Below are 1,020,464 nucleotides of genomic sequence, written 5' to 3'. Positions count from 1 at the left end.
ACAGGGGACTGCTGTGTGGAATAATATGCGACGGGTCTCATACTTTCTCCTCGTTGTTGTGTCATTACTGCGTTGTAACAATCCCCATCTATACTGCTGTAAACGTGGAACAGTTGGGACATGTCAGGTAGCTTGAGGGCCGGTGCTGACATGAGACCAGCCTTCAACTCTGTATACGCTGTTTCTTGCTCTGGTCCCCATTCGATCTTTTCTGTCCCGGGCTTTCCTCCCTTTTCTAAGCTCTGTATCGGCACGGCCGTTGCTGTAAACTGGGGTAGGAAGTTGCGGCAGTAGCTGAACAGCCCCATGACCTTTCGGACCCCCCTTACTGTGGTGTGGTGAGGCATATCCGCGATGGCCATTTTCCTGTCCTGTGGTAGGATCTTGTTTCCCTGACTGATCTCGTGTCCTAAGTACCTAACCAGTGTTGGCCCTACTTGCGCCTTTTTGGGGTTTATCTTGAATCCAGTATTTTTCAGTGTCCTTAAGTGTACCAGGAGAGCTCCATGTGGCCCCTTTCTGATTCTGACGCTATTAGGATACCATCTACATATTGTAAGATTGTACTGTTGTATGGCTCTACGTCGCACTGACTCAGCTTCTCACTCATGATCCGATGGAAGATGTTCGGGCTGTTGTGGAATCCCTGTGGGACCCTCACCCAGGCATACTGTCCCCCTCCCACTGTCAAAGCGAATTTATCTTGGGATTCCTAGTCCAGTGGTATCGACCAAAATCCATTGGCTATATCTAAACTGTAAATAGCTTATGTTCAGGTTTCAACCCGTCAGAGATGGTCGCAAGACTTGACACTATTGGGTGTTCCCGTGGTGTTACCTTGTTCAGCGCTGTATAGTCTATCGTCAATCGATATGTCAGGCTTTTTGACCGGCCATACTGGGGAGTTGGTGGTCGGCCTCAGGATTGCCTTATCTGTGAGCTCTTGCACAATTCTCTCCATAGCCTTCATGGCCTCTGGTTTTATGGGGTATTGTTTGTGGGCCTGGTGGAGCGGCCCTGGGACCACCACTGGTGGGGTAGCAAATAACCCACAGTCCTGTTTGGTATTTGCCCATACCTCAGGTAATGCCTGGCACAGGAATCCATATGTCCCGTCCCTGGACCAATCCCTTGTTATGACTGAGGCGCTTCCCAGGATGGTTACATTTTTGGCTAGACCCTGTCTCCCCTTCATTTTCTGTATCTTCCCCCGGTTATCTGTCCAAATTATCTGCTTATTCCTAGGATCTACTAGTACATCTAATTCATTTAATATATCTACCCCCAGTATTGTACCTTCGGGGTTCTTACAGACCCAGAATTTGGCTTGGATTAACAACCCTTTTATTTCTAACACCTGGGTTTGACTTTTGTATGTTGTTACTCATTATCCACCTACTCCTGAATAGTTATAGAATGCCTGGCCAATGGCAAATCTAAACTGGTTATGGTTACCGATGTCCCCATGTCTACTTGCATATCACATTGCCGGCCCCCTAACAATGCTGTTATGTATGTGCAAGGATCGGTTCCTTCCTCGGGGGCCAATGCTACCTATTGGAGCTTTGTCTTGGTCAGGTTCTCAATGATACTGATCAGTTGGGAGTTTGACATGCCCGTCAGATTCGCTGAGACGCTGTTGGGATTTTGTGATGCTTTGTTTTGTTGGGGTCCCCTCCCCTCGGCCCTTCTGCCTTTTGCCCAACAGTCTCTTTCTGTGCGTCCTAGCCTATGGCAATTGCAGCAGTGCCGCCGGTTGTCTCGCCTTGAGGTTTTACACTCATTTTGCTTATGCCCTGGGTTTTTACAATTAAAGCACACCTCAGGTTTAGGGACAGCTGTCGTGGTGGCCACCGTCTCAGTGGGGTCTGTAACCTCCACCGCCGACACCTTTATCTTAGTTTTCCCTATGTGGTTATCTACCCCAGTGGCCCATCTTTCTAGCTCATCATATGTGTTCTTGTCTACTAGCCCAGTGTCTAGGATTGCCTGGTGGGCCAGGCTAAGGCAATCCTTGTACAATTGCATAAACTGTACATCATCTTGGTTCGGCGCTGCATCCACACCCCCGTAGATACAATATGCCTCAAACTTCCGATTGCCATATGCATGGGCACCCTCGCCCTTTTCTTGTTTTACTCCAGTAACTATATTCCAATTAAATGGGGCTTGCCCTAAGACTTGTGCTATTTCTGCTCCAAAGGCTCGGAAATCGGCTTGCTGCTGTGCCTGGTCTGCAGCGATATCATTACACCAGGTTCCGTCCTGATACCCTTGCTGCAGCCGTCCCCAATATGCCTCAGGTAGTTTCATCCAGACTAACCCGTGAACATCCCTGTTATGAAGACCGTGGCATTGCCTTATTTCTCGCAATTTTTGCCAAAACGTCTCATTTCCGTGCCTAGGTTTTAGTTGGGGTAATTTTTCCAATAGCTTCATGGTGACAGGGACACATACGTAGTTCTTAGTTGCACCGGGAACCCCCTTATACCTCTCTGTCCGTATATTGGTGCCTGGGCCGATTGCCCATTTTGTGCCGGTACGGCCGCTTGAGCTGGTCTGCCTGGTTGTCTGTGCACCGGGGCCACATACTCTATCTTAACTGGGGCCACGGGATATGGGATGGTGATTCCCAACCTGCTTCCCGTTGTTCCTCATATCCTGCTGTCTGTTCCGCTATCCCGTTCCAATCTACATTATCTGCGTATTGTGGAGCTACTGGTGGCTGTGTTAAAGTTGGCAAAACTGATATATTTTTTGGCTGTACTAGCTCTTCATTTTGGGATTTGTTGGCCAACATTCTATTTACTTTCTTACTTAACTCTACGTGTTGTCTTAACATTAGGATCCATGCTTTATCATCTTTGCTTTTTTTCTGATTATCCCAGCATTTTCTCTGATCAGCGGGTGAGTCAAATGGGTTCCAATTGTTCTTTATCATTTTGCCTATCAATTTCTTATTTTTGTCAGTTAAATGCCGTGTCAGGGATCCCTCTGGTCCCCACTCGAGTTTCACTACTGGCCATCTCTGGGTAAGACGGTCGGGGTATAGTTGTCATCAGTGTTACAGTTCTTGCCTGGGTCCTTTTTGACCAAACTCATTACTTGCGACTAATACTGGATGTAATTATAACAATCTATAATACAAGCGTTTCTACCCCACCCTTACCACCCCTTGAACTATTGCCTGGAGCCTAGGTTTCAGATACACGGGGCGCCTGACACTTCCTGGGTCTGGACGGAGTCGGATATAGTATGAATAAAAATGTACTCACACAGCGACTTATCCCGGTTCCCCATTGGTGTCCTGCGTCCTTTGTACCCAGCTCGCAACACCAATTGAAAGGTCCGAGGAATACTCGAACAAAATTTCAACACTTGGAGTCCAGATGCAATATTCAAGTGGTTCCTTTATTACGCATGAGGGGAGCAAACGCTGGGCAATCCAGGCGATTCCCCACCGAGGTTCAAATGAGCACAGTTTATGTATCTTTTACTATCAGTTATAACATAATGGTATTAGTTAGACTAAGGCCACAACACAATGACCCCGCGGTGGGCTGATAACTGTATTCTTGTACAGTAATTGCAGTGCAGAGACTGAGTATTGTCCTTTTGGGACATAGCAAAGAATGTATGTTTGTTTTATACAAAAGGTTTACAGGGGCTGACTGGATGTGGTTCAAGGCTATCAAATGGTGTGAAATGGCCTTCCCCATTTCTTGATCAAGTCATCCCATGTCCCTGCCCATGTGTGTCGCCCATTTCCTAATTGCAAATTTACAGCTGAGCCCTTTGTACAAGTTTTTAGCTTTCATGTAAGGCTGTGATTGTGTATGTTTTGGTGCCCTATCCGCTGGTCCTGGCTAGCACTTCAAAATAAATACAAATTTTCTGCATCTTCACTTTCAATTCAAAAAAAATAAACACGAGGAAAGACCATCTTCAATGTCTATTTCTGAAGATCCTAGGGCATAAAAGTTGCAACAGGTGCATAAGCAGATTTTTTGTTTTACATTCTAATAGAAGAAATAGGGGTAGGCTAGATAGGTCAGGCTGCTGCTGCCCTTTAATAAGATCATGGCTGATCCTCAACCTCACTTTCCCTGATCTCCCTATCCGTTGATTCCTTTAGAAGCTAAAAATTCGGCAATTTCAGTCTTGAATGTACTCAATGACCTAGCCCACTGGGATAGAGAATTCCAAAGATTCACAGCCCCAAATGAAGAAATTTCTCATCTTAGTCTGAAATGGCAGTCTCCTTATCCCAAGACTATGCCCCTTTCTTCTAGACTCTTGAGGCAAGAGAAATAGTTTCTCAGCATCTACCTTGTCACAACCCTCTGAATCTGGTGTCCATGAGATCATCTCATTCTTCTAGAGTTTGGCCTATTTTGTTCAATCTTTCCCAATATGACAAGAGTCCCATCCCATGAATTATTTTAGTCTTTTTTTAAATCTACAAAGTTTACCTGTAGCTGTTGAAATTTGTCCTTTTTCTTCAAATAATTTTAAAGACTAGACAAAAACCATTATAAGCTTAAAAGAAATTCTGTGCAGCTGACTGAACAGCATGTGTCATTAACCACATTGCAGACGCTCAAACTGGAAAAATTCAGTTCAAATCAAAGTTATGCATAATCAAGTTGTGAAATATATATTAGTTATGAAATATGCAACTTCATTTTAAAAAAATTGGTTTAAACCCTTATTTTGAATGTTAGCAATTTCAGTAATGGGGAAAGTAACAATGTTTTTCACAAAACATATTTGACGAATAATGGCCATATTACATACCAGTGACTTCAAGAGCATGTCATTTGTTATGAAGTACTTTGGAACATCCTGAAGTTGTGAAAGCTGCTCTATACACAAGTGCACACACCCTTTTGGATTCAGACCCAGTTACTCAATATCAAACTTTGTTAGGAAATTTCCATGACAAATATGGGCACAGATTTTTAGTGGAAAAACTGACTCAAAATCATAACAGGAAATCAAGTTTTGCAGACAGTAAGTATTTACAAACTTTTAGATTTGTGGCAAGATAAATGGATCAGAAGCTGTTCCAGATTTCTGAAAAAAGTACATAGACAAGCCTGCAACCTTACATCAATGTCTTGAGGCCTTTTGAAAACATCCAAGCCATTATCCAGAAAAGGTTCCCGCCAGGGTCTTGCAAACCAGATACTCACAGGTTTGCTTGGTCTTGAAGGTGTGTGAATTGTTTCAGTCAGAAATCTGAGATGCCCAGCCCTCTTATCAGCTCAGACTTGTTTAAGTGTTCAATCACTCTATCCTGGAGACAAATTCCAGTAATGTCACATGGCTGATGTTGAATTGGTTGATTTGTGGTTTTTTGGTTCCTCCCTCCTGACTTTAATAGTGGCAATTGCAAATTTCCAATCCAAAAGGCACAATTGCCAAATCTAGAGATCTTAAATTAATTCCAAAGCACAGAAATCAAGGCCTGATTTAGATTTGAAGGCCCATTCTTTTACTTTACCGCCAGGTGTACACAGTGGTAGTGGCACCAAGGTCTCAATGTCCGAATATACCAGCCAAATGCTGTCTCCATCAAGGACTCTTATTGACAAGGATTGCCAATGTGAACAGGTTAACTGCATTCTACAAGACATTTAACATGTTTTTAAAAATTCCATGTGTATAACAAAACCTATCTGGAAAAAAGTTCAATAGCATCCTTTATTTTAATTGCTCTGAAAATTGCAGAAATTCCGCAACATACGTAATAGCAATACATAGTTTTTTGTACAGTTTTATAACAACGTCAACAATATAATTAAACACAGCATTTTCACATTGACAACTGATCTGAAGATGCATGTATCAGTAATTTATACCTTACAGTCCAACTGAAAGTAATTGCAAAGTGATTTAGTCACTGTACATGTATATTTGGCATCTCCTTCTATTCAAGAAATTAACTGGAACTGTTGTTTTGTAGTGATGGGGGAGTTGCAGGGGGGAGCGGGGAGGGTGGCGTCACTGGGGTAGCAGAATAGCTAAAACAGTTCCAAACATCTTGGCCTATGTGTATAATTTTCATGTTTGCTTTAGTGGAGCTGGGATATTTGCAGATGCTTGTTCAAGATAGGCCAAAGGTCCTTGAGCTAGGTCTGCTGATTTTTTGGGCTGCACATTAATATCTTCCAAGACTTGTTGCCAGTGGCGCAGCTTGCTTAGATGCTTCTGGATCAAGGCTTCCTTTCTCTGTAGCTCATTTTTTAATTCAGAAACATCCTGTAAAACAATATACATATTTAAGAACTTTTCCAAAATACAGAGGAATCTAATGCTTAAATTTGAGTATTGCTGAAAAGAAAAAGACATGCAGCTGAAACTTTTGTCAGGGCAGAATCGCAAGAATACCAAATCGCAAAGGGAACAATTTATACTGCATGAAAAGAGGGTGCTAATTGATTGAAGCATTGCCATGGAGAATGCACCAGGGAACAATTAATTGCCAAGATTTTGTTTAAATTCAAAGCAGGCAAGTCGACTCTGATTGGTCAAGACGTTGCCATTTAAAATGAGCCAGAGATTGGTTGTCACTCAAGCTTTTTAGCTGAAAAAGGCAGAATGCATCCGCACATTCTTTTTGTGTGCAAAGGGCAGGGCCCTGTGTGCAAGTGTACATAGCTTCTAGTCCACGTTAAGGAGCCATACTGCAAGCCCGACTGATAATCTTAAATTGTTTGTTAGTGTAATTTTTCATATAAATGGGATTGTTTAGTAAATGTTGTCCAATTGCGGAATCACATCTATTGTTGGACATTATGTTCTAAGTTTTGAAAGCACGAGCTAGTTGAGTACAGTCAGTACTTAGCTTGTCGCGCACAACCGAAAGGATGTGTTTGACACGACCCAGTCGTTGGGACTTACGACCTACATACATAGCATCACACCAGTACTGAAATTCATATATCACATTACTCATTTGTGTGGTAGGAAGAACGTCTTAGGACTTTCGGCCCTGAAAAGAGCCCAGTCCACCTGATTACCCTGTATGGGTAGGGTGTCTCAAAAGTTTGAGCAACAGGTGAAACTAGTCGTTTCACGCTGCTACTATATAGTAACAACACGAGTTGGTATCCTCCAGTAATTGGATGCTGGCATTAAGCCAAAAAAGGCTCTGCCTACAACACAAATGAGTAATGTGGTCTATGAATTTTCAGTGCTGATATGATGCCAGCTATGTAGGCTGTACATCCCAAGGGCTGCTAGATCGTATCAAACAGCACGTCCCTTTGGCTGTTCACAACAGGCAAAGTACTGACCGTATCCAACCAGCCCGTGCTTGCAAAACTCAGAGCATTATGCCCAACATCAGATGTGATTCCATAATTGAACAACACTTGCTAAACAATCCTGACTGCACTAAGAATTACACTGACAACCAATTTAAGATCATCAGTTGGGCTCACAGTGTGGTTCATTTATACGTGCTAGAAGCCACATTCACACATAGGGCCCTGTCCTTTGCAAACAGAAAGAACACGTTCACGCATTCCAACATTTCAATTAAGCAAAAGTTTGGAAGCCAGCCATTCCCTGGTTCATTCACCATGGCGACACCTTAACCAAAGTCAACTTGCCTGGTTTAAATTTAAACAAAAGCTTGGCAATTAACTATCCTCCATAGCAAGGCTTCAACTAAGCAGAGTCCACTTGCCAACCAATCAGCACACTCTTCTCATGCAGTATAAACTGTTGTTCTCTTTGAAATTGGGTATTCTTACGATTCTGTCCTGATGAGTGCAAGACAAAAAACCTCAACAGCATGTCTCTTTTTCAGCAATAGTCAAATGCTTAAATATTAATAAGGCATAATGTGGTTAGGAATACATTGTTGTTAATATACACTGAGGCAAAAATTTCCAAAAAACACAGTTGAGCAGAACAAAGCAGTGGAACTGGCAGACCCATGACACTTTTATACTCCAAAACTCTTGCATTAAAGGCCATCCTTCCATTTGCCTTCCTAATTACTTGCTGTACCTGCATGCTAACTTTTTGCATTCATGTACAAGGATACCCAGATCCCTCTGTACTGCAGCATTCTGCAGTCTCACTCCATTTAAATAATATTCTGCTTTTCTATTCTTCCTGACAAAGTGAACCTCACATTATCCCACATCATATACTTCATTTGCCAAATTTTTGCCCACTCATTTAACCTATCTATATCTGGGTACCCACCACCTCTGCTCCAGACCCTTAATACAATTTGTTAACAAAAATCTTCAATCTCAGACTTAAATTTATTCATCTAGCATCAACTGCCTTTTGTAGAAAAGGTTCCAAGCTTCTACCACTTTGGTGTGTAGAAACGTTTCACCTTAAAGCAGTGCTTCTCAAACATTTGCCCGGTGCGACCCCATTTTAACGCCCCAGTGATAACCTGGGGAGTACGTAAGCTGTTCAGCAGGGAGGGGTTGGGGGAGTGGCAGAGGTGGGCTTGAGCTGAGTGGGAGGGGAAGTGAAGTTGAATGTGGTAGATGTTTAAACTGCATCCTTTTAAAAGAAACTATTTCACTGGCTGATTTTACAATTGCAATCAGGCCTCAAAGGTCTCTCTGTTAGGCCATACCCACCATTAGAAAAAAATGCGAGGATTTAAAGGGGCCTCGCAGCTGTTAACATTCAGTCTGAGCTCCAGAGCAGCTATTGTTGCCTCAGAAATTGTAACTCCAAATTCTCGTCAGGGTCACGACCTACAGTTTGGGAATCCCTGCTTTAAGGTCTGGTTCTATCTTCAAGGCTATCTCCGCTAATCCTAAGCTCCCCAACCAACTTTCTATTTACTCTCTATACACCCCTTAACATATCGAAAACTTCAATCAAATTACCCCTTAACCCTCAGAATTACAGAGCATACAACCCTAGTTTGAGCAATCCAGGTCCTTGCACTTTAACTTTTGAAAGTACGGTGAACAGTAGCATAATGTTATGTTGCATTATTGGACTAGTAATTCAGAGGCCTGGACTAATTATCTGGAGATTGGAGTTCAAATCCCACCTTGGAAGCTGGAGAATTAAAATTTAACTAAATAATCTAGATTAAAAAGCTGGTATTCATAATGGCGACCAAGAAAACTACAGGATTGCCATACCCAACTGGTTCACTAATGTCCTTACCCGGTCTAGTCTATGTGATTCCACTGCTTGAATCCCCTTTTTATATGTCAGCCGTGCCTCAGTGATAGCACCCTCACCCCTGAGTCAGAAAGTTATTGATTCAAGGATCCAATCAAGAGACACCAGCAGACAAAAATCTAGGCTGACACTCCAGCACACTACGGAGGAAGTGCTGCATTGTCGCAGATACCGTCTCTTGAAGAGGCATTAAACTGAGGCCGCGTCTTTCCTCTCAGATGAAAACGAAATATCATTTAATACTATTCAAAGAACAGGGGAGCCCTGCATGGGAAAGATCTACTCATGCTAAGATGGATGCCATTCTGAATGCAAGCTGTAGACTTATCACAGGTTGTTTAAAACCAACAAACACCAACAGCCTATATATCCTGGCGGGTACCGCTCCCCCTGATATAAGAAGAACGGTAGCCAGCAAGAAAGAGTGACTCCGTCAAACATCAGATGAGAGGCACCCTCTACATGGTCATACGCCTACACCTAGCTGCCTAAAGTCAAGGAAGAGCTCATGAACAGTGTTGTTCCATCACAATCAACCCCATCTGAAGCCCGCATCTCCTTTTGGAAAGACTGGCTCGCCAGTCTCGAACAACCCCTAGCAATGGAAATTCTACTGGATGAAAGCCTTCCCCCAGAAGCTAATTGCAACTGGGCAACCTGGAAGTGCCTTAACAGACTTAGGACTGGTGTAGGTCGTTCAAAGGTGTCACTAAGCAAATGGGGATGTACAACCAGCCCGACAACTTGTGAATGTGGAACTGAGCCACAGACTATGCAACATCTCCTGCAATGCCTATCGCTAGAGGAACCCTGCACTGTTGCAGATCTTGCCGAATTCAACAACAAGGCGCAAAAATGTGTCCAGTTCTGGCTGGGCCATGTACAGAATGTCTGTGGACACGATAAGAAGAAGGGGAGTTATCCCTGATGTTCTGGTCAATTGTCGTCCGTCACTATCACTCAATTTGAGGATGATGTCTATTCAGGGTCACGTGTTTCTGCCATAGGTCTTCATATGACTGAGCAGGCCAATTTTAGACCCACAGATCTTTGGAAACTGAGGCAGGACATCCCATGAGGTAGTGGGATCAGAAGTGCAGGATTTGCTTTTTTTCCTTCCTACTCTACCATCATTCTGCCTCATCATCAAAGCATTGGGACTCGAAGTGTAATGTAACTTAATGGACAAGTTGTCACTATTCAGAGCAATTGGTGGCAAGCTCCTGCCAGTCATTAAGTTTAATGTTGCCGCCCTTCAAAGTAAGCTTGAGAGTATCTCTGAAGCATTTTATTTGTCCTCCCCAGGAACATTGGCCATCTGAGAACTGAGAGAACAGGGCCTGGCGCAGGAGATGATTTTCAGCCACGCGGATACAGTGGCCAATGTATCGAAGTTGATTTTTTTGGGCAACTTTCAAGGGCAGACCATGTTTCTTGTATGTAGAGCTGAAGAGATTGAGGGTGGCTTACAAATATGGTGCAGGGTGTGCAATGACACTGCAGTCATCTGCAAATTGTGGATTAGTATTGGCATGGAGGCGACAGAGGTTAAAGAGTTTTCCATCTAGGCATCTAAGCAGCAGCTAAAACATACACATGAATAAACACTTGGGTAACTAAGCTACAAAGGCATAATTACAATCAGCAAACAAACTGATGTCCAGATCAGAGATGCATAACAGTAGAGCACTGAGGTGTGAACTTCAATTGTTTCCTGAGACAATACTGAAAAAGCTGTAACAAAAACAAAAATACCTGGAAAAACTCAGGTCTGACAGCATCTGCGGAGAGGAACACAGTTAACATTTCGAGTCCGTATGACTCTTCAACAGAACTAAGGAAAAATAGAAAAGAGGTGAAATATAAGCTGGTTTGGGGGGGAGGGTACAGGTAGAGCTGGAGGTAGAGGGCCAGTGATAGGTGGAGATAACCAAAATATGTCATAGACAAAAGGACAAAGAGGTGTTGAAGCTGGTGATATTATCTAAGGAATGTGATAATAAAGGTACAGATAACCCTAGTTGGGGTGGGGTGGGGGGAAGGGATCGAAATAGGCTAAAAGGCAGAGATAAAACAATGGATGGAAATACATTTAAAAATAATGGAAATAGGTGGGAAAAGAAAAAGAAAAAATAAATTATTGGAAAAAAGGGGGATCGGAAAGGGAGTGGGGATGGAGGAGAGAGTTCATGATCTAAAACTGTTGAACTCAATATTCAGTCCAGAAGGCTGTAAAGTGCCTAGTCGGAAGATGAGGTGCTGTTTCTCCAGTTTGCGTTGAGCTTCACTGGAACAATGCAGCAGGCCAAGGACGGACATGTGGGCATGAGAGCAGGGTGGAATGTTGAAATGGCAAGCAACAGGGAGGTCTGGGTAATGCTTGCGGACAGACCGAAGGTGTTCTGCAAAGCGGTCACCCAGTCTGCGTTTGGTCTCTCCAGCGTAGAGGAAACCGCAATGCGAGCAGCGAATGCAGTAGACTAAATTGAGGGAAGTGCAAGTGAAATGCTGCTTCACTTGAAAGGAGTGTTTGGGCCCTTGGACGGTGAAAAGAGGGGAAGTAAAGGGGCAGGTGTTGCACCTTCTGTGGTTGCATGGGAAGGTGCCGTGGGAGGGGGTTGAGGTGCAGGTGCTGATGGAGGAGTGGACCAGGGTGTCCCGGAGGGAACGATCCCTGCGGAATGCCGCCGGGGCTGGGGTGAAGGGAAGATGTTTTTGGTGGTGGTATCATGCTGGAGTTGGCGGAAATGGTTAACAGGGCCCTCAACTGTGTCCGGCCCTCGCACCTTCCTCTCCCTCCCAGAACCATGATAGGGTCCCTCTTGTCCTCACTTATCACCCCACCAGCCTCCGCATTCAAAGGACCATCCTCTGCCATTTCCGCCAACTCCAGCATGATGCCACCACCAAACACATCTTCCCTTCACCCCGCCGGCGGCATTTTGCAGGGATCGTTCCCTCCGGGACACCCTGGTCCACTCCTCCATTACCCCCTACACCTCAACCCCCTCCCACGGCATCTTCCCATGACAACAGCAGAAGGTGCAACACCTGCCCCTTTACTTCCCCTCTCTTCACCGTCCAAGGGCCCAAACACTCCTTTCAAGTGAAGCAGCATTTCACTTGCACTTCCCTCAATTTGGTCTACTGTATTCGCTGCTCCCAATGCGGTTTCCTTTACACTGGAGAGACCAAACGCAGACTGGGTGACCGCTTTGCAGAACACCTTTGGTCTGTCCGCAAGCATGACCCAGACCTCCCTGTCGCTTGCCATTTCAACACTCCACCCTGCTCTCATGCCCACATGTCCGTCCTTGGTCTGCTGCATTGTTCCAGTGAAGCTCAACGCAAACTGGAGGAACAGCACCTCATCTTCCGACTAGGCACTTTACAGCCTTCCGGACTGAATATTGAGTTCAACAATTTTAGATCATGAACTCTCTCCTCCATCCCCACCCCCTTTCTGATCTTCCCCTTTTCCAATAATTTATATGGATTTTTCTTTTCCCACCTATTTCCATTATTTTTAAATATATTTCCATCCAATGTTTTATCTCTGCCTTTTAGCCTATTTCGATCCCTTCCCCCCCACCCCACCCCAACTAGGGCTATCTGTACCTTTATTATCACATTTCTTAGATAATATCACCAGCTTCAACACCTCTTTGTCCTTTTGTCTATGACATATTTTGGTTATCTCCACCTATCACTGGCCCTCTATCCAGCTCTACCTGTCCCACCCCACCTTAAACCAGCTTATATTTGTTCCTCTCCGCAGATGCTGCCAGACCTGCTGAGTTTTTCCAGGTATTTTTATTTTTGTTTTATATTTCACCTCTTTTCTATTTTTCCTTAGTTCTGTTGAAGAGTCATACAGACTTGAAATGTTAACTGTGTACCTCTTCGCAGATGCTGTCAGACCTGCTGAGTTTTTCCAGGTATTTTTGTTTTTGTTTTGGATTTCCAGCATCTGCAGTTTTTTGCTTCTAACTGAAAAAGCTGTAATTGGTGACTAGACTTCCACACGGAGATAAGTCAATCACTGATCCCTGTGGATAGTCCCCCAGAAAACCACAGTTGATGAATATAAAAGTTGCAGAAGCAAAAATACATGTTTCAACTGTCAAATGCTGGTAGGTCGAAGCAGCAGTGGGAAGTCACCCATTCTAATCATGGTTGCTCCAGCTGCTAGCAAAAAGGGATATGGCAGGAGAAACTGAGTATGGTCTCCCCTAGTCAGATTCAAATTTTTTTGGGCTGCCAAAACTGACTCCCGTGGGCACAAATCCATATTTTTTCTGCCACTGAAATCCAAAGGTGAGGATGCATCTCCCCCAAAAATGGAATTAAATTCTGCAGCTGATGATTTTATAATTTGCACACACATCAGATATTTTTGACAGATAGAAGTAGTACGAACGAGTGTTTCGTCATTTAACAAGTTCCCAGAGTAAACACATTTCAACAACTATTTCTCTTTAAGCTAATAAGAATCTCAGTGGTTCGACCAGCATCTTAGATTCAGAAATGCTAACTCCATTAAGTTTTATTATGGATCTTAAGTTTAAAAAAAAAATACCCATTACTCAATTCTCAATTGATTTTGCCCTCTGGACAACTTATCCAGAAAAAGGAAATAAAGGTATAAAGCCATAGAAAATAAAGTCTCTTCACCTCTTTTATGACTTGTTCAGGTTTTTGTACAGCAAGCTGTAGCCTTTTCTGAAGAAAGAAACACTCCGTTTGTCTGGCGACATCCAAAAACTTTTGGATGCATTGTTCTACACCTATGGGAAAATGAATCATCACATTTGTAGAAAAATTACTTTAGAAAAAAATTATACTAATCTGAATACAAATATATCTAAACCTGTATCAATATAACTAAGAAAAATGAAAAATAGTGAAGAAAAGTGAAAAATGTCACATTGATAATAAGATAACCTTCTAATTATCTGCCCTCTTTGTTAGTTGTCCTTGGCAGATAAGCTTGTCCAATATGCCTTTATTCAAGGCCCACTCAGCTGTACTATGTTGCTTAATCTAGCAATCAGTGCAGTCTCTTGTTCTTTCCTTGCTCTTGAAGAAAAGATAGCAAAGAAATTGCTACTGGAAAACAAGCTTCCATGAAGCATTGGAAAAGGGCCAAATTAAAACAGAACTACTGGTTCTTTAATTCTTCCCCTAAGCTTCTTGTGGGAAGTGTTAATCTTCCACTCAGTCCCTGCCCAAAGTCCCACAATTTTGAATCTGAAGCACACTGAATAGATAATCACAGATCCAGATCAACATTCCCATTATTTTGACAAAGCAGGCTGCAATGTTCTGGAAAGTGGTCTAACACAATGTTTGGAACACAAGGGTTTTAAATTGCACCATCAAAATTTATCTTGCAAAAGCCCTAAATCAGAGGATCACGCTTGTAATTCAAAATCATGTCAGGAAAATATCAAACTACAGTTTTTTATAACAAAAATATTATGTAAACCAAGATGTTTTAAGGACTTTAGTCAGCCCACAATAATAAGAAGCAACCTAATTTAGTTGCAGACAGTTAGGGAAATTTGGAAAATACAATGCCTTTAAAATCAGAATCAATACAAAAAGAGAAAAAGGAAACAAAGATAAAAGATACTGGACAGTGGAGGAAAAAAATCAACTAGCTAATAAGGGAAATGGACAATATAAAGCAAAACTGCCAAATGAGGCAATGGACAAACAACAGGTAAATTTGAACAGGAGCTGATTAGGGTACAAACTTCATATATGCTCTCAAACATCAAAGGATAGAAAAATAGAATGACTTTACACTGATATAGCACAGTTCACAATCTCAGGAGTCCCAATGTACTTTAAACCAATGAATTGCATTTGAAGTGTAGTCATTGTTCTATTTCAATGGGAAACAAGGCAGATAATTTGCACACAGCAATGTCTCTCAAACATAATCAGATAAATAACCAGATAAATCTGTTTTTCCTGCAAGTGATGCTGAGGGACAAATATTGGCCAGGATATCATAATCACCCCCAACAGTACAACCTGTGAGGATATGGATAAAGACTGTCAGTTGGACAACCAGAATGTAGACGCTGGCATTTTGGAACAGGAAGCTGTCCAAAGTGGGGAGGGGTGAGGACAGGCAGCAAAATATAGTTGGCAGGGATTCAATAATTCGGGGTACAGACCGAAACCCTTGTAAGGTTTGGGACTCCCAGGTGGTTTGTTGCCTACTTGGGTCTGAGTGACATCTCAAAACAGCCTGAAATATATTGGAGAGGGAGAGGGAGGATATCGTTGTTGCTTTCCACATCGGGACCAACAGTATAAGAAAGAGTAAGAAATATGTCCTGTTTGGAAAATACCATGAACTAGGAGTTCAAGGACTCAAGGCTATAATTTCTGGATTATTACCCAAGCTATGTGGAAGTTGGTGCGAGGATCAGCAGATTCAGATGGTGAACAAATGGCTGAAGGAGTGGTGTTGGAAAGAGGAGTTCAATTTCATGGGACACTAGCATCAGCATTGGAAGAGGAAGGAAATGTTCTTTTCAGATGGGCTCCACCTGAACCAGACTGGGAACAAGGTTCCTGCGGAAAGGATAAATAGGACGGTCATAGAAGCTTCAAACCAGTGGATTTGAAGGTTGGGGGTGGGGGGCGGGGCGCGGAGGGCTCAAGTGAAAAAGGTAATGTGGGTAACGGCTTGCAAGCAAGCAAAAGGGAAGAGATTAGGGTAATAGTTAGAAATGGTGCTTTAGGCACTGCAGGTAAAGGGAAAACTCAACGTTAAGTCAGTGTTAAGTTAGTATTGAGTTCAACAACTTCAGACCATGAACTTTCTCCTCCATCTTCGCCCCTTTTTAATCCCTTTATATTTGTTCATTTATTTAATTATTTATCCATTTTTTCCTGTTCTTTTTATCCTTTTACCCAACACTGCCCTCCACCCCCCCATCCACAGGGTCATCTGTAGCGTTTTTTTATGTTGTGCTTTCACAGAACGCTGACTCTTGTTCTGCTATCAACACATTCTGCTATCTTACCTTTATGCCACTGTCAGCACCTTTAGTCTTTAACACTACCATTAACACTCCCTTTGTCTTATGTCCATTACACCTTCGTCAATCTCTCCTGAGCTCCCATCTATCCCTGACCTTCCTCATTCCACCTGCTCTACCCCCTCTTGCACAGTATAAATTTCAACATATTTCTGCTTCTCTTCAGCTCTGAAGGGTCATATGGCTTCAAAATGTTAACTCTTGTTTCTCTCTCCTCAAGTACTGCAAGACACGCTGAATTTCTTCAGCATTTTCTGTTTTTATTTCAGATTTCCAGCATCTGGAACATTTTGCTTTTATCTCACGATAGTTGATGTGTTGCTTTTAATTTTTCAAAATTCACTAGATTCAGGGAAGGTTCCATTTGCTTGGAAAATAGCTAATGTAACTCCTTTTTTCAAAAAGGGAGATAGATAGAAAGCTGTAGGTCAGATAGCTTAACATCTGTCATTGGGAAAATGTTAGAAGCTATTATTAAAGACATTATAACAAGGCACTTAGATAAATTCAAGGTAATCAGGCACAGTCAATATGGTTTTGTGAAAGAGAAATAATGTTAAAACAATTTATTGGAGTTCTTTGAAGTAGTAACAGGTGCTGTGGATGAAGAGAAACTGGTGGATGTACTGTACTTAGATTTTCAGCATGCATTTGATAAGATGCCTCATTAAAGGCTATTGCGGAAAATAAAAGCTCATTGTATGGGGTAACATATTGGCATGGATAGAAGATTGGTTAGCTAACTTGGAACAGTAGGCATAAATGGGTCATTTTCTGGTTGGCAGGATGTGACGAATGGTGTGCCCCACATCATGGATCAGTGTTGGTGCCCCAACTCTTTACAATTTATATAAATGATTTGGATGAAGGGACCAATGGTATGGTTTTTAAATTTACTGATGAAACAAAAATAGGTAGGAAAGTAAGTTGTGGAGAGGACATAGGGAGGTGACAAAAGGATATAGATAGGCTAGGTGAGTGGGCAAAGATCTGGCAAATGGAGTGTAATGCGCGAAAATGTGAAATTATCCATTTTGGCAGGACGAATAAAAAAATTATATAAACGTTGAGAGATTGCAGAGCTCTGAGATGCAGAGGGATCGGGGTATCCTAGCGCATGAATCGCAAAAGGTTAATATGCAGGTGCAGCAAATGATTAGCAATGCTAATAGAATGTTTTTGTTTAATGCAAGGGGAATTGAATACAAGAGTAGGGAGGTTATGCTTCAGTTATACAGGGCACTGACTGGTGAGACCACATCTGAAGTACTGTGTACAGTATTATCTCCTTATTTAAGGAAAGATGTAAATGCATTGTAAGCAGCTCAGAGAAGGTTTACTAGATTAATACCTGGAATGGGCGGGTTGTCTTATCTGCTGGAGTTTAGAAGAGTAAGAGGTGACTTGATTGAAACATATAAAATCCTGAGGGGACTTGACAGGGTGGATATGGAAAGGATGTTTCCTCTTTTGAGAGAATCTAGAACTAGGGGCCACTGTTTAAAAATATGAGATCGCCCATTTAAAATGGAGATGAGGAAAGTTTTTTTCTCTCAGTTGACACAATGGAATTCTCTTCCTCAAAAGGTGGTCAAGGCAATGTCTTTGAATATCTTTTAAGGCAGAAATAGATAGATACTTGATAAGCAAGGGGGCGAAAGGTTATCAGGGCAGGCAGGAGTGTGAAGCTGAGGTTAAATTTAGATCAGCCATGATCTTATTGAATGTCGGAGCAGGCTCAAGGTGCCGAGTGGCCTACTCCTGCTCCTAATTTGTATGTTCGTAAAATTAGTCTTCAAGAGCCAAAGACTAAGTCATTTTTTTAATTCATTTATGGGATGTGGGTGTCTCTGGCTAGGCCAGCAGTGAAAGAATGGCGATATATTTCCGAGTCAGGTGGTGATGTTTCCATACATCTGCTGCCCTTGTCCTTCTAGATGGTAGAAGTTGTGGGTTTGGAATGTGCTCTCTAATGAGCCTTGGTGAGTTTCTGCAGTGCATCTTGTAGATGGTACATACTGCTGCCAATGTGCCTGTGGTGGAAGAAGTGAATGTTTGTGGATGGGGTGCTAATCAAGCAGGCTGCTTTGTCATGGATGGTGTCGAGCTTCCAAAGTGCGGTTGGAGCTACACTCATCCAGACAACTGGAGAGTATTACATCAAACTCCTGTCTTGAACCTAGTAGATGGTGGACAGGCTTTGGGAAGTCGGGAGGTGAGTTACTCGCTGCAAGATTCCTAGTCTCTGACCTGCTCTTGTAGCCACAGTATTCATGTGGCTAGTCCAGTTCAGTTTCTGGTCAATGGTAACCCCCAGGATGTTGATAGTGGGGGATTCAGTGATGGTAATGCCACTGAATGTCAAAGGAAGATGGTTAGATTCTCTCTTGTTGGAGATGGTCATCGCGTGACACTTGTGTTCTGCAAATGTTACTTGCCACATGTCAGCCCAAGTCTGGATATTGTCCAGATCTTGCTGCATTTGGATATGGACTGCTTCAGTATGAGGCGTTGCGAATGGTACTGAACATTGTGCAATCATCAGCGAACATCCACATTTCTGATCTTATGATGGAAGGCAGGTCATTGATGAAGCAGCTGAAGATGGTTGGGCCTAGGCCACTACCCTGAGGAACTCCTGCAGTGATGTCCTGGAGGGCATCACTCTCCAAGATGACTGACCTCCGACAACCACAACCATCTTCCTTCGTGCTAAGTATGACTCCAACCAGTGGAGAGTTTTCCACTGATTCCCATTGGTTCCTGTTTTGCTAAGGCTCCTTGATGCCACACTCGGTCAAATGCTGCCTTGATGTCACCTCATCTCTGTTGTTCAGCTCTTTTGTCCATGTTTTAACTAAGGCTGTAATGAGGTCAGGAGCTGACTGATCCAGGCGGAACCCAAACTGAGCGTCAGTGAGCAGGTTATTCTTAAGCAAGTGCCACTTGATAGCACTGTTGATGACACCTTCCATTACTTTACTGATGATAGAGAGTAGACTGACAGTAACTGGCCAGGTTGGATCTGTCCGGCTTTGTGCGTGCAGGACATACCTGAGCAATCTTCCACATTGCTGGGTAGATGCTGTACTAGAACAACTTGGCTAGTTGGCGATGCAAGTTCTGGAGCACAAGTACTATTGCCGGAATATTATCAGGGCCCATAGCCTTTGCAGTATCCAGTGCTTTCAGCCATTTCTTGGTATTAAGTGGAGTGAATCGAATCGGCTGAAGACAAGCATCTGTGGTGCTGGGGATCTCCGGAGGAGGTAACCAAGATGGGTCATCCACTTGGCATTTCTGACTGAATATTGTTGCAAATGCTTCAGCCTTATCTTGTGCACTGACGTGCTCCCCCATCTTTGAGGACGGGGATATTTGTAGAGTCCCCTCCTCCAATGAGTTGTTTAATTGTCCACCACCATTCATGGCTGAATGTGGCAGGACTACAGAGCTTAGATCTGATCTGTTGCTTGTGGGATTGCTTAGCTCTGTCTACTGCATGCTGCTTTCGCTGTTTGGCATGCAGGTAGTCCTGTGTTGTAGCTTCGCCAGGTTAATACCTCATTTTTAGGTATGCCTGGTGCTGCTCCTGGCATGCCCTCCTGCACTGTTCACTGAACCAGGGTTGACCCCTGAGGCTTGGTGGTAATGGTAGACTGGGGGATATGCCGGGCCATGAGGTTATAGATTATGTCGAGTACAATTCTGCTGCTGTTGATGGCCCACAGAGCCTCAGTCATCCAGTCTTGAGTTGCTAGATCTGTTTGAAATCTATCCCACTTAGCATGGCAATAGTGCCACACAACACGACGGCGGGTATCCTCAATGTGAAGACAGAACTTGGTCTCTGCAAGGGCTGTGAGGTGGTCACTCCTATCGATGCTGTCATGGACAAATGCATCTGCAGCACGCAGATTGGCGAGGATGAGATCATGTATGTGTTTCCCTCTTGTTGGTTCCCTCACTACCTGCCGCAGACCCAATCTAGCAGCTATGTCCTTTAGGACTTGGTCAGTAGCAGTGCTACCGCGCCACTCTTGGTGATGAACATTGACATTCCCCAGCCAGAGTACATTCTGTGCTCTTGTCACCCATAGTGCTTTCTCCAAGTGGTGTTCAACATGGAAGAGTACTGACTCATCAGCTGCTTTTGGGGGGGGGGGGGGGTATGTAGTAATCAGGAGGAGATTTCCTTGCTCATGTTTGACCTGATGCCATAAGGCTTCATGGAGTCAAGAGTTGATGCTGAGGGCTCCAAGGGCAACTCTCACCATACTGTAGACCACTGTGCTGCCACCTCTGCTGGGTGTCCCCTGCCAGCAGGACAGGACATACCCAGGGATGGTGATGGTGGTGTAAGGTATGATTCCGTGAGTATGATGATGTCAGGCTGCTGCTTGACTAGTCTGAAATAGCTCTCCCAATTTTGGCACAAGACCCCAGATGTTAGTAAGGAGGGCTTAGCAGGGTCAACAGGGCTGAATTTGCCATTGTTGTTTCCAGTGCTTAGGTCGATGTCGAGTGGTTCGCCCAGTTTCATTCCCTATAGACTTCATAGCTGTTTGATACAATTGGGTGAGTGGCTTGCTAGACCATTTCAGAGCACATTTAAGAGCCAACCACATTTCTGTTGTCCTGGAGCCACATTTAGGCCAGACCAGGTAAGAACAGCAGATTTCCTTCCCCAAAGGACATTAGCGAACTTAGTACACTTAAAAACCCAGTTACCTCATTAACAAAGTATGAACTTCAAGATTTTTTTTTAATAGCAATATTAAAGTATAAAAGGGGAGGCTCTCATTATTTCAGTGACTTCTAATTGACTGCATCTGAGGGGGTTTGAACAGCACACCCTATGGAGAAGCACGGATTTAATGACAGCAGATTCTGGATTCCCATATTTAACTGTTCATGCAGAATCCAGAAGTTGTCAATCTCACGCCAATATATTCCTGGCTACTTTATTTTATTCCCTTATTAACAACATTTTGGTGACCCTTTGCTAGTTTCTAAAACAATCCCTATCCTCAGACTATTTTTTTACAACATTATAAGCCTGTCTTTTAAGATAATACTATCCTTTTCATCCTTAGTAAACCACGGACGGATTTTCTTGCTGAGTTTGTGTGTTTTTAACAGAATGTATTTTGTTGAACATTTTGAATGATTTTTTGAAATGTTTCCCACTGTTTATTTACCACATACCTTTTAGTCTATTTACCCAATTAAATTTAGCTAGCTCTCCCCTCCTACCTATATAATTGACTTTAAGATTCTTGCTCGTGATTAGAACATGTTGCTTTCAAAACGATCATGGAATTCAATTATACTATGATCACTATTTCCCAGTGGATCTTTTACTATGAGATTATTAATTGACCCTACCTCATTGCACAATACTAGATCTAAAATAGCTTTATCCCTAGTTAGTTTCACAATTTGTTTAAATCATCATGAAAGCATTCCACAAACTCATCTTCCAGACTACTTTTGTCAAATTGATTGGCCTAGTGTCTGGAGATTAAAATCCCTCCAAAATTATTACATTGCCTTTGTTACAAGCTCCAATGCTCTGTCCAACAGGTATGATAACTGATGGGGGGGGGGCACTCCCTTTTTCTAACACTTGCTTTTCCTAATCTCCACCTATAATGGTTCTACATCCGGATCTTTTGAACAAAGATTCTTTCTCACAACTGTCCTTATGTCATCCTTTACTATCAGGGCTACTTCTCCTTTTCTATTCAGTACGTCATTTTGAAACGCTATACATCCTGGAATATTTATTTCCCAACCTTGGTCACCTTGTAGCTATCTCCCTGAAATGGCAATTAGATCAAAACCATCTATCTCTATTTGTGCCACCAGTACATCTATTTTATTGTGGATTCTTTACACATTAGGATAAATAACCTTTCATTTTCTGTCCAGGTAACTCTTCCCCTCCTGGATGCCCACAGTGTATGTAACTCAGACTCTAGCTCAGCAACCTTTGAGCTGAAGTTGCACAAGCTGTAGACACTTATCACAGATATAGTTGCCCAGGATTGCAATATAATCTGAGGATTAATGACAATGAAAACTGATAGTTCTGCTGTCATTGCTACCACAAAATTGGGACCATTAAAACTACGAAGTTGTATTTGGTAATCCGATGAAACATTCAAATTAGGACATAAGGAGTAAAAAAAAATGGTACAAGAATGGCTGTTGGAACAAATACTATAGAATTCGATTAAGTGTGATCCACCTGAAAAACAAGCTCATAATTATAGCATGTTTGAATTCTCTGGCTAAAACACACAAGGTTTTCCTTAACTGCTTCTGCTAAGTGTATGTTGAATTATGTGCTTAATAAATCTGAGACATCTAACTTTTAGTGTTGTGAACTCTACTGAGGAGTAAATTATAAGAAGAGCCTCTCCTCTATCAAGTGTAAGAACAGTTGATAGAGTTGTAAAAACATGAATGCAATCCTAGGTTTTATAAATAGTGATCTGGAGTACAAAAACAGAGGTAACACTAAATCCATACAAATCATAAGTTAGGTTTGAGTTGGAATATTAGGCATAATTTTAAATCTTATCATCTGCATATTTTATGTCATATTTCCCTTTGTCAATCATCAGACCACATTAATAATCAAAAGTAGATGTTGTCCCCTGCACTATATGATTTTGAATAGCATATTCAACCTTATGTATGCAAAAAAGGTTTATTTAAGGTAATTGTTACAATAGTTCACACCACCTGTAATAGTGCAAAAATGCTTTGGGAAAAGTTTCTTCCACACTAAGAACTTTCATAGCCAATCCAACTGCTGCATCTCAGGTCAGAATACAAGATACTTTTTAAAATAAAGTACCTTAATTCAACCCACAGAATTTAAGACATGGCCCTTAAAATAAGCAAAGCAACACTCGAAGTGCACAGACAGGCTAATTGTTAATTGAACTAAAAGATGTACCAATATGTTCAGCAAACATATATTACATCATTATGTGCATTATTCCAAGACATCTCACCTGTTCGAATTTCCTCTTGATCAGTTCCATTCACATAGTCTTGACTGACCAGTGATGCAAAGCATGCCTACAAGAAATTCACAATTAATGCTTCCAATTTTCCAACATTTAGTCAACAAAAAAATCTTGTATAAGGGTGAAACAAAAACAGAAAAGGGTGGAAAAACTCAGCAGGTCTATCAGTATCTGTGGAGAGAAAGGCAAAGTTAACGTTTCGAGTCCCTATGACTTCTTCAGAGCAGGTACTTTTATATCCAATTACAATTGTAGTCATCAGATTCAAGGATTCTGTGGAAATGAAGCACAAAATGTATAAAGAAAGTATGTAAAATAGATCATTGCCTGGGAAAGCTGAATGGAGATCATTCAATAGGTGTTGAAACAACAACCAACAGACTCTGAGGTGTGACATAATCTGGGCCAGTAAAGAAACAGATGGAACTGTTCCACGTAGAGGTTTTAAATTCAATTTGTACTTGAAAGCCTAGACCTCAAACAGAAATGAAACAAGATGGTAGAAATCATGGCAAAGACAAAAGAACCCGAGAGCCAAGAGATGACAAGCAGAAGGGCACAGCAGCATTATAGTATTATATACAGCGTAAAAACAGGCCATTTGGCTCAACAGATGCATGCCAGTATTTCTGCTCCTTATGAGCTTCCTCACACCTTACTTCATCTCACCTTATCTAAATACCCATCCATTCCATTCTCACTCATGTTCATAACTAGCTTCCCCATAAATGCATTTATGCTAATGACTTCAACCACTCCTTGTGGTAGCAAGTTCCATATCATTACCACTCTGAGTTTCTCATGAATTCTTTATTGGATTTATTACTATTTTATGCGTGTCCCCTAGTTTCAGACTAAGCACAAGTGGAAATATCTATTGAACTCCTTGATAATTTTAAAGACCTGTTTCAGGTTACCTCTCCATCTTCTTTTTCTTAGAGAAAAGAGCCACAGCCTCTTCATTGTTCCTGATAGTTGGGTTCTGGTTTAATTCTGGTAATTTTTTTTCACTTTTTCCAGTACCTCTATGCCCTTTTAAAGATATGGAAACCAATGTCATCAGTGGACATATATATTGAACATTTTGCAAAGAACACGTTTGCTAAACATAGGACACTGTCCTACTGCAGCTACTATGTTGCATTTGCAAAGCACACAAGCTGCTTTATGGAGACAGAGTCTACGGAGCTATCAAAGACAGTGGCTAAGATAGATCCAAATTGAAACCAGAGACAGGTCAAGTGACCCAGCTCTTGAGTACAATATATTGGATTTGAACTAACAGTGAGATAGACTGCCACAGGGATAGAAGAGGCATCAGCCTTACCGCCCCATTTCTTTCTCTGAAAACAAAGCTGAGCTGTTTATGATTTGAAAACCCAACAGGAGACCTCACTGCTGCAAACAGAGTTCTTAAAGGAGGATTCCAAATCAACACCACTGTCTCCAAAAGAAAAGAGAATCAACAAGCCACGACTGCTCCAGTGAGAAACCAAAGAATCAGCAACTACTGTGGAAAGTGACCCTTCCGCTGTGAACAAGCACCAGGGCAATCTATGAGGAATTGCTTTTTGGGAGTACAGAGCTTGAATATTGCTGAAAAAAAAGACACGTCGAAGCTTTTCATCTTGCACTCATCAGGACGCTTTGCAAGAATACCAATATAAGGGGAACACAACAATTTAGACTGCATGAGAAGAGAGTGCTGATTGGTTGGCAAACGGACTCTGAGTGTTAGAGGCGTTGCCATGGAGAATGTACCAGTATGGTGACTGACAGTTAACTTCCAAGCAGTGTTTGAAATTTACCCAGGCAGCTTGACCCCTATTGGTTAAGTCATTGCCCTGAGGAATAAGTCAGCGAATGGCTGTCATTTATTTTGTTTGGCTGAAACAGACACAATGTGTGTACATGTTCTTTTTGTCTGCAAAGAAGAGGTTCTTGTGTAGTAATATATGTATCTTCTAGCACACACAAATGTGCCACACTGCGAGCAGGACTGACAATCTTAAATTGGTTGTCAGCATAACTCTTAGCACACTGAGGATTATTTAGCAAATGTCCAATCACAGAATCACAGTGCCTTCCCTTGACTCTGGTTCATACCCACTGCTCGCTCATGACATCCTACAATTTAGATTTCGTTTAACAATCTGTATACCAGAACATATTTCATACAAAATCAACCAATATATACACTATAGTCAACGCCTGCTACATATCTAATAATCAGTGAACAGACACAATGCAGTCCCTATGCAAGGATTCAATGAGCGCCTGAGTATCCACTTAATCAAAATGCAATCAATGTTTGATATACATCTCCCAACTTAAATGCAACCAACATCTAGCATCTTGAATCAGAAGAGGAAGTGGCCTTTCAGCTGGTTGCATTTGTGAAAGTGATTGTAATTCTCTTTCACCACTATATGGTAGAATCTAATAACTCTAGAAAATGTTTCTGTTGTCTCCAACTTTGTTCCTTTGGTGATCTTAAATGTTTAACCAACCACTGGAAACAAATGCTCTTCATCTGCCTTATCAAAGTTCTAAAATTTTGAACATAAATGGTTTCCCCACTTAACTGTCTCTATTCTAATGGAACAGTCCAAGCTTTCAGTGTCTCTTCAATAGCTAAATCTATTATTCATGATTAATGAACCATTTCCACATCTTTTCATTTCCTAAATTAAGATGTCCAATGCTGTGCACCAAGTGCCTTCCCCTGACCCCATTGCCGCCCCTCGTAGAAATTTGGTCATTTGGTCCATTGTGCCTTTGCCAGCTCCTTGGTAATAACCCCACTCTATCCCCATAGCCTTGTAAATTATTTCCCTTCAAGTAGCTATTCAATCCACTTTTGAATACGACAACTGAATTTTCAGGCAGTGCTGTTGTTTCAGTTCTGATGCTGTGTAAAAATGTTCCCTCTCCTGCCACTGGAAACTATTTCTCCTTATTTACTCTTTCTAAGCCCTTCATGATTAATGAACACTTCTATCAAATCTTCTCTTAGCTTTCTCTGTTCTATGGAGAACAACCCTAGCTCCTTTGGTCCCTGCACATAACTGAAGTCCCTCATCTCTGGTACCATTCTAGTAAAGCTCTTCTGTGCCCTCTTCAAGGCCTTAACATCCTGCTCCGAAAATGCGGTGTCCAGAATCGGGCACAATACACCAACTGAGGCCTAACCTGTGTTTATAAAGGTATAACTTCCTTGCTTTTGGGCGCTATGCCTCTATAAATAAAGCCAAGGATCCCATTCGATTTTCTAACAACATTCTATACTTGACCTACCACCTTCAAAGATTTATGTACATTCACCCCCAGGTGTCTCTGTCCCTGCACTTTCCTTTAAAATTGTACCACTTAGCTCATATTCTCTCCTCATTCTTTGTACGAAAATATATCACTACACACTTCTCTGCATTAACTTTCATCTGCAAATTGTTTGCTCATTTTAACACATGTCTAAGCCCCACTTGAAATTGGTTATTATCCTGTTTGTTTACTCCATTTCTGAGTTCCATATCATCTGCAAACTTTTAAATGATGCACTGAATACCCAAGTCCAGGTGATTAACATAAATGAAAAAAGCAGTGGTTGCAACACTGACACAGGGAACACAACAATGTACTTCCTCCCAGTTTGAAAAACAAACATTTACCAAGACTCCACAAGACAGTCTCCTTTTTGGCTCCCAAATCAACCCCACCACTCCTGATCTCTCAACTTCCCAAATTCAACATTTTTTTTTGTAATATGAAAGTTATTATAGCCATAATAATAAAAGTAAAATACTGCAGATGCTGGAAATCTGAAACAAAAACAAAAACAAAAATCGCCGGAAAAACCCAGCAGGTCTGACAGCATCCATGGAGGGGAAGACAGAGTTAATGTTTCGAGTCTGTGACTCTTCTTCAGTGTTGTTATTATAGCCATAAGCCTTTTTGTCTCATTTTAACTTCTTTATCTTTAGTCACCCAGGAGCTCAAACGTTAGAGATGTCTTTCCTTTTCCCTTCATGGAAATGTGCATTTTCTGTATCCAAGCTATCTCCTCTATAAAGACATCCCAATTACTACTTTGCCCAAAACAAAAACAAAATTACCTGGAAAAACTCAGGGTCCTGTTGAAGGGTCGTGAGGACTCGAAACGTCAATTCTTTTCTTCTCCGCCGATGCTGCCAGACCTGCTGAGTTTTTCCAGGTAATTTTATTTTTGTTTTGGATTTCCAGCATCCGCAGTAGTTTTTTGTTTGTACTACTTTGCCCACCAATTTTTGATTCCAATCCACCCAGACAAGATCCTTTTTAACTGAGGGAGATAAGCCCTCCTCCAATTAAATATTTTTTACACTTGAAGATACATTATCCTTTTTGAGAACTATTCTAAATATGATATTGTGATTACTGTTCCTCAAATGTGTTCTCACTGAAACCTCTTCATTCACCAGAACTGAATGAAAACATTGCTTTCTTCCTCATTGGGCAGGAAACATACTGATTGGAAAAGTTCTCTTGTGCACATTTCAGGAGTTTTTCCCTTCTTTACCCTTACACTGTGACTATACCAATTATCCTTTCCTTGACCTCAGCCTTAGAGCGGTCCCCTCCCCCTGCCTACTCTGCCTTCACCCCTCCCACGCCCACTCCCCCTTTGCAGTTTATTCTGCCTCCTCTCTATGTCCCGCCCCCAGCTCTCCTGTCACCTCTCCCTTTGCCATCTATTCTGCCCCCTCTCATGTCACCACCGAGCCCCACTCCCTCCCTTCCCCCAACACACCTTCCCTGCCACGACCCCCCCCTTCCCTGTGCTGCCCCCCACAAACTCCCTCCCTCCTTCCCTTTGCTGACCCCCTGCAAACCCCCTCCCTCCTTCCCTTTGTCGCTCCCCGCAAACCCCCTCCTTCCCTTTGCCGCTCCCCACAAACCCCCTCCTTCCCTTTGCTGACCCCCCCGCAAACCCCCTCCCTCCTTCCCTTTGCTGACCCCCCCCGCAAACCCCCTCCCTCCTTCCCTTTGCTGACCCCCCCCCCCGCAAACCCCCTCCCTCCTTCCCTTTGCTGACCCCCCCGCAAACCCCCTCCATCCTTCCCTTTGCTGACCCCCCGCAAACCCCCTCCCTCCTTCCCTTTGCTCCCTCCCCACAAACCCCCTCCCTCCTTCCCTTTGCCGCCCCCCGCAAACCCCCTCCTTCCCTTTGCCGCTCCCCAGAAACCCCCTCCCTCCATTCAGCTTGCCTCACAATCCCCCTCCCTCCGCCCCACTTCCCCTTCCCTCCCTCCCTCCACCCCCATTCCTGTCCCCCTCCCTCCACCCCCATACACTCCCTTTGACCCTCCGTTACTCCTCTCCACCCTTCAGCCCACTCCATTTGCTCCTCGGCTACCCATCTCTCAGCTCCTCCACGCACACTCGCTTTGCCCCTTCGCGCCCCCTCCCCTCGCCCTCGCCCTTGCCCTTCCTTCACCCTGCTCTTACACCCCTGTCCCTTCGCCCCTTGTCCCTTACCCTTTATTATCTCCCATCTCCTCCCCCTTCACTCGGGTGCAGCCTTTACCTCAAATGACGCCTCGAGCTCGTCAACAAGAGTGCTGGGAGGCCTAGGCGGAGCTGCAGTGACACCGACCCCGGTGGGTGCTGGGGGTCCAGGTCCAGGAGGCGGAGGTGGCGGATTCTGCGACGGATGCGGAAACATCCCGGGAAGCGAGGCGGCCATCTTGCATAGTGCTGTCTGCGCACGCGTAGCCCCACGACGGAGACGTGCGGGGAATGGGGAGGTGGCGGGGCTATAGCTATGGGGTTGGAGGGGCGGGGCTAGAGGTAGAGAGTGGTGGGGCTTGGAGGGGGCGTGGCTGTGGGAGAGAGGGCGGGGCTATAAATGGGGCGAAGGTATAGGGGTGGGGCTCTGATGGAGAGTGGGAGGGTCAGAGGGGGAATGGAATGGGTTTGGGGAATAGAGGGTGTGTCTATAGAGGGGAATGGGATCAGAGCCTGAGCAAGAAATGTTGCGATTCGTGTTTTATTCATAGCATTTATATCAAACAAAATTAAATTGTTTGCAAGAATAATTATTTGCATATTGCAATTTTTCAATGAAAAGCTTGATTTGGGGGCACATCCCAGCAATGGCCTACCTTTCTTTTATAATAATGACATGATATGCAAGGCATGGCATAACTATACTCCAATGTGATTTACATTCACATTATTACATTGTAATCATACACATGCACCCTCCTCCTCCTCCTTCCCCAAAAACCTTTACACACGCTGGGCCGGGAGAGGAGGAAAATGCAGGCTGAAAAGAAACCCGCTTCTGACCCTCACTTTCCTATGAATTCTGCTGAGGCCAGCTTCTAGTGTGATAAACTCAACTCCTTACATAAAAGCAAAATATTGCGGATGCTGGAAATCTGAAACAAACAGAAAATGCTGGAAAAACTCAGCAGGTCTAACAGCATCTGTGGCGAGAAAAACAGAGTTAACGTTTCAAGTCCGTATGACTCTTCATCAGAGCAGCGCTGAAGAAGCGATATGGACTTGAAACGTTAACTCTTTTTCTCTCCACAGACAACCCAACTCATTAGTTCGACCCCAGTCCTCACCCCCTTCCCTGGTGATCAGGACTTGGGGCCAAGTCTCTCTCTCTAGCTTTGCTTAAGTGAAAAGGCAAAAATGGTTTTATTACTTACCTCTGCTGATTGGCACTTTTTAATGGTCATTTTTATTAATTATTAATTTTAAAAAAATATTCATTTATTGTTTTGAGATTGATATTTGTCGTGCTTAGCAAGTTTTCTTTATACCTTAATTTTTTGTTTTTGAAATTCCTGTCTAATATTGTGCCATACTGGATCTCAGGCAGCTGCTGCTGGGTTTCTTGCTGAAGAGGAATGAGAGGTTCACAAGAAGTCTGGCTGCTTTTTGAAGGGCTGGCAAAGGGGGTTATTTTTGTTGGAATTACTCAGCATCTCTGGCGGCATCCATGCAGAGAGAAACAGAGGGGTCAGTGTCCTCTCATAAGAACTAGTGCAAATCGTGAACCTGAAGCATTAACTCTGTTTCTCTCTCCACAGATGCTGCCTGCCTGCTAAGTATTTCCAAAGTATTTTTATGTCCAAATTTCCAGCATCTGCAGTACTTTGCTTTCCTATTATATGCTTCATGCTGGGCACTTACTTGTAAGTATGGTTAGTTTCAATTTAAAATGAGAAAATATTTATCACTCAATGCAAAGTGTAATTTTCCTGTTAACAAAGGGCACTTGTGTGGATATAAATAGCTCACTTTTGCATGCCAATTGACTAATTTGTCAGAAGGTTTTGTTAGTTTAAGATGTTCTCATTTGTACTTGGGATTGTTGTATACGGTGCTTTGATTTTCAAGTCTTTTGTATCTTGCTGTCTTTGCATAGGGTCAGGTTCAAAGAAGCAGAGCTGGTTGCATAATATGAATGCCAGGTTGTCCGTAATTGCTGGACAAAGCCGTGGTCGTAAAGCGTAACATAGTGAAACCTGAGCTTTCGATGGGCTTTATAAATAGAGGCTTAGAGTACAAAAGCCAAAGCCAAGAAGTTTTGCTAAACCTTTATAAACTGTTCAACCCCACTGTGACTATGGTTTCCAATTCTGGATACTCGAAAGATGTGAAGACTTTGTAGAGGGTTTAGGAGAGATTTATTAGAACGGTTCCAAGGATGAGGGATTACAGAGAAGCTTAGAATTCTCCTTAGGGCCAGGAATTCTGAGATTTGATGGAGGTGTATGAAATTATGAAGGGTTTAGACAGAATAAATAGAAACTGTTTCCATTGGCTTAAAGACCAATAACCAGATTGCCAAGATTTAAGTTGATTGGCAAAAGATCCAAAAGGAAAAACTTTTATGTGAGTGATTAGGATTTGGAGTGTAATCCCTGATATTGTGGTAGATGCAGATCAAATTGGTGTTAAAAAGGAGATTCGATAAATGCTTGTAGAAAAAAATTATAGGGAAAGAACAGTTGGAGGGAGGTACTGGGAGGACTGACTGAATTTCTCTTTGAAAGAACTGGCGCAGACTCGATATGCTGAATGGCTTCCTTTTGTGCTGCACTATTCTATTTTGTACGACCCACAGAATCATAGAATTGTTACAGCGCCGAAAGAGACCACTTGGCTCATCGTGTCTGCATTGGGTCTCTAAATGAGCAATTCACTTAGTGCCATTTTCTCGCCTTCTCCCCTGAACCCAACACATTATTCCTTTTCAGATAGCTGTCTAATTCCCTTTTGAATGCTTTGATTAAACCTGCCCCGCTACACTCTCAGGCGGAGCATTCCAGACCCCAACCATATCTAAGGCACCCTATTATCTCAGTACAGAGCCATAAAAGTTAATGAAATAGCAGAAAAAGCTATGAGAGGGCCTTTCCCACAAGTAATTTGACACCTTAGTGAACCAGTCAGGAGATAACAGGAAGTGACATCAGCAGATGACCATCACCCATAAGAAATCAATCAGAAACTGCTAATGCACCATCTAAACCAATTAGGGACTGATCATATGCCGCCCAAATCAGAGTTCAGGAATACCATTTGATCATACACAGGGCTGCATCTAAAAAATGTTAGTAAGTACCAGCTTTCAGTAGCATGGCACGCAGCTCAAGGAAGGCAAGCAAGAAGACAGGCAACAGAACAAGAGACAGCACTGCAGTCAACTGGAGGATTGCAAGCCTCTGTTGAAGGGTGAACTGACTGTAAAACACTGCTTTTGTTAAGTGTCACATTTTCATACTTATTGGGACTTACTTAATAAATGTGTGAAGTTTGTAAAGGCATACCAGCATGGTCTGTATGTCATGACTCACTAGGGATAATGTGCTGTAATATCAAGCCCCACTGCTCCCCGAGCCGCGACAAATGTGAAAAGTTTGACCAAACCACCGGATTGCCTCAAACCTAGCTGTTTAATTTAGGTTAACAGAATATGAGCACCAGGTTTGTAAACTTAATAGGTAAATAAGTGTTTATTGAACAAACTGTCGTCAACCAATGGCGAAAGAAAGAAATATGAACTGCTAATTTCTAACTCTATAACTTAAACCCTACTCCTTCTTAAATCCTGATACGCACACATACAAGACATATAAGACACACAAAAACATGGATTTTAAGGGTGGGATAAAATAGTTCAATAGCACCAATTCCAGGGTACAGGATTCGATGGGGTGATTTTGATCGATGTCTTCCAAATTCCTTTCAGTTCTCATTGATAACACAAGGTGGTCTGGTTCACTGGTTGAGCACTTGCTTTTCAATGTCTCTAATGGTGATTTTCCCCTTTGCCTCTTGACAGGGGTTTTCAGAGAGAGAGCAGGTTATAGAGATATGAGGAGAAAAAGCCAGCTAGCTATTATTGTGGAATTACCTGAATCTTACAAACACAGGAGAAAGAGATTTTAAGTATTGTTTCTTTCAAGCTGGGAGCTATTCTGCCATAGCTCACACACAAACCTTGGTCACCTGGTCAGGAGCCAATTAAAACATTGTTGCCAGGCAGCTCCTTTGGTCCAGGACTCCTTTCCAGCACAATCCTGTCTTTCATGGCACCCTCTGTTCCAGGACTGCAACATTGCATATACCTCTCATTCTGTTCCAGTGGACATTTCCTTCAAACTGCAGCCATTGTAATTTCAATCCACAGTCCAACAGAAATAAAAAGACATGTTCCTTACATATAGGTAGTCTGAACTATGGGTCCAGAACTGAAATTTAAACAACTGAAACTTAGAGATGCTGTCTGGCCTGCTAACAGTAGATTAGATGATTTAACAATTTTAAGCACTGAGAATGAATTAGCAAGAAATATTAATTTTGATGATATTGATTTGTTTTCTGCCATGAAAGCTAGAAAAGGTGTTTTACTTTAGATACACTTGATTCACTTTCATTCCAATGCTTAATTCTTATCCTGGTGTCACTCCTATATTTTCAAATATTGAAAGCTAAATTTTGTTTCAAACAAAATTTTCCAATTTCAATTTGCCTCTTTATTCTATAAATTTTCAGTTCAATTAGTTTCTTAGAAATACTTGTTAAAAAAACTCAAAGCACACTGTCATAAAAACTGAGCCATACTCACGTGATATCTGTAATAGATGAATAAAATTCAAATATTTGAAATACATGGAGGCTATGATTGCGCATAAAGAGCATAAATTAAAGAAAATTGATTGGTGAATCTTGAAAGGTGGTGGGGTAGGGGGGGTTAAGGGACCCAGAAGCAGAAGCATCAGGGCCCATGATTTCTCTCCCTGGCAACTCCCTCCCCACTGTATACCACTGTGCTGCTGCCTCTGTCCTACCAGCAGGTTTGACTAGGCCTTTGCCATTTCCGGCACCTAGGTCTATGCCAGGTGGTCCATCCAGTTTTATTGTTATTTGACTCTTCTGTATTGATTGCTGAAAAAAGAGATATGCTATTGAACTTTTCATCTTGCACTCATCAAGATAGCTCACAAGAATTTCCCAACAGTAATGGGGGAACAATATATACTGCATGAGAGTGCTGACTGGTTGTTAAGTGGACTCTGATTGGTGGAGGTGTTGCCATGGCGAATACAGCATGGAACAGTTTACTGCCCAGCTTTGTTCAAATTCAAACTGGGCAGGTCGACTCTGATTGGTCAAGACATTGCCCTAGGGAATGACTATTCCTAAGCTTTAGTTTAGTTGAAAATGGCACAATGTGTGAAAATGTTCCTTTTGTCTGCAAAGGTCAGAACCTTGTATGTGAAAAGTGTGGCTTGTAGCATGCATAAGTGTGCCACGCTGCGAGCCTGACTGACAATCTTAAATTGGTTTCCAGCGTAATTCTTAGCATAATCAGGATTGTTTAGCAGGTGTTGTCCAATCATGGAATCCCATCTAACGTTGGACACTATGTTTTGAGTTTTGCAAGCACAAGCTGGTTGGGTATGGGTAGTATTTTGCCAGTTCAAGCTGAAGGGAAATGCTTTTGATATGATCTGCCAATCATTGGGACATATAGTCTATATAACTGGCATCACACCACCACTGAAATTCATATACCACATTGCTCATTTGCATGATGGGCAGAACATCTTTTTGGCTTGACGGCAGCATCCTGTTAGCAGAGACCACCACTCATGTTGCTACAGCATTGTAACAGTGTGCAACAGCTATCTTCACCTGTTGCTCAAATTTTTGAGACACCTTACCCTTCCAGGGTAATTTGAGGTAGACTGGGTATTTTTCAGGACCAAAAGTGGTGGCCTTATGCCCATTCAAGTTTGCACGATAACATCTAATTTTTCAGTAATTCTAGGTGTATAGGGACAGGAGTAGGCCATTCAGCCCTTCAAGCCTGCTCTGCCATTCAATTAGATTATGGTAGATCATCTACCTCAAGGCTACTTTCCCATGCTATCTCCATATCCCTTGATGTCATTGGTCTCCAGAAATCTATCGATTTCTGTCTTGAACATGCTCAATGATTGAGCTTCCACCACCCTCTGGGGTAGAAAATATTCAAGTTTTGTACTATTAAACAACTATTTTCTGTCTTTGTTTGATAAAACATACTGGCTTGCTAGGCCATTTCAGAGAGCAGTTAAGAGTCAACCATATTGCTGTGGGTCTGGAGTCACACATAGGCTAAACTGCATAAGCATGACAGATGTCCTGTCCTGAAGGGCATTAGTGAACCAGATGGCTTTTTATGATAATCCAGTAGTTTCATGAACATCACTATTGCAACTAGATTTTTGTATTCCAAATTTGAGCGTGTGTCCCTAGAGCACTAGTCCAGGCCTCTGGATTAGTCTAGTTACATTATTGCCATGCTACCATTCACTACATACAGTCTGGTCATCACATTACAGGATGTGATCTAACTGGAGATGGTACAGAGGACATTTACAAGGATGTAGTCAGGAATGGAGAAATTTTGTTATGAGGAAAAGATCACAAGTGGAGTTGTTTTCTTTCAAACAGAGGAGACTGAAGGGAGATTTAATTGAGGTGTATAAAATGAGGGATCTAGAATGGAGTGGATAGGAAGGACCTATTTCCCTTGGCAGAGAGGTCAATAAAAATAGACGTAGGTTTAAAGTAATTAGTAAAAGGATTAGAGGGAAGTTGAGGCGAAATTATTTCATCTAGAGGTTGATTCGGCTCTGGAACTCTGCTTGAAAGGGAGATAGAGGCAGAAATCCTCATCATATTCAAAAACTGTTAGGATATGCACTTCAAGTGCCATAAGCTACAAAGCTATGGACCAAACAAGAAAGTGGGATTTGGCTGGGTAGCCCTTTCTGGTTGGCTCAAACACAATGGGCTGACTGGCCTCCTTCTGTGTCAAACATTTTCTATGTCTCTAATTATTCCTTTGTACATGTACTTCTATTGAAGATGGATCAAAAGAATTGTCTACATTCTGGAATGATTTTGCATTCATTAGTTAGAGTTCCTCTGACCTTGACAATGTCAATACGGAATATTTTGTAATTACAGCAGTGATCAGTTAGAAATTCTTGTTATGTCTAGTTAATATTCCTTTATTGTTTTGGCTTGTACAGTCTCAACTTCATTTTGAACATTACAAAAATACTGGTGGCTAGCCATATTGAAGGCTCGATATGTGTTAGCTTTTCCTTTCAGTAGGGAAGACTTTTCGACAATGATCATTATTTTTCAAAATTCTTAGATTTTCACGCTTTCAGTGTTTGTAAAAGGCACTGCAGCTTTCGTGTTACTGCAGAGTAGTTGCATAATGAATTATGGCAGTCATGGTTTAGAGAAGATAAAAATCACTATTTAATGTATTTATAAACAAATGTCAATCATCATAAGATTGTTCATTCATAAAGTATGTAAGTCCCTTTTTCATTTAAGTTGCATCTTTCCACTTGCAAAAGAAATAAAATCAAAAGTAAGCTTAATCACAAAAACAAAATAAAAGGATATTTGTGTAGGTATTAGAATTATGAAACTCACGAAGCGGAAAAACACAAAAGCAAAAGTATATGGGCTCATCTTTAAAAGTGCAATTTAAGATTTTTGGCTTTCTTGACTCAGGTAGGCTGTAAATTCCACTAATGTCCTGGTTGGTCTTCCTGCCATTCCCTTTCGCAAGAATGGAACTTCATCTTTGTTTGACATTACACCAGCTATGTCAAGGTGAGCCCAGTGAGGGACTGTAACAAACTCTCGCAGGAACGCTGCAGCTGTACATGCACCACCAGACCTGTAGAACATTTCAGAGAAGAGTTAAATTATCAAGTGGCAGCAAATACACTTCTTTGAAAGTTCACCATTGATTTTTTATATTGTAAATCCCTTTCCTGAAAGATTCACAACATTTTTTTAAAAAAATCAATTTTTATTGCATTTCCTCCACATCATTTCCCAGCGAATTCTTATTATGTCCACTTGATCAAGTGAAACACAGCAGACAGGACTGCTATAAGTGTCACTCTGCCCTAATGGGCAGTTGCTTGGGTGGGCTTTTCATTGGGTCATCACTGCATCAACCCAGTTGAATCTAACAAGCTCCCTTCTTTATATTTTCACTTTCATTTACTGAGAGAATGCTTTTAAATTTTTGTTTCATTTTGAACAGTGGGTGAAATGGTTCAATGTTAGTCACATTTTGCATTTTTTCTGCTGTGGTACAGTTATAGTTTAATGATTATAGGCTTACATTCAACTGTTTCAATTCTAAGATAACATCTTATGCTACACATCATGGGATGGATTTTCACATTGAGCATATTTTGGGCAGGTAGTGGATAGAGATACTCTAATCACAATGACGTCAGCTGAGGTCTAATTAATTTTCGTGATCAGGCCTCATTAGGGAAGCGGCCAACACTAATTGCACTGCGCTGGATGGCAGGAGATCCAGTGAGACTGCTGATCATCATGAATCTCCAGCAGCACCTTAGATAAGAGAGGGGAAGTGGGAGTCAAATGAAACAGCTTTCAGGAAAATGAAAATTGTAGCTGCACAGACATTAAATAATTGTTCATAATACACAAGAATCTGTAGGAAAACTGACTGTCAGACCTTTTTATTTATTTGTTTACGGAATGTGTGCATCGCTGCCCAGGACAGCATTCATTACCCATCCCTAAATGCCCTATTTCCAGCTTTCCCTGACTGAAGCTAGTTATCCTTTTAAATACAATTGGATATAGCCAGCTCCCAGTCTGCCAGGAGTTTCTCATTTTGCCTACAAACTAACAAATTATACAAAAATGTTGTTGCAGTACTGACAATACCATTTGACCCCAACTTCCAAATGTTACTCAGGTTTCTACCTGTTTACAGCCTAAATTAAGGGTAAACAGAAAACCTTAAAAGACAGAGTTCCAGAGAATCCCCTCCGCCACCACCCCCCCACCCAAAATCTCATCCTCCTATATAGCAGGATGGTCATAAAATAAAAATCTGTCCCTACAATATGATTTGCACAAAATAAAATTGAACTCTAGCTTAGATCTGTAATATTAACAAATTGCATTCACTGTAGAAAACATTCCAAGGCTTTTCACAGAAGCTTAATCAAATAAAATGTATGCTGCATCAAAGTGGATATTAGCAGAGGCGACAAAAGATTGGTTAAAGGGGTGAGTTTTAAGGGGGTTTTAAAAAAGTTGAGAGAGGTAGTAGGGCAAAGGGACTGAGGCAGGGACTTTCAGAACCAAGATGGCTAAAGACAATTGTGGGGTGGGGGGGGACATAAAAGTTGTGGGGACCTTGTAGGGCTGGAGGAAGTCAGAAATAGGAAGGGATGGAACCAGGAATAGTTTTAAACATGAGGATGCGAATGTTAAATTTGAGGCACTGGGGAACCAGAAGCCAATGTAGGTCAGTGATGATATGGGTTGTGAGAAAGAAGGACTTTCCGCAAGTAGGTTATGGGCAGCAGAGTATTGGATGAACTGTAGTTTATGGGAGAGGTGCAGGATGAGATTGGGCAGGAGAGCATTAACATATCCTTAAGAACTTTCAGTATCAAATCCAAACAGAAAATACTTTGCAGTTCTTTTACCACACAACAGTGGCACTACTCAAGTTCATGAATGTTAATACTGTTTATCTAGAAAAATGCTGAAAAATATTAATGGCTTAACACAAAGCCTATCAACCACAGAATGTAAGTTCACACAAAATAGGAACCATCTAATGGATATGAATTTGTTCAGTTTAACTCTATAATTCAGTATAAGACTACAGGAACTGGATTTACATCCTAAATTTAAAAATTGATATAATGAAGATTCCAGCTGAAACATTAATTAATAATTTTCTTTCAGATGTTATTTGACCTCTATAAAATTTGAGAAACAGCCTGGATTTTGCTGTTCTAAGAGCAGTGAGGCTGTCAGCACTTGCCATTATTACTGTTATGAGAATGGATTTCATTTTTAAAAATATTTTGGGAAATATTGTGTTATTCTGTAAAGGAGGCTGGCTTGTCTGAGTGTGTGATTTAATTAAGCTGGGAAGAGTTTGATAGGACTCAGGTTGTCTGGGGTTTGGAAACATGAAAAGGGCAGAGATGTAAAGTTGAGGTACAAGTAAATAGGTTAGATCTAACATTTACATTTTTAGATAAGTTGAGAGTTTGTTTGAATATCAAAGGGGAGTCAAAGATAGGAAGAAAAATGTTTGCATCTTGCAGGAATTCATAGGTAAATAAGTAGTGGGGATATGGTATTTTATTGATCCAAAAACAAAGAAAAGATGGAAACATGAAAGATCTTATATTTGGAAGGGTTTGAGTTTCAAAGAGGGATGTGAGTGCAATGGAAATGAGATGAAAGAGAAAAAAGGTATATTAGAGTTACTGTGGATAGCTGTTGAGAGAGACATAGCTAGAGATGGCTGGAGATAGCTGGAGCTGTTGAGATAGCTGGAGCACTGCGTTGGGAGAGGATACCTTTTGAATCACCTGTCCAGTCAAGCCAGAAAAGTCTTGGGCTGCAGCATGCAGTTTTATTCTGAAACGGATTGCACAGCAGAGTGGAAGAGAGTAACGTTCATGTCGTACAATTTTATTGAAGCTATAGTAGTTTGCCTTGTGTAGTATTACTGGATTTCATAGTTGACATCAATAAGGCAGTGTTGCCTGGAAGGTGTTTACTTGTGGGTTTGACCAAGTAGAGAGTTTTGGGGGAATGTTTTGTAAGACTAACCTTAATTTTGTAACTGAAATCTTGTGTGCTTGAGCTTTCTTTTATTTTTTGTTAATAAAACTTTTACTTTTAATTTTTAAAAACCCAAAACTGTTACTGGACCTCTTACTGCTGAGATTGGTACGTCATCTTCTCTGTTTCAGAGTACAAAATAAAAGGTTGTGGCCTGTAAATCAAGTTTCCCTCTGGGATTTGGTTATGCAGCAATTAACACTGGCTGTGGTCATAATACTGTAAAACTGACAGCAAATTCTAACGTCCACACATGCACAGTTAAATGTTCAAATCTGGAAGTTGCTGTCAGTTATACACTGCTTTTCCACAGGCTGCGCTGTTACCATCTTTGGTGATGAAATCTTTACAAAATTCACTGTGAAGGCATGAAATCAGGCTAATTACTCAGTTTTCTCATTCTAAAGATTGATGGAAAAGGTAGGCTTTGTAAAATCTAAAGTAACTGAGTTTTTAAAGTGTAAAGAACCTATTTTTATTTTTCTTGCACTGTGGCTTTAAAAACTACCATGGCTGCAGTTTGAAAGACATGTTCACTGGAATAGGGTGAAGAATGTCTACAATGTTGCTATTCTGGAACAGGGTGATGCTGGAATGGAGTCCTGGACTAAGGGGAACTGCCTGATGACAGCATTTTAACTGGCTCCTGACTAAGTGACTAGGGTTTGTGTGGTAACAGTGCAGGCAGAGCAGCTTCTAGCCTGCAAAGAGGGAAGGCCCAAAACCTCTCTCTCCTGTGTTTGTAATTTTCCAGTAATTCTGCCATAGTAGCTAGCTAGCTATTCCTCACATCTCTGTAATCTGCTTTCTCCGAAAACCCCTGTCAAGAGGAAACAGGGAAAAATCACCAGTAGAGACATTATAAAGCAAGTTTTTCAACCAGTGAACCACAGACTGAAAGTGCTGGGAGACCACCTCACGTCATCAACAACAAACTGCAAGGAATTTGGAAGACATCAATCAAAATCAACCCATCTAATTCTGTACTCCAGATTGGTGCTACTGAAGATCCCTTAAGATCCATGTTTTGTGTGTGTGTGTGTGTGTTTGGGGTTTAAGAAGGGGTAGAATTTAAGTTATAGAGTTAGAAGTTAGTGGTTCATTTTTCTTTCTTTTGCCACTAGTTAAGGACAATTTGTTCAATAAACAGCTATTTACTTATTAAGTTTACAAACTTGGTGCTCATATTCTGTTAATCTAAATTAAACAGTTAGGTAGAATTGGGGCAATCCAGTGGTTTGGTCAAACCTTTCACATTTGTCACGGCTCGGGGAACAGTGGGGCTTGATATTACAGCACACTATCCCCAGTGAGTTGTGGAAAAAGCTATATTACGTGGTAATTACCCTGAAAAACACTTTGGCCCTGAAAAAATAATTTTACAAATGTGGAGTATTATTCCCTCAGTAGAAAAATAATGTTGTAGATTTCTTTAAAAATAAACCTTAAATTTAGTATCTTTACTGTTCTTCTCTTTTATGTATTTCTCTTAATGTCAAGTGTGTATCAAAACATTTATTTTGATTCCTGTTCAAACAATTAAATATAATTTATATTTTCTGTTTTTCTACTGCATGGTTTGCTGTCTGCTTGTTGTTTGATTGGTTGTACAGGCTCCCTGCTGCTTGCCCTGCTCATTGATACCATAGATTTCCCAGACAGTGCCAAATTCAAACAGATGTCAGATAACTGGAAGTCTCTGCTGAGTAGCCTGCTAAAAGTCTGAAAGCAACTGTGTCTGAGGTGAACAGCAAAGGTTATGTTTCTACTTCACATTTTTGTATTATTATGAGAAATAAAACCAGCTGATAGCATAAGGGTGTGGATATGTAAGCGAATAATGGCAAAAAATAAAATACGGGGTCAAGCCCATAATGTAGGACATCAGCTAGAGGAAAGCTAGGCAAAAGAAGACAAGATAAATCAAGGAGAATTAGTTAGGCAGTATCAAGGTCTGGTTTTTAATTAAGAAATTTCAAGGTCTGAGGTGCTTTGACAGGGTGTGATGTATCTAAATTTCAACAGCAGGGATACAACTTCAGACGGCAACATTGTGAAACAAGCAACACAATTATTTAAGAAAGGTGAAAGAGAGAGAGAAACCGAGAAATTATAGTTATTAGTCCAACACCAGTTTGTGGAAGTTATTGGAATCGAAAATTAAGTACAGAGTTACAGAGCGCTTAGAGAAATTTGAGCTGATTAGAGAGTCAACATTGATTTGTAAATAATACGTCATGTCTATGAAGCCTAACTGATTTTTTTATAACTAAAGTAGTAGCCAAGGGAAGGTCTATGGAACAAATTATTGATCTGGTTATGGGGTTGGTTAGGCGGTGGAAGATAGAAAGTAGGGATAATAAGGACGTAGGATTCAGTGTATTTTTGAAAACTGAATTTAATCAACAATTTGCAATGATTGTTTTATGTGAACCAAAAGGTTAATGTCAAGTGGCAAAGCATGATTGATAAGATTGCTTGGCAAAAGCCAAGAAGAAAGATAACAAGATTATTTGGACTTGAAAAGCATGTATTCAGCTGCAGAGGAGGAAGTGAAACTAGACTATTAGGCATCACGTTTCCTGGCTTGGGCTGTATATGGGGCCAAGGTCGATTAAAACGTACATGGTTCCTTCATATTTTATTCATATGAATATATAATTGATGTTAACTGCAAGGCAGACTGATGAAGCTGAGCTGAGTGTTGTAATATACAAACATGACAAGATGTATCTCTACATGTGAATATATGGCATAAGAAAGCAAATGCTGGAAAATGTTTTTTTTTCTCATCTGTGTTAACAACATTGGTATTAATAGAAATTGTAGAAGTGTAAACTTGCAGAAAGTGGTTAATGGCAACAAACATGTGAACTTTGGCTTGTATGCAAAAAAGGGGAAAAAATAAGAAACATCTGTAAGGATTTGGGTGTTAATCCACAGCACGATTATCAACAAATAATTAAGTAATTTTAGCCTATTCATGTTGGCCAAAGGCTTTAGCCTAATATGGAAGGGCTCTGATAACCCAAGGAGGATAAACGGGAGAGAATCTTAGACCTTGTTGATGAAGATTGACTATGGTCAACTGAACATACCCAGAAGATGATGTTCCAGTGACTTTGGGAGCAAAGACCCAGGCACCAGAATTCACTTTTACACTACTGCCCTTGTTAAGTATTAATTTTTGCATACGCTAATTGAGCTTAATAAACTCATGCTGGTAATCGGAGCATTCAGTGTCCCTACCTGTTGGGTCAAGGAGTGGTTAAGATCCCCGTATTCCAAAATCCTTACAATATGGCGAACAAGATCGGGCGTGACCACATAAAACGGGAATTTGAGTATGATTTTCAGGCCGTGTGTATCAAAACATTTATTTTGATTCCTGTTTCAACGATTTAAACAATTTATATTTTCTGGTTTTCTACTGCCTGCTTGTCGTTTGATTGGTTAAACAGTCTCCCCGCTGCTTTCCCTGCTTATAGACACAATAGATTTCTCGTAGAGATCTTCAAACAGAGGTCAGGTGAACTGGAAGTCTTTGCTGACAAGCCCACTAAAAGTCTAAGTGACTGTATCTGAGGTGAACAGTGAAAGTTAGATTTTTACTTCACATTTTTTACTGTAATCAGACATAAAACTAACTGGTAGATAAGAGCGCTGATAATGTAAGCAAATAATGGAAAAAATCAAACATGGGGTCAAGCCCATAGAGTAGGACATTAGTTTGAGGAAAACTAGGTAAAAGAAGACAAATCAAGTAGAATTAGTTAGGCAGTATCAAGGTTTGGTTTTTGAAAACCTGAACAATGAGGAAATAAGAAATTTCAAGGTCTGAGGTTCTATGACAGTGTGGGATGTGTCTAAATTTCAACACAGCAGGAATACAGCTGCAAGCGGCAACATTATGAAACAAGCAAATGCAACTCGATTATTTAGGAAAGGTAAGAGAGGGAGAGAAACCAGGAGATTATAGATATTAGTCTAACACCAGTTTGAGGAAGTTTTTGGAATCTATAGTTAAGTACAGAGTTACAGAGCACTTAGAGAAATTTAAGCCGATTAAAGAGCCAACATGGATTTGTAAACAATATGTCATGTCTAACAAGCCTAACTGATTTTTTTTTTTAGCAAATACTAAAGTAGTGGACAAGAAAATGTCTATGGACTTGTAAAAGGCATTTAATAAGGTTCTTTTCATAAAACCATTAGCAAAAATTGAAGCTCATGGAATTGAAGGCAAATTATTCATCTGGTTAGGAGACTGGTTAGGCGGTAGAAGATAGCAAGTAGGTATAACAGGGATGTACTCGAATGGAAGGACATGACTGTGGTGTCCCAAAAGAATCTGTGCTGGAGCTTCAACTATTCATTATTTATTAAGACTTAGATCAATGGTTCCCAAAGTATGGCCCGTGGTCTGTTAGGGTCCTCCAAGTAGCCCACGGGCTGGTCCAAAATGCAAGCCAATGACATGCAAAGCCACAGCTGAGGTTATACAAGAGAACAGGCCAGAACTCAATCCCACCGCTATCATGATGTCACACAATCAGACTAGTTCCCACGTGGGTGGCAGGGCTAATCATAAGCACGAGCGACAACATTGAAGTTTTATAAATAAAATTTATCCAACAGTTACAACATACAACCGCGAGATCAGATTTTCAAGACTTATGGGGCTGCAAACAACAGGAACAGCCTGAACATGGAGCCCAACATGAGACTGAAGCTTTACAGCTTAGAACAATCATAACCCCATTGGTGTCTGATCAAAAGCAGCACCATTCTTCCCATTTGTTATGGTGAGTATTTTTTTTGCGGTTGCAAGTGAAAGTGTTTGGGGTAGGACTTGTAGGTGGCCTGCAGGATCTTCTGTCCCGTCTAAGTACTCCGCGGATAAAAAAGTTTGAGAACCAATAATTTCGATGAAAGGAAAGGACCTATATCCAAGTTTGCCAATGACACAATGATGCATAGTTAGTAGTGGAAGCAAAAAATTACAAAAATTAAGTAGGCAACACTGACATATAGATTTCAAAGCAGTTTGTGAACACATACATTTTGGACCAAGAAAGGTTAGATCCGAATATTTTTTAAACGGTAAAATGCGAGAAACAGTGGAGTCCAAAGAGATCCATGTACATAGATCACTAAAATGTAATGGTCCGGTACAAAAACTTGGGGAGATGGTGATGTAGCGATAATGTCACTTGACTAGTAATCCAGAGACTGAGGCTAATGGTCTGGGGGCATGGATTCAAATCCCACCATGGCAGCCGGTGGAATTTTGAATTAAATTAATAAATATGGAATATAAAGCTAGCCCCAGTAATGGGGACCATGAAACTATCATCAATTGTCATAAAAACCCACTTGGTTCACTCATGTCTTTTAGGGAAGGAAATCTACCATCCTTATCTGATCTGGTCTACCTGTAACTCCAGACCCACAGCACTGTGGTTGGCTCTTAACTGCTCTCTGAAATGACCTAGAAAAGTCGGTTCACGGGCAATTAGGGATGGACAACAAATACTGGCCTTGCCAGCGATGCCCACATCCCAGTGAAAGAACACATTTTAAAAAATAATCAAAAAGACTAATGAAATGTAGTATAAAAATATAGATGTGTTTACATTAATTTTATTTCTAACAGACAGAACAGTATTCTTTTTATTCTTCTGTGGGGTGTGGGTGTTACTGCCAAGGTCAGCATTTGTTGCCTATCCCTAATTGTCATCGAGAAGGTGGTATTGAGCCATTTTCTTGAACCCCTGCAGTCCATATGGTGCAAGTACACCCACAGCGCTGTTAGGAAAGATGTTCCAGGTTTTTGACCTGGTGACAGTGAGAGAATGGCAATATAGTTCCAAGTTAGGATGGTGAGTGGCTTGGAGGGGAACTTGCAGGTGGTGGTGTTCCCCTGCATCTGCTGCCCTTGTGCTTCTAGGTGGTAGAGGTTGCGCGTTTAGAAGTTGCTGCCGAAGGATGCTTTGCGAGTTGCTGCAGTGCATCTTGTATATGCTACATGCTAATGCCACTATGCATCAGTGGTGAAGGGAGTGAACAGTTAATGCGGCAGATGGGTGCCAGTCAAGTGGGCTGCTTTGGCCTGGATGGTGTTGAGCTTCTCAAGTGTTGTTGGAGCTTCACTCATCCAGGCAAGTGCAGCGTATTCCATCACACTCCTGACTTGTGCCTTGTAGACAGTCTTTGGGGAAACATGAGGTTAGTTACTCGCTACAGAATTCCCAGCCTCTGACCTGCTCTTGTAGCCACAGTATTTATATGGTTAGTCCAGTTCAGTTTCTGGTAACCCTCAGGATTTTGCTAGCAGGGGATTCAGTGATGATAATGCTATTGAATGTCAAGGAGAGGTGGTTAGATTCTCTCTTATCTGGCACTTGTGTGGCAGTAACATTACTTGCCACTTATCAGCCCAAGCCTGAATGTTGTCCTTGCTACATATGGACACGGACTGTTTCTGTATCTAAGGAATCACAATTGGTGCTGAACGTTGTGCAATCATCAGTGAGGATCCCCATTTCTTACTTTATGATGGAGTCGTTGACGAACACTACCCTGAGGAGCTGCTGCAGCCATGTCCTGGGACTGAGATTATTGGCCTCCAATAACCAGAACCATATTCCTTTGTGCTCAGTATGATACCAACCAGCGGAGAGTTTTCCCCCTGATTCTCATTTACTTCAATTTTGTTTGGGCTCCTCGATTCCACACTAGATCAAATGCTCCCTTGATGTCAAGGGCAGTCACTCTCACCTCACCTCTAATATACGAATATACAAAATAGGAGAAGTAGGTCATCTTATCCCTCAAGTCTGCTCCGCCATTCAATAAGATCACGGCTGGTCTATTTGTGTTTTGAATTCCACACACCCACCGACCCCTGATAACCTTTGATTCCCTTGCCGAACAACAATCTATCTACCTCTGCCGTAAAAAATTCAATGACTCCGCCTCCACGCCTTCTAAGGCAAAGAGTTCCAAAGTCGCACAACACTCAGAAAAAATTTCTCATCGTCTCTGTCCTAAAAGGGCAATCCCTCATTTTAGAACAGTGACTCCTAGTTCTGGACTCACCCACCAGGGGAAACATCTTTTCCACATCAACCTTGTCAACACTGTTCAGGATCTTATAAACTTCAATCAAGTCACCCCTCACACTTCTAACTCCAGTGGAAACAAGCCCAAAGAAAACACTTCACAGGCAGTCTGAAACTCTTTCGAGTTATCAACAGTCACAGATTGCAACTCTTTTGAGTACAATCACAGTTCTTGGTTTTCTGGGAGTGGGACATGAACCCACAACCCTCTGATTCAAAGGCGAGGGTGCTATGAACTGAGCCACAGCTGACACCTCCCTACAGGCACTCTGAAGCTACCCTTGAAGCATGACCTTAATGATTAATAATTGACCTTAATGATAATCGTTCAGAGTGGCAACAACTTGTCTATCAAGTTGTAGCATGCTTTAAGTCCCAATGCCTAATGATGAGGTAGAGTGGTGGCAGAGAAGGATAGAATAGGAAGCAAATCCTGCACTTTGGACCCCACTACCTCATAGGATATCCTACCCCACATGCACAAAGATCTGTGGGTCAAGAAATGGCCTGTTCAGTCACACGAAGTCCCATGGCAGAAACTTGCAACCCTGAGTAGGCATCATTTTTCAATCAATGGACAGCAATGATGCCTTCACTAAGATAAAAGCAAAAAACTGCGGATGCTGGAAATCCAAAACAAAAACAAAAATATCTGGAAAAACTCAGCAGGTCTGACAGCATCTATGGAGAGGAACACAGTTAACGTTTCGAGTCCGAATGACTCTTCATCAGAACTAAGGAAAAATAGTGATGCCTTCACCATTGATTTACTGTCGACGATGCCTTCCATCACTTTACAGATGATCGAGTGGATGTTGATGGGGTGGTAATTGGGCAGATTGGATTAGTGGTGGCTTTTTGGACATGAAATACCCGGGCAATTTTCCACATTGTCAGGTAGATGCCAGTGATGTAGCTTTACTGAAACAGTGTGGCTAGAGGCAATGTTGGTTCTGGAACACAACTCTTCAGTACTACTGCCAGAATGTTCTCAGGGCCCAGAGCCTTTGCAGTATCCAGTACCTTCGACGTTTTCTTGATATCAAGTGGAGTGAATCGAATTGGCTGAAGACTGGCATTTATGATGCTGTGGACTGATGGAGGAGAGAGAGATGAATCATCCAATTGGCACTTCTGGCTGAAAGTGGTTGCAAATGCTTCAATCTTGTCTTTTGCACTGATGTGCTGGGCTCCTCCATCATTGAGAAGGAGGCTCTCTGTGGAACCTACTTCCCTGGTTAGTTGTTTAATTGTCCACCATTAATGACTGGATCTGGTAGGACTGCAGAGCCTTGATCTGATCAGGTTGGTTGTAGGATCACTTGACTCTGTCTATTGCATGCTGCTTCAGCTGTTTGGCATGCAAGTAGTCCTGTATTGTGGCATCACCAGGTTGACACCTCACTTTTAGGTGTGCCTGGTGCTGATCCTGGCATGCTTTCATGCACTCTTCATTGAACCAGGATTGAGTCATTGGCTTGATGGTAATGGTAGAGATTAAGGGATATACCAGGCCATGAGGTTACATATTGTGGTTGAATCCGATTCTGCTTCTGCCTGATGGATGCCTAGTTTTGAGTTGCTAGATTGTTTCTGAATCTATCCCATTTAGCACGGCAGTTGTATTACACCACATGATGCAGGGTATCCTCAGTGTGAAGAGGGGGCTTTGTCTCCACAAGGACTGTGCGGTGGTCACTCCTACCAGTACTGTCACGAACAGATGAATCTGTGACAGGTAGATTGGTGAGAATAAGGTCTAGTAGATTTTTCCTTCTTGTTGATTCCCTCACCAGCTGCCACAGGCCCAGTCTGGCAGATATATCCTTCAGTACTCAGCCAGCTTGGTCAGTAGTGGTGCTACTGAGCCACTCTTGGTGCTGGACATTCAAGTCCCCCACTCAGAGGTACCACCAAGGGCACTCATTCTGTTCCTTTGCCATCCTCAGTGCTTCTTCCAAGTGGTGATCAACATGGAGGAGTACTGATTCATCAGCTGAGGGAGGGCAGTAGGTGATAATCAGCAGGAAGTTTCCTATCCTTTATAACTGGAGAGCTAGAACATAAAGGGGAGAATGTTTTGTTACAGCTTTACAAATCTCTGGTTAGACCACATGCAAATTACTTTGTAGAGTTCTGGAGCACTGCACTTCAGATCGCACGTATCAGTCTTAGAAGACTCACCAGAATGTTATCAGGGCTCCAAGGGTTAGATTATGATGGTTGGTTGGCATCCTTCCATCTGCGAGAGATGATAGGAATGCAGCCTCAAAATTTGGTGAAGTCAAATGAGATCATCTGCTGCACTTTGTTTGATGGTTGAACAAGCCAATTCTGGAAAGGCAATGTCTACCATGAGTGCTGCACATGAAGCTGTTCCTTGCGAGGGGTGCAGGATGATCTCCGCTGACGCCTTGTTTGTAGAGCTGGTGTCTGCTTTGGAGCTTCTTAAAACACATGTTGTTGTAGTGGCAAACTCCTGACTCCATTTGCCTCAATCGTCAGCTTGAGTTTCTCACTTGTCGTGAATGATGTTGAGAGCTTTAACGTCTCATTTGAAGCATCCTTGAATCGGAACTCTGGACGCCCTTCTGGTATAGCATAACCATGGGGATGCAGCCATCTTCCATTCTATGCACATGCCCAAGCCAGGAAAGCCCTCTTTGCTTGACAAGTGTTAGTATGCTCAGCACATATGCTCTAGAAAGGACTGTTTCACTGGTGACTTTGTCTTTCCCTGTGATGTCAAGCTGTGGGAGATACAAGTTATTTATCCTTTTTAACATGGTAGGAGTAGGGTTTCCAGGCTTCACTGTCATACAGCAATGTACTGAGGATAATGGCCTCAGATATAAGCATTTTGGTCCCGCCCATCAGCCTGTTGTTTTTCCATGCCCATTTTGTTAGTCGGCCAATGTTGGTGCCTGCCTGCCCAATGTCTGTGTTGAGCTCTTCATCAAGAGATAGCTTGTCTGTCACCATAGATCCAAGTTAGCGAATTTGCTTACTGCTTCCAGTGATGTTATTGAGTCTGGTCACAAGCAGAGACACAATACCCTGTCCCACTGCCACAGATTTCTTGACACCGGTGGTGATGTGAACATGACACAGGCATGGGGCAGACAATCCATGAGCCTTTGGAGCTGGTCTTCTGTCTGGTCAACTAATACAGCATCATCAGCATACAGAAGTTTCTCTGATCAGGACATGCTGCATTTTTGTCTTGACGTTTAGTCTTGATAGATTGAGGAGTTTCCCATCTGATCATGTGTGGAAGGTCCCTCCTCCCTTGTCAGCAGGGAAAGCATAGGTCAGCAGGGCAGAGAAGATACCAAACAGAGTCAGGGCTAAGACGCAGCCCTATTTCACCACATTCTTGATCTTAAAACTGTCAAGGGGTGAACCGTTGAACTAAATGATGCCATGCATGTTATCATGGAAGGACATATGAGACTGCAAAGCTTGAGAGGACAGCTGATTTTCTCTAGTAAGTGATAAAGACCCATCCTGCTCACAGTGTCAAAAGCTTTTGTGAGATACACAAAAGAAAGGTAGAATGGTAGATTATGACAAGAGATTACATAAACCAGGTTTGTATTCCTTGGAATACAGAAGGTTAAGGGGTAAGTGATTGAGAAACCTGGACTTTTAAAGAAATTGCTAGAGTAAACAGAGAAAAACATTTTTGGCTGGTAGGTGAGTCTAGGACAAGAGGACATAATCTTAAAATCAGAACCAGGAGAGAAGTTAGGAAATGTTTCTTCACCAAAAGGTTGTAGATACGTGGGGCAGAATCTTGCCCTTGGATGGCGGGTGGGCCCCACCGGCTTGGCGGCGGGTGGGCAGCCGACCCCCGCCACTGGAACGGGGCCCGCCGCCATTTTAAGTGGGCGGGCCAATTAAGGCCCACCCAGCGGCATCCTCGACGGGAAGCGCTAAGCGCTTCCTGTGCGGGGTGGGGGGAGAAATTCCTCATGTGTCAATGTGCGCTCTTTCGCACATGTGCGTGAAAGAGCGCACTTCTCCCTGAGGCAAAATCCTGTCTCAGGGAGAATACTGACAGTGGTAAAAACTTTAAAAAGAGAAACATTATAAAATTATTAACATGTCCCCCTCGTGTGACAATGTCACATGAGATGGGACATGTTAATAAGGAACACATAAATTTTATTATTTTTGTACAAAATGGACATGAAACTTCATCCCGCCAGTGGATGAAGTTTCATGAATAATCAGAAGGGGCTCCTGGCCTACCCGCCAGCCTTAAGGTTGGACGGGCAGGTCTTTAAATACTTTAATTAGCCTGTCAATGGCCTCAATTGGCCATTGACAGGTCGGCAGGCGGAAAGCTGATTTCGCTGTCCGCCCGCCTTCCTAAAAATTTAAATGGCCCGGGATGACGTCGGGGATTCCTCCCGTCATTTTCCCCATGGCAACTGGGCCCCAACCCCAAATCGCCAAGGGGAAATTCCTGGCCATGGAATTCCTTTAAAAATCCAAGACTGATAGGTTTGCTAGCCAAGGGTATTAAGGTACATGGAGTAAGGCAGGTGTATGGAGTTAAGATACGGATTAGCCATGCTGTCAGTGAATAACGGAACAAACTCAAGGGGTTGAATGATCTCCTCCTATTCCTGTGATTAATTTCTCCAGTTTCATATGATGTGCTTTTAATGTCATAAAAGTAATACAAAATAAACAAAGTGAGAATTACTTCGAGTTAGGGCATGATACCGTACTCACCTGTATTTGCCAATGTTGTTCAGGTCTGCCAGTTGTGATTCTGTGACCTGCCTGGTGTAATGCTGAAAAAGTGGCATCCTCCACACTCGATCTCCAGTCACAACACTAGCCTAAAGAATAGTACATCTCAGCATCAAACAGTCATGATTAAAAATGCACGAAGATTATCAATTCCACAATCCCAAACTGAAAAGGACATTATTTAAACTTTTTTTCTCAATGAAAAACTTTATATTCATATTCCTAATGTTACATTTTAAAACAGAAAATGGTAAATAAAGAATACATTCAAATTCAAATTAGTTTCAAGCTACTTTTCAAGCTAATTAGGCATGCACTGTTAATAATGAAAACATCAAAGAGTACATCATGGATTAGAATCTGAATGCTGTAAATTATCTCCAAAATAAACATTTTTTTGAATCACCCTGATAATAAAGGACTTGAATGGAAGATAGAGCTGCATGCAAAAATGGTCCTTTCTCGTTACAATATTATGGCCCTATAATATACTGAAACATCAACTTACATAATAAATCAGGGTATTTGATTTTAAATAGCTTTCTACATTCATAAAGCTATGTCCCTTTTTTGCAACCAAATCAGTACTGCAGATGCTGGCGTATAAATCGACCTTTGAAGCCTTGAAAAATCCCTCCAAAAATGATGTTCACCTTACACATCGAGTATACGTGGTGTACGTGTGGGTGGTCGCCATTTTGAAATTCCATCAGCATCCACGTAAGGAATGGATATGTCTTAAATCCCCACGTATCTTTGCAACACAGCCCAAATTGCCTGCTTGATCCCTTGTGCCCAGTTATAAGGTAAGTAAAACATTCATCGGTGGGGTGAAAAGCTGAGGCTGACTACTAATAGCATGTCTTAGCTAAAAAGTGTGTCAAATTATACGCCAAATATGTCCAAAAACCTGGGCCAGGATTTTCCCCTCGGCGATTTGGGGGCGGGGGCCAGCTCATCGAGGGGAAAATGAAGTGGGATGATGTCGGGAGGAATCCCCGACGTCATCCCGGTCCCTTTAAATTTTTAGGAAGACGGGCGGACTGCGAAATCAGCTGTCCACCCGCCCACCTGTCAATGGCCAATTGAGGCCATTGACAGGCTAATTAAAGTATTTAAAGACCTGCCCTGCCAACCTTAAGGCTGGCGGGCAGGCCAGGAGCCCCAGCGGGCTCCAGATTATTCATAAAACTTCATCCACTGGCAGGATGAAGTTTCATGTCCGTTTTTTAAAAATGTAATCAATTTTAAGTGTTTATTATTAACATGTCCCACCTTGTGTGACATTGTCACATGAGGGGGACATGTTAATAATTTTATTATTTTTCTATTTTTAGACTTTACTTACCTGTCACGAATCTCCCTAAGACAGGACTTTGCCTCAGGGAGAAGTGCGCACTTTGACAGTTGGGGATTCCCTCCCCCCCGGAACAGCAGGCCACTGGGCAGGCCTTAATTGGCCCGCCCACTCAAAATGGCGGCAGGCCCCGTTTCTGTGGCGGAGGTCGGCTGTCCGCCCACCGCCAAGCCCGTGGGGCCCGCACACCATCCAAGGGCAAAATTCTGCCCATGATTTCTGAGGCTGGTAAAATGGGGTCATCTTATACCTTGTGATTTATGGGTAAATCCTAAAAACTGTCTTATTAATCTGGTGAGGAGACAGATGATGACAGTTATTCACAAATTCACGCTGGCATCACAATATCATCGTATAGTACAGGCAATGATAGAAACTGGTTATTTAACAGATTGACACAATACTGTTGGCTGATTGTTCTAAAAATTTATATGGCTAATTAACAGTACTTGAGCTCCATCTCTAACTTACATTTCCTTCAAGCCTGGCTTTCTTGCGCGAGTGTAGGACCGCAGTAATAGTCCTCATCTCTCCATTTCAAAAAAGTGTTTTAAATAGAAATGATGTTTTACAATGTTTGGTATAAAAGATAGCATAAACGATTCTTACTTGTCTGAGATGCCCCCACAACCAGTCAGAGTTGGTGAAAACCCCAGTAGCTGCTGATCCCAGAGCAACATCCATAGCACCTGTGAAAATAGCTCAAATGAAATCACTGGAGCTCAAATTTTAAAAAAACTAATCTTTAGCTACCAAGATTTTGCATAACGTAAGCAACAACATCCCTGCTATCACAATTGTATATATTTCAATAGGGTAGGGATTATTTTACTGGACAAGACAGAGGTCGGAACTAATAATCCAGAGTTTACAAGTTCAAATTCCACCATGGCAGATTAAGGGTTTGAATTTAGTTTTTAAGAACCTAGAAATAAAAAAAACGGTTTCTGTAAAAGGCCAAGATGTCATCGGATTGTTGTAAAAACACAAATGATTGATTCATTTATTTTTTATTTGTTCAGGGGATGTGGGCATCACTGGCAAGGCCTGCATTTATTGCCCTTCTCTAATTGCCCTTGAGAAGGTGGTGAGCTGCCTTCTTGAACCGTTGCAATCCATGTACTGTAGATACATCCACAATGCTGTTAGGGAGGGAGTTCCAGGATTTTGACCCAACAACAGTGAAGGAACAGCAATATATTTCCAAGTCAGGATGGTGAATGGCTTGGAGAACTGCCAGGTGGTGTTCCCACTGTCTGTTGCCCTTGTCCATCTAAACGGTGGTGGCTTTGGAAGGTGCTGTCTAAGGGGGCTTGGTGAGTTCCTGCAGTGCATCTTGTAGATGGTTCCATTGTGTGTTGCTGGTAGAGGGAGTGAATGTTTATGGGTGTGGTGCCAATCAAGTGGACTGCTTTGTCCTGGATGGTGTCAGGCTTCTCGAGTATTGTTGAAGCTGCACTCATCCAGGCAAGTGGAGAGTATTCCATTACACTCCTGACTTGCATTTCAGTATTACATATATATAAATAAATTAAAGTATGAAATTCAATTCTGGGCTCAGGAGACTGAATAATATTTAGCTCCACCACATTCCCACTCCCTTTTAGGGAAGGAATATTGAATATTCAAACCTTGTCTGGCCTACATATGACTCCAGTCCCACACGAACATGGTTGATTCGACTGCCCTTTGAAGTGGCCATACAATTCACTTAATTGTATCAAATCACTACAAAGAATTTCACCCGGGTTGCTAGGGTTCAAGAAGGTTCACTACCACCTTCTCAGGCAAAATAGGGTATGGGCAATAAATGCCAAACTTGCCAGCAATACCCATATCCAAAGAATTATTTTTTTAAATTCTGAATTAAAAGTTTTGCCCTAAACATATTTCTAAAGTTGTCAAGCAAAGGAGTTTCACTGTCAAATTAACAAAGTGTTGTAGTTGGAACAACATTTTCAGTGCTCTCATTCTTAAGGAAACATCATTGTTAAGGTGATCATACGGACTCGAAATGTTAACTGTATTCCTCTCCGCAGATGCTGTCAGACCTGCTGAGTTTTTCCAGGCATTTTTATTTTTGGATTTCCAGCATCCGCAGTTTTTTGCTTTTGTATTATATTGTTAAGGTGTCCCTGTTATTCTACTCATGCACTCACTGATCTTGTGCAAGATCAAAGAAAATCAGCATTACAATACCTGTTAACGTTGCAGCGTTTACAATTGCTTTGGGGTTAAAGTTGTGTGCATAGCACAGGGCATCAGCTAGTATCAAACGACCCTCAGCATCTGTGTTATCCACCTTAAAAATATAGGAGAAAACTTCCTAAATAAGATCTGCAACTGGAACCCCAACATATAAAATAATGGATAGCACAAACACTTAGGATTCTGGTTCAAGTCAATTACTTCTGATGGTTTCACAAATAATCAATTTGAAACCACAAACAACACCTCCCAAAATCAAGTTTCAATCTTCAACCCCATCAGTTACCAGATAACACAAATCAGAATGACACTGTCAGCAATTTTTTTTGTGTGAGAGAAATACCTAATCCTCCATCATCAACTTCAATTTACAACATAACTCAGGTTTCACTATCACATATATAAAAACAAATTAAAGAATGGAGTTCAACTCTGAGGCTCAGGAGACTGAATAATATTTAGTCCCACCACATTCCCACTCCCCTTATATTCTACACCCGCACCCCACTCCGAACCAGCCAGTCAAACTGAATCAAGACAGCTGCAATCAGCGTCTTGTTTAACTAAGTTGATCTTGTGGAGGAGATTTGTCTGGGCACAGTGGACGCCATGTCCTCGGTGAGGGCGTTGCGGGCAATGTTGTGGAGTGGGTCCAGGCTACTGCAGGGTTGGAGCTCAGGGAAATCTCTGATCAGGAGAGCTGGTGGTGAGGCCCATATTGAACCCCAATATCGACAGTATCCACAACTGACCAAGAGTCAAGCACTGCAGGCTGAGTTTCTCAGTGGCTTCATGTGGTTCTGGATTCTCTGGCACCTATGGTATGATCCTGACGCAGTCTTTGGTCATTTTCCTTATCCTGATCCCTCCAAGTGGGAGGAGCTGGGTATCCCTCCAATTTATGAAGAATAACTTGAACTTGCTTTCCTGAAATGTGTTTCCTTTGTGGGCATTTTTGGGGAAGTTCATCTGATACTTGGAGAGACCACTTTATTGTAAATTAAATTGGAATAAATATAAACCCATACCATGATCATTTGCTTACCTCCATAATACCATCTGCTTCTGGCTGTACCTTTGCTGATGGAACCTGTATAAATACCTTTTTCATCTATTTCAACGCTTTTTTTTCTGGCCCCTTGTGCTCCATAATCTCTGCCACTCATGTCCGGTCTCACACAAAGCATTGTTCATCAGTCAACCATGTTCTTGGCAACTTACATTAGCTCGTAGCCCCCCAAATTATATTTAAAATCCTTATCGTCCCCTAGAAACCGCTCCATGATCTCATTCCATTCCATCTCTGAATTGTCTGTTGCAGGTGATGTCACTGTCAGCCATCTGTTCTACAGTCCTGAAAATTTTACATGAGGCTGCAATGATCACACTTGTGCCACTAGTTCAAAGAAAATAATTTACCATCTTTAGTCTTATGCATGGGGATGGTGGAGGGGAGGTAGTGGGTGGATGTTATAAGTGCTATTCTGTATGAGAGCACTTAATGGCATGCTTCAGGCATCTGATAAAACACGAATCTATTATATATTAAAATCAATGAATGGGTCATAACATTTATTGAAAACTCCTATGTTAGGCCCCTTCCATGGTTGTGTTCTTCAACAGAATCTGTCCCTAGCTACAATTGTGGCTACTGCTACATCGTTTTAGCTGCATGCACCAATTTTAATAGAAAACATAATACAGATAAGTGTACTTCACGTGTGTATTAACTTAACATCCAGGACCATCAGCAACCAAGGAAGTATGATACTGACAACTATAAAAACACACTTGCAATCTGTTATTCATCTTATCATTTTAGCAACAATGCACAAAAAGGTTAATGTATACATGCATAACGTACACAAAAGCATCGAAATCGTATGTCCAATGATGGTGATTAATACCATGCTCACTTTCATATTTACTAATCAGAAATGCAATGAGCTACATCTAGATTTCCAATTAGTCACACATTGCTCATGGTTAACAAATTGGACATCACTGGCCAATGACAAAATCTATTATAATATTGTTCATAATTACTTCCTGTACCTATTATGCTTGTAGATAGCATTGTGATTGTTTTTTTCAATATTAAGTATCACACTACAATAAGGAATGGTAGCCTTGTGTTTAAAGTACGTTCTGGTCCAGCAGCCCAGCTTCGTGATCTTAACTTCCACTGTGGTAAACTGTAAAACTCAATTCAATAAACCTGGTAATTTGTATGCATGAGCACGAGAACTATTCTCATAAAAACACTAATGACTCTTCATGTGCTTCAAAGAACAGAACGTGCCATCCTTTTAATGGTTTACCTGGTCAACTCAGGGCAGCCAGGAATTGACAATTAATATTTGCTAAGTCAGTGTCATCTACATCCCCGAATGAAAATAAAATGAAAATAAAGTTATCTCCTAAAACAACAGCGTTCAAACCATGAGGGGAGTCTGCTTGAAGGCTCTGACCACCAAGTGTCAATGTGGAACAGTCTTGTGTCTGAGCAAACAAACATGTCAGTAGAAGTATTAATTATTTTTACAGTTTTTAATTAGAGTTTTTAACTAAATATTAGTAATTATTACTAATGCTAAGTTAGAAACTCTAAATTAAATATTCCACCCCAATTAAGCTATCCATCACATCCTTGTGCATGACCTAATGACTAAATCCTTTGATGATACTTGATCTCCACCCTACCACTTAGTAATCACAAAGATCATTGTAAGCAATCACCGAGTAACCTATTCCTCATCCACCTTCCCAGGCCACCATGGTATAAAGCCTCCATTTCTTGGTCTACTGGATCAGCCTTGCACTCCCTGTCCCATATGAGAACCTTTCTCCTTGCTGGTTCAGTTACTGTTCTGTCAAGTATTTCCTGTGTTCTTAGGCAAGCACCAAGATCCAAGTCCTCTCTATTCCCACACCACTTCATTCTCATTTAGAATAATTTCACTCTCACAATGGACCTTCAGCCCCCACCCAACCCACCGCCCCATGGAGCTGTTTTCAGTCCCAATCATGCATTGCAATTTACCACAACTGATTAGCCTTTCAGTCCTTGCCAGACTATCCCCTCAAAACTTCTGGACCTCTATAATCTACCACAGACCTTCCACCACTGGAAAAAGAAATCAACCATGGCACTCTGCCTCCATTTCCTCCAAGAAGACAAGCTGGAAACATAGTCACAAGCCTCTACCAATTCTGATCCATGGGTAGCCATTAAAAGATACACAACAGTTCAATAGTTAGTTGTTTGATTTTCTATACGCTCTGCTCTATGCTCTCTGCTCAATGCCCATAGTAGTGCCGATGAGATTTTGATTGACATTAATGGAAGTCTCAGTTGATGTATAATTGTTCTACTGTACAGCATACTGTGATCCACTGGCCTGCCTTAATATAATGCTCAATTTTTTTCAAACTATGCTATTCAAATAAATTAAAAAGATCCATCACACAAAGAATTCCTCTACAGAGGGCATTGACATCTGAATTTCAACAATATTTGGTCTATTCAGCACGACTAAAGACAAGACTGTAACAGACAATAAAGAAATGGCAGACGAGTAAATTAATTTTTTGTATCCAGTTTCACAGTACAAGGGGAGGACAAAATCCAGGGATGAGAGTGAGCGCAGACAAAAAGATCTAAACTTTTTTGTGGCAAGGAATTATGTAATTAGAGCACTTATTATGAACTGTAGTGAAATACAAATTGCTTCTTGGTCACTTCAAATAGGTGGAATTATTATACTTCAAGTGGGTAGAAACATTAATTTTCCCTTTTATTACCTTTTATTACCATCAAGACTGTCAACCATGCAGTTGCACCAAATCACCAAAGTGACTTCAGCATTTCAGCATTTAATGCAATAGTGCATGTAATCCAGGATGAAGTCCATACTAACAACAAAACATGACTTTGCTGAATTATGTACATGCAAAGTGAAGCAAAGGACTGCAACAGTGCTTCACAAACTACTTTGCAATGTGCCCCTTTCTAACTCACTACCACTTCTCAAATACAATTAGAGATAGACAACAAATGCTGGCCTTGTCGACGATATCCACACCCCATTACCCTTCATGTGAAAAAGTGCTTTCTGATTTTACTCCTGAATGACATACTTTAAGATGTCCTCATCAATGTAAATACTTTTTTCGTATCTATGATATTGAATTACTTTATTATTTTAAATATGTCAACTAGATTAGATGAGATATGTTTTCATCAATTTTCTGAAGCTTTCTAGTTTTGTGAATGATGTCATAGAAAATTGCAACTGGCGCTCAATTATTCAAGGAGAGAGGAAGAAACCAGGAAAATACAGCGCTGTCAATTTAAATCAATTATGGAGACTATAGAACCTATCCCCAGAGGCAGAGTAACTGAGCACTCAGGCCAGTATGAACTAATCAGAGAATCAGCATGGATTTTTGATAGATAGGTCCAGTCTGACATTTTGAGTCACTAACATTCTGGATATCATATGGATATCCAGAAGATATTTGATAAAAGTTTCTGCACAAAAGATTATTAGCAAAATCACACATGGGTCATAATCTTATGGCATTTTAACAATAAAACATTGGTTTACCTGTATTGTTTTCCCATTCTTCGCCTTGACTACATCACCAGGTTTATTTGCTCTGCCATTCAGCATATTCTCACACAAAGGAGCCAGACCTTAAAGATATTAGTCATTAATAAAACTTTTCCACCAAAGCTCAGCGTGCATCTTCCATATCCTGGCAGCCTCTAAAGGAGATGGTAAGAATTAAAAGCAACGCCCTATTCAGCAAAGTAAAGTCTTTGGCTCAGTACCTGATTCTTCTCATTCTTCCACAATTTAGAGAAATTACACACCATTGACCAGATTTTAAAACATTCTTCAGTGCAGTGCTGCACTTGATGCCAGTAAAGTACTAATTTCCTATAGAATGGGGTGGGGGTAGGGGGTCACCTCATTGAAGTGAGAATAGCTTATATAAGGACTTTCTGGGGAAGTGCTGAGTGCGCCTAACCTACCTCCTTTTGGGATGGGAGGCTGGGGAGCAAAGTACTTCAATCTTTCTTCTTTCCTTGCTAGCCTATTCAAATAATAAATAATAGATTGAACAAGACCACTTCGGTATGGGAAATTAAATCAACTGAGGTAAATATTTAGAAAAAGAATATTGATTTGTTTGGGTAAACTAATTTTATTACAAAGGAATTTCCAATGTTGCCTTCTAGCAATGTAGATTTTAACCCTTTGAGAACTAAACAAAATATAAACAGAAAGGTACTTGCAGCACAAAAAATGCAATTTATTTCAAGAATATAAACCATGCGATTCTACACATGCTCTCTTTAAGATGATATATAAATTGTGTAGGTACAGATAATGCTCCCACATTTTAAATGCAAGAAACAGCATTCAGTACCCAAAGGGTTCAATGTTCGGAAACTCAAATTGTGCAGCTAGAGCAAACTACAAATGCTAGATCCTCATTTTGGTAACACCTCAAAGTTTTCAGCCTTATGGGAGAATCATATCCCAATGCTTTACCTATAATGTTAAGGGGAAGCTTCAAAGATGCTGCAGTGATGATGGCAGAACAGATTGTTGCTGCTCCGCCCATGTCAGCTCTCATTGCATCCATACCTGATGCAGGTTTAATTGAAATTCCACCACTGCCAAAAGAGAAGGTGAAGATACAGTCAGCTAAAATACAACTCCACATGCATAAATATGAAATGCTATTCTGTTCTACAATCAAAGCTAACTTCTCCTATCATATGAAGTCCAGTTAGAATGAATTTGCTAAGAGCCTAAGTGAATTGCTGTGGACATAGTGCTCTCAGGCAGGACTTTCCAGTTATCTTTCCAATACTATGTGGTAACTAAACGAAACCCTGGAAAAACTCAACCAAGAAGAGTTCGAGTTCAAATGCTAGTGGATATCAAGGTTCCATTTCTACCATGACCAAGGCTAGGTCAGGGTAGATTAAAGATATGGTAAGGTGGGATCATGCACCAAGCTGTGGTTTACTTTGGATGATAATCCAATGAAAACCTTAATTACTGGAGTAAGTAATGCCTTCACATTATGAGACAAGGAGGTGGAAAAAATAACTTGATTTAGGAAAATAATTACCTTTGTCATGGGAGTTTGCACAGTCAGAATTTCTGAAGAGCACTGCCCTAAAACACCTCAATCAATAATGGACAGGTGGGACCTTCAGTAAAAACTATGGCCGGTATTGTTACTGGCCTGACCTGCACGAAATGGGATTCCCTCAACATTGTGCAGTTTCAGCGGATCTCTAGTATCAGGGATCGGTTCCTTGCCTAGAGTCCCTGCGTGATTGATAGCTGGGCCTCCAGTCAGGTTGGGTGATGGTCACTGATAGTGACAGGTGGTGGTATGCCAGGAATGAGGAGTTGATCACGTTTTGGGGTCGATTAAGGAGGGGTTTGACCAGAGGAGGTTTGATCAGAGTGGGGGGGCGCAAAAGGGAAGTCCTCGGTGGGGTTGAATGGAGGGGCCTGCTGATCTTGGGGTGGGGGGTTGGGGAGGCAGAAAGTCAGAGGCCCGGTAGTAGACAAGATTGGAGGCCTCTTTGGTGGGGTTGGGGAAGAATAGTGACAGTGGTAGGGAAATCAATGCCTCATACAGGGGTTAGAGGGAAGGTGGGGGAAGAGATCAGGTTCTGGTGGTTATGGGGAGAGTGGGGTCTGATAATAGGGGGAGATCAGGGCCTGGTTTGTGGGAAAGATCTGGGTCTGGCAGTAGGGGTGAGTGGGACCTGGGTTGTGGGAACAATCAGGGCTTGGTTTGTGGAGAAGATGAGGACCTAGTGGGGAAGGTAGTTGGGGGAGCCTCTGATTGGAGAGGCTCCTCAGACAGGTATTTGATTCAGGAGGTAAATGTGGAGCCTGAATCCACCGTCCTTACCTTGACGAAGCTGCTGGGTTACCCAACACCCCGGAAATACAGTCAGCAGCAACAAAAGCCCAAAAAATAGAACAAAAATGAGATTCCCAGTCTCATTATCATATTTAAAATTCCAACCTGCCATTTGGGTCAAGTTGCTCAACCACTAAGCTTCCAGTTTTAGTTAAAGCCAGAAATGGAGGCGGATATGAGTTGGAAACAGATTTTCTGAAACTTGAGCTCCAGCAGCCCCATCCCCCAACCAAACCTGCCTGTTTCTTTCAGTTAAAGTTCTGGCCTATTATTTAATCACCAACTTTCTGGTTGGAAAGCTAATACATGACTTCGAGAGATTTAAAAAATTTTTTTTTACAGAGAACAATGAAGGAAAGTCAGAACCTACCTGTCAAATGTTATACCTTTTCCTACAAAGACTAATGGTGATTCACCGGATACTTTGGAACCATTATAGTGAATCTCTAAGAAAACTGGTTCTTCATCTGAGCCTTTAGCTACACTAAGGAAAGCTCCCATCTGTTGTTCTTCAATCCAGGATTTGGGTCTATGAGGAATGTGAGAAATATATGGAAAAGAAGCATTATTCGAAACGGCCTTCAATAAAATGTCATACATAATTACCATTCTTTTTAATTTACTGCTGCTGGCAAGACTGTCAGTGATCATCTCCCTAGTTACCCTGAATGGCTTGTTGGGTTATTTCAGTTAAGAGTGTACAACTGGAGCCACATATAGGCCAGACTCAGTAAAGACAGCAGGCGTCCTTCCCTGAAGGATATTAATTAACCAGTTGGGATTTCACAGCAATCCAGCGCTTTAATGGTGGCATAGGAACATAGGTTCTAGGAGCAGGAGTAGGTCATTCAGCCCTTCAAGCCTGCTCCGTCATTCAAAAATATCATGGCTGATCTGATTGTGGTCTCAACTCTTTCATTCTGTGTTTCTCCCATAACCCTTTACTCCCTTGTCTATCAAAAATCTATCTAACTCAACCTTGATCACCCAGCCTCCATTGCTTTCTGGAAAAGAGAATTCCAAAGACTAATGACCTTCTGAGAGAAAAAAATTCCTCATCTGTCTTAAATGGGAGACCTCTTATTCTTAAACCGTGTCCCCTAGTTCTAGTCTCTCCCACAAGAGAAACATCCGCCCCGTATCTACCCTATCAAGTTTCCTCAGGGTCTTTTATGTTTCAATAAGATCATCTCTCATTCTTCTAAACTCCAATGGATGTAGGCCCTACCTGTTCAACCTTTCTTCATAAGATAAGCCCTTTGTTCCAGGAATGAGTCAGGTGAGCCTTCTCTGAACTGCTTCTAATGCAATTATATCCCTTTTCAAATAAGGGCACCAAAACTGTACACAGCACTCCAGATATGGTCTCACCAACGCCCTGCACATTTGCAGTAAAACTTCCCTATTTTTATTTTCCATTCCCCTTGCAATATATGCCAACATTCCATTTGCCTTCTTAATCACTTGCTATACCTGCATACTAACTTTTTCTCTCCTTTTAAATAGTATACTGCTTTTCTATTCTTCCTGCCCAAGTTTTTACTGATACTAGAATTTTTAATAACTTAATTCAAGTTTTTCAATGCAATGGTGGGATTTGAACACATTTCCTAGATTTAGTCCAGGCTACCATAACACAACTGAGGGTAATACTAATAACTGATATAGGTCTCAAAATAATGAACTCGGCCACACTAATTACAGCCTATTTTCTTTGTGATTTTTGGAAATCGGTTAAGGGCTTCCTCAGTGTGGATTTTCCCACAATCCTATATAGTGAATCATATAAATAGAATTAGTTCTTGGGTGCACAAAAATCTCTTGTGCACATATTTGAAACAAAGTGCTGGATGATGGCATGAATTCTTTATTAGTCAACTTAAGAATTGTTAAAAGTTATGAATCTGATTAAACAGTTGTACAATAATGTTGCTTAAAGCTGTGCTAAGGTACATTAAATTCTTCCAGTTCAGACCTTCTGAAGTGTAGGTTGCAGCCTTTTTCTTGGAGCTTTTCATCCGGTCTCACCAAAATTCACAGGTTCTCTTCCTAAGGTCTTCACCTTTTTCTGGAGTATGGTTTCACAAGCAACCGGTGCCCTCTATTATCTCGTCAAAATGGTCATTATGAATTTTGATGCAAAGTATTGCTAGCTAACTCAACAAGGAATGGGAAATTCCACCTCTCATCTTTCCGGTCTGCATGGTTCAGCTATTCATTACTTCAGCTCATAAGGTTGACGGAGTGAGGTTTGTCCTTGGCAGTTTTTATTAGCGGCAAGTAAGTACAAAAAAAATCTGAATTACTGTTATTCTGTACCTTGCTAAGAAATGTACGCAGACTTGTTTTAGCCATCAGCGAAGTTACATCAGCTGGTAATAAGACTGCCACTGTCTCGAAGGAGAAAACAAACCCCTTCATTTTTATTTACAACATAAACACAATAGGCAGAATTTAAACTGCCAAGAGTTCGGGTGAGGAGGGTCAAACCCCCCTAAAATGCCAGCATCTCAGAACCTCGACGTGATCCCACTCACTTTCAGCTTTTACAAGAGGCAGAATTTCCCCCCCGTTGAGGGGAGGGGGAAGTTTAGGAGCGGGCGTGCGGAGGCCTGGCTCCGATCGGCACCCCCAATTGGGGGCACGCCGCCATTTTACGTGGACAAGCCAATTAAGGCCCGCCCAACATGACGTCCGCAAGGAAGCGCTATGTGCTCCTTGTGTGGGTGGGGGGGACTCCCTGACGCGAGAGTGCGCATCTCCCTGAGGCTAAGTACTGCCTCAGGGGGATCGGCTCCACAAGAAAAAATTTGAAAAATAGAATAAAAAATTTCCCTGACGTGTCACCTCATGTGACACTGTCAAATGAGTTGGGACATGTCCATCGCTTTTAAATACACTTTAATTACATTTTTTAAAACCCACATGAAACCTCATCCCGCCCGTGGATGAGGTTTCATTCTTTTTCTAATGCTCGCCAGGTCCATTAATTAGTTTAACGACTTTGTCAATGGCCGCAATTGGCCATTGACAGGTCGGCGGGCACACAGCTGATTCTGCTGAGCCCCCCACCTACCTGGAAATTGCAATGGGGCTGGGTGATGTCGGGAGTTCCGCCCGACGTCATACCGCGTCATTTTACACATCGCCTGCTCCCGCCGAGTCTGCCTGCCGCCTGAAAAATTCAGGCCATGGGATTTTAGAGCTGTGTGAAACTTGCAAGGCAAGAGTACAGTGGGGATTCATTGAACAATTAAATTTTAAAGGCTTTCCAGCATATCAAATAAAAACTATCACTGCTTCCCTGCCTAAGGGAAAGGTTTAGGCTCACAGAACTTGTTTGAGAGGGCGCTTTCAGTGTTTCACAGGTGATTTCCAACCTCTTTGAAGGTATTTCACCCATCTTGGACTTTGCCACTCTGATCTGCATTTCTCTGCTGTCAGCCTTCATTGCAGCATGGGAACAGCTTTTACAGCTATACCATGGACCTCTGATGAAGAACAAGATTAGCAGCAATAACCACAGCAACAGCAGCTGCCTTCTCCACTGTAACATGCCACTCCACAGGACAGAGTAAATAGACACAGGGTTCCAGCTTGAAAAAGGCAATACTCCCAGCACATGGTCTACAGACAGAGGGACAGTTTCCTCAACATAACAGAGCAAGAGTGCCTCAACAGACTCAGTCTTCTGCAGCAGAAAGTTGCTGACATCTACAGCCTCCTGGAACAAGATTTACTTCCAAGTTGTGGAAGGGCGCGCAGTGTCAGTGCCATCACCGTCACCATAGCCCTGTATTTCTTTACCTCCCACTCCTCCCAGGGATGTCACTGGTGACATCTGCAGGATTTCACAATCTGCTGTCCACAATTGTATTTCCTATGATCAATGCCATGTTTGGCAAAGCTGCCTCCTACATCTACTATGATACTGATGACCCAGTCGGACCCAGAGCGCTCTCATATTTGTTGTATTAGCTGGATTTCCAAAGGATCAGGGATTCATAGACTGCACACATGGCAATCAAGGCAGCCTTAGATTATCCAGGAATATCCGTCAATCAAAACAGATTCCAATCCATCGATGTTCAGCTGGCATGTGACAACCCAAAGATTTTCTTGCATGTCTGTGCAAGATATCCTGGAAGTTACCATGATTCTGAATTCTGTGACCGTCACATGTCCCACATATCTTTGTGCCTCCAAACAAGAGTTGCTTGCAGGTTCCTGGAGACAAGAATTATGCGTTGAGGGTAAGGCTGATGAAACCTGTGTGGAGCCCAACACAGATGCAAAAGGGGTAGGTATAATCAGACAGAGCCTCACAGAATAGTGATAATTAGGTACTTCAGTTATCCTAATATAGACTGGGATAGTAATAGAGTAAAGGGCAGAGAAGACTAAGAGTTTCTGAAGTGTGTTCAAAAGAATTTTCTTGATCAGTATGCTTCCAGCTCAACAGGAAGGATGCATTGCTGAAATTAGTTCTGGGGAATAAGGTGGGCAAATAGATCAAGTATCAGAAGATTAAGGTAGTGTGTGAGAATGACACCTGAAAGTGGCATGCCACTCACCCTTTCTGCTATTATGAGGTCATTGAAAATCCTGTGACACTGAATTCAGGCTCAAGGGACCACACACCTGATGCTCACAGCTTCCACAACTTCTAGCCACACCTGCAAGTTCTGTAAGGCTGGTCACTTCCACCAGTCTGTGGGAAACCGTGCTTCTCTGCAGACCCTCACAGCCTCCAGCATCATCTCCAGGGAAAAGTCAGAGAACCGGTGAGGAGTAGGGAGCACCGTTCCTGCATCTTACTTCCACCCTTTTCCTTCCTGAAGCCAATGTAGGATGCAGGCATCCTGACCACTGCTGGGGTCCCTTTAAATAAAAAAACAGAAACCCTCCAACTGGCCAACTTCACTCCCATGCTCTGACTGGTCAGGAAACCCAAAGTGGATGCCAGTGCTCTGGCTGTGTTAAACAGCCACAGTAAACCTAGCTCCAACAACAACCAGGCTCCTGACACCCCACTGAACTGCACCTACCACCCCCACCCTCTGCACACAGGTCCATCTCATTAAAATTCTGCCAAAAATCTTAAAAGGTTGAGTTTGGTGATGCCGCTACTGCAGATGCTATACTTCCCAAACATGCAGTTAGTGCCTGTGATGTCAAACCCAGGATGTTCCAGGCAGCTGCCTGCAACAAAGATGGTGCAGATCTAAGAATGGGAAGGGGTTTGCCATTGGGAATGTGTACAGTGGGAGTGAATGGGAAGGAGTTTGATCTATCACTTTAAACAGGAAACACAAAGAGAGAAAAGGGGAGAGTGGATCTGATGGGTTACAGGGCATGGTGCCAAGTACCAGCAGGGGTGAGATAGGGACCAACTGACTGTGGCTGGCAACGGCCAGAGACCAGGACACCACGCGGCACTGAGTGCAGGAGAGAGGGTGGAGGGAGCATGGCAACAGCCATGGCATGGCAGACAGAAAAGCTCTCCAAGTTGCAGGCTGTGGGAGGTGGAGCAGAGTGACCAGCACACTGTTACTCAAAATCCCGGATAGAGTGGCTGAGCAAGCTGCGTGATGACCTCACCAGATGCAAACCAGTGCCGGCACAGTTGACAGGCGCACTCCAGTGATGTCAGCAGTGGAAGAAACTACGTGTGCACCAGCAGGTACAGAGCAAGCCTACTACACATGCACAACTGTGCTGACGCCTAACCAATAGGCGTCAAGAGTGAACAGTGTATCTTAAAGTTAACAATATATTTGGAGGAGATAGTAAGAAGAGAAGCTTTCAGTGCATTAACTGTACCATCCATAGTCTGGTGCCTTTCTTTACTATATTTCAATAAATTATTGTAAGCCAAAAGAGAATCAATTGCACTCTGCCACTTTAGCCTTTCTCACAAATACTGTAACTCCACATTTAATACTATCATTCCCAGAACAATATGTCAGAATTACCTTATATGCACTTTGACTTTATCACCTCTTGAATGCAGTGCTTGTTGAATGGTCTCTGCAAAACTGGCTGGAGTTAAATAATTAGCTGGTGCTTCCATTAAATGTCGTGCTAAGTTCTGTCCTTCAGCATACAGAACTCCTTTCTGCCACGTTTCATTTTCCAAACTTGCAAAAAGAAACAGTTTTTTTTAAAGGATGTTAAAGACAATGCAATTTAATGAAGCCAAAATATTCAGCTTTCAGATCTAAATAACCAAATGATCAAATCAGGCTAACAGGTCAAAAAATATCTAATTGAGAATCTTCAGTATTTATTTATTGTGAAGAAAAAAAAGACTTGCATTTATATTGCAATTTCCACAATCACCAAACGTTATAGCCAATGAAGTACAATGTGAGCAATTTAAGCTGCTGCTGAACCAAAGCTTTTCTCATTTTAAAGGGTTTTTGTACCGAACCACAGAAATCGACAAAAAGTATTAGTTTCACCTTATTGCCTTATTATTTACTATACTGAATACCTTGAAAGTGTTTATTTTAGGTAAATAAATGGGTTTAATTATATTCCATATTGTCACAACTCACAGGGGATAGTGTGCTGTATTATCAAGCCCCACTGCTCCCTGAGCCACAAGTATGAAAGAGTTTGATCAACCCATCTAACTGTTTAATTTAGGTTAACAGGATACGAGCACCAGGTTTGTAAAATTAATAAGTAAATAACTGTTTATTAAACAAATTGTCTTTAACCAATGGCAAAAGAAAGAAATATCAACAGCTAATTTCCAACTCTATAACCTAAACTCTAGCCCTTTTTGAATCCCTATACACACACATGCAAGACACACAAAAACATGTATTTTAAAGGTGGGATAAAACAGTTCAATAGCACCGATTCCAGAGGACAGGATTTGATGGGTTTATTTTAACATAAGATCATAAGAAATAGGAGCAGGAGTAGGCCATTCAGCCCCTCAAGCCTGCCCACCATTCAATAAGATCACGGCTGATCTGCCCCAGGCCTCAGCTCCTCTTTCGTGCCAATTCCTCATAGCCCTCAACTTCCTGATATTTCAAAAATCTATCTACTTCCACTTTAAATACTTTCAGTGATCTAGCCTCCACAACTCTCTGAGGTAGAGAATTCCAGACATTCACTACCCTTTGAGGGGAGAAATTTCCTCGCAACTCAATTTTAAATGAGTGTCCCCTTATTCTGTAACTATGTCCCCTAGTTCAAGATTCCCCCATTAGTGGAAACATCTTCTCAACATCTACCCTGTCAAGCCCCCTCAGGATCTTGTACGTTTCGATAAGAACACCCCTCATTCTTCTAAGCTCTAATGATAAAGGCCTAGCCTGTTTAGCCGTTCTTGATAAGTCAACCCCTTCATCCCAGGAATCAGCCTAGTGAATCCCTTTTGAACTGCCTCCAATGCCAGTATATCCTTTCTTAAATACAGGGATCAAAATTGTACACAGTACTCCAGGAAAGGCCTCACCAACGCCCTGTACAGTTGTAACAAAACTTCCTTATTTTTAAACTCCAGCCCCCTAGCAATACAGGCCAAAATCCCATTTGCCTTCTTAATTACTTGCTGTACCGCATGCTAACTTTTTGTGTTTCATGCACAAGAGCACTCAGATCCTTCTGTGCTGCACTTTGTGGAGTCTCTCCCCATTTAAATAATAGTCTGCCTTTTGATTTTTCCTATCAAAGTGCATGACCTCACACTTCCCTACATTAAACTCCATTTGCCAAGTTTTTTCCCACTCACTCAACCTGTCTATATCCCCTTGCAGATCCCTTATGTCCTCATCACAACATGCCCTCCAACCTATTTTTGGATCATCAGCAAATCTGGACACATTACACTCTTCCCCCTCCTCCAAGTCATTAATATAGATAGTAAATAATTGAGGCCCTAGCACTGATCCTTGTGGCCACTAATTACATCTTTCCACCCGAAAAAGGCCCATTAACCCCGACACTCTGTCTTGTGTGTTAACCTAGCCTCAATCCATACTAATACATTACCCCAAATACTGAGCGCGCTTGTGCAATAACCTTTTATGTGGCACCTTATTGAATACCTTCTGAAAATCCAAATATACTACATCTACTGGTTCCCCTTTATCAACTCTGCTTGTTATATCCTCAAAGAACTCTAGCAAATTTGTCAAACATGATTTCCCTTTCACAAAACCATGTTGACTCCGTTTGATTGCGTTAAGCTTTTTTCAATGTCCTGCTATTTCTTCCTTAATAATGGACTCTAGCTTTTTCCTAACAACAGATGTTAGGCTGACAGCCTATAGTTTCCTGCTTTTTGTCTCCCTCCCTTCTTGAACAGGGGTGTCACATTAGTGGTTTTCCAATCCGCTGGGACCCTCTGGAATATTTTGACTAATGCCTCCACTATCTCTGCCGGCTAAATCCTTTAATCGGTGTTGATCGATGTCTTCCAAATTCCTTTCAGTTCTTTGTTGATGACACAAGGTGGTTTTCCAGCACTTTCAGTCTTTAGATCACTGGTTGAGCACTTGCCTTTCAATGTCTCTAACAGTGATTTTCCCCTTTGCCTCTTGACAAAGGGGTTTTCAGAGAGAGCAGGTTATAGGGATATAAGTAGAAAAAGCCAGTTAGCTATTATTGTAGAATTACTGGAATCTGACACACACAGGAGAGAGAGGTTTTAGGTCTTTTCCTGCTATTCTGCTGCACTGCTCTCACACAAACCCTGGTCACCTGGTCAGGAGCCAATTAAAACATTGTTGCCAGGCAGTTCCCCATTAGACCAGACTCCTCCTCAGCACCGTTCTGTCTTTCATGGCACACTCTGTTCCAGGACAGCAACATTGTATATATCCTTCACCCTGTTCTAGTAGGTATGTCCTTCAAACTGCAGCCATTGTAATTTTAGTCCACAGTCCGACAGAAATAAAAAGATATGTTCTTTACAATATTTTTAAAAAGTGAGTTAGTTAAATAAAACATGAAAGAAACATCTGGAGATGCTGGAAATCTGCAACAAAACCAAAAGCTGGAAACACTTTGCAAGCCAGTCAACATCTGTAGAAACAACAGGCAACATTCAGGTATAAATATGCCAGAAAAAGAGTTGAAACTATAAGTACTAAACTGACCAGCATTGCAGTTGAAATCAGAGGAAAACATCCAGGGTCAGCAGCACAGATATTAGAAACTAGCACACAAATTAGAAATCCTGCAAAGGTTTTAAATTATTGCAGAATTCAAATATTGTCACAGCTAACTTACCAAGAACAGGAAGTTACATAATAATAATGATAGTGGGTGCTTAGCAATTCAGTGCTTCGGTCAAGTGCAGATTTCCCAAAGTACAACTGAATAAATAGAAAATCCTTGGTAAAATTGAGAGCATGCATTGTGTAAATAATTGTCTCAATACCTTCCAAATGGTTTCACAGTGACCTGTGTCTTCTTTTTCTTCTTCAGCTCATTATACTCAAACAAACCCAAAATAGATCCTTCTGCTGCACACTGGGCATCTCCACATGGATCAACTTCCACCAGAGGAATCTCCAGGTCCTGTAACTGCCTGCATCCAACTATAAGAAATTTAGATGCTAAATTTTCAAGCATTAAAGCACTGTGCATATGCTTCTTCCTTAGCACAACAGATCCACAAAACAGTCAAAAACATTTGCTTTAACTGTTATTCATTATAATCAAATGCTACACATCAGATTTCAAATTTTCAAATTTCTAGACAGTATCAAACTTAAAGAAAAAGCATATAATTGCGCAAAGATGGGTGGCAGGTCAGAAGATCAGGCAGAATATAAAGAACAGCAAAGAATGACTAAAAAGATTGATAAGGAAAGAAAGCTACCTGGGAATATAAAGACAGATAGTGAGAGTTTCTATAGACATTTAAATCAGAAAAATGTTAACAAAGTGAGCATTGGTCCTATAGAGAGAGAGTCTGGGGAATTAATAATGGAAAGCGAGGAGATGGCAGATAAATTGAACAGGTATTTTGCATCGGTTTTCACTACAGAGGATACAAGTAATATCCCAGAAATATGGGAGGGAGGAACTCAGGAAAATTACAATCACCGGACAAGTGGGATTGGGAAAATTGTTGGAGCTGCAGGCTGGCAAATCCCCAGGTCTTGATGGGCTTCATCCTGGGGCCTTGAAAGAAGTGGCTAGTGAAATAGTTGATGCGTTGGTTTTAATTCTCCAAAATTCCCTAGATTCGGGGAAGGTTCCATTAGATTGGAATATAGCAAATGTAACATCTTTATTCAAAAAGCGAGGGAGACAGAAAGCAGGAAACTACAGGCCAATTAGCTTATAACATCTGTCATAGGAAAAATGTTAGAAAAACATTATAGCAGGGCTCTTAGAAAAATTCAGGATAAACAGGGAAGAATCATGTTTAACCAAATTATTGGAGTTCTTTGAAGGAGTCACATGTGCTGTGGATAAAAGGGAACCAGTAGATGTACTGTACTTAGATTTCTAGAAAGCATTTGAAAAGTGCCACATCAAAGGTTATTGCAGAAAATGAAAGCTCATGGTGTACAGGGTAACATAATGGCATGGATAGAAGCTTGGTTAGCTAACAGAAAACAGAGTAGGCATAAATGGGTCATTTTCTGGTTGGCAGGATGTAACGAGTGGTGTGTCACAGGGATCAGTGCTGGGGCCTCAACTTTTTATACAAATGACTTGGATGAAGGAACAGATGGTACAGTTGCTAGATTTGCTGATGATACAAAGATAGGTAGAAAAATAAGTTGTGAAGAGGGTGTAAGGAGCCTACAAAGTGACATAGGTAGGTTAAATAAGTGGGCAAAAACCTGGCAAATGGAGTATATAATGTGGGCAAATGTGAAATTGTCCATTTTGGCAAAAAGAATAAAAAGTTTATTATCTAAATGATGAGAGATTGCAGAGCTCTGAGATTCAGAGGGATCAAGGTGCCCTAGTGCATGAATCACAAAAGGCTAGTGTGCAGGTACAGGAAGTAATTAGGGAAGCTAATAGGATGTTATTATTTATTTTGAGGGCAACTGAACACAAAAGTAGGGAGGTTATGCTTCAGTTGTATAGGGCACTGGTGAGACCACATCTGGAGTTCTGTGTACAGTATTGGTCTCCTCATTTAAGGCAAGATGTAAATGCTTTAGAAGCAGTTCAGAGGAGGTTTACTAGACTAATACCAGGAATGGGCAGGTAGTCTTATGAGGAAAGGTTGGACAGGTTAGGTTTGTATCCACTGGAGTTTAGAAGAGTAAGATAAGACTTGATTGAAATCTTTAAGATCCTGAGGGGTCTTGACAGAGTGGATGCGGAGAGGATATTTCCTCTTGTGATGAACCTAGAACTGGGGGTCACTAGAAGTCGCTCACTTAAGACAGAAATGAGGAGAATTTGTTTCTCTCAGAGGGTCGTAAGTCTTTGGAACTCTCTTCCTCAAAAGGCAGCGGAAGCAGGGTCTTTGAATATTTTTAAGGCAGAGCAGATAGATTCTTGATTAACAATGCGGTGAATGGTTATCGGCGGGGGGGGTAGGAGAGAGGTTACAATCAGATCAGTCATGTAGAATTGTATAATGAGAAGACCTGATCTCAAACAATAATTGTAGATTGGCTGGTTTTACATTGTAAGGAAATGGTTGCGAGGTTAACACAGCCATCATTATTTTCTAGTTACTTCTGTGTTTAAAAGAATATATTTCATCAGATAGTTACAAGTAAAGAAGTCCAGTCCGCCCATCTAAACCCTTCCACTCAGAAAGAATCAAAGGTCAAGCCAGTTTCACACTGTTTCTGAAATGGTTCTATAGTTTTTGCCTCCATTAGTCCATCAGTGAATCTATTCCATAAGTAGGTCACTTGTTTGAGGAAGAGTTTTCAGATATCACTCCTATGCTTTTATTCAAACAGTTTTCATTTAAAACTAAGTTGAATACAGCTGAAGCTGAAACCAACAAGTCCTTTACAGGGTTAAGATTGCCACCTGTCCAGTTTAGGACTGAAAGGTTGGTACTTAAGTGAGCTATCCAGCCATTTTACAGAGAAAAAAGCAACGAAAGTCTGTTTTTTTTTAAATCTATGTTTTACTTTTATCTGTGTCTCACAATGTTGAAGCCATTTATCATTGAGGTTTGGTGAATTTTAAAGAGCAGCAAATTTCAATTCAATGAATGAAGCCAACCCTTACCTGGTCGCATACCAACATCTATCCATTTCTGGCCTTGGGAAAAGCTAATAACTCTACAAGGAGTGGTAATAACAACCCAGTACATACCATACTTCTCTAGGCTAAGTCTCTTTATCAGCTTAAACATATCCCCAATCTTCAAACAATAGTTTTACTTTAACATGTCACTGATCTCATTATATTTGCAGTTGATGTTAATAACCATCACATGCAAATTAACCAAGAGCACACTTTACCCGCTATGGCAGCTCGAATATTTTCTTTGCCTTCGTCATATTGTTCCAAATTATTAATTCCAGCATTTTTGTCACCAAGACCAACAACTACAACATGAGGGAAATCCTATTAAAGCAAAACATCTTTTTTATGATTAAGAACATGAACATCATAATCTTGTGTTAAAATTCATATAATTGTACACTTAATAGTGCTTCATTTTTGTATTAACTAGCAATTTATCTTGTTCTTCATCCTCTGCCATCACCTTCTTAAGTTGAGAGAACAAGTCAGTCTAGGTGAACCATGGATTGCTGCATGATTATGGCTTACTAACATATAGATTCCATGATCAGCCAGCCATTTCTATATTGTCCTAAGATAGATGTAGAGCAATAGAGTCCTCCATCTAGTGGCCTGAACAAGATACAACAAGGGAAACTGAATTGAAATGTCAATAACTTACAACTCTAAGTAGCGGTTGGAGAGACAGGTTTTTGAAAGCAAGAAGTGAGGTTAGCAGAGGATTAAGGAAGTTGATTCAAAGGGGCAGCCAGGTCGTTGATGATGGTTGCTCCCTGTGTGGGTGAGGAACAGGGCTGTAGGGAGGATGAGCCAGCTGACCACGGCACCGTGGCACAGGAGGCCATTCAAGAGAGGGGAGCAAAAAGACAAGTGGCAGTTGTAGGGGATTCTATAATTAGGGGAATTGATAGCATCCTTTGTAAGCAGGATTGAGAGTCCCGCATGGTATGTTGCCTGCCCGGTGCCAGGGTGAGGGACATCTCTGACCAGCTTGAAAGGATATTGGAGAGGGAGGGGGAGGATCCAGTTGTTGTGGTCCACGTCGGGACAAATAACATAGGTAAGACTAGGAAAGAGAATCTATTTGGGGATTATCAAGAACTAGGAGCTAAATTAAAGAACAGGTCCTCAAGGGTTATAGTCTCCGGATTACTACCCGAGCCACGTGCAAATTGGCATAGGGATGCGAGAATAAGGGAAGTAAACACGTGGCTAAAGAAGTGGTGCGGGAAAGAGGGGTTCCATTTCGTGGGGCACTGGCATCGGTATTGGAACAAGAGGGATCTGTACCGTTGGGACGGTCTCCACCTGAACCGATCTGGGACCAGTGTTTGAGCGAAGAGGGTAAATAGGGTGGTCAACAGGACTTTAAACTAGAAAGTGGGGGAAGGAGGAGGAGGAGAGGGAAGGGTAAAACTCCAAGAAGTATGACTAATGGGAAACAAAGCAGCAGGTTAGCGTGTGGGGGGGGTGGATTCAACTTCACGGAAAATTATGAAAAAACTGAAAAGGAGAGCCCAGGAGAGGCTATCAAAGTCCCCAGAACACAAAATAGGACAGAGTGTTTGGAAAGGGCTAGGAATCTAACTTCAAGCACATCAGATAAAAGGACGACAATGAGAAAGGATTACAGGACTGAAGGTGTTGTATCTGAATGCACGCAGTATACGAAATAAGGTAAATGAGCTTGTGGCGCAGATTGAAATTGGCAGGTATGATGTGGTGGGCATCACGGAGACATGGCTGCAAGGGGATCAGGACTGGGAGCTAAATATCCAGGGATATACATCCTATCGAAAAGATAGGCAGGTTGGCGGGGTGGGGGGGGGGGGGTTGCTTTGTTAGTAAGAAATGAAATTGAATTGATAGCAAGAAATAACGTAGGGTCAGATGGTGTAGAATCTGTGTGGGTAGAGTTGAGGAACCGCAAAGGTAAAAAAACCATAACGGGAGTTATGTACAGGCCTCTGAACAGTTGTCAGGATGTGGGGCACAAGATACACCAGGAGATAGAAAAGGCGTGTAAAAAAGGCAAGGTTACAGTGATCACGGGGGATTTCAATATGCAGGTAGACTGGGAAAATCAGGTTGGTAGTGGATCCGAAGAAAAGGAATTTGTAGAATGTCTACAAGATGGCTTTTTGGAGCAGCTTGTGGTGGAGCCCACTAGGGAACAGGCAATTCTAGATTTAGTGATGTGTAATGAGGCAGATTTGATAAGGGAGCTTAAGGTGAAGGAACCCTTAGGAGGAAGTGACCATAATATGATAGAATGTACCCTGCGATTTGAGAGGAAAAAGCTGGAATCAGATGTAACAGTATTACAGTTGAATAAAGGCAACTACAGACACATGAGGGAGGAGCTGGCCAGAATTGACTGGGAGATGAGCCTAGCAGGAAAGACAGTGGAACAGCAATGGCAGGAGTTTCTCAGAGTAATTTGGGAGACACAGCAAAAATTCAGCCCTAGGAAGAAGAAGCATACTAAAGGGAGGACGAGGCAACCATGGCTGACAAGGGAAGTCAGGGACAGCAGAAAAGCTAAAGAGAAAGCATACAATGTGGCGAAGAGCAGTGGGAAACCAGGGGATTGGGAAGCCTACAAAGACCAACAGAGGACAACTAAAAAAGAAATAAGGAGAGAGAAGATTAAATAGGAGGGTAAACTAGCTAGTAATATAAAAGAAGATTGCAAGAGTTTTTTAGATATATAAAGGGTAAGAGAGAGGCAAAAGTGGACATTGGGCCACTGGAAAATGACGCTGGAGAAGTAGTAGTGGGGAACAAAGAAAAGGCAGAGGAACTGAATAGGTACTTTGCGTCAGTCTTCACGGTGGAAGACATGAGTAACATCCCCAAAGTTCAAGAGAGTCGGGGGGCAGAGGTGAGTATGGTGGCCATTACCAAGGAGAAGGTGCTAGGTAAACTGAAAGGTCTGAAGGTGGATAAATCACCTAGACCAGATGGATAACACCCCAGAGTTCTGAAGGAGATAGCTGAAGAGATAGTGGAGGCATTAGTGGTGATCTTTCAGGAATCACTCGAGTCAGGGAGGGTCCCAGAGGACTGGAAAATCGCTAATGTAACCCCCCTGTTTAAGAAGGGAGTGAGGCAAAAGATGGGAAATTACAGGCCGATTAGCCTGACCTCGGTCGTTGGTAAGATTTTAGAGTCCATTATTAAGGATGAGATTTCAGAATACTTGAAAGTGCATGGTAAAATAGGGCAAAGTCAGCATGGTTTCATCAAGGGGAGGTCATGCCTGACAAATCTGTTAAAATTCTTTGAGGAGGTAACGAGCAGGTTAGACAAAGGAGAGCCAATGGATGTTATCTACTTGGACTTCCAGAAGGCCTTTGACAGGGTGCTGCACAGGAGGCTGCTCAGTAAGATAAGAGCCCATGGTGTTAGAGGCAAGGTACTAGCATGGATAGAAGATTGGCTGTCTGGCAGGAGGCAGAGAGTGGGGATAAGCGGGTCCTACTCAGGATGGCGGCCGGTGACTACTGGAGTTCCGCAGGGGTCAGTGTTGGGACCACAACTTTTCACTTTATACATTAATGATCTAGATGAAAGAACTGAGGACATCCTGGCTAAGTTTGCAGATGATACAAAGATAGGTGGAGGGACAGGTAGTATTGAGGAGGCGGGGAGGCTGCAGAAGGATTTGGACAGGTTAGGAGAATGGGCAAAGAAGTGGCAGATGGAATACAATGTGGGCAAGTGTGAGGTCATGCACTTTGGTAGGAAGAATAGAGGCATAGACTATTTTCTAAATGGAGAGAGAATTCAGAAATCCGGAGTGCAAAGGGACTTGGGAGTCCTAGTCCAGGATTCTCTTAAGGTTAACTTGCAGGTTGAGTCGGTAGTTAGCAAGGCAAATGCAATGTTGGCATTTATTTCGAGAGGACTAGAATATAAAAGCAGGGATGTGCTGCTGAGGCTTTATAAGGCTCTGGTCAGACCACACTTAGAATATTGTGAGCAATTTTGGGCCCCGTATCTCAGGAAGGATGTTCTGGCCCTGGAGAGGGTCCAGAGGAGGTTCATGAGAATGTTCCTAGGAATGAAAGGCTTAACATATGAGGAACGTTTGAGGACTCTGGGTCTATACTCGATGGAGTTTAGAAGGATGAGGGTGGATCTGATTGAAACTTACAGAATACTGAAAGGCCTGGATAGGGTGGACGTGGGGAAGATGTTTCCATTAGTAGGAGAGACTAGGATCCGAGGGCACAGCCTCAGAGTAAAGGGAAGACCTTTTAGAACAGAGATGAGGAGAAACTTCTTTAGCCAGAGAGTGGTGAATCTATGGAATTCATTGCCACAGAAGGCTGTGAATGCCAGGTCATTGAGTGTATTTAAGACCGAGATAGATAGGTTCATGATTGGTAAGGGGATCAAAGGTTACGGGGAGAAGACGGGAGAATGGGGTTGAGAAACATATCAGCCATGATTGAATAGTGGAGCAGACTCAATGGGCCGAAGGGCCTAATTTCTGCTCCTATGTCTTATGGTTGAATGTGCCAGGGAATGGCACATTGTGTTTATAAAGCAATTTTAATGCAATAAAACATTTCAAAGCACTTCCTGGGAGTGTTATAAAACAAAATTTGATGGTAGCAACATAAAGAAATATTAGGGTAGATGACAAAAAGTTTGATCAAAGGGGTAGGTTTTAAGGAGAATCTTAAAGGAGAAAAATAAGATGTAGGAAGACGGAGAAGTTGAGGGAGGGAATTCCTTAAGGCCTAGGCAATTGAAGGTATGACCACCAAGGGCGGAGCAATTAAAATGAGGATGCTCAAGAGACCAGAAGAGACGAGCGCAGATATCTTGGAGGGTTATGGGGCTGCATAAGAAGGGCAAGGCCACAGAGAGTTTTGAAAACAAGGATAAGTATATTAAAATTGAGACATTTTTTAACCAAAAGCCAATGTAGATCAATGAGCACAGGGGTGCTGGATGAACAGAATTTAGCATGTGTCAGGACACAGGCAATAGTTATGGATGATTTCAATTTTATGGAGGGTAAAACATGGAAGACCAGTCAGGCTTGCATTGGAAATCAAGTCTAGAGGTTAACAAAGGCATGGACGAGGGTTTCAGCAGCAGATGAGCTGGTAAAAGGGCAGAATTGGGTGACCTTTGGAGGTGCAAATAGCTGTCAGTAGTGAAAGTACAGATATGTGGTTGGAAGTTCATCTCGAGATCAAGTACGACACCAAGGTTGTGAACAGATTGGTTCAGTCTCAGACATTTGCCAAAGAGAGGGATGGAGTCTGTGTCTAGTGGGGACCAAAGACAATTGCTTCTGGCTTCCCAAGTTTTAGTTGGAAGAAATTTCTGCTCATTCAGTCCTTGATGTCAGACAAGCAAGCAGTGGTTGAGAGAGGCGGTGGTGAGGTAGAACTGGGTGTAGTCAGCATGCACATGGAAACTCATTGTGTTTTCAAATGATGTCACCAAGGGGCAGCATAGAGAAGAAAAATAGGAAGGGGCCAAGGATACATATTGGGGAACGCCAGAAGTAACGTTGTATGAGCAGGGTGAGAAGCCACTGCAGGTGATTCTCTGGCTATAGTTAAATAGATAAGAATGGAACTAGGTGAGTAGAAAAGTAGATGAAAGAGTAATGGGTGCAAGCTGAAAATTAGGCCTCGAGGAGTTTGAAAACCATGTTTTTTTTATCCTTTCATGGGATGTAGGCATCGCTGACAAAGCAAGCATTTGTTGTCAATTCTCAACTGCCCTTGCAACTGAGTGGCTTGCGAGGCTATTTCAGAGGGTAGTTAAGGGTCAACCACATCACTGTGCGTCTGGAGTCACATTTAGGCCAGACCAGTTAAGGATGGCAGATTTCCTTCCCTAAAGGACATTAGTAAACTAAATGTTTTTACGACAATCGCTGATATTTTCATGGCCCCCCCTTACTAAGGCTAGCTTTCAAATCCAGGTTAATTGGTGGGACATGTTATGGTACTATTCAAATGCATAATTACTTTATTTTTCCAACATAGAAGTTTACTGAAAGAATCAATGTGAAGGGTTATGTATCCCAAATGTAAAATAATTTCATTGTATTTATTAGTTCAGTTTTTGGCCAGAATTTAACTTATCAGTTTTCAGATTGCAGTACTGTAATTACTATGTCTCAAATTATGCAATTTCTAGATGTTTGGTAATTGCTAATTAGGTTATGGAATAAAACATTATTAACTTGGTTATGGAAGCTCTGGAATTTGCAGATACAACCAAAAGCATCTACAGTATTTGAAATCCTGACTACAATTCCACATTATAATTATCATATACTGGTTATCATTTTCATTATATGCTATCTATACCAAGAGTAGTATTAACATCAGTAAAATTAAAATTAACATTCCCACAGTAACTTGAATGAAGTATGAAATATATTTAATCTGAAATTATACCTGATGCAGCCCATAAAATATGCGACTTCTGCCTTTTTTAAGTGGAGGTCCAGATCTAAAAAAGAAAGCAATAATCTTCAATAAAAACTGGAATATAAATAAGTAAATGTTTGCCCTTATAAATCCCTCCAAATTCTTGCTTCATCACTGGATCACCTCCCAACCCCAGATTCCAGGTTGCACCCTACTTTCCTCTCACCAGCCTATTATGTACTTTCTTGCCTACCACCCACCATTCTTCTGCACAATCAGTTGCACTGTCAGCCATTATAAATTCATGATGGTTTAGTCCCTAAATCAGGTTCACCGTGATACGTCATTCCTCACCTTCAAAAGCCACTGCAAAACCCATCTCTTCAAACTCACCTTTGGCCACCTTACGTAATTTTTCTCCTTGATCCTGCTCAATATCCCATCATCCCCATGAAGCACCTTTTTGTTTTCCCATGCCAGAATTGCTATGAACGTGCCAATTGTTGCATTGGGTTCTGAGGCAAACATTAAGACAAGAAACTAATGGTACAGAACTTAAAAATGCAAGCTCCCTACAGCATGTTTTGCTCACTGGTTAAGACAACAATCCTTTACATCACCACACTTCTCTTACTCGCCCCATTTAACTGATAATCTCTTTCCTTGGTTTCCTGAAAAGGCAATTTTGAACAGATTGTCATGAAATGTTAAGCAGCTAAGTCAATACATTGTATATTTCCCCAGGGCTCGCTTCAGAGGGCAAGAATTCGAGCCTCCCTGCAGAACCTCTGCCCTTAAGCCTAGCTGCAGTGCTGAGGCACTGCTGCATTGCTGGGGGTGCTATTGTTTGAATGTAAATTTAAACAGGTCCTGTCCGCCTGTATTCCATGGCAACATTTAGAGAGAAGCAAGACAACTCCCAGGGCCTCGATATTCAGAGGGGTGACAAAAACCTGGGTCAAATGTGTGTGCTTTAAGGAGAGCAAGTAATTAATGCGGCTAATGGAATGCTGTCCTTTATTACAAGAGGAATTGAACATAAAAGTAAGGATGTTATGCTTCAGTTATACAGGGCATTGGTGGACCACATCTCAAATACAGTGTGCAGATTTGATCTCCTTATTTAGGGAAGGATGTAGATATGTTGGAGGTGATTCAGAGGAGTCTTACTAGGTTGATACCTAGAATGATAACCTTTGATTCCCTTGCCGAACAAGAATCTATCTACCTCTACCTTAAAAATATTCAATGGCCCCACCTCCACCACCTTCTGAGGCAGAGTGTTCCAAAGTTGCACAACCCTCAAAGAAAAAAATTCTCATCTCTGTCATAGAAGGGCGACCCCTAATTTTAAAACAGTGTCCCCTAGTTCTGGACTCACCCACAAGAGGAAACATTCTTTCAATGTCCACCTTGTCAAGACTGTTCAGGACCTTATATACTTCAATCAAATCACTCCTCACTCTTCTAAACTCTGGTGGAAACAAGCCCAGTCTGTCCAACCTTTCCTCATAAACCAACCCACTCATTCTAGGTATCAATCTAGTAAGACTCCTCTGAATCACCTCCAACGTATTTACATCCTTCCCTAAATAAGGAGATCAAATTTGCACACAGTATTCAAGATGCGGTCTCACCAATGCCACCAACTGAAGCACAACATCCTTTTATGTTCAATTCCTCTTGTAATAAAGGACAGCATTCTATTAACTGTATTAATTACTTGCTGTGCCTGCACACTAACTTTTTGTGACTCATGTACCAGAACACCTAGATCCTTCTGCACCTCGGAATCTTGCAGCCATTCTCCGTTTAAGTAATACTCTGCTTTTTTATTCTTCCTGCCAAAGTGAATAACATCACATTTTCCCACATTATACTCCATCTGCCAAATTTTGCCCACTCACTCAACCTATCTATTTCCGTCTGCAACCTCCTTATGTCTTGTTCAAAACATATTTTCCTACCTATCTTTGTGTCACCTCCAAATTTAGCTATCATGCCATCGCTCCCCTCATTTAAGTCATTGAGAAAAATTGAGGCCCCAGCACAGACCTCTGCAGGTCTCCACTTGTCACATCCTGCCAATCAGAAAAAGACCCATTTATGCATGCTCTCTGTTTTGCGACAGCCAGCCAATCTTCCATCCATGCTAATATGTTACCCACTATACCATGAGCTTTTATTTTCTGCAATAACCTTTGATGTGGCACCATTCCAAATGCCTTCTGGAAATCCAAGTACAGTACGTCTACAGGTTCCCCTTTACCCACAGTGCAAATTACTCCTTCAAAAAACTTCAATAAATTGGTTAAACATGATTTTCCTTTCACAAAACCATGCTAACTCTTCCCAATTACCTTGAGCTGTTCTAAGTGCCCAGCTATAACCTACTTAACGATCGATTCTAACAACTTTCCCATGATAGACGTCAAGTTAACTGGCCTATAGTTTCCTGTTTTCTGCCGCGATCCCTTCTTAAATAAAGGGGTTATATTTGCTACATTCCAGTCTGATGGAACCTTTCCAGAATCTAGCGAATTTTGGAAAATTAACACCAGCGCATCTACTACCTCAATAGCTACCTCTTTTAAGCCCCTGGGATGTAGTCCATCAGAGGCCAAACACGATAGCTTCAGTCTTCTATAAATTCCACAAACTGAGATGAACAGCCAAATTAACTGGTCATTTATCTTTTACTTTTAAGGAATTTACACAATGGCTGCCTCACTAGTCACAACACTTTCAAGTAATTCTCTGCATTTGGGAGTGATAAGGAGTAATACAAATTCAGGATTCTATTTTCACATTTGAAGGTTATGCATTTTGAAAGGCATATATTAACAATCAATTTTTAAACACTGGTGCAGATATTACTGGGTTAATTTCCTACCCAACAAGTAGAAGTTTATAATAATTCTAACCATCTGACCTTACTTAAATGCCACCAGCCCAAGGAGTTTTGGGAGGATCTCATAAGAATGAAGGTGAAGAGAGTCCAGAGCAGGGGAGACCACATCATTTCGAGTAGGGCCCAAAGGAGCACCCCGTTCCTCCTGGCTCCACAAAGGAAAGTTTTAGATATTCTGCCTCCAGACCGGTTGCGGATTTGCTTCTTACCTCACAGGAAAGGTCCAACTCCCTCAAGGCCAGTATGAAATTTCATCCCCAAATTGCGTTAATAAATAAGGCTCCTGCCTGCTTTGGGCCTCTTCTGCCTGCAAACCACTGTAGGTTACACTGCAAATTGTCAGAAACAGTCAAGATTTGAGCAGGTAACTAACATGCTCATTCTTAACTGCTCTGCTGCCCAGTTGACAGGTAAGGTTAATACTCACCCCATTGTGTTGCAACCCTGAACAAAACACCTTGTGCATTTTATCAATACCTGCATATATATTAATGTAACAGTTATGTACAGACAAAAATACAGAAGGTAGGCATACTATATCCCACATAACAAGCTTCACATTTTTTTCAAAATAAAAATCAATGAGTTACTATTTCAGTGCAAACAATGAATATGCAGTTCAAAAATAATGTTTTATTTAAAAAGTGCTCCAAAAAACTAAACTTTTCGCAAAAGTACAACGAATAACTTAATCCATCAGTCTTCCCAATAATCTACCGTCTCCAATTTATTTTAGAATACCATACTTACATGGTCAGAAGTTCTCTAAGTCTTCCAGATGTGGAATTACTAAAAACTTCCCCTGCATTTGTGAACTGAACCGAGCCATCCCCTTTCTCTCCCTCATACACACCAAGAACCAGACCCTACAGAGAAATGTTAGGAATAAAAATAAAAAACAATATACTGTAATTGCAAAAACTGTATCAATGACAAAAATTCGCATTTATATAGCACTTTTAACATAGTAAAGGGTGAATAAGGCAAAAAAATTGACAAAGCTGAAGGAGGAGGCAAGAGGACTGGTGATCAAAATCTTGGTCAAGAGATAAAAATAGCAGGAGTAGGCCATATACCCCACTGAAGCCTGCTCCACCATTCAAGAAGATCATGGTTGAAAGTTTACATCAACCCATTTTCCTGCCCTACCCTCAATTTCTCACAATTCCCTTAGAGCTGAAAATCCAATGCTCTGAGTCTTCAATATATTCAATGACTGAGCATTCACAGTCCTCTGGGGTAGAGTATTCTAAAGATTTACAACTTTCTGAATGAAGAATTTTGTTTTCTATATTATTCATTCACAGGATGTGGGCTTCGCTGGCTGAGCCATCATCTAGTGCCCATCCCTAGTTGCCCTTGAGAAGGTGGTGGTGAGCTGCCTTCTTGAACCGCTGCAGTCCATGTGGTCTAGGTATACCCACAGTGCTGTTAGGAAGGAAGTTTCAGGATTTTGACCCAGCGACAGTGAAGGAACGGCGATGTATTTCCAAGTCAGGATGGTGAGTGACTTAGATGGGAACATCACCGCCTGGGCGTTCCCCTCCATCTGCTGCCCTTGTCCTTCTAGATGGTTGTGGTCGTGGGTTTAGAAGGTTCTGTCTAAGGAGCCTTGGTGAATTTCTGCAGTGCATCTTGTTGATGGTAGACAGTGCTACTACTGTGCGTTAGTGGTGGAGGAGTGAATGTTTGTGGAAGTGGTGCCAATCAAGCGGGCTGCTTTGTCCTGGATGGTGTCAAGCTTCTCCAGTGTTGTGGGACCTGTACTCATCGAGGCAAGTGGGGTGTATTCAATTATAGTACTGACTTGTGCCTTGTAGATGGTGGGCAGGATTTGGGGAGTCAGGAGGTGAGTTATTTGATGCAGGATTCCTAGCCTCTGACGTGCTCTTGTAGCCACAGTATTTATATGGCTAATCCAGTTCAATCTCTGGTCAATGGTAACCCCTAGGATATTGCTTCCACAAATGCCACCGGCTCGGTCTTCTATTTCAGCCTGCGCAAATATGACTACCTTTCAGCCCCTGCACGGATACCACCAGCGTGCATTTGGCTCCCTTTCAGCCCCTGCGTGGATTTGGCACTTCACTAGCAACCTCCCTTCTTTCCACGCTTCCTGTACCGAGTTCCCCTTTAGATTCTTTGATACTCGGCTGGACCATCCTCGATTCAGTTTACTGCACTAGCTATGGGTGGTAAATAAACTATACTCACCCGTTTTGCAGCACCACTCCGATGGTTCGAGACAAGTATCCTGCCAACTATGCTAGATGTTGTAGTGCCTTCTAAGAATCAACTACAGGAGACTCAGATACAGGTTAACGATTGTTTTATTCAAGCGAACACAGTGAGAGTCTGCCTTAGACTGGCTAAAACAGAACTCTACCGATTACAGAAAAACTATCTTTTTTATACACAACTAGTCACGTACACATTGCGTTATTCAAATTCCAATCTTGTCAGTACATTGTCACGTGGTAAGCATATGTCTCCAGTCCCTGCCACTGTTTGTCTTTACCCTCATCTGTTTATCCTCACCCTCCCTTCTGTCTCCTAACCAGTTAATCCCTTATGATCCCCAAGGTCTTTCTGGAGAGTTCTGCTAACATCAACCCCATGGTGTACAAGGTTTGCCGGGAGAATTATGCTGCCCTTTAGTTTTACTAATAGAAGTCGCTCTTTAACTCTTACACCTGGCAATTATGTGGCGTGAATGTTACTTTCCACCCATCAGCCCAAGCCTGGATATTGTCCAGGTCTTGTTGAATTCGGACATGGACCGCTTCAGTATTGAAGGGGTTGCGAATGGTGCTGAACATTGTGCAATCATCAGGGAACATCCCCACTTCTGACCTTATGATGTTAGGAAGGTCATTGATCAAGCAGCTGAAGATGGTTGGGCCGAGGACACTACCCTGAGGAACTCCTGCAGTGATGTCCTGGAGCTGAGATGACTGACCTCCAACAACCACAACCATCTCCCTTTGTGCTAGGTATGACTCCAACCAGTGGAGAGTTTTCTCCCCGATTCCCATTAACTCCAGTTTTGCTAGGGCTCCTTGATGCCACACTCTGTCAAATGCAGCCTTGATGTCAAGGGCAGTCACTCTCACCTCACCTCAGGAGTTCAGCTCGTGTCCATGTTTGAATCAAGGCTGCAATGAAGTCAGGAGCTGAGTGGCCCTGGCGGAACCCAAACTGGACATCAGTGAGCAGGTTATTACTAAGCAAATGCCACTTGATAGCACTGTTGATGACCCCTTCCATTACTTTACTGGTGACCGAGAGTAGACTGATGGGGTGGTAATTGACCGGGTTGGATTTGTCCTGCTTTTTGTGTACAGGACATACCTGGGCAATTTTCCACTTAGCCAGGTAGGTGTCAGTGTTGTAGCTGTACTGGAACAGTTTGGCTAGGGGCACAGCAAGTTGTGGAGCACAAGTCTTCAGTACTATTGCTGGAATATTGTCAGGGCTTATAGCCTTTGCAGTATCCAGTGCCTTCAGCTGTTTCTTGATATCACGTGGAGTGAATGGAATTGGCTGAAGATTGGCATCTGTGATGCTGAAGACCTCTGGAGGAGGAGGCCAAGATGATCATCCACTCGGCACTTCTGGCTGAAGATTGTAGCAAATGCATTATCTTTTGCACTGATGTGCTGGGCGCCCCCATCATTGAGAATGGGGATATTTGTGGAGCCTGCTCCTCCAGTGAGTTGTTTAATTGTCCATCACCATTCACGACTGGGTGTGGCAGGACTGCAGATCTGATCCATCGGTTGTGGGATTGCTTAGCTCTATCACTTGCTACTTATGCTGTTTGGCACACAAGTAGTCCTGTGTTATAGCTTCACCAGGTTGACACCTCATTTTTAGGTATGCCTGATGCTGCTCCTGGCATGCCCTCCTGCACTCTTCATTGAACCAGGGTTGATCCCCTGGCTTGATAATAATGGTAGGGTGGGGGATATGCCGGGCAATGAGGTTACAGATTGTGTTCGAGTACAATTCTGCTGCTGCTGATGGCCCACAGCGTTTCCTGGATGCCCAGTTTTGAGTTGCTAGATCTGTTCCAAATCTACCTCATTAGGTTACAGATGCATCGGAGGCAGGGAGGTTGGTGAGGATGACGTCAAGTATGTTTTTCCCTCACCACCTGCTGCAGGCCCAGTCTAGCAGCTACGTCATTTAGGACTAAGCCAGCTCAGTCAGTAGTGGTGCTACCGAGCCACTCTTGGTGAGGACATTGAAGTCCTCACCCAGAGTACATTCTGCACCATTGCCACCCGCAGTGCATCCTCCAAATGGTGTTCAATATGGAGGAGCACTGATTCTTCAGCTGAAGGAGGGTTGTAGGTGGCAATCAGCAGGAGGTTTCCTTGCCCATGTTTGACCTGATGCCATGAGACTTCATGGGGTCCGGAGTCAATGTTGAGGTCTCCCAGGGCAACTCCCTCCCGACTGTAGACCACTGTGCCACCACCTCTGCTGTGTCTGTCCTGCCGTTGGGACAGGACATACTCAGGGATGGTGATGGTGGTGTCTGAGACATTATCTGTCAGATAGGATTCTTTGAGGATAACTATGTCAGATTGTTGCTTGACTAGCCTGTGAGATAGCTCTCCCAATTTTGGCACTAGCCCCTAGGTGGTAGTAAGGAGGACTTTGCAGGGTCGACAGGGCTGAGTTTGCCGTTGTCGTTTCCAGTGCCTAGTTCGATGCCGGGTGGTCCGGCGGTTTCTTTGTAGTGGTTTGATACAACTGAGCTAGGGCATTTGAGAGAGCCCTCCTTCAGCTGATGAATTAGTGCTCCTCGATATTGAACACCACTTGGAGGAAGTACTGAGGGTGGCAAGGGTGCAGAATGTGTTCTGGGTGGGGATTTCAATGTCTATCACCAAGAGTGGTTCGGTAGCACCACTACTGACTGAGCAGGCCTAGTTCTAAATTGCTGTGGGTCTGGAGTCACATGTAGGCTAGACCAGGTAAGGACGGCAGATTTTCTTCCCTAAAGGACATTAGTGAACCAGATGGGTTTCTATGACAATCGATGATGGCTTCGATGGTCATCATTTCATTTTCAAATTCCACCATCTGCTATGGCAGGAAACGAACCCAGGTCCCCAGAGTATTACCCTGAGTCGCTGGATTTCTAGTTCAGTGACAATACCATTATGCCATCGCCTCCTCACCTCAATTCTAAATCGCTGACCCCATATCCTGAGATTATAATCCCTAGCTCTAGACTCTCCAGCCAGGGAAATAGCCTCTCAACATTTACCCTTTCAAGCCCTCTAAGAATTTTATACATTTCAATGAGATTACCTCAAATTCTTATCAAATCCAGAGAACATGGGTCCATTCTAGTCAATCTCTCCTCAAGACACCCTCCTCACCATTGGAATCAATCTTTCATTGCAACTCTCCAGAGCAAGGCTGTCCTTCCTTAGGTAAGGAGACCAAGCTGTACACAGTGCTCCAGATATGGTTCCATCGAAGCCCCATATAATTGCATTGAGACTTCCATGTCTTTTTATGAAACCCCTTTGTAATAAAGGCTAAAATACTATTTGCCTTACTAGTTGCTTCCTTTACTTGCATGTTAACTTTCTGTGATTTGTTCCTACCTAACAGGACTGTGGATGTACTTACACTACATGGGCTGCAGTTCAAGAAAGTGGCTCATCATCATCTTCTCAAAGGCAGTTTGGGGTGCGCGATAAATGCTAGCCCTGCCAATGATGCCCATATCCCATTAAGCAATAAACAAAAACTTCCTCTGAATACCAACATTTTCTAGTCTCACCTTTTACAAAATATTCTGCTTTTCCATATTTCCTACTGAAGTGGATAATTTCACACTTGCCCACACTATACTCCACTGCCTTGTTGCTCAATTACATAACCTGTCAATAACCCTTTGCAGACTAAAAACAAAAAGCTAAAAGCTACTGCGGATGCTGGAAATCCAAAACAAAAACAGAATTACCTGGAAAAACTCAGCAAGTCTGGCAGCATCGGCGGAGAAGAAATCAGTTAACGTTTCGAGCCTTCATGGCCCTTCGGCAGAACTGGAGCATAGTTAGAAGAAGGGAGAAATATAAATTGGTTTAAGGTGGGTGGGGGGGGGGAAGAGACACATTGAGGGTGTGGTGTGATGATTGTGGAGATGAGCAGATAATCAAAAGATGTCACAGACAAAAGGGTCAAAGAGGTGTTGAAGGTGGTGGTCTTTGTCTGAGAAAAGTGCTAATTAAGAATGGAAGACAGGATATTCAAAGTACAGCTCTAGTGGGGGTGGGGTGGAAAGACTAAAGGTTTTAGTTTTAGATTTAAAAATAATGGAAATAGGTGGGGAAAGAAGAATCTATATAGATTATTGGAAGAAACGGGGTGGGGATGGCGGGAGGGGGAGTTTAAGATCTAAAGTTGTTGAATTCAATATTCAGCCCGGAGGGCTGTAAAGTGCCTAGTCGGAAGATGAGGTGCTGTTCCTCCAGTTTGCGTTGGGCTTCACTGGAACAATGCAGCAAGCCAAGGACAGACATGTTGGCAAGAGAACAGGGTGGAGTGTTAAAATGGCAAGCGACAGGGAGGTTTGGGTCTTTCTTGCGGACAGACCGCAGGTGTTCCGCAAAACGGTCGCCCAGTTTGCGTTTGGTCTCTCCAATGTAGAGGAGACCGCATTGGGAGCAACGAATGCAGTAGACTAAGTTAGGGGAAATGCAAGTGAAATGCTGCTTCACTTGAAAGGAGTGTTTGGGCCCTTGGACGGTGGGGAGAGAGGAAGTGAAGGGGCAGGTGTTGCATCTTTTGCGTGGGCATGGGGAGGTGCCATAAGTGGGGGTTGAGGAGTAGGGGGAGCTGGAGGAGTGGACCAGGGTGTCCCGGAGGGAACGATCCCTACGGAATGCCGTCAAGGGGGGTGAAGGGAAGATGTGTTTGGTGGTGGCATCATGCTGGAGTTGGCGGAAATGGCGGAGGATGATCCTTTGAATGCGGAGGCTGGTGGGGTGATAAGTGAGGACAAGGGGGACACTATCATGTTTCTGGGAAGGAGAAGGCGTGGGGGAGGATGCGCGGGATATAGGCCGGACACGGTTGAGGGCCCTGTCAACGACCGTGGATGGAAAACCTCGGTTAAGGAAGAAGGAGGACATGTCAGAGGAGCTGTTTTTGAAGGTAGCGTCATCAGAACAGATGCGACGGAGGCGAAGGAACTGAGAGAATGGGATGGACCCTTTGCAGACTGTCCTTCTGACAGCTTACATTCCCACCCTGGCTTGGTATTATCATTAAAATTGGGTATGTTACACTCAGTCCCTATGTAAGTCACTGATATATATTGTAAAGAACTGATGCCCAAGTACTGATCCTTGCAGCATTCTACTAGTTACACCCTACCATCCTGAAAATGACTCATTTATTCCTACTCCTTGTTTTCTGGCCATTAACCAATCTTCAACCCATGCTAATATACTGTCCACAATCCCATGAGCCTTAATCCTCTGTAACGACCTATTATATACCTTACTGAAGGCCTGCTGAAAATCCAAACATACTTTATTCACAGGGTTCCCTCATCTACCTGCTAGTTACACCCTCAAAACACTCTGATTTGTCAAACATAATATCCCCTTTATAAAACTCTGCCTAATTTTATTGTGATTTTCTAAGTGCCCTGTTATCACATCCTTAACAATGTTCTAGCATTTTCCCTAATACTGATGTGAAGCTAACTGGCCTATAATTCCCCAGTTTCTCTCTCACTCCTTTCCAGAACAGTGGTTTATTTGCTATCTTCCAATCCACAGGGATCATTCTAGAATCTAGAGAACTCTTGGAAGATCAAAACTAATGCATCCACCCCTTTTAAAATTTAAGATGTAGGCCATCAGGTCCAGAGGACTTGGCTTTTGTCCCATTAATTTTTACAGCACTTTGTCTTTACTAATATTAATTACTTTTAAGTTTCTCACTTTTGTTAGGCCCTTGGTTTAACATACTTCCCAATATTTTCATTTTTTCTCCCACTATGAAGACATACTCAAAATATTTGTTGAGAATTATGAATTATTTCTTTACATCTTTGTCAATGCTTATTCACCATCATATCTTTTAAACTAATTTCCCAATCTATCTCAGCAATTCGCCCTCATGTTTGAATTTAAAATGCTAGATTTGGACAACCATATCACTCTCAAGTTCAAACTTAATATGAAAATATATATTATGATCACTTTTCCCAAAGGATCCTTTACTATAAGATTACTAATAAACCGTATCTCAAAATACAATACTAAATCTAAAATAGCCTGTTTCCTAGTTGGTTGGAAAACTGTCTCGAATGCATTCCATGAATTCATCCTCCACGTTACTTTCACTAATTTAGTTTGCCCAGTCTATACAAAGATTAAAGCTCCCCAGAATGATTGTACTACTCTTATTACATGCTCCTCTAATTTACTTATTTATAGTCTGTGCAACACTATAATTACCATTAGGGACACCATAAACTACTCCCACCAATGTTTTTGGTTCTTTGCTATTTCTTAGTTCCACCTATACTGATTCTAAATCCTGATTTTCTGGGCTAAGACCATTTCTCATGACTGCCTTATCTCATCCTCTAGTACCAAGGTTAACTCACCTCCTATTCCATTTGCAACTGGAAGGCTGTTTTCAGTGGGGTTCCGCAGGGCTCAGTGCTAGGTGTTCTGCTTTTTGTGGTATATATTAATGACTTAGACTTAAATGTAGTGGGTATGATTAAGAAGTTTGCAGACACACAAAAATTGGTGGCATGGTTGATAGTGAGGAGGGAAGCTGTAGACTGCAGGAAGATGTAAATGGACTGGTCAGGTGGGCAGAAAAGTGGCAAATGCAATTCAACACTGAGAAGTGCGAGGTGATGCATTTGGGAAGATAACAAGGCAAAGGAAAACACGATAAAAGGGAGGATATTGAGAGGTATAGAGGAAGTGAGGGACCTTGGAGTGTATGTCCATAGATCTCTGAAGGTAGCCGGATGGTTCGATAAGGTGGTTAAGAAGACATGTGGAATACTTTCCTTTATTATACGAGGCATCGAATATAAGAACAGGGAGGTTATGCTGGAGCTATATAAAACATCAGTTAGGCAAAAATTCGAGTACCACCTCATTACAGAAAGGGTGTAATTGCACTGGAGAGGGATAGAAGAGATTTACGAGGATATTGCCAAGAAAATTGCAGCTATGAGGAAAGTTTGGATAGGCTGGGATTGTTTTCCCTGGAACAGAGAAGGCTGAGGGGGGATTGACAGAAGTGTATTTATGTTGCAAGGGGCCTGGATAGAGTTGATGGGAAAGATTGATTTCCCTTAGCAGAGAGGTCAGTGACTAGGGTCATTGATTTAAAGTGATTAGTAGAAGGATTAGAGGGGAGATGATGAAAAACATTTTCACCCAGAGGGTGGTAGGGGTCTGGAACTCATTGCCTAAAAGGATAGTAAAGGCAGAAACCTGCAACTCATTTAAAAGGTGTCTGAATGTGCACCTGAAGTCCCGTAAACTCCAGGGCTACGGACCAAATGCTGGAAAAAATGGGATTAGGCTGAGGGGCTCGTTTCTCAGCCAGCACAGATATGGACAGAGTGGCCCCCTTCTGTGCCGTAATTTAAAAAATATTTTCTAAATATCCGGAAAGGAGGAATGTGCGGAGATGTGGGGAGAAGGCAGAGGAGTGCCTGTGCTTGAATTGCCTCTTAAGAGAGCCAGCAAGGACATGATGGGCTGAATGGCCTTCTTCTGTGCTGTAACAAATCTAAGATTTTGTCTATAATTTCTAAAAGTAAAGCACCCTGGAATATTTAGTGACCTTTGGTCACCATGTCTCAGTAATGGTGACTAGGTCAAACCCATTTATCTGTATTTGTGCCGTTAATTCACTTTTTAAAATTTGTCATTGGGAGGTAAGTGTCACTGATAAGGCCAACATTTATTGCACATCACTAATTTCTCTTGAGAAGGTGATGATAGTGAAATGTCTTCTTGAACCACTGCATATGGTCCATATGATGTAGGGACACCCAAAGGGGTTCGAGATTTTTGATCCAGCAAGAGTGAAGGAATGACGATATAGTTCCAAGCCAGGATGGTGTGTGGCTTGGAGGGGAACTTGCAGCTGGTGCTATTCCCATGCATCTGCTGCCCTCATCCTTATCAGTGGTGGAGGGAGCAGGTTTTGAAGATGTTGCCAAGGGAGGCTTGCAAGTTGCTACAGTGCATCTTGTAGATGGTACACACTGCTGCCACTCTGCGATGGTGGTGGAGGAGGTGAATGCTTGACGGTGGATGGAGGTCGATCAAGTGGGCTGATTTGTCCTGGATAGTGTTGATCTTCTTGAGTGTTGTTGGAGCAGCACTCAGCCAGCTAAGTGGAGTACTCCATCACAGTCTTGAGTTGTGCCTTGTAGATGGTAGACAGGCATTGGAGAGTCAAAAGATGAGTTATACACTGCAGAATTCCCAGCCTCTGGCCTGTTCCTGTAGCCACCATATTTATATGGCCAGTCCAGTTCAGTTTCTGGTCAACGGTAACCCCTAGGATGTTGATAGTGGGGGATTCAGCCATGGTAAAACCATTGAATGTCAAGGATAAATGGTTAGATTCTCTATTGCTGCAGATGATCATTGCTTGGCACTTGTGTGGCACAAATGTTACTTAGCACTTATCAGCCCAAGCCTGATTGTTGTTCAGGTCCCGCAGCACACGGGCATGGACTGCTTTAGTATCTGAGGAGTTGCAACTGATGCTGAACACTGCAACCATCAGCAAACATCCCCAATTCTGACCTTACAATGGAGGGAAGGTCATTGACGAAGCTGAAGATGGCTAGGTCTAGGACATTATCTATTTGTTATGAATGTTTTGTGCATTCATATATATCACCTTTAATTTTACCTTTTTACTATTTGTCCTTGATGTGATATTAGTCACTGTCTTACTATGCTTCTCAAAATCTGTCCTTTCCTGACACAACCTGCTTGATTTTACCCAAATTGCTACTCCGCTGTACAAACTTGACTTTTCTCAACAAACTTATAAATTTACCCTTACGCGAACCCTCCCTCCCTCTTACTAATTTAAAGCCCTATTTAAAGAGCATCTTAAAGGAGAAAGAAGAGGAGGGGCAAAGAGTTTTAGGGAGGGACTTCCACCTTTGGGCCTAGGCAGCTGAAGGAATAGCTGCCAATGGTGGAGAGATGGAAATGGGTGATGTACAAGGGGCCAGAGTTGGAGGAACAGAGTTCTTGAAGGGTTTTGGGCTAGAGACAGTTACAGGAATAAAGCAAAACAAGGCCATCAAGAGAATTTGAACATGAAGATGAGAACCAAACGATGTCACAACAAAATGTTCTTTATTACTCCAAGCTAGCTGTCACTTTAGTAGGACATCTGGCTGATATGGAATCAAGCTGCGGAGAGGGAGGGAAGGTGGTGTGGCGGCAGTGGGACTGATTGGATTGCTCAGTGGGAAGCCAGCATTGACTCCATGGGCCGAATAGTCACCTTATGTGCCGTAAATGACTCTAGGATGGAGTCTTGTTGAGGTGCCTGGGATCTCACCTGCCGGCTGCAGAGCCGGTGAGACACCTGCACTGCCTCCTTACGGGAAGGCCTACCGAACCACACGCCAATCAGGCAGTGGCGAGGCCAGCAATGGGCCCACCCCCAGAATCAAGATCCCAAGGAGCGGAAGTCATGCAGCTCTAGTGCTCAGCAGCGCCACTGGGGAAACCGTGGCTGTTGCCGGAATGACAAGCATCAGAGTCCCAGGATCATTGAGCGATCCAGACCAAAGGTAAGTAATGTCGGGAGGCGTTTACAGAGTGGGAATCATGGAGAGAAGGGTGCAGGGGGATTGGCAGCAAGGGCCGCTCACAGCAGGTCCTCCCCTCACCCCACCACCGGAGGTGACAAGTTGGCTGCAGTTTTACCTGCAGCTGGGTTAGACTCTTGATGGCGTTGTTGAGCTGCCAGCCTTCTTTTAAAGGAATAGCAGCTCTGAGGGCAACCAATTAGTTGCCTGACCCCCATCAAATGCACTAGGGATCCTACAAATAACCAAGGCAGGGTCACCAACAGGCCCATCGCTTTTTATTTATCCAGATTTATTTAATTTAAATTCCACAGCTGCCGTGGTAGGATCTGAACTCAAATCTCTGGATCATTATTATTCCAGCCTCTGGATTACTAGTTCAATAACATAATCACTATGCTACCATTCCCTCGCTGAGATGTGATTTCACAAAAGCGGGCTGGAAACTACTAGTTAAAGGCAAAATCAATGCCAGAGCAGCAGTAGGCATTCAAGGAGACGGTGAGTGTCCACAACAAATACACTCTCACAAAGTAAAAAGGTAGGACTCCTAACTCTAGAGTCCTCTTGATGTCAAGGAGCATTACAGAGTAAGCGAAAGCAAAAAATGTCAGAAACCAAGAGCTCAATGCTGCAGAAAGCCCAGAGGAGTATAAAAAATGCAAAGGTGAAATTAAAAAGGAAATTAGGAAATCAAAGAGAGGGCATGAAAAAATAGTGACAAATAAAAACAAAGAAAACCCGAAGATGTTTTATAAATACATAACAGGTAAAGGATAACCAAAAGGCAACCTGTGTGTAGAGGTAGAAGACGTGAAAATGGTTTTTAACAAATACTTTACCTCTGTCTTCGAAGGGGGTAGGATATAAAATTATAGTTTTGGCAGCCTCAAAGCAAACATATTCCAGCCTGTTCAGAGAAGCGAATGGAGGCTCTGACCATCATTTGCCAATCCTCTCTGGCTATAGGCATGGTGCCAGAGGACTGTTAATGTTGATCCATTGTTTAAAAAGGGAGCAAAGGACATATCAAGTAAGTACAGGCCAGTCAGCCTAACCACAATGGTGGACAGACTATTGTAAAAAATTCTGAAGGGCACTTAGAATGACATGGATTAATCAAGGACAGTCAGCATGAAATTGTTAAGAGAAATATCTAACTAAATTGATTTTTCTGAGGAGGTAGAAAGGAATGTTGATGAAGGTAGGATGTCTGATGTAGTCTACCTGGATGTTAGCAAGGATTTTGACAAGGTCTCATGTGGAAGACTGGTCAGAAAAGTAGAAGCCCATGGGGCTCGAGGGAAAGTGGCAAGTTGGATCTAAAATTGGCTCAGTGGAAGCAAAACGTAAAGTTACAAGTGCTTCTGTGACTGAAAGGTTGTTTCCAATGAGATTCCACGGGGATCAGTACGAGGTCCTTTACTGACTGCACTGTATATCAAGAATTCAGATTTAAATGTTTGAAGGGGGCTTGTTTAATAACTTTGCAGATGATACAAAAATTGGCCATGTGGTTGACAGTGAGGGAGCAAACCGGAGATTGCAGTAAGATACCAATGGACTGGTCAAGTGGGCAGTAAAGTGGCATTCAATACACAGAAGTGTTAGGTTAATACATTTGGAGAGAGAAACGAGGCAAGAGAATACACAATAAACAGTGCGATATTGAGAAGTGTAGAGAAACAGAGGGTCTTTGCAGTGCATGTCCACAGATTCATGGAGACGGCTGAACAGATAGGTAAGGTGGTTGACAAGGCATAAGGGATACTTGCCTTTATTAGCTGAGGCATAGAATACAAGAGCAGAGAGATTATGCTAGAATTATATAAAACACTGGTAGGCCACAGTTAGAGTACTGCGTACAGTTCTGGTCACTGCATTACAAGAGGATGTGATTGCACTAGAGAGGCTACAGAGGAGATTTACAAGGATATTGCTAGGACTGGAGAATTTCTGGCTATGATTGGATAGGCTGGGGTTTTTTTTGGAACTGAGGTGGGGTGAAGGACATTTAATTGAATAAAATTAAAAGGGGCCTAAATGGAATGGATAGGAAGGACTTATTTCTCTTAGTGCAGAGGTCACTAAGCAGGGGACATAGATTTAAAATAATTGATAGGAGGAATGGAGGGTGGTGGGAGTCTGAAACTTAGTCTGAAAGAATGGTAGAGATAGAAACACTCATCGCATTTAAAAAGTACCTGGATCTGCACTTTAAGTGCAGCAACCCACAACCTTATGGACACAGAGCTGGGAAATGGGATTAGGCTAGATAGCTGTTTTTCAGCCACAACAGGCAGAATGAGCCAGATGGCATCCTTCAGTGCCATGTGGCCAGCTGTGACCACACCTGGAATACTGTGAGCAGTTCTGGGCACCACATCTTAGGAAGGATATATTAGCTTTGGAAGGAGTGCAGCGTGAATTTACCAGAATAATACCTGGACTTCAAGAGTTAACTTAGGAGGAGATTACAAAAACCAGCATTGCATCCCCAAGAATTTAGAAAGAGAAGGGGTGCTTGGATCAAAGTTTCCAAGATAGTAAAGGGAGCAGATAAATGAGATAGAGAGAAATTCGTTTCGTTGTTTGGGGAGTCGAGGAGGCAATGCCACAAAATTAGAGCCAGGCCATTAAGGGGTGAAATTAAGAGAGTTCTACGCAAAAAGGGTGCTACAAGTTTGGAATTCTCTTCCACAAAAAGCAATTGACGTCGCAACAACCTTTAATTTTAAATCTGAGATTGATAGATTTTTGTTAATCAAAAGTATCAAGGGGTATGGAGCAAAGGGATTTGGAGTTAGGTCGCATATTGTCACTAGACAAGTAATCAAGGCACCCAGGGTAATGCTCTGGGTACCCGGATTTGAATCCACCATGGTGGGAATGGTGGAATTTGAATTCAATCAATAAAAATCTAAAATCAAAAGTCTAATGATAATCATGAAACCATTGTCGATTGTCGTAAAAACCCATCCATTTCACTAATGTTTGTTAGGGAAGGAAATCTGCAGTCCTCACCTGGTTTGGCCTACATGTGACTCCAGGTCCACAGGAATGTGGTTGACTCTTGAATGCAGTTGTTTTAAACTGCTAGAAAGTTAATAAGAAATGAAACTGGACGGACTACCCAGCATTGACCTAGGCACTGGAAACGACAATGGCAAACTCAGCCCTATTGTCCCTGCAAAGTCCTCCTCACTAACATCTGGGGGGGTGGTGTCAAAATTGGGAGGGTGTCTCACAGACTAGTAATGCAACAGCCTGACATAGTCATACCCACGGAATAATACCTTACAGATAACGTCCCAGACACCATCACCACCAATTCCTGTCCCACTTTCAGGACAGACCCACCAAAAGTGGCGGCACAGTGATATACAGTTGGGAGGGAGTTGCCCTCATCAACATCAACACTGGATCCCATGAGGGCAAACCTCCTGCTGATTACCATGTACTGCGCCCCCTCAGCTGATGAATAAGTACTCCTCCATGTTAAACACCACTTGAAGGAACCACTGCAAGGACCCTGCGTTTCTCAGTATCCCACCATTTACTGTGTATTTCCCTTGCTTCGTTTTCCTCTCCAAATGTATTACCTGAAAACTTCTATGTATTGAATGCCACTTTACTGCCAACTTGACCAGTCCATTGGTATCTTACTGCAAGGGCAAGGGCGCAGATGTATTCTGGGTGGGGAGTGTCAATGCCCATCACCAAGAGTGGCTCGGTAGCACCACTACTGACCGAGCTGGCCGAGTCCTGAAGGACATAGCTGCTAGACTGGGACTCCAGCAGGTGGCGAGGGAACCAGGAAGAGGGAAAAACAAACATGGCCTCATCCTCACTAACCTGCCTGCACAGGTGCATCTGTCCATGACAGCATTGGTAGGAGTGACCACCGCACAGTCCTTGTGGAGACAAAGTCCCGTCTTCACATAGAGGATATACTCAATCATGTTATGTGGCACTACCACCGTGCTAATTGGTATAGATTTTGAACAGATCTAGCAACTCAAGACTGGGCAACCGTGAGTCATTGTGGGTCATCAGCGACAGCAGAATTCTACCCACCACAATCTGTAACTTCATGGCCTGGCATTTCCCCCACTCTACAATTACCATCAAGCCAGGGGATCAACCCTGGTTGAATGAAGTGCAGGAGGGCATGCCAGGAGCAGCACCAGGCATACCTAAAAAGAGGTGTCAACCTGGTGAAGCTACAACACATGACTACTTGTGTGCAAACAACATAAGCAGCAAGTGATAGACAGAGCTAAGCGATCCCACAACCAACGGATCAGATCTAAGCTCTGCAGTCCTGCCACATCAAGTCGTGAATGGTGGTGGATAATTAGATAACCCACCAGAGGAGGCGGCTCCACAAATATCCCCATCCTCAATGATGAGGGAGCCCAGCACATCAGTGCAAAAGATAAGGCTGAAACATTTGTTACAATCTTCAGCCAGACGTGCCAAGTGGATGATCCATCTCGGCCTCCTCCGGAGGTCCACAGCACAACAGATGCCAGGCTTCGGCCAATTCAATTCGCTCCACGTGATATCAAGAAATGGCTGAATGCACTGGAAATTGCAAAGGCTACGGGCCCACACAATATTCTGGCAATAGTGCTGAAGACGTGCTCCAGAATTTGCCGCTCCCCTAGCCATGTTGTTCCAGTACAGCTACAACACTGGCATCTATCCAGCTATGTGGAAAATTGACCAGGAATATCCTGTGCACAAAAACCAGGGCAAATCCAACGTGGCCAATTACCGCCCCATCAGTCTACTCTCGATTATCAGTAAAGTGATGGAAAGGGTCATCAACAATGCTATCAAGAGGCACTTGCTTAGCAGTAACCTGTTCATTGATGCCCAGTTTGGGTTCCACCAGGGCTATTCAGCTCCTGACCTCATTACAGACTTGGTTCAAACATGAACAAAAGAGCTGAATTCCAGGCATGAAGTGAGTGTGACTGCCCTTGACATCAAGGAGCCCTAGCAAAACGGTCAATGGGATTTGGGGAAAGCTTGATTGTTGGAGGTCAATCATCTCAGCTCCAGGACATCACAGCAGGAGTTCCTCAGGGTAGTGTCCTAGGCTCAACCATCTTCAACTGCTTCATCAATGACCTTCCGTCCATCACAAGGTCAGAAGTGAGGATGTTCGCTGATGATTGCACAATGTTCAGCACCATTCGCGATTCCTCAGATACTGAAGAAGTCCATGTCCAAATGCAGCAAGACCTGGACAATATCCAGGCTTGGGCTGACAAGTGGCAAGTAACATTCATGCCAGGCAATGACCATCTCCAACAAGAGAGAATCTAACCCTTGCTGAATCCCCCAATATCAACATGCTGGGGGGTTACAATTGACCAGAAACTGATCTGGACTAGCCATATAAATACTGTGGCTACAAGAGCAGGTCAGAGGCTAGGAATCTGTGGTGAGTAACTTACTTCCTGACTCCCAAAAGCTTGTCCAGCACCTACAAGGCACAAGCCAGGAGTGTGATGGAATACTCTCCACTTGCCTGGATGAGTGCAACTCCAACAACACTCAAGAAGCCGAACACCATCCAGGACAAAGCAATTAACTTGATTGGCACCCCATCCACAAACATTCACTCCCCCCAGCACTGACACAGTAGCAGCAGTGTGTACCATCTACAAGATGCACTGCAGGAATTCACCAAGGCTCCTTCGACAGCCCTTTCCAAACCTATGACCACTACCATCTAGAAGGACAAGGGTAGCAGATAGATGGGAACACCACCACCTGGAAGTTCCCTTCCAAGTCACTCACTATCCTGACTTGGAAATATATTGCCGTTCCTTCACTGTTGCTGGATCAAAATCCCTTCCTAACAGTGCTGTGGCTGTGCCTACACCTCATGGACTGCAGCAGTTCAAGAAGACAGCTCACCATCACTTTCTCAAGGGCAATTAGGGATGGGCAATAAATGCTGGCCCAGCCGGCGATGCTCACATTCCATGAATGAATTTTTTAAAAATGATCTTACTGAATGACAGAATAGGCTTTAGCGGCTAAATGGCCTACTCCTGTTCCTACAAGCATATGGGCTTATAAATGAAAGTCAGCATGGATTTTCTAAAAGCAATTCATATTTGACTAACTTGATTGAGATGTTTAATGAAGTAATGGAGAGGGTTAATGATGATAAAGCAGTTGATGTGTATATGGACTTTAAAAAGACACAGCATCATAGAATGACTACAGAACAGGAGGCCATTCAGTCCATTGTCACTGTGCTAGCTCTCAAAGTGTAGTTCACCCAGTGCCACTCCTCTACCTTCTCCACATAGCCTTACACATTGTTCCTTTTCAGATAATAAGCCAGTTCCCTCTTGAATGCCTCGACTGAACCTGCCTCCACCACAGTCTCGGGCAGCACATTCCAGATTCAAACCACTCCCTACGTGAAAAAAATTTTCACGTCACCATTGCTTCTTATGCCAATTACCTCAAATCTGTGCCCACTGGTTCTCAATCCTTCCGTCAATCTTTCCATCGATAGTTTCTCCCTATCGTCTCTGTCCAGATTCCTCATGATTTTTAATACCTCTATCAAATCGCCTCTCGACTTTCTCCTCTCCAAGGAAAACAGTCCCAACTGCTCCAATCTATGTAACTAAAGTTCCTCATCCCTGGAACCATTCTTGTCAATCTTTTATACAATCACTCTAATGCCTTCACATCCTTCCTAAAGTGCAATGCCTAGAACTGGGCACAATACTCATGTTGAGGCCAAACCAGTCTTTTGTAGAAGTTTGACATAACTTCCTTGTTTTTGTACTCTATGCCCCTATTAATAAAACCTAAGATGCTGTATGCTTTACTGACTACTCTTTTAACCTGTCCTGCCACCTTCAATGATTTATGCACTTATACACTCAGGTCCCTCAACTCCTGCACCCCTTTAGAATTGTACCCTTTAATTGAAATTGTCTCTCCATGTTTTTTCTAAGAAAATTAGTCACTTCTCTGCCTTAAATTTCATCTATCACTTGTCCACCCATTCCACCATTCTATGCCCTTTTGAAGCTCTACACGGTCCTCCTCACAATTCTCAAAACTTCCAAGTTTTGTATCATCTTCAAATTTTGAAATTGCGTCCTGTACATCAAGGTACATCATTAATGTATATCAGTAAGAACAGGGATTCTCACACCGATCCCTGAGGAACTTCCTCCAACAAGCAAAATAACCATTAACACTATCCTGTTTTCCGTCACTTGGCCAATTTTGTATCCATATTGCGACTGCCCTTTTTATTCCATGAGCTCTAATTTTGCTCACAAGTCTGTTGTGCAGCACTGAATCAATTGCCTTTTACCCTTAACAATCCTCTCTGTTACCTCTTCGAAAAACTCCAGAAAGTTAGTTAAATATGATTTTTCCCTCAAGAAATCCATGCTGGCTTTCCAAAATTAACCCACATTTGCCCAAGTGACTATTCATTGTGTCTCGAATTATCATTTCTAAAAACCTCCCCACCTGGAGTAGTTGGGGTTGTTCACCTTAAGTTTTTTTATTCATTCTTTCATGGGATGTAGGTGTTGCTGGCAAGGCCAGCATTTGTTGCCCATTTCTAATTGCCCTTGAACGGAGTGCCTTGCCACACCATTTCAGAGGGCCGTTAAGAATCAACCACATTGCTGTGGATCTAGAGTCACGTGTAGACCAGGTAAGGATTAAGAGAATACGTGATAGAAGTGTTTAAAGTTATAAAATGTTTTGATAAGGAGAAACTGTTTCCAATGGCAGAAAGGTTTGGTAACCAGAGGACACAGATTTAAGGTGATTCGCAAAAGCAGAGGCGACATGAGGAAACTTTTCTTTTACATGACAAGTTATTGCAATCTGGAATGGCACTGCCTGACTGGATGGTGGAAGCAAATTTAGTAATGACTTTCAAAAGCGAATTGGATAAATATTGAAGGGGGAAATTATAGTACTATGGGAAAGAGCAGGAATATTAGATTAATTAGATAGCTTTAGAACTGGTACAGACACGATAAGCCGAATGGCTTCCTTCACTATTGTATTATTCTACGAAATGGCCATCAATTGTCGGCCCAGAGGAAAATATACCCGCGCTCCTTTAATCCTGAGCTGGATAAAGAAATGGCCAAAGAACAATGAATATTAATAAATAAATCAGAGCCACATAACAGTGACCGTCAATGTTAAATTGGACCTTGGAGCCGCTGCTAGGCCGGGACAGCGGAGACAAGCGGAGTAGATTCCTAGCCAGACCCGTCCCCAGAATGGACCGAAGGGGCGACTTGCTCCAAACACCTAGCGTCATGTCCCACACCGAGCGACCGACTACAGCCCCGACCCGGTGCAAAACAGCGGCGCCTGCAAACAGCAGAACCAACTCCCCAAAGAGCGCCGATCATGGCGAGCTGTCTGCAATGCTGAAAGCTGCATGCTCCAGGAACAGCGCCACATATGGCCGGCAATCTGCAATGCTGAGGGCTGCATGCTCCCGGGACAGCGCCTCTTATGGCGAGCTGTCTGCAATGCTGAAGGCTGAATGCTGCCGGGAAAGCGCTGTTCAAGGCGAGCTGTCGGCAATGCTGAAGGCTGCATGCTCCAGGAACAGCGCCGCACAAGGCGGGCAGTCTGCAATGCTGAAGGCTGCATGCTCCCGGGACAGCGCCACACATGGCGGGCTGTCGGCAATGCTGCAGCTCCTGACTCGCAGGATAGCGCCGCTGATGGCAGGTTGACAGCAATGCAGCAGGCTGGCTGCTTCTCCGACAGTGTCCTCATGGCGAGCTGCCTGAAATCACAGAATGGTGACAAAGTTTTTCTTCATGTTGCCTTTGCTTCTTTTGCTAATTACCTTAAATCTGTGCCCTTTGGTTCTCAGCCCTCCCACTATCTAATCTGCCGAGACCCTTCATGATTCTGAGTATCACTGTTAACTCTCCTCATAATCTTTTCTCCAATTGAAAAACGGCCCCAATTTCTCCAATTATCTGCGTAGCTGAAATCCCTCATCCCTGGAGCCATTCTTGTGAATCTTCCTTTTTATTTACTTGTAGAAGCTTGTACTGTCTGGTTTTACATTTCTTGTTAGTTTTCTCTCATATTCCAATTCCTTTCTCTTTATTTTTTAGTTATGCTTTGCTGGCTTCTAAAATTTTCCAAATCTCCTGGCCTACCACTAATCATTGCAGCATTGTCCATCTTTTCTTTCAATTTGATACCATCCTTAACTTCCTAAGTTAGCCATAGATGGTGCATTCTTCTTGTAGAATTTTTCTTTCTCAATGGAATATATTTTTATTGAGTTATGAAATATATCCTTAAATGTTTGCCACTGCTTCTTTACCATCTTACCTTTTAACCTATTTTGCCATTTCACTTTAGCCAATTCTATCTTCATCCCCTTGTAATTGCCTGTATTTAGGTTTAAGGCACTAGTTTCACACCCAACCTTCTCACCTTAAAACTGAATGTTCTGGCATTTATCTGTTATCTGTATATGGTGTTAGAGGCAAGGTACTAGCATGGATAGAAGATTGGCTGTCTGACAGGAGGCAGAGAGTGGGGATAAGGGGGTCCTTCTCAGGGTGGCGGCCGGTGACTAGTGGAGTTCCGCAGGGTCAGTGTTGGGCCACAACTTTTCACGTTATACATTAATGATCTAGATGAAGGAACTGAGGGCATCCTGGCTAAGTTTGCAGATGATACAAAGATAGGTGGAGGGACAGGTAGTATTGAGGAGGCGGGGAGGCTGCGGAAGGATTTGGACAGGTTAGGAGAATGGGCAAAGAAGTGGCAGATGGAATACAATGTGGGCAAGTGTGAGGTCATGCACTTTGGTAGGAAGAATAGAGGCATAGACTATTTTCTAAATGGAGAGAGAATTCAGAAATCCGGAGTGCAAAGGGACTTGGGAGTCCTAGTCCAGGATTCTCTTAAGGTTAACTTGCAGGTTGAGTCGGTAGTTAGCAAGGCAAATGCAATGTTGGCATTTATTTCGAGAGGACTAGAATATAAAAGCAGGGATGTGCTGCTGAGGCTTTATAAGGCTCTGGTCAGACCACATTTAGAATATTGTGAGCAATTTTGGGCCCCGTATCTCAGGAAGGATGTGCTGGCCCTGGAGAGGACCCAGAGGAGGTTCACAAGAACGATCCCAAGAATGAAAGGCTTAACATATGAGGAACGTTTGAGGACTCTGGGTCTATATTCGATGGAGTTTAGAAGGATGAGGCGGGATCTGATTGAAACTTACAGAATACTGAAGGCCTGGATAGAGTGGACATGGGGAAGATGTTTCCATTAGTAGGAGAGACTAGGACCCGAGGGCACAGCCTCAGAGTAAAGGGAAGACCTTTTAGAACAGAGATGAGGAGAAACTTCTTTAGCCAGAGAGTGGTGAATCTATGGAATTCATTGCCACAGAAGGCTATGGAGGGCAGGTCATTGAGTGTATTTAAGACCGAGATAGATAGGTTCTTGATTGGTAAGGGGATCGAAGGTTATGGGGAGAAGGCAGGAGAATGGGGTTGAGAAACTTATCAGCCATGATTGAATGGCGGAGCAGACTCGATGGGCCGAATGGCCTAATTTCTGCTCCCATGTCTTATGGTCTTATCTGAGACTTGAGTGCAAATTAATTACTCCAGCTGTTGAGTGCCAATTCCAGCAGCTTTCTTTGATAAATTCAGTTTTATTATATTCTCCATTCCTAAACTGCTATCATGTAAATATGATCCCTTCAATAATGAGTGCCTTCAATAATTATCCTTAGAGGCAAGTTTGCTAAGCTCATGAATTCTTTGAATGATTCCTTTTCGGAGCTACAAGAAATAACTTAATGAATTTTTCCACTAACTTATTCCAAAAGCTTCACTAGACATATTCTTGAATCTTCAGAAAGCCAAACACTTCTTCCCGCCTCTTAAGTTTAAGAATTATTTCGATCCCAAATAAATTTGATCCTCAGTTTGCCCCATGCCGTAACCAATAAATTAAACTGTTACTCCCAATTAATGAAATCTATCCCATATTAGGTTGATCCCTGCGATGAAGGGATTGTATTTTGAGAGAAGGTTGAGCAGGATGGACCTATATTCATTGAAGTTTAGAAGAATAAAAGTTGATCTCAGTGAAGCAGATAAGATTCTGAGGGGGTTTGACGGGGTAGATCTTGTGAGGAATCTAGAACTGGAGGGCACAGTTTCAGAATAAGGGATCTCTCATTAAAGGAGATGAGGAGAATTTCTTTTCTCAGAGGAATGTTTATGTTTGGAATTCTCTACCCGAAACACCAATGGAGACTGGGTCATCAAATATATTCAAGGCTGAGTTGGAGAAATGTTTGATTTATAAAGGGAGTCAAGGGTTATGGGGGGCAGGCAGATTGGCACTTGACTTGAGGCTGTGATGAGATTAGCTCTTATTGAATGTGGAGCAGGATTAAGAGGCCAAATGGTCTATTGCTCCATTTCTAATGTTCTTATTAATAGATTTCAGTGACTTAGCTTAGTATACCATGATTCTCAGTGAGACTAACTCTTCGTTTTATTAGTTGTTATAAAGATGAGGTTTATAAGATTGTTATGTTTCAAGACTGTGGACAGAATCATCCCAGATTTGCACTAAGTGCGGTAGCGGGTGGGAACGTTTTACCCGCCGGCCGCAATGGTGGGTTTTCACTCTGTATTGTTCCAAACCCGCCACATTATTTATGCATTGCCAGGAAATGTGTTGTTTCCATGGTCGACAGGCTCTCATTCACCTGCCCACCATCATCACGCCGGGCGCCATATTTAAAGTGCAGCCGTGCACACGCATCTCAGTACTCCCAAGCCGCCACTAATGCAGGGAAGATGTCGACTTAAGGCAAGAAGGCTGCAGCCCCCAGGTTTAGCGACGCATCACTGGAATGCCGTTTGGATGCCATGGAGGCCCGCTGTGATGTCCTCTACCCCTGCTCTGGCTGCAGGATGGGCAGCGGTGTGACCAACCAGGCTTGGAAGGTGATGGCAGCTGTGGTCAGCACCATCACCCTTCAAAAGAGGACAGCCATCCAGTACCATAAGAGGATGAATGATCTCCTCCATTCCGCCAGGGTAAGTAACTCTTCTCACGCTCTCAACTCACACACTCACACCTATCACATATTGACAGGGATCTTACTGCCAGTTCAAGGGACATCACCAATCACCCTCTCCATAAGACGTAGGAGCAGAAGTAGGCCATTTGGCCCATCGAGTCTGCTCCGCCATTCAATGAGATCATGGCTGATCTGATAATCCTCAACTCCACTTTCCTGCCTTTTCCCCATAACCCTTGATTCCCTTACTGATTAAAAATCTGTCAACCTCAGCCTTGAAGATATTTAATGACCCAATTTCGACAGCCCTCTCCGGTAAAGAATTCCACAGAGTAACTATCCTCAGAGAGAAGAAATTCCTCCTCATCTCTGTTTTAAATGGGCACCCCCCTCCCTTGCTTTGAGATTATTCCCTCTGGTCCTAGACTCTCTCACAAGGGGAAGCAACCCCTCAGCATTACCCTGTCAAGCCCGCTAAGAATCTTATATGTTTCAATAAGGTTGCCTCTCATTCTTTTAAACTCCAATGAGTACAGGTCCAACCTACTCAACTTTCCTCATAAGAAAACCCTTCCATGCCTGGGATCAACCTTCTCTGGACTCCAGTAGATCTTTTCTTAGATAAGGGCACTAAAACGGTTCACAGTATTCTAGGTGTGGTCTAATTATTGCCTTGTATAGTTTTAGCAAGACTTCCCTATTTTTATACTCCATTCCCTTTGAAATAAAGGCCAGCATTCCATTTGCCTTACCTATTACCTGCTGATCTTATGTGTTTGCTTTTTGTGATTCATGCACAAGGACACCCAAATTCCTCTGTGCTGCAGCCTTCTGCAGTCTTTCTCCATTTAAATAATATTCAGCTCCCCTATTCTTCCTGCCAAAGTGCATAACCTCACATTTTCCCACATTATCTTCTAGCTGCCAAATTTTTGCCCACTCACTTAACCTGTCTATATCCCTCTGTAGACTCCTTGTGTCATCCTCACCACTTGCCTTCCCACCTATTTTTGTGTCATCCACAAACTTGGTGATAGTACATTCATTTCACTCATCTAAGTCAATATATATTGTAAATAATTGAGGCCCCAGCACTGATCCCTGTCACACTCCACTAGTTACAGGTTGTCATCCCGAAAATGCCCCCCTTGGCCCAACTCTCTGTCTTCTATTAGTTGACAGTCCTCTATCCATACCACCCCCAACACCATGGGCTCTTATCTTATTAAGTAGCCGTTTGTGTGGTACCTTATCGAACGCCTTTTGGAAATCCAAATATATTATATCTACTGCTTCCACTTTATCTATCCTGCTTGTTACCTGCTCAAAGAATTCTAATAAATTTGTTCGGCATGATTTCCCCTTCATGAAGCCATGCTGACTCTGCTTGATTACATTATGTATTTCTAAATGTTCTGCTATTACATCCTTTATAATAGATTCCATAATTTTCCCAATGACAGATGTTAAGCTAACTGGCCTATTGTTACCTGTTTATTGTCTCCCTCCATTTCTGAATAAGGGCATTACATTGGCAGCTTTCCAATATTCTGGACTTTTCCAGAATTTAAGGATTCTTGGAAGATTACTACCAGTGCATCCACTATCTCTGTAGCTACTTCCTTTAATATCCTGGAATGCAACCCATCAGGTCCAGGGATTTATTGGCCTTTAGCCCCATTAGTTTCCCTAGTACTTTTTCTCTAGCAACAATTATTGTATTTATTTCCTCCCCCGCCTTTTGACTCTTGATTATTTAGCATTTTTGGAATGCTATTAGTATCTTCTACTGTGCAGACTGAAAGAAAGTATTTATTCAACTCCTCTACCATTTCCTGGTTCCCCATTATTATTTCCCCAGCCTCATTTTCTTAGGGGCCTATTTTCACTTTGGCCTCTCTTTCCCTTTTTATATATTTAAAGAAGCTCTTGCTGTCCATTTTTATATTACTTGCTAGTTTACCCTCAAAGTTTACTTTCTCCCTCTTTATTATTCTTTTGGTCATCTTTTGTTGGTTTTTAAAACTTTCCCAATCCTCTGGCTTACCATTAATCTTTGCCACATTGTACGTTCTTTCTTTCAATTTGATACTGTCCTTAACTTCCTTGGTTAACCATGGTTGGTTTATCCCCTTCCTTGAATCCTTCTTTCTCACTGGGATATACTTCTGTTGAGAATCATGAAATGTTTTCTTAAACGTCTGCCATTGTTCATCAACCATCTTTTCTGCTAAACTGCTTTCCAGTCCACTCCAGCCAACTCTGCCCTCATTCCTTTGTAATTACCCTTATTTAAGTTTAGCACAGTTGTTTCTGACCCAAGTTTCTCACACTCAAACTGAATGCTAAATTCTAACATATTATGATCACTGTTTCCTAGGGGATCCTTTACTCTTGAGATTATTTATTAAACCTGCCTCTTTACATATTACCAGATCCAAAATAGCCTGATCCCTGGTTGGATTCACAACATATTGTTCTAAGAAACTTCCCTGAATACACTGTATGAATTCTTGTTTGTGTCTACCTCTGCCAATTTTATTTTCCCAATCTACATGAAGATTAGAGTCACCCATGATTAATGTGCTGCCTTTTTTACATCCCTCATTATCTCCTGATTTATTCTCTGTCCTACAGTATAGCTACTGTCAGGGGGCCTATAGACTACTCCTACCAGTGTCTTCTTCCCCTTGTTATTCCTTCCCTCCACCCATACGGATTCTACATCTTCTGATCCAAGATCCTTTCTTGCTATTGTACTTATTCCATCTTGCACTAACAAAGCTACCCCACCACGCTTTCCTTCCTGCCTGTCCTTTGTCCCCAGCTTTGATTTCCTTGTAACCACGTCTCCATAATGGCTATAAGATCATACACATTAACCTCTATTTGTGCCGTTAATTCATTTATTTTGTTCCGAATACTAGATGCATTTAAGTAAAATGCCATTAATTTTGCCTTTTTTACCATTTTTTCCCCTTTTGACCCTATTTGCTGCTGTTTTTTTATGTTTGTCCCTTACTGTCACCCTCTGGGTACCATTACTTAAATAGCTGCCCTGGAAGGCTGCCATGTCCTTTCGCTTTGTAAGCCTACGTATCCCCTTTCCAGAACCCTCACCCCCTCTATTTAGTTTAAAGTCCCCTCTACAGCCCTAGTTATTCGATTCGCCGGGACACTGGTCCTGGCATGGCTCAAGTGAAGCCCATCCCACCGGAACAGCTCCCTTCTACCCTAGTACTGGTGCCAGTGACCCATGAACTGAAAGCCATTCCTCTCACACCAATCTTTGAGCCACGCATTTAATTCCTTGACTTTATTTACCCTATGCCAGTTTGCTCGTGGCTCAGGTAGCAATCCCAAGATTGTTACCTTGGAAGTTCTGCTTTTTATTTTAACTCCTAACTGTTCAAATTCTTTCAGTAGAACCTCCTTTCTACTACTCCTCTCACACACACCTTCGTTGTCCTCATCCCGTCCATGGGACCACACACCACCCACACATGCCAGGCATACTTATCATCTGGCCTGGCAGGCGTCCTGCTTATACTCTCTCCATTTCTGTTCATGCAGGACAAGCTGGCACACAACAAAAGGGAGAGGTCACAGGTGCAGGAATGCCTGAAATCAAGGTCCTCACGGACTTTGAAAATAGAGTCATCCAGCTGGCCGGCGAGAATCTGGACCATTCCTGTGCTGACGGTGAGGTCAGTGATGCTCTACTAAGTGAGGATCCAGCAGTGCAACATCCATCAGACGACCATGCCGTGAGTGATGTGACCTCTTTCACAGGCCACTGCCATGCACTAATTATCTCTCCTTGCTTCTGCAAGCACATCTGGGAAACAGCCGACAGAGTCCATGACCCAGAGCCTCCAATCAAGTCCTGAAGAAACATCTGAAGAGGAATCTGAAGGTACCGTCCTTGGAGTCCCATCACAGCGCTCACCCACACCCTCTACCAGCACAGAGACACACACCTCAGTGGGACCTAGCTTTAGAGTAGCCTTGGAATCACAATCTGGTGAGCACATTGCACTGTCTCATCCACAGCAGGCAGTGGCAAGGACTTCCCAGGCCTCTGGCACTCAGAAGACAGCTGGAGGCCAGAAATTTGCTGAGTCCGAGTCAGCTGACGAACCTCTGGACTTGGTCATGTCCCAGTTGCTGGACTTGCAAAGGCAAGCTCGGGAACATCAGGTAGGGATGTCCGCTGCACTCCTCAGATTGCAATGCACACTGGAGGAGTCCGTTCGCCTTCAGGCTGAGGTGATAGCACCGACATGCCAACGCACCGAGGTCAACACTGGTAGGATGGCGGCCGCCATGAAGACCTTGGTCCAGGACATCGCTCCTGCACTGGGCTCAATTCCATCACTGATCTCATAGCTGGCCTCCAACAGTGTGTACGCGAGAGGGGTGCAAGACAGCTTGATCTCACTCCAGCTTCCCCTTCTCTTCAAGGAGTCAGCCTGGGGATCCTGAGCACCCATAGGGAGGAGTATCAGCTGGTGTCTAACCCAGGACCATCCATCCAGGTGACTCCAGGAGTGTCTGGCCCATCTGACTCACTTCTTCCTGTGTCCTCAGCAGCTCCAGCTGCACAGGCCGAGAAGGGTGCCACTGCCACACAGCAGGCTGGGGTCCTCCAAGTCTCGGCCCTCCAGCGGATGCCCGCCAAAGTCATCAGACAGGGCGTAGCAGTCAGCAGGCTGCCTCCACCTCTGCTGTGGATGCCCAGGGAGCACCAAGACGTAGTGGAAGGGTTAGGAAAGTTAAGATGTAGTTGCAAAGCCAGGGCACGGGTGTTAATCACTTGTACATAATGTTCACCATTGTAAATAAACTCCCAGCAATGTCTCCCTGCCTATGGCTCCTTGGTCTGAAGAGCAATGTTCATGTTACTCAGGTGTGAAACCTTTCTGTACAAGATAAAGGTAGGTGTCTCAGTCCAGGGCCTTTTCCCTGTGCTTTGTGCAGCCTTCAGACCAAAGTGATGGTCCAGCGTTACACTCACTGGACACATTACTGATGCCTGCACCTCGACGGTGCTGAAGGGGTCAGGTGCTGAAGGCAGACAAAGGATCAGATGCTTCTAAAGTTTCATGGCTTCATCTCTATGATATGACCCTGATCACAGATCGCAAGCGAGCTGCCCTCAGCCAGACAGGAGTCAGACATTCTCAGAAGCTATGTGAAGATCTATGGTGTGTCCTCACTGCATGTCATTATCATCCTCCTGCAATCGAGTGACTATTAAGGCCTTCACTGCATCTCCATGACAGGAGCATTATCACAGAGGATATGCGCTCTGCCATAAACCAGTCTGGAGTTAAATGTTCACAGATGCAATGTGAGAATCTATGGGGTCTCCTCACTGCATGTCATCATCCTCCACAAATCTAGCAGCTATGAGGGCCTTGTGAACAGGCCTGCCTCGCCTGGCCAATGCGACGGCCTCATCCCCATCATCACGTCCTTTGAGGACCTCCTCAGCCTCCTCCCCATCGGCGTCCTCCTCAGCCAAGGAGACCTCCAGCTCCTCCATCTCCTCTTCAGCTAGCTCCTCTCCTCGTTGCAGTGCCAGGCTGTAAAGGATGCAGCAGATGACGATGATGTGTGACACCCTCTGTGGACTATATTGCAGGGCTCCAGGCACTGGAACCCCATTTTCAGCATCCTGGCGGTTTGCTCCAGCCACATCCTCTGTGGGTAGCTCTTGCCCGAGTAGCCATCCCTGCAGCTTTTGTGGACCCTGGAATAGGTCAGGGATCTGTGATTGACTAAGAATGTGGGAGTCATGCGCACTCCCTGGAAACTTTATGCAGACCTGCAGGATGCTTTTGTGGTGATCGCACACCAGGTGCACATTCAGCGAATGGAATCCCTTGTGGTTGATATAGTTATCTGCATGTTGTGACGGAGACTTGAGTGCCACGTGAGTGCAGTCGATGACACCCTGCACCTGTGGGGAGCCTGAAATCTGGGCAAATCCAATCGCTCTTGCATCCTGGCTGTCCAGGTCCCGGGTGGAATGCACAAAGTTGTGTGCCTTCGCAAAGATGGCATCCGTGACCTCATGGATGCATTTGTGGGTGGAGGCTTGTGATATCCCACAGATGTCACCTGTGGAACCCTGAAAGAAGCCACTGGCATAGAAATTGAGCACTGCTGTCACTTTCACAGCCACTGGCAGTGGATGCCCTCCATGTTCCCTTGGTGCCAAATCCTGCAGTAGCTGAATGATGTGACCAGTATACGCAGTCTTTGACAACACTGGTTCTCGTTCATCTGCAGGAATGAACGGCGGAGCCTACAGACCCTGGGTCTAAGCGCCGACCAGAAACGGATCACTGAGACTCGTCGGCTGTGTGTGCGGGAGCCCCAGCCTCCCCTTCTTCTTGAGGTTGTTGCTTCTCCTTCTGCGCAGCCAGGAACCTCAGTCAATCTCTCCTCCGTTGTCTTCGCTCTCTGTAAGCCACGAGGCATATGGCTAATTCACCAGGCTCCATGACCCTGATGTACTCCTCCTGCTGAATGAAAGAGAGAGAGAGATGTATGGGTTATGATGGGTGTACTAAGAACCCATTCTGGTTAAGTGTGAAGGCCCCTTAACACATCTCAGAGAGTGCTGGCCACCATTTGGATGGCAGAGTTTAGTGAGTTGCTTGGCTGCCCAAAACCCCAAACACCTCTGCCCCACTCCACCCGACCGATTGGCAGCAGCTTTACCCACTGGACTGCATGCTGTGCGTTCAGCTCAGGCGCAGGCATTCCCCATACCCACTGCAAGGCTGCACTGTTAGCTTGAACCATGGGGGAGACTGGTCCAAACCGGGATGATGACTTCGCAAGGGGCTGTGAGCCCCTCCGCCAGTGACTGCTGCATGGCCAGCTTTAGAGACGAGATTGCACAACGTGTCCAACTGTTCTGTAGTCCACTAAAACACTCATTAGTTTGCAGCCTGTACCTGAGGGGTGAAAAGCTCTGGAGCACTTGGTGGCACTTTCATGTCTCTGTGTTGCTTGAGTGGGCAGTTAAGCTAGAAGCCCAACTCCAATCACATCAATGTGGCTGCTCCTGAACTGTCTCAATTGCAGAGGTGACCCTAATGCGTGGCTGCTTCCCTCACCCGCCCTACCCCCCCACCCCAAATGCTTGTGGGTGACATTCAACCTCAAGGCAGTTCATGCCGCCCCCGCCTGCGCCCCCAACCAGGTTGCCTCAACCACAGGGCAGCCCTTGACCCACCCCCAAGTCACCTCAATTGCGAGGCAGCCCTTGAACCCCCTGCCGAAACGGGTCTCGAGCTTGAATTCCAACAGGCAACCCTGGCAAGCGCTGCATGTCGTTGCTGTGTACTCACCTCCAAGCTCTCCTCAAAAGTGCAGCCCACCAAGTGATTTTATGTGCTGTTGTGAAACAAGTCAATGTGCTTTCCCGCCAATGTGGAGGAAGATCCAGCAGGGTTGAGGGGGGGACGATTCTGGTGGGCAGGCCTAATAATGATATGCAGATGTATTACAATGAGGTTCGTGACGTCCGATGGCGGGAAATGTGGCCTGCTGTTGGTGGGCTGAGCAGACGATAGCAAACTGGTTTCATGCCATCATGAAACCAATCACGCCATATTGTCCACTCACGCCACCGAACACGCCTGACACCGACAGGCACAGAAAATCCCGGCCTGTGCCTTTAATTTAGGGTAAAATGAAGGGACCTGTTCTGTTCTGCAGTCTGCCTGACAACAGGGCTGGTTGACATGGCTGTTAAAATGGAGGCCCGCGTTGTTTGCTGGAAAGAACATGTAAGGTTTTAGAATGATGCAGTTGCATCTGTGTTTACCATGGTTCAACTGCTAGTCTCCAAAGTCCCATGAGCGTGTTGAGAATGTCAGGTTGTAAGCAATTATGTTTCAAACTGTCCATTTACTTCCAGGATAAACAAGAGTTAGGATCTCAAGGATAGCTAATCAGCATTTCTACCTGCATACAAGGCCCATGGAGATGGGCTTTGAGAGGGGAAGGGCCCTTAGGAAACCATTTGTAGGATCAGGTTATAGGTTCTCTAAAGATATTCCTGAAAGTCACAGACACAGGCAGTCTGCCAGGATCTGGGAGAGAGACAGAGCAGTTAGATGACGAATGTTTCTATGGTTCATCTCACAGGAATGCGGGTGGGAGCTTGCACTCGGATAGAAAAGAGCAAATTTGTGAGGATTTGAAATGAAGCTGGAAGATTCTCCTAGCGTGTGCTAGGGGGAGAATCTCCAGGAAAAACCCTCACTGTGAAAAGACAGTTCTGAGGTTAAAATTTACCAGGCTGGGTAAGGAAAAGAACAGAAGTAAACACTTGAATCACTTTGGACTGGGCAAATTCAATGACTATTTAAGGTACAGTGTAAAGTATACCCATGAAATGGGTTTTTCGGTTGTGTTAAAAGTAAAAGGGGAAAGTTTTGTTCTGTAGTTTAAAGTATAAGTTGCTTACAACAATAGCGTTTAGTTAATAGTGCTTTTAGTCTTTTTGTTGCAGTCGAGATTGTAACTCCGTTCTGCAGAATACTGATGTTCTTCTGGTCAATCTTAAATGAGGAGCTGTGCTGGGGATGTTACTGTGATAAGTATAAAATAATAGGGCATTTTTGTTCAATTCAATTTGAGGACTCAGGTAGACCCTTTTCTTTGTGAATAATACAATACAAATGTTAATTGTTTAATGATAGAACTGACCCAGCTAAGTTGAACTAACAGCAGGTAGTGTTGATATGTTAGAATGAAAAATATACAATGAGCAATGGCACAGACTTTATTTAGCTAGGACTTTGTTCTGAAACACTGTTGTGCTAATCTTTTACTTAACATAAGTATACACTGAGAATTCTAAACATGAAATGTCTCATTTATGACTCTTAAAGTTCTGCGCTATAGTCTTCGATTACATATATTTGAGCAAGGACATAATTTTTTTATTAACTCATGCTCAGCGGGCTTCACTGGCTGGGCCAGCATTTATTGCCCATCCCTAGTTGCCCTTGAGAAGGTGGTGATGAGCTGCCTTCTTGAACCGCTTCAGTTCATGTGATGTAGGTACATACACAGTGCTGTTAGGAAGCGAGTTCCAGGATTTTGACCCAGCGACGATGAAGGAACGGCGATATATTTCCAAGTCAGGGTGGTGAGTGACTTGGAGGGGAACTTCCAGGTTGTGGTGTTCCCATCTTTCTGCTGCCCTTGTCCTTCTAGATGGCCACAAGCCCTTAGATGTTAGTGAGGAGGACTTTGCAGGGTTGACAGAGCTGAGATTTCCATTGTCATTTCTGGTGCCTAGGTCGATGGCAGGTGGTCTATCCGGTCTCATTCCTTCTTTGTGACTTCGTAGTGGTTTGATACAACTGTGTGGCTTGCTTGGCCATTTCAGAGTCAACCACATTGCTGTGGGTCTGGAGTCACATGTAGGATGGCAGATTTCTTTCTCTAAAGGACATTACAACAATCGACAATGGTTTTGTGATCATCATTAGACTTTTAATTCTAGATTTTTATTGAATTCAAATTCCACCATCTGCCGTGGCAAGAGTCGAACCCAGGTCCCCAGAGTATTAGCCTGGTCTCTGGATTACTGGTCCAGACAATACCACTACGCCTTCACCTCCCCCATAATACTGTCATATGAAAAGAAAGACTTAAAAATACATGCACTAGCAAATAAATTATTGGAATACTAACTGAATGTTATACAAAGAAAATAAGCGCTTAGCTTTTAAACTTGTATACAGTAGCCATGTACTATATATACCCCGATTGAAAAAGCTATACTTCAGCAACAAAATACGGTAAATGCCTGCTTTCAACATTGGAACAATATCACCCCCTTTTTTATACCCATTAAGAACTCTTTGTCACAAAGTAAACATAATGCATATGATTCCCAGAAGCTGTTTAATCTTGGTAAGGTTTCCAATAATGTGCTTCTGTATGATAACTAAAACATTTGTTTACTAATACATTAGGTCTTCAGGTGTGACATTTGCTTCCTCTGTTTTGGTCTTTAACTTTGGGAAACGCACTCCACTGATGCTGACCACTAAAATGTTTGCTATATGCAAAACAGCACTTGCCACGCACAGCCAGAAGGAGGTGCCAAAGTATTCCTGAAGGATAATGAATTTAAAAACACGTTCATGAAAATTGGCAATTCGTTCTGTATGCTGATGAAGCTTCACAGCAGCAATAAAGCAAACAATTGCAAACAGTCCACACAGACCTGCAAAGGGAAACCAGTATAAATGGAACATAGAATTAAAAGATTTGACTGACATAGAATATCTGCATCTTTATAGATACATGGCTTGTATTCTCTGTATAATATGAATATGATCCAATAAAATTAGTTGAAGTGAAGCGTCAAAGGTTGGAATCATATTTAGCTGAGACTACTTTAACAGTGAACTGATCTATTATTCTAATTGTATGATTTGCAGTATAATCATTTAAAACTTTTGTTTGGCACTGCTAATAGCTCAGCTGGTTAAGTCAATGGATAGATGAGCTATATAGGATGAGGCATATCACAGATTCGAAATGCTGATTTAAATAATCTTAGTTGCTTGGGTGATAGGTGTGTTGCAAGGACCCCAGCGCACCATGGATTCGGGTTATAAATTCAGTCAGTGCTCCTGCATCTGTCCGTTATCCAGCAGCCCCTTGTAGAGGTGTGCATGTGTGGATATGAATATTTAGACTTGGCTATGTTGCCTGCAAAGTTGAATAATCTACTAACTAGGTTTGCACATTAGGAATGGCTACTTGGGAGTGATATCAGAGGGCGAGCATCATCTATGGAACTAAGACCAGCATGGTGTTGGTGTCTCCAGGAAAGAAAGAAGGAACCAGAAATCAACTGTTTTTCTCTCTGTTAAGTTAAGGGTGAGCAGATTCAGCAATAGTTCATTTTGCTGCTAGTTGAAAACATTTGCCTCTGCCTAGTTGTATTTAAGTATAATAGACAGTAATGGGTGGATGTGGGCATGAGTTTAAATTACATTAATAACTGCCTGACAACCAATTACTGAAGTGTAAGGGAGATACAGCCTTCTGAAGTTTTGTTGAAAGGTCTTGGTGAAGTCACCCCATGTGGATCTGTAGATAGGGAGTCACGCGTCCCAGCTGGCAGGGGCGAGACACTGCCTATAGTGCTTAATCAGCCTGGTGTCTCTGGAGTGGTCTTTCTGATCTTTTTCTTCCACGTACAGTGAAACAATATGAAGTGATCAAAGGAAAGTCCCATTTGTCCCCAAGACCTAGTATAGAACCTTAAAAGAGTATTTAAAAGCCTTTAAAATACTTCAGTTTTTTTTATTCTTAGGATCTGACAACACTGACAAGTTCACATTTATTGTTCTGCCCTGGTTGCCTTGAAAAGATGGTAGTGGGCCTTGACTTTGAATCGCTGTATTCCTTGTGCTGGTGGTGCTGTCACATGTTAACCTAGCAGCAATGAAGGAACAGTGATATAACTATTTAAGGCTGGCTGGCGCACAGTTCCTGATTTTGTTTTAAAATTGATTTTAGCTATATATAAATATTTCAGACAAGTACTTCTAAATCAACATTTCACTGAATATGCCACCACAGAGCCCCAGCCAGAGAGTGATGTTCAGCCTACCTACCTACAGAGCCTCACATAATCTGCAAATGTAATAATACCACAGATATCCTATTTAGTACCATATGGAATTTTATAACTACATGACCCTCAATGTATGAACCAGCAAGCATTGTGTAATCTGCAATGAAGCATGTCAAACAGTAATCTGAGGACTATGTGAACTTCTTCCACAAACTTTCATCAGGCAGAATTGCCTTCACAATAGCAGCCAATCTGGGAATACATTTCATGTGAATAGTTTTCAGTGATATTTGGAAATGTTAACATATTTCTTGAATAGGCAACACTGTCATCATTTTCTGATCATTTTGCTTAAATTTTAAAAATAAAATTGTTTTTAAAATTGAGATCTGCGTTATCAAACAGTTTCAGTTTTTAAAAATGTGTACAACTTAATAACTGCATTTTTAATGGAAAATCTTGCATTTTTATTGCAATGTAAGGCGGGCAAAATGTTCACAGACTATGATGACACCAGCAACTTACCTCAGCCACAACATTATGAACTAATAAACGAAGGATATAACTACTGCACTATATGAGGAAAATTTCAATCTCTGAAAGAGTTTCTTTCAGAGATGTGCAATTTTATGTTGAAATATTAAAACTACTTCATTTAAGGATGGATGGTTTATGCAGGTATTTCATATTACCCCATAATTTATGCACCTCAGTTTATAGAATATTTTGTTACAAATCCTCAATTTCAAAGATAATTTGAATGATTTGTTTTCAAATTAATATGAATGAAAGACTTAATATTAATGATGTTTAGCCATGTTAAAATAGGGTATAATAGGAAAGGAATACCATAAGGAATATTAGGTTCTATACACTTACTTGCAATCGAGTTCCAGAGGTAGATACCCATTGATCCTTTTATGGCTTGGTAAGGAATTTTCACTGCATTGTAAATACAAAACCCAAAACTGACCAAAGCAAAAGCAATTGCTAGGCAGATAAAAAATATAACCAAAACATGAACAGCTGCATTCAGCGTTTTCACCAACTGTGGAAAAACTGAAAATGTAGAATAGAAAAGATTATAACAAGACAAAAATAATAGTAGCTTGTGCATACATGCTGCAAAAACATTTATATTAACGTGCAAATGGAGTTTGTCATGCTAGTGACAATGTTTCCATATTCAAATTCAATATAGTTCCTATGGCATTAAAAGTTGAATTCCTTTATCATCTCCATTTTCTTTCATATCTAGGTTAACATTGGAACTATTCATTATTTTTCGCCTCTTTCACAAACTGCCTATTGTTCCTCTGGTTCAGTGAATTAAGTCAATAAATTAGGAAAGGTAAACTAGAACAAGAGGGCCTGAGGTTTGACCTGTCATTTCTGCTGAGTTAGATGCTATTAACTAGGGCTGCATTAGACAGCTTCAAATTAGAGGGCTCACTACCATAGTTTATGAGAAAAATTGGCCAGGATCCCAACTCCTAAAGAACACTTTGTATAAATTTTGCATACTGCTATAACACGGATGACATAACAAAGAGCTGGCCGTAACCTCTTTTATCAGTTTCTGGATGGGCTGCGAATGGAAAAAGAGAAAAAAATGGATAATGAATACATCAGCCTTCTTAAGCTGTTCCTCCTGATGGTCAGCTACAAAGTAGCATTAGTGGAGAAATCTTTAGTCTTGTTATCTTTTGGCCTGGAAAAATGTATTTACAAAATATAGAGGAAAAGTTATCAAGTCACACTAATAGCCTGTATGTGTGTTAGCAGATAGGTGACGAAAGAATTACAGATTTACCATTACGCCGGCGGGATAACAGGCCAGCCTAGAACACATCTGGACAAGTGTGACATGCAGAAGTCGGGACTTTCCTTTAGGGCCATCCGAGGAAAACATAATGCTGGAAGCCTACAGCCACCGGACCCGGGAGGAACAACATGCACCGCAATGCTGGGTGGATCCTCATGCACATGGCTCTGCCATGAAGCAGCTCTCAGAAGGTGGGAGGTCTTCACGCAGCAGCTTTGAATTTGCTGAGGCCGGGGTGGGGGGGGAGTCGGTGGTGACGGCGGCAAAGCTGTTGGGGTGGGGGAATGAAGGTGTCGGGTGGGGTGAGGTGGTTGCTGGGGGGACGAAGATGTCATGGGCTGGTGAGGTGGGGAGGGATGAAGGTGACGGGGGTGAGGTTGGGGGGGATGGAGCAAAAACGAAGGTGACATGGGGGGTGAGGTTGGGAGGGGTTGGATGAAAGTGTCGGGGTGAGATTTGGGGAGATCCAAGGTGTAGTGGGGGTGAGTTTGGGAGGGGGAAGGAGGGTGTCCGGGGGAGATGAGCATATGGGGGGAGGAGGGTGTAATGGGGGGAGAATGCTGCAAGTGGGAAGGTTGGTGTAAGGAGGGAGGAAGGTGTAAGGGAGTGAGTTTGGAGCGGGGGAGGTGTCCGGGGAGGAGGAGGGAGTAAGGTGTCCAGGTGGGAGGGCGGAATTCGGAGCGGGGAAGGTATCCGGATGGAGGAGGGAGTTCGGAGGGGGGAAGGTGTCCGGAGACAGGAGGGAGTAAAAGTGGAGAAGGGAGTAGGAGTAGAGAAGGGATTAAGGGTGGAGGAAGGAGTCAGGGGAGGGGTGGAACGTCCAGGTGAGCGTATAATGGAGGGGTCTGTGCAGTCAATGACTACCTCCTGGAGAGCGAACTCAGAGTGGCCGTGGTAGGAGGGAATGGTGAGTGTGAGAGGAAGTGGGGGAGTGGTAGGGTGGAAGGGTGCGGGTGGGTGTTGGTACCAGTAGAAAGGGCATCAAGGGTGGTTGGTGGGGACACGGAGGCAAACACAGAACCTGGAGGTGGGAAGGAGGGGGTCAATGTGAATTGGGGCGGGATTTTCAGGAAGGTAGGGAATGTGTATGTTCACTTGGACATCATGGAATGACAAGGGTTTAAGCTATAGGTGGGGAAGTGAAAGGTGATGCCAGGGGCATTGTAATGGGCGAAAGGATATGTGTGACTGGGAGACAGGGGGAGGGGAAAGGACAGGAGAGCTTATCAAAAATTTAACCACTACTATGCTGTGCAAACTGAAAGTGAGCGGAGCCTTGTGTTGGACAGGCACAGGTGCTGCATGGGAGCGCAGTCAGTGGGTGGGCGGAGATGCAGGTCAACATAGATGGACAACTGAAAGAGAACCCCCACAGGCAGCATTGAAAATGCTCAGGACAGTGAGATGAGTGTGATGGATAAAGGCTCCGAATTCATGGGAGAGTGCCTGCGCGAGGTATGAGAATGTTTTTAAAAATATTTTGGGGAATATTGTTATTCTGTAAAGAAGGCGAGGTGGATGTGTGTGTGTGTGTGTGTGTGTAATTTAATTAAGCTGGGCAAGAGGTTGATAGGAGTCAGGCTATCTGGATGTTTGGAAACATGAAAATGTTAAAGGTGTTAAGTTTGAAGTACAAGTAAATAGGTTAGATCTAACATTTGCATTTTTAGTTAAGTTGGGAGAGTGTTGAATTTCAAGAGGTCACAAGAAAAATGTTTGCATCTTGCAGGAGTCCATAGGTAATGGTAGTAGGGATATTATAGTTTTATTGACCCAAAAGTAAAGACAAGATGGAAACATGAAAGATTTTATATTTGGAAGGATTTGAGTTTCAAAGGGGTGTGCAAACAATGGGACTGAAATGGAAGGGAAAAAAGGTATATTAGAGTTACTTTGGATAGCTGTTGAGGTAGAGCGAGCTAGAGATAGCTATTGAGCTAGATAACTGTTAAGCTGGAGATAGCTGGAGCTATTTGAGCTGTTGAGAAGTCTTGGGCTCCAGCAAGCAGTTTGATTCCAAGTGAATTCCATAGCAAAGTGGAAGAGGGTACAGGTCATGTGGTGTACCTTTATTAAAGCTACAGCAGTTTGCCTTATGTGATATTATTGGATTCCATTTCCATAAGGGAGTGTTGCCTTGTGGGCTTGACCAAGTAGAAAGTTTTGGGGGAATGTTTTGTAAGAATAACTTTAATTATGTAACTGTAATCTTGTATGCTTAAGTTTTCGTTTATTTCTTTTTGTTACTTAAGCTTTAACTTCTAAATTTTAAAAACCCAAAAGTGTTACTGGACCTCTTACTGCTGAGATTGGTACATCGTCTTCTCATTTTTAGACTTCAGAAAAAAAAAGTTGTGGGATTTGATTTGTGCAGCAATTAACACTGGCTATGGTCATAACAGAGGCTCCGAAAGGCCCTGCCACACACACACTTCTCCTTCCAGAATCACTTGCAGCTGAACTGTTAGTTGGAGGCCGGGGGGGTGTGGGGGGGAGACAGGGGTGTGGGGGGGATGCAAGGAGAGAACTCTTAAAGCCTACAAATGAAGCTGAAAGACAACATTACATATTATTCAGTAGAAGTGAATATATTTTCAGATTATAAAGTGATAAAATGTGTTCACCCATGCAATATCTTGTGATCAGAATTTCTTAACTTTCCTAGGTCTAGCGCTCTCTCTAGGTGCTGCCCTGACATCCGCAGCAGTGGTGTAGACAGCCTGTGCAATGGTTGGCCCTGTTACCCCTGATGACTTTGGTATCTGTCCTTTGGAGAGTCGAGGCCATGAGGGCCCTGGCTTGCTTTGGCTGTCCTCCTGTGGGCCAGCTGCTCCCTCTGCAGTAACTGAGGACAAGGTTGAAGGGGGTCACAGGAAAACGGGACTCAGAAGGAGAGGACAGCCTCTGAGATTCCTGAGTGGATGACCCAGGAGTGCTCAGCTGCTGCTTCTCCTCCCTTCGGGTGCTCAAGGGCCCTAGCTTGACTCATTGAGGGGAAGGAACACCTGGAGGGACGTCCAGGTGCCCCGTATCCCCCTTGTATTGCCACTACATGAAATCACCCATGGATACCTCAATGGATTGCAGGTCTGCATGAACTCTGCATTCTGTTGGACCAGGGTCTCCATGGCGTCCGCCAGCTTTCCTATGGAGACCTCCATACATGCACATATGGGCACCACTTCATCAGAGAACAGGCGTACTCACGTGCCACTCTGTTGAGAGCCTCCAACAGCTCTGCGTGATGTTCCCCTGCATTCTGCTGACTCTCCAGGATGAGTTGGAAGGCCGAATCCAGAGGCTCGTTATCTGACTCGGACCTCACAGATGTCTCTTCCCCAACAGTGCTCCGAGTGCCAGGTAGCTCAAATGAACCTGCCTCCTCCTGCTGTGGACACGTGTCCATGTGGCGACCACCAGATTGTGAACCTGAGCCTGCTCTAGACCTCGATTCCACCAAGGTGTGTGTTTCTGCACTGGTGGAGGGTGTGGGTAAGTGCTGTGACGGGGTTTCCATGCTGCTTATTTCCAGTCACACCTGTCAGTGCAGTGGCACGCTCCTCAAAGTGAGTGAGGGGCCTAATGTCAGCCACTCCACCTCCAGTCTAGGACCTCTTCCTCCTGTTGTGAGCCAGCTTCTTCTGCATCAAACAGATGGAAAGAATGTGATCATTGTGATCAGGACACATGGCACCACATGGAATCTTTGTGTGGTGAGCAGAGCGATGGATAGGATTAGGATGCAAGCTCCAGAGGATATGAACCTGATGGAGATGTGAGGGTGTGTGTGAGATTTAGTGGTGTTGTTCCTTGAGGTGTGAGACCCCTGTGGGTGTGTGGTGGGTTTCTGAGTGTGTGGGTTGAGAGCATTCATCCTCCTGCACTGGATGGCTGACCTCTATGCTCTGTTGGTGCTGACCGCTGCTGCCACCACCTCCCAGGCCAAATTAATGATGCTGGTGGACCTCCTGCAGCCAGAGTGGGGGTGGAGGACAACGCGGCGGCCTTCCACTGTGTCCAGTGAGAAAGTGCTGAGGTCACAGTGTGGCAACAAAATCTGAACCTGCCCACCAGCGATCCGGCATGTTTCCCTTACTAATGAGACGGAAGGTGCTGGGAAGGAAATACGGTGTGAAAATCCACCATTGTGGCCTGTGGGTAAAATGCCTTTTTTCACATCTGCTACCGCCTTTAGTGTCAGTTCATGTTTTCCGGTTACTTAGATTCTTGTTATGCCGAACAATTTTTAGTGTTTATTGGTATTATAACTCTCAAATACTTTGATAACACTTCCTTTGATCTTCTTTTCTCTAGTGTGAAGATTTCCATCTTTCTTTTTCTCCTTATAGGTGTCACCTCAGGTGTCAGGTTCAAGTGTCACATTCTCATTAATAGTTGCGTTGCTCCCTCCTGTACCCTCCCTGTAACCTACAAAGCCATGATGTTTCGAATGTAGTACAATGACCAGAACTATACAAAGACTCAAGATTAATCTGAACCTGTTTGCTATATAATCTCACAATCACTAGTGGGATTTAAACTCTACTCCTCTGACTATGCACTCTTGCTTCACTTCTTTTCTGCTGTCACACATTGAGATCATGGTCTCAACAAATTATCCATGAGAACCCCTGTAGTGTCCTGTAGTCTTTTGCTATGTTTTTACCATTTCTTATTCCCCTATAAGAGTATGAAGGCTCATTGAGCAAAAGTCAATAAAATAGAATTAGAGTGAGATGACACACTGAAATGAGAGGATTAGATTAAAAGTGGCTCCTCTATAGTAATAAATTCCAAGACTGGGAAATTTCTCAGTTGCTCCCACTCTGCTGGCATTACTTGACCAAAAGCACAGCGAAACACATTTACACAACACTTTCAGCAAAGTAATGGCAGCAAGATGGGAACAGCTCCAAGGAATTTCCCAGATTCTATAAGGGCAATTATAGTCTAACACTCTGGATAGGAAACCCAACAGATCAGGCAGAATGCTGATTTTACAGCATGCTAAGAGGGGCAATGTTAAGTTATCCTCCCAGTTGGGAAACTGACACAATGTTGGTTTTACCACCCCACCCGATTTTGCTCTCCATTGAAGTCAATAAGTAATATTAGTCAGGGTGTAATATCAGCATTCCACCTGATCCCATTGGGTTTCCCATCCAACATGTTACGGTAAAAATGTCTGCTGTGTGCCTCATCACTATGCTTTATCCACATTAAATAAGACCTGCCAATTATCATCCCAATCCCCTATCTACATTATATAAGTGAATTTGTTTTGCTAAATCAGGTTGGTTGAACCTTATTTTTAAAGCATTAGTCAACATGGAAGTGGGGGGGGGGGTTAGTGGGGTGGTGGTGGCACTGTGGTATTAAACAGTTTTAAGTTAAAAATAAAAGCATTTGTACCACATCTAACAAAATTTACAATAAAAGTTATGGGAGTAAATTTTCATCTTCACTGCCTGGATGGTAATCCAGCAGAGCGAACTGCTCACCCATTGTAGAACCCATTACACCTGATTACCATTCAGATGGTAAAGACAAAAACAGTACTCCCCATGCTATTTTTCTATCAGTTTCACTATTTTTCTGATCTTGACTATGCAGAAAACGTCTACAAATTATATATATTTTTTAACATACAGCATGTGGGATGCAATAAACGAGTTTCCTCTCCAATATATAGCTGGTATTTTTACAGGCTTTACTGGCTTTAGGACGCTCAATATAAGTGATGCGATAGAAGCACTGCCCAAAAGCAATTTCCTCTTCAAGTCAACTTAATTTCTTATGCAAATTGACTTCTATTTGTGTACAGCACAGATAGTGCAATTTTGCCAGGCAAATGTTTCACTGACATTTCATGATGACATTTGTCCCTTTTAGGCACAATAAAATTAAATGTCAATTAGAATAATCCAAAATTGATCTCATTTTAAACGCTGACCACTTTGGCTATTTTTCACTTGATTAAGTCTTAACCAGCAGTTCCAAAAAGTACATACATTGAAGAATGAAAAATAACCTTTTACAATTTAATTTAATTCTGGGCTTTCCTTCAGCTGAAGTATTAATAAAAACTTGATAGATTGATTACATAGTAACCAGGCAGGAGAAAAAAACTATGGTGGAAAGTTATTTTTTGACGTAAAGTGCACTATTAACTTCTTTTGTTTTTAGTTGTGCTCTTTGCGGTGAGAAATGTCAGTGTCAGCATTAAGCAGCCCCAATGCAGACATAGCATGGCCAGTTAAATCACCCCTGTTTTACTTTGTGAACACATACGAAACAGCAACTTGGTTAAGCGTGCTGAGTGAGATTGCCAATTTAATGCCAATTTGTGCTAAGCTGGGAAGCTTAGTGCAGAGCCACTATGTTCACTAGGAAATAGGATCAGATTGTTCAAACGCACATTTCACATTAGGCTTTAATCTTTTTGAGATAAAGGAAGCTTTCATCCCATCACCCTGGACTGCAATCATGAGCCACAGAGGTGAACGGTTGCTGCCCTCTGTACTCTCTTTGTAACCTGCAAAGTCAGGTCAGGTACCCCATCTAAATAGCAAACCAAAAGCAACAAAACCATTTTCTGCAAATCCAACCATAATTACTTGTGATTTTAGAGCACCGTCCTCCAAGACCACAGTGTCGTATTTTTCGTCCCTGGAATAGTCCATAGTAAAGGTGCCCCATAAACTTTGCCATCTCTGGATCAGTGGCATTTACAATGTCAGCCCCAGTTTTGCACAGCATTGAAGCAGTCACCCATCGTGTTGTCCCCAGTGCCACAGTCAGCAGGATTACAGAAACAAAACTTACAATAGCAGCTGTGGAAAACAGAGTTTTCTTCAAGTGATTGGGCATCACATCAAATGGAAGTTCAACTACCTGCTTCTGTGAATTTCTTAAGTGTATGGCTTAGTAAGATCTTTCAGGTGCAATTGAAGAAAAGTTGCTTTTTTACAAATTCTTTTCCTGGGCAGCTTCAACCAAATTTTGATGCTTTATAATTCACAGCTGAAATAGTATAATAATTCAAAACAAACCAACTCAGTTGTATTTTATCCAGTGTTCCATTCGTCATATTATTGTTGCTTTCAATTGTCAATCACATTTTCTTCTAAATGTTCTTTTTCATACTTAGTGCAGGTCGCCAAAATAGAAGATTCAATAGTCATCACAGTGTCTCTTATTACATGTACACATCCCCAAAGTGTTGCTAATATAGCAAGGAACTAATATAGAAAGTTCTAACCATCCCTTGTCCAATATGGTCACTTGTCAACTCATCAATGCTTCCAGTTTAATTAAGTAGGCATGAGTAACACGAGGCCAGGATATGTTCTGTGCAACAATAGAGTGAATATCAGCATGACTGTAAAAGAAAAGAGAAAATAGACATGATATAAATGTTTATCTATCAGAAAAATTGATTACTCAGATGTGTTTATATATGCTAATGACTGGCCACATACGTCAAAGATTCAGTAACTTCAGTTTTCAGACTTAGAAACACTTCTTCATTTGAGGTTCTAACACACTGGGGGATGGAACTGAGAGAACTTCAATCTGCTCTTCCTGATGCTGATACTGTTGTTGCCCAAAATTAAAGCTTTTTCATTCCCCAGGAGCAGCATCGCCTTGATGAGTGTAGGATTCACAAAAATGTAGGAAAAAGATTTAAAGATTCTACCAGTCCCCATTAGTTTATATTACTGAGTCAGGGCAACAATGGAACTAAGTTACACAACACTGTCACATTCTGAGTAAAGCTTTCTATATGAATATCAAATTTGTTACTGACTTTGATATGTACTGAATTACAAATGATACATATTTATTTATAATATTTATTTATTACTAAACACTGGAATTCAAAAATAAAATTTGGCATCTGTGTTTTACAATTCTTTGAACAAAGAGCACACAGTTTTTTCCTTGTCTTACAATGCACCTACCTCCTAATTGTCAAACAATTAGAGAGTTGAATTGTTTATAATCAGGGAATCTGAGAAGTGCATCGTTTGAACTGGGGGAGGCAGTGGTATAGTTGTATTGTCACTGGACTAGTAATCCAGAGACCCAGGGTAATGCTCTGGATTTACTCCCACCACAGCTGATGGTGAAATTTGAATTCAACAAAATAAAAGTCTGGAATTAAAAGTCCGATGATGACCGTTGTCAATTGTTGTAAAAACCCATCTGGTTCACGTATGAAATTTGCTGTCCCTTATCTGGTCTGGCCTACATGTGACTCCAGACCCACAGCAATGTGGTTGACTCTGAAATGGCCTAGCAAGCCACTCAGTTCTCAAGGGCAATTAGGGATGGGCAATAAATGCTGGCCTAGCCAGGGACACCCCCATCCCATGAACGAATAAAAAAAAGTCCAGACCATTCTACTCTCCTGGTCACATGCCAAAATCTGCCTCCAATAGGGATATTAAAATAAATAGGAACATTGGGAATTTTTAAAAGTGAAACAATTAGCATACTTATTTATTTCAAATTTACCTTTCGGTGCTCATGTAATCCAAAATCATTCTGTTCAAATTGATCTTTCTGAATTGTTTTTCTTTCTCAATGAATACAGTCCAGCTTTACTGTAGCTGCAGTATCCTCATAAAATATGTTAGTGTAGAGTAACTCGAACACTCTGGAGCTGTGGTAACCAAAGGCATTTTTCAAGAAGTCAGTTCTCATCAAAGGAACATCGTAAGTGAATGTGTAATCTGACAATAAGTGATCCATTAGGACAGGAGTCTTAAAGCAGCACATGTGATCATCTCCTAGGTTACTGTGCTGCTTAGTTCTCACTGCCTTACTATTCTATGCTTATCAAGAGATGTATAAATAATGAAACTTCTGCAACAAGATAGGCACTGTGTCAAATTCAGAATAAAATTATTTTTGATATAATAGTACTCTTTTTGTTTAAAGGAGGGCAATAACTATCAAATTCTTCAACTTCCATTTCAACGGCTGTTTTGCGAAAATCAGATTTTCAAAATCATAATTTTAGAAGAATGGTCTAATGAAAGCCACCTTTCTAAACTGGCCACATTTAAATTATGGAACCAATCCAAACGTTCTAACACAGTTGACCAATCATGGTGTAAATTAATCTGAAGAATCAGAAGCACACTGAAGATTTGTACATCTGAAGAATATAGCTGGTCAATGAAATTGGACTTTGACTTTTATATCTTTCAGGAAGGGAACTATTGTGTTTAGTCAGTGTGATATGAACTAATCATGAGAAAATTTAATTAGTTGTAACTCCATGCATCCTATACAAAAGTTCTATTATTTATATGAACACAGAGGGATAAAGTAGCAGTTCTGTGTGATCTACCCAATACAGTGTTGCAGGACATAACGTTGTGGAACGTGAATTGTAAGTTTGGCAGGAACCCAGCAGAAACAGTGTCTCAGTTTTCTGCTGGGCGGTTTTCAGTTCGCTCCCTTCAACATTGACTTTCAGACCCTGAACATTCTTCTGATCTCTCCCATTCACATTCCATTGCGATCCCTACCACCTTGGAGCCGTTTTACTCACCTTTTGTCATTATTTTGCCTTCTTGCTACTTTCCTGAAATGATCTCTGCGCACTGTCCAGCACTTTTCATCGTTGCAACAACAGTTAGATGGTTCTGCATCACCAGTTGCCCCTCTTTAATAACAGCATTTCTCTGTTCTTAACCTTATCTATTGTTCTCCCTCTGTCTTTGTTTTGACCTGTCCCATAAAGAGATTGTCTTACCTGTCTACTCTTCCAATGAAGGGCCATAACACAAAATGTTAACGAATCCGTTAGATAGTGATGGAAATGATGTATATTTCTAGTATTTTCAGTTTTTATGTCAAATCTCCAGCTAAAATGGCCATCTGTTTGGGTTTGAACTGGACAGATCTATTTCTGGATGAACTGCTCAGTACTAATGGAAAAGAAGTCCTTATATAAAGGAGAACAGAACTGGAATTCCCTGTTGGCCATTTAGGGATTCTTTTCGAAAAAGCGTATGTAACCTAAATATATTCAATATTAAGAAAATAGAATGATTGCACACATTTCGGATATGCTAGGATTGTGACTGTTATATCGGGTGAGTAACGAGGTCATGAGTTCAACTCACCATAAAAAGTTGTGAAATTGAATTCAATCAATCTGACCATTTAAGAGTAAATGTTACAATGAAAGCTGCCCGAATGTTGTAAAAAGCCAATCGATTTACAAGCTAAATGACATTTATTTATTTAAAACTTTAAGAACATTATTTTTTATAACAAACCTTTGGCAATAGATTTTTTTTTTTGTTTTTTGATGCGCTGTGACAGATTTGGTGAAAACATGGGGAATAGAGAGAAAACAACAGAAAAAGAATATCATGCAGCTAGGATATTAACTGTAAATTACCGGAATATAAAACAACTCATGTCTTGTATTTGTTTTTAGTTTAAAGGTAGGCTGAGAGCGCAAGGAACAAACAGAGAGAAACAGTGAGAAAACAAATAGATGGCTTGTCCACTTGATGGTGGCAGTCACAAGTTAGTGAGGGCACTGGAGCTATCAAATATTGTGGAGTAAAAAGCAAAAAGACTGAAAAATGGTAGAAATCCAAAACAGAACAGAGACAGCTGGGAAGACACAATAGTTCAACCAGCATCAAGGTGGCCGTCCACAAGTCCATGTTGGTAATGCCTAGTGGGGGTGGTCACTCTGACTGCCTGCATCTCTTCCAAAATCTTGTCCGTGCACAGGAGGCCTTTGAGAGGACGCATGTGGTGTCCATTGGTTTGAATCTTTGCACAACCATACAAACATATGAATTAGGAGCAGGAATAGGCCACTCGACCTCTAAAGCCTGCTCCGCCATTCAATAAGATCACGGCTGATCTGATTTTAACCTCATATTCCTGCCTACCCCCAATAACCTTTCACCCCCTTGCTTATCAATTATCTACCTCTGCCTAAAAGATATTCAAGTACTTTGCCTCAACCACCTTTTGAGGAAGAGGGCATTACCATTGACCAGAAACTGAACTGGACTGGCCATATAAATACTGTGGCTACAAGAGCAGGTCAGAGGCTAGGAATCGTGCGACGAGTAACTCACCTCTTGGCTCCTCAAAGCCTGTCCACCATCTACAAGGCACAAGTCAGGAGTGTGATGGAATTTTGCCCACTCGCCTGGATGAGTGCAGTACCCACAACACTGAAGAAGCTGGACACTGTCCAGGACAAAGCAGCCCACTTGATTGGCACCACATCCACAAACATTCACTCCCTCCACCACCGATGTACAGTAGCAGCAACGTGTACTATCTACAAGATGCACTGCAGGAATTCACCAAAGCTCCTTAGACAGCAACTTCCAAACCCGCGACCACTACCACCTAGAAAGACAAGGGCAGCAGATAGATGGGAATATCACCAATGGGAGCTTCCCCTCCAAGTCACTCACCATCCTGGTTTGGAAATATATCATCATTCCTTCACTGCCGTTGGGTCAAAATCCTGGAACTCCCTTCCTAACAGCACTGTGGATGTGCCTACACCACATGGACTCCCACGGTTCAAGAAGGCAGCTCACCACCACCTTCTCAAGGGCAAGTAAGGATAGGCAATCAGCAAAGCCCACATCACTTGAATGAATTAAAAAAGAGAGAATTCCAAAGTCTCGCAACCCTCTGAGAGAAAAATCTTTCCTCATCTCTGTCCTAAATGGGTGACCTCTTATTTTGAAACAGTGACCTCGAGTTCTAGATTCTTCCACAAGAGGAAATATTCTTTCCACATTCACCCTGTCAAATCCCCACAGTACCTTATGTTTTAATCAAGTCACCTCTTACTCTTCCAAACTCCAGCAGATACAAGCCTAGCCTGTCCAACCTTTCCTCATAAGACAACCCGCCCATTCCAGTAAATCTTCTCTGAGCTGCTTACAATGCATTTACATGTTTCTTTAAATAAAGACACCAATAATGTACATGGTACTCCAGATGTGGCCTCACCATTGCCCTGCATAACTTAAGCATAACCTCCCTACTGTTGTATTCAATTCCCCTCTCAATAAATGATAACATCCTATTAGCTTTGCTAGTTACTTGGTACACCTGCATACCTGCCTTTTGTGATTCATGCACTAGGACACCCAGATCCCTCTGCACCTCAGAGCTCTGCAATCTCTCACCATTTAGACAATAGGCTTTTTTTTTATTCATCCTGCCAAAATGGACAACCTCACATTTTCCTACATTACACTCCATTAAACATATCTTTCCCACTCACCTAACCTATCTATATCTTTTTGTACCATTCTTAAATCCTCTTCACAACTTACTTTCCTACCTAGCTTTGTGTCATCAGCAAATTTAGAAACCATCCCATCCATCCCATCATCCAAATCATTTATATAAATTGTAAAGAGTTGAGGCCCCAGCACTGATCCAGTGGCACACCACTCGTCATATCCTGCCAACCTGAAAATGTGCCATTTATGTCTCCTCTCTGTTCCCTATTAACTAGCCAATCTTGTATCCATGCCAATATGTTATCCCCCTACACCATGGGCTTTTATTTTTCCGCAATAACCTTTGTTGAGGCACCTTATCAAATGCCTTCTAAAAATCTAAGTAAAGCACATCCACCAGTTCCCCTTTATCCATAGCATGTTACGAGGTACTGGAGGGCATGTGTGGACACCAGGAATAACATTGTTATTTAAATTCATATGTTCCTTTTGTTTTCAGGTTTAATTGCTTCTTTGTTGTGCCCCCTTTTGTTTTGTTTGATGACACTTGATGCCACCCATTGTCCTTACTGGTTTATTTAGAAAAAACATCTATGAAGAGAACAGTGACTCTCCTGCTATTCCTCAGTCCTTGACACTGTCACTTGTTTTTAAAAATATATTTGTAGTATGTAGTGAGACCTCCAGAGGGAGGGTGGTGCTAAGACAGGATGGACTCGGTTCTTCTTACGGGCTGTGCTTGGACTGCCTGATTTATTAAAGGTCTTTAGCTGACGTTTGGATATCTGTAGCCAGTCTGACAGCGTTTGAAGTGTGTGAGCAGGAGCTGATCTGATCTGATTTCAGAGAGAGAGAAAAATAACAATGGCAGCAGCTCATAAAGTTATCGTATACGGAGGAAAGGGAGCTCTGGGAACCAAATGTGTCGAGTTCTTTAAATCCAAGCACTGGGTATGTAGCAAATATAAGGAACGAGGATCTCCCAGGCGCACGGGAAAGGCGCGGATAATTTACTGGGGCAGTGAAAATAATGCTGCATATAGTTTCAGATTACAATTTGTCACTTGCCATTTTTAAAAATTAATTAAACGTTAAACGATGTCACTTGCCACCACACTAAATGCATTCGGTTAGTGACAAGTAAAACTACAGCCAGGTAACAGACAGGCCATGTGTTTATTTTCATTCCTGTCTGAATCTATATCACCATCTCGTTACCGTTCAATAACTTTTCTCGGTTGCAGTGGGTTGCTTCCATTGACCTCATATCTAATGAAGAAGCGAATGCGAATGTAATTGTGAAGATGAGCGAGTCCTTCACTGAGCAGGCGGATCAGGTAATGAATATTACAACAACTTACTGACAGATACAGTACAGGCGCGGAGCACGCAGTGAATGTTACAATAAATGTCACTGACAGATCCAGGCGGAGCAAATCATACCTTTATATTAGTTATAGATTATAATGTAGATGTTTGCACAATGTGAATTAGATATTCAGGTATCTAAATCGAGAAAAAATTCTATTAATATTAACATGTCACTCTCATTTCTATAGGTTACCACAGATGTTGCTAGTCTTCTTGGGGAACAGAAGGTGGATGCCATTATCTGTGTAGCGGGCGGATGGGCAGGTGGCAGTGCAAAGGCAAAATGTAAGTGCCTATATTTTATACTGTAAAAGCTTACATTTATATTTCATGGCTATGAGCAAAGAAAAACATTTTAAGTAAGTTCAATGATGTTGAATGAATACACGTTGGTGAGTTCTATTTTTGTCAATCATGTCTCACATTCGTCAACCTTCTCACACATGGCTTGAGTCAGTGATATGGATTCACCTTTTAAAAATCCCATATCTAATACTTTACTTATACATGGAAACAAATGCTGTTGTATTTATTCACCTCTAGTTTACATCAGCCTGAATTTACATTGTTTGCTCATGATTTACCCTAAATAATTCTCTACTTAGTGACCAATTGTGTACTTTAGCATGGAAAATAACAGTAAATATATTTCATAAACATTTTTAGATAGTTACTTACAGATATATGTAAATGGAAATTAATGTAGATCTGAAGATGTCTGTCCAACACAGTGTGGAATAATTGAATGGCTCAAGTTCTAACCAATGGCTGCACACCCTTGTGTTCAAGAAAATATTTTTCTGTAAAATATTTGGATTCCCTTCACTATATCCTTACTTATTTATAATGTACTACAGTAAAAAAATCTTGTAATGATTTTACAATACTTCAAAAACATGATTCCTTTACCCTTTAATTTTTTTTTGCTGCAGTTTTTTGTCTGCATATATTGTTCAATATAGCCAATCGGTGACTGATATTGTTTATTTCTCAAAGCTCTTTATAAAAATGCTGACTTGATGTGGAAACAGAGCATGTGGACATCAACAATCTCTAGCCATTTAGCTACAAAACATCTCAAAGATGGTGGCTTGTTGACACTGACAGGCGCAAGTGCTGCCTTGAATGGGACAGCAGGTGAGCAGAGCTTCTCCAATTACCCTTTGACACTATTAGCTGAACTCTATTATCGTCAATGTAAACACTCGCACCTATCGACTGTGTTAAATATTTTGAATCTACAGTTAAACCCTGTGACACAAAGTACCACCAGATATAGCATTTGTGTTATTTTAATTTTCTCGTGCATATTCACATTTGTATAAGTTATGATTGGACATCAGGTTGGAATGAGGCTCATAATTCATCACGCAGATCCATTTTTCATGCCCGGACAAAAGCAGGATAATGTGGATTTGTGCTTTTTAAAATTTTACTTCTATTCTAAATAATTGTAAAAGGACACTAAAGTTGTTTGAGGCATTGAGTCCCTTGTGGCAGATGGTGGAATAAACATTTCACTGGGTAAGCATTTTGTAAACTGTAAATGGATAAGTGAGCAGACACATTGGCCCTCAATGGGTGGGGGATCAAAGAGAGATAAGGTAGGTTGGAGGTGTCGGTGATCACAGGATATTGACTATGTGATAGTTAAGGGGAATGGGGTGGTTCGAATTGCATGGAGTGGGAAACAAGTTAGGTTGGGGAGACAAGAATAAACACTCCTGCTCACCTTGACCCCGAACATTGCTGGAAACTGGGAAACCTAGCTGGTTGACGTTAAAGCTGGAAGAGAGAAAAATCTGAGGCATGCAGATTTATTAAGATATTTAAATAAGCTGCCTCCTGGGTATGGGTTGGTTGCTCGTCTCTGACAGAAAGTGGGCAAGTTTGAAGCGGGTAAGATACAGGTTTGAGATTTTTAAAATCTTCGCATCTCACCCAGCCATTTTTGGTGGGAAAAGTTATTTCCAATAACACTGTAGACTTACTGTAACTTCTAGTTGAGCTATCTCTCCTGGATGATAGAACCTAATGAAAGAGCCACATCTGCTACACTAATCCATAATGTGGACTGGTCTGGATAGACTTCTGAACATGAATCTTTATGCGGCACTGTGCTCCTGCCTAATCATTGTCTTCCTCTGACCTTACTAACTCTCTCTGGCTTCTGATGGATTAACCAATTTAACAAGATGTGCTGAGAAATGGTTGTTTAAGTTTTAAAAAAAATTGGGACCAAAGAAGTGTAAATATTTGTTTCCTGAATTCATAGAGCTGTTGATAAATTGTATGTTAAAGCAAAACCCCGAAATGTTTCTATTTTAATTGATTGGCCTGGCTCTGACCTTGGATACATGTTTGTAAAGAATATGGATCGAGATGTATGTCAAAGTGAGTACTTATCTTAGTTTAATAATTGACAGAATTACATTGCTAATTTTACTCAAGTTTAAGCTATGACAACTTCAGTAGGATTTCTACATCAAAAATGAAAGAAAACCTAACCCAATAACTCCATATATCTTTTATTATAATCAGCATAATATTTTTGTAGAAAAATATTTTACTGATTACATGATGCAGCAAGTGCAGAGTATTAAAATCATTAAGGAAACTTATGTGGGTCAAAAGGGCTTTAAAAATCTATTTTCATGTTTATTACAGTTCTGAGATAATATTTAGGAAATAAATTTCCTATGTTAGTGTAAGTTTAATCTTTTGTTGCTGACTGATCAAGGGCCACACAGGTACAAGTGAGCAATAGATAAGCAAATCTGATTTATTCAGTTTAACATGGTAAGAACAAAAACGTGACACTTAACAAAGGTAGTGGTATATAGTTACATCACTCAAACGTGTGTTCTTGCTTCCCAATCGACTGTGGTACATGCCTCTTCACTGCGTCCTGTTGGCCAAAGATCTTGATGGTCAGTCTTGTATCCTCATTCCCAAAGATGTCGAACGTTCTCAGATGCCCCGATTTATGCCTCCCTTCCCTACCTTTTATTTGGTTATTGCCTATGTGACTGTTGCCTTACCCCTTGGTTCAGTGTTGCACTATTAGGTAAAACTCATGTCCAAGCAACATAATTGGGTTAAATTACTTCATTTTCCACCCATAACCACCAAGCAGGCCTGGGCATTCCTCACATCCTTTCAACAGGTATTCCTTGAAAACAGGTATTTCTGATACTGTTGCCCTAGACCTGCACGTGCAACTTGTGATTTCACATCTGATAGCAACAGCTTACAGGTCAACTTGCTACATCTTTTAGCTAAACTTAACTGCCATGCCTTGCAGTTACATTCTAATATACATCTTTAACAAACATATTCTGAACAATCATTAATGAAGCAAAAGAATTAAGATACAATAAAAGAATTAAAACAAGGTAAGTACAAGAAGAATATTACAGTGATTTAAATTAATAATCATTTATCATGACCTGGCCTTACAATTTTACATCCCAAATATGCTTATACAACACATTTCTTAGGTTACTGCACATTAGCAGAACATGGCAATATGGTAGTTCTTTCAGAATGTTATGGACAGGGATGAGAGAAAACTGAGCCCCGAGTTCCCATCCCTTGCTGTCCAAAATCAGTGGTTTTTTTGGGAAAGGAAGGTGTGTGCATGTTTCTCAACCTATGAGTGTGTTGTCAATATTTGAATAATCAGCACCAAGCTTTCGTGGGTTTAAATAAATAATATTATTTATTCTCGCATTCACCCAAAACGTCTATCACTCCTCTCTCTCTCTCTCTCTCTTTCTATCTATCACTCACACACACACGAAAAATTACAGGTAAAGAGGATAGTGCATTTTTACAGGTTATAAACAAAAGAACAGCTCATAGTTCACTCGTAGGAACAGCACTTGTTTGAGGGCCTGTTGAAGATGTTTACACTCCTAAAGAGTAGTCCAGGTGGAGTCATATATCAAGATTATTGCAGGACTTCCTCAAAGAGATGAGTGTTCAGCCGGTTACGAAGTGAGGCACATGGGGTTTCCTTACCAGGATGTCAAATTTCTCTACTGGTAGATGTTGAAAAGGAACCAGGCTAGGAGACTTTTAAGATGTTTAAAAAGTCACGACCCTACTGCCTTTTCTTGCCATTGATGTCCTGCAGCTGGAGTTCTATATGGACTGACCAGTTTCTCATTTGTGGGTTAAAAGATTTGTGATTTGAAGTCAGTTTCAGTCACATGATCAACTGCTTTTATCCACCCATTTTGGTTTGGAGCTCCAAAGCCATTGTACACCATGGGAGATAGATGATGTCCATTCACACCTACGAGTGATTAAATGGTTTCTGCACCTCTTTTGTTAAATATCGAGCTTGGAGACAGTGGCTCTAGGAGTCTATAGGTTTTGAGTTTTGGGTAAACCACAGACAATAGCGGGTGAATAATTGCAAACATTTCTTCGGAGTGGGGGGAGTTAAATTTAATTCAGAATGATGCAGCAGATTTAGATTTATGTAGAGTTGTGAGGTTTGACTTTGTCTTTAATCAGCAGAATGAAGAGCACTGTTGGGCCTAGTGAACTGTGACATCTTAATGCAGAATGTGAACAATTTGATTGTTCTGCTTTGCTTTGCAAATATTCAACTTCTATCAGTCACTACTTTTGGTGTTGGGACTTAAGGATTTGCTGTTTTGACTGGGAAATATGGAAACTGTTCCTTGTTCTATTAGATCTCCATGTGGTTAATTCCATTTTCAGGAAAACATCAAACATATGTTGCATTCATCTTGCTTTCAAAACAAATTTCGAAACAAACTTCTCGGATGTTTCCTTATGACAGAGAGTAATATTATACCTTGGTTACAATAAAATAATTGATATTGTGCTTATTTCTATGAATAACAACAGCACGTACAAAGAGTCACTGGGGCAAGGTTTCAATTGAATAGGAACTACACATCTTTGTTGCCTTATGAAGTATTATTTTTTCCAGATTTTACGACCAACATTCTTTCCTTTCCCTTATCGATTGAGAAAGAAGCCTGGAAAGTAAATGTCTGTCATTGTTTAGCTTTCATTTAAAAGAGTTAAATGTACAACAATATCTTGGATATTTACTTCTACACTGTAATATTTCAATTTGACTGTAAGTGTTCAAAAACCCAATCATCAGATTGGATAATTTGAATCCAAATACAGCTATACCTAGTTTTAAGTAGCCCTGAGTAGCGTAGCTCTGTTATTAAATAGTTAAAATATTACTACCCATTTATCTGTTTTACATACTATCTACCTCATTATAAATGGGAAATGGATGTAAAAGCTATTTTGTAACTGTCAGTATAGTTTCTGGCCCCACCCCACCTTGGAACATGCTTCTCCTGTCTGGCCAAGAATGCGTTCTTCTAGACCTGGGCCAAGGGCTCTACCTGTTCCGTGGCCACTTGTACTCTCACTAGCGCCAGGAGCCCAATTACTAATATTGTGTCCAGGATCCATCCAGGCCCTCCATAGCGCCCAATGGCCATAAGCATGATGGCGAAGCAGTGCGCCATGAGGATGACCACATTGCCCGGAGGCTGGTCGCTGGCTCTGCAGGAAGAAGCTGCCTTGTAACGGGACAAGCTGTGACCAGGAGGAAAATTAGTACCTGCAACTTGGTCATTCTAAGGAATGAAACAAATTAACATGAGTGAGTATAGGGGAAATTAATCTCTCAAAAATATGCCAACTACATGTGGGAGATGTATTTCATAGCTTTATTTCAAGCAATTGGGGGAAAAAAAAACTGTTCTCTTTGGTTCTTTGCCACATCACTGGGAATGTGGAAGATTTATTTACCTTGCGTTTTATTTATTTAATGTTTAGGTTACATATTGAAGTTAAAAATCTTGGCCTAGGAACACATTTCCTGATGTGACATACATTTAAATCAGAAAACTTGCTTTGACATAAGTAATTTTGATTTAAATAGTGGTTTCCAGAAATGCATCTACTACTTAAAACGGGGTATTCCAATACTTAAATCAATTAATACCACAACCACAGGACTCTGGTTGGATATTTTAAATGAAAACTATAGGCTTACTGCTTGTCACTTCAGCTGACATGATTCTTTTAGGATCTGTCGATTTTCAGGGATAACGATTTACAGTTATGAAGACAAACCTCAGAAGCTAGGCATGACAGCTGAGAAAGTTAGTGGCTGACCTGATGTTTGTGAAGAGTTATCATGAGGTAAATAGCAATAAAGGAAGATGGTGGCATAATAGTCATGTCACTGGACTAGTTATTCAGAGGCTCAGGCTAATGTTCTGGGGATTAGGGTTCAAGCTGGTGGAATTTAAATTCAGTTAAATCTGGAATATAAAGCTAGTCTCAGTTGTCATGCACACCATTACTATCATTTGTTGTGAAACATTTGGTTCACTAATGTCCTTTAGGGAAGGAAATCTGCTATTCTTACCCAATCTCATCTGCTTTTGGGCAGATTCACAGCAATTTGGTTGACTCTTAACTGCCCTCTGAAATGGCCTAGCAAGCCACTCAGCTGAGGGGCAATTAGGGATGGGCAACAAATGCTGGCCTTGGCCGTGACACCCACATCCCATGAAAGGATTGGTTGGTGAGATGGAAAGTGGGGAACAAATATAAGATGAACACAAAAATAATTGAAGTAGAAGTTAGAAAAAAAACCTTTTGAAAGAGGGTATTGGAATTTGTAACTCTGCTCCAAATTTGTTATTGAAGCACGGTTCATTAATTCTCACAAAAGGAAATTTGATAGTTCCTTCAAAAGGAGGAATCTTAAAGTGCATTTTATTGACAGTTGAAGCCACTATGTTGGCCAGAAATAAAGTAACTAACAGCTCTATCCAAACCTTGTAGACTTCTCTTGATGATGAAAGCACTATTGTACAATAGTTTTTCTGGTTGACATGCTTGTTATCTCTGGAAAATACCTCCTGAGCCCTGAAAAGTAGTGTGGTGTACAAAACATTGCATACCACATAAAATATGCATCCCTTGTGATCATCATATTTCATTTATAGTATTGTGTGAATAAACAGTTGGATTTTAACCTTGTAATCATTTACACAAATTCTATTGGGACTAGTTAAAATAATGTGAACTTGTAAAACGAATTAAATATGCTTGGTGATTCTCTGTGTAGTGGGTCGTTCAGGCCATTGGGCATAGCAGGTACAGAGATGGCCAACTGTTTCCTCATGGTCTTGTACACATTCCCGATGGCCAACCAAGAATAAAATTAACATTCAGCTTGTATATACCAGGAAATATTAACACTAGTTCCTGGTTTCTGTGATCATTTTCAATTTTTATTCCTACAGGAGCATTCACTAAAATGACCTAACAAAAAAGAAAACTCTGTTCAGGGTGGTTTTGACATCTTAATATAAGAAAGAATACAATTTCATTGACTTTTCCTCTCTTAATTGAATGCAATAAAGTGTAATTGAATGAGAACAGATTGGTGATTAGCAGGAGCAAAGTCCTTACGTGCTGAGTTGTAAATTTAGCTCAAAACTGACATTTCACCACTGAATTCAGTCTCTCCTCTGTGCACTTAATGAAAGGCTGGGATAAACTTCTTACTGCAGACCTTCAAAAGGCTCCCAAATCCTTCCCTTTAATGTCTCCTTCTTCTGCTTCTCCAGCTGCTTTTATTTTACTCACAGCTCCTTCACTGCATGGTTAGATAAGCCATGATTTAATTGAATGGCGGAACAGGCTCAAGATGTTGAATGGCCTGCAACTCTTCCTACCCCTCTGCTTTGTCATGCTCTGAATTTTGTTCATTAATATTAGAAGTCCAAAATGCATATAAATGTGTACTTTTGACATATTTGCCTGTATGTCGTATAAACTTTGATTCGCATTTTAACACACATTTTCAAAACTGCCAACTTTTTGTTTTGTTTTGGCGGTTAATTATTCTAACAACAACTCCCTGTGAAACCAATATATAGGTTGTGGCACTATGCTGATGGTGAATTGATTTTAGCTCCAGTGTGCTCGATCACATAAATGTCCAACCCAGTGAGTCTTGCTGGAAATTGTAGTAAAGACAGTATGATGTTTGCCTGTGATTCTGAATAAGCTGCTGATGTTTACCATTCAATTTCCTACATTGAAAATGGCAACATGGGCAAAGTATCAAAAGCTGCCGGTGCCATGAAACTGGTGTATTGGTAGGCTTGTAAAGTTTGAAACTGAGTCGTTGTCTTCAACAGAGAATAAAAAACAAAGCGAAAAAACCATATATCATGCCGCTTTAAAATATAGTTCATAGTTTATGCTGAAATCATTCAACATTTTATTTGAAATAAAAAACCATTTCATACAAGATCTATTTGAGAAACAAACGCTAATTCTTGTTTGAGTACACGCGTGTTCTAAAGAAATGATTCACAATGGTTTTCCTGTTCCATTTGTAGTGTTTTTGACTGTGGTAAGGTTTAGTTTTTAAATCCTCCTGTTCTCTTTTAGGGATGGTGGGCTACGGCATGGCAAAGGCAGCTGTTCATCAGCTCTGTCAGAGTCTAGCTGGAGAGAAAAGTGGAATGCCCCCTGGAGCTTCTGCTCTTGCAATTCTCCCGTAAGTGTCAATAATTACAGTTCCTAGGACTATACTGGACTTGATAATGTTCAGTTCCCCATTAGAGGAGAAAATTACTGGTGGCTTTCATAGTAGCATCTGGTGTAAAGTGACAGAGATCACAAGCTGCTATTTAGGATGTTGTTAGTGTTTTTTTTAACTTCGAAAAATGCTAAGCATCAAAACATTTTAGTGCTGTTTAAACACGTTTTTTTCAATGTGTTAATTATTCCACAGTTCTCTGAGAAGGCTCTATTTTGTGTATACATGTGTGTAAAAATGAGAGAACAAGCTTGTATTTATTTCATACCTTATTGCATCCCCTGGATTTACCAAAGTGCTTGACGCTAATTAATTACTGGGAGTTAATTGCTTATTTCCTTCTCGACACCTTAGTATGACTAGAACATTTATCTGTATCTTTTATCTGTAATTCCTCTGTTGATTCTTCTAAGCATTTTGGCTGCCGCTCTCAACCCTGAGGCCATTACTTAATTCTTTTCCTCTTGGCCTATCTCTGATCCTTCACTCCTTATCCAAAACTCAGCTACCCGTATCCTATCCTGCACAAAGTCCTACTCGCCCATCATGACTTTGCTTGTTGACTTATGTTGGTTGATGCCCCACAATGCCTCAGAATTAAAATTCTTAGACTCATAGACGTTTACAGCACAGAAGGAGGCCATTCGGCCCATCGTGTCTGCGCCGGTCAACAAAGATCTGACTACACTAATCCCATTTTCCAGCGGTTGGCCCATAGCCCTGGAGGCTATGGCAATGCAAGTGAATATCTAAATGTTGATGGTGGAGGAATTCAAAGATGGTAATGCCATTGAATGTAAAAGGGAGAGGTTTAGATACTCTCTTGTTGAAAATTGGCACTTGTGTGGCGTGAATGTTACTTGCCACTTATAAGCCTATGCCTGAATGTTGTCCAGGTCTTGCTGCATGCGGACACGGACTGTCTCATTATCTGAGGAATCTCGAATGGTACTGAATCATTGGTGAACATCACCATTTTTTGACCTTACGTTGGCGGGAAGGTCATTGATGAATAGCTGAAGATGGTTGGGCCTAGAACACTATCCTGAGGAACTCCTGTAGTGATGCTCTGGGGCTGCGATGACTGTCTTCCAACAGTGGAATTTCCCCTAATTCCTAGTGCCTACAATATTGCTACGTCTCCTTGATACCATACTCGATCAAATGCTATCTCGATATTAAGAGCAGTCAGTCTCACCTCACATTTTGAATTTGGCTCTTTTGTCCATGCTCGGACGAATGCTAGAATGAAATCTAGATCATCTAAATCCTAAAATCAGCTTTAAATCCCAGATCCTATCCATCACCAGGATGGATAGCTTACTTCTACCTTTGCAATGTTGCTCCCTGAGACACAATTCTTTGGACATGATTTTGCCAGTTCGGTACTCAACTGCTTCAATGTTCGTATGTATCGCCTCCTAATTTCCACCATCCAGAAGCTTGTTTAAATCTGCACGTATCCTTGAATAAGTGACACTTTTCCATCACCTCCATCCTTGATGACCTATACGGGCTTCCCAGTTCCCAATATCTTGTTTTCAAAATCCTTGTCTTCATGTATAAATGCTGCTTTGTCTCATCAAACTTTGCAATCTCCTTCAATCCCATATTCCCTCCCATAACTCTGGCTTTGGCCCATAGTGCATTCCATCCTTCCTGGGTGTATCTGCTCTGGCTCAGTTGGTAGCACTCTCACTTCTGAGGCACAAGGTTCTGGGTTTAGGTCCTTCTCCAGGACTTGAGCACAAACATCTAGCTGACACTCCAACGCAGTAGTGAGGGAGTGTTGCACTGTTGGAGGTGCCGTCTTTCAGATCTGATGTCTGCCTCTTGGGTGGTTGTAAAAGATCCCATGGCACTATATTGAAGAAGAGCAAGGGAGATATCTACAGTGTCCTGGCCAATATTTATCCCTTAATCAAAATCACAAAAACAAATTTTCTGGTTATTAACATATTTCTTTTACGGGAGCTTGCCGTGTGCAAATTGGCTGCCCTGTTTCCTACATTGCAACAGTGATTGCACTTCGAAAGCACTTCATTGACTGTAAATCTATTTGGCATATGCTGAGTTTGTGAAAAGCAATATATAAATACAAGTCTGTCTTTCTTGCGCCCCATTACTGATGGCAGACCAAGTTTAACTGTCTCAGTGCTACTCTCTGGAACTGCCTCCCTAATTATCTCCACCACTATGCTTTACTTTTCACATTAAAATAACTTCCTCAAAACCCATCTCTTTGGCATAGCCTTCGGGTACATCTCCTAATCTCTTTCTTCCGTGCTATATGTCCATTTCCATTACACCTATTGGTGAAATATGTTTTTGTGAAAAGCAAGTTTTTGTTAAGGCAAGCACATTTGCTAAACTATCTTTGCAAAATTTTGCAAGTTCCTGAGGAACTTATCTTTGGGGTCAGTGAGGATTTCAATCTGTTATATCCTGGTAGCCTTGTTAGAGTAACTGATCACAATCTGCTTTCATCCTGCTTTCCAAGTGCTGTAAATGGAATAGGCATAAAATAAAAGCATGGACTTACAACTCGGGCTAAAATTGCAGTGCAGGAAAAATAGAATTGAATTCATTTCCAATTTGAAATGGGTCAATAGAAGCCTGAAGTGTGAGTATACTTTTAAATTGCCAATTTCTGGACAATCTGGCATTCTCAGGTCTTCACCATGGTAACATAACATATGTATGATACAAAGGGCTTTCAACACAATTTAATTTCTTTTGTAGTGTTACCTTGGATACACCGATGAACAGGAAATCAATGCCTAATGCAGATTTCAGCTCCTGGACACCATTAGAATTTGTTGCTGAGTGAGTATCCAGCAAGATCAAATTGTCTGTAATCATTTCATGTCTGTTTGTTACTGTCTGGTTTTTATTTGTCTGTCCAATGTCCAGGCTCCAGTTGAGAGGTTTATTTGTCTGGCTTAGCAAGGGCCACAAATTGTACACATTATTATCAAGGACAGCTGACCTTTCTGAAAGACATTTTCTGTCTTTGGTGACTCATTTACAAATGCCGGAGCGATTCAAGGAAATTAATAATTTTGCATCAGTGACAGCAAGTGGGAAAATCAGATAATCTTTTTGCATAAGTTGAGATCTTGCTCTTAAAAACATGTTGAATTCAACATCTTATGTCCACAGTAAAATCTCTTTTTTCATTAATTTAATTAGAATATAACTCTTATAATACTTTTTTTTGTTGAGCTCCTTTTTTTAATCAAAATAAGCCAGCCCTGTCAACCCTGCAAAGTCCTTCTTACTAACATCTTTGGGTTTGTGCCAACATTGGGAGAGCTGTCCACAGACTACCCAAGCAACAGCCTGACATTGTCTGTAAGGTATGATTCTGTAAGTATGACTATGTTCCAGCCACCACCATCACCATTCCTGTGTATGCTTTGTCCCACTGACAGGACAGACCCACCAGAGTTGGTGGCACGGTGGTGTACAGTCAGGAGGGAGTTGCCCTGAGAGTCCTCAACATTAACTCTGGACCCCATGAAGTCTCATGGCATCAGGTCAAACATGGGTGAGGAAACCTACTTCCCCCACTGCCCCGCCATCCCCCTTCAACTGATGAATCAGTGCTCCTCTATGTTGAACATCACATGGAGGAAGCACTGAAGGTGGCAAGGGTGCAGAATGTACTCTGGGTGGGGAACTTCAATGTCCATCACCAGAGTGGCTCGGTAGCACCACTACTGACTGAGCTGGCCGAGTCCTAAATGACATAGCTCCTAGACTAGGTCTGCGGCAGGTGGTGAGGGAACCAACAAGAGGGAAAAATATACTTGACTTCATCCTCACCAACCTGCATGCCACAGATGCATCTGTCCATGACAGTATTGTTAGGAGTGACCACCACACAGTCATTGTGGAGACGAAGTCCAGCCTTCAAATTGAGGATACCCTCCATCGTGTTCTGTGGTACTACCACCATGCTAAATTGGATAGATTTTGAACAGATCTAGCAACTCAATACTGGGCATCCTTGAGGCACTGTGGGCCATCAGCAGCAGCAGAATTGTACTCGAACACAATCTGTAACCTCATGGCCCAGCATATCCACCACTCTACCATTACCACAAAGCCAGGGGATCAACCCTAGTTCAATGAAGAGTGCAGGAGGGCATGCCAGGAGCAGCACCAGGCATACCTAAAAATGAGGTGTCAACTTGGTGAAGCTATAAAATAGGACTACTTGCATAAGCAGCAAGTGATAGACAGAGCTAAGGGATCCCACAACCAACGGATCAGATCTAAGCTCTGCAGTCCTGCCACATCCTCATCCTCAATGATGGAAGAGCCCAGCACAGCAGTGCAAAAGATAAGGCTGAAGCATTTGCAACAATCTTCAGCCAGAAGTGCCAAGTGGAGTGCCATCTCAGCCTCCTCCGGAGGTCCCCAGCATCATAGATGCTAGTCTTCAGCCTATTCAATTCACTCCACGTGAATATCAAGAAATGGCTGAAGGCACTGGATACTCCAAAGGCTATGGGCCCTGACAATATTCCGGCAATAGTACTGAAGAGCTGTGCTCCAGAACTTGCTGCACCCCCTAGCCAAGCTGCTCCAGTACAGCTACAACACCGGTATCTACCCGGCTATGTGGATAATTGCCCAGGTGTGCCCTGTACACAAAAAGCAGGACAAATCCAACCCGGCCAATTACTGCCCCATCAGTCTACTCTCCATCATCAGTAAAGTAATGGAAGGGACCATCAACAGTGTTATCAAGCGGCACTTGCTTAGCAATAACCTACTCACTGATGCCCAGTTTGATTTCCGCCAGGGGCTGATTCATCAGCTGAGGGAGGACGGTAGATGGTAATCAGCAGGAGGCTTCCTTGCCCATGTTTAACCTGATGCCATGAGACTTCATGGGGTCTAGAGTCGATGTTGAGGACTCCCAGGGCAACTCCCTCCTGACTGTATACCACTGTGCTATCACCTCTGCTGGGTCTGTCCTGGTGGTGGGACAGGACATACCCAGGGATGGTGATGGTGGTGTCTGGGACATTATCTGTAAGGTATGATTCCGTGGGGATGACTCTGTCAGGCTGTTGCTTGACTAGTCTGTGAGACAGCTCTTCCAATTTTGGCACTAGCTCCCAGATGTTAGTAAGGAGGACTTTGTAGGGTCGACACGGCTGCGATTGCCATTGTCGTTTCCGGTGCCTAGGTCGATCCAATACCTAGGTCAATGCCGGGTGGCCCATCTGGTTTCATTCTTTTTTTGTGTCTTTGTAATGGTTTGTTACAACTGAGTGGCTTGCTAGACCATTTCAAAGGGCATTTAAGAGTCAACCACATTGCTGTGGGTCTGGAGTCACATGTAAGCCAGACCAGGTAAGGACGACAGTTTTCTTTCCCTAAAGGACATTAGTGAACCAGATAGGTTTTTACAACAATCGACAATGGTTTCATGGTCATCATTGAACTTTTAATTCCAGATTTTTTATTGAATTCAAATTCTACCATCTGCCGTGGCGGGATTCATTACCCTGGGTCTCTGGATTACCAGTACAGCGACAATACCACTATGCCAAGGCCTACCCCTTGGGGGATGGGGGGACGGTTGTTGGAGGTCAGTTAACTCAGCTCCAGGACACGTGCAGGAGTTCCTCAGGGTAGTGTCCTTGGCCCAACTGTCTTCAGCTGCCTCACCAATGACCTTCCTTCCATCATAAGGTCAGAAGTGGGGATGTTCGCCGATGATTGCACGACTCCTCAGATGCTGAAGTAGTCCGTGTCCATCTGCAGCAAAACCTGGACAACATTCAGGCTTGGGCTGACAAATAACATTTGCTCCGCACAAGTGCCAGGCAATGACCATCGCCAACAAGAGAGAATCTAACTATCTTTCCTTGACATTCAATGCCATTACCATTTCTGAATCCTCTACTATCAACGTCCTGGGGGTTATCATTGACCAGAAACTGAACTGGACCAGCCACATAAATACTGTGGCTACAAGAGCAGGTCAGAGGCTAGGAATTCTGCAGAAAGTAACTCACCTTCTGATTCTCCAAAGCATGTCCGCTATCTACAAGGCACAAGTCAGGAGTGTGATGGGATACTCTCTACTTACCTGGATGAGTGCAGCTCCAACAACAGTCAAGAAGCTTGACATCATCCAGGACAAAACAGCTTGCTTGATTGACACCCCATCCACAAACATTCACTCCTTCCACCACCAATGCAGTGTCAGCAGTCGGTTCCATCTACAAGATGCACTGCAACAGCTCACCAAGGCTCCTTAGACAGCACCTTCCAAACCTGTGACCTCTCCAACCTAGAAGGACAAGGGCAGCATATGCATGGGAATACCACCAGCTGCAAGTTCCTTTTCAAGTCACTCACCATCCTGACTTGGAAATATATCTCCATTCCTTCACTGTCGCTAGGTCAATATCGTGGAACTCCCTTCTTAACATCACTGTGGGTGTACCTACACCACATGGGCTGCAGCGGTTCAAGAAGGTAGCTCACCACCACCTTCTCAAGGAAATTGGGATGGGCAATAAAAATACTGGCCTAGCCAGTGATGTCCACGTCCCGTGAAAGAATTAAAAAAAAATATTGCCTTATTTCCACTCCCCACCATCCTAGTTGTTTCCAAATTGAGGAGAGGCACTTCCTCAAATGGGCATCGACATATTCTGTACCCATATTCCTTAGTCTCAGCACAAGAATGCATTGGTCGAAGTATTTCTGTGTCCTGTCGCTTGGTAGTAGAGAAGTTGAATATTGCTGAAAAGAGGACCATGTTCATGAAGCTTTTGCATGCATCAGGACAAACACAAGAATGCCAAATTTCAAACAATCAATTTATACTACAGGAGAAAAGGGTGCTGGTTGTTGAAAGTCAACTCAGAGTCAACTTGCCAACCACTCAGCAACCTCCTCTCCTATAATATAAATTCTTGTGATATTTCTGCATACCTAATTGGCTAATCCAGAGGCCCAGACTAATGCCCTGGGGCATGGGTTCAAATATCACCATGGCAGCTGCAAGGTAAATTATTAACTCTGGCTTTAAAAGGCTAGTCTCAGTAATAGACCATGAAACCATTGTTGATTGTCGTAAAAACACACCTACTCCATTGCTGTAACTTTAGTATAACTTTACTAGAAACCCTGCTTATATGCAGCAGAGTTGAAGAAGCCCTGAGAAAATTTGCCCCTATGTTTTCGAAGTGCATCCTACAAAGGAAAGCTCCAGTACATGCATCTCAAGTAAAATTCAGGTACACATTTGAAACAGAGTGCACTTGCCATTAAGTACTGCTCAGGTATCCTGCCCTTACGCACGACCCTGATACTTTCCTTCGGGCAGTATGCGCCAGCAGTGCTGAGTCTGATTGTGGGCCCCACAAGAGTTTGTACTCCTACAAAGCAGAGCTGTGCATGAACTAGAAATAACTTGTGTTTATGTAGCACATCCATCGGGTTCATAGCATCCCCAAAGCACTTTACAATCAATGGATTACTATTGAGGTATAGTCACTGATCTGTAGGCAAATTTGACAGTTAGCTTGTATACAGCAATGCTCAGCAAACAGAAAATGTGTGCATCAGTGCAGAAACTGGCCTATTAAATGCTGACCAATTAGACCACTTGCTTATCACACGTTTAACCAGATAAAACACACACCAGCTGGCTGGTTTGAAAAAAAGAAAATATATAAAATGAGAATTTAATAAATATAATACAACAAGGTCCATTTTATAGAGATGTCCTACTAACAGCCAGCCTTCTCCAGCGATCATGGATTTTGGAAAATAACAGGTGCTGTACCCAAGATTTTTTGTTCAATTTAATTGGAGTGAAATTAGTGGTTAGTGAAGTGCTCATGCTGTTATTTATGTGAATTTGAATACTGGTGAAGTGGTGGCATACTGGTAACATCACTAGACTAGTGATCCAAAGGCCCAGACTTATGCCCTGGGGCATGGATCCAAATACCACCATGGCAGCTGCTGGAACTTTAAAAAAGTTAAATTATTAACTCTGGCTTTAAAAGGCTAGTCCCAGTAATAAACCATGAAACCCCCATGTCGATTGTTGTAAAAACCCATCTGATTCACTGATGTCCTTCAGGGAAGGAAATTTGCTGTCCTTACCTGGTCTGACCTACATTTAACTCAAGATCCAGAGCAATGTGGTTGACTCTTAAATGCCTTCTGAAATGCCCTAGCAAGCCACTCAGTTGTATTAAACCACAATAGAAGAGTAGTTAAGGAATGAAACCAGATGGCCCACCTGGCATCAACCTAGGCACCAGAAATGACAATGGCACACACAGCCCTGTCAACCCTGCAAAATCCTCCTTATATTGGGGGCGTGTGCCAAGATTGGGAGAGCTGTTCTAAAGACTGGTCAAGCAACAGCCTAACATGGTCATACCCACAGAATCACACCTTACAAATAATGTCCTAGACACCACCATCACCCTGAGTTGGTGGTACAGTGGGATGGAGTTGCCCTGGGAGCCCTCAACATTGACTCTGGACCACATGAATTCTCATGGAATCAGGTCAAACATGGGCGAGAAGACCGCCTCTGATTACCACCTAGCTGATGATCAGTACTCCTCGGTATAGAACACCACTTGGAGGAAGCATTTTGGATGGCAAGGGCACAATGTACTCTGGCTGAGGGACATCAATGGCTACTAAGCAGCTGGCTGAGTCCTAAAGGACATAGCTGCTAGACTGGGTCAGTGGTAGGTGGTCAACTAGAGAGAATAACTTACTTGACCTCACCTTCACCAATCTATCTGCTGCAGATGCATCTGTTCATAACAGTATCGGTAGGAGTGATCACCACACAGTCCTTGTGGAGACGAAGTCCCTTCATCACACTGAGGATACCCCCCCCATTGTGTTGTGTGGCACTACCACCATTTCGAACAGATCTAGCAACTCAAGACTGGGCATCCATGAGGCACTGTGGCCATCAGCAGCAGCAGAATTGTACTCGAACACAATCTGTAACCTCATGGCCTGGCGTATCTCCCACTCTACCACTATCATCAAGCTGGGGGATTAACCCTAGTTCAATGAAGAGTGCAGGAGGACATGCCAGGAGCAGCACCAGACATATCTAAGAATGAGGTGTCAACCTGGTGAAGCATGCCAAACAGCTTAAGCAGATGTGATACTCAGAACTAAGTGATCCCATCAGTCAACACATCAGATCTGAGCTCTGCAGTCCTGCCATTCCCAGTGGAGAATGGTGGTGGACGATTAAATGACTAACTGGAGGAGGAGGCTCCACAAATATCCCCATCCTCAAAGATGAGGGAGTCCAACACATCAGTGCAAAAGACAAGGCTGAAGAATTTGCAACCGCCTTCAGTTGAAAGGGCTGAGTGGGTGATCCATTTCTGCTCCCTCTTGAGGTCCCCAGCATCACAGAGGCCAAGCTTCAGCCAGTCCGATTCACTCCACATTATCAAGAAATGGCTGAAGGCACTAGATACTGCAAAGGCTATTTACCCAGACAACATCCCGACAATGGTCCTGAACTAACTCCAGAACTAGCAGTGCCCCTAGCCAAGCTGCTCCAGTACAGCTACATTACTGGCATCCACCCAGCTATGTGGAAAATTGCCCAGTTACGTCCTGTCCACAAAAAGCAGGACAAATCCAATACAGCCAATTACCGCCCTTTCAATTTAATCTCAATCATCGGCAAATTGATGAAAGGGGTCATCAACAGTGCTATCAAGTGACATTTACTCAGCAACAACCTGCTCACTGACACTCAGTTTGGGTTCCGCCAGGGTGACTAAGCTCCTGACCTCATTACAGCCTTGGTTCAAACATGGACAAAAGAGCTAAACTTCCGAGGTGAGGTGAGAGTAACTGCCCTTAACATCAAGGCAGCATTTGACTGAGTGTGGCATCAAGGACCCCTAGCATAATTGGAGTCAATGGGAATCTGGGGAAATCTCTCTGCTGGTTGGTGTCGTACCTAGCACAAAGGAAGATGGTTATGGTGGTTGAATGTCAATCATCTCAGTCCTGGGACATCACTGCAGGAGTTCCTCAACATGGTTTTCAAGGCCCAACTACTTTCAGCTGTTTCGTCAATGACCTTCCCTCCCTCATAAGGTCAGAAGTGGGGATGTGCGCTGATGATTTACAATGTTCAGCACCATTCATGACGCCTCAGATACTGAAGCAGTCCATACCCATATGCAGCAAGACCTGGACAACATTCAGGCTTAGGCTCATACATAGCAAGTAACATTCACGTCACACAAGTACCAGGCAATGACTATCTCCAACAAGAGAGAATCTAACTATCGCCCCTTGACGTTTAATGGCAATACCATCACTGATTCCCCCATTATCTACATCCTGGGGGTTGACCAGAAATTGAACTGGACCAGCCGTATAAATACTGTGGCTAGGAATTCTGCAGCGAGTAACTCACCACCTGACTCCCCAAAGCCTGTCCACTATCTACAAGGCACAAGTTAGGGGTGTGATGAAATACTCTCCACTTGCCTAGATGAGTACAGCTCCAACAACATTCAAGAAGCTTTATATCATCCAGGACAAAGCAGCCCGCTTAGTTGGCACCCTATTCACCACCTTAAACATTCACAATCTCTGCCACTGACGCACAGTGGCATCATTATGTACCATCTACAAGATGCACTAAGGGTCCTTCAACCGCACCTTCCAAACCCGCCACTTCCACCATCTAGAAGGACAAGGGCAGCAGATACATGGGAACACCACCACCTGGAAGTTCCCCTCCAAGTCACTCACCATCCTGACTTGGAAATATATCACCATTTCTTCACTATCGCTGGGTCAAAATCTTGGAACTCCCTTCCTAACAGCACTGTGGGCATACCTACATGGACTGCAGCGGTTCAAGGATGCGACTCACCACCACCATCTCAAGGGCAATTAGAGATGGGCGATAAATGCTGGTCTAGCCAGTGACCCCCCACATGCCATGAAAGAATAAATAAATTAAAAAAACAATATCTGGTTATAATTTTTAGTTCCCCTTATGGAACTTCTGAACTGTTGTGCATGGAATTACAAGCATCATAGAATAATAATAGGTTGATGAGGATGCCATTTTTTCCATGCTCACTGTTATCATCTGCACACTGACCACTGAGCACTCAAATCCCATTTCCCTGCTCTTTCCCATTTAGTGCTTTCAATAGGCATCGTGTGTGCGCTTTGCATTATCCTTTTCCTATTTGTCTTGATCTTCAGATGCTGCATCCCAACACTGCATTCCCTTTCACTTGGAGCATGGTGTGCACTGGACTCTTCTAGTCAGTGTAGTGCTTTGTTTGGTGAAAAGAGAGCTGTTATTTCTAATGGAAAGACATTTCCCCCTTCTTGAGATTAAATATTCTACAACTACTTTGTGATCTGTCAATAGTCGAACTGACAACTGCCCAACTTCCCTGGTCAGAGCAGACCAACCAGATGATCAGTTGTGGGCCTCCCAACTCTCCTGAATTATGTATCCAGTGCAGTAGCCCAGGGTCAACCTCAAATATGACTGATCCACTGCATTTATATTTTATGGAGCAATTTTGGGACAGTTGTCTCCCTATCTTACTCAGAAATTTAGTAATTTCAAAAAAGTTGAAGGTATGGTGCATTCAGGGTTGTTTGAAAACTTAAGAAAATTCATATGAACAGATGAATTAGGAGCAGGAGTAGGCCACTTGGCCCCTCGAACTTGCTCCGCCATTCAATAAGATCGTGGCTGATCTGATTGTCACCTCGACCCCACATTCCTGCCTTCCCTCGATAACCTCTCACCCCTTCATTTTGAAGCTTTGGCAAATCTCCCTTTTCTTGTGTTTTAAGAAACTATTCTGTTTTTCATAATGAGTATTTTTGTATATTTTTCCAGAACCGTATTTAATTGGACCGATAAGGAAACCAGACCTACTTCAGGAAGCCTTATTCAGCTTATTACGACTGGAAGCAAAACTGAACTGATTCCTGCTCAACTTTAAGATGGAATTACTATTATAAAAGCACTAACATGGAAATCAGTTTGATTTTTTTCTGAAGTGCCATTTAGCATGTTCAGTCGGAGTTGAATGATAGCAGTCTCAATTTGGTGGGAAGGGGAAGAATTAAATACTTGATTTCAACATTACATTTCACTGATGACTGGTTCCCGTATCTTGCCAGTTTCTCCATTTAATGATTTGGACTCCCCTTTGCCACTTTATTTTTTCTTTCAAATCTTTTTTTTGATGCTATTACTTACTTTTTCTCTTTTTGATGCACAATGAATCCACAGAGTTATTTGAAATCAGAAGGTAGTTTGGACAATGCAAGTCAACTGTCACTGCCCTAATCGTTCTAATATCTTGTTTACTTGTGAGATAGATATACAGTTTAACTCTATCATTGAGTATTTTTTTGTAATTAAGCCCTGCTCAATGTCAAAATACCCCATTTAAATATGCAAATTGATTTCAACAAATGGTATAACTCACTCCTCCAACAAGTTTAAACAAATCTCAGAGTTCTAAATAGGATGAACAGCTTGAAGAGAATCTCTACTCAAAACCTGATGACAGAAGTGAATTATTTTGACCTAATGCAACAGGTTATTCTAAGTAGAGGCATAACATAGGAAATAAATTTGTTCGATTCAATTGAACTCATCACAATTGCATTGAAATTTTACCCCGAGTGTAAACTGGGGCATTGATGGAGGGCAATACCAAACACTCAGATTTTTAAGATTGCCAAATCATGAAAGAAAGAAGGAATATAAAAGAACATTTAAATAATATAAATATGTATGTACACATATGAACACAACTAAAGGTAATATCCATGTCATTATAACAGAAAGACATTACCAGAATCTTTCAATGAACAGACCAGCCACAGATACTGACTGCATTGATTTTTATCACACCTCATTGCATTCACCCTTTTGCATCTCGGTAATTGTACTTGTCCCTAAAAGAGCAGGACACTTAAATAGGCTTTACTATTCTTTAAGTCTCAATACTTAACATTAATTCCAAGGTTGAAAGTACCAATATTGAAATATACTAGAAGAAAATGCTATCAGTTAATCCCAACAATCTCATTTAATATTCAGATGTTTGTGAAGCTGTCGTGTTTATTGATGCAAATCATGATTTGTTTATCCCATACTTCTCAGCAGGAATATGAGAAACGTTGTTTATTTTAAGGGTTTTTTTTTTAGATAAGTGATTCAAAACTTTCAATCAGTTTGCGCAATTAATTTAACACCTAAGTTATCAAATTATGGTTTATGTATGTATTTGTAAATGACGTGAATAAAAAGATGGTAGTTAAACATAGGAGGTGTATATTTTGTTCATCGATTTCCCCAGCCCTGTTTTCCAATTAAGAGGCAAGTAAGTAACTTGCTGCTAGGTATATGCAATTACTCTAGAACTAGTTACCAGAAGGTTTGGGCAGATGCTTCGGTCAAGATGCCATTTAATTACTTTTAATTGTTTCCTCTTTCTGTGGAAATGCCTCCCATTCCCTTTTCATGCCCTAGGCCAGCAAATTGAGGTAAAAAACTTGTGTGGGAAAAACTGTGTGGACGAATCCATTCTAATTACATGGAAAAAGTATTTTAAAAATATTAAAACTTACAAAAGTGTCACCAAGTGCGAAAATAAAAAGGAAACATTTTTCGCTGCAATGGTTTTACAATCCAGTCTGTATGTTAGGTGATGATACGTTTCCTTTTTAAAAATTCTTAAGTGCTCTAGTTTTGTTTGCCTGCATAACTATACGTGAGTGCTCCTGTGTATGACAGTACCAATACAAACATCATACTGCTTTACACAAATGTATTTTTGTACCATGTTGCCCTGTGCACCTTGACGCTTAATGTGTTGTGTAAAATGGAGATATTAGGATCATTGATATTTGTATGTCAGCCTTGTAACCCATGAATAAAACAAAAATGTACTTCCTTGTTTATTCACTTTTCAATGCATTGAAGATATTTTTGAGGCTTTTGGAAAATGATTGAGACAATTGCACACGTTCAACAGAACTGCCAGTCCCAAAGATAACACTTTAAATAAAAGCAAAATACTGCGGATGCTGGAAATCTGAAACAAAAACAAAGATTGCTGGAAAAACTCAGCAGGTCTGACAGCATCTGTGGAGAGGAAGACAGAGTTAACGTTTCGTGTCCATATGACTCTTCATCAGAACTGTTCTGATGACGAGTCATACAGACTCGAAACATTAACTCTGTCTTTCTCTCCACAGATGCTGTCAGACCTGCTGAGTTTTTCCAGCAATTTTTGCTTTTATAATGCTTTAAAGGTTATCTGCTCAATTAATGCTTCCTATCCTATAAAATTAGAGTTGAAAACATTTTCCTTACCATAAAATAGTTTATTGCATGTACACTTTCAAATGAATGACAAAAGCAGTTTAATTCCACATTTGTTGACTAGCCCTCCCTTGTGTATTTTTGGGCTCTTTATAGCCATCCTTTAAAAAGAGACACGTTTTGGGGTATTTTCCCCTTTTCACTTACCTCTTTTGAGTTTTCTTTCCTTGAGCACCATCTTTAGTGTTAACAACAGGGAGGTGACCTGTTTGCAGGGCTCTGCCAGTGCCATTTCATGTCTGCCAACCAGAAGGTACAAGAGCACTGACTCTCCAGCCAGGAAGTTACCAGTTCAATACTATTTTCATTGTAAGGAAAATCTATCTTGTACATTTCATAGGGTAGGGAGCTCTAATAGGTGTGAGGGTCAGAAATAGGGATGTAGCTTTCAACGAGATGCTGCCAGAGATTGGGAACCCGCCAGGTGGAATATTAAAGGAGTACAGCCACTTCTCATCACTTTGGTTCAAAGGTTCCAAGGAACAGAGAGCACACTGTACTCCCATTGAGAATCCTACTCATTTCTGTTGGTGCCATATTTGAACTGACCACTGGACAATCTACTGAAACATGAAGCTTGCATTTAAGTAAAGCCTTTAATGTAATAAAATGTCCCAAGGTGCTTCATAGGAACATTGTCAAACAAAATTTGATACTGATAAAAGCAAAAAAACTGCGGATGCTGGAAATCCAAAACAAAAATACCTGGAAAAACACAGCAGGTCTGGTAGTATTTGCGACCCCCCCCCCCCCCCCCCACCCTGACTGCCGCCCTTAAACCAGCTTATATTTCACCTCTCTTCTATTTTTACTAAATTTGATACTGAGTTGGAGATATTCTGACAGGTGACCAAACGTTTGCCAAAATCAGTAGGCTTTAAGGATCGTGTGAAAGAAGGAGAGAGAGCCGAAGATGCAGGAAAATTTAGGTAGGGAATTCCTGAATGTGGGGCCTAGACAGCTGTAGTAAATTTATTGCCTCATATAGCTATAACATGAGATGTAGAGGTAGAAAAAATATTCTGCATTTGTAGTGATTATCAATCTCAGGATGTCCCAAAGCATTTTACAATCAATACTTTTGGGGTGTAAACACGATACCATTGGTAAATGCAACACCCATTTGCACACACCAACCTCCCGCAAATAGCATTATAATTGAGGGAGGATTATAACCAGGTTATCAGAATTTGCTTCTCTTTGAATAGAACCTTAGGATCTTTTACATTCACCTGAGCAGGGAGGCAGGCATGTTGCTACCCATTTCAGAGAGCATGGTAACCAGGACCAGGGAGAGAAATCATGGGCCCTGCTTCTCCTCTCGATATAATACAGTATTTGTTTGTGTGAGCCCTATAGGTGATCCTACCGTGACTGTCAATGGATTAGTCATCCAGAGACCCAGGGTAATGCTCTGGGGACCTGGGTTCGAATCCCACCATGGCGGTTGGTGGAATTTCAATCCAATAACAAAAAATCTGGAATTAATGCTGACCATGAAACCATTGTCAATTGTCGTAAAAACGCATCCGGTTCACTAATGCCTTTCAGGGAAGGAAATCTGCTGTCTGGTCTGGTCTGGCCTACACGTGACTCCAGATCCATAGCAATGTGGTTGACTCCTAAATACCTTCTGAAATGGGCTAGCAAGCCAGTTGTATCAAACCGCTACAAAATCAATAAGGAATGAAACCAAACGGAACACTGGACATCGACCTAGGCACTGGAAACAACAACGGCAAACCCAACCCTGTTGACCCTGCAAATTCTAACATCTGGTGGCTTGTGCCAAAATTGGGAGAGCTGCCTCACAGAATAGTCAAGCAACAGCCTCACATAGCCATGCTCATGGAATCATACCTGACAGACAATGTCCCAGACACGACCATCACAATCCCTGGGCATGTCCTGTCCCACCAGCAGGATAGACCCAGCAGAGGTGGCAGCACAGTTGGGAGGGAGTTGCCCTGGGAGTGCTCAAAATCAACTCCCGGTCCCATGAAGCCTCATGGCATCAGGTTGAACATGGGCAGTTTGTCCTGGCAGCATCACCCCACAAAACTGCCCATAGTAAACGTCCATTAGCAACAAAACTCCCGCCATGGTCCCACCCTCTATTCACAAGATAATTATGGGTGACAAAGGCCACCAGGCCCAGCTCATCTGATCCATCCAGAATGACATGTGAACATACGTATTAGGACCAGGGATAAGCCATTCGGCCCCTCAAGCCTGATCTGCCATTTGATATTCTACCAGTGTGGGGGGGTGGGTGGGGAAAGGGGGGTCAGTGGCATTGTCCAGAGACCCAGGGTAATGCTCTGGGGACCCAGGTTTGAATCCCACCATCACAGATGATAGAATTTCAATTCAATGTAAAAAAAATCTGGAATTAAAAGTCATCGTAATGCTGACCATGAAACCATTGTTGATTGTCATAAAAACCAATCCAGTTCACTAATGTCCGGTTCACTGCTGTCCTCACCTGATCTGGCCTATGTGTGACACCAGATCTGCAGTAATGTGATTTTTAAATGCCCTCTGAAATGGCCTAGCAAGCCAGTCAGTTGTATCAAACCACTACTAAGTCAATAAAAGGGAATGAAACTGAATGGGACCACCTGGCATTGACCTAAGCACTGGAAAAACAAAAGCAAACTCAATGGGAATCAAGGGGAAAACTCTCCGCTGGTTGGAGTCATACCTAGCACAAAGGAAGATGGTTGTGATTGTTGGAGATCAATCATCTCAGTTCCAGGACATAACTGCAGGAGTTCCTCAGGGTAGTGTCCTCGGCCCAACCATCTTCAGTTGCTTCATCAATGACCTTCTTCCATCATAAGGTCAGAAGTGATAATGTTCCCTGTTGATTGCACAATGTTCAGCACCATTTGCTACTCCTCAGATACTGAAGCAGTCCATGTCCAAATGCAGCAAGACCTGGACAATATCCAGGCATGGGCTGACAAGTGGCAAATAACATTTGTGCCACACAAGTGCCAGGCAATGACTATCTCCAACAGGAGGGAATCTAACCATCGCCCCTTGACATTCAATGGCATTACCCGTTGAATCCCCCACTATCAACATCCTGGGGGTTACCATTGACCAGAAACTGAACTGGACTAGCCATATAAATACTGTGTCTACAAGAGCAGGTAAGAGGCTAGGAATTCTGCAACTAGTAACTCACCTCCTGACTCTCCAAAGCCTGTCCACCATCTACAAGGCACAAGTCAGGAGCGTGATGGAATACTCTCCACTTGCCTGGATGAGTGCGGCTCCAACAACACTCAAGAAGGTTGACACCATCCATGGCAAAGCAGCCCGCTTGATTGGCACCCCTTCTACAAGCATTCATTTCCTCCACCACCAACGAACAGTGACAACTGTGTACCATCTACAAGATACACTGTAGAAGCTCACCAAGATTCCTTAGCCAGAACCTTCCAAATCCATGACCACCACCATCTAGAAGAACAAAGGCAACAGAGACATGGGAATGCCACCACCTGGAAGTTACCCTCCAAGTCATGCATCATCCTGACTTGGAAATATATAGCCATTCCTTCACTGTCAGTGGGTCAAAATCCTGGAATTCCCTTCTTAACATCATTGTGGGTGTACCTACACCACATGGACTGCAGCGGTTCAAGAAAGCAGCTCACCTTCTCAAGGGCACTGAGGGATGGGCAATAAATGCTGGCCTACTCAGCAATGCCCAAATCCCATAAATTAATTTAAAAAAGCGATTTGGGCCATTGTGAAAGGCGCTGTATAAATGTAAGTTTTATCTTTCTTTCATTACATCTTCATGCAGTAAGCAGAGTGCCTTAGCCATGGCGAAATTGGAATAATCCACTGGGTAATCTACATTAGATCATCAAAAGAAATTTTTTAAAAAAATGCTTTCTCTAATGGTACAAAATGTAACTATTTCTATCCTGGATGCGTTGCCACAAGGAAGCATGCAGGAACAGGCTGGAAACATTAGCAGAGCTCTGCTTTTCCCTGAGTGCAAAGCGGTATGGATCAGACTATTTTGGAGCTAATTTTAATGCTGCTAGCCAAATGAAAAATAGATGGGCAGTGTCATGAATGCTAAACTTTACAAGATGGTTATGTTTTAAAATGTACTTTTATCTCAATGTAAAACAGAGAATCCCAGAATGTATAATTTGAATTCCTGATAAATACCACAGTTCAGGGAAATGCCCATGTGATCCTTTTGCCAAAGGAAGAGACACTCAGACAAAAACTTATTGGGATGTCAGGTGGAAGTTTTAGTACCTTTCACATTATCTCACAAAACCAAGAACAATTGTTGTGGAGACGCCAACAAGAGAAGATTTAGAAGTTTCTGAGGTCTTCACTGTTCTGTGAGAAATGATGGGGAGCAGAATTAAAACTCTCTATGGGAAAACCAGTTTTACCAGAGATGACTAAGCCATTTAAAGGGGTCAGATACAGGAATCTCTGGAATTCTGGATTGTCAGACCTGTCGTGACCAGAGGGAGAGGATTCAATAGTAGGGAGGTTTAAAAAATCAAAAAGAAACAAGAGAACAGAGGTGCAGGTGGTGAAGAGGTGAAAAATAATCAAAGTGTGACAGGAAGGGGCAGAAAATATAAGCAGAAGAGTGCAGCAGAAATTAGAACCAGAATGAGTAATATTGGTAAAAAGTTGAAGCTCAAATCTCTTTATCTGAATGCACGCAGCATTTGAAACAAGATAGATGAGTTGACGGCACAAATAGAAATAAATGGATGTGAATTGATAGCTATTACAGAGACGTAGTTGCAGGGTGACCAAGACTGGGAACTCAATATTCAATGCTATTTGATGTTCTAGAAAAATAGACAAAAAGGAAAAGGAGGTGGGGTAGCTTTGTTAATAAAGGAAGGTATCAGTGCGGTGGTGAGTAGTGAAATATAGATGCAATAGATCGTGATGTGGAATCAGGTTGGGTGGAAATAAGGAATAGCAAGGGGAAGAAGTCACAGGCTATAGTCGGCTATAGGCCCCCGAAGAGTTGCCTCACTGTAGGACAAAGTATAAGTCGGGAAATAATGGAGGTGTGTGAGAAGGGCGCTACAATTGTCATGGGTGATTTTGATCTGCACATTGACTGGACAGATCAGGTTGGCAGGGGTAACATGCAAGACGAATTTGTAGAGTGCATCAGGGATTGTTTCTTAGAGCAATATGTTGCAGAACCTACTTGGGAACTGGCTTTTTTAGATCTAGTAATGTGTAATGAGGTAAGATTAATAAGAGATCTCGTAGTTAAGGATCCTCTAGGGGGTAGCAATCACAACATGTAGAATTTGAAATTCAGTTTGAGGGCGAGCAACTCAGGTTTCAAACCAGCATCCTCAACTTAAATACAGAGGTATGAAGAAAGAGTTGTCTAAACCGGGAAGGTCAGTGGATAAGCAGTGGCAGACAGTTAAGCAGATAACCTCAGCAAAAATTTATCCTGGAAAAAAGGACTCGATTAGAAGGATGAACCATCCGTGGTTAACAAAGACAGTCAACAAGAGCATCCAATCAAAAACTAAGGCAAAAACTAATGGTAGGCCTGAGGATTGGGAATTTTCTAGGAACCAGCAGCGGATGACTAAAAAACTAAGAAAGAGGGAGAAAATTGATTATGAAAGTAAATTGGCAAGAAATATGAAAACAAACAGCAAGAGCTTCTAAAGGTATATAAAAAGAGACTGGCTAAAGTGAACATGGGACCCTTGAAGGATGTGACTGGAGGATTGATAATGGGGAACAGGGAAATGGCAAAGAATTTATTTTGCATTGGTCTTCACGGTGGGGGACACTATAAACATTCCAAAGATATCAGGTAAGCAAGGAGCTAATGGGAGGAAAGATCTTGTAACAGTCTCTATCCTGAGGGACAAAGTATTTGACAAACAAATGGGACTAAAGGCAAGCAAGTCACTAGGACCTGATCGCCTGCATCCAAGAGTTTTACAGGAAATGACTGCAGAGATAGTGGAGGCATTGGTCGAAATATTCCAGAACTCATTGGATACTGGGAGGATCGAAGCAGATTGGAAAAATGTTAATGTGGTGCCCCTGTTCAAGAAGGGAGGGAGACAAAAAGCAGGAAACTATAGGCCATTCAGCCTAACATTTATCATTGGGAAAATGCTAGAGTCCATTATTAAGGAAGAAATAGGACATTTAGAAATGCTTAATTCAATCAAACAGAGTTAACATGGTTTTGTGAAAGGGAAATCATGTTTGACAAATTTACTAGAGTTCTTTGAGGATATAACAAGTGGAGTTGATAAAGGGGAACCGGTAGATGTAGAGTAGCTGGGTTTCCAGAAGGCATTTGATAAGGTGCCACATAAAAGATTATTGCACAAGATAGGAGCTCATGGTATTGGGGGTAATGTATTAGCATGGATTGAGGATAGGTTAACACACAGAAAACAAAGAGCCGGGATTAATGGGTCTTTTTCAGGTTGGAAAGACGTAACTAGTGGAGTGCCACAAGGATCAGTCCTACGGCCTCAATTATTTACTATTTATATTAAAGACTTGGAGGAGGGACAGAGTGAAATGTATCCAAATTTGTTGATGATACAAAAATAGGTGGGAGGGCATGTTGTGATGAGGACATAAGGAATCTGCAAGGGGATATAGATAGGCTGAGTGAGTGGGCAAAAACTTGGTAATTGAGTTTAATGTAGGGAAGTGTGAGGTCATGCATTTTGGTAGGAAAAATCAAAAGGCAGACTATTATTTAAATGGAGAGAGAATCCAAAGAAATGCAGCACAGAGGGATCTGGGTGTTCTTGTGCATGAAACACAAAACGTTAGCATGCAGGTGCAGCAAGTAATTACGAATGCAAATGGAATTTTGGTCTGTATTGCTAGGGGGTTGGAATTTAAAAATAGGAAAGCCTTGTTACAGTACAGGGTGTTGGTGAGGCCACACCTGGAGTACTGTATAGAGTTTTGGTCCCCGTATTTAAGAAAGGATACACTGACATTGGAGGCAGTTCAAAAGATAATCACTAGGTTGATTCCTGGGATGAAGGGGTTGACTTATTAAGAATGGCTAAACAGGCTAGGCCTTGTGTCAGCCTGTTCCTGCCCCACGGAACTCATTTCTCGCTATCTTGACTCCATTCTCTCTCCCCTTGTCCAGCCCCTTCACCTACATCCGTGATTCCTCTGACACCCTACATCATTTCAACAATTTCCAGTTCCCTGGCCCCAACCGCCTCCTCTTCACCATGGACGTCCAATCCCTCTCCACCTCCAACCCCCATCAGGATGGTCTGATCGCTCTCTGTTTCTTCCTCGAACAGAGGCCCGAACAATCCCCATCCACCACTACTCTCCTACATCTGGCTGAACTTGTTCTCACACTGAACAATTTCTCCTTAAACTCCTCTCACTTCCTCCAGATAAAAGGTGTGGCTATGGGTACCCGCATGGGCCCCAGTTATGCCTGTCTCTTTATGGGGTATGTGGAACATTCCTTGTTCCAGTCCTACTCTGGCCCCCTTCCACAACTCTTTCTCCGGTACATCGATGATTACTTCGGTGCTGCTTCATGCTCTTGTCTGGACCTGGAAAAATTTATTAATTTTGCTTCCAATGTCCACCCCTCCATCATTTTCACATGGTCCATCTTTGACACTTCCCTTCCCTTCCTTGACCTCTCTGTCTCAATTTCTGATGATAGACTGTCCACCAATATGCATTACAAGCCTACTGACTCCCACAGCTACCTCGACTACAGCTCCTCACACCCCGCTTCCTGTAATGACTCCATCCCATTCTCTCAGTTTTTTCACCTCCGTCACATTTGTTCTGATGATGCCACTTTCAAAAACAGTTCCTCTGACATGTCTTTCATCTTCCTTAACCGAGGTTTTCCACCCACAGTGGTTGACAGGGCCCTCAACCGTATCTGGCCCATCTCCCACACATCTGCCCTCACACCTTCCTCTCCCTCCCAGAACCATGATAGGGTCTCCCTTGTCCTCACTTATCACCCCACCAGCCTCCGCATTCAAAGGGTCATCCTCCGCCATTTCCGCCAACTCCAGCATGATGCCACCACCAAACACATCTTCCCTTCACCCCCCGGCGGCATTCCGCAGGGATTGTTCCCTCCGGGACACCCTGGTCCTCTCCTCTATCATCTCCTACACCTCAACCCCCTCCCACGGCACCTTCCCATGACAACCACAGAAGGTGCAACACCTGCCCCTTTACTTCCTCTCTCCTCACCGTCCAAGGGCCCAAACACTCTTTTCAAGTGAGTTAGAAAGGCAGGGAGGGAACTCCAGAGATTGGGTCCCAGGGAGCCAAAGGCACAGCTACCAATGGTGGAGCAATTAAAATCAGAATGCTCAAGAGGTCAGAATTGAAGGACTACAAATATCACAGAGAGTTGTAGGGCTGGAGGACATTACAAAGAGAGGAAGCAGCACTGTCATGGAGGAATTTGAACATGAGGAGGGGAATTTTACAATTGAGGCATTGCTTAAGCGGGAGCCAATGTAGGTGAGTGAATGTGAGTTACAACATGTGCAGCAGAGTTTTGGATTACTTCAAGTTTATAGATGGTAGAACATGAGAGAGCAGCCAGGAGCCCATTGAAATTGTCAAGTCTTGAGTTATCAGAAATATGAATTGAGGGTTTTAGCAATAAAATGAACTGAGCCAGGGCTGCAGTCAGGCAATATTACAGGGGTGGAAATAGGCAGTCTTAGTGATAGCACGGATGCGTGATTAGAGGCTCATATTGGGGTCAGATATGACACCAAAAGTTGTGAAAAATCAGGTTCAGCCTCAGAGAATTATCAGGGAGAAGGATGTAATCAGTGGGAGGGAGGTGAAGACAATAGCTTCAGTCTTCCCAATCTTTAGTTGGAGGAAATTTTCACTCATCCAGCATTGGATGTCAGCCACCTATCTTATAATTTAGAGACAGTGGAATGGTTGCGAGAGGTGGTGGAGAATTATAGTTAGGTGTTGTTTGGGCTCATGCAAAATATTGAATTTTCAGATTAATACATTGAAGATTTATTTGGCTCCATTCTGCCCTTCCATACATCTCACATCTGACCTTCCGGTATCAAGGGCACTGAGAAGTTCTGGAATCCACACTTTCCTGAGAGCAACAGGAACACGATTCATGGACTGGGTGGGAGTGAGGAGGTGCCACACCAGAGGGGTAATTTACATCAGGCTCCCTTTGTAATACTGGCTGTGCAGCGCTATCACAAAATCAGAACTTGGAGTCTACCCCTTGTCATCTGGCACCTTCTCCTCCTTTGACTGTTTCACCTTAATCAACTCCTATCACCTCTTCTTTAAACTCCACATCCTCTTTCATCCACCCAAACCTCACCCTGAGATATCCTCACCCCTTTTCTCCCTCAGCCTCTGCACTGAGCAACGGCTCATCCTCAGTGATTTCAAATTACATCTCAACGTACCTTACCTTCCCTCATTGGATTTCACTCCCTGTCAACACTCCTTTAACCTCTGCTTCCATCTAAGTTCTTGATCCATATTCATGGATACCTTGCCATCTCAAATGGTCTCTCAATTCCCTTCAACTCCATTACGAGCAAAGCCATTTCTGATCACTTCCTCATATCCCTCATGCTTTTAATAGCCTTACTCCATTTCAATGCCATTTCTTGCTATACCCACCCTGGATAAAACTCTCCCACATGTCACTTAAATGGCATTTTCAAACTCCCTATTGCCCTTCCAAGAAATCTGCCTTTCTACAACGCTGGTCCCTTGTGTGTCCCCCTCTTCCATTGCCCCACCATTGATGACCATGTCTCCCACCATCTAGGCCCTAAGGCTTGTACTTCTCTCTTAACCTCTTTTTTTCTTTGAAAGCCTACCTCTTTAACTAAACTTTCAGTCCTTCTAATATACGCTTCTTCGGCTCAGTTCGTTCTTGTCCAATTGTTCTTCCGTGAAGTTGCTTGTATTGTTTTTCCAAGTTAATGGCACTTTCCGCAAGCCTTTGCTGTTGATGCTTGTTAACTCAACCACTATCCTGTGGCCTAGGGATGATCTAACAAGCCTAAATAAACTTGACACTTTATGCCTCAGTGCCAGGCAGCCCCTGAGGCCCTGAATCATCACACCCCATCTGCAAATTAAAACCCAAATCTCATGACATATTCAGGAATGATCTTCATCTTTGTCTTTTATTTACATGTCAAGTACTCAGAGTTGGACCTGAACTTTTGCCTGGCTACAGAAGAGGACTTTGAACAGGTCCAGTCCATTTACATCAATGAGACAGTTTACATGCAAAGCACCTACCATTCAAGAGGAAAACCAGATGGTCTTTTTGGCAAAACGGAATCATCGAGTGGTGAGTTCCATTTATATCAGAGGCCGATTCACTGTTCCAATTGTGGAAATAGTCACATTAAAAACCAGTTACATTTAGCGTCAACCCTGCTTAATTCACATTCTCACTTATTGCCATGTAAAATATTTTACATCCAAAATCAATGAAGTTGAAATCAAACTGGGATATCAACCTAACAAACACATTAATGTGCGAGGTGGAAATTATTCTGTGGTCAGTGGTAATCCCCAGCATATTGACGATAGGGGAGTCAGCGATGGTAATGCTGCTGAATGTCAAGGGGAGATATGAGATTCTCTTTTGTTGGAGATGGTCATTGCCTGGCATTTGTGCGCTATGAATGTTACATGCCGCTTATCAACCCAAGCCTAAATGTTCTCTAGGTCTTGCTGACTGCAAGGACAGGCTGTTTCAGTATCTGAGGAGTTGTGAATCTATGAAATTCATTAACATAAATTGACAATGAATAAAAATGAAAATTAATTTAAAAAAATAATAAAAATGAGTGGAAAAATATATAACATTTTTAAAGAAATGAATATTGAAAAAAAGGGGATAACAAGGGGTGAGGATGGAGGGGAGAGTTCATGATCTGAAGTTGTTGAACTCAATGTTAAGTCTGGAAGGCTGTAAAGTGCCTAGTCGGAAGATGAGGTGTAGTTCCTCCAGTTTGTGTTGAGCTTCACTGGAACATTGCAGCAGGTCAAGTAATTTTTATATTTTTTCTTTCACTTATTTTTATTATCATTATTTTTTAAAATTTACTTTCATTTTTATTCATTTAACATTTTATTCATTTTATCCCCACCTTTTAGCCTATTTTCAATCTTTTATCCTACCACTGTCCCCTTTCCCCCACCCCACCTTCACTAGGGCCATCTGTCACTTGCTCATGTTGTTCTTACCAGAGTGCTTACCCTTGTCCGGCTATTATCATGTTCTGCTTTCCATCCTTAATGTCACCATTAACACCTCCCTTAGCCGTCACCACTACCATTAATACCCCTTTGACCTTTTGTTTATGACATCTTTGGCAATCTCCCCTTTGCCTCCACCTATCGATGGCCTTCTATCCAGCTTCACCTGCTCCACCCCCGTTAAACAGTATAAATTTCACCACATTTTTACTTCTCTTTAGCTCTAAAGAGTCATATGGACTCAAAACGTTAACTCTGTCTTTCTTTCCACAGATGCTGTCAGACCTGATGAGTTTTTCCAGCATCTTTTGTTTTTGTTTCAGATTTCCAGCATCCGCAGTATTTTGCCTTTATCTGTGAGATTAAGAATTCTTTTGTTCTTGTAACTCCTGGAGGTAGCTCCAGAACATAGGGCCAACCCTGTGGTCATGTGACTTTTAGTAGCCATCCCTTTTGGTCCAGCAGAAAATCCATTAAGAAAAAAGCAATAATAATAACGTTTTTGAACATACTGTGTTAAATTTCTCTTCATGTCATAGGAACCTAATAATGGGCACAAGTAAAAATCCTCCCTGTTTTCCTCTCTATTTCCAGGTTGCTATGTGTTCTGCTCACATTGTGGATGATGGACTGACAGTCCTGATGCAAGGGTTAAAAGTAGTTCCTGCAGAAAGAGGCAAAGGAGTTAAACGACTGATTCACAAACACATTCTTGAATATGTAAGAGCAAGGTACCCAGAGGTGATGAAGGAGAGTTGTTTCGCACTGAAAGAGACCTTCAGGGGATTTCACTTGTTAGGCAAACAGGTACAATTTGCATGCAGTTATAGTCTTGCATACATCAGCAGTGTAGAATTAGGTTCAGTTGATCTCTTGTCTTGTGTCCCTGAGTTACCAGGTTCTAGGTTCAAGTCCCACTCCACCACTTGAGCTTGAAGCTGACAATCCCAGTGCAATACTGAAGGACTGCTGCACTGTTGATGGTGCTGTATGTTGGATGATATGTTAAACTGATATGACCCATCTGCCTGCTTGGGTGGATGCAAAAGATCCCATAGTGCTATTTCAAAGAAAAGCAGAGGGTTTCTCCTTGGTCATCTGGTAATATTTATCCCTGAAAAAACATATTATCTGGTCAATGTCACATTACAATTTGTGGGAACTTACTGTGTGCATGTTGGCTGCTGCATTTCTTACTTTACAACAATGACTGCATTTCAAAAAGTACTTCATTGGCTGTTGAAGTGTGTTGAGACTTCTGCTGGTTGTACTAAGTGCTATATTTTGTGCAAGTCGTTACCTTTTTTTTTATTTAACACAATGAATTCTCCTGGATTATACACAAATCCCAGTGTTGAACAATCTCTGTATCACTAGAAAATAGTTTCAAATGAAGTTTTTCAGAAAAATAACTATCAGAAATATAAAGGGACACAGTGAAAGATTCTGTTTAGTATCTTTCCCACTAAACACTTTAACTCATGAAGAACAATATTTCATCTTCATTTCACATTTTGTTACTAACCTTTTCCTAAATCTTTGTTTCTAGGCCTTGATTTCACTTCGATTTCCTTTGAAAAGTGTCCCCACTTTGATAAGCGAGGCGATCAGTAAAATGAAGAAAAGTGGGGATGAATATTATGAACCGATTTCTCTCCAACCGGATGATCTGAGGTCGATATTCCTGAACAGAACTGTAATTGACACAGTGCTGCTGGGCGGGAGAATCATTCAGAGAGGAGCCATATTCAAGCCTCTGGAGAGTAACCTGGATATTTTATTGAAGCGAGATATTGTCTGGAGAGCAGATAGAGAGAGGAACACACGTGCTGTGAGTTTGGACACAGCTCCCTACAGAGATCCAATGGGAAGCTATGTTTTCAGAATCGACATGTTTGGGATGGATTTATCAGCAATGAAAAGTGTCTTCCTCTCTCAGCTACAAAGCCTACCTCCTTTACAAGGCAATGTAATTTGTCTACTGTCTGTAAATCTATTGCTGTTGCTCCAGTTGTGGGAATTCTGTACCAAGGATGTGGGGCTTGAGAAAGGGAAGCAATGTTGGAAGGATTTATACATTATAGAGGGGGATATCTACCACATTATGGCTAGATTATAATCAGACCACACATAGACCCTGACTATCTCTCCCTCTATCCCCACAATGCAGCTTGCTCTTCTGATCGTACCCCATAAACTCAAAGTTCTGAGGCTCTTTATCTCCCTCAGTCATTCTGACCGCCTACAATCATCAGGTTTTAAAATCCAAATTGGAGCTCCCAACCACTTGTGCATGATGTAAACTGTGCTCTTTTTTCTTTCCAATCTCTGTGTGTTCCTTCATGAGGTGCTTTGTTCTCTATGCTCATTTCTCAACATTGCCGCAACAATCACTCTTCCTGAGGTCCAGTTGACTCAGAAGCCAAAGTTGAGGAGCAAACCTGCAATCTTCCCGATCCTTTGTACCTCCAAGTCACAGATTGACGATAGAGCATTTACCATTAAGCAAATGTATGCAGATTCTACATCACTTTCAATTGTCTTTACCACTCTCTCGTGTGTAATCCATCTTAACTCTGTTGGGAAAATGCGGACCCTTAAAGAGACAGGCGCACTTCCAATTCCTGGATTGTTATATTACTTGTGAATTCATCTTCTGCAGCTTTGTATTTTAATCCAGTGTCTGGGGGATTATTTGATTATAAGAATTACAAAGTTTGTGATCTTCTTCTAGAGCTGAAAATATTCAGCACCAATTGATGAAAATTGCTGTTTTGGTGATTAATAAATTATTTGCTAATGATGGATAATTTGTGAATTAATTCCAAGTAATTTGCAGCAATGCATGTGCTGACATTGGTTTAGTTCAGTAGTTTCCTTACCCTGTCAAGGACGAATTAAAATCAACACATTTCTACATTTTAAGTGAAATATGTTTTATATAATAAACCCATAATTTCAGATTTTCAATTTACTAAATATATATATTGAAGAATATTGACTGGACAAACACATCTCCAGGGATTACAGGAAGTGTCCATGTACGGGACAAACACATCACTGAGTGCAGTATGTCAGTGTTGTGTGTCCCTGTAGATGAGGAGTGCATCCCACGGGAGAGGAATGTGGGAGTGGAGGCCAGAGGTAGCCTTGTCTGTAATAGGGAAAGTAAGTGTATGAGGTTGAATGACAGAGATATGGACACAAAGACAGACAGGGAGTCAAGGACAGGAAGATACTGATAATACATAAACACAGGGATGGGCAGCTAGACAGAAGGGAAAAGACTGTGAGTTGGTTGCTTCCACAAGATTGAGGACTTTAAGTGGGAAGACCAGATGCAGAGAAGAACAGAGGTAGACGGAGCATTGAAGGATGGATAAATATAGACAGGGACAGAGAGAGGGAAAAACTCAGCAGGACACAGAGAAATAGAGACAGGTAGACAATAAGAGAGACAAAAGCAGAGAGATGAAGTGAAATAGTCAGATACAGAGACAGGAAGAAATAATCAGGGAGATGGCAGAAAAGAGAGATAGAGATAGAGGGAAATAGCCAGAGAGAGAGACAGGACAATCAGAGAAGCAGAGGGAAAAAGAGACAAATAGGTGGGCATTGAGTGAAAAGCAGAGTAAGTCACAACAAAAGACAAATACCTCAAAGATTGAGGTAAAGAGGGAGAGTCAGGTAAACAGACACCAGATGGAGGAGAATGACCGATGGACAATCTGGGAGGCAGAAAGGCAGGCGAAAGCACATTCAGCTAGTGAAACAGAGAAAGAGGCAAGGAAAGCAAGAAAGCCATGAGAGAAAGATGAAAGCAAATACTGCTGATGCTGGAAATCTGAAACAAAAACAGAAAATGCTGGAAAAACTCAGCAGGTCCAACAGCATCTGTGGAGAGAAAGACAGAGTTAACGTTTCGAGGCTGTCTGACTCTTCTTCAGAGTTTTCTTCAGAGCTTCTGAAGGAGAGTCATATGGACTCAAAACGTTAACTCTTGTCTTTCCACAGATGCTGTTAGACCTGCTGAGCTTTTCCAGCATTTTCTGTTTTTGTGCCAGAGAAAGATGATGTGGGAGACACAGAGACAATGAAAGAGACATGGTAGACAATCAGGGTGACCTACTCTTATGAAATAAAGGGACACTAATCGTGGGATGTGTCGGGTGGAGGGGGTTTCAAAATGGGAGGTTTGGGGGAAAGGTATTGAGACCACAATAGCATGGTCAACTAAAAATTACAACTTATCTTGCTGAGTCACAACATTTATTGTCTCTCTGCTCACTGGCTCACTCGCAGTCCCACTCGAATTACTCAAACTCACCCTGGAGACTCCCAGGATCATTCTCCCACAGACTGTCCTCGACACATGGGACAAAAGGCACCCCGAAGAGACAAATAGTCAAACTAAGGTACAATCCCTTGAAATATGGGACAATTGGTCGCTGGGTGTGTAAACGTTGCCTATATATTGAGCATTAACCCACATGTGCATTATGTATATTTGAGTGTTAATCGGTGTCGTCCGTGGTTTGTGCGTGTACAGTAGGTGCACGTTCTGCCCTGGATGCCCCTGCTTCTCCTTCTCCTCCTCCTCCTCTCCGGCGCGCCCCCGGCCGTCCTGTCACTCAACGGCTCCCTGGCCGCCAGGTGATCGATCCCAGGCTGTCAGTGAGGAAAGGCCCGGGCTAGGAGAAGGAGCAAAGGTAAAAACAAAACAGAAAACAAAAAAATGGGGTGATGGATTCTCGGTGAGCTGCAGCTGCTGGTAAAGGTGCGAGTCTGATGCAGCCTCCGCCTGGAGGAAGGTGGGGAGGGTCAGCTCAGGGATTGACTGTAACTTGCGGAGGTCAGCCGTGCAGCACATGCGGTCAGCTGATTAAATCCACACCCAGGCTTATCCCTGGGCCTGCCTCTGATACATCCCCCCCCAGTTTGCAGCCTGACCTGGGGGGAACGAGCGGCTCTCACGGTCCGCGAGCTCCTCTTTGACCGACACAAAGTTCCAAACCCTCAGCAACTCCCGATGTGGAAAATAGGGCAGCGCGGGGGCGGGGGGAATGCCTGCATCAACAACATTTATATCAGCAGAGGATGCTATTCTGGTTAAATCGATGCATTGATCTCAAACTCCTGGTGAGCTGGGGATATGAAAGCACCTTCTGGAAGTTTTCAATTTAATAGTTAACGGCGCCAAGTGCAGAACGGATTACAGCTCCAGTGAAAACTTTGTAGCTCACTTTAAATGTTCCCATTGTTGGATGCACATTCAACCTTTGTGTGTCTTTATAGGCAATTCTTTATTACAGGCACTTTAGAAAAATATGACCGTTCTAATTTGTGATTTTCGGATGTAGCTAGCCTTACTGTTAAGTTCTGCCCAAGAGAGAGGGCTCAATCTATGAGTGCAACCAGCAGTGCACAGAACTCTTTCCCTGGGATGTCTAACTTTTTAAAGAGGGCTAGGTTGCTGCTACCACCAAACACGTTCTTCACCTAAAATACTGCGGATGCTGGAAATCTGACATCAACACAGAAAATGCTGGCAACAACCAGCAGGCCAGGCAGCCCCTGTGAAGTGAGCAACAAGCAACAAGAGTTAATGGTCTAAATGGCTAATAGTGAGGTAGCTTACCACCACCATCTCAAGGGCAACTAGGGATGGGCAGTAAATGCTGGCCCAGCCAGCGAAGCCCACATCCTGTTAATGAATTTAAAAAAACTATTTACAGGGTGGCACATTTGGAGTGAGGTATAGGACCCTGAAGTGTGGCTTTCCTGGACGGTTTGCAGATATTAAATGCAGTATGTCTTTTCAAATTTCATCCAGGCTTTTTGTCTCACAACCAGCCTGACTGCCTGTGGACTGTGAAAACCTACAGCACAGGGGTGCAGCTTTGGAGGTGATGGTGTAGTGGTATTGTCACTGGACTAGTAATCCAGAGACCCAGGGTAATGTTCTGGGGACCGGGGTTCAAATCCCGCCATGGCAGATGGTGGAATTTAAATTGAATAAAAATCTGGAATTAAAAAATAAATTAAAATGTATAATTATAATGTCAGGATCACTAATGTTTTTTAGGGAAGGAAATCTGTCATCTTTACCTGGTCTGGCCTACATGTGACTCCAGACCCACAGAAAGGTGGTTGACTGTGCCCTCTGAGCAATTAGGGATGGGCAATAAATGCTGGTTTTTGGTCCCCATGAACAATTTAAAAAATATATATTCTGCATAATCCATTTATTCCAGTGAAATCTTATGGAAAATATTGACTGATAAATGTCACTTTAGAAAAAATCGTTTGCAAAGTTGATATGTGTATGCTTGTGAAACATGTGTTGCTAATAGATTGAGATTGTACTGATTAACCAAAGTCAAATTTATAGTTTACTTGGCTTGGTGTGTTTTGCAATTGTACTGCTGGCTTCAACCTTCCAGTTCTAATGTGATTTTTCTGCTATTGTATCAATAATGAAATGTTGAAGGCTGCTTTTGCCCTATGGTTCATTTCAAGGAAAATTGGCATGGACTGAAAATAATAATCCTGGTTAACTGGCACTCATTTTTCATGTTAGCACATCATTGACCACATGCTTAACCAGAACAGTGTGAATTAATGTAACTGACTATTCAGAATTGATTATCTGTTGGGAAGGGTTGGTATGTAGGATCATGTACATTAAACTTGTGAAGATTATTGAAAATTTTGGGTCTTTCTGTCAAAAAATAATTGCCCCAAGCATACTTCAATTAGTTGCTAAAAACAGTACACTATAACATTCTTTTGAAGTCCATAGATATTTTTCTATCTAAAACTGAGGTGACTGTAATTTTTGTTATTTTATCAAATCCAAGTAATCAAGGTTATTGATTCTGAACATAGCACCATTGAAACTTTTATTATTGCAGTGATGTCTTTTAGATTTCTGGATCATAATTGCACTGGCTTCTCTTCCTACTCCCGCACCATTACCCTTGGTGCCCCTAGGGTCTATCCTTGGACAACTCCTATTTCTCTTCTACATGCTGCCCCTCAGTGACATTATCCGAAAGCATAGCGTTAGCTTTCACATGAATGCTGGTGATGCCCAACTCTGTCTCACCATATTTCTTTTGACTTTTCCATTGTTGTTATACTATTAGACTGCTTATCCAAAATCCAGTACTGGATGAGTACAATATTTAATTGTTCTCCAATTAAATATTGAAAAGACTGAAATCATTGTTTTTGGCCCCCGCTCCAAACTCTGTTGCCTAGCCATAGACTCCGCCCCTCTTCCTGATAACAGTCTGCGATTAAGCCACTCCATTCGCAACCTTCCTGTCACATTTAATCCTGAGATGAACTTCTGACCTCAAATTTGTGCCATCACTAAGACTGCTTATTTTCACGTCTGTAATGTTGCCTGACTTCATTGCCGTCTCAGCTCATTTGCTGCTGAAATCCTCATTCATGCCTTTGTTATCCCTAGACTTGACTATCGCAATGCACTCCTGGCTGGTCTCCCACATTCCCCCCTCCATAAACTTGAGGCCATCTATGTCTTAAACTCGCACCAAGTCCATTGGCTCCTGGTCAAGCAACATCTTGTTTTTGAAATTATCATCCCTTCATGGCCCCACCCCTACTTTTATCTGTAATTTTCCTCAGTCTCATAACCCTCTGTGATACCTGCCTCCTCTAACTCTGGCCTTTTAAGCACCCATGATTTTAATTGCTTCACCTCTGGTGGCTGGGCCTTTAGTTGCTTAGGCCCTAAGATTTGGAACTCCCTCCCTAAACTTCTTCACCTCTCTACCTCTCTTTTCTCCTTTATGACACACCTTAAAAACTACATCCTTGACCAGGCTTTTGGTCATCTGACGTAAAATCTCCTTATGTGGTTTGGTGCCATATTTTGATTTATAACTGTCCTTGGCACATTTTATTACGTTAAAAGCATCATATAAATATAAGTTGTTGTTGTTTAGTAGCACACTCAAGTTTATAGTGGCAAAGTGTGTGCTGTGTTTTTCCCACAGGCTTATATGGGAACTAGTAGATTTGCTTAATTTAGTGTGGTCAGTGCAAAATCCTGGAAATGATGTTTAAAATATTTGCTTAATGCATCTTGAGAGATTACAAGTAGGCTTTACAGTTTTTGCAGATGCAATCAACATAGAATCAGTGATCTGATGTGAACTTCAGCTTTTCATACACTATTCTCACTGAAAAGGTTAAGCCTTACTGAATGAGGTGTAACGCATGTTCCCTCTAAGCTGCTCACTGTGCAAGCTACACACAAGTTGTCCTGATACCACAAGTGCATGGCTACATAAAAAAATTTAAAGGTACAGTGCACTTAATAGACCATGCACAACAAAAGAAGAGGGGTCATCGTTGGGTGTATCTGAGTTTTTAGAATGGAATCAAAGATTCACAGCACAGCAGGAGGCCATTTGGTTTATCATGTCCGTGTCAGTTCTCTGCAAGGGTAACTCAGCTAGTCTCATTCTCTACTTTTTTTCTTGTGGCTCTGCAATATTTTTTCTCTTTAGATAATTATCCAATTTGCTTTTGAAGATGAATATTGATTCTGCTTCCATCACACTATCAGACAGTGCATTTTAGATCCTAACCACTTGTTCCATAAAAACGTTTTTGCTCATGTTGCCTATGGTTCTTTTGCCATTCACGTTAAATTGATGTCCTCTGGTTCTCGACCCTTCTACTAATGGGAAAAGTATCTCTTTATCTACTCTGTCTAAACCTCTCATGATTTTTGAACACCTCTATCAAATCTCCTATCAACAATGTTGCCTCGAAGGAGAACATCCACAGCATGTTCAATCTGTCCATCTAAGTGAAGTCCCTCATCCCAGGAATATTCTTGTAAATCTTTCTGCACCTTCTCGAATGGAGAATGGATGTTATACCCAAGTTGATACTGAATCAGTGTTTCATAAAAGTTCAGTGTAATTTCCTTGCTTTTGTACTCTATCCCTGTAATGACTCGACATATCAGATAGGTTTCTACTTGAAACAGATAACTTTATTGCAGAGAGCTTTTCAGAAGCTACATACTTGAATCAGGTCCTCGACTAGAAAAGTCTGCCCCCCAGATTGAGCGCTTAGGGCTCAATCGCCAAGAGCAATCACGTGACCCTTAATAGGCAGTAGGAAAGGTTGCACCTTCAATCACTACATTTCCTCCCCCTTTAGTTTCTTCTACATTTCCTATTTACAAACAGCATTTTGATCCATAACGTATACAGATCATATGCTTAAAGATTAAGTCTCTGAGGTAGTTTTCTTATTCGATGAGAGCAGCATAACTGCACCACTTTAGGTTGTCTAACTGGATCGACATGATCAGGAATTGCAGCATCAGGTATCTCCTTAGAAAGTGGCAGTTCAGGGTTGGCAATTCTACAGAGACATCAGGTAAGTCTATTCTAGGTCGATCTGTCACCTCAGGGGTTAATGGTTTGACGTCAATCTCTCTACTCCTTAGATGGTCCATATGTTTTCGAACAACCTGGTCTTCCACTTCCACTTGGAATGTCAAGGGCCCAGTTTCAGAGACAATTATACCAGGAACCCAACAAGATCCATTTCCAAAATTCCACATGAAAACTGTATCTCCCACAGTAAATCTTCGAGCTTTGCTATGAATATCTTGATTCAACCTTTGATTACCCTGATTCTTCTCTACCTTCCCCATTATGTTTGGAAACACCAAACTTAACTTTGTACGTAGGCAGCGTTTCATCAATAATTCAGCTTGTGTTGAACCCGTAGTTGAATGAGGAGTCGTACTATAATTGAGAAGGAAACGTGAATGTTGAGTTTCTAGAGTACCTTTGGGTAACCTCTTCATTCTTGATTTGAAAATTTTCTCTGCCCATTCAGGTAACCCATTTAGTGAGGGACGATATGTCGCTGTTCTAACATGTTTGATTCCATTTAAACTCATCTCTGAATCTCTGAAATTCTGCACTGGTAAAGACTGTACCATTTTCCGAAACAATGACTTCCTGTAGGTCATGTATACTAAAACATTGGCGCAGCTTTTCAATAGTCTCGATGTCGGTGATCTAAGTTCATACACATCCATCCACTTAGAATGTGCATCGATGATCTATAAAAACATGGTACCTAAGAATGGTCCGACATAATCAATATTTAGTCTAACCCAGGGTCAACCAGGCCACTCCCACAGATGCAGTGGAGCTGAAACGGGCAACTTCTGTTGTTGCTCACAGTGGGGATAGTGCTTGACCATGCTTTCAATGTCACTGCCTATGCCGGGCCACCAGAAATAGCTTCGCGCAAGCATCTTCATCTTCGGCATGCCTGGATGTGCACTGTGAAGCTCTGTCAAGAGTGGTCCTCTTCCTTGTGAAGGGATGACGACTCTTGATCCCCACAACAAGATTCCATCTTGACAATTTCACTCTGTTTTACGAGCATAGAATGGTCTTATCTCTTCAGATACTGGTGAATTCGACCACCTTTACAATACAAGGTCTTGGACTTTTGACAAAACTGGACCTCTGTCCAATTCCAAAAAATCAGCACAAGCACAGCTTCTTGTAGTACCGGAGCATGCACAATGCTATCTGGTAACAGGAGACGACTGAGTGCGTCTGCATTTGCGATATGCACACCAGGCTGGTGCATAAAGGTATAGTCATACGCAGATAATATCAAAACCCTTTCTTGTGGCAGTAATGGCATTCTACCTCCTGGAATCTGCAGGTTCCCGGTACGTGGTTACCCCTGCATCTGCAACAGATTAACTTCAGAGTCGCTGCTGAAATGCTTCCACTAGGCCTTTTCATTTTTCGAACAATAGAGGCTGCCTCTCGCTTCGCTGCCGTCTCTCTGATTTTCGTGCCACGCCAGGCTGCCCCAACTGAAGAACGGCTCCATGTTGCATGTTCTGTGAAACCTGCAAATCCCTTACAGCACTTTCCATGGCTGACGCTGTTTCCATGGTGCGCTTCAAAATTATGTTAACTTCTGCAAATAAACTGCGCTAAATGGTATTGTCGTGAATGCCACAAACTAACCGGTCCCGCAACATGTCATTGAGTGTGTCTCTGAATTTACAGTGCGCAGTAAACTGCTTCAACTTTGCTTTATAAGTTGCGATGGACTCTCCTGGGGCCCTTACTGTGGAGTTAAGCTTAAACCTCTGCATTGTTACTGATGGCTTTGGCTGAAAATGAGACGTCATGGAGGTCTACAAATTCATTAGAAGATTTAGAATTGGCGCATTTAGGGTTGTCAGATTGCGGATGAGGTCATATGTCTTGCTACCACTGACAATCAAAAAATTGCTTTCTGCTTCTCCGCTGTTATTTCATTTGCCACGAAATAAAAACGAAGGCGCTTTACATACTGGCTCCAGTCTTCCATGGATGCATCATAAGGGTCGCATGCTTTCCTTTTTTTCTTAAGAACTGACATACTCATATTCACAAGGCGAGGTGCAGCATCAGAGCTATTTTACCCTCGTCGCCAAATGTAATGATTTGACATACCAAACAGGTTTCTACTTGAAACGGATAAATTTATTACAGATGCTACATGCTTGAGCCAGGTCCATGACTAGAAAGCTCCACCTCCCAGGTTACCATGCTTAGGGCTGATTTGTCAAGAGCAATCACATGACCCCCTAATAGGCAGTAGGAAAGGTTATACCTTAAATCACCCAATTATTGTTTTCTTTCACAGGATGTAGGTGTCACTGGCAAGGCCAGCATTTGTTGCCCATCCCTAATTGCACTTGAACTGAGTGAGACCATCTCAGAGGGCAGTTAAGATTCAACCAAATTGCTGTGGGGTCTGGGGGTCACATGCAGGCCAGACAAGGATGGCAGATTTCCCTTCCCTAAAGGGCATTAGTAAATCAGATGGGTTTTTAATGATATTCAATGATAGTTTCATGGTCATCATTGCCGAGATTAGCTTTCACTTGCAGATTTATTAACGGATTTCAAATTCTAGCAGCTACCATGGTGGGATTTGAACCCACGTCTCTAGAGCATTAGCCTGGCTTACTGGTGTAGCGACACTACCACTACTCTACCACCTTCCCTTATAAATCCCAGGCTCCTGTATGCCATTTTAACCACTTTCTCAATGTGCACTTATGCCCCCCGCAGGTTCCTTGACTTCTGTATCCCTTATGGAATTATATTGTTTGCATTATTGCCTGAACTTGCTCTTCCTATCAAAATGTATCATTTCGCACTTCTCTGCATTATATGTCATCTGCACTTTTCCACCCATTCCACCAGCCTGTCTGTGTTCTCTTGAAGCCTGTCACTGTCCTACTCACAGTTCACAATACTCCCATGTTTTGTGTCATCTGCAAAGTTTGGAACTGTGCCCTCCACTGCAAGTCTAGCTCATTAATATAGCTTAAGAAAAGTACTGTTCCTAGTACTGACCCCTGATAAACCCCACTGTATGCCTTCCTCCAGTCCATAAAACAACTGTTCACCATTGCTCTCTATTTTCTATCAGTCAGTAAACTTCATATTCATGCTGCCACCAGCCCTTTTATTCCATGGGCTTCAACTTTGCTGACAAGGCTGTTATGTAGCATTTATCAAATGCCTTTTGTAAGTCCATGTACACCATATCAATAGCATTGGCCTCGTCAATCTTCTCTCTTGCCTGATCAAAAAGCTTAAGCAAGTTAGTTAAACATGATTTGCCTTGTCCAAGTGGCTGTTCATTTTGCCTCAGACAATCAATTCTAAAATCCTTCCTGCCACTGAAGTTAAACCGACTCATCTGTAGCTCCTGCGTTTATTGTTATACCCCTTTCTGAACAAGGGTATAACATTTACAATTCTTCAGTCCTCTGGCACTACCCCTGCTTCCAAGGAAGATTGGAAAATTATTGCCTAAGCTTCCACAATTTCTGCTCTCACTTCTCTCAGTATCGTTGGACACATTGATGTGGACTTGGTGATTTTTCAACTTGAAGTACAGCCAGCCTTTCTATTACCTCCTCTTTATCAATTTCTAGTCCATCTAGTGCCTTAACTACCTGCTGTTTCATTATGACTATGACATCATCTTCTTCCTTGGTAAAAACAGATGCAAAATAGTCATTTCGTTCCTTAACCATGCTCTCTGCCTAATCGGTCCCACCACGCTTACCACTCTTTTACTATTCATGTGCCTATAGGATTCTTTTGGATTCCCCTTTATGTTAGCTTCCAGTCTCCTCTCATGATCTCTCCTTGCTTCTCTTATCTTTTTCTCACTTCCTTTCTGAATTTTCTATATTCAGCTGGGTTTGGACTTGTATTATTAACCTGACATCTGCCATACATGCCCTTTTTTTGCTTCATCTTACTTTCTATGTCTTTCATCATCCTTTAATGGTATACTAAGTCATAATTTCTGTGAATAACCTCTCCAGCCCTGGAAACTAGCTTTAGAATCTGAAATGTCATTCCTTCCATTCCATGATAAAAATTCTCCGTATTCTTGAAATAACTTTTTTCTTACAGTTTGTTTATGATATTCCAGTTTCTCCTTTAATCCCCTGTGTATGCCTCAATCTTTATTTCACTTCCTGTAAAAATGATTAAAAATGAAATATAATCAGTGCTTTTAACTTCCTGGTTTGCTGTCTGTGAGAATTCTTCAGTCTAATTGGCTGCTCAGCCTGCTTGATGACATCATTGTTCCTCAATGCCAGAGATCCCTATCAGTGGTGCGAGAATTAAATGACAAAGTAATGGAAGAAATGGATACCACAATGCTGGTTAAATTTGGTGGGAAGCTGTCTTTGAGGTCAATGGTGACTTTGCTGCTGACTGCAAAATCTGGGCCAATTCCATTTATTAACAGGGTGCGAAACCTTTTTTTGTGGAAAACAGTGCTCCTACTTGAAGGAAAGTAAATAATAGACACCAATAGTTTATGCACTATGGTTATTATGCACATGTTTACAGATGGGTTTGAGCAAAAGCCAGATTCAGTTGTGTCAGTGCAGAGTACATTCTCACTTTATTCTTCTGAGTTTATTTCAGAAATTAGCAGGAGAAAAAACTGCAAATTAGAGTACAGGGCTTCAAAAAGGCATTTGTTTTGCTGCAGACCGATGTACACTACATTTCTTTATTTTGGGAAATATTTTATTTTTACAGTTTGTTTATAAAATTGTCAGCCTGGAGTTATATCATGCCAAGTTTCTTGTAGGTAAATTGTGATATCATTGTTATTGATGTAATTATCTGTTTAACCTGACAGTATGGTGCGCAAACATTTTGTCCAAAGCAAACAAAATTTTACATAACCTGAAATGCAATATAGTTCAATTTCTTTCAATACATTGGTCGGGATTTTCTGTGCCTGCTGGCATGTTCGGTGGCGTCAGCGGACAATATGGTGAGAAGGCCAAAATTCGTTTTCACGACGTCATGAAACCAGTTTGCGATTGCTTGCTCCGCCTGCCAATTGCGGGCCACGTTTCCCGCCATCAGATGGCAGGAACCTCATTATAATACATCTGCACATTATAAGCCCAGCCCGCCAGAATTGTCCCTCCTGCTGGATCGTCAGCCAACTATGCCGTTGGGGGGATGGGAGTGCAAGGGTTGCCCTGCGGTTGAGGTGACTTAGAGGGGGCAAGAGCTGCCCTATGGTTGAGGCAACTTGGGATAGGGGCAAGGGCTGCCCTGCGGTTGAAGGTAGCGCAAAAGCACGTGGGGGGTTGGGCGAGGAAAGCGGCCACACATTAGGGGCCTGGTATAAAGTGACCATTCCTCTGCAGCTGAGACAGTTCAGGTGCAGCCATATTGATATGGTTGGTACCGGGCCTCTAGCTTTTCTGCCTACTCAAGCAACACAAAGGCATCAAAGTGCCACCAAGTGCTCCAGAACTTTGCATCCCTCAGGCATAGGCTGCAAATTAATGAGCATTTTAATGGACTGCAGAACAATTGGACGACTGGGCACATTTTATAATCTCTTCGCTAAAGCTGGCAGTGGTTCAGTCACTGGAGGAGGCGCTCACAGCCCCTTGCAATGCCATCATCCCGGTTTGGACCAGTCTCCCCCATGGTTCAAGCTAACAGTGCAGCCTTGCACCGCGGATCAGGAGAATACCGGCACCTGAGCTGAGAGCACAGCATGCAGCCCAATGGCCAAAGCGGCTGCCAATCGGTTGGGTGGAGTGGGGCGGAGGTGGGTGGGGATTTGGGCAGCCACGCAGTGCACTAATCTCTGGCAAACCAAGTGTGGCCACACTCTCTGGGATGCATTAAGGGGCCTTCAGATTTAACCAAGAGAGGTTCTAAGTACGCCTATGCTAACCCACGTGTCTCTTTCTTTCATTCTGCAGGAGGAGTACATCAGGATCATGGAGCCTGGTGACCTATGTGTATGCCTTGTTGCTTACAGAGAGCAAAGACGATGGAGAAGAGAGCAACTGAGGCACCTGGCTGGGCAGAGGGAGGAGCAGCACCCTCTGGAAGAAGGGGCTGCTGGGGCTCCTGCACACGCTGCCAAAGAGACATGGTGAGCCGTTGCTGGTTGGTGCCTAGCTAGACCCAGGGCCTATAGGTGCCCCTTTCATTCCTGCAGATGACCGAGAACCAGTGATGCTGAAGACTGTGTATGTCTAGGGAACTGGTTGGTCACATTTGTCACCTGCTGCAGGATTTGGTGCCACGGGGACATGGAGGGCATTCATTGCCAGTGGCTGTGAAAGTGACCGTGCACTCAATTTCTATGCCACTGGTTCCTTTCAGGGCTCCACAGGTGACCTCTGTGGGATCTCTCAAACCTCCACCCACAAATGTGCCCATGAGGTCACAGATGCCATCTTCGCGAAGGCACACAACTTTGTGCATTTCACCTGGGACCAGGACAGCCAGGGTGCAAGAGCGATTGAATCAGGGCAGACCATCGGGATGCTGAAAGTGAGGATCCAGTGCCTGGACCGGTCTGGTGGAGCCCTGCAATGTACTGCACAGAGGGTGTCACGCATCGTTGTCACTTGCTACACCTGATGCTACAACAGGAGCTGGCTGAGGAGGAGATGGAGGAGCTGGAGGTCTCCTCCAGGAAGGAGGACATGGATCGGGATTAGGGTGAGGAGGTCTTCGATGACGGGGATGAGGCCCTCGCACTGGCTAGACGGGGCAGGCTCTCTCGGGAGGCCCTCACAGCTGCTAGATTTGTGGTGGATGATGACAACATGCAGTGAGGAGACACCATAGATCCTCACATTGCACCCATGAACGTTTGACTCCAGTCTGGCTTATGGCAACGCACATACCCTGTGTGATATGGCTCCCATCATGGAGACGCAGTGGAGGCCTTAATAATTGTTCGATCGCAGGAGGATGATGACAACATGCAGTGAGGACACACCATAGATTTTCACATTGCCTCTGTGAATATCTGACTCCTGTCTGGCTGAGGGCAGCTCGCTTGCGCTATGTGATCAGGGTCATATCATAGAGATGCAGCCATAAAACTTTAAAGGCACCTGCTTCTTTGTCCGCCTTCAGCACCTGAGCCCTTCAGGAGAACAGCGTCACTGATCACGGGTGCTGAAGTGATGGGGACCAGCCCCTCCTTAAAGATACTGAGAGCACACAGAGTGAATGATGGAACTCTGTGACGCCTGCCTAGAAAATTCTCACAGTAATGGCCAGCACCGTCGAGGTGCAGGCATCAGTAATGTGTCCAGGGAGTGTGAGGTTGAACCATCATTTTGGTCTGAAGGCTGCACAAAGAACAGGGAAGAGGCCCTAGACTGAGAAACTTGCCTTTATCTTGTGCAAAAATGCCTCACATCTGAGTGACAAGAACACTGCTCATCAGAACAAGGAGCCATAGCCAGGGAGACATTCTTAGGAGTTTATTGGCAATAGTGAACAATATGTACAAGTGACTAACAGCCATGCCCAGGCTGTGCAACTACATCTCCTTCACTTTCCTAATCCAGCCACTGCATCTCGGTGCTCCCCGGACATCCACAGCAGAGGTGGAGACAGCCTGCTCACTGCTCCGCACTGTCTGTGATGATCTTGGTGGGCATCCTCTGGAGGGCTGAGACCTGGAGGGCCCCGGCCAGCTTTCGGGGCCCTGGTGTGTGGCAGTGGAACCCCCCTCGGCCTATGGAGCTGGAGCTGTTGAGGTCACAGGAATAGGGGACCGGATGGGCCAGACACTCCCGGAGTTACCTGGCGGGTACACCTGCTTATCCTCCTCACTATGGGTGCTAATGGGCCCCTGGCTGACTCCTTGAGGAGAAGGGGTAGCTGGAGTGAGATCAAGCCACCCCGTACCCTTCTCGCGTACCTACTGTTGGAGGCCGACTATGGCGTCAGCAATGGGATTGAACCTGCCAAGCAGTGCCGGAGCGACATCCTGGATCAAGGTCTTCATAGCGGCCGCCATCCTATCAGTGTTGACCTTGGTGTATTGGCATGCCGGTGCCATCACCTCAGCCTGAAGGCGGACGGGCTCCTCCATCGTGCCTTGAAATCTGAGGAGTGCAGCGGACATCCCTTCCTGATGTTCCCGAACTTGCCTTTGCAGCTGCAGCAACTGTGACATGACCGAGTCCAGAGGCTGGTCACCTGACTTGGTCTGAGCCACGCCTCCACAAGGGCTGTGGTAGAGAGAACCATTGGTCTTCTCAAGATGCGCTACCAATACCTGGACCGTTCAGGGGGCGCACTGCAATAACCCCCAGAATGTGTGTCACTGGTAGTGGTTGTATGCTGCGCTCTCCACAATCTGGCGCTGGAAAGGGGGGACGCAGTGGAGGAAGAAGATGTAGACTAAGATGCTCCGGCTGCAGACGATGAGTCCAGTAGTGAGTCCAAGGATGAGCACGCACAGGAGAATGCTGAGGGGGTAGACGCTGGCCCGGGCATACTCCAGGGAGGCAGGGACACCTGGGAGGCTTTAATTCAATGAACCTTCAACTAGCCCACCACAGATGGACATCTAACACATGCCAGGGCTGTAGGCTCCATACTCAATACCTGTGAGCAACATCTGCCTGGTTAGGAACATTAATGATGTGCCTTTTCAATAAAGCTCAATGACAAACAAGTCACTCATAACATCATGGGTTCCTGTACACCTGCAGAAGTAGAAAATCCCTCTGAGCCATGTTCACATATAAACATTTAATGAATTAACAAAATAAAGCAGAAAAGAAACTGAATGCAAAGGTGTTCAGCATCACTTGTCATCAACTAATAGCAGGCCAACATAAAACCACCAGTGAGAAGCCCGTGGTGTGCCTAAGGTGCCTTAAGTTTATGTTTCCGGGTGCTACGCCTAGGTGCTCCCCCCTCACTGGCACTGAAATTTGAGACAGCCTGCTCACTGTACTGTCCTGTTGGCCTCGATGACCTTGGCGGGTGTCCTCTGGCTCGTGGAGCCTTTGATGGCCCCTCCTGGGAGGCAGCAGCCAGTTCCATGGCTGGCACCTCCCCAGTCGCCGCAGCCTCATCGAATCCCACGGTCACTGGCAGAGGGGCGGAGGAGCTGCTACCCTCATCTGGAGCGCCTTGAGAGGAGCCCGCAGAGATGACAGGCAGCTTCTGCGCCGATGTGAGGTTGCTTCGGATCTCCCTGCTCACCATTGATGGATGGGCACCCAACTGGGATACTTGGTGCCCTGACCATCTCCCACACTGGCACTGACCAGCTGGGGTCAATGCCGCTGTGAGGGCTTGCTGGTCCAAGTGCATCCCCTGATTGTTCTCCTAGCGGAGCCTCTCCATGAGAGTCGCCACTCTCTCCATGGAGGAAGCATGGGGCTCAGCCATGAGGCTCATTGCATCGGCGATGCTCTGCGTGGACTTCTCCAGCACGGAGACCATGCCAAGGATAGCCTCATGTATCTCCGTCAGATCCTCCCACATACCCTGCTGCACTTCCAGCGTTTGCTGCCTCAGGGACGACTCCAGAGGCACATCATCAGCCACCGACCGAGCATGTTCCTGGTCCCTTGCAGTCCTCCAACTGCCGGCGCCATGGGCACTCTCTGTCACCACCCGCACCTCAAGTGAGCGCAAAGTGCCCTCACCGCTGTGCCCCGGGACACCAGCCGATGATCTAATTCCCACCGAGGTGCTAGTATCTGCGTTGGTGCCTGCCTGGCAGAGATGGTGTGACACTGGTGATTCTAATTGTTCTGGGCCCTCAGGTGTTAGAGGTGGCCCCTCTGCCTCCTTCTCCCAGCCCTGCTCCGGTGTTGCTGAAAGGAAGAACAACGACATTTGATTAGTTAACGTGGAGACAATGTCAGTGTGCATGCCTGTCCCCCGGATCGTTATGTGCTCATCCTTCCACAATCAATGGTCAACCCATGTTGAAAGCTTAAATCACTGAACATTCAACAGTGAGATGGCTGCTGGGGCACACATGGTTACCTCAGTACAGGGCAATCTTACCTCCCCCAGGCACCCCAGCCTTACTGCCACCGGTGGACCTGGGCGCATGGCGCCTCTCCAGCTCCATCGCCTCCTGCTCATATCTAGTGATTATGGCCAACTGGGCCTGGCCTCTGTCAGTCTGCATCCACTCTCCGTTATTGTGTGCGGTCTTCTCCTGAAAAGGAGAGAGGAGCATTGATTAGTCCACCCTGTAACTGGATTCCCATCGCATCCCTGCCACCCCCACCTGAGTGGGACATTGCAGGACTCCAGTGAATCGTCACCCTGTAGCTGCCGCACATTCACACCAAGAAGCCAGGGCTGAACCCCCTTGCCCACATTCTGCCTCCATCATATTTGGTATCACATGGTTTCACCTTGCAAAGCAAGGATGCTCAAGCATGTGGAACGCCACCTGGATGTCAGCACCCTGATTTTGACAGGTTTTGCAGTTCCAGCACTGCGCCTAGGTGCAGATACTTGAAGTTGCCCCCAAAACAGTACTCTGGGTGTCAGTCTAACACATGCTGCGGGTGCAGAACCCAGCTCAGCACAACCCTCTCAGGGTGAACTAGGCATGGACAATATCTGCTGGCCCACCCAGCGAGGGACACATGCCGTGAATGATTCAATGCTGTAACTGCACTCAGAGTTGGGGGGGGAGGTGGCTGGGGGGAAAGCCTACCTGTTGTGTTAAGTTACCTATTCCAACATGGTACTCACCATTTCCGAGTGCAAGAGGTCGTTGAAAAGCTTGTGGCACTAGACCCAGGTGCGTCTCACCACATGGGAGCTAACTATGTCCATCATTTCCTCCCAGGCACGTTTGGTCTTGTGAGGAAGGGGTCTCCTCCTCCCGTCCCTAGGAACAAGGACCTCCCATCATGCTGCCACCTCCTCCAGGCGGGCAGCAAAGCACCCATCAGAAAAGGGAGGGGCACAGTGCCTTGCTGACCTACCCTCCTGCCTCGCCTGCTCACCAGCAGCGCTCTGGGGAGCCCTTCTGTTGGCCATGATGAACAGCCTTTGCAAGGCTGCAGGAGCGCTATTTAAACAGGCCGCCGGGTCGCCATTGGACCCGGTGGTCATATCAGTCCCGCTGCCGCCCACCCACTTCCGCTGTCCTTGGGAGCAGTGTTTCACACTGGCCGGGCCTTAATTAGCCCGCCTGCGTAAAATGGCGGCATGAAGCTGATCACGGGTGGCGACCAGCTCCGTGCCCGCCCACGCCCGCACCTGAAAGGCCTGCCTGATGGGGAGAAAATTCTCCCCTTGGTATTTTTAAGTAGATTTTTCCTGTCACAGACTCTGGGCTCCTGAACCAGTGGGAGAAGTAGTTGTTTTCTTTGTCTCAAAAAATTTAACATTCGTGTAATACTGATATTTATCTTTGAATCAAGAGACAAAGAGGAATTAGATCGCCAGCATCTTTTTCCAAGAATGCACCTCTTTTTTTAAAATGGCATAATATGCATTATGTTAACATGCACGGAACTTGATTAAGTAATCAAAATAGATCAATTTGAACCTAAATATTTACTGTATCAGGCTAAATATGGGACAGTGTTGATTATCTGTAAATCTTCATGCTGGATACCACTATTTTTCTGAAAGTGAAAATTTCCCTGAGATGTTTTCTTCTTCTAGTCTCCTGGCCCTTGTTTCTTTCAGAAGGCCAAATTACTCTTATTGAAAGAATTCCATGTTACTTTTCTCCTGTTGTTCCAGTGGTATTTTAGCAATTCTGAGTTATTTATTTTTTCTCTTTATCACAAATTTGCAGTCAGGATGACTCCAGTTTCTCATTGTCCAAAGCTAAAGATAAAATGTTCCCCAATGATCGACATAATTGCTTCCTATCAGTGTGCATAATTTAAGTTGAATAGGATTATTAGTAAGTGTTCACTGGATATGGCAGTTTCTTATATATCCTATCAATTGCCATGAGTAATGCCTTCAAGAGACCTGAAGGTTTTAATTAAAGGGGGCTGATAACTGGTGTTAACTGAAAATGCAGTTGACTTTGCTGTACAGTAAGTTAGAGAAACCAGTTCATTACTTTGCCACTATAGTGACTGATTTTGTACCTGTCAGTTCTTCATAAACCCTCCTGCCGTGTAGACCTCATTACAGCTTTGGATCCAACATGGACAAAAGAGCTGGACTCCAGAGGTGAAGTGAGGTGAGAGTGACTGCCCTTGACATCAAGGCAGCATTTGACCGAGTGTGGCATCAAGGAGCCTTAGCAAAACTGGAGTCAATGGGAATCGGGGAAAACTCTCCACTAGTTGGAGTCATGCCTCGCACAAAGGAAGATGGTTGTGGTTGTTGGAGCTCAGTTATCTCAGCTCCAGGACATCAGTGCAGGAGTTCCTCAGGGTAGTGACCTCGGCCCAACCATCTGCAGCTGCTTCATCAATGACCTTCCTTCCATCATAAGGTCAGAAGTGGGGATGTTCGCTGATGATTGAAAAATGTTCAGCATCATTTGTGACTCCTCAGACACTGAAGCAGTCCATGTCCAAATGCAGCAAGACCTGGACAGTATCCGGGTTTGGGCTGACAAGTAGCAAGTAACATTTGGGCCACACAAGCATCAGGCAATGACCATCTCCAATAAGAGAAAATTTAACCATCACTCTTTGACGTTAAATGGCATTACCATCACTGAATCCCCCGCTATCAACATCCTAGGGATTACCATTGACCAGAAACTGAACTGGACCAGCCATATAAATACTGTGGCTACAAGAGCAGGTCAGAGGCTAGGAATCCTGCGATGAATAACTCACCACCTGACTCCCCAAAGCCACTCCACCATCTAGAAGGCACAAGTCAGGAGTGTGATGGAATACTCCCCACTTGCCTGGCTGAATGCAGCTCCCACATACCCAAGAAGCTTGACACTGTCCAAGACAAAGCAGCCCGCTTGATTGGCACCACATCCACAACCATTTATTCCCTCCACCACTGACACACAGTGGCAGCAGTGTGTACCATCTACAAGATGCTGCAGGAATTCACCAAGGTTCCTTCTGCAGCACCTTCCAAACCCACGACCACTACCATCTAGAAGGACAAGGGCAGCAGATAGATGGGAACACCAGCACCTGGAAGTTCCCCTCCAAGTCACTCACTATCCTGACTTGGAAACATATCGCCATTCCTTCACTGTCGCTGGGTCAAAATCCTGGAACTCCCTAACAGCACTGTGGATGTACCTACACCACATGGACTACTGCGGTTCAAGAAGGCAGCTCACTACCACCTTCTCAAGGTCAACTAGGGATGGGCAATAAATGCTGGCTGAGCCAGCGAAGCCAACATCCTGTGAATGAATAAAGAAAAATATTTTCAGTTTTTCATTTGCCGTCTTCTCTGTAAAGTTTCTCCCTGTAAGCTTTTAAAGGATATAGTAGGAACTGGGTGCTTGGCACCTGGGTTCTGTAACACAATAGCTGCGGGCTTCTATTTGAGAATAATAATAGGAAAATATAAACTTAGTAAATAAATGCCTACAAAATTTAATGTTTCTCTCAGTTCCAATCTCTGTGCACGTAAAACCTGAAGACCTTCCGACCACTCACTAAAACAGCATGGAAACAAATTGTTTTTACTTGTATGTTGATATTGTACGTGTCCCAACATTCCAGTAAAAGTGCTCTAATTTAGGCAATTTGCTAGTAAAAATGTTAAAACCTGTCCACCAAAACCTTTGATCAATAGCTGATTCTTGTGCTGTTACTGCAGGCAAATGGAAAATGCCATAGTGACAATACAGTAAAACCCTCAAAACCCACAACTGGAGTTGAGACTTTGTGCTGGATTTCATGGGCAACATTTTCCCCCCATCGGGGGGGAAGTGCAGGAGTGGGCGGGCGGGCTTCTGATCGGCACCCCTGATTGGGGGTGTGCCGCCATTTTACGTGGGCGGGCCAATTAAGGCCCGCCCAATGTGACGCCCGCCAGGAAGCGCTATGCGCTCCCTGTGTGGGCGGGGATTCCCTCAGTCAGGAATGCGGTCTTTTGCATATGGGGTATCTCCCACCGTGCTGCCACCTCCTCGAGGAGGGCAGCAAGACAATTGCCCAAAGTGCTGCCTCAGGGAGATCGGCTCCGATTTAAAACTTTCAATAAAAGTGATTAAAAAATTTTCCTGCTATGTCCCCTCATGTGACACTGTCACATAAGTTGGGTTATGTTCATAACTTTTATTTAAACATTTAATAAAAATTTAAATACCCTCAGGAAACCTCATCCCGCCCGTGGATGAGGTTTCATGTTTTTTCCGAGGCCCGCCTAGGCTCCTGGTCCATCAATCATGTTAATTAGTCTTTTAATGGCCTTAATAGGCCGTTGACAGTTCTGAACTGAAAATCTAAATGGTGCAGGGTGACGTTGGGACGCACACCATTTTATGTGTCGGCGAACGGGCCCTGCCTCCGCTCGCCGACCGGAAAAACCTGCCCCATACTTCAACTGTTGGACTGCACTTGCATGCATTACAGTGATGTTTCTAGGGGATCTTTGAATAAGAATATGTTGGGAATTCATGTCAGGCCATGTGTCTCCCTAAGCTGTACCAAACACATATATGATAAAGGATAAAAGCAAAATACCGCGGATGCTAGAAATCTGAAGAAAAATGTTGCAGAGAATCAGTTTGGAGCCTACGTTTTGAATTCCTGTTAGCTGCCAGACCACCACTTCAAGTTGGTATATTATTGGTTAATTTATCCACCAATTCCAATGACCTACCAGGAGCTCTATCCACTATGGCTCATAATAAGGTCTGCTGTATTTAATGAGCAAAACGTTACTATGAAAACTTCAAAAAAATAGACAGTAAATAACACTTAGAGTTCTAAGTTTACTTTCTTTGAAGAATTTGTGTACAATGTTATTCATTAGGAAAATACCTGAAATCTTAAATTTTTTTTGAGCATTGTAATTTTACTAGATATCCTATAGAAATATAAGATCAAAATGCATAGGAGCAGGATTCAGCCCCTTGAACCTACTCCGCTATTCAATAAAATCATGGCTGATGTGATTGTGACCATAGCAGCTGCTGGAGTTTAAATTCAGTGAATAAATCTGGAATTAAAACCTAATCTCATGGTGACCATGAAACCATTGTTGATTGTTGTAAAAACCCATCTGCTTCACTGATGTTCGTGAGGGAGGGAAACCTACCATCCTTACCTAGCCTGGGTTACATGTGGCTCTCAACCTATAGCAATGTGGTTGACTCTTAAATGCCCCCTGAAATGGCATTGCAAGCCACTCAGTTGTAAAAAACCACTACAAAGTCTAACAGGAATGAAACTGGACAGACCACCAGTCATCGACCCAGGCACCGGAAATGACAACGGCACATCCAGCCCTGTTGACCCTGCAAAGTCCTCCTTACTAACATCTGGAGGCTTGTGCCAAAATTGGGAGAGCTGTCCCACAGACTAGTCAAGCAACAGCCTGGCATTGTCTGTAAGGTTTGATTCCATGAGTAAGACTATGTCCTAGACACCACCGTCACCATCCCTGGGTATGTCCTGTCCTACTGACAGGGCACACCCAGCAGAAGTGGCAGCACAGTGCTATACAGTCGGGAGGGAATACAGGAATTTTAAGCTCTCTGATAAGAAATACTGCGAGGTGACTGGAAGACTTGAGTTTAGGGAACTCCTTTGCGGTTGAAGCAAGTTTAGGGTGTGGTTTTGGGTGTCTTGGGGAGAGTTAACAGTTGGGTGAAAAGCATCGAGTGAATGCTCAGGAATTCACTGGAAGAAAACTGTTTGCAACTGTGTCAGCCCAAGCAAGAAGCCTTGGTGTCAAGATGGTGTCAATTGGTAAATCTTCACTGGGATTTATGTCTATGGGGATATTGCTGAGGTAAAGGAATAGTGGGAAATTTAATCATCTTGTGTTTGTATTGAGATCTTTCCAACCTTTTTGTCTGGTAGAATATAGTTCATTTTTCTTCTTTTAATAAAAAAAGTTAAGATCTATCAGCACAAATCACTCTGGGATTTGACTTGTCCAGTATTAACATCAGCTGGGATCGTAACAACTTTAAGAAGCTTTTGTCATCTGTTTTTATATTTTCTTGCTAGTTTTCTCTCATACTCCAATTTCTCCCTTGTTACTTTTTATTAGTTATTCTTTGCTGGTTCCTAAAATTTTCCAATCTTCTTTCAATTTGATACCACCCTTAACTTACTTAGGTAGCCATGGATGGTGCATTCTTCTCATAGTTTTTTTCTCTCAATGGAATAGATCTTGTTGAGAGTTATGAAATATCTCCTCAAATGTATGCCATTACTTCTCTTTCCCAGTTCACTTTAGCCAATCCTGTCTTCATACCCTCACAATTGCCTTTATTTAAATTTAAGACTCTGGCTTTGGACCCACAATTCTCACCTTCAAACTGAATGTGAAATTCTGTGATGCTATGATCACTCTTGCCTAGAGGATCCTTTACGATAAGGTCATTAATTAATCCTTACTCGTTATACACTAACAGGTCTAAAATAGCCTGCTCCCTGGTTGGTTCTAGAATGTATTGTCCTGAGAAGCTGTCCTGAATACAAGCTATGAACTCGTCCTCCAGGCTACCTTTGCCAATTTGATTTGTCCAGCCTAATGAAAATTAAAATCGTGCACAATTATTGCAGCATCTTCCAAACATTATACTTCTTAATAATACTTCTCTTGCAACAGCAAGAGTTTTAAGTTACATCTTGAAGTAGCTAGCATTGCATTTTTCTCTTGCCTCTTCTATTGTATTCATCTATTTCTCTTTGCAAATAATTCATTCCTTGGGATTTTAGACAGGATCAGAGGTTGGTCAGCCTTGAACCTGCTGCCCTACCAGTTTCTCTAGGGATTTAAGTCTCTTGTGTCCGGGACATTAAACTGTCAGATTTCCTAAATGCTTTTTCCGATTCCACCGTTTTCAGTACTACCCTTTCATCAATAGTAATCCAAGCTCCTTTTTAACAGAGTAGGAGACAAAAACAAATGGAAATGTTCGGACCTTTCAATTGACCTTTGAGTGTCATGTGCTAATTGAAGTAGATGCGAACAATAAAACTGAATTCACTCCTGACATGTACAGTTTAGTAAAGGTCAATGTAATCCCATTGTTCAACACATACACGCAGAGAATCATAAGTTGTTGTCTGTCATTTTCTATGCAAGAATAATTATAGACACTGGAGCCCCAGGCCATGTGTCTTTAAAGGCTGCTTTTCAGAGAGTGAAAGAGAGAAGGATAATTTAAGGCAATGCGCTCAGATAGTTTAATTGACATTAAATAAATTATTTGAAGCATGCTTTTTAAAACTTATTCCGAGGACATTTATTGCATGTTCTCTTTTTTTTGCAATGTTCATATTGCACTGTAGACCCACTTTATGCTCTGTGGCTTTAGTGCACAGTGTGGCCTCATAGGTCATGTGTACAATGGAGAAATCAATATGTTAGCCACAAATTCAAAGCAGCAGAAAAGGCTTAATTGAGCACAAAGTCAGGAAATGCACTGTCATTTTGTTCACAAATGACTGCCGAGTGAAGGTTGAAAAATTTTTGTTGTTCTGGGTTCTGCTGGGCAAGGGATGCAGTCCCTTGAGAGACACTTTGTTCTTTCATTTATGGGAAGAGATTTTTATCTCTGCCATTCCATCCTGTCACAAGTGTCACTGCATGATCCCAGTTCAGGGAGCTTGAGTGACTCTCCTGACATTGCACAGCCCTCTGTTACACACTCAACATAGTGTGCAGAACAGGTCAAATCCCAACCTTCTACTGAGATCACTTGCATCTGGAGATGGAAGAGATGATTATGAATTGCTGCTCTGGACTTAATCTGACAGATTCAGGTAGAGTGCTCTATGGAATATAAAAAGATGACAGTTGACTTTGTGTAACCAATTTGAGTTTCCTGATATAATTTATCTAACTGGAAAGGGTTTTCTTCTCTGATTGTTCAAAAATAGCTTTTGCTATTTAATTTAGAACTTAAGGAAGATAATGTAGTGAGCTGTTATTGCTTCATCTTTTGGAGCTTGATCTGTGTCCTGTTCCTTTATCCCTCCGGGTGTTGCAGACGAACACATCAGGTAAACTCCAGTACAAAAACAAAAATACCTGGAAAAACTCAGCAGGTCTGACAGCATCTGCGGAGAGGAACACAGTTAACGTTTCGAGTCTGTATGACTCTTCAACAGAACTAAGGAAAAATAGAAAAGAGGTGAAATAAAAGCTGGTTTAAAGGGGGGTGGGACAGGTAGAGCTGGATAGAGGGCCAGTGGAGGTAACCAAGAGATGTCATAGACAAAAGGACAAAAAGGTGTTGAAGCTGGTGATATTATCTAAGGAATGTGATAATAAAGGTACAGATAGCCCTAGTGGGGGTGGGGTGGGGGGAAGGGATCGAAATAGGCTAAAAGGCAAAGGTAAAACAATGGATGGAAATACATTTAAAAATAATGGAAATAAGTGGGAAAAGAAAAATCTATATAAATTATTGGGAAAAAGGGAGATCGGAAAGGGGGTGGGGATAGAGGAGAGAGTTCATGATCTAAAATTGTTGAACTCAATATTCAGTCCAGAAGGCTGTAAAGTGCCTAGTCGGAAGATGAGGTGCTGTTCCTCCAGTTTGCGTTGAGCTTCACTGGAACAATGCAGCAGGCCAAGGACGGACATGTTGGCGTGAGAGCAGGGTGGAGTGTTGAAATGGCAAGCGACAGGGAGGCTTGGGTCATGCTTGCGGACAGACCGAAGGTGTTCCGCAAAGCGGTCACCCAGTCTGCGTTTGGTCTCTCCAATGTAGAGGAGAACGCATTGGGAGCAGCGAATGCAGTAGACTAAATTGAGGGAAGTGCAAGTGAAATGCTGCTTCACTTGAAAAGAGTGTTTGGGCCCTTGGACGGTGAGGAGAGGGGAAGTAAAGGGGCAGGTGTTGCACTTTCTGCAGTTGCATGGAAAGGTGCCGTGGGAGGGGATTGAGGTGTAGGGGGTGATGGAGGAGTGGACCAGGGTGTCTATCACCAGAAATTGAGACAGAGAGGTTAAGGAAGGGAAGCGTATTGTCAGAGATGGACCATGTGAAAATGATGGAGGGGTGGAAATTGGAAGCAAAATTAATAAATTTTTCCAGGTCCAGATGAGAGCATGAAGCAGCACCGAAGCAATCATCAATGTACCGGAGAAAGAGTTGTGGGAGGGGGCCGGAGTAGGACTGGAACAAGGAATGTTCCACATACCCCATAAAGAGACAGGCATAACTGGGGCCCATGCGGGTATCCATAGCCACACCTTTTATTTGGAGGAAGTGAGAGGAGTTTAAGGAGAAATTGTTCAGTGTGAGAACAAGTTCAGCCAGATGGAGGAGAGTAGTGGTGGATGGGGATTGTTCGGGCCTCTGTTCGAGGAAGAAACGGAGAGCGATCAGACCATCCCGGTGGGGGATGGAGGTGTAGAGGTATTGGACGTATATGGTGAAGAGGAGGCGGTTGGGGCCAGGGAACTGGAAATTGTTGATATGATGTAGGGTGTCAGAGGAATCACGGATGTAGGTGGGAAGGGACTGGACAAGGGGAGAGAGAATAGAGTCAAGATAGCAAGAAATGGGTTCCGTGGGGCAGGAACAGGCTGACACGATCGGTCTGCCGGGACAGTCCTGTTTGTGGATTTTGGTAGGAGGTAGAATCGGGCCGTCCGAGGTTGGTAGACTATGAGGTTGGAAGCTGTGGAAGGAAGATCTCCAGAGGAGATGAGGTCAGTAACAGTCCTGGAAACAATGACTTTATGTTCAGTGGTGGGGTCATGGTCCAGGGGGTGGTAGGAAGAAGTGTCTGCGAGTTGACGCTCAGCTTCTGCGAGGTAGAGGTCAGTGTGCCAGACAACAACAGCACCACCCTTGTCAGCGGGTTTGATGTCAGGGTTGGACCTGAGAGAACGGAGTGCAGCAAGTTCAAAGAGACACAGTTTAGAGTGGGTGAGAGGAGCAGAGAAATTGAGACGACTGATGTCACGCTGACAGTTCTCAATGAAAACTCAAGGTAAACTCCAGTGACTGACAGGCTGCATGTTTATTGTACAAGACAACTTGTAATCACAGTAAATAACCCTTATTAAATACCAGACTTTATATAAATGGCTGTTGGACCTGTAAATTTAGAACTGGTAGCTTAGGATCATTTGTTTTCATTTCCTCTGATGACTGCAACACTTTTTCAATGCCCAAGATTAATAATTTGTCATTTTACTCACCACTGAATATATTTTGAGTTGTTTATTTCTAGCCAGGTCCTGTCCTATTAGTTTTTATTTTAGTGTAAAGTTCTTTCATAATCAGACCTCCATGTTTTACTTAACATTGAGTTCAACAACTTCAGATCATGAACTCTCTCCTCCATCCCCACCCCCTTTCCGATCCCCCCTTTTCCAATACTTTATAATTTTTAAAATATATTTTTCTTTTCCTACCTATTTCCATTATTTTTAAATTTATTTCCATCTATTGTTTTATCTCCACCTTTTAGCCCATTTCGATCCCTTCCCCCCACCCCACCCCCACTAGGGCTATCTGTCATTTCCTCATCCTGCTTTCTACCCTTAATATCACCATTGGTACAGTCCTTAGCTAATATCACCAGCGTTAACACCCCTTTGTCCTTTTGTTCATGACATCTTTGGCAATCTCTTCTTTGCCTCCACCTATCACTAGCCCTCTATCCAGCTCTATCTGTCCCACCCCCCTCAACCAGCTTATGTTTCACCTCATTTCTATATTTCCTTAGTTCTGATGAAGAGTCATACGGACTCGAAACGCTAACTATATTTCTCTCCGCGATGCTGTCAGACCTGCTGAGTTTTTCCAGCTATTTTTGTTTTTGCTCCATGTTTTACTTCTGGTTAATCAATTTAAAATGCCAACTGTAATACTAAGTTTCATTTTTGTTATGACCGGTCCCTAGGTGAGGTCCCCCAAATTGTTAACTTTATGAATGGGACCCGGAGGTAATTTGTGGCTGTAATCGGTTTTTCATGACATTTTAGACCCTGGTTATTCACTTTGTGCAAATAATTTGTTGTATTTCTGGCTCTGAAAGACCTTATCCTAATTTTAGGCTTTTTTATATGCGATAAATAAGTGCAGAATTTTTGGAGTAGTAACTTTTTAGCTTGTGAAGTATGAGGAACAGAGGTACCCAGCTCTGAGTTTTTACAATTTCTTGGCAGTGTATCTTGCCACTGTTTGTAATGTACACTAAAAAATTGAAGCTGATACATTTATTGATAAGGAACTTGTTCCCATTAGGCAATCTGTGCAAAAATATCGAAGAGCTCAAACCAATAGAATGGCCAAAATGTTGTAGTTAGGCTGACCCTTCATTTACAGCACATGATATGAATGTTTTTGCCAGCAGGATTCTTTCTCTAATGGTGGCAGCCATCAGCACTTTTGCAGTATTTAGTTACAATAACCCGAAGAGAAGAAAGTCAACAAGGATTTCAATGTTATTTGCTTAGAGCAGTTATGAATATACTATTTGCAAAATACTTCTCAGACTATATCCATTAAACAACTGAAAGTAGACCTTGATTGAATTACTTTCAGCCTAAATGCTGTATCCTATTAAAATTAATGCCTATTAATAGCTTTGTTTTTTATTTGGAATGGTCTGCCGACACTAGGCTTTTGTAAGAAGTATGGCTGCTTTGGGTGAGTTACTGGAGGACATACAAATTAGGAATAGACCATGTGCCTGTTCCATGTGCCTGTGAAACCATATCACTAAGAAATCAATGACCCAGATTTTGCGGTCAGCGATGAAGATAGGGCGCTCATAGTTAACTAGGCTTGCAGCTGCTAGCTGACTTCTTGTGGGCATTTGAGCAGCAACTTATGGTTCCAAGAGATCCTTTTCAGCATGGCACCCTCTGCAGGAAATCTTTGGGTGTAAGTGAGTTTATATTTTAAGCTTTTAGAATCTTAGAAGAACCACCTTCTGTGCTGAACCATTTGGCCCATCAAGTCCTTGCTGGTTCTAACTAGTCCCACTCCCTTGTCCTTTCCCTGTAGCCCTGATTTTTTTTTCCTTCCAAGTACTTATCTAATTGACTTTCAAAAGCCACAATTGAATCTGCTCCCACCACCTTTTCAGACTGTGCATTTTAGATTGCAACCACTCACTATGTAAAAATGTTTTCCCACCGTTGCCTTTGGTTCTATTGCTAATCACCTTAAATTTCTGTCCTATGGTTTTCTACCCTTCTGCCAATAGTTTCTTTCTATTTATTCTGTCTAGACCCCCCATGATTTTGAATACCTCTATCAAATCTCCTCTCAACTTCCTCTGCTTTGAGAAGAACCCCAGCTTCTCCAATATGTCCACGTAACTGGAGTCCTTCGTCCCTGGAACCATTCTAGCAAATCTTTCCTGCTCCCTCTCTACTGCCCTCCTAAAGCATGGTGCCCAGAATAGGACACAATATTCTAGTTGTGACCGAACCCGTGTTTTATAAAAGTTCATCATAACTTCCTTGCTTTTGCATTCTGCCTCTATTTATAAAGTACAGGATCCCATATGCCTTTTTAACCATTTGCTCAACCTCCCCTGCCATCTTCAACCATATGTGCACTTATAACCCTGTTCTGTTTGCTCCTGCACCCCTTTTAGGATTGTACCCTTTAGTTTATATTGCCTCTCCTCGTTCTTCCTACCTAAATGTATCACTTCACACTTCATTGCGTCAACTGTGACGTGTCTGCTCATTCCACCAGCCCATCCAGTTCCTCTTGAAGTGTATCATTATCCTCCTCACAGTTCACAATACTTCCAAGTTTTCTGTCATTTGCAAATTTTGAAATTGTGCCCTGCACACCCAAGTCTAGGTCATTAATATACAGCATGAAAATCAATGGTGCTAATACTGACCCCTGGTGAACCCCACTGTATACCTTCCTCCACTCTGAAAAACAACCATTCATCACTCCTTTCTGTTTCCTGTCACTCAGCCAACTTGGTATCTATGCTGCCGCTGTCCCTTTTGTTCCATGGACTTTAACATTGCTGACCAGCCTATTATGTGGCACTTTAGCAAACACCTTCTGGAAGCCCATATACATGGCATCAGCACATTGGCCTCATTGACCCTTTCTGTTCCCTCATCAAAAAACTCAATCAATTTGATTAAACATGATTTTCCTTCAACAGATCTGTGCTGGTCTTCTGTAATTATTTCACATTTGTCCAAGTGACTGTTAATTTTCTCCCGATTAAAGAAGCTTCCCTACCACTGAGGTTAAACTGGAACAAAGGTGTATTATTTGCACATCTCTAGTCTTCTGGCATCACCTCCTGATCTAGGGAGGATTAGAACATTTTGGCCAGCACTTCTACAATTTTGACCCTTGCTTCCCTCAGCAGCCCAGAATCCCATTCCATCCAGATCCAGTGACTTGTTCAGTCTTTCCAGTACCACCTCTTATCACTCATTAGCCCATCCAGAAGTTCAACTACCTCCTCTTTTACTTTTACCTCTGTGATTTTGGCAGCAGCTTCTTTGATTATGTAAGATGCAAAGTACTCTGTTAGTGCCTCAGCCATGTCCTCTACATCCATGCGTAGGTCTCTTTTAGGTCCCTGATCAACCACACCTCTTATTACCTGTCTACATTTCATATACATATAATGACTTTCAGATTCCCTTTTTGTTAGCTGAAAGCCTATACTCATACTCTTTCTTTGCCCGTCTTAATTCTCCTTTCACTTTCCCTATCAACTTTCAGCCTAATTCTCTCTTGTATTATCACCTGACACTTGTCATATGCCCCTATCTAGCACTATCTCTTTGCCATCCAGGCAGCTCTGGCATTGGTTGCCCTACCTTTATTCCTTGTTGCAATGTCCCTAGACTGAAACCAGCCTCAACCAGTACTCAAACCAGCTCATCTTTTGATTATTTAATTACATTTTTGCCTATCAATTTTGTCTGCCAGAGAATTGTAAATGTTACACCCTTGCTCAAAAGAGAGTGTAAAGGTAAGATCAGCAACTACAGGCCAGTCAGTTTAACTTCAGTGATGGGGAAACTTCTAGAAACAATAATCTGGGACAAAATAAATAGCTATATGGACAAATGCAGGTTAATTAAGGAAAGCTAGCATGGATTTCTTAAGGGAAAATTGTGTTTAACTAACGTGCTGGAGTTTTTTGAAGAGGTAACAGAGAGGGTTGATGGGGGCAATGCTGTTGATGTGGAGTACATGGATTCCCCAAAGGGATTTGATACAGTGTGAGTCAACAGACATGTGAGCAAAGTAATAGCTCATGGAATAAAAGGGACAGTAGTAGAAACAATACAATATTGGCTCCGTGACAGGAAACAGAGAGTAGTGCTTGATGGCTATTTTTTGGGCTGGAGGAAAGTTTGTAGTGGAGTTCCTCGGGTCAGTGTTGGGGACCCTTGCTTTTCCCAATATATATTAATGGCCTAGACCTTGGTGTACAGGGTACAATTTCAAAGTTTGTGGATGATACAAAACTTGGAAGCATTGTGAACTGTGAGAAGCATAGTTAGACCTTCAAAAAGACATAGACAAGTTGGTGGAATGGGTGGACATGTGGCAGGTGAAGTTCAATGTGGAGAAATGTGAAATGATGCATTTTGGCAGGAAGAACACAGAGAGACAATATAAAATAAAGGTACAACTCTAAAGGAGGTGCAGGAGCAGAGGGACCTGGGTGTCTATGTGCATAACTCATTTAAAGTTGGAGGACAAGTTAAGATCGCGGTTAATAAAGCATACAGTATTCTAGGCTCCATTAATAGAGGCATAGTGCAGAAGAACAAGAGGGTTATGTTGAACTTGTAAAAGACACTGGTTCGGTCTCAGCTGGAGTATTACGTCCAGTTCTGGGTGCTGCATTTTAGGAAAGATGTGAAAGCATTGGAGAGAGCTCAGAAAAGATTAAAGAGAATGGTTCCAGGGATGGGGAACTTCAGTTATGAAGATAGATTGGAGGAAGTGGACCGTTTTCCTTGGAGAAGAGAAGGCTGAGAGGAGATTTGATAGAGACATTCAAAGTTATGAGGGGCCAGGACAGAGTCGATAGGGAGAAACTGTTCCCACTTGTGAAAGGATCAAGAATGGGAGGGCACAGATTTAAATGAATTGGCAAAAGAAGCAAAAGCAATATGAGAAAAAACTTTTCCATTAAGCGAGTGGTTAAGGAGCGAATCAAGCAATGGCCTCTATTGAAGAATTTCAGCACCAGGGTTGTGACCTCTTTTGACTTCTCAACCTGATAAATATTTTATAAGGATCAAGACTTGGGACTGTAGGAATATAGAGGTTTTTATGGACCCCAGAGGTTTTGTCAATCACTTCATTTTTATCCTATTTGAAGCATAAACACAATACCTAAAATGAAAAGGCATCGTATATTATGAAATGATGGTAATTGGTTAGAAAGAGGGAGGTGATGGCGTAGTGGTATTGTTGCTGTGCTCGTAAACCAGAGAGCCAGGGTAATGCCCTGGGGACCCAGGTTCGAATCCTGCTACAGCAGATGATGGAATTTGAATTCAATAAAAATCTGGAATTAAAAGTCCAATGATGACCATGAAACCATTGTCGATTGTTGTAAAAACCCATCACGAATGCCCCTTAGGGAAGGAAATACTGTTGTCCTTATGGGGTCTGGCCAACATGTAACTCCAGACCCACAGCAGTGTGGTTGACTCTGAAATGCAAGCCACTCAGCAGTAACAAACTGCTACAAAGACACAAAAAAGGCGTTGACCTAGGCATTGGAAATGACAATGGCAATTGCAGCCCTGTCAACCCTGCAAAGTCCCCCTTACTAACATCTAGGCCAAGTGCCAAAATTGGGAGAGCTGCCTCACAGACTAGTCAAGCAACAGCCTGACATCATTGCATTCTCAGAATCATACCTTACAGATAATATCCCAGACTCCCCCATCGCCATCCCTGGGTATGTCCTGTCCCACCGGCAGGACAGACCCAGCAGAGGTGGCGGCACAGTGGTATACTGTAGGGAGGGAGTTGCCCTGGGAGTCCTCAACATCAGCTCTGGACTGCATGAAGTTACATGGCATCAGGTCAAACATAGGCAAGGAAACCTCCTGCTGATTACCATGTACTGTCCTCCCTCAGCTGATGAATCAGTGCTCCTCCATGTTGAGCATCACTTGGAGGAAGCTCTGAGGGTGGCAAGGGCACAGAATGGACTCTGGGTGGGGGACTTCAATGCCCATCACTGAGAGTGGCTTGACCGAGCTGGCTGAGTCCTAAATGACATAGTTGCTAGACTAGGTCTGCGGCAAGTGGTGAGGGAACCAACAAGAGGGAAAAACATACTTGACCTCATCCTCACCAACCTGCCTGCCACAGATGCATCTGTCCATTACAGCATTGGTAGGAGTGACCACCGCATAGTCATTATGGAGGCGAAGTCCTGCGTTCGCATTGAGGATACCCTCCATTGTGTTGTGTGGCACTACCACCAAATGGGATAGATTTCGAGCAGATCTAGCAAGTCAAGACTGGACATCCATGAGGTGCTGTGGGCCATCAGCAGCAGCAGAATTGTACTCGAACACAATCTGTAACCTCATGGCCCGGCATATCCCCCACTCTACCATTAACATCAAGCCAGAGGATCAACCCTAGTTCAATGAAGAGTGCAGGAGGGCATGCCAGGAGCAGCACCGGGCATACCTAAAAATGAGGTGTCAACCTGGTGAAGCTATAAAACAGGACTGCTTGTGTGCCAAACAGCATAAGCAGCAAGTGATAGACAGAGCTAAGCAATCCCACAACCAACGGATCAGATCTAACCTCTGCAGTCCTGCCACATCCAGTCGTGAATGGTGTTGGACGATTAAACAACTCACTGGAGGAGGTGGCTCCACAAATATCCCCATTCTCAATGATGGAGGTGCCCAGCACATCAGTGCAAAAGATAAGGTTGAAGCACTCGCAACAATCTTCAGCCAGAAGTGCAAAGTGGATGATCCATCTCGGCCTCCTCCGGAGGTCCCCAGCATCACAGATGCCAGTCTTCAGCCAATTTGATTCACTCCACATGAAATCAAGAAATGGCTGAAGGCACTGAATACTGCAAAGGTTATGGGTCCTGACAATATTCCGGCAATAGTACTCGAGACCTGTGTTCCAGAACTTGCCACACCCCTAGCCAAGCTGTTCCAGTACAGCTACAACACTGGCATCTACCCGGCTATGTGGAAAATTGCCCAGGTATATCCGGTACACAAAAAGCAGGACAAATTCAACCCAGCCAATTACCACCCCATCAGTCTACTCTCGATCATCAGTAAAGTAATGGAAGGGGTCATCAACAGTGCTATCAAGCGGCACTTGCTTAGCAATAATCTGCTCACTGATGCCCAGTTTGGGTTCTGCCAGGGCCACTCAGTTCCTGACCTCATTACAACCTTGGTTCAAACATGGACAAAAGAGCTGAACTCCCGAGGTGAGGTGAGAGTGACTGTCCTTGACATCAAGGCAGCATTTGACGGAGTGTGGCATCAAGGAGCCCTAGCAAAGCTGGAGTCAATGGGAATCAGGAGGAAAACTTTCTGCTGGTTGGAGTCATACCCAGCACAGAGGAAGATGGTTATGGTTGTTGGAGGTCAGTCATCTCAGCTCCTGGACATCACTGCAGGAGTTCCTCAGGGTGGTGTCCTCGGCCCAGCCATCTTCAGCTGCTTCATCAATGACCTTTCTTCCATCATAAGGTCAGAAGTGAGGATGTTCACTGATGATTGCACAATGTTCAGCACCATTCGCGACTCCTCAGATACTGAAGCAGCCCAAGTCCAAATTCAGCAAACCTGGACAATACCCAGGCTTGGGCTGACAAGTGGCAAGTAACATTCACGCCACACAGGTGTCAGGCAATGATCTTCTTCAACAAGAGAGAATCCAATGCCATGTTCAATGGCATTACCTTCACTGAATCCCCCACTATCAACATCCTGGGGTTACCATTGACCAGAAACAGAACTGGACTAGCCATATAAATACTGTGGCTACAAGAGCAGGTCAGAGGCTAGGAATCGTGCGACGAGTAATTCACCTCCTGACTCCCCAAAACCTGTCCACCATCTGCAAGGCACAAGTCAGGAATGTGATGGAATACTCCCCACTTGCCTGGATGAGTGCAGCTCCTACAACACTGAAGAAGCTGGACACCGTCCAGGACAAAGCAGTTCGCGTGATTGGCACCACTATAGTGGCAGTGTGTACCATCTACAAGATGCACTGCTGGAATTCACCAAGGCTCCTTAGACAGCATCTTCCAAACCCACGACCACTACCACCTAGAATGAAAAGGGCAGCAGATAGATGGGAACACCACTGCCCAGAAGTTCCCCTCTTAGTCACTCACCATCCTGACTTGGAAATATATTGCTGTTCCTTCACTGTCACTGGGTCAAAATCCTGGAACTCCCTTCCAAACAACACTGTGGGTGTACCTACACCACATGGACTGCAGAGGTTCAAGAAGGCAGCTCACCACCACCTTCTAAAGGGCAACTAGGGATGGGCAATAAACGCTGGCCCAGCCAGCGAAGCCCACATCGCGTGAATGAATAAAATTTAAAAATTAGGGTGTGTTACCTTCTTCGATAGATAGTATAGAAACATAGAAATATAGAAAATCGGAGCAGGAGTAGGCCATTTGGCTCTTCGAGCCTGCTTCGCCATTCATTATGAACATGGCCGATCATCCAACTCAATAGCCTGCTTCCACTTTCTCCCCATATCCTTTGATCCCTTTCGCCCCAAGAGCTATATCTAACTTCTTCTTGAAAACATATAATGTTTTGGCCTCAACTACTTTCTGTGGGAGTGAATTCCACAGGTTCACCACTCTCTGGGTGAAGAAATTTCTCCTCATCTCAGTCCTAAATGGTCTACCCCGTATCTTCAGACTGTGACCCCCTGATTCTGGACTCCCCCACCATCGGGAACATCCTTCCTGCATCTACCCTGTCTAGTCCTGTTAGAATTTTACAGGTATGGCAGGGAAAAGATAGTTGTGGGTGCAGGCAAAAATTCCCTCCTTACTCAACATGTTGTAAGTAATGGATTTAATTAGTAGCAGTACTCCTGAGATGATATCTGGTTTCCATGTGGGAACCGTAGAATTTCACAACACAGAAGGAAGCCACTCGGTCCATTGTTGTAACTGCATATCTCTCAGAAAACTCTCCGCCTCGTCCTATTCCCCATACTCCTCTATTTTTTTTTCAGATATGAAACAGATGATGGATTCTATTCCAACCACTGTTTATGTTGGGAACATTCTATGTCCTAACAACCGCGCAATTCATATCAATAGTCATCATCCGATTTCATTTGGTTGAGAAAATTACTGCTGCAGTAATTGAAATACTAAATATATATTTTCACGATTGAAGATGATGCAGTGGTAGGTACAAATGCTTTAGATATTGACTCCTTAAATGTAAATGCTTAAATGGCCTTAGCTTGGTTTGAGGCACTGAAGATTAATCAGGTTGCTGGACCTGATAACATTTAACCTTGAATGCTGTAGAAATTCGGAGAGGCACTATGCGAGCCATTAATTTAGCAGACTAATAGTTCTTTGAGATCTGGACTTGTTCGGATTGATTGGAGAAAGAGTTTGGTGCATGAATGCTTGCACACAAGTGCCAAGCTCCATTCATTGATATCTAGATAGGAACATAGGAACAAGAGTAGGCTATTCAGCCCCTTGAGCTTTTTCTGCCATTCAGTTAAATTATGGCTGATATGTATCTTAACTCTACCCAGTTTTGTTCCATATCCTGTAAGTAAAGTTCTGTAATTCATGTTTTCAATTGTTTTGAATTAAATAATTACACTGTTGCATTATGAAATTCTAGCTATGCTGAAGACTAATGATTCAAAATACTGCCTGGTTTGAAATAAAATGCCTACCGGCACTGATATTTTTCACTTGAAAGGCACAGGCCAGAATTTTACGTCCCGTGGGCAGGCGAGCACCCGACCAGTCAGGCCATGAAATAGTGCAAGATGATGCCGGGCGAGCGACCCGACATCATCGCGCACTTCCGCGATATTTTGCTCGGTTGGCAGTTGGAAGCGCGCCGGTCGACAATTAAGCACATTAAGGAGGCAATTGAAAGCGAATTTCCATGGCCTGTCCACCTTTACGGTTGGCGGATGGGCCAATTGACCAGGCGGCCTTCACGTTTTTGCTCAAACCTCGATCCAGGGCGGAATGAAATCTCCGTGGGGAAATTAAATAAGAAGAGATATCTGTGGACTGGTATTTTATGAGGGACGCTTTCATGTGCTTGATTGTGCTGCATGAACATACTTTGCAGCATTTCTGTTATTTCGTTTATTCTGCGGAGGTTTGCAGCTCCATGGGCAGCTGTCTTCAGGGAGCTCAGTGGAAGCCCCCACCAGCACTCCCCGTTAGATTGGCGCCCGCCCTCTTCCCGCCCCCACCAGCAGTGCTGAGCCTTCCTCAGTGCCCGTATAACAGCCAGTCAGCGTGAAATCGCAGTTGGGGGCCGATTGCAGTTGGGGACCCGTTTCCCATCTGCTTCCAGGCCCGCCGATCGCGGGCGCCTGACCAGCGAAAAATTCAGGCCTTAGTTTTACTGAGGTTTGAGGACTCAAATTATTAACACATAGGAAAACAACAGAATAGAGGATATAGGGCGGAATTTTCCGAGCCCACTGGCGGCAGGCATGATAAGTGGCATGTACAGAAAATATGGCGGGACCCACTTCACAACGGCGTGAAGGCAGGTCACGATCTTCCGCTCAGCCCATCGTCAGTGGGCCGCGTTTCCCGCCATCAGTCGGCGGGGAGCTAATTGTAATACATTAGTATATACTTAAAAGGCCATCATGCCAGGCTCTTGGAACCCCGCCCTATCGTCTGTCCACGTCAGCGGGAAAGCGCACCGACGTGCTTCACAACAGCACGCAGGCAACGTGCACTTGGCAGCCTTCACTTTTGGGGGAACTGAGGCGAGTGAGCAGCAGCGTTCTCCACAGCTCACCCATTGTTTACAGGTCTCAGGGGGGTGCTGGTGGAAACTGATGCCCTGCCCTGCAGGCGACTGCTGGTGCGTGGGGTTGGCGGGGTGGGGGGAGGTCAATTGTTGCCCTGGTGCTGCATACCACATACAGGTGGGGGTCAGGGTAAACAAGGGAAGTGGCCACGCATTAGGGACACCAGTATAAACTGGCCATGCCTCAGCAACTAAGACAGATCAGGTGCAGCCACAGTGATATGATTGGGGTCAGGCTCCTGGCCTGCCCGTCCATGCAAGCAATGCGGAGGCACCAAAGGGCTACCAAGCGCTCAAACCTTACCCCCTCCCCCAACCCCCCCACTCTCCCATGCCCCCTGGCACAGACCGAGCTCACCACCACTTTATTGGACTGTGGAGCAGTTGGACAGCACACATTGTACAATCTCCTCGCCAATGCTGGCCATGTAGCAGTCACTGCTGGAGGTGCTCACAGCCCCTTGCAATCTCAGCATCCTGGTTTGGACCAGTTTCCCCCATGTCACAGGTTGAGAGGGCAGCCATGCAGCGCACTCATCTCTGTCCATCCGAGGGGTGACCAGCACTCTCCGGGAAGCATTAAGGGGTGGTCACACAGGGCCAGGAAAGGTGCTAAGTACAGCCATGATAACCACGTCTCTCTCTCTTTCATGCTGCAGGAGGACCACGTCTGGATCATGGATCCTGGTGACCTAGCTGTATGCCTGATGGCCTACAGAGACCAAAGAAGACAGAGGAGAGAGGGATTGAAGCTCCTGGCTGCGCAAAGGCAGGAGCAGCAACCCCATGAAGAAGGGGCAGCAGGGGCTCCTGCACACGCTGCTCAGGAGCGACAGCGAGCCATGGCTGGTTGTCGCCTAGCGACACCCAGGGTCTATAGGTGCCACCTGCCATTCCTGAAGATGACTGAGAACCAGTGTCGCCGACGACTGCACATGTCTCGGGACCTGGTGGCTCTCATCTGCCACTTACTGCAGGACTTGGCGCCAAGGGGACATGGAGGGCATCCACTGCCAGTGGCTGTGAAAGTGACTGTGGTGCTCAATTTCTATGCCAGTGGCTCCTTTCAGGGCTCCACAGGTAACCTCTGTGGGATTTCACAATCCATCACCCACAAATGCATCCATGAGGTTGTGGATGCCATCTTCTCCATGGCACACAACTTTGTGAATTTTGCCCAGGACTGGGACAGCCAGGATGCAAGAGTCATTGGATTCGCCCTGATCTCGGGATTCCCACAGGCACAGGGCGCAATTGACTGCACTCATGTGGCGCTCAGGTCGCCATCGCTACACTCGGTGGACTTCATCAACCACAAGGGCTTCCACTCACTGAACGTGCAGCTGTTATGCGACCACCAGAAACGCATCCTGTAGGTATGCGCACGGTTTCCAGGGAGTGTGCACGACGCCTACATCCTGAGTTGCTTGCAGATCCCTGCAGCCTTCAAGGGTCCACAGAGGCTGCAGGGTTGGCTCCTTGGGGACAAGGGCTACCTGCAGAGGTTGTGGCTTATGACACCCGTGCGGTGGCCTCAGACTGCAGCACAGCGACGCTATAATGAGGCTCATGCAGCAGCTCGCAACTTGGTGGAGCAGACCATCGGGATGCTGAAGATGTGGTTCCGGTGCCTGGACCGATCTGGTGGAGCCCTGCAATACAGTCTGCAGAGGGTGTCACACATCATCGTTGTCTTCTGCACCCTTTACAACCTGGCGCTGCAATGGGGTGAGGAACTGGCTGAGGTGGAGATGGAGGAGCTGCATGTCTCCTCCGATGAGGAGGACGCTGACGGGGATGAGGGTGAGGGGTCCTTGATGGTGGTGACGATGACGGGGATGAGGCTCTCGCACTGGCTAGATGAGGCAGGTGCACTCGGGAGGCCCTCAGATCTGCCAGATTTGTGGAGGATGATGACGGCATGCAGTGAGGTGTCCCTGTAGAACCTCACATTGCAGTTCTGAATGTTTGACTCCAGTCTGGCTTATCTCAGCACCAATACCCTCTGTGAGAATGCTGCTGTCATGGAGATGCAGTTGAGACCCTAATGGTCGCTCGATTGCAGGAGAATGATGACAACATGCAATGAGAACACTCCATAGACCTTCATATAGCCTCTGAGAATGCCCGACTCCTATCTGGCCGAGGGCAGCTCACTTGCGCTCCATAGTCAGGGCCATCTCAGAGACGCAGCCATGAAACTTTAGACGCATCTGATGCTGTGTCCACCTTCAGCACCTCAGCCCTTCAGGAGCTGGTGCATAGCATCACTGGTCACATATGCTGGTGTGATTGGGGCCAGCCCCAACTTAAAGGTGCTGAGAGCACACAGAGAGAATGAGGGAACTCTGTGACGCCTGCCCACTACATTCTGGCAGCAATGACCAGCACTGCCGAGGTGCAGGCATCAGTAATGTTTCCAGCGAGTGTGTGGTTGGACCATCACTGTGACCTGAAGGCCGCACAGAGCACAACGAAGAGGCCCTGGACTGAGACACCTGCCTTTTATCTTGTGCAGAAAGGTTTCACATCTGAGTGACAAGAACACTGCTCATCAGAAAAAGGAACCGTAGGCAGGGAGACATTCTTGGGAGTTTATTGACAAGTGAACCTTATGTACAAGTGATTAACACCCGTGCCCAGGCTGTGCAACGAATTCTCCTTAACTTTCCTAACCCTACCACTACGCCTTGGTGCTCCCCGGACATCCACAGCAGAGGTGGAGGCAGCCTGCTGACGATGATGCCCTGTCTGTGATGACTTTGGCGAGTGCACTCTGGAGGACTGAGACTTGGAGGGCCCCAGCCTGCTTTCGGGGTCCTGGCAGTGCCATCCTCCTCAACTTGTGAAGCTGGATCAGTGGAGGTCACAGGAAGTGGGGAGTCAGAGCAATTAGGGACGGGCAATAAATGCTGGTTTTATCCTCGAAGCCCGTATAGCTCAGTCAGAAAAGCACCAGGCTTTTAATCTGAGGGTCCAGGGTTCAAGTCCCTGTTTGGGTGCTCAATGTCTAAAGCTGTCCTCAGGAAATCAGGAAAGGGTTGGTAATGAGCACTGTTGCAGAACTCAATTGATCCTGATTTCGTTTCACTTCTGAAATCGTCAAAATTGTATAGAACCTTGGTGAGGCCACAGCTGGAGTACTGTGTGCAGTTCTGGTCGCCACATTATAGGAAGGGAGGGGGTGCAGAGGAGATTCACCAGGATGTTGCCTGGGTTGAAACATTTAAGTTATGAAGAGAGGTTGGATAGACTTGGGTTGTTTTCATTGGAGCAGAGAAGACTGAGGGGCGACCTGATCGAGGTGTACAAGATTATAAGGGGCATGGACAGGGTGGATAGGGAGCAGCCGTTCCCCTTAGTTGAAGGGTCAGTCATGAGGGGACATAAGTTCAAGGTGAGGGGCAGGAGGTTTAGGGGGATGTGAGGAAAACCTTTTTTACCCAGAGGGTGGTGACAGTCTGGAATGCGCTGCCTGGGAGGGTGGTGGAGGGTTGCCTCACATCCTTTAAAAAGTACCTGGATGAGCACTTGGCATGTCATAACATTCAAGGCTATGGGCCAAGTGCTGGTAAATGGGATTAGGTAGGTAGGTCAGGTGTTTCTCATGTATCGGTACAGACTCGATGGGCTGAAGGGCCTGTTCTGCACTGTGTGATTAAGTGATTCTGTGATTGATGTCTTGGAACAAGGTTTCCATGGTGGCTGCCAACCTGCCAGTGTTGACCTCAGTGCGTTGCAATGCCGGCGCTATCACCTCAGCCTGAAGATGGTCGGACTCCTCCATCGTGCCTTGCATCTAAGGAGTGCAGCAGACATCCCTTCCTGCTGTTGTGGCAGCGAAAATGAAGCTAAGCACGGGGCCCCACTAACTGTAAATCCTGAACTGCTTTGAAGTCATATTTAATAAGGTCCCTAACATTTGAAAAAAACAAATTTTAAAATCTGAAGAACTGAGATTTCAAACTTGTGAAACTAAATTTTCAGTACCAAAGCAGTTCTTTGGCAAAAATTTAGATTTATAATATAGTTAAAAAAGCATCAGCCCTAATTTTTTATTGCATAGACAATGGATAACTACCACGACTTCCCACTCTTCCTCATATTTTAAAGTTGAGTTCTGTGGTGAGCTTGTGGAGGACAAGGGAAAATCAGACAGCCAGTCCTGATTTCCATGTTTAACTGAACACTTTCGAGTGTTGGAAGTTGCTGTCCAATTTACTCAGTTATAACAATGAGTGCTGTTAACCTCACCATATTTCTTCTACAACGAAGCTCAGGCCAATGCCTTCAGGAAGAGTAAGAGATGAAAAGTGGCAGGAAAGAAATAGAATTAAATCAGGGATGGCCACTGAATGTTTCAAAATGTTAAGATGATCAAGATAATACTAAATAGAAATGGCATGGTTTGTTCACCCAGGAATCTCACTATCTTGTGTTATGACATGGCAGATGATATGTGCCAGGCCGACCAAATCCACAAGGGAAACTTGGTTGCGCTATCACAACAGTTTTGCAATTTGAATTTATTATGAGAAGATGTGTGCACTGAATTTAGAAGTAACGAGTCCACCAAGACCTTTAGAGATTTTTAAAAAATTAAATAAAATATTTATTAACAAAAAAAAAGATTTCAAGCACGTACATAAGATTACAATTACTTGATACTATAACAACTCCTAAAATTCCTAATTAACCTGACTCCCAGTTACATACCCCCTCTAAGGCAACAGTCCAAAATAGATTTTAGATTTTTTTAAAAAAGCAGCAAGTTAACACTGGATTGTGGAATTCCAAGTGGCATTCTCCAACTTCAGTTACTAGACACATCCAACTTATGCACAAATGGCTGAAGACTCCTTCAAGACTGTTTCACACACTTCTGTTTGATCTCGCATGGCCCTCAATCACATAGCCCTTCATTCTCCTTTATGTATGTTTCTCTCTCTTTAATATGTAAATTCTATTGTTCCATATGTCTTTGGAACGGTATCTTTCCCATAATGTAAAAACTTTCTTGTTGCCAATATTATCAGTAACCTTTGGGAAAAATAAACACACTCCTTAGCCTTGCTTATCTGGCTAGTTGTAAACAGACTAACATCCCTTTGAAATCCAAACAATCCCTTCACTCATCTAAAAATGCAAATTCCCTTCATGCCTTACATACTAAGCCAGCATCCATATTTACTCATTAGCATTCAAACATATTTCTACACTTAGCTTCTTTTGATAATTCCAAGCTAGCAGTCTACCTGACTCCAAATGTAATTAAATCACATAGACAGAACCAACTATACTCACACCTATAAACCTACTTTCCAAGAAACCAGAAAAATATAATGAAAATTATTATACTTTCCTAACACTTGTCAATTGTCACAGCATGATCCTGGTTTCAGGGCTTGGCAGATCAATAATAAGTGGTGTATGCTGTTAAAGTTATCAAATAGTGAATGATTCCTGATAACCATAGGCCATAAATTTATATTTATTACTAGAAAGATACGGAATACATTTACATGACACTCCTTTGTTTGCTATCTTACCTGAGGTATTAGCCCATTTAAAATAAGCATCCAAGCAGGTGTTCTGAGCACTTACGTAAGTCTTGTTTTTCTGATCGTAATCTCTATTTGCTGCTGAAGTAGGATTGATGATATTTACAAATCTTTATGATGCAAATAGCACTCAATACTTGGAATGGTCAACCATAGGCTGATGGAGGCAGAAATTTTAGATTCATCCAGTTGGAGGACATGATGGAGAGTCTAAGTTTTTTTTAGCTGGGAAAGTTCTCCTTCAAATGTATTTATGTTGTGATTAAATAATTGATGCCTTTTGAATGCACAATTCAGGTGTTCCGAATTCCCACTTTGATTATTTTGTCTTTAGGAACTTCTTGCCACAAACTTGACATGTCCTCTTCTTTGCCTGGTGGTGTTGATTCCCTGTCATTTCTGTGCTTTGTTCTGAGTTCACGGTTGGACTGTTTTCTCTCTCTGTAGTTTCAGTCCAGACATAGAAAATTTGGCCACCCTCATGCATCCAATAGAACGTTTTCCCGACCGCCATTGGAGGCGGTTTTAGGAATGGTGTCTGCTGGTCAGCTTGCCTTCAATCAACATGTTGGCTGGAGAGAAGGCTAAATGACTCAGATAAGAAATAAATTACTTCTAATTTAGGGATGATTTAGGAACAATATTTTCTCCTTCTGTAAATAAAATGCAACACTTTCTTTAATGTACCTCCTATTTCATTGAGATTTGATTGGGGTTTTGTGTTCAAGTTATTGAATATTGGAATTCAATTCTGAATGCTCGGAAGTCAGAATTATCCAGGTTTAAGTCTAGTCCTAGCTGAGACCATGAAAGTTCTCCTCTTTCTGTTGGCTTTGTAATGGTTGTGTGTGAAATAAGTTTGCCCATTCTCAATCTGTTTTCCAGTGGTCATGAATCCATGGCATGTGTGTGTGCGTGTGTTTGTATGTGAGAATGAGAAACAGACTGAGGGGGAGAAAGCACTCACGCGAAAATATTGACATAAATTTTGTATTCGCTGTGCTTAAAAACTACCAGTGATCAAATGACATCAAATGTTCTAATGCAGATCAGCAACGTTTTGCCATCTTTGACATCAAATGTGAGCAAATGGCAAAAGGCGCTCAAAGCTATCCAATCTGCTCAGCAACCTGCATTGAAATATACAAGGAAATTAATTACTTAAATAATATCTGAATTTATTTAGTTTTTTCACTTAGACCAAAAAATATTTCCACTATACAGTACATGCTTGAGAGCACCCACCAGATCCCCATCAGTTCTTAGTTCATTTTAGTCTCAAGATCTATACTTTTCACCCACCTACCACTCCCCTCAAAGCATCAGGTTCTAAACTCTCCCCCTCTCCACCCCGCCCCCCCCACAATCTCAGGGTCTAAATTTTCTCCCCCACCACCTGTCCCTCCAGTCTCCAAACTCTTTCCCTGCAGTTTCCACAACTCTCTACCTCCAATCCCCTCCAGTCTCCAAACTCTCACCCTTCCCTCTCCCTCCAGTCTCCAAACTCTCACCCCTCTCTCCCTCCAATCTCCAAACTCTCACCTCTCTCTCCCTCCAATCTCCAAACTCTCACCTCTCTCTCCCTCCATTCTCCAAACTCTCTCCCTCACTCTTCCCCCACCTTCAGTCTTCAAACTCTCTCCACCCCACTTCATTCCCCAAACACTCTCCCCGCTGCATCCATTCTCCAAACTCTCTTCCCCTACCCCTCCCAGACTCCAAACTCTCTTTCCTTCCCTCCATCTCCAGTCTCTTCTCTGGGCCCCGCCGAACTCCAGGCCCTGAGCTCCGCAGTGAACTCTGCTTCCCCACCCACCCATTGATTCTCTCCACCACTGAATACTCACCTCATTGCCGGCACCATTGCTGCTCCTACGCTGGCTGTAAAACTGCATCAGGGCTGGCCTGACCGTCACTTCCGATTTGGCCGGGCCTGCAATCTGAGCTCCCAGAGGGGTGTGGGGGAGAGAGAGAGGTGGGGGAAGAGAAGAGCGGGGATGGGGAAGGAGAGAGTGAAGAGGGGGAGAGGGGGGAAGGGGAGAGTGCAGAGGGGGATGGGGTGGGAGAATGGCGAGGGGGAAGGGGAAAGGGTTGGGGGGAAGAGATGGAGGAGAAAGAGAGAGAGGGGAAAAGAACTGCTGCAATTTGGGGGGGGGCAATGGGGGTGGTGGAATAAAATTGTTTCAGGAGGTTGGGTGGTGGGGGAGAAAACTGCTCTGGGGGATAGGGGGCTGAGGTTTGTGGGTGTCGGGGGGGGGTGGCGGGGCAGAAGAAAATTGCTCGGTGGGGAGGGGCCTTGGTTGGGGAATGGGGAAACTACTGCCGCCTTGGTGGGGAGAGGATGTAGGGGATGCGCGGGGGGCATAGGTAATGCTGCACGAGATATAGGTTATGAAGAAAAACATAAAACTAGCTTGTTAAAACACATATGTTAAAACAGTGTCTGTTTTTTCTAAAGTTAGCTCAGATATAGGATGTTTGAAGCTATGGAAATTCAGAAATATGGAACATAAACCCTATGATTGTTTTTGGTGTCTGAATGCTTAAGTGATGTTGCTAATTACAAATGTTTGAGGTCAGAGATCTCATTACGGCTGGAAAAGATTTATAATACAAAATCATAAATGATTGTGATGTGGGGCTGTAGTGCAAATTATCTGCATTCAAATTAAATTAATGCTGTAATCCACTTGAGTTTTGTTGAACTCTAAAACATTTCAATTCTTTAATCGTATCTAATACATGTTCACATCAAATTTATATTCTAAATAACGTAATATTAATCAAGACCTGCAAAACATTTGCAGGGAAATTAGTCTTTGTTGCAACAATACTCGCCATTGCCCCAATGCTGTCTCTTTATCCACCCACATCCCCAATGATATCAGCCTGAATTTTTCAGTCGGCGGGAGCGATCCCCACTCACCCAACGATTCTTTCCACCACTGAATACTCACCTCATTGCTGGCGCCATTGCTGCTCCTACGCTGGCTGCAAAACTGCATCAGGGCTGGCCTCATCATCACTTCCGGTTCGGCCGGCCCTGCATCCTGAGCTCCCAGAGGGTTGTGGGGGAGAGAGAGGTGGGGCGGCTGGGGGGAAGTGAGGAGGGGGAGAGGCTCCGCGCTGCTATTTTATGCGGGCGGGCCAATTAAGGCCAGCCCAGCGTAAGATGTGAGCCGTAGCCCTCAGCGCTACCTGTGCAGTGAGGGAAGGAGAGAGAGAGTCGGGGCCAGCTGCCTCAAGGAGATTGAATCGCTATTGAAATTATTAAATACATGGATTAAAAATTTATTTAAACATGTCCCCTCATTTGTCACATGAGATGGGATGTGTTTTATATTCAGGAAAAAAAATTTATTTCATTAATAAAAGCTTTAGGAAACCTCATCCCGCTTGTGGATGAGGTTTCCTAAAAAAATGTGAAGGCCATTTAAGGTTGGATGGACAGCGTTAACAATTACATTAGTTTTCTTAAATGGCCTTAATAGGCCATTTAAATATTGGCAGGTGCGCAGTCAACTCCGGCACGCACCTGCTGAACGAAATATTGTGAGACAGCACGATGATGTCGGGATGCACGCCTGATGTCATCGCGCGTCATTTTACGCATCGGCATGTTGGACCTGCCCCCGCACCGACTGCAAAATCCTGCCCATAATTTCCAGCAGTTGGTTTTGATAGAATTTATCTATACAGTGGAATTGCATAAAATTTTTATGTAAGCGGAATCCTTGTTTGCAAGTGCTGATTTCTGTCTGGGATTGCAAACATCTCCTTTGAGTTATTTGCTCACTGTTCAATGGAACTGCGAATGCCCAAAACATTGATACTCATGATTTTAGTGCTAAAATACCGCATCAAAAATAAGAACAGGCTAGAGGAACTCAGATTCATTTCACCCACATCTTTTTAGTTGCAGGGTAGCACAATGTATGTGCCTAATCCCACCTATACTGTTTCCTGTAACTCTTAAAATGAAGTTTTAATTTGTCTGATATTGTTTTTGATTCTGAATGACAGGTGGAATATATCAATACCAGTAGAGCATTGTTTTTATACACTGTGCTCTTAGTAATATCTGTTTTTATTTGGTGAATGAGAAGCGCTTAACTTCAGACAAGATTGCAGAGCAATTATGAAGATGGATGAAGTTTTAAAATAAACCCTTTTCCTGAAAGACCACGATGCAAGCAATTTATAATGAGAAAATCTTGGTTTAAATCATTTTATTTATCAGAATAATCAATATGGTTGACTCTAAAATGCCCTCTGAACAACGGCAATTAGGTATGGGCAATAACTGCTGGCCTAGCCAACGACGCCCCATGAACGAATATAAAAATAAAATTCAGGTTTGATATATTGGCTCAGGGACTTGCTGCAAAATATGCGTGTAAGGAGTTGCAGGAAACTACAATGCTGCATTATCAATCACCGTATATTTTCATTTTATCTAAGGAATGAATGTTTAAAAATTTCACTTGCCTGAGATCTAAAAATGTTTATATTTCAGGAGAGAGATTTTGGAAGAGTCAGTGTGCACATGAGGATAATGTTGCTGTACCCACTTTCTATGGCTAGACGATTTAGCATTTGTTGACAGGGATGTAGTTTCGTGATGAGTTCTATCTATAGAAGAATTGGTGAGAATTATTTTTCTTCAGTTTACCTGTACCTAGCATTCCCTGGCTAAGAAGGTGGGGGAGCAGCATGTTCCTGGCTTTGTTTTGTGCAACTTATTCATCGGAAGAATGTGAAAGATTACTCTAAAATTAGGTCATGTGCATATGTCATGTGCAAACAGAAAATACTACACATACTTTAAGCAGATCAGGAAGCATCTATGGAGAGAGAAAAACACATTGATGGATTCTCATTCAGAAGGTTGCAACCTGTAAGGATGAAAGTGGGGTCTGCAGGGTGGATGAGTGAACTGACCATGGCACCATGGTACAGGAGGCCATTCAAGCAGCGGAGTAAATAGGAATGTAGTGGTAGTTGGGGACAGTATAGTCAGGGGAAGAGACACAGTTCTGTGCAGCTGAGAGCGAGAGTCCAGAAGGCTGTGTCGCCTGCCTGGTGCCAGGGTTCAAGACATCTGCTCTGGGTTTGAGAGAAACTTGCAGTGGGAGGGGAGGATACAGTGGTCATGGTACACGTGGGTACAAAAGATATAGGTAGGACTAGGAAAGAGACTCTGCTTAGGGAGTATGAGCAGCTAGCAGCTAAATTAAAAAGCAGAACCTCAAAAATAATAATCTCGGGATTATTAGCTGACCCATGAGCAAATTGGCATAGAGTAAATAAGATTAGGGAGTTGAATGCATGGCTCAAAGATTGGTGTGGGAGAAATGCATTTCGATTCATAGGGCACTGGCACCAGCACTGGGAAAAGTGGGAGCTGGACCGTTGGGATGGTCTTCACCTGAACCATCCTGGGACAAGTATTCTGGCGAGTTATCTAACTAGGGCGGCAGAGAGGGCTTTAAACTAAGTAGTTGGAGGTGAGGGATCAAGTATGGGAAGATGTAATCAATTAAAGAGAGCAGACGAGGCAAAGAGCTTGGTAGCAATAAGAGAAGCGATGATCAATGTGTGGCAGGAAGGGACAGAGTGTGCAAACTTAAGAATGTGCCAGCAGATTAGGCCAGAGATTCCTAAAATGGTAGAAGGAGTTAAAGGCTCCGTATCTGAATGCATGTAGCATTCGTAACAAAACAGATGAATTGACAGATCAAATAGAAATAAATATGTATGATTTGATAGCCATTACAGAGCCATGGCTGCAAGATGACAAAGGCCGGGATCTGAATATTCAAGGGTACATGACATTTCGGAAGTATAGGAAGTTAGGAAAAGGTGGAGGGGTAGCTCTGTTAATAAAAGATGACATTAGTACGACAGAGAGAGATGATCTTAGTTCCAAAGACCAAAATGTAGAATCAGTTTTAGGTAGAGTTAAGAAATAGGAAAGACAGGAAGTCACTTGTGGGAGTAGTTTATAGGCCCTTTAACAGTAACCACACTGTAGGATGGGGTATACAGGAAAAAATAATGGGGCTTGTGAGAACGATACGTCGATAATCATGGGTGATTTTAATCTGCATATAGATTGGGCGAATCAGATTATCAAAGGTAGCCTGGAAGATGAGTTCATAGAGTGTTTACGGAACAGTTTCTTAGAGTAGCATGTGTGAGAGCCAACCAGAAAGCAGGCTATTCTAGATCTGATAATGTGCAATGAGGCAGGATTAATTAATGACCTAGGTGTCCCTAGATAGCAATGATCATAAAATGATTGAATTTCACCTTCAGTTCAAGGGAGAGAAGAGTGGGTCTAAGACTAGTCCTTTGAAATTAAATAAGGGCAATTATGAGGGCATGAAGATAGAGCTGGCTAAAGTGAACTAGGCAATTCAGTTATGGGATAAGTCAGTAGAGATTCAGTGGCAGACATTTAAGGAGATATTTTGTAACACTCAGCAAAGTTACATTCCAGTGGAAAAAGAAAGACTCTAGGGGCAGGACGTACCATCAGTGGCTGACTAAGGAAGTTAAAGGTAGTATCAACTTGAAAAAAGAACTGTATAATTCCACAAAGATTGATAGACAGGCCTGTAGATTGGGCAGAATATAAAAAACAGCAAAGAATGACTAAAAGAGGAGGGAGAAATCAGAGTATGAGAGAAAGCTAGCTAGAACCTATAAAAACAGATATAAGAGTTTTTACAAGTATTCAAAAAAGAAAAGAGTAAGTAAGGTGAGCGTTGGTCCTCTACAGAGTGAGTCTGGGGAATTAATAATGGAAAATAAGGAAATGGCAGATGAATTGAACAGATATTTTGCATTTGTCTTCTCTATTGTGGATGCAAATAAAATCCCAGAAATAAGTGTGCATCAAGAATTGAAAGGGAGAGAGGAACTTAAAACAATTACAATCACCAGGGAAAGAGTACTCAGAAAATTATTAGAACCAAAAGCTAACAAGTCTTCAGGTCTTGATAGACTTCATCTTAGGGTCTTAAAAGAAGTAGTCAGTGAGATAGTAGATGCATTGGTTTTAAATTTTCAAAATTACCTCGATTCTGGAAAGGTCCCATCTTTTTGGAAAATAGTGAATGTAACTCCTCTAGTCAAGAAAGGAGAGAGACAGAAAGCAGGAAACTATAGGCCAGTTAGCTTAACATCTGTCATAGGAAAATGCTGGAATTTATTATTAAGGAGGTTATGGTGGAGCATTTAGAAAATCTCAATGCAATCAGGAAGAGTCAATATGATTTTGTGAAAGGAAAATTGTGTTTGACTAATTTATTAGAGTCCTTTGAAGAAGTAACAAATAACGTGGATAAGGGGAACCTGTGGATGTAGTGTACTTAGATGTCCGGAAGGTATTTAACAAGGTGCCACATCAAAGGTTACTATGCAAAATAAGAGCTCATATTGCAGAGAGTAACATATTAGCATGGATTGAGGATTGGTTGACTAACAGGATACAGAGAGTAGGCATAAATGGGCCATTTTCGAGTTGGCATGATGTAACGATTGGAGTACCACAAAGATCAATGCCAGGGCCTCAATTATTTACAATGTATATTGTACAGAGATAGTTTAAGTAAGTTATATTGGTATTTGTGGGTGTTAGGAATGAGTTTTAGCTTTAATGTTTAAGTTTGATTTGTATTTCTGTATGGGCAGGATTTTCCCCCCATCGGGGGCGAAGTTGAAGGGCGCGCGTGCACAGGTGCGCTTCCGATCAGCAACCCCAAATGGGAGCGCGGCACCATTTTACGTGGCTGGGCTATGCGCTCCCTGTGTGGGTGGGGGGGATCTCAAAATTGAGAGTGCACTCTTTCGCGCATGCGCACGAAAGAGGCTAAGTGCTGCCTCAGGGACATCGGCTGTTCTGTGACAAATATTAAAAATAGAAAAAAAAACCTGACATATCCCCTCATGTGAAGTTCGGACATGTCCATAATTTTTACAAAAACTTTATTAAAAATTTTAAAAACCTACATGAAACCTCATTCTGCCCATGGATGAGGTTTCATGCTTTCTCTAATTCCCACTGGGGCTCCTGGCCTGCCCGCCAACCTCAAGGTTGGATGGGCAGGTCCATTAATTAGTTTAATTACTCTGTCAATGGCCTCAATTGGCCATTGACAGGTTGGCAGGCGCGCATCTGATTTTGCTGCGCCCCCACCTACCGGAAAATTTATAGGGCGCGCGGTGATGTCGGGAGTTCTGCCCGACAGCACCACGTGTTATTTTACACGTCGGCGAGCGGGCCCCGCCCCCCGCTTGCCGACGGGAAAATCCTGCCCTATGTTTGAGTTAAGAAAAGGTCAAGTTGAGTTTTAGTTTCACTTTAAAAGGTGCCTGCACTTCTGAGAGTTTACGACTGTAAGATAAGTTAAGCAAACACAAAATAGAAAAGTTAGGCTGTTGCCTAGCAACAGGGGTCCAGGGAGGGAGGTTCCTCCCACAGACTCTCCCATAGAAGAAACTAGGAACAGCAGTTTGACTTAGAATCTGTTTGAGTTCAGTTGGTTTTGAAGACAGCTGCCGAGCAGAAGCAACCTAGGAGGAGCAGATAGCCAGTCCCAAGCTAAAGTTGGTTGAAAGTAGCTGCCAGAGAGAGACTGGAGCAAAAGGGACAGATAGCCAGTCCCAAGCTAAAGAAGAACATCCCCAAGAATCCAGGGGAGTGGAACAAGAGAAAGTCCCAAGCAGACCTTCTAGTCAAAGGAAGGACAGGAACCTGGAAAAGGTCCTGTTAAGTGAAGTTAAGAGTGAAGAGCAGGGAAAAGCTCCAAGCTTCAAGCTTAAAGAGACAAACACTGCAGGAAGCACATATAAAGCAATATAAAGGCTTGTGAGAAATCAGAAGGTCCAAAGAGACAACTGAAGGTTTGTAACTCTTTGCTATGGGCATATGAAGCAGTAGTGTACTGTTGATGGCTGAGTTGGAGAGCGAGAAGAAGGAAGAAGTGGAAGAAGGCTTGAATGCATGTGGTGACCCAGGGGAGAGGAACATTAGAAGGAGAGTTCAAAACCCTGGAGATGGACCCTTGAGGAGGGCATCTGAGAGAAAGTGTCGATTTGGGAGAAGATTCCAAAGCGAGTTCTTGGAGAGTGGAGATTGGAAACTCTCGTGTGAAAGATGGAGTTCAGCGAAACTGTAGCTCATGTTGTGACAAGCGCCTGGGGAAAGTTGAGGAGAGATCCATAGCATCTGTCTGGGGTGGCGTCTGTCACTTGGTTTCAGAGTGTGGTGTGCCTGACCATAGGTCACCTATTGGTTTACATGGACAGTGTACTTACTGTGGACATTAGTGTATAAGATAGCTTTTGTAGCTTGTGTTACCCTTACAAATCTGTATATATCTGTAAAGGTATAGTTGTGGGTGAAGGAGTAATGTAATATAGTTCGTCTTTTCTTGTTGAATAAATGTTTTTTTCTTTTGTTAAAAGTTCATCAGCTGACTCCTGTGACTGTTCAGTAGCTAGTCTCCACGTATCTAAACAAACAAACAAAACAAACAAAAGTTAGGAGCTATCAAACCAAGTTCCACCCTGGGATCAACCTTGTTCAGTTGTAACATCAGCTGGGATCATAATATTAATAACTTGGATGATGGGACCGAATGTATGGTTGCTAAATTCGCTGATGAGACAAAACTAGGTAGGAGAGTCAGTTGTGAAGAGGACATAAGGAGTCTGCAAAAGGATATAGATAAGTGAGTGGGAAAAATTTGGTGGATGGAGTATAATGTGGGCAAATGTGAACTTGTCCACTTTGTCAGGAAGAATGAAAAAACAGCATATTATTTAAATAGGCAGAGATTACAGTACATAGGGATCTGGGTGTCCTGGTTCATGAATCACATAACGTTAGTATGCATTAATTAGGAAGGCAAATAGTGTTGTTGTTTATTGTAAGGGGAATGGAATACCAAAATAAGAATATTTTGCTACAGTTGGATGGATTATTGGTGAGACCACATCTAGAGTACTGTGTACAGTTTTGATCTCCTTATTTAAGATAGGACATAATTGCATTACAGGTAGCTCAGAGAAGGTTCACTCGATGCATACCTGGAATAAGGAGGTTATCCTATGAGGAAAGTTGGACAGGCTGGGCCTGTACCCATTGGAGTTTGGAAGAATGAGAGGCAATCTAATTGAAACATATAAGATCCTGACAGGACAAGGACTTGACAGGGTGATGCTGCAAGGATGTTTCCCCTTGTGGGATTAACTAGAACAAGGGGACAAAGTTTGAAAATAAGGGGTCTCGCATTTAAGACAGAGATGAGGAAATTTTTTTTTCTCTGAGGATCATGGGTCTATGGCACTCTCTTCCCTAGAGCATGGTAGAAGCAGGATCATTGAATATTTTTAATGCTAGGTTGATTGACAAGGGAGTCAAGGATATAGGGGTAGAAAGGTAGGGGAGTTGAGGCCACAATCAAATCAGCCCTGATCTTATTGAATGGTGGGACAGGCTCGAGGGGCCGAATGACATACCTCTGCTCCTAATGTGTATGAATGTATGTTTGAATGTATGTATGAGCGATCGATTCTTGGTGCAAAGGCAGTCCAGGGATATGATGAAAGGAGGGTGGAAAGTGGAAGTTCAGTCATGACCGATGGACGGCAGCTTCACCTATTGGACTGAAAGCTGTGCTCTTAGCTCAGGTGCAGGCATTCTCCTAACCCGCTTTGACTAAAATATAATAACTTTTATATTTTTCTGGCTTATTGTGAAGTAAGTTTAGGGGTAAGTATAATTGGGTCTGTCTGTGTGATTTAATTACATTTGGAGTCAAGTAGACTGCAAGCTTGAGAAAACAGGGAGATTTTGGGACTGAGAAGTTAAAACAGCAATCTTTGGGATTGAGAGATTAAAACAGCGAGACTTTGGCATTGAGAGATTAAAACAATGGGACTTTGGGACAGAGATATTAAAACAGCGAGACTTTGGGACAGAGATATTAAAACAACGAGACTTTGGGACAGAGATATTAAAACAACGAGACTTTGGGACAGAGATATTAAAACAGCGAGACTTTGGGACAGAGATATTAAAACAGCGAGACTTTGGGACAGAGATATTAAAACAGCGAGACTTTGGGACAGAGAGATTAAAACAACGAGACTTTGGGACAGAGATATTAAAACAACGAGACTTTGGGACAGAGATATTAAAACAGCGAGACTTTGGGACAGAGAGATTAAAACAGCGAGACTTTGGGACAGAGAGATTAAAACAGCGAGACTTTGGGACAGAGAGATTAAAACAATGAAACGAGCGGGGAGACCTCATTTTATAAGCGGGGAGACTTAATTTTATAAAGAGCATGGAGAGTGAGGAGACTTCATTTTAAAAAGAACACGGAGAGCAGGGAGACTTAATTTAAAAAAGAGTGCGGAGAATGGGGAGACTTCATTTTAAAAAGAACGCGGAGAGCAGGGAGACTTCATTTAAAAAAGTGTGCGGAGAATGGGGAGACTTCATTTTAAAAAGAACGCGGAGAGCAGGGAGACTTCATTTAAAAAAGAGTGCGGAGAATGGGGAGACTTTATTTTAAAAAGAACGCAGAGAGCAGGGAGACTTCATTTTAAAAAGAGTGTGGAGACTTCATTTTAAAAAGAATTCATGTGAGACCATCGGCAGAGTGATGTCACAAACCACAACGTGACGCAAGTGCAGGGAAAGCAGCTGATTGGCGAGTGGGATTGGTGAGTATTTCTAGTCTTTAAAGTAAAAGTAAGGTCTTTAGTTTGTGTTTAGGTCTCTAGTCTTTTATTTTCTCTCTTTTTCTTAAAAATAGCTTAAGTATAAGATTGATACTGGCTTAAAAAAAATTAATTACAGTGAAGTGTAAAGAGCGGAGGATTCTTCAAGTGTAAAGAGCAGGGATACCAGAGTAATGTGACTCTAACATGTCAGATTGATGACCTTTCATCAGAACTGGATGGAGTTGGAGATTTAACAGTTTTTGAGCAAGTAAAGAGTCAGGCAAAAAAAGTGGAATTGAGGGGGCTGGAGGAGAGAACACATCCATTACCAGCATCTAAAAGTTATTCGAACTTCACTGGAACAGCCTAAGTGAGGTCAGAGTGGGATGAACAATTAAAATGGACAGACAGTTAAAAAGGCAGGTGACCAGAGGCTCAAAGTCATGCTTCCAGACTGAACAGAAGTGTCAGATAGCCTACATACTTTCTGAAGTCAATTCTTACTCTTGGGGTTGAATAAGGCCAAGTGAGCTGCTGACTGGTTCTGGGATATTAGCCAGTTCCGGGGCACGAACAGAGAGGCTCAAACGATTACAATGGTTGTGCCTTATTAAAATATTTCCTTTGACATTCTGACCTAAACGGCTGGGAGCTTGATGAGAAGCAGCTGCCTAGTTGATAAAATCAGCCTGCTCGGAGGCCACCGCTAGGAATTTACAGGAATAGCCCCAGCACAAGGTGAACAGCTTGGTACAAGAATTCCACGTAGGTGAGAGTGGAAACCTTGGGCTAGGAAGCTCAAGTGTTACCTTGTGGGTCCAAGATGAGCACCGCTATTCCACCTGGTCCACAAGAAAATTTCAAATAAACTTTAAAAATGTATTTTAGTGGTCTCTTCTCGGCTTCGTTGCAGTACTGGGCAGCTTTGACCTGGCAGAGAAGCTGCCATTGCTTTCCTGCTTGGGCCTTAGCTACAAATAGCAGTTGTCCCCTGACAATGTCATTGTAGCCTGATCTGCCTATTGGAAATATCCTGCCATCTTTTATCTCTGCAACCTCCTTCAGCCTCGTATAAACCGTCCATTCTCCAAAACACTTTTCTGACTCTGGCCACTGTGCATCCTGAATTCCTTTGCCTTCCCTTCGGTGACAGAGCTTTTAGTCAACTGGGTCCAAATCCCTCCTTTCTGTTTTTCTTTGTCTTATTTCTTTATCTCATTCTGTCATTTTCTCCCTGTTGTTCTCTTTTCCTTTGTATGTCCGTCTCTCAGTTTTCAGGTACATCTCCTTATGTCTCTCTTCCCCACCAGACATCTTTTTTTTTAAAACACTTAACTGCAGAACTCCTTGGGGTATTTGTCGTACGTTAAAGCTACCATATAAATGCAAAACAAAAACAGAATTACCTGGAAAAACTCAGCAGGTCTGGCAGCATCGGCGGAGAAGAAATCAGTTAACGTTTCGAGCCTTCATGGCCCTTCGGCAGAACTGAAGCATAGTTAGAAGAAGGGAGAAATATAAATTGGTTTAAGGTGGGTGGGGGGGGGGTGGGGAGAGAGAGAGACATTGAGGGTGTGGTGATTGTGGAGATGAGCAGATAATCAAAAGATGTCACAGACAAAAGGGTCAAAGAGGTGTCGAAGGTGGTGACATTTGTCTGAGAAAAGTGCTAATTAAGAATGGAAGACAGGATATTCAAAGTACAGCTCTAGTGGGGGTGGGGTGGAAAGACTAACAAGGTTTTAGTTTAGATTTAAAAATAATGGAAATAGGTGGGGAAAGAAGAATCTATATAAATTATTGGAAAAAAAAAGGGGGGGGGGGAAGAAACGGGGTGGGGATGGGGGGAGGGGGAGTTTAAGATCTAAAGTTGTTGAATTCAATATTCAGCCCGGAAGGCTGTAAAGTGCCTAGTCGGAAGATGAGGTGCTGTTCCTCCAGTTTGCGTTGGGCTTCACTGGAACAATGCAGCAAGCCAAGGACAGACATGTTGGCAAGAGAACAGGGTGGAGTGTTAAAATGGCAAGCGACAGGGAGGTTTGGGTCTTTCTTGCGGACAGACCGCAGGTGTTCCGCAAAACGGTCGCCCAGTTTGCGTTTGGTCTCTCCAATGTAGAGGAGACCGCATTGGGAGCAACGAATGCAGTAGACTAAGTTAGGGGAAATGCAAGTGAAATGCTGCTTCACTTGAAAGGAGTGTTTGGGCCCTTGGACGGTGAGGAGAGAGGAAGTGAAGGGGCAGGTGTTGCATCTTCTGCGTGGGCATGGGGAGGTGCCATAAGTGGGGGTTGAGGAGTAGGGGGTGATGGAGGAGTGGACCAGGGTGTCCCGGAGGTAACGATCCCTACGGAATGCCGTCAGGGGGGGTGAAGGGAAGATGTGTTTGGTGGTGGCATCATGCTGGAGTTGGTGGAAATGGCGGAGGATGATCGTTTGAATGCGGAGGCTGGTGGGGTGATAAGTGAGGACAAGGGGGACCCTATCATGTTTCTGGGAAGGAGGAGAAGGCGTGAGGGCGGATGCGCGGGATATGGGCCGGACACGGTTGAGGGCCCTGTCAACGACCGTGGATGGAAAACCTCAGTTAAGGAAGAAGGAGGACATGTCAGAGGAGCTGTTTTTGAAGGTAGCGTCATCAGAACAGATGCGACGGAGGCGAAGGAACTGAGAGAATGGGATGGAGTCTTTACAAGAAGCGGGGTGTGAGGAGCTGTAGTCGAGGTAGCTGTGGGAGTCGGTAGGCTTGTAATGGATATTGGTGGACAGTCTATCATCAGAAATTGAGACAGAGAGGTCAAGGAAGGGAAGAGAAGTGTCAGAGATGGACCATGTGAAGATGATGGAGGGGTGGAGATTGGAAGCAAAATTAATAAATTTTTCCAGGTCCCGACGAGAGCATGAAGCAGCACCGAAGTAATCATCGATGTACCGGAGAAAGAGTTGTGGGAGGGGGCCGGAGTAGGACTGGAACAAGGAATGTTCCACATACCCCATAAAGAGACAGGCATAGCCTATTTCCATTATTTTTAAATCTAAACTAAAACCTTGTTAGTCTTTCCACCCCACCCCCACTAGAGCTGTACTTTGAATATCCTGTCTTCCATTCTTAATTAGCACTTTTCTCAGACAAATGTCACCACCTTCGACACCTCTTTGACCCTTTTGTCTGTGACATCTTTTGATTATCTGCTCATCTCCACAATCACCACACCCTCAATGTCTCTCACTCTCTCTCTCTCTCCCCCCCCCCCCCCCCCCCCCTCCCACCCACCTTAAACCAATTTATATTTCTCCCTTCTTCTAACTATGCTTCAGTTCTGCCGAAGGGCCATGAAGGCTCGAAACGTTAACTGATTTCTTCTCCGCCGATGCTGCCAGACCTGCTGAGTTTTTCCAGGTAATTCTGTTTTTGTTTTGGATTTCCAGCATCCGCAGTAGCTTTTAGCTTTTTGTTTTAACCATATAAATGCATGTTGTTTAAAAATAATCTTCTAACCTCACCAATGCCACCTTCTTTGAAACAGGTGAATCAAAACTGGACTCCATAGCATTCAAGTTATGGTTCTAGCAAGGTTAAAAGTCATCATTTTGAAATGATTTATTTCAATATATATGACTATGCATCTTGTTATAAAGGACAACATTCTATTTGTTTGCTTTGTTAGCTGGCCTCATTGAACTGATGATGTTTATAGAGGAGCTTTAGCAATATCCTGGATTAGAAAGGAAAAATTAAATTGATGAAGAAAATGGACCAACTCCTGAGAATATACTGCTATTTTTTTTAACCAAATTATCCTTCTTTTTAATTAAGTAAAAATATTATTAAATAAATGACTTTGGGGGAATTATTTTCTGTCCTCTGCTCTTGATCAATGTGTGTGAACTGCAGGGTGCAATGCAAGAGAACATATTCCTTGGGGAGAATTTTCTCCCTGTCGGGGGGGTTGGACGGGAGCGGGCGCGGGTGGGCGCGTAGCCCATCGCCACCCGCCATCGGCTGCACTCCACCATTTTTATGTGGGTGGGCCAATTAAGGCCCGCCCAGCGTGACACGCACCCAGAAGTGCTGAGCGCCCCCTGTGTGGGCGGTGGGGGGAGTAGGCTGAGTCGGGGTCATTTTACGCGTCAGCAAGCGGGGCCTGTCCCCGCTCGCCAAGCCGAAGATTCTGCCCCTTGAGTATGAGGACATTGGAAATTGGGGCCTTATATTAAAGCTGCTATATAAATGCAAATTGCTGTTGTTGGTTTATGCTGGAATTCTATAGCAGTTACCGATTTAAAAATTTCTGCACTTATTAACTCTCAGTTCTATCGGTTTCAGCCTTGTCCTATCCTGTTGCCATATGCTGTTTTGCTGAGCCTTTTTCCATAAACAATGATGTAGATTTCCACTTTTCATCTTAAGACAACTGTTTTATTTGGCAAATATTCCTTCGTTTTTATGATTTTCTCCTTACAAATCCAGGACCTTGACATTGCATCAATGCTACCTTCTGGCAGCATCTTACATAGAATTACATTGCATATATGGCACAGAAACAGGGCATTCAGCCCAACCAGTCCATGCTGGCATTTATGCTCCACTTGAGCCTCCTTCCATCTTCTTTATCTAACTCTATTGTCATAACCCTCTATCCATTCTTCCTTATATGCTTATCTAACTTCCCATTCTAGGTAAATGTGAAATAGATATCCCATATTCAAAATTATTTTGAGTTATATGTTAATTTAAATTATTTTCGCTAGAGAAAAAAGGGCTTTTTGTGATGTAATTTGAATGATTCATACTTTTTCAGGCAGAAAATCAACTGAATTAAATGACATCGATTACATAAGTTTTTAAACAATCATAAACAGATTGTTAAAAGCAAAATACTGCAGATGCTGGAAATCTGAAACAAGAACAGAAGAGGAAGAAGTCATACTGACTCGAAATGTTAACTCTGTCTTTCTCTCCACAGATGCTGTTAGACCATAAATAGATTGTTGTTATTCTCCTACCTTCATGTTCTTCCTTTGGAGAGTAGAGTGAAATAATGGAAGGGTTTGCAGGCTGATTTACAGTTTGACATGCTGAGATGTGAATTCATGGCCATGACCATTTTTAAACCGGTCAGCATGGTGGTTAGTTCTATTGGACGTGGGTTTATGGGTTCTGACCCATGTGATGGGGGTCCAGCTACCCCCAACCCATCGGGTGCAGGTATCACACTGGATGAGCCTAGAATTCAAAGCCGGAGCTTCAATCTCCACTCACTGTCTGGGGAGGTGTTCAAATCTTGCACCTTTTGGCGCAGAAGAGAGAATGCTACCCGTAAACCAGAGGCCCGTTTCTGCAAATATGTAAATTGTGGAAAATACATTCCCCTAGATTTCCTTCCCAAAATGCCACTGACTTTTTTTTCTGCCCTCCTGTGGCAGACCTGGGATGGACAGAACAGGAAATGGGTCTGGCACCTGTTATGCGAAGGTCCCTGCTCATTTTTCCAGTTGTTCAATATCCTGCTGCAAGTGACTAGAGACGTAAAGACAACTACCAAGGTATATTCTAATAATATGGAAAATTGTACAATACAATTTTCATCAATTATAACTTAGCAGTACTGAGTGCAAGAAGTTTTGGCATCTAGCAATGTTATGAGTGGTAGAGTTTAAAAGAGCAAAACACTGCTGCAAGCAATTGAAAAGTGATCAATATTATCTGTCTGCATGCCTTTTGAAAAAATATTGAACTTAAAAAAGTTCATAGAAATACGGCGGCAGATCTGAGAGGCACTGTCATAGCTAATCTCTGAGCCTCCCCAATCAAAGATCCCACCAACACTATTCTGTTAATTCTGCCCTCAGAAACTCAGTCAAGGTGAGGGGCCTGTCTTAATGATACAATTTGCCCAACAGCAAAAAGTCTAAGTTCTTGCATCTAGAACAGTTAAATGTCTCTGGATTCAATATTTATCAGACAACTAGATACATGGAAATAATAATATTAAGGGGAACAGAAAAGGAACAGGGTGATGGATTGGGAAAGATAACTGAAGTGGAATTACTGTTAGCACAGACACAATGATCAAATGTGCTGAATTTTTTGCTTTTGTGACTCTGTCCCGAGGTCAGCTCTCTATTTGCATGCAATAAGTCTGGAAACAAAGTTGCATCTCTCTTTTTTTTAATAATTAAGTGCTTGAACAGTGGAGAACAGTTACATTTTCAACATATGTGAGGGATTCTCCAGAGAAGCAATGCCTCGTTCCACTTTATCTCCTGTCTGGCTATCCTGTGGATACCATCAGAATCAACAAATTTCTCTCTTTAGATGGCACTGCTTCCAAAGCTATGTGGACAAATAAAATATCAGGGAGTTTGTTTTCATTTAATGTCAATGGTATTGTGAGGTGCTGTTGCGCTAGGGTATTGATACTAATTTTATTACTGCACTTTGTTTCTCAATCTGTATAATTGAATGTTAATAATTGTAATGCTGTTGCATAATGGAACCAAATCTCTTCACTAGGCTACAGGAAATCAAACTTTCAGGCAAAACAACAGATTGATATCTCTGATATACACAGTATTGCTTCATTAAATACTGTACATATACAGTTTTACAGGGAAACCTAGCAACATTCTGTTTATAACTTGTCATTTGAAGAATAGATTTTAAAAATAATGTCTACTTAGGTTGTAGGAGAAGAACGTGCAAACAAGTGGCGATGTCTCAGATAATGGACTGTGGCAATTGTTGTGAAGGACCTAGATAGATTGTTCTGTGGTACTGTTGAACAACAGATTTCCTACAGTTTAATTCATGGTGCAGCATTTCTGGTAATCCTTGACTCTGTGTCTAACCTTCTGCATATGAGGACAGAACTTCAGGTGGAGAACTGCCTGGAAGAGCCTCACAATGAGCAGGATCAGCAGTGTGTGGATCAGAGTGATCATTGGATATTAAGTTGTAGTACTTGTGTTCCTGGCTTGTTCATGAAAGGTTTGCTAAAGTGTCGGCAACTCATGTGGTGCTGCTCCAGTTGCAACCTCATGGACGAGTAATAGCTCCTGATGTAGTTTCTACTGTTGAGCACATTATCTTTATTAAGTCCTCAGATCTGCATCAACCTTTCCCAGCCAGTTCACTATTTTTTTATTATCAAGGGACTATCAAATGCAATTTTTATATATTTTTTTAGTTAGGATATCAAGGTGAAGAGCTGTGCTCCAGGATTGAACAAAAGAACATGTTAAATCAGGAAATAGATGATATTAACCTTGTAGTGTTCCATTTTTGTAGATGCTCTTCTATAAGGGGCTACTGGAAACTATATTTGATTGGTCTTCAATGAGTACACAGTTAATGACCACCAACTAAACTGGATACAGCCAGACTGTGGTGGGTGGACTGCCTTATAAATATTAACTACATTTCAAATAGGTTCAGCACAGTACCATGACTAAGCATCACTTCGCACTAACAGGTCCTGAGGTCAGACCTCTTTTATTGTTATTTGTAATAAAAAAATGTGAATATTTAGCACTGAGAGCTCAGAGGTTGTAAGTGAAACATTGCTCTTGCATTAGTATGAAATTAACTAACCTGTGTTGCTTAGCTTCCTTTTCATTACCATAAACCACAGAATCACCTCTCCTGCAAATTAGCCATCCAATTGAAGCTGCAATAGTCTGTTGACATAAAAAATGGTTTTAAAGATTTTGAAGCACTTCCTGATTTATTATGATTAGCATACAGAAGCATGCAATTCATTTAAATGGGGTTCTACAGTGATGCACACCTCCAAAGTGCAGTTGGTTCAGCACAAATTGATTCGGACGCATTTCTGTCTTGGGAACAGATGACTCCACATCTCGTTTAGCCTCAGAAGCCCCATTGTGCACTGCTTCATGGACTTTTAAAGCAATCAAAGATTTTCATTCGCATCTCTACCCAATCAGCTTGGCAATCATCACCCTTTCTTTAAACCTATGGTAAGAACCTTTGCGGAATAATAGAGAACAGTAATTCAGGTGCTTAATATTCACTCTTTTTCGGTTCAAAAGCATAAATTTGCTGCTTTACTAAAGGAACTAGTCCATTTGTGAAGTTACATTTTAAGAGGTAGGTTATTTTCCACAGTATAGAAAAGGAGATAATTTTAAGCTTATCACTTTTGATTTGTGATTGGTGATGCTAAATAAGCTGCTGAGGTCAGTGGCATTTTGACCTCGTCACAGAGATTTACAGTAAGTCCTGCTTCTTTTAAAGTCATTCATATTTTGTTTAATTTATCCCTGTGGAGAAATGGTTGATACTACTTGGGACTGACACGGATGCAAAAGCCTATGATTTGCATGAAATGGGAGCTTTTGGTAAAGATGGAACAGACATCGAGGTTTACTAATGCTTTAAGATTATCAGTGTTGTCTTGTTTTTGCAGGCTGCTATCCTTTGAAGTGTTCCAAGCTGTACTCACCACAAGAACTTGCACCTACCATCCCAGTTTCTTTCTCATTCACCTACAGAACTATGTTGGACCGAGATATGGGGTAAGTGTGACAATTTTGTAAAATGCTTTCTAGTCAGGGTTTTTGAAATTCTTTTGGGGTATTGGGTATTGTTGTTTTGTTTTAAAGGCTCCATAAGCTTCTGGAAGTTGTGCTCCATGATTCAACACAGGTTTTGAATTAAAGATGTATTATCGTTAAACTTCTTTTGTTTCATCAAGTGCCAATCTGAATTTATTTGAGGATGGTGTACTCGGGCACTGTACCAAATAATAATATGACCTAGGTTTTCTTCACATGGTGAGATGTTAACTCACTTGAACTGTACTAAGGAGTGTTGAACAGAAGCAAGGCTCTTTCTCAAAGGGAAGATAGGGTGCCAGAATCTTTCACACCATGTAGTGAGCAATGTTGGTGTGGGAGGAACTTTATTTAAAAGTAATTTAAAACTTAGATTGTGCTTCTGTTCCTCCAGTAAACCGAAATTGTTTATTTATCAAGGTTGTTTATTTATAATAAATGCTCCACACTGGAGATCAAGTGATACGGTGGGTTGGCACGCTATCCTTTTAGCTATGAAATTTTGATTTGAATTCAGCTCAACATGAATGAGAGCCTTCTGTCCTTGCTGATTGTGCTGGCTAATGGTGTACCTGAAATTTAGTACATACAATCTCAATGTATATCATAAGTTCCGAGATCAAGTTGGGTGACTGGTATGGAAAGTGGAAAATATATACTAATGTAGTAGGGAGTACTCTTATGGTTGCAATTATATCTGAATCAATGAGCATTTGATATTGGCAATTGGTGATAAAGATGCATTGTGTTCCCCCCAATCGATCTACATCAGCATCCCTAATCCTGAGCATAATAATCAAAACAGACGCTTGTCTAAATTATTGCTACAGATTATGTATGACATTGTAAACACTATTGATGTTTTGGTGCAGTAAATATGTACTAAACTCACCACAGAAAGTTGAGTTTCATCCTTACACGCATAAGTACCCTTTTAGTGACATAATAATTATTAATTGCTTCCAATCAACCTCTTAGGCACTGAAAATTAACTATTACAATGAGGAGTATTTAACTATTGGAAATTTTAAAGGTATCAGACTTTTAAAAGTTTTTTTTCTGTCTCATGTTTCTCTTTCTCTTAATGCATCCTTTCTTTCCCTTCCTTTATTTCACTTTCTGCACCAGATTTAACATTGGATTCACTCACACTAATACTCAGACTTTGCTCTGTTTATTTCTCAATCTTTCAAACTAATTGTTTAAAGAGATACACAGGGCAGGACTTTCCTGTTGGCGAGCGGGGGGCGGGGCCTGTTCGCCGACGCATAAAATGACACGTGGTGATGTTGGGTGGAACTCCTGATGTCACCGCGCCCCATTTAAATTTTCCGGTAGGTGGGGGTGCAGCAAAATCAGCTGTGCGCCCGCAGACCTGTTAATGGCCAATCGAGGCCATTGACAGTCATTTAACTAATTAATGGACCTGCCCATCCAACCTTAAGGTTGGCAGGCAGGCCAGGAGCCCCGGCGGGAATTAGAAAAAACATGAAACCTCATTCAAAGGCGGGATGAGGTTTCATGTAGGTTTTTAAAAATTTTATTAAAGTTTGTGTAAAAATTGTGGACATGTCCCAACTCATGTGACAGTGTCACATGAGGGGACATATCAGGAATTTTTGTTTTTTCTATTTTTAATGTTTGTCACAGAACAGCCAATCTCCCTGAGGCAGCATTTAGCCTCAGGGAGATGAGTGCGCTCTTTTGTGCGCGTGCGCAAAAGAGCGCACTCTCGATTTAGGGAATTTCCCCCCCCGCCTGCACAGGGAGCGCATAGCGCTTCCGTGTGGACGTTGCGCTGGGTGGGCCTTAATTGGCCCGCCCACGTAAATTGGCGCCGCGCCCCCCAATCGGAGGCGCCGATTCCTGTGCGCGCCTGCCATTCAACTTCGCCCCTGATGGGGGGAAGATATGCCCACAGTTGGTTGTCCTGTTAACTCAGATCCCAGAAGTCCTGTTTCCCTTAATGTGATATTTTCAGCTTGTACTTTGGGCAATTTTTGATACATAAAATGTAAATGTCGAAATGTGCAAGGACAGGTCTAACTGGTGGCATATGCTATACTTTAGTGAAAGTAAATTGGGTGACTTGGAGAAATTATAATGGGGAATAAGGAAATGGCAGAGACATCAATTAAATACGTTGCATCTGTCTTCATAGTAGAAGACATAAAAAAAATTCAGAAATAGTAGGAAACCGAGGGTCTAGTGATAATGAGGAACTTAAAGAAATTAGCACTAGTAAAGAAATAATACTGGAGAAATTGATGGGACTCAAAATTGACAAATCCCTTAGATCTAGGGTTTTCAAAGAGGTGGCTACAGAGATAATGAATACATTGGGGAGAACTTTCTCCCATCAGGGGGAGGGGTGCTGAGCGGGAGTGCGCGCGGGAGGGCGTGCAGCCAATCGCCACCCGCAATCAGCTGCGCGCCGCCATTTTACACGGGCGGGCCAATTAAGGCCCACCCAACGTGACGTGCACCCGGAAACGCTGAGCGCTCTCTGTGCAAACGGGGTGAGGAGGGAGAGTTGGGGCCTGCGCTGCGCGTGAAAGAGCACAAAAGTCTCCCTGAGGTACAGAGCTGCCTCAGGGAGATCAAGTTGGTAGTGAAAAATTGAAATAAAAAAAAATTCAGACATGTCCCCCCCATGTGACAGTGTCATATGAGCTAGGACATGTCAATGAATATTAATAAAATTTTTTATTACATTTAAAAACCCTTCATGAAACCTCATCCTGCCTGTGGATAAGGTTCCATGAAAAGTGCGAAGGCCGCCTGGGCTCTTTGCCTGCCCGTCAACCTTAAGATTGGGCGGGCTGCCCTGTTAATTGTTTTAATTGCTATTTAAATAGCCTCAATAGGCCTTTGACAGTTCGATGGGCATGCAACCGACTCCGGTTCGCGCCTGCCGAACTCAAGATCTGAATGACGTGAGGTGATGTCAGGACGCATGCCCATTTTACGCGTTGGTGAGCAGGGCCCATCCCTGGATGCTGACCAGAAGATTCAGGTCATTGGTTTTGATCTTCCAGAATTTCCTGGATTCTAGAAAAGTCCCATGGATTGGAAGGTAGCAAACTTATTCAAGAAAGGAGGGAGAGAGAAAATGGGAAACTGTAGGCTAGTTAGCCTAACAAACATCAGTGGAAGGGAAAGTGCTAGAATCAATGATCAATGACTAGGGATGTGGTAACAGGAAACTTAGAAAATCATAGTATAATTGGGCAGAGTCAACACAGATTTAAGAAAGGAAGATCAGTTTTGAAAAACCTGGTAGAATTTTTTGACCATGTAACTAGTAGCGTAGATGAGGCTCAGAATAAGGGACCAGCCATTTACAAATTAGATGAGGAGAAATTTCTTCATGCAAAAAGTTGTGAATCTTTGGAATTCTCTACCCCAGAGAGCTGTGGATACTCAGTTGTTGAATATATTCAAGACCGTGATTGGTGGATCTTTGGGCACCAAGGGAATTAAGGCATATGAGGATTGTGCAAGAAGAGGGAGTTGAGGTAGATGATCAGCTTTGATCTTACTGAATGATTGGGCAGGCTCAAAGGACTGGGTAGCCTACTCCTGCTCCTGTTTCTTGAGTTCTTATGATAAGCCCCAAAAACCGGAACTACAAAAAAATCCATTCAGTCATAGGCACAGCCAACTCTTTCTAAAAGCACAGGCCTTGGGCCTCTCTTTCCTGCTTTTTAGCTTCTGCACGAGCTTTTCTGTGCTTGTTTTCTGTTTCCATGGTTGATGACGTAACCCAGGACCTTGACAACAAAAGTTCCAACTGTAAATAAGGATGAATTTAATATTTCCCTAATTCTAACAGATATGAACAAACCAATAGTAACCTTATATTAAACTGCAATCTAGCAAAGCTTAAATGCTGAGAAATAGTAAAAGGAAATTATATATGATTATATTTAAGCAACTTAATAAAAGTTTAGGCATTCCTGTAGACGTAGAAAGAGAAAAGGCTGTAGAGTCTAAAGGTGGGATTTTCCAGGCTCTCTGTGGCGTGTTCCCCCACGGGTGTGCGGCGAGCCAATCAAATTTCCGTTGACTTTGGCAGGACCGGAAGATCCTGCCGGTGGGAGGGGCCAGGAAATCCCTCCTAAGCCTTACCCTGTTCTTTTCTTATCTCTTCCAGCAATACTAATTAGTTTTTGAAATAAACGGGTTACTTATGATACCGCACCTGCTTGAGCTCAATAGCCAGAAGGAGTGTATTTTTGAGGAACAGTGGCTTTAGAGAAAAGCTTTGGGCCATTTGGCTCTTTGCAATGCCTAATCCCTCAAATACCTTCAACAGCTCATATTCTTATGTAGTTAAGGTTCTATTTAAGTTGAACGTAAATTCTTTGCTTTGAGTTATATTCCTCTAGAAATCAATCTCAGTGCATTTTATGGCCTTGTTAACTTGCTTTGGTAATTGTAATCATTTGTGGATCTGTAGCCCGAGATCTGTTTGCTCCTCAAGCCCATTCAGACTCTTATTATCCAAGGAGCATGTGGCTCCCTTATTCCTCCTACCAAAATGCACTACCTCACACTTATCTGTATTAAGATTAATTTGTCATTTACATGCAAGGTTATTAGCATTTTGTGTTTTGTTATAATCTTCATTAGTATCAACTACACTCCCCAGTTTGGAGTTGCCTGTAAATTTTGAATTTGTACTTCAGATTCTCGAGATCAAATTGTTTATGTAAATGGTGGATAACAGTGATCCCAGCATCAATCCTTGTGGAACACCACACCCCACCTTCTGCCATTTTGAGTAACTACTATTAACCCCTACTCTGCTTTGTAGCCAACTTGCTCTGCTACATATCCCTTGACTCCACATGTTAGTCATGAGTCTACTACGTGGTACCTTATCAAAGGCATTTTAAAAATCCAAGTATAGTACATCCATTATATTACCTTTGTTTACTCTTCCTTTTACTCTTTTCAAAGAATTCAGTAAGGCTGGTCAAGCATGACCTTCCTCTTTGAAATCCATTTTGACTATTCTTTACTATATTTTCAATTTCTAGACTTTATTACATTTTGAGAAAGATCCTGTTATCTTTTCTGACACCTACATTAAGGTATCTGCTCCTTTTTCCCTGGACTCATACCATCTCCCTTTTTAAATACAGGAGAGTTAATTTAATTTAATCTAATTTAATTAATTTAGCTGTCCTCCAGTCCTCTGGCAATACTAATAATTTTAATTCTAATAATTTTTTGTAAATGTGGAACGAGCATAACAAATAGGAGCAGGGGTAGACCACAAGAACCCTCGAGCCTGCTCTGTTATTTAACACGATAATGGTTGCTCTTCGACCTTAACTCCGCTTTCCAATCCGCTCACATCCTTTGATTCCAAGAGACTAAAAATCTGTCTATCTCAGACTTATATATACTCAACGATGGAGCATTTACAACCCTCTGTAGTCGGGAATTCCAAAGATTCACAACCCTTTGAGTGAAGAAATTTCACCTCATCTCAGTTCTGAGTGATTGGCCCCTTATCCTAAGACTGTGCCTCCTTGTTCTAGATTCCCCAGCCAGGAGAAACAACCTCTCAGTTTCTACCCTGTCAAGCACCTTCAGATTCTTGTATGTTGCAAAGACATCATCTCTCATTCTTCTGAACTTGAGAGTATAGACTTAATTTACTTAGCCGCAAATAATAGGACAACCCTCTCATCCCAGGGACCAATCTAATGAACCTTCGCTGTACTGCCTCCAATGTAAGTACATCCTTCTTTAAATATGGGGGACCAAACTGTGCGTAATACTCCAGGTGTGCTCTCACCAAAGCCTTGTACAACTGCAGCAAAATTCTATTGTTCTTGTACTCCAGTCCCTTGTGATAAAGGCCAACGTGCCATTTGCTTTCCCAATCGCTCGCTTTCCCTGCATGCCAACCTTCTGTGTTCCTTGTACAAGTACACCCAAGTGCCTCTGAACACCAACCTTTACAAGTTTCTGCCTTTTGAAAATATTCTGCTTTTCTATTCTTGCTGCTCAATTGAATAACTTCAAACTTCCCCACAAGATACTCCATCGGCCATTTTGTTGCCCACTCACTTAACCTGTCTATGTCTATGTCTCTTTGCAGCCTCTTTGTGTGTCCTCCCAGTTTACATTTCCACCTAGATAAAAGCAAAATACTGCGGATGCTGGAAATATGACATAAAAACAGAAAATGCTAGAAAAACTCAGCAGGTCTGACAGCATCTGTGGAGAGAGAAACAAGTTAACATTTCGAGTCCGCATGACTTCTTCAGAGCTGAAGAGAAGTAAAAATGTGATGGAATTTATACTGTTTAAGGGGAGTGGAGCAGGTAAAGCTGGAAAGAAGATCAACAATAGGTGGGGGCTGAGGAGAGATTGACAAAGGTGTCATGGACACAAGACAAAGGGAGTGCTAATGGTCATGGTGAAGACTAAAAAAGGTGCTGCTAGTGGCATGAAGGTAAGAAAGCAAAATGTGTGAATAGCAGAACAAGGGTCAGCATTCCATGAAAGAACAACATGGAACAAATAACAGATGGCCATTTTGGGATGTGGGGTGGGGGGAGGGGGTGGTGGTTGCGGAAAAAGGATTTGAAAAAAGGGGATGATAAAGGGGGATAAAAAAGGGACAAAACAATGAATGAATGAATAAAAATGAAAATAAGTAAACAATATAAATAAATTATTGTTATTTTAACAATAAAAGGGATTAAGAAAAGGGGGTGAGGATAGGGGAGAGAGTTCATGGTCTGAAGTTATTGAACTCAATGTTAAGTCTGAAAGGCTGTAAAGTGCCTAATCGGAAGATGAGGTGCTGTTCCTCCAGTTTGCATTAGGCTTCACTGGAACATTGCAGCAGGCCATGGACGGACATGTGGGCATGAGAGCAGGGTGGTATGTTGAAATGGCAAGCGACAGGAAGTTCTGGATCATGCTTGCGGACAGACTGAAGGTGTTCCACAAAGCGGTCACACAGTCTGTGTTTCATCTCCCCAATGTAGAGGCAGCGCATGTAGTAGACCAAATTGAAGTAGGTGCAAGTGAAGCACTGCTTCACCTGAAAGAATTGTTTGGGCCCTTGGAGGGTGAGGAGAGGGAGGTAAAGGGGCAGGTGTTGCATCTTCTGCGATTGCATGGGAAGGTGCCATGGGAAGGGGATGATGTGTTGAGGGTGATAAGAACATAAGAATTAGGAACAGGATTAGACCATTCGGCCCCTCAAGCCTGCTCAGCCATTCAATAAGATCATGGCTGATCTTCTTGTGTTTTGATTTCCACATCCCCATCTAACCCCGATAACCTTTGATTCCCTTGCCTAACAAGAATCCATCTATCTCTGCCTTAAAAATATTCAATGACCCTGCCCCCACCACGTTCTGAGGCAGATAATTCCAAAGTCGTACAACCCTCTGAGAGAAAAGTTTCTCCTCACCTCTATCCTTAAAGGGCAACCCCTAACTTTAAAACAGTGCCCTCTAGTTCTGGACTCACCCACAAGAGGTCCTTTCGACGTCCATCTTGTGAAGGCCATTCAGGATCTTGTATACTTCAATCAAATCACCCTTCACTCTTCTAAACTCCAGTGGAAACAAGCCCAGTCTGTCCGACCTTTCCTCATAAGACAACCCACTCATTCCAGGAATCAATCTAGTAAACCTCCTTTGAACCGCCTACAGTGTATTTACATCCTTCCTTAAATAAGGAAACCAAAACTGCAGACAGTATTTGATATGCGGTCTCACCAATGCCCTGTATAACTGAAGCATAACATCCTTACTTTTATGTTCAATCCCTCTCATAATAAAGGATAGCATTCCATTAGCCTTCTTAATTACTCGCTGTAACTGCATAATAACTTTTTGTGACTCATTTACTAGAATACCTAGATCCCTCTGCACCTCAGAATTATGCAGCCGTTTTCCATTTTTGTTCTTCCTGCCAAAGTAAACAACTTCACATTTTCTCACATTAAACTCCATTTGCCAGATCTTTGCCCATTCATTCAACCTATCTATATCCATCTGCAACCTCCTCATATCCTCTTCACAACAAACTTTCCTACCTACCTTTGTGTCATCTGCAAACTTAGCTGCCATGTCTTCACTTCCCTCATCTAAGTCATTGACCTAAATCATAAAAAGTTGAGGCCCCAGTACAGACCCCTGTGGCACTCTACTCATTGCATCCTGCCAATCAGAAAAAGAACCACTTATGCATACTCTTTGTTTTCTGCCAGCTAGCCAGCCAGTCTTCTATCCATGCTAATATGTTACCCACGCTTTTATTTTCTGTAATAATCTTTGATGTGGTACCTTATCAAATGCCTTCTGAAAATCCAAGTACAGTAGGTCTACAGGTCTCCTTTTATCCACTGCACATGTTACTCCTTCAAAAAACTCAAATAAATTGGTTAAACATGATTTTCCCTCACAAAACCATGCTGACTCTTCCTGATTGCCTTGAATTCTTCTACGTGCCCAGCTATAACCTTCTTAATTATCGATTCTAATAATTTCCCCACGACAGACGTCAAGCTAACTGGCCTATAGTTTCCTGTTTTCTGCCTCCCTCCCTTCTTGAATAGCGGGGTTATACTTACTACTTTCCAATCTGATGGAACATTTCCAGGATCTAGCGACTTTTGGAAAATTAACACCAGCACATCGACTACCTCATTAGCCACCTTTTTTAAGACACTAGGGTGTAGTCCATCTGGGGCCAGCCTGCAGCTCCATTAATTTGCTCAGTACCATTTCCCTAGTGATTTCAATGTCACCAAGTTCCTTTCCCCTGGTCACCTCCTGATTTGCAGCTATTACTGAAATGTTTTTTGTGTCCTCTGTAATGAACACAGAAGCAAAATATTTATTAATTTCTTCTGCCATTTCCTTATTATCTATTATTAACTCCCCACTGTCACTCTCTAGAGGACCAACACTCACTTTACTTACTCTTTTCCTTCTTAAATGCCTGTAGAAGCTCTTGCTATCCATTTTTACATTTCTAGCTAGCTTCTTGTCATATTCTAATTTTTTTTATTCATTCACAGGATATGGACTTCACTGGCTGGGCCAGCATTTATTGCCCATCCCTAGTTGCCCTTGAGAAGGTGGTGGTGAGCTGCCTTCTTGAACCGCTGCTAATTTCTTTCTCCTGATTAACCTTTTAGCCATTCTCTGCCATTCTTTATATTCTGTCCAATCACCCCTATCATGCCACTCATCTTTGCAGAGTTGTATGCTTTTTCTTTAAGTTTGATGCTTTCCTTAACATCTTTAGTTAACTACGGATGGTGGGTCCTCTCCTTAGAACTTTTCTTTAGAGTAGGAATGTACTTATTCTGAATACTCTGAAATATCCCCTTTAATGTCTGCCACTGCTTCTCTATTGATTTTTTCTCTAGCCTAGTTTCCCTTATTTAAGTTTAAGATATTAGTCTTAGACCTGCTCTTCTCCCTTTCAAACTGGATATACAATTCAATCATATAGTGGTCACTGCTCCCTAGGGGTGCCTTTACTGTGAGGTCATTAATTAATCCTGCCACGTTACACAATACCAAATCTAATATAACCTGCTCTCTGATTGGTTGCAGAATGTGCTGCTCTAAGAAACTGTCTCGAAAGCATTCTAAGAACTCCTCATCCAGGCTACAACTGCCAATCTGATTTTTCCAGTTTGTGTGTAGATTAAAATCACCCATGGTTATTGCCATCCCTTTATCACAAGCACACAATATTTTCTCTTGTCCTACACCGTGGCTACTATTAGGGGGCCTGTAGGCGACTCCCATTAATGACTTTTTTCTCCCTACTAGTCCTCATCTCCACCCAAACCGATTCTACACCCTGATCTCCTGAACCAAGGTCATCTCTAACTATTGCACCAATGCTCTCTTTGATTAACAGTGCTACCCCTCCACCTTTACCTAGCTTCCTATTCTTCATAAATGCCATGTACCCTTCAATATTAAGGACCTAATCTTTGTTATCCTACAGCCAGATCTCTGTAATTGCTATCAGATCATATTTATTTACTTCAATGTGGGCCATCAATTCATTTACTTTGTTATAAATGCTATGTGCATTCAGATAGAGAGCTTTCAGTTTCGTCTTTTTGTTACCTTCGTAACATCTAGTCTTGACTGTTGATGTATTCTTAGCTTGTCCCTTCCTGCCATTCTCTAACCCTCATTTCTCACATTGCTATTTTGCTCTCCTGCCTTGACTCTACACCTTGAATTGCTACCTCTACCCAAACTTGATCCGTCACCCCTCTTGTTTAGTTTAAAGCCCTCTCTACTTCCCTAGTTACGCGATTTGCGAGGACATTCATCCCAGCATGGTTCAGGTGTTGGAGGAGTGGACCAGGGTGACAGGGATGGAACAGTCCCTATGGATTGCTGACGACGTGGTGAGGGGAAGATGTGTTTGGTGGTGGCATCATGCTGGAGTTGGCAGCAATGGCAGAGAATGATCCTTTGAATGCAGAGGCTGGTGGGGTGAAAAGTGAGGACAAGGGAGACCCTATTGTGGTTCTCGGAGGGAGGGAAAGGGGTGAGGGCTGAGGCGTGGGAGATGGGTCGGACACGGTTAACACTGTCAACCACAGTGGGTGGGAAACCTTGGTTAAGGAAGAAGGAAGCCATGTCAGAAGCGCCGTTTAGGAAGGTGGTATCATCGGAACAGATGCGATGGAGGCGAAAGAACTGAGAGAATGGGATGGAGTCCTTACAGGAAGCAGGGTGTGAGGAGTTGTAGTCGAGTTACCTGTGGGAGTCGGTAGGCTTGTAATGAATATTGGTGGACTGTCTATCAACAGAAATGGATACAGAGAGGTCAGGGAAGGGCAGACAAGTGTTGGAGATGGACCATGTGAAAGTGATAGAGGGGTGGAAACTGGGAGTAAATTGATAAATTTTTCCAGGCCCAGACAAGAGCATGAAGCAACACCAATACAGTCATCGATGTACCGGAAAGAAAGTTGTGGGAGGGGGCCTGAGTAGGACTGGAACAAGGAATGCTTCACATACCCCATAAAGGAACTGGCAAAATTGAGGCCCATGAAGGTATCCGTAGCCAAACCCTTTATTTGGAGGAAGTAAGACAAGTTTAAGGAGAAATTGTTCAGTGAGAGAACAAGTTCAGCCAGGCGGAGGAGAGTGGCGGTGGATGGTGATTGTCCAGGCCTTTGTTCAAGGAAGAAGCAGAGAGCCCTCAGACCATCCTGGTGGGGGATGGAGGTGTAGAGGGACTGGACGTACATGGTGAAGGGTAGGTGGTTAGGGCCAGGGAACTGGAAATTGTTGATATGATGTAGGGCATCAGAGGAATGGACAAGGGGAGAGAGAATGGAGTCAAGATAGGAAGAAATTAATTCCGTGGGGCAGGAACAGGCTGACACAATCGGTCTACCGGGACAGTCCTGTTTGTGGATTTTGGGAAGGATGTAGATGCGGGCTGTCCGGGTTTGGGAGACTATGAGGTTGGAAGCTGTGGAGGGAAGACCTTCAGAGGAGTTGAGATCAGTGACAGTCCTGGAAACAATGGCTTGATGTTTGGTGGTGGGGTCATAGTCCAGGGGGAGGTAGGAGGAAGTGTCTGAGAGTTGGTGCTCAGCTTCTGCGGGGTAGAGGTCAGTATGCCAGACAACAACAGCACCACCTTTGTCGGTGGGTTTGATAGGTGGACCTGAGAGAATGGAGTGCAGCAAGTTCAGAAGGAGACAGGTTAGAGTGGGTGAGAGGAGCAGAGAAATTGAGATGGCCAATGTCACGCTGATTGTTCTCTTAAAAGATCAAGAGCAGGTAAGAGGCCAGAGGGAGGGGTCCAGGTGGAGGCAGAATACTGGAGGTGGGTGAAAGGATCCGTTGAATCCATTGCCCTAGGAGTCCACAGCATCGACTTCAGACCACATGAAGTCTCATGGCATCAGCTCAAATGTGGGCAAGGAAACCTCCTACTGATTACCACGTACCGCCTTCCCTCAGCTTCTGAATCAGTGCTCCTCCACGTTGAACGTCACTTGGAGGAAGCACTGAGGGTGACAAGGGTGCAGAATGTACTCTGGGTGGTGGACTTCAATGTCCATCACCAACAGTGGCTTGGTAGCACCACTACTGACCGAGCTGGCTGAGTCCTAAAGGGCATAGCTGCTAGACTGGGTCTGTGGCAGTGGTAAGGGAATCAAAAAGAGTGAAAAACATACTTGACCTCATCCTCATCAACCTGCCTACCGCAGATGCATCTGTCCATGACAATATCAGTAGCAGTAACCACCGCACAGTCCTTGTGAGGTGGAAGTCCTGTCTTCACATTGAGGATACCTTCCATCGTGTTGTATGGCACTACGACCTGCTAAATGGGATAGATTTTGAACAGATCTAGCAACTCAAAGCTGGGCATCCATGAGGTGCTGTGGGTCATCAGCAGCAGCTGAATTGTACTCGAACACAACCTGTAATCTCATGGCCCGGCATATCCCTCACTCTACCATTCCCATTAAACCAGAGGATCACCCCTGGTTTAATGACGAGTGCAGGAGGGCATGCCAGAAGCAGCACCAGGCATACCTAAATTGAGGTCCCAACCTGGTGAAGCTGTAACACAGGACTAGTTACGTGCCAAACAGCATAAGCAGCAAGTGATAGACAGAGCTAAGCGATCCCACAACCAATGGATCAGACCTAAGCTCTGCAGTCCTGCCACATCCAGTCATGAATGGTGGTGGATAATTAAACAACTCACTAGAGGAGGAGGCTCCACAAATATCCCCATCCTCAATGATGGGGGAGCCCATCACAGCAGTGCAAAAGGTAAGGCTGAAGCATTTGTGACAATCTTCAGCCAGAAGTGCTGCTTTATTAATGAGCTTACCTCCATCATAAGGTCAGAAGTGGGGATGTTCGCTGATGATTGCACAATGTTCAGCACCATTTGTGACTCCTCTGACACTGAAGCAGTCTGCGCCCACGTGCAGAAAGACCTGGATAATATTCAGGCTTGGGCTGACAAGTGGCAAGTATAATTTGTGCCACACAAGTGCCAGGCAATGACCATCTCCAACAAGAGAGAATCCAACCATCTCCCCTTGACATTCAATGGCATTACCATCGCTGAATCCCCCACTACCAACATCCTGGGGGTTACCGTTGACCAGAAACTGAACTGGACTAGCCATATAAATACTGTGGTTACAAGAGCAGGTCAGAGGCTGGGAATCCTGTGGCAAGTAACTCACCTCCTGACTTCCTAAAACCTGTGCACTGTCTACAGGCACAAGTCAGGAATGTGATGAAATACATTCCACTTGCCTGAATGAGTGTGGCTCGAACAACACTCAAGAAGCTCAACACTGTCCAGGACAAAGCAGCCCTCTTGATTGGCACCCCATCCACCACCTTAAACATCCACCACCTCCACCACTGACACACAGTGGCAGCAGTGCATACCATCTACAAGGTGCACTGCAGCAACTCACCAAGGCTCCTTCAACAGCACCTTTCAAACCCACAGCCTCTTTCACCTGGAAGGACAAGGACAGCAGACGCATGGGAACATCACCACCTGCAAGTCACACATCATCCTGACTTGGAACTATATCTTTTTTTTCACTGTCGCTGAGTCAAAATCCTGGAACTCTCTCCCTAACAGCATTGTGGCTGTACTTACACTGCATAGAATGCAGTGGTTCAAGAAGGTGACTCACCACCACCACCTCTAGGGCAATTAGGGATAGGTAGAAAAAATGCTGGACTAGCCCACATCCTGTGAAATAATAATAAAAAAGTTTCTCTAGTGTGTCTTCTCTGCTGACAATAATTACCTTAAGTTCCTCACTCTTGATTACCTTGATTACTCTCTATTTTTGGTATGTAGATTGTGTCTTCTACTGCGAATTTGTTCAAAAAGATAATCGTTCAATATCTTTGCCATTTCCTCATTCCCCATGATAATTTCTCCTGCCTCCACCTCTTCAGGACCAAGGTTTATTTTAGCTACTCTTCTCCTTTTTATGTACTTGTAAAATCTTTTCCAATCTTTTTCATATTCCTGGCTAATTTCCTCTTGTATTCTATTTTTTTCTCTTTTTATCAACTTTTTGGTGGCCTTTTGCTTGTCTCTAAAAGACTTCCAGTCGTAGGAACATAGGAAGATGAGTAGGCCATTCACCCGTCAAGCCTGCTCTGCCATTCAATTAGATATGATCACCTACCTCAATGCCACTTTCCCGCACTATCTCCATATCCCGTAGTGTCCTTCATCTCCAGAAGCCTTGTCGATTTCTGGTTTGAACATGCTCTGGGGTAGAGAATTCCAGAGATTCACCACCTCTAAGTGAAGAAATCTTTTCTCGTCTCAGTCTTAAATAGCCTACCCCTTATTTTGATACTATGTCCCCTTGTTGTAGACTCAAACGCTAGGGGAAACATCCTACCTACATTTTCAGGCTTACTATTATTCTTTGCAATATTAAAAGCCACTTTGAATCTAATACTGTTCTTAGCTTCCTTAGCAAGCCATGGATGGACCTTTCCTGCAGGGTTTTTGTTTTTCAATGGAATGTATTTTTGTTGAATTTTGAGTTGTTTCTTTAAATGTTTCCCACCGTTTATTTATTACCATACCTTTTGGTCTATTTGCTTAAATAACCATAGCCAGCTGTCTGCTCATACTTATGGAGCCGGCTTTGTTTAAGTTTAAGGTTCTTGTTTGGGAGTGGAGTACTTTGTTTTCAAACTTAATGCTACCTCGGCTATCTCTGTTTCCTCGCTTATTTTAGTACGTGTGATGTCATGCTTGTGCAGCAGGGGTTTTATCCTCTCTAAGTTTAATTCTTAATTATCCCCCCACCTCCTTTCTGTTTGAATCTGTCTACATGGAATGAGACATATATAACGACATTGACTGGATAATTTGTTGTTCTCGCAGGTTAACTTTCTGCTTTTGTCAGTGTATCTATTTTAACATATCAAATTTAAAATTGAAAAATGATTTTGATAGAATGTTGATTGATGTTTCATATTTTGAGAGTCAGAATGGTGCAAATTTGCAAATCATAGAGAAATGTGTAAGACATTTGGGTAATGTTGACAGCTATAGGTCTACAATACAAATGTGTGTATACTTGTGATTTATTCGATCAATTTATAATTTTCTTTCTTTTTTCGTTCCTCAGTCCTACATATCCTTCCTCCTTCAGTGAGCCAGATATGGGGTAAGATGAATTCCACTGCTTTTTGTGAATGGTTTGTGTGTTGCAGTTGCATTTGGCAGATGGATAGTTTGAACCAATACAAGAGATTAAGCAAAAAGATAAAAGAAAAATACTGTGGATGCTGGAAATCTGAAATAAAAACATAAATAGCTGGAAAAGCTCAGCAGGCCTGACAGCATCTGTGGAGAGGAAGACAGAGTTAACATTTTGAGTCCGAATGACTCTTCATCAGTACTAAAGAAAAATAGAAATGAGGTGAAATATAAGCTGCTTGAGGGGCGTGGGACAGGAAGAGCTGGACAGAGGGCCAGTGATAGGTGGAGGCAAAGAAGAGATTGCCAAAGATGTCATAGACAAAAGAACAAAGGGGTGTTGACGATGGTGATATTAGCTAAAGGATGTGCTAATGGTGACATGAAGGGTAGAAAGCAGGACGAGCAAGTGACAGATGGCCCTAGTGGGGGTGGGGTGGGGAGAAGGGATCGAAATGGGCTTAAAGGTGGAGATAAAACAATACATGGAAATAAATTTAAAAATAATAATAGAAATAGGTGGGAAAAGAAAAATATCTTTAAAAAAATATATATAAATTATTAGAAAAAGGGGGATCGGAAAGGGGGTGGGGATGGAGGAGAAAGTTCATGATCTGAAGTTGTTGAACTCAATGTTAAGTCCGGAAGGCTGTAAAGTGCCTAATCGGAGGTGCTGTTCTGTATTTGGTGTCTCCAATGTAGAGGAGACCGCATTGGGAACAGTGAATGGGAGTAGACTAAATTGAGGGAACCCCCCACAACTCTTTTTCTAGTGCATCGATGACTGCTTCGGTGTCACTTCATGCTCTCACCTGGACCTGGAAACATTTATTAATTTTGCTTCCAATTTCCACCCCTCCATCATTTTCACATGGTCCATCTCTGACACTTCCCTTCCCTTCCTTGACCTCCCTGTCTCAATTTCTGGTGATAGACTGTCCACCAATATTCATTACAAGCCCACCGACTTCCCACAGCTACCTCGACTACAGCTCCTCACACCCTGTTTCCTGTAAGGACTCCATCCCATTCTCTCAGTTCCTTCGCCTTTGTCGCACCTGTTCTGATGATGCCACTTTCCAAAACAGTGCTTCTGACATGTCCTCCTTCTTCCTTAACCGAGGTTTTCCACCCACGATCGTTGACGGGTCCCTCAACTGTGTCCTGCCCATCTCCCGCGCATCCGCCCTCACACCTTCCTCTCCCTCCAGAACCATGATAGGGTCCCCCTTGTCCTCACTTATCACCCCACCAGCCTTCGCGTTCAAAGGATCATCCTCCGCTATTTCTGCCAACTCCAGCATGATGCCACCACCAAAAACATCTTCCCTTCACCCCCCCCCGTCAGCATTCCGTAGGGACCATTCCCTCCGGGACACCCTGGTCCACTCCTCCATCACTCCCTACACCTCAACCGCCTCCCACGGCACCTTCCCATGACAACAGCAGAAGGTGCAACACCTGCCCCTTTACTTCCCCCCTCCTCACTGTCCAAGGGCCCAAACACTCCTTTCAAGTGAAGCAGCACTTCACTTACATTTCCCTCAATTTAGTCTACTGCATTCGCTGCACCCAATGCGGTCTCCTCTACACTGGAGAGACCAAACGCAGACTGGGTGACCGCTTTGCGGAACACTTTCGGTCTGTCCGCAAGCATGACCCAGACCTCCCTGTCGCTTGCCATTTCAACACACCACCTGTCTCTCATGCCCACATGTCCGTCCTTGGCTGGCTGCAATGTTCCAGTGAAGCTCAACGCAAACTGGAGGAACAGCACCTCATCTTCCAATTAGGCACTTTGCAGCCTTCCGGACTTAACATTGAGTTCAACAACTTCAGATCATGAACTCTCTCCTCCATCCCCACCTCCTTTCCAATCCCCTTTTTTCTAATAATTTATATATATATATTTTTTAATATATTTTTCTTTTCCCACCTATTTCTATTATTATTTTAAAATTTATTTCCATCTATTGTTTTATCTCTACCTTTAAGCCCATTTCGATCCCTTCCCCCTACCCCACCCCACACTAGGGCCATCTGTCACTTGCTCATCCTGCTTTCTACCCTTCATGTCACCATTAGCACATCTTTTAGCTAATATCACCACCGTCAACACCTCTTTGTCCTTTAGTCTATGACATCTTTGGCAATCTCTTCTTTGCCTCCACCTATCACTGGCCCTCTGTCCAGCTCCACCTGTCTCACGCCCCTCAAACAGCTTATATTTCACCTCATTTCTATTTCTCTTTAGTTCTAATGAAGAGTCATACGGACTTGAAACGTTAACTGTATTCTTCTCCGCAGATGCTGTCAGACCTGCTGAGCTTTTCCAGCTATTTTTGTTTTTATTACAAGAGATTAAGCAAATGGCTGATTGTTGTACGAGACTTGACCAACATTAAAATAGACTAGAGGTTGGCAACCGGCGGCTCTGGAGCTGCATGTGGCTCTTCGTCTCACTTGTGGTTTCCAACAGTTGGATTGCATTAACATGAGAAATGCCTAAAATGATTAAATCAAGAAAAGTAAGAGCTGTGTTTTTATTGTGCGATGAAAGGCTAATAATTATGCTGCACTTTGCAAATTCAAATGATTATTTTAATGACAAATATAATTGTACTCTAAATAAACCTGTTTGAGTGGTATAGCTGCACCATGGTTACAGATGCCTTTGGTTTGAGCAACAGGTTTTATTGTTTCTAATATCGCTGAGATAAAAAGTTATTCTGAATGTACTATTAGAATCACAATCCTAATATTACAATCACAAGAATCAATAGCCAAAAAAATTGTCTCAATTCCGCACATCTCTCTACTGACAAATTTATAGTAAAAAAATCCATTTTTTTCAAGATCCATTATACAAACACAAATAAAACTGAAGGAATGTTTTTGTCTGTATCAGTTTCTTATTACTTTTTTTAAATTAAAGTGGAGAAATGTGATGTTTTTCCATTAAATTAATATAATTCACCATTTTTGAATTTTCTTTTCGCACGTGCTGAAACATAATTCATGCAAATTCACGTATAAAACCTAAACGTTTGGAGGAGCATTCGAGATGAGGCCTGTTGATAGACTGCATTGCTCCTCCTAGTGGCCATTAGTGGTCATTTAGAACAGCTAAAACTCAACATGACTCTCAGAGACCTTTCAACTATCCAGCAGCTGTGGAGATGTGAACTTAAATGAAAAAAAAAGGTGTTAGGAAAACGAAGGCCAATTATGTATTTATCAAACGATTTTGTCTCAATAATTCTTGTTTTTGAAGTTAACATTTAAGGAGGGCACCAATGAGAAGGTCTGATTTTGATTTATTGACAGTAGTTAAGACGTATTTATTTTTAATTTAAAAAAGGGTTGCAGTGTTTTCCCTCCACCATGACTGTTTTAGACTTAAATAACTGGCCCTTGATATTATTCCATGCTGACAGTAACACTCAATTCTACGTCTATGCTGTCAGACTGCTTTACCGATGTTACATTGGAGCACAAAATTTCTTTGAACTAAGTCATTTTAAGCCCAGGCCATATCTACACTCTCTTGCCACTAATTCCATCTCCTTTTTTGTCACTTGCACAGGCTGAATCAGGCTATGAGAAACTTTGGCACCCTGTTCAATCCAGCATTAAGTTTCAAATTCAGTGGTCTCTCCATTATAAAGGCTACATACATCTATCTCTGAAGCATTATCTGTCACCACAACCCAGAGCCACTGAAGCTCTTATCCATTATTTGTCAGTTATAGACCTGATTTCTCCAATTACCTCCTGGCCAATGTTCCATCTTCCTCACTGTATAAATTCTGTTTGTTCTAAACTCAGCCACCCTTACCTTTCCCACACTAACTCCCTCTCACTCCTAAACCCTTCTCTTGCTGATCTACATTGGGTCCACATTCCCAATTCATTGAACTTACATCAACTACACCACCAACCCTCCCACTTTACATTTGCAATCTCTTTGAGCCTTGCACCCTCTTGCACCCTTCAATTCTTCGGCGTTCTGTGCATCCCTATCCCTCCCTTTGCCTCACGCTTGGTAACACAGCCTTCAGCTGCCTCAGCGCCACTCTCAAGGATGCTTCCTTAAACTTCACCTCCTTCCAGCTTTGAAAGCCCTTTTTAAAACTAATTTTTTCAGCTTAGGTTTTGTCACATCAGTGACAACTTGCATTAATATATCACCTTTAACATAGTAAAATGGCCCCAAATTGCTTCACAGGAGTGTTATCAAACAAAGTGTGAAGCTGAGCCACATCAGGAGATGTTAGGACAGGTGAGAAGCGGGTTTTAAGAAATCTGTCAAAGAAGGAGAGAGAGGTGGAAAGGTTTAGGGAGGTATTTCCCAGCCTTAAGATTCTTTAAACTCTTCAACAGCTGTACGTCTGTCAATTCTTTTTATTTATTTTAAACGCCATGGAATATCAGTCTATATTAAAGATGCTATATAAACGCAAATTGTTAATTTGTTGTTTGATCAGTCAATAGATTTAGTGATTTGCATCCACTGCTGGCCCTATTCTCTCTGGAGACCTTGTAAAGAGCTGTTGTGAACTTTTGATTAAGGGTGCAATTATATGCTTTAGTGTTAATGAACAGTAGTTTAAAGAAGAAAAGAAAAAGGGACTTGTATTTAATAGTGCCTTTCATGATATCAGGGCACCCCAAAGTGATTTATGGTTGATGAGTTACTTTTGAAACCTAGTTACTGTTGTAATTCCAGAATATACATTCAGTTTTTGCATAGCAGAATCCCACAAACACCAATCTGATAATGACCAGATAATCTGTTTTTGTGATCTTGACTGAAAGATAAATAGGAGAACTGCCCTGCTGCTCTTCGCTATAGCACCATGGAATCTTTTGCGCCCACCTAAGAGAGCAGACGAGCCTTGATTTAATGGGCCATAACTTCCTCAGAGTGGCAGTCAGCGTCGGATTGCCACTCCATGCCCAATTGCTTACGAGAAATTCTTCTGTGCCTGTCTCGTCCAACTTTCTGACTCAGGCCAGGCGAGATCCAGGCAGCGTAGCTGTCCCTGAAGCCCAGCATCGCAGTCCAGCAGCGTTGGATTGAAGAAGGACATGCCCCCTTTTTCACCGTACTTGCTGCCGTAAATCAGGTAAGTTTAAAGATCCAATTGAAATTGACAGGTCAGGGAGGAGGTAAGTTTCTAAGGTAAGTGGAGAGGGTTTGGGAGGTGGGGGGTGGTCGAGGGTGCTGGGGGGTGGCGCCGGACAACGCTGGGGGAGTTGATTGGACAGCGTGGAGAGTTGGGGTGGGGTTGGACATTGTTGGGGGGTGGGGGGGTGTTGGACATTGTGGGGGTGGGGGGTGTTGAACTTTGTGGAGGTTGGGGGGGTTGGACATTGTGGGGCGTGGGGGGGGTGTTGGACATTGTGGAGGTTGGACATCGTGGGGGTTGAACATTGTGGGGCATGGAGGGGTGTTGGACATTGTGGAGATTGGGGGGGTTGGACATCGTGGGGGTGTTGGACAGCAAGAGGGATGTGGTCGGAAAATGGGGGGGGTTTGGCGAGTGTGGGGGTGCTGGCATTGGAGCATTTTGTGGGAGGGGTGATTGGATATCGGTGGGGGCTGAGGATGCTGTTGGAGGCTGGGAGATGGGCAGGGCCTGCCGGGGGTCTGAGGGGAAGTGGGTATCTGGTTGGGTCAGGTGAGGGGGTGGGTCGGTACTACAGGGGTTAGGGGGTCGGGTACAAGGGCGGCGATCGAGTTGGGCCAGGGGGATTCCCATTGGGAGTTGGGGTTGGGTAGTCAGGGAGTGGGAGGAGACCCTGGGGGCTCAGGGGAATTGGGGGTGTGGGGGAGTCCCAAGGGGGGAGGTACCCAGAAGTTAGAAGAGGTTTTAATTCTTCTAATTTTTTTCTGAGTAACTATTTGTGTAACACAGCAGGAACCATCCGAAGGTTATGATTTAAATCATATTTTCGGATGATTTCCAGATTAGGGAACAGTATTGCCCATCCCTATTGCCCTTAAGAAGGAGGTAGCTCACCCACCACCTTCTCAAGGGCAAATAGGGATGGGAAATAAATGCCGGCCCAGCCAGCGAAGCCCACATCCCGTGAATGAATAGTAAAAAAAAGGGCAATTGCCCAGAGGAAATTTGCGCTTCTGGGCAATTGCTGTGCAAACCCTGACCTTTGAAGTTCTGAGAGGGGTATACTAGCGCATCTTTAGCGAACCCCCCAAATCTGACGCTGGAGAGCTCGTAAATTACGGTCCATCCAAAAGGCATCACTTCTGATGGTGCAGCATTCCCTGAAGTCTCTGGTGTGGCACGTGAACCCTCAACTATCTGACTCAGAGGCAATGGTGTTATTGATTGAGCCATGATGTGCATTGACCTAAAAGTGGCAGCATAACTTGGAAGCCAGGTCCCAAAGTTGTCTTCCACTCATTTGATTTCACACTGTATGATATAAGTCTATTCAGGTGAGAAGTTGCATTCAGAAAAAGTTTAGACATCTCGCGGGTACTTTGAGAATTGACTTTTTACAGTGTCTTTTATGTTATGTGGAAGTGGACATTCCTTCCAAATCTCTCCTAATATTCGAAAGTAGTTTCCCAGGGTCTAGAGTGCTCTGCATGCACAAAGTATGCATTGAGTCTGACTGACCACAGTGTAATCTTCAGCGATGTAGTTGGCCAGTTGTCTAAGCATGGCAGTCTGTGGATACCAGTAGCTGCAGTTTAACAGAAGTCTTTATCTCCATAAAAATGCAAAAAATTAAGTAATTTGTTTTGTGTGAAGAATATTTCTTATTCCATTTATGTTTTGGTCTGATTTATTTTTTACCTGTACTCCATACTTCTTTATTTTGGATGCTAATAAGTTTTGATTATCTTCTCAGTGATCCTTTATATTATGTATATGCTTTCCACCCCCTCGTTTCTCCCAAATGCATAATGTGCCTGTAGCACCTTTATTTACAAGGAAAGGGAAAGTTTAATTTAATCTAATAGAAAATTGAACTTGATGTTTTTGAAAGGTTTCTGGAAAGCTAGGGGCTAGAAACAAATATTCATTTAAACAGCCCATCAGATTAAATTAACGGACCAATGAAATTAAAGAACTTCCATCCCTGTGGCTATATGTGACTTAGTGCCATTTCCATTCCATAATGACCTCCTCCAGACCCATTCTTTTTTTAAAAAGAAGGTTCAACCGAGAGACTTTGGAAATATCTACTTCAATGCAGCACTGTTCCTGAAACCTGAGTAAATACTGACATTTCAAGTGTTTTTTTAAAAAAGAATTTTACACAGTCAAAGCAGGGAAGCTAATTTATTTCATTCTTAATGAGCCAAAGGCATTTTGAAGATACGTATTTGATTGCTAAAGGTCTTTAGAATTTATTTCGTACACACTTATATGAAAATATCAACAGAATGCTGCTGTACCTTCTTTTCTGATCATTATTTTACACAAACAGGCAGTGCAGCTTTAACAATCAGGTTCATTTGCCGGGATTTTCCAGTCCCACCGACCGCGGGACTGGAAATTCCTGCCCGAAGTCAACGGACCTTTGGCTTGTCTGTTCGATTTTCCATCCCGCCCGCGATTATTCCAGCCACGGGCAGGACGGGAAAATCCCAGCTACTGTTTTTTTCATTATTTGTTCTTGGGATGTGATGTTGCTGGTAGGCCAGCATTTATTGCCGATCCCTAATTGCCTTTGAGAAGGTGGTGGTGATATTGATCTAGTGTTAATTGCTAGAAGCGCACTTCTGCTCTTTGCAGAAGTGATTTCCAAACTCCTACTACCCTTTGTGTGTAGAAGTGTTTCCTGATTTCACTCCTGAAAGATAAGGTTCTAACTTTTACACTATGCTCCCTAGTCCTAGACTCTGCTAAATTAATTGATTCATTTACCTCATTATATTTTCTTCATTACAACAGTTACTGTACTTCCAAAGTATTTAATTGACTATAAAGTACTTTGGGACATCTTGTGGTCATAAAAAACACTTCAAAAATACAAGTTGTTCATTCCTGTTTGGGTTCTTACTATATGCAAGATGGCTGCTTGTTGCCTTTAACACAGTCACTGCACTTCAAGTAATTCATTGTATGTGAAACGCTAGTTACATTAGTACTCCATTCATGCCAAATGAAACATTAAATACTCTTCACTCTACCTACAACCTAATTACCCAGCCTTTTCAGAATCTCAACCAACAATCAATCAATAACAAGTTGCCAAAAATAGTTAAGGCAAATGTGAAGATGCAGCCACCTGAGAATACGAGCAGCTCAACTCACAGATAGCAAAGATTTGGGAAGTTGCTCAAAAAGGCATTCAAATGTGATGATAGAAAAATAAACACAGAAATCCACGTGTCACTGTGATCTTAACAGAAAAAAATGTACTCAAAAAATTTGCATTTTTTTTGGAAGTTTCACTTCAAGATCATACTTGAGTTCAAAACTGGCTCACTAACTCAGTAATTTTGATGACTTGCTGCAAGAGTTTTCCAACTTTGTTTCAAGTCCAAGTGATTGGACACTGTAGGTGTCATATTTGCATCTGATGAAGGATCTCAGTTTTTATAAATGTTACAAAGGGGTGTACAGTTTGCAGCATACCTACTTTGGGAGCCGCCTCTCCCCCCTGCTGCTGTTCCCTCACGGTGTCTCCTTCCCCACAACCTTTCTTACTGCCACTACTCCGTTGCTCAGGTCTCAGGCTGAGCACTGCCATTCATCTTCTCCCTACTCACTGCTCCTCCCATCATAGACTGTTTCGGTCCCATGTTTGCTGCAGTGATTGAATTTTCCTGGGTGTTTTGGGGGCTTTTGGGGCAAATTTTGTTTAATGGAACTGAGTGACTTGCTAGGCCACTTCAGACTCAAGCACGTTGCCATGGGCCTGGAGTCGCTAAAAGGCCAGGTAAGGATGACAGATTTCCATCCTGGAAGGACATTAGTGAACCTGATAATCCTGCAGTTAAACGGTCATCATTTCTGAGACTAGTTTATCGTTATGAGCGATGTACTTGGTAAAGCAGAGTTATTTAAAAATCCCAGAGGGAAACTTTAAACAACTGTCATAACCAATAATTTTAAGTGTTATGTTTGCGATGCGACTCTAAACTCAGGAATCATACCGCTAGTTCTCAAGACTTTACATTAACTAATTATTAATCTACACAGGTTAAACTATATACACATGGCTACAAATTACTACTATCATAACTTTTAACAAATTCCCAAACTAATCTTCATTAAGGCAACAGCAATCCAAAGACTTAACCAAACACCTGGCAAAGCATTTTTACCTTACAAATTCACTTTTCACTGTGGAGCCAGTTGGAGGCTTGCAGCTGCCTTTTGAGCTTACGTTGCCTCTGTCCTGCCCACCCGAAAGCTACTGAAGTTATACCTACCACCACTGATTGAATTCAAATTCTCTTTGTCTCACCAGCCTCTTTGAACTTTACCTTTTAACAATGAAACCCCATTCATTGTACCAATTTTATTAGTAATATAAACATATTGCTTGGTAGCTGCTAGAAAGGCGTCAAGTTTTCACCCCACTTCTTGAATGCTATATTCAAAAAATGCAAATGCACACTATGTCTCTGTTTACATCTCAAACTTGTACATCAAAGCACCCAGACTAGCTGGCTTTAATCCAATTAAGACATACCCATAGACTAACTTCTATTTTAACAGAAAAATATTTTCCAAAATATTATATACATTAATAGCTTCATGACATATTCTAAGTTTATTAATTAATTGAATTAAAATTCCCCCAGCTGTCATGATGGGATTTGATCTTGTGTTGCTGGAACAGTAGTCATTACCATTTTATTAATGTTATTATCTTACGGTATGATTTATAGATCATTGAATTTGAAAATATATTTTCACATATTGGCTTCTGTATTTCATGCACAAAATCACTTTTATCTTTTTTACCTCCTTTTTGAAGGTGATGAAGGGAGTGGAGGAGGGAGGAGGAGCATGATCAGTATTTTATGGTTCCTCATTGAGAAAACAAATTATAACCATTCTTCAGCTTTGAACCTGTACACCACCGAGTGAGAACTGAACCCAGAACTGTCTCATATACCAAGCCATCGGTGAGCCCAATCCTGCAGCTGTTACCAGAATGGCTCATGTCTCACCTGATGCTTATGAATTTGCCGGTTGTCTCCTTTTACTCCCTAGCATCTGATTACTACTCAATTATCTAAAACTCTAAATCTATATTGAAAGTAAAATATATTTTTCTGTGGGAGATGGCTGGCTGGATTGATAGGGCCTGAAGCTTCATCATTGGCCTTCTCTTTTTTTCTCAGCTACCTGGTGCCTCTCTGTGATATCAGCTTCCATTTGTATGGTGCTGACACAAAGCATCCATTCCATATTCCTTATTGTGCTGTCCAATTTCCTGTTGCTTACCTAGACTTGGATGAGGCAGAACTTTCTTCAGTTCAACCTCAACAGTAACCTCAAGCCAACCTATTTGGCTCCTGCTATATATTTCCCGCTTCCAATTCTGGAATGTTGTCCTGCTTACCTCAACTACTGTCACTGAAAGCCTCATTCAGGCTTTTATGACGTCAAAGATTGATGTGTCAAATATTTTCCTCATCAGTTCTGTGATCATAATCCTATCACTAACAAAGTCCCATTCACCCATCATTCTTCATCCTTGTTCCCATTGACCTCCATTGGCTTTCTATCCCCAGGCATTTGACTTAAAAAGTCCTTGCCTTCAAACTCATCCTTTTCTGTAATCCTGTCTGGCCTGTTGTCCCAGAATGCACCCCTGCATTTCCAATTCTATTCAATTTACTTATCTCATAACCCCGCTTCCCCCACACTTCCTTGATTCCACGATTGATAGCAGATTCTTCAGCTAGTACTACACCATGGAATTGAAGAAACAAATGTAGGACTTGAATTTATATTGTGTCTTTCGCATCCTTTTTAAAAATTCTTTCATGTGATGTGGGCGTTGGTGGTAAGGCCAGCATTTATTACCCATTCCTATTTTGCCCTTGAACTGAATGGCTCACTCTGCAATCCAGCAGCGCAGTTAAGAGTCAACCACATTGCTGTGGGTCTGGAGTCACGTGGGCCAGAGTAGGTAAGGACGACAGATTTCCTTCCCTAAAGGGCATTAGTGAGCCAAGTGGGTTTTTACAACAATTGGCGTTAGTTTTATCGTCACCATTACTGAGATTAGCTTTCAATTCAGGTTTTTTTATTAATTGAATTTAAATTCCTCCAGCTGCCGTGATGGGATTTGAACCAATGTCCCCAGAGCATTAACCTTTGGCCTCTGGATTACTAGTCCAGTGACATTACCATGGCTGTCTCCACCTAATGATGTCCCAAATTGCTTTACAGCTAATTGATTCTCCTTTTAAATTTGTTCACCGTTACCATTTCTGTTCCTTCAGCAACTTTCTCATAAGTTACCGCTTTGCCTCAGATCACTTCTTCTTGTTTTTCTTCCCTGCTTTCTGTTGAGTATATACCACTTTGCTCTGTAAAGGATCTTGGGACCTTTGTTTCATGACAGTATATAAATTATTGTCCGATTGTGCTTTGGGCAGGTATGTCAGGTTCTTTGATTTGTCCCCTTGACTGTTCTTACATCATACATATAGAACGTAAATCTAATAGTGCCTCTTTTTTGTCTAGTGTTCTTCTCCAATGTCTGTTCTACCCTGAATCTCCTCCTTGAGATTTTAAAATGAAAAATCAGCCAGCCACCTATTTGATGTTGTCTCCTTCAATCCACAGTTGCTCACATCTCATTAACACCACTCTTTATGTTTTTCAGCTTGTCAAAGGAAATTGTGCTGAGGTTTTATGTAAGAATATACACTAAATAGTTCTTAAAGATGTCAAAGTTATCAACTGATTTATGTATACCCTACTACAGAAAAATGATCGTATGTCTGTTCCAATTCAATACTATTGGACACAGATGTTAATTCACATTTTGAATTCTAACCATTGTTAGTTTTGCATTTGTTGTATTTGAACTCTCATATTGGAGAATAATAAGAAGTGTGATAAAAATGTTGGAATTCTAATTCTTTTAGACAAGTTTATTTTCTTCTTATTTTCTGAACAATATAACTCTTTTCTCTGAGGGTTCAGGCCTGCAACTGTTTTACATGATTTCACAAAATTACATTGACTGTTCGATCCAGTATATGAATGACTTGCTTGTCCACTGCTTACAGACTAGATTACATATACTGACAGATGATCAGTAGAACATAGTTATAAATATAATGAGGGATCATAGGCTTCAAATGTTTCTCATGCAGAATTTTAACCTTTAAAATTCCATCAAAATCCCGCTCTTTAAGGTGCACTTTGACTGGTGGTGGTCTTTGATCTCATGGCCAGGATTTTACAGCCCCACCGTGGTGTGTCTCCCCCGGTGGAGGCGGTGAGCCATTTAAATCTCCATTCAGTTCGGCGGGACCGTAATATCCCGCCGGGCGGGAGGAGACATAAAATCCTGGCCCATGTTTTTCTTGACCAGCTTTGTTTCTCCTTGGGTCTCTTCACATTTCCGCCGTCATTACTTTTCTTTTAGACCACACTACCTTTGATCTTTCCCAATTGTGACTTGTCCCCTGCAGGCCACCTATCTTATCAAAGCTTCATTCGTAATGGAAATGAAGCCTAAAAGCGTTTTCTTAATTATTATTAGAACTCTGAATCCAAAGTTCTGTAGATATTTTTATACAACTAAGATTTTAAGTGGGAATATAAGTTTTGAAGGATTTAATTATTGGCACCTGTGCAATGCTGGCAAGGCCAGTATTTATTGCTCGTCATTGTTGCCATGGTTGTGAGCCACCTTTTTGAACTATTGCAGTCTACATGATGAAGGTACAGTCTCAGTGCTGCTGGTTAGGCAACTCCAAGATTTTGACCCAGTGACGATGAAAGCTTCGTCCAAATGATGCTTGATTTATTGAGGAAAACTCTGTCCCTATTATTGGGTGGTGGTTTTGTGTGCATGATCCCAAGTTTCCAGCCTCTAACACATTGCACAGAGGAGGTGATTGGTGGAAGTTGTCCATTTCCCTGAAGGATTTTCACACACCTTCTAGTAGTTGTTTAGTTGTAGGAATAGTAGAGACCCAGGAACTGTTCTTAGTTAAAGCTAAAGCAATGTTACCATCACAAAAAATACTTCCCATTTCAGCAAGTTTCTTTCAATCATTAAAAAAAACAACTTGCCACAAACATCAAGTCTTGCATCACACACTAGCATTTAAGTCAGGACTTGCAGTAACTTATGGTTAAACTCATCGTTTTAACCTCTCTATTTAATTTAAAAAAAAAATCATTCACAGGACGTGGGCTTCACTGGATGGGCCAGTATTTATTGCCCATACCTATCTGCTCTTGAGAAGGTGGTGGTGAGCTGCCTTCTTGAACTGCTGCAGGCCATGTGGTGTAGGTACACCCACAGTGCTGTTAGGAAGGAGTTCCAGGATTTTGACCCAGTGACAGTGAAGGAACGGCGATATATTTCCAAGTCAGGATGGTTAGTGACTTGCAGGGGAACTTCCAGGTGGTGGTGTTCCCATCTATCTGCTGCCCTTGTCCTTCTAGATGGTAGTGGTCATGGGTTTGGAAGGTGCTGTCGAAGGAGCCTTGGTGAATTCCTGCAGTGCATCTTGTAGATGGTACACGCTGCTGCTACTGTGGGACGGTGGTGGAGGGAGTGAATGTTTGTGGATGTGGTGCCAATCAAGCAGGCTGCTTTGTCCTGGATGGTGTCAAGCTTCTTGAGTGTTGTTGGAGCTGCACTCATCCAGGCAAGTGGGGAGTATTCCATGATAGCTTTACGTTATTATTTATTATATTGCTCAACATGAGTATATTTTCACATGATGTGTTTTTTTAATTCTTCCTTGGGATGTGGGTGTCACAGGCAATGTAACATTTGTTGCTCATCCCTTGAAGCTTCCTAGGCCATTTCAGAGCACAGTTAAGAATCAATCACATTGCTGTGGGTCTGGAGTCACATGGCCAGGCCGGGTAAGGATGGTAGGTTTCCCCCCTTAAAGATCAAGATGGGTTTTTATGACAATGTACCATTATTGAGATTAGCTTTACATTCCAACGGCTAAGAGACCAAGTCCATTCAGAGATATGAACAAACAGGTAGCGAGCCTAAGCAAGCTTGTCTTAAGAATACAAGCCTAAGCAGAAGAGATCAAACTCAACAGTGTTTGAAAAGAGTAATGGACAGCGTAAAGGGAATTGTGTGGTTTAGGAAGAGATAAAAGCACACCTGCAATCATCGAGGATAAGCACAATATCCCAGTAAAAACAAACAAGTCTTCTTCTTGAACAAGGGCATGTGGGTATTATGGCATAGGAACAGTATGTATGAAAGAAATAACTATTGCTTACTACATGTCATTATAGAAAATACTGTAGGTAGTACAGAGGAGATCTGAAAATTGGAATAAGAGAAGCACAGAGAGAGCTTGAGAACAGGCTGGCAGGTAACATACAAAGGAATCCAAAATTCTTCTATAAACAGATAGTTAGTAAAAGGGTAATAGAAGGAAATTTGGGGCTGAAGGGGACTTGAAAGAAGATCTTCTTTTGAAGGTAGAGGGCATGATAAAGGTACCAAATGAGTACTTTGCATCACAAAAACAGAATTACCTGGAAAAACTCAGCAGGTCTGGCAGCATCAGCGGAGAAGAAAAGAGTTGACATTTTGAGTCCTCATGACCGTTCAGCAGAACTGAATATAGTTAGGAGAGGGGTGAAATTTAAGGTGGGGGTGGGGGGTGGGGGGGGAGGAGGGGGGTGTGGGGGGAGAGAAGTTGGGGGGTGGGGTGTGGTTGTAGGGACAAGCAAGCAATGATAGGAGCAGATAATCAAAAGATGTCACAGACAAAAGGAACAAAGGAGTGTTGAAGGTGGTGATATTATCTAAGAAAATATGCTAATTAAGAATGGATGGCAGGACACTCAAGGTACAGCTGTAGTGGGGGTGGGGTGGAGAGGCTGACAAGGTATTACAGTTGTAGATTTAAAAATAATGGAAATAGGTGGGAAAAGAAAAATCTATATAAATTATTGAAAAAACAAAAGGGAGGGGGAAGAAACGGGGGAGGGAGTTTAAGATCTAAAGTTGTTGAATTCAATATTCAGCCCGGAAGGCTGTAAAGTGCCTAGTCGGAAGATGAGGTGCTGTTCCTCCAGTTTGCGTTGGGCTTCACTGGAACAATGCAGCAAGCCAAGGACAGACATGTGGGCAAGAGAGCAGGGTGGAGTGTTAAAATGGCAAGCGACAGGGAGGTTTGGGTCTTTCTTGCGGACAGACCGCAGGTGTTCTGCAAAGCGGTCGCCCAGTTTGCGTTTAGTCTCTCCAATGTAGAGGAGACCGGATTGGGAGCAACGAATGCAGTAGACTAAGTTAGGGGAAATGCAAGTGAAATGCTGCTTCACTTGAAAGGAGTGTTTGGGCCCTTGGACGGTGAGGAGAGAGGAAGTGAAGGGGCAGGTGTTGCATCTTCTGCGTGGGCATGGGGAGGTGCCATAGGTGGGGGTTGAGGAGTAGGGGGTGATGGAGGAGTGGACCAGGGTGTCCCGGAGGTAACGATCCCTACGGAATGCCACCAGGGGGGGTGAAGGGAAGATGTGTTTGGTGGTGGCATCATGCTGGAGTTGGCGGAAATGGCGGAGGATGATCCTTTGAATGCGGAGGCTGGTGGGGTGATAAGTGAGGACAAGGGGGACCCTATCATGTTTCTGGGAGGGAGGAGAAGGCGTGAGGGCGGATGCGCGGGATATGGGCCGGACACGGTTGAGGGCCCTGTCAACGACCGTGGGTGGAAAACCTCGTTTAAGGAAGAAGGAGGACATGTCAGAGGAGCTGTTTTTGAAGGTAGCGTCATCAGAACAGATGCGACGGAGGCGAAGGAACTGAGAGAATGGGATGGAGTCCTTACAGGAAGCGGGGTGTGAGGAGCTGTAGTCGAGGTAGCTGTGGGAGTCGGTAGGCTTGTAATGGATATTGGTGGACAGTCTATCATCAGAAATTGAGACAGAGAGGTCAAGGAAGGGAAGGGAAGTGTCAGAGATGGGTTTTCCACCCACGGTCGTTGACAGGGCCCTCAACCGTGTCCGGCCCATTTCCCGCGCATCCGCCCTCACGCCTTCTCCTCCCTCCCAGAAACATGATAGGGTCCCCCTTGTCCTCACTTATCACCCCACCAGCCTCCGCATTCAAAGGATCATCCTCCGCCATTTCCGCCAACTCCAGCATGATGCCACCACCAAACACATCTTCCTTTCACCCCGCCTGGCGGCATTCCGTAGGGATCGTTCCCTCCGGGACACCCTGGTCCACTCCTCCATCACCCCCTACTCCTCAACCCCCACCTATGGCACCTCCCCATGCCCATGCAGAAGATGCAACACCTGCCCCTTCACTTCCTCTCTCCTCACCGTCCAAGGGCCCAAACACTCCTTTCAAGTGAAGCAGCATTTCACTTGCATTTCCCCTAACTTAGTTTACTGCATTTGTTGCTCCCAATGCGGTCTCCTCTACATTGGAGAGACTAAACGCAAACTGGGCGACCGCTTTGCAGAACACCTGCGGTCTGTCCGCAAGAAAGACCCAAACCTCCCTGTTGCTTGCCATTTTAACACTCCATCCTGCTCTCTTGCCCACATGTCTGTCCTTGGCTTGCTGCATTGTTCCAGTGAAGCCCAACGCAAACTGGAGGAACAGCACCTCATCTTCCGACTAGGCACTTTACAGCCTTCCAGGCTGAATAGTGAATTCAACAACTTTAGATCTTAAACTCCCTCCCCCGTTTCTTCCCCCTCCCTTTTGATTTTTTCAATAATTTATATAGATTTTTCTTTTCCCACCTATTTCCATTATTTTTAAATCTACAACTGTAATACCTTGTCAGTCTTTTCACCCCACCCCACTAGAGCTGTACCTTGAGTGTTCTGCCATCCAAACTTAATTAGCACATTTTCTTAGATAATATCACCACCTTCAACACCCCTTTGTTCCTTTTGTCTGTGACATCTTTTGATTATCTGCTCCTATCACTGCTTGCTTGTCCCTACAACCACAACCCCCCCACCCAACCTTTCTCCACCCCCCCCCCCCCCAACCCACCACCCCCCACCTTAAACCAACTTATATTTCACCTCTCTCCTAACTATACTCAGTTCTGCTGAAGGGTCATGAGGACTCGAAACGTCAACTCTTTTCTTCTCCGCCGATGCTGCCAGACCTGCTGAGTTTTTCCAGGTAATTCTGTTTTTGTTTTGGATTTCCAGCATCCGCAGTAGTTTTTTGTTTTTATCTCTGAGTACTTTGCATCTTTCCTCAGTAAAGAAGAGGATTTTGCCAATTAACAGCAAAGAAGAAGGCAGTAACAATTTTGAAGAGGATGTATTTAATAGGTTGGCAGTCCTCAAAGCTGAAAAGACAGTGGATTAAAAATTTGTTTGTGTAGTGCAGCTGCAAAGTGTTGCTTTGGGTTTCTTAAATGTGAATATTCCCAATAAGGGGCCATCATAAGCATTTCCTTTCTACTACACCTGGCAGTCAGGAACAATATTCTGCAAAGAGTCCTCCTCAGCTCCTCCTTGGCAGCTATTCTTTTAAGGGTTCCTTCAGAGATGATTTTGAGATTGATTACATTTCTAGTCAGTGGAACCTAAGCAAGTTGACAGTTTATGTCGACATTTTTAGAATATCTCAAAGTATAATTTGGGCTGTCCTTTTTCACAGCTCTTATGACAAGTCATTCAGTGATGATTCATTCTGATAATTGAGTAGCAGTGCAGTATATTAGTTGTCAAGATCGCACAAAATATCGCTGGCAGGTCGTCAATCACCCTCTGGCAGTGGTATGTTAACTAAAGCATTACAAAGCAAGCTTGCTATATTTCGAGGCAAACTTAATACAAAGGTTGGTTTTCCTCAGTCTTTATGTCACTGCAAAACTTGAGTGAAGACTACACAAGCGAATGGCGAGTCAGCTTCAAAGTTTCAAATTTTGCTTTTTTTCCCCTTAGAGCAGTAAATTTCTAGATGCTGATCCACTAATATAGCATGGCACCCAAGAAAGAACAGAATGAAAAAGAGCTCTTTGAATTTCTCTTTCTATACCTGATTTGGCATTGAATTCACACACTTGAATTCACACTTCCTTTTATTAATCCTTGCGCTGGTAATTTCTCAACTCTACTTGATTGGTAAAGAGATTACACAGTACACTCAGGTCCCAGAAATTTCCAAATCCATCACCACACCTTTTGAGTGCTTTTACTCCTGATGCAATATTGGGGGCTTCCGCTGCTGTCGGTGCATATTGGAAATTAGGATTAACGCTGCTCAGGCTTTTTTAACACTCCTATTTAATGATTGGAAAACCTTGGATAGTGTGTGCACGCACCTCTGATTTGCACTGTTGGTAAGCAAGGGTCCTAGTGGCAGAGTGGGACGCTTGAAATTTCCCAAATTACGCCTGCAGTTTAAGTTGTGGCAGCTCTGGTCCCACTGCACACTCAGTATAACCTGTTTTCACACATCTTAGGCTCACTGGATTTTGGAGTTCACAGAAAATGGACTACATTGGAGAAGTTGACCCCCTAACCGTAGTGAAAACCCTGGAATTCCATGTAATAAAATGGAGTTGAACTCACAAAGTCATTGAAGGGCAATGGGCCTGTTCATTGAAGTAACTATATTCAGAGATGTTTTGAAGTTTCTAGCATTTTTGAAGCCTTCATCAGTTGTGAATTTTTTACTTGGTTGCAGACGTCATTCTAGGAAGGGAATTGTCTGACATTTACAGGCTCAGACTATCAACGTTCAGGTCATTACTTGTTTCCTTTCAGAATTTGTTTCTTCAGTGAACCTATTATAATCTCGTGTTGACTTTCCTGGTTAGTAGAGAGAGGCAACTACTTTCTACCACTTGCAGAAAATAAAAACTCCATCAGTTAAGCGCAAGTCCATAGGAAACTGGTAAATTTCTAGGCCAGCATGACATTACTTCTGAATTCAGGCCTGTGTGAAATAATTTTCGTACATTTCTCCAGTTGACCACATCTATTTGATTGGTTCACTTTTTTTCCATTGAACTGTTCTGCTTCCAGGTTTATCAGGATTTCTTATAGTTGCCAATTTACTTTTGAAGAGAGTTGCATTATCGCAGCTATATTTTGATTTGTCTTGCTGTGAATTCTATAATCATGTTCAGAGGAAGTTTGAATGAAATGAAAAAATGGGTTCTCACTAGGAACCCTCGTGCTAAATGATTGATTTTCTGCACGTCTATACATCCGTGCATCCCGAATATTTGGTTGAACATACTTTTCTTTTAATGCTTGCTTTGATTGTTGGAAAGTTTAATTGCGTGGAATGGTGGTTATATATTTATGTAATTCCATAAAATGGACTCAGGTGAGGTCATAGTGGATTTAACGTCTGCTTAAACTGCTGCATAATTTCCACATATGTAGTAGTTGGGTAAGGCTAAATCCTGTGAGCACATGTAGAATGCACTGGTGAGAACAATATGGATTATTGACAACTAACCATGTTTCACTTTTTAAAGCCTTAAATTGCCATTATTTTAGGAAGTGTTGGTAATCAATTATTAAAAGTAGTTAAGGAGCTTTAGCATTGTAAGAAAAACTTAATTTGACATCAGTGTATTCCTAGTTTGATAAATGATATTTCAGCACTGAATAATGAAATTCCATGAGTACATTTCCTAAAAAAAATTGTTTGTGGTATAACAGCTAATAAATAGCGAGCAGATGAGGGAATGCTTGCACATCATGTACAAAATCTCCCAGGCAGACCAGAGGATTTGCATCAAACCTAATCTCATTAATCACCAAGCTCACCTAAAATTGCTACTTGAGTGGTGCTTCACTGATTTCTTGGAAGTCACACAGACCATGTGCATCATTAATATTGTAATGAAGGGATAATGGTACATGGCTCTGGCAGTCTCACACTCTCATTGGGAAAATTAAAACATTGGTTTCATATTTGCCAGATCAAACACAAATGTAATTCATTACATGATCCGATAGTAGGGAATAGGTGTTTTAAAAGAAATTAAATTATTAGATGAATTGAGTGGGTTATTCAGATTTTTGTATCAGCTGTAAGCGATATTCAAATTTAAGTCTGCAGCATAAGAGTATAACACTCTACAATTAGAAGAGTAGACAGTCAAAATTTAGGACATTAGTCAATGATTACATCTATTGTTGAAAGTTCCAAGTCATTGTGGAAATGTTTTTAACAAGGTTATGTTCTTTTCCTGAAAAACAGTTGGTGGAGGATTATACTGGAGCCAGTCTTCACTCAGTCTTACATTTATTTACAAAGTGAAACATTACAAACATTCCCCTCTTTAATGAGTGTCTCTTTAAGTGTGCCTATATGAACGCCCAATTAATCCCTCTATCCAGCTCTACCCCCCCGCTTAAACCAGCTTATATTTCACCTATTTTCTATTTTTACTTAGTTCTGTTGAAGAGTCATATGGACTCGAAACGTTAACTGTGTTCCTCTCCGCAGATGCTGCCAGACCTGCTGAGTTTTTCCAGGTATTTTTATTTTTGTTTTGGATTTCCAGCATCCGCAGTTTTTTGCTTTTACCCCAATTAATGTTATTAGGCTAATCAAACTCTGTACGGTGTGCTTTTTGAGCATACAGCACATCAAAACCGGCAATCTCGGGACCAAGTTGTGCCGGTTTTCCGTTGGGTGGGTCGGGTCCAGCAGATCAGGCTGAGCCAGGCCGTTTTGGGTCAAGAGTCGTTTGGAGCCTGGGAAAAGACCAGAGCGTGAAGTCGATAACCAGTCCAGCGCACCACCGTGCCACTGTAGCACCTAGCCGACCAAGCCAGTGAGTTACTTTACTCATTTAAGAATTAAAATTCATGCATGGCAGCTTATAAAAATGCCTGATTTTTGTCTCCAGTTTTTGGGTAGCCAGATTTGAGATATTGTATTTATAATAGATTATATAGTCTTTAAAACTCTTGCATAACTCATTCGGTTGATCATATATAGGGTATTGTATGTAGTTCCTGACATTGTTGTATTAGAGAGTTTGGAGAAGAGCAACTAGTGTAACTTGGAGAAACTTAGAATTGAGCCTGTATGAGAAAAAGTGGCTGTGAGCAGGAAGGTAATTCAGTTCTTGAAAGTAATGCAGCATTTAGATAATATGGATGTGATTGATTTTTTTGAACAGCTAGTTACAGGCCAAGTGAAAATGAATGGTCTGCAAATTCATGGACCCCACACAGCTGGTGTAAGTGTGGGCAGAGTGAAACACATCTTCCCTTACCCATTCCTATCCCTTGTCCAAGGCTACAATGAAAATGTCAAGGCTCAAGAACAGCAGAGTTTTGGGTAAAATAAGCACAATGAACCAGGAAGGGACAGAGACAATAACAAAAGTACTTCTCTTTAGCCCTGAAGAAGGGTCATATGGACTCGGAACATTAACCCTGCTTCTCTCTCCACAGATGCTGTCAGATCTGCTGAGTTATCCCAGCATTTTCTATTTTTATATAAAAGTAATTGGGCGTTTGCAACTAAGGTGAAAATTAGAAAAAGATCAAAGCTGAAGCCACTGTATGTGAATGCACAAAACTTTCACAACAAATAGATGAGTTAATAGCACAGGATGAAGTTGATGGATCTGACCTAAAAGCTATTATGGAGGTGTTGGACAGAATTTTTCGCTCAGCATGCGGGCGTGTGCCCGACTCACTCGAGCGTGAAATAGTGTGTGATGATGTCGGGCGAGCTTCCTGATGTCATCGGGCACTCACGCAATATTTTGGACGGCGGGCGGGCGTGAGAGTCGCAAGTGCACCTGCTGACAATTAAGAGGCCTGTTAAGGCCATTAACGTAGTAATTAACTGAGATTTTTTGTTGCTCTTCCAACGTTATGGTTGGCGGGCGGATGAGTCGGCCAGGTGGCCTTTGCATTTTTCAGGAAACCTCATCCCATGGGTGGAATGAGTTTCCGATATTAATTTTAAAAAAATGTTTGGACAGAATTTTCATCAGCCTTATGTTCTGGTGACTGATTCTGATGTGTGGCCATTTTCTCCCAGTTTTTAACATCTTTATTTTTTGCATTTAAATTCTTCAGCTCCCTAAGGCAGCAAGCACTCTGCCTTCAGGGAGCTTTCATTTCGCGCTCCCCCACGCCCACGCTAACTTCAGCGCTCGCCCTCCACCTGCCCTCACCCTGGCAGTGCTGAGCTTTTCAGCGCACCTTTCATACTGGCTGGCTGTTAATTGGCCAGCCAGCGTGAAATTACAGTTGGGGGCTGATTGCAGGCGGGTGGGGGGGGGGGGGGCGTTCCCCGGCAGCTCCCGGGCCCATCGATCGCGGGCACCTGCTGAACTAAAACTCCTGCCCGTTGTTACAAAGTGATCAAGGCTGGGAGCTAAATATTCCCGGATACTTAATTTTTAGAAGGGGTAGGCAAAATGGAATGGAAGAGGGCTGGTCCTAATAAAAGAAACCAAGGATGGGATGAAGACAGTGGAGAGAAATGATCTTCACTCAGAAAATCAAAAAGTCTGGGTGAAGCTAAGAAACAACCAGGGGCCGAAAACATTGGTGAGGGTTGTTTATAAGCTCCCCTAACAATAGTTGAAATGTGGGGCAGACTACAAATCAGGAAATTAGAGGCACATGTAATAAGTGGAATACAGTAATCAAGGGGGATTTTAATCTTCATATAGACTATGAAACCAAATTTGCAATAATAATGTGGAGAATCAGTTCATGGAATGCATACAAATAGTTTTCTGGATCAATATGTAGAGGAATCAACTTGGAGATAGTCTATTTTGGATTAAGTATTGTGCAATGAGAAAGGGTTAATTAATAACCTTGTGGTGAAGGGATTTCTATTGAAACATGACCACAATATATTAGAATTTTTCAGTGAGTTTGAAAGTGATTTAGTTATGTTCAAAATGAAGATCTTAAATCTAAATAAAGCAAACTATGTAGATATGGATATGGGTAGAGGGGCGAGTTGGCTAAAATAATTTGGTAAACTACATTAAAAGGTATGATGTAGACAAGTATTGGCTAGCATTTAAAGATTTAATATATATTTTGCAACAAGTATACATTCCTTTTAAGGCACAAAAATCCCACAGAAAATGTGGCCCAACTGTAGCTAATGAGCTAAAAATAGACGCAGAAAGAGGCCTATAATGTTGTCAAAAAGAGCAGAAAGCCTGAGGGTTTGGGATGATTTTAGAATTTAGCAAAGACCAAAGATTTGAGGAGGAAACGTAATATGAGAGTAGACCAGAAAGAGACACAACAAGATTGTGAATGTTTCTGTAGGTATGTAAATAGGAAGAGATTGGTGAAGGTAAACATGGTCCATTAGAGGCAAAAACTGGTAAAATTATAATGGGGAATTAGGAAATGGCAGAGACAGTAACAAATACCTTGTGTCTTAGAAGACAGTGAAAAGTTTTGGAAATAATGGGGAACTATGTGTCTAGTGAGAATGAGGAACTGAAGAAATCAACGTAAGAAATAGTACTGGAGAAGTTAATGGGACTAAATGGTGACAAATCCCGTGAACCTGATGACCCATAACCTAGGCTTTTAAACACGGTAGCTGCAGAGGTGTGGATGCATTGGCTCTTATCTTCCAGAATTCCTTAGATTCTAGAACAGATCCCAGCAATTGGTATATAGCAAGAAAAACCTTGTTATTCAGGACAGAAGGAAAAGAGGAAAGGGGGAACTATAGGCCAGTTAACCTTCAATCAGTGGGAGCAAAAACGCTAGAATCTATTAGTATGGTAACAGAGCCCTTAGAAAATCATAATATGATTAAACAGAATCAACACAGATTTATGGAAAGGAAATGGTGTTTGACAAATCAGTTCAAGGTTTTTGAGGATGCAAGTAATAGAATGGATAGAGAGAATCGGTGGATTTAGTGTATTTGGAATTTCATAAAAGCATTAGTTAAGGTGCCAGCAAAGAGGTTATTAGGCAGATTGGGACTCTTGGGGTTGGGGGCAATATATTAGCACGGATTGAGGATTAGTTAATGGACAGAAAAAAGAGTAGGAGTAAAAGGACATTTTCAGGCTGGCAGGCTGGAACTCGTGGGGTATCACAAGGATCATTACTTGAGCCTCAGCTACCTACAATCTATATCAATGACTTAGAAGAGGGGAGTGAATGTAATGTATCCAAGTTTGCTGACCACTCAAAATTAGGTGGGAAAGTAAGTGGCGTGGAGGATGCAAAGAGGCTGCATATGGATAGACATTAGTAACTAAGTTGGGTTAACTAATTATTAACTAATAAGGTTGGGTGAATGGACAAGAATTTAGCAGGTGGAATACAATGTGATGAAGTGTGAAGTTATTCACTTTGGTGGGAACTGTCTGGATTCAGCTGGGCCTGGGTGTCCTTGCACATGAATCACAGAAAGTTAACATGCGGACACAGCAAGCAATTAGGAAGGCAAATGGTGTGTTAATTTTTGTTATGAAAGGATTAGAGTAAAAGTATAAAGAAGCCTTACAATAATTTCAGGTCATTGGTAGGACTATACCTGGAGTACTGTGTACACTATTGGTTTCTTTACCTTGGGAAGAATATTTTTGCCTTAGAGAGAGTACAATGATAGTCCACCATACTGGTTCTGGGAAAGAGGGGTTGTCCTATGAGGAGAGATTGAATAGGCTGTGCCTATAATCATTCGAGATTAGAAGAATGTGCGGTGATTTCTTGACAGGGTAGATGCTAAAAATAAACCTTTCCCTCTAGAAAACAGGGATCTCAGTCCAGAATAAAGCATCTGCCATTTCGGACTGAGATTAGGAGAAATTTCTTCATTCAAAGGGTTATGAATCTTTGGAATTCTCTACCTCGGAGAGCTTTGGATGCTCAGTCGTGAGTATGTTCAAGACAAAGGATGATAGATTTTTGGGTTCTCAGGAAATTAAGAGACATTGGGGTAGTGTGAGAAATGGAGTTGAGTTCAGCCATTATCTTGTTGAATGTTGGAGTACATTCGAAGGGCCAAATAGCCTACTCCTGCTCCTTTTTTTTGTATTCTTATGTATATTTCCAATGTGGGGCCCTGGCACCTAATGCAGTGCATTCACAGCTGCTGCCTCAGCCTAAGCCAGTCTGACCTTTTCAGAGCCCAACAGTGCTGGGGTAAAAGTATTCTTCAACTACCACTAGAAGCACACAGCCTGGAGGAGGCAATCATTCCCTTCATCAGATTTCAAATGCTTGTGTTCAGCTGAGACCTTTCAAGAAAGTAATGGGAGAATTTTCTCTGAATATAACCCCTTGACGTAAGGATGATGGTTGGAAGATTTATGACCAGAATTTAAAGGTCCAGTGCAAATGGGATGCAATCCCAGCTGAACTGAGATTGACTTATGTTCAACCCTGGGCATAAGTGCGGTATTGGTTCTATTCAGCCCCAGGAAATTTGGACCAATGGGTCTAGAAATGAGGTTTTTTTCAAAAAATGATGGATATACGTATAAAATTCAGAACAAAATCAATTAATGCTGTGCTGATTGCATTAAACAATGTTATTTGATTGTACTTCACTGTGCAACATGGTGTGTTCCCAAATGTATATAAGTTTCTGTGTAAAATGAAAAATGATTACTTTTTTATCAAGTTTATACCGATATGAGCCACTGAGTGGAGCTGGCGATCCAGAATATACCTGCCTGAGTTTTTTTAGTACTGTTGTTTCATTTCGACAGTTCTTTTTTTGTCAAAAATTCAATTGGCTAAGATTCAAGCCAGTTATCACCATTTGGGTTATTCATATTTTTGAGCAATTAATTGCCATAAATTAAATTATGTTGCTTATCATCCATCCTCAAAACACATGGCAATGATTGCTGGAACAGGGTAAGTACAAACAGCTACATATAGATATTCACTGTGGATCACCAACAGTAGGACAACAGTTTTGGCTGCTGAGTGACATTTCTGGTCACTTCTCTAATGCCTAGGGCAATAGATTAACACTGCAGACCTTGACTGAAACGTGTATAATTATAATAGGATTGCAATATTAGTCCTTGCTTCAATGTGTGTGAAAACTGTTCCACGATTATTTAATCTGCTGATTCAAACCTTGATCTTTGTACTGGATTCCTGCTGGAACCTATTATGAAGGAGAGGAAGGCTTGAAGTGGATCAAAGTGTCGTGGAGCAATTTCCACACAGCACTGAAGACAGGAGTAGAATTTAATTTTTGGTGCTTAGGAAAAAGCTCTTCATATCTTTTCACCTTTTGATTCATAATATTTACTTTTATTTGAGGTTTGTAGAAGGTTACAGATGCGATCAAGTAAGTACTATTGATGTCAAAGACTGGGGAAATTGTTGCTCACTTGAGGTCGCTGTAACCTGAAGAGAATGGATAATCTTATACCACCAAGATTGTGGCCTGTATTTGTATTTATTAAACTGTTAGTCAATCAAAAATATATGGGTAACAAAGAGGAACACGATTAGAGACCATGTGACTCATTACGCACGTCCTGTTGCCTATAGAACAGTCGGTAGCAAGGGCACATAACCCACTCTGTGTGGTTCTTTAAACCATGTGCCATGCCGTGCTGCATTGAAGTACCTTTGTAAAAACTGAGAAGTAAAGATTATCTAAATATATATAGAGACATAGTAGGAGCCTTACGAGAGTTATAAAGATCATGCTTCACCACAAATTGTATGTCAAAGAATATTGAAGTTTATAGATTTATGTATACACATTGTTACGACCAGGTTAGGAGGAGTGAGCTGACTCCTCTCTTTGTCCTACTCCTGAGTTGTCTATAACAGAGTTTGAATTTTCAAAAACATGTGATATTGCCAATTCAGTATGTATTTAACTGTGTGTAGCTCAGTTTAAGAATTAAGCCAGCCAAATTCCCTGGGTTAACAAGTAAGGAGTTAGTTTTATTACCAAAACTCACTCAGGTCAAGAAGTTATTAATAAAAGGTTCCAAAATGTAGAATATGTCCAACTTCCCACTAGTGTAAAAATGTGCGCACAACTTCCCAAGTCATGCACAAAAGAAATAAAACTTTACCGAGCATCAGGTGTTAAAACTTGGCCAAGTAAAAAAAGGAGGTAAAATCAGAAAAATGATTCATGGATTGTCCGAATGCTTTTTCGCAGCTAGAGAGAGTCACTGTCCACAGTGGCTGCTGGTATTTTGGTTTATCACTGAAGCAGCAGTTCTGCAGTTATGGCTGGTTGATTCTCTTTTCTCTTGAAGATGTGGTGTTAAGGTGGAATCCTCCTTTAAGAACTCTCAGTTTACAGCAATGAAGTCTTTTGCTGGGTTTTCAAACAAGAAACAGGGCTCAGTTTTGTTGAGAGAGGTTTCAGAGAGAGGGGGTAAGGCTGTTGCCCCTACTATCCTCATGATAGTCTCTGTCTGTTAGTTCAAATCCAGTTTATTTTACACCAATGGATCATGTGACCTCTCTTTATTTTCAATCTGGTGCTTATCTTAGCCATTGTCTCTGAGAGCCCCATTGACTCTGTGTCTCCTTAAAGTGGCTTGTGACCTTCACAAATGTAACTTAGTACCTGCTATAGACCAGTGTCCTTTGTTTAACACAAAAAGTTTTTAAAATAAGTTTAAATGGGTAGGATTTTCCCTTCCGTGGACTAAGCGCAGCGGTTGGTGGGAGAAGTGGATATTTCCCCGCTGACCGTGATGGCGCGTTTTTGCGCCCGATTGTCTGCCTCCCGCCTCATTAAAAATGCGTCAGCTGAAAACATGCCGTTTTTAGCCAGCAGGTGGCCTGTGATTCACTCGCCCCGCCGTGACCTCGGCGGACCCTTGCTCTAGGCACCATATTTAAACTGCACCTGCACAGAGCTTTCAATGTTTGCAGCCCATTACTGCTCCAGGTGAGAGATGGCCCCAAAAAGCAGGAAGAGTGCAGCCCCCAAGTTTTTCTAGACGCTTTCGAGGCCTGCCATGACCCTGGGGATGGCTGGCCAAGGTCCAACAAGGTCACCAGCCAGGCTTGGGATGAGGTGTCCGTGGCAGTGAGTGCCACTTCAGCTTGCAGCAGAACAGTGATACAGTGCTGCAAACGGATCCATGCAGCCAGCGTAAGTCAACCTTCTTATTCTTCTCAGCTCACGCTCTGACAGGCTCCTCACACATTTGCAGGTTGGCAGTGCACAGGAATCTCACACACCACCAGCACAAGGGACACCAACCACTCACTGTCCCATACACAACCTGACATCTCCATCTGGGCTCACATCCTGTGCTGTTCACGCCCTCATGCAGTACACGGTTCCACTCAACACCCACACAAGGCAGGCATTGTTATCATCTGGCTTGGCATGCTCCCTGCTCACACACTCTCCATCTGTCTTCATGCAGGCCAAGCTCGCCCACAATAAGAGGGAGAGGTCCTAGACCGATGGCAGGATAACAGAAATCAGGGCCCTCACCCAGTATGAGGAGTGTGAAGTACACCTGGCTGGAGAGGACTGGGACCGTGCCTGCGGCGATGGTGAGGTTGGTGGTGCACACCCAAGTGAGGGACCCTGCACCAGCTGCTCCTTCAGACAGCCAGACTGTGAGTGCAATGTTATGTCCTGATGCCTGTTGCCATGCAACATAAATATTCTGGGGGCTATCATTGACCAGAAACTGAACTGGAATAGCCATATAAATACTGTGGCTACAAGAGCAGGACAGAGGCTAGGAATCCTGCGGTGAGTAACTCACCTCCTGACTCCCCAAAGCCTGTCCACCATCTACAAGGCACAAGTCAGGAGTGTGATGGAATACTCCACACTTGCCTGGATGAGTGCAGCTCCCACAACACTCAAGAAGCTTGACACCATCCAGGACAAAGCAGCCCACTTGATTGGCACCACATCCACTAACATTCACTCTCTCCACCACCAACACACAATAGAAGCAGTGTGTACCACCTACAAGATGTACTGCAGGAATTTACCAAGGCTCCTTAGGCAGCATCTTCCAAGCCCACAACCACTGCCATCTAGAAGGACAAGGGCAGCAGGTAGATGGGAACATCACTACCTGGGAAGTTCCCCTCCAAGCCACTCACCATCCTGACTTGGAAATATATCGCCATTCCTTCACTGTTGCGGGTCAAAATCCTGGAACTCCCTCTCTTAACGGCACGGTGGGTGTACCTGCACCACATTGACTGCAGTGATTCAAGAAGACAGCTCACCACCACCTTCTCAAGGGCAAGTAGGGATGGGCAATAAATGCTGGCCCCGCCAATGAAACCCACACCCCACGAATGAATAAAAACAAAATATCTCTACTGTCTTTCATAGACCTTATAGCCAAGTGCCTGAGGGACTCCGTGAGCATTCACCCACACCCGCCACCAGCGCAGTGACCCATGGTGGGACCTAGATCTACAGCAGGCTCGGTTTCACAATCTAGTGAGTGCAGCACAGAATCTGGTCCACAGCAGGTGGAGGCAGGGACATCCAAGGTCACCAGGCCTCGGAGGACTGCTGGAGGCCAGGATTCTGCTGAGTCCCAGTCAGGTGATGAGCCTGTGGACTTCGTCTTAACACAGAGTTTAGAGCAGCAGCATTAGACACCGTAATATTAGGCAGAGTTGTCAATGGCATTCCACAGATTGCAACATACAATGGAGGGGTCCATTTGCATTTGAGGTAATTGCGCCAGCATGCCAGCGCACCGAGGTCAACACTGGTAGGATGGCGGCCGCCATGGAGACCTTGGTCCAGTTTACAGTGCCAGTGCCGCTGTAGGAGTTGCACTCCATCGCTGTAGGCATTGGTGGCATCTACCAGTGGCTATGCAAAGGGGACCAGGGCACCTCGATCTCACTCCAGCTGCCCCTTCTCCTCAAGGAGTCAGCCAGAGGCCCTCAGGCACCCATAGGGATGAGGACCAGCAGCTGGACACTCCAGGGCCATCCACCCAGGTGACTCCATGAGTGTCTGGCCAATCCGAATTCCCTCTGCCTGTGGCCCCATCACCTCCAGCCCCACAGGTCGAAGGGGGTGCACCTGCCCCACAAGAGGAGAATTGTCTTGGTCCCCAGAGGACACCCGCCAAAGTCATCACAAAGAACAAGGCGTAGCAGTCAGCAGGCTGCCTCCACCTCCGCTGCGGATGTGGGGGATGCATCAAGACGTAGCAAGAGGTTTAGGAAGATCAAGAAATATTAGGAGCAGAATGGTGGCATGGTTGTAGAATTGCACCCATTGCACATCTCTTGTGTATGCCTCCTCTGTGTGCTGAGTTGTGTTGTGTTCAATCAGATGTCACACCATGTTCCCTCCTCCCACTTATTGTGGATTTTGCATCATGTGCCTCTGGTCGATGTTGTGTGCACAGTGTGCACATCACAGTGTGCACATCACAGTGTGTGCCCCTTCTCAGTTCGTGATGCCTCACCCTCAATGTAAAGTGTGCTCGCCATGTGCATTGCAGGTTCAACTGATGTTCATTCTTAGCTGTTAAGATGGAGTCATGTAGTCCCCAGATTTCACCTCTGTGTGATCTCTCAAGCTTCCACCCAGTGCATACAGAAAATGACGGACGCCCTCTTTACCTATGCTCACAATTACGTGCACTTCACTAGAGATTAAGCTTGTCAGGACATCAGAGCACTGGACTTTGCTGCTATTTCTGGATTCCCACAGGTGCAGGGTGTTATCGACTATGTTCATGTGGCTATAAGAGCTCCCTGGCAACAGGCAATGCAATACATCAACAGGAAAGACTTCCACTCGCTCAATGTGCAGCTGGTCTGCGACCACCAGAAGCACATCATGCAAGTTTGCGCGAGATACCAGGAAGCTGCCACGACTCCCATACCTTGAGGAGATCAAAGATCCCGGATATCTTTGAGGGACCACACAACATCCAGGGTTAGCTCTTCAGTGACAAAGGCTACAAAGGAGGTAGCTGATGATGCCCATTTGACAGCCACAAACTCCTGCTGAGGGAAGGTACAACGATGCTCACTCTACCACACAAAGATTGGGGAACAGACCAATGGCATCTTGAAGGTGCGATTCTGATGCCTCGACAGATCACTCCAGTACACTCCCTGGACAGTCTCACGAATCATCGTGGTTTGCTGCACCCTGCACAAACTAGTGCTGTCAAGTGGGGAGAGGACTTGCCAGATACCGAGAGGGGAGGCGATGGCATAGTGGTATTGTCGCTGGACTAGTAATCCAGAGACCCAGCGTAATGCTCTGGGGACCTAGGTTCAAATCCTGCCACAGCAGATGGTGGAATTTGAATTCAATAAAAATTCAATAAAAACTGTGAAACCATTGCCGATTGACCAGGCCTACATGTGACTCCAGACCCACAGCAATGGGACTCTTAATTGGCCCCTGAACAAGGGCAATTAGGGATGGGCAATAAATGCTGGCCGATGAGGAGCACATGGAGAGGGATGAGTGCGATTAGGTCAAGGAAGCCGAGGCTGCAGAGGAAGAAGCCATAGCACCGGCCAGACAAGGCAGATGTGCACGTGGGGCACTCATAGCCAACAGATTCCACGAGGAGGGTGACGAGTAGCAGTGCTTATCTTGTCGGACCAGTGCCCTCCATGATGGGCCCACATCACCACCAGCGTGGTTAGTCTTCTCAACCATCCTCTTAATCTGAGATTAATCACCATGTACCCAGGCATGGGTCCTTGCTGAGTTGAGGTCCCAACTGCACGAGGTTGCTCTGACACCACACGACATGAGGTGCTGCCTCTTCATGCATCTCTCCAGCATCCCAGTCGCTGAGGCAGAGTTGCACTATAGTCCTCAGTGGACTCATGGCAGTATTCCTTCAGTCCGACAAAGCACCTCAAGGAGATTCATCTCCATCAACAGAAAAACACCTTATGCGTCACTTCAATGGTGATGCTGCGAGGCTAGACTTGGGCCAAGGCAGGCGAAGACATTCAACAGGCGTTAACACTTGTTCAAAGCACTCAGACCTCAGGGTTACCTTAATCTCCATTACATTGAGACCCTCCACTCTCAGGTAGTGATGCGGGGCTCCAGATAGCCTAACCTTTCAATGGACATAAATCACACATTTGCCTGACGGACATGAAAAAGCCTCCTTCTCGATACCATCAGTTTCCCATAATGGTCAGCCCTGGCCCTTGTGACCTCGAAAATGCTGACACACCATGGAGCCCTCAAGGCTCCACTTCATTGATAATAAAGAGCACACATCAGCTGCATTACATCCTAGCTCATAGCCCACTTCTGCCCTGAGCATTGTCTTCCCATCAAACTAACATATGAGCAATGAGATCATGCTCAATGTTTCCATGACCGCAACACATTGCCATATGAATGTAGCATCGCTGAGCTCGGCGAGTGTTTAGGGGAGGGGAGGCTAAGCAGAATGAACAGGCCAGCACTACATTCCTCTTTGACGCTAACCTTGTGGGCGCTATGCAGACAATTCCAAGGTGCAAAACGGTTAAAGCTGTAGCGATGGACAGAGCACCGACATATTAAGGTGGGAAGATGGCACACTTACTGGTCAGCTTAGCAGATGTACACTTGTAGAGACGACAACGCACAAGGCTGGCAGGAGCGTACATGCCCTCTGAGTATGGGCTTATAGATTCCAAACCCTCATGGATGACAGCCTGGAGTTCAAGGAAAGATTACCTTTCTCATGCGCATCTACATCTCCCCTTTTACACTACACCTTCACCTTCCCTGCAAAGAGCCACTTGCATCGAAATTAAGAGCGGCAGTGACTTTCAGAGCCACTGGCAAAGGATGTCCTCCCAGTTCCTGCGGCGTCAGCTCATGGAGAATATGGCAGATGTGAGCCACCAGATCCCTGGACATGCAGCAGCTTCGACGACACTGTCTCTCACTCATCTGCAGGAAAGACATGCGCCTTCTGTAAACCCTCGGCCTTGAGAGGCACCTATGCGCAGAGTTTCTGTGAGCCTTATCCTCTGGTCGAGGGGGCCCTGCTGTCTTTTGCTCATCAGGGTGAAACTCCTCCCTTTGGCAAGCCTGGCACCACCATAGCACTCGTTTCCCCCCTTTTTCCTGCCTGCATGCGCTGATGCAGGCAACATTAAATGCACCCTCCATCTTCCTGAACGTTTCCCCTTTGCAGGAACATTGAAAGAAAGACATGACTGAATATCAGCCTCCAAAGGTTCTCGTTCTGTCACTGACTTGTGAGTGACTGTGGATTCAAGGGTTTGATTACAGTCTAGGTACCTATTAGCCAATACAACCCATCGCAATAACCACTCTCAGTGTCACAGTATGGATCCTCCCACCCCTGGCCCCATTTCAGTAGACCTATTGTTATGAGATGGATTTGGCCAGGCATAAGGATGTCCTGCATTTATTTGAGGCAATAAATTACTCATTCAGTAGACTCTATAACTACATCTTTTGGAAAACACGAGGGCTCATGCTTTTTAAGGGGATGAGATTCTTTTTGGGAGGCCTGGGAGTTCTCATCTCTGATCCTGGCAGCTGCAAGGTTCTGGGGTGGGGTTTCCAAGAGGCTTCTCCTCTTTCTCTTTGTTTTTGGAGTCATTATCCCATTGGGGAATTACCACTATTGGTACAATGGGTTATTGCAGGGAGATTGATGATTGGATCACATCAGAATTAATCTCGCATGAATGCGCTATTACATTGAAGGCTCTAGATTGCCTCTGTAGTTTCTGAGATGCTCCTAACATGTCTCAGCTGTGCATTCCTCCTCAAGTGGTAATACAGATTCCAGATGGGTATGCCTTTAATCAGCTCCCCAGTGCTGTGATCCACTCCTCCCAGAAGCCAAAACAGTCCTCCCCAGCAGTAATTTTTCTTGGATTCACTTTCTGCTGTGCCATTGAGGTTCTAAGATGGTGGTCCTCGGGTTTTATTTCCAGACCAGCATCGACCCTCCGTGTGTGACCGTAGAAATCCCTCTCATTGTCCTGGAGGAGCATAATGTTCAGGTTTCCCTCCCTCCTATTACTCAGTCCTCCTCCTGTAATCCCATTGTAATTGTTGTTGATATCCCCTGAGTCGTTTGAGGTGGATGTACCTATGCCCCATGTAGACCCTTACCCCACCCCATCTTGAGGCGTACTGTACTGTCCCACAGAGGGAACCCCTCCCCCCACCTCCCGCATCATGAGATTATTGAGTGCCTGCCCTACACTACCCGTTCCCAATCTACAGGCTGTAGTTGCCTCCCTTGACCGACTCTACCATCTGTGGCCGTGTGCTATGCCAGAAACCCCCCGAACTGCCATGCGTGAGGTGATGACCACGCCCTGCACATGCTATGACTGACATGATCTCACACACACACACACACACACACACATCCCCCCCGCCCCCCCAGGACTGGGACAAGGACTGTCTTTGGAAGCTCAGCGATGTAAACTGAAGCGCTTCTTCACTTGACAACCCTCCCACTCTGACCCCAACTCGCTTATGTTTTTCTGTAAGAGATTGTCTCCCAATTCTGGCCCATAGGACGCTGCCCCCTCCCCAGTCATGTGCCTGAGTGCAACCTTCCCCAGTCTTACCCCCCACAACCCGGCGCTCCCACCGCTCTGGTCATGTGCCAAAGTGCACCCTTCCCCAATGTCTCCACCCACCCCTCACCACGCCCCCCCCCGCCCCCCCAAGTCATGTGCCTGTGCACCCTTCCCCAGTCTTCTCTCTCCCCGCAGTCAAGCCCTTGCCCTCCAGCCCCTTCCCTTGCCTCTGTCCTGTCTTACTTCCCTGCCCCCAGTCAACCCCTTTCCCTTGAGCCCCTTTCCCTTGCCTCTGTCTTGTCACACGCCACCCCCCCCTCTCCCCAGTCAAGCCTTTGCCCTGTAGCCCCTACCCTTGCCTCTGTCTTGTCTTCCCTTCTCCCTCTCAAGCCCTTGCCCTGCAGCACATTACAACCCACCCTCGCCTTAGTGCTGGTCTGGTATATAGAGCCATACCTCTGTAACCCCCCTTTGAAAGTGAAGTGGTGCTGCCTGCAAAGCTGGTGCGGAGCCTGAGGTGCTGCGAGCGCTGTGCAATGCAAGGTAAGCGAACAAACCTCGAAGTCATGAGTGAAGTGCAGGCCGCCGGGTGCATGACGCTTATATGTGGTCGTGAATCATGCCGGTTTAATTAGAAGCCGGCCTGGCCTTTTGATCCATCATGGGGACATGATTCCGGTGAGCTGCCTTGGTAATGAGCATTCACGATAATCAAATGTTTTCAAATGGCGATATAGCATGATGGGAGCGGGCGATCGCAACTTATTTTTACGCTGACGGGAAACTGACTTTTTCCCTCCCGTGATATTTTCCCCTCTTGCCCGGCATTATGCCTGCCTCGGGCAGGACTGGAAAATCCCAGCCATTAATTCTGTTCTCTCTCCAACTGCTGAGTGTTTTCCACCATCTTCTGTTTTAAATGTCATGTTTCCAGCATCCCTGCAGTTTACAATAATCTCTCCTCTCCCATTCTCTCCCCAGGAAAGGTTATACACGAGATAAAGTTATAAAGTGATGAAACTAAGAAGCTTATGAATCTTGTATATTAGGAGTGAGTCACTTGTGTTGGGTTTAAACATGTGACTTACTGTCGATGTCAGAGATTACTAAACATCGCCTATTATTTTGAGAAAGGCTGCAATCTACCCAACTCCTTGATAAACCTGATGCCAACCATTGCCCTGAACCTTTTTTAATAGGTTGTTCCCTATTGCAAGCATGGTCTAACTGCCTGCGGATCAAAGCACTGGATATCAGGCATTGAGGAGCACAATGTCCTTCTGTTCCCAACTTCAGTGTAGTTTTGCATGAGCCGTGCTGAGGCCTGCTTCACTCACCTTACCTGCTCCTTCAAGAGCTTCTGGTGCTGTTATGTGCCAAACCATGGTGTGTACAAACTGTGAAAGTGACAAACATCAGTGGTGCTGCTGCTGTTTCATTTAGCACTGTGCACGCATGGCCAGGGTGAGGAGGCGATGGCTGAAGGAATTTTTAAAAAATCAGAAGAACAGATAGACTTTATCGGTGATGGCATTGGAAGTGGAAGCCAAATTGCTGTTTGGATTGTGTAAGTGGCAGTAACAGCACTGTGGGTGTGCCTACACCACATGGACTGAAGCGGTTCAAGAAGGCAGCTCACAACCACCTTCTCAAGGGCAGTTACGGATGGGCAGTAAATGCTGACCTAGTCAGCGATGCCCACATTCCGTGAAATAATTTTTTAAAAGTATGAACGTGTGGTACAGTGTATTTTTGGTAGATTGCTTGAAATTTTCTTGTGGGCCTCTGGTTGAGAACTTCTGGTCAGGGGCCAGTTGACATAGCGGCTGAATTAGTCAAATTCTGCTTTGTTTATGTATTAAGGTAGAAATTTGCTTGTGTCATAAACAGCATGCGTTCAACTGGCAGGCCCGAAGCTGGTCCAAAGTTGGGCCTTAAGCCTCATTGACATTTAATGTGCAAGCTGCCCGTGAAGTCTTTGAATGGCAGATTGCTTGTCTTAGCGCAGCGACTCAAAGGAAAGTGCAGTGGTGGGCCGGGGGACATGGGGGTGACCATGGCAACTATGCAGTCAGGGAAACTCTCCTGCTCCTCCTTTAAATATTTTTAAAGATTTGCCGTTGGTCGCTGAAGAGTGCAGAGAGGGACTGCCCAGCACCTGCTTAGCAAGTCACAAATGAATTTCCTCGTGGCATCCTGAACCAGGTGTAAGGCTCCGAACTAAAATATGCTTGAGGCCTAACGCCTGTTTTAGGCAGATGCCTTGAACGGCTAAGAAGCTAATCTGATGAATTTGACAGTGACGCAGGTAGGGTGCAGGCTGTTTCACTGCTAAACTTATCGATGAAAAATGGGTAAAACACGTATGAAAATTTGCTTCATTATCTTTATCTTTAATATATGAAAAACTTAGGATTCTGCACACTTCCTGTTCCCTATTTCAAGTTCCTATGTTAACATTTAAATTAGAAATTGCCTATGTAAACTTGGCACACTGTATTTATCCCTTCCTGTTAGTGATGGCAGTGTAGGATCAAAGTTGTGGATATCTAGCTCCTCAGCCTGTACTGTAGAGACACTCTTATACTCCAGCCAACTCTGCGTCTCTGTTTCCCAAGTTGTTAGTTATCTAACAAAAGTTAGTGCAGTTTATTAAATGGGATCAGTTTTTGAGTTCAAGTGGCTGTGATGATGCACTTATTTAGTTTTTTTTTGATTGGAAGCTGTGGAAGTTACTTATTTTCAATGGAAGAGCAGTTAGAAAATGTCCAAGAGCCAGAAAATAAATTCCATGAAGGGCTGATTAATTTTTTTTTTGTTACTTTCTTGAATTGTATAACATGAATCTTGTTACAAAATCGAAGATGTCGGCCAGCAGTTAATGATTATTTATTTTTAAAGTTACTTTTGTTTCATTACTTAAACAAGAGAAGTAAGTAATAAAAACAAAATAAGACGTCTGCTAAATATTGTAAAAGTATGAACAATACCTGCGGTGTTTGACAGTTAGTATGCAAGCTAAGGAATTGTATTGAAGAGAGCTGGAAGATGCAATTTCTGAGAGTGCCAGCACCATTTAGCATAGCAAGACTGAAAGATAAGTAATGGTAAGAATGGACAGTGTATTCTTAGCCATTACCAGACATGGCCAACATGGAAAAACATGGCACTGGTGTTGCAAAATAGTGGCACAGGAAGTGTGGACGCATACAGGGCTGTATATATTATTAGAATGTTTTTAACAAAAACCTGAGATGCCAGGGACTACCCTGTTGACTTAGCCAATTCATGCAGTGAGTAGTTGACCCATAAAGACCAGGAAGGCTCCAGTTTCAATACATGGTCCAAGCTGAATTAGTTGATCTCAGTTAGGGAGTAACAAGTGTCTCCAGTATTACTGTACTCGGGGGTGGGGGGATCGTCCAGGGCTTCTGCTCCTGATTGCAAGACAGCAACCCCTGATCGAAGTGCATGTGTTGGGTGAGGACCCCTGGCTTCACATTATATCTTCCAAATAAAATATAACAAGTAGGTTTAAGATGTATCATGATTGATATACCTTTTTGAAATCATTTTGTTATAACACTGGCAGGAATGCTTTCTAGCTTCACTTTTCAAAAACTGTTTTGCCGTTTTCCTCTTTTCATTTTTTTTCTCCTCAAGTGTGTGACTACTACTGGCGATGGCATCACAAGGGATGTCAGGCCTCCAGGACTTCACCCAAGGGCCTATTAAATGATCATTTAAACAGGAGAGGGGGAAACCTTCCTTAAACGTCAATAAATAACTTAAACTTTGTCCCACAAGTCGAATAACCCAGTGACCTGTCTTGGGTTACCAGAGAATATTAACCCTTGTTCATTTATTTATCCTCATCATGTGTTAGGCAAAAATCACTGGATAAAGCTCCCTTTTGAGAGATTTGCTTACTGAAGTACCATGACAGCCATGGTACATTCCACTGTTCCTTCCTCAGTTATTCTTCTCTTGTTAGATGTGGAATTTTACTGTTGTTTAATACTCAGAAAAGGTCGTATCATTTTGTTTTCACTTCAGAATTGTTCTTTGTTTTCAACCACAATTTTGTATTTTGATGACATCTTTACCAGTGTTGCTGAATTGATTTGTTTTTTAAATTCACTTTTACAGCTGTGCAACATGATACTCCAGCGTTCTTTGACTTGTAAGAATCTGCAATAGTTTTGCACCCATGATTTCTGAAACAGTAACTTTTTTTTAACAAATGCATTAAGGATAAAAATTTGTAGAGACTGTATCTAAAATGTCCTTACATGTACTTCTGGGGGGGTCAGAGGTTAGCACAGGGTGAGTGAGATTTCATGTCGACATTTGTAAAGTTTACCCGAGAGACTTGCTGATCTAAGTTGTAGTATCTGGTGGCTTGCCAACTAGTTGCTGGACACTTTCTCATATGGAAAGGAGGAGGGAAAACTGATGGCTAATTCACTTAGAGCTGTTCTGAGACCTCCTGATGGTTGGTTAATGACTGACATTGGAAGAGATTGTCCGTTTACCCCCCTGGAAATGGAATCCAGTAGGGTACCAGAAAGGAAGGGAAAAAAATCAAAATAAAACAGAATGACAGAAAGGCATTGCACAAAAGTACTAGTCTTTGGCTTTCAGTACAGAGAGCTTCCTAGGATTGAATAGTACCTTGAAATGTTCTTGCCTTTTTTATGTTTGATTGTGTGAGACATTGAGAGAGTATGCAGTTAGTGAGAACATGTAATATTATGCAGCATGCTGTACATGTGGCCCTGGAATAAATCAATATTGTTTAAGATCATAAGGGAATGGTTGTGCCATTTGGCAGAACAACATTGTGATATTTCTAATTCAGCAGGAAGCAGGTAAAATTAAATGTGGAACAAACAAGTGGTGGGGCCATTGGGATTCCCATCTGGGAACTACTGTAATGCTGGATTAGTTGAGGAAGGAAGTCCTTGGAGAATTTACTTGACATTAGGCTGAGATACCCTGAGTATTGATGTATAGTGTTTGAGCCAAAGCATTGAATTAACATTGGCGTGAAGTTTTGTATTTTCTTTTTTATTCATTCATAGGATGTGGGCATCGCTGGCTAGGTCAGCATTTATTGCCCATCTCTAATTGCCCTTGAGAAGATGGTAGTGAGCTGCCTTCTTGAACTGCTGCAGACCCACAGTGCTGTTAGGAAGGGAGTTCCAGGATTTTGACCCAGTGACAGTGAAGGGACAGCGATATATTTCCAAGTCAGGATGGTGAGTGACTTGGAAGGGATCTTCCAGGTGGCGGTGTTCCCATATGCCTGCTGCCATTGTCCTTCTGGATGGTAGCGGTCGTAGGTTTGGAAGGTGCTGTTGGAGGAGCGTTGGTGAGTTCCTGCAGTGCATCTTGTAGATGGTACACACTGCTGCTATTGTGCACCGGTGGTGGGATGAGTGAATATTTGTGGATGGGGTGCCAATCAAGTGGGCACATTTGTCCTGGATGCTGTCAAGCTTCATCAGTGTTGTTGGATTTGCATTCATCCAGGCAAGTGGGGAGTATCTCATCACACTCCTGACTTGTGCCTTGTAGATGGTGGACAGGCTTTGGGGAGTCAGGAGGTGAGTTACTTGCCTAGCCTCTGACCTGCTCTTGTAGCCACAGTATTTCTATGGCTAGCCCCAGTTCAGTTTCTGGTCAATGATAACCCTCAGGACGTTGATGGTAGGTGGGTGGAATTCAGCAATGGTAACGCCATTGAATGTCAAGGGGCGATGGTTAGATTCTCTCTTGTTGGAAATGGTCATTGCCTGGCACTTTTGGCGCGAATGTTACAAGCCTGGATATTGTCCAGGTCTTGCTGCATTTGGACATGGACTGCTTCAGTATCTGATGGGTCGTGAATGGTGCTGAACATTGTGAACATCAGCAAACATTCCCACTTCTGACATTATGATGGAAGGAAGAGCGCTGATGAAGCAGCTGCAGATGGTTGGACCTAGGACACTACCCTGAGGAACTCCTGCAATGATGTTCTGTAACTGAGATGATTAACCTCCAACAAACACAACCATCATCCTTTGTGCTAGTTATGACACCAACCAGCAGAGATTATTCCCCCTGATTCCCATTGGCTCAAGTTTTGCTAGGGCTCCTTGATGCCACACTCTGTCTAATGCTGCCTTGATTTCAAGGGCAGTCACTCTCACCTCACCTCTGGAGTTTAGCTCTTTTGTCCATGTTTGAACCAAGGCTGGAATGAGGTCAGGAGCTGAATGACCCTGGCGGAACGCAAACTGAGCCATAAGGCCACAAGACCATAAGACGTAGGAGCAGAAGTAGGCCATTCGGCTCATCGAATCTGCTCCACCATTCAATGAGATCATGACTGATCTGATAATTCTCAACTCCACTTTCCTGCCTTTTCCCCATTACCCTTGATTCCCTTACTGATTAAAAATCTGTCTATCTCCACCTTGAATGTACTTAACGACCCAGCCTCCACAGCCCTCTGTGGTAAAGAATTCCACAGATTAACTATCCTGAGAGAAGAAATTCCTCCTCATCTCTGTTTCAAATGGGCGACCCCATACTCTGAGATTATGCCTTCTGGTCCTAGACTCTCTCACAAGGAGAAACAACCTCTCAGCATCTACCCTGTCAAGCCCCCTAAGAATCTTATATGTTTCAATAAGGTCGCATCTCTTTCTTCTAAACTCCAGTGAGTGCAGGCCCAACCTACCCAACCTCCCCTCATAAGAAAATCTCTCCATACCCGTGATCAATCTAGTGAATCTTCTCTGGACAGCCTCCAATGCCAGTATATCTTTCCTTAGATAAGGGGGCCAAAACTGTTCACAGTATTCTAGGTGTGGTCTAACTAGTGCCTCGTATAGTTTTAGCAAGACTTCCCTATTTTCATACTCCATTCCTTTTGAAATAAAGGCCAACATTCCATTTGCCTTCCCTATTACCTGCTGAACTTGTATGTTAGCTTTTTGTGATTCATGCACAAGGACTCCCAAATCCCTCTGTGCTGCAGCCTTCTTCAGTCTTTCTCCATTTAAGTAATATTCAGCTCCTCTATTCTTCCTGCCAAAATGCATAACCTCACATTTTTCCACATTATATTCCATCTGCCATGTTTTTGCACTCACTTAACCTGTCTATATCCCTCTGTAGACTCCTTGTGTCACCCTCACCACTTGCCATCCCACCTATTTTTGTATCATCCGCAAACTTGGCGATAGTACATTCACTTCCCTCACCTAAGTCATTAATATATATTGTAAATAATTGAGGCCCAGCCCTGATCCCTGTGGTACTCCACTAGTTACAGGTTGCTATCCTGAAAATGCCCCCCTTATCCCAGTTCTCTGTCTTCTATTAGTTAGCCAATCCTCTATCCATGCTAATATACTACCCCCAACACCATGGGCTTTTATCTTATTAAGTAGCCTTACGAATGGTACCTTATCGAATGCCATTTGGAAATCCAAATATATTACATGGTCAGGTTAGTACTAAGCAAGTGCCACTTGATAGCACTGTTGATGACCCCTTTCATCACGTTACACATGATCGACAGTAGATTGATGGGGCGGTAATTGACCAGGTTGGAGTTGTCCTGCTTTTTGTGTACAGGACATACCTGGGCAATTTTCCACATTGCCGGGTATATGCCAGTGTTGTAGATTAATGCCGACTAGGACCTGTACAGATACTGGCTGACTGCTATTCATGTTGTTCTATTCTATTTGTTAACGCAGTGCCTATTAACTTTTACAAAGCTTTCAAAAGGATATGGCAGCCTAATCTTTTTAAAAGATGGCCTCGCTTGGGACTCAGAGCCATTGGTTCTCGAAACAGTACAATCTCTGGGCTATAATAACTAGCTGCTCACCATCCTATTTTAACACCTCTGTGAGGCTTTCTCAGTGAAGTTAATGTGGTCCATATTTGCTCCTAGTAGCTTCTCGATCACACATTAAATGTTGCCAGGAGTGAGGTTATTTTGCTGATGACAGGCCAAATGGCCTCCTTCCATGACATTATAACTGTGACATTAACTTCTAGACAGTGGATAATTCCATCTGGAAAAATTAGGGAAGACCAAACCAATAGACATTGGCTGAATTCAACAATGGCAGACAAACGGCATGAGAGGACGAAACTAATAATCATGATATCATAACCATTTTTCCCAATGGTACCAGATTGTCTTTCATTTACAAGTAAGCGGCAGTTAGGTTTAAGCAATGAATTTAATTACTCTTTCCTGCTACTGATGATGTTGCGGCATCTCAGTTTTGCATCTCCCAGCTCTTCAGCCTATATTGCAAAGAAATTCTTATGCTTCAACCAACTCAACTGCTCTGCTGCCTAAATTGCTATACATTTTGTTACTTAACAATGATGGGCTGGATCCTGCTGGAATTGAGCATTCAAGGCATGATCCATTTGTTAGAGATTTTTCGCCACCCTAAAACTCAATTTTTTTTATGTTGTTAACTTGCTGGAAGTGTGAGCTGATAACAGGGCAGTGGGGAACCTGGGACCTTAGTGAATAGTGGGACCAAGAGTGTATCTCATTAACCAATGGGATTGTAAGGATTGGGAAAGAAACAGTTAAACAACTGAATGTTATGGACAGGAGGGGATTTAATTTAAACAGCCCTGATTTCTCCTCTCACCACCCGTCCATAAACAGAAAGGTATTTTGATTTTGATTTCATCCTTTTTTAGGAGTGACGTATTTCCCAACCCCTCCCCAGTTTTGGTATGGTCCAATTTCTATCAATAACCCCACAGCAAACTCGAGATAGGGTAAACTCAAAGGGTTAGTTCATTTGCACACACTCAAAATGTGGGAGGGGTGTTGCTATGTAGCCCCCTGTGCATTTATACAATAAACAAAGGATAGAGAAAGAAGGATTTACAGAGCAAAGACCACAGACTAAAGAATATTGTTTCACGTGAGTCCAGAGTCCAGAATCAAAAGTCCACTGGCAAATTGCTTCACAGAGGTCGACAGGCTGAACAATTCACTTTTCCAGTAGGGCTGACTTTCACAATGTGATAGGCATGCAGAGATGAAGTAGTCTTATAGGCGCTGGTACAGAAGTTCAGAAGTTCCAGGAGAAACAGTGTAGATGGGGGCCAGGCATTCAAACCTGGACAGAGCCCTGGTTTTGTGCTGCAGCATGGTAGATGGAAGATGGCAGACTGATTTTCTATATAGCAAGACAGTATAATTAGTTCTCCCAGCTTGGGGAGTGGGGGGAGGGTGGGCAGGAAGTCAAGTTGCATGACTTCCACCTCTCCGCTTTGGCTTTGACAGAGGGTGTATGTTCCTTGGTCTGTGTTCCTGAGATTGTTAATGTTCCAACCATTAAGAATTTGAAAGGAAAGTTGCAGGGTTCTTTGTCCTACCAGACTAATAGACTCCGGTGGCCAGGTCTAGCTTATGAAATGTAGATGGCCTTTGTATAGTTCCCTTTGAATTTGATCTCTCAGCCCACAGGGTTGTAGTATCTCTTCAAGATAACAAGGTACAAGGCGCTGCAATACTGCCAAATAGCTCTTATTGTTCAAGGGTCGCAGTTACAGTCATTTTAAAAGTTTATTGTCCAGTTTTAAAATTTTAGAAAGTAGCAATGAAGGTATATATTTTATAAAAATATAAAGTGTGATGTCTTAGCCTCGTTACATGAGAAAGAGGCTAAATTAAAGTTAAATCAGGTACAGAAAGGGAAATAGAGAGGAAAAGAAACATTGCTTTGAGAGACAGAGACGAAAAAGAGACAGCAAAGTAAGAAAAGAAATTTAAACTTAACGTTTCTAAATTCTCTCATGACTCACCACCTGAAAGAAAGCAATTCCACAGTTTCAGTTGTTGAATTTCTGAGCCTGAGAAGTTTATTGGCATGACATTAACAATTTTCACATTGTTAAAAAGGTATTTGCACTGTTAGTTAACAGACTTAACTTTCTGCGGCAAGATTAATGTTCAATTCCAGCAAGCTCTTAAAAATAACCGGGAGGCTAAGGGTGAGATTCTGTCTAAATAAAGAAAACAGTGGAGGGGGCATGACGCAAGCAGGAAATTCTGGAGATTTGGCATATCTCTTAATCCCCTAAATGTGCATGTTGATAATGACGTGTGCCATTAATACACTGTTATTTTTCCAGCAAGACTTGGCCCAGTATATCAGCAGTAATATTAAATCAAAGTATTTTAATAAAATAAAGTCAGAATCTATGACTTACAAGTTATGGCTGCATGCCCTGGTCAAGTTATACCCTAGATAAAAAAACCCTGTTGTGTGCTGAATGCACGTGATAGTGTTCATGATGGCCCAAGCCCCCTGCTTGTCTGTGTTGCCTGGTGCATCATTTTAGGAGCTCCCTACAAAAAGCAGAAAGAAATATGAGCTGGCTTCAGTTTTTAATGGCAAATGACCATGCACGTGGCGAGACCAGCTTAGTGCCTGTCTTGGCTGGCTCTGTGACTCACTGATGTTGAAGGGTTGGCTAAAAGATAAATTAAAGCAAAGACTTGCTCCTTTACTGCTCCTGTACAACCTCCACCTAATGGTTTGGGGAACGAGTAAATAAGTACCGAATAACTAGTCCACCACTCGTCCTTTCCTAATGATTGTGGGCAGCCATCTCTTTTTAAAAAGAAACAGATGTTTCCATTAGTTGTATAACTCATGTGAAGCTCCCCAGTGACTAGCCTATGCTCCACCTGGCGTGAAAGGATAATCACAGATCAGGCAAATAGTTTGAAGAATCATTGAGTTGATGAAAAATACATGCAACAGTTATGTCAGGCAGAAGAATCTTTTCCTTTTGGTAGACACCACAATGTTGCTGCATCTTTAAAAACCTAGTGGTTATGGAATGACAAATATGAGGGTGAGCTGGGTGATTTCTCCACTGCATTGCTGATGAGGCATTATGTTGCAGGCTGAGTGTTCGGGCCAGTACAGGCCATCTTTTCCTCTTGAGTGGGCACCTCTTAATCAATAGTACCTTGACCCCTTAATCAATTCAGATAACTTCTTGCTCATTTGCTTCCATAAGAATCAGCATTGACTCCAATGCCTGCCTCCTGCCACCACTTCTGGATTTTGGCACTGCTTGAAGGCTTGAAGTGCACAGCTGTGCCTTCAGCTGCCTAGGCTCTAAGCTCTGGAATTTCCTACCTAAACCTGCCTCGTTACCTATCTCTCCCCCTTTAAGAACCACTTTAAAGCCTACTTTGAACAAGCTTTTGCTCACCTGTCTCAGTAGCGGCCCAAATTTTGTGGTTAGCACTGCAGGAACAGTGCTGTTCATTATGCTTTCAGCTGCCCATAGTCTTTTTGCAGGCTTTTGTGTGGCAACTTAATTGTAGAGGTGTCGTAAGCTTTTAATGTTGCTGATTGTTTAATGAACTTATGCAGCTAGTAAGGACCACTGTTGTGATCTGGTCCATGTTAGCCATGTGATTTCACAGACCAATCGTGTCCAAGGATTGGTCCCTGTCTATTATGTATAGACAAATCAAATAATTGGGAAAATATTTAACATCTTTTTCAGGCACAATGAAAATTTTCAGTTGTTCATCTTCCACTGGGCATTTTGGCTACTATCCTCCCTTTTGTCCAATCCTAGGCTCCCTGCTCTCCTGAGTGTATGGTTCTTCACCTCTCCTTCTGAGTCCACTCCAGATGCTGCAGCTTTAGCTCAGCTCCCAACTACTTGAGGCCCTCTTGGATTTCTCCTGCACGCTAAACTCTCAGGCGCACTTTTGGTAATTTTTCTCCATTCTCTCCAACCAAGACCTACCCAGTGCTCTGCTTCCATACTGTTAGTTCCCCTGTGGTTGGTAGCCTCTAGTCCAAATGCTTCCCAACTCTGATCATGGGATCAAAAACAATGCCATTCAAGATCTCCTGTTACAATGTTAAAAACACAACTAAATTTGATCGTAAGAGAGAGGACATTCAGCAATGTTTAAACTCAGATCTTAAACCTTCGTGCTGAAATGCACTAGAACTAGGGGACACAGTTTAAAAATAAGGCGTCTCCCATTTAAGACGGAGGTGAGAAAATTTTTTTTCACTTGGGGGTCATAAATCTTTGGAACTCTCTTCCCCAGAGAGCGGTGGAAGCAGGGTCAATGAATATTTTTAAGGCAGATGTAGATAGATTCTTGACTAACAAGGGAGTCAAAGGTTATCAGGGGTTTGTGGAATATGGAGTTGAGGTTGCAATCAGATCAGCCATGATCTTATTGAATGGTGGAGCGGGCTGGGGGAGCCGAATGGTCTACTCCTGCTCCTAACTGGTATGCTAGTATAAAAGTTTTAATCCACTGTGGTGTGCCATCATCAATTTTTGAGAAGTGCATGTCCTTTCCTAATTTTCTGGTTAATCATACATATTTCTTATATTTCTTTCATCTAATTTCAGATTTTATTACAGTATTCTTCACAATTTAATCCAATTTCTTCTGTCCATTATGCCTAAAGTTTTGATTATTGGGGTCATTTGGGATAAACATTGTGGTTAGATTTTCATCTGGGTAAAATAAATATCAGGAATGGTACTTTAAACTACAATGTTTATTCAGTCTGCCTTTGTGATTTACAAAGAAAAACTACAAATCTGCCTGTAAATTATTTATTGAAATTAATTTTGGAGACATTACTGAAAAGCTCATTTAATCTGGTGGATGTACTGTACTTAGATTTTTAGAAGGCATTTGATAAGGTGCCACATAAAAGGCTGTTGTGGAAAATAAAGCTCACGGGGTAAGGGGTAATGACAGGAAACAGAGAGCCAGCATAAATGGGTCATTTTCTGGTTGGTAGATGTGACAAGTGGTGTGCCACAGGGATCAGTGCTGGGGCCACAACTTTTTACAATTTATATAAATGATTTGGATGAAGGGACCGATGGTATGGTTGTTAAATTTGCTGATGATTCAAAGATAGGTAGGAAAGTAAGTTCCAAAAAGGACATAAGGTGTCTACAAAAGGATATAGATAGATTAAGTGGGCAAAGATCTGGCAAATGGAGTGTAATGTAGGAAAATGTGAGGTTGTCCATTTTGGCAGGGTAAATAAAAAAGAAGCATATTATCTAATTGGCGAGAGATTGCAGAGTTCTGAGATGCAGAGGGATCTGGGTGTTCTAGAGCATGAATTGCAAAAGGTTGGTATGCAAGTACAGTAAGTAATGAGCAAAGCTAATAGAATGTTATTGTTTATTGCGAGGGGAATTGAATACAAGAGTAGGGAGGTTATGCTTCAGTTATATAGGACATTGGTAAGATATAATGACCCAGCAGCTGGTAAAGCTGAGTTATTTTAAAAATCCCAGAGGGAAATAATTGTCATAACCTATTTTTTTATTTTTGTATGTTTGAGATGCAGCTCTAAATTCAGGAATCAGTCCGCCAGTTCTCGAGAGATTTTATATCAAAATACATGAGACATTTATTATTTTACACAAATTAAATACATACACATGGCTACAAATTACTACTATCATAATTTTTAACAAATTCCCAAACTAATCTCCATTAAGGCAACAGCACCCAGAGACTTAACCAGACACCAGGCAAAGCATTTTCACCTTACAAATTCAAAATGGTTCCTCTCACTTAGGTTCCTGTGGAGACAAAGTGGTAGGCTTACAGGTCTTACATTGCCTCTGCCCTGCATGTGCAAAACTACTGTCTGTTATACCTAGCACAGCTCATTGAATGTAAATTCTCATTGTATCACCAGCCCCTTTGAACTCCACCTCTTCTAACAATAAAACCCCTTTCATAGTACCAATTTTATTAGTAATATAAACATATTGCTTGGTCTCTGCTAGCTAGGTGCCAGATTTCACCCCACTTCTTGAAAGTTCCATTCAAAAACTACAAATGCACTCTACCTCTCACATCTCAAAACTAGTACACATCAAAGCACCCAAACTAGCTGGCTTTAATCCAATTGAGAAACACCCACAGACTAAACCTCTGTTTTAAAAGAAAAATATTTTCCAATAATATTGTATACATTTCTAGCTTCGTGACATGAGACCACATCTGGAGTACTGTGTACAGTATTGGCCTCCTTATTTAAGGAAATATGTAAATGCATTGGAAGCAGTTCAGAGAAGTGATACTAGATTAATACCTGGAATGGGCTGGTTGTCTTATGAGGAAAGGCTGGTCAGGCTAGGCTTGTATCCGCTGGAGGTTAGAAGAGTAAGAGGTGACTTGATTGAAACAAATGAGATATTGAGGGGACTTCACAGGGTGAATGTGGAAAGGATGTTTTCTCTTGTGGGAGAATCTAGAACTAGGGATCGCAGTTTAAAAATAAGGGGTCACCCATTTAATAGATGAGGAAATTCTTTTTCTCTCAGAGGGTTGTGAGATTTTGGAATTCTCCTCAAAATGTGGTTGAGGCAGAGTCTTTGATTATCTTTAAGGCAGAGATACATAGATTCTTGATAAGTAAGGGAGTGAAAGGTTATCGGGGGTGGGCAGCAATGTGAAGTTGAGGTTAAAGTTAGATCAGGCATGATCTTATTGAATGACGGAGCAGGTTTAAGGTGCCGTGTAGCCTACTGGTGGTCCTAGTTCGTATGTTTGTATCTTTTCGTCCAACATGAAGTAAAATTATTCATGAAGCCTGATTTGTTTTATGACTGCACTGTCCCTTTATACTGGCTTTCGCTAAGCTACAGTTCAATTGCAAACTTAAAATTTTAACGTAAAGCAAAATCAAAGAACAATAAACTTTAATTTGTTTATATCCCATGGATTCGGGGTTATTTTGTTTCCAGGAGAGAGATGACTTGCTGATACAGGAAACCTTTTTTGGTAAGTTGCAAAGTTAATGTTGAATGGTGGTACGTTTAATCATCATCTAGATAATAGTTTTGAAAAGTAAATTTTTACATTTTTTGAATAAACTGGAAACAAATGAAAATATAGTACAGTATGTATAGACATTCTTTGCTATCTATCTTCCGATTAGACATCAGCCCAACCAGACAAGCTGTCACCTGTTCTATGGGCACAAAACATGTCTATTTGTGGAACACTGTCAAATGCCTTTCCAGCATCTAGGCAGCTAACATCCACACCCCATCCAGCAAATCTACAACCTTTCCTGAGAAATTTAGTTACTAAACACAAACTGCCACTTTGATACTGCCTCTCTTTAATCAGCCCTATGCTTCCTTATAAGAACATAAGAAATAGGAGCAGGAGTAGGCCATATGGCTCTTTGAGCCTGCTACGCCATTCAGTAAGATCACGGCTGTACCTCGACATGAACTCCACTTTCCCACCTTACCTACTTTTCAAGCCCAAAAATCTAATTATTTTAGTCTTGAACATACTCATCGACTGGGCATCCACAGCTCTCTGGAGCACAGAATTCCAAAGAATTAGAACTTCACTCAGAGTGAAGAGGTATCCCTCTCAGTTCCCTGTCATGCCCTGTAAGAATATTATATATGCTATGCCTCATCAAAATTTCAAACAGTTTCCACTAAGCATGACACCGTCCAGGACAAAACAGCCCACTTGATTGGCATCCCATCCACAAACATTCACTCCCTCCTCCACCGACGTACAGTAGCAGCAGTGTGTACTATCTACAAGATGCACTGCAGGAATTCACCAAGGCTCCTTAGACAGCACCTTCCAACCCCATGTCCACTACCATCTAGAAGGACAAGGGCAGCAGATAGATGGGAACACCACTACCTGGAAGTTCCCCTCCAAGCCACACACCTGACTTTCCTGACTTGGAAATATATTGCCGTTCCTTCACTGTCACTGGGCCAAAATCCTGGAACTCCCTTCCTAACAGCACTGTGGTTGTACCTACACCACATGGACTGCAGCGGTTCAAGAAGACAGCTCACCACCACCTTCTCAAGAGTGACTAGGAATGCGCAATAAATGCTGGCCCAGCCAGCGATGCTCACATCCCGTGAATGAATAAAAAAGAAATGAGGCTTATAGATTTGCAATTTGAGGGTGTATCCCTAGATCTATTTTCAAAGATTAAGTTTCTCTACTTTCAATCCATTCGAATGTTAACAATTCCAAAGAGCTTTGAAAGATATTGGTGGAATGATTTGCAACCTCCTCTGCCACCTTTTCCAGCATCCTTGAATAGAGCTTGCCAGAGTTGGAACCTGCGTTAACTATATTAAGTTTCCTTGATCTATCTAATCTATTGCCCCTTCTAATAAACAGTCTGGGCTGTACCTTATACAGTGTTCCCTTATTGGGGATAAGCTTCTCAGGTTTTCACTGGTGAAAGCAGTCACACAATAATGATTTAGCAAGTCTGGCACTTCCCTGTCCACAGAAACCACATTTTTTACTGTCACTGGTAAACAGTCCAGTGGCCTTCTGTGTATACCTTTTGCTCTTCATATATTTAAAGAATATTTTCTTTTGTTCTTTATTTCACTGTCGTGTATTATGCTTATGCTACCTCTTGGCAATTCTTATCAGTTTCTTGGGATCCTCTGACTAATTCTTCCTCCTATATTTTAGTATTTTATACTCGTCTTTTCCCCTTTGGTTTCTAGGATTTCCTTTTTTTTCTGTCTCTGTTTCATTCTTCTGAATTGTCTTTGATTTGTTTCTGGGATAAATTGCATCTGCCATGCAGAACCTGTCTCCTTAAGAAGAACATTTCTCGTCCCTATTGTTCGTTTCAAAAAGTAATTCCCATTTTGGGGAAGGGGAGCATGGGGAGCCTATAGTTCCCTGTTGCTTTCTCCATGGCAACACCTTGACCAATCAGAGCCGATTTGCCAACCAATTAGCATTCTTTTCTCCTGCAGTATAAATTGTTGTGATTATTTGAAATTTGGCATTCTTGTGTTTGTCCTGATGAATTCAGGACAAAAAACTTCAGCAACATGTCTCTCTTCTCAGCAGTAATTCATAATTTAATTATTTTGTACAGGTTTACATCCCTCAAAGTCAACTTTCCTGAAGCCCAGTTTCTTAATAGTTTTTATTTGTTTTGCCCTCATTTCAACCTATCATGATCACTAAACATAAATATTGACAAATTATTTGAAGCAAATCCAATATTGCCTTTCCTCAGTGGATTTCCTCATATACAATTTAAGGAAAAAATGTTAGAGGACTTTAGTAAACTCCCCCATGCGTGCAGATTGTCCTCGCTGTAAATCCCAGCTGATGGCAGGTCAATATAAGTTCCCTTTGATCACAACTGAGGAGTTAGCAGTAACTTTTTGCAAAGCTCCACAACTGGAGATCTACCTTCATTTTATTTTGCCATGATCTGTAATGCATTCTTACGACTAATTTTTCCACTTGGTAAAAATGCCTTCTCATCATGTGGATGGAGCTGTCAAGGCCTCATCTAATACCCATTCCTGGTTGCTCTGAGAGGATAATAGTGTTTGGCTTGGCTGATAATTAACAATGGCCTGGATTTTGCTGTCAGCACTTGCTTTATTACTGGATAAAACTGACAGCAACTTCTGCTGCCTGCACAAGTGCAATTACACGCGAAAATCCGGAAGTCGCTTTCAGTTGTAACAAATTTGATTCCGGACTTCAAATATAGATACAACAAGAACCCTTTTATTGTGTTTGACCAAGCCCATATACACAGAATATTTTTAAACAGTAGACATAGAAATAACTAAACAATACTGCCGCCTTTCCTTTCACCTTTGTTCTTGTTGTTCCTTTCCATCTCTAATTTTCTTGTTAAAGAAAAACTTGAGCTCTTTATCATCTGCTTCTCACAAAACACTGACATTACTGATTTAATTATGGCATAAGTGTTACCCTGAACAAATCCTGGAAAGGACGTATTTCCTACAAAGCAACAGATGCCAACTTGTTTTCATCCTGTCTTCATTGTTCCATCTTCATATCTCAAAACTGCCTTGGCTAACTGTTTCCCAACAGTTCATTGACATGGAAACAAATTAAGGGTTATCAGAGGATCATAGAATGGTTACAGCACAGAACAAGGCTATTTGGAATGTCGTGTCTATGCTGGCCCTCTGAAGGAGTAATTCATTTAGTGCCACGCACCTGCCTTTTCCCTGTATCCCTGCAAAATTTACTTTTCAAATAATGATCCAGTTTGCTTTTGAAAGCCTCAATTGATCCTCCCTCCACCACACTCTCAAGCAGTGTGTTCTAGATCCTAACAACTTGCTGCGTGAAAAAGTTTTTCCTCATGTCACCATTGCTTCTTTTGCCAATTACCTTAAATATGTGCTCTCTGGTTCTCGATCCTTCCACCAAAAAGAACAGTTTCTCCCTATCTACTCTTTGCAGATTACTCATGATTTTAAATATCTCTACCAAATCTCCTCTAAACCTTCTTTTCTCCAAGGAAAGCAGTCCCAACATCTCCAATCTATCTACATAGCTGAATCCCACCGTGACACATCAAACCATAAAGAACCCTGAGAATTAACAACTTCTAACCATTTCAATATTTCTAGTCACAGTTCAAATCTACAAACTATCTACAAACTATCTACAAATAAAAGAAACCAAAACCTGTAATCATGTGAGATTAAGCCAAATCCTAATCTTACATAATGATACCCTGCTGCTCTACAGGCTAATCTGTTGTAGTCTTTGCTGATGGAACCTGCAGAGACATCACTGTGATGGTATGAACTTAGTGAACATTGTGAATTACCCACTATTCCCACTCAAAAAATGACTGAAAAAGTTGGAACTTGTTCAAACTGGTGTAACTGAGTTTTTGACAATGCTGTAAATGATATGTACTTTCTGGTCCTGCAAAAAAAGTAATTTTACAAGTGTGGAGTCTCATTCCTTCAGAAGATAATTAATGTTGTAGACCTTTAATCTCTTGTATATGACCACATTTCTATTTGGCTTTGTATACAATGATTTAAATTTAATTTATATTTATTACTTTTTTAACTTCCTGCTTTGCTATCTGTGAGCTTGATTGGTTGGAGAGTTTCCTGTTGCTTGACCTGCTGACAGACACCATAGATCCGCTGTTGAGGGTGCAAAATTCAAATAGATGCTGGAAGTGTAGAGATCTCTGCTAATAAGCCTGCCAAGAGTCTGTGGACAGCTGGACATGAGGTGCAAAGCAAAAGAGTTTCCTTTACCACTCAAAGCAAAATCTGGGCCATTGTGTTTGAGATACCATGGCTTGGAGTTGTGTTTTGACAGCAAAAAAAAAGATACACAAGTGACCGTTTCATTGAAATTGAGAGTGGAGAAAGTCAAGGGGCAAACATGGTGAAAGAGGAACTTGTGATGAGAGTATATGGAAAAAGATGGCTCCCTTATTGTGGTTCTGAATGCAAATTGAAAGTTGTAGTATTTATGACACTTGTACAGGCAATTATTTTTCCAATTATGAGCCATTAAGCAAAATAGATGCTGTGGTATTTCTTTGGTGCACTGTTTTTACTTTGTCTTTTTTCCTCCAAATATTTCACTTCATAAAGGAGAACAAGCATGCCATGAGAATTGAACTGGAGTATAATCAATATTCTATTCCACATTAAAGGTCATATTTCGAAACATAATTTTGTTTTTGCCTAGCAATAATGTTTTAACTATGTTCAGAATGTGTTCCTTTAGGGCACGGTTGCTTTGAGTGTAAATGGGTTAATGCTATCACTCTGCTTTTTGTTTGTATTTGTTCACAATCAAGTTGGGTTCTATTTGTGCATATATGTTACCTCCTATATACCTAACTGCTGGAAATGAATTAGTTGGTAATAAGAATCAATTTTAGGTCCTATAACTGCATTTAATTAATAATCTAGATTGAGAAGATGCAAGGAAAGGATTTGTGAAATGATGAATGGCTTTTGCAACATACCTGTCAAAAGGAGCAGAAATACATTTTTAAATAATTTCCAAAGTGCATCATTTAATTTCAATTTGGAGATATCATTAAATGACATTTTAAAAGGACCCTCTGGGACCCTGATGTTTCTTAGGTACATTGAATCAGTTGTGCACTAGAGGAAAATGCACTGTGCTGAGGTTAGTTTACAAGCCCCATAGGACTTGCAGTGTGACATTCTATAGGGAAATGCTTTTGCTGAAACCAATTAATTCTGTAACAAAAGCAGGGAATTATTGAAGTAGAAAATTGACAGCTTAAAATTGAGTTAAAAACTAAAAATAGATTTGCTTAAATGATGTGTGCAGAGAAAGGAGCTGTCAGACTTGTGAATTCAAACTGTGTTCCAACCAGGCTTACTGCTATACCATTTGTACATTATTTCTTTGATAAAGCTAGTGTTTTGATACACTTTCTTGAGCTTGACCATCCTAAGCCACTCCGAGAACAAATCCTGCTGGGTTTTTCCATACTAATTTGCAATGATTATGTTATCAGGCGAGCCAGGCAAAAGGGAGGAGCAACGATAATTCGAAACCAGGATTAGGTTGAAATAACGAGGTCACTGAATTGCAGTTGCTATGGCTACAGCACATCTAAGAATACAGTATACTGCTCTGAGATGAGTCAAGCCTGGATATTTTGATGTACATTGGATTTTAGCAAATGGCTTTCTCCTTTTAACCTATTGTGGCCTCTGTATGAGTGGAAGGGCAAGGTGACATCACAGAACTACAAAATCACTTCACTCCTCCAGAGCTGTTAATCCTAAAACACCAAGGTTTTGTATTTTGAGTAATACATGTATATATAAGGTTATTCCACAATATCATCACAAATGTGAAGCACTGGGAGGGGTAAGATGAAGAAGAACCCCTTGTAATCTTGGCAATAAGGGATTACTGAAAAAATCAGTGTATTCATTGAAAGTGCAAAAGATAGGAGTATTTTAAAAGACAGTTCTATTTTATAATTATGATCTATACCAGCACATATTTTTACTGAACAGAAAGTGAAGCACTTTTAATAACATTATAAGTTAAAAATTGAGTTGATAAGGTAGTTAAGAAAATCTTCAGTAAGAATTGGACTTCTGTCTAACTCAGGATTAGATGTTGTGTAATACTGTGGAAACCAACTATATTGGCCCGTTTTGCATGTGACATAATAATTTTTGTATTTCTTTGGCAATTTTAGAAACTTAACTGGTTTGAACTCTGAATTTTTGACTGAAATTGTCAGTTTTAATACGGCCAATAGTGAATAATAATGGTAATATCTAATCTGACTGTCAAGACTGGTTTGTGTCTCTGTAACAACAATGGTTCAGAAATATTATCCTACCTATTACTGGTGCTGTTAACATAATACTAACATTGGCATCTACCCAACAAAGTGGAAAATTGCCCAGGTAACAGGAAAATTCTAATCTGGCCAATTACCACCCCATCAGCCTACTCTCAATCATCAGCAAAATGACTGAAGATGACATCAACAATGCCATAAAGTGGCACTTACTCACCAGTAACCTGTTCACGGATGCTTGGTTTGAGTTCCACCAGGACCGCTGAGCTCCAGACCTCATTACAGCCATGGTCCAAGTATGCGCAAAGGGGTTGAATTTAGAGGCAAGGTGAGAGTGACTGCCCTTGTCACCAAGTCAACATATGACCGAATATGGCATCAAGGAACCCTAGTATAAGATTAGAAGTGGGATGTTTGTTGGTGATTGCATAGTGTTAAGCACCATTTGCAGCTTCTCAGGTAATGAAACAGCTCATGCCCACATGTAGCAATTCCTGGGCAATGTTTAGGCTTGGGATGATAATTAGCAAGTAATTTTCTCACCACACAAATGCCAAGCAATGACCATCACCAACAAGAGAGAATCTAACCATCCTTTTTACATTCAGTGGCATTGCCATTGCTGTTTTCCCCCACCATCAACATTCTGGGGGTCACCATTGACCTGAAACTTAACTGAATGAGCCATATAAACACTGGCTACAAGACTGGGTTAAAAATTGGGAATTCTGCAGTAAGTAACTCACTTCTTGACTCCCAAAGCCTGTCCACCATCTACAAGGCACATGTCAGGAGTGTGATGGAATACACTCCACTTGGCTGAATGAGTGCAGCTCCAACAACACTCAAGAAGCTTGAAACCATCTAGGATAAAGCAGCCCGCTTGGTTAGCATCCCATTCACCACCTTAAACATTCACCCTCCACCACTGACGCACAGTGGCTGCTGTGTGTAGGCTTTACAAGATGCACTACAGCAACTCACCATTCTGGAACTCTCTCCATAACAGCACTGTGGATACACCTACACCACAAGGACTGCAGTGGTTCAAGAAGATGGCTCACCACCACCATCTTGAGGGCTTTTAAGGGGCAATAAATACTGGCCTTGCCAACGACGCTAATATCCTACAAACTAATCAAAATTTTTTTTTATTTGTTTCAGAATTTATTTAAGATGATATATGTTGAAAGTTATTGACTTGTGGGTCACAAGAATGGTGTCCAGTGACTTTAGGCATTTTTTTTCTTTCTATGGCTGGGGCATCAGTTATAGTTTGATGCTAAGGTTAACAATCCATTCAGTGTGATTCAGATGAGTTTGTAATGTTTAAGATCGCTGATCATTTAAGTGAGCCACTGTAACTTTATAGGGGGCAGTGGCCTGGAGAGGAGGTGTCGCATATCGAACCTATACCCTGCATGAAGCAGATTGTTGAAGGGAAGAACTTATTTTTTGGAGGGCAAGTATATATTGTGTGTGGTAAGTATGCGTATATTGTGGCCTAATTATCTGAGGATAAATTGGTAACAAGAGGACATGAATGTCATAAGCTTCACTTGTGAATATCTCATTCTGGGCAGTTACAAAATAATCCTTTTAATGATGTTTCACTACAGGTCCATCTGTGTATGACTCCACAATGTAATTACTTTTTCTGTATTACATAAGGAAGTTTTCAATCCAATTTCAAAAATGTCAATGAGATGCTGTAAAAATTACAGGTCCCTAGGAAGGTGAAAACTGCAGGATTGTGATAAAGACTCGTATGTGACTATTCATTTGTTGTTTTTTTTGTTTGTTTGTTTGCTTCAGTTATCCATAGCTTATCTCTTATAATCTATCTCTCTGTCCCTGCGCGTTTCTGTCTCAAGGTTTTATCTATTCTTCTCTCAAATGTAAGAAACTATGGCAGTTTTAATCCAGAGACATGAGTCAGGAACTTAGATGTAGGGCGGAATTTTGCCCTCGGATGGCGGGTGGGCCCCACCGGCTCGGTGGCAGGCGGACAGCCGACCCCCGCCACTGAAACGGGGCCCGCCGCCATTTTGAGTGGGCGGGCCAATTAAGGCCCGCCCAGCGGCCTGCCCAACAGGAACGCTTCCTGTGCAGGGGGGGAGGGAATCCCCATCTGTCAAAGTGCGTTCTTTTGCGCATGCGCATGGAAGAGCGCACTGCTCCCTGAGGCAAAGTGCTGTCTCAGGGAGATTCGTGAGAGGTAAGTAAAGTGTAAAAATAGATAAATATTGAAATTATTAACATGTCCCCCTCATGTGCCAATGTCACACGAGATGGGACATGTTAATAATAAACACATAAAATTTATTAAATGTTTAAAAAACGGACATGAAACTTCATCCCGCCAGTGGATGAAGTTTCATGAATAATCTGGAGCCTGCTGGGGCTCCTGGCCTGCCAACCAGCCTTAAGCTTGGACGGGCAGGTCTTTAATTATCTTAATGAGCCTGTCAATGGCCTCAATTGGCCATTGACAGGTCGGCGGGCAGACAGCTAAAATTTAAAGGGACCGGGATGACATCGGGGATTCCTCCCGATGTCATCCCGCGTCATTTTCCCCTCAGCGACCAGGCCCCGCCCCCAAATCGCCGAGGGGAAAATCCTGCCCATAGTCTTGATTTGAGCTGCAATTTTCTCCTGAGAGTTCACTGTTAGGGAGAGAGTTCCAGAAATGGTGAGCAGCTACAGTGCATCTTGTAATTGTTACACACTGCAGCCACTGTGCGCCAGTGGTGGAGGGAGAGAACGTTTAAGGTGGTGAATGGGGTGCTAACCAAGTGGGCTGTTTTGTCCTGGATGGTGTCAAGCTTCTTGAGCTGCAGTCATCCAGACAAGCGGAGAGTATTCCAACACCCTCCTGACTTGTGCCTTGTAGATGGTGGACAGGCTGTGGAGAGTCAGGAGGTGACTTACTTGCTGCAGAATCCTCAATTTTTGACCACCCCTTGTAGCCAGTGTTTATATGGCTGTTTCAGTTAAGTTTCAAGTGGGGAAGCAGAAATAGGGAGAAGGGACTCTCCTGAGGTTTAGGTTGGATGGTGGGGTTTGAATCAGGTTTGGATTGTGAGGCATTCCCCCCAGTCTCAGCCCTTTTTGCGGTGGTAGAGAATTCTGTGTCTTAATTGGAAGATTCCTCACTTTGACCTGCCTCACCTTGCCACAGGATAGGAATTGCCCTATTGCCGGGCACTGTATTTCTTACCCCTGCTGAGCATATTTATCTAGAAAAGCTGGGGTGGAAGATAAAAAAAATGTGCTAATGCGTTTATAATCCATTCTTGGCTTTACAAGCTGCAATTTGAAACCTTATGGATGAAACAACTTTTAATGCCCTTAAAGTTCACCAGTTTTTTTTTTATTCTTACACAGTCCTGGAAGAAAGGCGAGATATCCAATAGCAAAATGGAAGCACAAAGCCAAGATACGTGAATAAAGCATTGAGGTTTTCTAGTGATTTGTTCGGACTATGTTGGAGTGTAAACAACATCTGCCGGAGTTTCTGGCAGCATTCCAACACACTGTTCCCAGTTATACTGACCTGATCCTGAACCAAGCAGTGTGACTTCCGCAGTGGTCTTGCATGTGGAAGAAATGCATATTGGCGGTGTTTGTGCCAAAGAAAGGCTCTTGCTTCTCTCATGCTAACAGTTTGCTGTGCTATCTTCCTGGCATTGTGTCATCTGTTAAATGTGTTACGTCCTAGCAAGTGTTAAAAAAAAATTTTAGAAATTTATAATCAAACCAACAGTTTAAAGGCCATGTTTCGCCTTTCAGTTAAAAATATGGCTAAATAATAAACAAAACATATTTATTGGAAAAAGTGGGCTAGCTTCAGTGCTATTTCATTTTGTACAGAATGATTACATTTTTATAGATTAAATCATTTTCCATGTGCTTCAATGATGTTGGTCTTTTTTGGGTTTGTCAGCTGATCAGTGTGCAGATGTATTTTCATGGGCCTGGTGGTAATACACTTTGAAACAGCTCTTTATTACTCAAGTGTTTGAATTACTTTTCATTTTCTTTAACTTTTAATCAAGGCCCCATTTGCCCTCTCTGGTGGATGTAAAAAATCTTAAGGCACTGTTCGTTCTCCTTGGTGTCCTGGCCAATCCCATAATCACGATCACTAAAACAGATTATCTGGTCTTGGTCACATTGCTGTTTGTGGGACTTGCTGTGTACAACTTGGCTGCTGTGTTTTTCACATCACAACAGTGACTACACTTCAAGTACTCCATTGGCTGTAAAGAGCTTTGGCATTTCCTGACATCATGAAAAGTACACTATTAATGCAAATTCTTTCTTTGCAGACATTTCAGATTGTTCTCTTTAGAACAACTGAAGATGGCAGATAGATGGACAATTTAGTACAGTTGGAACAAAGAGAGGAGGATGTGGAGAGGATCAACTGATATACCAACAACAAAGAGTTAGTGAGTTGAATAGCCTGTAAACAGAATCCTGTTAGATGATAGAGAAGATCATCATTGCGATAATTCAAAGATATAAAAAGGAAAAATGAATGTACAAATAGTGGGGGGAGCAGAAAGACACATGAAGAAAGTCGCATGAAGTTCATGCAAGCCAAAAGGGAGAGAAAAATAAAAATCAAGAGAGAAAAAAGCTGCAAGTGCAGCAGATCTGAAATTAAAATCAAAAACACAGTGTATCTACCAATTGCAAGAAGAGAAAAAAATGATCCACAGCATGGACTCGGATCCTGCCATCGGAAACTGTTTCCTTCAGTCCACGTTTCAGGTCCTTCATCTTCATCTGATACCAAGTACAAGAAGTTCATGGACTTCTCCATCTCCAAAATTGAGATTGTCCTTTTACTTGCTTCAACTGTCTGCTGCCATATTGTCTCTCTTGCAATAGGGCTGTCCTCGTGGAGTCACAATCCCAGGGTAATCTGCAACAACTCCGCTACATTCCTCTAGCCCTTAAAGATTCATTTCTTCCATGAAAACCATGATCATCTCTCACAACTCCCTCCAAACTAGGCTCATGACCACTTAACTACCTTTCCGTGGCTTAATAGTTGTGGATATGGTCAACTGCTCCCTCTATCTGGGCATTTTCTCTCCACCTTCAAAACACGCTGTCACACCTTTAAAACCTCCACCATCAATGTCCCCATTATCTCTAAGTACTGCCCCATTTCTAACTGCCTCTTCCTCTCAAAACAGCCCAAACACATCATCACCAACCAACTTCATGCCAACTACTTTCTGCCCAGATCCTTCCAGTCTGATCACAGAGCTGGGAACCGCCTCAATCAATATTTAGTTTCACTGTGACAGCAGTTCATTACTCTTGCTTGTCCGACTCGACTTCTTTAGCCTCTGAACTAATCCATCCTTCTCGCCTGTGTCTCTGCCATGATTCACTGTGGTTTCACCACATTCTCATGTTTCTAATCCTAGTGTAGAAAGCAAATCTCCTGTGATATTTGCTCCTATATGTCCTAAGGACCCATCCTCGGATCTCTCCTGCTCTTCCTACACATAGGGCAGGATTGTTCGCTCGGCATGTGGGCACATGCCCGACACGCCCAAGTGTAAAATAGCGCGCAATGACATCGGGAAAGCATTCTGATGTCATCGCACACTCGCGATATTTCGGTTGGCAGGTGCGCGCGAGAGTCAGCAGCACACCTGCAACAATTAAGTGGCCCATTAAGGTCATTAATGTACTAATTAACCTCGATTTTTCACTGCCCATCCAATGTTAGGGTTGGCAGGCGGGCGAATCAACCAGGCGGCCATTGGATTTTTAAGGGAACCTCATCCAAGGGCGGGATGAGGTTTCTGATATTAATTGACAAATATGAAAATGTTTGGGCAGAATTTTTATAATCTATATGTTTAGGTGAGCAGGTCCGATGTGAGGACATTTTATTCTGCATTTTAAATTCTTTATTTGATGGTTTTAAGATCTTCAGCTCTCTGAGGCAGCTCTCTGCCTTCAGGGAGTTTTCATTGAGCGCTCCCCGCGCCTGTTCTGACTTCAGCGTTCGCCCTCCTCCCACTCCACCCCGCCCCGGCATCACTGAGCTTTTCAGTGCGCGTTTCACTCTGGCTGGCTGTTAATTGGCCAGCCAGTGTGAAATTGCGGTCAGGGGCCGATCGTGCGCGCGGGGGGGGGCATTTTCCCAGCAGCTCCTGGGCTTGCTCACTGCGCCCACCCGATGACCTCAAAATTCTGCCATTGGTTACATTATCTGTGAGCATGGGGGTCAGCTTCCATATGTATACCATCAACACCCAGGCCAGGAATTTTCCCACGTTGGGCTGGCTTGGCGGGAGCGAGCAGTGGCGGCTGGAAAGCCAACTGCCACCTGCGATCGGCTCCGCACCACGATTTCATTAAGGCCCGCCCTGCATGGATCATGAGCGGCAGCGCTGAGTGCTACCTATGGGGGCGGGGGGAGATGGGAGAGCAGGCCTGGCGCGCAGTTTGTACATGCATGCGAAAGAGCGCTTCAATCTCTCTGAGGCACGGAGCTGCCTCGGAGATTGAAGTGCTTTTTGAAAAAATTAATAAAGACAATAAAAATTTAATGAAACATGCCCCCTCATGTGACTGTGTCATATGAGATGGGGACATGTTTTTAAATTCAAAATAAAGTTTTTATTTAATTTGTATTAGTGTCATGAAGCTATTAATGTATATAATATTTTGGAAAATATTTTTCTTTTAAAATAGAGGCTTAGTCTGCAGGTATGTCTTAATTGGATTAAAGCCAGCTAGTCTGGGTGCTTTGATGTACAAGTTTGAGATGTAAACAGAGAGATAGTGTGCATTTGCATTTTTTGAATAGAGCTTTCAAGAAGTGGGGTGAAAACTTGACGCCTTTCTAGCAGCTACCAAGCAATATGTTTATATTACTAATAAAATTGGTACAATGAATGGGGTTTCATTGTTAAAAGGTAAAGTTCAAAGCAGTTGTTGATACAATGAGAATTTGAATTCAATGGGGCCGGTAGGTATAACTTTAGTAGTTTTCGGGTGTGCAGGACAGAGGAAATGTAAGATCAAAAGGCAGCTGCAAGCCTCCAACTGGCTCCACAGTGGAAAGAACCTCATTTTGAATTTGTAAGGTGAAAATGCTTTGCCTGGTGTTTGGTTGAGTCTATAGGTTGTTGTTGCGTTAATGGAGATTAGTTTGGGAATTTGTTAAAAGTTATGATAGTAGTAATTTGTAGCCATGTGTATATATTTTAACCTGTGTAATTAATAAAATGTTTCATTCAGTTTAATGTAAAACCTCGAGAACTGATTGGTCTGATTCCTGAATTTAAGGTCGCATCTCAGACATAACACTTAAAATTATTGGTTATGACAGTTGTTTTAAATTTCCCTTTGGGATTTTTAAATAACTCCGCTTTACTAACTGCATTGGTCATAACAATTAGTTTTAGGAAACTTCATCCCACTCGTGGAAGAGGTTTCCTAAAAAATGTTAAGGCCGCTTGGCCTTTTTGCCTGCCCGCCAACTGTTAGGTTGGATGGGCAGCATAAATTTTAAGTTAATTAGCTTGTTAATGGCCTTATTAGACCTTTCAATTAACGGTGGGCGCGTAGCCGACTCCAGCGTGCGCCTGCCGAACGAAATATCGCATGTCATATTACACTCGTGCATGTCGGGCGCGCACCCGTACGCCAAATGTAAAATTCTGGCCCCAGTTTTAACTTTCTGCCAGCATTTTTAACTCCTTGACTATTGCTGTGCGCTTCCATTGATTGCCTGTCTGAGTGAAGAAGAACGGCAATGTGTATTTATATAGATCTTTTAGTAAAATATCCCAAAGTAGTTTGAAGAGATGAAAATGAATGCAAGGCAGCAGTAGGAGAAGAGTTATTGGGAGTGCAATGAAAGACAAAGGCTTTTGAGGAGAGTGCCAGAAGCTTAGTCTCCTTAATCGCTGAAGGCGAGAGTTCTAGTTTGTTGGCCAAAATTTCCACCGAAGCTCTGGTCCAGGAGTGTGGGAGTAGTACTGGTGAAGCAGACGGTTGAGGGAAGGGAGACAAGTAAGATGGAGGTGTTTGGCTTAGGGCTGGAAGACAGATGTGCAGATGTGGAGGAGAGATTGAGACATTCGAGGATTTTGCAGATGGGGCTGCACATTTTAAATTCATTGTGTTCAGTGATAAGGAGTCACTAGGGGTTTGGTAAGACTAGAGTGAGAGGGGAGCTGTGCTTAGTGCAGGATGGGATATGTATGGCAGCATTTTGAATAACTGTGTTTGCATAGAGTGGAATTTTGGAGTACTGACAAAGAGCACATTTAAGATGGAGAGGACGCAGAAATGAAGCCGTCTTTCAGCATTGATGGATAGAGTAAACACAGGAGTTTGTAATGTTGTAGAGGTGGAAATAAATGGCATCGGTGATGGATAGGACATGGTTGAGGAACTCAGCTTGGTGCCAAGCAGAACATCGTTTCACACCATTGGTTCAGCATTGCTTAGTTGTGGAGATTTTGATGGGATCTTGCACTGTCTGCTTTGCTGCATTTAATTACACAGCATTTATCACCTATTCATCCATGCCTATTGACAGAGCCTTTGACCATCATGTCTTGTCCTCTGGAATCCTTTTTCAAAGCTCCTTTGTCTTGATGTGTCTCTACCCACTTTCAAAGGATTTCCTAAATCTTACTTTTTGGTCTTGCCTTCCTTTCTAGGTCTTGAGCACAAAATCAAGGCTGACACTGTAGTGCAGTACGGTGGGAGTGCTGCACTGTTAGAGGTGCCATCTTTTGGATGAGATGTTAAACTGAAACCCCATCTGTCCTCACAGGTGGATGTAAAATATTCCGTGGCCTGAGTTTTTAGGATGGTGGAGTTTCCTTTCCTGCCATCCAAAGAGTCAGTGAGGAACACATGCCCACTGACTGAGTGCCCCGCAGCCGTTTCATGCTTGAATGAGTGTCAGTTGGCTGCAGGCAGGTTATCCGTCCTTCGCTCAGGAAGAAGTCCCACCTTAGAGAGTTGCCGGTCAATCTGAGGGTAGGGAAGGCCTAGGAGGTGGGGGGGAGCAGGTGCAAAGGGGGTGATCAGAGTGTTGGGGGAGAGGCCGGGGGGAGATTTAAGAGAGCAATTTGTGCCGAGTAGCTTCAAGGTAAGGAGGAAATGGGGAGGGTGGTGGGCGGGCGGGGGAGATCGGTATATCAAACACTGAACAGGAATTAGTAGTTAATGCATGTTAAAGAGAAAAAAAGACTTCATTTATAAAGTATCTTTGATGACCACAGGATGTCCCAAAGTACTTTACAGCAAATGAAGTACTTTTGAAGTGCGGTCAATGTTGTGATGTATGAAATCTTGCAATGTAGGAAACACAGCAACCTTCCACAAACAGCAGTGCAATAGTGACCAAATCATTTATGTGATGTTGTTTGAGCAATACATATTGGTCAGGGTTGGTGGGAGGGAGGTGGGGAGGTCCAGCGGCCACTGGATCTTAAGTGATGGGGGAGTGCCTGAAGTCAGAAGGGGGCTTCTGATGAAGGCGCCCTCCCCCCTTCCCGACCATTCTTTTTCAGGCTTCCCCCATGCTAGGTAAATCCTCCTGCCAGCTTAAAAATTGAGGCTGGGCGGGAAATGGCCCTTGGCCACTTAAGGGCCTCAATTGGGACAAGGGCGGGTGTCCTGTCTGAGACCTTGCCCGTCCCAGTGTACAATTGCTGCAGGCAGGAACCCAGATGGAATCCCATTCCTTCAATTTCATGCTCCCCCTCCACCTAAAAACCCGCCAGTGGGGCAGCGTGAAATTCAGGCCATGACACTATTACAAACAAGAGCAAGGAAGTTATCCCGGTTGCCCTGACCAATATGTATTACTCAGTCAACATCACATAAATGATTTGGTCACGATTGCACTGCTATTTGTGGAAGGTTGCTGTGTGCAAATTGGCTGCTGTGTTTACTACATTACAAGATTTCATACATCACAACATTGACCGCACTTCAAAAGTACTTCATTTGCTATAAAGTGCTTTGGGACATCCTGTGGTCATCAAAGATGCTATATTAATGCAAGTCTTTTTTTCTCTTTAACACGCATTAACTACTAATTCCTGTTCGGTGTCTGTATACTGATCTCCCCCGCCCACCCACCACCCTCTCCCACCCTCCCTGTTTCCTCCTTATCTTGAAGCTACTTGGCACAAATTGCTCTCCTAACTGCATTCCCTAAGAATACATTTATGATAAATTATGTTATTAATTATCTGCTCAAGAAACAAAAATAAGGAAGAGGGAGATGAATAGCATTTAGAGAGATTTGAACTAACAAAATAAATAGTCTAAATAGTAATAGATGGATTTACTATAGAAATATTTAAGGTAGTCCATATTAGAACAAGAATCAGCAAACAAGCATGGAATGAAAGGTGTTTATTATTTAATGTGATTATTGGATCATTCTCTGCATCCAGTCAAAGCAGAGCCATCATTAAGAGGAAATAATGAAACAATAGAACTCATTTGAGGGAATTTTACAATCAATAAAAACAAATCATTATAATATTCTATATAGGTCACTGGTGATATTTTTAGGTAACTTACCTTAAAAAAGAATATTGCTCCATTGAAGATAATTCAACATGATCAACAAAGATAATTCTGGGATTCGAGGCTGTAATTTATGAAGAGTTCTAGGGCTGAATTTGCTTTCATTACAGGAAAGTCAATGATCCTGATCTTAAAAATACTGTGATTGCAGAGCAAGAGGACATGGGTTATTGATTGGAAGAGTTGAACTGTTAATTAATTCCAGTAAATGACCCTGGTTAAATATTTAGATGCAACTAGTACTACAGGTTATAGGGATAGGTATGAGAAGGTGAGAAAGCATGGAATGACAAAAGGCCTTTCAACCCATCAGGTCCACTTCTTTCATAGACTGTGCACCAGGTGGACCGCAGTAGTTCAAGAAGGCGGCTCGCCACCTTCTCAAGGGCAATTACTAATGGCAAACAAATGCTGTCCCTTCCAGTGATGCTCACGTTTCATGACAGAATGGAAAAAAAAATCTCGGACTCTATCCCATGGCCTTTACCTTCTAAGGCACATTTCTGTGAAACTACTAATCTTCAAAAGTAATCAAGTAAACTTCCTCAAATCCCCAAATCTCACTGTGTTGATGCTTTCCACAGATGGTTTCCCCTTTCACTTCAGTTCTTTCTGCAATGAACCATCATGCCTTATTGAATATTTGATTATTTCATTCTTTACCCAGAGCATTTTGGCTTCTCTGCTGTTCTGAAGGTCCTTTGATTTTGGCCAGACCTTCATAAGTTACAGCCTCCAATCCCAGAATTATCTAGAAAATATAACGTTTTTACAGTAAAGAACACTCTCAAGTTTGAGAGTAAAGCTCATTATTGAATTAGAGTAGGGGAAGCTACTTTGCATTTGAATGTGTTATGTCTGACCTGGGAGTGCTTGATGTAACATTGGATGCTAAAAGTGGAGAACTGTTCTGCTTTTCTCACCTGGAGCACAAGAATTGCTTAAAAAAGAGTTTGGGAAAATAAAATGTTTGGCCACAGTTGTTTCCTTATGTATTATAAACCAGTCCAGATGCTCTTGTTTTATGACAATGCTATACATTCAAAATCAATGGAAGAACCTATTAGTTATAATTTGACTGATGGACACAGAGGGAATTTCTAAGCTTTGACCCACTTAGTCTTTTACTGCAGTAGATACAAAGTGATTCAACTACAGATAGCCAGGCATGTGGAGATAATGTTGGAAGGAAGATAAGACACAAGATATCATAATCCATTCAACAGTGACTGTACCTCAAATTCAAACTTATTACCTGGGTAATTCATATTATTATTATGTGTAAGTGTAAAGTGACTTCAGAAACTGTAACAGCCATTCAAAGCTTGTATTACAGTCTAGAACTTTACTCCCTGCTAGCTGGTACCTTTTTGAAATTACATGAAATAAACAGTGGAAGAGAAACAGAAAGGCAGAGGCAATGGGAAGAAAGCGTTAGGCAGTGGGAGGCAAGTAGACAGCTACAGGCCAGGGAAGGAGGCAATTTAAACAAAAGAAAGTCTTTAATTCCACAGTAAATCAACTAAATAGGGTAGATTTTTCGAGTCTTCATCCGAGGCTTGATGGATGATCTGCTGAGTGCAGATTGGGAAATTGTGGCTGCACTGCCTGTAATTTTCCAATCTATTCTTGTTGTGGGCCAGGTACCTCACCATGGGTGAGGAATCTGAAAATCCACCTTATTATGTGTACTTGGTGTGTGACCATACAAGCTCATTGACAGTTTTTTTATGTTGCATTAGGCTTAACAAGCAGTCGTGTTCAGTTGATTACAGGGTGATTCCATACTCAGTATAAATTAGGTGTGGTCTGCAGCTCAGAGTTGTCCTTTTTTTCAAGGCATTGAATGACCAAAGATTGAAAGTATTTCAGAACAAGACAGACAGAGGAGATCATAGAACAATGGAATAGACAGTGGATGATATGTTAAAATTATTGAGAACATGAAATCTATGCAGTAGGTGATTAACTATAGATTTTAAAAATCAAATACAGAATTATTTGATGTCAGTGCTCATAGATATATCAATATTTTGAAATAATACAGTTCCAGACTCTCAGAGCTTGAATTTAGTAAAAAAAAAGAAACAGCAATAATGGTTTCCTTTTTAACACAAATTGACCTTGAAGGAGATTCTAATTAGACTAAAGGAAAATAATAGAATGAGTCAGATTTGTAAAGGTAGTGGATGCACTGCACAATGCATAGAGGTAATGTTATTGAGAAAACACTAAATGGCTGTGCTGGTATAGAAGCAAGGTATCGTCAGTAGAATGGGATGAAAACGTCCGTACAATACTCTAGAGAAATTTAATTCGGCCTTAGATTAAATTTACTAGATATGTACTAGGAATCAAGCAGGCTTTCGAGCAGGTAGTTGCATTTGGTGCGATTATATTGAGCTGATAAGGGAGGGACTGTATTTTGCCCAATTCCTGCCTCCACTCTTTGTGGGTTCTATGAAAAGTGAACATTCTGAGTAAGTGTATCCTGCTTGTGAATCCAGAGAATCTGCAGCAAAACATCTTTTTTCTCAGTAGAGCTGACTACGAATAAATGATGCAGACCTGAAGCAAGCATAGAATTCCAATGTACAAGCCACTTCTTCCCACTTACTTACATGTAGAAATCCTGATCAAGCATAACCTTTGAATGAATTATGATTTTTCAATCATAAAATGTTCCCCAATTACCCAATTTGTAATGCTAAGCACACTAAATATGGTGGTGCTACTGCCAAATTTTCATTTAGAAGCAGCCACAGCACAAGTTAAAAATCTAATCACTTTAGTATGAAATATATTCTCGAAACAATTTTTTTCTTTAGATTGTAGATTGAATTCATGATGAATCATTAAGAAATCTGTGCCATTAACATTAACAAATTGTTTGCTTTTATCATCAGTTTATTGAAATCATGTGCATTTCTTTAAGTTTGTTAATTTTTGGGTATGTATAATCGCTATTTTAATGAGTGACTGTTGCTGAAAAATACCATTATGAGATTTATTTTGGCCTCTAACAATTGATTATATAATAAAATGCTTGATTTCAGATATTTTTTCAATTTTCCTTGGAGAAGGTGCTTAATTACAACCAACGCATAGCATACGGTGTCACATTCCAGTTAGTCTGGGTAGTACCTGCTTCCACTGTTGTAAGGCAGTTGAACCTATGGTTGTCTTGCCGATGTTGGTTGCATTGTGCTACTTTTTTGAACATTCCAAGGTGTTCATTTGAGAGATATTGTAGAGGCAATGCTTATTTTAAGAATTTTGTATCAGCCAGTATTTATATGGCTAGTCCAGTTCCGTTTCTAGTCAATGGTAATGCCCAGGACGTTGATAGGGGGGATTCAGCAATGGTAATGCCATTGAATGTCAAGGGGCGATAGTTGGATTCTCCCTTGTTGGAGATGGTCATTGCCTGGCACTTGCATGACACGAATGTTACTTGCCTCATAGCAGCCCAAGCCTGAATATTGTTCAGGCCTTGCTGCATTTGGACATGGACTGCTTCAGCATCTGAGGAGTCGCGAATGGTGCTGAACTTTGTGCAATCATCAGCGAACATCCCCACTTCTGACCTTATGATGGAGGGTAGGTTAATGATGAAACAGCTGAAGACGGTTGGGCATAGGGCACTACCCTGATGCCCTGGAGCTGAGATGACTGACCTCCAACAACCATAACCATCTTCCATTGTGCTAGGTATGACTCCAACCAGTGGAGAATTTTCCCCCTGATTCCCATTGACTTCAGTTTTGCTAGGGCTCCTTGATGCCATGTTCAGTCAGATGCTGTCTTGATGTCAAAGGTAGTCCCTCTCACCTCACCATTTCAGTTCAGCTCTTTTGCCCATGTTTGAACGAAGGCTGTAATGAGGTCAGGAGCTGCGTGTCCCTGGTGGCACTGTCAATGGCACTTTCCATCACTTTGCTGATGATTGAGGGTAGACTGTTGGAGTGGTAATTGGCTGGGTTGGACTTGTCCTACTTTTTGTGCACAGGACATACCAGGGAAATTTTCCACGTTTCCAGGTAGATGCTGTACTGGAACAGCTTGGCTAGGGGTGTGGCAAGTTCTGGAGAACAAGTCTTCAGTACTATTGCTGGGATGTTGCCAGGGCCCATAGCCTTTTCAGTATCCAGTGCCTTCAGCCGTTTCTTGATGCCATGTGGAATAAATCGAATTGGCTGAAGACTGGCCACAGTGATGCTCGGGAGTAGACCGAGATGGATCATCCAGTTGACACTTCTGGCTGAAGATGGTTGCAAATGCTACAGCCTTGTCTTTTGCACTGATGTGCTGGGCTCCCCCATCACCAAGGATGGGGATATTTGTGGAGCTTTCTCCTCTAGTTAATTGTTTAATTATCCACCATCATTCATGACTGGATGTGGCAGGACTGCAGAGTTTAGATCTGATCCGTTAGTTGTGGGATCGCTTAGCTCTGTTTATCACTTGCTGCTTCCAGTCTTTAGCATGCAAGTAGTCCTGTGTTGTAGATTCATCAGGTTGACACCTCATTTTTTGGTATGCTTGGTACTGCTTCTATGTAAAAGTAGTGTGTAAAATTAAAGCACCTGGGGGTAATATATTGGCACGGATTGAGAATTGGTTAGCAGACAGGAAGCAGAGAGTCAGAATAAATGGATCTTTTTCGGAGTGGCAGGCGGTGACTAGTAGGGTACCGCAGGGATCAGTGCTTGGGCCCCAGATATTCACAATGTATATCAATGATGTGGATGAGGGAACCAAATGCAGTATTTCCAAGTTTGCTGACAACACAAAACTTGTGGGAATGTGAGTGATGAGGAGGCTGTTAAGAGGCTTCCAAACAATTTAGACAGGTTGAGTGAGTGGGCAAATATATGGCAGATGCAGTATAATGTGGATAAGTGTGAAGTTATCCACTTTGGTAGGAAAAACAGAATAGCAGAGTATTATTTAAATGGTGATAGATTGGGAAATGTTGATGTACAAAGGGACCTGAGTGACCTTGCACACCAATCACTGAAAGCAAGCATGCAGGTGCAGCAAGCAGTTAAGAAGGCAAATGGTATGTTGGCCTTCATTGCGAGAGGACTTGAGTACAGGAGCGAGGATGTCTTACTGCAGCTGTACAGGGCCCTGGTGAGACCACACCTGGAGTATTGTGTGCGGTTTTGGTCTCCTTACCTAAGAAAGGATATACTTGCCATAGAGGGAGTGCAGCGAAGGTTCACCAGATTGATTCCGGGGTGGCAGGATTGTCGTATGAGGAGAGATTGGGCTGACTAGGCTTGTATTCACTGGAGTGTAGAAGATTGAGAGGAGATCTCATTGATGCATATAAAATTCTGACAGGGATGGACAGACTGGATGCAGGGATGATATTTCCTCTGGCTGGGGGAATCAAGAACAAGAGGTAACAGTCTCAGGATACGGGGCAGACCATTTAGGACTGAGATGAGGAGAAACTTCTTCATTCAGAGGGTGGTGAACCTATGGAATTCTCTACCACAGAAGGCTGTGGAGGCCAAGTCGCTGAATATATTGAAGAAGAAAATAGATTTCTGGACTCTAAAGGCATCAAGGGGTAGGGGAAGAGCGCAGGAGTACGGCATTGATATAGAGAATCAGCCATAATCATTTTGAATGGCGGAGCAGGCTCGAAGGGCCGAATAACCTACTCCTGCTCCAATTTTCTATGTTTCTCTGTTTACCCTCCTGCACTCTCCATTGATCCTCCGGCTTGATGGTAATGGTAGAGTGGGGATTATGCTGGGCCATGAGGTTACAGATTGTGGTTGAATACAATTCTGCTGAGGCTGATGTTCAACAGCGCCTCATGGTTGTCCAGTTTTGAGTTGCTAGATCTATTTGAAATCTATCCCATATAGCAGGGTAATAGTGCCACACAACACAATGGAGGGTATCCTCAATGTGAAGTCAGGGCTTCACCTCCACAAGGACTGTCCAGTCTCTCCTACCGTTACTGTCATGGACAGATGCACCTGCAACAAGTATATTAGTGAGGACGAGGTCATTTAGGTTTTTTTCTCTAGTTGGTTCCCTCACGACCTGCCGCAGACCCTAGCAGCTGTGTCCTTTAGGACTTGGCCAGCTCGGCCAGTCGTGGTGCTACTGAGCCACTCTTGGTGATGGGACATTGAAGTCCCCACCCAGAGTACATTCTGTGCCTTTGCCACCCTCTGTGCTTCCTCTAAGTGGTGTTCAATATGGAGGAGTACTGATTCATCAACTGAGGGGGGGCCGCTGGTATGTGGTAAGCAGTGGCAGGTTTCCTTGCCCATGTTTGACCTGATGCCATGAGACTTCATGGAATCCAGAGTCGATGTTGAGGACTCCCAGGGCAACTCCCTCCTGACTGTATACCACTGTGCCACAACCTCTGGTGTGTCAGTGGGACAGGACATACCCAGGGTTGGTGATGGTGGTGTCTGGGACATTGGCTGTAAGGTATGATTCTGTAAGTATGATTATGTGAGGCTGTTGCTTGACTAGTCTGTGAGACAGCTCTCCCAATTTTGGCACAAGCCCCCAGGTGTTAGTAAGGAGGACTTTGCAGGGTCAACAGGGCTGGATTTGCTATTGTCATTTCCAGTGTTTATGTTGATGCTGAGTGATACATCTGGTTTCATTCCTTTTAGACTTCAAAGCGGTTTGAAACAAATGAGTGACTTGCTAGGCCATCTAAGAGGACATTTAACAGTCAACCACATTGTTGTGGGTCTGAAAGCAGGCCAGATTAGGTAAAGACAGCAGATTTCCTTCTCTAAAGGACATTAGTGAACCAGATAGGTTTTTATAACAATCGACATTGGTTTCATGGTCATCATTAGAGTAAATTCTAATTTTAGATTTATTAATTGATAGTATTAGATTAAAGGGGGGCGGGGCAATGGCATAATGGTATTGTTGCTGGACTAGTAATCCAGAGACCCAGGTTCAAATCCTGTCACGGTAGATGGTGGAATTTGTGTTCAATAAAAATTTGGAATTAAAAGTCTAATGATGACCATGAAACCATTGTCAATTGTTGTAAAAACTCATCTGGTTCACTAATGCCTTTAGGGAAGGAAATCTGCCATCCTAACCTGGTCTGGCCTAGACTCCAGACCCACAGCAATGTAGTTGACTCTTAAATGCCCTCTGAACAAGGATAATTAGGGATGGACAATAAATGCTGGCCTAGCCAGTGACACCCACATCCCATGAATGAATAAGAAAAGAAGAGATGACGTTGTAAAGAACAGTAGCAAGTATGAGGTTTGGGAGGGTTTTAGCAACCAGCATAAGACCACCAAAATGGTGATAAGAAGGGAAAAAATAGAATGAGTGTAAGCTAGCCAGAAATATAGAAACAGATTTTTAAAAAAATTATTCTTTCATGGGATGTGGGTGTCGCTTGCAGCGTCAGCATTTGTTGCCCATCCCTAATTGCCCTTGAACTGAGTGGCTTGCTAGGCTATTTCAGAGGGCAGTTAAGAGTCAACCACATTGCTGTGGGTCTGGAGTCACATGTAGGCCAGACCAGGTAAGGACGACAGATTTCCTTCCCTAAAGGACGTTAGTGAACCAGATGGGTTTTTACAACAAAAAATGATAGTTTCATGCGGTGGAATCATCCGAGACTTAGCAGGCGGGTAAAATTATGTTTTACCTGCCGGCTGTGATGGCGGGTTTTCACGCCATATGGTCTCAAACCCGCCACATTATTTATGTATTCCCAGGAAACGCGCCGTTTGGATGGCGGGCGGGGTCTGATTCGCCTGCCACGCCGTCACCTCACCGCTTCATCACTCCAGGCACCACATTTAAAGTACAGACGCGCTCAGTGTTTCCAGCCAGCTACATTACCACTCTGGCTTGGTAGGTGATGGCAGTGGTGATCAGTGCCAATGCTGCAAAGAAGAGGTTGGCCATCCAATGCAGATAGAGGATGAATGATCTCATCTAAGTAGCCAGGGTAAGGCAACCATCCCATCACTCTCAACTCATTCACTAGCATCTCACTCACTGCCAACTCAAGGGACATCACCACCCATTCTCACACACATACCCTCACATGACCATCTGGCTTCATCTCCTCTGGAGACTGTCTCCTCAGCCCCCACCATCTTGAGGCGACTTGCACAGATCAACAGGTGGCTGCCCGACACACACCCTGGGTTACCCTCCTTCCCCAGTACAGCCTTCGTCCTGCAGTCTCTTCTCTTGCCTGAGGCCACTTTTCCCCCTTCCCCAAGAAAGCCCTGGACCTGCAGCCACTGAAAAGCCACCCACATATGACTGATCCAGTAGGTAGAGACCTGCTGTGAGACCCCTAGACGTGATGTGGTGCTATCTCTGAAGCCTGGCGCTGATGGCTGTGAGTGCTGACCGAAACGAAGTATGCAAACAAAGCTTGAAGTCCCGAGCGAAGTGCAGCCCTCCAAGTGCACGTCACTTATCTGCTGTTGTGAAACACGTCGGTGTGCTTTCCCACCGACATGGGTAGACGATCCAGCGGGGGGGGGGGGGATCGATGCCAATGGGCAGTCCTAATACATCAGCTGATGTATTACAATGAGGTTCCTGATGTCCGATGGCGGAGACCATCTCGGCCCATCATTGGCGAGCTGAGTGGACAATCCCGAACTGGTTTCACGCCATCGTGAAACCGATCGCGCCATATTGACCGCTCATGCCACTGAACACACCCGACACTGGCGGGCACGGAAAATCCCGGCCATGGTCACCATTACTGAGACTAGCTTTATATTCCAGATTCATTAACTGCATTCCAATTCCACTAGCTGCCGTGGTGGGATTTGAACCCATGTCCCCAGATGATTAGTTTGGATGTCTGGATTATTAGTCCAGCAACTAGTCCAAGTTTTGTAAGTATATAAAAAGAGAGTAGCTAAACATTGGTCCCTTAGAAGTAGAGACTGAAGAAATTATAGTGAATAAGGAAATATCAGAGGCATTGAACAAATATTTTGTCTCTGTCTTCACAGTAGAAGACACAAGTTTCATACCAGAAATAGAGGGTAACCTAGTGCCTAAAAATAGTGAGGAAATTAATATCTGCAGAGGCAAAGTATTTGAGAAACTTAAGTGACTTAAAGCTGTGAAATCTCTGGGACCTGATGCCCTACGCACCAGGGTTCTAACAGTTAAAGCTGCAGAGATATTGGATACGCTTGCTATGATTTTCCAATATTTCTTAGATTTGGGAATGGTACTATCAGATTGGAAATTGGCAAATGTAACACCACTTTTCAAGAAAGGATGTAGAGAGAAAATGGGGAACTAAGGCCCAGTTAGCCTAACATCAATTGTTGGGAAAATGTTGGAATCTGTTACAAAGGAAGTCTTAATAATGCACTTAGAAAAGCATAGAATGATCAGAACAAGTCAACAAAGTTTTACTGAAGGGAAACCCTGTTTGAAAATGTATTAGCTTTTTAAGAATGTAACTAGTAGGGTAGATAAAGGGGAACAGTAGCTGTAGTATACCTGGATTTTCAAAAGGTGCCACACAAATGGTTAATAGGCAAGATAAGGGCTCATGCATTTGCTGGTAATATATTAGCACGGATAAAGGATTGGTTAACAGACAGGAAGCAGAGAGTGGGCTAAACAGGGCATTTTCAAGTTGGCAGGCAGTGAATAGTCGAATACTGCAAGGATCAGCGCTGGAGGTTCAGCTATTTATAATCTATATTAATGACTTAGATGAAATTTATCTAAGTTTTCTACTGACACAAGGCTAGGTAGAAAGGTTAACTTTGGGGAGAACACAGACAGGCTTGAAAGAGACATAGGCAGTTTAAGTGAGTGGCAGATGGAGTATGTGAGGAAGTGTCAAGTTATTTACTTTGGTTCTAAGTATAAAAAAAGCAGAATATTTTTAAAAACGTGTGAAACTTGTAAAGGTTGATGTTCAAAGTGACTTGGGTGTCTCAAGGAAAGCAGAAAGTTAGCATGCAGGTACAGCAAGAAATTAGGAAGGCAAATGGCATGTTGGCATTTATTGCAAGGGGATTGTAGTACAGGAGTAAAGAAGTCTTACTGCAATTTTACAGGGTTTTAATGAGACCGCATGTGGACTGCTGTGTGCAGTTTTGGTCTCCAAATTTAAGAAAGGATATTCTTGCATTGGAGGTGGTACAGCAAAGGTTCACTAGATTGGTCTGTGGGATGAGGGGTTGTCCTATGATGAGAGGCTGAGTAAATTGGGCTTTTATTCTCTGGAGTTTAGAAGAATGAGCAGCAATCTCATTGAAACATGCAAGATTCTGAAGGGGCTTGATATGGTGGACACTGAGAGATTGTTTCTGCTGGTCAAGAAGCCTAAAACATGGAGGCACAGTCTCAGGATAAGAGGCCAATCATTTAGGACTGAGATGAGGAGAAATTACTTCACTCAAATGGTTGTGAATCTTTGGAATTCTCTACCCCAGAGAGTTGTGGATGCCCCATTGTTCAACACATTTAAGGCTGGCAAAGACAGGTTTTTGGTCTCTCAGGGAATCCAGGGATATGGGGAGCAGGTAGGAAAGTGGAGTTGAAGCCCAAGATTAGCCATGAACGTATTGGATGGCAGAGCAGGATTGATGATCCATATTGTCTGCTCCTGCCCCTATTTCTTGTGTTCATGTGTTACGAAGCAAGATAGACCATGTTGTGGGGCTATTTAAGAGGCCACTTGACAAGTTAGAGCTGAGGTGCTTTTGATTGACTTGTGTTCAGGCAAAGTTGGTGGAAGCATTGTGATGGGTTGCTGGAGGAGTCTTGAGATTTTTACTGACCACAGATAGGAGGAAGTAACATTGCCTCATATAGATATAAAGCAGTAGTTGCAGTACAACCTGCTCTGCAACATGAGCAGGGCATGGAGAAATGGATTTTTAAAAATTCATTCACGAGATGTGAGCTTCGCTGGCTGGGCCAGCATTTATTGCCCATCCCTAGTTGCCCTTGAGAAGGAGGTGGTGAGCTGCCTTCTTGAACCGCTGCAGTCCCTGTGGTGTAGGTTCACCCACAGTGCTGGTACGATGCAGAGAGGTAAACTTCTGTGAGGAGGGACAGGAGGACTCTCCTTAGCTCAGTGTCATACTTTGTTTGGGAACCTTCTAAACAACAACTTATAATTATATAGCATCTTTAATGAAACATCCCAAGGCACTTCACAGGAGCATTATAAAACAAAGTATAACACTGGGCCACATGAGATGTTAGGTCCGACCAAAGAGGTATGTTTAAAGGAGTGTCTTAAAGGAGGAAAGTGAGGTAGATAGGCAGAAGGGTGTAGGGAGGAAATTCTAGAGCTTGGGATCTAGGAAACTGAAGGCACGGTCACCAATGGTGGAGCAAATTATAATTAGGAATGCACAAGAGTCCAAAATTAGAGGCCTGTGGATATCTCAGAGAGCTGTGGGGCTGGAGGAGATTGCAGAGATAGGGAGGAGCAAGGACACTGAGAGATTTGAAGACAAGGGACGAGAATTTTAAAATCAAGGGGATACAAAAAAAAACAACTAATTACCCTTGTGCATCCCCTTAATGCCAGTCTTGCAGGTGGGTGCCTTTTCCTATCCTTGTGCTCCAATGGAATGTTGTCATCCAAACGACAGCAGGTTCATACTCCACAATGTCTCTGCCAGTCTCCTGGGATGGCACCTCAGCTATCCTGGTAATCTCCTGGAGCACAGATTGCTGCACTGCTGTGAAAGCCTGCATCCCCCTAATCAGCCCTGTGATCCACATCCACGATGGCAGCTGCCGGGAGCTCATGACCTCTGAGACATTTGAACTCTGTGCTACAGTGGAAGCTGAGACAGTGGCCAACCTACCCTCCGCCATGGGTCGATAAGCCAGAGCTGCCACCACTTCCACGGTGGAATAGATAGGCTCTGAGCTCTACAAAATGCCTTGTGCCATGGGGGAACCAGACATATCTATACTCTCAGCCAGTAAATGGAGCCTATGAGACAGGCCTGCCAGTGTACCAAGCTTCTTGCTTGCGTCGTCATCATTGTTTTCCTACAGTTCGGCCCACATGAGGTTGTCATCTGAGTCTCTTGTAGCAGAACTGATGTGCAGTCTTGCCCTCCAGGGAGTTTGTACATGAGCTGACCTATTCCCCTGTCCTGGCCACAGCCAACATGTGTCCAGTGACTCACTATGTGTAGATCCAAACTCTAAACCAGCCTGTAATGTTCACTCAGTGACTGTATCTGAACTAGCAGCTATGAGTGTTAGATCAAGTCGCTGTGCTTCTTCCTCAGAGTTTTCTTCCTCCTCTCGCCCTTCCACTTGAGGCTACAGTGGCTGAGCAGCCAGTAGTTCTTAGCTATCTGAAAGCACAAAAACACAAGGGAAGGGAAGGGGAGTAAGGAGGAAAGCAGAAAATCCACAGCGACTCCATCTGCAGTTTCTATTTCATGGCAGCTTTCAGGATGAGGGTGAGGGGTGAGTGGAGAAGATGCATAAAGCAAAAAGTCACCACTGAACTCCGTGCCGCTACTGCCCATGATCCTGATAACCACCTGTTTGAGGGTATTGAGGATTTACTGTGGTTATCTGCCTGCTTCCCCTTGCTGTGGCCGACTTTCCCTTGCAAGAGAGAGGGCAGAATGTCAGTGAATGTGTGTCAGTGTGTTTGGGTTATGTGTCTGCCATAGTTGAATAGCTGGAGATATGTAGAGGCTTGAGAGTTGGGTGTGAGGCTGGCAGCATTGGAAGGTGGGTATGAGAATCAGGGTGCAGTATAAAGTGTTAGGGGTGAGTGTCAGGGTGTGCTGCTGGGTGAGTGATGGGGGTGTGGTGCATTGAGCAGTATGAGAGGTGTGTGGTTTCATGGATGAGAGATGTAATGTGCAGATGAATTCACTCACCTTGATCACCACCTGAGTGAGGTATCTTGACCCTGTGTTGCAACACAACACAGCAGCCTGCAGTTCATTGCTGCAACTTTAAAAAGGGAAGTTCTGCCTGGAGCATCTGTTTTCTTGCCAATGCTACTCAGCCCTCTAGAGTGTACAGAGGATGCCTGCGCTAAAATGGAGACTGGGGCTGTGCTTTAGTAGCTTGTGGCCATGCCAAAATCATGGAAATGAGGTGGATAGACAAATTTTGTGTTTTGAATGAATGTCGTGCTGTAAGGTGTGAAAAACAGAGGTGTAGGAGTTCAAATAGGAAAATAAATGTGTGAATGCATATAAAAATCCAATAACATTTAAGGTTTTATAAATGGGGATGTAGGGTGAAAGGCTAAAGGAGCCATGATAAATTTGTATATTGGTTAGGCCAATGCACGTGTGCAGTTTTGTTTGTGCCATTATTGAAAGGGCTTTAAAGACAAAGATAGCATTCATCATAGGTTCACTCGAATTTTGGCAGTACTGGGAATGACTGTTTTTCTGGTTGTTGAATCAGTAATAATATATTTTCAGGCTGAGGGATGCTGCAACATGGCATGCTTTGCAACAGGGAGTAGTTGAGGTGCAAACCATTGTACCTTTTAAGGAAAAATTGATAAATATTTAAACTAGGACTTTTGGATTGTGGGCAGAGAATAAGTGTTAGTTTTGGATTGATTTAAGAAAGAGTCAGCACAGATGTGATGAACTGAATGGTCCCCTTGTGTGCTCTAAATTTGTATTGTTCATGGTGGATTTTGAATTATTTTTGCTAAAAGCCTGAAAACAATATTGCTTACACTTTTTGGTTTTTCTATTTGTAGTAATTATGGTTTTGTTAAATGTTGGACTGAACCTTTAAGAATAGTCCTGCGATGTAAGATCACATGATCTGTGTAAACCAATGTGTTAGCAGCGCGGGCTGCCTCCATAGTCAGTGTAGAGATAGAGATGGAGTTGAAAGTACACGTGTAGTTGCTGCTGGCTGTATTGTAAATAAACTTAATGTTTCCACTAAGAAAGTTGTCTGCAGATCAACCCTATTACAAAGAGGTGACAAGGCCACACTACAACAAACTGGCGACGAGGATGGGATCAGGATAAATCGAGATAGTTCAAAATCGGTACTGGACCTCGCCCAGTGATTGTAAGTATCAATGTCCATTTAAAATAACAGAAGATATACTCACCCAAAATGTCACAGTTTGGTAGAATTGATCTCTTTGAGCCAGCCACAGATAATAGGTCTCAATATTTCGATTGCCTTGCTTTCTTCTTTCAAGCGAACGGAATCACGGGGAAGAAGTGAGCGATCCTCTTGCGTATTTGTGGGAGCAAAACCTACAGTTTGATTCGAAGTTTGATGGTACCCTCTGCCCAGATTCGAAGAATTTCAAAGAATTAGTGGACCTCGTGTAGGGTCATTTTCAATCCAAGCTCTCAGTCATGATGCAGAGGTTCAGGTTCAATTCGTGAAATAGAGCCCCGGGTGAGACAATTGCTAGCTACGTGGCAAATTTGAAGGAACTAATGGAACATTGCGAGTTCAGTGAGACTCTGAACGAAATGCTCAGAGATCGTTTAGTATGTGTTGTGAAAGAAGACACTATTCAGAGAAGATTGCTGGCTGAAGTGTATCTGGATTTTAAGAAGGCATTACAAATAGCGCTGGCCATGGAAAGCACTGTAAGAGATTCACAAGAAATACAAGGGGCGCAAAATGGCACTGTGCGCCAAATCGGGTGGGAACAGTCAGCCGAAAGTGGTGCGTAAAGGTGAGACTCTACCGCAAAGTGGGAAGAAACCCCTGCTAACCGAAAAATAGGAAGAAATAATTTAGCAGCTAAAATGAAGGACAACTTTAATTGATATGGAAACAGTCTTTTAGCGATTGGCAGTTTAAAAAAGTAGAATGTCACTTTTGTCACAGAAGTAGACAGAAAATGAGACAGTGCAAAGAGAGATTTCAACAGGCTTGCAAACAACAGAAGAAACCCAATGAAATCTCCAGTGTAGAGGAGCCTGAAACAACAAATTCTGACATTTATTCATTGTTTAACATGAAAGTTGGGAAGACAGAGCCAATATTTGTTAGAATACAAGTGAATGGTAAACCAGTAAAAATGGAAGTAGATATGGGAGCTTCCACTACTGTAATTGGAGAACACACTTTCAGATATTTAAATAATGATAAACGTCAATTAAATTTGGAACAAACATCTGCCAAGTTGAAAATGTATACAGGTGAAGAAACCCGAGTAAAAGGTATCAACAGAGTAAATGTCCATTACAGAAACCAATCGGCACAGCTACCAGTGATGGTATTGAGAAGCAGAGGACCAAGCCTTCTCGGGCGAAACTGGTTAAGGGAAATCAACCTTGATTAGCCAGTGAGATTTCAAAAGGAAGCTGGAAGAGTTCATGTCTTGAAAAAGGAACAAGGCAAAGTATGGCAGAAAGAGCCTGGAGAGTCTAATGACCACAACAGAATGAAAAAGGAGTGCGTAAGGACCCAACAACCTGAAGAAATGCAGCCTATCTTAAAGAAAACATGGAAGAACAGGAGAAGAAAGTCAAGAAACTGCTGAATGACAGAGTTCAAGACGAAGTGAGTAACCTTCGCAAGGAAATGGAAAACCTGTTGAAAGATCTTCACACACTACAAGATTCCCTCAGGTCAAAATTTGTGCCTCTGGAAAAGTATGAAGAGAAACAAAAAAAATTCAGCATCTCTCTGAACAAACTGAAGAAGCAGTTGGCAGAGAAGACACATCAATGTTCAAGTTTCCAGGAGGCAGCCAACAAATACAAAAAAGAAACAGAAGAGCTGAAGAATCAGCTAAATGAAGTTAAAGAGGCTTTGAAAACAAAAATCGGAGAGCTTTCCAAGAGGCGAGCAGATAATGAAGTTTTCGGAGACTCAGCTACTGAACTAAGACAAGTTGAGATTTCACTTGAGAGAAGTCTGGCCGACAGTGAAGTCAAAATGAAGGACGAGATTAAACTTTGTGGCAGAAAGAGGAAGACAAAAAGGAAGAAGGTTCCAAAAAGACAATAAAATGGTGGCTAGTAGCATCTATAAATACACGAAGGAGGCAATAAACAAATTATCGAACTGTGCCCATATTATTCCAGTGCCTCATGAGGGAACCAACTTACTGTTAGAAAAGCAGTATATGTGAAGAATTTTGGTGGTGGACTGAAGCGGTTACTGGGTAAAGTAAGTTCAGTGACTGGACCATTATCATAATTATCATACCATGTGGAAGTGGAAGGTCGGATCGCCCGTAAACATGTGGACCATTTAAGAAAAAGAGAGATACCACAACAAGATATGCTTCCACCTGTAATCATTACTGAATCAGTGTTTCCTGTTGAAGATGCTCAACCAAGGACTGACATGTCTGATGTCTCTATCAGAATGGAAGGCACTGAACTGGAAGCGCCCACTGGGGTACCTGATGTTCATGCAGTTCCAGAGAATGTGGTTCCTGAAAAAGAATCTGGAGTCATGGAGCAGCGATTTTCCACTCGAAACAGGAAACCACCTGAAAGACTGAACTTATAAATTTCATGACCTGTGTAAATATTAAATATCATGAGATAAATATACTTGTAAATACATTACGTACAGCAAAGTTAGAAGGAGAGGATTGTAGTAATTATCGTTTTGTTAAATGTTGGACTGTACCTTTAAGAATAGTCCTGTGATGTACGATCACATGATCTGTGTAAGCCAAAGTGTTAGCAATGTGGGCTACCTCCACAGTCAGTGTAGAGATAGAGATGGAGTTGAAAGCACACGTGTAGTTGCTGTTGGCTGTATTGTAAATAAATCTAATGTTTCCAAGAAGAAAGTCTGCAGATCAACTCTATTACAAATAGGTGACAAGGCCAAACTGCAACACTATTTGATTGCAAGGAGGCAGGGCTTACGAACAAGTGCTGACACTGCAAATGGCCTTGAACTACATTTGAAGCCAAAATAAGATAAGGTGGACCTGACATTATTGACATATATATATATATATATATATAAATATAAAAACAAAAAACTGCGGATGCTGGAAATCCAAAACAAAAACAGAAATACCTGGAAAAACTCAGCAGGTCTGGCAGCATCGGCGGAGTCTACCCAAAATCCACAAACAGGACTGTCCCGGCAGACTGATCGTGTCAGCCTGTTCCTGCCCCACGGAACTCATTTCTCGCTATCTTGACTCCCTTCTCTCTCCCCTTGTCCAGTCCCTTCCCACCTACATCCGTGATTCCTCTGACACCTTACGTCACATCAACAATTTCCAGTTCCCTGGCCCCAACTGCCTCCTCTTCACCATGGATGTCCAATCCCTCTACACCTCCATCCCCCACCAGGATGGTCTGAGGGCTCTCAGCTTCTTCCTTGAACAGAGGCCCGAACAATCCCCATCCACCACTACTCTCCTCCGTCTGGCTGAACTTGTTCTCACACTGAACAATTTCTCCTTTAACTCCTCTCACTTCCTCCAAATAAAAGGTGTGGCTATGGGCCCCAGCTATGCCTGTCTCTTTATGGGGTATGTGGAACATTCCTTGTTCCAGTCCTACTCAGGCCCCCTCCCACAACTCTTTCTCCGGTACATCGATGATTACTTCGGTGCTGCTTCATGCTCTCGTCTGGACCTGGAAAAATTTATTAATTTTGCTTCCAATCTCCACCCCTCCATCATTTTCACATGGTCCTTCTCTGACACTTCCCTTCCCTTCCTTGACCTCTCTGTCTCAATTTCTGATGATAGACTGTCCACCAATATGCATTACAAGCCTACTGACTCCCACAGCTACCTCGACTACAGCTCCTCACACCCCGCTTCCTGTAAGGACTCCATCCCATTCTCTCAGCTCCTTCACCTCCGTCGCATCTGTTCTGATGATGCTACCTTCAAAAACAGTTCCTCTGACATGTCCTCCTTCTTCCTTAACCGAGGTTTTCCATCCACGGTCGTTGACAGGGCCCTCAACAGTGTCCGGCCCATCTCCCGCACATCTGCCCTCACGCCTTCTCCTTCCTCCCAGAAACATGATAGGGTCCTCCTTGTCCTCACTTATCACCCCACCAGCCTCCGCATTCAAAGGATCATCCTCCGCCATTTCCGCCAACTCCAGCATGATGCCACCACCAAACACATCTTCCCTTCACCCCCCCGGCGGCATTCCGTAGGGATCGTTCCCTCCGGGACACCCTGGTCCACTCCTCCATCACCCCCTACTCCTCAACCCCCACCTATGGCACCTCCCCATGCAAACACAAAATATGCAACACCTGCCCCTTCACTTCCTCTCTCCTCACCGTCCAAGGGCCCAAACACTCCTATCAAGTGAAGCAGCCTTTCACTTGCATTTTCCCCAACTTAGTCTACTGCATTCGTTGCTCCCAATACGGTTTCCTCTACATTGGAGAGACCAAACGCAGACTGGGTGACCACTTTGCAGAACACCTTCGGTCTGTCCGCAAGCATGACCCAGACCTCCCTGTCGCTTGCCATTTTAACACTCCACCCTGTTCTCTTGCCCACATGTCTGTCCTTAGCTTGCTGCATTGTTCCAGTGAAGCTCAACGCAAACTGGAGGAACAGCACCTCATCTTCCGACTAGGCACTTTACAGCCTTCCGGACTGAATATTGAGTTCAACAACTTTAGATCTTGAACTCCCTCCTCCATTCCCACCCCCTTTCTGTTTCTTCCCCCTCCCTTTTGTTTTTTTCCAATAATTTATATAGATTTTTCTTTTCCCACCTATTTCCATTAGTTTTAAATGTATTCCACCCATGGTTTATTTCACCCCACCCGCACTAGAGCTACCTTGCTTGTCCTGCCCTCCATTCTTAATTAGCACATTCGTTTAGATAATATCACCACCTTCAACACCTCTTTGTTCTTTTGTCTGTGACATCTTTTGGTTATCTGCTCCTATCACTGCTTGCTTGTCCCAACAACCACCCCCCTTCCCACCCCCCCCACCCCTAAACCAGCTTATATTTCACCCCTCTCCTATTTCTACTTAGTTCTGTTGAAGGGTCATGAGGACTCGAAAGGTCAACTTTGCTCTTCTCTGCCGATGCTGCCAGATCTGCTGAGTTTTTCCAGGTATTTCTGTTTTTATTATTGACATATACATGGCCAATCAGGAGGATTACGGAAGGAAAAACAAAGCCCAGTCTAACAATTCAAATTCAACTTTCAATTATGTTTAACATTATTTAGGATACAAATTGAAATATTGTCTCTTAGTCTGGGCTTTTCCACCAAAAAATTGTTTTTTAAAGTGTTTTTTTTAACTTGTAAGCATAAACAAATGTTATTAATCTCCCATTTCTAACTATCTGGCTCTTTAACATAAAATTAAGAAGTTCAGGAATTATATTATGTAGTTAATATAGTAGTTTATTTGTTCCAAGAAATTTCCACATTCACGTTTGTATTTAATACATTTGTTGATCTAGAGTAAGAAATTTCACTTGATGGAACAAATTTGAATATTAGTCAATCAACTGTGAGTTTTTTCTTTATTCATTTGCAGGATGTGGGCTTTGCTGGCTAGGCCAGCATTTATTGCACATCCCTAATTGCCCTTGAGAAGGTGGTGGTGAGCTGCCTTCTTGAACTGCTCAGCCCTGTGGTGTAGGTACACCCACAATGCCATTAGGGAGGGAGTTCCAGGATTTTGACTCAGGGACAGTGAAGGAACGGCAATATATTTCCAAGTCAGGATGGTGAGTGGCTTGGAGGGTGGTGGTGGTGGTGTTCCCATGTATCTGCTGCCCTTGCAACCATCTTTAGCCAGAAGTGGATGATCCATTCGGCCTTTTCCTGAGGTCCCCAGAATCACAGATACCAGTCTTCAACCAATTCAATTCACTCCACATGATATCAAGAAATGGCTGAAAGCACTGATTAATGCAAAGGCTGTGGGCCCTGACAACATCCTGATGGTTCTCTAATTAAGATGTTCCAGTGCAGCCACAACACTAACATCTACCTGACGTGGAAAATTGTCCAGATATGTCCTGTCCACAAAGAGCAGGATGAATCCAACCTGGCTAATTACCGCCCCAGCCTCCTATCGGTCATCAGCTAAGCAATGAAAGGTGTCATTGACAATGCTTTCACTTGCACAGCAATAACCTGCTCACTGATGCTCAGTTTAGGTTCCTCCAGGGCTACTTGGCTTCTGACCTTATTACAGCCTTGGTCCAAACATAGACAAAAGAACTGAACTCCAGAGGTAAGGTGAGAGTGACTGCTCTTGATATCAAGGCAGCATTTGTTCAAGTGTGGCATCAAAGGGCCATGGCACAAAGGAAGATGGTTGTGGTTGTTGGCGGTCAATTATCTCAGTCCCAGGAATTTGCTGCAGGAGATCCTCAGGTAGTGCCTTAGGCCCAGCCATCTTCAGCTGCTTCATCAATGACCTCCTCTCCAACATAAGGTCAGATGTTCACTGATGATTCCATAATGTTCAGTATCATTCGGTACTCCTTAGATACTGAAGCAGTCTGTCCATATGCAGCAAGACCTGGACAACATTCAGGATTAGGCTGTTAATTGGCAAATAACATTCGTGCCAGACAAGTGCCAAATAATGACCATTTTCACCAAGAGCGAACCTAAGAATTGACATTCAATGGTACTACCATTGCTGAATCCCCCTGTATGAACATCCTGGGGCCTACCATTGACCAGAAACTGAACTGGACCAGCCATGTAAATACTGTGGCTACAAGAGCAGGTCAGAGGCTGGGAATTCTGTGGTGAGTCACTCACCTCCTGAGTTCCTAAAGCCTATCTCCCCAAACCATCTGCAAATACAAGTCAGGAGCGTGATGGAATACTGTCCACTTGCCTGGATGAGTGCAGCTCCAACAACATTCAAGCTCAACACCATTCAGAACAAAGCAGTGTGCTTGATTGGCACTCCATCCACCAATTTAAACATTCACTCCCTCCACCACCAATGTACAGTAACAGCAGAGTGTACTAAATACAAGATGCTGTGCAGGAGCTCACCTAGGCTTCTTTGGCAGCTTCCAAACCTATGACCCCTACCACCTAGAAGGACAAGGACAGCAGTCGTATGGGAACATCACCACCTGCAAGTTCCCCTCCAAGCCACACACAATTATGATTTGGAACTATAACGCCGTTCTTTCTGTGTTGCGGGCTCAAGATCTTGGAACCACCTTCCCAGCGGCACTGTAGGTGTACCTACACCAGATGGACTGCAGCAGTTAAAGAAGATGGCTCAGAACCACCTTCTCACAGGAAGTTACGGATGGACAACAAATGCTGGAGTTGCCACATTCCATGAAAGAATTAAAGTAGATTAAGTTTGAGATTCAAAACGCTTACCAAGTGAATGAAGCCACAAGATTCCATGGGTTTGGAACAAACAAAAATAAACTTTACCAAACAAATTCAGAAAGATAAAACAATTTACAATATTTATTTTATACTTAAACATTCAGAGTAAATAAGAGGCACATGAGAATTAACAGGCAAATTGTGGTCGGACATATCACACTACACAATTGATGACAGATGTGACCAAAATAGATTCCATGGATTCCCCAGCAACCCACCCAGAAGTTTGTCAAATCCTGAGCCAACCAACCTCACTGAAACTTCGTTTTTCTCACAAGGGTTTGCAATCTCCACATTTGAAGATCTTGCTTTGGAATTCTCTCCAAAGATTGCTCCCATATGGACAGCTTCAGTGATGACCCATCTTGCAGGGTTTCAATCTCGCCTTCCAAGATTCCTTTCCCCGAACCTCTGAGCACACTGAAGCTTCACCTTCCAAGCACAATTTCAGATTTTTGGCTGTGCCAAGCGGAACACCACTGCTCCAAAGAAGTACCTTTGCCCCAACAGTCTCGGACCTTCAGGGCTTCTCTCGTGCCCACTTCATTCAAAGTCTGCTCCCTGCAGCTCTTTCTTTTCTTTGGAGCCTATATCTCTGCCTCATTCTTTTAACTTGACTTAATGGGACTTATGTCTGCCCCCTGTTTTTAATCGCTTACCTGGGACTTCCTTTTGGGATCTCTCCCTGTCCCCCTCCCATGTCCTGCTTCCTGGGAAACACTCATTACAATGGCACTCCATATCAGGTCATCTGACCTGCCTCTTTGTGTAATTTTCTCTTTTCCCTTCTGTGCAGGCATGCAGGCCTGGTCCCCGGCCTGAAGAATGTAAAAATAACCGAACTGTGCACATGCAGCCAGTTCCCAGCCGCTGCATGTGGGGGCGGCCCGAGGTTTGTCGGGAACCTGTGTTCCCTATCTCCAAAGATAAGTATAGATTTCTTAACAGAGCATCTAATTGAGGTGTTTAAAATGATAAAAGTAGTTTACAGGGTAGACACAGAAAAGCTGGGGAGCTCCAGAACTAGTGGGCATAATCCTAAAATTAGAGCTAGAGCATTTAAAAGTGAAATCAAGGAGCATTTTTTCATGCAAAGGGTAGAAATTAGGGATTCTATCCTAAAAGACTGTGATACCAGGAAAATTCACATTTTCAAGAATGAGATTTATTGTTGGGTAAGGATATCAAGGGATATAGATCAAAGGCCATTAAATGGAATTGAGATACAAATTAGCCATGATTTAATAGAATGGAAAAACAGGCTGAATGGTACACTCCTATCACTATGGGAACAATTTACCCCCTTTTGGGGGGGAAGTGCAGGAGCGGGCGCGGGCAGGCGTGCCTCCGATCGGGCTGCCATTTTACATGGGGGAGCCAATAAAGGCCCACCTAGCGTGATGTTCACCAGGAAGCACTATGCGTTCGCTGTGCGGACGGGGATAATTCCCTAAGCCGGGAGTGCGCTCTTTCGCATATGCGCGTGAAAGAGTGCACTGATCTCCCTGAAGCTAAGTGCTGCCTCAGGGACATCCGCTCCAAATTTAAAGATGTTAAAGAAATGATAGCAAAATTTATTTGACATGTCCCCTCATGTGACACTGTCACATGAGTTGGGACATGTCCATCACTTTTACTGAAACCTTTATTAAATATTTAAAAACCCTCATGAAACCTCATCCCACCCATGGATGAGGTTTCATGCTTTTTCTTAAGCCTGCCTGAGTTCCCGGCCTGCCCGCTAACCTTAAGGTTGGACGGGCAGGTCTATTAATTACGTCAATTACTTTTTAAATGGCCTCAATAGGCTGTTGACAGGTCGGCGGGTGCGCAGTTGATTTGGCTGCACCCCTGCCGACCTGAAAGTAGAAAGGACTCGGAGTGACATCGGGAGTTCCGCCCGGTGTCATCCCGCGTCATTTTATGTGTCAACGAGCGGGCCCCGCCCCTGCTCGCCGACCGGAGGATCCTCCCCTATGTTCCTAATAAGGACACTGTTCTTTTTCAAAATAGGAATTTCTTATGTTTGTCCATTGGAATATGAATGTGGAAGAAGTGACTGCATTGGGCTTGTTGGGATTGAAAAATGGGATGTAGAATAATGGGATGAGAAATTTGTATTGTAGGGCAAATAAAAATGTTTTTTGATCTGTACTGACTTCAGTGTGTTTCATTTCAAAGTGTAATTACTTATGATGAATAGTTTATCTTTGTTTTATCCTTTCAAATTGACTTTTAATAATGGGGACAAAAGGAGGACAATATCAATATAGATTAAAGCACTCTTCTGCTATCAAACGAATCACTGCACTTCAAAACAAAATTGATTCTTTGAAGCCCTCAAATGATCTGAGCACATGAAAGGCTCTATATAAATGAAATTTATTTATTTATGGCAGTTTTACTTTTTCATTTCCAGTTACTCCCTCAGATTTCCCTGAATGTATTTACATTATTGCATGGTCAGGACTGTCATTCTGTCCAGTTATTTTATGGACAGAATCAGTGGCTCATCTTCATTTACTCCAGTTTCCACCACAGTCCAGCTTCACCACGTTAAAAAAAACTCAACTGATACTGGAAAAGCTTTGTTTCTGAATAAAGTTAATGTGCTAAAGTGAATTCATGTCTGAATTTAAAATCTATTTCTTCATCCATTTCAAATATTGAGATTTAGCCATCCAGGCTAACAGCTATTGAATGTCTGGTTCACATGACTGTATAGTTATATGTGGAAATACATCTTTAGAAATCATTGGTGATTCTAAGACCATTTTGAAATATTTCAGAAGAGCACAAGATTTTGTGGATTTAAAACAAATCTAACTTTTCCTTGTTGTTTATATACATTTTTGGCTGATGTTTACCTTGTGGTGCAATTAACTTTTTGGAGATCAAGATATAATATTTATTTGCAAATATAGTTTGCCCTATATTGCTGGGAAATATAGAGTTAATCTTTTTTCCCATTATTCTGTATTGTCATATATCAGTGCTGAGAGTCAGAAATCCACTTCATATGCACTGGCTGCCTCTGTATTTGTAATAACCTTACCATTGTTTAAAGGAGATTCAAAGCATTACCATTGTAGAAGCCTGATTATAGTAGTCAAAGATAATGATGTCTAGGGATTTTGCAGTTCTTGGAGTTCAAAGCAATAACAGGGAAAGAATCTAATTTGCATTACAAGTGTAAATCAGACACTTAATTTCAGAATGTCTAGTTAAGGTTCAAAACCTACAATTGCGACATTCCTATACCATGGTGTTTTCTTCATTTATTGCAGTACATACACACACAATTCTGCATGAACACATTTAATTTTTCAATAATACATATATATTTAGTGATGTAGCACATGTTTAATTTAACCCAGAAGTTCTGAATGATTCAGAAAATACTGTGCATTTATGTTTATTGAGTTAGAATGTGCTGACATCTGTGTTGTTAAATAAGGCTTTGCACAGAACAATTTTCTTCAAAGCTTTCTAATTTTATAAGCATATTTGGTCAACCGCCTTCTTGTGCCTAAATTTTACATTACATTAAATTACAAAATGTGTGTCTTATGTGTTTGCCTATTTTGCAAGCTAACTTTTTTGTTTCTCTCCTTGCATTTTACAATATGGGTGTGTTTTTGATGAGGAAAAAACACATTGTATGTATTACCACCTAATATTTTAAAGCTGCAGTATTGTACAGTCGAGCATACATTAATTGTAGATCTTTTTGTAAATGGTGATTGTTGCTTGAATAATGGGCGTTTTCATTGTGCAAATGTGGCTTATATAAATTCACAAGCATTATATCTGGTGATTGGATATGTATTTTGACCACAAACCTAGTTGCAATAAAGGTGGTCATGCACTTTGCTATGCTTATAAAACAAAATTAGACAATCTGTAAATATACTTAAAACTACATGAGAGTACAGTTTCACATTTAGATTTTTATGCAGTTTACTTTTAGTTATCAACACAATTACTCTTTCTGCATTTTATATTACTGCAAAATAAGTTACTCATGAAACATCACTGATACTAGAAATGGTTTGTGAAGTAAATACCAATAAATGCAGTTTACCACATGCAATGTCTCTTTAAATGCTGAAGCACGTAAAGTAATTATTTAGTGTTTTACAGATTAAACCCTAAATATACTCATAATCATACTGATTTGGTACGTTTTTAACTGCCAGTTTCATTGATCAGATTTCCCTACTCCCTCTCCCATAGTGAGTTAAACACTGTTTGGCTTATCTGACGTTTTTTTGAACGCAGCAGAATTCTAAATCCTAGAAAACCTTTGGAAAGAATTTTTAATCAGGATAAAGCAGCTTATACTAGCAGTTCACTGTATGCTGCAAATAGAATTGCCTCTGCTGTAAAAAACCATTTAAAAAAACAAGTACAATAGCTTTTCTCTTCGTAACCTCTGGAGTCTTAAAACTTTTCAATTATAATGACACAATGATTTAAAAAATTAGCCTTCATAAATTTCTTTCAAATTTGCTAGTGAACATGCTTGTGATTTCAACAGAACATTCTTAGAGAAACGCATTACAACATATTCTGTTTTAGGTCCTTATAAGCCAATTATATATGAACCTAGAAATTAGGCAGCTTTGCATATTAAGAACATGTGGCACAGCTGAGCATTTTACGTTGAGGGGATTGGGTGGTCCAATGTGGCAGCACCCTACCCAGGACTTGAATTCAAATGCAGCTCAGACTGATGAAAGAAAAGGTCCTCCTCTTGCTATTGGTTGTTAGGCTGTTGTCTGAAAAACCTTTGTCCATTCTTTATAAGTCAGAAACCATAATGCAACTCATCATGTAGTTCAGTACAAATTGGCAATCTTGTCCATGAGGTTAAGGTTGATATTGGGACTGTGTACAGTTTTGGTCTCCTTGCTTAAAATGGGATATAACTTACTTTGGAAACAGTTCAGAGAAGATTGATTCCTGGGATGAAGGGGTTTTCTTTTGAGGAAAGGCTGAGCAGGTTGGGCCTTAATTGGAGTTTAGAAAAATATGAGTGTAGTAATTATGGTTTTATTTAGTGTGTACTGTACCTTTAAAAATAATACTTAGGCAAGATCACATGATCGGTAGTAACCAATAGGAGAGTAGCGTGGGCTACCTCCACATTCAGAGATGGAGTTGGAGTTGAAAGCACACGTGTAGTTGCTGCTGACTATATTGTAAATAACCTTTAAAAGTTTCCACCCAAGAAGTGTCTGCAGATCAACCTTATCATTAATAGTACAACTCGGCTATCCTACAACAGAGAGGTGATCTTATTGAAACGTATACGATTCCGAGAGGGCTTGACAGGGTAGATGCTGAGAGGAATTTTTCCTCTCAGGGAATCTAGAACTAGAGGGAACTGTTTAAAAAGAAGGGGTATTGCATTTAAGATGTAGATGAGGAAGAATTGGGAAAGGTCCTTGGGAAGGTTCACTTCCAAAGATAGCAGTGAAGGCGGGGTCATTGAATATATTAAAGGCTGAATTTGACAAATTTTTGATCGACAGGGGAGTCAAGGGTTAGAGGGGACAGGCAAAAAAGTGCCGTTAAGGTCACAGTCTGATCAGCCATGACCTTACTGAATGGTGGAGCAGGCTCGATGGACTGAATGGTCTACTTCTGTTTCTTATCATCTTATGATATACTATTGGGGTGAACTATCAAAGGTTTTCTCTGCCGCTGACTATGCTTGGTGCTAACTCCTTTTTTAAAATTCTTTCATAGGATGTAAGTGTCATTGGTAAGGCCAGCACTTATTGCCCTTCTCTGAATCATTGCATTTGAGAAGGTTGTGGTGAGTCACCTTCTTCAATGCTGCAGTCTGTGTGGCATAGGTACACCTACAGTGCTGTTAGGTAGAGGTGTGCAGGATTTTGGCCCCTTGATGATGAGGGAACGACAATACAGTTCGAAATCAGGATGGTGAAGTAGTGGGGAACTTTTAGGTGGTAGCATTCCCATGTCGTCCTGCTCTTGTCCTTCTAGTATATAGTGATCCTGGATTTGGGTGGTATTGTCGAAGAAGTTTTGGTGTGTTGCTGCAGTACATCTTGTAGATGTTACACACTGCAGTCACAATATGGTAGTGGTGGATTCCGTGCCAGTAAAGCGGGCTGCTTTGTCTTGGAGGGTGCCGAGCTTCTTGTGTGTTGTTAGAGCTGTACTCATCCAGGCAAGTGGAGAGAATTTCATCACAATCCTGATTTTTCTCTTGTAGATGGTGGACGGGCTTTGGAGAGTCAGAAGATTAGATTGCATCCCAATGTGGCAAAGTATCCCAGCTTGAACCCCTCACCCAGAGGAGCATAGAGTTCACCAAAAAATATAAATTTACTTTTTCATTTTAAAAGGAAAGCCTGTATTAATATTAAATGTTTGATTCTTTTTATGAAGGGCACTTCCTTTCATTTAAAAACAAAGTTCCTATTAATTCATTATAACAAGCTACAATATACAAGCAAACAAACTCGTCATTAACCTGGGCCCCTGCTTTTAGCTGGTACATATCCCTGTTCTATTTTTTGTACGCATACATATTTTTATGGCAGAGAAACAAATTGAATGCAAATCAATTTTTCAAACATATTTAATATATTTTATGCTCAAGTATTCCGAATTTGGCTATAACTTATATTAATAATAATGCCATTGCTTTGGTTAGTGCAAAATCTTTTGTGTTGCTTTAGACTGTTTTTCTGTTTTGTGGCTTCTGGCTGTGTTGTGTGTAATGTTGTGCTATCAAATTTCTAGATGTGAAACTGATTACAGCATTAGTAACGGAGAAGGAGAGGAAATGATGAAATGTGTATTGGAGACTTGGAGTCTCCACCGGGTCAATGTTTGCAAAACGTTCAGTGCACTTCACGCAGATCTTCAGATCAGTTTTAGAAAAATCAAAAAAGAGGAGAATTGAAAAACGAGGCAGGTTAAATTTTATAAAGGTATCGTTGACAAATAGCTCTCATAAAGTAGTCTTTGCTAGTTTTATACTGCTCATAAGCTGCTGGAGGAGAGTTTTCTGCTCTTAATATTTCCTCTTAACAATGGACCAGTATTTTTAAGTGTTGTGCATCCCTGGAGAAATGGCTCTATATTTATATTGTGCAGCAAAGCTTAGGTTACGTCCTTTATTAAAGAATGCCGAAAAAGGGGGAGCTATTGCTATCCGAAAAGAAACACATTAAAATTGGAAGTGTTGGAATGGCTATTTGAATCTATTATTTTTACCATGTGCCCAATTTTAACAAACATCATTTCATCTTTTCCATTATTATATTCTCAGACTTTTGTGCACAATCTCAGTTTAAATTTGCATTTGTGCAATTGACCAATATTTTTTTCCCCAAAGTATTTTTTTAGAAGGGAATTAATCTCTCAATTATCTCCCAGTGTTACTCGATCTTGCTGGTCCTTGAGGCTCCTGTAGATGAGTGACCTGACACTGTGTGACGCTTCCAGGTTCTCTGCCTGAGCTGCTCTTCAGCCAGCTATGTGGCGTGTGAGTGATCCCCCAGTGAGCATCCCTGAATTTTTCCTGTCACCAAGGGAGTAATATTTGACCTTAGTGAGTGCCTCCCTGCACCAGTATTATGAGAGGGAACTCAGTAGAATGTAGAATTCACATGCATCCAAGCACTCATGACATTACACATAGACTCCACTGCAGCTGATGAGAACACTGAAAGTTTCACCTGCTGCTCCCAATCTGTCATCTTTATGTTAGACAACCTTTCCTATCTAATCCAACTGGTGGCTGGTGGGTAGGTAGGAATGGGAAATGGAGCCAGCAGGGCTGGGGGAGGGAGAGTGGTTATGCAGTATACATAACATCAGCTCCCTACACAGACATTTCCGAGGGAGTGGTATGAAATCCTTTTGAGCCAGAGATTTTAAAGCAAGGATAAAAATCAGGGCAAATAGGGACATTTTTTCTTGCAGCTTTTCACCACATGTATTTATGACCTGGATGAAGGATAGAGGGTTGTACATCCAGGTTTGCGGGCACAATAAGTTGTGTGAATGCAAGCAGCAAGTTACAAAGGGGCACAAACAGACTAAGTGAGTAGACAAAACTATGACAGGTAGAATTCAGTGTGGGGAAGTGTGAGGTCATTCACTTTGCATGAGAAAGACAAATTGGAATATTTTCCTTTTGGCAAGTCGAGGAGCTGTAGAGCACTTAGGTGCGCAAATACATTAATCACTAAAAGCTAGTGCACAGGTACAGAAAGTAATCAAAAAGGCTAATGGAACATTGGCCTTTATCACAAGGGGATTGGAATTCAAATGTGAGGAAGTGATGCTTCAGTTATACAAAGCCTTATTCAGACAGGAGTACTGTGTTCAGATTTGAGCACCTTGCCTCAGTAAGGATACATTGGCCTCACAAAGGATAGAGCACGGGTTCACCAGAATTATACCAGGGCTTAAAAGTGTTAAATGATCAGGACAGATTGCATGAATTTGATTTTTATTCCCCTGGGTTTAGAAAGTTGGGGGTGATCTAATTATGGTGATACATTCGGGTAGATACAAAGAAACTATTTCCCCTGGTTTTCACACACTTGACTGCCCGTGTGGCCACCCTACATTAAAAGAACTCACGCACAGACATCTTCCACCCCCTTAAAATGAAGTTTGAGCCCTGGAACGTAAGGACCCTCATGAACAACCTCAACAGCGACAGACCAGAATGGTGTACTGCTATCGTTGCCTGGGAGCTCAGGCATTTCAACATTGACATTGTCACCCTAAGTGAGACCCGGCGGGCAGGGGAAGACCGGCTGAAGGAATACGGTGGTGGTTACACCTTCTTCTGGAAAGGCAAACCAGTAGAAGATCGCCACCTCCATGGGGTTGACTTTGCCATTAAAAACAAACTAGTTGGCCGTCTCAAAGACACCCATTGCAGGATAAGCAAGTACCTCATGACCCTTCAGCTCACCCTAGCCCAGAACCAATGCACTACAGTCCTCAGTGGGTACGCCCCAACACTGGATGTTACAGACGAGACCAAAGAGGAATTTTACTCCAGCCTTGAAAAATCCCTGGCCCAAGTCCCAGCCGGCAATAGCCGAACCTCCTTGGTGACTTCAACGCCAGAATTGGGAAGGACACAGACCTCTGGGGAAATGTAATCAGCAGAGAGGGGATAGGGAAATCCAATACCAATGGTACCCTGCTCCTTGTTCCATCAGAGGGAAAAGTACAAGGCCTCATGGCAACACCCTGGGAAGAGTGTCCTGCAGTCAGCATCGCAGTGAAGCAGTCTGGGAAGAGTTGGCTGCAGGTGTTCCTGTTGAAAATAACAAGAGTGACATCACAAAGCGCGAGAAAGCGGTGGACAGATCAGAACCAGCACAAGTGCGGAGAAGCTTCAAAAAGTGATGTCAGCACAAAGGTGAGAGCAGATTGGTGAATAGTGGGTAAGTGTTTTTCTCCAGTCTAAAATAGATTAAGCTAAGGAAAGGTAAGAGTTCTAGTTTTTATTTAAAGTACATAAATAATTTAACTTTTTTTACTGTATTTAACTTAAAGCAAGGGTTTTTTTATTCAACTAGAGGCATGGCAGGGCAGCTCAGTCCCGTGTTATGTACCACCTGCAACATGTGGGAAGTCCTAGATGCTTCTTGCGCTCTGACTGACCATGTGTGCAGGAAGTGCCACCAGCTGCAGCTACTTGAGCTCCGAGTTTCAGAGCTTGAGTGGCAGCTGGAGGCACTGAGGTGCATCTGTGAGGCTGAGAGCTTCGTGGATAGCACATTTTTAGACATGGTCACCCCACAGCCTATGGAAGTGCAGACAGAGAGGGAATGGGTGACCATCAGTCAAAAGAAAGGTGTCAGGCAGGTAGTCAGGAAATCCCAGGGTGCATCTCGCTCCAGAATCGTTTTTCTGTGCTGGAAAACGGTGAGAGTAATAGTTCCTCTGGGGAGCGCACCCATGCTCATGGCACTGTGAGTGGCTCAGCTGCACAGGGGGGGATGAAAAAGAAGGGAAGAGCAATAGTGGTAGGAGACTTGATAGTAAGAGGAATGGACAAGCGTTACTGCTGTAGATGTGACTCCAGGATGGTATGTTGCCTCCCTGGTGTCAGGGTCAAGGATGTCACTGAACAGCTGCAGGGCATTCTAAAGGGGGAGGGCAAACAGACAGAGATCGTGGTACATATTGGTACCTACGACATAGGTAAAAAGAGGGATGAGGTTCTGCAAGCAGAATTTAGGGAGCTAGGAAACAGATTAAAAAACAGGACGTCAAAGGTAGTAATCTCTGGTTTACTTCTGGTGCCATGCGCAAGTGAGTATAGAAATAGGAGGTTAGTCCAGATGAATGTGTGGCTGGAGAGATGGTGCAGGAGGGAGGGCTTTAGATTTCTGGGATATTGGGACCATTTGTGAAGGCAGTGGGACCTGTACAAGGCAGACAGGTTGCACCTGAATCGGAATGGGACCAACATCCTTGCGGGGAGGTTTGCTAGTGCTGTTGGGGAGGGTTTAAACTAACTTGGCAGTGGGATGGGAACCTGAGAGGAGGTTCATCAGGGGGAGATGCACAGCCAAAATTAGAAGAGAGAGCAACTGAGTCTGGAAGGCATAGAAATTATAGGCCAGTTAAGGCACAAGGGAGTTTGGCAAGGTTTTATGGTATTTATTTTGACGCAAGGAGCCTGACGAACAAGGCAGATGAGTTGAGGGCACAAAATAACACATGGAAGTATGATGTCATTGCTGTCACAGAGACGTGGTTGAGAGAGGGGCAGGATTGGCAGCTCAATATTCCAGGATATAGGGTCTTCAGGCGAGACAGGGAAGGAGGTAAAAGAGGAGGGGGTATCACAATATTGATCAAGGAATCAATTACAGCAGTAAGGAGGGATGACATCTTAGAAGGCTCCTCAAATGAAGCAGTATTGGTAGAACTGAAAAACAAAAAAGGAGCAATCACATTGCTGGGAGTGTACTATGGGCCCCCAAACAGTCAGCGAGAAACAGAAGAGTAGATACGTAGGCAAATTTCAGAGAAGTGTAAAAATAATAGGGTAGTAATAGTGAGGGAATTTCAACTTCCCCAACATTAACTGGGTTAGTCATAGTGTGATAGGTTTAAAGGGAGCGGAATTCTTAAAATGCATGCAGGAGAGCTTTTTAAGCCAGTACGTAGAATGTCCTACAAGAGAGGGGGCAGTCCTGGACTTAATTTTAGGAATGAAGCTGGGCAAGTGGTAGAGGTATCAGTGGGGGAGCATTTTGCAGATAGATTATAACTCCATCAGATTCAAGGTTGTTATGGAAAAAGACAAGGATGGGCCAGAAATCAGAGTTCTAAATTGGGGGAAGGCAAATTTTAATGAGATTAGATATGATTTGGCCAGAGTGGACTGAGAGCAGCTACTTTTAGGTAAATCTGCCACAGAGCAGTGGGACTCATTCAAGAAGAAAATAGGGAGAGTACAGGGCCAACATATTCCAGGAAAGACAAGGGGTGGGACCAACAAATCCAGGGAACCCTGGATGTCGAGGGATATACAGGATTGGATAAAGAGGAAAAGGGAGGCTTATGGCAGATACCAAGGACTCAAAACAGCAGAAGCCCTAGAGGAGTATAGAATGTGTAGGGGCGATCTTAAAAAGGAAATTAGGAGAGCAAAAAGGGGACATGAAAAAACAATGACAGGTAAAATAAAGGAAAATCCAAAGCTATTTTAAAAGTACATTAAGAGTAAGAGGATAACTAGGGAGAGTAGGGCCCATTAAGGACCATAGTGGTAATTTGTGTGTGGAGCCGGAAGACGTAGGTAGGGTTCTAAATGAATACTTTGTATTGGTGTTCACAAATGAGAGGGATGACGTGGGTATGGAAATCAGGCAGAAGGACTGTGATATAATTAAAGAAATTAGCATAGAAAGGAAGGAGGTTCTAAGTAGCCTGGCAGGCTTAAAAATAGATAAGTCTCCAGGCCCAGATGAAATGTATCCCAGGCTGTTGAGTGAGGCAAGGGAGGAGATAACAGGGGCGCTAGCAATAATTTTCAATACCTCTCTGGCCACAGGAGAGGTGCTTAGGACTGGAGGACAACCAATGTGGTATTGTTGTCAAGAAGGGAGGGAGGGATAAACCAGGGAACTACAGGCCAGTCAGTCTAACCTCAGTGGTGGGGAAACTATTGGAAGCAATTCAGAGCGACAGAATTAATCTGCACTTGGGAGAGGCAGGGATTAATCAAGGACAGTCAGCATGGTTCTGTTAAGGGGAGGTCATGTCTGACCAATTTGATTGAATTTTTCCGAAGAGGTGACCAGGTGTGTAGATGAGGGCAATGCATTTGATGTAACCTACTTGGACTTCAGCAAGGCTTTTGAAAAGTCCCGCATGGGAGACTGATGATGAATGTAAGAGCCCATAGGATCCAAGGCACTTTGACAAATTGGATCCAGAATTGACTGAGTGGCAGGAAGCAAAGGGTGATGGTCGAGGGGTATTTTTGTGACTGGATGCCTGTGTCCAGCGGGGTTCTGCAGAGATCAGTGTTAGGTCCCTTGCTGTTTGTGGTATATATAAACGATTTAGGCTTGAATGTAGGAGGGTTGAGCAGTAAGTTCGCGGATGACACGAAAATTGGTGGGGTGATAAGTAGTGAGGAGGATAGCCTTAGATTACAGGAGGATATAGATGGGCTGGTCCGATGGGCTGATCAGTAGCAAATGGAATTTAATTCGGATAAGTGTGAGGTGATGCACTTAGGCAGGACATACAAGGCTCGGGAATACACAATGAATGGTAGGATCCTGGGAAGTACTGAGGATCAGAGGGACCTTGGTGTACATGTCCACTGGTCCGTTAAGGTAGTGGGACAGGTAGATAAGGTGGTTAAGAAGGCATATGGGATACTTGTCTTTATTAGCCGAGGCATAGAATATAAGAGCAGAGAGGTTATGCTGGAACTGTATAAAACGCTGGTTGGGCCACAGCTAGAGTATTGCGTGCAGTTCTGGAATCCGCATTATAGGAAGGATGTGATTGCACTAGAGAGATTGCAGAGGAGATTTACCAGGATGTTTCCTGGGCTGGAGAGTTTTAATTAATGAGGAGAGATTGGATAAACTGGGGTTATTTTCCCAGGAGCAGAGGAGATTGAGGGGGGACATGATTGAGGTGGATAAAATTATGAGGGGCATAGATAGGGTAGATAGGAAGGAACTTTTCCCCTTGGTAGAGGAATCAATAACCAGGGGGCATAGATTTAAGGTAAGGGGCAGGAGGTTTAGAGGGGATGTGAGGAAGAATTTTTTTCACCCAGACAGTGGTGGGAATCTGGAACTCACTGCCTGAAAGGGTGATAGAGGGAAAAACCCTCATATCATTTAAGAAGTATTTGGATGTGGACTTGCGATGTCATGACATACAAGGCTATGGGTCTAGTGCTGGAAAATGGGATTATAATAGTTAGGTACTTGTTTGACTGGCGCAGCTCGATGGGCCGAAGGGCCTTTTTCTGTGCTGTCAAACTCTATGGGCAGGATTTTCCCGTCGGCAAGCAGGGTGGGGGGTGGTGGGGTGGTGGGGCCTGCTCGCTGACGCGTAAAATGATGCGTGGTGACGTCAGGCAGAACTCCCTACGTCACCGCGTCCCATTTAAATTTTCCGGTAGGCGGGGGTGCAGCAAAATCAGCTGTGCGTTCGCCGACCTGTTAATGGCCAATTGAGGCCATTGACAGAGTCATTTAGCTAATTAATGGACCTGCCCAACCAATCTTAAGGTTGGCGGGTAGGCCAGGACCCCCAGTGGGAAGTAGAAAAAGCATGAAACTTCATCCACGGGCGGGATGAGGTTTCATCTAGGTTTTTAAAAATTTTATTAAAGTTTTAAAGAAAATTATGGACATGTTCCAACTCTTGTGACAGTGTCACATGAGGGAACGTGTCAGGAATTTTTTTTTTCTCTATTTTTAATATTTGTGGCAGAACAACCGATCTCCCTGAGGCAGCACTTAGCCTCAGGGAGATGAGTGCCCTCTTTCGTGTGCATGCACGATAAAGCGCACTCTTGGGTTTAGGGATTCCTCCCCCCGCCCGCACAGGGAGCGCATAGCGTTTCTGAGTGGACGTTGCGCTGGGCGGGCCTTAATTGCCCCGCCGACATAAAATGGTGCTGGGGCGTGCCTGTGCGCGCCCGCAATTCAACTTTGCCCCCAATGGGGTGAAAATCCTGCCCTTTGACTCTATGACCCTCGCTCCAAGCACTGGCATCTGCTTGACTACGTCATTGTCCAAGCGAGGGACCGCAAGGACGTGCGTATCACCTGCGCCATGACAGGAGCCGATGACTGCTGGACGCACTACCGCCTCATTCACTCTGTCAGCAACATCAATGTAACCCCAAAGCAGCGACGGCAACAGAAAGAATGCTGCAGGAAAATCAATACTGAGGCACTCAAGGACCCTGATAAGAGAGCCTCACCTACAGCCAGCACCTCACTGCCAACTTGGTGACTCCCGGTGACCCAGAGATGCAGAGTGTCCACAGCTGATCTGCTCTCAAGGCCTCCATCATCAGCACCCATGAAGAGACACTTGGTCACTTAACCAGGGAACTCCATGACTGGTTCGATGAGAACGACCAGGAGATCCAGGAGTTGATAAGCCGCAAGCGCAAGGCATTTCTGAACCTGAAATAGAAACCCAACTCGAGAGCAAGTAAGCAGCTCTACAGACAGCTGAAGGCTGAGGTCCAGCACAAAACCTGTAACCTAAAAAACAGATGGTGGGTGGAGAAAGCGCAGTAAGTCCAACATATAGCCGACAACCAAGATGTGTGAGGTTTCTTTAGCACACTCAAGACCACCTACACCTTGAGTACCCACGGCCCCATTCCACTGCTGGTCAAGAATGGAGAGCTGCTAATCATGTACAGAGAGGCAGTCAGTGCCTGCTGGAAGGAGCACTTTGAAGATCTTCTTAACAGAGACTCTGTCTTCAAGGCGAGTGTGCTCTACTCCATCCCGCAGCATGCAACCTGCCACCATTTCAGCACAACCCCAACCCAGCATGAGGTAGAAATGGCCATTCAACAGCTAAAGAGCAACAAGGCATCAGGAGTAGATGGAATCCTCAACGAAGCACCAAAGCATAGCACGCCCCGAGCTAGGCTGTTCCAGTACAGCTACAACAATAGCATCTACCGGCTATGTGGAAAATTGCCCAGGTATGTCCTGTACACGAAAGGCAGGACAAATCCAACCCGGCCAATTACCGCCCCATCAGTATACTCTCCATCATCAGTAAAATAATGGAAGGAGTCATCAACAATGCTATCAAGCGGCACTTGCTTAACAGTAACCTACTCACTGATGCCCAGTTTGGGTTTTGCCAGGACCACTCCCGACCTTGTTACAGCCTTGGTTCAAACATGGACAAAAGAGCTGAACTCCAGACGTGAGGTGAGGGTGACTGCCTTTGACATCAAGGCCGAGTGTGGCATCAAGGAGCCCTGGCAAAACTGGAGTCAATGGGAATCAGGGGGAAAACTCTCCATTTGCTGGAGTAATACCTAACACAAAAGAAGATAGTTGTGGTTGTTGGAGGTCAGTCATCTCACTTCCAGGACATCACTACAGGAGTTCCTTAGGGTAGTGACCATCGCCCAACAATCTTCAGCTGCTTCATCAATTACCTTCCTTTCTTCATAAGGTCAGAAGTGGGGATGTTTGCTGATGATTGCACAATGTTCAGCACCATTCATGACTCTTCAGATACTGAAGCAGTCCATGTCCATATGCAGCAAGACCTGGACAATATCCAGGCTTGGGCCGACAAGTGGCAAGTAATGTTTGCACCACACAAGTGCTAGGCAATAACCATCTCCAACATGAGAGAATCTAACCTTCGCCCCTTGATGTTCAGTGGCATTACAATCACTGCATCCCCCACTGTCGACATCCTGTAGGTTACCATTAAGCAGAAACTGAACTCTACCCATATAAATACTATGGCTACAAGAGCGGGTCAGAGGCTAGGAATCATGCAACGAGTAACTCACCTCCTGACTACCCAAAGCCTGCCCACAAACTACAAGGCATAAGTCAGGAGTGTGATGGAATACTCTCCATTTGCCTGGATGAGTGCAGCTCCCACAACACTCAAGAAGCTTGACACGGTCCAGGACAAGGCAGCCCGCTTGATTAGCACCACACCCATAAACATTCACTCCTTCCACCACCGACGCACAGTAGCAGCTGTGTGTACCATCCACAAGATGCATTGCAGGAATTCTCCAAGGCTCCTTAGATAGCACCTTCCAAGCCCATGACCACTGCCATCTAGAAGGACAAGGGCAGCAGATAGATGGGAACACCACAAGCTGGAAGATCCCCTAAAGTCACTCACCATCCTGACTTAGAAACATATCGTCGTTCCTTCATTTTCGCTGGCAAAATTATGGACTCCCTTCCTAACACCACTGTGGGTGTACCTACACCACATGGACTGCAGCGGTTCAAGAAGGCAGCTCACCACCACCTTCTCAAGGGCAACTAGGGATGGGCAATAAATGCTGGCCCAGCCAGCGAAGCCCACATCCCATGAATGAATAAAAAAAGCATTATTGGCACAAATACATGGCCTTATTTCACCTATTTGGAAGGAGGAGAGCATGCCAGGAGATCTCAGAGACGCTATAATCGTGACCATCTTCAAGAAAGATGACAAGCCCAACTGCAGTAACTTTGGAGGAATCTCCCTTCTGTCGGCCACAGGAATGGTCATCGCAAGAATCCTCCTCAATTGCCTTCTCCCTGTGGCTGAAGAGCTCCTTCCAGAGTTGCAGTGTGGATTCCGCCCACCACGGGGCACAACAGACATGATCTTCACCGTGCAGCAACTGCAAATAGAATGCAGGAACAGCACAACCCTTGTACATGGCCTTCTTTGACCTCACAAAAGGCCTCGACATTGTCAACCGTGAAGGATTATGGAGCATCATCCTCCGTTTCAGCTGCTTCCAAAAGTTTGTCACCATCCTCCGCCTGCTCCACGATGACATGCAAGCCATGATCCTGACTAACGGATCCACCATAGACCCAATCCACGTTTGAACCAGGGTCAAGCAAGGCTGTGTCATCACACCAACGTTCTTCTTGATCTTCCTTGCCGCAGTGCTCCAACTCACCCTCAGCAAGCTCCCCTCTGGAGTTGGGAACCTGTTCAGCCTCCGCCACCTGCAGGCCAGATCCAATGTCATCCTATCCTCTGTTATTGAACTACAGTATGCAGACGATGCTTGCGCCTTTGTACACTTGGAGGTTGAGCTTCAAGCCATCGTCAACACCTTCATTGAGGCATACGAGAGCATGACCCTTGCACTAAACATCCGTAAGACAAAGGTTCTCTACCGACCTGCCCCCTCCACACCGCACTGCTCCCCTGTTTATCAAAATCCACGAGGAGGCCTCGGACAACGTGGACCACGTTTCATTCCTTGGAAGCTTACTGCCAACAAGGGCAGACATTGACGACGAGGTTCAACACTGCCTTCAGTGTGCCAACGCAGCGTTTGGCCATCTGAGAAAGAGAGTGTTTGAAGACCATGACCTCAAACATGCCACCAAGCTCTTGGTCTACAGAGCAGTAGTGATACCCGCCCTCCTATATGGCATCAAGGAGCCCTAGCAAAACTGGAGTCAACGGGAATCAAGGGGAAAACTCTCCACTGGTTGGAGTCATACCTAGCACAAAGGAAGATGATTGTCGGTGTTGAAGGTGAATCACCTCAGTCTCAGGACATTGCTGCATGAGTTCCTCAGGGTGGTGTCCTAGAACCCAACCATCTTCAGCTGTTTCATTAATGAACTTCCCTCCATCATAAGTGGGTATTTTTCCTGAGGATTGCACAATGTTCAGCACCATTTGTGACTCCTCAGATACTGAAACTGCGCATGTCCAAATGCAGCATGACCTGCACAATATTCGATCTTGGGCTGATAATTGACAAGTATTTTTGTACCACACAAGTGCCAAGCAATAACCATCTCCAACAGAGAGAATCTAACCATTGCCCCATGACATTTAATGGCATCGCCATATCAACATACTGGGGGTTACCATTGACCCGAAACTGAACTGGACCAGCCATATACATGCTACAAGAGCAGGTAAGAGGTTGGGAATTCTGTGGTGAGTAACTGACCTCGTGACTCGCCAAAACCTGTCCACCATCTACAAGGCACAAGTCAGGAGTATGATGGAATACTCTCCACTTGCCTGGATGAGTGCAGCTCCAACAACACTCAAGAAGCTTGACACCATCCAAGACAAAGCAGCCTACTTGATTGGCACCACATCCACCACCTTAAATATTCACTCCGCCCAATTAACTGGTGAATCACCAATGCCCAAATTCCAATTTACAGTAAAAAAAAGTCTTGGTATTCACCTTTTATGTCTGCAATTCGCTAACTATCTATACGTCTCAAATCTGATTGGCTTTACATTATTGTAAACTAGACAGAACCCCAATTGTACGGTGATAACTATCTGTAATACTCAATTTTTGCCTGTCTGGACTGTCTTGATTGGTCAGTTTAAGGGGCACATCTGGTGTGTTTATTTCATGGGGTGGAGCCTGGCACCAAGTGATGACACGTCGGTTTCATGGAGGACTGGAGTACAGGACGCACGTGTGCATGGCAACAGTTGGTGGTTACCATGGCAGGTGGTGTGGGCAAGTTTGGGGAGGGCGGTTGGTTGAGAACAAAAACAGTGGAAGGTAAGGGAGCTCAAAAGTTAAGTTAACCTAGTGGAGAGATTGTTTCCATGAGGGATGAGATTGAATTGATGGGGATGGCATGGGAAGGGTGGGATAACATGGCATGACATAGGAAGGTAGGATGAGATGATGGAATTGGTTAAGTGTGGCAAAATGATAGGGACAATTCACTAGATTTGAATGAAATGTTTTAGAATAACTGTCAGCTGAATTAAAAGTATACATCAACATTGATTCTATAGATGAAGAAGAAGCTAACGGTCTGTACCCTCCAGAGTTTTTGCATAGTAACTTCAATGGGCATGCCACCGCACATTGACTCAAAGAAGGAACAGTTATAATGTTGCTCCAAAACTTGAATCCTAAACGAGGACTTCATCATGGAATAATATTGGTAGTTAGGAAGCTGTTTTCTTCAAAGATATATGCTGAAATTACAACAGCAGATTTCTTGGAAATAGTGTTTATTCCTCGTATAATATCAGATGTAAACCTGCCCTATCAATTTGGGAGAAAATTGTTCCGAATTAGATTTTCATATTCCGATTATAAACAAGGTACAATGCCAGACTCATGATAAAATTTGTATTTATGTTCCACGGCCTATTTTCACATATGGACAGCTTTATGTAGCTTTTTTTCAGAGTGAGAAGTTTTGATTCTGTTGAAATCTTTGGTGAAAGAATAATTAGAATTTCTGTATTTAGGGAACCATTGTTGCAATAAAGTTACCAATTTCACACAAATGTTTTGCAGGTCTCTGCTAGTCTATTAATTCTTATTAGTCATCCAACAAGCAGTGTACTTCCCAAATACTTGAGTGTTAGTTTGGCTCAGTTGTATTATTCTCACCTTTGAGTTATAGTTGTGGTTAGGCCCTGTTCTTGGACTTTGACACATAATCTAGACTGATGGATTGGGAGTGCTGCATTGTTGGAGGTGCTGTATTTCAGTTGGATATAACTGAAAGGGCAGTAGGGAATTCTTCTCGTGGCCTGGAAATTATTTTCCCTCAACCAACAGCAGCAAAATAGATTAATCAGTCATTGATGGTCGTAGGACCATATGGGTGGCTGCAGTGTTTGCCTACAAAATGCAGTGACAACACTTCAAAGGTAAATTTTTGGCTATAAAGCACTTTGCTACATTCTGAGGATATGACAGGTGCTAAATAAGTACCAGTTCATTTGTCCTTTAGTTGGTGTTTCAGGACATAGTTTAGAGTTATCTTGGATCTTCTTCAGCTTGCTTACTTCAGTCTATCCATTATTTTAAAGTTACATTGGAACACTCTAACTTAGTTGTTGACTACTTCCTATGTAGATGCACAGAACTGGATTCTATGATTGTGGTGGTGGCAACTAGTTTAAAAGAAATCGTCCTTGGTAAATAGGCATTGCTGAAAAAGCTGACATTTATTGTACAACGTTAGCTATCCTGAGAACGTGGGGCCAGGCTTCTTTAAAGGGCAGTATTAAAATAAACCACAGTGGTGTGGGACTGGAGGCACATAGAAGAATGACCAGGAATAGACGATGCTTTTCCTTCTCTAAAAGCCATTGATGAGCCAGTTGGGTTTTTATGTCAATCCAGTAGCTTCATGGTTACTTTTACTTATGTCAGCTTTTTATTTCCAGACCTTTAAAAAACTCACTTTAAATTCTTAAGCTGTAATGGTGGAATTTGGACTTGCATTTTCCAGATCATTAGTCCAGATCTCTAGATTACTAGTCCAGTACTATAAATGCAATTCTACTCTACTCTTCTGCTTCTGTCTGTTGCCTGGATTCACTTACTTGGGCCTCTTCCTCACTCTCACTTCCACTAGCACCAGCAACAATATCCTCCCACCCAGCATCAACAGTTTCCATGTCGGTCAGTAATCTGGGCTTCAGGACTTCCTTATCAACACCGCCACTGGATTTGAGCCTTGTGTCTGATGACAGTTGCAACAGAGGACGAGTGCATTCGGAGAAATGTTTGCTGCTTCAGAGCTGACTGTTGGTGCTTGTACGGAATTTTTGAATGTGTCAGGTGCAGCTGTTTCCTCTGCCGGTGGGGTGACTTTACTGGAGCAAAAGTGGTTGAAAATAGATTCTGCTTTAAGATGCAGGCATTCCATGCAAACGCAGCACTGGAGGTGATTTTTCTGCCTCATGAAGCCATGCTCCAGTCAAAACAAAATAGCACCTACTTGAAAAAAAACCAATAATCCAGAAAGTGCTGGAAACACTCAGCAGGCCTGGCAGCTCCTACGGAGAGAGAAACAGAGTCAATGTTTCAAGTCCAATATGACTCTTCTTCTGAACTCCTAGTTCTGAAGAAGAGTCATATTGGACTGAAAAACATAACCCTGTTCCTGTCTCCACAGATGCTGCAAGACCTGCTGAGTTTTTCCAGCTCCTTCTGTTTTTATTTCAAGGCCTCCAGCATCCACAGTATTTTGCTTTTATCACACCAATAATCCACGTTATTTTTGTTTTTTTTCTCCAGGTTACAGACAGAATAATAGCACTGCAAACATCATGGGGTGTAGGATGTTTGGGTTGGGGTGGAATTTGAATTCCCAATCATCCAGAAGCTTTCCTTGCCCCACCCCCCTGAGTCGCCCTGGTTCTAACCATTACTGGAATTTGTTGCTTAGTTTTATTTTCCCCACTTGAAAATTTACGTAGATTGTAAAGCACAGAAGAAGACCCCAAAAGAAATAAATCACCGTTTATGCTCCACATGCACCTCCTGTCACTTTACTTCGTCTAATCCCTATGAGCATATTCTTTTATTCCTTTTTCCCTCATGCATTTACCTAGATTCCCATTAAATGCATTTATGCCATGCGCCTCAACTACTCCAAGTGGCAACAAGTTCAACATTTTAACCGTTGTTTTTGTTAATGACTGGATAGAAAAGGCTTGGCTACAGCATCTCTAAAAAAGCAAAGTTGGCTTCATCAACAGTGATGTGTTTGGACTCACAACAAAATAAAAGTTGAAAAATTTTATTACCTACTCAGTTGTAAGCCATTTCGAATAGGACATTGCCCTGTGTGCAGCCGGTCTTGAGCACGCAGCAGACCCACAGTTCCAAAATCTTAAATTAATTTACCTCTCCCAGTATCACAAGGTCAAATAGGCCAGCATGGTTAATCACCAGGCCTGCTGGAACCAGATAAAATCTGAACTAAGCAGGAGATTTCATGAATCAAAAGCCATCTGGGTATTCACCTTAACTATTAATTCAAATTAAGAAGTTTGGATGAAGCAGCAGATTATCTTTTTTATTCATTCATGGGATGTGGGTGTCGCTGGCTAGGCCAGCATTTATTGCCTATCCCTAATTACCCTTGAGAAGGTGGTGGTGAGCTGCTTTCTTGTTGAACCACTGCAGTCCATGTGGTGTAGGTACACCCACAGTGCTGTTAGGAAGGGAGTTCCAGGATTTTGACCCAGTGACAGTGAAGGAACGGCAATGTATTTCCAAAGTCAGTATGGTGAGTGACTTGGAGGCGATTTTCCAGGTAGTGGTGTTCACATATCTCTGCTGCCCTTGTCCTTCTAGATGGTAGCAGTTATGGGTTTGGAAGGTGCTGTCTAAGGAGCCTTGGTGAGTTTCTGCAGTGCATCTTGTGGATGGCACACACTGCTGCCACTGTATGTCGATGGTGGAGGGAGTGAATGTTTGTGGATGGGGTGCCAATCAAGTAGGCTGCTTTGTCCTGGATGGTGTTGGGCTTCTTGAGTGTTGTTGGAGCTGCACTCATCCAGGCAAGTGAACAATATTCCATCACACTCCTGACTTGTGCCTTGTAGATGATGGACAGGCTTTAGGGAGTCAGGAGGTGAGTTACTCGCTGCAGGATTCCTAGCCTTTAACTTGCTGTTGTAGCCACAGTATTTATATGGCTAGTCCTTGAGCTGTTTCTTGATATCATGTAGAGTGAATCGAATTGGCTTAAGACTGGCATCTGTGATGCTGGGGTCCTCCGGAGGAGGCCGAGATGGATCAACCACTCGGCACTTCTTGCTGATGATTGTTGCAAATGCTTCAACCTTACCTTTTGCACTGATGTGCTGGGCTCCTGCATCATTGAGGATGGGGATATTTGTGGAGCTTCCTCCTGCAGTGAGTTGTTAAATTGGCCACCACCATTCAAGATTGGATATGGCAGGACTGCAGAGCTTAGATCTGATCCATTTTCTGGGATTACTTAGCTCTGTCTGTTGCATGCTGCTTAAGCTATCTGGCACGCAAGTGTTATAGTTTCATCAGGTTGACACCTCATTTATAGGTATCCCTGCTCATGGCATGCCTGCCTGCACACTTTATTGAACCAGAATTGATCCCCTGGCTTGATGGTAATGGTAGAATGGCGGATATGCCGGGCCATGAGGTTACAGATTGTGGTTGAGTAAAATTCTGCTGCTGCCGATGGCCCACGGTGCCTCATGGATGCCCAGTCTTGATTTGCTAGATTTGTTCAAAATCTATCCCATTTAGCATGGTGGTAGAGCCGCACAACACAATGGAGGGTATCCTCAATGTGAAGGGAGAACTTGGTCTCCACAAGGACTGTGCAGTACTTAATCCTATTGGCCCTGTCATGAACAGATGCATCTGCGGCAGGCAAGTTGGTGAGGATGAGGTCAATATGTTTTTCCTTCTTGTTGGTCCCCTCATTTCCTGCCGCAGACCCAGTCTAGCAGCTATATATTGTAGGACTTGGCCAGCTCGGTCAGTGATGATGCTGCTGAGCCACTCTTGGTGGTGGACATTGAAGTTCCCTACCCAGAGTACATTCTGCGCCCTTGCCACCCTCAGTGGTTCCTCCAAGTGATGTTCAACATGGAGGAGTACTGATTCATCAGCTGAGGAGGGAGGGTGGGTGGCTGGGGCGGGTGTTGCGGGTAGGTGGTAATCTGCAGGAGATTTCCTTGCCTATGTTTGACTGGATGCCATGAGACTTTATGGGATAGGAAGTCGATGTTGAGGACTCGCAAGGCAAATCCCTTCCGTATACCACTGTGCCGGCATCTTTGCTGGGTCTGTCCTGCCAGTGGGACAGGACATACCCAGGGATGGTGATGGTGGTGTCTGGGACATTATCTGTAAGGTATGATTCCGTGAGTATGACTATGTCAGGCTGTTGCTTGACTAGTCTGTGGGACAGCTCTCCCAATTTTGGCACTTGTGGCAAATTTTGGTTATTAAGAAGGACTTTGCAGGGTTGACAGGTCCGTGTTTGCCGTTGTTGTTTCCGGTGCCTAGGTCGTTGCTGGGTGATCCATCCGGTTTCATTCCTTATGGACTTTCTAGCAGTTTGATACAGAGTGCAGTTAAAAGTCAACAACATTGCTGTGGGTCTGGAGTCACATATAGGTGAGAACAGGTGGAGGACGGCAGATTTCCTTCTCTAAATGACATTAGGACAATCAATAATTTAACAATAATTGACAATGGTTTCATGGTCCTCATTAGACTTTTTAAATTCCAGATTTTTATTGATTGAATTCAAATTCCACCATCTGCCGGGTTTCGAACCTGGCTCGCCAAACCCTGGGTCACCAAGGCATTGAACAATCAGGATCAAGTTGCCTGGTTTAAATTTCAAACAATGCTTGGCAGTTAACTTCAGTCACCATCAGTGGTGCATTCCCCATGGCAATGCCACTTGCCAACCAATCAGTACTCTCTTCACAGGCAATATAAATTCTTGTTTTCCTCCTTATATTGGTATTCTTGCGAGTTTAGACATGTTTCTTTTTTCTGCAATACTGCTAGATGCAGTTCTGTACTACCAAACGACTATTTAAATGATGATAGTTTACATGGAATAATTCACTTACCTTGGGTTGCATTTATACTGTCGCTGTAGCATTGTTGCAAAGCAATTCTAGTTCACACTAATGTTGTGCAATTGTAGCATCCATGCAGCCTAAATCAGATTAGGGGCAATCCTTCACTCTGAATTTACACCACACAAGTTTAATGTTGGTATGAATTTACACAGCTTCTCAAGTTTACAGTTGGTACGAAACAGGTCTGTTTGCATCAATACTAAACCTGTAGTGTAAATACAACCCCTAGGCACTCATTATTGTCTTGCCTTTTTTCAAAAGGAAGTTGTGCAGTTTGGCTAGTCCTGTGGTTTCTATTTAATTTAACACAAGCCGTTTCCCCAGTTCCTCTTTCACTTAAGAAACCACCATCCTTTTAAATGAAGTTATCGGACGTTGGAAGATTTCTTATCTACCGCCCTTCCCCTCTTCTAGACTTCTTCATTATAGTCGTATTCTGAATGGTTAAGTTGCTGGTTAGGAAGGGGAATTTAGTCATATATAGATTCTTTGAAAATAACTATTTTTGTGCAGAAAGATTTTGAAGCAATTAGCCTCCCTTTTATGAAGGTCATTAGAGGGATTTTGGTGTTTTACTTGTCAGGCCTCTTAGCAATGTCTTTTCTGGCTGTAAAGAACTGAAGATGGTCGTAGGAGGTTAACACGCTTTTCTGAAATTTCTTGACAGTTCTCCGACAGGGGGTTAGCAGCACCCTGGGAAGTCATCAAAAACAATTACTGCTGTCATTTTTCCAGGGTTTTTTGCTGAAATTACAGCAGGAGGTTGGGTGAATCCCCTGGAAATTCTTCTCCATTATATTGCGCAGGAATCAAAAATGATCTCTCTCTGCAATGAAAACAAGAAACACTGGAAATCTTCCCAGGTTGAAAGAAAAATTGTCTAACAAAACTGTATCATTCTATTTTTCAGATATTAATTGAATTGTTGTGCATTGGCATTTCAGATTTTTAGCATTTGCATTTTTAAATTATTTTTCTGTTAAGACCTTTTTAACAAAGTAATGGGGCAGAAATTTTCGCTTGGCGGGCAGGCGCGTGCCCGACCTGCTCGATTGTAAAATGACGCTCATTGACGTCGGCTGAGCGTGTTGACATCAATATACAGTCATGCAATGGTTTGGTCGGCGGGCGCGCTCCCGAGTCGGCAGCGCACCCGCCGACTATTAAAAGGCCTGTGAAGGCCATTAAACAATCAATTAACCTAAATTTTTCACTGCCCATCCACCCTTACGGTTGGCAAGCAGGCGAAAAGGCCAAGCGGCCTTTGCATTTTTTTGGATACCTCAACCACGAGCAGGATGAGGTTTCCAAAAGCAAATAAAAATAAAATAAAAGTTTTACAATTGAATTAATAACATGTCCCTGCTCATGTGACAGAGTCGCATGAGGGGACATGTTTTATTACATTTTAATTTTCTTTCTTTAACAATACTTCACCTCCCTGAGGCAGCTCCGTGCCTCAGGGAGATTCTGAAGCACGCACTTGTGCGCATGTGCGAAGTTCGTGCTCGGCCCGCTCGCCCTCCTCCCTCCGCCCGCAAGACGGCGCGCTGCTAGCATTTCACGTTGGAGTGTGAAATCACGGGCCGGTGCCAATCGCGGACGGCAGTCGGCTTCCCGACCCGCCCCCACCGAGCCCATCTGCCAAGGGCAAAATTCTGCCCATGGTGATCCTTTTATCTGCTGGTTGGTCTAGCTACCCATATTATGAGGCTTCTGTCTCCATTTAAACAATGATTATTTTTTACAACAAAAATTAAGCAATTCTTAGCTTGATAATGGCCCATTTAACTCAGTACTGGTATGAGGCATTAACAGCCAGATGCTCTCCCAATTGTTGCGAAAATGACTGATTGGTTGTCTCAGGGTATTTGGCCTGAGGGAAGAGTCGAGCCTTACAATTTAGACACAAATCTAACCTGTGATTTGTTCAGTCATGTTTGGTTCTTTTGAAGTTGGCTGAGATTACTCAATTCCCCAAATTCTGGCCATTTTTTTGGGAGTATTTCAAATCTGAAAATGCTCTACACCATTCAAAGGGTCTTGTTTGTTGGGAAAATAAAATCGAGATTAATATAGAGAATGGCAGCCATTTATTATTTATTTATTTGAGGAGCTAGGGTATTCTAATGTTAACTGTGATTTTAAAAAATTATCTATTCGCTTGTTCGTCTATTGCTCAGTAAGCTTATCTCACAGTTAAAGCCTGAAACAAGGCCCTGTGTCGTAAGTTTGTGCTGCTTTATTAAAGACATCACATCTTGTAAAGGCACTGGATAGATTTCAATGAAATAAAGAAAAAAATTCTGTTCCTTATCCAGGGCACGTTACCAAACTGAACAAAGTAACAAGGCAAGTGTAAATGTTCTCTGACGTGGAGAGTGAGGATCACTTACAAAAACAGACTGAATCACAGAGGCTAAAAGTACATGTGTTCCAAAAACAGGGCAAAAAGATCCAAAAACCCAACAGTTGTGTCTAATGAATAATCTGTATTTTGTGCTCATCATAGCATTGGTATTAGAGGTTGGTACCAGTATTCTATTCAATTAAGAGCAAATGTATATGCAGCCTTCTCAAACCTTCACCTTGAACCTGATGAGTGCTGGTCATTACCTTATTATTAGCTGTCTTATTAGGAATATTTCCTGTAAAACAAATGTAACAGACTCCTTTAGGTATTTGCCTTGCTTAGTTGTTTCCAGAACTATTGTTTTTTTCTATTTTACAATCTTATATTATCTTAATACATTCATTATGTTTTCAAAGATGAGAGTTTGCACCTTTGAACCAGCACTTTCGGCCCTTGCGACAGTTTTCTTCGTTCCTTTAAAAAATGGAAGCCAATGCAGATTCGTATCATGACAGCAAATGATAAAATCCTGTATAGATTCACTCAGCCTACAAGATAAGACAGAGCATGCAGGTCAGAGTACTAGCAGTTTGTTGGATGAATCCGCACATAGATTAGCAGGAACACTTGGCCCAGAACGTCCGTTCTCCGGATGGTCGTACCCCAGAGGTACATCCAAAGATGTGCTGGGGAACCCCTCAGATGTCCCCGTGCACTGACTGCATGCATTTACCAGGAAGTTTGGACATGTGGTGAGCAATTATCCTCTGTGTGGAATCCTCCGAAATTCTGAGTCCACCCGATTACTCCCACGACCTGACTACCTCCCACTGACCCGATCACCCCGATTAGCCCCCCGTCACCCCCGACCCACCCTACCCACTTACCCACTTAACTGCCACCTTACTCCCTCATCCACTTACCTTGCACACTTAACTTCTCTCCGTAGCTTGTCAAAGTGGCTTTGGGACTTACCGGAATACGGCAGCTGGTGCTGTAAAAAGGGGGAGTGGCTTGGTTCTTTTGTGCATTTTTTAATATAATGTCGAATACCTACACCACATTGACTGCAATGGTTCAAGAGGGCAGCTCACCATCATCTTCTCAAGGGCAACTAGGGATGGGCAATAAATGCTGGCCCAGCCAGTGAAGCCCACATCCCGTGAACGAATTTAAAAAAAAGGTTAGTAAAAAAGGTAAGGTTAGGTGTGGTAGTCTCTGCTAATGGAATGAGAAAGTGCAGATGAAATTTTTTGTGTTTACTCAGGTTTTTTTTTAGATTTAAGGATGACACTCCCATTAAAAGCAATTAACACTGTGTTGATGCTGAACATATATTTGGTTACAAAATGAATTAACTGCTATAAACGTGATCAAATTTGTAATAACTCCCATTGTTTTCTAAAAATATTGAGATCTAATAATTGGAGATTGGTAACTTGGAGGTATTTTTTCTGACATGTCTTCAAGGAATTAGAGTTTTATTGAGTATTGAAGCTCCTCACCATTCTAATGTGCTCACTATTTAAATAAAGTCAGACCACTCTTTTGTCACAGAATTTACAGCAAGTAAACCTCCCTCCAGGTGGTCTGTGTGGGGAAAGGTCTCTGTTGCTCCAATTCTGGTTTGGGCATACTGAGTTTCCAAAAATGTTGATAGGGATTTTTGGGGGGGGGAAGGTGAATGGTCTATTGGATTTCTTCTGAGCATATGCCCTCTGGGTTACGTTTTTATGTTTTGCTTCACATGTCACAGCATTCATTCTTGCACTGATTTAATTTTAGTTACCTTAATTTCTGGCGTCAGCTTTTTCTCGTCTTTCCATTTGCAATTCTTTTTAATGATTTAGTTAACCCAAAGGTTATGGAGATAAAAACTTCCCTGCTTCAGGACTCTGGATTGCTAGAGTGTCCTTCCAACCAGTTTTAAGTTTGAATTCGACACAAAAAATGCTAATGGCTGCCTTACTTAGGAAGGCAGGAAATACTTTCCAGCATGGAAAGATGACTATTTCTTCCCACAGGAGAAAAGTCCCAGCGGGTAATAAAATCCAGTAATCTTGAAGCATGAAGCTATGCAGAATTTAAAGTAGGAGTCTCAAACACTGGAGTGGTCACACAAGTCACACGGTCAGTAGGGACAACGCTATTACAAAATGGGGACAGGTAGAGAGTGAAACAGAAGTCGATCACAGAACTGGGAAGCTAACAACCACCAGAAAAAGAAAGTAAGAGAGGAGGAAATCACAGAAAGGCAGAGTTATTTTTATTTGTTCTTGGGATGTAGGTGATGCTGACAAGGCTGCATTTATTGCCCATCCTTGGTTTTCCCAACAAGGTACAGTGAGCCTTCTGCTTTAACTGTTGACATCCTTGTGATGATATTACTTCCACAATGGTGCTAGGCTGGGATTTGCAGGATTTTAACCCAGTGGCAATGAAGGATGTAAACTCAAGTTAGGATGGTGTATGACTTGAAGCTGTTCCTGTTGTGCTGCTGCTTTTGTTCTTGGTGATAGATGTCATGGATTGTTAAAGTACGCTTGGAAGAAAATGACAGTATATCCCGTTGCTTGTACATACTGTAGCTACAATGCATTGGAGTGGATATTGAGTCCATTGCCGGTCAAGAGGACTGGCTTGTCCTGGATGATGTTGAGGTTTTGACTGTTTTTGAGGCTGCACCTATTGAGACGAATGCTGATTATTCCAACACACTCCTGACTTGAGCCTTGGAGATGGTGGACAGGCTTTCAGGTAAACGACTCTTCACAGAATCCCCAGCCTCTGTCCTGCTTTTGTAGCTATGGGCCTGAATTTTCCCCCTGGCGGGCATGCGCGATTGGCGGGCCTGGGAGTAGCTGGGAAACGGACCCTCGACCACGATTGGCCCCCTGCCGCGATTTCAATTAATGTGGTCAGCGTGAAATACGCGCTGAAAAGCTCAGCGCTGCCGGGGAGGGGATGAGGGCGGGCGATGACATCACAGCGGGCGCGGATGAGCGCTGCAAGAGAGCTCCTTGAAGGCAGACAGCTGCCTCCAGGAGCTGCAGACCTGCAAATGCTAAAAAAAAAGTTTAAAAAGCTGCAAAAGTATGTCCATACATCACAATCAAGCACCTGAAAATATACCTCATAAAAATGCTATCCACAAATGTTTATTTTTATTTTATTTCATGACAGAGATTTCATCCCGCCCTTGGATAAGATTTGATGAAAAATGTAAAGGCCGCCTGGCCGATTTGCTCGTCCACCAACTGTAAGGTTGGACGGGCCACGAAAAATTGGAGTCAGTTGCACCGTTAATGGGCTTAATTGCCCTGTTAATTGTTGATGGGCGCGCTTTCAATGTTTGTGTGCACCTGCCAAGTGAAATATCGCGCGAGTGCGTGAGGACATCGGGATGCTCGGCCGACATCTTCTCATGCGATTTTACGCCCGATCATGTTGGGCACAGGACATAAAATTCTGCCCGTGGTGTTGATATGATTGACCCATATCAACATCTGGTTGATAGTGACCTCAAGATGGTGATAGCAGGATGCATTGTGATGGAGATGTGAATGAAGATCATGGGTGATAGCGTATTTAGCACAACTTCTATGGAAAATTTGCAAGTGACGCTCATGACAACAGTCCAAATGAAATAGTTGATTGTTTGACCAAACTGGACAAATTGCACCTCCTATCATATTCAGTTTACAATTTTCCTCAGCTGAATTGCTTCAATATGAATACTTTGCCATATTTTAAGCACTGCTCAAGCACTGTTCCATGCAATATGTTCTCCAAATTGGTGACAACATCATAAATTTTCGACATTGTTTACGACTCAGCTTGAATTTCTTAAATTTTGCTCCAGAGCTGCATTCATTTTCCTTTGGCTGAAAATACAGCACCTCCTTTGATTGTTGCTTGTCAGCAATTTCATTGAATGCCTTCGCCACTTGACCTGTGCTTTCTTGACCATGACTTGTTAATTGTTCTGTAAAGGTTTCAGTGCTGTTGCTGTGTTTTGCCATTTGATTTGCATAATGCTGTCCATGTTCCACTGCTAACATTTCTCCAGTTTATCAAAATATCTCCTTTTACATAGAATTTCACGGAATTACAGCACAATAACAGGCTATTCAGCCCAACTGGTTCCTTGTGGTGTTTTATGCTCCATACAAGCCTCTTCCACCACTCACTTCATTGAAAGCTGTCAGCATAATCTTCTGTTCCTTTCCCCTTGTGTGTCTATCTTTTTGTGTCCTAAGTTTCATAATCATAGAGGAGAGATGTCATCTCAGCTGCACAGTACTCTCAGGATGGCCAAAGCTTGTAACCTTTGCCTACAAGCCAGGAATGAGAGTCTTAGAAGCAATAGTCAATATTGGAAGAAATTATATTCACAAACAACAGATGTGACATTGTGAAGAAAGTGGGAGATCTCACATTGCTGATTGAGCTCATTCGTAGGGTGATTAGCCCCCAAATTCCTAGCTTTGTGTTAAATAGCCTTACATTTATACACTAGCTGGAAACCATTACTGTGTGCTCTACATTCTGATGGTTACTCTCAATGCTCATTTGTTCAGCAAACCAAAGAATGGTTACCTCTGCCAGATCCAATTGGTACTGATAAGATAAGTGGACTACTCATTTTTTAGCCCATCTATCAAGAATGGTCTGAGGCAGAGAATGCGCTTTCTGTGTGATCACTTTTATGATTCAGCATATTACATTGTTTCTCTCCATAGTCAGGTTAGGAAGAAGGTTAGAACAACTCCTTATATGGTGATGTCAGATATATGAATGTACAAGAATGTGGAAGCTAGACAAAGAATAAGGAACTGTCTTCACAAATCCATTTGGTACCAGTCATGTGTTTGAGGGCTTAACCTTATTTAGACAAGTTCATGAATATTGTTGCTGGCAGATTTTTAAGACACGGTCTGTTTACTATAAAATGGAGCCTTCAACATAACGTGGATTCCTTAATGCAACCTTTCTTGCCAGTGCTTCTGGCAAGACTTTTTATCTTTGTTCCGAATCTTATGCCAGGTTGGCTCTAAATGTTGTCTTTGAGGCAGCCAAACAAAGAACCATTATTCCGTTACTAGGAAACCATTATGCTTTTCAGATCCTGACCTCAAAATAGGCATTGGTGATTTAACTGCAAAACTGATTGCCAAAATTAATCCACAGGAGTGACCTGATGACTCAAACAATTGCGCAAAACTAGGACAGTGTCCTAAGGAAAAGAACCATGCAAGATCATCTGGAAATCCTTTTCAAGTAATTTGTCTTGTCTCCCTGGGCAGCCTTAACTATATTCTTTGGGTAATCTTGATTATTTTGTCCAATCATTCCGCACAACTGCGCCTAATAGTGCAAATTTAAATACCTTTTGTTTTTCCAGTACTTAGTTTGGGGATTTGCTATTGACAACTGGCAAGTTGTAAGTTGGACATTATCTTTCCCTGAAACCTTTACACATTTTGTTCTTTTCCCTTTCTGTCTTCCCTTTACAGTAGATGTTTCACTTCTTGCTTTCAAACTTGGTTCTTTCAATTATTTTTTGTTTTCTTTTTGTAGGATGCACAGATAATGGTTACTAGTTTGTGAGTATAGTCAGCCCCTTGGAGTTGAATATTTATTTGCCATTTCAAAATGTTCCATTGATAATGATAGTCACTAGTTTGTGGACCTTGACCTATAGTAGCACAGCTTGAATCAAAACAAAATGTGCAAAGAAAGATACAAGGCAAGATATTCCCATTTTTCCTTCTTTATGCCCTCTAGTACTCAACTCTATTTTTGCTCTGTAGTTAACAGGATGCTAATGGATTACTAAAGTAATATTTTGCATTGCCCCTTTTCATTCCCTTAACTTTCTTATGGGCAGAACGAAGAACAAAGAAAAGTACAGCACAGGAACAGGCCTTCGGCCCTCCAAGACTGTGCCGATCATATTGCCCGTCAACTAAAACATTTTGCACTTCCGGGGACACTGTCCCTCTATTCCCATCCTATTCATGTATTTGTCAAGCTGCCTCTTAAACACCACTATCATACCTGCTCCCACCACCTCCTCTGGCAGCGAATTCCAGACATTCACTACCCTCTGCGTAAAAGACTTGCCCTGCACATCTCTAAAGTTTTCTCCTCTCACCTTAAATCTATGTCCCCTAGTAATTGACTCTTCCACCCTGGGAAAAAGCTTCTGACTATCTACTCTGTCCATGCCACTCATAATTTTGTAAACTTCTATCAAGTCGCCCCTCAATCTCCGTCACACTAGCGAGAACAATCCGAGTTTCTCCAACCTCTCCTCACAGCTAATATCCTCCAGACTAGGCAGCATCCTGGTAAACCTCCTCTGCACCCTCTCCAATGCCTCCATATCCTTCTGGTAATGTGGCGACCAGAATTGCACACAATATTCCAAGTGTGGCCTAGCCAAGGTTCTATACAGCTGCAGCATGACTTCCCAGCTTTTATACTCAATACCCCTGCCAATGAAGGCAAGCATGCCATATACCTTCCTGACTACCTTATCCACCTGCGTTGCCACTTTCAGTGACCTGTGGACCTATACACCCAGATCCCTCTGCCCATTGATGCACTTAAGGGTTCTGCCATTTACTGTCCATTGAAACAAACTAGCTAGTTGGTGGAGGGGGTAGAGAAACTGGTGGTAGATATTGTCTGTGGGGAAACATGGGCGATGACCCAGTACCATCCCCTCCTGATCCACCGGTTGGTTGTACAGTCGGGGGCTGATTACATCGAAGGGCGTCATGGCAAGGTCAACAAAGACGCTGCTGACCATCCAGGCTATCAGCGATACCAGCCAGCTGCCTGGCTGAAAGACCTGCAGGTCGTTAAATTTTGCCCTTGGCGGGGGTGCTTGGCAGGAGTGGTCAGGAAGCCGATCGCCACCCGCGATCAGCACCGCACCGCGATCTTACATGAGCAAAGACATATTTTTAATTCAAGTGTAAACTTTTTTATTTTAGTTTTATTTGCTTTAGGAAGCCTCATCCCGCCCATGCATGAGGCTTCCTAAAAAATGCAAAGGCCGCTTGGCCTTTTCGCCTGCTCATCAACCGTTAGGTTGAACAGGCAGTGAACAATTCAGCACAATTGTTAATTTAATGGTCTTAACAGGCCTTTTAACCGAGCTATTGCGAGAATGCACATTGACATTGGCACGCTCGGCTGACGTCAATGCATTTTATTTCACGCTCGAGCCTGTCGGGCGCGTGCCCGCACGCCGAGCAAAAAATCCTGCCCTATATTCCTGCATAAGACCACCTTTCAGACATCTCTCAGATTAGCCTGCAAATTGAATTGTGTAGAAAACCCTTCTGATAAATTCGTACTACTGTGGTATCATTCCCTTCAATATTAAATGTTCACAAGGATGCAGTGAACACAGATTTCAAAAGCATGGAACAAACTATAATTATGCTGAAAATTATTTATGGAGACAGGTCTAGCTGCAGTGAATGGAACAATGAGAATTTAACCGAGCCTGCTAAAAAACTAACAATAGTGTTGCAGTACCTTCTGAGGTACTATAGATGGATATAAATTATTCAAGTTTACCAGTGGGAGAAAAAGTGAAGGCTAAGTTGTGTTCCTTACAAAAAAACTTGCATAATTGTTTGAATAATAGTTATTGGTATTTAGGTCAAACAGGTGACATATATCATTAACCATAATATTTATAGAGTAATAAAAGGTATCTGGTGACTAAGTGCAATTGTCTGTCACAGCAGGAATCAAAATAACTTTTTCAAATCACTAGCAAAGTTGAGATTCCATTATATAGGCAGTATGGCATTTTACTTTTTATTTTATATTTTGTAACATTCACGTTGAAGTATTTGGTAAGGGTTGTATGGATTGTACTCCTTGAGGCATTTATTCTTAATTATTAAACTCCTGCATGCTGTAGTTATACTAAAGACTAGTGTGGCATTTTTGTTCATTTTTATAGCGAAGCCAGGTTGAATATTTCATCTCAAGTCTTTTAAAAATATTTTTCATATCCCAATGTTATGAAATTTGACCTAAAGTTTGTGATTGAAGTCTTACTTAAGAGAGGCCATGTTTCATTTGACTGTTAGCAGCATTTGAAATGTTTTCACATTAAAGAATTATAAACAGTGTAACTTGATTGTTCACTCAAAGACATAAATGGAAGAAAGCAAATTTCAAAATATGCCAACTCTAAATATGGCAAATAGCTGATGCTATTCTTTAAAATTTCACACTATTCAAAGAAATTGCTTCTGAAGAGATGCTTTGCAATAAACACTGCTTTCGAAAGCTTCTGTACACCTTTGCATCACATCACTGGTAAAATATAAGATTAACAACTTTTCTCAATGTGATCTAATCCAAAAAAAAATTCAATTTGTTTTTTGATTGCATGTTGAAATTATTTTTTTTTTGAAAAATGAACTAATGAGAGCTGTGTGGTTCCTGCCGCCAGTGGCCTTTATGGCATTGATATGAACAAAAATTTGTCAGCCATGGGTCAGCTGGTAGCACACTCACCTCTGAATCGCAAGGTGCTGGGTTCAAGTCCCACTCCAGGACTTGAGCATAAAAATCAAGACACTCTAATGCAGTACTGAGGAAGCATTGCACTGATGGAGGTGCCATTTTAGGGATGTAACATTAAACCGAGGCCCCATCTGCCTGCTCGGATGGATGTAAAAGATCCCGTGGCACTATTTCGAAGAAGAGCAGTGGGGTTAACCCCAGTATCCTGGTCAATATTTATCCCTCAATGAACATCACAAAAAAACAGATTATCTGGTCATTATCACATTGCTGTTCATGGGAGTTTGCTGAGCACAAATTAGCTGCCACGTTTCCTACATTACAACAGTGACTACACTTCAAAAACTACTTTATTGGCTGTAAAGCGCATTGAGATGTCATGAGTGGTCATGAAAAGCACTATATAAATGCAAATCTTTATTTTTATTTCATTAATTAACTATTTGATGTACCTACACTTTTCCTCCCAAAATAGTCTCCCCTTTTAGTTCCCTCTTCTTCTCAAGGCAGTGATTGGGAGGCTGAAGGATGGGAAATCCTACCCAATGCCCATACATAGAGTGATGAAAGTGTTCATTGCCTATTGCATTTGTGTCGGATCTCTGAAGGAGCTAACCACCTAGTCCCTTTCCCCATATCCCATATCCTTTTAAATTATTCTTTTCAAATATTTGTCCTCTTCTCTTTTAAAAGCTACTATGGATGCTTCTTCTACCATTGTTTTTGGTAGGGAATTCCACATCCTGATAACTTTATGGGTAAAACAACTTATCTAACTTCTCCTTTTGTTCCTTCAGTGATGATCTTAAATTTATCCCCCCTAATTACTGACTCACTGACAATGAAAAAAATATTCTTTATTTACCTTGTTTTTTTTTATTCATTCACAGAATGTGGGCTTCGCTGGCTGGGCCAGCGTTTATTGCGCATCCCTAGTTGCCCTTGAGGAAGTGGTGATAAGCTGCCCTCTTGAACCGCTGTAGTCCGTGTGCTGTAGGTACACTCACACTGATGTTAGGAAGGAGTTCCAGGATTTTAACTCAGCGACAGTGAAGGAACGGCAATATATTTCCAAGTCAGGATGGTGAGTGACTTGGAGAGGGACTTCCAGGTGGTGGTGTTCCCATGCCTCCCTTGTCCTTCTAGATGGTAGTGGTTGTGGGTTTGGAAGGTGCTGTCTAAGGAGCCTTGGTGAATTCCTGCAGTGCGTCTTGTAGATGGTACATACTGCTGCTACTGTGTGTCAGTGGTGGAGGGAGTGAATGTTTGTGGATGTGGTGCTACTCAAGTGGGCTGCCTTGTCCTGGATGGTGTCAAGCTTCTTGAGTGTTGTGGGAGCTGCACTCATCCAAGTAAGTGGGGATTATTCCATCACACTCCTGACTTGTGCCTTGTAGATGGTGGACAGGCTTTGGGGAGTCTGGAGGTGACTTACTCATCGCACGATTCTTAGCCTCTGACCTGCTCTCGTAGCCACTGTATTTATATGGCTAGTCCAACTCAGTTTCTAGTCAATGGTAACCCCCAGGGTGTTGATAGTGGGGGATTTAGTGATGGTAATGCCTTTGAATGTCAAGGGACGATGGTTAGATTCTCTCTTGTTGAAGATGGTCATTGCCTGGAACTTGTGTGGCACGAATGTTACTTGCCACTTGTCAGCCCACGCCTGGATATTGTCCAGGCCTTGCTACATATGGACATGGACTGCTTCAGTATCTGAGGAGTCGCGAATGGCTCTGAACATTGTGCAATCATCAGCGAACATCCCCACTTCTGACCTTACGATGGAAGGAAAGTCATTGATGAAACAGTTGAAGATGTTGAAACCCTTCATAATTTTGTACATTCTATTAGATTATCTCTTATTCTTCCTGTTCTAATGTAAAGAGCCCAAATTTCTCTCACCTTTCCTCAGAGCTGAAGCCTCGCATCCTCATACATCTTTGGAAAAGAATCGGGAACAAAACTCTCAGCTAATTCTTCCACTCCCTAGCCGGAATATGTTGAAGTAATTTTCAAGTGCCTGGCTGCAGCTGCAGCTGATCATCTAATTCAGAAAAGACCACAGATTGAACCTGGGTCTTGCTGTTATGTATGGCTCAGTATCACTTTACATGATGCATTTTCCCTTTCAGTCATCAAATGAGCTCCTTGCCTAGATCTTGGACCTGTGAATCCAAACTATAATTTGATGCAGTCATTAACAATTACCAGGTTAAGAACAGAACTAATTGTTGTCACAGTACTTGTTTCAGTGCCTGATTAGTCCTAGCCGTGTACCGGAAAAACCTATAAAACTCAGAAAAGTTCTAAAGACCAAGCCCTGAAAGCTTGAAAGATGGTTATCAACAAATTACAGCAGGAGTACAAAATCTTGAAAGCATGGATGTACCTTTTATCGGACTCAAATACGCAAACATTGTTTTAATGGAGAAAGCAAGCTTGTAGGCCAAGGCTCATTGTGTAGGACACCACAGAGGTTGAAGAGGAAATCACTAGGTTGTGATTTTAGTACTGTCAAGCTGAGTTGTAAAGACCTAAAATGTTGCAGCAGAAAAGGAATGCTGAGGGAGATAATGAGTTTGAGATTGTGGGAAAAAATGAGAGAGTAGGAAACTGCAATGTCTTAATTTCAGCATGGTTAGTATGTGGGATGAGGGGTTTATTTGAAATGTGGAAATAACCATGAACAGAGTAGTACAGGAAATCAAGAAAAATGAAACAGAAAAGTATTGCGCTGGAGGCTACAAATGATAGAGGCCTATTATTTTAATTCCTGTCTCAAGAGTGCAGGAGAGTTGCTGAAAGTTACTCTTTTTGTATCCTAGTACAACATCAACAATTATCCACGTTACCTGAATTTAGTTTTTTATATGTACATTGTCAAATACACATGTAACAGAATAAAGGAAAAGATTATAATTTAACTCCATTTTGACAATTTGCTTCATAATCTTCAAAACTTCAGTTGTATCGCCATTTAATTTTTCCCTCCTTTCCCAAAGAACTTCTTTGCACTTTCCTTGCACCTTAAATTTTTGACAACTGGAACCATAATTGTGGCTTGTCTCTATAATCTCAATGACAATAATAGCCTTCAGGTGATCAGAATTGAACTCAAGAATATTAAAGGATAATAAATGGCCATTCAGAAGATGCTCATCCTTTCAGTATCCGAACTGTCCAGGCATTTCCTTGTGTTTAGAATACCCCTAAAGTCTGCATCTCTACCATCCTGTCTAATGCCCTCTTCCAGACAATTATCACTTTGCATGAAGAAGTTTCTTCTGGTTCCTGTTCTAAATGTATTTTTCACTGGTCTATTTATCAATTGGAAAGCATTTTGTGATGCCCTGAGGGTATGACTGTCACCATATGAATGGAAATTTTTCCTAGAAGACTATAAATTTCAATTTGTGGAAGGCCTTCGGAAACTGCTTTTTTGACAGGAACATGAATGAAGAGCATTGAACACCCCACTCCAACACCCACTGCCCACACCCTGCCCCCTGCCCCCAATGGTAATAACTATTACCTCCTCAGCAGAGGCCCAGGATACTGCTACATAAGTTGCTCCCATGCTGCAGTGAAGGCTGACAGGAAAGAATTTGAGATGAAGGAGAAGGTTGGGAACCTGACATGATCCCACCCATTTACGGGTTTAAGCCAAGCAGGTTTGCAGACGAATGGGGAACCCTTGTGGAGCTGTCAGGTAAGTAATTAGAATTTTCAAAGAGGCAATTAACTGTGAATTTAATCCAATATTTTGATTTTAATAGAGCCTACATAAGCTGAGGTATCAAGTATTGGATTTTCAAAGAGAAGGGTAGAAATAAGAAAAGATATTTTAAAAATATTTGGGTGTAAAATTATAATGACTAGGCCTGGGAGCTTATCATTGTTTTGATGTCATGTGACAGAGTAATCAGCATCAATTTGACTTTATAATTATATATCACTCTATTTGGTTTGATTTCCTGAGGTACATTGGTGTTGCTTATCATAAAGAAGAGTGTAACTGAATTGAATGATGTTACAAGCTATATTTTAGGTGACATTCAGCCTAATTTCAAACTTGAAGAAAATATTAACATTTTTAAGAAGCTGTAATTTTGAAACTTAGCCCAAAATTAAAATATAGAATGCCTACTTGCTGGATCCTTTTTGTAATGACAGTGATGCAAAATAAAACCTTATAGGGTAGGTTGGCATAATGATGTGCTTGTGCATGTCATTCCTGAGAGTGGGGGTTAGAAGTTCTGCCAGTAAAGCCTGGCAAAGTGAGTTCACAAAAATGATTCCTAAGTAGGAAAGAGGAAAAACTTGAAGGTTTCAGGTCACATTGTTCTTGTACATTTAGGACCGAATTTTAACTGAAGTAGGTTCAGTTGCAAGCGGGGAGTTAAAACGCTGAAAAGTGGCGCCAGGTTGGGAACCCAATAAGAACCCGCCTAATTCTGGGTTTGGTGCGGGCATGTTTGCAAGTGAGCGGGGAGCTCCCTGTGGAACTGTCATGTAAGTAATTAGAACATTCAAAGAGGCATTTAACTGTGAATCTAATCCAGCATTCTGGCTTTAACAGCCAGAACATGAGCTTCCTGAGGAACTGGCCTGGATCAACGAGGCAAGAGCACAGAAGGGACACAGTGACATGTTGGGAAGCCCTTAAAGAATGAAAATGTTAAGCGTGTGGCTAGCCTCAATGAAAGACTTGTGCTTGCAGGATTTTTTCTGAGACTGAGTTCACTGTCTTGAGGGTCTTTTGTTTTAACTTTTTGGAAGTAATTTCAACTCCCTTGGAGTCTACTCGCCTTCATCTCAACTTCCTTACTGTCAGCCTTCATCGCAGCATGGGAGTAACTTATACAGCGGTGGCATGGACCTTTGATGAGAGTAATCACACCAGGAACAACAACAGCACCAATAGCAGCTGCCTTCTCTGCAGCCACATGCTGCACCACAGAACAGAGAGGATGGACATAGAACTCTAACTCGAAGGAGGCCTGACTCAGAGCACAGGATCTATGATCAGCTTCCTCAAGATGATAGAGCAACAGTGCCTCAGGAGGTCCAGGCTTTCACAGCCGGCCATTGCTGTCATCTGCAGTGACCTGGAAGAAGCCCTTCTTCCAAGAGTGCCAGGTTGGCATGCATTGCCAGTAGCTGTCAAGGTCACACCACAACCGTGAATTTCTTCACCTCTGGCTCCTTCCAGGAATCTGCTGATGACATCTCAAGCATCTCTCAATCTACTGCCCCTAAGTTCATTCACAGGTCACTGATAACTTGCCTTCCAAGGCCACTGCTTAGGTGCAGTTTGCCACAGATGAGGCCATTAAAATGAAGAGGGTGTTGGCCTCACTGCAGTGGCTGGATTCCTGCAGGTTCAGAGAGCCATTGACTGCATGCGTGTAGCTATCAAGGTGCCCTCAGATCAGCCAAGGGTATTTATCAATCACAAGGGATTCCACTCCTTCAATATTCTGATAATTTGTGGCCACTGGAAGGTGATCATTTGTGTCTGTGCTAGCTATCCGTGGAGCTGCCATGATTCATTCGTTCTGCAGCAGGTTCTCTCTCCTCCACATAGCCACAGTGGCTGGCTCCTGGGAGACTGCGGTTACCCTCTGAAGACCCGGCTGCTGACTCTGGTAAGAAACCCTACCAGTGAACAGAGGAGAGACACAATTGGAACCACATTACTGTTGAGTTGCTCAGGATGTGGTTCAGGTTCCTGGATGCTTCTAGGGGTGTCCTCAATATGTTCTTTCAAGGGTCTACAAAATGATTGTGGTCTGCTTTGTCCTTCACAACATCATGCTGCAGAGAGGCATGAAGCTGCAAGAAGAGGAAGGTGCAGAAGGATCGGCATCCTCTACTGAGGAAGAGGAGGGGCCAGATGTAGCCATGGTGCCTGCAGCTGTTCGCCTGGCTGCCAGAGAAGTCCACAACGTCCTCAGCCAGGAATACTTTGTTTAACCTGTGTGTGTGAGGGCAGCTGATAGTGCCACCAGAAAGCCTGTGTCCCTTCTCCAAACTCAGTTCCTTCCAACAGTCCACAATCCAACCATCAGAACAGCAACAACTTATATTTATATTAACACCTTTTAATGTAAGGAAACATTTCAAGGCATTCACAGGAGCATTATAAAACAAAGCATGACACTGAGGCATGTAAGGAGATATTAGGTCAGATGACCAAAAGCTTAGTCAAAGAGAAAGGTTTGAAGGAATGTCCTAAAGGAAGGAAGCCAGGCAGAGTGGCAGGGATGTGTAGTGAGGGTATTCCAGAGCTTGGGGCCTAGGCAACTGAAGGCCTTGTCTCTAATGCTAGAGCAATTGAGGATGAACAAGATATCAAAATTAGAAGAGCAGAGATATCTCAGAGGGTTGTGGGGCTGGAGAAGATTACAGAGATAGGGAGGGCGAGGCCACAGAGGGATTTGAAAGCAAGCATGAGAATTTTAAAATCAAGATGTTGTTGATTGGCTGCCATTGTAGGTCAGCGAGTACAAGAACAATAGGGGAATGGGACTTGGTGTGTGTTAAGAAACATGAAGCAGGAAGAGAAGGGAAAGTTTACTTTTTTCACAGTCACACTCTCCTCCTCTTACTGGCTGGTCATACTGTTTATCTGAAGGTACTGTCCAGGGTGATTGGGGATGCCACACTGTGGAGGCTTGAAGAATGAGTTCAAAAAAAGTGTTTCAGCCATTGAAATAAAAAATAACATAATGCCATTATTGCTATACACACCCAAGTGAACCTCCTGTACAACTCTTAAGTTTCGCTCATCTGCTTTCTTTTACTTCCATGAGCGAGCTGCTTGTTTCTGTGCTCTAACTGCTCAGATACCTGTGGCGGATGTGCCCTGGGTTTTGGAGTCCGTGAAGTCTCCGCCAAAGACTTTCCCCATCTGTACCTGTGTAGTGGCAAACTCGTCATTAGGGGCAGGAGGGAGCAGGGATTAGTGCTGACAGGATAGGGGGATGGGGGGAATGAGAAATGGGAGCACTTTAAATGGAGTCCCCACTGTCATGTGCCCTTTCTTGATCTTCCTTCTCATGGCTCAGCTGCATTGCTCTGCTGTCCAAGAGCTGGAGAGCACTTGGCTGCATTTCAGTGAGGTGCTGAACAGCCCAGACAATGCTCTGCTCCATCCTAAATGATTACTTTGTGTCTGTCTTCACTGCTGAAGATACGAGAATTCTGCCAGAATTAGAGATCCAAGGGGCTAGGGGTAATGAGGAATTGAAGGAAATTAAGAAGGTTGCATTGGAGAAATTAATGGGACTAGATAAGCCCCTGGGACCTGATATTCTATATCCCAGTGTGTTGAAAGTGACAGCTGAAGACATAGTGGATACATTGGTGATCATCTTTCAAAATTCAAAAGATTCTGGAATGGTTCCTGCAGATTGGACGGTAGCAAATGCCACCACACTTTTTAAGAAGGGAGGGAAAGAGAAAATAGGAAACTACAGACCTGTTAGTCATACATCAGTAGTAGGGAAAATGCTGGAATCTATTTTCAAGGATATGATAAATGGACACTTAGATAATAATGATCTGATTGGGCTTAGTCAACATGGATTTATGAATGGGAAGTCATGTTTGACGAACCTGTTAGAGTTTTTTGAGGATGTTAATAACGGAATTGATAAGGGGAGTTAGTGGATGTGACATACTTGGATTTTCAGAAGGCTTTTATTAAAGTCACCCACAAGAGGTTGGTTAGCAGAATAAAAGCACATGGGATAGGAGGCAATATACTGGCATGGATTAAGGATTGGCTAACAGGCAGAAAACAGAGAGTAGAAATTAATGGGTCATTCTCGCGCTGGCAGGCTGTAACTAGTGTCACAGGATCAGTACTTGGGCCCCAGCTGTTCACAATATACATCAATGATTTGGATGTGGGGACCAAATGTAATATTTCCAAGTCCACGGATGACACAAAGCTAGGTGGGAATGTGTGTTGTGAGCTGGATGCAAAGAGGCTTCAAGAGGACTGTTTTTTTTTATTCATTCATGGGATATGGGTATCGCTGGCTAGGTCAGCATTTATTTCCCATCCCCAATTGCCTTTGTTCGGAGGGCACCTAAGAGTCAACCACATTGCTGTGGAGTCATACTCTGGAGTCATGTGTAGGCCAGGCCAGGTAAGGATGGCAGATTTCCTTCCCTAAAGGACATTTGTGAACCAGATGGATTTTTACAACAATTGACAATGGTTTCATGGTTGTCATTCGACTTTTAATTCCAGATTCTTATTGAATTCAAATTCCACCATCTGTCGTGGTGGGACTCGAACTCAGGCCCCCAGAGCATTATCCTGGGTCTCTGGATTACCAGTCCAGGTATCCGACACTCGGAGGACTGCTGGAGGCCAGGAATTTGCTGAGTCCGAGTCAGTTGAAAAGTCGCTGGACTTGGTCATGCCTCAGTTGCTGGAGCTGCAAAGACAAGCCCTGAGAACATCAGGAAGGGATGTCCGCTGCTCTCCTCAGATTGCAAGGCACAATGGAGGGGTCCATTCACCTTCAGTTTGAGGTGATAGCGCCAGCATGTCAACGCACCGAGGTCAACACTGGTAGGATGGCAGCCGCTATGGAGACCTTGGTCTAGGATGTCGCTCCTGCACTGCTGCGCGGGCTCAACTCCATCGCTGATGCCATAGTTGGCCTCCAACAGTGTGTTACACAAGAGGGGTGTGGGACAATTCGATCTCACTCCAGCTACTCCTTCCGCTCATAGAGTCAGCCTGGGGCCCTCGGGCACCCACCAGGAGGAGGAGCAGTAGGTGCACACCCTGGGGCCATCCATTCAGGTGACTCTGACAGTGTCCGGCTCAGCCAATTCCCCTCTTTCTGTGACCACAGCATCTCCAGCTCCACAGGCCAAGGGGGGTGCCACTGCCACACAGCAGGACTCCGAAAGTGGGCCAGGGCCCATCAGGTCTTGGCCCTCCAAACATTGACTGCCAAGGTCATCACAGACCGGGCGGAGCAGGCTGCTTCCCCCTCCACTGTGGATGCCCGGAGGAGCATCAAGACGTAGCGGCAGGGTTAGGAAAGTTAAGATATAACTCTCTTGAGTCAAATCAATTAAACTGAATTAACAAAATCAGGGACAAAGTAAAAGCAGCCCCTTAAAGGGAAACTGCAAAAATAAAAGACAAAATGCAAAGGAAACTTACCAACATCAAATCAAAATGTGATGAAAGGGGTCGATAAGAAACCCATTCCCCACGGTGCCCACCGGGCACGGAAGGTCTCGACAGTGCCAGCGGACACCGCGTGCTCCCTTTCCAGGGACGCAGCTGTGGAAGAGAGGCAGACAGTCGGGTCGGATGACCCCCTCGATCGCCCGCTGCCTGGACCTGTTAATGGCCAAGTTGGCCAAGCCCAGGAGCAGGTTCACAAGGAGCTCCTTCTCCCTCCCGGCACCCCCCCCTCCGCACCGAATGCCTGTGGATCAGGAGCGTGGGGCTGAAGTGCAAATAAATCAACAGTAAAAGGTTTTTCAAGAAACTACAACCTACAACAATTAACATACACATGGTCCACGGACTCCATAAGGCCACAAAAGACGCAGGTATCTATGGAGTCTGTGAACTGACACAACCTACGGTTGTATGGGACTGCTGCGTACAACACCCTCCACCCCAGGTCCCCGGTGGAAAATGGGAGGACACCCCCTCCCGTAGAGTGCCCCCCCACTGGGGACTTCCGCCGCCGGATGGCAACAAGGCACGCCAGGACATGTCCAGGTGGCGGACGAGGGCAATGAAGCGAATGGTGTGCCACAGCAGCAGTCTGTACAGGAAACCCCTCCGCGCTGTGCTAAAGGGCATGGAGGGCATTTCCACAAGGCGACTCAGGTTGTGGGGCACCAGCTCCAGAGGGGGGGTTTGGGGCTTGGGGCCAATGTGGAATTCCGTCTGAACAGGGGTACACTCAGACGGAAGACGACTGCGCACCTGCGCCACCTCGAGACCCAGTATAACGTCGGGGCCAAGCACAACCGTCCTGAGGTCTTGAATGGCATTGGCCGCAAGCCAGACGTCCACGGATGTGCGATGCAGCAACTCCTGTGGAAGCATCCAGCTCACTCCTCTGCCACCCAGCACATCCCTGATCCTGGTCACCCCGGCAGCCACAGCCCTCCTCTCCGCCAGCCACTGAAAAGGACGGAGGGGCGTATTCCTGAGCAGCTGCTCTCTGACGATAGCCGCTACTCCTGACGGCGGAGAGCTGCGTCGCGAGGCGACCACGTTCCAGACTTTGATCAGGTCCTGGTAAAAGACGGGCAACGCCTGTAAGGAGCCACGAAGGCCCCTCAGGTCTATGAACAGGAGCTGCACATCATAATTCAGGCTGTGCACCTGGTGGAAGAAATACATCGCCAGGGCACACCATCTCGGAGGGGGCTCAATGTAAAGGTATCGCTGCAGGGCCTGATGGTGGAAAGTCGCCACCTGGGTGCGTAGGCACACCAGCCCCTGACCACCCTTCCTAAGTGGGAGACTCAGAACCTCAGCAGTGACCCAGTGCAGCCTTTTGTCCCAGAAGAGGTCGACGAGCATTCTTTGGATTTTTGTGATAAAGTCCGGGGGAGGCATCAAAGTCACCAGCCGGTTCCACAACATGGCGGCAATCAGCTGGCTTATGACCAGAACTTGACCCTGGTAAGACAGCACTCAGAACAGTCCTGTCCAGCACCGCAGGCGAGTGGTGACTTTGGCCTCCAGCTCCTGCCAGTTCACCGGCCAGGATTCCTCAGCAGGGTGAGGTGGAGCTCCAGGTAGAGGAGGCTGGTCCTGCTCCAGGTGATAGGCCTGAGCTCCTTGGATAGCGGATCCGTCTGCTACTGACCAACTAGGAGTTCAGAACACTTGTTCCAGTTGATCCTGGCAGAGGAAGCCGCAGAACAGACCTCCTGGCACTCGCGCATCCTCCACAGCTGGGTCAGTGAACATGAGGAGCACGTCATCGGTGTAAGCCGAAAGGACCACCCTGATACCCGGCCCGCGCAGAACCAATCCCGACAACCTCCTCCGCAAGAGGTGCAGGAAAGGCTCCATGCAGATAGAATATAACTGGCCAGACAGGGGGCAGCCCTGACACACTTCTCTCCCAAAGCGAAGGGGCACCATCAGGGACCCGTTAACCTTAACTAGACGCTCTGCGGCAGAGTACAGAAGTCAGATCCGGGCAACAAAATGCGTCCCGAACCCGAATGCTCGCAAAGTCCCGAATAAATATTCGTGATCCACCCTGTCGAACGCCTTCTCCTGGTCAAGAGACAGGAAGACGCACGACAGACCAGTCCTCTGGGAAAAATGGATGACATCCCGAACCAGATGGACATTAGCGAAGATGGTACAGACCGTGTAGGACCGGTCAGGGTGGATCATGTAGTCCAGCATGGTGCCAAGGCAACAAGACATTGCCCTGGCAACGATCTTGTAATCTGTGCTGAGGGGGGAGACCGCGCGCCAGTTCCTAAGGTGGTGGAGGTCCCCCTTCTTTGGCAGCAGGGTAATTACGGCCCTGCGCCACGAAATGGGCATCTCTCGGGTTGCAATACTCTCTCCCAGGACCCCCGCGTAGTCGTTCTACAGGACATCCCAGAATACCCTGAAGAACTCCATGGTCAGCCTGTCCAGCCCTGGGGATTTGCCCCTGGAGTGGCTGTCGAGGTCGCCGGTCAGCTCCCCCAGACATATAGGGGAGTCAAGCTTTCCGGCACCCTCCAGGCCGACCTGCTGCAGGTCCTCCCACAAAACTCTGCGAGCTTCCTCGCTGGATGGATCTGAAGAGAACAGGGCAGTGTAATAGTCTCGGGCGATGGCCCTGATGCCCTCTGGATCCGAGACAAGGGATCCGTCGCTGGCCAGCAGCGTAAGGAGCTGCTGACGGACCCTGTGCCTTTTTTCCAGCGAGTAGAAGAAGGGGGAGCCACGGTCCAGGTCCTTGAGGAACTGGATCCGTGACTTCACGTACGCGCCCCGGGACCCGACGAGTTGCAGGTCCTGCAGCGCGCCCTTCTTCTCATCGTGCACCAGCCACAGGGCCGGGACCGCGTCGGGCTGACGGAGACCTGCCTCCAGGTCGAGCAGCGCCTTCTCCAACTCCTCGACCCTCGATTTCTGCCTCTTTGTCGACCCCTTAGTGTACTCCTGACAGAAAACTCGGACGTGAGTCTTGCCCACGTCCCACCATAGCCTCAAGGAGGGGAAGCCCCCCTGCTTCCTTCTCCAGCCAGCCCAGAAACAACGGAACGAGTCCAGGAACCATTCGTCCTCCAGCAGCAGGTTGTTAAAGTGCCAGTACGCGGACCTCGTCCGAGCGCAGAACGGAGCGAACTCCACCCACACCAGACGGTGGTCCATACATGGCACCTGCTGCACAGAAGCCGACGGAACACAGGACATGTATGCCTTTGAAACGTAAAGGCGGCCGAGTCTGGATGCTCCGACTCCAGGTGAAAACGTTGGAGTCGGGATGGAGATGTCGCCAGACGTCCACCAAGTCGAAGGACCCGACCAGGCCCTTCAACTTACTCACAACTAGCGAGCGGTGCTGGGCACCGTGACGGTCCCGGGCCTCGAGGGTACAGTAGAAACCCTCCCCAAGGACGATGCACGTGTCGATGGAGCCGAGATGAGTGGACACTTCCTCAAAGAAGCTCGCTTGCTGCTGCGCCCAGGGGAGCGTACACATTCACAAAGTGAAACGCCGCACCCCCTAGGCGCAGAATAAGGTGCAGCAACCGGCCTGGCACCGGCTCCTTGACCCCCAAGATCTCCGGCTGAAAATGTGCGGCCAACAAGATAGCCACCCCGCCAGAATTGGAGGCCAGGTGACTCATGTAGACCCCCTCCTCGCTACTCCAGGAGCCACATAGCTTTGTCTCCCGGAACGGTGTGGGTTTCCTGCAGGAAGCACAGCGCATACTTCACGTCCCTGAGGACCAAGAAGTTCTGGAACCTGCGTTGTGTGTCCCTGCTGCCGTGGATGTTGATGCTGGCTGTGGTAGTCTTCATTGTCAGAAGGAGAGGACTATTTTAATCCTTCATCTCGTTCAGAAGCCCAGCGAGAAATGTGTGGGCCCTCCTCTTAGCGTTTCGGTCCAGCCCAGGGACCTAGCACGGAGACGCCTGATGCTGAAGGTTGGGAGGGAGCCGGGAGGCCGATGACCCAGTGGTCGGGGCCATGAAGGCACTACCGCAGTCCCCTGGCGGGCCAGATGGCATCTTGTTGGTACAAGGTGGGTAGGGGTGGGGCATCACGGCAAGGGCAATACCCTCACTGATCCCCGAGGGGCCCTGCTCAGGGGACTGCAGCAAGGGGTCGGGGGTATGGGCTTCCCCCAGAAGGCAGAGCGAAGACTAATGGGGCAAAGATACCACCACCACTTCACTGGGAGAGGGGACACATCCGATCTTTCAAGTCGCGAGTCTTCCCCCTCCGAGGGGTGGCGTCTCTTCTGGGGTTGGCTGGGGGCTAGGGAGACCACCATCTGTGAGGCCACCGCCACCTCATCCAGTCCCTCCGGACACCCCACCCTTCGGGGTTTGGGCACCGGCTGGGGGTCACGCGCCCCACTGCCTCCACATCTGGGAACCTGCGCGGGTATGACGCCGGGCCCAGAACATGGCGCTGAGGCTCACACGGGCCTGGGAGCACACGCAGACACGTCACCGTGGCCGGATGATGTTTTTACCCCCCAGCTGGTGTTTTCGGGGGTCTGGGGATCAGGCCAGGTTTGGGGGGGGCTACCTCCAAGGTTACTCCGTGCCTTCCTATGACATGGGGTCGCTCCCTTTGCCTCACCGGCAGCCGAGATGGCTGCTGGCGGCACCTCACCTTGCCGAGGAGGGAGGTGGAGCGGTGGCGTGGGGAGGAGCGGGGGTGCCAGCTGCGGCCACCTGGATGGTGCTGCCGGCCTTGGAGGCGGGGCAGTTCTTACAACATGCCCCACCTCCTTGCAGACATGGCACCTCACACCATCCACAGCCCAGAAGACCCTGTAGACGGCCCCCTCATCTTCCACATTAAAGCCCCCCCTCCACGCACTCTTCCAGGCAGGGGAAAACCTGGAGCCAGAAGGAGTACACGTGTCAGAGGGCCGCGTCCTTGAGGCCGAGCGGGATCAGTGCAACCCCGGACCTGACCTCCCCCAGTTGATGGAGGTGATGGAGGAGGACATTGGAAATGATGGTCCTCTGGGCTGTGGTCTCCAGGGGGTCCAATGCCAGAAACATCCTGCCCACAGTGAGCCCCTTTTCTAGGGCCAGCTGCATCGCCCTCTCTGACCTCAAGAAAATTACAGCTTTGCCGTACGTTTTCGAGGCGGCGACTACAGCTGAGGGGCCGACAACCCCAGCCATAGCCTTGATGTATGCCTCGGTCGTCATGTCAGTGTGAGTGTAGCTCTTCACCCCCGGGGCCTTGGTGAGGAGGTGGAAGGGTGACGGGGTTGCAGAAGCAGCTGCACCTGCATAAGGTTTCTTAGGGGGCCTCGTCACCAGTGACAGCACCACCTCCACATTCACCTGGGACCCTGTCACAGCCATAGGGGCTGAGCCACACCCGCCCTGAGCTCCATATTCCACAATATCCCACCCCGGGGACAGGGGGAAAGGATGATGTAACCTCCCCTTCCGGGATGACAAAAAACAGAGAGGAGAGGAGGGAGAAGGGTAAAGGACAGAGAGACACAGGAGGGAAAGGGTAAAGGGTAGGTGGGTGTCACTCGGTGGAGTGGAGTGTGGGTGGGGGCCTCGATGTCCTTCCTGTGGGGGGAAGGCGTTGCCTTCACCAGGCAGCTGGTACTGCCTGGCACACAGGAGTCAGCCCTGTCCCTCTTCACCAGGCAACACCAGCTACCTGGACTCAGACTCGGTTGGAGCGAGGAGGATTGGGGGGAGCTGGGGGTGGTGGCAACACACACACACAAACACACCCCTTCTGCCCCAAGTCTCTGCAGCAGTCTTCTCTCCTCCCCCTACAAAACACACAGCTGTCTTCAGCCCCCACCAAACAAAAGTCCAGATACCCACCTCGGATGTTAAACCAAACAGTCCTTTCCTCCTGGACTCCCTGTCCTGCAGCAGCAGCAGAAGCACCTCCTCTCTCTCTCTCTCTCTCTCTCTTGCCTCCAGGCCTCAGGCCCTGCAGGCTCCAGGACCCCAGCAACACAGGGGATGGAAGAAGGCTTGAGGGAAGGCAGCAATACATAATTGGAACAGCCACAGGAACACATAGCAGGAACAGCCACTGGAAATCCCACAGCAGCAGGAACAGCCACTGGAAATCCCACAGCAGCAGGAACAGCCACTGGAAATCCCAGAGCAACAGCAACATCCACTGGAAATCCCAGGTCAGCAGGAACAGCCACTGGAAATCCCACAGCAGCAGCAACAACAGCCACTGGAAATCCCTCAGCAGCAGGAACAGCCACTGAAATCCCACAACAGCAGCAGGAACAGCCACTGGAAATCCCAGAGCAGCAGCAGCAGCAACAGTCACTGGAAATCCCAGAGCAGCAGCAGGAACAACCACTGGAAAGCCCATAGCAGCAGCAGGAACAGCCACTAGAAATCCCACAGCAGCAGCAGGAACAGCCACTGGAAATCCCACAGCAGCAACAGCAACAGCCACTGGAAATCCCACAGCAGCAGCAGGTACAGCCACTGGAAATCCCACAGCAGCAGGAACAGCCACTGGAAATCCCAGAGCAGCAGGAACAGTCTCTGGAAATCCCACAACAACAGGAACAGCCACTGGAAATCCCAGAGCAGCAGGAACAGTCTCTGGAAATCCCACAACAACAGGAACAGCCACTGCAAATCCCACAGCAGCAGCAACAGCCACTGGAAATCCCACAGCAGCAGGAACAGCCACTGGAAATCCCACAGCAGCAGGAACAGCCACTGGAAATCCCACAGCAGCAGGAGCAGCCACTGAAAATCCCACAGCAGCAGCAACAGCCACTGGAAATCCCACAGCAGCAGCAGAAACAGCCACTGGAAATCCCACAGCAGCAGCAACAGCCACTGGAAATCCCTCAGCAGCAGCAACAGCCACTGGAAACCCCACAGCAGCAGCAGAAACAGCCACTGCAAATCCCACAGCAGCAGCAGAAACAGCCACTGGAAATCCCACAGCAGCAGCAACAGCCACTGGAAATCCCTCAGCAGCAGCAACAGCCACTGGAAACCCCACAGCAGCAGCAGAAACAGCCACTGCAAATCCCACAGCAGCAGCAGAAACAGCCACTGGAAATCCCACAGCAGCAGCAGGAACAGCCACTGGAAATCCCACAGCAGCAGCAGCAGGATCAGTCTCTGGAAATCCCACAGCAGCAGCAGCAGGATCAGTCTCTGGAAATCCCACAGCAGCAGCAACAGACACTGGAAATCGCACAGCAGCAGCAACAGCCACTGGAAATCCCACAGCAGCAGGAACAGCCACTGGAAATCCCACAGCAGCAGCAGCAACAGCCACTGGAAATCCCACAGCAGCAGGAGCAGCCACAGGAAATCCCACAGCAGCAGCAGAAACAGCCACTGGAAATCCCACAGCAGCAGGAACAGCCACTGGAAATCCCACAGCAGCAGGAACAGCCACTGGAAATCCCACAGCAGCAGCAGAAACAGCCACTGGAAATCCCACAGCAGCAGCAGAAACAGCCACTGGAAATCCCACAGCAGCAGGAACAGCCACTGGAAATCCCACAGCAGCAGCAGCAGCAGGATCAGTCTCTGGAAATCCCACAGCAGCAGCAACAGACACTGGAAATCCCACAGCAGCAGCAACAGCCACTGGAAATCCCACAGCAGCAGGAACAGCCACTGGAAATCCCACAGCAGCAGGAACAGCCACTGGAAATCCCACAGCTGCAGGAACAGCTCAGCAGTAACGAGCTGCAGCTGAGACCAATCCGGAAGCACAGTTTGGGCACAGGTGTTAATCACTTGTACATAATGTTCACGATTGTCAATAAACTGCCAAGAATGTCTCCCTGTTTATGGCTCCTTGTTCTGATGAGCAGTTTTCATGTCACTCAGATGTGAAACCTTCCTGCACAAGATAAAGGTGGGTGTCTCAGTCCAGGGCCTCTTCACTGTGCTTTGTGCAGCCTTCAGACCAAAGTGATGGTCCAGCGCCTCACTCCATGGACAATGTGTGATCCCTGCACCTTGACGGTGCTCATTATTGCTGCCAGAATGTAGTGGGCAAGCATCACAGAGTTCCCTCATTCTCTCTGTTGCTCTCAACACCTTTAAGGTGGGGCTGGCCCCTATCTCTTCAGCATCTGTGACCAGTGACGCTGTGCTCCAGCTCCTGAAGGGCTCAGATGCTTTTAAAGTTTCACGGCTGTGTCTCTATGATATGACCCTAATCAGAGCGCAAGCAATCTGCCCTCAGCCAGACAGGAGCCAGACATTCCCAGAGGCTATGTGAAGATCTATGAAATGTTCTCACTACATGTTGTCATCATCCTCCTGCGATCGAGTGACTATTAGGGCCTCCACTGCGTCTCCATGACAGGAGCATTATCACAGAGGGTATTCGCGCTGCCATAAGCCAGACTGGAGTCAAACGTTCACAGATGCAATGTGACGATCTGTGGTGTCTCCTCACTGCATGTCATCATCATCCACCATGAATCTAGCAGCTATGAGGGCCTCCCGAGTGTGCCTGCCTCATCCCCATCATCGTTGCCTCCAAGGACCCCCTCACATCCCCGTCGACGTTCTTCTCATCAGAGGAGATGTACAGCCCCCCCATCTCCTCCTCAGCCAGCTCCTCTCCCTGTTGCAGTGCCAGATTGTAAAGGGTGCAGCAGGCAACGATGATGTGTGACACCCTCTGCGGACTATATCGCAGGGCTCCACCAGACTGGTCCCGGAGCCGGAACCTCATTTTCAGCATCCCGATGGTCTGCTCCACTAAGTTGCGAGTTGCAGCATGAGCCTCTTTGTACCTTCACTCTGCTGCAGTCTGAGGCTGCCACACAGGTGTCATCAGCAATGGCCTTTGTGGGTAGCCCTTGTTCCCGAGGAGCCAAACCTAGCAGCTTCTGTGGACCCTGGAATACGTCAGGAACCTGTGACTAACCAGGGAATTGTGCACATTCCCTGGAAACCATTCGCAGACCTGCAGGATGCATTCGTGGTGGTCGCACACCAGCTGCACATTCAGCAAATGGAATCCCTTGCGGTCGACATAGTTGACCACTTGTTGTGACAGAGATCTGAAAGCCATGTGAGTGCAGTCAATGGCGCCCTGTACCTGTGGGAAACCTGGGATCTGGGGAAACCCATCGTTCTTGTATCCTGGCTGTGCTGGTCCTGGGCAAAATGCACAAAGTTGTGTGCCCTCACAAAGATGGCATCCGTGACCTCATGGTTGCATTTTTGGTTGGAGGTTTGTGATATCCCATAGAGGTCACCTGTGGAGCCCTGAAAGGAGCCACTGGCATAGAAATTGAGCACTGCTGTCACTTTCACAGCCACTGGCAATGGATTCCCTCCATGTTCTCGTGGCGCCAAGTCCTGCAGCAGGTGGCAAATGTGACAAACTAGTTCCCTAGACATGCACAGTCTTTGGTGACACTGGTTCTTGGTCATCTGCAGGAATGAAAGGCAGCGTCTATAGACCCTGGGTGCCACTAAGCGCCGATCCCCAGTGGCAGCTCGATGTGGTTCTTCAGCGGCGTGTGCGGGAGCCCCAGCCACCCTTTCTCCCTGAGGGTGCTGCTCTTCCCTTTGCGCAGCCAGGAGCCTCAGTCGCTCTCTGCTCCATTGTTTTCACTCTCTCTACGCCACGAGGCATACAGGTAGTTCACTAGGCTCCATGGTCCTGATGTACTGCAAGGCTACACTGTTATCTTGAACCAAAGGGGAGTCTGGTCCAAACTGGTATGATGACATTGCAAGGGGCTGTGAGCGCCTCCACCAGTGACTGCTCCATGGTCAGATTTAGCAAGGGGATTGTACAGTGTGCCCAGTTGTCCAACTGTTCTGCAGTCCACTAAAACGCATTAGGGGCACCTTATATAAAGTGACCATTCCTCTGCAACTGAGACAGTTCAGGCGCAGTTATTGATATGATTGGAGTCGGGCTCCTAGCTTATCTGCCCACTGAAGCAACGAAGAGGCATCAAATTGCCACCAAGTGCTTTAGAGCTTCTCACCCCTCGAGCACAGACTGCAAAGCAATGAGCATCGTCCACCCTACCCTCCACGCCGAATCCTTGTGCGCTGCATTCAACCACAGGGCAGCTCTAACCCCATCCGCCCGCAATATGCCTCAAGCTTGAAATCCAACAGGCAACCCAGGCGAGCCCTGCACAACGTTGCTGTGTACACACCTCCGAGTTCCCCTCAAAGTGCAGGCCGCCAAGTGCACGCCTTTTATATGCTGTTATGAAACACATCGGCATGCATTCCCGCTGCTGTGTGCGGATGATCCAGTTGAGGGGGTCGATTTCGATGGGCAGGCCTAATAATGATATGCAGATGTATTACAATGAGTTTCCGACATCTGATGGCCATTGGCGGGCTGAGCGGACGATCACAAACTGGTTTCATGCTGTCATAAAACTGATCGTGCCATATTGTCTGCTCATGCCACCGAACATGCCTGCCGATGGCAGGCACAGATAATCCTGGCCGGTGATTGGGTGAGAACATGGCAGATGGAATGTAATGTGGAAAAATGTGAGGTTATCCACTTCGGCGGGATAATAAGATGTGCAGAGTATTTCTTAAATGGTGAGAGATTAGAAAGTGTAACTGTATAAAGGGACCTGGGTACCCTCATCAATAAGTCACTGAAAGCTAACATGCAGGTGCAGCAGGCAATTAGGAAGACTAATGGAATGCCCTCTTTATCGCAAGAGGATTTGAGCACAGGAGTAGTGAAGTCTTGCTTCAATTGTATAGAAGCTTGGTTAGACTGCACCTGGAGTACAGTGTGCAGTTTTGGTCGCTTTACCTTAGGAAGGATATTATTGCCATAGAGGGAGTGCAACATAGGTTCACCAGACTTGTTCCCAGGATGGCAGGACAGTCTTATGAAGAGAGATTGGGTAAATTGGACCTGTATTCTCTAGAGTTTCGAAGAATGAGAGGTGATCTAATTGAAACCTACAAAATACTTAGAGACAGACAGAGTAGATGCAAGATGTTTCCCCTGGTTGGGGGTTCTAGAACCAGCGGACACAATTTCAAAATAAAGGGGAAGTCACTTAGGACCGAGATAAAGAGAATTTTTTTTTTAATGGAGAGGGCTGTGAATCTTTGGTACTTTCTACCCCAGAGGGCTGTGGAATACTCAGTCATTGAGTATGTTTCAAGCAGAGATTGACAGATTTCTAAATACCAATGACATAAAGGGGTATGGAGATGGTGTGGGAAAAAGTGCATTGAAGTGGATGATCATCCGTGATCGGATTGAATGGCGGAGCAGGTTTGATGGGCTGAATGGTCTACTCCTGCTCCTTTGTTCCTTTGTTCCTATCCTGTGTAAAGTGGCAGATTGAGCGTGCAGGTCAGTGGTCAGGGCAAGCATGTACTCGCTGGTCCGCAGCATCTGGTGCTCCATGAGGTTGGTCACTTTTTTCATAGAGGGTAGACATCAGCATTAATACCTGAGACATAATGGCAGTTGTGCTGGATGGACTCCTGTAATCTCTCTTCAAATTTGTGCACTGCCTCTGGAAATGCTGACAGAAGCAGGCGTTGCTGCTCCACAGATTCCATTTTCATTTGTCATGCCCAGTAGCTGCATGTCATATTCTGATCTTCAAACTAATTTATATTTTAAAAAACTGGACAAAAAGGCCGGAAAAGATGGCCACCCGAGGTCACTTGACTTCTTTTGTGGATAGAACCACTCCCCTGTCTCAACAAGGAACCAAAGAACATTCCAGACTGATGTGAGTTGATGCTCTTCCCTGAAACCAATCAAAGAGGATCTGATTTGAATGGGCCATTCTAAAACTAAGACACTGGCTATCTCAAAACCTCAGAGGTGTTAACCCATGACACAGGATGTGGAATCAACACCTTATTTGGAAAAGGCCTTGAACTTGTGAAAAGCTACATGGAGACAACCATATTTCTTTTGTCAGTTTAAAATATCAGCTAGGAGTTGTGTCTAAGCATTTCCACCAAAGCCATCAGAAGCACCAGTTCAGCCAGCCTGAACCAGATTCGGAAAAAGCTGTGTGATGTCAGGCAGCGAGAATATGTAACCTGTTCCAGTTTAAAGTTCGCCTGAGAACCAATCTCCTAGCTGTTTGACTGCAAGAAACCTCACAACTGCTGTGAACTCTTCACTTTACAAGATCCTCACTTCAACGTTAAGTCATCAAATCCATTCAAAAGACCACAGGCCAGCCACTTGGGAGACCGGAGATCATAAATCAGAGACTGAGATAACTGCAATCTGTAAAAACGCATGACCTTTATCTGTGTCCAATCTGTGAGGGTGTGGGTACTGAGTGAAACTGAGTGTTTGTGATGTTGCGTTTAATTCAGTGTAAATGTGTGAGAATAAATAACCTTTATTTTAAACTCACCAAAGCTTGCTGTTTAATTTTTAATTGGAATACACACTCCAAGGGTAAGAAAAGACACACCTCTTTCCAATGAAAACACACTGATCACAACACATTAATCCTGTCTGTGACACCTGGAGGATCCTTGAGGCGCATCATCCATGTCCAGGTGAATAGATCTTGGGATTGCCCTGCACCCTCCCCTGCTGCTCTCTCCCTGTCCCCAGCACCTGCACCTGCTCACATGATGTTCAACTCACCATGTGACAACCAAACTATGTCTACTGCAGTATCCACCCGATGTCTGTATCTGCGCTGGTGGAGGGTGCAGGTGAATCACGTGACGATGCATCCTCAGAGTGCTCACTTTTCTCTGTGGCATCCTCAGCCTGGTCCCTCAGCAGCTTTACAATCACCCTTGCAGGATGCGGGAGTTCAAAGATATGCATTCATGCTCATATAGGGAAAAGGTACAAACTCAGCATGGTGCAGGTCTGGACAGTTCAGTTAGTGGTGACATCAGTTCAACATGAGTGACTTTTATGTGCCATGTGGCAGAGTGATATCTGATGCTGTCACTACGTCTTTCGGCACTCCCAGCTCTCCATCACCAACGCCAATGTTTGTTGTTGCAATCCCAGCTGAGGTTACCCTGGACAAGCCTGATCCCAGAGTGGAAACCAGCTTGATAGATCATAACTTTTATTTGTTTGTTTAGATACGTGGAGAGTAGCTACTGAACAGAGGCACAGGGGTCAGCTAATGAACTTTTAACAAAAGAATAAAATATTTATTCAACAAGAAAAGATTAACTGTGTTACAATACTCCTTCACCCACAACTATACCTTTACAGATGTATACAGATTTGTAAGGATTACACAAGTTACAAAAGCTATCTTATACTCTAATGTACACAGTAAGTACACAGTCCATGTAAATCAATAGCACCTTGTTGTCAGACACACCACACTCTGAAATCAAGTAACAGATGCCACCTCAACCAGATGCTCTGGGTCTCTCCTCAAATCCCCCCGGATGCTTGTCACACCTTGAATCAACCAGTCTCACTGAATTCTGTCCTTTACGCATGAATTTCCAATCTTCACTCTCCAAGACCTCACCTTGGAATCTTCTCCCAAACCAATGCTTTCTCTCAGACACCTTCCACAAGGGTTCACCTCCAGGGTTTCAAACTCACCTTCTGGTGTTCCTCTTCCATGGGTCACCACATACATTCAAGCTGTCTTCCACATACTCTGTCTCTCTGACTCAGACATCAACAGTACACCACTGCTTCATACACCCATAGCAAAGAGTTACAGACCTTCAGTTGTCTCTTTGGACCTTCTTGCATCTTGCAAGCTGTCCTCGCTTTAAATCTACTTTCTGTAGCTTTTGTCTCTTTAAACCTGAAGCATGGAGCCTTTCTCTCTGCTCCTCACTCTTAATTTCACTTAACAGGACCCTTTCCCAAATTCCTGTCCTTCCTTTGACTAGAAGGTCTGCTTTGGACTTTCTCCTCTTTCAATCCCCTGGATTTTTGGGATTTTTCTTTAGTTTGGGACTGACTATCCCCTTTGCTCCAGTCTCTCCTGGCAGCAACTTTCAGAACCAACCACAGTCAAACAGCTTCCAAAACAACTGCTGTTTCACTTTTTCTGGGTGTTTGTCTGAGGGATGGCACTGCCTGTCTGGGCCCCTGTTGCTAGGCAACAGTCCAGTCCTTCTACACTTGTATGTTTACCTTCTCTTTAGGGGTCCTAAAATTCATCATTAGAAATGCAAGCACCTTTTTAAAGTGAAACTAAAATTCCATTTGACCTTTCTTAAAACACAGATACAGAAATATAAATCAAACTTAAACTTTAAAGCTAAAACTCATTCCTAACACCCACAAATACAAATATAATTTATTTAAACTATCTCTATTTCCTAAGGTTGCACCATCCTGTCGACCTACAAAGGGTCACAGTGGCAATGGCTGAAAGTTCATCCTGATTCTTTCGCTCTCCCTGACGTTGTGTGCTCTCTTCTGCAATGGGAGAAAGCAGAGAGTTATGAATGTGAGAAGTGGAATGAGTGTTAAGGATGGAATGAAAACATTTGTGGAAGGTGACTGTGAGGGATAATGTTAGAAGGCAAAGGATGAAGGTGAGTGTCAATGCTGGCTGTTCAGATGGAGATTTGAGGAAATGTTTGGAGAGAAAGGAATGTGCAGGCCTGCAAGACATGTTAGAGGAGTGCTCCGCAGGAGAATACCAAAGAGGTTGGAGAGTGATGGCTGCCAGCTGACACTCGCTTATCTGGACGTCATGAGGTAATTCAACTTTTCCTGATGCTAAATCCAGGTCCTGGTTACCACATTTCTGCTGCTCCCAGCCTCCATAACCTCCAACCATGCCTGGTTAGTTTGGTCAGCTGGCCTCTTCCACTTATCCAGAAGAATGGGTAGGCCCTTTCTAGCCTTCACTGCCTTCATAATTATCTCCAGGAAGGAGTCAGAAAACCCAGGGTGGGTGGGATAGGGAGCAGGGCAGTCTTCCCACATCTTCCTTCCATGCTCTTGCCTCCAGTAGGTTTTGCAAGCTAGTTTCCTGCAGCCGTTCTGACTCATGCCAGCAACCTTTTAAATAGAGAGCTTTCATACATAGAGCATCTGCACTCTGTGATTGGTTGGAAAATCAGGAAGCGGGATGCTAATAATGTGGTTGAGTTTTAAGGAGTCACAGGAAAGCCCACTGAATGAACAAACAGGTTCCAGACCCGCTTCTGGCTTCTCCACTACGTTGGATCTGTTAAGAGAAAATTCCAACCTTCGTGTCTGGTTCAAGAACAAAATAGGCAGGAATCTGGGATCGGGTTTCCTGCCCAGAAAAAATGTCATGTTATGTGGGAAAATCAAAAGAACAAGGAGATAGTATCACTGTGAGTATCATGTTCCAGTGTATTATGGACTTTCAGCCAATGACTTCATATTTTTGAAAACCACAAAAGGCTACAAAAAGATGGTCACCGAAGATCATCTAACTTCTCTTGTGGATTGAAACACTCACCTGTCTCGAGGGAACAAAGGGAACTTTACAGACTGATGTTGACTCATTGCCTTTTACTGAAACTAATTCAAAAGGGTAATTTCAAATTGAATGGGTCATTCAGATGCAAAGACACTGGCTGTCTCAAACTCTCAAGGTGTGAATGCTCAAGATGTATAATTATGTAATTATATATAATTATACCAGGTTGCATAATTGGCCTAGCTCATCCCTTTATTTAGAAAAGGACTTTGGACTTGTAACTGGTCACATGGTGAGACAGCCATGTTTGTTGCCTGCTTTTAAAACAGCAAGAAGCTGTTCTGCAGACAAGTCCCTCTGGAAGCCATCAACCAGCTCCAAGACATCCAAGAAGCCAAGGTAATAAAAAGCAATACCTTGAAAGTGAGAGAAGGACACACCCAACCTATTCCAACATCGGGTTCACCTGTGAAACAACTACAAGAGGCTCTGCAGCTCTAATTTACAAGACCTTCACTTTAATCAAAGCATCAGCTCATCTAAGAAACTACAGGTCAGCCATGAAAGAGACTGAGACAATCATAAAGTATAATTGAATTTTTTTTTCTCATCTGTTTCTAATCTTTGTGTGAGTGAGAGTGTGGGTGAGTTGAGTGAGTGGGATGTCACATTTTTAAACTTCCGGGCAAGTATGTGATAATAAATAACCTTCCTTATTTTTAAATTCACAAATAGCTTGTCTCTGGAATTATTTAACTTGGGACAATCATTCTGAAGGTAAGAAAACACACTCCTCACATACAAAACACACTGATCACAGGCAGTAAGAAAACACACAAATTCTGTGCGTGGCATGAGGTTCTCATTATAAAAGGTCTAAATATACAACACTTCCGTGTTATACAGGTATGGATGTACAAAATTTCTTTCTTTCCTGTACTCGTTATTTTTCATTCATTCATTATGCTAGAAAAATCCCAGTTGATTTTACAGAACTAAATATAGGTATGAAATAAACCATTTAGGAATATCAATGTTTAGTATTATTCCACATTTTAGAAAATTATTACAATAACTAATACAGGCAGCTACATATAACAAGCAAAGTAAGAAATATTAACAAGGCATTAGCAGTTACAATGCATGCTATGCACCATCTGAACTCTGTGATTTGTACTAAATCACACAGAATCACAGTGCAGAAGAGGCCCTTCGGCCCATCGAGTCTGCACCGACACGTGAGAAACACCTGACCTACCTACCTAATCCCATTTACCAGCACTTGGCCCATAGCCTCGAATGTTATGACGTGCCAAGCGCTCATCCATTTTAAAGAATGTGAGGCAACCTGCCTCCACCACCCTCCCAGGCAGTGCATTCCAGACCATCACCACCCTCTGGATAAAAAAGCTTTTCCTCACATCTCCCCTAAACCTCCTGCCCCTCACCTTGAACTTATGTCCCCTCGTGACTGACCCTTCAACTAAGGGGAACAGCTGCTCCCTATCCACCCTGTCCATGCCCCTCATAATCTTGTACACCTCGATCAGGTCGCCCTCTCAGTCTTCTCTGCTCCAACGAAAACAACCCAAGTCTATCCAACCTCTCTTCATAACTTAAAAGTTAACTGGTTTCACGCCGTCGCCATATTGTCCACTCACGCCACCAAACACGCCCGACGCCGGTGGGCACGGAAAATCCCGGCCAAGGTCATTTCTCAGCCTGAACAGGTCTGTGCATCTGCCTGAGTAATGTTAACTGGAAAGGAAAGAGATCAAGTATACATTTCTATGCAGATTCATATTACTCATGAAATGAGTAATGACCTTGGCCGGGATTTTCTGTGCCCACCGGCGTCGGTCGTGTTTGGTGGAGTGAGTGGACAACATGGTGACGGCGTGAAACCAGTTTGCGATCGTCCACTCAGCCTGCTGACAGCCATCAGATGTCAGGAACCTCATTGTAACATATCAGCATATCATTATAAGGCTGGCTTGCCGGACTCACCTCCTGCCGCTGGATTGTCAACCCATGTCAGCGGGAAAACACACCAACGTGTTTCACAATGGCACACAAGCGACGTGCACCTGGCGGGCTGCACTTCGCTCAGCACTTCAAGCTTTGTTTGCCTACCTTGCTTCAATCAGCACTCGCAGTCATCAGCGCCAGGCTTCACAGACAGCGCCACATCACTTTTAGGGGGGCTCATGGGTAGATCTCTACCTATCAGATCAGCCATATGTGGGTGGCCTTACAATGGCTGCAGGGCCAGAGCTTGCTTGGGAAGGGGGAGAAGTGGCGTCAGGCAAGGGAAGAGTCTGCAGGGTAAGAGCTATACTGTGGAAGGAGGGTATCCCAGGGTGTGTGTGAGGGCACCCATTGATCTGTGCAAGTAGCCTCAAGATGACGAAGGCTGAGGTCTCCAGGAGGGATGAGGCCAGATGGACATGTAAGGCTATGTATGTGAGAATGGGTGGTGATGCCCCTTGAGCTGGCTGTGAGTGAGATACCAATGAATGTGTGATGGGCTTGAGTGTGAATCTAGAGCGATAAGATGGTTGCCATACTCTGGCTGCATGGATGAGATAATTCATTCTCTATTTGCATTGAATGGCCAACCTCTTCTGTGCAGCATTCGCACTGATCACCGTTGCCATTGCCTGCCAAACTGGAGTGGTAATGTAGTTGCCCCCACCTGTGGCCAGAGCAGGGGTAGAGGACATCACAGCGAGCCTCTACGATGTCCAAAAGGTGTTCAAGGGCTGCAGTCTTCTTGCCTTTCGGGGCCATGTCTTCTTTGCTGCAGTCCTGGGCTGGAAGCACTGAGCGCATCTGCACTTTAAATGTGGTGAAGTGGTGAGGTGATGGCATGGCGGGCAAATGAGAGCCAACCCACCATGGAAATGGTGTGTTTCCCAGGAATGCAAGAGTAACGCGGCAGGTTTGGGACGATACAGAGTGAAAGCCCGCCATCATAGCCGGCGGGTAAAATGTAATTTTACCTGCCTTCTACCGCACTTAGTGCAAATCTGGGATGATTCCGCCTCTTCTCTTAAAATGAACAATCTAGTAGGGACCTCCAACAGTAACCTGAAATTAGCAGTTTAATGTTTTCATAAAATTTTGATTTATGGCACTCTATATTGTGTACTTCCTAACATTTGGAGTAGATTTTTATATACAACAGTGTTTTATGATGTGTATAGTACTTTATAGGAAAGCATTTGTCCTAACAAACTTGACTGAAACATTTATAATAGATGACTCATGAATGTTAACAAAATAATGTGCTGGCTTCTTGACAGGTTTATTTGCTCTATGACTTTATTTCGTCAATAGGAGTTGGTGACATTAGCAGATGTTTTCATATTTTCTTTTTGTTTGCTATTTTAACACAAGTGTTAAACCATTTATTTTAAATGGATTAACACACCTTTTAAAACAGTGGAAAAAGAAATGCCATGCAAATGTGTTGTGTTTTCCTGCTAAAAGTGATGTGTATGCTTCGATCTCCAGTGAATCAATGAAAGTGCAATACTATGTACCAGAGGTATAAACATGGCTCTGATTACAGTAACTGCTATACAGCCTTTGGATTTGCATTAGGCGTTCACTGTCTGCATCGCCATGTTGTGCATAAGGGACGAGACGATCCATTAAGTACACAGTATGTGACTTGCAATGTTTGAGGGGTTCTATACTGTTTGTAATTTATTTTATTCTGCTTCATATCATAATTATCCTGTTCCTTTACTGATACGCAACTCTTTAAAATTGAGGTTCGACCAGATTAAAAGTGAACCAATCCATATAATTCCTTCTAAAAAAAATCTTAAATGAAATTTGCCTCTCAAGGAGGAGCTGATGTGGTCAAGGATGAGATAAACCAAATTTTCAGTAATAGGTGCAAATAAATCAATTTTATGAAGCACGAGTCATTTATTATTGTCCGTTTTATACCAGGATACAGATTTCTTATCAGCTCGTTATTAATACCAGTATTTATGATGTGGAGGAAATACTACATGGAAATAATGAATCAATATAAATGAATACTAAATATATAAGTTATGAATGAGGATTAAACCTGGAATATATATGTACGTGAAAGATATATAATAGGTGGCCAATCCCTGTTCACTTATTTTATACCACTACCAAAGTGGAAAATCCTAGTTAAGACCAGAAGACATCAATATGAAATTATTACCTTTTTTATTCACTTTTGAAACATTGAAAAGGGATGGGTGGGTGCCAGATGCAAGTTGTTTATAAATACATGCTTTGATCAACTACCAACACTATATTATAAATTAAGTAATTATTTTAACGTCAATTCACACCAAAATGTTATCACATTTATCAAGTTATCATCAAATAATTGTGAACCACAGGAGTTTATGTCGTCACAATGCCGTCAAAATAACGCCAAGAGATGAATAAAAATACACCTTACACAAAGGGATACACTTTTTGCTGCTTTCACATTTTCACCTCAAACTTGGATGATTATTATGACTTTGCTCTGAGCTTAGTGTTCAAAATATAGACATTGTCAATTCATACTTTGTATTTTACCCTGGGAGTTTTCTTAATTTGGTTCGGGGAGTTGAGGTCCGGGGCCGTAGAAATTCTTACACAGTTGTGACAGTTGTAGAGAGGAAACATTGGATATTAAAGTCAGTCATTTAATTTAGATAGGCTCCGACAAAGAGACAACACTCAGCCTTACTAGGCCTCCAGGGGATCCATCGAGAAACACCCAGAAGAACATCTGCCACATGTCAGCACACGAAACACAAGTCCACTCTTACAACCCTGTAACATTCAATAATCGGACACAAACCATTCAGCTAACAAGAAGCATATGTGCACTTTGCTTTTAAGCAAAGCAAAGTATGGATGATAGTTCCACCAGGAGACCCCCAATTGAAGCAGTTTATTCCAAGTCTGCTACATACTATTATCTACAGTAATGATGGGCATTATTCAAGAAATTCAAATCAGGTGGCAGAAGGCTTTTCATCCCCTCCGGCTTGCTCTGCCATAGATCTACTGAAGATTAATGGTACAGTGCCTGTTCTTTTAGATATAAGACCATTTTAAACATTAATGAACTTTAATTTTGATTGAAATGAATTCAATATGAAGTATATCCTGAATTTAATCCACTTAGAACTGCTGTACACACTTACAGAAAAATAGTTTCAAAACAACTTTACAGAATTTAGGCCTTCTTAAAGTGAAAGTTGTGCAAAGAAATGAGCAGAAAAGAGAACTGAAACATTCTTTTTCCACTTTAGCTCCAACTGTTTAACTTCTTGACATTATGTCTCTAGCTTTACTTTGACTACTTTATAAAGGTGCCATTCACTCTCAGGCAACAAAGAATTATAAGAACTTTTGAGTCCCAACTACAGCCCCAAATACTTTATAGGATATGTACACATTATAACTGTAGTATAGGTAAGAAGCTATTTCATTTTTCACCATCGCAGACGTATAATTTTTATGCATGCCAAATCCAGAGTCAGGGCTGACCTGGAAGAGCAAGTCTCACTTTACCTTGGACTCAGGTTGAACTTTGACATCAACTTACATTGCACAAGATTGGTGCTGGTGTGAAGCAAAGTTGTTGCTAAACTTGCAGTGCAAAGTGCCATTAGTTGTAGAATAGAGCAAGGGTTCTTAACTAGAGGTTTGCGAGAAGATTTCAAGACGTCCAGTTAAAAACCACTTTTTTTTTCCTGAATCCAGGCCCAATAGCTTAGCTCCGGTTGAACCCTGAAGTGGCACACTCAAAACACATGAAACAAGAGAGAGAGAAAAAGCACATTAAAATAAAAAGGAACAAGTCTTAGTGCTGGGAGACAGGCAACACTAGTGACAGGCATGTGCAAAGGCACCAGACTTTCAACCTGTAGTGTACTATGGAAATATGACTGCTTATTGCGATCCTCAGATGTGTGCCAACAAAACTTTGGACAAAAATACTCAGCTTTTGGCCATTCAATACCAGAAAAGCATGGGGCTGTGTGGCCGCGGATTACTTATTGAGGCAGCCATCCTGGGAGAGAGGCAGAGACAGAGCCTCAGAGCCAGTTTATGCAAAGTGAAGAGTTGCTGTGGGTGTTTGATGTGAGGGTGCAGATGGTGCTCTTGCCAATGGCAGACATTGTACACATTAAGTAAGTAAAACTAAACGAATAAATGGATATGTTTAACTATATAACTAATTTTTATAGAAAAGCTTACATTGTATTACAGGGGGCTGGGGGAGATTTTGTAGCACTAGTGAGGGGGCCTCAGAAGGAAAAAAAATTGCAAACTCTTGGAATAGAGAATGATCTGTTGAGTTCTCAGAGTGTTTGCGTGTTGCTGATGTATGAGTGTAAAGTTATTGATAAACCATTATGATGATGTGCTGGAAATTAGCCTGTCCCAGATGACGCCAGCTGAGATGGGAATCTAAGTTCATTGGGAATCTTAGACATGAACGTGAATTGCAACATTTATTTGCAATAGCAGAGTGTTTCAAATAGAATACAAGGACTCTTTTCAATTTCAATAGGAATTAAATTCCAAAATGGACAATAGTTGTCATTATTTAGTTCACTGATGAATATCACAGGACATTACTGGTGTTAAACATGCTATTAGATGTAAAGCATTAACATACTAGTGGATTTTCCATGGGATTTTCCACAATTAGTTGGAGTGGGGAAATACAGTTTTATAACAATTTAATAAGCCAAATTCTGTTTCTTATTACATGATATTCTGGAATTGTTATTAGTGCTTTGAGGATAAGATTCTATTTGTTACTCTGTGAAAACTGTGAATGAATGGCCTTTACTTGTAAGGATGGAGTTTAGCATGCACAGATTTGTTGTCGAGCTCTGATAGAACAGGTGGGTGCTTGTGAACTTTGCTAGCACTACAATTAGATTGTTGGAGTTTAGCATCAAAAGGTGAGAAAGTGGGAGTGTCCTTTAGTCTGGTATAATTATGGAGGGTGAACCCTGGGTTTAGCTGAAGTGTGGTGAGGGTGCCCAAAGCCTGCAAGACTTAGGAGATGGAGTGTGAAGTTTTGTTCAAATGTGGACTCCTGTGTGACAGTCGTAAGGGGTTGAGAATCAAAGGGCTGAAAGTACCGAGAAAATGGTTTCCAAGATTTCTGCAAACATTGCATTTAGTTCTTTGTGATGGATTTTGCACATATAATCCTTTTGTGACACTTCATCTTTTACTTTCTGTGCATTCCTCTTTGCCTTGCTTGCACAGCTGTCACTGATGAGAATGTAATGTTAAATCCAAGCCTTTTTGACAGAAACGTGCAAAGTTTAATTTATTTGTTAAAAAGAAAAAAATTAATTAGGTTGAAGCAGTGCACTATTTCTGTTTCTGAGACATTTTCTAAAGTTTAAAAACAATAGCTTTTATTAAAAATTTGAAGTGTTACTCAAATTTATCATCCAGTTTGCATTTAAATTCTTTTCAAACACAAACTGTTGCAGACAGAGATACAATTTGACTTTTCCACTGGATAATAAATAATGAAAGGTTTATAATTAAAAACATAATCAACAACTGCATTTGATTTGTAACCAGTACGTGATCATGTTTGAATGGGACTCTTTACTTTCTCTTTCAGACACACCACTTTACTTGAAATAATTGTTTCCAAGTCTTTTGGGAAAAGTAAAGGAAGTATTGATACTCAGGATTTGAGTATCAATACTTCCTTTACTTTGAGTATTCCATGCTGGGAATTTCTACAAACTGCACATGCTCAGAATGCATAGATGTGGTTGGATAATCCTTCAAGTGTTCTGATGAAAATGATTTAGTTGAAGCCTAAGCTTTTGAGACAGGCTTAGCATTTGAAGTAAAACATTTTGAAGGAAGATGTTCAAAGACACAAAAGAGTGTCCACTTGATGAATTTAATCATGCTACTGTGAGCTATGCATTTTTAAAATTTTTGGATATAAAAAAATTTCAATAATTGAGGAAAAAGAAGTTAGCTGATCATTTTGAAGGATTTTGTGTGATTTAAGTGTATGTGTTGACATAGGATTTTCTTTGTCACAAAATATCCACGTAGGATTTTCCAATTATAAAAATTTGACAGGAATCTTTCATTAAAAATGTTCACACTAAAGGTGTAATTCAAAAATCCTGACACAGAAAGTAAGGTTAATGTGGATGGGAAGCGTGTGCCAAATGGAAAACTTCTAGTATAGATACATTTCAAGAACCAGCAAGAGAATGAGAACGTTTGGGGCCGAATGAAAGAATTTTATGAGCAGACATTAATGTTTGCAAAATCCATCAGGGATTACAGGCAGTGAGGTAGCCAAAATTATATAAAGTGGATTTCTCTTAGTGTTGTCCATGGTTAGTCTTTATTCCAAGCCACATATAATATAGTAGGAGGTCAGATATTCATCTGTAGTGATTTAGTATATTAAACTGTTTTTTTTTGTCAGAGTGCTGTTATGTTAGTGGTATTTTAGGTTCAAATTCAAATTGATGTGTTGTTTCAAAAGGTGAGGGAGATAATGTAGATGTTATTCCTGTGTTTTAGGGTAGTCCTTTTTTAATTCTTTCCTGGGATGTGAGAATCACTGACAACGCTAGCATTTGTTGCCCATCCCTAGTTGCCCTTGAAACATCTTTAACTAATACATTTCTTTCATGTTATTGAGGTGATTTAATTAGATGTTTTACAGGACAAACATTACTCAATAGGAACTTTATTTTGTTCACACATGAGAGAGAAAAAAATAATAGAGTCTATATTGAGCTCCTGTCACCTTGTTTTTAGGATGTCTGATTTCCCCTTAATGCCAAAATAGACTCTGTGCAGCACAGTGATAGACAGGCATGAATCTGAAACTGTGTTGACTCTGCTGGGTGACAGCAAAAACTGACAGGACTTCTGAAGTTGCAGAGCAATATTCACTGCAATTGGTTAATCATAAATGGGACATTGATGGTTACTATGAAGAAAACTTTGGCCACGGCAACCCACTGGCATTTTCTAAACAGTGGCAAGAGGCAATAATACAAAATTAGTGTGAATTAAAAAAAAGGTTTATAGTCAAGTTCATTTGAGTAATTTCTCAATTAGTGTTTTTTTTACCAGCAGTGCTAAATGGTAAACCTTTTTGGGAGGTATTAATGGTTGTTAACTAGTTCTGACAAATAGTTAACAGGGTAATAAATCTTTTATGTTAGTGAACTATAATTTAGGCAATTATTAAAGACAAATCAAATCACCTTTAATCACGATACACATTCGCAACAGCATATATTATAAGAGTTTTGTCACTTTTGGACCAGGCTCAATCTACACTTCCAAGCTAAAAATCAATATTACACAAATCACTTCTAAATCTCAGCATGTGCCAGCTTTGGATGCCCTTCTGATGTATGTGGAGGCACTGGACACGAGTACTGATGAATTTTCTGCACATTGATGGAACCCTCAGAATGCAGAATGAAATTTCTGCATCTCCTATTCAGGCATTTTTAAAAAAAATCAGAAATATGGGATGTTGCAGAATTAGTTTTTCAAAAGAAACTAGCACAAACCAAGACACCATCCACATGAATAAATGATGTATAAGGGCTCCAAATGGGATTCAGCATTCTAGAATCTGTCTTTCCATCCCAGTAAACCCCAATTAATTGCATTGAAACATAGAATGGAGGGGAAGAAGGTGCTGGGAATATAAGTAAGAGGAACTCTTTCAAGGTGGAATGCAGGTGGGAAAAAAGTGGGAAAATAAGTGGGATTTTGGGTTTTACACAGAGGGAAATTGAATATAAAAGCAAGGGATATTAAATTTAGTTAGACCACAGTTTTGCAGTTCTGGGCACCCCCTTATAGGAATAATAGTAGGGTTATAGTGAAGGTTCACTGGAATGATACCCCGAATAAAAGATTATTTTTATGAATACTCAAAAACAGGATTTTTCTCCAGTGGAATTGAGAAGGATAAATGGGAATCTGAAAAAGGCTTTTATAATTATGAAAGGCTTTGAGAGGGTAAATAGTAAAAGATTGCTTCAGCTGCCTGGTGAATCAATAACATGACAAGCTGAGGAATATCACTGGAAAATGAAATAAAAATTTTTGATAAACTGGGGGTGAGCCTGGGTCCAGGGTGGGCGGGGGGGAGTGGGGGTGTGGTTGGCAAGTTGGTGGTGGTGGCAATTTTAACCCTCCATGACAGCAGGGAAAGGTTCAGGGTGGGATTCAATTGGCAAAAATCTAACCCAACCCTACCTAGCAAGCCTACCTAATGCTGGTTTTAATCAGAGTATGTTTGGTTGCATCTGAGTAACCAGCAGCAGCAGGGGTGTGCTGTGGCGGGAGCTGCTGATAGACAATGGAGACAAAAAAGTTCTCAGGAGGCATTATCCACATAACCAAATGTATAAACATAGGCTCCTCAACCTCTCGGAAGAGCAATACCTGCGGAGCTTGAGATTGTTACAAAGATATATCCCAGTGAGGAAGAGGGATTCAGGGAAGGGTATAAACCAACCATGGTTAACCAAGGAAGTTAAGGACAGGATCAAACTGAAAGAAAAAAGTAATATAAAAATGGACAGTAAGAGGCTCCTTAAATATATAAAAAGGAAGAGAGAGGCCAAAGTGAACACAGGCCCCTTAGAGAGTGAGGCTGGGGCAATAATAATGGGGAACCAGGAAATTGCAGAGGAGTTGAATAAATACTTTGCTTCAGTCTTCACGGTAGAAAACACTAATAGCATACCAAAAATACTAAATAATCACGGGGCAAAGAGGGGAGGAAATAAATACAATAACCATCACTAGAGAAAAAGTACCAGGGAAACTAATGGGGCTAAAGGCCGATAAGTCCCCTGGACCTGATGGGTTGCATCCTAGGATATTAAAGGAAGTAGCTACAGAGATAGTGGATGCACTGGTAGTGATCTTCCAAGAACCCTTAGACTCTGGAAATATCCCAGCTAGAGGATTGAAGAATGGCCAATGTAACACCTTTATTCAAAAAGGGAGGGAGACCAAAACAGGTAACTATAGGCCAGTTAGCTTAACACCTGTCTATGGGAAAATGTTGGAGTCTATTATAAAGGATGCAATAGCAGAGCATTTAGAAATACATAATCTAACCAGGCAGAGTCAGCATGGCTTCATGAAGGGGAAATCATGCCTAACAAATTTATTAGAATTCTTTGAGGAGGCAACAAGCAGGATAGATAAAGGGGAACTAGTGAACGTAATACATTTGGATTTCCAAAAGGCGTTGGATAAGGTACTGCACGTAAGGCTACTTAATAAGATAGGAGCCCATGGCGTTGGGGGTAGTATATTAGTATGGATAGAGGATTGGCTAACTAATAGAAGACAAAGAATTTGGGGTAAGGGGGACATTTTCGGGACGGCAATCTGTAATGAGTGGAGTGCCACAGGGATCAGTGCTAGGGCCTCAATTATTTACAATAATTGACTTAGATGAGGGAAGTTTGTGTACTATCACCAATTTTGCGGATGACACAAAAATAGTTGGGCAGGCAAGTGGTGAGGATGACATGACGGTCATAATTTTCTGCCTGTCGGGTGGGCGGTGCAGGAGCGGGCGCGGGCGGGCGCAGACCCGATTGCCACCCGAGATCGGGTCCGCACCGCCATTTTATGCGGCTGCGCCAATTAAGGCCCGCCCAGCGTGAAACGCGGCTCCCGAGGACTGCGGGAGTGGGCGGGTGGCAGTGGGACTGCTATGACCACCGGGTCCAAATGCAACCCAGCAGCCTGTTTAAAAGTGCTCCTGCGGCCTTGCAAAGGCTGTCAAACATGGCCAGCAGAAGGGCTCCCCAGAGCGCTGCTGGTGAGCAAGCCAGGCACGAGGGTAGGGCAGGGGGGCCACTGTGTCCCGCGTTTCTCAGACAATTGTCTTGCTGTCCTCTTCAAGGAGGTGGCAGTACGGCGGGAGGTCCTCGTTTCCAGGGACGGGAGGAGGAGGCCTCCCCCACATGACCAAACGTGCCTGGGAACAGGTAGTGGAGATAGTGAGCTCCCACGATGTGGTGCAACGCACCTGGATCCTGTGCCGCAAACGTTTCAATGACCTTTTGTTGCCCAGGAAGGGTGAGTACCATGATGGCATTGGTCACTTAACCCAGCAGGTAGGCTTTTTCCCCTGGCCGGCACAACCCCTCACCACCCCCCCCACCCCCAGCCAACTCTGAGTGTAGTGACTGCATTGAATCATTGATGGCATGTGTCCTTCGCTGGGTGGGCCAGCAGATATTGCCCATGCCGAGGTCACCCTGAGAGGGTAATGAGGAGATGGGTTCTGCCCCCGCAGCATGTGGTACACTGAGACCCACAACTGTTCTGGGGGCAACCTGGAGGAGCTGCACCTGGGCGCAGTGCTGGAACTGCAAAACATGTCAAAGTCATGGTGCTGACATGCTGGGAGCGGAGCTTCCAGGTGGCGGGGCACCCATCCATCTGCTGCCCTCTGCACTCCACATGCTTGTGCCTCCTTGCTTTGTAAGATTAGACCGTGTGGTGCCAAATGTGATGTAGGCAGCATTTGGACAAGATGGGGGGGCAGGTCTGGCTTCTTTGTGTGAGTGAGCAGCAGCTGTGGGGTGAAGAGGCACTGAATGTCCCGCTCTGGTTGAGGTGGGACAGCAGTGAAGAGATTCCAGGTACAAGTTGCACTAATCAATGCTCTTCTCTCCTTTTCAGGAGAAGAATGCTCATAATGCTGCCAAGTGGTTGAGGACTGGCGGAGGACCGGCCCAGTTGGCGATCATTAGCAAGTTCGAGCAGGAGGCCCTCGATCTGGAGAGGCGCCATGCGCCCTGGTGCACTGGTGTTAGTGAGGCTGAGGTGCCACGGGCAGGTATGTTTGCCCAGCACTGAGGTCACCATTAGTGTCCCAGCAGCCATGGCAGTGCTGAATGTTCAGTGATTGAAGTTTGCAACATGGCTTGACCATTGCTTATGGAAGGATGAGCGCACAATGATCCGGGGGACAGGGATGCACATTGACATTGTCTCCACGTTAACTAATCAACTGTCCTTGTTCTTCCTTTCAGCATCAGTGGAGCAGGGCCGGGAGGAGGAGCAGCAGGGACCCCCTCTCACACCTGAGGGCCCTGAAGTCACAGACTCAGCAGCGTCACACCATCTCTGCCAGGCAGGCACCAACGCAGATACTAGCACCTCGGAGGGAACAAGATCATCGGCTAGTGTCCTGGGGCATAGCGGTGAGGGCACTTCACAGTCGGTGAAGGAGCTGGCGGAGACAGAGAGTGCCAATGGCACCAGCAGTTGGAGGACTGCAGGGGACCAGGCACATGCTCAGTCAGTGGCTGATGATGAGCCTCTGGAGTCGTCCCTGAGGCAGCAGATGTTGGAAGTCCAGCAGGGTGTGCAGGAGGATCTGGCGGAGATAAATGAGGCTAGGCTTGGCTTGGTCTCCGTGGTGGAGAAGCCCACGTGGACCATCACTGATGCTATGAGCCTCACGGCTGAGTGCCATGCGTCCTCTTTGGAGAGAGTGGCGACTCTCGTGGAGAGGCTCCTCCAGGAGACCAATCAGGGCTCCCTGGGGATGTGCTCGGATCAGCAACCTCACATCGGCATTGACCTCAGCTGGTCAGTGCCAGTGTGGGAGATGGTCTGGGCACCAAGTTTCCCAGCTTGGTGCCCATCCATCTACAGTGAGCAGGGAGGTCCAAAGCGACCTCACGTCGGCGCAGCAGCTGCCTGTCGTCTCTGCGGGCTCCTCTCAGGGCACTCTGGATGAGGGCAGCAGCTCCTCTGCCCCTCTGCCAGTGACTGTTGCATCCAATGAGTCTGCAATGAATGGGGAGATGCCAGCTGTGGAACTGGCCACTCCCTCCCAGGCGGGGCCAGCACAGGCTCCACGGGCCAGAGGACGTCCACCAAGGTCATCGAGGCCAACAGGACAGCGGAGTGAGCAGGCTGTCTCAGATGCCAGTGCCAGGAAGGAGACAACACCTAGACGTAGCACCTGAAAGCGTAAACATAAGAACCTTAGGCACACCACAGGTTTCTCACTGGTGCTTTTGTGTTGCTCCGCAATGAGGTCATGATCAGTTGGTGTGGTGTTTAACACCTTTGTCATTTTGTTTCCTTAATTTCATTTTGTTATATCATTAAATTTAGACATGTGACCATGGCTGAGGGTGCCTCTTTTCCTCTGCAGGTGGATGGTTACCCATAATATTATGAGTGAGTTGTGTCACATTGAACTTTATTGACAAGGCCCTTAATTAATTCCGATCTGGGCAGATTTAGCACTCGGGTATCGAGTAAGGAGCCTGCAGGACATGCTTTTGTTGGAGGGCCATCTGTGGTGTTCTAGCTGAAGGTTCGTTGGATTAAAGCCTGGATGTCTCTGCCTCCCTGCAGTATGCCTGGGTCAGCGTCTACCCCCTCAGCATTTCCCTATACGTGATCATCCTTGGACTCACTGCTGGACTCATCGTTTGCAGCCGCAGCAACTGCGTCTACATCTTCATCATCCACAGCGTTGCCCCTTTCCAGTGTAAGATTGTGGAGAGCACTATCAACCACTATCAGCGACACACGACCTAGGGGGTACTGGAGTGCGCCCCCTGAATGGTCCAGGCATCGGAAGCGCATCTTGAGAAGACTGATGGTTCTCTCCACTACAGCCCTTCTGGAACTGTGCCTCCTATTGTACCGCTGCTCAGCTTCTGTTCTTGGATGGCACCTGGGAGTGTCTGAGGATGTAGGCATCGTGGGAGCTGCCTGGGTACCTTGCACAGACTTGTAGAATCAGCATCCTGTGATCACACACTATCTGCACGTTCATGGAGTGGAAGCCCTTCCTGTTGACGAAGGCAACGGGCTCACCTGCTGGTGCCTTGATGGCCACATGTGTGCAGTCTATAGCACCCCGGACACGGGGGAAGCCAGCAATGGCTGCGAACCCTCTGGCACGCTCTGCCTGGCTGGCATGGTCCCAGCGGTAGCGGATGAACGTCAATGCGCACCTGTTTAGAGTGTCTGTCATCTGCATGACACAAGTGTGGACAGCTGATTGGGAGACACCGCAAAGATCACCCACCGACCCCTGGAAAGAGCCAGAGGCATAGAAGTTGAGGGCAGCTGTGACCTTTAGAGCCACTGGCACTGGGGTGTCCACCCACACAGTTAGTAGAGATCTCAGGGCCAATCACCTGACAGATATAGTTGACTGTCTCCCTTGAGAGATGGAGCATCCTTTGTCACTGCACCTCAGACATATTGAAGTAGCTGCTGCACCGCCTGTAAACCCTGGCAGCAGGATATAGGCGTCTTCTGCGGCCCCTTCCACCTTGGACTTCCTGTTGGCCTTGAGCGCCTTGTGCCTGCGCCTCTCCTCCCAAAGGTGGCTCCCCTGGAGGCTGAATGTGCACTCCTGGCCCCCCTCCCCCTTCTGGCCCTCCCTCCTCAGAGGAGGAGCCTCCAGTGGAGAGCACAATTCTCATTCCCATGCTAAGGGAAGGCTTCCTGAAACCTGCAGGCCCCAAAAAGTGTCTTCACTGCAGAGTGCTGACCTGAAGGTTGTGAGTCCTGTCCAAGCAGCTGGTATGAGTTTTGAAGCATTTCTGCTCACACAGGCAAGTCTCAGTAACTTTCCAAATTAAATATCTGACTGAGCACATTCGCGACCCCACTGACCCCTTTTATTCCGCCCGTGGATGAGGTTTATACAAATGTCTCCTGCCCGTTGCGCCTGTGCGTCGACCCGAAGATCACACAGGCCCCAAAAAAATCGCTGTCAATTGGTGCCTCAAGGGCCTTAAGTGGCCCGTTAATTAATGGCAGGTGTGCATCGGAGATCACAGTGCGCCCACCCACCGAAATATCGGGACACTCGCCTGACGTCACCGCGCATCATTTTACGTGTCAGCCCGACCCCGCAACCAATGGGAAAATTCTGCCCAAGGAGTCTACAGAGGGATATAGACAGGTTAAGTGAGTGGGCAAAAACTTGGCAGATGGAATATAATGTGGAAAAATATGAGGTTTTGCACTTTGGCAGGAAGAGCAGAGGAGCTGAATATTATTTAAATGGAGGAAGACTGCAGAAAGCTGCAGCACAGATGGATTTGGGGGTCCTTGTGCATGAATCCGAAAAAGCTAACATACAAGTTCAGCAGGTAATAGGGAAGGCAAATGGAATGTTGGCCTTTATTTCAAAGGGAATGGAATATAAAAATAGGGAAGTCTTGCTAAAACTATACAAGGCACTAATTAGACCACACCTAGAATACTGCGAACAATTTTGGGCCCCTTATCTAAGGAAAGATATACTGGCATTGGAGGCAGTCCAGAGAAGGTTCACTAGGTTAATCCTGGGCATGAAGGGATTTTCTTATTAGGAGAGGTTGAGTTGGTTGGGCCTGTACTCATTGGAATTTAGATGAATGAGGGGCAACCTTATTGAAACATATAAGATTCTTAGGGGGCTTGACAGGGTAGATGCTGAGAGGTTGTTTCCCTTTGTCAGAGAGTCTAGGACCAGAGGGCATAATCTCAGAGCAAGGGGGCGCCCATTTAAAACAGGGATGAGGAGTTATTTCTTCTTTCAGAGGGTAATCAATCTGTGGAATTCTTTACCGCAGAGGGCTGTAGAGGCTGGGTCGTGTTGGTGCAGACTTGATGGGCCGAAGGGCCTCTTCTGCAGTGTGATTCTGTGAATTGTGATTCACTGACTGAGCTCCCACCCAACTCTCTGACAGGACCCACTGGAGGGCGATTGTCTGTCTGGTGCCCGTTAATGATGTGTTTTGTGATAGTACAAAAGGAATGAGTTGCTTTGAGGAATCCTCACTATTTCTGGGCAGCAGCTGCTATTCTTCACATGGTGGCTGATATGATTTATTTATGGGAATGTAAAAATTTTGCAACTCTGCATGATTAAGGTAATCGTGTTTCATTCAATATTGAATTCAAGTCAAGTAGAGAATGTGGATTGCATAGATTAATTCTGTCATCCTGCAACACTTAAGTCCCAGTCTTTCTTTCTCTGATGGTCGGGATGCTAATATTCCTGATATGTCCAAAGCTGCCTAGCTCGTTAGCCCAATGATCTGTGGGACTTCACCTCCAGTCCTCTCCCTTGTATTTTGCACTTGTTTCTCAGACAAGGGGACATGAACAGTTATGATTGGCTGTGTGTACATTTCATGAGGTGACTATGTTTTTTCTCCAAAAAATATACTTCATAAAATTTGCAATAAAATTAAACTTTTCTCCATACGGTATGTTCCACTCTGTAGTGCCTCAATACAATTGCAATATAATGATATTTACAGTATACATTCCATGTCAGGCATACTGCCTGAGGGCAAAACATTCCAACTGAAAATTACAGAAAGTGAAATAAAATTCAAAATTTCTCCACATAGCGTGTTCCACTCTGAGGTGCCTGAATATAATTTCAGTGCTCTTGATGTTCACAATGCACATTCCATGTCAGGCATACAGCCGGAGGAGCTCTACACAGTTTCTGAAAGGCCTTAGAAAAGGACCTTTCCCCATTGCACCTCTGGTCAAAGCTTTAATGCATCCCTCAGCATGTAGTCCTGGACCTTGGAATGCGCCAGTCTGCAACACTCAGTCGTGGACAACTCTTAGCACTGGAAGACCTGCAAGTTTCGGGCCGATCAAAGGACGTCTTTCACTGAGTTGATGGTGCTCCAGCCACAGTTGATGTTTATCTCAGTATACATCCCTGGGAACAGCCTGCAGAGCACGGAGTCCTGTGCCATGGAGCTGCTCGAGATGAATTTTGACAAAAACCACTGCATCTCTCTGCAGACCTTCTTTGCAAAGGCAATTCCAGTAGAAGGTAGACAATGGTGTCATGTCCCTGTATATTCTGAACTTCAATCTTTTTTCCATATTTCAAACTGACTACAAATGGCTGCAAAAAAAATGGCTGCCTGAGGATCACTTGACTTCTCTTTGGATTGAAGCACTTCCCTGTCTCAGGATGGTACAAAAGGAACCTTCCAGACTGATGTTGATTCAAAGCCTTGTCCTGAAACTAATTCAAAAGGTTAGTTTCAAATTGAAAGGGTCATTCAGATACAAAGACACTGGCTGTCTCAAACACTCAAGGTGTGGAAGCCACCACCCAGGATGTATAATAGACCTAACTGCCCACCTTATTTCGAAAAGGACTTTGGTCTTGAAAAAGGTGACACGATGAGGCACCCATACTTTGTTTGCTTTTAAAATAACAGCAAGAAGCTTTTCTGCAGACAGAGTTCCGGTAGAAAGCAATCATACGAGCTGCAAGTCATCTAAGCAGAAAGGTAATAAATTGCAATATCCTGAAAGTGGGAGACGGACTCCCCCCAACCTGTTCTAACTCGCCGTTCACCTCAAAACCAACCTCCTGGAAGCTTGCAAAAGAGGTTTTGCAGCTTGCTGAAAATCTTCTGCTTTACAAGACCTACAATTCAACTAAAGCATTAACTCATTTAAGAAACCACAGGCCTGCCACGAAAGAGACTGAGACAGTCATAAATTCTAATTGTATTGTTTTACCATCATCTGCATCTAATCTTTGTGCATGTGTTAGTGTGGTGAGTCAAGTGAGTGAGACATCATGTTTTAAATTCCAGGGCTAATACATGACCTCCTTTATTTTAAAACTCACAGAAAGGTTGCTGGCAATTATTTAATTGGGATTCTCACTCTGAGGATAAGAAGACACACATCTTTTACATACAAACATATTGATCACAGGCAATAAAAAGGAATGCACAAATTCTGTGCGTGACAACGGTCTCTTCCCCACCGCAGCCACATAGACGGCAATGTGCAAGAGGGGGTGAGACTCCAGGGGCAGAATTTTACGGCCCTGTTTTGGCGGGGATGGGGCCGCAAAATACGGCGAGCCATTATAAACTCCATTGACCTCAGTGGGAACATAAAATCCCACTGTTGTAAAATTCTGCCCCAGGTGTGTAGAAATAATCTGACAGGTAGGGCCTTTCTCACCTCCATGAGGTGACTATCGGGAAAATGCATAATGCATGGCACTGGCCTGCCTTTGGGGATGTGTGCTGAGAATCGGGGGGAGCTGACAGGCATTATTATATTACATAAGGATTGGGATGAATGGCAGTGGTGAATGGGGGTGAGGAAGTGCTTAGAGAATGACTGTTGCTGTGGAAACCTATGGTAGATATGCAACGTGATGTGAAAGGCGTAAGCTTCACAAGGCAGAGTGAGGGATGTAGGTGAATTTGCAATTTTCCTTATCACTGCTAGGGATGAGGAGCCCCTTCCTCATTGAAACTGCATCCAACAGTGCCTCTAAGATAGTGCCATTAAATCTGGGCACAGCCTTTACCTTCTTTAGTTGCATTCCTCAACTTGAACTTCATATGAACATAAGAACTAGGAGCAGGAGTAGGCAATTCAGCCCCTCAAGCTTGCCCCGCCATTCATTACGATCATGGCTGATCTCATTTTGGTCTCAACTTCAATTTCCTGCCCTCTCCCCATAACCTTTCAACCCATTACTAATTAAAAATCTGTCTATCTCCTCCTTAAATTTATTCAGCGTCCCGGCATCCACTGCACTCTGAGGTAGTGAATTCCACAGATTCAAGACCCTTTGAGAAAAGTAATTCCTCCTCATCTCTGATTTAAATTTACCACCCCTTAGCCTAAAACTATGGCCTTTCATTCTAGAATGCCCCAGAAGGAGAAACATCGGCTCCACGTCTACTTTGTCTATGCCCTTTAGCATCTTATATACCTCAATTAGATCTCCTCTCATCCTTCTAAACTCTAGCGAGTATAGGCCTAAACTGCTCAATCTTTCCTCATAAGTCAAGCCCTGCATCTCTGGAATCAATCTAGTGAACCTCCTCTGAACCGCCTCCAGTGCAACTACATCCTTCCTCAAGTAAGGGGACCAAAACTGTGCACAGTACTCCAGGTGCGGTCTCACCAATGTCTTGTACAGTTGTAACAACACTTCCCTATTTTTATACTCTATTCCTTTAGCAATAAATGTCAAAATTCCATTTGCCTTCCTTATTACCTGCTGTACCTGCATACTAGCTTTCAGCAATTCATGAACGAGGACACCCAGATCCCCCTGCACTGAAGCATTCTGAAGTTTCTCTCCATTTAAATAATAAGTCGCCTTTTTATTCTTCTGACCAAAATGGATAACCTCACACTTATCCACGTTAAACTCCATCTGCCAAATTTTGGCCGATTCACCTAACCTGTCCATATCCATTTGTAAATTTCTTATTTCTTCATTGCAACTTACTTTCCGACCTATTTTGGTATCATCTGCAAATTTAGCTATAGTACCCTCTATCCCTGAATCCAAGTCATTAATATAGATTGTAAATAGTTGGGGCCCAAGGACCAAACCCTGTGGCACCCCACTAGTTACAGCTTGCCATTCAGAAAAAGACCCATTTATCCCGACACTCTGCTTTCTGTTGGTTAGCCAATCCTCTATCCAAGCTAATATATTACCCCTAACTCCGTGTGATCTTATCTTGTATATTAATCTTTTGTGCGGCACCTTATCAAAGGCCTTCTGGAAGTCGACATATACTACATCTACAGGATCCCCATTATCCACTTTGCTTGTCACATCTTCAAAGAACTCTAGCAAATTAGTCAAACACAATTTACTCTTCATAAAACCATGTTGACTCTAATGGATTGCATTTTGACTTTCCAAATGCCCCATTACTACTTCCTTAATAATGGATTCCAACAATTTCCATTATTAAACTAACTGGATTATAGTTTCCTACTTTCTGCCTTCCCCCCTTTTTGAATAATAATGTTAGCATTTTTCCAATCCACTAGAACCTTTCCAGAATCCAGGAAATTTTGGAATATTATAGCCAATGCATCCACTATCTCTGCTGCCACTTCCTTTGTAGGCCATCAGGTCCTGGGGACTTGTCACCCTTTAATCCCAATAGTTTGCTCAGTACTTTTTCTCTAGTGATGGTGATTGTTCTAGGTTCCTCCTTCTCTTCACATAACACAATCCACAGAACTTCAAACGCTTCTCCTATTGCACCTTGAAATGACCATTTAAATAATTGAGGTGAATGGGAAAGGTTGGTCTGTGTTACCCGCACTCATGCAGTGAATGTACAAAACCCAGAGTAAAATGATAATGAGGTTTTTCTGTTGGAATGATGTTGAGTTGTTTGCCTATAATGCATTGGATGATTTCTGCAATGTGTTGGCCAGTTGGAGCACTGCAAAGGAACCTATCCTGCTTCCCATTGTTTATGCTAAGGCAGGAAAATTGGGTGAGTTCCTGTTCAAGTGAGGATACTGATCTATCCAATTTCTCATATGTTCACTCCATTAGGTGACCCAGTGCAACTCAGTACAGATCCAGGAAAATCCCCACTATTTGCCCCAGTAGAACAGCTAGCAAAGGCACATGGGCAAGTGGTGTCTTTCGGTTCTGCAATTTCCATCATTTTTTATGATTCAACTTCAGTGATTCTAGCCATCCTTTGAGTTAAGGCACTTGGATTTTGCAATCTCATATTTTTCTACTTCTGTCAATTTTTGCCCCTCCCCTCATCAGTAGGTGCTTTGTGTAACTCTGCTTTACATTATTCCTATTGCCACAAATCACATTTTAAAAATCAAAATGGGGACTCTCCTGGTCTGTATGGCTCAGATATTCAGCAGATAAACTCATCCATCAGGGAGTCATTTTGTATCTGTTACTGCTGCTTACATATGTCACTTTAATTAACATTCATTAGACTACATTAGTATATGTAATGTATCTTGTTCTCACTCGGAGAGATTTGAATAACTTGGATTAACATCTGATTAAGTATCTCAATTTGCTTTCTATTGTGGCAAAGATGTTCTGTATTGTAATCTGGAGGATTTTGGACTGTATAGTGAGTGAATGCAGCTACCACCACACACCTATCCACAGCTCCACAACTGCTGCAAAGTTAGGACATTATCTCTTCTGCAAGTAGAAAAACTGTAGATATTAAATGCCTGGAATGGCAAAGACCATTGTACAAAGGTGCCACAAATGCATTCACACCAGTATTTCTCACAAAAGAGCGCACACGCCATTAAGCCTTAGGCACATTGGTTTGGCTTCAGCTTATCTTGTTAGCTAGGAATAGTTAATGGCTTAAGACTAAAGGGTAGGATGAAAGGAACAATTTTCCCCTTCCATCCTAAAAATGCAACGGTTGAAATGCAATTTGTAAGACACTTTATTGTTACAACATCATTGTCGCAAAAGTCTAGTTCATAATTCACATGTTTTAAAATATAACTTTTAGTTTTAAGAATTAAAGTTTTAACTGTAGAAAAATGGGGGCATCCGATTGAGAAACCGATAAGCAACCCTGAGGTAAATGCAATTCACAAAAGCTTTGAGTTAATTGCAGTTGAAAGCTGGCCTGTTTTTATTTTACAAGGTCAGAGTTGATAGAAAAAAATCTTAAACAATAGGTGACCCATTTCTGGACCTCTTGGTCTATTGTTATCTCCATAAAAAAAGCTAACAGCTGCAAATTCTGGGAAAGAGGGTCATAAAACTCCATTAGAGATAGAAATTATTCATATGGGTTGCAGAATCAAAGAATTGTGTTGAAGGTAAAATAATTTGTTTGCATTTCTGATTGAATCAGCCCAAAGTGAATGAACCTTCAAGATATCATAAGGTAGGGGAAGTAAAAAGTAGAACTCAGTTTATAGCTTAACTCCTTAAAAGCTATAGTATTAAGTTAGTGGTGATTGCTTTGTTTAATTTATCTTTATAGATACAATGAAGTATGCTTTTGTTAAAAAAGTATGAGATCTTCTGGTGTAGCTCTGTCACTTAATTGCTTGGTATTTGGATTTCCTCTTTAATTGTCAGTGGTTCCTAACAGGATCGTGACAGCATTTAACAGAAAAGGAATATTCCACAGTAGGTTGGGGTGTCAGAAGAATGTCTGAGAACAATAATGTTAGCGTCAGGGGAATCAGATGTGGACCAAACTGAAATGTTAAAACTAACTTACTCCTTGGCACTTAACCAGATATCAGGCTTGGAAACTCTGAATATTCAAACAGGTTTAACTAGCATGTAATTTTATTGATTACACTTTGAATAGAATTGAACTTCTTTTGAATAGGAGAATATGTTCATTTTATGTAAACATCATTGAAACTAATCATGTTTTGTGTATAATGTGTACAGTACTCCAGTCTTCAGACTCCGCAATCCAAAGAACCAAATTTATTTTGTCCTAAATTGTTTGGTTGCAAATTTCCTTGCCAGTCTACAGCTGTTTCTTGAACTTGATTGCACACCATTCGCCCTACCCTGGCTGCATGATTTCTGCTGCCCCTGCTTCCTGGATTACACTCCCATTGTTGCTTCACTTGACCTACTAGCACTTGAGGCCACTACACACTTCTGCTGGATCCCATGTTCAACCTGTGCTGACTCCTGGTCAATTCTCTGTTCCCTCACCCTCTCCCTCAATCTGCTTTACAACCTCCATACGACCATACATACATACGAACATGGGAATTAAGAGCAGTAGGCCACTTGGCCCCTTGAGGCTGCTCCACCATTCAGTAAGATCATGGCTGCTCTGAATGTAACCTCAACCCCACATTCCTGCCTACCCCCAATAACCTTTCACCCCCTTGTTAATCAAGAATCTAGCTAGCATTGCCTTAAAAATACCCAAAGACTCTGCTTCCACCGCCTTTTGAGGAAGAGAGTTCCAAAGACTCACAACCCTCTGAGCGAAAAAATTTCTCCTCTTAAATGAGCGACGCCTTATTTTTAAACAGTGACCTCTAGTACTAGATTCTGTCACAAGAGGAAGCATCCTCTCCACATCCACCCTATCAAGACCCCTCAGAATCTTAAAGGTTTCATTTAAGTCGCCTCATATTCTTATAAACTCCAGTGGATACAAGCCTAACCTGTCCAACCTTTCCTCGTCAGACAACCCACCCAATCCTGGTATTAGTCTCGTAAACCTCCTTTGAACTGCTTCTAACGCATTTACATCTTTCTTTAAATAAGGATACCAGTACTGTACACAATACTCCAGACGTGGTCTCACCAATGCGCTATAGAACTGAAGCATAACCTCCCTACTTTTCTAATCAATTCCCCTCACAATAAATGATAACATTCTTTTAGCTTTCCTCTTTACCTGCCGTACCTGCATATTAACCTTTTGAGATTCATGCACTAGGACACCAAGATCCCTCTGAATCTCAGAGCTCCTCAATCTCTCACTATTTAGATAATAAGTTTATTTTTTATTCTTCCTGCCAAAATGAACAATTTCACATTTGCCCACATTATACTCCATTTGCCAGATCTTTGCCCACTCACTTAACCTATTTGTGTCCCTCTGTAGCCCGCTTGCGTCCTCTTCACGATTTACTTCCCTGCCTACCTTTTTGTCATCAGCAAATTTAGCAACCATTCCTTCGGTCCCTTCATCCAAGTCATTTATATAAATTGTAAAAAGTTGAGGCCACAGCACTGATCCCTGTGGCACAGCACTCGTTACAGCCTGCCAACCAGAAAAAGGCCCATTTATGCTAACTCTCTGCTTCCGGTTAGCTAGCCAATCTTCTATCTATGTCAATATGTTACCCCCTTCACCATGAGCTTTTATTTTCTGAAATGGCCTTTGATGTGGCACTTTATCAAATGCCTTCTGGGAATCTAAGTACAGTACATCCACCGGTTCCCTTTTTCCAACACCACATGTGACTCCTTCAAAGAACGCCAATAAATTGGTTAAACATGATTTCCCTTTCACAAAACCATGTTGACTCTGGCATCAGTGTGGCAACTCTCCCTCTCCTTCTCCAACGGCTCATTCATCGATCCCTTCTTCAACACTGACTCACAATTTAATTGTTGATTAATAGCTTTGTTATGCTGCCTATAACTGGACCCCATTATATCACAGCCTCTTGATCTTCAGTTTCATATGTTTCCTTTTCTGTCAACAGGTTATGACTGCCACATGTCTCACCAAATCTCCCCATGCCTATGTAACTTGATTTCCATTGTGTTCATTTCCTTTCCCATTTTTTTTGCTGCTGCTCAGGACTTGAGCCAATGACTTCTATCTTCCAACTGGCAGTGCCCCTCCCATGACTCTCCTGAAGAATTTTTCCCTCTGTCCACCCCAACTCTGTTCTGCCTGTACTCCTCTGCCTTCCTGTTTTCCTGTATGAAGCTTGAAAAACCCATGAACAATACCCTGCCTGTGTTTTAACCCTGTCTCTGCATTCTTCAACAAGAGAAACAAATTCATCTGCCCCCATGCTCATCTCTTGCTGACTTACACATCCAGCTTTGCCACCCTGGACTCTGCCTGTGGATCGATAATTATCACCTACTTGATGTTTTCTTCCATAATGTTCTCTTACTCAATAACAAAGCCTCAGAGCCTCACTGTATTGATACACTGGCTTTGACTATAACTTGCTTGGGTGGTAATAATGATTTTCCACTTACTGAAGCCTCCCTACCTAGCTGGACTTTTCTCCAATTGCCATACCAAGTCACACCTTGCCTTTCACTTTACTCACCTCGCACCTTTTCTCTTTCAAAAATCTTACCCTGTCCAACCCTCTCTCACCTCTTCTATAAAATCCATGTGATCTACACTCCCCTCCCTGAGTTTCTCTCCAAGATTCCCTCCCTCTTCCCTCAGCTTCTGTTCCAAGTGATGTCTAATCCTGGGTGATTTTAATCTCTCACAGCTCATCCTGTCCTCTTTCGTCCAAATATACTATCCTTCTGTCCTGCCTAAACTTCTCCCTCCATATAAACATGTACCCATATTCAGCTACAGCTCAAACAGGCCATTTGGTCCAACCGGTCTATGCCGGGCTTCTGCTCTACTTAAGCCTCTCCAACCTCTCTTCATTTCATCCTAACCATATCCTTCTATTCCTTTCTTCCTCATGTGTTTATTTAGCTTCACCTTAACTGCATCTGTGCTATTTGCCTCAATTACTCCTTGTGGTGGCGTATTCCATTTTCTTACCATTATTTGGATAAAGAAGTTTTTTTTCTATTGGATTTATTAGTGACTATTTTATATTTATGGCCCCTATCTTTTAAGTTCCGTATAATTGGAAACATCTCTATGTCTACCCTATCAAACCCGTCCATCATTTAAAGACCTCTATCAGGTTTTCCCTCAGCCTTCTCTTTTCTAGTCCATTCCATTGAACTCTCCATTTCCCACGGCATCTCCAATCTTGAGGGCTTTACCACTGGGGCTATCTCTGACCACTTGTTTACTGTACACACCACCTACATCTCTGTAACCATCTTCAACCCCATTCCTCTCTGGATTTGCTCCTGCAAAAATACAAGTCACGTACAACTGCACTTTCAAACTTAGTACTGCTTCAACTTTAGCTCTTTATTTGCCTCATGCCTTTGTAGTTGTTAATTAGCTCAAGCACTACTTCACCATCTTTGATGACCTTGTCTCCAGAAACATCTTCACTACTCTCATCTTTAACATTCCCTGGTAAGGTCACAATTTTCCCTTCAGGTCTTGGGGGGAGGCTGGGGGATGGGTGGGGTGACATAAGCTTAAGCATACTTAAGAGTTTGAGCAGAAGTTGGGCATTCTGTGGTGAATAACTCATCTCCTGATTTCCCTAAACCTTTGCATCATCTACAAGGCACAAGTCCAAGAATGCTCAGTGCTTCTCTGGATGAGTGTTGCTCCAACAACACTCAAGAAGCTTCATGCCATTCAGGACAAAGCAGCTAATCCACTATGTAAAACATTCAGTCCCTCCGGCATAGGTGCACTGTGGCTGCAGTGTGTACCATTAATCACTAAAAGATGCACTCAGCAACACACCAAGGCTTGTTCAACAGAACCTTCCAAACTGCAACCCCTTCCACCTAGAAGAATAAGGGCAGCAGACACATGGGAGGATCACCACTGGCAAGTTCCCCTCCAAGTAGCACAACATTCCGAGTAGGAACTATATTGTTCCTTCTCTGGTTGCTGGGTCAAAATCCTGAAACTCCTTATCTAACAGCACTGTATACCTACACCACTTGGACTGCAGTGGTTCAAGAAGGCAGCTCATCACCACCTTCTAAAGAGCAGTTGGGGATGAGCAATAAACCTTGCCAGCTATACTCACATCCTATGAACAAATGCATTTATATTTTTCTTCAGCGTGTTACTGTTGTTTTTATTTGGTTTCTTTCATGTCAGCCAAATTGATTGACTTATAATCAGCCCTGGAATTCAATCACTTATCTGATATTCTCCACTTCCCTATTTCTGACTTTTTGTTTATATAAATTAATCAAGCCTTAGAACTATTTTACCAGTATTACTGATGCTGCTTTGAAAGATTTATAATCCCAGGTTTGATGGTCTTTCTTTCCCACTGCCAACTAATATACATATCTCTTAAGTGTGTATTAATAATATGCTTTTAAAGTAGATCACGGGCAATAAACCAACGGTTTTTATTTTGCATTAATTGTTTCCATTCATGAACCAAAAATACTAATTAAATTAACAATCCTTGAGGATTTTCACACCACTTCTGTAAAACTGAATTCGGATACCTCTTCTAGCATTTCTGTTACCAAAACCCATCTCTTTTTATTATCTTCACTGGTATGGACTGAATTGATTTATCTAGTGAAGAAATTCAGGAGGGGGAGCCTATTAAATTTGAAAGCTTGTTTACTCTCCTTTTTCTCCTAACTCTTGGGGTAGTTGTGCATAGCAATATGCAAGACATCACTTGTCTTTGAAAAAATCCTGTGGGAATACTCTCTAGTATATCACTTCTTTTCCCAGTACTTGCAGCGAATGCTTTTTAAAAAAAAAACTGGTCTTATTATTGCCAGACAAAGACAGTAGCAGTCTAATGTTAATGTGCATGCTGAAACTGCAGTTTAGACATCTGATGTGCTTAGGTCTTTGCGGCATTGCTGCTAATTGTTATTTTAAAATACACTAATTTATAAATTGCAAAAATGTAAGAAATTAACTTTGCTGAGAATTGTACAAAGTGTCATGCGGCTCAATATGTACCTTTGAGACTGGACTGAATCAGTTGTGTAGGAAAAGTGAAGACTGGCATGAAAATTGAGATGGCTGGTCATCTACCAATTATTGGGCCTGTGTGGCAAATCGTGTTTTCTAGTACTAATGTTTCAGCAACATAGAAATACAAATTACACTGCCACATTTGCAATGCTAGCATGGTGATAGTGACGACAATCTTACCTGCCTCATTAATGGATTGGTTTCCAACACACTTGCCTTTCTGAACCTTGCCTGTGTTATTTTTGTAGATGCGCTTTATCACAGGTTTACGTTACATGCTAATTTTTATACCCTAGATTAGCGATCTAAATTGCGATAAATTAAGGTGCTTTAAATTGCCCTTTTATAGAACAATAGGAGAATGTCTGTTTTTCATAATTCGTCACTAATCAAATGTTCAGCTTTAGCATGTGTGATTTTATTAATACATAAAAACATTCAATTCTGTTTTTGTTTCTTAATGGAGAAATTTCACTTTCATTGCTTGAAATGACAAAATGTAGTTTGGTGGTCCAGTTAAATATGCAGTAACATGACATGAATCCATCTAGCAAGTGTCTTTTCCTATTCTATCTTCAAATTTTAAAATAAATTATTATCTTTCTGATATTTGTACTTCTACTGGAGGAGATTCAGACTCATAAGAAATTCCTGTGACAGATTTAATACTAAACTATTGACAGACATATAGTGTGTCATGTAAGTTCACCATTTTATATGTACATCTGTCAAATCATCTGTTACTTAGGAGTAGCTGATGATTTTCGTTATTGATTATACGATTACTGCTTGTTCCCCTTCTGGATGTAATGCTTGGAGTTATAGTGTGCCGGCTGAAACATATAGTTGTCACCCATATTGCTTGGCGTTGACAGAACTTGTCTTTAATCTTGTAAAAAAAAAATGTTCACTTTCACTGAGGTGCAGCATTCAAAAATGATATAGCAGGTATGCAGATATGAGTACCTGCTCTATATTAAGGCTGTTTTGCAGTTGATGCTCTTCTGAACCCATTACTCTTCAGCCAAGTGGGTACTTGGATCTCCTTTATCAAATTGCTTCTTCACAATTGTGAGAGTTACATTGTTTTACTTGGCTGTTGACTTACTCAGTGCAAATGAAACTCTTTCGAGTTATCAACAGTCACAGATTGCAACTCTTTCGAGTACAATCACAGTTCTTGGTTTCCGGGAGTGGGACATGAACCCACAACCCTCTGATTCAAAGGCAAGGGTGCTATGAACTGACCTGGACCTAAATGTCATGATTTGAGCATTTCAGGTTCCATGATTACCTGCCAGCTGCAATGGAACTTGGGGTTAGGAGGTGGGGGAAGGGGGGTTGTCTGATGGAAAGCAGATATTTTGTTCTCTTTTATATGTATGTTTTCAATGAACCAGTTTGATCTCTTATCACTAACGAGCAGAAATTAATCCCTTCCTTGAGTTTTATGTGAAAGATACCGTTGCTGAAGTGAGGTTTTCTTTGACTTTGTTGACAGCTGTCCTGCAGTAGTTTTACATAATTGGCTTACAGTCAACTAACATTCATTAGTCTCTTTGAATTCCTACCTCCACTATTCCAATGTTGTTTATCAAGGGCATGTGTTACTTAGTTTACCTCCCGTGTGCATTAACTTGCACTTGTTTCCATTAAATTTCATTGGGTATTCATCTGCCCACATACTTATTTTGTCTGGCTCACTCTGTAATTTCTGACTTACTTTCCCTGATTTGACTTCCAGTATGGTATCATCAGGATGTTTGATTGCTCTGTAATGAGACATGCTCAACCATGCATTCCTCCTTGCCTCTATAATACACTACCCTGAGCTTGATTCCATTCCTACTACAGCCATTACCATCATTGGCTAGTTCCACCTTAACATATCATCCATTGTCACTAAAATCCTTATTTTGTCTTTTTCATTTTCAAATTCAATTTTTGTGTGGGTTTCTTTACTAACATGTCAACTGTGATGACCCATGTACCTTGGGAACAGCCTGTATTTTCTTTTTGTGCAACAAGACCAAAGTGAAACTGAAGTATTCTGAAAGGGGGGTCATTGTTTTCCTGCTTATGGCATCATTGGGTTCCAAGAAATGCCCATGAGGTTGCTATGAGGATGAAAGTTGAAGCAAAAAGCAAATAGAAATTTAATTGTAGTGATGTCAGGTTCCATCCTTTCATGTGGCAGGTAGTTCAGAGCACAGAATTTGTGTGATGGGAGTAAGCCGAGCTGTCAATGAATAGACTAGTTTTCTGTTTAACAATAAAAGGAAAATAAAACTCCAGATGATCTTGGTCAGGCAATGTGTGAGAGAGCTGAGGGTTTGTATCAGAGCGCTAGACAATACTGGGCATGTTGGTTGGTCAGTTAAAAAAGATTTCTGGATAGCTGCTATCAGGACTGCCTTGATCTGAATGAGGGAGGGTTCGTAAATGTGTGCCTTGTCAGTGTCAATGGTGTCCGGTGACTTCAAATGGAATACAGCTGCTGGTGGAATGTGACTCAAGGGCTAAAATGATTGAGTGGGAAGTGAGAGATACTATATAACAGAGACTGAGTTGGAAAGACTATGAATTGTACATGGTGCCACATTTGTGTGGGAAGTAATGCCAGCGCTTGTAACTACATGAGGTGTGTCTTTGTTGTATCAACAATTTAAAGTGAGGTCTTGTCCATCAGTTTTCTTTCCATTGGCATTGTGGCGATTCCTTTCTTTTAAAAGAGTTGTCAGTTTCTATGGGTGTCACAACACAACTTCCACCTTAATAAATTTTAACACATTCAGAAGTTGAGTATTGCTCAAAAAAAAGGGGACATGCTATGTAAGCTTTTTGCCTTGCACTCATCAGGATAGCTAGCAAGAAATTACCAAATCGTAACGGGGGCTAAACAGTTTAATCTGCATGAGTAGACAGTGCTGATTGGTTGGCAAGTGGACTCTGATTGGTGGAGGCATTGCCATGGAGAATGCAGAATGAATGGAGAGCCCATTGGCCAACCAGTCAGTACTCTCTTCTCATGCAGTATAAATTGTTGCTCCCCCGTTACAGTTTGGTAATTTCTTACGAGCTGTCCTGATGAATGCAAGGCGAAAGGCTTAGGTAACATGTCTCTTTTTCTTCAACAATACTCAAGTTCTGTACTACTGAATGACTATTCATTCAAAACTCCATTCTATCTCAACATGGTCCCACTCACCTACCACCCATACCTTTAGCATTTCATTTGGACCCTGGCAACATCAGTTCCTGACTTTGTATCCACAAGTATTGGCACTTTCAATCTTTGCAATTTCCTATAGTCCTACCTCCCTGCTTGCATTCTCCATTCTTACAACTCCTACCGACTGTCTGTTTAAACCAGTTGGCAAAAAATGTGTAATCCCAGTAAGTGTGACTTAAAAAATAGAGGGTGATAATTCAACAATCTCTGCATATAAACTCAGCTTTTAAAAAGCATAAATTTCTTCTTCAAATATCTATATATTTGTGATTTATTTTTAGCTTTTGTAAACAATAACATGGATATAAAATCCCATCTCACATTTGAGGAGAGTAATGTCCTACTTAATACACATTTTTTCATACATAGAGTGCAAGGACAGTTTAAAAATACAAATAAAAAATAAGTGCAAGTTTATGTAAATCTTTTCTTAGACCTATGACAGTATATAAGCTTTGAAATATCAATTAAAAAGATAAATTAGTAATAATTTTTAAAGTATAAGTGAAATTAAATATTGACCCATAATTTGCTATCAAAATAATGGCGAGGCTAATAGTGCTTACCGATATTTATGCTCAAATGGGAGGGTAGATGCATGGAAATTGAAAAGCTGCAGTCAGAGGTGCGCTTTGTGAAAACAGCATCTTGCTGTCTAACTCCCCATTCAAATGCATAAAACAGCATCAAATTGCATTACTTGCATGGCACAGAGGAGGTTAATTCACTTCAAAGTTAGAACTGATGTGAAGTGACACTTGTCGGGGGGGATTGTGCGGGAGCAGGTGCGAGCGGGTGGGTTCCCGACCCGCCATTTTACGGGGGCGGGCCAATTAAGGCCCGCCGAGCGTGCCATGCGCCAGGAAGCACGCGAAAGTGCGCATAGACCTCCCTGAGGCAAAGCTCTGCCCAGGGAGATTGGCTCAGGTTTCAAACATTCAATAAAGATGAGAAAAAAAATTATTGACATGTCCCCTCATGTGACGCCGTCACATGAGCTGGGACATGTCCATTACTTTTATTTAAAAATTTCTGGAACTTTTTAAATCCTTCATGAAACCTCATCCCGCCCATGGATGAGATTTCATGTTTTTTGTGAAGACCTCCTGGGCTCTTTGCCTGCCAGGCAACCTTAAGGTTGACAGGCAGATCCATTAAGTGTTTTAATTACTTTATTAATGGTCTTAAGTGGCTGTTGACAAGTCGGCGGGCATGCAGCCGAGTTGGCTGCACGCCTGCCGACCTGAAAATCTAAATGATGCAGGGTGACATCGGGACGCCCGCCCAACGTCACCCCGCGTCATTTTATGTGTCGGCGAGTGGGCCCAGCCCCTGCTCACCGACCTAAAAATTCTCCCCAAGGAGTCTGTTTTGGACCTATTTAAGGTCATACATATTTAATTAAGCCTGGAATGGCCGTTAAATTATTTTAACCATGTGGTATTTCTTATTGCCAATAAACCTCTCTGGCATTGAAAATTAATGCTTACGGGGGAGGCTGTGGTATAGTGTTTTTTTTTATTCATTCATGGGATGTGGGCTTTCCTGGCTATGCCAGCATTTATTGCCCATCCCTAGTTGCTCTTGAGAAGGTGGTGGTGAGCTGACTTTTTGAACTGCTGCAGTCCATGTGGTATAGGTACACCCACAGTGATGTTAGGGAGGGAGTTCCAGGGTTTTAACCCAGCGACAGTGAAGAAAAGGGAATATATTTCCAAGTCAGGATGGTGAGCGACTTGGAGGTGAGCTTCCGGGTGGTGGTGTTCCTATCTATCTGCTGCCCTTGTCCTTCTAGATGTTAGCGTTCGTGGGTTTGGAAGGTGCTGTCGAAGGAGCCTTGGTGAATTCCTGCAGTGCATCTTGTAGATGGTACACACTGCTGCTACTGTGCGTCGTTGATGGAGGGAGTGAATGTTTGTGGATATGGTGCCAATCAAGTGGACTGCTTTGTCCTGGACGGTGTCAAGTTTCCTGAGCTTTGTGGGAGCTGCACTCATCCAGGCAATTGGGGAGTATTCCATGACACTCCTGACTTGCGCCTTGTAGATGATGGACAGGCTTTGGGGAGTCAGGAGGTGAGTTAGCTGTCATCGGATTCCTAGCCTCTGAAATGCTCTTGCAGCCACAGTATTTATATGGCTAGTCCAGTTCAGTTTCTAGTCAATGGTAATCCCCAGGATGTTGATAGTGGGGGATTCAGCGATGGTAATGCCATTGAACGTCAAGGAGTGATTGTTATGTTCTCTCATGTTGGAGATGGTCATTGCCTGACACTTGTGTGGCGCGAATATTACTTGCCATTTGTCAGCACAAGCCTGGATCTTGCCCAGGTCTCGCTACATTTGGGCATGGACTGTTTCAGTATCTGAGGAGTTGCGAATGGTACTGAACATTGTGCAATCATCAGCGAACATTCCCACTTCTGACCTGATGATGGAAGGCAGGTCATTGATGAAGCAGCTGAAGATGGTTGGGTCTAGGACACTACCCTGAAGAACTCCTGCAGTGATCTCCTGGAACTGGGATGACAGACCTCCAAAAACCACAACCTTGACGTATGACTCCAACCAGCAGAAAAATTTTCCCCTGATCTCCATTGACTCCAGTTTTGCTCGGGCTCCTTGATGCCACACTCAGTCAAATACTGCCTTGTTATCAAGGGCAGTCACTCTCACCTCACCTCGAGAGTTCAGCTCTTTCGTCCATGTTTGAACCAAGGCTGTAATGAGGTCAGGAGCTGAGTGACCCTGGCAGAACCCAAACTGAGCATCAGTGAGCAGGTTATTGCTAAGCACGTGCTGCTTGATAGCACTGTTGATGCCCCCTTCCATTACTTTACTGATGATCGAGAGTAGACTGATGGGGGGATTTTTGGTCGGGTTGGATTTGTCCTGAATTTTGTGTACAGGACATACTTAGGCAATTTTCCACATAGCCGGTAGATGCCAGTGTTGTAGCTGTATTGGAACAGCTTGGCTAGGGGCACGGCAAGTTCTGGAGCACAAGTCTTCAGTACTATTGCTGGAATATTGTCAGGGCCCATAGCCTTTGCAGTATTCAGTGCCTTCAGCCGTTTCTTGATATCATGTGGAGGGAATCGAATTGGCTGAAGAGTGGCATCTGTGACGCTGGGGACCTCCGGAGGAGGCCGAGATGCATCATCCACTCGGCACTTCTGGCTGAAGATTGTAGCAAGTGCTTATCTTTTGCACTGATGTGCTAGGCTCCCCCATCATTGTGGATGGGGATATTTGTGAAGCCTCCTCCCCCAGTGAGTTGTTTAATTGTCCACCACCATTCACAACTGGATGTGGCAGGACTGCAGAGCCTAGATCTGATCCATTGGTTGTGGGATTGCTTAGCTCTGTCTATCACTTGCTGTTTATGCTGTTTAGCACATACTGTGTTGTAGCTTCACCAGGTTGACACCTCATTTTTAAGTATGCCTGGTGCTGCTCTTCGCATGCCCTCCTGCACTCTTCATTGAACCAGGATTGATCCCCTGGCTTGATGGTAATGGTAATCATATTGTCACTGGACTGGTAAACCAGAGAACCAGGGAAATGCTCTGTGGACTGGGGTTCGAATACCACCACGGCAGATGGTGGAATTTGAATTCAATAAAAACCTGGAATTAATAAAAAACTAATAAAAACCATTCCCAAATGTTGGAAAAACGCATCTGGTTCACTAATGTCCTTTAGGGAAGGAAACCTGCAGTCCTGACCTGGTCAGGCCTACGTGTGATTCCAGACCCACAGCAATGTGGTTGACTCTTAAATGCCCTCTGAAATGGCTTTGCAAGCTACTCAATTGTATCAAACCACTAAAAAGTCTAAAAAGAATGAAACAGGACAGACCATCCGGCATCGACATAGGCACCAGAAACGATAATGGCAAACGCAGCCCTGTCGACCTCCTTCCTAACATCTGGGGTCTTATGTCAAAACTGGGAGAGCTGTCTCACAGGCTAATCAAACAACAGCCTGACGTGGTCATACTCACAGAATCATACCTTACAGATAATGTCCCAGACACCACCATCACCATCCCTGGGTATGTCCTGTCCCAGTGCCAGGACAGGCTCAGCAGAGGTGGCGGCACAGTGGTATACAGTCAGCAGGGAGTTGCCCTGCGAGTCCTCAACATCAACTCCAGACCCCATGAAGTGTCATGGCATCAGGTCAAACATGGGCAAGGAAACCTGCTACTGATTACCATGTACCACCCTCCCTCAGCTGGTGAATCAGTATTCCTCCATGTTAAGCACCACTTGAAGGAAGCACTGAAAGTGGAAAGGGCACAGAGTGTACTCTGGGTGGGGGACTTCAATGTCCATCACCAAGAGTGGCTCGGTAGCACCACTACTGACCGAGTTGGACGTGTCCTAAATGACATAGCTGCTAGACTGGGTCTGCAGCAGGTGGTGAGGGAACCAACAAGGGAAAAACATACTTGACCTTGTCCTCATCCATCAACCTGTCGCTGATGCATCTGTCCATGACAGTATCAGTAGAAGTGACCACCGCACATTCCTTGTGGAGATCAAGTCCTGCCTTCACATTGAGGACACCCTCCATCGTTTTGTGTGGCACTACCACCGTGCTAAATGGGATAGATTTCAAACAGAGCTAGCAACTCAAGACTGGGCATCCATGAGGCTCTATGGGCCATCAGCAATAGCAGAATTGTTCTCAGCTACAATCTATCGCCTCAGGGCCTGGCATATTCCCCCACTCTACCATTCACACCAAGCTAGGGAATCAGCGCTGGTTCCGTGAAAAGTGCAGGAGGGCATGCCAAGAGCAGCATAAGGCATACCTAAAAATGAGGTGTCAACCTGGTGAAGCTACAACACAGGACTACTTGCGTGCCAAACAGCATAAGCAGCAAGTGATAGACGGAGCTAAGCGATCCCACAACCAACGGTTCAGATCTAAACTCTGCAGTCCTGCCACATCTAGTCATGAATGGTGGTGGACAATTAAACAACTCACTGGAGGAGGAGGCTCCACAAATATCCCCATCCTCAGTGATGGGGGAGACCAGTATATCAGTGCAAAAGATAAGGCTGAAGCATTTGCAACAATCTCCAGCCAGCAGTGCCGAGTGGATGATCCATCTCGGCCTTCTTCGGAGGTCCCCAGCATCGCAGGTGCCAGTCTTCAGCCAATTTAATTCACTCCACGTGATATCAAGAAATGACTGAACGCACTGAATACTGCAAAGGTTATGGGCCCTGACAATATTCTGGCAATAGTACTGAAGACTTGTGCTCCAGAACTTGCTGTGCCCCTAGCCAAGCTGTTCCAGGACAGGTACGACACCGGCATCTACCCTGCTATGTGGAAAATTTCCCAGGTGTGCCCTGTACACGAGAAGCAGGACAAATCCAACCCGGCCAATTACTGATCCATCAGCCTACTCTCGATTATCAGTAAAGTGATGGAAGGGGTCACCAACTGTGCTATGAAGCTACACTAGCATAGCAATAACCTGCTCACTGATACTCACTTTGGGTTCCACCAGGGCCACTCAGCTCCTGACCTCATTACAGCCTTGGTTCAAACATGGACTAAAGAGCTGAACTCCCGAGGTGAGAGTGACTGCCATTGAAATGAAGGCAGTATTTGACCGGGTGTGGCGTCAAGGTGCCCAGCAAAACTGGGGTCAATGGGAATCAGGGAGAATACTATCTGCTGGTTGGAGTCATAACTCGCACGAAGGAAGATGGTTGTGGTTGTTGGCGGTCAGTCATCCCAGTTCCAGGACATCACTGCAGGAGTTCCCTATGGTAGTATCTGAGGTCCAACCATCTTCAGCTGCTTCATCAATGACCTTCCTTCCATCATAAGGTCAGAAATGGGGATGTTTGCTGATGATTGCACAATGTTCAGCACCATTCACGACTCTTCAGATAGAGAAGCAGTCCATGTCCAAGTGCAGCAAAACCTGGACAATATCCAGGCTTGGGCTGACAAGTGGCAAGTAACATTCACGCCACACAAGTGCCAGGGAATTACCGTCTCCAACATGAGAGAATCTAACCACCGCCCCATGACTTTCAAAGGCTTTCATTACCATCACCGAATCCCCCACTATCAACATCCTGGGGGTTACCATTGATCAGAAACTGGACTAGCCTTATAAATACTGTGGCTACAAGAACAGGTCTGAGGCTAGGAATCCTGTGGTGAGCAACTTACCTCCTCACTCCCCAAAGCCTGTCCACCTCTAGAAGGCACAAATCAGGAGTATGATGGAATACTCTCCACCTGCCTGGATGAGTACAGCGCCAACATCAATCAAGAAGCTTGATACTATCCAGGACAACGCAGTCCACTTGATAGGCGCCCCATCCACAAACATTCACTCCCTCCAACACCGACACACTGTGGCAGCAGGGTATACTATCTACAGGATGCATTGCAGGAACTCACAAAACCTGCTTAGACAGCACCTTCCAAACCCACGACCACTTCCGTTACAGATGGGAACACCACCACCTGAAAGTTCACCTCCAAGCCACTCACCATTCCTGACTTGGAAATATATCACTGTTTGTTTCTGCACTGTGGCTGGGTCAAAACCCTGGAACTTAGCCCCCCACCCCCCCGCAAACACCACCCCACAACAGCACTGTGGGTGTACCACATGGAATGCCCCAGTTCAAGAAGGCAGCTCACCACCACTTTTTCAAGGTCAATTAGGGATGGGCAATAAATGCTGGCCTAGCCAGTGATGTCCACATCACATGAATGAATAAAAAAAAAGTGTAGTCTCATCTTTCAGGTTTTAATTGTTGTTGGAGATTTTTTAAAATGTGAGATTCAAAATTTTTTTTTAACTTTTTCCTTTTTTTCTCTTTTTTATTTCTCACTTAATCCCTTTTCCCCTCTTAATTTCTCTTTCTGTACCGCATTTGACATTGAATTCACACACTCTAATTTACACTCCCTTTTCAATCCTTGTATTGTTAATTTTACAATCCTTCAACGTAATTATTTAATAAGATAGACAATAACTTTCCCTAGAGATAAAAACAAAAAGCTAAAAGCTACTGCGGATGCGGGAAATCCAAAACAAAAACAGAATTACCTGGAAAAACTCAGCAGGTCTGGCAGCATCGGTGGAGAAGAAATCAGTTAACGTTTCGAGCCTTCACGGCCCTTCAGCAGAACTGAAGCATAGTTAGGAGAGGGGTGAAATATAAGCTGGTTTAAGGTGGGGGGGGTGGGGGGGGAGAGAGAAGTTGAGGGTGTGGTGATTGTGGAGATAAGCAAGCAGTGATAGGAGCAGATAATCAAAAGATGTCACAGACAAAAGGATCAAAGAGGTGTTGAAGGTGGTGATATTTGTCTAAGAAAAGTGCTAATTAAGAATGGAAGACAGGACACTCAAAGTACAGCTCTAGTGGGGGTGGGGTGGAAAAGACTAACAAGGTTTTAGTTTTAGATTTAAAAATAATGGAAATAGGTGGGGAAAGAAGAATCTATATAAATTATTGAAAAAAAAGGAGGGGGGGGGGAGAAACGGGGTGGGGATGGGGGGATGGGGGGAGGGGGAGTTTAAGATCTAAAGTTGTTGAATTCAATATTCAGCCCGGAAGGCTGTAAAGTGCCTAGTCGGAAGATGAGGTGCTGTTCCTCCAGTTTGCGTTGGGCTTCACTGGAACAATGCAGCAAGCCAAGGACAGACATGTGGGCAAGAGAACAGGGTGGAGTGTTAAAATGGCAAGCGACAGGGAGGTTTGGGTCTTTCTTGCGGACAGACCGCAGGTGTTCTGCAAAACGGTCGCCCAGTTTGCGTTTGGTCTCTCCAATGTAGAGGAGACCGCATTGGGAGCAACGAATGCAGTAGACTAAGTTAGGGGAAATGCAAGTGAAATGCTGCTTCACTTGAAAGGAGTGTTTGGGCCCTTGGACGGTGAGGAGAGAGGAAGTGAAGGGGCAGGTGTTGCATCTTCTGCGTGGGCATGGGGAGGTGCCATAGGTGGAGGTTGAGGAGTAGGGGGTGATGGAGGAGTGGACCAGGGTGTCCCGGAGGGAATGATCCCTACGGAATGCTGTCGGGGGTGAAGGGAAGATGTGTTTGGTGGTGGCATCATGCTGGAGTTGGCGGAAATGGCGGAGGATGATCCTTTGAATGCGGAGGCTGGTGGGGTGATAAGTGAGGACAAGGGGGACCCTATCATGTTTCTGGGAAGGAGGAGAAGGCGTGAGGGAGGATGCGCGGGAGATGGGCCGGACACGGTTGAGGGCCCTGTCAACGACTGTGGATGGAAAACCTCGGTTAAGGAAGAAGGAGGACATGTCAGAGGAGCTGTTTTTGAAGGTAGCGTCATCAGAACAGATGCGACGGAGGCAAAGGAACTGAGAGAATGGGATGGAGTCTTTACAGGAAGCGGGGTGTGAGGAGCTGTAGTCGAGGTAGCTGTGGGAGTCGGTAGGCTTGTAATGGATATTGGTGGACAGTCTATCATCAGAAATTGAGACAGAGAGGTCAAGGAAGGGAAGAGAAGTGTCAGAGATGGACCATGTGAAAATGATGGAGGGGTGGAGATTGGAAGCAAAATTAATAAATTTTTCCAGGTCCCGACGAGAGCATGAAGCAGCACCAATGTACCGGAGAAAGAGTTGTGGGAACTCAGGTCTTAGGTGCCCAGTTTCCCTCACTGCGCTGTTATTGCCTAGCATGTTCAGCAACTTGCCTTAAAAAATATCTTTGAAATTAGATGGACAACGGCAAGTCTAAAAAATGGCAAAAAACTGTTGGATTCATTCTTACAGTAAAGTACGTCCCTTAATTTCCCAATTTCCTTGTTATCTTTGTGATGAGCAACAATGGAATGCTTATTAGAAACAAATTGGCACTTAGTAAAGGCTGATGACATTCTGGCAGGTTTGGAAAACCGGTGAGCAAACCACTTAAATGATTACCAGCAGCCAATGAACTTGCTATAAAAAACAGGTATAGAATGGTCACATGATTACTATTGGCCAATTGCTGATGAGTGACATTTCAAATGGTCATTATACTTTGGCTGCTGAGATTGCTATGAAGTGGCACTATCATTTGCAACGGTTATGTGTTTACTGCTGCTCAATTAAACTTGCCTAGAAGGGAAGTTTAAACTTTGTTTTTATTTATATTTAAATTATATACAGCAAAAAAGAGAAGTGAGCTGCTTGAAATAAAAACCTGCTGTGTTATATAAACATGAGGTTGACAGGGGATCAGATTTCTGGTGTACTTTGAATACTACCTTGTGGATTTGTGGCATCAAACTGCAACCTATTACAATCTCACCTTGATACTTTTCTCTCCTTTTTTAAAGTTGTATTTCATTACTGCTTCTGTGTTGCAAACACATTTTAAGCCACAGCATGTTGTTTAAAGATTCTTTGTATTTTTGCAGTAGTTTTTCAAATATGTCAAGACATATTATGTAAGTAGTATTCATGCTGTAGAAGTGCTAGGCAATGACTCTCTCCAACAAGAGAGTTCAGCCACCTTCCCCTTGACATTCAACAGCATTGGCATTGCTGAATCCCTCATTATTAACATCCTGGGGGCATCACTGACTAGAAACTTAACTGAAACAGCCACATAAATACAGTGGTTACATAAAAGGCCAAAGGCTGGATATACTGCTGTGGGTAACTCACCACCAGACTTTCCAAAGCCGTGTACCATTTACAAGACACGAGGCTGAAGTGTAATGGAGTACCTTCCCCTTGCTTGGATCAGTGTAGCTCCAACAACACTCAAGAGGTTCCATGCCACCCAGGACAAAGCACCTCATTTGATTCGCAGCCCATACACCACATTAAATATTAACTGCCTCCACCAGTGTTGTGCAGTGGCTGTAGTGTGTACCATCAATAGTTAATTTCAGCAGCACCTTACAAATCTGCAGTCTCTTTCACCTAGAGGGACAAAGGCAGCAGACACATGGGAACACCAGTTCCTGCAAGTTCCCTCCAAGTCACATAACACCCTGATTTGGAACTATATTGTCATTCCTTCCTTGTCATTGGGTCAAAATCCTGGAACTCTCTTCCAGGACGGCACTGTAGTATACCTATGCCACAAGAACTGCAGCAGTTCAGGAAAGTAGCTCACCATCACCTTCTGAAGATCAGTGGGATGAGCATTAAATGCTGCCTTTGTCAGCAATGCCCATGAACAAACAGAAAAAGATGTGTCATAATTTTAAAATCTCAATATATTGATGGATTTCCCTATCTGATCTCTGGTGGCTGTCACTAATGCCAGTGGTAGTTTTTGAGTGATTGTAAGCTTGTGATCTGTTGTATGCAAATTATGTTGAAAACTCCACTGTAGTTCTAAAAAGAAAATACTTTAAAAGCTCGAAGGAAAAATGTGGTACAATCTATCTTCCAAACACTTCCATGTGCCCTTATTAATCTTAACACTTTTGTATGTGATTACTGGTGCTTGCAAGTTTTTTTTATATTCATTCATGGGATGTGGACTTTGCTGGCTGAGCCAGCATTTATTGCCCATCTCTAATTGCCCTGGGAAGTGGTGGTGAACTGCTTTCTTAAACTGCTGTGGTCCATGTGGTGTAGGTACACCCACATTGCTGTTAGGGAGGGAGTTCCAGGATTTTTATCCGGCGACAGTGAAAGCACGGTGATATTTTACTAAGTTGGAGCAATGTGTGGCTTGGAGGGGAACTTCCAGATGGTGGCGTTCCCATGCATCTGCTGCCCTTGTCCTTCTGGATGGTAGAAGTCATGAGTTTGGAAGGTGCTATAGAAGGAGCCTTGGTGAGTTGTGGCAGTGCATCTTGTAGATAGTACCCACTGTCTCCACTGTGCATCAGTGGTGGAGGGAGTGAATGTTTGTGGATGTGGTGCCAATCAAGTAGGCTGCTTTGACCTGGATGGTTTCAAGCTGCTTGAGTGTTGTGGGAGCTGCACTCATCCAGGCAAGTGGAGAGTATTCCATCAAACTCCTGACTTGTGCCTTGTAGCTGGCGGACAGGCCTTGGGGAGTCAGGAGTGAGTTACTCGCCACAGGATTCCCAGCCTCTGACCTGCTTTTGTAGTCACAGTATTTATATGGCTAGTTCAGTTCAGTTTCTGGTCAATGGTAACCCCCAGGATGAAGATTGTGGGGGTTTCAGTGATGGTAATGCCATTAAAAGTCAAGGGGCGATGGTTAGATTCTCTCTTGTTGGAGATGGTCATTGCCTGACACTTGTGTGGCGCGAATGCTACTTGCTATTTATCAGCATAAGTGTGGATATTTGGACATGGACTGCTTCAGTATCTGAGGAGTCACAAATGGTGCTGAACATTGTGCAATCATCAGCGAACATCCCCACTTCTGACCTTATGATGGAAGGAAGGTCATTGATGAAGCAGCTGAAGATGGTTGGGCCGAGGACACTAGCCTGAGAAATGCCTGCAGTGACATCCTGGAATTGAGATGACTGACCTCCAACAACCACAACCATCTTCCTTTGTGCTAGATATGACTCCAACCAGTGGAGAGTTTTTCACCTGTTTCCCATTGACTCCAGTTTTGTTAGGGCTCCTTGATGCCACACTCGGTCAAATGCTGCCTTGATGTCAATGGCAGTAACTCTCATCTCACCTCGGGAGTTCAGCTCTTTTGCCCATGTTTGAACCAAGGCTGTAATGAGGTCAGGAGCCAAGTGACCCTGGCAGAACCCAAACTGACCGTCAGTGAGCAGGTTATTGCTAAGCAAGTGCCGCTTGATAGCACTGTTGATGCCCCTTCTATTACTTTACTGATGATCGAGAGTAGACTGATGGGGCGATTATTGGTCGGGTTGGATTTGTCCTGATTTTTGTGCATAGGACATAACTGGGCAATTTTCCACATTGCCAGGTAAATGCCATTGTTGTAGCTGTACTGAAACAGCTTGGCTACGGGCACGGCAAGTTCTGGAGCATAAGTCTTCAGACTTTTGCCGGAGTATTGTCAGGGCCCATAGCCTTTGCAGTATGCAATGCCTTCAGCCATTTCTTATATGAACATAAGAAATCGGAGCAGGAGTAGGCCACTCAGCCCCTTGAGCCTGCTCTGCCATTCAATATGATCATGACTGGTCTGTTGTAACCTCAACCCCACATTCCTGCCTACCCCCGATAACCTTTCGCCCCCCTTGCTAATCAAGAATCCATCTAGCTCTGTCTTAAAAATATTCAAAGACTCTGCTTCCACCGCATTTTGAGGAAGAGAGTTTCAAAGACTCATGACCCTCTGAGAGAAAAAAATTATTTTCATCTCAGTCTTAAATGAGTGATCCCTCATGCTTAAGCTGTGACCCCTAGTTCTAGATTCTCCCACAAGAGGAAACACCTTATCCACATCCGCCCTGTCAAGACCCCGCAGGATCTTAAAGGTTTCAATCAAGTCGCCTCTTACTCTGCCAAACTCCAGTGGATACAAGCCCACCCTCTCTTACCTTTCCTCATAAGACAACCCACCCATTAATGGTATTAGTCTAGTAAACCTTCTCTGAACTGTTACTAACACATATACACCTTTCCTTAAATAAGGAGACCAGTATTGTAAACACTATAGACGTGGTCTCACCAATGCCTTATACAACTGAAGCATAACTTCCCTACTTTTATATGCTATTCCCCTCACAATAAACAATAACATCCTATTAGCTAGCTTTCCTAATTACTCACTGTACTTCCATCCTAGCCTTTTGTGATTCATGCACTAGGACACTAAGATCCCTCTGAATCTCAGAGCTCTGCAATCTCTCATCATTTAGATAATAAGCTTATTTTTTAATCTTCCTGCCAAAATGGACAATTTCCCATTTTCCCACATTATAGTCCATTTGCCAGATCTTCGCCCACTCACTTAATCTATCTATGTCCCTTTGTAGCCTCCTTACATCCTCTTCACAATTTACTTTCCTATCATTGTGTCATCAGCAAATTTAGCAACCGTTCCTTTGGTCTTTTAATCCAAGTCATTTGTATAAACTGTAAAAATTTGAGGCTCCAGCACTGATCCCTGTGGCACATCAGAAAACATCCTGCCAACCAGAAAAAGGCACATTAATGCCAACTCTCTGCTTCCTATTAGCTAGCCAATCTTCTGTCTATGCCAATGTGTTACTCCCTGCACCATGAGCTTTTATTTTCCGCAATAACCTTTGATGTGGCACTTTGTCAGAGGCCTTCTGAAAATCTAAGTACAGTGCATCCACTAGTTCTCCTTTATCCACAGCACATGTGACTCCTTCAAAGAACTCCAATAAATTGGTTAAACATGATTTCTCTTTCACAAAACCACATGGACTCTGCTTGAATTTTTCTAAGTGCCCTGCTATAACATCTTTAATAATAGCTTCTAACATTTTCCCTGTGACAAATATTAGGCTAACGGGCCTGTTGTTTGCTGCTTTCTGCCTCCCTTGCTTTTTGAATAAAGGGCTTATATTTGCTATTTTCCAGTCTAATGGAACCTTCCCCAAATCTAGGGTATTTTGGATAATTAATACCAATGCATCAACTATCTCACTAGTCACTTCTTTCAAGACCTTAGGATGAAGTCCATCTGGACCTGGGGATTTGTCAGCCCGCAGCCCCAACAATTTGATGAATACCACTTCCCTGGTGATTGTAATTTTCCTGAGTTCCTCCCTCCCTTCCATTTTCTGATGTACAGCTGTTTCCGGGATGTTACTTATGTCTTGTATAATGCTGACCGAAGCAAAATACTTGTTTAATTTATCTGCCATCTCCCGACTTTCCATTATCAATTCCCCAGACGCACTTTCTATAGGACCAACATTCACTTTGTTAACTCTTTTCTTTTTAAGTATCCATAGAAACTCTTACTCTGCGTCTTTAGGGCAGAATTTTAGGTCCCACGGGCGGGCGTGTGCCCGACCTGATCAGGCATAAAATCGCACGAGATGACGTTGGACGGTTGTCCCAATGTCATTGTGCACTCGCGCGATATTTCGCTTGGCAGACGCGCGACATTTGAAAGTACGCCAGCTGACAATTAAGCGGGCAATTAAGCCCTTTAAGGAGCAATTGAATGTTATTTTTAATGGCCCGTCCCAACCTTATGTTTGTCGGACAGATCAATCGGCCAGGCAGCCTTTACATTTTTCATGAAACCTCATCCAAGGATGGGATGAAATCTCTGTTAGGAAATAAAATAAAAATAAAAACCTGAGGACAGCATTTTTACGAGGTATGCTTTCAGGTGCTTGATTGTGCTGTATGGACATTTGTTTCTGCTTTTTTATGCTTTATTTTATCATTAGTCAGTCCGCAGCTCCCTGAGGTAGCTGTCTGCCTTCAGGGAACTCTCTTGCAGTGCTCACCCTTGCTCGCTGTGAATTGTCGCCTGCCCTCTTCCCGCCCCCACCCCGGCAGCGCTGAGCTTTTCAGCGCAGGTTTCACAGTAGCTGGCAGGTAATTGGCCAACCAGAGTAAAATTGCTGTTGGGAGCTTATCGCAGTTGGGGTCTGTTTCCCAACCACTCCCGGTCCCGCGGCTTGCACGCGTCCAATGAGGGAAAAATTCAGGCCTAAATTACTTGCTAGCTTCCTCTCGTACTCAAATTTTTCTCCCCTTATTAATCTTTTTGTCATTCTTTGCTGTTCTTTATATTCTTTCCAATCTTCTGACCTGCCTTCCAAACTTGCGTAATTACATGTTTTTTCTTTAAGCTTGATACTGTCTTTAACCTCTTCTAGTTAACCACAGATGGTAGGCCCTCCCCTTGGAATTTTTCTTTCTCATTGGAATGTATATATTCTGTGTATTCTGAAATATCCCTTTAAATGTCTGCCACTGAACCTCTATTGACCTATCCCTTAACCACATTTGCCAATTTACTACAGCTAGCTCTGCTTTCATGCCCTCATAATTGCCCTTATTTAAGTTTAAACTACTTGTCTTGGACACACTCATTTAAAATGAATGTAAAATTCAATCATATTATGATCGCTGCAACCCTGGGGTGCCTTCACTGAGGTTATCAATTAATCCTATCTCATTGATCAATACCAGGCCTAGTATAGCCTGCTCTCTGGTTGGCTCCAGAACGTGCTGTTCTAAGAAACTATCCCGAAAACATTCTATGAACGCCTCATCTACGCTACCATTGCCCACCTGAATTTTCCAGAAATCTCCCATGATTATTGCTGTACTTTTCTGACAAGCTCCCGTTATCCCTTTTTTTATACTCTGTCCTACTATTTAGTTACAGTTAGGGGCTTGTACGTCACTCCCACAAGTGACTTCTTGCCTTTATCATCTCTGATCTCAACCCAAACTGCTTCTAAATCCTGGTTTCCTGAACTTAGGTCTTCCCTCTCTAATGTGCTGATACCATCAATAATTAACAGAGCCTCCCTCCACCTTTTTCTAACTTCCTGTCCTTCCTAAATACCATGTACCCTTCAAAATTCAAGTCTCAATCTATGTCATCCTGTAGTCATTTCTCTGCAATGGCTATCAGATCGTACTTATTTATTTCTACGTATGTTTAGATACAGAGCCTTTAGTTTTGTCCTTTTATTATTTTTGTAGCTTCTAGCCTTATCTGCTGATTTACTCTTAGATTTGTACTCTCTATACCTTCCTGGTCGTGGTCTGTTTGTCACTTCCCATATTAATACCTTTCTCCCTCGCCTTGTCTCTACTCTTTGGTTTACCACATCTTCCCAAATTTGATTCCTTGCCCCCACTATTCAGTTTAAAATCCTCTCTACTTCCCTAGTTATGCGGCTCGCAGGGACACCAGCCCCAGCACGGTTCAGGTGTAGAACGTCCCAAAGGTACAGACCCCACTTTCCTCGATACTGGTGCCAGTGCCCCATTAACCGGAACCCATTTCTCCCACACCAATCTTTGAGCCACACATTCATTTCTTTATTCTTATTTGTCCTATGCCAATTTGCACATGGCTTAGGTAATAATCCAGAAATTATTACCTTTGAGGTTTGGTGCCTAGCTCCTCATACTCCATAAGGAGGTTCTGCATAAGAACCTCCTTCCTCACCCTGCCAATGTTGTTGGTACCTACATGGACCACAATAACTGGATCCTCCTCCTCCCACTGCAAGTTCCCCTCCAGCTCTGAGTAAATGCCCCGAACCCTGGCACTGGGTAGGCAACATAACCTTTTGGACTCTTGCTCCTTGCTACAGAGAACAGTGTAATCCACCTCACTATACTGTCCCCTACTACCACTACATTCTTTTGTGCTCCCCCCCAGTTGAATGGCTTGCTGTACCACAGTGCCATGGTCAGTCAGCTCATCCAACCTGCAGCACCCTTTCGCATCCACACAAGCTGAAAGAACATCAAACCTGTTGGACAATTGCAGAGGCTCACACTCCTGCACTCCTGCCCTCTGGGTCCCCTTACCTGACTCAGCTACAGTCGCACCCTCCTGTCCCTGACCATCTTCCAAATCAGAAGATTCTATCCTAGGAGGTGTAACTGCTTCCTGGTACAATGCATCCAGGTAACTTTCCCTCTCCCTGATGTGTCGCAGTGTCCGCAGCTCAGCCTCCAGCTCAACGCCTCTGAGCCGAAGCTCCTCAAGCTGCAAACACTTACTGCAGACATGCTTGCCCTGGATAACACTGGATAGCATCCAGGTGCTCCCACATGCTGCAGCCGTGACACATCACCTGTCCTGCTATACTTGTGTGCTTTAATTAATTACTTAATTACTTTATTCAATTATTTATTCTCTTTTATATATTTATGAACCTTATCACAAATTCCTGTACTATTTTAAACCTTAGGAATAGAATAGGTCTTGACCACTTAGCAGATACTCACCGAACAGCTAGCTTCTTTCCCTGTAGCAGAGCAAGAACCAGGATGAAAGAGTTAAAAAAGCAAAGGAGCACCTCCTTTCCCTCCTCACCAAACTCTCCCAGCTCACCAAACTCCCACACTCTGTTGAGGTCGCAGACTCAGTACTGATCGCACTGAGAATGTCTGAATTTATATATTTTTTTGTTCATTCATGGGATTTGTTCTAAACAAATGGACGAGCTGAGCCAATGAGTCTCTGGGTCCTCTTTTCACTTGCTTTTCTAGGCGGGAGTTACTGTCTCCGGGTCCTCTTGCTCTTCTAGGTGATGGTTACTTTCCCTGGGCCCTCTTTTCACCCGGTCTCTTAGGAGTTGGTACTGCCTCCAGGTCCCCTCACTCTTGATATCATATGTGTGAGGACAATGGAAGCTGAGATGAAAGGGGGAAAAAGGTATTCTGGAGTTACTGTGGAGAGCTTAGTTGTTGGCGGTTGGCTGATGGCTGTTGGCTGTGTGGGGAAGATCTCCTGGAAACAACTCTAGGTTGGGAGAATGTGCAGTTTGAATCAGCCATCCAATCAAGCCAAAGAAGTCTTGGGTTGCAAATAGCAGTCTTGTTCTGAAGCCTTGGATTTCCATAGCAGAGTGGAAGAGAGTTTAAGAGGTTGTGTGGTATACCTTTATTAAAGCTGCAGCAGTTTGCTATGGGCAATATTACTGGATTTTTATAGTTAAACATCTGTAAGGGAGTGTTGCCTGAAAGGTGTTTACTTGTGGGTCTGACCAAGTAGGGAGTCTTTTGGGGGAATGTGTTGTAAGACTAATTTTAGCTGTGTATCGGTCTTCTTGTGTGCCTAAGATTTCTTTTCTTCTTGTTAACAAAACTTTTACTTTTAATGTTTAAAATCCCAAAAGTGTTACTGGGCTTCTTGCTGCTGAGATCAGTATGTTTTCTTCTCGTTGTCAATAAAAAAAAGGGCCTGGCCTGTAAGCCAAGTTTTCCTCTGGGATTTGGTTTGCTCAGCAATTAACATCTGCTGTGGTCCTAACATATGGAGTGAATCAATTTGGCTGAAAGCTGGCATCTGTGATGCTAGGGACCCTGGAGGATGCTGCGATGGATATCCACTTGGCACTTCTGATTGAAGATTGCTACAAATGCATCAGCTTCCTTCTTTGCACTGATGTGCTGGGCTCCCCTATCAGTGAGGATGGGAATATTTATGGAGCCTCCTCCTCCAGTGGATTGTTTAATTGTCCTACTATTCACGACTGGATGAGGCAGGACTGCAGAGCTTAGATCTGATCTGTTGGTTCTGGGATCGCTTAGCTCTGTCTTATGCTGTTTGGCACGCAAGTAGTCCTGAGTTGTAGCTTCACCAGGTTGACGCCTCATTTTTAGATGAATTCTAATGTGCCATAGCCCAGAAATGTAGGTACTTTTTCTTAGTAGCCAGAAGAGCTTTTAAATGTGCTTCTTGTTGAATGGAAGGATCAAGGATGTCAATATATCTGTCTCACTAGATGGTTGGTTAACCTCCAGGATGTAATCTTGGTTACCCCTTCTCCTTTTCCTCTGAGCTCCAAAGCTCTCAGGAAATTGGGACAGAAGATATTCTGGGAGCCCATAAGCAAATTTCTGACTTGCCACATCACCTGGGAATTCATGCCAGTCCCCCTTGTAGACAAGGAGAAATTTTATACCATTGTTGCAGATGTCCCGGTTCACTGTATTTCACTCTCCATTAATGGTATGTCCATTGCAGCATTAATAATCTGTGGTCCAATCCAGGGCTTGATGTATGATAGTTGAAGACTACTGGGGTGCATAATGTCTATCTAGTCCATGTTAATTCTATAAATTAAGGTTATGTGTCTATAGCTGGGGTGGGTGGGCACTTACTAAATAATTCCATTACCTGTGCACATTTAAAGAGACACTTATTGACACTGGAGCTGGGTTGCAGGGCTAGAAGCTATACATTTGTTACACTTTGTGAATAAATCTAAAACTGAGTGAAGATTGAATTCTGGTTTCCTCCTTCACCAACTGCCTGTAAGAAGTTTAACAGTCCAGCTTTATGCAGAGATAGTGGAAAACAATTCTGCTATCAGGCCATCATACCTGAAGAAGATGGAACTGGCGTGTCAACCGCCAACTCAAATCATTTATTCTGTACCTTCCATCAAGGTTAGGAGTATTGTGCTGCAGTTTGTTTATCTGGGTAACACGTTATCCAGTGATAGAATAATGAATACAATGTTTGCCTTGCCTTTGGTATACTTAAGAAAAAAGTTTGTAGTTTCACATCATATTGACTCCAAAGTAAAATCAAATGTAACATGTTTTATCATAATGAAACTTGGATGTTGTCTTGTAAGCCCATCAGGGAGCTAGAGAAGTGTCACAAAAGAGTCTTCACTCTATTTCTAACATCAAGTGGCAAGAAAAGACCCCAGAGACAACTGGATTTGGGCCATGTTTAAGAATGCACAGTTTTGATAGGTGACAGACCCTTAACATTGTACTATACTTCAAGTTGAAGGAAGAAAATGCTTAGTGAAAGTATATTAAAGACATAATTAATTTCAAACCCTGAGGAACACAGCTCCGTTCATGGGAGGTTACAGCTGTAGATAGAGCAGCATGGAGCAATTGAAAGAAATCTGAATTGCCAACATGAAGCCAAGTGACAATTCCAAGAGCAGAGTGTAGCTAGAGGGTTTGAGCAAGTTACTTATGTGGTAAGAATTTTTGATCTTGCCTGACTTTGGTGAGCCACCAGTGGTATTGTTACAATTTGTGCTTTTGTACATGTGTTTGCAGTAAAGAGGCAGTTTCTATAAGCAGAACCACATCTCCCATGAGGTAAGTTACCTGTGGGTGTGCATGAATGGAGTGACATGCTGTACTATGTGTTTGCTTGGTCTTGACCCATTTCTTAGAGGGCAAAGTTACATAGCAGAAAACTACCTTTGGCTTCATAAAATGAATGGTAATATTTGAACAACAGCACACAAAGTCAGGCAACGAGTAGTAAGAAGTCCGATACATCGATGACCACTTCATGCTCTCGTCTGATCCTGTTCCTGTTCCACGGAACTCATTTCTTCCTATCTTGACTCCATTCTCTCTCCCCTTGTCCAGTCTCTTCCCACCTACACCTGCGATTCCTCTGATGCCCTACACCATATCAACAATTTCCAGGTGCTTGGCCTCAACAGCCTCCTCTTCACCATGGACCACCAATCCCTCTATACCTCCATCCCCCACCAGGATGGTCTGAGGGCTCTCTGCTTCTTCCTTGAACAAAGGCCCGAACAATCCCTATCCACCACCACTCTCCTCAGTCTGGCTGAACTTGTTCTCTCACTGAACAATTTCTCCTTAAACTCATTTCACTTCCTCCAAATAAAAGGTGTGGCTATGGGTACCCGCATGGGCCTCAGTTATGCCTGTCTCTTTATGGGGTATGTGGAGCATTCCTTGTTCCAGTCCTACTCAGGCCCCCTCCCACAACTTTTTCTCCAGTACATTGATGACTGTTTCGGTGCTGCTCCAAGCTCTTGTCTGAGTCAGACCAGCTGTGTTTTTCCAGCAATTCTTGTTTTTGTTTCAGATTTCCAGCATCCGCAGTATTTTGCCTTTATTTAAGGAGTAGTAATTAAATTTGATCGTACAGGGAGCGTAGAGAGCTATTTCCTATTCTATTAGTGAAACACTTTTATACAGTGGGTGACAATGTTGAAAAATATTCATTCCCCAGTGTTGACAGCTCTCACTTTGAGCAGAATAGTTTACCATAAATATAGAGGAGGTGGTCACCAGTTGCTCTTTCGCAGGTTTGAATCATTCTTAGTAACTTGGCAACTGTTCAGGTTGGCATGGTGAACACAACTCACCAAAAAATGTGTGTGCAATACATGAGAGAAAAACAAAAAGGAGAAATTACTTCCAAAAAAGCACATAAATAAAGGCAACTTAGATTTCTACTGTAATTTAAAGTGGAGAGATATACCTGTATATTGTGACATTTTGCAGGTCATTAAAAGACCTGGATTTTAAAACAAGTTAATTAGCCAATAAAGTGACAGTGCCATAGAAATAAAGTTCCACTTCAACTTGAGACTGAGTTTGTAAAAAGCTGATCATCTGTCTGGCTTCACAAAGTTAAACCATCCAGTCTAATTCAGTTACCTTAACAGTTTTGTCATATATTTCAATATTTCAATCACTGCACTTGAGAGACTGTTGTAGAGTACCTCTTGGAGGGCTGTCCCCAAACCACTTGTTAGTTGTGAAAAAATAGAGATTTTGGGTGGAAATAGTCTCATCATCATCTTGTTGTGTCGCTATACCTTCCCTCGCTGCTATTTCAAACAGGCTCTGGAAATCTGGGTGGTAAGTTGGGTGTAGCGTTGTAGGTGGATTTGCAGGCTACAGAGGCTGTGATATGAATGCTCCTTCCATGGAGCCTGGAAGTAATGTGAATTATGCTGATATCCAAAAGTTGAGTTCGATGGAACGCTAATTGTCACTTCTCATGTACAAGAAATTCTAAAACTAATTTAGCCTTGTTTTGTCCATAGGTTTGGCAGGCTGAGGAACAAATCATTAATTTTCATCATACAGAATCAGTAAAAGGAGAGAGCTATTTCCTGTTCTATTAGTTTGATGCTTTTATATATTGGAATAAATTCACTTGTAGTAATCCAAGTACACGTTTCTGGAGTAGACGTTTGGACTTTTCAGTACTCACATAAATCTTCATAAAATAAAGCATGTTAATGAAATTACATTGCAAAAGTAAATATTTCCAACAAAATATTGTCTGTTAAAGAAATATCCACAGCTGGTTATGTTATGTACTGTGTTGCTTTGGAACTGATTTATTTTACTTTCTGGGCTCTTGAAATCCTGTCATATCAGCTAATTCAAATATGAATTGACGCAATCTGTTTTACAGTTAGAGCACAATAATTTGAACTGGTGAATTTAGAAAGTAATTGGAGGCAGCAGCATGGTATGTCATTGTTCTTTTCGTAATATATGTGCACTCAGATGCAAACAGAGGGTCAAGCCTCCATACGGCCATGTGACCTCAACAGGAAAAGGGGAGAGGGCGGGGGTCATTCAGGGAGGCTCCCTTTGGCAGTGACTATTTAAAAGTATATGAAGTCAAAAAGAGTTAATGCATGTCAATGCATCAGCATGTTACCAAAGAGGGAATATTAGAAACTCTTTAATATACGTTTTTAACTTTTAGATTACTTTGCCAAACAATCATCTAACGATGGCATAAGTATGATAGGATGCTATTCCAGACCCCCAGGAGGCTCCCTGTTACTGGTAGAGTTTAGCTTCCTTGTGTTAAGATGAAAATTTATGAGGAGGAAATCATTTTTATTCATCTTTGGAAAACAACATTCAAAGCATTTTTAAAACAAAAAAATCTGTCTCCTGAGAGCTGTCTTACAAGATGCAGTTACTTAATTATATTCTTTTAAAAAGATTTATTTCTGTTCCACTTCTTCTATATTTGTAATGCTATTCTTAGGAGTTTAACTGTTCAATTTAGTTGCATGCTGTAGTCAGTATTATGGATGCTCTTTAAGAGTGAGTGAAGCAAGAGTGCTGTTTAAAGTGTTGGTGTTATAAAATGCAGCACTGCAGTGTGGAATATTCCTTGTAGGAGGCATTTTAGTTCAGGCAGCTGTTCAACCACCTATATGCTAACAAGTCTTGCTGCCAGGTTCCTGAGGGGTCCTTGCTGGGAAAAATTAAAACCAAACCTCAGACCTCTCTGTCAGCTTGAAGAATTATATTTTTGCCAGTCTTTGGAGCGGACAGGAAATGACCCTTTCACAAACTGATTTTTTAAAAACAAGTTTTTCTGCCTAGAGCTATCCGGTCTTTCTCTTGCAGTAGAGGGCTCCCAGAGCATTTCCCAGTGTGTTCTGCTGATAGCTTGCCTGCACTGTAGCCTGAAGCCCATGTGCACTGTATGGATGTTGATGTTACAGTGTGTAGTTTGATTCTCTGCAAGCATTCACGATGTCCAGCACACCTCATGACCCTTTCTATTCCTCTCCTTTTGGACCATTTTATAGGAGACACACGCCATACGTGGTGCAGCCAGACTATCGGATATATGAGCTGAACAAGCGGCTGCAGACTCGGACAGAGGTAAGTCCTTCAGTTTTTTTAAAATTGCACATAGTACTTCAAATGTGGTTTTGGGATAATTTCGCAGGAACTCATTATGCTGCTTGAACTATTCCATTATATGCAGAAACACATGGCTGTGATTATTTTTGTAATTAAATTATGTGGCCTCATTATCTCTTGATGCAAATTAATTGTTTAACTTGATAAAAGCTGCCGCTTCTTCGCAGAATTTAATGAAGCCGAGAAATGAGGCATTTGTTTTTTTCCCCAAGACTGATCCTCCTAATGTGAAATTTTCTTGGTTTGGGAAGGGGACGGGTGTTTGATGTTTAAGTAATTTTTAATGAAAGGCAGCTAACCCACATTACTGAAGAGAAACATTTAATTTAAATTTGCATTGGAAAAGTACCTGTGTTTCCACTGAAATGATCACAAGCAACGCAGTGGGAGCATATTGCTGGATCAATGACAGCTGGTTGTCTGATACTTACTGTAAGTAAGAGGTGCTTGGAATGGCTCTTACTGCTGTAATAGGGACGTTAATAAGAAGAGGCTGAAATGGAAGTTAGTCTTTCCTATTGTGCTGCCACCGACCTCAGTTAGTTAAATTTAAGGAGTGACGGGGAATTTACAATAAACCATTAGACCGGTTAATTAAGAAAATCAGACTGTCATAGGTCTTTTGTCAGACAGTTGTTCATAAATTCATCTTTTATGTGTAAAGGCAAACAAGATATTTATTACAGAACTAAATGTTATAAGCAAAGTAGATTATATATGTAAAGTGATGGATTGTAAACATTATTGTGTAATCTGAGGCAATAGTAAGCTCAGGTACTGGCTGCAATTTATTTTGACACTGGATAAATCTCTATTTTTTTTGCTTGTTGGATGTATTTATGTCCAGTGGCAGGACTTCTATGCTGATTAAAAAATCAAAGCAGGACCCTCTCTCTCTCATTACATAGATTGTACTGCAAGTTGAAACTATAATGGGAAAGATTTGCTGCATTGAAATGATTTGATGAGCTTTAGTAACATTTGGAGGCTACTGATTTGTAAAATTGTATCATTGCACAAAATCTTTCTGTTTTTGAATAGTAAGGGCCACCTGAACTAGAGTCTATGTGCACAACATTGCTTCTATGATGTGTTAACATTCTGCATTTAGCTGCAGTTACAGTTCTTAATGTTATTGGAACAACCTCCGTAGTTTCACTTTTTCAAACTCCCGGTTGTTTTTGATGCTGGGCTGACTTCTGTTTAATTTATCAAGTTTTGAATGTGTAGTTTCTTACTATTTGCCTCTGCATTTTTAAATGTTGATTTTAAGCAGGGTTAGTAGCATGCATCTCTAACTTCAGTATTTGATATTTTTTATGTATTTAGTTTTATTAATGTCTTGTCAATAGAAGCAGTTGTTTTATGCCACATTCTTGTTATTGTAGAAATAATTAATGTTTTAAATAGATGTAGTGTACGCATGTCTTTCCACAAACTCATATTATTGATGCTGTTGAAATTGACTTATTTCTAGGATTTTGAGCTTAAAGGAAAGAGCATAGGCTAAAACATGAAAGCTGAACTTTCATAAGTTTTCTTGGCACATAATGTACAAGATATACATGTTCATTTTGGCATACACATTCAACGAGGAAATAACTAAAAAAATGTTGCGAGTGTAGTCGTATCACAAGTAGTTGCACTTGTGTTTGCTGTGAGTTGCAATGCCAGTGTTGGAGTGTGAACAGCAGTTAGGAGCTGTTGATGACAGATTGCTTTTTATTCTCCTTCAAGCTAAACGAAGTGACGGCCAAGTTCAGCAGTTCCCAAAGTACAGATTAGCAATTATTCAGCAACTGCATCAATCTTTATTAAATGTAGCAGATTTAATGAGCTTACTATAATAGCTTAGCTGGCATTTAATAAACAATCACAAAACGAAGCATTGTAATTTTTTTCCATGATTATTGCTCTTTTCTATCAGTGACAATTTTGTCATGAATAGATAAAAAAATATTGTGTTTTTCTTTATTACAAATTTGCAGGGAACGATGGTAACAGTACTTCAAGCAGTGTCTTTTCACCTCTGAAGCTTGGGCTTCCATTTAGTTGGAGTTAAAGTCTCCACAACAAGGCAATCCATTATTTCTTTTTCTGAAAAAAAAAATCTGCCAGAGTTTAGTACTTTGAAAGCCACTTGGGTTGAGTCTTTGTCCAATTCTTCTGTTTTCCACCCTGGTGAGAGAACTTCGATGTTTGCCACCATCACAGATGCTCACCACATGGGTACTTGTGACGTGCTGTGTTAGTGCATTGTGAGGTCCCAAAATGCTGCGGTAAATCTCTTTGATTAGTAATTGTAAATATGTGAACTTTTGTGGTCTCTGCCCAGCTCAGTGCTAAACGTTCCTTACACTTAGGGCTGATTTGTGTTAGTTGGGTAATCTTGCTCGTAAAGGAAAGTACAAAGCCTTACAACTTAGAAATGAAGAGCAGTGTATTGTTGAAAGACAAGTTCTTCTGAGTTTGGGACTGAGGTGACATTTTGGGGAGTTCATCATTTCATCCAAAATCATATCATATAGTTGCCCTGTGACCTCCTCATGATGCCACTGGAATACATGGTGGAACAATACTCTGTTATATAGAATGGCTGCCTCCTCGTTTTCCATTGCCAAAGGCAAAATAAAACATGACATAACCTGTAGAGATTGAAGGTATAACCTTTCCTACTGATTTTAGGGGGTAATGTGATTGTTCTGACGAATGAACCTTAAGCGCTGGTAATCTGGGGATTGGAGCTTTCTAGTCGTGGACCTGGTTCAAGCATGTAGCTTCTAAAAGAGCTCTGTAATAAAGTTCTCTGTTTCAAGTAAGGAACCTGTCCAGTACATCAAGTTCATTTGGTGATGAGGGTAAAATAGCTCCGACGCTGCACCTCGCCTTGTGAATGTGAGTACATCAATTCTTACGGAAAGAAAAGTATACTCACCAGTCATGCCATTCTTCGGCAGAATTTACTCTTATGAAGCATCCATGGAAGACTGGAGCCAGTGTGTAGGGTGCCTAGGTTTGTATCTCGTGGCAAATGAAATAACCGCAGAGGAGAGGCAGAAAGCAATTCTTTTGAGCGTATGTGGTAGCAAGACAAACAATCTCATCCGCGATCTGACGACCCTGATTGCGCCCAATTCAAAATCTTTTAACAAATTCTTGGACGTCGTGAATACGCGTTTTCAGCCGAAGCCATCGGTAATAATGCAGAGGTTTCAGTTTAACTCCAGAATAAGGGCCCCAGGAGAGTCGGTCGCAACTTATATAGCAAAGTTGAAGCAGTTGACTGAGCACTGTAACTTCGGAGACACATTCAATGACATGCTGCGGGACCGGTTAGTTTGTAGCGTTCACGACGATGCCATTCAGCGCCATTTACTTGCAGAAGTTAACATCAATTTGAAGTGCACCATAGAAACAGCGTTGGCCATGGAAAGTGCTGTGAGGGACTTGCAGGCTTCACAGAACGTGCAACATGGAGCCGTTCTTCAGTTAGGGCGGGAACCTGCCACCGGGCGTGGCACGAAAACCAGAGAGACAGCTGTGAGGTGGGAGACAGTCTCTGCTGCTTGAAAAACAAAAAGGCATAGTGGAAGCATCTCTGCAGCAATTCAGAAATTAATCTGTTACAGATGTGGGGTTAACCATGTACCGGGAACCTGCAGATTTAAGGAGACAGAATGCCATTACTGCCACAGCAAAGGCACATAATAAAGCAATGCAGGGCGAAATCAAGACAGCCCATAAGACAGCAGACCAAGATGATTGAAGCGTATAATATAACGGAACCTGAAGTTGCCGATACAGATATCAATTTCTTATAAAATGTCAAAGCAGTAAAAACTGAACCAATCACCATCACTCTTCAAGTGAATGGGAAGCCTTTAGTCATGGAGGTGACACAGGAGCATTGACCACAGTGGTGGGGGAACACACATTTAAATACCTAAGTGGAGGTATCCAGCCACTGGAGCAAACCATGGCTCAACTGAAGACATAGACTGGAGAGTCAATATAGGTAAAGGGCATCGTCACAGTACCTGTGTCCTACAGGCAACAGACAGCCCAACTCCCAGTGATCATAGTGACAGTTGAAGGATCTAGTCTTCTGGGCCGTGATTGGTTACAAAAAATTAAGCTCAACTGGTCAGAAATCTTTCAGGTGAGAACAGGAAGAATCCCTGAGTTGATAAGGGAATTTGACAGTGTAATTTAGAATGTGTTAGGAGAACCAAAGGACCTTCAGAGGATACAGGGACCCCTTAGGGCAAAGTTGATTCCACAGAAAAATCATGAAAAGAAACAAAATGAATATAGGGCCACTCTGAACAAACTGAAGAAATAGTTGGCAGAAAAACTCAACAATGTTCAATGTTCCAGGAAGAAGCCAAAAGATACAAGAAGGAGACAGAAGAGCTGAAGAGTCAGCTGATTGAAACAAAAAAGGCGTTAGAAGGAAAAGCCATGGAACTTTCCAAGATGGTAATGAAGCCATGGGTAGCTGAACCAGCTAAGATTTTACCAGAGAGAAATTTGGCCGACGATGAAATCAAGATGAAGGATGAGACAAAATTCTGTGGCAAATAGAAAAAAAGACAGAAAGCAAATCAGAAAGGCCAATAAGGCTATGTCTCCAGAACCCTCTCTGCAACCGAGAAGGGTTATTCACAACTTGAAAATGAAGGTTTGTCAGTAATATTTGGAGTGAAGAAATTCCACCAGTATCTGCATGGACGACATTTCACCATTGTGTTGGACCATAAACCATTAATGGGTTTATTCAGTGAGGATAAAGCCATTCCACCAATCGCCTCAGCAAGAATTCAACGTTGGGCTTTGATATTATTTGCGTACGAATATACGTTTATACACCAACCTGATGTGCATATTGCAAATGCAGACGCACTCAGTTGTCTTCCATTACCAAAGAGCATTGTACATGCTCCAGTACCACAAGAAGTTGTGCTTGCGCTGAATTCCTTGGACTCTTCATCTATGTGTGCAAAGCAAATAAGGAATTAGACAAACAGGGATCCAATTTTGTCAAAAGTCCGAGACATGGTACTTCAAGGATGGCTGAATTCACCAGTGTCTGAAGAGATAAGACCATTCTATGCCCGTAAAACAGAGTGAAGTTGTCAAGATGGAATCTTCTTGTGGGGATCAAGAGTTGTAGTCCCTTCACAAGGAAGAGAACCACTCTTGACAGAGCTTCACAGTGCACATCTAGGCATATCGAAGATGAAAATGCTTGCGCGAAGCTATGTCTGGTGGCCAGGCATAGACAGTGAGATTGAAGTCATGGTCAAGCACTGTCTCCAATGTCAGCAACAACTGAAGTTGCCCATTTCCGCTTCACTGCATCCGTGAGAGTGGCCTGGTTGACCCTGTAGTCTACATATAGACTATGTAGGTCCATTTATCGGTACCATATTTTTATTGATCATTGATGCACATTCTAAGTGGATGGATATGTATGATGTTAGATCACTGATATCATGTGCAACTATTGAAAAGCTGCGCCAATGATTTAGTATACATGGCCTATCAGAAGTCATTGTTTCGGATAATGGCACTGCCTTCACTAGTACAGAATTTCAGAGATTCATTGGTTTAAATGGAATTAAACATATTAAAACAGCACCATATCATCCCTCATCAAATAGGTTAGCAGAAAGAGCAGAGCAAACATTCAAATCAGGAATGAAGAGGTTATCTGAAGGTACTTTAGAAACTCGACTTTCACCTTTTCCTCTCTTTTATTGTACGACTCCTAATGCAACCATAGGTTCAACACTGTCTGAATCACTGATGAAACGCCACCTACGTACAAGATTAAGTCTGGTATTTCCAAATTTAAGAGGGGAAGGTAGAGAAGAATCAGATTAGTCAGAAATTGAATCAAGATATTCGTAGCAAAGCTCAAAGAATTACTGTGGGAGATATAGTTTTCGTGCGGAATTTTGGAAATGGACCTTGTTGGGTTCCTGGTATAATTGTCTCTAAAGCTGGACCCTTGTCAATCCAAGTGGAAGACCGGATTGTTCAAAAACATGTGGATCAATTAAAGAGTAGATAGACATTCCAACAACCAGCTATTCCGCCTGTAATTAATGTCGAACCTTTAATCCCTGAAGTGACACATTGACCTAGAATATACATACCTGATGTCTCTGTTGAATTGCCTATTCCTGGACGGCCACTTTCTATGGATGTCCCTGATGCTACAGTTCCTGATCATGTCAATCCAGTGGGAGAATCTCAAATGGTAGAGCTACGCCACTCTAGCCGAATTAGAGACTTAATCTTTAATCACATGACCTCTGAATATATGTATGTGTTGGTGATTAAAATATTATTTGTAAATAGGAAATGTAAAAAAAAAAGGGGGAGGAAATGTAGTGATTGAAGGTATAACCTTTCCTACTGCCTTTAGGGGTTATATGATTGTTCTGACGAATGAGCCCTAAGCATGGGTATTCCTGGAGGTGGAGCTTTCTAGTCGTGGACCTGGTTCAAGCATGTAGCTTCTAAAAAAAGCTCAGTAGTAAAGTTCTCTGTTTCAAGTAAGAAGCCTGTCTGGTACATCAAGTTCATTACACAACCCCTCCTCTATTGTTTCTTGAGACATTAGGTCTGATTTTAACTTTGTGTAAGTGCATGGTTTTGACTGAGTTAAAACCCTTCCCATTAATTCTATATATTTTTTCTTTGCTCTCTGGATGTGCATCATGTTGGGCAGAACTTCATTTATTGCTTATTTGCTTCCACTCTGATGGTTGTGAGAGCCACTTTAAAGCAGATTTACAGCCAACCACACAGTGTTGGATTGGAGTCACTTGTAGCTAGGGCTGCCAGGTTCCCTTCCCTGAAGGGCTTTGGTGAACCAGTTTATGATTATCTGATTGTTTTCCTTGGTTACTGTTTTGGTACCAGCCCACAGATTATCAGATTCATTGAATTCAGTTTCACAACTTGCCTTGGTGGGATTTCAACTCATGACCCCTGGGTTTCAAGCCCAGTATCACTGCAAGACCACTGTACAGTCAATGTTTCATTTAACCCTTAGGTTCCCAACAGATCCAGGTTTTTTATCCAATAAAAGCCTAGATGTGGCGAACTGGTTGGCACAGTGAAAGACTCACTGGCCTTTCACCATTGGAACCTTGGTTCAAATCCTCCTCTGTCGGCTGGATGTAAAGGTCCTATGTGCAATAGGTTTGGGCAGGCTGAATGCAGCTCCTGGTGGGCATGGCCTAGCAGCAGAAAAGTCACAGGGTAGAAGGAATGTCACTCTGGTATAATATGGGGTGCTGCTCCTAGTTTGAGGCACAATGATTTTGTTGGGGCAGAATAGGGGGGGTTTATTATGCATCAGCTGGTGATTGATGACATTGTGGCCTTCGCCTGGGTATAGTTGCTGTGTTTCCAGAGGCTCAGGAAACCAGGCGTACACAGTTAAATTTGAAAAGTTGAATAACAATGAGGCACATAGCTTCATTATAATACTTAAAAGTGTTGACCTGCTCCCTTGGAGTGGGTTGGTTGCCTGCCCACTGCCAGACCCAAACCCATTTGATTTTTTGCTGTGATAGTTCCATCTTGAGTGTTTGAAATGGAAAGATTTCCACTTTCCAGCTCAAAAATCTCTCTCCGTGGTGAGCACAATAATCTAAAACAATTGATTTTATAAAGCCCAAACCTGAAAGGATGACTTGGTCACATTGTATTTGCACCCACGTGGCTCTTTAAGGTGTTCTTCCTCATCAAGGCAGGAAGGAGACTTTTGAACAAATATAATTAGCTCCAGGCCCTGGAGTCTGACAGTCCTCAGATTAGTAAACCTGCCTGAAGTGCTGAGAGAGTTAAGAAAAAAAGGCCTTTTGTGAGTTTGGCGATATCTGACCCAGGGTAATAATTTGGTTTAATTGAGTACAACTTGTTTTTTGTTGTAAAATGAATGAAAGGTTTGGGATCAAGACCAACTGCTCACTTCTTATTTTTTCAAAACTCTCTAAAACCACAGCGCTGCGTCTCAAATATAATCTAGTAAATTCACAGCTATAAATTCAGAGTTTTGTGATTTTGTAGTTCCATGAAAATCAGCATAGCGAATGATGAATCGAAAAGGAGGGTATTACATGTGAGGTGACAGACATGTACAAGATGCATAAGTTGGTATGAAGTCAGTACATATATGCATGACTGATGAAATTGTGAGTTTCTGCTCTGTAAAAGAAAGAAAAGAATAACTGTTCATATAATTTGGGTGTGCTGATCGTGTATGAGTGGGTAACAAAGAACACGTGCATCTGCCTTCAGAAATGAGCAGGAGGAAATAAAATCGAAAGTAGAAAGTTTTCAGGATTTAAAACAAAATAGGATTTTGCAGGGTGAAAGCATGTAGTTCACATGGATCTAGAAGAATCAGAGCAGTTTATGCATAAGGTAAGCTTACGGATGGGGCTCTAATGGCATAATAACCCACAGAAGCAAAACTCAAATGATTTGTGAAGTCACCTGAACTATAAATTCGTGTGATAACTCTAAACGTATTCTATGCCTTTTTAAAAAATGTTCATATAAGACTTTGGTAATCACTGGGACCCAGCCATGAGCGTTCTGCCTCTTTATTGTGTATGTTGAATATGTCAGTGTCTGGTTGTTTACTCGTTCTATATTTAAGCCACTAGGTTATTGGAGGAGGGTGGGATGGAGTTTCCAACATGATGATAACCAAAATAAATAAGGAAAATGAAGGGGGAGGAAATGGTGTAGTTATAAGGAAGCAATCCAACTGAAGTTGCTGGATCTTTTTCCTGTTGGGGTACATAAAGTCATATTAACCAAAAACAAAGCTTGAATAAGAGCGACCTCCCCTTGTCCATCCCCACTCCCTAACCCCATTCCTGAAATGTAACAAAATGACCGTCTCATAAGAGTATCCAGCATTCTGTTGTAGCTCTCTGCCTTGACAAAATACATTGATGTAAATTACATTGATGTAAATACCACCAGTACTGGTTCCAAAGCTAAACCCTGGAAGGGGTGGGGGGGGCGGTGTCACACTAGGTGCTCCCTACCCACCACCCATCCCCCAATCCGACATAATTCCTTTAGCAAGTACCTAATGGTTTCTGCGCTTCTACCAGTTCCCTATCCATTCCAAGATTATCCCAAGTCCCCACAGCTTTGAGCCTAATTAATAGCATTTTGTGCTATGCTTTGTCAATTCTCTTTTGGAAGTCTTGTTGCACAGTGTTGTATGATTTCCCAACAGTTCACTTGGGTTACCACTTCCTTGAAGAAGCAAGAGAGATTGGTCAGACTGGATCATGTCCTTTTAAAGCCATGCTGACAGTTGGTTGCTAGGTTATTGTTCTACAGGTTATCCTGAAATTTCCTGATGATTATTTATATTATTTTTCACTCATTAAAATAACTCTAATGAGCCTGTGGTTGCCTTTGTCTGTTTTGTTACGTTTTTGAATATGGGCATCATATTATCCTGTATCCAATCGACTAGTACATTCCCTGTGCCTGTGAACTATCACACTGATTGCTAATACTGTACAAACCTCCTACTTAGTCTCCCTCAGTGTTCTGGGATAAATGTGATGTATCCCTGGAGATTTATTTGTTTTTAGTTCCATTAGGCTGCCTAGAACTTCCATCTTAGTTACGTTAAAGTCATTAATTTTGCTTTGATTGCTTATGTTTGGGAAATATATGTTTCTTGTGAATTTCCTGGTAAATATTTAAAATAAGTGTGATGGAGGGGTGCCTTTGAAATATTGAAAGAAGCGGTACCCTGTAGTACCATCGCTGAACAAGGTGCAACGGTTCTCATGCTGGTCATATTGCAGATGGGGAAAAGGGGAGAAACTACAAAATACCTTACAAAAGGAATTGTTAATTCAGAGCATTCTGTAAGCCAGAATGTTGGTGAACTGGAGACGTACAATTACCATTACTTTTCACTTCTGAATGCTAATCATAGTTGGGCATTGAATGCATATTCTGTGAGCTACCTGGTATATGTACTGTCCAACAGGATTTCAGTTAGAGTGCTGGTAGTGATTGGCATCTGTGTAGCTATTGTTAAAGTTTTAATGCAGCACAAGTTCAATATGACAGATTTCAGTCTTTCCATGTTGAGCGTGAGATCAAGACCTTTGGTTGTGCCTTGTACGTTTGTAGACACTGACCTCTGCTTATGTGCTGCTTGTCCCTGTCTGTCAAGGAGCAAAAAGCCATCCGTCTATAATTGGCATTCTTTGTAAACGATGTGTGTCAAAGCAATGGTAAACTCAACCATAGCCAGGAACATACCATTAAAATGAATTATGTTTGCATTGCGATTTTAGGTTAAGTAAAACAACAACACAAACTTGTGGGATGTGAATTTTAGCTTTAGGCTTGATGCAAAAATGCTTAGTGGCCTGAGAATTTGATTTGTTTGTGTGCTCTAACTATGTGCTCAGAGAAGTGCTTGAGTGACCAAGTTTCGGTGTTCTTCGCTGTAGTTAAGCAGATGTCCCTTGCTTGGTGGAACTCCAGGGCAGTGTACTCTGAGACTCTGCAGGGCAAGTTGCTGCTCTTGGTTCAGGTAGAGACTGGGATGGGGGGAGTCAGCAGTACCTCTAACCCTGAGAGTACTTCACAACCAGTGGTAGCTGCTTGCAGTGTTGCATTGGCAGAGGCTGCTCAGGTACTAAGGATTGCTTTCCTTTTCTGTCAGCCAGGACACACGGTACACTGATCAGGAGGCTGCCAAAGCAAGAAGCTGGGTAGGAAAAAAAATCAAAAAGCTAAATGAACCATTTTCAGTAAATTAATTTCATACATAAACCTCCATATGGAAAATGATGCTCTTAAATATTAATTCAATGTTCCAAATAGCAGGACAGTGGACTGAATAGACAGCTGGCCTTTTCGCCTTCACTTTGTCTTTTCTGTAAATACAGGACCTGGAAACAATCTGAGAAGAACACCCCTATCCCCACAGACTGTAATATTTTACACAGTCTTTTGCATATACCTGTCCAGAGTGCAGTACCATCAGTAGAGTAGCGAATATATTTGATTCTGAGACATTCATGAAGCACTCACTGAAACATGTGGTATAATAGTTGACTTATGCCTATCACTAAAACAATCTGCAGTGGGTACTTGATGAATGGAGCTGCCCAATTAAATTAGCTTGGTGTTTTATTCTTAAGTTGCACAGACATTGGACAGTGCTTGCAAATACATTGGTGGGATTTTCCGTGAGCGTTGACCTCGGGTGTCTTTGGCGGCGTAAGTGGACAATATAGCGAGAAGGCTAAGAATCAGCTTCACGATGTCATGAAACCAGTTTGCAATCGTCCACTCTGCCCGTCAATGGCGGGACATGTTTCCCGCTGTCGGACGTCAGGAATTTCATTGTAATACATCTTCATATCATGATAAGCTCTGCTCGTCAGAATCATCCCCCCCACACTGGATCATCCGGTCACATGATTGCATGCTGACGTACAATTGTGAAACACATAAGTGACGTGCACCTGGCGAGCTGCACTTCGCTCGGGACTTTGAGGTTTGTTTGCTTATCTTGCTTCAGGCAGCACTCATGGTCAACAACCCCAGGCTTCACAGACAGCACCACATCACTTTTAGGGTGGCTCACAGGCAGGTATCTACCTATCAGGCCAGCCATGAGGCATGGGTGGCTGCAGGGCTAGTTCTTGCTTGGGGAAGGGGGAGAAGTGGCCTCAGGCAATGGAAGAGGCTGCAGGGTGAGGGCTGTACTGAGGAAGCGGGGTATCCCAGGGTGTGTGGGGGCATATGTTGACATGTGCAAGTGGCCTCAAGATGGTGAGGGTTGAGGAGGTGGCCTCCAGATGAGATAAGGCCAGATGGCGATGTAAGGGTGTGTGTGAAAGAGTGAGTGGCGATGTCCTTTGAGTTGGCAGTGAGTGAAATGCCAATGAATGTGTGATGGGTTTGAGTGTGTGGGTTTAGAGTGATGAGATGGTTTCCTTACCCAGGTGGGATGGATGAGATCATTCATCGTCTTTCTGCATTCGATGGCCAACCTCTACTCTGCAGCATTGGCACTGATCATCACTGCCATCGCCTACCAATCCAGAGTGGTGAGATTGCTGGACTTCCTGCGGCCAGAGCTGGGATAGAGGACATTACGGCGGGCCTCCATGGCATCCAAAAGGCGTTCCAGGGATGCATATCTGAATCGGAGCGCTGCAGTCTTCTTGCCTTTTGGGGCCATGTCTTCTGTGCAGCAGTCCTCAGCTGGAAACACTGAGAAGTTTGTGCGTGGCTGCACTTTAAATATCGTGCCCGGCATGTGGCAGCAGCGAGGTGATGGTGTGACGGGCAGATGAGAGCTCGCCCACCATTGAAATGACGTTGTTCCCGGGAATGTATGATTAATGAGGCAGGATTGGGATGATATGACGTGAAAAGCCACCAATGTTCTTTTTCCCGCCCACTACCACGCTTAGTGAAAATCTGGGACGACTCCACCCAGCATCACTATCATTATTTAACGTGATAGGGAATGGGAGGCCTTTGGTGAAGGTGCTGAGGCCACTAGATAACTGATGCATGTAATGCATCACCACCTGCAAGTTCCCCTCCAAACTACACACCATTCTGACTTGATATTGATATTATGTTGGAATTTTCTTTTTTTTTTCTCTGTATTATCAGCAAGATGGGTGATTGGGCTGCCAGAGTGCATTTACAGGCTTTCTGGAGTAAGCAAAAAATGACATTCTATTTCATTGAGGTCTCATAGCTGTGCAAGGCAGAGAAAGTAGCTCTTTGGCTTGTTCATGTGCTGTCCCAGTGACAGATAATGGTCTGGATGTGAATAGCAATGAATTAATGTAAGAGAAAGAGAGGACAGTGAATACTGTAATGGAAATGAAATGTGGATAACAAGACAAATGCATATGAATGTAATCTATATCTCGTAAATAAATAAGCAGATACATGGGCAACATGCCAAACTGTTTAAAGCGGGAACATGTTTTTAGTTGGTTGACTATATTTGTGCAGAACTTCATAACACTTGGTGCATGTGTTATACATGTTCCCTCTTTTTATACAGATTAGGATATATAGTGAAGTGTTGAAAAAGGCTTGTTAAAACATTTTTTGCAAGTGCCTACTTTAGCCTGATAGACATACAGAAGCACTTGATACATAATAAGTGATTTGCACACTTAGACCTTGTCTGTGTTCCCTGTTCTTCTCTATGTTCTGATGATGCGAGCAAAAGAACTTGAATGTTGAACTGTCATTTCAGGTTAATGGCCACATCACTCAAACCTAGCGGAATCAAAGTTCGACAAGAAAAAAAAGATAAAAACACACATTAACCTTGAACCCTTGGCTTTATGGGATACTTTTTTTTCTTCTGAAGCTAGGATATTAAAGGGAAATGGTTAATATGCATTTATCACAATGGCCTTTAAATTATGCAATGCAAATATTAACATGAGATCACTTAATCATTTTTATGAAACTCCTTTGCCTACTTTTTAACAAAAACATTAACGCATTTATGTGGCAGACACAACAGTCTCAGAGAAAATCATTAAGCATTTGTATGCTCATACTTACATTTTGTAATTTCGAGGTCTTTGAATAATTGGACGTTGCACTCTACAAGTGACTTGATTAACCACATGATGAGCAGTTTGTTACCAGATGTTTCCCACTGAGCTTTTTAATGTGTGATGTCTCTTCCAGGTTCAAACAGATTTTTTTGTGCTATTTGAATTTTTCTTTTGGTCAGAATTAGTGTTTTGTTGCACTTAATTTTAAAGGGAGAGTGGATGCGCTGCACATGAGGTAAACCCGGGGACATGGCGACAATGGTTGATCTTAATGGGCAGACCTCATTACCCTAGACTTTCTCACTGGGCCACATAAACCTGACCAGATCCACTAGCTGGTTGGAGGTCAGAAGCAGAAATTTGGCAGCTGAGTACCCAGGTGAATGACATGTGGGGCTCTGACTGACATCAGGAGTAATCAATTCAACTGTCTGCAGCAAATCATTAAGATATTCCTTAAACACATCTGCAATTTCTACATGGGCAGCGCGCAGTGAAGATTTTCCAGCTATTACTTCTTCACGTAAGGAACTCCGTTGTCAGAGTATGCTGCCCTGGAATGGAGCAAGAAACATCTACTTAAGCACAGTGAAGAAGATTGAAACTTGGTCACTTGAACAGATGTACTGGGGTAAGGAAGGTCCAAGTACCCCTGCTCCTCATGGGCCACAAGGAACCTTTAAATTATATTTAATTACTTAGTGCCTGGGCCTCTTCTGACCCATAGTCCACCTCCCAGCAGGTCTGGCCTGACAGGGAAACTGCTAATGCTTCTCCACTCAGGCCTTCAACGAATATTGCAGCCCGGACCCAATCGTTGTATTTGAAGAAGGGCCTTTCCTCCTTACTGGAATTTTCCTGCTTGGCTTCTCGAAAGAGTAGATTAACATCAGGACACAGAGAATGCTGCTGGATCAAAGGGGGTAAGTGATGCCCTCATTTCATCTATCCACCCTGCTCGGTTTCCACCTGGTGTTGGAGTTAGGTCCAATCCTACCTTTGGCTAGAGGTCCATGTTCCTGTAAGTGGTGGTTAAAAGATCATAAGAAATAGGAGCAGGACAAGGTCATTCGGCTGATCTGGTTATGGCCTTAACTCCACCTTCCTGCCTGTCACCCAATCTTTGACTCCCTTGTCGATCAAATTTACTCTTTACAAGCTTACTATAGGTAGAGTACCTCAAATTTGACTACCTGAAGACAGCAGTGCCCAAAACTCGGACATTTTTATAATGTTCCATGCGTCAATTTTAATTGGGTAAAATTAGGAAAAAATAACAACCTGGACAATTCGGCTAGAGACTGCATTGGTGCGGTGTGGCTCCTGATTAGTTACTGGCTTCATGCAGTGCTCTATCCCGCAATCCAAGTGACCCTTGACCTCACCCAACCCGGCTTCACCTGAAATGTCCATGGGTCCAAACCGCCTCACCCGAAATCTGGCAAGACCTGAAATCCAACGTGGCCTCACTCCCAAGGGTACCGGATTTGAGGTACTGTACCTGTATTTTATAGGTGATGTTCTTCATATAGTTTCTGGTAACTCCATTAGTCCTGGTGAATGAGAGTGGGAAATTTACTGAATTGTATATATCTATGAAGTAAAACTGTTCACTCTCCATCTTTAACTAGATGAACATTAATTTAAAATGGACATTCAATCAATAAACGAGAAACAGTCTTCTGTCCATTTACTTGACTCTTCATAAATTGTTACTATTACTATGCACAGCATTAGTTTTCAGATAAACTCTGACGATATCCAGCTCTACTTCTCTACCCCCTACCTCGATTCCTCTACTATGCTAAATTATCAGACTGCTTATCTGGCATCCCATACTGGGTGAGCAGAAATTTTCTCCAATTAAACATTGGGAAAACTGAAGCCATTGTTATTAGACCTCGCTCAAAACTCTGTTTCTTAGATATTGACTCCACCCCCCTTCCTGGTAATTTTCTGAGACTAAATCAGATTGTTCACAACCTTGGTGTCATATTTGATGCCAGGATGAGTTTCCGACCATATATTCATAGCATCACTAAGATGACCTATTTACACCACTGTAACACCACCTGACCTCATCCCTGTCTTAGCTCATCTCCTGCTGAAACCCTCATCCATGCTTTTGTTACCTCTCGTTTTCAGTATTCCAACACACTCCTGGCTGCTCTCCCACATTCTACCCTCTGTAAACTTGGGGTCATATAGGCTGCTGCCTGTATCCTTACTTGCACCAAGATCCATTCACCTATTACCCTTGTGTTTGCTGACTTACATTGGTTTCCAGTCAAGCAACGACTTGGTTTTAAAATTTTTATCCTTTTTTTCAAATCTGTTCATGGCCCCACCCCACCCTATCTCTAATCTCCTCCAGCCCTACTACCCTCTGAGTTACCTGTCCAGTGATGTTTGTGAAACCTGGTATGCTCAACAAAATATGAAGATAAAACAGAGGTTGTCTTGGGATCGAAACCGGATGCGGGTTGGGGGTTGCTGGTGCAATTCCTATAAATTTTTTTGCAAGTAATTTATGCACCCTTAACATGAATTACACCCGAACAATAGTAATACTATCTGAATCAATTGGCAACTGTACACAGATCAAAGAGCGATCTGTTTGGGCTGATCAGTCATCATTCAGAATTCAGAATCAAAGAAAAGGGAATTGTGCGAGCAGTCTTTTAGGGTTTAAGTCGATATAAATAATTGCATTTAAATGCAATGTAAAGTTAAAGTCAACAGAGGAAGTCTGGACGAGTGGGCGTTGTCAATAATGCGCCAAGCTCAATTGCAACTCTCCACTTTGGTCCTGACCGCTTCTGCTGATTTTAAGTTTAAAGCATTCATTTAAACTGGAGTGGATTTCATGTTGCTGCATTAATCACCAGATCAGTGACACTCTCAATGTCACTTGTCTGTATTTAAACATACTGGTGCTAGTGTATAAATCTTAAGTATAAAGCGATTTTGTAGTTTAACTTCTCAGATTTTGAATACACGTTACATAGGTTACTGAATAAACTATTTAAGTTAATAAAGGACTGTGCCAAGAAAAAGTTCTCTTCAAAGCCATCACCTTTACTCGAATCAGTGTGTGTGAAATCATGGCATTGGGATCAGAGCTGTTTCATTAAATTTGATGTAGGGGTGCACTTTATTAAGGAGCATTTTGAAATTCCTTTAAACATTTTTTATAAGGTGGTCGTTCTTGTTTTAAGAATTAGAACCTCTTAAACCTTGTATATTTAACGTCTGTTGCCTGCCTTGAAACCTAATAATTCAAGAAATGCATGTACTAGTGAGCCAAGAATTAACAAAGGGAACATGTGTAATTGATTTCAGTGGGTGAGTGGTGCCAATTTGCCAATGAACTGGAAATGTATGCTGCATTTCCCTAACTGTAAAGAAATGTATTTCTTGTGTGTGTTTACTTTATAAAAGGTAGAAGATCATAAATGAACTAAAGCCCTATATTTAGATTTCTTAATATTTCTCTCTTTGCTACAGGACAATTTTTACTCCAATATTGTAATCAAAAGACCAGTGCTCAATAGTGCTGCTGCATGGTTTTGTTCAATAAATTATTTATAAGATTTCTGAAGTGTTTTGTTGCTTAGTTCAATAGGAATAAAGGTTTTGATGACAAGGCTTATGCTGGATGCAGATTGGTTACTTTAGGAAAGCAGCATAAAGCCATGGTTCAGATTGAACCAGTTTAACTCTCCTATAAAGCTACAGATACAGCCAGTTGCCTGTTAGATTAAACAAAGGACTTTTTCACCACTTGTAATGCTGAGCTACAGTTATGATGTGGTGATTGTCCAGAGTTAGGGTAATGAAGCATACTCAGTAGCAAAAGAAACAGAAATTCAGGAAGGTTTATGTGTGTGGATTTTGGTGCAATAGAATATAATGCTGAGCAGCTTGGCAAACATGGATACAGTAGAGCAGCACAATCATCCTTCACCTCAATGCCTTGATCAAAAGCACATACATCTTCTCTGCTTGCTGTAGAAGTCCAACATGAAATGAATTTGGGATGCCTCAACTCAATTCCTAGTCGTTACAAATTTCCTAACAAAATATTTATTTGAAATAAGTATACTATTTGAGATCTCATAGCTCAGGTGGTTAAGACAGTCAAGCCCCACTCCCTTCAGGTTAGAAATGGAACAATAATTGCAATTTCTTACTCTAAAAGACCATTAATTGCCCCATGATGGAGGTTACATAGGGGGAAAACAGGGCCAAGTTGCTCAGCTATGATGCCCCTCCTATTTGACTAATCTGCTGACATTGGCTATAATGGCTTACATGTGAATTATCACCCCCTGCTCAAGATGCAGGAGGCTGAACATCAGCAAGAATATCTTCAGAAGAGTAAAATAGGAAAATAAATTGTTTAAAATCTACTAAATAATACTTGGAACTGCAACAGTGGTAGCAATGCCACATTGGCGTATACATTGGTGAGCTGACCCAAGCTGACAATCGTAGGACAGACCCTGCAGCTGAAAAGGACATTGAATCCAAGGAGCTAAATGAAACCGTCAGAGACTTGCCATGCAGTAAGTGAGCACCCTGCTATATCTTTGTTGGACTATATTTCATTTTTGATGGTAAGCATGATCCCGTGCTTATGTATTTGTATAATTTTAAACAAAGTGTAAAATTTGATTTTCCAAAATAAGTTTATAGTTTGAGTTCTAATAAATGCCATAATTATTAACTGTATAATGTAAACCTCAGCAGTTGAAAAAATATTGAGTGTTGCACCTTTTTGTAGTTATTGTGCGCAATGGCAAGCTGTGATCGCTTTAATTATTGCACTAATATAAAGTAAAATCTTAAATCAGACATTTGAAATCAAAAATTATGTTCCTGTTCAAATCCAGGATTTTTTTTTTTCCCAGGCCACATTCTTTAAAATTTGTTGTTGTACAAGATATGTGAACCAGCTTGTTAGGCACGAAGCTGATACATGTCCAACAGCAGCCAGTGGCGGAGAAAAAAATCAGGAGGATAAGGAAAATATACAAAGGAAGAGAAAGACAATGTGGGTAGTTGGTAAAAGGAAAGGAAAAGATCAGAAATAGCTGCTTGATTTATTGAGGAAAGAACTAACTTACTGAAAAGGAAGAATTAGCAGAAGGAGAGAGGATGGCAAGAATGTGTTAGATGGTTGAAAAATGTAAATAAATTAAATTAAGAAGGTGAAAAAAATGGTAAGCATAAAAAACACCCAGTCAGCAGTAACTTGTTTCATCGCTTCGCTGTGTATGATTGCTGTGTGTTTTTTTCCTCGATGGTGCCTGCCCTAGCTCTCACTCCCTGTTGGGTTTTACATCCTGCAACTCCTAGTCTCTTCAGCCCCAACTATGACTCACAGTGCCCTCTACTCATTGCTCAATAGTAGCTGTCATCTGGTGACTAAAGGTGCCAGCTGCCATTCCCTGCTGGCATGCGGAAGAGTCCTGATTTCAACACTCCAGTTATGTGCGAATGATTTTGCACACTTGTGAATCCCAGGAAAATTCAGATTTCAATAGTACATAGTACAAAGAAAAGCAACAGAGTTTTTCAAAACAAACCCAGAATGCTCCATGCATGCTAGGGCACCTGAGATGTATGAAAACAAGTGTGCCAGAATTTTTCTGCTTGTCCCTGATTTCTGCAGAGGTTGAAAAGCATGGGTGATACCATGGCACAAATGAGTGATGATATGTGGGATTCTGATCCTAATTGTTCCAGATTTAGGAAACGCCCAGCAAAGGCCAAGTAATTCCCCACAGGGAGGAAAAGGACGTTAGGGTCCTTATTATCTTGGGCTCCTCACATCATAGGCTCAGCAGCTTTGATAAGCTTGGGAACAGTTCTCTATTTCATTGTTTTAAATAGGGGAAGTGAGTGCAGCATAGGAAGAAAACGATAACTTAGGTTGGGAAAAAAATAACATTGCAGAATGAAATGCAATACTATCTGGTGTTATTGTCTACTGCACCTCTTTCCTAAATCCAAATTTGTTTTTGTAAATCCTCATACATTTTTGATTAGAAACAACACTTTTTATTCTGGTGTTTGCCACTTTTTTCAACCACTTTTAGAATTCCTTTTATCCATTTCACATTGGTACGCTTTTAAAATCATTTTTTAATAGCCTTTTCGATGGAAATAAAAAGACAGTTCAAAGTGAATAAGAATAATTAAAATCAGCTTTTATTGTCAACTTAACTGTATACATGTCATCCAGTCAATGGAAGTGGGGTCTAGTTTGGTGATGGAGCCCTGGATTATAGCCTCTAGAAGGTAGAAAAAGTTTTATTAGGCCCCTTATCAAGGGGGCTATAGGTTCTCACACCTTTCTGGGGGGAAGGGACCACAGCCAGGATTCCAGCTTCTTCAGCATGGTCACCTTCATTCCCTCTAAGCTGTGCAGTTGTGTAGCAACTTGAATATTCCAACACAAGCTGCGCAGAAGTCAGCCCTTTAAGTAAATGCGTGTGCATGGCCATGAAGAACATTAAAGAGCCTGTGCATTTAAACAAATCGGCTGCGCGCTACAAAAAAAAGTAGAGTGCACATTGGTCACCACCTGAGATTTGCCTCCAGTTACGCATGTGCCCATCAGTTTATGTAAATTAGACAACTTCACCATGATATCGTGAATAATTGGTAGGGTTAGCACCCGAGGCCACTGGGGGTCAAATCTTAGCATTTACACTGGGACCTACAGCCTATGGGTTTATGGGCTCCCACCATTGTTGTCGTGGCTTCACCCACTTAATGGACTGCTGCAACGGTGGGATATAAATTATCGGAGATTATACACAGAGGAGCAGATGTGATTTTGTTGTTAGCAACATTGCCCGAGTACTTAACCTGAGTCAGGCTTTGAATGATGGCCTTAGCCTGCAGGGGTTTTTCCATGTGATAACGGTGTCAGTGAACTGCTGTTCTTTTCTACCTTCTAGAGGCTATAACCCAGGGCTCCATCACCAAACTAGACCCCACTTCCATTGAGTGGATGACATGTATACAGTTAAGTTGACAATAAACGCTGATTTTAATTATTCTTGAAATTAAAGATTGATATTTGCTTCAGCATAAAGAATATCATCCTCCCAGTACCATCTTTTTGTTTTAATTGCAGGCCCTAATAGGGCCAAAGTTTCCTCTTAAACCCAAAACCCAAATGGTACAGCTTTTGTTGCATCAGTGTTGTACAGGAGTAGACTATTTGATTCCTCCAGCTAGCTCTATCTACCATTCAGTGCGATCAGGGCTGAACTTCTACTTCAATTCCACTTTCCTGCCCACTTGCCATATCCCTTCATTCCCTGAGAGATCAATGTCCTGGAATTACCATTAACCAGAAACCGAACTGCACCAACCATATAAACGCTGTGGCTGTAACAGCAGGCCAGCTGGGAATTCTGAAGTGAGTAACTCACCTTCTGACTTCCCAAAGCCTGTCCACTATCTACAAGGCACAAGTCAGGAGTGTAATGGAATACTCTCTATAACCTCCAACAACACTCAAGAAGCTTGACACCATCCAGGACAGAGCAGCCTGCATGACTGGCACCCCATTCATTTCGACCATTGGAGGACACCACCAGACACACAGTGGCAGCAGTGTGTACCATCTAGAAGATGCACTGCACCAAGGCTCCTTCAACAGCGTCTTCCAAACCCATGACTTCTACCATCTAGAAGGACAAGGGCAGCAGGCGTGTGGAAACACCTGCAAGTTCCCCTCAAAACCACACACCACCTGGACTTGGAACTATATCACTGTTCCTTCCCTATCATTAGATCGAGATCCTCGAACTCCCTTCCTAACAGCACTGTGGGTGTGCCTGCACCAGACAGACTGCAGCAGTTCAAGAAGGCAGCTCACAGCCATCTTCTCAAGGGCAATTAAGGATGGGCAATAAATGCTGGCCTTGCCAGTGACGCCCACATCCCATGAAAATTTAAAAAAAGAAATGATCAAAAGTCTGTTGATCTCGGTTTTGAATGTATTCAACGATGGAGCACCTATAACCCTCTGGGGCAGAAAATTCCAAAGATTCACAGTCATTTGAGTGAAGAAATTTCTCCTCATCTCAGCCCTAAATGAGTAGCTCCTAATCCTGAGGCTGTGTCCCCAGCTAGTGGAAATAACACCAGTGTCCACCCTGTCAAGCCCCTCAGGAATCTTGTATGTTTCAATGAAATTACCTCCCATTATTCTAAACGCCAGGGAGTATTGGCCAAATTTACTCAGCCTTTCATCATAGGGACAGCCTTCTCACTCCAAAAACCAACCTAGTGAACTTTTGCTGTACCACCTCTAAGGCAAGTATATCCTTCCTTAGCTATGGAGATCAAATCTTCGCACACTATTCCAGATGTGGCCTCACCAAAACCCTATACAATTGTAGAAAGACTTTCTTGTTCTACTCCAATCTCCTTGCAATAGAGGTCAGCATACCATTTGCCTTCCTAATGGTTTGCTGGGCTCAAGTAAGTCTCTTTGAATATCAGCATTTAAAAGTTTCACGTCCTTTAAAACTGTTTAGTTTTCTATTCTTACTATAAAATGAATAATTTCACACTTCCCCTCATTGTACTCCATCTGATACCTCATTGCCCACTCATTAACCTGTCTGTATCTCTTTGCAGCCTGTTGTGTGTCCTCCTGACAATCTACATTCCCAGCTAACTTTGTATCGTCAACAAGCTCAGATGCATTATTCTCTGACCCTTTGTCTATGTTATCAATAAAGGTTTAAATTACTGAGGCCTCACACTTATCCTTGTCCACTCCACTCATAACCGCCTGCCAACCTGAAAGTGCCCCATTTCTCCCCACTCTCCGCTTCCTGTTCATTAACCAGTCTTCTATTTATGCTAATCTATTAACTCAACCCCATAAGCCCTTATCTTGCATATTAACATTTTGTGTAGCACCTTATCGAATGCCTTTTGGAAATCCAAGTACACAACATCTACTGGTTCCCCTTTATCTGCGCCCTCCCAAAAAATTCTCATGAACTTGTTAAACAGGATTTCCCTTTTGTAAAACGATATTGACTTTGTCTGATCATACTATGGGAAGAATTTTCCCCCAGTCGGGGGGGATGTTCAGGAGCAGGCGCATGTGGGCACGCCTCCAATTGGCGCCCTCAATTGGGGGCGTGCCGCCATTTTACGTGTGCGGGCAAATTAAGGCCCGCCCAGTGTGACGTCCACCAGGAAGCGCTATGCGCTCTCTGTGCAGGCGGGGGAGACTCCCTCAGCCGGGAGTGCGCCCTTTTGCGCATGCGCACGAAAGAGTACACTCATCTCCCTGAGGCTAAGTGCTGCCTCAGGGAGATCGGTGCCAAATTTAAAAATGGTAAATGTAGAGAAATAAAATTTCCCTGACATGTCCCCTCATGTGACACTGTCACATGAGTTGGGTAATGTCCATCGCTTTTAATTAAACTTTTATTAAACTTTTAAAAACCTACACGAAACCTTTTGATGCTTTTTCTGAAGCCCGCCAGGGCTCCTGGCCTGCCTGCCAACCTTGAAGTTGGGTGGGCAGGTCCATTAACTAGTTCAATTAGTTTTTAAATGGCCTCAATTGCTCGTTGACAGGTTGGCGGGCGCATAGCTGATTTGGCTATGCCCCCGCCGACCTGAAAATTGAAATTACGCGAGATGACGGAGTTCCGCCCGATGTCATCCCGCGTCGGTGAGCGGGCCCTGCTCCCTGTTCGCCGACCTGAAGATCCTGGCCTATGATTTTCTATGTGCATTATTAAAGCTGCCTTAATAATGGATGCCAGCATTTTTCTGATGACTGACATCATAATAACTAGTCTGTGCTTCCATATTTTCTCTCCCCCTCTTGAATAGTAGTGTCACCACTGCTGACTACTAATCTGCTTGGACCTCTCTAGAGTCTAGGGAATTTAGGCAAATCATAACCAATGCAACCACCAACTCTACAGCTACTCTTTCAAGTCCCTAGGATGTAGGCCATCTGGTCCTGAGGATTTGTCGGCTTTTAGTTCCTTAAGTTTCTCCAATATTTTTTCTCTGCTGGTATTAATGACCTTAAGTTGCTCAATCGCATTAGCCCCTTGGTCACCTTCTATTTCCAGTGTGTAATTTGTGTCTTCTTTCTACTGTGAAGACAAAATATTTGTTCAACATCTCTGCCATTTCTCCATTCTCTCTGCTAAGTTCTCCTGCCTCTGCCACTAAGGGACCATATTTTAGCTACTCTCCTTTTTATATATTTGTAAAAGCTCTTACAATCTTTTTATATGTTCCTGGCTAGTTTGCTCTCATTCTATTTTTTCCCTTTCTATCAATTTTATGGTCAACATGTAATGTGTGCTGAGGTCACAGATGTGAATTGCATGTGTCTCTGAATCTGAAATTTAGTACAAAAACTCTGGAAAATTTCAATTTTTTTCTCACATTTGTGGGGGTGGGGAGGGGGGGGTGGGGGTGGAAGATTAGTTCTTCTGATTTGCCACCTCAAAAAAAAATCAAAGAACATATCACTGGAAATTCATTTTAAAAATCATCTTAATAAATTTTAATCAATCCTAAGAATGAGATAACTCACATTATTGAACCCACTTGCTGCTTTTGTTATTTGGAAATTATTGCAATTTAATGATGATTTGAAGCCTTGTAACCTACAAGGAAGTAACCTTTTACAAATGAAATAATCTAGTTGAACTGGGAATATATGCTAACTTCCTATTCTTCAATTTTTCTCTAATGTGGTTACCTGAAAATGAAGAACATAATCAAAATCCCTCCAGAATTGGATAATAAATGTTGAATGTTGCTGAAAAGAGAGACATGTGGCTGAAGATTTTCAATTTGCACTCATCAGGACAAATGCAAGAATGCCAAATTGCAAACAATCACAACAATTTATATTACAGGTGATAAGGAGTGCTGATTGGTTTGCAATTCGATTCTGATTAGCCAAGGCGTTGCAATGGAGAAAGCAACAGGGAACTATAAGCTCCCCATGCTTCTGGGTAATTCAAAAATGGCACAAGGCTTGAACATATTCCTTTTGTTTGCAGAGAACTGGTCTCTGGCCATGAATGTATTTTGCTTCTAGCAAGTGTAAATGAACCATGTTACAAGCCAGCATGATTATCTTAAATGGATTGTTAGTGTAGCCAATAGTGCACTCAGGATTGTTCAGCAAGTGCTACCCAATCACGGAATCACACCTAACAGTAGATGTTCTGTTTAAGGTTTCGCAAGTGCAAACTTCTGTACTTTGCCTGTTACAAACAGTTGGGGAACATGTTGTTTCATTCAACCGGCCAATCATTGGGATGGATGGCCTACGTAACTGGCATCGCACCGGTACTGACAGTCAGACACAATGTTGCTCAATTGTGTGGTATGCAGAATGCCTTTTTGGACTGATGACAGCATCTTATTAGTGGAAAATAACACTTGTGTCACCACTGCATAGTAGCAGTGTGAAACGCCTTGCTGAACCTGTTGCTTACGTTGTTGAGATGCTTTGCCTTTTCAGGGTGATTTGAGGGGTAAACTGGGCACTTATCAGGTTTGAAAGTGGCAGCCTTTGACTCATTTGCGAGTTTGCATAATACGTGGTGAGCAGTCATCTGATCAGGAGAGCCATTGTCCTGCAGGATAGTTGTGATGCGCACTATTTTTGTGTCCATGGCAATACCTTGGCCAGTCAGAGTTGACATGCCAACCAGTTGGCATCCGTTTTCTCCTGTAGCATAAATTGTTGTGTTAGTTTGAAATTTGGCATTCTTGCTGATTTATTTTTGTCTGGATGAGTGCAAGATGAAAAGTTTTGGCAACATGTCTCTTTTTTTCAGTGATAGTAAATGTTGTTACATTTTTACTTAGAGAAAATCTTCTGTCTTTACAGAGATGTTTATCAAAAAACTAGAAACCCGCAAACTATTTGCAGTGAAATTAGTATTGTTATGACATGGAAGGTGATGTGTGCCAGGCAGACCAAATACATGAGGGAGACTTTGCTATCACAACGGTTTTGCAATTTGTATTTATTACGAGATATATGCATTGAATTCAGGAGTAATAAGTCTACCAAGACCTTCAGAGATTTAAAAAATTAAATTAAAATATTTATTAACAGGATGTAAAAGATTTCAAGCACATACATATGACTACAATTACTACTATAATAACCCCTAAAATTCCTAATTAACCTGACTCATAGTTACACTCCCTTTAAGGCATCAGTCCAAAGTACATTTTAGATTTAAAACAAACTCAGCAAGTTAACACAATACCCTGGACAGTGGAATTCAAATGGCTTTTTCCCTACTTTAGTTTTGTTATATAGCAGACTTATGCACAAATGCTGGAAGCTTCATCAAGGCTATTTCAAACACTCCTGTTAGATCTTACATGGCCTTCTGACAGATAACCTTTCATTCTCCTTTATATATGTTGCTCTCTTTTTAGTGTGTAACTTCTATTGTTCCATATGTCTTTCAAACTGCACCTTCCTCATAACATAAAAACTTTCATGTTGCCACTATCTATTGTCCATAACCTTTGGGAAAAATAAACACAATCATTAACTTTGCTTATCTGGCTAGTTGTAAACAACTAAGATCCCTTTGAAATCCAAATACCCCATTCATTTATCTAAAAATGCAAGTTCCCTTCACACCATACATGCTCAGCCAGCATCCATGTTTACTCATTAGCATGTCAAGGACCTAACTTCTTTTGATGATTTCAAACTTGCAGTCCACTGGACTCCAGATGTAATTAAATCACACACGGACCCAACTACACTTACCCCCACAAACTTACTTCACAATTGGAAGGAGTAATTTGACAAGGAAGCATTCAATGAATGGCATGACACTAGGAAATTCTGAGGAACAAAGGGACCCTGGCGTATGTGTCCATAGATCTCTGAAGGCGGAGGGGCATGTTCGTGTGGTGGTGAAAAAGGCATATGGGACACTTGCCTTTATCAATCGAGGCATAGGTTACAAAAGTAGGGAGGTCATGTTGGAGTTGTATAGAACCTTGGTGAGACTACAGCTGGCATACTGTGTGCAGTTCTGGTCACCACATTATAGGAAGGATGTGATTGCACTGGAGGAGGTGCAGAGGAGATTCACCAGGATGTTGCCTGGGATGAAACATTTAAGTTATGAAGAGAGGTTGGATAGACTTGGGTTGTTTTCATTGGAGCAGAGAAGACTGAGAGGCGACCTGATCGAGGTGTACAAGATTATGAGGGGCATGGACAGGGTGGATAGGGAGCAGCTGAAGGGTCAATCACGAGGGGACGTAAGTTGAAGGTGAGGGGCAGGAGGTTTAGGGGGGATGTGAGGAAAAACTTTTTTACCCAGAGGGTGGTGACGGTCTGGAATGCGCTGCCTGGGAGGGTGGTGGAGGCGGGTTGCCTCACATTCTTTAAAAAGTACCTGGATGAGCACTTAGCATGTCATAACATTCAAGGCTATGGGCCAAGTGCTGGTAAATGGGATTAGGTAGGTAGGTCAGGTCTTTCTCACGTGTCGGTGCAGACTCGATGGGCCGAAGGGCCTCTTCTGCATTGTGTGATTCTGTGAATAAACCATAAAAATATTATGAAAATTATTATACTTTCATCACAGTGTCTTTATTGCAACAGTACATCTTTAAATCCTCATCCCATGCGATTCTAGCCTCCCCATACCATTCCTCTCATTGCATACCCAGCCCATTCTTTTCATCCGTCTCATATCATCCAATGCCATGCCCCCTTCCCCACCTGGGAAGAGTGTCCTGCAGTCAGTTTTTGTTGAAAATAACAAGAATGACATCACAAGACAGCGCGAGAGAGCGGCGGAGAGATCAGAACCAGTGCGAGTGCGTGGAAGCCTCAAAAAGTGACGTGAGCACAGAGGTGAGAACTGATCGGTGAGTAGTGGGTAAGTGCTTTTCTCCAGTTTTTTCTCGAGTTTTTCCCCAGTTTAAAATAGATTAAGTAAGGAAAGTTAAGAGTTCTAGTTTTTATTTAAAGTACATAAACAATTTAACTGTATTTAACTTAAATTAAGGGTTTTTTTTCAACTAGAGGCATGGCAGGGCAGCTCAGTCCTGTGTTATGTACCGCCTGCAATATGTGGGAAGTCATAGACGCTCCTTGTGCTCTGACCGACCACGTGTGCAGGAAGTGCCACCAGCTGCAGCTACTTGAGCTCCGGGTTTCAGAGCTTGAGCGGAAGCTGGAGGCACTGAGGTGCATCCGCAAGGCTGAGAGTTTCATGGATGGCACGTTCTTAGATGTGGCCACCCCACAGCTTACAGAAGTGCAGACAGAGAGGGAATGGGTGACCATCAGTCAGAAGAAAGGTGTCAGGCAGGTAGTCAGGAAATCCCGAGGTTGCATCTTGCTCGAGAACAGTTTTTCTGTGTTGGAAAATGGTGAGAGTGACGGTTCCTCTGTGGAGTACAGCCAAGCTCATGGCACTGTGAGTGGCTCAGCTGCACAGTGGGTGAGGTAAAAGAGGGGAAGAGCAATAGTGGTAGGGGATTCGATAGTAAGGGGGACAGGCAGACATTTCTGTGGCCGTAGACGTGACTCCAGGATGGTATGTTGCCTCCCTGATGCCAGGATCAAGGATGTCACTGAATGGCTGCAGGGCATTCTAAAAGGGGAGGGCAAACAGATAGAGATCGTGGTACATATTGGTACCAATGACATAGTTAGAAAGAGGGATGAGGTCCTGCAAGCAGAATTTAGGAAGATAGGAAGCAGATTAAAAAACAGGACCTCAAAGGTAGTAATCCCTGGATTACTTCCAGTGTCACGCGCTAATAAGTATAGAAATAGGAGGTTAGTCCAGATGAATGCGTGGCTGGAGAAATGGTGCGGGAGGGAGGGCTTTATATTTCTGGGACATTGGGACCGTTTCTGGGGGTGGTGGGACCTGTACAAGGATGAGTTGCACCTAAACTGGAATGGGACCAACATCCTTGCGGGGAGGTTTGCTAGTTCTGTTGCGGAGGGTTTAAACTAACCTGGCAGGGTGATGAGATCCTGAGAAGAGGTTCAGCAGGGGGAGATGCACAGCCAAAATTAGATGAGAGTGCAAGTGAGTCTGGGAGGCATAGAAATGATAGGCCAGTTAAGGCACAAGGGAGTTTGGCAAGGTTTTATGGTATTTATTTTAATGCAAGGAGTCTGACCAATAAGGCAGATGAGTTGAGGGCTCAAATTAACACATTGAAATGTGATGTCATTGCTGTCACAGAGACATGGTTGAGAGAAGGGCAGGATTGGCAGCTCAATATTCCAGGATATAGGGTCTTCAGGTGAGACAGGGAAGGAGGTAAAAGAGGAGGGATATCGCAATATTGATCAAGGAATCAATTACAGCGGCAAGAGAGATGACATCTTGGAAGGCTCCTCAAATGAAGCCCTATGGGTAGAACTGAAAAACAAAAAGGGAGCAATCACATTTCTGGGAGTGTACTATAGGCCCCCAAACAGTCAGAGAGAAATAGAAGAGCAGATATGTAGGCAAATTTCAAAGAAGTGTAAAAATAATAGGGTAATAATAGTGGGGGATTTCAACTTCCCTAACATTAAATAGGTTAGCCACAGTGTGATAGGTTTAGAGGGAGCAGAATTCTTAAAATGCATGCAGGAGAGATTTTTAAGCCAGTATGTAGAAGGTCCAACAAGAGAGAGGGCGGTCCTGGACTTAATTTTAGGGAATGAAGCCAGGCAAGTGGTAGAGATATCAGTGGGGGAGCATTTTGCAGATAGTGATCATAACTCCATTAGATTCAAGGTTGTTATGGAAAAGGACAAGGATGAGCCAGAAATCAGAGTTCTCAATTTGGGGAAGGCTGCTTTTAATAAGATCAGATATGATTTGGCCAGAGTGGACTGGGAGCAGCTACTTTTAGGTAAATCTGCGTCAGAGCAGTGGGACTCTTTCAAGAAGGAAATAGGGAGAGTACAGGGCCAACATATTCCAGTAAAGACAAAGGGTGGGACCAACAATCCAGGGAACCCTGGATGTCAAGGGATATATAGGATTGGATAAAGAGAAAAAGGGAGGCTTATGGCAGATACCAAGGGTTCAAAACAGCGGAAGCCCTAGAGGAGTATAGAATGTGTAGGGGGAATCTTAACAAGGAAATTAGGAGAGCAAAAAGGAGGCATGAAAAAACATTGATAGGTAAAATAAAGGAAAATCCAAAGTTATTTTACAAATACATTAAGAGTAAGAGGATAACTAGGGAAAGAGTAGGGCCCATTAAGGACCATAGTGGTAATTTGTGTGTGGAGCCGGAAGATGTAGGTAGGGTTCTAAATGAATACTTTGTGGTGGTGTTCACAAGTAAGAGGGATGACGTGGGTATAGAAATCAGGCAGAAGGACTGTGATATAATTAAACAAATTAGCATAGAAAGGGAGGAGGTTCTAAGCGGTCTGGCAGGCTTAAAAGTAGATAAATCTCCAGGCCCGGATGAAATGTATCCCAGGCTGTTGAGTGAGGCAAGGGAGGAGATAGCAGGGGCGCTGGCAATAATTTTCAATACCTCTCTGGCCACAGGAGAGGTGCCAGAGGACTGGAGGACAGCCAATGTGGTACCGTTATTCAAGAAGGGAGGAAGGGTTAAACCAGGGAACTACAGGCTAGTCAGTCTAACCTCAGTGGTGGGGAAACTATTGGAAGCAATTCTGAAGGACAGAGTTAATCTGCACTTGGAGAGGCAGGGATTAATCAAGGACAGTCAGCATGGTTTTGTTAAGGGGAGCTCATGCCTGGCCAGTTTGATTGAATTTTTCGAAGAGGTGACCAGGTTCTTAGATGAGGGCAATGCATTTGACGTAGTCTACTTGGACTTCAGCAAGGCTTTTGAAAAGGCCCCGCATGGGAGACTGATAACGAAGGCAAGAGCCCATGGGACCCAAGGCAATTTGGCAAATTGGATCCAGAATTGGCTGACTGGCAGGAAGCAGAGGGTGATGATCGAGTGGTGTTTTTGTAACTGGATGCCTGTGTCTATTGGGGTTCCACAGGGATCGGTGTTGGGTCCCTTGCTGTTTGTGGTATATATAAACGATTTAGACTTGAATGTAGGAGGGTTGATCAGTATGTTCGCGGATGACACGAAAATTGGTGGGGTGGTAAACAGTGTAGAGGATAGCCTTAGGCTACAGGAGGATATAGACGGGCTGGTCAGATGGGCTGATCAGTGACAAATGGAATTTAATCCGGATAAGTGTGAGGTGATGCACTTGGGCAGGACAAACAAGGCACGGGAATACATGATGAATGGTAGGACCCTGGGAAGTACTAAGGATCAGAGGGATCTTGGTATGCATGTCCACCGGTCGCTTAAGGTAACGGGATAGGTGAATAAGGTGGTTAAGAAGGCAGATGGGATACTTGCCTTTATTAGCCGAGGCATAGAATATAAGAGCAGTGAGGTTATGCTGGAATAGTATAAAACGCTGGTCACGCCACAACTAGAGCACTGTGTGCAGTTCTGGTCACCACGATATCGGAAGATGTGATTGCAATGGAGAGGGTGCAGAGGAGATTTACCAGGATGCTGCCTGGGCTGGAGGGTCTGAGCTATGAGGAAAGATTGGATAGGCTGGAGTTGTTTTCCTTGGAGCAGCGATGGTTGAGAGGGGACCTCATAGATGTGTATAAGATTATGAGGGGCATAGATAGGGTGGCTAGGAAGGCACTTTTTTCCATTATTAGAGGGGGCAATAACCAGGGGGCATAGATTTAAGGTAAGAGGTAGAAGGCTAAGAGGGGAGTTGAGGAGAATTTTTTTCACCCAGAGGATGGTGGGAGTCTGGAACTCACTGCCTGAAAGAGTGGTTGAGTCAGAAACTTTCGTAACATTTAAGAAGTACTTGGATATTCACTTGCGTTGCCATAGCCTCCAGCGCTATGGGCCAAGTGCTGGAAAATGAGATTAGTGTAGTCAGATCTTTGTTGACCGGTGTGGACACGATGGGCCAAATGGCCTCCTTTCTGTGCTGTAAACGTCTATGTGTCTATGTCGTCTTCCCAACCTCAAGCCATGTTCCACTCCCATGTCATTGCATTCTCCGTCTTCCCCTGCCATTCTATTCACCCTCACTTTCCATCCTGTCCTCCCTCCACTCCCATGTTGTCTCTCCCCTCCATGCTGTTTACACCCCCTTCCCCATGCTGTCCCCTCATGTGCCGCCCTCACCTCACCAATCCCTGCAACAAGTTTAACTTTGTTGTTTGTCTCATCTTACCTCTGACCTGCAAAACATATGCAATGAAACTGGTATCAGTATTGCGACAGTACTTTTTAAAATCCTCAGCCAATGTCATTCCATCCTTCCCATACCATTCCTCTCATGCTACATCCATTCCATTCCTTTCATCCCTCTTATATCATCACCATCCCATCCCATCCCGCCCTTCTTCCTATGCCACCCTCATCCTCCTTTTGATTGTTTCCACGCTATTTCATTTCCATCTCCCATTCCATACCTCCCAAGTTGTCCCACCCTGCCTCCTGTGGATTCCCCCTTCCTGATGCCATCCCCTCCAATGACGTTTTACCCCACTCCCAAATCCCTCCCTCATTAAGGGCTCCCCTTACCTTTTTGCTGTTCTTCTTCTCCACTAACCAGCCCCCAAACCCTACTGCTGCTACCAACAACCATTGGCAGAAGCATGTGCCTCGTGCTCAGCTAACACCACATCCAAGCCTTAAAGCAGCAACAACTATCTGAAGCTTACAGAAAAGTAAATCTCATTTTTCAGGGGGAATGTGAAAGAGCATGTAGACAGACACAGTTCAAACCCTGCTCCTCACATTTTCTGATCGCTCGGCCTACATTCATTGAAAGCAGTTGAAATTTCTCCTGCCTGCGGGGTTCGAGGAGGTGGAGGGGGGAGGAAAGGGTGCAAGGAAAGGGGAAAATCAGATGGGAGCATTTGTTACCCTCAGTGCACATGGTACACTGTGTTATAATATCTATTCAGCCAACCCAGTCTGGCCTACATGTGACCCCGAACCCAGAGAAATGTGGTTGCTCATAAATGTCCTCCCTCTGAAATGGCCTAGTAAGCCACTCAGTTCAAGGGCAATTAGGGATTGGCAAGAAATGCTGGCCCAGCCAGTGACACCCACATCTCATGAAAGAATTTTTTAAAAAACTGTCGTCCTACTGGTTCAAAATTTCAGTGGATGAACATCTGACCGATAAAAATAGTCCGGACAGACAAAAACTATTATTATTGTAGACTTTAAAAAAAAACATTCAGTAAAGCAATTTAGGGACTGGGAATGATGTTCAATTATTTTCATCTCCCTTTGTGCCACTAAACGTGGTTTCCAAATTGAAGGTGACAATAAATGGCTCCACTGTACTGAATACCTGGTCCCACTGAGCTGTGTAGTCAACAGGATATCTTGCATCAATCGATATACAGATGGAAGCAGCTTGTGTGATTGTTTTTGCAATCTGTTGGACAGTAAACTGGTGCACCCAGAAGGAAGTAGCAATTGTGCACCCACCCTTTTCCTGCGACTTGCCCAGAGTTCCTTCCAGGCGACAGTGATGTGCTGCTGATGAATAGCTGATTTATTTTTGAGCTGTTAGCCAGTTTAGATATTGTAACCTAAAGTGGAAAGTGTGGGAGAATGCAAGCTTTATGTTGGAATAAGGAACAGGGTTGTTTAAAGCATCAGGTGATATCCTGGTGCTTTAATTAACTTGAGGTTGTTCAAGTAATTTAATTGTGTGTGTTGGGACTATGCTCATTTGAGGTGTCCTTATAAAAATGCTGCACCGTTGAGTTGCAGTATAATTGTTGTGCTTAGAGTTCCACATATGTGGGTTCCAAATGCCGCGCGACCATTGGAAGTTTGTGGACAGAGGCTGGTCACTTCTATCCAGGAAATTACGGAAAGTTGAAGAATGAGTTTTTTTTGTCACGTGATAGAAATGTTTCTGAACCGCACTTCACAAGATCCCATGGTAAATACAGGTGAAGTCCACTTGACCTATCTTCTCAGAAAGACCCTAAAGTCCTCCTTCATAGCATCCATTTGCTTTTTAAATTATCTCAATGTTTCACCTCTATTAACCTACCTGGAATCCTTGTAAAATACAATGCATTATAATAGAATGGTATTGCTTGTGAACAATGATAAATTGTATCTCTTTTCCATAAATGTGTTTTTGTCGTGTTCATACTCTGTAATTCACTTTTAATGTTGCACTCTTCATCTTTGTCTCTCACCCTTTCAGCCTCACTCCCATGCCTGCACTATTGCACTGTTTTCATTATGATGTCTGTGTCACCCTTCAACATTTTTTTTGCTTCTTCCTTACACTGTTTGGAATTCCCCCTGACTTTCTGAATACCTCAAATATCTGTGTGCTCTCACTTATGTTCCTTTACCGACTATTCAATTTCATTCACTTACCTTTTAGGACCCTGGTGGTAGACAACAGATTCTGGGTTGGCTTAGGTTGGAGGTTCTCAGGATGATACTGCAATTTGGGTGGTTGAGAGATACAATGAGGCTGAGGGTCAGGCCAGAAGGGATTTACAACAGCATACAGTCATATCTGCATGTAAAAATAACGTATATTATTGGAAATTATTTTTCTTTTAAAATAGAGGTTTAGTCTGTGGGTGTGTTTTAGTTGGATTAAAGCCAGCTAGTCTGGATGCTCTGATGTATACTAGTTTTGAGATGTAGGAGAGGTAGAGTGCATTTGCATTTTGTTGAATAGAGCATTCAAGAAGGGGAGTGAAATCTGCTACCTAGCTAGCAGAGACCAAGCAATATGTTTATATTACTAATAAAATTGGTACAAAGAAAGGGGTTTTATTGTTTGAAGAGGTGGAGCTCAAAGGGGCTGGTGATACAATGAGAATTTACATTCAGTGAGATGTGCTGGATATAATCGATAGCAGTTTTGTGTGTGCAGGGCAGAGGCAATGTAAGATCAAAGCCTGTAAGCCTATCACTGTGTCTGCAAAGGAACCAAAGTGAAAGGAACCTCATTTTGAATTTGTAAGGTGAAAATGCTTTGCCTGTTGTCTGCTTTAAGTCTATAGGTTGTTGTTGCCTTATGGAGATTAGTTTGGGGATTTGTTAAGACTTATGATAGTAGCAATTTGTAGCCATGTGTATATATTTAACTTGTGTAAATTAATAAATGTCTCATGTAATTTGATATAAAAACTTCTCGAGAACTGGTGCTCTGATTCCTGAATTTAGAGCTGGATTTCAAACATACCACTTGTTTTGGATTTCCAGCATCCGCAGTAGCTTTTAGCTTTTTGTTTTTATACCGCTTAAAAATATAGGTTATGCTAGTTGTTTAAAGTTTCCCTCTGGAATTTTTAAGTAACTCAGCTTTACCAACTGCTGTGTCATAACAATCCTGAATTGCTTGAGTTAGTGGCCTGGATTTTGTGGTCAGTGACGAAGGAACCGGGCTCACTGTTCATTATACTCACAGCTGCCTGCAAATATTTAGTGGGATTTTGAGTAGCAACTTATGGGCCATGAAGTTCCGGCTCCGTTGGCATCGGATGTCATTGCGGGTGGTCAGGGGGACAATATGGTGAGAAGACCAAAAATCGGTTTCATGCTGGCAGGATCATCTGATGCAGAACAGCACTCCCACTGGAGGCCTGCGTGAATCCACTTTGCATCCCACTAATAGGATGCAGAGTAAGGGCCAACTGGAATCGTAACCCACACCCTAGATTTACCACTGCACCAGCAGGAAAACACGCCAGCCCAGAACACGTCTGGACAAGTGTGATGTGCAGAAGTTGGGACTTACCATTAGGGCTTTGCTCAGATCAGGACATCCGAGGAGCAGAAGATGCTGGAGCCCTACAGCTACTGGACAATGGAGGAACACATGTATCGCATGCTGGGTGGATTCTCCTGGACATGGCTGTGCTGTGAAGCAGCTCCCAGAAGGCAGGAGGACTCTGTTGATGTCTCAGGTCTGCTTTGGAACATCACCTGTGGAGAGGAAGACAGAGTTAACGTTTTGAGTCCGTATGACTCTTCTTCTGATGAAGAGACATATGGACTCAAAACATTTAACTCTGTCTTCCTCTCCACAGATGCTGTCAGACCTGCTGAGTTTTTCCAGCTATTTTTGTTTTTGTTTCAGATTTCCAGCATCCACAGTATTTTGCTTTTATCTGCTTTGGAACATCAATGTCTTGGCCATGGGCTTCTATGGATGATCGGCGAGGCGGGGAGAGGAAGGTCCAGCTATGAGTGGGAGAGAAAGGCATGTTGGGGGTGTGGGGCTGGGAGAGGAAGATCTAAGTTTGACTGGGAGAGGAAGGTGTACCGCGGAGGGTGAGGTTGGGTGGGGTGGGGGGAAACAAAGGTGTCAGAGCGTGTTGGGAATGGGGAACACAAAGGTGTCAGGGGGGTGATGTTGGGCGGGGAGGAGGGAGTATGGGGAGGGGTTGGAGGGTGTAATGGGGGAGAGAGCTTCATGTTGGATGGGAGTGTGATCAGTGGGTGAGTGGAGATGCAGGTCAGCTCAGATGGACAACTGAAAGAGAACCCCTGCAGGTAGCATTGAAAATGCTCCGGACATTAAGATGAGTGTGATGGAGGGAGGCTCCGTGTGCATGGGAGAGTGCTTGCAGGAGACTCCGAAAGGCCCTGGCACACACACACACTTCTCCCTCCAGAATCACTTGTGGTCAGGCTACGTACAGCTGAACTGTTCGTCAGGGAAAATGCAGGGGGAGGACTCGCGAAGCTTGTAAACAAAGCTGAAAGACATCATTACACATTATTTAGTGAAATTGAATATATTTTCGGATTACGAAGTTACAAAATGTGTTCACCAGTGCAACCACTTGTGATCAGAATTTCTTAACTTTTCTAGGCCTACCACCTCTCCTCGGTGCTGCCTTGACATCCGCAGCAGGGGTGGAGACAGCCTGTGCAATGGTTGACCCTGTTGCCTCTGATGACTTTGGCGTGTGTCCTATGGAGAGCCGAGGCCTTGAGGGCCCGGGCTTGCTTTGGCTGTCCCCCTGTGGGCCAGCTGTTCCCTCTGTGGTGACAGAGAACAAGGTTGAGGGGATTACAGGCAAAGGGGTCTTGGAGGGAGAGATCAGCCTCTGAGGTTCCTGAGTGGATGATCCAAGGATGTCCAGCTGCTGCTTCTCCTGCCTGTGGGTGCCTGAGGGCCCCAGCCTGACTCCTTGAGGCAAGGGTGCACCTGGAGGTACGTCGAGGTGCCCCCCGTCCCTCTCGCATTGCCACTGCAGGCACTCACTCATGGCTGTCACAATGGAGTGCAGGTCTGTGCGTATCTCCGCATTCTGCTGCACCAGGGTCTCCATGGTTGTCCGCTATCTTTCCCATGGAGACCACCACGCATGCACATGGGGGCACCACTTCATCAAGTGGCATTTGGGGGCTGCTGTCTTCTTTACTTTCAGGGCTATCTGTTGCCTGGAGCAGTCCTGGTCTGAAAATATGGTGCGCTTTAAATATGACGCCTGGAGCGAGGAAGCGCTGAGGTCATGGCGTGGTGTGCAAATCTGAGCCCACCAGCGATCCGGTGTGTTCCCCGTGAATGCATAATTAATGAGACAGACTGGTAATGGGATGATGAGGTGTGAAAAGCCACCATTGCGGCCAGCGGGTAAGGCGTCCTTTTTCCTGCCCACTACTGCACTTTGTGCAAACCTGGCACGATTCCGCCCATGGTTCCTAGAGACTATTTTTTGTGTGGCACCCTCTATAGGGAATCTGTGGCATGTTTGAGCAAAGCAACTGGCCTGTCTCTTCAACCAATCAAATTGAAGTACCCTCAATCAGCCATGCAGAGTTTAAACCAGAAAGCATAAATTAGAATATTTAATTCAATGTGAAATTATGTACAGAAAGTGAAATAAAGAGAGTGGAAGAAAAATGGAATAGAGAGAGATAAAAGAGACAAAGAAAAATTAAAAGCAATAATTAAATGCTGAAGGAATGAGAGTCTACACTTTTAAAATTACATTTTCAAGACCAGAGACATTGTTTGGCATTAAGAAGACTTGCCATGCTGTTAAAACTTTACTTACATCTGAGAGTAACAGCCCCAGCTTTTTCTGGCATCTTTAGTGAGTAACTAGTGTCATGTCTTTCATTTTTGTGGGTTAAGTCTTTAGCAAGGTACTGAAGTAGCAAAGCTTGTGGACGAGCAGAGCAAATTTGACAGTAACTGAACCAAGGCCGATATCAAAAAATACTAGATACTGCAGGTGGCACAGGCATGTCTAAGGTTTTAAGCAGTGAAAAGAATTAGGTAGAAACAGTGGTGAGCAGGACTGCAAAGATGGAGTTGAGCTGCCTCGCTGATGAATATTACCTCGGGTTTAAAACTCAGCATTTACAGTTGGTCTGGTTCAGGCTGATGTAGAGGTCATGATTCTTGTGACTTATTGAAGATGTGATTTTGGAGAAGCAGTCTGTTAGCACAGATACACTTGAAGAGTCGAGGGAAATGCTGAAATAATTGCTGGTACTCATCAATATACATTCAAAAGCTGACCCTGTACCTGTGGATGATATTTCATGTAAAAAAGGAGAAGCATGGGCGGGGGTGGGGGGTGGGGTCAAGGATAGATATTTGGGTGACTTCAGAGATGTAAGTGCTGGGGAAAGAAAGATGCCATTACTGGGGATATTCTAGTTATGTTTGAGTAGATATGAATGGAACCATGCAATGTCAGTTTCATGAAGCTGAATGATGAAGGGGAAACATTGGATAGCATAGTCATTGGTAGTAAATTCTGTGAAGAGGAGGAGTAGGGATAACAAGCTAAGGTCATAGTCAAAGAGGATGCTGTTCATAGATTAGCCCAGGTCTATTTGATAATTTGAGAAGTGTGAAAACCAGACTGGAGGGAATTGAATAGGGATTTTGGGGACAAATAGGCATAGAAACATGTAGAATTGACAAACAGAAAAAGACCATATACTCATAGCCGTATACTCATAGCTGGAGCATCAGGCTAACAACAGCTTACTTTTTACGTAAGAAAATGTCCCAGGGCATTTTGCAGGGGCATTATCAAAAAAATACTGACACTGAACCATATAAGGAGATCCTGGGATAGGTGAAAAGATCAGTGTTAGAGAGACAGAAATGTTTAGGGAGGGAATTCCAATGCTTAGTGTGATAATGGTGGTTTTGAAGCAGAGTGGGATGGTTGCTGAGGAAAGGGAACCATTGACCATGTTAACTGGCACGGGGATGAGGAAGAGGAATTGAGTGAACAGGAATTGAGACTTGCTATGTAAAAGCAAGTTTCTTATTTGTTCTTATATACCTGTTCTGCATAATTTCAATTGATTGAGGTATGTTTATATTAATAAATCTAAAGTATGTGGGGTGTTAGAGTATTACATCTATATTATTATATAAATCTGGATTGATCATCTGAGACTATGAGAAAAGGATATGGGAGATGAAGCTCAGTTCAGGGTCAAGCAGGTTCTAGACAGCTTCAGCCTGAGCAAGTCGCAGGGTAGCTGGATGGAACTGGAGCAGGAATGCTGAAGTCATCCGTTGGGACAGCTAAGTATAGAAATATGGGAGAGTGATACCATGTGGGAGAGGTGCTGGAGGAGGATGAGATGGTTGACCTGTTAAAGGCTGGAAGGATTTCAACGAAGGGTCAAGTGCTATGATTGCAATCACAAACAATGCTGGTGACTCTGAGCAGGACAGTTGCAGTGCTGTGGCTAAGACAGAGACCCGACTGAAGAGGTTTGAGCTGGGTGGGGGTGCGCTCTGAGCTGAGTGGCAATAACTGATTTGTGGAGCTCAGATAGAAAAGGGGTGGTAGTTGGTTCGAATGTAAAGTTTTAGGTTGGGTTTTTTTCAGGAGTGGGTGGATGGTGACACCGGTTTTGAAGAGGCGGAAACAATGCCAGCAGAAAGGGATAAAAATAAAACACTGTGGATGCTGGAAATCTGAAATATAAACAGGAAGTGCTGGAAAAACTCAGCAGGCCTGGCAGCATCTGTGGAGGGAGAAACAGGTTTAACATTTTGAGTCTGTATGGTCACTGAAGAAGAATGTTGTAAATAGTGGCACTGTCAACAAGAAAGTAACTGGTTTAGCATGAAACTATTTACCTAGCAATTTCACCTGGTTAGGTTGAAAAGTCAAGTGGCATGGTCAATTGTTATGTAGCAGCTATTACTGCAAACAGCTGAGCATCCCATATGGACTGACAAACTGAGTGCACCAAATTACTTTTAACAGTTTTAAAATGCCAGATTTTCCAAAATAAAAACAGTTTGATAATGATGGGATATTTAAAAAAAGATATATATATATATATACATATATATATGTATAGAGAGAGAGAGAGAGCCAGCCTCCAATCCTGGACACATCTGTCACACCGTTCACACTCAGATGTTCAGGTATTCCCTTGAGGTGCTCCAGAATTATAGAGACCATGCTAATGTGCGAAGAGGCAACGTACTCCAGAATCATCTGCTGTATATTCTATCTGCTGTCATGTTTTCTGTTTACTACTTTATCAGATGCTGTGCTTGGTTTTGAGACCTGAATGTTCACAGTGTGTTTCAGTCTCATGCTTCAATGCTCTTTTGAGACTTCCTTCATGTAGATATAATTGAATAATGGCAACCTCTGATTTTAAGTGCCCTTTCATAAACCTGTAGTAGATACTTGTCAAAGTGGCCATCTTACACTTTGAATCCTACTGAGAGAAAATTATTAACAGCACACAACACATGACTTTGAAAATGTATTTTTGGTAGGTGTCTTTCTGTAAATAATGAGTAAATCAATTTACAACGTTTGTTTATTACAATTGCATCATAGAAGAAATCAGTACGTTCTCAGAATCTGATTGAACACACGTTCGACAAATGCATGCTGCTTTCTGAATACAGCAATCAATCATGCACTTAATCCACCTTTGAGAACAGATTGATTCAGCCAAGAAGTCAGTGGAAGAGCTTATCTCTCTGATACTGTAATCACGTGCAGGGTCACCGTAACAACAGCTGAGAGTGGTGGTGGTAATGACCGGAGGTAACCACATGGCTTTTCACAGATGCTGCTTCCAGAATTCGAGCGAGAGAAAATAGAACAAGTGGCAGAGGAGCAATGTATTCTCTTTGAATGCAGTTCCTTCATTATTCTCTGGCATACAGACCTTCAACAGTTTGACAAGCAGTGCACGTTTCACAGTGGTTCAAGGGTGACATTATTTCATTACTTTCTCACATTTATTCTCGTTTAGTATTCACAAGAAAGCTGTATGATATGCAAATAAATATAACATAATTGCAACAGGGGAATTCAAAGTTAGTTCTCAAAGTGTTCATTAGAAAGTGAACTGAAGAGATCTCCCCTGAGTTCACCTGGGTTCAGGAAACTGATTTCTACAGCATCTCCAAGACCTTATCTTAATCCCTTGGGTCCTGATATGGCCATGGAGACGGTTATGTTGTTGCATTGTGATAACTAGATGCTGTGTCAACGCACGTGTGAGGGAGAGTTTGTTAAATTTCAGAGCAAATATAATGATGTATTCTATCACCTTCATTTCGGCAAAGACTTTACATTTCCATCCTTTGCTTCGCTTGCTGACAAAGTTCCAGCCATATCCTTCCTCGACTCTGCTATAAGACCATAAGATAACCCATACTGCAGAAGACTTTGACTGGAATTTTCCAGCCCCTCAGGCCGGCGGGATCTTCCAGTCTGGCCGATGTGAACGGAGATTTCAATGGTTCGCCAGCCCCACCATAGGGTGGGGAGGGTGGGGTTGGGCAGGAAAATTCTGGCCTTTGTTTTAGACTGCAATCTGTGATTTGCAGCTTTGTTTTAATACCGTAAGGTGCTGAGGTTCCACTTTAGCATCTGCAGGTCGATTCTATATGGCATTGCTTTTAGAGTCATAGTGAAGAAGAAATTGTTTTGTAGTGAAACTGAGGGCAGAATTTTATGTTCGGCGGGGGGGTACGTGCCCAATCCGAACGGGTGTAAAATTGTCCCGACGTCATCGTGCACTAGCGCGATATTTCACTCAGCATGCTTTTGCGGTAATCGGAAGCGTGCTCGCCGACAATGAAACCCGCAATCAAGCCCATTAAAGGTACAATTGTCAGTGATTTTTCATGTTGGCGGATGGGCGAATGGGCCAGGCGGCCTTTACATTTTTGATGAAACCTCATCCAAGGGCGGGATGAAATCTCCGTTAGGGAATAAAATAAAAAGGAATATCTGGGGACAGCATTTTTATGAGGTCTGCTTTCAGGTGCTTGATTGTGCTGCATGGACATTTTTTGCAGCTTTTTTGTGCTTTATTTTATTATTTGCAGGTCTGCAGCTCCCTGAGGCAGCTGTCTGTCTTCAGGGAGCTCAGTGGAAGCACTCACCCGCGCCCGTGGTGACGTAGTCGCCTGCCTTCTTCCCACCCCCACCCTGGCAGCGCTGAGCTTTTCAATTGGCCAGCCAGCGTGAAATCGCGTTTGGGGACCCGTTTCCTGACCGCTCCTGGTCCCGCTGATCGCGTGCACCCGACGAGGGTAAAATGTTTGTGAATGCACCCTTAGTGTGTGGATAAGGACATTCATTCAAGTTACAAGATGATAAAGAGCCGCTTTGTGTGCGTCACACAATTGTTTTTGCTTTTTTTTGTGCATATGATCTGTGCATTCTGTTCTCAATTACTGCCTTCCAAGCTGGATAATTTCATGGTGCCAGTAATCATTAATGATAACTTTTTTTCTTCCTGGGAACTACAGCCTGAAGACCATTGCAAGTGAACCTAGAATTTTCAGATTTGAGAATTAAATGAAATACATACTGCTGAATAAAAATGGAAAAATAGTGCACAATGAAGTTAGCTTTTTAAAATCTTGTTCAATGTCTGTGATTTTACTTATTTATATTAATTAACCTACCATTCTGTTGCACACAGCAATTCAGACCAAGTGCAGTGTTAAGGCCATGCATGACTGAAATGTGGGGAAAATTGGATCATGGGAGGGGTGTAAGGGGAAGAGTGTGTTTGAAGACCAGGACCTCAAACCTTGCAACAAGTTCATGGTCAAGAGCAGTCATGATACCTGCCCTCCTATATGGCTCAGAGACGTGGACTATGTACAGCAGGCACCTCAAAACCATTGGGAGGATCGGCGCACCATCGTCAGTGTTCTCGCTCAGGCCAACATCCCCAGCATCGAAGAATTGACCAGGCTCGATCAGCTTCACATGCCTGACACGAGAGTCCCGAAACAAGTGCTCCACTCAGAGCTTCAACATGGCAAGCGAGCCCCAGGAGGACAGACGAAACGCTTCAAGGGCACCCTCAGAGCCTCCTTGAAAAAGTGCAACATCCCCACCGACATCTGGGAATCCCTGGCCCAAGAGTGCCAGAAGTGGAGGAGGGAAATCAACCGGGAAGGAGCTGAACTCCTCGAGTCTCATAACCAGGGGCTAGCTGAAGCCAAGCGTCGACAACAAAAAGAGCACATGGCAATCCGGGCACCCCATCCACCCATTTCCTCTGCTGCTGTCTGCTCCATCTGTGACAGAGACTGTAGGTCGCACTTTGGACTCTTCAGTCACCTGAGAACTCATTTTTAGTGTGGAAGCAAGTCATCCTCAACCCTGAGGGACAGCCTAAGAAGAAAAAGAAAGGAGAAGCAAAGGTACGAGAATTACATCAGTGGGTGGGAAGCTACCAAAATCTGTTGGGGTTGTAGGGAGAGGGGTATGCAATGCTCTTTGGCCCTCTGCCTTGGTGGTGTTTCATCTCATTAATGGGGGTAATGGGGACAACCTTATGCTTTAACCGGTGTCCAGGCTCTCTTTCAGGGTGGGGGTGGGTTGGTTGGCACAGCTATATAGACCTCAGTTATATAGGTATAAGATCACAGGCAGCTAGTGCACGGGAGTGGGCTGAGTATTTTTGGCTGTATTTTCTGAGGGGCTTCACAGTGAGTGTGGGGTAGGAGAATGGTGACAACCTTGGAATGTTTCCTTGACAAGGTCTTTCAGATTTCACGTTGCTACAAGTTTATTGTGGAACGAAAATGTCTTGGTGATAGTGCTTTTGGTTTTATCCACTGAGACACCACAATTGAGGGCTTTACAAATTTCCAAAAAGCTTTGGGCAGGAAATGGCTTTACCAATGGGGCATAGTTGACTATTTAGCTTCTCAGGTAAGTGAGTTTAGAGATGGGGTTGGTCTGATCGGGGGGTGGGGGGGGTGGAATTGATTATTTAAAAAAGAAAGGGAAATAAGTCTCTTTAAAAAAAAAGCCTATAACCACTGTAGAATGCGTTTAGTGTATAACACGAGTGAGGCATGAATGTTCCATGCCAGTTAAGAACAGTGTGACTCAAGTTGCAGGCGCTGAGGGCAAAGGGCTGCTGGGTCAGTCGTTTTGAGTGCATGATCGCTTTGGATTGGACACTGCCCTTGTTGTGGGAGAAAGAGTCGTCAGAGCCACGCACCCCTCCTCCCTCAACACACATGAAGTCCCTGCCCCCCAAACTCCTTGTCAAACATTTTGTTTAATATACCAGGGAAAATGGGGTGACCTGTCAGAATTAAAAGAGCAATGACTTCTAGAATTTCCCAGGCGTGTAAGTAAGACATCAGCTCACTGCTCCAGCCCCCTGGCCACTCGGATGATGCTCAGTGTTTGTCCGTTGGCTTTCAGGAAAGCACCATTCACCAATGGTCTTGGGGGGACAGTTTGTTGAAATAATTTAAAAAGAACTTTAAGATAAACAGGCGATTTTAACAAAAGACATATTTATATGACTTTGTGCGCTAAGCCTGGATGAATGTGTGACACATTTGACATTGAAAACTCCAGCAACAGCACCCTATACAGGCACAACAGATACTACAGACAGTATTATCGCTTTGCCCATTGTGGCAAGGTTCTTGTGCGAGTTATTGATGATACACGTGCCCAGTATATTGAGGTTTGTGTATAATAGATATCTGGCATATCTAATATGTCTGCAACAAGCATTAGTTAGGTGGAAGCCAGTAAATTATCACATCATCACCACACTAGGCAGCAAAAATCCCTGTCATACAAGTTTATGCACCAACGGAAGTGGACACAGAGAAGGAGAAAGATGAATTCTACCACCAATTGCAGAATCAGGCACCCACTTATGATATCAAGCTACTGATAGTTAAGCTCGATGGCAACCAGTAAGGACTGAACAGCATGATTGGACCCCATGGGTCAGCAAGTATGCCTAACAGAAATGACAAACGTCTGCAGGGCTCCTGCAACAGCAATAGGCTCAGCATCTTCTTCAAACATAAGAACGTTCACAAAAAAACATTGAGGTCTCCTGATGGTAACATCCTCATTGAGATTGACTACATATGCATGAGCAAAGATGGAGGACATCCCTACCAGATGTCTCGACTTGTCGAAGTGCTGATGTAGGATTGGACCACCACTTTGTGTCAAGACCCACATGAGCAACATGGACTCCTTCAATGTCATTGCAGGAATATGGCAAGGCTGCGTACTCTGCAATCCATTTCCTATTGGTTATTGATTTCATCATAAGGAAGGTGATAGTGGTGCGGACTTTGACTTTGATTCTGATTTGCTGCTTCTTATGCCTCCCTGTCTTTTAACTCTAGCCATCCTCATTTTTCCCCCCTGCAGCTCTCCTTTACGGCTTTACCCAGTCTTCTGTACTTCTTATCGCCCTCTCGTCTTTGCACAGGATTGTTCAGGAACTGACTAGTGCAAGAAGCACTACTGTCCCAAGCAAGAGCATGGACGGCAGGACACTATTGACGGATGAGGAGCAGGAAGTGAGGTGGGTGGAACACATTCAGGAGATCCTCAACTAGCCCAACCCCAGCTCCACATTCGTGTTTGATGACAGCATTGCACCCGAACAGCTGAACGTCAACCTGGGAGAACTTGTCAGACCAGAGGTCCAAAGGACCATCAGGAGCCTGAAGGACAAGAAGGCACCTAGGCTTGATGGGATACAGCAGAATTATTGAAACATGGCAAGAGCACCATCACAACAGAGCTCGCAGACCTGTTCAGCAAGATCTGGACTGTGGAAGAAATCTTGGATGACTGGAGGCGAGGCATAATTGGCAAGCTGCTGTAGAAAGGGAACCTCAGTGAGTGTAATAACTGGAGGGGCATAACACTGCTGTCATTACCTGGCAAGGTCTTCAGCACTGTGCTCCTCAACAGATTAAAAGCAGAAGTAGGCAGTTTCCTTTGTGAAGAACAGGCAGGTTTCCAAGGTGGCAGATCATGCAGTGAGCAGATCTTTATGCTCAGGAATATCGTAGAGCAGAGCCTAGGGTACCAGAAGCCATTTACTATCAACTTCATTAATTTCAAGAAGGCTTTCGATAGCATTCATCAACAGTCACTCTGGTACATCGCAAGACATTACGGCATCCTGGAGTAGTTTATTAACATCTTCCAATCTTTATACTGCAACACCAGCTGTTGCGTAAAAACCAGTACTGGCACGCTGGACTCCTTCAACATCATCACAGGAGTACAGCGAGGCAGCATATTCTCCACATTTCTCTCCCTCTTGGTTATTGATTTCATCATGAAGAAGGCGATGGTGAGTGCAGACTTTGGCTTCCTGTGGCAACACCACTAGTTGATGGACCTGGATTTCGTAGACGATATTGCATTGCTGACCAAAGAATTGCGTGCACGCTCCAAAACATGATGACTAGTCTTGAGAGTAATGACACCAAGGTTGGTCTACACATCAGCTGCAAGAAGACCAAGCCAATGATGACGGATTGGGAAAAAGGCCCTCCCACCACCATTGGGCAACTGATCATCGAGGACTTCAACCATTTCCCTTACCTAGGAAGCAACATCTCCAGGGAGGGTGATGTAGAGATCATTGTCCACACAGGAATTGGTAAAGCAACATCAGTCTTCCAACGACTCCATATGGTGTGGGTATTCAACACCATCCACACAGCCACGAAGCTGCGACTCCACATGTCCAAAGCAGTACCAACCACAATCTATGCCAGCGAGACATAGAAGAGAGCAGCAAAGGTGTCATGTCAGTTGGGCGTCTTGCACCAGCACTGCTTATGTAAGATCCTGCGCATCACATGGAGTGACAGCATCAAAAACAAAGTGCTACAGAGGACTGGTCAGAGGTGCCTGCGGGATGTTGTGATGGAGAGGCGACTGAGGCTAGTAGAACACATATTTCGCCTCCTGGACCAGATGGAAGCAGAATATGGGGGGCTGGCCAAAGAAGATTCGGTGAAGTACATTTAAGGAGGATCTCCAAGGATGGGACACCACCTGGGCTGGAGTATAAGAGATTGTGATGGACCAGGGCTGGTGGCGGAGTCTTGCTGCCCATTGTCCCACATGGGACCAGAGGAACTAGGTCTGAGTAAGTAATATGTCTAAAGCTCATGTAACACCCTGATTGGGCCCAATTTTTCAGTATCTAAACATAAATATTTGGCTTCTCGAATAGAATTATTCAGTCAGGTCTGTTCCTGCTGAGTTACTTGCTACTTTTGCACCAACGCACATTTGAAATCATTTCACATTGATGCAAATGTGGCCTTATAAATAGCATTTTAGAATAAAATAACATAGGAGGTGGAGACCCAGTTCTTTCAAAATGCTTTAAGCAGCCATATTGATTTCTCATATTAATATTAAAAATAACTTAAATGCCAAATTATCACAAAAATGTGTGTAAGCTTGTCTCCATAGTTTTCTCTCCCTCCTTACTAATGTATAAATACACAATGTTGTTGTTGCTGTGTGTCTCAAATGATACTCTGTGTGTAATCCTTCAATTCGTCCCCTTCCCCCACTTTATCATCCTCATCATTTACTTCCAATGAACTTATTTCTCATTGGCTGACCTAGCTGTAACTACATTTTTTCTGTGTTTCTCCTCTATTTTGTATTTTTTTGCAGCTGTATTCTCAAAAAAAGAAACTAATTGCATCTTCCCTTTCTTGATGCAAGGAGATTTTCCACAGTTTCTCAATTTTTTTGCATCATCTTTGTGACTTTTCTAAGCAGCATGTTGGAATCTTTTCATAGGGCATTAGTGAGGAAAAAGGACCCCCTGATTGCTGCCTACCATGGCATTTTCTTTACCTCCCCGGGCCCTCATTATTGATTTTTTAAATTATTTCATGGGATGTGGGCTAGTCCAGTATTTATTGCCCATCCCTAATTACCCTTGAGAAGGTATTGGTGAGCTGCCGTCTTGAACTGATGCAGTCCAAGGTACATTCACACTGCTGTTAGCAAGGGAGTTTCAGGATTTTGACCCAACAAGGAACAGTGATATATTTCCAAGTCAGGATGGTGTGTTGTTTGAAGGGGAGCTTCCAGGCGATGCTGTTCCCATGCATCTGCTGCCCTTGTCCTCCGAGGTGGTGGAGGTCACAGGTTTGGAAGGTGCTGTCGAAGACGCCTTAGTGAATTCCTGCAGTGCATCTTGTAGATGGTACACACTGCTGCCACTGTGCATCGGTGGTGGAGGGAATTAATGTTTATTGTGGTGGATGGGGTGCCAATCAAGTGGACTGCTTTGTCCTGAATGGTGTCAAGCTTCCTGAGTGTTGTTGGAGCTGTCCTCATTCAGGCAAGGGGAGAGTATTCCATCACACTCCTGAATTGTGCCTTCTGATGGTGGACAGGCTTTGGGGAGTCTGGAGGTGACCTGCTCTTTTTTTGAAATAGTTCATGCGTCATATACAAAATACCCATGTTCCATGCTATTAGACTCAATCATTGGAAAAGAGCAAACCCTCCAGATTATCACGAGACAACATGATGGAAGATCCACTGGTAGAAATATTCAGAATTGAAGTAGTACTCCATGGAGGAACCATATTAAATTAAAGTTTTTCTAAGTTGTTTCAAATACCATCTTTAGGATAAAGAATGAAATTAAGTGTATGAAAAAAACTAAATTGCTAATTGATTGATTGGCAGGTTTTTACACTCTCATTATTCTAAATGATCATGTGAATGAATCACGTGTTAGTCATGTGCTTTGGTGGAGATAATTTGTAGGTAATAAGCCTTTAGGTTATTAAGTGAGACTGAAAGGAGGATCCATGATGGAATGTTTCATTCTGTTTAATCTTTCACTGCAGTGTAATAAATCTGGAATAAATTAAGTAGGAAAGAATTTTGAAATGTTTCCTCCAGAAGATGTTTGCTTGGTCCCGCGTGTTCGCTCAAAATAAACAGCTGTTAGATTTACTATATGTACTTCCTCCTTTTCTGTGCTGATATTTCCACAGTTTTTATGTTGTTGGCAGAATTGTACAAGTCCACCTTGAACAGCTCCTTTATTGTTTCAGTAACTAGCAAAGAATAAATAGATCTACAAAAGATGTAAAACTAATGATGTATTTCCCCTCCCCCCAACCATTCATGGTAATAACACTTGGCTATTATTGTTTTGCTTGGGATGCATTGAGGTCTCCCACAAGGCAGCTGTACACATGTGCAGGAGGTTACTGTGAACAGTTCTGGGCATCGCACTTTATCGATGATCAACGACACACACCGGCTTTGGAGAGAATGTTGTGTAGATTTACCAGAATGGCGCCTAGACGACCTAGGGTTATGTTATTAGGAGAGATTAACCAACCTAGCATTGAGTTCTCTGGAATTTAGAAGGTTAACGATGATTTAATCAAAGTTTTCAAGACAGGGTAGTTAGAGTGAAACTATTCCTGCTGGCTGGGGAGCCCTGGACTAGGGGGCATAGTCTAAAAAGTAGAGCCAGACTTTTCAGGAGTAAAATTAGGAAACATTTCAACACACATAGCGTGGTAGAAGTTTGGAACACTTTTCTGCAATGGCAATTTTTTTTGTTCATTCACAGGATGGGGGCTTCGCAGACTGGGCCAGCATTTATTGCCCATCCCTAATTGAGAAGGTGGTGGTGAGCTGCATTCTTGAACCACTGCAGTCCATGTGGTGTAGATACACCCACAATGCTGTTAGGGAGGGAGTTCCAGGTTTTTGATCCAGCAACAGTGAAGGAACAACGATATACTTCCAAGTCAGGATGCTGAGTGACTTGGAGGGGAACTTCCGGGTGGTGGTGTTCCCATTTATCTGCTGCCCTTGTCCTTCTATATGGCAGTGGTCGCAGGTTTAGAAGGTGCTGTCTAAAGAGGCTTGGTGAATTCCTGCAGTGCATCTTGTAGACGGTACACACTGCTGCTACTGTGCGTCGGTGGTGGAGGGGGTGCCAGTCAAGCGGGTTGCTTTGTCCTGGATGGTGTCAAGCTTCTTGAGTGTTGTGGGAGCTGTACTCATCCAAGCAAGTGGGGCGTATTCCATTGACGCTAGATGAATTGTTATCATTAAATATGATTGGTGGATTTTTGTTAACCAAAGGTACTAAGGGATATGGGACAAAATGGGTATATGAAGTTAGACTGAAGATCAGCCATAATCTCATTTAATGGCCGACAGGCTTAAGGGGCTAAATGGCCCACTTGTGCCCCCATGCTCTGATGCAGAGCTGCAGTCCCGGACTGCTAATATTAGGGAGTGGAAACATTAACCATTGACTGATATTAAAATATTGACTATAAGTTTGTAAAGTTAGAAGGTCCAATTATTGTACTGTACCCAGTTCAAATTCCAGCTATGAGAAAGCAGCTTCTGGAATGAAGCTTGCATTGTTCGGCTTTAGTCTCTGCAAGTGTTAGAACTCCTGAATTGTTCTTCACCTTTTGCAATGGTGTAAATCAGAAACTATTTCCATTGATGTAAAAATGGCACTATAATTGCACTGTACGAATGAAATCAAAGTAGGTGGAACTACATTGAAGCACAGAAGTCCAAGTGAAATAAAGTCTCCATGTGCAAAATCTTTGTGGTCAGAATCATTAAAAGATCAGATAGATTTTGTTGCTGTACAGCAGTGGTATACAACAATGCACAAGTCTCCCAACAGATTTGTATTTTTAGGATTAATCCCTGGAAGCAGTTCATGGATGACAAACTTTTTTAAAGGATATTTTAACATCACAAATATAACTCATTATCTGGGACTTGTGTAGCATGCAAAAAGCCGTCAGTAACTGTAGTCAGCCAACTGCAGCCGTGGTAAACTGTACAAACTGCCTTTTAAGTGCAGGATTTCAACAATAAAGATGACAAACAGTCGTTTGGTAGTACAGAACTTGAGTACTGCTGAAAAAGAGATACATGCTGTTGAAGCTTTTTGACTTGCACTCATCAGGACAGATTTGCAAGAATACCAATTTTTAAAAATTCATTTATGGCATGTGGGCATTGCTGGGTAGGCCAACATTTATGGCCCATCCCTAAACGCCCTTGAGAAGGCAGTGGTGAGCTGTCATTTTGAATTGTTGCAGTCCATGTGGTATAGATACACCCACAGTGCTGTTAGGGAGGCAGTTCCAGGATTTTGACCCAGCGACAGTGAAGGAACATCGATATATTTCCAAATCAGGATGGTGAGCGGCTTGGAGGGAAACTTACTGGTGGTGGTATTCCCATGTGTCTGCTGCCCTTGTCCTTCTCGATGGTAGCGGTTGTGGGTTTCGAAGGTGCTGTCGAAGTAGGTTTGGTGAGGTTCTGCAGTGCATCTTGTAGATTGTACACTCTGCTGTCACTATGCGTCAGTAGTAGAGGGATTGAATGTTTGTGGATAGGTGCCAATCAAGCAGGCAGCTTTGTTCTGGATGGTGTCAAGCTTCTTGAGTGTTGTTGGAGCTGCACTCGTCCAGGCAAGTGAAGAGTATTCCATCACAGTCCTGACTTGTGCCCTGTAGATGGTGGACAGGCTTTGGGGAGTCAGGAGATGAGTCACTCATCACACGGTTCCTAGCCTCTGACCTGCTCTTGCAGCCACAGTATTTATATGGCTAGTCCAGTTCAGTTTCTGGTGAATGGTAACCCCCAGGATGTTGATAATGGTGGATTCAGTGATGGTAATGCCATTGAACGTCAAGAGGCAATGGTTAGATTCACTCTTGTTGCATATGGTCATTGCCTGACACTTGCATGGTGCAAATGTTACTTGCCACTTGTCAGCCCAAGCCTGGATATTGTCCAGGTTTTGCTACATTTGGACTGCTTCAGTATCTGAGGAGTCGTGAATGGTACTGAACATTGTGCAATCATCAGCAAACATCCCCATTTCTGACCTTATGATGGAAGGAAGGTCATTGATGAAGCAGCTGAAGATGGTTGGGCCTAGGACACTACCCTGAGGAACTCCTGCGGTGATGTCCTGGAGCTGAGATGACTGACCTCCAACAACCACAACCATCTTCCTTTGTGCTAGGTATGACTCCAGCCAGCGGAGAGTTTTCCCCCTGATTCTCATTGACTCCAGTTTTGCTAGGGCTCCTTGATGTCAAGGGCAGTCACTCTCACCTCACCTCACCTCTGGGGCAGAATTTTCCCACTGGCGATTTGGGGGTGGGGCCCGCTCGCTGATGGGAAAATGACGCGGGATGATGTCGGGAGGAACCCCCGACGTCATCCCGGTCCATTTAACTATTGAGGAAGGCGGGCGGACAGCGAAATCAGCTGTCCGCCCGCCAACCTGTCAATGGCCAATTAAGGCCATTGACAGGATCATTAAGCTTGTTAAATGCCCTGCCCGTCCAACCTTAAGGTTGGCGGGCAGGCCAGGAGCTCCAGCGGGCTTCTGATAACACATGAAACCTCATCCGCTGGCGGGATGAGGTTTCGTGTCTGTTTTTAAAAACTTTAATAAAGTTTATGTGCTTCTTATTAACATGTCCCATCTCATGTGACATTGCCACATGAGGGGGCATGTTAATAATTTAAATATTTTTCTATTTTTAAAGATTTTTATACTGTCAGTAATCTCCCTGAGACAGCACTTAGTCTCAGGGAGATGTGCGCTTTTTCACGTGCATACGTGAAAGAGCGCACTTTGACAGATGGGGAATCCCTCTCCCCCCCCCTCCCCCCCCGCACAGGAAGCGCATAGCGCTTCCTGTCGGTCAGGCTGCTGGGCGGGCCTTAATTGGCCTGCCCACTCAAAATGGTGACGGGCCCTGTTTCGGCGGCGGAGTTCAGCTGCCTGCCCACCGTCAATCCGGTGGGGCCCGCCCACCCATCAAGGTAAAAATTCTGGCCCTGGAGTTCAGCTCTTTTGTCCATGTTTGACGCAAGGTTGTAATGAGGTAGGAAGCTGAGTGACCCTGGCAGAACCCAAATTGAGCTTTAGTGAGCAGGTTATTGTTAAGCAAGTACGACTTGATAGCATTTTTGATGACCCCTTTCATCACTTTATTGATGATGGAGAGTAGACTGATGGGACGGTAATTCGCCGGTTGGATTTGTCCTGCTTTTTGTGTATGGGACATACCTGGGCAATTTTCCTAATTGCCGGGTAGATGCCAGTGTTGTAGCTGTACTGGAACAGCTTAGCTATGGGCATGGCAAGTTCTGGAGCATAAGTCTTCAGTACTACTGCCGGAATATTGTCAGGGCCCATAGCCTTTGCAGTATCCAGTTCCTTCAGCCATTTCTTGATATCACATGGAGTGAATTCAGTTGGCTGAAGCCTGGCATCTGTGATGCTGGGGACCTCCGCAGGAGGCCAAGATGGACCATCCACTCGGCACTTCTGGCTGAAGATTGTTGCGAATACTTCAGACTTATCTTTTGCACTGATTTGCTGGTCTCCTCCATCGTTGAGGATGGGGATATTTATGGAGCCTCCTCCTCCAGTGAGTTGTTTAATTGTCTAGCACCATTCACGACTGGTTGTGGCAGGACTTGGAGCTTAAATCTGATCCACTGGTTGTGAAAATGCTTAGCCCTGTCTATCACTTGCTGCTTATGCTGTTTGGCACGTAGGTAGCCCTATGTTACAGCTTCACCAGGCTGACACCTCATTTTTAGGTATGCATGGTGCTGCATCTGGGATGCTCTCCTGCACCCTTCATTGAATCAGGGTTGATCCACTGGCTTGATGGAAATGGTAGAGTGGGGAAATGCCAGTCCATGAGGTTACAGATTGTGGTTGAGTACAATTCTGCTTTTGCTGATGGCTCACAGATGCCCAGTCCTGACTTGCTAGATCTGTTCAAAATCTACCCCATTTAGCACGGTGGTAGTGCTACACAACACAATGGAGGGTAATCTCGATGTGAAGACAGGACAGTCTCCACACGGACTGTGCAGTGGTCACTCCTACCGATACTGTCATGGACAGATGCATGTGAGGGTGTGGTCGAGTATGTTTTTTCCCCTTGTTAGATCCCTCATCACCTACTGCAGACCCAGTCTAGCAGCTATATCCTTCAGGACTCAGCCAGCTCAGTCAGCAGTGGTGTTTCCGAGGCACTCTTGTTGATGGACATTTAAGTCCCCCACCCAGAGTACATTCTGTGCCCTTGCCACCCTCAGTGCTTCCTCCAGGTGCTGTTCAAAATGGAGGAACACTGATTCATCAGCTGAGGAGGGTGGGGGCCGTGGTACCTGGTAATCAGCAGGAGGTTTCTTGCCTATGTTTGACCTGATGCCATGAGACTTCATGGGGTCCAGAGTCGATGTTGAGGATTCCCACTGTGCCGCCACCTCTGCTGGATCTGAATGGCCGGTGGGACAGGACATACCCAGGGATGGTGATGGTAGTGTCTGAGGTATGACGTGTAAGGTATGATTCCGTGTGTATGACTATGTCAGGCTGTTGCTTTCTAGTCTGTGAGACAGCTCTCCTAATTTTGGCACTAGCCCCCAGATGTTAGTAGGAGGACTTTGCAGGGCCGACAGGGCCGAGTTTGCTGTTGTCGTTTCTGGTGCCTAGGTTGATGCCGGGTGGTCTGTCTGGTTTCATTCCTTTTTATTGACTTTTTAGTGGCTTGATGCAACTGAGTGGCTTGCTAGGCCTTATTGCCGTGGGTCTGGAGTCACATGTGGGCCTGACTGGGTAAGGGTGACAGATTTTAATGCTTAACCAGGTGACGAATTACAACAATCCAGTAGTTTTGCTAGCTTTTTAATTCCGGATTAAGTAATTGAGTCTCGGTTCCCCAGCTACCATGGTGGGACTTGAAATCATCTGTCCAAAGTTCTGGATTACTTGCCCAGTAACATAATAACTATGGTACTGTACCTAATAGAATTAGATGAAATGAGACGGCAGGAGGTTTGTGTGGAGGATGTACCAGTTGGTCTAAGTGGCCTGTTTCTGTGCTGTATATTCTATGTAAATGTGGGAGTGCATTCACCCTATGGACTGGTTTAAGAAGAAGTCCCACCACCAAGTTCGCAGGGCAACAAGGATGGGCAATAATTGTTAGCTTTGTCAGTGATGCCCACATCCCAAGAATCAATAAAACTAATACTTTGTTATAAATTTTAGCAAAGAACCTCAAACAACAAGCCAAAATTCATTGGCCGTAACTGTAAATATTGGCAGAAGTAATGGAAGGCAAAGCTCAGAGCAAAATTAAATCAGATTGGAAAGCAGAGACACTATGAAGTAAAAGAATTAAGAATGTATTCCAAGGCAACATATATGTTTGGAGTCTAGAGCACTGTAGAAAATGTTGCACTGTGGCTCTTTGGGTTTCTTTCACCATCTGAACTCCTTATATACTGCAGCCACTATGAAAAAATGCTATTACTACATGATGAAATGCTCAAAGCCTTTATGTAACACTGACTATAGTTGATTTATCTTTTAAAATATTTGTATTATAGGATTACAGGAAGATACTGTTCAGTAGTCAGATAATTACATTTAGATAATATCAATAAAGATTGCACATCCTTATAGAGCGATTCCAGGCATTATAGTCTAAACCCTAACCCCAGGCTATCTCTTTCGAGCAATCAACTCCTTTCTAAGAGGGATTATGAAACTGAGGTGCTGCATTTAGGTGACTATTACACTTCACAACTACTTAAGAAGCAAATTTTCCCTGTGTATTTAAAATGATTCCAACATTATATGTGCACAGTGATAGCAATGCCGTGCCCATGTGCTCATTCGACATTACTAGCCCACTCACCAATGAAGCCATAGATATTTGCTCTGCATCACTATACCAGGGCAACCTAGATGCACTGCCATTGTCTGAAACTGTATTCATTGAAATTATAAACTCAGCAACTCTTGCAGTTGAATTGAGTTGACTTTTAACAACACCATGTATGCCCAAATAGATGGTGTTGCCATGGGATTCCCCTCTTGGCCCAGCTCTCACAGGCATTTTTGATGGTTTCCACAAGAAACGCATCTTCAATGGATTGACACCTAATCTCCTACTCCTTGCATATTTCTGGTACGTAGATGATATGTTTACCATAATTGAATCTACAGCTGCATGTAAGAATTCCCTTGCAATTCGATGGGCTCCATCCTGTGCTCAAATTCACCTTTGAAATTGAGGCAGCCAAACAAGCTCTCTTTCCTCATTGTGCAAATTGAGAAACCTGCTAATGTATTCTCTACTACTGTCTACCAGAAGCCTACCTTCACTGGTCAATATACGGGTTGAGATTCCGACAGTTCCATGCGCTATAAGATTGGCCTTAACAGCATAAACAGGGTCAGAGCCTAGATTTGCACACCGTGCAAGCTTGATACTGAAATAGGGCGCATCAAAGCCAACCTGCAGGATAATGGCTACCCTGATCAGTTCATTGCTCACTGTACATCACGCAAACTCATGAATAGGTCGAAGGCCGCCACTTTCAGTCCTGAAAAGTGCCCAGTCTACCTCAGATTACCCTGGAAGGGTAAGGTATCTCAAAAATTTGAGCAACAGTGAAGCTAGCCGTTTCACATTGTTATTATGCTGTCGCAACATGAGTGGTATTCTCCACTAACAGGATGCTGCCATCAAGCCAAAAAGACGCCTGCCTATCACGCAAATGAGTAATGTGGTATTTGAATTTCAGTGCCGGTGTGATGCCAGGCCGTATGTACCAATGATTGGCAGATCGTATCAAACAGCACATCCTTTGGCTGTTCTTAACAGGCAAACTACTGACTGTACCCAACCAGCCCATGCTTGCAAAACTCAAAACATTGTGTCCAACGTTAGTTGTGATTCCGTGATTGGAAAGCACTTGCTAAACAATAGCGTTGAGAATTACACTGACAATCAATTTAAGATTATCAGTCAGGCTCACAGTATGGCTCACTTATGCATGCTAGAAGCTACATATGTTCACGCACAGGGCCCTGTCCTTTGCAGACAGAAGGAGCATGTCCACACATTGCACCTTTTTCAAGTAAACAAAAGCTTGGGGACAGCCATTCCCTGGTTCATTCTCCGTGGCAATGCATTGACTAGAGTTGACCTGCCTGGTTTAAATTTAAACAAAAGCTTGGCAGTGAACTGTTCCCTAGTGCATTCTCCATGGCAATGCCTCTAACAATCATAGTCCACTTGCCAACTCTCTTCTCTCTTGTGTAGTAGTATTGTCACTGGACTATGGCATCAGCGATGGAATTGAGCCCGCTCAGCAGTGCAGGAGCGACGTCCTGGACCAACGTCTCCATAGCGGCTGCCATCCTACCAATGTTGACTTTGGTGTGTTGGCATGCTGGTGCTATCACCTCAGTCTGAAGGTGAATGGATTGTGCCTTGCAATCTGAGGAGAGCAGCGGACATCCCTTCCTGATGTTCCCGGAGCTTGTCTTTGTAGCTCCAGCAACTGTGACATGACCGAGTCCAGCGACTTTTCAACTGACTCAGACTCAGCAAATTCCTGCCCTCCAGCAGTCCTCCGAGTGCCGGATACCTGGACTGGTAATCCAGAGACCCAGGATAATGCTGTAGGGACCTGGGTTCGAATCCCACCATAGCAGATGGTGGAATTTGAATTCAATAAAAACCTGAACTTAAAAGTTGAATGTCGGCATGAAACCATTGTTGATTGTTGTAAAAACCCATCTGGTTCACTAATGTCCTTTAGGGAAAGGAATCTACCATCCTCACCTGGTCTGGCCTACATGTGATTCCTGATCCGCAGGAGTGTGGTTGACTCTTAAATGCTCTCCGAAATAGCCAAGCAAGCCATTCAGTTGTATCAAACTGCTGATAAGAATAAAATTGGACAGCCACCTGACTTCAACTAGAACAGGACAAGACAAAAACACACTGACCAGTCAACCATGCAAAATCCTCTTCACTGACATCCGGTGACTTGTGCCAAATTTGGAGTGTCCCATAGACTAGTCAAGCAACAGGCTCACATGGTTACACACATAGAATCTTACCTGTCAGCCTAATTCAGACTCCTCCATCACTTGATCCACAGGAGGCCGTGACAGTGTGATATACAATCAGGAAGGAGTAGCTCTGGAAGTCCTCAACATTGACTTCAGACTCTATGATGTTTCACGGCATCAGATCAAAGATGGGCAAGGAAACCTCCTGCTGATTACCACATATTGCCTTCTCTCAACTAATGAATCAGCACTCCTCCATGTTGAACACCATTTGGAAGAAGATTGAGTAGCTTGCTAGGCTACTTCAGAGGACAGTTAAGTGTTGACTACATCTCTTGTGGGACTGGAGTCACATATAGGCCAAACAGAGTATAGAGAGCAGGTTTCCTTTCGGAAAGAGCATTAATAAACCGTTGGGTTTTTATGACAATGTGGCAGCCCCAGGGTAACTTTTACCACTACCAACTTTGTTTTTTCTATTTCCAGATTTGTTTAAACTGATTTTAAATTCTTAAACTGTCATGTTGGACTTGAACTCTTATTGCCTGGCTTTTTGGACGAAGCCTCTAGGTTATTCGTCCAGTAACATAGCCACCAGACTGATATTTAATATGCTAAACCAAGGAGTTTGCAATGATAGCAGAGCTAGGCTACTAGGGAGATAAGCTTCAAATAGCCAAATGGTCTTTTAGCTTTTGTGTTCCACTGGACAGTAAAGTGTGCAAGTATTTCATGTCACAGGAAACAAGCATCTTACTGAAAAATAAAAATGGCTGCACAAGGTTGAAATACTTTTTTGCATATCGAAGGGGTAGAATAGGTATCAAATAACGCATACTCAATACAAGAAAGCATTCTGGCATTTTCTTGTTCTCTGAAATCTGTCAATCTGAGTGACTGTAAAAGCCAAGAAAGGCTTTTGTTCAGATTCGAATGTTCTTATGGGAAATGTGCTGAATTAGCCAGGAGTTGAATTGCAGTCGAGTGAAGCTGGGACTGCTGCCTGTGTGAGCACTGCAGGATCATGGACATGAGATGGACTTTGCAAAACAATTCTCAGCCGGTTCAGTATAATTTCCGTACCATTGAAGAAAAATTCTCAAATTACAAATAAAATTCATCTGTCTTTCTTAGGTCAGTGGACTAAAAGGATATTTACCTCAGGATGAGGTGGCATAAAAAAACAGAAGTACATCTCTGTGTAGATCTCTGCTGGTGTATATCGTTAATAGGTGATTTGTTAACTTTGAATCACTGATATGACGTGAACATAAATGTGAAGATGGCAGAAAAAATCACCCTACATATGATCTACAGTTTTGCAACCTTTAAACTTACTCATCAGAAAATCATAGTGGGCTGAAGCTTAGAAGGTTAGACTGAAGAAGCTGGGATTGTTCTCTTTGGGGTAAAGGAGATTGAGGAGAAATTTAATAGAGGTGTACAAGATTATGACAGATTTCGATAAAGTAGACAAAGAAAAGCTGTTCCCATTTGCTGACAGTACATAGACTAGGGGAGATAGACTTAAGGTTTGGGTACTTGATAATGGGGGATGTGAGGAAGAACTTTTTATGCAGCGAGTAGTAATGACCTCGAGTTCACTGCCTACAATGGCAGTGGAATGGGAGATGTTCAATTGTTTCAAAAGAAAATTGATGGGCTTTTGAGGGAAATAAATTTACAGGGCATTGGGGATAGGAGGCAAGAATGGGATTGACTGGATTGCTCTACAGAGCAGTGGGGAATGGCTGCCTTCTGTTATGTAATAAAATTCGGTGGAATTTTCCCAGATTTGCACTAAGTGTGGTAGCAGGCAGGTAAAATGGAGTCCTACCTGCCGATGAAAATGGGCGGTTTTCACGCTATATTGTCCTGAGCCCGCCTCATTATTTATTCACTCTCACGAAACACGCCGTTTCCATGGCAGGCAGGCTTTCATTCGCCCGCCCGTCATCACCTCGCTGTTGCATCACACTGGCCGCCATGTTCAAAAGGCAGCTACCAGCAAAGCGCTCATCACCACCAGCTCACCACCGCTGCCTGGGAAGACATGGCCAGCAAAGGAAAAAGACAGCAGCCCCCTGCTTCAACAATGGGTCCCTCGAGCGAATGCTGGATGTCGTGGAGGCTGCTGGGATGTGCTCTGCTCCCGCTCTGGCCACAAGATGGGCAGCAAAGTCACCAACCCAGCTTGGGAGGCGGTGGCAGCGGTGGTCAGCGCAAACACCCTGCAGAGGAGGACAGCCACCCAGTGCCGCAAAAGAATGAATGACCTCCTCCATTATGCCAGGGTAAGTCACTCTCTTCATCACTCCCAACTCTCTCATTCACAAACCCATCACACATCCACAGGACTCTCACTCATTCCCAGTGCAAGGAACATCACCATTCACTTTCTCACACACACTGTCATTGTCCTCAGCCTGCCCACAGGACCACTCACCAACCACACAGGCAAGGCATACTTACCATCTGGCCCGGCAGGCGTCCTGATATACTCTCCCCATCTCTATCCATGCAAGACAAACTGGCTCACAACAGGAGGGAAAGGTCGCAGACAGGTGGAGGGATGCTGGAGGTCAGAGTTCTGACAGAATTCGTAAACAGAGCCATCCAGCTGGCCAGCGATGACCGGGACCATTCCTGTGCTGACGGTGAGGTCGGCGCTGCTCTACCAAGTGAGAACCCAGCAGTGCAACATCCATCAGACAACCATGCCGTGAGTGATATGTCCTCTTTCACAGGCCACTGCCATGCACTAATTATCTCCCCTTCCTTTCGCAGGCACATCTGCCAAACAGCCGACAGAGTCCATGACCCAGGGCCTCCAATCAAGCCCTGAAGGAACCTCTGAAGCAGAATCTGAAGGCACCCTCCCTGAAGTGCCGTCACAGTGTGCACCCACACCCTCCACCAGCGCAGAGCCACAACCTCAGTGGGACCTTTAGAATAGCCTTGGGATCACAATCTGGTGAGCACATCGCACTTTCTGATCCAAAGCAGGTGGAGGCAGGGACTTACCAAGTCCCTCAAATTCAGAGAACTCCTGGAGGCCAGAACGTTGCTGAGTCCAAGTCAGATGACAAGCCTCTGGACTCGGTCATGTCACAGTTGCTGGAGCTGAAAAAGCAAGCAATGGAATGTTCGAACATTCGATATTTGCTGCACTCCTCAGATTGCAAGGCATGCTGGAAGAGTCCTTCCGTCTTCAGGTAACACACCGAGGTCAACACTGGCAGGATGGCGGCCGCCATGGAGACCTTGGTCCAGGGCATCACTCCTGCACTGTTGCGCAGTGATGCATCTAAAGTTTCATGGCTGCGTCTCTGAGATGGCCCTGATCACAGAGCGCAAGCGAGCCACCCTCGGCCAGATAGGAGTCAGACATTCTCAGAGGCTATGTGAAGGTCTATGGCGTGTCCTCACTGCATGTTGTCATCAACCTCCTGTGATCGAGCGACAATTAGAGCATCCACTGCATCTCCATGACAGGAGCATTCTCACAGAGGGTATTGGCACTGCCATAAGCCAGACTGGAGTCAAACGTTCACAACTGCGATGTGAGGATCTATGGGGACACCTCACTGCATGTCATCATCATCCTCCACAAATCTGGCAGCTATGAGGGCCTCCCGAGTGCGCCTTCCTCATCTAGCCAGTGCGAGAGCCTCATCCCCGTCATGTTCACCACCGAGGACCCCCTCACCCTCATCTCCGTCGGAGGAGACATGCAGCTCCTCCATCTCCTCCTCAGCCAGCTTGTCTCCCCATTGGAGTGACAGGTTGTAAAGGGTGTAACAGATGTCGATGATGATGTGTGACACCCTCTGCGGACTGTATTGCAGGGCTCCACCAGACTGGTCCAGGCACCGGAATCTCATCTTCAGCTTCCCAATGGTCTGCTCCACCAAGTTGTGAGCTGCTGTATGAGCCTCATTATAGAGTTGTTCTGCTGCAGTCTGAGGCCGCTGCATGGGTGTCATCAGCCACAGCCTCTGCCTTGTCCCCAAGGGGTCAACCCTGCAGCCTCTGTGGATCCTGGAAGACTGCAGGGACCTGCGAGCAACTCAGGATGTAGGCATCGTGCACACTCCCTGGAAACTGTGCGCATACCTGCAGGATGCGTTTCTGGTGGTCGCATACCAGCTGCACATTCAGTGGGTGAAAACCCTTGCAGTTGATGAAGTCCACCGAGTGTAGCGACGGAGACCTGAGTGCCACAGGAGTGCAGCCAATCACACCCTGCACCTGTGGGAACCCCGAGATAAAGGCGAATCCAATGGTCTTGTATCCTGGCTGTCCCAGTCTTGGGTGAAATGATCAAAGTTGCGTGTCATGGAGAAGATGGCATCCATGGCCTCATGGATGCATTTTTGGGTGGTGAATTGTGAGACCCACAGAGGTCACCTGTGGAGCCCTGAAAGGAGCCACTGACATAGAAATTGAGCGCTGTGGTCACTTTCACAGCCACTGGCAGTGGATGCCCTCCATGTCCCTGTTATGACACAGCAGTTGGTAAAGCTGAGTTATTTAAAAATCCTAGTCAGAAACCTTAAACTTCTGTCATATACCAATATTTTTATTTTGTATGTTTGAAATGAACTCTGAATTCAGGAATCAGAGCACCAGTTCTCAAGAGGTTTTATATCAAGATGCATGAGACATTTAATAATTTACACAAGTTAAATATATACACATAGCTACGAATTACAGCTATCATAACTTTTAACAAATTCCCAAACTAATCTCCATTAAGGCAACAACAACCCATAGACTTTAAGCAGACACCAGGCAAAGCATTTTCACCTTACAAATTCAAAATGAGGTTCCTTTCACTTTTGTTCCTTTGCAGACACAGTGATAGGCTTACAGGCTTTGATCTTACATTGCCTCTGCCCTGCACACACAAAACTGCTATCGATTATATCCAGCACATTTCACTGAATGTAAATTTTCATTGTATCACCAGCCCCTTTGAGCTCCACCTCTTCGAACAATAAAACCCCTTTCGTAGTATCAATTTTATTAGTAATATCAACATATTGCTTGGTCTCTGCTAGCTAGGTATCAGATTTCACTCCCCTTCTTGAATGCTCTATTCAACAAAATACAAATGCACTCTACCTCTCCTACACCTAGTATACATCAGAGCATCCAGACTAGCTGGCTTTAATCTAATTAAGATACACCCAAAGACTAAACCTCTATTTTAAAAGAAAAATAATTTCCAATAATATACATTAATAGCTTCATGACACTCCCCTTGGCGCTAAGTCCTGCAGTAAGTGGCATATATGAGCCACCAGGTCCCTAGACATGCACAGTCATCAGCGACACTGGTTCTCAATCGTCTGCAGGAATGGCAGGCAGTGTCTATAGACCCTGGGCGTTACTAAGTGCCGACCAGCTGTCGCTCCTGAACAGTGTGTGCAGGAGCCCCTGCTGCTCCTCCTTCATGAGGTTGCTGCACCTGCTTTTGCGCAACCAGGAGCCTCAGTCACTCTCTCCTCAGTCTCTGTAGGCCATCAGGCATACAGCTAGGTCACCAGGATCCATGATCCTGACGTGGTCCTCCTGCAGCATGAAAGGGAGAGAGACGTGGTTATCATGGTTGTACTTAGCACCTTTCCAGGCCCTGTGTGACCGTCCCTTAATGCTTCCTGGGGAGTGCTGGTCATCCCTCGGATGGCCAGAGATGTCTGTGCTGCATGACTGCCTTGTCAGCCTGCGACATGGGGGAGACAGGACCCAACTGGGATGCTGAGATTGCAAGGGGCTGTGAGCACCTCCAGCAGTGACAGCTACATGGCCAGTGTTGGCGAGGAGGTTGTACAACGTGTCCAACTGCTGCGCGGTCCAATGAAGTGGTTTCGGAATCGAAGTCTGTGCTGGGGGGGTGGGGTGGGGCGGAAGTGGGGGGAGTGGTGGGTAAGGTATGGAGTGCTTGGTGGCCCTTTGATGCCTCCATGTTGCTTGCATGGACGGGCAGGCTAGGAGCCTGACCCCAATCACATCACTGTGGCTGCACCTGATCTGTCCTCGTTGCTGAGGCATGGTCAGTTTATACAGGTGTCCCTGATGCGTGGCCACTTCCCTCGCTTACCCTGACCCCCACCTCGATTGCCTTTGCGCGGGATGCAGCGCCAGGGCAGCACTTGACCCCCCCCCCCCCCCCCCGCCCCGGCCAGGCCCCCCACCGACAACGGTTGCTTCGGAGGCTGGCCAGCACTTGCCCCCGGACACCCCGCCCCCCCCCCCCCCACAGCAGTTGCCTCTGGGGCCAGGCATCGTTGCCCCTGCGCCCCTGAAGCCTGTAAACAACAGGCGAGCTGTGGTGAACGCTGCTGCTCACTCGCCTCACTTTCCCCAAAGTGAAGGCTGCCAAGTGCATGTTGCCTTGTGCTGATGTGAAACACGTTGGCGTACTCTCCCGCTGACGTGGACGGACGATACAGCGGGGTTCCAAGAGCCTGGTGGGATGGCCTTTTAATTATATGCTAATGTATTACAATTAGCTTCCCACCGGCCGATGGCAGGAAACGCGGCCTGCTGTCAGCGGGCTGAGCGGACGAATGCGACCTGCCTTCATGCCGTTGTGAAGCAGGTTGCGCTGTATTTTCTGCACACGCCACCCATCATGCCCACCACCAGCGGGCTGGGAAAATTCCGCCCATTTACTCCATATGAAAAGAAGCTCTGAGCTGGGTGTACTAAAGGTGAAAGTTTGCCACATGTCTGTGGAAAGTTTGTATTTGCTACATGCAGGAAGAATTCACATAAAAATGTGACTCAGTGGTTTTTGAGGTGGGCTTTGTTCTCGTTGTAAGAAAGAAACTTGCATACAGTTGAAGATTTAAAGAAACATACAGTTGAAGATTTAAAGAGACAATGCTGTCAAGTAGACTCAGTTTGTGTACACAGACACTTGAATTGTATTAACCATCTGACCTTTAGAACCTGTCCGCTGTTGAATCTTTTAATTTACACATTTAAGAAATGCTTTTCTTTCTAATTTTATACCAAGAATTGGTTAGTTGGGATAAACAATCTTGACAGAAATCTAAGGAATGATTGCATGTGCTTACCAATTTAAACAACATGTCCCTTTCTGTGATGTCTGTTACATTTGATTGTTTTATTTATCATTTTATTTATCAGATTATAATTGTATTTAAGTAGTATGAAAAGAAAATTAAAAATGATACTATGAATTTCCCTTTGAGTCATGTAGCACTGATCTGAGGTATTGTCTGCAACAGTGATTTTTGGAAGTTGTGTGTTACAAGTTGAGGATAAAAAGTGTACAGCAGAACTTTATTGGAGAAAAGCCCCTTAAGTTAGTAATGTTAAAGGCATGGGCTGTAGGAAAAATGTGTCCTGTGGGAAAAATGTGTTTGATCTGGCTGGGAAAGCTCCTGTACATTCCTTTCTTCTTTGTGTGGTTGTGCCAACTTCATCACCTTCAAGCTGTTTGCTCATGGATTGGGAAAAGCTGGTCCCTGATTGGTGGATTGTGATCATTTAGGAAGAAACTTTTACCAGCTCAGCAACAACTACTTGCATTTATATATCACCTTAAACATGGTGAAATGTCCCAAGATGCTTTATAGGAGCGTTAGCAAACAAAATTTGGCACCAAGATACAAAAGGAGATGCTAGGATAGGTGATCAAAGAAGTATCCTCTAAGAAGCTTCTTAAGGGAGGACGGAGAGGTGGAGAGGTTTAGGGAAGGAATTCCAGAGCTTCGGGACCAGGTGGCTAAAGGTATAGCAGCTGCCATTGGAGTGAAAAATTCAGGATGTGCAAGAGTCCAGAATTGGTCATTTTAAATAGCGGAAGCATTCTTTTCCTGCATCCTGTGCTACTTTAGTGGCCTCAGCCAAATCTTTCTTTCTGCCTTGTTCACAGAAGAAATGTCTTTTGAAGCAGCATTTATATTCCCTGAGTGCGCCATAAACGTGGTATATGGTTTATTGCTGGGCCATGGATTTAGAATAATAGATAACCAGAGGGTACAGTGTCCTAAATTAGTCTGATGTACCATTTATGCACAACCAAACCTCAAATCAGTCAAAGGCCACTTAGATACCGGTGATCTACCCTACATTGCTTGCTTCCGATGACACAAATCATGATAAGTGGTTTGGATGATGTGTTACAGAACAGTTTCATGATTGATGAGGCTTAGAATGATGCCATAAACCAAGACTACAAAGCCTATATAGTGGATTCACAGATCTAGCTTTGTAACACAGCATCCCAGACAGGTTTGTTTATTAGTATTACATGTAACATTCTGTTGAGGTTAATTTGTTTCACAACGTTGTTTGCAAGTTTGTATTTTCTGTTGAATTGCAACTCTATTTGGTCATTCACATGGAAAAGATGGTGAGACACAGTATTGTTAGGATCATGATTGGCTATTTAATATTTCCTAATTGTGTGGATTTACTAGTGAAGATATTTATTGCTTACAGTTGAGGGTAATTTTTTTTAAACAATGTACTTGCACTGTTGGCTGACCTTCCCACCAACTTTCCTCACCACCACATCTCCAACTTGCATGTGCTTTGATTACTCCAGTTTCCTGTGTGAAGAACAGTCCTCGAGCTCAGCAGCTACATTTCATTGCAAGTTCTAATCATCAAAAGGAAGCAACTTCAAATTAGCTTGCGACTTTAGAATATGTTCATCAAGAACAGCTGACTTTTGTGAGCATAAGTTATAGGTGGATTTCTAAAAGCCTGAGGTGCCAGACTTTGTTTTCTTGCCATAATGAGCAGACATGGCAGTGAAAGCGATCACATTGGACAATAAAAAATGTCTGGCTATTTATCCTAAACCTTTTCTTTCACCTCTGAAATTAATTTGTCAGTTTCAACCTATCCCTAGTACTTTCCAAGTAATAGTTCCCAAGAAAGAGCTTACATTTATTTGTGCTAGAGCATCAGAATGGCCCAAAGTGTTTTATAGCCCATGAAGGACTTTTGAAGTACAGTCACTTTTGTCCAAAACCAGGCATTTTTAGAAATTGCCATGCATCAATTTTAATTGAGTAAAATTAAAAACAAAACTAACTTATCTGGCTAGGCAATTTGGCTAGACACTGTATTGGCACGGTGTGGTGCAAGACTAGTTATCCACTTCGCCGGTTCCACAGCGGTCTATTCCTGTGCCTCAAGCAACTCTTGACCCCGCCCTACCTTTTTTTTCTATTCATTCACAGGATGTGGGCTTCGCTGGCTAGGCCAGCATTTATTGCCCATCCCTAGGTGCCCTTGAGAAGGTGTTGGTGAGCTGCCTTCTTGAACCACTGCAATCCCTATGGTGTAGGTACACCCACATTGCTGTTAGGGAGAGAGTTCCAGGATTTTGACCCAGTAACAATGAAGGAATGGCGATATATTTCCAAGTCAGGATGGTGAGTGGCTTGGAGGGGAACTTCCAGGTGGTGGTGTTCCCATGTGTCTGCTGCCCTTGTCTTTCTAGATGGTAGTGGTTGTGGGTTGGAAGGGGTTGTATATTGAGCCTTGTCCAGTTTCTGCAGTGCATCTTGTAGATGGTACGTGCTGCTGTCACTGTGTGTCAGTGGCGGAGGGAGTGAATGTTTGTGGAGGTGCTGCCAATCAAGTGGGCTGTTTTGTACAGGATGGTGTCGAGTTGCTTGAGTGTTGTGGGAGCTGCACTCATCCAGGCAAGTGAACAGTATTCCACCACACTCCTGACTTGTACCTTGTAGATTATGGACAGGCTTTGGGGAGTCAGGAGGTGAGTTACTCGTCGCAGGAATCCTAGCCTCTGACCTGCTCTTATAGCCACAGTATTTGTATGGCTGGTCCAGTTCAGTTTCTGGTCAATGGTGTTAATAGTGGGGGATTCAGAAATGATAATGTCATTGAACGTCAAGGGGCGATGGTTAGAATCTCCCTTGTTGGAGATGGTCATTGCTTGTCTCTTGTGTGGTGCAAATGCTGCTTGCCACTTGTTAGCCCAAGCCAGCCTGGCCTGAACTGCCTGACCCTAAACCTGGCAAGATCCAAAATCTGCCATGGCCTTGTTCCCGAGGTTACCGGTTTTGAGGCACTGTACCTGTAATGTAGTAAGTGCAAATATGTGTTTACTTTGCTCCACCCTGCAGCATCAGCCTCCAGTGCTCTTCTTCCACAAAGCTGATCTCTTGATTGGTGGAGTAAGTCAAATTTTTAGCACAGTGGGACCTAATGACTGGGGTAGCTCTACAGAGTGTGGGAACTTCGAATCTCCAGCTCTTTGAAGGCAGAGCTGCTTCTGGCATTGAATGCTGTTAAGGAAAAAAAACAATATAAACTGAGCTGTAAAATAGGTGGATTGTCTTAACTACAGTGAAAATTGATAATTGTAATTGTAGAATAAATGTTGAGTTCTGACATTCATTATTCTGAATTTACAGTTAATAGCCCAGCTATCTACACTTATGGAAAGGTCAGTAACTGCCTCACAACAACTCCATCAACTTTGAATTTTGACTGAGAGAAACGGTTGAAATTAGTTAATCTTTCTGCAAATTTAATACTGACTTCCATTAGTCTCACTTAATTTTTCCTGCGCTGGTGAAATTAATTATGAGAGCTTGATTAGCTGCTGTAGCTATTTATAGCACAAGCTCCTTTCACTCAGCTCTGAAGAAGTCATATTGGACTCGGAATGTTTATTCTGTTTCTCTCTCCACAGATGCTGCCAGACCTGCTGGGTGGAATTTTCCGATCCCGCCAGCAGTGGGTCTTGGTGTGGGCTGGAGTGGAAAATTTGGAATGTAGCCAAAAGTCGGATTCCCACCGGCAGGAAAATGAGTTGGAATTTTCCCCTCGCCACTTTCAAGGTGGGATGATGCCGGGTCGGCTTTCCTGCTGATCCATGTCGGGAACGCCATTTGCACGCATCAGCATTTCATGAACACATATTAAAAATGCATCTTGCCAGAATCACGCTCCCCCTTCCAATTACCTGCCAAATATAAGTGGCGTGCAGCTGTCCACCCTCATTTCACTTCTGACTTTGAGGTGAGTACAACATTCAAAGTCTACCTGCAACAGTGCTGGTGCAGTTCCTCAGCGATACCAGTGTTAGCCCACACTGGCGGGAGTATATGGTGGGGCTGCTCACCGTGGCTGTCACGGGCGTTGAGCTGGGCTGCTCACCGTGGCTGTCACGGGCGTTGAGCTGGGCTGTTCACCGTGGCTGTCACGGGCGTTGAGCTGGGCTGCTCACCGTGGCTGTCACGAGCGTTGAGCTGGGCTGCTCACCGTGGCTGTCACGGGCGTTGAGCTGGGCTGTTCACCGTGGCTGTCACGGGCGTTGAGCTGGGCTGTTCACCGTGGCTGTCACGGGCGTTGAGCTGGGCTGTTCACCGTGGCTGTCACAGGTGTTGAACTGGGCAGTTCACCGTGGTTGCCGCGCTACTTCGGCAGGACAGCATTGTGTGCTGCAAGTCTTAGGCAGGGCTGCACTCTAAAACAGAGATCAGCGTGGTGACTGGTGGCGGAGTTGGGAGGGGATGTAGGGGGTGGTGTGTGGGGAGATGACAGAGACATGAGGGTGAAAGAGGCTTGGTGGGGTTGGGGATGGGGGAGTTGTGGAGTGATAGCAGGCAAAGGGAAGATTGGGGGTGGGGAAACTGGAGCTCGACATGGAACAGCGGAACGCAGACACAGAAGCGGGTGGATGGGTTTCAATTTGCATGAAGAAGAGGGAATGCACGCAGACTCTAGATTGCAAAATGTGGTGGGGGGTGGGGGGGCATGGTTAGTGTCGCACAAGAGGAAAGGGTGGTACAGATACTCATGGAGCTGGGGGGAAGGGAAACAGTCTTGTGATCATTCATCGAGGAGTCGGAGAGCTGAGTGAAAGACAGTCATAGTACCTGGACTGATGCCAAGAGGTCGGGGTGAGAGATTAAAGGCAATCCTGGGGCTTCACGGGCCATGCTAAAGGGTTATGCATGGCACAGACACCGTGTTCCTGCTCCAGGGAGGGGGCAAGCCCTGTGTGCTGAATGGGGATAAGGCAGAGCTTGGTGTGCAGGGTGTGGTCACTTCCCAGTCAGTGGTGATGGGGTTGTCTGGCTCGGTACTGGGCTGCAGATGGGATGGTCATGGTCAGGGGAGGCATCTGCAGCCTGTAAAAGGGGAAAACTTAGTAAAGGTAGGGTACTTGAAACTCTCCTGGCGGGGGTGGGTTGCTTCTGTATGTGACTGTGCACACAGCCTCAAGATGAGGAGGGGTGAAGTCCACATGGGGCAATGGGACAAACAGCGATGGTTTCAGCGGGGAGGGCAGGAATGTCCACAACAATGACAATGGGACCCAGGGTTACTGGGGGAGGCTGGAGAATCACCGGAGGGAGCTCTACCCGCACATTGTGAGGCTCCATGAAGATCAGGGGGACCCGAACTCTGACGGGGGGAGGGTCGAAGCTGGTCTCAAAGTAAAAATGCAGCACCACCATCATGAGACTCCAAAGTTCTGAAGCAGTTTAAAATTGAAACTGGAAAGGAATCTGCAAGGTGGGGGAGCTGAGGCAGTGTGGGAGGAGCCCACGGCTGGGCCCTAATTGGGGGCACCCTCACACTGCTTAGATTAACAACGTGGAAATCGAGTCTCAGCTGATAGAACCCAGGAAGAGTTTATTGAGAAGATGCAATTGGAGCCACTGACATTTGGAGCATTTTAACGTGAAACTGCAGGAGTCATTGGGTTCACAATGAAGTTGATCAATTTGAGCATTAACAGAGGGGATTGTGAGAATGGAAGATGCAGCCAACCATGAAGGGAGCACAGCTGTTGGATACCTGCAAGATGATCAATGAAAGCCTCTAAGGTGCTTGCTGCAATTGGCATGGCTGACGGGCCAAAGGGCATCCAGTCATTCCAAAAGTGCAGGTTAGGCATAGTCAGTAGACCAGATTAGACGTAGTCGGAGTGCATTAGGTAATGTTGATCATATCCTGGATGTGCTCAAGCCTCTCCCAAACTCTCTAGGATTAAGATGTCAAGCAGCTGGGGTGGCATCTTAGTCACCTAGATCTGTGAGGTTGTACCTCAGCTGGAATGCTGGATCAAGGAAAGGCAAGTAGTGCAGTCACAGCTCCAGGGTATGACAGTGGCTTTCTGGTCGCAATTGGGAGATCGACTATAGTTGTCCATTACTCTTTAATCGGTTGGATCTAACTGTCCACAGGGAGAAAGAGGGTTGAATAATGGAGCCTGTGCTCAATGCTGCCTTCTTGATGGCAGTGAACCAATTGAGGAGCAGAAGAAGGGCCCAACGCCTCCTAGCACAGCTTCGAGAGGAGGCCCAGCCTGATGAGCATGGTCCAGGAGAGCTCCAGCAATACCCAGTGGATGAGGAGGTCAGACCCTAAGGAGATGACTCGCTTGACCAAGGGTCTACCGAAGACACCATCCCTGTGTGGAGATGAGCGAGAGACAATGCCACACACATCTATGCTTGTCAAGAGACATGGTAGGTCTTATCAGCCATATTCTGCAGGAGGAGCTAACGCCGCATGGACTAGGAGGGCATCCCCTGCCAGTGCCCCTGAAGGTCAGCGCCGCATTCAATTTTTTTGCCAATGGGTTGTCCCAGGGATCTGCAGGAGACCTATGTGGCAACTGCCAGTCCTCAGCATATATGCCTTCTATAGTAAGGCTCATCATTATGTAAAGTTCACGCTGGATGAAGCTAGCCAGGCTGCTAGATTCCTGGATTTTGCAGCAATTTCTGGCTTCCCTAAAGTACAGGGTGCAATTGATTGCACACATGTGGCTTTGAGAGCTCCATGGCAGCAGCCCCTGATGTTCATTATGTACATATGTACATACAAACCTGGAGCAGGAGTAGGCTACATGGCCCTTCATGCCTGCTCCCTCATTCAATAAGACCATGGCTGATCTGATTGTAACCTCAACTCCAAATTCCCGCCTGCCCCCGATAACCTTTCAGCCCCTTGTTTATCAAGAACCTATCTGCCAGGATAATAGTTGATTGTGGTAGCGGACTCCAGTATTAGATACTATACAGTACTCTGTACTAGATAGGAGGTCACCTGACCTGGGGGTTGACGGTCAGATAGCACATGTTGGAACCTGTCTTGATAGAGTTCAGATACTGCAGATATGTGTTCATGTAAGGAAAATGTGTTAGCAATAAAGTTAGTTCAGCTACAATGTCGACGGCCTGTGTGCATCATTGAAACAAAAAACAAGACATAGTGTCAGAAGTAAACTAAACGCAACAATGGAAATTCTGAAACCACCGACAGAGCTCAGTTTGGAGGGAAATCTCATTGAAAACTGGAGGAGGTTCCAGCGGCAATTCAAGCTGTACCTCACAGCGACGGGCAGGGAGAAAAAAGACCCTCAGGTACAGTCTTCCATCTTTCTTCACGTAGCAGGGGAAGCAGCCCTAGAAGTCCATAACACATTCACGTTTGAAAGTGATGAGAAACAGAATGACTTAAAAGAAATAATGGAAAAATTTTAAGTCTGCTGCAGCCCTAAGAAAATCTTCACTTATGAAAGATACCGATTTTTTTAAGTGCATGCAAGGCAGTGACGTCAGTCAGTACTTAACTGAGCTGAGAAAACGAACTAAATTGTGTGAATTTGGAGAGCTTGAAGAGTCACTCATCCGAGATAGAATAATTTGTGGGATCACAAATGACTCCCTGAGAGAACGGCTTTTGAGAGAAGTTGATCTCATGCTGGAGAAAGTAATAAATATATGCAGAGTGGCAGAGACAATAAAATTCCAGATTAAACAGATGACAGAAGATGATAAGCTGCACACGGTCAAGCAGTTAGATGCAGTTAAACAGAAACAGCCCCGGGAAAGAACGAGTAGATATTCTGAATGTAAAAGGAACAAAACTACTATTAAAACATTTCAATGCAGCCGATGCGGAAGAAAGCTTTACCACATAGTTGTCCAGCCTATGGAAAGCAGTGTAAGAACTGTGATACACACCTTAGCGAAGTGATTTAGTTTAAATCAAAGAGAGTGCATACAATTGCAGATGATGACACAGACACTGAAACTGAACTTTTCGTTGGTGCAGAAACAACAAATTCCAAAGATGACGAATGGAAGGCCGAATTAAAAATTACCAACATGATGGTGGATTTCAAGCTTGACATAGGTGCACAAGCAAATGTCAATCCCATAAGCTTGTATCACAAGATAAGCAAAGAAAAACAGCTAACTAAAACAAAAGTGAAGCTATCTACTTACACAGGTGAAAAATTGTAGTAGAAGGCAAGTGCACACTTAAAGTGAACTATGAAAAACAGTCTCAAGCACTTGCATTCATTGTGATGAAAACTGATGCAAAACCCATCCTTGGAAAAGCTTGTGAAAATCTGAAACTAAACAAGAGAATGATGACATCCACTGATGACATGCTGAGCGAGTATAAAGCTGTGTTCCAGGGATTGGCTGCCTAAAAGGAGAACACACCATCAATATTGCGTGCAATTCTGGTCACCACATTACCAGAAGGATATGGAGGCATTGGAGAGGGTGCAGAGGAGGTTTACCAGGATACTGCCAGGTCTGGAGGTTATTAGCTATGAGGAGAGGTTGGAGAAACTCGGATTGTTCTCACTAGAGCGACGGAGATTGAGGGGCGACTTGATAGAAGTTTACAAAATTATGAGTGGCATGGACAGAGTAGATAGTCAGAAGCTTTTTCCCAGGGTGGAAGAGTCAATTACTAGGGGACATAGATTTAAGGTGAGAGGAGAAAACTATAAAGGTGATGTGCGGGGCAAGGTTTTTATGCAGAGGGTAGTGAGTGTCTGGAATTCGCTGCCAGAGGAGGTGGTGGAAGCAGGTACGATAGTGGTGTTTAAGAGACAGCTTGACAAATACATGAATAGGATGGAAATAGAGGGATAGTGCAAAATGTTTTAGTTGACGGGCAATATGATCGGCGCAGGCTTGGAGGGCCGAAGGGCCTGTTCCTGTGCTGTACTTTTCTTAGTTCTTTGTTCAAGATTGACAAACCTGTGACACCCAAAATACACCCGCCCAGGAAAATACCAGTAATGCTGAGAGACTGAAAGTGTAGTTGGACAAAATGGAGAGACTTCACATCATCAAGAAAATTGAAGAACCGACAAAGTGGGTTAACCCAACTGTAATTGTAGAAAAATCAGGTGGGAATCTGCGAGTCTGTCTGGATCCTAGAGAGCTAAACCAGGTATAAAGAGAGCATTACCAGTGGCCCATAGTAGAAGAGATCACGTGTCAGCTAGCTGATGCTAAAGACTATTTAGTCTTGGATGCGAGTTCAGGCTTCTGGCAAATCAAGCTGGATGAATGCAGCTCCTATCTCTGTATCTTCAACACACCATATGAGTGATATAGGTTTTTATGCTTACCTTTTGGTATTAATTCAGCTCTGGAGCTGTTCCACAGAACAGTGAAGCAGCTAATTGAAGGATTAGAGGGTGTGGAAACCTATATCGATGATGTGCTGGTCTGGGGCGCCTCACGTGAAGAACACAACCACAGACTGAGGCAGGTGCTGGCCAGAGCTAGAGAAAGGAACCTCAAGTTGGAGAAGGAAAAGCACAAAAAAAATCTTCATGAAATCAAGTACTTGAGTCAAGTGCTAACAAGTGAGGACTGAAGCCAGACCCGAGTAAAATTGAAGCAGTCGTGAACATGCCACCCCCAGAATGTAAGAAAGACTTGGGCCAGAATTTTGAGGTCGGTGGGCCCGGGAGAGGCCGGGAAATGGCCCGCCGCCCGCGATCGGCCCCTGACTGCAATTTCACGCTGGCTGTCCAATTAACAGCCAGCCAGCGTGAAAGGTGCGCTGAAATGCTCAGCGCTGCCGAGGTGGGGGTGGGAGGAGGGCAAGTGCCGAAGTCAGTGTGGGCCTGGCGGAGCGCTCACAGAAAGCTCCCTGAAGACATTGAGCTGCCTCAGGGAACTGAAGAATTCAAATCCAATAAAAACAGATTTTAAAACCCAGAAAAAATGTTAATGCATCAGAAACAGTCACCTGAACATATACAACATGAAAATCCTGTGCAAAATTTTTTTTTATTTAATGACGGAAATCTCATCCCACCCTTGGATGAGGCTTCCTGAAAAATGCAAAGGCCGCCTGGCTGATTCGCCTGCCCGCCAACCTTAACGTTGGACGGGCAGCGAAAAATCCCAGTTAATTGCGCTGTTAATGGGCTTAATAGCCTTCTTAATTGTTGGCTGATGCGCTTCCAAGTTTAGCATGCGCCCGCCGACTGAAATATTGCACGGGTGCACGATGACGTCGGGTTGCTCAACAAATGTCATCGCACGCTATTTTACATTCAAGCATGTTGGGCGCACGCCGAGCAAAAATTTCTGCCCTTGGAGAGGTTTTTGGGAATGGTGACCTATCTTGGGAAATTCATTCCGAACATGTCAGACCTGACAGGACCTCTCAGAGAACTTCTACAAAATGACATGGAATGGAACTGGGAACAAAGTCACCAGGAAGCATTGACCAGCCTGAAGAGAACACTGACCCAGGCATCAATGTTAAAGTATTACGGTGTCAGTCAGCCAGTCAAGATCTCAGTGGACGCTTCAAAGACTGGCCTGGGAGCTGTCCTCTTGCAAAATGAGGCACTAGTGGCATACGCTTCAAAGGCAATGACTGAAACACAACAGTGGTATACCCAAATAAAGAAAGAAATGCTAGCAATTGTGCTAGCCCAGTTGGTCTATGGCAAAGACATGGAGGTAGAGTCTGATCATAAGCCTTTGGAAGATATACTTAAAATGCCTCTGAACTGTGCACCGCCAAGAATCCAAAGGTTACTAATGCGTCTGCAGAAGTACCAGGTCAGAGTTAAATACAAACTGGGCAAGGAAATGTACATCGCAGACACTCTGTCACGTGCATACCTATCCATCACAGAGGAAGAAGATAAAGAAATGGAAGCACAGGTTCACATGCTGACAAAGAACTTACCTGCGGCTGTAACCAAATGGGATGAGATCAGGGAAGTGACCAAGAACGACGCCACCCTGAGAAAACTGCAGCAGATTGTGCAAACTGGCTGGCCCACACAAGCATTGGCTTGGAATGGGATCACAAATTGGTGAAATGGAGAATGCATATGCAGTGTGCCAAAAGTACAGTAAATCACAACAAAAAGAACCGCTTCAACCACACAGTGTTCCAGAGAGACCCTGGCAGAAAGCTGGAGTGGACTTGTTCACATTTGACAACAGTGAGTACTTACTAGCAGTAGATGATTACTCAAAGTTTTTTGAGTCTGTGCTGCTGAGAAATGATAGTAAGAGAATCACTGAAATAAATTATTTAAAATCAATTTTTGCTTGCCACGGCATACCTGAAGTGCTTATCTCAGATAATAGTCAGGCATTGAGTTTTGCAAAGTTGTACAGGACTGGGAATTTTGCCGCACTATGTCAAGTCCCAAATATCCATAATCCAACGGAATGGTGGAATGTACCTTTGAAAAAGGCAGAGGTGGACAGAAGAGACCCCTACCTGGCCCTGCTGGATTTCAAGAATACTCCATTAGAGGGCATTGGATCATCTCCAGCACAGCTCCTGATGGGGAGAAGACTAAGAACTAAGCTTCCAACTGCGCCTCAACTCTTATTTCCACAGCCAGTGAGTTACAGCGTGCAGGACCTGCTCAAACTGAGACAGCAAAAGCAGAAACAGTATTTTGATCGAGGCACCCAACCTCTGCCTGACCTGAACATGGGAGAGACAGTGAGGATTCAGCATGAAGGGGTCTGGAATCCTGCTGTTGTCACAGGAATCACAGAAGAATAAATGTCTTACATAGTGCAGACTCCAAACGGACAACAATACAGGAGAAACCAGAAATTATTACGGAAAACAAATGAAATGCAACCCTGCTCTGAGGCAGAAAGTGTGGCTGAAGATCAAAAACCAGAATGCACCAGTGAAGCAACAGATAACCAGACAAAGCCTGAGAGTCCTGAAAACTATCCAAGGGATGATAGTGACACAGAGCTGGAGAAAGCCCCATGTCCTTCAAAATCACCTCAGTCACCATTCAGAACATCCAGTGGAAGAATTGTGAAAAAAAAACACAGATGCAGAGATCAGTATAAGACAAAACAGACTGAGAAAGAATAAATAAGAGACTTTGTGTACTTGAGTTGTATATAAGTATTTCTTTTTAATAAAAGGGGAAATGTCATGATAATAGTTGATTGTGGTAGCAGACTCCAATATTAGATACTATACGGTACTCTGTACTAGATAGGGGGTCACCTGACCTGGGGGTTGAAGGTCAGATAGTACATGTTGGAACCTGTCTTGATAGAATTCAGTTACTGCAGATATGTATTCATGTTAGGAAAATGTGTTATCAATAAAGTTATTTCAGCTACAATGTTGACGGCTTGTGTGCATCATTGAAACAAAAAACAAGGCACAATCTACCTCTGCCTTAACAGGAAAGGGCTACACTCACTAAATGTTCAGCTGCTGTGCAACCATCAGAAGCACATCATGCACATTTGTGCCAGGTACCCTGGGAACTTCCATGACTCTCATCCTGAGGCACTCCCAGGTGCCTCAGATATTCGAAGGGCCATGGTGATAAGGGGTACCTGCTGAAACAATGGCTCATGACACCCGTGCATCATCTTCAAAGTGCCTCAGAGGAAAGATACAACGCAGTGTGTAGTTCGACAAAGTCCATCAGAGAGCAGACCATTGGAATCCTGAAGATGTACTTCTGATGCTTGGACCACTCAGGTGGGGCTCTGCAGCGCTCTTCAGAGAGGGTGTCCCTCATCATCATGGTCTGTTGTGCCCTGCACAACCTGGCTCTTCAAAGGCGAAATCACTTGTCAGAAGGAGACATGGAGGAGGCCGAGAACTCCTCAGACAATGAAGAACTGGAAGGGCAGGAACCTCAAGAGGGCGATGATGGGGAGCTTCCACGTGAGGATCTGATCAAAGCCGCAAGACATGTAAGACGTGCCCATGACACATTCATAGCCACGGGGTTCCAGCAGGTGTAAAGTGCAGGCAAAAGTACCCAAGTACATGTTTCCTGTCCCTTAGTGCCATGCCAGTGATCTGCAAGGCCTTTACAACCATTAACATCAAGAGCAAGTCAGCATTGGGCCTTGGACCTCCAACCCTCATGTTTCACCAGGCCCTATCTTTGGAAAGGTCAGCAGTCAAAGCTGTATGTAGCCACTCTGTGAAGTGAAAGGCAGCACGCCAGTGCAAAGCCTGCCTCAAGTGGACTTGATGCAGTCGTGACCTCCTGAATGAGACACTTCTCGCTGCCACAGAGATACACACATGACTGGAGAGACCATCATGGCTGCAGATCTTGTGCTTTGGCACAAACAATGAAGACAGCTATTTGATGATGAGACAGCATGAGTGGTAACCCTCCAATGCAACTGAGCATGCGTAAGTCCATGGTGTCTTTTAATGAATACCACTTCCTAACGCAATTTGCAGTCACTTTCAATAAAGAGGTTAACACATCTCCCTGACATTAGACAAGGGCTGAGTAACCAACATGAGTCAGCTAGACATCACATGAATGTGAGGCTCACAAAGGGAGGCGATCTCCAGCATGTTTACGATGGATGCTTCCAGAGGCTCATCATCTGACTCGGATTTAGCGGATAGCTGATCTCTAGCAGTCCTCCAAATGCCAGAGACCTGGGCTGTCACTGCCTCCGTGTACTTTGGAGATGTGTCTATGAGATGTTTCCTAGAATGTGTCCCCGAGCCTAATCAGAGGTAGGGTGTGTGTCTCTTTGCTGGTGGAGGGCGCAGGTGAACGCAGTGACGGGTGTTCTTCAAATGGATCCTCATCATCTTCCTCTGAGGTGGCCTGGGGCTGGGGCTTGTGTTGCCAGTGCAGGTCTGTCTGAACCTGCTGGTGCCTGTAAGAGAGAGAAGATAAATTTAGTTCAGGAAGAGGCTGAAAGTAACATTGCATGTTACTTACAGTGAATGTCAGGATGTGATCAGCTCATGGAGGGCTCATCTGGACTGGCTTGCTGGGAGAGGCCGATCTTGCGTTCACCACAGGAGTGACCTCTGTCCTCCCCTGCCAACTCAGCAGCATTCCTCCTCGATCTTGGAGAGCTCCTGGATGTTGGATGTCCCTCCTCCAGTCTGGAATCTCTCCCTCTTCTTGTGGAAAAGCTTGGCCTGCATGAAGACAATGGATAGGATGTGATGAGAAGGGATGTAGCAGAGGTTGGGAAACATGGATGTCTGCTGTGTGTGCTGAGTGCATGCCCCCTCAAGTAAGGCTGAAGATGCTGCTTGTGCATGGTGGTAGATGAGATGCTGATGAATAGGCTTTCAATGCTGATATCTCCCCTGCTAATATTGTGTGAGATCCCTGAGCTGTGTGACATTTTGAGTGCATAATGCCATTATGAGAGTGAGTGTTTGGAGCGAGCTGAAGGTTGACTTAACCTGGCGGTGCAGATGAGATCATTCATCCTCTTCCTGCACTGGGAGGCATTTCTCTGGTGGTTGCCTGCGGTGCTGACCTTCACGACCGCCTCACAGGCTGGTGAGGTGAGGTTGGTGGACCACCTGGACCCATCCCTGGGATAAAGAACCTCCCGGTGCTGGCAGACACCTCTAATTAAAGCCTCTAGGGAGCCGTGGCTAAACCTTGGCGCACTCTTCTTGTCCTTTGGGGCCATCTCCGGAACTTCCAACATCACAACTGGGCTGCAGAGAACAATGTGTATGCTCAGCTGGCATATAAATATGGCGGCAGGAACTTTGGCCCTACGTGGTGATGACGGGCGTACGAGTCAGTGCCTGCCCCACTATGTGATTCAGCGAACAGCATAATTAATGAGGTTTCAAAAGGCAGATCGAGCGCGAGAACCCGAACCGCGGATCAGCAGGAAACTCGTCGCTAATCCTGCCCGCCACTGAACTTAATCTCTGGAATGAAAAATTGCTCCCGCTTAGTTTTTCCCGCATTTTCTGTTTTTATCTCCTTTCACTCAAGTTGCATAGCTTTGTTATATTTAGGTTACAAAAGGCAGGATGTGGAGCAAGCTTAAAATGTATATGTTTTTAACATTATTCTCCATAACAATACAACACAATTTACATTGCTAGTAAATAAAATGATTTTTGAAGATTCAGTTAAATAGACTTCAACTGTGTTCTTCAGATATAAATTGCATTTCTGCATTTTGTGACAAAATATTATGTGTAATAGGAAGAAAACCTCAAAACAAAGGAAACAAAGCTTCCACCAAATGCATAGCCAGCATTTTGTGGTCTTCCTTTTTATTTCCAGCATTTGTGGTTGTATTCTTCTTCCTTTGCTATCCCTGTCCCCCCGACCCCACCAATAAATAATACTGTATAGCTCTTTATGTGGCAAAAGAAAAAATAAGTCATTTGCATAAGAACTTATTATTTATTTTAGAAATGTCGTAAAGTCTTTACTATACTAATTAAAATTCAGTCTTTGTTGTCACGTAGGTGCATGTAGTAACTTGTTGCGCCCAGTAACATCTCATAAATAAATGAAATGGGTGACAAGTTATTCAATTTTTGGTTGTATCTGATGAGGGCAGAATGTTGGCCAGGACACGAGAAGTTCCTGCTCGTCTTACAATGGTGGCATGTGATCTTCAATATGTAGAGCTCTCTAGCCCTTCCACATCCAATTGAAAATGGTAGTAGGCAACTAGTCATTTAATAGGGGGAGCAGGACGGCCCATGGACATTACTATCCTCATCCCTGGTGGAGCCAAGCATATGAAAACAAAAGACAAGGCTGCAGTCTTTTCGTGTGACTTCAGCTAAAAGTGCCGAGTGGATATTTGCTTTCTGAGGTCCCCACTATTATAGATGCCAGCATCCAGCCATTGCTTCATTATATGTAACATTAAAACGCCCTTGGGTGCATTGGACACAGCAAAGGCTATGAACTCTGCAAGCACTTTGTCTGTAATATTGAACACCCGCACAAGCAGAACATATTATGTTGCATCAATAAAGACAATAATAGCAGAATTAGAACTATTGGCCAGTTATTGCTTTAGGGGAAGATATACAGGACAAACAGCTCAGATGAGATACACAGCAGTAGTTGTAAGGTTGTGATGATGTCCTAAACCACATTGCATCTGGCAGCCATTTTTTATGATAACATAATCTGTGAGCATTGGAAGTGGTTCTGATTTGAAACAACGCTACAGAGCTGCTGCAGGGAAGCTGAATGGTATTTGAAAGCCACAGAGTTATAAATATATAATAGGTACTTGCTCTGAAGGTATGCTGCAACATCATACAAATGGTTCAGTAGTAATAGTTTTAATTTTAAGCGAGATAGTTGAATGTAAGCACATATGTCATGCAGCATGAATTAGTATTTTCTAAGTGGTTTAGGAAATCCAGTTTACATTTACAGTGTATCACTTAGTACTTCGGGTTTTAATTTTTTTTTGAAGTTTAGTCAATCAGCCCTCCTTTAATATTTGTCATCGCCCCTGTTAGAGGAGAGAACACGATGCAGCCGCTCAACCCAAGACCCTCCCTCTCCCCCCACACTTTGTTTTGAAACCAACTCAGGCCGGCGGGGTGGAAATCTTCTCCTGTTTGAGTGGCATGCTGATGCTGTGTAAAGGAGCACATTGCTGTGTAATGATGGGTCATGGGTCTGATCCCTTACTTCACGGAGTTTATGATGTCAGCTGTATTGGCTTCTCTGTATGGGTGAGTGAGAAGGAGAATTGGAGAAAGAGTCTTGTCCACCATGTGTGGCCTGGGTACTGGATAAGAGTCATAATGACATGACAGTGGTCACATGTTGCCTCCTTCACTGCTGAAGGTGCATTAGTTGGGTGTGGGGGAAGGTGAGGAAATTAGCAAGCTTACTTACAAGCTTCCAACCCTGCAACTTGTGTCAGTGAGAAAGACAAGCACAGTAATTTCATGAGAACACCATCCCCTCCAATCCCCCATCAGATTCACACAACACTGACGCCAGCGTGTAGGTCTGAAATTGGACGTGGGTGGTGGCATAGCGTCGCTTCCCTGTCATACGCCTCGACTGATATTCATTTCTCTTTTCTTCAGAGGACTGAATATCAGGTGTGTCATACAATGGTCTGAAAATATGATTCTGTCTGTTTTGCATCATGAACCTCATCTACTTGCATCCCTGTGTTGTTGCTTCATCACTGCTGGTCAGAAATGCTGGAATTTCATGACCTAGTGTGATCATGGGAGCAGCATCAAAACAAGCATGCCAGTGCTTCGAGCAGGCAGCCCACTACCACTACCCCACAGGTAATGCATAGAATTACATGGGAATTATAACTCCGAAACAATTTGTTCAGTGCAACAGTCTGAGTTCTTTATCCTCCACGTGAGCAGTAATCTTAATGCCATGAGCCAATTTCCCATTCTTCCATGTCATTCGCCTTTCCTTCAATCATCCATTCCTAAATGTTGCCACAGCCTCTGCTTGAGTCACTAACTCTGGTGGAACATATCACAGCCTCACATCCCAGTGTTTCTCCTGCTCGCTGCCCTAAATCTCATATTTACTCTTACTTCTATGTCCTTGTTTCATTCTAATCCTTAGATGAACACTAAAAGATATAGGCCTGAATTTTACCTTTGGCGGGCATGCACGATCGGTGGGTCCGGGAGTGGTCGGGAAATGGGCCTCTGACTACGATCGGCCCCCGACCGCGATTTCACCTATTAATAACCAGCCAATGTGAAACATGCACTGATAAGCTCAGCGCTGCTGGGGTGGGGGTGGGAAGAGGTGGGCGATGACATCACTGCGGGCGTGGGTGAGCACTGCGAGAAATCTCCCTGAAGGCAGACAGCTGCCTCAGGGAGCTGCAGACCTGCAAATGCTAAAATAAAGTTTAGAAAACTGAAAAAAATGTCCATACATCATAATCGATCACCTGAAAATATAGCTGATAAAAATGCTGTCCACACATTTTTATTTTATTTCATAACGGAAATTTCATCCCACCTTTGGAGGAGGTTTGATGAAAAATGCAAAGGTCGCCTGGCCAATTCGCCCGCCCGCCAAGGTTGGACGGGCCATGAAAAATCAGAGAGAATTACACCGTTAATGGGCTTAATTGCTCTCTTAATTGTCGGCGGGCACTTTTCCAATTTTTGCACGCGCCCACCGAGCAAAATATCACACGAGTGCGCGATGACAGTGGGGCATTCGCACGACATCTTCTTGCATGATTTTATGTCCAATCGAGTAGGGCGCGTGCCCGCCCGCGGGACATAAAATTCAGCTCATAGTTTTTCCATAGAATTACATAGATTGTATAACAACACGCATCTCAACCTAACTGGCCCATGTCAGCGTTTATGCTCCACATAAACTTCCTGCCATGCCTCTTTATCTAATTCTATCTGCATATCCTTATACTATTTTCTCCCTCATGTATTTCTCTAGCTTCCCTTAAATGCATCTTGTTATTCAACTTAACTATTCTTGTGGTAGTGACTTTCACATTATAACCACTCACTGGGTGGAGAAATTTCTCCTGATCTCCCTGTCATCAGTGATTATCTTATTTTTTATCAACTCTAGTTTTAGATTCCCCCGGAAGCGGAAAGATTTTCTCTATGTCTGTCCTAGCAAACACTTTCATAATCTTAAAAACCTTTATTAGGTTACCTCTCAGTCATCCCATTTCCAGAGAAAAGAGCCCCAGGCTATTATTTTCTGATAGGTATAACCTCTCAGTTCTGCTATCACCCTTTTTCAGCACCTCTACATTCTTGTTGAAATATGGATACCAGGACTATGCACAGCCCTCTTAAGAGTGCTCTAACCAAGGCTGCATACAAATTTAACATAATGGCGGAATGGTCCCAGATTTGCACTAAGTGCGGCAGTGGGTGGGAAAAAGAACGTTTTTCATTGGCTGCAATGGCAGCTTTTCATGCTGTATCGTCCCAATCCCTCTTCATTAATCATACATTCCTGGGAAACATGTTGCTTTGGTGGTGGGCGGGCTCTCAATCACCCGTCACGCCGCCAACTCGCTGCTTTAGCATGCCGGGCGTCACATTTAAAGTGCAGCCATGCGCACCTCTCAGTGCTCCCAGCCCAGGACTGCAGCACAGACGACATGGCCCTGAAAGGCAAGAAGACTGCATCCCCCTGATTCAGTAACATATCCCTGGAATGCCTTTTGGATGCCGTGGAGACCGGCCATGATGTCCTCTACCCCCACTTTGGCCGCAGGAGGGACAGCTACATCACCCACTCTGGCTTGGTAGGCAGTAGCAGTGGTGATCAGTGCCAATGCTGCACAGAAGAGGTTGGCCATCCAATGCAGATAGAGGATAAGTGGTCTCATCCGTGCCACCAGGGTAAGACAACCATCTCATCACTCTAAACTCACACACTCACAAGGCCATCACGCATTCACTGGCATCTCACTCACTGCTAACTCAAAGGACATCACCACTTATCTCTCACGCACACCCTTACATCTCCTTCTGGCCTCATCTCCTCTGGAGACTGCCTCCTCAGCCCTCACCATCTTGAGGCCACTTGCACAGATCAATATGTGCCCCCCCACACGCCTTGGGACATCCCCCCTCCCCCAGTACAGCCCTTACTCTGCAGCCTCTTCCCTTGTCTGAGGCCACTTCTTCCCTTTCCCCAAGCAACCCCCCTAGCCCTGTAGCCGTTGAAAATCCACCCCCGCCTTATGGCTGGTCTGGTAGGTAGAGACCTGCCCATGAGCCCCCTGAAATGTGATGTGATGCTGCGTGTGAAGCCTGGTTCAGATGATCGTGAGTGCTGCCTGAAGGAAGATAGGCAAACAAACCTCCAAGTCCCAAGTGAAATGCAGCCCACCAGGTGCACGTCGCTTTTGTCCGGTTGTGAAACACGTTGGCCTGCTCGGACAATCCAGCGGGTGGGGTGGGGGGGTGGATGATTCCAGTGAGCTGGGCCTATAATGATATGTATTCCCGACGTCCAACGGTGGGAAACACGGCCCACGATTGATGGGCCGAGCGGATAATTGCAAACTGGTTTCATGACGCCATGATACTGACTTTTGGCCTTTTCTCCAAATTGTCCGCTCACGCTGCCAAACACACCCGCCGCCAGTGGACACAGAAAATTCCACCCAATGTCTCTGCTTTTCAGTTTTGTTCTTCTGGAAATTAGCCCAGTGATTTGCTACGGTGTTATTAGTTACTTTTATTCATTTGTGTAACCCTGGATAAATCTTCTCCTCTACTCCATTTATATTGGGCCGTAACTTCCAGCTAGCATCGAAAAGAGATAGACCGCAGGAGTTAGAAAAAATAAGTAATTATTTACCTGCTCTTGAAAATTATGCTGACCCTTCTGTTCGCCAGAGCTGCTTGGGGTCTGCATCGAAAGACTCCTCGCAGGCCCCAGCGAAGTACACCTCCGGTGGATTCAAGGAGGCCACGCCCCCTTTTTTACAGCACTTGCTGCCGTAAAGCAGGTAAGTTTAAAGGGCCAATGAAATTGACAGGCCAGGGAGAAGGTAATTGTCTAAGGTAAGTGGATAGGACTTGGGGGTGGGGTGGCCCTGTGGGGGGATCGGGGGGATGGAGCGGGGTGGAATTGGAGGATGAGGGGGGTTGGAGGGCGGGGGAGGTGGGGGTGTTGGAAGTTGGGGGGTGAAGGGGTCAGAGGTGGGGGGTTCAGAGGTCGGGGGAGGTCAATGGGGGAGTCCTTGTGTGGATCGGTCCGGTTGTTTGTAATAGTTACCCAAAAGTTAGAAGAGGTTTTAATCCTTCTAACTTTTTCTGAGTAACTATTGGTGTAACTCTTGACAGAACCATCCGAAGTTTGCGATTTAAACCACATTTTCGGATGGTTCCCAGTGCAGTGCAATTTTCCAGAGGAAGTGTGCACTTCTGGGCAATTGCCATGCAAACCCTTATCTGGGTACTTCCCAGAGGGATTCGCCAGCGCACCTTTGGGGTACCCCCCAAATCCGACACTGGGGAGCTCAGAAGTTATGGTTTATCATTTTCCAAGAAGTATATGGCCTCCTTATTCTTCTTACCAAGGCCCATCACTTCACAATTACCTGTATTAAATTTAATTTACCATCGACATGCGTATTGTGCAAGTTTAGCATGTTAAGTACTATCACGGAGATAGCATAAGGGCTTGCCATAATGTTCTAACCTCCTCTAGATTTAGGGGAGATGCCAGTGGATTGGAAAATGGCAAATGTGACATTCTTGTTCAAGAACAAGTGTAAGGACATTCCTAGTAATTATAGGCCAGTCAGTTTAATATTTGTGGTGGGTAAGGTTTCAGAAACAATAAGCAGGGAAAGAATTAACAGGCACTTGGAGAGTTTTGAGTAGAACCAGCACAGATCGTATAAGAGGCAGATCATGTTTAACTAATCTAATAAGTAACAGAGAAGGGTAATATAGGGAATGGAATGGATGTTATCTATATGGATTTTAAGAAAGCATTTAACGAAGCAAGGCTGGTTGGCAAAACTGAGGCTCTTGAAATAGCAGGGTCAGTGTTGGCTTGGATAAAAAAATTGGCTTAAGGAGAGAAAACAACGCATTGTGGTAAATAAAAGCAAAATACTGCGGATGCTGGATGGGGGTGCAAGTGGATGAGGTTGATGATGCAAAACAGACAGAATCATATTTTCCGACCATTATATGACACACCTGATATTCAGTCGTTTGAAGAAAGGAGAAATGAATATCAGTCGAGGCGTATAACAGGCAAGCGATGCCAAACCACTACGCTTGTCCAATTCAGCCCTACATGCTGGCGTCAGAATTGTGTGATTCTGACGGGAGCTCGAAGGGGATGGTGTTCTCGTGAAATTACTGCTCTTGTCTTGCTATTAATATATTCTGCTATCTTACCTATATGCCACTCTCAGCACTTTCTTTAGCCTTTAACGCTAGCATTAACACTCCCTTTGTCTTGTATCCATGACATCTTTGTCAATCTCTCCTGTCCACCTATCCCTGACCTTCCATTTTGCTCCACCTGCTTTGCACCCTCTTGAACAATATAAATCCATCACATTTTTACCTCTTTGGCACTGAAGAAGTCATATGGACTCTAAAAGTTAACTGTTTCTGTCTCCGCTTTGTGGTAAATGCTTGTTTTTCAGACTGGAGGATGGTAGACAGTGAAGTTCTCCACGGTTTAGTGCTAGGACCACTGCTTTTATTTATTTTATTGATGTATATAAATGACTTGGTTATTGGATACAGAGTAAAATTGCAAAATTTACCTATAATACCAAACTTGGACGTTTGGCAAACAGTAAGGATGACATGATCGACTGCAACAGGGCATAGATAGGCTAGCAGAATGTGCAGACAAGTGACACACAGAATTTAATACAGAGAAGTGCGAGGTGATTATATTGCAGAAAAGATGGGGAGAGCCAATATAGCTTTTTCGGCGCAGTTCAAAAGAGTGTGCAGAGACACATGGACCTGGGGTTTCATGTGCAGAAAGGTGGCAGGACGTATTGAGAGAGTAGTTAGCAAAGGATCTTGGGCTTTATAAATAGAGGTATTGAGTGCAAAAGTAGGGAAATTATGCCGAACCTTTATAGAGCTCTTGTTGGCCACAACTAGAGTACTACATCTAGTTCTGGTCATCACGTTTTAGGAAGAATGTGAGGGTCCTTGAGAGGATGCAGAAGGAATTTACCAGATTGGTTCCAGGCTTGAAGGAATTTAACTACGAGGTTAGGTTGGAGAAGCTAGGCTTGTTCTCCTTGGAGCAAAGGAGGTTGAGGGGAGGCTGGATAGAGGTCTACAAGATTATGACAGGTTTAGATAAGGTGATAGAGAAAAGCTATCCTCATTAGCTGATCATGCAAAAATTAAGGGACACAAATTAAGCTTTGAGCAAGAGATAGAGAGGGGATGTGTAGAAGAATTTTTTATGCGGGAAGTGGTAATCACTAACTGCCAGCAAGGGTGGTGGAAGTAGAAATGCTGAATAATTTCAAAAGGAAATTGGATGGGCACTCGTGGGAAATAAGCTGGCAGGGCTACAGGGATAGGCGGGGGGAATGGAACTGACTGGGTTGGCCTACAGAGAACTGTCAGGGACTCGATGGGCCAAATGGTCTCCTGTGTTGTAATGACTCTTTGGCTCTATATTAATTAATTTTCCAAATAGCTCATGCAATGTTAGTACTGCACTTTCTCTGTATTCAATGAAAATTTCCCATTGGAGACTTTTAGAGTTAATGTTCTTCCCAGGGCAAAACTGGCAGCTAAAGAGGTGAGCACAATTCCAGACAAACACCTACGCCTAGAATTCTGCAGTCACGGCACATACAATTAGATAGAATAAATGACACAGAAACAGGCCATTCAAGCCAACCAGACCATGTTGGTGTTTATGCTCCACTCAAGCCTCCTCCCATTTTTTTTCATCTAAACCTATACTGTAACCACCAATTCCCTTCTCTCTTGTATGCTACTAGTCTCCCCTTAATTGTATCTAAACTGTTCACTTCAGCTACTCCCTGTGGTAGCAAGTTCCACATTCCTCTACCTGTCTTTGGGTGAAGAAGTTTCTTCTGAATTCCCTATTGGATTTCTTGGTGACTATCTTATATTGATGGCTTATAGTTATGCTCCTCCCCACAAGAGGAAACATTTTCTCTGTATCCACTCTACCAAAATCTTTCATAATTTTAAAGATTTATATTAGGTTAACACCCACCAAGTCTTCTTTTGTCATGAGAGGAGATCCAGCCTGACAATCCTTTCCTAATATATATGTACCCACACATTCCTGGTATCATACTTTTAAATGTGGCTGAAGCTCCAGCATGCATCTACACATGAGCAAGCAAATTGACCAGTGCAGCTCAAAACGTGGGGATACAGAGGGTATTACATGTTATGGCTTTGTTGTCCCATAAGACTTTATTTAAGACACAACATAATAACTCAGGAACCTATTTTATGGTCAATTTGGATGGGAAAACTGTTAACTTTCAGAGTGACACACACACACACGTACAGAATAATCTTTGTTCTGTGTTGTTTTCTAAATGATTGAACAGTTGATTTTTTTTAAACTGAGAATTCAAAACAACTATTATACACATAAACATTTATTTATGCAATTGTACAATCTATGTAAAGGTGGCAAGAAAAATGTTATATGTTTTCAGACACCTGTCAAGAAATACATATTTTCCTATATCTTACAAACCTCTTTTCCAATCCTTTCACTGGAGAAGTGCTATTCTTCCTGTACTACACCCTGTATCCCTTCCCCTTACAATAGCACAATCTCAGACTTACATTGCTTATATCAGAGTTCTGTGCAGACTTGTGTGCAGTTTTGGTCTTCTTACCTAAGAAAGGATATACTTGTCATAGAGGGAGTGCAGCAAAGGTTCACCAGACTGATTCCTGGGATGGCAGGATTGTCGTATGAGGAGAGATTCAGTCGACTAGGCCTGTATTCACAGGAGTTTAGAAGATTGAGAGGGGATCTCATTGAAAGTTATAAAATTCCTACAGGGCTGGACAGACTGGATGCAGGGATGATATTTCCTCTGGCGGGGGGCTTTAGAACAAAGGGTCACAATCTCAAGATATGGGGTAGGCCATTTAGGACTGAGATGAGGAGAAACTTCTTCACTCATAGGGTGGTGAGCCTGTGGAATTCTCTACCAAGAGAATTCTCTACCAGAGGCCAAGCCACTGAATATATTTAAGAAGGAAATAGATTGATTTTTGGACCCTAAAGGCGCCTAGAGATATGGGGAGAGAGCAGGAGTATGGCGTTGAGATAGAGGATCAGCCATGATCATATTGAATGGTGAGCAGGCTCAAAGGGCCAAATGACCTACTCCTGCTTTTATCTTCTATGTTTCGAATGCTATTTGTAAGTTACTATATAAAAGAGGATGCTTAAATCATAAATATAGCATGTTACCATGTGTGGCAAGTGATACTCTGCACTACAAAATGTAGCATTTCATAATGAATACCATACAGTTCATTCCCAAATAGTTAAGCAGCTGTATTTATTTTATTTATATTTATTTATCTTAGAACTCACTCAGAAAAACTTTAATTTTTAAAATCTCCAACAATAATTAAAATCTGAAGGAATAAGATGCCACACTTGTAAAGGTTAATTTTCAGTTCCAGAGAGGTTGATTGGCAATAATTAAAACTTATCACACTGAAAATTCACTTATCCTTCAATGGTTAAGCCCTAACTTTTGCTGGCATGTTTAGGGGGCATCTATCATCATGTGAGTACAGCAACTTCACCCCCTTCCAAGTGCTTCTGTGCTGCTTCTCTTGGCCAGATACTGGTGTAAAGAAACATTGGAGGTACAGGGCAACTCAGATAGCAGCTTCCTGATTTCCTGATTAAACTGCATATATGCGAACACCAAGGCCAGAATTTTCCCGTCGGCGATTTGAGGGCGGGGCCCACTCACCGATGGGAAAATTACGCGGGATGATGTCGGGAGGAAACCCCAACGTCATCCCGATCCCTTTAAATTTTCAGGAAGGCGGGCGGACAGCCTTAATTGGCCCGCCCACTCAAAATGGCGACGAGCCCCGTTTCGGCGGAGGGGGTCGGCTGTCCAGCCGCCGCCGAGCCGGTGGGGCCCGCCTGCCCATCAAGGGCAAAGTTCTGCCCCAAGTTACTCTTTAATACTGGCAAGTGCCGATATCCTCACCATTATTTCTATTGTAAAATCAAGACCAATTTCATGACTAATTTGACTCATAACCTTTCTGACTTTTCTCCATCTCCAAACAAAATAGGTTTGCCAAGCATTTTTCACAAAGAAGCATCCCTTTCAATATCTTGGTATATCCTGATATTATTGGAAAGGAACATGTGAAAATGCATTTCAATTTGTTTACCTTCTGACTGAGTGATGGTTCAGGATACAATATAAAGTGGTATGGTACTATGCTAACCAGGATGATCATGGATCTGAGTTAGCTAATCTCTGTTCATTGATGTGCCCTGATGTGCCCTGCAGGCTAAGGAGTTTAAAAATTAATCAGTGTCTTAACTAGATCCTATTGGAAAATTGCATAGATATACATACATCACGTGTTGTGTATGCACACAGGATTGGTGTTGGATGGGATACTTTTCATGGAATAAGAACGTACCAATGCTCATTTTCTAAATTCACTTATAGTACAATAAAATCTAGAGCAAATAAAGGCCGTTCAAATCATTAAGCCTCTTAATTTCTCAACAAAAACAGAATTACCTGGAAAAACTCAGCAGGTCTGGCAGCATCGGCGGAGAAGAAAAGAGTTGATGTTTCAAGTCCTCAAGTGAGGACTCGAAATGAACAAGCAGATAATCTGTTTTTGATTATGTTGGTTGAGGGATAAAATCTTCTTCTGTTATTTGAACAGTGCATTGGATCTTTTACATCTACCTGATAGGACAATAGTTGGTGCTTCTGATCAGGCAGCACTACCAGAAAGTGTTAGTAAAAATTGCTCAGGTCTCTGGCTTGGGACTTGAACCCATAATCTTCTGATTCAACGGCATGAATACTACCACTGAGCCAAGGCCAACATCGATAATAGCAAAAAATTGCGGATGCTGGAAATCCAAAATAAAAACAAAAATACCTGGAAAAACTCAGCAGGTCTGGCAGCATCTGCGGAGAGGAACACAGTTAACGTTTCGAGTCCGAATGACCCTTCAACAGGACTAAGTAAAAATAGAAGAGAGGTGAAATATAAGCTGGTTGGGCCACCACCTTATCACCACCTTCAACACCTCTTTGTCCTTTTGTCTGTGACATCTTTTGGTTATCTCCACCTATCACTGGCCCTCTGTCCTGCTCTACTTGACCCCCCCCCCCCAACCAGCTTATATTTCACCTCTCTTCTATTTTTACTTAGTTTTGTTGAAGGGTCATTCGGACTCGAAACGTTAACTGTGTTCCTCTCCGCAGATGCTGCCAGACCTGCTGAGTTTTTCCAGGTATTTTTGTTTTTGTTTTCCAACATCGATAATAGTTTTTTTTTCTCTCTGACTTTCCCTGTAAAGAATAAAGAATTTCCATTTTTGCTAAGCACTGAAGAACTACCAGCACCTGTGGAGCTGCATACCAGTAAGAATCAACATCTGCAGGACAAGGAAAATTTAATTTTGATGGGTCACAGAAATTTATAAAGAATTACTGACCAAGGTCAAGTGGTTCTACGTAGTTGACCAAAATAAAATTATCCCACTAAGTCAGTTATCCTCGTACAAATCTACTTGCTACAAATAACTGGGTTAGGTTTTTGGTTGTTAGGTTTCTGAATGACTCGCCCTCACTGGACGCCTGTAGGTATACATTCATTGACCAAGACAGTTTTGGGTAGAGGGTGAAAAACAAGAGAACTGCAGTGATGTCTCATCATGATGTTTGTAAGTTCAGTTAGTAATTTGTATTTTACATAAACCATTTTAGTGAATGGTTTGTACATTACCATTATTAATAAATAATTGTGATTTATGGTGGTGGAGTTCATGGGATTTTTAAAAACTGAAATATAACAATAAAGACTGCAAAGAAGAGCAAGTTAACACATCAGCTCAAGAGATGTTGCAACGTCATGTCCAGGAAAGCTGTTAATCCACTATTTATGATTAATCTTTCCATGAGTTTGTTTTATCTAGGCAATCACTTCTTTCCAAAAGTTATTCATTTGACGTGATAGGATGCAGTGTAAAGATAGTTTTTGTTCAACTGTGACAGTGTGAAATTAATCACCTCGCTCAATCTGTTGTGGTTTGTGAGATTTAAGACTTTAGTAAACAATTAAACACACTTAGGGCTGACTTTTTCGGTCATCGGGCTCACATGACCGGCGGGCCTGGGAGCAGCTGGGAAATGGACCCCTGACTGCGATCAGCTCACGACTGCAATTTCACGCTGGCTAGCCAATTAACAGCCAGCCAGCTTGAAACGCATGCTGAAAAGCTCAGCGCTGCCGGGGTGGGGGTGGAAAGAGGGCAGGTGATGACATTACAGCGGGCGTGGGTGAGCGCTGCAAGAAAGCTCCCTGAAGGGCAGACAGCTGCCTCAGGTTGCTGCAGACCCATGGATAATGAAGTAAAGCTCTAAAAATCTGCAAAAAAACGCCCATGCATCACAATCAAGAACCCGAAAGCATACCTCATAAAAATGCTGCCCCTGATATTTATTTTTACTTTATTTCCTAACAGAGATTTCATCCTGCCCTTGGATGAGGTTTGATGAAAAATGTAAAGGCCGCCTGGCCGATACACCCGTCCGCAACTGTAAGGATGGATGGGCCACGAAAATCGCAGACAATTACGCCGTTAATGGGCTTAATTGCTCTTTTAATTGTCGGCAGGCGCGCTTCCGGCCTTTGTGCGTGCCCACCGAGTGAAATATCGTGCAAGATGATGTCGACGCTCGCACAACACCATCTTGTGCGATTTTACGCCCAATCGGGTCAGACGCGCGTATGCCCACAGGACATAAAATTCTGCCCTTAATTTTTGTGGTGGCATTGCCAGAGCAGTATTTTAACATCAGTGGGGGAAAGTTTCCTCCATGTGCTAGATGCAATAAAAACATAAATACGTTTTATGATATTGCTACAATTCATACACAGAAGAAATGTTCACTTAGCCTGCTTCCATATTATAGCAAATCATTGTTTGTTTTGCTGTCATTTGTGATAAATTGCAACAAGTGTTTGGCAAGCTACACATTGTAAAATACTCGGATAAGGCACTTGGGTGACACAGCAGGAAACACTGCGGTAACTAAGTTGATCCAACATAATTGAGGCCCTTGATGTAAAACTAAGTTGATCTAAAATAATTGGGCTGGACTTTGCAGTCAGTGGCTAGCAAATGGCGCCAGCCATTCATTACACTTACACTTGTCTAAAGATTTTTGGAAAGGATTTTGGATTGGAACTTAGTATAAATTAGAGAGTTAAAAATCACAGCGACCTTTCTAGGGGATCTGGCACCTGTGTGAACAAGGCAAGCAATTGTGCATTGCGTTAATCAATCAGATTGAAGAATTGTTAATGAAGTGTCAGAACATTTAATTTTGTGTCAAATCAGGTACAGTGTTATGACGTGGCAGATGATGTATGCCAGGTGGACCAAATCCACAAGGGAAACTTGGTCGCACTATCGCAACGGTTTTGCAATTTGTATTTATTACGAGAATATTTGTGTGCTAACTTAAGTAGTAATGAGCCCACCAAGACCTTTAGAGATTTTAACAATTAAACTAAAATATTTATTATCAAAATATAAAAGATTTCAAGTGCATACATAAGACTATAATCACTTACTACCATAATAACTCCTAAAATTCCTAATTAGCTTGACCTCCAGTTACAGTCCCTTTAAGGCAACAGTCCAAAATAGATTTTAGATTTAAAGCAGAATCAGCAAGTTAATACAATACCCACTTGACAGTGGAATTCCAAATGGCTTTACCCTAACTTCAGTTTTGTCATACAGCAGACTTATGCACAAATGCTGGAGGCTTCATTAAGGCTATTTCACACATGCCTGCTAGATCTCACTTGGCCTTCTGCCACATAGCCTTTCATTCTCCTTTATATATGTTTCTTTCTTTTTAATGTGTAAATTCCATTGTTCCATGGGCAGGATTTTGCCCTTGGCAGAGGTGCTCAGTGGGGGCGGTTGGGAAGGCAACCACCACCCGCAATTGGCACCGCACCGTGATTTTACATGGCTTTCATACGTGACTTTCATTACAACAGGTAGCAAAATAGAGAGCAAAAGAAAGATTGAATTTATTTGGAGGGATAAAAGGGACAGAAAAGGTTTAAATAATAAATTTTTAAAATCTTCAACAATAATTAAAATCTGAATGAATCAGACTCCACACATGTAAAAGTAAAATTTCTGGACCAGAGAGGTCGCTTGGAAAAAATTAAGACATAATACATCATTAAATGGTTACTTATACTGGAATGGACAAGCCCTGACTTTTTCTGCTGTGTTTAGTTTCTATCTTTGAGGAAACTTCATGTTGTTCAATATACTTGAATAATTAGTCTGTTGGTGGGATGTCATTATTGCACAGCTTTTGAAGGGGCAGGGCATCATGGACAGCACCTTCCTGACTTTTGTGCTTAACTGTGTGTGTGCACGGCTGCCAGAAGCTGCTGTATAATTTCCACGTTAACAACAATGAGCGCTGTTAGTCTCACCCTTATTTTGACCCCAAAATCTGGCCCATTGTTCAGGTGGCCAACTCCCAGAGGATTTATCAAAGTGCCTCAAATGCTGAACCAACAGTATACAGTGAAAAATATGAAATGTCTTTGGTATATAGCAGATCCAAAGTCAAACCTTTGAAACTTCTTGTCTTCTCGACATAGGAGTTGAGGGTCGTTGGGGACAGGCAGGAAAGTAACGTTAAAGCCGCAATCAGATCAGCCACGATCGTATTGAATGGCAGAGCAGGCTCAATGGGCTGAATGACTTACTGCTGTTCCTATTTCTTATGACCTTATAAACCTGACACCGGATCTGTGGGAGGAATGAACAAGGTGGGTGAGAGGCAAGGTGAATAATTTCCCTTGAGGAATGAAACATAGGGTTCTGCCATTCCTCCACATGGAGCATTTTCAAATGTTCAGCAGTCAAAGATTTCCAGTCCAATGCACAAAAGGGTGAGACGGGTTATTATTTTGCTGTTCAGGTGGCAGGTGTGGCCTCGCAGTTATCCATTTCCACTAAAAGCAAGTTGCGCATGAAGTGCAGATAAATATCATGCATCACTTGACTTTCAGCAGTATGCCTTCTGCACTTCTTCTGCTAGTCATTGCATGGGAAGAAGGTGATGTATTATATACTTTTAACAATTTTTAAAATAAGAAGCAAGGATAATGTTTCAGTAACATTCATGTTGAAGATTTATATTCGTGAAAATTCAATGACATTGTAAGGAATATGCAATGAGATAACTCGGAGAGTGTTGTGTCCTTTGGAATTAAAGTTACATTGCTGTACAGAGATATATGAAACTATGAAAACTTATCAGGAAATGTCATACAATTTAAGTCGATATAATTCTTGAAGTGGTAACATTTTAGCTGTAGTAACAGGTTACTATGTAATACTTATTGAATACTAGATTTTTTTTTACATCCCACAGGGTCAACATCTGCCTTTGTGAATTATACAAAAACTTTCTTGTATTGATGTCAGGGTAGGCTGCATTATCCCCCACCATTCATTCACCATTTCCATCGTTGCTGGATTATGAATTGACTGTACCTGCTGATTGTTGATTATTTACTGCAGTGCATTCAAAACCTGTGTATTCCTTTCATAAATCCTAGAGGCTGTCTTCCTGTGATCTTTTCTACAAAGTGCCCTGACACATCTATAAATTATTTTGACAAGGGTGATATGTGAAAATCAATACCAGTTTATCAGGTGTCATCAACTGGACATTCATGCTAGTTGGCCTGATGTAGGACCTCTTCAACAGCTGTGTAATTGAATAGGGCTGAGGGCACAGAAAGTGCCGATTGCCAACTGACACTGATAAATAACCTTTCAGCAGGTTTGCTGCAACCATGTTTGGTACGTATACTCAACGCAAAACCACAACTCACCCTAGATTCTTTTTCAGAAGGAGGACCGCTTTCTTGTTCAGTACTTTATCAAGTGCTCTTTACTCTTTTATGTTGTCTTTTCTGCTGTTTACCATGACTACTTATTTCACAGCCATATTATCAAAAGAGGATTTGGAGCCCAGGCGGAGGTTATAATGGCAAAATACACTTGAAGACGATGTTTGGAATGTTTTAAAAAACCTTTGGCTGTTGTCTTGACAGTGATTTGAAGCAAAATTTGTTTCCTTCAGTGTTAGCCATTTCAATCACTGAATATTTAAATTTACACATCTGATATTCCATGAAGTCCAGCTCCGTAAAATAAATGATTTTAACACTTTGGATATTATATCACTAACTGTGCTGACAGTGTTGATCAATGAGTGTGAGAAGAGTTATGAAGGTCTTTCTCAGGGTTAAGGCAGGTATTCTGCTGTGGTGACATGAGGTTTAGTGTAACTATAGTTAATTATCTCATTATTGGGCAATAAAGCTTTCAACAGTGCTCAAAGAATGGAATAAATTAATTAAGCTAATTAAAGAATTATGGTAGTTAACTGAATGGATAGTAGCCATGTTGCCTTGACCATCGAGGGAGAAGCAAAATATTGTGATCTGGTACTCTTGCATTATTTAATGTCATTGTGACTATTGTAAGTAATATCATAAAATATATTGATCACAAACTAATTTTCAGTGTATAAATTTATCACAGGTATCTCTTTGTGAGGTGGGAATAAAATATAACATTATTCTTTCCTGTCGGTACCTTTGCTCTTCCTAGGAACTCTGGATGAGAACGGTTGAATGAGCCAATGCCACTTTGGGCTGGCTGCTGGGAAATGTTTTCTCTCTCTTCCTGTGGGAGGTGCTGAGTTGTCTAATGCTATTCTAATCAGATTGAGAGCCTAATTGTGTTGTTGGAGCATAGACAGGTATAATAACACGCCATGGCCTCACGTTATCCAGGAAATAATTGCACTGAATACCATTGACTTCATATTCAATATCAGATTGATAATTGACTCCTACCAATCATGTTTTGTAGATCTTTTCTAATTTTGATGTGGTGAACTATACATTCGCAAAACCTAAATGTATTGTGGTGAAAACACTTGCTTGGGTACAATGGCATAACGTCAAAGTTTGCAGATTCCACAAAGCTTGGAAAAGTGGTAAAAAGTGAGGAGGATGGTAGCAGATATCAGGAGGACATAGCAGATTGGTGAAATGGGTAAATAGTTGCCAGATGGAAATTAATGCCGAGAAATGTGAAGTGATACATTTTGGAAAGAAAAATAAGGAGACGTAATATGAACTAAATAGTACAATTTTAAAGAGAGAGAGTGTAATCAGAAGGACCTGGGGACTCGTGTTCACAAATCTTTGAAGGTGTCAGGACAGGTTCATGAAGCTGTTCGAAAAGCATGTGGGCTCCATGGTTTATATGTAGAGCACAAAAACCATGAAGTTATAATAAACCTTTATAAATCATGGAATGGACCTCAGGCTGTATTGTGCAATTCTGGGCACCACATTTTAGAAAGGATGTCAAGGCCTTATAGAGGATGCAAAGGAGACTTACTGGAATGGTACTGGGGCTGAGGGGTTTCATTTATCAGGAGAGTCTAGAGAAATTGAGATTATTCTCTTTAGAGCAGAGAAGGTTAAGGGGTGCACAATATTATTTATGTATTTTGTGGTTGCATGCTAATCATGGCACAGTGTCATGATGTAGCCTGAGCAACACTGATATATGCTGCATTACTTAGATTGCTAATTACAAAGCGAGATCTGAACCAACTTTGGGGCATTTTCATTACATAATTACTTTAATTGAGGAATCATACTGCACAAACAGAAGTTATTTTTCCCATCATGCGTGTGCTGGAAAAAGCTACCAATAAAGTCCCACTCTCGTGCTCTTTCCCCATAGCCCTGCAAAGTTTTTTCCCTTTTTCGTAGAGATCCAGTCCCCTTTTGAAAGTTGCTGTTGAACCTGCATTCTTCTTGTGAGCATTCCAGTTCACAACAACTTACTGAGTAAAACAATTTCCCCCGAGATGCGCAATAAAGGGAAGGTTGAACATCTATAATGGATCACTGAGCCAATTTAGTAGGAATGCGATGTTGATATCAGTTTTCCTTAGAGCAGAGGAGATTGAGGGGGGAAATGATTGAGGTGTATAAAATTATGAGGGGCATAGATAGGGTAGACAGGAAGGAACTTTTTCTCTTGGTGGAGGGATCAATAACCAGGGGACATAGATTTAAGGTAAGGGGCAAGTGGTTTAGAGGGGATGTGAGGAAGAATTTTTTCACCCAGAATGTGTTGGGAATCTGGAACTCACTGCCTGAAAGGGTGGTAGAGGCAGAAACCCTCATAACATTTAAGAAGTATTTGGATGTGCACTTGTGATGTCATGGCATACAAGGCTATGGGCCTAGTGCTGGAAAGTGGGATTAGAATAGCTGGGTACTTATTTGACTGGTGCAGACTCGATGGGCTAAAGGGCCTTTTTCTGTGCTGTAGACCTCTGTGACTCTATGACTTCAAGCACTGCAAACATGATGCAAAAATTAGTGTGGCATAGAATATTTACTCAGGTCATAAGGGTCATAAGTGGATTAGACACTTTGGCTTGAATTTTTAACCAGCTCTGGAGGTAAGTGGGCCCGGAATTTCTTGTTGTTGACTAGCATGGTGGTTTCCCTGCACAATCGCACCTCCAGGCCATTTCCCAGGTGGCTGGGTCAGGGTGGGATGGCTACCTGCTGCTTGTGGTGGGTAGACAAATGAACTAATTAAGACGCCGCTCCTGCACCGACTGGAATTCTCCAACTTCAGCATTTTATTTATGGGATCTGGATTTCAAACTAGCCTAGATTGATGGATGAAAGTTCAATTTATCTGGAGACTGTAATGATTTTAAATGACCTTCTCAACCTAGCAGAAGGATGAAGCCTGATTCTGCAGGTGGGTTTGCTTAATGCTGACATTGGTTAGCTGAAATTGGAAGGAGTGCCAATTGAAACTGTTGATGTACCCCCGCAATGTTGACCAGGAAAATTCACAAATGCAGCCATTCTGAGGTAATGACTCAATCATATTAGAGGAACAGTGATAGACCATTTGGCTGATTGAACCTACTTTTCTCCTGGAGCCATATGTGCCACATTGTCACATCTCTTTGTAATATTTTCCTAACTTTCACTTCTAAATTGCTTTGTTTGAATTCTAAGATTATTGGACTTATTTTAACCCAACCAACCTGGCAGGGATGGTTGGAGGGCAGAGGTTTGCCCCACATTACTGACATGTTCCTGACCCCCACTATTTCAACTTGTCTAATACCAATCGTAAAGCTGTGTTCCAGTGAAATCATGGGCATGCTTGTGCCGTTTTAACTATGAAGGCTACGCACTCCCCAATCACAAACTTTCTGGTTTCCTCCCAGTTCCTTAGTTAGCTTGCTGGTGACCATTTCCATGGATAAATTCTGGTGACCTGACCTCACGTTTTGCACAAATTTTGACTCTCACCTGCTGGTAGTGATGTCATGTTGACTTTGGGAAGGTTTCAATGTCAGGCCTGCAAGTGACACCCAAGAGTTACAATCCTGCTGACAAAACTGGCCACATCCCGGATCAAGTTAATGACCATGGCAGGTTTGCACTCTTTGCACTCGTTTGCAGGCTTTTGAGGAGGCTCTTAAAATTAAGCTTTGTTTTTAGATGCAAAAGCACTTTTTAATGCAAAAAGAATGAAGTTCTTAAACATTTCTCAATTGTGCTACTGCGTGGACAATTTTATGTGTATGATTATGTAAATGAGTTTGAACAGTAACTTGAGCCACAAAATCAATTCGGAAAATTGATGCAATTTGTGCCCAGATTGCTGACTGCTTCCAAAGCAAAAACTCTAAATAGATTAAATATCTAGAGGTAGATGTTGTATTTCTCCCTATTACCATAAAATTTCATACGCTGTGCTTAGAAAGTTGATGACAATGTTAGTAATGCTGAGCAGATATCAAATAATGGGACCTGTAAAATAAAAAAAAAATCAAGCATTACATTGATAATTTATAGCGACTACACTTTTAAAATATTTGTTTTTGGGATGTGGTTGATCTTGGCACCACTGTATTTATTGCCCATCCCTAGTAACCCTGAGAAGGTCACGTTGGATGTTTTCCTTGAACTGCTGTTATCCTTGTGGCAATGAAGCTCCCATAATGGTGTTAGGTTAAAGCTACCAGGATATTGACCCAGTAGTGATAAAGAAACACTGATATACATGCAAGCTAGGCTGGTGTGTGACTTGGGAGCAGAGCTTGGATGGTGTTTCCACAGCATTGCTATTCTTCTCTCCGTTGATGATAGAGGGAGGGAAGGGACAACGTTGCTATCAAAGTAAATTGCTGATTTGCATCCTGTGGATTGTACATACTGCATCGACTGTGATCAATATTGAGTCGAGTGGTGGGGATACCATTCATTAGAACCATTTTGTCCTAGATTGTGTCAAACATCTTGAGTGTTTTGTAGCTGCACCCTTCAAAGAGAGTCCTTTCAAATCCTTTGCATGTAAAATACCACATTGTGTGCCATGTAGGATTGATTATTGCCTTCCTTCCACTTTCGTTTTTTTACTTCTGATCTTCCCTTCACCATTAAGCAGCCTGCGTAGTTCATTGCTCAGGAAGATATGCATGAGCTTGCTTCAGATTTATTTGTGTGCTGGTAAACTTGCCCCCGAGAGGAAATCTAAATGTAGAGAATGGACTTTAATTCAGCCTCCAAGTAGAGTGATCAGCACTGTTTTCAGCCTGTATTTTTATGGTTTTTCATTCTGTTATTATTTGTAGCTTTTCCCACAGGTTGATGACATCATTGTTTCCTTCTTCCTGAAGCTATCCTGCTTGTGTGTTTTTGGAATGTGAATACACCATTGTTGTAAAATGAGAGAATGTGTCTTTAAAGTTGCGATTCCCACACTGAGCTCCTGATCTCACCTGTCTCACTGCCATTGGGACAAGTGCAGAGTTATTTCCACCTCCTTTGAAAAATAGTTAATGATTTGGGAGATCTAAAGAGTGGAAACATTGGGATAAATGTTCATCTCCACCACATAGGTGGTATTCCAACGTAACAGATCCGCTCATTATCATACCCACTTTTGTATTCCATTGTTGAAATGAAGATAGGATGAGTTCTATAACAATAAGCACTTCACCAGGTTACCACCCACATATTGAAGACATACCTTTAACTGCTTTATCTCCGAAATGTGAAAAAAATGCAGTACTTTAATTTTCAAAATGAATAATCTTCAGATTGAGCATATTCTGTGACAGTTTTATGTTCTACCTAAATCAGTTGGATGCTCAGCATTGATTGCTCACTTTTCCAAAATTCTTTGTCCATAGGATAGTGACAACCTGTGGTGGGATGCCTTTGCTACAGAGTTTTTTGAAGATGATGCAACATTAACACTTTCATTCTGCTTGGAAGATGGACCAAAGAGATACAGTAAGAGGCCATTTTATCTGACTTAAGATAACTAGTATAAATGTTCTGAATTGTTCTTTGAGATAGGAAATTTGAGGGCAAAGAAAATCTTCCCTAAGTCATTTGATTCACCATCACAATGTTGATCTTGTTGCTCCTGTAAAAGTTCCAGTTGCTTGTTGTTGTCTTTATGCCACATTTATAGTTTTGTTATGCTATTCTGTAATCATGAATGTTAATATGTCAATAAGGAAATTTCTGTCTGTTCCATACAACTTTCAAAATAATTAAGAGTTAAAATAGAAGCAGTTTTTCCATATCAAAATTCAGAAGTGGAAAAACAACCAATGCTTTTATTTTTTTTAATTCACTTAGTGGGTGTAGGCAATACTGGCTAAGCCAACATTTATTACCCATTTCAAATTTCCCTTGGGAAGGTGGTGGTGAGCTGCCTTCTTGACTACTGCAGTCCAAGTGGTATAAGTACACCCACAGTACTGTTAGGAAGGGAGTTCAAGGAATTTGACCCAATGACAGTGAAGGAACGGTGATATAGTTCCAAGCCAAGATGGTGAGTGCCTTGGAGGGGAACTTCCAGGTGGTGATGTTCCCATCTATCTGCTGCTCTTGTCATTCTAGATGGTAGCGGTTGTGGGTTTAGAAGGTGCTGCTTATTGAGCCTTGGTGAGTTGCTGCAGTGCATCTTGTAGATAGTAACACACTGCGGCTATTACCCGTCGGTGGAGGAGGGAGTGAATGTTTATGGTGGGGGTGCCAATCAAGCACACTGCTTTGCCCTGAATGGTGTTGAGCTTCTTGAGTGTTGTTGGAGCTGCACTCATCCAGGCAAGTGGAGAGTATTCCATCACTCTCCAGACTTGTGCCTTGTAGATGGTGGACAGGCTTTGGGGAGTCAGGAGGTGAGTTACTCACTGCAGAATACCTAGTCTCTGACCTGCTCTTGTAGCCACAGTATTTATATGGCTAGTCCAGTTCAGCTTCGGGTCAGTGATACCCCCCAGGATGTTGATAGTGTGGGATTCAGCAATGGTAATGCCATTGAATGTCAAGGGGCGATGGTTAGATTCCCTCTTGTTGGAGATGGTCATTGCCTGACACTTGTGTGGCATGACTGTTACTTGCCACTTGTCAGCCCAAGCCTGGATATTGTCCAGGTCTTTCTGCATTTGGACATGGGCTGCTTTGGTATCTGAAGAGTTGTGAATGCTGCTGAACATTGTGCAATCATCAGCAAACATCCCCAGTTCTGACCTTATGATGGAAGGAAGGTAGTGGATGAAGCAGCTGAAGATGATTGGGCCTAGATACTACTCTGAGGAACTCCTGCAATGATGTCTAGGAACTGAGATGATTGACCTCCAACCACCACAACCATCTTACTTTGTGCTAAGTATGACTCCAACCAATGATTCCCATTGACTCCAGTTTTGCTTAGGCTCCTTGATGCCACTCTCAGTCAAATACAGCCTTGATGTCACTTCACTTCTGGAGTTCAGCTCTTTTGTCCATGTTTGGACCAAGGTTGTAATGAGGTCGGGAGCTAAGTGACCCTGGCTGATCCCAAATTGGGCGTCTGTGAGCAGGTTATTGATAAGCAAGTGCGGCTTGATAGCACAGCTGATGACCCCTTCCATCACTTTACTGATGATGGAGAGTAGATTGACGGGATGGTAATTGGCCAGGTTGGATTTATCCTGCTTTTTGTGTACAGGATATTCCTAGACAATTTTCCACATTGCTGGGTAGATGCCAGTGTTGTAGCTGTACTGGAACAGCTTGGCTAAGGGCACAGCAAGTTCTGGAGCATGTCTTCAGTGTAATTGCCGGAATATTGTCAGGCTCCATAGCCTATGCAGTATCCAATGCCTTCAGTCATTTCTTGATATCATGTGGAGTGAATCGAATTGGCTGAAGACTGGCATCTGTGATGCTGGGGGCCTCCGCAGGAGGCCAAGATGGATCAATCACTCGGCACTTCTGGCTGAAGATTGTTGCGAATGCTTCAGCCGTATCTTTTGTACTGATGCGCTGGGCTCCCCCATCATTGAGGATGGGGATATTTGTGGAGCCTCATCCTCCAGTGAGTTGTTTAATTGCCCACCACCATTCATGACTGTATGTAGCAGGTCTACAGAGCTTAACTGGACTGGCCATATGAATACTGTCATTACAAGAGCAGGTCAGAGGCTAGGAACCTTGCGAAGAGTAACTCACCTCCTGACTCCCCAAAGTCTGTCCACCATCTACAAGGCACGTCAGGAGTGTGATGGAATACTCTCCACTTGCCTGGATGAGTGCAGCTCCAGCAACACTCAAGAAGCTTGACATCATCCAGGACAAAGCAACCCACTTGATTGGCACCCCATCCACAAACATTCACTCCCTCCACCACTGATGAATCGTAGCCAATGATTCCAGCACAATGGAGGGTATCCTCAATGTGAAGAAGGGACTTAGACCTCACAAGGACTGTGCGGTGGTCACTCCTGCCAATATTGTCATGGACAGATGCATCTGTAGCAGGCAGGTTGGTAAGGATGAGGTCAAGTATGTTTTTCCCTCTTGTTGGTTTCTTCACCACCTGCTGCAGACCCAGTCTAGCAGCTATGTCGTTTAGGACTTGGCCAACTCGGCCTGTGTTGGTCTTACCGAGCCACTCTTGGTGATGACCATCTATAAGATGCACTGCAGAAACTCACTAAGGCTCCTCAGTCAGCAACTTTGAAACCCACAACTGCTACCATCTAGAAGGACAAGGTCAGCAGATAGATGAGAACACCACCACCTGGAAGTTCCCCTCCAAACCACTCACCATCCTGACTTGGAAATATATCACTGTCCCTTCACTGTTGTTGGGTCAAAATACTGGGACTCCTTCCCTAACAGCACTTTGGGTGTCCCTACACCACATGGACTATAGCGGTTCAAGAAGGCAGCTCACCACCACCTTCTCAAGGGCAACTAGGGATGTGCAATAAATGCTGGCCCAGCTAGCAACGCCCACATCCTGCAAATGAATTAAATAAAGATCTGATCCATTGGTTGTGAGTTCGCTTAGCTCTGTCTATCACTTGCTGCTTATGCTGTTTGGCACGCAAGTAGTCCTGTGTTGTAGCTTCACCAAATTGACACGTCATGATTAGGCATGCCTGGTGCTGCTCCAGGCATGCCCTCCTGAACACTTCATTGAACCAGGGTTGATCCTGTGGCTTGGTGGTAATGGTAGAGTGGGGGATATGCCAGGCCATGAGGAGACAGATTGTGTTTGAGTACAATTCTGCTGCTGCTGATGGCTCACAGCGCCTCATGGTTGCCCAGTTTTGAGTTGCTAGGTCTGTTTGAAATCTATCCCATTTAGACATCTATCCCATTTAGCACGATGGTAGTGCCACACTACACAATGGAGGGTATCCTCAATGTGAAGAAGGGACTTACACCTCACAAGGACTGTGCGGTGGTCACTCCTACCAATATTGTCATGGACAGATGCATCTGTAGCAGGCAGGTTGGTAAGGATGAAGTCAAGTATGTTTTTCCCTCTTGTTGGTTTCTTCACCACCTGCCGCAGACCCAGTCTAGCAGCTATGTCGTTTAGGACTTGGCCAGCTCGGCCTGTGTTGGTCTTACCGAGCCACTCTTGGTGATGAACATTGAAGTTCTCCACCCAGAGTGCATTCTGCACCCTTGCCAGCCTCAGTGCTTCCTCTAAGAGCTGTTCAACATGGAGGAGTACTGATTCGTCAGCTGAGGGGTGTGTGTTATGTGAAAATCAGCAATTCCTTGCCCATGTTTGGCCAGATGCCATGAGACTTCATGGGATCCGGAGTTGATGTTGAAGCCTCCAAGGGCAACTCCCCCCTGATTGTATACCACTGTGCTGCCACTTCTGCTGAACCTATCTTGCCGATGGGACAGGACATATCCAGGGATGGTGATGGTGGTGTCTGGGACACGATTTGTAAAGTATGATTTCGTGAGTATGACTATGTCTTGACTAGTATGTGGGACATCTCTTCCAATTTTGGCACAAGCCCCCAGATGTTAGTAAGGAGGACTTTGTAGGCACGACAAGATTGCCCTGTTTTGCCTTTGTTGTTTTCGGTGCCTCGGTCAGGTGATCCGTTTGGTTTCATTCTTTTTTATTGACCTTTTAGTAGTTTGATACCACTGACTGGCTTGCTAGGCCACTTCAGAGGGTATTTAGGAGTCAGTCACATTGCTGTGGGCCTGGAGTCACATGTAGGTCAGACCAGATATTATGGCACAGCAGTTGGTAAATGCTGAGTTGTTCAAATTGCAGAGGGAAACTTGAAACAACTGCCACAACTATTTTACAATTTGTATTTATTTCAAGATGCATGCCTTGAATTCGGTAGTAATAAGACCACCGAGTCTTATAGGTTTCTAACAAAACTAAATTAAACATTTATTAATAATAAAAAATGATTTTAAGCGTAAATATAGGTTTACAAATTACTAGTATGATAACTCCTAGCTCCCCTAGTTAATCTTACTCCCAGTTACACCTCTGTTAAGGCAACAGTAAAACACATAGGGCAGAATTTTTCCATCGGCGAGCTGGGGGTGGGGCCCGCTTGCAGATGCGAAAATGACGTGAGATGATGTTGGAGGAAACCCCCAATGTCATCCGCCCCATTTAAATATTCAGGAAGGCGGGGGCACAGCGCGATCAGCTGTCCGCCCGCCGACCTGGCAATGGCCAATTGAGGCCATTGACAGGGTAGTTAATCCAATTAAAGGCCCTGCCCGTCCAACCTTAAGGCTGGTGGGCAGGCTGGGAGCCCCAGCGGGCTTCTGAAAAAACATGAAACCTCATCCACTGGCGGGATGAGGTTTCATGTCTGTTTTAAAAAAGTTTAATAAAGTTTTTGTGATATTTATTAACATGTCCCATCATATGTGACATTGTCACATGAGGGGGACATGTTAATAATTTTTAAATTTTTCTATTTTTAAAATTTCACACACCGTCAGCGCTCTCCCTGAGGCAGCACTTAGTCTCAGGGAGATGTGCGCTCTTTCGCACGCATGCGCCAACGAGCGCTCTCTGACAGTTGGGGAATCCCTCCCCCCCAAACAGGAAGCGCTTCCTGTTGGGCGGGCCTTAATTGGCCCACCCACTTAAAATGGCGGTGGGGCCCGTTTTGGCGGTGGCAATCAGCTGCCCGCCCGCCGCCGAGCCGGTGGGGCCTGCCCACCCGCCCATCAAGGGCAAAATTCTGCCCATAGATTTTAAAAGACCCAGGTAAAGTAACATGATATCCTGAACAGTTGACTTCAAATTGAGTTTTCTTCACTTCAGTTCATGTAGTCAGCAACTTGAGGCTTAGAGGCTGGAGGCTTTTCACACTTGTTAGATCTTAGAATGCCTTTCTCTTACACATAACCTCATCTCCTTTATACAGGTTTCTCCCTTTTTAATATAAATCCCATTGCCCGAATAAGTCTTTTCAAGCCTACTTTTCTAATAATAAAAAAACTTTCATAGTACCAATTTTACTAGTAGGCTTTGGGAAAAATAAACACACTGTTTGTCTTCTTCTGGCTAAGAGTAACATTTCACCACCTCTTTTGAAATTCAGATTACTCTGGTTTATCTAAAGTTTTTCCCTTTACACCTCACATTCCAAGACTTCAGCCACGTTTACCTATTTAACATTTCAAACCTAACTCCCTTCTTGATACATCAAAGCCTTCAGACCAGCTGTCTTTAATTCAGTTAAGTCCCCCTCACTCACATACAGACACACACTATTCCTACCTTACAATAAATTCCAATAACATGAGAATTATTATATTTTCCTGACACCAGATAAGGATGGCAGAGTTCCTTCCTTAAAAGACACTAGTGAACCAGATGGTTTTTTATGACAATCGACAACGGTTTCATAGTCATCACTAGACTTTTAATTCCAGATTTCTTTTGAATTTAAATTCCACCATCTGCCGTGGTGGGATTTGAACCCTGGTCCCCAGAGCATTCTGGGTCTCTGGATTACTAGTCCAGTGACAATGCCACTGCCTCCAGCAACCAATTAAGTCAAATCTGCTTTGGTGTTGAACTAGCTTATTTGAAATGTTTAAAAAAAGATGGACTGTCATTGGAATAGATCATTCTCATCTTTTAAAGTGCTAACGTTGGCCGGAATTTTAGGCCAGCGGGATTTTACAGTCCCGCCGAAGTCAGTGGAGTTTAGAATGGCATTTTACAGCCTCGTCCCTGCTGCAACGGGGCTGTAAAATTCCAGCCGTTATTTCATGCGACCTAACCAGTTTATGGCTTCTGTTTCAGCCAAATGCCATAGTACCTAATTATTAGTTAACAAAGAAATTTCTGCTCTTAAAAAAAATATTTGTGGTGGCACTGCACTTGGAAAGAGATTGTTTGGGCTCACTCTTACATTAAATGATGAACATCCATACAATTTAGAGAGATTTTGTGGTCCCCACTTCCATTTTGCCAATGTCTGTACAGGTGATGGGGTGCTCCAACATCCCCCAACCACCACCCCTCCCCCACCACCTCTCCCCCACTCCCCCAACCCCCACCAAACAACTTAAATCAAAACATCCATTCAAACCTGTTGTTGCACAATTGAAAAAGAATTACAAGGGTTTTGGAATTTTTGTTTTGAAACAGCTAATGTATCATTTAATTCTGATTATTGTACTCTCAGTATCTTGTGTCTTTGTACATTATTGAACTTGTAAGTGAATCTTGAACGTATTCACAGTGATCTGATATCAGGGTACCTAGAGCTTTGAAAGAGACAGTAAAAAATGGTGACCATCCCACATAATCTTCAGTGAGGAAAATACTGCAATTAGGGTTTCATTGTTAAATCTGGGCACGCTAACCCATACTCAGTATATTCCAAGTTTGTAGGTCATTCTGTCTTCTTATTGCAAAAGCATTGGGGAAAAGCCAACTGTTTGCTTGTACTATATCCAATTATCTCCTCAGCCAGAAATAATAATGTTCGGCTGCTGATCACTTGTACACTCTGAAGCATAATTTTTTTCCCAAAGTGCCAGCAATGTTTTTTGATAATGCAGTGAACAGCATCAAAGTGACTGTAGTTATGTCAAATAATGGCTACAGCAAAGCGCAGGGGCAGGAGGTGGAGAAGCAGCATGCATTTGCAAGCTAACTCCATGTCTGCTGTGAGATTGCCATACTACTGGGCAGTCTGACTGGCCTCCAGTCATAGAAATAGCTCAGAGTGGGGAAGGGGCTGTAGAGGGCAGCGCATTTCCAGTACAGAATGTGCATCTGCATGCAGCCCGCCATGTTGGACACCTAAGTGCCTGCTTTATGCTTGTAAGCTTGTCCTGTGCATGGTTCTTAATGAATGCTTTGTGTCTATCTTCACAAAAGCGGGGAATGATACAGACATTGTAGTTGAGGGAGGAGTGAGAAACATTGGGATGGGATAGGCATAGTGAGAGAGGAAATGTGAAGTGGTTTAGCATCTTTGAAAGTAGATAAATTGCCAGGATTAGCTGAAATGTGTTCCTGACTGCTAATAGATGCAAGGGACGAAATAGGGGATGCTCTGACCATTTTATAATCCTCCCTGGCTGCATAATGGTGGAATGTGTCATTGTTTTAAAAAGTGAGGAAAGGATAGACCAAACCTAACCCCTATGGTGGGCAAATTATTGACAGGATCCTGAGACAGAGTATAAATCATCATTTAGAAAGGCACAAATTCATCAAGGGCAGTCTGCAAGGATTCGTTAAAGGAAGTTCATGCCTGATGAACTTGATTTAATCTTTTGAGGAGGTAACAAGTAGGGTTGATATGGATAGCACATTTGATGTGGTCTGTGTGGATTTTAGAAAAGCTTTCCTCAATGTGCCTCATAACGGACTAGCCAAAAAAGTAAAAAGGCCCATGGGATCCAAGTGGTAAGTTAGATCCAAAATTGACTCAGAGTCGGGATGGTTAATGGTCAATGGGTGTTTTTGTGACTGCGATGCTGTTTTCAGCCGAGTTCTGCAGGTAGGACAGTACTAGGTCCCTTGTTGTTCGTGGCATAGGGTCAATGATTTAGACTTAAATGTAAGGGATGTGATTAAGGAGTTTGCAATGACACAAAAATTGGTCATATTTGAGAGTGAGGAAGAAAGTGTAGACTGCAGGAAGATATCAACAGACTGGTTAGCTGGCAGAATGCTGCTAGGTTTCTAAAATGGATGTGGTGCAAGGCCATTGTGTCGAACACATCTTCAGTGGAAACATAGTGATAAACCATATCCATCATTTTTGAACACATTAGTCCCCTTTGTGCTAGGGGGGGAGGCCAGAAACACTCTCCCCAGTGTGCTTAAAATGTCAGCATTATCACCCGTCTGTCTCCAACATCTTACAAAAACAGAAAATTCTGTAACACTTGCACTCTATAACTCAAAACCAGTCTGCATTTGTAATTTTGTAAACCAGGTCTGATATAAATAATAGGACATCAGAGTGGAGAATGCTCGTGAACTATTAAAGAGAGAAGAGCCCAATATTTATATCTTGTGCATGTTCTAATCATTGAGCAGGGTAAGAGTTAAACAAACATTTAATGGACGTACAGCCGCCTCTTTGCAGGGCTCTTCTCAGCTTAAATATAGTTTTTTTGTTGAGATTTTTTTGAAAAACAAATAGTTATTTACAGAGGTTCAGGTAGTGTGTATTTAATGAATAAATTGGAGGGAAAGAAGAAGCAAACTGATAGATGAGGTTTTTATTTCATGACCTGCAAGTCTAATAATTAAAAATGAATTAGTCCATGAATGGGGTTACTAGTTTAGTGACTGAGCAAGTCAAATTCTATTTTTCATGCAGAAGTTCTCGATTTTTTGTGTTTAGTGAAGCTCATTCCATAATTCTTCCCATTTGCAATTAGGATCATGAAAACAAAGGAAATTTTGTGACCTTTAATAGGATTCTGTTGTTGTCTCATGGACCTGTAACTTTGTCCGTTTTTCTGTGACAGATGCAAAATTGTGGCCTTGGACATGAAGCATTTTGCTGAAAAGAAACAATGACTGTATGGCAACAACCTTACCCTTAAGAACATTCTGATTAAGAACACTTAACAACCCCACCTCCATTAAAATTTTTAATTCTCACTACTTCCTAAGTGGAGCAATCATAAGTTGTTGAATCATGAAACTTTGGTTCTGAGGGCTCACTTCCTAGAATTCACCCAGTATCAATTTCCACTCCTAACCACAGCTTTAGATATTCGGCAAATATGGCTATTCCAATGAGGAGCTGCACAACAAACTGTTTTTTAAAACTTATTTCCACTTGGAAATAAGTTTATTTGTTCAAAAACTACAAAAATACCCAGAACAAGATAGGACCTTCTAAATATTCCGTTAACATTGCATTTATACCCAGTCCTAGTACCCAAATCTGTGCTGAATTCATTTTTCATCAGATTGATCTCCGTGAAGTAGCTGTACTACCATTGGAAGAATTTGACAACATGTTTCCAGTGCTGCTCTCAGCCACTGCTGGCAAGTGCATAATAGTTTGATTCTAATGTTAGAACATTTTTGGCTTACAGATGCGAGAGAATATTTTCTTCGTTTATTGAGATATTCTTAAAATGTCAAGTTGATAAGAACTATTCTGCAGTAACTATTCGTGCCTCTTCAATACATTAAATGTGACTTTTCATCTTATTTGGCCCCTCCACACTGTCCATTGGTTATAACATCTACTATGTCTGTGAGCATCTGAAAAGAGAGAAGACAAGTTGACCTTTCAGGCCCAGTACTATTATCAGAGTTTTGGTGAAGAGCCTACACCTGAAATATTAATCCGTCTTCTCTCTCTTTCAGTGCTGATGGACCTACTGCGTATTTCAGTCATTTCTGGACTTATCTCTCATAAATAAAGAGGAGAAATGTGTGTGTGACCTATGACCTATTTGCTGACAGAGATCTCTAAGAAAATAGCATTCCTTCCCCTTGCATCTGAGTGTTTAATCTAGTCTCTTCTATGTAGAAAATGGCTGGCAGAGCAATGCTAAGACTTCAGATTCTCTTTATCAACCCCTTGAATTGCATTCCTGTTCATTTTTTTCATCATTATTGTACTCTTTGCTGTGATTAAGTTTTATCATGTATGAGGAATGGCTATTCGGAATCAAAACGCTTAGATAAAATGTCTTGCTGTAGAAAAACAATGTTACTGTAAACCAAAGTACAGATGATTACTGCAGATGCAAAGATATAAAATAAGAGTTTTAGGCAGTAGACACTGACTTAATTTTTTTCTGTAAGGGAAGCCTTTCTGAATGACTGGAAAAAAATGATCTATATTTGTAATGCTAACGGCTGTTTTACAGTTGAGGAAAGCATCATTGGGCACCAGTGTTGACAGTGTTCAGCTCATCTCTTTAAAAGCCAAAGATAATTCTGTAAAGGTCCTAAAATTACACCCTATAGCAGTGATAAGAATAGCGTTTAGGTTGTGATTAGGTCCATTCACGTTGTCAGTTATCAGATTTGTTCGTTGTCTTATCAGTCAGCAAGGCAAAGAAGCTGGAGGGCAAAAGGCAATTAACGTCCAGTTAAATCAGTTGGTATACCATTCCTTATGAACTGTACTCCAGATAAGATGTTATGCTATAGACTAAAATGCTTGTGCTGTCAGTGCAATGCAAACCTGTTGTGGCAAATCCCTCGCCTATCTTTTCAGTAGATCTGAATGTTTTGTTGGTTATGTGTGTTCCCAGAGTGTAGCAACATGAATATACTGTGAGAATAAATTCTGAAAGCAGAGTACACAGATTAACTGGAATTCTAATTTATGAACAATGAAGAAGTTCTTTAGATATTGTAAATTGCATGAAAGTAGTTGACTTGTGGGAATAAAACACCTTTTATCAGAAAAGGTGTGTGTGTAAAGACTTTAATTTACATATGCCATAAATTAACTGAACAGGAGAAGAATTATATTAAAATGTATCACGGATCCTGATCGGAGCATTCTAAGCATTGAATGCTTATCTGTGTGTGTTTGTGCATGCTGTGCATAGAAGCCTGCATTTTACATTGTGTTTCAAGTATTAGGACATATGGATGCGCTGGTGTTGCAGCCTGATTGGTGAATATGTAGTAATCCAGCAGCTACAGAGAATAGACTTCAGTCATGAGTTCCTTGCTTTGTTGGGTTCACTGCTGACTTTGCTCAATTTGGGCCAAGGTTAAAATGTCCCCACTGCTGCTCCCCTTTCAGTCAGCTCCTTATGTAACTCAACACTTCATCAAGGATACCCGCGACCTTAAGCTATGCAGTGCTCCATCTCATTCTACATTTTTAGGGGAATGTCTAATAGTGCACCAATGCCTGATAGCAACTGGTTTGTGCAGCAGAGATGCTATGAGAGAACGAGTGCCTTTATTCTAAGCTTAAGGACAGCATGCAAGAGACAGATGATTATTTTGATTTGAGCAAGTTGACCCACTGTGATGGAAAAATGTTCTTTATTTTTGTAAACATATGCGAACAGAAGTTATACCAATTGTATTAATCAACTCTCATCAATTCAAATATTCTGTGTATTTCAAAGCTACGGTAAAGTAGAGCAGCACATGATTCAAGACACTCTTCGCCTCACCCATGTTAACTTATCCACCTTCAGCAAGATTGAAGGGGGACCCACAATTCACAAATCTTGTCTAAATTGTGAGAATTTCGTGGTTACACTTGCAGATCCCTCTACTGTACAAGTAGATATAGGGCAGTGGTAGTCAACATACATAAATAGGTGCTCACCGTTCTTGAGGAGATACTGACATTGCAGTAATCACTGAGAAGGTATTTTTGATAGTTCTGAATTGGTATCTATGGATGGGATTTTCCACACTCGCCCGCTGCCGGGATCTTCTGGTTCTGCCGCAAGTTAATGGACTTCTGGCTGGGTCGCCGCCTTGGCCGCGGCAGGTCCCGCGATGGGTCCAGAAAATCCTGGCCTCTGAGCCGTAACTACTTCAGAAAACAATATTATTTGGTTAAATTTCTTCAATTCAGGTTTTCACCAGAATTTTAGGTCCGTGGTTTTATTGTGTCATATACAGTGAAGGGATGTCCCATTCATAGCTTTCAAAATATAAACTGCACTCAGTGTGGAATCTTTTGGAATTGACTCTTTTAAAAATGGACAATAAAATGCTGCAAAAGGTGGCTGCTGAGGATCACCTGACTTGGTTTGCCTATTCAAAACTGCCTCACGAAATGAGAAAAGGACACATTCCAGACAAAAGAGATGTCACTACCCATCTTCTTAGACCATCCAAAAGTTATTCCCTGACTTGAATGGGTTGTTCTGAAACCAAAACAGCAATTGTCTCAACTCCCCTTCCCCCATGGTGAATGTCTGCAAACAATTGCCCTGGTTGTGGCTTATCAACTTAAGCTGAACTCCATATTTGGAAAAGGAGTCTGTGATAAACCACATAGTAAGGCAGTCATGTTCATCTTCCTATTTAATTTTTAAGTGCTGTCTGCAAGAGACACAGCAAAAGCAGCAGCAGCAGAAAGGACAGCAACACCTATGTCTTAAGGACTGGAGACTGCAACATCATAAAGTCTCCAAGCCTGTTCCTTTTCGAATTTACCAATACAGAAAACCAAGCTCCTGTTATCAAGACTACAAGTAACTAACTTCATGACCTGCAGGAAGACCATGTCTTCGAGAGAATCCTCCAGCACCTCTGGTATACAACTTGGGCTATTGAATTCACCTCGACTACGCTCTGGGAGCGAAAATGTCCTCTTCATCAGGTCTGCCATGTGTGTTTTCCAAGACGAGCCAATCACATGAATTACAAACTATTCTTTTATTTCTAACTTATAAAGCTGTTCTCTTTAACTGTACTTTCCTTGTGTGTGTGTGTGTGGGAGTGCCTGGGTAAGTGAGTGATGTAGCATTTGATTTTTGGGGTGAACGTGTGACTAAATAATCCTTTTTATTTAAATCCACAAGAAGCTTGCTGCTGGTTATTCAAATTGTCCATACACTCAGGGGTTAAGAAACACATACATCTTTCTTTTTAAACAACATACTGATTACGGACAATAGTGAAGGGAACAGGGGTTTCAATAATTCTCTCCCATCCTGTCCAAAACAATTGTATAAATCTAGAGGCACCCTAAGCACTGAGTATCAGAAATAATGATAAATGTATTTAAATTATTACCGATGGCAGTCTGTAAATCTGTTCAGTTTGCTCCCACAGTGCTGATTTGGAGCTTTCAATACTTTGTATCAGTGAGGAAAGCTGTTGATAGGTTGAAAAGTTGCCACGCTGACTCCGTTGATGATGTAATGGGTGGAACCATCTCCTCTTAGTCCCTGCCAAAATGGTGGGGCCATTAGTGAGTTGGGAACCTGTCGAAATGTCCAGCAGGCTTTGCCGAGGTTTTAACTGCACCATGGCATTAGCATTCCCACCTTCGAGTTCCCCTGCCAGTTAGGAAGGGCAGGCAGGATGTCATGTCAGTTCTACCAAAAGAAAGATTTCTAGTTAAAGGGGCCACAAAATGGGTTAGAACAGATCAATTGGACATGGATCTTTGAGCCGCAGCAATCACAGGAATGGAGAGGAGACCTGGGAAGGGTGCTGCTCCGTCTCTCACCTGGAGGTCCTGCTGTGAGATCTGAGGGACTGAGAGGGGTGAGCTCTCCCAAGTATGGGAGGAAGAGGGCACTCTCTCCAATTAAGTAGGCGTGGATGGACGTGGCCAAGGAGGTCAGCAGCTGGAGTGTGGTCCCACCAACCTGGTGATAGCTACTCAAGAGGATCCAGGACATCAGGAGGGCAGGAAAGTTGAGTGTTGTAACATTTTCAGATGTCAATCCCCACATTCTGACTTTCCCATTATTCCCCTGCGTAGCACTCCTCAGGTCAACGCATTTACATTTCCACTCAATCCGCTCTTGAAAGGTACCTCACATTTCCATCTGAATAACCAACACTCAAACCCATTCTCATCCGATTGCCCTCTTGCACCCATGCCTCACAGTCACCCTCCACAAGTGATGTCCTTCCCACCTATCCCTAAAAGTCATTCCTAACTCATAACTCATTTTATGGCCACTGCTTATCTGGCCCCCTGGGAAGGAGTAAAACCAGAAAATTTCTGAATATGAAAGGTCACTCACCTAAAAAGTTAATTCTTTTTCTCCCTCTGCAGATTCTTCCTGACCTGCTGAGTATTTCCAGCATTTCCTGTATTTGTTTCAGATTTCCACCATTGTCAGTATTTTATTCTTGTAGCTCTGGGAAGGAGACCCTGTTCCAGGAGGCTGCAGATGTCAGCCAAGTCCTGCCATAAATACCTGAGCCTCCCAAGGCACTGGTGCTCAAGCATTTCGAGGGAGCAGGTCCTCTGCCTTTAGACACTTTCTTTAAAATTCATTCAAGGGATTGGGCGTCGCTGGCTGGGCCAGCATTTATTGCCTATCCCTAGTTGCCCTTGAGAAGGTGGTGGTGAGGTGCCTTCTTAAACTGCTGCAGTCAACGTGCTGTAAGTACACCCGCAGTGCTGTTAGGAAGGGAGTTCCAGGAATTTCACCCAGCGACAGTGAAGGAACAGCGATATATTTCCAAGTCAGGTTGGTTAGTGACTTGGAGGGGAACTTCTAGGGGGCGGTGTTCCCATCTATCTGCTGCCCTTGTCCTTCCAGATGGTAGTGATTGTGGGTTTGGAAGGTGCTGTCTAGGGAGCCTTGGTGAATTCCTGCAGTGCATCTTGTAGATGGTACACACTGCTGCTACTGTATATTGGTGGTGGAGGGAGTGAATGTTTGTGGATGGGGTGCCAATCAATTGGGCTGCTTTGTTCTGGATGGTGTCAAGCTTCTTGAGTGATGTGGGAGCTGCACTCATCATAAGTGGGGAGTATTCCATCACACTCCTGACTTGTACCTTGTAAATAGTGGACAAGCTTTGCGGAGTCAGGAGGTGAGTTACTCATCACAGGATTCCTAGCCTCCGACCGGTTCTTGTAGCCACAGTATTTATATGGCTAGTCCAGTTCAGTTTCTGGTCAATGGTCACCCCCTGGATGTTGATACTGGGGGATTCAGTGATGGTAATGCCATTGAATGTCAAGCAGCAATGGTTAGATTCTCTCTTGTTGGGGATGGTCATTTCCTGGCACTTGTGTGGCATGAATGTTGCTTGCCATTTGCCAGCCCAAGCCTGATATTGTCCAGGTCTTGCTGCATTTGGACATGGACTGCTTCAGTATCTGAGGAGTTGCGAATGGTGCTGAACATTGTGCAATCATCAATGAACATCCCCACTTTTGACCTTATGATGGAGGAAAGATCATTGATGAAGCAGCTGAAGATGGTTGGGTCAAGGACACTATCCTGAGGAACTCCTGCAGTGATGTCCTGGAACTGAGATGATTGACCTCCAACAACCACAATCACCTTCCTTTGTGCTAGGTGTGACTTCAACCAGCGGAGAGTTTTCCCCCTGATTCCCATTGACTCCAATTTTTGCCAGTGCTCTTTGATGCCACACTCGATCAAATGTGGCATTGATGTCAAGGACAGTCACTCTCAGCTCACCTTGGGAGTTCAGCTCTTTTGTCCATGTTTGAACCAAGGCTGTAATGAGGTCAGGAGCTTAGTGGCCCTGGCGGAACCCAAACTGGGTGTCAGTGAGCAGGTTATTGCTAAGCAAGTGCTGCTTGATAGCACTTTTGATGACCCCTTCCATTACTTTACTGATGATTGAGAGTAGACTGATGGGGCAGTAATTGGCCAGGTTGGATTTGTGCTGGGGTCTCACCTCCTTCCAGCTGGATCTCTGTGCCCAAATAATTTATGGAGTTGTATGTAGTTGAGGAGAAGGCCACTGCTTTTGGTGTGGGTACTGCAGCCACTGTTGGTCCTCATGAGAGGTGCAAAGTAGAGCTGCATAAACTGTTTCCATGCCGTGGTGAAGGCTGACAGCAGGGAAGTGCAGCTGATGGTGACTTCTAAGAAGTTGCAAATCACCTGTCAACGACTGAAAACACTCTCTGAGAAGAGGTGCAGCGTGCAGCAGCATCTCACCTGGCCATGGCTACAGCTCTTCAGTTTCATTGATCAGAGGCTTCCCAGCCTGTCAGTTTCACTAAAGTAACTCTTCTGTGCACTCACCTAAGTGTCCCTGGCAAGTTGCTGTTGAAGCCAGAATCCTTAATTAAAATATAATTTGATGAGCTATTTGAATATTTAAATGCCTTAAATGACAGCTGCATGCTGATCTTTGCTTGCTTGCACGCCCAATCGGGTGAAACCTGGACGTGGCCAGATGGGCGGGATGATGTCGGGTTACATCACAGTTAGAGGATTTAAGTCCCCGCATGCACCCAAACCCGCCTCCCCTTGCCTCAGAGAATTTCCCCCATCAGATCAAGAAACTGCCAGATTTCTTTTCCGGCAGCATGGCAGTAGGAAAGCTGCAATTGGCCTATAAGTCATCTGAGGAAAAGCTAGGGTTTCCATTCCTGCTTACTAACTGCTGGAAAGTGGGAATGTGTGTGTGCAGCCACTACTAGATTGGGTTCCATTGTGAAGCTCTCCATTGTGGCACCATATTCCAGCATGAGTCAGTGGTTCCTTTAGAAGAGGAATGGGGTCAGTTGTTGATTTTTAAAATACTGGAATATCTGTGCTGCCCTGCAGCATTCAATGTTGTCGCTTTAGGCCACTTTATTCTTGAGTGCTGCTGTTGCATCGTAAAACCAGTATGGTAATGATATATTAGTAACAAGTGCATTAACATATTTCACAGCACCATTTTGAGTGCTGTACAGTACATCATTTTATAAAGTGCTGTGAAATATGTCAATGTGTCCTTCATTAACTGTCCATCAGAACTGTTCATTTGTGGCTGAGGCCCCACCTCTGTAAAATTATTGTGTTGTGAATGAGAAAGGATTGTCCTATTTTTTTACATTTTTTTCTTCTGAAATGAACTTAGATGCCCTTTCAGCTGTAAAATAACTTTAAATTTCAGAATCTGCGGCACTAGAGCTTGTGCAGTTTGTCGAGGCAGACAGTGCTAGAGGAGTCTATGGGGAGAATTTTCTCCCTGTCGGGTGGGCTGGTCGGGAGCGGGCGCGGAGCCGATCGGCACCAACGATCGGCTCCGCACCGCCACTTTATGTGGGCTGGCCAATTAAGGCTCGGCCAGTAGCACTTAGCGCTACCTATGCGGGCGAGGGGAGGATGGAGCGTGGGGGCCTGCGCTCTTTCACACATATGCCCGAAAGAACGCATAAACCTCCCTGAGGCATGGAGCTGCCTCAGGGAGATTAAGTACATATTCGGATTTTTCAATAAAGAAACATAAAAATTATTTACACATGTCCCCTCATATGACAGTGTCACATGAGCTGGGGCATGTTTATTAAATGTGAAAAAATTATTTATTAATTTAATAAAACCTTCAGGAAGCCTCATCCCGCCTGTGGGTGAGGTTTTCTGAAAAATGCGAAGGCCGCCTGGGCTCCTCGCTCTTGGACGGGCAGCCCTGTTAATGATCTGAATTGGTTTTTTATTGGCCTTAACAGGCCTTTGACAGCTTGGCGGGTGCACAGCTGCATCTGGTGCACGCCTGCTGAACGACAGATCTGAATGACGCGCAATGGCACTGGGACGCACACCGACGTCACCACGCTTCATTTTACGCGTCGGCATGCCGGGCCCGCCCCCACACGCCGATGTGAAAATTCTGGCATATGCTGCTAAATGTTCATTATTAAATGAATGGACTGAATTTAATTGTGACAAGATTAGTGCTGCCACAAGTGACATCAATGAAAAGTTAAATTAAATACTGGACTGTAGTGTTACACTTTACTACTTTGTTTATATCCATGTAAAACATAAAGCATTAAAATAATAGAGGACAATCCTATTGTTCGTAACCCAATGCATCCTCGACACTTTTAGATTCGGAGAGTTGTGTCAAAAATGGGACTGGTAGGAGTGGGAAGTGGGTGAACATTTAAACGACAGTTCCCCACGTAGGGAATGATTTCTTCTTTCAGAATTTCCTTGTGAAATTGTAAATCTGAGCATAAATATCACTTTTATGTTTTAGCTATAGAAAGGGTACAGAGGAAGCCAGTCCTCACACGAACCATTATGTCAAAGGCAGAGAAAGGTCATGTGCTGCCTCTCTGGTGGCGGCAGAAGGGAAATCAGAAGATCAGGCACTGTAAGCTATTCTTGCACATCTAATGGTGGCTTATTAATGCGCAATACCTGGAAGCCACCTGGCTGCTCACTATCCTTCACTATAATGTGTGACCTGTGAAAACTTGGTGATGTAAAAGAGAAAATATTACATTTACCCCAAAAATATTTTTTTTAAAAATAACTTCTTTAACAAGTTTTTTCGCACACTGTACGTTAATATATTTTTTAGTAAGATTCATATTTTTTTAGTAGGATTGAAAGACTTGCCAGAACTATGTAACTGGCTGATTTCCTATCAGTCCTAAACCATTGTTGATTAACATTCTGTGAATTTCACTCTGCCCTCTAGATCCTTACTTTTAGCAAAATTCTAACATTTATACCTAAAAGTCACCGTTGCTGTCTGGAACCAGTTGACCATTTGCCTGATGCATTCCCTCACACAAGTCAATTTTGCTCAAAAGAACCCTATCATAAATTCCAATATTTGCAGAGTTCAAAAGAGCTCAAACAGTCTCTGCCTCTCGCACCAAACCATTTCCAGAGTTGATATGAGAAAAGGAGTTGACTGGCAGCCTTGAGTGGGCTCTCTGAATCGAGCACATCAGCTGCAGCACTGACAGCCCAGTGATGGGAGATGCAGTGAAGCTCTACCACTTGGCAGTTGATTGGCAGCTCCCGACCTGGGAGCTGTGATAGTTAAATCCTGCTCCCCAAAAATAATCTGAAAAGGAGATTAAAACCTCCTTTTTCTGATTGTTTCTTACTGTGTTTGCTGACATTGATTTTGGATCAGCATTGCAAATAATTTAATAGTCCTAAATTATATTCTTACTTAGTGCTTTATAATGTTAACCTGAGAACAATAATTCAAGCATTGAATGTCACTTTGAATATTGATAGTCTTGGGATACAAATGCCCAAAACCTGTGAGAAATTGGTTATTCAACTCTGCTTAGTGCTGAATGTTGTGTCAGCTTTAAAAATTCTTTTCATACAACAACATCCAGAATTGTTCTCTGTAATCACTGAATCTGAATATGCAGAAGGAGAAAAAGAAGTGCTTGGAATGACTGTTTAAGTTGCAATATTTTTGAATAAATCGTTTAAAATACTAACCTGGTTATATTTTTATTCAGTGCAGCAAAATGGCAAAGCAGACCTTCAAAGGGTCAACTCAAATAAAAATGATCCATTTTCTTGCTCGATTCAGATTCTGAGCACAGTTCCTTTCAGAGCCTCTGTGCAAAATAACAATGCAATATAATGTTGGAAGAATATTTTCCCCATTTCTTTGCTTTTAAATGCACTATGCTCTATAATTGCTGGAAACCTGAAACACTGTAAAATCCACTGTCAACATTAGATCTTGATGTTATCCTCATTAAGTTGTTGATTATAAACATTACTGTTTTAACAGCATTTTTTGGGACCCATAATTAGAATATTTTTCTGTGTTTTTGTATGCCTGCAATTGATGTTGATGAAAGCCATATATCACGTTAGCATGATATATTTTAATGAAGTGTGTGAACATTGAATTCTCTTTTATTAAACTTCAGTTATCTAATGTTGAGAAGATCGATTAGTTGTTATGCTGTACATGGAGGGCTTTAGTAGGCAGTATGATATCCATCATTAAAGGATCTTTACCTTCCTTTTTCACTTTAATAAGATAAACGTCACCTCATGTCTTTAGTGAACATGCTTTAATTATAAAATAATCCTATGGTTTGTCATGGCCTGGTTTGATTTCAATTCAATAAAATCTCTACAATTTTCCCTGCTGTTTAAATCGGACTTATATTAATTCAATGTCACTTCAATCACAGCAAAGTTATAAATAGGAATTGGTCCATAACTTTCAAATAGCATGGTAAATACTATTGCACTGGTTTTCATGATCATCCAGGGTTTGATCTTTGAGTCAGTTTGACCTGCCCCAGAAATGCATTCAGGTAGGTGAAGACATTTGATCCACCTAGCCTACACATCCAATTATCCTTCTCTTTCCTCTATATTGCTTTAAAAATGAATAAGCAGAAATTCTTTTAGATGCCAGGTGCTTGTCTGTTTTCTCTAAATTGTGTTTTTGCATTTTTTTAAAGAAATCAATTTTACATAAGGTGAACAAGGTTACGTTCTAAAAGAATATTAATGTATAATGAAGAATAATGTGTAATTAAGAGAAAAAAATAATTTATTTATGTCCGAAGTAGCAGCTGTGTGAGTTTCAGAGTAATAAATAAAATCACTGCCTCTGGGGAATCAGCAAGTTTGTCTTCCTTGCAAAGTTCCATGGTGTCAATGAACCTTTACGAATATTATCCACAACAATGCTGAATTTGCCAAGCACTTGGTCATTCACCATGTTCTAATTCTAAGTATAGAAAAATATCATCCTTTGTTTAGACATTTCTGATCCACATAATTTCATTTCCAGTTTGCAGGCCCTTCCTTGTTCATTGCACTAGGATCTAAGTTATAACAGTTCCTCCTTAACAAAGAAACCCACTTGTTCTCTTTCACAAGATCAGCTCCTGGCTGCCATTCCAAAACAAACAGAAGTGAGGCTCCCCCTCAATAAAGACTAACACCAGCTATTGCCCCTTTTCAAAGTGGAGAGATAAGGGAAAAAGATCCCTTAGATATCCACGGTCTCTCTTACAGAACACTAAATCACTCACTCACCATGAAATCACCCATTCAAGCAAATTATAGGTGTTGCCATTTCACACATCATGACCACCTGAAGAATAATAAGGAAAGTAAAGCAGTAATGAAGACTCAAGAGAAATCTTGGAAATCTCCTTCCAACTTCAGACTCACATGTATTACCAAATAAAAACAAAACATCTGGCAATACTTAACGTTTTTTTTATATGATGTACAACATTGGCATCAAGCTCACAATAAGGTTACTAGTTCTTTAGCATTTTTACTTCCAGCCCAAGTTTTTTCCATACTCAGTTTATTCTCTTTAATTCTCGCCCACAAATCTTGCAAGGCAGAATTTTACCAGTCATGTGTGGTACCAGGGCCATACCATATTAACAGCATAGGGACTTAGATACTGGAGTAGGCCATTTAGTCCCTTGAGCTACCTTTTAAGATCATGACTGATCCGTGACCTAGTTCCATATGCTCACCTTTGCCCATATCCTTTAATAGCTTTGGTTGCAAAAAACTAGCAGTCTTAAGCCACAATCATATTTCTTCTTCTCATGCCCCATTGTGATTCAGTTGGTTCAGTTTTGCGCTACCTCAGTCAACTTCTGATATCTGAGTTCAGAATTCACATGGCTTTTAACTAAATATAACTGCTGAAATTTTACAGGGATCACCTGTCATAACTTTAGTGGATGACACCATTTTTCCTGGGGGTTCTGCCAACTTCCTATCAACCTTATAGCAGGACAGTGGGAAAATCCCTGTTGAAGTCCAAGACCTGTCCATTAACAATTTTTCCTACTCCATTGTGGTTGGTATTACTTTAACCTCATGAAAAGGATAGTGGAATGATTAAAAGGCACATATGAAACTCTACTTTCAATGTTTAGTTTTTTCATTTTGCTTGCTGAAACAATTCTTTTTGCTGTGCCTCATCCAGGCAGGACAAATCTATTATTAGCAAACTCTCCTGAGTTAGTTTGCAAAAATGCTTTTGTACCTTAAAAGGGAGTGCAATGATGGTAAACACAATAGGTACTAAAACGCATGATTTCTCTCTATACCATCAGCAATCTACTTAAAAAAAGAATACAATGAAGTTTAAAATAGAAGAAGATTGTTCAGCTCGATCCCTCCACAGACCATATATAATTTTCCTGTCATGGACTTGACCCAAGCCTCATGACTGTCTGCAGATCAAGCCTCCAAGAAGTTCTGTGAATTTATCCCTGACCTCCAGGGGAAATAATTGCAAAACATTTATTCAACCACAGAAAACACCTACACAGCACAGACCAGTTGCAATCCAGAGGTAACTCAACCAGGTACATGAATCATTGAGTCTCGTAAGAATGGTTGTTTATCCTTATAATCATCACTCCTATCTTCAGGCAATTATTTATGCAACTGTTTTTCAATTTAGTTAATTATCTGTTCCACATACTCACGGCACTAATTTCCATTTTAACTTGAGGCCTTTAATTTATTTATTTACCAATAGAATTCCAGCGTGTACTTAACCCAAAAAAATTCTCCCTTCTGGTGCATAGTACCTTGTGGTTTTCACTTTTTCTTCATCAATATTCGCTGGTGAGCTTGTCTGCTGTTGCACACAGGAATCCAGACCAAGAGCAGCATTCAGGTCAAGTAGGCTAGAAAGTGGCAGGAATAACTGGTCCCATGGGTTGGGGGTTGTTGGGGGAGAGAGAGAGAGAGAGAGGGGAGTTTTCAATTAAAACTAATGAATCATGGGGGAACTCTGCAGTGTTATTTTGGTCTGATTTAGCGCATTTTGTTAATATGCTGTGAGAAAAATTGCAGTTCAGTCAATAAGCTTGATGCAAATGCACGTTTCCTGTGATGTATTAAGCTACTGTTACACTGCCACTTTCACGGGGGAAAAAAATAAGTTTCAGGTGTGCTTTGAGGCAAATTGGCAGGTATAACTCAGCAAACAGTTCCATATTGTGTGTAATATAAATACAATCTGAGATGAAGCTGGGTTTAAAAGTGTCCAAGCAGGCTGTTGAATCTGCTGGGTACTTTAAGAAATTATAATTGAGTGTTTTATATTTGGAGAGGGGATGCTACCGCATGAGCTCTCTAACAATTAAAAAGTAGCTGATGGGAGCTTATGGCCCAGGTCTCTCACCCAAGGGAGAGAATGCAAGTCATCGTCAGGCACACGTTGCAGCAGAATTCAAGTCTTGCCGATTCTGATTCGCCTTACACAGCTATGGGTATTAGACCGAATGTATTATAACCGCAGTTATAATTTATTATGTTAATAGCTTCAGTCATCAATGGCAGATCTATAACCATGAGCACCTCAATCTCTTATGCGTAGCTGTAAGACCTAAGATGCTTCTGCCAAGTTTGCAAGTATGGAACCTATAACAGTGCAGCAAGCTGTGTTTTTCCTGAGTCAAGTGGGCATAGGAAGGTTTATACACTCGCTGAGTGAGAACACTGCCAGTTTGTGTAATTATTCATCAGTGCCGATACTTAACTCTGAAGTCATCTTATTTTTGATGCTTTTGCGTTCCAATAATAATGCCTTTCTCCTTTACTTAACAACTAGTAGCCGTCTCTGCTTTGAAAAGAGTTTTAAAAATGATGTAGCTGACAGGAATATCACCTTGATCATCCAGTAACAAAAATTGATACTAAGTCAGCTTTGACCAAAAAAGCTATAGTTACCATACCCTGCCATTAATTTTATAACTTGAGTAAAAGCAGCTTACTAGCAATCACATTTCAAACCCGAAATTTTAAAATGGTTTCTTTTATAATAGTGCAAGTTTGAGTTCAGCAGAGACATTTTTGTTTGTTAATGGTGCTGCCTTCCATCTTGCTCAAAGCTCTGAAAACACAACAAAGTACATATGCTCAGGTTGTTGACTTCTATTTAAAAAAGAAATACATTGAAGTTGTTAAAAATGTGACTCTCCCCTTAACATATGTCTCAGAGCGTAGCCCTTAAGAATATTGTTCCCAAAGCAGTCCTTTATGAAAGTATGCAAATTCCTCAGGAGAGGTCAATTTTAATAACACATAATTTTGTGCAATTATGTTACCGACCTCGGCACTTTGCCCCGGGTTCCTGCTAATCACAGAGCCAGACCCCAGGGGCAAAGAGCAAAGATCACCAGTGTAAATATTTTAAGCCGGGCATTCCCCAGTTTAACTCCACTGTGAAAAATTGGTACTAGAATAATTATTTTTTCAACAAGTAGGTTTCCTTAGATGAGGCCCTGCCATACACATCAACTGAGCTTAAATACAGTGCAACACGGTTTCCTTTCACAGTAACACCAGGAGTTTTGAAAATTGATATCGTTTGAGCCTCATAAGTGGTGAAAATAAGGGGCTGAATTTAATGATGACAGGAAATGTGACGGGCAGGGTGAGTTAATTATGCAGGAACTGAAATTTTGAAATTACAACGGCGGGTTCAGACTGAAAAATTAATTTGGTGGTGTGCGAGTGGTGGGTTGGGCATCGCCATCCTGTGGGGGTTCCCACTTGTAATACATTTGCATGCCATGAATACTCATTATGTTAAAACTTTTTGAAATTGAGCCCTACCTACAAGATTAAGTCAGCAGTGCATGGGACCCTCGTGGCACCTGGTATACATTCGTTTAAAGGTGGCATGCAGCAATTGGCTTTGTGCAGTTGTGTCTGAGATTGTCTTTGTTGAGCTTTATGGCTCAAGGAGAATGCCACTTTGGATGGAGGGTTGAGACTGGCAAGGGTGAATCGGGTGGGGACGGGGGATTTGGGTAGTGGCATGGCGGACTGGAAAAGGGCTTCAAGGGAGGACAGCAGGTAGGGGCGAGGCATGGAAGCGTGGAGTGAGAAGGACTGGCATCTTGGGTGTGGTCGGGCGTAGGGTTTGGAGCCGTCAATGAAGAGCAACGGAATGAGGGGCATAAAGGGTGGGTCAGTACAGTCCACATGTGGGTCCTGTGGTTCAATCTCAGGGTGCTGGCTGGCAGAAGGAGCATTCACAATCACGGAGGTGGGGGTGGGGCAGTTTCGAGTTGGTAAGGGGGCAAGTCCAGTCTGAGGTAGGAATATTCAAAGTCTTGTAGGGCGGGTCACAGGATCTAACAAAGACTATAAGGATGATGTTTGGAGGGGCTAGGATCAGAGGAGGAATCTCGACGGTGATGACGGTAGGCTCAGGCAGGGAGAGGTGGCATGTCCACTTCCACAGTGACAGGGTCCAGGGTGATTGGGGGAGGTTCAAGGGTTACAAAGGGAAGGGCACAGTGTTGTTGGGAGGGTCAAGGTGAAGGGGACAAAGTTCAAGGTGAAGGAAAGGGTCATGGGTTGCAATTTGAGTATCATTTGCAGAATGTTACTGGTCATGTCCAAAAACTTACTAGTAGCTGCCAAGAGTGTAGATTCAACTGAAGGGAGGGGAGGAGGAGAGTGAAGGGTAGGTGTGGACAATGGGATGAGTAGAAAATCTCACTGCTCTGCAGAAGTATGGATGAAACTCATAGGCTCAAGATTATTTTATCACTGCCTTTTTCACACTGCTCAGTTGATGGAATACCTTTGGGTCTCATGCACCCAATATTCCTACAACCTGTACATCCTCGGAAGCAGAAGAGGAGGATGTGACAAAGGAGGGCTATTCACTGGTCAACAACAGAGGCTGCAAGGCAGCAGCAGGTAGCACCTGAGGGGTAGGGTGGTCAGGATGCAGCCATTTAGGGAAGTCATTGGAGAAGAAGGTCATTAGTCAGAGCGTCATTGGGACGCAGACAAAATATGTCCAGATGTCCAAGAGACAATGCTAGTGATGCCTGAGGCTGTTCAGGGAAGCGGTCACTGAAATTTGCCAGATCCTGCAGTCACATGGATTTGGCAGCAACCCCATGCCAATGGTCTGCAAAGGGACTGCTGCACTCAGCTTTTTCACCACCAACTGCTTCCAGGACTCCAAGGGTGACGTGTGGCATTTTGCAGTCTGCTATATGTAGGTACGTCAAAGAGTTGACTAATGCTGCCTTCCAATGTGCCAATGAGTTCACCAGGTTCACCATAGGTGATGATGGCCAGGGCAATGGGCTTTGCGGCCTTTGCTCATTTCCCTAGAATGAAAGGGGAAATTGACTGCACTCATGTTGCCGTTAAAGCTCCATGGGAACAGCCAGCAGCATATGTGAACTGTAAGGGATTCCACTCTCTAAATGTCTAACTGGTCTGCGACCTCAGATGAAGAATCATGCAGCTCCATGCTTGTATCCCAGGGAGCTCTCATGACTCATATTTGTTGCAGAGCTCACAGCTCCCAGAGCTTTTCAAGGCCCCAGCCCAGGTTGACGGCTGGATCCTTGGTGACAAGGGCTATCCCCTCTAGATGTGGTTGGTGACACCAGTGAGACATCCCCACAGTGCAGCAGCAGACGGATACAACACAGCCCATACCTCCACCAGAGCCATCATCAAACAGACCTTTGGTTGAAAATGCACGCCTGCTGCCTTGACATGTCCGGAGGGGCTCTGCAGTATGCACCACACAGGCTTTCATGGATAGTTGTGGTATATTGTGCACTGCCTAACATGGCCATGCAATGCGTAGAATCCTTGCATTAGGACAACAGGGAGGAGCAATATTCCCAAGATGAGGATGAATGGGATGAGCCTCAGGAAGAGGACATGAACGTGTATGAGCCTTTAATGGATATCAGGGCCATGGAGAAACATGCCAGGGATACCAGCACAATCTCATTTACATGAGATTTAGCCAAGATTGAGGAACTACATGACCATTGCCCCATTGCCGGGACATGTTTGCCTGCTTGGGATGTCTACCAACCCCTGCTAGCCTCTCCACACCATCCCCACCCCACCCTCCCCGCCCTCCCAGGAGGTACCTCTGAACCTGCATCCTCTACCATTTAGAATAACGAGGGGAGTGGCGTCTGTCTCACGCATACTCGCTACTGAAGACTGTTGACCAGGACATTGATGCAAGAGTGGGCATGTGTCAAGCAGCTTATCATGACCAAGATCTCAGAACCTGCTGTATTGTTACTGGTCCTTCACATAAGGCATTTCAGTTATCCATGTGGAATATAATCTCAGATAATCTCCTTGACTCTGCGTATAATGGAGTTTCTGCAGAGCCCACATGTTCTTCTATGTCCTACAGATTGGAAAATGTCAAAATGGATGCAAACATCTGTTCCCGCTGCTGACCGAAATATCGTGATGCGCGCGCTGAAGTCGGGACGCTTGCACAACATCAGCTCCGCCACCCGCTCGCCAGCCAGAAAATTCTGCCCCTCAGCTGGGGTGAGGACCTTGAGATCAGACACCCCTTCACCCATCTTCACCCTTCCCTCAGATCATGGGTCTGCTTGGCCTATCGGACAAAGTGGAGGATTAGTGACTTGACAGATGCCAACTAACCCCCTTGTTTGCACACATCCCCATCACACATACTGGCCCGTCAATGAGTTAGGTTGCATTCAGTCGCTCAATGAAGGAAAACTGTTATGCTTTGGCCCCGATTGCCATGCAATCCCAAGGAAAGTCACACATTTACCCGACTTGCCTAGCTGCACACTTACGCAAAGACATAAGACAATCCCGTGCCACCATGACACTTACCCAGGCTGATTGAATGAGGCCTTAGATCCCTTTCCTGGATCTTTGATGGACCCCACAATTGCTAACCTCCTCCGTGATCTCTGTCCAGGTCCCCTTGATCAGGTGGGTGGGTGTCCTATTATCATTGCTCGGGAAGAGCATCTGCCCCCTGTTCCCTGATGGCCTGGAGGAGAATCTGCAGGGAGGTATCACTGAACCGTAAGTCTTGGCTCTGACATCTCCAAAGTGACATATGAGAGGCTTGGACATATTGGGAGAGGGTGGTCCTATGACAATAAAGATTAATAACGGGAGGTGGTGATGGGGGGAGAAATTTGAGGGGACCTGAGGGGGATGAAGGGGTGCACAAGACAAATGGCTCAGACCTCTGACAAAAAAGTGAACAAGAAAGCTGGGGCTTTGAAGCAGAGCCTCCCTGCATGTTTGGGGGTTCCTTTATAGCCCGCCCGGACCTACTGAGCAGTTACCTGATGGCAGGATCCTCCAGAGGAAACCACCCTCACCACCTGCCCAGCCTTTAAATTTTAATATGAATTGTGTGAGTGCCAGCTCCAGACTTGAAAGCAAAAGTTGCACCCGCTTCTAGTTCTGCCATTGGGAAGGGTGCTATGGATTAAATTACACCCAAGTTTCTATCATTACATCTCCTTAAAAAAAATTCCAATATGCATAAGGATATTGCTCAATAGAGTAAACGGTCTCCTTATTGTTACTGCAAAGTGCTACTGGTCCTGCATGGAAAATGTAATGCTTGGAAAAGGACAGCGGTCCTTTGTTAACTGCAGAGTAAATAAATAAAACCACTTGGTAATTTATTGTCAGTCCCAATCAAAGGAACAGATAGTTTTGTGGGCAGGTGTAGGGCTCGAGAAAAACATATAGAAAGGCAAAGCCATTGGAGAGATCTAAATACAAGGATGAGAATTTTAAGTCTGAAGGTTTTGGGGGGTGGGAAGGGGTGCCTTGAACCAGTGTTTGTCATCAAGCACAATATTTGCCAGCTGGGACTGATAAGCAAGTGGGATGAGGATATGGGCATGAACTAAAGTCTATGGAGGATGGGAGACCAACTAAGAGGGCATTGGAGTATTTAAGTCTGGGGGTGACAAAGGCATGATTGAGGCTTTCGGGGGCAGATGGGCTAAAATAGATGATATTATGGAGAGAGGAAATATTGTCCTTGAAATGGAGAGGTTTGGGGCTGGTAAGTTCAGTTAGCTAGGTGACTAACGTGCAGTTCAGAATAATGCCATTGTGAGCTCGATTCCCTTTCTAGTTGAGTTAGACATGGGGCCTGCCTCCTTGCCCTGTCCCTGAGAATGGAAGGCAATGGCAAACCATCACTGACAAAAAAAACTTGCCAAGCAAGACATGAAGCATCAGCAGATAGTGAGTCAAGGACCTGCCTTCTGGCAGAGCACCCATGACATGACATGATAATGGAAAGTATATGAGCTTCAAAGCCTAACTGGGGTCGAACGAGTGGCTAATAACCTAATCCTCCGGTGAAGGAGGATTGCCTTTGAAGGCAAGATCAGAATAGTGTAGGCAGAATCATTCTGTATCAAGGGAGCAGCATCCAGAGCAGTGTGGGACAAGCAGGAGTTGATTAGCAGTGGAGCAGATACAGAAACTAGTTGTAAAAATGGGCAAATCTCAACAGAAAGCAGTGCCTGAGCGGTGGTCACAAGGAGCCCAGAAACCAGTGGAGAAATGGAATTCAGTCCAGGAAAAGGTGCTGAGGACCCAACATAGAGGCAGAGTAAAGCAGCTCTGCCTTAGTGATATAAGAATAGTAAGTGTTGTAATTACTGGGAACTGTTCTGTGGTGTTAATTAAATGCAACCTCAGTAACGAGACAATTAATATCCATATGTATTTAAACATTACTGAAAAGCAGAAATTAACCGTAATTATAGAAGTGTCCATTTTGCTTGTGGGGATGTTCTCAGCTTTTGTGCTTATGATTGATTCTGTCAACTTCCCAATGTATGTCAAAAATGTGGAACTGTCGGGTAAGGTTAATATGTGTAACGAATTGGTAACTTCACCCCTGGAAATTTCACTTGTTGAATATTTCTAGCAAAATCAAAACCTGTTCTTTTAGAGCAAACTTACAATTGTACTAGAAGTAGCAAATGTGAGACCTCACAGACACTTACAATATTTCTACGTGTAATAACAGGAGGAATTATTACTCTAGTGCCCATTGGGCTATATCTATCAAGTAAATTTGCAAATTCATTTTAACCAATCACTGCGTGGGTGAGGAAGCAGGTAAACAATTTGTTCAGTTAGTGCAATCTTTAAGAGTTACTTGATAACACCCTTCCCTATCTCCTGGTTTCTTTTCTGGATTTATCAGCAGTGAAATAAGGAACATTGTGGAATGGAGAGTCGTGGTATTCTAAGGCACTGGGTCACTGTACCACTTCACATACAGATTAGATTGTCACTGACCCAATATTTACACATGTAGGGCGGAATCGTTCCAGAATTGCACTAAGTTTCTTCGTGGGCATGAAAAATAATGTTTTACCCGCCGGCTTCAATGGCGGGTTTTCACGCTGTATTGTCCCCTTCCTGCCTCAATAATTATGCAGCCACAGGAAACATGCCAGATCTCTGTCATCTCATCATCTCTGATCTAAAAAGTTCTGGACTCACCCACATCCTTTCCATGTCGATCTTGTCAAGGCCGTTCAGGATTTTGTATACATCAATCAACAGTTAACACTCTGCTATTTTAGTGCAGGAGCTAACCTGTATGCTGGTATTCTTCATTGTCATTTCACAAACACATTGTTAGAATTATTGAAATCAATTGATTGTTGTTTGGGAATTTCCTCACAGTCTCTGGCTATTGTGCAAAGTGTCTGAGTAAAGACTCTGAAAAGTGCCTTGGGACATTTTATTATGCTAAGGGTAGTATATAAATGCAAGTGTTTTTTGCCTAAGTCAGAGTGCACATGGTGTATGCTGATTGATGTCACTTCATTTCATGATTTTGTACATTTTTTGACAAATACATAGCACCATAAGAAATTGAAGCAGGAATAGGCCATTCAGCCCTGTGAGCCTGCTCTGCCATTCAATGAGATTGTGGCTGATTTATTTATGTTTTGAGTTCTACATTCTACAATGAGATCACCTCTCACTCTTCTAAACTCTGGGGAATATAGCCTCAATGCTTGATTCTTTCCAGAGTGCAAAATAGACAACGAAAGCAAAGACAGTAATAATTTCTCAACACATAATTCTTGCATCTGTCCCTTTAGTCTTCTGTTTTATCAAGCCACATAAACAATTAAAATGCATTCTTGCCTTGTTCCTAACTTTTTCTTGGAGCAGTATACTGTTTCTTCTGCCATGATTAAACCATCCCCCACACCCACCCTGCCACCCCTATTCTAGCTGTTCAGTTTCATCCTTTCATCACTGAGGTTGAAACTGAGTTCCTGCAGGGAGATTATTTTATCGACTGACAGAGGTTCAGTTGCCCAGTTAAGGACTGTTCCACAAGAAACATAAGTACGTAGGGTGTAACTTTTTTATAAACACAAAACAGAAAATAGGCGTAGGTATCGCATTGGGTGCATATTTGTCAGTGGAAAGATTCAAAGTATGTCATTCTTGGGACAAAATTGTGTTTTCTTTAAATGGCATTTAGATTGGAAGGAAATGATTCCTTTGGGTACAAACATAAAATCAACCAATGAAATTCTGATGAGAAACCAGTCTTGTGTAACTTTGTTAATAGGACTAACACATTCAATTGATAACAGATGGAAAGATGCACTGATGTCAGCATTTGCATTCAGTTCTATCCAAAAGAAAGACTTGTATTTATATAGTGCCTTCCACAACTTCAGGATGGCCCAAAGTGCTTTACAACCTGTGAAGTACTGTAGCAGATGTGACATGCAACTTTGTGTACAACGAGTCACCAATAAACACCATAAGTAATTTAGGTGAAACTTGATTACTCAGAGTGGTCAGATTGTGGAACTCACTACCATGTTGAAGTTACGGCAAATAGCAACACTACACTTAAGGGAAAGGTAGATCAGTGCATGAGGAAGACATGAAAAGAGCTGATAGGGTGGGCGGAGGCTTGTGTGGAACATAAACCCCTGCAGAGACCTGTTGGGCCATTACAGCCTTGGTTCAAACATGGACAAAAGAACTGAAGTCTCGCAGTGAGGTGAGAAGAGTCACTGCCCTTGACATCAAGGCTGCATTTGACTGAGTGTGGCATCAAGGAGCCCTAGCAAAACTGGAACCGACGGGAACCAAGGGGAAAACTCCACTGGTTGGAGTCATAACTAGCACAAAAGAAAATGGTTGTGGTTGTTGGAGGTCAGTCATCTCAGCTCCAGGACATCACTACAGGAGTTCCTCAGGGTAGTGTCCTCAGCCCAATCATCTTCAGCTGCTTCATCAATGACCTTCCTTCCATCATAAGGTCAGAAATGGGGATGTTTGCTGACGATTGCACAATGTTCAGCACCATTCGTGACTCCTCAGATATTGAAGCAGTCCATGTCCAAACACAGCAAGACATGGACAATATCCAGGCTTAGGCTCACAAGTGGCAAGTAAGCCACAAAAGTGCCAGACAATGACCACCTCCAACAAGAGAGAATCTAACCATCTTCCCTTGCTATTCAATGGCATTATCATCACTGAACCCCCCACTAAGTTGGGGGTTACCATTGACCAGAAACTGAACTGGACCAGCTGTGTAAATACTGTGGCTACATGAGCAGGTCAGAGGCTAGGAATCCTGCGATGAGCAACTCACCTCCCGACTCCCCAAAGCCTGTCCACCTTCCATCACAAGTCAGGAGTGTGATGGAATGCTCCCCACTTGCCTGGATGAGTGCGGCTCCCACAGCACTCAAGATGCTTGTCACCTTCCAGGACAAAGCGGCCCACTTGATTGGCATCACATTCACAAACATTCACTCCCTCTACCACCGATGCACAGTAGCAGCAGTATGTATCATCTACAAGTTGCACTGCAGGAATTCACCAAAGCTTCTTAAACAGCACCTTCCAAACCCACGACCACTACCATCTAGAAGGACAAGGGCAGCATCACATGGGAACACCACCACCTGGAAGTTCTCCTCCAAGTCACTCACCATCCTGACTTGGAAACATATTGCTGTTCCTTCACTGTCGCTGGGTCAAAATCCTGGAACTCCCTTTCTAACAGCACTGTAGGTACCTATACCACAGCGACTGCAGTGGTTTAGAAGGCAGCTCACCGCCGCCTTCTCAAGGGCAACTAGGGATAGGCAATAAATGCTGGCCCAGCCAGCGAAGCCCACATCCCATGAATGAATTTTTTTTTATAAAGCCTGTTCCTGCATTGTAAAATTTGGAATAATTCTGTGCTATGTAATTTTCTCCATCACTTACATTGCTATCCATTTCTTTTCCTTCCCTTCAGTGCCACTCCTATTTGAGTTCTTGGTGTTAATGGAAGTGATTCAGCCACTGTATATTGTTAGAACAAATTTCTGTCAGCAAGAATGCTAACAGGAGAGGGGCATGACCTGCATTGACACTTTCTCAACAAATGTTAATAAATGAATTGGGCCCCCAACATACTGAATGTTAGCATGAAACACTGACTGTTGCTATGTATATAATAGGGATGTGGCAGCATGGATAGGAATTTGGCTAACAGACAGAAAAGAGTTTCAGTTAATCAATGTTTATCAGACTGGAGAGATGTAAATTGTGCTGTTCCCCAGGGGTCAGTGTTGGTGCCATTGCCATCTGCAATATTTGCAGTGATCTAGATTTTTGTATCGGGAACATAATCAAAAATTGCACATGGCAGAAAATAGTGTGGCTAACTACAAAGAAGCCTTGAAGAGATTGTGGGAGGTTGTAGACAGTTCAGTGGATGAGCCAGGTAGATATCAATTGAGTGTAAGATTGATGGTTAAATGATATATTTTGAAGCAAATGTGCACTAAACTATAAAAATTATAAAAAAAAAGAGCACTGATGCTTGATCATCCCATATCATAATTTCATGACCACTGTACATATATATATGTATATATATATGTCTGTAATATAAAAGGGTATCGGATACTTGCAATGAAAATATAGAATTGTGTTTTCCGATGGTTGTAATTTGCTTGAGCTTTGACTGTCAATTTATGATGCAATTTTCTTTTAATCATCCGTTCTCTATCTGAATAAAGTGCATGCACTGGGGCACTGAACACTAGGATGTAGGTTCTCACTGGTGACTCTCTACATGCTGAAGCACCTGGGGTAGCCCCAAGTAGAATAGGGCTCTAATATCTGGTTGCTTGTCCTTTTATAGTGTGTGGCAAGAGAGGAAGGCAAAATGATAAAAACAAATGTTAAGAATGATAGAAAAAATACATTTTAACAAAAATTATATGAGGTTAGAAGGCAAGACGTGGCTTTGCATGAATTTAGTGTCCAACCTTTTCCAAACAAATCTGTTTAAATCTTGAGATAATACCAAGTTTCGAACATGAACAGAGCTGCAGTCGGATAGTGCGGTTTTGTTTTCAGTGAGCTGTCACATACCGCAGGGAGCCAATTCTCTCCAATTGTGCATCCAGTCATCATGAATCCAATTAAAGAGTCAGCATTCTTCCTGCTGCCCGCTCTCTGACTCACTTCTGAAAGCAACATCTCTCTCTGGAATTATTTGGCGAACAGGGGTTGGGGGTAGTGAGAGAGGAGGTGGTTTGCTCATTTATTTCTGAGGCTGCTGGTTAAAATTAGATTTGTTATACTGTCCTATTTTTAATTAACTTCCACTGTAAGTATTGGAAGGCTGAATTTGTTATATAGCACTGCTCACCTGTGCTTAGCATGTGAATAATAACTTTCCTTGTACCATTTTAATTGGTAAGTCATATCTTCGGTGGCTTTGGAAGAGTTAAAAGAATATGCAGTGTATAGTTTTACTTCTTAAGAATAAGTAAATACCATTCTGAAAAACAATTGGCACAATAGTAATGTCAATTATTGATATTATTGGCATTGCCCACCATCCCAGTTTATTGCATGAGACATATCATTGTGATTTGGCACAATATAAGTAAGGACATTATTACTGTTATCCATGAATATTTTCCTCATAGCATCTAATGTGATCTCAATAAGAAAGATTTTGATAATTACTCCTACTTTCAGGAGACAGTTTCAAAACAGCTGGACTTCTAGCTAGTTGGAATGATGGCTTTTAGAAAGCTTATGTCAGATTTAAAATGTAATTCCTAAGTGACTTTTCATCAAGTAGTTTTAGATTTTATCTTCTTAAATGGAAATTATGTATGTATTTGTAAATAGTAATCTATCACCTCAATTTCTTACTAATTACATTAGATTTCCAAGCGCTCTTTATAAATATGTTGCCTTCAACAGAAATTAGATTATTGTAAGGCAATAATATTGTTGGTTTTATTATATCTGGAATCCTCCCTACTTCACAACATTTTACAGGCTAATAAGACCCTAATGAAATCGTAAGAAGTACTAGAATCTGATTCAAAGACATATCTTGAGTTCAAAAAGTCTATGTCAATTATTTATCTCATTGTATTTAGTTTATTGTTACATTCTATTAAAGGTGGAGCTCAATTTGGGAGCTGTCAGAAGTGCTCTCCTAACTAATGCATCTTGTCATTCTGGTGATTAAACTCCTATCTTTGCGAGTGTGAGATATGATATTCAGGAGATAATTAAACAGTTCCAAATAAACTCTACTGATCACCTCTTGATAAATTCCGTGTCCATATGCAGCAAGACCTGGACAGTATTCAGACTTGGGCTGATAAGTGGCAAGTAACATTTGCGCCACATAAGTGCCAGACAATGACCATCTTCAACAAGAGAGAATCCAACCATCTCCCCTTGAAATTCAATGGCATTGCTATCTCTGACTACCCCACTATCAACACCCTTTGGGGGGGGTTTAGCATTGACAAGAATCTGAACTGGACCAATGTTACGAAAGTATAATAATTTTCATAATATTATTGTGATTCATTGTAAAAGTTGGTTAATAGTGGGGTTTGGATAGTCTGTGTGTGTGTGTGTGTGTGTGTGTGTGTGTGGGATTTAATTGAATTGGAGACAGCTGGTCTGGAGGCTTAGAAGTATCAAAAGAAGTTAGATAGAGAGGGATTTGAAATGCTAAATACGTAAACATGGCTGAAGTCTTAGGCCAGAATCTTCAGGTTGGTGTGCGGGGGCAGGCCCCGCTCGCCGACGCATAAAATGATGCGCGATGACGTCAGGCGTGTGTCCCGAGGTCTCCGCGCGTCATTCAGATATTCAGTTCGGCAGGCGCGCACCGGAGTCGGCTGTGCGCCCACCAAACTGTCAAAGGCCTATTAAGGCCATTTAAAAACTAATTAAAATAATTAAAGGAGCTGCCCGTCCAACCTTAAAGTTGGTGGGCAGGTGAAGAGCCCAGACGGCCTTTGCATTTATCACGAAACCTTATCCACGGGCGGGATGAGGTTTCATGAGGGATTTATAATTCAAATAAATTTTTAAATTAAAATTCATTGACATGTCTCAGCTCATGTGACACTGTCACATGAGGGGATATGTCTGAAATTTTTTTTCTCTTTACTCAAATGTTTCAAAATGTAATTAAGCTCTCTGAGGCAGCTCTGCGCCTCAGGGAGATTTCAGCGCTCTTGCACGCGCATGTGCGAAAGAGCACAGACCCTGAATCAGCCTACCCCCCTTGCCCGCATAGAGAACGTTCAGCACTTCTGAATGTGCGTCACGCTGGGAGGGCCTTAATTGGCCCACTTCCGTTCAGCCCCCCCAACGGGGAGAAAATTCTCCCCTTAGAATGTAAGGTGTGGGAATTTGCATTTTTAGATAAACCAGGGTAGTTTGAATTTCAAAGAGATGGTAGTATGTTACACCAAGCCAGAGAAGCTAAGCCAAGCAGTGTGTTTATTTTCCCCAAAAGTTACTGACAATATTAGCACCGTGAAAAGTTTTATATTACGGGAAAGTACATTTTCAAAGACATATGGGACAATGGAATATACAGATTAAAAGGAGAGAAAATGTATATAAAGGAGAATGAAAAGCTATGTGGAGAGGCCCTGTGACATCTAGCAGAAGCTTGCGAAACATCCTCAGAAAAGCCTCCAACCATGTCTGCATGAGTCTGCTGCATCCAGCCCTTAAAGGTGGTAACTGTGCTGGCCTGTTTTTTTAACTTTAAAGTCTGTTTTGGACTGTTGCCTTACAAAGGGGTGTATTTGGGAGTCAGGTTAGGTAGGAATTTTAGTATTTACTATAGTCTTGAGTAACTGGAATCTTATGTATGTGTTTGACATCTTTTCTTTTGTTAATAAATATTTTAATTTAGTTTTAAAAAAAATCTCTAATGTCTCGGTGGACTTAGTACTTCTGAATTCAGTGCATGCATCTCAAAATAAATACAAATTGAAAAACCGTTGTGATAGCATGATCAGGTTTCCCTCATAGATTTGATCCGCCTGGCACACATCACCTGCCACGTCATGACAACGAGCCATATAAATACTGTGGCTACAAAAACCATCCACAAAATACAAGTTAAGAGTGTGATGGAATACCCTTCACTTGTCTGGATGAGTGTAGCTCCAACAACACTCAAGAAGCTCAACACTATCCAGGACAAAGCAGTCTGCTTGTCTGACATCCAATCCACCACCTTAAACATTCACTCCCTCCACCACTGATACACAGTGGCAGCAGTGTGTACAATCTACAAGATGCACTGCAGCAACTCGCCAAGGTTTCTTCACCTTTGAAGACCCACAACCTTTGCCACTTGGAAGGGCAAGGGCAACAGAAGCACGGGAACACCACCACCCGCAAGTTCCCCTCCAAGTCGCATACCATGCCGACGTGGAACTATATTGCAGTTCCTTCATTGTCGCTGGGTCAAAATTCTGGAACTCCCTAACAGTGCTGTGGGTGTTCGTACAACACATGGGCCGGGATTTTCTGACACCGTTGCGGGTGGGACCCGCCGCAGGCAAGGCAGCGCCCCAGCCAGGATTCCATTGACTTGCGGCGGGACCAGAAGATCATGATGGCGGGCAGGTACAAAAAATCCCACCAATGGCCTGCAGCTGTTCAAGAAGGCAGCTCACCACTACCACCTTTTCAAGGGCAATTAGGGATAGCCAATAAATGCTAGCTTAGCCAGTGACGTCCACATCCCATGAACAAATATTAAAAAAAAATCTCTGTTCCATTTTGATTTGAAGCTTCCCTTTTAGTTTATCCCTTATTGTATTTATAGATAACAATTAGTTATGCTTTTACAGAAGATACATAAGAATCTAGGAAAGTACGAGACCAGAAAATACTTTGCAGCCTTTCTGACAGATTCCAAAAATACCTAAACTCTTAGGGATAATTTTAGTTGTTTTCTCCCCCCGCCCCACCCCACCTCAATCCCCAGGAGAAAAAAATTGCAAATCCATATAGAACTACAGCATGTTTATAGCACTGAAGGAGATCATTTGGCCTATCATGTCCATGCTGGCTCTCTGCAAGAGCAATTCCCTCACTCCATAGCCCTGTAGTTCCATTTTGAATGCCTCGATTGAATCTGCCTCCACCACACTCTCAGGCATTACGTTCCAAATCCTAACCTCTTGCTGTGTAAAAACGTTCTTCCTCATGTCGCTGTTGCTTTTTTTTGCCAATCGCCTTAAACCAGTGTCCTCTGGCTCTCAATCTTTCCACCAATAGTTTCTCCCTATCTACTCTATCCAGATCCCTTATGATTTATAACATCTCTATCAAGTGTCCTGTTAATCTTCTCTTCTCCAAGGAGAACAACCCCACCTTCTTCTCCAATCTATCCACATAACTAGAAACATTCTTGTGAATCTTTTCTACATCCTCCTTAATGCCTTTACAAGCTTCCTAAAGTGTGGTGCCCAGAACGGAACACAATACTCAGCTGAGGCCGAACCAATGTTTTATACAGATTTAACATAACTTCCTTGCTTTTATACTCAATTCCCCTGTTTATAAAACCCAGGATCTGTATAGTTTTTTAAACTGTTTTCTCATCCTGCCCTGTCACCTTATTGATTTGTGCACATATACCTCCAACTGACCCCTGCACCCCTTTTATAACTGTACCCTTTATTTTATATTGCTTCCCCTCATTTTTCCTACCAAAATGAATCACTTCATATTTCTCTGCATTAAATTTCATCTGCTACCTGTCGACTCAATCCACCAGCCTGCCCCAGTCCTTTTGAAGTTTATCACTGTCCTCACCGTTCACAATGGTTCCAAGTTTTGTGTCATCCTGTGTATTATAAAATTGTGCACTGTACACGAAAGTCTAGGCTATTAACATATATCAAGAAAAGCTTTGGTCTTAACACTGACCCCTGGGGAATCGCACTATATGTTTTCCTCCAGTACGAAAAACAACCGTTCACCAATACTCTCTGTTTCGTGTCACTCAGCCAATTTTGTATCCATGCTGCTACTGTCCCTTTTAATCTATGGACTTTAACTTTGTTGACAAGTCCATTATGTGGCATATATTCCTGAGAATAGAGGAGGCTGGAAATTACTAACACTCCATTAAAATCAATGGGTGTTGATTTTATTAGCAAGGGAGTTGTTATCATTTCATCTGTTTAAAGATTTGAAGAGGGATAAGTACATTGAGGAATTTGTTACCGGTGTATCTGTCCTCTGAGGAAGCAGTTTATTTATCTTCTAGGGCTTTAGGGGGATGATAGGAGAGGGGTTCAGGTGCAGAGTTTTCCTGCTGTAAATTAAGTCACATACTGCTGCAAGGTTGGGCCTACGCTGTTGTTTGAGGCTATTTCAAATAAAATATAAGTTCCTGAATAAACTATATTCAGCTGATTTTCCCTTGCCTATTTCCCAGCCTGAGAGACAGATGCAACACAGGAGAAAAAGGGACACTAATCCCTGCTTCCCCGTTCTGTGCCTGAACAACACTACTTAAATTTCCACTATGGCTTGTTTGCTATCTGAAGAGGGTAAAATTTAAATAGCGTGCAAATTGATGTCAAATGCCTCTGTACACAAATTTCCTTTAATAGCATGGGTACAGATTGGGACAGAATGCCTCCACAAAAGGTTGGCATTACTGCTTCCTGAACTGCCATTTAGTCATTATGGTCTCTATCCAACCTGTGCCAATTCTTGAGGGAGGCACCCAAACATAGGTAAACTTCCAAAGTACATAATAGTGTGAAGCTTTTCTCCAACCTCAAGTAGCAGGGCATCTGCCGTTCGTTCGACTTGCCCTTGCACATATAGGTTTGTAAATTGTTTGTGTGTCAGGTTGTTGAAAATGCAAGCTGAATGGATCACAGCGTGGGAAACCAGCATCTGGGACCTGAGTGAACAGAGTAAACAACCGTGTAACTTCTTAGCCAATCATATTGAAGGATTCTGAAATTAACAGTGCATGGCAGGTAAGGAAATGTAACTTAGAGTGGGTGAATTCTTTGTCAAATCAGGTACAGAAAGAGAAGTAGAGAGTAGGAAAGGAAGACTGCATTAATAAAGAGAAAAAAGAATTAGATATGAAAAGTACATTTTTAAAAATAACATCTCTAACAACAATTAAAATCTGAATGACTAAAACTCCATGTCTATAATTGTTAATTTTCAGCAGCAGTAATTAACACATCACATTGTTAAATTGGTACTTAGCTTTGAAACAACGATTTAACTTTCTGTAGTGAGTTTAGTCCACCTCTAATGTGCAAGTACAGAAACTTTGTGCCATTCAATACATTTGAATGGAGAATCATGCAGATGCTGCTTTCATAAAGCTAATGGCAGAGCAGTGCATCTCGGACAACAATTTTTGGACTTCCCTGTTTAACCACGCAATTACCCTTATCTTTAGCTGCTGTAGCATTTGTGCATAAATAACAGTGAATGCCATTAGCCTCGCCGTTATTTTGACAGAAAATTATAGGCAATTATGTAACCAACATTACAATTCACACTTCGACAACTGTCACCAATAAAAACCTGAAAAATGAAACCTGAAAATAAAAATGGGAAATGCATTGGAAATATACTGCAGGGCCAACTAGAATTTGTAAAGAATAAAAAGATGGGTAAATGTTGTGAATATAAAACTCTTCCTCAGCATTTTCTCTTTTTATTTCAGCTTTCTAATACATTAAATTTTTTTTAAAAATTACTTTAACATGAATAGTTGTCCTTCTACAGAACTGTGGATCCAGTAGCACAAAACCCACAGTTTTTCATGGAGTATTTGATTGCCTGTGCCTATCTTCGTTTAGAAACTTCAATCCCATTCTTAAACAGATAGATATCCAGCTGGGCTTTTTTTGCTGGACTCATCAGCATACCATTAATTTCTTTTGTTGGCAGTATTTCCCACTTATCCACTACTCTGGAGAGTGGGGGGGAACATTCTAATCTCTAGTCTTGCTTGAGGCTTGCTAATTTTGTATTCATGTCACCTGGTTATTCTATTGCAGCCCAAGTTAAATGACCTGCTTAAATCCACATTATCAATTCCTCTCGTGTTTGAGCTTGTGTCATTTGAGCAGCTTATTTTTAGAACAAATCAGTGAAGATAAAGTTTCGAGGTCAGAAATTATTCATCACCATGGCACGTGGAGGCAAATTATGAATAGCTATCGCACCAGTCTAGGTAAGCACGTAGTGTTCAACTCCAGTGACCAGAGCTCTGCCCCTCTATCCTCTGATGTGCTGGATTTGGTTTAGCATGTGCTAAGCTAGATCTTCCAGACTATAAGAGCGTGTGAGATATTCTGTATGCCATGAGAAACTGCAAGGTCGTTCCATGAGACTGAGTCTTAATGGCTGGGGCACGCATATGGATACTATATATTTTGATGTGATAGACTTTGCTGTTAACTGATCGTTGACCCTTACACTGACTTGGATAATCATAGAATCATGGAATGGTTACAGCAAAGGAGGCTGCCATTGCACCCCTTGTATCTGTGCTGGCCCTTTGATGGAGTAATTCACCTAGTTCCACACTCCTGCCTTTTCCCCTCCAAATTTTTCCTTTTCAGATAATCCAATTGCCTCTTGAATGCCTCAGTTGAACCTGCCTCTACCAGGCACTCAGGGCAGAATTTTAGTCTTCGTGGGCGGGCGCTCACCCAACCCGATCGGGCATAAAATAGCGTGCGATATTTCGGTTGGCGGGTGTGCGAATGAGTTGGCAGCGCGCCCGCCGACAATTAAGAAGCCTATTAAGGCCATTAAAATATTAATGAACAGCAATTTTTTGCTGCCCGTCCAACCTTACGGTTGGTGAGTGGACGAATTGACCAGGTGGCCTTTGCATTTTTCAGGAAACCTCATCCAAGGACGGGATTAGGTTACCGTAATTAAATAAACAAAAATGTTTTGGCAGAATTTTTATAATGCATATGTTTAGGTGAGTGAATCTGATGTGTGGACATTTTTTCCTGCATTTATAAATCTTTATTTGATGGTTTTATATTCTTCAGTTCCCTGAGGCAGTTCTCTGCCTTTAGGGAGCTTTCATTGCACGCTCCTCAGCACCTGCGCTGACTTCAGCGCTTGCCCTCCTCCCACCCCCAACCCGGCAGCGCTGAGCCTGTCAGCGCATGTTTCATGCTGGCGGGCTGTTAATTGGCCAGACAGCCTGAAATAGGGGTCGGAAGTAGATCGCAGGTGGCGGGCCTTTTCCTGGCTGTTCCTGGGCCTGCCAACCTCACCCGCCCGGTGACCTCAAAATTCAGCCCAAGGATTTTCCTCATGTCACCAGTGCCTCTTTTTCAAATTGCCTTAAATATGTGGCCCCTGGTTCTCGATCCTTCCACCATTGGGAACAGTTTCTCCTTATCTACTCTGTCCAGACCCCTCATGATTTTGAATACCTTTATCACATCTCCTCTCAACCTCCTCTTCTCCAAAGAAACAGTCCCAACTTCTCCAATCTTTTTTCATAACTGAAGTTCCTCATCCCTGAAAACATTCTACCTTCTCGTGAATAATTTCTGCACCCCCTTTAATACCTTGACATCCTTCCTAAAGTACAGTGCACAGAACCGGATGCAATACTCCAGTTTAGGCCGAACCAGTGCTTTATACAGGTTTAACATAACTTCCTTGCGTTTTTACTCTTTACCTATGTTGATAAAGCCTGGGATGCTGTATGCTTTACCAACCATTCTATCAACCTGTCCTGTCACCTTCAATGATTTATGCATATATAAACTGCGGAGAGGGGAGAAATGTGCGATAGTTTCTCCCTTTTTCCCGCCTTTTGACTGACCACAGCAAGATGTATTTTAGAGAAAGCGTGTTTTAGCCCCTTTAATGCTGTGACTTCTAAGAACAGGCACAACCCAGGCTTTCTCCTAAGTTTAAATTAAAAGAAAGGATGAAAGTTTATTTTTGCAACCCCCGAAATGTAATCGCAACAAACATGCACCCCTCATTCGCACAAGACATACACACATACCCACACGCACACACGCACAAAGATGATTTCTAAAGGTGTAGTGTGCACTTAGTTTTCTTGAAGTCCTGAAAGTCCATATTACTCTAGTTCAGTGATGGGCAACCTAGGCTAGTGAGTGGGCCACAAATGAGTGGCTTTCCGTCATCTCCAGTTGGCCGCAATATTGAAATCGGGCATGTACACTAACCATGACATCATGAACAAGATTAAATACATTTAATGCACGCTGAATATTTAAAGACAAGTTATAGAAAATGTTTCCAAGACTTCCTTAAGATTTGGAAGCTGTTGGGCATGTTGGGCCAAACCTACCAGAAATTTTGCTACATGAGAGGAATGGCATGTTTCATAATGTCTCTTAATGCTGTATTTTTTTGGAACTGATATCACCTCATTTTAAATTAAGCAAAATGGCCTCCCTTTCTGTTCAATGACAACATAATCCAGCTCCCAACTCTCTTCTACCATTCTACCCTTGTCAATGATCTTCCTCTTTTTGACTGCTTCTTCATCCTTTGCATTTATTGATTTTACACATGATTCTCCTTCTTTATCACACCACTTAAACACAAAGTGACCCATTAAGTAATTAGGGGCAAATTAAATTACCGGCAAAAGTAAAATTAAAAAGTGCAACCTCCCACGCCCACTGATGTTGTAACCAAGATGGTCTCCAGGGACTGCTTAAGTTTGCTAACTCTGCCTGCATACCTAGAATTTGTGAGGCATGCCAATTGAACCGTATCTGCGCTTTGATTGGTACAGAGGGATAGCACGGCTCTCACAGACAATGATGTGTGCAATCAGCATGCACCTCACTTCACGTGTCCTTGCTTTGCGTGCCTATCACTTTAGTAATAGGAAAAAAACTACATGGATAGAAACCAGCAGAATCTGGAACCCTGTACGTGGGCAATGGTCAACAAAATGTCACACGGGCCGCACTAGGAACCCTGATGGGCTGCTTGCAGCCCGCGAGCCGCAGGTTGCCCACCATTGATCTAGCTCTTCAAGAAGGTCGTTGAAAGGGTTGTCGGCCTGAAAATTCTCTTTTGGTTCACTGAAGGAGAAAATGAATGTCACTGTTGATGAACTCACAGTGGTTTAATCTAGGAAACACCAGGTTTTTGTCTTTTCTAGCCAAAGCTGTGGCCGAGCCGCCGTAGTTAAAAATTGTAATCCGCAGGTACAAGAAAAGTTCTACTTCTCCGACTGAGGTGACTTTACGAGGCAGGTTTCTTTCATTTTTAGGGTGAGATCTCTCCCTTCTGAGGCCCTTGTCCCAGACTTAATTCTCTGGGCTATTCTTCGAATAATAAGATATTTCCTATCTCAAGCCAGTTTCTGTCATATGACCACAGAATCAATATTCCCATTATGTGCACAAATGATTTGATAGCATAAAGCATTGTCACACAATGGGAAATGAATAATGGCCATTCACACCTTCTTGTGATAAAGTGGTTCCCTTCACACACATCTTTTTGGTATTTCAGAATTGCAGATACCAAGTAAGGGATGATTATTGTATCCCAGCTTCTGTAAACATCTAGACAACAGTAATTGTTAATTCCACATGTGATTTGGTACACCCTCATGTTTCTTCAATGGAGGGTCCCTGAAAAGGTAATTTACATATTAATGATTTCCCAGAGACACATCCAGGTGTGAGTTAGCCCCTGTCTATGCAGAAACCACATAATAGTCATGCCCCCCCAACTCCCCTCCTCCCCCTCAACCCCACCAAGTTCATTTGGGTCCAGGTAAATTGTTCTTTTATTCTGTGAGAGTGTCCATCTTTTTATATATCTGGGGGCGCATTAAGAGGGCATAATAACACCCAGGTCCCTTTGCTCCTCTTTAGAATTGTATTCTTTATTTTATATTGTCTCTCCGTGTTCTTGCAAAATAAAAATGAAACACTTCACACTGTTCTGCATAAATTTCACCTGCCACTTGTCCGCCCATTCCACCAACCTGCCTATATCCTTTTGAAGTTCTACACTATCCTCTTTATAGTTCACAATACTTCCAAGCTTCGTATCACTCACAGATTTTGAAATTGTGCCCTGTACACCAATGTCTAGGTCATGATATGTACCTGGAAGAGCTAGGGTCCCAACACTGATCCCTGGGGAACACCACTACACCACTATAATCCATAGATAAAAGCAAAATACTGCGAATGCTGGAAACTTGAAATAAAAACAGAAAATTCTGGAAAAACTCAGCAGTTGGACAGCATCTGTGGAGAGAGAAACAGAGCTAAAGTTTTCAGTCCGTATGACCCTTCTTCAGATCCTTCATACTGAAAAACCATCCTCTATACTATAAAACAACGGTTCACTGCTACTCTTAGTTTCCTGTCACTCAACCAATTTCGTATCCATGTTGCTACTGTGCTTTTTATTCCATGAGCTCTAACTTTGCTCACGAGTCTGTTGTATGGCAGATTATCAAATACCTTTTGTACCCAAATACCCATGTACTCAATTCAACAGCATTATCCTCATCAACCCTCTCTGTTACCTCTTGAAAGCTCAGACAAGTTAGTTAAATACAATTTGTCTTTAACAAATCTATGCTGACTTTCCTTATAAACCTGTACTTGCCCAAGTGACTACCAGTTTGGCCCAGAAATATTATTTCTTGATGTTTTCTCACCACTGAGGTTAAACTGACTGGCCTGTAGTTCCTGGGCTTATCTTTACACCCTTATTTGAAAGAGGATGTAAAATTTGCAATTCTCCAGCTCTCTGGTACCAGCTCTGAGTCTAAGGCAGACTGGAATATTATGGCAAGTGCCTCCGCAATTTCCATTCTCATTTCCTTAAGTATCCTTGAATGCATTTCATCCTGTCCTGGTGCCTGATAAATGTTTTTAAGTCAAAGTGAGCCATCTAAGTTTCTATTGTTAATATTCACACAGCATACTGCTGTATCCCCTTTTGCTGTTGTTTCAACAATTTTGGCTATGTCACTTTGCTCTTCAACTTCCAATTTTCCTTTAAAGTCAGATTTGGTGTATTTGCTCCAGTGGATTTAAATCCCTGATGCAGCCCCCAGTTCTGTCATGGACAGAATGCACATGCTTTTTTACTGACCCTAATTATGTTTTCTGTCAAAAAAGTTTTTTTTTAACCATTGGATTGTGTATTCCAATTGAATAATTCAGCAGTAAGCTTTTGTGAGTTTAAAGTAAATAAGGTTATCATGAATTAATGTAATGTCACACACTCGGTCACATGCACACACACAAAGTTTGGATACAGCTAAGGATGGTGCACTTTTACAGATTACAGTTACTTCAGCCTCTGATTTCCAATCTCTGGCCTCCCACGTGGCAGCCTGTTGTTTCTTGAATGGATTTGATGATTTAAAGTTGAAGTGATTATCTTGTAAAGCAAAAGAGATAACAGCAGGTTGTGAGGTATCTTGTACTCAAATATCTAGGAAGTTGGTCCTCATGTGAACTATGAAACTAGAATAAGTTTAGTACTTTGGCTGCTTGATGACTTGCAGCTAGTTTCTCATATTGGCTGACGACTGATGGTTCCGATGATATGCTGGCTCCTGAAGTAGTAAGGGGTGTTGTCCTTGAAACCAGTTTCAGTCACATGACTGCTGGGTTAACACTTCTGAGGCACACCCAGTCTGATTTGGATGGGGGAGGCCATTGTGATACAATGGGAAGTTGATAGTGGCCATTGAGTTTTGATCTTCCTTTTTGTCCAGTATGAAACATGGAGGCAGGCAGTCTGGAAGCTCCATAGTCTTTAGGTGTTGGCCCATCCTCAAACAATGACATGTGTGATTCCACAAATGGCTGTGAGGAAAACTCACCTATGTCCATATTTTATTGTGTATTCATTGGAGACTTAATACTGACTGTACCAAATGCCAAATGTAATATGATTTGCAGCGACCATCTTAACAACTTGCTTGTGCCCATTTTTTACAAGTATTGGCTGTTCATAATATGACATGCTTTTACTGGGCATGGCACCTCACTGAAGTTGCCTTTCCCCCAGTTAATTAATCTTACCTCGGATTGCTTACTGCCTTTTTCCATAGCCAACCTAAACATGATGATACAGACACTGTCCCCTAAGTGTTCGCATACTGACCTTCGATCCACTGGGCCCGCCTCATTGCTAAGAAACAGGTCCAGCAATGCCTTCTTTCTCATTAGACTGGAAACATACTGTTGTAGAAAATTCACTTAAACACACTCCAGGAACCCTTTCCCCTCTCTGCCCTCTACACTACTACTAATCCCAGTCTATATTTGGATAATTAAAGTCCCCACTATAATTCTTGCACTTCTCTGTAATTTCCTTATAAATGTCTTCCTTTACATCTTTCTCATGAGATGGTGGGCTATAGACTATACCGAGCAATGTAATTGCATTTGTTTTATTCCTTAGTCCTAGCCAAATAGATTCTATCCTTGACCTCTCTTGGGTATCCTCTCTCTCCAACACTGCAATGTTCTCCTTAATGCTGCCAACTTTCCCCCTTTCCTTCCTTTCCTGTCTTTCCTGAACACCTTGTATCCAAGAATATTTAATACCCAGTCCTGCCTTTCTTTGAGTCAGGTCTCTGTTGTCACCACAACATCATATTTTCATGTGGCTCTCTGCACCTGAAACTCCCCAATCTCATTTACCACACTTCGTGCATTCACATACATGCACTCTAACCCTAATTTAGACTTTATTACTTTCCCTCTTACGCTGAACCCATTTAATATCTTACCATTTTCTACTCTGGTGCTATCTGTCTCTCCCAAGATTCTTTGCACCTTGGCATTCTCTCTAGTATTGCCTCCTAGTTCCCACACTGATTCTAAGTTAGTTTAAACCATCCCCAATAGAATTGGCAAATCATACCACAAGGAAATTGGCCCTGACTCATTTCAAGAGCACTCTGTCCAGCCTGTACAGGTGCCATCTTCTCCCAGAGCCGGTCCCAGTGTCCCAAGAATCTAAAGCCCTCTTTCCTGCACCACCTCTCCAACCATGCATTCATCTGCTCTATTGTCCTATCTCTATACTCACTTGTGTGTGGCACCAGGAATAATCTGGAGATGGCTATTTTTGAGGTTGTACTTGCTAATTTCGCACCTAGCTGCCTAAATTCTGATTGCACATCCCTCTTTCTGCCTGTGTCAGTGTTACTGATGTGGGCCTTGCTGGTGGCTGTTCACACTTTCCCTTCAGGCTGCTCTGCAGCTGGCAGTGAAAAGTTTAATAAAATTGGTTATCTGATACATTACCAGTCTGCATTTGTAGGGGATTTTTACATGATTTTGTGATCTGACTTTGCCATCCAGGTCATACTTCTATCAATTCTGCATACACGCTGTTTGAGTTGTGTTGAGCTTTTTACTGTACGGAGCAACCTTCCTCTTTTGCTTGAGTGGGTCATGGGTTGCACTGAGCAAATCTCATCTGCTTTCATTCCATTGAAATATCATGGTATCAGCTGAGTTTAACAGCCCCTCATTGCGTATCACCCAAGTTTTGCTTTGCATAACCTGCCACAGTTAAATGTTGCTTGGAAATACTGGAGTTGTACCACTGTGATGTAGCTTTGCCTTGCTGCAACTGGCATTTCTCTGAATCCTCACAAAGCTTTGCGGTTCTTCTCAGATTCTCATGATATAATGTTGAGCAATGTAAGTCATGCAAAATTGTAAGCAACTGTTGTTTAAAGCAAGATCCCAAAACCATCGGCCAGGATTTTCCATGCCCACTGGCGTTGAGCATGTTCGGCGGCATCAACGGAAGATATGGCGAGGCCAAAAATCAGTTTCACAATGTCACAAAACCAGTTTTTGATTGTGCACTCTGCCCGCTGATGGCGGGCCGCTTTCCCCACCATCGGATGTCGGGAACCTCATTTGTAATACACCTGCATATCATTATAAGGCCAGCCCGCCAGGCTCATTCCACCCACTGGATCGTCTGCCCACGTCAGTGGGAAAACACGCTGGTACAGAACACGTCTTGGCAACTGTGACGTGCAAAAGTCAGGACTTATAGCCAGGGCATTGCTCACATCATGGACATCTGAGGAGCAGAAGCCTCGTTGCTGGAGCCTGACAGCAACAGGACCCTAGAGGAATGTCCATGGCATGCTGGGTGAATTCTCATGGGCCTGGCTCTGCTGCGAAGCAGCTCACGGAAGTTGGAAAGTCACCTTTGATGCTTACAATGGGTGATAGTTGAGGAGGTGGGAGAGAAAGGTCCAGAATCAACTGGAAGAGGAAGAGGTGTCCAGGGGAGGTGGGGGGGGGGAGGTGGGTGACGTTGGGATTAGGGGAGTAAAGGTGTCGGGGGGGTGAGGTTGGGAGGCGAGGAACGAAGTTGTCAGGGGGTGAGGTTTGGAGGGGAGAGGGAGTATGGGGAGGAGGGGATAACGCGGGAGAAGATGGTAACTGGGGAGGTAGATGTCCGGGGGGGTGGTGAAAGGTGTAAGGGAAGGAATTTGGAAGGGTGGAAGGAGTGCGGAGAGTGGAAGGAGTCCAGGGGAGAGGAAGTAGTGCAGCGTGGGGAAGGATTCTGGGGGGAGGAAGGAATGCGGAGAGGGGAGGGAGTAGGGGTGCAGGAAGGAGTCGGGAAGGGGAAAGGAGTAAAGCTGGACGAAGAAGTGAGACTGGATGAAGAGATAAGGCTGGAGGAAGGAGTCAGGAGCGGGGAAGGACTAAGGGTGGTGGAAGAAGTAAGGGTGCCGGAGGAAGTCAGGAGGGGGAAGGGACTAAGTGGGGAGGAAGCCCGGCAGGATGGGAGGACTACGGGTGGTGGAAGGGGTTCCGAGGGGTTGGGGAGGGGGTGGGGGGGAGAGGAGATCCGGAGAGGGGAAGGAGTTCTGGGGGGGCAGGGGACCGGAGTTGAGGATGTCCAGGTGAACGTGCAAGGGAAGGGTCTGATGACTCCATGACTGCCTCCTGTGAAGTGAACTAAAGGTAGGCATGGCATGAGGGAAATGCAAGAATGAGCAGAACGGATGGCACAAGTTTAAGTCTCGGTCAGCCTTATTATTTACTGCCCGCAGATCTGTGCATAAACACAGTAAATCAATGGTAGGTCCAAAGTTTCCAGTTTCTGCTTTGATCATTTGTAGAATGGTGAGACTCCATTTTGAGAAAGAGGAAGATATAATTGTATTTTAACCCACCCATCAAAGTTGAATAAGTCAAGCTATATTTGTTTACACAATGTGTATTTGCCCTTCATCTATATTATTTTTAGTTTTCATTTTGTAAATTATTATCATGTCATGCTCCAATTTCTTCTTGTGCCAATTTAGCTTGCCCTCACTGGGAAGATGGGCTCCCTCTCCTCTACCAGTGCTGCTGTTTGGTTATTGGGATATATATAATATTAGCTGTGCCATAGATACCATCTCTGGTTCAGTGGCGAAGGTCACTCCCAAAAGCAGTCTGAGCATCTGACTTCTATACTTGAATTCTGATGAAAGGTCATCGACCTGAAACGTTAACTCTTTCCAAAGATGCTGCCTGACCTACTGAGTATTCCCAGCATCGTTTTTTTTATTTCAGATTCCCAGCATCCCCAGTGTTTTGCTTTTGTATTTTTATAGGAGTTGACTCACACTACCCTGTACCTTCTATATGAAACCGTAGGCAGGGGTGTAACAAAGCCCAGGTACATGCCATCTGAACATTTGGTTGTTTAATCTCTCCAAAGATGGACCAATTGAACAGTGAGAATACCAGGTCAGATATGAATTCTTAAGCTGCTTTATTTCACAACACATGAACACACAAAGTACCAGTTTTCATCAAAAAGATGTGTCCCATTCAGCTTCACTTTGCTTCCTGTACATGAAGAAACTAATGAACTCACCACACTACTGTACTTGTATTCTCAGAATTATTTAAATTTTGGTACAATTACTGGCTGTACAAAACTGAACTCTCATATTTTGCCTTTCGGCTCAGGGCAGAATCCCTCCTCCTGCCGGTCATCTGCTTTTTTTCTTAAGTTTAACTCAACAGCAGCACTTTTATCATTTATAATCCCAAGGACCACCCCCTCCTCTCATCCCAACGATGTGCCAGATAGCTCCCAAAATGTGACATGAGGTTCAATTCCACCAGGTTTTTCCTCTTTTCCTGTGAGACAGTTAACCTCTGCCTATTAATTCTCCATGACAGCACTGCTGAGATGTATTTAATCATTTGGAGAATCGGGAATAAGAATTGACACCCTTCACTGTGAAGTAACGTGCTTGAGTTCCAGCGTATTCTAGCATTACCAATAGATTTCACCATCTAATGTCTAATAACCTCTATCACTCACCTTTAACCTCTTAGATGGCCATGTTTATCATCATCTGGGGAGACAACTTTCGAAACCAGAAATCCATTCTGTTCAGAGGAAGTTTATATTTTTCTACTGAAGGCAAAGGCTGTGAATGAAGAGTACTGACAATGTTTCTTAGTCAATATTTATGTGGTGCAACAAATGTTAGTTGACAGTACTTTTGAAGTGAAAATACACATTCCTCAGTCTTTGAGTTTGGACCACCCAGAATCCAGACCTCCCTGAATTTGGATCATCTGAATTACAGATAAATAAAACAAATGAGCTAGCCTGAGACAGGGGAAAGGCTGAACATGCATTCTAGTGGAAACATTTTCTGAGATATAATGGGAGTGATTTTAATTTTATGCCGTTAGTGTAAAATGGACAATAGCGAATTCCAAGTCAATCTACACTTCTCCCTTGTCCTCAGTGAAAATGAAAATGGGTAACTGTGTAAAACAGGCTGATGAATCTCTATTACCAATTATCACACAATGTCAAAATGACTCCCAGTGTAATTTTGTAACTCTGAAAATGGCAGCACGTAGCACCAGAAGAGACCAAAACAATCCAGTGACTATTACCAGAAGATGCACTTGTGTAAATGCCTCTACTGATGAATAGCCTACCAGCATTCATTTTTTGGAATCACAAATGAAGAATGGACACTTTAAGTACTAAAGGTTGACTGGTGTCCATGAAACTCTATCTCACATGAGTCAACATCTTAAGGTAAGTTAAGGAAAACGTTGAAGGAGGAAATTCTTGATTTGAAGTGGTCCAAATACAAACATTTCGCAATATTCATTTCTCTGTTCAAACCATATTGGATTGAGTTTGCTTTTGTTGCTCATTCTTTTTTTATCCTGTAATTCTCTGATGATAATCAAGTTATTTGTGTATCTGATCCTTAGTTTCATCTAAAGTTCGACCCTCAAACTTGGGCCCACATTTTCGACACGATTGAGAGGCTCTCCATCTTGGTGAAAGTAGCAGAAGCTGTCAAGCTGTCAGAAGGACAATTCGGCTGGCCGAATTTCGCGCATGCGCAGTTCATTGGGGCAGATGGCCATTTAAATCGGCCTCCACTGATTTCAGATTTCAGAATCCACACAGCGGGGATGTCAAAGTGCGCAGAACAGACCTGGTCAGAGGAGGCCTGTTCTTTGTGCATTTGTTTTAGATAGCCTTGGGAACCCCTCTGGAAAGGTGAGATACCCCTGCACAGTTATATATTAGTTTGTATTTACTGTCCCAGAAGTGTCAAGAACTTATTTCCCACTGCCTTCTCGAAACCCAAAGGAGTGGGAGGGTGGGACTGCTGATCTGCTAGGGCAATTTTTTTGTTGCCCCTCTGCTGCCTTGGTGCAAGGCAAAAATTAGTGCTTCAGAAGTGCGCATAGTGCTTCGTCCTAGGGAGCATAGAGGATGGACATTGCACCGTTTCACATTGAGACAGTAGAAGCCAGTCAAAGTAAGCTGTCAGAGCCCAGAGGGAAGGCTGAAGTTCAAGAGGGAAGAGGCTGTGGCACGAGCAGCAGGAAGGAGTAGGAGAGGGAGGACTATCGAAATAGGCTAAAAGGTAGAGATAAAACAATGGATGGAAATACATTTAAAAATAATGGAAATAGGTGGGAAAAGAAAAATCTCTATAAATTATTGGAAAACAGGGGGATTGGAAAGGGGGTGGGGTTGGAGGAGAGAGTTCATGATCTAAAGTTGTTGAACTCAATATTCAGTCCGGAAGGCTGTAAAGTGCCCGGTTGGAAGATGAGGTGCTGTTCCTCAAGTTTGCGTTGAGCTTCACTGGAACATTGCAGCAGGCCAAGGACGGACATGTGGGCATGAGAGCAGGGTAGAGTGTTAAAATGGCAAGTGACAGGGAGGTCTGGGTCTTGCTTGCGGACAGACTGAAGGTGTACCGCAAAGCGGTGACCCAGTCTGCGTTTGGTCTCTCCAATGTAGAAGGAACCGCATTGGGAGCAGCGAATGCAGTAGCCTATTTTGATCCCTTACCACCCCCGCACCCCCACCCCCATTAGGGCTATCTGTACCTTGCTCATCCTGCTTTCTACCCTTAATGTCACCTACACACTTTCAAGTGAGTATGACTACAGCATATGAACTAAAAGCTTCAGCAATGAAGCAAGTAAAACTTAATGTTTAATTAGCTTCAGTACAAGAGCAGTAACATCTTTGGAAGTTAAAATAAAGTTATTAAAAAGTTGCATTTAAAAAATTAAAGATTTTCTTTCCCAAACAAAATGACCTTTTGTTGCGATTAAATTCCACGTATGTGGTCATTCATCGTGTATAAAGTGAGATAATGATAATGTTCCAGTGAAGCTCAACGCAAACTGGAGGAACAGCACCTCATCTTCCGACTAGGCACTTTACAGCCTTCCGGACTGAATATTGAGTTCAACAACTTTAGATCATGAACTCTCTCCTCCATCTCCACCCCTTTTCTGATCCCCCTTTCTTCCAATAATTTATATAGATTTTTCTTTTCCCACCTATTTCCAATATTTTTAAATGTATTTCCATCCATTGTTTTATCTCTACCTTTTAGCCTATTTCGATCCCTTCCCCCCACCCCACCCCCACTAGGGCTATCTGTACCTTGCTCATCCTGCTTTCTACCCTTAATGTCACCTATTAGCACATTTCTTAGCTAATATCACCACCGTCAACACACTCTTTGTCCTTTTGTCTATGACATCCTTTGGCAATCTCCACCTATCACTGGCCCTCTATCCAGCTCTACCTGTCCCACCCCCCCTTAAACCAGCTTATATTTCACCTCTCTTCTATTTTTCCTTAGTTCTGTTGAAGAGTCATACAGACTCGAAACGTTAACTGTGTTCCTCTCCGCAGATGCTGTCAGACCTGCTGAGTTTTTCCAGGTATTTTTATTTTTGTTTTTGTTCTGGATTTCCAGCATCTGCAGTTTTTTGCTTTTATCTTAGTGTGAAAATCAGCCCAGGTTCTTACTCCTAGCTGCTGCCCTATGATCTGTGCTGGAAAGTGTACCTGTAGGTATTGGGTGAGAACTGGATGGAGATTGGCAATGATGTGTACAGAAGTCAAATAGCCAACGAATGATCATTACAAAAATTGACAGGGAGGTCTGGGTCATGCTTGTGGACAGACCAAAGGTGTTCCGCAAAGCGGTCACCCAGTCTGCGTTTGGTCTCTCTAATGTAGAGGAAACCGCATTGGGAGCAGCGAATGCAGTAGACTAAATTGAGGGAAGTGCAAGTGAAATGCTACTTCACTTGAAAAGAGTGTTTGGGCCCTTGGACGGTGAGGAGGGGGAAGTAAAGGGGTAGGTGTTGCACCTTCTACAGTTGCATGGGAAGGTGCCGTGGGAGGGGGTTGAGGTGTAGGGGGTGATGGAGGAGTGGACCAGGGTGTCCCGGAGGGAACGATCCCTGCGGAATGCCACCGGGGGGGTGAAGGGAAGATGTGTTTGGTGGTGGCATCATGCTGGAGTTGGCGGAAATGGCGGAGGATGATCCTTTGAATGCGGAGGCTGGTGGGGTGATAAGTGAGGACAAGGGGGACCCTATCATGGTTCTGGGAGGGAGAGGAAGGTGTGAGGGCGGATGCGCAGGAGATGGGCTGGACACGGTTGAGGGCCCTGTGGAAAACCTCGGTTAAGGAAGAAGGAAGACATGTCAGAGGAACTGTTTTTGAAAGTGGCATCATCAGAACAGATGCGATGGAGGCGAAGGAACTGAGAGAATGGGATGGAGTCCTTACAGGAAGTGGGGTGTGAGGAGCTGTAGTCGAGGTAGCTGTGGGAGTCGGTAGGCTTGTAATGAATATTGGTGGACTGTCTATCACCAGAAATTGAGACAGAGAGGTCAAGGAAGGGAAGGGAAGTGTCAGAGATGAACCATGTAAAAATGATGGAGGGGTAGACATTGGAAGCAAAATTAATAAATTTTTCCAGGTCCAGACGAGAGCACGAAGCAGCACTGAAGCAATCATCGATGTACCGGAGAAAGAGTTGTGGGAGGGGGCTGGAGTAGGACTGGAACAAGGAATGTTCCACATACCCCATAAAGAGACAGGCATAACTTGGGCCCATGCAGGTACCCATAGCCACACCTTTTATTTGGAGGAAGTGAGAGGAGTTTAAGGAGAAATTGTTCAGTGAGAGAACAAGTTCAGCCAGACGGAGGAGAGTAGTGGTGGAAGGGGATTGTTCGGGCCTCTGTTCGAGGAAGAAGCGGAGAGCCATCAGACCATCCCGGTGGGGGATGGAGGTCCATGGTGAAGAGGAGGTGGTTGGGGCCAGGGAACTGCAAATTGTTGATATGATGTAGGGTGTCAGAGGAATCGCGGATGTAGGTGGGAAGGGACTGGACATGGGGAGAGGGAATGGAGTCAAGATAGCAAGAAATGAGTTCCGTGGGGCAGGAACAGGCTGACACGATTGGTCTGCTGGGACAGTCCTGTTTGTGGATTTTGGGTCGGAGCTAGAAGCGGGCCGTCCGAGATTGGGAGACAATGAGGTTGGAAGCTGTGAAAGGAAGATCTCCAGAGGAGATGAGGTCAGTAACAGTCCTGGAAACAATGGCTTAATGTTCAGTGGTGGGGTCATGGTCCAGGGGGAAGTAGGAGGAAGTGCCTGCGAGTTGATGCTCAGCCTCTGTGAGGTAGAGGTCAGTGCGCCAGACAACAACAGCACCACCCTTGTCAGCAGGTTTGATGACAATGTCAGGGTTGGACCTGAGAGAATGGAGTGCAGCAAGTTCAGAGAGAGACAGGTTAGAGTGGGTGAGAGGAGCAGAGAAATTGACACGACTGATGTCACGCCGGCAGTTCTCAATGAAAAGATCAAGAGAAGGTAAGAATCCAGAGGAAGGAGTCCAGGTGGAGGGAAACTATTGGAGGCAGGTTAAGGGTTTCGGGAATGGGGAGAGGACTCCTGCCCAAAGAAGTGAGCACGGAGACGAAGGCAGCGAAAGAAGAGTTCAGCATCGTGCCGAGCCCGAAATTCATTGAGATGAGGGCATAAGGGTCTGACACTGAGTCCTTTGCTGAGCACTTAACGTTCAGCATCAGAGAGGGGAAGGTCAGAGGGTATGGTGAATACACGGCTGGGGCTGGGATTGGAAGATGGGGTGGGGACGGAGGGACAAGCAGGGGTGGAGGGTCCCAGATGGGTGTTGGTGCCGATGAGTTGTTGGAGCTTGCGTTCCTTTGCACCTGAAAGAAAGAGACAGGGTTTCTTGTTGAGGCGTCGGATGAGACGAAGAATAAAATGAAACTGGGGGCACGGGCAGCTTAGAAATAGGGTGTGTCGGTGCTGCTGGAGGGAGAGGTTGAGTGTGTTCATATGGCGGCGCATGGCACTGAGTGTGGATCTCAGGATGCGACGAGAACAGCAGTCCGAGGAGTGTTGTATGTCCCGGAGATACCTGTAATCCTGGGTGGGTTAGAAACATGAGGGATGGAACTTCAGTTGAAATCCATGTGGGGTGCGTCGGAGACGGAGATAGTCACTGAGGAAGGAAATATGGCTGTGAATGCAGGTTTTAACACCTTATCAAACACCAGGAGAGAAATGGAAAGCAATGAAGGTGAACAAGGCAAAAGATAGATACGGAATACCTGTCGAAGAGAAGAGCTATACTTCTTCAAGGTAGGCATTCCTTGAAGAGAAGTGACAGTCAATTAAACACTAAGATAAAAGCAAAAAACTGCAGATGCTGGAAATCCAAAACAAAAATAAAAATACCCGGAAAAACTCAGCAGGTCTGACAGCATCTGCGGAGAGGAACACAGTTAACGTTTCGAGTCTGTATGACTCTTCAACAGAACTAAGGAAAAATAGAAGAGAGGTGAAATATAAGCTGGTTTAAGGGGGGGTGGGGGGGGTGGGGGGGTGGGACAGGTAGAGCATGATAGAGGGCCAGTGATAGGTGGAGATTGCCAAAGGATGTCATAGACAAAAGGACAAAGAGGTGTTGACGGTGGTGATATTAGCTAAGAAATGTGCTAATAGGTGACATTAAGGGTAGAAAGCAGGATGAGCAAGGTACAGATAGCCCTAGTGGGGGTGGGGTGGGGGGAAGGGATCGAAATAGGCTAAAAGGTAGAGATAAAACAATGGATGGAAATACATTTAAAAATATTGGAAATAGGTGGGAAAAGAAAAATCTATATAAATTATTGGAAGAAAGGGGGATCAGAAAAGGGGTGGAGATGGAGGAGAGAGTTCATGATCTAAAGTTGTTGAACTCAATATTCAGTCCGGAAGGCTGTAAAGTGCCTAGTCGGAAGATGAGGTGCTGTTCCTCCAGTTTGCGTTGAGCTTCACTGGAACATTATCATTATCTCACTTTATACACGATGAATGACCACATACGTGGAATTTAATCGCAACAAAAGGTCATTTTGTTTGGGAAAGAAAATCTTTAATTTTTTAAATGCAACTTTTTAATAACTTTATTTTAACTTCCAAAGATGTTACTGCTCTTGTACTGAAGCTAATTAAACATTAAGTTTTACTTGCTTCATTGCTGAAGCTTTTAGTTCATATGCTGTAGTCATACTCACTTGAAAGTGTGTAGTCACTGATTACTTTATGACTTCCTTATCTGTCTTAGCTTTGTTGCTGTTAAAATTATTCCTGGTGTGCTGAACTGGATGATAATAATCCCCCATTTTTTTGGTAAATTATTGTTTAAAATAATCCCTTATTAAAACAGGCCTCACACTCACGTGTGTCAGTGAGGATTTTTATGTGGCCTCCTTATATGTGCCATTATTCCCCGAAAGGGGCAAAGGATTAGTTACAATAATCATGTTTAAGTACTTCAGCCTGCCTGTTTTATCTTTCTTGCATTGAAGCTCTTCTGGATTTCTCAGCAATAAGGAATGGACAGTGGACAAGATACTGTTGTCAATTTGAAGCTCAAATGAGACTGAGGAAATGTGGGCTGAAGTATGAAGAAACAAGTCACATCAGGCCAATATTTCTGTTGTCTTAAACTTCTGAAAATTCCACTTTGCTTCTTCAAGATTTCTCCATGAATATAACATATTAAAAAGGTCTTTGTTTATAGCATCCCATAAAGTACAAAAATATATTCGAATTTCATAGATGGCAAAATTAGTTTAGCAAAATTCCAAATTAATTGCCGCCCGAGTTACTTTAAACAGATTTAAGGAACCTCATTTTCCTTGTACTTTTATAAGTAGATCTGGTAATTAATAAATTTCGGAAAGTAAATATTTGCTGGAAAAATTCCATTCTGTGCTGTGGATAAGTACCAGATGTGTTTCATGTGTGCGCAGAGCTCAACTGCTTTAAACCCATATCATATCTTGTTTAAAAATGTGTTGCTGTTCATTCTGTACTCATTATTAAAATGGAATTTAGAGCTAATGAGTCACAGCATAATCATGTCTTCAAGGTATATCCTAAATGTTGTGCAAAATTGGAACACTGCAGGAAGCAAGTTTAGGCCATTTTAATTTTAATTGCAAACTTTAGCCTCGATGAGTGAATTTCCATTTTAGATGGGATGAATTCTGTGATTTATTATTAAGTGGTACATTTACTCAATATGGGTGTTTTATGTATTGAGCCTATGAGTTCACTAGTCAAGTAAACTCGAATTGCATGCCTTCAAAAACACTTATTAGTTGATGCTCACTATTAATAATGGAGAGAGACCGACATAAAAACAAACTGTGATTGTTTATTGCAACAGAAAGCAGAGCATTAAATCCTTGTGTGCTCGCATAACCACCTCCGGTTCTACACTTACAATTAACCAGTAGCCCGCTGTACATTGATTGGTCAGTAATGTCAAATGGTTAGTCCACTTGCATTTTCTTAAAGGTATGTGGTACTCCACTTTACCACATCCCTCCCCCTTTACTTAAAAAATACAGTTGACATACTTAATAACATGTGAACTATTGACAGTAATAACTTTACACGTAAAGTCTCTCAGAAGGCTTTCTTGGACTTGTTGAGCATCTCAGTTCAACAACCTCGGCTGGTTTTTCCGAGACCTCCTTTTCAGGGGACAGTTATCCACTAGGTTCCTCAGTGGAAATTGGCAGGTTTGTCTCCCCGATCCCCTCGGGTCCCACAGGCCCCTCCAGTACTTCCAAATCATGTGACCTGTCCTGTACATGCAGAACTGACTCAAGCTTAGATGAAGACTGCATTTCTTCTTGTGAGACTGGTGTTCTTTTGTGGAGATGATCCACATGTCATCTAATTATTTGGCCATTTACTGATACATTATAGGAGAAGGGTCCAGTTACTGCTTTCACCTCACCTAACAACCAATTGGGCCCATCTCCAAAGTTCATCGCGAGGACCGCATCTCCCAACGTGAAAGTTCTTTGCCTGGTCTTCAGCGCTCTTTGCTTTTCTCCACACCCCCCTCTAAATTAGGCTGGATAAGGGTCTGGTGGGCACAGAGACAACTCTTCATTAGTAGTCCTGCAGGGGCAATGCCGATCGTTGTGTGTGGTGTGGTCTGGTATGCGAACAAGAATGCTGCTGGAATCCCCTTCCATCTTTTTCATCCCGGATTTAAAGGTTTGGACTACCCGCTCAGCCATGCTGCTTGATGCTGGGTGGTAGGGTGAGGTTTTGAAATGGGTAATGGCGTTAAGGACCGTGAACCTGTGGAACTCCCCACTGGTAAAAGCGGTCCCATTGTCAGATACGAGGACCTTTGGCAACCCATGCACTGCAAAACTCTGCCGCAAATGGTCAATGGTGGCAACCGATGTGGGCGACCGGACTTCACAGACGTCCATCCATCGGGAATGGGAGTCAATCAGTAAAAGGAACATTGTGCAGAAGAAGGGTCCCAGTAATCGACATGGAGGTGCACCCATAGCCACCCCAGTCATTCCCATGGGTGCAATGCAGCTAAGGGGAGGGGGAGCTTTTGCACCTGCTGGTGTTGAGGACAGCTTTTGACCAGGGTTTCAGTATCCAAGTCCATGCCTGGTCACCACAGAGCGTGCGAGCATCTTCATTCTACTGATGCCCGGATGAGTGCTATGTAGCGCAGCTAATGACGGCCTTCACCCCCTCGGGGACATGATAACCTTTGCTCCCCAGAGTAATATGCCGTCCTGGCAGGAGAGTTCATATTTGTGATCAGAATAGGGCTTCATCTCCTTGGATTTAGATCCATCTGACCAACCATTCAAGACCTGCTCCCAGACGTTAGGAAATAGTGGGTCCTGGCTTGTCCACTCACGGATTTGTCTGGTCTGAACAGGGAAGGAATCTAGAAAATTTAGTACTGAGACCAATTCCTGGGGAATCGGAGCCTCCCCGTTAATAGCTGGCAGGGGAAGGCAGCTTAGTGCGTCGGCATGTGCGATTTGACTATTCGAATTCATAGGCGGTTAACATTAGTGTCCATCTCTGGATATGAGCGATAGGGGGTATCGTTTTATCTTCTCCAAATAATCCCAGCAGGGGCTTGTGGTTGGTTATAATATAGAAATGGCAACTGTGGAGATATTGATGAAACTTTCGGTTGCTGAACACAGTAGATAAGCCCCCTTTTTCAATCTGGGAATATTGTCACTCTGCAACACCGAGGATGTGGGATATGTAACCAATGGGTTGTTCGGAGTCATCTGCCATCCGATGTGAAAGGACAGTCCCTGTTCCATAAGGGGACATGTCACATGTTAAAATTAATTCCTTGGACCAACAAGGCCGACGATCTTAACAATTGCTTCACTTTCAGGAAGGCATCCTGGTGCGGGGCTTGCCAACTCCATTTCTGGTCCTTCTTAAGGAGGCCATTCAATGGGGCCAGCACAGTCCAGAGATTTGGGAGGAATCGGCCGTAGTAGTTTACCATGCCTGAGAAGGCCTTAAGCTCTGTGGTATTTCTCAGGGCAGGTGCCTCACGAATGGCCTGGACTTTTTCTTCCTCAAAATGCAGGCCCTGCACATCAACTTTGTGGCCCAAGCAAACTGCCTCCTTAGCTTGGAACAGACACTTCTCTCGTTTGAAACATACCCCGGCTTGTGCGAAATGTTTGAGCGCCATGTCTAGATTTGCTAAGTGTTTATTGTCAGTCAGTCCCATGACCAATTCATCATCCAGGTAAACGCTAACATTGGGCAATCCTTGGAGTAAGTTTTCCATTGTTCCTTGGAAAATAGCACACACCGAGGAGACTCCAAAGGGTAGACGTGTGTATTGATACAATCCTTGGTAGGCATTAATGGTGACGAATTCCCTAGAGTCCTTTTCCAACTCTACCTGCTGGTAAGCATGGTTCATGTCTAATTTCAAATATGTAGTGCCCTCTGCCAACTTCGAATATAATTCCTCAATCTTGGATATCGGGTGTCTATCAAGTTTGGCCACCTTATTGACAGTTAGCTTATAGTCACTGCATAAACGCACGCTTTGGTCCAGCTTCAACACAGGTACGAGGGGTGCTGCCCATTCAGAAAATTGCACTGACTGTAGGATGCCCAATTTTTCCAGTCTATTCAGTTTGGTTTCAACCTTGTCCCTAGAGCATAAGGGACTGGTCTGGCTCTTATAAATCTGGGGGTTGCGTTTGGGTCTGCATGGATTCTGGCCTGTAGCCCTCAAATCCTTCCTAACTTGTCGTTGAAAACGGAAGCATACTTTTGCAACAATTGCTGTAAACCTTGCGTTGTCATTTGAAAAGTTTTGGCCCATTTCAACGTAATCTTTTTGAACCAGTTGCAGCCTATTAAGCTCGGGCCCTCTCCAGCCACCACTATCAAGGGCAACCTTTCAGATTGATCTCCATATGTCACCAAGACTTAACATAACCCTTTCAGTCTTATATCTTCACCTGTATATGTTCTCAGTTTAGTGTCCGAAACTTCCAACCTTAAAGGATGGGTTCCTTTATTCAAGTATCTGAATGTAAGTTCTCCAATGACGGACATCGAAGCTCCAGTATATATACTTCTATCTTAACAGGTTGTCCATTGACTATAATGACTACTTGTATTGGCTCGGTTCTACCTACTTTGAGGTTATAGAATGAATAGATGTCTGATTCTATTTCTTCTGGTTCTTCCATGAGACATATTTCACGACTTCTCCCTTTGTCTTTAAAATGCTGCCTCAGCTTATCTCTGCAGTGCTGCCTTATGTGACCATAGAGGTGGCACAAAAAGCATTTGACTTGTTTGAATTGTCAATCGCCCACTGGATGCATTTCTCTTATTCATTTTGTGGGTTTTCACTGTAGCACTGCTGTTTTTTACTGATCTGTTTCCTGCCTTTCTGTGGGGTCTGATGTTTTCGTGCCTTTTGTTGCCAGTCTGTCCAACTCTACCAGATGGACAGCGCCTTTTTGTGTATCTCTTATAGCTTCTGAATTTCCAACAGCACTCTCCAAGGCTGCGGCTAATTCTAATGCCTTGTTGAAGTCTAGATTAGCTTCGGCTAACAAACGCCTTTGAATAGTATCATCTCCAATCCCGCATATCAGTCGGTCACTCAACATATCACTAATGGACGTTCTGAATTCGCAATGTTCAATTAATGCCTTTAAAACGGCAACATAGTCAGCTTTTGTCTCCCCTGGAAGCCTGTTCCTTGAATTGAACTTGAAACGCTGCATAGTGACTGAAGGCTTTGGTCTCAGGTGGTTTTGTACAATTTTTATCAACTCGTCGAAAGTTTTTGAGTCGGGGGTGTTAGGTGACATGAGGCTACGGATCAGCCCATACATTTTGCTTCTGCATGTGGACAAAAGAATCACCCTCTTCTTTTCCTCCCACGCAATGTGGTTAGTGGTAATAAAGAACACTAGGCGTTCGACATACTGAGACCAGTCATCTGAAATGGGACCAAATGAATCGACACACCTGAACTGTGGCATCGTGAACGACCGCAAGGGGGCTGTGCTTCCAATGGGCTTCCCAGTTAATGATGAATTCAGGTGTTTGGCTTACCGCAGCTTTCTCGACTGCCATTGATCAATTCGTGTTTTGCCTTCTGCAGAGTTGCCTTCTCCCTGGGGTCTCTTATGATTTTCTTCCATTGCCATTTTTCTTGAATGTACCTCTTTAAATGTATTGCTGCCTTCAGAGCAGTCACTGTTTTTTCAAACTCCATCTCTGCAGCTGTCGGCTTTTCTCTGCTATGGTTTGTGCTCTTTTTGAGTTTTGGCAGGATCCCCGTGATCGGGATTCTGCAGGATTTTTTTCTTTTCTCTTTTTATTTCATATTTACAAAACTGCAGCATTGCTTTCTGCCCTGATTGCCGTCTATTTCACAACAAAAGCACAGATTCTCTTTCTAATGTTCTTCTCCCCTGTCTTGTGGATTCTCACTCAGGGATCTTACTATGTTGCTATGTTCATCATCGTCGCCAGTTTTATGTCTAGAGCCTTTGTGTTCACTAGTCAAGTAAACTCAAATTGTGCACTTGTTAGTTGATTATCAATGATGGAGAGAGACAGACATAAGAACAAACTGTGATTGCTTATTGCAACAGAAGGCAGAGCACTAAATCCTTGCACACTCCCACAACCACCTCCAGCTCTCGACTTAGGTAGCACATTGTACATTGATTGGTCAGTGCTGTCACACGGTTAGTCCACTTGTATTCTCTTAAAGGTACATGGTACTTCACTTTACCACGGGGTGTGAAATGATTCAATCTCCTTGCCTGTATTTGTGGAAGTTTATTGTTGACAAAAAATTAAAAAATTTAGCCAAAGGCAAAATTTATACAAATTTCATGTATCCTATTTTTGAGAGTGAATTTCTCTTTTTTAAGTGTCTTGCCAATGCAAGCGCAAAGATATTTCAATTTTTTTTAAAAACCGGGTTCCTTTTAAAATGGACCCTGATGAACCATAAGATGGCTGCTGAAGGGTCATCTGACTTTTGCAACTTCAACAGCCTAGCAAACTTTCTAGAAAGTTCCAAATTGGATTATTATGGGCAGAGGTCTCCCTTGAATGGATATGACTCTTCTGTGGAATTTCATTCCTGCTATTCTCAAAGCTTACTCCAAAACATAGAGAGACACTGAACTCCCAGACCCTTTAACTCCAGGCCTGCCATGTAACAAAGGAGGACTATCATGACTGAGTATTCATAATGAAGTGCTAAAGACTAGTATCTACCTTCTATTGTGTATCAATGGCTTTTGACCACGTGACTGAAACTCCTTCACTGTGAAAGACCATCAATTGTCTTCCATCGTGTATCAATGGCCATTCATCATGTGTTCAGAACTGCCCTTTGATTTTGAAATTCTTTCATCCAAAAACTGAGACACCAAGCAGCCTGAAGAAAACCAACAGCAACGTCTCAGCTGCAAAGAAAGGCTGTCATTTTCTCTTTTCAAGATCTGTGAGGCTCACAGTCTTTTAAAAGCCTCCCCTAACCTATTTTGAACAGCTCTGAGTTAGCCTGTAAGAAATTGGACCTCCAGCTATCAGGCCCTGTCTACACGACCTGAACAGTCTTTACTTTGAAGGAACCCTGCAGTTAGTCCAAGTTTGACCCCAGCCATCTGAACTTAACTGAACTTCAATTCCAGAGTGGGAATAGATCCTCCTTCACTGGACTCTCAAGGACATGTGAACTGCTAACTATTCTGTTAGGCTTTCCTTACTTAATTAAAACACATTTGTCCATGTGACTATTAATGTTGTCCCGAATTAATGTTTCTAGAAGTTTCCCCGCTGCTGAAGTTAATCTGACTGGCCTGTAGTTGTTGGGTTTATCTTTACACTTTTTTTGAACAAGGATGTAACGTTTGCAATTCTTCAGTCCTCTGGCACCACCCCCGAGTCCACTGAAGTCTGAAAAATTATGACCAGTGCCTGTGCAATTTCCACTCTCACTTCCCTCAGTGTCCTTGGATGCATCTTATTCGGTCCTGGTGCTTTACCAACTCTAAGTACAGACAGCCTATCCAATACCTCCATCTTATCAATTTTAAACCCCTTCTAATGTCTGAATTATCTCCCCTTTCACCAGGACCTGCAGAGCATATCTTCCTTGGTAAAGACAGATGCAAAATATTCATTTAATATCTCAGCTGTGCCCTCTTCCTCCATGCATAAATCCCCTTTCTGGTCCCTCATTGGCCCTACTTCTCCTTTTACCAACCTTTTACTATTTATATGCCTATCAAAGATTTTGGGATTCCCTTGTTGGCTGACAGCCTCTTTTTGTACTCCCTCTTTGCTTCTCTTATTTGCTTTTTTCACCTTCTTTCTGAACCTTCCATATTCAGCCTGGTTCTCAGTTGTATTTTCTATCTGACATCTGTCATAAGCACACTTTTTCTTCTTTATCTTAATTTCTATCTCTTTTGCCATCCTGGGAGCTCTGGATTTGTTTGCCCCACCCTTCCCCTTTGAGGGTGTATACCTTCACTGTGCCTGAACTATCTCTTCTTTGAAGGTAGCCCATGGATCAGCTACTGTTTTTCCTGCCAACCTTTGACTCCAATTTATTTGGCCCAGATCTGTCCTCACCCCATTGAAGTTGGCTTTCCCCCAGTTAATCATTCTTACTCTGGATTGTTCTTTGTCCTTTTCCATAGTTAACCTAACCCTTATGATGCAATGATCACTGTCCCCTAAATGTTCTCCTGCTGACACTTGATTCATTTAGCCCACCTCACTCCCAAGCACTAGGCCTAGCAATGTCTTCTTTCCTGTTGGGCTGGAAACATAGAGCTGCAGAAAATTTTCCTGAACACACTCTTGGAACCCTTACCCCTCATTGCCCTTCACACTATTACCATCCCAGTCGACAGTCAGATAAGTTTCCAGCGCCCGCAGTCCTTTGCTTTTGTGTTAGCTATTAAAGGATGTTTGATTTTTAAAATTCTAGTGTCCAATACTTTTGCTTTTATTTGATTTTGTCTTAGTGACACCATCTATTCTTGTGCGTTCTGAGATGTAGTTTGTGCATGTAATTTACAGCTCAGAGTTGTTTGTAGAAATCTGTGGATTATCTGTAGTTTGGATCTTTTGCAACCTGAAAGAAATATGTAGTTTTTTGATAGATGAAAAAGAATTGCATGTCATGTAACGACAACGGTTTCAGTATAAAACACTTCCATGTTAAAGAAAGCGATGAAGTTGCTGTGAGTTAATTCATCATTAAAATACTTTCAGTCACGCCAGCAGCAGTCTTTGAAAAATGAATGTTCCTTACACAGATTTGTTGTGGGATTTAATGAGTTCAGAATTCTCCCAAGTGCTAATTTCATTTCTTTTTAAAACTACAATAAAGAGCAAAGAACTGCTGTCTATTTCTTTAATATGAACCCCCAAAATTATAGTCACAGTTTAAGAGAGAGGTTACATTTAATACTCAGTATGATATTGTGATGGTCAGTCAATTTACTCAATTTTGGCTGTGCATAGTTATATTCTGCTTTTTCTAGGTCTTTTTCAAGACCTGTGCATATACACAATAAAATACAGAAATTGCAGGAAACACTCAGCCGATCAGACATTATCTTTGGAGAAAGAAATATAATTGGCACATCGGTCTGATAATCTTTCATGAGAATTGTGCCGATCTGCACAGTTATGGACTTTTTCTCCAAAATGTTGCCTCTCATTGCCGCTTCTCAATGAAACGTAGATTTTCAGAGGCTAAGTACAAGCAGTAATGACAGCAGTGACCTGCAAAACTTTGTAGATTGTTCACTACACTGATTTTGTTTACTTTACAGAGGGGTTTGCCTACACCTGAACAACAGCCTCGAAGAGTCAAAATGAGTAATAACAAACAGAGGAAAACATTTCAAAATAATGGGGTAGTAAGCTGCAGTGCTCAGATATGGAGAGGCAATGCATAGAGCTCTGATTTTTCACTCTATAAGTTTCAGATCTGGAAATGCCATTTGTGTTTGGTGAAAAGAAAATGCACTGACTAGAGGCGAGGCATTGTCAATAGAGAGGAACCAGAAGTCTAACAGTGAGTCACTGTGGAAAACCCATTTGTACTTCCCTTGTGACTGGCTCAAGAGCAATAATTCTTACATTTTGATAAGAAGATACTGCATATTCTGGGATTCCTAAATTTCCTATCAGGAATAAATTAACAGAAAAAATAAGTTATTTTAAGATTTTTGTTGGTCCAGTCCTCTCAACTGAATCAATTACAACAGACAGAATCTGAAGTAATGGAGGTGTATTTGCAAGAACGAAATAACTCAGTAATGAACTTTATAATTACAATGAGTTTTTAAAAAAAACTACCATGGAAAAATTGAAGGTGATAGTGAGGGCTCTGAAATATCCGAGATTTCATCTAACGTTGCGCTGCATTCACGGGGTTTAATTCCCCCTGGTTTAATTAAACCATAATTTACCTACCCAGAATTAATAAATATTTTAGAAAAATGGAAGTATGTCTCTGGGTAACTAATTATTTTGCAGAGAACTGCCCCTGTGCTGATCTTTCTATCCAAAATTTCTATTTTGTTCTTCAGATGCAGCCAAAATAATGACAGTATGTTTTCAGCTTTAATGTGCCCCCAGCATTTAGTCATCTTTCAAAGACAACTTGAATTTTGCTTTGAACAAAAATTAATTTCTGGTACCTTTACGCTTTGTCAAGAAAAAAATTGTCAAAATTAAATCATTTCTATTTTTTGATAAATAAACCCAAATTTCCCATCAGTAAAAGGACATTTAGAAGCTTATTTTAGTTTCAATACAATAGATTTTTTAATGTGCAGATTCTAATTCTACTTTGGTAAAAAAAATCACCTTTCATCTTGTATGAATCATTTTGGCAACTATTTCTGAAAATACTACGCTAAGGTACAACTTTATTATTACCTTTCTATTTACTCTGTTTATAGAATATGCATTCAAGTGCTTATTTAAACTGGATTCCAGGGTGTTTACAAGGGGAAAGCAAAATACTACGGATGCTAGAAATCTGAAATATAAACAACAAATGCTGGAAAAACTCAGCAGGTCTGACAGCATCTGTGGAGAGAGAAACAGAGTTAACATTTCGAGTCCTTATAACTCTCCTTCAGAGCTAAACAGAAGCAGAAATGTGATGGATTTTATACTGTTTAAGAGGGGGTGGAGCTAGATGGAAGATCGGGGATAGGTGGAAACTAAGGAGAGATTGACAAAGCTGTCATGGACACAAGTATACTGTTTAAGAGGGGATGGACATCTTTGTCAATCTCGCCTTAGCTCCCACCTATCCCTGTCCTTCTATCTTGCTTCATCTGCTCTACACCCTCTTGATGAGTATAAAATCCACCATATTTCTGCTTCTCTTTAGCTCCAAAGAAGAGTCATATGGACTCGAAACGTTAACTCTGTCTTCCTCTCCATAGATGCTGTCAGACCTGCTGAGTTTTTCCAGCAGTTTTTGTTTTTGTTTAAGATTTCCAGCATCCGCAGTATTTTGCTTTTAGCCATCAAGTTTCTGACTATCTCATCAACTTTCTGGATTTGCTGTCTTGCATGCATGTTATTTCTATTGCTGTGTATATCACACTAACAAAAAAATTCGAAAATGATAACTGACACTGCCTTCTAGAAGGTAGGATATTGGCTATGTCACTCTAGGAAAGTTTGAAAATCCCTTTAAGCTTTTATGTTTACAAGTGGCGGATCAATAGCTTTCATAGATGAATGTGGGACCCCCAAGCAAAGGGTTAGTGTTTAAATCTGAGCCTCGATTGACATCTAAATGTGACTTGCTCTAACAGGCTAAGCTTTGTCATTTCTTGTCTGGGATTCTGAGGAGGAAGACTAGTTAAGGCTCATCTTTATTTCAGAGGAGGGAAGACAAACTGAGTACTAGTCCAGCTCCAGGGTTTAATGTGCAACAGTATAGCAGTGTTGACGGTAATTCTGTGGAAACCTGTGTTCCAGACTCTTGCCCTTCTGTTTGGAGCAAGAAGAGTGACAGCAGTGTGGTGTGGGGCTGGGAGGGCTAGGGGTACTTAAAAATATTATGCATTGCAGCTAAGAGACCCCTTTCCTTCTGCAAGTGTTCAGTTTATTCAGTATATTCTGCCCTTTTAATAATGCATACTTTTCTTCAGATGATGCCGAGTATCCCAAGGAGGTTAATTATCTTTTGTGAAACATCCATCCAGCCAGGTTTTATTGTTCTGGTTGCAGAATATTGTACTTAACGTAGAGTAGGTTTTCTGCTGTACAAATTTGAAAGTTGGACAAAGCCATACAAGTTAAATGATGCTTCATGTTGTGCTCTGCATCTGGCAAGACATTGTAGGTACTTCACTTCAGGAGTGAATGGCTGATGACTATGTTAACTGAATGGCCAACATTTCTGAGTATTTTTGTAGGCGGATACACAAAGTAGAATGTACTATGAAGAGTATCTACTTATTATTTTTATTGAGTCACTTACACCACAACAATGTTGGAAATTCTAAAATCAGGCAGTATAAATTTATCAATTAAATAATAACACCAACTTGTATTTATACTATGCTGCACATATTAAGAAGAACAGCCAGGTGCTTCACAAATGGAAAGTAAGAGTGCAATTTGAGTAATAGATGGAGATATTAAGAGGGAAGTGGAGGAGTAGAGAGATTTAGGGAGAGGCTGCCAGAGAAATGGGCCATGATGGTGACAGCCTTTGCCACCAGTAGGGGCAAAGAGTACGGGAGATCCAAGCACGTTCACAATCATTAGACTGAAGACATAGGAATGGCATAAAGATGGAGGAGATTGCGGAGATAGGGTGGGACAAGGTAATAAAGGGAGGTGAAAAGGAGGACATTAAATTTAATGCCTTGAAAGAAACAACTCACATAGATCAGGGAGGACAATGGAAGGGCAAGTGGAACTTAATGTAGGATAAAATACAGATTGCTGAGCTTTGGACAAGAGTCTATGAAGTGTGGGGGTTGGGAAGTCACTGGGCATTGAAATCTGAAGGTGACATAAGTTCTGATAAGGGTTCATAGGCAGGAAAGGAGTAAAGGTGGAGGCAGATAATGTGGCAGTAGGTGACAATTCCTGCCCCTCTCCCACTCGATTTGGGGCAGGTCAGCCAGATCCAAGTCATTATGTCTTATCCACAATAGATCCACACCCATCAGGAGCTGGGTTGAGTTTTCATTGATTTACTCCATGTTAGATCCTTAAAGTCAACTGATCAGTCTCGGCTGCATTTGAACTAAGGCCCCTGAGTTGACAACACAGCGGCAGTGAATTTCCTTGAAGCTCCTCTTGTTCTGCCGCCATAACTTTGGTGGAAATTTGGCAGAATCTCTGCTCCCCTCATCCTGTCGCTGCATCTAAACTGTTGTGCGATCTAGGTCCCTGTCTTATTTCTAATTATAGAATCTTGTAGAACAAAAGGCAGCCACTCAGCTCATCTTGCCTGTACTGGCTCTTTGAAGGAACTGTCCAATTTATTCCCAAAACCCAGCTTTCTCCACTAACCCTGCAAAATACTTATCTTCAAACACATCCAGTTGCCTTTTGAAAGTTCCTGTGGAACCTGATTCCACCTCTCATTTAGGCAGTGCTTTCTAAGTCAGAACAACCCTCTGTGTGAAATCATTTCTCCTCATTTTTCTTTCAGCTCTTTTCCTATTTATTTTTAATCTATGACCTTTGGTTATGGATCCACTTCCCAAAGGTAACAGCTTTTCCCTATTTAACTTATTCAAACCCCTCATAATTTTATTACCTCTATTAGGTCTCCCCTTAACCTCTACTCTAAGGGGAGCAATTCCAGTTTGTCCAAGCTTCCCACATAACTGAAGCTACTCACTCCTGGTGTCATCTTGGTCAACCAAGGCCAATTGACATCTTTCCTAAAATGTGGTGCCCAGAATTGTACATAATGCTCCAGCTGAGGCCTAACCATTGAATTGTAAAGGTTTAGGATGACTTCCTTATTCTTGTATTCAGTGATCCATTTTACAGAGTCAAGCATCCTGTATGAATCGTTGTCTTATCAATTTGCCCTGCCACCTTCAAGGTTTTGTGAATGATATTATTATTTCAATAAGAAAATTTTATGGTCTAATTTTACATGTTGTAGATGGTGTATTATTCTGTGGTGACATTTTGTTCAAGAGTATATATTAGCATGTGGTTTGTATGGTGGAATCACAGAAAGCAGGTTGAATCTGCGACTATCTCCAAGGTGACTGCTTAATCCTGATTGTTTACATGAAGTTTCAAGCAGAGGCAAAATGCGTCTTTACAGGAGGGACGGAGGGACAGTTGATGCACCCCATAATATTCTGCAGCTGGTATGAACCACAAAACATTTACGGTGAAATTAGTATCTTTATTGTACTTCTTTAAATCCCCATCCCATGCCATTGAATCATTCCTATGCCATCCCTATGATGCCAAATCCATCCCATTCTTTCCACCCCACTCATATCATCCTCACCCCTACCCCTTCTTCCCATATTATCACCATTTCTAACCCCGTTCCATTTTCCTATGCTAACCCATCTCCATCCCATTTATCATACCTCCGATGCATTCCCCCCTCCCAAGCCATTCCCCCATTCCATTTCCTCACCCCTCCCCAATCCCTGCAGCCAAGCTAACTTTGTAGTTGGACTCCCCTTATCTTGCACTGATTTTTCTCTCCTCCCCACCACCCCTCCCCGCAGCCTGCTACCACAGCCACCAACCATTAGCAGCTGCCCTCCAGTCCTCCATGGGCCCCATGCTCTTCTGTTTGTGGCAGCCTCTGGCCACCAAATCAATGCAACAACCAATCAGAACAGTATGGGCAGACATAAACTATTATTATTGTTATACATCCCTAGCAGCCAATCGGATGCCCATTCTTAGGTATCTAACGACACATTGTCTGGAAAGAATGTAAATCTGGGAAGGGAATTATGTGAAGTACAAAATCTGATTCACCTACAAATGGTCGCCTTGCAATCACTTGATTACACCCCAGTGCGAGTTAAAAGGGCACAAAGTACCTGACCACATAACAGTGCTAGTGGTAACTCATTAAAACATCTAATTGTTTAAACTTTACTTACAGTCGGATTAGCAGAAATACTTTGTTGTGTCTCGCTTCCAGTGCTGGTGTTCACATCATCAAGAAGTGCCAGAAAATGAAACACGCATGCTTTAGGAATACTTTTCCAAAGTCAGCATTTGGAGCACAAAGGAGTATTTGCTCGTGTCAAGCAAAATTCTCACCAGTCACCTGACATTAATGCAGATACATGCAAATATTTCCACAGCAAGACTCCTTCTGGTTTTGAAGCCAAAATTGTGCTATTAGCTATGCAAAAACCTTTATCAGAGGGTTAATCTCATCAGTGAGTTATCTTCCCTTTTTCCTATATTCATTTGGTTTGTTATGAGGTTGTTATGTTTTGGACTTTTAGGCAACAAATGGGGTATTTTTTGGATTCTTTTTGTTACTATAATCTTTTTTCATTTACAACTGTCATTAACAAATTATTTTCTTCCTAAATAAAGCACTCCATATTATTCTGTAAGTCATTGGAAAGCAGATGACGTATTGACAAGATTTCAGCACAGCCAGGGCACTGTAGAAGGACGTATTCCAATTTGAACTTTCACAGAAGCATGTGAAACCACAAGTCAGTGTAAATCCTGAAATATTTTGTCAATCAATAATTAAATTAATGCATTGGACTGATTTAGAGGCTCTCCAAGTACATTATCCCATGGTTGTAACGAAGCAGGACTAAAGAAGGCATGCTAGACAGATCAGAAGATGACTAAAATACACTGGTCGCCCCTGCCATTATATCAGCCACTGTATCTGCAGGCCTTCACATATCTAGCTGACAAAGATGATGAAGGAATGGTGATATACTCCCAAGTCAGGGCCATGTGTAACTTGGAGAGGGACGTGCAAGCCTTCAGGTGGTGGTGTTGCCATGTGCCTGCTACCCTTGTTCTTCTAGATGGTAGAGGTTGTGGGGTTTGGAAGGTGCCATTTGAAGGAGCCTTGGTGAGTTGCTAGATTTTATTTTGTAGATGGTACACATGGCAGCCACAGGGTGCCAGTGGTGAGGGAGGAATGTTTAAGATGGTGGATGGTGTGCCAATCAAGCAGGCTGCTTTATCTTGGATGATGTTGAGCTTCTTGAGCTGGAGCGACCCTCAACCAGGCAAATGGAGAGTATTCCATCACACTCGTGACTTGTGCCTTGTAGATGATGAATAGACTATGGGAGTCAGGAGTTGAATTACTCGTTGCAGAATACTAAGTCTCTGGTCCATTCTTGTATCCACAGTATTTAAATGGCTGATCCAGTTTGTGGTCCATGATAACCCCCAGGATGTTGATAGTAGGGGATTCAGAATGGTACTGACTTTGAATGTTAAAGCAAGATGGTTAGACTCTCTCTTGTTGGAATTGGCATTGCCTAGCATTTTAATGATGTGCATGTTACTTGCTTCTTATCAGCCCAAGCCTGAATATGTTGGGTTGTGCTGCACAGACTGCTCCAGCATCTGAGGAATTATGAATGGGACTAATCACTGCAATTATCAGCCAACATCCCTACTTCTGACCTTTTGATGAAGGAAAGTCATTGATGAAGCAGTCGAAGATGGTTGGGCGTAGATCACTGCTACAGGGAACCCCTGCAGTGATGCCCTGGGACTGAGATGATAGTCTTCCGAAGACCACAACTATCTTCTTTTGTGCTAGGTATGGCTCCAACCATTGGAGAGGTTTCCCCCGAATACCAATGACTTCAATTTTGCTGGGGCTCCTTGATGCCGCATTGTGTCAAATGCTACCTTAATGTTAAGGGCAGTGACATTCACCCTATCTCAGATTCAGCTCTTTGTCCATGTTTGGACTGAGGTTGCAATGAGGCTAGGAACTGAGTGACCCTTGTGGAACCCAAACTAAGGATCAGCGAGCAGGTTATTGGTGAGTAAGTGCCAATAGACAGCACTGTTGGTGACACCTTCCATCAATTTGCTGATGATTGAGAGTAGACTGATGGGGTGGTACCAACTGACCACATTGGATTTCTGCTGCTTGTTGTGGACAGGACATAACTGGGCAATTTTCCACATTTTCGGATAGATTCCAGTGTTGTAGCTGAAAGTCTACCTGAATCAGTGGGGAACCAAGTGCAGATCTGGCGCACCTCCTGCCACCCTAGGCATGGCACTGTTGGTTGCAATCAAGTTTACCAGTGCCTTCACCATTTATGGCTCTGTATCATTCAAGTCTAGCAGTGTACCAGCAGCTTATACTTAGACTCACATTACAGTAACTAAAGCAATGCTCATTGTCTTTCCCACTGAAGAGGGACAGAAACATGGTGCTCGTCTACCCCTAGGTCTCACTGCTGTTGAAATTCTTATCCATGATTTTCTTACCTTCAGACTATTCCAATGGATTGACTGGCCTCCCATCTTCCATCCTTGATAAACATGAGCTCAGCCAAAACTCTGCTGCTCGTATCCTGACTTGCACCAAGTTCTGTCTGCCCATCACCCATGCTCTCTGACCTACATTGGCTCCTGACCTGATAATACCTCAAAGTTCAAATTCTTATTCTCGTGTTTAAAGTCCTCTGTGGCTTCGCTCCTCCTTATCATTATAATTTCCTTCAGCACTGCAATCCTCTGAGAACTTTGCCTTCTTTCAACTCTAGGCGTGCACACCATCCTTTCGCCCCACCATTGGCCATTGTGCCTTCAGCAGTCTAGGCCCTAAGTTCTGGAATTCCCTCCATGAACCTCTTTGCCTCTCTATTTTTAAAACCTTCCTTAAAACCTACCTCTTTGACCAAGGTTTTAGTCACCCTTGCAAATATCTCCTCTTTTGCCTTAATGTCAAGTTTTGTCTGATTGCTGTCCTGTTAAGTATCTTGGGACATTTTACTATGTTGAAGGTGCTGTATAAATGCAAGTTGATACTGTTGCTTACTAATTTCAGCACAGTGCTGTTTTTGAAAAAGTACACTGAGCATTGATGACATGCACATTGCCAGCAGCCAGCGCCCTGCTCACACACGAACTCTGCCTCGATTTGTGCTATCTTCTCAAACTGACAAACGCACACTTTGGGATACATGTAGCTGTTTGTGAGGGTGTCAGCACGGCCCTATATACCCCTTCAATTAACAGAAAATAAGATGGTGGTAGTCTGAGTGCAAGGAGGCCTAATTCTTCATTTTACTACTGTGCTCTGATGCGCAAGGATGTCCAAGGTGCCTTTAAGTCAATCGAACTTGTGATTTCCAAGCATTTCTCCAGTTGGAAACTATTACCTTAAATTTTGTACCGTTGTATCATTAAAAAAACAGAAGTTTCCTTGAAATGGAAGTTGCAGGAGCACATGCACAATGACTGACATCCTGGATGTCAGTAAGTGATTGGTATCATGCACGTAGATTGTGTTAAAGCGATTGATACGTGAACCCTTTGCAATGTGTTAATGTGCCAAGGCTTTTAGCTGTAAGTCGCAGCTTGAATGTTTTCCCTGGTAAAATATGGCCAGGCAAGAGGCAGGGTTGGAAGGTTATCTGAAGAGTTAGGCATGGATTTTAAATGTCTTCTATTTGTATCTGTTTCCATAAATATTAAAGGTACAGTTTACTTTCCAGGCACAGACTACATTGTTCAGCACATTTAAAAATAAGCTTACCTATAATTGTCCCCAAAACACTCTTCCAAAAATTTTAAGAGTATTCAAGAAAATGTGTAATTCTTCACTTTACTTCTTCTGTGTTCTGATGTGCAAGGATGTCCAAGGCGCCGTTAAGCCAATCGAGCTTGTGATTTCCAAGCTTTTCTCCAGTTGGAAACTATTACCTTAAATTTTGTGTCTTTTTTTTAATGAATGATACAAACGTTTTATTGAAATGGAAGTTGAAGGAGTGCATGCAGCAAATAGTTGCACGCAGGTAATGCAAGTTTTTTGCACCCTGCAAGTAAAACATTTATTAAGTGTATTTCCTTTTAAGAGATCCGTTGCACACAGAGCTACCCTATCCTATTTTGTTCCATAGCCATGGGGCTTCAGCTAGCAAAAGAGGAAGATCATGACAAGGTGGATGTACTTAAAGGACTTTCTTTGTTACTTGTGGTAGTTCCTGTAAACAGAAAAAAAAAGATTTTGAAACACTCCAATGAATTGGTGGGTAAATGCAGCACACTTTGTGGTATTGATCACTGCTCTGTACTGGGTTAGTGTTCCCAAGGCCAAAACATCTGACAAGGTTCCTGCTGCATTCTTATTATCCCGACTAAGGAATGTATGGATATTGTAGTCAGGGTGAGGACAGGATTGGCTTAGCCATGATGCTTACCTTAAGGATGGAAAATTGGGGACAGGGATGATAGAGCAAACTGATTACTTGATTTCAATATGTTAAGATATAATTTTTCACATTCTATTTTCATTACATAGATCCATATAAAGGAAAGGGAGCTGTGTCCTTTCCATGTTGTTTACAGCCATAGTCTCCGTACACTAAACAGGCAACCACATTTAAATATGTAATGAAATGCATGTTCATACCTAATAGGAAAATCAACAGAAACCAAGAGAAAATACATTCCTATATGAGTAAAATATTCATTATATATCATTTAGAATTTATGGAGTTAGATAATTTTAATCAGAACAGAAAAATAAGGATTTGATCCAACTATTTGTGAAATTCAACATTTCCGTCCACATTTTTTTTAACTTCTGTTTAAAATGAGTGAAATGGTGAAAATCATTTCAGAAAAATGTTAGCACCATTTCTCTTAAGTGTTTTTAAAATTCTGCCTGCTTCAAAGGCAAGACCACATGTCTGACTAGTTACTATAGTGACAATTTATTTCCAGATACTCAGTGTAGGCAATGACAGTACAATACTTGAACCTGTAATCATCTATTATTATCAAGCTTGATGAATACTTCCTTGATGGTTGTTTTTTGTATTTAATGTTGTACACATATCTAGTTTTGAATTTTCTGTACTGTCGTATTTTTCTTATCCTAAATACCTGAAACTTAAAGTGAATAAATGATACCTAGAGTGTCTGGTATGCTAATTTCATCTACTCATGTGTAAAATCATAAAGAGCAACTGACTTTTTCTTGTTTCTGAGCACAGCTGCACAATGTAAACCTTATTTTAGGCAAATCAGCAGAGCTAGTATTTTGCATACAATTCAGCTCAAAGATTAATTTTAAAATTCCACGTGCCTAACATTTTGCATAATAAATTCAGATATTGTGTGAGTAGATTGACCTCTGGAGGAAGTGCATTGACAATATGATTTTTAATGAAAGGAAGTTTTGCCCGAAAGTACAGTTTCCAAAAATGTATGTTATATCATAGTGTGATAATTGCCATTTAGAGCTGCTAATAAAAGAAAGTATATTATGAAAAGAACCAAACCTCATATGTTCACTCATGCCACAAGAGGTGGGTTATGAGAATATAAGTATTGATTCCGCACTTCTAGTGGGGAGCATTGCTCATGGAGCACAATGCAGAAAATAGCCACCTAAAAATCATTGTTGGAAAATCACAGGTTATTCAACGGGAGTGTGATCTCAGCCTTCTATATCCTAAAAATGCTTACTTCAGCTGTACCTGTGGTTAGCGGTAGACATGACATGTTCTAAGATCAGCATGATTACATTTTCACAGTTTGTTCCCTTCAAATCTTTCCCCCTTTTATGGTGATTTGTTCCTTCTGTGGTTATAGTTTTTGTGAGTTGAGGTTGGCTGAAACTGCTGTCATTCATGGCTGAGTCTTGACAAAGATTGTTGACTGATTTGTAACTGTGAAGGGAATTATAGCCAAGTCTGACACTGTCCTCACCCACTGTCTAAACGCTCACATATCCACTGAGGGTTTTGGCGTGGGGAGTGGGGTCTGTAAAGGAGGAGAAGTAGGTTTCACCTTCCCTATCAGGGGCAGTACAACCAGTTGCAGGACCCTTGTCACTTCTGTGCCTGAATCAGCTATCTCGCCACCAACTTGGAGTTGAACATTTTTCATTTTAACAAGTTATTCTGAATAATTATTTTGAGCCATGACTCAGTAATTCAATATTTAATGAAAGTAAAGACTTGCATTTTCATGACTATCGAATGTCACAAAATGTTTTACAGCCAATAAAGTATCTTTTGAAATGTGGTCACTGTTGTAATGTAGGAAACACAACAGTCAACTTGTGCTCAACAAACTCCCACAAACAGCAATGTGCTAATGACCAGATAACCTGTTATTTGTGATGTTGATTGAGGGATAAATATTGGCCAGGACAATGGGGATAACTCTCCTGCTCTTCTTTGAATTAATTCCATTAGACCTTTTACATTCACCCAAGCAGGCAGATGGGGCCTTGGTTTAATGTCTCATTTGAAAGATGGCATCTCCAACAATGCAGTGCTCCCTCAGTACTGCACTGGAGTATCTGCTTTGGTTTTTCTGCTCAAATCCTTGCATGAGGCTTAAACTTGAAACCTTGTGATTCAGAGATGAAAGTGCTACCAACTGAGCCATGTTTGACTCACAATTAGACTCCATACAATTGGTCAGTAAACCATTCAAAGAAGTGGCAAAGGCATCAAACACTCCTTTTGTTATCCACAGATTCGATAATTGCAATGCTTTCCTAGCCAGCCTTCCAACTTGGGCTCATCCAAAACTCTGCCATTCATAAACTAACATGCACCAAGTTCTCTTCACCCATTACCCCCATGCTTGCTGACCTATATTGGCTTCTGGTTCAGCAACACCTGACTTTTAAAATTCACGTTTTTTTAATTCTTTCACAGGACGTGGGCGTTGCTGGCAGGCCAGCACTTTTATTGCCCATCCCAAATTGCCCTTGAGAAGGTGGTGGTAACACAGCGAGAGTGAAGGAATTTTCAAATCTCTCCGTGTTGTTGCCGCTCCATATCAATGTAATCTCTTCCGACCCCACAACTCTCCAAGATATCTGTACTCTTCTAATTCTGGCATCTTGCCCAGTCTTCATCGCTCCAACATTGGTGGCTGTGCCTTCGACTATCTTAGCACTAAGCTCTGGAGTTCCCTCCCTAAATCTTTCTGATAAATGTTGTTTGATAATGCATCTGTGAAGTTCCTTAGGTAGTTTTACTCATTTATAAACGCTAAATAAATACAAGTTGTTATATTAGCTGCAGAATAACTCGATTTAGGATTTTTTTTCTCAATATGCAATTCAAATATGCCTTGTGTGAGAATCTGTTACATTTCTCTGAATATAAATTTAAACCACTGTTGTTTCATTAAAACTCACCTCTCTCAGCTGCAATTTTCTGTGCATTCTCTTTGAATTTCTTCAGATTATGGTCATGTTGTCTAACTTTTGACTTCTTCTGAGTTGAGGTGGTATTTGGACGCAGTTAGTTAACAGAAATTCATCAGTTTTACTTAGAAACCCAGTGCACCTTTGAACTGGATTAAAAGTTACAATGATAACAATAGAAAAAAAATGATTTTTGCAATATGCCTAATGAAAAATACAGCTTAAACTTTTGAATTATAAGAATGTAAATATTTAATGAAGACAAGCCTAAAATCCCACCTCAGCAAAGACACTGTTCTATAAATCCTGTTCCCATACAGTGATTATTCATCATCCAGTAACTAATTGTCCAGGCCTCAGTGAACTGAGAGAACATGCTGATGTATGACTCATGCTCACATTATTACAATCTATTTCCTTCACTTACTATCTTCTCGTTGCCTGGAGAATTTTTTTTTAAGGGTGTAAAACTATATGAATGCTAATGTTTATCATCATCTGACAGGCATCTTCCTGTTCCCTATGGAAGCCTTTGGGCCAACATCTGAAGCTTTATCTGCTGTCAAACTGATGTGAATAAAGTGAATTATTACCAATTCTGTCAGAAGCATTATTTTAAGCTGAAAGCTTTATCTCAGTAGAGTAACCAATATGGACAGGTGTCCTTGGCTTAATTTTATGACCACAGTTGGCCAAAACATTTTACCTGGCAGATATTATATAATATCTGTATCAATTTGTTTGATTTGTGTCTTGAAGGCTTCCATATTTTAATGGAATTCACTTCCTTGTCTCTGGGATGTGTGAGCACATCACACTCTTGAGTGCTGCCAGAATTTTTTTTTACTAAGTATACAATGTGAACATTTGAAGTGCTGGAGAAATAGTTTCAAAAAATGAAGGTTGATGCAAAAAAGGATTGCAATGGACAATGTGATTGTTCACTGTTGCAGAAGAGAATAGCAAATCTTCACCTAATAAGCATAAGAAGGACCAACGTTCCCACAGAAACCATTCCCATTTAAATGGTCATGATTCTGTGAAAGGTTCAGAAACTATCAAAGAACTTTACTAAATCTAAAACTTCTAGCTTGTTCCTTCAAATTCACCCTTGACTGGCAAGCTGGCACCTGTGCCATCCCATCCCCCAATCTAGCTACTTCACATGTACCCAGTGATTCGCCATGTGAAGACTCCTCCTTGAGCCTAGCCTCTAAATTACCTGTGGTGCTAATTTCAGAGCTGGTGCTTGTGAGGGTCAGATCGAGTGACAGGAGCATCTTCAGGCTTCCCCCTGTTGAAATGGCAGAGATGCCACTATATTTGTGGCACTAAATTGAAAGAGAGTGACAAGGGTTAATTTTTAGTGTGAAGGGAAAGCAGAGAAAAAAGTGGTTGCTGAAAGGAACTGCAGTTTGCCATGCAGGGTGTGCCAGGTGAGGGAGAAGAAAGAAGGAGAAAGGGGGTATAAAGTGTGAAGAAACCCTTCAGGACGTCTCCAGCATTAGATCTTGACATGACTGTGCATCTCCCCTTGCCCTTGAAGATTAACTCATTTTCTTCTACAGGAGTGAGGATGTACAGGGAGACTTGGGGCTGATTTTTGCGTGCCCCCGGCAGATGTGCTTCCAGTGGGGAGGCACGTAAAATAGGGCAGGTGTCCACCCCACCACCTTCCTGCGAACCTGTGAGCTCAGGGTGGGCGGGCGCTGAAATCGGCAGCCTGCTCGTCATTTTTAATTAATAATCAGGTTCAATTAGGCTTGTTACCAAGCCAATTAACCCTGATAATACGCTGCCCTCGCCATAAAACATTTGACGTGGGCAACTGGGCAGGAGCGAGCAGCCAGATTTTTTCACTTACATGTTTAAACAGCAGGAAGGAAGGAGGCGTGTCAGTGTTCAGGGGTTTACCTTTGCTGATTTTGGGTTGGGCCCCCCTAAGGTTCGAAACCCCCCTTCCTTGCTACCCACCCCTTCCCTTAAACACACCCCCACCCCAACCCCCCACCCCTTCCCCTAAATTACCCAAATCTCTAAAACCAAGACCCCGGATTTACCTGCTCCAGGGATCCATGGGCCTTGGTGGTCTTCTTTTGCAGTACTGGCAGTGGCCACTGACGATCTCCTGGCACTCCTCCAGTGGCTTTCTATTCCCTACCTTGGCCCTCTAGTCCTAAGGAAGGATATACTTGGCATGGAGAGAGTGCAATGAAAGTTCACCAGACTGATTCCTGGGATGGTGGGTTGTCCTATGAGGAGAGATTGAGGAGACTGGGCCTGTATTCGCCACAGTTTAGGAGAACGAGAAATGATCTCATTGAAACATACAAAATTCTTACAGGGCTTGAAGGGTAACTGCTGGAAGAATGTTTCCCCTGACAGGAGGTGGGGGTTTGTCTAGGACCAAGGGACACAGTCTCACAATAAGAGGTAGGTCATTTATGACTGAGATGAAGAGGAATTTCTTCACTCAGAAGGTGGTGAATCTTCGGACTTCTCTACCTCAGAGGGTTGTGGAGGCTCAGTGATTGAGTATGTTCAAGACTGAGATCGATAGCTTTCTAGAGAACAATGACATCAAGGGACCTGGCGATAGTCCGCGAAAATGGCGTTGAGGTAGAAGATCAGATCTAATTGAATCACCGAGTGGCTTGGGGGGCTGAATGACCTACTCTTGCTCCTATTTCCTATATTCTAATGTTGTATTGTAAATTATGACTGTGGGAAACTTTGCAGTGATGCCCAGAGCAGATATCCAAATTCGTGGATGTCTGCTGCACAACTTCCTTTTGAATAATGGAATGAGTACAGCCTAGATGTTCATCCTTTCAACTGAGCAAATTGGCAAAATGGTGGTTATGGGGAGCACAAAAGGCAGTGTGGGTGTAGTCTGTGACTTCTGGAACCCTGAGGAAGCTGACAATATGGGTCAAGCTTAATTTCCTTTAATTTTGCTAAATTCTGTCCACAGTGAAAGAAATGTAGATGTTCTTCCAGGGGCAGAGATCCTCAGTGACCTCCCTGGTAAAGCAGTGGACTGTAAACTGGGAGATGTTGCTGACTTCACCTGCTACAGCCTGGAAGGAGCCAGTTGCATAAAGGAAATGCTATCCATGCAGTGGTTCAAGACTCAAGTTGCAGTTACAGCAGGTGACATAGCTCAGTGGTAGCCTCCATTGTGAGGTGAAGATATTTCTTCTTAATGAAGTTGAGGTAGGAGAAGTGCTTCCTGATGGTTTGCTGTGGGTATGGTCTGCCACTTAGTTTCTTCCCCTTCAATCTTCTCCCGGCTGCTCCTTCTCTTTCCAGTATTTTTGTCAACATCCTCGTCTTCCAGCTGCTAAGGAATTCCTATAGACTACTCAGGGCAGCAGTGAATCTGTTTTGAAAACATCAAAGCCAGTACGGCACCAGCAAAATCTTGAGTTATAAAAGTGAGGAAATAAGTGAAAAAAGCAGCCAAGGTAGCAAGCAACCAAAAAGAACACTGCAAAAACTAACCTGCATGTAGTGGTTGCTCCTTTAAATAGCGTGGCTAAAGCACTCCTTTGCTGGGGGTGTCCAACAGGAGCCAATGATGTTCCTCCACTATTTCTTTTGAAATTGGAAATCTGGTGGAATAGTAGTAATAGGGGAGGGGACTTTACCCTTCATCCCTTACTTCTGTTTAGATATTACAGTACACATAGCCCAGAGACAGAATTCATAAAATTCCTAATTTTAATACATCCCTACAATGTACAAAATGTTGCATTGCCCATTGGGATTAACCTAGGGTGAATCCCTGAACCTAACCTCATTCAACAGTTTACAAATCAAGTTCTTAGTACTGGCACCCTCATACATTCTGGAAGATGGCCACTGAGGCTGAATGATATATGATTCTGCCTAATAATATTAAAAAGCTCATCACAGCTATTTTTAGCATCAGTTGTGCTCACTTTTCAAAAGCTGCAGAATAATCTTCTTTGTGAATATTAAGTTGAACAGCTGTCTGACAGCATGTTGAGAATACCTCCTTTAATATCCTTCAGCAATATCCTTAAGCAAAATAAAAACAGAAAATGCTGGAAATACTTGAGCAAAACACTGCGGCTGCTGGAAATCTGAAATAAAACAGAAGTACCCAGCAAGCCAAATTGCACCTGTGGAGAGAAAAACAGAATTATCATTTCAAATCGACTTTCATCAGAGCTATAAGTTAGAGATATAATAGCTTGTGGCAAATACAGAGGTAGGGAAAAAGGAGGGGGTGAAACGGACAAAAGGGAAGTCTGTGACAGGGTGGAAGGCAATTAAATTAAATGACAAAGGGAAGTTGGTGCAAGGTGATGGTAATGGGATAAATAAAGAAACAAAAGATGCACCTAGAAGAGATGTAAATAGTGTTATGGACAGGAAAGAGGTGAAACTGAAATTTATCCTCTTGCCTTCTGTCTGTAAGCAGAGGTGTTTTTAATTGTTTAAGAACAGGTTGTGGCATGTTTCCCCAAATCCTCAGTTTGTGAAGTCCAATTTTTAAATTGACCCGCAGCAAACTTTGCTTATGATTAAATCAGGTTAGTTTATTCACACATTCAAACCCGGGAGGTGGATGATTGCAATTTCATATGCACAAATATACAGTAAGGGGGATATAAAAGAGGGGGTTTTACAACCATGGATAACTTAACAGTAAAAAGAACCACAAAAATTGATATCAGTTCACGTGGCTTCCAGAGTCCAGAAAGTCCAAATCCAAGAGGGGTTGAATCATGGAGAAGTTTCAATTCTAGGGGGTTCCTGGCAGAAGACGGCAGTGGAGAATCCCTTTAATGTGGATGGCAATGCAGCAAGATGAGATTGCTGTGCATAGACTTAGTCTGCTTGGCAGGTGATGGTCAGAGGCTTCCAGATAAACAGAATTTGAGGGGCTGAGACTTGTTGTAGGTTGCTTGGTCAACCTGGAGTCCTGCTTTTGGTATTGCAGGTTGGAGGTAAATCAGCAGACTGCTTGTTTCTGAGTTCTTAATTGAATATAGAGATTTCAAAATGGTTACTCGAGTCATGTGACCTCCTTCCGCCACAATGATTTCATAAAGGGATATTTATCTTGTGTCTGGACCAGGCTTTTGTGTTATGGTTTATAATGTCCCAGCCATTAGCCTCTGAAAGAGTCATTATCCATATTAATGACCTTGTTCTGGGTAACAATTGTCTTGGTAGACTCTCAGGCTCTACTAGAGGGTTTAACTTATAAAGATGCAAATGACATCCATTTCCTTTCGATAGTTCCTTTCTGAAATGGACCTTGGCAATCCCAGGTGTGAGATTCCACGACCAGCATGTCAGGGCATGTCTCCTGCGCAACTCATATAATGCAGTGGTGATCAGACTGCGGCCTGCATGCCACAGGCGTCCCATCAAGATTCTGAGTGCGGCTGGCGAGAAATTTTGTTGACCGGTATTACTAAAGTGATAGGCACGCAAAGCAAGAACACATGAAGTGAGGTGCATGCTGATTGCACACATCATTGACTGTGAGCCGTGCGATCCCTCTGCAACCAATCAAAATGTTGCTATGGTTCAATAAACACACCCAGCAAATTCTAGGAACGCAAGTGCAGTCAGCAAGATTATGCTATCCCGGGAGGCCATCTTGGTTACGACACTGGTGGACGCGGGAGGTTGCACTTCTTTAAATTACTTTTGCCAGTAGTTTAATTTGCCCCTAATTATGTATTGGGTCACTTTGTGTTGAAGTGATGTGATAAAGAAGGAGAATCAAGTGCAAAATCAAAAAGTACAAAGGAAGAAGAAGTAGCCAAAAAGCAGAAAATCAGTGATGAGGGCAGAATGGTAAAAGAGAGTTGGGAGCTGGATTATTTTGTTATTGAACAGAAAGGGAGGCCATTTTGCTTAATTTGCAATGAGGTGATATCAATTCCAAAAATATACAGCATTAAGAGACATTATGAAACATGCCATACCTCCCATGTAGCAAACTTTCCGGTAGGTTCTGGCCAACATGTTCGACAGCTTTCAAATCTGATGGAAGCCATGGAAACATTTTCTATAACTCATTATGAAATATTCAGCATACATTAAATGCATTTAATCTTATTCATGGTGTCATGGTTAGTGCACATGCCAGATTTCAATCTTGTAGCCCACTGAGATGAAGGAGGGCCACTCATGTGGCCACCTAACTAGCCTAGGTTTCCCATCACCTTAGTGGTCACCTTACAATTTCAGACATCCAGTGACTTGTGGCGGCCATCCTTTGGTTCAGCAAAGTTCATTTTTAAATGAACAAAAAAGAAAAAAGTTTGATTTATATAATTTATGATTCCTTTCATGTCTTCAGGACATGTCAATGGGAATAGCAATGGTAATTATTCTAGAGAAGGAATAAATGGCGTTAACAATGGTACCCCAAGGGCAGACTGACTCCAGCAGTCAGGTGCCAGAATGCACCCACAGTGGTGCTGGAGTCTGTGTGGCCCATGAAAGTAAGCCCAGGGGAGAGGGTACCATCTGGCATAAGGGCACTTAGGGATGGGCATTAAATGCTGGCCTAGCCAGCGACACCATATCCCATGAGTGAATTTTAAAAATAACGCATTTTGTGGTCTTATGGTTTTCTAAACAATTCTACTATGTGAGCATGCCTAGTTAGGAATCATTTCATTTCTTCAAAACTACAAAATTCACTTTGGGTGACTGAACAATGTACTCACTAAATTTATTTGTCGTCTTTGATATTTAATCTATCATTGTTTTCTTTTATTATTAAGAATTATTCTGTTATGAAAATGACAAGCTCATTGGGTCTATATATACAAATCCCTCATAACGTGGATTAATGCCAAGGGCCTGCCTCAGTTGAGCAATTAATTTAGTTTTTTTACACCAACTAAAAAACTTTAGTGTACCTCTGTGGCTTGCCTATTGGAATGTGTGGTGGATTGATGCACTTGCTAAAAACGAATAAACTTTATACTGGGGCACATTTTAAAAGATTAAACCCAAGATTATTTAATTTATAGAAAGATTACAATCATTCATGTGATATTAGCTATTTGTTTAACTCATTCAGTTATTCACATACCCAAATCTTGATTTTCCATTATTATTAATTTCTACTTTTGTTTTAAAATGCATTTTCTGAACAATATGCAACTTCTCTATGAAAAGTGAAGCAAAGTACTTCTTTAATATCTCTGCCATTCCCTGCATTGCAGGCTCATCTAATTCATCTCTTAGCAATCCTACGCCTTTCTTGATTATCCTCTTAAAACCTTTGTTTGATGTTAGGATCCTTTAGTTGAGACCATTCTAGAACAATAATCTGTAGTACCTTGTTATGCTGTGGTAACTTCAGCATTTAGCTCCAGCGTAGCTGGGCTGGTAATTCTTAATACAAGATTCACTATATATAATAGTCCTGGCTTCTGTCTTTATACAAACACATCAAATTGATAATCAGAAAAAGACAAACTGGTCCATCAAACCAGCCTGGTACCATGGTGATGGCTGGGCCCATCGTGGCTAAATACTTCTTTTCTCCATTTCCACCCTCCCCATGCTCCCAAAGCAACCTCTGACTCAAATCCAGCCATGTATTCACCTTGGAGAGGCAGAAGGTAAAAATCTGTTGCAGTACATAAAGTGTTAACATCAGCTTTGCTCATTGGAAAAAAATATCCTAGTTAATTAGGATACAATATTCCATCATCTGTTATTTGTCTGAGCCAGGTGTAAGAATGAGGGAAGGGAACTACGCAATTTATTTCAAATAGAAACATCCTTATGGGATTGGTTTGAATATATATCTGGCAGTCCTTTTGGAGGTTAGCAGACAGTTGTTTAAATTTTCTTTGTTCTGGACATTTTTGTGAAGTTTTCCTTGGGCCAACTTGGAGAGTCTGAATCCTTCAGAGAGATTCAGTTCAGGGAATGTCTCTGGATAGTGAGAAGAAGAATGAACTGCAACATAAGAATATGATGCACTTTATAGTTTAAACCAGCAGCCATGACAATGTTATTTTCTAGTTATTTGAAGAGTTGACTAAACTTGCTTGTAAAATCTACAGTGATTCATTTAACTTATCTTTTTACTGTATAGCACATTTTGTCTGGCTGTTAAATCTTATGTTCCTTTCTAATTAAATATTATTTGCTGCCTTCGGGGTCGAGAAAAATGATACTTTGGTTGATTCCTGGTCGTGTTATACCTAGGTGAAAACTGACCACATGCGTCAGTCGAGATTGGGTTCTCCTTCCAGAGCCAACAATTTTTAATTTAGTGTACCTTTATTCACTGGGCCATCAAGAGAGCTTGCAACTTTTCTCAGGTTACTGCCTTCTGCTCACAGACAATAACAATATTTACTGACAGCATTTCAATTGTGTGAATGGGATGCAAATGGCCTAGTCTTGAAATACATGTCAGGGGTATGTGATGTAGCTGCTTCAGTGAAGAAGCAGAATGTGTCAGCATTGTGTCAGTTATGGCTCAGTTGGTAAAACTCACTTTTCTATCACAAGGTTGCAGCTTCAAGTCCTACAGCAGGATTTCAGCACAAAAATCAAGGCTAACAGTCCATTGCAGTACTGAGGGAGTGCTACACTGAAGGAGGTGCTGTCTTTTGCATGAGGCGTCAAACTGAGGCCCTGGCTGCCCCCGCAGGAGGATTTAAAAGATCCCATGGCACTATTTCAAAGAAGAGCAGGGGAGTTATCCCTTGAGTCCTGGCCAATATATGTCCCCCAATCAGCATCACAAAAAACAGATTATCTGGGCATTATTACATTGCTGTTTGTGGGAGCTTGCTGTATGCAAATTAGCTGCTGTGTTTTTACATTACCACAGTGACTGCACTTCAAAAGTACTTCATTGGTTGTAAAGAGCTTTGGAGCGGTTGGTGGACAAGGGAGGCAGATACATGGGAACACCATGACCTGGAAGTTCCCCTCCAAGCCACTCGCCATTCTGACTTGAAAATATATTGCCGTTCCTTCACAGTCGGTGGGTCAAAATCCTGAATCTCCCTCCCTAACAGCACTGTGGGTGTACCTACACCACAGGGACTGAAGTGGTTTAAGAAGGCAGCTCACCACCACCTTCTCAAAGGCAGTCAGGGATAGATAATAAATGCTGGCCTAGCCAGCGAAGCCCACATCTCTTGAATGAATAATAAAAGTGCTACTCTCTACTCTTTCAGAACTACAGGTGTTTGACAATGGGATTTGTGTTGTGCTGCTAATAAACCTGCTTGTGACGCTATCAAGGGTCTTTTTATCTGGAACTCTGCGCATATAGTTCAGATGCACAGTTAACTACACTGCAGAAGTATTGTCCTTGGAGTAAACTGTAGGGAATCTCCGACTTGCCTTATGATAGCCCAGTGGAATTTTTGGACACAAAATCGCCAGTTACTGAATGGATATGCTTTTAAAGAGAATTGGAAAGTTGAACAGTGTCCAAGTTTATCTGTTAGACACCAGGATTTGAAAACTGGTGTTTGACATGGTTAAGGATTGATTTTTTTTCACTACCTCTGCAATGATACTGGGCTTTTAAAAAAAAGGAAACAATTTCATACCTATGGTGATCAAATTTGAACAATTCAAGTTTACCCAGACTGACCCAATGGCCATTGCTTCCCATTCAGAAATTGGTCCACTGACTGAACTGTGAGGATTTTCTTGTTCTTCCACCATATCAGTTAGAAAGCTTACTGAGACTTCACAACACCCTAATGCACAGATATCATAATATAATGAAATGTGTACAGGAACAAAGAACAAAGAAAAGTACAGCACAGGAACAGGCCCTTCGGCCCTTCAAGCCTGCGCCGATCATATATTGCCCGTCAACTAAAACATTTTGCACTTCCGGGGTCTGTATCCCTCTATCCCCATCCTATTCATGTATTTGTCAAGCTGCCTCTTAAACACCACTATCGTACCTGCTTCCACCACCTCCTCTGGCAGCGAATTCTAGACACTCACTACCCTCTGCGTAAAAAACTTGCCCCGCACATCTCCTCTATAGTTTTCTCCTCTCACCTTAAATCTATGTCCCCTAGTAATTGACTCTTCCACTCTGGGAAAAAGCTTCTGACGATCTACTCTGTCCATGCCACTCATAATTTTGTAAACTTCTATCAAGTCGCCCCTCAATCTCCTTCGCTCTAGTGAGAACAATCTGAGTTTCTCCAACCTCTCCTCATAGCTAATAACCTCCAGACCTGGCAGCATCCTGGTAAACCTCCTCTGCACCCTCTCCAATGCCTCCATATCCTTCTGGTAATGTGACGACCAGAATTGCACGCAATTTTCCAAGTGTGGCCTAACCAAGGTTCTATACAGCTGCAGCATGACTTGCCAGCTTTTATACTCAATACCCCTGCCAATGAAGGCAAGCGTGCCATATGCCTTCCTGACTACCTTATCCACCTGCGTTGCCACTTTCAGTGACCTGTGGACCTGTACACCCAGATCCCTCTGCCCGTCAATGCACTTAAGGGTTCTGCCATTTATTGTATAATTCCTGCCTGTATTAGACCTTCCAAAATGCATTACCTCGCATTTGTCCGAATTAAACTCCATCTGCCATTTCTCCGCCCAAGTCTCCAACTGATCTATATCCCGTTATATCCTTTGACAATCCTCTTCACTATCTGCAACTCCTCCAACCTTAGTGCCGTCTGCAAACTTACTAATTAGCCCAGTTACATTTTCCTCCAAATCATTTATGTATACTACAAACAGCAAAGGTCCCAGCACTGATCCCTGCAGAACTCCACTAGTCACAGCTCTCCATTCAGAAAAGCACCCTTTCACTGCTACCCTCTGTCTTCTATGACCAAGCCAATTCTGTATCCATCTTGCCAGCTCACCTCTGATCCCGTGCGACTTTACCTTCTGTACCAGTCTGCCATGAGGGACCTTGTCAAAGGCCTTACTGAAATCCACATAGATAACATCCACTGCCCTTCCATCGTCGATCATCTTTGTCACTTCCTCGAAAAACTCGATCAAGTTAGTGAGACACGACCTCCCCTTCACAAAACCATGCTGCCTGTCACTAATACGCCCATTTGCTTCCAAATGGTAGTAAATCCTGTCACGAAGAATCTTCTCCAATAATTTCCCTACCACTGACATAAGGCTCACTGGCCTATAATTTCCTGGATTATCCCTGCTACCCTTCTTAAACAATGGAACAACATTGGCCATTCTCCAGTCCTCTGGGACCTCACCCGTAGCCAGTGAGGATACAAAGATTTCTGTCAAGGCCCCAGCAATTTCCTCCCTTGCCTCCCTCAGTACTCTGGGGTAGATCCCATCTGGCCCTGAGGACTTATCCACCTTAATATTCTTCAAGACGCCTAACACCTCCTCTTTTTTGATCTCAACATGATCCAGGCTATCTACACACTCTTCCCTAGACAAATCGACCGCTAAGTCCTTCTCTTTGGTGAATACTGATGAGAAGTATTCATTTAGTATCTCTCCCATTTCTTCTGGCTCCACACACAGATTCCCACCTCTGTCCCTGAGTGGGCCTACCCTTTCCCTGGCTACCCTCTTGCTTTTCACATATGTATAAAGGCCTTGGGATTTTCCTTAATCCTGGTTGCCAGTGACTTTTCATGACCCCTTTTAGTCCTCCTGACTCCTTGCTTAAGTTTCTTCCTACTTTCTTTATATTCTCCACGGGCTTCATCTGTTCCCAGCCTTCTAGCCCTTACGAATGCTTCCCTTTTCTTTTTGACTAATCTCACAATATCCTTCGTTATCCAAGGTTCCTGAAACTTGCAATGCTTATCCTTCATCCTAACAGGAGCATGCCAGTCCTGAATTCTTATCAACTGACGTTTGAAAGCCCCCCGCATGTCAGTTGTAGATTTGCCCTCAAACATCCGCCTCCAGTCTAGATTCCTCAGTTCCTGCCTAATATTGTTATAATTAGCCTTCCCCCAATTAAGCGCCTTAACCCGAGGACACCTGTTATCCTTATCCACCAGTACCTTGAAACTTACTGAATTATGGTCACTTTTCCCGAAATGCTCCCCTACTGAAACTTCGACCACCTGGCCGGGTTCATTCCCTAATACCAGGTCCAGTATTGCCCCTTCCCTAGTTGGACTATCTACATATTGTCTCAGGAAGCCCTCCTGGATGCACCTTACAAATTCTGCACCATCCAAACCCCTAGCACTAAGTGATTCCCAGTCAATATAGGGAAAGTTAAGATCACCCACCACAACATGCTTTTACATCTTTCCAAAATATGCCTACATAACTGTTCCTCAATTTCCCGCCGGCAATTGGGAGGCCTATAGTAAACCCCCAACATTGTGACTGCACCCTTCCTATTCCGGAGCTGTACCCATATTGCCTCGCTGCATGAGCCCACCGAGGTGTCCTCCTGTCGTACAGCTGTGATATTCCCCTTAACCAGCAGTGCAACTCCCCCACCTCTTCTACATCCCTCTCTATCCTGCCTGAAACATCTAAGTCCTGGAACGTTTATCTGCCAATACTGTCCATCCTTCAACCAAGTCTCTGTAATAGCAATAACATCATAGTCCCAAGTACTAATCCAAGCTCTAAGCTCATCTGCCTTGCCTGTTATACTTCTCGCAATGAAACAAATGCATTTCAGACCCCCAGTCCCACTGTATTCAGTAATTTCTCCCTGCCTACCCTTCCTCTTAGTCCTACTGGCCATATTCCCAGTCATTTATTTCACCTGCTGACCTATTGCTCTGGTTCCCACCCTCCTGCCATACTAGTTTAAACCCTCCCGAGTGACACTAGCAAACCTCGCAGCCAGGATATTGGTGCCCCTCCAGTTTAGATGCAACCTGTCCTTCTTGTACAGGTCCCACCTGCCCTGGAAGAAATCCCACTGATCCAGATATCGGAAACCCTCCCTCCTACACCATCTGTTCAGCCACATGTTCAGCTGCACTATCTTCCTATTTCTAGCCTCTCTGGCACGTGGCACAGGGAGTAATCCTGAGATTACAACCCTAGAGGTCCTGTTTTTTTAACTTTCTGCCTAACTCCTTGAACTCCCACTGCAGGACCTCATCACTGCAGGAGTGGGTTGCTTCACTGAATCCTGCAACATTACCAATTAACTGAATGTGACTAACTTCAGTCTGTAAAGTCAGCAAGTTGCAGGAAATTCAGCACCAATTAGACCCCAAAAAGATAGTCCAGCAATCTGAACACAGTAATTGATTGCCCATCTGCCCAGGGTTTAACATTTTCTTTTAATCCAGCTGACTAGGCTTTATACTTTACAACAGAGTTTTAGTAATATGTTCATTCTGATTGTCTCAAAAATATAATAATTCTCATAATATTATTGTGATTTATTGTAAAAGTAGGTTACTAGTGGGGTTTGGATAGTTTGTCTGTGTGGTAGGATTTAATTGAATTGGAGACAGCTGGGTCTGGAGGCATTGACTCGTCAAAAAAAGCTAGGTTTGAAATGCTAAATATGTAAATGTGGCTGAAGTTTTTGAATGTGAGGTGAAGTGAATTTCCATTTTTAGGTAAATCATGGTAGTTTGAATTTCAAAGAGATGGTAGGATTTTACACCTAGCCAGAGAAGCTAGGCCAAGCAGTGTATTTATTTTTCCCAAAGGTTACTGATAATATTAACACCATGCAATGACTTATACTATGAGAAAAGTAAAGTTCCAAAGACGTATGGGAACAAAGGGATTTACATTGAATGGGAGAAACTTAGCCTCAATCTCCTTTATATATGTGTTAGGGAAGGCATTGTAAGATCTACCAGAAGTGTGAAAAGCGTCCAGTAGTGGTGCATTAAGCTGCTGTCTACAGAAACTGAAGCTGGGAAAGCTACTTTGAATTCTGTTGTCCAGGGTATTGTGTTAACTGGCTGGAATCTATTTAAAATCTATTTATTTTTGTTTACTGTTGCCTTAATGGTGGTGTAACTGGAAGCCAGATTAATTAGGGGTCTTAGGAGTTATTATACTAGTAATTTGTAGACCTGTGTATGTGCTTGAAATCGTTTCTTTTGTTAATAAATGTTTAGTTTAGTTTTGTAAAAGTCTCTACAGTCTTGGTGGACTCATTACTACTGAATTCAGGGCAGGCATCTCAAAGTAAAATACAAATTGCAAAATTGTTGTGACCGCGTGATTAAGTTTCCCTCGTGGATTTGATCTGCCTGGCAAACATCATCTGCCATATCATGACATTGATGTTCAGTGTTTTTCTAATACAGTAAGCACTATTGAATTGCTTTGAATACTATTATTAATAGTAAAAAAAAAAGCAGCAAATGAAATTAATTCAGCAATGAGGGTATAGTAAAACCATATATATTCTCTTAGGGTTTAACTCTGAATTCTAAATTTGAGCCTTGCTACCCGTCACACTCCCCCTAGTCCTAGGCCAAGGGTTTCACATAGATACACTCTTTTAATTTGATCAAATATCAAAGGGATTGCCAGATGATATGAGATTATTAGCTTCAAGATACACTTTTACCTGAAGGTTTTTCTGCTTTTGTGGTATTAGCACATTTGTGATGTAATATTTGATAGAGATTGGATTTCGTCTTTGTATTGTGTGAAAACTTCCTATCCCTAGCACTAATCTACTGTATATGAAAGTAGAGGTTGAATTCTGATTTTATTATTAGCAATATAGGAAAAGGAATAAGCCATTCAATTCCTCAAGTTGTTTTGCCATTTAGGTAGATCATGGATGACCTATGCCTCAATTCTATTTGCCTTTCGTTGCTTCATACCCCTTGATACCCATGTCCCACCAGGGAAAGATCAGGCACAGACACTCTGCATAGCTCTTGTGCACATGCTGGTGACCATGATTTTATATTTAAGCAGTAAGATTATGTTAACAATTTTAAATATATATAGGCACTAAATAATCCTACTGTCTGACAGTAAATGTAACATTTTTGTCAGAATGGTATCTCTACTGAGATATTAATGTTCATTTTTACTTTTGGATTCTTAGTGAGTTGCATGTAATAGATTACTGTGGTAGCATACGTGTAATCATTAATATTGCAATTTGGTTTCAGTTGATTTAAGTCTCTTAAACTTTTCATTATGTTTCCTCTATGTATCATGGATAAGTTGAACAATTTCATGGGGAAAATCATCCTGGGGATCACTTATGCTTTTAAAACATTAGCCCACCTCTGTTGCTAGTTCCTGTAGATAATGTTATTGCTTGAATCATCCTCAGCCTTTTTTTTTCCTTTTCTTAAGCACCAGCCACTCTCATGCTTCTCTGAGTGACGGAATCCACTCTCTCATTAACACATCATTTGTTACTCTGTAAACTTCAATTCCCATTAGTTTACTTGCATCTTATAGTTCAGACTCCTGTTCACTGGATATATTACTTTTGGGCCTGAATTTTTCCCGCGTCGGGCGGACTTGGCGGGAGCGGGTGGGGATGGTCGCGGAGCCGACTGCTGCTCGCGATCAGCTCCGCACCGCCATTTTACCTGCCTCAGGGAGATTGAAGCTGAGTCACATGAGATGGAACATGTTTTTATTTTTCAGGAAAGGTTTTTATTTAATTCATAAAAGCTTTAGGAAACTTCATCCTGCCTGTGAATGAGGTTTCCTAAAAAACGTAAAGGCCACTTGGCCTTTTCGCCTGCCTGCCATCCATAAGGTTGGATGGGCAGCGTGAAATTCAGGTTAATTACCTGGTTAATGGCCTTAATAGGCCCATCAATTGTCGGCGGGTGTGCAGCTGACTCCGGCGTGTGCCCGCCAAACGAAATATCGCGAGGCAGCGCGATGACATCAGGACGCACGCCCGACATCATCGCGCATCATTTTATGTGCCGGCGTCTCGGGCCCGCCCTCACACGCCGAATATAAAATCCTGGCCTTGGTCTCCTTGTCAAAGTCATTAACATAGAGTGTAAATAACTGAGGCCCCAGCACTGATCCTTACAGCACTCCATTAGTTATAGCCTGTCAATTTGAAAATGCCCCATTTATCCGCACTCTCTGCTTCCTGCCCGTTAACCAATCCGCAATCCATTCTAATATATTACCCCCAACTCCATACGCCCTTATCTTGCATGTTAGCCTTTTGTGTGGCACCTTATTGAATGCCTTTTGAAAATCTACTACATCTGTGGGCTCCTCTTTATCTGCCTTGCTATTTGCATCCCCAAAAATCTAATTTGTCAAACATGACTTCCCTTTCATAAAACCATGTTACTTTGTCGATAATAGTCTGATTTTGTAAGTCCATTATTAAGATTTCCTTAATAAGAGATTCCAGCACTTTCCCAACAGATTCTTAGTGAGGAGCTAATGCCAACAGTCATTTCAAGCCCAATGTATCAGGCTGAATTTTTTTGGATGTAAATGGGTGAGTATTGAAGACACACAGCTGTCAATTATTAGAACCTTGTTGTTTTTAACCACAACTAAGGATCACACTGCAAGCTTTGAATACATCAGTGCCCCTGGTGGCAGCTGTCGACAGAAGGGACATACTGTCATTAACATCAAAGTGCCTTGCTTCCCAGCTTTCACCTTTTTGCCAATGGCTGTTTTTCCATGTGCTCCTTAAAGTGCAGGAGCACAGCTTCCATGAGTGCTTTTCATACCGTATGTGTAGGAAACAGGAAAATTAAGCAACTGCGATGACTCTGATGGACTGATTTTCCACTGCCCTATAGGTTCTTGCTTTCCCGTGACGTACTTTCTAATGCAGATAACTACCATAATTATTAGCATCAACTTGATAGGGTGCCTGCATTAACAGCTGAAAAGCAATATGTGATTTGGGAGGACAGATCTGTACTTAAACTCATTTACCAAGTTTCTGCAAAGATAGTGTCAGAGGTCCATCTGGGCGAAGACATTATTTTTCCATTATCATACCCTGCGCCACACAAATTTGTGATATGTTTCAGTATGTTAATGTAAGTGGGATGCTTGGTTACTATAGTGATAACACAAATTATGTTAGCTAAGCTAGTCAGTTATTAGTACCCTGTCAAAGCATAATATTGTCCGATCCTTGTGGACAGAAAGAATGACTTGCTAGCTTTTAGTCAACCCTCCTAATATTGCCCACTTTGGCTGAGTGTCAATTTTTGTCTGATTGCACTTCTGTGAAGCACCTCTGGCCTGTTTTTTAATGTTGAAAGCACTATGCAAATACAAGTTGTGCTATTGTAATTACAATCATACGACAGTGACATCTATTTCGTTATTAACATGCCAACATGATGTAATAGCTAATTAAACAGCACAATCACAATTTTTGAAATGTGTGCTGGGTTGTAATACTGTAAGATATATTATTAATGAGACAAAAAAACTTTATATATTTCTATCAAATCGGAATGGGGTGAGCTTGCTGGTCTGAAATGAAATTGCTCGGAATGGAATTGCAGGTCAGTGCTGCTAAAAGACTAAACCTCAGGTGGGAGCGCAGCAGAAGATGTAGCGCAATCAGTCATGAATAAACCACCTCAAGTATTCATGGAAGTTTCACTCAAGTGCATTTAAGACCTGACTAAAGTTGGAGTGAGCACGAAAAGAAACAAGCTTTGCAGTGCTGATTCCTGTCAACTCCATTCTTGTCAGTACTACTGTACACTTTAGACCTGAATTTGCTAAAACCTTCATTTCAGTAAAGACCCATCTATGGGTATGCCATCATTATGGTGCAGAAATTCCAGCAAATGATGGCATGAGTGGACACTTTTACATAGCTGGGGGTAGATACAAACATACAAATTAGGAGCAAGAGTAGGCCATTTGGCCCCTCAAGCCTGCTCCGTCATTCAGTAAGATCATGGCTGATCCGATTGTGGCCTCAACTCCACATTCCTTCCTACCCTCTACACCATTTGACTCCTTTGTCAATCAAGAATCTATCTAAATAAGCCTCAAAAAAATTCATTGACCCTGCCCCCAGCACTCTCTGGGGGAGAGAGTTCCACAGACTCACCGCCCTCTGAGAGAAAAAAATCTCCTCCATTTTAAATGGGAGATCCCTTATTTTTAAACTGTGTCCCCTAGTTCTAGTCTCTCCTACAAGGGGAAACATCCTTTTAGCATCCACCCTGTCAAGTCCCCTCAGGATCATATGTTTCAGTAAGATCACCTTTCATTCTTCTAAACTCCAATGAATACAGGCCCAACCTGTCCAACATTCCTCAGAGGATAACTCCCTCATCCCAGCAATCAGTTGAATGAACCTTCTCTGAACTGCTTCTAATGCAATTAAGCTGTTTCTTAAAGAAGGAGACTATAAACTGTACACAGTACTCTAGGTGTGGTCTCACCAATACAATCTATTGCTATAGCAAAACATCCCTACTTTCATATTCTATTCCACTTGAAATAAGCAACATTCCATTTGCCCTCATAATCACTTGCTGTACCTGCATACTAACTTTTTGTGAATCATGTATTAGGACACCCAGATACCTCAAAGTTATGTAATCTCTCTACATTTAAATAATGTGCTGCTTTTCTATTCTTCTTGCCAAAATGGACTAGTTCACATTTTCCCACATTATACTCCATCTGCCAAATTTTTTGCTGCTCACTTAACCTATCTACATCCCTTTGCAGATTCCTATGTCCTCTTCACAACCTATTATCTTTGTGTCATCAGCAAATTTAGCAACCATACATTTGGTCATGTCATCCAAATCATTAATATAGATTGTAAGTTGTTGAGGTCCCAGCACTGATCCCTGTGGCACTCCACTCGTTCCATCTTACCAACCCAAAAATGATCCTTTTATGCCCATTCTCTGTTTCCTGTTAGCAAACCAACCCTCTATCCATACTAATATATTACCCCCACACCATGAGCTCTTATTTTGATAACCGTTGATGTAGCACCTTGTCAAATGCCTTCTGGAAATCTAAGTACACCACATCCATAGGTTCCCCTTTACCCACATTGCTTGTTATTTCCTCAAAGAACTCTAATAAATTTGTCAAACAAGATTTCACTTGCACAAAACCATGTTGACTCAGCCTGATTGCATTGAGATTTTCAAAGTACCCCATTCCTTAATAACAGATTCCAGAATTTTCCCTATGACAGATGTTACGCTAACTGGCCTGTAGTTTCCTGCTTTTTGTCTCCCTCCTATCTTGAATACAGGGGTTACATTCGCTATTATTCAATCTGATGGGACCTTTGCAGAATCTAGGGGGATTTGTAAAATTAAAGCCAATGCATCTACAGCAATTACTTCTTTTTTTGGGACCCTGGGATGAAGTCCATCAGGATCTGAGGACTTGTAAGCTTTTATTCCAATAATTTTCTCAGTCGACTTTCCCTGGTGTTTTAAGTTCCCTCCTCCCTTTCATCTCTTGATGCACACTTATTTCTGGGATGTTATTTGTGTCTTGTACCGTGAAGACAGATGCAAAATATCTGTTCAATTCATCAGCCATTTCCTTATTTTCCATTATTAATTTCCCAGACTAACTCTGTAGAGGACCAACATTCACTTTACTTACTGTTTTCCTTTTTAAATATCTGTAGAAAGACTTACTATCTTTTTTTTATTTCTAGTTAGCTTTCTCTTTTTTTTAGCCATTCTTTGCTGTTTTTTATATTCTGTCCAATCTTCTAAACTGCCACTAGTCTTTGTGAAATTGTATGCTTTTTCTTTCAATGTGATACTATCTCTAACTTCCTTAGCCACGGATGGTACATCCTTCACCTAGAGTCTTTCTTTCTCACTGGAATCTATTTTTGCTGAGTATTACAAAATATCTCCTTAACTGTCTGCCTCTGCATCTCTACTGACTTATCCCTTAACGTAATTTCCCAGCTTTCTTTAACCAGCTATGTCTTCATGCCCTCATAATTGCCCTTATTTATGTTCAAAACTCTAGTCTTAGACCCACTCCTCTCTCTCAACCTGAATGCGAAGTTCAATCATGTTATGATAACTGCTATTTAGGGGCATCTTTACGATGAAGTCATTAATTAATCTTGCCTCGTTGCACATTACCAGGTCTAGAATAGCCTGCTCTCTGGTTGGCTCTAGCCTGTGCTGCTGTAAGAAATTGTCCCACTCTATGAACTTATCATCCAGGCTACCTTTGCCAATCTGATTCATCCAACCTATATGTAGATTAAAATCACCCATGATTGTCATTGTGCCTTTCTCACAAGCCCCCCTTATTTCTTCCTGTATACTCCATCCTGCAGTTTGGTTACTATTAGGGTATCTATAAACTACTCCCACAAGTGACCTTCTATTTTTACAAACTCTTATTTCTACCCAAACTGATTCTACATCTTGATGTTTAGACCTAAGGCCATCTTTTTCTATTGTGCTAATGTCATCCTTGATTAATAGAGTTACCCCTCCACTTTCTCCTAGCTTCCTGTCCTTCCGAAATTTCATGTACCCTTGAATATTCAGGTACCAGTCTTTGTCATCTTGCAGCCCTGTCTCTGTAATGGCTATCAGATCTTACATTTTCATTTCCATTTGTACTGTCAATTCATCTGTTTTGTTACAAAAGCTACGTGCATTCGGATACAGAGTCTTCAATTTTCTTTTTACCATTTTTGCAATCTCTGGCCTCACCTGCTGGCACACTCTTAAGTTTGTATTGTCTGTCCCTTGCTACCATGCTCTGATTGGCCCCTAAGTTCCAAGCTCCCCAGCATTGGATTTGGGGGTTACCCCAAAATTGCAGAGAATCCCTCTGGGAAGTTCCCAGGTAAGGGTTTGCATGGAAATTGCCCAGAAGTGCTCACTTCCTCTGGACAATAGCGCTGCGCTGGGAACCATCCGAAAATGCGGTTTAAATCGCAAACTTCAGATGGTTCTGCTGGGGTTACGCCAATTGCTACTCAGAAAGGATTAGAAGAATTTAAACCTCTTCTAACTTCTGGGTAACTATTGTAAAGACCCAGACCAACTCCACAGGAGCCCTCACACTCCCCCACGGAACTCCCCACACCCCCCGACAGCCCCACTCCCCCACGAGCTCCGACAACCCGCCTGAGCTCCGATGCCCCCCCGCCCCCCCCCCGAACTCTGACACCCCTGGAACTCCGACTCCCACCCACCCCCTCCAGACCTTGGACGCCCTCCCACATCCACCCCAGACCTCAGACCCTCTCCCCCACCACGAGCCCCCTGGACCTCAGTGCCCCCCCCACGATCCCTCCCCCACCCCCAACCTCGGACCTCCTCCCTGACCTCGGAACCCCCCACAACCCCCGACCTTGGACAACTCCCCCCACAACCTCATTGACCTCGGACGCCCCCGACCTCAAACCCCCCCCGCCAAAACCCCCCAATCCCGGACACCCTCATCCCCCAACATGCCCCACCCCTCCCAACCCCTGACACCTCCCTCCGACCTCTCCCCCTGTTCCCCTCCTATGTCCCGCTCCCTGGGAGACTTACTAGATAATGGTGCTCCATATCAGATCAGGTATTTTTGCGCCGTTCTAACTTCTTTCTTCTGTGCAGGCGCACAGTACCAGTCCCTGGCCTGAAGAACATAAAAAACGCAGCGTGGCCAGTTTCCAGCTAATGCATGCACAGGAGATCCTAGATTTGTCGGAAGCTGGAGTTCCGAACCTAAAATAAGCTTAGGTTTCATTACAAGTGTTGAAATTAATTTGTCACGATGTATATTTATATTATAATGGGGCTAAGATGTCACACTCCATTTTTTTGGAAAATATATATATATCCTCATGCTAATTTCTAAAATTTTAAAACTGGACACTGATATTTTAAAATGACTGAAGCAATGCCTGGCTGTCAGCCTAAACAAAAGAGCTATCAGGGAAGTATTGCAGAGACTTGCACCTCATTATCTCTGAAGAGATGCTAACGATCCCGGTAGACCACAGAGACCAAATTCAAAGAGAACTATACCAAGATAAAAGCAAAAAACTGCAGATGCTGGAAATCCAAAACAAAAACAAAAATACCTGGAAAAACTCAGCAGGTCTGACAGCATCTGCGGAGAGGAACACAGTTAACGTTTCAAGTCCGTGTGACTTTTCAACAGAACTATACCAAGGCCATTTGCATTTCAGAACCCAGGCTGGCTAACCAGAGCATACTAGCCTGCTATAAGAAAGAGCCTTGCAACCTTCCTTTTAAGTTTTTAATGGTTGGAACATCAACAACCTCAGGAACCCAGACAATGGGATATATGCCCTTTGTCAAAGCCAAAGTGGAGAGCTGGGAGTAATGTGACATGAGCCAAACCACCCCTGCCCCCCAGCTGGTGGAACCTGTAATATTGCCTTGCAAAGCTGCAAAGCAGTTTGCCATCTTCCATCTATCAAGCAGCACCACAGAAGAGGGGCTCTGTCCAAGTTTGAATGCCTGGCCCCATCTACACTGTTTCTACTGGAACTCCAGCACCATCGCCTGCAAGACTGATTCATCTCCACGTACCTATCTCATCATGGAAGTCAACTCTACTGGAAAAGTGAATTATCCAGCATTAGTTCAACTGCCAGCCTCTGTGAAGCAATGCACCATCGGACTTTGATTCTGGACTCTGGATTCAAATGCAACATAATTCTTTACTCTGGTCTTTGTCCTATAAATCTTTCTTTCTCTATCCTCCTCCTTTACTGTATGAGTGAAAAGGAGGCAACGATGCTACCCTCCTCCCACATTTGAGTATGTGCAAATAAACTAACCCTCTAAGCTTACCTTATCACAAGTTTTCTGTGGGGTTATTAATAGAAATTAGATCACACCAAACCTGAGGGATTGGGAAAATACGGCACCATTTATAAAGGGGGCAATCAAAATCAAAACACCTTTCTGCTTACAGGCAGGTGGTGAGAGGAGAAATCAGAACTGTTTAAATTAATCCCCTCCTATCTGTAATAATATTGTGTTGGATGAAATGTGTTTGGTTTGTAATGTTATAAAATAAATAAATGTTAAAGAATTAATATGAATGCTTCAGTGTTGTTGGACTTTATTCCGTTGTGATGGTCTTTTATGGGCCCAAATCAAGTACGCATGTCAACCCCTCAGAAACATTATCTGTGTAATAATTGGCCCCATGACTATTAGCCTAAAAATTTGATCTCAAAAACTTGACTTTTACGAGTATATAAGGTAAAATCAGGGATTTTAAAGAAGCTACAATTAGAGGAGCACAAATATCTTGTAGGGTGTAGGGCTGGAGGAGATTACAGAGATAAAGGGGTGATGCCATGGAGGGATTTGAAAACAAAGTTAAGAATTTTAAAATAGAGGTATTGCTTAGCCAAGAACCAATGTAGGTCAGTGATCACACGGGTGATAGGTGAACTGGACTTGGTACAAGTTAGGACACGGGCAGCAGAGTTTTGGATTACCTCAAATTTGTGGAAGGTAGAACATGGGAAGCCAGCTAAGAGTGTGTTGGAACAGTCAGGTTTTAGCAGCAGCAGTTGATCTGAGGCAGTTACAGAGTCTGGTGACTTTACAGAGTTAGAAATATATGTTCTTAGCAATGGCATTGATGTGTAGCCAAGAGTTCTACTTGAGGTCAAATAGGACGTTGAGTTTGCGAACCATCTTGACTAGCCTCAGATAGTTGCCAGAGTGAGAAATAAAGCCAATGATAACAAGGGGATAGCATCTTCAGACTTTCTATCAGACCAGCTTTACATTAAGGTCATAGTTTTGTTTTAAATAAAGCCACCATCCACTTTCTGACAACACAGATTATCAAAAGTGAAATTCATCACTTACTTACAACAACAATGAGTATGCCTTGTTTCAGATACTGATGCTCATTCAGCCCATCCTGATTAGTATCAAAGAGAATACATTACTTAAAAAAACTCCAATAAGATCAATCAATTTGGTGGGACACAGTGGCGTAGTAGTGTACAGGTAATGTCATAGGCCTAGTAGCCCAGAGGTCCAGACTAATGCTCAGATAAATGGGTTGAAATCCCACCACAGCAGCTGGTGGAATTTAAATCCAATAAATCTGGAATTGAAAGCTAGTCTCAGCAATGGTGACCATGAAACTATCCTTGATTGTTGTAAAAACCCAAGAGTTCACTAATGTCCTTTAGGGAAGGAAATCTGCTGTCCTTATGTCGGACTGGCCTACGTGTGACTCCAGACCCACAGCAATGTGGTTGACTCTGAAAAGGCCTAGCAAGCCACTCAGTTGTAAGAATATTAAAAAAATAGAAGATGAAAATGGGAATCCTCCGAAATCATTTTGGTTTTTTACCTTGGAACTAATGGAAACATTAAATAACCTGCCTAGTGTTTGGCCCCACACCTTAGATGACATTAGCTGTGCTGCCCGCGATGAGCTGCTATGGTTGTTGCGATATATTTTCATTACTTTTCCAGCAAATTGCACCGCAGATTTGCCACTGGAGGATTGGGGAGCATGAAAGTCTAACCTAAGGCATTCGGTATGAATATTGCTGTTGCAGCGAATTCCGGACTCATGATTTTCCATTGCACTTCACGTTTCCCTCATTTATCAGAGTACAGCAGAATCACACTCGTATTACAAGATGTATGAGATTTGAGCAATGCATCAATATAGTTGTTCATTAAAAAATCAAAGTAGGAATTTAACATAACACTTTCTAACAGAAAAGAATTGCATTAAACAAGAGTGAAGAGCACTAATTCTGACTTCTAGCACAAAGAACAAGAATGCACTGGCTCATTTATGTGATGATTATTATTCCTTAGCCTGTATTCATTCCTAGCATTTGAGAAAAAAAAAATCTTTTTCCCTTTAGTGTGTTCAGTTTTCTCTTATTTGAAGCTTTCTCAGTCTGACAAGTCTGCAGCTAAGACACAATATAAATTTCTATTTTTAATGGAGTGCTATTTTTAAAAATTGCTTTACTAGTGTCGCTTCATCTGATTCACATTTACATGCGCCGTTTGCAAACTCCAGACCTCTGTGCACAGAGACTATTTTGCTGCATTGGCTCTTTTTTAACCCTTTACAGCGATGTAGTATTTTTCAAAGCCTGATTCTCTTGTCACATTTCCATATTTTGTCTGCTAATCTTTTTGACCTACAAAATGCAGTGGGTAATAATAGTTGTGTTCAAATCATTGCAGCTGGAGCTTGAAATTATGGGGAAAAAAATGACGAAATGTAATGTGATTCTTCTGGATTAAGGACCAGTTGTGTAGATGTGCTGAATTTTTTCCTAGATTCTACATTTTCATAATATTTATAGGAAAAACAAAAGAAATTCAGATAGCCTTATTTTGAATTTGCAAGGAAAGTCCTCCAATTTACAGCTTTTAAAAAATATCTGCATTGGGCATAGGAATTTCCTTGTAATCAATAAATAATTTCTCAATTAGTTTTCATTAATTATTACAGCAGTATCATTGATATAATTTGTGAACATCATTAAGCATCAGGAGCATAAAACACACTGAACAGTTGGCATTCACACAGCCTGCACTGACTCAAAAACAGAATTAAACTTTTGAGTCAAAATTAAACAGTGTTTGCCAGAATATAGCAGATGCCATGCATTGAAGATGTTATGACTCCAGACTAATCTTGAGCTTCAAATAATGATTTGAAACCTTGGTGTCATTGGAGTCTCTCAATTAAATTGCCATCTTTTATTCATTCCTCAGTATCCATAATTCTCAAAGGTGTCTTATCTCTGTACTTTCTGGTTGCATACCCTGGTTGACTGAATGTTGGAGCTGATCAAATGCTCTCCAGGGTTTTCACTAACAACAATCTGTATCTTGCCAGTAGCAAATGCTTAAGCATGTCCTATCAGAACAACATGTGGGCATTTAAGAGGGTAACTCAAGGCCAACTAATGTGACAGCTGGGATTAGGCACTTGAGTTATATGGAAAAGCTGCAGAAGTTGGAATTGTTTGCATTGGAGAACAGAAGGTTCAGGAGTAATCTTATTGAAATACTCAAATTCCTGAAGGATGTAGGCAAGATAAATGTTGATGTGTTTAATATAATTATAACACTATAGCTTCTACACTAAGAGGCTGTAGCCTAAAACTGGGAAGATTAAAGGTGAAATGACATTATAGAGTTAACTAGAGGGTGTTGAGTTTAGGGAGTAGACTGCCAAGGGAGGCAATGGGCTCTCATTGTATCAGTACATTCAAGAGGGAATTGGGTAAATACCTAGTGAAAGGTTTATGGTGAAGATGGGATGCTATATTGCCTAAATATTGGGACCAACTTTTCCAGCTGTATATTCTTATAATTATCAAAGAGACAGAATTCTTCAATGAATTAGGACTAAATATATTAAATGACCCAAATGTGGACGCTCTATTGTCATTCATTGTGTTGTCGACCAGTCCTTGAGAACTGAAGAAATTGTTGTGCTGAAAGCTGAGATTTGAATTTTTGACATGTTTGTACTTGAGAAATGTGCCATGTTATTTGACTACAGTTATAAACTTTTACTGTTTTCATACTTGATAACCCAAGTAAGATGCCACATTTCATTTTGCACCTGAGAGCGGACTTTCTTCTGTAGGAATGCTTCTTTGGTGGGGAAGGAAGAGCCTTTTTGAATATCTTCTGTCTGTCAACTTTGAATTGTTAGAATTAATCTCAGTATTGGTAATTCATACTAGTTAATCTGCTTCTCAGGTCCCAGCTGCCACATGTTTATGTAGTATTACTCAGTCAGAGTACTTATTTTAACCTGAAGTGAAATTTCACATGCTTCAGCTTAAATTGCTGGCATCTTTCCTAATGTCTCAGGAAATAATTTAATACAGTCGCATAAATTAATCTGACTAATTACTGCAATGTTAATTATTTGTAGATTGTGCATATATGGATACACATTACTTAAGAGGCATATGCTTCTTTAAACATTAAGTGAAACAAGTCATCGCTAATCTCATCTCTTGAGTGCTCCTTTCAGCATGGTGTGTACACAGAAGTCTGAATATTTTCAAAAAAAGTCCTGTGGGAAAGCATATCGGGCGCCATCAGTAGCAAAATCAAAACTGTAGTAAAGCAAAATTCCTTTCAGGTTTCATTGTGAAATAATTCCAGCCTTTTAAGCTGGAAACTTATTTATTACAAAGAACAATTACACCATTCGCATTGTTGTGATTTATAGGGAAACAAAAAGGGTTTGAGAATATGTTTAATAATTACTCCAGGATTATAAATGTTCTTTCAATAAGATTAAAAGGTTTTCAAATTTTTATACATATTATTTAAAACTTTTTGAAATACATATGAATACAATTCAAGAGCATTGCCTGGAGTTTCGGCAGGGTTCCCCCCGCCGCCCCCCCCATCTCTGCCTCTGCCTCTGCCTCTCTGAAACTCAAAATCACTTTACTCGCAATAGTGCTTTCTGGCAATTAAAGTATTTTAGTAATTGCAATGGACATTACCTAACTCTGCTGAGTAGCCTAGTTTGGTTATTTCTAGAATACTGGGAAGGCAAAAAAAGGAAGAAAAGGGAAGGGAATCAGAAGGGAGAGCATGGAATCACATTGCAGCATCATAGAAAGACAGCGTAGAAAATTATACAATAGTGAGGCAGGAAATACGTGCCAGATTCATCCAATTCCACAGGAATTGCAGACCCTAAAACTTAACCTCATCCTCTCACTTGTCTCATCTGTTACTTTGCTGAATCTGCTGAGGTCATTGAAGATCAAGTTTAAAATGCCAAGAGTAATACTGTAGTCTAATGGGGAGATCAAATCTGAAAATATTGTATCTTGCTGTGGCAGCGGAGATTCAGTAGTTTCCAGAGTGACCTCCTAAGTTAACTTGGAAGGACTTCTCGTGCAAACAGGACTCCAGGATATTATGGGATCCATACACTACAGAAAGTCTCTGTTTTAAGTTGCCTCATTCGGCGTTGTTCCATTTTAACTTTGCGGAAATGATGATACATGTATGCGCACTTAATTTCGGGGCTTCCACTTTAGCTTCCTATCACACTGGGACTTAATTAGCATCGCTTGACCCAATTGGTGCAATTTTGGAATAGCCTCTCCTGCTCCACAAACATCTACCGCTCACTACCTTCCTACCTGACCCTTCCACTTGTATCTTCTCTCACTCCCTAGCTTGCTTCCTCCCTCTCACTTCCCCTCTCCTGAGTCCTTGCTTACAGCGAGGGTTCAGGAGAGGGGAGCAGCAAGCAGGAGAGGCGGCAAGAGGGAAGGCCATGGAGGGGAGTCACGAGCTGGAGAGAGCGGGTGAGGGAAGTGGTGAGTGGAAGAGAGTCAGAGAGTGAGATTGGCTGGCGAGCAGGAGAGAGTTGGGGAATGAGAGAGGTGGCAAGCGGGAGGGTGGGCCTCTGGGAGAGGCAACAAGCAGGCATAGTTCTTTTAAATTTTTAAGTTTATTTTACTTTACAAGTTATTTAATTTGCAAATATAGGAATCTAGGATTGTAAAGTATTTCACTTTACAGTTTTAATGATTTTTTTCTGACAAAAAAGGTCCTACAGAACCTAACTACAGCTTTTACATTAGTTGTAATTGGAAAATCTGATTCAGTTAAAGATGTTTCACTTAAAGTTGCACTTTTCAGGAACGCAACTGCAACATTGGCCCAGGATTTTCCCCTTGGCGATTTGGGGGCGGGGCCCGGTCGCCGAGGGGAAAATGACGTGGGATGGTCGGGAGGAATCCCCGACGTCATCCTGATCCATTTAAATTTTTAGGAAGGCGAAATCAGCTGTCCACCCGCCGACCTGTCAATGGCTAATTGAGGCCATTGACAGGCTATTTAAAGTAATTAAAGACCTGCCCGTCCAACCTTAAGGCTGGCAGGCAGGCCAGGAGCCCCAGCAGGCTCCAGATTATTGATGAAACTTCATCCACTGGCAGGATGAAGTTTCATGTCCATATTGTAAAATATTAATAAAGTGTATGTGTTCTTTATTAACATGTTAATAATTTTTTAATGTTTCTATTTTTAATGTTTTTGACACTGTCAGTATTGTCCCTGAGACAGGACTTTGACTCAGGGAGAAGTGCGCTCTTTGGCGCGCATGCCATCGGAGATGCCACTGGGCGGGCCTTAATTGGCCCGCCCACTTAAAATGGTGGCGGGCCCCATTTCAGTGGCGGGGGTCAGCTGTCCGCCCGGTCCGTTGGGGCCCGCACGCCATCCGAGGGCAAGATTCTGCCCATTATGTGAGGAATTGCTGTATTTATTATGGCACCCTTTTAAGACCCAATTTGACTGTTTTCAACTTTCAAGTTGCCTGCTTGGTATTTTATTTTACACTGCATCTTGTAGTATTCTGACCATATGGAGCCAAATTACTTTGTCTTTGCTTTAGTCCAAATAACCTCATATCTCAGTCAGATTTGTTAGTTGCAGCAGTGCTATTTTAAATAAGAATCTTCTTTGGGATTTCCTAATGGCTTGGTGGTCAGTGACTCTGCCTAAATGTGAAACTGAGCCATATGCTCCATGGGGAGATTCCAGATTCAACCTGAGGCCTGCACTGAGATGACCTTTGTTGCAATTGGCTTCAGGATTTCCAGAATGGGGACATGAAAAAAAAAAATTCATTAGGTTTCTTGTTCCTGATCTGTTGGAAGTGTACTGGTCAAATTAGTTGAGTTCAGACTTGATTTTGATGCCCCACAACAAATTGCTTGCCAAAACTCACACTCTTAAGATCATACATGGACTGAATGAGATATCATGAGAATAACTCAAATTGCTGGAGTTACATTGGAGGGGAAACAAAAAACATTTCAGAAGATTTTTCTGTTTGTTGTATAATTTTTTTTCCAAGAGCACATATTACTGTGAATATTGCATTAGAAATCTAATTTATTCTCTTGGTAACCTTTGAGATAATTTTGCATTTACTGTTCATGCCTCACATTTCATCTTTATAGTTAGTAGAACTAAACATTACCTTAATTAATCCATTTATACAAATGTAGAACCAATGTAGAAATACAAGACATGTGCTTTTCACTGTATTTGAATCATGAATGGCAGCCGCAATTGTGTTTAGTTTAGTTCTAATTTGACCTGATACATCGGGAGCAGCGATAAGCTGCCATCTTCATCCTGATTGACACAAATTAATTTTTAGTCAGAAGTAATTACTCTCTGTGTCACGAGTGGCAAGTAGGACAATCCCAGCCAGATCTGTGAGGTTATATGAGTAATGCTGCCTTTCTGCTGGCACTCTCATTGCTATGAATCCATTCTTAATCTTGACCATGCTTGATCAGTATACTGTACTTCAAGTATCTGAATTTAACAATATCTTATGAATTCATTAGACTCAGTCAGCATTGTTGGTGCATCACAATAATCCCTCCCAGCAAGCCTTGGTCACAGTTTTGTGCTATCAAACAACAACTTATATTTATATAGCTCCTTTAACATAATGAAACATCCCAAAGTGTATCACAAGAGGATTATAAAGTATGACACTGAGCCACATAAAGCGATATTAGGTCAGATGACCAAAAGCTTGGTCAAAGAGATTTAAGGAGTGTATTAAGGAGGAAAGTGAGGTAGAAAGGCGATGAGGTGTAGGGAGAGTACTCCAGAGCTTGGGGCCTAGGCAAATGTTGGGGTTGCCAACAATGGTGGACTAATTAAAATTAGGGATGCATGAGAGGCCAGAGTTAGAAGAACACAAATATTTTGGAGGGTTGTGGGGCTGGGAAGATTGTAGAAATAGAAAAACCAAGGTAGGATTTGAAAACAAGGATGCCAATTTTAAAATTAAGCTGTTGCTTGACCGTGAGCCAATGTAGGTCAACAAGCACAAGACTTATAGGGGAATGGGGCTTGCTGCAAGTTAAGACACAGGCGGCAGTTTTGGATGACCTCAAGCTTACGGAGGGTAGAAAGTGGGAAACAAGCCAAGAGTTTGTTGGAATAGTTGAGTCTAGAGGTAATGAAGGTGTGAATGAGGGTTTCAACAGCAGATAGAACTGACACAGGGACCAGTTGGGCGATGTTACATCAAAGCAACAAAATTCAATAAAATTAGCATGAAAAGACCTAAAAAGCTGAATTGGTATCTGTGGAATATCTTAATCTAGCAGGGGAAGCCTATATCTCTGTTACAATAATACTTAGCTGTATATTACTCAGTTATTTCTGATTTATTTTCTCAATTACCAATTGATTTAGAATGTTAAAATAATTTTAAAAATCATTTGGATTATAAAGACTGCTTTTTCAAATAGGTAGTTGTGCTGTCAGATTCTATTCCATTCCATAATTAATGGATTTTATTTAACCTGGATACTCAGTGAGCTCACAGCTCAGTTACAGTGGGTGCCCTGGGAGGGGGATATTGCAGCTGAACTATTCTAGGAGCAAAATTGGACAAGAATTGAGGATGACATTGGAATCTGGAATTTTTGCTTGATTGTGCTGAGTGTAATTCGCCTGAAATCAGTCAAACCAAGACATAAGATTGTGGAATTTCAATACATTTGTGTAAATTACATGCTGCGCAAATTGAATTCCCATGATCTTTTGCACTGATTTAAACAAACATCACACAGAAAGCTATGTCCACAAAACTGACTGCACTCAAGATTCAATTAATCACCATTGTGAGTTTCTGCAAATGGTGCCCATTTGCGGGCCTTTAAACACACTCTTAAAATTAAACTTTTTTTAGGTACAAAGACACTAATAAGCACCTTTTAAAAGTTTTATTTTTTTAATTTTCCAGTGAAACTGACTATTGTACACCAACATAACTAGTGAAAGGGCTGTATAGTTCTTTTCAAGCCATTTCCAGTTGTTTAAAATCAGGTGGTGAATGAGACATTCTACAATGTTATTTTTGTGATAAATCTATTTTCAGCTGCATTAATAAAACTACACCAGGGTGTACACTACTGCTGGTGTACACCAGGTTACCCTGCTGGGGTACACCAGGTTACATTTTCTAAAAAATTACATTCTAAAACTCTGCACGATTGCAATGATTCATAGATTTTCCATTTGCCAATATGCAAGTAAGTTTGAGCAGGAACTTGAGCAACTAAACCACTTCTTAAAACTGGCACAATTTGTGACCAGATCAAAGGTTGCTCCCAGAGCAGAATCTTTTGGCCCTGATCCTTTTCATAGATTAGTATGGGCAGCAGAGGTAACCTCAGACTCGTCTGAGAAAAGGCAGCACTAAACATCACCATCCTTATACTTCAGAAGTCCTGCAGCATCGAAGGACAGTGAATTTGAAAATAGATCAATCTGATAACTTTGAGAGGATTGAGTATAATCTCCCTGTGTTTGTTCTGTAACCTAACTGACAAACTAATAAAGGTGGCTTGCAGGATTTGCTGGAAGAGTGCAGGACCCATGGCAGCAGGATGGTGCAGCAGATTGGAATAACGTGTTACATCTGCAGAGTGGGCAAAATATATGTGTGTGCTGCTTATTCTCCCTCACAATCCCTCCCTTGCACAGACAGTCCTGAGCTCTCAATTTCAGGTATTGATGTGGAGGTCAGGATAAGAGGAAAATTAACAGGAAACTCATTATGAGGTTAACTTTGCACATCTGTCAGTGGGCACTTCCAAATGGCATTAGCTGCTTTGGAGGAGTGCCTGCCTGCCCTCTCAGCCTCAGTTGGCACAGGGTCTTGAGAAAGCAGAGAAAAATTGCTCACTTGAGGGGAACTGGAGAAAGAGAATTCAAAACCCTCGCCAAAATGTAGAGATTAAAACAGTGGTGACCTATGACCTACTTCACTTTAAAGGGAGGAAAAATCCACCGGTGGGTGGAGTTGGGAGAGTCTGTCCTGCCACACAAAGCATGCTGACTTTCAGATGACCAGTGTTCACAGCAATTGAAGGAAGTCAGAGAGGAAACAAGAAAGAAGGGGATATGTAGCTATAAAAGGGAGAACAGAGATAAAATGAAAATAATTGTTTTATATATGTTTTAGCTTCCAAATGCTGATACGAGTCAGACTGTGTGTGCATGCATGTATGTATATGTGTGTATAAGTGTGTCTGTCGTGGTCTTGTTTCCACTTGATATAATTTGATGTCAGCATATCAACAGTTGACATGTTATTGCAATTCTTACCTGTATATGCCTTAAATATTCCAACATCATTTGAAGTGCACCCACTCTATTTATAAAAGTGGGACAATATTTTATTTGTGATATGTATATGCACAAGTAAGAATTTTTCAATAGTGCATTACAGAAACGATGAGTGCACATTCAAATCTTGCACTGAGAATCATGTTGCATTTTTTACACGATTGTCTTCTTTCATGTTTAGTGGTTCTTTTTAATTTTATCTTATTCTGTTCATAGTAAACAATTGAATGCCAGAGCTGAGAAACAGGCCATTTGGCCCATCAGGTGCTGGGGTTTTTCTCCGCATCTAATCACATTCTTTTGGTTGCTCCCCATATATTTTATTATTCCTCTTTCTCAAACAACTGTCCAATTACCTTTTAAAAGAAATAATGAACTCTGCTTCAACGATGGTTTGGGATAGATTCCAACCAATGCCTGTGTGAAGAATTTTTTCTAACATCCCTTTTTTCATGACCATCAGTGTGTACCCTCTCATCACTGTCAGGCTGAATAATGGAAAAGATCCATCTTTCATATTTTAATAATTCCTTGGCAAAGAGTTAGGCTATCAAACTACCCTTAGCCTCTGTCAGTGCCACTCTCTATCAGGCTGTTGAGAGTTACACAAGTGTGTGCAGGAGTAATCATCACTTCATTTTCTTTTAATTTTCCCTTCTTTTTGATAGAAATCTGCTTCGTAGTCCCAGCCACGTTTAGGATCACAAAGAGCAGAATTTTAACTGTCAAGGGGAGGAGAGAACAGGGCCAAATCCCCTAAAAGTGGTGTTAGGTTGAAAACCTGACACGATCCTGCCGGCTTCAGGGTTTGATCTAGGGGGGTTTGCAGGTGAACAGAGAATCTCTGTGCAACTGTTGGGTAGATCACTAAAAATGTAAACAGGTAATTAACTTGAATTTAATGCTGCATCCTGGTTTTAACGGTCAGCTCATGGGCTCTGTGAGGTCTCTGCATCTCGCTGGGGCCACTGAGGCAGGGGCACAGTATGGCGTGCTGTTTTAATAAAAGTGATGTACTGGGAAGAGTTTAAAAAGCAAAATCGCTAAGCTTGTGGCTAGCTGCAACAAAAAGCTTGTGCTTGCAGGATTGGTTCTGAGGATGTGAAATCACTGCTTGGAGGATCAGTTTCAATTCTTTGGAAGTGCTTCCAACTGCCTTGGAGAGTATTCTCTCTCATCTCAACTTCTTTCCTGTCAGCCTTCACTGTAGCGTTGGAGCAACTTATGCAGCAGTGGCATGGACCTCTGATGAGGAGCAGCAACACCAACAGCAGCTGCCTTCCGGGCAGCCACATGCTGTCACTCCACGAGACAGAGCAGCTGGACAGAGAGCTCCAGCTCCAAGGGGGCGATACCCCCATCACAGAGTGTACAAGCAGAAGGTTAGCTTCGTCAACATGACAGAGTAACAGTGCCTCAGGAGGCTGAGGCTTTCGTAACAGGTTGTTGCTGCATTTGCAATGTCCTGGGACAAGATCTCCTTTCAAGAGTTCAAGGTGGGCACACATTGCTAGTGGCTGTTAAGGTCACTGCAACCCTGAATTTCTTCACCCCTGGCTCCTTCCTGGAATCTGCTGGACTCATCTCCAGGATCTCTCAATCTGCTGCTCATACTTGCATCACCCAGGTCACCGGTGTCTTATTTTTAAAGGCCGTTACTTATGTGCAGCTTGCCATGGAACAATCTGGTCAACTTCAGAAGGCTGCTGGCTTTACTGCAGTGGCTGGATTTCCACAGGTTCAGGGAATCATGTAGCAATCAAGGTGCCCTCAGATCAGTCAGGACTATTTACTAATTGCAAGGGATTCCACTCCGTCAATATTCAGAAAGTTTGTGAGCATCACAGAATCACACAGTGCAGAAGAGGCCCTTCGGCCCATCGAGTCCGCACCAACACATGAGAAACACCTGACCTACCTACCTAATCCCATTTACCAGCACTTGGCCCATAGCCTTGAATGTTATGACATGCCAAGTGCTCATCCAGGTACTTTTTAAAGGATGTGAGGCAACACGCCTCCACCACCCTCCCAGGCAGCGCATTCCAGACTGTCACCACCCTCTGGGTAAAAAAGTTTTTCCTCACATCCGCCCTAAACCTCCTGCCCCTCACCTTGAACTTGTGTCCCCTCGGGACTGACTCTTCAACTAAGGAGAATAGCTGTTCCCTATTCACCCTGTCCATGCCCCTCATAATCTTGTACACCTTGACCAGGTCGCCCCTCAGTCTTCTCTGCTTCAACGAAAACAACCCAAGTCTATCCAACCTCTTTTCATAATGTAAATGTTTCATCCCAGGCAACGTCCTGGTGAATCTCCTCTGCACCCCCTCTAGTGCAATCACATCCTTCCTATAATGTGGCTGACAGAACTGCACACAGTACTCCAGCTGTGGCCTCCCTACTTTTGTAATCTATGCCTCGATTGATAAAGGCAGGTGTCCCAAATGCCTTTTTCATCACCCCACTAACATGCCCCTCCACCTTCAAAGATCTATGGACACACACGCCAAGGTCCCTTTATTCCTCAGAATTCCCTAGTGGTTTTTGAATACTTCCTTGTCAAGTTACTCCTTCCAAAGTGTATCACCTCACACTTTTCAAGGTTAAAATCCATCTGCCACTTATCTGCCCATTTGACCATCCCGTCTATATCTTCTTGTAGTAGGAGTACTGGAAGGTGATAATGTGTGCCTGTGCTAGATATCCAGGGAACTGCCGTGATTGATTCATTCTGCAGCAGTCACATCTCCAGGAGGCTATCTCTCCTCCACACAGTCTCAGCAGCTGGCTCCTGGGAGACTAGAGATACATTCTGAAGATCTGGCTGCTGACTCCCATTAGAAACCTCACTAGTCAACAGAGAGGAGATAAAACAGGATCCACATCACCGACAGGGCAATGATAGAACAAACCATTGATTTGCTAACAATTGAAGCTCAGGTGCCTGGACATATCTGGGAGAACCCTTCAATATGCCCCATTAAGGGTCTCCAGAATGATTGTGATCTGCTATGTCCTTCACAACATCACATTGCGGAAACGAATGGAGCTGTAAGAAGACGAAGTTGCAGAGTACAGGCACCCTCCAAAAAGGAGGAGGGGAGGAGTAAGAGAAGGAGGTTGAAAAGCCAGATGTGCCCATGGTGTCTGTTGTCACACACTTGGCTGCCAAAGAAGCCTGTGATTGACTCATCCAAGCACACTCTATTTAATCTGTGCATGCAAAGCAGTGTAAGAGTGCCATCAGAAACCCTGTGCACACTATCCCCCCTGCCCCCAAGACACAATTCAACTCCAACTGTCAACCAACAACCATCACATTCACACCATTTCCTCCTCATAAAAGCTGTCATACTATTCATCTTACTGTCCAGGTTGAATGGGGAATACAACAAAGTAGAGGCCATGAGAATGAAGAGTTCAAATAAAATGTTTTATTCATTGAAATAAGCATCAGCACAACTTCATTAACATTGGTATAAACACCCAAGTGAGTCCCCTTATAAAATAATACATTTTCCTCAACTGTTTCCTTTTACATGCTGCAACCTCTGTGACTTCAACCGAGGGGAGGCAGGCTGCTCATTCTCCTGTTCTGACACATGAGCTGCCCATGGTGGTCATCCTCTGGGCTTTGCAGCCTGGGAGAGCCATGCCAAAGACAATCTGCACCTGCACCTGTGCAGGTACAGACTTGGTCATTGGGGCAGGAGGCAGTGTGTGTGGCTCTGTCTGAAGGGGAGAGGGCAAGGGATGAAAAGTGGGTGGTGTCACCTTGAGAAGAGTTCCTACTGCGATTATCCCTTCTTCCATCTTCTTGCTCATGGCCAACCCGGTCTTCCCTGCTAGCCAAAAGCGGGAGAGCATTTGGCTGCATGCCAATGAGGAGTTGAGCCACCAAGGCAACACTTTGCTCCATCCAGTGTAAAGTAGTAGACTGAGTGAGCAGATCATCAGTCAGGTTTGCCTGTCACATCTGATTCTTCATGGAGGTGACCACTCTTTCCAAGGTGGATGTCAGTGCGAATGCTTGAAATATCATGGTAGTCGCATTAGAGCTGTACCCCTCCAATTCTTCTGCCTCTGGAAATGCTGATAGAAGCACAAGCATTTCCCATTGCGGCTTTACAAGTTCTCTCTTCATGAATGACCCCAGAGGCTCAGCATTTATGTCCAGCTGAGCAGTGTTTCGAGGACCCTGTAGAATTCAACTGGAACTCTCCACTGCTGTCCCTGTCTCCAACACCTGCTGCTGCTCACATGTGATGTGCTCATCACTATGTGTCAACCAAACTACCTCTACTCCAGTACCCACCAAGGTGTGTGTATCTGTGCTGGTAGAGGGAGTGCATGATTCATGTGATAGTGCATCCTCAGAGTGCTCACTTTCCTCTAAGGACTCCTCAGCCAGATCCCTCATCAGCTCCTCCGTCATGCATGAAGGACCTAGAAATGCAGGTCAACCATCATTTGAAAGAGAAAGGAAAGTTTTACGAATGTAAAGCTCAGCATGTGAAAAAGCCATTTGTTTCATGAAGCTTGCAGCACCCAGATTCAGTTCTGTATCTCCTCCCTCCAGTGTCTACTGGTTGATCCCTTACTTGATGAATTGCTAAGTCCATTCTCCCATACTATCAATATTCTATTTGGGCCACAAATATTTTATATTTGAGAGGGTTTGGGGTACAATTACATGTGCATTAAAGATATTTTGCGCAGTTGTAGGTGTGTTGGTTGGCTGTTGTGAGCAGGGATTGAAAGGTCTGTGACTGGGTAGAAAAATATTTGTTGAGGTCAGATAGGTCACTGAGTAATTGAATGATTGCACAGCACTTGCTGTAGCAAGACACGTGCCATAAAAAGGACTCTTTAAAGGAATTTCTGTCCTTCAAGAAAGACGGCATCCTGTGCACAGTAATGGAATTGAGGTACGAGAATCAGTGGCATCTTTTGCAGAGAAGTTACGTAGAGAGAAATCTAGTCATGTCAGTGAGAGTCTATTAATGTGATTGTTTCATGTTGCATGAAGGAATGGTTGCTAAGTAACAGCTACTTGGCCCTTTCCAGAAAGCATGGCTGGAACTTCAATGCAAATACAAAATGCTGTATAACAAAAAAATCAATAGTCTATGTCCCAATTTGTGCTACAAATCTGTGAAATTTATTAATTTGGAAACTTATTTTGACATTAAACTATTTCACATATTGTTGATTAACAAGATACACTATGTTTGGTACTGTTATTTTTTCTCTATTATTCTCATCTCTCCTATCCTCATGCTGGAGGATGGTTTAACAGGCTCTAGGAGCTCTCTCCTACTTCCAATCCAAATTTAAATGGTGAAATTTGGCACACTTATTATCAGTCATGGGGGTTCAAAGCTGTGGTGGGACCAAATAATGGTGAGAAGCAGGACTCTTAATTCTTCTGAAACAAAAACAAAAAATGCTGGAAAAGCTCAGCAAGTCTGACAGCATCTGTGGAGAGAAAGACAGAGTTAACATATCGAGTCCTTATGACTTTTCTTCAAGCATCCGCAGTGTTTTGCCTTTCTCTTAATTCTTCTGATCCCTAGCTTTGGGATATTGAGGTTAATTGTAGGTACCCATCTGAAATGAGCTAATTTTCTGCTGATCAGAAGATGCATACTGCATCGCATAGTGGACTTGTCCATTGGTGGAGCTATGGGTGCTGACATTCAGAACTAAGGAACCAACTTGGTTATTTAAACTTTTAAAAGAATCTTTACTTCTAGCTTCTTAATCCAGGAAAGGCGACAGAGTTATCAGTATACTAACGTTATTTTGAACTGGATTTTGCATTCATTATTGAACACTACACTTGCACTTGCCCACAGACTTTCTATGAAATTTTACACTGAAACTTACTGAAATTTAGAGTCAGAACGGTGCACCACCCTCTACAGAGGATCTGGGACTTGTGCGAACAGAACAAGAAACTATGTATCTTTAACCAATCAGTCCAAAGAATTGTTAGTGAGCAGTAAACTGTGAGGAGGACAGTGATAAGATTTGAAGAGGACATAGATGGCTGGCGGAATGGGTGGAAAGGTAGTAGATGAATTTTAATGCAGAGAAGTGTGAAGTTATTCATTTTGGTAGGAAGAACAACGAGAGGCAATATAAAATAGCGGGTACAATTCTAAAAGGCATGCAGGAACAAAGCTCCGGTGTTATATGTGCAAAATTGTTGGAGGTGGCAGGGGAGGTTGAGAAAATGGCTAAAAGGTCATATGGGATCCTGGGCTTTATAAATAGAGCCATAGAGCACAAAAACAACGAGGTTCTGATGAACCTTTGTAAAACACTAGTTCAGCCTCAACTGTGAATATTGTGTCCCATTTTGGACATCACACTTTTGGAAGGATCTGAACGCTTTAAAGAGGGTTCAGAAAAGGTTAATGAAAATTATTCCAGGAGTGAGGGGCTTCAGTTACAAGGATAGATTAGAGAAGCTGGGGTTGTTCTTAGAGACGAGAAGGTTGCAAAGAGATTAAATAGAGGTATTTAAAATCATGAGGGATCTGGACAGGCCTGTTTCCATCGGCAAAAGAGTCGAGATTATCAATTTAAGGTGATTGGCAAAAGAAGCAATTGCGGCATGAGAAAAAACCTTTTTGCACAGCAACTGGTTAGGATCTGGAATGCACTACCTGAGAATGTGGTGGAGGCAGATTCAATTGTGGCTTTCAAGAAAGAATTGTATAAGCACCTGAAACGAAAAAACATCTCTGGGAAAAGGGTGAAGGAGTAGGATGAGCAGAGTTGCTCTTGTGGAGAATGCCACGGACACAACAGGTCGAATGGTCTCCTACTGTGCTGTAGAATATAATTACTAGAATATTGAATCCAATGCCAAATCAGGTATAGAAAGTGAAATAAAGAGAGGGAAAGAGAGATGAATGAAACAGAAAGAAAATTTATTTAAAAATTTTGATTTTTCAAAAAAATCCACCAATAATTAAAATCTGAAGAACACCACACTTGTTAATTTTCCATGCCAAAGGTTGTTTGGCAAAAGTCTTGCTGTGTGCAAATGCTTGGATTGGAGCTAAGAAGTTGTGTTTAATAGGAGTGGTGTTATCGATACTGAATAAGCAGTCAAAATTGTTTTAAGGATTGCGTTAACTCCAGAATAAAATGAATCGTGAGGACACATCATAATGAAAGTCTTCCATCTATATATTATATAAAGAATACCTCCATTTAGGCTATATGATTCTATGACACGGCACTACATATAGAAGTAAAAATAGTTGAGCAACAGCTGACTAATTAGTTTTTTTGCATGGTTTATATTAACCAATGTATTGTTGGCAATGTTGTAATTTGAATCTTTGTTGATCTTGTAATCAGGATCGATGGCAATCAATAAGGTGGGTATGTTGAATTTAATCAGAGTTTATGACGGGATATAACACATTAGTTATACAGCAAAAAATCATGACAATGACAAGTGATGAGTACCGGTCAAGGTTCAACAGGACAACTGGCGTGTGCAAACAATTCTTTCTTTCTTCTTCTATATCTCTCCTCAGTGCCCCAAAAGTTCACAACTTCTCAAACTACCCAAGAGTGTTATTGTGGATCTATTTTTAGGAGTTTCTCTCCCATTGACTACTGCACTAAGGCCTCCTGAAGCCCCTTACTTTATACTTTTTCAGGGGTGGACCTGGATGGATAACTGACAAGGCCTTATTGCCCTCTAATGACTGACTTTATTTCGAACTACCCAATAAAAATTCATGTTCTTTGTCTCAATCATGGGGCGAAACTTGCCTCTAATATTATCCACTTCCCATTAGCTTCTTGAGACTTCACATGTACCTTCTGTCCTTGGCCAACCAGGCCTTTACATTATCTTTCCTTATCTCACCCTACGTTGTTCCTCATGACTAGTTTTATTATTCTGTTTCATGTCATGACTAACTTCAGGGGCTCCACTGTTCATATTGGTCTGTTAACGAGCTGTCATACTGGCTGTCCAGTCTAAGGCCAGGATTTTCTGTGCCTGCTGGTATTGGGTGTGCTCGGCGGCATCAGCAGACAATATGTCGAGAAGGCAAAACATCAGTTTCATGACTTCATGAAACCAGTTTGTGATCGTCTGCTCTGCCATTCAATGGCGGGCCACATTTCCCACCATTGGACATCAGGAACCTCACTGTAATACAGCATATCACTGTAATACAGCATAACATATTATAAGGTTAGTCCGCTGGAATCGTCCCCCCCCCTCCCACCCCTGCTGGATCGTCCACCCATGTCGGTGTGATTGCATACGGACGTGTTTCACAATAGCATATGAAAGGCGAGCACTTGGTGGGCTGCACTTTAAGGGGGACTCGGAGCTGAGTACACAGTAAAGTTGCCGACCGCTTGCCCGGGTCGCCTGTTGGACTTCAAAGTTGAGGCGTGTTTGTGGGGTTGGGAGGTGGGTGTTCAGGGGCTGCCCTGCGGCTGAGACAACTTGTGGGGGTTTGGCAAAGGTCGCTGTGTAGTTGAAGGTAGCACACAAGCACGTGCGGGATGCGGGGGTGGAGGGGGGGGTGGGGGGGGTGGGTGTTGGTGTGGGCGAGGAAAGCGACCACGCATTTAGGGACTCCTTGTATAAAATGACCATTTCTCTGCAGCTGAGACAGTTCAGATGCAGCCACGTTGATATGATTAGAGTTGGGCGTCTAGCTTCTCTGCCAATTCAGGCAACGCAGAGGCATCAAAGTGCCACCAGGTGTTCCAGAGCTTTTCACCCCTTGGGCACAGACTGCAAACTAATGAGCATTTTAGTGGACTGCAGAACAATTGGACGACTGGGCATGTTGTACAATTTCCTTGCTAAAGCTGGCCATGGAGCAGTCACTGGTGGAGGCGCTCACAGCCCCTTGCAATGTCATCATCCCAGTTTGGACCAGTCTCCCCCATGGTTCAAACTAACAGTGCAGCCTTGCAGTGCGGGTTAGGAGAATGCCTGTGCCTGAGCTGAGAGCACAGTATGCTGTCCAACGGCAAAGCTGCTGCCAATCGGTCAGACGGAGTGGGATGGAGGTGGGTGGGGTTTCAAGCAGCCATGCAGCTCATTAAACTCTGGCCATCCAAGTGACGGCCAGCACTCTCCAGGATGCGTTAAGGGGCCTTCACACTTAAGCAAGAGCGGTTCTTAGTACACCCATGCTAACGCACATGTCTCTCTCTTTCACCCTACAAGAGGAGTACATCAGGACCATGGAGCCTGGTGACCTAGCTGTATGCTTCGTGGCTTACAGAGAGCGAAGACTATGTAGAAGAGAGCGACTGAGGCCGCAGGCTGCGCAAAGGGAGGAGCAGCACCCTCTGGAAGAAGGGGCGGCTGGGACTCCCGCACACGCTGCCGAAGAGCCACAGTGACCTGTCACTGGTCGGCGCCTAGCTAGACCCAAGGTCTATAGATGCTGCCTTTAATTCCTGCAGATGACCGAGAACCAGTGTCACCGAAGACTGCGTATGTCTTGGGAACTTGTTGGTCACACCTACCAGCTGCTGCAGGATTTGATGCCATGAGGACATGGAGGGCACCAACTTCCAGTGGGTGTAAAAGGGACCACAGAGCTTAATTTCTATGCCAGTGGTTCCTTTCAGGGCTCCACTGCTGACCTCGATGGAATATCACAAGCCTCTACCCACAAACGCATCCATGAGGTTACGGATGCCATTTTCAAGGGGGCACACAACTTTGTGCGTTCGCCCGGGGCCAGGAAAGCCAGGATGCAAGATGGATTGGATTTGACCAGATCTCGGCTTTCCCACAGGTGCAGGGTACCATCAGCTGCACTCTCCATCGCAACTGGCGGTCAACTACATCAACCGCAAAGGCTTCCATTCGCTGAATGTGCAGCTGGTGTGCAACCCCCACAAATGCATCCTGCAGGTCTGAGCATGGTTTCCAGGGAGTGTGCATGACTCCCACGTTCTCAGTCGGTCACAGATCCATGCTGTTTTCTAGGGTCCACAGAAGCTGCAGGGATGGATCCTTGGGGACAAGGGCTACCTGCAGAGGATTTAGCTGATGACACTTGTGTGGTGGCTTCAGACTGCAGCAGAGCGAAGGTATAACAAGGCTCATGCTGCAACTCGCAACTTGGTGGAGCAGACCATCGGGATGCGAAGATGAGGTTCCGGTCACTGGACCGGTCTGGTGGAGCCCTACAATATAGTCCATAGACAGTGTCAATCATCGTAGTCATGTGCTGTGCCCTTTATAACTTGGCGCTGCAGCAGGGAGAGGAGCTGGCTATGGAGGAGATGGAGGTCTCATCTGATGAGGAGGACGCCAACGGTGATTGGAGTGAGGAGGTCTTTGAAGGCGACGATGATGGGATTGAGGCCCTTGAACTGGCCAGGCGAGGCAGGCAGTCTCGGGAGGCCTTCATAGCTGATAGATTTGTGGAGGATTTTGACAACATGCAATTCAGAGACACCATAGATCCTCACATTGCATCGGTGAAAGTTTGACCAGTCTGGCTTATGGCTCTGTGATAATGCTCCTGTCATGGAGGCACAGTGGAGGCCCTAATAGTCGCTCGACTGCAAGAGGATGATGACGACATGCAGTGAAGACATGTCATAGATCTTACATAGCCTCTGAGATGTCTGACTCCTGTCTGGCCAAGGGCAGCTCACTTGCGCTCTGTGATCAGGGTCATATCATGGAGATGCAGCCATGAAACTTTAAAAGCACCTTCAGCACCTGACCCCTTCAGTAGCTAGAGCACAGCGTCACTGGTCACAGATGCTGAAGAGATGGGGGGGCCAGCCCCAACTTAAAGGTGCTGTGAGCACACAGAGAGAATGAGGGAACTCTGTGACGCCTGCCCACAACATTCTGGCAGCAAAGACAAGCACCGCTGAGGTGCAGGCATCAGTAATGTGCCCAAGGAGCCTGAGGCTGGACCATCAATTTGGTCTGAAGACTGCACAAAGCTCAGGGAAGAAGCCCTGGACTTTATCCTGTGCAGAAAGGTTTCAAATCTGAGTGACATGAACACTGCTCATCAGAACAAGGAGCCATAAACAGGGATACATTCTTGGGAGTTTATTGAAAATCGTGAGCATTATGTACAGGTGATTAGCACCCCTGCCCAGGCTGTGCAGCTACATCTTCTTAACCTTCCTAACCCTGCTACTACGTCTTGGTGCTCCCTGGCCATCCACAGCGGAGGTGGAGACAGCCTGCTGACTGCTACACCCTGTCTGTGATGACCTTGGCGAGCGTCCTCTGGAGGGCTGAGACCTGGAGGGCCCTGGCCTGCTTTTCGGGTCCTGCTGTGTGGCAGTAGCACCCTCCTCGACCTGTGGAGCTGGAGCTGCTGAGGTCACAGGAAGAGGGGAGTCGGATGGGCTGGGCGCTCCAGGAGTCACCTGATAGATGGCCCCGCAGGGAGGGTACACCAGCTGATCCTCCTCCCAATGGGTGCCCAAGGGCCCCTGGCTGTCTCCTTGAGGAGAAGGGGTAGTTAGAGTAAGATCGACCTGCACCCTTCCTGCTTACACACTGTTGGAGGATAACTATGGTATCAGCGATGGAGTTGAGCCCGCGCAGCAGTGCAGGAGCGACATCCAGGTCTCCATGGCAGCCACCATCCTACCAGTGTTGACCTCAGTGCGTTGGCATGCCAGCGCTATCGCCTCAGCCTGAAGGTGAACAGACTCCTCCATTGTGCCTTGCAGTCTGAGGAGTGCAGCGGACATCCCTTCCTGATGTTCCCGAGCTTCCCTTTGCAGTTCCAGCAACTGTGACATGACCGAGTCCAGAGGCTCGTCATCTGACTCGGACTCAACAAATTTCCGGCCTCCAGCGGTCCTCCGAGTGCCGGACACCTGGGAAGTCCCTGTCGCCACCTGCTGTGGATCAGACAGTGCAATGTGCTCAACAGATTGTGATTCCGGGGCTACTGTAAAGCCAGTTCCCACAGAGATGTGTGTTTCTGTGCTTGTGGAGGGTGTGGGTGAGCGCTGTGACTGGACTTCAGGGAGGGTGCCTTCAAATTCCTCTTCAGAAGTTTCTTCAGGGCTTGATTGGAGGCTCTGGGTCATGGACTCTGTCGGCTGTTTCCTAGATGTGCCTGCGGAAGCAAGGAGAGATAATTAGTGCAAGGCAGTGGCCTGTGAAACAGGACATGTCACTCACAGGATGGTTATTTGATGGATGCTGCACTGCTGGATCCTCACTTGGTTGAGCACTGCCGACCTCACCATCAGCACAGGAATGGTCCAGATCGGTGCCGGCCAGCTGGATGCTCTGCTTCAAAGTTCGTGAGGACCTTGATTTCAGGCATCCCTGCACCGGTCTGTGACCTCTCCCTCTTGTTCTGTGCCAGCTTGTCCGGCATGAGTATAGTTGGAGCGAGTGTAAGCAGGACGCCTGCCAGGCCAGATGATTAGTATGCCTGGCATGTGTGGGTGGTGAGTGGTCCCATGGATGGCATGAGATAAATGAAGGTGTGTGTGAGAGAGTGAATGGTGATGTCCCTTGATCGGCAGTGAGTGAGAGCCCTGTGGATGTGTGATGGGTTTGTGAGTGTGTGAGTTGAGAGTGATGAGAAGTGTGACTTACCCTGATGCAACGGAGGAGATCATTCATCCTCTTGCGGCATTGGGTGGCTGTCCTCTTTTGAAGAGTGTTGGCACTGACCACTGCTGCCACCGCCTCCCAAGCACGATTCGTGACGCTGCTGCCCATTCCTACGGCCAGAGCTGGGGTAGAGGACATCACGGCAGGCCTCCACGGTATCCAAAAGGCATTCCCTTGATGCGCCATTAAACCCGGGGGCGACAGTCTTTTTGCCTTTGTGGACATCTTCCCTGCAGTAGCCCTGGGCTGGAAGCACTAAGATGTGTGTGCACGGCTGGACTTTAAATATGGTTCCTGTCGTGGTGAAGTGGCAAGATGATGGCATGATGGGCGATTTGAGAGCCTGCCCACCATGGAAACGGCGTGCTCCCAGGAATGCATAATTAATGCAGTGGGTTTGGGACGATATGGCATGAAAAGTTGCCATTGCGGCCGGCGGGTAAAATGTCGTTCTGCCTGTCCTCGACCACAGTTAGTGCAAATCTGGGACAATTCCACCCTATGTCATTTAATTCCCTATCAGGCAATTGGGGCTATCAAGTTGTTCACTAAAGTAACTCCTATTCTTCTTACACATACTAATTAACGTAAGTATTTCAGCAATCATCTTAATTAAGCAAAGTTGAATGAAAAGCCCAACACAGTTTTTTAGTATGGTTATTTGTTTTAGGTATTTACCAATTGAGGACCATTTAAATCAGTTGGCTAGATGGCTAATGTGTGGATCAGTTTAATGCCAACAGCACAGGGTTTGATCCCCATTCCAGCTGAGGTGCTCTCGGGGCCTGCCTCCTTGCCCTACTTGTAAAAAAAAAATCATGGCACTTTGCCATGTTTCAATAAGTACTCGCCAAGGGCCTGCATTCAGGCAGAGAACTCAAGAAGAAGATCTATATGTTGCTCTCACACTTTTGCAGAGGCCTCATCTGAGCATGAGCCCCTTTTTAGGCTAGCTGCAGCTGTCATCACCTGAGAATAATCATTGCAGTGGAACAAAACCTTAAGCAGTTTCCAGTAAAATAAAACTTGTGGCATCAATCTATTCCTTTATCTATTTCAAGCTTATGTGCACAAATGTATTCAATATTTACACTAAGCATATTGCTAATTTCTGACATCAGACAATTGCTGGTGGTATAAAAGTAGACCTAAATGGAGGAGTGATAACAATTATAATCTGAAGCTGGAAAGCTGAATTTTCTGAAAATTCAAAACAGGACAAGAGAAAACCTGCCTGAATGTAACTTATCAGTACCTCACAAGAATCATTGAATTTCTATCATAGTTTAGTCAGTGATAGGGTTTTTACTCAGCTTTCGCTTTTTAAAACTCTTATTTGCAGAATCATTCCTAAGCAGGATTGGACATCCTTTGGCAATATCTGCAAAAGAATACAAATCTGAAAATATAGAGGTCAAAAATTTGCATCAGTGATAAACGCGAAACTGCCAGTGTTTGTCGTCATTACTCCTCTGAAACTGACGGAAACTTCTGGGGCCTGCACATACCCTGTTAAACATGGGAAACCAGAAATTTCTGTCAGTGATTCTGTGCTTTTCAATAGGATGTGTTAACGTCCCTGCAGTCTGTAGTCAAATAGATATCACTGAACTGACAAGAACGTGCCCTTTTACACTATTTGTGTCACTGCACAAATAAAAAGTTGCACCTTGTGAAATAAGATGCAATTGGGTTTTTAACACTGTACGAAGTTCATAATTACTGCTGGGAAAGCTCTCGATCCCTGAAAAAGGAATTTTACATTTGTAGAATGGCAAATTTCTCCATTATGATTAACATCTATAGATTTTTAAAGTATTTTTTTTAAAGTTTTTAATGATATTTCAACTTTCACCTTAATCCCATGTGTATGTCTCAATCATTTATTTAGTCTTTGCAAAATTTAATTAAAAATGAAGGATAATCAGTGCATTTACTTATGGATTTGTTGTCTGTGTGAATACCTCAATGTGATTGGCTGCTTTCCCAACATTACGGCATCACTGGTGTTGAATGTCTGGATATTCCCTTGGTGCTAGATTCAAACAATCATAGGGAAAGGGGTAACCCATGCCACAGAGATCGCTAGATCTTTGCTGGCAGCTTTCTTTGAGGTCAGCTGCAAGCGCCATCGCTTCGTTGCGGGCCACAAAATATGGTTCCTACAGTGGTAGATGACAACAAATATTCATTATGCAAGGGTTGTAATGGATAGAATTTGACACATTGAACCATTTATTTGAGTACACAGCAAGAATAGTTCCATAGGCTAACTGCAGTTGCTAACTAATCCATGCCACATTATATTTTATAATTGAAAAGTTGAGGTTGAAGAATCTTGGCCCATGTGCAGAACATCCCCAAGTTTGAAAAGAGGAAAAGAGAAGATGGGGTAAATGATGCACAGGAGAAGAAGCTGAGCAAGGCAGAAATAGAAGTGGAGATGTGTAAAAGAATGTTTTACAGCAAAATAAATTAGTATCCCAGATGTCCGGAGGTCAATAGTTAATAGGCAAGAACTGCCAACTTTGTGTAGCCTCATCATTATTCTGCGGCAAGACAGAATGACAGGGCAAAGATGATGATCCTGGTAGTGATTCATTCTTGAAGAAACATGCTGTATGTGTCTCTCTATTTGAAAGAAAAGACAAAAGCTTCAGTAACCAAGTTTTGCCCCTTGTTCCAATTATACTACAGGGGACCATTGTGCTGATGTGCTTACATACATATGATCTTGTATTGTTAATAATCCTTTACATGTGTGAAAGACTCATGAGCCATGGATGATCTGTATGATCTTTCTCTGTAAAGCTTAAGGAATGGTAAAATGTTCTCTGGAAAACCTCTCATCACGTAGAACATTCAGTAGCAGTAGCCTCCAGTCAGAAATATAAATCATAGAGCATTACTACACTGTTATAAAACAGAAGAACTTATCCTCATGAGTTGACCTAACTTTAATCCTTGCCTACCACAATGTTGGAAAACATCTCTTCCTGTTAACATTTGCTACATTTGTTACATTCATGGTACCCAAAATGATGATGATTGTGGAAAATGCTATGGGTTAAAACATAGGGAGAAGAAATGGAAAACGATGTATTCTTAAAAGCTGTTGTTTAGAAGAATGTTCACAATTCATTACATTGTTGGGATTCGGTCGACTATGAACTCTGCTACGATCTGTGACATGTTTGACCCTATTGTTAATACCTATTTGTAGCTATTTTTTCTTTTTTGTGTGTTGGGATTCAGCCAAGATCTCATAGTAAGGTGATAATCACCTCTCATTCCAAGAGTATAGTAAGTTGTGACATTTGCATAATATAAAAAAGTAAGTAATCAGAGCAAATAATAATTGAAATTAATAGAACTTCAATGTTTTAAATAAAGTCATACTGCAAAATGAAGGGCAAATATTACACCTTCATGTATTATTTTATAATTTGAAACCAAGATGACTTATGTATTGCTTTTACTGAGAGATTTTTATGCAGATAGGCATAATATGCCAGTGTCGTACATTTTTTAAAGCCTAGCTAATATATATTGTATTTTGAAAATATGAAAGCAATCAAGGACTAGGGGAATCCATACTTATTCTCTTCTCTTTGTGATTTTCTCTTGCACAGCTATTGGAAGAACCCTTATTCCTCGATATTTCAGTACAATCTTTGAGGGGGGAGTTACAGATCTTTACTATGTTCTTAAACACCCGAAGGAATCCTACCACAATTCATCTATCACTCTAGACTGTGATCAGTGTACTATGGTCACCCAGCATGGCAAACCCATGTTTACAAAGGTAAGAGAAAGAAGGAAAATGTCAAGAGGAGGTAGGAGAAACAAGGTATTATATAAAGGATGATGAATTATAAAAAATTAACCATCCAGAATATCCTGTGTGAATTGTCATTTCAGGTACTAATGTGGTATGCTGAGGAGGTCACACTGAATTTATATTGAACCAGATAATCCATGTCATTGTGCAGTGGTAGCAGGAAAACAAAATTTAATTAAATCATGGCTGATCCACACTTCAACTTCATTTACGGACCGTTGCTCTGTATCCAAACAACTTAGAAACAAACATGAGGATAGAGTTTTCTAGGCTGATTTTTCCGGCATAATTTGCCCAAAATTGGTCAAGCTATCACAAAAGATCAAGGAATATCAATCACGTTACCTACATGCAAATACAGTTTCTGCAATTTTTGCACTGGTTTAAAAAACATTGCACTGGCAGCCCAGACCCACTAACAAAACTGGCCGCACCCCAGATCAAATTGATCTTTGTGTCTTTATGATAATTGTACCTGTTTTCAGAGCCTCTTAAAATTAAGCTTTTTTAAGGCACAAGGCCATTAATACACCTTTTAAAACAAACTGACAATTGTACGCTAATATAATGAGAAAATGGTTCTGTGCAATTTCTTAAGTAATTTTCATTTAGTTAAAGTGAGGTTACACACAGATGGTGACTGGATGCTCTTATTTTTTTTGTGATAAACATATTTTTGGTTGTATTAATAAAACTGCACTCTGAACGATACCAGGGAATATTTTTTTAATATAAGGGGTGAAAAAACAGTTAACTACTAAAATGCTGCAGATCGCCCTGACTGATGGAAGAGTTTATGTTTGTGATTGTGCAAATGAGTTTGAGTGGAAACCTGAACCAGAACGTCACTTTGGAAAACTAGCACAATTTTTAGCGCATTTACCCCTCGGATTGCCGGTTGTGCTTAAAAGTGGAAATTTGACCCTCATGCTCTTGGCATGAGCAGAAAATATTTTCTTCCCAAGCTGAACTAGATGGTTGGTTGGGGGGGAGGGGGGCTGAGAGGTTGGTTGGGGGGGCTTGTTCCCAGGCCTCTGCGCTTCCTGCTGTTTAACAGGCCATGAAGTAATGCAAGGGAAAGGGAGGATTACTTCAGCCTAATTATTTTCTACTTATTCCTGTGGAAAGTTCCAGCAAAGCCTTGCTGTACAGCAAACATTTTTTTTGTTTTGAGCAGCAGATGCCGGCATAAAATTTTTAAATGGCAAAATCAAACCAAAATATGTGAAGGTGAATAGTAGAATCTTGCATGTAGGAAAGTACATGTCAGCTCAGTTGTAAAAAACGAATGCCTCTTGATTGCCGACTCCTTTAAATATCTACCCAATTCTCCCTTAAAATTTTCCACATTCTCTGCTCTGCTTCCAATTTACAAACTTCATTTCACATGTTCACTACTCTGCATAAATTAATTAAATCTTCAATTCCCTGTGTGCCTTCCTTTTTCTAAGCTGGAGATGTGCCCCAGGCTCTAGAGTTTGTGGCAACTTTGAATATATTATTGGGGTTAAATTTCTCTATTCCCTTAAGCATCCTGAACGTTTGAATATTATTTTTTTGAGACTCATTCTCTCCTTATATCTCAAGTGATTTAAATTAGGTATTAGCTTGGCTATAATGCTTTTAAAAAATGTTACCCTTTTCTTCTCTGACACCCTGATTAACTCTGCCCACATCTGCATGGTCAAGGAAAGCAGGTCAGTCTAACTTCTTAGAAAACCACCAAAACCGAGCCTAGAAAAAGTGATTATATTTAAAATGTCCAGCCACTGCTATGAAGAGCAGTTACTTTTTGCACAAGTATGCAATATCTTTGCATTTTTTTTTTGTATTTTTGGACTCTAGAAATATATCCACTTGGTAAAATGTTTTAAAATGTGCTATTTTATGCTAAACAGCTAGATCGTGTTATTTTATATCCTACTGCTTTACATGGACATCCCATTAAAGCTGACATAAGATAAAATCATTAATTTAAGTAATCCTTTTAATTGTTTGAAAAATGTCACAATATTTTCACATCGTTACCAAACACACCACATTCTGAAAATCAAGAAATGTTTGTTTTTGTACATGTTCTTCACTAACATAATGATCATGAAACTTTTCTTGTTACAAATGTTGGTTGAATAAAAAAATGTGTAGCACTCGCAGTGGGTTCTCAGTAAATGTATGATATGATGTGGCGCTAAAAAATATCAAACAGAAGACGACAACTTCAGTTGCTGCTCTGTGTGAGCTAGCTGATTGGAGCAAGGATACAAGTTAAGAGATGAGCTTTAGCCTCAGCATCCCTGGGCTAAAGAGAGGAAAGCTTAGCGGGCTTTCCACTGCTGAACATAATTCTGCAACTGCTGCTGAAAACTGTGTGCGTACGGGCATTGGTTGAGAAGACCAGCTAATTCAACACAGTCACTGAATTAAATCCAGGACTCGTTTGCTCTGTGTATGGCTTGACACCATGGCAGACAGTGTCAAAGGGAACACTTTTTATCTTGTTCTGCACACAATCCGACTGATCAAATAAATTATCGTTGCCTTTTTGGTAGATAAAAGTCAACATAATTTTTAAAAATCTAGCTACATCCTTAATTTTGATGCGATTTCTGTGCATTAGTTCTATAGAAATTTCATTTTCAGAAATACTCAAGAGCCTTTTTAAAATATTTTGTGGCTGTTTGGAGGAAAGTTTAAAGGAATGTTGCAAGTTGGACCTGTAAATTTTACAAGGCCGTCCTTATCAGAGATAGTAACAAATGCATCATTAGCATAATTTTCTCCTTGCTACTAAAATAGTATAGAATAATTTTTTGCTGATATTTAAGTAACAATTTTAATTAATCATTTTAAAATCAATCTTTGGTTATTTTTGGGCATAGAATAATAGAATTGCATAGCGTCAAAGGTGTTTGTTATGTATTTAAATTATTGATGACTATCCTTTCTTCATCTTCAGGTGAGAAAACTGTACTACCTAAATTATTTATCATTCATGCTTAAAATGTTGCATGCTTAAAGTGCCACAAAGTGGCATTCGCCAATTAAATTGATATTGGTTGTGTGCCTCTCACTGTGGAGGACATGATATGTGGAACTGATTTTTCACAAATATAGAAAGTGTCATTTCCCCTTATCAGTTGAAATGATGGAATGTATTTATGAATTATGTTCTTGTTACAAACTATGAGAAAATAAGAACTAGAAATTGTAACAATTCACACCAATTAATTAGTTTAATTTAATAATCACTACTTCATTGTTTAAACAATGCTTGCAAGGCTCCCCCGTTAAGCCCTGCAATTAAGTATTTCAGTGGATTGCATGCCAAAGCCACCACTAATCTTTTGATCAGTGTCACTGGGATCTGTGTCAATTTGTTTACTATTTCTAGCACCTATTCGGCGGAATCGTCCGTGCCCGCTGGCATTGGGCGTGCTCGGTGGCTTGAGCGGACAATATGGTGAGAAGGCCAAAAATCAGTTTCATGACATCGTGAAACCAGTCTGCGATCGTCCGCAGAGCCCATCGATGGCAGCCCACGTTTCCCGCCATTGGACGTTGGGAACCTCATTGTAATACATCTGCACATCATTATAAGGCCAGCCCACCGGAATCCTTCCCTCCCTGCTGGATCACCTGGCCACGTACGCTGACGTGTTTCACAACAGCAAATAAAAGGTGTGCCTTTGGCGGGCTGCACTTTGAGGTGAACTCGGAGGTGAGCACACAGTAACGTTGTGCAGAGCTCGCCCAGGTTGCCTGTTGGACTTCAAGCTTGAGGCCTGTTGGAGGCATGGGGGCAAGGACTGCCCTACGGTTGAAGGTAGCGGGGTTGGGTGGAAGGAAGCGGCCATGCATTAGGGAAGCCTTGTATAAAGTGACCATTCTTCTGCAGCTGAGACTCTTCAGACGCAGCCACATTAACATGCGAGGAGTCAGGACTCCAACTTATCTGCCCACTCAAGCAACGCAGAGGCATCAAAGTGCCACCAAGTGCTCCAGAACTTTTCATCCCTTGGGCACAGACTGCAAACTAATGAGCATTTTAGTGGATTGCAGAACAGTTGGACAACTGGGCAAGTTGTACAATCTGCTCGCTAAAGCTGGCCATGGAGCAGCCACTGGTAGAGGTGCTCACAGCCCCTTGTAATGTTTTCATCCCACTTTGGACCTGTCTCCCCCATGGTTCAAGCTAACAGTGCAGCCTTGCAGTGTGGGTTAAGAGAATGCCTACGCCTGAGCTGAGAACACACCATGCAGTCCAGTGGGAAAAGCTGCCTCCAATTGATCAGGTGGAGTGGGGCGGAATTGGCTGGGGTTTTGGGAAGACATGCAGCGCACTCAACACTTGCCATTTAAGTGGTGGCCAGCACTCTCCGGGATACGTTAAGGGGCCTTCAGACTTAACCAGAAGACATTCTTAGTATGCCCAAGCTAACTCAGGCGTCTCTCTCTTTCATGTTGCAGGAGGAGTACATCAAGAGCATGGAGTATGGTGAGCTAGCTGTTTGCCTCATGGCGTACAGGGCGCGGAGACAACAGAGAAGAGAGTGACAGAGGCGCCTGACTGGGCAGAGGGAGGAGCAGCACCCCCTGGAAGAAGGGGTGGCTGGGGCTCCCGCAGACGCTGCTGAAGAGCCACAGTGAGCCGTCATTGGTTAGTGTCTGACTAGACACAGGGTCTGTAGACACCGGCTTTCATTCCTGCAGATGACCGAGAACCAGTGTCGCCAAAGACTGCACATATCTATGGAACTGGTCGGTCATATCTGCCAGCTACTGCAGGATTTGACGCCAAGGGGACATGGAGGGCATCCACTGCAAAAATGGCTGCAAAAGTTATGATGGTGCTTAATTTCTACACCAGTGGCTCCTTTCAGGGCTCCACAGGTGACCTCTGTGGGATATCACAAGCCTCCACCCACAAATGCATTCATGAGGTCATGGTTGCCATCTTTGCGAGGGCACATAACTTTGGACCAAGAGAGCCAGGATGCAAGAGCGATTGGATTTGCCCAGATCCCGGGTTCCGCACAGGTGCAGGGTGCCGTTAACTGTACTCACATGGCGCTCAGACCTCTGGTCGCAACAAGTGGTCAACTATGTCAACCGCAAGGGCTTCCATTCGCTGAATGTGCAGCTGGTGTGCAACCACCACAAACGTATCCTGCAGGTCTGCGCATGGTTTCCAGGGAGTGTCCATGACTTCTACATTCTCAGTCGGTCACAGATCCCTGATGTCATCCAGGATCCACAGAAGCTGCAGGGTTGGCTCCTTGGGGACAAGGGCTACCCATAGAGGCCGTGCCTGATGACACCCATGTGGCAGCCTCAGACTGCAGCAGAGCGACGATATAATGTGGCTCATGCTGTAACTTGCACCTTGGTGGAGCAGACCATTGGGATGCTGAAGATGAGGTTCCAGTGTGTGGACTGGCCTGGTGGAGCCCTGCAATATAGTCCACAGAGGGTGTCATGCATCATCGTCGCCTGCTGCGCCCTTCACAACCTGGTGCTGCAATGGAGAGAGGAGCTGGCTGACGAGCAGATGGAGGAGCTGGAGGTCTCCGCTGATTAGGAGGACATCGATGGTGATGAAGGTGATAAGGTCCTTGAAAGTGATGATGACGGCGATGAGGCCCTTGCACTGGCCAGACGAGTTGGCGCACTCGGGAGGCCCTCATAGCTGCTAGATTTGTGGAGGATGATGATGACATGCAGTGAGGTGACCCTGTAGATCCTCACATTGCATCTATGAACGTTTGACTCCAGCCTGGCTTATGGCAATGCACATACATACTCTCTGTGAGAATGCTCCTGTCATGGAGGCGCAGCGGCGGCCCTAATAGTTGCTTGATCACAGGAGGGTGATGACAACATGCAGTGAGGACACTCCATAGACCTTCACATAGCCTCTGAGAATGTCTGACTCCTGTCTGGCCGAGGGCAGCTCACCCACGCTCTGTGATCTGGGTCATATCATGGAGATGCAGTCTTGAAACTTTAAAAGCACCTGATCCTTTGTCTGCCTTCAGCACCTGAACCCTTCAGGAGCACAGCATCACTGGTCACAGATGTTGAAGAGATGGGGGCCAGCCCCACCTTAAAGGTGCTGGGAGCACACAGAGAGAATGAGGGAACTCTGTGACGCCTGCCCACTACATTCTGGCAGCACTGACAAGCACCATCGAGGTGCAGGTGTCAGTAATGTGTCCAGGGAGTGTGAGGCCAGACCATCACTTTGGTCTGAAGGCTGCACAAGGCAAAGGGAAGAGGTCCTGGACTTTATGTTGTGCAGAAAGGTTTCACATCTGAGTGACACGAACACTTCATCAGAACAAGGAGCCATAGGCGGGGTGACAATCTGAGGAGTTATTTACAATAGTGAACAGGATGTACAAGTGATTAATACCTGTGCCCAGGCTGTGCAACTACATCTTCTTAACCTTCCTAAACATCTTGGTGCTCCCTGGACATCCACAGTGGACTTGAAGGCAGCCTGCTGACTGCTACACCGTGTCTGTGATGACCTTGGTGGGCATCCTCTAGAGGGCCGAGACCTGGAGGGCCCCGGCCTGCTTTTGGGGTCCTGCTGTGTGGCATTGTCACCCACTTCGGCCTGTGGAGCAGGAGCTGCTGAGGTCACAGGAAGAGGGGATTTGGATGGGCCGGACACTCCTGAAGTCACCTGGGTGGATGGCCCTGAGGTGTGCAGCTGCTGTTCCTTCCTCCTATGGGTGCCCAAGAGGGGGGCCCTGGCTGGCTCCTTGAGCAGTAGGGGTAGCTGGAGTGAGATCAACCTGCCCCGCACCCCTCTCGCGTACAAACTGTTGGAGGCCAACTGTGGCATTGGCGATGGAGTTTGGCCCGTGCAGACCCAGGTCTCTATGGTGGCCGCCATGCTACCAGTATTGACCTCGGTGCGTTGACATGCCAGTGCTATCACCTCAGCCTGAAGGCGGGCAGACTCCTCCATCATGCCTTGCAATCTGAGGAGTGCAGCGGACATCCCTTCCTGATGTTCCCGAACTTGCCTTTGCAGCTCCAGCAACTGTGACATGACTGAGTCCAGACACTCGCCATCTGGCTCAGACTCAGAAAATTTCTGGCCTCCAGCCATCCTCCGAGTGCCAGACACCAGGGAAGTCCCAGTCTCCACCTGCTGTGGATCAGACAGTGCAACGTGCTCACCAGATTGTGATCCCGAGACTACTCTAAAGCTAGGCCCCACCAAGGTGTGTGTCTCTGCGCTGATGGAGGCTGTGGGTGAGCGCTGTGACGGCTCTTCAGGGAGGGTTTCAGTGGACTCCTCTTTTGAGCTTCCCTCAGGGCTTGATTGGAGGTCGTGGACCCTCTTGCCAGTTTACCAGATGTGCCTGCGGAAGCAAGGAGAGATAATTAGTGCCTGGCAGTGGCCTGTGAAACAGGACACGTCACTCACAGCATGGTTGTCTGATGGATGTTGCATTGCTGGATCGTCGCTTGGTTGAGCACCACCGACCTCACTATCAGCACAGGAACGGCCCTGTCTGATGTCCTATCAACATCGATGAGGACCTTGCTTTCAGGCATTCCTCCACCAGTCCGTGACCTCTCTCTCTTCTTGTGTGCCAGCTTGTCCTGCACGAATAGAGATGGAGAGCGTGTAAGCGGGGCGCCCGCCAGGCCAGATAAGTATGCCTGACGTGTGGATGGTGAGTGGTCCCATGGATGGGGATGAGGACAATGAAGGCATGTGAGAGAGTGAGTGGTGATGCCCCTTGAACTGGCAGTGAGTGAGGGCCCTGTGGATGTGTGATGGGTTTATGAGTGTGTGAGTTGAGAGTGATGAAAAGATAACTTACCCTGGCAAAACAGATGAGACCATTCATCCTGTAGCGGCCCTGGGTGGCGGTCCTCTTTTGCAGGGCATTGGTGCTGACCACCGCTGCTGCCGCCTCCCATGCTGGATTGGTGGTGCAACTGCCCATCCTGCAGCCAGAGCCGGGGCAGAGGTCACCACAGCGGGTCTCCACAGCATTTAAAGGTGCTCGAAGGACGTGTCACTGAAGCTGTGGGCTTGCAGCCTTTTTGCTTGTCTTCCGTGCAGCAGTCCTGGGCTGGAAGCATTCAGAGGTGTGCATGGAGCTGCACTTTACATGTGGCGCTAGGCGTGATGAAGCAGCCAGGTGATGGCGTGGCGGGCGAATTAGAGCCCACCCACCATGGAAATGGCGTGTTTCCCAGGAATACATAATTAATGCAGCGGGTTTGGGACAATATGGTGTGATAAGTCGCCATTGTGGCCGGCAGCCCTCTACCACACTTAGTGCAAATCTGGGACGGTTCCGTGCACTATTTCACTGACATTCTCCACAACGATAAATAAGTTGATTGGTAAGACCCAATAAATGAAAGCAACTTATTCTTATATGCGTTCATGGGATAAGGGCATCACGGGCAAGGCCAGCATATATTGCCTGTCACTAATTGCCCTTGAGAAGGTTGTGGTAAGCCGTCTTCTTACACTGTTGCAGTCCAGAATGGCAAATCTTTAGGCACCTCCATTATGCTGTTAGGTAGGGAGTTCCAGGATTTTGACCCAATGATGATGAAGGAGCTGCAACAATATATTTCAGGCCAATGTGTTGTGGAATTTGGAGGGGTTTGGTGGTAGTGTGTTCCCATGTGCCTGCTGTCCTTCGCCTTTAACATGGTGGACATTGTGGATTTTGGATGTTAATTAATCCACATCTAAATGGGTTTCAATTCTCAGTTTAGCAATCTTGAGTTATATTGTAAACTAAGGATCTCAGTTTTGTGCACAAGTTTAGATGTATGAAAATGTTTTTATTACAGGGCCTGCAATATGGCGTGCATGTGCACTAGTCTATTGTTCCTCTCTCCTTCCCTGCATTACAAATTTTCAGGGTCGATAATTCTGGAAAAGTACTCTGTGATAGTTAAGCACATCCTTGCAATTGGCAAAGAACAGTCAGCAGACAGGTCACACTGAGCTGCCCTCAAAAGATCTATGAGAGCATATGAAACTGGTTAATTTAGAAGGATGGGCAACCTAAAAAAGTTTTCAATGCAGTTTGGAGACTCTTAGGAATGCAGACAATACAGTCCACACTTGTTAAAATAATTAAAAAAGAACTGGGCATTTTTACAGTGAAATATGACATAATATTTAAAATGTTTGGACTCAGAGATAAGAGCAATTTAGATTTAAGCTCCCCCATTAGGAATGTGACTAAAGGTGCTGCCCAGGGCTGCATCAAGTCATACAGATTAGAAGATCCCAGCTTTGAGTCCCCATCTGTATGAAATTAGCTGTCTCAGTTGCGGTGATATAAATTGGGCAAAAGTCCCTGGATCAAGGAAGGGAAAATTAGCCTTTATCCCCACATGCAATTCTTAACCAGTGTCCACTGCAGGAAAGTGTGAATGTATGAACAGAATCAGATTCAGCTATGAATCCATGCATGAATCAGGCCTCATGCATGTGGAGTGGCTACTCAGGTGAGCTACTAAAGGGCTACCGGTTGCTTGTGGAATTATTCCTCCAGAAATAGTCAGCATCTTCAGGGAAGGATGGGTGAAAATAGGCAAAAATAAATACATTTAACCATAATTCATCAGTTCTTTATTTAGAAAGGGAGAAAAACAAAGTAGTAGAATCCATTCAGTGCCCTTTCACATCTAGTATTTCTGCTTGGATCCAGCCCAGATTGATGAAAATAAAGTCTTCTATTTCTTGAATATAAATTTCCAATGTGGAATAGTTTCAAACAGTCTCACCTCTTTTAGAGTTTGTAAATCCAAGACACAAACTGTCCCTAATTAACATGAGCTTGGCTATCTCAGAGAGCCCACAAGGATGTATGGTATGGAAACTTAAATTGTCAATTAGTCCACCAGATGAGCTTAGCTAAGTTTGGAACTAAGGGAGCGTGTTGGAGCAAAGCAGAGGGAGATTTATTTTGCATTTAAAGGTATTACGCGCAATCCTACAGCATATGACAATACAGGATACCTGAAATAAGAAAATTTTCCACTGCTGAGGCACAAATTCACTCAAAAAAATAATACTTTGACAGAAAGTGTTAAAAACTGAGATTTAAAAAAACTTAAGTTTTCTGGTGCTGTGTAGTAGTGCCATGTGATGTGCTGAACGCTTGCTAGACTCTTTCTTGTTGATCCTCTAGAGACCATCTGTGCTGGGAGCATTGATTATAACGTGTCTGCTGGAATTAGATCTTTCTGGTTGCCATGCCAACTAATCAGCTGGTTCCTGTTGCCATGGTAATAAAATGTCACAGCTCAGAGAACCGTAACAGGAATTGCACAAAACTGCAAATGTTTTCTTAATTGCAGTCCTCTAATATCAAAGATACCTTTTAAGAACATGATGAGAGAGAAAAGCTGCAAAGTACATAAATATGTCAAAGTTTGGTGAGAAAGCTCATGATTTTAAGGCTAAATGTAACATTTATCCATTCCTTTACTTTGTTGGAAAAGTGCTCATTTGTGTGATTTTTCTTATTCCTAACTCCTTCTTTCCTTCCTTTTAAATCCTTGTTGCCAATCTGATAGGTTTGTACCGAAGGGAGGTTGATTCTGGAGTTTACATTTGATGATCTGATGAGAATAAAGACATGGCACTTTACCATACGGCACTACCGGGAGTTAGTCCCACGCAGCATTCTTGCCATGCATGTAAGTAACATTCTTTCATTCCTCCTAAAAAGCCAAATGCCACTTTTCTGTCAAATGCCTGACTTATAAATACTTTTGTGCAACCCCTTAAATGTACACAAGTCAGAATCCTTATACCTTATTACCAATAACACAGGGGCATCACTTGATGTTTTACAATGGTTTCTGGACTTAACAAAATGTGGAAAAAAATAGAAAGTAAAATAGGTGTAATTTAAGAAAAACACTACAATGCCAACATGCCAGCTTTACACTTCAAAAGTACCTAACTGTAAAGCACTTTGGGATGGCCTGAGGTAGTGAAAGGCGCTACATAAATGTAAACCTTTTTTCATATAGTATGTCTTTACACATTGGAACTGATTATAATTTAGCACATAATTTTGTTTGGTTCACGTGTTTGTAACTCGACGAGTGCTGATTGCCTAATGACAAAGCTATTGAGTGAGCTGCAATCAAACTCGGGAGTAGAGATCAAATAAATTTCACCTAAATATTCTGCCTGTAATACTTTTGTTACGGGTGATTATATGTTTAAAGGACACCTCCATCTCATGGAAAAGCATTTGCTAAATCAGTTTTATTTGTTTGTTTGTCAGTACACAATGTGAGGAAGCAGACCAATTGCATTTGTACCTTGTTAATTCCTGCCAAATAATGTTACCTGATTCTGCTTTCTCTTCCCCATTGCTCCCCAAACCATTCCTGCACAAAAGGGTGCCAAAAATACTTATTTGTGAACAAAATATATTTCCAATTATTACTTGGATTTTGTTTATTCAGAATAAGAGATCCATTTGGAAATGCCCCCTTTTCATTACAATGTCACTAATTTAGAAATATGTGTTTTCATTTCCTCAGCTCTTGTAGGTTTATACAAAAGCCTTTTAAAGGAAGTTTCTGCCGTGTACAGGTTGAATGCTTGGGATGTTTGGTTGCAATGAATCATGGTCATCCATTTTGAATATCAGAAAAAAATCTGTGCAGTTGTGAAAATCTGAGATGTGAAAAAGTTGCCACCATTATTTTGATGCCTGTCAAGTGTTATTTATGTCATTGGTGGATAAGTTCACCTGTAAATTTGTTTCTTTCTCTGTTCGTGCTCTGAGTGTTAATATTGTATTCATTTGTGGAAACATGTGGTTACTGAATTGCAAGTGAACCATGGCTGACATTCTCATTCAGCGGTAGTGGTGGTACTCTTGCCTCGAAGTCAGAAAATTGTGCATTCGAGCCCCTCTGTAAGATTTGATTGCTACATTGTGCAACTTTCTGAATTAGATGGTGAACTGAGACAGTCTCTGGCCAGCATTTACCTGGGATTTCCTGTGCCCTAATTGGCTGCACTTCAAAATGTCACTTATTGGCTGGGAAGTGCTCTAAATGTCTCGGTAACCTGAAGATGTACGCGGAAATATAAAAAATCTAATTCGTTTTCTCTTTTCCTCCTGACTGTCAGAATTAAATAAGAATGAGAGTGATTTTAAATTTTATATTTGCACATTTTGTTCAAAAGGCATCTGAACCAAGAAAAAGTGTTGTTTACTTTTAAAAGCCAGATGTATTTATTACTACAGTTCACTCTTAAGCATCGTTGGCTTTAGTTGCTGCTATTTGCAGGCAACATTTGCTGACTCCTTTGACATCCTGCAAAGTCCCACCTCTGCACTAAGACTTAGAACAGTGGACCTGCCAAAGAAGCAGAAAGAACCTCCATGACTTGAGTCAAACAAATAAACAATTAGCATTCCAACAGCAAAGATTGCTACTCAAGAATAACACTGGTGAATTTTATTACATATTTGCAACAATGAAAACCTTATTGCAAAGACTGCTAGAATGTTTAGATTTATAGTTCGTCGGAAATTATACTATTTTGAATTTCAACAAAGAACTTAACTGCATTCTGTTTTCATTTTACCTGGGATATTATGCTTTGTGACACCAAACTTGGTAGTAAAAGGGAAATTGGCTCAGCTTAACGTTCTCACATCTGAGAAACATTTTGGGCCGTAAGCTCTGACTAGCATCGGAAAGGGCTGGCCCGCAGAAATTAAGAAGAAATAAATGCACATTTACCTGGTCTTGAAAATTGCGTTGCGTCTGGAGGTTGTGGGGGGAGATTGGGTCCAGGGGTCGGGGGCGGGGGGTGGGTGGGTCCGGAGATCGGGGGTGTTGGGTGGGGGGGTCCAGAGGTTGGGGTTGAGGTGGTTGTGGGGGAAGTGGGGTTGTCAGATGTCGGGGGGATGGTGGGGGAGTCCCTTTGAGTGGGGGATAGGGTGGGGTGGGGTAGGGGCGGGGGTTGCTGGGCAGACCCATGGTTTTCGTCTGGGTCCTTACAATAGTTAAAACCTAGTTAGAAGAGGCTTTAATTCTTATGACTTTTTCTGAGTAGCTATTGGTGTAACCCCGGCAGAACCATCAGAAGCTTGTGATTTAAATCACATTTTCGGATGGTTCCCAGTGCAGTGTAATTGTCCAGAGAAAGTGTGCACTTCTGGGCAATTGCTGTGCAAAACCTTACCTGGGAACTTGCCAGAGGGATTCCCCAGCGCCTCTTTGGGGTACCTCCCAAATCCGACGCTGGGAGCACAGAAGTTACGGGCCATATGTTTTTACATCAGCTATTTATCTCCATATTCATGTTACATCTTTTATACCTATCTCTCTACACCACAGTTATGTGAAAAAAGCATCTTGGCTGCTCCAAAAAAAAACTTCCGGTTTACTAAATTTTAATTTGTGTGAATTTTTGTCATAATTTGGAATTCAGCTAAGTTAAATAGCTAGCTAGCCTATATCCCAACAGTACAAGCTTTCAAACCACATGGGAAAGTGGTACACAGAGTAATTACTGAACATTGTTGCAGATGTATAGCAGAATCCATTGAAAAAGAGACTTCTAGTTTTGCTTTTTAACCAGATGCTGCTGCCATCAACATTTAATGATCTGCCTGACACATCACATCTCCCTGAGAGGATACTAGCTGGTGTGCTCTCTGTAACATATTGTTTCACAGCTTGAAAAGGCATCCATAATCAAGGCATGTAGCCAACTATCAAAAAGAAAAACAGAATGAATTACTGAATCATGATCAAGAGGAGATTCCTTCACTGTGCCCTGACCCTTCCCACCCCCAGTGGATTCTGCTGGATCTATTGTAGTAGTATCTGGCCATGAACATTGATATTACTCTAAGTAAACAGATGAAAGGCAGAATGTTCTGCATCTTCATGTTCATTATTTCTTGACTTGTATCATTCTGATACTCACCACCAAATAGCACAGTCTGTGGCCTCACTAAACTGCTAGCTTCCGTTTATTCGGCTTTCCTCTTTCTCATTCTTATCTTCAGAATTTTGCCAACTGATTTTGTACAAAAGATGGATGAATATATGGAAATGTGGCCACTCTTGATGATATGAGAGGTGCACACTACTCACAGAATATAACATAAACTCAGTACTTTTGATGTTTAAATCTCAGCAAGTAGAATATGAAATATTTATCTGAATGTGGGTGGATGTATGCATATGCATAACGTATGGTGGAAGACCAGATGTAGGAATTAGTGAACGTTTTGATGTTCTTGAAGATTTCCTTCTTCCTCTCCTTCCCTCTGGGTTGTCGACACTCTTCCACACTGGTGACTGAACTAACTGAATTGTTGGGGTAATAGTTGCAATATTGCCCAGAGGAAACTTGAATTGTATCAATTCCATTAAGTCTTTGAAAAACAGCGCTTGTTCTTCTGATTTGAGGATGGTTCCACAAGCTCATTTATCCTGAATTCTCAATTTAATGCAGTGCATGTGAAGCCCAGTTCATTTTACAATAAGACACTGCAGTTAATTGTTAACAATGATCTGTGTTCATTTATTCTGCAGTCTGAATTCAGAGAGAAGTAATCATCATACTCTACTTTCTTACACACTTATAAACTTGCTGATTTTTCCAACCAAACTTTACACTTTTGATACTTTTAATTATCAATAATGATGATAATGAAATTACCCAATTGTCATAAAAATCCATCACTAATGTCCTTTAAGGAAGGAAATCTGTCATCCTTAACTGATCTGACCAGAAACACAGCAATATGGTTGACTCTTAACTGCCTTCAGAAATGCATTAACAAGTCATTCCATTGTATGAAACTGCTACAAAAAGAAATACCAAGAACAAAATCACTCCAGTCAATCCTGCAAAGTCCTCCTTGCTAACATCTGGGGACTTGTGCCAAAGTTGGAACAGCTCTTCTTACAGGGTAGTACCATTGGGCGGGAGTGCCCCTGGATGTCCTCAACATTGACTCCAGAGCCCATGGTATCAGGCCAACATGGGCAAGGAATCCTGCTTCTTACCACCCATTGTCCTCCCTCAGCTGATGAATCAGTACTCCTCTAGTTTGAACACCAATTGGAAGAAGCACTGAAGAGAGTAAGGGCACAGAATGTACTCTGGGTGGGTGACTTCAATGTACCAATGACCAAGCTGGCTGAGTCTTGAAGGACATACCAGCCAGACTGGGCCTGCAGCATGTTATGAGAGAAGCAACATGAGGAAAAAATGTACTTGACCTTGTCCTCACCAAACTACCTGTCACAGTCGCATTTGTCCATGACAGTATTGGTAGGAGTGACTACCACACAATCCTTGTGAAAATGAGGACCTGTCTTCACACTGACGACACCCTTCATTACGTTATGTGGCACTACCACAGTGCTAAATGATACAGATTTAGCATAGATAGTAATTCAAAACCAGGCATCTGTGAGGTGCTGTGGACTATTAGCAGCAGCAAAACTGTAATCCACCACAATCTGTAACCTCATGGCCTGGCATATCCCTCACTCTCTGATGCCCTTGAGGCCAAGGGATGAACCTTGGTTCAAATGAGGAGTACCGAAGTGCATGCCAGGAGCAGCACCAAATGTACGTAAAAATGAGGTGCAAACCTGGTGAAGGTACACCACAGGACTATGTGCATGTTAAACAGTGGAAGCAGCATCCTAGAGACAGAATTAGGCATTCCCTCAGCCAACGGATCCCTCAACAATACTGTCAGATCAAAGCTCTGCAGTTTTTCTATGTAAATAGTGGTGAACAACTAAACAACTAAAGAGGAGGAGACTCTATGGACATCCCCATCTTCAATGATGGCGGAGCTCCGCATATCTCATCCTCCTTCTTGGATCAACACTATCACTGATTCCAGTCTTTAACCAGTTCGATTCTCTCCATGTAATATCAAGAAATGGCTAAAGGCACTGGACACAGTAAAAGCTATGGACCCAACAACCTCCAGTTGCAATGCCGAAGAACTTTGCTCCAGAACTAGCTGTGCGTCTGGTCAAGCTAATTCAGAACAGCCAAAACACCGGTATCTACCCGACAATGTGGAAAATTGTCCACATATGTCCTGTCCATAAAAGCAGGGGAAATAATCTAATTATTTCCTAATCTAATATGTTGTCGACAGCTCTATCAAGCGACACTTACTCACCAGTAACCTGCTTCAGACCACATTTACAGCTTTGGTCCAATCATAGTCAAAAGAGCTGAATTTCAGAGGCGAGATGAGAGTGACTGCCCTCAACATCAAGGCAGCATTTGATCAAATACGGCATCAAAATTGAAGTCAGTGGGGATCAGGAGGATAATTCTTCACTGGTTGGAATCATATCTAGCACAAAGGAAGTTGGTTGTTGGTGCTGGCCGCCAATAACCTCAGTCCCAGGACATGGTTGCAGCAGTTCCTCAGGGCTGTGTCCCAGAATAAACTATCTTCAGCTCCTTCATTAACAACCTTCTCTCCATCATAAGCTCAGAAGTGAGGGTGTTCACTGATGATTGCAGTGTTCAGAATAATTTGCAACTCCTCAGATACCGAAGCAGTCTGTGCTCACATGCAGCAAGACTTGTAATACAACAGACAATAAATGCTGGCCTTTCTAGTGACTCCCACATCCCATGATCAAATATTTTTTTTAAAAATGGGATAGATTGTTGAAGTAAATATCGTGCAGCAAGTTACATGGTGACTATGTGAATACCTATTTCCCAGTAAACCTAATTTAAGAGAATTGCAAATTGAAACTTCTTTTGGAATCTCACTTAACAGAAATACTCACTGATCAGGTTTTCATTCAAGTGGTCAACAATTACTTAGAAAAGATGATGTGGAAAGGATGAGTATTTTTCCTGATTCTGAATGAGAGATGAAATACTTTATTTTTTTGAAGTCATTTTAAGGTTATTTGACAAATCTTAACTTATTCTACAAATATTAATGTTCGAATTCAGTAAAATGAGTGTGGGACAATTTTGTACAATGTAGGCTCTGCTCTCACTTTGCAATGAGACGCATCAGCTATTCCTGAGGAGGGGCAACCTTATGGCTTCATGGCCTTTCCTTCAACCTCATGACGCTTTGTGATGGTTTTTCAGTGGGGTTGTTGAAATTTTCAGTCCATTGTGAAATCAGTAGGCTTCTGTAAAGCTTGACTTTAGAAATACTACCATTCAGGTGGACTGATCTAAGGTTCATTTTGGCTAGATTAAGCAGTATGCATGCATTAAGCTAATCATAAAAGTCTACTGTTTACAAATTTGACCTTTCTATTCACACTGTTGAAGGATCAATGGATAAATGCAGCACCTGGTGTGGCACTGAGCTATACAGATTAGGAGAATCTTTGCTAATGTAAATCATGGTGTAAATAGGAGCATTACAATTGTCCTTTAGGAAAAAGAATACTCAAATCCTTCACAGGATTCAATTAAATACCATTTAAAAATTAGTTTCTGATGTATGCTGTAAAAATAACTGCTCATGCAGTTGCTGACTTGCAAGCAACCTATATGTTCTAACTTATTGCTCTTTTCAGGCACAAGATCCTCAGGTGCTGGAACAACTGTCCAAAAACATCACTCGTATGGGGCTGACTAACTTCACTCTCAACTACCTCAGGGTAAGATCAGTAAACTATTTGATAAATGCCAAAATAAAAACCATTTTCAGAGTCAAATCTGAGTTGCTACATCTATTAATCTTCATTTGAAAGATGATTACAACATCTAAAGGTGGGTAATCAGCTTATTTATGCAATGAAGATGAAACTAACAGCAAGAAGTATGTATAAATTGGTGTGAGAGAAACGCATGCTTATGGATGTTAATTTTATAATGAGTGCAATATTTACTTGCATTATTTTCATTCATTCGAAATGCGATTGTACTACTTTAAAATGTAATTTTATATTGCGTAGAATGTCATTTTTTCAAAACAGAAATTATTGAAAGAAGTATAGACTATTAGCAATATCCTTGTTAGTGCTGCACTTTTAGCAATCAATTATTTGGATTTTTATGTGTTTACATTTATACCTTACAATTATATTTTACATAGTATTGTTACTCAATTTATGTTGAGCGTATGTATTTGTGCTAATAAATCAAATCTGACAATTCACTATGAATATTGTTTATCAGCTAAGTTGTGATTTCATTGTCTATAATGAATCTGAACATTAAATTATGACTTTTAGAACAATAGCTGTAAATGAAATAGGACCTTTAATTGAATAAGATGAATAGGAAAACATAATATAAATATGCTTTTTTTTGAAGAGGTGAGAATAGAGGGCTGGATTTTCTTAGCTGTACTATCTGAAATCAGTTGAGGAGAGGAAGAATGGAGCAGGAGGACCTGCTGGTGGATCCTGGTCCCTGAAAACAGGGCTGAAATTTTCCTTTTTGCCCACCCAAGCAGGAAAATCAACTGCCTGACCCTTTACAGTTGGGGAGCAGATGGTAAGGGTAGGGAAAACAGCTAATTTTCTTGTCTTGCTGCCATGGTATTGCCGACCCCAGGTAAGTTCAATACAGGGGTGGCAGCAGGAAGACACCTGATGGCTCTGCCTGAAAGTAGCCAAGTCTCCCTCCCTTCTCACCCTAAGACTCCAAACAAAATTGTTGCAGCCTCATACTGAGCCTGTTAGGATTTTTTTCCATACACTCCTGCCTCCTTTAACAGCAGCTCCTCCTCCTCCTGCCGCTGCAGGAGATGTTCCATTACAGCCCTGCCAGTTGTCACTGCCTAGCAGTAGCAGGCTCCTTCTGCACCATGTACACCAGCAACCTGCCCTGCATCTTTAATTCAGCCCAAATTGCATTGCAGTAGTGGGCGGTTCCCCCAAAAATGAAACCACCTTGAGGATAAGTCAGACCAGATTCTCTACCATAGGCTGGAAACAGTAGTCTTGATTTTACAGTGTTGACCACCCATAGTAGTGGCATTAAATCAAGAAGACAGTTGTGGAAAATATGTTCCCTCCCACCGGAAATCCACCAACCTTATGCCATAGTGTGGTTTCCAAGAGTGAAGGAAGCAGCTATGTAGGAAGTTCCCATCTCAAATTGGTGTCAGCTTGAATTGAATGTTAATGTGAAATCAGAGTCTGACATTGCTAGGGAATCATCTGCGATGGTAGCTCACCCAAGGGGCACAGGTAAGTAACTTAAATCTTTAATATGTAAGTCATTTTTTGACCATTTCGGTATTTTTTTCTGTGGCACTTCTCATGAGCCTTTGTGCCAATTGTTCAATTTTTTTTGCCCCCCAGCACCATTACTGCAACCAATGGGTTTCTCAATGGGAATTCCCCTATCTGAGGTGTTTGGAAAAAGAAGAAGAGGATCTACAGAGGGATGCCAGGCAGGTCAGGCTGCACAAGAGGGTGCTTTGTGCCCACCTGTCAGGGTTCTGACACCTGCATCTGCAGACAAATTGTGAACATAATTTACTTTGATAGGTAATTAGTGCATGTGGAGGCCCTGCTTCCTAAAGGAAGCTGGGATAGTGGACCCATTGGCATCATTCAGCTACCTGAATGCCAAATAACCATTCTCAGAAGTATGACACTCAATGTGTCATGCTTTCAGTGGCACTACATAAAAAGGAGGCATGCTGGGGTGATCTGCAGCCAGCACACCCGGGTTGGCCACACCTGCTAAAATGCCACCAACCACACCTGCAGGCCCTGGCACACTACTTGTTAATCACAGCGGAAAACTGTCTGCACTGGGCTTGCGTCAGCAGAGAGGCAGATAAACAGCTGTGTCTGGAACACAAAGGGATAGAAGTTATGCAACAGTTGTATAAAACTCTAGTTAAACCGCATCTGGAGCATCAGGTTCAGTTCTGAACAGTGTACCTCAGGAAGGATATATTTGCCTTAGTGGGTGTGCCATGCAGGTTCACCAGAATAGTTCTGAGGCTAGAAGGGTTAAGTTGTGAGACAAGTAACAAGACTAGGTTGTATTCTTAGAAGTTTAACAGGTGATCTAATTGAGGTGTTTAAAATCATTAAAGGAATTGTTAGGTTGGATAGAAACTATTTCCTCTGGTTGGGGGTGGACTGGTCCAGGAACGAAGGAGCATAACCTTAAAATTAGAGTTAGGCAGTGACATCAGGCTTGATGTCAGGAAGCACTTATTGCACAAAGGGTATTGGAAATCTGCGGCTCTCTTCTGCCAAAAAGTTAGTGAGGCTTGGTCAATTGAAAAATTAAAAATTTCAAAACTGATATTCGTAGATTTAGGCAAAGCAATTAAGAGATATAGAACCAAGACATGTAGATAGAGTTTAGCTAGAAATTGACAGAACGGGTTCAAGGGGGAGCTTGTAGCTGTTTCCATGTGACATTTTGGTAGGAGCACCTCCAGCTGTCATTCAGCATAGGGCTCGTGGCTCCAGCTACAGTAATAGTCAGCTTGGCCTGAAGCTTGGCTCCACCTCCTTGCAGGAATGCTGCAATGCAGAACTATGGGGATGATGCTGTGGACAGCTAATCATAATCCTTGCAGTCACCTCCACTTCAAGGAGGTATTTGGTCTACTCTGTCATTTGCCTGCATGTTCATGTCTGCAACTTGAATTACCTTTCCTTCATTTTTGCCTGTCGCTTCTTCGTGCCTTGCCCTTCAACCTTACCAAAGGCAGCTAATAGATTGAGATGCTTTCTGACTCCTTCCAAAATGTTGGCCCTTGGATTCTGACACTCATTTATTTCCCTTTTAATTTCTCTTTTGCAGTTTTCCATTTCTACCATTCATTCTACCACTCCATTCATTCAACTATGGACCTGAAGCTAAACAAATTAACTAACCTCAGAGACTTGGTGTAGACAGCACACTTCTATTTGAGTCTATCTAAAACCTGGCAATAATGATTCCAGTCTAGATTGTTCAAGTTCTGAGTAACTACGAAATAAATATTGTTCGGCAAGTATATTGCACAATTATTTAAAATGGTAACATTACTACATTTAGTGTTTTAAAGGATGGTGTTCTATTATACCACTATAGATTAGCATGATTGTTTCTTCACAAACATTATCATGCTACTCAAATAACTTAACTCTTTGAGTACCATTGATGAGTTTACTTCATGCACTCAATACTATCTATGGGTAGGAAACAGTAGCTATCTTGAACCTTGTTGCTTTTCAGGATTTTTTGACCATTTGTTTCTTCAGAAATGATTCAGAAGAAATAGAGTTAATTTAAAATATTTTTTCAATGCAATGTATATTCACACAAGTGAAGAAGAGACACATAAGATGTTAAGTGTTTAATATATTAACTATCCAGCTTTTCTGTTTCTTCTTCATTGATTACCCCATCTCAACAATTCATAAACTCTCACACCATTATGCTAGGAAGACTGTGAAACCTTTCTGGCTATGGACAGAAGATAAAATGTGGAGACAGAGACACAGGTAGTCAGATTTTAAAATGATTGCTACAAGGGAAGCTAGACTGAGCAAAAGCTGTGAGAAGATCAGAATGTAGGAGAATAGTTATTTCATTTATTGAGCAAATTGACTCACCAATATGGGGAACTGTTATGTTACATGTTCTTAATTTTATATTGTTACACGATGGCATGTTGTACCAATTAAACTAATTGAGCTTGGTAACTGATACAAATGCGGAATATCTTAGATGCTGAAATTCTGAAATAAAAACAGAAAATGATGGAAAAAGCAGGTTTGACTGCATCTGTGGAGAGAGAAGAAGTGGTAACATTTCAGAATTGCCCAAATATTCTGCTGTGTACTTCCAGAATGTGCTGCTTTTATTTGCCTGATAGCTGTCGTTCTGCATCTTCACACACACTGAAGTATTGGCTTCGTCTCAGTGAGTGTTTTCGTAGTCCATTCTTAAAGAGATCAAAGATGCACACATGATAGACTTGAATAACCACTTCAGATCACAAAGGGATATTATAGTTACACCTCTAAGTTATGTTGTCATATATTTAGATAACAGCAACTGCATTTGCTGTTATCTAAATACATGACAACTGCAGCGGTTTAAAAAGGCAGCTCACCGACACCTTCTCAACAGCAATTAGGTGTGGACAATAAATGCTGGCCTAGCCAGTGACACACACATCCTATAAATGAATTTTTAAAAAGCATATAGTATTTTAACCTATTAAAGGCACTTCGCAAGAATGCTATCAAGTAAAATTTGACACAGAGCCACGTGAGGTTTTAAGATTGGTAATCAAAAACTTGGTTAAAGAAGTAGATTTTAAGGATCATCTTGAAAGAGGAAAGAGAGGTGGAGAGACTTAGGGTGGGAATTCTAGAGCTTAGGACCTTGGCAGCTTAGACATGACTGTCAATGGTGGAACAATTAAAATTGGGGATGCAGAAGAATTAGGGGAACAGAGATCTCAGAGGGTTATAGGGCTTGAGGGGATTACATAGATGAGCAGGATTTGAAAGCAAGGATAAGAATTTGAAAATTGAGGCGCTGCCAGACTGGGAGTCATTGTAAGACAGCGAGCACATAGGTGATGAGTGAACAGGACTTGGTGCAAGTTAGGATACAGGCAGCATAGTTTTGGATGAGTTCAACCTGAGGGAGGGTGGAAAAAGGGAGGCCAGCCAGGAAGGCATTAAAGTAATCAAGCCTACAGTTAAACTCATGGACAAGCATTTCAGCAGTGAATGATCTGCAACAAGGTCAGAGATGGGCAGTGTTACGGAGGTGAAAGTAAGCGTTCTTGGTGAAGGAGCAGATATGTGATGGGAAGTTCACCTTCGTCAATTAGGACACAAAGGGCAGAATTTTACATTCGGTGTGCAGGGGCAGGCCCGACAAGCCAGAACGTAAAATGATGCGCGATGACATTGGGCACGAGTCATGATGTCATCGCGCTGTCTCGCGATATTTCGTTCGGCTGCGCGCTCACCGATATTGAAAGGCCTATTAAGGCCATTAACTAGGTAATTAACCTTAACTTTATGCTGCATGTCCAACCTTACGGTTGGCAGGCAGGCAAAAAGGCCAAGCAGCCTTTGTGTTTTTTAGGAAACCTCATCCATGAGCGGGATGAGGTTTCCTAAAGCTTTTACAAATTAAATAAAATGTTTCTTTGAAAAATAAAAACACGTCCCATCTCATGATACAGCCACATGAGGGCACATGTTTCATTAAATTTTTAATATTTTAATGGTAGGACCCTGGGAAGTACTGAGGATCAGAGGGACCTTGGTGTACATGTCCACCGGTCCGTTAAGGTAGGAGGACAGGTAGATAAGGTGGTTAAGAAGGCATATGGGATACTTGCCTTTATTAGCCGACACATAGAATATAAGAGCAGGGAGGTTATGCTGGAACTGTATAAAACACTGGTTAGGCCACAGCTAGAGTATTGCGTGCAGTTCTGGAATCCACATTATAGGAGGGATGTGATTGCACTAGAGAGATTGCTGAGGAGATTTACCAGGATGTTGCCTGGGCTGGACAGTTTTAGTTGTAAGGAGAGATTGGATAGACTGGGGTTATTTTCGCTGGAGCAGAGGAGATTGAGGGGGGACATGATTGAGGTGTATAAAATTATGAGGGGCATAGATAGGGTAGACAGGAAGGAACTTTTCCCCTTGGTGGAGGGATCAATAACCAGGGGGCATAGACTGAAGGTAAGGGGCAGGAGGTTTAGAGGGGATGTGAGGAAGAATTTTTTCACCCAGAGGGTGGTGAGAATCTGGAACTCGCTGCCTGAAAGGGTGGTAGAGGCAGAAACCCTCATAACATTTAAGAAGTATTTGGATGTGCACTTGCGATGCCATGGCATGCAAGGCTATGGGCCTAGTGCTAGAAAATGGGATTAGAATAGTTAGGAACTTGTTTGACCAGCGCAGACTCAATGGGCCGAAGGGCCTTTTTCTGTGCTGTAGACCTTTATGACTCTATTTATTTTTTTGAAAAGCACTTCAATCTCTCTGAGGCAGCTCCATGCCTCCGGGAGATGCGTGCGAAAGAGCGCTGGACCCGATACTCCCTCCTCCTCCTGCCTGCACAGGTAGCGCTCAGCGCTACTGCTCGTGATCCACACTGGGTGGGCCTTAATTGGCCCGCCTGCGTGAAATTGTGGTGCCGAGCCAATTGCAGATGGCGGACGGCTCCGCGACCGAGCCCGCCTGACCAATGAAAATCCTGGCCAAAACATTGTGAAAGACCTGTTTCAGCCTCTGGAGACACCTTACAGGGAGAGTGATGGAATCAGTGGCTAGAGAACAAAGTTTATGGAAGAGACTAAGACAATGAATTGTTTTGGTCATCCCACTATTTAGTTAGAGGATATTTCTGCTTATCCAGTACTGAATGCTAGCCAAGCAACATAATAATTCACAGATGGTGGGAAAGGATAGAGTGGGGTAGAGCTGGATGTTGCCGGGGTACATATGGAACATAAAAACAAAAACAGAATTACCTGGAAAAACTCAGCAGGTCTGGCAGCATCGGCGGAGAAGAAATCAATTAACGTTTCGAGCCTTCATGGCCCTTCATATGGAACATGATTTGTTTTAAGATAGTCTCACCGTGGAGCATCATGGATGAGAAATATGAGGGGACCAACAATAGATCCTATGGAACATAGGAGCAGGAGTAGGAATTCAGCCTGTCGACCCTGCTCCGCCATTCAATTAGATCATAGCTGGTCATCCACCTCAACACCACTTTCCTGTGCTATCTCCAAATCCCTTGATGTCATTAATATCCAGAAATCTATAGATTTCTGTCTTGAATATGCTCAATATTGAGCTTCCACAGCTCTCTGAGGTAGAGAATTCCAAAGATTCACCACTCCCTTCACCCCAGTCTTAAATGGCCTACCCTTTACTCTGAGACAGTGTCCCTAGGTTCTAGATTCACCAGCCAGGGGAACATTCTATCTGTAAGAATTTTGTAAGTTTCAGTGAGATGATCTCTCATATTCTTCAAAACTCTAGATAATACAGGTCCAGTTTCCTCAGTCTCTCCTCATAAGACAATCCTACCATCCCAGGGATTAGTCTGGTGAACCTCCGTTGCACTCCTTCTGTGACAAGCATGTCCTTCCTTAGATCAGACCAAAACTGTGCACAAAACTCCAGGTGCACTCTCACCAAAGCTCTTTACAATTGCAGCAAGACATATTTTCTCCTGTACTCAAATCCCCTTGTGATGAAGGCCAACATACCATTTGCCTTCCTAATTGCTGGCTGCACCTGCCTGCTAGCTTCTGGTGACTATGAATAAGGACACCCAGGTCCCTTTGGACATTAACACTTCCCAACCTCTCACCATTTAAGAAATAATCTGCCTTTCTGTTTTTATACCAAAGTGGATAACTTCACACATATCCATGTAAATATTCCATCTACCATGTTCTTGCCCATTCACTTAGCCTGTCCAACTCCCCTTGAAGCCTCCTTGCATCTTCCTTACAATTTAAATTCCCAACTGTGTCATCAACAAATTTGTAAATAATACATTTGGTCTCCACATCCGTGTCATTTGTATAGGTTGCCAGGGAGGTGATGGCGTAGCAGTATTGTCATTGGATTAGTAGCTCAGAGACCCAGGGTAATGCTCTGGTGACCTGGGTTCAAATCCTGCCATGGCAGGTGGTGGAATTTGAATTCAATAAACTTCAAATAAGTTCAAATAAAAATCTGAAATTAAAAATCTAATGATGGCCATGAAACCATTGTTATAAAAACTCATCTGGTTCACTAATCCCCTTTAATGAAGGATATCTGCTGTCCTTATCTGGTGTGGCCTACATGTGACTCCAGACCCACAGCAATGTGGTTGACTTTTAAATTCCCTCTCAACAAAGGCAATTAGGGATGGGTAATAAATGCTGGCCTAACGAGTGACGCCCACATCCCATAAATGAATTTAAAAAAAGACGTGGCCCCAGCACTGATCCTTCTGGTACAGCCTGTCAATGACCCATTTATTCCTACTCTCTGTTTTCTGTCTGTTAACTAATTCTCAATCCACATCAATATATTACCCCAATCCTGTGTGATCTAATTTTGCTTACTAACCTCCTGTGTGGGACCTTATCAAAAGCTTTCTGAAAATCCAAATACACCACATCCACTGGTTCTCCTTTATCTATACTACAAGTAGCATCCTCAACTGGTTCTCCTTTATCTATGCACAAGTAACATCCTTGAAAAACTCCAACAGGTTTGTCAAACATGATTACCCTTTCATAAATCCATGTTGACTCTGCCCAATCATATCATTATTTTCCAAGTTTCCAGTTATCACATCCTTTGTAATAGATTCTAACATTTTCCCTGCCACCGACGCCAAACTAACAGGTCTATAATCTCAATTTTTTTCTCTCCCTCCCTTCTGAAATAGTAGGTTACATTTGCTACTTTCCAGTCTGCAAGAACCTTTCCAGAATCTGTGGAATTTTGAAAGATAACCACCAATGCATCAATTGTCTCCATAGCCACCTCCTTCAGCGCTCTGGGATGTAGCTCATCAGATCCAGCTGGGGATTTATCAACCTTTAATCCAATTAATTTTTCAAGGACTATCTCTTTATTAATACTAATTTCTTTCAGTTCCTTATTTTCACAAGTCCCTTGATTCCCTAGCATTTTTGGGAAATTTTTTGTATCTTCTTCTGTGAAGACAGACACAAAGTAATTGTTTAGCCTCTCCACCATTTCCCTATTCTCCATTATAAATTTTCCTGTCTCCGTCTGTAATGGACCCACATTTGTCCTTGCTAATCTTTCCCTTTTCACATACCTAAAGAAGCTTTTACAGTCCACCTTTTTGTTCCTCGCTAACTTGAATTCATATTCTCTTTTTCCTTTCTTTATCAGTTTCTTGGTCCTTTGCTGGATTCTAAATTGCTCCCAATCCTCGGGCTTACCACTTTTTCTGGCAACCTTATAAGACACTTGCTTTGATCCAAAGCAATCTTTAACTTCTTTTGTAAATCACGGTTGATTCACCTTTCCTGTTGGGTTTTGTGTCTTAGAGGAATGTATATTTGTTGTAGACAAATCCTTGGTGGACAGCAGAGGTAATGATGCAGGAGCAGGAAGAGAAGTTATTGCAAGTGATTCTCAGGCTACTGCCGGTTAGATAAGAATAGCGCCAGGTGAGAACAGGAATCAGTTGTTCTATGAAGGAGAGATTTTGGAGGAGGATGGCGTGGTCAACCATGTAAAAGGATGTAGACTGGAAGGGGAAGGATAGTTTACCATGATCACAATCACCTTGGATGTCATTTGTGACATTGGTAAGAGCCATTTGATGCTGTGGCAGGGACAGAAACCTGAATGGAGGGGTTCAAGGGAACTGATTTGGGAGGTGACAACAAGTTCAAGAACTTTGGAGAGGAGTGGAAGGTTGGAGATGGGATGGAAGTTTCGAAGGACATTGGGGTCAGGTTTTGCTTTTGAGGAGTGGGTGATGATAGTAGATTCATACCTGAATAGTACTTCAGGAGAAGGAGCCGTTAACAACATCAGCTTCTATAGGAGTAAGGAGGGGAAGGTGAGTGGTCAGCAGTTTAGTGGGCATCGGGTTAAGGGAGCAGGAGGTGGGTCTTCTGGACAAGATGAGGTTAGATAGGGCATGAGGGGAAATAGAGAAACCTGAAAAAGATGCAAGTTCAGGTGTAGGGAAACGTGGTGGGAAATTTGGTTTGATGGGTTAGGGGAAGGAAGCAGCAAAGGCAGCTGAATGGACGGTCTCATGTCAATCTTCATGTCAAAAGTCCATGAGGTCCTAGCACATGTTAGAGTGTCAGTGGAGGAGACGGGGTGAGGGGAGTTCAGAAGACAGCTGGTAGTGGAGGAGGGAAGCTAGAGGTCATCTTTGATTTCCAGCATGTTACAGGAAAAGTCAACCATTTGGCAGAGGAATGCCAGACCCGAAACGGTTTTATGTGGTCCCGCCAAATCTGGCTGGCATAAACATTCAAAGTCTGCATCCCTTTAGGGATTTAAGGGAGGAGTGATGAGAGCTGTACCAGGAGAATGATCAAGATAAGCGATGTAATGGTTTTACTGTGAACAAGGACAACTACGGTAGAGGTGAGTGTGGGATTGAGCTGATTGATAACTCAGAAATGTCATGACGAATAGAGGGCCAAAGGCAAGATGGTTTCAAAGTGCTGAACATTTGTTGCAACCAGGTTTGTTTTTCAAGTGTGATTCATTGACTGTAAAGCAGGCCTGTAATCACTGGGCCTGACTCCAGTGTCCTTGGAAACTGCCTGCAATCACTGGGCCTTTGGTTCCAATGTAAGTGTCAGAATCAGCCTATTGGGAACTTCCACGATTAATCTGTCCCATATGGAAATTAAAGGAGGTGCCCTCATTTCAGTTAATGTCAGACTCAGCCTACAATGTGCATGGTTTGGACAATTGTCAGAAATATTCGGGGAGCAGAAGCAATGCTGGTCAGCCACTCAGTTTTACAACTTTAAAAATACCCTGTGACCCCCTTGTAAGGGGTCTTCATCTTTGCCTATGCTGGCTGTTTTTCAGCCCCACAGCAGGAGACTGGCACTCCGTATTTTATCAGGCCTATTGACTCCCCAGTGGTTGCTGAACCTAGGTATTGAAACTCCACACATGGAATCACCATAACCAGGCGTGCCCTCTTCTGACATTGGGACTCGTGTTCGGTGACAGAGATTCAGCTCCAAACAGTGCCTGGATCCAGTACATCTGGGTTTCAGCCTAAATGTTCAGTTTTCAATGCACTCCCACCCAACTTAGCAGACCTGTAATTGTAGAGGGAGATACCTAATAAATATTTTGTGTCAGTTTTTGCAAAGAAAGGTGGAAGTCTGAGGAAAAGCCACCATTGGAGATAAAAATTCAAAGAGAAGCTATTAAAAAGGCTACTGGAACTGTAACAAAATTAAGATTTTTTTTTCTAATTCTCCTTGAAGCCAGTCACAGATCATAAGCAGTTTAAAAGATGACTGCAGATTCCTGCACCAAGTTTACTTGAACAAAACGTTACAAGTTTTGTCAGTTACAGGCTAGAGAGAAATATATTTCAACTTTAAACGGTGCTGCATGATTGGTTCTGTTTGTATTTGACTGATAGTTCCTTTTTAGAATTTGGAAGGTCAAATATTTAAAATCCAAGAAGTCTTGGTAATAATTTCTGGGATATATAAAAAAAGACTATCCTATTTTTGTCAGGGGGACGGTTTGGAAAATCCTGTGAGAGGGAGGACAGCATTATGCATATTTAAAAACTACTTTCAAAGGATTGGCTTGGATCTAAGAGTTGCCTTCCTTATTATTTTGCCTCCTTGAGTTAGGTGGAAGATTGTCAATTGTAAATATATGCACATTATATGACTTTCATATGTACTTGTTCGTCTTTTGTAAAATTAAATTTGGCTGATATTTATACTTGAAACAAGATCTAATGTGACGTTACATCATTTATAAAGACCAGCTTGAGATTTTATGAAGGCGTAAGCTAAGACCAATAGCTGAAAGCAATTACAGACACGGTTTTCAGTTTATATGCTGGACACATTACTGAAAGCTGACCTAGACCTCATTACAAAGATGAAAACTGTGAAAGGTATGGGGAGTTAGGATTTGCCCAAGACATGTACTGATGTGGCAGTTAGTTTCCTGGCTCCTCACACCTTAATCTGCCCATCCAAATCTTTTAATTATCCCCCAGTGTGTTGGCAGGAGCAGGGCTGGAAGCACAAGTCCTGCTTGCTAACCTGCTTGTCCCAAAACTCCTATTGTTGTTCACAATAAAAGCCAATAGAGACCCCTAGCAATGGGGGTGAGTATTTGTGTTAAAATGTCCTCCAAACTTAGGATCCTTCCAGCTGTTCGAGAAACTCTTTGCTCACCAGAGCTGCCCACCTGGTCTCCCACAACACCTAGATACCTGAAAGACTGAACATGCCCAGCATTTCCTCATCCCCGTCCAAAGGATCAACACCTCTAACGGTAGGCCTCGCTGTTTGACCAGGAGGGTCTTTTATACACTGTGTGTACCTGCTGCATTGTAAACTGACAGTGAGTTTCACCACTGAAACGCTTTCCCCATCGTGTGATTTCATGTGTCTCCCATGTACACCACTGGTACTTTAAATTTTAATTGGAATTGCACTGGAACCAACAAAAAGCAAGAAAGTGGAAATCATGCCCACTTCCTGTTCCATCATTGGGAACACCACGCCGCAGTTAAAATTCCACCCATGGTCTCTATTTTAATGACAGTAAAAAAACATGATTGGTTTGTGTTTGTTCATGCATATTTCTTGGTTCAACTTTGTAAACATTGCAGGAAATTTGCAGCATGCAAGGGGTAGCTAAACACACAGCATTACCAGAAAACATCCATATTTAATAACAGTTGTGACGTGGCAGATGATGTGTGCCAGGCGTCCAAATCCACAAGGGAAATTTGGTTGTGCTATCACAACAGTTTTGCAATTTGTATTTTTTATGAGAAGATGTGTGCACTGAATTCAGAAGTAACGAGTCCACCAAGACCTTTAAAGATTTTAAAATTAAATTAAAACATTCATTAACAAAATAAAAGATTTCAAGCACATGCATAAGACTAAATTGCTTACTGTTATAACAAATCCTAAAATTCCTAATTAACCTGACTCCCAGTTACACACCTGCTTTAAGGCAACAGTCCAAAATGGATTTTAGATTTAAAAGAAAACCAGCAAGTTAACACAGTACCCACTTGACAGCGGAATTCCAACTGGCTTTCTCCAACTTCAGTTACTGGACAAAGCCAATTTTTGCACAAATGGCTGGAGGCTTCTTCAAGGCTGTTTCATACACTCCCGTTAGATCTTACATGGCCCTCTCCTCATATAGCATTTCATTCTCCTTTATATATGTTTCACTCACTTTAATAAGTAAATTCTGTTGTTCCTTATGTCTTTGGAATGTTACCTTTCCCATAATATAAAAACTTTCATGTTGCCAATATTGTCAGTAACCTTTGGGGAAAATAAACACACTCCTTAGCCTTGCTTATTTGAGTAGTTGTAAACAGACTAACATCCCTTTGAAATCCAGACAATCACTTCACTTATCTAAAAATGCAAATTCTCTTCACACCTTACATGCTAAGCCAGCATCCACGTTTACTCTTTAGCATTTCAAGCACATTTCTACACCTAGCTTCTTTTGATAATTCCAAACTTGCAGCCTACCTGGCTCCAAATGTAATTAAATCACACAGACAGACCAAACTATACTCATACCCATAAACCTACTTTACAATAAACCAGAAAAATATTATGAAAATTATTATACTTTTGTAATATAACATACTGATTAAAAAAGCATAACATTATTTTGGTGTCTAAAACTCTTTCTTGGAAGAGTGAATAAGGACACACTGAGAATACCTCTACTCAAGATCAACAGCAATGTGGAGTGCTTGTTATACATTACACACTCTCCATTTTGCATGTACTCTAGATCTTACTATATTTCTTTAATTTCCCCAAGGTAATTTCATGCTGCATGACGTCCAACACCAAAAATCTTTGTGACTCTGATCCGATGCATTCCACCACACTTCCAGAGCTGCAATAGCAGTGTTCCATTATATTTGTGAATTTTATCTTTACACATTTCTTCCTCCTGTTTTAAATGTGATGTTTTTTATTCTTTCATGGGATGTAGGCATCACTGGCTAGGCCAGCATTTATTGCCCATCTCTAATTGCCCTTGAGAAGGTGGTGGTAAGCTGCCTTCTTAAATCACTGCAGTCCATGTGCTGTAGGCGCATCCACAGTGCTGTTAGAGAGGGAGTTCCAGGATTTTGACCCAGCAACAATGAAGGAACAGTGATATAGTTCCAAGTCTGGATGGTGTGTGGCTTGGAGGAGAACTTGCAGGCGGTGGTGTTCCCATGCATCTGGTGCCCTTGTCCTTCTAGGTGGCGGAGGTCACGGGTCTGGAAGGTGCCATCGAAGGAGCCTTGGTGACTTGCTGCAGTGCATCTTGACACACTGCTGCCACTCTGCGTTGGTGGTGGAGGGAGCAAATGGTGGATGGGGTGCCAATCAAGTGGGCTGCTTTGTTAGAGCTGTACTCATCCAGGCAAGTGGAATGTATTCCATAAGACTCCTGACTTGTGCTTTGTTGATGGTGGACAGGCTTTGGGGAATCAGGAAATTCACCTAGCTTCCTGTTTAAAGGCTATCAGTACAGTATTGCTTTTAGTAGGAAAGTATTCCACTTGATCTTGGAGGGAAGATATTCTAATCGTGATGCTTGTTGATCCTGTAGTGTAGAAATTTTATCTGTGGTTATATTCACCTGCCTTGGGGGATTAGGTAAATAAATTAGGCAGAACTCAAGATGGTGTGAAGCACAAACTATATGTTTGGAATGAGTGGATTCAATGAGCTAAATGGCCTTTTCTAGTTCTGCATTTCCTTAAGTTCCCAACACTCACTTGAGGATTATGAGATTTTCCATTGCAGAGAAAATATTTTGCACTGGTAGATCAGTCAGAAAATAGTGCAAGGAAACAAGTTGTAGCAGGCATTCTACTTGCTAATCAACATTCAAATTTGAGATTTCACATGAGTAACTTGGATAAAAAGCATGTTCCCTGTGTTTTGGAAGCTGTAAAATAATTTCTGTATTCAAAGTGTTAATACCCAGGCAAACATTACATTATCACTGTAAGAAATTAGCTTCCTGCAATACAGAAAAGTAGTGTCAGGGATGTGTTTTATTTTGTTTTTAAAAACATAATAGTTAATAGAGGGTGGACATCCGGTTCCTCACTATTGTATTATTAAAATTATCAGAGTTCAGTTGCACTGATGAACCCTACCAGTCCTTTTGCAGGAAAGTAACTGGCATAATGCCAGTAAACCCAGGAAACTGGTGGTTATCTCGATAAATTTCACTGTAAAATTATGAATTGGATGCATGTAAGCCAGATCCAAAGCCAATTTTTATATATTTGTTAAAATATTTGCAGTGTGTTTTTGCCCAGTTATAGTGGTGCGCTCAAGAGGTGTAATTTTGATGTGCAGATGTTACAGAATCAGGTGGGCAGTGAGTCGAGTGACCAGGACTCTCGGCCAATACTGCCAATGGAAGGCATGAAACGTTTTGAAGACCAAGCACCATTTACAGTTAACAAGCACACTGCACACGCATTTCCTGCACTGATTTGCCATTAGCTGATCAGAGTTGAGTGGGAAATCCAGCAGTCTTTTGATGGAGCCAAACTGGCCGAGTACCTTTAAAGGTTGAGGCCCAAGTTACTTAAGAGAGGAGTGGAGAAAAGTAAGGAAACAGTCAGGAATATTTTTATGGAGGCATAGACACATTCATTGCTCATCCTGGTCCCAAATACCTTCCACAATCTTAAATAAATTAGAAACCCTTTTAATGACTGCTCGTTTGACCCCATTCTGTGTAGTTTCAGTGGGCGGGTTTCAAGCAGTACATTGACAGATGAAAATAACATCACAGTTCTATCTATATAACATGACACCAATTAGCATACAGTAAAAAAAAACAGCTATTTCTGACAGATGTGAAGGCCAACATTTTGTAACTTGATACAAAATGGCAGTGGGTAGAAAGATGGTGGATTTTTTAAGCAATTTTAGTCCCACTACCATCTCATTCCTGCTGAAATATAGGATTATAAGGTAGCCAAGATCATCACCATAGGGTGCTTTACCTGTGTGTCTGCAAGTACTTCGGGTTATCTAAAGATTTAAGGACTTCCCAAGGGAGAAGAAATTATAGTCTTAAATCTACATATTCTTCAAATGGTTAATCATTCTTCTCTTAAAATATACAAAGGCTCCTGTTGCAGGGTACTCCCTGTGAGAAACATTCTGTGCTCTACACTTGACTTGCATGAACACCTTTCTTCTAACCATAATAATTTGTTGTGCATTTTAACTGTTCCTGTGCCTGAAAGCAGTGCCCGGTTTGTTGAAGATACATGTATAACTTAGGAACAGCGATTATATTTTGAAAAGCTTGGCTTCTAAAACTTCTTCACATTCTATCATTACAACAAAAATGTAATGTGCAGCATTACCACTGAAAAAGCACACCCACTGCTCCTGCATCAGTGCTGAAAAATTCCACTTGACAACTTGCTCAAGTTCAAGTTGCTTTTCAGCTTTGGTAACTTGCCTACTCTGGGAAGAGCACCATCGCACTGTTCCATCTGTCTTCAATCCTTCCTAGCATCTTTATCTAATTTCCTTTGGCTTCTGATCCTTTCCTTCCCCTTTCCTAATTTCCTGTCATTTCTAAATGTCTATTTTATTCATCATTGGATTCAGTTCATTCTAGTTTTGGTTCAAATTACTAACTTTGGCTGAAAGGGATTGACAACTGGATTGTCAACTGAGGTTGTAATCACATATATCCTAACTGCTAGTTTCAAAGTGGCATTGAGACCAAGTTGTGTGTATGCCCCTTGTTCAGGATTGATGTATGATCTGAAGAGATGTATACAGCAGAATAAATGATTCAGCAGCAGCTTCATACAACCCTCATAGAGAGTTGTAAGAGGAAAAATTTGCATGTATAGCTGAACCATTTAACACCATTAATATTCAAATGCATAAATGGAATTTTTTGTTTAGTCACTTAAGTATGTAGAATGGTTTTTAGCCAATTAGTGTTAATTGCATGAATACCTCTCTAAGTTTAAACTAACCATTTTGTATTCCGTAAAAAATCAAAAAAAGCTTAAAATCCCTTCCATACCCAATAAGATCAGTATGCTAAGACAGGATTAAATTTTGATTTAAAACATCGTCTAATCTTCCCAAGTCTTTGCCACCACAGCTATTGGAATATAAGATGTAGGGAGGTGAAAAGGTCATTCAGCCCATTGACTGTGTTCCATCATCCAGGACCTGCTCCAGGACCATTTTATTTTTTTCTACTTCCAAATTCATTTCCCTGACTGCTCCTGGAATGGCCTAAATGCAGGTATTGGACGAGGACAAGGCTGGACTCAGATGTGATGCCCTCTATGATTGAAAATTCTCCCAAAATACACAGTATCTAGACTAACACATGAAGAATGACCTTGACGAAGTACTGAAAGACAGCTAAAAAACTGAAACTTGTCTTTGCAGAAAAATGGTAAGGAAAAACAAATGGGATTAACTTATTCCCCAAGTTTAGCTCATTACTTCTACAACATTTGGATGCTCTCCCACTTTCTCCGTGGAGCTGCATTTGGAGTCTTTTAATTAAAATATTATCCTTAGCTAAGCAACTCTGTTATCAGTGGAGCTGGTCAAAGGTCTGCAACACAGTACATCCTGTCGTGAATAGTGAGATGCAACTAAGCAAGTAATGGGAGGAAGTGGTTCCATGAACATCCCCTTCCTCAGTGATGGTAACCCAGCATATGAATGCCAAAGGCAAAAAGCAGTAGTATGGTGGAATACTCTCTATTTGCCTGGATGGTATTAGACATCTTGGAGAGATATATCTTGGACATGCTGGAGAGTTAAGAATTAATAATCAGACTTGTATCTTGGAGCAAAAGGCTTCCCAAGATAAACAAAATAGCTTTGGGGTGCCACAGAATAATGCGTGGCTTATCTCCTGCTCTAAAAGTCTCTGGCTTGAATTTTCTTCTTCCGGAAGCAGGCACGAAATGCACTTCTGCCTGCGAATTATTCCGCCTGCATCAATTAATGGCCAGCCGTGTGAAATGTGCCCAGAGAAAGGCTCAGCACTGCCGTTGGGGGCGGGAAGTGGGCGGGCACTGACGTCACCGCGGGTGCTGGTGAGCGCTTCCACTGAGCTCCCTGAAGGCAGACAGCTGCCTCAGGGAGCTGCAGACCTCCAAATAATAAAAGAAAGCCCAAAAATGTTGCAAAAAATGTCCGTGCAGCAGAATTAAGTGCCTGAAAAGCGGACCTCATAAAAAAAAAGTCCCCAGCTATTTCTTTTTATAATAAATCCTAACGGAGATTTCATCAAAAATATAAAGCCCGCCTGGCTGACTGGCCATCCGCCAACCGTAAGGTGGGACGGGCCACAAAAAATTTCTGGCAATTGGGCCGTTAATGGGCTTAATAGCCCCATTAATTGTTGGGCACTCTTCTGACTTATGCGCGCACCTGCCGAGTGAAATATTGAGAGAGTGCGCGATGACGTTGGGACTCTTTCCTGACGTCATCTTGTGCCATTTCACGCCTGTTCGGGCCGGGTGCACATCCGTCCATGGGACGAAAAATTCTGGCCTCTGAGTATTATCTATGAGAAATGCTTCAGCAAGGAAATAAGTGACTGGGACAACATCAGCAATGAGTAATTAAAGTATTACTTAATTTCCATTATAATAAATATATAGGAAGGCAAGCAGTTTATAAAATTACTTTGACAGGATTTGAGAACAGTTAAATCTTGTTTGAGAGAAGTATCTTTGAAATAAACAACTATGATTGTTTATATATATATAGGCTTTTCCATGGAACAGAATGCATCGCGAGGTCTTATTAATTACCTTTCCTTTTGACAGAGGCAAACTAAGGCATATAGAGGAGTGTATTTTCAATTGTTATTTTGAGAGTTCGAAAGATACAGAAACCAAAAAGCTACTGTCTGTATACAGTTAGATTGATTACCTTTGCTGTATATAAATCAAATCTGTTCTATATACTCCACATATATTTCCACATACTCACGCTTACTCAAAGTGTGTCATTATGAAAGGTAACAGGAAGAAAGTTAGCTAATAGCTACTCCTTAACATATGGACCTAGCTACAACAGCGCTCAAGAAGCCACTGCTATTCAGGATAAATAAGTCTGCTACATTGGCACCCCATCCACTAGCTTAACATCTACCCCTTCCACCAAAAGTGTGCCATGATAGCAGCCGGTACTACCTGCAGGATACACTGTAGTAAGTTGGCAAAGTTTCTTCAACTGAGACACACATCTGTGACCTCCACCACCAAGAAGGACATGTGTAGCGAATGTTTTGGAATACCATCAACTCCAAGATTCCCTCCAAGTCACATCATCCCGACTTGGATTTGTATTGCCTTTCCTTCATGATTGCTTTATTAAAAACCTAGAACTCCCCAGCTGGCAGCACTATAACAGAACTACATAGCAGAAGTTCAAGAAGTAGGCTGAACACATTGTTCTTCCAGAAAACTAGTCCATGTACACCACATCAACTGCAATACCCTCATCAATTTTCTCTGTTACCTCATCAAAAAACTCAAGCAAATTAGTTAAAAATGATTTTGTCTTAACAATATATGCCAGCTTTCCCTAATTAATCAGCATTTGTCCAACTGACTGTTAATTTTGTCCCAAACTATCTTTTCTAAAAGCTTTCCTACCATTGATATTTAACTGAGTGGCCTGCAATTACTGCATTTATTCTTACACCCTTTCTTGAACAACGGCGTAACATTTGCAATTCTCCAGTCCTTTGGCACCACCCCTGTATTTAACAAGGATTGGAAGATTATGGCCAGTGCCTCTGCAATTTCCTACTTTAATTCCCTTAGTGTTGTTGGATGCACCTTGTCCGGTCCAGGTGACTTACCAACATTACGTATAGCCAACCTATCTAATGGCTCCTCCTTATCAACTTATATCTCAGCCAGTTTCTCAATTGCCTCCTCTTGTAATATAACTTGGGCAACATCTTCTTTGTTAGTAAAGACAGATGCAAAGCACTCATTTAGTACCTCAGGCATGCCCCCTGCATCCATGTGTAAATTCCCTTTGAGGTCCCTAATTGGCTCCACTCCTCCTTTTGCGACCTTTTTACTAATTATATGCTTATAGAAGATTTCTGGATTCACTTTTATGTTAGCTTCCAGTCTCTTCTCATATCCTCTCTTTGCTTCTCTTATTTCTTTTTCACTTCCCCTCTGAGCCTTCTGTATTCTGCCTGGTTCTCAGTTGTATTGTCCATCTGACATTTGTCATAAGCGCTTTCCTTCTGCTTCATCTTACTCTCTATCTCTATCATCATCCAGGGAGCTCTGGATTTGTTTGCCCTACCTTTCAGCCTCATGGGAATGTACCTGAACTGTACCCAAACTCTCCTCTTTAAGGCATCTCTTTGTTTCATTATAGTTTTGCCTGCCAGTCTTTGATTCCAATTTACATGGGCCAGATCCGTTCTATCACCGTGGAAGTTGACCCTTCGCCAATTAATTATTTTTACCCAGGATTTCTCCTAGGCCTGAATTTTGCGCTCGTCAGGCACGCGCAATCAGCGGGCCCAGAAGCAGACAGGAAACGGCCCCGTGACCAGGATTTCACGCTGGCTGGTCAAATAATAGCTAGTCAGTGTGAAACACGCCCTGAGAAAGGCTCAGCGCTGCCGGGGTGGGGGCAAGAAGAGGGCGGGTGCCGACATTACTGTGGGTGCTGATGAGCACTTCCGCTGAGCTCCCTGAAGGCAGATAGCTGCCTCAGGGAGCTGCAGACCTCCAGATAATAAAATAAAGCACAAAAATGCTGCAAAAAATGTCCATGCAGCACAATCAAGGACCTGAAAGCAGACCTCATAAAAATGCTGTCCCCAGATATTTATTTTTATTTTATATCCTAACGGAGTTTCATCCCGTCTTTGGATGAGGTTTCATCAAGAATGTAAAGGCTGCCTGGCCAATTGGCCCGTCCGCCAATTGTAATGTTGGACGGGCCACAAAAAGTCGTTTACAGTTGTGCCGTTAATGAGCTTAATTGTCTGCTTAATTGTCAGTGGGCGTTCTTCTGACTGGTGCGTGTGCCCACTGAGCAAAATATCACGCGAGTGCGCGATGACGCTGGGGCACTCACCCGACATCATCTTGTGCGATTTTACGCCCCATCGCTAACCTATCCCAGTCTTTCCCATTACTATCCCACTCTATATTTGAATAATTAAGGTCCCCATTATAACTACTGTATGTCCTTGCACCCCTCTGTAATTTCCTTGCAAATTTGTTCCTCTATGTCTTTCCCTACTCTTTGGTGGCCTATAAAATGTACTCAGCAATATAATGGTAGCTTTATTGTTTCTTAGCTCTCACCAAATCGATTCTGTCCTTGAACCCTCCAGGATAGCCTCTCTCGACAGCATTGTAATGTTCTCCTCAATCAATACTACCACCTGTCCCTCTTTTGCCTTTCCTACCTTTGCTGAACACCTAAGTAAAATTTAAATAGAATTTCCACAGTTCAATTAGGAAGCTGATTTGAAATCTACTTTTGCTGCATGGATTTCCCAGGGATTGGGAAAACTGGCACTGAAATGGAGGCTGGAGCTGCAGGCCCCCAAGGTAATTGGCTGCTTCAGGACTCCTTGTGAACAAGGAGGCAACTTCTCCCAGCTCCCATCGCAAGCCTCCCTTCCCCCACACCCACCACCCATCCTTGATTTCCAACCTCCTCCCCCCAGCCCTCCTGATCACAGGCCTCTTCTCTCTTACCAACTACCAACTTTCAAACCTGATTTCTGACCTCCCCACCACCAATTGGTGGAGACCATCCTCTGGGGTTCCTGGCTGCAGCTCCCTGTCACTGTTGTCCCTTCCAGCGACCAAGCAGGGTGTCCATTTGGCTAGCTGCTGGGTGATAGTTGGAGCCATAAGATGTTAATGAAGTTCTACTGTTATGAGCGGCAGAACTTCCCTATACCTGGCCGTGCTAGATTCTTCAGCAGTTTTCCATCTCACCAGCCCACATCATCCCACCTCCAAATTAATATCAGGGATGTTCTCCTTTATACACTTAACTGTAAGAAGAGAAGTAGAAATATTTTAATTCATTATTAGTTAATGGGCTATCTGGTCACTTACTGCAGAAAACAATATAGCGCAAAGGCTATGGGCCCTGACAATATTCTGGCAATAGTACTGACAACTTGTGCTCCAGAACTTGCTGTGTCCCTAGCCAAGCTGTTCCAGTACAGCTACAACACTGGCATCTACCCGACTTTGTGGAAAATTGCCCAGGTTTGTCCTGTACACAAAAAGCAGGACAAATCCAACCTGGCCAATTACTGCCCTATCAGCCTACTCTCCATCATCAGGAAAGTAATGGAAGGGATCTTCAAAAATGCTATCAAGTGGCACTTGCTTAGCAATAACCTGCTCCCTGACGCCCAGTTTGGGTTCCGCCAGGGCCACTCAGCTCCTGACCTCGTTACAGCCTTGGTTCAAGCATGGATAAAAGAACTGAACTCCCAAGGTGAGGTGAGAGTGAGTCCCCTTGACATCAAGGCCGCATTTGACTGAGTGTGGCATCAAGGAGCTCTAGCAAAATTGGAGTCAATGGGAATCAGGGGCGAAACTGTCCACTGGTTGGAGTCATACCTAGCACAAAGGAAGGTGGTTGTGGTTGTTGGAGGTCAGACATCTCAGCTCCAGGACATCACTGCAGGAGTTCCCCAGAGTAGTGTCCTCGACCCAACTATCTTCAGCTGCATCATCAATGACCTTCCTTCCATCATAAGGTCAGAAATGGGGATGTTCACTGATGATTGCACAATGTTCAGCACCATTCGCGACTCCTCAGATACTGAACCAGTTCATGTCCAAATGCTGCAAGACCTGGACAATATCCAGGCTTGAGCTGACAAGTGGCAAGTAACATTCATGCCACACAAGTGCCAGGCAATGACCATCGGCAACAAGGGATAATCTGACCATCACCCCTTGACATTCAATGGCATTACCATCATTGAATTCCCCACTGTCAACTTCCTGGAGGTTACCATTGACCAGAAACTGAACTGGACTAGCATTATAAATACTGTGGCTACAAGAGCAGGTCAGGGGCTAGGAATCCTGTGATGAGTAATTCACCTCCGGACTCCCCAAAGTCTGTCCACCATCCACAAGACACAAGTCAGGAGTGTGATGGAATACTCCCCTCTTGCCTGGATGAGTGCAGCTCCCACAACACTGAAGAAGCTTGACACCGTCCAGGACAAAGCAGCCCACTTGATTGGTACCACATCCACTAACATTATCTCCCTCCACCACCGACGCACAGTAGCAGCAGTGTGTACCATCTACAAGATGCACTGCAGAAACTCACCAAGACTCCTTGGACAGCACCCTCCAAACCCACAACCACTACCATCCAGAAGGACAAAGGCAGCAGATAGATGGGAACACCACCACCTGGAAGTTCCCCTCCAAGCCACTCACCATCCTGACTTGGAACTATATTGCCATTCCTTCGCTGTTGCTGGATCAAAGTCCTGGAACTCCCTCCCTAACAGCACTGTGGGTGTACCTACACCACATGGACTGCAGCGGTTCAAGAAGGCAGCTCACCACCACCTTCTCAAGGGCAACTAGGGATGGACAATAAATGCTGGCCCAGCCAGCAAAGCCCACATCCCGTGAATGATTAAAAAAGAAACCTCTTGCAATCACAATAGTTTGGTTAGAATATATAAATATCACATTGTTGTTATAACCTCACACTGCTTCAATGCAGTACAGGGTTTATTTGCCACAAGAATAACTCTGCCTCTGTCACACAAAAGCAGTGGAGTAAACCCTGCATTTCACCAACATAAATACAAATTGACAATGTGGCAACATTGTTAAGATCTGACCAGAAATTTAAAGACAATTAATAGAAATCATCAAGGAATCAGAAGTGAAAGCTCAGTAACTGTTAAAATTACAACCCTTTAATCCCCACTTCTCCCACACTCAGCCGACCACTTGTTGTTGTATTCCTTTATTCAGACTCTCGTTACATATTGCAAGTATAGTGTAATGTATGTAGACTATTAACTGTACCATAACATTGTGTGTAAAATGTGTTTATTGGAATGAAGTCACAGATTATCATTCAGACTTAGGCTTCTGTTGCTGACATGGAGGAAGTAGGGTGGGGGCCATTGACACAATTAACTTTGCCATGGGTTATGGTCCCTCCTTTTCCTTGATCCAAATCCTGGTATTGTCTCTCATGTTCCCCACCCAACTCTTTGTGCATGCTTGTATCTCTGCTATTACATCCTGGAGGAAATAGTAAAATAAGACTGTGTTTATCAGCTGGCTGATGCAGAGCACTGCTCGAGGACAATACCAAGAAGTTGGGTATATGAATATACAATCACATTCCCAGGGTTCTATTGTCGACAAGCAAGTGAATTTTGTTGAAACTTTCCAAATCCAAATGTTGAAACCATAATTCGATGGGTAATGATGTGTCTCCATACTGTGGCCGGGAGTCTGATAATAATAAACTCAGCATTGTATGGTGACTTGTGCTGCTTACCATATTACTCATGAGGAGTTCCTGATACTTTCTGTCCTTGTAGTTAGGGTCCAAGACTTAAACATGCCAGTTGTTTAATGGTCAACTGGTGGTGGCTGTAGCCCTTTGAAATTGAGTTTGTTCTAAAATAACATACCTGGCAGTGGACGTTCAAAACCAGTTGAACTCCCTGCTCCAGGCTCAGTAATCTGAGGAACCAGGGTACAGTTGGAAATGTATCTGTTACTGGAGCCTGATATTCTTCCTACTCCATTTCAGTTAACCCTACAATCTAGTGCCTGAGCAGGTAGGGTGGTCCTGGCTGAACAAGCAGCAGGAAGGCATGTGCGTGCCCATGGGCTGTGTGTTTTAAGTCAGCTAAACTCCACCAACACCCCTGTGTTCATTTAGCAGCCCCTAAGCCTGTTGCTCACTTGCAACTATTTATTTGCTTTTCTCTCATTCTTTAACTCGTCTTGTATCACTTTCCTGATGTCCTTGTGTTTGACTTCCACACTTTGTTTCCATTCATGTTTATCTCTGCAAATACTCTCTCAAAGTCCACATTGACTCAAGCTCTTGTTTTCTCACTTTGTCCCTTTGTGCATATCCCTTCTTGTTTGTTGTTGTTTCTTCTCTCTGGGATGGATTTTACGCACTCACGCTGATGGGTTTGAAAGTGGGGAAGCATGTAAAATCCAGCATGTGCCCATCCCGCTGGCTACCACCCTGTCCCCTGATCTGTCTGAAATTTTAAAGGGGGGTGGGGGTGGGGGTGTCGAATGGCCTGCCCATCCTTGGGCCTATTGAGGCCCTTGAGTGGCCAGTTAATGGCCATGTAAGGGCCTCAACCCACCCCCGTTGGTATTTTACCCCTAGCAGGAGGGAGGCCCACGCATACAGGAAGCTCAGCAGCTTTAGCTGCGCAGGCTGGTGTTGGACAATGGGTAATTTCCTTTGTGGGTCCCCTGAGTCCATCAGAGACATTCCCCACCCCTCCCACCACCCCACTGCCCAGGTCATTTTAATTTCCCCCGGCCCCTCATTCCACCTCACAACATCCCCTCCCCCACCACCCCCTCTGAGGCCCCCAAATTAGGCATACCTGGGCTCCTTGGCATGACGGCACTGCCAATAGTCACAGCAATGGCCACCATTCCCAGCTGGCGCTGTTGGGACTACAGGACTGTCAGCTATCCAATTGGCTGGCCATTGTAAGTGGGACGAGCTCCCAAGGAAGGGGCAGAAGTCTCACCTTAAATCAATTAACACTACTGCCAGCATTAAATTATTGCAGGGCAGCCTCGGAATTGTGGGCGGGTTCCCCCTGACCTTTTAGCCAGGTGGAGCGGGGACCACAGTGCCCCGTAAAATCCAGCTGTATGTCTTTTTGACTTTGACTCTTTATGTTGTTGTGTTATTGACTGTTAATACAAAGATACTAAACACTACGACAATGTTTGGTAATCTGTGCAGGCATCCAGCCTCTACATGGCATGGGGAGACTTTGTCCATGGTCCTCTTTTTGCTGGAAAATCTCACAATACTCAACGGCACTTCTGTCTCACAGCCTCAATTCAGATCAGCTTTTCCAGCCTATTTGCACCCAAACACTGCCTTTCTGGGCAACTACTTGAGTGTGGTTTTCTAACTGGGTCCCAAACTTGCAGCTGCTGCTTCTTCCAGCCAATTACCAGTGGTGTCCTAGGCTTTATGTATTCTTTTGTTGCCCAACAATGTCACGACTTTGCGATCGCTGCCACTGAATGTGAATTACGGTCACCAGGTTGTGCACCACTGCTACCATATTGTGCTATTGGCTCTTAACATAAACATACACTATGACAATGATTGGTAATCTAACCAAAAAATAATTGAAGAATAGCAAGATTCCAGCAGAGCTCTTTATACCTGCTGATCAATACTGTGCTGTTACGATCCTAGCTGATATTACTACTGGACAAGTCAGACGCCAGAGTCAAATCTGGCTTGATAGATCCTGACTTTTTTTTGAAACTGTGGAGGAAAGTTACTGAACAAATTCACATGAGTCCGCTGATGAACTTTTAACACAAAGAATAAAATATTTACAAAACAAGAAAAATGAACTATATTTACCAGACAAAAAGGTTGGAAAGATCTCAATACAAACACAAAAAAATGATTGAAATATTCACTATTCCTTCACCCCAGCTCTATCTTTACAGACACAGACAAATTCAGAAAGATAAAACAATTTACCATATCTATCTTATACTCTAATATTCAGGGTAAGTACGCAGTACATGTGAACCAACTGGTTAACTGTGGTCAGACACACCACACTCCAAAGTAAATGACACATGCGACCAAAGCAGATTCTATGGATTTCTCAACAACCCACCCAGACTCTTGTCACACTATGAGCCAACCGGTCTCACTGAAACTCTGTCCTTCTCACGAGGGTTTCCAATCTGCACATTTGAAGAACTCACCTTGGAATACATACGTATACAGAAATTAGGACCAGGAGTAGGCCACTCAGCCCCTTGAGCCTGCTCCGCCATTCAATAAAATCATGGCTGATCTCATTGTAACCTCAACCCCACATTCCTGCCTATCCCCAATAACTATTCACCCCCTTGTTAATCAATAATCTATCTAGCTCTGCCCTAACAATATTCAAAGACTACTTCCACCGCCTTTTAAGGAAGAAACTCGTGACCCTGTGAGAAAAAAAATTCTCCTCATCTCTGTCTTAAATGAGCAACTCCTTATTTTTAAACGGTAACCCTTAGTTCTAGATTCTCCCACAAGAGGAAACATCCTGTCCACATCCACCCTGTCAAGACCCCTCAGGATTTTAAAGTTTCAGTCAAGTAAGTTCCAAACGTTGCTCCTACTCAGATGGCTTCAACAAGATCCACCTCTAGGGTTTCAATCTCGCCTTCTGAGATTTCTTTCCTCTGGATCACCGCATACGCTCAAACTTGACCTTCCAAGCACAATTTCATATCTTCGAATGTGCAAAGCAGAACACCACTGTTTCAAAAGGCCCGCAGCATTGAGTCACCAACCTTCGGCTGCCCTCTCAGTTCTTCAGGGTTTTTCTCAAGCTTGTTTTGCTTCAAGTCTGCTCCCTGCAGCTTGCTTTTTAACTTGGAGCCTTTTCTCTGCTTCTGTCATTTATCGTGACTCAATGGTATCTGCCTATGATCCCTATCTTTGTCCATGTCTGGGACTTTCTTCTGGGACCTCTTTCTGTCCCACTCCCAGGTTTGGGACCTTCTTCCTGTCCCCCTTCCCATGTCCTACTCTTTGGGACACCTTCTCTGGAATGGCACTCCAGTTCAGGTCACCTGATCTGCAGTTTCACACTGTTTCACTTTGCTTCTTTTCTTCTGCGCATATGCGCTGCCCTGGTTCCCAGCCTGAAGACGTGAAAACAAACGAATTGCGCATGTGTGGCCAATTCCTGGCTGGTGCATGCACAGGAGACCCGAGTTCCCGACCTAAAGATGGTAAAAAACACCAAATGTTCACGTGCAGCCACTTCCCGGCCAGCGTGTGCGCAGAATGCCCGAGGCTCACTGGGAACTGGAGTTTCCAACTTCCAACTGCCGAACTAAAGATAAGGTAAGTTTTTGGGTTTCCTAACAGCTCCAACTACTATATCACAAATTAACTTGCACCACAGTTTGTTAACCAACAAGCACTACAAGGCAATATCACAACATATGTCCAACTCTCTTTTTAGATCCTTGTCTTCTCCATGTCTAGCACCCTGGAAGCCTCTCACACTTTCTCTCCCTTTCTTTGCAGTTATGTCTATTGTATTATCTCAGTTGCCACTAGTTTGGAGATCTGGGAGCTTATTCCCTTTCTACTTATGCAAATGCCACATAATGAACCCTTCCAACTTTGTACCATGTACCACACATACTGAGTAGATTATAAAATTATATAAATACCTAATAAATCAATATAATAATGTTATATATTTAAACATCCAATAAATTATGACTAATATAAATTATTATAAAAATATCCAATAGATGAATGATCCCAAAGTTAAAAACACAAACTATCCAGCAGAGCATGGAGCAGAGTAGGTTCGGTGAGTGGAGCAGGTTCTGGGAAAGGAATAGATGTGTTTAGTATGAATGCATTGATGCCAGGAGTAAATGTACAGGCCAGTGTTTTACTTTTGGGAGTCTGGTAATCTCAGTGAATGGGAAGCAGGAAGAGACTACTGAGAATGAGACTGGGTCTGAGGCTCCCAATGCTTTCAGGTTGGTGAGGTAAAGGGAATTATGGGACCTGGGAGCACTTGGTGCCATCTAGAGCCTGGGTGCATAATATTAGCATATTATTTTCCTTCACGGAGGGACAGAGGGCTGCCAAAAGAAGGAATAATTAGGCTTCAATCACTTCAATCACTGTTTCTTGATTGGGTTGCTGAAGATGGATCTCAGCTGGTCAGGCCTCAGTATTTAAAATTGAAGTGTGTTGATGGGAGCTAGTGGGATACATCAAGTCATGCTGAGAAAGTTGTTGGAGCAATAGGAAAATGTGTTAGATAAGCTTGTGATTTTTTTTTCTGGGTCATTTAATTTTTTTATTTATAGGAACAAATAATGGGTTGAATGAGGAACTGTTATGCTGGTTGCATCTGAGAGATCAAATTAATGCAGACAAATGTAAAGCATTGCACATCAGAAGAAAAAATGGGCAACATGCATAATTTATAAATGGTGTTCAAACAATGATGAAAGCGAAGAGAAACACAATATATCCAATCGCTGCAGAGCAGTAATCAACAAAGCCAATAAAGTTTTAAACTATGTAGCTAAAACAGTAGAAGACAAGTCATTGGAAGTCATGATCAAGCCCTGATCAAACTGCACCTTGAGCAACATGTCCAATTCTAGTCATTAAGAAACAAAGAACCATTGAGTTACTTGGACAGAATGTAGAGAAGAACCATGAGGCTGAATCCACAATTTTGGATGTCTGAGTTTGAGTTAAGACCTTATCACCCTCGAAAGAAGGTGTCACAGAGATATGCAAGATTGAAAACAGTTTAGAAAAGGTAACTTCAAATGAATGCTTCAATGCAAATTGTGAGAGTGGCATGGGTTTTAACTAATGTAAGATATGAATGAGATCACAATGTTATTCTTTGCACAAAGAATAATCAATACATGGAATGGACAGTTTTGGGGGCAAAAACGCTGTAATCATTTAGGAACCATTTGGGTACCACAACAGGAAAACTTTAGGGTCTTTCTGGATGGATGAAATAACATGGACTGAATGACCTTTCTCATCTGTAAACATTTTGCGATTATGGGAACAGTGAAATTGGGGAGAATTGTTTTGTGCAATGTGATTGGGGAATAATGAAAAAAGAGTAACCAACTAGAAAGAAAGCAAACAAAAATGCTTACCAATGAGGAAGAAGGAAACTGACAGTCATGAAATTGATAGCAGACTTTGTCTATATGGTGGACTCTAGCAATTTTATTGTAAAGATAGATTGTTTTGATGGGATGACTAAATTCAACTTAGTGATAGATTTTACATTGAGATTATAAGATAAGACGCTTATAAAAAATAGGAGACAGGGTAGGCCATTCAGTCTATCAAGCCTGCTCTGCCATCCAGTAAGATCATGGTTGATCTGATTGTGGCCTCAACTCCACTTTCTTGTTCCCCCACCCCCACCCCCCGCATAACCCTTGATACCCCTGTAGATCAAAAATATGTCTAGCTCAGACTTGAATATATTCAGTAACCCAGCCACCACTGGGGGAGAGAATTTCCAAGACTACAAACTCTGAGAGAAGAAATTCCTCCTCATCTCCAACTTAAATGGGAGACCCCTTATTTTTAAACTGTTCTAGATTCCCCATGAGGGGAAACATTCTCTCAGCATTACCCTGTTAAGCCCCTTATGATTCGAATATGTTTCAATAACATCGCCTCTCATTCTTCTAAACTCCAATGAGTATAGGCACAACCTGTTCAACCTTTTCACATAAGACAATCCCTTCATCCCAGGAATCAGCCTACTGAACTGCTTCCAGTGCAAATATATCCCTCCTTGAGTAAGGAGTCCAAAACTGTACTCAGCAATCTAGATGCGGTCTTACTAGTCCCTGTACAGCTGTAGCAACATTTCCCTACTTTTTTCCTCTATCCCCCTTGCAATAAAGGCCAACATTACATTTGCTTCCTAATTACTTGCTGTACCTGCATGCTAACTTCTTGTGATTCATGTACAAGGACACCCAGCTCTGTCTGTACCCCAGCATTCTGTAGTCTCACCGTTTAAATAATATACTGCTTTTCTACTCTTCCCGCCAAAGTGGACAACCTCACATTTTCCTACATTATACTCCATCTGCCAGATTTTTGCCAACCCACTGAACTTATCTATATCCCTTTGCAGACCCTTTGTATGCTCCTCACAACTCACTTTCCTACTTATCTTTGTACCATTAACAAATTAAGCTACAATACAGCTGATCCTTTCATCCAAGTCATTAATATAAATTGTAAATAACTGAGGGCTCAGCACTGATCCCTGTGGCACCCCACTAGTTACACTTCGCCAAATTGAAAATTAGCCATTTATCCTGACTCTCTGCCTCCTATTAGTTAGCCTATCTCTATCCGTGCTAATGTATCACCTCCAACATCATGAACTTCTTATCTTGTGCAGTAACCTTTCATCTGGCACCTTATCAAAAGCCTTTTTGGAATCCAAGTGTACTATATCTACTGATACCCCTTTATCCACACTGTTTGTTATATCCTCAAAGAACTCTAATACATTTGTGAAACATGGGTAAGAATTTTCCCCCCATTGGGGGGGAAGTTCAGGAGCGGGCGTGGGCAGGTGCACAGGGGGTGCGCTGCCCTTTTGAATGGGCGGGCCAATTAAGGCCCGTCCAGCTTGATGTCCACCAGGAAACGCTATGCGCTCCCTGTGTGGACGGGGGGGGGGATTCCCTCAGCTGAGAGTTTGTTCTTTTGCGCATGCGCACGAAAGAGCACACTGATCTCCGTGAGGCTGAGTACTGCCTCAGGAAGATCGGTGCCAAATTTAAAAATGGTAAAGGTGCAAGAACAAAATTTCCCTGACATGTCCCCTCATGTGACACTGTCACATGAGTTGGGACATGTCCATCCCTTTAAATCATACATTTATTAAATTTTTAAAAACCCTCATGAAACCTCATCCCGCCCGTGGATGAAGTTTCATGCTTTTTCTGAAGCCCGCCAGGACTCCCGGCCTGCCCGCCAACCTTAAGGTTGGATGGGCAGGTCCATTAATGAGGTTAATGACTTTATCAATGGCCTCAATAGTCCGTTGATAGGTTGGCGGGCACACAGCTGATGCGGCTGCTCCCCCGCCGACCTGAAAATTGAACTGACGTGGGGTGATGTTGGGAGTTCCGCCCAACGTCATCCCGCGTCATTTTACGTGTCGGCGAGCAGGCCCCGCCATCCCCCGCTCACCCACCTAAAGATGCTGCCCATGAATTCCTTTTCACAATACCATGTTGACTCTGCCTGGTATTATGATTTTCTAAATGTCTTGCTTTTACCTCCTTAATAATGGAGTGCTGAGTACAGTTTTGGTCTCCTTAATAAGGGATTCTAGTAATTTCCCATTGACAGATGTTAGGCTAACTGGCCTACAGCTTCCTGCTTTCTGTCTCCCTCCTTTCTTGAACAGGGGCGTTACATTTATAGTTTTCCAGTCCACTGGGACCTTTCCAGATTCTATGGAATTTTGAAAGATTACAATCATTGCATCCACTATCTCTGCAGCCACCCGTCTAAAGACCTGAGGATGCAGGCCATCAGGTCCTTCGGGCTTGCCAGCCTTTAGTCACATTTGTTTTCCCTGTACTTTTTTTCAATTAATCGTGATTATTTTAAGTTCCTCCCTGTCCTTTGCCTCTTTATGTTCTGCTATTCTTGGAATGCTTTTTGTGTTTTCTACTGTGAAGACAGATACAAAATACTTTTTCAAAGTCTCTGCCATTTCCTTGTTTCACATTATTAATTCACCAGTCTGACTGTCTAAGGGACCAATACTCACTTTAGCTACTCTTTTCATAGTAACATAGGACTTCGGAGCATGAGTAGGCTATTCAGCCCTTCGAGCCTGCTCTGACATTCAATAAGATCATGGCTGATCTAGCTCTCAAGAAGAGTCATACAGACTCGGAACGTTAACTCTGTTTCTCTCTCCACAGATGCTGTCAGACCTGCTGAGCTTCTCCAGCATTTTCTGTTTTTATTTCAGAGTTCTAGCATTTGCAGTATTTTGCTTTTACCTGGCTGACCTGGTTGTGCTCTCAACCCTACTTTGCCGTCTGCTCCCCATAACCCTTGACTCCCTCAAAAATCTTAACTCTACCTTGAATAAATTCAATGACCTGGCCTCCACTGCTTCCTGGGGCAGAGAATTCCACGTACTAATGACCCTTTGTGAGAAAAAGTTTCTCCTCATCTCCGTCTTAAACGGTTGACCTCTTATTCTTAATCTGTGTCCCCTGATTGTAGTTTCTCCCACAATTGGAAACATGCTCCCGGTATCTACCCTATAAAATCACCTCAGAACCTTATACATTTCAATAGGATCACCTCTCATTCTTCTAAACTCCAATGGGTATAGGCCCAATCTGTTCAACCCTTCTTCACAAGATAGTTCCCTCATCCCAGGAATGAGTTGAGTGAACCTTCTCTGAACTGCTTCTAATGCATTTATATCTTTTTTTCATATGAGATCAAAACCATACACAGTATTCCAAATGTGGTCTCACCAAGGCCCAGACACCCAGATCCCTCTGCACTACCAAGATATGCTTTTGTATTCCTCCTTCCAAAGTGAACAAGCTCACATTTTCCCACATTATACTCCATCTGCCAAATTTTTACCCACTCACTTAACCTTCCTACATTCCTTTGCAGACTCTCTACCTCCTCTTGACAACTTACTTTTCCTTTTCATATACTTGTAGAAGCTTTTACTGTCTGTTTTATATTTATTATTGGCTTTCTCTCATATTCCCATTTCTCCCTTTTTATTTTGTTATTAGTCACATGGTTTCTAACATTTTCCCAATCTTCTGGCCTACTACTAATCTTTGCAGGATTGTACATCTTTTCTTTCAATTTGATATGATCCTTAACTTCCTTAGATAGCCAGAGATGGTGCATCCTTCTCATAGAGACCTTCCTTCTCAATTAAATATATCTTTGTTGAGAGTTATAAATACCTCCTTACCTGTCTGCCACTACTTCTCTACTATCTTGCCTAATAACCACTTCAGCCAACTCTGTCTTCATAATATTGTAATTGCCTTATTTAAGTTTAATATTCTAGTTTCAGATCCACTTTTCTCACCCTCAAACTGAATGTGAAATTCTATCATGTTATGATAACTCTTACCTTGAGGATCCCTTACTCATTAATGTCATTAATTAATCATGTCTGATTATACATTACCAAATCTAAAATAGCCTGTTCCCTAGTTGTTTCCGAATGTATTCTTCTAAGAAACTGTCCCAAATACACACTATGAATTCATCCTCCAGGCTACCTTTGCCAATTTGATTCATCCAAACGTTCTGAAGATTAAAATCCCCCATGATTATTGCAGCACCTTTCTTACAACTCCCCATTATTTCTTAAATTTATGCTCTGTCCTACAGTGTAGCTACTGTTAGGGAGCATACAAACTACTCTCACCAGTGACTTCTTTCCTTTGCTATTTCTTAACTCCATTCAAACTGTTTCTCCATTTTGGTCCTCTGAACCAAGATCATTTCTCACTACTGTACTCATCTCATCCTTGATTAACAGAGCTACCCAACCTCCATTTCCGTTCTTCCTGTCCTTCCGAAATGCCAAGTAACCTTGAATATTTAGGTCCCAGCCGTGGTAACTTTGCAACCATGTCGCTGTAATGAGTATCATATCATATACATTTATTTCTATTTGTGCTATCAATTCATCCATCTTGTTATGAATGCTGTTGTCATGACTCACTGGGGATAGTGTGCTATAATATCAAGCCTCACTGTTCCCCAAGCCGTGACAAATGTAAAAAGTTTGACCAAACCACCAGATTGCCCCAATTCTACCTGACTGTTTAATTTATGTTAACTGAATACAAGCACCAGGTTTGTAAACTTAATAAGTAAATAACTGTTTATTGAACAAACTGTTGTTAACCAGTGGCAAAAGAAAGAAATATGAACTGCTAATTTCTAACTCTATAACCTAAGCTCTACCCCTTCTTAAATCCCTATACAAACACATATACAAGACACATAAGTCACACAAATAAATATGGATTTTAAGGGTGGGATAAAACAGTTCAATAGCACCGATTCCGGAGTATAGGATTCGATGGGTTGATTTTGATTGACGCTTCCAAATTCTTTTCAGTTCTTGTTGATGACATGAGGTGGTCTTCCAGCACGTTCAGTCTCTAGTTCACTGGTTGATCTCTTGCCTTTCAATGTAACTAGCATTTTCCCCTTTGCCTCTTGACAGGGGTTTTCAGAGAGAAAGCAGGTTGTAGAGATATGAGGAGAAAAAGCCAGCTAGCTATTATTGTGGAATTACTGGATATTCCACACATAGGAGAAAGAGGTTTTAGGTCTTGTACCTTTCAGGTTAGGAACTATTCTGCTATATTGGCCTCACACTAAACCCTGGTCACCTGGTCAGGAGCCAATTAAACCATTGTTGCCAGGCAGCTCTCTTGGTCCAGGACTCCTTTCCGGCACCGTCCTGTCTTTCATGGCACACTCTGCTCCAGAACTGCACCATTGTACGTATCTCTCATCCTGTTCCAGTGGGCATGTATTTCAAACTGCAGCCATTGTAATTTCAATTCATAGTCCAACAGAAAATAAAAAGGTATGTTCTTTACAATAGTCCAACAGAAATACAAAAATATGTTCCTTACACTGTGTACATTCCGATAATGAGCCTTTAATTTTGCACTTTTACCATTTTTCCCTACTCGGGCCTTATTGGTGCACTCTTATGTTTGTGCACTCTGCTCCTTTCTGTCACACTCTGGTTATCATTCCTCGTATTTCTACCTTGCACTATTGCTTTGTTCGTTCCCTTTACATTCAAAATCTCCCCTCATATGAACATGCCCCTGCCCCCACCCACTATTTAGTTTAAAGCTCCCTCTACAGGCCATTCCAACAGTACAGCTTCCTCTTTCCCAGTACTGTTTCCATTGGCCCCATGAATTAAAACCCATTTCTCCCACACCAATCTTTGAGCCATGCATTCAACTCTCTAATCTTATTTACTCAATACCAGTTTGTCTGTGGCTCCGATAGTAATCCGAGATTAATACCTTTATGGTTCAGCTTTTTAATTTAGCCCCTAGCTGCTCATACTCCCTCAGCAGAACCTCTTTCTTCATCCTAACTATGCCATTAGTACCAACATGGACCACAACTGGATCCTACCCCTCCCACTCCAAGTTCCTCTCCAGCCCCATAGAGATATCCTTAACCCTGGCACCAGGTAGACAACACAGCCTTCAGGACTCACACCCTTGGCTGCAAAGAACAGTATTCTATTCCCCTAATTATACTGTCCCCTGCCACAACTACATTCCTTCTTACTCCCCCCACTTGGATGGCTCCCTCCATCATGGTGCTGTGGTCACTTTGCTCATCCTCCCTCCAGTCCCTGCTTTCATCCACACAAGCAAGAACCCCGTACCTGTCGGAAAAGTGGAAGGGCTCAGGCTCCTCCATTGCTACCTTTTGGATCCCCATACATGCCTCTCTTGCAGTCACACCCTCCCGTACCTGACCACGGACCAAATCTGAAGTACCTGACCTAATGGTCTCCTGGAGCAAAGTTTGCAGTTAACTTTCCTCCTCCCCAATGCATCGCATTGTCCAAAGCTCAGACTCCAGCTCATCATCATCTCCAAGCTAAAGGTCCTCAAGCCGCAGACACCTACTGCAGATGCGGTTGCCGTGGATCACACAGGTGCCCATCAGCTCCCACTTGCTACAGCTGCAACACATCACCTGCCTTGTCATCTTTATTGGGTTTTATTGAACTAATTAGGCTTCAAGTTCAGAAATATCACTCAACGGTTATCCGTAGCTATTATTATGGAATTTATAATTAATACAATACTTATATTTCCCCAGTAGCAATTGAAACTACTGCCCCAATTGAGAGAAGAAAAAACTTATAACTCAGCAACCAGTCACCTACCTGCTCACCTAATTAATGCGATGGGACTTCAGCTCTCAGTTCTCGCTGCCTCCAAAAGGCAGAGCAGCTGGTGGAGGAGACAACGTCTAAGATGATGCTCCATGTCTATGGTCGAGACCTACTTGCTCTGATCATTTGCATAAGACCCATTGAAAATTCCTTCATCAACACGGAAAAGTCATGGACTTTTATTTTACTAAAGGTGCAGGGACCCTGCTTCCACATTTTCTGGGGCAAAGATACCATGATGATTTTTATAATTATAGCCTTGTATCTTTCACATTGTACATTAATTAACGTCCCAAATCCTTGCTGTGCACATTGATGCACACATTGCTTCCCAAAAAGATTTTCCCAACCTGATGCTACTGACCATTTTTTCTGGGATCTTACAATCCTATCTGATATAGAAATGGGCAGCACAGCATCTCCTGCCTAACTCCAGCAAGCGGAGTAGAGTTGGGGAAGGAGAGGACATGCCCCCATATTACAACAGTAGCTGTCTATCATGCTATGTATTTAAAGGTCCAGTCTTTTAATGAATGAATGTGGGTTAGTGAATGGGTGAGTGAGTGAGTGGGTAGGTGGGTGAATGAGTAGTCAGGTTGGGGAGAGTGATCGGCGGGTGTAGTTGGATAGGTTTGTGAGGTAGTCAGTAATTGGGTGGGGTGTAGTCGGGTTGAGTTGGGGGTGTTGATTGTGGGGTTCGGTGGTGGACTTACTTAGCTGTCAGACCAGGTTTTAAACTGTCTAACATTTCCTGGGTAACTATCTCGGTAAGTCACACATATCTAACTCAAGTCTGTGCCCTAAGCTCAGGGTCGGAGACATTCGGACAGAGTCCCAGGCAGCAGGGAATTACCCATCGGAAGTTTAACCTTTCCAGGCAATTCCCATGTATATCCGCGCATCAGGACTTCTGCAGAGTCCTGACGCACATCTTCTGTTCGTACACTGTTCCCCGATGATCCGAAGATGGGAAGATTTGGACCGTTCGCATTATGGAGGGGCAATAGTTATTTTCTTAAGATGCGGGACTTACATTGTAGATGGCATTATTAATATCTTACATTTATTTAAATTATTTTATATTTATTTAAATTACAGTCATTGACTTATGTTGAACTTTACATAACTTGAATGATTAAGTGCATGTCTGAAATTGCATTGATAATTCTCTTGCTGGTTTCTTGTCGTAGAAACAAGGGTTGAAAGTTGTCAGAACACTTATGGACTAATGTTAGGTCACAGAATATCTCATGCCACCTTCTGGTCAGAAGTGTATTTCAACGTTTTGTATGTTTTTGTAACTCTGAATCACTGCAGCTTCAATTTGATTTATCTGGTATCCTTGTGATACCAGATTTGATTTATTTTTGGTTTACCTTTGTGTACCGTGGATAAGCGCTTAATTAACACCTTTATAAATCAAACCACTTTTGAAGCAAAAAGTAAAACTCTATTCTTGAATTGGATTATAAGGGCACCTCGGTAGTAATTGGAAATACAAAACACTCCAATGCTGAATGGTAACATGTTGTCTAGAAAGCTACCTGGGCTTTCAGCCAACCACTATGTAGGATTTCAAATAAATTTGTTTACAAGAAAGTGACAATGAGGCACAATTTCTAGCTTCATAGCTACTTTATACCTGTTAATTCAGGGCTAGTTTCCTTTTTATTCATCTCACAACAGCTGTTGATAAGCAGAATTTTGTTGTAACTTTGCATTTTATGTTGTGTGAAAGAGATACAGATTTTATTGTTGCCTGCCAAGGGTTGACTGGCTTTGAGTAAGTACAGCTTGCTAGTGACTATCAGGCTGTTCACAGCTCATTCTGAAAAGAACAGAATGTGTATCCCTTATTAGCTGGAGATACACCATTCAAGAGTTATGTGTTATGTAGCCTTGAGCATCGTTGTACCATATCGCAGAATGAGAGGTGCATGTTCACTTTCACCCCTCCATTGAGCTTCTGATCTCAGCTAGACTGCTGTGGAGTTTGAAGGTACTCTTTCACAAAGGAGGAGTGGAAATTGGAAACTCTGAGCCCATTTTGCTTCAGGAGGTGCATGACCTGGTAGGACTGGAAAGGGAAGAAAGTTGGAGGGAGTGTGGGATGACTATCTTTTAGATGTATACATGAAGATTGTGATTATTGGAGTGTCTCATAATGCAGTAGGTTTGGAACAATTGACCTTTTACTCCTGATGAATAGATTCAAATCAGCCTAAACTTAATTGAGCCAAATCCCCTATGGCAGATGGCTGAAAAATTTAAAATATTTAAAAGTGAAGATCTTAATTTTTTCCTGACGTGTTTGAGGCCACAACACATAACTCCCCATACTAATTATCAATCTCATTCAGATGCTTAGTGAGGGAAATGGAATCTTAGTGAATCCCATTTTGTATGGTTAGTGAGGGAAATGAAAACATTCGTAGAGCAGAAATTGCTGTTCTAGAGTCAGAACTGAGACGCCATGCTAGTGACATCTACCTGCTCTTTGGGAAGCATATTGAAAATTTAATAGAACTGTAATTTTGTGTGTAACTTATCTAAATGCTGCCCTATTTTTGTTTCCTTTTGCAAATTTGGAAATTTAAAAGTTGAGGGAAAGTCAGAAGAAAACCTTTGATGAAACTCACTCTTTTGTAAAAGAAAATAAAGATCTCACCATAACTTTCTTTGACATTTTGAAAAAAAAAACAGTTTTCTTGTTGACCTGGAAACCCAATATCTTGCTCCCTATATCATTGCTCTACTGTTTGTAACGGACCTGCCCAGGGGCATGCTAGAACAACCCCGTTATCAATGATTTAATATATGATCATCTATGTCCCTTAGAGGAGCAAAATATGGGGCAATTTTGTCAAACCAGTCTGATAGTTGCTTTGGAGCTGTCCAACTCCAACGGCTGAATTTTACGGCCCGGTCACGGTGGGGGCAGGGCCGTAAATGTGGCAAGCCGTTCAAGAGTCCATTGAGTTCGGCGGGACTGTAAAATTCCGCTGGCGTAAAATTCTGCCCCAAGTGACCAAGATGGGAAAGCTTCAGAGCAGCTGTATGACATGTTTGATATTACAGTCCCTCTTCCACCTGCACACCCTGCATTTGCAGTGAAGCCACTTATAGACACACAACTTATGTTAGCCGACCATCTGAGCAGAGAGGGAAAGATTTTCTGAAAGAAGGAACCTCACCTGAAGCGGGTTTCCAACACCAGACTTTAACTTCAAATTATCCACAGTATAAAGAGAAAAAGATTTTCACCAGCATCATCATTGCAATGTAGATGCACCCTTAATAAAATTGAAGCATCTTGGTTTTTAAAAATGTGTCAAAGAAATTCATGGCAAGGCCTATTATTTTCAACTGTAAAAGGAGAAGCTCAAAAACAGAAATTACCTTCTAAGGAATTTCTTTCCTTTTATGTTTAGTGACCAAGGAGGAAGTGGAATCAAAAGGGGATGTGTAAAATAATGTATAATGTTTTGTTACAAACCTGCATAGTTTTGGAGAAATTTCCTCCAAAAGAATCTGGGTTGGATCTAAATCATTGTACCTCCAATTTCCACCCAGCTATCTTTTTGAAATTGCTACCAGTTTTAAGCAATTTTAATCAACAATACAGTAGCCAGTACTATTGCAAGTTGAAGGATTAAGCACACCATATTTAAACAATAAACAATGTCTGGAGCCCTCAGATAATTTCAGGCCAATCAAGAATATAGCAAAATAACTATCTTTCAAATAAAGTGAAAATGTTTGTAACAATGTTGGCCTACGAGATGGTTTATTCAGAGGCACTCTGATCTAAGAACTAGTGATTTGGTAATGTATAACTTGCATATTGCTGAAAAAAGAGACATTTTTTGTCGAAGCTTTTTGTCTTGCACTCATCAGGACATTTCGCAAGATTACAAATCCAAGGGAGACAACAAATTTGTACTGCATGAGAAGAGAGTGCTCATTGGTTGGCAAGTGGATTCTGGTAGAGGTATTGCCATGGAGAATGCACCAGTTGACAGTGACTGGCAGTTAACTGCCAAGCATTGTTTGAAATTTAAACCAGGCAGCTTAAGTCTGATTGGTCCAGGCATCACCCGGAGGAATGAACCAGCAAATGGCTGTAACTTATTTTGTTTAGCTGAAACAGCCGCAATGTGTGCACACGTTCTTTCTGTCTGCAAAGACAGCATATCCGAATGTATATCGCTACATACCACGTAAACTCATGAATAGGCCTAAGGCCATCACTTTCGGCCTGGTATAGTGCCCAGTCTACCTCAGATTACCGTGGAAGGGCAAGGTATCTCAAAATTGGAGCGACAGGTGAAGCTATCTATTTCATGCTGCTACTATGCAGTGGCAACACAAGTGGTATTCACCACTAACAGGATGCTACCGTCAAGCCAAAAAGAAATTCTGCCTATCACACAAATGAGGAATGTGATATATGAATTTCAGTGCCAGTGCGTTGCAAGGTATGAAGGTCATACATCCCAAAAACTGGCGGATCATATCAAACAGCATGTACCTTCCGCTGTTTGCAGCAGGCAAGATACAGACTGTACCCAACCAGCCCATGCTTGCAAAACTTAAAACAAAGTGCCCAACATTAGATGTGATTTTGTAATTGGACAACATTTGCTAAATAATCCTCATTGTGTGAAGAATTATGCTGACAATCAATTTAAGATTGTCAGTCAGGCTCACAGTGTGGTGCACTTGCGTGTACTGAAAGCTACATATTTTAATATACAGGGCTCTGTTCTTTGTAGACAGAAAGAATATGTACACACATTTCACCAGTTTCAGCTAAACAAAATAAGTGACAACAATTTTCTGGTTCATTCATCAGGGCAATACCTTTACCAATCAGAGACAAGCTACCTGGTCTAAATTTCAAACAATGTTTTGCAGCTAACTGTCAGTCATCATCAACTGGTACATTCCCTATGGCAATGCCTCTACCAATCAGAGTCTACTTGCCAACCAATCAGCACTCTTCTCATACAATGTAAATTTGTTGTCTCCCTTGGATTTGTATTCTTGTGAAATATCCTGATGAGTGCAAGATGAAAAGTTTTGACAAAAAATGTCTTTTTTTCAGCAATGTTCATGATCTAAGAACATAAGAAATAGGAGCAGCAGTAGACCATTCAACCCATCAAGTCTGCTGCGCCATTCAATAAGTTCGTGGCTGTTTTATTGTGTCCTTAACTCCACTTTGCTTCCTGTCTACCCCTCCACCCCCACCACCCACAACCCTTGATTCCCTTGCAGTTCCAAAATCTGACTAATGCAGCCTTGAATATATTCTAATGAGCAGTGGAGGCTGGGTCATTGAATATATTCAAGGCTAAATTAGACAGATTTTTGATCTACAGGGGAGTCAAGCGTTATGGCGAGGCAGGCAGGAAAGTGGATTTGGGTCACAATCGGATCAGCCAGTTCTTATCTGCCTAAATATGTGTTTGAATTTTCTTATTTTTAACACAACAAATGAGTCAGTGTAACAGTACATAATTTGTTCTCATTTTTCCAGTTGTGTGTTATACTGGAGCCAATGCAAGAACTGATGTCCAGGCACAAAACATACAATATCAGCCCAAGAGACTGTCTGAAAACCTGCTTATTCCAGAAATGGCAGCGAATGGTGGCACCTCCAGGTAGGCTGACAATGTACCTTATTTAATTAAATATGTATTCACAGATAGTTGGAGGAGAATAGTCTCAATGAAGTTAGACAGTGTTCCAATTGTACATTTTTTTCAGTTCCTCACAGTTAACACAGTCTCAAAGTTATTAAAGAACCACTATCTTTCCAGAAACCTAGTATAGTTATATAATACACACTTGTGTCTCCACATTACATCCTCAGTAGTGCAGGTTGTTACATTACAAAAGGCCAGTGGTGAAAAATAGTATTGGAGACAGTCTACTATTTATTTATAGAGTGAAACATTATAAGCATACACCTCCTAACTCAACTACCACCCTAGTTTCAATGAGTGTCTCTTGGTTCGCGTGAAACCCCAATTAATGCCTCCCTCCTGCAAATAATTAAACACAATTGGTATACACTTGCCACAGGTAAACATGCTGTAGTGGTTATATGAGATACATTACACACTTGAAGTGATAAAGTAATCTAGAAAATTGCTGTGATATTCATAGTTATATATCATTGCAGGTTTTAAGAGTTGCACAGCACATGTCAGAAAACATGATTTGTTTCCTGCAATTATAAAAGTGATCTGCCTTCTCTCCATATGTGTCAACGGTAGCTCAGTTGGTACACTCTCTCCTCTGAGTCAGAAGGTTATGGGTCCAAGTCTCATTCCAGAAATTGGAGCACAAAATCTAGATTGACCTTCTAGTGCAGAACTGAGGGACTACTGCACCGGCAGAGGTGTCAGCTTTCAAATGAGACGTTAAACTAAGGCCCAGTCTTTTTTCTCAAGTGGACGTGAAAGATCCCATGGTAGTATTTCAAGGATGAGTAGAGGAGTCATATCTGCCATGTCCCCAATTATATCCCCAATTTTTATCCCTCAATTAACATCACTAAAACAAATTATTTGGTCATTATGACATTTCTGTTTGTGGGAGCTGGGTGTGCATAAAGTGACTGCCACACTTCCTACATTATAGCAGTGACTACATTTCAAAGAGTACTTCATTGGCTGCAAAGCACTTCGGAATGCCTTGAGGTCAGGAAAGGAGCCACAGAAATGCAAGTTTGTCTATACTTGCGCAGGCTGTACTTTTTCCAATAGTCAGCAAAGTATCTTCACATATCAAATGCTTCTCAGTGTTTTTTAAAATGGGAAGGAAAGAGAAAAACTCTTTCCTTCTCATTTTATAGAGAAGCAGTAATGGGCTTACCAGATATTGCTTCAACCCATAGAGACCCTCAATTAGTGTCTCCTTTTGTACTTGGCTACCCTAGTGATAACAAATACAAGCTATTGCTAATTTGAATTTGCTTAATTTGGATTATCTGTTGATTCAGTTGAAGTCATTGCAAATGTAATGTGCCCTGCATTGTTCTATTAAAATTGATTAATTTGTACCTCTGAATGTTCAATTTTAAAAAAAGAATAAACAACTTTGAATTAATGATGGAAGGCTGTATAGGGCCATTCAAGAGCCGATGGTGGAATTTGAATTCAATAAAAATCTGAAATTAAAGTCTAATGATGACCATGAATGCACTGTCGATTGTTGTAAGAACCCATCTGGTTCACTAATGTCCTTTAGGGAAAGAAATCTGCTGCCCTTACCTGGCCTGGCCTACATGTGACTCCAGATCCACAGCTCTTAAATGCTCTCTGAAATGGCCTAGCAAGCCACTCAGTTGTATCAAACTGCTGCAAAGTCTCAAAAAAGGAATGAAACTAGACGGACGACCCGACATTAACCTAGGCACCGGAAATGACAACGGCAAACTCAGCCCTGTCAACCCTGCAAAGTCCTCCTTACTAACATCTCGAGGCTAGTGCTGCAACTGGGAGCTGTCTCACAGACTAGTCAAGCAACAGCCTGACAAAGTCATGCTCACGGAATCATATCTTACAGGTAATATCCCAGACATCACCATCACCATCCCTGGGTATGTCCTGTCCCACTGACAGAGGTGGCAGCACAGTGGTATACAGTCAGGAGGAGTTGCCCTGGGAGTCCTCACAGACCCCATGAAGTCTCATGGACCCCATGAAGCTTTATGGCATCAAACATGGCAAGGAAATCTCCTGCTGATTACCACGTATCATCCTCCCTCAGCTGATGAACAATTGCTTCTCCATGTTGAACATCACTTGGAGGAAGCACCGAGGGTGGCAAGGGCATAGAATGTACTCTGGGTGGGGGACTTCAGTGTCCATCACCAAGAGTGGCTTGGTAGCAGCACTACTGACCGAACTGTCCAAGTCCTAAAGGACATAGCTGCTTGACTGGGTCTGCGGCAGGTGGTGAGGGAACCAACAAGAGGGAAAAACATACTTGACCTCATCTTCACCAACCTGCCTGCCGCAGATGCATCTGTCCATGACAGTATCGATAGGAGTGACCACTGCACAGTTGTTGTGGAGACAAAGTCCCACCTTCGCATTGGGGATATCCACCATCATGTTGTGTGGCACCACCACTATGCTAAATGGGATAGATTTCGAACAAACATAGCAACTCAAGACTGGGCATCCATGAGGCGCTGTGGCCATCAGCAGCAGAATTGTACTCAAACACAATCTGTAACCTCATGGCATATCTCCCACTCTACCATTACCACCAAGCCTAGGGATCAACCCTGGTTCAATGAAGAGTGCAGGAGGGCATGCCAGAAGCAGCACCAGGCATACATAAAAATGAGGTGTCAACCTGGTGAAGCCATAACACAGGACTACTTGCATGCCAAACAGCATAAGCAGCAAGTGATAGACAGAGCCAAGCAATCCCACAACCAACAGATCAGATCTAAGTTCTCCAGTCCTGCCACATCCAGTCGTGAATGGTGGTGGACAATTAAACAACTCACTGGAGGAGGAGGCTCCACAAACATCTCCAACCTCAACGACGGGGGAGTCCAGCATATCAGTGCAAAAGATAAGGCTAAAGCATTTGCAACAATCTTCAGCCAGAAGTGCCAAGTGGACGATCCATCTTGGCCTCCTCCGGAGGTCCCCAGCATCACAGATGCCAGTCTTCAGCCAATTCGATTCACTCCACGTGACATCAAGAAATGGCTGAAGGCACTTGATAGTGCAAAGGCTATGGGGCTTGACAATATTCTTGCATAGTACTGGAGACTTGTGCTTCAGAACATTCCACGCCCTTAGCCAAACTATTCAAGTACAGCTACAACACTGGCATCTACCCGCCTATATGGAAAATTGCCCCGTATGGTCTGTACACAAAAAGCAGGACAAATCCAACCCGGCCAATTACTGCTCCCTCAGTCTACTCTCAATCATCAGTAAAGTAATTGAAGGGATCATCATCAGCATCATTCGCGACTCCTCAAATACTGAAGTAGTCCGTGTCCAAATGCAGCAAGACCAGGACAATATCCAGGCTTGGGCTGACAAATGGCAAGTAAAATTCGCGCCACACAAGTGCCAGGCAATGACCATCTCCAACAAGAGAGAATCTAACCATCATCTCTTGACGTTCAGTGGCATTACCATCACTGAATCCCCCACTATCAACATCCTGGGGGTCACCAATGACCAGAAACAGAACTGGATAGCCATATAAATACTGTGGCTAGGTCAGAGGTTAGGAATCCTGCGACGAGTAACTCACCTCCTGATGCCCCAAAACCTGTCCACCATCTACAAAGCACAAGTCAAGAGTGTGATAGAATACTCCCCACTTGCCTGGATGAGTGCAGCTCCCACAACACTCAAGAAGCTTTGTGAAGGACAAAGCAGCCTGATTGATTGGCACAACATCCACAAACATTCACTCCGTCCAACACTGACGCACGGTAGCGGCAGTGTGTACCGTCTACAAGATGCACTGCAGGAATTCACCAAGGCTCCTTAGGCAGCACCTTCCAAACCCACAACCTCTACCACCTGGAAGGACAAGAGCAGCAGATAGATGGGAACACCACCACCTAGAAGTTCCACTCCAAGTTACTCACCATCCTGATTTGGAAATATATCACCTTTCCTTCACTGTCGCTGGGACAAAATCCTGGAACTCCTTTCCTAACAGCACTGTGGGTGTACCTACACCACATGGACTGCAGTGGTTTAAGAAGGCAGCTCACCACCACCTTCTCAAGGGCAACTAGGTATGGGCAATAAATGCTGGCCCAGCCAGTGAAGCCCATATCCCGTGAATGAAAATAAAACTGGCCTGAGCCAACCCAGAGTTGCCTGAACCCAGAAAACACAGTGGTCTGAAGTTGCACATACCCTGTTGATTGCAATACATCCCACCAGGATAGTCCCATGAAATATGTTACATTTTCAAAGAAGTATTTCTTTGGTAAGAATAATTTTGCAGTATAAAATGGAAAGATATTTTAAATAAAGCATCCCTCTACATTTTGCAACCTTGAATTAATTGTACATTTATTTCCTAAATCCTCCACAGAGGTCAACATGCTGATTAGGTCTGCCATTGGTGCACTTTAGGTTTGGCACTAAAACATCCAACTCCTAGATCTGACCCTGTAGATTCTTTTTTTGAAGAAAATTGGGTCCAGGGAGTGCCCAAAATAAAATCTCACAGCCCACCCCAGAAAATGCTGTAAAACTGACCAATCCAATTAGGAGAGTTTTTAAATTAAATCTTTGAATTATGATCATATATGTGTATATCTAAATACATATATTAACAAATAAAAACTGAGGGAGGTAAATAAATACTCAACACACAAACTAAGAGCAGCTGCACAAATATTCAAAGGTAACAATTAACTGGAAATTATTTGGTTGTAAATCACATGAGGTTCATGTGAAGTCATCCAGGTAAAACTGAACAAATCTCTATTCAGGATAAGTAGGATTTTTGCTGGACCAAACATTTAGTAAATGCACTGGTAATTTGCTATCAGCTTCTTTGTATGCTGCGGTACCACAGCTGCAGCTTTAAATGACATTTTACACTCCTGTTACAGTTTAAATTTGGTATCAAACTTGCTATGATATTTCTATGAGTTTGTTGACAGATTCATTGTGTTACAACATCAAATTTGTAAGCCTAGGAATTTTATGGTTTATTGCTGCCAAAATCAAAATTGTCCCATTTAACTAGGTATTCTGGTGATGCAGTAATGGTTTGTCAGCTTCAGAACAGTGCCCCACAAACTGATGTGAGGCACTTAGTGTGGGTCAGTCTACTCACCAGCACAAGTCCAACTCCTCTTAGGCCAGGAGACCATGTTAGTAAGTAAATTGTCGTGTATGTATGACCATGTGAAGTAAACCATACAAGTTGTTGATTACTTCATTTTCCTCCCAAACTGCTTGAGGCAAGCAGAATATGCTGACAAATAGCCAGTTTAACATGTAACCTGGTGTTGTGAGTAAATTAAGGCTATTTAATGAGCATTAGAATATAAAGGACTTCATGCTAAAAAAAAAGACAATTTTTTGAAATCAAAAATTAAAAAAAGAAAATGCTGGAAATACTCAGCAGGTCCGGCAGCATCTGTGGAGAGAGAAACAGAGTTAATGTTTCAGATTTGTAACCTTTCATCAAGGCAAAATCAAGAGACTTGAAAATTTGACAATTTTTATTCACTTGCAAATTTGCAAGACTCCACTCCAAGCACCATGCCTTGCTCAACAGAATCATGGATTAGAGAACTGGTCACAAAGTCCAGTATATCCCATTTTCCCACCAATAAAATCAGTGATCAAAATATCAGGAGCATCGCAAATCATCCCCGCTGACCTCTCGATTCTCTAATTAGTGCTCCAATTGAGAGAGATAACCAAACCAAAATCATTCTTGCAGCTTTAGGGTTATAGTGCATTTGGTAAATGTGAAAGAAGCCTGATGTTTCTGTAATTCTTTGGTAATGTAGTGTCTCTAGTCTGTAGTACAAGGGCTGATACTGATCGTTTTTAGTTATGTATTGCCTTCAGACTGCTGGAAGATTGGCCATTGTTACACTCTTTACATAATTTACGTAACTGCAGAATAAATCTATATTATTGAAAGCAGTTAGTTTGTGAACTATTCTCATCGTGTTTTCATCTTATATCTGCAAGTGTGAAGAAGATGTAGTAATTTGAGAACTGTATAATCTTACAATACAACAAGTGGCACAGTGTCTCAGCACATTGGAGTCACAGTGGTGGTGGATGTAATCTCCCACGCTGCCTGGTTTCCGATCTTAGCCGTGCTGTCTTGGGAAGGAGCTGAGCAGAGGGTAGATGCCTCCCCACAGAAGGGGAGGTAAAATCGGAGGCATTGTCCGTGGTCCCCTAGCCATTCTTGTGCTCCTCCAGGTGTCAGGCTCAGAATGGCACTGGCAGAGGCTGCAAACAGATCACTTGCCTGCCCTTTTGGCCATGGAGGTAAGTGGTTTAGAGGAACCCGGGGGACTGAGGAGAAAAATGGAGGAAATTCATTCTCTCACAAAAATTACAAAAAATTATATAATATATACTATATCGTATATGAACCAGTAAAACCGCTGAAAGTAACAACCATGTAAGAGTAAAATACCTGTCCCGTGATGCTGTAATCCTTCAGGTCGAACCTCACAATCAGCTGTTATACCCTTTCTCCTACGTCACACCGCCTCAACCCCACAACCTCGCTCAGCGCGCCCAGCGCATAACGGTAAGAAAACAAAGTTTAATTACTTTTTAAGTCATTCGAAGTATATATTATATAAAATAACAAAGATGGGGAGGAAATAATGAGGCTATTCCAATCTTGGGGGGTTCAGATGGTTTACACAGTCCTGATAACAGCATCTAGATCCCATGATTTGGACCACAGCCTTGTAAAGGCCTATTCCATATCGATTAATCTACACATAACTAATCGTTGACCCATGCTATATATGGAGGGAGATTTTGTCTGGTCACTATGTGTTAGCAACATAAAGAGAAGGGGAACGTTTTCTATGTTTCCACTTCTAATGAAGTTGCAAAAGTGTTCCAAAAGAACGTGTTTAGACTTTTGCTAGAAATAGCAATTAGAGAAAATCTTTGCCTTATGTTTGTTGTAAGGTGTTGGGCATAGTTAGGTAGCTCTTTTAAGGTATTTGTAGTCTTAGGTAGTTCAAAAGTAAGTATTTATTAACTATTAGAAACTATATATATATAGGTACAGTAAAGGTCCAAGCTAGGAGCTGTCTCCATGCTTGCTTCTACTCATGGCTCTGTCCAACACTACACTGACCCCTAGGTGTGAGTCATGTGCTCTCTTACATCACTTTGTGGGCGGTATTGTCCTCAGTCCCACCTTTACCCTTTATGTGCCAGACCTTTAAACAGCAATGTTTACGCCATTACTATTGTACAGCAACTGGAGGAAACCTCCCGTAGTTGGCCCTGGACCAATGGTACTCATTTCATATTCCTGTGGTTCCACGTTCAAGACTCAGTTTTGGCGGGCATGTACATTTTGGGACTCTTCAGCTAGGATGTTAGGTGGGAATCCTTACAGAAGCTGAACATCTCACCTCAGCAAAAGCTGGCAATTCATCTCTCTCACCACAGGTTCACCTCCTTCTGTCTTAATGAGGAGTGGCATTGTCATTGGGGAGGGGCAAAGCCAATACCTGTTCATTTATCTACTTGGTTGAAATGTGAAAGTGAACAAATAAAGAGAGTTTAAGCAAGAACAGAAAGAATAATTCAGAAAATTAGGGACTTATAAGGAAAAGTTCACAAAAGTGAATTTGTTTTCAGTGGAGGAAAGAAATTTGAAAGGAACATGATCCAGAAACATGCACAATGTGGAAGTAAGAAGGTTACCTAATCTGAACTGTAAACAGATCTGCAGGACGTATGTGCGAAATTTTGTAAGACTAGACATTAGAATGTTTTCCCTCAGTGTAGCAGAAATGTGGAATAAATGCCCATCGAAGGTATTTAATACTATTTGAAACAACTCCATCAAGAAAGAGAGCAGAATGATATGAAGAACAGATTGAGTACTATCTTCTTAAGAAGTTATATCACTTATTCACCTCCCTCAGGATATTAACTAAACTGGGCAAGTCCATATAATGTAAGTTGTAACTTATTTGAAGTAAGAAGCAAACTGAATGACCTTTCCTCAATGTATATTTTTCCTATATTTAAAATAAACCAAAAAGAATACCAATAAAGGAAATTCATTAAACCACAGTATCTGCGTTTTAACCAGTCAAATAAAAATGTATTCCAAATTAGTCAGAAAACGATGTTAAAGATGAGAAATTACTGGGGGAATGGGGAAGGAAAGTGCCATCAATAGAAACTACACATCCCTCCAAATGAAAGATTTGTAAAACTTTGTTGCCTGGTAGGAAAAATCTTAACTTTAATTCTGGTCGTCACTTTTTTGAAAATCTGATATTTAAAGTCAGGAAACCACTAAGGGAGCCACCAAACTGACATTAAGAAATCAGCATTTTTGACCTTCCTGGATGCCTACCCTTATCCAGTTATGATTTTGAAGCCAACTTGTACCATTTGAGTACTTATACTCATTTAGCAAATACTGAAGTTAAATCACTGACCACTCCAGATAAACATCCAGGAATTGAAATAATGGTGATCTTCAACAATCTGATTCAGCTTTGGTGGTCTAATATGATGGGAACATTTAAAAACCATTTAGTTAAATGAATTACATATTGTGTAAGTTAATGAACACAATAAAGGGGATTCGTTTTTAGAGAGAATGTCAGGAGATAGAACCCATGCATTATAGTTTGACCGGCCAGCATTCTGCAGCTTTATGCAATATGTACCTTCAACATGTTGCACTTGACATAGCAGCTCCTCATTTTTAGCTAGTTAGGAAAAGGCAGAACTTAATCAGTGTTGAGCCCTGGAACATTAGTGTGACCCAAAAACTCTGATCCTGATTCTTTTTGGGGTTTTTTTTTGTTTTATTTTGTACAGCGGAACCTACCAGACAACAGACAAACAAACGAAGAAAGAGGAAGAACTCAGCAAGCAGCACCTCAAACAGCAGTGTAGGAAATACCAACAGTACAAACAGCAAGAAAAAGAGCCCTGCAGGGAACTTCAGTCTCTCCAGTCAGGTACCTGTAAGCATCTCCTTTCACTTCCGTGTATGGACTGTATTAACTTATCCATTAGTTACTCAAAAAAAAAAATAAGACTGTTGAGATGGTTGTTTTGACCTTCTTTGTTGTGTCAGCTTTTCTCAGTAATCTTTACCTGCTAATATCCATAAAATACCCCAATTATAGTGTGCCACATTTTCATCCAGCTCCACCCGGATCTCTTCCAACACAAGTCTTCTAAATCAAACTTCCTCCGAAAGTGTCTGTTTTGTATATTTTGTTCCATCAGCACCTGCGTTTTATGTGAGATAAATTATTCCCAAGGGTATAGGACTGAGTGGAAAACAAAAATAAATTTGTGACAGCAAAAGTGGCTTGGTAACATCGTAGATACTGTGATCCTTTCTTCTCTAAAATAAATGGTTTGTAAAAATAAACATGGTATATAAAACCATGGTTGTGAGCAGTGGTAGCGTGTGATAATACGAGCGTAATGCTGATTTTTTTTCTATCTTCCATGGGCCTGCTTTTATTTACTCAACAACCTCAGATAGGTGACTCACCAAGGCCAAATTGTAGTGCCCAAGCAAGACACTGTGCTCCACAAAGATGGTTAGCACAGCTGCAAAGGGCTGAAAAACCAAGTTCTTAAAGAAGGATGGAACACCCCCTCAACACGTTCGTATTCCATAAAGATATCTTAATCCAGAAACTAACCTTCAAATATTGTCCTGAAACCAGCCGCATCTCATGCATTTACAACCTTCAAATAAACCGCCCCCCACCCCCACCAACTTTTTAAAAAACTTGTAACGAGGCTCAGCAGAACAATTCTAAAAAAAACACGCACAGACAAACATTTAAAAACTGAAAAAAAACTAAAATTATTTTTTTAATAAGCGGCTCCAACAATGTAATCGAGACCCACGGTATCCTCCCTCCTCTGGCAGCAGCTACAGCAGGGCTTCATCCACGTCCTTCAGGACAACGTCTCCCCCATGGTGGCTCCACCTGAAATGCCAGCGTCCTCTTCGCACAGTTCAGCACAGCGGCTCCACATGACATCCTAGATGTCGTCTTCCACTGCTCCAGAATAAGGTAAATCCCCAGAAACGCAGAAGGGAAAAAAATTAAATTGTTTTTATTTTAAATTGTATTCACTCAGCACATAGCTGAGCAATACACACGAGAAAAGTCCCAGATTTCCTCCCCCTGTCCATACTGAGATGGACCATTCTAAGCCGGGTGGTTATAGGGGTAATTAGCCTCAGCATCTTTAGGGAAACAACATCAACAATTTGTATTTATATAGCACCTTTATTGTAATAAAATGACCCAAGGTGTTTCACATGAACGTTATAATGCAAAATTTGACACCAAGCCACATGAGAGACATTAGGGCATTTAACCCAGCTTGGCCAAAGAGGTAGGTTTTAAGGAACGTCTTTAAGGAGGAAAGAGAGGTAGAGAGAGACGTAGAGATTTGGGCCTTGGCAGCTGAAGGCATGGCCACTAATGTGGGTGCAATTAAAAGCGTGGATGCTCAAGAAGTGGAAATTAGATGAGCACAGATATCTTGGATAACTGGAGCTGGAGGAGACTACAGGAGGGTCAAGGCCATGGAGGGATTTGAAAACAAGGGATGGGAATTATAAAATCAAGGTGTTGCTTAACCAGGATCCAATGTAGGTCACAAGGACCTGGGTGATGGTTGAACGGGACTTGGTGTGAGTTAAGACATGGGAAAGCAGAGTTTTGGGTAACCTCAATTTACAGAGGGTAGGGTGAGGGTTTCAGTAACAGTTGACTTGATGCAGGAAGGAGTCAGGGATGTTACGGAGGTGGGAACGGCGAGCTTAAAAAAAAGTGGAAAGCTTTGTGGCACAGAGGGAGGCCATTCAGCCCAACATGCCCGTGCCAGCTGAAAAGCAGTTATCCAACCTAATTTCACCTTCCAGTTCTGGTCTGTAGCCCTATAAGTTATGGTGCCTCAAGTGCACATCCAAGTGATGTGGATATGTGGTCAGGAGCTCATCTCAAGGTCAAATATGCCACCGAGTTTGTGAATAGTCTGGTTCAGCCTCAGACAACCAGAGCAGTGGCTTAATGGTAATGGTACTGGAGTTGTAATCCAGAGTCCCAGCCTATTGCTCTGGAGCCATGAATTCAAATCTCAGCATGGCAGCTGGGGAATTTGAATTAAATTAGTTAATAAATCTGAAATGAAAAAATGTGAGTCTCATTAATAACGATGAAACTACCAGGTTGACATTAAAAACTTATCTGCCTCACTAATGTCCTTTAGGGAAGGAAATCTGCCATCCTCGCCTGCTCCGGTCTACATGTGACTCCAGATGCACAGCTCTGTGGTTGACTCATAGCTGCTCTTGAAATGGCCTAGCAAGCCACGCAGTTGTATCAAACCTATACTGAAAGGCTGAATAAGAATAAAATCAGATGGATCGTCTAACATTGACTTAGGCACTCTGCCCAGCCAACCCTGCAAAACCCTTCTCACTAGTATCTGGGAATTTGTGTTCAAAATTGGGAGAGCTGTCCCACAGACTAGTCAAGCAACAGCCTGACATAGTCATACTCACCAAAGCATATCTTACATACATTAATTATACCTTACAGCCAAGGTCACAGAGTTCTCCATCTTCATCTATAGGCATGTCCTGTCCCACCAGCAGGGCAAGCTCACCAGAGGTGATGGCACAGTGGTACACAATAGGGAAGGAGTGGCCCCAGGATCCTCAACATTGAATCCAGACCCCAACATTAACCCCAGACCCCATGAAATCTCATGGCACCAGGTCAAACGCAGGTAATGAGACCTTCTGCTGATTATCATCTACTACCCTCCTTCAGTTGATGAATCAGTACTCTTCCATGTTGAACATTAATTGGAAGAAGCACTGAGGGTAGCAAGGGCGCAGAAATTACTCTGGATAGGGGACTTCAATATCCTTCACTACGAGTGGTTCAGTAGCACCACTACTGACCAAGCTGGCTGAGTACTGAAGGACATAGCTGCCAGACTGGGTGTGTAGTAGTTGGTAAGAGAATGAACATGAGGGAAAAATCTCTTGACCTCATCCTCACCAATCTACCTGTCGCTGATGCATCTGTCCATGATAGGTAGGAGTTACCAACACAGTGTCTTTATGGAGACAAAGTTCCACCGTTGCACTGAGGACATCCCCCACCACGTTCTGTGGCACGACCACCGTGCTAAATGGGATAGATTGAGAACAGATCTAACAGCTCAAAACTGGGTAAACATGAAGCATTGTAGGCCATCAGCAACAGCAGAATTGTATTCAACCTCATTGCCCAATATATCCCTCATTCTACCATTACTATCAATCCAGGGGACTAACCCTGGTTCAGTGAAGAGTGGAGGAGAGCATGCAAGGAGCAGCACTTGGTATACTAAAAATGAGGTGCCAACCTGGTGAAGCTACAACATAGGAATACATACATGTCAAACAGCATGCAATAGACAGAATTAAACAATCCCACAACTAATGGATCAGATCAAAGCTCTGTAGTCCTGTCATATCCATTTGTGAATGGCAGTGGACAATTAAACAACTAACAGGAGGAGGAGGGTCTACAAACATCACCATCCTGGGGAGTCCAGCATATCAGTGCAAAACACAAGGCTGAAGCATTTGCAGCCATTTTCAGCCAGAAGTGGAATGGAATGCTATCCTTTATTACGAGAGGAGTTGAACATAAAAGTAAGGCTCCGAAGAAGAATCATACGGACGCGAAATGTTAACTTTCTTTCTCCACACATGCCGCTAGATCTGCTGAGTTTTTCCAGCATTTTCTGTTTTTATTTCAGAATTCCAGCATCCACAGTATTTTGCTTTTATTTATAAAAGTAAGGATGTTGCATTGGTGAGACCGCATCTCGAATACTGTGCAATTTTGATCTCCTTATTTAAGGAAGGATGTAAATGCATTGGAGGCGGTTCAACAGAGGTTTACTAGATTGATACCTGGAATGAACAGGTTATCTTATGAGGATAGGTTGGACAGGCTGGGCTTGTTTCCACTGGAGTTTAGAAGAGTGAGGGGTGACTTGATTGAAGTATACAAGATCCTGAATGGTCTCGACAAGGTGGATGTGGAAAGGATGTTTCCTCCTGTGGGTGAGTCCAAAACTAGGGAGCAGTGTTTTAAAAATAGGACGAGACGAGGAAAAAATTTTTTCTCTGAGGGTTGTGCGACTTTGGAACTCTCTGCCTCAGAAGGCAGTGGAAGCAGGATCACCGAATATTTTTAAGGCAGAGGTAGATGGATTCTTGATAGGTAAGGGAATCAAAGGTTATTGAGAGTAGATGGGAATGTAGAACTCAAAACACAAACAGATCAGCCATGATCTTATTGAATGGCGGAGTAATCTCGAGGGGCCAACTGGCCTACTTCTGCTCCTGTTTCGCACGTTCATATGTATGCTCGTAAGTGCCAAGTGAGTGATCCATTTTGGCCTCCTCCTGAGGTCCCCAGCATCACTGATACCAGTATTCAGCCAGTTCAATTCACTCCACATGATATCAAAAATGGCTGAAGGCACTGGATACAGCAAAGGCTATGGGCCCTGACAACATCCTGGCTATGGTACTGAAGACGTGTGCTCTAAGACTAGCTGCTTCCTTAGTCAAGCTGTTCCAGCACAGCTACAATGCTGGCGTTAAGGGGAGGTGGTGGCATGTTGGTATTGTCACTGGACTAATAATCCAGAGGACATGGGTAATGCTCTGGGAACCAGGGTTCGAATCCCACCACAGCAGATGGTGAAATTTGAATTCAATGAAAAAACCTGGAATTAAAAGTCTAACGATGACCATGAAACCATTGTCGATTGTTGTAAAAAAAAATCCCATCTGGTTCACTAATGTCCCTTAGGGAAGGAAATCTGCCATCCTTACCTGGTCTGGCCTACATGTGACTCCAGACTCACAGCAATGTGGTTGACTTTTAACTGCCCTCTGAAATGGCCTAGCAAGCCACTCAGTTCTCAAAGGCAATTAAGGATGGGCAATAAATGCTAGCCTAGCCAGCGACACCCCCATCCCAAGAATGAATTTTAAAAATCTATCCAACAATGTGGAAAATTGTCCAGATATGTCCTATCCACAAAAGGTAGGAGAGGTTAAGTCAGTTAAGGAACTCATTAAGAGCTCATTAATGGGGGCTGTTGAGATTCTCGTGGAGGTACACAGGCTGTCTAGGGCCAACTGAATGAAGGGAGGGCCGTATACATTGGGGAGCCAGTCATGGCTGACACAGGGAATGACAGCCCCATAAAAGGGTGAATGGTGCAGAGGAAGGCTCGGAGGCCTTGGCATTGCATGGATGGCTGGGAGAGTGAGCAGTAAGCAATCGGGCAGTGCAGGGAGTCATCACCCTCCTAGCATCATGGGGCATATGAGCAATGGGGCAAAGTTTCTAAGAATAATTGGGTGGCCACCTACCACAAGGAAGCAGCAGTTGGCAGTTTGGGCACAGCTCTTAGAATCTGGGCCCAGTGGCGATGAGGCCTAGCCAGCGACGCATATGTCCCACGAAAGCACAAAAAAAGGGCATCATCCCAACCATCAAGAGGGCAGGAAGGACAAAGAGCTCATACCCTCAGTATAAGATCTATAGCCAAACACGGAGATGCCTGGAGATAACCAAGAACTAGTGCTGCAGGAGACTGCTGCTCTCTAGGCAGGTGATCACAGACATCTGATCACCGAAGGCCTCGCACCTCGCAACACTGGTCACCGTGCCCGCCAGTAGCTGTCAAAGTCATTGTGGTCCTAAACTTCTTTGCTTCTGGTACCTTCCAAGGATCAACTGCGGACCTTGGTGGCATCTCATAAACTGCAGCACACCACTGCATCTTGCAGGTCACTGATGCTCAATTTGCCAGGGCAGTACAGTGCATTCAGTTCATGGCCCCATAGGGACAGAGGGCAGTGGATTTTGCCTCCAACATTGGATTCGCCCAAGTGCAGGGCATCATCAGTTGCACCCGTGTGTTCATTAAGGCAAGCGACCGACCATGAGATTCATCAATAGGAAGGGCTTCCACTCCCTTAAGGTTCAGCTAGTCTGCAACTAAACCAAAAGCTTCCTCCATGTATACTTGTTTGCTCTCTTGGCATGACTCATTCATTCGCTAGTCCAGGTTGCTGCAGCATTTCACTTCACCTCCCCAAAGTCAGTTAATGGATCCTAAGAGACAAAGGATAGCCCTTGAAGAGATGGCTACTGACCCCTCCAAAAGACCCCAGACAGAGGCACAGCGAAGCTATAACCAAAGCCACCTGCTCACTAGGACAACCATTGAGCAGGCCATCAGGCTTCTGGAGGTGCGGTTCCAGTGCCTGGACTAATCAGGCTGCTGCCCTCCAGTACCCTGCAGAGACTTGGGTCAGTGAGGTCATGGAAGGAGGAAGCCCATTGGAAGAAGAAGATTTGCTCACAGTGAGCTCCCACAAACAGCAATGTGATCATGACCAGATAATCTGTTGTTTTTTTATGATGTTGATTGAAGATAAATATTGTCCAGGATGCCAGGATAACTCCTGTGCTCTCCTTTGAAATAGTGGCACGGGATCTTTCGCATCCACCTGAGCAGGCCAATGGGGCGGTGGTTTAACATTGCATCCAAAAGACAGTACCTTCAACATTGCAACACTCCCTCAGTAGTGCACTGGACTGATAGCTTTGATTTTTGCACTCAAGCCCTGGAGTGAGAATTGAACCCAGAACCTTATGATTCAGAGGCAAGAGTGCTACCAGCTGAGCAATGGCCATCACCATTAATGATCCCCTGCTCCCCTTCACTCCCTCATACCTCTATTGTCCCACCATCAAGAAACAGAATCTCACATGTGTGCCTTCAAGTGTCATTATTTACAGAGGACTAGAAAGGAAAACAGTGCACAGTTACAGCAAGAAGACACCCCCAAGACCACCTCAGTGCTCCGCATGATAAGTCGGCCTCTGTGCCTGGCCACTTGTATGCAGCGATCCCCCTTGAAGTCACGAAGAATTTGGAGGCAGCCTGTTCACTTGGCTTACAGCTAAGGTGCATGTGGTGGTCATTCTCGTTGTGGAGGTGCCAGAGGCAGTTGCACCTGAACCATTGCAGGGTCCCTGCTGCACAGATGTTCCTACTGTCAGAGGTGCCAAGGAAGCTGAGGAAGATGAAGGTGCCCTGTGAGGTGTGGCACCCTCATCCACCTGTGTGACATCCTCAGTCCTTAGCAGGTGCTCCGGATAACTAGAGTGGAGCACCAACTGGGGCACAACTGGCATCCCCTCCAAACATCTCTGTGCCACTAGCGCCACTGACCTGTCCGGGCTACAGAGTGTGGCATGCATTCTGTGTATATCTGTGCACATTTCTTGCATATAGTGCAAGTGCTGCTGCATGTGGCTCTCCATGAGATTGGCTATTCTTTCCATGGAGGAGCTCATGCACTCATAGCCCCGAGCCATGGTGGTGCACATGAGCTGGATTGCCTCCTCCATTCTTTGTACTGCCCTGTAGTCCTTGCACTGCCTCAGGCAATGCTGACATGTGGGAGCACATCTGCTCCTCCTGGTCTAGATAGTGCCTTCTTTCCTGTGATGCCCCCAGCTGAGCAGGGCTCAGTCTGTCCTCAGTCCTCCAAGGGGAACTGAACACAGCTGTGGTTACCTTCAGCACCTCCTGCTACACACTAGCACCATGCTTCTCACCCAGTGCCACCCTATTTACATTGTGTGAGGACCCACTGAGGCATTGGTGAATATTCTGCACGTAAGATATGATGGTGCTTCTTCGGTCCCTTAGTTGGTAATTGTGGGCTGCTGATGGAGAGCGAGAAGGTCTCGGGGGCTGGATGTCTGCACTTGTTGGAAACACAAGAAGAGATCATAAGAACTAACCTTGGAAAACAGAAGTCTTTGCAGTGCTGAGAATTATGCTGTTGGAAGGAGGGTGCATTGCCCTCTGTGATCACCATCTCCACCACGAGTGCCTATTTCACCACGGCAGACTTACTTCTGGTTGTGATCCTGGTTATTTCTATTGCTCAATCCTTGATGGTCATGATTGTCTGCAGGAAAGGTACCCCTCCACCTGTCAGTGCCCTCTTTCAGGCATTATCTGCCAGCTTCTCCTGCAAGGACAAAAGAGAACGTGATAAGACACTGATGTCCTCTATGGCAAGTGGCATCTGCTCCTATTCATTAGAAGCTGCATATCCCCATATTTACAGGTTCTCAGCAATTCTGAGCCATTCTAAGGGGTTATTAGTACCCTAGGTACACACCCCTCTCACGTACAGGAACAGCATGCATCCAGAAGCTCCTCAGCTGGTGTGACCTGTCCAGAGCATGTGAGATCATTGAACCTTTTCCTGCACTGGATCCAGCTCCTTCTCAGTTCATTTCTACCACTTGCAGTGGTAGATTTCTACCCAACCCTGTTTAGTCTGCATGGGCGGCCTCTTCTTACCACCCTTCAGAATGAGGATTTCCCTCCTCTCCCTCAAAGCTTCCAATATGACCTCGAGGAAGGCATCCAAAAAATGAGGGGCTGCCCTGTTCTGGGTTTCCAGACTTTGGCTAACCTGAGACATTGAGATGAGAAATGCAACCCAAGTTTCCCTAAGAGCCTTTGCCATACACTTTCACCACTTAAGTTAATTTAAATTGGGCCCGCACTGCAGTTGTCTTGCCTCCATTCCCACAGTTGTTAACTGCTGCCAAACCTGTCTCTACATCAATTAAAAGTTCACCCCTGTGAAACTCAGGACTCTCTTTTGTTCGTGACCAGAAAATAATCCCCACCTCTGTTTTCCGCTCCCAATGCAAAAATCCAGCCTCCCCCATCCCCAACCTTGCCCTGAGTTTCCCATTGGCCAGAAAGCTAACTGGACCCACCATATAAATACAATGGCTACAGGAGCAGGTCAGAGGCTAGGAATCCTATGGCGAGTAACTCACCTCCTGACTCTCCAAAGCCTATCCACCATCTACAAGGCACAAGTCCTGAGTGTGATGGAATTCTCCCCACCTGCCTGGGTGAGTGCAGCTCCAACAACACTTAAGAAGCTCGACACCATCCAACAGAAAGCAGCCCACTTGACCCCATACACCACCTTAAACATTCACTTCCTTTACCACCAGTGCACAGTGGCAGCAGTGTGTACCATCTACAAGATGCACTGCAGCAACTGGCCAAGACTGCCCCTAAACCCACAATCACAATCACTTAGGAAAACAAGGGCAGCAAACGCATGTGAACACCACCATCTGAAAGTTCCTCCCCAAGTCACTCACCATCCTGACCTGGAAATATATCGCTGTTCCTACACTGTCGCTGGGTCAAAATCCTGGAACTCCCTTCCAACAGCACTGTGGGTGCACCTACATCACATGGACTGCAGTGGTTTAAGAAGACGGTTCACCACCATCTTCTCTAGGGCAATTAAGAATCAGGAATAAATGCTGGCCCAGCCAGCGACATTCACGTCTCAAGAACAACTAAAGAAAAACAGTTGCCAGGAAGATAGGTGAATTCTGTGGCTAGAGAGTGGACTGAAGAGAATGGCTTTGGTCTTCCCAATATTTAATTGGAAAAATCTTCTTCTCATCCAGTAATGGATGTCACACAAGAGAGACTGTGAAGGGGTGAAAACAGGTATCGATGAGTGTCATCAGCGTATGTATGGAATGACGCTGATGCTGTGTTTTTGGACAATGTCGCCGGGGGGGCAGCATGTAAATGAGAAATAGGAGTGGGCCAAGGATAGATCCTTGGGGTACACCAGAGGTAGTGGTGCATGAGTGGGAAGAGAAGCCCTTGCAGATGGTTCTCAGGCCATGATTGGACAGATCAGAATGGAGCCAGTGCAGTTCCACCCAGCAGCTCTGGTGGAGAGGCATTGGTGGGGGGCAAGTGAAAGTCAGATCGAGGAGGAATAGTTTACCTTGTCACAGTAGGAAGGAAAACAAAACCCATGGATTCTGCTCTTGACCATTAGTCATCGACTGTTGGAATTGCATGTGAGTAAACATCAGAATCATACTAATTTTAAAAATTACCAAAATATGTATTCATTTGCATATAGTTAACTCATCCCATTGTGTAAACAGAATGCTTTCTCAGGACTTTTGCGATCATGTTTATTTCACAATTGATCAATAAGCTAGTAACAGTGATATTGGTCATGAAAAAACCTGTGGAGATGGTTAAGACCAAGTACCTTTCATCACTTTAACTTGATACCATAATCGAAAGGATCAGTGTAAAGCCATAGCTAATTATATATGACTGATCGCCTAGTTCTTACATTAATGATATTGATCAGTTTGCAATTGATTTTGTACCTATTATTTTGTTTTGTTTTTAAGCAGGTAGTTGTGACCTTTACTTGCTGATTATTTGCCTATTTACAGACACTTTCCAATGAATTTATCAGTTGAATTTTCATGCTTAAACGGAAATCGTGAACTTATATCATCAGCCAATTAAATTTGGTCACTCAGTTGGTTAAAGCAGTTTAAGACTCTGCATACAGACGTAGGTGAGATACTGAGGGGTAAGGCCCCTTCTTGACCATAGCTAATCAAGACAGAGTAAATTCTTGTTCTCTGGGTCCGACCTATTCATGTCTAATGGATACAGAATTCCATGGCATGATGTGAGGAAAGTTGTCTCTTCAGTCACTCCGGACGTTTCTTCTCGGAGTTGAATTTAAATGAAAGTCTGGGAGAGCTCCCGTTTTTCCCAGGTGTGGAGGTGACAGAAAAATCACCGGGGTCATACTCCCAAAGTTCCAGCATATATTCTCAGTGCATATACCCTCTGTGCCAGATATTTACCACCTGTGTGATGGCAATTAGACCTGAAATATCAAGATGATTTCAGATTTGTCAGCATCTTCTGTAACAACATGAAGCCAATACAAAAGCAAAAAAGCATGGATACTGAAAATATTCAGCAGGTCAGGCAGTGCCTGTGAAGAAAGAGTTAACATTTCAGGTCGATGACCTTTCAACAGAATTGGGAGATGTTAAAAATTTTATAGTTTTTAAGTAAGTGAAAGCTAGAGTGGGTGAATGTGGGGTGTGGGGAGGGTGGAGAAGGACTCTTCCGATGACCTGCATCATTTTAACAGTTTTGAATTTTCTAATCCTAATCATCCCTGGCCTCCAATCTCTCTACATCTCCGCCCCCACCCCGGCCACCACCAGGATGGTCTGAGGGCTCTCTGCTTCTTCCATGATCAGAAGCCCACCCTGTCTCCATTCACTACTACCCTCCTCCACCTGACAGAGCTTGTTCTCACATTGAACAGCTCCTCCTTTAACTCCACTCATTTGCTCCAAACAACAGTTGCTGCTATGAGTACTCACATGGGTTCTAGCTATGCATGCCTTTTTGTGGGTTTGTGGAACATTCCCTTTTCCCATCCTACTTGGGCCTCCTCCCTCACCTCATTATCCAGTACACTGTTAACTGTATCAGTGCCATTTCCTGCTCTTACTCTGAATTGGAAAATTTTATCAACTTTATTTCCAGTTGACACCCTTCTCTCACCTGCACGTGGTCCATTTCTAACTTTTCCCTTTCCTCCTTTCACTTCTCTGTCTCCATTTTGGGGGATAGGCTATCAACAAATATTTACAATAAGTTCACTGACTTCGACAGCCATCTTGACTACACTTTCTCACATTCTGCTTCCTTTAAGGACTCCATTACATTCTCCCAGTTTCTGTCTCCATCATAGCTGTTCTGATGATGCAACCTTCCATAATATATGCTGATTCCATAATATGCTGATATGTCGTCCTTTCTCCTCAACAGAGGATTCCACCCCCCCTCCCCAAACTTAGTTGACAGGGTCTTCAACTGTTCCATTTCCCACACTTCTGCTCTCATCCATCCTCCGCCCTCCCAGAACCAGGATAGAGTTCCCCTTGTCCTCACCTTACACCCCACCAGTCTCTGTATTCAATGGATCACCTTCTGCCATTTCTACTACCTCCAGTAGAAATCAAACACATCTTTCCCTCCCCTCTCCTTTCAACATTCCGAAGGGACCATTCATCTGTGACATCCTAGTCCACTCCTCTATTGCTCCCAACACCCCCTCCCCTTCCTCTAGCGCTTTCCATGCAAATGCAGGAGATGCAGCACCTACCCTTTTACCTGCTCTCTCCTCACCGTCAAAGGCCCTAAACGCTCCTCCCAGGTGAAACAGAGATTTATGTGTCCATTTTTCAATTTAGCATATGGTCTTTGCCACTCACAGTGCAGTCTGCTGTACACTGGGAGACCAAACGTAGATTGGTCAATCGGTTTGTAGGACACCTCTGTTCTGTCTGCAAACATGACTCCAAGCTTCTGGTCATCTGTCATTTTAAATCTCCACCTTGCTCTCACCTCTCTGCCCTTGGCCTCCTGCAGTGTTCCAATGAAGCTCCATCTAAACTCGAGTAGTAGCACATCATCTTTCAGTCAGGAACTCTACAGCCTTCCAGATTCAACATTGAGTTCAACAATTTCAGATCGTAACCTCTGCCCCCATCTTCTTTCCTATCCTTTGCAGGTTTCAGTTTTGTCTTGTTTTTCCCTTGTTTCTGCTTTTCGACAGCAACTGTTCATCATCTGCCATTCACACTTCCTCTAGACACATCTTTTGTCTCTCTACTTGTTCCAATACCACTCCCTTTCTCCCTTTGGCCCTATACCAGCAACTCTTATGTCTTTTAATCTCTGCTAACTTCCACCCTATCACAGACATTCCCTTTTAATCTTTTTCTACCTTTCCCTTTTCAGCTGCTTAAAACCAATTACATTTTGAACCTTTCCCGGTTCTGATGAAACCTTAACCTTGCCCCTCTCCCCACAGATGCTGATGGACTTGTTGAGTATTTACAGCATTTTCTGTTTTTATTTATTATTAATGTAAAGTCAATAGTGGATAGGGTTGAAAGATCTTTCTTAAAGATTGTGAGTTCATGATCAAATTTCCAATGAGAAGATGACATGGATTAACAATGAGAGAAATTGAGGAAACAGCGAAGAACACGTTCACATTTCAGGTGGCAGCTATGTCTATGATACCAGTTCTTGGGGAAAGGAAAGAATGACAAGTAAACCTTTCATATGAGCTAGGATAATGTATTGATAGGGGATTGGAAAAATAAAAGTTCCCTTTGAAAAATGGAAAATGAGCAATTAATTCTTACAGACTATCATAGTTGGCTAACTAATAGGGTTACATTTTCTGCTGATCATAGAAATTTATGGTGCAGAAGGACACCATTGTGTGGTCACAGTCCTTCAGCAGGATCTATTCTGTTAATCTCATTTACTATTACTTTCCTCATATCCTTTTAAATTCTTGCTTTTCAAAAACTTATCCAATTCTTCCATGAATAATGTTATTGTCTCTGCCTCACCAAATTCTAATAACTCTCTGTATGAAAATAGTTATTTTAACTTCCTGTTTCATTTGTCTAGGAATAATCCTAAATCTGTGCTCTTCCCTGTTACCAATGCGCCAACAGATGGATACCATTTTTCACTTTTGAATGTCTGGGAACATTTCAGATTTTTCAATTCCTCTGTTATTGTCCTTCCTTCACCTTCTCTGTTCCAGTGAAAGAAATGATAATTTTCCCAAAGCTCAATTCAAATCTATAACTTCTAACTCCCAGTATCATTCTGGAAAATCTTTTCTGAACTCTTTCCATGGTTCTAAGATTCTTGCTATAAAATGACGCACACAACAATAACCTAAGCAATGCCTTGAAAAAATTAACAGCGCTTCATTGCTCATTCTCTGTCAGCATTTCCACCTTGACAAATCTCTGTATCTGGCACCACTGGATCTGACTATTCATCCATTCTTCTAATTATCATTTAGGATGTATTTCCTTTCACTCTTTCATCATAATTTACCGTTCCTCGTACTCTGCATTGAACAGCATCTGATGGCACTCTGCCAACCACCTTATTATCCTCTTTCATTCTTCCTAACAGTATACCATGGGTAGAATTTTCCCCCCGTTGGCGGGGGTTATGCGGGGTGTGTGCTGTGAAAAAAATTTCTTTAATTTATAAACCCTTCGTAAAACCTCATCCCACTTGTGGATGAGGTGCCATGAAAAATGCGAAGGATGCCTGGGCTCTTCGCCTGCCCGCCAACCTTAAGGTTGGACGGGCAGCTTTCTCAGTAGGCTTAATTAGTTCATTAATGGCCTTAACAGGCCTTTGACAGTTCGGCGGGCGCACAGCTGACTCAGCTGCGCGCCCACCAAACTGAAAATCTAAATGACGCGTGGTGATGTTGGGGCACATGCCCGACATCACCCCGCGTCATTTTACACCTCGGAGAGCAGGCCCCGCCCCCGCTCCCTGAGCCGAAGATTCAGCCCCATGTTTCCTAATTTGGTACTAATTAATATGATTCCTCTTCTGCCTGTGTCAAAATAGTTTTCCTAAATCAAAAGTCTAAAGAGGTTGCTGCACAAATCTCTGGGGCAGACTGCTATTCAAATCTCAGCAGTACCCGTATTCTTGGCTTTCCTTCTCTTAGTCATCTCTCAACTCATACCTGTAATTCTCTGACTCCTCTCTTCTTTGTGGACAGAGTGCAACATTGGAATCCAGTTCTTTGGCACAATTCACATTTTCAAAGATTTTTATGAATTTAGGATTAGCGACTCCATTTTTCTCTCCAACCTCTTTCAGTATTCTGGATGCACACCATGTGAGCTTGGTGACTTTTCTACTTTTAGGCCCATTGGCTTTTTAGTATGACTGAAATTCCTGGGTTGAGGAATGACAGAACAGGTTGACTTCAACAGGGGCTTTGAAATGGAACTCTGGTCACCTGGTTTCTGCTCCATTTATGATATGACCCAGCCAACCAACAGCACCACCACCACCCGCCCCACCCCTTACATTCCCAAGCAATTTGGGAGGGGAATGGAGGAAAGGGGTTTAGAAACATAGGTTAGAAAATTCCGCCCGTTGGGGGGCGGGGGGGGTTGCGCCCCCGATCGGGTCCATGCCACCATTTTATGTGGGCGGGCCAATTAAGGCCCACCCATTGTGACGTACACCTGGAAACGTTGAGCGCTCCCGGTGCAGGCGGGGGGGATTCCCTGAGTGGTTCCCTGTGCTCTTTCGCACATGCGCGTGAAAGAGAGCAGAGATCTCCCTGAGGTACAGAGGTGCCTCAGGGAGATTTGTTTCAGTGTTAAATTTTCAAATAAGGGATTTTTAAACTTTTAAAACATGTCCCCTCATGTGACACTATCACATGAGCTGGGACATGTCAAAGAGTAAATATATAAATTTTTATTAGATTTTAAAACAGTTCATAAAACCTAATCCCGCCCGTGGATGAGGTTTCATGAAAAATGCGAAGGCCGCCTGGGCTCTTCGCCTGCCTGCCAACCTTACAGTTGGACGGGCAGCTCATTAACTTGAGTTAATTAGGTTTTAAATGGCCTTAATAGGCCTTTGACAATTCGGCGGGCACGCAACCGAGTTGGCTGCGTGCCCACCAAACTGAAAATCTAAATGACGCACGGTGACGTCAGGATGCCTGCCTAACGTCACCACGCATCATTTTATGTGTCAGCGAGCGGGGGGGCGGATGGGAAAATGCTGCCCATAGAAACAGAAAATAGGAGTAGGAATAGCTCATTCGGCCCCCCCAGGCCTGCTCTGCCATTCAAAATGATCATGGCTGATCTTCTATCTCAACGTAATTCTCCCATTCTCTCCACATACCCCTTGATGCCTTTAGAGTCTAGAAATCTATCTATTTCCTTTAAAGACCTTGGATTGTTTGCAAATTCCCCTGAAAATCCTGACCAACAACCGCGTTTGGGCCTTCAGGAAGCCATGGCTGCTCGGAGGATCGATACAGAGGTTCCATAATAGGCCTTAGAGAGCCCCAATCATCAAATGGAGGCAAGGTATCAATCAGACATTTTTAAATGTCTTCCTTCTACTTAGGTGTGTACAAAAACAAGCCTTTCCCATTTTGTTTTGATGGACAGTATTATTTCATATTCACCTCACGTTTCCATTTCTTTTTGCTTCCTTTTCACATACTTCATATATTTCTCTTTTTTTCTGTATTGCCCCCCTATATTTATTGTAAGCCTTTTTTAAAATCTAACCTCTCTGTTTATCCAAAGAATCCCAGCTTTTGGCGCACACTCTTTACTCCTAACTGGAAAGAATTTAGATTTTCCTTTATTCATCTTATAATTAAGTACTTCCCACTTTTAGTCTGTTGTTTGATCTATCATTTTTCCAATCAATAAACCTAGGCTAGGTTCCTTTCCAACTCCCTGAATTTCCAGTCCACTACTTTAATCTTGGACTCCATTTTCTTTAATTTGGTTCACTTTAAAAATAAATAAAATTAATTGTTTATTTCCCCAGTTTGGTAGCTTCAGTTCCTTCGCTAATTCTCCTTTAGTGAGTCAGATCCAACGCTGCATGATCCCTGATTTGATATGCAACATTGTGATTAAAGCAGTGCTGAAACCATTCTGCAAATCCTTCCCATTTTGACTACAAACTTCTCCCTTATCCCAGATCATTAAAGTCCTCATTAATATATCTCTACCACTACCATAAACCTCTCTAACTTTTATAGAAATTTCATCCTTAATTATGGTGATGAAGACGGTGACATAGCAATAATGCCGCTGGACTAGTAATCCATAAACCCAGGATAATGTCCTGAGGACATGGGTTCAAATCTCACCAGAGCAGCCTGTGGAATTTAAATTCAATTAATTTAAAAAATCAGGAATTGAAAGCTAGTCTCAGTAATGGTGACCATGGCAACTATCATGGATTGTTGTAAAAACCCATCCGGCTCACTAATGTACTTTAGGGAAAGAAATCTGCCATTCCTACTTGATCTGGCCTCCATGTGACTCCAGTAATGTGCTTGACTCTTAACTGTCCTCTGAACTGGCTTAGCAAGTCACTCAGTTCAAGGGCAATTAGGGATGGGCAACAAATGCTGGCCTTGCCAATGACACTCACATCCCATGAAAGAATAAACAAAACCTTCCCACTATTTGATGGGCTAAAATGTCCCAACATAGTATCAATTTCCTTATTCCTTAACTCAATCAAAACAAACTCTGAACACATTCAGTAAGACTTTACCTCCCTGTAGTTGTAAGCGTAATGACACCTCTCCTCTAATTTCTCCTTCTCTGTTCATAGCCAGTGGGCAAAAAATCCAGCCCAAAATGTTAAACAAGATTGATTTGGATGAAGAGTGCAATTTGTAGCAGGCTGTGAGTCAGTGGGATCAATAACCCAGTGATAGGGAAACGAATACAGTGTAAGAGATAGGATTAAAATGAACAGAAGATCTAAGGGATTTACTGAATTATGAAGCTTGTCAGAGACTTGGGATTGATGAGTTTCTCAATATCATTAACGACAGGAAAAGGGGCTCAGACATAATGCTGGTCTTATTAGTAGAGAAGGTGAACCACATCAATTGATCATTGTGAACATTGAAATCACTAAGAATGGTGATTTCAGTTGTGGGAAAGAGCTGATAGATTCGTTTTTGTCTGACAGGAATAGAAGATTGTTTAAGTTATGAGACAGAGATAGAAAATTAATTAAGTGAAATGAGGAAAGGGATCAAATTCAAATGATTCAAGAAGGCATTTTTACATTGCTGGCATACAGCTGACAGAAAATACAGTTTCCCCACTATCAATCATGTTTGGAAATACAAATGGCACAACCTGCTTTACTTTGGAAGTAGCTTTTATAGACTTTTTCCAAGTTTTTTAAATTACCACTGGATTCACAAATTTGACTTTTGGACCAGTCTGGGTGCAAAGCCAGTTTATTTTGCCTGTGATCAAGATGTCAACAGCAAAATTGCCCAATGAAAATGCTGAATTGAAACAAAGGCCTGTAATGACATCATTACAATATACCCATGCACAGAAACTGAGTTTTCATACCGCCGTTCATTGTCTATGGTCAGTGATCAAATAAATGTAAGAGGGTATAGGGAAGTCAGTTTGGTACCTGTCTTCCAAAACCAGAACAACGATGTAAAATCACCTTAGCGTGAGCAACATAATATCAGAACAAACATCATCATGTGCACGTGCTTTACATCATGAAGCTAAAAGAGGAAGGGTCAGAGTGAGATAAAACTTGGGCTTTGGTTAGCAAGGAATAAGAAATAAGGTTGGGATGGCTGGAGATGAAAATAAGAATGAAAAACAAATTTGCATTTATATAGCACCTTTCACATCCTCTGAACATCCTAAAACATTTCACATCTCATTAATTACTTTGAGGTAGTGTTTTTGCTGTTTTATAGGGAATGCAGTCACCAGCTGGCACACAGGAACATCGTACAAATAGCAAATTAGATAGATAACCAACTAACCTACTTTTGTGGTGTTGATTGAAGGATAAATGTTGGCCAGGGCACCAGTAGAGCTCCCCTCTTCAAATGGTGCTGTGGGATCATTTGCCTCCATCTGGACAGGCAGATGGGCTACAATTTAATATTTTATCTGGAAAACGGTGCCGACAACAGTGCAGCACTCCCTCAGTACAGCACTGAAGTGTTAGTCTAGAAGTCTGCTGAAGTCTCCAGACCCATAATTTTATGACTCAGGGACAAGAGAGAGCCAAGATAGACAGAATGGAGGCCTTGAACATTGCAGAAGTCCTGATTAAAGCAAAAAGAGGTAGCATGAGATGCAGCAGTTAGATTTTATTTATAAATCAGAGGCTACAGTGGGCAATGAACTTTTGAAGTATGTTTGTATATTGGTTAGGATATTGATAGAGAGAAGGGAAAGAGACTGCCATTTTCCCTAAACACCCCAGCTAATCTAACATCATTTTAGAATATATTTTTGATGTGTGATGAGTGAGTGAAAAATAGGCGCGTAAAAATGACAGGAAAACTGCTAAAAGTGATTACATTTCTCATTCCACACCAGTCTTTTTATTATTGAGAAAACAAAGTGGGGAACCAGGACCCACAGTACAAAGTATCACCAAGGCAAAAAAACACTGAAATAAATCAAGTACAACTAGTCGATGGACATTGTGCTTGGGTTGTAGGTGGAAGGAGAGACAAAAGGCGGGAAATCCCACAGTTTTGATGCCCTGGGAATGATGAATTGGAGTAGGAAATGGTATGTCATGATCAGTCATTAGTGACTCCACAAAAGAAGGACTTTTAATCTGATTTGATTGTAAAACATGTCTATGCTGAGCCTCAGTTGCAGGTTGTATTACTGCCCTCTGCAGGGAGTGAGTGTCTGAACAACTAGTTCAGCTGCCAGTGCGTATTATTGAGGGTTACGGGCCTTTCAAGTCCTTGTTTATTTTTACAGCATGTATTCTTTAAAACAATCTTTTGTTTACATCATTTCTTCTTTGACTTAGTGTCCCTGTATATTTTCCTGATTAGCTGCAGCGCTTGCTTGCCCACATGTATGAGTTATTTTTCTGTTAATGAGATGAGTAAGTTTATTCATCAGTGTATTGCTAATTAGTAAGAGGCTGTCTTCCTCCATGCTGACATCCTGTTTATTATAACAGCTGGGCAAATTGGAACATTTTCTGCACAGATTGTTGTACAGTTCCAATATGTTTATAGGTGACAGACTCTTTGGTAACAGATGGTAAATTTAAGGCTTGTTGGCAATCAGCAGGTTTTTGCTAATGACTTAATTACATATGCAAATTATCTCATCAGTATGTGCATTGTTATCTTTTTTTTTTAAAAAAAACTTTACCTAAATTAATTACAGTAATCAAGCAGTGGAACAAACACTAGATTGCTGGTGGCTGGAGGATTGAACGTCTTGCCAACTTTGGGAACAAGCTGATGGATTACATAAATAAACCTGTTCAGCAGTTAATCATTCTCAGAGATGCAGAATCTCACTCCTGGACATGTGTAGCAGTTCAGAAGGTTAATAACCTCACCTCCATGCCAGCCCTGTGATCACTAGCTATTGTGTTCGCTTTATTTATTGTAATCTTCAAAATACTAACTATTGCAGAAATGAGAATCCATTTTACTGAAAGAGAGAAACTATTTGTAATAAAGGGTGAGTTTGTGTTTCACTGATTTTTCTTTGGCCTGTTGAACGCCATGTTTGTGAATGGATTTTTTTCCTATTGACAACATGTAAACTGGTTTCTCGAAGAGTTTTGCAATAGTTTATTACCATTTAGTTATTCCACATTATGCCTGTGTACTGTACCATGCATGGCATGATCCCACATTAATGAATTACCAGTTTCAGCTGTGGGATCAAGGAGTTGGAGAATGGAGAAAGCTAGGCATTTGCTCACAAGGAAGGATGGTGAACTGAAGAATGGATCACACAATGCATTCCTCCAAAAATCCTAGCTCTTATATGCTGATTGGCACAGATAAAGTGGGTTCTTAGAAACTTTTCTGGAGAACACATTAGGACAGGAGGGGAAAAGATATGAACATTTTTTAATACATGGGAATTATATGAACACTATTGATATTACAGTCACGTCATTGTAGATCAAGTTTTTTCTGCTATTCAAAGACTAAAATATAGAGTTTTACAGCACAAAGACCATTCAGCCCATCATACCTGTTCTATCTACTTAATATCATTCCCAAATACCTTTTCAATTATTGGCTTTTTATAATATTGATGCACTTCCCTTTTCAAAACATTACAAAATGTTCCTAACCTCTTTTATTCTCTTGATGATAAATTTATGCCCCCCTAGTTCCTGGCCCATTCTCCCCTTGGTTCCCACTGCATTTTTAAGATTTTTCTTTCTTTTTCTTCTATCCTCACTTGGAGATGCTGAAATTTTTCAGCATAGAAACAATGACCACGTTATTTACTAGGAGGCATGAAAGGAACTTAATGTTGCCATTTGCACATTCCTTAGATAATATCACCACCATCAACACTCCTTTGTCCTTTTGTCCATGATATGGACAATCTTTGGCAATCTCGTCTTTGCCTCCACCTATCACTGGCCCTCTATCCAGCTCTACCTGTCCCACCCCCTCAACCAGCTTATATTTCAACTCATTTCTATATTTCCTTAGTTCTGATGAAGTCATACAGACTCGAAACATTAACTGTATTCCTCTCCGCAGATGCTGTCAGACCTGCTGAGTTTTTCCAGCAGTTTTTCCAGCTGTTTTTGTTTCAGATTTCCAGCATCCGCATTTGCTTTTATGAAAGGAGCAGGGTTTGTTGAAAATGTGGAAAAACCCAACAAGGCTGGGGAGGTCCTCATTATAATTTCTTGAATTAATTTCCCATCTGGCAGACAGCCAAATTGTCAGCCTGGTTGGAGGCTGGCCGGGGAAATCAGTTGGGGCTGAGGGACACAGCAAGGGACCGACCCAAAGGGAGATGGGAACGTTAGTTATCATGGCAAGTGAGTGGGGAGGGAGGGCGGACATCATCGCTGAGGGAGGGAAGGACAGAACTGGACATTAGACCGGAGATGGGCAGGTCAGCAATCGGGGGAGAGAGAGAGCACAATCAACAGAGGGGGTGCCAAAGGCTTTCTTGAGGAACCATGGAGAGCACTCCTGCAGCTCTTTGCCCACGAGCAGTGCTGGAAAAGACACTTATTTTGTTGAGCTGACAGCTTCTACCTCTCTTTCACTACTGGGTTTCCCAGCCTCTAGGAAATATGCGCAGTAGTTGTGAGCTTCCAATTGGGTTCCAAATTGCATTGTGGATGCCCAATTTAAATACATTAATGAAGTGTCCTGCCTCGCCGCAGTTGGTCACTCATGCCACAAAGCTTGCCAATGTAAAAACAGCAATGCATGCAGCAGGTCAGGGTCACATTTCATACCTTTGACATTTTAACCCCTGACCATCTCCCACTTGTCGTGGAGGAGTTAATAGCGAAGCCAATGGCTGGGATTTTTCAGCCCCTCATGCTGGTGGGGTCTTCCGGTCCCGCTGATGTGAACGGAGATTTCAACTGCGGGGAAACCGGCCGCGGGGGGGTGGGGGTGCTGGAAAATTCAGGCCAATGTGTCTGTTTAAAAATGCTTTAAAAAGGTAGAAAACAATACGGCTTAATTTCATCTGCATTTAACTTTGGCATTTGAAATTACTGATTTCTCGGTGTGCAATGAATTTGTCTAAACTATTGTGAATGAGTTTTGTAAAAAAAGTATATCTTTGGTTACATTGGTTACAGTGTTCGAAGGTGCTTCAAAAATATAGGGAAAAAAAATCAAAGGAAGTGAAGTAAATAATACACAACTTTGATAATGATGGCAACTGAGTCACCAGTACCACCTTCTCGAGGGCAATCACGGATGGACAACAAATGCTGACCTTGCTTGAGACGCACTCATCCCATGAAAGAATAAAACAATCTAGGTGGGCAGGAGCTGGAACAGGTTGCAAAATAAAACAGGACAAAAAAAAAAGCAGTAAAGATTATGATGAAGTCCTGTTATTTGCAATCTGATGGGCAGAAATTCTCGCTCGGCGGGTGGGCATGCGTCCGTCCCGCTCGAATATGAAATGATGCGCGTTGGCGTCGGCCAAGTGTGCAGATGTCAACGCGCAGTCACGCAATAGTTCGGTCGGTGGGCACACGCCAGAGCAGGCAGCACACCAGCCGACAATTAGAAGTCCTGTTAAAGTCATTAAGTAATCAATTAACTTAAATTTTTCACTGCCCATCTAACCTAATAGTTGGCGGGCAGGCGAAAAAGCCGAGGAGCCTTTGCATTTTTTTGGAAACCTCATCCATGGGCGGGATGAGGTTTCCAAAAGCAAATAAAGGTAAAATAAAAGTTTCAAAGTTGATTTAAAAAAAGGTCCCTGCTCATGTGACAGAGTCCTGTTATTTGCAATCCTATGGGCAGAAATTCTCACAGAGTCACATGAGGAGACATGTTTCATTACATTTTTGTTTTTAAAATTTATTTTTCACCTCTCTTCATGTCCCTGAGGCAGCTCTGTGCAGCTCACCCCGCTCATACTCCACACCCCGCTCATACTCCACACCCCCCACCCCGCCTGCACAGGCTGAGCGCTGCCGCTCGCGTTTCACGCTGGGTGGGCCTTAATTGGCCCGCCAGGGTGAAATCACCTTCTGACCTCGATCGCGGGTGGCAGTCGGCTTTCCAACCACCCCCGCCCACCCTTACCAAGCCTGCCTGCCATGTATGAAATTCTGCCCCATTAGTTGCCTTGTTTCCTATTTAGCCCAAAATAATTCTTCTATGAATTTGAGACGACATTGAATATTTAAGGTATGTCCTGTACACAAAAAGCAGGACAAATCCAACCCGGCCAATTACCACCCCATCAGTCTACTCTCGATCATCAGTAAAGTAATGCAAGGGGTCACCAACAGTGCTATCAAGTGGTACTTGCTTAGCAGTAACCTGCTCACTGATGCCCAGTTTGGGTTCTGCCAGGGCCACTCAGCTCCTGACCTCATTACAACCTTGGTTCAAACATGGACAAAAGAGCTGAACTCCAGAGGTGAGGGGAGAGTGACTGCCCTTGACATCAAGGCAGCATTTGACTGAGTGTGGCATCAAGGAGCCCTAGCAAAACTGGAGTCAGTGGTAATCAGGGGGAAAACTCTCTGCTGGTTGGAGTCATACCTTGCACAAAGGAAGATGGTTGTGGTTGTTGGAGGTCAGTCATCTCAGCTCCAGGACATCACTGCAGGAGTTCCTCAGGGTAGTGTCCTAGGCCCAACCATCTTCAGCTGCTTCATCAATGACCTTCCTTCCATCATAAGGTCAGAAGTGGGGATGTTCACTGATGATTGTACAATGTTCAGCACCATTCGCGACCCCTCAGATACTGAAGCAGTCCATGCACAAATGCAGCAAGACCTGGACAATATCCAAGCTTGGGCTGACAAGTGGCAAATAACATTCATGCCACACAAGTGTCAGGCATAGACCATTTCCAACAAGAGAGAATCCAACCATTGCCCCTTGATGTTCAATGGCATTACCATCATTGAATCCCCCACTATCAACATCCTGGGGGTTACCAGAAACTGAACTGGACTAGCTATACAAATACTGTGGGTACAAGTGCAGGTTAGAGGCTAGGAATTGTGCGACGAGTAACTCACCTCCTGGCTCTTCAAAGCCTGTTCACCATCTAGAAGGCATATGTCAGGAGTGTGATGGAATACTCCCCACTTGCCTGGATGAGTGCAGCTCCCACAACACTGAAGAAGCTGGACATTGTCCAGTACAAAGCTGTCCGCTTGTTTGGCACCACATTCACAAACATTCACTCCCTCCACCACCGACGCACAGTAGCAGCAGTGTGTACCATCTACAAGATGCACTGCAGGAATTCACCAGGGCTCCTTAGACAGCACCTTCCAAATCCACGACCACTACCATCTAGAAGGACAAGGGCAGCAGATAGATGGGAACGCCACCACCTGGAAGTTCCCCTCCAAGTCACTCACCATCCTGACTTGGAAATATATCTCTGTTCCTTCACTGTCGCTGGGTCAAAATCCTGGAACTCCCTCCCTAAAACCACTGTGGGTGTACCTACACTACATGGACTGCAGCGGTTCAAGAAGGCAGCTCACCACCACCTTCTCAAGGGCAACTAGGGATGGGCAATAAATGCTGGCCCAGCCAGTGAAACCCACATCCCGTGAATGAATAAGTAAAAAAAAAAGTTGAATTTTTTTGTCAAGGTTTTTCTCATTTTCACAGACAAGAATATAACTGAATGGATGTTCTCTTTTTCTGGAGACAGATCTTTCTCTGGAATTTATTCTTGATTTTTTAAGTAAGTGTGGCAGTGTGTTTAAGTGAACAAGGGAAATATCCAGAGTGATATCAATGGCAGATTTCAAAACTCCAGCCAAATAGCATTCCTAGTGGAAAGCGGTTATTACATGTGGATAGCAAATCTACAAAGAGTCAATGACAATGTGTCTTCTGAATTTGAAAAGATCACAACTGGCTTCACAAGACTACACTTACATATCAATAATTTGAAAATATCTACCACAGCTCCAATTCAAATACATAAGAACATGAACCAGCGCAGACACGATAGGTTGAATAGCCTTTTCTGTGCCATAACTTTTCTATGGTTCATGGTAAGCGAGTAAAGAAACAGAACGCTGTTAAGTAAAGAAATATTACTCTGACAACATATAAAGCAGAGTGTTGTAATACTGAGAACTTACACAGTAAAAAAGTCACATTTATTACGTGCAATCAAATTAGAAGTTTGTTCAAATAGACTTGAAACAATTCTATGTGGAAATGCAATTGAAATTTCACCTCTTTTTGTACTCCCTCTCAGAAATTAACTGAAAAATCGTCATTTTTGGGACCAAAGCCATCATGTTTCAAAAGTTTCCACCTAACTGCACTTCATATAATATTGTAGTTCCACAATTCTCATTTTTCAACATTTCTGAAGAAAGCATAAATGCATCAAATTGTGTGTTATCTTTTGCATTCTTTGCTTGTGAAAATTGTAATCAAATTGCAGTGATCAGGATTTTGCATAGATGTATTTTCACGTGTATGAGAAGCACGCAAGGCCATTGAGGTCCAAGGCTCTGCTAAGGCCTGCTCAGATTTCATCTTGTGCTACTCTGTAGGAAGTCTTGAGATTAACACGTGGAGAAAGAGGATACAACAGTGGGTACTGATGATTTACTGAAGATAATCCATTAATTGATAGTAGACCTAGTAAATTGCAAATGGCATGTGTCATATATTTGAACAATGTTTGTTCTTTATGATCTCAATAATCTTTTTCTTGCATTATAGTGTCACAATATACTAAAACAGCACAAATACACCATCTAGTGGTCACTAACTGTACAGTACTTTTGCTTCTTGCAGTATAACATCAAACTTTGCTTCGACCTCTGAGGCAATAGGTTAAAGATGAGTTAGAAATAATAGTTTAAAATTTTAAAGATTAGGACCTGCTGTGTTTGATTAACATTTGACAGAATAGCAATAATTAATTTCACACATTCTGTATAGTCTTCCTGAATCGCAAGTAGAATAGTTGTTTGACAGCTTTGTTGGTTAAATAAAAGATAAAGTTTGTCTTGACTAATCAATCAAATCCAAAATTGTATTACATGTTTACTAGATGCATCCACATTCCAGTTTGCATCACAGTCTTAGGTATTCAAACAAAATCTCTGCAGTGTTTTACCACATGACTGTTTGTTCCTGTTATAGGATGTTATGGTGGTGGGTGAACCGACACTGATGGGTGGAGAGTTCGGAGATGAGGATGAGCGACTGATCACTCGATTAGAGAATACGCAGTACGATGCAGCAAATGGCATTGATGACGAGGAAGATTTCAATAACTCTCCTGCACTGGGAAGTAACAGCCCCTGGAACAGCAAAGCCCAGTCTAGTCAGGAGAGTAAATCAGAAAATCCCACACCACAAGCCTCTCAATAAACAGAAACATATCACTTTTATTATAAAATTTTGTGCTTCCCCTCCCCCTCCACCTCCCCCACCCCCCCCCAAACTTCTTTCTCCAGGCTGCACCTGAAAGTTTCTTGTTTGAAAATGTCTGCATTCAGCAGTATTAAAATATTAAGACCTCTCTACTTTGATTTAGTGAGTTCATATTTAAAGCTTTAAAAACCCAGCTGGTATTATAAGCCAGGCAACCCATTATATTTTGTGGGCATCTTAATGTGACATGTTTGTAGTTTCTTTGAATTGTTCCTAAGTTTGAACAGTTGCTATCATGGAAATCTGGTAGTGATTATCATTTCTATTCAGGTTTTGCAAGAATCTTTGCTGGTCCAACTTTTGCTTGTGTATTTATGTAAGCTTTTTGTAAGGGGACTAACAGATAATTTAGAGCAGAAACTATTTCATTCACATAAATGTTCAGCACAGTATGTGAAAGTTAGAAATAAGTCCTTGTGTCATTATACAGATGTATTTTATGTATGCTTTGCCATTAATTAAGTGTGCCAATAAACAGTGGTAACATGAATGCACATGTCTGATAGTTAATCTTTCCACTAAATCTGGTAGAGAATTTATGCAGAAACAATTATATTGGTAGGTGTTGCAGAAGATATAACACAGCGGCTACCTGAACATCCCGTATCTGAACTTTCAAACTAACTCTTGATGCTGAAGCCAAAAAAAAGCAGCACAATGAATTGGATATTGTTATCGTAAGGGAATGTAAATGGTTAATATTTTGAATGTAACATTCACAGGCTTGGTAGTCCAACATATCTACTGAAAATGCCGCTTAGATATCTGCAGTGAAATTCCAGCTGTGTTATTTTAGAAACTGGAAACACTTGTAATTAAATAATATGCACATTCAGTATGGTGCAAATCCATGTGCAATTTTCTTATATTGATGGCAAAATCAAATACCAAAACAGTAAACATTTTGTGGAAGACAATCTTTCTAAGCTGTTAAAGAAAACAGGATCAAATTGAGTAATATAATTCTATTACATCTTGTTTTAAATTGAGAAACTTAATTGAAGGCCCAGGGCTCATAGGACAGTGGAAGATGAGAACCAAGGCAAATCAACAAGTGGGGTGACACCAAGCTTAGGTTTAAAAGCCTGTATGTTGTAGGAATCCCAGGAGGGGGGGATGATAGAATGCAATGAGTCTTCATTTCAACATAGTTAAGGAAGACACATGGACAAAGAAAGGCATCTCAAGTGACATACTTGTTTTGTATCCTTGTCAGTGCTGTTTCACAGTTTGTAAGGTTATTACTGTTGGAATCTAGTCAGATGCTTGTGTCAAATAGAAACTCAGTCAGGTTACTTCAATAGCACTTCCCTCCTGTGCAATTTCTATCTGAGAAGAACAAGAGCACTATTGTAGGAACACCATCAGCCTCCAAATCACACACCATCCTGACTTAAGACATATCTGTGTTGCCTCTATAATTGCTGGGTTAATACACTGGAATTTCCTACCAAGCATCATCATCAGAAGGACTGCAGCAGTTTAAGGGGAAGGCCCATCACCACCTTTCTAGCGCAACTTGGCATTGACAGTAAATGTGACCTTGTCAGTATCTCACTGTGATTCTGTGTCCCACATCCTGACAACATTTTTTTTTAAAGTTAGCTTTTAAAAGCATTCCATTTCTTTCATTAATATTTTATATTAGTTACTTAAGTTTATCCTTCAGTTTTCTAAAATTTATATTGCTGTTCTTCCACCAAGTGGCAGGGTTCCTGAATCTGCAGGGTCTTAATGATGGAAGCCTTGTAGCCATCAAGCCGTCTGTGGCATAAAATGAATCACAAAGAATTCCATTCCATCGACGTTCAGCTGGTATACAAATAGTCACTTGGTAGTACAGAACATTGCTGAAAGAAACTGGAAAGGCCATACATCCCAACAACTGGTGGATTGTATCAAATGACAAGTCCCTTTGGCTGTTCACAATTGGCAGAGTACTGACAGTACTCAACCTGCCCATGCTTGCAAAACTCAGAACATAATGTCTAACGTTAGATGTGATTCTGCGATTGGACAGCACCTGCTAAACAATTCCAAGTGTGCTAAGAATTACACTAACAACCAATTGAAGACTATCAGTCGGGTTCGCAATGTGGCTCACTTACACTGTCTAGAAGCTACATATATTCTTATGCAGGGACCTGTCCTCTACAAAAGGAACATGTCGAGGCCTTTTTTAATTAAACAAAAATATGGGGAACAATAGTTCCCTGATGCATTCTCCATGGCAACATCTCAACCAATCACAGTCAACTTACCAACCAATCAGCACACTCCTTTCATGCAGTATAAATTGTTGTTCCCTTTGAAATTTGGTGTTCTTGCATCTGTCCTGATGAATGCAAGATGAAAAGTATACTCAGGTTCAGCTGGTCTTGAAGCACGAGGACAGAATAATGCAGATGATTGCAAGAAAACTTGCCAGCAGCCACAATGTTTTCATCTTGTGACAGTTCATAGTATCACCGCTATTTAAGGCTGGATGGAGGGTTGCTGGGAACAATACCTCCATTTGCTGTATTGACTATTAATACCGGTGAGGAACCCTCACACTGAGACAAAGATGAAGTACAATGAGGCCCATGCTGCCATTTGGATTCTGGTGGAACACGTGACCAGCATTTTGAATCAGCTCTTTCAATAACTGCACTGACTGGTTGGGAGTCCTGTTCTACTGTCCTGAAAAAGTGAAGTTCTGCCAACTCTAGCATGATGCCGCCACCAAACACATCTTCCCCTCACTCCACCCGCCCCCCCTGTCAGCATTCCAGGACACCCTGGTCCACTCCTCCAGCACCCCCAACTCCTCATCCCCTTTCCATTCAATCGCAGAAGATACAACACCTGCCCCTTTACCTCCTCCCTCCTCACCGTCCAAGTGCCCAACACTCCTTTCAGGTGAAACAGTACTTCATTTGCATCTCCTTCAATCTGGTCTACTGCATTCGCTGCTCCCAATGCGGTCTCCTCTACATTGGAGAGACCAAATGCAGACTGGGTGACCGCTTTGTTCGAGTGAAGCCCAACCCAAACTGGAGGAACAGCACCTCATCTTCCAATTAGGCACTTTATAGCCTTCTGGACTTAACATTGAGTTCAACAACTTCCGACCATGAACTCTCTCCACTATCTTCACCCTTTTTAATCCCCCTTTTAAAAATTTATTTTCGTTTTTTATCCACTAATTTTGATTTATAATCATTGTTTTATCCCCTTTTTATCGATTTTTGTTCTCCCTCTTTCCATCATTTTTCCCCAACCACTGACCCCACCCCCAAAAGGGCCATCTGTTACTTGTCCCATGTTCTTTCACAGAGTGCTTATCTTTGTTCTGCTATTAACACATTCTGCTTTTTTACCTTTATGCCACTATTAGCACCTCCTTTAGCCCTTACCACTACCATTAACACTCCCTTTGTCTTTTTGTCCATGACATCTTTGTCAATCTCTCCTTTGCCTTCACCTATCGCTGGTCTTCTATCCAGCTTCACCAGCTCCACTCCCTAAAACAGTATAAATTTCATTACATTTCTACTTCTCTTTAGCTCTGAAGAAGGGTCATACAGACCCGAAACATTAATTCTGTTTCTCTCTCCATGGATGCTGTCAAACCTGCTGAGTTTTTCCAGTATGTTCTGTTTTTATTTCAGATTTCCAGCATCAGCAGTATTTTGCTTTCATCAGATGGATGACGGCTGTATATCCAAAGACCTAGGGAAAAATGTTCCCCCCGTTGGGGGGGCTTGTGTGGGGGCGGGCGGGAGTGGGTGTGAACACAATCGGCACCCCTGATCGGGGCCGCGCTGCCATTTTACGTGGGCGGGCCAATTAAGGCCCGCCCAGCGTGATGTTCGCCCAGAAGCACTGAGCGCTCCCTGTGTGGGCGGGGGGATTCCCTGAGACAGGGCTGGCATGCGCGCGAAAGAGCACAGAAATATCCCTGAGGCACCGAGGTGCCTCAGGGAGATCAGTTTGACATTTAAGAACTGAAATAAAGTAATTAAAAACTTTTAAAACATGTCCCCTCTGTCACATGAGCTGGGACATGTCAAAGAATTATTTTTAAAATTTTTATTGGATTTTAAAACACTTCATGAAACATCATCCCGCCCGTGAATGAGGTTTCATGAAAAATGCGAAGGCCGCCTGGGCTCTTCGCCTGCCCGACAACCTTAAGGTTGGATGGGCAGCTCATTTAATTGCTTAAATTAGTTTTTAACAGGCCATAATAGGCCTTTGACAGTTCAGCGGGCGCGCAGCCGACTTGGCTGCACGCCCGCTGCACCGGAACCACGCGTCATTTTACGCGCTGGCGGGCGGGCCCCGCCTCTGCTCACCGACCGGAGAATTCAGCCCCTAATGTATGGTGAAGTGGCCACTGGGTCACAACCTCCTGGGGACCCATACCTGCACTACAAGGATACCCTGCAAACAAGATATGAAAACGGCAGACATTGACACTAACAACTGGGAGCCAGTCGCTGGCGTCCGTGACTTCTGGAGGCTGGCTGAAGGGTCATTGGAAGAGGGGAGCAGAAACAAAATGCTCAGCTGGTCAAGAAGAGGGCCCAGAGATAACAGATGTCAGCGAATCGTGCACCTTCTCAGCCAACAGACTTCCTCTACAGCAAGTGTGGAAGTCACTGCCATGCCAAAGTGGGGCTCCTGAGCCACAACAGGCGATATTTAACAGAGTTGACCACCATGGTGCAAACCATTATCTCACAAGATGGAAGGCCGCCACCATAAGAGGAAGAAAGAACTGGGTTAGGCTTAAAGGAAAACACCAAATTGATGCCTCAAGACTGATTGGGTTTCATTTAAAAATACTGCTTAAGCCTCCACATGAACTGTCCTATGGTCCTCTTGATCTTCCATTTGTGCATACAAACTGGCTAGCCCTCTGCCCTTCCACCTTCACAACCACCCATGGGGCTGAATTTTCCCCCCATTGGGGGTGAAGTTGAAGGGCGGGAGCACACAGGGGGTGCGGCGCCATTTTACGTGGGCAGGCCAATTAAGGCCCACCCAGCGTGACGTCCGCACAGAAACGCTATGTGCTTCCTGTGCGGGGGGGTGGGGGGAATCCTAAAGTCAAGAGTGCGCTCTTTCATGCATGCACACGAAAGAGCGCACTCATCTCCCTGAGGCTAAGTGCAGCCTCAGGGAGATCGGCTCAAAATGTAAAAAACCTAAAAATAGAAAAGTAAAATTTCCCTAACATGTCCCCTCATGTGACAATGTCACATGAGTTGGGACATGTCCATAATTTTCACAAAAACTTTATTAAAATTTTTAAAAACCTACATGAAACCTCGTCCTGTCCGTGGATGAGGTTTCATGTTTTTCTAGTTGCTGCCGGGGCTCCTGGCCTGTCCGCCAACCTTAAGATTGGACGGGCAGGTCCTTTAATTACTTAATTGACTCTGTCAATGGCCTCAATTGGCCATTGACAGGTCGGTGGGCGCGCAGCTGATTTCGCTGCGTCCCTGCCTACCTGAAACTTTAAGTGGGGCGCGGTGACGTCGGGAGGTACCCCAACGTCACCGTGCGTAATTTTATGCGTCGGTGAGTGGGCCCCACCCCCGCTCACTGACACGTAAAATCCTGCTCATGGAATTTGGCTGCCAATATTAACACCATATGTACCTTCTGAAAAAGTCATTCATAAACATTGCACAGAAGGGGCCTTAACTTTATTACTTTATTCTACCTTTATTCATGTATCGATGTTTGCTACTCTCACCACATTGTAGTGTGCATGCCATACTTCTTCATCTCCTGCGCCTCCTTCATTTGTAGGAGCAACTGCAGTGGTAGCCTGATCCTTAATGAGACAGTTGACCTATTCCTGCAAGGTCATGAGATGCCCCTGCCACACCTTGCTGCCTGTTGTCCCTTCCTGTAATTTACTCGTTTCTTCTCAATCCTCTGAAAGGGTTAGATCTGCCATCACCCTGACAATTCAAGTCCTCACCCTGCTCTACCCTGCTGCTAGCTGGCCCTTCCAACTCTTCTGGGTACAAATGTCATCCCACTGCACATTGTGAGACTACGCAACACACAGCAAATGCAGGTGTTTTTTGACACTTCTTCAGGGCTGTGGAGCAGGACCCCAACTATTGATATTGATAGGGATGATTTAACATTTCGAACACAAGTTCCATCAGAATTCAAATGGAAGCATGGGCCTCATTCTACTTTCTCTTTGTTTCAGTGTGAATGTTCCTCACTGGTGTTAATAGTCAGTAAATCAAATGGTAGTATTGTTCTCAGCAACTCCTCATCTAGCCTTAAATACTGAACTGTCAGAAAATGAAAACAGTATGGCTGATGCCTAGTTTCCTTGCAATTATCTGCATAATCCTGTTCTGGTTCTTCAAGGCCAGCCAAAACATAAGCACAATTTTAAAATAGACCAAAATAACCAGCCAACTACAACTAATATCAATAACATAAAACTATTCAGAAGAGTAAATGTACCACAATAGCTTAATAAACAGCCACTATAGATTTAAAAGAAAATGACAAACGTGTTTGACTTCTTTGAGAATGTCACTAATATACATTAGAAAGTGAAACTTATTGCTAGTTTATTAGAACTTTGATAAAAATTTTGACAAAGCTGCATGTGAAAGGCTTCTAATTAAAACTAAGTGCATCCAGGGGAGAGAATGGAACTGGATAAGTTGTTGGTCAAAATAAAGTAATGTGAGAAGTATAATATCAGGTTGGAGGAGGGATTGAATGGAAGCACAGGTCAGTGCTTCTATAGAAATAAGCTGGGATCTGAAAGCAAAAATTTGCTTGTCAAACATACTAACAATGTTAAACTGGGAAGAGTAGTATAAACACAGCAGTAGATTTTAAAAATGACTTAAGTTGAATGGACAAAGATGAATTAAATTTAGCACCTAGAAATGTAAATTGCATTGATAGAAAAATATGCATCATAGGTATGGAATAAATGGAAGATTTTTGAAGTATTTATTTGAAATGGTTTGTACTTCATACTCAGGTATTTTCGTGTTTTCTAAATCTGGAGTTAAGATCTACCTAATTCTGAACTGAAGTCACTGTGTTGAGATTGCATCAGTAGTTAAGGATTCAAGAATGTGGGACAATAATAAACAGCTGGGGCTCCAGATCATGAACTCCCTCCTCCATCCCCACCCCCTTTCTGATTCTCCCCCTTCCTTTTTGTTTTTTCCAATAATTTATATAGATTTTTCTTTTCCCACCTATTTCCATTATTTTTAAATGTATTTCCATCCATTGTTTTATCTCTACCTTTTAGCCTTTTTCGATTCCTTCACCCCACCCCCACTAGGGCTATCTGTACCTTGCTTGTCCTGCTTTCTACCCTTAATTAGCACATTCCTTAGATAATATCACCACCATCAACACCTCTTTGTCCTTTTGTCTGTGACATCTTTTGGTTATCTCCACCTATCACTGGCCCTCTATCCAGCTCTCTTGTCCCAACTCCCCCCCCCCCCCCACTTAAACCAGTTTATATTTCACCCCTTTTCTATTTTTCCTTAGTTCTGTTGAAGAGTCATGCGGACTCAAAACGTTAACTGTGCTCCCTTCCACAGATGCTGCCAGACCTGCTGAGTTTTTCCAGGTATTTTTGTTTTTGTTTTTGACCAGCATCTGCAGTTTTTTGCTTTTATCTTAAAGTTCAATCCCAGGATCAGTGACTGAGACAGAATTTATGTCAGCATTCAAGATTAGATTAGATAGGCAGACGAAGGGAAAGGGATTGTAGGGATATGTGAACAGGGTGGATAAATGTAATTATAACTATTTGTTCTGACATTAACTGCGCCGAATAACCTATTCCTGTGTTGTGAGTTCTATGTCGAGGGAATTGTGATTAAAGCTGGAAGAGACGTGGGCCTGTGGTCAGCCCACCCACCTGAAACCCAGCTGTCCCACAGCAATATTACACTGGGGCAGACTTAATTGAGTCAGAGTGCAACTCCTGCCCCCATCTGGAAGGAAGTCCCGCTCTAGAGCGCTGCCAGCCAATCTGATTCACCAGCAACTCTGCAGTCCCAGGAGTGCCAGTAGTGGCCACTGCTGGGACTACAAGCAATCCCTCAGGAAGAGGTGTCATGAATCCCTCTGGTAGACCCCAGAAAGTCTTGGGGAGAGAGGAGGTTGGGGTTCCATGTTTTAGAGGTCAGGAGAGGAGGCTTAAAGGAGGGGTGTGATCTTGGGGAGAGGAGTTCCTCCTATGGGCACATGGGTGCCCCCAAAGAAGGTACCCCCCCACCGCACACCCCCCCCCTTCCCCCCCCCCCCAACCACCCCCCCCCACCTCCCGCCTTGCTGCCCGACAGCAGCCTGTGCAGTGAAAGCTGCTGGGCTTCCCATCTTGCCTCTGCCTTCCCCTGCTGCAAACAACATAGCGGTGGAGGCGGAATTAGGTCATTAAATGGCCATTAATTGGTCCAAGGGTGGGTGGGCTGCCTGATCCCTTCTTCACTCACCTTAATATGGAAGAGAGGTCGGGGGTACATGGGAAGGTGATGGGCAGGCCACCCACTTTATTTTGTCAGTCTCCCTGCCTTCAGATACACCAACAGGAGGCTAGAAAATCTAGCCCTTGAGCTCCAACGTCAAGAAAGCAACTAGATAAGAGGAACCGCAACAAGGTATATGAAATATTAAATATGACTTCAAATTAAAGTTACGAAAGTAGAAGCAAGAGACTTTAATTTAAGTCAGTGAAGAACAAGTTTAAAACATTCTAAAGGATTTCATTACCTGTGATAAATGTTTGGTAAAACTGTCAAGTACAATAGAGACAAAAATATTAGAGACGTTTATAAAGCATTTGGATGCTAAGATAGGGAATTGAGGTATTGGGGGTTGAACCAGCGTGGGCTGAATAGGCGTTTTACATGGTTAACTAATTTAATTTCATCATGTGCCCTGGAATTCTGAAGTGTTTGTAAATCTACATTTGCAGCTATAGCTGAATTTATTGTTATATAGCATAACTATAAATCATTTCATGGAATTTTATAACACTGTCTTCTGCTGATGCAACTTGGCCACAAAGATGGCCGCCAATGCACCTCTGCGCATGCGCATTGGTCTACGCATGTGCAGAAAACCGATGATGCTACACTGCAATGTATAGCTTTGATTTATTTAACCACGTCTGCGACCTTAATTGCGGAGCTGACTCTGACATGTGGTCCTGAATAATAATGTGTGTAATTCTTCTTTAAAATGGGATTCATTCTTTTAAAATTTTGATATGGGAGAGATCGGCTAGACAAAGTCATTCTTCAGGATTTGTCTTACCTTCAGGATACTCAACTCGGGTGCTTTTCATTATGTTTTCTGCAGAGATCGGCTACGTAAAGTCATTTTTTCAGAGTTCTTTACTCCCCATCACCAAGACATCAGCAGGACTGATTATGAAATAACTGATATAACGAAACACAAATACTAATGTCCTATATTGCAGAAAGTATAAATTTCAGCTTTAAACATTGTATGTCCCCACCACCCCATACCCACGACCACCTGCCCCCTCAACCATTTCACTTTGGAAACTTTGTTCTATCTGTGATGAGGTTGAAATGGGGAAAATTCCCTTAATTTCTGTACCCTGTGGGCAAGAATTTCCTAGAATTGCACTAATTGCAATAGCGGGAGGGTAAAATGGAGTCCTACCCGCTGATGAAAATGGCGGGTTTTCACACTGTAATGTCCCGAGCTCGCCTCATTATTTATTCACCCCTGCGAAACACGCCGTTTCCATGGTGGGCGGGCCTTCATTCACCCGCTCGCCGTCACCCCTCTGTTGCATCACACTGGCCACCATCTTTAAAAGGCAACCGCCAGCAAAGCGCTCATCGCCACCAGCTCACCACCACTACCCGGGAGACATGGCCAGCAAAGGAAAAAAGACTGCAGCCCCCTGCTTCAGCAATGGGTCCCTCGAGTGACTGCTGGATGCCGTGGAGGCCCACTGGGATTTGCTCTGCTCCCGTTCTGGCCACAGGAAGGGTAGCAAAGTTACCAACCTGGCTTGGGAGGCAGTGGCAGCGGTGGTTGGCACAAACGCCCTGCAGAGGAGGACAACCACCCAGTGCTGCAAAAGGATGAATGATCTCCCCCGTTCCACCAGGGTAAGTCACTCTTTTCATAACTCTCAACTCACACACTCACAAACCCATCACACATCCACAGGGCCCTCACTCACTGCCAGTGCAAGAGACATCACCATTCACTCTTTCACACTCACTGTCATTGTCCTCATCCCGTCCATGGGACCACCACCCACACAGTTCAGGGATACTTATCATCCCGGCAGGCGTCCTGATAGACTCTCCTCATCTCTAGCAATACAGGACAAACTGGCACACAACAGGAGGGAAAGATTGCAGGCAGGTGGAGGGATGCTGGAGATCAAAGTTCTGACAGAATTCGAAAACAGAGCCATCCAGCTGGCCAGTGCTGACCGGGACCAGCCTTGTGCTGATGGTGAGGTTGGCGCTGCTCTACCAAGTGAGGATCCAGCAGTGCAACATCCATCAGACAACAATGCCGTGAGTGATGTGTCCTGTTTCACAGGCCACTGCCATGCACTAATTATCTCCCCATGCTTTTGCAGGCACATCTGCCAAACAGCCAACAGAGTCCATGACCCAGGGCCTCCAATCAAGCCACGAAGAAACCTCTGAAGAGGAATCTGGAGGCACCCTCCCTGAAGTCCCATCACAGCGCTCACCCACACCCTCCACCAGCGCAGAGACACACATCTTGGTTGGACCTAGCTTTAGAGTAGCCTCGGGATCACAATCTGGTGAGCACATCACACTTTCTGATCCACTGCAGGTGGAGGCAGGGACTCCTCAGGTCCCTGGCACTCAGAGGACCGCTGGAGGCCAGAACGTTGCTGAGTCCAAGTCAGATGACGAGCCTCTGAACTCGGTCATGTATAGTTGCTGGAGCTGCAAAGGCAAACTTGGGAAGAACAGCACGCCCCTGATTGCAAGGTACAATGGAGGAGTCCGTCTGTCTTCAGGCTGAGGCGATAGCGCCGGCATTGCAATGCACCAAGGTCAACACTGGCAGGATGGCGGCCGCCATGGAGACCTTGGTCCAGGATGTCACTCCTGCACTGCTGCGCGGGCTTAACTCATCGCTGACGCCCTATTTGGTCTCCAACAGTGTGTAAGTGGGAGGGGTGCTGGGAAGCTCAATCTCACTCCAGCTACCCCTTCCGCTCACGGAGTCAGCCAGGGGCCCTCGGGCACCCATAGGGAGGAGGATCAGCAGGTGCACACTCTGGGGCCATCCGCCCAGGTGAATCTGGGAGTGACCAGCCCATCTGAATCCCATCTTTCTGTGACCTCCGCAGCTCCAGCTTCACAGACTGAGGAGGGTGCCACTGCCACACAGCAGGATCCCAAAAGCAGGCCGGGGCCCTCCAAGTCTCAGCTCTCCAGAAGACGCCCGCCAAAGTTATCACAGACAGGGCGCCACAGTCAGCGGGCAGCCTCCATATCTGCTGTGGATGTCCAGGGAGCAGCAAGACGTAGCAGCAGGGTTAGGAAAGTCAAGTAAAAGCACAGCCTGGGCATGGGTGTTAATCACTTGTACATACTGTTCACTATTGTCAATAAACTCCAAAGAATATATCCCTGCCTGTGGCTCCTTGTTCTGATGAGCAGTGTTCTTGTCACTCAGATGTGAAACCTTTCTGCACAAGATAAAAGGCAGGTATCTCAGTCCAAGTCCTCTTCCCTGTGCTTTGTGCAGCCTTCAGACCACAGTGATGGTCCAGCCTCACACACCCTGGAAACATTTATTGATGCCTGCACCTATGCGGTGCTGGTCATTGCTGCCAGAATGTAGTGGGCAGGTGCCATTTGGAGTTCTCTCATACTCTCTGTGTGCTCTCAGCACCTTTAAGTTGGGGCTGGCCCCCATCACACCAGCATATGTGACCAGTGATGCTGTGCACCAGCTCCTGAAGGGCTGAAGTGCTGAACGTGGACACAGCAGCAGATGTGTCTAAAGTTTCATGGCTGCGTCTCTGAGATCACCCTGATCATGGAGTGCAAGTGAGCTGCACTTGGCCAGACAGAAGTCAGACATTCTCAGAGGCTAGATGAAGATCTATGGAGTGTCCTCAGTGCATGTTGTCATCATTCTCCTGTGATAAAGCAACTATTAGGGCCTCCACTGCATCTCCATGACAGGAACATTCTCACAGAGGGTATTGGTGCTGCCATAAGCCAGACTGGAGTCAAACATTCACAACTGTGATGTGAGGAAATATGGGGACACCTCACTGCATGTTGTCATCATCCTCCACAAATCTGGCAGCATGAGGGCCTCCTGAGTGCACTTGCCTCGTCTAGCCAGTGCGAGGGCCTCATCCCCATTGTCGTCACCACCGGGGACCCCTCACCTTCATCCCTGTTGGCGCGCTCTTCATCGGAGGAGACATGCAGTTCCTCCATCTCCTCCTCGGCCAGCTCCTCTCACCTTGCAGCGCCAGGTTGTAAAGGGCGCAGCAGACGCTGACGATGCGTAACACCCTCCGCGGACTGTTTTGCAGGGCTCCACCAGACCCGTCCAGGCACCGGAACCGCATCTTCAGCGGTTCTGATCCACCAAGTTGTGAGCTGCTGCATGAGCCTCATTATAGCATCACTCTGCTGCAGTCTGAGGCTGCCACACTTGTGTCATCAGCCACAGCCTCTGCGGGTAGCCCTTGTCCCCAAGGAGCCAACCCTGCAGCTTCTGTGGACCCTGGAAGACTGCAGGGATCTGCAAGCAGCTCAGGATGTAGGCGTCGTGCACACTCACTGGAAACCATGCACATACCTGCTGGATGCGTTTCTGGTGGTTGCATACCAGCTGCATGTTCAGTGAGTTGAAACCCTTGTGGTTGATGAAGTCCACTGAGTGTAGCGACGGAGATCTGAGTGCCACATGAGTGCAGTCAATCACACCTTGAACCTGTGGGAATCCCGAGATCAGGTTGAATCCAATGGCCCTCGCATCCTGGCTGTCACCCCTCAGTTGGCCGGAGATGAGTGCGCTGCATGGCAGCCCTGTCGACCTGCGACATGGGGGACACTGATCCAAACTGGGATGCTGAGATTGCAAGGGGCTGTGAGCGCCTCCAGCAGTGACTGGTACATGGCCAGCGTTGGTGAGGAGATTATGGAACGTGTGCAGTCCAATTGCTCCGTGGCCCATAAAGTGGTGGTGGATACGATGTCTGTGCTGTGAGGGGTGGGGGGCCTGGGGGTGTTAAGGTATGGTGTGCTTTGTGGCCCTTTGCTGCCTCCATGTTGCTTGCATGGGTGGCAGGCTAGAAGTCCGACCCCAATCATATCACTGTGCCTGCACCAGATCTGTCTCAGTTGCAGAGGCCTGGCCAGTTTATGCAGATGTCCCTAATGCATGGCCATCCCCTCACTTACCCTGCCCTGCACCTTGATTATCTGTGCGTGGGATGCAGTACCCCGGGCAGCACTTGACCCCCCCCACCCCCACCAACAACAGTCACCACTGAGGCTGGCCAGCAGCCCCCCATGGACACCACCCCACCCCGCCCAGCAGTTGCCTCTGAGGCCAGGCATTTGTCACCCTCGCCACCGCCCCCAGCGCCCCTGAGGCCTGTAAACAACAGACGAGCTGTGGAGAACGCTGCTACTCACTCACCTCAGTTCCCCTAAAGTGAAGGCCGCCAAGTGCAGGTCGCCTGCCTGCTGTTGTGAAACACGTTGGCAGGAAAGCACGCTGACACGGACAGATGATTAGGCGGGATTCCAAGAGCCTGGCGGGATGACCTTTTAATCATATGCTGATGTATTATAATTAGCTCCCCGCTGACCGATGGTGGTAAACGCGACCCGCCATCGGTGGGCTGAGTGGACAATTGCGATGTCGTGAAGCAGGTCACGTCATATTTTCCACGCACGTCACCTATCACGCCTGCTGCCAGCAGACTCAGAAAATTCCACCCTATACTCCTGATGTTTTTTTTTGCAAATTCAGACCTGCACTAAAACAGTCAAATGGCAATGAAACACTAGAACTGCACATGCACAGTGTTGGTAGTACATGTCGCCATTTTATAATTGGAATATAAGTGATTTGGCATGTTATCAGCTGTTATAAACCTCGTAAAATTCACATTGATCTGCAAATAGTCTCAATGAAATAGGCCAGTTAACTTAACATCCGTCATTGGGAAAACGTTGGAGTCTATTATAAAGGACGTAATAGCAGAGCATTCAGAAATGCATAATGTAATTGTTGTGGTGTCTTTGATGAATGGACCAAAGGAGACTCAGGTACAGGTTACGTTTGTTTATTCGAGCAATTGCAAGGAGGGCACCATCTCAATGCAGCTTGAGACAGTACTCTGCTAAGCTACAAGTGTTCACCATATTTATACATTATTGGTCACATACAAGAACATCCTCCAGATTCCGATCTTGTCAACATATAGGTTTACATTAAACAGACAGGTCTCTGGTACAAAGGTAACCCTACTTTCACCCAGGCAGAGACCTGCCTTCCTATCTAAGCTGGGACCATCTGTCCTTCCCCTATCTGTTGAAGAGCACACTTAATCTATGTTATTGCCATCCTCTGACTCCAGTCTAACTCCCTGGACCTTGCTGGTGATTGCAAACCCTGAGAGTGTACAAAGTTTGAGAGTGTATAAGGTTCATCTGGTTTAACTGTTTAATTGTTGATTTACTGATTTGCGCTGGCCTGCCTATAGATTCTAATTTAAGTAATTCAATCCCTTATAATGAATTCTCCCTTACCATAAATTCTCATTTACTTTCTTCCCCCTAACATAATCAAGCAGAGTCAGCTTGGCTTCATGAAGGGGGAATCATGCCTGACAAATTTATAAGAATTCTTTGAGGAGGTAACAAGCAGGATGGATAAAGGGGAGCCAATAGATGGAATATATTTGGATTTCCAAAAGGTGTTTGATCAGGTATCGCACATGAGGCTACTTAATAAGATAAGAGCCCGTGGTGTTGCGGGTAGTATATTAGCATGGATAGAAGATTGGCTAACTAATAGAATACAGAGTTGGATTACAGGAGGCATTTTCAGGATGGCAACCTGTAACTAGTGGAGTGCCACAGGGATCAGTGCTGGGCCACAATTATTTACAATATATATTAATGACTTGGATGAGGGAAATGAATGGACTATTGTCAAGTTTGCAGATGACACAAAAGTAGGTGGGAAGGCAAGTGGTGAGGATGACACACAGAGTCTACAGAGGGATATAGGCAGGTTAAGTAAGTGGGCAAAAACTTGGCAGATGGAATATAATGTGGGAAAATGTGAGATTATGCACTTTGGCAGAAAGAATAGAGGAGCTGAATATTACTTAAATGGAGAAAGGCTGCAGAAAGCTATGGCAGGGAGGGATTTGGGAGTCCTCGTGCATGAATCACAAAAAGATAGCATACAAATTCAGCAGGTAATAGGGAAGGCAAATGGAATGTTGGACTTTACTTCAAAGGGAATGGAGTATAAAAATAGGGAAGTCTTGCTAAAACTATACAAGGCACTAGTTAGATCACACCTTGAATACTGTGAACAGTTTTGGTCCCCTTATCTGAGGAAAGATACACTGGCATTGGAGGCAGCCCAGAGAAGGTTCACTAGGTTGATCCTGGGTATGGAGGGATTTTCTTATTAGGAGAGGTTGAGTAGGTTGGGCCTGTACTCATTGGAGTTTAGAAGAATGAGAGGCGAACTTATTGAAACATTTAAAATTCTTATGGGGATTGACAGGGTAGATGCTGAAAGGTTCTTTCCCCTTGCGGGAGAGTCTAGGACTAGAGGGCATAATCTCCGAGTTAGGGGTCGCCCATTTAAGACAGAGATGAGGAGGAATTTCTTCTCTCAGAGGGTAGTCAAACTGTGGAATTCTTTACCGCAGAGAGCTGTAGAGGCTGGGTCATTAAGTATATTCAAGGCTGTGATAGGCAGATTTTTAATCAGTAAGGGAATCAAGAGTAATGGGGAAAAGGCAGGAAAGTGGAGTTGAGGATTATCAGATCAGCCATGATCTCATTGAATGGCTACATCCTATGGAAGTTTTAGTACAGCCAATGACAATAAAAGTATTTTGTAAAAATAATATTAAATATAAAGTTTTTAATAGTTCCCGGAGTTTATCCATTGCTGAGCTGTACAGACCAGGAAGGTTAGGTTCAATCCTCACCCTGTTTATTAGATGACCTCAGCCAGGTTGCTACCACAAAGACAGTACCCTTTGATAATGACCCCTCACCCTCTACCCCATGCTATTAATGAGCTTTGCCCACCAGGAATGCACGTAACGGAAACTTGTGGGATGCATCACCTCCAATTTACTAAGGTTTAGGATGTTATTTCTTGGAAAACTAGGATCAATAATGTGGCCTTAGCATAAGGACGCTACAATTGCGGTGCACTGTGCACATCTGTAGTGTAGAGTGCCGACTGCATACTGCAATATGAAGTTTACTCATTTTTATGAATTTCCCACACCCCTGATGCACACTACACAATATATTTGATATACTCTGGAATCAAGCTTGTGTTATTTAATGCCAGTAACTCTTAATAGGCCATTAGTCGCCCTTGGAGCTGGGTTGCTCCCCAGGAGCAAGAGAAAAAACAGCACAGTGTGCATAGCAAAACAGCCCCATTTAATGCTGCTGTAGGAGAAGGGGCTGAGGACCACCCTCCAGTGAAGAACAGCACCATTTCATACTGACTGGAGGTGATTGGAAGAGCAACCTGCACATGTATATTCTAAACTTGGGAACAAGTGAGAATAAAAGTGCCAGCTTAGAATGGTTGCCAAGCTAAGTGTACTCACTTTTAACTCAATTTTATAACATTGCCTTACAAGGTATACTAGCAGCATGATAGTTTAAATGGAGGCAATAGCATTGTGGGAGATTATACAGCACTCTGGCAGCTGTTGTATAGACATGACCATGGGTACTTAATTTGGCTGCCAGGTATATATTTGGCCCATTATATGGGCATGGTAGCCAATTAGTTATTGTGCTGGACTAGCAACTAAATCCTGCCATGGTACGTTTTGAAATTAAGTTCAATAAATCTGGCAGCAAAAAACTAACATGAAAGCTGCTGGATAGTTTCAAAACAGAATGTGTGGCTGAGAGATAACAGGTAAAAGCAGCAGTGGGGAATCAGTGAGAGGCAGAGAGAGTGAGCCTGAGAGATAACAGTGCCAGAGCCCAACAGGTAAAAGCAGCAGTGGGGAATCAGTGAGAGGCAGAGAGTGAGCCTGAGGGGAAACAGTGGTGGAGACCAAGTAAAAGTGGCCTACCTGAAGGAGCAGCAGAGCGAAGTGAGTGCGAGCATCAGGGAGCAAGGTGATAAAAAAAACTAAAAGTAATATCAGCAAAAGGAAAGGTGCTGATTGGTGAGTAGTATTGCAATTGATCTGAAAATCAAGACTTGGTTTAATATCATGTATGAGGCACCACCACCTAGATAGTGAATATCTGGTCTCCTTACTGAAGTCATCCATCGGAGCAATGGAATAATCCATCATTAATAAATCTTTAGTTTATTTAGGTTTCGTTAGTCTAATAACTAGAGGCATGACAGGGCACATGAGTCCTGCAGAGTGCATTTCCAGTTCCATCCGCCCAAGGTATTCAGGAAATATAGGGCAGGCAAGAAAGGAGGCGGGGTGGCCATATTCTACATCAATATGTTTCTGGATCAACAACGAGGCATTAGAGAGAGTGCAGAACAGATTCACGAAAATGGTTCCAGGGATGAGGAACTTCAGCTACGTGAATAGATTGCAGATGTTTTCCTGATAATTGCATTATCCCAATTCTGTTAGCATCCTTGTAAATCTTTTTTGCCATTTCTGCAGTGCTTCAATACCATTTTGCAATATAAAGACCAGCACTACAGACAGTATTGGCCTAACCAAGGTTCTATATAAATTTAGTATTTTCCCCCAACCCCCACTATTCCAGTATATTATTTGCACTCTATGGCACCAAATGATGTTGCTACTTTTGCAATTAAAGTATTTGTATTCCCTGGTCTCTGCTCTTCTACCTCAGTTATTTTCTCATCTTTCAAGAAATAATTGCCCTCCTTATTCCTGCTCCCAAAATGAATAACCGCTTACTTGGTTATACTGGATTTCATTTGCCATTTATCTGTCTATTCAGCAAACTCGTTTATGTTATCCTGCTGCAGTCATCCACATTATTAATTATAACCCCTTCTCCTATTGCCCACAGACGCACACAGTTTGATATTATCTGCAAATTTTTTTCACCATACTTCAATACCTGAGTCTAAATCATTTATGTATATGGTAGTGATCCCTGCAAAACACCACTTTCCACTTTCTCCCTTGTGCTCAGACCTACTTTGGCTCCCAGTCAAACATCTCCTTGATTTTAAAATTCTCATCCTTGTTTTCATATCCCTTCATGGTCTCATCCCTGCTGAACACTCTAATCTTTTTCAGCCCCACAAACCTCTGATATATTTGCACTCATCTTATTAAGTCATCCTAAGCATCCCTGATTTTAAATGCTACACCATTTGTGGTGCCTTCAGCTGCCTATACCTTTAGCTCTGGAAATTCCTCCCTAAACCTTTCTACCTCTCTACCTTGCTTTCCCCTTTAAGATGCTCCTTAAAGCCTATCTCTTTTACCAAGCTTTTGGCCATCTTGCTTAATATGTGAAACTCTAATTCATTCAAAACTCTTGTCAGTTGTTTCCTATCCCACACTTAAGTTCTACGCTCTTAATGTTGTTCCCGAGCACATGTGCCCATATTTTCAAAACCCTCTATGAAGGATTTTCTCCATGCTACTGCTGTAATTTTCTAAACCTCCAAGTCCTGATAATCAAACCTTGTTCTCCTAGTCTACTGTGAATCCCTCCACCTCACCTTCAGGGGCAGAGAATCAACCATTAATCCCTGTACCCTGGAACTCTCTTCTAAATCTCTTCGTTTTTCTACATCTTTGCCCTGGAATGTTTTATTTTTGTACGCAACTCTGGGCGGAATCTTCCGCTCCTGCCAGTAGCGGGAATCATGGCGAGTTTTCTCACGTGTCAGTGCAGACTCAATGGGCCAAAGGGCCTCTTCTGCATTATGTGATTCTATGATTCTGGGTATGGGCACTTAATTTGGCATGAATAATATGCCTGATATTCGCCTGCCTGTCTCCGCATCTCCAGGAGGTCTGTAAGGGCAAAGTGCAGAGGCTCGTCATTGGACTTGGTCTCAGCAAGGGCCTGGTCTCCAGCAGCCCTCCAAGTGTCAGAGACCTTGGCTGTTACTGGCTCCGCCAGCTGTGCACCTGTGTCTGTGAGATGATCACTAAATTGTGAACCCGAGCCTGTTCTAGACCTAGGACCCAGCAAGTTACATGTATCTGCACTGGTTTAGGGTGCAGGTGAATGCAGTGATGGTTCTTCCACTGAGGATACTTCTACTTCCTCCTCAAAGGTGGTCTGGGGGTTGGGGCTGAATTGTCTGGAGGACAATGTCTTTCCCCTTTATCTTGCTGGTGCCTGGAATATAGAGAAGAGAGATTTAGTGATTGATTAAGCAGGATCATACATTAAAGATCACTCACAGTCTTTGTCTGCATCTTGTTGATGTATACTGGATGCATCCTAATTAGCTTGTTGGGGGAGGCCGGTCTCGCCTTCCATGCAGGAATGATCTCTCTCCTCTCCAACAAGCTCTGGAGCCTGTTCTTGAAACTGGATAGGGTCCCGATCTCAGGGGTGCTCCCTCTGGTCATGGCTCGCTCTCTTTGATTATGGGCAATCTGGTCCTGCATGAAGACATGGCTGTAAATCCAATGGATGAAAGAGCTGTTCAGAAGCATGCATGCCTGTTGTCTCTGCTGAGCCCTCCTCAGTAAGGGATTAAGCTGCCATTTGTGCAGGAACTTACATGAGATGGTGAGCTTAAAGTGCCTATAACACATTCAGTCCTCATGTCCCATCTGCTGGTCGTGTGTGTCATTCCTGTGGGCCCTACACCTTAAGTTGCCTAATGCTCTTTTCAGAGTGTGAGTTTACAGTGAATAAAACTTTCACGTACCCTGGCGGGGCGCAGCAGATTATTCATGCATTTCCTACACTGTAGGGTGGTCTTTTTCTGGATCTCATGGGTGCTAACCTCCCCAGTGACCTCCTCCCAGACTGGTATGGTCAGGTGGGAGGGCATACTGCTCTGATCCGTCAGAATGAGGACCTCCTGCCTTTCCTCAATGGCCTGGACGAGAACTCCCAGGGAGGCTTTGTTGAACCGTGGGGCTGAGGGTTTCCTACGTTTGGGTGCCGTAGTATTCGTCTTCTCCGCAGCACCTGGCCCACAGTGTGTGAATGTCTGTCCGGGTGCTGTTTAAATATGGCGCCAGGACCTTCGACCCCATGAGGTAACGGCTGGGCAGGTGACTTCCTGCCCACCCCACCATGAGATTTGCTGAACTCCTTGCAGATGCACAACTAATGAGCACGTGTTCAGCCATCCTGCTGCCCTGCAGGAATCATGCCGACTTTCCCACCTGCCACTAGGCCGAGTCTCCAGAACAGAACATTCGGCACTCTAGTCTCACTCCCACATGCACCCTTCACATTTACACAAAAAGAATCACCCCGTTTTGCTCCAGTTGGGTTTTATATTTCAAATGATCCATTTGTGCTCTGTATGAGGATAAACAACACACGGACAGATGGGACATCAGGACTGAATGTGTTATAGCCACTACGAGCTCACCATCTCATGTAAGTTCCTGCAGAAATGGCATCTTAATACCTTACCGGGAAGGGCTTAGCAGAGACAGTAGGCATGCATGCAGTCGATGTACAAATGCAGCAAGACCTGGACAATATCCAGGCTTGGGCTGACAAATGGCAAGAAACATTCATGCCACACAAGTTGCAGGCAATAACCGTCTCCAATATGAGAGAATCTAACCATTGCCTCTCGACATTCAATGGCATTACAATCACTGAGTCCCCCACTATCAACATCGTGGGGGTTACCATTGACCAGAAATTGAACTGGACTAGCCATATAAATACTGTGGCTACAAGGGCAGGTCAGAGGCTAGGAATCCTGTGACGAGTAACTCACCTCCTAACTCCTCAAAGCCTCTCTGTCATCTACAAGGCACAAGTCAGGAGTGTGATGGAATACTCTCCACTTGCCTGGATGAGTGCAGCTCCCACAACACTCAAGAAGCTTGACACCATCCAAGACAAAGCAGTCCACTTAATTGGCACCACATCCACAAACATTCACTCCCTCCACCACCGACGCACAGTGGTAGCAGTGTGTACCATCCACAAAATGCACTGCAGCAACTCACCAAGGCGCCTTAGACAGCACCTTCCAAACCCACAACCACTGCCATCTTAAAGACAAGGGCAGCAGACACATCGGAAATTCACCACCTGGAAGTTCCCCTCCAAGTCACTCACCATTCTGACTTGAAAATATATCGCCGTTCCTTCACTGTCGCTGGGTCAAAATCCTGGAACTCCCTTCCTAACAGAGCTGTGGGTGTACCTACACCACATGGACTGCAGCGGTTCAAAAATGTGGCTCACCACCACCTTCTCGGCAATTAGGGATGGGCAATAAATGCTGGTCCAGCCAGCGACATCCACATCCCGTGAATGAATTTTTAAAAATCTAATTGAATAGTAGAACAAACCCGAATGGTCTACTATTGGTCCTATGTTCCTTCCTTTATTAAGAAGTAAAAATGTGAGGTTTTTTTTAAACCATTTCTTTAACTAACAAACAGTTAATTGCATTATGGTTAATTTTAAGTTGCCATACGTGTTTGAGGTAACACATAGCTTTAAGAGAAAAGCACAAAGTGCTAAAATGCTGGGCATCATTCCAAAAGTTTTACAGTCACATAGCAACTGAGCACATTAGTAGCAAAAGATATTTATATAGTTAAAGTAATACACACCTAGAATTAAATCAACCAAAACAGGAAAACTATTTAGGTATATTAGTTGTCCAAACATAGAATACGTTACCATGCCATAAGGGAACACAACTGGGTACTGTGTTTTCCTTATTTTAAAAAAATCCAAAACAAAAGATAATAAGCATGAAATAGAAACAGAAAATGCTGGAAAAACTCAGCAGGCCTAGCAGCATTCGTGAAGGGGAGGAATTTTCCAAGCCCGCTGGCAGCAGGTGTGATAGATGGCATGCGCAGAAAATATGGCGTGACCTGCTTCCCGACGGCGTGAAGGCAGGTCGCGATCGTCCACTCAGCCTGCTGATGGCAGACCGCGTTACCCGCCATTAGTATATAATTAAAAGGCCATCCCGCCAGGCTCTTGGAAGCCCGCCGTATCGTCCGTCCATGTCAGCGGGAAGCACGCCGACATGTTTCACAACAGCACACAGACAACGTGCACTTGGCGGCCTTCACTTTGGGGAACTGAGGTGAGTGAACAGCAGTGTTCTCCACAGCTCGACTGTTTTTTACAGGCCTCAGGGGCGCTGGGGGGTGGGGGCAACTGATGCCTGGCCCTGGAGATGACTGCTATGGGGGGGGGGGGGGATGGTGGGGGCAAGTACTGGCCAGCCTCAGAGGCGACTATGACCTGATGAATTGTCGAACACCGTGACTATTTTCTATGTTTTTCCTACATTAAAGAGACTTAACCTGAATAGTTAATTTTGTTAACTTTCAATGTCCCGCGGGATCAATTTCTTTAACTTGCCTGGTGACCTTGCTATTATATCATTTTTCCTGCCTGCTCTAACTTATCTAAATACTCCATGACCTTGTGTGTTGCGTTCAGTACAATTCTCTGGGGTTAATCATATTTCTAATATTCAGCAGGGATAAAGCAGAGACAGAGAGAGAGAGGGAGAGGAAGAGCATTGGGTGAACAGTGGGAGGTCTGAGAGGACAGCAGAGATAAAACAGAGACAGAGAGATAGGGAGAGCAGTATGTTAAACAAATCAACAAAACAATATCATGGAATGACATCACAGGACAGCAGGTAAATTACGGTTGGTGAGTATAAAGGTTTTTTTCCTCTAAGCTTGGGCAGTGGTTTAAATTAGGACTGGAAAACTATAAGTACCATATTAAATTAGAGCTTAATTAGTTAAGCTAATTAATAAAATACAAATAAATAAAACATTTATGTTAACTCCCTATAAAACAAAGTGACGTCAGCATAAGGGAAGCAGCAGATTGTTAAGTAGCTGGTGAAGCTGTATTTATTTCAGTCTTAAGTTGATTTTGGTTACGTCAGTTAACAGTAATAAATAGAGGCATGGCAGGCATCTCAGTTCCATGGAGTGCATATCCCGTTCCATGCGGGTATGCCAGGACTCTAGGCTTCACATATCTTGACCAGCTACATATGCAGGAAATGTTGTCAGCAGGAGCAGTTTGAGCTCTAGGTTTCAGAGTTTGAGTGGCAGCTGGTGTCACTGCAGTACATCTGCGAGGTTGAAAGCTTTGTGGATAGAACATTTCTGGATGTTTTCATCCTGCAGCTTAAGGGTGTGCATGCATAGAAGGAATAGGTGGCTACCAAACAGTCAAGGAGCACAAGGCAGGTAGTGCAGGAATCCCTGGAGTGTATCTCACCCTCCGAATGGTATTGGGTTCTGAATCCTGTGAGAGTGTTGGTTCCTTTGGGGAGTGCCAAGTTCACAGCACCACGGTTGGCTCAGCTGTACACTGAGCGGGTGTGGAGGATTCTGAGGGAGTTTGGTGCACAGCCAACAATTGCGATCTATATCAGAACCAACAACATGAGTAGAAAAGGGGATGCAGGCAGAATATAATGAGCTGGGAAAGAAACTAGCAAGCAGGACCTCAAATATAGTAATCTCCAGATTACTCTTGGTGCCATGTGCTAGTGAGTATAGACATAGGAGGATAAAACAGATGAATGCGTGGTAGGAGAGATGGTGCAGGAGGAAGGGCTTTAGATGCCTGGAACATTGAGACGATCTGGGGAAGGTTGGACCTGTACGGGCTGGATGGGCTGTATCTGAACAGAACTGGGACCAATGACCTTGCAGGGCAGTTTGCCGGTGCGAATGGGGAGCATTTAAACTAACTTGGCAGGAGAATGGGAACCAGAAGGTAACATAGCGAAGAAAAGCAAAGTGCAAAAGAATTGGCAGAGGCAGATAGCACCAGAGTAAGAAATAGTAAGGTATTAGGTGGGGTCAGAAAAGAGAGAGAATGTAATAAAGTCGAAAGTAAACATTCAGTGCATGTATGTGAATACAAAGTGGTAAATGCATTTCGTGAGCTGGAGATACAGGTAGCCATTTAGGAGTATGATGTTGTGGCGGTAACAAAGATAAAGACAGGGCTGGTTACTAAATATTCCTGGTTTAAGGTGTTTGGGAAATATAGGGAAGGAAAGAACGGAGGAGCAGTGGCAGTTTTGATTAAGGATAGAGAGGATGTCTTAGGGAGTCAAGGACAGAATCTATTTGGTTAGAGTTAAGAAACAATAGAGGTACCATTACACAATTGTGTATATTCTATAGGTTTCCAATTAGTGGGAAAGATACAGAGATATAAATCTGCAAGGAATTTACAGACAGCTGCAAAAATTATAGGACAGTTATAAAGGGGCACTTTAATTTTCCTGATAAAGACTGAGATAGTAATAGCGTCAAGGGCAGAGAGGGGATGGGTTTCTAAAGTGTGTTCAGGAGATTTTCTACATCAGTATGGGCAGAATTTTCTGCCTGTCGGGTGGGCCATGCGGGAGCGGGCGCGGATGGACTCGGACCCGATCGCTGCCTGCACTCAGGTTTGCGCCGCCATTTTATGCGGGCGGGCTAATTAAGGTCCGCCCAACATGAAATGCGGCTCCCGAGGACAGCGGGAGTGGGGGGTGGCAGCGGGACTGCTATGGCCGCTGGGTCCAATGGCCACCCGGCAGCCTGTTTAAGAGAGCTCCTGCGGCCTTGCAAAGGCTGTCAAACATGGCCAGCAGAAGGGCTCCCCAGAGCGCTGCTGGTGAGCAGGCCAGGCACGAGGGTAGGGCAGGGAGGCACTGTGCCGCTGGTTTCTCAGACGATTGCTTTGCTGCCCTCCTCGAGGGGCTGGCAGCACGGCGGGAGGACCTCGTTCCCAGGGATGGGAGGAGGAGGCCCCCCTACATGACCAAACATGCCTGGGAGCAGGTAGCGGAGATAGTGAGCTCCCGCGATGTGGTGCGATGCACCTGGATCTAGTGCCACAAGAGTTTCAACGACCTCTTGCGCGCGGGAAGGGTGAGTATCATGTTGGCAGTGGTCACTTAACTCAGCAGGTAGGCTTTTCCCGCCCTGGCCTCCCTCTCCAACTCTGAGTGTATTGACTGCATTGAATCGTTGATGGCTTGTGTCCTTCGCTGGGTGGGCCAGCAGATATTGCTCATGCCTCGGACACCCTGAGAGGGTGGTGATGAGATGGGTTCTGCACCCGCAGCATGTGGTACCGTGACACCTACACTACTGTTTTGGGGGCAACCTGGAGGAGCTGCACCTAGGCGCAGTGCTGGAACTGCAAAACATGTCAGGGTGTCATGTCAGGGTGCTGATATGCTGGGAGGGGAGCTTCCAGGTGGCGGGGCAACCATCCATCTGCTGTTCTCTGCACTCCAAGTGCTTGTGCCTCCTTGCTTTGCAAGGTTAGACCGTGTGGTGCCAAATGTGATGTAGGCAGCATTTGGACAAGGTAGAGGGACAGGCCTGGCATCTTTGTGTGAGTGTGCGGCAGCTGCGGGGTGAAGAGGCACTGAAGCTCTGCAATGTCCCACTCTGATTGAGGTGGGACGGCAGTGAAGAGATTCCAGGTACAAGTTGCACTAATCAATGCTCTTCTCTCCTTTTCAGGAGAAGAATGCTCATAATGCCACCTAGTGGTTGAGGACTGGCGGAGGACCCGCCCAGTTGGCGATCATTAGCAGGTTCGAGCAGGAGGCCCTCGATCTGGAAAGGCGCCATGCGCCCTGGTGCACTGGTGTTAGTGAGGCTGAGGTGCCACGGGCAGGTATGTTTGCTTAGCACTGAGGTCACCATTAGTGTCCCAGCAGCCATGGCACTGCTGAATGTTCAGTGATTGAAGTTTGCAACATGGCTTGACCATTGCTTATGGAAGGATGAGCACATAATGATCCGAGGGACAGGGATGCACATTGACATTGTCTCCACGTTAACTAATCAACTATCCTTGTTCTTCCTTTCAGCATCAGCGGAGCAGGGCCGGGAGGAGAAGCAGCAGAGGCCCCCTCTCACACCTGAGGGCCCTGAAATCTCTGACCCACCAGCATCACACCATCTCTGCCAGGCAGGCATCAACGCAGATACTAGCACCTCGGTGGGAATTAGATCATCTGCTAGTATCCCGGGGCACAGTGGTGAAGGCACTTCACAGTCGCTGGAGGAGCTGGCGGAGACAGAGAGTGCCCATGGCACCAGCAGTTGGAGGACTGCAGGGGACCAGGCACATGCTCAGTCAGTGACTGATGATGTGCTCTAGAGTCGTCCGTGAGGCAGCAAATGCTGTAAGTCGAGTAGGGTGTGCAGGAGGATCTGGAGGAGATACATGAGGCTATGCTTGGCTTGGTCTCCGTGGTGGATGAGTCCACGCGGACCATCACCAATGCAATGAGCCTCATGGCCAAGCGTCATGCTTCCTCCATGGAGAGAGTGGCAACTCTCATGGAGCGGCTCCTCCAGGAGACCAATCAGGGCTTCCTGGGGATATGCTCGGACCAGCAAGCCCTCACATCGGCATTGACCTCAGCTGGTCAGTGCTAGTGTGGGAGATGGTCTGGGTACCAAGTTTCCCAGCTTGGTGCCCATCCAACCACGGTGAGCAGGGAGGTCCGAATCGGCCTCACTTCGGCGCAGTAGCTGCCTGTTGTCTCTTTGGGCTCCTCTCAGGGCACTGCGGATGAGGGCAGCAGCTCCTCTGCCCCTTTGCCAGTGACTGTTGAATCCAATGAGGCTGCGACGAATGGAGAGATGCCAGCTGTGGAACTGGCTGCTCCCTCCCAGGCGGGGCCAGCACAGGCTCCACGGGGCAGAGGACAACTGCCAAGGTCATCGAGGCCAACAGGACAGTACAGTGAGCAGGCTACCTCAGATGCCAGTGCCAGCAAGAGGGGAGCACCTAGACGTAGCACCTGGAAATGTAAATTTAAGGCACCTTAGGCATACCACGGGTTTCTCACTGGTGCTTTTGTGTTGCCCCGCAATGAGGTCATGATTAGTTGGTGTGGTGTTTAACACCTTTGACATTTTGTTTCCTTAAGTTCATTTTGTTATAGCATTAAATTTAGACATGTGACCATGGCTGAGGGTGCCTCTTTTCCTCTGCAGGTGGATGGTTACACATAATATTATGAGTGAGTTGTGTCACATTGAGCTTTATTGACAAGGCCCTTAGTTAATGTTCCTATCCAGGTAGATTTAGCACTCAGGTATCGAGTATGGAGCCTGCAGCACAGGCTTGTGTTGGAGGGCCATCTGTGGTGTGCCAGCTGAAGGTTCATTGGATTAAAGCCTCCCGGGTGTCCCTGCCTCCCTGGAGTTTGCCCAGGTCAGCGCCTACCCTCTCAGCATTTCCTTGTGCATGCTCACTGTTGGAATCATCGTGTGCAGCTGCAGCAACTGCATCTACATCACCTTCGTCCACAGCGTCGCCCCTTTCCAGCGCAAGATTGTGGAGAGCACAGCATGCAACCACTATCAGTGAAACACGACCTGGGGGGTACTTGAGCACGCCCCCGTACGGTCCAGGCATCGGAAGCGCTTCTTGAGAAGACCGATGACTATCTCTGCCACAGCCCTTGTGGAGGCATGGCTCCTATTGTACCGCTGCTCAGCTTCTGTTCTTGGATGGCAGAGAGGCGTCATGAGCCACCTTCTGAGGGGATAGCCCTTGTCACCCAGCAGCCATCCATCCAGCCGGGCTGGAGCACTGAAGAACCCTGGCACCTGGGAGTATCTGAGGATGTAGGCATCGTGGGAGCTGCCTGCGTACCTTGCACAGACTTGTAGAATCAGCATCCTATGATCACACACTATCTGCACGTTCATGGAGTGGAAGCCCTTCCTGTTGATGAAGGCACCGGGCTCACCCGCTGGTGCCTTGATGGCCACATGTGTGCAGTCTATTGCACCCTGGATGCTTGGGAAGCCAGCAATCGCTGCCAAGCCTCTGGCTCGCTCTGTCTGGCTGGCCTGGTCCCAGCAGTTGTGGATGAAGGTCAATGCATGCCTGAACAGAGCGTCTGTCACCAGCTTGACACAACTGTGGACAGCTGATTGGGAGACACCTCAATGATCACCCACCGAGCCCTGGAAAGAGCCAGAGGCATAGAAGTTGAAGGCAGCTGTGACCTTTAGAGCTATTGGCTGGGCCATGTCCACTCACATGATTAGCGGAGATCTCAGGGCCTATCATCTGACAGATAGAGTTGACTGTCTCCCTTGAGAGACGGAGCATCCTTTGTCACTGTACCTGACATATTGAGGTAGCTGCTTTGCCACCTGTACACCCTGGCAACAGGATAGTGAAGTCTTCTGTGGTCCCTTCCGCCTTGGACATCCTGTTGGCCCTGCGCCCCTTGTGCCTGTGCCTCTCCTCCCAAAGGTGGCTCCCCTGGAGGCTGAATGTGCACTGCTGGCCTCCTCTCCCTTCTGACCGTCCCTTCCTCCTCAGAGGAGGTGCCTCCAGTGGAGGGCACAACTCCCATTCCCAGGCTAAGGGAAGGCTTTCTGAAACCTGCAGGCCCCAAGAAGTGTCTTCACTGTAGAGTGCTGACCTGAAGGTTATGAGTCCCGTCCAAGCTGCTGGTATGAGTTTTGAAGTATTTCTGCTCACACAGGCAAGTATCAGTAACTTTCCAAATTAAATATCTGACTGAGCACATTCGTGACCCCACTGACCCCTCTTATCCCACCTGTGGATGAGGTTTATACAAATGTCTCCTACCCGCCTGCCCTTTGCGCCCATGCAACAACCTGAAGATTGCACAGACCCCGAAAAATCGCCATCAATTGGTGCCTCAAGGGCCTTAAGTGACCTGTTAATTAATGGCAGGCGTCCATCGGAGATCATAGCACGCCCGCCCACTGACATATTGCGATGGCGTGCCGTGACATCGGGACGCTCGTCTGATGTCACGGCGTGTCATTTTACACGTCAGCATGCAGGGGCCCACCCCCGCACGCCAACGGGAAAATTCTGCCCTTTGTTTCCAGCCCAACGAGGAAGCAGGCATTGATGGTTCTGGTTCTAGGGAATGAGGTGGGATAAGTGATCAAGAGTCAGTGGGGGGCAGTTAGGGGAGAGTGATCTCAAGGTTTAGGTTAGCTATGGAAAAGGACAAAGAGTAATCCAGAGTAAAAATAATTAATTGGGGGAGGGCTAATCTAAATGGAGTGAGAAAAGCTATGGCTAGGTCTACTGGAATTAAAGATAGGCGAAACTGTAATTGAACAATGGACTGTCTTTAAAGAGGAGATAGTTTGGGTACAGTCGAGGGCATACAGGAACATGTATATGTGCATAAATCATTGAAGCTGGCAGGGCAAATTGAGAAAGTGCTTAAAAGTAACAATCCCCATAAGAGACCAATGACTTCCTAATAGAAAGGAATCCTCAAGATGTCAATGGAAATAACTGAAGGACAAGATTTCAGATTTAAAAATTTACTGTAACAAATAAACTAAAATCGAGCTGGATCAACCATTAATTAACAGGCAACTGATACATCAAACTAAAGAAAAAGGTAAGTTATGCATTAAGTAACTAACACAACCAGGATAGGCCTTATGAAATGTGTTTACTCTATGCCACAAGTTTGGTGGATATATAGCATTAAAGGGACCATAAGACGTAGGATCAGAAGTAGACCATTCGGCCCATCGAGTCTGCTCCGCCATTCAATGAGATCATGGCTGATCTGATAATCTTCAACTCCACTTTTCTGTCTTTTCTCCTAATCCTTGATTGCCTTACTGATTAAAAATCTGTCTATCTCAGCCTTGAATATATTGAACAACCCAGCCTCTACAGGCCTCTGCGGTAAAGAATTCCACAGATTCACCACCCTTTGAGAGAAGAAATTCCTCCTCATCTCTCTCTTAAATGGGCACCCTTTACTCAGAGATTATGCCCTCTGGTCTTTGTCTCTCCCACAAGGGAAACAACCTCTCAGCATCTATCCTGTCAAGCCCCCTAAGAATCTTATATGTTTCAATATGGTCGCCTCTCATTCTTCTAAACTCCAATGAGTACAGTCACAACCTACGCAACCTCTCCTCATAAGAAAATCCCTCCGTAACCAGGATCAACCCAGTGAACCTTCTTTGGCTGCCTCCAATGCCAGTACTTTTTTCCTTAGATAAGGAGATCAAAACTGTTCACAATATTCTAGGTGCCGTCTAACCAGTATCTTGTATAGTTTTAGCAAGGCTTCCCTATTTTTATATTCCATTCCTTTTAAAATAAAGGCTAACATTCCATTTGCCTTCCCTATTACCTGCTGAACTTGTATGCTAGCTTTTTGAGATTTATGCACGAGGACTCCCAAATCCCTCTGTGCTGTAGCTTTCTGCAGTCTTCCTCCATTTAAATAATATTCAGCTCCCCTATTCTTCCTGCCAAAATGCATAACCTCACATTTTCCCACATTATATTCCATCTGCCAAGCTTTTGCCACACACTTAACCTGTCTTTATCCCTCCGTAGACTATGTGTCATCCTCACCTCTTGCCTTCCCATCTATTTTTGTGACATCTGCAAACCTGGTGACAGTACATTCACTTCCCTCATCTAAGTCATTAACATATATTGTAAATAATTGTGGCCCCAGCTCTGATCCCTGTGGCACTCCACTAGTTACAGGTTGCCATCTTGAGAGTTATCTCAACTCTCGGTCTTCTGTTAGTTAGCCAATCCTCTATTCATGCTAATATGCTTCCCCCAACACCTGGGCTCATCTTATTAAGTAGCCTTATGTGCGGTACCTTATCGAACACCTTTTGGAAATCCAAATATTACATCCCCTGGTTCCCCTTTATTTATCCTGTTTGTTACCTCCTCAAAGAATTCTAATAAATTTGTCAGGCATGATTTCCCCTTCAGGAAGCCTTGCTGACTCTGCTTGATTATATTATGCATTTCTAAATGCTCTGCTATTACAACCTTTATAATAGATTCTAACATTTTCCCAATGACAGATGTTAAGCTAACTGGCCTATAATTACCTATTTTTTGTCTCCTTCCCTTTTTGAATAAGGGTGTTACATTGGCAGTGTTCCAATCTTCTGGGACTTTTCCAGAATCTAAGGATTCTTGGAAGGTTACTACCAGTGCACCACTATCTCTGCAGCTATTTCCATCAATATCCTAGGATGCAACCCACCAGGTCCAGGTGACTTATTGGCCTTTAGCCCCATTAGTTTCCCTAGTATTTTTCTCTAGAGATAATTATTGTATTTATTTCCTCCACCCCTTTTACCCCTTGATTATTTAGTATTTTTGGAATGCTATTAGTGTCTTATACCATGAAGGCTTATGGAAAGTATTTAATCAGTTGCCATTTCCTAGTTCCCCATTATTATTTCCCCAGCCTCATTATCTAAGGGGCCTATGTTCACTTTGGCCCCTCTCTTTCTTTTTATATATTTAAAGAAGCTCTTACTGTCTGTTTTTATATTACTTGCTAGTTTACCATCGAAATTAATTTTCTCCCTCTTTATTATTTTTTGGTCATCTTTTGTTAGTTTTTAAAACTTTCCCAATCCTTTTGCTTACCATTAATCTTTGCCACATTGTATGTTTTTTTTCTTTCAATTTGATACTATCTTTAACTTCCTTGGTTAACTATGGTTGGTTTATCCCCTTCTTAGAATCCTTCTTTCTCACTGGGATAGATTTTTGTTGTGAATCATGAACTATCTTCTTAAACATCTGCCATTGTTCATCAACCGTTTTTTTTTTATAAACTCCTTTCCCGGGCCACTCCAGCCAACTCTGCCCTCATTCCTTTGTAATTACCTATATTTAAGTTTGGCACAGTTAGTTTTTGATCCAAGTTTCTCACTCTTAAACTGAATGCTAAATTCTACCATGTTATGGTCACTGTTTCCTGGGGAATCTTTTACTCTGAGTTCGTTTATTAAACCTTTCTCATTACACATTACCAGATCCAAAATAGCCTGATCCCTGGTTAGATCCACAACATATTGTTCTAGGAAACTGTCCCAGATACACTCTATGAATTCTTGCTCGTGGCTACCTCTGCCAATTTGATTTTCCCAGTCTACATGAAGATTAATGTCACCCATGATCAATGTACTGCTTTTTTTACATGCCCTCATTATCTCCTGATTTATGCTCTGTCCTATAGTATGGCTACTGTCAAGGAGCCTATAGACTACTGCCACCAGTGTCTCCTTCCCATTGTTATTTCTTACCTCCATCCACATGGATTCTACATCATCCGACCCAAGATCCTTTCTTGCTATTGTACATATTCCATCTCATACTAACAAAGCTACCCACCTGCCTGCCTGTCCTTTCGAAAAGTCACATACCCCTGAATATTTAGTTCCCAGCTTTGATCTCCTTGTAACCACGTCTCTGTAATGGCTATCAGATCAAACCCATTAACCTCTATTTGTGCCGTTAATTCATTTATTTTGTTCCGAATACTATGTGCATTTAAGTAAAGAGCCAATAATTTTGCCTTTTTACCACTTTTCCCCCCTTTGACCCTAATTGCTGCTTTTTTTAAATGTTTGTACACTCTGTCCCTTCCTGTCACACTCTGGGTATCATTACCTAAATAACATCCCTGCAATGCTGCCATGTCCTTTTGCTTTGTTAGCCTACGTATCCCCTCTCCAGAACCCTCCACCCCCCCCCCCCCCACCCCTAATTTAGTTTAAAGCCCTCTCTATAACCCTAGTTATGTGATTCACCAGGACACTGGTCCTAGCATGGTTCAAGTGAAGCCCATCCCACCGGAACAGCTCCCTTCTACCCCAGTACTGGTGCCAGTGCCCCATGAACTGAAACCCATTCCTCCCACACCAATCTCTGAGCCACGCATTTAACTCCTTGACTTTATTCACCCTATGCCAGTTTGCCTGTAGTTCAGGCAGTAATCTCGAGATTATTACCTTGGAGGTTCTGCTTTCTAATTTATCTTCTAACTGTTCAAATTCTTTCAGCAGAACCTCCTTTCTAGTCCTATCAATGTTTTGGTACCAACGTGAATGAAGACAACTGGATCCCTTCCCTCGTACTCCAAGCTCCTCTTCAGCCCTGAGGAGATGTCCTTAACCCCTGGCACCGGGCAGGCAACACAACCTTCAGCTCTTAATTATACTGTCCCCTACTGCTACTCTGTTCCTATTTCCTCCCCCCACTTGAATGGCTCCCTGTACCACGGTGCCGTGGTCAGTTCACTCATCTTCCCTGCAGTCCCCGCTCTCATCCACACAGATTGCAAGATTCTCGTGGTTGTTGGACAGTTGCAGGGGCCGAGGATCCTTGAACGCTATCCCTAGGTCCCCATACCCTGCTTCACCTGCAGTCACATCCTCCTGTCGCTGATCACAGACCAAATTTGAATTACCTAACCTGAGGGGCGTGACCGCCTCCTGGAGCAAAGTGCCCAGCTAACTTTCCCCCTCTCTGATGTGACGCAATGTCTGCAGCTCGGACTCCAGATCCTTAACTCGGATCCGAAGTTCATTGAGTTGCAAACACTTACTACAGATGTGTTCGCACTGGCTCACCTTGGTGTCCAGCTGCACCCACATGCTGCATCGCCCGTCCTGCCATCACTATTGTATTTTAATTAATTATTCTAGTATCCTGCTCTTTACACTTGAAGAATCCCCCATTCTTTCCATTTTATTGTAAATTTTTTACACACCAGTATCGAACTCATTACTTAACAAACTATTTTTAAGAAAAGCGAAAAAAAGAAAAAAAACAGCTAGCGACCTAAACATAAACTAAAGACCTTACTTTCACTTTAGAGACTAGAAATACTCACCAATCCTACTCACCAGTCAGCTGCTGTCAGCACTCTTTAATGGTCTCTCACTCTTCTTGCACTCTCTCGCTTTTAAAGGCCACGCTGTTCCTCTCTCTCCCTAACTGTTAATGGCCCCGCTGCTTCTCTCACTCTCTCACCGTTAAAGGCCACATTGCTTCTCTCACTGTCTCACTGTTAATGGCCCTGCTGCTCCTCTCGCCCTCTCGCAATCTCAAGGTCACTCCTAGCTCTGCATCAGAAGTTCACCACACCCGCCATGTCAGGTTGAAACTTCCAGTGTCCTTCGACAATCATTCCGCTCTGCCTGAGTTTCAAGGCACACCCTGGCAAATCCCCCTCTCCGTCAGGCCACGACAGTCTTGACGTTCCAGAATTCCAGAGTTTCCTATATCAGACCCCTTTAAATAATTCAGCAGCTCTAATAAAACTGTTTCCCCATAGAGAGTTTTACTTCTGCTCCCCATCATTTCCTATAGAATAGAGAAGACCAGTTCCTGGGAGAGTTCCAATTCCCTTCTCCCTGCTTCTCAGCAGCAGCTTTTCCCCTGTTTTGTGAGTTTCCATGTGAGTTTCTAAAAGCTGCAGCTCGACACCTCAATGGGTTTCTATTTGAGTTTCTCTCCTGTCTCAACTCCCATCCCCAAGGCAACCTGAAGTCATATGAGCACTTCTCCGAACTGAGGCGTTTACCAGGAATTCACCACTCTTCTTCTCAGAACTCTGATTTGCTTTGATCCTAGGCTTTATAAATAGAAGCATAGAATACAGAAGCAAGGAGGGTGTGGTGAACATTTATAAAACACTGATTCAGTCTCAACTGGAGTATTGTGTTTAATTTGGGCCACCACGTTTTAGGAAGGATGCGAAGGCTTTGGAAAGGGTGCAGAAAACATTACTGGAATGGTTCCGGGAATAAGGAATTTCAGATATGAAAATAGATTGGTGATGCTGGGGCTGTTCTCTTTAGAGAAGGTTGAGAGGGGATTTGTTAGGGATGTTCAAATTCATTAGTGGTCTGGGCAGTGTAGTAGGGAGAAACTATTCCCATTGTCAGAAGGGTCGAGAACCAGAGGATGCCGATTTAAGATGACTGACAAAGGAAGCAATGGCAACATGAGGAAACACCTTTTTTATGCAGTAAATGATTAGGATCCCGAATGCACTGCCCAAGAGTGTGGTAGAGGCAGATTCAATATAATTTTTGAAAGGAAATTGGATAATGGTCTGAGGAGAAAAAAATTGCAGGGCCACGGGGAAAAAGTGGAAGAGTGGGACTGACTGAGTAGCTCTTACAGAGAGCAGCATGGAGCAATGAGCCAAATGGCCTCTTTCTGCGATACAATCATTCTATGATTCTATTCTATGATAAAGCTATATAGATTAAAAAATTGGCCTAACAATAGTGACTGTAAATGGAGAAAGTTTAATGGGGTTCAATGACTAATAAGAATTTCACATGGGTCTGTGCTGATTCGTTGCTAATTATTTATAAATGACGTAGGCAAGGTTCTTCTTGTTAAATTATGTTGAGCCGCATTAAATCGTGAAGACTGTTGACTTGTATGAGAAAGCTTCATGGCATTCAAAAGGATCTGGACAATTTGAATGTATAGGAATGTTTTGTGAAAAACATGAATTGTCTGGTGGCCTGTGTGCAGCACATTCTGCTATGGAGTGTTTCAGAATCAATCAAATGAATGTAGGATTTCCTTGTTTTAAATGGTTATTGTACTCTTTTGGGGTTTAGAACATCATTAGAGTTCATCTTAAGTAGCAATGCTAATGTTGATTCTGTAAATATGCTGGGTCATGAAATTCTGCAAGTGAAGGAGAGTATAGGCCAATGCCTAAAGATATTTGTTCAACCTCAAATTGTGGGAACAGCATGGGCGTATCACAATGCACTGCTGTTTGAAGCAGCGCTGTGGTGCCTAGATGTCAAAGAAGAGGCCCAGCAAGCACCAACAAGGAACATTACTTCTCAGTTTTCTACTTTTGGTTAGGTCATTGATCGCATTTGCAATTGACTATATCATTCCCTAGTAAAAGCTTGATGTTTTTGTAGGTCAGTCCATGGCTTCCCATACCAGAATTTCAAGTCATTGTAAATTGGATTGAATCCAGGCAAAGTTGGGCTCTGTTCCATTTAATTCCCATGAAATCACCCAGGATTTTTAATTTTCTTTTTAATCTGCTGGTTGTCATTTCAAGAACTATGTGCTTATCTCATGTTTAATAAAGGCCAGAATTGTCCTTGAGTGCTTACGGTTAAAATCAGTGTTTTTTTGTTGTTGAATGATTGTTTGCTAAAGTGTTCCCTCCCATGTAAACTACCTTGGGCCTTGCCTCAATTTCAATCTTCCGCATGTTTTCGGCTCTAATACTTTTCTCCCGTTTAATCATTCTTATCTGAACTTTTCCAAGTTGAAGAATAAATCCATGTAACACGAATATTACAGCGTTCAAACAAGGTAGTGGTGCATCAATAATATTTAGGTTTGTAGAAAACAAATGTTTAGTGCTCATTCAACCTAAGCATGTGCTGCATCCCTATTAAATCAAGAACCCTGTCTTCCCTCTCGGATGAATTCCATAGCACTATTGGAAAAGAAGGAGAGTTATCTTGGTCATCATTCATTCCTCAACCAACATCACTGACAGATTATCTGGTCATTTATCTCACTTCTGTTTGTGGACCTTCCTGTGCAATAATGGACTACTGTGTTTCCGAAAACACAACAGTGACAATTAGGATTTGTACGTAGTCATAATATTCAGAGACGTTTATTACAATGAACTGTGCTTTATTGAATGTACACACAGAATACAGATATTAGCAAGCATGGACTCCTACAGTGAAGGATGTGTCTCACACAATATTGCAACCCCCAGTCCCAGACTATGATTAAAGTTCTTACCTTGATATATCATTACAGTGACTACATTTCAAAAGTATTTAATTGGTTATGATGTGTTTTAGGATATTTTGAGGCAATGAAAGGCTCTACATAAACACAAGATTTGTCTTCTTCCTTTCAGCTGGTATTCCTTTTATTTTGTAATGACTGAATAATTCAATGTCAACAAGTGACAATATTCACATATAAAGGAAACGGAATGCTTCCTGAACTCATATCTTTTGTAGTAAGATTAATTTGCACAATTATACAGCACTGATAGAGTTTAGAAGAGATCTAATGGCAATGTAAAAAATATGATGTCACCTTCAGAAAATTGTATACGCTCTCCATACCTTTAATGCGCTGCATTTTTAAAATTATTTGTTCATGGGATGTAGGAGTCCCTGACAAGGCCAATAAATTTATTGCCCATCCTTAATCACATTTGAGAAGTTGCTGGTGAACCACCTTCTTAAACTACTGCAGTCCATGTGGTGAAGGTATGCCTACAGTGCTGTTAAGGGAGGTAATACTAGGATTTTGATCCAGTGACGGTGAAGGTACGGCAGCTTATTTCTAAGTCAAGATGGTGTGTAAATGAAAGGGAACTTGGTGATGGTGGTGTTCCCATGCACCTGCTGCCTTTGTCTAGGTGTAGAGGTCAGGGGTTTGGGAGGTGCTGTCGAAGAAGCGAGTTGCTGCAGCACATCTTGTAGATGACGCAAACTGGAGACACAATCCAACAGTGGTGGAGGGAGTAAATGTTAAGGTGGTGGATTGAATGCCATCCAAGCAGGATGATTCATCATGAATAGAGTTCAGCTTCTTGAGCAGTATTGGAACTGATCTCATCCAGGCAAGTGGAGTGCATTCCACCGCACTCCTGACTTGTAACTTGTAGATGGTGGAAAGGCTTTGGGGAGTTAAGAAGTAAGTCATTCGCTGCAGAATACCAGAATACACAGCCTCTAATCTACTCTTGTAACCATAGTATTTATGTGGCTGGTCCATTTGGGTTTCTTTTCAATGGTGACCGCCAGGATACTGATGGTGGCAGATTCAATTATGGCAATTTCAAAGTGAGGTAGTTCAGCTTTCTCCTGTTGAAGATGGTCATTATCTGGCACTTGCCATCTATCACCCCAAACCTGAATGTTGTCCAGGACTTGCTGCCTGTAGGCAAGGGCGGCTTAATTATCTGAGAAGTTGCAAATGGAATTGAACACTGTTCACTGCATTAGTGAACATTCTTACTTCTGACCTTACGATGGAAGGAAGGTCATTAATGAAGTAGCTGAATATGGTTGGGCCTAGGACACTGCCATGAGAAACTTCAGCAGTGATGTCCTGCTGAGATGATAGGCTTCCAACAACCACAACCATCATTCCTCGTGATAGGTATGACTTTAGACTGAAAAGGTTTTCCCCAATTCCCATTGACTTCAATTGCCACACTCAGTCAAATGCTGCCTTGATGTCTCTCACCTTTGCAATTCATTTGTTTTATCCATGTTTGAACAAGGTTATAATGTCTGGTGCCCAGTGGCCTTGCCAAACTGAGCATCAATGTACAGGTTATTTATTGGAACGTATTACGGACAGAGAGTGATAGACTGAAACCCCCAATTCCCCTTCTCTTCTGTCCATAATTGGTGTACAGATGCATATTCCCAAAACCCACTCTTCCGTTAGTGTGCGGTCAATTTAAAAGTCACCAGCAGCAGACTTTCATGGATTTAAACAAGGAGTATTATTATCGTGAGTATTATTTATTCACACACTCACTTCAGATAGACCTATCCACATCAATCACTCATGACACGCCCAGGAAAGATATAAGCAAGATGGGGAGGTGATGGTATAGTGGTACTGTCACTGGACTAGTAATCCAGAGACCCAGTGTTCAAATCCTGCCTTGGCAGATGATGGAATTTGAATTCAATACAAATCTGGAATTAAAGGTCTAACAATGACCATGGAATGATTGTTGTAAAAATCTATCTGGTTCACTAATGCCTTTCAGAAAAGGAAATCTGCCACCCTTACCTGGTCTGGCCTACATGTGACTCCAGACCCACAGCAGTGTGGTTGACTCTTACTCTGAAATGGCCTAGCAAGCCACTCAGTTGTAGGCAGCTCACCACCACCTCTTCAAGGGCAACTAGGGATGGGCAATAAATGGGCCCAGTCAGCGAAGCCCACTTCCCATTAATGAATAAAAAAAAATCTTAAGGAGTAGTGCGCTTCCACAAATATTAAAAGCAAACAGAATAATTAGCAGTTCACGTGTCTTTGAGAGCCCAGTGAAGGAGTGGTCTTTTCCCATTCTGGAATTGAAGTTCAAGTAAGTTAAGATGCTGGGGTCAAATCTGGATTAACTGCAGGGTTCCTTCAAAGTAAAGACTTCAGCAGATCATGTACACACGTCCTAATGGCTGTTGTAATCAGAGATCTAAATTCTTACAGGCAAATTTGAAGCTGTTCGAAACAGGTTGGAGGAGGCTTTTAAAAGACTTTAAGCCTCACAGTTCTTGAAAAAGGCAAGATGATAGCCTTTCTTTGCACTTGTTGCTGGTGTTCTGCAGACTGTCTGGTCTCTCTCAGTTTTTTGATTAAGGATTTCAAAATCAAAGCACAGTTTCAATCATATGGTGAATGGCCATTGATACACAATGGAAGGAGAATGATGCTCTTTCATAGGGAGGAAGGAGTTTCAGTCAAAAGCCATTGATATACAAAAGAAGGCAGATAGTGGTCTTCAGCACTTCATTAGGGATATTGTCTCGATAAGCCCTCCTCTGTTACATGGCATACGCAGAGTCAGAGTGTCTGAGACTTTATTGTTCCGGGTATTTTAGAGTAAGTCTTGACAATAGCAGATGTGAAATTCCACAGAAGATTGCTGTTTAGGCATGTCCATTAAAGGCAGATCCTTTCCAATTAAAATCAAACTTGGAACTTTCCAGAAAGATTGTTTGGCTATTGAAGTTGCAAAAGTCAGGTGACCCGCTCAGCAGCCATCTTACAGTTAATCAGGATCCATTTTATGAAGAATACAGTTTTTTAAAAATTGAAATATCTTCATGCCTGCACTGGAATGACAAAGTGTCACTTGATATCACTGCCGATGACAAGTTCCATCAGTTGCTGATGATTGAGAGGATGGGGTGATAATTGGCCAGATTGAATTTGATCTACTTTTTGTGACAAAGCAGACCTGGGCAGTTTTACACCTTGTTGGGTAGATCAGAGTGTTGTTGCTGTATTGTAACAGCTTGGTTAGAGGCATGGCTAGTTCTAGAGCACAAGTTGAGGTTGTTGTTGGGCCATCATCTTTGCTGTATTCAATGCGCTCAACCATTTCTTGATGTCACGTGGAGTCATTTGAGTTGGCTAAAGACTAGCTTCTGATATTGGTGTGCACCTCAAGAGGAGGGCAAGATGGATGATGAACTGGGCACTTCTGGCTGAAGATAGTTGCATGTGCTCAGCCTTGCCTTTTGCCCTCTCATGCAGCACTCTGTTACCATTGAGGATAGATATGTTCATGGACACTCCTCCTATGGTTAGTAATTTAATTGTCCACAACCATTCACATCTCAAAATAGCAGGAATGCAGCTTTGGTCTTATCACTTGGTTGTCGGATAGCTTAGCTTTGTCTAGAGCATGCTGCTTCTGTGATTTAGCATGCAGATAGTCCTGTGTTGTACCTTCAATGGGTTAGCACCTCATTTTTAGGTATGCTTGGTGCTGCTCCTGGCATGCACTTCCACAGCCCAAGTTGAACCAGGGTTGGTCCCCTAGCTAGCTTGATGGTAATGGTAGAGTGAGGGATATGCTGGACTGTGCTAATAGGACAACATGTACCCGGGGATGGTGATGGGGAGATTGGGATGCTACTGGAAGGTTTGATTCTGTTAGTTTGACTGTATTTGGCTATCATTTGACTAATCTGTGTGACAGCTCCCCGAGTTTTGGCACAATTCCCCAGAGGTTAATTAGGAGGATCTTGCAAGGTCTACTGGATTGGGTGTCCACCGTATTCATGCTGTGGGTCGTTCATCTGGTTTTCTTTTTATCACAGTTTTGACATAACTGAATAGCCAGTTAGGCCATTTCAGAGGGCAGTTAGAGTCAACCACAGAGCTGTGGATTTGGTGGCACATATAGACCAGACCAAATAAGAACTGCAGATTTCCTTCCCTCAGTGAACCAGATGAGTTTTTACAACAATCTTATTGTTTCATTGCCATCACTACGATTACTAGCTTTTCATTTCAGATATAATTAATTAATTGAATTCAAATTCCATTGCTGCTGTGATAAAATTTGAATGCTTGACCCCAGATGCACGCCTCTGGAGTACTAATTAGTAGCATAACTACTATGCTACCTTATTAATACACAAGGGAAGATTATGAGCTCCTGCCAAGGCCAGAAATGGAGGCAATTGGGAGCTAAAAATAACCCTGCAGGCCAGTGTACCAATTATTGCAAAGGGAGTGGGATATAAAAGCAGGGGAGTTTTAATGCAGCTGTAGAGGGCCTTGTTGAGACCACATCTGGAGTAGTGTGTGCAGATTTGGTCTCCTTATTTGAAAAAAAAGATATAATTGCTTTAGAAGCAGTTCAGAGAAGATTCACTCGACTCATCCCTGGGTTGAAGGGCTTATCTTATGAAGAAAGGTTAAACAAGTTGGGCCTGTATCCATTGGAGTTTAGAAGAATGAGAGGTGATCTTATTGAAACATATAAAGATCCTGAGGGGAATTGATAGGATGGCTATCAGGAGGATGTTTCCCCTTGCAGCGAGGTTAGGGAGACTAGAATTAGGGAACACAGTTTAAGAATAAGAGGTCTCCCTTTTAAAGCAGAGATGAGGAAATTTTTTTTCTCTGAGGGTCATTTATATGTAGAATTCTCTTCCCCAGAAAGCAATGGAGCAATTGCATTTATTCAAGGCTAAGTTAGATAGATTTTTGATAGACAAAGGCATCAAGAGTTATGGGGGCAGGCAGGAAAGTGGAGTCAAGACCACAACCAGATCAGCCATGATCTTATTGAATGGCAGAGCAGGCTCAAAGGGTCAACTGGCCAACTCCTGCTCCTAAGTCCTATGATTCCCCAGCTCCATCCTGCCCTGGGCCATTTTTGTGGAGACAGAATGAGGGTGACAGCAGGGTTACCTGACCACACTGGGATTTTCCTATTTGCCTCCAGGTTCCTGCAGGCGATAGGAGCCAGCTTAGGTGCCTGGATGCGGCGTCACGGCAGCAGGCCAGGGGGGCTAGCACTCCAGACAGACCTATAGGCCCTCCCTGCCTGCATAGGTCCAGGAACAGTATCAGTTTGCATGTTGTGACCTGAACTCCACCTCCCACACTTGTGGTTTGGCTGCAAAATGTCGAAGAGAGCGCCTCCATCTTGAAGCATCCTGTCCCTCACTTATCCTCTATTCGAACCTGCTGCTCCTTTCAATCTGTAAGGTCTCTGGCTCTCCAACTTTGAGAGCCCACCCACAGTTCTTAACTGGAAGGAGATGCCATCTCCAGGTCAATTAAGGGGGCACCCCCGTGAAAATCTTAATAAGTGACTGTTTCCCTCCCCGGAGGCATTTTCAGGACCCGGAAAGAGTCCAGGCCTCTGTTTCCCGACCCTGGAGGAAAAATCCTGCCCTTATAGTCTTTCTGCATATGCAAGATTTAATCAGGATGTTTTTGCCCTCACATGGAGGAAAGGATCGATGATTTTGTTTCAGATAAATATATCATGAGAGAGACTGGAGTAGAATCCATGAAGATAGGATGGCAAGTTGCAGTGTACAAGAATGAAATGGTGAATGCACTGCATTCTAATTTGGGTGGCTTTGATCCTACTCTTGTACATCATGCTCTCGCTCCATATGTTACTATTATATTTTATGTCTGTTTGGCAGCCTTGTCAGTCTGTCTCTGAATGCAATCACTGCATTTTCCACTTAGCTTTCCACCTTGGCATTATACACACAGTCTTTTGCCACTATAGTAGATTAATTAAAATATCCAGCACAAAAAAAAATGTTAGTCTGTTTTCTTTACTATGTAATAGAGTCAAATTCATTATTATATATAAATCATGAAGGATCCTCCATTCTGTTATTTAATTTAATCTTGTAATGAATCTCTAAAATGTTATGCTTGTCAGCATTCTGGCAACAGATCTATTTATGGTGGTTATTATCTCCAATAAAGTCTTATATTTCCAATAACTACTCTAAATTATGATGTTTTAAAACATGGTATAATTATAGAGTCATAGGGTGGAATTTTCCATTTATGAGAGTAAGTATAGTGGTGGGCAATTTCAGCGGTATCCACCCCACTGGCCAGAATGGCGGGAACTCACACCCGACTCTGCACTTGGAAGCTCATTAATTATGCACAGGTGAGTATCGGGCCGAATCACCTGGATGATTTGTCTGCCCGTCATCAGCTGGCGGGGTCGAAGGTCTGTGCGCCACATTTAAATGCCAGTCCAACACATACATTTCACTTTCTCCAGCCCATTTGTCTTCAGGACACGTGCAGAGATGTCTTCCAGCAACAAGAAGGCAGCCAAAACCCATAAGAAGGAGGCAGCACCCCGCTTCACCCACCAGGCCCTCCAGGCCTTGATCAGAGGAGTGCAGGCACACAGCCATCTCCTGTATCCCAGGGATGGCTCCAGGAAGCACAGCAGCTTCATGTCTCTGGCCTGGGAGGCCGTCGCAGAGCAGGTCACGGCAACTGGCAACCCAAAATGTCATCCAGTGCAGGAAGAGGATGAATGATCTTATCCGCTCTGCCAGGATAAGTCATCCTTCAACTCCCTCCAATACCTAACTCTCATCATGGCATCATGTACTCAAATAGCTACTCTCTGCAGGGATCTCACACAACCATTAGCATATCAACACTCATTCTGTCACCGGGACTTTCACATCATCACAATCCCATCTATCATGTTGCTCGCACTCAATCCTCTGACCCTACTGGGAAAGGCTCACCACACACAGGGGACATGCATTTCACCCGACCTCTGCTCCATCCCTTCTCATCACATGCCCTTCTTTCTTCTTCATACAGGCCAAGCTAGCACACAGCAGGCATAAAAGATCACAGACTGGGGGAGGGATGGCAGACATCATTGCCCTTACTGAGTTTGAGGAGGCTGCAGCCAAGCTGGCTGGGGAGGAGAGGGGAAGGGGAGATCAGCCTTGCCCAGCAACCTCCTATGGATCACAGCTCCATCACTTCATCAAATACTAACAATCACAGTGAGTCATGTGCAATCTTATATGGCTCATGCACATCAACTAAAATTCTATTTTCTAGGCACCAGCAGATCAAGGCCCACAAGGCAGTCGAGCACCAGTCCGAGCCCCCAGACCACGTCTGAAGAGGAAGCTCTGGAAGAACCATCACAGCATTCACATGCACCTTCCATCAGCTCAGAGACACACACGTTGGTGGGGCACAGCTATAGATTAGGCTCAGGCTTACTTTCTGGGGAATACTTCAGTGACACATCCCCGCAGCAGTAGGAGGCAGAGACAGCCTAGGTCTACAGGACTGGACGGGCAGCCATCCACTCAGTCCGAGTCAGGTGATGAGCCTCTGGAAGTGTCCGTCAATTCAATGCTGAAGTTGCAGTCATTCAGCAGACTAGTGCAAATGATAGATGCAGTCCGCGTTCTGTCTGATGTCATGGCTCTGACATGCCAATGCCTCGAGGTCAGCATGGGAAGGCTGGCGACCACCATGGAGACCTTAGTCCAGCAGGTTTTGCTGGATTTACTTTCAGACCTGCACTCCATGGCCATACACCCTGGTGGCACCATCAAAATGTAGGCAACATGGGGACGAGTGACCTTGACCTCCCTCTAGTGCACCATCTCCTGCAGAAGTCAAGGCGGGGCTCTGGGACACCCACAGGGAGGATAAGCATCATCCAGACACCCTGGGGGCCTCCTCTCAGGATACTCCAAGGGTGTGCAGCTGCTCACAGTCCCCTTTGCCTGTGATCCCATCCACTCCAGCTGCTCAGGCTGCTGAGGGCACTTCTGCCCATGAACAGGTGACCCTTATCAGGCTGGGGCCCTCAAGGCCTTGGGCCACCAGAGGACATCTGCCAAGGTCATCACAGACATCAGGACGTAGCAGTCAGCAGGCTGCCTCCACCTCTGCTGCAGATGTTGGGGCTGCACCCAGGCGTAGCGGTAGAGTTAGGAATGTTAAGAAAATTTAATGTCACTTTTGGGTTATGGGTGTGTTATACATGTAAAGAAATTGAACTTTTGTGAATACATTTGATGGTTATGTGAATGTTTTGGTCAACTGAAGACATTGTGATTTTGTACATAGGATCCCTCTTATGTCGCGGTTTAGTCATTCTTCCACTCATTGATAGTGTTCCACTGTGAGATTCACATTCCTGTGATGTCAACCTCAGTTGAACTAGTCTCCGCACCCTTGTATGATGTCAGGGAGATGTGTTTAAATCTTTATTTGAAGTGTGTGATGTACACATTTCTAACCCTTCTTTCTCAAGGAGCGCCATTGACTGAGGGCAGCTCATCAGCATTAATAATCTAGTGGCATTTGTGTCTCCTCAGTGGTAGAGGCAGAAGGCAAGAAATGCATGGGAGGAGGAGATCCCTAGACATGTCCACACCTCAATTGCAGCAGTGGTTGCATCATTTGATGGCGGTGAAGGCTTCAAGTCATGTTGTTCAGTGGAGTCTCAGTTCCCAGAGTGAGCTCACTCACAGGGCACCGCAGACCAAAGCAGAGATCATGGGCTGGTGATTCATGAGGCCAGAACGCACAAGTGTGAATGCAGGACTTGTTCTCCCTGAAAGTGGTTGGACATGCCCGGAGATGAAAGGGAATTACATTGAGGGCAAGGAGAAATGTGGCCATATGCCCTCACTTAACTTTACTTTCCTGGGACCTGTCAGCAATTAACATATCATGGGCACATCTCCCACATCTTCCTTCCTCCATGGTGTGATCCCGCTCAAACTGACCCTCAGCAGCTTCGCGAGGTTCCCGGGCCTCCATATCTACATACTCCAATGAGTTCTCATCCTCCTCCAGTTCATCCTCTGCTAGGGGTTCACCTCTTTGCTTTGCCAAATTGTGAAGGGTGCAACACACTGCAATGATGCGGGAAACCCTATCGGGAATGTATTGTAGTGAGCCACCTGAGAGGTCCAAGGATCTGACGAGTATCTTCAGAAGCCCATCTTCAGAAGACTTGGTCTGCTCTATAAGGGAGAGTATGTAGCTATGAGCAGCGTTGTACCTCTACTTGGAACGATTCTGAGGGTGACGCACCAGTGTCATCAGCTAGCATTTCAGTGGGTATCCCTTATCCCAAAGCAGATATCCTTGCAGATGTAATGGGCCCTCGAAAATCTCAGGCAACTGGGAGTGACTCAAGACGTAGGAGTCATGGCAACCCCCATGGTACCGTGCCAAATGTGCAGTGCTTCTGATGATCACACACCAGTTGTCCATTGATGGTATGGTAGCCCTTGTGGTTTATAAACATTATGGCCTGCTGCCATGGAGCCTGTAAAGTCACTTAGGTGCAGTCTATTGCATGCTGCACTTTTGGAAAGCCTGAGATGGCGGCGAAGCCGGTGAATCTCGCAGCCTGGCTATCTCCATCCAGAGCAAACCTGACATAATGATGGGCCTTCTGTAGGAGGCATTTGTGACGTCCTTTATGCATCAAAGTGTTGCAGATTGAGAGGTGCCATACAGGTCCCCTTTTGATCCCTAGAAAGGCCCAGAGGCAAAGAAATTGAGCACTTTGGTCACCTTCAAAGCTACTGGCAGGGGATCGCCTCTAACTCCACGTGGTGAGAGGTCTTCATAAAGAATGTGGCATATGTGATGTATCAAAGCTCGGTACAAGTGCAGATGGGCACAGCATTGCCTCTTGCTCATTTGTAAATAGGAGACTCTTCTACGATAAACCCTAGGTCTGGTGATTCGCCCCGGTTGGCTGGGTCCCTCCTCTTGACCCTCCTGTTCATGCTCTGGCTCAGCTTAACAATGTCCCTCATGCATGGCCTCCTGCTGGATCTGCGCACGGCATTGCCTCTCCCTCCTTCGCCGACTCTATTGCATTAGGATCCTGACAAAGGCAGGATCCATATGTCTTTTTGCCTTCCCTTTGAAAGGAAACATTGAAGACCTTAATGTTTCAAGGGACAAGAAAGTGAAGCTCAGAAGATGAAACATATGAAAACTGTAAGGGTCCATAGTTTTTCCTGCCCTACTTGGATGGTGGCTGATGCTGCCTTGTCCCTGAGACACTAGCAAGCACATCGAGGTGACCAAGATGGCATCACAGATATGTAACATCTTGAACTCTGTGTGGGATGCTAAGGTTTTCATTGAGATGAGTGACCCAACCTAGCTCTGTTCTCCAATCTCTGATGTGGCATATTAATGGCCAATCAGTTGCTCATGGACAATGAGTGGATGGCCTTTGGCCCGTTAGGAATGTCAATTCTGGTGAACACATGACAGACCTTTATTAATGGAATGCCATATATGATACAGCTATGTCTCCTTCACTATTGCCTGCATTCCCAAATTCTTAATTCTTATGTGTTATTCTTGAGATGCAGCGGCTATGATGGGAAGCCACTTAGTTCAGAGTAGCCCTTTAACAGTGCTAATGAAGCCATTGCTTTAATCACAAGGAGGTCTTCTTCCTTTCTCTGTAAGCAGAGTCCAGTCCACTCTTGCGGCAACAACAATTTATCGGACGACCCCAGAAAGGCCCACTCATGTTCGCCCTTATCCCTCACTGCCATTCCACAGCCTACCTTCCCCATTGCTCACCTTGTGTTCGTCAACCCTGCCCTTGCCTCACAAGCCTAATTAACCCTTGATTATTTATTTAAATATGGTGGGAGGACTGCCAATTTTGGCGCTCACCTACCCCCTGTATTATGGGGGTGAGCTCAGGGGTGGGTGGAATGGGCGTCCACCCTATTTTACTTGTGCCCCTGCGAGAAACAGGCCTGCCAAGGGCACGTAAAATTCAACCCTATATCTTCCAGCTCCTGGAGTGAGCTGTGATGGCTCAGGTGGTAGCATTCTTGCTTCTGAATCACAAGGTTCCAGGTTCAAGACCAATTCCAAGGACAAGATTTTCCTTGTGGACCCCTATTTGACTCAGGCAAGCAAAGGGTAGTGTAAAAAATTGACCCTACTGTAAAGACAAGAAATAAGTGTAATAGACAGAGGAAGAAATCAGATTGCAGGCAAGGAACAAAAAGTTGAAATCCAGGCGTCCCCAGTTACTGGAAAGAAAGTCATAATTTAGAAATGTACTGACATTTTATGGTTATTAGTGACATTACTTAATTGTTAAACTATGATGCATGCATCTGAGTCGGGAGACGATGGACTGTGCCCAGGGTGTATCTCACTTCCATATTGAACATTGTCTGTTGTGGCTATAGAGGCCAATTTTGAGTGGCAGTCCCTTCCCCAGCTGGCACAGATGAATAATGTTGGCCCGAGGTCGGCTTATGTTTATTCCTTCCGGCGGGCTTGTTTTTCCACCATCTAGTCATTTCTTTTCTCCTCTGCTTTTTCCATGCCCTTCTTTCTTGACTGCTTGTCTCCAGGCTATCGGGTCAGCAGCGAGAATTTCCCATGCACCAACACCAGTTCTGGTCAACTTGAAGTCTCACTTGCAGAATCATTTATGTATCGCAAATGTGGGTGACCTGTTGGTCTCATGCCGATGGAAAGCTCACCATAGAGCATGCCTTTGGGGATGCAGCCATCATCTATTTAGCTCGCATGACCCAGCCAACAGAGTCACCGCTGACCCAAGAGGCAAACATGCTGGGGATCCCTGCATGCTGGTGTATTTTCATATTCGGCATTCTGTCTTGCCAGGAGATGCCCAACATTCAGCTGAGGCAGCAGAGGTGGAAGCTATTCAACCACTTTTTGTGGCTTACATAAGTTGACAATGTCTCACGATTAAAGAGGGTGCCAAGAACTCAAACCTGGTAAATATGGAACTTTGTATTTTCGGTTAGTTTGCTGTTGGCCCACACTCATCTTTCAACTTTGACATGACAGCTGCGGCCTTGGCAATCCTGTTGCTGATTTCGGCAACAAGGGACAGTTTGCTAACAATTGTTGATCCAAGGTATGTAAAGTTGTCAGTGACTTCCAGAGTGAGGTTATCAATATTGATGGAAGGTGGAGGCTTTGGTTTTCTTGATGCTGCTCGTCAGTCCAAACTCATTGCAGACCCAGGAGAACAGATCTACAAGCTGCTGCAAGTGGACTTCATTGTGGGATGCTAGCACGGCATCATCAACAAACAGCAACTCACAGACTAGGATTTTAGGCACTTTGCTCTTGGTGGAATAGCTTACTGTCAGCTCTGGCATGCAGGTAGACACCCTCTGTTGAGTCACCGAAAACATACAATAGCCTTGCTTTACCCAGCTCCTGATCTTGAAAGCCTCTACTGATGCTCCATTGTAACAGACTAAACTGTACATGTCCTCATGGAAAGGAGAAATTATGTCCATGTGTCAAGGCTGGCAGCCTGTTTTTGGCATCAGTTTATCTGTCCCTGACAAAGTGAAGGCCTTGGTCAGGTCTATGAAGGTAATGTAGAGTGGTCTGCGCAGTTCGCAGCACTTCTCCTGTAACTGCCAAAGTGAGAAAATCATGTCAACTGTTGACCTGCCAGCACTGAAGCCGCATGGAGACTCAGAGGCAGACTGGTCAGGGCAACGTGAGCAAAGGCTTTCCGCACAATAAATAACAAGGAAATGCCTCGGTATTGGTTCCAGTCACTGTGATCCCATTGGTTTTTGTACAGGGTGACTATTTTTGCATCATGCATGAATTGAAGAACAAATCTTTCCTTCCAGCAAAGACAGAAAAGTTCATTGAAGATGCTGCAGCATTGCTGATTTTCCACCTTTGATCATTTCAGGTGGAATGCCATCGTTTTGTGAGACTTTACCACTGGCAAGATGGTCAATGGCCTTCTTGAGCTCTACTATGGTGGGCTCGCTGTCCAGCTCCTCCATGACAGGAAAGTCTGAAATGGCACTGGAGAGCTTTGAAATTGTTCTCCACCCACCTTTCTATCTGCTCATTAGGTTCAGTGATGATCACCCCTGTCTTTGTCTTCAAGGGGCTGATTTGGTTGCTCCTGAACCTGTTGCTTTCTTGATTCCTTCATACATCCTTCCAGCATCCCCAGATTCAGCAGCAGATTATATGCTGTTGTAGTTTCAATCAGTATTGATTGGCTCAGTGCCAAACAGTCTGCTGATATTTTATTCTGGCAGCTCTGAAAGCATCTAAAATTTGTTTGCTGGGAATGTGCTTGTAACTTATGAGGGTTCCTCGTGGTTGCAGTGACTGGCTCCATTTCCGTCCAATAAGCCTCAAACCAGGCAGCATTCCTCTGATCTCTTCTTCCATAAGCAGTGAGTACAGAGTTATAGGTGATGGTGTTGCACAGATGATCCCACTTTGACACCGCACTCTGGCCTGGGGCGTTGTTCTCCGAAAGTGCCTGATCGAGAATGTTGTGGAATGCCTGCCTCTCTGGATCAGTGGTGTGGCAAGTGTTGATCCAAGGATGAACTTTCTTCTTGGAGTGGTATAGTTCCCTTGGCTGAAGCCTGATCTTGTTACACATGAGGGAGTGGTTAGTGTCAGTGATGAGGACATTGTTGAGGGTGGTATGTCTGGTGATAATGAGATCTAGCTGGCGCCAGTGGCATGATCTCAGATGTCTCCAGGTCACCTTGTGGCACAGCTTGGTTTGGAAGTAGCTGTTCGTCACACAGAACCCATGGTAACAGCATAGCTCTAGCAACCTCTGTCAATTCTTGGACATCTTGCTGATTCCCTAATACCCTTTGCACATTGCACACGCTGTACAGTCAGTACTCAGCCTTGCCTTAAAGTCCCCGAGAAGGTACAGTTCCTCGGTGCTGGAAACTCTACTGATGGCAATGTCAAGTGCCTCAGAATTGATCCTTGACATCGGGATGGAGTGGGGTGTCAGGGCATAGAAGCACACGAGGTTAACTGGGCCCACACTTGTTGACAGGTGAAGAATAAGAAGTCTTTCTGAGCCTTCAGTGGGGGGGGGTTTCAGTCATCATGAATAGAGTGTTTTACTGTGAAACCCACTCTATGCGCATGGTGTTGCTTCCTGATTTTTCCCTGCCAGAGGAATGTGTAGTATTTTTCTTTAAGCAATCCACTTTGAGCAAGCCTAGTTTCTTGCAACGCAACAATGTCCACATTGAGCCTTGTAAGTGCTTTGTCAATCACAGCGATCTTGCATGCGTCATCATCCTGCAGAAGGTTCTTGGTCAGACCAGGATGCATGGTCCCTTCCAGCTTGCGATGCAAAAGACTGGTGTCTTCTTTGTGTTGAGTTTGTCTTGCCTGGAGCATAGAATAGCAACCTGCCTGTTGAGAGATGGCTCCCTAAGCTCCAAGCGTCCATTGAAGAAAGCAGGCTATGGCGGAACAGCAGCTAACTGAGACTGGGGGATACCCAACTTGGGGCGGGCAGTAGCTATACATTGAGATGCACTGATCTCTTCCACCCCTGGCACTTGTGCTATACGCAAATCGAGCGAGAGCTTATAACCGGTAAACATTTCTTCCTGTGTTGTGCTAACGTAAACTAAGGAGCTGGAGTGTCTTCTCCAGAACACAGACCTGGGCAAAGAATATGGAGGCCCTGAGTTGCACAAGCATCAGGGCCGTCTCTTGGCAGGAAAGGATGGAACCAGTACTATTTGGTACTAGCTCTGCTGCAGGAGCTGCCAAAAAGCTGCCTGATAGATGACAGATTACTGCCGACAGGATTCCACACCGGATTTTCTGTCAGGGTTTACTCCCTTAGCCTTCTTCTCTCCCAAGACAGTGGGCTATTTACCCATAGCTGGGGTTCTGGTTCATAGGCACCAGGGGCATCACCACATGCTGGTGGGCCTGTATGCCATGAGACTGGGGCCATGCCTCCTCCGAGTCCTCTGTAGTTTAGCCTTGGTCTGGGAGGTACCCACTTTACGTATGTTGCCACGGGGAGCACTACATAGGGCTTGTTGATGAAGAAGCTATGTACTGGCAGGAGAGGCTTATGCACGTGGCACTATTTTTGCAATAGTTATACTGCTAGCCAAGGGTAAGAGCTGAAAGCAAGAGGTGACATGCAGACTGGCCACTATGCACCACCCATTACGTTAACACATTTGACGCATCATATCAACCGGAGACATACAAACCATAAATGTTGTTTATTTGGTTATATGTTCAGCTGGATTAGAAATAAAAATGAGGACAGGAAGGAGATTGACGCAATTATCACAAATATACCAGAATATGCCTGGTATGAGAAAATAAGAATATGAAGAAAGCTGTGGAAAAATTGGGTCTATTTTTCTTTTCTTACAACAATGCAGATTATGCAGTAATACAATAGATGTTTTAAATTATGAAAGGATAAAACAAGTTAGATGGAAGCATACCTTTTCACTAGTTGATGGACCACGGATGCAAGATTAAAATGTAGAAGACTTAGAACAGAAGATAGGAGAAACTTCTTCGGAGTTGTGAGAGTTTAGAGTTGGAACTTACTTCCGGTGTTAGTAATCACGGCAGAAATTATGGCTATGTTCAATATTTGATTGGGTCAATGGATAAAAAAGGGGTTGGAGAGATATGGGATTTTGATGGGTAAATATGATGAGAACTACTTGCTTGCATGAAGGATGCACACAAATAAGGGCTGTTTGAGCCGAGTGGCCTGTTTACATATTACAACCTTTAGGTGAAAATTCATTGATGTGTTTTGGTTGAAATTACATCCATTCATTCTGTGGAATCTTACTGTTAATAGTTGGGGCTTCAACAGCATTTTCATTTTTGTTCACAGCTAGATACAAAAAAACCTTATCAGCAAACTTATGAACCAAAATTTGACTTTATTCTCTTGTACAGGAAACCTTGAATCATAGTAAACTGGAGAATACATAGGATGCCTATCAAATTGTCCAGTCAGCTCAGAAAGTAGAAAATAACATGCTGTTATCCCACTAAGCAAAGACTAAAATTACTTTGTATGCTGTTTCATTTGTAAAGAATTCTGACAAAGAATCACAGCAAGACAACAATAATCAACCTTACAGAATACATGGACTGGTGTGACTGTTAGAGAGAAGAGCTTGAAATCCTACATATTTTCTCAAAATTTTTGTACACCATTATCTTTCATATTGAACATTTCCAAACAGAGCACCCTGTTGGCATCTATTACTAGCAAGGCATATAGAGAACACGCCTAATAAAAGGAATCTTTATCTCCTTTTTGACATGAAACTATTTCTTCTCAATCATCAGACAATCAAAATGCCTACCATTTTTAACACTTGGGTAGACAAGGTATAAGTGGTGTGACCTAAACAATCTGCCTGTTGTCAGGGACCAACAAATCAGTAAACACTGTTTCATCTGAGGCTGAAATAGAATTGGAATATAAAACACATGTTTTCTTCACTTAAGAACTTTAATTTGATCCATTTAATAAAAGACTTATTGACACTCAGGTAAATTATTTGGCAACTATTACTGTTTTCCCAGCAAAGGTATGAACTGTACTGGAAGCTGAGACAAAAATAAAATATATACATAAAATCTACATATATCTCATGAGTTCAAATGCTTTACATTATGCCAAGCTTTCTATGACTTTTAGCATGTTAATTCAAAATTCCCTACATTCTAGAATGGTCCTAATGGATTGCAAGTTAGCAAATGCAACACCACTATTCAAGAAAGCGGTTAGTCTGGCATCTGTGATTGGAAAAATGCTGGAATCTTATTATTAAAGAAGTTTTAACAATGTACTTAGAAAATCATTGTATGGTCAGACAAAGTCAACATGGTTTTACAAAATAGAATTCATGTTTGACAAATTTGTTACAGTTTTTTGAAGAAGGGTAGATAAAAAGGAGCTAATGGATGCAATATGCTTGGATTTCCTAAAGGTATTCAATAAGGTGCCACACAAAAGGTTAATATGCAAGATAAGGTCACATGGATTTAGGGGTAATATATCAGCATGAATAGATGGACAGGAAGCAGAGAATAGGGATAAACAGGCATCACAGAGGTTGGGGGAATCAGAGGCCAGCAAGAACATAATTGAAACAGTTGAAATTGGAAGTGATGGGCAGAAAGGGTGATGCTAGAGCTCGAAGTAGGCAGTCTTTGTGATGGAGAGTGTATAGGGTCAGAGTAGATCGCTGAAGTTGCAAACTGTATGGTTTGGCCTGAGGCAATAGCTGAGGAGTGGGATCAAATACAAAATCTGTGGTGAGAATATGGAGTTTGTGTGATGGGAAAAGGCTAAAGACTGGCTGTAGTCTTCTCAATGTTTAATTGCAAAAAAGTGTGACTCGCCAAGATAGCATGTTTGAGATGTAGAGCTAAAGCTCAGTGCCATCAGCATGACATGTGTGTATATATTGGAAAGATGTTCACTTGTAACAATACAATTACATCATTGTATTAATGAGATTTGTGTTCAGAAATTGTAACACATAGATGTGTCATGCAGGCAGTGGATTGCAACTATAATTGTAAAGGGTATTGTAAAATAAATAACACTATATATTGTAGTGCTTTGGGAATTTCCTTTTTCTTTCTATAATTGATCTGAGTTTATAAATTCCTCTTCTACTATAAGGATATAGTCATAGCGGAAAATTGTGACCAATAATGCTGATTTAAATCTTCCCCAATAATTGATTAAATTGTCAATTTCTGAATAACTAACCAAAGGATAGAAGATTCAGACTGAAAATCAGTATAAAGATGGAAAAACATAATCAGTGAGACGGGGAAACAACTTATTTTGTGCAAATAAGCCATAACAACAGTCTCCATATTTCACTGGTATTGTGCATAAGGTGTTTTTTTTCTGATGCAACAAATGAATCCATTCTGCATACCTGGTACCAACCTAGTTCCATCAACCTCCTGATCCTATCAGATTAAAATTATTGCTTGGGTCTATTCTGTAAACTTTAGCAATTAGGTCTGACAGAAATCACTGTACACTGTATCACTGATCTCATTAACTATCCATGGAGTCCAAAACCAGATTTCAAAGAATGGCGGAAAGTACAGTGTTTTTTTTTAATATAGATTTTATGTATTAGAAAAGAATAGACATTAATGTAAGGGATTACAGTGGGTCGAAGGAAACAGCCTTAAGATCTCTCATTCATTTATAACTGTAAGGTGGTAAGCAGGGAGGATTTTAAACTAAATAGAGGGAGGGAGAGTTCTGGAGAGGAGATACGTAGGCTTTCAAAGCAAAAGGACATGCCAGCCTTGCAGGGCAGCTATTTATGTAATGATATCAAGAGTGTGACGGGAAGGGACAGAGTGTACAAACATAAAAAAAAACAGCAAATAGTCAAAGGGGGAAAAATGGTAAAAAGGAAAAATTAATGGCCCTTTACTTAAATGCACATAATATTTGGAACAAAATAAATGAATTAATGACACAAATAGAGGTTAATGGGTCTGGTCTCATAGCCATTACAGAGACATGGTTACAAAGAGATCAAAGCTGGGGACTAAATATTCAGGGGTAAGTGACTTTTCGAAAGAACAGGCAGGAAGGAACAGGTGGTGGGGTAGCTTTGTTAGTACGAGATGGAATAAGTATGATAGCAAGAAAGGATCTTGTATCGGAAGATGTAGAATCCATATGGACGGAGGCAGGAAATAACAAGGGGGAGAAGACACTGGTGGGAGTAGTCTATAGGCCCCTTGACAGTAGCTATACTGTAGGACAGAGAATAAATTAGAAGATAATGAGGGCACGTAAAAAGGCAGTACATTAATCATGAGTGACTTTAATCTTCACGTAAATTGGGAAAATCAAATTGGCAGATGTAGACATGAGCAAGAATTCATAGACTGTATTTGGGACAGTTTCCCAGAACAATATGTTGTGAATCCAACCAGGGATCAGGCTATTTTGGATCCGGTAATGTGTAATGAGGCAGGTTTAATAAATGATCTCAGAGTAAAGGATCCCCTAGGAAACAGTGATCGTAATATGGTAGAATTTAGCATTGTTTGAGAGTGAGAAACTTGGGTCAGAAACAAATGTGCTAAACTTAAATAAAGGTAATTACAAAGGAATGAGGGCAGAGCTGGCTGGAGTGGACTGAGAGAGCAGTTTAGCAGAAAAGACAGTTCATGAACAAAGGCAGATGTTTAAGAAAATAGTTCATGACTCTCAACAAAGATATATCCAAGTGAGGAAGAAGGATTGTAGGAAGGGGATAAACCATCCATAGCTAACCAAGGAAATTAAGGACAGTATCAAATTGAAAGACAAAATATATAATGTGGCAAAGATTAGTGGTAAGCCAGAGGATTGGGAAAGTTTTAAAAACCAACAAAAGATGACCAAAAAAATAAAGAGGGGGAAAATAAACTTTGACGGTAAACTAGCAAGTAATACAAAATGGGCAGTAAGAGCTTCTTTGAATATATAAAAAGTAAACGAGAGGCCAAAGTGAACGTAGGCCCCTTAGAGAATGAGGCTGGGGAAATAATAATGAGGAATCAGGAAATGGCAGAGGAGTTGAGTAAATACTTTGCTTCAGACTTCATGGTAGAAGATGCTACTGGCATTCCAAAAACACAAAATAATCAAGGGGCAAAAGCGGGTAAGGAAATAAAAACAATAACTATCACTAGAGAAAAAGTACTAGGGAAACCAATGGGGCTAAAGACTGATAAGTTCCTTGGACCTGATGAGTTACATCCTAGGATATTAAAGGAAGTAGCTACAGAGATAGTGGATGCACTGGTAGCAATCTTCCAAGAATCCTTAGATTCTGGAAAAGTCCCAGAGGATTGGAGAACAGCCAATGTAACACCTTTATTCAAAAAGGGAGGGAGACAAAAAACAGGTAATTAACTATAGGCTAGTTAGCTTAACATTTGTTATTGGGAAAATGTTAGAGTCTATTATAAAGGATGTTATAGCAGAGCATTTAGAAATACGTAATTTAATCAAGCGGAGTCAACATGGCTTCATGAAGGGGAAATCATGCCTAACAAATTTATTAGAATTCTTTGAGGAGGTAACAAGCAGGATAGATAAAGGGGAACCAGTAGATGTAAGATATTTGGATTTCCAAAAGGCGTTCGATAAGGTACCGCACACATAAGGCTACTTAATAAGATAAGAGCCCATGGTGTTGGGGGTAGTATATTAGCATGGATAGAGGATTGGCTAATAGAAGACAGAGAGTTGGGATAAGGGGGGCATTTTCAGGATGGCAGCTTATAACTAGTGGAGTGCCACAGGGATCAGTGCTTGGGCCACAATTATTTACAATATATATTAATGACTTAGATGAGGGAAGTGAATATACTATCACCAAGTTTGCAGATGACACAAAAATAGGTAGGAAGGCAAGTGTTGAGGATGACACAAGGTGTCTACAGAGGGATATAGACAGATTAAGTGAATGGGCAAAAACTTGGCAGATGGAATATAATGTAGGAAAATGTGAGGTTATGCACTTTGGCAGGAAGAATAGAGGTGCTGAATATTATTTAATGGAGAAAGACTGCAGAAGGCTGCAGCATAGATGCATTTGGGAGTTCTTGCGCATAAATCCCAAAAAGCTAACAGGTAATAGGGAAGGCAAATGGAATGTTGGCCTTCATTTCAAAAGGATGGAGTATAAAAATAGGGAAGTTTTGCTAAAACTATTCAAGGCACTAATTAGACAACACCTAGAACAATTTTGGTCCCCTTAACTAAGGAAAGAAATACTGGCATTGGAGGCAGTCCAGAGAAGATTCACTAGATTGATCCTGGGTGTGGAGGGATTTTCTTATGAGGAGAGAGTGCATAGTTTGGGCCTGTACTCATTGGAGTTTAGAAGAATGAGAGGCGACCTTATTGAAACATATAAGATTCTTAGCGGTCTTGACAGGGTAGATGCTGAGAGGTTGTTTCCCCATGTGGGAGAGTCTAGGACCTGAGGGCATAATCTCAGTGTAAGGGGGCGCCCATTTAAAACAGAGATGAGGAGGAACTTCTTCTTTCAGGGGGTAGTCAATTTGTGGAATTCTTTACCGCAGAGGGCTGTGGAGGCTGGGTTGTTAAGCATATTCAAGGCTGAGATAGACAGATTTTTAATAAGTAAGGGAATCAAGGGTTATGGGGAAAAGGCAGGAAAGTCAAGTTGAGGATTACCAGATTAGCCAAGATCCCATTGAATGGTGGAGCAGACTCAATTGGCCGAATAGCCTACTTCTGATCCTATGTCTTATGGTCTTCTGGTCTAAGGGCCTAGAAAACTTTTTTTAAAAGAACAACTTGTAACTTTTTCAGTTTATAGTTTTTTTTGTGTATAAATTTAGGTGGCTCAGTTGACCTGCAGAAGCACAGTTTGTAACTTACTGGAGATGTGCACAAGATAGCAAAAATCACTGGCAGCTCATTTTATCTCAATTAATTCTAAGGGCGAGCAGGAATGATCCAAAGTGAGATTTATGACATCAACTTCTTTTGCTGAGGATTCATAACTGGTCATGTTCTTTCTTGTTACATTGCTGTTTTAAAGAGTCATCCTGGAGTCAGATGGGTCTGTAAATTCTTGCTGGGAATGCCCTATCGGTTAGATAAGATTTTTGAAAAGAGATGTCTGATGGAAACAGATAGTTTCCTGGATGGAGGGAGAAATGCTTTGCTTCTTGTTTCAGATATTCATTTTTTTTTCCAGTAATGCTGTTGTTCCATTGTTTAAGAAGGGTAGCAGGGATAATCCAGGAAATTACAGGCTGGTGAGCCTTACGTCAGTGGTAGGGAAATTATTGGATAAGATTCCTCGTGACAGGATTTACTACTATTTGGAAGCAAATGGGCGTATTAGTGAGAGGCAGCATGGTTTTGTGAAGGGGAGGTCGTGTCTCACTAACTTGATCGAGTTTTTCGAGGAAGTGTCAAAGATGATCGACGATGGAAGGGCAGTGGATGTTATTTACATGGATTTCAGTAAGGCCTTTGACAAGGTCCCTCATGGCAGACTGGTACAGAAGGTAAAGTTGCACGGGATCAGAGGTGAGCTGGCAAGATGGATACAGAATTGGCTTGGTCATAGAAGACAGAGGGTAGCAGTGGAAGGGTGCTTTTCTGAATGGAGAGCTGTGACTAGTGGAGTTCTGCAGGGATCAGTGCTGGGACCTTTGCTGTTTGTAGTATACATAAATGATTTGGAGGAAAATGTAACTGGGCTAATTAGTAAGTTTGCAGACGATACTAAGGTTGGAGGAGTTGCAGATAGTGAAGAGGAATGTCAAAGGATACAACGGGATATAGGTCGGTTGGAGGCTTGGGTGGAGAAATGGCAGATGGAGTTTAATCCGGACAAATCCAAGGTAATGCATGTTGGAAGGTCTAATACAGGCAGGAATTATACAATAAATGGCAGAACCCTTAAGTGCATTGACGGGTAGAGGGATCTGGGTGTACAGGTTCACAGGTTACTGAAAGTGTCAACGCAGGTGGATAAGGTAGTCAGGAACGCATGTAGCATGTTTGCCTTCATTGGTAGGGGTATTGAGTACAAAAGCTGGGAAGTCATGCTGCAGCTGTATAAAACCTTGGTTAGGCCATACTTGGAATATTGCGTGCAATTCTGGTCGCCACATTACCAGAGGATATGGAGGCATTGGAGAGGGTGCAGAGGAGGTTTACCAGGATGCTGCCTGGTCTGTAGGTTATTAGCTATGAGGAGAGGTTGGAGAAACTCGGATTGTTCTCACTAGAGCGACGGAGATTGAGGGGTGACTTGATAGAAGTTTACAAAATTATGAGTGGCATGGACAGAGTAGATAGTCAGAAGCTTTTTCCCAGGGTGGAAGAGTCAATTACTAGGGGACATAGATTTAAGGTGAGAGGAGAAAACTATAGAGGAGATGTGTGGGGCAAGTTTTTTACGCAGAGGGTAGTGAGTGTCTGGAATTCGCTGCCAGAGGAGGTGGTGGAAGTAGGTACAATAGTGGTGTTTAAGAGGCAGCTTGACAAATACATGAATAGGATGGGAATAGAGGGATATGGACCCCGGAAGTGCAAAATGTTTTAGTTGACAGGCAATATGATCGGCGCAGGCTTGGAGGGCTAAAAGGCCTGTTCCTGTGCTGTACTTTTCTTTGTTCTTTGTTCTAATGTTGTGCCTCTTACTTGCTGTTAGACAGAACATCAGGTGGTGGAAGCTCAAAGATCTGCAAGTAAAAGAGGAATTCAGAGAGGAGATGGAGAGACAGATTTTTTAAAAATGTATTTATTCACAGAATGTGGGCGTTGCTGCCTAGGCCAGAATTTATTGTCCATCCCTAATTGCCCTTGAGAAGGTGGTGGTGAGCCACCTTCTTGAAACACTGCAGTCCATCTGATTCAGGTATATCCACAGTGCTGTTTGGAAGGGAGCTCCAGGATTTTGACCCAGTGACAGTGAAGGAACGGCAATAAAGTTCCAAGTCAGGATAGTTTGTGAATTGGACAGGAACTTGCCGGTGGTGCTATTCCCATGCATCTGCAGTCTTTCATCTTGTAGATGGTACACACTGCTACCACTGTGCATCAGTGGTGGAAGGAATTAAAATTTAAGGCGGTGGATGGGTGCACCAATCAAGTGGGCTGCTTTGTCATGGATTGTGTCGAGCTTCTTGAGTGTTGCTGGAGCTGCACTCATCCAGGAAAGTGGAGAGTATTCCATCACACTCCTGACTTGTGCCTTGTAGATAGTGGACAGGCTTTGGGGAGTCAGGAGGTGAGTTACTCACTGCAGAATTCCCATTCTCTGACCTGCTTTTGTAGCCACAGTGTTTATATGGCTGGTCCAGTTCAGTTTTTGGTTGATGGTAACCCCAGAATGCAGATAGTCAGGGATTCAGCAATGGAAATGCTATTGAATGTGAATAGGAGATGGTTAGATTCTCTCTTGTTGGAGATAGTCATTGTCTGGCACTCGTGTGGCATGAATGTTACTTGCTACCTATCAGCCCAAGTCTAAATGGTCCAGGTCTTGTTGCATATGGACCCGGACTGCTTCAGTATCTGAGGAGTTGTGAACGGTGCTGAACAATGTGCAATCATTAGCGAACATCCCCACTTCTGACCTTCTAATGGAGGGAAGGCCATTGATGAAGTAGCTGAAGATGGTTGGGACCAGCGTGCTACCCTGAGGAACATCCTCAGGACAGCAATGTCCTAGAACTGATATGATTGAACTCCAACAATCACAATCATCTTCATTTGTACTCTGCATGACTCCAGGAAGGAGAAGCTAAGAGAAGAAGAAATGACAGACACTGTGGAGGACTGGTAGAACTTGGTAGCAGACTTGATTATGAAAACTGGTGAAGAAGTGTGATTGAGGTCATCAGGGAGGGGAAAGGCTGGAAAAGAAACTTGGTGGTGGATGAAGAAAAGAAGGGATTGTTGAAGATGTGGAAACAGTCAGGATTCAAAGAAGATAAGGGATAGTATAAAAGGAAAAAAAGGAATGCAAAGAAAATAACTGCTAGGGAAAGATCCCGAGCTGTATGAAAGTCTTGACACCAAAGAGGGACAAAAATGGTACCTTCCGCATTGATAAAGATATATTCAGAAGCTGCTAAAGATGGATTAACAAAAGATGTGGGAACATACTATCAAGGATGCAGGTGGACTAACTTAGTGAAAGAGGATGAAATCAAAGAGAAGGTGGGGCCAATACTTTCAACTGAATGAAGAAAATCCAAGAACAAAGACAGAAGAGGTAGCTGCAAATCAAGGAATAACAACTAGCATCAATCTGGAAGAAATCAGAACAGCACTGACAGGAGTGAAAAGCAGTAAGATTGGATGAGATACGTGTCCATATAGTAAAGGAAGAAGCTGAAGCCAGTCTGTCTTCAAATAGGTTTATTCACAAAACTCACTGTAACATAAGCGCAGACTACTACTTCTTCCTTCCACATAGTTCCCCCTGTTCTTATATATGTGCCCTAACCTTTCCTCAATTAGTATCTGCTGCTCTTAATCACAACTAGAGCATGCACTCAATTGTCACAGTAGTTGCGATATTAACAACCAATGCCATTTTTGTTTTAAGACAAGTGATGGAGAAATTTTGGGGAGGCCAGTGTAACATGAAGATTGTATTGTAAGCTCTGAAGAAGACTCATACGGACTCAAAACGGACTCAAAGCTCTGTCTTTCTCTCCACAGATGCTGTCAGACTTGCTAAGTTTTTCAAACATTTTTTGTTTTTGTTTCAGATGTCCAGCCTCCGCAGTATTTTGCCTTTATGAAGATTGTATTCATTGATCTAGAGAAGACTTTATGACCGGGTATCTAAGGAGGAGGTCTGGGGATGTGCTAGAATTCGTGGAGTCCCTGAGAAGTGTGCACACCTATTACAATAAATATTCAAGGAGTGCCAGACAAGTGTAAGGAGTAATGTGAGGGAGACTGAGCGTTTTGAAGCCAAAGTTAGATTGCACCACTGAACCCCTTTCTTTCCTGACTCATGGATATTCTAACTGAGCAAGTGAGAAAGTAAGTGCCATGGTCAATGTTTGCAGATGACATTGAGCTATGTGGTGGGGATGATGAGAACATGACTGAGTATCTGGAGGACTGGAGAAAAGCACTGGAAAACAGTGAATGAAGATCAGTAGTGCAAAGACCAATATATGGGCAATCAGTTTGAGCCTGGGGAAGTGGATCAGAGTGAAGAGGCAAAAATCTTGGGTGAAAGTGAAGTTTCAAGTACCTGGTGTCAGTGATGGCAGAAGATGGAAGTATGGAAATGGAAATTAAACAACATATTAGCTTTGGTTGGAGTAATTGGAAGAAGTGCTGTGGAGTTTTATGTGATTGAAAACTATTGCTGAAACTGAAAGGAAGAATCTACAAGCCAGTTGTGAGGCCAACCTTGTTATATTGTGAAGAAACTCGGGCAACATCAAGAAGAAAGGAACAATGACTGGATACTAATGAGATGCAGATGCTGAGATGGATGTGTGGAGTGACGAAAAGGGACAATATCAGGAACCAATACATTAGGGGGTCAGTGAAGATTGTGGGAGCATTGAAGAAAGTAACCAAGAAGAGATTGAAATGGTATGGTCATCTGCTACAGAGAGAGACAGAGAGAGGGGGGAAGTGTGGTGAGGCAAGTGATGGAGATAGGACTGCCAGGAATAAGAGGAAGGTCTAAGACCAAATGGAAAGATACAGTGGCAAGAGACTAAATACAACAGGATTGGAAGAGGATTGGGTGACTGATAGGAGATGGAGAAGGGTGATCAGTCAGCATTGTTGCGACCTCAAGTCAAACAAAAAAGTAGTTGTGCCTCCTACCCCAAATTGTTATCTGCATTCAATTTGAAATGTGATGCTAATAAAGCAAAGCAGTATTCGTGTAATGGCCTCACCAAAACTTTAGTTAACCCTAGATATTTCCCCTATCTTGACTACAATGAGACTAAACAAATTAACAAGTGGACTGGAGTAATGATGCTTGAACACTGAACTCTTCTCATTCCATGCTACAATCAAAATAAATGGGCTGCAACTTGAATACTGCACAGAATGGTGTAGTGTAGGTTCAATGTCTGTTCCCCATGATGTATGGATACCAGTCAGTGGGGAGTCAGTTAGGTATGAGTCTCATTCCAGGACTTCAGCGCAACAATCTAGGTGATACTCCAGTGCAGTACTGAGGGAATGCTGCAAAGGTGTTGGCTTTTGGATGAGGCATAAAGCCGAGCCCTTGTGTGGACATAAAAGATCCAATAGCACTATTTCAACCTGACTTAGAATCCTGACCAATACTTATGCCTCAATCAGCTTTACAAAAACAGATTATCTAGTCATTATCACATTACTGCTTGTGAGAGTTTGCTGTGTGCAAATTAGCTGCCACATTTCCTTTATTACAACAGTGACCACACTTCAAAGGTACTCCATTGGTTGTAAACGCTTTGAGATGTCTGGTGATCATGAACGATGCCATACAAATGCAAGTCTTTATTTCTTCCTTCTCTTCACAGTAGTGTTGCGAACACTATATTCTTGCACAATTATTGATTTGGCCTGGAGAAAACTATCCAGCTATAATTTGTGCATGGACTAGAAATTCTAAGAGATCTAGGTTTCGAGGTCTCCTTCCAATGTTCCTCTCCCCTGGGTCACTACATGCATTCAAGCTGTCTTCCATCTGTTCGCTCTCACCAACTTAGCCGTCAACAGTACCACAGCTTCACATGCCCATAGCAAAGACCTTCAGTTGTCTCTTGCAAGCTTTTCTTGCTTTAAATCAACAAGCACAGGCCCAGTTAACTTCATGAGCATCCATGCCCTGACCCTCATCTCCACCCCAGATGTCAAGAATCAATTCTATGAGGCACTTGATGCTGCCATTAGCAGAATTCCCAGACCGAGGGACTGTACCTTCTAGGGGACTGCAACACAAGGGTGAGTACCGACAACATAGGTTGGCCATTGCGCATTGGGCACCAGGGAATTGGCAAGTTGAACAAAAATGGACAGAGGTTGTGGAGCTATGCTGTTACCATGGATTTTGTGTGACAAACAACTACTTCCAAACCAAGCCGTGCCACAAAGTGACCTGGAGACATCTGAGATCATGCCACTGGCACCAGCTAGATCTCATCATCACCAGACGTACCACCCTTAACAGTGTCCTCATCACTTGTAGCCATCACAGTGCTGACTGTGACACTGACCACTCCCTGGTGTGTAGCAAGTTCAGGCTTCAGCCAAGGGAGATATGCTGCGCCAAGAAGAAAGTTCATCCTCAGATCAACACTTGCTGTACCACTGACCCAGAAAGGGCCCAGGCATTTCTCAACACCCTCGATCATGCTCATTCAGTCAACAATGCCCCAGACTAGAATACAGTGTCAAAGTGGGATCACAACACCATCTATGACCCTGCACTCACTGCGTACGGGAAAATCTATCAGAGAAATGCTGACTGGTATGAGGCTTATTAGACTGAAATGGAGCCCGTTACTGCACCCAAGAGGAGCCTTCATGAATTACAAGTAAGTCCCCAGCAAACAAAATCTAGATGCGCTCAGAGCTGCATTAATTGCCCACTTAAGGGCCTCAATTAGTGGTACGGTGGGAAGGCTGTCCACTGGCCCTCCCATGATCTTAATTGGGGCAGAGGTGGGAAAGTGGTGTGGTCCTCACCCCCCTCGCCCCCCACCATAAAACTCACCATAGGGGAAGATGCAATATTCTACCCCTCAGTTTAAAGTAGTGATTTCAAGGAGGAAAATGAGTTAGAGAGGCAGAGCGGTGTAGGGAGGAAATTCCAGAGCTTCAGGCATAAGCAAGTTGTCAAGAAAACAAGAAATTGTCATAATTTCCTTCTGTTAATAACCCTGTCATATTTCTTATGTACTGGAAGACAGGTTGTTGGGGGTTTGTAAATATGGTAATTGGAATAAAAGCCAGAGTGACTGCAAGAGTCTAAAACCAATTGTAAGAAATGGTTTTGATATGTTAATGAACCAGGAGGAACTTTAATCAAGGTTTTACATAAAACAATAACAGGTGTAATTTTGAATTGAATTCTTTTAGTTCAAAGGTGGGTCTATGTAGGTTGTAAAAAGGTGTAAGGTAAAGATAGGGTGTTTTTTATAAGTCTAAGAGCTAGGATAAAGAAACAAGTCTAATCAATTCTGGGAAGAAAGCATTTCTGAAGAGACTGGTTGGGACAATAAAGAGATCAAAAGGAAGGACTGCATTTAGGGAAATACTGAAGCCTAGGTGGGTAGCTGCTTAGATTTCCCAGAAGACAGCAGGATAGCAGGTCAGAACTCCCAGAAGATAGTGTGAACAAGGCCAGACTGGGAGAACCAAGTGCTGCCAGCCTCAGAGGACACCCCAAGGGAAAAGGCCACTGTGTGGTAAAAATTACTGGAATTCTATAGATTTTGAAATTTATAAGGATAGTTGATGAACAGAAAAGGGGACGGTTAGCTCTGAGGGTAGTTAAATTTAAGATCTTGTGGAACTGTTTTAAAGTAATGTTTAGTGTGTGAAGCCATTCTTTAAGTGTAGTTGTGTTTTTCCCCTATTTTCTTTTAATAAATGTTTACTCTGCTATAAAATCATCACAAATAGTCAGGGACATAATTTCCTGATTTCAGAGCCTCTCCTCATACTATACAAATTGCAAAAACCATTTTGGCAGCCGTGTCAAGTATCCGTCTGGGATTTGAGCAGTTCGGAGTTACCATCAGCCATGCCGTAACAAAGTGAAACTGTGGCTATCAATGGTGAAGCAATTAATGTCAGGGATGCTGAATAGGCCAGAAGTAGATGAGTACAGATATCTCGTAGTACTGTAGGGCTACAGTAGATTACAGATATAGGGAGGGACAAGGCCTTGGAAAGATATGAAAAAATTATGAGAATTTTACAAGCAAGAGGTTGCTTGACAGGGATCCAATGTAGGTCAGTGAGCACAGGCATAATACGTGAACAGGACTTGATGTGAGTTAAGGTGTAGGGAGTAGAGTTTTGAATGACCTCAAGTTTACAGAGGGTAGAATGTGGGAGACCGCATAAGATTGTGATGAAATAGTCAAATCTAGATATAACAAAGGTCTGAATGAAAGTTTCAGCAGCAGATAAGATGATACAGGGGCGATGTTACGCAAATGGAAATAGGTGGTCTTCGTGATGGCACAAACATGTGGTCGGGAGCTCATCTCAGAATGAAATATGACTCCCAAGGTTGGTTTAATTTCAAACCATTGCCAGGTAGAGGGATGGAGTTTGTAGCTAGGCAACAGATATTTGGAAAAATTCAGCAGGTCTGACAGCATCTGCGGAGAGGAATACAGTTAACGTTTCGAGTCCGTATGACTCTTCACCAGAAGAGTTATACATGTGGGTTGTTGCTGCTTTTGAAATTCAAATAAAGGTTATTAAGAACTATTTTCTTCTGTCAACTCACCCCGCAAGTTAATTTTAGTCATTGGTAGGATTGTGTGAAGAGAACAGAGTTCTGTCTAATAGACTGATGATTGAAAGTATTACTCCGTACTTCTCAAATATCCACATGACCACCCGAGGCAAGGTGTCTCCAATAAATTGAGTTTGTCCAATCTAAGATTAATAACTAGAAACTCCTACTACAATTATCGATTTTGATTTGATAATAACGCTTCTCTATCGTGCCTAAAATTGCAGAAACTTCCAGTGGACACGTACACTAAGCTAAATGGGAAAGCATAATTTAAGAAAAAAAGCTGACCATAAAATATTACAGGACGAAGGTGCAATTTTAAATGGCATCCTTTTTAACGATCAATTCTTTTAGTGTAAATCATCAGGGAGCATTGAAGCTATCCAAACTGACCGTCTCCTCTACATTGGAGAGACCAAACGCAAACTGGGTGACCGCTTTGCAGAACACCTGCAGTCTGTCCGCAAGAAAGACCCAAACCTCCCTGTCGCTTGCCATTTTAACACTCCACCCTGTTCTCTTGCCCACATGTCTGTCCTTGGCTTGCTGCATTGTTCCAGTGAAGCCCAACGCAAACTGGAGGAACAGCACCTTATCTTCCGACTAGGCACTTTACAGCCTTCCGGGCTGAATATTGAATTCAACAACTTTAGATCTTAAACTCCCCCTCCCCCCATCCCCACCCCGTTTCTTCCCCCTCCCTTTTTTTTTCAATAATTTATATAGATTCTTATTTTCCCACCTATTTCCATTATTTTTAAATCTACAACTAATACTTTGTTAGTCTTTTCCACCCCACCCCCACTAGAGCTGTACCTTGAGTATCCTGCCATCCATTCTTAATTAGCACTTTTCTTAGATAATATCACCACCTTCAACACCTCTTTGATCCTTTTGTCTGTGACATCTTTTGATTATCTGCTCCTATCACTGCTTGCTTGTCCCCACAATCACCCCACCCTCAACCTCTCTCTCCCCCCCCCACCTTAGACCAGCTTATATTTCACCTCTCTCCTAACTATACTTCAGTTCTGCCGAAGGGTCATGAGGACTCGAAACGTCAACTGTTTTCTTCTCCACCGATGCTGCCAGACCTGCTGAGTTTTTCCAGGTAATTCTGTTTTTGTTTTTTCACCTTCCCTCAGATCCCATCTCACAGAGGGCGGGCCAGAATGCCCGCACATGCGCACCCGTTCCGGAGCCCGGACGGTCACATGACAGCGGTGTTTGTGTTTTTTTCCCTCCCCTCTTCCTCCCGTCAGAAGATGGCGGCGGTGCCGGAGAGCGGAGATAACAGGGAGAGTCAGGGTCGGGGTTCTGAGCGCGGTGTCCACCAGGCAGAAACGCTGGGCTTTTACGAAGTAAAAGAAGATCCCAACAAATACGCAGGGCAAAAACGGAATCTGTCAGGTGAGTGGAGCCGAGCTTTTTCCCCCGGTGGAATGGTCCTGGGTAGCGTCTTGTTGGTGCGGGTTGTTCGGAATCACGGGCCTTGTGTCAGTGGAAGCGCTGCGAGCAGCTAGGAGAAGGGACGGGATGGAGCGGATTGCGCAAACCAGAGAGTGTCCCAGGTACTCTTTGCCCCTGACATGGTTTCGCTCCCGGGTCCGACGAAAGCCGTTGGCATTTGCAGCGCCGGTGTTTGCATTCGAGCTCGGTCCGTGCGCTGATCACCCAGGCGACTCGAGCCGGCCGCCCAGTGACAGCTGTCAGCGGCTGTGTCGGGGTGGGGGAGGAGGCTTCCTCTTTGTTCTGTCAGCAGTGGCACTCTCTGGCTACACAGTCTGATCCCAGGCAGACTGACAGCCGCGTGTTCCCTGTATGGGGCCCACCTGTTGCTCCACTCAGTTCGATAGAGGGAGAATTGTTTGTGTTCCGATGACAGTGTCGCAGGCTTACCCAGCAACTATTCCACCACCTTCCGTCCTCAGCACAATTTTTTTTTGCTTAAAGTTATTAATCAGAAATACACGGAGTGTTTATTTCTGCTTGGGACCTACGTATGTGTGGATGTCTCACTCTGACGCATTAGATATATTCTTGGTTTTACAGTCAAAGTCTCTAATGAGCTACAGTTGTACTATCCATCTTCATGGGAACCACAAAAACTGATTATATCCTTTTACTTCTGTAAACAAAAACAAAGTTAGCTCTGGGGAAAAAGCCATTTGCAAAATGCAAATAAGTATTTAAATGTTTTGTACAAAGATCTTGGTCATACTGTTAATACTTGTGAAACATTTGAGGTCTTTTCTGTTTTTATTCACTGGCATATTATTTTATATATTGTTCATAATTGGTAGATAACTCCTGGCACTTAGTTGGACTTCACAAAGAAGTTGGTTTCTTAATTTCTGGATGTAGTTACCTAAACTACTACATACACTGAATTTACAGTCAGTCAGCAAAATATTGGAACCTGTTTGTCTCCAGACAATCACATAAGCTGCACCCCTCCTCACTAATTTGGCCATAAAGTATCCAACTACTTATATATTATCAAACCGGCGCTTGGGTCAAGCAGCATCTGTGGAGTGAAAACAGTTAATGTTAATGCTAACTGTTTCTCACTCCACAGATGCTGCAAGATCCACACAGCATTTTAGACCATAAGACATAGGAGCAGAAATTAGGCCATTCGGCCCATCGAGTCTGCTCCACCATTCAATCATGGCTGATAAGTTTCTCAACCCCATTCTCCCGCCTTCTCGTAACCTTTGATCCCCATATCAATCAAGAACCTATCTATCTCGGTCTTAAATACACTCAATGACCTGGCCTCCACAGCCTTCTGTGACAATGAATTCTATAGATTCACCACTCTCTGGCTAAAGAAGTTTCTCCTCATCTCTGTTCTAAAAGGTCTTCCCTTTACTTTGAGGCGGTGCCCTCGGGTCCTAGTCTCTCCTACTAATGGAAACATCTTCCCCACGTCCACTCTATCCAGGCCTTTCAGTATTCTGTAAGTTTCAATCAGATCCCCCCTCATCCTTCTAAACTCCATCGAGTATAGACCCAGAGTCCTCAAATGTTCCTCATATGTTAAGCCTTTCATTCCTGGGATCATTCTCGTGAACCTCCTCTGGACCTTCTCCAGGGCCAGCACATCCTTCCTGAGATACGGGGCCCAAAATTGCTCACAATAGTCTAAATGTGGTCTGGCCAGAGCCTTATAAAGCCTCAGCAGCACATCCCTGCTTTTATATTCTAGTCCTCTCAAAATAAATGCCAACATTGCATTTGCCTTCCTAACTACCAACTCAACCTGCGAGTTAACCTTAAGAGAATCCTGGACTAGGACTCCCAAGTCCCTTTGCACTCCAGATTTCTGAATTCTCTCCCCATTTAGAAAATAGTCTATGCCTCTTCTTCCTACCAAAGTGCATGAGCTCACACTTCCCCATGTTGTATTCCATCTGCCACTTCTTTGCCCATTCTCTTAACCTGTCTAAATCCTTCTGCAGCCTCCCCGCCTCCTGAATACTACCTGTCTCTCCACCTATCTTTGTATCATCTGCAAATTTAGCCAGAATGCCCGCTAGGTTCCTTCATCTAGAGCATTAATGTATAAAGTGAAAAGTTGTGGTCCCAACACTGACCCTTGCGGAACTCCACTAGTCACCGGCTGCCAGGACCCCGTTATCCCCACTCTCTGCCTCCTGCCAGACAGGCAATCTTCTATCCATGCTAGTACCTTGCCTCTAACACCATGGGCTCTTATCTTACTGAGCAGCCTCCTGTGCGGCACCTTGTCAAAGGCCTTCTGGAAGTCCAAGTAGATAACATCCATTGGCTCTCCTTTGTCTAACCTACTCGTTACCTCCTCAAAGAATTCTAACAGATTTGACAGGCATGACCTCCTCTTGATGAAACCATGCTGACTTTGCCCTATTTTACCATGCACTTCCAAGTATTCTGAAATCTCATCCTTAATAACGGACTCTAAAATCTTACCAATGACCGAGGTCAGGCAAATCGGCCTGTAATTTCCCGTCTGTTGCCTCACTCCCTTCTTAAAAAGGAGGGTTACATTATACATTTTCTGTTTTATTTCAGATTTCCAGCATCTGCAGTAGTTTTGCTTTTGACCTGTATATAATGTTTCAAATCTGTGGCTTTCCTAAGTATGCATTTGCAGCTTAATTCATTGGTAATCCTTAACATAAAAATTCCTGACTAAACTGGGTAACTTTTTCATTTAGTTTTTTTCCTTCATTTCCAAAGTGGATTGCTTAGAGTTTTTGTATTTTACTAACTATGTATTGTCTTCTGAGTGGTCAAGGTTTATTTAGTAATCGTATTTGTATACTAGCCATTCAGCTTTCATAATGTGATTCTTGCTTTTTGTTTTTTAACAAGTAATTGTTGAGCTTTTCACTTAATTAATTGCCCAGGGAAAACTGACCAAAACTAATTTGGTGGTAAAGACTAGACTGAAAAAGGCTTTGACTTCTAGCTGAGTTAGTGCGTTGACTGCTGGTGTTGAATAACCTTTCATTTATTAGATGCATTAATTATCATTGCTTAAGATTTAAACATTCTCCAGATATCTTGCTTTCCTCATGCGAAGCACAAAGGTTCATTTCCCGTGTAAGCCTGTGTACAGAAATGAAACCATATACAGGAAGTAATTTTGGAGATAGCCTACAAATGTGAACAATAAACCTCTTATGTTTCTGGTATGCTCACTAACTGAGTATAGAATGAGCTGCATTGAGCTGTCTAGCTCTCTTGATAGAGGATCTGCCAAAGTGTGTTCCTTATCTAACTCTATGCTGTAAACTACTTAATAAAATTAGCAGAATCAAGAGAAATCTTGTTTGCTAAATTGCAAAACTTTACTTAAACCCACACTCTGTTCCAAAATGGTTTTTTTTATAAAGTTCAAACCTTTCCATAATGACAACTTCTCATGACATATGTAATACCTACTTGTAATTGTGCAATTAGGTAGTCACTTGGTAGTAGTCTTCAGTAGATACTGAGGCAACAGCTATATGCACAATGCTTTCAAATTCTAACTGAGATGAAGGAATGTTGTAAAGGTGTATCTCTCAATTGAAATAGCTGTTATTCATAGGATTCAAATGGTTAACCTCTTTTACCAGAAATTGTTTTCAGCTGTTAATCCCTTTCAGGACAAAGTCAACCTGCGAAAATCTCCCTTACAGAACCCTTTAATTGGCTAAATGTTCACAGTTATTTAGCTCTATCTCCCTGCAACCAGGTATGTTGTTCGTGGTTCAGGGTAGCACTCTCGCCTCTATAAATCAGAGGGTTGTGTGTTCAGGTCTCACTCTCGGGAGCTGAGCACCAAATCTAGACGGACACTTCAGAGATGTTGAATCAAGGCCCTGAATACATTGTTAGTTGGATGTAACTGACCACATGGCACTATTTTGAAGAAGAGCAGGGAAGTTCTGTCGACTTCTTGACCAATGTTTATCTACCAACCAATAACTAAAAACAGATTATGATTTACTTTGCTTTTTATGGGATCCTGCTGTGTACAGATTTGCTGCTGTGTTTCCTACATCACCACATTGGGTGCCCATTAAAGCAGTTGGTGTTTCTATGGCAGTGTTATGGCCAGGTAAGAAGTGGTAGAAAGGCTCCTCTCTCTTTCTGCCTCTTGGTTGACTGCAACAGGTGTTTTTTAAAATAATTTGCTTGTCAACATAGGTGGTGTTTAACTGTTCAAGTGCTGCCGCTGTAGAAGACACACAGGTTTTCTTGTACACTTTAAAAGGAAAGGAAGTAGCATTTATTATCACTAATACTCAATAAATGAAAAATTATAAATCCATTCTAACTCACACATACACCCAAGAGAATCTCTCACATCCAGAAGTAGGTTACAAGGAGGGAGGGTATGTTAAGCTGTTTGACTTTCTTTTGAACACAATCATATATAGATCCTGTAGGTTGGTGGGTTGGATGGTTTTAGGCCTTACTCGGTGGTTTTTTTTCTTCCACCCTCCTGGATTCTGCATCCAGGCAATTTAAAGTCTTGACCGATGATTTGTCTTTTCCTCTGAAGTCAGCAACTGTTTGGTTTATGTTGAAGACATTGCCTGTGGTGTTTGGCTGGTCATTTACAGGCAGGCACATGTTTGCAGAAAGGTTGGAGAGAGAGAGAGAGCACATGTACTCTTCTCCCTGTTCCCCACTCATTCAGTGTTAGAAAGAACTACTTTTCTAGAGTGAGTGAGTCACAGACAAAGTGCTGGCTTGCTACCACATAACTTTTATTCACAAACTAGCCAGTTACTAAATATGGTCACAGCAAGTTGGGAAACCCTCATTCCAGGTTCGTTGATTGTGTTAATTGCTTACTGTAGTGAATTATCTGAATGATCCACGGTGGAGACCCTCCTCAGCCAGGGTCCATTGTCTAAAGTGTTCAGCTTAAATGGTCAGTGGAGACTCCTCTCAGCTGTGGTCCATTGTCCAAAGTGATGAGCTTAACTAATCGGTCCGCATCCACCTGGATAAACAGAATACTTCTATTTCAGGGGGTGGGTCAGTCACACTCATTTAAACTGATTGTTCTGGTGGTCCACTTCCAGAGATCATTTCATAGCACCCTCGCCTTTGAATCAGAGGGTTGTGGGTTCATGTCCCACTCCCGGAAACCAAGAACTGTGATTATACTCGAAAGAGTTGCAATCTGTGACTGTTGATAACTCGAAAGAGTTTCCAGAGATCATGTCTCCTTTTTTGATAGAATTGCAGTTTGCAAGGTGAAGTCATGTAAATGTTCAGCCATGTTAAGAACTGTTGTTTAGACCACTTAATACTGCTCAGTTCTTTTTAAAAAACTTATCCTGTGGTTTCAGTCCACTCAATAAATAAAGCCATTTTTGATAAAAACATGGTTTTATAACACCAGATTCAATATGAAAGCAAATTGCCATGAATGCTTGAAATCTGAAATAAAAACAGAAAATGCTGGAAATACTCAGCGGACCTGTTGAGTACCCCTGGAGAGTGAAAGGAGTTAAGTTCTCAGGTTGATGAATTTCCATCAGAACTGGAATAAGTTAGATCTGACAGGTTTAAAGCATGTATGGTGGCAGGGAAAGGAGGGAGGAGAGGGTAGAACACAGTTGACCACATCATCTACCTACAAAGACTGTCCATCATCATCCCACTGGGTGGGACAGCACATGCCTGGTTCCATTTTAATCTATCTAGTCAAAGCCATAGGACCACCTGCATTGGCTTCTCTTTCCACTCCAACACTGTTATCAAGTGCCCATTGAAGTTCCATTTTGATCATCTCCACTTCCACCACCCCCTAAGCAACTATTTGCAGGTTGTTACCATTTTGTATACTAACTGAATTTGGAGCATGAGATTGATAGCTGTACTTTGATTTTCATTCAGTCACGCAAAACTTTTACACTGTTTCAGTTCTAGCCAGGCTGAAACCTTAGCTATGTTGTTCAGGGATTACCGCTGAACCTGCCTAAATATACACATGTGCAGTGTTCTTTCCAAACACTTAAATGTTTAGCTATTGGGAAAGCATAGAGCAAATGTTCACACCCTAAATATTCAAATAAATGTCCAAGTGTATTTGTAAACAAAGTTTGATGCCATAGTAGAATTGTAATCCACAAGAAGTCCAACTCGAACAGTACCAGGGAATATCGCACTACTACACCCTGGAGTCTTGTTGGACTCTGAACTTGCACTGAAATATGGAATCAATGTTTGTGTGAAAGTGCAATTGTTTTTTGTGTCCAAATGTGCCGTCTATACATGGATTATGTATTGACTAACCTGATAGACCTATTGGGAATTGTTAGCTTAACTTGATGAGGATTTTATTCTCTCGCATGGTATATCTTGTTTACAAATATTGTGAAAAAGCCTCTACATCTAAAACATTCCCTCATCTGGGCTGATTGATCTGCTTAGCACTTGCCATATTTTCTATTTTGTATTGGATTACCGGCACCTTTTTTTTTAGTTTTAATATTGATTAGCAATTTTTGGTTAATAATGAATGAACTATTGACGGTATTGTAATAAACTGAAAGCAATTGTAATCTCACATTAATAATTTTGCATAATAACTACTGCTTACATCGTCTAGATTCATTGCATTGATATTGGCATTGAGCTAATTACTGTTGTGGTTTGTCATTTGTTCAAGTGGACCTATATAGTCCGGTAATTTTTGCCTGTGGGATGGGGTGGTTAACTCTTCTATGCATTTTCTCTGGCTTTTTGGTGTATTGAGTAGCTGTTTTTGATGCTGACTAAGATGGCCTGTTACCAAGTGATTAATAGCTTTTAACCACAGCAATAAACTTGTGTCTTGAGCATTTTATTTATAATTTGATTCTGTCAGTAACAGGCACTTTAGGTAATCATTTACATTCTTTTGTGAAAACAATTGCCGTAGCTCTTTTCAGAAATTTTGCTTGAGAGTAGCATTTTAAACAGTGCATGTGCTCTTTTTCTTACCCCGCCTCCATTGAAGAGCATGATTAATGTGTGTTTTTGGACAAAATCAAATATAACTCTCTGCTGGTTGGAGTCATGCCTAGCACAAAGGAAGATGGCTGTGGTTGTTGGAGGTCAGTCATCTCAACTCCAGGACATCACTGCAGGAGTTCCTCAGGGTAGTGTCCTCGGCCCAACCATCTTCAGCTGCTTCATCAATTACCTTCCTTCCATCATAAATTCAGATGTGGGGATGTTTGCTGATGATTGCATAATGTTCAGCATCATTCGCGACTCCTCAGATACTGAAGCAGTCCATGTCCAACTGCAGAAAGACCTGGACAATATCCAGGCTTGGGCTGGCAAGTAACATTTGCGCCACACAAGCGTCAGACAATGACCATCTCCAACAAGAGAGAATCTAACCATCGCCCCTTGACGTTCAATGGCATTACCCTCACTGAATCCCCCATTATCAACATCCTGGGTGTTAGCATTGACCAGAAACTGAACTGGACTAGCAATTTAAATACTGTGGCAGGTCTGAGGCTAGGAACCGTGCAATGAGTAACTCACCTCCTGACTCACCAAAACCTGTCCTCCATCTGCAAGGCACAAGTCAGGAGTGTGATGGAATACTCCCCACTTGCCTGGATGAGTGCAGCTCCAGCAACACTCAAGAAGCTTGACACCATCCAGGACAAAGCAGCCCACTTGATTGGCACCACATCCACAAACATTCACCCCCACCAACGCACAGTAGCAGCAGTGTGTACCAAATACAAGATGAACGGCAGGAATTCCCCCAGGCTCCTTCGACGGCACCTTCTAAACCCACAACCACTTGCAAATGTATCGCCATTCCTTCACTGTCGCTGGGTCAAAATGCTGGAACTCCCTTCCTAACAGCACTGTGGGTGTACCTACACCACATGGACTGCAGTGGTTCGAGAAGGCAGCTCACCACCATCTTCTCAAGGGCAACTAGGGATGGGCAATAAATGCTGGCCTTGCCAGCGAAGCCCACACCCCGTGAATGAATAAAAAAAAGACTCTCTACTTGTAGAAGCAGTGCCATGTATAACTTGTAGTTTGGGATTTTCCTTTAAATATTGGTCGAAATAATTGAAGTTTTCTTTAAGAAAGGTAGAACCTCATTTATATAGCACTTTATTTCCCCTATATGTATATGTTTTATGTGCAATTAATTACTTTCAAATTGCAATTGCTGTTAGGCAAAAACCTGACAGCTTTGCATTAGCTCAGTCAGTATGCTCAATAAATGAGATGAATAACTAGCATTCAAGAAGCATCAAGCGACTAATGTTTATAATGCCTATTTTTAAAATCCTTTCTCTGTAGATCTGTCCCTGCTGAGGTTTATTAGTGCTGAGTTGACACGGGGTTATCTTTTGGAACACAATGAAGCCAAGTATAAAGAAAGGAGGGAGAAAGTATACACATGTTTGCGAATTCCTCGGGAACTGGAAAAGGTATGGCTTTTACCTTTGTAGATTTGTTGACTAAAATTGACCCTGTCTTAACGTTTTTGTTACATTTGAATTATCTGTTTATTGTTGTTTTCCTTTATAACCTGACTATCTGTCATATTATTTCTGTGATCAGTCTGCTCCACTCCAATTTATAATTGGCACAAATGTAATCAGCATTTATAGCTATGTTCAGTCTTTTTACAGTGATCTTGCTAAACTTTCTTTTTTCAGCATTGAAGTACCATGATCAGAAGTAACAAAGTTTATGCTGTACTGCCATTTTAAATTATAGGTTGCTGCATTGTAAAATTTACATGGTGTACAATAGTGGTTCTGTAATTTTGTAGGTATAACCTCCATTTGTTTGAAAGCACTATATGATTTGTTTGGCTGTATATTATTATCAAATGTAGTTGATAGTTACTCAAAGAATTCCAGTTAACAGTTTTCAGGGATAGTTAAGCTGTGGCTTTCCAAATCTTGTAGTCGGTTTGGAATCCTCAAAGGAATAGGCTAAGCTAGAGTATATGTGATACAAGGAAGTAGTGTCTTTGCTAGGTTGCATTGGTTCATGCATGCTTTTATGTTCTTGATTATGGAGGTGTATTCAAGGGGAAACTTGAACCCCATAACTTGATTCCAGGAAAACTAGTGCAATTTGTGTCCAGATTACCGATTGTGCCCAAAGTGGAAATTCTATCTAGTATATTCTGCAAAAAAAAAGGTAAGTATTAGGTGCCAGCATTTATTTATCCCCTTGTGGGGTAAAAAATTAGATATCTGCTATTTATTAATAATTGCCCAGATTTTGCAGTTGTACTGACGCTGAAGCTATCAGCATTTGCTGTCATGGCAACTGTGAAACTGCAACTTTTGTTATCCACACAATGCACAGTTAAACAGAAAAATCAAGAAATTACTGTTAGTCATTCCCTGCTCCTGCACAGGGTTTACTGTTGGCGTCCCATATGTGGCAATCTTTAGAAATCACTTGAACTGATATGAACCCCTTTATGTTGTACTATTCCTGTTTTTTAAACAAAAGGCCCAAACAATGTTATGCCTTGTTGAATGGGGTGTAACTGAGTTAGTTTTTACTGGTAGATCAAGTCGTAACTACTGCTGAACAAGCTTTCTTGCCTTGGAAAATCTAATTTTATTTAAGCTTGTGCAATGTCAAATATCTACATTGAAAGCCTATGGAATCCAAGTAATTTTTTTTAAAGATGTTAGAATCGATCATTTAAGGAGGTTATAGCTGTGCACTTAGAGAAACTCAATGTAATCTGGAAGAGTCAACATGGTTTTATGAAAGGGAAACCATGTTTAACCAATTTATTGGAGTTCTTTGAAGGAGTAACATGTGCTGTGGATAAAGGGGAGCCTCTGGACATGCTGTATTTCGATTTCCAGAAGGCATTTGATAAGGTGCCACATCAAAGGTCATTGCGGAAAATAAAAGCTCATGGTATGGGGGTAACATATTAGCATGGAAAGAAGATTGGCTGGCTGGTTGGTAGAAAACAGAGCATGCATAAATGAGTCCTTTTCAGATTGGCAGGATGTGACTAGTGGAGTCCCACAGGGGTCTGTGCTGGGGCCTCAACTTTTTACAATTTTTATCAATGACTTGTATGATGGGAGTGAAGACATGATAGCTAAATTTGCAGATTCACAAAGATAGGCAGGAAAGTATGTTGCGAAGAGAACATGAGGAGGCTGCAGATGAATATAGATAGGTTGAGTGGGCAAAAGTCTGGTAGATGGAGTATAATGTGGGAAAATGTGAAGTTGTTCACTTTGGCAGAAAAATAAAAAAGCAGAGTATTACTTAAATGAAGAACGACTGCAGAATTCCGAGGCGCAGAGGGATCTAGGTGTTCTAGTGCATGAGTCACAGAAAATTATTAGAACATAACATAAGAAATAGGAGCAGGAGTAGGCCATTTGGCCCCTCAAGACTGCCCTGCCTTTCAATAAGATCATGGCTGATCTGCCCCAGGCCTCAGCTCCTCTTTCGTGCCAGCTCCTCGTAGGCCTCAATGCCCCAATATTCTAAAAATCTATCTACCTCCTCTTTAAGTACTTTCAGTGATGCAGCCTCCACAGCTCTGAGGTAGAGAATTCCAGACATTCACCACCCTCTGAGAGAAGAAATTCCTTTGCATCTTAGTTTTAAATGAATGTCCCCTTATTCTGTAACTATGTCCCCTAGTTCGAGATTCCCCCACTAGTGGAAACATCATCTCAACATCTACCCTGTCAAGCCCCCTCAGAATCTTCTACGTTTCAATAAGATCACCCCATATTCTTCTAAACTTTAATGAATAAAGGCCTAACCTGTATAGCTGTTCTTGATAAGTCAACCTGTTCGTCCCAGGAATCAGCCTAGTGAATCTCTTTTGAACTGCCTCCATTGCCAGTATATCCTTTCTTAAATACGGGCACCAAAACTGTACACGGTACTCCAGATGTGACCTCACCAACACCCTATATAGTTGTAACAAGACTTCCCTATTTTTAAACTCCAACCCCCAGCAATACAGGCTAAAATTCCATTCGCCTTCTTAATTACTTGCTGTACCGCATGCTAACTTTTTGTGTTTCATGCACAAGAACACTCAGGTCCCTCTGTGCTGCACTTTTTTGGAGTCTCTCTCCATTTAAATAATAGTCTGCCTTTTGATTCTTGCTACTAAAGTGCATGACCTCACACTTCCCTACATTAAACTCCATCTGCCAAGTTTTTGCCCACTCACTCAACCTATCTAAATCCCCTTGCAGATTCCTTATGTCCCCATCACAACATGCCCTCCCACCTATTTTTGTATCATCAGCAAATTTGGATACATTACACTCTGCCCCCCCCCCGAACTCATTAATATAGATAGTAAATAATTGAGGCCATAGGACTGATCCTTGTGACACTCCACTAGTTACGTATTTCCAACCTGAAAAAGACCCACTAATCCCAACTCTCTGTCTTCTGTGTATTAATCAATCCTCAATCCATGCTAATACATTACCCCACCCCCCCGATACCATGAATTCTTATCTTGTGCAATAACCTTTTATGTGGCACTTTATTGAATGCCTTCTGGAAATCCAAATACACTACATCTACTGGCTTCCCTTTATCAACTCTGCTTGATATATCCTCAAAGAGCTCTAGGAAATTTGTCAAACATGATTTCCCTTTCACAAAACCGTGTTGACTGTTTGATTGCGTTAAGCTTTTCTAAATGCCCTTCTATTTCTTCCTTAATAATGGAGTCTAACATTTTCCCAACAACAGATGTTAGGCTGACTGGCCTATAGTTTCCTGCTTTCTCCATCCCTTCTTGAACAGGTATGTCACATTAGCGGTTTTCCAATCCACTGAGACCCTCCCGGAATTCAGTGAGGTCTGGAATATTTCGACCAATGCCTCCACTATGTCTGCAGCCACTTACTTTAAAACCCTTGAATGTAGGCCATCAGGTCAGGCGACTTGTCTGCCTTTAGTCCCATTAGTTTGTCAAATACTTTGTCCCTCGTGATAGAGACTGTTACAAGATCTTTCCTCCATTAGCTCCTCGCTTATCTGATATCTTTGGAATGTTTATAAAGACTGATGTAAAATATTAGTTTTAATTATCTGCCATTTCCCTGTTCCCGTTATCAATTCTCCAGTTGCATCCTCCAATGGGACCCTTGCCATGCTCACTTTAGCTACTCTCTTTTTATATACCCGTAGAAGCTCTTGCTGTTTGTTTTTATATTTCTTGCCAATATACTTTCATAATCAATTTTCTCCCTCTTTATTAGCTTTTTAGTCACCTGCTGCTGGTTCCTAAAAAAATTGCCAATCCTCTGGCCCACCACTAGTTTTCACTGCTTTGTATGCCTTAGTTTTTGATTGGATACTCTCCTTGACCGCCTTTGTTAACCACGAGTGGTTCTGGTCGAGCCCTTCTTTTTGACCAGGAAAGAGTTTTGCTGAACGTTATGAAATATCTGCTTAAATGTCTGCCTCTGTTCATCCACTAACCTTCCCGTTAGTCTATTTTCCCAGCCTGCTTTAGACAATTCTCTTGATACCTCTGTAATTGTCCTTATTGAAGTTGAGGACACTGGTTTGAGACCCGAGTTGCTCGCCTTCAACCTAAATTTGAAATTCTACCATGTTGTGATGGCTACCCCCTAGAGGATCCTTAACTATGAGATCTCTTATTAATCCTACCTCATTACACATTACTAGATCTAAAATAGCCTGTTCCTAGGTAGATTCTGCAACGTATTGCTCTAAGAAACAATCCCTGATACACTCTACAAATTCGTCTTGCATGTTACCCCTGCCAATCTGATTTGTCCAGTCAATATGCAGTTTAAAATCACCCATAACAATTGTAGTGCCCTTCTTGCATGCCTCTATTATTTCCGAATTTATACTTTGTCCTACAGTGAAGCAACTCTTTGGGGGCCTATAGACAACTCCCACTGTGACTTCTTCCCCTTGCTTTTCCTTATTTCCACCCAAACTGATTCCACATCATGATCTATTGCACCTAGATCACTATTCACCACTGCACTCATACCTTCCTATATTAACAAAGTTACCCCACCTCCTTTTCCTTTTTCCTATTTTTTCCGGAAAGTCGAATACCCTTGAATATTGAGTTCCCAGTCTTCGTCACCTGGCAACCATGTCTCCGTAATAGCTATCAAGTCATATCCATTTATTTCTATTTGTGCTGTCAGCTCATCTACTTTGTTACAAATGCTGCGTGCATTCAGATAAAGAGCTTTAAGCTTTGACTTTTTACTATTATTACTCATTCTGGTTCTAATTTCTGCTGCTGCACTCTTCTGCTTATATTTTCTTCTTCTTTCTGTCACACTCTCTTCACTACCCTGCACCTCTGCGCTCTCGTTTGTTTTTGATTTTCTAAACTTCCCTTCAATTGACCCCCCCCCCCCGCTAATTAATTTAAAGTCCTATCTATAACCCTAGTTACACGATTCACCAGGACACTGGTCCCAGCATGGTTCAAATGAAGCCCGTCCCAACGGAACAGCTCTCTCCTTCCCCAGTACTGGTGCCAGTATCTCATGAATTGGGACTATTTCTCCCACACCAACCTTTGAGCCACGCATTTACCTCTCTAATTTTATTTACCCTGCGCCAATTTGCACGTGGCTCAGATAGTAATCCGGAGATTATTACCTTTTGTGGTTCTACTTTTTAATTTAGCCCTAAGCTCTCGTAGTCCCTCAGCAGAACCTCTTTCCTAGCCCTACATATGTTGTTGGGAACTACGTGGACCACGACAACTAGCTCCTTCCCCTCCCACTCCAAGTTCCTCTTCAGCCCAGAAGAGATACCTTGGCACGAGGTAGGCAAATACAGCCTTTGGGACTTTGTCTATGCTGCAGAGAACAGTATCTATTCCCCTCTCTATTCTACCCCCTATTACTACTACATTTCTCTTTTCTCCCCCAACTTGAATGGCACCCTGTACCACAGTGCTATGGTCAGTTCGCTCATCCTCCCTGCAAGCTTTGCCCTCATCCACACCAGGAGCAAGAACCTCGTACCTATTGGACAAGGGCACTAGCTGACGCTCCTCCAAAGCTAAATTCTGGATCCCCATACCTGCCTCACTCGCAGTCTCACCCTCCTGTCCCTGACCATGGACCAAATTTGATATAATTAATCTAAGGGGTGTGACTGCCTTCTGAAACAGTGTCCAGGTAACTCTCCCCTTCCCTGAGGTGTTGCAGTGTTCCCTGCTCGGTCTCCAGCTCATCAACTCTGAGCCAAACTTCTTTGAGCAACCAACACTTACTGCAAATGTGGTCACTGGATCGCACCAGCGTCCACCAGCTCTCATATGCTACAGTTGCAACACATCGCCTGCCCAGCCATCTCTATTCTATTTAATTAATAAATTGGATGTTAAATATTTTATAAGTGAATTTCTTAACTCTATGCTTCAGCTATAATAACGTCTCCTGATTTAAACCACTTGGCCAATCAAAAGAGACACGGAAGAGATACACACCAGTCACCTACCTATTTTCCAGTGATGCCACACCTTGGCCCTGACAGGTAGAAACAGGTTGAAGGGGCTCTCTGCCGTCGGTTTTTATCTCCTGCCGCCGCTGCCCTTCTCACGCAGTCTGCTCTCTCTTTGCCCCTGGCTCTCCTCCTGTTGTTTAAAACTGTAAAAATCTTGGCTCTCCTTTTGCCGTTTTAAACTGTGGAGCAGTTTAAAGCACTTAAGAAGGCTAATGGAATGATATCCTTTATTATGAGAGGAATTGAACATAAAAGTAAGGATGCTAAGCCTTAGTTATACAGGGCATTGGTGAGACCACATCTTGGAATATTGTGTGCGGTTTTGGTCTCCTTATTTAAGGAAGGATGTAAATGCGTTGGAGGTGGTTCAGAGGAGGTGTACTAGGTTGGTACGTGGAATGACTGGGTTGTTTTATGAGGAAAGACTTGACAGATTGGGATTGTTTCCACTGGAGTTTAGAAGAGTCAGTGGTGACTTGAGTGAGGTATATAAGATCCTGAATGGTTTTGACAAGGTGGATGTGGAAAGGATGTTTCCTCTTGTGGGTGAGCCCAGAACTAGGGGACACTTTTTGAAATTAGGGGTTGCGCTTTTAGGACAGAGATGAGGAGAATTTTTTTTCTCTTGAGGGTTGAGAGATATTGGAACACTGCCTTTGGAGGTGGGGTCATTGGATATTTTTAAGGCCGAGATAGGTCGATTTTTGTTAGGCAGGGGAATCAAAGGTTATCGGGGGGGTAGATGGGAATGTGGAATTCGAAACACACAGAACAGCCATGATTCATCACATTTCCACTTCTTTTCAGCTCTGAAGAAGGGTCATACGGACTCGAAACGTTAACTTTGTTTCTCACTCTGCACATATGCTGTTAGACCTGCTGAATTTTTCCAGCACTTTCTGTTTTTGTTTGATTTCCAGCATCCACAATATTTTGCTTTTATCAAAAACAATGGATTTCATAGACAAAATTAAATTCATATATTGACGTGCCTTTCATGTTTTAATGCCTTTTTAAAAAAAAATGGTTTTTTTTGTTTGAAATGCTCAACCTCTCCCAAAAGTGTAATTGAACTTGATACATTTGCCCAAAGCCGTTTGAATGCAGATTGTGCAGTCAGCATTTGAAGTGTATCTGTTTTGTTTGGATACATCAATGTTGTTCTCTCATGGAATAGTTTTCTTTAGCATGAGTAACTGTTGCTCAGTTGTTTTCAAAACAATTTGAACAAAAGCTAGAAGGAAAGCAACGTTTGAAGTTTGTTAGGCAAAGGGTATAATAGTTGAGGGTTATGTGTGTGATTCCTTTGTATCTTTGTGTTCCATAAGCTTAGAAAATGTAATAAGCCCAGTGTCTTCCCTTAGCATTACAGATTCATTAATTCATGAGTGCCCTGCCCAAAGGCAGGTTCTTGGCTCCGTGTCTACTGACGAAGTCATCCTGAACCATTTCATTGGCAGTTTTTTTTCAGTAGTGGTTTATCATTGGCTTTTGGGGTCAGAGCGAGGAGGCAGGTCCCAAGTCTACCTCAACTGGAATGGCAATCTAAATTGTGCTGTTGGTGTTATTCTGAACCACACATTAGCCATTTAGCCAACTTGGCTAACCAGCCACCCAGCGCAAGAGATCCTCATCTAAAAAAAAATTAGATGAATTTTGAATCATGAGCCAAACAGAAGATGTTTAATTATCTTGCCTGATTTGACATTAAATTTTCTACCTGCTGTTGCATCAAGAGTAAGAGGATAGTATATTTCCTCAGGCCTTTTTATTGTCGGCGGGCGCGCTGCTCGTTCTGGTGCATGCCCGCCGACCGAACTATCGTGCAGCTGCGCGTTGACTTCGACCGAGCGGGTCCAGTTTGCGCCTGCCTGCCAAATGAAAATTTCTACCCATGGTCTATTAAGGAAATGGATAGGAATGAAATAGGAAATAGATTGAGAGTAACCCAGCCTCTAGCCATCTACCCGTGAAAAGATGAGTGGGAAGTAGATCATAAATTAAGGGTTAGTTGCATGATGGTGCACCTTCACTCAGTTGGGATGGGCAATAAATTTGCATGGTTTGCTCAGTGGAGAAGTGGTTGCTGTTAAGTAGGGTATTGTTTGAGGGCTTGGGGCAGAAGTGTGAGTTACTGACGGAGGCAGAGGGAAGAGGATGAGAAGAACGCTGCTGAGAGCCACGTTTCTCTGCAGCAGCAGCTTTTGGCAGCCCTTTTCCCCATTCCAAAGTGAAATAATTAAAAAGGCGTAGTGAGACCAGAGGAGAGAAAGAGGGAAAACAGTGTCATGTAGACAAAAGTTAAGAGTCTATATTTCCTGAATTGATATTCATATTGCAACTCAGTGACCTTCACAGCATTACTGAGGAAATGGGACTATTTTAACCCTCGTGAATGCTCCCCTCCATAGCATTTGATGATTTTTTTTTCCCCAGTTGAGCATCCAAATACACTGAAGCCTTAGTTCATTGCTTACCACATTCGCATTGTGTTTTGAGCAATTTTTTTATGTCAAGAATTTTCACCCCATGGTTCTACTACAACAAATTGTCTGTCTGTCAGCTCAGCCAATGATGATGGCGGGGCAGGGGGATGAATGAATTTCCTGCACTGTTGTCAGTCTGAACTATCCAGGTTCGATGGGCTGAAGGGCCAGTTTCTGTGCTGTATAACTCTGACTTTGACTTCTGACATCTGTATCGTAAATCATTCTTGAAATGGTCTATCCAGCACTTTATCTTATTCTATGTACCTTTGAGTAGGGTCAGAAGAGGCTGATTCTATTCTTGTAATACACATAAACTGTTGTTGACATCTTTCTTGGAACTTCTGTGTGTTGTTTCTTGTCCAAGACATGATCTTATTGTATCATTCTTGCTTCTTTGTATCCTGGATACAAGTAGTTCTCTCTTTTGCTTGGCTACCTTTCCCATGTTCCAACACTTGGATGCATATAAAATTATGCGAATATCCATTGCTTCATATCTGTTCTTGCAAAAGTATCTTCAGCCTTCTGTTGAGATCCAGACTTACCTCATTGTCGGGAGGCCAGGAGCTCCCAAGTCCCGGCAAGCCCCAGGAATTTTGCATGTGAACAGGCCGGGAGTGGGTGGTACGTGCGCAATTCAGTGTTTTGTAATTCTTCAGGCGGAGGATGGTCTCAAGGTGCCAACGCAAAAAGAAACAGTGTGAAAATGGGGACATGTGACCCAGGAGCTGAGCGTCATAGTTGAGATTCCCAGACAAGGCAAGCAGAGGGGACAGGGTGAAGACTCAAAGGAAGTATCAAGCAGGTGACAGAAACAGGAGACGGGGAGAAGTCCCATTTAAGTTAAGAAGAAAGAAGACCAGAGAAAGGCTTCAAGCAGAAAAGGGCGGCGGTTGGCAGTGGAGAAGGCTCAAGAGAAGCTCTGACAATTGAAGAGGGCTCGGGAGAAGTCCTGAAGATCTAAGAAGGCAGCAGAAGATTGGTGACTGTGTTGTGGGCCATTGGGGCGAAGCTAACCCTTTGGAGCAGTATTCTGCTCAGCATGGCTAAGAGCTGAAGCTGTGCTTGAGTCAGTGCTGAAGTGCAGCCTTGGGAACCCAAGGGAATGGGTCTCAGGAAACAAGATTGAAATCCTGTGAGGTTGAAATCCTGTTGACGCCGTCCAAGTTGGAGCAACTTTTAAAGAGAATTCCAGGGTGAGTTCTTCGAGGGTGAAGACTGGAATCCCTCAGAGAGAGAGAGTTTCAGCAAAAAACAGGCCAAATCCAACCTGGCCAATTACTGGGCCATCGGTCTACACTCGATCATCAGCAACGTGATGAAAAGTGTTGTTGCCAGTGTGATCAAGTGGCACTTACTCAGCAATAACCTGCTCACTGACACTGAGTTTGGGTTCTGTCAGCGCCATTCAACTCTTGACCGCATTACAGCCTTGGTACAAACGTGGACAAAAGAGTTGAGCTCCAGAGATGAGGTGAGAGTGACTGCACTTGACATCAAGGCATCATTTGACAAGAATGTGGCATCAAGGAGCCCTAGCAAAACTGGAGTCGGTGGGAATTAGGGAGAAAACTCTCCATTGGTTGGAGTCATACCTAGCACAAAGAAAGATGGTTGTGGTTGGTGGAGGTTAATTTAACTCGGCCCCAGGACATTGCTGCAGGAGTTCCTCAGGGTCCTCGGCCCAATGATCTTCAGCTGTTTCATCAATGACCTTCCCTCCGTCATAAGGTCAGAAATGGGAATATTTGTTGATTGCACGATGTTCAGCACCATTCAGGACTGTTGAGATACTGAAGCACTCCATGTCCATATGCAGCAAGACCTGGACAATATCCAGGCTTGGGCTGATAAGTGGCAAGTAACATTCACGCCACACAGGTGTCAGACAGTGACCATCTCCAACAAGAGAGAAACTAACCATCTCCCCTTGATATTCAATGAACTCACTGTTGACCAGAAACTGAACTGGACCAGCCATATAAATGCTGTGGCTACACGAGTAGGTCAGAGGCTGGGAATTCCTGTGGGGAGTAACTTGCCACCTGACTCCCCAATCTTGTCTACCGTCTGCAAGTACAAGTCAGGAGTGTGATGGAATGTTCTCCAGTTGCCTGGATAAGTGCAGCTCCAACAACAATCAAGAAGCTCAACACCATCCAGGACAAAGCAGCCCGCTTGATTGGCACCGCCCCCCCATCCACCACCTTCAACATCTACTTGCTCCACCACTGATGCAAATTAGCAGCACTGTGTGCTATCTACAAGGTGCACAGCAGCAACTCACCAAGGCTTCTTTGACAGCACCTTTCAAATGCGTGACCTCTACCCCTAGAAGGACAAGGATAGCAAATGCATGGGCATACCACCACCTGCAAGTCACACACCATCCTGACTTTGGTACTATAATCACTGTTCCTTCACTGTCGCTGGGTCAAAATCCTGGAACTCCTAACAGCACTGTGGGTGTTCTTACAACACATGGACTTCAGTGGTTCAAGAAGGCAGCAGACCACCGCCTTCTCGAGGGCAATTAGCGATGGGCAATATGGGACAGGCTAAGTGACTGGGCAGATGCATGGCAGATGCAGCATAATGTGGATAAATGTGAGGGTATCCATTTTGGTAGCAAAAACAGGAAGGCAGATTATTATCCAAATGGCTATAAATTGAGAGAGGGGAATGTGCAATGAGACCTGGGTGTCCTTGTACACCAGTCGCTGAAGGTAAGCATGTAGGTGCAGCAGGCGGTAAAGGAGGCAAATGATATGTTGGCCTTCATAGCCAGAGGATTCGAGTACAGGAACAGGGATGTCTTGCTGCAATTGTACAGGGCCTTGGTGAGACCACACCTGGAATCTTGTGTACAGTTTTGGACTCCTAATCTGAGGAAGGATGTACTTGCTATAGGGGGAGTGCAGCGAAGGTTTACCCGACTGATTCCTGGGATGGCGGGACTGACATATGAGGAGAGATTAAGTCGATTAGGATTATATTCGTTGCAGTTCAGAAGAATGAAGGGGGATCTCATAGAAACCTCTAAAATTCTAACAGGACTAGACAGGGTAGATGCAGGAAGGATGTTCCCGATGGTTGGGGAGTCCAGACCAGGGGTCACAGTCTGAGGATATGGGGTAGACCATTTAGGACTGAGATGAGGAGAAATTTCTTCACCCAGAGAGTGGTGAGCCTGTGGAATTCATTACCACAGAAAGTAGTTGAGACCAAAACATTGTATGCTTTCAAGAAGGAGTTATAGTTCTTGGGGCGAAAGGGATCAAAGGGTATGGGGAGAAAGGGGGAGCAGGCTATTGAGTTGGATGATCAGCCATGATCATAATGAATGGTGGAGCAGGCTCGAAGGGCCGAATGGCCTACTCCTGCTCCTAGTTTCTATGTTTCTATAAATGCTAATCTAGCCAGCGATACCAACATCCCATGAATGAATGAATGAGAGTCTGGTTGCGTCTATTTACTGATGTTTGGATGAAACCTCTCAAATCTGTGACATCTGTGATTTATTGTGCAGGGTGGTGTGTTTGACCACAGTTTGCCTGTTAATTCATGTGTACCTCATATTTACCCTGAATGTTAGAGTATGAGATCAACACTGTAAATTGATTTATCATTCTGACCTTGTATAGTCATTTTGTTTGTTCAAAATCATGGAATCTTGTGGCTTTATTACCTTAGCAAATGTCTTGAATCTCAAACTTTGTCTACTCTGAACAAAAAGTCTTTGGTCCCTAATGGGATTGTACCAAGAACTTGGGTGTCTGGTCCAGGATCATAACATAAGTTGGACAAGGTGCTTGCGGGATTTCGAATCCACAGACAAATATCAGTGTTGGTACTGGCTGAGGTTGAGGCTGATGAGATCTTCATAGTGAATTTTACTATACTGATTTAAAAGCAGAATGGCATTGTCAATTGCTACAACTCTTCTGGAGAGGGAAGATTTATCCCTGGGTGATTTGTAACAATTAACCAAGGTTAGGTTGTTGCATTAGCAGAGAAGTTGAAGTTAGAGTTAAATGTATGGGCTAAGAAAGCTGACATAAGAGGTAAAAGCATAGCATTTGGAATTGGAGGAAGTTAATCCAGATAGTAATTCAGTTGAATCAGTGAGAAATCAATTGCTGATGAAACAGCTTGAGAAAAAGAGCAATGGAAAAAGTTCAAACTGGAAAGAGAAATGAGAAAGTTTAAACTTGAACTCCAGAGGGAGAAGTTAGCAAGGGAGGAGAGAGATAAGGAAAGGAGAAGAGTGCTTCAAAGAGAAAGAAATCAGACAGCATGAACTAGCTAGAGAAAAGCTTGGGTTATGAGGTATAAACGGGTCTAGTAGCTTGGATGAGGAGTTGAGTCCCACTCTGAGCTTTGATATAACCGAGAGTCTTCATTTAGTGCCTAAATTCCTTGAAGTTGCCGTTGAAAAATATTTTCGCGTTTGAAAAGGCGGCCACATGACTAAAGTGGCTAACGGACACTCATTTTGCAAAGGGTTTTGGTCAGGAGGACTATGGATGTATATTTTAGCCTTTCGGAAAAACAATCCTCAGATTGAAGTAGTTAAAACTGTGGTACTTATGCATCAAGGACAAGCACATAAGCATTATAAGTTGAAATTTCGCACTTCCGACCAAATGAAACGTTTGTAGAATTTGCTTGGGAGAAGGAAATGTTGTTTGATGGGTGGTTTTGATCACTGAAGTTAGATCAAACTTCTGAGAATGTGAGACAGCTAACAATACTAGAAGAACTTCAAAACAGCATCCCAATAGTTATTAGTGCACAGCTGGTAAGGTTTCTAACGTATGGGAAGCAGCGGTTCTGGCAGATGGGTGTGATGTATCACATAGGCCGCTTGGGGGCAGTAGACCTCCATTTGTAAACCTACAAAGATTCTTTTCTATTCCTCTAGATTCCATCTTGGGGAGAAGGTGGAAATAGTTCCAGTCAGTAGAAATTATAGTGCAGAGGATAAAAGAGATATAAAGAAACTATATGTTTTTATCCCCATAAGATGGGGCATGTAAAAGTAAATTGTTGGAAGCTGAATGGTAAACCAGTGGCAGTAATAGGTGCGCTTAATCCTTAAGGATAATCCTTCAGAAAAGGCTGTACCGGAAAAGGAAATGGTTACTGAAACAGTGGCAATGGTACAAGTTAAACCTGTGCCCTCCGAACATACTAGAATAGGGGATATGGCTGAGGATAGTCAAAGGAATTCTTCCTTGAATACTACTAAGGTGAAACAGGTTACTGGAGGTTATAGAGTTTTTGTCTCTAAGGGAGAAGTGTTCCCTTGCTCGTCCAATAAAACCAGTAAACAAGTTAATAGTTTGAGACATACTAGATTAACCATTGATGGTGGCTGATGATACGATTTGTGTTCCAGATGGTTTGATGAAGGAAAAAGTAGTAATGGGGTTATTCATGGGGATTTATGAACCTGTTCCCTGTGTAAAGTCAATTTACGAAGGGACGTAGTAAATGGAATCGTTACTGTGGCAGTTGTTCCTAGTTTACCTATTGAAGGGATAGATTTTATACTGGGTAATGATTTGGCCAATGTAGATAGTCACCTGATGACAACTGCATTGCAGCAGTTGCTTGATCATTCTGATCTTGCCAAACTCCTCAAAATTACCGTTACACAAGAAGCTTATTGTCGATTACAAGCAATTGAAAGACAGGCTGATCAGTGTAGAGGTTTAATTGTTTATTATATTTACTATCGCTCCTTAGCATAAAGTCCTTAGCACCTCTTTCCCCTACATCCCACACTGAATTCCCACACATTAAGTTCTAGTTGCCACTTTTTTTCATGGATTCACCCAACTCTTCAAGCTCCATGCACAGTTCTGGATGTAGTCAGTCTTTGTAATAGAGTGGATATGAGGTTAGAAGTTTCACTGGTGATTTTGTAGGACTGCTCCCAGTTCTTTTCCCAGTAGACAGAGAGAGAAGGCAAGGAAGTAGTGTATAAAGAAAGAAAGGAAAATATTGTGTGGAAGAGAAAAATCTAGATACATAGGAGAGAAGAAATAAATGACCGAGGAAGTATTTCAGATACATTAACAGCAAACTTTCAGATGTTGGTCGCTGTTGCATTTTGGGACCCAGAGGAAGCCCTGATGCATGCACATGCACACCCAGGAATTTCAAACTTCCAATGGGCAGAGATGCGCTACCTGGCCTCCTCCTCCTGTGGATGCCTCCAACACTGACCCTGCTGTTGTAGACTTGAGCTAAATGCCCTGAACTTTCCCAGAAATTTACCCCAGATACTCGTGCTTTCAATCACAGGCCTAGGACCTGGGTTGAAAGTGAATAATAGAAAATTATGTATATTGATCCTCTTACTGTGAAGAGTTTTAAAGCATTAATATAAGATGCATGGAATTGTGCACTTTAGAAGAATACCTTATCTGGAATCATCTTCTGTTGTGGACATCTTTGATAGGAATAGGATTATCCAGTTTGTTTCCAGTGTACATTGAAGGTACTCATGGAATATGTTGTTCACTAGAAGGAGCAAATGTCAATTGAAGTAAATGTTAAGACAAGCCATTGGCCCTGAGTTTTGTGGTAGAAATAAAACAACAGTGAGACTAACAGCAGTCACCATCATGTACATGGAAATTGGACAGCAGCTTCTGGTTGGTAATACATACATGATTAATCATGGAAATTAGGAAGCTGCTATCTAAGCTGCTGCCCTCCTCCAAAAGCTGTGTGCTAATGGTATCTCTCTACCTGACCTTTTTCTCCTTTTCTTGCTTTTTCTTTCTCTCTCTCTATCTCTCGCTCTCTCTCTTCCTCTCTCTCTCTCTTCCTCTCTCTCTCTCTTCCTCTCTCTCTCTCTTCCTCTCTCTCTCGCTTCCTCTCTCTCTTCCAACCGCCATCCCCCCCCATCCCCCGCCCCAGATCTTTGAATTGATTCCAATATTCTGCTTGCCACTTCAAGGTTTGAGCTGTCTGCTGCTCGTAAACTGTTCTTCACTTTGGTTAAGGAGACACATGGTTTCTTGTCCTGGCCCCAGCTGCTCTGTAGAAGGTGCTGCACAGTTTAGATGGTTGGCTGACAGTGACATGCTCCACTTATGAATAATGAAAATCAGTGGTGGAGGTATTGTGGAGCATATCTAAAATGCCAGTGTTGAACAACACTAATTAAAAATTACACAGCATTCTCTTCTGCCCAGTACACTAATCCCAATCACTTTTAAATATTTTAATAAATCTATGCTGAAAACTGTTCAGTCTGATTTTGTGGTTTGTACAGTTGTTACTTGCAAGGTTAGTTATAAAACTTTTCAGTATGTTTGAAATAAGTAATGTTTTTGAGCTGTGAAATATCCATACTCAACTGATTATAATTTTAAAAAAAAATTCATTTTAGACGTTGTTCAGTAATCTTCCATGCATTCAGGTACAATATTGAAGCAAGGGAATTGGAGCACTTACGCTGTCCTCTTTGATTATAGCTTTTTCCGTGTTCCTAACTTAAGTAGCTCAGATGGAGAAAAACAATTCTGATATTGGCTGTAAGTGGGTGATTTTCTTCTGAGCTTCTCTTTCTCCTCTGCTGCAATTTTGAAGCAAACTGCCTCTGGTTACAGCAGTGAAATGGGAAAAACTTTGATGGAATTTACCTGAAAGAGCATTCATAATGTTTCTTCCCATCTTCAGTGACTGGTTAACAATTGAATCTTAACATGTCTGTAGCAAAGTATATATGCAAATTGGGTTAGATTCTTTCCTGTTTCCTTTTGGATGCTGATATCACCAACAGCAAATGGCCCTTTCAGCACAACATCTAGGTGCTTCTTGAGAATCTCCAGAGTGAAGTAATATCAAATAGATAAAAGCAAAATACTGTGGATGCTGAAAATCTAGAACAAAAACAAAAATACCTGGAAAAACTCAGCAGGTCTGACAGCATCTGCGGAGAGGGATACAGTTAACATTTCAAGTCCGAATGACTCTTCATCAGAACTAAGGAAAAATAGAAAAGAGGTGAAATATAAGCTGGTTTGGGGGCGGTGGGGACAGGACAGGTAGAGCTGGATAGAAGGCCAGTGATAGGTGGAGATTGCCAAAAGATGTCATAGACAAAAGGACAAAGAGGTGTTGACGGTGGTGATATTAGCTAAGAAATGTGCTAATGGGGGAAAGCGAGTTTTAGTAAACACCTTGTCAAACACCAGGAGAGAAATGGAAAACAATGCAGGTGAACCGGGCAAAAGAGATAGGCGGAAATCCTGTCGGAGAGAAGAGCAACACTTCTTCAAGGTAGACATTCCTTGAAGAGAGGTGGCAGTTAAATTAAACACTAAGATAAAAGCAAGATTTCCAGCATCCGTAGTATTTTGCTTTTATCTTAGTGTTTAATTTAACTGCCACCTCTCTTCAAGGAATGTCTACCTTGAAGAAGTATTGCTCTTCTCTCCGACAGGATTTCTGCCTATCTCTTTTGCCCTGTTCACCTTCATTGCTTTCCATTTCTCTCCTAGTGTTTGACAAGGTGTTTACTAAAACTCGCTTTCCCCCAAAAGCACATTTCTTAGCTAATACCACCACCGTCAACACCTCTTTGTTCTTTTGTCTAGGCAATCTCCACCTATCACTGGCCCTCTATCCAGCTCTACCTGTCCCACCCCCACCTCCCCTCCCCCACCTCCCCCCCTTAAACCAGCTTATATTTCACCTCATTTCTATTTTTCCTTAGTTCTGATGAAGAGTTATTCGGACTTGAAACGTTAACTGTATCCCTTTCCACAGATGCTGTCAGACCTGCTGAGTTTTTCCAGGTATTTTTGTTTTTGTTCTAATATCAAATAGAGTTGGGCTCTTGATGTACCCATGCTACACCATGTTTCTTGTGCATTGAGCAAGGCTTTATGTAATCATTTTTGCGTAAATCAGAATTTCAGATCTCCTGCCTTGTTTGGAAGTCAAATAGAGTCCAATGTATCAGCTTGCTGTTCTGTTATACCCATAAAACAGAGGTTTGTGCAGCTGTTCTATTCCCACTTGTTACTGTAATTGTCTGTCGTCTTCTGAAGATTTCCAGTTATGCAGCTTCTAAACTCCCCTGCTGTTTTTCTCATTTTGGAGTGATTAAAACATTATTTTAGCAAATTTGCCTGTGTGTGGTCACAAAGCAGACTGCCTTTATGAAGGAGTAGAAATTTTCCTCTCAATTTTGATTCATGTGCAAGATAAAAATCTTGGAGAAAGAGAATTGTAATCTTTTGGAGTCTTCTGCAAATGCAGTTATCTTTGTGCCCTACCCTATTTTAGAGATCAATCCATCTTAATATGTGGGAAAATAAATTCCAGTCAGAGAAAGCTGTTCAAGCAATCTGTGATAAATGACTTCCATATCTGATTTAATGAGTGACTTTGAAATGCAACCAATCAATGTATGAATCTGACTCGCCCCGTTCCTTCCCTCCACTTCCCCAAATATTATGTCAGGTTTACTGCAACTTGCTTTTAAGGAAGAAAGCATAATCATTCCAGTGTGCATATACTTCCATTGCCTCAGATGCACTGAAACCAGTCCAGAAACGGACATATGCATAGTTGAGCTTTTTTTCTGATTTGTAGTATCAATGGAACATACTACATGGATTCATATATGTTTGAGACTTCATAATGTATCCTCCAGTGCATAGAAATTTGTGTACTATTTATGTTGTGAGATATTGTGTTTTTAAAAACAAAAAATTTCTGTTCTTTTTCAGTTGATGTTTTTTGGATTCTTTCTGTGCCTGGATGCCTTTCTATATCTTTTTACTCTACTACCATTGCGAGTCCTTCTAGCCCTAGTGAGATTTATTACGCTCCCCTGTTGTGGCTTAAGGTAAGATGTATGTTTCTGTTACAGTAATTATTCAGAAAACTTTTGTTGTAAGTATTCCAAAGTCTCCAGAAATGCTATCTTAGCGCATATATAATGTCTTTGCAGTAGTGTTTCAGAATCGTTGGAAACTTTTCTGAGTAGTATGCCCACCTTCTAGTGAATCTAGGTAAGATTCCAAGGTGCCACAATGAGAATTTTAAGGCAAACCCCTCAGTCACTGAGCAAGTGGCACCAGTTTTAAATAGATAATGCCATCTCCCTAGTGCAAATCAAATATCTATACTATTTAGATCATGTTCACCTGACCAATACTTAAATTATTTTATTGTCTGCACTTAATGCCTAGGGAAAAAGAAAGTGCTTATTTCTTTTGGAGCAAGGTGTATGGGAAAATGTTTTCATGTTTAAGTAAGAAAATAAATTAGAACTTTAATTGTGCAATGCACTTTAGTAAGTTATATTACTGTAGGCTTTTAGCTCCATGCTCAGTTCTTATCCTTTGCTTCACTGACACAAGTACAGGTGAAAAAGGCCATTTAGTCCATCTTACTCATCCTTCCATTGAAACCAACAGTTGGCCCATCATAGCATCTACATGCCACTTGGATAATTCAGATTTTTGCCTTCACAATCCCATTCAGGTTTTTAATTATTCATTGGCCCAAGGAGTGTTTTTTGACCCAAGTCCAGAACTTGTCTTTAAAGGAAAGCACTTGCATTTAAAACCACACTCAAGGTATTTGAAAATGTTTCACAACAGTCAAGTAATACTACTTAGGCAAACACACCTGCCAATTTGTGCACAGCAACGTCCACAAAACCAATCACCTGTTAACCTGGTTTTGGGGAAGATTGGACAAGGAATGCTGTCCAAACAACTTGAACTCCCTGCTCAAGTGTCATCGGATCTTTATTGTGAACCCTGACTACTAAGCAGATAAACAGGGCTTTGATTTCATGTCTGCAAAATTGTCACCCCATGATGCAGCACTTCCTCATTACTGTATTGAAATTTCAGCCTAGATTACATGCTAATAGATATTCAATTCCAAGTTGGGGCTTAGATGCAGGACTTAATGACACAGCAGTGTGCATTCTACCAAATGAGCCTAGCTGTTGATTGTAGTTTAACTTGTGATTGCATCCCATGTTAACCTTACCTATTAAATAACAAAATCAGCGTGGCTAAATTGTGATGTTCGAAGTCAGATTAAACTATAGTGGAGCTATTTCACCAGGTGCAAAGTCAAACACTCTCTGGAAAATAGTGATAGGTATTGGATTCGGGAGAGCCAACAAAATCTGCTTTCAGATAAATGCAAAATACTGCAGAAGCTGGAAATCTGAAATAAAAACAGAAAATGCTGGTAAAACTCAGCAAGGGACCGCATTGGGCGTAATGAATACATTGGACCAAATTGAAGAAGGTGCAAATGAATGGACACCCTGGTCCACTCCTGCATCACCCCAACTCCTCATCCCCCTCCCACGGCACCTTCCCATGCAATCACAGAAGGTGCAACACCTGACCGTTTACCTCCTCCCTCCTCACTGTCCAAGGCCCCAAGCTCTCCTTTCAGGTGAAGCAGCACTTCACTTGCACCTCCTTCAATTTGCTCTACTGTATTCACTGCTCCGAATGTGGTCCCCTCTACATTGGAACTAAACACAGACTGGGCTACCGCTTTGCGGAACACCTTCGTTCAGTCTGCAAGCATGATCCAGACTTTCCTGTCGCTTGCTATTTCAACTCACCATCTTGCTCTCATGCCCACATGTCTGTCCTTGGCCTGCTGCAATGTTCCAGTGAAGCCCAATGCAAACTGGAGGAACAGCACCTCATCTTCTGATTAGGCTCTTTACAGCCTTCTGGAATTAACATTGAGTTCAACAACTTCATACCATGAACATACGCTCCTCTATCTTGACCCCTCTTTTTAATCCAATATTTATTTATTTATTTATTTATTTATTTTATTCTATTCTTTTATTTGTTCATTTTTTTTACTCCCCCTGCCCCCCACAGGATCATCTGTCACTTGTTTCTGTATTGTGCTTTCACAGAGCACTGACCCTTGTTCTGCTACTAACACCTTCTGCTATCTTACCTTTATGCCATTGTCAGTGCCTTCTTTACTCTTTACCACTACATTCCTTGTCTTATGTCCATGACATCTTTGTCAATCTCTCCTTAGCTGTCACCTATCCCTGACCTATCTTGCTCCACCTGCAACACCCCCTCCCAAAGAGTATAAAATCCATCACATCACATTTCCACTTCTCTGAAGAGTCATATGGACTCGAAACGTTAACTCTGGTCCTCTTCCCATGGATGCTGCCAGACCTGCTGAGTTTTACCAGCATTTTCTGTTTTTAAATCTGCTTTCAAATTTGTTAAAAAGGCAGTAATAAAATGTGGGTAGCTGTGTCTTTGATAGCAAGAGCTTTTTTAAAACAATCAAGAGCACCATTGAGACATTTTGCAGGGCCCTAAACTATGACTGAGATTGAAATGATTACATGGCATCAGTCTTCAGTCCTGAAGATGATATACATTACCATTGTTGCACAGGGGTAATTCTGACATTGAATGTGTGAAGTAAATGCAAAAATGGACCTTGCAAGAATTAAGCCTTCTAAGGGTGATTGGATTACTGACCTTGGTCACTTGATGAGATTTTTTTCAACTGGTTCTTGGGATGTAGGTGACATTAGTCAACCAGCATTTGTACAGTTACAGTGTCTCCAATCTGGCTATCCGAAAACCAGATATTTTTTAAAGCTGCCATGCATTAATTTTTATTATTATTAGATGAGTAAAATAACTTGCCGGCTTATTGAGATAGGTGCTTCATTGGTGCGCTGACTAGTGTCTCTTCCCGTGCTACAGGTAGTGCAAGCGACCCTTGATCTGACCCAAAAACCGACACAGACTCTGTCCCGGGGTTGCTGGTTTTGAGATACTGTAGTTCATCTTTAGTTGCATTGTGGGCATTAAGTGTGACATTGGTGTAGGCCAGATAGAAAAAGGATAGTAGATTCAGTTCTTTGAAGGAGGACATCAGTGAACCCGTTGGATATTCACAACAATATGGCAATTTAGTTTCCTGGTGCTAGCCAACAGATTTGTAGAGTTGAATTTCACGATTTATAATGACAGAATTTGAACTCAGACCTTCTGGATTACTAGCCTAGTACCATAAACATTAGGCTTTTTTTATTCATTCATGGAATATGGGTGTTGCTGGCTAGGCCAGCATTTACTGCCCATCCCTAATTGCCCTTGAGAAGGTGATGGTGAGCTGCCTTCTTAAACCACTGCAATCCATGTGGTGTAGGTACACCCACAGTGCTGTTAGGAAGGGGGTTCCAGGATCTTGACCCAGTGAAGGAACAGCGGTATATTTCCAAGTCAGGATAGTGAGTGACTTGGAGGGGAACTTCCAGGTGGTGGTGTTCCTGTCTATCTGCTGCCCTTGTCCTTCTAGATGGTAGTGGTCGTGGGTTTGGAAATGGCTCAGTATCTGAGAGTGCGTGGAAGGCAAAGCTTGAATGCACGTGCGATCCAAGTGAGAGGAACATCGGAAGGAGAGTTTGAAACCCTGGAGGGTGGACCCTTGTGGAAGGTATCCGAGAGAAAGCGTTGTTTAGAAGAAGATTCCAAAGCGGGTTCTTCGAGAGTGGAGATTGGGAATCCTCGTGTGAAAGACGGAGTTCAGTGAGACCGGTTGGCTCACGGTGTGATAAGCATCTGGGGGGAGTTGATGAGGGATCCATAGCATCTGTTTGGGGTGGCACCTGTCACTTGATTTCAGAGTGTCGTTTCCCTGACCACAGCTCACCTATTGGTTTACATGGACTGTGTACTCACTGTGAACATGAGAGTAGAAGATAGCTTTTGTAGCTTGTCATTCTTACGAATCTGTACATACCTGTAAAGGTATAGTTGTGGGTGAAGGGTTATTGTAATGTAGTTCATTTTATCTTTGATAAATGATTTATTCTTTTGTTAAAAGTTCAGCAGCTGACTTCTGTGACACTGTTCAGTAGCTGCTCTCCTTGTTTCTAAACAAAAAGTAAAAGTTATGCTGTATCAAGCCAGGTTTCACCCTGGGATCAGGCTTGTCCAGTAGTAACATCAGCTGGGATCATAACAACACACCGCTGACTCATACTTTTCAAACCGTTTACTGAGGTCCGGGATTGTTTCCTTCAACTAGAGAGAGTTTCATGTGCTTTCGATGTTCAAAAAGACAGCTAAACCAGAAAACTCTAGGCCCATTAGTTTAGCATCAGTTGCTAGAAAGTATTATTTAGAGATGTGTTTTGCCTAGAAAGAGCAAGAGGTTTGTCAGAGAATCTCAACATGCCTCTTTTCAATGCCTCAACATGGAAAAGGAGGTCACTAACTTGATTAAACTTTTTAAACAGGTTACAAATGTCATGAAAATATAATAATTTTCATATTATTGTGATTTATTGTAAAGGTAGGTTAATAGTGGGGTTTGGATTAGTTTCTCTGTGGATGTGTGCGCGTGGGGGACATTTAATTGAATTGGAGACAACTCAAAAGCTCTGGACCAGCTATCAAAAGGGAGGCTAGGTTTAAAATGCTTAATACGTAAACATGGCTGAAGTTTTAGAATGTGAGATGTGTGGAAAATTAGCATTTTTAAATAAATTAGAGTAGTTTGAATTTCAGAGATGGTAGGATGTTACACCTAGCTAAAAGAAGCTAAGCCAAAGAGTATTTGCTTTCCCAAAGGTTACTGATAATGAATACTAGTTTTCATATTATGGAAAAAGTGAAGTTGCAAAGACATATTGGAACAATGGAATTTACATTAAAAAGGGAGAAACATGTATAAAGGAGATGAGGTTATGTGTAAGGGGGAAGGAATTCTAAGATCTAACAAGTGTGAAAAGCCTCCAGCCTCTCTGCGTCAAGTTGCTGCCTACAGGAACCGAAGCCAGGAAAACTGACTTTGAATATCACTGTCCAGGGTACGGCGTGCTTTGCCTGGGTCTGTTTGAACTTATTTTGTTTCACTGTTGCCTTAACGGAGGTGTAAATGGGAGCCAGAATAATTAGGGGATCTAGGAGTCATTATAGTAGTAATTTGTAGACCCATGTATGTGCTTAAAATCTTTTCTTTTATGAATGAATATTTAATTTAGTTTTGTAAAAGAAACCTTTAAGTCTCGGTGAACTTATTACTACTGAACTCAAGGCGCGCATCTCGAAATAAAATACAAATTTCAAAACAGTTATGGCAGCTGTTTCAAGTTTCCCTCTGGGATTTGAGCAGTTCGGCATTTACCAATTGCTGTGCCATAACTTGAAGTTAGTGGACAATAGTGGAAATCAAGCAGATACTGTATAATAATAAACACCGCACAAATGAATGCTAAGTAAGATTATGTGTTGTTGGATTGGCAGGCAGATCGAAAATTTGTTGGCTTTGTGTAGATAGTGGATAGTTATTAAAGGTATTAGCTCTGCATGTGATTGGTCTCTGCCTGAACCTAATGTTTGGCCTGTCCCTCTTCTTCAATATTAATTGTGAATTCTGGCTTTCGTTACCTCTAGACTCAACTATTCCAATACATTCCTCACTTGTTTTCCATATTCAACCCTCAAATTTGAAGTCATCTAAAACTCTGCTGCCCGCATCTTAACTCTCAATTCCCTTTCCCTGTACCTGTTGGCCTACATTGGTTTCCAGTCAAGCAACGTCTTTAAAATTTTCATCCTTGTTTTCAAATCCTTCTATGGTCCCACCTATCCCTATCCCTCTAATCTTCTCCAGTTCCACAACCCTCTGAGATATTTGCAATCCTCTAGTTCTGGCCTTTTGTGCATCCTCAATTTTAATTGCTACACCATTGGTGGCCATATCTTTAGTTGCCTAGCCTCTAAGCTCTGGAATACCCTCACTACACATTTCCACCTCTATCTATCTCACTGTCTTCCTTTCATCTGCCGATTCATTGGGGAATTGGCCTATGTGTGCCTGGTGCTTTTCAATATGGACAAATGTGGAGTTTACTTTAGCTGAGGTAATTCCAGGTGCTATGTGAGGTTTCCTGCTTAAGGCTGAAGAGTGAATTATAGTTCACAAAGAATTGAAGGTCCATGACCAGTGTTGCAAAGCTGTTGCAAAAATAAATAGGTTGTTTGGGTTTTTAGATGTGACAGTTAAATATAATATTAGATGTACAGTTCTCTTATGAGACCATGGCTTGGCTGAATCTGGAATATTGTGCCCCCCTTCGATGGCAGGAGTTATGGATCAGAAATACTCAATGGCTAGAGTTCTAAGGGATACGATTGAAGAATTTTAAAATACTGAAGGGATTAGGTTTTGTTTGAATAGGCAGATTATTTGAGCTAGCTAAGCAGGAGAGGGTTGTGGATGTTATATGTTCACAAAGAGCTAGGAACTAATTAATTAGGGTGCTCCGCTGCAGTCAGATGCTGAGCAACAATGTATCACTCTACTAGCCATAAGGAGAGCTGTAAGAAACGTACTTGAAGTCCCAGCATTTTGAGCCTACAAGTGTAATTATTTCAAATTTACGGTAAGAAGAAGGCATAACATGATGGCAGCAGCTGTTAGTGAGTAAGACTCAGACATTTAAATGGATTTAATGTTGAACTAGATTGAGAAAAATCAACCTGCATTAGTGCCAGAGAGAGAGAAAACGGAGTGCACAAACAAAATGGCTACTGCCACAGCAATGAGTGCACGGCAACAGCCCATAATGAATTTGGAGGCTAATGATATTGTGGAGGTATTTGAGAGATTTAAATAAAAGTGCGGATTGGTATTCAGTAGCTTTCTAAAAGGCACTGGTAGAGGAAAGGGTCAGCTACATCCTTTTGTGGGCAGGAGAGAAGGGCTAAATTTGTTTGAGATGAGTGAGGACAACAGTAAAAGCCCAGGCAAAACTTTTGAAAAATTCAGCACACATCTACTGCCTAAGTCAAATCATATCCATCAATATGAATTTCAAAGCCTGAGGCAGGAGCCAGCTGATCCTGTTGACAATTTCTGCGTGTTGAAAAATGTAGCCATAAAGTATAAATTCAAGGAAACAGATGAAAGATTGATAGATCTGCTTATTTGGGATTCTGCACAGCCTGAAGTACAAAAAGATTGTGATTGGAAAGGACAAGCTCACAATATCGCAGGCTGCCAGAGCACATGAAGCCACAAGTAGACAGATGAAGATGCTGACTACCCAAATGTTCAGTTAAGCCAAGAGAAAGGCAGCAGGGTTGATGCAGTGAAACAGCAAAGAATGCACACCAAACAAACAGACGTGCAGGAGCTGTGGACGACCCCATGAGTTCACAGACAGATGAAAATGTCCTGCATATGGATCAAACTGTGGAGCTTGTGGAAAGCCCAATCATTGGGAAAAGGTGTGCAGAATAAGATGGTAAATGAGTTATCAGAGGCAGAGCAACTGGGCAAATGAGAAGGAAAAGAAATCAAAGCATCTGTACCCTGTAAGAGGACAATGAGTTTCAGAACACAATAGACATAGGACCATACAACTGTATGAAATGGCTGGAGGAAAGGAATTCACACAGCCATTCAAATCAGGAAGGAGGGGTGAGAAATAAGCCCACAACCATAAATCTGAAGCTGAAGCTTGATACTGGAGCACAGTATAACATCTGCTCAGAATATGCCAGAAAATCTTGCTTGAAAATTTGAAATAAAATGGTGACTAAAGGAAAGGTGCTCTGAAACTGAATAGCATCACGCCAATGGAGGAACTGAGATTCAACAACTAGGAGCAACCCGTTATCAGAGGGACACAAAAGCAAACTGCATGATCTACATCATAAATAGTTGTTCCAGCTATCTTGGGGTTGGCAGTTGCGAAGAGCTGCAGCTTATCTCAGTAAACCATGAAATGACAGAGACAACACTGAGGGTTGAAGATAGTACACCCACTGAAAAGTGCCTTCACCCCTGCAGCGCCCCCGTCTCACTCACGGGAGACGCCTAGCAAACCCTACAGGTTTTGTTGGGTGGCTTTCCAAAGGTGCGGGAGACCCATTCGACCTCTATTTAATCCCTGTGCCACCACCAAATTGCAGTGGTCTGAGGGATAATGGGTGTCAATTGGCTCATTAATGAACCTCATAATATGCTGCACCTGGGAATCCCATGTCAGTCCCTTCTGCTCTCCAACTTAATCAGGAGAGGTTTTGCTGCAGCCAGAAGACTGATGTGAGGCCTCTCCCGCGATTAAACGGGCCTGGCCGCCATGATTCCCTCCATGATGGGCTACATTAAATCCAGCTCTGGTTCATAAACTTGGTAAAGATGCAACAGAATACCTTCCAGTTGGAAGCAAGAAAGTGATTGCCAGAGTCACAGAGCTTACAGATTGATGGAATTTATTCATTGAGAGGTGACAAGCAAAGTCAACTGAATGGGTTGCAGTCAGATATTGGGCACCACACTTGAAGGATGTGAAGGCATTAGAGAGGGTGCAGAAAAGATTCATGAATAGTTCCAGGGATAAGGTGTTTCAGTTGGAGAGTTGGGACTCTTCTCCTTGGAGAAGAGAAGGTTGAGAGGAGATTTTGAAAGAGGTATTCAAAATCATGAGGGGTCTGGACAGAGCGGTTCCCAGAGGTGGAAGGATTGAGAGCCACAGGACAGGGATTTCAGGTAATTGGCAAAAGAAGCAATAGGGACATGAGGAAAAACCTTTTTTGCACAGCAAGTGGTGCAAATCTGTCATGCACTGCCTGAGAGTGTGGTGGATGTTCAATTGAGGCTTTCAAAAGGGAATCGGGTCATTATCTGAAAAGAAAAAAATTGCAGAGCTATGGGGAAAACGCAGTGGAGTGGGACTAAGTGGATTGCTCCTTCTGAGGGCCAGTACAGACACGATGGGCTGAATAGCCGCCTCCTGTGCTGTAACCATTCTATGATCCCAGGCCAATATTGAAAGAGCATGACAGAAAAGGAAAGAGAGCTAATTCAGGAAGTTCAAGCAGCTAAAGTTATTTTCCAGAAACTTTCAGCACTCAAAGGTGAAAAGTTAGAACTAGAGAATAAAGTCACTGACCTAGAAAGGTGGCTGAACAGGACAAAATGTTTTGTGCTGAGGAGGAGAATATGGAAGAGAAACTGCAGGCTGTACAGGAGCATCCAAGAGGGAGATTCTGAACCTTGGGTTAAAACTTCGACAGCACATGTTTCAAATAGAAGAACGTGGAAAAAAAAGAATGACAGTGCTGGGTTCAGACAGCGAAATAGTGAACTGCAGATACAGCTCAACACAGTATCTGGCAAATGTACTGGATTAGTATAAAATGTTTTAGGGCCATTAAGATCATGAATGGCACTATATAAATGCAAGTTCCCTCTTTATTAAGTTTCCTGAGCAATTCACTTAGTCCCATTCTGCTGCATTTTCCCCATAGCTCTGCGTTTTTTTTCTTTTCGGATAATGACCCGATTCCCTTTTGAAAGCCTCAATTGAACATCCACCACACTCTCAGGCAGTGCATTACAGATTCTAACCACTTGCTGTGCAAAAAAAGGTTTTCCTCATGTCCCTATTGCTTCTTTTGCCAATTGTCTGAAACCCCTGCCCTGTGGCTCTTGATCCTTCCACCTCTGGGAACGGTTTCTAACTGCTCTGCCCAGACCTTCATGATTTTGAATACCTCTTTCAAAATCTCCTCTCAACCTTCACTTCTCCAAGGAGAAGAATCCAGCTGACGAACGATTAACTAGAAATCAATAAGAAACAGAGAAATGCTGGAGTTTGAAAGAAGTACAAAATGCAAGAAGTCAAGCAGAGTGGGCACAATAGGAAGCTGAAAAATGGTGGAAGACTAGTGTATAGAGTAGTTGAAGAGAAACATATGCTGCAGAATCATAACACAGAACTTGAGGAAAAATACTGCCAGGCCAAAGAATGGTTGTAGCGTGCTGTTTTAGCACAACATTTTACCACCTAATATTTTGAGAAAAAAGAACAAGCTCAAACAGACTCAGAAGGTGTTCAGCTGATTTATAAAAGTAAATTTGTTTATCTTTGGTTTTGACAATATTTAAAGTCAATGATTGGAACACTTATAGAGGCATTATATTTTTTCATAAAGGGAAAGAGATGTTTTATTGTTACATTATTTGTAAATAGCTAGGAACTAATTGTTATGTGGATGCACATCCAGCATTTGCTGTTGCACTGCAGTTAGGTGCTGAGCAACAATGGCCCACCAGTCATGTGGATAGTTGTTAGAAATACACTCAATGAAACTCCAGCATTTTGAGTCCAGAAGTGTGATTATTTCAAACTTATGATAAAAACTTAATAAAGAGAGAACTTGCATTTATATAGTGCCGTTCATGATCTAAACAGCCCTAAAGCATTTTATATTAATCCAGTACATTTCTATAGGAAAATAGGACTTGGGTACCATTCCGCCCTCCAAGCCTGCTCTGCCATTCAGTAAGATTGTGACTGATCTGGTTGCAGTCTCAATTTCCGCCCCCCATAACTGTCTGCCCCCCATAACCCTTGGCTCCCTTGCCTGTCAAAAACCTGAATTCGTTCAAGGCAGAGTTAGACAATGACTCAGCCTCCACTTCTTTCTGGGGAAGAGAATTCCGCATGCTCATGACCCTTTGAGAGAGAGAATTTCTCATCTCCGTCTTAAATTATAGACCTCTTATTCTTAAACTGTGTACCCTGATCTCTAGTCTCTTCCACAAGTGGAAACATCCTCCCGGTATCTACCCTATCAAATCAGCTCAGGATCTTGTATATTTCAATAAGATTGCCACCATTCTTTTAAACTCCAATGGGTATAGGCCCAACCTGCTTAACCTTTTCATAAGATGAGCCCCTCATCCTAGGAATTAGTCAAGTGAACCTTCTATAAACTGCTTCCAATTATATATTTTTCAAATAAGGAGACCAAAACTGTATACAGTATTCCAGATATGGTCTTACCAAGGCCTTGCACAGCTGCAGTAAAACTTCCCTACTTTTATGTTCCGTTCCCCTTGCAATAAATACCAACATTCCATTTGCCTTCCTAGTCACTTGCCGTACCTGCATACTAACTTTCCTGATTCAAGAATCAGGACACCCAGATCCCTCTGTAACACAGAGTTCCTGCAGTGTGTCTCCATTTAAATAAAACGCTGCTTATCTATTCTTCCTGTCAAAGTGGACAAGTTCACTTTTTTCCACATAATATGACATCAGCCAGATTTTTGCCACTCACTTAACCTGTCTATATCCCTTTGCAGACTCCACCTCCTCTTGACAGCTTACTTTCCTACTTAACTTGGTGTCATCGGCAAATTTAGCTACCATGCATTTGGTATCTTCATCAAAATCCTTGTTTGGATTACAAATAGTTAAAGCCCCAGCACTGATCCCTGTGGCACTCCACTTGTTACAGCTTACCTCCAGAGAAAGACCTGTCAGCAAGCTGTAACAAGTGGAGTGCACAGTTGTATACTGCTGCTACTGTTGTTATGTAGAGAGATGCAATAGCCAATTTTTGCACAGCATGGTCCCACAACAGCAATGAGATAATGCCTTTTTAAAAAATGTGATAAGTGAGGTATAAATGTTGCCACGGAGAGGACATCCATGATATTGAGATTACTTTTAACCTTGGCTAAATAGCTTTCAAAATTGTTATATAGTTGACCTTTCTGAACATAATTATGTGGAGTGTTATGACCATAGCTGGTGTTAATTGCTGTGCAAAGCAATCCAAGAAGGAAGCTTGGTTTACGGGTCATACCTCTTTTTGTATTCTGAAAACAAGAAGACCTTAGCAGTAAGAGGTAATGAGAAGATCATCTCAGCAGTAAGAGGTCCAGTAACACTTTTGGGATTTTGAAAAATAAAAGTAAAAGTTTTATTAACAAGAATAAAAGAAAACTTAAGCACATAAGATTACAGCTGCACAATTAAGGTTAGTCTTACAAACATTCCCCTCAAAAAGACTCCACTTGATGAGACCCACAAGTAAACACCTTCCAGGCAACACTCCCTAATAGATGTTTAGCTATAAGAAATCCAGTAATATTACCCAAGGCAAACTGCTGTAATTTCAATAAAGGCATATCACATGACCTGTAACTCACTTCCGCTCTGCTGTGAAAATCCAAACTTCAGAATGAAACTGTTTTTTGCAGCCTAAGACTTTTCTGGCTTGACTGGATGGTTGATTCAAACTGCATCCTCTCCCAGTTCCAGCTGAACACCTGCACCTGCTATCTGAACAGCTTAAGCAGTTCCAGCTATAGCCATCTTAAGCTCTCCACAGTAACTCTAAAATGCCTTTTTCACCCTTTCATCTCAGGTTCCATTGTTCTCACACCTCTTTGAAACTCAAATCCTTCCAAATATAAAATCTTTCCTGTCTCCATCTTGTCTTGGCTTTCGGGACAATAAAATATAATATCCCCCCCTTCTTGTTTACCTATGGAATGCCTGCAAGATGCAAGCATGTTTCTAGTAACCTCTGACTCCCCTTTGATATTCATGCAAACTCTCAATTTATCTAAAAATGCAAATGTTAGATCTAACTCATTTACTTGTACCTCAACCTAACATCTCTATTCTCTTCATATTTCAGACTCCCCAGACAATCTGTCTCCAATTAATCTCTGCCCAGCTTAATTAAATCACTCTCGCACACACACACACACACACACACACACACACACACACATATATATACACACACACGCACACATTTTAAATTTTGGCTGAATACACAGCAATACGTAAATGTATAAACAACTAAATCCTTCCAACAGCTAATCTGGTCATTAATTTATTGCTGGTTCTGGGACTCTGCTGTGTTCAAATTCCTGCTGTGTTCCTAATAATGACTACACTTAAAGGACTTAATTGGCTGCAAAGCCTTTGAGAAGCTTGAGATTGTGGAAGCTGCTGTACAGATGGTCTGTCTTTCATTCAATAGTACTTGTTTTTTCAGTCTTTCTCATATTTGCAAAGGCCCAGATTTTGCAGTCGTAATGACTGCAACACTGACAGGTCACCACAGTAACTCCTTTGAAACTGACAGCAACTTCTTGAGTACACATTTGCGCAGTTAAACACAGAAATAGAGAAGTGCTTACAGCGATTCTTCCCTTTTCAATAGCTTGTACTGCTGAAATACCCCAGGGCTGCAACCAATTAGAAGCCACTGAACTGAGAAGAACTTGTCCTGCAGAAACCTTGAAAAAGTTACACATTGTTGAATAAGGTATAACTGGGTTTTTAATGGTGTACTAAGTTGATAATTACTGCTGAACAACCTCTCTGTTCTTGAAAAATTGATTTTATATTTGTGGAATGCCTTGGAAATAAGTGTTTATTTTATTCTTAGTGATGGACGACTGCTACAACCTGCTCAGGTATGTGACATACTCAAGGCAGTTATAATGGTCATCTGCTTTGTTATGATGCACTACGTGGATTATTCCATGATGTACCATCTCATTAGAGGACAATCTGTCATCAAACTCTACATCATCTACAATATGTTAGAGGTATGTAAGATCAATAAAATAAGAATTTCCCAGCTAGGTTGATATAAATTGAAAATTCATTTGTTTAAAAATCTTATTTATATACTTCGGTTATGTGGTTTGTAGGGGAATTAAGAGTGAGCAGAGCAAGGCATGTTGCTTTCGCTGAAACCAATACGATATCCATTTGTTTTCATTATTAACTTCAACTTGGTATTCTTGATATAAATGGCACACCAGGCATCCTTTTAAGTCTGTCCCATTACTAATATTCTTAATTTCTTAGTTTTCAGTGTGTGCAATCAGTTTCAAAGTAAACAGGTGTGTTCACAGCTGCAGCTCTGTGGAATGAGAACATCAGCAAAACCTCCTCGCAGTTATCTAATGTTGTGGACTTGTTTTCAGTTTATTTGATTGAATAACCGCAGCTAAATCTTCCAAGAAAATAAAACTGAACTATTTATATGTCCTGCCCTTGGTGAACGCCCCATTTCTGTCCACATGCAGAAAGGTACATGGTGATTGGAAAAGTTCAAGTTGTAGCATAACAACAGCAGTGGAAAAGTAGGAGGGGAGCCAGGGCAGCAGATACTGTGTTAAAATCTAGATGGGTCAAAAAGATCTCCACACGCACAGGCACACACGCTCCCACGCTCCTCGGGTGTGCTGTACTCCTCAGATTGCAAGGCACGATGAAGGCGTCCGTGTGTCTGAGGTGATAGCGCCGGCATTGCAATGCACCAAGGTCAACACTGGCAGGATGGCGGCCGCCATGGAGACCTTGGTCCAGGACGTCACTCCTGCACTGCTGTGCGGGCTTAACTCCATCACTGATGCCATAGTTGGCCTCAAGCAGTGCGTATGTGAGAGGAGTGCTGGGCAGCTCGATCTCAATCCAGCTACCCTTTCTGCTTACCGAATCAGCCAGGGGCGCTTGGGCACCCATAGGGAGGAGGATCAGCAGGTGCGCACTCGGGGGCCATCCATCCAGGTAATTCTGGGAGTGACCAGCCCATCTGAATCCTCCCCTCCTGTGACCTCCGCAGCTCCAGCTTCACAGACCGAGGAGGATGCCACTGCCACACAGCTGGACCCCGAAAGCAGGCTGGGGCCCTCCAAGTCTCAGCCCTCCAGAGGATGCCAGCCAAAGTCATCACAGACAGGGTGTCAGTCAGGAGGCTGCCTCCATCTCTGCTGTGGATGTCCAGGGAGCACCAAGACATAGAGGCAAAGTTAGGAAAGTTATTTAAAAGTAGTTGAACAGCCTGGGCATGGGTGCTGATCACTAGTACATACTGTTCACTATTGTCAATAAAGTCCTAAGAACGTCTCCTTGTTCTGATGAGCAGTGTTCTTGTCACTCAGATATGAAACCTTTCTGCACAAGATAAAAGGCGGGTGTCTCAGTCCATGACCTCTTCCCTGTGCTCTGTACAGCCTTCAGCCCACAGTGATGGTATAGCCTCACACTCCCTGGAAATGTTACTGATGCTTGCAGCTTGGCGGTGCTGGTCATTGCTGCCAGAATGTAGTGGGCAGGCGCCAGAGTTCTCTCATTCTCTCTGTGTGCTCTCAGTACCTTTTTTAACGTGGGGCTGGCCCCCATCACTCCAGCATCTGCAACCAGTGATGCTGTGCACCAGCTCCTGAAGGGCTGAGGTGCAGAAGGTGGATGCAGCATCAAATGCGTCTACAAGCAAGCTGCCCTTGGCCAGACAGGAGTCAGACATTCTCAGAGGCTATGTGGAGATCTATGGAATGTCCTCACTGCATGTTGTCATCATCCTCCTGCGATTGAGTGACTATTAGGGCCTCATGACAGGAGCATTCTCACAGAGGGTATTGACGCAGCCATAAGTCGGTCTGGAGTCGAATGTTCAGAACTGCGATGTGAGGATCTATGGGGACATTTCACTGCATGTCATCATCATCCTCCACAAATCTGGCAACAATGAGGGCCTCCCGAGTGTGCTTGCCTCGTTTAGCCAGTGCGAGAGCCTCACCCCTGTCATCGCCACCGAGGACCCCTCACCCTCATCCCCGTCAGTATCCTACTCATCGGAGGAGACATGCAGCTCCTCCATCTCCTCCTTAGCCAGCTCGTCCCTGTTGGAGTGCCAGGTTGTAAAGGGCGTAGCAGATGATGAAGATGCGTGACATTCTCTGCGGATTGTATTGCAGGACTCCACCAGACCGGTTCAAGCACTGGACTACTCCAGCAGTTCCACCAAGTTGAGAGCTGCTGCATAAATCTGATTATAGCGTCGCTCTGCTGCAGTCTGGGGCCACCTCACAGGTGTCATCAGCCATGGCCTCTGCGGGTAGCCCTTGTCCCCCAGGAGCCAACCCTGCAGCTTCTGTGGACCCTGGAAGACTGCAGGGATCTGCATGTGACTCAGGATGTAGGCGTCATGCACAATCCCTGGAAACTGTGCGCATAACTGCAGGATGAATATCTGGTGGTCGCATACCAGCTGCACATTCAGTGAGTGGAAGCCCTTTCGGTTGATGAAGTCCACCGAGTGTAGTGACTGAGGCCTTAAAGCCACGTGTGCAGTCAATCGCACCCTGCACCTGTGGGAATCCAGAGATCAGGGCGAATCTAATGGCCCTTGCATCCTGGCTGTCCTGGTCCTGGGCAAAATGCACAAAGTTGTGTGCCATGGAGAAGATGGCATCTGTGACCTCATGGTTGCATTTCTGGGTGGCACTTGTGAAATCCCACAGAGGACACCTGTGGAGCCCTGAAAGGAACCACTGGCCTAGAAATTGAGCGCTGCGGTCACTTTCACAGCCAGTGGCAATGGATGCCCTCTATGCCCCCTTTAGTGCCAAGTCCTGCAGTAAGTGGCAGATGTGAGCCACCAGGTTCCTAGACATGCACAGTCGGCGGCAGCACTGGTTCTCAATCATCTGCAGGAATGGTAGGTGGTGTCTATAGACTCTGGGTGTTGCTAGGCGCTGACCAGCCATGACTCGCTGTTGCTCCTGGGCATTGTGTGTGGGAGCTCCTGCTGTCCCTTCTTCATGAGGTTGCTGCTCCTGCCTTTGCGCAGCCAGGACCCTCAGTCTCTCTCTCCTCAGTCTTCCATGATCTCTGTAGGCCATCAGGCATACAGCTAGATCACCAGGATCCATGATCCTGACATGGTCCTCCTGCAGCATGAAGGAGTGAGAGAAAGCTGTGGTTATCATGGCTGTACTTAGCCCCTTTTCTTGGCCCTGTGTGACTGCCCCTTAATGCTTCCCGGTGAGTGCTGGCCATCCCTCGGATGGCCAGATATGAATGTGCTGTATGGCTGCCCTGTCAATCTATGACATAGAGTACACTGGTCCAAACCAGGATGCTGGGATTGCAAGGGACTGTGAGCGCCTCCAGCAGTGACTGGTACATGGCCAGTGTTGGCGAGAGATTGTACAATGTGTGCAGTCCAACTGCTCCGTGGACCAGTAAAATGGTGGCGGACTCGAAGTCTGTGCCTGCGGGGTGGTGTGGGGTAAGGTATGGAGCGCTTGGTGGCACATTAGTGCCACCGTGTTGCTTGCATGGGTGGGCAGGTTAGGAGCCCGACCCCAATCATATCACTGTGGCTGCACCTGACCTGTCTCAGTTGCAGAGGCATGGTCAGTTTATACAGGTGTCCCTAATGCGTGGCCACTTCCCTTGTTTACCCTGACCCCCACCTTGATTGTCTGTGTGTGGGATGCAGCGCCAGAGCAGCAGTTGACATCCCCCCCCAACAAGCGTTGCCTCCGAGGCTAGCCAGCACTTGCCCCTGGGACCCCCCCCCATATCACCTCTCCCAGCAGTCGCCTCTGTGGCTGGCCAGCACTTGCTACCGGACACCCCTCCCTGCAGCAGTTTCTTGTGGGGCCAGCCATCACTTTCCCCCGATCCCGTCGGCGTCCCTTAGGCCTGTAAACTACAGGCGAGCTATGGAGAATGCTGGTACTCACACCTCAGTTTCACCCAAAGTGAAGCCCGCCAAGTGCACACCGCCTGCTGTTGTATAACGTGTCAGTGTGCTTTCCTGCCGACATGGACGGACAATGTGGCGGGGTTCCGAGAAGGCGGGATGGCCTTTTAATTATATGCTGATGTATTACAAATAACTCCGCAGCGACTGATGATGGGAAACGCGGCAGGCTGAGTGGACGTTCACGATCTGCCTTCACAATGTCGGGGAGCAGGTCGCGCCATATTTTCCACGCACGCCTCATATCACGCCCACTGCCAGTGGAAAATTCTGCCCTCTTTTTCTGTCCCGCTATCGCTCCCCCTCCTGCTCTCTCTGACAGGCGCCCATGCCCCCCCGCCAGGCGAGCAAGCCTGTGCCCCCCGGCTGGGCCCATGCGTCCCCCTCCTCCCCCACCAGGCCGGCACGCACCCCCCTGCCAGGCGCGCCTGCACAACCTCTTTTGCAACCTCCCTCAATATTCTGGAAGACATATCTTCCAACTTGTAGTTCCATTAACATTCTCAATGCAGCGACTCTTCCACATCCTCCTAATTACTCTCCCTATTTTTACTGTATGCCCTTTAAAAGTAAATTGCTGTAATGTATTCCCTTTTAATCAGGATGTATTAAACCTGTACCTTATCCATCTATTATTTACTGTTGCCCACTGCTGATTTGCTGTTTAATTTTCAGTCATTTAACTTGGCCTTTGGAATGAGTTAGCATTCAGTTCAACAATTGAAACCATGTACAAAACATATTAGTTCTTTGACAAATATGTAATATAATATTGATTTTTGTACTGGGTTTGGATGACTTTAGAGAACATTTCGTTAATATTAATACAGTTGTCTGAATTTTTTCTGTAGGTTGCAGATCGCCTCTTTTCTTCCTTTGGACAAGATATTTTGGATGCATTATATTGGACAGCTACAGAACCTAAAAAGAAAAAACGAGCTCATATTGGGGTGATACCTCACTTCTTCATGGCTGTGCTTTATGTCTGTATCCTTTGGCATAGTCTTGTTAAAGCTTCTGGATTTATTGACCAATTTAACAATTCTGGTTGTTAAAGTAGTAATTAGAAGTTTAAGTTTAGCATGTCGGATACAGTTATTTTGGTGTATAGGTTTGTAAAATTTATTGAAAGTTGAGCTTTGTTATCTGTACCTTTTTTTGTAAGCATCACTTCAGAGTATTAATTACTCTTGTGTCACTTCTTGCTTTCTGTTCTAAAAAGGAACTTGGACACTGTTGGATAGTTTTGAAGTATGATGTAAGTGTAATCAGTGTCATGCACAAGTGTATCAAAGCGAGGGTGTGGGCTAACAAGATGCAGTGGCAAATATAAAATTATACTGTGCCAACATTTGATGTCAAAGTAATCGAGAGCTCAGTGGTGCTCACTGTTATTTCTGAGCAAATGCTACAGCAAATGCAGGCAAGGGCAGATCATGGTTGAACAAGGAAATCCAAAGTTTGATCATAAGATTGTAAGAAATAGGAGCAGGAGCAGGCCATTCGGCCTGTCGAGCCTGCTCCAGTGCACTGTCAGAGATGTGCTGTTCCATCTTTAATTGTGTGAAAATGACATCTTGGTGACTGGGTCACCATTGAAATGTATTGAATGACATCAATTTGCTATTTGTGCAATAGATATGAACTAAACTCGCCATAGAAAGTTGTCTATTCAGTTAAAGTACCCTTTTAGCAACGGGATAAGTCTTGATCACTGCTAAGCAATGTCTCTGTCACTGAAGTTTTTTTTGGTTCATGGGATGTGACCATCGCTAAGGAGGCTAGCACTTCTTACCTATCTCTAAAATCTACTTAACTATTAAATATAATAAATTTAAGATGCCTTCAGGTTTTAATTGTTGGAGATTTTAATAATGTATAATTCAAAATTTTAAAAATTTTCTCTTCTGTTTCTTTTTATCTCAATCAAATCCGTCTTCCCCTTTTTTATTTCTCTGTATCTGATTTTGCATTGAATTGATCCACTCATTCATCCAGAAATTTGCAATTTCTTCTCCGTCCTTGCTTTGCTGTTTTTATGGTCTCACAATGAGATTGGTTAAGGAAATATGCAGTTGCTTTCCCTTCTCACTCAGGTCCCAAATATGCCAAGTTTCCCACTGCAGCATTATCAGCTTGCGCTTTCAGTAACTCTAAAATATCATTACAATTCAACAGGCAAAGACAAGTCTAACTACCCTCGTACAACAAATTATGACTTGGTGCAGGAAAAAAACCTGTTGGACATGGGTTAGAATTCTGCTAAATGCAACCTTTGTTGCATGAATGTAGGGTATCAAAATGAAAATGACGATGCTAGAAGACACCTTTGTGCTGAAAATTTGCTTTTCATATATTTTAAAATGATAAGTTTATTTTAAAAATTATAGATATTTGCTAGAATAATAACATAACTATAAAAATAGTTTAGAGCTTCTGGCATAGACAATGGCCCAATTTGCCTCTTTTCTGTGCTGTAAATTTTCTGTGCTTCCATTTCTCTAAGTTTTTCCTTTTTGTTTTTGTTCTAACCTTAACAAATTTATTACAGTCCTTCATACAATTCTGGTCATGGTGCAAGCAACAACTTTGAATGTTGCTTTTAATTCCCACAACAAGTCATTACTTACCATCATGATGTCGAACAATGTGAGTATTTTTGTTGCCAAAAATTTTCAAACATGGGTTTTTCAGCTTTATTTAACTGCAGTCTGATAATCAATCTAACTTTCAATCTGATTTTTTTTTTGGTAAAGATTCCAAATTTTATAAGCATGTATATTTTAAAAATAGCTGAAATGAATAGATGTCAAATTTGCCTCCGTAAAGCCCAGCATTTTTAAACCATAGAATGACACAAAACAGAAGCAGGCCATTCAAACCATTGTACCTGTGCTAGCTTTTTGGTATAGCTATCCAATTGATCTCACTCTCCTGGTCTCGACCCAAAACCCTGTAATTTTGTTTCCCTTCAAGTATTTACTTGGCTCATATTTGAATGTTCCCATCACCACCCTATCAGACACTGCACTCAGGATCACAGTAATTCACTGTATGAATAAAAGATAAATGCTTCCTGATATCTATTCTGATTATTTTTGCCAGTCACCTTAAATCTGTAGCCTATATAACTGGTCCATCTGCCACTAGAAACAGTTTCTCCCTAATTACTCTATTGAAATCATTCATAATTTTCTAATTTGAAAATGTAAGCCTGTACAGCATTTTTCAATTTGATTAGGACAATATAGCCACCACCACCACCCCCACCCCCAAACCCACTTTCCTTCACCTTCCTTCCTGCCCTCCATTTCTTCTACCCACTTCTTTGGGAAAAATTTTTCCCCCATTAGGGAGGAAGTGCAGGAGCAGGCGCGGGCGGGCGTGCCTCCGATTGACGCCCCCCCCCAATTGGGGGCGCACCGCCATTGTACGTGGGCGTGCCAATTAAGACCTGCCCAGCATGACGTCCGACAGGAAATGCAGGCGAGAGGGGATTCCCTGAGCTGGGAGTGCGCTCTTTCGCACATGCGCGCAGAAGAGCGCACAGATCTCCCTGAGGTTAAGTGCTGCCCCAGGGAGATCAGCTCTGATTTAAAGCTTTCATTAAACATGTTTAAAAATTTTCCCTGCCATGCCCCCTCAAGTGACACTGTCACATGAGTTGGGACATGTCCATAAGTTTTATTGAAACCTTTCTTAAAGATTTAAAAACCCTCATGAAACCTCATCTCGCCCGTGGATGAGGTTTCATGCTTTTTCCGAAGCCTGTCAGGGCTCCTGGCCTGCTGGCCAACCTTAATGCTAGATGGGCAGGACCATTAACGACCTTAATTACTTTTTCAATGGCCTCAATAGGCCGTTAACAGGGCGGTGGGCGCGCAGCTGACTCGGCTGCGCCCCCGCCAGCCTGAAAACGGAAATGATGCGGGGTGATGTCAGGAGTTCCACCCGATGTCATCCTGCATCACTTTACGCATCGGCAAGTGGGCCCCGCTCCCGCTCGCCAAACGGAAGGTCCTGCACCTCTCTTTCTCCCCATCCTTCCCCTGTTTCCTTTTTTCCTCCTGTAGTTCTTGAATTTTTGAAATCAAAATGCTTAGAGCTATTGGAACATTCCAACCAATGAGAACCCTGACAGTAAATTACCTTTTGCATCAAGTATAACCCCAGCCAAGACCTAACCTATGACTGCACAGAATTTGGCATTGTATGTGCTTGACAATTATGTTGCTAAACTGCAGGATTTTATTTTGATTTCGTCTCTTGCAATGATGCTAATTTTAAAAGGCAAAATGCTGCCCCACAAATTGTATTCTTAATCAAAAGCATTAAATCCATGTTGAGTGCATGTTATGCTATTTAATATGTCCAAATTGATTTTTAAACTTTTTTCTTAAACAGTTTGTAGAAATAAAAGGAAGTGTTTTCAAGAAGTTTGAGAAGAACAACCTGTTTCAGATGTCCAATAGTGGTATGTGCACCTCCACAGGTTTAGTTTGTAAAATAATATTTAGCTTAGTTTGAAAAAAAATTGTACCATTAATTTTATGAAATTGGAATCTACTTTCCAGGCTTGATTCAAATTAGGGGGTACAGTTTAGTGCCATTGACATTTTACATGTTAACGGTGCTACATGAATACAAACACAAAACCCATAACAGCTACTGTTAGATTTGGTTCAGTGACTGGGCAGCACTTGCTGAACAATCCTGAGTGCACAAATAGCTACACCAACAACCAATTCGATGAGCATATTATGAGCTCATAATATGCTAATTTCTGCTTGCTAGAAGAGACATACATTCGTACACAGAAACACGTTCTTTGCAAATGAAAGGAATACGTTCAATCCTTGCACCTTTTCTGAATCACCCAGGATTGTGGGGAGCCTATAATTCCGTGTTGCTTTCTCCATGGCAAAGCCTCGGCCAATCGGAGTCAACTTGCCAATCAATCTCACTTTTTTTCCTGTAGTATAAATTGTTGCGATCATTTGAAATTTGATATTCTTGTGTTTGTCCTGATGAGTGCAAGATGAAAAGCTTTGGCAATATGTCCCTTTTCAGCAATATACAAATACTAGTTTCTGCTCCGGGTGCAATGGGGAAATTGCAGCCAAAATGCACTTGAAATTGCGCTGTTAGTTTACACTTCAAATTTATGCTTAAAGTGATTTGCATAATCACAAACTGGATTAGATCGAGGGTTGGCATGGAAGGCTCTAATTTTCTAAAGGCACAGAAATTAAGAGACATTGCACACACCCTATGCCTTTATGCTGGATGCCACCACTTCCAAATCATCCCCATTTTTACATAGTCCCAGAAATCAACTGCTGGTGGAAACCTATTTAAAGGACAAAATAAGATCAAATGGTTATAAAGCCATTTCCACACATTTTCTTAATTTTTTTGAGTCGGGGTGGTTGTGCTTCCACTTAGACTTACATTAGCCTTAATGTGCTTGCATTGTTGCTTTATTTTTTTCCTTCCAGCTCTAATACCACTTGTGGGTATGCTCCTACATGTGAGCTATTTGGAGTTGGAAGAAGATGACAGATAGAAGGTTGGCAGGTTGGTCAGGCTACTTTAAACACGTTCTCAGTTTGCCCTCCCACCTGTAGCTATGAACGTATGCAGATAGTTTGGCAGTAAATTACTGCACCAGAGCCTCCTTGTGTTGTCTTTCTACTGCTACAGATGTGTTTGGAAGCCTGATTAAATTTTATTGCATGATTCACTAGGAGCTCTGCAGCCATGCTTTTAGTGATATGCATGAAAGAAGCATTGCCATGGTGATCATCAGTTAGCAAAGATGCCAAGATGTCAATAACCATACCTGCAGACATTATTACACCTATCTGCTAACGAATCTGCCAGGGCTAGCAGAGAACTAGATGCAGAGCTGTACTATTTGCTTGAAGGACACCTGCTGCCAACATCCACTGTAGCAATAGCATGGCCAATGTAGGCTTTTGTCAGCGGCAGCTAAATGCATCCTTCCGTTACCTTCCACAGCATGCAGTAATGCTGACCTAGGGAGATGATGCTCCAGAGGATGCCACAGAGTTACCCTTCTCTCAGTTGACTCCTGCAGCACCATCTGTACTTGAGCAGCCACAAAATGGTATTGTGTGGTGTGCTGCTCCTCTTGTTTTGTCTGATTTTGGATTCCTTTCCCCTTGTTTTTATCATCTATAAATTGCCATCCTCCTTTTTGAGCCATGAGGATGTTGTCAATGGATTAAAATACTTTTTTAGCCTTTTCAGCACCTTCCAGAATTTTGGTGTCCTGTTTCTGCCACTTTGCTCTTAATTATCTGCAATCATTGAATTTCATCTACATGCAGTTTTCTGCCCCACCACTAGTGTGCTCCCTGCATCCATCTAAATCTGCATCTTGAGATGTGAATAAATATGTGAATACAGCCTATGAAACTTGAATACAATTTTGGATTAACATTCTGATGAGATTTGTGCCAGGATAGAACTGACCAATTAATAAATGAAAAAAAATTAGCCTCTGAACATGCATTTCTTAGTCACCGTTACTTCGTCCTGAAGCTTCCACCATATTTGCCTGTTGTGTCTAATCCAAAATTTCTTTACTTAAATCTGAGTCCTAATATGTTCTCCACTTCAAGCTAACTCAGTCTCTTAAGATTTCCTCTACCATTGACCCCTGCTGATACCCTGAACCCTCGTCACACAATTTTGAGACTGAACTGACCTGAGCCCCAGCCTCTCATAAGAAATGACATGGAAATCTATTTGTCACCGCAGAAAGAAAAAGCTGTAATCCTGTGTCACCAGGGCCTAGCTTGAAATTGGGTCAGAGGTCTTAGCACTTTAAAAGAGATAAACCAACTTAAGACCAGTTTCCAGTCACCACTGAAAAGCGGCTTTTCTTTATGGCAAGGATTTGCTACTAAAGTTCCATAGGTTTTTTGGCGTCTGTATATTTAAACTGCAAACTGCATTTGTTTTAAATAGTACAAGATTTTCCAGTTTACTGTTGAAGAATCCTTTACCTTCTAAAACATTTCTCCACGTTACCAAATCTGGAACCTTATTCAACACCCCATTACACTTCACACTCATAACCTGTACTGCTACTTTCATACTTGTAATACTTAGTGCTCTTGGTATCAATAATACTGAAGACCGCTGATTTACAGATTTCACGTACAATACCTTCATAATCATGGATAATGACCTTCAGTAGTACTAACACAATACTGAACAATAATAAAAATGGTCAACACTGGCCCTTATACATTGTGTGTTACCTAAGATAATATGGCATGACCTTCAACTCATGAGTTAGCGATTCCTCAGGAAATTCAGAATTCCCCATTATATATTTATTTACTACTTTTAAGCACTTACTGTCCACAAATCCTTTCTGTTTTCAGGATTTTTGAACTTTAACGTCAAATTTATGATAACTGTGCAAACGTTTACACAAGTGATTTCCAATTAAAATTAAAGTCAATAGGAATTGGGGGTGGGGGTCGTAACTTCTCACTGGCTAGAATCATACCTAGTGCAAAGGAAGATGGTTGTGGTTGTTGGAGGGCAATCATCGCAGCCCCAGGACATCAGTGAAAGAGTTCTTCAGAGCAGTGCCCTTGGCTCAACCATCTTTAGCTGTCATGTCTGCAGTCTCATTGAGACATCTGCTTCCCTCGCAACTTGCCTCTTGCCACCAGAGCTTGGGTGGAATTTTACAGCTCACCATGAGTGGGCTGGCAATCAGGGAACTGTAAAATTGGATGCCATGGTGGTGATGCTGTGCCTGTCACCTACCTGCCTCTGCTGGTATTGTGAAAAGGGTAGCTGGGGTGTGGCTTTAAGTGGCCAATGGCTACTGAAGGACCTCTTCCTGCTGCTGCTAGTATTTTACCAGGTGGGTGTCCCTCCTGTTTGGACACCCTGTGTCCAACAGAGGTCCTCCCTCAAGGTAGTTCCCACCACCCCCCTTCCCCCCTCCATCCCTGCATGTTACCTACTCCATGCTGAAACTGACCCCTTTATATCCTTCACCATGGCCTGCCAACCTGGACCTGGTGAAACACTCCAGACTTACTTAGATTTCCAGCTTCATGTCTCCTCTTTGTTGGGGACTAATTGTAGTCCCAGCAGTGGCCATCGCTCCCGGTGGCGTTGCTGGGATCAGAGAGCTGCCAGCCATTTGGCCACCAGCTCGCAGAGGCAGGTCTTCTTCCCAGATGGGAGTGGCCCAGCAGCTGTTAAAATTGTTGCGGGGTGACCCTGCCATGACTTTACAGCCACGGTGAGGAGCCACTACCTCCATGTTCCAGGTTTAGCGCTTTGACTCCCACAAGTTCCTCAGGCTTAGCTTTATAGTGCACTTTGTAAATGCTGGTTCTTGGTTTTAATTGGATTACTGACTTTGAAGTGTGGGCATGAGATTTCCTAAGGGTTTTCTCAGAAGCTAGTGGAAGATCTTGCCAGCTAAATTGTATAGGCTTTAAATGATGGGGCCGTCTGAAAATCTGAGGTTAGGAGAGGAAATTAAACGTTGCTCCTTCCAGTTCTCAGCCCAAGTATTCTTCTTGCTGTTTTTTCTCTTCTTTACCCACCTTGCCAGATCCCACCTTGAGTACTCGTATTTCTTCCTGCTCCTGACCCTTTTTCTTTCCTTCTCCCTTCTATCACATCCTGCCCCTTGCTGTATCCCTCCTCAATCAGTACCACATGTTAATTGCTGGAAAATGTTATCTGTGACCCATTCCTGAGTGAGTCACTAACCTGACCCTAATTTATCATGCTTATGATTTTAGTTGCATTTTATTTGAAAAATAAAGACATGTTACTACTATCAAAGGAAGTGGTGATCAAACGACCTCCCTTTGCATCCAATTCTGAGAAATCAAGAAAGGAAGAATGTTCCTCTGTCTGGAGGCAAACAGAGAAAAATTGAGGTAGCTCTCCAGTATCTGGCCTGAGTTATGGGGGGGGAAAAACAGTGAAGCTTGGATTTTCCAGCCTAGGCACCTGATGCCTGAGGGTCTGCAAGATAGTAAGGGGATGTCAGAGGTAAATCTGGAACATTTCTGTAAACTAAATTGCGAGTGTAGGAAAAGGGGGGAGTACATATTAAAACTTGTAAAAGATAAATTTAAAACTGATAGCGGGAATTTCTTCTAAAAGGATGATCAATATTTGGAATCAATTTCCAGATTGAGCAGTTAAGGTGAAAGCCCTGGAGAAATCAAAGAATCAATTAGATAGGAATCTAGGACATAGAAACATAGTAATAGGAGTAGGTCATGCAGACTCTTGAGTTTGTTCCACAATTCTGTTAGCTTTTTTGCTAATTTATAATTTAACTCCATCTATTTCCTAGATTCCAAAATCTTCCTCTGTTTTAAAATTTTCAATTAACATAGCTTCAACAGTTTTTTGTGGGGGTTGCAGAAGGTTTGTATTGGGAGAAAAGAGTTCCACATTCCCACTAGCTTTTTGTGAGGGAAAACATGTTTTTTGACATGGGGCTGCATCTTCCGGGCGGGGCCAACACGGGGTGACATTTGGCGAGCATCCCGACGTCACCTCATGCCATTTACATTCTCAGGTCGGCGCGCGCAGAGCCGAGTCGGCTGGGCGCCCGCCGACCTGTCAACGGCCACTTAAGGCTGTCAATAAAGTAATTGAGGTAATCAATGGACCTGCCCGTCCAACCTTAAGGTTGGCGGGCAGGCTGGGAGCCCAGGCGGGCTTCTGAAAAAACATGAAACCTCATCCACAGGTGGGATGAGGTTTCACGAGGGATTTTAAATGTTTACGAAATGTTGAATAAAAGAAATTGACGTGTCCCAGCTCATGTGATAGTGTCACATAAGGGGACATGTCAGGAATTTTTTTTTCACTTCTAAAAAAAGTTTTGAAACTTCCAACAATCTCTCTGAGGGAGATCTGTGTACTCTTTCGTGTACATGCGCGAAAGAGCGCACTCCCGGCTTAGGGAATCCCCCCGCCTGCAAGGGAGCGCACAGCGCTTCCGAGCGGACATCATGCTGCGTGGGCCTTAATTGGCCCGCCCGCGTAAAATGGTCGCATGCCCCCGACCGGGTGTGTCGATTGGGAACCCGCCCGACAGGGGGGAGAATTTTGCCCATGAATCCTCAACAGCCTAGCTTTAATTTTGAGGTTATGCCTCTGGTTCTGGATGCCCTGGAGGATATCGTTTCTCCTTATCTATCCTATCAAATGCCTTAATCATCTTAATGCTTCAATTTGATCTTCTGCATTCAAGGTAATGTGAGCCTAGTCTATTCCATTCCTCTGTCCTCCATAATCTAACCTGTTTAGCCCCAGCCACTTGAGATAAAAGCCGATATCATGATAGCCTTTTTTTAATACCTGTCAATTAGCGTTTAGTGATTTCTCTACATGGCCCCTAAATCTCTCTGCTCATTCACAGTTCCCAGATTCTCCTCATTTTATAAAATAATCTGATTTATCTTTCTTGAGTTTGAATTGGATGACCTCACACTTTTCCACATTGAACTCCATCTGTCACAGTTTTACCCACTCACTTAATCTATCAGTATCCCTTTATAACTTTCCAATCCCATCTACACTTTACTGTGCCACTTCACTTAATGCTGTTAGCAAACATAGATAAACAGCTCCCTTCCTTCATTGTAATAGTTTCTAAATATAGTGAAAAGCTGAAGTCCCATCTTGTTGGACATGACCAGTCACATTCTGTTAATTTGAGTACATATTCATTATCCCATTATCCCCATTCTGTGTCCTACCTCTTAATCAAATCCCTATTCAAGTCAATAGAATGCCTAAACAGGTGGGGGACTGTAGGGTTTTTGTGGATGGATGAATTAAAATGAGTTTGCTTATCTGTAAAGATCTTGAGGGGAAGGGGGAACAGTCTTCCAGATAAGGCTTGTGGAGTGAAGGTGATATTGAGTTGATGGCCAGTTGAAATTGGGTGTCCACAGGAGATGGGGTATGATTGAGTGAAGGAATAGTTGCAGTGGAAAATAAAATTATGGTAAATATGGGATCATTTGTCCAAAATATCTTTCTAATCCATGTGTATTTCCTTTAATCTGTGGGATTTTATTTTGGGGACACTTTAAATTGTTAATTACTAAATTCTTTTGAAAGAGCACTTGGAGCTTCTTAGTAAAAATTATAAAATTATTAGTATCCATGCAAATTATGAAGGTACAGAACCAATACATCTTAGGAGTTATTTTACACTATCATTTAATGTAGGAAAAAATCTGTTTTGCAGATATCCGAGAGAGGTTCAACAACTATGTTCTTCTGCTGATTGTTTGTTTGAGGAATATGGAACAATTTTCATGGAACCCAGGTATAAAAATTACATACAGTTGGCTTCAGTTTTCTCAGACTGGTGACTCTGCTTCTTGTCTATTTTCTTTGCAGAATAACACATGCTTCAATCTAATAATATTTAACTCCCGTTTTGTTGCAATTTGAATTGTTTAATTCAAGTATTTTTAGGTGCATTAACTGCCAAAATAGATAATTTTCAATAACAGTTTACTTGAGTAGAGTCAGTATGGAAATAGAAGTGTAGATTTACCCCCACTTGGGTTGTGGCAGAAATTAAGAAACTCTTTGGGAGTGAATTCATGTAGGAGTTCATCTCATCTGCTGTAATGATTGAAGAGGAGTTGCAGAACCCCTGAGAAAAATTGTTTCTGCAGCTTTTCTGTTAAAGTTTCTGCCAATGAACAGAGGAGCCACTATTGAAATTCACCCACTTAATTTAAATTGTGTTGTATTTGTCTACAATTTCTCCTTATTGTCTGAAAGCTATTATACTTTAGTATGCACCTGTATTTTATTTCTTTGTAGTTCATTGAGTTTTATCATCTTAGTGTAAAGATTTGGGTCTAAAGAGAATTTCTTTTAAACACATTATTACACTTAGGCTATTATCTTATATAATTATATTATCTAGTATTGCTGAGAAAGATGAAAGTACATTTGTATTGGTATGGGTATAAGACAAACTGAAAACATGTGAATTAAAGTTAAAACAATATTAGAAAGAAAGCAAGACTTGTATTTACATAGCTCCTTTCACAACTGCAGATCGCCCCAAAGTACTTTACAGCCAGTGAAGTATTTCTGAAGAGTGGTCACTGTTGCAATGTAGGAAACGTGACAGCCAATTTGTGCAGAGCAAGCTCCCACAAGCAGTAGTCTAATAATGATCAGATAACCTGTTTTAGTGACATTGACTGAGGGAAGAATATTGGACAGGACACAGTTGATAGCTCCGCTGCTCTTCTTCAAAGTAATGCCGTGGGATCTTTAACACCCATCTGAGAGGATAGGTGTTCCTCAGCTTAATGTCTCATCTGAAAGATGGCATTTGGGCAATGCAACACGCCCTCAGTACTACACTGGAGAGTTAGCCTTGATTTTCCTGTTCAGTTCCTGGAGTGAGACTTGAACCCTCAACCTTCTGAATCAGAGGCAAGAGTGCTACTAACCGAGCCATGGCTAACATTATTAAGATATCTATGAGCATAATTTGTTTTCTTTTGATAATTTCATATTACATTATAATGTGTAAGTTTTGAGTTGACAGTTGCAAACTGACTAGAATAGCAAGGCCTCTTCCATGTGACCTTCCGGCAATCATTGTTCTCTTGGAGCATTCACAATTCACTTAGCTTTCCTTAAATACTTAACCTTTACAAGATAAATCTGAACATTTGCTTCTTTTAGCACATCAGGCTCCTTCCAAGGCAAGTTTCGAACCTAAGCCATAAGTCCATTCTAATTTTTAGACACAACTATTAACATTATCCAAATATTCATGGAGGATGAAAGAGTGAGTTATTGGATCACCTGCTATTTGGAAATCATGTGGTTGAATCGCTAAAGCAATTGTCGAGTTATCTTAAATCTTTGAGTGTAATTTATTATCCATGTCTGTAGATCCCCACTTCTGACTGTACCTGGCGTAATTGGATATCTAATTTTTAAAAAATATTTCTTTGCATAACTGAGATAGTCTATAGGCTTTCCCTGGAATCTTAACTGTTGACACCATGGGATTGGAGCCTTTATTCATGTGGTCACCCAGTAATTGTAATACCTGAAAACCAGACAACAGAAGTCTGATTTCAGTTGCTGGTGCTTAATTTGCAGAACAACTTGGCTCGTAAGAACGTACGAACATACAAAATTGGAGCAAAAGTAGGCCATTCGGCCCCTCAAGCCTGCTCTACCATTTAATAAGATCATGGCTGATATGTTTATGTTTCGAATTCCATGTTCCCATCTACCTCTAATAACCTTTGATTCCCTTGTCTAACAAGAATCTATATATTTCGGCCTTAAAAATAGTCAATGACTCCTCCTCCACTGCTTTGGAGACAGAGTTCCAAAGTCGCACAACCCTGAGAAAAAAATTTCTCCTCACCTCTGCCCTAAAAGGGCAACCCCTAATTTTAAAACAGTGTCCCCTAGTTCTGGACTCACCCACAAGAGGAAACATCCTTTCCATATCCACCTTGTCAATACTGTTCATCTTATATACTTGAAACAAACCACCCCTCACTCTTTTAAACTCCAGTGGAAACAAGCCCAGCCTGTCCAACTTTTCCTCATAAGACAACCTGCTCCTTCTAAGTATTAATCTAGTAAACTTCCTCTGAACCATTTCCAATGCATTTACATCCTTAAGTGTTCAAGATGTGGCCATGCCAATGTCCTGGTTAACTGAAGCATAACATCCTTACTTGTGTTCAATCCATCTTGTAATAAAGGATATCATTCCATTAGCCTTCTTAATTACTTGCTGTACCTAACTTTTTGTGACGTGTCATGCACTAGAACACCTGGATCCCTGCACCTCGGAATTCTGCAGCTGTTCTCCATTTAACTAATACTCTTTTTTTTCATTCTTCCTGCCAAAGTGAACAACTTCATATTTTCCTACATCATACTCCATCTGCCATATTTCTGCCCACTCACTCAACCTATCTATATCCATCTGAAACCTCCTCCTGTCCTCTTCAAACCATAATTTCCTACCTACCTTTGTGTCATCTTCAAATTTAGTTATCACGCCTTCACCCATCTCGTCTAAGTCATTGATATAAATTGTAAAAAGTTGAGGTCCCCGCACAGACTCCTGCGGGCTTCCACTCGTCACATCCCGCCAATCAGAAAAGGACCCATTTATACATACTCTGTTTTCTGCCAGCTAGCCAACCTTCTATTCATGTTAATATGTTACCCCTTACACCATGAGCTTTCATTTTCTGCAATAGCCTTTGATGTGGCACCTTATCATATGTCTTCTGGAGATCCAAGTGCAGTATGTCTACAGGCTCCCTTTTATCCACAGCGCATGTTAATCCCTCAAATAACTCAAATAAGTTGGTTAAACATGATTTCCCTTTCACAAAGCCATGCTGACTCTTCTGGATTATCTTGAGTTTCTCAAAGTGCCCAGCTATAACCTCCTTAATGATAAATTCTAACACCTTCCTCACGACAGACGTCAAGCTAACTGGCCTATAGTTTCCTGTTTTCTGCCTCCCTCCCTTCTTAAATAGAGGGTTATATTTGCTACTTTCCAGTCTGATGGAACTTTCCCAGAATCTAGCGAATTTTGGAAAATTAACACCAATGCATCTACTACCTCATTAGCTACCTCTATTAAGACCCGGAGACTTGCCAGCCCACAGCTCCATCGGTTTATTCATAGCGCTTCCCTAGTGATTGTAATTTCATCAAGTTCCTTTCTCCCTTCCACCTCCTGATTTACAGCTATTACTGGAATTTATTTTTATCCCCTATAGTGAAGAAAGAAGCAAAATATTTGTTCATCTGCCATTTCATTATTATAATTATTACTTTATTTTTTTAATTCATTCATAGGATGTGGGCTTCGCTGGTTGAGCCAGCATTTATTGCCCATCCCTAGTTGCTCTTGAGAAGGTAGTGGTGAGCTGCCTTCTTGAAGTGCTACTGTCCATGTGGTGTAGGTACACCCACAGTGCTGTTAAGAAGGGAGTTCCAGGGTTTTGACCCAGCGACAGTGAAGGAACGGCAATATATTTCCAAGTCAGGATAGTGAGTGACTTGGAGGGGAGCTTCCAGGTGGTGGTGTTCCCATGTGTTTGCTGCCCTTGTCCTTCTAGATAGTAGTGGTCGTGGGTTTGGAACAAGCTGTCGAAGGATCCTTGGTGAATTACTGCAGTGCATATTATAGATGGTACACGCTGCTGCTACTGTGTGTTGGTGATGGAGGGAGTGAATGATTGGGTGTGGTGCCAATCAAGCAGGCTGCTTTGTCCTGGACGGTGTCAAGCTTCTTGCATGTTGTGGAAGCTGCAATTATTCAGGCAAGTGGGGAATATTCCATCACACACTTGACTTGTGCCTTGTAGATGCTGGACAAGCTTTGGGGAGTCAGGAGGTGGGTTACTCATTGCACGATTCCTAGCCTCTGACCTGCTCTTGTAGCCACAGTATTTATATGGGGGCTAGTCCAGTTTAGTTTCTGGTCAATGGTAACCCCCAGGATGTTGATAGTGGGGGATTCAGTGATGGGAATGCCATTAAACGTCAGGGGGCGATGCTTGGATTATTCTCCAACAAGAGAGGTCATTGCCTTATACTTGTGTGGCACAAATGTTACTTGCCACTTGTCAGCCCAAGCCTGCATATTGTCCAGGTCATGCTGCATTGGGACATGGACTGCTTCAGTATCTGAGGAGTCGCTAATGGTGCTGAACATCATGCAAATTATCAGCGAACATCTCCACTTCTGACCTTATAATGAAAGGAAGGTCATTGACGAAGCTGCTGAAGATGGTTGGGCTGAGGACGTTACCCTGAGGAACTCCTGCAGCCACAACCACCGTCCTTTGTGCTAGGTATGACTGCAACCAGCGGAGAGTTTTCCCTCGATTCCCATTGACTCCAGTTTTGCTAGGGCTCCTTGATGCCACACTCTGTCAAATGCGACCTTGATGTCAAGGGCAGTCACTCACACCTCACCTCTGTAGTTCAGCTCTTTTGTCCATGTTTGAACCAAGGCTGTAATGAGGTCAGGAGCTGAGTGGCTCTGGCGGAACCCAAACTGAGTGTCAGCGAGCAGGTTATTGCTAAGCAAGTGCCGCTTGATAGCACTGTTGATGACCCGTTCCATTACTTTACTGATGTTGGAGAGTAGACTGATGGGGCGTTAATTGGCCGGGTTGGATTTGTCCTGCTTCTTTTTTGTGTACAGGACATACCTGGGCAATTTTCTGTGTAGCCAGATAGATGCCAGTGTTGTAGCTGTACTGGAACAGCTTGGCTAGGGGTGCGGCAAGTTCTGGAGCACAGGTCTTCAGTACTATTGCTGGTATATTGTTAGGGTCCAGTATCCAGTGCCTTCAGCCGTTTATTGATATCACGTGAAGTGAATTGAATTGACTGAAGACTGAAGACTGGCATCTATGATGCTGGGGACTTCCCTTTCACAAGGCCAGGATAGATCATCCACTTCTGGCTGAAGATTGTTGCGAATGCTTCAGCCTTATCTTTTGCACTGATGTGCTGGGCTCCTCCATCATTGAGGATGGGGATATTTGTGGAGCCCCCTCCTCCAGTGAGTTGTTTAATTGTCCACCACCATTTACGACTGGATGTGACAGGACTGCAGAGATTAGAACTGATCTGTTGGTTGTGGGATCTCTTAGCCCTGTCTATCACTTGCTGCTTATGCTGTTTGGCACACAAGCAGTCCTGTGTTATAGCTTCACCAGATTGACACCTCATTTTAAGGTATGCCCGGTGCTGCTCCTGGCATGTCCTCCTGCACTCTTCATTGAACCAGGGTTGATTCCCTGGCTTGATGGTAATGGTAGAGTGGGGGATACGCTGGGCCATGAGGTTACAGATTGTGTTTGAGTATAATTCTGCTGCTGCAGATGGCCCACAACGCTTCATGAATGCCCAGTCTTGAAGTCTATCCCATTTAGCACGGTAGTAGTGCTGCACAACATGATGGACGGTATCCTCAATGTAAAGATGCAACTTCGTCTCCACAAGGACCGTGCGGTGGTCACTCCTACTGATATTGTCATCGATAGATGCATCTACGGCAGGCAGCTTGGTGAGGATGAGGTTGAGTATGTTTTTCCCTCTTGTTGGTTCCCTCACCACCTGCTGCAGATCCAATCTAGCAGCTATGTTATTTAGGACTCGGCCAGCTCGGTCAATAGTGGTGCGACTGAGCCACTCTTGGTGATGAACATTGAAGTCCCCACCCAGAGTACATTCTGTGCCCTTGCCACCCTCAGTGCTTCCTCCAAGTGGTGTTCAACATGGAGGATCAGCTTAAGGAGAGCGGTAGGTGGTAATCAGCTAGAGGCTTGCTTGCCAAGGTTTGACCTGATGCCATGAGACTTCATGGGGTCCGCAGTTGATGTTGAGGGCTCCCAGGGCAGCTCCCTCCCGACTGTATACCGCTGTGCCGCCACCTCTGCTGAGCCTGTCCTGCCGGTGGGACAGGACATACCCAGGGACAGTGATGGTGGTGTCTGGGACATTATCTGTAAGGTATGATTCAGTGAGGATGACTGTGTTAGGCTGTTGCTTGACTAGTCTGTGAGACACTCTCCCAATTTTAGCACTAGCCCCCAGATGTTGGTAAGGAGGAATTTTCAGCGTCGACCGGGCTGAGATTGCTGCTGTTGTTTCCAGTGCCTAGGTCGATGCCGGGTAGTCTGTCTGGTTTAATTCCTGAATTATCTACTATTAGTTCCCCACTGTCACGCTCTAGAGGACCAATACTCAACTTTACTTACTCTTTTTACCTTTCTTAATATCTGTAGAAACTCTTGCTATCTGTTTTAACATTTCTAGCGAGCTGCTTCTCATACTCTAAGTTCTTTCTCCTGATTAACCTTTCAGTCATTCTTTGCCGTTCTTTATATTCTGACCAATCATCTGACCTGCCACTCATCTTTGCGCATTTATATGCTTTTTCCTCAAGTTTGTTGCTTTCCTTAACTTCTTTAGTTAATCACAGATGGTGGGTTCTTTCCTTAGAATTTTTATTTATAGCAGGAATATACTTATCTTGAGTATTCTGAAATATCCCCTTAAATGTCTGCCACTGCTTCTCTATTGATCTATCCTCTAGCCCAGTATCCCAGTTCACTTCAGCTAGCTCAGCTTTTATGCCCACATAGTTGCCCTTATTTAATTTTAAAATACTAGTCTTAGACCCACTCTTCTCCCTTTCAAGCTGGATGTAAAATTCAATCATACTGTGGTTGCAACTACCGGGGGGTGCCTTCACTCTGAGGTCATTAATTAATCCTGTCATATTACACAATACTAAGTCTAATAAGACCTGCTCTTTGATAGTTTTTAGAGCAGCACGTTCTGGAACCAGTCTCGAAATCATTCCATGAAAACCTCATCCAGTCTACTACTGCCAACCTGTTTTCTCCAGTTTATATGTAGATTAAAATCACCCATGATTATTGCTCACCCTTTATCACAAGCACCCAATATTTCTTCTTGTATACTTTGTCCTACATTGTGGTTACTGTTAGGGAGCCTGTAGACCACTCCCACTAGTGACTTCTTTCCCCTACTATTCCTCATCTCCACCCAAACCGATTCTACATCCTGATCTCTTGAACAAAGGTCATCTCTATTACTCAAATGTCATCCTTCATCAACAGTGCTACCCCTCCACTTTTTCCTAGCTTCCTATTCTTCTTGAATATCATATACCACTCAATATTCAGGACCCAATCCTTGTCATTCTACAGCCACGTCTCCGTCATGGCTATCCAATCGTATTTATTTACTTCATTGTGCGCTATCAATTCATTTACTTTGTTATGACTGCTACGTGCATTCAGATACAGAGCCTTTAGTTTTGTCTTTTTGTTATCTTTGTAACATCTAGTCTTGACTATTGGTGTATTCTTAGGTTTTATCTCTGTCTCTTCATCTCTCTGTCCTTTCAAGAATTGACCCACATTACACACTCACACCACTTTTAAGTGTTGGACACTGAATGAAGACTTGAATTTCTAGAGAGCCTTTCAGGAGATCCCCAAGTACTTTACAGTCAGTGAAGTACTTTTGAAGTGTAATTGGTAGTGTTATAATGTAGGAATGTATTTTATTCAACTGGGCAAAAGGTGGCAGCACTATTTGTAAGGCTATAGTGAACATAGGTTTAAAAGCAACAGTTTCTTTTCTCTCTTTTTTTCATTTTAATTTTTTCTTCATTTATGTAGAAGATTGCTAAATTCAACAAATAAGGAATGTCACACCAAAGATATATCAAGTTTTATTTATTTGTTAGGATGCTAAAATACTATGACTTACAGTTCCAGGCAAATATGCTGAAGTATTTTTATACAAGGGTAAAGTGACTAGCACATCGACTACTTGGAAGTTGTGGATCACAAGCTTGTGACTTGTATTTTGAGTTTTGAAAGTAATTTACATTGTTGATCACTACAATGCTTTTGAGGATCTATAAATAAGTAATACAAGAAAATAACCCATTTATTTTTGGAGGTAGACTGATCTTTTGTTCATATGCCTTTCCAGCAATGTTTGATGGTGACATATGTGAGATGGACAGATAAGAAAGAGCATCTAAAGGGAACTCCTGTAACCTAAAATATAATCAATACCAACTTTGAATATGTGTCCATTTTTGAGCAGATAAAATTTGGTATGAATTTGTTGTTTTCATGGAATACAGATGTAAATACACAATTTTAGTTATATTGAAGTTAGAGAATTATTTCAGTAACTTAGATTTTTTTCTCATTTCTAGATCATCTGTGGGTGTTGTTTCCAGATGTTTGCATGGTAATAGCTTCTGAAATGGCTGTGGATGTGGTTAAACATGCTTTTATCACAAAATTTAATGACATTACAGCTGATGTGAGTATGTAGATAATTATTATTTGTGAAAGAGAGAATTTGCAATTATATAGTATTGTTTAAATCCACTGGATATGCCAAAGCATTTCAGTGCTAGCGTATTATGTTTGGAATGTAGCACATCCAAATCACGCAACCAGCAAATAACATAAATGATCATTGTATCTGTTTGGGTGATTGTTGACCAAACATTGGGAAAACGCCTAGACACTACAGCTCAAGAGAAGGAGCCTGACCAATTTCGATGATTTATGTTATGATATGGCAGGCGGCAATTGCTGGGCTGATTAAATCCCAAAGGGAAACTTGGCCAAGCTATCGCAACGATTTGAAATTTGTATTTTTATTATGAGAATGTATGTGCACTGAAGTCAGAAGTAAAGATGCCACTACCACTTTTGGAGATTCTAAATATTAAATTAAAACATTTATTAACAAAAGAAAACTTAAACACACAAGTTTACAGTTTAAATTTAGTCTTACAACATTTCCCAAAAGATTTCTACCTAGCTAGACTCTCAAATAAACACCTTTTTCCAACAGTCCAAATAGTTTCTTATTCTGTAAAACATCGAGTAATATTACCACAAGGCACCTACTGTTGCTGTAGGGGAGGCATTTCACAGCTTCCCTCTTTCTTTCACTCAATAGTGAAATTCCAAGGCTTTTTATAAAACCTTGCTTTCTGGAACAAGCAAACGCTTCTCTGGGGTGGCTAGAGGCTGCTTTTTTCACAAGTCTGTCTTCGCACAGCCCACTTTTCAAGATCTCACATGGCCACTCCCATAGAGCTTTCAATCTTTCCTTAAATTTGTTTTCTCCCTTTTGATTTTTAAAACCAAGGCCAGAATTTTTCCGTCGGCGAGTTGGGGGCAGGGCCCGCTTGCCGATGCGGGATGACAGGGGGAACCCCTGACGTCATCCCGCCCCATTTAAATATTCAGGAAGGCGGGCAGACAGCGCAATCAGCTGTCCACTTGCCGACCTGTCAATGGAGGCCATTGACAGGATAATTAAGCCAATTAAAGGCCCTACCCGTCCAACTTTAAGGCTAGCGGGCAGGCCAGGAGCCCCAGCGGGCTTCTGAAAAAACAAGAAACCTCACCCACTGGCGGGATGAGGTTTCATGTCTGTTTTAAAAAACTTTAATAAACTTTAGGTGATATTTATTAACATGTCCCATCTCGTATGACATTGTCACATGAGGGGGGACATGTTAATAATTGTTTTATTTTTCTATTTTTTAAGTTTATAAAACTTTCTGCACTCTCCCTGAGACAGCACTTAGTCTCAGGGAGCTGTGCATGCGCGTGAAAGAGCGCACTTTGACAGTTGGGGAATCCCTCCACCCCCGCACAGGAAGCGCATAGCGCTTCCCGTCGGGTGGCCCGCTGGGCAGGCCTTAATTGGAAGTTACCTTTTCCAGAATATAAAAATCTTTCATGTTGTCATTATGACCAGCACTTCCAGGAAAAATAAACTTAATAACTTTGCCTTATTTATTTACAATTTTGCCAGTTGTAAAACTTCCGGTCATGTCTCTTTGAAATTCAAACAGCTAACACTTCACTCCCCACTTAATTCTAATGCAAATTCCCATTCATACTGTATCTACTGGGATCTCATCCCATCTCCATTTCAAAATGCCTGCTTTTTACACATCCTTTTGATGATTTAAAACTTGCAGTCTGACTGTCTTCAGTTTAATTAAATTAGTTACGCACACACAACACACACACACAGTCCCCATAAGCCTGCTTCAATATCCTACAGTAATATTAAGAAAAGTGATATTCCCTCTACCCTTGCTTTGTAGAATACCAAACTGTTTTTTTCTTAAAATTGTGAAGTGAATAATTGCGCTGCTCAGAGGTCAGGAAATGGAATACCTTTTCACTTTTATTGCCCAGTCCCAGAATCAAACACAAATTAGTTGAAGTATATTGGGTGTTGAGTATAGCCCCATTTATTGCCCTTTAGCCTAACACTTAATTCTGTTATGATGTTTGTTCTTGTGATATTTATTAGACATAACATTCTTGTAGCTTTTCTGAGTAATACTGCCCGATCAGGACTGAATTTTGGGCAGTTTTGTGCTTACATCAACTTTGAACAACATTGAACTGATGGAATCAATTTAATATAAGACACTTATCTTAAATTAATCTACTGAGCAAGGAGTGAAAATTGAGTTCATTGATTTAATGTTTGAATGTTATTGTTTTATTTTATTTTCATCCTTCTGTCCTCTAGCCTTACCCCAGGATATGGATGTACCAAGACACTCTTAATTCAATGTTATATTAAAATAACATTCAGCTCTTGGAGTGAAATACCTGTAAGAAATTATCCCTGATTCCAGGCAATTTTTCAGTATTTAGAGCAGAGAACTCTTAAAACCAAAGAAATAATTGACCATTCATATAAATGCTTTGAGGTGACTAGCCTTTAGGTTGGTGTCATCATTTTTCAATTAGTTCTATACTCTCAGAGAGCACAAGCTATGACGAAATAAGCTTCCACTGAGAATAAAAATGGAACAGATGTTGCATAGAATAAACTGCCATGAAGTTGCGGTTAAGATAGGTAATTGAAGTTTGAAGATAAGCACATAGTAAGGTTCTTTATGATTTTCACCTTTTTTAAAGTTCTAGTGTATGCGCCAGCTTGTTTTGCCCCTTAATCAAAAGTTCTTTGTCCCAAACCTTTAGTCGAAAGATCTGCCATCTTTCTTTTGACAAATTCTTCAATCTCTCTTCATAAATAGGTAAGATAAGTTAAAAAGACCATCAAGCATTCTGCTAACACACTCAAAAGCAAATCAAGAATTTCAAGCATTCTGCTAAGTTATTCAGCCTGTCCCTTTTTGCATTTATTTTGGGTTTTTTTTAAGGACTAGAAATTGGACTGGGCTGACTTCCAAAGTTATATTCTTTAGTCTGTGTAACACCTAATGTGTATCAGCAATTCATTTTCTCAGAATGAGAAAGAAAACATATAGTGCCATTCACACCTCAGGAGTTCCAAAGCACTTTATAGCAGATTGAAGTACTTCTGAACTGTCGTCACTATTGTAATGTCAGGAAATGTGGCATCCCTTTTTGCACATAGCCAAGTCTTGTAAACAACCCAAAGATAATTAACAGATGATTGGTTTTTAGTGAGGTTGATTGAAGGAAAGATATTGACCTCTACACAAAATCATAGAATAGAATCTTGCAGCGCAGAAGGAGACCACTCATCCCATCGATTTTGTGCAGGGTCTTTGAAAGAGCTGTCCAATTTAGACATACACCCCAGCCTTTTCCTCAAAACTGTGCAAATTAATCATCTTCAAGTACTTGTCTAATTGCCTATTAGAAGTTCCTATGGAATTTGATTACACCCTCTTGGGTGGTATGTTCCAGATCTTAACACCGTTTGTGAAAATATTTCACCTCATTTCCCTTCTAGTTCTTTTGCAAATTATTTTAAATCCATCATACCTGGTTACCGAGCCATTTGCCAGAGGAAATGGATTCTCCCTACTTCCTCCATCAACAATTCTCAATTTTGAATACCTTCGTTAAGTCTCTCCTTTGTTTTCCCTGCTTGAAGGAAAGCAATCTCCGCTTTTTCAATCTCTCTGTGTAACTCGAGTCCCTTAGCCCTTGTTACATCCTGGTAAACCTCTGTATCCTTTCCAAGGTCTTGACATTTTTCCTTAACTGCTGCTCATAATTGTTCCAGCTGAGATTTGTTGTGGTTTAGCATTGCTTCCTTTTTGTATTCAATGCATCTATTTATAACACAAAGTATCCCATACACTTTCTTAACAGTCTTATCAACTTATCCGCCTATCTTCAAAGATTTGTGGTTATGCAGCCCCAGGTCCTTCTGCTCTTGCGTTCCTCCTCAAAATAGTACCATTTAGATTATAGTGCCTCCCTGTTGTTTCTCCCAAAGTGCATCACTTCACACTAATCCACATTAAATTGCATCTGCCATGTGCCCGCCCATTTCACCAATCTGTCTGTTTTCCTGAGGTATGCTACTACCCTCCTCACTATTTACTACATTGCCAAGTTTTGTATCATCAGCAAACTTTAAAATTGTACTCTCTTTATCAAAGTCCTGCGGCAGGATTTTCCCTTTCTCGGCCGGGGCGGCAGGTGGACCCGGGAATGGCAGCAAAAAGGACCACCATCTGTGATCGGGCTCCGACCGCAATTTCATGCTGGCTGGCCAATTGACGGCCAGCCAGTGTGAAAGGTGCACTGAGAAGTCACAGTGCTGCTGGGATAGAGGCGGGAGGAGCACAAGCGCTGAAGTCTGCGCATGCGCGGGGGAGCGCGCACTGAAAGCTCCCTGAAGGCACAGAGCTGCCTTGGAGCTGAAGGATTTTAAAATGAAAATTAAAAATTTTAAAATAAGGGAAAAGTCCCCACATATGACTCAGTCACATGAACAGGGACATATTAAAAATTATGTTTCAAAATTTTTATTTTCTTTAATTACTGTTGGAAACCTCATCCCGTCCGTGGATGAGACTTCCTCAAAAATACAAAGGCCGCTTGGCCTATTCGCCCACCCGCCAACTGGAAAGTTGGACGGGCAGCGAAAAATAGCAGTTAATTAACACTTCACATGGCCTTAATAGGCCTCTTAATTGTTGGCGGGCACGCTGCTGACTCCAGAAATATCGTCCGAGTGTGCGATGATGTCTGAACACTTGCCCGATGTCATCGTGCACTATTTTACTCCCGATCAGGTTGGGTTCCCTCCCGCCCGCCCCTGCGATGTAAGATTCTGCCCCAGGTCATTTACATATTTAAAAGAAGAAAAGTAAGGGCCCAAATAATCCTTAAGAGATCCCATTAAGCACTTCTGTCCATTCGGAAAGATATCCATTCGCCACTACCCTCTGCCTTCTACCCCTTAGCTAGTTATGTACCCAAGTTACCAAGTCCCTTTAATACTTTGCGCTGTACTTTTCAAGCAAGTCTGTATTTAGTTGTATTTCTATCAAATGCCTTTTGGAATCCCATATACATAATATCTACTGCACTACTTTCATCACACCTCTTTGATACTTCAACAAATTCAATCAGGTAAATGAGACATAGTTTGCCTTCAATAACTCTGTGTTGGCTGTCCCTTATTTACCCTCTGCATCTCCAAGTCAGAATTAATGTCGTCTGATCTCTGGTAGTTTATCCACCACTGACATAAGACTGGCCTGTAGTTATCAGGTTTATCTCTCTCCCTTTTTTGAAACAGGGGTTTGCAGTCTTCTAGTCTTCTGACACCACTCCCCTATGCAAGAAGGATTGAAAGGTAGTAGTTAGAATCTCTGCTATCCCCATCCTAGCTTCTCTTGGCAACCTTGGGTACATCCCATCTAGACCAGATAACTTATTAACCATAATGCTAATCTATTTAGCACCTCCTTTCTACTTATATTAATCTATCCAATATCCCCATTCCCTCCTCCCATACCGCAATATTAACTTCATCATCCTCTTTACTGAAGACAGTACCTCAGTCATACCTTCTGCCTTTACGGGAATATTTCCATCTTTATCCATAATTGCTACCACCATTCCTTTTACTTTTTATAATTTTATAAAAGATTTTTGATTTTCCCTTTGTTTCCATCTGATCTTTTCTCATATTTTCTCTCTTCCATTCTTGTATCCTTTTTCAGTTCTCCCCTGCAGTCTGTATTTTGCCTGATTTTGCACTGTATTCTATACCTGACATTTTCTATAAATCCAATTTTTCTGTTCTATTTGAATCCCCATTTTGTTATTCAGGGAGCTGTAGTTTTGGATGCCCATCCTTCTTCTTTGTGGGAATATGCTTAGTTTGTACACAAATTATCTTCACCTTGAAAGCCTACCTACTGTTTTCTTGAAGAGCATTTATTTCCAGTTGACCTGTGTTGATCCCTTCCCAAATCATTGAAATTGGTTCTCATTCAATTAAATGTTTTCACTGTTGAATTTTCTTTGCCCCTCTCTGTAACAACTTTAAACCGAATTATTTTATGATTGCTATTTCCTACTGAAATGCACTCTACTTTCCTACTTTATTCCCTAGAAGTGGATCTAGCACTGGGTCTTTCCTTATTGGCCTAGGAACATTTATTAAGAACATTCCCCATTGCATATTATAGGAATTCTATACCGTCCTTGTCCTCTACATTCTCCCACACCACCTACTATTACTACTGTATTATTTTAGCATCTTTGTGATATTTGCCAATATATTTGCTTCTCTCTCCTCATTACTTGGAGTCTACCGTAAACACCCAGCGATGTAACAGCTGCTTTTCTGTTCCTTAACTGACCAAATGGTCAGCTTTGAACCCTATAGCATATTTCCCCTCTGTAGAACTGTAATATTATCCTTGAGCAGCACTGCCACCACCCAACCTGCCCCACCCCCCCCACTCGTACTTTGTAGCCAGAAATGTTGCCCATTTCTAACCCTATCAAGCCAGTTCTCCTCAAAAATAACTGGAATGGAACTTAACCCACAACGTTGCGACCTAGAGGTGAGAGTATAAATCAGCTTCTGCTAAATTGAAGTCTAATGTGTGATATTGAAATTCTAGTTTGTAGCTACATTTTTTGGGGATATTTGTATATTTCTTCTTTGTCCCTCTCCATCCTCAGACAATAACCCTTATTGTAGAGTATTGTATATTGGCTGCAAAAATATTGTGAACTCAAGTTATTAAGTTTGCAGGTGGGTTGTTGGCACCCTGCTAAAAGCGACTATGCTTTTCCTACACACAGGTATATAGTGAGTATAGAGCCAGCCTTGCATTTGACTTGGTCAGTAGCCGTCAAAAAAATGTAAGTATGTGAATGTAATTTCTTGTCTTTTAATTTTTACATGTTTTTATAAAAATGTTTAAACCAAAATTGTACTTGCCTGATTTCCATGCTTCAAAACACACACTCAAAGGAACAATTTACATTGGAAATCTGGTATTTCGTAATTAGAATTATGACCGTGACACCCTTAAGAATTTTTAAAAATCACCTCCTAGGATGCATTTTCGGCCCATTCCATGTATTATGAAATCCTGAGAATTGGTCAGATTTAAGTAATTATGCTGACTTTACTCCTGGGTTTTCAAGTTATAAACCACTGTAAAAGTACAATTTATGCACCAGATTTTATTGAATAATTGTGGATATTATTTGTTGAGTTTTAAAATGTGCTTATAAAAATAAAACATAGAATCTAACTTTATGCTGGCTAGTTTCAGGCTGCAGAGAGTTAAATCTGAAAATAGCCAGCCTGGGGACAGAGCGAATCTCTTTTCTTCTTTTAGCTGCTTTGTGTCAGAGTAGAAAGATCCTGAAATTGATGTTGACCAGATTAAGAGATCAATATTGCCAAGTGATTACTGATCTGTAATTTTACATAGTGATACAGATCTCATTCAAAATGATGAGGGAGGCTGGCACACACTAGTGCCCCTATGTGGAAAATCCAAAAATCTATTTTAAAGATTGCATGTAAATCTTTCATATGCACATGCAAGTTATTAAGAAAACTTCATCTGCCACCAGATAGGTCGGCTGCAACCATTCATGTATTTTTTCTAGCCTCGTCCTACAGAAGAACTTCAGCAGTAAATGGGAAATAGATAGTAGACTGTAGGAGGAAGTCTAGATTTAGTCAAAAGCCCTGTGGTGGGATAATGTTGACGGAGGTAGGCTGGAGTTAGCATGGAACATCACCAAACTGTTGTCCAAGTTTGGAGGCCAATCTAGCGAGTGAAGTGCAGAAGCTATTTGAGGGTAGAGTAATGGTGATGATAGAGGTTACTTTGCTGGGCCAGTGTTGTCCAATAGGATTTTGATGCTTGCCAAACTTGTGATCGGGTCACCTGTTATAACGTGGCAGGTGAAATGTGCTAGGTGGACCAAATCCATAAGGGAAACTTGGCCACGCTATCACAGTGGTTTTACAATTTGTATTTATTACGAGAAGGCTTATACACTGAATTCAGAAGAATTGAGTCCACTAATACTTTTAGAGATTTTAAAATTAAGTTAAAGCATTTATTAACAAAAGAATAAAAAACAACACAATAAACACACACAAGGTTACAATTACACGATTAGTCTTAACAATTCCCAAAATTCTTAATTAAACAGGCTCCAAACTACACACCCACTTTAAGGCAACAGTCCAAAATAGATTTGAAATTATAAAATCAATCCAGCAAGGTTACCAGAATACCCGCTTGACAGTGGAATCCCAAAGGCTTTTAACACAACTTATAGTTACTGGACACAGCAGACTTCTGCTAAAGTGGCTGGAGGCTTTTCCCCCCCCAAGGACTGCTTAACACATTGTAACTTTCGATCTCAAAACGGACACACCCCTACATAGCTTTCCATCCCTCTATATATGTTTTCTCTCTCTTTAATCGTTCTACAGGTCTTTGGAAATTTACTTTTCCCATAATATATAAATCTTTCATGTTGTCAATATGGTCTCTTTCCTTTTGGGAAAAATAAACATAGTAAACTTGTCCTATTTACCTTGTTGTAAACATCCTACCATCCCTTTTGAAACCCAAACACCTTTCAACTTATCTTAAAATGCAAATTTCCTTTACACCCTACATGCTGCCCTCATCCATGTTTACTCATTAGCATTTCAAATGCCTTTTTACTAACTTTTGGTAATTACAACCTTGCAGTCTATCTGACTCTAATATAATCAGCCACACAGACAACCATAAACCCACAATAATATGAAAAATATTATAGTTTCGTGACAACCATACTCACTAGATAATACAAAATGCATGCAATATTAATAAAACATGTGCAGTCTTTTAAAAATATGTTTGAAAATTTAAACCATCAGCAATCAAGACCGATATACTCGTAGCTGTTCTCGTGTCTAAAGCAATGACAGAGTTTTGCAATCTAGCTGTTCTGCAAAGCAAGCCTGCAATATGTGCGCTCAGAAGGTGGTGACAATCTATTAACTGAAGCGTTCTGTTTCTGACAGTATTCTCCAGCTTATTTCAAAGACACAAATTCCTTCAACAGTAAACTATCCTATTTTATCAATATTGATGTATTAGAAGATTGGGGAGGAAAAAGAGTGACAAATCTCTAGGTATTGCTTCTGCATTCTGATTTTTGCCTTGCTTACATTCTGTCACCTTTTGTTTTCAAACTCAGCATTTGGACATTTAATAGACCTTTGGCTTATAGCCAATCTCCTGTCATCCCTCCCTTTACGTCAATAGCGCCCTATTCCTTTCAACTGCTAATTTCAACAGATCTATCAAGATGAAGGCTGAACACATTTGGAAGTTGCTCCACCGCCCCAGCTTGTCAGAATTTCAACCCTCATTGGCAGTCATGCAGCGCTGTCTGCCGCTCATGCACTTCAACTGTTTTGTGAAAACTGCTTACTCCTAGCTAAATAAAACCAAGTCCTTCAGTTAGCATCCCCTGTGTTACTAGTTTCTCCAAGAAAATTGAGAGAGCAGTGGACTGCTGTCCTTCCAAACATTGACTCTTCTTACACAATGCTTCACAAGCAGTCCCGTAGATCTCAATGTATTTATTGTCAGAAGAACCCAGAAAGAACAGTAACAGAGTAGATAACAGACAATGGACCATTTTTCTTGTTTCATGGAGCAAGTGGCCCTTCAGCTTATAGTCACTAGAAACCTGACAGCAACTATATTTTGAGAAACATTATTACGGTCTGATCGATATGTGACTCCTATCTGACAACAGCATGGCTAATTTTTCCTTGTTCAATTAGGGACGAATGACACATAGCGATTTAATGAGTGACACGCTTTTACCCATCGATGCAACTTAACACAGCTAAGTGAGGCTCTAAAAATGAACAGCATTAATTCACCACATCCGTCATTGATTTGCCACATGTGGTGAGTGGCAAGTGTATTGGACAGCACTGTGCTAGACCATAGTTCAAAGAAACAGAACAGTGGCCTTTGTGTCTGCTTGAATCACTAACTCTGGTAGTACTTTCCATAGCCCCTGTTGATTATTTTTTTGAACAATGTTTGTAGAAGTCATGCTTCACGCCCTGCCTGACTAGAAGAAAAATCAGAAGGCTTCCTTCGACCCCCTAGCCCCATAAACAAGTTCAGAAAACATCCTTTCTATCTAAGTAACACAACATGTATGTTAAGCTCAGGTTCATGAAGTGTGTAAAAAGAAAGGAACAAGGGTTTTGGAATGCCATGGAAACAGGAGTACAAATGTATGATGCCACAACATAGTGGCTTGTTTTTACAGATTCAAGTTCCCTCTATGAAAGAATCAGTACTTTGCCAAAAGAAGGATGAGCAAAAATGAAAGCAAAGTTCATATTTGCCGCTGTTATGTGCCTAATGGCTGCCAAAGAGTAGCGCTTGGAGCTTAGCTTTTTGCATTTACAACAGTTGCTTTGTGCACTAAATTGCTGGTTGCTGCTGCTTTCAACATGCAATTCCCAGGTAAGATCACGGGCCTCTCTATTAGGGCAGCAGCCATTATCTCTTTCATTGAAGAGAGAATATCTGTGCAAACGTAATGGCCCATGACTTCTGCGTTCCCCAGTGTCAGATTTGGCAGGTGTCCCATAGATGCGCTGGGGAATCCCTCCGGCAAGTTCCCAGGTAAGGGTTTGAGCGGCAATTACCCAGAAGTGTTAACTTCCTCTGGACAATTGCGCTGCGCTGGGAACAATCTGAAAATTAGATTTAAATTGCAAACTTTGGATGGTTCCGCCGGGGTTATACCAATAGTTACCCAGAAAAGGTTAGAAGAATTAAAACTTCTTCTAACTTCTGGGTAACTATTGTAAAGGCCCAGGCTGATCTCACGGGACTCCCCACCTCCCCCCACCCACAGGAGTGACTCGGGAACGCGCACCCCACTCCGGCCTCGGGGAAACACCCCCCCACCGACCTCAGGGAAACCCACCTCCCGACCTTGAAACCCAGGATCCCCCAAACCCCCCACTGCCAGACCCGGACCACCCCCATACAACCCCAACTTACAAATCCTATCCACTTACCTTAGACACTTACCTTCTCCTTGGCCCGTCAATTTCCCTGGCCCTTTAAACTTACCTGCTTGACAGCAGCTAATGTTGTAAAAATGGGGGTGTGGCCTCCTTGAATTCACTGGATTTAGACTTTGCTGGGGTCTGTGAGGAGTCTTTTGACGCAAGCCCCAAGCAGCTCCGGCGAACAGAAGTGGTCACGCAATTTTCAAGACGAGGTAGGTAGGTATTTATTTCTTTTAATTTTTGTGGGGTAGCACTTTCCGATGCTAGTTGGAAGTTATGGCCCAATAATTATTTTAACTTACTGTTAAGAAATGGATAGAAATTAGTAGTAGCTTACTTTCCGATGTGTCTGTTGCTGGCAAGTTGGTCCAACTTTTGAAGCATCCTGTTGAACAGATAATACATACTTATAGTACAATGTAGATTGATTATCTCATGTTTAAATTAAGCAGTTTACACACTAAGATATACTAGATATGCGTATTTCTCACTTATTATTGGACCTTTTCACTTCAACTTCCTTATTTAGCTGTTGGTAAGCTACACGTCTTATACAGTCACCCCGTCAGGTAGATCAAAATGTCATAAAATGATCCATAGCTCAATTATTTTTGTTTTTTATTTGCTTCCATTACCCATTCTACCTAGATAATTTCTTAAGAATGGATGCTACACCTAAATATTAGGGAATTTGCACCAACTCACCAGTTAGCTGACCTCATTAATTTTTTCAATATTTATCTTTTACTTAAGGTCTAATTGATGGTGAACAATTTTCTTACAGGCATACACAGATTATAGTGATACAGTTTCCAGAAGAATGGGATTTATACCGCTTCCACTAGCAGTTCTGGTAAGTTAAAATAGTTATAACACGTTTGTCTAAAGTTTAATCATTTTTTACATTTCCGCATTGTGTATGGTCATATTTGCTGTTGGAAGTGGAAGTTGGAAAGACCCTCTTTGGACTTTTGCTCACTATAACTCAAGTCATAAATCTCATCTCAACTGGAATGTTTCAGCCAAGACTGAGTTTTGGACAGACTAATACACAGTTATACGATAGTAGTGGATATGTTTTAGACAAGTAGTCGATATGGTAGCATCTATGGTTGTTCCTGGACTAATCATCTAGAACTCTGGACTAATAATCTGGAAAAGTGAGTTCAAATCTCACCATGGCAGTTAGTGAATTGAATTCAGTTAATTAAATAATATCTATAATAAAAAGCTAGTATCAGTAATGGTGAGCGTGAAGTGTTATGATCTGGTTAGGGACCAGTAACTTTTTTTTGTTTTACGTAGACAAAGTTTGAAATCCCAGTTACCCACTAAGAAAATAAAGCCAAAACATTCCATGGTTTTAAACAAAATAAATTTAACTATACAAAGTCAAAAAAGTAAAACAATTTACAATATCCATCTTATACTCTAACAATCAGAATTAACATGAGATGGATATGAATTAACAGGCAACTGTGGTCAAACACACCACACTGCACAATACTTGGCAAATGCGACCAAGACAGATTTCACAGCAACCCCACCTACAACTGAGTCATAAAACCTCGTTAAAACTGCCTCCCTCACGAGGATTTCAGCTCTTTACTTTTGAGGATCTAGCCTCCGAATTCCTTCAAAAGCTGCTCCAATTTGGACTGCCACAACGACTGCTCACCTCCCGATAGTTCAATCTCTTCTCCTGAGACTGCATTCTATGGGATTCACAAAGATGTACTCCTGCCTCTGGGCATAATTCCAGCTCTTTTGCAAACTGCTAGCTTCACTAAGCTGGCACTGTCCCTGGGTTTCTCCAAACTCCAGTTTCTCAGCTGCACTGATCCATAAATAGCTCCCAGGGCTTCCTCTGAGCCCTAACCCTCTCCAGCACAGAACCAGCTGCCTTCTGCCACCTTGTAGGCTTCCTCGGACTTCTGAGCGCAACTGTGCTGAACTGCAAACCACATGAGGTCTAAACTGCAACCAACCCCCACTCCCAGCAAACAAGCAGATAAATTGAAACCAGAGAACCTACTTAAGCTTCATCCATCTTCATAACAACGTAGCCTTTCAGGTTTCACTGAATGCTTTTAAATTAATTTAGTTCTAATTCCCAAAACAAAATATCTCTCTGGACAGCACTTTGCAAGCAATGTAGACATCACGTCTCCAGTTCTCCAGCTAAGTAAGCTCACCTGCTCCATCTCTCCTACTCTGACCCTATTAAATAAACAGGGGTAACCTTTTGAACTACCATTTCTTGAGATGTTTTTGCAATCTCTCAAGTTTAGCATTTTAGTCACCTTACTCTTTACAACAGTAATCTTCCCAGAACTGAATATTACCTCTAAGATATTAACATGAACCATGAATTCAATGCTTGTTACAGAAGCCATTGGAATGTTGTGGCTATGGGTATGAATAGGTGTGGCTATGGGTACCCGCATGGGCCCCAGCTATGCCTGTCTCTTTATGGGGTATGTGGAACATTCCTTGTTCCAGTCCTACTCCGGCCCCCTCCCACAACTCTTTCTCCGGTACATCGATGATTACTTCGGTGCTGCTTCATGCTCTCGTCGGGACCTGGAAAAATTGATTAATTTTGCTTCCAATCTCCACCCCTCCATCATCTTCACATGGTCCATCTCTGACAATTCTCTTCCCTTCCTTGACCTCTCTGTCTCAATTTCTGATGATAGACTGTCCACCAATATCCATTACAAGCCTACCGACTCCCACAGCTACCTCGACTACAGCTCCTCACACCCCGCTTCCTGTAAAGACTCCATCCCATTCTCTCAGTTCCTTCGCCTCCGTCGCATCTGTTCTGATGACGCTACCTTCAAAAACAGCTCCTCTGACATGTCCTCCTTCTTCCTTAACCGAGGTTTTCCATCCACGGTCGTTGACAGGGCCCTCAACCGTGTCCGGCCCATATCCCGCGCATCCTCCCTCACGCCTTCTCCTCCTTCCCAGAAACATGATAGGGTCCCCCTTGTCCTCACTTATCACCCCACCAGCCTCCGCATTCAAAGGATCATCCTCCGCCATTTCCGCCAACTCCAGCATGATGCCACCACCAAACACATCTTCCCTTCACCCCCCTTGACGGCATTCCGTAGGGATCGTTCCCTCCGGGACACCCTGGTCCACTCCTCCATCACCCCCTACTCCTCAACCCCCACTTATGGCACCTCCCCATGCCCACGCAGAAGATGCAACACCTGCCCCTTCACTTCCTCTCTCCTCACCGTCCAAGGGCCCAAACACTCCTTTCAAGTGAAGCAGCATTTCACTTGCATTTCCCCTAACTTAGTCTACTGCATTCGTTGCTCCCAATGCGGTCTCCTCTACATTGGAGAGACCAAACGCAAACTGGGCGACCGTTTTGCGGAACACCTGCGGTCTGTCCGCAAGAAAGACCCAAACCTCCCTGTCGCTTGCCATTTTAACACTCCACCCTGTTCTCTTGCCCACATGCCTGTCCTTGGCTTGCTGCATTGTTCCAGTGAAGCCCAACGCAAACTGGAGGAACAGCACCTCATCTTCCGACTAGGCACTTTACAGCCTTCTGGGCTGAATATTGAATTCAACAACTTTAGATCTTAAACCCCCCTCCCCCCATCCCCACCCCGTTTCTTTTCCCCCCCCACCCGCCTTTTTTTTCAATAATTTATATAGATTCTTCTTTCCCCACCTATTTCCATTATTTTTAAATCTAAAACTAAAACCTTTAGTCTTTCCACCCCACCCCCACTAGAGCTGTACTTTGAATATCCTGTCTTCCATTCTTAATTAGCACTTTTCTCAGACAAAGACCACCACCTTCAACACCTCTTTGACCCTTTTGTCTCTGACATCTTTTGATTATCTGCTCACACCACACCCTCAATGTGTCTCTTCCCCCCCACCCACCTTAAACCAATTTATATTTCTCCCTTGTTGAAACTATGCTTCAGTTCTGCTGAAGGGCCATGAGGGCTCGAAACGTTGACTGATTTCTTCTCCGCCGATGCTGCCAGACTTGCTGAGTTTTTCCAGGTAATTCTGTTTTTATTTTGTTTTGGAATGTTGTAAACTGATTCACGATTGTCCCTTAAGGATGGCAGATCTCCTTCCTTAACATGGTCTGGTTTATGTGACTCCAAACCCACATCAATGGAGTTGATTCTTAACTGTTCTGTGAAATGGCCCAGCCATTCATTAAGGCAGCACAGCGCCACCTTCTTAGGGATTAAGGATGAGCAATAAATACCGGCCTTTCCAGCAACACCCATATCCAGCAAATGAATAAAACAACAGTTCATAGTGAGCGGACAATGGAATGTCAAAGACAAGATTGGAGTAATTGGGTCTAGAGGTGACAAAACCTTGAATACCTGTTTCACTGGTGGAGGGGCTGAGGTAGTGGCAGAGCAGGCAATGTTGCAGTGATGGAAACATTGAATGGATTCAAAATAGGTTTGAAGCCACCAAGATTTAGCACAGCCTGGTCATCTTGAACAAGTGCAAGGAAATAGTGTTTATGGTAATGAGCAAAGATGATGACTTTAGTCATCTTGATCAGTTAAACAAGTTGCAATTCCTCTGTTACTTGTTATTGCATACGCTATTTGGCAGCATGTAACTGATCGCTGATTTGAGAGAGGTGGTGGAAACAAAAGTTGGGTATCATCAGCAAAGACTTGGAAATTGACCCCTTGCCTTTGAATAATGTTACCGAGGGGCAGCAAGTAGATGAGGAAGAGGAGATGCCCAAAGATGAATCATTGGGGGACTCAGGGTGACAGTTCAGGAGTGTGAAGAGAGACTACTGCTGATGATGTGCTGGGTAGGCATGGAACCAAAGAGTTATGGTGAAGGATGACTTGGTCCACCAAATCAAATGGTACTGGAAGTCTGAGATGGACGAGGTGCGATATCACATCACTGCGACAATCATAGTAGATATCATTGCTGAGTTTGGTTAGTGAGAAGAGTTGGACTAGGGGAAGTTTTAGAGAGATGGTCAAGAAGCTGAGAGGGCCTTTAGAGACATGGGTTGGTAGTTAGAAACATAGAAAATAGGAGTAGGAGTAGGCCATTCGAGCCTGCTCTGCCACTCATCACGATCATGGCTGATCATCCAACTCAATAGCCTGCTCCCACTTTCTCCCCATATCCTTTGATCCCTTTTGCCCCAAGAGCTATATCTAACTCCTTCTTGAAAACATACAATGTTTTGGCCTCAACTATTTTCTGCGGTAGCGAATTCCACAGGCTCACCAGTCTCTGGGTGAAGAAATTTCTCCTCATCTCAGTCCTAAATGGTCTACCCCGTATCTCAGACTGTGACCCCTGGTTCTGCATTCCCCCACCATCGGGAACATCCTTCCTTCACCTACCCTGTCTAGTCCTGTTAGAATTTTATAGGTTTCTATGAGATCCGCCCCCCCCATATTCTTCTGAATTCCAGCGAATATGATCCTAACCGACTCAATCTCTCTTCATATGTCAGTCCCGCCATCCCAGGAATCAGTCTGGTAAACCTCTTGCACTCCCTCTAGCAAGAACATCCTTCCTCAGATAAGGAGACCAAAACTGTACATAATATTCCAGGTGTGGTCTCACCAAGGCCCTGTATAATTGCAGCAAGACATTCCTGTTCCTGTACTCGAATCCTCTCGCTATGAAGGCTAACATACCATCTGCCTTCTTTACTGCCTGCTGCACCTGCAAGCTTATCTTCAGCGACTGGTGTACGAGGACACCCAGGTCTTGTTGCACAATCCCCTCTCTCAATTTATAGCCATTCAGATAATAATTTGCCTTCCTGTTTTTGCCACCAAAGTGGATAACCTCACGTTTATCCACATTATACTGCATCTGCCATGCATTTGCCACTCAACTTTTCCAAATCACACAGAAGCACCTCTGCATCCTCCTCACAGCTCACACTCCCACCCAGCTTTGTGTCATCTGCAAATTTGGAGAAATTACATTTAGTTTCCTCATCTAAATCATTAATGTATATTGTGAATAGCTGGGGTCCCACACCAATCCCTGTGGTACCCCACTAGTCACTGCCTGCCATTCGGAAAAAGACCCGTTTATTCCTACTCTTTGTTTTCAGTCTGCCAACCAGTTTTCTATCCATCTCAACACATTACCCCCAATCCCATGCGCCTTAATTTTACATGCTAATCTCTTATGTGGGACTGTTTCGAAGCCTTCTGAAAGTCCAAATAAACCACTTTCACTGGTTCCCCCTCATCAACTCTACTAGTTACATCCTCTCAAAATTCCAGTAGATTTGTCAAGCATGATTTCCTTTTCGTAAATCCATGCTGACTCTGTCCGATTCTGCCACTGTTTTCCAAGTGCTCAGCTGTTAAATCTTTTATAATGGACTCAGGAATTTTCCCCACTACTGACGTCAGGCTGACTGGTCTATAATTCCCTGTTTTCTCTCTACCTCCCTTTTTAAATAGTGGGGTTACATTAGTTACCCCCCAGTCTGTAGGAACTGTTCCAGAGTCTATAGAATCTCGGAAGATGACCACCAATGCATCCACCTTTTCTAGGGCCACTTCCTTAAATACCCTGGGATGTAGATTATCAGGCCCTAGGGATTTATCGACCTTCAATCCCATCAATTTCCCCAACACCATTTTCCGACTAATACTGATTTCTTTCGGTTCCTCCTTCTCACTAAACTGTGTGTTCCCTAATATTTCTGGTGTTATTTGTGTCCTCCTTTGTGAAGACAGAACCAAAGTATGTATTTAGTTGGTCAGCCACTTCTTTGTTCCCCATTATAAATTCCCCTGTTTCTGACTGTAAGGGACCTACATTTGTCTTCACCAATCTTTTTCTCTTCACATACCTATAGAAACTTTTACAGTCAGTTTTTATGTTCCCCTCAAGCTTACTCTCATACTCTATTTCCCCCTTCTTAATCAATCCCTTGGTCCTCTTTTGCTGAATTCTAAACTGCTCCCAATCCTCAGGTTTGTTGCTTTTTTTTAACCAATTTGTATGCCTCTTCCTTGGATCTGATACAATCTCTAATTTCCCTTGTAAGCCATAGTTTGGCCACCTTTCCTGTTTTACTTTTGTGCCAGACAGGAATAAACAACTGTTGCAGTTCACCCATGCGCTCTTTGAATGTTTGCCATTGCCTATCCACCGCCATTCCTTTTAAGTAACGTTTCCCAATCCATCATAGCCAACTCGCGCCTCATACCATCGTAGTTTCCTTTATTAAGATTCAGGACCCTAGTCTCAGAATCAACTACGTCACTCTATATCTTGATGAAGAATTCTATCATATTATGGTCGTTTATCCCCAAGGGGCCTCACACAACTAGATTACCAATTATTCCTTTCTCATTACACAATACCCAGTCTAGGATGGCCTGTTCTCTAGTTGGTTCCTCAACATATTGGTTCCTGAAAACCATCCCGTATACACTCGAAGAATTCCTCCTCTACGGTATTGTTACTGATTTGATTTGCCCAACCTATATGCAGATTAAAATCACCTATAATTACAGATGTTCCTTTATTGCATGCATCTCTAATTTCTTGTTTAACACCATTCCCAACATCACCACTACAGTTTTGGGGTCTATATACAACCCCCACTAACGTTTTTTGCCCCTTAGTGTTTCTCAGCTCTACCCATACAAATTCCACATCGTCGGAGCTAATATCTTTCCTCACTATTGCGTTAATTTCCTCTTTAACCAGCAATGCAACCCCACCACCTTTTGCTTTTTGTTTGTCCTTCCTAAATACTGAATACCCCTGGATGTTCAGTTCCCATCCCTGGTCACCCTGCAGCCATGTTTCCGTAATCCCGACTATATCATACCTGTTTATATCTATTTGCGTGGTTAATTCATCCACTTTATTGTGAATGCTCCTCGCGTTATGGCACAAAGCCTTAGGGCTTGTCTTTTTAACATTATTTGTCCCATTCCCACTATTTTTCACTAAGGCCCTGTTTGATTCTTGCCCTTGATTTCTCTGCCTATCACTTTTCTTATTCCGCTTTCTGTCTTCTGTTCTTGTCCTTGATTTCCCCCTCCTCTGACTCCTTGCATAGGTTCCCATCCCCCTGCCATTTTAGTTTAAACCCTCCCCAACCACTCTAGCAAATATTCCCCCTAGGACATCAGTCCTGGTCCTGCCCAGGTGTAACCCATCCAGTTTGTATGGGTCCCACCTCCCCCAGAACTGGCCCCAATGTCCCAGGAATCAGAACCCCTCCCCCTCACACGACCTCTTCAGCCACGTATTCATCCAATATATCCTGCTATTTCTACTCTGACTGACTAGCATGTGGCACTGGTAGTAATCCTGAGATCACTACCTTTTGAGGTCCTACTTTTCAACTTATTTTCTAACTCCCTATATTCTGCTTTTAGGACCTCATCCCTTTTTTTTTATCTATGTTGTTTGTACCAATGTCTACCACGACCACTAGTTGTTCACCCTCCCCCTTCAGAATGTCCTGTAACCGCTCTGAGACATCCTTGACCCTAGCACCAGGGACCAGGGAGGCAACATATCATCCTGGAGTCTTGTTTGTGGCCAGAGAAACGCCTGTCTATTCCCCTTACTCCCCTATAACTATTGCATTATTGCCACATTTTTTACCCCCCCCCGCCACCGCCACCTCCGGTGCAGCAGAGTCAACCATGGTGCAACGAGTTTGGCTGTTGCTGCTTTCCCCTGAGAGGCCATTCCCCTCAACACTATCCAAAGCGGTATATCTGTTTTGCAGGGGAATAGCCACAGGAGATTCCTGCACTGCCTGCCCAGTCCTCTTGCTCTGCCTGGTGGTCACCCATTCACTTCCTGCCTGTGGACTTTTCGCCTGCAGTGTGACCCCTTCTCTATACATGCTATCCATGATACTCTCCGCCTCGCGGATGCTCCACAGTATCCCCAGCCGCCACTCCAGCTCCAAAACCTGGGCTTCCAGGAGCTGCAGCTGGAGACACTTTCCACACACATGCTGACCCCAAGGTGCTGGAAATGTTCCCGGCTTCCCATGTAGAGCAGGAGGAGCACACCACGGCTTTGAGCTCTCCTGCCACGAATTACCCCTTTAAATTAAATTAAACCTTTTGGAAGATACTTAATATCAATTACTCTAGGGCCCTTCTTCCCTGCTCCTCATTGTTACAGAATATAGCCCTTACAAATGATGAAGCACAAAATAAGACATTAAAAACGATAAGTGATAAAAGTAGTAAATACTTACCTGACCGTACTCACGGTCCTCAAAGGATCACCTCGTTCCCTCCTCACCGAACTTCCAAAGCAGCACTCCGGTGCAGACTGTGATGCTGACTGCAGGACACTTCCCAGACTGCTTCACCATGATGCTGACTACAGGACACTTTTTCCAGCTAGTTGGTTAGATCAAGCATTGTTTTACTGAGGAGGTCCACAATTACAGTGGATTTTGGAAGGGAGAGGACTGAGCCTGAGGAAAGTGACCCATCAATAATGTCAACAGCATGAGGGATAATTAAATGAGGTGGCGATCAAGGCTGCAGGAAATGGATCTTGGAGGGGATAAGCAAAGAAAAGGTACAGGTAGAGATGAAGAGAAACTGTGGAGTGATGTGGATCAGAGCTGGAGTTGAGAGGATATTGGATGATTTTAGGAATGATGGAGAAAGGAAGGGAACATCTATAGAAGCAGCTACATCAATTATATCAATGTTTGAGATGAAGAAATCCATGAGCTTTTTACACAATATTGTCTCTACACAATACAGTATACAAACAAGGGTTTAAGTATTGATTTGTTATGTAATGAGGTGCTTTTTCCTCTAGGATGATTCTGGAGTAATGGGTATATTTTTAACTAAAAAGAGGAAGACATTGTAATATTTGATGTGATCACACTAAATCTGATAGATTGACTATAACGGATATGTGCCATGCATACTTTGACATCCTGGGACTCGAGGCAAAAAGAATCGGGATTATAGCACGTCCAGAAGATAGTTAGTTTTGAAGATGAGGATGTCAAAGGCAGAGGTGAGAGTACCATTATACTGATCCACAGCAGCAGAGCTGCCATGATAGCTGGATGACCAGAGAAGAGGAAATGCTATTACAATGAGTTAATGTTATCCTCTCCATCACAAAAGCAATCTATTTCCACCTCCGTAACATTGCACAACCCCTGTCCCTGCCTCAACCCATCTGCTGCTGAAACCCTCATCCATAGTTTTGTTACCTCCAAACTCGATTATTCTAACGCTCTTCTGCCTGACTTCCATTCTTTCATCTTTCAGAAACTTGAGTCCATTCCAAAATTCTGCTGCCAATATCATAACTCGCACCAAGTCCCCTTTAACTAAACCCCTGTGCACACTGATGTACATTGGCTGCTGGTTCACCTTGATGTTACAGTTCTCATCCTCGTGCAACCCTCCAAATACTCACCGTTGGCCCAATTCTGACCTCTTGTGCGTCCTTCATTTCCCTTTTCCCCAACATTGGCAGCCATGCTTTCTATCGACTAGGCCTTAAACTATGAAATACCTTCTCCACACCTTTGTCCCTCCACTTCTTTCTCTGTTTAGGATACTCCTTTCTCTTTTTAGAACTTTAGTCATCCATCCAAATATATCCTCCTTTGGCTTGATGTCAATTTTGTTTGGTTATGCTCATGTGAATCGTTTTAGAACTTAAAAGGTGCTATGCTTTTGAAGTACAATCTTGATCACACTGCTGTAAATAATCAAAATTTAAATTTGACAATACATAAACTCATTCTAGAGCTAGAAGTTCTTATTTATGAGTTGAATATTTGAGTGTGACTCCTCGAGTTCCAGGAGTTGAAACATTATTTGATTGCTAGTTTGATCCAGCAAACAATGGTCAATTTTAGAGTTTTAAATTTTGAGCTCAAATAGCGGAGAGTGAAGATTCAGATTATACTTATTATTATTCCTTCTTGAGATGTGAGCATTGCTTAGGGAGGCCAGCACTTATTGCAATCCTTAATTGCCCTTGAAGGGTTGAATTCAGCGACATGTTAGTCTAGTTATATGCAAAGTAGTTTTGATTTTGAATCAGTGGTAGTTATGTAGTGGATTCCACTAAATCAAATTTTACCATAGTGTTTGGCAATCTACATTAAGTAATCTCTCACTACTTTAGAGACTTGCCGGTTGTAATTTAACTGCAACCATTGGATCACCTAAAGTCATAAAATTGAATTTTGAACCTTTTTCAAATTCAGCTGTCATTCGGATGCAGGTGAGTGGAGCTCCGTGTATGCATCCCCTTTTGTTCCCATAGTCAAAAAGCAATATGCTTATGAAAAGTATATAATTACAAGGTTGAGTGTTTTAGCTTGTTATCTTTTTGGTCAGCCAGATGCCAAGTAACATCAGTACCCTGTTGTGCTGTTTGGTTCAGGATCAAATAGCTGAACCAATTACAGAAACTTGGTTTAGTTCTGTACTTCCTTCCCAGTGCAAAACTTTGAGACCCCCACCAAAGAGGACAGTGATTTTAGCTGTTGACCAACTGTAAATGTAAGTTTTAACCTTTGCTAGGTGATCTGATACTAGGAGCTCCTCACAATTGCCATCAGTGTGGTGAGCAGCACAAAACATCAAAATGAGCATATTGCCATTCTCCTTCTAACCACACACATGATACGTAATAGAATGGTGTTTCCACCAGTTAACTGCAGAGCTTACCTGTCTGCAACTCAGTCACTGTAGGATGGGTATGAGAACATGAGTATATGTTGCAGGTAATACCTTAGAGCAGCTGATGTTCCAAGTCTCCATTTTCTCATCGATTTATACAATTGACATTTACCTTCAAATCTACATGGGGCAGCTTGCATGAAACAAGTAATGTTCTACATACTCAAGTCCAGTGAACATCAACTCATGAGAGCTTTGGTGAAGAGTTTTCCCTGCTTTGAGGCTGATTCATCCTACAGAGTACCCAGTGATAGGTCACTGTAGGCCAGTACTTTCTTCTTGTGGTTGCTTCCATTTAATGATCCTGTACAGGCTTGGAGGAAGCCCTTCTGTTAAATGCCTGGGGTGTCTGAAGGATAGCTCAGCATGTCTTCTATGCACTGGTGCACTGGGGTTGCCATTGAACACAGGAGAGCGATCCAAGTGCCATTTATCCCTAACCAACATGGTCCTGAACAACATTTACAGTGCAAACTTGGCATCTGCCAGGAACCCCAGGCACTGATACAGAAATCAAATACAGTAACAGATGTTCTGTGCATCATTCTGTTCAAACAGATCCTCACCTTCACCTTTAATGCAAGGATAACCACCACCCCTCCCCCACTCAGTTTGTTTCCATTATCTTCCATCTCCTTAAACCACACTCCCCATCTTCTGCCCTCACCATCCTCATCACAAAAGCATGTGGAGCCAACTTTGGAAGAATTGTTTTGAAATCTGGAAATGTCTGTTTTGAGCATGGTACTGTCATGTTCAGTTCAAACAAAATTTTGAAAGTTCTATCTTCACAGGAGTGAAATAATTTTGATTGAGGCAATCCATTGGCTCAAGCCTTTTTGCATCCCTTCCTTCCCCTACCCAACAAAGCCAAGGTTCCCTCCTGCCCTAGCCCAGAACCTCACTTTCTTTATTTTCTCTCTTATCTCCCCTTGTGACCTCCATACTTACCTTCACTCAAGTCATAAGAACTAGGAGCAGGAGTAGGCAATTCAGCCCCTCTAGCCTGCCCCGCCATTCATTACGATCATGGCTGATCTCATTTTGGCCTCAGCTCCAATTTCCCGCCCTCTCCCCATAACCTTTCAACCCATTACTAATTAAAAATCTGTCTATCTCCTCCTTTAAATTTATTCAGCGTCCCGGCATCCACTGCACTCTGAGGTAGTGAATTCCACAGATTCACGACCCTTTGAGAAAAGTAATTCCTCCTCATCTCTGATTTAAATCTACAACCCTTAGCCTAAAACTATGGCCTCTCATTCTAGAATGCCCCACAAGAGGAAACATCCGTTCCACGTCTACTTTGTCTATCCCCTTTAGCATCTTATATACCTCAAATAGATCTCCTCTCAGCCTTCTAAACTCTAGCAAGTATAGGCCTAAACTGCTCAATCTGTCCTCATAAGACAAGCCCCGCATCTCTGGAATCAATCTCTAGTGAACCTCCTCTGAACCGCCTCCAGTGCAACTACATCCTTCCTCAAGGGGACCAAAACTGCACAGTACTCCAGGTGCGGTCTCACCAATGCCTTGTACAGTTGCAACAACACTTCCCTATTTTTATACTCTATTCCTTTAGCAATAAATGCCAAAATTCCTTTTGCCTTCCTTATTACCTGCTGTACCTGCATACTAGCTTTCAGCGATTCATGCACGAGGACACCCAGATCCCTCTGCACTGAAGCATGCTGAAGTTTCTCTCCATTTAAATAATAAGCCGCCTTTTTATTCTTCCAACCAAAATGGATATCTTCACACTTATCCACGTTAAACTCCATCTGCCAGATTTTGGTCCATTCACCTAACCTGTCCATATTCATTTGTAAATTTCTGATTTCTTTGTTGCAACTTACTTTCCCTCCTATTTTGGTGTCACCTGCAAATTTAGCTATAGTACCTTCTATCCCTGAATCCAAGTCATTAATATAGATTGTAAATAGTTGGGACCCAAGGACTGAACCCTGTGGCACCCCACTAGTTACAGCTTGCCATCCAGAAAAAGACCCATTTATCCTGACTCTCTGCTTTCTGTTGGTTAGCCAATCCTCTATCCAAGCTAATATATTACCCCTAACTCCGTGCGATCTTATCTTGTGTATTAATCTTTTGTGCGGCACCTTATCAAAGGCCTTCTGGAAATCCAGATATATTACATCTACAAGATCCCCATTATCCACTTTGCTTGTCACATCTTCAAAGAACTCTAGCAAATTAGTCAAACATGATTTACTCTTCATAAAACCATGTTGACTCTGATGGATTGCATTTTGACTTTCCAAAGGCCCCATTACTACTTCCTTAATAATGGATTCCAACAATTTCCCAACGACAGAAGTTAAACTAACTGGTCTATAGTTTCCTACTTTCTGCCTCCCCCGCCTTTTTGAATAAGGGCGTTATATTAGCATTTTTCCAATCCACTGGAACCTTTCCAGAATCCAGGGAATTTTGGAATATTATAGCCAATGCATCCACTATCTCTGCTGCCACTTCCTTTAAGACCCTGGGATGTAGGCCATCAGGTCCTGGGGACTTGTTACCTTTTAATCCCAATAGTTTGCTCAGTACTTTTTCTCTAGTGATGGTGATTGTTCTAAGTTCCTCCTTCTCTATATCCTCTGCACTACCTATTACTTTTGGGGTGGTACTAGTGTCCTCCCCTATGAAAACTGAGGCAAAATATTGATTAAGCATCACTGCCGTTTCTGCGTTCCCCACTATTAACTCACCAGTCTCGTCCTCCAAGGGACCAACATTCACTTTAGCTACTCTCTTTCCTTTTATATACTTGTAGAAGCTTTTGCTATCAGTTTTTCTCTTCCTGGCCTCTTATTAGCTGTCATTGTAAATGGTTTCCTCTCTTCAAGTTGCAGCTGCTCCCTTTCAAATTTGCATCAACATGCCTCCCTTTTCAAAAAAGAGTTCCCTTGGCCCCTCTCTTTGCAAACTAACTCCTTCCATGCACCATCTCCAAAGACTTTCCAAATTCCTTGAACATGTTGCCTTCCAAATCTGTGCCCATCTTTCCAAAAATATCATGTATGAAACTCTCAAATGTGCTTTCTTCTCCTGCCATAGCACTGAATCAATCCTCAGAGTAACAAGTGACATCATCTGTGACATTGACTGTGGTGAACTACCACTCTTCATTGTTCTGAGCTTGTCTGCAGCCTTTGACATAGGTGACCACACCATGCTCTTCCAACACCTTGCTTCTGTTGCCTAGCTAAGTGAACTACCCTTGCCTGGTTCCGTACGAACATACAAGTTGAGAGCAGGAGTAGGCCATTTGGTCCGTCAAGCCTGCGCCGTCATTCAATAAGATCATGGTTGATCTGATTGTGGCCTCAACTCCATTTTCCTTCCTGCCAACTGTACCCTTAGATTCTTGGGTGACAAGGGAGTCAAACTCGGCTTTAAAAATACTCAATGATCCTGCCTCCATCGCTATCTGGGGAAGACAGTTCCACAGACTCATGACCCTCAGAAAATATTTCTCTTCATCTCTGTCTTAAATGGAAGACCCTTATTTTTAAACTGTGTTCCCTGGTCTTTCCCACCGGGGAAGTCCCCTCAGGATCTTATATGTTTCAACAAGATCACCTCTCTTTCTTCTAACCTCTAATGAATAGAGGCCCAACCTGTCCAAACTTTCCTCGTATGATAACCTCCTTATCCCAGGAACCAGTCACGTGAACCTTTTCTGAACTGCGTCTAATGTAATTGTATCCTCTAACTGTGGTCTCACCAATATCCCATATAACAGTAGCCAAACATCCCTACTTTTATATTTCATTCCCCTTGCAGCAAATGAGAACATTCCATTTGCCTTCGTAATCACTTGCTGTACCTGCATACTAATTTTCTGTCTACTAGGATATCCAGATCCCTCTGTACCTCAAGAGTTCTGCAAATGTCCCCATTTAAATAATATGCTGCTTTTTTTATTCTCCTGCCAAAGTGGGCGAGTTCATATTTTCCATTATACTCCATCTGCCAAATTTTTGCCCACTCACTTAACCTAGCTATATTCTTTTTGTCACGACTCACTGGGGATAGTACACTGCAATATCAAGCCCCACTGCTCCCCGAGCCGCAACAAATGTGAGAAGTTTGATCAAACCACCTAATTGTTTAATTTAGGTTTCAGAATACAAGCTTAATTAGTAAATAACTGTTTATTGAACAAATTGTCTTTAACCAGTGGCAAAAGAAAGAAATATGAACTGCTAATTTCTAACTCTGTAACCTAAACTGTACCTCTTCTTAAATCCCTATATACAAACACATAGAAGACACACAAAATCATGAATTTTAAGGGTGGGATAAAACAGTTCAATAGCACCAATTCCGGAATACAGGATTTGATGAGTTGATTTTGATCGATGTCTTCCAAATTCCTTTCAGTTCTTTGTTGATGACACAAGGTGGTTTTCCAGCACTTTCAGTCTTTAGTTCACTGGTTGAGCACTTGCCTTTCAATGTCTCTAACAGTGATTTTTCCCCTTTTCCTCTTGACAGGGGTTTTTAAGAGAGAGAGCGCAGGTTATAGAGATATGAGGGGAAGAAAGCCAACTAGCTATCATTGTAGAATTATTGGAATCTTGCACACACCAGAGAAAGAGGCTTTAGGTCTTTTCTCTTTTCAGACTAGGAGCTATTCTGTTGCACTGCTCTCACACAAACCCTGGTTACCTGGTCAGGAGCCAATTAAAACGTCATTGCCAGGCAGCTCCCCATTCGACTGGCCTCCTCCTCGGTACCATCCTGTTTTTCATGCACACTCTGTTCCAGGACAGCAACATTGTATATATCCCTTACACTGTTCCAGTGGACATGTCTTTCAAACTGCAGGGATTGTAATTTTAATCCACTGTCCAACAGAAAGAAAAATATATGTTCTTTACGCTTTGCAGACCCCTTATGTCCTCTTCAAAACTTACTATCCTACCTATCTTTGTGTCATCAGCAAATTTAGCAACCATACATTTGGTCCCATCATCCAAGTCATTTAATATAGATTGTAAATAATTGAGGTCCCAGCACTGAACCCTGTGGCACTCCACTCGATACATCCTTCTCAAGGGCAGTTAGGGATGGGCAATAAATGCTGGCCTAGCCAGTGACACCCACATCCCTTGAAAGAATAAAAACACAAAGATGACCCATTTATGCCTATTCTGTTTCCTGTTAGCTAACCAATCCTCTATCTATGTGAATATGTTACCCCCTAGCACTTATTTTGTGTAGTAACCTTTAATGTTTCACCTTGTGAAATGCCTTTTGGAAATCCGAGTACAACACATCCACACATTCCCTTTTATCCAAGTTACTTGTTACTTCCTCAAAGAACTAATCAATTAGTCAAAATGATTTTCCTTTCACAAAACCACGTTGACTGTGCCTGATTGCATTTAGATTTTCTAAGTGCCCTGCTATAAGCTGCTTAATAATAGATTCCTGCATTTTCCCTTTTTGACAGATGTTAAGTAAACTGGTCTGAAGTCTCCTGCTTTCTCTGTCTCCCTCGTATCTTGAATAGAGGAGTTACATTCACAATTTTCCAATCTAATGGGACCTTTCCAGAACCTAAGGAATTTTGGAAAATTCAAACCAGTGCAGCTACTTCTTTTAAGACCCGAGGATGAAGTCTATCAGGACCTGGGGACTTGTAAGCTTTTAGTTCTAATAATTTTCTCAGTACTCTTGCCCTGGTGATTACAATTTGTTTTAAGTTCCACACTCCCTTACACCTCTTTATTATTCATTCATGTGGGTGTCGCTGGCGAGGCCAGCATTTATTGCCCATCCCTAATTTTTAAGAGTCAACCACATTGCTGTCGGTCCGGAGTCATATGTAGGCCAGACCAGGTAAGGGCAGCAGATTTCCTTCCCTAAAGGACATTAGTGAACCAGATGGGTTTTTACAACAATCGGCAATGGTTTCAGGGTCACCATCAGACTTAGAATTACAGATTTTTATTGAAGTTAAATTTCACCATCTGCCATGGTGGGATTCGAACCCGTGTCCACAGAGCATTACTGTGGGTCTCTGAAATGCTAGTCTAGTGACAATACCATTATGCTACCACCTCCCCAAATGATGCATATTTATTTCTGGGATGTTATTTGTATCCTCTACAGTGAAAACAGGTGCAAAAAAAGGAGGGAAGGGTAAAACTCCAAGAAATATGACTAATGGGAAACAAAGCAACAGGTTAGCGTGTGGTGGGGGTGGATTTAACTTCATGGAAAATTATGAAAAAACTGAAAAGAAAGGAGAGCCCAGGAGAGGCTATTAAAGTCTCCAGAACACAAAATAGGACAGAGTGTTTGGAAAGGGCTAGGAATCTAACTTCAAGCACATCAGATAAAGGGACGACAATGAGAAAGGGGACGGGAAATACAGGACTGAAGGTTTTGTATCTGAATGCACATAGTATACGAAATAAGGTAAATGAGCTTGTGGCGCAGATTGAAATTGGCAGGTAAGGCATTATGGAGACATGGCTGTAAGGGGATCAGGACTGGGAGCTAAATATCCAAGGATATACATCCTATCGAAAAGATAGGCAGGTTGGCAGAGGGGGTGGGGTTGCTTTGTTAGTAAGAAATGAAATTAAATCGATAGCAAGAAATGATGTAGGGTCAGATGATGTAGAATCTGTGTGGGTAGAGTTGAGGAACCGCAAAGGTAAAAAAACCATAATGGGAGTTATGTACAGGCCTCCGAACAGTAGTCAGGATGTGGGGCACGAGATACACCAGGAGATAGAAAAGGTGTGTAAGAAAAGCAAGGTTACAGTGATCATGGGGGATTTCAATATGCAGGTAGACTGGGAAAATCAGGTTGGTAGTGGATCCCAATAAAAGGAATTTGTAGAATGTCTACGAGATGGCTTTTTGGAGCAGCTTGTGGTGGAGCCCACTAGGGAACAGGCAATTCTAGATTTAGTGATGTGTAATGAGGCAGATTTGATAAGGGAGCTTAAGGTGAAGGAACCCTTAGGAGGAATTGACCATAATATGATAGAATTTACCCAATTTGAGAGGAAAAAGCTGGAATCAGATGTAACGGTATTACAGTTGAATAAAGGCAACTACAGAAGCAAGAGGGAGGAGCTGGCCAGAATTGACTGGGAGATGAGCCTAGCAGGAAAGACAGTGGAACAGCAATGGCAGGAGTTTCTGGGAGTAATTTGGGAGACACAGCAAAAATTCATCCCTAGGAAGAAGAAGCATACTAAAGGGAGGACGAGGCAACCATGGCTGACAAGGGACGTCAGGGACAGCATAAAAGCTCAAGAGAAAGCATACAATGTGGCGAAGAGCAGTGGAAAACCAGGGGATTGGGAAGCCTACAAAGACCAACAGAGGCCAACTAAAAAAGAAATAAGGAGGGAGGAGATTAAATATGAGGGTAAAGTAGCCAGTAATATAAAAGAAGATTGCAAGAGTTTTTTTAGATATATAAAGGGTAAGAGAGAGGCAAAAGTGGACATTGGGCCACTGGAAAATGACGCTGGAGAAGTAGTAGTGGGGAACAAAGAAATGGCGGAGGAACTGAATAGGTGTTTTGCGTCAGTCTTCACAGTGGAAGACACGAGTGACATCCCCAAAGTTCAAGAGAGTCGGGGGGGCAGAGGTAAGTATGGTGATCATTACCAAGGAGAAGGTGCTAGGAAAACTGAAAGGTCTGAAGGTGGATAAATCAGATGGATTACACCCCAGAGTTCTGAAGGAGATAGCTGAAGAGATAGTGGAGGCGTTAGTGGCGATCTTTCAGGAATCACTGGAGTCAGGGAGGGTCCCAGAGGACTGGAAAATCACTAATGTAACCCCCCTGTTTAAGAAGGGAGTGAGGCAAAAGACGGGAAATTACAGGCCAATTAGCCTGACCTCGGTCGTTGGTAAGATTTTAGAGTCCATTATTAAGGATGAGATTTCAGAATACTTGGAAGTGCATGGTAAAATAGGGCAAAGTCAGCATGGTTTCATCAAGGGGAGGTCATGCCTGACAAATCTGTTAGAATTCTTTGAGGAGGTAACGAGTAGGTTAGACAAAGGAGAGCCAATGGATGTTATCTACTTGGACTTCCAGAAGGCCTTTGACAAGGTGCTGCACAGGAGGCTGCTCAGTAAGATAAGAGCTCATGGTGTTAGAGGCAAGGTACTAGCATGGATAGAAGATTGGCTGTCTGGCAGGAGGCAGAGAGTGGGGATAAGGGGGTCCTTCTCAGGATGGCGGCAGGTGACTAGTGGAGTTCCGCAAGGGTCAGTGTTGGGACCACAACTTTTCACTTTATACATTAATGATCTAGATGAAGGAACTGAGGGCATCCTGGCTAAGTTTGCAGATGATACAAAGATAGGTGGAGGGACAGGTAGTATTGAGGAGGCGGGGAGGCTGCAGAAGGATTTGGACAGGTTAGGAGAATGGGCAAAGAAGTGGCAGATGGAATACAACGTGGGGAAGTGTGAGGTCATGCACTTTGGTAGGAAAAATAGAGGCATAGACTATTTTCTAAATGGGGAGAGAATTCAGAAATCTGGAGTGCAAAGGGACTTGAGAGTCCTAGTCCAGGATTCTCTTAAGGTTAACTTGCAGGTTGAGTCGGTAGTTAGGAAGGCAAATGCAATGTTGGCATTTATTTCGAGAGGACTAGGATATAAACGCAGGGATGTGCTGCTGAGGTTTTATAAGGCTCTGGTCAGACCACATTTAGAATATTGTGAGCAATTTTGGGCCCCGTATCTCAGGAAGGATGTGCTGGCCCTGGAGAAGGTCCAGAGGAGGTTCACGAGAATGATCCCAGGAATGAAAGGCTTAACATATGAGGAACGTTTGAGGACTCTGGGTCTATACTCGATGGAGTTTAGAAGGATGAGGGGGGATCTGATTGAAACTTACAGAATACTGAAAGGCCTGGATAGAGTGGACGTGGGGAAGATGTTTCCATTAGTAGGAGAGACTAGGACCCGAGGGCACCGCCTCAGAGTAAAGGGAAGACCTTTTAGAACAGAGATGAGGAGAAACTTCTTTAGCCAGAGAGTGGTGAATCTATAGAATTCATTGTCACAGAAGGCTGTGGAGGCCAGGTCATTGAGTGTATTTAAGACTGAGATAGATAGGTTCTTGATTGGTAAGGGGATCAAAGGTTACGGGGAGAAGGCGGGAGAATGGGGTTGAGAAACTTATCAGCCATGATTGAATGGTGGAGCAGACTCGATGGGCCGAATGGCCTAATTTCTGCTCCTATGTCTTATGGTCTTATAAAATGTCTGTTCAATTCATCTGCCATTTCCTTATTTTCCATTATTAATTCCCCAGACCCACTTTGTAGAGAACCAACGTTCACTTTTCTTTTTTCCTTTTTAAATACCCGTAGAAACTCTTACTGTTTTAAATTTCTAGCTAGCTTTCTCTCACACTCTAATTACTTCTCATTTTTATAGCCATTCTTTGCAGTTTTTTTATATTCCGTCCAACCTTATAACCTGCCACTAATCTTTACGAAATTGTTCGCTTTTCTTTTCAATTTGATGCCATCTTTAACTACTTTAACTAGCCACAGGTGGTATTTCTTTCCCCTAGTGTCTTTCTTTCTCACTGGAATGCATCTTTGTTGAGTGTTATGGAATATCTCCTTAAATGTCTGCTGCTGCATCCCTACTAACTTATCCCTTAACATACTTTCCTGGTTCACTTTAGCCAGCTCTGTCTTCGTACCCTCATTGTCCTTATTTAAGTTCAAAACACTGGCCTTAGACCCACTCTTCTCTCCTTCAAACTGAATGTGAAATTCAATCATATTATGATTACTGTTACCTCGGGGCTCCTTTACTATGAAGTCATTAATTAACGTGTCTCATTGCACATTACCAGATCTAGAACAATCTGCTCTCTGGCTCTAGCACGTGCTGCTCTAAGATTCTCCAAAAAACACTCTACAAACTCCTCTTCCAGGCTACCTTTGTCAATCTGATTCGTTTAATCTATATGTAAATCAAAATTGCTCATGATTATCGCCACACCTTTTTCCAGCTCCCATTATTTCTTCCTGTATACTCTGTCCTACAGTGTGCTTACTGTTTGGTGGCCTATAAACTACCCCAACAAGTGACTTCCTACCTTTACTATTTCTTATCTCTAACCAGACTGATTCCACATCTTGATCGTTAGAAGTAAGGTCATCTCTCTCTCTCTCTCTCCCTATTATACTAATGTCATCCTTAATTCACAGAGCTACCCCTCCACCTTTTCCCAGCTTCCTGCCCTTTATAAATGACGTACCCTTGAATATTCAGGCCTTTGTCATCTGCAGCCATGTCTCCGTAATGGTTATCAGATCATACATATTTATTTCTATTTGAGTTCCCAATTCATCTGTCTTGTTATGGATGCCACTTGCATTCAGATATAGATCCTTTAATTCTGTCTTTTTACCATTTTTGTAATCTCTTGTCTCATCTGCTGGTACACTCTGTCCATTCTGCCACGTTCTAATTATCACTTCTCTTAACTGCTACCTTGCTCTCTTGCCTTGTCTTCTCTCGTTAATTGATCACATCTTCTCACACCTGAACCCTTGCCCCCACTGTTTAGCTTAAAGCTGTCTCTACCACCCTAGTTATATGACTCACCAGAACACTGGTCCCAGCATGGTTCAGGTGAAGACCATCTCAACGGTGCAGCTCCCACTGTTCCCAGTACTGGTACCAGTGGCTCATATATTGAAACCCATTTTTCCCACACCAATCTTTTAGCCATGCATCCAACTCCCTAATCTTATTTACTTTACACCAATTTGTTCATGGGTCAGCTAATAATCCAGAGATTATTACTTTTTGAGGTTCTGCTTTTTAATCCAATTCAATCCAAAGAATCAACCTAGTGAACTTTCTCTGAACTGCCTCCAATGCACGTACGTCCCTCTTTAAGATGGCCAAAGCTGTGCACAGTACTTGAGATGCGGTTTCACCAATGCGCTGTAAAGTTGTAGCATGAATTCCCTACTTCTATACTCTATCCTCCTTGCAATAAAGGCCAGTGTTCCATTTGTCATCCTAATTATTTGCTGTACCTGTATGCTAACTTCTTTTGATTCATGTACGAGGACAACCAGATTCCTCTGTACTGGAGCATTCTGCAGTTTCTCTCCATTTAAATAACATTCTGCTTTTCTGTTCTTCCTGCCAAACTGGACAATCTCACTTTTGACCACATTATACTCCATTTGACACATTTTTTGCCCAACTAATCTATTTGTATTCCTTTGCAGACCCTTTGTATCCTCCTCACAACTTGCTTTCCTACCTATTTTTGTTTCGTCAGCAAATTTGACTATTATGTATTCGACTCCTTCATCCAAGAAATTAATATAGATTGTAAATAGTTGAGGCCTCAGCACTCACCTCTGTGACACTCCACTAGCTATGTTTTGCCAACCTGAGAATGACCCATTTATCCTGACTGTTTCCTAAGAGTAAGCTAATCCTCTATCTATGCTAATATATTACCCCCAGCACCATGAGCTCTTATCATGTGCAGTAACCTTTTACATGGCACCTTATCGAAAGCATTTTGGAAATCCAAATACACTACATCTACTGGTTCTCCTTTATCCACTGTGCTTGTTACATCCTCAGAGGCCACATGTCTGCCCATGGTACAGTTGCGAAATGGAATCTTATTATGAATACTTGGCTGAGTTCCAAGCTCCAGTGCATTCAGCCCTGTGGGGAATGTTTACACAGTTGGGAAGGTCACTGCTATATTTGCTTGATGAACAGTTTTGTGAGCTTGTAATTTTTTTTTCTTTGAAATGGTTTTTGAATGCCCATTTGTTTATTTGATCATGATTAGAAGATGCTAAGTAAATGAGAGATTTTTTTCAATGGGGGTACGCATAGCTGTGTTTGACAGTATTGAGCTTGTAATAGGGGCAATTAAATGGCTGTTTTTTTTATTTCATGAGCATTTCAAAAGCTTCCTGGTGTTATTAGATGGTTCATTAGTTCTGTGCCTGGTAGATACTGGAAGAGTGCTTCAAAGACTCAGCAGATATCAGGACATTAAATCAATGTGAAAATAAAACCACAGGGTCCCCTACATACAATAATATATGATTCGCCATATATGAATGCAGAAGAGGACTTTATCTACTGAATAAAATACTCTAATGCATCTAAACCCTTTCACAGTGCTGGTCAATGTAATGGTCTCTTGCCTTTTAAAGACAGAGCCCTATGATCAATCGCTGCATTAATAACAACTTTTCAAACAGCATCTAATTACGGTTGAAGTTGGCAAGAACTTTTAAATTTATCTGTCAAAAGTTTCCTGACTCCACAGCAGACCTCTGTCCAAGGTTCATGAACTGACTTACCTGGCATGGTTCTCTCAACTTTCAGTAACCCACCTGCCTTGAAAAAAATAGCAACCTAAAGGAAAATTCTATTTGCAGCAAGAATTTAAATAGTGAATCCAAAGTCAATTCTAAGTGCGTGTCAGGTCGCAACCCGCTATGTTTCCTGACCCAGGGGAAATTGCGGGCGGTAGGAATGGCCTGGTAGTTTTAAATTTGCGGCTCCGCATACATCCTGTTTGGGGTCCTGATGCAGTTTTGTTCGGTGACTGCCCAACCAAAGGAATTGTCATTGCCTAGTCCCTTTAATAAAACTCTATGATTTTAAAAACTTTCAAAGAATTTCCTCTTAGCACCCTGTTACAGTGGAAATAGGCATCGTATCTCAAGTTCTTCCTTCATATTTTAAATCTCTATAGTTTCCCATTCTTTGCATCATTGTAATGAATCAACAGTGAACACTTTCAATGACTTTATTGTCTTTCATGGGGCGCCCAAATTCCACACAGTACTCTAGCTGTGGCCCGAATTGATGAATTAAGATGGGCCCTCCTCATCCATAATTCACTTATGCTTTGTAGGGGTTCACTTTAGATTGTGTTTCTCAAGAGTGTGGATGTAGCAAAAGAATAAGCAAACAGTCTGGGCTTATGTTTGTCTTCTGATATTTGGTGTTTTGAGCAAAATTTGAGCAACAGGTGAAGCTAGCTATTACAAGCTGCCACTATGCAGTGGTAACACGAGTGGTATCTCCTTTTGAGGATGCCCCCATCATGCCAAAATGATGAGCTGCCTACCACACAAATGAGTAATGTGATATATGAATTTCAGTGCAGTGTGATGCAAGGTATGTAAGCCATATGTCCCTACATTGTATAAAATTGTATAAAATAGCACATCCCTTTGGCTGTTTGCAATAGGCAAAGTACTGACCACACTAAATCAGCCTATGCTTGCAAAACTCAGAACATAGGGCAGGATCTTCCGGCCCCCCGCTCGCCGACGCATAAAATGACACAGGATGATGTCGGGTGGAACTCCCGACGCCACCCCGCGTCATTTCTATTTTCAGCTCGGCGGGAGTGCAGCCGAGTCAGCTGTGCGCCCTCCGACCTGTCGACGGCCTAATGAGGCCATTGAAGAACTAATTAAGGTCATTAATGGACCTGCCCGTCCAACCTTAAGGTTGGTGGGCAGGCTGGGAGCCCTGGCGGGCTTCGGAAAAAGCATGAAACCTCATCCACGGGCAGGATGAGGTTTCATGAGGGTATTTAAATTTTTATTAAAGGTTTCAATAAAAGTTATGGACATGTCCCAACTCATGTGACAGTGTCACAAGAGGGGACATGTCAGGGAAATTTTTTTATCATTTGTATTACAAATTTTAATTCCGAGCCGATCTCCCTGAGGCAGCACCTAGCCTCAGGGAGATCTGTGCGCTTTTTCATGGACATGTGCGAAGGAGTGCACTGCCGGCTGAGGGAATCTCCCCCTCACCGCCCGCACAGGGAGCGAATAGCGCTTCTGAGCGGATGTCACACTGAGTGGGCCTTAATTGGCCCGCCCATGTAAAATGGTGGCACACCCACGATTTGGGGGCACCGATCGGATGTGCACCCGCTCCCGCACTCTTCTCCCACCCCCACCACCAAACGGGGGGGAAATTTTTCCCATAGTGCCCAACATGAGATGTGATTCTGCAAATGGACAGCACTTACTAAACAATCCCAATTGTGCTAATAATTACAGTAACAAATATTTAAGATTATTAGTTTGGCTTGCAGTGTGACTCACTTACACGCATGCAAAGCTACATATATACACATGTGGGGCCTTGGCCTTTGCAAACAGAAAGACCATGCCCAGGTATTACCCCTTTTTTCAACTGAACAAAAGCTTGGGGTGATAGCCATTCCCTCCCCATTGCTGTCTTGCCCAAACAGAGTCAACTTTCCTGGTTGAATTTAAGCAAAAGTTTGGCAGTTGACTGTCCACTTGTGCATTCATCATGGCAACACCTCTACCAATGAGAGTGCACTTGCCAACCAGTCAGCGCCTTCTCATGCAGTATAAATTGTTGTTTTTAAATTGAAATAGGGATAGTTAAGTTATATTATACATTACATTACTTTCCTGCTCTCCATTTCCCCTCATTGCCTACCTCCATTTCCCTTGATTTCTGAACCATCACCTCACTACCCCAGATGCAAAACTGAATAAACATGCATTCTGGCCTTCAGACTAATTGGGCCCAGCTTTAAATCCAGCACAAACTGATAATGGGAATGTATCCTTGGTTTATGGACTGAAATGAACTTATGCAATCTCCATTTCTTTGAACTTTAACTTGGCACCAATTAGCATTCTCATTTGGATGCTACATGTAGATTTACCAACACTCCTGGAATGACCAGGAGTTTCCTGGAATTGGCACACCCTCCCTGAAGCTTTGCATCCATTTCAGCAATTAAACTATTCTGCCACAGTGAATCCCCACCATGTGCTCAGTGACATCAACAGCTGCTGGTAGAGAAAGTTGCAGCTTGACATCACATGGAGGAGGTTTCGGCATTCACGGTTGAAGGGAAATATCATCAACTGGAGATTCTCATGGAGAGGCTCAGAAATTGGGCAGCTGTCATATCTAAAATAGATGGGGTTCCTTGGTTTCCCCTCATTCCCCGGCCCTCCCATGTCCCCCCTTCCAGGCCCTTCGATTCACCTCAGTCGCCCCACCCCCCCACCCTCCTCCTCCCCAAACACACACACACACACATACACACAGAACGACAAATAAATATACTCAATTGCAGGGGACTCCATGCTATGCCTTACAAGGATATTGAAACAGGGTATCCCACTCCTCTGACACAGAATCAAGATTCCTGGGGTTTTGGATATGATTGAAAATTAGGAAAGTACCGTAGATACTTTTTTCCTTGACCGTTGTTCATATGTCTATTTATTAAGTAAGCTGTCTGTTAGTTTATCACCTAAATTTTATATGAACATACACAATAGGAGCAGAAGGAGGCCATTCGTCCTCTCGAGCCTGCTCCACCATTCAATGAGATCATGGCTGATTTGTTTGTGTTTCGAATTCCACATCCCCAGCTACCCATGATAACCTTTGATTCCCTTACCTAACAAGAATCTATCTATCTCAGAAAAACCTTCAATGACCCTGCCTCTATTGCTTTCTGAGGCAGGGATTTCCAAAGCCTCTCAACCCTCAGAAAAAATTTCTCCTCATTTCTGTCCTAAAAGGGTGATCCCTAATTTTAAAACAGTGCTTCCTCGTTCTGGACTCACCCAAAGAGGAAACATATTTTCCACGTCCACCTTGTCAAGACCATTCAGGATCTTATATACTTCAATAAGGTCACCCCTCAATCTTCTGAACCCCAGTGGAGACAAGCCCAGGCTGTCTAACCTTTCTTCATAAGGTTTTGGTCTGATAGTGTATATTTGAGCTGCATATGAGATTCCAATAACCTATTTTAGAGTAGCAAAAGTTCTCTGTTTAATTCTGTTTCTTGGTATTTATAGATATTGTTTAGATATTGTACAATTAAAGATGCACTCAGTTTTAATAAGGCACTGTATCTGCTTATACAGTGGTTGATATTGAACCAGTATAGAATATCATGTATCAAACTCAAAAAAGTAACATGGAGTAAGGGATTGCTCATTAGCTTCTTTACGTGCAGCATTTTTTAAGTTTATTCAGTCATTTCTTATTTAGCACTTTTTTTTATTCTACTTGTCATATGTCTAAACAAGATGCACCATATCAACACTACTCTTGACTGTTGTTCTTAGAATTTTCAGGAAGCTTACACAAGGAAATAATTCCTTCCACACATTCAATCATTTATTATGGTTCATTGGAACCCTAAGCATGATCTTAAAACTTAGCATAACAGCTTTCCCATGATAAAACTGGCTTGATGGCTAACTAACTTTATCTGTAATCATCAACAATAGTTATTCAAGATTCATTAAACAGGTACATATTTGTGGTCAGTTGTGCAAATTTGAAAGTTGTTTCTATTATTTGAGGATTGCTTTTGAACTATTGTTTATGACTTCTTTCTTTTTCATGTGTAGCTATCCAGAGTTATTACAAGCTCTACAAAAATTCAGGGAGCGTTGGCTATTGTCAGCCTATTGGTGTTTTACTTCGGGTAAGAAATGAAAATATTTACTGTTTTTAGGGGTTGGAGGGACAGGAGTTATTCTGAGCATGAATAGGACCTTTAGAGAATTGTGATGTGTATTGTTTGAAGGGTCGGAGTAATTTAAAATACAAGCTCATGTAAAGCAGCAGACTTCTCATTCAAATAAGATATATACCTGTAAAAACATAATTCTGGGGTGTGGATAACAATGCATTGTTTTTCACTTCTGACGCATAGACACCCTGCCTGAAGCATAGTTTCATACTGGACTTGTTACGAGCCAGTTAGACATAGCCTAGTCATTATGTTTGATGCTGCGTTCTTTCCTAACCTCTTTATTTGTATGGTCAGCCCATGACTTCTTACTAGTAACTCCTAAATCAGTGTTATCTATGAAATGGTGATTATGCTCAAGTATGGCCACACAACATTGTGCTACATGCTCTAATTTTAGTGGAAAATACCTTGTGTACACTCGCACTTGTTGATTTGCCCAACAAACATTGCCACCGTTCGTAATTAAAATATTAAAACACTCGCTCTGGTTTCCATCTTGCCATTTTACCAACAAACACCATGTGAATATGAATATTGAGGCCACATGCTTAATAATTTGCTCATTACTTACTCATTAATTATAAATGCAATTGCTACATTTGGATTCCTTGTTCACTATATGTGGGTAATGTATTGGATAACGCAAGTCATGGTTCAAAAGTAGTTTATGCCATTACGGCTCAAATTCTCTTGTAATGCAGAAGCTTTTGTTCTTCAAAGGTAGGGAGAGATATTTTTCAGCCATTTATTAAACATATGCACTCTGATATTTGCTACTTCCTTTTGTTGTCAGTATATCAGTCTTGCACGTAGAGAACCAGTTGTTAACTAACAGTTTCAGACAGTTGGTATTTCTGTAACTTTTTCTTTTGTTGAGAGAGAGAGAGAGGAAAGGTAATCTACTTAAGTATCCTGCTTTTGTAGCACTTGTTTGTTATTCTCTTCACTTCCCTACTTTCCTTGGGGACAAGAAGTAAAGTGACATCCATCCTTCTTCTCATCTTGATTTTCTTAGTGCCAAAAATAATTTAACACTAATTACTTCCCCATATTATATAGCTGGCCTTTTCTCTCTCTGGTTTAGTCATTTAATAATAAAAAGAGTCATGAGGGCTGTTTGAAGTTCAACAAAATTGGGTTTTGTAGCTACCTCGTTTAGATTTTAGTCTGAAAGTTTAGCTGTCATTGTACAAGCTGTAGTATTGGTGTGAAATTAGTTTGCTTCACACCAGTGTTGAGGTTGAGTAAGTTCCGAGTTAGGTCTGGCCTTACTTGACTTTACTACTTCACCCTATTGTATGATTGGGCCCTGACTTAGCTAATTTAGCACACAATTTCTTTGTACTTCTGTAAAATGGTTTTGCTTTGCACCAGTGCTATAATGTATAAAAAAAAATATAAACCAATTGTATAAATGCAGCTTGTTTTATACTTTGGCAGCACTCTGTAGTAAATAGGGCTTCCAATCTTCCCGGAAAGATCAGTAATCTATCAGAGTTGGAGGTTCCTATCACAAGTGACTCCTCCGTCAACTTGGGGAAATCACTGATTTAATTTCTTGCTACAATGCACCCACATGACCAGCAGACACTGATGTGAGGTACTGTAATAATTGCTGACCGTTGGCCTGGTATTGGGAACCGGAACAAGATTAGACTACATTAAATTTGAACAGAATTATTTTCCAGCTCTTCCAATAAATTCTTCACCATTTTCTGCTCAGTATTGTCGCCTGCAGAGAGTTCCAGCTGACTTGGTGTGAGGGTGGAGAGGGAATCTGGGTGGACGAGCTTAGAATTGGAGGACTCTGAAATGGGCATCACTGAAATTGGTGACTCAAGAATAGGAGGGAAATATGAAGGGTGGGAAATGGAGCTTGGTGGAGTGAAGATGGAGACTAAGAGGAATAAAGGCGCTCGGGAGCATTGGGGAATGGGGACTTGGGCAGAGTGATGGAGACTGGGAAATGGGCTGGGAGCAGCACTAAAGAGAAAGCAGAAAAAGGGTGAGCGAGGGGGTCCTGATTGTGGGTAAACAGAGATTATTTTGATTGATAGCTGAATGAGGAATTTGGGAATGGAAACCAAGGATTGTCACTGGAAAAAATGAAGGGGAAGGGCGGAAGAAGGTCCTTGAACTGAGGGCTATTAGTGAGATCCTTCACCAAGTGTGACTGTTGATGTGTAGACTAAAACTTCATTTCAATGGGATAAAGATTTTGTGATCAGGCAGCATATGGTTAGATGTTATGTGTTCAAACCTCCAAAAGACAAAGTTGACAAAATAGAAGCAAAACATTTTCATGTTGCAGCTAATTTTATCATGGTCACTGAATTAGCAAAAGTTATTTAAAACAAATCTCTTGAATACTATATTTGGAGATCAAACATGTGACTGAGAAGTATTAAAATAAACAATGCTTAAGGGCTGTTCTAAAATTTAATATATATTTAGTTACACTGTGAATAGAATGCTCAAAGGTTAATCAAACTGTTGAATTTTATCCGTCTTGTATTAAGACATTTGTGCAGTTGAGAATTATAAAACATATTTGGTGTGAAGTAGCCTATCTATTTTCTTTGCAGCGAATTGGAGGTATTTGTATCTGCAGTGCTGTTGCCAACAACCAGAACTACTGTAGCTAAGCAATTGTGTATAAAAATACTTCATTGAAGGATTGATTGATACAAAGTTACTTCAACTCTGATAATGTATTGTGAATTGCCGTTGAAAGATTATTTTCATTGTCACGGGGTATTTATACAAACCAAAGCAATGTTTTTCTTGGTGCCTTCAACATACTGTTTAGCAAGTGCATTCCTGACACATGGGGCAGGATTTCCCGGTGGGCATGCGGGGGTGGAACCCACATGCCAACACGTAAAATGACATGGGATGATGTCGGGCGGAACTCCCAATGTTACCCTGCGTCATTTCAATTTTCAGGTAGGTGGGGGTGCAGCCGAATCAGCTGTGCGCCCGCCGACCTGTCAATGGCCTATTGAGGTGATTTAAAAAGTAATTGCACTAGCCAAATGACCTGTCCATCCAACCTTAAGGTTGGTGGGCAGGCCGGGAGCCCTGGCGGGCTTCAGAAAAAGCATGAAACCTCATCCACGGGCTGGATGAGGTTTCATGTAGGTTTTTAAAAATTGAATTAAAGTTTAACTAAAAGTGATGGACATGTCCCAACTCATGTGACAGTGTCACACGAAGGGACATGTCAGGGAAATTTTATTTTTCTATTTTTAACATTTTTCAATTTGGTGCCGATCTCCCTGAGGCAGCACTTAGCCTCAGGGAGATGAGTGCGCTCTTTTGCACGCATGCACGAATCCTCCCACCCCCCCCCCGCCCACACAGGGAGCGCATAGCGCTTCCTGGCGGACATCACGCTGGGCGGGACTTAATTGGCCTGCCCATGTAAAATGGCGGCGTGCCCCCAAAATGGGGATGCCGATTACAGATGTGTCCGCTTTGGCAGGGTGGGGAGGGGGGGGGTGGATTCTGCCCATGGATATTAGTGCTTTAACGACCAACTTGATCCAGGTAAAAGTAATCATGATAAGAGTCTGGTTATTATATCTCCTCGCCTTTTGTATCCTGATGAAAGGATATCCAGTGTTCTCGGACATTGCCAGAAAATGGTTCCAGTCTCTCTTTTAGTGACATCATTGATAAAATTCACTCATAATCCGTAAAGTATTTGGAGCAACAGTAGACAATAATATATTTCTACAAATACAAATACCAATTGCAAGGAAAATGAGCTACAACAATCGAAAAATCAAGATTTTATTTTGTTTTTCTTCCTTGCTTTATACTTGACCAGGTAAAATGCCTTTGGGTATTTCTAAGTTAATTGTGCTGCATAAATGCCAGTTTATGTCTGTGTTGTTTAGAGCTGTAGGACACAAAACACTTACTAAGAGGCTTAGTCCTGTATTTCAGCATCTTCTGGAGTGCATGAATGTCATGTTGAAGGTGGTAAAAGTTGAGGATTATTCTAATTGAGGAGGAAATTGCTGGTTTGTATTATTGGGGACATGGTAATAGGACACTTAGAAAATCATCATATGATCAGGCAGGGTCAACATGGATTTATAAAAGGGAAATCATCTCTGACAAATCTATTAAAGTTTTTTGAGAATGTAACTGATAGGGTGGATAAGGGGAAATGGATATTGGTGGATATAATGTATCTGGATTTTCACAAAGAATTTGATAAGGTGCTACGCAAGAGGTTATTACAGTTGCGCTTGTGGGAATGAGGGTAATACATTAGTATAGATTGAAGATTGGTTAATGGAAAGTAAACAAAGAGTAGGAATAAATGAGTCATTTTTGGGTTGGCAGATTAACTAATTAGCAGGTTACTGCATTGGGCCTTGGGCCTTAGGGCCTTAACTACATACAATCTTTCTCAATGATGTAGATGAGGCAACCGAGTTTACTGTATCTAGGTTTGCTGATCTAAAGTTTGGTGGGAAAGTAAGCTGTGAGGAGAACACAAAAGAGGCTGAAAAGGGACAGATTGATTGAGTGGACAAAACATTGCAGATTATTTGTAATGTGGGGAAGTTTGAAGATATTCATTTTAGTAGGAATAGAAAAGCAGAATATTTGTAAATTGGTGAGACATTGGAAAACATTGGTAATTAGAGGAACTTTGGTGTCGTACATGAATCACAGAAAGTTATCGTGCCTTTATTACAAAGGAAATTGATTACAAGAGTAAAGAAATCTTACTACAATTACATAGGGTCTTGGCGAGACCATGCCTGGAGTAGTGTGTGCAGTTTTGGTTTCCTTACCTAAGGCAAGATATATGGTCCTTAGGGAGAGGTCCACTAGATTAATTCCTAGGATGAGAGGATCCTCCTTTGAGAGTGATTGAGTAGACTGGGTCCATATTGCTTAGAAGTTAAAAGACTGAGAGGTAATCTCATTGCAAATTGTAAGATTCTTTAAGGGCTTGAGAAACTAGATGCTGAGGGTATGTCTCCCTGAATGGGGAGTCTATAACATGGGTTCACAGTCTCCGAATAAAAGGCTGGCCATTCAGGACTGAGGGGAGGAGGAATTTTCTCACTCAGAGTTGCAAATCTTTGGAATTCTCTACCCGGAGAGATGTAGATTGTCATGAAGCTATTATTGTATATAATATTTTGGAAAACATTTCTCTTTTAAAATAGAGGTTTAGTCTGTGGGTCTGTCTTAATTGGATTAAAGCCAGTTAGTGTGGGTGTTTTGATGGGTACTAGTTTTGATATGGAAGAGAGATAGCGTGCTTTTGCATTTTTTTGAATAGAGCATTCAAGAAGCGAGGTGAAAACTTGACGCCTGTCTAGCAGATACCAAGCAATATGTTTATATTACTAATAAAATTGGTACTATGAAAGGAGTTTCATTGTTAAAAGGTAGAGTTCAAAGAGGCTGGTGAGACAATGAGAATTTGAATTCAATCAGTGGTGGCAGGTATAACTGCAGTAGTTTTTGGGTGTGCAGAGCAAAGGCAATGTTAGGTCAAAAGGCAGCTGCAAGCCTCCAACTGGCTCCACAGTGAAAGAATCTCATTTTGAATTCATGAGGTGAAAATGCTTTGCCTGGTGTTTGGTTAAGTCCATGGGTTGCTGTTGCCTTAATGGAGATTAGTTTGGGAATTTTTTAAAAGTTATGATAGTAATTTGTAGCCATGTGTATATATTTTAACCTGTGTAAACTAATAAAATGTTTCAGTTTAATGTAAAGCCTCGAGAACTGGTGGTCTGATTCCTGAATTTAGAGTCGCATCTCAAACATAAACTTAAAATTGTAGGTTATGACAGTTGTTTAAAGTTTCCTTCTGGGATTTTTAAAATAATTCCGCTTTACCAACTGCACCGGTCATAACATGGATGCTCAGTCCTAAAGTATATTTAAGACAGTTTGGTATACATTTGGGTAGTGAAAGAATTAAGGGATTGTGCAGGAAGTGCCATTTAAATCCTGTGGCTACAAGAGCAGGTCAGAGGCTGTGAATTCTGCAGCGAATAACTCACCTCCTGACTCCCCAAAGCCTGTCCTCCATTTACAAGGCACAAGTCAGGAGTGTAATGGAATACTCTCCACTTGCCTGGATGGGTGTAGCTCCAACAACACTCTCTAGAAGCTTGATATCACCCAGAACAAAACAGCCTGCTTGATTAGCACCCCATCCACCATCTTAAACATTCACTCCCTCCACCACTGACACAAAATGGCAGCAGTGTGCACCATCTACAAAATGCAATGCAGCAACTCGAGGTTTCTTCAGCAGCATCTTACAAACTCACGACCTCTATCACCCAAAAGAACAAGGGCAGCCAATGCTTGGGAACATAACTACCTGCCAAGTTCCCATGCAAGCCACATACCATCCTGACTTGGAACTGTAATTCGTTCCTTCACTGTCAATGGGCCAAAATCCTGGAACACTCTTCCTAACAGCCCTATGGGTGTACCTACACCACATGGACTGCAGCGGTTCAAAATGGCAGCTCACAGCCCACCTTCTCTAGGGCAATTAGGGATGCGCAATAAATGCTTGCCAATGATGCCTACATCCCTTCAACCAATATATTAAAAAAGAAGGCAGAGTTGAGCAGAAGATCAACTATGATCTTGTTGAATGGCTCAGATGGAGAAATGACCTACTCCTGCTCCTGTTTCTTATTTTCTTATTTGGAGTTAGATGGAATGGTGTTCTAACCTGGAAGCTGATTTCCAATTTGTCACCAAGCCTGAATCTTACTTGGTCAAAATTGGAGCACTTGTGAGAGTAGTTTTCTGAAGGTAAAAAAAAATAATGTATTGAAAGGTTCAATACACTATTTAGCCTACTTAGAATAAAATTTAGGTTCCAAATATCAAGTAATTGCGGTATTTCAGACTTAATTGCTCTCTACCTAACATTAAGTGAGAAGTTATTGGGTCACATTAAACTGTGCTGCTGCCACGTACATTGTAACCAGTTCAGTTTTAGTTGAAATCAACTAACAGTTTCAAAGAGTTCTGCAAAAGTGCACCATTTTACAAAGCTATGCCAGTTTAGGTTGCAGGCTCTTTGAGGCCAATTATATGAAAATTCATTCACCATCACCATCAACACCACCGCCTCAAGGGCAATTAGGGATGAACAATAAGTACAGGCCTTGCCAGCGACATTTACATTCCATGAATGAAAAAGAAAGAAACCAAGTGTAGCCCCCTAGAAATACCTACTGGGAATTTGGGTTTATACTTATGTTGATTTTTAATTAGTGCAACATCCTAGGAGCATACAACTGAATTCCAATTCTGCATTGTTAGCAGCAAAGGTTCCACGCCAATATTAGGATTTAACAAAATTTTCTAATAATGTGTGATGCTCTGAGGTACATAAATAACAGTAGGATAAAGGCCTTGTTTTAAGAACCAGGTCTTCAAAAGTCGGGCAGTCAAACCAAAAGCAATGGGCCTGGCTGACCTGACAATTCAAAATCACAGTATTGTTATGGTGCAGAAGGAGGCCATTCAGCCTATTATGTCTGCACCAGCTCCCCAAATGAGCATCATGACTTAGTGCCTTCTCCTGCCTTTTCCCCATGCCCTTGCGCATTGTTTCTATTCAGATCATCATCTTTTGACCTCTTGAATGTCTCGATTGAACCTGCCTCCATCACACACTTCCAGGCAGTGCATTCCAGACTCGAACCACTTGCTGTGTGAAAAAGTTCTGTCTCACATCACATTTACTTCTTTTGCAAATCACTTTAAATTTGTGCCCTCTCGTTCTCGATCCCTTGACGAGCGGAAACAGTTTTTCCAGGATACTCTATGCTTTATTAACTACTCTCTCCACCTGTCCTGCCACCTTCTCCCTAACTACTCTATCCAGGCCCCTCATGATTTTGAACACCTCTATCAAATCTCCTTTTAGCCTTCTCTCCAAGGAGACCAGTCCCAACCTCTCCAATCTGTCTTCATAACTGATGTTTCTCATCCCTGGAACCATTCTTGTAAATCTTTTCTGCACCCTCTCCAACGTGTTCACATCCTTCCCATAGTGTAGTGCCCAGAACTGTGTACACAGAACTGAGGTCTAACTGGTGTCTTATTTAAGCTTAGCATAACCTCTCTGCACTTTGTACTCAATGTCCATATTAATCAAGCCCAGGATACTGTATGCTTTATTAACTGCTCTCTCCATCTGTCATACCACCTTCAATGATCTATGCACATATACACCCCGGCCTCTCTGCTCCTGCACACCCTTAAGAATTGTACCCCTTATTTTATATTGTCTCTCCATGCTCTTCCTACCAAAATGAATTACTTCTCACTTCTCTGCATTGAACTTCATCTGCCACCTATCTGACCGCTCCACCAGCTTGTCTATGTCCTTTTGAAGTTCTGTACTATCCTCCTCACAGTTTACAATGCTTCCAAATTTCGTATCATCTGCAAACTTAGAAATTGTCCCCACACACCAAGATCGTGATCATCAATACATATCAGGAAAAGCAAGGGTCCAAATACCAACCTTTGGGGAATTCCACGACAAACCTTCCTCCAGCCCGAAAAATACCCATTTACCATTACCCTCTGTTTCCTATTACTCAGCCAATTTTGTATCCACGTTGCTACTTTCCCTTTTATTCCATGAACTATAACTCTTCTCAAAGCCTTTTGTATGGCACTGGTGTACATGAAGTCCATATACACCACATCAGCAGCATTACCTTCATCGACCTTTTCTGTTACCTCTTCTAAAAACTCTAGCAAGTTAGTTAAAAATGATTTCCCCTTTAGAAATCCATGCTGGCTCTTCCTCATCAACCCACATTTTGTCATGTGACTATTAATTCTATCCCGAATAATTGTTTCTAGAATCTTGCCCACCACTGAAGTTAAACTGACTGGTCTGTAATTGCTGGTCTTATTCCTACAACATTTTTTGAACAAGGGTGTAATGTTTGCAATTCTCCAGTCCTCTGGCACCTCCCCTGAGTCTAAAGAAGACAGATTATGGCCAGTGCCCCTACAATTTCCACTCTTATTTCCTTCGATATCCTTGGATGCATCTCATCCGGTCCTGGTGCCTTGTCAACCTTAAGTACCAACGATTTATCCAACACTCCCTCCTTATCAATTTTGAACCCTTCTAGTGACAGAGTTTCCTCCTCTGTCACCATGGCCTCGGTAGCATCTGCTTCCTTGGTAACGGCAGATGCAAAGTACCCATTTAACACCTCAGCCATGTCCCCTGCCTCCATATGTAAATCCCCTTTTTAGCCCTTAATCAGCCCTACTCCTCTTTTTACCACCCTCTTACTATTTATGTGCCAATAGAAGACTTTAGGATTCCCCTTTATGTTGGCTGCCAGTCTTTTCTCATGATCCCTCTTTGCTGCTCTTTTTGCTTTTTCACCTCTCCTCTGAACCTTTTGTATTCCACTTGATTCTCACTTGTATTTTCTACCTGACACCTGTAATAAGCACACTTTTTGTTCTTTATCTTAATTTCTATCTGCTTTTTCATCCAGGGAGCTCTGGATTTGTTTGCCCTCACTTTCCCTTTTGAGGGAATATATCTTGACTGTGTCCGAACCATTTCTTCTTTGAGGGTAGCCCATCGTTCAGCTACAGCTTTTCCTGCTAGCCTTTGGTTCCAGTCTATCCGGCCCAGCTCCGTTCTTGCCCTATTGAAGTCAGTTCTCCCCTAGTTGATTATTCTTACTCTGGATTGCACATTGTCCTTTTCTACCATTATCCTAAGATACAATGATCACTATCTCCTAGATGTTCCCCTACTGATACTTGATCTACTTGGCCCACCTCATTTTTGAGAACCAAGCCTAACAGTGCATCCTTTCTTGTTGGACTGGACACATACTGCTGTAGAAAATTCCACTGAACACAATCTAGGAACTCTTGCCTCTGTCCCCCCTTTACACTACCACTGTCCCAGTCTACGTTCGGGTAATTAAAGTCGCCCATTATAACTACTCTATAATGTTTGCATCTCTCTGTAATTTCCCTGCAGATTTGTCCTCAACATCCTTCCCACTAGTTGGCAGTCTATAGACTACACCAAGTAATGTAATTGCACCCTTTTTGTTCCTTAGCTCCAGCCAATATGATTCTGTCTCTTTCTCCAGCATGGCAATGCTCTCCTTAATCAATACTGCCACCCCTCCTCCTTTTCTTCCTTTCCTATCTTTTCTGAACACCTTGTACCCAGGAATATTTAACACCAAGTCCTGCTCTTTCTTGAGCCAGGTCTCTGTTATCGCCGCAACATTATATTTCCACATGGCAATCTACGCCGGTAACTCCCCAATCTTATTTACTATCCTCTGTGCATTCGCATACATGCATAGTAACCCTGATTTAGACTTCATGACTTTCCCCCTTACTCCAACTCCACCTACTAACTTATATTCTCTATACTAGTGCTACCTGTCTCTCCCAGTATTTTGTGTGCCCTGGTATTCTTCTCTAAACTAACACGACAAGGGTTTTGGAACAAGGAGAGAATATTAAAGTCCCCCCCGCCCCCCCCACAACAGCACTAGCAAAATGCCTCACAAGGAACTCTGTCCTGGTTCTGCTCAGCTGCAAACCATCCAGCTTGTACAGGTGCCATCTTCCCCACAGCCAGTCCCATTGTCCCAGGAATCTAAAGTCCTCCCTCCTGCACCATCTTTCCAGCCATGTATTCATCTCCTATATCTGTACTCACTTGCACATGGCACAGGGAGTAATCCGGAGATTACTACATTTGAGGACCTGCTTGCTAATTTTCGACCTAGTTCCCAAAATTCTGATCGCAGGACCACATCCCCCTTCCTACCTAAGACATTGGCACCAATATGAACCATGACCTCTGGCTGAGCACCCTCCCCCAGAAGAATGTCCTGCAGCCACTCGGTGACGCCCTTGACCCTGGCACCAGGGAGGCAACATACCATCCTGGAGTCACATCTACAGCCGCAGAAAGGCCTGTCTGTTCCCCTAACTAATGAATCCCCTATCACCATTGTACATCTTCCTCCCTTCCTGTGCAGCCGAGCCACTCGGAGTACCACAAAATTGGCTTTGACTGCACTCCTCTAAGGAACCAATGCCCTCACCAGTACCCAAAACCGAAAGCCGATTTGCAAGCAGGATCCTAGGGAACTCCTGCACTACCTGCCTGGTTCTCATGGACTTCCTGGTGGTCACCCGTTCCCATTCTGCCTGCAAATTCTTAGCCTGCAGTGTGACCACCTCTCTGAACGATGCACGTAGCTCTCAGCCTCGCGGATGAGCCACAGTGACTCCAGCCGCTGCTCGAGCTACGAAACCTGGAGCTCAAGTTTCTGCAGCTGGCAGCACTTTCTGCACATGTGGTCGTCTAGGATATCCAGTGCCCGTGACTTCCCACATATTACAGGATACGCATTCTACACAACCGAGCTGCCCTGCTATGTCTTAACTTTACTTCCTTTAAGTTAACTTTAATGTACTTTGGTTTACTTATGTTACTTTATTTTACTGGCCCTGATTTACTTTTACCCTCCAATTCCAAGTGTTTCTTTCTTAAAGTCAAGTAGCTGCTAATACACTTTTCTAATTTACAGCTATTTAAAGACACTCCCTAACAACAGTTTCTCACCAACCAATGAACTTACAGTTTTCTTGTGATGACACTCTTCATTTTTGTCTTCAAACCCGGCGTTCTAGAGATGAAGCTGAAGCAACTGTCTCCTGTGCATTCTCCAGCCAGGGTTGTTCTCTGCCTCTCTCCCGAGTAAATGTAGGCCCCGAGCTCCGGGCTCTTTATATCCTCGCTGTCTCCTGTATGTTCTCCAACCAGGTTCGCTCTCTGCCTCTCTCCCAGGTAAAATCAAGAAGGCTGTGTTCAATGCTGGCATGTCCAGAAACTGGGCAGAATCGTTTCCTCCCACGATCAGTGGAATTTCTCTTGGGCAAGATTGGAAGATATGGCATGGAGCAAAAAATTGGTTTCCTGATGTCAGGAAATTGGGTCACGAACCTCCCCTCCCGAAGTTCGCGAGGGGGTTGATTATGGGTTGGGTCTCCCGCAGAAGCTAGGACGGGAACCCATTTTGCATCTCATGCAAATTCGTTAAAACCCCAACAGACCGGAATTGTGCATCTCTGTCAAATCTTCTGCCCTGCCAGCAGGAATTTATGCTGTTCTGTTACTTGACTGCACATTCATGGCATCCTCCCTCTGCTATGGACACATGTCTGTGCGGTGACCAGAGAGTGTGAGACTGAGCCTGTGACCTACTGAGATGTGTGTCTCTGGGCTGGTAGAGGGTGCAGGTGAACAGTGTAATGGCTGTAAAGGTGTGAAGTTGTCCTTGTCCTGAGGGCTGGGGCTTCAAGTGCAGGGGCTGGCCTCAACCTTTTCCTGCTGGCACCTGGAATGGAGAGAAGAGAGAACGAGTGACTGCCTAGGCTGGCTCAAACTTGGCATTCATCCATCACCTTGATTTTCTGTGGTTGTCTGGATTATGCATGTTTCCTCACTAGATGCTTGGGGGAGGCCGACCTCACCATCGGCACATGCGTGGTCACAATCCTCCCCTGCCAGCTCGGCAGCTGCTATTTGAATGCAGTGAGGGGCCTGAGCTCAGGCATCCCCCTCTTCTGTCTTCTCTCTCTCCCTCCTGCTGTGGGCTACCTTCTCCTGCAAAAAGATATATTGATGGATTGTGAGCATGTATGATGAAAGAACAGTCGCAGGCTGCTAATTCTGTGGCTGCTAACTGACCTCTGACTCCCCAAAAACCCGACAACTATGTGCATGGCACAAGTGAGGAGTGAGATGGAATACTCTCCATTTGCCTAGATGAGTGCAGCTCCAGCAACACTCAGGACGCTGGACAATATCCAGGACAAAGCAGCCCGCTTGACTGCCACCCTATCCAGCACCAGACAGCCTGTCGTCCTCCAAGGCAGAATTGCAGCAGTGTGTACCATCTACAAGATGCACTGCAGCAAGTCACCAAGGCCCCTTCAACAACACCCTTTAACCCTGTGAGCTCTACCAGCCAAAAGGACAAGGATAGCAGACGCATGGAAGCACCGCCTGCAAGCTGTCCTGCAATCCACCCCATCCCTGTGCCTTCACTGTGGCTGGGTGAAAATCCTACAGTTGCCTTGCTAACAACACAGCGCATGGACTGCAGAGGTTCAATAAGGCTGCAGCCCGCCACCTTGTCAAGGACTTTTACGGTTAGGCAAGAGAAATTCTGGCCTTGTCAGTGACACCCAGATCACGTGAGAGAAACACAAATGAATGGTGATGTGGGTTGGGAGAGCGGAAGGTTCACTCACCCTAGCAATGTGGATACGGTCATTGACCTGTTTCTTGCACTGCAAGGTGGTCCTTCTCTGCACCCCATGAGTGCTGACTGCCCTGGAGGCCTCCTTCCAGGCTGGTGAAGTCAGTCGGGTGGGCCTCCTGCGGTCATTCCTGGGGAAGAGGCCTTTCTGTATACTGTCTTGAGGAGATGCTCCAGGGATGCATCACTGAAGCAGGGAGCTGCGGCTTGTTGCCTTCTACTGCTCATCCTCCTTCCCGTGAGTGAAGACCTGACTGGGCGCCTTTTAAATATGGTGCCCGGACATGACAGCTGGGCTTCCGACTTCCTGCCCACCACAAGACTTGATGCAAAACGTGTACATACATGAGTACTGAGGCGGGGAGTAGACAATTGCATGTATCACTCCGACTTTCTAATCTTGCCACAATCTTGAGGTCAGTAAGGTATTACAAGAATTGCTTTGACTTCTTTTGCCTGGGTCTTGGAAAGTGAAGGATACTAAAGATCAGAGAAAACCTGAAGATTTCCAAGCTATTTCTGTTGTGTCCACTTGTCCTGTGCTTACTGATATGAGATTTTGAAAGGGATGTATCCATGTCATGTCATGTCATGTCATGTCATGTGTGCTCTCTGCCTGAAGGTAGCTCTTTAGCTCATTGTCCATTGATGCTTCACCCCGAGTGATTTTTCTTGGCAGCTTTTCGTCAGTGATGGTTTGCCATTGCCTTGCAATCTCGGGGCAGGGCGATGAGGTAGTTCCCAAGTCTACCTCAGTCAGATGAGGAGCCTAACCCATGCTGTTGGCATTATGCTGAACCACATGCTTGTCATCTGGCCAATTGAGCCAACCAGCCCCGCCATATCAGCCATAAAGGTCTGCTTAATTGGGAAAGTGTCGTAGAGAAGCTCTTTGAAGGACATAGAGATCCCATTCAGCACAGTGGATTGGTAAAAATTCTGAAGTAATCTCTGTTTTTGTCGGTTAGTTCAGTTGGCTAGTTGGTTAATGTGTGATGGGTTCAATGTCCACGTTGGCTGTGGTAGTTCATGGAGGCCTGCCTCTTTGCCTTGAGCCAGAAGCAATATATAACCAATTGTCTCTCTCTCTAATGGAGAAAGATGCCTATGATTTTGTGGACTATGGCTGATTACCTTTACAAAAGACAGTTGCCACCATTCCACATCCTGAGCCAAAGTGCTGTGAATCACGACCAGTTGGAGCAGGAATAATTTTGAGTGGTTACAAAATGAACTGACCAGCATTATTCCTGCAGCAACTTCAGACTAGATCCCTCATAGTTGAATAATAGGTGCTCCTAGGCCCTCTTGGCTTGCTGTCCGCATGGGCACTTGCAACAATAACATCTCTGAAAGTGGAATGAACAGTGATTGCAATGATCTGACCAAGTGCTGTTGCAAGAGTGGCCACCTTGAAGATCTATGGTTGTTGGTCAGTTTCCCAAGCATATTGCCTGAATTTACTCATTGATCCTTTCCTTTAAGGATAAATTTATTGAATTCTCTGAGATTGAAAATCTACAGCACAGGTGACCAAGAGCCCAGAATGCAAAGGGTTGAAGGAGGTCATGGTGCTAAAATACATCAGATAGGATGACAGAGCAGTGCCACAGAGGTGGGCTGTTGGAGTAATTTTTGAAGATCTTAGCACGATTGTCACCATAGCCATCAGAAACCAAGGTGTCACGCTCACACAATTGGAACTTAAGGATTTATGAAGTATAAATTTGAAATAAACACTTTGTCTTAAAACAAAATGAAGAGTGGACACTTATTTTTAAAACAAAATGGACTTGAGAGGTCAAGTTGACCTTTTTCTTTGCTGTCAGTATATATGGAACTACACAAAGCCCTGGAGCTGGCCTTCATATTTGGACAAGACAACTTTTGGGACATCTCATTGAGAAATCATAAAAATGCAACAAACCTTTCCCATGGATTAATGGCTGCCCTTATCTAAATAATTAAAGCAACTAATTCACAATACCTCTTGCAGACTTTTCGGCTTCAGAATGGAATTCCAAAGAATGGGTGTATATTTTTTTAAAAATCAACTCTATGTGAAGGGGTAAAACTCAGACCCCATTGCTTGACAATGGCCAAGTTGGTAGAGGACAATGAAAAACAGAGATTTTTGGTCACATGACACAAACTAGGTTTTCGATAAGGAACATTTAATAAGGCACATTTTGGAGCAGAAAATGGAGAAAGATCCAAATCAGCAAAGGAACAGGACCTTGCCTAAGACCCATGAGCAGGCAGAGAATTCGGATCGGCTTTTACCTACCTATTTGAAGAACCAACCCAGCTTTCTGCTGCACTTCAACTGCAGTGAAGCAAGAGAAACCTGCTACTGCACATTAAACCACTGTGAATCCACCTTCATCAACCTCCAGACTCTCTTTCTCCAGCGGACCAAAAAGGAATTTCAGGCTTGTAACATTTCAAGAATTTGTCTCAGGAGAAACAAGCGTGACAGTGATTTTTTTTTTACTTTTAAGACCTAAGTGCATCTTTTGTTCTCATCCTCTTTTCTTGTGTGCATGTGTCTGTATAAGTGTGAGTGGATGTGGTTGTGAATACCTTCAGGGTGTTGAGTAATAAACATTTATCCTTGTTTTTAAACTTAAAGAAAATCTTTCATTTGTCTGCTCTTAACAGTGATAGCACTTGGGGGGGCTAAAACATTTTTTTTCCTTTCAAAAACACATCTGTCTTTGGTGATTTGAAAGGTGGAAAAAAGAGGGAATTATCTTACCATCTCTCTCCTCTCCGTAACAAAGGAAATGAGAAAGGAAAACAAGCCATGGTTACTTTCATGTCAAATGTTATTTTGCTAAGTATGTTCTTTTTGTTGTGTACTTAACAGACAGTTTTTAAGGTTTTGCATAGGAAGTAGAAGTGGGGGTCATCGATCTTCACAGAGAAAGGGGCTGTTGGAGTTTGGACAGCAGTTAGTGTGGGGTGCCAAATGGAAGTTTTTATTCAGAGGATAGTGGGGTTGATGTTTCAGTTTTAAAGGTTGTGGAAGGCTGTATTTTCCTGCCATTCTGAAATTACACTATTGCATGCTTCTGAGTGTTGTCAAGGGATAAATGGACGATGTTGCTAGCTTTGTCAAATAAACTATGCAATTGTGACTTATTTTTGGCAACCACCTGTGCATAATTGCATTATGTTAAGAATGTTTTAAGTGACAAACTGGAATGACCACAACATATAAGTTCAGGGCAGGTGTAATCTGTTGAGTGTGGTAACTGCAGTAGGTTTACATAGGATATACAGAAAAGAAACAGACTAAACGGCCAACCACTGCATGCCGGTGTTTATGCTCTATTTGAGCTTTCTCCCATCTTTTTTTTTCATTTAAATAGACCATCACAACCATCTATTCCCTTCACCCTCATATATGCTTGTGACAACCTCCATAGAGACCGATAACAGGGAGCTCCAGGTTTTTCTTTAAAAGCTAACAGCTGAAAGAACAACATGTCAAGATTTCACATTTTAAAAAAACTTTTTCTGTATCAAATGACCAAAAAAATACACCATTTACTAAACACTAAGTTTGGCAACTTATGCTTTAAACTATAGAAATAAGTGATTCCTTGCTACTCATCACACATCATGCTCTCCATGGAATGGCAGTTCTTCCAGCTTCTGATGGGTTGCTTCCTTTTTTATTAACTTTCCCAGCCTGTTAACTTCTAATCCCAGAACTGCCTTTTACTGTGAAACTATGTTGGTGATCCCATCCTTCAGCTCCAGGCTAGGCAAATGTTCCAAGCCTCCTTTAACTCCTCATGAACTCAGTCTTCAATCTGAGTACAAGCTCCCACTTGTGTTCTGTGTGGTGAATGATAGAGTTAGCATTTTATCTGTTTAAGGTCTGGCCTGGCTGACTCTCTGTCTTGACTTCTCAATGGCTGCAGACTACACAGGTCAAAACTGCAACTTCCTTGATACTCATTGGTTTATAGGAAAACCTGTAACCTGATCTCAATATGGCGTCCGCTACCACCTTCTTGGCAAGGGGAAACACTAGTTTTGTATCCAAGTAGAATTGTTAATTAGTTATCTTTAATACCGTCTCCCTTTCATGTTAGAAATAAATGGATAGTTTGCAGCACCACTATTTACAACTTAATAGTTATAACATCTTTCGAGGACTTTGGGAGATTTGGGATCTATTCATGGTATATTCAAAACATGCTGGCATTATCTCCATGCATAAATACCTTGTTCCTTCCTGCCAGTAAAAAATCTGACTATTCCTTAGATCTCTAACAATTAAAGCACCCAGGTTTACTGTCAGGTAGGCTTTAGCACAGGTCAGCATGACTCCTTTCATCTACCCTTCACTTTAAAGCTACAGCTCCAAAATATAACAGTCTTATAAACCAAAAGATACAATTCTAAAACATAATCTTGTAAACCTCACAAGTGTAACATTGTCTAGTTTCTCCTTAAATGTATTAATACTATTCACTTCAGCCACACCCACAATAATGAGTTCCACATTCTCACCACTCTTTGGGTAAAGAAATTTCTTCTGAATTCCCTATTGGGTTTCTTGTTGACAGTCTTATGTTGATGGCCTCTAGTTATGCTCTTCCCCACAAGAGGAAATGTTCTCTATCGTCTCCATGGAAACCTTTCATAATTTTAAAGACCTCTATTTGATCACCCCCCGGCCTTCCTTTTTCAAAAGCAAAGAGACCCAGCCTGTGGATCCTTTACTGAAATGTATACCCAAGTTTTTCTGGTATCAACCTTGTAAATCTTGGCACCCTCTCCAAAGCATCTATGCCCTTTTTATAATATGGCCACTGGAACTACGTGGAGCCCTCTTAAGTGTAGTCTAATTAAGATTTGGTACAGGTTTAGCATAACTTCTCTATTTTCAATTCTATCCCACTAGAAATAAAGTCTAGTGCTTAGTTTGCTTTTTAATGGCCTTTCAAACATGTGGCGTATCTTTTAGTAATTAGTGTATTGGACTGCAAGATCACTTTGTTCCTCTACCCCCAACTGTACTTGCACCTTCCAAGTAATCAGTTACATCCCTATTCTTCCTACCAAAACGTACTCCCTCACATTTAACTTTATTTGCCATTTCTTTATGCATTCAGCAAGATTATTAATGTATTCCTGTAATTTGTTGCAGTCCTCTGTTGATGACACCCCACCCCCCCCCAACCCACATTTTGTCATCTGCAAATTTATAAATTGTGTTTTTGATTCCAAAGTCTAAATCATTAATGTAATTTGAGACCAGCAATGGTCCCAGCATGCTGGTACACCACTTTCCACTCTGTCACTCCGAATAACTATCCACTATTCCCATTCTTTGCTTTCTGTCTAGAAGCCAGCTAGCAAACCGTTCTGCCACTTGTCCCCTGACTCTATTTTTTCTGACCTTATTCATTAGTCTATTATAGAGCATCTTATGAAAGACCTTTTGAAAATCCAGATAAATTAAATCTACTGCTTTACCATTGTCCACTCTGTTACCGCCTCAAAAAAAAATCAAGAAGGTTGGTCGAGCAAGATTTTCCCTTCTGAAATCCATGTTGACTATTCATTATCGTATATCTCTTTTCTAGATGCTCTTCTGTGTTCTCCTTTCGTGATGATTCCTTTCTTTTTCCTACCATTGATGTTAAGCTGACTGGTCTGTAATTCCCTGGACATGTTCTGTCCTCCTTCTTAAATATAGGAATTACATTAGCTATCTGCCAGTCTCCTGGCACTACACATTTTTCTAATGTATTGTTATACATGAGTAGTAACCCCTCTTCCCCCAATTCTTGTAAAATACTTGGATGCAATTCATCCAGACCACGGCCTCAGATTATTTTATTCCATGCATCCCCTTTTTTATTTTAAATACACTTATCTCATTACTCGTCTCATCATTCAATGTCATGTCTATCTGTTCCATTTCCCTGGAAGATACTGAAGCAAAATAATTATTTAATATTTCTGTCATCACTCTATTGTTACCTGCAATATTATCCTATCTATCCCTTATTAGTCCTATTCCCATTACAACCTTCCTTTTTTTATTAATGTGCCTGTAAAAATATTTTACTACTTTGTTTTATGTTGCTTGATGTTTTAATTTCATAGTTCCTCTTTGCCTTCCTGATTGTTGTTTGGCTTCTTGCCTAATCTCTTTGCATTCTCTCTCATTCTGCGCTCCCCTGCTGTCAATTATTTAACGTGTGCCTTCTTTCTAACCCTCAATTGTTCCATATGTCTTTATTCATCCATGGAGTCCGACTTTCTTTCCTTTTAGCAGAATATATTTTTCCTTCAGTCAGAACACTGTTTCAGATATTTCCCTTTTATTCTACATACTTGTTTGGCCAATATTCTTGTCCATTTTTCATCCACCCCTCAAAATCAGCTTTTCTCCAACCTATTAACTTGGTTTTCGTCATACTTATGTCCTTCTCTAAAGCATATTGTATTATTGTCACTATTGCCTAGATGTCGCCCTACTTTTATCTTTTTTACCTGCTCTGGTTCATTCTCCATTACCAGATATAATAGTGAATCTTCCCTTGTTGGGCTTTTTACATACTGGGTTAGAAAAAAGCCCTGAACACGCTGTAGGAACTTTATTCCCTTATCCCCTTCATCCACATCTTCCATCCAATTAATATCAGGATATTTGAAATCTCCCATGATTATTATTTTGTTTTTTACTTAATTTGCATATTTCTTTCTCCACCTCCCTTGCACTATCAGATGGTCTAGACTACACCTAATAGTGTAGCCATTTTTATTTTTTATCTTTATCCATATAAAATCTTTTTTTGACTTGCTGCCATTTGTCTTGCGTCCCTTTTTCCTACTGCCATTGTGAAGTAGTTTAACTAGTTAAAATATAAATTTAATGCAGCACTTTTATCTTCCTGGTCCTAGTTTAAAACTACTGCCCCAGTTTGGAGAAAAAAATAAAACTCACCTGCTTATCTAATTAATGCCTCTACACTTCAACTCTCAAGTCTCGCTATGTCCCATTCCCTCCCTCAGACCACTCCTTGTTCTGTGGAAGACCAGAACAGCACCTATTCCCTCAATGCACTGAGCTCCCTCAGTCACCAAGTTCCTCAAATTAAAGTAAGTACTCAGTCGAGCAGTACTTCATGCTACTTACTTCATGGCCTGAAATTTTCCCGTGTCAGGTGGGCTCGGCGGGAGTGGGCGGGGGTGTTCTCGGAGCAGAGTGCTGCCTGCGATCAGCTCTGCGCTGCCATTTTACGTGGGCAGGCCAGTTAAGGCCTACAGAGCATAATAAGCAGGCAGTAGGCTGAGCGCTACCTGTGTGGGTGGGGGGAGGAGGGAGAGTCGGATCCAGCGCTCTTCTGCGCATGCGCGCGAAAGAGCGCTTCAATCTCCCTGAGGCATCTCCGTGCCTCTGAGATTAAAGCGCTTTTTAAAGAAATTATTCAAAACATTCAAAATTTAATGAAGCATGTCCCCTCATGTGACTGTGTCACATCAGATAGGACATGTTTTTATTTTTTTAAAAAGTTTTCATTCAATTTGTAAAAGCTTTAGGAAACCTCATCCCATCCGTGGATGAGGTTTCCTAAAAAATGTAAGGCCGCTTGGCCTTTTCACCTGCCCACCCACCGTTAAGGTGGACGGGCAGCGTAAATTTCAACTTAATGAAGTTGCCAATGGCCTTAATAGGCCTTTTAATTATCGGCAGGCATGCAGCCGAGTCCGGCCCACATCCATCGAACAAAACATTGCGCGATGACGTCGGGACGCCTGCCCGACATCATTGCGCGTCATTTTACATTCTGGCATGTCGGGCCCGCCCCAGCACACCAAGTGTGAAATCCTGGCCCATGTGTAAGTAAAACCTCCTATATTTATATTAGCTGGAATGCCAAAGACCTGAGTTAGGCTGTTCTCACCAGGGAATCAGTTTTAACTACCATGTAATTACTTAATTGTGCAGCTGCCAATAGGAGATAGCTTGTGTATCACTGACTAAGATTGAAAGAAACTACATGTTGATGTTAAAGTTAAGTTAAATGCTAAATGCAAAACTTGACCAGATTTTAGAAAGAGATTGATCCCTAAAATTTTCCTCAGCCACCACATTCCTGAAGTCTAGCAACATCGAGCTGGACTTCTTGCTACTTACTGGGGGATGGACCATAGATCTGGTAGAAGCATGTTGCATTACTCCTTGGCTACCTTGTTAAAGTGCAGCCTCTGCAAGTACTGCTGTTGGGACCATTAAAGTTTGAGGGTTTATACATTTGGGGGTACCCATGGATGAATGCTGCCTGACTAGTTTGACATCTCTATTGCTTCTCCTTCAAAATGCTGAGTTGCAAGAGAACTCAACTGGAAAAATGTGCTCTCTGTAGTATTTTTGGTTGAAAGGTGACATCCCTGAAACTTGAGGTACAGAGTTGTGTGGTAAAGCAATTGTCAACAGAAAAGGGAAAAAAATCAACTGAGGAACACACTTTTTAAAAACTCTTTATAGTTTTATTCCTGGACTCTTAAAATAAATGTTTGCTTTTCTTATTGCATCAGGTAGCTCTAATTATCTGCTCTATGCAAGAAAGGATGTGTTTTAGTGCAACAGAGGCTGTAATGACAAAATGGGGCATAATGGGGCATCACAATATTATCTTCCAGGCTAAGGGACATGGCCAGATGATAGGAAGAGATTGATGTAAGCAAACATGAAAAAGAGCAAAAATTGGATGATCTGGAGCTGGGACTGGAGGCGCTCAGGGAGATGCAGAAAGGTTTGGTAGCATCTGTGGAAAATGGAAGCAGAAAAAATTAGGGAGTTGCATAATAGAGATTTTGAAGGACAGCGAATGGAGGACCATGACTTTCAGAGCCAAATCAATGAAAAAATTGTTGTGAAGAATAGCAGTTTATATGACTTAAGGATCATCATGGAGATGTTAGGCAGCCAGGCCAGCTACTCGCCAATGACGCTCAAATTTGATTGACGGGTGTCATGCCATGGAAAAACAAAGTAGTTGGGAGATCAGTTGGGATCATATTAGAATAAATGTATTGAAGGTGGTGCCAACCATTGAGAACATTGTTAGCTATCAGTCATAATGGGTAAAAGGCTGGGGACAATAAAGAGTGAAGGGGCATGTATGCAGAAGTTGGAAGCTGCTAGTGAAAGAGATTGGTGTAGGTGGTGGATATGTCTGAGAAAAGGATGTGATCTGAGCGAGCTCAGTTGGTGTTGAACATCTCGGAATTTGTTACTAAATCTCCAAACTATTTTAGTTTAACTTTCACTCTGCATCAAAATCAGTAAGCAATAGGAACTCAATTAATAGAACTGTGGTTATGTAAATTTAAATCGACTTCTCCAATAACATTCAAAATATAAAAGAAATAAATTAGCAAAACACTGGACAGGATTTTCCAGCCCTGTTGCGGGCAGGACCCACAGCGGGCGAGGTGGCACTCCAGCTAGAAGTCCATTGACTTGCAGCGGAACCAAAAGATCACGGCGGTGGGCAGGTGCGGAAAATCTCACCCACTAAATTGGATTTTAAAAGTCCAGGTTTGGACAAATATCCCTCATATTTCTGTGTCAATGTTGAAAGGGAAGATTAAAATGTGTACAACTATATTAACCACATCTTAATCTTCCCTTTCAGCATTGACACCAAAATATGGAGGATTTTTGTCTAAACCTAGGACTTTTAAAATCCAATTTAGTGTTTCGCTAATTTCTTAAGTCAATAAAAATTGATAATCTTTGGAAGTAGAAAATGTATGCAATGAGTACATTAATGACCTCTTGTTTGTCTCCACACTTCTGGATAAAGCCAGATTTAAATATGTGTTTTAAAAAATTTGTAATGGGGAAAAAGCCCAGGGTTCTGTGATAATTCCTGTTATAGGGAATCAAATTTGGAACTTTCCATGTAATAAAGTCATGTCCTAACAACCTTCTTTCTTCTGGCTTTTGGGGTTCTTAAAGGCTCCACAAATAACATTAAGGGAGATTTGTGATAAAGTGTTGGTTGCTAAATTTGTGATTCTTTCTTGGTCCTTTTCTTGCATCAACAATGGTGCTCCTAGATTTCTGCCTTTGGCTGTGGTAAGAGATTGAATACTGCTGCACATAGTGGGACTTGTTATCACATCAGAAATTCTGACATGGTGTTCAGTGGAGTTGAATGACTTACAGCAAGGCCTGAGAGTGATGTTAAAAAAGGCATGATTTAAGGGGGAAGGGGCATAGAGTGCCAGCATGAATGGAGGGCAAGAAGGGTCAGAATGAACTGAGGGAACATGAATAGTGTAGTATAAGCTAGGAGGAGGAGGCATTAGAGGGGGATGAAGAGTCCCAGCATGAGTGGAGTCATTTATGACACGAGGCCTTTTGGCCCATCGAGTTTGTGCTGGCTCTCAAAGGAGCATTCCAGTCAGTCCCACTCCCCTGCTCGGTCCCCTTAGCCCTGCAAGTTTATTTCCTTCAGAAGCCCATCCAATTTCCTTTTGAAATCATTGCTTGTTTCTACTTCCACCACCCTTGTGGGCAGCAAATTCCAGATCATTACCAGGGGAGGGAAGAAAGAGTACCAATTTGAACTGGGAGAGAGAAGGGTGAGATTTAGCAGGTTAAGATGAGGGAAGTGGAAGAGGGGAATAAATGCAACCATGACATTGCTTGGATGGTGAGAAGAAAGTTGAGTTAGGATTGGTAAAGAGTATGAACTGGGAGTGTTGGAAGGAAACTAGTGTCTGAATCTGGTTTGAGGAATAAAGACTGTAAATCAAACGTGGCGACTGTTGAGGTGGCTATTGGGAAAATTATGATCTGGTTGGTCTGTTCTTAAGTTATGAATTTTATCAATTGTGAAGTATGAGCATGTTTAAAATAAACCAGAATGCACCATCTTTAATATAAACCTTCAAAAATAATATTGCATTCCGGCTAATTTCAAGAAGGTTCATACTTTACGAATGCACCGCCATTTAGCATGAGTGAAGCATTTAGACCGAATGCACAGTTCTAAACTTGCAGCCTACAACCCTAAATATGACTCCTCTAAGGCCAGTCATACTATATTTCTATTTGCCGATTTTTTTTTAGAGAGAGATTAAGAATTACAGCTTTTCTCCCAGTGCAAATTATTCGTTGCTAATGAAAGAACAATATTTCAGAAAGAAAAAATAATTTCATATGTTTGTGACTTGAGCAAGCAACTGTGAACCAAACACACTATTTTCCCATACTATATGAAATGCAAAATACTCCAACATATAGGATACAGATTTGCAGCATTTAAAACAAATGAAGGCCTCTCATCCCCTCTACAATGTGTATGGAGCTTCATATCCATCCTCAGCATCCCAGCTTCTCCCTGCACCCACCCCTCCCTTCTCCCCCACCGTCCACCTACTCCTATTAGAAAGTAAATCTTGGATCATCAATATGTATCCACCTTCAGGCTTTGATATGCTTTTGGTTTATTTTTCCAGTTATTTAAGTTGTCAATGTTTTGGATTGTTGTCTGCTTTTGCTAGTTTTATAGATTACCATGTTCACAGTAGGGTACAAAAAGCTTGTTTGACTACAAAACAATAGTTTCATGCAACTATTAAACATCCCATTTATAATACAGCTTACTTTCTATGAAAACATTTACAGCACTTAAATCTTTGTGTACACCGTAAGAGCTCATAGAATGGCAGACAAATTCAAGAAATAACAAGGTATTCTAAAAATGATATAAGTATGATTCTATGCCATGAATGATAGAATTTTCATAAGCAATAAATTTTATTATATTAAACTATATTTACTTCTCATAAGTACCTCAGTTGTATTCTACCCTACATCTCTATTTACTATGCCAGGTGCAGTTAATAGCAAAAGGGTCATGTATGCAAAAGTTCTGTTTATAAATATGTGTCAACCATGTCAGTTGTGGCTCAGTTGGTAGCACATTCACCTCACAAGGTTTGGGGTTCAAGTTCTACTCCAGGGCTTGAGCACAAATCAAGCCGATGCTCCAGTGCAGTATTGAGGCAGCATTGCACTATCTGAGGTGCCGTCTTTTTGATGAGTTGTTAAACCAAGCCCCAGCTGCCTGCTCGATTGCATGTAAATGGTCCCATGGCATGATTTTGAAGAAGAGCAGGTGAGTTATCTCCAGTGTCCAGGCCAATAATTATCTTTCAATCAATGTAAAAAAAAACAGATCATCAGGACTTATTACATTGCAGTTTGTGGGAATTTGCTGAATACAAATTGGTTGCTGTGTTTTCTACATTACAACAGTGACTACACTTCAAAAAATACTTCAGCTGCAAATTGCTTTGAGACATCTGGTGGTTATTAAAAATGCTAAATAAATGCAAGTTTTCCCCACTCTACTCTTAGAAGTTTATTATCTGTGCTTTTTCTTCCTAGTTGATTCTCCTGTGCATTATTGCCTTTTGATTTTTCTCTTACCTGCACCACTATACAAAATAAAATCTTAAATCTTTCAAATAAACAGGGTCCTAAAATTCTTTTGACACCTTGAGGATGATTTTTCCAGCAACTAGTTTCTTTACCATGAAGTGGAGCAGAACTACAGGGTGTCGACATCAAAACTTTAAAATTAAAACTACTGGGCGCTATGAGTAGCCATAGAAGTCCAAAATAGCACCTGTGAAGGTGTACCAGATGCCATATTGATGAGGGTGTTAACACATGCAGGGAGTATCCACCAGAAGTATAGATCATGGCATCAATCAGCATATAATAATGGTTCGATGCCAGTGCTGCCATTTTGGAGCACAGTGCACCTCTTAATCACATATGGCTAAACACACGTTCAACAACTGGAAGGATCCCCACTAGTACTATTAGACCATAAGACATAGGAGCAGAAATTAGGCCATTCGGCCCATCAAGTCTGCTCCGCCATTCAATCTTGGCTGATAAGTTTCTCAACTCTATTCTCCCGCCTTCTCCCCTTATTCAAAGGGATTATCAATTTTCAGGTTCGTTGCTGATTGATTTTTTATTGACTGTTGCGACAATACATGTTTTTTTTTTAAAAAGGGGTCTTTAAAGTTGCTAAAGTCCACAGGGAGGGACAGGTGCTGAAGGGGTTTGTCTTGACTTCAAAGCTTCTGCACAAAGCAGTTGCTCCCAGACATGGCTGCAGTAGTAGGCATTTTCCTTGGAATAGAGCATGATTTGGAGAATGAGCAGAGGCCACAGCTGGCAGGCCAAGTTACCAGGAGGAAGAGGAGGGGAAGAAGGGCTCTCAACAGGAGGCCATATGCACCTAGGGTGTTGAGGGAACAATTCTCCTACATGAGCCTCAGTGAGGAACAGTGTGTAAGAACACTGAAATATGCACCGACTGCAGCCACAACTGCAACCTCAGAGCAATGTCATAGGCTGTGAAGGTGATCATGCCCATGAATCTTTATGCCTCTGGCTCCTTCCAGGCTGGTTCTGGAGATATTGCAACATCTCGCTTACTGATGCCCACCTTTGCATAAGGGAGATCACTGATGCTCTTTTTTCAAAGAGAAGTCATTACATTTCATTCTGGCATGTTAGAGAGCAGCAGGCAGAGCAAGCATGTGCTTTGTGAGAATTACAGCCTTTCCCATGGTGCTGGGTACCATAGACTGCATGCATGTTGCTTTGTGGGTGCCACATGTCAACTCTGAGATGCGCTACAACTGAAAGGGATTCCACAACCTCAGCACCAGCTGGTATTCGACCATATGCAGAGAATCATGCAGGTCAATGCCTGGTATTCTGTCAGTTGCCAAGATATCTTCATTCTGCATTGGTCCACTGCACCAGTTGCATTTAAGCCAACCAACCAAACCAAAGGACGGCTACTGAATGACAAGAACTATCCACTGACCACATGGCTGATGACTCCAGTCATCACAACACATGTAGCATACATACAATGTAAGCCATGCTGCCACACTAATTGTGATAGAGTAGACCATTGACATGCTGAAACAATGCTAGTGCTGCCTGGACCACTCTAGAAGAACCCTACTGTACTTTCTAGAACAGGTGTCAAGATTCTTTGTGGCCTGCGATATGCTGCATACTCTCAGTATCATGAGAACACGGCCCAGCTACATGTGAACAGCTGTAAAGCAAGAGTAAAGGAGAAGATGGCCTTTCAGGCCAAGCGGTCACTGAACAACTTGTTGGATTGTGATACAGTAAATGCAACTGCAATTCCGCATTCTCTGACAGTACCACACCATACTTTCCCTTTGTTACTAATCATCGTAGCGTCTTGATCACAATGCATAAATAAAGGGAGGTGGTGGCGTGGTGGTAATGTCACCGGATTAGTAATCCAGAGGCCCAGGTTAATGAGCTGGGGACATGGGTTAAATCCCACCATGCAGCTGGTGGAATTTAAATTAATTTAATACACCTGGGATTAAAAAGCTAGTCTTGGTAATAGGGGCCATGAAACCAATGCCGATTGTCATAAAAACCTATCTGGTTCACTAATGTACTTTAGGGGAGGAAATCTGCTGTCTTTACCTGGTTTGGCCTATATGTGACTCCAGACCCACAACAATGTGGTCAACTCTGAAATTCCCTCTGAAATGGCCGAGCAAGCCACTCAATTGTATCAAAACTGTTGTCAAGCCTACGGAAAGGAATGACTCTGGATGGTTCACTCGCTATTGACCTAGGTACCGGAAATGACAGTTGTTCATCCAGCCCTCTAAAGTCCTCCTTACTAACATCTGGGGGCTTGTGCCAAAATTGGGAGAGCTGTCCCACAGACTGGCCAAGCAACAGCTTTACATATTCATGCTCATGGAATCATACCTTGCACATAATGTCCCAGACATCACCATCCCTGGTTATGTCCTGTTCCACCGGGAGGACAGACCCACCAGAGATGGTGGGGCAGTGGTATACAGTCGGTAGGGAGTTGCCTGGGAGTTTTCAACATTGACTCTGGACCCTGTGAAGTGACATGGTTTCAGGTCAAACATGGGCAAGGAAATCTCGAAGTCCTGTCTTTGTTTTGAGGATACCCTTCATTGTGTTGTATGGCACTGTACTACAGTGCTAAATGGGACATATTTTGAACAGATCTAGCAACTCAAAACTGGGCATCCATGAAGCTCTGTGGGCCATCAACAGCAGCAGAATTGTACAGAACCATAATCTGTAACTTCATGGCCCGGCAGATCCTCCACTTTTCCTTTCAACCCTGCTTCAATGAAGAGTGCAGGAGGGCATGCCAGGACCAGCACCAGGCATACCTAAAAACGTGGTGAAGCTACAACACAGGACTACTTGCATGTCATACAGCAAAAGCAGCATGCCATATACAGAGCTAAGCGATCCCACAACCAACGGATCAGACCTAAGCTCTGTAGTCCCACCACATCCAGTCATGAATGGTGGTGGACAATTAAACAACTCAGCGGATGACGCGGCTCCACAAATATCCCCAGCCTCAATGATGGGGAAGCCCAGCACACCACTGTAAAATATGACAAGGCTGAAGCATTTTCAAAAATCTTCAGCCAAAAGTGCCAAGAGGATGACCCATCTCGGCCTCCTCCTGAGGGCCCCAACATCACAGATACCTGTCTTCAGCCAATTAAATTCACTCCACTTGATATCTAGAAACAGCTGAAGGCACTGGAGACTGCAAAGGCCATGGGTCCTGACAACATTCCAGCGATAGTGCTGAAGACTTGTGCTCCAGAGCTAGCTGCACCCTTTGCCAAGCTGTTCCAGTACAGCTATAACACCGGCATCTGCCCGGAAACCTGGAAAACTGCCCAGGTATGTCCCAGCCACAAAAATAGGACAAATCCAACCCACCAGTTACCGCCCTATCAGCCTACTCTCGATCATTAGCAATGTGATGGAAACAGTTGTCAATAGTGCTATCAAGCAGCACTTACTCATGCTTGCTGACGCTCAGTTTGGGCTTCACCAGGGCTACTCTGCTCCTGACCACATTTCAGCCTTAGTTCAAACATAGACAAAAGAACCGAACTCGAGAGGTGAGGTGAGAGCGGCTGCCCTTGATATCAAGCAGCATTTTACCTGTGGCATCAAGAAGCCCTAGCAAAACTATAATGGGAGTTGGGGGAAAACTCTCCACTGGTAGGAGTCATACTTAGCACAAAGGAAGATGGTTGTGGTTGTTGGAGGTCAATCATCTCAGCTCCAGGACATCACTGCAGGAGTTCCTTAGGGTTGTGTCCTAGGCCCAACCATCTTCAGCTGCTTTATCAATGACCTTCCCTCCATCATAAGGTCAGAAATGGGGATGCTCGCTGATGTTTGCACAATGTTCAGCACCATTTGCCACTCTTCAGATACTGAAGCCTATGCATTTGTGCCCATATGCAGCAAGACCTGGACAACCTTTGGGCTTGGACTGATAAGTGGCAACAAGTGCCAGGCAATGACCAACAACTGCCAGGCAATGACCATCTCCAACAAGAGAAAATCTGTCTCCCCTTGACATTCAAAAGCTATTACCATCACTGAATCCCCCACCATCAACACCCTAGCGGTGACCATTGACCAGAAACTGAACTGTACTAGCCATATAAATATTGTGGCTACAAGAGCAGGTCAGAGACTGGGAATTCTGTGGAGGGTAACTCACCACCTGACTCCCCAAAACGAGTCCATCATCTACAAGGCACAAGCCAGGCGTGTGATGGAATAATCTCCGCTTGCTTGGATGAGTGCAGCTTCAATGACATTAATGCAGCTCGACACCATCCAGGGCAAAGCAGCCCACTTGATTGGCACGCCATTCACCAGCTTCCACCAACATCCACACTCCTCCACCACCAATGCACAGTGGCAGCAGTGTGTACTATCTACAAGATGCACTGCAGCAATTCACTAAGTCTCCTTCGACAGCACCTTCCAAACCTGCAACCTCTACCACCTAGAAGGACAAGGCCAACAGATGCAAGGAAATACCACCACCTGCAAGTTCCCTTCCAAGTCATACACCATCCTGATTTAGAACTGTATCCTTCACTGTTGCTGGGTCAAAATCCTGGAATTCCCTCCCTAACAGCACAGTGGGTGTACCTACACCACATGGACTGCAGCGGTTCAGTAGGCTTCTAAGCACCACCACCTCAAGTGCAATTCAGGATCAGCAATAAATGCTGGCTTAGCCAGTGAAGCCCACATCCTGTGAAAGAATTAAAAAAATAAAAACGATGCAAAATAACCATTCCAAAGCAAATTTATAAATAAAAGCATGTTATGTTGCATACACATGTTAACTCATCATTCTTCTGCATTCCATTCGTGCCTTTGTCTGTCCTAGTATTCCTGTGGGGTGCTGCCACGGTGGCTGGTGGAAGGCTGCTGGACTGAAGATGGCCTAGGTGGATGACCTCAAGCTGCTCTGGGTGTAGAAGCTTTGTACTGCACCTCTTGGCATTAGTTTGGGTTGGCTGGCTGGCAGGCAACTGGGGGAGTGGCAGTGGTGAGAGGACAAATGCTGTCATCTTGAGCAAGGACACTAAGTTTGTACTCTGCAGTGTCACTTCCACTCACTTGGGGCAGTATTTCAGCAGTGCTAGTAATCTGTTGGTGGACAGGTTGCGAGACTATTCTGACACCCTGCAAGCCCCTTTGAACATTGGTATCCTCAGCCATGATGGCAGCAGTCTGAACTTGCAAGCTCAGCCTGCTGTAGTGCATGAGAGCGCTCTGAGCTCGCACGGTAGTAGATTGACCTTGTATGACTTCAGCCTAAGCTTCCACTGCATCACACAGATGTTGGATCAGCTATGCCTGCGCATGTCTGCTGCTGGTTAGTACCTGCTGCTTCCAGTTGTGTCTCACTTTGTTCTGCAAGAGAGAGGAAAGCGTGTCAGTAAGTGTCATTGCAATCTGTCTGTGCCTGTCATGGTGTGCTTGGCACTGCATGCCAACTGTGATATGTGTGTGTGGGGCTTGCATCAATACTAAGTGTACGAGGGCATGGTATAACGGTGAATGTTCGGTGTGAGCTGTGATTGCATGAGATTGTCTATAGGTGAGTAGTGGGGGGGAGGGTGCATTGAGCAATGTCTAAGGCTAGTGATGCAATTAGTGAGATATGACATTTGAGCATGCATTCGTGGTCCTTGACCACTTGTGTGAGGTGTTATGACACAGCAGATGGTAAATGCTGAGCTGTTCAAATCCCAGAGGGAAACTTGAAACAACTGTCACAACTAATGTTTTGCAATTTGTGTTTCGAGTTGCAGGCTTTGAATTCAGTAATAAGACCACCGGTTCTTAAGACGTTTTTATAAAACTAAATTCAAATTTATTAATAAAAGAAAAGATTGTAAGCACGTACGTATGGCTACAAATGACTCCTATAATAACTTCTAAATCCCTTAGTTAATCCGATTCCCAGTTATACCTTTGTTAAGGCAACAGTAAAACACACATTTTAAAAGACTCAGGCAAAGAAACATGATACCCTGAACCAGTCGAATTCAAAGTGAGTTTTCTTAACTTCAGTCCCTGGAGGCGGCAGTTTGGTATGTACAGGCTGAAGGCGTTTCACACTTATTGAATCTTAGACTGCCTTCCCTTACACACAACCTTTGCTCCTTTATACATATTTTCCCCATTGAATGCAAAGACGCATCGTTTCATTATGTCTTTGGACTTTACCTTCCTGATAATAAAATTCTCTCATAGCATTAAGTTTTACCAATAATCTTTGGGAAAAATAAATACACTATTTTTTACTACTACTGCTGGCTAGGTATACGTTACACCCCGACTTTTGAATTCAAGCCACATTAGTTTGTTTAAAAATGCAAATTTATCCCTTTGCCCTTCACATTTTGACACTTCTCCATGTTTACCTAATTAACATTTCAAACCTAACTTCTCTTACATCAGAGCACCCAAACTAGCTGCCTCTAATTCAATTCTCTCACACATGCAGACACATATAGACACAGACTCTATTTTACAATGAATTCTAATAACATTATGGATATTATTATATCTTCCTGACATCCCACTCCTTATTAAAAAATGAACCATCATAATATAAAAAGTCGGCTTCATTTTCTCCTATACTTATCTATATACTTACACTATTACGTTACCAGATGCATGTATTAACATAATATATATATACAAATCCTTCGCATCAACAGAAATCATTCCTGCTCAGAGTCCAGGTTTCTAAATGTCCTATTTTCCCTTAAAGCTTCAAACTCTTGACAAAGCATCTGCAATCAGATTTTCTTGTCCAGCGACATGTATAGTGTGTATATTAAATGGTTGCAGTAATAAACTCCATCTGAATAGCCTTGCACTTCTGTCTCTAAATTTGTCCAGGAGCGTTAAAGAATTGTGGTCTGTATAAACAATTATTTCTGATGATTTGTTTGCCACATAAATTTCAAAGTGTTGCAATGCTGACACTAAATCCAAAGTTCCCTTTTCGATCGTTGAATATCTTCTCTGTTGTACATTCAGCTTTTGTGAAAAATACCCTATTGGTTTTTCACTTCCATTTTCATCTTGTAAAAGTGCGGCCCCAATACCTATATTGCTTGCATCAAAGGCCAACTTAAATTGCTTGGCGTAATTGGGTACTGCGAAAAATGGTGTTGTAGTTCATGCAGTTTTCAGACTGTCAAATGCCTTCTGACACTCCTGTGTCAATTGAAACTTCTTGTTTTTTAATAGTTCAGTCAGTGGAGCAGCCACACTGCTAAAATTTCTGATAAAACCCACTCATGCCTTGAAATCTAAAAACTTCTCATTTTGTTGTAGGCACTGGGAAATCCATGATAGCCTTGACTTTCACATCTCTCTGAGTCATCTTACCATGTCCAATGGTATGGCCTAGATACGTAACTTGCGCATTTGCAAATTCACTTTTAGCCAAGTCCATTACCAAATTAGCTTCTTGTAATCAAGTAAACAATTCTTCCAGTTGCTGTAAATGCCCCTCCCAGGTGGGACTGAAAACTATTAAGTCATCAATATAAAGAACACAATTGCTCAGACTTGCAATGACTTTGTCAGTCTTTGAAATGTCACAGGTGCATTCTTCATACCAAATGGTATGATTTTAAACTGATATAGCCCATTTGGCGTCACAAATGCCGAAATCTCCTTTGCTCTCTCCGATAACGGTACTTGCCAATATCCTTTTAACAAGTCAATCTTTGTGATAAATTTTGATTGTCCCATTTTCTCAATGCAATCTTCCAACCTTGGTGTAGGATATGAATCTGCTTTTGTCATTGTATTCACCTTTCAATAGTCCACACACAGTCTTTGTGTTCCATCCGGTTTTGGTACCAGTACAATAGACGAACTCCAGTTACTGCAACTAGACTCAATGATATCATTTTGAAGCATGAAGTCAATTTCTTTCCGTACTTATGATAACTTCGCCGGATTTAACCTATAAGGATGTTGTCTTACAGAAGATGAAACTTCTACAGACACAGGGCAGAATGTTGCCGTCGGCATGCGGGGGCAGGTCCGACATGCCGACGTGTAAAATTACACGAGATGACGTCGGGCATGCGTCCCGATGTCATCGCGCGTCATTTCGATATTTTGTTCAGCGGGTGCGTGCCCACCAAACTGTCAATGGCCTATTAAGGCCATTAAAAAAGTAATTTACCCTATTAACAACGCTGCCCGTCCAACCTTAAGGCTGTTGGGCAGGCAAAGAGCCCAAACAGCCTTCGCGTTTCAGGAAACCTCATCCACGTTTGGGATGAGGTTTCCTGAAGGTTTTATAAAAGGATTAAATAAATTTTGCTAAATTCACAAACATGTCCCAGCTCTGTGACACTGTCACATGAGGGGACATGTTTAAGTAATTTTGTACTTTATTTATAAAAAATTTTTATTATCAACTTAATCTCCCTGAGGCAGCTCCGTGCAAAAGAGCTCAGGCTCCGACTCTCCTTCCACGCCCCCCGTCCGCACAGGTAACGCTGAATGCTTGTTACACGCTGAACGTGTGTTACGCTGGGCGGGCCTTAATTGGCCCACCCACATAAAATGGCGGCGCGCAGCCGATCATGGGCGGTGATCGGCTCTGCGCCCGCTTCCAAATAGCCCACCTGCCTTGGGCAAAATTCTACCCATGATGTATAGCTAAGTCTGTCTTCCCCAACTTATTTCCACAAATAGCTTTGCGTGACTGCAATAGCTTTTCCAAATCATTTTGACACTTGTCTGGAAGATAGTTTAATATTACATTTAAATTTTCAAGTACCCCCTCATTATCCAGTTTGATTAGAGGAAAATCATTTTCATAATCCTGTATTTCTACTACTTTCTCATTATCTACCACTAATACCTCCTTCTGGTCCTCTTCCCTGTCAAAGCACTTTTAAGCATATTTACTTGGCACACCCTCTGCTTTTTTCTTCTATCTGGAGTATTTATTAAATAATTTACTTCACTCAGTTTCTTTTCAATCCTGTGAGGCCCACTAAACCTTGCCTTTAATGAATCACCCAGTACTGGTAACAGAAGTAGCACTTTCTCTCCAGCAATAAAATTCCAAGCTGCAGCTTTCCTGTCTGCTTTCACTTGCATCACTTGCTGTGATATCTTTAAATGTTCCCTAGCCAACTCTTGTGCTCTGTTCAATCTTTCCCTGAAATTTGATACGTAATCCAGGAGAGTAGTTTCTGAATTTTGACCCACCAATTTCTCATAAATCAATTTCAGTGGTCCCCTGACCTCATTACCATGGACTAGTTCGAAAGAACTAAAACCAGTTGATGCATTAGGAGCGTTCCTAATAGCAAATAACAAGAATGGAATTCCTCCATCCCAATCCTGTGGATGGATAATCCTGACTGTACGCTCTCATCATAATAAAAACTATGATGCCATATGAGTTTGATGTCATCTTTCCAAAGCCCCTTGTGACTCAAGATGATAAGCTGTTGACTTAAATTGTTTTATCCCCAAACTGTTCATTACTTCCTTAAACAGCTGTGACGTGAAATTTGAACCCTGATATGAATGCATTTCCTTAGGTAAACCATATATTTTAAAAATATTTAGTTAACTCTTCCACAGTCTTCTTTGTTGTAATATTTCTCAAAGGAGAAATATTTCAGGAAACCTTGTAGACACATCCATTATTGTCAGTAAATACTGATTTCCACCGTTAGTCTTAGGGAGGCATCCTACACAATCAATCATGACCCTAGCAAAAGGTTCTTCAAATGTTGGAATTGGAATTAAAGGTGCAGGCTTAATCACTGCTTGTGGCTTCCCTATCACCTGATATGTGTGACATGTTCTATAGAATTTGACTACATCCATATGCAATCCAGGCCCAAAAAAATGTTTTTGCACATTCGCCTGTGTCTCCCTAATTCCTAATGTCCCCCCATTGGAATTTCATGAGCTATCCTCAGAATCTTATTTCTATACCCAACTGGGATAACAACCTGAGGCACCTCCCTCCAGCTTTCATTTGCTGAAACCTGATACGGCCTCCATTTTCTCATTAGAATATTACCTTTAAAGTAATAACGTTCTGGAATAGATTTTGCCTCTGTTTCTGAGTAAGCTGTTTGATATAAACGTTGTATTTGCAAATCCTTTTTCTGCAACTCCACCAACCTCCTTGAGTTAAACACCTCAGCTGGATTCTTATCTAATCCATGAGCAAATTGGTATAGGGTAAATAAGATTAGAGAGGTGAATGCATGGCTGAAAGATTGGTGTCAGAGAAATGGGTTTTGATTCATTGGCACTGGCACCAGTACTGGAGAAAGTGGGAGATGTACCATTGGGACGATCTACACTTGAACTTTCCTGGACCAGTGTCCTGGTCAATTGTATAACTAGGGCAGTAGAGAGAGCTTTTAACTAAATAGTGAGGGGAAGGGATTATGTAAGAGAGATATAGTAAAGTAAAGGGAAAGGACAAAGTAATAGAGCAGAGCAGCAATTTGGGTAATGAGTTCCAGAGTGTGAGAGGAAGGGACAGAACATCCAATCCTCAGAATGCACCAGCAGATAAAGCTAAAAATGGTAAAGAAAACAGTTTAAGGCCCTGTACATGAATGTACGTTGCATTTGTAACAAAAGGGTTGAATTGTTAGTGCAGGTGGAGATAAATATGTAAGACCTGATAGACATTACAAAGACATGGTTGAAAGGTGACCAAGGCTAGGACCTGAATGTTGAAGGGTATTTGACATATCGGAATGACAGGAAGCTGGAAAAAGGTGATGGGGTAGCTCTGTTAAATAAGGATGACATTAGTTCAGTACTGAGAGAAACCTTAGCTTGAACAAGCAAGATGTAGAATTATTTTGGGTAGAGAAAAGAAATAGTAAATAGAAATAGTATAAGAAGGGGCTACTTACATTTAAGTAAGAAGCACAAGCAATAGGAAAATAACGTTAAGTCGAGGCCAGGTATAATAAAGTTGCATAAGTAAGCTAAAATAAAATAAGCTAACAGAAGGGAAGTAAATTGAAGCCATGGCAGCTCAGCTCAGTCATGTGGAATACATGCCTTCTAATATGTGGGAAGTTGTGGACGCTACCAGTACTGGAGGGACTGGCATCCTTGAAGGTGGATAAATCACTAGGGCCAGATGGGTTGCATCCCAGGCTGTTGAAGGAAGCCAGAGAGGAAATAGCGGATGCTCTGAGGATCATTTTCCAATCCTTGGACGTCTGCGAACATTGTACCATTATTTAAAAAGGGTGCAAGGGATAGGCCAGAAAATTATAGGCCGGTATGTCTGACTTCGGTGGGGGACACGTTATTGGAAACAGTTCTGAGACAGGATAAACTGTCACTTAGAAAGACACGGATTGCTTAGGGCTAGTCAGCGTGGTTTTGTTAGGGGAGGAGTGTCTTACTAACTTAGTAACTAAATAGAATTTTTTGAGGAAGTAGCAAGGAGGATTGATAAGGGTAGTGCAGTTGATGTTGTCTACATGGATTTCAGTAAGCATATGACAAGATCCCACATGGCAGACTAGTCAGGAAAGTGAGATCTTATGGGATAGAGGGGAAGGTGGCAGGTTGGATCCGAAATCGGCTCAGTAACAGGAAACAAAAGGTAATAGCCAATGGATGTTTTTGCAAATGGAAAACGGTTTCCAGTGGTATTCCACAGGGCTCAGTGTTGATGTCCTTGCTGTTCGTTGTGTATATTAACGATTTGGACTTAAATTTGGGGGCCATGATTAGGAAATTTGCAGATGACACAAAAATTGGCCATGTAGTTGATAGTGAAGAGGATAGCTGTCGACTCCAGAATGATATCAATGGTTTGGTTGAGTGGGCGGAGAAGTGGCAAATGGAATTCAATCTGGAAAAGTGTGAGATAATGCATTTGGGGAGGGCAAATAAAGCAAGGGAATATTCAATAAACGGGAAGTTATTGAGAGGGGTTGAGGAAGTGAGAGACCTTGGAGTGCCTGTCCACAAGTCCTTGAAGGTGGCAGGACTAGTGAACAAAGTGGTCAAGAAAGCATATGGAATGCTTTCCTTTATTGGGTGAGATATTGAATACAAAAGCAAGGATGTAATGATAGAACTGTATAAAATGCTGGTTAGGCCACAGCTGGAATTTTGTGTACAGCTCTGGTGGTCACATTACAAGAAGGACATAATTGCTCTGGAGAGAGTGCAGAGGAGATTTACAAGAATGTTGCCAGGGCTTGAAAATTGCAGCTATGAGGAGAGATTGGATAGGCTAGGGCTGTTTTCCTTAGAACAGAGGAGGCTAAGGGGTGACCTAATTGAGGTGTGCAAAATTATGAGGGGCCTAGATAGGGTAGACAGGAAAGACCCATTTCTCCTAGCTGAGGAATCACTTACCGGGGGCATGAATTTAAGGCGATCGGTAGGAGGATTAGAGGGGACATGAAGAAAATCTTTTTCACCTAAATGGTGGTGATCATCTGGAATTCACTGCTTAAGTGGGTGGTTGAGGCTGAATTGCTCAATTCACTTGAAAGGTACCTGGACCTGCATCTGAAGTGCTGTAATCTGCAAGGCTACAGACCAGGTGCTGGAAAGTGGGATTAAAATGAGCTGCAAGTTTTTTTTTCTCTTTTTGGTCGCGCAGCCATGATGGGCTAAATGGCCTCTTCTGCACTGTAAATTTTCTATGGTTCAATCGTAAAGGTAAGAGGTCACTTCTGGGAGTAGTTTATAGGCTCCCTAACAGCAGTTACAGTGTAGGACAGAGGACACAGGAAGAAATAAATTGATGTGTAGGAAAGCTACTGCGATAATCATGGGTGACTTTAATCTACATGTAGATAAGGAAAATCAGATTGGCAAAGGTGGCCTGGAAAATGAGTTGATAGTGTTTTCGGGACAATTTAGAGCAGTACGTTCTAGAGCCTACCAGGGAACAGGGTATCCTCGACCTGGTAATGTGCAGGAGAGGATTAATCAGTAACCTCATCTTAAAGGAACTTCTAGGTGACAGAAATCACAACAAGATAGAATTTCATGTTCAGTTTGGAATTCAGTGTGTGTCCATGCCTAATGTTTTCAACCTAAATAAAGGTAACTATGAGAGTATGAAGGTTTAAATGGCCCGGGATGACGTCGGGGATTCCTCCCGATGTCATCCCGAGTCATTTTCCTATCGGCGAGCGGGCCCCGCCCCCAAATCGCCGAGGGGAAAATCCTGGCCTCCGAGTCTTTAAATTTATTCAAGGCAGAGTTAGACAGATTTTTATTAGACAAGGAAGTTGCAAGTTATGGAGGACAGACAGGAAAGTGAAGCTGAGACCACAACCAGATCAGCCATGATCTTATTGAATGGTAAAGCAGGCTCGAGAGGCCAAATGGCCTATATCTGCTCATATGTTCCTATTTAAGTATCTAGAGTCAGACACAACAATAATGCCCTACAGAGTAAGCACCAAATATTGAATCAAATAGAAATGTAAAATAAAAATATAAAATGAAAATATTCCCTTTGGACTATAGATTCACAGCATTTGAAATAAATGATGGCTTCTCAGCATCAAAATAGAGTATCAAATTAGGACCAGTAAATGAATGAATAGGATTTAATAGTCTATGGGAATTATCATAAGAATATCTCCCATAGATAAAATCCATTTGGGCTAGTATTCATGACTGACATGATCCATTAACTAAATTGCTCAGAGTTGACCAAAGTATCACAACTGAGAACAGAAATGCATTTATAGAAGGCACATTCATGGAATCTTTCCCCCTTTTATTCAAATTGAGATATTGCTGTCTTGTCTGTTGTGGAACCTGAATAGCTGATATAATAGAATGCAGACAATAAAAGAGGGGCAGATATTTTGAGCTATGTTCTTGTTGGAGCTTGCTAGGAAGTTGTTGAAGCATGGGGCAGAAATTTTCGTTCAGTGGGCGGGTGCACACCCGACCCGCTTAAGCATGAAATGACGCGCGTTGACATCAGCTGAGTGTGCCAAAGTCAACATGCAGTGGCGTGATAGTTCAGTCAGAGGGCGCGTGCTGGAGCCGGCAGCCTGCCCACCGACAATTAAAAGGCCTGTTAAGGCCATTAAGCAATCAATTAACATAGGTTTTATGGGCAGTGAAAAATTTGACGGCTGGCCAAGCAGCATTTGCATTTTTTTGGAAACCTCACCCACGGGCGGGATGAGGTTTCCAAAAGAAGATAAAAATAAAACAAAAACTTTAATTTTTCATTAATAACATGTCCCTGCTCATGTGGCAGAATTACATGAGGGGACATCTTTTATTACATTTTTATGTTTTTTTAAAATATCTTTTCATCTCCCTGAGGCAGCTCCATGCCTCGGAGATTATGCAGCGCTCACTCGCGTGCATGCGCGATATTTGCATTTGGCCCGCTCACGCTACCCTCCTCCCCTCACACAAGCAGCGCTCAGCACTGCCACACGCATTTCATGCTGGGCGGGCCATATTTGGCCTGCCAGTGTGAAATCGTGGTGCGGTGCCGATTGCGGGCAGTGGTCAGCTTCCTGCCCGCCCCCGCCCACCAAGGGCAAAATTCTGCCCAAGGGGTCGAATTTTATGCTCCCTGCTGACAGGCTTTCAGGTGGGGTGCCCCGTAAAATTCCACGAATGGCCTGCCCACTACCCTCCCACGTGACCTGTCCGCAATTTTACAGTGGGACAGGCGAGGCCTATTCCGGCTCACCCACGCTTGCTTCAACTGAGGTCCTTAAGTGGGCAATTAATGACCATTTAGGGCCATTTCCCACCTGGCTTCAATTTCTAAGCAGGTGGGAGGAGTTCAGGAATAGGGGAAAGCCCGGAAAGTTACCCTGCTCAGGCCTCGGGGGTGGGGATGCCTCCTTTCCACATCGGGTGCACCCTCTCAAGGTCTGCCGCCTGAGGGTGCTCCCTCCCCCACAACCTCTCCCCGACTCACCAGGCCTCACCTACCCACCCAGTTGTGAGGCCCTCTCCATCTGAAAAATCTTGCCCATGGTATTTTTTGATTGTAGGGTGTGAACAGTGATGAGGTTGCAATACTGACATTGAGAAAAGCACCGTTACCTTCATTAATGCAGTGTAGCACAAAACCATTCAATGTCTGAATTGAGCTAAGTGAAATCACATATGTACGAGTTAGAGGAAAGCTGGCAAAATAGTGATCAGGTCATATATCAGGATATTTCAAAGTTCAACCAGAATTGAAGTTCATTGTGAAATGGTTCATATAGCTTACTATCTTTTTTGGGTATAAGCTAGATAGCAATCATGGCTTGTTTGCATGCTTGTAATGGCAAGGATCGATAAATCAGTATCCCAGTGGAGGTGAAAGAAATGACTCTTAATTCCCCCAAGTAACCTGAAGGGTAGAGCAACTTTCTATACTCTGGATAGTGTTTTGTGCTGTTTTGTTACTAAACCCTTTCATCTGGTAATTTCCTGATAAATGCCTACTCTGTCTCCTATCTCCTAACCAATTATTGACCCACGTCACAAGATTAATAACCTCTGCGATTGTGACCTGTATGTTTTATTCCTTTTCAGCCTTCCCATAATATTCCATATAACTGGTCATGTTAATCACCCTAGCACGTCTCCTTCTTTGCTTTGTCACCTAGTTCTATCAGACTACCCATGCATAGTTCTATTCCTTTCTATCCAAACACAGTCAGTGCATTTTCAGAAATGGCTTCACTTGTCTCCCCAGCAATATCACTTCCAGATCACCTAAGTATATACGTGCTGCCCTCGACATCATCATTCACAAGCACAAGGTCAGTTTTCATCTATGTGCTCATTATGCGTAGCTCTGCCTCTCTTGAAATTGAATGACTGAGGATTCACATAGATTGTACCATATTCAAAAGGGGCACTGGAGCTAATCTTTTCTTGTTCTATATTGTGTACTTCTGTACCTTTTTGACTTCTTGACTACCTCCATGCTGTGAGACTGCCTCTCTGACATTAAGAACCAGAGACAAAACGTCATCTAATCATTAGGAAGGCTGAAACTATCACCCACAGACCTCTAATACAGGTTATGCTCCCTTATTACTGACCCTGTCCTCTTCCTGACCACTGTCTCGTTCTGAACCAGACTATTCATAAATGTTGTACCCTATTCAGCTCTGAGCTGAACTTTAAATCCTGTATCCTGTTCACCACAAAGACTAACCAATTCCACCCCCAGAACATTGTTTTCCTCCACTATAACCTCAAGCTCTGTGCCACTAATGCCCTTTGTCATACCTTTGTCATGTGCAAACTCAACTATGCCTAACACATGCCTTGTTGACTTCCCATCCGCCACTCTTAGTAAATCCTATCCTGTCCCATGATGACTCTCAGTTATCCATCATCCATGTTCTTTTTGATTTACATTGGCTCTCGGTCTTGCAACATATTACTTGTAAAATCTTTGCCCTGCCATGTCTCTGCAATCTCCTCTAGTCCTATACTTGCTCCCAAGCTCTTCATTCTACTGACTCTAGTCTTTTGTACATTCGCTTCCCCTTCACCCTACGACTGCGGGTAGAATGTTCAGCTGCCATTGTCTTTTACCGTTAGAATTTATTCCTTAACCTGCTTTACCTTTCTCTCAGAGATAAAAACAAAAAGCTAAAAGCTACTGCGGATGCTGGAAATCCAAAACAAAAACAGAATTACCTGGAAAAACTCAGCAGGTCTGGCAGCATCGGCGGAGAAGAAATCAGTTAACGTTTCGAGCCTTCATGGCCCTTCGGCAGAACTGAAGCATAGTTAGGAGAAGGGAGAAATATAAACTGGTTTAAGGTGAGGGGGGAGGTGCGGGGGGGGGAAGAGAGAAGTTGAGGGTGTGGTGATTGTGGAGATAAGCAGTGATAGGAGCAGATAATCAAAAGATGTCACAGACAAAAGGATCAAAGAGGTGTTGAAGGTGGTGATATTTGTCTAAGAAAAGTGCTAATTAAGAATGGAAGACAGGAAACTCAAAGTACAGCTCTAGTGGGGGTGGGGTGGACAGACTAACAAGGTTTTAGTTTTAGATTTAAAAATAATGGAAATAGGTGGGGAAAGAAGAATCTATATAAATTATTGAAAAAAAAAGGGTGGGGGGGGAGAAACGGGGTGGGGATGGGGGGAGGGGGACTTTAAGATCTAAAGTTGTTGAATTCAATATTCAGCCCGGAAGGCTGTAAAGTGCCTAGTCGGAAGATGAGGTGCTGTTCCTCCAGTTTGCGTTGGGCTTCACTGGAACAATGCAGCAAGCCAAGGACAGACATGTGGGCAAGAGAACAGGGTGGAGTGTTAAAATGGCAAGCGACAGGGAGGTTTGGGTCTTTCCGCCATTTCCGCCAACTCCAGCATGATGCCACCACCAAACACATCTTCCCTTCACCCCCCCTGACGGCATTCCGTAGGGATCGTTCCCTCCGGGACACCCTGGTCCACTCCTCCATCACCCCCTACTCCTCAACCCCCACTTATGGCACCTCCCCATGCCCACGCAGAAGATGCAACCCCTGCCCCTTCACTTCCTCTTTCCTCACCGTCCAAGGGCCCAAACACTCCTTTCAAGTGAAGCAGCATTTCACTTGCATTTCCCCTAACTTAGTCTACTGCATTCGTTGCTCCCAATGCGGTCTCCTCTACATTGGAGAGACCAAACGCAAACTGGGCGACCGTTTTGCGGAACACCTGCGGTCTGTCCGCAAGAAAGACCCAAACCTCCCTGTCGCTTGCCATTTTAACACTCCACCCTGTTCTCTTGCCCACATGTCTGTCCTTGGCTTGCTGCATTGTTCCAGTGAAGCCCAACGCAAACTGGAGGAACAGCACCTCATCTTCCGACTAGGCACTTTACAGCCTTCCGGGCTGAATATTGAATTCAACAACTTTAGATCTTAAACTCCCCATCCCCACCCCGTTTCTCCCCCCCACCCCCTTTTTTTTTCAATAATTTATATAGATTCTTCTTTCCCCACCTATTTCCATTATTTTTAAATCTAAAACTAAAACCTTGTTAGCCTGTCCACCCCACCCCCACTAGAGCTGTACTTTGAGTTTCCTGTCTTCCATTCTTAATTAGCACTTTTCTTAGACAAATAGCACCACCTTCAACACCTCTTTGATCCTTTTGTCTGTGACATCTTTTGATTATCTGCTCCTATCACTGCTTATCTCCACAATCACCACACCCTCAACTTCTCTCTTCCCCCCCCCCGTCCCCCCCCACCGCCTTAAACCAGTTTATATTTCTCCCTTCTCCTAACTATGCTTCAGTTCTGCCGAAGGGCCATGAAGGCTCGAAACGTTAACTGATTTCTTCTCCGCCGATGCTGCCAGACCTGCTGAGTTTTTCTAGGTAATTCTGTTTTTGTTTACCTTTCCATTTTTTAAAAAATCCCAAATTTTTGGTCATGCCTTCTAACCTCTCCCTTGTAGCTTGGTGTCCTTTTTCGTAAACCTATGTATGAAGCACCTTGGAACATATGTTAAAAGTGCAAAATAAATGCAACTTTCTACAATGGCTACAATGGACATTGATCAAGTTCCTATATTAACCTCCTGGTATGGATGATTCACACAAGTTCCTCCTTTCTTGCTGGACCACTTAAAACAATATTGGGTTCTATTCTAGCAACCAAAATTGCTTACTATTCCAGGATCATCCTGGAATGCAAAGAAAACACCTGGCTTCTGTTCTCCACTGCAAACTGTCTTCTTAAACCCCTCACCCATCCTTCCGCCCTTACCTCCAACAACAATTGGAAGAGCTCATAGACTTCATTGTCATTAAAATCGAGACAATTCGATCGGCTTCTACTCCTATGTCCTTCCCTTCCACTAGCCCACCTGGCCAAACTTCCTTTAATGTTCCTCCTTGCCCTAGCCCTGAACTCACCTCTTACTGTCTATTTTTCTCCAATCTCCCCTCATGCCCTCTCTGAGCTCATCTTGTCCATGAGACCCACTTCCTGTGTTGTCGCCTCTCAAATCTGTTCCCCTTTTTCCCTTGGAACTCCATGTTTGAAAATCTCCAATCAGGTTTCCGCCCCTACCATAGTTCCAAAATGGCTCTTATCAAAATCACAAATGACATCCTATGTGACTGTGGCAAAGGTAAATTTTCCCTCCTCATCTTTGCTCACCCGCCTGTAGCCTTTGACATGGTTGGCCTCACAATCCTCCTCCAACATCTCGTCACTGTCATCCAGCTGGCTGGAATTGCTCTCATGTGCTTCCATTCTTATCTATTTACTCATAGCCAGAGAATCACTTGTAATGTCTTCTCTTGCTGCTCCCGCACCGTTACCAAAGGTGTCCCCTAAGTATCTAGCATTGACCTCCTCCTATTTCTCATCTACATGCTGCTCCTTGGCTACATCATCTGAAGGTACAGCATTGATTTTCACGTTTACATTGATAACACCCACGTCTACCACTCCACTATCTCTCTCAACTCCTCCGCTGTTGCTAAATTATCAGACTGCTTATCTGACATCCAGTATGGACTGAGCAGAAATTTCTGCCAATTATATATTGGGAGCGCTGAAGCCATTGTTTTCGGTCCCCGCTCAAACTCTGTTCCCTAACTGCTGACTCCATCCCTCTCTTTGACAACAATTTGAGATTAAACCAATCTGTTCGCATCCTCCTGAGTTGAGTTTCCAACCTCGTACATGCCATCACTGAGACCGCCTATTTCCAACTCCATAACCTCACTTGACTTTGCCTGTGTCTCAGCTCAGGTGCCATCCATGCCTTTGTTACCTCTAGATTCAGTTATTCCAATGCACGGCTGGCTGGTCTCCCACATTCTACCCTCTAAACTTGAGGTCATCCAAAACCCATGTCTTAACTCACAGCAAGTCCCATTCCCCAGTAACCCTTGTGCTCATTGATTGGTGGGAGCCAAGTGAGCCAGTGTCTTGATTTTAAAATTCTTATCCTTGTTTTCAAATCCCTTCATGGCCTTATCCTTCCCTACCTCTGTAATCTCCTCCAACCCCAAAACCCTTAGAGATACCTGAGCTCCTCTATTTCTGGCCTCTTGTGTATTTCCTATTATAATTGTTCCACTATTAGTGGTCGTGCCTTCAGTTGCCTAGGTCCCAAACTATGGACTACCTTCCCTTCACCGCTCTAACTTGCTTTGCTCCTTCAGGACACTTTTTAAAACTTAACATTTTGACCAAGCTTTTAGTCATCTGACCTAATATCTCCTTATGTAGCTCGGTGTCGTACTTTGTTATATAATGCTCCTCTGAAGAGCTTTGGGACATTTAATTACATTAAAAGGCACTATATAAATGGAAGTAGTAGTTGTTCCTTCCCTCATTACTCAGTCCGGATTTTAAAAGAATCATCATATGAATTCCTCTGCACAGTTTTCAGTACCTGAAAGTCTGTCTTGTCATAGTGACAAGAACTTGTTGAAGCACTCGGTGTGCTCTAACCACAAAATTGCACAAAGCATAACTTCCAAATCACCCTTGAAGATTTTTTACTTTTTCATCTATACTCCAAACTAGTAGATGTTATGGTGCAGATTCCAGACTATTGGCTATCTACATACTGCCTTTCAGTATTGAGTGCTGTTAATCAGAAACAATGAGGTTTTTGCCTTTTAACTATAATGCACCTTCACTTCTGGCTGGAGGTGGAGGCAGTCTGAATTAGGAGATGTTTTCTTGTACAGACCCATGGAATTTGTAGTTATATCATTTACATGTTTAAATTGTACACTATCAAATATAGCATTTATGTATAAATTTGTTTTAACCCTTGGTTTTATTTTATGTTGCACATAAAAGAAGTAGGTGGTTAACCATTTTTCACAATGGATTTTAAATTAATTCAGTTGCTCGGTAAACATCAGCTCGTGCAAAATTGTGTCAGTATCCTGTCCTGCACTAAGTCCAAGCCCTGCTCGCCCATTGTCCCTGCCCTTGTTGACCGACATTGCCTCCCAGTTCCCCACCTCCACCCCTCTCCCCCCCACCCCCCCACATCCCCATGCCACAAATTTAAAATTCTCATGTTTGAATCCATCTATAGACTTGCTGCTCCCTACCTCTCTAACCACCTCCGTCCCTAAACACTTCCTCCAAACCCCCATTCCTTTAACTCTTAATTTCTGCATCTTCCCTCTTTTTGCCTTACCATCGCCAATTATGCCTTCAACCACCTGTGCCCCACAGACTGGTACGCCTTCCTTAAATCATATTTCCTTTCAACCTTTTTTTCTTCAAAGCCCACTTGTTTGACCAAGCTTTTGGCCATCTCTGCTTTATATCCCACACTTCCTTGGTTTCCTTTTATTTGATTATGCCTCTTGTGAATTGCCTTACCATGCTTTTCTGTTTACTGTTCTAAACATAGTTTTTTATTTTTTCTCTTTCAAGACTGATTGCACTTAAAGTTCTCAACAGCATTGTGTTGCTGGGGAAATCTTGCCAATATGTGAAAGAGGCCAAGATGGAGGAAAAATTGTTTCAAACCCCACCAGTCAGCACCCCTGGGAAACATGCTAAAAAATTTGTCAGCAAAGTTAAATCACCTCAAGGTAATTAATTTTCATATGGTACCTATTTTTAGCATTTTATGCTGAGACAAACACTACCTTCATTAAAAAAAATGTATTTCTAATGTTTCATTTGGGTAAACGAAAGATGAATGTCCTAATATAATTTTGTTTGCAAGATGAGTGCATTCCTACAATTATAACTTAAGATATCTCTTGAATACAAATAAATAATTTGAATGTCAGTTCAGTGATTTCTGACATAGAAGCATTTCAGCTTTATTTGAAAGCTACCCACAGAGACAAATCAGATGATAGTAGTGAGTGCCGTGAAGATTTTCTTTGGGAAGTTGCACGTTAATAGAATTAGTTAGTCATATTTGATACAATTTTTAATACAGTTCCACTGGGCAGTAGCATACCAGTATGGAGCTGAAAAATATTGTTTCCTTTCCTATGTGCGGGAATCGTGCACATCACTAAAAAAAATTAAAAATAAAATAAGTCTTCTTCATACTGCAATTTAATGTCCTACCCCTCGAAGTGGAACACTGGATCATGAACCAATAATCTATCTCAGATCTTCAACCTTATAATTCCATGCTTTAAACATATCAGATACATTTAATTAGTAGTTGATCAATTAAATTAATCAAAATTCCAATGTTAATTACATATATTTATAAATCTTGTTTTAGCACAAGTATCTATATATTGGATAGAATTCCTGCATTTTGAGTTGATGACAGAGCTATGGAGTTTCACATCAGTATGAAAGCCTTCACTCTGTTCTGATCACAACCATTATTTACATATTTTTTCAACATCAGTGAAAACAAAGAACAGCTGAAGCTGATGATGATCGGATAAGACAGCTTTGTTTTCTACTGCAATTATTGCCAACATGTAGGAAATGTGATGAAGTTTTAAGGTTTTTATTAGCATTGTTTTCTTTTCAGAACGACTGTAATAATGGAAAAAATCATTTTGGTTCTATATTTCAGCTCAGTTTTCTTCCAACAACTTAGAGCCCTGTTTGTACCCAGCTACCTAATTTTTGTACTTCAAAATCAAATGTTTTGCAAAAAGGACACACCATACCTTGAGTGTAAACATCACACTTTATACATGACTGTAGCATGAAGAAACTATTTGAATGATTTTGTCTGATAACCATGTTGACTTGTTCCAATAGAAACAGGTTAAAAAACATAATCAGGAACCAACAAGTGCACAAACTAATCACATCAAATGTTCAGTTCCCTACTCTCCATCCATTACTAATCTAGAACCAGCAAATGCTGCAAAACAAACAAATTAAATTGCTTAAAATATTTTGCATATGAAAAAGTCCCACAAGCTGCAAATGAATGAATGTGACCACCCAACTTGGTGAGATATTACCGGGCATAAAAATGACAGTTTTTCAAATTGTCAAAAGGTTAAGTATATTCAAAGGCCAGAATTAATGATAGGATGGTAAAAATAGGCATTTGACCACCAGAGGAGGTTACTGCAGGTGCTTCCTGATAAAACAGCAACGTTTGATTAATCGTTAATGCTTCTTTAAGAATTTCGTTTTGAAAATGAATGTTTTAATTTTTAAGTAAAAGCTTGAAAGTAAACATAGCAGTGGAAAGGGCAGCTGAATTTTTTTCAGGAAGGCTAGAGTTTTGGGGGGATATTTTGACTTGACTACATTTATTTGAATTACTGCTGTTCCACCAATTTTCCTTGAAATCTAATTTTGACCCAGGAATGAAGCAATTAATAAAATCCATGATGCATATACATATATACAAACACATCATTAAATTATAGATTCTTTTGAAATTATTTTTTAATTGTTTGATATTAGTTTAGTATAGTTATTCCGGGAAATGCTAGAATTGAGAATTTTTACTATTGAAAAACAAACGAGAAATAGTAGGTCTGAAGTCTTCTAAATATTATTGTAGTTTAGGATCTACATTTTAGTGTAACAAAATCGCATGTATAAATTATAATATAGTTATAATTTTTGACCTTGTTTTGTATGTTAATTTAGTATCTTATGTAGGAAGTCCTGTTGAGATACAATCAGAATGTTTGCAAGCATTTTGCCATGGAGGTATGTTCATGTTTAAAATAAAAGATTTGGCATATGTCTTAATATATTGATGTTCATTTGCAAAACCTATAAAGGGATAATTTCACTTTGACAGGTACTTCAGAAGAAATGCAATCAGAGTCCATCATTAGCCAGCCTGTAACCCTATCAGAAAGTGTATCAACTCTTGTCTCAAGCAACAGTTCTGACCAGTTTCTTGCAACCCCTGATGTAGAGGACAAAGGAGTACCACAGGGAAAATCTGATGGCAAGCATTGTTCTTCAAAAGAAGATCTACTAGAAATAGACAGGTTCACAATTTGTGGAAATCGGATTGATTGATTATTGCACACTTTAACCTTTAGAAGAGCTGCTTCGGATGTAAGCCTTTGCATGACAAACTGAACACTGTCAAGCTTGACAATATATAAAGGTTCGAAAGTTGCAAAGGAGGCACTGATCAGGAATATTTATTGAAATCTTTATAATTTATTAATGACTCAAACCAAAATATATTTTACCTGTTTCTTTTCCATCTTTGGAAATGTTTGGTTTGGAATAGGCCATTTTGGTTTGTGTATCAATTTCCTGTGGCAAAGGAAGAGAATTTTTTGGTTGTTTTCTGTGGAGACCTGGCAGATAAATGCTTTCAAGACAGCTTTCTCTACAGTTGCGTGGATTCTTTGTGCAATATTTCTTGCCACTCGTGATGCAAATGCACCTTCAAACAGTCATGTGAGCATACAGCCAGATAACTTTTTTGGCTTTTTATAAATTTTCAACAATATTCACTAATACTTCAGGCTTTCATTGTACAGAGATGTGCCTGCTCAGTGATTTTTTAAAAAAAAAATTCAAATCCTATATTGCTGTTCTTAGGAAAGAAATTCAGGTAATGCTGACCCGTAAACATTTCAGTTGAAGTTTACAATTATTTCCAAAGGAGCTTCAGTTATAAAATGGGAGATGTGGGGAATCTTGATAAAGAAAATGTTGATACAAGTGGATCCTCTTAAAAAGTTATTATCCACATAATAATGCATTATATTTTTTTCTAAGAACAGAAAACACAGTGGTTGCTTATCACCTGAAAAAGAAAAAAAATCTCAATCTTTTCAAGAGGTTCCATCTAGAACATTAACACGTCATATCTTTCAGATGCTGCTGAAGCTTCTGTGTGCTTCCAGCATTTTTTACTTCTATTTCAGATTTCCATCATTCAGGATTCTTTTCACTGTATCTGAAGGATTGTGCTTAATAGAAAAATTGGAGATCAAAGTTGTTCATATGAACTAATTGAGCAAGCTATGTTTTAGGAAGCAATAAAACACAAAAGATATAGTTACACATTGGTAAGAGGCAGAAGAGCATCATTTTCCCACAGCTTTGTGTTTGTACATAGGAAAGTAAATTAATCCAACATGTACTTTTTAAGTTGTGCATTAATCTGTTATGGTTTATGTCTGTGCAATGCTTATTTATAGCTATTTTGCACTATAGACCATAGTGTCTTAGTTCAAGGTTTCATTAAAAAAATGACATAACTCTTCATTTTAACTACTCAAAAAGCTTGTTTTGCAAGAAATATTTCATGTAAACTGAAATGTTAAGTGGTTTAACTGAAGTAGCACCAGGCGAAGCTGAATAAATTAGCTTATTGTTTACTCTGGGGGGTGGGTTATCAAGCTGCAAATATCCAAATTTCAAACAAACAATAAATTTGACCCTCTACTCACTTCCAAGGTAACTGCAAAGGGATTTATGGCTAAAATTTATAATGGCACCAAATATTCTGTATCTTTTTTATAATTAGTACATATTGTAAATGAACAATGCTGAATAAATGTTTTTGTAACACATATTGTCTGTTTAGTAATATATGTAACAAATCATGACCAATCATAATGAACAATTAAAATCTTTGACGAAGAACTATATAGGTACAATCCTAGATTCAAACCTGTTAAATGCAGCTGAAGATTAAGATATGCTTGACTAATTTTTTGCACGGGAGTCGGTTTTGCATAAAAAGTGTTGTTTTGTAGTTCGAACTGAATAAACTATTTGCTAAAATATTTTTATAAAGGGCGTTTTCCTGTCCACTCTTTTAACTGACTTTATTTTGCATGACTCGTCACACTTAATAGCATTGTCCTATGATCGTGGATTGTTATATGCACAAATTCAAATGGTCAGTTGCAAGCTTTAAACAAGAAATGGTGAGAAAATAAGAATTAATGTTTTGGACGGAGATCATTTAATAAATTTTGTTTTTGGGTCTCCACCCAAAACTTTAATCCGCCTCTTATTTGATGCCAATGGAACCAAGGGACAGGATTTTTCGCTCAGCGTGTGGGCGCGCGCCCAACACGCCCGAGCATGAAATAAAGCACATTGACGTGGGCCGAGTATGCCAACATCAGCACACACTCTCGCAGTAGTTTGGTCAGCAGGCATGCCTGCCGACAATTAAAGGGCCTATTAAGGCCATTAAGTTAACAGTTGTGTTGAATTTTTCACTGCCTGCTCTGTGCCTCAGGGAGATTGAAGCACTCTTTCGCGCGCATGCGTGAAGTTTGGGCTCGGCCCGCTCGTCCTTCTCCCATGTAAAATCGCAGTGCGGTGTCGATCGCGGGTAGCAGTTGGCTTTCCGACCACCCCCACCCGCCTCCATTGGGCACCCCACCCAAGGGCAAAATTCTGCCCATTGTATACCTGTAACATTATGTTCTTAATATTTCCAATATTCAGCTTTTCTTACCTTACTGCTGGCCTATTGGTCCTTGAGTGCTATTTCTACACCTCTTTCTGTGCTTCCAGCAATTGTGAGGGTCAAACTTGTAGATTAAGTCAAGTTAACCTATTTCTCCAACTTTACAAATATATGTTTATGTGAAATTGTGTTCAGTATTTGTAAAACTGAAAAGGTGACATTCTTAAAATGACTAATTTCCAGTTACCTTTTTAAAATCAAATATTTCTGATGGGGTATAAGAAGAATGGCGCTCAGTCTTTTACCCTTTATCTTTGGTCCCTGCATTGTCTTCAGATCCTGCCACAACCTTTGTTCCCTTAGCTACTGATTCCATCTCTCTCCCTGGCAACTGCCTGAAACAGACGGTTCGAAACCTTGATGATGCATTTGACCCCAAAATGAGCTTCCCACCACATAAATATATATCACCAAGGCTGCCTAGTTACATCTCCGTCACATTGCCCAACTTCTTGCCTGTCTCAGTTCATCTGCTGTTGAAACCCTCAGCTATGCTTTGTTACATCCAGACTTGACTACTCCAGTGCTCTTCTGGCTCGGCTCCAGTCTTCCACCCTAAATAAACTTGTGCTTATCCAAAACTTTGCTGCCCATATTTTAACTTGCACCAAGTCCCATTCATCCAAAGCCCCTATGCTTGCTGACCTACATTGGCTCCAGGTCAAGCAGCACCTCGATTTTAAAATTCTCATTCTTGTTTTTATACCTCTCAATGGCCTTGCCCCTCACTACTCTGTAACTTCCTCCAGCCCTTGTGCTCCTTCAATTCTGACATCTTGGACATCCCTGACTTTAATTGCTCCATCATTTATGGTTGTGCTTTTGCTCTGCAATTCCCTCCCTAAACATCTCTAGTCTCTACTTCTCTCTCCTCCTTTAAGATGCTCCTCAAAACCAAATCTTTGATCAAGCTTTTAGTCATCTATCCTGATATATTTTACTCTATCAAATTTTGATAATGTTTATATGAAGCACTGTGAGACATTTTACTGCATTAAAGGCACTATATAAATATAAGATTTATTTTTTGTTGTCCTAAAAACTGAGCTGAATTTGAGTACACAGATGGGTAAATTGGGTTCAGGTCAGGAGTTTAAAATTTAAAAAATCTGAACCCCCAATAAGCCAACCTGCCCATTCCCAGGTTTTATGGAGGCAAGATGAGATGGGCAACCAACCCACTCAGAGGAGGCAAGTTGGCAATTTACATATTTTAATAAAGTTGGCAGTCTCAGGTTTAACTTGCTTTGTGGGTTTTATAGCTGATGACTGGGTTTGCCAGGCCTCTGGAAATCCATCACAAGGCAGGGACAACTTTAGGGAGAAGATAAGTATCTTCAGAGCACTGCTTGTGGGCCAGAGGGAGCATGAGTGATTTCCCAGCTTTCCCAAGTTCCCCACCATCAGACCATTCACTCCTTACAAAAGCCTCTAGGGTCAGTAATCAGACTCATCTGCACCTACAACCTACTTTGGAGTGCTCCCTGCCCAACTGTTAACCTGTTTTAAAGAAAAAAGTCTATCTAGATGATGTTTGCTGCTCTGTTTCAAAGCTCTACTTTTGAAAGCTCATTTTAGCATGGAGTTTTTTTATTCATTCATGGGATGTGGGCTTTGTTGGCTGTGCCAGCATTTATTGCCCATCCCTAGCTGCCCTTGAGAAGGTGGTGGTGAGCTGCCTTCTTGAACTGCTGCAGTGTGTGGGTACACCCACAGTGCTGTTGGGTTCATTCCTTTTTTGTGACTTTGTAGAGGTTTGTTAAAATTGAGTGGCTAGGCCATTTAAGAGTCAACCACATTGCTGTGGGTCTGGAGACACATGTAGGCCACAGCAGGTAAGGATGACAGATTTCCTTCCCTAAAGGGCTTTAGTGAACCAGATCCAGATGGTTTATACAACATTTGACAATGGTTTCATGGCCATCATTAGACTTGTAATTACAGATTTTTATTGAATTCAAATTCCACCACCTGCTGTGGCAGGATTCAAACCCGGGTCCACAGAGTGTTACCATAGGTCTCTGGACCACTAGTCCAGCGACAATATCACTATGCCATCGCCTCCCCAGTTGTAATGGGAACTGTTGCATGCAATTACTTTAAGGACTATAATGTTGGTTTTAATTTGCATTTAATTAGCTTTTTTCCTGGCAATCTGCTATTTTGGTATGGCACATACATGTGCTAATTGTGCCTATCAAAAGATAAATGCAATTTTGTTTCAAATTTTCATGATGACAGGGTATGGCTTGGAACTTAAGCCATGAAGATCTTTATTCTTCTATGCCATTTGTCAGTATTTCTGATTTTGGTTTTGCTTCTGCAAATTGGATTTAATTGTAATAGATGAAGAAAATTTTACACTTGCATTCTTTTCCTTTGGGAGATATCTTGCTGTTCTTGTATTCTGGGTCAGATTTTCATCTTTGTACTTCTCCGTATAAGGTGTTGTTTTCCAATAAAGTTCCATATTCCTCTTGAGTACTTTAGTCATCATGCTATAAAATGCTGCTTCCTGGTCTTTGGCTCATATAGACTGGTGGCACCAATTACCGCAAAGCAAGACCAAAAAACCCTTAAATGTGGCATTTCAATTATAAACTTTGAGAAAACGTTTGTAATAAGTAATGAATTTCTGTCTTTGAGGATGCATGTCTGTCCTTGCGGATGCAATGCTGGTTAGATTTATTTTATAATGCCCTCAGAAGCATCTATCCAATGCATTATAAATCCACTTGTGGTTTGTATGTGTGTTGGGCCAAACTTAAAAATACTTCCTTATTTTGGAACAATCATACCCTGCAATCTTCTATGTATTATTGAATGCCTAACAGAAGTCCACTGACTGAAAAATTGGAGAAGGGGGCAAGCGTGAAAGATAAAGGGTGGAATTTTACCAGGTGAGATGGGGGTGAGCAGACTGGCAAAATTACGGAAAAAGATGTCAGGCTGGTAACCCAACATTCTTCCACTTCCCTTTGGATTTTCTAAGGGCGTGCTTCCAATGAGATTGGGAATCCTTTTGGGTGAAATGTTCAGCCAATTAGGACATTTTAAATGGCAGTAAAGAGCTTTTTTATATGTGCAGTGGCTCTTTCCCAACAGCCTACATGTTGCGTGCCATGTCAGCAGTACAGCAAGGTAAGGAAGGCAAGTGCAAGCAGGAAGACATTGACTCAGCTTGCCATCATTGAAGTAGTATAAAGAAGGAAACCAACAATCAATGGGTCAGCCAAGGCTAGACTGACAGGAGCAATTCCTTGAATAAATTACTTAGGGTAGTTTGCTGCAAGAGGAACTTGGTGTCATTCCGTTCAAGCCAGTTGTAGAGATCGACGGCTACATTTACCTTTAAGATTGTGTTCTTAAGCGGGGACGTGGACCCTGGGATCAAGGGGGCAATCTATGGATGGAGCCAGAGGACATTGCTAGAGTGTTGAATGAATACATCACGTCTGTCTTCACCCAAGAGAATGAGGATGAAGGTATCGAACTTGGGGAGAGAGACTTCCAGGTTCTTAAGTAAATTGATATAGGGAGTGACAAGGTATTGGAGGTGTTGGCAGGCTTAAAAGTGGACAAATCTTCAGGTCCAGATGATTTATGTCCCAGACTGCTGAGGGAAACAAGGGAGGAGATTGCAGGGGCTCTGACCCAAATTTTTAATTCCTCTCAGGCCACGGGGGAGGTGCCAGAGGACTGGAGAACAGCTAATGTGGTTCTGCTATTTAAGAAGGGTTGTAGAGATAAGCCAGGGAACTACAGGCCAGTGAGTCTCACATCAGGGAAACTTGGAGAAAGTTCTGAAGTAGAGTATCTATCTGCACTTGGAGAGGCAAGGTTTGATCAGGAATAGTCAGCATGGCTTTGTCAGAAGGAGGTCATGCCTAACAAATTTGATTGAATTTTTTGAGGAGGTGACCAGGTGTGTAGAAAAGGGTAGTGCAGTTGATGTAGTTTATATGGATTTCAGCAAAGCCTTTGATAGGGTCCCACATGGGAGACTTATAAAGAAGGCAAATGCACATGAGATACAGGGTAATTTGATAAGGTGGATTCAACATTAGCTTAGTTGTAGGAGGCAGAGGGTGATGACAGAAGGATGCTTTAGTGACTGGAAGCCAGAGTCCAGTGGCGTACCACAGGGATCTGGAAGATGGAATTTAACCCTGAAAAGCGTGAGGTGATACACTTTGGAAGGAGTAATTTGACAAGGAAGCATTCAATGAACGGCATGACACTAGGAAGTTATGAGGAACAAAGGGACCTTGGCGTGTGTGTCCATAGATCTCTGAAGGCAGAGGGGCATGTTAGTGAGGTGGTGAAAAAGGCACATGGGACACTTGCCTTTATCAATCGAGGCATAGATTACAAAAGTAGGGAGGTCATGTTAGAGTTGTATAGAACCTTAGTGAGGCCACAGCTGGAGTACTGTGTGCAGCTCTGGTCACCACATTATAGGAAGGATGTGATTGCACTGGAGGGGGTGCAGAGGAGATTCACCAGGATGTTGCCTGGGATGAAACAGTTAAGTTATGAAGAGAGGTTGGATAGACTTGGGTTGTTTTCGTTGGAGCAGAGAAGACTGAGGGGCGACCTGATCGAGGTGTACAAAATTATGAGGGGCATGGACAAGGTCAATAGGGAGCAGCTGTTCCCCTTAGTTGAAGGGTCAGTCACAAGGGGGCATAAGTTCAAGGTGAGGGGCAGGAGGTTTGGGGGGATGTGAGGAAAACCTTTTTACCCAGAGGGTGGTGATGGTCTGGAATGCACTGCCTGGGAGGGTGGTGGGAGGCGAGTTGCCTCATATCCTTTAAAAAGTACCTGGGTGAGCACTTGGCACGTCATAACATTCAAGGCTATGGGCCAAGTGCTGGTAAATGGGATTAGGTAGGTAGGTCAGGTGTTTCTCACATGTCGGTGCAGACTTGATGGGCCGAAGAGCTGCTTCTGCACTGTGATTCTGTGATTCTCCAAAGGCATGATCTAAATGTAAACTGTTGATGTTGCTGCTTAAAATGCAATTCGTGTTTTAACAAACCTGGGGGTGCCCTCCAGTATGGGCTGGTAAGGCTAACATGCAGAGTGGTGATGTGCAGTGCCCTGCATAAACTGGAACTTAAAAGAGGAGTGGAACTGGTGCCAGTGGATGTTGTGGACAGAGCAGATTCTTTAGAGGAGCAGGAGGATGGCCTGGCAGAGTTGCTTGTTTATTTCCAGGCTCTGGCACTTTGGAAGTCCATGGCTGGTGTCATGAGGGCTGCCCACCTACATATATTCAGAGGCAGCCTCAGTCGTGGGGTTAGGAAGATGTGCCTCTGCCAGAGGAGCCACTGGGAAGGGCCAAGACCTGGTGACGCCTTGAGGAGAGCACCAATGGCATCATCTCTGTCCACTTCTGTCTGGTCCAACCTGCACCTCCCTGCTAACTAAGTGTGGGTGAGCACTTGAATGTAGTGTTCAGCCATCAGGGAACTATTTGCTCAATGGTTTTCCAGGCAGCCATCATTGTATGGTGGCCAATGCTATGTACCTGCATGCACTCATTGGCCCGCTGCGTCTAACTCTCCTATGAGGGTCATCATACACTTATGCTAGAGATGTGACTGCACTCATAGCGGTGATGGACTACTTCGTTTTGAGTGCAAGGGACCGCACTGCCTCTGGAAGTTCTGACGGATGACCACGGATTTCCCTTTGCTGCTCCACAAGTACCCAATTGGTGTATGGCTCCCCAAGGGTCAGCATCTATGTCAAGCTGTGCATTGTTGGATGTCTCCTCAGATCTCCAATGGGAACTCTTGATAGCTATCTCCACCTGCAGCATCTGCTCCTGCTCAAATGTGAACTGCTCCTCATGTTGGTGAACAGGGCTCCACGTTAGGCACATAGCAGAGCCAGCTGCAAACGTCATATGTAATGCTTCGGCATACCATCTCTCCATCTGTGATTGCCTGCGCTGATGCCACCCTGCTGATTTCCAGGGCATCCTCCTGCATTGACGTTTGTATGGAAAGGATGTGACACCACCCTTGCTTCTTTGATTCTTTGGGAGTTGTATGCTCTCTTGTCCTGCCATGAGAAAATTTATGGAGTGAAGACTCATGAGTTTAACTTTTGCTTAGGACATGGGCACAACATTTGAGGGGGCTCACTGTGGGACAGGGCCCACTAGTCAGTAAAATGACAGAGTTTAACATTGCTGTCTGTGGAGATGTAGAGTAAAGGTGGAACTTGCACAAACACCTTTATGAATGGTTACAAATAGTGATTCAAAGGATATATGTACTGGTAAAGAGAGTGATGGTTGCCAGCTGAAACTTACATGCCATTCACCTTGGCAGATCTCAAGAGGTCATTGAAGCTTTTCTTGCACAGATATATGCCTTCCATACTACACTCCAGCTGCTCACCTGCTCTGCGGCTTCCAGCCATTCTTGCTTGATGAGGCTGACTGGCTTCCTAATGCCATCTTCTGGAAAGAGCATCTGCCTCTGTGCCCTTATAGCTTCCATCATAATCTCAAGAACACAAGAATTAGGAGCAGGAATAAGCCATTTGGCCCCTCGAGCCTACTCCACCATTCGATAAAATCATGGCTGATCTGATTGTAGCCTCAGCTTCACTTTTCTGTCTAACCCCATAAGCGTGGACTCCCTTGTTGATCAAAAATCTGCCTAACCCCGCCTTGAATACATTCAGTGAGCCAGCCTCCACTGCTCCCTGGGGAAGAGAATTCCACAGGCTAATGACCTTCTGAGGGAAAACATTTCCCCTCATCTCTCTCAAAAGGAAGACCCCTAATTTTTTTAACGTATCCCCACCCCACTCCCCCACAAGTTCCACCTCCATGAACCGTGGAGCTGCCCTTCCCTTTCTGGTATTCATCTTCCTCCTGTTGTTTCTGCAAATTTTCTATTCAGAAAGCATAGACAGAATTTTCCAGTCATGTCAGCGGTGGGTTTCACGGTGCGTGGGAGCAGAAAATTCTGAGGCCAAAAATCGGAATTCCGCCGGTGGGAAATCAGTTCAGAATTTTCCCCTCACCATTTTCATGGTGGGTTGGGTTTCCCACTGATTCATGTCGGGAATGCCATCTGCATGCATTACTATGTCACGGCTTATTAAAAACATTACTCGCTGGAATCACATTGCCCCTCACGATTGCATGCTACACCAGCAGAAAATTAGACCTGTCTAAATCACAATCGGATATAAGTAACTTTGAGGTGAGTGCAACATGCAAAGCCTACCTGTGCTGCTCTGGTTTCTCAGCAATGCCAGTGAGGCGCCACAATGTTGGGGATGTGGGGTTGCACTGCTCACTGGGTTCCTCAGTACTCTGGAGACATGGGGGTCAATGGGCTATGGTGAGGTTGCGGGAGAGAAGGAGGATGGAGGCATGGAGGACAATGGACTCTGGTGGGATTGGTGGGGGGGGAAGGATAATGGAGACATGGGGGTCAATGGGCTACGGTGAGGTTGCGGGAGAGAAGGAGGATGGAGGCATGGAGGACAATGGACTCTGGTGGGATTGGTGTGGGGGGGGGAAGGATGACGGAGACATGGGAGACAATGGGCTATGGTGGGGTTGGAGGAGGGGGGGGGTGCGGTATGATGGCAGGCAGAGGGGAGACCAAAGGTGGGGAAGCTGGAAACCAACATGGAAGACTAGCACGCAGACACAGAAGGGGATGGATGGGAATCGAACTGTATGAATGGGAGGGGATGCACAAAGACTCCAAAATAGGAAGGATAGCGGGTGTTGTGTTAGCGTGGCACAGGATGGATGTGTCACACAGAGACTCATGGAGGTGGTTGGAGGGGTCAAGCTTGCACATGAGGGGCGGCTGCACAGGGACTCATTGAGGGGAGGGAAGGGAAACTGTATTGTGATTAGTCATGAAGGATTGAGAGAGCTCACTGAAAGACAGTCATACTTCTTGTGTGGGGCTAAGAGGTTGGGGTGAGAGATTAAAGGCACTCCTGTGGCTTTGTGGACCACATAGTCATGATGTTAGATTGAAGGCTGTCTGGGGGCTTTGTGGGCCATACTACAGGGCTATGTGTGGCACGCACATTGTAGTCCTGCACTAGCAAGGGGCAAGGCCAGTGTTCTCGACTGGGATAAGGCACAGCTTGGTGTGCAGGGCGTGTTTATGGTCCTACAGTTGGTGGCAATGGGGTTGTCAGGTTCAGTACTGGGCTGCAGATGGGATGGTCATAGTTAGAGGAGGCATCTGCAGTCTGTAAATAGGGAAAACGTAAAAGTGGGGGGGGAGTATTCAAAGCTCTTCTAGCGGGGTTTTCCTCTGTATGTGACATTTCTCACAACCTCAAATGGGGAGGGGTGAGGTCCACATGGGGCATGGAGGCATCAACAATGATGGGTTCAGGGGGGAGGGATGGAAGGTCCACCAGAATTACAATGGGATCCAGGGTTTCTGGGGGAGGCTGGAGAATAACTGGAGGGAGTTCTACCTGCACGTCGTGAGGTTCCAGGAAGGGGGAAGGTTGAAGCTGGTCTCAAAATAAAAATGCAGCACCATCATCTTGAAACCCCAAAGTTGTTGCACAATTTGAAATTGAAACTGGAAAAGAACCTGTACGAGATAGGCCTGAGGCAGTGTGGGAGGAGCCCACAGCTGTACTAATGGGCCCTTTCCATCAGGGGCACCCTCAAACTGCTGAGTCACAACATTGAAATAGAGTCAGAGCTGAAAGAAAAGAGGAGGAGTTCCTTGAGAAGGTGCAATTAGAGCCATTGTCTTTTGGTGCACCTGAACAAGGGACTGCATGAGTCATTGGCTTCACAATACAGTTGCTCCATTTGAGCTTCAACAGAAAGATATGTGAGAATGGAAAGTATAGGTAACCATGAAGGAAGCACAGCTGCTGCATATCTGCCAGATCAGCAATGAAAGCCTCTAATGTGCTTTCTCCAATTGGCATGGATAACAGGCCAAAGGGCATCCAGTCATTGCTGAAGTGCAAGTTGAGCTTGATCAGTACACCAGATCAGAAATTGCAGGAGTGACTTTGATAAGGTGGAACATTTCATGAATGCGTCCAAACCTCTTCCAACCCTTGTGAGATTGAGATGTCAAGTATCAGGTTTGGCATCTTGGTCACCTAGATCTGTGAGTTTGCACCTCAGCTGCAAGGTTGTATCAGTGAAAAGCTGGTAACAGATGGTGCGCTAGGGCATGACATTGGCATTCTGTTTGAGTGCGAGGTCCATTATATTTGCCCAATATTGATTAATCTGTTGCATCTATCAGTCTACAGGGAGAAGGGGGCTTGAATAATGGAGCCTTTGCTCAATGCTGCCTTCTTGGTGGCAATGATCCAATTGAGGAGGCACAGCCTGAGGTCCATGGTCCAGGGGAGCCCCAGCATCAGCCCAAGGATGATTCAGGTTTAATCCATCCCACAGAGGAGACTCGCGCGACCAAGGGTCTACCGCAGAAGACTTTCCTATCTGCAGATGAGCAAAAGACAATGCCATGCACCTCTCCGCTTGTCAAGAGATGTGGTGGATCATATCTGCCATATTCTGCGGGAGGATCTAACACCCCATGGGTTGGAAGGACATCCCCTGCCAGTGCTCCTGAAAGTCACTGACACACACAATTTTTTTCCCCAGGGGATCTATGTGGCATCTCACAGTCCTCAGCACAGAAATGTATCAAGGAGGTGACAGATGCCCTCTACAGTAAGGCTCATCATGATGTGAAGTTCACATTCGATGAAGCTAGCCAGGTTGCTAGATTTCTGTAGTTTGCAACTATCTCAGGCTTCCCTAGAGTACAGGGTGTAATTGATTGAACACATGTGGCTTTGAGAGCTCCATAGCAGCAGCCCCTGAGGTTCATTAACAGGAAAGGGTTCCACTCCCTGAACGTTCAACTGGTGTGCGATCATCAGAAATACATCATGCATGTTTGTGCCAGGTACCCTGGGAGATTCCATGACTCATACATCCTGAGTCAGTCTCAGGTGCCTCACATATTAGAAGGGCCTTAGCAAGTACAGGGCTGGCTGCTTGGGTATAAGGGGTACCAGCTCAAACAATGGCTCATGACACCCGTGCGTCATAGAGTGTCTCGGAGGAGAGATAAACACAGCGCACAGCTTTACACGATCCATCATTGAGCAGACCATTGGCATCCTGAAGATGCACTTCCGACATTTGAACCGCTCAGTGGGGTTCTGCAGTACTCCTCCACGGAGAGGTCCTGCGTAATCGTGGTCTGTTTTGCCCTTCACAACCTGACACCTTAAAAGAGGGATCCCTTGCCAGAGGGAGACATGGAGGGGGCTGAGAGCTCCCTGGACAATGAAGAGCAGGAAGGGCAGAAGCCTGAAGACGGAGATGAGGGTCAGCTTCTTTGTGAGGATGCCTTCGAAGAAGCCTGATGTGGAAAATGTGCCGTGGCACACTGATAGCCACAAGATTCCAGGAGGAGTAAGGTGCAGGCAAAGGGACACGGCCATATTCCTTCTGTCCCTTAGTGCCATGCCAGTGCACTGAAGGCCTTCTGGCTCGAAGGCCTCAACTCGGATGTGCCCTGAGAGGTGTTCCTCAAGTGCGGTTGGCCAGGCTGCAATGGCGCTGCAGGTAGAGAGTGGACTAATCAATGGTCCTCTGTCCTTTCAGGAGAAGAGAAGCCATAAGCAAGCCAAGATGGCACATACAGGCAGAGACCCACCCAACCTCCTGCTGCTGAGCAGGTTCGAGCAGGTCACCCTCGAGCTCAAGAGCCGGCACGGTCCCTGTGCAACTGGGCGTGGAGAGACGGGGGGTGCCAGACGAAGGTAAGAGTACAGTGCAAAGGGGTGAGTCTTTAGATTGTGCAACCATTCTAGTGTAGTCTCTTCATTGATGAGAGCCTCGAACCTGGAGTCCCCACTGATCATTGGAAGATGATGGCACCAGGATGCAGATCTCCATTGTCCCACCAGAATGCCTGGCATGTACAGTGACAGCGTGATGATTTTAAGTAATGAAATGTCCTCCTTCTCTCTTTTAGGTTCGCCAGCAGGTGTTCAATCTGCAGACCCGAAGGGCCACCCCTGACACCAGAGGACCACTGGGCATCATTTTCACCTGTGCCACACCCACTCTCTGAAGCAGGCACCAGTGCAGATACCAGCAACGCGGTGGGCATTAGAGTGACTGCTAGTATATCGGTGCACATTGGTGAGGGCACTTCACAGTCACTTGAGATGCAGACAGAGGCAGAGAATGCCAGGGTGACAGCAGTTGGAGGACTGCTGGAGACCAGGACAATGCTCAGTCGAAGGCTGATGATGAGCCTCTGGAGTAATCCATTAGGTGGCAGATGCTGGATGTCCAGTGAGATGTGCATAGGCTCCCCGGGCCAGAGGACGACCGCCAAGGTCATCAAGGCCAACAAGACAGCAGAATCAACAGGCTGTCTCCAATGCCAGTGTCAGTGTGGGGGTGGGGGGGGAGCACATAGACATAACACTCGCAAACATAAGTTAAAGGCACCATGAGCACAAGAGAGACAGGTCACAGGTAGTTTTATGTTCATTTCTGTTTACTTTATCTATACTGGTCTGGGACTGAAGACCAGAAACGTTTATGTAAATAGTTTGGAAGTGTCACAAGGAAATAAATTTTGTTTTTGTCATCATGGCCTGTGTATGCTTCATCTTTTTAGTTTATTGGTGCAGGGAACACCAGTAGGTAATGCTGAACGTAAGAGGTTCTGAACTTTATTGCACAGGCACTGAGTGGTCTTTGTGTTCTTTCAGGTGTCCGAGATGAAGGAGGCAGCCCTGGCATGCATTTGAAGCTGATCTTTGGTAGCCTAGCTGATGGAGTGTTGGATCAAAGAGTCTCTGGTACCCCTGCCTCCCTGGAGGTTAATAAGGTCTGGCTCCACACCCTCAGCATTCTCACCATCCTCATCATTAGACTCACTGTCAGACTCATTATCTGTGGCCTATGCAGCCATGTCAAGATCCTCTTCCTCCAGTGGGTCCCCCCTTGCGCAGCATGTAACTACTATCAGTGACACCTGCTCTGTGGGGTATTGTAGTGCTCCCCCTGAACGGTCCAGACATCGGAAGCACATCTTGAGAAGGCCTATGGTCCTCTCTACCACCGTCTTGTTGTGGAAGCATGACTCATATTGTAACGCTGCTCTGTTCTTGAGTGGCGGAGAGGCATCATGAGCCAACTCTTCAACGGATAGCTCTTGTCACCCAGCAGTCATCCATCCAGTGGGGCTGAAGCACTGAAGAGACTTGGCACCTGGGAGTGTCTCAGGATGTATGCGTCATGGGAGCTGCCAGGATACCTTGCACAGGCTTGCAGAATCTGCATCCTGTGGTCACACATTCATGGAGTGGAATCCCTTCCTGTTGACGAAGGCACCCAGCTGACCTGCTGGCTACATGGTGTGAAGCCTTGATGGCTACATGTGTGCAGTCGATGGCATCCTGGATGCAGGGGAACCCAGCAATCACTGCAAACCCTCTGGCTCATTCAGCCTGGCTGGCCTCGTCCGTACAGTAAAGCGTAAAGGTCAGTACCTGCCTGAACAGAGCTCGTGTCACCAGCTTGATGCAACTGTGGACAGCTGATTGGGAGACTCCACAAAGCTCCCCCACTGAGCCCTGGAAAGAGCCGGAGGCATAGACAGTCAGAGCCACAGGCATGAGGTGTCCACCCACACAGTTGGAGCTGATCTTGGGCCCAATCATCTGGCAAATGTAGGTCACAGTCTCCTTTGAGAGGCAGAGCCTTCTTCAGCATTGCACCTTGGACATATTGAGGTAGCTGCATCGCCGCCTGTAAATCTTGGCAGCAGGATAGTGGCGTCTTCTGTGCCCTTTCTTCCTTGGACTACCTGCTGGCCCTGGGCCCTTTGTGCCTCTCCTCCCACAGGTCCCTTCCCTGAAAGCTGCATTGAGACACCTGGCCTCCTCCCTCTTTGTCCCTCTCCTCCATCTCAGAGGAGGTACCACCAGCGGAGACTACAATCGCCATTACCAGGGTAAAGGAAGGCTGTCTGATACCTGGAAGGGTCCACACGGTCTGAATCCTCTGGGAGCCTGGCAGACAGCAGTGAGTCCTGGAGTGAGGCCTGGAAGTGCTAAGAATGATGCCCCAAACAGAGACGAAGCTGCCAAGTACCAATAAGCAACCAGCTGCAAAATAATTCCAAGCCTGTTCACTACTCACACTGGGAATGCTGCTGACACTTTTTATCCCCACTTGGATGAGGTTTGTGAAAATGCCGCCTGCCCATTTTGCCCATGCAACGAGCAGAAAATCACACAGACAAGATAAAATCACAGTTAATTGGACTGTTAAGGGCCTTAAGTGGCCTGTTAATTAATGGCAGGTGCCGCTCCGGCAGCCCCGCGCGCCAGCTGAGCGAAATATCGTGCAGGTGCACAATGACACCGGGGTGCTTGCCCGATGTTATCGCGTGCTATTTTACTCCCGATTGGGTCGGGCGCGCACCAGCCTGCGGGACGAAAAATTCTGCCCCTGGAAAGTATCCAGGCTTGGGCTGAAAAGTGGCAAGCTACATTCACGCCAGGCAAATGCCAGACAATGACCATCTCCAACAAGAGAGAATCTAACCATCGTCCTTGACAACCAATAGCATTACCATCTCTGAATCCCCTACTATCAACATCCTGGGTGTTACCATTGATCAGAAACTAAACTGGACTGGCCATATAAATACTGTGGCTACAAGAGCAGGTCAGAAGCTAGAAACCCTATGGCAAGTAACTCACCTCCTGACTCCCCAAAGCCTGGGCACCACCTACACGGCACAAATTAGGACTTTGATGGAATACTCTCCCCATGCCTGGATGAATGCTGCTCCAACAACAATCAAGAAGCTTGACACCATCCAAGACAAAGCAGCCCACTTGATTGACACCCCATCCACAAACGTTCACTCCCTCCGCCATCGACACACAGTAGCAGCAGTGTGTACCATCTACAAGATGCACTGCAGGAACTCAACAAGTCTCCTTAGACAGCACCTTCCAAACCCATGACCACTACCACCTAGGAGGACTTTGATGATTTTGGCAGGCATCCTCTATGGGGCCAAGACTTGGAGGTCCCTGACCTGCTTTTGATCTCCTGCTGTGGGGCAGGTGCATCCTCCTGGACATCTGCCATTCATCTTCCCATCTGGGATATGACCCTGCGGTTGTGTGCGTGCATGGCCTGCATGAAGATAAATGGAATGGAATGTGATAAGAAGAGTGGAAGAGAGGTTGGGAAGCAGGCATGCCTGCTGTGTATGCTGAACCCTACTTAGAAGGGGCTGAGATTGGGGTTGGTGCAGCATGACAGATGAGATGCTGGTAACGTTAACGTGCCCATGAGACAATCAGTGCTGATGTCCCCCTGCTAATATTGTGTGAGATCATAAGAACATAAGAAATAGGAGCAGGAGTAGGCAATTTGGCCCCTCAAGACTGCCCCACCATTCAATAAGATCATGGCTGATCTGCCCCAGGCCTCAACTCCTCTTTCGTGCCAACTCCACTTAGCCCTCAGCTCCCCGATATTTCAAAAATCTATCTACCTCCTCTTTAAATACTTTCAGTGATCTAGCCTCTACAACTCTCTGGGGGTAGAGAATTCCAGACATTCACTACCCTCTGAGAGAATAAATTCCTTCGCATCTCAGTTTTAAATGTGTCCCCTTATTCTGTAACTATGTCCCCTAGTTTGAGATCCCCCCACTAATGGAAACATCTTCTCAACATCTACCCTGTCAAGCCCCCTCAAAATCTTGTACGTTTCAATAAGATCACCCCTCATTCTTCTAAACTTTAATGAATAAAGGCCTAACCTGTATAGCTGTTCTTGATAAGTCAACCCCTTCATCCCAGGAATCAGCCTAGTGAATCTCTTTTGAACTGCTTCCAATGCCAGTATATCCTTTCTTAAATACGGGAACCAAAACTGTACACAGTGCTCCAGGTGTGGCCTCACCAACACCCTGTACAGTTGTAACAAGACTTCCCTGTTTTTAAACTCCAATCCCCTAGTATTATAGGCCAAAATTCTATTTGCCTTCTTAATTACTTGCTGCACCTGCATGCTAACTTTTTGTGTTTCATACACAAGAACGCCCAGATCCCTCTGTGCTGCACTTTTTTGGGGTCTCCATTTTAATATAGTCTGCCTTTTGATTCTTCCTTCCAAAGTGCTTGACCTCACACTTTCCTACATTAAACTCTGTCTGCCAAATTTTTGCCTACTCACTCAACCTATCTATATCCCCTTGCAGATTCCTTATGTCCTCATCACAACATGCCTTCCCACCTAT

At 43.0% G+C, this 1,020,464-nt stretch overlaps 7 protein-coding genes across 23 annotated transcripts; 4 read left to right on the top strand and 3 right to left on the bottom strand.

Moving 5' to 3' along the window:
* Positions 1 to 5,688: 5,688 nt before the first annotated feature.
* On the bottom strand, positions 5,689 to 29,044 carry med28 (mediator complex subunit 28). The gene is made up of 4 exons (XM_078545369.1): positions 28,848 to 29,044; positions 23,270 to 23,336; positions 13,855 to 13,967; positions 5,689 to 6,264 (listed from the first exon to the last, which is right to left on the bottom strand). The coding sequence occupies exons 1-4, from the start codon at positions 29,004 to 29,006 to the stop codon at positions 6,067 to 6,069; spliced, it is 537 nt and encodes a 178-aa protein (XP_078401495.1). The 5' UTR covers positions 29,007 to 29,044; the 3' UTR covers positions 5,689 to 6,066.
* Positions 29,045 to 36,085: 7,041 nt separating this feature from the next.
* Positions 36,086 to 103,781, bottom strand: lap3 (leucine aminopeptidase 3). Its single transcript, XM_078545356.1, has 13 exons — positions 103,555 to 103,781; positions 84,212 to 84,327; positions 80,578 to 80,632; positions 74,356 to 74,461; positions 71,334 to 71,493; positions 67,903 to 68,067; positions 62,298 to 62,456; positions 60,526 to 60,650; positions 59,572 to 59,660; positions 54,953 to 55,055; positions 53,363 to 53,442; positions 51,376 to 51,485; positions 36,086 to 36,539 (listed from the first exon to the last, which is right to left on the bottom strand). The coding sequence occupies exons 1-13, from the start codon at positions 103,663 to 103,665 to the stop codon at positions 36,344 to 36,346; spliced, it is 1,575 nt and encodes a 524-aa protein (XP_078401482.1). The 5' UTR covers positions 103,666 to 103,781; the 3' UTR covers positions 36,086 to 36,343.
* A 13,550-nt stretch (positions 103,782 to 117,331) lies between these two features.
* On the bottom strand, positions 117,332 to 128,693 carry clrn2 (clarin 2). The gene is made up of 3 exons (XM_078552026.1): positions 127,511 to 128,693; positions 119,948 to 120,127; positions 117,332 to 117,703 (listed from the first exon to the last, which is right to left on the bottom strand). Exons 1-3 carry the CDS (start codon positions 127,761 to 127,763, stop codon positions 117,438 to 117,440), a joined length of 699 nt encoding a protein of 232 aa, XP_078408152.1. The 5' UTR covers positions 127,764 to 128,693; the 3' UTR covers positions 117,332 to 117,437.
* Positions 128,694 to 133,839: 5,146 nt separating this feature from the next.
* On the top strand, positions 133,840 to 157,176 carry LOC144682715 (dihydropteridine reductase-like). Its single transcript, XM_078545343.1, has 7 exons — positions 133,840 to 134,104; positions 134,398 to 134,490; positions 134,713 to 134,809; positions 135,521 to 135,661; positions 143,012 to 143,120; positions 145,905 to 145,988; positions 155,092 to 157,176. Exons 1-7 carry the CDS (start codon positions 134,018 to 134,020, stop codon positions 155,195 to 155,197), a joined length of 717 nt encoding a protein of 238 aa, XP_078401469.1. The 5' UTR covers positions 133,840 to 134,017; the 3' UTR covers positions 155,198 to 157,176.
* Positions 157,177 to 173,524: 16,348 nt separating this feature from the next.
* On the top strand, positions 173,525 to 780,899 carry LOC144682644 (LIM domain-binding protein 2). 16 transcript variants are annotated; one of them, XM_078545231.1, is made up of 14 exons: positions 173,525 to 173,609; positions 235,183 to 235,291; positions 250,521 to 250,559; positions 452,879 to 452,954; positions 555,097 to 555,199; positions 684,291 to 684,463; positions 695,078 to 695,200; positions 702,092 to 702,175; positions 703,829 to 703,924; positions 744,636 to 744,759; positions 751,307 to 751,396; positions 753,679 to 753,821; positions 754,707 to 754,904; positions 780,116 to 780,899. In XM_078545231.1, the coding sequence occupies exons 2-13, from the start codon at positions 235,272 to 235,274 to the stop codon at positions 754,866 to 754,868; spliced, it is 1,233 nt and encodes a 410-aa protein (XP_078401357.1). In that variant the 5' UTR covers positions 173,525 to 173,609; positions 235,183 to 235,271; the 3' UTR covers positions 754,869 to 754,904; positions 780,116 to 780,899. The 16 variants fall into 16 exon arrangements, with proteins under 16 accessions (XP_078401357.1, XP_078401401.1, XP_078401410.1 ...); XM_078545275.1 differs by having other exon boundaries at positions 753,679 to 753,827; positions 754,757 to 754,904; XM_078545284.1 differs by lacking the exon at positions 703,829 to 703,924.
* LOC144682709 (uncharacterized) lies at positions 330,629 to 333,816 on the top strand. Its single transcript, XM_078545331.1, has 2 exons — positions 330,629 to 331,121; positions 331,258 to 333,816. Exon 2 carries the CDS (start codon positions 332,526 to 332,528, stop codon positions 333,030 to 333,032), a length of 507 nt encoding a protein of 168 aa, XP_078401457.1. The 5' UTR covers positions 330,629 to 331,121; positions 331,258 to 332,525; the 3' UTR covers positions 333,033 to 333,816.
* A 67,936-nt stretch (positions 780,900 to 848,835) lies between the features above and the next one.
* Positions 848,836 to 1,004,432, top strand: tapt1b (transmembrane anterior posterior transformation 1b). 2 transcript variants are annotated; one of them, XM_078545163.1, is made up of 15 exons: positions 848,836 to 849,029; positions 857,439 to 857,569; positions 875,878 to 875,996; positions 889,405 to 889,567; positions 894,375 to 894,510; positions 896,075 to 896,172; positions 897,928 to 897,997; positions 904,814 to 904,894; positions 913,379 to 913,488; positions 920,271 to 920,330; positions 925,331 to 925,399; positions 952,760 to 952,836; positions 1,000,140 to 1,000,300; positions 1,002,306 to 1,002,368; positions 1,002,463 to 1,004,432. In XM_078545163.1, exons 1-15 carry the CDS (start codon positions 848,885 to 848,887, stop codon positions 1,002,687 to 1,002,689), a joined length of 1,710 nt encoding a protein of 569 aa, XP_078401289.1. In that variant the 5' UTR covers positions 848,836 to 848,884; the 3' UTR covers positions 1,002,690 to 1,004,432. The 2 variants fall into 2 exon arrangements, with proteins under 2 accessions (XP_078401289.1, XP_078401298.1); XM_078545172.1 differs by lacking the exon at positions 1,002,306 to 1,002,368 and having other exon boundaries at positions 848,839 to 849,029.
* Positions 1,004,433 to 1,020,464: the final 16,032 nt, after the last annotated feature.

The sequence above is a fragment of the Cetorhinus maximus genome, chromosome 1 (genome assembly GCF_964194155.1).
Source record: "Cetorhinus maximus chromosome 1, sCetMax3.hap1.1, whole genome shotgun sequence".
In the NCBI taxonomy this organism is placed as follows: domain Eukaryota; kingdom Metazoa; phylum Chordata; class Chondrichthyes; order Lamniformes; family Cetorhinidae; genus Cetorhinus; species Cetorhinus maximus.
Note: the sequence above shows the minus strand (reverse complement) of the source record. Positions and strands in the feature narration are given on the sequence as shown.

Excerpts from the sequence above, each read along its gene's own strand:
- lap3 (XM_078545356.1), bottom strand. The coding sequence starts at position 103,665 with ATGACGCTAGGTGTTTGGAGCAAGTCGCCCCTTCGGTCCATTCTGGGG. Across the intron at positions 68,068-71,333 it reads ACTGTGAAACCATTTGGAAG|TTTGGAAAATGAAACGTGGC; the intron begins GTATTGAGACAA and ends TCTTTTTGCAAG. Across the intron at positions 51,486-53,362 it reads TGTGGGGGCATCTCAGACAA|GCTAGTGTTGTGACTGGAGA; the intron begins GTAAGAATCGTT and ends ACTATTCTTTAG.
- tapt1b (XM_078545163.1), top strand. The coding sequence starts at position 848,885 with ATGGCGGCGGTGCCGGAGAGCGGAGATAACAGGGAGAGTCAGGGTCGG. Across the intron at positions 904,895-913,378 it reads ACAATTTTCATGGAACCCAG|ATCATCTGTGGGTGTTGTTT; the intron begins GTATAAAAATTA and ends TCTCATTTCTAG. Across the intron at positions 913,489-920,270 it reads TTAATGACATTACAGCTGAT|GTATATAGTGAGTATAGAGC; the intron begins GTGAGTATGTAG and ends TCCTACACACAG.
- LOC144682709 (XM_078545331.1), top strand. The coding sequence starts at position 332,526 with ATGGAAGAACAGGAGAAGAAAGTCAAGAAACTGCTGAATGACAGAGTT.
- LOC144682644 (XM_078545187.1), top strand. The coding sequence starts at position 235,272 with ATGTTGGACCGAGATATGGG. Across the intron at positions 695,201-702,091 it reads GCAGCATTCTTGCCATGCAT|GCACAAGATCCTCAGGTGCT; the intron begins GTAAGTAACATT and ends TGCTCTTTTCAG. Across the intron at positions 702,176-703,828 it reads TCACTCTCAACTACCTCAGG|CACCATTACTGCAACCAATG; the intron begins GTAAGATCAGTA and ends TTTGCCCCCCAG.
- med28 (XM_078545369.1), bottom strand. The coding sequence starts at position 29,006 with ATGGCCGCCTCGCTTCCCGGGATGTTTCCGCATCCGTCGCAGAATCCG. Across the intron at positions 23,337-28,847 it reads AGCTCGAGGCGTCATTTGAG|GCATGCTTTGCATCACTGGT; the intron begins GTAAAGGCTGCA and ends AATTTCTTGTAG. Across the intron at positions 13,968-23,269 it reads TCAAGAGGAAATTCGAACAG|GTGTAGAACAATGCATCCAA; the intron begins GTGAGATGTCTT and ends ATTTTCCCATAG.
- LOC144682715 (XM_078545343.1), top strand. The coding sequence starts at position 134,018 with ATGGCAGCAGCTCATAAAGTTATCGTATACGGAGGAAAGGGAGCTCTG. Across the intron at positions 134,810-135,520 it reads TGGCAGTGCAAAGGCAAAAT|CTCTTTATAAAAATGCTGAC; the intron begins GTAAGTGCCTAT and ends TATTTCTCAAAG. Across the intron at positions 145,989-155,091 it reads CCATTAGAATTTGTTGCTGA|AACCGTATTTAATTGGACCG; the intron begins GTGAGTATCCAG and ends ATATTTTTCCAG.
- clrn2 (XM_078552026.1), bottom strand. The coding sequence starts at position 127,763 with ATGCCCAATCACTTGAAGAAAACTCTGTTTTCCACAGCTGCTATTGTA. Across the intron at positions 120,128-127,510 it reads ACGGTGCTCTAAAATCACAA|TTTTTCCACAGTTGGTGAAA; the intron begins GTAATTATGGTT and ends CTACATTTTCAG. Across the intron at positions 117,704-119,947 it reads CCTCTGGAACTCGATTGCAA|GTCTGTGTGGACTGTTTGCA; the intron begins GTAAGTGTATAG and ends TTCCCTTTGCAG.